Source organism: Bombina bombina, chromosome 2 (assembly GCF_027579735.1).
Source record: "Bombina bombina isolate aBomBom1 chromosome 2, aBomBom1.pri, whole genome shotgun sequence".
Classification (NCBI taxonomy): domain Eukaryota; kingdom Metazoa; phylum Chordata; class Amphibia; order Anura; family Bombinatoridae; genus Bombina; species Bombina bombina.
Window position 1 is genome coordinate 1,051,397,610 of NC_069500.1, and position 1,153,433 is coordinate 1,052,551,042.

Genomic DNA, 1,153,433 nt, shown 5'->3' on the forward strand with positions numbered 1-1,153,433 from the left:
TTTGAGGAGACAGCAAATTTACACTGTTAAACAGGTTGTATATTCACTACTTTACATTATAGCAAAGTGTAATTTCTTCAGTGTTGTCACATGAAAAGATTTAAAATATTTACAAAAATGTGAGAGGTGTACTCACTTTTGTGAGATACTGTATATTAATATATATATATATATATATATATATATATATATATATATTTAGACATGTATATGAATGTATCACTATATTAAAACCCTTTTGCATAGCCCTTTTTCTAAACAACTGAAACAGAGGCCAATTTATCATCGGTCTTTCCAACATGATCCGCTCAGCGTATCATGTCCGACAGACATCGATATCTGTTGGCATTTATCATTGCACAAGCAGTTCACCAGAACTACTTGTGCAATGCCGTCCCCTGCAGATTCACGGCCAGTCGGCCGCTAGCAGGGGGTGTCAATCAGCCCGTTCGTATAGGATCGGGTGGATTGATGTCCGCAGCCTCAGAGCAGGCCGACAAGTTATAGAGCAGCGCCCTTTAGACCGCTGATTCATAACTGCTGTTTCCAGCGAGCCTGAAGGCTCACACGGAAACAGGGGCATCAAGCTTCATTAGGAGCTTGATAATTCGCCCTCCAGATATCTTTGAGTACTTATAACTTTTGTATGCAATATTTGTATCAAAAGTTTTATCAGAGTGAGTTATTATGAGTATTGTTTTACTTTTAAATGTATTTTTCATGTGTTTTGTGTAACTTTTTCTTGTGTAACCAGAGCTCTGATGTTGTGCTATCCTGACACACCTTCAATTCAATTGCTTTCAAGTAATCTCTTAATATGTGCTCAAAGAGCCGTGATAAACCTTTTTTTTTGCTCATCCCATGCCACTCTTAATATAGCACTATAACTTTACATGCAGTCACAAGCATGGATGTATGCATACACAGACTATATTCAACAGGTTTAGCCCCCATCATGAAATGTAGAAAAGTTAAATACAAGTAATTTCAAACAATACAAACAATGAGTCATGGTTTAGGTTTATTATACAATTTAATAGAAACACAGTGCTATTTCCTAATCTTTATTTTCTTTCACTTGCTGATCATAAACACACACTCATATGTACATGCACACAGGAAAATGATATATAGATAGACAGACAGATAATGTTACTGAAACAAAAATGTCCAATATTAGTTCTAATATTGGATGAGAGATTATTTCCTTTTTATAGTTATTATCTCACCTGTTTTTTGGTTACCTTTCACCTTTTTTTTACCTTTGATTGTTTACAAATGGAGTGGTGCTCAGCACATTGATACTTTAATTCAAAACACATTGAGACTTCCTGAAGTGCCCTGTCAACGTATGCTAAAGGATATTTTTTTTTTAAATACTGCATTTGAGTGGGCTATAAAGTTGGTGTTTGCTTCCAGTACAAGAAACTGAATTGGACTATTACCCAAGGGATTTTTTTCATGAATATTTGAGTATGGGTTATTGTATAATTGTAATTTGTGCTACTACTGTCTATCATTTTTTTCCCAGACTATCATCTAGAGTAGTAATCAATTTTGTTCTTGTAGTCACTATGCACAGTTATTTATTCTTTGCTCTTTATTTTATAATATTTCTCATATCCATACATAGTAAATTAAATAATTTAACAGAATACAATAATTCATTTTGCAGCCCTTTGGAGTGATCTGTTTACAATCACTATGTTTATGGTTAAGAAATAGAAAACTAAGGGCCTGACTACAAGTGGAGCGCTAAAAAATTTTTTTAGCCCAGGCGGGTTAAGCGTGCATATTACAAGGTAAAAGTAAACAGTTAACATGAGAGAAAAAACTAGATGCGCACTAACTTAAAGACTTTGGATATTGTGACAGTGAACTTCTCCCCATAGACTTCAATATAGCATACTCTAAAAAACTTAACACTTATCCCTCGAGCACTAACTGGACACTGCGTTAGATCTACAGCACTAAACCCAAAGGAAATATTTTACATTCCAATGTTCTTCAAATGGAAGAAAATTTTCTTTTTTTAATAGATATTTCTATACATATCTAAGTATTTTTTTGTAAAAAATATATTTACACCCATATATCTATACGAATATATAGGTGTGTGTGTATATATATATATATATATATATATATATATATATAAACCAAAATGGATCATTAAAATTATGGGGGGAGAAATTAAAATCCTCCATTTCTCAAAATGAAATCAATGTAAATATTTCCATAGGAAGCGGGGATACTTCCCTAGATGTGCTAATTTCCTATGGAAATATTTACATTGATTTTTATATATATATATATATAATACAAAGAACATTTTCTTCTATTTAAAGAAGATTGGAATGTAAAATATTTACATTACATAAATAGTAAAAGACATTATTAAATATTAAAATTTATTATAAAGGATTTTACAGGTTTTAAAGGGACAGTCTGCTTGATTTTTCAATCAATCTGTTTCAGCTTGATAGCTGTATTGTAGTCTTACCCCAAAAACTTTTATTGGACATCAAATAACATGTCAGTCCAAAGCTTTTAGCGTTATACAAAGTGTTTCATAAGAAGATCTGACACGTTTTTCAAGAGAAGTTGTCAGCTTTGTCAAAGATATTCTTCATTTGATTAATCCGAGTATTTATTTGTGTCCTAGTCCAATAATTCATTTCCAGATATGGTTACTTCCAGTTTGCAGCATCCTTAAATGTCTGATACTTCATCTCTGGGTACTGGGTATGATTACTTCTGGTTTGTGGCATCTGTGAATGGACTTTGGTGTGTTTAGTTTCCAGTTTTACCATATGATTCTGTATTGGACAGCAAACCAGGACTGCCGGGCATCACAAGGAGGTAAGTAGAAAAGAGGATACAGGGGGGTTCCGTAAAAAAATATACCTTTATTAGTGAGACAGCGTAAAAAAAAAAATGAGCTTGCAGCTCACAATGTCAAGGATTGGTTTTGAGTGGAGACAAAAAAGAGCAGACATGTTTTGTGTGGGGCTTCCACACTTGCTCACTGCTTACTAAAGGCACCACTGAAATCTCTATTTAAAGAGACAAACATCAATTTATTAAAACAATATTTACACACAGTTGATTAAAAACAATTACTCAAAAGTTAACCACTACTTGTCCTTTAATTTGAATTCTCAAGTGGTATGTGCCCTGGTGTCTGGACCTTTTTTTTAAAAAATCCTATCACAACCTAAGTGAATTAGTAATTACTAAGCCATAATTAAATAGGAGAAAATACGTGAAAGCATATATGTATATATATATTTACATAGGAATGTATTCATTTTTTCTGTTTGTTACAAAGTCCCACTCTTACTCTGCTATTATCTCTGTTACATGTTTATAAAAACATTTATGTCTCCTGGAATTTTATAGGATTTTTTATTTTATATAGTTTCTCTTATTAAATAGCGAATAACATATTCAAGCGATCAAAATCTATTAAGGGGACACAAAACAGATTGTGGGACTAAATAAACAGATTAACGTCACTTTCCATGTTTTTCCCCTGGGGGTGTCTAGTGCTCAGGTAAAAGATCCATTTTGCTTTGTTGTAATTTAAACGATATTCTCTGTCGCCTCCTCTTTTGTGTGCTGGAACATGATCTATAGCTTGTATTGAGAGGAGTGAAGCGTCACCTGAATGTACATTTTTTAAATGTCTAGCCACGGGGGTGAATATATCTGGGTCTTCAATATCCCTGATATGTTCAAGTGCCCTGTCTTTTAAAAAACGTTTAGCCTTTCCGACATATTGAATTTGGCACCCCCTACAGGTTAAAAGATAAATTACATGTGTAGATTTACAATTAAGTTTAAATCTAATTTCAAATGATTTCTTTGTAACAGTAGAAGAGAAATGTGTCCCCTCTTTGACGTACGTACAAGCCTTACAGCGATTGGCCCTACATTTGTAAAAGCCCAATCTGTTGGGTAACCACGTTTTGGGTAACCACGATTTGAAATTAGATTTAAACTTAATTGTAAATCTACAATTGTAATACATTCCTATGTAAATATATATACATATATTCTTTCACATATTTTCTCCTATTTAATTATGGCTTAGTATTTACTAATTCACTTAGGTTGTGATAGGAGTTTTTTAAAAAAAGGTCCAGACACCAGGGCACATACCATTTGAGAATTCAAATTAAAGGACAAGTAGTGGTTAACTTTTGAGTAATTGTTTATAATCAACTGTGTGTAATTATTGTTTTAATTAATTGATGTTTGCCTCTTTAGAGATTTCAGTGGTGCCTTTAGTAAGCAGTGAGCAAGTGTGGAAGCCCCACACAAAACATGTCTGCTCTTTTTTGTCTCCACTGAAAACCACTTCTTGACATTGTGAGCTGCAAGCTCATTTTTGTTTTTACGCTGTCTCACTAATAAAGGTATATTTTTTACCGAACCCCCCCTGTATCCTCTTTTCTACTTACCTCCTTGTGATGCCCGGCAGTCCTGGTTTGCTGTACGTTACTTTGACGCCATGACGTAGGCATCTGCTGGCCTGAGGCTCCCAGGAAGTGAGGAGGAGCTTGAAGAGGAGAGAGACCGGTGCTTCGCCGAAGACACGCTGCCCTAATCACAGGTCCCCGGAGGCTGGTAAGCACCACTGTATAGTTGTGTATGCTGATTCTGTATTGGCCTTTTATTCCTGTTGTTTACTTAGGAGGTATAATATATTACGGATCCCCTTGATTTTTTATATGATAACCATATACAAACATAGCAATATTACATAGCTTGTTATTAGACAACAGTTCCTCTATATTGGTATCTGTGGTACAGTACATAGATACCAATAAACTAGTATAGTTTCCAAGTATTTACAGGAATTTTTTCTAACAGGAGTTTTTTTATATATATACTGTTATTTCACATCAAACGTAAAACCAAATTATACCAATAGTTATTATCCCAATAATCTCAATGCTCTAATATAATCTTAAAATTAAAAATATAAATAAAAATTAAAGTAAGAATGCATAATTTTATATATATATATATATATATATATAGTTGGAGAAGCACACTCCCACTCGCTCATAAAACAGGTACCAGGATGCATAAAATTCTCAATAAAAACAGTCCAGCAAAAGCAGTCTCTGGATTTAAATCACAGCAAACTTTATTGTGAACATTTTCGGAGCATTTACTCCTTCCTCAGACGATAGGAGTGAATGCTCCGAAAACGTTCATAATAAAGTTTGCTGTGATTTAAATCCAGAGAATGATATTGCTGGACTGTATATATATAAATAAATATATATATATATATATATATATATATATATATATATATATATATATATATCAATATAAGAAATCCCAGCAAATTGCTGGGATTTCTTATATTGATATTTATTTGAGTAAAGAGACCAGACTCTATCTCGTGCATGAGCACATTATATCTTAGATTCTGAGGGTAGTGCTGTCAGGTAATATTATTATTGATTTTATATATATATATATACATACATATATATATATATATATAATGTATATATATGAAGGCCTAAACGATCATCTGGGGTTGCTGTGTTCCTTGTTCAGAGAAGAATTGCCTAGTATTACAGAAAATTTCTACTCTGTGAAAAGCATTACTGGGCTAAAAAGCTGCACCCAGGTGGTAAATTGCCATAGAACAGGCTAACAATGGTATTGAGTCAGTTGTTTGTTCCTGTGAGTGCACTTCTCTCTGTATGTATTTAGTCTTTCTATGGGAAAAAGGGGCAACGAGATGCTGACTCCTTGCTCAGTGTGCTTAGAGGAATACTGCTACACCTCACTGATGAGGCCCAATGAAGGCCGAAATGATCATCTGGGGTTGACGTGTTCCTTGTTCAGAGAGGAATTGCCTGGTATTGCGGCGCTGGACTGACCGTTATAGGTGGGATCAGACTGATATACTACAGGAAAGTTCTACTTTGTGAAAAGTATTACTGGGCTAAAAAGCTGCACCCATGTGGTAAATTGCCATAGAACAGGCTTACAATGGTATTGAGGCAGTTTTTCGTTCCTGTGAGTGCACTTCTCTCTGTATGTATTTAGTCTCCCTATGGGAAAAAGGGGCTACCAGACAAGGACTCTTTGCTCAGTGTGCTTAGAGGAATATGGCTACACCTCACTGACTAGACCCAATTATGGCTGAAACGATCATCTGGGGTTGCTGTGTGCCTTTTTCAGAGAGGAATTGCCTGGTATTTCGGCGCTGGACTGACCATTATATGTGGGATCAGACTGATATACTACAGGAAAGTTCTACTCTGTGAATAGCATTACTTGGCTAAAAAGCTGCACACAGGTGATAAATTGCCATAGAACAGGCTAACAATGGTATTAAGCCAGTTGTTTGTTCCTGTGAGTACACTTCTCTCTGTATGTATTTAGTCTCCCTATGGGAAAAAGGGCAACCAGACATGGACTCCTTGCTCAGTGTGCTTAGAGGAAAATGGCTACACCTCACTGACAAGGCTCAATGAAGGCCGAAATTATAATCTGGGGTTGCTGTATTCTTTGTTCAGAGAGAAGTTGCTTGGTACTTTGGCGCTGGACTGACCATTATAGGCAATATCAGACTAATATACTAAAGGAAAGTCCTACTCTGTGAAAAGCATTACTGGGCTAAAAAGCTGCACCCAGGTGGTAAAATTTCCATAGAACAGGTCAACAATGGTATTGAGCCAGTTTTTTGTTCCTGTGAGTGCACTTCTCTCTGAATATTTTTATATATATATATATATATATATATATATATATAAAGGCCTAAATGATCATCTGGGGTTGCTGTGTTCCTTGTTCAGAGAAGAATTGCCTAGTATTACAGAAAATTTCTACTCTGTGAAAAGCATTACTGGGCTAAAAAGCTGCACCCAGGTGGTAAATTGCCATAGAACAGGCTAACAATGGTATTGAGTAAGTTGTTTGTTCCTGTGAGTGCACTTCTCTCTGTATGTATTTAGTCTTTCTATGGGAAAAAGGGGCAACGAGATGCTGACTCCTTGCTCAGTGTGCTTAGAGGAATACTGCTACACCTCACTGATGAGGCCCAATGAAGGCCGAAATGATCATCTGGGGTTGACGTGTTCCTTGTTCAGAGAGGAATTGCCTGGTATTGCGGCGCTGGACTGACCGTTATAGGTGGGATCAGACTGATATACTACAGGAAAGTTCTACTCTGTGAAAAGTTTTACTGGGCTAAAAAGCTGCACCCATGTGGTAAATTGCCATAGAACAGGCTTACAATGGTATTGAGGCAGTTTTTCGTTCCTGTGAGTGCACTTCTCTCTGTATGTATTTAGTCTCCCTATGGGAAAAAGGGGCAACCAGACAAGGACTCTTTGCTCAGTGTGCTTAGAGGAATATGGCTACACCTCACTGACTAGACCCAATTATGGCTGAAACGATCATCTGGGGTTGCTGTTTGCCTTTTTCAGAGAGGAATTGCCTGGTATTTCGGCGCTGGACTGACCATTATATGTGGGATCAGACTGATATACTACAGGAAAGTTCTACTCTGTGAATAGCATTACTTGGCTAAAAAGCTGCACCCAGGTGATAAATTGCCATAGAACAGGCTAACAATGGTATTGAGCCAGTTGTTTGTTCCTGTGAGTGCACTTCTCTCTGTATGTATTTAGTCTCCCTATGGGAAAAAGGGCAACCAGACATGGACTCCTTGCTCAGTGTGCTTAGAGGAAAATGGCTACACCTCACTGACAAGGCTCAATGAAGGCCGAAATTATAATCTGGGGTTGCTGTATTCTTTGTTCAGAGAGAAGTTGCTTGGTACTTCGGCGCTGGACTGACCATTATAGGCAATATCAGACTAAAAAGTGAGTACACCCCTAAGTGGAAATGTCCAAATTGGGCCCAAAGTGTCAATATTTTGTTTGGCCACCATTATTTTCCAGCACTGCCTTAACCCTCTTGAGCATGGAGTTCACCAGAGCTTCACAGGTTGCCATTAGAGTCCTCTTCCACTCCTCCATGACGACATCACGGAGCTGGTGGATGTTAGAGACCTTGCACTCCCCCACCTTCTGTTTGATGATGCCCCACAGATGCTCAATAGGGTTTAGGTCTGGAGACTTGCTTGGCCAGTCTATCACCTTCACCCTGAGCTTCTTTAGCAAGGCAATGGTCATCTTGGAGGTGTTTTTGGGGTCATTATCATGTTGGAATACTGCCCTGCGGCCCAGTCTCTGAAGGGAGGGGATCATGCTCTGCTTCAGTATGCTACAGTACATGTTGGCATTCATGGTTCCCTCAATGAACTGTAGCTCCCCTGTGCCAGCAGCACTTATGCAGGCCCAGACCATGACACTCACACCACCATGCTTTACTGTAGGCAAGAAAACCAGCAAAGAGATAGTAGGTAGATTCCACACAATTTTAATAAAGTCCCGGCTCTGACACTATGGATATGAATATATCCTATAGTATACACTGGAAAGGGGGGGTGTGACTCTCCTCTAAATTAAATATACAGATGATAGTTAATGAAACCGGTCAAATGACTGCGGTTACCCACAAGAAAAGTGCCTCACACACATAAGCAAGTAGACAATTGTGAGTTCTTAGCGTCTTCGGTCAACTCCCAAACCAGGTCAGGAGGCGTGTAGCCTACACACTGACGTCACTACGTCACGGACCAATCTCTTGCACCGCTTCAATCGATGGACCAATCCGGGTACAGGAGATATAGCACTCACATGCAATTAGGCTGTCAATCGGATTCGCTGCGGTTTTGTATCCTAAGGACTCCTTCCCAGGTAGATAGGTGGCTGCAGGCTTTATAGGTGATGAAGGTATATTCCAATATGCGATCCGCTCCGGTTACCGCAAAAGGAGCAAACTCAGAAAGTCTTGTGCAAAGTGGTGATGGGAGAGTGTCAGCATACCCCTCAGTCCAGGAGCTTATTCACCCAAGTGGAGAAAGGGCTTAGCAGGGAGCCGTTCCGCTTATGTCAGGCTAGAGAATACCTTACCATAGAGAAGAGCAAAAAAGCGGACGGCTGATTTTCATGAAAAATAAAAGTCCTTTATTCAAAAAAGTTTTAAAAAAACAGATGGTCAAAAAGTGAAACATTCGTGATCAGAGCACACACATAAGCACCAAGGGATAGGCTTGCTTACGCGTTTCGGCTGTGAGCCGTAATCATAGCATAGGTGAGCCTACTCCAGGTGCAATTTATACACACATTGATTATAGTGACGTAAATAAAACAAGGAAGAGTTTAAAATAAAGTCACTCCTCTTAAAGTGCAAGTTACATCTACTGTGCCTGATACTAACCACGGCCCTGATACAAAGGATGTAAAATAATAGAGATAATCATAGCATCAAGCATATATAGCACATACCAAAGTTAAAAATTAATGAGTAAATCAACTCTGGTACATATAGTTACATTACATAATACAGACAGTTGATGTAGGAAAATAGTGAGCAATTAAACAATAATACACTATGTACAATAAGCCTATGTATACACTCATAGATAATACTGGCAAAATGAAATGATATATAAATATTCAGTGTTGCTCGAATGTGGATACATCATTTGTCTGTAGCTAATATGCATGCATTAAGGTTATATGGTAAAATAGGATGGTGAAATAAAAATTTAAAGAATAATTGGATTAACTAAACAGACAGTTTTTTAGGGGGGGTCCCTGGGGCTACCTAAGTTATCTATACTATATAGAGTTACTAATATTAATATATATATAGAATTATATGCAAACCTAACCTACCTGGATTCCTCTTATTAAACTGATGCATCACATTAAGTACAGTTGCTAAGATAGTAAGAAAGTGTTTAAATTCATATGTGCACATGCACAATACAATGAAATATATATAGATTGTGAGAACAGGTGCCATTACGGATATTGGGAAGCGAGAGGTGCCGTGGATCCCCCCACCCAGGACAATCCAATCCTACTCCCAGTAGTTGATAAGATCAAATTCGGAGTTGAGTCCATGGGGGACCCTAGTCTCTAGTTTGAAGATCCACAGCATCTCTCTTTTTCCCAATATTAGATCTCTATCCCCTCCTCTCTTAGGATAGGGGATCATGTCTATGGGTTGCCAGGAGAAGCAAGTAAGATCTTTATTGTGTACTATTGCAAAGTGATTTACCAACGGGGTACTTGCCTTACCAACACGTATGGTAGAGAGGTGTTCTCTCATTCTCGATCTAACATCCCTGGTCGTGAGTCCCACATATTGCTTACTGCATCGAGTACACGTGATGCAGTACACAACATATGTGGAGGTACAGTTTAGACAGAAGTTAACGTCATATACCTTCCCTGTAACAGAGGACCTAAAGGTGTCAGATGTGATCAAATAGTCACATGCCCCACATCTGGAGCTTCCACATCTGTAAGAGCCTTTACTTGTAAGCCATGAGCTGGCCTGAGATGGCGATTTCTTAAGGACTGTGGGGGACAATATGTTGCCCAATGTGCGGTTCCTCCGATAGGAGCATCTCGCACCTTCCTGGACACATCCCAGTAATCTTTCATCCGCAACAAGCATTTTAAAATGATGTTTCACAATACTACATACATCCTCATATTGTGAACTGTAATCAGTTACGAAAGTGACACCTTTGTGTGTCTCTAGAGTTTTAGATCTATCCTGCAGTAGATCTGATCTATGTATTTTGGAAACATCATTAAAACCCCTATTTACAGTTTTCCGTTGATACCCTCTCTGTAGGAGGCGTTTACGAACCTCTTTCATCTGATCTTGGCCCTCAATCTCATCAGTGCAATTTCTTTTCGCCCTGATGAGCTGGCCTTTGGCGATGGCATAGGGAACATGTTTGGGATGGCAACTCCTTGCATGTAGCAAGGAATTGCCAGAGATGGGTTTCCTGTACAGGCTAGAAATAATTCCACCTTCATTACTACCACTGAGGGTTATGTCCAGAAAATGTATCTTGACCTTTTGGATCTCATGCGTGAATTTGAGGCCTAAAGTGTTAGAGTTAATGTTATGTATAAATTCTGTCACATCAACCCCACTTCCACTCCAAATAAGAATCAAATCGTCTATGAAACGACGGAAAAATACAAACTCTGGCCTGTGGGCATTCCCATCCCCATAGACGTGGGACAGCTCCCACCAACCCATGAACAGGTTGGCGTAGGGGGGGCAAACTTGGCCCCCATAGCTGTCCCATGCCTCTGGAGATGGAAAGTGCCCCCAAACTCAAAGAAGTTATGGGTCAGAAGGAAGCGGGTAACTCTGAACACAAAGGCCTGAAAATCTTCAGAGAAGTCAGACCACTCCTGCAGGAAATTGCGATAGCCTCTAATCCTCTATCATGAGGGATAGAGGAATATAAAGCAGTGACATCAATGGTCACCCAGCTATATAAGTCACTATCCCATTTTAGTTCATCAGTCAAATTGATCAAGTGCTTAGTGTCTCTCAAAAAGCTAGGCAAAGCTTCAATGAAGGGATTAAGCACCATATCTTGCCACTGGGAGAGGTGCTCAAAAAGAGACCCAATCCCACTGACTATGGGTCGGCCCTTAACATTTTCAAGGGACTTGTGGACCTTTGGGAGGTGGTGGAACACAGGAGTGACCGGGCATTCAACAAAGATATATGCCACTGTGTCATGATCCAAAAAACCCTGTTCCACCCCATCATCCAGAAGGTCCCTCAGCTCCCTCTGAAAACGTTTTGTAGGATTACCAGAGAGTACCATATAGGAATCAGCATCATTGAGCTGTCTTAGGGCTTCATTGATGTAGTCGATCTTGTTTAATACTACAACTGAACCCCCCTTGTCAGCATTGCGCACTACAATATCACTATTGTTAGACAATTGTTCAAGTGCTAGTCTCTCTGTTTTTTTCAAGTTCTGTTTGTTGCTTACATTGGATCTAGCTAGGGTTCTAAGATCCCTTCCAACCCTTCCAAAGAAGCCCTCTATAATGCTGCCCCTACTATGTATGGGGTAGAACTTAGAGGGCCTCTTTAGCCCTTTTATACTGGTGACACATTCCAGGTCACTCGACCTAGTGCTTTCCTTCATTAAGTTGTTAAGTGAGATAAGATCACAAGATTCCACAAACGGAAGGTCAGTGTTAAGGTTGGTGTTCACCCATTGTTTAGGGGTAGGTTGATCTAAAGTAATGGTGTCAGTGCTTGAAAGTGGCCTTTCAAGGTAATGTTCCGGATAAGCCGGTTCACATTGATCATGGTTTTAAACAGATTGAAGTTGGTTGTGGGAACAAATCCCAATCCAAGTCCAAGCACCCGCAATTGGACATCAGACAACTCGCAATCTGAAAGGTTAATAACACAACTCATTTGTATTTGGTTTGTCTGTTTTCCCTTAACTTGTAACCCTGCCTCTCCTGGCCTGTCTTCCCTCCTCTGTCCGGGTTGCTCTGGGGCAAGGAAAAAACCTGCTCTAGCTTTGATTGATCCCCTTCAGGTCTAGAAGGTAAGCTGCTATCCTGAGTAGCCCTCAATTCTAGTGAAGTAGTTGGCGCATCACTTGGACAATATTTACTTGCCATATTCATGTTAGATGTCTGCATGGGTGTAGTCTTGGATCTAACTACCTCCACTTGGCTGGTCACATTTTGAACTACAGGGTATGTTATAGGGGTATTTTTATTTTTATTTTTAAGTATGCCTTTAACCCCATTGGTAGATGTTGCCTCATCCCCACTGGTACCTGATCTATCGTCCCCTGATTCAGCCTCTGTGTCAGAGAATCTAACCTGGGATTGTCTACCTGGCCCCCTTCTATGTCTACGGCCTCTGTTTCCCCTGTTCCTATTCTGTAATCTCCTGTTAAGAGAGCACTTACTCTTATTCCATATGTATACTGAATTGGTATTATAATCAGTTTGGTCACGTATATACTTAGCATGTTTGATGTCAATTACCTGTTTCTTAATACTGATCATCACATCTCTTAATACAACATCAAATTTACCATAATCAACCTCATTTTGTCTAGAGTTCAATTCTAACTGTAACAGACCAATCTCTTCTCTAACCAAATTAAGGAGCTTCGTTTTAAAGTCACATAGTAATGCCATAAGTCTTAAAGAGCAGTCTGACAATATGTCATTCCAGGCCTCCATAAAATCCTTGTCTTCTGTATCAAAGGTAGGGAACTTGTTAACCCTCAGGCCTCGTGGTATGATCTGTATTTCAATATACTTGCTCAAAGACCAGATATCCAACTGTAATTTGATTTCCTTAATTTTAAGCTTCTCAATATCGTCAAATAGCTCACTCAGAGTAGAGAAGGACTTGTCTGTTGAAAAAATTCTTGAAAGTTCAGGGCCTGGATCAGTAACAGTCTCTGAAGGCAATAACGAGTAAAACTGTACTAGTTGACCACCTTGGTCACCCTGCATGATGGAATCTCCACACAGGTGTAACCTGATTACACCTAATAATAAGAAAACCAGCAAAGAGATAGTAGGTAGATTCCACACAATTTTAATAAAGTCCCGGCTCTGACACTATGGATATGAATATACCCTATAGTATACACTGGAAAGGGGGGGTGTGACTCTCCTCTAAATGAAATATACAGATGATAGTTAATGAAACCGGTCAAATGACTGCGGTTACCCACAAGAAAAGTGCCTCACACACATAAGCAAGTAGACAATTGTGAGTTCTTAGCAGCAGAGAAAGAGGTGTCTCACCACCTAAGTATGAGTCTGCACGAACTTACAGCAATTCCCGGATGTTCCTCGTCACAGAACCAGGCTGTGTAGCAGTAGCGTCTTCGGTCAACTCCCAAACCAGGTCAAGAGGCGTGTAGCCTACACGCTGACGTCACTACGTCACGGACCAATCTCTCGCACCGCTTCAATCGATGGACCAATCCGGGTACAGGAGATATAGCACTCACATGCGATTAGGCTGTCAATCGGATTCGCTGCGGTTTTGTATCCTAAGGACTCCTTCACAGGTAGATAGGTGGCTGCAGGCTTTATAGGTGATGAAGGTATATTCCAATATGCGATCTGCTCCGGTTACTGCAAAAGGAGCAAACTCAGAAAGTCTTGTGCAAAGTGGTGATGTTAGAGTGTCAGCATACCCCTCAGTCCAGGAGCTTATTCGTCCAAGTGGAGAAAGGGCTTAGCAGGGAGCCGTTCCGCTTATGTCAGGCTAGAGAATACCTTACCATAGAGAAGAGCAAAAAAGCGGACGGCTGATTTTCATGAAAAATAAAAGTCCTTTATTCAAAAAAGTTTTAAAAAAACAGATGGTCAAAAAGTGAAACATTCGTGATCAGAGCGCACACATAAGCACCAAGGGATAGGCTTGCTTACGCGTTTCGGCTGTGAGCCGTAATCATAGCATAGGTGAGCCTACTCCAGGTGCAATTTATACACACATTGATTATAGTGACATAAATAAAACAAGGAAGAGTTTAAAATAAAGTCACTCCTCTTAAAGTGCAAGTTACATCTACTGTGCCTGATACTAACCACGGCCCTGATACAAAGGATGTAAAATAATAGAGATAATCATAGCATCAAGCATATATAGCACATACCAAAGTTAAAAATTAATGAGTAAATCAACTCTGGTACATATAGTTACATTACGTAATGCAGACAGATGATGTAGGAAAATAGTGAGCAATTAAACAATAATACACTATGTACAATAAGCCTATGTATACACTCATAGATAATACTGGCAAAATGAAATGATATATAAATATTCAGTTTTGCTCGAATGTGGATACATCATTTGTCTGTAGCTTATATGCATGCATTAAGGTTATATGGTAAAATAGGATGGTGAAATAAAAATTTAAAGAATAATTGGATTAACTAAACAGACAGTTTTTTATAGTTATCTATACTACATAGAGTTACTAATATTAATATATATATAGAATTATATGCAAACCTAACCTACCTGGATTCCTCTTATTAAACTGATGCATCACATTAAGTACAGTTGCTAAAATAGTAAGAAAGTGTTTAAATTCATATGTGCACATGCACAATACAATGAAATATATATAGATTGTGAGAACAGGTGCCATTACGGATATTAGGAAGCGAAAAGTGCCGTGGATCCCCCCACCCAGGACAATCCAATCCTACTCCCAGTAGTTGATAAGATCAAATTCGGAGTTGAGTCCATGGGGGACCCTAGTCTCTAGTTTGAAGATCCACAGCATCTCTCTTTTTCCCAATATTAGATCTCTATCCCCTCCTCTCTTAGGATAGGGGATCATGTCTATGGGTTGCCAGGAGAAGCAAGTAAGATCTTTATTGTGTACAATTGCAAAGTGATTTACCAACGGAGTACTTGCCTTACCAACATGTATGGTAGAGAGGTGTTCTCTCATTCTCGATCTAACATCCCTGGTCGTGAGTCCCACATATTGCTTACTGCATCGAGTACACGTGATGCAGTACACAACATATGTGGAGGTACAGTTTAGACAGAAGTTAACGTCATATACCTTCCCTGTAACAGAGGACCTAAAGGTGTCAGATGTGATCAAATAGTCACATGCCCCACATCTGGAGCTTCCACATCTGTAAGAGCCTTTACTTGTAAGCCATGAGCTGGCCTGAGATGGCGGTTTCTTAAGGACTGTGGGGGACAATATGTTGCCCAATGTGCGGTTCCTCCGATAGGAGCATCTCACACCTTCCTGGACACATCCCAGTAATCTTTCATCCGCAACAAGCATTTTAAAATGATGTTTCACAATACTACATACATCCTCATATTGTGAACTGTAATCAGTTACGAAAGTGACACCTTTGTGTGTCTCTAGAGTTTTAGATCTATCCTGCAGTAGATCTGATCTATGTATTTTGGAAACATCATTAAAAGCCCTATTTACTGTAGGCAAGACACACTTGTCTTTGTACTCCTCACCTGGTTGCTGCCACACATGCTTGACACCATCTGAACCAAATAAGTTTATCTTGGTCTCATCGAACCACAGGACAAGGTTCCAGTAATCCATGTCCTTAGTCTTCTTGTCTTCAGCAAACTGTTTGGGGGCTTTCTTGTGCATCATCTTTAGAAGAGGCTTCCTTCTGGTACGACAGCCATGCAGACCAATTTGATGCAGTGTGCGACATATGGTCTGAGCACTGACAGGCTGACCCCTTACCCCTTCAACCTCTGCAGCAATGCTGGCAGCACTCATACATCTATTTCCCAAAGACAACCTCTGGATATGATGCTGAGTATGTGCACTTAACTTCTTTGGTCGACCATGGCAAGGCCTGTTCTGAGTGGAACCTGTCCTGTAAAACCGCTGTATGGTATTGCTCACTATGCTGCAGCTCAGGTTCAGGGTCTTGGCAATCTTCTTAAAGCCTAGGCCATCTTTATGTAGAGCAACAATTCTTTTTTTCAGATCCTCAGAGAGTTCTTTGCCATGAGGTGCCATGTTGAACTTCCAGTGACCAGTATGAGAGAGTGTGAGAGCGACAACACCAAATTTAACACCTGCTCCCCATTTAACTAGTGTTTGTGAGGTGGGAGTGCGGCGGTTTAGGAGTTAATACATTTATTAAAGTGGCGGTGATGTCCAGTCGGCAGATTAGGGGTTAATAATTGTAGGTAGGTGGCGGCGATGTTGGGGGCGGCATATTAGGGGTTAATAAATATAATGTAGGTGTTGGCGATGTTAGGGGCAGCAGATCATGGTTCCAGTAATCCATGTCCTTAGTCTGCTTGTCTTCAGCAAACTGTTTGCAGGCTTTCTTGTGCATCATCTTTAAAAGAGGCTTCCTTCTGGAACGACAGCCATGCAGACCAATTTGATGCAGTGTGCGACATATGGTCTGAGCACTGAACCTGTCCTGTAAAACTGCTGTATGGTCTTGCCCACTATGCTGCAGCTCAGTTTCAGGGTCTTGGCAATCTTCTTAAAACCTAGGTCATCTTTATGTAGAGCAACAATTCTTTTTTTCAGATCCTCAGAGAGTTCTTTGCCATGAGGTGCCATGTTGATCTTCCAGTGACCAGTATGAGAGAGTGTGAGAGCGACAACACCAAATTTAACAAACCTGCTCCCCATTCACACCTGAGACCTTGTAACACTAACAATTCACATGACACCGAGGAGGGAAATCGCTAAATGGGCTCAATTTGGACATTTCCACTTAGGGGTGTACTCACTTTTGTTGCCAATGATTTAGACATTAATGGCTGTGTGTTGAGTTATTTTGAGGGGTCAGCAAATTTCCACTGTTATACAGGCTGTACACTCATTACTTTACATTGTAGCAAAGTGTAATTTCTTCAGTGTTGTCACATGAAAAGATATAATAAAATATTTACAAAAATGTGAGGGATGTACTCACTTTTGTGAGATACTGTATATATTAATATATATATATATATATATATATATATATATATATATATATAAATATATATAGTGGAGAGATGACTATGAGAATTGAGAGGTTAATCTCAATTCTAATTCAAAATGCAACGGCATTCATGGTGCAGACCCTCAAAAATTAATTTCTAAAAAATAAAGAGTGAATGGACAGGATTTAGAAAAATCCTGAAAAAGGGCAAGGGATACAGCACTCTTTTAGTAAACAAATATCCGATTTATTAAGTTAATAAACACACACAGTTCGAAGGATTGTTGCATTGTAGGTGAAAAAATTCCTATACACAAGACTATATATTAAAAACATTTCATGCACAGATCTGGCTAGCCAAAATAAATTAATATGATAATTCATATAAATGCAAATTGGCATATGTATCAAGCTCCGAATGGAGCTTGATGCCCCGTGTTTCTGGCGAGCCTGCAGACTCGCCAGAAACATCAGTTATGAAGCAGCGGTCACAAAGACCGCTGCTCCATAACCTGTCCGCCTGCTCTGAGCAGGCGGACAGACATCGCAAGAAATCAACCCGATCGAGTACGATTGGGTTGATTGACACCCTCCTGCAGGCGGCCTATTACTCGTGTGAGCTGCTGGTGCAATGCTGAATACGGTGAGCGTATTGCTCGCCGTATTCAGCGAGGTCTGGCGGATCTGATCCGCAGTGTCGGATCAGGTCCGCCAGACCTTGATACATATGCCCCATAGTATGAAAATGCAGTGTTAACCAAAAGTGAGCAAGACTCACTAAAGTGTATAGAGGGGTATACACTGAAATATAGAGCAATGTCACAAATCCAAACATATGTATCTTATAGTGACATTATGCAGGTGTCCATCTCATCAAATTATAGCCTTGCAGGCCCGGTACCTAAATGGCATAGATAAGATCTGAGGATATAATACCTCAATGATGAATTACAAAATGTTTCCGATAACATTCAGCAAAATATCAAAATAAAAACCTGCAGGTGCAGGAGTTAATGGTAACCGTAGTTACCGCTGTTTTCAACAAATTGTGACAGAAACATCAAAGAATACCGAAGATTTTGTTACCGTCTCGTGCATGCAATGTTCTCTGATAAACAGCTTGCATGAAAAGGCCTCATCCGTATTACCTTCTAGGACCCATGTCTTTGGGTGCTTAGTCCTTTTCTTTTTGCTAAATTTGTGCCCATTCTTCTAATTTTTGCAGATCCATTTGTAAATCAAGTTCATTCTGCTCTGACCTAATGACCTTACACAACTTTGTATCATCTGCATAAATAGAGCTGTTGCTATTTAACAAAATAATATTAAAAAGAATAGGGCCCAGTCCTGGATGACTCCAATGATTACCTTTGTCTATTCTGAGTATGATCCATTTACTACTACTTGTTGCTCCCTGTCTTTTATCCAATTATTACCCATGAGCTAACAATTTCCGCTATTCCCAATCGATACATTTTGTACATTAATCTCTCATGTGGCACTGTATCAAAACACCTTTGTAAATCAAAGTATATCACATCAACTGATTCTCCTTTATCTATATTTTTACTTACTTTCTCATAGAATCTAATTAGATTAGTTTGACATGATCTATTTCTCATAAAACCATGTTGATATGAACTCATAATCTTGTTCACACAAACATATTCATTAACATAATCCCTTATAATCCCTTCAAGTATCCCCCCCCTATACATGTGAGACTAACTGGTCTATAGCTTCCTGGATCAGCCATGCTTTCCATTTAAAGAGTGGCACCACATTAGCTTTAAGCCATTCCATGCCTGAGGATAATGAGTCTTGAAAAATTAAGAGTAGAGGTTTGTCTATAACAGTGCTAAATTAATGTAAAACCCTTTGGGTGTATTCCATCTGGGCCTGGAGTTTTACTTACCTTAATTTTTTTCATGATATCCTCTAGAGATAACCCAGTTAATGGTATGGGCTTGTATGTTCTAGTTTGTTTCAAAGTATCCCTAATTGGTTCCTCTCTTGTGTATATTAAAGGAAACAATTGTTTTAGTACCTCAGCCTTCTCCCTGTCACTATAAATCATGCTACCCTTCACAGATTTTTATGTGCCTATAATTGTCCTTCTTAGATTTGTTGCCATTTATATACTTAAAACTCCTTTTAGGATTTGCAATTAATCTTTCATTTTCAATTTTTGCTAATTTGATTGCTTTTTTGCATGCTTTGCTACATTCCTTATATATAATGTATGTTGAGTCTGTACTATTTTCTTTGAATAATTTAAATGCCCTAAGTTTTTTCCTAATGTATCAACACATTTTTATTCAGCCACATTGGCTTGGATTAATTTATTTTACTTTTATAACAATGTGGTGTGTGTTGATGTGTATATTTATTTAGCAACGTTTTAAATGTTATCCATTTATCCTCTGTATTTTTATTAGAGAGTAATGTGTCCCAATTTGTGTTATTTAATTATTTCCTTAAATCATAGAATTTTGTTTTCTTAAAATTAAAAGACTTAGTTAAACCTTTAAGACACTGCTTATTTAAAAAGTGACCATGTTATGATCACTGTTACATAAAAGAACATATTAAAAAAGAACATATTATAAAAAAAATATATTAAGCAAAAGAAGAATAAAATAATAATAATAAAAAAATATGAATAAATCTGTGATAAAACATGTCCATTGGCCGTGACTACCCATTGCAGTGATTGGCCAGAGTTGCATACTTAAGCCCTGCTGTCAAAAGAATTGTTTGCCTCTGCTCTGAGGAAGCACATGTGCTCATGCGCAAAATGCGTCAGGTGTTGTCTGACTATCGACCTATCTTTGTTTGGAACATCCAAATAAATTGAGCTATTCCAAGCTTTTTGACTTTAAATTGTGTTTGCTGTTCCTTTGGATCTTAACAAAATCTATGAGGTTGGGAACTCCACTTTCTTTCACTCTTTAAAGCCTTAAGCCCTGCCTCATCATGATTGGTGCTGCCAGCCATCACTGTTTTGTCAATCCCTGAATCTGGAGCCTATCGTAGGCAAAAAGACGTACATACATCACATCCATGACAGAAGGATTACGACCCTGCCTGAGGACATTTCCTGCAGCTTTGACTGAAGGGCTTCATCGCCAGACCAGGATCATCTATGGAGTTTGTCAACTATAAGTAGGTTGTATCAGATGAGGAAGGGGAGCTATAATTGACTGGCTTGACCAAGTATACTATACTTTATTGTGCCATTACGGCATCTTGGGCACTAACACTGGGGAACTGAGGCAAGCACTGTGCCCCTATTAACTGGGACTAGACCTCTTTAGCTGAGACTTGCTGCTTGATACACTATAGGAATTGTCCTTGACCACTTGGACTTATTCATTATTCACAGCAATTGTTGTTACAGAGTGGTTACAACCTATATACCATTACTGCTCATCTTGTACCTTTTTATTGGGGTCTACTCAGATATTGTCTATTGCATGATATTTGTAAATATTATATTTGTTCCCTTTGCAATTGATAACGTTTTTGCATTTTAACAAAAGTACACTCTCTATTATTGCAACTATAAACATACCCAGAGGGGTTGTAGATGAAGTTAAATGAAAATGCATAATGGAGACTGCACTTCAAGGAGACGTTCAGATTGGTTATTCTATTAAAGAGGATGATACTATTATCTTTTCCAATTTGGAACAATTGAGATTTAAGGAAACAAACTTGTCGTGGGATATAGAGTTTTTGGAATTGTATATTTCAGAGAAAAAAGTCCAGAGAGGACTACGCATGAAAAAGTATCCCTCCTTTGCTTTGACTAATCCAGTGTTTATGGAAGAATGGAACACTAATCTTTCTAATTGTTCAATCATACTAATGAAACAACTACTACATGTAGGTAAACACTGTTGCTTGAGCACAATTGAATTTAACGCGTGTCCGTATAGAGCAACCTCAGAGTTTTGGTTGACTGTTACACTTGAATAAAAAACACATCAAAAATACATTAACAAGTACAGTTACACTCCAATATCTAATAAAAAGAAAGGTGAATGTCTCCTAAATGTGGGACAACTAAGTTTGGGTTCGAAATAATTAGAGGATAGTGATACCCATACTCTATACTATTTTTTATGTACACCAAGCAAAATACACCAGAAATTATGTTTTTTCCATTTCATATTGTGGAAGTTTCCTATATTATGATATTTCTAAATTAAAGCTATTTTATATATTTACTTGCAATGAGGGCCAAACAACTAAAAACAGCTTCAGCACAGGGGTGTGAAAATGTCTTAGCAGTGAAATGGTTAATAAAGCTTATACGCCCACATCATATAGTGGTACATGTAACTACTTTCTTTAAATTATGGATTCTGACCCTTCAAAGTGGTTGCATGAACCACTAAAATGTAAGTGATCACAGTAGAAATTTAAAATACCTGTAAAACTAAGTAAAGGAAATTTTGCACACTTTTTATCTAATGAATCTTTATTTGTCCCACCATGAATACAGGTTATTACCTTGAGAAAAAATGATCAATTATTCTATCAAACATCAGAGAGAATTTTCATGAAGGGAGAATAAGGCTATTAGAGAACACCTCATCTGCTTTACATAATGAAAAAAAAATCTAATTTAAAATAGAGGGATTCTATGATTTGTATAAGGTGTCATATTCTGCCTTAGTTAGCAGGTGATCACCATAATGATAATCAAGAAATGTCTAACTGCATATTTTTAACCTAGGCCTATTATTTACATTGTGATTGTTTTATAATGAAAAATAATCAGCAAGATTACAAGTTGTGCGGTATGGCTATACCGCTGAAAATTTGGCCATTGAGCGTGGAATATGCAGGTCTCCTGTATTACAAAATGCGGCGGTCCAGCTATACCAGTAGCATTTTAGCCTTTACGCCACTCTCCATTCCTCACTCAGAAAATGACTTTTGAGTGTGATATTTTCATTGCGCCCATATTACAGGTTATGCGGTCTGGCTATAATGCTAGCATTATAGTTTATACCGCCACGATCCATTCCGCGATCTGAGACCATTAGTTATTGATTTTGCGAAACATAAATGTTTCACAAAACTCATAACACAAATGTTACAAAGAACACTAATGCCCATAAACTACACTATAAATCCCTAAACATCCATCCACAGCATCACAAATACTATATAAAACCTATTAATCCCTAATCCACCACCCACCCACATTGCCAAAAATTACTAAAATAAAGTATTAACACCTAAACCGCCATCCCCCCACATCACAAAACTATAATAAACGTATTAACCCCTAATCTGCCGCACCCCCACATCGCTAATACTAAACTAAAACTATTAACCCCTAAACCGCCAGCCCCCCACATTGCAACAGACTAAATTAAACTATTAACCCCTAAACCGAACACCCCTGACCTTTAAATTAAATTTACAAAAACTACATTCAAATAAAGATTTAGCTGTGAAATAAAAAAAAACTAAGATTAAACTATAAATTAGCATAACAATACTATTAAAAAATAAATAAAATAAACTACAAATATTACAATAATATACAATATTACAATATACAATATATACAATATTAAAATTTCCCAACACTACGAAAAAAAAAAACTAACATTCCAAAAAAAAACAAAAAACACTAACACAAAAAATAATAAACTAAATTATCCAAAAGAATAAACATTACACCTAATATGATACCCCTATAAAAACCAAAAAGTCACCTCAAAATAAAAACACCCCCTAAGCTAACAATAAACTACCAATAGCCATTAAAAGGGTCTTTTGTAGGGCATTGCCCTGAAGCAATCAGCTCTTTTCCCTAACAGTAACTACCCAACCAACCCCCCAAAATAAAAAAACTAAGCGTAAAAATCCTAAAACACCCATTGCACCTGAAAGGGGGCAATCAGCTCTTTTGCACCCATAAAAAAAGTCCTAATCTAAAAAAAAACCCACCAAAAATAAGAAAAACAAAAACTAACCCCAGAAAATGTACTCACTGTTCAAATCTTTCATCCTATTGACTGATTTAAATATTTCAGCCAATAGGAATGCAATGGTACCCCAATATAATAGGGGTACCTTACATTCAAGCTTGAGTGTGTGTCAGACGATCACATGAAGAGGATCCACATCGCGGAAGACCGCCGTCGCTGAAGAGGACCAGCCCTCCAGATGAGGGCCAACGCTTCGGATCCGTGCCTCACTGAAGACCGCTCCGCACCTCCAGGAAGAGGATAGAAGATGGTACGGCCCTGTAAGAAGATCTTCGCCGCCTGGATGAAGACTTTGCTCTGCCTGGACTTCCGGACTTCAGGAACGGTGAGTACATTTTCTGGGATTATTGTTAATTTTTTTAATTTTTTTGGGAGGTGTTTTATTTTAAGATTAGGGCTTTTTTAGGGGCGCAAAAGAGCTGATTGCCCTTTTAAGAGCAATGCCCATAAAAATGCCCCTTAGGGGGGACTTTTATAATTTTTTAGGTAAAAGAGCTGATTGCTTCACGGCAATGCCCTACAAAAGGTCCTTTTAAGAGCTATTGGTGGTTTATTGTTAGCTTAGGCAGTGTTTTTATTTTGGGGTGGCTTTTTTGTTTTAATGGGGTATGAGATTAGGTTTATTTTTATTATTTTGTTTTCTTGTTTTTGTTTATTATTTTTTGTAATCTTAGTGTTTTTTTATTTTTTATAAATTTAGTGTCTTTTTTTTGGTAATGTTAGGTTTTTTAATTTTTTGGTAATTTTAGTGTTTTTTTTTTAATGTTAGGTTTTTTATATTTTTTTCTTAGTGTTAGGAATTTTTAATACAGGTGAAACTCGAAAAATTAGAATATCGTGCAAAAGTTTATTTATTTCACTAATGCAACTTAAAAGGTGAAACTAATACATGAGATAGACATTACATGCAAAGCAAGATAGTTCAAGCCGTGATTTGTCATAATTGTGATGATTATGGCTTACAGCTCATGAAAACCCCAAATCCACAATCTCAGAAAATTAGAATATTACATGCAATCAATAAAACAAGGATAGTACATAGAACAATATTGGACCTCTGAAAAGTATAAGCATGCATACTGTATGAACTCAATACTTGGTTTGGGCCCCTTTTGGAGCAATTACTGCCTCAATGCTGTGTGGCATGGAATATATCAGCCTGTGGCACTGCTGAGGTGTTATGGAAGACCAGGATGCTTAAATAGCGGCCTTCAGCTCTTCTGCATTGTTCGGTCTCATGTTTCTCATCTTTCTCTTGGCAATTCCCCATAGATTCTCTATGGGGTTCAGGTTTTCTGACCAATCAAGCACAGTAATCCCACCGAAATTGAACCAGGTTATGGTGCTTTTGGCAGTGTGGGCAGGTGCCAAGTCCTGCTGGAAAAAAAAAGTCAGCATCCCCATAGAGCTTATCTGCGGATGGAAGCATGAAGTGCTCCAAAATATCCTGGTAGACGGCTGCATTGACCCTGGACTTAATGAAGCACAGTAGACTAACACCAGCAGATGGCATGGCTCCCCAAATTAACACAGACTGTGGAAACTTCACACTGGACTTCAAGCATCTTGCAGTGTATGCCTCTCCATTCTTCCTCCATACTCTGGGTCCTTGGTTTCCAAAGGAGATTCAAAATTTGCTCTCATCAGAAAAGAGGACTTTGGACCACTGAGCAACAGACCAGGTCTGTTTTTCTTTAGCCCAGTGGCTTGACAAGAGGAATACGACATTTGAAGCCCATGTCCAGGATCCGTCTGTGTGTGGTGGCTCTTGATGCACTGACTCCAGCCTCAGTCCACTCCTTGTGAAAGTCCCCAACACTTTTGAATGGCCTTTTCCTGACAATCCTCTCCAGGCTGCATTTATCCCTGCTGCTTGTGCACATTTTTCTTCCACACTTTTCCCTTCCACATAACTTTCTATTAATGTGCTTTGATACAGCACTTTGGGAACATCCAACTTCTTTTGCAATTAACTTTTGAGGCTTACCCTCCTTATGGAGGGTGGTAATTATGGTTTTCTGCACAACTGTCAGATCAGCAGTGTTTCCCATGATTGTGATTCCTACTGAACGAGACTGAGAGACCATTTAAAGGCTCAGGAACCCTTTTCAGGTGTTATGGCTTAATTAGCTGATTAGCATGGGAAACTTTGAGCCTAGAATATTGCATCTTTTCACAATAGTCTAATTTTCTGAGATTGTGGATTTGGGGTTTTCATGAGCTGTAAGCCATAATCATCACAATTATGACAAATCACGGCTTGAACTATCTTGTTTTCCATTTAATAAGTCTATTCCATATAGTAGTTTCACCTTTTAAGTTGCATTAGTGAAATAAATGAACTTTTGCACTAATTTTTCGAGTTTCACCTGTATTGTGATTTAGGTTTTATTATGTTTAGTATAGTTTATTTTTTCAAAATAGTAATGTTAGGTTAATTTATAGTTTAATCTTAGCTTTTTTATTTCACATTTAGGTTTTTATTTATTTTAAGGTAGTTATATTGTTTATATAAGTTTAATTTAAAGTTAGGGGGTGATAGGTTTAGGGGATGATAGTTTAATTTAGTGTGTTGCTATGTGGGGGCAGTGGTTTAGGGGTTAATAGGTTTATTATAGTAGTTGTGATGTGGGGGCCAGCGGTTTAGGGGTTAATATGTTTATTATAATAGTTGCGATGTGGGGGGCAACGGTTTAGCGGTTAATAGATTTATTATAGTAGCAATGTGGGGGGGCAGCATTTTAGGGGTTAATAGGTATGTTTAGGTGTTAGCAATATGGGGGGTGGCAGTTTAGAGGTCAATATCTCTATTTAGTGTTGGCGATGTCGGGGGCAGTGGTTTAGGGGTTAATAGGTTTATTTAGGTGTTAGCAATATGGGGGGCGGTTGTTTAGGGGTTAATAGTTTTATTTAGTGTCAGCAATGTTGGGGGGCAGCGGATTAGGGGTTCATAATTTTATTTAGAGTCGGCGATGTTGGGGGGGCAGTTTAGTTGTTAATAACTTTATTTTGGTATTAACGATGCGGGCGGGGTGGCGGATTAGGGGTTAATATCTTTATTTAGTGTTGGCAATGTCGGGGTGGCAGATGATTGGTATTTAGACTAGGGGTTTATGTTAGGGTGTTAGGTTTTTACATAACTTTCTTTTCCCTATAAACATCAATGGGGAATGCGTTATAGGGATCGCCATTCTGCAATCGCAGATGTTAGTTTTTTTCTAACTCTTTCTCTCCATTGATGTCTATGGGGGAAACGTGCACAAGCACGTCAAAATTGGCCTTGGCTTTTGTGCGGTATGGAGTTTAATGCACCATATCGCACAACAAAAGAAGGTTTTTGTGAAACTTGAAATGACAGCTCTAAGGAGAGTGTGATACCGCTCATTTATTAGCGTTATTTACACACCAGGTTTAGCGCACAACTTGTAATCTTGGTGATTCCAATTTACTATTTTGAATTTTTTTTACTCTCGGTTTAATTTTTTTAAGAGAATATCTATCTATGTCCAAAAGCATGTGCATGTCTTGATAACTATATGGCAACAGTGTTCACAAAAAGAGTTTAATAGTGTTAAAAACATTGTTGCAAACACTGCTGCCAAGCACCGAATATTTTCTTCAACAAGGAGAATTATGTGAATTTGATAACAGAAGTTGATTTAAAAGGTTTTTATTTTCAGTTGCTTGATATATCTGAAATCAGGGATTTTTAGAAAAAGTTTTCCATTGTTTTTTTTTACGTTGATAAATAAGACTAAAACATACTGTATATAAAGTAAATGATGCTTATAGAGTCACTTGTTCTTATTGATTTTTAATTTATGGGCTTCATTTATGAGACTGCAGATTGAGATTTCAGAGTTCTTTTGGTTGAGAATCACTTATGTGAGCAAACAACTTCAAGATAAGAAACAGCAATTTTTATATAACCAGTGAAAAGAAAACCGATAAAACAATTGAGTAAATACAAATAAAACCTATTAAACTTAAACAACTAGTAAATGTATCATACTCAAATTGGACTGAGGTAATCTTTGGAGAACCCAGGCATCAGTACTTGACCCTGATATTTTTAATATTTTTATTAATGACTTGGAGCAAGGATTAAATAGCAACATCTATATTTTTGCAAATTAAAATTATGTAAAATCATTAGGTCAGTGGGGATTTACCAAAATTTGAAGAATGGGCTGGTAAATGGAAAATGAGATTTAATACTGGAAAATGTAAGGTTCTACAATTTGGAAGTAAAAATAAGCATCCAACCTTTTATTTAAATTGAACTAGGTTTAGCAAAAGAGAGGAGGAAATGGATTTGGGTGTCCTAATAACAAGCTAACATCGGATGCACAATGCCCGGCAGCAGCTTCAAGATAAGAAACAGCAATTTTTATATAACCAGTGAAAAGAAAACCAATCCAATCAGCCAATAGAATGCAAGCTCAATCCTATTGGCTGATTGGATCAGCCAATAGGATGAAAGCTCAATCCTATTGGCTGATTGCAACAGCCAATAGGATTTTTTCAACCTTAATTCCGATTGGCTGATAGAAATCTAAATATTTGATAATTTATTTTTTAATTTGTGTAACTTAGTGTTTATTTTTTTTTGTAACTTAGGCCTAGATTTAGAGTTGGGCGGTAGCCGTCAAAACCAGCATTAGAGGCTCCTAACGCTGGTTTTTACCGCCCTCTGGTATTTGGAGCCAGTCATTAAAGGGTCTAATGCTCACTTTACAGCCGCGACTTTTCCATACCGCAGATCCCCTTACGTCAATTGCGTATCCTATCTTTTCAATGGGATCTTTCTAACGCTGGTACTTAGAGTCGTGGCTGAAGTGAGCGTTAGAAATCTAACGACAAAACTCCAGCTGCAGAAAAAAGTCAGTAGTTAAGAGCTTTCTGGGCTAACGCCGGTTCATAAAGCTCTTAACTACTGTGCTCTAAAGTACACTAACACCCATAAACTACCTATGTACCCCTAAACCGAGGTCCCCCCACATCGCCGCCACTATATTTAAATTTTTGAACCCCTAATCTTCCGCTCTGTACACTGCCGCAAACTACGTTATCCCTATGTACCCCTAATCTGCTGCCCCTAACACCGCCGACCCCTATATTATATTTATTAACCCCTAATCTGCCCCCCACAACGTCGCCTCCACCTGCCTACACTTATTAACCCCTAATCTGCCGACCGGACCGCGACGCTATTATAATAAAGTTATTAACCCCTAATTCGCCTCACTCCCGCCTCAATAACCCTATAATAAATAATATTAACCCCTAATCTGCCCTTCTAACATCGCCAACACCTAACTTCAAGCATTAACCCCTAATCTGCCGACCGGAGCTCACCGCTATTCGAATAAATTTTTAACCCCTAAAGCTAATTCTAACCCTAACCCTAACACCCCCCTAACAAATATAATTTAAATCTAACGAAATAAATTAACTATTATTAAATAAATTATTCCTATTTAAAGCTAAATACTTACCTGTAAAATAAACCCTAATATAGCTACAATATAAATAATAATTATATTGTAGCTATTTTAGGATTTATATTTATTTAACAGGTAACTTTGTTATTATTTTAACCAGGTACTATAGCTATTAAATAGTTAATAACTATTTAATAGTTACCTATTTAAAATAATTACTAAATTACCTGTAAAATAAATCCTAACCTAAGTTACAATTAAACCTAACACTACACTATCAATAAATAAATTAAATAAAATACCTCCAATTACCTACAATTAAACCTAACACTACACTATCAATACATTAATTAAATACAATACCTACAAATAACTACAATTAAATAAACTAACTAAAGTACAAAAAATAACAAAGAACTAAGTTACAAAAAAATAAAAAAATATTTACAAACATTAGAAAAATATTACAACAATTTTAAACTAATTACACCTACTCTAAGCCCCCTAATAAAATAACAAAGCCCCCCAAAATAAAAAAATGCCCTACCCTACCAACATTACAACTCACCACCCACATACCCCTAATCTAACCCAAACCCCCCTTAAATAAACCTAACACTAAGCCCCTGAAGATCTTCCTACCTTATCTTCACCTCGCCGGGTATCAGCGATCGGTCCTGGTTCCGAAATCTTCATCCAACCCAAGCGGGGGCTGGCGATCCATAATCCTGCGGCTGAAGAGGTCCAGAAGAGGCTCCAAAGTCTTCATCCTATCCGGGAAGAAGAGGCGATCCAGACCGGCAACCATCTTGATCCATGCGGCATCTTCTATCTTCATCCGATGAGGAACGGCTCCATTGTAAAGACCTTCAGCACGGATCAATCTTCTTCCTCCGACGTCCAACTAAAGAATGACCGTTCCTTTAAGGGACGTCATCCAAGATGGCGTCCTTTGAATTCCGATTGGCTGATAGAATTCTATCAGCCAATCGGTATTAAGGTAGGAAAATTCTGATTGGCTGATGGGATCCAATCAGCCAATCAGATTGAGCTTGCATTCTATTGGCTGTTCCTCATCGGATGAAGATAGAAGATGCCGCTTGGATCAAGATGGTTGCCGGTCTGGATCGCCTCTTCTTCCCGGATAGGATGAAGACTTTGGAGCCTCTTCTGGACCTCTTCAGCCGCAGGATTATGGATCGCCAGCCCCCGCTTGGATTGGATGAAGATTTCGGAGCCAGGACCGATCGGTGATACCCGGCGAGGTGAAGATAAGGTAGGAAGATCTTCAGGGGCTTAGTGTTAGGTTTATTTAAGGGGGGTTTGGGTTAGATTAGGGGTATGTAGGTGGTGGGTTGTAATGTTGGGGGGGGGATTGTATGTTTTTTTTTACAGGCAAAAGAGCTGAATTCTTTGGGGCATGCCCCACAAAAGGCCCTTTTAAGGGCTGGTAAGGTAAAAGAGCTTTGAACTTTTTTAATTTAGAATAGGGTAGGGCATTTTTTTATTTGGGGGGGCTTTGTTATTTTATTAGGGGGCTTAGAGTAGGTTTAATTAGTTTAAAATTGTTGTAATATTTTTCTAATGTTTGTAAATATTTTTTTATTTTTTGTAACTTAGTTCTTTTTTATTTTTTGTACTTTAGTTAGTTTATTTAATTGTATTTATTTGTAGATATTGTATTTAATTAATTTATTGATAGTGTAGTGTTAGGTTTAATTGTAGATAATTGTAGGTATTTTATTTAATTAATTTATTGATAGTGTAGTGTTAGGTTTAATTGTAACTTAGGTTAGGATTTATTTTACAGGTAATTTTGTAATTATTTTAACTATTTTAGCTATTAAATAGTTCTTAACTATTTAATAGCTATTGTACCTGGTTAAAATAAATACAAAGTTACCTGTAAAATAAATATAAATCCTAAAATAGCTATAATACAATTATAATTTATATTGTAGCTATATTAGGGTTTATTTTACAGGTAAGTATTTAGCTTTAAATAGGAATAATTTATTTAATAAGAGTTAATTTATTTTCTTAGATTTAAATTATATTTAACTTAGGGGGGTGTTAGGGTTAGGGTTAGACTTAGCTTTAGGGGTTAATCCATTTATTACAGTAGCGGCGAGATTCGGTCGGCAGATTAGCGGTTAATAATTGAAGTTAGGTATCGGCGATGTTAGGGAGGGCAGATTAGGGGTTAATACTATTTATTATAGGGTTATTGAGGCGGGAGTGAGGCGGATTGGGGGTTAATAAGTGTAGGCCGGTGGAGGCAACGTTGAGGGGGGCAGATTAGGGGTTAATAAATATAATATAGGGGTCGGCGGTGTTAGGGGCAGCAGATTAGGGGTACATAGGGATAATGTAGGTAGCGGCGGTTTACGGAGCGGCAGATTAGGGGTTAAAAAAAATATGCAGGTGTCAGCGATAGCGGGGGCGGCAGATTAGGGGTTAATAAGTGTAAGGTTAGGGGTGTTTAGACTCGGGGTTCATGTTAGGTGTTAGGTGCAGACGTAGGAAGTGTTTCCCCATAGAAAACAATGGGGCTGCGTTAGGAGCTGAACGCTGCTTTTATGCAGGTGTTAGGTTTTTTTTCAGCTCAAATGGCCCCATTGTTTTCTATGGGGGAATCGTGCACAAGCATGTTTTTGAAGCTGGCCGCGTCCGTAAGCACCGCTGGTATCTAGAGTTGCAGTGGTGTTAAATTATGCTCTACGCTCCCTTTTTGGAGCCTAACGCACTGAAAACCCAGCCATTCTGTGAACTCTAAATACCAGCGGTATTTAAAAGGTGTGGGGGAAAAAAAAGCATGCGTAGCTAACGCACCCCTTTGGCCGCCAAACTCTAAATCTAGCCGTTAGTGTTTGTTATTTTGAGTAACTTTGTTGTTAGTTTTTTGTAACTTAGTAATTCTTTATTGTAGATTTACCGTAAATAGCTTGAGTAGGGTTAAATTTTAAATATGTAATTTAGTTAATTTAATTTGTAGTTTAATGCAATTTTAGTATAATAGTTATTATAGGTTAATTAACAGTTTAATATAGTTTAATGTAATTTTAGTATAATAGTTAGGGTAGGTTAATTAATAGTTTAATATAGTTTAATGTAATTTTAGTATAATAGTTAGGGTAGGTTAATTAATAGTTTAATATAGTTTAAAGGGACACTGAACCCAAATTTGTTCTTTCATGATTCAGATAGAGCATGCAATTTTAAGCAACTTTCTAATTTACTCCTATTATCATTTTTTCTTCATTCTCTTGCTATCTTTATTTGAAAAAGAAGGCATCTAAGCTTTTTTTTTTTGGTTTAGAACTTTTTTATTGGTGGATGAATTTATCCACCAATCAGCAAGGACAACCCAGGTTGTTTACCAAAAATGGGCCGACATCTAAACTTACATTCTTGCATTTCAAATAAAGATACCAAGAGAATAAAGAAAATTTAATAAGTTAAAAATAAGTTAAATTTTAATGCTCTATCCGAATCACGAAAGAAACAAATTGGGTTCAGTGTCCCTTTAATGTAATTTTAGTATAATAGTTAGGGTAGGTTAATTAATAGTTTAATATAGTTTAACGCAATTCTAAAGGTAAGTTTAAATTTATTATAAGCTGAGGATGAGGTATCTTTGATATAAAGTTAGCGGGTTGTTAGGTTTAGGGGTTAATAGGTCAATTTATTTTATGGCGATGTGGGGGGCTAGTGGTTTAGGGGTTAATAGGTTTAGTTAGTGTTGGCAATGTGGGAGGCCAGGGGTTTAGGGTTTAATACATTTATTTAGTTGTGGCGGGGTCCGGGAGCAGAGGGATAGGGGTTAATACCTTCGTTAAAGTTGCGGTGGGCTCCGGGAGCAGAGGGATAGGGATTAATACATTTAGTTAGTTGCAGCGGGGTCGGGGAGCGGCAGAATAGGGGTTAATAAATTTATTAGAGTTGCGGTGGGCTACGAGAGCAGCGGGATAGGGGTTAATAACTTTATTTAGTTGCGGCGGGGTCTGAGAGCAGCGGGATAGGGGTTAAACATTTTAGTATAGTGGCGGTGCTTAGTGACAGGGTATAAATAAAGCTGGGAAAAAGCCGAATAGCAGCGAGATCGATGACAGTTAACAACAGTCCGCTGCTCATCGCCCCGTACTTGGTGCATGGCTTTTTGACAGCTTTTTTGTTAAATATTGAGAGCGTATTCAGGTCCGCGGCCGCAATATTAGGCGATGTCAGACGAGCATATTGGTGCCGTAGAATGCAAGAAAGTTGACGGCTTGATAAGTAGGCTTCTATATCTTCAGCAACATATTTTTTTTTACTCTAAGAACAATCAAATTGTGGAACTCATTGCCTAAGGAGGTATTGAATGCCAATACCTTATATACATTTAAAAATGGCTTAGATACATTTCTGGATAGAAACAGAATTCATCAATATTATTGCTAGTGTTGAATAAGTCACCTTTTTAATGTTATTAAGTTAAACTCTATTGGAGACTTTATTGTAAATCAGGTTGAATTTGTGTAGGTTAAACTCAATGGACTTCTGTCTTCTTTCAACCTCATCTAGTATGTTTCTATGTTACTATGTAACTTTCCAACTGACTTCTATTAGATTTGCTTTGTTCTCTTGGTATAATTTGATAAAGAGCGGGCTTAGAAGCAGTAATGCACTACTGGGATCTAAATTAAAGGGACATAAAACCCCCAAAAATATTTCATTATTCAGAGAGAGCATACAATTTTAAACAGCTTTCCAATTTACTTCTATTGTCAATTTTTCTTCTTTATTTTCTTGTTATGTTTGGTTGAAAAGCTTGAATGTAAGTTAAGGAGTGTGCACGTGTCTGCAGCACTATGTGGCATCAGTTTAACAACAATGTTCAACATTAGCAAGAGCACTAGATGGCAGCATTATTTCCTGTTATTAAGTTCTTCAGGCATGTGCACACTACCTAACTAGGTATCTCTTTCACAAAGAATAACATGAGAACAAAGCAAATTTTATAATATAACTAACTTGGGAACTTTTTTAAGTTGCATTCTCTATCTGAATAACGAAAGATATTTTGGGGTTTTTATGTCCCTTTAACACATCTGGTGAGCCAATGAGGCATATAGGTGGATCCAAAAAGTTGTTTAAAATGACATGCTCTATCTATATAATAAAAGTTTAATTTGGACTTTGGTGTCCCTTAAATTTTTTTAAAATATTAATTAATATAAAATAAAATGAAATATTTATGTTATAGATACCTATAATACCCATGTTTTATAGCTTCACAAAACTAAAAGCCCCCCCAAACATCCCCCCCCCCCGATAAGGTAGTTTTGAAACTAAATGTGTGGGGAAAACACTCTTACTATAGGGCAAGATTACAATTCCTGTGGCAAATCAGTTGCGAAAAAAACAAGCGCATTATGGCTTTTTCGCATTTGGGGTTGCGCAGCTATTACAAGTTGAAAAACAACTTATTTTGCATGCGCGTTAAGTCGCATAATTCAAACAGTGCGGGTGCGCATTCACATATACCCCATATAAGTCATTGGAGAAGACAAAAAGAGCCCTTATAACTTTTGTGTGCAATATTTTTTTTAAATAATTTTTATTATACAGTGTTAATATGAGTGTAACTTTACTTTGTTATGTATTTTTTAAGTGTTTCGTGAAACTTTTATATTGCGCTAAAATGTTAACTACAGCTCTTCGAGAGTGGAAAGGATTGTTGCTTAAAAGGTGAATGCGCGCATGCAATCACAATTTTTAAAAACTTGTAATAGCTATGCAGTGGAAATTGATTGTGAAAAGACCATACATATTGTGCTCGGATAACGTAATAATGCGCGACTTGTAATCTTGCCCTTAAAGGGATATGAAACCCACATTTTTCTTTTATGATTCAGATAGAGCATGCAATTTAAAGCAACTTTCTAATTTACTCCTATAATCAAATTATCTACGTTCTCTTGGTTTCTTTATTTGAAGAAGCAGGAATGTAAGCTTGGGAGCAGGCAAATTTTTGGGAAGCGCTTGCTGAGTGGTGGTTACATTTAGCCACCAATGTATACTAATGTTTCTGCATTATTGGTGCACTCACAGATGTGCAAGATTCCTGATAACAGCTTGGATGCTTCGTTTCCTCTTTGGCCAGGAGGACACATTTGCTTTGAAATGTTGACTTGTTGGACCACAAAACACAATTCTTCAGATGAGACAGAGCCCAGAGAAGTTGATGGTGCTTCTGGACAGTGTTGATGTATGGCTTCTGCTTTGCATAGTAAAGCCTTAACTTGAATCTGTGGATGCAGCGGCGAATGGTTCTGACGGACAAAGATTTACCAAAGCATTTCTGAGCCCATGTCAGGATATCCATTACAGTGACAGTTTTTGAGACAGTGACGTCTGAGGTATAGGAGATTACATGTATTTATACCCACCGAGATTTGACTTGAGATTGTTTCTGTGAATCTATCAATTATACTGTGCACTGCAGAAGGTGACGTGTCCAAAATCCTACCGATTTTTCTTTGGGGAATGTTTTTCTTAAAGTGTTGAATTATTTTCTGAAGCATCTGTTGGCAGATTGGCGAGCCTCGGCCCATCCTTGCTCTTGAAGGACTAGGCCTTTTTTTGGTGGCTCCTGTCAAGAAAACAGAAGTAGTTATTTCTTAACTACTTGAATACAGTGGATTTATCAGTGTGTAACAAATAAAGAATAATGTTTACTAGCAAGGAAACAAAACTTATTTACTTGTAATAATATAGCCTTATGAGAGGAACCAATTTATATCAATAGTATTAATGGCATGAAATAAGGCAAAGGAAGTCATACTGAAGTACTGAATTAATACAATGTGAATGTATCAGGTCTGTTAAAGATATAGACTGCCAAGGTTTCAATCAGATATATGGTTGCGAAGGCCTAAGCAGTTTACAGGAAGATGACCTATAAATATAACAGCTTATATCACTTTAAGAATGTATGTCAGTCTGTAGCAGGGAATCGATACAAGAGAATGGTAGGTATGTATAAGCTATACAGAACCCTATTCCCTGCTGATGCTGGTATGAGCTGATGAGTCCTATATCAGGACTAGCTGCTGCGGTGACTTCAGAAAGCTGAGTCTTTAGTAACTGCCTTGAACGGTTGTCGGTTAGGTTAGCAGCTATCGTTCAGAGGCCCGTGTGAATCTACGTGAAGGTAGCTGCAGCATGACCCCAGCTGCCGGAGATGACATCAGCACAACCAACTTGCAACGGCTTCTATGTTAGCACACGAGATTCTTTGTAGATCGGACAAGCTTGCAGGATAGGAGGAAGACTTCGGAGCCTCTTCTGGACCTCTTCTTGCCAGATAGGATGAAGACTTCGGAGCCTCTTCTGGACGGATCGGTGATACCCGGCGGGGTGAAGATAAGGTAGGGAGATCTTCAGGGGCTTAGTGTTAGGTTTTTTAAGGGGGGTTTGGGTTAGATTAGGGGTATGTGGGTGGTGGGTTGAAATGTTGGGGGGGTATTGCATGTTTTTTTTACAGGCAAAAGAGCAGAATTCTTTGGGGCATGCCCCGCAAAAGGCCCTTTTAAGGGCTGGTAAGGTAAAAGAGCTGTTATTTTAGAATAGGGTAGGACATTTTTTTTTATTTTGGGGGGCTTTGTTATTTTTTTAGGGGGCTTAGAGTAGGTGTAATTAGTTTAAAATTCTTGTAATCTTTTTTTATTTTTTGTAATTTAGTGGTTTTTTTTGTAATTTAGTGTTTGTTTGTTTTTTGTAATTTAGTTTAGTTGATTTAATTGTAGATAATTGTAGGTAGTTTATTTAATTAATTTATTGATAGTGTAGTGTTAGGTTTAATTGTAACTTAGGTTAGGATTTATTTTACAGGTAATTTTGTACTTATTTTAACTAGGTAGCTATTAAAGAGTTATTAACTATTTAATAGCTAATGTACCTAGTTAAAATAAATACAAAGTTGCCTGTAAAATAAATATAAATCCTAAAATAGCTACAATATAATTATTCGTTATATTGTAGCTATATTAGGGTTTATTTTACAGGTAAGTATTTAGCTTTAAATAGGATTAATTTATTTAATTAGAGTTAATTTATTTCGTTAGATAAAAATTATATTTAACTTAGGGGGGTGTTAGGGTTAGACTTAGCTTTAGGGGTTAATACATTTATTATAGTAGCGGCGAGGTCCGGTCGGCAGATTAGGGGTTAATACTTGAAGTTAGGTGTCGGTGATGTTAGGGAGGGCAGATTAGGGGTTAATACTATTTATTATAGGGTATTTGAGGCGGGAGTGAGGCGGTTTAGGGGATAATACATTTATTATAGTGGCGGCGAGGTCCGGTCGGCAGATTAGGGGTTAATAAGTGTAGGTAAGGTAGTGGCGACGTGGGGGGGCAGATTAGGGGGTAATAAATATAATATAGGGGTCGGCGATGTTAGGGGCAGCAGATTAGGGGTACATAGGGATAATGTAGGATGCGGCGGTGTCCGGTCGGCAGATTAGGGGTTAAACATTTTTTTAGAGTGGCGGCAATGTGGGGGACCTCGGTTTAGGGGTAGATAGGTAGTTTATGGGTGTTAGTGTACTTTAGAGCACAGTAATTAAGAGCTTTATGAACCGGCGTTAGCCCAGATAGCTCTTAACTCCTGACTTTTTTTTGCAGCTGGAGTCTTGTTAATAGAGTTCTAACGCTCACTTCAGCCAAGACTCTAAATACCAGCGTTAGAAAGATCCCATTGAAAAGATAGGATACGCAATTGATATAAGGGGATCTGCGGTATGGAAATGTCGCGGCTGGAAAGTGGGCATTAGACCCTTTCCTGACTGACTCTAAATACCAGCGGGCAGCCAAAACCAGCGTTAGGACCCCCTAACGCTGGTTTGGATGGCTAACGCATAACTCTAAATCTAGGCGTATGTGTTTTCATCATAGTACAAGTTGAATTGAATTTTCAAATGTCTTTTTTGGAATTGGGGTTGTATGTATATATATATATATATAATTCATATAAACACTTAGGCAAACATATCAGTATAATGATATCAGAAAATAGTTTTAAATAATAATAATAATAATAATAATATAAAAATATATATAAAGTATATATTTTTTACAAATATTCATTTAATAAATGTTTTGTTATGTTTATATTTATATGTTCCTTTCTTATCTATACTATAATTGCGTTTGTAATGTCCGTCGCCGTTGGCAGTTGCGCACGCATCCTCAATGGAATGTTGGCAGCCCGAAGACAAAAGAATTCACCTGAATGCAACGAAGCTGCATCCAGGTCAATTCCGAAAATGGCAGGATGGTGAAAGAATCCACCGAAGGTGAATTCTTTCACCACCCTGCCATTTTCGAAATCCACCGGGATGCAGCAAAGGCAAACGGAGCATTACAAAAGCAACAACTAATCGCCCACATTAAAGTATTTAAAAAAAAAAATAACCACCCGCATAAAGTATTAAAAAAAAAAAACGCCTGCATCAAGTATTTAAAGCCCACACGAAATATAACAAAAAATAAAATAATCCTACACAAAGTATTAACTCCTAAACATCAAAACCCCCACATTGCTATATACATAATTTCCCTATTAACCCCTAAACCGAAAAACTACCACATCGCAATAAACCTAATTAACCCTTTAAACCGCCAAAAACCAAAACGCAAATAACTATCTAAATAACTAAAGGCTAGATTTAGAGTTTTGTCGGTAACGACCCGCGTAGCTAACGCTGGCTTTTTTCTGGCCGCACCTTTAAAATAACTCTGGTATTGAGAGTCCACAGAATGGCTGCGTTAGGCTCCAAAAAAGGAGAGTAGAGCATTTTTAACGCAACTGCAACTCTCGATACCAGAGTTGCTTACGGACGCAGCCAGCCTCAAAAACGTGCTCGTGCACGATTCCCCCATAGGAAACAATGGGGCTGTTTGAGCTGAAAAAAAACCTAACACCTGCAAAAAAGCCGCGTTCAGCTCCTAACGCAGCCCCATTGTTTGCTATGGGGAAACACTTCCTACGTCTGCACCTAACACTCTAACATTTACCCCGAGTCTAAACACCCCTAACCTTACACTTATTAACCCCTATTCTGCCGCCCCCGCTATCGCTGACCCCTGCATATTATTTTTAGCCCCTATTCTGCCGCTCCATAAACCGCCGCTACTTACATTATCCCTATGTACCCCTAATCTGCTGCCCCTAACACCGCCGACCCCTATATTATATTTATTAACCCCTAATCTGCCCCCCACAATGTCGCCTCCACCTGCCTACACTTATTAACCCCTAATCTGCCGAGCGGACCGCACCGCTATCATAATAAAGTTATTAACCCCTAATCCGCCTCACTAACCCTATAATAAATAGTATTAACCCCTAATCTGCCCTCCCTAACATCGCCGACACCTAACTTCAAACATTAACCCCTAATCTGCCGACTGGAGCTCACCGCTATTCTAATAAATGTATTAACCCCTAAAGCTAAGTCTAACCCTAACACTAACACCCCCCTAACTTAAATATAATTTAAATCTAACGAAATAAATTAACTCTTATTAAATAAATTATTCCTATTTAAAGCTAAATACTTACCTGTAAAATAAATCCTAATATAGCTGCAATATAAATTATAATTATATTATAGCTATTTTAGGATTAATATTTATTTTACAGGTAACTTTGTATTTATTTTAACCAGGTACAATAGCTATTAAATAGTTAAGAACTATTTAATAGCTAAAATAGTTAAAATAATTACAAAATTACCTGTAAAATAAATCCTAACCTAAGTTACAATTAAACCTAACACTATACTATCATTAAATTAATTAAATAAAATACCTACAATTACCTACAATTAAACCTAACACTACACTATCAATACATTAATTAAATACAATACCTACAAATAACTACAATGAAATAAACTAACTAAAGTACAAAAAATAAAAAAGAACTAAGTTACAAAAAATAAAAAAATATTTACAAACGTAAGAAAAATCTTACAACAATTTGAAACTAATTACACCTACTCTAAGCCCCCTAATAAAATAACAAAGCCCCCCAAAATAAAAAATGCCCTACCCTATTCTAAATTACTAAAGTTCAAAGCTCTTTTACCTTACCAGCCCTGAACAGGGCCCTTTGCGGGGCATGCCCCAAAGAATTCAGCTCTTTTGCCTGTAAAAAAAAACATACAATACCCCCCCCCAACATTACAACCCACCACCCACAAACCCCTAATCTAACCCAAACCCCCCAAAATAAACCTAACACTAAGCCCCTGAAGATCATCCTACCTTGTCTTCACCATACCAGGTTCACCGATCGGTCCTGGCTCCAAAATCTTCATCCAACCCAAGCGGGGGCTGGCGATCCATCATCCGGCGGCTGAAGAGGTCCAGAAGAGGCTCCAAAGTCTTCATCCTATCCAGGAAGAAGAGTAGATCCGGACCGGCAACCATCATCTTCCAAGCGGCATCTTCTATCTTCATCCGATGAGGACTGGCTCCATCCTGAAGACCTCCACCGCGGACCCATCTTCATCCGGCGACGTCCAACTGAAGAATGACGGTTCCTTTAAGGGACGTCATCCAAGATGGCGTCCCTCGAATTCCGATTGGCTGATAGGATTCTATCAGCCAATAGGAATTAAGGTAGGAATATTCTGATTGGCTGATGGAATCAGCCAATCAGAATCAAGATCAATCCGATTGGCTGATCCAATCAGCCAATCAGATTGAGCTCGCATTCTATTGGCTTGTCGGATGAAGATGGGTCCTCAGTGGAGGTCTTCAGGATGGAGCCGGTCCTCATCAGATGAAGATGGAAGATGCCGCTTGGAAGATGATGGTTGCCGGTCCGGATCTACTCTTCTTCCCGGATAGGATGAAGACTTTGGAGCCTCTTCTGGACATCTTCAGCCACCGGATGATGGATTGCCAGCCCCCGCTTGGGTTGGATGAAGATTTTGGAGCCAGGACCGATCGGTGAACCTGGTATGGTGAATACAAGGTAGGATGATCTTCAGGGGCTTAGTGTTAGGTTTATTTAAGGGGGGTTTGGGTTAGATTAGGGGTATGTGGGTGGTGGGTTGTAATGTTGGGGGGGTATTGTATGTTTTTTTTTACAGGCAAAAGAGCTGAATTCTTTGGGGCATGCCCTGCAAAGGGCCCTGTTCAGGGCTGGTAAGGTAAAAGAGCTTTGCACTTTAGTAATTTAGAATAGGGTAGGGCATTTTTTATTTTGGGGGGCTTTGTTATTTCATTAGGGGGCTTAGAGTAGGTGTAATTAGTTCAAAATTGTTGTAAGATTTTCCTTATGTATGTAAATATTTTTTTTATTTTTTGTAACTTAGTTCTTTTTTATTTTTTGTACTTTAGTTAGTTTATTTCATTGTAGTTATTTGTAGATATTGTATTTAATTAATGTATTGATAGTGTAGTTTTAGGTTTAATTGTAGGTAATTGTAGATATTTTATTTAATTAATTTAATGATAGTGTAGTGTTAGGTTTAATTGTAACTTAGGTTAGGATTTATTTTACAGGTAATTTTGTTATTATTTTAACTAGGTAACTATTAAATAGTTATTAACTATTTAATAGCTATTGTACCTGGTTAAAATAATTACAAAGTTGCCTGTAAAATAAATATTAATCATAAAATAGCTACAATGTAATTATAATTTATATTGTAGCTATATTAGGATTTATTTTACAGGTAAGTATTTAGCTTTAAATAGGAATAATTTATTTAATAAGAGTTAATTAATTTCGTTAGATTAAAATTATATTTAACTTAGGGGGGTGTTAGTGTTAGGGTTAGACTTAGCTTTAGGGGTTAATACATTTATTAGAATAGCGGTGAGCTCCGGTCGGCAGATTAGGGGTTAATGTTTGAAGTTAGGTGTCGGCGATGTTAGGGAGGGCAGATTAGGGGTTAATACTATTTATTATAGGGTTAGTGAGGCGGATTAGGGGTTAATAACTTTATTATAGTAGCGGTGCAGTCCGCTCGGCAGATTAAGGGTTAATAAGTGTAGGCAGGTGGAGGCGACGTTGTGGGGGGCAGATTCGGGGTTAATAAATATAATATAGGGGTCAGCGGTGTTAGAGGCAGCAGATTAGGGGTACATAAGGATAACGTAGGTGGCGGTCGGCAGATTAGGGGTTAAAAAAATTTAATCGAGTGACGGAGATGTGGGGGTACCTCGGTTTAGGGGTACATAGGTAGTTTATGGGTGTTAGTGTACTTTAGAGTACAGTAGTTAAGAGCTTTATGAACCGGTGTTAGCCCAAAAAGCTCTTAATTACTGATTGTTTTCTGCGGCTGGAGTTTTGTCGTTAGATTTCTAACGCTCACTTCAGACACGACTCTAAATACCGGAGTTAGAAAGATCCCATTGAAAAGATAGGAAACGCAATTAACGTAAGGGGATCTGCGGTATGGAAAAGTCGCGGCTGGAAAGTGAGCATTAGACCCTTTTTTGAATGACTCCAAATACCGGCGGTAGCCTAAAACCAGCGTTAGGAGCCTCTAACGCTGGTTTTCACGGCTACCGCCAAACTCTAAATCTAGGCCTAAGTACCCTAACCTAACAACGCCTAAATCTGCGGCCAAAGGGGTGCGTTAGCTTCGCGTGCTTTTTTCCCCCCGCATCTTTTAAATACCGCTGGTATTTAGAGTTCACAGAAGGGCTGCGTTAGGCTCCAAAAAAGGGAGCGTAGAGCATTTTTAGCGCCACTGCAACTCTAGATACCAGCTGTGCTTACGGACGCGGCCAGCTTCAAAAACATGCTTGTGCACGATTCCCCCATAGAAAACAATGGGGCCATTTGAGCTGAAAAAAAACCTAACACCTGCAAAAAAGCAGCGTTCAGCTCCTAACGCAGCCCCATTGTTTCCTATGCAGAAACACTTCCTATATCTGCACCTAACACCCTAACATGAACCCCGAGTCTTAACACCCCTAACCTTACAATTATTAACCCCTAATCTGCCGCCCCCGCTATCGCTGACCCCTGCATATTATTATTAACCCCTAATCTGCCGCTCCATACACCACCGCAAGCTACATTATAGCTATGTACCCCTAATCTGCTGCCCCTAACACCGCCGACCCCTATATTATATTTATTAACCACTAATCTGCCCCCCTCAACGTCGCCTCCACCTGCCTACACTTATTAACCCCTAATCTGCCGACCGGACCGCGCCGCTATTATAATAAAGTTATTAACCCCTAATCCGCCTCACTCCCGCCTCAATAACCCTATAATAAATAGTATTAACCCCTAATCTGCCCTCCCTAACATCGCCGACACCTAACATCAAGCATCTGCCGACCGGAGCTCACCGCTAATATAATACATTTTTTATCCCCTAAAGCTGATTCTAACCCTAACCCTAACACCCCCCTAACTTAAATATAATTTAAATCTAACTAAATAAATTAACTATTATTAAATAAATTATTCCTATTTAAAGCTAAATACTTACCTGTAAAATAAACCCTAATATAGCTACAATATAAATTATAATTATATTGTAGCTATTTTAGGATTTATATTTATTTTACAGGTAACTTTGTAATTATTTTAACCAGGTACAATAGCTATTAAATAGTTAATAACTATTTAATAGCTACCTAGTTAAAATAATTACAAAATTACCTGTAAAATAAATCCTAACCTAAGTTACAATTAAACCTAACACTACACTATCAATAAATAAATTAAATAAAATACCTACACTTAAACCTAACACTACACTATCAATAAATTAATTAAATACAATACCTACAAATAAATACATTTAAATAAACTAACTAAAGTACAAAAAATAAAAAAGAACTAAGTTACAAGAAATAAAAAAATATTTACAAACATTAGAAAAATGTTACAACAATTTTAAACTAATTACACCTACTCTAAGCCCCCTAATAAAATAACAAAGCCCCCCAAAATAAAAACATGCCCTACCCTATTCTAAATTAAAAATGAAAAAAGTTCAAAGCTCTTTTACCTTACCAGCCCTTAAAAGGACCTTTTGTGGGGCATGCCCCAAAGAATTCAGCTCTTTTGCCTGTAAAAGATAAATACAACCCCCCCAACATTACAACCCACCACTCACATATCCCTAATCTAACCCAAACCCTCCTTAAATAAACCCTCCTTAAACACTAAGCCCCTGAAGATCATCCTACCTTATCTTCACCACGCCGGGTTCACCGATAGATCCAGAAGAGCTCCTCCGATTTCTTGATACAAGCCCAAGCGGGGGGCTGAAGATGTCCTTGATCCGACTGAAGTCTTCATCCAAGCGGGAGCTGAAGAGGTCCATGATCCGACTGAAGTCTTCTATCAAGCGGCATCTTCAATCTTCTTTCTTCCGGATCCATGTTCATCCCGCCAACGCGGAACATCAATCTTCACCGACGACTTCCCGACGAATGACGGTTCCTTTAAGGGACGTCATCCAAGATGGCGTCCCTCGAATTCCGATTGGCTGATAGGATTCTATCAGCCAATCAGATTGAGCTCGCATTCTATTGGCTGATAGGAACAGCCAATAGAATGCAAGCTCAATCTGATTGGCTGATCGGATCAGCCAATCGGATTGAACTTGATTCTGATTGGCTGATTCCATCAGCCAATCAGAATTTTCCTACCTTAATTCCGATTGGCTGATAGAATCCTATCAGCCAAACGGAATTCGAGGGACGCCATCTTGGATGATGTCCCTTAAAGGAACCGTCATTCATCGGGAAGTCGTCGGTGAAGATGGATGGATCCGTGCTGGAGGTCTTGAAGATCAGCCGGTCATCATCGGATTGAAGAACATAGAAGATGCGGCTTGGATGAAGATGTTTGCGGGTCCGGATGTCCTCTTCTGCCCGCTTGGATCAAGACTTCAGCCGGAGGATGGTCGTCACTCTTTAGCCCCCGCCTAGAGTTGGATTAAGACGTTGGAGGCTCTTCTGGATCGATCGGTGATACCTGGCATGGTGAAGACAAGGTAGGAAGATCTTCAGGGGGGTAGTGTTAGGTTTATTTAAGGGGGGTTTGTTTTAGATTAGGGGTATGTGGGTGGTGGGTTTTAATGTTGGGGGGGTATTGTATGTGTTTTTTTTTACAGGCAAAAGAGCTGAATTCTTTGGGGCATGCCCCACAAAAGGTCCTCTTAAGGGCTAGTAAGGTAAAAGAGCTTTGAACTTTTTTAATTTAGAATAGGGTAGGGCATTTTTTTATTTTGGGGGGCTTTGTTATTTTATTAGGGGGCTTAGAGTAGGTGTAATTTGTTTAAAATTGTTGTAATATTTTTCTAATGTTTGTAAATATTTTTTCATTTTTTGTAACTTAGTTCTTTTTTATTTTTTGTACTTTAGTTAGTTTATTTAAATGTATTTATTTGTAGGTATTGTATTTAATTAATTTATTTATAGTGTAGTGTTAGGTTTAATTGTAGGTAATTGTAGGTATTTTATTTAATTTATTTATTGATAGTGTAGTGTTAGGTTTAATTGTAACTTAGGTTAGGATTTATTTTACAGGTAATTTTGTAATTATTTTAACTAGGTAACTATTAAATAGTTATTAACTATTTAATAGCTATTGTACCTGGTTAAAATAATTACAAAGTTGCCTGTAAAATAAATATTAATCCTAAAATAGCTACAATATAATTTTAATTTATATTGTAGCTATATTAGGATTTATTTTACAGGTAAGTATTTAGCTTTAAATAGGAATAATTTATTTAATAAGAGTTAATTTATTTTGTTAGATAAAAATTATATTTAACTTAGGGGGTGTTAGGGTTAGGGTTAGAATTAGCTTTAGTGGTTAAAAAATGTATTAGAGTAGCGGCGAGCTCCGGTCGGCAGATTAGGGGTTAATGCTTTAAGTTAGGTGTCGGCGATGTTAGGGAGGGCAGATTAGGGGTTAATACTATTTATTATAGGATTATTGAGGCGGGAGTGAGGCGGATTAGGGGTTAATAACTTTATTATAGTAGCGGTGCTGTCCGCTCGGCAGATTAGGGGTTAATAAGTGTAGGTAGGTGGCGGTGACGTTGGGGGGGCAGATTAGGGGTTAATAAATATAATATAGGTGTCGGCGGTATTAGGGGCAGCAGATTAGGGGTACATAGGGATAACATAGCTGGCGGCGGTGTACGGAGCGGCAGATTAGGGGTTAAAAAATTTAATAGAGTGGCGGCGATGTGGGGGGACCTCGGTTTAGGGGTACATAGGTAGTTTATGGGTGTTAGTGTACTTTAGAGCACAGTAGTTAAGAGCTTTATAAACCGGCGTTAGCCCAGAAAGCTCTTAACTCCTGTTTTTTTTCTGCGGCTGGAGTTTTGTCGTTAGATTTCTAACGCTCACTTCAGCCACGACTCTAAATACCGGCGTTAGAAAGATCCCATTGAAAAGATAGGATACGCAAATGGCGTAGGGGGATCTGCGGTATGGAAAAGTCGCGGCTGTAAAGTGAGCGTTAGACCCTTTCCTGACTGACTCCAAATACCAGAGGGCGGTAAAAAACAGCGTTAGGAGCCTCTAACGCTGGTTTTGACGGCTACCGCCCAACTCTAAATCTAGCCGTAAGTTTACAAAAAATAAAAAAGGCTATTACAGAAAATAAAAAGATCAAATTACCAAATTTAACAAAATTAAACCTAATCCCTATGAAAATAAAAAATACCCCCAAAATAAAAACATCCCCTACTCTAAGAATAAACTACCAATAGCCCTTAAAAGGGCTTTTTGCAGGGCATTGCCCCAAGACAATCAGCTCTTCTACAAAAAATACACAAAGTCTAACCTAACATTAAACCCCCTACCCCCAAAATAAAAGAACCTAACACTAAAAAAACCTAAACTACCCATTGCCCTGAAAAGGGCATTTGTTTGGGCATTGCCCTTAAAAGGGCATTTAACTCTTTTTACTGCCCATTCCTAATCTAAATAAAACAAACCCCCCCCCCCCCAAAAAAAATCTTAAAAAATCCTATGTCTAACCCCCAGGTTGGTACTCACGGTTCCTGAAGTCCGGCGGAGAAGGTCCTGTTCCAGGTGGTGAAGTCTTCTTCCAAGCGCAACCTCTTCTTCTTCCAGGAACATCCTGCACAGAGCGGAGCTGAATACTGAAGACCTCGGAGCTGAAGACTGGCGACCCTGGAACTGCAGACCAGTGACCGCGGAGCCATGGAGCATGGAGGATCCTCTTCGTATGATCTCCGCCATACGATCTCCGCCGTAGTTTATTTAATGGGGTGTTAGGTTAGGGGTTGTTAGGTTAGGGGGTGTTAGGTTAGTGTACTGTACTTACTTATTTAATAGTTATTTGCATTGTGGGTTTTGGCGGTTTAAAGGGTTAATAAGTTAAATAGGTTTATTGCGATGTAGGGGTTTTGCAGTTTAGGGGTTAATAGGGTAAATATGTTTATTGCGATGTAGGGGTTTTGTGGTTTAGGGGTTAATAGGGTAAATAGGATTATTGCAATGTATGGGGTTTGTGGTTTAGGGGGTTAATATGGTAATTAGGTGTATTGCGATATGGGTGGTTGATGGTTAAGTGGTTATTAATTTTAGTTTTAATTGCGATTTTTTAGGGGAAGGCGGAGATATAGGTTAAGAAATGTTAGGTTTATTTTTGGGAGGCTGCTCAGTCTAAACATTATTTATACAGTCACAATGCATATAGTGACTGTATGGGATAGTAGATTGTCCAGTTAGAGTGTGTCTATATCTGTAGTTTATTGTATAGAAAATATTTTTGATATATTTAAGATAATAGTCCATTAAAATTATAGTATTGCTACACCTGTAGCTTAAATTTTTATATAAAAGAAGAGTTACAAAATACCTTGTTTCTACACCTGTAGTTTAAAAAATAATTAGACTGCCCTCTGGGCAGGCTTATCGACTAGTACAGTATAAACAGATTTACTTATGAATTTATTTATAGTTTATTACAAAGAGAATCATATAGATACAATATTAAAATATGTTATGTTTATTTGCTTTATTAAAATATTAAGAAAGGATCCATTTTCTAGCATTGTAAGCTATGTATATTATTGAGTTTATATAACTATACAGATAAATTTTTGCTATATTTTACCCTCTCATACAAATAGTTTTTAGTCCAATTGGCTTACTACTGAGTCAGATTCAATTCATATTAAGAAGTCATAGTGCATTTTAGCTTCAAAGATATTGGATTTATATTTGGCATTCTTGTTTCTAAATACTATAAAATATGTGTTTTGGCACTTCGTAATTGTAGCATCATGTAGCATTTTTAACCATAACCAAGGGATACATTTAGAAATTATGATATTTATGTCATTTGATCTGTGCTATTGTAATGCTTTTTTTTTATTTTTTTGTCTCTCATTCAATGGTGTTTACAGGAACAAACTTGGGTTAAATCATCCACATTTATTTTCTGCCTGATTTAAGCATAGATACTGTGTGGATTCAAAACCATAGTAAATCTTATACTGAACATTGTTTGACACTGATCATCATCAGATTAATTTATATTTGACCATGCCGTGGAATATAAAAAAAGTTATTTTCTCACTTTTTTTTTTAATACACATTCTCATAATATCTTGGTTTTTTTTGTCACTGTTCAGCCATTTTATTCTATTTGCTAAATCAGTTTGAGAGTTTTTATGAGTTTTTTGCACAAATTATATTTTTCCAGAAGAATAAATACAGAAAAAATAGCAAAAAAAAAAAAAAAAACAACAACACAATAGTCAATGGAAAGGGATAACATCAAGGCAGTTATTATTTTCTAAATATTTTAATAAAACACTTTACGGTTTCATATTTATCAACAACTCACCCCCCTCCCAATAAACAAAAACATAGGATTTTATACGTACGTTTTTTAATAAAAAAAAATAGCAATTGACAACTGTTAGTCAAACATAATTTTTTTGATGCAGAAAAATATAAGAAATAAAATATTTTATTAAAGCATCTCTCTCTCTCTCTATTTATATATATATATATATATATATATATATATATATATATATATATATATATATATATATATATACATCCTAAGCCACGGTTAATTAACTCCACCACAGCCCTGAACACTGACAGATAGCTGCACAGTTCCCAGCAACCCAGGCAGTTAACCCCTGAACAGTCTGGGTGACAGGCCCGCAGGGAAGAATTACAAGCATTATAAACACAACACACAGAAAACCTGGCACTCGCCAGCAGATACTCAGTAATGTTTAAAAGCAAAACTGGGGGAAGTCAGTTACATTTGGGCCAAAGGCTCAAGCCCAGAACCACATCAAGGTCAACCCCTTCCTGGGACCCTAAACTAGCACCCACAAAATGCATACTTTCAAACAAACGAACTGGGAACCTCCCAGGGTGACACAGGCTTTTGTAATCTCCCCTATGTAAATACAAAACAAAGGAATGGACCGCACTCACAGACTGGACTGGGTAAACATCCTAAGCCACTGTTAACTCCACAGCCCTGAACACTGACAGACAACTACACAGTTCCCAGCAACCAAGGCAGTTAACCCCTGAGCAGTCTGGGTGACAGGGAAGCATTACAAACATTATATATACAATACACAGAAAACCTGGCACTCGCCAGCAGATACTCAGTAATGTTTTAAAACAAAAGCCTGGGAGGTTCCTAGTTGGTTTGTTTGAAAGTATGCATTTTGTGGGTGCTAGTTTAGGGTCCCAGGAAGAAGGAGACCTTGGCCTGGTCCTGGACTTGATCCTTTGGCGCCAAATGTAACTGACTTCCCCCAGTTTTGCTTTCATACATTACTAAGTATCTGCTAACGAGTACCAGGTTTTCTGTGTGTTGTGTTTATAATGTTTGTAATGCTTCCCTGCGGGCCTGTCACCCAGACTGTTCAGGGGTTAACTGCCTGAGTTGCTGGGGACTGTGCAGCTGTCTGTCAGTGTTCAGGGCTGTGGAGTTAACAGTGGCTTAGTATGTGTACCCAGTCCAGTCTGTGAGTGCGGTCCATTCCTTTGTTTTATATATATATATATATATATATATATATATATATACAGTATATACTGTATATATATATATGTATTCCTGACGATCAGCACTCAACAACTACTGACATCATCTGGGTGCTCTACCAAACATATTCAACAAAAGCAGAATGAAAAAACAGGATCCGGCTGTAATACCAAACACGGTCTTTCAAATAGCAGGCACTCATGGTAAGTAAACAAAGCCCTTATTGTCATCAAATAGTGTCACAGTGTTATGCCTTTACACCAAAACATTTTGACTCTGAACTTGAGCCTTTTTCACATGGAGGCATATAACATCTGATACATATGTTTATCAGATACATTTTTAAAATGTTTTTGTTTATTTCATAGATGGGTTATTTTTTTTAAAAAAGGCATTAAATGCATGTTTGCTTCTAGAGTGCATTATTACAGAAAGAAGTCACATTGTTGTACTTGGACGAATGTATAACAGCTTTGAAACAAAGTATTTATAGGCTTCCTATGTAACATTAAATCACACAGAATTCAGTGTTGAGCATGTATTTAGTAACTCCAGTCACATTACAGACTCTGCTCAGCTGAAAAGAAACCAACCACAGACAAACTGGAAGTCCCAAAAGGCTTTGTAGTGGTTTACTCTAACCAGCAAAATGATAACATGAATATAACAAAAAGCACTTCACTTAATGGAAAAGCAGCTATCACAATGGCAAGTGAAAAAATGTGAAACTTTTCAAACGATAACAAAAGAAGGTTAGACATCTGCCCCAGGTGACCGGAAGGGGAGGAGTTAGCAGCAGCTACCTGCACGCTAGCATCTTGCTCTACAGCGAAGGGCATTATCGACCACCCCCCACCTGTGCTTATCCTTGGCCAGAGAGAAGCTACCTGGTCTGGATACTTTTTTACAGAAGCCGGTCCCTAACAGCAGACAGACTCAGGGGCCGAGTCGTGACGCCAGGCGGCGTTCTTTCACAATTCTATTTTTCTATGGGACAGATAATAATCTAATAAACCCGTGGAACCATCTCAGGCTTACCACCAGGAAAGAGAGGGGAGATATTGCTGCTGCGGGCGAGGCGGAGATCTTGGAGGTGTCTGGGATCGGCGGCCCCCCCCACCAATTGCGGCTGTGTGTCTACCCTGGCAGAAAGGTCCTGGTCCGGTAGGACGGCAAGGTACCCCAGACGGTGACGTCCTTTGGAGGCGTGTCCTGGCCAGAGCGTGAGTCGGAAGCAGCTGAGGTTCACGGGCGGGCCTGGCAGAGAGAGGACGCTGGAGCTCAGTCGGTGAAACGGTACTCTGCTGAAGGAAGGCTCGCAATAAGGAGCCGTGCAGCACTCTAACCACCAGGAAGGCTGGGACTCACTGGCAGCAGTGGAAGAGAGGTAAATGCCTCAAGCAGAGCCGGTACCAGGGGGAAGATAGCTGCCGCTAAGGTCTGGTAAGATCCTCCAATACTTTCTATATCTATGTGAGCTTGGATACGCTGCGTGTTACCGTGCATCATACACCAGACTACCTATAACACCTCTCCCTAAAACTGTGTTTAAGCTGGACATAGCGAGGTAAAAAAGGCCCTACTCCAGGCTAAAAACTCCCCACACTTCAGCAACAAACTTTTTCTCTCTTAAATACAAAGGTCCAAGTGAGAGTGGAAATAACATCTCCCTATTTTTTGAACAATTGGGTCTGTTCCATAACTGGCCCTGGGGAACTATATACTACCTGGACATTCTGGAGAAAAGTTCCCTTGATTTAAAAAAAAACTTGGCTAGAACAAAAAGGTTTCCTCTTGAACAAGGGACTGCTTAACACAACAAGAGACTTTCTCCTATCCCCAATTGGGCCGACCTGACTATACAATTGACTTCGTGGGTCTAATGTGTTTGTAAGGTATTACATATCTGAGAGACAAGGGCCCTAGAAGCTGGCCTTAGGAGCTATATAATTGGGAAATATTAGACCTGGCCATTATAATAAAATCCAATTATGGAAAAGTCTTGAAGGGAGAGGGAAAAGGAAAAAAGAGAAGGAAAGAAAATAAAAAAGGGGAAAGAAAGAGGGCAAGAGAAAGGGAAAAAGTCTGGTTAAAAGGTTGATATATTCTGCTTTGAGTTAAGTGTTTTACTGTATTACATTGCATACTGTTTTTTTTTCTTTTTTTTACAGAGATTAGGAATTTTCAGGCAGAATAACTAAAACTGCTATTTTTGTGTGGAATTAGGAAACTGAGATCAATATTATCTTGTGAGGTGGTGTGCTTATTTTCACTTGCTTTTCTATATCCACACCCTCTAAGGGGCTCTTTTGTTGCGCTCCCAGAAGGTGTTGAAATTTGAGTCACTGTTTGTTTTTTTTTTGTTTTTTACACTATTTGCAATTATAGACCTGTGTTCATATCACTCTATTTGTTCTATTTGTTTGGTACACATAATCTCACTTTAGTTCACTTAGGAAAGGAAAGGAGAGAGGGGAGATAGAACAAGGGAAGGAATAGGACCCCTCGATCTATATATAGCTTTACACTGACTTTAACAGGATTAGCCTGATAATTCTGTTTCAGGTTGCATAGCACACACTCACTTGTTTTAGTGTCTATTCTATTGGAATTAGGTCTACATCTCACTTAAAGGGACCTAAAGTTTGAAAATACACTCAGTATCTTAATTCTAGTACTGGGGCTGAAGTTTGTTCACTTATTCACTTAATTCATGGAAAGATTTATTTCACATACTAAAACTACCTCACCCAGCATGCCACCTAAATCAAAAGATAAAAAAGCTAAACCAAATGAGAGTAGCTCTGAGATATTCAATCAAAATGATGCAGGGGCAAGTGGTCCTGATAACTCTCTACTAATACAACAGATCTCAGAACTAGTTATGCCACAGTTTGAAGCTTTAAAGTCAGAAATTGCCATGGCTACGAGTGAAATTAAACAGTTTGCAATTCGTATTAATGAAGTAGAATCCAGAGTATCTGACGCAGAAGACAGATTATTAACACAAGAACAGCTGGTTAAAATGCATGATACTAAACTTCCTGTTTTACAAGCTAAAATCGAGGAATTAGAGGATAGAGCAAGGCGCAATAATTTGAGGGTGGTGGGGCTCCCGGAAACTGCTGAGTACCATGATTTGATAAATTTTGCAGCCACACAGCTCCCAAAACTTGTAGGCAGCAACATAGATAATGTAAGGTTACCTATTGAGAGAGCTCATAGACTAGGCCAGCCCAGAAGGAACCTAGAGGGACAGCCAAGACCCAGAGTAGTCATTATTAAATTTTTAAATTATCAAGACAAATTCCACATCCTTAGATTGTACCGTAAGAACAATAATATTATGATAGGATCCAACAAAATTTTACTATTTCAGGATTTCTCGGTGGAGACTCAGAATAAGCGTAGAGAAATGGCCCCATTTTGCTCCCAATTGATCAAGGCCAATTTAAATGCAAGATTAGTGTACCCTGCTAAAGTGATTTTAGAGAAAGATGGAGAAGTTCACATTTTTACAAAACTGGAAGAGATTAAGTCATATTGTAAAAATATAGGCCTGTAATTCAGGTACTTTTTGACTAGAGGATGAACCCCAAAAAGGTATTCAATGGCGGTTCTCCAATTGACAGAGGTAATCATGTGTAACTTAGTTGGCTACCTGGGTGGGACGTTGTCTGCGGAGAATTCAGGGGGGGGGGGGGGGGGGGGCCGGGTGTGCTGGGGGAGATGAGTCCCCCCCTTTTTCTCTTTTTTATCCCTTTCCCCCTCCCCTTTTTTTTTTTTTTTTTTTTTTTTTTTTTTTTTTTTTTTTTTTTTTTTTTTTTTTTTTTTTTTTTTTCTCCTCTCTCTCTTCCCTCCTACCCTCCTACCCCCAGTAGTCTAAATGGTTAAGTTGAAACTATTATCCTGGAATATTGGAGGGATCTCTTCCCCACGTAAAAGGAAGTTAGCCATTAGACACCTCGGCTACCAAAAGCCTGATATAGTGTTTGTCCAGGAGACCCATCTCAGACCCAAGGAGGCTGTCAAATTAAAATGCAAGTGGGTGGGGGAGGTAGTGTTCACCCCATATGATAAATCTAAGAGAGGTCTAGCAATATTAATACGTAAACAACTTGATTACAAAATCATAACTGTAGAAAATGATATAAACGGGAGGTACCAAATTTTAGAGATGGAAGTTAATGGCTCCACTTTTGTTTTTTGCAATGTGTATGGTCCTAATAGGATGGACAAAAGTTTCTGGGAAAGTTTAAGGTTGAAATTGTTCCTGCACACAGGGAAAAACTTGATAGTTGTCGGTGATTTTAATTTGGTTTTCTCTCAGGTTCTAGATAGATCCAAGATATCCAATCTATTAAGAAAAACGAAGGATGTTGATGTCCTTCAAAGATTTACTAAGAGTCTTGTATTACAAGATATCTGGCGGCTCCAGAACCCGGATCGGCGGGAGTATACATGCGCTTCTAGGGCGCATGCTTCTTTCTCAAGGATTGATTTCTTCCTAACTATTAAACATATGGCTAAAATAAAAATGCGGGCTGATATCCAAGACATTTTGATCTCTGATCACGCTATTATCTCATTAGAGCTAGGACTAAGTGAGAAACCAACTTCAACAAATAAGTTCTTCTTTCCTCAATATCTTTACAACAATCCACACTTTAAAAAGTGGATTCAGAAAAGATGGTATCAATATATTGCTGAAAATCAAGACTATTCAGATAGGCCAGAGATTCTCTGGGAAACCGCGAAAGCCGTTTTTAGAGGGGAGATCAAGGCGTATGTAGTAAGAACAAGGGCAATATGGAGGAGAAGAGAGTTGCAATTAGCTAACACCTTAAGTAACAACTATAGGAGATATCTTACCGCCCCTTCACCCGAGCAATGGCTTAAGTATAAAGATAGTAAAGCTGTGTATGATCTGTTTCTGAAACAGCACTCTGTATCGGAAGACTTAAAGCTTAAAGCCCTATATGCCGGGGTGCATGGCATCTCAGCTAAATACCTAGCTAGGATTGTTAAAATAAGACAGCAAAAAAACTATATCTCAGCAATTAAGTTTAAAAATACCAGAGTAACTGATCCCTCAGCAATTAGAGCTGCCTTCTTCCAGGCATACCAAGAATTATATGCAGAGAAGCAGATTAACTCCTTCTTGAAACAACAGTTCTGGCAAGGTCTAACTCTCCCGCAAATCAATAAAGAGGCCCTTCAAGTGCTGAATAAGCCCTTTTCTGTAGAAGAAATTGTGAAAGCTATTCAGAAGCTGAAGCTAGGGAAAGCTCCTGGGCCAGACGCTCTACCATCAGAGTTCTACAAACTCCTCTCTGATCAGATTCCGTCAGTGTTAGTTAACTTATTCAATGACTATTTTATCAGGAACAAACCCCAATCCCCCTTATTTGCGGCTTCTAATATAGTCTTGATTCCCAAAAAAGGTAAAGACCCAGAGTTAACCTCGTCATATAGGCCTATTTCACTTTTGAACCAAGACTATAAGATCCTTACATATATCTTGGCGAATAGATTGAAAACTCCCTTAGGAGAACTCATACATCCTGACCAGACGGGTTTCATGATGGGCAGGAACCCTGTTAAAAATCTGAGGAAAATACAATTGGTTCTTGACTTTTTTTGGAATAAGGTAGAAAGACACGGCCCTAAACCGGACCTTGCGATACTCACAATCGACGCCGAAAAGGCGTTCGATTCTATCGTTTGGGACCACCTGCTCACTACGCTAGGGAAGTTTGGTATAACTGGCTCCTTTCAAGGTTTTATTTCACAACTATACAAGAAGCCAAATTCTTCAATCACTGTGAATGGAGAACTAACTGAGAATATTACCCTGGGGCGGGGTACCCGTCAAGGGTGTCCACTATCCCCATTCCTTTTTAACTTATCCCTTGAACCACTTGCAATTCTTTTGAGGAAGGAAATGCAAGGTATTCAGCTGGGAGGTCATAAGTTGGTTCTTTCGTTGTTTGCAGACGATCTCCTGCTTTTTCTGAGTAATGTAAGGACCTCTATCCCTCGGTTATTGGAACTATGCAACCTGTTTAGTTCGTTTTCAGGTTACAAAATTAATTACGGAAAATCAGAGATTATGTGGATACGCAAACCTATAGGCCCCTGTGCCCATCCATTTGTAGAATCTACTCAGATTACTTATTTAGGAATTACATTAAGCTCCAACCCCAATAGATGGTATGAACTCAACTTCAAACCCTGCATCAAGGGCCTGATTCTGAAAATGCAGAACTGGGGGCACCTCCCTCTGTCCCTCACTGCTCGAATCATGTTAGTCAAGGTAGTGCTCTTCCCCAAATTGCTTTATTTTCTACAGAATCTCCCGCTTTTGCTATATAAAAAAGATCTAGATACCTTTAATAAGGCGCTCAATCAGTTCATCTGGCAAGCCAAGAAACCACGGATCTCATTATTTAAGCTAACTCTCCCTAAAGCTTTTGGAGGTATGGCCTGTCCCAACCTGAAATTTTACAATTATGTCGCAGTAGCAAAATTTGCTCTGGATTGGATCACCGAGAAAAATCAAATCTCGTTTTATGAGATTGAGTCTACTCTGATAAAACCGCTTAGCTTGAAGGCAATCCTTCATCATACGGCAAGTAAATTACCAGATCAAGTATGCCAATTGCTTACTTTTAAGTGTGTTGTACAAGCTTGGCAGAAAATTTGCAAGGAACTTGGAGCAGATTTTAGGAAATCAGAATATTTACCCATAATGGGTAACCCGAATTTCCCAATAGCATGTAAGCCCTCGGTATTTGAGCTATGGGCCAAATGTGGGGTGAATTATGTAATTCAGTTATGCGATGGTAACCAGTTGAGACTCCGCTCATTCGAGAATATTGTTAACCAGTTCCATCTCCCGAAGTCTAGCTTCTTCGCCTATTTGCAAATCAGGCATTGGGTGGAGAATTTGAGATTAGAGACAGGGGTGGGCATAGATAACAAAGATCTGAAACATATAATTACTGTTTATCGTGAGGGGGTGAGCACTATCTCCCAGCCATATACTGCTATTATGAGAGCATGGGGCCAAAACAATATTTTAGACATATCCACAAAATGGGCAAAAGAAAATCTGAGACTAGAGAGTGAGACTATAATACAGAGTATGTCATTGGTAGCGAGGGCAACACATATGCATGCTTGGAAAGAATCTCATATGAAATTAGTTAATAGGGCATATCTCACTCCAGCCAGACTTGTTAAATGGAGTCCTGAAAAAGGGAAATGTCCTAAGTGTAGTAAGGAACGTACAGATTATGTTCATTGTTTTTGGTCCTGCCCCAAAATATCCCAATTATGGCAGAAGATCAACTTCTGGGTCTCTAAGATTATGGGGACAAGTGTCAAAGTTACGCTACAACAGATAGTGTTTTTATGTAAATATACGACAGCTCTCCCCAATAACAGATTTATCAATGTATGTATCTTGATAGCACGAAATTTAATTCTAAGAAACTGGAAGAACCATAAAGCACTTAAATTTACCGATTTTTTGAAAGAAGTTCAGTACCAAATGGTTCTGGAGCAATATAACTTAAGATCTATCAACCCTAAACAAATTTCTAGATTTTTTAGTAAATGGAAATTATACATTATCTCACTTCCCGAGGAGATGCAGGAACAGGCGGTGTTGCAGTATAAATCCTCACCCTGGCTACAAAGCCAAATAGAACGGGGTTTGTTCCCTAGATCATGGTTGGGCAAACATTAGAGGAAAGATGGGGATGTTGGGGAGGGATGTCCTGGTTTAATTCATTAAAGGGAGAGGAGGGAGGGCAAAAGATAGGAATCTCCCCCCCCTTTTCCTACCCCTTCCCTTTTTTCCCCCCTTTTTTTTTTTTTTTTTTTTTTTTTTTTTTTTTTTTTTTTTTTTTTTTTTTTTTTTTTTTTTTTTTTTTTTTTCTCTTTTCTCTCTTCCCCCTTCGCGCCGGGCCCTCCCCCCTTCTGCCTGGCCCTCCTATCAAGAGGGGAATATAGGTCTCCGCAGCGACTTAAACTCAGGAGGAAGTGGTAGACAAGGAGCCACGAGTAGAGTTAACCCCCTGTTATAGGTACCAGGAGCTTGTAGCGGGCTCCCGGAATGTTCCAAGTAAAATCCGTACTAGCATAATTAATGATTATTAACTGAATTATAACAGTATTCAGTGGTCTAGGGACTAGTTCGGTCAGTCTGAGTAGAATTATGCATGCATTTAGCCGAGTCTTAACTTAGATTCAGGAGAAGAGGACCTATCTTCAAGTAGTATGCAACCAAGGAAGGATGTTTTTTTTTCTGTTGTTTAGCTTTTTTGTAACCTTATGTCCTTCTTGTTTTTCTGTTTAAACCAGATGAAATGGAATTTAAATTCAATTACCAATTGTTTTCCGCTAAGTTAACTATTGTCATGCAACAAAAGAAACAGAGATGTATTTGATTTGTACTGTATTGGAGCTGCGTCTCCTATATTGTTGATTTAATTTATCCTTTTCAATAAACGATTTAAAAAAAAAAAAAAAAAAAAAAAAAAAAAAAAAAAAAAAAAAAAAAGACATCTGCCCCAAATCATTTTGTGAGTATAGTAAAATATAATACTGACAAAATTCTCTAGTGCCTAGTGTTGCAGGTAATCCCATTTTTTTGGTAATGTGGTTTGGAGGGATAAGCAACTCTAATTGGTGTAGTGATCAACATAGGTCTTTAGAAATCATTCATCTTTGCCTGTGTATAGTTTCTTATTGTCCTTGCCATCACCTACTACTATATAACGATGTGACCATATAGAAATAACCACAGATATATTATAATTTAGGAGGGAATGCTGCATCAGAGGATTACATTATGTCATTCTTCACACAGTAAAAGTACCATTTAATACAGCAGAATGTCATAAGCAAAAAATACATAAAAAAGACACTTTTCAAATGAAAGAAAGAAAGAGAGAAAGAAAGAGAGAAAGAAAGAAAGAAAGAAAGAAAGAAAGAAAGAAAGAAAGAAAGAAAGAAAGAAAGAAAGAAAAAGACAAAGAAAGAAAGATGAAAACTTCTTTTAAATATATGATATTTATTATAGAAATTAAAGAAACATAAAATCCAAAACTTTTCTTTTGCAACTTTAAACAACTTTTTATTTTACTTCTATAATAAAATGTCCTTTATTCTTTTGGTATCTTTTGTTGAAAATCAGTGACATAAGCTCAGAAATGTGTACCTGTCTTGAGCACTATATGGCAGCAGTTTTGCAAGAATGTTATTAATTTGAAAGAGCACTAGATTGCAGCACTATTTCCTGTCATGTAGTGCCCCAGACAACTATCTAGGTATCTCTTCAACAAAGAATACCATGGGAACATGCAAATTAAATCATAGAAGTAAATTGGAAGCTATTTTTTTTACAATGATTTGCTCTGGCAGAATCACAAAATAAATCTTTTGGGTTTCATATCCCTTTAAGAGTAGAAAACAATTACAAATGTGACACATTTTAAATAGATATTGCAAACAGAGTTAAAATGATGGTAAACTCTCCCTTTTTAAAATATACATATAGGACCCCATGTATTAAAAGGCGATCGGAAAGCTTCTCAACTTGTGAAGTTGTCTGCCTGCCTTTGCTGGTCTGTATTTATAATTACACACTCCAATGAGTGTATTATGCCCACCCCTTCATTTGCAAGACCAATCGCTTGAGTGAAAAGAATGTTAATCCCCGAGAGCGAGTTCTCTGTGATTTCTCTTCGCCACCTCTGAGGTGGCGAAGAGTGTTAGAAGCAGTAGTCTAATGACCGCTTCTTCTTACATTGCGGGAAGCAGGCTCTCGCTGCTTCGTACATGGAGCCCATAAAATTGAAATATCCTGCGTTACACCACCTACTTCAAAAGTAGCATTTTTTTGTGAGCTAACGGTTTAAATTGTTCCCCAATCAGCGCTCTCCCCATATGGCACTTTTGTTTTAACTAGAGTGCTGATTGGACAACAATTATATCTATTTATATCTATATTTAAAAGTAAGTTATAGCGCAAATTCATTACAACTGATGAATTAAACTCAATCTGAAATTTCACTAACATTCCAGATATGATTTTAGAAAGTGGAGAGTTTACCATCACTTTACTGAATTATGATTTGTTAAATATATATATAATATTTTTCAGAAACAAACCAAGAACTTTAGATTTACACATTTTGCACATTTATTTGTTTTCACAGTGGCCTTTTGGTAATATTTAATGTCTGTATTTTATAATATGATTTACATTTGTACAAAATAACTTCTCAGTAGTTTTCATATAACTGTGCTACTTTAAAGACATTAAAATTAATAGAAGTTGCATCTGCAGCTGCATAGAAGGTGGTTGAAGAAAATTATGTCAATCTCAGTAAATTAGGATACACTGTAGATGCAAAATTGTTTTGAAGAAATATTCATGCAATTAAAGCACTGTCATTTTACCTTTATGAATTGATTCCAAAAATAGCCTTTCAGTGCATGCATATGTATAGGGATAAAATACACAATTTATGCACTTAGTTAAATATGTTTGCCATAATACATATTAAATAAAATAATGTAATTAAACTCCTTAAAAAAATAAAAAAAATAGTTTAACAAATTGTACTCCAAAATTGTTTGTAATATAGTTTTACTGAGGCATTGAATAAATTACACAGTTTAAGGTATCCAACAACAATTAGTCAAATTATAGAAAAAATAGAAAACACCACAAAGTGCAAACATCTCTAGGATAACACTAATGAAGTAGAAGAAAATTAGCATTTACAAAAGTAGAGCAAATATTGGAGCTATATAAGACATGCTCTATATCAGATAAACCACAAGAAAAATCCAGCTAAAGAGCATGCATTTTTTTTAGTTAACTTCTATTAGATAATTTGCTTCATTCTCTTGGAATCCTTTGCTGAATTAGCAGTAGTGCACTATTTGGAGCTAGCTGAATACATCTTGTGAGCAAATGACAAGAAGCATATTTGTGTTACTTATTTTGAGCTGTTTTTATAGATTTTAAACTTTTATTAAAGCATACTCAATTTATCTTATATTTTAAGCTGTTATCAGAACAGTTGTCCTATTTAAATAACTTTAAGATGTCAGCTACTGAAGCTCTGCCTTTTAATACTTAGCACCGCCATCTTGGAGCTTAGGTATTCTCAATGTCTGTGACAGAAGCAGAGCAAACTCACAAATCATTGATGTTGTCAGGTTTGTTGCCAGCTGTATCATTTGTGTGATGATATTGTGCATTATAAAGTGTGTGAGCATTACACTTTTGCATTTTTTCAATACAGTCTAAAGTTATACAAAATATTTTTAAAACGGCACTATCAAACAATGCTGCCCCTGCAAAAATGTAAAGCTCCTGCTCTGTATTGTGCACCCTAACCTAAAGCATATTATACAGTTGTAAAAAAACTGCAACCTCACTGATTTGTGAATATGCATTGCTTATGGCATAGTGTGTGAGAATCCCTTTGTTCCAAGAAGACAGCCCCGAGTATGTAAAGGCAGAGCTTCACTTTCTGGAAAGTTTAAGGGGTGAAAATTAGAGAAAGCTTTTGAAGCGACCTGCAGGAGCAGAAGTAATAGCAATACCACAGTGAGTAGCAACCATGATATTGTAGTTGTGCCCAGCTGTTTAAAGGGACAGTGTACACAAACTGCATGTAATAAACATTAATTTAAAGAAGAATATGCACAGATACTGATCTAAAAATCCAGTATAAAACCTTTTAAAAACTTACTTAGAATCTCCCAGTTTAGCACTGTTGATGAAGTTAGGTTGGGAAAGCATACATATTTGTATCACACACTGTCTCATCAAATTGATACATAGTATTGCAAACATTGTATAAGCAAATAAAAATTTGATGAGACAGTATGTGATACAAATGCTTATTTTATGGTCTGTTGAATATATATTTGCAGCTTAATATCTGATACAAATTAGTTTTTCAAAAAATGAAAATAGAATATATCCAGGCTGCAAATGTGAAGTTTAAAACCAAAAAGTCTTTATTCAATTCCACATGGGATAAAAATGATGAGAAAGACAACAAGGGAGTCCAGCATATCAGTGTGGCCAAAAAGCTCCGCTAACAAGTTTCGGTAAAAACCGTAATCATAGCTAATTGGAGACTGGTGTGCTGGCAATTTAAAAGCCTAAAACCACACTTATTGGACAATACTAAAACCAATAATATGGTCACACAATTTATGCTAATAGCAGTAAGTGAATAACAAAACACCCTGTTATGCAAAATACCTTACTTACAAGCTACACTAAGGAAGCAAACAAATGTAAGAAATATGCTAATAAAATTCAAATAGAAAGAGGAAAAGACAAATAATGTGAATAGTAATAATGATAGTAAAAATATTAAAAACATTATACTACCAATGTGTCATGCAATTACTGAAAAGAAGAAAAAAACTTCACGTTTGCAGCCTGGATATATTCTATTTTCATTTTTTGCCTAACATTTCCAGCACTATCCGGGCTGCAGGAGGAGCTTGCCTCTATTCCACTCCCCCTTCACTCTGACACAGTGTATCCCCTCCTACGTTCCTCTGGAGCCTCCTGGTAGGCAAACTGATCCCATTGGCTGCTACGCTCAATGTGTATCACGTGACCGGAACCGGTTGAATTTCGGCATCAGGGCTGTATCTGGACGCCATGGAAAACGAAGCACCTGATATGAACTCTCCTTACGCATATGACATTGCGGTTCTCAGCTTCAAGCAAGAGCAGTGAGTTATGCAGCTATAAGCTGCCTGAGTGTTGTTGCTTATCCCACCACACTATTGAATATTGCGGTTCACAGCTTCAAGCAAGAGCGGTGAGTTTTGCAGCTACAAGCTGCCTGAGTGTTGTTGCTTATCCCACTATACTATTGCATATACACATCTGTTGTATGAGGGTGATACATCCTCCATTACCTGCTCGACTTTATCTGAAGTATGAGATTTCTGTGACGGCTGCTTGAGGGGTTTTTGCACTTTAAAGGACTGCATTTATACTCACTGTGTTCCGTTAGTAGAATTATACAGAGCATTGCTACTTGCTACTTCAGGGGTTTGAGTGGAATAGATATCAATATGGTGGCTTTATTTTTATACTTTTGAATGACCTATACCAGACTTTCATTGACATTGTTTCACATTTATGCTTGCTGGCAGAATTTTTTGGTATTAAGGGACAGTTATAGTTCCTAATGGAGGGATCCAGTATTATGAGTTACTACTCCCTGTTACCTACAACAGAAAGAGTTTATGATATTCATGAACTAGACACTGTTTTTTCAACGGATATTTCCACCCATTCCTTGAGTACATTGTTTGATGATATTGAAAAGCTTCTTATCAAGGAACATAAACTGCCAATTGAGATCTGGACTTTTGAGAAATATATTAAATTGAACATTGTTCCTAGGGGTCTCAGATTAAACAAATAACTCACTTTTGAAGTCTCTAAGAAGGAATTCATTGAGACTTGGAACACTGTACTAACTGAATGCTCAGTCAGATTAATGCACCTGCTAGTTATGTATAAAACCAAATTGCTTACTATTGTCAGAGGTGAAATTGAAATATTGCAGATTGAGTTGCATAACAGGAAATTAGAACTTGACTACCCTAAGTTTGATGGTATTTTGAGATTGGCTTTGTCTGAATCTAAGAAGAAGATTTTAAATATTAAGCACTCTAAATATCTTAGGGATCAGGCAGACTATGATAATCAGACGGTATACATTTGGCATCATTCTAGGAATAGCTCCAATAACAGGAGAGGTAGATCCAGGAGCAGAAGGTAGAGGTAGAGGCAGAGGTAGAGGCAGAGGACAGCAACAACAACAGCATATATCCTTTAATAATTCTGGTGCTTACAGGTCCTCTGGTAGTGAGGGTGACTCAGGTGATGATACTGGGGCCTCAGGTGGTGAGGATTCTGCAGGGATACCCAGAGGTATTCTTAAAAATACACAGAGTAAACATAAGCAAGTGAGCATTAATGGCTCTACCAACATTACTGATATAGTGGCTGTGATACCTAAAGAATTGCACACACAGGGTGCAAGAATCCCAAAAACCACACAAAACAAAACACACACTGCTAAAGGTTCTAAGTATATAAGTAGCACCAATCAGACCCCAGTTAATGTTATGAATACCACAGGGGAAGATCGCAGGGCTTTTGATCAGGTTTTTCACCAGGAACAGGACAAAACTGGGATAGGACAGGAGAAGAGGTATCCCCAGAGGATGAACAAAAACACCAAGTATCAGTAACACCCACCTGTTATAATACCTATAATGTGATTAACCTATCCACTTTTACCCTATCTAACATGCAATTAAAGGTTCCTAGTTATGGCTTGAATTTTGCTCCCACAACTTCATTTAACCTTTTTAACACTATGTTAGACGTTAATAGGTTAATTAGGAATCTCACTCTGAAAAAATAATTTCATAGTGCTGATACTGACATTGATACTAGCCAGAATTTAGCACACAGACATACATCTATTTCAGAGGCTGCTCCTTTATCCTTTTCGGAGTCTTCTGATGTCTTGTCTCTGAATGAACTTGGGAGACAAGTGACTCATGAAGCTGAGACAGGGACCATCAAAAGTCACAGTGGTTTTATGAAACCCTCTGATTTCTATCCTCTACAATATCGTGGGCCTGCCCTGGAGACCTTTTTCAAAAGCATTGAGAGAGACCTTACGTCCCTTGCCTCAACTCAGAATGAAACCAGCAATCATAGGTTAAATTTGTCCTTTAGAGAGAGACAGGCGCTACGAGAGTTACAACAAAATGACAATTTGGTCATTCGATCCGCTGATAAAGGCGGCTCTGTAGTTGTCTTGGACAAATCAGAGTATATTAGGGAGGCCCATAGACAAATACACAATGATATATACTATCAGAAATTGGACAGGGATCCCACATGGCTCTTTCAGAAAGAACTCAGAACCCTTCTGGAAGATGGGTTGGAGGATGGGTTTTTTGATCAAGATACACATGATTTTTTGTTGGTGGAACATCCGGTGGTACCCATCTTCCACCATCTTCCGAAAGTGCATAAGACCTTAACTGAGGTCCAGGGACGACCCATAGCTAGCGGGATAGGTTCCCTTTTGGAACAGCTGTCTCAGTGGCTCGACAGCATTTTGTATCCTTTGGTTACTTCCTTACAGAGTTATCTTAAGGACACCAAAGATTTATTAAATCTTATGGATACTTTTTGTTGGGATGCTCACAGTCACATGTGGCTAAATGTAGACGTGGTGGCGCTATACTCTACCATCATCCCACATGTGGAGGGACTGAAGGCTTTGTCCTTTATTTTGAACAATATCTCAGAACTAAATACAGATTTGGTGGATTTTGTGGTGAGAGCGACAGGTTTCGCCTTAACTCATAACTATTTTCGTTTTGGAGAGCAGTACTATCTCCAGTGATGTGGGACAGCCATGGGGGCCAAATTTGCGCCCTCATACGCCAACATCTTCATGGGTTGGTGGGAGCTGTCCCACATCTATCGAGATGGGAATATGTACAGAGACAACATTGCCTTTTATAGGCGTTATATTGACGATTTGCTCTTCATTTGGTAGGGCTCTGAATCTACTTTGATTGAATTTGTTGGTTTCTTGAACTCCAACAAGGTTGGTCTGAGTTTCACTTTTGAGAGAAATTCCAGAACCATCAATTAACTGAATCTAACTTTGACTGCAGGTGATGATGGAAAAATCATAAGCAATATGTACAGGAAGCCTATATCCAAGAAAACTTTGCTTTATGCAAAGAGATGCCACCCTGTACATGTCCCTATGGCGGTAGCCAAGGGATAGCTTATTAGAGTCAAACGAAATTGTAGTGATGATGACACTTGCAGAAAACAGAGTATTGAAATGCGAAGTAGACTTAGAGAGAGAGTTTATTCTGACCATGTAATCAATAGAGCACAGAGACAGGTTGATTTGTTGGATCGTCGCTCTCTTTTGAATAAGTCTAATCGCCAAAACAAAACCATGACCACTAATGCACTGAACAAAATCACTTTTGTGACTGATTACAGCACTGATTGTAGGAATATCTGTAGGATTGTAAAGAAACATTTCAGTTTATTGTCTGCGGATGATAGCCTTGCACATTGTGTGGAGGGGGTTTGCACTGCTCTTACAGGAAGAGCAGGACATTGGGGAACATTCTGGCCCCCTCGGAGGTACTGGTTAATAACCCCAATAGACAAAGCTCCTCGTTGCGACATAGGGGGATGTACCGGTGCGGCAGAACAAGATGTAGGCCATGTGAATTTATCATTGCGTCTGACGAGTTCAGATCAGAGGTAGTGATGTCGTGAACCTAAAATTTTCGGTTCGCAAACCGCGGACTCGAACTTCCGGTATTGTTCACGAACGCGCGAACCGCGCGAACCGCTCGAACCGCCATTGAATTCAATAGGCAGGCGAACTTTAAAACCTACAAGGACTCTTTCTGGCCACAATAGTGATGGAAAAGTTGTTTCAAGGGTACTAACACCTGAACTGTTGCATGCTGGAGGGGGATCCCTGGCAAATCTCCCATGGAAAATTACATAGTTGATGCAGAGTCTGCTTTTAAGCCATAATGGGTCTAAATCAACTAACATTCCCAAAGTGGCTGTCTCAAAACATCCCGGACAGAAGATAGATTGATAGTGATAGATAGGATAGATAGATATACATAGATTGATAGTTAGATAGAATCAATAGAAGAGAAATAGATATATTTGTTAGATATATAATTACCCTAATAAATTCTAATAATCAAACATGCGTTGTTGGACCCAACTAGCTTGTGTCAATTAGTACTTTTCTTAGCACTTTAATCCCTGTTCCCCCCCCCCTATCGGGGGAGTTCTATATGGCCTGCCAGATTACCCTGAAAAATTATAATAATAAGACATGTGGTCTGCTACCTATTTTAACGAGGTTGTGTTTTAAGTACTACCATTCTTAGCACTTTAATCTCTGTAACTCCCCCTATTTGGTGAGGTCTATACGGCCTGGATGATTACCCATACAAAATATAATAATAAGACATCTGCTCTTGGTCTGCTACCCATGGTAACTATGTTGTGTTAATTAGTAATGTCCTTCGCATTTTAATAGCTGTTACTCATACTCACCCTATCGGTGGAGGTCTATATGGCCTGCATGATTACCCTTACAAAATATAACAACCAAACATATGTTCTGGGACCCATGGTAAGTAGGTTGTGTTATGTAGTAGTGTTTTTTGCATTTTCATACCTGTTACAACACCAAATGGTGGCAGGTCTATCTGTCCTTCATGATTAGCTGCACCCAAACCCAAAAAAAAGCCGAGTGGTCTTAGACTAACACCCATGGCTAACTCTGTTGTTTCAATTAGTACTATTCTTAGCACTTTCATCCCTGTTACGGGCGGTCTACATGGCCATCATGATTAGCCGAACAAAATACTACAATCCAACCATTGCTCAATCTTCATAGGCCATTCATTGTCTGTATTTTGATAGTACAGCTATTATTTTTATAGCTGATACAACACCGAATGTTGTCAGCTCTATATGGCCTGCATGATTAGCTGCACCCAATACAAAAATAAATCCAAGCGGTTTTGGATTAACACCCATGGCTAACTCTGTTGTTTCAAGTAGTACTATTCTTAGCACTTTTATCTCATCATCCCTGTTACTTCCAGGACTCTCGGTGGTGGTGGTCTACATGGCCATCATGATTAGCCTAACCAAATACTACAATCCAACCTTGGCTCAGTCTTCCTAAGGCCCTTCATTGGCTGTATTTTGGTAGTACTGTTCTTATTACTACATGGTGGTCTACATGGCCATCATGATTAGCCTAACCAAATACTGCAATCCAACCTTGGCTCAGTCTTCCTAAGGCGCTTCATTGGCTGTATTTTGGTAGTACTGTTCTTATTAGTTTAATAGCTGATACGACACCGAATGTTGTCAGCTCTATATGGCCTGCATGAATAGCCGCACCCAAAGCCAAAAAAAAGCCAAGCGGTTTTGCACTAACACCCATGGCTAACTCTGTTGTTTCAAGTTCTACTATTCTTAGCTCTTTCATCTCATCATCCCTGTTACTTCCAGGACTCTCGGTGGTGGTGGTCTACATGGCCATCATGGTTAGCCTAACCAAATACTACAATCCAACCTTGGCCCAGTCTTCCTAAGGCCCTTCATTGGCTGTATTTTGGTAGTACTGTTCTTATTAGTTTAATAGCTGATACGACACCGAATGTTGTCAGCTCTATATGGCCTGCATGAATAGCCGCACCCAAAGCCAAAAAAAAACCCAAGCGGTTTTGCACTAACACCCATGGCTAACTCTGTTGTTTCAAGTTCTACTATTCTTAGCTCTTTCATCTCATCATCCCTGTTACTTCCAGGACTCTCGGTGGTGGTGGTCTACATGGCCATCATGATTAGCCTAACCAAATACTACAATCCAACCTTGGCCCAGTCTTCCTAAGGCCCTTCATTTGCTGTATTTTGGTAGTACTGTTCTTATTAGTTTAATAGCTGATACGACACCGAATGTTGTCAGCTCTATATGGCCTGCATGAATAGCCGCACCCAAAGCCAAAAAAAACCCAAGTGGTTTTGCACTAACACCCATGGCTAACTCTGTTGTTTCAAGTTCTACTATTCTTAGCTCTTTCATCTCATCATCCCTGTTACTTCCAGGACTCTCGGTGGTGGTGGTCTACATGGCCATCATGATTAGCCTAACCAAATATTACAATCCAACCTTGGCTCAGTCTTCCTAAGGCCCTTCATTGGCTGTATTTTGGTAGTACTGTCATCCTTTTGAATAAAAGATTACAGTAAAGGCATTGATTTTAGAAACCCACAGATCATTATTTGCAACCGTGAATTTAGAAAAAAAAATTGATTACACACCCGTCACACTTATTTATGCTCAGGCCTTTTTAATACGAGGGTCCCGGAGCCTCAACCGAAACAACAGCATGAAAGAGGAGATATGTCATCCTTTTGAATAAAAGATTACAGTAAAGGCATTGATTTTAGAAACCCACAGATCATTATTTGCAACCGTGAAATTAGAAAAAAACATTGATTAGACAGCCGTGACACTTATTTATGCTCAGGCCTTTTTAATATGAGGGTCCCGGAGCCTCAACCGAAACAACAGCATGAAAGAGGAGATATGTCATCCTTTTGAATAAAAGATTACAGTAAAGGCATTGATTTTAGAAACCCACAGATCATTATTTGCATCCGTGAATTTAGAAAAAAAATTGATTACACACCCGTGACACTTATTTATGCTCAGGCCTTTTTAATACGAGGGTCCCGGAGCCTCAACCGAAACAACAGCATGAAAGAGGAGATATGTCATCCTTTTGAATAAAAGATTACAGTAAAGGCATTGATTTTAGAAACCCACAGATCATTATTTGCAACCGTGAAATTAGAAAAAAACATTGATTACACAGCCGTGAAACTTATTTATGCTCAGGCCTTTTTAATACGAGGGTCCCTGAGCCTCAACCGAAACAACAGCATGAAAGAGGAGATATGTCATCCTTTTGAATAAAAGATTACAGGAAAGGCATTGATTTTAGAAACCCACAGATCATTATTTGCAACCGTGAATTTAGAAAAAAAAAATTGATTACACACCCGTGACACTTATTTATGCTCAGGCCTTTTTAATACGAGGGTCCCGGAGCCTCAACCGAAACAACAGCATGAAAGAGGAGATATGTCATCCTTTTGAATAAAAGATTACAGTAAAGGCATTGATTTTAGAAACCCACAGATCATTATTTGCAACCGTGAAATTAGAAAAAAACATTGATTACACAGCCGTGACACTTATTTATGCTCAGGCCTTTTTAATACGAGGGTCCCGGAGCCTCAACCGAAACAACAGCATGAAAGAGGAGATATGTCATCCTTTTGAATAAAAGATTACAGTAAAGGCATTGATTTTAGAAACCCACAGATCATTATTTGCAACCGTGAATTTAGAAAAAAAAATTGATTACACACCCGTGACACTTATTTATGCTCAGGCCTTTTTAATACGAGGGTCCCGGAGCCTCAACCGAAACAACAGCATGAAAGAGGAGATATGTCATGCTTTTGAATAAAAGATTACAGTAAAGGCATTGATTTTAGAAACCCACAGATCATTATTTGCAACCGTGAAATTAAAAAAAAACATTGATTACACACCCGTGACACTTATTTATGCTCAGGCCTTTTTAATACGAGGGTCCCGGAGCCTCAACCGAAACAACAGCATGAAAGAGGAGATATGTCATCCTTTTGAATAAAAGATTACAGGAAAGGCATTGATTTTAGAAACCCACAGATCATTATTTGCAACCGTGAATTTAGAAAAAAACATTGATTACACAGCCGTGACACTTATTTATGCTCAGGCCTTTTTAATACCAGGGTCCCGGAGCCTCAACCGAAACAACAGCATGAAAGAGGAGATATGTCATCCTTTTGAATAAAAGATTACAGTAAAGGCATTGATTTTAGAAACCCACAGATCATTATTTGCAACCGTGAATTTAGAAAAAAAAAATTGATTACACACCCGTGACACTTATTTATGCTCAGGCCTTTTTAATACGAGGGTCCCGGAGCCTCAATCGAAACAACAGCATGAAAGAGGAGATATGTCATCCTTTTGAATAAAAGATTACAGGAAAGGCATTGATTTTAGAAACCCACAGATCATTATTTGCAACCGTGAAATTAGAAAAAAACATTGATTACACAGCCGTGACACTTATTTATGTTCAGGCCTTTTTAATACGAGGGTCCCGGAGCATCAACCGAAACAACAGCATGAAAGAGGAGATATGTCATCCTTTTGAATAAAAGATTACAGGAAAGGCATTGATTTTAGAAACCCACAGATCATTATTTGCAACCGTGAAATTAGAAAAAAACCCACAGATCATTTATATGACCCGTGTAATATAAAAAAACATTCATTAGACACCGGTTACACTTATTTATCCTCAGGCCTTGTTAATACGAGGGTCCCGGAGCCGCAACTGAAACAACAGCATGAAAGAGGACATATGTCAATCTTTTTGAATTATAGATTACAGGAAAGGCATTGATTTTAGAAACACTGAGATAATTACTTGCAACCGGGAAATAAAAAAAAACATTGAACAGACACCCAGTACACTTTATTATCCATAGGCCTTTTCAGCAGAGGCTCCAGGACCCTCAACAAAAACAAGAGCAGGGAGCTGGGCATAGGAGTACAATGGAGTGTGACAATAATAATCTGAAGGTGAAGATTGCATAGTTGTGGCATTTTAATTTTGTTATCGTGGGAACTTAGTACTTGCAATGACCTTGCTCTGGTGAATCCATATCGCAAATGTGTTATTTAAGGCACTGTTTGTCTATTTTTTTGAATATCAGCATTTGGTAAATGAAGCTCAACTTAAGGCTGGTGAGAAACAACCTTTCTTCTGGCTGTTTGCAAATGTTGTGGCTCTGGACAAACATGTGAATAAGGGGCCATCAGCCATATTCTGCACGCAACCCCTTTGATGATTGACGATAAACATGTGTCACCTGCAAGCAGAGCTCGTTACTTCTGTCTAAATCATCTTCCTGGTATGGACAGGCCACTGTTTCCCACAGCAAGTACAAATTTTGAAATACAAGATTGTCTTGAGTATGGTAGGAAACCAAAGTTTATTTAATTCAGTACTATCTATCACCACAAAAAATGAACTTCTTGAAGCAACAAAAATGCCAGCAATTTCATGTGCTTATGGATGACAAGGACGTCATGTCCTTTGGTGCACAGAGATGGAGACGATTTTTGCCCTCCCTGTACACTACCCAGATGTCTCAAACATCACCAGAAACACAATACAGCCACTCTTGTGAAGTTCCTGGAGTGTTCCGGTAGCCATCTCTTTGCGCTCCTAAAGGAATACTTTATCAGTGTTTTTGTATACATCCGACAACAGCTTCGGAGACTGTGGTGACGCACATGTTATTTACTGTTGTTCCAGCTGTGGCAATATCAATTGGCATGAAAAAGTTAAGATTTGTGGGTTGGGGAGCCTATAGCTGTTAAGGTAGGACGTGTGTTTGAGGAGCTCCAGGTCTTACAAGTTACTTTGGAGTTAGTTTTCAACCTTAATTTAATTTTCTTTTTGGGATTCATAGTCACACTTTCTGGGGCTATCCAAGAGGAGCCTGGTAAAAGCAGTAGTAGTCACCCCTTATATCAACGGGTACCGAGACCTGTTTTTTGCCTTTCCAATATTGCGCCGTACCCCAAACTAATCCTGAATGAAAAAAAATAAAAAATTAAATTTGAACTAGTGACGCACATTTTATGCACGCTGTGGCAATTGCAATTTGCAATAAAAATAATCTGCTAACAACAACCACTACCTACGACCACACCTGACTCCTGAAGTCATGCTTCAGTTATTAAGTCAAGTTAAATTATTTTTTTTTTCTTTATTATGCGCAGCAGAGGCTCCAGGACCCTCGACAAAACCAGCAGCAGGAAAGAGGACATATGGCATCCTTTTGAAAAAAATGATTATAGGAAAGGCATTGATTTCAGAAACACAGAGATCATTAGTTGCAAACGGTAAATCGAAAAAAAAAATTGATTAGACACCCAGTACACTTCTTTATCCTTAGGCCTTTTTAGCAGAGGCTCCAGGGCCCTCCACAAAACCAGCAGCTTGAAAGAGGACATATGGCATCCTTTAGAAAATTAGATTACAGGAAAGGCATTGATTTTAGAAACACAGAGATCATTAGTTGCAACCGTGAAATCACAAAAAACTTCGATTATACACCAAGTACACTTATTTATCCTTAGGCCTTTTTAGCAGAGGCTCCAGGACCCTCCACAAAACCAGCAGCATGAAAGAGTACATATGGCATCCTTTAGAAAATTAGATTACAGGAAAGGCATTGATTTTAGAAACACAGAGATCATTAGTTGCAACCGTGAAATCACAAAAAAACTTTCATTATACACCAAGTACACTTATTTATCCTTAGGCCTTTTTAGCAGAGGCTCCAGGACCCTCCACAAAACCAGCAGCATGAAAGAGGACATATGGTATACTTTAGAAAATTAGATTACAGGAAAGGCATTGATTTTAGAAACACAGAGATCATTTGTTGCAACCGTGAAATCACAAAAAACTTCGATTATACACCAAGTACACTTATTTATCCTTAGGCCTTTTTAGCAGAGGCTCCAGGACCCTCCACAAAACCAGCAGCATGAAAGAGGACATATGGCATCCTTTAGAAAATTAGATTACAGGAAAGGCATTGATTTTAGAAACACAGAGATCATTAGTTGCAACCGTGAAATCACAAAAAACTTCGATTATACACCAAGTACACTTATTTATCCTTAGGCCTTTTTAGCAGAGGCTCCAGGACCCTCCACAAAACCAGCAGCATGAAAGAGGACATATGGCATCCTTTAGAAAATTAGATTACAGGAAAGGCATTGATTTTAGAAACACAGAGATCATTAGTTGCAACCGTGAAATCACAAAAAACTTTGATTATACACCAAGTACACTTATTTATCCTTAGGCCTTTTTAGCAGAGGCTCCAGGACCCTCCACAAAACCAGCAGCATGAAAGAGGACATATGGCATCCTTTAGAAAATTAGATTACAGGAAAGGCATTGATTTTAGAAACACAGAGATCATTAGTTGCAACCGTGAAATCACAAAAAACTTTGATTATACACCAAGTACACTTATTTATCCTTAGGCCTTTTTAGCAGAGGCTCCAGGACCCTCCACAAAACCAGCAGCATGAAAGAGGACATATGGCATCCTTTTTAAAATTAGATTACAGGAAAGGCATTGATTTTAGAAACACAGAGATCATTAGTTGCAACCGTGAAATAAAAAAAAAAATAGATTATACACCCAGTACACTTATTTATCCTTAGGCCTTTTTAGAAGAGTGTCCCGGAGCCTCAACAGAAAGAGCAGCATGAAAGAGGACATATGGCATCCTTTTGAAAAATAGATTACAGGAAAGGCATTGATTTTAGAAAGACAGAAACAAATTGTTACAAACGGGAAATCTAAAAAAACATTGAATAGACACCCAGTACACTTCTTTATCCTTCGGCCTTTTTAGCAGAGGCTCCAGGACACTCAACAAAACCAGCAGTAGGAAAGAGGACATATGGCATCCTTTGTGAAAAAAAGATTATAGGAAAGGCATTGATTTTAGAAACCCGGGGATAATTTGTTGCAACCGTGAATTTGAATAAAAAAAATGGTTGGATGGACACCCAGTACAATTCTTTCTCCCTAGGCCTTTTTATAAGAGGGTCCAGGACCCTCAAACAAAACACCAGCTGGAAAGGGGACATATGGCATACTTTTTAACAATAGAGTAAGAGTACAGGAAAGGCATTGATTTTAGAAACCCATAGATAATTTTTTGCAAATGTAAATTTGAATAAAAAAAATGATTCAATGGACACCCAGTACACCACTTTCTCCTTAGGCCTTTTTATAAGAGGGTCCTGGACCCTCAAAAAAAACACCAGCAGGAAAGAGGACATATGGCATACTTTTGAAAATTAGATTACAGGAAAGGCATTGATTTTAGAAACACAGAGATCAGTTATATGACCCGGGAAATAGAAAAAAAAACATTGATTGGACACCCAGTACACTTCTTTATCCTTAGTCCTTTTTATAAGAGTGTCCCGGAGCCTCAACAGAAAGAACAGCATGAAATAGGACATATGGCATCCTTTTGAAAAAATAGATTACAGTAAAGGCATTGATTTTTGAAAGACAGAAAAAATTTGTTACAACCGTGAAATCTAAAAAAAAATTGAATAGACACCCAGTACACTTCTTTATCCTTAGGCCTTTTTAGCAGAGGCTCCAGGACACTCAACAAAACCAGCAGTAGGAAAGAGGACATATGGCACCCTTTGTGAAAAAAAGATTATAGGAAAGGCATTGATTTTAGAAACCCGGGGATAATTTGTTGCAACCGTGAATTTTAATTAAAAAAAAATGATTGGATGGACACCCAGTACAATTCTTTCTCCCTAGGCCTTTTTATAAGAGGGTCCAGGACCCTCAAACAAAACACCAGCAGGAAAGGGGACATATGGCATACTTTTTAACAATAGAGTAAGAGTACAGGAAAGGCATTGATTTTAGAAACCCATAGATTATTTTTTGCAAATGTAAATTTGAATAAAAAAAATGATTCGATGGACACCCAGTACACCACTTTCTCCTTAGGCCTTTTTATAAGAGGGTCCTGGACCCTAAAAAAAAAACACCAGCAGGAAAGAGGACATATGGCATACTTTTGAAAATTAGATTACAGGAAAGGCATTGATTTTAGAAACACAGAGATCAGTTATATGACCCGGGAAATAGAAAAAAAACATTGATTGGACACCCAGTACACTTCTTTATCCTTAGTCCTTTTTATAAGAGTGTCCCGGAGCCTCAACAGAAAGAACAGCATGAAATAGGACATATGGCATCCTTTTGAAAAATAGATTACAGGAAAGGCATTGATTTTTGAAAGACAGAAAAAATTTGTTACAACCGTGAAATCTAAAAAAACATTGAATAGACACCCAGTACACTTCTTTATCCTTAGGCCTTTTTAGCAGAGGCTCCAGGACACTCAACAAAACCAGCAGTAGGAAAGCGGACATATGGCATCCTTTGTGAAAAAAAGATTATAGGAAAGGCATTGATTTTAGAAACCCAGGGATAATTTGTTGCAACCTTGAATTTTAATTAAAAAAAAATGATTGGATGGACACCCAGTACAATTCTTTATCCATAAGGCCTTTTTATAAGAGGGTCCAGGACCCTCAAACAAAAAAACCAGCAGGAAAGAGGACATATGGCATACTTTTGAACAATAGAGTACAGGAAAGGCATAGATTTTAGAAACCCATAGAAATTTTTTTTAAAATGTAAATTTGAATAAAAAGAATGATTTGATGGACAGCCAGTACACCTCTTTCTCCTTAGGCCTTTTTATAAGAGGGTCCTGGACCCTCAAAAAAAACACCAGCAGGAAAGAGGACGTATGGCATCCTTTTGAACAATAGAGTACAGGTACAGCATTGATTTTACAAACCCAGAGATCATTTTGTTCAATTGTTAAATAGAAAAATAAAAATGAGTGGCCAACCAGTACACCTCTTTCTCCTTAGGCCTTTTTATAAGAGGGTCCTGGACACTCAAAAAAAACACCAGCAGGAAAGAGGACGTATGGCATCCTTTTGAACAATAGAGTACAGGTACGGCATTGATTTTACAAAAACAGAGATAATTTTGGTCAAATGAGAAATAGAAAATAAAAAAGAGTGGACACCCAGTACACCTCTTTCACCTTAGGCCTTTTTATAAGAGTGTCCAGGACCCTCAAACAAAATACCAGCAGGAAAGAGAACATATGGCATACTTTGGCACAATAGAGTACTGGTACGGCATTGATTTGTGAAACCCACAGATAATTGTTTGTAAAAGTGAAATAGCACCAAAAACCATGCTTGGACTCCCACTCCAGGTCGTTCTCCTTCAGCTTTTTTATAAGAGGGTCCAGCACCCTCAACAGAAACAACTGCAGGAAACACCACCACATATGCCATCCTTTTGCACAAGCGAGTACAGGTATGGCATCCATTTTAGAAACCCAAAGATAATTGAGAGGAACCAGGAACATTTTTCTAAAAACTGGATGGGGCACCCATTACTACAGGTCGTTCTCCTTCAGCCTTTTTATATCATGGGCCACGACCCGCAACAGGCACAACAGCATGAAACACAACATATGCCACATTTTTGCACAATAGAGTACAGGTATGTCATAGATGGAACACGGAGATAATTTAGAGCAACCAAGAGACGGATAAAGATGCTTGGTCGGTCCTACTCTTTCAAATTTGTTGCATTTTGCGTTCAATTGAATGGCACACCGGATATGAGTGGTGTGTAAAGTTGTACAATTCATAACAGTTTAATCACTAGTGTTATGTGCATTATTTTTTTTATTTGAGTTTTGTACCCACAGAGATGCAGCAGAGGCCAGAAAAATTAGGTATGTACAAATGACTGAAAAATTGGGGTATTGTTGGAGCAACTGCTGTAGCAGCGGCCAGAAAAATCGATGTTTGTAAAACATTTATAAAGTGCCCTAAAAGCTTGTGGCTTGAACACTAGTTGTTGGCGGATAAGTCAAGCAAGTCCTCTGTCTTTATAAACAAAAAAAAAAGGCCAGCCTGTGTACCAGTTGTAGCCCAAGGCAGCTCATATCATCATCAGTAGTTTTTTTATTCAAATGTATCGCCCAATGTCAGTCCCTTCGGGATCCAGCCCTCATTCATTTTTATAAAAGTGAGATAGTCAAGGCTTTTTTGACCTAGGCGACTTCTCTTCTCAGTGACAAAACCTCCTGCTGCACTAAAAGTGCTTTCGGACAGGACACTTGAAGCGGGGCAGGCCAGAAGTTCCATTGCAAATTGGGATAGCTCAGGCCACAAGTCCAGCCTGCACACCCAGTAGTCAAGGGGTCCATCGCTCCTGAGAGTGTCGAGATCCGCAGTTAAAGCTAGGTAGTCTGCTACCTGTCGGTTGAGTCTTTCTCTAAGGCTGGATCCCGAAAGGCTCTGATGGTGCATGGGAGTTAAAAAGGTACGCATGTCCTCCATCAACAAGACGTCAGGAAAGCGCCCGGTCCTTGCCGCCGTGTTCGTGGGAGGAGGAGGATTAATTTCATCTCTTCCCCAGTTACATTCCCGTGGTGCTGTGACATCACCCTTATACGCTGTGTAAAGCATAGTTTTTAATTTATTATGAAAATGCTCCATCCTTTCCGACTTGCGGGAATTTGGTAACATTTCAGGCACTTTATGCTTATACCGGGGGTCGAGGAGTGTGGACACCCAGTACAGGTCGTTCTCCTTCAGCTTTTTTATACGAGGGTCCCTCAACAGGCACGACAGCATGAAAGAACCCATTTGAACAAGGTTGGATGCTGAGCTAATCATGTCGCGTTCCTCCTCCTTACTGATCTCACTGATGGTATCTTCTTCCCCCCAGCCACGTACAACACCACGGGTACCAGAGAGGTGACAACAACGAGCACCCTGGGATGACTGTTGTGCTCGGTCTTCCTCCTCCTCATCCTCCCCAAAGCCACATTCCTCCTCTGACTCCTCTTCCTCACAATCCTCTTCCTGCGTTGCCGCAGGTCCAGCAAGCAATGCTGATTCGGCTGTTTGCGGGGGTGATGGACACCACAACTCTCCCGCTTCCTCTTCACGCTCATCTACTGCCTGATCCAGCACTCTTCGCAGGGCACGCTCCAGGAAGAAAACAAATGGTATGATGTCGCTGATGGTGATTCGGTGCGACTGACAAGGTTTGTCACCTCCTCAAAAGGACGCATGAGCCTACAGGCATTGCGCATGAGCGTCCAGTAATTTGGCAAAAATATCCCCAGCTCCCCAGAGGCTGTCCTAGCACCCCGGTCATAGAAATACTCATTAACAGCTTTTTCTTGTTGGAGCAGGCGGTCAAACATTAGGAGTGTTGAATTCCACCGTGTCGGGCTGTCGCAAATCAAGCGCCTCACTGGCAGGTTGTTTCGACGCTGGATATCAGACAAGTGCGCCATGGCCGTGTAGGAACGCCTGAAATGGCCACACACCTTCCTGGCCTGCTTCAGGACGTCCTGTAAGCCTGGGTACTTATGGACAAATCGTTGTACAATCAGATTACACACATGTGCCATGCACGGCACATGTGTCAACTTGCCCAATTTCAATGCCGCCACCAAATTACTTCCATTGTCAGAAACAACCTTGCCAATCTCCAGTTGGTGCGGAGTCAGCCACTGATCCACCTGTGCGTTCAGGGCGGTCAGGAGTGCTGGTGCGGTGTGACTCTCCGCTTTCAGGCAAGTCAACCCCAAGACGGCGTGACACTGCCGTACCCGGGATGTAGCATAGTACCTGGGGAGCTGGGGGGGTGCCATAGATGTGGAGCAAGACGCAGAAGTTGAAGAGGACTCAGCCGAGGAAGAGGTTATGGAAGAGGATGTTGTAGGAGGAGTAGAGGAGGTAGCAGCAGGCCTGCCTGCAAGTCGTGGCGGTGTCACCAACTCTTCTGCAGAGCCACGCATTCCATGCTTGTCAGAAGTCAGCAGGTTTACCCAATGCGCAGTGTAGATGATATACCTGCCCTGACCATGCTTTGCAGACCAGCTATCCGTGGTCATATGGACCCTTGCCCCAACGCTGTGTGCCAGACATGCCATAACTTCCTTTCTCACAACAGAGTACAGGTTTGGGATTGCCTTTTGTGAAAAGAAATTTCTGCCAGGTACCTTCCACTGCGGTGTCCCAATAGATACAAATTTTTTGAAAGCATCAGACTCCACCAGCTTGTATGGTAAAAGCTGGAGGGCTAAGAGTTCAGACAAGCCAGCTGTCAGATGCCGGGCAAGGGGGTGACTTTGAGAAATTGGCTTCTTACGCTCAAATATGTCCTTGACAGACACCTGACTGTTGGCAGATGACCAGGAACTGCTACGTAAGAGAGACTGAGTGGAGGATGGTTGAGAGGGGGCAAGGAGGACAGCACTGGTTGACGTGGCTCAAGATGCTGGAGCAGGAGGAGGAGGGCGGCTTTCACTTTGTGTGCTGCTTCTACTCATGTGTTCTTCCCATCGGCCTTTGTGATGGGAGACCATGTGCCTTCGCAAAGCAGTTGTACCTAGGTGGCTGTTGGACTTCCCACGACTCAGTTTCTTTTGGCACAGGTTGCAAATGGCATCGCTGTTGTCAGAGGCAGACACACACAAAAAAAATGCCACACTGCTGAGCTCTGCGATGATGGCATTCTGGTGGTGGCAACAGCATGCGTTGATGGGCGTCGGCGGGCTGTCTGGCTGACCCCTGGTGACGATGCATGCTGTCTGGCTGACCCCTGGTGACGATGCACTAGCTCCTTGAGACGACCTCCCCGTGCTTCCGAATCGTCTCCTCCTCCTCCTCCTCCTCCTCTCTGTCTCCCCATCTGAACTTTCCCCCTCTTCTTCTTCTCTTCTAGCAGGCACCCACGTGACATCCACCGACACATCATCATCAACCGCTTCACTTGTATCTGAAACATCAAGAAAGGAAGCAGCAGTGGGTACAACATCATCATCATCATCACACCGTACCTCCATGTCGGCAATGCTGCCTGACTGAGACTGATCACTATTATCTACATCCTCTGTCAATGATGGTTGCACATCACTCATTTCTTCAAAATGATGTGTCAATAACTCCTGTGACAGATCAAGTGAAGCGGCTGTGGTGCTAGTGTTGGTGGTGGCGACAGGCGGCGGAGTGTCACTGGTCACTTGAGACCTGCCCAAAGCACAGCTGGACTTAGATGGTGCGTCAAGGTTAGGAGGACTAGCAGCGGAAGCTGAAGAAGATTGCGTTTCCTGTGTTAGCCATTCAACTAGGTCCTCCTCAGAAGTTTTTGCATCCCCCCTGGCACCCGGCGTCTGAACAATGTGCATATTTGTAGGGTCTAAAGGAATCACAGCACCACGACCACGACCACGGAACCTGCGGGGTTGCCTGCCTCTGCCTGTCATTTTTTTTTAAATGGACACTAACAATACTATTACACCAATTGAGTGGTGGCACTGTGAAAGTGGGCACAGTATACGCTGTGAGTCTGACAACAACAAAAAAGACAGATGTTTTAAAAATCACAAATTGTTAATTTTTTGAAATATTACTAGTACTGTGGCAACAAATATGATTGTTTGGCACTATTTGGCAAATGAGCCTGTCTGGCACACAAGCTGGGAGAAAGGAAACTGCAATTCAATGGCACTAGGAGACTGAAGAATCACAGTCAAAACAGTTATGATTAACAAAAATTCCAATCCTGTTACAATAAATATGAGTGGTGGCACTAATTGAATAGTTGGGACTGGCACACAGGCAGGCAGGCAGGCAGGAGGAAAATGCAATTCAAGGGCACTAGTAGACTGCAGATTGACAGTCAAAACTGTGTTGATTGACAAATTTTGCAATACTGTTAAAAGAAATATGATTGCTAGCACTAATTGGATAGTTGGGCCTGGCACACAGGCTGGCAGGCAGTAGAAAAGTGCAATTCAATGGCACAAGCAAAATTAGGATTAAGATCAACAATCAAGATTTTTTTATTTTAATTAGTAACTATACTGTGACAACAATTAGGATTGGTGTAAATAGTTGGCAAGACGGCCTGGCACAAAAGGATGGCAGGCAGGAGGGAGATGCAATTCAAGGACACTAGGAGACTGATTAATGACAGTCAAAACAGTGATGATTGACAATTTTTGCAATACTGTTAAAAGAAATATGATTGCTGACAACAATTGGCTAGGTGGGCCTGGCTCACAGCAGGCTGCAAGGCAGGAGGAAAGTGCTATTCAATGGCACCAGCAAACTGACAATTAAAATCACAGCAACTATTACCAAAAATTTTAATTTTTAATTATTAGAATACTGTCACAACAAATATGATTGGTGTAAATATTTTTTAAGTAGGCCTGGCACACAGGCTTGGAAGGCTGTAGAAAAGTGCAATTCAAAGGCACGAGCAAACTGAGGGTTAAGATCATCAACAATAAAGATTTTTTTAATTGTAATTAGTAACTATACTGTGACAAAAAATTTGGATTGGTGTAAATATTTGGCAAGATGGCCTGGCACAAAAGGATGGCAGGCAGGAGGGAGATGCAATTCAAGGACACTAGGAGACTGATTACTGACAGTCTAAACAGTGATGATTGACAATTTTTACAATACTGTTAACAGAAATATGATTGCTGACAACAATTGGCTAGGTGGGCCTGGCTCACAGCAGGCTGCAAGGCAGGAGGAAAGTGCTATTTAATGGCACCAGCAAACTGAGGATTCAAATCACAGCAACTATTACCAAAAATTTTAATTTTTAATTATTAGAATACTGTCACAACAAATATGATTGGTGTAAATATTTTTTAAGTAGGCCTGGCACACAGGCTTGGAAGGCTGTAGAAAAGTGAAATATAAAAGCACGAGCAAACTGAGGATTAAGATCATCAACAATCAAGATTTTTTTAATTTTAATTAGTAACTATACTGTGACAAAAAATTTGGATTGGTGTAAATAGTTGGCAAGACGGCCTGGCACAAAAGGATGGCAGGCAGGAGGGAGATGCAATTCAAGGAAACTAGGAGACTGATTACTGACAGTCTAAACAGTGATGATTGACAATTTTTGCAATACTGTTAACAGAAATATGATTGCTGACAACAATTGGCTAGGTGGGCCTGGCTCACAGCAGGCTGCAAGGCAGGAGGAAAGTGCTATTCAATGGCACCAGCAAACTGACGATTCAAATCACAGCAACTATTACCAAAAAATTTAATTTTTAATTATTAGAATACTGTCACAACAAATATGATTGGTGTAAATATTTTTTAAGTAGGCCTGGCACACAGGCTTGGAAGGCTGTAGAAAAGTGCAATTCAAAGGAACGAGGAAACTGAGGGTTAAGATCATCAACAATAAAGATTTTTTTAATTGTAATTAGTAACTATACTGTGACAACAAATTTGGATTGGTGTAAATAGTTGGCAAGACGGCCTGGCACAAAAGGATGGCAGGCAGGAGGGAGATGCAATTTAAGGACACTAGGAGACTGATTACTGACAGTCTAAACAGTGATGATTGACAATTTTTGCAATACTCTTAACAGAAATATGATTGCTGACAACAATTGGCTAGGTGGGCCTGGCTCACAGCAGGCTGCAAGGCAGGAGGAAAGTGCTATTTAATGGCACCAGCAAACTGAGGATTCAAATCACAGCAACTATTACCAAAAATTTTAATTTTTAATTATTAGAATACTGTCACAACAAATATGATTGGTGTAAATATTTTTTAAGTAGGCCTGGCACACAGGCTTGGAAGGCTGTAGAAAAGTGAAATTCAAAAGCACGAGCAAACTGAGGATTAAGATCATCAACAATCAAGATTTTTTTAATTTTAATTAGTAACTATACTGTGACAAAAAATTTGGATTGGTGTAAATAGTTGTCAAGACGGCCTGGCACAAAAGGATGGCAGACAAGAGGGAGATGCAATTCAAGGAAACTAGGAGACTGATTACTGACAGTCTAAACAGTGATGATTGACAATTTTCGCAATACTGTTAACAGAAATATGATTGCTGACAACAATTGGCTAGGTGGGCCTGGCTCACAGCAAGCTGCAAGGCAGGAGGAAAGTGCTATTTAATGGCACCAGCAAACTGAGGATTCAAATCAAAGCAACTATTACCAAAAATTTTAATTTTTAATTATTAGAATACTGTCACAACAAATATGATTGGTGTAAATATTTTTTAAGTAGGCCTGGCACACAGGCTTGGAAGGCTGTAGAAAAGTGCAATTCAAAGGCACGAGCAAACTGAGGGTTAAGATCATCAACAATAAAGATTTTTTTAATTGTAATTAGTAACTATACTGTGACAAAAAATTTGGATTGGTGTAAATAGTTGGCAAGACGGCCTGGCACAAAAGGATGGCAGGCAGGAGGGAGATGCAATTCAAGGAAACTAGGAGACTGATTACTGACAGTCTAAACAGTGATGATTGACAATTTTTGAAATACTGTTAACAGAAATATGATTGCTGACAACAATTGGCTAGGTGGGCCTGGCTCACAGCAGGCTGCAAGGCAGGAGGAAAGTGCTATTCAATGGCACCAGCAAACTGAGGATTCAAATCACAGCAACTATTACCAAAAAATTTAATTTTTAATTATTAGAATACTGTCACAACAAATATGATTGGTGTAAATATTTTTTAAGTAGGCCTGGCACACAGGCTTGGAAGGCTGTAGAAAAGTGCAATTCAAAGGCACGAGCAAACTGAGGGTTAAGATCAACACTAAAAAATGTTTTTATTTAAATTAATAACTATACTGTCTGACTGTGACAACAATTATGATTGGTGTAAATAGTTGGCTAGACGGCCTGGCACAAAAGGCTGGCAGTGGCAGGCAGGAGGTAAATGAAATTCAATGGCCCTAGGAGACTGAATATTTGCAGTCCAAAAAATTATGTGTTTTTTTTTATTACTGTTACAAGAATTGTGATTGGTGCCACTAATTGGCTACTTGAGCCTGGCAGACAGGCTGGCAGATATGAGTCGTGGATGGTAGGTAGGGCAGTAATTTAACACAGTATGTTGTGTAAGTGACAAAAACACAGGACTGATAGAAAATTAAGTTACATTACACTAGCAAAATATTTTAAAATTTTAGATTTTAATATTAAAATTATGTTAAGAAGTGCAATGCACATATGATTCTATGAGTGGTCGCACTGGCTGGCTGCTACGTAGGGCAGCAATTATAACAACAGTATGCTGTGTAAGTCAGATAGACAGTTAGACACAGGCCTGATAGAAAATACAATTAGATTACACTAGCATAATGATTTAAAGACTTTTTTTTGGAAATTTTAAGAAAAAGGTTAAGCACATACATATGAGTCATGGCTGATAGCCTTGGAAGGGCAGCTATTAAAAACAGTAGGCTATGTATGTCGGATACACACACGCCTGATAGAAAATACTATTAGATTACACTAGAAAAATTATTGAAATTATTTTTTGGGGGGGAAATTAAAAAAAGGTTAAACACATATGAGTCGTGGCTCATAGACTAGGGAGGGCAGCAAGTAAACACAGTAGTCTCTCTATGTCAGCAAAACACACAGGCCGGATAGAAAATTAGATGCAAACAAATTTAAACTTTTTTTTTTTATATATTAAAATTAAGGTGAAAGAAAAATAGATATGAGTGCTGGGTGGCTGCCTGGCACAGATCAATTAACCAAAAGACTGAAAAAAAAGAGGTATATTAATGCTGAGTGAGCCTGACAGACACAGGCATGATAGTAAATGTAATTAGATTACACTAGAAAAATATTTTTTTGTGTTTTTTTTTTTAAATTAAAAATAATGTTATAAACGGATATTAACACTGCTGGCTGCTGGCTGGCACAGAGCAATGAACCAGAGTATATGCTGTGTGACACTGGCCTGATAGAAAATGAAAAAAAATTACACTAGAAAAATAATTATATTTTTGGGTTAGTTAAATTTAAACTAATGTTGTTAGGGAGATATCAGTGGTGGCAGTAGTCACAGCATATGCTGTGAGCCTTAAACACACAGCTGAAAGCCAGGCAAATGCTAATAAAAAAAACAATAAATAAAAAAAAAAAACGGCACGAAATATAGCCCTAAAAGGGGCTTTTTGGGGTGCTGTGCTTGCAGCAGAGATGAGTGGAGTCCTTCTGGACTGTAAATACACTAGCCTAGCTATGTTTTTCCTATTAATGTCAGGAGCAAAAACATAACACGTCCTATCATTAAAAAAGCAAGGTCGTTATGAGTCTAAAATGGCGGATTCCGAGTAGCTGGGAGTGTCTGTGAGGGAGTGTCTGATGTTGATTTGCTCTAATGTGTCAGGCGGCTGTGACATAAAGGGTCAAAGTTTCCACAATGATGACACATAGGGGCGGATCGAACATCGCCATGTGTTCGCCCACAAACGCGAACGCGAACAAGCTATGTTCGCTGTCAACCGTTCGCGGGCGAACAGTTCGGGACATCACTAATCAGAGGTCACTGGGGACACTTTTAAGATCTCTTCCTGCCTCAACTGTACATCCTCCTATGTCATCTATCTTCTCTATTGTATAGAGTGTCATCTACAATATGTGGGGCTCACCACCACTGAGGTGAACACTAGGATTAGGAACAATCTCTCAACACTAAAATTGGGTGAAGCTAGTACGCCTCTGGTAAAACATTTCCGGAATTTTCACAACAAGAGTAATGCCATGCTTAGATGGCAAGCTATTGAACATGTCAAGGTGCCACCTAGAGGAGGAGACAGGGATCAGTTGCTCAGCAAGCGTGATATGTTTTGGATTTTTAAGTTACGTACTAGAGTACCAGGGGGGACTCAATTCTGAATATGATTTGATCAACTATTGGAAATAATTTGTATTGTGTTTCCTTTAGTATTCAGTAGCTTCATGAATATCATTAATATTAATGTTATTTATTGCTTTTTTCTTGACATTCTACCTTGGTGCCCCCTGTTTTACTCTACTACTTTTCTTTAATTATTCACATTTAATTTTACTTTATTTTATTGTATTTCATTTTACTTTATTTTGTCATTATTTGCACTGTAAGTCACGCTTGCCGAGCATCTTAATATATCTCTGTTTTCCTATATGTATATAGAATTGTGTGTCCTCATACATCAGTTGCTTTCAGATTTACAATGCAATTTTGCATTGTTATTAAACAATATTTATTTCCTACATGGTACCGTCATACTCCATATATATATACTTTTTACACCCTATTATTAGGTTCCTCTTTTTGGATTTCTACATATCTCCCAGCCTTTTTACATATATGGGTCACTCTTACCTTCATTTTTAGGCACACTCACATATATATTTATATAGTGTGTGGGGGGATTTGTTCCTTGATATCTGTGGACAATATGTCCCTTTAGGTTTTTTATAAGCCCTTATCTATTGTTACTACTGTTACTATTCATATTTTGGTACATATTGCCAATGTATATTATATATCTGGAGTATTATACGTAACCACCATTTATACATAGTGTAAGTAGCTGTTCATTCTATTCTGTCTAGATTTCCTCATGCACTTATATTTCATATAAGCTTGACATGTATGCAATTATTTGATTTTCCTATTCTGCATCCACGCCAAGTTTTTTTCTTCTTTTCAGTAATTGCATGACACATTGGTAGTATAATGTTTTTAATATTTTTACTATCATTATTACTATTCACATTATTTGTATTTTCCTCTTTCTATTTGAATTTTATTAGCATCTTTCTTACATTTGTTTGCTCCCTTAGTGTAGCTTGTAAGTAAGGTATTTTGCATAACAGGGTGTTTTGTTATTCACTTACTGCTATTAGCATAAATCGTGTGACCATATTATTGGTTTTAGTATTGTCCAATAAGTGTTGTTTTAGGCTTTTAAATTGCCAGCACACCAGTCCCCAATTAGCTATGATTATGGGTTTTTACCGAAACATGTTAGCTGAGCTTTTTGGCCACACTGATATGCTGGACTCCCTTGTTGTCTTTCTCATCATTTTTATCCCATGTGGAATTGAATAAAGACTTTTTGGTTTTAAACTTCATGTTTGCAGCCTGGATATATTCTATTTTCATTTTTTGCCTAACATTTCCAGCACTATCCTGGCTGCAGGAGGAGCTTGCCTCTATTCCACTCCCCCTTCACTCTGACACAGTGTATCCCCTCCTACGTTCCTCTGGAGCCTCCTGGTAGGCAAACTGATCCCATTGGCTGCTACGCTCGATGCGTATCACGTGACCGGAACCGGTTGAATTTCGGCATCAGGGCTGTATCTGGACGCCGTGGAAAACGAAGCACCTGATATGAACTCTCCTTATGCATATGACATTGCGGTTCTCAGCTTCAAGCAAGAGCGGTGAGTTATGCAGCTATAAGCTGCCTGAGTGTTGTTGCTTATCCCGCCACACTATCGCATACTGCGGTTCACAGCTTCAAGCGAGAGTGGTGAGTTCTGCAGCTACAAGCTGCCTGAGTGTTGTTGCTTATCCCACTATACTATTGCATATAACATCTGTTGTATGAGGGTGATACATCCTCCATTACTTACTCGACTTGATCTGAAGTATGAGATTTCTGTGACGGCTGCTTGAGGGGGTTTTGCACTTTAAAGGACTGCATTTATACTCACTGTGTTCCGTTAGTAGGATTATACAGAGCATTGCTACTTGCCACTTCAGTGGTTTGAGTGGAATAGCTATCCATATGGTGGCTTTATTTTTATACTTTTGAAACACCTTATACCAGACTTTCATTGACATTATATATATATATATATATATATATATATATATATATATATATATATTGACATTATATATTATCTCACAAAAGTAAATATTCACATTTTTGTAAATATTTTATTATATCTTTTCATGTGACAACATTGAAGAAATGACACTTTGCTACACTGTAAAGTAGTGAGTGTACAGCCTGTTTTTTGTTGTCCCCTCAAAATAACTCAACACACAGCCATTAATGTCTAAACCGTTGGCAACAAAAGTGAGTACACCCCTAAGTGAAATTGTCAAAATTGGGCCCAACTAGCCATTTTCCCTCCCCAATGTCATGTGACTTGTTAGTGTTACAAGGTCTCAGGTGAGAATGGGGAGCAGGTGTGTTAAATTTGGTGTTATCCCTCTCACACTCTCTCATACTGGTCACTGGAAGTTCAACATGGCACCTCATGGCAAAGAACTCTCTGAGGATCTGAAAAAAAGAATTGCTGCTTTATAAAGATGGCCTAGGCTAGGGAAGAATGCCAAGGCCTTGAAACTAAGCTGCAGCACAGTGGGCAAGACCATACAGCGGTTTCACAGGACAGATTCCATTTAGAACAGGCCTCGCCATGGTCGACCAAAGAAGTTGAGTGCACGTGCTCAGCGTTATATCCAGAGGTTGTCTTTGGGAAATAGATGTATGAGTGCTGCCAGCATTGCTGCAGAGGTTGAAGGGGGGGGGGGGTCAGCCTGTCAGTGCTCACACCATATGCCGCACACTTCATCAAATTGGTCTGCATGGCTGTCATCCCAGAAGAAAGCCTCTTCTAAAGATGATATACAAGAAAGCCTGCAAACAGTTTGCTGAAGACAAGCAGACTAAGGACATTACTGGAACCATGTCCTGTGGTTTGATGAGACCAAGATAAACTTATTTGGTTCAGATGTTGTCAAGTGTGTGTAGCAGCAACCAGGTGAGGAGTTCAAAGACACGTGTGTCTTGCCCACAGTCAAGCATGGTGGTGGGAGTGTCATGGTCTGGGCCTGCATGAGTGCTGCTGGCACTGGTGAGCTACAGTTCATTGAGGGAACCATGAATGCCAAAATGTACTGTGACATACTGAAGCAGAGCATGATCCCCTCCCTTCACAGACTGGGCCACAGGGCAGTATTCCAACATGATAACAACCCCAAACAAACCTCTAAGATGACCACTGCCTTGCTAAAGAAGCTGAGAGTAAAGGTGATGGACTGGCCAAGCATGTCTCCAGACTGTGGGGCATCCTCAAATGGAAGGTGGGGGAGCATAAGGTCTCTAACATCCACCAGCTCTGTGATGTCGTCATGGAGGAGTGGAAGAGGACTCCAGTGGCAACCTGTGAAGCTCTGGTGAACTCCATGCCCAAGAGAGTTAAGGCAGTGCTGGAAAATAATGGTGGCCACACAAAATATTGACACTTTGGGCCCAATTTGGACATTTCCACTTAGGGGTGTACTCACTTTTGTTGACAATGGTTTAGACATTAATGGCTGTATGTTGAATTATTTTGAGGGGACAGCAAATTTATACATTGTAGCAAAGTGTCATTTCATCAGTGTTGTCACATGAGAAGATATAGTAAAATATTTACAAAAATGTGAGGGGTGTACTCACTTTTGTGAGATACTGTGTATATATATATATATATATATATATATATATATATATATATATATATATATGAATATCTATTTAAAAATACAGATAAGACATTCTGCTATGCACATTGGAATGTGAAATAAATATTTACAGTGAATACACAGTATAACACTTTATTTAAGATTGAATATTGCATAAATTCTGCTTTTGCTGCAAATTGAGATCATATGTATATTGAAACACAATACCATCTCTGTACAATGGTACTTAAACAGTTAAATATATATAGTATCCGGCTGCAATTTACAATTTCATGATATACAATTTAATAAATAATTTAAAAAATGGAAATAAAAACAATAATCAATGTACACAAAACAATAACATACAATACAATGTTAAATTACAATAGATGTCGGAATAAACAGTTAAAGTTCATAAATGAAAAGCCCCAGGAGCGATTTGTATACACAACCAAACAGTTCATCATGAGAGATTAAAAAACAAATCCAGAGTCCTAATCAGAGATGGCCAGAAATGTATCCAGGAGTCCTGTAGTGAGACAGGAAATCCTTGTCACCAGTATGACAGAAACAACAAATATTGGTGCAAATAGGTATTTATACCATATATTTGAAATAAGTCCTTACTTGGCAAATTCCTCTAGCTTTTGTGGAGGCCACGCCCCTTCCCCTCCATGTTATGCTGTGTGTCTTCTGCTTGGATTAAAACCTCCGTTTTTAACCAGGATCCGTGTTTGCTGCCTTTCTTTGTTCGTTAGTGAGAATGTATTGGATTCCTTTTATTATAAATTCTGTTTATCTACTTTTTAAATCAGTATCTCTTTCTAAAAGCATATTTAACCACTTATATCCCATCTTTATGGTCCATGCATGTGTACAAAGAAATTACATCACACATTGCCAACATGTTACAGTCTTCCCATTCTATAGATTCCATAATCTTTAATATATCTGTTAAATCTTTTAGGTATGATGGTAGGTTTTTACATATTTTTGTAGATATATATTGATATATTCTGAAATGTTCGATGTTATAGACCCTATCCCAGAAATTATAGGTCTACCTAGTGGTGAAACAAGGGATTTGTGGATTTTTGGTAGACCATAAAATAGGAGAATCTGTATTTGTTGTTTCTGTCATAATAGTGACAAGGATTTCCTGTCTTACTACAGAACTCCTGGATACATTTCTGGCCGTCTCTGATTAGGATGTTTTTTTTAACCTCTCATGAACTGTTTAGTTTTTATCCAAATTGCTTCTGCTGCTTTTGATCTATGAACTTTCACTGTTGATTCTGACTTCTATAATAATTTCACATTGTATGGTATTTTACTGTATTTTATTGTTTTGTGTACATTGATTATTGTATTTATTTCCTTTTTTTTAAAAAATAATTTATTTATTGAGGTTATGCGTTAAAAGGAACAACATACAATGATAAGTTTGCAACAGCAAATACACTTACATCATTTGTCAAGAAACATTGTCTAACACAAAAAGGCAATAAAAGTCAAATACAGCAAAAACTACAACAATGCCTGACTGCAGATTAGGTTCTCAAACCTCTGGTTTTGTGGATATATTGGCAAAACTGGCTGACTAGTTAGGAAACCTCTTATGAACCCACTCATCATGTGGGGATGAAATAGCATATGGTAATCAGATCTGCGACCTCTGTTGGGTCTAAAAGTAGCATACAGTAGGAATATCATGTGGGGGGTGGAATATCAGCGGGCAAGCGCCGCTTATTAAGCGGGGGGGGGGGGGGGTGGAGGGGTGAAGCTAACGAAGAGCTTCTTTTGAGAAAAGAACAAATATTAAATCTTTTTGACACATATCACATGAGAGACTACTATGGGATAGCCACGCATAGGTGCTGCGAATACTGACAGGCAAATTAATTTGAATATAGTTATTATAGGGTTGTCCCAGTAGCGTAAGAGCCCCAATAGTTCAAACTATGTCATAGCAACCTATTAACATATAAGTAATCTTACACAGTTAGTCTCCATAGTAAGGTAAACATAATTAGAGGGTGGTAGTGTTAAAGGCGTGATGACAGATATAGTTTGACCAGGTTTTAAGCCTAATGACAAGACCACATTCAGCATTTAGGTATGTGAACATATACAACAATTAGAAGCATAAGTACGAAGAGCAATGTTCAAGTAGATCAATGTCACCTATGTTGGACAAATCATGTAGAGTAAGTAAAAGCATTATTGCTACATCTGTAAATTCCATTGCAATATATAAGCTTATGACACCTGTGGGTATCTACGGATAAAAAACAAATAATCTCACTTGGTACAACAACATATACTCGTATACTTGAGAAAAACATCTATGAGTCTGAAAATAACTAATGACAACCGGCTATGTGCAGTATGAGTGAGATTGTTGTGGCAGCGTACGGACATATATGTAACATGACCCAGCAAGTTTCTATAGCAGAGTATGTATAATTAGAGGGTGATTACGTTTATTGACAATGCCTTGTTCAGCATTTAGTTATATAAACGCATTCAACTTTTGGCTAGCTACCAAAACATATGCAAGAAGAGCAATGTTCAAATAGGACAATGTTCCCTTTTCATAATGCTCTATCAGGTAAACAACCCATTTGCACATAGGGTATTAAGAGTTGTTATATCTAAAGAGTTGTCGAATCTTAGCTTATTCCTACTCTGGAGTAAAGCCCGGCATTAGCGTTATACCGAACTTAAATCTAAAGTATACCCCTATACCTATTAGACAGTATAGTATTTGTTTATAATGGGAGAAATCTAAGTTAAACAGACAGCTAAATTTGAGACTAACCCTTCTCCTTCTAAGCAAAAACAGATATAGTGAGAATAAATACAAAATCATTTTAGGGAAATTTCTCTTCATATAGTAAGAAAGCATTGTCTTGAGGAAGCTATGAATCTCTTATTAATGAGCTGATAAGAAGCCATCACCTAAATATAAAATAGATCAGTCACAAGTATTTAAATATGTTCAGTCTATCCCCTTTGCAGGTCTAAAGTGTGTAGTGAGATTTAGTTAAACATTCAACATACTTAGTTAAAACATAGCACTAACACATTATCTAGACAACAGCAAGCTTTTTAGCTAGAAGGGGTTTATATTAGAATCCTGCTGTACTAGGGTGACCTGAGAAAGATATGTAAAAAAACTAAATTTAGTCTTCTATTGGGATGAGCTCTCATAAAACAGCTTAATCTACAATAACACATTCGAATGTAAAAGCCAAATAGCATCCTATCACTTTCCAGGCTAAACAGGTGAATGACAACATATACACTAATATGAAACACTTAAGGAAACAGTGAACAATAAAATCAGATGGCTGCAATACAAACAGTTTCCAGCCCAATACCTAAAACTTCCTATTTGCAGAGTAAGTTGGAAAATGGTATGCAAATGTCAAATATGTCCCTTAGTGAGATCTCAGCTAGATAATTTGAATAGTGAGAATGCCAGGAACTTTGTGGTTAACCCACTCCTCTCCTTAGTAGCTGCTCATGTCCAACAAGTGTTGAAGGAGGGTCCAATGCAGATTGACTTTACAAGGTCCTGTCCGGATCGGTTCTGTATCTGTAGATAGCAAGCTCCCCCATGTGGAGAGCCGAGATGTTAGGGCACTGCAAGTAGCCTTCTCAGTGGGATCGCAGTTGATTTCCAGCAACGGTGTGGTGACCTCATGCTGAGGAGGTAAGTAGGCATCTCCACAAAGATTTCCGAGCCTCAGTAGGTCTAAACCTGAGAGATAGGGGTTGTATTCTATATTGGTTGGAGCGGTGGCTAAAAGGCGCAGTCCAAAGTCAGCCTGAACTTGAAGTCTCCTGGACATCGGTCGTATCGCTAGGGAGTCTAAAGTCAGATCCTCAGAATTTGCCATGCGACCAGCATGCTCTCTCATCAGCCCAAGATTTTTGGAGCATGTTATCGCTATGTCTGGGGTCAACCCGCCACCCTCCTGACTGGTATTTGCAGTGTGCTTCTCAATAGTGGGAGCAGGGAGTTCGGATTGTACCTTCCAGTCATGTGGGCTAGAAAAACTTTGAGCTAAGGTAGCGGCTGCCTCCCCCTCAACGACAACTCTACGCTCAACCTTTAGCGTAGTAATAAGCGAGTGAAAGTGTGCATCCATTTTGTTTGCCAGTTGCAATAAAAGAGCTGTTATCTCCATTATGGGATTGATGTGAGTTACGCTGGCTAGTTAAAATAAACTACTATCACCATATGCACGTAAACAGTTAGATTGCAGGATATAGAGCTTACTGTTTTTCCATGCGTGCTGTGTAGCTTCAACTCTAGGAGTACCGTGTGGGTCCCAGCAAGTTATGTTGTTATGTGGTGATCTCCGGGGAGATTTGAGACATAAAAGGCAAGCTGCAGGCTTCACTGGTTCCACTAAACATCATGCACATTGTAGATGTCTTTTAGTAGGTATAAAATAACATTATAGTCGCTTTCCTTCTAAATTATTGATGGAGGTCTGGGTAGATGTGACTACTTGCTTCGGCAGCTGGCTCCGCCCACCCTTTATTTCCATTTTTAATGATTCATTAAATTGTATATTATGAAATTGTAAATTGCAACCGTATACTATATATATTTAGCTATTATAGGTCCACGGTTTCAGAGATTGTATTGAGTTTCAAAACACATATGATTTAAATTTGCATCATTGCTACTTTGTGGGATAATTAGGAGGAATACCTACACCAGTGGCTTTATATCTAGTATCCTCTACAGTGCATTGTTTTTATACTTTTTTTTGGGCAAACCTACTGTTTTCCTCCTTGCAAAATTCACTGCTGCTCTAGATATGGCTGACAAAAGTGTCTTGATTTTAGATTAAATCTTTTTTATTAAGCATTTCAAATTAAAATACAAATCACATCAATCATAATAGGCCGACAACTGGTCATCTCTGGCCCTTACATGTAAATAACTCACGTGAAACATGGGAGTGGTAAGAGTTCAAGATCTCTCTATAATGCTAGCAAGTAGTCTCTATTAGCCCTTGGGCTTAAGTCCATTTGTTGCACCAGGTTCCATCTTCTGTGTCCTTATAGGAGTAAGGAAAGTTTTAATGCCCCAGTGGTACCGAGCTCACTCCCAAGGGCAACCAACATTTTAATAAGGGGTAGGATAATGACCGATAATATCCGGGAAGGAAAAGAAAGAACTTCCCAATCTGATAATATTGGCCACTCGCATCATCAAAAAATAAGATTAAACTTAAAAACCTACAACATAAACAAGTCGTTCCATATAAGTTACATTTTACTATTTACTATTTGTAAACCTATAATTGCCATCACATCACGGTCTTGTCCATTCACCTGAATTTGTGTGCTTCCACTGCTCCCTCCCTTTGCCTCCAGGACTCTATTTCTATGGGTTAGTACCTGTCGATACTGCTCTCTCATTTTCTTGTCTCAGCATCCAATAGTACCATATTTTCTGAAAGGATTCTGTGGTGTTTTGTATCTGGGCAGCTGATTCATACATACAGAATGTTAATTTAATTCTGGACAAGATTTCCGCCCATGTGGGCACACCCGTCTTCCAGTGTTTTGCTATGCTTGTTCTGGTAATGGTGCAGAGTATTCTAATGAAAGCATTAATGTGGTTATTGAGAGTTGGTAACCTATCGTGTAGGAGAGCCTGCGATATTTCTAGGTTTATGGACTCATCCAGCAACCTACTTAGGAGTCCAGATAGGTTTTTCCATATATCACTGACCTTCGGGCATTCCCACCACATATGGAGGTAGGTACCCACCTCCCCACACCCCCTATAACAGAGTCTAGTACCGTTCCTAACTGAATGAGCTGTCTGAATGGGGGTTAGATACCACCTAAAAGAAGTCTTAATAATATTCTCCCTAAGGTCCGCACTTAGCAGGTTTTTACATGAGTCATAGAACAGTTTATCCCAATCACTTTGGTCTTTTTCTACTCCCAAATCGGCCTCCCATCTGAGTGTGAGAGCTGACTTAGCTTTAACCTTAGCTGTTTGTAAGTCAATATATATGTGTGAGATTGCATGTTTGGATCTGGTAGAAGTGCAGCTAAGTCTTTCTAAGTTCGTTGTGGGTTGTATAGCTCTCTTGACAATGTAGGCGCGAATCACGGATGCTAATTGCAGATATAAAAACCACTGTAGTGGCAATGGTTCTATTCTTAGGCTCAACTGGGCATAAGAAATAGGGGTTCCTCTATTTACAAAATCTGCCACCCTATAAAGTCCCTTATTTTCCCATTTGCTTATGGCTGATCTAAGGTCTGGGTTTATCAGGTATTTTAGGGGTTTTTTCAGCGAGTTCTCGGGAAAGATGTTTGCGGTCCCTAGTGTGGAAGTCCACTCCCTTATTGACAATCTAGTAATTGGGGCAATGTGCTTGGCCTCCCCTCTCCCCAGCCCCGGATCCCATATGATATCCTCAGGGGAGCTGAGCCCCCCTAATTCAGATTCCAGGGTCGGCCAAAGGATGTTTTCATCTCTCCTACCACAAATGGAGATCTGGGCTAGTCTAGACGCCCGATAATAGTCCTGCAAATTAGGTAAGCCCACACCCCCCAGCTGTCTGTGTCGTGTCAGAACCCTAGCCTGAATTCTAGCTTGTTTCTTATCCCTGAGATAACAGTGTAGGGCCGATTGAATAGATTCAAGCTCTTGTATGTTAATCTTTATTGGCAAGACCTTAAATAAGTATAGTAGTCTCGGCAATATATTCATTTTAATAGAGGTCAATCTTCCATACCAAGAGAATCTATATGTCCGCCATTTGTTACGGTCTGAACGAATTTTCTTATATAATGGGGTGTAGTTATTGTTGTAAAGAGTAGAAGAATGGGGAGTCAAATTTATACCAAGGTATTTAATGCTGTTTCTGGCCCATTTAAATGCGAAATTAGTTTCAATAAGTTTAAGAGTGTGTTTTGGGAGGTTAAAGGGGAGGGCTTCACACTTATCTAGATTGATTTTATACCCCGAGATCAAGGAAAACTCTTCTATAGTTTTATATAGATTTGGGAGTGACAGTAGTGGTTTAGTTATTGTCAATAGGATATCATCTGCGAACAGAGTTATCTTGTGATTAAATTTCCCGATCTGAACTCCCGATATGTCTGGGTTATTTTGGATTGAGGCTGCTAGCGGCTCTATACATAGCGCAAAGAGAAGCGGCGACAAGGGACATCCCTGTCTGGTTCCGTTCAGAATCTTAATGGGTGTGGAATGGTGTCTGATAGCTCTTATGCATGCAGAAGGATTAGAATACATATTTTTAAGTGCTACCAGAAAGGGCCCATGTATCCCCCTCCCCTCCAGCATCGTCCACATATATTGCCAGTCCACTCTGTCGAATGCCTTCTCCGCATCCAGTGATAGGAGCAGAGAAGGCACTCCTCTGTCAGTCAGATGGTCCGTTATTACCGTCATTCTCCTTACGTTGTCAGGGGCTTCCCTACCCAAAACAAAGCCCACTTGGTCTGGGTGAACCATTGTCGGAATTATACGTTTCAGTCTGTTGGCCATCACCTTAGTCACAATTTTAATGTCCTGGTTGATAAGGGAGATAGGTCTATAATTTGAACAAAATTTCGGATTCTTCCCTGGTTTAGGTAAGACAACTATTTTAGCTTGGAGAAGCTCTGTAGGAATTTCATGACCCTCCATGATATGATTTGCAAAGATAACTAGATGGGGGACCAGAACCGACCTAAACAGCTTGTAGTACTCCCCAGTAAACCCGTCTGGTCCTGGTGCCTTCCCTGGTTTAAGATCTTTAAGAACTGTCAAAATTTCTGCCTGGGTAATCTTAGCATTTAATGCTTCCCGGTCCCCCTCTGAAATTATGTCCAATCGCGTGGAGTCTAAAAAGTCCTTCTGTAAGCGTTGTGTATTGTCGTCATAAATTACTTTTTTGCCATCATATAGATTTCCATAGTAATCTGCAAATGTATCAACAATCTCCTGAGGGTGGGAGGTGAGGAGGCCAGCTCTATTGTGCAGAAGTGCTATTGAAGAGGCCTGTTGTGCATCTCTGATTTTTTTTGCCAAGTATTTATCAGGCTTGTTTGCATACAAAAAATAGTTTGTTTTTAATCTATGCGCCGCCCTAATGGAGTGTTCGTTCAAATATTTTGCTAGGGCCTGTCTTTTTAGTTGTAATGTGTGAAGGGTAGCTGCAGACAGCGACATTTTGTGGGAACGTTCTAATTCAGCTATCTCAGTATACAGCTGTGACAAGTGCGCCTGTGTTTTCTTATTATATAATGTTTATTCTTTAATAAGCAATCCACGGATTACTGATTTATGTGCTGCCCAGACTGTTATGGGGTTAGAGGTAGTGTCTAAATTTATATTCCAATATTCTCCCAACGCCCTAGTTATGCTGTTTTTAGTTTGGGGGTTTTGTAGGCAAGCAGGGTCATAAGTCCATGCTCGCACCCTATTTACATCCCTCAACTCTCCCAATTGCACCTGCGTTATAGAGTGGTCCGACCAAACACATGTATGAATGTTGGCGGCTTTAAGGACCGGTTGTAATATCTGACTGATGAAAATATAATCTAGCTTGGAATATGAATTATGGGCTGCGGAGTAATATGTAGTATCAGTGGTTATGCCATTATGAGTATTCCAAGTGTCAACCAGAGAATGTGGGACCAACAAGTCAAGAATATCTTTGGCCATGGACCTCAGTCTCTTCTGTTTCTTAGAGGGTACGTTGGGGGGCCTATAAATTAGATTTTGGAGGTCTAGATTAAAGTCACCTGCCAAAATAATACGCATCTTAGAGCAGGTAGTTAGTAAATGAGAGATTTGTTTAAAAAAGGCGTTTTGTTTTTCATTTGGGGCATATATATTACACAGGACCACGTTTACGCCTTGGAGCTGGCCCTGTACTAGAATGTATCGCCCCTCAGTATCCGCTATTGTCTCCCCATGTATGAACGGTACTGAATGGTGTATTAGTATTGAAACTCCACGTTACTTTGAGGTCGAGGTGGCATGGTAGTGCTGTGTGAATTCCCGTGACCAGTACTTGGGGATGGAAGTGGAAACAAAGTGTGTCTCCTGAAAAAATATAATATTTGCATGTAAATTTCTGTATTGGGTAAGTGCTGTACGCCTTTTAAGGTCCGAATGTAATCCCCTCACATTATGTGAAATTAAGTTAAGTATGGGAAGTATCATTATGCTGCCTGGTGAGGATTAACATGTTTATGAAAGAACAAAATAGTTAGCAGAAACCCCTGCCTTGGCAACAACCTGTGGGATTGAGCAGTGGAAGCCTTACCCGACTCGTGATCTGGAGGGTGGCTGTAGCAAGAGTCATCTGAATCCCCTAGTTGGGGAAAAAAATAGCTTAATAACTTTGCATGACTCAAAAGCATTTTTAACTTAAGGTATACACAATAACTAGGTAACGACATAATCAACCTGAACACAAACATTAACTTAAACACATAAACTTTTTTAACCATTAAACCTTAGTTTAAGTAGTTCCCAAGGGAACTCCCTAATATTAGTAGCAGCAGGAAAAGATAGTAGAGGAAATGTTAGAAAAAGAAGTTTAAAAAGAAAAGGGAAAAAGAAGGAAGGAAGGGAGGGGAGAGGTGAAAGATAAAACAATGAATACCAGGAAATTAAGTTATTTAGGGTTAGGAAGAGAAAGAAAGGGATGTAGGAGAGCGTGCAACTGGGAGTAACGGTTGCAAGCCGAATTTCGGCTTTAGATTACGGACATAGCAGTAGCACAATTAATCACATGAATGATACAGACCAGTTCTGTCCCATTAGTATATGAGAGCAATGGAGAGCAGTAAAAAAAAAGGGATGTAGGCTTTAACAACCATTTGTCTTCCCCATGTGTCTCCATCTCACATATATGGATGTGGCGCCTGCGTCTGTAAAGCCAAGAAGTCTTGATTTTCACTCTGTATGTTGAGCAAAACATTTTTGCAGCAGGGGAGGGTATCTTGCCTCAGTTCCAGTGGCAGAAAGCAGGATCATGTCTTGGGCCTCTTTCCCCCCTTGGTAATCTTTGTCCATCTGTTCTTGGATGACAAGCTTCTGGTTTCTGAAGACCCTGGTTCTTTTATGGGTGACATTGTGGTTGAGAAGTCTGGCAGATCTAATCCCAGGGATTGGCATGCCGTGGGTACCTCATCTATAGATCTTATGGTAATTGTTTTCCCATCCTTCACCACTATTAGGGCGAAAGGGAAGCCCCAGCGGTAAGGCACCTGATGTTTTCGTAAGAGCACCGTCAGTGGTCTCAATGAGCCTCGGCGTTGTAGAGTACGGATACATAAGTCTTGATAAAACTGTATCACGTTTCCCTGGAATTTAAATGTAGGATTCTGGCGGGCAGCTTGCAAGATTTTTTCTTTCTCAGGGAAACGTAAAAGCTTCACTATGATGTCCCTGGGTGGTAGGTCATCTCTAGGTCTAGCTCTAAGGGCTCTGTGGGCTCTCTCTATTTGATATGAGTCCTCTGTGTTATCTCCGGTGATTGCTCTGAATAGTTGAAGAAGGTAGGAGTTTAAATCTTTGGATGTGGTTGACTCTCGGACCCCTTTGAGGCGCAGATTGCACCTCCGTGACCTATTCTCCAGGTCCTCCATTTTGTCCTGGAGGTCTAGGATTTCTTGCTTTTGCGATGATACAGATTGGGAGAGTGTGGTTATTTCATCAGATATCTCATCCTGATTCGTTTCCAAGGTGTCCACCCTACCCCCTATCTCTGTGATGTCACTTTTAATTTCTTTAAGGTTGGCAGTCACTGTGGAGTGGAGATTGTCTATTTTGTTCCAAAGTTTTTCAAAATTAGTGTCAATATCTCTTTTAGAGACTAGCAATTGTAGATCAGCCTTTGTAACAGGAATTTGGTCTGCTTGGGTTAGTACAATATGATCCATGCCTATATCCTCTTCAGTTTCAGACTCCATGTTGTCAGGGAGTTTGTTAGCCTTTGAAGCTTTAAAGAAAGAGTCCATAGGGGCTATTTTAGTAACCTTTTCTGGCTTGTTAGCTTTCCTTGTGGACATGATGATGTGTAAGATTATAGTGCTCTAAATTATCAGGTGCTGTGTCATAAAGCAGTTTATGCCTGTGTCTCACAAAAACAGTCCCACAATTGCAATAATAAAGATTTTCCTTGCTGGTCTGGCCTCCTCTTATAACTTATTTGTATATTATATAGCCAGAGTCCCCTGCATTCTAAGTAGATATAGTGTTAGTGTCCTGCCCTTTGTAAAATTGGCACATGTTTAAGGGCCCATATTTATTTTATTAAAGGATGGTAGCTGACATGTTTCCCAGCATTACAGGCATTTTCCTTCCCCACTGCCTCCTTAAGGTATCCCAGTAGTCGGCACTCTCTCTGCCTTCTTACCGCTGTGTGCTCTCTGGTATAGCTGAGGGAACGGGTCTGCGTCTCCGCCGGGACTTTAATGCCTTTTATATCTTGGCCGCTGCTCACCCACATGGCAATGGCGGCTCCTCGTCGCAGCCGGACTTTCTACTTGTTGCGCCGTTGATCAGTGATCTCCCGGCCTCGTCTCACCCCCTCTTCATTCGGGCACTGGAGTAGCAGGTGCGATTGTGGGGAATCCCCCTCAGCTAGTTCTCCGTCGGGTCCCTTGTCAGGAATAGCGTTGCGGTAGGCCTGGGTCAGGCCCTCTCAAGCCCCCATCCAGCTGCACATTCTTTGGCGGATCAGAACTTAAAAAAGTGAACCGCAGGTGTCAGGGTCTCCTTACTGTCCGGTACCACTGCTTGTCCGCATTTCAGGCACTCACTATGTCCTTTCTTAGCTCCCAGCTGCACGGAGCTCTTCACCTACACCTCCATCTTAGTTCACAGCTAGGCGCCGCCCCCCGTGTCTTTGATTTTAGAAGTAATCTATATAAGGATATGAAAATTATATTCTCTAGAGATGTTAAAGTAACTAATGACAACATAGAATCTTTATATTATCTCATGAAAGATTTAGAAAATAAGCTACCTTTGGAAATTAAACATAGAACAGAATATATTTTTTTTAGATAAGTATTTAAGAGTGTAACAAGGGGGCTGCATCTTAAAAAAAGAATGTACATTTAATACTGATGAAGCTGATTTTAAAATTAAATTGAACAATATATTAGAAGAGCCCTCTTTCAATCTGATGAGATTGATAAAAGACTATAGAAATTAAATTCTAAAAAAGTTGGAATTAGAAATCAAAGAATTAGAAGAAAAATTATTAAGCTATAATGAGCTAGACAGATTTAAAAAGAAAGAAAGTAAGTAAAAAAAAAACTGATGGAATCAACAAAAGAGGAGTTGCTAAAAAAAACAAAAAAAAACAAACAAAAAGAGATAAGGAGGATTATTTAACTCATATAAACAACCCAGGTGATGACAAATATATCTCTCATAAATGGAGAAGGGAAAATAAAACATAGAAGACAATACAAAAAATAAAGATATTAAAAATAAGACTATACATAAGAACAGAACATCTGATTATCAGCATTTCATTTATAACAGGGAAGACTCCAAACACATATGCCATCACAAGTACAATACATAGAGAGATAGATACCACAATAATAGTTACAATAATAGAGAAATACATTATGGTAACTGGGAACCAAGACGATTTAAATACAATGAAAATAGCAATAGAAGTGAAAGGTATGTGCCGAATAGGGAAGAAAACAGAGATCGGTGGGTAACTAAAGGAAGAGATTATAGGTCACAAAGATAGTTTAATGAGAACTCTACATTAGAAACAAAAAAAAACAGATTTGATGTATTGAGAGAGAAGGTGTAGGGATCTATATTGTCCCCAAAGCCTAGTATATCATGATATATAGAAGAAAATAGGCCAGAGAAGAGAGAATATAGGGATAAAAATGAGTCTTTTTTAGGACTAAACCCAAGGTTAATAGAAAAAGGGCCATTACCTCAAAGAAATATAAGAAAAAAGGAGAGCCTCAGAAAAAGAAAATAATGAAATATTTAATCTAAGTAGTGTTACACTAAATAACTTACATAAAGAAATTCTCAGTAAAGGTCTATCATTCGCACCTACTAGGAAATTAGACAAATTTGGAACTTTTATAGATGCCCACAAATGTATAAGGAATCTAACAGTCAAAAGCTGGTTTGTACAAACAAGTCTAGAAAAAAGAGCACAAGAAAATCTAATAGATTTGAAAGCTTTACCCACTCCAATCTCAAGAGATAAATCAAATTGTTATCCTAAGTTTGAAAAAGTACTAAGTTTGAAAAAGTACCTGCCCTAGAGACTTTTGAGAATCTAATCCTAAAGGACATAGAGGTTATAAGAGAATTAGAAGAGAATGATAATATAGTCATCAAACCAACTGATAAAGGCGGAGGTATCGTCATCCTAGTCAGGGTTGACTATATGAAAATGTGTAACAACATTTCGGAAGACCCAAAAACGTATAAAAAGATAACAACTAATGCCACTAGTAAATTTATTGCGGTATTAAAAAATATGGTAGATACAGCATGTATGGAAGGGATATTAAATGAGAAAGATAAAAACTATCTCTTGCAAGAACATCCAAAAATTCTCTATTTTATGGTCTACCAAAATTCCACACATCCCTTGTTTCACCACCAGGTAGACCTATAATTTCTGGTATAGGGTCTATAACATGGAACATTTCAGAATATATTGATATTTACCTAAAAAAATACATAAACAAACCTTCCATCATACCTAAAAGATTCAACAGATATATTAAAGATTATGGAAACTATAGAATGGGAAGACTGTTACAAGTTGACAACATGTGATGTAACTTCTTTGTACACGTGTATAGACCATAAGGATTTCTCAGATGGTTGGAAACTCTATTCTCAACACCTCACCCCAGGTCTGCTGTCTTGGGGGTCACACGACTCAGAACTCACATTCAACCCATATATACAAGCGCTTACTAAATCCTGCCATTCACACCTACTTTATTATTATTGGTTATTTGTAGAGCGCCAACAGATTCTGCAGTGCTATAAACATATGCAGAATACAAGGAAACATTTATAGGGATCAAATGGGTAGAGGGCCCTGCCAAGAGTCACACTGTTGTAGTCAGCTTTAAAGAAGGTGGTCTACAAACATCATGGCTTTTAGGCTTACATGCTAAGTGGGTTCAAGGGGATAGCAATGAAGGAGAGGAACTGGTATAAAGAAAGGTTAGTGTAGGTTGTATGCATCCCTGAACACTATAGTCTTTAGGGAGCACTTGAAGCTTTCAAAACTAGCGAAGAGTCTTGTGGAGTGAGGCAGAGAGTTTCACAAGATGGGAGCCAGTCTGGAGAAGTCCTGTAAATGGGAGTATGAGCAGGTAACAAGAGAGGAGGATATTAGGAGGTAATGAGCAGAGCGAATGAGATGGGAGGGAGAGTATCTGGAGACAAGGTCTGAGATATAGGGGGGAGCAGTGCAGTAGAGGGCTTTGTATGTCAAAGTGAGAATTTTGTGTTTAATCCTGGAGGCAAGAGGAAGCCAGTGAAGGGATTGGCAGAGAGTTGCAGCAGATGAAGAGCGACGTGTAAGGAAGATGAGTCTGGCAGAGGCATTCATTATGGATTGTAAAGGAGCTAGGTGGCATCTGGGGAGACCAGAGAGGACAGAGTTGCAGTAATCAAGGCCGGAAAGGATGAGAGAGTGGATTAAAATCTTAGTTCTGCCTTGTGTAAGGAAATATCTGATCTTAGAGATGTTTTTTTAAGGTGGAAGTGGCAGGATTTAGCCAAGGACTGAATGTGAGGAGTGAATGAAAGATCTGAGTCAAGTGTGACCCCAAGATATCGGGCATGCGGGGTAGGGGTTATGATGGAGTTTTCGACAATTATAGAGAGATTAGGAGTGGAGATTTTTGAAGAAGGGGAGAAAATAAGGAGCTCACTTTTGGAGAGATTTAGCTTGAGGTAGTAAGAGGACATCCAGGAAGAGATCATGAAGGACAGTTAGTGACACAAGTTAGCAGGGAAGGAGATAGGTCTGGTGCAGAGAAGTAGATTTGGGTGTCATCTGCATACAAATGATATTGGAACATGTGGGACTTAGTGAACCTAATGATGATGTGTAGATTGAGAAGAGAAGGGGACCGAGGACAGAGCCAAGCGGTACCCCAACAGAAAGTGGTGATGGGGCAGAGGAGGCCCCAGAGAAGGCTACACTAAAAGTTCAGTTTGACAGGTAGGAAGAGAACCACAAGAGGGCTGTGTCACAAATGCCTAATGATTGGAGGGTTTGGAGTAAAAGAGGGTGGTCAACAGTATCAAAGGCTGCAGACAGATCAAGTAGGATAAGCAGAGAGAAGTAGCCTTTTGATTTTACTGTAAGTAGGTCTTTGGTAACCTTAAAAATTGCTGTCTCTGTGGAGTGATGGGGACAAAATCCAGATTGCAGTGGGTCAAAGAGGGAGTTTAATGTAAGGAAATGGTATAAGTGTGCATATACTAGCTTTTCCGGAAGCTTTGAGGCAAGAGGGAGTAGGGAAATAGAGCAGTAGTTGGATGGGGAGGTTGGATAAAGAGAAGGTTTTTTGAGGATAGGTGTGACCAGTGCATGTTTCAGAGATAAGGGAAATATACCAGTAATGAGGGAGAGGTTGAAAATGTGTGTGATTATAGGGGTAAGTGTAGAGAGGGAGGGGAGTAACTGTGAGGGGGTAGGGTCAAGGGGACAGGTAGTGAGGGGATAGTGCAGTATAAGTGCAGAAACTTCTTCAGTATCAGGGAAGAAATAGTTAAATTGATGGCTTTGTGGGTTGTGGTTGATTGCGAGCGCTTTAGGGGGTGAGAGAATGGAAGTATGTTGAGAGCTGATTTAGTTTCTGATGGAGTTGATTTTGTGGCTGGCAAAGTCTTGAGCTGACAGAGAAGTTGTATTAGCAGGTGGGGGTGGGCGGAGAAGAGTGTTGAAAGTGGAGAACAGAACAGGATTTGAAGAAAGAGTAGAGATAAGAGTAGAGAAGTAATTTTGCTTATAGAGATTAAGGGCAGAATAGTAGGAGTTCTAAATTAATTTGTAATGAAGGAAATGAGCTGAACTCCAAGATTTTCTCCAGTGCCGCTCAGCAGTACGGGAACATCTGCATAGGTACTGTGTCAGAGGAATATGCCAGAGCTGAGGATGAGTGTGTGATTTCCAAGCTATAGTAAGAGGGGCCAAATTGTCAAGGACCAATGTAAGGGTGTAATTATATTGGCAGATAGATTGGTTAGGGCAGGAAAAGCAGGAGATGGATGAGAGGAGAGGTTTGAGGGAATTAGCAAACTGTTGCTGATCTAATGACATAATGCTTCTGTGAAGTTTGGTGTGAGGAGTAGAAGGAGGAAGAGTTGTACGGAGGAATGAAATGTTGCAAGTGAGGAGATGGTGGCCAGAAAGAGGATAGGGACCAGATTTGCCCCAAGTTATGCAAATCTATTCCTGGGACTATGGGAACATTTATTTCTAAGTTCCAGCAATCTTGCGGCAAATCTGGTAATTTATAAGCGCTATATCGATGATGTCATAATTGTTTGGAAAGGGTTTGAATCAGATTTTGATAAATTAATTTTAGAAATGAATAACAATGACAAAAACATAAAATTTACTAATGAAAAAGTAAAACCAAAATCAATTTCCTAGATCTATAAATATTTGTAAAAGAAGGTAAGATCAACATAAGAACTCACTTTAAAACAGTGGATGCAAATAAGTTAGCTGCCACCACCAAATATGGAAAAAGAATATACCCAAAAATCAAATACTTAGAATTAGAAAAACTGTAGTAATGAGGAGGAATTTGTCGCAAGAGGATATGATGACAAAGAGATAGACAGAATCAAAGACTCTGTGAGCACTATAGATAGAAAAGATTTGTTGATCAAAAAGACTAACAAAAAGAAATAAGAAGAAAATTAAACATTCGTCCCATTCATTACAACCTATTATCAAAATAAAAACCTATTAGAAAACATTATAAAAAAGCATTGGTCAGTGCTAAAAAGTGATGACAAATTAGGTGATCTGCTACCAGAATACCCTAACATAGTTTATAAAAAGGTGATCTGCTACCAGAATACCCTAACATAGTTTATAAAAAGGCTCAAAATCTAAAATCAATATTAGCACCCAACCAAGTGGAAAAGAAAATCTTGAGAAATCGGGATCTACTAGATAATGATAACAAAAGGTTCCTGCCCCACTTGCAAATCCTGCAAACATGCTAAGAAAGAACTTTTCAGTCGAATGTGACTGGAAAGAAGTATAAAGTCCCTGATACAATAAGATATACAGACAAAAATGTAGTTTATTTATTAGAGTGCAAATGTGGGAAACAATATGTAGGGGAGTTAGAAAGACTTCTATGTGACAGAATCAGAGAGCATATCTGGTCAATAGAAAATCATGGCAAAGAAAGGAACAAAGATACCCAGACATTTTAGAGAATGCAATAATGCAGATGAGAAAAGTTTGTCTTATATGGGCATTGCAAAGGTTAAACTAAAGTGGAGGGGGACAGATATACATAGAAATTTATTAAAATTAAAAACCAAATGGATTTACGAGTTAAAAACTATGACCCCAAAAGGCCTGAATCAGGAAATGGAAATAGGATGTTTTCTATCAGAATAAAAATAAGACAACCAGATGTACTACTGTTTAGTCTAAACCATACAATTATCATTTCCTCATATTTGAAAGGATAGGGTTCTATTTTAAATTCAACATTTTAATTTATACATTTTTAATTCTAATTTTGTTTAGAATTTTGTATATGAATTATTATGCCTCTTAGTTTACATATTGGATTCATTCATTAATTTATCTGTCTATTTATTCATTAATTTGATCTTTTTTTTATGATTATTTTTATATTAATATAATATATTGTACCATTCTCTATGGTACCACTTTCTGTATATCCTATTTATACATCCTAACATAATATTTATAGCTTCTGATTGTTTCCTTGGTTATATAAATGTATTAAATATCTAAATTGTATATATTGTACTCCGATATATGTAACTAGGTGCATGCAGTGTACTAGTGCGCTCTATAGTTTACATTCTGCTATATCCACTGACAATACACACAGTTTGAACGTGGAATTTCCCCGTTAAAAATGCACTATAAAACTGCTGCCATTTAGTGATGTAGACACGTGCACACTCCTGAGCTTACCCACTTGCTTTTCAACAGGGAATGACAGGAGAACTAGGAAAAGTTGATAATAGAGGTATATTGGCGTTGTTTAAAATGGTGTGTTCTGTCTGAGTTATGGAATAACGTTTTTGGGTTTTATTTTCCTTTAAGACTTTGTTACCTGCTGCCTTTGCCTCCTCTTGGTGGCCAGGGGATGAATTACCATGGGTTGGGATTTTTGTGGATTATCATCACTTTAGAAAGAAAAATGGGTATAAAATTAATATATATATATAATCCTAAAGTTAATTGTGGAATTGAGGCTCATTGCATAAATACATTGATATTATTTGTAAAAAAACTGAAATAGTGATTTAATTACTTGGACTTCTTGCAGCTAAATATATAACTGCATTAAAAATTATTATTTAATTACTTTCACTGTATCGCTGGATAAACTGTCAATTATACCGAATCACACCCTAAGGTTACATATTTTCATCAAAATAAATATCCAAAACTGCTGTGATAATCTCTATCAAATAGCTTTCTATCTCAATCGTTACAAATGTCGCCACTCATAACGAACCCCATGTGACATTTTCTTATTTTAAGTGATGTTTTGGACACAATCACGCACAACAAACGTATGGGAACATTTGAGTGCTTTAAAAGATATCCTTTTTTCATTCATCTTGACTGAGCAAGTCCATCCTTTTCACAGCTTCAGAAAGCCTAAGGCAGATTCATGTGGGAGGAGTTCATAAAAATGTAATCAGTTCTAAGAAATTATTATTATTATTTATATGTAAACAGAAAACGTGACTGAGACAAGGGTGGTACACTTTGGCATGTTTGTCCTAGGTGACATGCAAAAAAAAATATTGTCAAAAACACAACACTGTGCAGACCCTGGGATAGTGCCTTACTTCTTGCAGGATCATTCTCTATTTAAGAAAATTATAATCAATTTGGAGACTCTCTCAAAAAGGTTTGCTATGCCTGGACTATAATGTGGTTGGGTGCATTATGAATTAGAAATTACATTTTAAAAAAAATATTCTTAAAAAAATAATTTAATATATGGAGGATAGTTAATAGTTAATGCCTTTCAATACCATATTTGGTGCTTTAATTTTAAATAAATCCAAATAACCACAAATAGCAGTATTTGATTGATGCATCTATGATGTTTTTCCAGACAGACACAACACAGTAAACCTTCAAGTAATAGGATATTAGTTTACTAAAAATACAATTTAATAAAATGAAATAAAAAAATAAATTTAATAGATTAAAAAATAATTTCCCAACAAATAATATAACAAAAACAAACATACACATATAAAAAATATACAGTTCTAAAGATAGTGTCATCTCTAAAACATGTTCAATGTTCACTGAAAAGAATAACTTCTGTAATGAACTAGGTTATTCAATGCAGGATATCACTAAGTTTTTCCTTTCTTATTGAAGAGGCAGTTGGTAATTCACAATAGATTATCATGTAGCGCGTCTGCGCAGCCCTCAGCGGAGGACCATGGCTGTTGGTGTTTCCTCTGGGGAAGTGGATTCTGGGTCAGGATATGCAAATGAGGCTTGAGCTCTACGATGCCTCTCACCTTTTTGCTCCCAATATTTGTTTTAAACACCACTTTAAAGCTGCCTAGAGTAGCAATGCACTGGCACAAAATTGAAAGCAAGGGGGTGGGGCATTGTAGATCTCATTGACAGATCTTTACTCACAGTCCCTTGCGCTAGTGGGAACACTGGTGGCTGGGGTTTTCTGTGGGGGGGATGTGCGGATGGGCTGTACAGTGATCTTTTTACTCACCATAACTTATTTTAAGGGGTAAATTTATTAGTTACATTTTCAGCTTTTGAGAACAAATTTAAGAAGCATTGAGGGGTTGTTCTTTCATGGTTCTGATGAAGAATGCAGTTTTGGACGGCTTTCCAATTTGCTTCTATTGTTTGATTTGCTTCCTTTTCTTGTCATTCTTTGCTGAAAGGTTTTTCTAGGCACGCTCAGTAGCAGCAGAGAACCTAGGTTCTAGCTGTTGATTGGTGGCTGAATATATATATATATATAAATATATATATATATATCTCGATTGTGATTGGCTCACCAATGAGTTCAGTTAGAAACCATTAGTGCATTGCTGCTTCTTCAACGAATGATACCAAGAGAATGAAACACATTGGATAGTGGAGTAGATTGGAAGGTTGTTTGAAGTTGTGTTTTCTGTCTGAATCATGGGGGAGAAAAATTTGGGTTTCATGTCCCTTTAACTGCTTATTTTGCCTCTCCGCAACCTCAGAAGTGGCAAAATCAATCACCCCGACACTTCCTCATTTGGGGTTATCTACATGCTCTTATGCAATCCGTTGCATGAGAGCAGGGGGCAGCATTGTACAAGAAAGCTATTGTGTCATTTTATATTTTGCCACAAGATGCAGCATCGCAAGTGGCGACTGCAGGCAACAGGTTCTCTACTTGCAAACCTGTCCACCTACAATCAAAATAAATTTTGCCCTAAAATGGGTTTGTACATAAACTGGTGAAAGCGACTGAAAAGACCAATTCCAATCTCAGAGAATCAGTGGCTTTGTCAACTTTATGTTTAAAGAATAAAAAACAACCTTGTGTTGTGTTTTTTTCTTTATAACATAACAAGAGGAGATGTACTTTAATTTCTAGTTTCATATGAAGGATTTTTTTTAAATTTGTATTGTATTTTCAATCCATCTTGTGTCTAGCCAACAGGTTAGTGAATATGACAAGACTGACATAGCTTGTTTTAATATATATATATATATAGTAATATAAATGTACCTTCCTCCAGACAGATGTTTTCATTTGGGAGGCCTCTGCCTTGCACTTTTAATGACATACTAAAAGAAAAAATATATACAGAACAATTCAGTAATATTGGCATTCTTGTTTTTTCTAACATCTGTATAATCCGTCTAATAAATGCTTTATTCAAAAGGATAAAAAATAAATAAAAAAAAGGACTATAAAGCGCATCAGACAAACTGTAGGAACAGAGCTTGAGAAAGCCAATCGCCAAAACGCGTTGCTCTATTCTTGCCCTCTTGGGGCTTCCGTAGTTTGCAATCCTTAGGCACAGTAGCAGTAACTTTGTACAGAGCAAGCCAACAAAAGTACGGGGCTTGCTAAAATGAGACAAAGGAAGGCCTGTACATGATATCCTGGGACCGCAAAAGCTAGAGGAATTTGCCAAGTGAGAACTTCTTTCATATGTATGGTGTAAGTACCTATTTGCACCTATATTTGTTGTTTCTGTCATACTGGTGACAATGATTTCCTGTCTCACTACAGGACTCCTGGAAACATTTCTGTCCATCTCTGATTAGGACTGTTTGATTTTGTATACAAATCGCTTCTGCTGCTTTTCATTTATGGACTTTCACTGTTTATTCTGACATCTATTATAATTTCACATTGTATTGTATTTTATTGTATTTTATTGTTTTGTGTACATTGATTATTGTTTTTATTTCCATTTTTTTAATTATTCATTCAATTGTATATCATGAAATTGTAAATCGCAGCCGGATACTATATATATTTAGCTGTTTAAGTGCCATGGTACAGAGATTGTATTGTGTTTCAATACACATATGATCTAAATTTGCTCCATTGCTATTTTGTGGTATAATTAGGAGGAATCCCTCCACTAGTGGCTTTATAACTAGTATCCTCTACAGAGGGGTGTTTTTATTCTTACTCTCTCTCTCTCTCTCTCTCTCTCTCTCTCTCTCTCTCTCTCTCTCTCTCTCTCTCTCTCTCTCTCTCTCTCGTCCTCGCGCGCCTCTGTGTTTCAGCTGAGCTGCCGGGTCCTCGCGCGCCTCTGTGTTTCAGCTGAGCTGCCGGGTCCTCGCGCGCCTCTGTGTTTCAGCTGAGCTGCCGGGTCCTCGCGCGCCTCTGTGTTTCAGCTGAGCTGCCGGGTCCTCGCGCTGCTGCCGGGTCCTCGCGGCAAGAGTTTGTCTGAACTGCGCATGACGGCTTCAGACAAACTCTTGTCTTTTATTATATAGGATATTTATTTATGTGTTTATATCTGCAGATATGTCTGTAAATACATATATACACATAAATATATATGTACAAACATATAAATATATATTTATACATATATATACATATTTAGCCATGTACAGTATATGTATTTATCTCTATATTAAAGCTCCTTGCAGTCCTTTTTTATTCAAACCTGAGACCTTATAACTTTTTGTGCACATGTTTTATATAATTTTTATTATGAAAGTATGTGTACTTTGTAATGTATTTTTGATGTGTTTTGTGACACTTTTTGTTTTGTGTAACAGTTAACCAGAGCTCTCAGGATGTGGTAATCATTCTAGCATAAATTGTGATTGTGCTCAATCAATCGTATTTACTTTTAGCTTTTAATACGAGTGCTAAACCTGACAAAATCCCACGATACACACCTTTGCTCTCGCATGTAACTGTTAATGCGTCACTCAAAATCTGGCCTAAATGAGACTGCCCTCAACCTTGTATAGCTTCAGACGCTTATTGAAAAACCACCTATTCATTGAGGCTTACCTTCTCTCCTATTCTATCCATGCTATGCAAAACACATTTTGAACTGCCTTGACTCACTGCTGCAACTACAATCCATGTGATAAGCTACCCCAAACATTATGTCTCTGCACCCTCAACCTATAGACTGTAAGCTCTTTGGAGCCGGGCCACAATCCTTCTTTACTAGTTTGTTTAGTCTGTTATGTTTTTGTATTTTATCACAAATCTATTTCATTGTATACCCCTATCTCAGTACCCAGCGCTAGGGAAGTTTGCAGTGCTTTACAAATAAATTATGATAATAATATTAATAATAACAATAATAACAATAATAATACAGTATGTGATGTCATCTCAGTTTATTTTTTAATTAAATAAAATGGAATAACAGTTTTAGTGAAAATAACTGCTCCTAATTTCACCAATGAAGCCACTGTATTTTTGGTATAGGGTAAATCAGAATAAGAAACATTTATTGCTGATAACATTCCTTAAAGGGACAGTCTACACCAGAATTTGTATTGTTTTAAAAGATAGATAATCCCTTTATTACCCATTTCCCAGTTTTGCATAACTAACACAGTTATAATAATATACTTTTAACCTCTGTGATTATCTTGTATCTAAGCCTCTGCAAACTGCCCCTTTTTTCAGTGCTTTTGACAGACTTGCAGTCTAGCCAATCAGTGCCTGCTCCCAGATAACTTCTCGTGCACGAGCACAGTGTTATCTATATGAAATACGTGAACTAACACCCTCTAGTGGTGACAAACTGTTAGAATGCAATCTGAAAGAGGTGGGCTTCAAGGTCTAAGAAATTAGCATATGAACCTCATAGGTTAAGCTTTCAACTAAGAATACCAAGAGAACAAAGCAAAATTGGTGATAAAAGTAAATTGAAAAATTGTTTAAAATTACATGCTCTATCTGAATCATGAAAGTTTATTTTGGCCTAGACTGTCCCTTTAAGAAAAATATAGACATTTAATACAAAAATCAACCAGACATTATTATATTACCTTTATACATTTCCTTTTGTAACACTTACCAAACGCCTAGCCTACAAGCTTGAATGTGTCTTTAAATTTTTTTACAAATGACTTCTTTTAATTAATCACTAAATAACCCAATAAATTATAATTTTGCTAGGAATTTCATTAATAAAAACATTTTATTACTTATTAGTTTATTATTTTATCATGAACCTTAGTAGATATGTATTAAATGCAATATAACATTTTGAAAATAGCTTTTACTAGACACATTTTGAAAATACTTTTACTAGACACATTTTTCTAATCAATGGGCCCCATGTATTAAAAGGTGGGCGGACAATTTCTCATCTTGCAAAGCTGTCTGCCTACCTACGCTGCATACAAGCAGCGGATCTGTTTGTCTGCTGGCCCGTATGTATCATTACACATTACAATGAGTGTGTAATGCCCGCCCCTTCATTCGCATGACCAATCAAGGGACTGTTAATAACAGAGAGCAAGCAAGTTCTCAGTGATTTATTTAAAAGTGTTAGCAGTGATCTAATGAAAGTTGCTTCTTACATTGCGGAAAGCAGGCTCACGTGTGCGAACTTGCCTGCAAGGGCTCCGGAAGAGCGCTCGCTGCTTCGTACATGGAGCCCAATGTGTATTGCACAAATTCTTCTGTTCTTATTTGAAATGATTGGCTTTCAGGGGCAGGGACCACCCTTTTTTCCCTTACGTTCCCTTTTACTCTTGTCTCCTCACTCTCCCCTTACTTCTAGTAAACACTTCTTTCTTCTGCCTTGACTTAATAACTGCTGCACATTTCTCTCTTTTTATGGATACACACACAGAGACCTACCTTACATGGATTGAAAATAGTGTTGGTGATATATCAATGAATGTCGGTCCTCTATTCCAGGATCTTCATTGATAAGAAAACTTCTCAAGGTTTTTAGTTATGCTTTCCTGAATTATAGTATGTATGGAGTTTTATATCTAGCTGCTGTCAGTGCTCAGGTAAATTGAATTAAGTTTGTTATATTTTCTATTGTAAAATGTAGATACCTGTATGTAATGTGTATCTCAATGTATTTCTTACTCAATAAATATTTACCTTACTGAAATGTGAACAAATAATTTTTAAATATGTTTTGTGATTTCTATTATTTTGGTATAAGTAAAATAAAATCTTCAAAACACTGTTACCATTTTTACACTCACACTGTGCATTTTAAATTGTTTAATGGGGACATTGAGGCACATGCTTCAAAACAGGATCTTTAGCTATGAACATCATAATTTAGTAGTCTGATAACTGGACTTAAACTCACAATATTAACCACAAATAAGAAGTGACTTGAACTCACAATGTTAACAATAGAAACAAAGCTCCCAATTGATGTGTTTGTGATTTTGGTAAGATTGAGCATATCAGTGTTACCCCTGTAACTCCTTCGGTGAAGATGAGGCAGACTGGGTGGACTGGACAGTCGCCTTTGACGCTGTGGCTTCACAGGAATAATCGGAGTCTCCACTGGAGCATGGAGTCTGGGGCATCTTGACTAACTTAGCGTGCAGTGTCTCTACTAAGTGATATCATTCTCGGGGAACCCACAGCACTGAGACAATGAATACCCAGCAACACACAGTAATAAGACAAGCATTTAAAAAAGTAATATGGAATGTATATAAATGCAAATAGAACACAATAAAATATAAATAATAACAGTGTTGCTGCCTATCAGTATAAATGCTGCGGCTTCTTATCCTTAATAAATCTCTAGTGCAGTATTTAAAAGAGTGCAAAATAATTATAACATAATAATAGCATAATAACACTTTGGCAAAAAGTCCCATACTTTGCAGGATACCCTCCTCAACGTTGATCTGCAAAAGTCTGTACAGTCTCATTTTGGGGATGCATAGTAAGTTGCAGATAGCACTATCCATTTAGTGTGAGGGTTTAAATGCAAATGTTCCGCTAACTAAACCCTCCTGATAAGGCCTGGAACTCTGGCTCCTTTCAGATTAACACACTAGATACAGGATACTTTTTTTACACAGGAACACTGGAAGCTAACTAAACTCACAACATATAGGCTGGGAAACATCAGCTTCTTGCTTCAGGTGATTGGCAGACATTAAGGGCAAGATTTATCAAAGTGAGAATAAGAAAATTCTCACAATTGTCATAAAAAAAAACTCACAAATGATATCACCATATTTATGAAAGGATATGCGCCAATAAAGTTGCAACTTTTCATATGTGCGAACAAATTGACTCATAACCATTCGCAAGTCTTAAGTATATGTGAATAAGTTGTCTGGAAATGCCTAATTCTTGTTTTAATCTCTATTGGCATTTTAAAATGCCTGTATATATTCGCAGTTCTCGTATATTTATGATATTCAATGCTTTTAATCTCGCCAATGTGTAGGATGCGAGGAGTGAAAAATAAAGAGCGATATTGTTGTTTGTCTGGAAGGAAAATGGAAATATGTCTTTTTCTTGCTGGGGTTAGAAATTGCCCACAACAAGGTGCAGAACCTGAATAATATATAATATATTTTAAAAAAGTAAAATAATTTAAGTGCAATTGAAATAAGTGTATTAAAAAGAATGAAGATGAGCTCCAAAAAACGGGCAACCTTCCTTAATGAAAGAGAGCCAAAAAAGGGGCAAAATAAAAATAACTTTAATATATAAGAAATAACATTCTTTAAAACAATCACTTGATTAAAACAATAAACCATTTACCGGTGTCTAAAATTAAGATTGATAAATAAAGTGAAAACTACATTTTTGCAAGAAATCTAGGATCAGCCATTCGCTTGACATCACACATTCGCTTTACTTCACACATTGCGAACTATTGCGAAAATAATCGCAACTTTTTAGGCGCATTTTTTCGGGGCTTGATAAATTTTGCCCTAAATATGTCTTCAGAAAGTCTTCTTTTAGCAATGCAACTGCCATACACTTGAGTGTTGACAGTCTGTAATAAAGTTAGCTGCTTCTTGCTGTGATACCAGGCTGAGATTCCACAGCATGCAAGGTCGCACCATTACTGGAACAGCACTGAGTAAATAAAAATAAACTTGCAGGAAGTTTTTAAAACTGAAAGTCAGATTGGCTCTCACAACCATGTGATGCAGGGAATCAGGAATGGAATGAATCGATTAACAGAATATTGTAACATTTGTAAGTTCAGATAATACATTTTCATTTCAATCTGTTGAAGGAATAAATAAACTTTACTGCAGAATAACTGAAATAATGCAGCTAGCCCTGTATTAAAGTTTGGAACTTTGTGATACATTTGACATCCAAAATAAAATCTGATCATATATGTTTATCAGTTTCATTTGGATTAATAAAGTTTTAAATTTAACTTGTAATAAGTTTATTATTCAAGTGACATAAAACAACTTTTCTTTCATGTAATTGGCAAGAGTCCATGAGCTAGTGACGTATGGGATATACATTCCTACCAGGAGGGGCAAAGTTTCCAAAACCTCAAAATGCCTATAAATACACCCCCCACCACACCCACAATTCAGTTTTACAAACTTTGCCTCCTATGGAGGCGGTGAAGTAAGTTTGTGCTAGATTTCTATGTTGATATGCGCTTCTCAGCATGCTGAAGCCCAGTTCCTCTCAGAGTGCAGTGAATGACAGAGGGATGTGAAGGGAGTATTACCTATTGAATACAATGGTCATCCTAACGGGGATCTATTTAATAGGTTCTCTGTTATCGGTCGTAGATATTCATCTCCTACCTCCCTTTTCAGATTAATGATATACTCTTATATACCATTACCTCTACTGATTCTCATTTCAGTACTGGTTTGGCTATCTACTTTATGTAGATGAGTGTCTTTGGTAAGTATGTTTTCTTTTATTTAGGACACTCTCAGCTATGGTTTGGCACTTTATATGTAAAGTTCTAAATATATGTTTTGTACTTATATTTGCCATGATTCAGGTTAATCAGTATATTTCCTTCTTACAGACTGTCAGTTTCATTTTGGGAAATGCAAAAAGAAAATAAACAATTTTTTCTTACCTGAAAATTTTTCAAATTGACTTTCTTTTCTAAATTGCGGGCTGTTAGGCTTGCGGGAGAGCAAAATGCTATAATTTATTGCGTCAACATTTGTTGACGTAATTTCGTCATTTCTGGCGTCTTAGTTGGCGCAGAGAATTTTTACATAGTTGCGTCATCTATGACGCTCGTGTTTGTTGCAGACGTTCTTGGCGCCAAAAAATATTTTTTCAGTTGTGGGCATCATACTTGGTGCCAGATTTTTGACATTATTTATGTCCTTATTTCATTTTGCTTCTGGTTTCCAGAGGCTTATTTTGTTTGCATTTTCTCCCATTCCTGAAACTGTCATATAAGGAAATTGATCATTTTGCTTCATATGTTGTTTTTTCTATTACATATTGCAAGATGTCTCAATCTGACCCTGTCTCAGAATCTACTTCTAGAAAGCTGCTGCCTGATGTCGGTTCTACCAAAGCTAAGTGCATTTGTTGTAAACTTGTGGTAACTGTTCCTCCGGCTGTTTTGTGTTAGTTGTCATGATAAACTTTCAAACGCAGACAATATTTCCATTAGTAGTAATCCATTACCTGTTGTTGTTCCTTCAACATCTAATGTTCTGGATATTCCTGTTAATGTGAGAGAATTTGTTTCTAATTCTATTTAGAAGGCTCTGTCTGTTATACCACCTTCTAATAAACGTGAAAGGTCTTTTAAAACTTCTCATAAATTTGATGAATTTTTAAATGACCGTCAGCATTCTGATTTATCTATCTCTGATGAGGATCTATCTGGTTCAGAAGATTCTGCCTCAGATATTGACACTGACAAATCTTCATACTTATTTAAAATTGAGTATATTCTTTCCTTATTAAAAGAGGTTTTGATTGCATTAGATATGGAGGAGACTAGTCCTCTTGATATTAAAACCAGTAAACTTTTAAATTTGGTTTTTAAACCTCATGTAGTTATTCCAGAGGTTTTTCCAGTTCCTGATGCCATTTCAGATGTAATTTCTAGGGGATGGAATAGTCTGGGTACTTCATTTACTCCTTCTTCAAGGTTTAAGAAACTGTATCCTTTGCCGACTGATAGATTGGAGTTTTGGGAAAAGATCCCCAAAGTTGATGGGGCCATCTCTACTCTTGCAAAGCGTACTACTATTCCTACGGCAGATAGTACTTCTTTTAAAGATCCTTTAGATAGGAAGCTTGAATCTTATCTAAGGAAGGCTTATTTATGTTCAGGTCATCTTCTTAGGCCTGCTATTTATTTGGCTGATGTTGCTGCAGCTTCACCTTTTTGGTTGGAAACTTTAGCGCAACAAGTACCAGATCATAATGTGTATAGCATTGTTAAGCTAATTCAACATGCTAATAATTTCATTTGTGATGCCATTTTTTGATATCATTAGAATTGATGTCAGGTATATGTCTTTAGCTATTTTAGCTGTAAGAGCTTTATGGCTTAAATCTTGGAATGCTGATATGACTTCTAAATCAACGTTGCTATCTCTTTCTTTCCAAGGTAATAAATTATTTGGTTCTCAGTTGGATTTTATTATTTCGACTGTCACTGGGGGGAAGGGATCCTTTTTGCCTCAGGATAAAAAATCTAAGGGTAAATTTATTGCTGCTAACCGTTTTTGTTCCTTTTGTCAGAATAAGGAACAGAAACCTGACCCTTCCCCTAAAGGAACGGTTTCCAATTGGAAGCCTTCTCCAGTCTGGAATAAATCCAAGCCATTTAAAAAATCAAAATCAGCCCCCAAGCCCGCATGAAGGTGTGGCCCTCATTCCAGCACAGCTGGTAGGGGGCATACTAAGATTTTACAAAGATGTTTGGATCAATTCAATCCAAAATCATTGGATTCAGAACATTGTTTCTCAAGGGTACAGAATAGGTTTCAAAGTAAGCCTGTGAGAAGTTTCTTTCTCTCACGCATTCCAGTGAACCCAGTAAAGGCTCAGGCTTTCCTGAAGTGTCTTTCAGAGCAGTTCTGGATCTTAAAATTTTGAATCGTTATGTAAGAATACCAACATTCAAGATGGTGACTACAAGGACTATTCTGCCATTTTTTCAGCAAGGGCATTATATGTCCACAATAGACTTACAGGATGCATATCTTCATATTCCGATTCATCCAGATTACCATCAGTTTCTGAGCTTCTTTTTTCTAGACAAGCATTACCAATTTGTTGCTCTTCCTTTTGGCCTAGCAACGGCTCCAATGATATTTTCAAAGGTTATCGGTGCCCTACTCTCTGTAATCAGAGAGCGGGGTAATGCGGTGTTTCCTTATTTGGACGATATCTTGGTACTTGCTCAGTCTTTACATTCTGCAGAATCTCACACAAATCAACTAGTGTTGTTTCTTCAAAGACATGGTTGGAGGATCAATTTACCAAAAAGTTCCTTGATTCCTTAGACAAGGGTAAACTTTTTAGGATTCCAAATAGATTCAGTATCCATGACTTTGTCTCTAACAGACAAAATATGTCTGAAATTGGTTTCAGCTTGTCGGAACCTTCAGTTTCAATCATTCCCTTCAGTAGCTATGTCAATTAATCACAATTAATATCCTTAAATTCCAATATTCAACTATCTCTGACTTGTTGGTTAGATCACCATCGTTTAGTTCAAGGGGCCTCTTTTGTTTGTCCAACCTGGACTGTGATTTCAATAGATGCGAGTCTTTCAGGTTGGGGAGCTGTCTGGGGATCTCTGACAGTGCAGGGGGTTTGGAAATCTCAAGAAGTGAGATTACCAATCAATATTTTGGAACTCTGTGCGATTCTCAGAGCTCTTCAGTTTTGGCCTCTTCTGAAGAGAGAACCATTTATTTGTTTTCAGAAAGACAATGTCACAACTGTGGCATATGTCAATCATCAAGGTGGGACTCACAGTCCTCAAGCTATGAAAGAAGTATCTCGGATACTTGCATGGGCGGAATCCAGCTCCTGTCTAATCTCTGTGGTCCATATCCCAGGTATAGACAATTGGGAAGCGGATTATCTCAGTCGCCAGTGTCTTCACCCAGATGTATTTTTTCAGATTGTTCAGATGTGGGGGCTTCCAGAAATAGATCTGATGGCTACTCATCTAAACAGGAAACTTCCCAGGTATCTGTCCAGGTCCAGGGATCCTCAGGCGGAAGTTGTCACTTCCTTGGAGTTATCAACCTGCTTATGTCTTTCCGCCTCTAGTTCTTCTTCCAAGAGTGATTTCCAAAATCATAATGGAGCGTTCATTTGTACTGCTGGTTGCTCCAGCATGGCCACACAGGTTTTGGTATGTGGATCTTGTTCGGATGTCCAGTTGACAACCTTGGCCACTTCCATTAAGGCCAGATCTTCTATCTCAAGGCCCATTTTTCCATCAGGATCTCAAATCATTAAATTTTAAGGTATGGAGATTGAACGCTTAGTGCTTAATCATAGAGGTTCTCTGACTCAGTGATTAATACTATGTTGCAGGCTCGCAAATCTGTGTCTAGAAAGATTTATTACCGAGTTTGGAAGACTTACATTTCATGGTGTTCTTCTCATAAATTCTCTTTGTATTCTTTTAGAATTCCTAGAATTTTACAGTTTCTTCAGGATGGTTTGGATAAGGGTTTGTCTGCAAGTTCCTTGAAAGGACAAATCTCTGCTCTTTCTGTTCTGTTCCACAGAATAATTGCTAATCTTCCTGATATTCATTGTTTTGTACAGGCTTTGGTTCGTATCAAGCCTGTCATTAAGTAAATCTCTCTTCCTTGGAGTCTTAATTTGGTTTTGAGGGCTTTACAGGCTTTCTTGGAAAGTAATGTTCCTTTTGGCCATCTCTTCTGCTAGAAGAGTTTCTGAATTATCTGCTCTCTCTTGTGAGACTCCTTTTCTGATTTTTCATCAGGATAAGGCGGTTTTGCGGACTTCATTTAAATTTTTACCTAAAGTTGTGAATTTCAACAACATTAGTAGAGAAATTGTTGTCCCTTCATTGTGTCCTAATCCTAAGAATTCTTTGGAGAGATCTTTACATTCTTTGGATGTGGTAAGAGATTTGAAATATTATGTTGAAGCTACTAAAGATTTCAGAAAGACTTCTAGTCTATTTGTTATCTTTTCTGGTTCTAGGAAAGGTCAGAAGGCTTCTGCCATTTCTTTGGCATCTTGGTTAAAGCTTTTGATTCATCATGCTTATTTGGAGTCGGGTAAATCCCCGCCTCAGAGGATTATGGCTCATTCTACTAGGTCAGTTTCTACTTCCTGGGCTTTTAAGAATGAAGCTTCTGTTGATCAGATTCGCAAAGCAGCAACTTGGTCTTCTTTGCATACTTTTACTAAATTCTACCATTTTGATGTTTTCTCTTCTTCAGAAGCAGTTTTTGGTAGAAAAGTACTTCAGGCAGCTGTTTCAGTTTGATTCTTCTGCTTATAATTTCAGTTTTTTTCATTATAAAGATTAAAACTTTTTATTTGGGTTGTGGATTCATTTTTCAGTGGAATTGGCTGTCTTTATTTTTATCCCTTGGCTGTCTTTATTTTTATACGTCACTAGCTCATGGACTCTTGCCAATTACCTTATAAATTCATTTATTTCATATTGGCAAGAGTCCATGAGGACCACCCTTTTTATGGTGGTTATGATTTTTTTGTATAAAGCACAATTATTCCAATTCCTTGTTGATGCTTTCGCTCCTTTCTTATCACCCCACTGCTTGGTTATTCGTTAAACTGAATTGTGGGTGTGGTGGGGGTGTATTTATAGGCATTTTGAGGTTTGGGAAACTTTGCCCCTTCTGGTAGGAATTTATATCCTATACGTCACTAGCTCATGGACTCTTGCCAATATGAAAGAAATGAATTTATCAGGTAAATTCTTACATAAATTATGTTATAATTGCAACACAATTTTGTAGTGTTGCAATAAATTAACACACAAGCAAAATAGAAAAAAACAAACACACATGCCACATGGGAAAGTTTCCTGAATAGATCAACACCTTGTTTGTTACTCTTGCTATTGCTTTGCAGTGGCTAAACTCCCCTTCCGCTTGGGTTATTTAGAGGTGCAAAGTGGCATAGAGTGGCATGAGTAAAACATTAGGACAATTCACAGTCCATTGTTGTCAAAGAGACATATACATTTGTGAGTGGGGTATTATGTTTGAACAGTGCAGCCACAGTCAAAGTTAAAGGGGCATGAAATCCAACATGTTACTTTCATTATTCAGATAAAACATACAATTTTTAACAACTTTCCAATTTTCTTGGTATCCTTTGTTGAAAAACATACCTAGGTAGGCTCAGGAGTTGGGGGCTAGCTGCTGATTGGTTGCTGCACAATTATGCCTCTTGCCATTGGTTTACCAATGTATTCACTTAATTCCCTATAGTGCACTGCTGCTCCTTCAATAAAGGATAAAAAAAGAATGGAGCAAAATTGAAAAAAAAAATGTAAATTGGAAAGTTGTTTAAAAATGTATGCTCTATCTGAAGCATGAAAAAAAAACACTTTTAGATTTCATATCCCTTTAAATTGGGCATTATATTATAAATTCATATTCAGTGCTATTGAATGACTGAATAAAATTAGCTGGAATTTGAAATGTTTGGAAATTACTACAATATTTGAAGGTTCTTGCTGGGACAGTGTTTTTTTGAGTTATTAATATATGGTGGGAAAAGTACCCCACATGAAAAAATAAGAATATTTAGAAATTGTGGGTTTTTACACCACAGAACTTCCAGTAGCGAATATTAAGTATATTTTCTTAATTACCATATGCACTAATTAATTAATATCAGATCATTCCAACAATGATCTGGGAATAGTACCAACTCAGATTTTATGTTAGCATTGATTTTAGATGGGAGTGATCTGAAAAAAATCTGACCTTCAACAAAAGCTCTATTTAACTTTATTAGGATTTTAAAAATAACTCAAATGAGAGAGAGAGAGAGAGAGAGAGAGAGAGAGAGATAGATAGATAGATAGATAGATAGATAGATAGATAGATAGATATATGATAGATAGATAGATAGATAGATTGATAGATAGATAGATAGTTTTTATTTTTCTCAAATAAAAAGATTGAACTTTTAATTAAGAATTAACAGATTAACTAGAGTTGGTGTATATTAAACATTAGAGCATTTAGGCAGTTTGATTCATCTCTATAGTGCTTGAATATAGATAACAAAAATTGGGCTCAACATTTTTTATGACACCATATGCCATTCAATTGAAAATGATGTTTAGATGTCATATGTAGTGTTATTGCAGTAATATATAAATATATATATATATACAGTATATATATATCTCAGTCTATATATTTCCAAGCCTAAACATTGTCTTCCAGTTTCACAATTTTAGTATGCATTGCTCCAGACCTTATGCAGAAAGGAATCATTAGTCAATTAAAAGCACACAATAATATCTTTGAATCATTTACTTTCTATAGTTTAAATAGCTACACTTGTTATAGTAGTACCATTCTTTAACTCAGTGTAGTAGCCATGTTTGTTCAGTAATTTGGGTTCATGTGTACATAAACAGTATGTATTGCATGTTTTATATGTATGTCTTGTTTGGATTATCACTCATAGCATGTAAAAATTTATTGGGGCCATTTTTTACCTTTTCTCTTTCAGGAATATATTTTTTTGTATAGGCCAACTAATCATCATGGGTGTCCAGAGGGGGGGGGGGGGGCACACAGTGATTGCTCTAGGCCACTGTAAATTATTTATTAGGGCCAGTGGTGGCGCAGGTACAGAGGTCTTTCTGTGAGGTCCATATTATTATTTTTTTACCTCACAGTTGCTTTACTGTAATTTTGAGTGCTGTTTCAGCACAGTCTGCTTGTTCCCTCATTTTTAAGTTCATGTGCAGTAACTCACAAAAATGGGAGTTTCTGCCTACGTGAGTCATCAGTTGCTAGGCAACATTCTCTCCTCCCAGCTAATGTTTCTATAAGCTGCTGAGGGAAGGGAGGTGCAGAATGGGTGTGGGAGCCAGCTGGTGCTCATGTGGAAAACGACATGTCAGCAACTGGCGTGTAAGTGTCAATGTTTCTATATTTATTTAAAAGTGGGTTTGGTATGTATGTGTGTCTCACTGTAAGCAAACATCTAAGTTTGTTCCTGGATGTGTATGTGTGTGCAAGAGTGTAAGTTTATTGCTGTGTGTTTGTGAGCAAGAGTGTTTGTTTTTGTTTGTGTGTGTTTGAGCAAGACTGTTAGTTTGTTCCTGTTTGTGTGTGTGTGAGAGCAAGATTGTTAGTTTGTTTCTGTTTGTGTGTGGGTGTGTTTGTGTGTGAGCAAGAGAGTTAGTTTTTTTCATGTGTGTGAGTAAGTGTGTGTGTGTGTGAGAGCAAGAGTGTGAGTTTGTTTGTGTCAGAAAGAGTGTTTGTTCCTGTATGTGTGTGTGAGCAAGAGTGTGTGTATGTGTGAGCAAGATTATGAGTTTGCTTGTGTGTGTCAAAAAGAGTGTGTTTGTGTGTGTTTGTGTGTTTATACCTGTGTGTGTGTGTGTGTGTGAGCAAGAGTGCTACTTTGTTCCTGTGTTTGAGCAAGAGTGTTAGTTTGTTCCTGTTTGTGTGTGTGTGAGCAAGAGTGTTAATTTACTCCTCTGTGTATATCTGTGTGTATATGTGTGTGTGTGAGAACAAGTGTTAGTTTATTCCTGTGTGTGTGAGCAAAATGTTAGTTTATTCCTGTTTGTATGTGTGTGTGTGAGCAAGAGTGTTAGTTTATTCCTGTGTGTGAGCAAGGGTGTTAGTTTGTTCCTGTTTGTTTATGTGTTTTTCAGAAAGAGTTTTAGTTTGTTCATGTGTGTGTGTAAGTGTGTGTGTTAGAGAGCAAAAGTATGAGTTTGTGTCAGAAAGAGTGTTTATTCCTGTATGTGCGTGTCTGTGTGTGTGTGCAAGAGTGTGAATTTGTTAATGTGTTAGTTTGTTCCTGTGTGTGTATTTGTGTGTGAGCAAGAGTGTGTGTATGTGTGAGCAAGATTATGAGATTGCTTTTGTGTGTCAAAAAGAGTGTGTGTTTGTGTGTGTTGGAGTTCTGCAGTGGCATGGGATGTGCACTCGGTTTGATTTGAGAATGTAGTCCATTTCCAAGTTTTGTATGTGTCAAGGGAAATTACAAAAGGACTTTGTCACCCTTGTTTGTATCTAAGTGTGTTTGATTAAAATCATTTAGTATGTGGTTGTAGGTTGGGTCCAGGGAGGAACCTAGACCATCACTATTTGACTAAGTATTTGTATGTATGTATGTATGTATGTATGTATGTATGTATGTATGTATATATGTATGTATGTATGTATATATGTATATATGTATATATATATATATAAATATATATATAAATATATATATATTTATATATATATATATATATATATATATATATACATATAAGTCATATTTCTCAAGTCCTGCCTTATATCCAAGTATAACACTCTTGACAACAATGAGCTACAATGTTTAAAATTACGTGCAGCTCGTGCATACAACTCTGTCTGCTTCACATGTTGCCACTGATATTCTAATGCTTAGGGCAGTTTATTTTATTATTTTGCATCCCCCCTGGAAAAAAAAATCTGCGGACTCCCATGCTAGGCATGTACTTAGGGCAACAGGATTTTGGGATGCAGCATATTTGTGGTAAGAGTCTGTTATTTGTCAACTCTTACATTCTCCATTTGTTTTATTTATTATTTTTATTACAAATCTATTATCCCTAGGGCATAATCTCTTCATGTGTCCCTGGCCTCAGGTGATGATAACTATATGAGGCAAATATAAATTAAAGTTTCTAGTGATTGGTAAGTGTAGGGTAGTAGATTTCCCATGCCTAGGACAGCGTAGAAGGCTATAGAAAATGTCTATAAATATAGCTAGCAGAAGAAATTACACTCCCACTAGGAGAGATAAGCAATAAAATGTTAATTTTTAATTGTTCTCTCTCTCTAAGGACCTGATGATCAAAGATTCTCCTGCTTGGAGAGAAATTATAGCGCAGATTTCGCAGGGGCTGAAATCGCTGAATGCTGAAAGAAAAAGGACATTCCAGCACTGTGAGATCACTCTCATTTCTATATCTGAAGAGACAAGCCCAGTGAAATAAAGCACTGCATGATATGATAATTTTTTACACTTACACTTGCATTGTATTTTATATTAATTTACACTTCAGATTGGATCTTTTCAGTATTATTACTTTTAAGTTTTGCACTTTGTATATTATATTTTAATACATTTAGATTTAGATTTGTGTTACTTTAACAAATCAGGATCATAATTTGTATATTTCTGTGTATCTTTTACAACTTACATTGCTTTGTACTTTCTGAAATGTAGTAAAGCAGAGCTTCCGAAAGTGGAAGGAACAGGGGAGTTACCTGGGCTGAACAGGGGAATATTCAAGGGTATGTCTGAGGCTCTCTCACAAGTATCATGAAATGCTGTAAGAATTTTAAACAAGCTGGTCTCACTGAATTCTCTTGCCAGCTGTGTGCAGGTGAAGTTTGTTCAAAATTCACAATACATTTATTTCACTAATAGAAAAGTAGTATACTTAACTAGATGCAAAATGAAGTTAAACTGAAGTGAAAACATTTCAGTATATTTTTGTATTTAATGCAAACCAATCCTTTATATTAGTCCCAGGTGTTCTACAGTTACCTTCTCTCTTAAACTGTGAAATTCTGAATTCCAGAGAGCTTCATTGCTTTCTATGGCCTAGATTTGGAGTTTGGCGGTAGATGGGCTGTTAACGCTCCGCGGGCTTTTTTCTGGCCGCACCATAAAATTAACTCTGGTATCGAGAGTTCAAAAAAACGCTGCGTTAGGCTCCAAAAAAGGAGCGTAGAGCATTTTTACCGCAAATGCAACTCTCGATACCAGAGTTGCTTACGGACGCGGCCAGCCTCAAAAACGTGCTCGTGCACGATTCTCCCATAGGAAACAATGGGGCTGTTTGAGCTGAAAAAAAACCTAACACCTGCAAAAAAGCAGCGTTCAGCTCCTAACGCAGCCCCATTGTTTCCTATGGGGAAACACTTCCTACGTCTGCACCTAACGCCCTAACATGTACCCCGAGTCTAAACACCCCTACCCTTACACTTATTAACCCCTAATCTGCCGCCCCCGCTATCGCTGACCCCTGCATTATATTATTAACCCCTAATCTTCCGCTTCGTAAACCGCGGCAACTTACATTATCCCTATGTACCCCTAATCTGCTGCCCCTAACACCGCCGACCCCTATATTATATTTATTAACCCCTAACCTGCCCCCCACAACGTCGCCGCCAGCTACTTACAATAATTAACCCCTAATCTGCCGAGCGGACCTGAGCGCTACTATAATAAAGTTATTAACCCCTAATCCGCCTCACTAACCCTATCATAAATAGTATTAACCCCTAATCTGCCCTCCCTAACATCGCCGACACCTAACTTCAATTATTAACCCCTAATCTGACGACCGGAGCTCATCGCTACTATAATAAATGGATTAACCCCTAAAGCTAAGTCTAACCCTAACACTAACACCCCCCTAACTTAAATATAATTTAAATCTAACAAAATTAATTAACTCTTATTAAATAAATTATTCCTATTTAAAGCTAAATACTTACCTGTAAAATACATCCTAATATAGCTACAATATAAATTATAATTATATTGTAGCTATTTTAGGATTAATATTTATTTTACAGGCAACTTGGTAATTATTTTAACCAGGTACAATAGCTATTAAATAGTTAAGAACTATTTAATAGTTACCTAGTTAAAATAATAACAAAATTACCTGTAAAATAAATCCTAACCTAAGTTATAATTAAACCTAACACTACCCTATCAATAAATTAATTAAATAAAATACCTACAATTACCTACAATTAACCTAACACTACACTATCAATAAATAAATTAAATACAATTGCTACAAATAACTACAATTACATAAACTAACTAAAGTACCAAAAATAAAAAAGAACTAAGTTACAAAAAATAAAAAAATATTTACAAACATAAGAAAAATATTACAACAATTTTAAACTAATTACACCTACTCTAAGCCCCCTAATAAAATAACAAAGACCCCCAAAATAAAAAAATGCCCTACCCTATTCTAAATTAATAGAGTTAAAAGCTCTTTTACCTTACCAGCCCTGAACAGGGCCCTTTGCGGGGCATGCCCCAAGAAAATCAGCTCTTTTGCCTGTAAAAAAAAACATACAATACCCCCCCCAACATTACAACCCACCACCCACATACCCCTAATCTAACCCAAACCCCCCTTAAATAAACCTAACACTAAGCCCCTGAAGATCTTCCTACCTTGTCTTCACCATCCAGGTATCACCGATCCGTCCTGGCATCCGGTGCTGAAGAGGTCCAGAAGAAGCTCCAAAGTCTTCCTCCTATCCGGCAAGAAGAGGACATCCGGACCGGCAAACATCTTCTCCAAGCGGCATCTTCGATCTTCTTCCATCCGGTGCGGAGCGGGTCCATCTTGAAGCAGCCGACGCGGATCCATCCTCTTCTTCCGGCGTCTCCCGACGAATGACGGTTCCTTTAAGGGACGTCATCCAAGATGGCGTCCCTCGAATTCCGATTGGCTGATAGTATTCTATCAGCCAATCGGAATTAAGGTAGGAATATTCTGATTGGCTGATGGAATCAGCCAATCAGAATCAAGTTCAATCCTATTGGCTGATCCAATCAGCCAATCAGATTGAGCTCGCATTCTATTGGCTGATCGGAACAGCCAATAGAATGCAAGCTCAATCTGATTGGCTGATTGGATCAGCCAATCGGATTGAACTTGATTCTGATTGGCTGATTCCATCAGCCAATCAGAATATTCCTACCTTAATTCCAATTGGCTGATAGAATACTATCAGAATTCGAGGGACGCCATCTTGGATGACGTCCCTTAAAGGAACCGTCATTCGTCGGGAGACGCCGGAAGAAGAGCATGGATCCGCGTTGGCTGCTTCAAGATGGACCCGCTCCGCACCGGATGGAAGAAGATCGAAGATGCCGCTTGGAGAAGATGTTTGCCGGTCCGGATGTCCTCTTCTTGCCGGATAGGAGGAAGACTTTGGAGCCTCTTCTGGACCTCTTCAGCACCGGATGCCAGGACGGATCGGTGATACCTGGATGGTGAAGACAAGGTAGGAAGATCTTCAGGGGCTTAGTGTTAGGTTTATTTAAGGGGGGTTTGGGTTAGATTAGGGGTATGTGGGTGGTGGGTTGTAATGTTGGGGGGGGGGTATTGTATGTTTTTTTTTACAGGCAAAAGAGCTGATTTTCTTGGGGCATGCCCCGCAAAGGGCCCTGTTCAGGGCTGGTAAGGTAAAAGAGCTTTTAAATTTATTAATTTAGAATAGGGTAGGGAATTTTTTTATTTTGGGGGTCTTTGTTATTTTATTAGGGGGCTTAGAGTAGGTGTAATTAGTTTAAAATTGTTGTAATATTTTTCTTATGTTTGTAATTTTTTTTTTTTTTTTTGTAACTTAGTTCTTTTTTATTTTTTGTACTTTAGTTAGTTTATGTAATTGTAGTTATTTGTAGAAATTGTATTTAATTTATTTATTGATAGTGTAGTGTTAGGTTTTATTGTAGGTAATTGTAGGTATTTTATTTAATTAATTTATTGATAGGGTAGTGTTAGGTTTAATTATAACTTAGGTTAGGACTTATTTTACAGGTAATTTTGTTATTATTTTAACTAGGTAACTATTAAATAGTTCTTAACTATTTAATAGCTATTGTACCTGGTTAAAATAATTACAAAGTTACCTGTAATATAAATATTAATCCTAAAATAGCTACAATGTAATTATAATTTATATTGTAGCTATATTAGGATTTTTTTTACAGGTAAGTATTTAGCTTTAAATAGGAATAATTTATTTAATAAGAGTTAATTAATTTCGTTAGATTTAAATTATATTTAATTTAGGGGGGTGTTAGTGTTAGGGTTAGACTTAGCTTTAGGGGTTAATCCATTTATTATAGTAGCGGTGAGCTCCGGTCATCAGATTAGGGGTTAATAATTGAAGTTAGGTGTCGGCGATGTTAGGGAGGGCAGATTAGGGGTTAATACTATTTGTGATAGGGTTAGTGAGGCGGATTAGGGGTTAATAACTTTATTATAGTAGTGCTCAGGTCCGCTCGGCAGATTAGGGGTTAATAAGTGTAGGCAGGTGTCGGCGACGTTGAGGGGGGCAGATTAGGGGTTAATAAATATAATATAGGGGTCGGCGGTGTTAGGGGCAGCAGATTAGGGGTACATAAGGATAACGTAGGTGGCGGCGCTTTGCGGTCGGCAGATTAGGGGTTAATTATTGTAAGTAGCTGGCGGCGACGTTGAGGGGGGCAGGTTAGGGGTTAATAAATATAATACAGGGGTCGGCGGTGTTAGGGGCAGCAGATTAGGGGTACATAGGGATAACGTAGGTTGCGGTCGGCAGATTAGGGGTTAAAAAATGTAATCGAGTTGCGGCGATGTGGGGGGACCTCGGTTTAGGGGTGCATAGGTAGTTTATGGGTGTTAGTGTACTTTAGGGTACAGTAGTTAAGAGCTTTATGAACCGGCGTTAGCCCAGAAAGCTCTTAACTCCTGCTTTTTTCCTGCGGCTGGAGTTTTGTCGTTAGAGCTCTAACGCTCACTTCAGAAACGACTCTAAATACCGGCGTTAGGAAGATCCCATTGAAAAGATAGGATACGCAATTGACGTAAGGGTATCTGCGGTATGGAAAAGTCGCGGCTGAAAAGTGAGCGTTAGACCCTTTAATCACTGACTCCAAATACCGGCGGTAGTCTAAAACCAGCGTTAGGAGCCTCTAACGCTGGTTTTCACGGCTAACGCCGAACTCTAAATCTAGGCCTATGTATGGGATCTATCATCTCTCTGCAACTTCCAGGTTCTACCTTTTTTCTTAGAGAATTCAGTGAGTTAAGCCCTGTGAAGTCTGCACTATTGTTTATCTACAAACTAGACAACATTTGCTTATCATTTGTAAAATATACACATAAATAAGGTACAAGGTATGGTCCTAATTTGTCAAAGGTACTCAGAATTTGTAATATCACAATCCTAAATACACTGTTCTATACAAAATAAAATACAAAGTAGAAAGTGAAAATTTAAGTGTAATGAAACTTAAAGGGACAGTCTACACCTTAGTCATCTTAAAGTCTTACCTTAGATTAAGCTGCAAATAACCTCTGGCACCTTTTCTTTATCATGCAGAAGGAATGGTAAAACAAGTTATTTTGAAATTAATATTGTTTAAATATTTAATTATAAATTTATATATATATATATATATATATATATTATATATATATTATATATATATATATATATATATATATATGCATGTTATGAATTTTTTACATTTCAATGTTCTTCACATAGAATAAAATGTACTTCATATTTTTTAAATATATATTTCTATATCTATCTGATAATGTTAATGTAAAAAATAATATATATTTATATATATATATATATATATATATATATATATAGTTATGTAGGTACAGTATATATATAAATATTTATTTTAAATAAAAATAATATTTTTTTGTATGTGAAGAACTTTGGAATGTTAAATAGTTACAGTATATACACACTAAAACACATTATTAAATATTATTAATAAATTATTTTTAGACTCTGATATACAGTATATATATAACCAACTTCATGTGAATCCGCCCTCCTATGGTCAACCACCCGGTTGTCTTGTGTAAATAATACAGCTTCACCAAAAGACAGAAGCAGACCAGGATTTTTTCAAGCGTCTGTTCTTTATGTTCTGAGGAAGGGGAGGTTTACTAGCCAAAACGTCAATAAAATTGAGTGCACATGTCCTCAATGAACAAAAAATAAGCCTGTTGAACAAAGGCCTTTCTTTTGTTCCCAACAAGAGAATTAGTGAACTTGATTTCATGATAGATATGAATAGATTTTCAAGACAGTTAAAGGTGAAAGAATACTTCCAACACCAAGAAGAGTGTGTTGGTAGGGGGTTTCACATTGCTGGACCTGAATTAAAGTTTGATCCTACTAAATATAGTTCAAGAATCAAGACTTTTGTCCGAATGGTGCAGGAACAGGAACTGGACAGATTTACCTCCATTAAATGGAGGGATAATCTTAATAGAAACCAGCGTAATGCTATCAGGAGTTTGCAGGATGACAGTACAATAGTGATCCGCCCCGCAGATAAAGGCGGAGGAATTGTTCTACTTAACTATGTTGACTATCGTGAAGATATATTGTCACAGCTTAAAGACCCTAATACTTACCTCAAACTGACGTTTGACCTGACTGACAAATTTAAGAGACAATTACAGGGGCTGGTGGATTTGGGGGTTTCACAGGGTTATTTGATGGAATCATTGGGCAAACAGGTGATTAATGTTTCTCCAGTGATCCCTATTCTTTACACAATACCCAAGATACATAAAACCCTGAATAATCCACCAGGCCGCCCAATTGTTTCTTCACGTGACTCACTGTTACAACCAATAGCTCAGTACGTTGACTTTTTGTTGCAACCTGTGGTACAAGGCACCCAAGCTTTTCTATTAGACCCCAGTGAGTTATTAAGACAACTGAGAGGGATCCAAGTGGAGAAGGATGATTTATTGGTAGTACTAGACATCAATAGTCTTTACACTATTATTCCACATCAGTTGGGTTTGGATACCATGAAAGAACTTCTAGTAGCCTCTGATAAATATGTCCGTCCACCTATTGAATTTCTTGTACAGTTGGCCGAGTTTTTTTTTCTCCAGGTGGGGGGCACGGCGATGGGGTCGAATATGGCCCCATTGTATGCCAATTTGTTTATGGCGGGTTTTGAAAACTGCCACTTATGGTGTCATGATGTGCCTCAAGTGATTTTTTACAGGAGGTACATCGATAACATCTTACTGATCTGGAGAGGGAGCCCTGAAAGTCTACAGGGGTGGTTCCAAGAATTCAACAATACTGACACCACTGTCAGGTTTAAGATGTCATTCAGCAATCATCATATTGAATTTTTGGATTTGATGATCACTAAAGAACAGATTGGGCTAGAGACCACTTTGTATTTCAAACCTACTGATCTCAACACCCTACTGATGGCCCAAATTTGTCATCCACTGTCTCTGGTTAAAGGGATTATAAAATCACAGTACATTAGGGCCATTAGAAACAATTCTAGCAGAGAGAAGGGGGAGTCACAGGTACAAGAGATGCAGGATAGATTTGCCCAAAGAGGCTATCCTTCCACCGCCCTGGAAGCCATTAAAGGACAGATCAAAGATATCACACAAGAGGACCCTGATCAAAAGGTCATCTTTACAACTACTTTTGCACCTAATACATCTATGGTTGGACAGACCATAAGAGAACATTGGCATATTTTACTTTCCAAGCCTAAATTGAAATTTGTGCAAAATACTCGCCCTTTAGTCGGATACAGACGCAGTACTAATTTCAAGGACCTTTTGGTTATTTCAGATCCAGTTAAGTGTTATACTAATGAAGAACGTAAAAACACATGGAAGGGATGCTTTCGGTGCCCTAATTGCACAACTTGTAATGCTATTATAACCACTAAAAAAGTTTAATCATCTGCATGGAAATCAAGTATATACCATCAATCATCCAATTACTTGTACTGCGACATTTGTAGTTTACTTGATTATTTGTCCATGTGGTCTACAATATATACACTATATATATAGTTATTATAGCCCTTTTCATTCAAATACATGGTCTTATACAATGTACCTTTGAACACTTTCATTTAATCAGATAGTTTTTATATGAGTGTGTATATAAGTGTAACTATTTATTTTAATGTATTTATGTTGTGTTTGGTGCAATTTTTATTTTAGTCCTTACCCTTTATCCAAGGTCTTTAGTCATGCTAACCTGCTGCGCAGTAAATTAAAACAAATTAACACGCCCACAATATTTCAACTTGTAATCTAGCCCAAAGTCTATTTCTTGTTTTTTTTTCCAAAAATGGGTTGAATATGGGCATTCCATGGGCATACATGACATTGTCTCTCAAATCCCAGCTAATTCTTAAAAAAAATTTACTCTTCATATCTCACTATTTTTTTCTTCCAATTTAAAAATTGGCAAGCATTTATCAAAATACTCAAAACACTAATTACTCTGAAAGGAAAACCTATGCATTTGAATATAACAGAACTTTTAAAGGGACAAGAAACCGAAATTTTTTCTTTCATGGGTTTGGTAGAATATACAATTTTAAACAACTTCCCAATTTACTTCTATGATCTAATTTGCATCATTCTCTTGGTATCATTTGTTGCAAAGAAAACCTTGCTAGGCTTGGGAGATGGGAACTAGCTACTGATTGGTGGCTGCACATATATGCCTCTTTTCATTTGCTTTCTTATGTGTTCAGCTAATAGTGCATGTGCATTGCTGCTCCTTTGATAAAAGATATGAAGAGAATGAAGTAAAATTGATAATAGAAGCACATTGGAAAGTTGTTTAGAATTATATGTTCTATCTGAATCATGAAAGAATAATTTTGGGCTTCATATCCCTTTAAGATACAGAACACCAAAAACAGCGTGATTTTATTTGTATTAGGCATAATATTAGCGTTTAAACATACTGTACATTGGGTTCGTACTCTGTACTTCATTCTCCATTTGGGAACGTTTACATAGTAGAGAGCTCTCATAATTTCTATGTGAGACAGCTCTCCACTCGCAGGGACAGCTCACTTTGTTATAGAATTCCATGAGGGCTGCCCCTACGTGTGTCAGACTGGAAAACCACTCTAGGTCAGTAAACTTTTTGGAAATCGGCCCCTTAGAGAGAGCAACTGAAAATGAGCAGTTAGGAATGTGATTTCTTCTGTTGCTATATACTTTTCTATAGCTAATACTGCAGAATTAAAACTGTCAATAAACCCAAAAGTATCTCAAATGGGAACAATAAAGGAAAATTAGGCATTTGTAAACATAGTAATAAACTCCAGCAGGTATATAACTGCTCAAAAATAATAAAAAAAAAAAACGTTTATCCTTTAAACCTGAGCCTTTTTCCATTTTATATAATAAATATAATATCTTAAATGTACATACACTTACATTATATTTCATATTACTGTAGAAAATAAACATATAATTTGATAAAACATCATGGTAAGTAGTTCAGTGCAGCTAACTCACAGCAGTTGGAGTCTCTTAGTACCACAAGCCCTGATTAGAATACACTAGGTGAATTAATAGTCCAGGGCCAATTTACCATGTTTCTTGCACAATTTGAAATATAATTAACTTCATCAGAGGATTCTCTGATGAGGAAGTTAATTATAGTAACAGCACACCATATTCTTATCAGAAGATCATATTCATCTTCTTATTTACATAATGAATGGGCATACTCCACAATGGTTTCTACTTAATTCAATAAAATACATTCATGAAATGAATATCTTGCAGAAAAAAAGAAAATTACAAAACATCATAACTTGAAAACTGTGGATTTCAAAAAGATGTGTACCCCTGTTACTATTTTGCATTTTTTTTTCAATGCATAGAACAAATTCCACTTTCAAGGATACCGGCATCAGAAATATCTTCAAAACCTTACAAAAACAATCCACTCTAACATTTGCAGGAAAATAAAGCTTTGGAGAAAAAAAAAGGAAAAGAAAAGAAAAAGAAAAATGGGACGTGAGATTTGTAATAGTGAAACAAACCCACAAAAGAGTTACTTCCCATGGGTAACAGAGTCTTTATAATTTCCACATGACTGGCTGAGGTTTAGGTGAAAAAACACAATCATACCCCCAGAATTGTAAGGATTTGCCATGCTCAGGCCATGGTATGTTCCTTTTTCTGTTTGGGAAGTATCTGAGACACCTCTTCTTCTATCTATTAACTCTACTTTTTATAAAAAAAAAAACATACCAGTGTTCTACAATTACAAACATTTACATTGTTTCAAGAGTGTTTCTGAAGTTGTAGTTTTAACATCTTGGCAATAAGTTCCTGTTTAATGTGTGAGATTTTATGTATTGGACACTTAAAGAGACATGAAACTCAATTATATTTTTCATGATGCAGAGAGAAAATCAAATTTTCAATAACTTTACAATTTACTTCTATTGTCAAATATGCTTCATTCTCTTGGTATCCTTTATTGAAGGAGTAGACATGCACTACTGGAAGCTAGCTGAACATATCTGGTGAGCCAATGACAAGAGGCATATATGTGCAACCAGCAATCATCATGTATGTATGCTTTTAAATTAAGAATACTAAGAAAATGAAAAAAACTGATTAAATAATAGATGTCAAAATTGCATGATCAATCTGATATATGGAAGTTTGCTGTCCCTTTTAATACCCTTTAAGGCAAATATAGATTTAAATGGCAGGATCACTCACTAATGATATGTTTATTGTTCAGGATTGGTGAGTCAATGCTCAATCAATTTCGAATATGATCTCATCTCTACAACAAAGTCCCTTTGTAATCTCACACGTGTTTAGGGATGTAGGCAGCTGTCTGAGAGTACACTTTGTTTATGACATATGGTTACTTTAGATTATTATATTACTACACTATAATTCACTTGCTTCTTTTCCTTTGTTTCCTCTTACACATAGGGGCTGATTTATCAAGGGCGGAATGGCCCCTGATGCTCCTGTTCCCGCGCAAGTCTTCAGGCTCGCTGGAATAATATGTTAAGAAGCAGCAGTCTTAAAGTGAATGTAAATTTTGATGCTAAAGTGCCCGGTTTTAAAAAATTTAATTAAAAACAGAGGCACTTTAATTCATCAAAATTTACATTTCACTCCTGTTGTGAAAAAAAAACTTACCTTTTACACTTGACAGCAGCTCCAGCTTCCTCCACCCATTGCAAAGCCACTTCCTGGGTCTAAAATGAGGAATCCAGCTTCCTCCAATCACGGCATTGAATCAGACACTGATTCCCCCGAGGGGGAAGCCGTGATTGGAGGATGACCTATCCATCATTTCTGACATCAGAAATGGCTTGCGACGACCGGAGGAAGCTGGAGCAGCTGTCAAGATTAAAAGGTAAGTTTTTTTTCACAATGAGTGAAATGTAAATTTTGATGAATTAAAGTGCCCCTGTTTTTAATCAAATTTTTAAAAACCGGACACTTTAGCATCAAAATTTACATTCACTTTAAGACTGCTGCTCCTTAACTGGTCTGCTGCCTCTGAGGCTGCGGACATCAATCCGCCCGATCCTATACGATCGGGCTGATTGAAACCCCCTGCTAGCGGCCGCAAATCTGCAGGGGGCTGCATTGCACAAGCAGTTCACTAGAACTGCTTGTGCAATGTTAAATGCCGACAGCGTATGCTGTCGGCATTCAGCGAAGTTTGGTGGACTTGATATGCTACAACGTATCATGTCCACCAGGCTTTCATAAATCGGCCCCTACTTACGATGCAATTGCTTTACCTCTTTTTGCCTGCAGCTCTCTTTATAACCATTCTGTGAACCCACTACAGAAGCCTCATGGTAAAGGCTGCATCGTTAGTCTGGTCACCGCCATCTTGCGGATTCTTGCATCATGTAATGTAAGCAGTGAGGCTTTTTTCCAGCTATACTTTGCACTTTGAGTTAGCTTACAAAACAGAAAACAGAAGTTTTATATATTTGCAGTTTTTTTACACCGTTTAAAAGTTACATAACAAATATAAAAAGGCCTTAGGAAAAATAGAGGAATGTACAACTGCAAAAATGTACAGCTTCAGCTCTGTATCGTGCACTCTAAAATGTTGACACAAATAAGGCTATACAATAAAGTTTGTATTAAACTTCACGACTTTGCTAAAAAAGTAAGCTTGTTATCAGGAACTTTGGAACATAGCTATAATTTATTTGGACACTGATCTAATTTAGGGCTAGATTACAAGTGTAGCGCTAATTTATTGTGTGCTGGTAAATGGGCAAATGTGCCCATTTATGGGCACATGTTAAATAACCAGACATTACAAGTGGCTGGTTAATGCTCACACGAGCTTGCGGTAGCACTTTGAGCTAAGCGAAATTAACCAGAGGTCAGACCTCTGGTTAATTAAAAAAATGGCCCACAATTGTCCCCCCAATTAGTGTACAGTTCCCTTCATAAAGTAAAAAATAGTAGCATATTTACTTTTAAATAAAAAACTGCACAAAGCGGTTTAAAGTGAGGAGATGTGGGGAGTTAGAAAAAAAACGGCACTGGAAAGTGCCTTAACATTGCAGTCTAGGGGGACTGTTTATACTATTATTATATATGCTTATATACATATATATTTATGTTCTGTGTATATACACATATAAACACATAAATATATACTTAAATTTGCTGCCCAACGCTGCAAGATTTACCCCCTGCACTGTGCTAGGTTATCTCCCGTGTCTCACTGTATGAGAAAGAGGCTCCCATAGGAGCCTATAGAAGCACGCTTAACTTGTAATACCATCGCACATTTGCGTGCACTGGTATTACTGAGTGGAGTGCAAATATGGCAATCATGAAAGTGCAATTTTGCTCTCAACTCATAATCTAGACCTAAGATGGGTATTATTTTCTGTTTAAGAGCAATTGATGTTTTTTAATTATATAATAAATAATTATAGATGTTTTCTATAATTAAAGGGACATTCCGGTCAAAGTTTAAATGCAAATAGATTAATTACATCTCTGGTTAGAAACATATTTGCAATATACATACTAGTAAAAGTTACCAATGTTTTAATGTTAACATTTTTCTCTGCACGTGCATGTGAAGCATAGCTTGATATTCTCAATACACCAGCATTTTAAATATTGCAGCTGCGCAAAGTTCCAGTGGGGCTTGTATAAAGTCAGCAATTAAAAATTGAGTCATTACCAGATGGAACAAGCACCGTAGGCTCTCTAAGCAATGCTGTGTTTGAAATGCTGGTGCACATTGCAGACTTAAATACACTTTTGAAACAGCTATGGCTTTTATTAGAAGGAGTAATTCTAATTCCATTTGCGGGCTAAGAACGTCTATAGCCCCTAAAAGTTCATACGACATATAGAAAGGCAAGTTATGTGTACATAAGACGTACAGATTTAAAGACAAATTGGGGCCCCACTTATTTACAGAGAACTGATAGAAGTGGCACACCGTTTCTCAAATCAGACAATTATTCATTTGTTTAGTTGAACTGATATGATCTCTTATTAGGAATTACAGCTGTCTGAGTCTTGGCCTTTTTCAGTAGCAACAAGTCATATTTGGAGGAGAATTGTATAATTTACTTGATGTATTCTGTGTATTTTTTAAGAATTTCTGCTAAATTTATTTGTCGCATTTGATTTTAATATATGAACATAATAGTCATTATTTTAAAATAATATTAGCATTATTACCACTGGTGGTTGAGCTTAAAAATTCTCTGTATGCGTTGTTTTTATATTGGTATAAATTCATTTTTTATAAATTTCCCTACTGGTCGATGTGTTGTTGCTTTTAGTGCATCTTTTTTGTTTTCTTAGTAGTTTGTTTTCCCCACCTTTTTTGCTCCATTGACTTCAATGGGGATTAGGTTATCGCTCGATATTCAAAATTCGGCTTATTATGCTTGCATGATTAGCACGGGGGCTAAAACTGTTTACTTTTAACTTGTACTACGAGCGCTACCCGATGCGTGCAAAAAGCTTACTATTAGCGCAGTTAACTCTTGAGTGGGCCCAAAGTCACTATTTCTCTATTACATGTTATCTATTTCTCTAGCAAATATGCTAATTCTCCAGTACTTTAGGCAAGTTTTTCTCTGAAATACCCTGTAGCAAAGGGATTAATAGTATAGAAAAGAACTGCATTAAGGACTCCACTAATTGCTCACTATCAGTTTAGCACACCATCAGGTTAACACTAGAACGTAATCCAACAGGAATTTTGACTTGTACAGGGAGTGCAGAATTATTAGGCAAGTTGTATTTTTGAGGATTAATTTTATTATTGAACAACAACCATGTTCTCAATGAACCCAAAAAACTCATTAATATCAAAGCTGAATAGTTTTGGAAGTAGTTTTTAGTTTGTTTTTAGTTATAGCTATTTTAGGGGGATATCTGTGTGTGCAGGTGACTATTACTGTGCATAATTATTAGGCAACTTAACAAAAAACAAATATATACCCATTTCAATTATTTATTTTTACCAGTGAAACCAATATAACATCTCAACATTCACAAATATACATTTCTGACATTCAAAAACAAAACAAAAACAAATCAGTGACCAATATAGCCACCTTTCTTTGCAAGGACACTCAAAAGCCTGCCATCCATGGATTCTGTCAGTGTTTTGATCTGTTCACCATCAACATTGCGTGCAGCAGCAACCACAGCCTCCCAGACACTGTTCAGAGAGGTGTACTGTTTTCCCTCCTTGTAAATCTCACATTTGATGATGGACCACAGGTTCTCAATGGGGTTCAGATCAGGTGAACAAGTAGGCCATGTCATTAGATTTTCTTCTTTTATATCCTTTCTTGCCAGCCACGCTGTGGAGTACTTGGACGCGTGTGATGGAGCATTGTCCTGCATGAAAATCATGTTTTTCTTGAAGGATGCAGACTTCTTCCTGTAGCACTGCTTGAAGAAGGTGTCTTCCAGAAACTGGCAGTAGGACTGGGAGTTGAGATTGACTCCATCCTCAACCCGAAAAGGCCCCACAAGCTCAACTTTGATGATACCAGCCCAAACCAGTACTCCACCTCCACCTTGCTGGCGTCTGAGTCGGACTGGAGCTCTCTGCCCTTTACCAATCCAGCCACGGGCCCATCCATCTGGCCCATCAAGACTCACTCTCATTTCATCAGTCCATAAAACCTTAGAAAAATTAGTCTTGAGATATTTCTTGGCCCAGTCTTGATGTTTCAGCTTGTGTGTCTTGTTCAGTGGTGGTCGTCTTTCAGCCTTTCTTACCTTGGCCATGTCTCTGAGTATTGCTCACCTTGTGCTTTTGGGCACTCCAGTGATGTTGCAGCTCTGAAATATGGCCAAACTGGTGGCAAGTGGCATCTTGGCAGCTGCACGATTGACTTTTCTCAGTTCATGGGCAGTTATTTTGTGCCTTTGTTTTTCCACACGCTTCTTGCGACCCTGTTGACTATTTTGAATGAAACGCTTGATTGTTCGATGATCACGCTTCAGAAGCTTTGCAATTTTAAGAGTGCTGCATCCCTCTGCAAGATATCTCACTATTTTACTTTTCTGAGCCTGTCAAGTCCTTCTTTTGACCCATTTTGCCAAAGGAAAGGAAGTTGCCTAATAATTATGCACACCTGATATAGGGTGTTGATGTCATTAGACCACACCCCTTCTCATTACAGAGATGCACATCACCTAATATGCTTAATTGGTAGTAGGCTTTCGAGCCTATACAGATTGGAGTAAGACAACATGCATAAAGAGGATGATGTGGTCAAAATACTCATTTGCCTAATAATTCTGCACTCCCTGTAATGTGTAAGCAAAATAGAAGCGCTATTGAATGTGTCGCAGCAATGTTAGCACTCAAAAATGCTAATATTTTTGTGCTCTAGACCATTGTAATTGCAAGATTTTTCTACAGACTAGCAAAAACTAACATGCTAGGCGAGTTTAAAAATGTTTGGAATGCATTATGACCTTGTCTGCTGCAATTGTTTTTGAATTGCCAAACTCCACTCCACCTGTCTTTTTTGGATAATCTATTCAAGACTTGTTATTGGATTAGAAAAGGCTAACCATGATCATTATATTTGCAAACTTCTATTGTTTTACAGTTCCTATCTAAACATGGCTGGTGAAGACTAATAAGTTACAGGGTTAGGCTTGTGAAGCCTGATATGTGCACTTGCAATTCTTATATCTGTAAAACTTATGAAACACTTCAGCTAGATTACAAGTTGAAAGTAAAAGCAATCACCAAATTGCAATTTCATTTTATGCTCATTGGGTTAACGGGACTAAAATCCTTGCTAAAAGGGTAGCGAATTATAAAAAAGTTGCACTAAACACAACATAAATACATTGAAAATTACAGTTACAAGTACAGTTTATAAACACTATCTGATGAAAATTATTCATATAAATCTAAAAAAAAGTATAAGGGTTAAAAGGTGTGTTTGATTTCAAATGGCTATATTGTATACATACATATACATGTCTAAATATATGTATATATATATATATATATATATATATATATATATATATATAATACACAGAAGGGGACTGCACTCTCAGACTGGACTGGGTACACATCTTATGACCCTGCAACTCATCCTGACCCTGGGTGCTTACAGGAAGCTGTGCTGTCCCCAGAGTCACAGGCAGTTAGCCCCAGACAGGCCAGGATGCAAGGCCCATAGGGAAAATGACAAAACAAATAATAATAATAATAATAATAATAAAAGCAAAAATGAAAGGGTTAGTTACCCTTGAGGTACCTAGGCTTGTCCCATTTGGACGGATGCAGTAACTAACCCTTACATTTTTGCTTTTAATCTTAGCAGAGAGCTTGTAAGTGAGTGCTGGACTTTCTCTGTGTGTTTTATATATATATATATATATATATATATATTCCAATTAGCATGTGTTGTGTGCGGCTGCTAGTCGCTGTTGTGAGTTGTTCATCTGTCTTGATGAAGGCTTCTATGTAAGCCGAAACGTCGACCTATCCTTATGACTTTCTAACGTTGTTGTTATAAACAATAAACTAACTTTGATGTATATAAATCCTGAGAGTGCCCTCCCTTTCCTAGCTCTTATATATATATATATATATATATATATATATATATATATATATATATATATATATATATATATATACATGTGTGTACATACATATTTATGTGTTTTACTGTAAATTTACTGTACATATTTAACATTTCAATGTTTTTCACATACAGGACAATGTTATTTTTATTGTAAATATATATTCCTATATATATATCTGTATATACCTATATAAATATTCCCATATATATATAGGTATAGATATCTATTTTACAGTAGCATTATCATATATTTAGAAATATATATTAAATAATAAACATTTAAAAAAAAATGATGTGAAGAACATTTAAATGTAAAATATTTGTAACATGCTTTAGGTTTCATGCTTTAGATCTAACATGGTGTCAGGTTTTAAAGTAAATTCTTGAAATACTAAATATAAAATATTTAATAAAATTAATAGTAATTATTAAAAATTATATATATGGCAACTTTTTATGATTAATCAAACACAGAATGCTAAAGTTGTAGAAGATTAAACATTACAATATCAGATATCAAACTGCAATTAACAAAAGTAGAAAAAGGAAGGTTAACTGAGGACTCAAAACATGACCTTTATTCTGCAAAACCTGCTAATATTTGTCTATTTACAATAGGGCTCCCTTTGTCATTTAAAAAGTGACAGCAATCTTTTTGAAGATTTGGGAGGAAGAGGAAACACAAACATGCAAACTGAATTAATGTGTAGGTGATTAAAAATGTATATATTTTTTCTTTTGCTTGGCAATATTTAGCTAATATAATCTATTATCATAACCCAACGTGTTAAATAAGGTTTACTGTACATGTGTCTAAAAAAGTCCTACACCAATCCCATTACAGATATTTTCAGTGAATTTAAGTAAAGACGTCTCTAAAGAGATATGAACTTGATGCAGTAAAGAAGCTTAAATGTTGTGTTAAAAATAATCTCTTTTCACATAAATCTAGGCATATAACATACATTTATCTTAAAGGGGCAGTAAAGTAAAATTTTAATTTTCATTATTCAGCTAAAGCAAGTCATTTTAAACAACTTTACCATTTACTTATATTATCAAATGTGCTTTGTTCTCTTGGTATCATTTGTTAAGGAGTAAACATAGGTAGGCTCATATTGGACAGGAGTGTGCATGTTCCTTTAGTACTCTATAGCAGCTGTATTTGCAACAATATATATAGCAGTGTTATAATTTGTTGCTATCAATGCTGCTATAGAGTACTAAAGACACATGCACGCTCCTGAGCCCATACAAGCCTGCCTAGACTTACTTTTCAACAAAGGATACCAACAGAACAAAGCTAATTTGACAATGGAAGTAAATTGGAAAGTTATTTAAAATTGCATGTTCTTTATAAACCATAACATTTTAATTTTGACGTTACTGTCCCTTTAACTATAAATGTATTGTTAATGATGTTGAGTAAACAGAAAATGTATAAATGATAATAATTTTGAATAAGCTTAAAGAGTAGAATGTACATATCTAGAAATCCTTCTAACCATAACAATTTGAGTCAGTGCAGAATTATGTAAATATTTTTTTATATTCTATGAAATCATTAGTCTAATTTCTTAATTGAGAAGGCTGAGACAGTCTTTGCCTTTGATGCAGAAAATTATTTCTCATTGCCTGAAAATAGAGAAGAAAAAAAAGCAGCTCCTCATTTTTAGTATCTGCATTGGGGTTTTAATTTAGGGTGAAATGTTATAAAAAAAGTTGCTGACCCTCTTTGTACAGACTAGCAGCAATTTGTCTTCTATACAAATGTATTAGACAATCAGATCACATCCCCAATAAATGCAGATCACATCAGTGTGGAGGGGGTATGTTTTCAAAACATGTTTACTGAACATTAAACGGCTGATTAAAGTTATTTAGAAAAATGTATTACATTAAAAATCTACATATAATTGAATGCTTTTTTTTTCTGTAGATAATAAATAGATACGTTTTTCTAAAAGTTTATGTATTAACCCTGTAATGTGCATTCAGTTAATAAATATTCTATATGCAACTGTAAATATAGTATATTTCTTACAGTTGATCTCACCACTGAATGGGTAACGAGACAGATATGTGTGAAAAGGATCACCTAAAATAGTGTGTATTGTTTAGAAAATTACAACTTCCTGGTGAACCTTCCCCATTCTTATAAAGGTTACTCCTATGGAACTCTAATATTGGCTGTGTATGCAATCAACATTGTTAATAAAGAACAGACAAACAATCTTAAAGGGGCAGGAAACCCCAATATTTTATTTCATGATTTTGATAGAACATACACTTTTAAACAACTTTCCAATTTACTTCTATTATCACATTTACTTCATTCTCTTGTTATCCTTTTCTGAAGGAACAGCATTGCACTTCTGGGAGCTATATGAACAGATCTAGTTAGCCAATCACAAGAGACAAATGTGTGCAGGCACCAATCAGCAGCTAGCTTCCACTAGTGTAGGATATGTGCGTATTCTTTTATAACAAGGCATACCAAGAGAACGAAGCACATTTGAAAATATAAGTTAATTTAAAAGTGTCTTAAAATGATATGCTCTATCTGATTCTTGCAAGTTTAATTTTGAATTTCCTATCCCTTTAACCCCTTAACGACCAAGGACGTACGCCACACGTCCTCAAAAAAAATACAGTTAATGACCGAGGACGTGTGGTGTACGTCCTTGGTCTGGAAAGCAGCTGGAAGCGATCCTGCTCGCTTCCAGCTGCTTTCCGGTTATTGCAGTGATGCCTCGATATGGAGGCATCCTGCAATAACCCCCCTTGGCCATCCGATGCAGAGAGAGCCACTCTGTGGCCCTCTCTGCACCGGACATTGTGGCCGGTATCGTTGGCGGGTGGGAGCTTACATGGGAGGCGGGTGGGCGGCCATCGATGCTCTGTGTGGAGTGGAGGGGGGCAGGATCGGGGGCGGGACCTACGGGGGCGCGCACGGGAGCGCGCACGTGCACGGGGGGGAGCGGGTGGGAACAGCTACACTACAGAAAAAAAAAAGTTCAAAGTAAAAAAAAACTAATAAAATTTCAGTATTATAAATGTAATCTAAGGGATCTGGAAGGGGTTGGGGGTTGGTCTTGGTGGGGGGGGGAAAGCTACACTACAGAAAAGGGCATTTTTTTTAAGAAAAGCCACATTTTTTACAAAACTGGGTACTGGCAGACATCTGCCAGTACCCAAGATGGCGCCCATTAAGGCAGAGGGGAAGGGATAGAGAGTTGTTTGGTGGGGGATCAGTGAGGTTGGGGTCTAAGGGGGGATCCTACACATCAGCATATGTAAATATGCTTCTTTTTTTTTTTTTAAAAAAAAAGGGCGAAATACCTTTTATTTTAGTACTGGCAGAGTTTCTGCCAGTACTTAAGATGGCGGGGACAATTGTGGGGTAAGGGAAGGAAGAGAGCTGTTTGGGAGGGATCAGGGGGTCTGATGTTTCAGGTGGGAGGCTGAGCTCTACACTAAAGATAAAATTAACCCTACAAGCTCCCTACAAGCTACATAATTAACCCCTTCACTGCTGGGCATAATACACGTGTGGTGCGCAGTGGCATTTAGCGGCCTTCTAATTACCAAAAATCAACGCCAAAGTCATATATGTCTGCTATTTCTGAACAAAGGGGATCCCAGAGAAGCATTGACAAACATTTGTGCCATAATTGCACAAGCTGTTTGTAAATAATTTCAGTGAGAAACCTAAAATTGAGAAAAATTTAACGTTTTTAGTAATTTGATCGCATTTGGCGGTGAAATGGTGGGATGAAATATACCAAAATTGGTCTAGATCAATACTTGGGGTTGTCTACTACACTACACTAAAGCTAAAACTATCCCAAAAAGCTCCCTAGATGCTCCCTAATTAACCCCTTCACTGCTGGGCATAATACACGTGTGGTGCGCAGTGGCATTTAGCGGCCTTCTAATTACCAAAAAGCAACGCCAAAGTCATATATGTCTGCTATTTCTGAACAAAGGGGATCACAGAGAAGAATTTACAACCATTTATGCCATAATTGCACAAGCTGTTTGTAAATAATTTCAGTAAGAAACCAAAAGTTTGTGAAAAAATTTGTGAAAAGTGAACGATTTTTTGTATTTGATTGCATTTGGCGGTGAAATGGTGGCATGAAATATAGCAAAATAGGCCTAGATCAATACTTTGGGTTGTCTACTAAAAAAAAAAATATATACATGTCAATGGATATTCAGAGATTCCTGAAAGATATTAGTGTTCTAATGTAACTATCGCTAATTTTGAAAAGAAATGGTTTGGAAATAGCAAAGTGCTACTTGTATTTATGGCCCTATAGTTTACAAAAAAGCAAAGAACATGTAAACATTGGGTATTTCTAAAATCAGGACAAAATTTAGAAACTATTTAGCATGGGTGTTTGTTGGTGGTTGTAGATGTGTAACAGATTTTGGGGGTCAAAGTTAGAAAAAGTGTGTTTTTTTCCATTTTTTCCTCATATTTTATAAATTATTTTATAGTAAATTATAAGATATGATGAAAATAAGGGTATCTTTAGAAAGTCCATTTAATGGCGAGAAAAACGGTATATAATATGTGTGGGTACAGTAAATGAGTAAGAGGAAAATTACAGCTAAACACAAACACCTCATAAATGTAAAAATAGCCTTGGTCCCAAACGGACAGAAAATGGAAAAGTGCTGTGGTTATTAAGGGGTTAATAAGAAGCATCAATGAGCTAGGGGATTGTGGGTACATTTCACATGTGTATATGGTGTGTTATATTTATGTATTATATTGTAAACAGTATAATGCATATTTTAAGTAAGGTCATTATTTAAATAAACATGTTTTTATTAACTCTCAGCTTCTGCAATGCTGCCCATTATCAAAATTCATAATTAGTTTTCTAACCCATAAATAGTTAGTTGTAAAATATATGTAATATTTTAATGTGTAAATATTCTTTTCTTTGCACATAAATTGTAAGATGGTGCAAACTTATAGAAATTATATTTTTTTTATTCTAGTTGGAGTTTTGAAAATTGAAATAATAAATTCTTATCAATTTCTGTTTTTAAATGTTTAGGGAATATAAGGGAAGAACGAAAATGTTGCATTCTCTCTATATATGAAGCACACCAATAAAGATTTTTAAAAACTATATTGCATGTATTAAATAAAATTGTTATAACATTTTGCTCATTCATTGGTATATGAAAGGATCAAGTAAAATGTGATCTGTTTATGAAACATAAATTGACATTAACCTAAAATAATATTATGTGAAAAGTTCTACAACATAAAATAAGACGGCTGTAAACACTCTACAGTTAAGTGAACTTTAGCTGCATCAGCTATGAGTGCAATTACTAGAAACATTTTACTTTACTGTTATGTAAATTGTTTGCTTAGAACTAGCACCATGCAGTTATTACACAAATGTCTTCAAACTGTTTTATTGTGAGCTGACTTGACATTCTGACATTCAATGATTATGCATAACATGTGTTTGCACAGTGGTACCCACTTTCTAAGGACTTACATGCTGTTTGAAAGAACAAGAAAGAAAAGGCGGCTAGCGTGACAACCTATGTTTTAAGATTGCTTAGCAAAACTCCAGATGGGATTTCAAATGATATCAAAGCATATCCACATTCACGTAGGAAGCTGAATGGAATGAATTATGGCATATTAGCTGAACTTTTTCCAGGTCCATGAAAGTACAATTAAAAATAGTTAATTAGTAAAATTTCCACAGAGGGTACAGCTGTGATAAATGTCAGTCTTTCTACAGCTATATTCTCTTGGTTTTTCTATTGTTTAGATTTATATTTAACTTTATAAGACCTTTTCAGGGGATAAACAGAGCAAATTTCACATTTCAATGCCTCTGCTAAAGTAGTCTTGATTTTTAAAAGCAAATATTTAATTCAAGTCTAGAACAAAACAACATTTAATAAATAGCTAAAAGAGAAAGACAAGTAAATCACAGGTGAAAATCAACATTGCTTAAAAATGATTTCAAAGAATTCCTTTCTAAAAATCCAAAATGTGAATTAACCTAGAAAAACCTAAACTATTTTTATTAATGTTACCTTAATCCACCTGTTTGAAAAAGAATAATTTGACCAATAAAATTACCTTTTTACAATTTGTTTCTCATAAATATACTTTACTAGTTTGTGCATTCCAAAATTGAAATCATTTTATCCAATCTTTCTTTGGTTTTGTAAAAAAATATGTTTATTTTACAATGAAGTTATTAATGCAAAGTATTGTGATATATATAGTAACAATATACACATTTTTATATGTTTATATTCCTAATGAAACTTTATTGTCACAGAGGGTTATATTCTTATTTATGAAGTATCATTCCAGTCCATAAGAATACTTTTTAGGCTTTTATTTAATGATTCCATTGTGTGTAAACCCACAGATATTTTACTTTGGCAACCCTCACTATATAATTTCTTTGGATAACTCTCTCTACAATAATTACCATTTACATTTTCAGCACCCCAGTTTTGTTTACAGAGCAGGCTGCATGACAAGTTAGCATGCATGTTTTCCAGAGGTTGTTTGCATCGTCCCATCACTTCAGATTGTTTTTGTATGTTTTTGTGTGTCTTTGTGTATGTGTGTGTTTGTGTATGTGTTTGTTTGTGTGTGTGTGTGTTTATGTATGTGTGTGTTTTTGTGCACGAATGTGTGCAATCCTTTAAGGGACACTAAATGCAATTTTTTTTCTTTATTGATTAAGATAGGGCATGCAATTTTAAGCAACTTTCTAATTTACTCCTGTTATCAATTTTTCTTCATTCTCTTGCTATATTTATTAAAAAAGCAGGAATGTGATGCATAGTAGCCGGCCCATTTTTGGTTGAGAACCTGGGTTATGTGCTTGCTTATTGGTGGGTAAAGTCAGCCTCCAATAGGCAAGCACTATCCATGGTGCTGAACCTAAAATGGGCTGGCTGCTAAGGTTTACATTAATGATTTTCAAATAAAGATAGCAAGAGATTGAAGAAAAAATTATAATAGGAGTAAATTAGAAAGTTGCTAAAAAATTGCATGCTCTATCTGAATCATGAAAGAAAAAATGTGGGTTCAGTGTCCCTTTAAGTAATAGCATATGTGAGTAATGGACGTAGACGTTGGAAACCTTGTTCAGCCCATCAATTACAAGTACACAGTGCCCTATTCAATTTGAAGGTTACCAATTAAATTGTGTTTCAAGTATTTAATTATGAAAAAAGGCACTATAAATTTTTTTGACCATGACCCTTTACACTTGCCTAAAACAGGTTAAATTACCCCTTCTTTCTTTTTTTTACACAAGTCACATATTGGGAAACAAAATTAAGAAATAAATCTGATAAAGCCTGCCAACAACTCAATATTAAACATGAACAAGAGATATTTGAATTATTTGAATGGGTTAATTGAGTGAATAATTGTGTTATTTTAAAATAAATAATTATATTATCATAAAGAACCCACGTACATTCTTATAAGAAGTTTCCCATATTGACTGAAAAAGTAGGCTCATGTGTGCCCATTATAAGAGATTTTAAATGCATCACATATTGAAATGTATTATAGTGGGACACAATGCAGTTTGCTTGATATTTAACATTAACATTTGGAACCAGAGTACAACCAACCAGTTAAATCACACAGACAATTACTATCCTCTTCTATTTTACAAAGGAAATGTAGGTTCTTTGAGATGCAGAGAATTATAAGAAATTGTACAAAAATAAAGATTCATAAAATGTTACCAGTGTTTATTACAGTAGGTATCTGTAGAAAACAAACTGAAGATATATTAAGAAACTTTCAAACATTTTAGAATAAAAGATACAAAACATTAAAATGCCAATTTAAAAAATTAAATATGCAATCACTATTGAGCGTTAAGGATTATTGTTAATTGCTTTAAAAATGACGATACTCAGCTGTGTACTTTTTTGCTGTCCTAGGCACTGGGAAATCGACTGCCATCTCCTCACAATACAATCCCCATCCTCAACAATTGCCTCACACATTTCTCACAACCAGATACATTGAAATAAATCATTTGGAGACCATGTGCATGGGAGTGGTCCTACTACATAATTACACCTTAAAATGTTGCTAAATACGCCTAACAATTTGCTGATCCCCAAAAATGAGTGCTACTCTAGGTACAGGCCTAGAGGATATTGACATACCATTACAAGATAACATCAGGAAAGACATCAATGAGCAGGTCAATTGAATAAAAACAGCAGCTTGAATTTTGCATAGAAACAAAACAAAAATATATATATATATGCCTGATGAAGCAGCTAGTCAGTTATGAAATGCATAGCATGTTTGCTACTTTATAATGGGAACACTTTGTTGAAATCTCTTTACTTATATATGTTTCTCTTGTAAGGTGTATCCAGTCCACAGGTTCATTCATTACTTGTGGGATATTCTCCTTCCCAACAGGAAGTTGCAAGAGGACACCCACAGCAGAGCTGTCTATATAGCTCCTCCCCTAACTGCCACCCCCAGTCATTCTCTTGCAACTCTCGACAAGAAAGGAAGTATCAAGAGATATGTGGTGACTTAGTGTAGTTTTACCTTCAATCAAGAGTTTGTTATTTTTAAACGGTACCGGCGTTGTACTGTTTTTCTCTCAGGCAGAAATTAGAAGAAGAATTCTGCCTGGAGATTTGATGATCTTAGCGGTTTGTAACTAAGGTCCATTGCTGTTCTCACACATAACTGATAAATATAGGAAAACTTCAGTTGGGGGAACGGCCTGCAGATTACCTGCTTTGAGGTATGTTCAGTATTTTTATTTCTAGAGAGAGGAATAAGTTCTAGAAAATGCTGACAGAGCCTTGTGTATTTGAGGTAAGCCTGATGCAGTGATTTAACAGCGACTGGGATCATGCTTACATAACAGGGTAATACTCATATTAATATTCATATTGCTTAGTGACAAAACGTTAACATGATTTCATAAATAGGACGCTTTTTCTCTGAGGGAGATAAGTCTTTATTTGGGGCCTAGTTTCCACATGGCTAGTCAGATACTCCCAGGAGTATTTTCTTAAGTCCCCTCTGACATCCAGTACATGGTGGGAGGGGCCTATTTTAGCACTCTAACTGTGAAATTTTAATACAGACTGAGACATCCAGCTTCCCTAGAAGAGTCCTCTGGCATCTGAGAACCATTTCAAAGGGGTTATTTCTGCACAAAATCGTATTTAAGGGCAGGTAGGAGCCTCAGCAGAGCTGTGGCATGGTGTTCAATTGATTTTTAACGTGTTTTAATGTTTTTCAATCCGGTTTGGGGCCTAAGGGGTTAATCATCCATTTGCAAGTGGGTGCAATTTTGCTTTAGTCCCTTACACATACTGTAAAAATTTCAAAGATTTTACTGTATTTTTTCACTGTTTTGCAGTTTAAGTGCTAGTTTTTTTCTTTTAAAGGCACAGTAACGTTTTTGTTTAATTGCTGTTTCACCTTTATTAAAGTGTTTTCCAAGCTTGCTTGTCTCATTACTAGTCTGTTAAACATGTCTGACATAGAGGAAACTCCTTGTTCAATATGTTTGGAAGCCATTGTGGAACCCCCTCTTAGAATGTGTACCGAATGTACTGAAATTTCTATAAACTTTAAAGACCATATTATGGCGCTTAAAGATTTATCTCCAGGGGATTCTCTGACTAAAAAGAGGGAGGTTATGCCATCTAACTCTCCCCATGTGTCAGAACCTATAACTCCCGCTCAAGTGACGCCAAGTACATCTAGCGCGTCTAATTCTTTTACCTTACAGGACATTGCGGCAGTTATGAATGCTACCCTCACAGAGGTATTCTCCAAACTGCCAGGGCTACAAGGAAAGCGAGACAGCTCTGGGGCTAGAATTAATACAGAGCTTTCTGACGCTTTATTGCCTGTGTCCGATATACCCTCACAATGCTCAGAAGCCGAGGCAGGTGAGCTTCTATCTGTGGGTGACATTTCAGACTCAGGGAAGGCGTTACTTCAGTCTGATTCTGAGATGACAGCGTTTAAATTTAAGCTTGATCACCTCCGCTTATTGCTTAGGGAGGTTTTAGCGACTCTAGATGACTGTGACCCCATTGTGGTTCCAGAGAAATTGTGTAAAATGGACAAATACTTTGCAGTACCTGTTTACACTGATATTTTTCCAGTCTCTAAGAGGTTTTCGGAAATTATTAATAAGGAATGGGATAGACCAGGTGTGCTGTTCTCTCTCCCTCCTGCTTTTAAAATATGTTTCCCATAGATGCCACAATACGGGATTCGTGGCAGATGGTTCCTAAGGTGGAGGGAGCAGTCTCCACCCTAGCTAAGCGTACAACTATCCCTGTCGAGGACAGTTGTGCTTTCCTAGATCCTATGGATAAAAAATTGGAGGGTCACCTTAAGACAATTTTTATACATCAAGGTTTTATTCTCCAGCCTCTTGCATGCATTGCCCCAGTTACTGCTGCAGCGGCTTTTTGGTTTGAGTTTCTTGAGGAGGATCTACAGGTGGAGACCCTGTTAGACGATATTCTAGACAGGATTAAAGCTCTAAAGTTAGCTAACTTCTTTGTTTCTGACGCCATTTTTCATTTAGCCAAGCTAACAGCTAAGAATTCAGGTTTTGCCATTTTGGCGCGAAGGGCGCTATGGCTTAAGTCCTGGTCAGCAGACGTTACTTCAAAGTCTAAGCTTCTTAACATCCCCTTCAAGGGACAGACCCTATTCGGGCCCGGTCTGAAGGAGATCATTTCTGATATTACTGGAGGAAAAGGTCACGACCTTCCTCAGGATAGGTCCAATAAGTTAAGGACCAAACAGAATAATTTTCGTTCCTTTCGAAACTTCAAGAGTGGTGCAGCTTCAGTTTCCTCTAATGCAAAACAAGAGGGAAATTTTGCCCAGTCCAAACCAGTCTGGAGACCTAACCAGGCTTTGAATAAGGGGAAGCTGGCCAAGAAACCTGCGGCTGCCTCTAAGACAGCATGAAGGAGTAGCCCCCGATCCGGGACCGGATCTAGTGGGGGGCAGACTCTCTCTCTTCGCCCAGGCTTGGGCAAGAGATGTCCAGGATCCCTGGGCATTACAGATTGTTTCCCAGGGATATCTCTCACAATTATCTGTAAACCAGATAAAGAGAGAGGCATTCTTACGTTGTGTTCAAGACCTGCTGGTTATGGGAGTGATCCACCCAGTTCCAAGGGAGGAACAGGGGCAGGGCTTCTATTCAAATCTGTTTATAGTTCCCAAAAAAGAGGGAACTTTCAGACCAATCTTGGATCTCAAGATCCTAAACAAATTTCTCAGGGTCCCATCCTTCAAGATGGAGACTATCCGAACCATCCTCCCTATGATCAAGGAGGGTCAATATATGACTACCGTGGACTTAAAGGATGCTTATCTCCACATTCCGATTCACAGAGATCATCATCATCAGTTCCTCAGGTTCGCCTTCTTAGACAGGCATTACCAGTTTGTGGCTCTTTCCTTCGGGTTAGCCACGGCACCAAGAATCTTTACAAAGGTTCTAGGGTCCCTAATGGCGGTTCTAAGGCCACGGGGCATAGCGATGGCTCCTTACCTAAACAACATTCTGATACAGGCGTTGCCTTTTCAAATCACCAAGTCCCATACGGACATTGTTCTGGCTTTTCTGAGGTCTCACGGGTGGAAGGTGAATGAAGAAAAGAGTTCTCTCTCCCCTCTCACAAGAGTTTCCTTCCTAGGAACACTGATAGATTCAGTGGAAATGAAATTTTTTCTGACAGAGGTCAGGTTATCAAAGCTTCTGACTTCCTGCCGTGCTCTTCATTCCACTTCTCGGCCATCAGTGGCTCAGTGTATGGAAGTAATCGGCCTAATGGTAGCGGCAATGGACATAGTTCCGTTTGCCCGCCTACATCTCAGACCACTGCAACTTTGCATGCTCAATCAGTGGAATGGGGATTACACAGATTTGTCCCCTCTGCTAAATCTGGATCAAGAGACCAGGGATTCTCTTCTCTGGTGGTTCTCTCGGGTCCATCTGTCCAGGGGAATGAGTTTCCGCAGGCCAGAGTGGACTATAGTCACAACAGATGCCAGCCTTCTGGGCTGGGGCACTGTCTGGAACTCCCTGAAGGCTCAGGGTTCGTGGACTCAGGAGGAAGCCCTCCTTCCAATAAACATTCTGGAACTGAGAGCAATATTCAATGCTCCTCAGGCTTGGCCTCAACTAGCTGCGGTCAGGTTCATCAGATTTCAGTCGGACAATATCACAACTGTAGCCTATATCAACCATCGGGGGGGACAAGAAGGCCCCTGGCAATGTTGGAGGTTTCAAAGATAATTCTATGGGCAGAGATTCACTCTTGCCATCTCTCAGCTATCCATATCCCAGGAGTAGAGAACTGGGAGGCGGATTTTCAAAGTCGGCAGACTTTTCATCCGGGGGAGTGGGAGCTCCATCCGGAGGTATTTGCCCAGCTGATTCAACTATGGGGCAAACCAGAAGTGGATCTGATGGCATCTCGTCAGAATGCCAAGCTTCCCTGTTACGGGTCCAGGTCAAGGGATCCCCAGGCAGTGCTGATAGATGCTCTAGCAGTGCCCTGGTCCTTCAGCCTGGCTTATGTGTTCCCACCATTTCCTCTCCTCCCTCGTCTGATTGCCAAGATCAAGCAGGAGAGAGCTTCGGTGATTTTGATAGCACCTGCGTGGCCACGCAGGACTTGGTATGCAGATCTGGTGGACATGTCATCCCTTCCACCATGGACTCTGCCGCTGAGGCAGGACCTTCTACTCCAAGGTCCATTCAAACATACAAATCTAATTTCTCTGCGGCTGACTGCTTGGAGATTGAACGCTTGATTTTATCAAAATGGGGTTTCTCCGAGTCGGTCATTGATACCTTAATTCAGGCTCGAAAGCCTGTCACCAGGAAAATCTATCATAAGATATGGTGTAAATATCTTCATTGGTGTGAATCCAAGGGTTACTCATGGAGTAAAGTCAGGATTCCTAGGATATTATCCTTTCTCCAAGAAGGATTGGAGAAGGGATTGTCAGCTAGTTCCTTAAAGGGACAGATTTCTGCTCTGTCTATTCTTCTGCACAAGCGTCTGGCAGATGTTCCAGATGTTCATGCGTTTTTTCAGGCTTTAGTTAGAATCAAGCCTGTGTTTAAACCTGTTGCTCCGCCATGGAGTTTAAATTTAGTTCTTCAAGTTCTTCAAGGGGTTCCGTTTGAACCTCTGCATTCCATAGATATCAAGCTTTTATCTTGGAAAGTTCTGTTTTTGGTAGCTATCTCTTTGGCTCAAAGAGTTTCAGAGTTATCCGCCTTACAGTGTGATTCCCCTTATCTGATATTCCATACAGATAAGGTAGTGTTGAGTACCAAACCTGGATTTCTTCCTAAGGTGGTATCTAATAAGAATATCAATCAGGAGATTGTAGTTCTGTCACTGTGTCCTAATCCTTCTTCAAAGAAGGAACGTCTATTACACAATCTTGACGTGGTTCGTGCTTTAAAGTTTTATTTACAAGCTACTAAGGATTTTCGTCAAACATCTGCATTGTTTGTTGTCTACTCTGGACAGAGGAGAGGCCAAAAGGCTTCGGCATCTTCTCTTTCTTTTTGGCTGAGAAGTATAATCCATTTAGCTTATGAGACTGCTGGCCAGCAACCTCCTGAAAGAATTACAGCTTATTCCAGTAGAGCAGTAGCTTCCACATGGGCTTTTAAAAATGAGGACTCTGTTGAACAGATTTGTAAGGCGGCAACTTGGTCTTCGCTTCATACTTTTTCTAAATTCTACAAATTTGATACTTTTGCTTCCTCGGAGGCTATTTTTGGGAGAAAGGTCTTGCAGGCAGTGGTGCCTTCCGTTTAAGTTCCTGCCTTGTCCCTCCCTTCATCCGTGTCCTAAAGCTTTGGTATTGGTATCCCACAAGTAATGGATGAACCCATGGACTGGATACACCTTACAAGAGAAAACAAAATTTATGCTTACCTGATAAATTTCTTTCTCTTGTGGTGTATCCAGTCCATGGCCCGCCCTGTCACTTTAAGGCAGGTGTTTTTTATTTTTAAACTACAGTCACCACTGCACCCTATAGTTTCCTTTTTTTCTTGCTTGTCTTCGGACGAATGACTGGGGGTGGCAGTTAGGGGAGGAGCTATATAGAATGCTCTGCTGTGGGTGTTCTCTTGCAACTTCCTGTTGGGAAGGAGAATATCCCACAAGTAATGGATGAACCCGTGGACTGGATACACCACAAAAGAAAGAAATTTATCAGGTAAGCATAAATTTTATTTTTTAACTTTGGAATGTTTTAATAGACAAACATTTTTATTTGTTTTTTTAACAAGAGCGGCTGGAAAGGCCTCATCATTTGGAGCAGCTGTGCATTTTATACCCTCACACATGGATCAGTGAGTTTGGACGGTGGAAACTCCAAGCCTGTGTCCATTATCACAACAGAGTGCCATTCCACTTGTAAATATGTTCATAATTAAATATATTTTGCAAAGTTTACAACTGATCTTCACTAGGAGGCACTTATGTTGTTTTTTGTTTTGTTTTGTTTATTTTTAGAGTCTGATTATGGATGATTTTCAGATGAGCTGACGGTGTGCTTATGGTCATCTGAGGACAAAATATGACCACAGCTATGGACTCTATTTTGTTTATATTGTAGTCCACTGCCTGTTGTAGGTACTAAAACTGAACAGTTGTCTTTATGAGGTGTCCCCTCTTGAAAAAACAGTTATTTTTATTTTTTAATTTTGACTATTGCTGATAATATAATCATTTATTTGGCGATACCAACATGTCATTACAAGATAGCATCAGGAAAGACATAAATGAGCAAGTCAAGTGAATAAAAACAGCAGCTTGAATTCTGCATAGAAATCAATAATAATATCTTAACCAAAAGTAGGGATGGGCGAATGTTTCTAAAAATTCGAAATTTAAAACGAATTTTGATACATTTGTTCGTTCGAATCGAATTTCAAATGTTTATATAACATTCTAACATTCTATTTTTGAACTTCGTTTTCGAATTTTTCAATAAAATTAGAAAATTTTCGTTTGAATAATAGAATGTTTAGCTATCTATTCATTCAATTTCGAAATGTAATATTCGAATTTGAATGTCACATTCAAATTCAAAATAGTATTTCTAGTCTAATACTGTGTTTTTTAAATGTAATATTCGAATTCGAATGTGATATTCGATTCGATTGTGTAATTCAAATTCAAAATAGTATTTCTAGTCTAATACTGTGTCTTATAAATGTAATATTAAAATTTGAATGTGATATTAGATTCAAATGTGACATTCAAACTCAAAATTGTGTTTCTAGTCTACAATTGGGTTTATGAATGTAATATTCAAATTCGAATGTGACATTTGAAAACTGTAAATAACATTCGAAAATCGAATTTTTAAGAATATTCGTTCTTATCAACATTCTATTATGTAAATCGAATTTCTACAATAACATTCGTTCTAACATTCAAATTTGAATATAAACACATTCGCCCATCCCTAACCAAAAGTCACTATTTTTCTTCCATGAGTAGCCTCACAGGAGGGCTCATATTGCCAATGTTCTTATGGCCTCTAAAATATTCAATTCTATATATGACTATTTGCTGTTAGTTAGCAATTTCTGCAGTAGACAATATAAAAAATTTGAGATTAAACTAAAATTTCACCTTCAGTTATCCATTAGCTGTGCACATTGTTTCATTACAAATTTTAAACATTTATATGAATTGTAGTCAGTGAAACTGGTTTAGATCATTTGAATAATAGTTATCATGAATGCTTGATTTCACATTGATAAAGTAAGAGGGGTACAAAACATCTTCGTTTTTTACTTAGTTCTAGTGAATTATGTAAATTATGTATATGCTCAGGAATTTTCAGGTTTTCCTTGGTGTTTTTAGGTGAGTTTACACACTTTATCCAAATATGTATTGAAAAAAAACAAATAATAAAGTGTACCTAATAACTTTATTTTGTTAATAAAATGTGTTTTCATTTTATCATTGCAGCTACATATCAGACTTCATTACTTGTTTATATGTATTAATAGAAATTTAGGTAGACCAGTGCAGTATGCTTAAGGTAAAATATGCATTTTTTTTAGAAATGTTGAACTGAGACCAAAATATACATAAATAAATTGATGTAACAAATGTAATTAATGTAAACTGAATATCACCTCAAGCAATGACCTAAATATTATATTACCTGAAGTCTTCATCTTATCCTTCTATCCTTTTTATCTAAAGATCTTTTGAATATATCCTTAAAAGTAGCACATATTTAAGATAATGTGAAAAAAACAATATCATAAATGATTTATGCAAGAACTATTCTAAAAATGTTCTATCATTTTTTTTAAATTTAGCTTCTAAAAAGTGTTTTTAAAGAGTTTAAAGGAACATGAAACCTAAAATGTTTCTTTCATGATTTAGATAGAGAATACTAATTTAAAAAAAGTTTCCAATTTACTTTTGATATCAAATTAGCTTTGTTCTTTGTTGAAGAGAAATCTAGATAGGTACCGTGCACATGTCTGGGCACTACATGGCAGAAAATAGTGCTGCTATCTAGTGCTAATATATAACATTATTGCAAAACTGCTGCCATATAGTGCTGTAGACATGTGCACACTCCTAAACTTACCTTTTTGCTTTTCAACAAAGGATAACAAGAAAATGAAGAAACAAAATGATAATAGAAGTATATTGGAAAGTTTTTTTTAATTGTATGTTCTATCTAAATCACGAAAGAAAGAAAAAATTGGTTTTATTTTCCTTCAAGTGTAACGCCGCTGGTGATCTATGCCATTTAGGCAATGATCTCATTATAAATGTAATCACCCAAGCAGTGAAGGCTGAATTTCTGAATGCATTCACTATAGTGTTTCATAATAGCATAGTACTGTAAATAATAGAAGTACAAATTATTTCAAATAATATCTTTAATTATATGCAACACAGAAGCTTAAACACATGTGTGTACACACCCATATATCTACAATATTTATATGGTATATTTTATTTAATTAACCATATTTTTAAATATTATTTGTGTATTACTTAACCTTACTATCATAATTTTTTTAATTGTGTTTTGATTAATCTTTCTATCATACTTCCATTGTGTTTCAGTTAATTTTACCATCATTCCATTATTTATATATATATATATATATATATATATATATATATATATATATATATATATATATATATATATATATATATATATATATATATATATAGGTAATGGCTCCCATCTATCAAGCCATCATCAAGTAGATTTTCTGGGAGGGGGTAGGACAAAATATTTGCCATGTATGATCAAGTCAAGACCAGTGACTAATATGCAAATAAGTATAAAGAATGGCGCAACAAATGCTGGTGAGGGTATCACTTATCCAATTTATAGTATATTCCAAATATACTTTCAATATATATATATAGGTCAGCTTCACTAAAATATCTGTGTTAACTGGTTTAAATATGTACTTTTAAATAGATGTCATACGAATAGCTCTTACAGGATTCCTCTAATAACAGTGAGATGATAAATTAACCTCTTTAGATTCTAAATAAACTCCAAGATCCAATACCTTAAAAATTCAAGATTAATTTAATATACATAAAATTCCAATATTTATACATACATGCAAATATTAATAATTCTGACTCTTTAAAATGGTATTTGATTCTAAACCTACTTTCAAATTAATACAACGGTGTATTAACTCATATGCATTCACTCAATTTCATCAAACATTATTGCATTTATACACAAATTAATAAGAGCAAAAAATAGCAACAATGGTTGCAATTGATTCGCAACAATGTGTTTTAAAAATATATTCAATAGTAACTAATTTGATAGGGCTTGTTTTCTGGCTGATATAATGCGCTTATCATTGGTGGTTTGCGTAAAAGGGATTTTTTCAAATTATTCAGTCTCAGCAAACTGTTCTTTTATATTAGTTCCATGTCTAAGAGGTATAAAGTGGTGAGTGCAAATACTGTCTTCGTTTGATTATAATAAAGTCAGATTACACAGAAAAGTTATCGGCTGTTTTTGAGCTCTATTTCAGCTCTAGAGAAAACAAAACCACTGTGTCTCCTTGTCAAGATTTCCTGCTTGTAGGATCACGTGACCTCAGGTAGCTCCGATTTCCTATGCTCACCTTGTGTCACGTCTGGATCCGTTCTTTGTGCAGTGTCTTAGTTTTCTTTGTAGGGAAGAAAAGTTTTTGTGAGTGCTCACTTCTTCCTCCACTGATATTCTGGAAACCAATTCACTCTTAGCTATTACGTGCAGTATATGGCTCTCATAAACATGTTTTGGCAAAGTGCCTTTATCAAGATCCTAATAACTAATAACTTTGAACGTACAACAGATGTAAACGTGACTTCAAAGCAAAAATAAATTATCTTTTGCAGCTAAACTATTTAAACTAGAGGATCCCACATATCCAAATAAAAAAATAGGTGTAATCAATCTATACCTAATGGGTCTCATTTGACCATATAGGAAGCTGATTGTAAGTTTATTTTTAACAGAGATTACACAATTATAACCTTAACTTTATGGATACTATTTATCAATGCATTAACCTGTTTGCTTCTGTGTTAGCAAATCTGTCTTCTTTGACTCACAAGATGCGGAAGTTGAATTGCCAACCATATTTATTTAAAAAAATAATCAAACCATATTGCGCCATGAAGATAAGCGAACAAATGATGACCTTGGTGCATAAACATTTGAATTTATGAACCTGAGAATGAATTTCCCTCCGTAAAATCCCTCTTTCTTTTTATATATGTATTGTTTTACCTGTTAGTGCCTGGGGACTTCTGGTCTCTGGCCGGTTGCTTTTCCTCTAAGCCACTGGAGAAGTCTGGCTAATCATTTGATCTGCCTATTATTCTACCTGCTCTGGCTCCACCTGCCTGCCAGCTGCAGGTAGTTATGCAGTCAACACCCTATTTAACCAAGCTTTCTACTTCTTGTAACTGCAGTGTAAAGGATATATTCCTGGGTGTGTTACTTTTGTGAACTGCTTGCTGTTTATCTCTTCTGCTGAGCTTGCTTGTTTACTTGACCAATCTGCTGGATCTCGATTCTGCCTGCCTTTGCCTGGAAGCCTTTTGACCTTTTGTCTGATCTGTGTTTTTCCTTGCCTGCCAATTTTGTACTGCTTTTGCCCACATGTTACTGACACCTGGCCTGGATATCTCTGCTTTTGCCTTATTCTCTTATCCTCTCAACTACTATTTTGGGTCCTACCCTCCATGCTGGCATTGTGTTACTAAAGTCACTGCCCATCCTTAGGATCCCTTCCTGGACAGACAATATGCTACCCGTGACATTACCCATGAGTTATTGTATTTGAAAAACACCTGTCTAAATTTAATATGCATTAATGTTGTTTTTTTAAGAATCACAAACGTAGCTAAAGAATATGGAATAATGTAAAGTAGCATGTAATTTTTCATTTAAAATGGCACATAACATTTTAAATGTATAGTTCAATACATGTCTGTATTGATATGTGTATGTCAGAGTACTGTCAGCTTATTATACATATATATATATATATATATATATATATATATATATATATATATATATATATACTTATTCATTCTCATTGTATTCGCCACCCAAAAGCAAGCAAAAATGAATTGTGAAAGTTGACAGGAATATAGTCACAGCATATTGATAGATTCATTAATAACTTGGGACAGTGGCGTAATAAAGGATGGACAATAGAAAATCTTCCTGAGAATAAGCTTAGAATGATTTGATGCAAACAATCCATTCATTTTAAAAGACTTGGTAAGTTGAAAAAACTCTATAACCTTAATGCGGAAAAAAAGAAATGTGGAACACAAGTTGACGCCTTGATAAATGTGGCCTTATGTGTGAACTCTGGCACAAGAATAAAGCCAAACAGACAGTTGACATATTAATATGGGGCCCATCAATTGAAATGATTTACCATTCATAAAAATATATTCATTTTATTTTTAAATATTAATATTGACTTATCTACATAACTGATAGTATAAAAACACAACTGCTTTCGCGATTTTAAACTTATCAAAGTTTCAGAATTTTTCTTTATAATTTTAATTTAAAATATTAGATTTACTGGGGTAAAACATTGTTATTGAAATATTACTCTTTGACTCTAAGGAAGGCAATAGGTCCATTAATTAAATTTTGTTATTGCATTTACTATGATTTACACTCACATATAATGACTCACAAACCATTTATATTTTTGGCAGTATGGACAAATTAGCTGTGTTTTCCTGGCACAATTAGTTGCAAGTCCTTAGTTTTATTTCACTTAGCATTGAAGGACAAATCAGTGATAAGCGATGCAAACGTTTGGATAGTCAGCTAAGATTTGTGTCTGGCAGCAATTTATCATGTAAATTGGGTCGTCTTTGTTTTATGGAAATTCGAAAACAGCTTTCTACATGATTGAATGTTTTGTCAGGCCATTCAATATTCAACAAAAAGTATTTTTATCTTTTGATAAAGAAATCTATTTATGTCATATGCAAAGATAAGGTATACAATAGGTTTTAACATTATCTATTTTTAAAGTGAATTATGTAACTCTTTGTTGTAATAAAGCATCATATTTTTATGATCACGTATGCTTAATATACTCATTATTTAAAATATAAAAATAAAAAACACACATATACAGTAATACATGAGAATATAATTTAATACACCAAATATACTCATATTATTTAAAATAAAAAAGAAATACTTAAAAAAAAAAAAGTATTATTGCTGTGTAGTCTGCATAAACATTGGCAACCTGTCATTCAATCCTCATGCCATTTTGTACTTGATGTTTTCGGAATGTTTCATTTGTTGGTAACATTTTAACCCTTTGAGTGCTAAGCTGTTTTAAGGGTTTTTAAAAGTTTTTTACTTTTTTTTTTCTTCTTCAGATCCCCAAGACTTACACTGTTGGAAAAGTTAGGCGATTTATTTTCCAACTGTGGATTTTGGGGGACTGTAGCTGCTTAGATGCCTGAGATACAGGCTTCTAAGCAGCATGCCCCCTTTTCCTATACTTAACATTGTCATTTTGTTAGTAAAATTGTGCGGTGGCGTCATCACGTCATTGCGTGTGACGTCATCATGCAAAGCGTGAAGCCCCGGCGATGCCTGTCACTATACAGGCACGATGGCCGGGGAAGGAGCGGGTAGGAGCCCCCAGATCTCCCTCAAGGTGGGAGAGTGCTAGCAACGGCTCTGAGCCGTTAAAGGGACAAAGGGACAGTCTAGTAAAAATTAAACTTTCATTATTCAGATAGGACTTGTAATTCTAATCAACTTTCTAATTTACTTTTATCATCAAATTTGCTTTTTTTCCTCTTGGTATTCTTAGTTGAAACTAAACCTAGATAGATTCATATGCAAATTTTAAGCCCTTGATGGCTACCTCTTATTACATGCTTTTTAAATTGCTTTTCAACACAAAGAGGCTTAAAGTACACGTGGGCTATATAGATAACACTGTGTTCAGGCACAGAAAGTTATTTAAGATTTAGCACAACACAATGCTAAATGCAAGTCAATAGATAATAAACAGTCACAGTCATGTGATCAGGGGACTGTTAGAAGGTTCTTAGATACAAGGTAATCACAGAGGTAAAAAGTGTATTAATATAACTGTGTTGGTTATGCAAAACTGGGGAATGGGTAATAAAGGGATTATCTATCTTTTAAACCAATAACAATTCTATTGTAGACTGTCCCTTTAAGTACAGGTCATGCTCAATTCTTCTGTTGCCCTGTTAAAAAAAATTGCACAAGAACAAGGGGATATGGGAACGCGCTGTACAAAACAGCATATGAGAGGTAAAGAACTATATAAGGAATGTGGATTACACAAGAGTATAATAAAAAAGTTTATATTTGTTTATAATTGTATTACAATAAGCGATGCCGGCATCTGTTGCAAAGTAAAATAGTACAATTAAAATAGGATAAGAATCAACATAAAATATAAAACATCAGTGTGTAGTGCTGTAAGTAACTATAAAAATAATAATATGTTGCAAAGTAACACAATGTTAAAATTTAAACAGAGTCAATGTTACCGTCCTTTCACAATCAGGCCAGTGATTAGAGTGTCTGATCCAGCTGTTTATATGAATGCAGGTATGACTTGGAAAATTCCCTCTGCGTTGTTTTTAAAACAGCGAAAAACTTGCAAGAATCTTCTGGCTTGTATCCAATGACTGTGAGTTAAATTTCAAAGACACATTCACAGCCGTATTTGCGGGATGTCCCGTGCTGTGGACCGGTTCCGGTCAGGAGACTTTGTTTCTTTGAAGTAAAAATGAATCAGACTGCTTTTAACAAATGTGGGTCATGGGTGGGAATTACGCATATAGAGTCAATTTATATATTAAAGAGGCTCAATGCACCACACCTACCGCATATGTAAGTCAAGCAGTTGTATTGCAAGTGAAGTTTGTAACAGTGTCCATATTATTCAGATTCCAGTGCTGGACAGAAGAAAGTAGATCATGGGTATGATGGTATTTCCAGGAAAAAAACAACTCTGTGAATTAGAGTTGGTCTCAACCACCTTACCTACTACTTAATTTCACAAGTTATGAGCAAATTTCTACGAGTTTCAGCCTAGTCAGGCCTTTATCAAGATGCTCATTATGGTCTTTCATGAATTTAAATACACTGTGGTTCTCTGTGATTGGATCAGAGAGGGTCATGTGATTAAATGAGAGAAAGTCATATGACTGGGTTTTACCATGATTTTTCACAGTTTAATCAACATTCGTTATATGTTTATAAATACCTCAACATTTTGTTCTATTTTGATGAATGTTAGAACTAATGAGGATTGGAGTAAAAGCATTTAGATTGTGCAGTAGATCTATATACCAGAGATAATACAAAAAATTGTACATGAAATATTTCCATGAAAGATTATGGAAAAATATGAAAATATATATATATATATATATATATAAAAAACCACTAGCAGTACGTATTTGCAACAAAAAACTTTTTTAGTGGTGATTAAGTCGTGAGTATGGTTAACTCTAAAAATTATGAAGTGAAATACTATAGAAATATGATAATATCAAAAACACATCCTTATTTGGAAGACATATCTTTTTTTTGAGAAACATATCCTTTTTTGAAAGACATATTTTTTGAAAGACATATCGTTTTTTGAAAGACATATCTTTTTTTGAAAGACATATCTTTTTTTGAAAGACATCTTTTTTGGAAAAACATGTCGTTTTTTGAAAAACATGTCGTTTTTCAAAAAAAGATATGTCTTTCAAAAAAAGATATGTCTTCCAAATAAGGATGTGTTTTTGATATTATCATATTTCTATAGTATTTCACTTCAATATTTTTTAGAGTTAACCATACTCACGACTTAATCACCACTAAAAAAGTTTTTTGTTGCAAATACGTACTGCTAGTGGTTTTTTATATATATATATATATTTTCATATTTTTCCATAATCTTTCATGGAAATATTTCATGTACAATTTTTTGTATTATCTCTGGTGTATCTAATCACATGACCCTCTCTGATCCAATCACAGAGAACCACAGTGTATTTAAATTCATGAAAGACCATAATGAGCATCTTGATAAAGGCCTGACTAGGCTGAAACACGTAGAAATTTGCTCATAACTTGTGAAATTAAGTAGTAGGTAAGGTGGTTGAGACCAACTCTAATTCACAGAGTTGTTTTTTCCTGGAAATACCATCATACCCATGATCTACTTTCTTCTGTCCAGCACTGGAATCTAAATAATATGGACACTGTTACAAACTTCACTTGCAATACAACTGCTTGACTTACATATGCGGTTGGTGCGGTGCATTGAGCCTCTTTAATATATGAATTGACGCTATATGCGTAATTCCCACCCATGACCCACATTTGTTAAAAGCAGTCTGATTCATTTTTACTTCAAAGAAACTAAGTCTGTCATTGCTTATCATTACTCCTGCACTTTGACCTCCTGACCGGAACCGGTCCACAGCACGGGACATCCCGCAAATACGGCTGTGAATGTGTCTTTGAAATTTAACTCACAGTCATTGGATACAAGCCAGAAGATTCTTGCAAGTTTTTCGCTGTTTTAAAAACAACGCAGAGGGAATTTTCCAAGTCATACCTGCATTCATATAAACAGCTGGATCAGACACTCTAATCACTGGCCTGATTGTGAAAGGACGGTAACATTGACTCTGTTTAAATTTTAACATTGTGTTACTTTGCAACATATTATTATTTTTATAGTTACTTACAGCACTACACACTGATGTTTTATATTTTATGTTGATTCTTATCCTATTTTAATTGTACTATTTTACTTTGGAACAGATGCCGGCATCGCTTATTGTAATACAATTATAAACAAATATAAACTTTTTTATTATACTCTTGTGTAATCCACATTCCTTATATAGTTCTTTACCTCTCATATGCTGTTTTGTACAGCGCGTCAGCCAATCAGCGCGTTACCTCTCATATGCTGTTTTGTACAGCCGTCAGCCAATCAGATTCAAGTTCAATCCGATTGGCTGATTGGTTCAGCCAATCGGATTGAACTTGAATCTGATTGGCTGATTCAATCAGCCAATCAGATTTTTCTACCTTAATTCCGATTGGCTGATAGAATCCTATCAGCCAATCGGAATTCGACGGACGCCATCTTGGATGACGTCATTTAAAGGAACCTCATTCGTCGGGAAGTCGTTGTGCCGGAAGGATGCTCTGCGGCGGAGGAGCGAAGTAGGAAGATTGAAGATGCAGACTTGCTTGAAGACGTCGCCGATGGAAGAAGACTCTCTGCCGCTTGCTTCAAGACATCGCCCGGATGGAAGAAGACTTCACTGCCGCTTGCTGGAACACATCGCCCGGATCGGATCAGGAGTTCTGCCCGGCGGGGTGAATACAAGGTAGGGAGATCTTCAGGGGGGGTAGTGTTAGGTTTATTTAAGGGGGGTTTGGGTTAGATTAGGGGTATGTGGGTGGTGGGTTGTAATGTTGGGGGGTGGTATTGTGTTTTTTTTTTGCAGGCAAAAGAGCAGTTTTCTTTGGGGCATGCCCCCACAAAAGGCCCTTTTAAGGGCTGGTAAGGTAAAAGAGCTTTGAACTTGTTTTAATTTAGAATAGGGTAGGGATTTTTTTTTATTTTGGGGGGCTTTATTATTTTATTAGGGGGCTTAGAATAGGTGTAATTAGCTTAAAAATCTTGTAATCTTTTTTTATTTTTTGTAATTTAGTGTTTGTTTTTTTTTGTAATTTAGTTTAGTTTATTTAATTGTATTTTTAGATAGATATTTGTAGTTTATTTAATTTATTGATAGTGTAGGTGTATTTGTAACTTAGGTTAGGATTTATTTTACAGGTAATTGGGTAATTATTTTAACTAGGTAGCTATTAAATAGTTAATAACTATTTAATAGCTATTATACCTAGTTAAAATAATTAACAATTTACCTGTAAAATAAATATAAACCCTAACATAGCTATAATGTAATTATTAATTACATTGTAGCTATCTTAGGGTTTATTTTATAGGTAAGTATTTAGATTTAAATAGGAATATTTAAATTAATAATATTAATATTAGATTTATTTTAATAAGAGTTTAGTTAGGATGTTAGAGTTAGATAGGGTTATTATACTTAATATATATATAATATAATAACGATATTAACTATATTAACCCTAATATAATTAGGGTTAATATAGTTAATATATCTAATATAATAACTATATTAACTATATTAACCCTAATATAATTAGGGTTAATATAGTTAATATAGCTGGCGGCGGTGTAGTGGGGATTAGATTAGGGGTTAATACATTTATTATAGGTGGCCGCGGTGTAGGGGGATGTAGATTGTAGGCAAAAGAGCAGTTTACTTTGTGACAAAGCCCCGCCAAAAGCCCTTTTAAGGGCTGGCAAAAGAGCTGTTACTTTAGGGCATGCCCCGCAAAAAGCCCTTTTAAGTCCTGGCAAAAGAGCTGTTACTTTGGGGCAATGCCACGCAAAAAGCCCTTTTCAGGGCTATTTGTAGGGTTAAACTTAGGTTTAGTGGTAGGGATAGTTTAGTATTTTAGGGGTTAAATAATTTAATATAGATGGCGGCGGGGTAGGGGGATTAGATTAGGGGTTAATAATTTTAAAATAGCGGCGGGGTAGGGGCTCACTTTAGGGGGTAGGTAAGGTAGATGGCGGCGGTGTTAGGGGCTCACTTTAGGGGGTTATAGATTTAATATAGCTGGCGGCGGTTTAGGGGTTAATAACTTTATTAGGTAGCGGCTGTTTAGGGGTTAATACATATTTTATTGTTAGGATAGTGAGGGGGGATAGCGGATAGAGGGTTAGACGTGTCGGGCTATGTTAGGGAGGCGTGTTAGACAGTGCGGGTGATTTAGACTTTAGTCAGGTTTTGTAGGCGCCGGCAGTTTCTAATGTGCCGTAAGTCACTGGCGACACCAGAAATTTGTACTTGCGCAGATTTCTGGACATCGCTGGTTTGTCAGACTTACGGCACGCTAGCATCTGACGGCGACATATATGGGATAGCTCGAGTTGCGACCTGAAACTGCGGGCGACGCGGGTTCCCTCGCTTGCGCCGCAAACTGCGATCTATATTGGCTTGCGCCCCATTTGAGTAACTGCAAGGTATAGGGTGTTTAATAACACGCTTTGTCCTCAGCACACTATATGGAAGTAGATTGAGTTTTTATCTTATGTAGTAAATATCCTTCATTCGGTAATAGATTCTTTGTATTACTATGAATATATTTTCTATGTTGTATGATAATGCTGGTTGGATGACATAACATTTCTTAATTGGAAAAAAAGACTGATCTGCCCATTCAACTGAGGAGCCAGATGTTGCTGTAATATTGAGGTAGGAAATGTAATTATGGTGCATACCAGCAATATAAATAATTAAAGGGACACTAAACCCAACTTTTTTCTTTCATGATTCAGATAGAGCATGCAATTTTAAGCAACTTTCTAATTTACTCCTATTATCAGTTTTTCTTTATTCTCTTGCTATCTTTACTCAAAAAGCAGGAATGTGATACATAGGAGCAGGCCCATTTTTGGTTGAGAACCTGGGTTATGATTGCTTATTGGTGGGTAAATGTAAGCATCCAATAAGCAAGCACTATCTATGGTTTTCAACCTAAAATGGGCTGGCTGCTAAGATTTACATTCCTGCTTTTAAAATAAAGATAGCAAGAGAATTAAGAAAAACTGATACTAGAAGTAAATTAGAAAGTGTCTTAAAATGTCATGCTCTATCTGAATCATGAAAGAAAAAAATTGAGATCAGTGTCCATTTAAAGGGATAAGAAAGTAAACAAAAACTTGCATGATTCTGATAGAGCATGCAATTTTAAGACACTTTTAAATTCATTCCTATTTTCAAATGTGCTTCATTCTCTTGGTATCCCTTGTTGAAAAAAGAATACCCACATGTTCTATACTAGTTGGAGCTAGGTGTTGATTGGTGCCTGCACACACTTATCTCTTGTGATTGGCTAACTAGATGTGTTCAGCTAGCTGCCAGTAGTGTAATACTGTTCTTTCAGCAAAGGATAACAAGATAATAAAGGAAATTCTTTAATAGAAGTAAATTGGAAAGTTGTTTAAAATAGCTTGTCCTAGCCAAAAACATTTTTTTTGGGTTTCCTGTCCCTTTAATGATTTTATTGCTGAAAGAGAGCGATTCTAATGGAGCGATTCTAATGCAGCCCCTCCCAACAACCATGTGTGGCCTGCCTCTAGGGCTCCTTTTTTGAATGAAGGGCAACTTGTTCCCTAAGAAGCCAATTATATTATTATTTCCTGTAACACAGGACACCAGGAAGGTTTTCTATGGAGGGACTATTGTAAATCTCTATTTACCCTTCTGAATTACATAATTGGGAATGGCACACATTGGATTAAGGGAAATTTGAAGACAGTTGTCACAGTGATGGTGATCATCTGTGCCATTAAACAACAGAGAGGTTTTCAGAACCCCTATCTATCCACATAGAGTAAAATAGGTTAGTTCCCATTTTCAATAGGGGAATGGCTCAAAGTGGCTAGAATTTCCCGAGTGGGCAATTCATGGCCAAAAGTTATCAAAACAATTGCTATGCATGATCAAGTCCCCTATGTGTTCCTATATAGTGACATTTTTGAGTTCCCAATTTTAATAGGGGAGTTTATGCCTTCTAAATAGTGGTTTGTTTCCCTCTTCTTATTATGGGCAGTTGCTCCACAGGATCTTTCTTTAAAAAAAAAAAGCAAATTTAGGGCCAGATTACACGTGGTATGCTATTTTACTCTAGTGTAACCCAAAGTAAAGATTTTGTCAGCACGGGTTAGCACATGCATTACAAGTTGAAAGTGAAACCATTGTGTGCAAATGAAACCTGGCACACGGTAACTTCAGAACTTTGGATATTGCGACAGTGCAAACAACTTATCCCCATAGACTTCAATGGAGATAGCGGAAGAAAAAAAAACTACCACTAATCGCTCGCACGCTAATCCAACAGGAGTTATTAATATTTCACATTCCAATGTTCTTCAAAAACAGGAAAATGTTTTTTTCTTTTATATAAAGATTTTCTCTTCCTCTCTCTCTCTCTCTCTCTCTCTCTCTTTCTCTCCAGATAGATAGTATTTATATATGTGTCACTAAGATGCTATAAATAAAATGAATATAGATTTAGCTAAAAAAAAGTGTGTCTCTGATATCACAAAACATGAAAGAGATTTAGTAGAAATTATTTTATAAAAACAATGGAACATTTTGTTCAGTAAATATCTCAAACAACAATGCTTGCCTGGCTAGACTTGCTCTGTGACGCGTTTCAGGGTCCCGTCCTTTATCGGGTTATGAACATCATATGCACATATACACTACATTGCACCATATACAAATGCTCATATAAGCTTATTATTCAGGTAATAGTTTCACTATTGTATTTTAACAAATTAGGCTGATTTTCAGTTCACATGTGTAAATTGTCTTGTCATTAAATAATGACTATAGGGATCATTTACATTACACCTTCGCTGCAGATAACAATGGTACTTTAACATACTACCAGTAGCAGAGAACCCTCTCCTCCCACAGTGATGTATAGTGAAATGCCTCATGACAAGATTGCCTTTTAGTAGTGATTTCATCTCTTCAATCTGTGGATACCTTTATAGAATAGCATTGTTTTGAGAATCTTTTGGCATCAGACCTAGAGGAGAAGCAAACAAGAGAAGTTATAATAAAAAAAAGTGTTAGTCAATATCTGTTAAAGGTAGCTGAAAAGAAGCTATAAGTTAGCCTATAAAATAATAAAATACTATAAGTATCCCAGAAACAGCAGATCGTAAACTGCTATATGTCTCTGCATTTCACAAGAAAAAGATAAAGACCATATCATGCTGGATAGTAAATTAAATACAAATCTGAGATTGATTGCAGTTATTGATCCCTATGTTACTAGTGTAAAACATGTCTTATTTGCCAAACTAATGACATTTATTATATTGTACTGTAGTATCCCTGATATATCAATAATTTGTGGATTTTTGCTTTTTAAGAAATTTTAGTTGGAGGATTTGACCAATTTCAAATGTCCAAGTTGACAACTAAAATGTTAGCTTACAAAATAGATGTGTTTTATAGCTAACAATACTATTTAGCATGTGGGACAACAATTACATATAATTATATACAACCTATTTCTTCCCATCTTCGGGAGCTGAATGGCTAACACATGGACTATAGCTTTACAGGTTCAGACGTGAGCCTCTGCAGGGAGACTTGATAATACTGAACTAACTTAAAGGGATATGAAACCCATTTTTTTTAAAATAATGTGATTCACACAGACCATCCAATGTTAAATAACTTTTCAATTTATTTCTATTATATAATTTATTTCATTCCCTTTGTATTCTTAGTTGAAAAGTATACCTAGGTAGGTTCAGAAGCTGTTGATTGGTTGCTGCAGATATATGCATCTTGTCATTGGCTTTCAGCTTACTCCAAGTAGCGCATTGCTGCTATTTCAGCAAAGGATACCAAGAGAATGAAGAAAATTAGATAATAGAAGTAAATTGTAAAGTTTTTTTTACAATTTTAAGATCTATGTAAACCATGAAAGAAAAGGTTTGGGTTTTATATCCTTTTATATTTAAAGTGTTCCCACTTAATGAAAATACTTCTCAGGAAAACAAGGAAAGCAAAGAATGCAAATGTGAATAAAACAAATAAAGAGTATAATTAAATGTGCCTAACTATCTAATTAATGATGATCTAAGTCCCTGCAGACTATCTCAAGCAAATGCAAAAAATGTACAAACAATTTCACACTCACTTGAGTACCCTCCTCACAAATATTACTGCAGAGCCTCATACAGTCGCTGTATTGAAGGTACACATTGGGGCCCTTAAAGGGACACTCAGGTCAAATTAAACTTTCATGATTCAGATACAGCATGTAATTTTTGCAATTTGCTTCTATAAAAAAAATACACAGTCTTTTATATTTACACTTTTTGAGTCACCAGCTCCTACTGAGCATGTGCAAGAATTCCCAGCATATACTTATATACAATTGTGATTGGCTGATGGCTGTCACATGGTACAGGTGGAGTGGAAATATACATAACTTTGAAATCTACTACTCATTTGAAGTTCAGAGTAAGTGTTATTGTATTGTCTTGTTATCATGTATTTGTTGATTATGCAAATCTACTGTATTTACTGGTCCTTTAATGAGTTCAGAGCAGTGCTACCTTTAAAAAAAAAAGTGTCTAACTACCTGAATCTATTTGCAAGTTAAGGGACCCGTAAATACAGTAGATTTGCATAATAAACAAATGCAAGATAACAAGACAATGCAATAGCACTTAGGGGCTGATTTATCATCGGTCTGTTCGACATGATCCGCTCAGCGAATCATGTCCATCAGACATCAATGAATACCGACAGCATACGCTGTTGGCATTTATCATTGTGAACTGCTTGTGCAATGCTGCCCCCGGCAGATTCGTGGCCAATCGGTTGCTAGCAGGGGGTGTCAATCAGCCCGATCATATAGGATCAGGCGGATTGATGTCCGCAGCCTCAGGGCAGGCAGACCAATTATGGAGCTTGATAATTCGGCCCCTTAGTCTGAACATTAAATGACAATTTTAAAAGTTATGTCTATTTCCCCTCCCCCTGTACCATGTGACAGCCATCAGCCAATCACAAGACCGCTGCTTCATAACTGCTGTTTCCAGCGAGCCTGAAGCCTCACGCAGAAACAGGGGCATCAAGCTCCATTCAGAGCTTGATAATTCGGCCCCTTAGTCTGAACTTTATATGACAATTTTAAAAGTTACGTCTATTTCCCCTCCCCCTGTACCATGTGACAGCCATCAGTCAATCACAAATGCATATACATCTATTCTGTGAATTCTTATACATGCTCAGTAGGAGTTAATGGAAGTAAATTGGAAAGTTATTTAAAATTGCATGTTTATCTGAATAATTCAAGTTTTATTTTGACTTGAGTGTCCCTTTGATGTGGATGGAAAATATTGCGGCTTCTTAATGCTCATCATGTGGTCTCTCATCTTGTTCAGTTTTCACATACCTGTTCTTACACACATCCACACATATATATATATATATATATATATATATATATATATATATATATATATATATATACAGTATCTCACAAAAGTGACATTAATTAGACATTAATAGCTGTGTGTTGAGTTATTTTGAGGGGAAAGAAAATTTACATTGTTATACAGGCTCTACACTCACTACTTTACATTGTAGCAAAGTGTCATTTCTTCAGTGTTGAAGATGTAATAAAATATTTACAAAAATGTGAGGGGTGTACTCACTTTTTTGAGATACTATATACTATATATATATATATATATATATATATATATATATATATATATATATATATATATATATATATATATATATATATATATATATATATATATATATATATATATATATTTATATATATATATATATATTTATATAAAATAAAAGTCCATAGAGTGCACTCGCTGTGAAACAAACAATGTTTATTTATGAGTTAACATTTTCGGGAAGTAACCCCTATCCTCCGACTCCTGTGAAAAACAAGTGTACATTACACTTACCAAACCATGAAAGATATAGCCAGCGGACAGTCCCAATGCCACCTGCCCCCATGCTGCCGCACAGAAAGGGAACCCGGAAGAGTAGCTGTAGGCATCACTACGTCATCGCGTCAGCACCGGCAGCGCTGGAACCGCCCTGTGTGGCAATGATTGAAAAAACAATGTATTAGGTGATGCTTCATAAGTGATACAATCTTAATGTTAGAATTCTATCAGCCAATAGGAATTAAGGTTGAAAAAATCCTATTGGCTGTTGCATTCAACTAATAGGATTGAACAGCAATCCTATTGGCTGATCCAATCAGCCAATAGGTTTGAGCTTGCATTCTATTGGCTGATTGAAATAGCCAATAGAATGCGAGCTTAATCCTATAGGCTGATTGCAACAGCCAATAGGATTTTTTCTACCTTAATTCCGATTGGCTGATAGAATTCTATCAGCCAATTGGAATCTAAGGGATGCCATCTTGGATGACATCATTTAAAGTAACCTTCATTCGTCGTTAGTCCATTGGAAGAAGAGGATGCTTTGCGTCGGATGTCTTGAAAATGGACCCGCTCCGCGCCGGATGGATAAAGATAGAAGATGCCATCTGGGTGAAGACTTCTGCGGGCTTGGATCAAGACTTCGGCCGACTTTTTGGAGGATTTCTTGCCACTTCGATGAAGGGTTCTCCTGGCTTCTTGGAGTATGGATGTTGGATCTTCAAAACTGTAAGTCGATCTTCAGGGGTTAGTGTAGGATTTTTTAAGGGTTTATTGGGTGGGTTTTATTTTTAGATTAGGGTTTTGGGCTGCAAAAGAGCTAAATGTCCTTTTAAGGGCAATGTCCATCCGAATGCCCTTTTCAGGGCAATGGAGAGCTTAGGTTTTTTTAGTTAGGGTTTTATTTGGGGCTTGGTTGTGTGGGTGGTGGGTTTTACTGTTGGGGGGTTGTTTGTATTTTTTTACAGATAAAAGAGCTGATTACTTTGGGGCAATGCGCTGCAAAAGGCCCTTTTAAGGGCTATTTGTAGATTATTGTAGGCTAGGGGGTTTTTATTTTGGGGGGGCTTTTTTATTTTCATAGGGCCCTTAGATTAACTGTAATTAGTTTAAAGCTTTGATAATTCTTTTTTCTTTTTTGTAACTTAGTGTTTATTTTTTTGTGTAACTTAGTGTTTGTTATTTTTTGTAACTTAGTTTTTTGTAACTTTGTAATTTTTTAGTGTAGAATTAAATTATTTGAGTAGGGTTATGTGTTTAAATATATAATATAATTAATTTAATTTGTAGTTTTATGTCATTTTAGTATACAAGTTAGGTTAGATTAATTTCTTATTTTAATATAGTTTAATGTATTTTTAATATAATAGAGTAGGTTAATTAATAGTTTAATGTAATTTTAGTATAAAAGTTCGGCTAGGTTAATAAATAGTTTAATATAGTATAATGTAATTTTAAAGGTAAGTTTAAATTTTTTATAAGATAGGGATGAGTTAATATTTAATATAAGGTTAGCGAGTTGTTAGGTTTAGGGGTTAATAGGTTAATTTAGTTTATGGCGATTTGGGGGGCTGGCGGGTTTAGGGGTTAATACATTTATTTAGTTGTGGGGGACTCCAGGGTTAATAACTTTATTTAGTTGCGGCTGGGTCCAGGATTGGCAGTATAAGGGTTAAACATTTTAGTATAGTGTGGGTGTTTAGTGACAGTATACAAATAAAGCTGTGAAAAGCCGAAGAGCAGCAAGATCGATGACTGTTAGTTAACAACAATCCGCTGCTCATCGCCCCGTACTTGGTGCGGGGCTTTTTGACAGCTTTTTTGTTAAATATGGAGATTGTATTCAGGTCCGCGGCAGCGATGTTAGGCGATGTCAGGCAAGCGTATTGGTGCCAACGAATGCTGCACAGTAGACGGCTTGATAAATAGGCCCCTGTGTGTAAGATCCTAAACTGAGATTATTGTAAAAATGAAAATTGTCTTTATTGCCTTTTTCATTCTATCTTTAACTATTTTCAAAGTAAATACAAATTTCTAGGGAAATATTCTATCCCTGAAGTATGTTTGAAAGTCTCCAGTAAGTCTCCACTATCAAATCTGATTAATATTTTATAGAACTCCAGTGAAATGTAATTTTTTTATTCAATTTGATAGTATGAGATGGGTATTTGTTGACATAATTCATGATCCCACTTGGCCAGATCATCTACATAGTGTATCTTGGGTAAGTAGACATACAAATGCCAGTGAATAGAATCAAACTCAATTTTTAGGGTTCTAGATTTTTTCATAGTATGTCTCTTTACATTTACTATTTAAAAAAGAATGACTTATTTATGTTGAAAATAGTTTTATTGTATTTTCCAGAAAATAAAAATTAAATACAATCACATTTTTTCAAATTTATACAATTAGGTCACGGTCCTTTATGCACAATGCCCATATTTAATATTAAACAAGCACAAATCATGTAAGAATATATATAATAATATCTTTGTCTATGCTTGTAATGAACATAGCCCAGTTGTAACAATCTACTCAACCAAGAATTGCTTATTTAAAAACAAAATTGCTTACAGTCTTACATATACATTTCTAAAATGTTGTATTCTCACTTTCAATTGCAATCTGGGCTGCAACTTGGCTTTTCTGCCAATGTTTTAAACTAAATTTCTTCAATTTTTAGCACCTAAATAAATTCACCCTTTCTTCTAAGACAAATGTATTTATTTAAAATGAGAAATTTACCTCACAAATATTCCAGTATATACAAATAGCAAACATAAAAAAACATAAATGAACTATAACTAGATGCCAGCAATAAAGCAAATTCATAAAAAATATACACATTTATAAAGATAGTTCCTCAATCAGTCTAAGTAGGCCTGCCAACAAAATAAAGGTGGTAAAGTTAATCTCAGTTAGACTAATGCATAGTAGTCATTAATAAAAAAAAACCACTCTTAATATGTCCACTAGAAAGATAACCAATTTAAGGGTACCTATAAGTTGCATACAGTACCTCCAACCAATCTTCACTTCACGGTATCTGGTAATCATCACTAGTTAAAATTTCCAGGTAATCAAACTGCAGGGTGGATTGCTTGCCTTCCTTGCAATCCAATCTCCACTGCTCTGATTATCGATCTTGCAGGGGACATACAACTCTACCACTAGGGATGGGCGAATGTGTAAATTTCCGAATTCGAATGTTAGAATGAATGTTATTACCGAAATTTGAATTACAAATCCGAATGTTGATACGAACGAATATTCTTAAAAATTCTATAATCGAATGCTATTTACAGTTTTCGAATGTCACTTTCGAATTTGAATGTTTATAATTAAAAATTTCAAATTTATCATTCTATTTAACAAATACTATTCAGAAGTTCAATAGTTCATGTGGTAGGGAATCTAGTAAATTGATACATAATAGATACAAATATATCAATTTGAATGTTTCTATTTCAATCGAATATTGCATAATTTGAATATTACATTTAAAGAAAGCATTCTAAATACTATTGCAAACATATAAATTCAAATTTTTCGATTTTGAATATTGCATAATTCGAATATTACATTTAAATAAAGAGCATTATAGAAATACTATTACAAATATATAAATTCAATTGTTTCGAATTCGATTATTGCATAATTTGAATATTACATTTAAAGAAAGCATTAGAAATACTATTACAAATATATAAAATCAAATTTTTCTAAACTAATATTTTCAAATGTCATCGTAAAATTTGAAACCGAACATTCAAAAATTGAATGTTAGAATTTTATGTAAACATTCGAAATTCGATTCGAACGAACGAATGTGTTAAAATTTGTTTTATTTTTCGAATATTGAAAAACATTCGCCCATCCCTATCCACCACTCAAAATATCTGCGGTAGTAGAAAATCCAGAAACTCACTTTTTAGTATCCGATAATAATCGCTACTTGAAAATTTCCAAATAATTAAACAGCAAAGTGGAGCACTTACCCTCATTGCAATCCAATCTTCACTGCTCTTGTTATCGATCGTGTAGGGGATATCATACAGAGCACAACAGTTATGGCTCCCACTGCTCAAAATTTCCCGTTATAGTGGCCACATAAACTGCAGCAGACGCTGCTCTCTAGCTCACGGTATCCAAAATTTAGGTCTAAAGAATCGTTATTTTAAATGCTGGTAGTGCAGTCACAGCAACTTGCAAAGTTAATAGAGGCTTCATATATTCCCTGGGCATATAGGCAAAAGTACGCTTCAAGTAGGATCATAAGGGATACCCTTTGAGCATGTAGAGAAATTGCATGCGTGAAATGTAAGTTGGCATTGCTCTGGAAAAGAGTATCTCTAATGAACCTTCTATCCTGTGACGTGTTGCTTAATAAAACTGTTGCTCTGGAGGATTCCTCAATGCTTTAACCTCATGGGCTGTTTCTTTCAGTAGTGGTGAGAAGAAATTTTGTATAAACCAAAGAGCAGGTACTCACAAGTGGAGTGGCACTTTTCGTTAAAAAAGTGCATACGAGCAGGCTGACATTCTCAGCAGTCAGCACGCTGACCAAAGCAATATGGTGTCGGTCTGTAAGTGTCTCACGGTCAAAAGACAACTTCCAATTTCCCTCTGTTAGATGCTGTACTTAGCAAGGTGTTTCTTTGTTCCAGTTGGGATCGAGACCTCTTAAGCAACAAACAGTGTAAACTGTTAAAAGGCTAAAATTCACGTCTCTTTGCACATAAAAACAAAACTCAGTCCAGGCTGAGTAACTGAGAGAAAGTTTTTTATTTTTGGAGCTGATAACGCGTTTCTCGGCCGTTAGCTCCTGGCCGTTTCATCAGATCAATTACATACATTGTTAACAGGTACATTTAAAAAGGTGTACATATCACCTGATTGGATAAAACAGAACCAATAGGCATATTGGTAACATTGTTGCAAAGAGACGATTTTGTTAGACATTCTTCTAAATGGCTGGGAGGCCAATAAGATACAATTTTTTAAAAGAATAAAAAACAATATGAACTAACTAACTAATTAAGAACACATATCTATATCAAGTATCAAGTGAAAAGTATTGCTAAAAAGCCACGCTTAAAATTATTTAAGTAAGTCTGTGACGGGAAAACATTTTTTCGTAATACAAGACAGATTAGTCAATTTGTAAGAGGGTTTTTCTCTTTTTTTCTTGATAAAAGCTAAAAAGTCTGCGAGTAACCCAGATTCTTTTTATTCTTGTTTGTTGAAAAAGATGTTGACGCTATAAAAATATATACATGCTAAACATGTTTGTCGATAGTCTGTAAATATTTGGGAAATGTTTGAAGTAAGAATTTTACTATTGCAGATCGATTCTTTTGTTCTAGTTTCATGAGTACTGGTTTTTGTGTTATCGTTTGTTGAAGAGTAGGATCGTATAAGACATCTATAGATGACACTTGGCCATTGGATAAACCTATCAATAAGATTGTGGATAATAGGGATTTTTTTTTTTTTTAAAGTAGTGGGCAAATCTGACCAAAAATGCATTTAACCTAAAAGAAATGGGGTATAATATGGATCGTTCATTGAACCTAGGGGTAGATTGGAACGTAGTGTTTTGTCTTTTAAAAAATATATGTTTTGTGAGTACTAGATACAGACAAGGCTTGAATACGCCTGAAAATAATCTATTCTCTGTGCATTTACATCATAGAAAAAAGTGTGGTCAGTGTGGGAACAGATGTTTGTAATGATGTGATGGAGAATGAAAGTCACTAAGACTTCCAATGTGTTTATGTGTATAATATTTATATTTTCAATGATAAAAATATATAATGGACGTCAAAATGCATATGAGACAAGTACACTATCAGTTAAAGGCAGCTAAATCTAAATTGGAGTTGAGGCCTGCTGGATACAAAGTTTTTAGTTTATGTATCCAGAAAGTCTCACGTTGTCTAAGTGAAATCATTCTGTTATAGTCTGTGGAGGGGGGAATGAAGTCTATCGGATAAAATTTAAAAATAGAAGGATTGCCACCATGTTTTCGGAGGCAATGTTCAGGTATACTATGTTTAATAGTGGTCTTTTTACAGTTCTTGCAGTTACGCCAATGCTCCCCCCAGCGTGTTCTGGCCTTTCTGGAGGTGCGACCCACGTATTGCACCCCACAAATGCATTCCAGAACATATATAACATAGCTGGATTTACAATTGAAAAATCTGGTTATTTCAAAAGTTTCTCCTGTTGAGAATGATTTAAAAGTTTTCTTGCCTGAAGTGATATGTTTACATGTTTGACATCTCTTCATGCCACATTTATATATTCCCACCTGTTTTAGGAAAGAGTTTGCTTTTTTAAGATTAGGATTGGAAACTTTATGTTTTACTTTTTTGCTGGGGGCCAGTTTGCTTCTTAATGTGGGGGCTCTAGTGTACACAATTCGGGGATGTTCTGATAGTAACGGTTTTAAAATTTGGATCTCTACAGACTATGTGCCAGTGTTTGTTCAGGATGTGGTAGATTTGTCGATAGTTGTTATTGTATTGGGTTATAAAAAGAGGGTCCAACTGTAAAGTATTATTAATATTGTTTTTACCGGATTTCTTCTCTAAGAGAGTGTTTCTGTCTAGTGATCTAGCTTTGTTTAAACAGTTATCTAAAAGTTTTTTAGGGTATCCTTTGTCAATGAATCTCTCATAAATGATGTTACTCTGTTGATCAAAGGTTTCTGGGTGTGAACAATTTCGTTTTATCCTTTCAAATTGGCTGTAAGGAATATTTGCTAGCCATTTTTTGTGATGATTGCTGGTAAAATTTAGATAGCTGTTACTGTCTACTTGTTTAAAAAATGTTTTTGAGCAAAAGAAACCCTCATTATCCCAACTCAAAGATAGATCTAAGAAATTTATCGATCTTTCTTGTATGACTGATGTGAAATTAAGACCCATTTGGTTCTCGTTGAGAGATGCAACAAAAGCTGTAGCTGATGTTTGATCTCCTCTCCATAGAAAGATAAGATCATCTATATAACGGCCATAGAACACCAGACTGAGCAATTTCTCAAAACCTACCAAAAACTAATACAAAAAGGAATAGATCAAAAAATTCTTAATAAAGACGAAAAACTCTTTCTCAAAATTACGAATCCAAGTATAGCACACTACTATCACCTTCCAAAAATACACAAAAATTTAGAAAATCCCCCAGGGCGCCCCATCATTGCAGGTATTGACAATCTCACTTATAATTTATCCTACTATATTGATCTTTTGTTACAGAAATATGTTCTTGGTCTACCGTCCTATATTAAAGAATGCACAGATCTTTTGAACAAATTGAAACATCATACCAACACAGGAGATCTTCTTTGGATCTCCTGTGATGTTGGAGCTCTATATTCCAACATCACACACCATTTAGGTCTCAAAGCCATTTCACTCTTTCTCAATAGAGATCAGTACATGCCTAATGCACAAAAAGAATACACTTTGGAATGTATTGAATACATTCTTCAACACAACTATTTCATGTATCAAGATTCCTTTTTCTTACAGATCAAGGGAACGGCCATGGGCACCAGATTCGCCCCCAGTTTTGCCAATCTGTTTATGGGCATGTTTGAGGAAAATTACATCTATAATTCCTCAATGGGGGTGAGTCTGGTGTTCTATGGCCGTTATATAGATGATCTTATCTTTCTATGGAGAGGAGATCAAACATCAGCTACAGCTTTTGTTGCATCTCTCAACGAGAACCAAATGGGTCTTAATTTCACATCAGTCATGCAAGAAAGATCGATAGATTTCTTAGATCTTTCTTTGAGTTGGGATAATGAGGGTTTCTTTTGCTCAAAAACATTTTTTAAACAAGTAGACAGTAACAGCTATCTAAATTTTACCAGCAATCATCACAAAAATGGCTAGCAAATATTCCTTACAGCCAATTTGAAAGGATAAAACGAAATTGTTCACACCCAGAAACCTTTGATCAACAGAGTAACATCATTTATGAGAGATTCATTGACAAAGGATACCCTAAAAAACTTTTAGATAACTGTTTAAACAAAGCTAGATCACTAGACAGAAACACTCTCTTAGAGAAGAAATCCGGTAAAAACAATATTAATAATACTTTACAGTTGGACCCTCTTTTTATAACCCAATACAATAACAACTATCGACAAATCTACCACATCCTGAACAAACACTGGCACATAGTCTGTAGAGATCCAATTTTAAAACCGTTACTATCAGAACATCCCCGAATTGTGTACACTAGAGCCCCCACATTAAGAAGCAAACTGGCCCCCAGCAAAAAAGTAAAACATAAAGTTTCCAATCCTAATCTTAAAAAAGCAAACTCTTTCCTAAAACAGGTGGGAATATATAAATGTGGCATGAAGAGATGTCAAACATGTAAACATATCACTTCAGGCAAGAAAACTTTTAAATCATTCTCAACAGGAGAAACTTTTGAAATAACCAGATTTTTCAATTGTAAATCCAGCTATGTTATATATGTTCTGGAATGCATTTGTGGGGTGCAATACGTGGGTCGCACCTCCAGAAAGGCCAGAACACGCTGGGGGGAGCATTGGCGTAACTGCAAGAACTGTAAAAAGACCACTATTAAACATAGTATACCTGAACATTGCCTCCGAAAACATGGTGGCAATCCTTCTATTTTTAAATTTTATCCGATAGACTTCATTCCCCCCTCCACAGACTATAACAGAATGATTTCACTTAGACAACGTGAGACTTTCTGGATACATAAACTAAAAACTTTGTATCCAGCAGGCCTCAACTCCAATTTAGATTTAGCTGCCTTTAACTGATAGTGTACTTGTCTCATATGCATTTTGACGTCCATTATATATTTTTATCATTGAAAATATAAATATTATACACATAAACACATTGGAAGTCTTAGTGACTTTCATTCTCCATCACATCATTACAAACATCTGTTCCCACACTGACCACACTTTTTTCTATGATGTAAATGCACAGAGAATAGATTATTTTCAGGCGTATTCAAGCCTTGTCTGTATCTAGTACTCACAAAACATATATTTTTTAAAAGACAAAACACTACGTTCCAATCTACCCCTAGGTTCAATGAAAGATCCATATTATACCCCATTTCTTTTAGGTTAAATGCATTTTTGGTCAGATTTGCCCACTACTTTTTTAAAAAAAAAATTTTCCCTATTATCCACAATCTTATTGATAGGTTTATCCAATGGCCAAGTGTCATCTATAGATGTCTTATACGATCCTACTCTTCAACAAACGATAACACAAAAACCAGTACTCATGAAACTAGAACAAAAGAATCGATCTGCAATAGTAAAATTCTTACTTCAAACATTTCCCAAATATTTACAGACTATCGACAAACATGCTTAGCATGTATATATTTTTATAGCGTCAACATCTTTTTCAACAAACAAGAATAAAAAGAATCTGGGTTACTCGCAGACTTTTTAGCTTTTATCAAGAAAAAAAGAGAAAAACCCTCTTACAAATTGACTAATCTGTCTTGTATTACGAAAAAATGTTTTCCCGTCACAGATTTACTTAAATAATTTTAAACGTGGCTTTTTAGCAGTACTTTTCACTTGATACTTGATATAGATATGTGTTCTTAATTAGTTAGTTAGTTAGTTCATATTGTTTTTATTCTTTTAAAAAATTGTATCTTATTGGCCTCCCAGCCATTTAGAAGAATGTCTAACAAAATCGTCTCTTTGCAACAATGTTACCAATATGCCTATTGGTTCTGTTTTATCCAATCAGGTGATATGTACACCTTTTTAAATGTACCTGTTAACAATGTATGTAATTGATCTGATGAAACGGCCAGGAGCTAACGGCCGAGAAACACGTTATCAGCTCCAAAAATAAAAAACTTTCTCTCAGTTACTCAGCCTGGACTGAGTTTTGTTTTTATGTGCAAAGAGACGTGAATTTTAGCCTTTTAACAGTTTACACTGTTTGTTGCTTAAGAGGTCTCGATCCCAACTGGAACAAAGAAACACCTTGCTAAGTACGGCATCTAACAGAGGGAAATTGGAAGTTGTCTTTTGACCATGAGACACTTACAGACCGACACCATATTGCTTTGGTCAGTGTGCTGACTGCTGAGAATGTCAGCCTGCTCGTATGCACTTTTTTAACGAAAAGTGCCACTCCACTTGTGAGTACCTGCTCTTTGGTTTATACAAAATTTCCTACCTGTTTAGAGATATCTGCACTATGAGGCGCTCTCTTTTTCTTCTCACCATTTAGATTTCTGATTCACCGACAGCACCAAGAGAAGCAGCCTCGCCACACGTATTTCGCTTGTTGATTGGACTTTCACAAGACTTTTTTTGTTTCACCAATGGACTCTTTGGGTTTGCATTAGTTTTCAACTTTCAAACATTGTATTTTATCACTCGATCATTTGCATTAGTTTTTAACGTCTAAACATTGTATCATATCACTAGATTATACAAGCACTATTATTACTAACTTCACTTGGTTTTTTCTTGCAATTATTCATTTATTCACATACATATTTTTTCAGTTTTAGATATATCACAAATATTACTTTAGCATTGAAACATTTCTTGTGATTCATAACAAATATTTTGTCACATGGACACACACTTTTTTCTAAGGTTTTTTTCCCAGCACTTAGCAACGCACCCATTCTTTAAAATTTTCTATATGGCGCCCCCTATTTATATTCAATAATATATACCCCCTGTTTCTTTCAGTAGTATTATGTGGCTAAGTGCTTGCACCATGATGTAGTAAACAATACCAATAAGCAAGGAAAATAAGATGATTTGTTATAGAGATGTTTGACATAGTATTTGTTCTTATGCCATTTTACAGATCACTAATTAGGACTCAACTTGTATATTGTCCATAGTTCTGAAGGCCATATACCCAAAATTATATTTATTAACTTGAATTTGTTTTAGTAGGACTACTAAAATGGTAAATGGTCTAAAAATATTAAACTTACAAAGAAAGGCTTAATTACCTAAATATACACAGCTTGTGGGAGATAAGGAGATGTAATGTGATAGAAACGTTTAGTTTTCCTGAAGTTGTAAGCAACTTGTTGTTAAAAAAACAGTGATATTTTGGATGGATAATAGGAACATGGTAAATTCTTTCAACGCTAATAAAAAAACAAAAACAAAAAGCAATAGGGTACAAATATAGATTGTAACATATAAACAATAACAATATATATGAATATTCCCCTTGCAAGGACACTGCTGCCTTCTTCAGTTTCTCCTAGAACTGTGTGTTAATATAAAATGCTTGTATGTTGAGGGGCGCAGGTCTTCAGGGGGTTCTCTATGCACTTTTCCTCATTAAGTTTCTGAAAAAGGATATCCACAATATTGGAATACGTAATTCCCAAATGGAGCACTCAATGGAAAATTCTCACAGAGAACATATGAAATCAAAAGGTTTTACTGTGGCTGAACAAAGACACAGGATCAAGCTAATTTCTTTGGAATTTTACTGCTCTTGAGAAAGAAGGATGTGCCATTGAAACGTGTTGAGCCATAAAAATACAAAGCTTTTAATCTTCGTAACAGCTTGAAACTGTATCTTTGTTTGACCACAATAAAGCCTTTCGACTTCATATGTTAAAGAAATAAATGGAGAGGACAGCGGCACATACAGAGCACTCATTAGTAACATGTAAGAGAGGGAGGTAACCTCTCACTGAAGTGACCTATGATTACTTTGCTATCTTATTGATTGCTGAGGCTATTGGGACTCATTGCCTTTAGTGGAATTTTAATTTAAGTCATTGCACGCACTACACTTTCTATACATTTTTATTTGCATATTATTAAAAGTTATGTCTTAAATCTTCTGAGAGGTGACCTCTCTCTCTTATATGTTACTAATGAGTGCTCTGTATGTGCTGCTGTCCTCTCCATTTCTTTCTTTCATATATAATACTGGCATTAAGCACCCCTCAAACTCCATGTAGGAACTTTGTTCCCAGGTTACTTACAATTGATTTAGTGAGGTTTTAGATATAATTTCTTTCCCTACCAACTCTTACTTAATTTGATTTCATATGTTCCCTGTATTTTCAATTAAGTGCTCCATTTGGAAATTACATACTGCACTACTGTGGATATCCTTTTTCAGAAACTTGAAGAGGAAAAGTTCATAGAGAACCCCCTGAAGACCTGCGCCCCTCAACATACAAACATTCTATATTCTATCAACAACCTGTTGTCAATGGCTTCAGCTGTCATTCAGATACTTAAGACATTTGGGGCCAGATTACGAGTGGAGCACTATTTAGCGCTTATGCTAGAGCACTAATTGCGCTAGAAGTAATCTTTTTGCACATGTCGGGTTGCCCTTGTATTATGAGTTGAAAGTTTAAAGTTTGCGCTCTTGTGCTAACCTGATATGCGTGCAAACAGCTTGCTTCTAGCGCAATTAGAATATTGTGCACATGATAAGGTATTCCCGAATAAAAGACAATGGAGAATAAAGAGTGGGTAAAAAAACTAACACCCTACTTGCGCGATAACCCGAACGCATATTCTCAAGTGCGCTATTCTGAACACATATTCTCATATGCGCTAACCTGTACTCATTTTCTCATATGCTCTATCACGATCACATGCTATCATATGCGCTAACCAGATCGCATGTTCACAATTGCAGACAATGTTCTCACATTCCAATTTTCTTCCCATACAAGAATATGTCCTATTTATTCATAAATAAATATTTTTACATATATCTGCTGTATATCTGCTACTTAAAACATATTGTGCAAAACATTGGAAAGTAAATTACAGTAAATACACAGTATAACACTTAAAGGGACAGTGAACACCAACATTTTTGCATTTTTGCTGTTTTAAAAGATAAATAATCCCTTTATTACCCATTTCCCAGTTTTGTATAACCAATACAGTTATAATAATATGTTTTACCTCTACAATTACCTTGTATCTAAGCCTCTGCAGGCTGCCCCCTTATTTCAGTTCTTTTGACAGACTTGCATTTTAACCAATCAGTGCTCACTCCTCTGTAAATTCACATGCATGAGCTCAAGGTTATCTCTATGAAACACATGAACTAACGCCCTCTAGTGGTAAAAAACTGTCAAAATGCATTTAGATTAGAGGCGGCCTTCAAGGTCTAAGAAATTAGCATATGAACCTCCTAGGTTTAGCTTTCAGCTAAGAATACCAACACAATACCAACAAAGCAAAATTAGTGATAAAAGTAAATTAGAAATTTGTTTAAAATTACATGCCCTTTTTTAATTATGAAAGTTTTTTTTTAACTTGACTGTCCATTTAATTATAAATAAATATTGCATAAATATGAATTTTCATGTTTTCATCTACTTTACTGCAAAGGGCTCTAATACACATAAATACATGTGTGTACATATGTATTTATGTGTTTATATGTATATATATATATGTCTTTAAATACATAGACACATATATAAATACAAAAATACATCTGTATACATATATACCTGTATGTATATGCACACAAAATGACAGGCTTGCACTCACTGGACTTTTTTTGGGTGTCTTTAATGTGATGTTTCAGAGATACAACTGTGTTTGTATTTATCTCTATGTTAAAGCCCTTTACCTCTTTTTTTTTCTAACACCTGAGACTTTTTTGTTCAATATTTTGCATTAATAATTTGTATTAGGTGGTGTTATTATGAGTGTAAATGTATATTGTAATGTGTTTTGTGCAACTTTTTATTTTTGTGAAACAGTTAACCACAGCTCTGAAGTTGTGGTAATCCTTCTAGCATAAATAGTGATTTCTCTAATGCGATTACGTTTACTTTCAATTGTAATACGAATGCAGTTTAACCTGCGTGCAAACGATTGCGAAAACCTGATATTGCTTTTGCACTAATGTTTGCGCTCCACTTGTAATCTGGCCCTTGATGATGTATTCTTGCCAATTTAATATTGTTTTCTTCTGCACAGCATGAGTTAAGAGCTTGAAATGAACAACCAGATGGCCTCTCATGGTTTTGCTGGACAGTTTGAAAAGATTACTGCCTAGTAATAATTGTCCTGCATTTCTTTAAAAGGTGAAGTTTTCCAGCAACGTGTAAGATATGCTGCATGGTTCATTGGCCTCAACGTCATGGAGAGCTTATTGAAACATTTAGTTGGAATGCATATGTAATGGTTGCAAGTAGGTGCTCTGTATTTTTAAGGCATTTAATGCTTCACACTCATTATGGATAGTTGCAAGGAGAAAAGTTGCAGGTGTACCTCCAGGAAGCAAGGAGATAATAGGGCATTGTGATGTCATCATCTTGCATCTAGGTGGAAATTAATTTGTGTGTCCACTAGTTGCAGACATTACAGCTGTAATGCTCTAGGGCTTGAATTGACAATTCACCAAGTGGTGGGGTGTGAAAATAGAGTGTACTTACATTATACCTAGGCTCCAAAGGTGTTTTTTAATTAGCTAATCTGTGGGTTCCTGAATTAGAAGACATGAATAGGGAAGTACCTGCCTCTGGTGACTTCATGTGATACCTCATGAGGACATCAAGGTGGGTGTCATGGGTTTGCACAGATCTGATGAAGTCCACCTGTCAAATTATTGTCCATGTTTTTGAATAATTTAGGATCTGTAGTTTAAAATAATAGTTTATGACTAAGTTCATGGGTTTTTGTAAGTTATGTGTTTACAGCACAACCACCTGGCCCTAGTGTTCTTTCTGGTTAACTGGAAAAATGATGTGTTTAAGGGCTAGGGTCTAAGAAGTGTACTGGTTAAGAGTCACAGATGGTTGGTTATCTCTTTTGAAAAGTTGCCTTTAGATAAGATTTTTCAATAATTCCATAAAAAAATGTATTCTATTGAATTTTCATGATACTTTACAATGAGAACCTTCAACAACCTTCCAATCCATAAAACAAACTCCAAAAAAACCCATATAAAAAATAGCTTATGTAAAATATTTTAAGATTTTCAAATCAAAGGCCAAGATTTCATTTTTATACTGGTATTACATGTCCATGGCTTTTTTTTAATGTGCACATGGTAATATACGGCGAAATTACAAGTCTGGCGTTAGCCTTAAAAAGCAGCGTTGAGAGGTCCCAACGCTGCTTTTTACCTAACGCTGGTATTACGACTCTGACAGGTAGAGGCACACCGCTCACTTTTCTTCCGCGACTCGAGGCTACCGCAAATCCCCTTACGTCAATTGTGTATCCTATCTTTTTAATGGGATTTGCCTAACGCTGGTATTACGAGTCCTGGAAGAAGTGAGCGGTAGACCCTCTCCTGTCAAGACTCCTACCGCATTTAAAAGTCAGTAGTTAAGAGTTTTATGGGCTAACGCCGGAACATAAAACTCTTAACTAAAGTGCTACAAAGTACACTAACACCCATAAACTACCTATTAACCCCTAAACCGAGGGCCCCCCCCACATAGCAAACACTATAATTCAAATTTTTAACCCCTAATCTGCCGACCGGACATCGCCGCCACCTACATTATACATATGAACCCCTAATCTGCTGCCCCTAACATCGCCGCTACCTACATTATATTTATTAGCCCCTAATCTGCCGCCCCCAACATCACCACCACCTACCTACAAAACACTAGTTAAATTTTATCAACCCCTTCTCTGCCATCCCTAACATCGCCGACACCTACTTAAATTTATTAACCCCTAATCTGCCACCCCCAACGTCACCGCTACTATAATAAATTTATTAACCCCTAAACCTAAGTCTAACCCTAAGTCTAACCCCCCAACTTAAAAATAATTTAAATTAAACAAAATTAATTTAACATAATTAAATAAATTAATTCTATTTAAAACAAAATACTTACCGATAAAATAAACCCTAAGCTAGCTACAATATAACTAATAGTTACATTGTAGCTAGTTTAGGATTTATATTTATTTTACAGGCAACTTTGTATTTATTTTAACTAGGTACAATAGTTATTAAATAGTTATTAACTATTTAATAACTACCTAGCTAAAACAAGTACAAAATTACCTGGAAAATAAACCCTAACCTACATTACAATTACACCTAACACTACACTATCATTAAATAAATTACCTAAACTACCTACAATTAATTACAATTAAATTCAATAAATTAAATTATGAAAAAAAAACACACTAAATTACTGAAAAAAAAAGAATTACAATAATTTTAAACTAATTACACCTAATCTAATCCCCCTAATAAAATAAAAAAGCCCCCCAAAATAATAAAATTTCCCTACCCTATACTAAATTACAAATAGTCCTTAAAAGGGCCTTTTGCGGGGCATTGCCCCAAAGTAATCAGCTCTTTTAACTGAAAAAGAAAAATACAAAAATACAATACCCCCCAACATTAAAACCCATCACCCACACCCATCACCCACACACCCCTACTCTAAAACCCACCCAATCCCTCCTTAAAAAACCGTAACTCTAACCCCCTGAAGATCTCCCTACCTTGAGCCGTCTTCACCCAGCTGGGCACAAGTGGTCCTCAATACGGCACAAGTCTTCATCCGATCAGGGCAGAAGAGGTCCTCCAGATGGCAGAAGGCTTCATCCAGTCTGCATCTTCTATCTTCATCCTTCCAGAGCAGAGCGGAGCCATCTTCTATCCAGCCATCGTGGAGCCATCCTCTTCAAATGACGTCCTAACGAAGAATGAAGTTTCCTTTAAATGATGTAATCCAAGATGGCGTCCCTTGAATTCCGATTGGCTGATAGGATTCTATCAGCCAATCAGAATTAAGGTAGGAAAAATCAGCCAATAGAATGCAACCTCAAACCTATTAGCTGATTGCATCAGCCAATAGAATTTTCCCTACCTTAATTCTGATTGGCTGATAGAATCCTAGGAACCTTCATTCTTCGTTAGGACGTCGTTTGAAGAGGATGGCTCCGCATCGGCTGGATAGAAGATGGCTCCTCTCTGCTCCGGAAGGATGAAGATAGAAGATGCAGGCTGGATAGAAGATGGCTCCGCTCCGGAAGGATGAAGATAGAAGATGCAGCCTGGATGAAGCCTTCTGCCGTCTAGAGGACCTCTTCTGCCCCGATCGGATGAAGACTTCTGCCGTATGGAGGACCACTTGTGCCCGGCTGGGGGAAGACGGCACAAGGTAGGGAGATCTTCAGGGGCTTAGAGTTAGGTTTTTTTAAGGGGGGATTGGGTGGGTTTTAGAGTAGGGGTGTGTGGGTGGTGGATTTTAATGTTGGGGGGGTATTGTATTTTTTTTTTTTCAGGTAAAAGAGCTGATTACTTTGGGGCAATGTCCTGCAAAAGGCCCTTTTAAGGGCTATTTGTAATTTAGTATAGGGTAGGGAAATTTTATTATTTTGGGGGGCTTTTTTATTTTATTAGGGGGATTAGATTAGGTGTAATTAGTTTAAAATTATTGTAATTCTTTTTTTTTTTCAGTAATTTAGTGTGGTTTTTTTCATAATTTAATTTATTGAATTTAATTGTAATTAATTGTAGGTAGTTTAGGTAATTTATTTAATGATAGTGTAGTGTTAGGTGTAATTGTAATGTAGGTTAGGGTTTATTTTCCAGGTAATTTTGTATTTTTTTTTAGCTAGGTAGTTATTAAATAGTTAATAACTATTTAATAACTATTGTACCTAGTTAAAATAAATACAAAGTTGCGTGTAAAATAGATATCAATCCTAAGCTAGCTACAATCTAACTATTAGTTTTTTTAAGGGGGGATTGGGTGGGTTTTAGAGTAGGGGTGTGTGGGTGGTGGATTTTAATGTTGGGGGGGTATTGTATTTTTCTTTTTCAGGTAAAAGAGCTGATTACTTTGGGGCAATGTCCTGCAAAAGGCCCTTTTAAGGGCTATTTGTAATTTAGTATAGGGTAGGGACATTTTATTATTTTGGGGGGCTTTTTTATTTTATTAGGGGGATTAGATTAGGTGTAATTAGTTTAAAATTATTGTAATTCTTTTTTTTTCAGTAATTTAGTGTGTTTTTTTCATAATTTAATTTATTGAATTTAATTGTAATTAATTGTAGGTAGTTTAGGTAATTTATTTAATGATAGTGTAGTGTTAGGTGTAATTGTAATGTAGGTTAGGGTTTATTTTCCAGGTAATTTTGTATTTTTTTTAGCTAGGTAGTTATTAAATAGTTAATAACTATTTAATAACTATTGTACCTAGTTAAAATAAATACAAACTTGCGTGTAAAATAGATATCAATCCTAAGCTAGCTACAATGTAACTATTAGTTATATTGTAGCTAGCTTAGGGTTTATTTTATCGGTAAGTATTTCGTTTTAAATATAATTAATTTATTTAATTATGTTAAATTAATTTTGTTTAATTTAAATTATATTTAAGTTTGAGGGTTAGACTTAGGGTTAGACTTAGGTTTAGGGGTTAATAAATTTATTATAGTAGCGGCGACATTGGGGGTGGCAGATTAGGGGTTTATAAATGTAAGTTGGTGTCTGCTATGTTAGGGACGGCAGATTAGGGGTTAATAAAATTTAATTAGTGTTTGCGTGGCGGGAGTGCGGCGGTTTAGGGGTTAATACATTTATTAAAGTGGCGGCGATGTCCGGTCGGCAGATTAAGGGTTAATAATTGTAGGTAGGTGGCGGTGACGTTGGGGGCGGCAGATTAGGGGTTTATAACTATACTATAAGTGTCGGCGATGTTGGGGGCAGTAGATTAGGGGTTCAAAGGTATAATGTAGGTGGCGACGGTGTCCGGAGCGGCAAATTAGGGGTTAATAATATAATGTAGGTGTCAGCGATAGCGGGGGCATCAGATTAGGGGTTAATAAGTGTAAGATTAAGGGTGTTTAGATCCGGGGTTCATGTTAGGGTGTTAGGTGTAGACATAACTTTTCTTTCCCCATAGGAAACAATGAGGCTGCGTTAGAAGCTGGACCCTGCTTTTTTGCAGGTGCTTGTTTTTTTTACAGCCAGCTCAGCCCCATTGTTTCCTATGGGGAAATCGTGCACGAGCACGTTTAGCCAGCTTACCGCTGACTTAAGCAACGCTGGTATTGAGGTGAGATGTGGAGCTAAATTCTGCTCTACACTCACCTTTTCGCGGCTAAAGCCAGGTTTAAAAAAACCTGTAATACCAGCGTTGTCTTAAGGTAGTGTTAGAAAAAAAAGCCTTGTTAGCCCCGCACCCCTGTTAACGCCAAACTTGTAATCTTGGCGATAGTGTTTATACAAAATGCAAGTATAATAGCATAAATATAATCACATTGTAGGTTGATAAACATCATTACACTTTTCAAACTTTTAAATAATGAAAAAATGTACACTAAAATTTAATGAAATAAATGTTCATATATGATTGTAATTATATTTTTACACATTATAATAATGTAAATTATATATTTACATAAAATGAAGGGGAAAATGTTAATTGCACACATGTTGAATTGTTATTAGTAGTGCAATCAAACACACGTCATCATTAAAAATGACTTAATTAGAGGCCATGTTTTTTTCATTTACATTAGCTGTTTTTTTCTCTGAAAGTCTACAAGAATGTTTTGAAGACCTAGTTTAAAGTCTTTTCATATAGGTTTTTGCGTGTTTTACTAAACCTAGTGTGTAAATTTAGAAATCTCCCCTGCTATTATTATCACCATAGCCTTCAAATTCCTACATTGTAGGCTCATTGGTAAACATCTTCCCTCTATTAATGCTACACATACTAGACTTCAATGCGAATGTGCAGTAAAATTAATGTTTGATATTGTTCAAACATTAAGCCTATGGCGCACATAGTGGACAAAAGGTAGTTCTTTACTATTTTAATGAAAGTTAAGAATAAAACTTCATACCCACACCCACACTCATATATATACACACACATATATATATATATATATATATATATATATATATATATATATATATTTGATATTTAATACCTTTTAAAAACTTACTTAAAAGCTCCCAGTTTAGTACTGTTGAAGAGATTAGGCTAGGATACCCACTGGAAGGGGCTGAGAAAGCAGGAAGAGCAGACCAATTACACAAACAGGAGCAAGCAGGAGTCTGTAGACTTGGGTCTACATCTGATACTTTGGGGCTTGGCTAGGAGTCTGAAAAGCAGCACTATATTATACCAAAATAAGCAAAACTATACATTTGTTACAAAAACACTCCCAGATGGACTACATAAATGGATCGTCTACAAAACATTTATGCAAAGAAAAATCTAGTGCAATGTCCCTTTAACATGCTTTGGTTAAAATATTTAACCATGCACTTGTAATACCAGATTGTGTGTTATTCTTTGTGAAAGGTTGCACATAGGATTAAAGGGACAGTATACACCATTTTTCATATAACTGCATTTAATAGACACTACTATAAAGAAGAATATGCACAGATATTGATCTGAAAATCCAGTATAAAAACTTACTTAAAAGCTCCCAGTTTAGCACTGCTAATGATGTTAGGCTGGTGCACCCCTTGAAATGGGTTGAGAAATCAGGAAGAGCAGACCCCCCGTCCCCTGCATATGCGAAGACCCATTACACAAACAGCAGAAAGCAGTAATCTGTATACTTTGGTCTACATCTGATAATTTGGTGCTTGGTTAGCAGGCTAAAAATCTGCAGAATGTTATTAAAAAAGAAGAAAAACTATACCTTGTTACAAAAACACTCCCAGTTGGGCTATATAAATGAATCATCTACAAAACATTTATGCAAAGACAAATGCAGTGCACAGTGTCCCTTTAAGCACCCTTTGCTATTGATTTTCTTCTTGTTTCTTTTTTTCTTTCTTACTCTTTTAGTTGATAATTTAGAAAAAAGTATAATCACTGTAAATGAGATGCAAATGTATCAAGGATATATTTTCAGAAATTGTTTTGGACAATATAAATATAGCTAAATCTTTTCTCATCTATCATTATTTTCCTTATGCCTTGCCAAGCTGCAACTTTATGTCAGTACCAGTCAGATTCCTCTCTTGACATGAGAATATTTATCAAACTGTTTCCATAAATTAAATGACAGTTCACATTGGCAAAACTCATATAAATTCAGCAATTCTTAAAAAAATATATTTCCATGATGGAACACATGTCAACAACATCCAGTCAAACTTAACACAATGTTGATGGCATTTATTTAGTTTTTACTTGAACATTTTGACTATATGAACTTAAGCTCCTTTTTTTTTCTTTTTAACTTGTTTAGTTTCTTAGCAATTCTCTAGCAAGTTTACCCACTATACATGAGATAATTGTAGCCATATTAAAACAATTTGCATTATAAAACAAGACTAATGCTAAACTACCATTAGCAAACTCTCAATTTTCAAAAAATATAATTTAAAATAAATCAATTTTCTTTAGACATCTAAGTATTTCCTAAAGCTTAACTTTGAAATAGATGTCATCAATGCTTATACAGTGGCTTTAATTATGGACACATTTAAATTACCTGATAATTTATTTCAGTTTAACACAACTTTATGATGTATATTTTAATCCATTAGAGGAGCTGTGCAAACTATGTAGTTCACTTGGATGTTATAATATTGTAAATCGGGGGGCGGAGCTAGCCGTTGAAGAAGCAAGTCGTGTTCCTATGAAGCTCCTGAAATTAACTACTTTACTTCAGCTAATATCCTCAAAATCTATCTTCAAATGTTATTAATTTGCATCTTAGAAGGAACAGTAGTGAACTCTGGGCTGAGGAAACCTCGGAAGAGTTGAGATCCGAAAGAAGTTTTATATTTTTATTAAACATCAACTCTGAGACGTTACACATCTTAAACCAGAGAACCGTTAATGTGACCGGACAGCTGTGAACTTTTCAAAGAACACTCTCACTCCTTATAACTGTTACAGTGCTTAATTTAAACACCCATACGGAGAACACTTCAAAAGGGCTGTTGAACTACCTCAGAACTGAATCCTAACAAAGATGGCGACGGTCTTATTTTTATTACAACTGTTGGGGGAAAAGATGGATGCCCACTTCCTTAAGCTACGTGAAGAGCTTTTGCTGGAGCGGAACACTGCAGGAGAGGATTCTAAACCCCCCACACAGCAACCTCTGCATTTAGATGAGATATCACTCACCTCCCCCTTCTTTCAATCACAAGAGCCCGGGTATGAGAACAACATCTCCCATATAAGTGTGGGCACACACCTACCTACCATCTTGGTGGGAGCCGTTCTGTCTTCTTGGAGCACATTCCCTAGAGCAGAGACACCGGATTCCGATCCCAGCAGCAGTGGGCACCTTGCAGAGCCGGAGGCCTCTGTCAACACCTCTGACCGCAACGACTCAGGAACCTCCTCCTCAATTCTACCACCCGTTGACAGCAGGACTCCAGAATATGAACAGAGTTCGCCAGCATGCTTTACTTCAGAGGTTTATGGAAACCCCCCACAGACAGCGCTCTCTCTATCTGGGTCATCAGCTCCTGATTCCCTCACCTCTGCATACCTACCGGACACTAAGCATGATGACTTAGCTACCACAGCGCCATTAATGAAGAATATGACCCTTAAGCAGTCTTTGATCACGGAGGGGGTCAACACGCTCCAGCATCACTTCAATAATTCTGTACCCCCTACAGAGTGCCAGTTGCTGACATTCCGATTCATACTTCAGCCCTTCAGCGACAAAGGGCTAAAAAGAGGAGTCGGCTGAGGCCTTTGGGACACAATATCGGATGAAGGTTTGACTGCCACTTATCCTAGCCCCTCTTTTTCCTAATGCTTTTTTTCGGACATACTCAAGAAACGGGTACTAACAGCACATACCTGTTACCACTATGTGCACCTAACATACCTGTGTACTCCTTTTTGACAATAGTTAGCTGTTATTGACTGTTACTGTTTATTAAACTGGGTAGATAGTTGAAAAGTATTGATACCTGGCTAATGTTATCTCTGGAAGATATTCTCACCACTTTATTCTGTCAAAACAGATGTTACTCACAGAAGGACACTTGATATTCTCTGAGGGAGTAATTACACCTCAGTTACTATATTGCTCAGGATATTGTGTGTCTCTGTAGGAGGATAAGATAGCTATAACAGTCCTGATACTTAGATCTATCTTTAACAAAATGCCATTTTAGAATACATATCATGTTATTTGATGCCTGTCTAGAAATATATTGTTACTGCAGGACACACATAGCATATACAGTTGGTTTCTTAACAGAAGTTGGATTAGCTATACAGGGAGTGCAGAATTATTAGGCAAATGAGTATTTTGACCACATCATCCTCTTTATGCATGTTGTCTTACTCCAAGCTGTATAGGCTCGAAAGCCTACTACCAATTAAGCATATTAGGTGATGTGCATCTCTGTAATGAGAAGGGGTATGGGCTAATGACATCAACACCCTATATCAGGTGTGCATAATTATTAGGCAACTTCCTTTCCTTTGGCAAAATGGGTCAAAAGAAGGACTTGACAGGCTCAGAAAAGTAAAAAATAGTGATATATCTTGCAGAGGGATGCAGCACTCTTAAAATTGCAAAGCTTCTGAAGCGTGATCATCAAACAATCAAGCGTTTCATTCAAAATAGTCAACAGGGTCGCAAGAAGCGTGTGGAAAAAACAAGGCGCAAAATAACTGCCCATGAACTGAGAAAAGTCAAGCGTGCAGCTGCCAAGATGCCACTTGCCACCAGTTTGGCCATATTTCAGAGCTGCAACATCACTGGAGTGCCCAAAAGCACAAAGTGTGCCATACTCAGAGACATGGCCAAGGTAAGAAAGGCTGAAAGACGACCACCACTGAACAAGACACACAAGGTGAAACGTCAAGACTGGGCCAAGAAATATCTCAAGACTGATTTTTCTAAGGTTTTATGGACTGATGAAATGAGAGTGAGTCTTGATGGGCCAGATGGATGGGCCCGTGGCTGGATTGGTAAAGGGCAGAGAGCTCCAATCCGACTCAGACGCCAGCAAGGTGGAGGTGGAGTACTGGTTTGGGCTTGTATCATCAAAGATGAGCTTGTGGGGCCTTTTCGGGTTGAGGATGGAGTCAAGCTCAACTCCCAGTCCTAATGCCAGTTTCTGGAAGACACCTTCTTCAAGCAGTGGTACAGGAAGAAGTCTGCATCCTTCAAGAAAAACATGATTTTCATGCAGGACAATGCTCCATCACACGCGTCCAAGTACTCCACAGCGTGGCTGGCAAGAAAGGGTATAAAAGAAGAAAATCTAATGACATGGCCTCCTTGTTCACCTGATCTGAACCCCATTGAGAACCTGTGGTCCATCATCAAATGTGAGATTTAAAAGGAGGGAAAACAGTACACCTCTCTGAACAGTGTCTGGGAGGCTGTGGTTGCTGCTGCACGCAATGTTGATGGTGAACAGATCAAAACACTGACAGAATCCATGGATGGCAGGCTTTTGAGTGTCCTTGCAAAGAAAGGTGGCTATATTGGTCACTGATTTGTTTTTGTTTTGTTTTTGAATGTCAGAAATGTATATTTGTGAATGTTGAGATGTTATATTGGTTTCACTGGTAAAAATAAATAATTGAAATGGGTATATATTTGTTTTTTGTTAAGTTGCCTAATAATTATGTACAGTAATAGTCACCTGCACACACATATATCCCCCTAAAATAGCTAAAACTAAAAACAAACTAAAAACTACTTCCAAAAATATTCAGCTTTAATATTAATGAGTTTTTTGGGTTCATTGAGAACATGGTTGTTGTTCAATAATAAAATTAATCCTCAAAAATACAACTTGCCTAATAATTCTGCACTCCCTGTATAGAATGTTGTCTTATACCTATTTCTTGAATACCTACACACTCTATTGCGTTTGGAGCTCTAATGTACATATAAAACACACCTACATTTAACTGCTTGACAGTAGGATCGCCTCAAACACACAGGTGAGATACAGATGGCATACAGTGCAGCCTAATAGGGGGATGCCCCATACCCACTTCAGATGATATAACCATCCTGGAAATGTTAGCCACCTTCAGTGTACTCTACCTAGCTCCCTCACATAGCGCTGATACACAGGCGAGGTAAAACACAATAGGGCAGTCCAGAAGCTACTAAGATCACACCACTAGGAGAATACTCATAAGATCCAGCTAGGAGAAACAACAGTCTACTCAGAAAAGGACATATGATAATTAGACCTTTGATTAAATACGCTCCCCATGCAGGAACTTTGCTGTACCAAAAATATTGGTCCCCGCCGTGCCCCTCTTCTTCCTTTCCCTCAGGTACCTGTGACCTGCGGGTCATACTCACTCCCCTTTTACCCACATCGCCTAAAGCTGCCACTTACCCCAGAAGAGGGGCTCATACAGCAAATCCTTGCATTATACATTTACTAATATTCCTCTCTATGCATAATTTCATTGGTAAATATGTAATTTGAAAACAAGCCTTTCAATAGCCCAGTCCCCACCACTAAATTGGCACTCTAGTTAGCTCCGCCTCTCATCCCTTTCATCCCATCCCCTTCTATCTCCCTTTTTTCTAATAGGAGCGGCTCTAGCCCGCTGAACTCTTTCCTCTCTTTTCTAGACCACCCTGGTCTGACAAGACCCAAATAAACACTACCCCACACCGGCTTCTATCCTCTTTGAACAGATAAACCTATAAATCCTCTACACAGTAAGGTGTGGGCCCCATATATCTGACATAAACTATAAAACTGAGGTTCCATTATTTTATACATAAACACATATTCTATTATTGACATTCCTGCTTTATTTGGCTAATTATAACGATTCCATATATCTCTGTAAGTTGTTATTATCTGTCTTTCCATAGGAGGGTTATGAATGTGAGACATGGATGTACTTTTCACAGCTATTGTTTACGTCTACCCCCAAAGGCATATGGCATGAAACTCAAGACTCGCTACTTCCTTGCTTTATGAACATGTTTATATTACAGGGATATATTTCCCAGAAGTAAGCTATTTTTGTTAATGGGTGAATATGTTTTGTAATTCTTGTTATAACCTCAATAAAAAAGTTTGAATAAAAAAAAAAAAAATATTGTAAATCAAAACTTTTTCTGCGGTTTTGCAATATGAAATGCATTATGACCTTGTTTGCAGCAATTAGCCAAACTCCAACCACGACTTGTCTCATTTGGAATAGCCATTTTTTTTGTGCTACTGGAATATATAATACTAGCCACAGTCTTTACTGGGTCTATTACAATTGTGGCAATATTTTAATCCAACAACATTTTTTGAACTTTGGTTTATATTGATATTTGAAGTTTGGCTGATATTTTCAGCAAGTTTTTCAAATGATCACAAAATGGCTTCTGCTGTTAAAACCTTTTAGCTACAAAAATAAATTAAGAAATCAAGAACTAAATAATAATAATATATATTTTAATTGCATTTGTAACATGTCTGTCGCCATTGTAGGTTGCGCACAAGACAGATTCAGGAAGCTCCAGCACTCTTAGCTGTTACGTTACAACAGAGAGCTGGAGCTCCTGAAGCTTCAGTCATCTGCTGCATATGGAGCCGGAGCGTGATCTGTGCTTTGCCTCCATATGAGGGCAGATACCTGATCGTTCCAGACGGTGACACTGCATGTGTCACCATCTGTAACAATCTTTTGCTGGTGCCGGCGGGAGGTGTGGATAGGAGGCGGGTGGTGGGTCAGTGACTCAGCAGTGCAGGGGGAGGGAGTTGGAGGCTACGCTACAGAAATTAAAGAAACAGGGAGGTATGGGGCAGCTACACTACAGGAAATGGAAATACCGGAGAGAGCCAGCTGGTTTGCTCTGATTACCAGCCCGTTTCCACAAGCACATTGGTGTGCTCGTATACTGTGTGAGTACCCTGTGTATATAATACCAGCAGTTCATTGTCCAGTTTATACAGATACACACATTTGTGTGCCTCTTTCTCACCCTTAACTACAGGAAATGGGTTTGGGTCAGCGGGGGACTAAATGGTGATCGTGGGAGGGGGGAGGTGGTAAGACCACTACACTACAGAAATTAAAAAAAAGAATAAAAATGGGGGTTATAGGTCCTGGCAGACAGCTGCCAGTACCTAAGATTGAGTCAATAGTTAGAGGGGGTTAGAGAGCTGTTTGAGGGGGGATCAGGGACAGAGGGATAGAGACAGGGATAGTTACAGAGGGATAGGGACATGGATAGAGGGATAGGTACAGAGGGACAGGGACAAAAGGGTAGGGCAAGGGACAGAGCGATTGGGGCAGAGGGAGAGGGACAGAGGGATAGGGACAAGGACAGAGGGACAGGAAAGAGGGATAGGGACAGTGGGATAGGGACAGGGGCAGAGGGAAAGGGACAGAGGGACAGGGGCAGAGGATTTATTGACAGAGGGATAAGGACAGAGGGATAGGGACAGAGGATAGGGAAGGGATAGGGACACAGGGGGGTTAGAGAGCTGTTTGAGGGGGGGATCATGGACAGAGGGATAGAGACATGGATAGTGACAGAGGGATAGGGACAGGGATAGAGGGATAGGTACAGAGGGTTAGGGACAGTGACAGAGGGATAGGGACAAGGACAGAGGGACAGGGACAAAGGGATAGGGCAGAGGGATAGGGACAGTGGGATAGGGACAGAGGGATAGGGACAGAGGGATAGGGACAGGGGCAGAGGGAGAGGGACAGATGGATAGAGATAGAAGGACAGGGACAGGGGGATAAGGACAGAGGGATAGGGACAGAGGGATAGGGAAGGGATAGGGACATAGGGATAAGGACAGAGAGATAGGGACAGATGGACACAGGGACAGGGGCAAAGGGATAGGGCAGAGGGATAGGGACAGGGACAGAGGGAGAGGGACAGAGGGATAGGGGTAGAGGGACAGGGACAGAGGGATAAGGACAGAGGGATAGGGAAGGGATAGGGACATATGGATAAGGACAGAGAGATAGGGACAGATGGACAGGGATAGAGGGATAGGGACAGAGGGATAGGGATAGAAGAATGGTTTTGTCCAGAAATGGTTTTGTTTTTGCTGTACCTACCCTATATGGGGATACTGTGGTAAAAACAGTCATGGAAGCAAAAAAAAAAAAAAAAAGATGTTTTATAGTTCATTTGCATAGATTAGCTATTAACATGTTATTTTTTGAGAACCTTGTCTGCACAAATCATGATAAATGGGTGACATAGTTTAAGAACAACAATATATATTGTATAGTTAACACCTTAAAGACAGTGAAATACCCTGAAATGAGCTTCCAGGCAGTAACAGACATCAAATGTAAATTAGCTGTTGTGAATAGGTGAATTAGCATATCTAAGAAAGTATTTCCACTTCCTTTCCTACAAAAGTTTTCTGTATGCATTGTTGCCAATAAACCATGGAACTCTGGTTAAGATATGCAAATGAATAAACATCTTACCTTTTCCTTGCATGACTGTGTTTAACCACAAAGTCCCCTTAAGGAGTAGGTGCAGCAAAAAGCAAAACCGTTTCTGGGTAGCTGTTTAAAACTTGTTAATTTTATTGTAAAGCTAATTAGCACATATATGAAAATGAAATATGCATCTGAAAAGTTTTGCTCCCAGTACTGTGTTTAACCACAGAATGAATCCCCTTATGGAGTAGGTACAGCAAAAAGAAAAAACACTTCTGAGTAACTGTTTCAAACTTGCCAGTTTTCATTTAAAGCTAATTAGCTAATCTATGCAAATGAAATATAAAATATCTTTTTTTTTTTTTTGCTTCCATGACTGTTTTTACCACAGTATCCCCATATGGGGTAGGTACAGCAAAAACAAAACCATTTCTGGACAAAAGTGCTAATTAGCTATACAAAAAATATATTGGATAATTAGCTATACAATAAGGGCCAAGTGGAGCACAAGCGTTTGCACACAAGCAATATTGTGTTTTCGCGATCATTTGTGCGCAGGTTAAATTGTGCTCGTATTACGAGTTAAAAATAAAGGCAATCACAATTTACGCTAGAATGATTACTGCGACTTCAGAGCTGTGGTTAACTGTTTATGAAACTAAAAAAATTCACAAAACACATCAAAAATACATTACACAGTACACTTACATTCAGAATAACACCGTCTAATAAAAATGATTAAAAAACATATTGCACACAAAAGTTATAAAGGCTCAAAGTCTCAGCTGTTACAATAAAAGGCAGGCAAAGGGTTTTAACATAGAGATACATACATACACAAGTCTAAATATGTATATCTATATGTATGTATATAGGTATATATATATATATATATATATATATATATATATATATATATATATATATATACACACAGATGTATTTATGTATTTATATGAGTATATATGTATTTACAGACATATATACACATATAAACACATAAATACATATGTACACATATATAGACATTTATATATGTGTGCATTAGAGCCCTTTGTAGTTAAAACATATACAATCATATTTGTCCAATTTTCATATTTAACAGTGTGTTATACTGTGTATTTACTGTAAATATTATAGATTCCAATGTTCTGCACGTAGCAGAAATTGTTCTTTGTAATTTTAAAGAGATACTCCTCAATATATTTTAATATATCTATACCTATATATAATCATGCATATATATACAAAAATAGGAAGCACTCGCCGGGGCTTGAATTCAAAATATTATTTAATTCACAAAGTTCAGTTGAATTAAATAATATTTTTAATTCAAGCCCCGGCGAGTGTTTCCTATTTTTGGAACCATGTTTGCACTTTGAATGCATCGATTGCAGTGTTAGAAAAGTGTGTGCAGAGCTCTCTGGACAGTGTATATATATATATACTCACCAGCCACTTTATTAGGTACACCTTGCTAGTACCGGGTTGGACCCCTTTTGCCCTTCAGAACTTCCTTATTCTTCGTGGCATAGATTCAACAAGGTGTTGGTAAAATTCCTCAGACATTTTGGTCCATATTTACATGATAGCAATACACTGTTGCTGCAGATTTGTCGACTGCCCATCCATGCTTTGAATCTCCAGTTCTACAACATCCCAAAGGTGCTCTATTGGATTACGATCTGTTGACTATGAAGGCCATTGGAGTAACTCATTGTCCTGTTCACGAAACTAGTTTGAGATGATTTGAGCTTTGTGACATGGTGCATTATCCTGCAGGCAGAAGCCATCAGAAGATGGATACACTGTAGTCATAAAGGGATGGACATGGTCAACAACAATATTCATGTAGGCCATGGTGTTTAAACAATGCTCAATTGGTACTAAGGGGCCCAAAATGTGCCAAGCAAATATCCCCCCATCATTACACCACCGCCACCAGCCTGAACCGTTGATGCAAGGCAGGATGGATACATGCTTTCATGTTGTTTACGCCAAATTCTAACCCTACCATCTGAATGTTGCTGATTAATTCGAGACTCATCAGACCAGGCAATGTTTTTCCAATCTTCTATTGTCCAATATTGGTGAGCCTGTGTGAATTGTAGCCTTAGTTTCCTGTTGTTAGCTGACAGGAGTGGCACCAGGTGAGGTCTTCTGCTGCTGTAGCCCATCTGCTTCAATGTTCGACGTGTTGTTCATTTAAAGATGGTATTCTGCATACCTTGGTTGAAACGAGTGGTTATTTGAGTTACTGTTGCCTTTCTATCATCTCAACCCAGTCTTTCCATTGTTATTTGACCTTTGACATCAACAAGGCATCTTTGTCCACACAACTGACACTCACTGGAATTATCTCTTTTTCAGACCATTGTCTGTAAACTCTAGAGATGGTTGTGCATGAAAATCCCAGTAGATCAGCAGTTTTTTAAATACTCAGACCAGGCCATCTGATACCAACAACCATGCCACATTCAAAGTCACTTAAATTCCCTTTCTTCCCTATTCTTATGCTCGGTTTGAACTTCAGCAAGTCCTCTTCACCATGTCTAGATACCTAAATGCATTGAGTTGCTGGCATGTGATTGGCTGATTAGCAATTTGTGTTACCAAGCAAATGAACAGGTGTACCTAAAAAAGTGGCCATTGAGTGTATATTGTATATATAAAATAATGTAAGAGCTAAATAGAGCTCCACTTGTAGTCTGCCCCTAAATGTTGGTCTTACATTTTTTGCATTGGAGAATTTAAACCCCACACTTTAATTTCCACCATAACTTAACTGCATACTTTTTATAGATACAGTATAAGTATGTTGCATTTCTAAGTCTTTGGCACTAGGGATTTTTTAGTGCCACCATCCCCCCCACCCGAATTTTGAAAGTGAATTTCTATGTGCTTCCCTCATATTTGTCATCTCGGGATTTCTCTGGATCTCCCACTGCCCCTGAGCCAAAGCACCAAGTTGCAAGATGCTTGAGATCCTTCTATCTTCTCACTGCACAGAATGGGCAACAACAAAAAAGCTAAACTAAAATACAACAAAAGACCCTTGAAAAACAGTCTACTCTAATGTGGATATATTCTTTTTTTTATTTAATGAAAAATAATTAATCTGATAACCTCAGCAGCTTTGTACAAACTATAAAATCTCTAGAAAATCTCTTAAAATATCCTGAAAAATCACAAATAACATCTTGTTCACTTCCCCAAAATTGCCAAGACAAAGAGAGTTTTCAAGAGACTACTAAAACTTAAAAAAATGAAATGTATTTTCTATATTACACTCATACAGTATATATATATATATATATATATATATATATATATATATATATATATATATATATATATATATATATATATATATATATATATATATATATATATATATATATATATATATATATATATATATATATATATATATATATATATATATATATACAATCCAAAGGCAAGGGCCTGCACTCTTATCCTCCAATGGAGGGCAACCAGGTATCAGAGTGCTGGGTCAAAAGGTAAACATAATCTTGTTATAAAGACAGCACTCGCTGGATTTGATAAAACTTAGCTTCCATACAATAAAAGCTAAGTTTTATCAAATCCAGCGAGTGTTGTCTTTATAACAAGACTATAAATATATATATATATATATATATATATATATATATGTGTGTGTGTGTGTGTGTGTACATTGGAACCCTTTTTTCCACTCAAATACCTTGAAATAAGAAAAGTAATTTTTATTAAATTGTAATATTTAGGGCTCCATGTACGAAGCATGTACAAAGCAGTCCCCTTCTTTTGTGTGAATGGATGCTCGAGTGATGGGTCGGGCATTACTCACTCATCGGAGTGTGTAATGATGCACACGGGCCAGCGGACAAACAGATCCGCTGACATTATGCAGTGAAGGTGGGCCAACAACTTCACAATGTTTTAGAAAGCACTTTTTATGTTTTTTAATGAGTTTTCAATTTATCTAATTAAACAGTATTGGGCATTTATAATTTTGAATTCTTCTTAGAAAAACAAGATTTCATTTGTTTGAATGCAGGCAAACATAAATTTAGCAATAATTAACAATGAAATGATTAACCTTTATGTTTTACTTTTGTCATGAAAATGTTTATTTTGCTTTCTAATCAAAACTAGAGACCACCACAAAAAATAAATAAATAAAAACTAAGGAAACCCATTTCTTATAGATTTTCATCTGTATATATAAAAATCTTTTTTTTTTATTGTATATATATATATATATATATATATATATATATATATATATATATATATATATATATATGTGTGTGTGTGTGTGTGTGTGTGTGTGTGTGTGATTTTGAGCACAGTTCACTCTTTCAATAAAAGGACATTAGGTTTTTAATATAAAAATATATTGCCTATGTTTTTTACTATAAATTCCCTATAGAAATTTTTTGATTCTTTAAGAGTCTAATATGTTCAATAAATCCAAGTTTAACCCCTTCGCTACCAGGAATTTCAGAGAAGAACATGCCCAAAATAAAGGACATTTTTTAGCATTTTTGCTATCACGCCATTTAAAAAGAAAATGTTTTTTGGGGGCAGTAAAAGAGCTGATGCCCACCCAAATGCCATTTTCAGGGCAATTGGTAATTTAGTTTTTTTTTATTATTATTATTTTGGAGGGTAAGGGGGTTTTAAGTCATGTTGGGTTTTTAGCAATGCTAGGGTTTGTTGTTTTTGTAATGTAAAGTTTTTTTTTAGTATTGAATTTTTTTTAAAAGTAATGTTAGGTTTATTTTTAAGGTAAGATTATGTTTTATTTATTTTTTCAGGTAAGTTTTTTTTAAGGTAGTTAGGATTTATTTTGTAAGATTTGTGTATTTAATTTGGTTTAAGTTAGGGGGTGTTAGGTTAGGGGGTTTAGATGTTTGTTTTTGACTTTGCGATGTGGGGGATGACGGTTTAGGGGTTAATAGTGTAGTTTAGTGTTTGCAATGTGGGGGATGGCAGATTAGGGGTTAATAGTATAGTTAGGCACTTTGTGATGTGGGCGGATGGCGGTTTATTGGTTAATAGATTAATGCAAAGTTTTCGGTGGGCTATGTGGTAGTTTAGGGGTTATTATAGTAGGGGCTTATAGTGATTGGGGTTAGCGTGTTAGTAGGGTCTTAGGTTTTTTTAACTTTCTTTGATTATTACACCAGCTGTAACCTTTTTTGCAAGTCAGGTTAGCGCTAGAGCAAAAACTATTAACTTTCAACTTGAAATATCAGTGCAACCCGACTCACACAAAAAGTTTAGAGCTAGCGCAATTATTACTCTAGCACAAGCGGTAGTTATCGCTCCAATTGTAATCTAGCCCAGAATATTTTATGCAGTTAAAATATATATTGGGTTAGATTACAAGTGAGGCACAAACAGTTTTGCGCAAGTGATATCATGTTTTCATGAGCCTTTTTAACTGTGCTGATATTAAAAGTGTAACGAAATTGGGATTGCACTAGCGCATTCTCCTTTTACGGTTTAATCCTTACTGCAATCTCAGATCTATGGTTAACTCTTTTCCAAAACTAAAAATTTGCACAAAACACTTAAAAAATACATTACAAAGTACACATAGGGGCCAATTTATGAATGCTTTCCTTCATTGCCCACATCCAATTGCTCTCTTCATCCTGCCAAAACCACCTACACAATATCTCTAAAATGTGTCTGTTTCTGAGTGCTGAAACTACTAAACAGCTAATCCACTCCCTGGTAATTTCCCGACTTGACTACTGTAATAACCTACTAACTGGCCTCCCTCTCTCCCACCTCTCTCCCCTTCAATCTATCCTATATGCATCTGCCAGGCTAATCCACCTCTCTTGATGCTCTGTTTCTGCTGCACCTCTCTGTGAGTCCCTTCACTGGCTCCCCATTCACAGCAGAGTTAAATTAAAAATTCTCACCCTTACCTACAAAGCCCTCACCAATGCTGCCCCACCCTACCTGTCCTCACTCATCAACAAATATACTCCAGCCCACCCCCTAAGATCCAACAATGACCTGCTCCCTGCGTCCTCTACCATCACCTCCTCTCATGCTAGACTACAGGAATTCTATTGTACGGCATCAACCCTCTGGAATGCTATTTCTCGTGCTGTCAGACTTTCCCCTAACCTCTCCTCTTTTAAACATTCCCTAAAGACCTTTTTTGTTCAAGGAAGCTTATCACCCGACTCATTAACAAATTAACTTCACTTACCTAACAGTTGCCTTCATCTATCTCCTCACTAATATCATTGTCACCTTTGCAGTCCCACCTCTTGTTTCCCATCCTCCTACCCATCTAGATTGTAAATTCCGATGGGAATAGGGCCCTCAATTCCCCCTGTATTTGTCTATAATATTTTGTCTTTTATTGTATTGTTTCTCAGTTGTACTTTTATCCTTGTACCCATGGGCAGTGCTGCAAAATCTGTAGGCGCTTTACAAATAAAGAAAAATAATAATATTATTATGATGGAATTCCGCATCAAATTCGACGTAAATTTGATCCGCTGTAATTAACACAGCATCAACATTGTCAAATGTTGAAATGTTCGACGTTATATACGCTCCCGCAAGATCAATATGATGCACATCAATGCTTGCATTATTCGAGCGTAATACTGCTAATATGCCGTCACATTTGACTGTATTTGACCCTCTTGCCAATTTATCAAACATTCAACAGGTATGCTCCCGTCAATTCCGATGCAGAGTACCTATTGTTTAAACCGCCACCTTTGAGGCCGCAAATTCCATAGAAATCAATGGGAGTCTGAAAACACAGAAAGGTTATGTTTGATGCTGCAAGAGAATAAAGCATATTAGATAATAAAAGTAAATAAGAAAGTTGATTAAAAATGTATACTATTTCTAAATCATAAGACAAAATATGGGTTTTATGTCGTTTTAAGTTGACAAACAAAAACACAGATCTGCCCTTATTACTAAATAAAATCAAGTAGGGAGATTTTACCCTATTTATGGGAATGTTACATCTTTTTCTCTCTGTCATTGAGTTATTTACAAAGCAAGGGGACAATATTATTGCTTCAAATTTGGTGCAAAATATTGCTTATAGGGATAAAAATGAATATAGGCTGCATATAGGCCGCACTTTTTTCCCTTGATTTTGACCTTTAAAGTTGCAGTGCGGCCTATATGCGGGGCGCGGCCTATATTCGGTATTTTTTGTGTTTTTTTTTTTTATTTTGCTTAAAACTGCCTATTATAGTAAATACCGGGTAAGGAATGTACCGATAACTTATACAGTGGTATGGGTATACAGTAATATGGTAGCCCTATGTGTTAGAGTGATCCCTGAGCGAGTAACTAAACGAACACTCCTTGGACCGAACTTGCAGGAGGAAGACCAAGCTCCTATGAAAGAAGCATTTCTATAATCACCCTATAATCATCCTCCTTGTACCGGTACTTGTATCAACTGCGGACTCTGTATGCCTTTCTGTTCAGACACAGCTCCTACTTTGATGTCATCATCATCTACAGCCGCTCCGTCCCTGCAGACTGCAACACCTGTGAAAGAAGCATTTAGCAACGTCTTCGGTTCACTCCTAGAAGACTGCTAATGCTTAGTCGCAGGTATTGGTAACATTAGCAGTCTTCTAGGAGTGAACCGAAGACGTTGCTAAATGCTTCTTTCACAGGCGTTGCAGTCTGCAGGGACGGAGCAGCAGATGTGGCTGTAGATGATGATGTCATCACAGTAGGAGCTGTATGCTGAACGGAATGGCATGCAGAGTCCGTAGTTGATACAAGTACCGGTACAAGAAGGATGATTATAGTGTGATTATAGGAATGTGCCTTATGGGTATTGCAGTGTGGGTAGGGAGAAAGTGGGCGGAGCACAGGATGTCCCATGTTAGTCAGTTTTGCCTCTGATATTGGTAAGAGACTGTTTTTTTTTCCCCTCACATCATACCTGATAAAAATACTGTACTATTAGGGTAAATAAAAATTTGTAGCTTTAATACTGGTCTGTTAAAATAAAACAAAGGAAAGATGCTGAACTCCTTAGTATGGTAATTTCAAATGTGAAAAAGCCTTTATTTAGCTATTATAGCTTTAATGCCTGAATAAAGTTTTTTTTCACATTTGAAATTACCATACTAAGGAGTGCAGCATCTTTCTTTTGTTTTATTCTATACTCTTGGGGAAGTGGAAAAGGATCACCCTGGGAGCTGGCACCCTACATTGAGACTGACTCTGCTTACACATGTGTGTATTTTCTTTAAAATTTAATTTCTTTAAAATGGCACCAAACTTTAAGGGTGCGGCCTATATTCCGGTGCGTCCTATATGCGGAACAATATAGCTAATGTCCTTTTTTGGATAAATCTATTTGCACCATGTTTAACGCATGTAATATAAGTCCCACTCTTTACTTCGCACCACATTTGATGCAACACTTTTCGCACCACTTTTGACGCCATATTCAAACTCCTAAAAAACCCACAAACTAGAAAAGTTTTCCACAACTTCTTATTGGTAAATGCATAATCACGTGATTAATTAAATCAGCCAATCTGATTGAAATATAAATTTTCTGCTATCACTAACTAATCATATAGTTCTATACTCGAATCATTGATCATTTATCATAACTTGTAAGTTCCATTTGTTACATTATGTATTATGCTTTGAAAGTATGTATATGTGAAATTAGTATTAAAGATAAACATTGATGATGACATTAGACCACACAGTGTAAACTTTTTGACAATGATTTTAATGATCAAATGATGTTTGATTCAATTTAATCTTAAATTGATAGCTCAAAGTGATAGTCTACCTAACATTAAACTGTCATGAATCAGATACAGCAGAAATTAAAATCACCTCATTACTGTCATGCTATTTACAGTGTTTTTCTTCCTTCTCTTGGATTACATTTTCATTAAGAAATGTCATCTTATATGCCAGCCCAATTTTTAACACCTGTGTAGAGGTGGTGTTTAAAACTAGACTGCAATCAGGAAGGGTTACACATGTGCAAAAAGCAAACTGGCCCAGCTCTTAAAATATCCATTGATTGCAAATAAATAAATATGATACCCTGATTACATTATATTTGCAATTATTCTTGCTAATAATAATATATTTACACTATTTACATATAGTGGTAAAAATAAACACAGAGATATGAAAGACAATATTGTTTAGAACAAAAAAGGAATTTAGGGACATGTAAATATGTTTGCAAAAGGTTTCTGACATAACACACCTATATATTCAAGTATGTGCAAAGATATATGTACAAATTCTAGCATTAACAATTATTAAAAACAAAAAACAAAACATGAGATAGGCATATCATGATTTCTAGAAATACAAATATACATTAATTTATGTGTAAATATCATATATCAAATTTTATGTATAGCAAATAAATAGAAAAATAACTTTCTAAGAGATATTATTGTTTGTTCAGGTATAAATCTAGCTATTTCTTGGATATTAACAGATTAAAAATAAAAGATTAGCTTTACAGAAATGTGCTTGTACATGGACAGTAATGAAATAGTATAAATAAAGTTGGAAAAAACAAACTATCCGTGACATTGATGACTTATTTATCAACAGTCCGATGCTCATCATGCCGTACTTAACACACGTATTTTTGACAGACTTTCTAATACATAAGGCCATCGTATGTAGACCCGCATCACTGATGTCTGGCAATGTCTGGCGAGCATATTAACTCCAGTGAATGTGCCGAGATTGACACTTTGATAAATCGGCCCCTTACTTTCATATTAACACTGTGTATCAAAAAATATTTTATTAAAATATTGCACACAAAAGTTATAAGGGATCAAAGATATGAGATCTCGGGCTACCAAAGTAATTTAAGGGGGGAGTAACGCTGGGCAGGTATACAAAGGGAATCTAAGTAGACTGATTAGCGGATCCTCCAGATATGTACATATCAGGACATGGTTTCTAGTTAGTGCACAAAGAGTCAATACTTGATAAGGTATATGATACAACTGTGTTAAATGCCAGCATGCAAGCTGCAGAACAGGATAGTTTTTGTCATGCAAGGTATCAGCGGCATGTGAATAAGGATGGTTAATAGCCAAAGCTGGTTCAATAGCGTATTTTTCATGCAGGCAAAAGCAGAAGCAGAAACAATATCGTCACTTATCCATTTTAGCCAAAGTTAATAGCCAGAAGCAAAGTAGTTAGCGTATACTCTTAGTAGGCAAGCACACAGACAGTAATAGTATCGTCACTTATCCAAGTAATTCATAATTAGACCAGATATACAAATCTGTACTTTAGAACATGGTCGTACAGCAGCTCATATCCAATCAAGAACCCTCAGCGGGGAACAGCATCCAGAGAAGTACTACCCAGTATGATAGCTGGCAGTGCTATTTTTTGCCATTAGAGAAGCAACATTCATACGACCTGTACATGCACTCTTCGTTTGAGGTGTCCTTCCTTGTCCTTGCTTGTTACAGCAACAGGTATACTTGCTCAAGTGGATTGAATTTGCAGGAGCGGAGCCTTCATTCATGAATCCAATCGGCAGCAAACGCATGTGTCACATGACCGGACGGCTTAGCCAATACTGACGAGCATTTCACCCGCTCGTCATTACTTCAGACCGGGCTTCGTCAGGGCGGACTTCAGCTTACATCATCATGTCTTAATTTATAGTGATCAGTACCGCGCCTCTGCTGGTAGGTGAAATAATAGCATGCCACAAACAAGCTTTAAGCAAAGAGATCTTTGATGCCTAAAGGATATTTAAATACATAATAAAGCTATATCAATTAGTACATTATTCAGTGCCAAGATTAACACTACAGAAGAAAGAAAAATTCATTTAGACAAATAAAAAAATACTATTTTGTAAAACTTATATACAAAATTGTATATAGTACTTTCATAAATTTTCTAATATAGAAAGGAAGACTTTATAGACTTAGTCTATAATTTGTTATCAAAACTAAAATACCAATGACTTATTAAAGGAAGCAGGCCATATCCAGCTTATCATTTAAACCATATGGGAGATGGGTTTCAAGAATTGAAATCCACCTGCATTCCTTGTGGAGGAGGGCCTTGTTGTTGTCCCCACCTCTGCCATTCATGATGCCCCTGTCAATGCCTACAGAGACCTCAGACTGAGGAAGGGTATAGATTGTCCCCGAAACGTTACAACACGGTCACAGTAAAAATTGGCTTTTGAAAAATCCAGTGAGTGCAAGTTTTTGTCTACCATGTTTATTACAACTCACTAGCACCCTGGTAGTTGGATTTAAGTGAGAGTGCACTTCCTTGCTACCTTATATATATAAAATGCCAGGGTTGTTGGATTTAGTTTTAATTTATGCATTTTTTAAGATTTTGCTCTATTATTAGAAAACTTGTACTGTTGGCCAGTGAGAGACTAAAAGATTTGGTTTGCTTTGATCATCATAAAGAAGATAGGTCTACAGCAACTGATAAGTGCTCCCACCCACATTTCTGGCCATACCCATGACCTCATCTTCAAACAGAACACCAACACCAACACTCTGGACAACATACCCCTGCCATGGACTGACCACCACGCTATCAAATCAAAATAACTACAGACATCTTTTGCCAAAAACCAGCACACTCAACAACAACACATTGGACAAGATCACAGATGAAACTACACTCACAACTCATCAAAACCACACTGTCCAAAAAATTGCGGCACTGACGCAAGTCCTCGCAACTAAAGACACACTCAACTCTCTTAACACAGTACTACTACAGACCGAAGACACAATCGCACCAATCCACAGAACACCCACCCGCAAAAATATTTCTGGCTGGTTCAACGACTCCCTTACATCACTGAAACAAGAATGAAGAGCAGAAGTAGCCTGGAGAAGAAACCCAATCACAGACAACCACACAAACTACAAATCACTTAATACTAAATACCACATAAAGAACACTTTTCAAACACAATCTCAAAAGCCATAAACCGCCCCTGCAAGCTCTTCAAACTAGTCTCCCAGAATATGAACCCCATCCGTCTTGAGCCACCAGCAAACGAAACACAAGAATTCTGCAATGAGCTATCTGACTTTTTCATTAACAAAATCACAAACATTCAAGAAGAAATTCAACAGAACATAGAAAGCAACTCTGCCCAGTCACTGCAACAAGACAAAAACCACACAAATTCTCCACAACCACCAAAATTCACACTGGTACCAATCACCATCGACACCACCAAAACCAAAAACAGAAGCCTCCAAGACAGCACATCACCAAACAACATTATTCCCACAAAACTTCTGAAAGAATGCACCGACATCCTGGCACCCACTATAACACACCTCATAAACCTGTCATTCAAAGAAGGAAATGTGCCGATCTCCCTCAAGCAAGGCATAATCAAACCCCTCCTAAAGAAGCCCAACCCTGACTCCAAAAACTCAAACAACCGCAGACCTGTCACAAGTCTCAATACCCTCTCAAAGATTATCGAGAAAGCAGTAGTACAACAGCTACAGCCTCATCTGGACACCCATGAACTCCTGGATCCATTACAATCTGGTTTCCACCCTGGCAAAGGGACTGAAATGGTGATCCTCAAGATCTGGGATGATGCCCTTGAAGCAGCAGATGTAGGAGAAAAGTGCCTCCTGGTGCTACTTGACCTCAGCACATCCTTCGACACAGTAGATCACAAGACCCTGCTCATATGTCTCACAGAAGGAGCCAGAGTCGCAGACTTGGACCTAGCCTGGTTTGCATCCTTCCTAGAGAACAGATCCCAGAAAGTGAAACTAGGCGTCTTCAACTCAGTGTCAGGGTTTTTTCCCTGTTGTTTGCCATGTTCTGCTGGTAGCCATTTTACTCACCTCTCTTCCTGACTATGGTGCATTGTGGGGGAAGCTGCTCATTTCCTACACTTCCTTTTATGGCCAGACTGGTGTGCATCATCCATGTGAGACAGGATGCAGTCTCAGAATTGTGATGTCATCACTTTGCTTTGCCTTTGCGTTGTCTCAGACCTGTTTGTGAGAGTTCCTGTGTATTACCTGGCTGCCTGACGTCCTTCCTGGTTCCTGATACCTGGCTTGTTCCTGACTCTGATATTTTCCTTGTTCCTGATTCCGGCTCGTCTGACTATTCGGTTTGGCTCCTGACTTGGCTCGTCTGATTACCAGCTCTGGTTTTGACTCCTGGCTTGTTATTTTACTTGTGGACTTTTTATTATTTTTTGCTATTAATAAAGGTGCGATTATTTTTGCACTTCTCGTCTCAGTCTGATTCCTGGCACCCTGACATTACGCAAAGGCCATGAATCCTGATGGTGCTAATAATCCACCATTACCTGCCATCATTTCCAGGATGGATGAACAGGATCACTGCTTGGATCAATTTGCACTAGCCCTGCAAACCCTGCTGACTCGCACTGCACATTTGGACCAAAGTGTCCAGCAAGTTATGGCTGCTCCTGTTTCTGCTGCTGCACCTATGCCTACCAGGAGCATGTCCAGTTCTGCAACTCTACCTCGGTGATATGGAGGCAATCCTATTCAGTGCAGAGGGTTTTTGAACCAGGTGGGCATTTACTTTGAGATGTTACCTCAGGCGTTTCCCTCTGACAGAGCTAAGGTGGGATTTCTCATCTCGTTACTCTCTGACAAAGCTCTTGCCTGGGCTAATCCTTTGTGGGAGACTAATAAACCTGTGATTTAAAATTACCCTGAAGTTCTGGCTCGCTCCTACTCTGCTGCTAAATGACTCATGTCCATTCAGCAAGGTACAAGATTTGTTGCTCAGTATACTATTGAGTTCTGTACGCTTGCCTCAGAGGTAGGTTGGAACAATGAAGCCCTTGTTGCCGCCTTCTTTCATGGGCTCTCTGATGCGATTAAAGACAAAGTTGCTGCCAGAGATTTACCAGAGGATCTCGAGGCATTGGTGTCTTTTTTTATCCTAATTGACATCAGACTCAGAGAGAGGCCCTCTTTCAAGGAGTGCTTGCAGAAGCCTCCTGTTCCATTGTCTCCTTCGTTTTCATTCCCACCCATGCTTCCCTCTCCTCCCATGCCTCCTGTCCCGAGTCACCAGGTACTGCTGAGCCAATACAGTTTGGATTCACGCGTCTCTCCGCGGCGGAGATGGCCTTTAGGAGGAGGGAGGGGCTCTGCCTCTATTGTGGGTTACAGGGCCACCTTTTGAAGTCTTATCCTACACGGCTAGGAAACGCTCACACCTAAGGTCCTGTCGGGGGCAGACCTTGGGTGGTTTATCCTAGTTTCATTGACAGTGCTTTTGTATCAAAGCACTCCATTCCTGTTTTGCCTCGGTCCATTCCGCTTGCTATTGAGGCCATTGATGGCAGGCCCCTTCAGCCCGCACTCGTTACTCACAAAACTGCTCCATTGTCCATGGCTGTTGGGGCTTTCCATTTTTAAACCCTCCAGTTCCAGGTGATAAACTCTCCGCATTTTCCAGGTTGTTCTGGGTTATCCCTGGCTCCAAAAACACAATCCCAGTATCGACTGGCGCAGGTCCGAAATTTTGTGGTGGTCCCCGCAATGTATTTCCACTTGTCTTCGGAAACCAGCTAAAATCTTGTGCACTTCTTCGGTATCTCAATTGCCAGAGGAGTACCGAGAGTTCCTAGACGTGTTTGACAAGGTGCGTGCCAGTATGTTGCCTCCTCATTGGTCTTACAATTGTGGCATAGACTTGAAAACCTGAGCCATTCCTCCTTGGGGCCGGGTGTACCCTCTGTCTGTTGCAGAGAATTGTGCTATGGAGGAGTATGTTGCCAATGCTCTGTCACAGGGAATCATCCGCAAATCCTGCTGCAGGGGCTGGCTTCTTCTTTGTGAAGAAAAAGGGTGGCGAGTTAAAACTGTGTATCGATTATAGGGGTGTTAATCATCTTACCATTAAGAATGCTTACCCTATTCCGCTCATTACGGAACTCTTTGACCGCCTCAAGGGAGCTACGGTCTTTACTAAACTTGTTTTGAGAGGAGCGTACAATCTCGTTAGGATTAAGGAGGGTCACGAATGGAAAACAGCATTTAACAAGAGGATCAGGCATTATGAGTATCTTGTAATGCCCTTTGGCCTATGTAATGCTCCTGCTGTTTTTCAGGAATTTATTAATGATGTCCTATGATATATGTTGCAACAGTGTGTTGTGGTGCACTTAGACGACATCCTCATACACTCACCCACACTTGAGGCTCATCGTTCTGATGTTACACAGGGGCCGTGTACAGTATTTGGTTCACTGGAGGGGCTACGGTCCGGAGGAGCGTTCTTGGGTTCCCTCCTCTGATGTTCATGCTCCTGCCCTCCTCCGTGCCTTCCATGCCCATTTCCCCAATAAGCCTTTTGTCCTCCCACGGGGGGGGGGGGTTGTTGAGGGGAGGATACTTTCAGGGTTTTTTCCTTGTTGTTTGCCATGTGTTGCTGGTATCCATTTTACTCACCTCTCTTCCTGACTATGGTGTATTGTGGGGGAAGCTGCCCTACACTTCCTTTTATGGCCAGACTGGTGTGCATCATCCATGTGAGACAGGCTGCAGTCTCAGAATTGTGATGTCATCACTTATTATTTAAAGGGCCTCTGTTCAGTATGCTTTGCATTTGAGTTGTCTCAGACCTGTTTGTGAGAGTTCCTGTTTATTACCTGGCTGCCTGACGTCCTTCCTGGTTCCTGATCCTTGGCTTGTGCCTGACTCTGCTGTTTTCCTTGTTCCTGATTCCGGCTCATTTGACTATTTGCTTTGACTCCTGACTCGGCTCGTCTTACTACCAGCTCTGGTTTTAACTCCTGGCTTGTTATTTTACTTGTGGACTTTGTATTAGTTTTTGCTAATAATAAAGGTGCAATTATTTTTGCACTTCTTGTCTCAGTCTGATTCCTGGCACCCTGACACTCAGAAGCACGTAAAATCACATGTGGACTCCCTCAAGGATTACCCTGCCATCTGTGCTCTTCAATATCTACCTCCACTACTCCTCAAAATCATCAGCAACCAGAACCTGCTCTATCACTCCTATGCCGATGACACTCAACTCTACCTGCGCATCACCAACAAGAAAGACAAATACCACACCCTGGAAAACTGCCACTCATTGATCGACGAGTGGATGACTGAGAGTTCCCTCAAACACAACGAATCCAAAACAGAACTCCTCTTCCTCCACGAAAGCCGAAACAAACATCACAGCATAACATCCATTCTACCTACCATCCTCGGACAAATCATCACCCCCAGCACCAAAGCCAAAAGCATTGAAGTCATCTTTGACTCAGACATGACAAATAGGATCAGTAGTCAGCAGATCTCACCACCTTCTTTGCCTACTACGTCGACTAATCCTCTTCATCCCTGAAGGAGACACTGCAGCTGTAGTTGGAACAATCATCAACTCCCGAGTTGACTACGCAAACTCCCTCTACTTAGGACTCCCCAAATACCAAATCTCACAACAGCAAGTCATCCAAAACATAGCTGCCAGACTGGTAACTGGGAAAAAATCCTGGGAATTGATCACCCCATCCCTGAAGACACTCCATTGTCTACCCTTGAAGGATCGTGTTACATTCAAGACCCTCTGCCTCATCCACAAATGTACACAAGTAAAAGCCCCAAAATATCTCTGCATGATATACTAAGTTCGGCTTTCTACATGTGTTGGCTTAGGGATTTGTAATATGAGCGTTTATCAATATCGTAGAGATAGGGCTGTTATAAATAGCTATGATGTAATTTACAGCGTGTCCTGAAAAAAAAAATCTGGGTAAAACTGTGAATAAATGGTCTCATTGAACTGCATAAAAAGCTTTTTCAGCCTCTACAATTATTAAATATATATTTCTATATATGTGTGATTATTTTTATATATATCCCTTTCCATTCAAACACCTTCTCATATACCATATAGCTTTTAACCCATATGCCTTATAACATTTTTTTATTAATGTATTTTTTTATTAATATTTATATAAATATATATTTGAATAATTGTATTCAATAGTTTTTAAATAAGTTTGATTGTATTTATGTTTTTTTTTGTTTTGTTTGGTGTACATTTATTTTTAGTTTTAACCCTTTATATAAGGTCTTCACTCTCGCTAACCAGACAAGCGCAAATTTAGATTGCGCTCTGCAGTGCACGTTTGCTTTCAACTATAAATAGATGCACAAGTTAGTGCAGTTGCGATACTGCAATATTATGCCATGATATTCACTGAGATTACGAGTTTTGCGCTAAACAGGGTACGAAACTAAAGCAAAAAAATTGCATTATTGCACTCTCCATAGCGCTGCCATTACAAGTTACTGAAAAACCTCCTTGTGCTGTGCGTTAAGCTCTATACCGCACAAAAGCTAAGGGCTGAGTTTACGTGCTCGTGCACACTTTCCCCCATAGACATCAATGGGGAGAAAGTTTTAATTAAAAAAAAATAACACCTAAAGTGCAGAATGGCAAATCACCATAACGCAACCCCATTGATGTCTTTGGGGAAAAAAAGTTACATTTAAACCTAACACCCTAACAAAAACACTAGTCTAAACAACCCTATTCCTCCACTCCCAGACATCACCGACACAAAATAAAGTTATTAACCTCTAATCCGCCACTCCATGACATTGACGACACTAATAAAAGTTATTAACCCCTATTCCGCCGCTCCCCGACATCACCAACACTAATAATAGTTATTAACCCCTATTCCGCCGCTCCCCGACATTTCCGACACTAATAATAGTTATTAACCCCTAATCCACCGCTTCCAGACATCGCAGACACAAATAAAAATTATTAACCCCTAATCCGCCGCTCCCCGACATTGCCGACACCTAAATAAACATATTAACCCCTAAACCACTGCCCCCCACATCGCAAAACACTAAATTTGACTATTAAACCCTAAACCTAACGCCCACTAACTTTAAATTAAAATTACAATATAACTATCTTAAATAAATAAAAACTTACCTGTGAAATAAAAAAAACTAAGTTTAAACTATAAATTAGCCTAACATAACTATTCTAATAATAAAAAAAAAACTACCAATTAAAAAATCTAAATTACAAATTTAAAAAAACCTAACACTAAGAAAAATTAAAAAAAAAATACAAAAAATAATAAACACTAAATTGTGAAAAATAAAAAAACTCTAATATTACAAAAAATAATAAAATAAATGATCAAAAATAAAAACAATTACACCTAATCTAATAGCCCTATAAAAATAAAAAGCCCCCCCCCAACCCCTAACCTTAAAATAGCCTTTTGCAGGGCATAGCCCTAAGTTACCCAGCAATGTTACCAGGCAAAAAATACAAAGTCCCCTCAACATTAAAACCCACCACCCAACCAACCCGCCAAAATAAAAAACCTAACTCTAAAAAGAATATAAGCTACAATTGCATTCAGCTCTTTTTCACTGTCCTTTAAAGGGCATTCAGCTATTTTACGATTTGCCCAAAGTCCTAAAATGAAAAAATAACACCCCCAAAAATTAAAAAAATACCTAACACTAACCCAAGAATATCTACTCATGGTTCCTGAAGTCCAGACATCCATCTCCATCCAGGTGGCGAGAAGTCTTCATCCAGGCAGAGACATCTTCATCCATCGCAGGGAAAACTTCTATCTTTATCCCAGTGACATGGTGCAGAGCTATCCTGGACTGGAGATCACATCCTGTGTGGAGCATCCTCTTCATATGGTCACTGCCGTACACTAAAGTTGAATGCAAGGTAGCCATTTCAAAATGGTGTACCTTGTATTCCTATTGGCTGATTTGTTCAAATACGCCAACAGGATTTCAGTAGCTCTCATCCTATTGGCTGTTTTGAACAGCCGATAGGATTTCAGAAGCTCTCATCCTATTGGCTGATTTGAATTTGAAGAATAAAATCAATCAATAGGAATGCAAGGAACGCCATTTTGAAACAGCTACCTTGCATTCAACTTCAGTGTATGGCAGTGACTGTATGAAGAGGTCACTCTCGACAGGATGTCATCGCCGGTCCAGGATAGCTCTGCACTGCCGGGATGAAGATCGAAGACAGCCCCGTGATGGATGAAGATGTCCCCGCCTGGATGAAAATTTCTCGCCATCTGGATGAAGACTTCTCGCTGTCTGGATGGAGATGGATGTACGGACTTCGGGAACTGTGTGTAGATATTCTGGGGTTAGTGTTAGGTATTTTTTTTACTTTTTTGGGGTGTTTTTTTCAGATTAGGACTTTGGGCAAAGTGTAAAAGAGCTGAATGCCCTTTTAAGTGTAGTGAAAATAGCTGAATGCCCTTTTAAAGGCAATGCCCATACAAATGCCCCTTTACGGTCAATGGGTAGCTTAGTTTTTTTTTAGAGTTAGGTGTTTTATTTTGGGTGGTGGGTTTAACTGTTGGGGGGACTTTGTTTTTTTTGCCTGGTCAAAAAGCTCTTTAACTTAGGACAATGCCCTACAAAGGACCCTTTAAGGGCTATTGGTAGTTTATTTGTAGGTTAGGGGGTGTTTTTATTTTGTGGGGACTTTTTTATTTTTATAGGGCTATTAGAAAAGGCATAAGTGTTTTTATTTTTGATAATTTCATTTATTATTTTTGTAATCTTAGTGTTTATTATTTTTCGTAATTTTAGTGTTCTTTATTTTTTGTAATCTTAGATTTTTTTAATTTTTTTCGCAGGATTCTTTTTTTAAATGTATTATTTAGGTTTTCAATTTTTTTCGTAGTGTTAGGTTTTATTAATTTGTAATTTAGGTTTTTTAATTGGTATTTTTTTTATTTTATTAGAATAGTAATGTTAGGTTAATTTATAGTTTAAGGTTATGTTTATTTTTATTTCAAAGGTAAGTTTTTATTTATTTTAAAATAGTTATATTGTAACTTTTAATTGAAAGTTACGGGGTGTTTAGGGGTTAATAGTTTAATTTAGTGTTTTGTGATGTGGCGACTGGCGGTTTAGGGGTTAATATTTTTAGTTTAGTAGTTACGATGTGGGAGGCTGGCAGTTTAGGGATTTAAAAGTATATTTAGTGTCGGCAATGTTGGGGAGCAGCAGTTTAGGGGTTAAAATATTTAAATAATTTTGGCAATGTGGGTGGGCAGCAGATTAGGGGGCAATAACTTTATTTAATAGTTGTGATGTGGGTGGGTGGCAGATTAGGGGTTAATAAGTTTAATATAGTGTCTGCAATGAGGGAGGGTGGTGGTTTAGGGGTTAATAGGTAGTTTATGTGTGTTAGTGTACTTTGCAACATATTTTAGTTATGAGTTTTGTGAAACTTTTTTGTTACACAAAATCCATAGCTACTGGTCTCAGATGGAGGTATGCTTGTGTCAGTATAGGCTGTAGCGCAGGCTTTTTAGCCTGAACGCACAACTTGTAATACGGGCGCTATGAAAATCCCGCACTCAAACTTAATATTTTTGAGTGCGGAATGGACATTGCGTTACAGTCTAAAATGCTTGCGGTATAGCTATACCGCCATGACTCGTAATATGCGTTCCTGGCCATTCCAGCGTAATGGACAATTTTTCAGCTTTAAAAGCTGTACTGCAAAACTCGTAATCTAGCTTATTGTTAGTACGCTACTTGTAGTCTAGCCCTATGTAGGCATTTTTATGGACAATGTAATTAATCATGTTTCTTTATGATCTTACCCATAATATTTGACATTTAAATGGAAATGACACCTCACCCAATGTCATTTTTATTTAAAAAAAACCATCCTAAATAAATTAAAAGTTTCAAGAATAAAAGAATATGGGCTAGATTATAAGTGAATCTGTATTTTTGTTTACAATCGCAAAAACGCTGCTAGAGTTATACTTTTTGTGCTAGTCGGGATGCGTTTGTTTTACAATTTCCAAAAAAACATATTTTGCGCTAGCATTAACCCTAATAGCACGTATTCCCCTATAGAAATTAATGGAGAAAAAAAGTAGGGAAAAAAAAAATAACACCTGAGATCGCGCAAACAACATAGCATATTCACATTAGCAAAGAAAAATATTTACAGTGAATAAATAGTTCAAATCTTTATTAAATATGAATATTGCATTAATATGTTTTATCATGTTTTTATCTACTTAATGGCAAAGGGCTCTAATGCACATATATATTAATGTTTTTATATGTGTATATATAACTGCAAATACATATGTACACATTTGAATGCAATAATACATATCTACACTTATATAAACATATATATATATATATATATATATATATATATATATATATATACAGTACATATACATATAAATACATATTTAGCTATGTATATGTATGTGTCTCAATGTCATTTGCCTGCCTTCTCATATCTGAACCCTTATAACTTTTTTGTGCAATATTTTTTTTTTAAAATAATTTGTATTAGACATTGTTAATATGAGAGTAAATGTAGTACTTTGTAATGTATTTTTGAAGTGTTTTGTGCAACATTTTTGTTTCTGAAAACAGTTAACCATAGTGCTTCTCTCAACTTGTAATATCAGTGCAATGAAAAAGGCTCACAAAAACACAATATTGCTTGCGCAAAACCGTTTGCGCCTCACTTGTAATCTAGCCCTATATGTATAAGGAATTTAAGATGTATTATTTTAAAGTGCCAATTGATAAGTCTTTCAAAGTAATCCAGTAGGCACAAAACTAAAACCAGTTTTAAAATAATTCTTCTTATTTAAATGCATTTTATTATAATTATTTTTTTATTTTTTTCAAGAATTATGAATTTTTTGAAGTAATCAAAGCAAGATTCATTTTTCTTAAGCTCTGAAAAAAAGAAAGATAATAGCAGTTAGCTTTGTAAAAGGTATATCTGACTTTATTAATACCTGTAGTAGCCAGAAATAAAACATCAACACATCAGGGAAGACAAATTACTATGGTAATTACAGTGTTCAGGAATAGTAACTGCGTTGTCACATCAATCACACAAAATAGGTCAATGGTTAAACAATACTGAAAGAATGAAAATGTTAAATACTAGCTAAGAAAACGCAATGCTAATACTAAGTAATATTGTTGAGCCTTTAAAATGAATAAGCAGCAAAAGTAAAGACCCTGATGCAGTATAGCCATATCTGGAAAAATAAAAGGAATTTCAATAAAATGTATTTTCCTTGGAGGGCATAATGTACAACATATTCTAATACACCAGGGATTTATACCATAAATTCATAAATTCACCAAAAATGCTTTAATAATTATTGGTAAAATGTATAACATTTTCCTTGTCTAATCCAAGTAAGGAATCAGTTGTGAAATGAGTCACTTAACCCCTTAATGACCAGACCATTTTTCAGTTTTCTTACTCTTAATGACAAGGGCTATTTTTACATTTCTGCAGTGTTAGTGTTTAGCTGTAATTTTACTCTTACTCATTTACTGTACCCACACATATTATATACCGTTTTTCTCGCCATTAAATGGACTTTCTAAAGATACCATTTTTTTCATCATATCTTATAATTTAATTTAAAAAAAATATAAAATATGAGGAAAAATTTGAAAAAAACAAACTTTTTCTAACTTTGACCTCCTAAATCTGTTACACATCTACGATCACCAAAAAACACCCATGCTAAATAATTTTCTAAATTTTGTCCTGAGTTTAGAAATACCCAATGGTTAAATTTTGTTTGCTTTTTTTGCAAGTTATAGGGCAATAAGTACAAGTAGCACTTTGCTATTTCCAAACCACTTTTTTTCAAAATTAGCGCTAGTTACATTGGAACACTGATATCTGTCCGGAATCTCTGAATATCCCTTGACATGTATATTTTTTTTTTTAGAAGACAACCCAAAGTATTGATTTATGCCCATTTTGGTATATTTCATGCCACCATTTCACTGCCAAATGCGAGCAAATAAAAAAAATCGTTCACTTTTTCACAAATTTTGTCACAAACTTTAGGTTTCTCGCTGAAATTATTTACAAACAGTTTGTGCAATTATGGCACAAATGGTTGTAAATGCTTCTCTGGGATCCCCTTTGTTCAGAAATAGTAGACATATATGGCTTTGGCATTGTTTTTTGGTAATTAGAAGGCCACTAAATGCCGCTGTGCACCACACATGCATTATGCCCAGCAGTGAAGGGGTTAATTAGGGATCTTGTAGGGACCTTGAAGGGTTAATTTTAGCTTTAGTGTAGTGTAGTAGACAACCCAAAGTATTGATCTAGGCCCATTTTGGTATATTTCATGCCACCATTTCACCGCCAAATGCGATCAAATAAAAAAAAAGTGACATTTTTCACAATTTTAGGTTTCTCACTGAAATTATTTACAAACAGCTTGTGCAATTATGGCACAAATAGTTGTAAATGCTTCTCTGGGATCTCCTTTGTTCAGAAATAGCAGACATATATGGCTTTGGCGTTGCTTTTTGGCAATTAGGAGGCCGCTAAATGCTGCTGCGCACCACACTTGTATTATGCCCAGCAGTGAAGGGGTTAATTAGGTAGCTTGTAGAGAGCTTGCAGGGTTAATTTTAGCTTTAGTGTAGAGATTAGCCTCCCACCTGACACATCCCACCCCCTGATCCCTCCCAAACAGCTCTCTTCCCTCCCCCACCCCACAATTGTCCCCGCCATCTTAAGTACTGGCAGAAAGTCTGCCAGTACTAAAATAAAAGGTGTTTTTTTTTGTTTTTTGTTTTTTTAAATTATTCAGCTGTGATGGACCCCTGCCTTAACCCCAAACATCCCTGATCCCCCCCCCCAAACAGCTCTCTAACCCTCCCCACCTACCTATTTGCCACCATCTTGGGTACTGGCAGCTGTCTGCCAGTACCCAGTTTTCCCCAAAAAATAAAGTGTGTTTTTTTTTATTTTTGGCCTTTTTTTCCGTTTTTTCTGTAGTGTAGCTGCCCCCCCCAGTACCCCCACCCCCCTAACCCTACCAGATCCTATTATTTTTTTAAAAAACAAAAGTTTGCTGCCCCCCCTCCCTCTTAATAGAAATCAGTGGTGGCAGTGTTTGCTGCGCGCGTGCGCACACACACGCGCGCGCGCGCACACGCAGGCCCCCCCCTCTGCACGTTCCCGGCATCCGGCGTGCACAATGCACTTGTAGGAACCGGATGCCGGGTAGCGATGGGCCGCCCACCCTCCTCCCTTCTAAGCTCCCACCCACCAACGAACGGCCCCATCGCTACCGTTGCAGAGAGGGCCACAGAGTGGCTCTCTCTGCATCGGATGCTTATTAAAGGGTATTGCAGGATGCCTCAATATCGAGTCATCACTGCAATACCCTGAGAGCTGCTGGAAGCGATTGCGATCGCTTCCAGCATTCTCTTAAACAACTGACGTACCAGGTACGTCCATTGTCACTAACTGCTAGTTTTTGCAGGACGTACCTGGTACGTCAGCTGTCATTAAGGGGTTAATGACATTAATATGTCACCACCATATTTCATTTCTGCTATATGGAAACACATAGGCCTAGATTTGGAGTTTGGCGTTAGCTGTGAAAACCAGCGTTAGAGGCTCCTAACGCTGGTTTTAGGCTACCGCCAGTATTTGGAGTCAGTGATTAAAGGGTCTAACGCTCACTTTTCAGCCGCGACTTTTCCATACCGCAGATCCCCTTACGTCAATTGCGTATCCTATCTTTTCAATGGGATCTTCCTAACTCCGGTATTTAGAGTCGTTTCTGAAGTGAGCGTTAGAGCTCTAACGACAAAACTCCAGCCGCCGAAAAAAAGCAGGAGTTAAGAGCTTTCTGGGCTAACGCCGGTTCATAAAGCTCTTAACTACTGTACCCTAAAGTACACTAACACCCATAAACTACCTATGTACCCCTAAACTGAGGTCCCCCCACATCGCCGCAACTCGATTAATTTTTTTTAACCCCTAATCTGCCGACCGCCACCTACGTTATACTTATGTACCCCTAATCTGCTGCCCCTAACACCGCCGACCCCTGTATTATATTTATTAACCCCTAACCTGCCCCCCACAACGTCGCCGCCAGCTACCTACAATAATTAACCCCTAATCTGCCGACCGCAAAGCGCCGCCACCTACGTTATACTTATGTACCCCTAATCTGCTACCCCTAACACCGCCGACCCCTATATTATATTTATTAACCCCTAATCTGCCCCCCTCAATGTCGCTGACACCTGCCTACACTTATTAACAAAAAAAGGGGGTTAAATAAACTAGCGCTTAAGAGTTAATATCCCTTGCCCTATTCTCCTACTATCTACTTCCCAGATAGAAAGGTGTATAAAGTGAAAAAGTTATGGAGATTAGGCGCTTAATCTGCAAAAGGGATAAAGGTGTGTATGGAGGTCGTTAGCTAAATATGTAGAAAAAACTGGACCTTGGACAGAATAAGTGAAAAATTCTTCTACAATTTATTTTCAAAATAAAAACATGATAATACCAAGATAAAATAAATCACAATCCCTAAGTGTTGCAACACTATATCGATCAATTCATAAAATTTCTAAAATTCAGATATACATTTGTTTCATACACAAATAAAAGGATTTATCTGCTCTTTTGTATCCTTTGTTCAAAGATTTTAGATAGAATATATTCTTTTATTTCAACACAATTAATAATATTTGTCTATTTGATATTTTATATCTATATTTCATCAGCTTTAAAATTACAAATATGTAGCAAAAACTAACAATTAGTTAAAACAATTTAAATGCAAGATTATAAATGGTGTCCCCACAATGGCTGTTTACTTATATTGGTTATAATTTTGTGTATCTAAAAAGTTCATCAAAGCATTTGTAAGTAATTGGAGATAAATTACTGAGGGCTGTGTTCTTTATCCTTATATTTATGTTGTGATATATTAAGGTTTCACAGTTACCTCTTTGTATCCTCAGTGCGCTTAATTTGTAGAAAAGGAATGTTCCAAACAGTGTTTAGGGGTGATTTTCTTACCCTCTCTTGTGAGCTGTTACTACTCACGGCTTCCCAGCGGTTCCTATGTGTCCTCAGTTTGACTCTCAGACAAGGGGTTCCGGTAGGTAATTTTCTTTGTGTTACCTTGTCACTGGTCTTTGTAGAAGTGCTCTGATTACAGCACCAAACTGTAGACAATCCTTTTGTTTCTGTAACTTGCGCAAGTTAGCTTTTGTGTTTGTAGTTCCTCAATCTCCTGCACTTAAGTACTTCTGTACGCAGGAAAAAAACAGGCTTTTTCTTTCTTGGTGTTCACACAGATATCAACATGTTTCGCCAGCAACCCTGGCTTTATCAAGATAAAGTGTGATCACACCTTACACCTTTATATAGCACTGACTTGATTTCCATTGGTCCATTCACTGTTTCTGTTTCTCTTTTCCACTGGGTCCTAGAGTCCTTTTGTTCAAATATCCTATTTTGTTTTCTAACTTTTTATTTAGGTCATATCAGAGTGGTTAACCGATTTCTTTTTTCATTATTCCTAACAGCCTTTCTCCATTACTTCACATATGCCAAGGGGTTCAACCATTTATATTTTAACAGTTTATTTAATTTTCACATTCATTTTCTATTACACCAATTAACATTTTAAACTTTTGACAAATCTTTAGAATAAATTAGTTTAGAAATCCATTTATTTTAAAATAATAATCCCAATTAATTTTTTATATAAATATATTATTTTTCCAAGTGTCTTAGGTGAAGAATTTTCAAGTGGCTCCATGATATAGGTACTATTACAAAAGTGAAAGGGGAGAAAAACAAATAATGTGGTGATATGTTTGTGCAAGAGAAAAAATTATCCCTTTATTTTAGTGGCTCCATTATATAGATACTATTACAAAGGGGAGAGGGGGGGGAAACAAATAAGGTGGTGATATGTTTGTGTAAAGGAATTAATTATCCCTTTTTTTTTTTTTTTTTTTTTTGAAAAAATCTCTAGGATAATACATTTTTTAGTGACTAAAACTAGTTATACAAATTTATTAAAGATAGTGATTACTGTGTGCCTAGAAAAGGAGATATATCCATTTCTGAATTCAAACCGTGGGGGTGAATCGTGTTGAAGTTGTATATGAATTCTGCTTCTTTTTTTAGAATAGATGCTTCTAAATCTCCCCCTCTCCAATTGGGTTTCACTTTATATAATCCCCAATACTTCATATCTGAGACTCTATTTTTGTGTATTTCCCTAAAATGTTTATAAAGATAAGTGTCCAGGTTCCCTTTTTTGATGTTACAGATATGCTCCCTTATCCTGTCCCTTAGCATTCGCGTCGTTTCTCCTATGTAAAAAAGTTCACAAGAGCATTGCAGCATATAGATTACTCCTTTATTAGTGCACCTTATTGTGTTTTCTATTTTAAACTCCTTAGTGTTATTAGGAGTCCTAACAGTTTTCTTTTTAATGCCATACTGGCATGCTCTGCATACATGGCAGGGAAAAAAACCTTTCACATCCCCTCCTTTTAGATCTTTCTCAAAAGATTTCTTATTTTTATTCTGTTTTTTGTACTCACTATAGATATAAAATATCAAATAGAGACAAATATTATTAATTGTGTTGAAATAAAAGAATATATTCTATCTAAAATCTTTGAACAAAGGATACAAAAGAGCAGATAAATCCTTTTATTTGTGTATGAAACAAATGTATATCTGAATTTTAGAAATTTTATGAATTGATCGATATAGTGTTGCAACACTTAGGGATTGTGATTTATTTTATCTTGGTATTATCATGTTTTTATTTTGAAAATAAATTGTAGAAGAATTTTTCACTTATTCTGTCCAAGGTCCAGTTTTTTCTACACTTATTAACCCCTAATCTGCCGAGCGGACCTGAGCGCTACTATAATAAAGTTATTAACCCCTAATCCGCCTCACTAACCCTATCATAAATAGTATTAACCCCTAATCTGCCCTCCCTAACATCGCCGACACCTAACTTCAAACATTAACCCCTAATCTGACGACCGGAGCTCACCGCTATTCTAATAAATGTATTAACCCCTAAAGCTAAGTCTAACCCTAACACTAACACCCCCCTAAGTTAAATATAATTTACATCTAACGAAATTAATTAACTCTTATTAAATAAATTATTCCTATTTAAAGATAAATACTTACCTGTAAAATAAATCCTAATATAGCTACAATATAAATTATAATTATATTATAGCTATTTTAGGATTATTATTTATTTTACAGGCAACTTTGTAATTATTTTAACCAGGTTCAATAGCTATTAAATAGTTAAGAACTATTTAATAGCTACCTAGTTAAAATAATTACAAAATTACCTGTAAAATAAGTCCTAACCTAAGTTATAATTAAACCTAACACTACACTATCAATAAATTAATTAAATAAAATACCTACAATTACCTACAATAAAACCTAACACTACACTATCAATAAATAAATTAAATACAATTTCTACAAATAACTACAATTAACCCCTTAATGACAACTGACGTACCAGGTACGTCATGCATTAACAACCAGTTAATGACAATAGACGTACCTGGTACTTCAGTTGTCTAAGAGAGTGCTGGAAGCGATTGCAATCGCTTCCAGCAGCTCTCAGGGTATTGCAGTGATGCCTCCATATGGAGGCATCCTGCAATACCTTTTTAGAAGACTCCGATGCAGAGAGAGCCACTCTGTGGCCCTCTCTGCACCGGTAGCGATGGTGCCGGTTCATTGGTGGGTGGGAGCATAACAGGGAGGCGGGTGGGCGGCCCATCGCTACCCGGCATCCGGTTCCTGTAAGTGCAATGTGCACGCCGGGTGCCGGGAGCGTGCGGGGGGGGGCGCGGGGGCGCGCATGCGCCCGTGCGCGCGCACGATTAGCTGGCCACTGACACCAATGAGGAGGGAAGAGGGGGGAAAAAACATTTAAAAAAAATATATATATAAGGATCTGGGAGGGGGAGGGGGTTGGGGTATTGTGGGGGGCTGCTACACTACAGAAAACATTAATAATTGCAAAAAGATAAAAAAAACACTTTTGTTTTTGGGGCAAATTGGGTACTGGCAGACAGCTGCCAGTACCCAAGATGGCAGCAATTAGGTAGGGGAGAGGGTTAGAGAGCTGGGGGGGGGATCATGGAGGTTGGGGCTAAGGCAGGGGTCCATCACAGCTAAAACATTTTATTTTTTTTTATTAAAAAAAAGAAAAACTCCTTTTATTTAGTACTGGCAGACTTTCTGCCAGTACTTAAGATGGCGGGGACAATTGTGGGGTGGGGGAGGGAAGAGAACTGTTTGGGAGGGATCAGGGGGTGGGATGTGTCAGGTGGGAGGCTGATCTCTACCCTAAAGCTAAAATTAACCCTGCAAGCTCCCTACAACCTACCTAATTAACCCCTTCACTGCTGGGCATAATTTACGTGTGGTGCGCAGCAGCATTTAGCGGCCTTCTAATTACCAAAAAGCAATGCCAAAGCCATATATGTCTGCTATTTCTGAACAAAGGGGATCCCAAAGAAGCTTTTACAACAATTTGTGCCATAATAGCACAAGCTGTTTGTAATTACTTTCAGTGAGAAACCTAAAATTGTGAAAAATGAATTTTTTTTTAATTGTTTGCTCGCATTTGGCGGTGAAATAGTGGCATAAAATATATCAAAATGGGCCTAGATCAATACTTTGGGTTGTCTTCTAAAAAAAAATATATACATGTCAAGGGATATTCAGGTATTCCTGACAGATATCAGGGTTCCAATGTAACTAGCGCTAATTTTGAAAAAAAGTTGTTTGGAAATAGCAAAGTGCTACTTGTATTTATGGCCCTATAACTCGCAAAAAAAGTAAAGAACATGTAAACATTGGGTATTTCTAAACTCAGGACAAAATTTAGAAACTATTTAGCATAGTTGTTTTTTGGTGATTGTAGATGTGTAACAGATTTTGGGGGTCAAAGTTAGAAAAAGTGTGTTTTTTTCAATTTTTTCCTCATATTTTATATTTTTTTTATAGGAAATTATAAGATATGATGAAAATAATGGTATCCTTAGAAAGTCCATTTAATGGCGAGAAAAACGGTATATAATATGTGTGGGTACAGTAAATGAGTAAGAGGTAAATTACAGCTAAACACAAACACTGCAGAAATGTAAAAATAGCCATTGTCATTAAGGGTAAGAAAATTGAAAAATGGTCCGGTCATTAAGGGGTTAAATAAACTAACTAAAGTACAAAAAATAAAAAAGAACTAAGTTACAAAAAATAAAAAAATATTTACAAACATAAGAAAAATATTACAACAATTTTAAACTAATTACACCTACTCTAAGCCCCCTAATAAAATAACAAAGACCCCCAAAATAAAAAAATGCCCTACCCTATTCTAAATTAATAAATTTAAAAGCTCTTTTACCTTACCAGCCCTGAACAGGGCCCTTTGCGGGGCATGCCCCAAGAAAATCAGCTCTTTTGCCTGTAAAAAAAAACATACAATACCCCCCCCAACATTACAACCCACCACCCACATACCCCTAATCTAACCCAAACCCCCCTTAAATAAACCTAACACTAAGCCCCTGAAGATCTTCCTACCTTGTCTTCACCTCACCGGGTATCACCAATCGGTCCTGGCTCCGATATCTTCATCCAACCCAAGCGGGGGCTAGACATCCACTGAAGAAGTCCAGAAGAGGGTCCAAAGTCTTCCTCCTATCCGGCAAGAAGAGGACATCCGGACCGGCAAACATCTTCATCCAAGCGGCATCTTCGATCTTCTTCCATCTGGTGCGGAGCGGGTCCATGTTGAAGCAGCCGACGCGGATCCATCCTCTTCTTCCGGCGTCTCCCGACGAATGACGGTTCCTTTAAGGGACGTCATCCAAGATGGCGTCCCTCGAATTCCGATTGGCTGATAGGATTCTATCAGAACAGCCAATAGAATGCGAGCTCAATCTGATTGGCTGATTGGATCAGCCAATCGGATTGAACTTGATTCTGTTTGGCTGATTCCATCAGCCAATCAGAATATTCCTACCTTAATTCCGATTGGCTGATAGAATCCTATCAGCCAATCGGAATTCGAGGGACGCCATCTTGGATGACGTCCCTTAAAGGAACCGTCATTCGTCGGGAGACGCCGGAAGAAGAGGATGGATCCGCGTCGGCTGCTTCAACATGGACCCGCTCCGCACCAGATGGAAGAAGATCGAAGATGCCGCTTGGATGAAGATGTTTGCCAGTCCGGATGTCCTCTTCTTGCCGGATAGGAGGAAGACTTTGGACCCTCTTCTGGACTTCTTCAGTGGATGTCTAGCCCCCGCTTGGGTTGGATGAAGATATCGGAGCCAGGACCGATCGGTGATACCCGGTGAGGTGAAGACAAGGTAGGAAGATCTTCAGGGGCTTAGTGTTAGGTTTATTTAAGGGGGGTTAGGGTTAGATTAGGGGTATGTGGGTGGTGGGTTGTAATGTTGGGGGGGGGGTATTGTATGTTTTTTTTTACAGGCAAAAGAGCTGATTTTCTTGGGGCATGCCCCGCAAAGGGCCCTGTTCAGGGCTGGTAAGGTAAAAGAGCTTTTAAATTTATTAATTTAGAATAGGGTAGGGCATTTTTTTATTTTGGGGGTCTTTGTTATTTTATTAGGGGGCTTAGAGTAGGTGTAATTAGTTTAAAATTGTTGTAATATTTTTCTTATGTTTGTAAATATTTTTTTATTTTTTGTAACTTAGTTCTTTTTTATTTTTTGTACTTTAGTTAGTTTATTTAATTGTAGTTATTTGTAGAAATTGTATTTAATTTATTTATTGATAGTGTAGTGTTAGGTTTTATTGTAGGTAATTGTAGGTATTTTATTTAATTAATTTATTGATAGTGTAGTGTTAGGTTTAATTATAACTTAGATTAGGACTTATTTTACAGGTAATTTTGTAATTATTTTAACTATGTAGCTATTAAATAGTTCTTAACTTTTTAATAGCTATTGTACCTGGTTAAAATAAATACAAAGTTGCCTGTAAAATAAATATTAATCCTAAAATAGCTACAATGTAATTATAATTTATATTGTAGCTATATTAGGATTTATTTTACAGGTAAGTATTTAGCTTTAAATAGGAATAATTTATTTAAGAAGAGTTAATTAATTTCGTTAGATGTAAATTATATTTAAGTTAGGGGGGTGTTAGTGTTAGGGTTAGATGTAGCTTTAGGGGTTAATCCATTAATTATAGTAGCGATGAGCTCCGGTCATCAGATTAGGGGTTAATAATTGAAGTTAGGTGTCGGCGATGTTAGGAAGGGCAGATTAGGGGTTAATACTATTTATGATAGGGTTAGTGAGGCGGATTAGGGGTTAATAACTTTATTATAGTAGCGCTCAGGTCCGCTCGGCAGATTAGGGGTTAATAAGTGTAGGCAGGTGTCGGCGACGTTGAGGGGGGCAGATTAGGGGTTAATAAATATAATATAGGGGTCGGCGGTGTTAGGGGCAGCAGATTAGGGGTTCATAAGGATAACGTAGGTGGCGGCGCTTTGCGGTCGGCAGATTAGGGTTAATTATTGTAGGTAGCTGGCGGCGACATTGTGGGGGGCAGGTTAGGGGTTAATAAATATAATATAGGGGTCGGCGGTGTTAGGGGCAGCAAATTAGGGGTTCATAAGGATAACGTAGGTGGCGGCGCTTTGCGGTCGGCAGATTAGGGGTTAATTATTGTAGGTAGCTGGCGGCGACGTTGTGGGGGGCAGGTTAGGGGTTAATAAATATAATTTAGGGGTCGGCGGTGTTAGGGGCAGCAGATTAGGGGTACATAGGAATAATGTAAGTTGCGGCGGTTTACGGAGCGGAAGATTAGGGGTTAATAATATAATGCAGGGGTCAGCGATAGCGGGGGCGGCAGATTAGGGGTTAATAAGTGTAAGGGTAGGGGTGTTTAGACTCGGGGTACATGTTAGGGTGTTAGTTGCAGACGTAGGAAATGTTTCCCCATAGGAAACAATGGGGCTGCGTTAGGAGCTGAACGCTGCTTTTTTGCAGGTGTTAGGTTTTTTTTCAGCTCAAACAGCCCCATTGTTTCCTATGGGAGAATCGTGCACGAGCACGTTTTTGAGGCTGGCCGCGTCCGTAAGCAACTCTGGTATCGAGAGTTGCATTTGCAGTAAAAATGCTCTACGCTCCTTTTTTGGAGCCTAACGCAGCATTTTTTTGAACTCTCGATACCAGAGTTAATTTTATGGTGCGGCCAGAAAAAAGCCCGCGTAGCGTTAACAGCCCATCTACCGCCAAACTCCAAATCTAGGCCTAAGTGCTTAGTGTGATCAGATTAGCGTGCATGTTACATGTAGTGATGTCGCAAACCTAAAATTTTCGGTTCGCGAACGGTGGACTCGAACTTCCGGTATTTTTCGCGAACCCGCGAACCGTGCAAACCGCCATTGACTTCAATAGGCAGACGAACTTTAAAACCTACAAGGACTCTTTCTGGCCACAATAGTGATGGAAAAGTTGTTTCAAGGGTACTAACACCTGGACTGTGGCATGCTGGAGGGGGATCCATGGCAAAACTCCCATGGAAAATTACATATTTTATGCAGAGTCTGCTTTTAACCCATAATGGGCCTAAATCAACTAACATTCCCAAATTGTTTGCAATAACGTGCTTTAAAACATCAGTTATGATGTCGTATCTATCAGGTAGTGTAAGGGTTACGGCCGCATCACAGTGACAGAGCAAACTCCAAGTGTTACGCACCGCAATCAACCGCAAACAGTCCACTTGCACAACCACGAGATAGATAGATTTGATAGATAGATACATAGATTACATAGCTCAATCGATGCAATATACATATGATCGATACACTGTACATAGCTCAATAGATGCAATATACATTCGATCTATACGAATTACATCGATCAAGCAAACTGAGGATTCAGAACAACTATTACCAAAAATTTTAATTTTTAATTATTAAGAATACTGTGACAACAAATATGATTGGTGTAAATATTTTGAAAGTAGGCCTGGCACACAGGCTTGGAAGGCAGTAGAAAAGTGCAATTCAATGGCAGGAGCAAACTGAGGATTAAGATCAACAATCAAATTTTTTTTAATTTTAATTAGTAACTATACTGTGACAACAATTATGATTGGTGTAAATAGTTGGCAAGACGGCCTGGCACAAAAGGCTGGCAGGCAGGAGGTAAATGCAATTCAAGGACACTAGGAGACTGAATACTGACAGTCAAAACAGTGATGATTGACAATTTTTGCAATACTGTTAAAAGAAATATGATCGCTGGCAATAATTGGCTAGGTGGGCCGGGCACACAGAAGGCTGCAAGGCAGGAGGAAAGTGAAATTCAATGGCACGAGCAAACTGAGGATTCAGAACAACTATTACCAAAAATGTTAATTTTTAATTATTAAGGAATACTGTGACAACAAATATGATTGGTGTAAATATTTTGAAAGTAGGCCTGGCACACAGGCTTGGAAGGCAGTAGAAAAGTGCAATTCAATGGCACGAGCAAACTGAGGATTAAGATCAACAATCAAAACATTTTTAATTTTAATTAGCAACTATACTGTGACAACAATTATGATTGCTGTAAATAGTTGGCAAGACGGCCTGGCACAAAAGGCTGGCAGGCAGGAGGTAAATGCAATTCAATGGCACTAGGAGACTGAATATTTGCAGTCCAAAAAATTATGATTTTTATTTTTTTATATACTGTTACAAGAATTATGATTGGTTCCACTAATTGGCTAGTTGGGCCTGGAAATCACGCTGGCAGGCAGTAGGAAAGTGCAATTCAATGGCACGAGCAAACTGAGGAATCACAAGCGATCAATTTGGAATTTTAAAGATTAACAATACTTTTACAAAAACTAGGATTGGTGGCACTAATTGGCTAGTTTGTGCCTGGCACACAGGCTGCCAGGCAGGAGGAAACTGCAATTCAATGGCACTAGTAGACTGAATGTTTGAAGTACAAAAAATTATGATTTTTAATTTTTTTGATACTGTTACAAGAATTATGATTGGTGCCACTAATTGGCTAGTTGGGCCTGGCACACAGGCTGGCAGATATGAGTCGTGGATGGTAGGTAGGGCAGCAATTTAACACAGTATGCTGTGTAAGTGACAAAAATGCAGGCCTGATAGAAAATTAAGTTAGATTACACTAGCAAAATATTTTAAAATTTTAGATTTTAATATTAAAATTATGTTAAGAAGTGCAATGCACATATGAGTGGTCGCACTGGCTGGCTGCTATGTAGGGCAGCAATTAACAACAGTATGCTGTGTAAGTCAGATAGACAGTTAGACACAGGCCTGATAGAAAATAAAATTAGATTACACTAGCATAATGATTTAAAGTCTTTTTTTGGGGAATTTAAAGAAAAAGGTTAAGCACATACATATGAGTCGTGGCTGATAGCCTTGGAAGGGCAGCTATTAAAAACAGTAGGCTCTGTAAGTCAGATACACACATGCCTGATAGAAAATACTATAAGATTTCACTTGAAAAATGATTTAAATTATTTTTTTGGGGGGGGGAATTAAAAAAAGGTTAAACACATATGAGTCGTGGCTCATAGACTAGGGAGGGCAGCAAGTAAACACAGTAGGCTCTGTATGTCAGCAAAACACACAGGCCTGATAGAAAATTATATTAGATTACACTATCAAACAAATTTAAACTTTTTTTTTTATATATTTAAATTAAGGTGAAGAAGATAGTGCTGGGTGGCTGCCTGGCACAGACCAATTAACCAAAAGAATGAAAAAAAAATGAGGTATATTAATGCTGAGTGAGCCTGACAGACACAGGCCTGATAGTAAATGTAATTAGATTACACTAGAAAAATGATTTAAATAAAAAAATTAAATTTAAAATAATGTTATAAACGGATATTAACACTGGTGGCTGGCACAGAGCAATGAACCAGAGTATATGCTGTGTGACACAGGCCTGATAGAAAATGAAAAAAAATTACACTAGCAAAATAATTAAAATTTTTGGTTAGTTAAATTTAAACTAATGTTGTTAGGGAGATATCAGTGGTGGCAGTAATCACAGCATATGCTGTGAGCCTTAAACACACAGTCTGAAAGCCAGGCAAATGCTAATAAAAAAAATACGAGAAAAAAAAAATGGCACGAAATATAGCCCTAAAAAGGGCTTTTTGGGGTGCTGTGCTTGCAGCAGAAATGAGTGGAGTCCTTCTGGACTGTAGTGGACACTAAATACACTAGCCGAGCTATGTTTTTCCTATTAATGTCAGGAGCAAAAACACAACACGTCCTCTCATTAAGAAAGCAATGTCGTTATGAGTCTAAAATGGAGGATTCCGAGTAGCTGGGAGGGTCTGTGAGGGAGTGTCTGATGTTGATTGGCTCTAATGTGTCAGACGACTGTGACATACAGGGTCAAAGTTTCCTCAATGATGACACATAGGGGCGGATCGCCATGTGTTCGCCCACAAACGCGAACGCGAACAAGCTATGTTCGTTGTGAACCGTTCGCGGGCGAACAGTTTGGGACATCACTAGTTACACGTTGAAAGTAAAAAGTTAGCGTGAAAGTTAAAGACTGAGGCATGCTAAATTCAGGGCTTTGGATCTTGCGATGGCTCTAACCCCTTCTTCCATAGACTTCTATGGGGTGCGCTATAAAAATACTTTTTAGTTATCAAATGCACGCTAACCTGACACTGTTCTAGATCAACTGCACTAAAGCCTAATGTGCATTAGGAAGATAGATGAGAGATAGATAGATAGATATTTTGTATATTCAGATATACCTTTGTATAGCAATATATTTTTAAAAATAAAAATAATTTTTTTTCTTATTGAATAACTTAGGAATTTCAATTATTTATATTCAAAACACATTAAAACATGTTAAAAATTAATACAAATGATATTGCATGTATCAAAGTATTTAACCCCTTAACGACCAAGGACGTGCAGGGTGCGTCCTCTAAAAAAAGTCAGTTAATGACCAAGGACGTACCCTGCACGTCCTCGGTGTGGAAAGCCGCTGGAAGCTATCCTGCTCGCTTCCAGCTGCTTTCCGGTTATTGCAGTGATGCCTCGATATCAAGGCATCCTGCAATAACCTTTTTTAGCCATCCGGTGCAGAGAGAGCCACTCTGTGGCCCTCTCTGCACCGGACATCGGTGGCTTTCTCCGTTGGTGGGTGGGAGCCGGTGTGGGAGGCGCGTGGCAGCCATCGATGGCCTTGGTGATGTGGAGGTGTGCGGGGATGACAGGGGTGTGCATGGGCGCGTACATGGAGAGGGAGCGGGTGGGAACCGCTACACTACAGAAAATTTTATGGTAATAGTGGGGAATATAAATGTTTAAAAAAACATCAGTTAGTGGGTGTTGTGTGGTCTGTGGGGGGGAAGCTACACTACAGAATAAACAGGAAAAAAAATTAAAAAAACATATTTGTTTTGCAAACTGGGTACTGGCTGACAGCTGCCAGTACCCAAGATGGCCCCCAATAAGGCAGAGGGGGAGGGTTAGAGAACTGTTTTGGGGGGGGATCAGGGAGGTTGGGGGATAAAGGGAGATCCTACACAGCAGCATATGTAAATATGCTAAAACAAAAATCAAAGATACCTTTTTATTTTAGTACTGGCAGAGTTTCTGCCAGTACTTAAGATAGCGGGACAATTGTGGGGTGGGGGAGGAAAGGGTGCTGTTTGTGAGGGATCAGGGGGTGTGATGTGTCAAGTGGGAGGCTGAGCTCTACACTAAAGCTAAAATTAACCCTGCAAGTAGGGTTGCCACCTCAGCCATGTTTTCCTGGACACTTATGAGTTACACATGCTGCAGGGAGGAACATGTATTGTGTTTCTGGACAACACTATTCATATTCCTCCCTGCACACCCTGCAGCATGTGTAACTTATACGTGTTCTGTATTTTAAGGGACGGGTGGCAACCCTACCTGCAAGCTCCTTACAAACTACCTAATTAACCCCTTTACTGCTAGCCATAATACACGTGTGATGCGCAGCAGCATTTAGCGGCCTCCTAATTACCAAAAAACAACACCAAAGCCCAGAGAAGCATTTACAACCATTTGTGCCATAATTGCACAAGCTGTTTGTAAATAATTTCAGTGAGAAACCTAAAATTGTGAAAAATGTCACTTTTTTTTTTATTTGATCGCATTTGGCGGTGAAATGGTGGCATGAAATATACCAAAATGGGCCTAGATCAATACTTTGGGTTGTCTACTACACTACACTAAAGCTAAAATTAACCCTTCAAGGTCCCTACAAGATCCCTAATTAACCCCTTCACTGCTGGGCATAATGCATGTGTGGTGCACAGCGGCATTTAGTGGCCTTCTAATTACCAAAAAACAATGCCAAAGCCATAAATGAAAATGTAAAATGTAATGTTTTTTTTTTCATTTGATCGCATTTGGCTGTGAAATGGTGGCATGAAATATACCAAAATTGGCCTAGATCAATACTTGGGGTTCTCTACTACAATACACTAAAGCTAAAATTAACCCTAGAAGCTCCCTACATGCTCCCTAATTAACCCCTTCACTGCTGGGCAATATACACGTGTGGTGCGCAGTGGCATTTAGCAGCCTTCTAATTACCAAAAAGCAAAGCCAAAGCCATATATGTCTGCTATTTATGAACAAAGGGGATCCCAGACAAGCATTTACAACCATTTATGCCATAATTGCATAAGTTTTTTGTAAATAATTTCAGTGAGAAACCAAAAGTTTTTGAAAAAATTTGTGAAAAAGTGAACATTTTTTTTTATTTGATCGCATTTGGCGGTGAAATGGTGGCATGGAATATACCAAAATGGGCCTAGATCAATACTTTGGGATGTCTTCTAAAATATATATATATATATATATATATATATATATATATATATATATATATATATATATATACATGTCAATGGATATTCAGGGATTCCTGAAAGATATTAGTGTTCCAATGTAAATAGCGCTAATTTTGAAAAAAAGTGGTTTGGAAATAGCAAAGTGCTACTTGTATTTATGGCCCTATAACTTGCAAAAAAGCAAAGAACATGTAAACATTGGGTATTTCTAAACTCAGGACAAAATTTAGAAAGTATTTAGCATAGGTGTTTTTTTGGTGGTATAATAGATGTGTAATAGATTTTGGGGGTCAAAAATAGAAAAAGTGTGTTTTTTTCAAATTTTTCCTCATATTTTATATTTTCTTTATAGTAGTATAGTAGCATAGTAACATAGTAACATAGTAGATGAGGTTGAAAAAAGACTGAAGTCCGTTAAGTTCAACCTATACAAATCTAAAATATATACAAAAAGCTCCAGTTAAGCTTAAATAGTCACACTAAAAGGTGACCCATTTAATACTAGCAATCATATCCATGAATTTTGTTTATAGACAGAAATGTATCCAAATATTTTTTTTAAATGTATCTAGGGTATTGGCATTCACTACCTCCTTTGGTAATGAGTTCCACACTTTTTATTGCTCTTACAGTGAAAAAATGTTTCTGTTGCAGGAGATTAAATCTCCTTTCCTCTAACCTTAAATTGTGACCTCTGGTCACAAACAATTTTCTTGGAATAAACAGAGCTCCTGCCATTTCTGTATATGGGCCTTGATTATATTTATATAAAGTAATCATGTCACCTCTTAAGTGCCTTTTTTCTAAAGAAAACAGACCCAGTTTGGCTAGCCTCTCCTCATAGGTTAAATTCTCCAATCCCATTATTAGCTTTGTGGCCCTTCTCTGAACTTTTTCTAGTTCTGCAATATCTTTTTTTGTGATTGGTCCCCAGAACTGCACTCCATACTCAAGGTGAGGTCTTACCAGGGCTTTATATAGTGACAGAATTATGCTTTCCTCCCTTGAGTCAATGCCTCTTTTTATACATGCTAGTATCGTATTAGTCTTTGATGCTGCTGCCCTGCATTATGCACCCATCTTTAGCTTGTTATCTATTACTACCCCCAAATCCCTTTCCTTCTGTGTTTGGCTAAGTCTTGTCCCATTAAAATAATACGTTGCCTGCTTATTTTTACTTCCAAAATGTAGAACCTTGCATTTTCCCGTATTAAATCTCATTTTCCATTTACCTGCCCATACTTCTAATTTTTGCAGGTCCCTTTTTAACAAAAGTTCATCCAGCTCTGACCTAATGACCTTACTTAACTTTGTATCATCTGCAAAAATAGAGATGTCGCTATTTAATCCTAGCTCCAAATCATTTATAAAAATATTAAAAAGAATAGGACCCAGCATTGATCCCTGGGGTACTCCACTGATTACCTTTGTCCAATCTGAGTATGCTCCATTTACTACTACTCGTTGCTCCCTATCGTTTATCCATGTATTTATCCACAAAATAACATTTTCAGCTATTCCCAGTCCCTTAATTTTGTACATTAATCTCTCATGATTCCCCTTTATCTATAGTTTTACTTACTTCCTCATAGAATCTAATTAGATTAGTTTGACATGATGTATTTCTCATAAAACCATGCTGATTAGAACTCATAATCTTGTTTACACGAATATGCTCATCAATATAATCCCTTATAATCCCTTCAAACATCTTCCCCACTATTGATGTTTGACTAACTAGTCTATAGCTTCCTGCATCATCCCGACTTCCCTTTTTGAAGAGTGGCACCACATCAGCTTTACGCCAATCCTTGGGTACCATGCCTGAGGATAATGAGTCTTGAAAAATTAAGAGTAGAGGTTTGTCTAAATAATGGTATCTTTTGAAATTCCATTTAATGGCAAGAAAAACGGTATATAATATGTGTGGGTACAGTAAATGAGTAAGAAGAAAATTACAGCTAAACATAAACACCGCAAAAATGTAAAAATAACCTTGGTCCCAAACAGACAAATGAAAAAGTGCTGTGGTCATTAAGGGGTTAAAGGGACATGAAACCCACATTTTTTCTTTAATTTTACTGATAGAGAAAACAGTTTTAAAAAAAGTTTCTGGTTTACTTCTATTATCAAATTTGCTTTGTTCTCATGTTATTCTTTATTTATGCTATTTATTGATGGCAAAGAACATGCTAAATATGCATCAGAGGCTTTAAATTGCTTGTAATGCCCAAATGGAGTGTTATTGATTGTGAGAGACAGAGGCAGAGTACAATATAATGCATGATAACGATTAAACTCCACTTGTTAGCAATGCAACAGTAATGAAAGTTATTTAAGACAAGATAGTTTATAATGTAGAGATATTGTGAATAGAAAAATAGAGTAAGGATATAAAGCAATTGTTAGGAACAAGCTACAAGCCCTCAAACTTTAGTAATATAATGGAAATGCAAATATTATTGCAATCTATGTCAAAGTGACATAAAGATCACTTGATTTATTGTTGGAAAATAATTAATATACAATATCCAATATAAGTCAGTGATCATTTAGGTACTTATATTATTAACTTGGATACATTTTAATATCTATAGTCAGTGGTATCAGGGTCCAATCAATATCTTTAATTTTAAAAAGCATACAGTATATAATGTCAAAAATCTATGTGTATGTAATCAGGTTCGTATGATCACCAATGGCAAAGGGAAGAAAGTGTTAAATTATTGCATTCCTTCAGTATACATAAAATGAAACCAATCACTGAAAGATTTCAGCAAAATAGAACTTTATTGTAAGATTATGTCCAGATACCAACTAACATCAAATAAGATCTGTCAGTGTTTTGGTTGTGAGCCATATTAAAAATGGTGAGCTATTTAGCACTTTCATTCAAGCAACACCACCAGAAGTAAAGATTTTGAGCAACGTGGGTTAGTGCACATATTACAAGTTGAAAGTAAAACTTTTGCGCAAGAGCAAAACCCGACAAACACTAATTTTAGTTGTTCTGTCTATTATATGGTTATTATATTTATGACATCTGGTGGTCGTATATTGTAATTACAGTTTAGTTCCTCTCCAGAATGAATCAGGAAGTCTTGCCTCTTGTTAATAAAGTTCTAAATTGTCAATGAAAAGTTTTTACTTTCAGTTTCACAGCAGCCATCTTAGCTTCAAGAAGCATGCAGATCAGCTCTTCATATTTGCCTATAAATATACATATTCCTGTAAGTTATTTATTGTTTGCTAAGAGTTAATTGTACATTTGAATTGCATTGTTATTTGCTGTAAGGTTTAAATGTAAGCTCTCTGTGTTAGAAACATGTATTATTGTATGTATTGCAAGCACCACATGTAAGTACATATTGTAATTTCAACTTTTCTTATTATATTGCAGTTTTACAAAATAACTATTCAGAAGTAAGTTTGGAATAAACACAAAGCTATTTCTGTCTGGTTTGTTAACTAGCTGTCTAGCTATCGGTTAGTGAGGACAGTATAGTAAAAAGGCATGCTATATCAAGGGAAGATACAGAGCTGCATTGTATAGTAAAAAGGCATGCTATATCAAGGGAAGATACAGAGCTGCATTGTACAGTAAAAAGGCATGCTATATCAAGGGAAGATACAGAGCTGCATTGTAAAGTGAGAAGCAATAACAAACAAGATACAAAGGCTGCATTTTTAAGTAAAAAGCAGTAAATAACAAGCAAATATACAAGAACTGCAATTTAAGTAAAGGGCAGTAAAAATAATTTGCACAAGAACTGCATTTAAAATATTGCGCTACTTTAACCTGATCACTATGAAACAAGATAAGAGTGTTGATATGAAGCAGCAAACTTTAGAGACCAGATCCTATGCCACTGGTTCTAAATATTCAATGCACTCCTGCAGATCATCAGCCAGTTCTGCAGGACTCAGAGCCCGTGCTAAAGTGCAAGGTGCCCAGACACAAATTTCTTATGCTGAAAAAGAAGCAGACATGATAAAGCAGAGAGCAGCACTAGAAGCTAATATGCATGTTCTAAAGATTCAAAGGGCAGCAGTTGCAGCATCTGCAGAAGCAGCAGTCTATGAAGCAGCAGCTGGACTAAAAGAGGAACCACTTCAAGATTTTGCAGAAATAACTACCCATGATTGAGTAAAAAGGACTCATGAGTATGTACAGAACCATGCTCTGAACCAAGATACAACAGAGCGTGCTCCTATCCAACCTATGTCCAGCATAATACCACAGTTTCCTGACTCAACATATTTACAGTCCACTCCAAGTATTCCTGACTTGCACCCTCCTTCCCAGACTGACACTGCAAATGTCTCAACACCAAGGGTGCGCTTTCAAGAAAGCAGAGGCTACACTGATCCACAATATCCATCACATTACATGGACTCTCACATATCCCGTCTCAGAAATAATACATTAGGAACTTCAGAGACTACTGATCTAGCAAAGTACCTGATTCGTTGAGAGTTAGTGAGTACAGGGCTACTAACATTTGATGATCGACCAGAGAACTACTGGGCATGGAAGACTTCATTCCAAGGTGTCACCAGAGATCTTAATCTTACAGCCAGAGAAGAGCTAAGAGAATCAGGTCAGTGCATGTTTATAACCCAATTGATGGAGTTAAAATGTTATGGCAGCTCTGAAGCTATTGAGAATGCACTGTTAAAGAAGCTAGAAAACTTCCCCAAAATCTCAAAAAAAGACAACATAAAGTTAAGAGAACTTGGTGACATGTTGTTGGAGGTGAATGCAGCTAAGACAGGAGGATTTTTGCCAGGACTGGCATACCTAGCCACAGCTCGTGGCATCAAACCAATTATTGAAAAACTGCCATATAGCCTGCAAGAAAAGTGTATTTTTCAAGGTTCCAAGTACAAAGAAGACCATAATGTCTCCTTTCCACCATTCAGTTTTTTTCACTAGATTTATTGTCAACCAAGCAAAGACCAGAAATGATCCAAGCTTCATATTCTCAACATGCAGCAACCATGTTCCAGTAAATACAGAGAAGACAGGAACAAGGTACAGCAACAGACTAACAGTGTCAGTAAGAAAGACAGAAGTGTCAGCTACAAATGCAACTCCATAAGTGAACAGCCCTGCAAAGAAATCCATGGAATCAGATAGTCCATGTCCAATTCATAATAAACCACACCCACTGTCAAAGTGTCATGGGTTCAGAAGCAAGCACATTGATGAACGTAAAGCTTACCTGAAGGAAAATTCTATCTACTTTAGATGCTGTGCATCCACCAGGCACATTGCCAAAGACTACAAAAATAACATAAGATGCAGAGAATGTAACAGCAACCAACATACTTCAGCTTTGCATCTAGGTCCAGCTCCCTGGGTAGTAGAGACTCCTTTACCTAAGAGAAAGCAAGGCGGGGAGCAAGAGGAAGCTACCCCACCCACTTTCGTATCCAAGTGTACAGAGGTATGCGGGAAAGGGAAAAGGCCCAGATCATGTTCCATGATTTGTTTAGTGACTGTATATCCCTCTAATAAACCTGACTGTTCTGTAAAGACGTATGCAGTGTTAGATGATCAAAGTAATCATTCTTTAGCCAAATCAGAGTTTTTTGATGTGTTTAACATTAGTGGTGAAACATTTTCCTACACTCTAAGAACATGCTCAGGCATTACAGAGAAAACATGGCGTAGGGTATCCAACTTCACTGTTCAGTCTACTGATGGGAAAACACATATAAAACTCCCCACGCTCATTGAATGTGACATGATACCTGATTACAGGTCAGAAATTCCAACACCTGAGATTACACAGCATTTCTCTCATCTGAAATCCTTAACAGACAAGATCCCAGCACTTGACTCTAACGCACAAATACTTCTCTTGTTAGGAAGAGACATTCTGAAGGTGCACAAAGTACGTGAGCAGATTAATGGGCCTCACAATAGCCCTTATGCACAACATTTAGATTTAGGTTGGGTCATAGTTGGGGAAGTATGCTTAGGAGGAGCTCACAGACCAGCAGATGTGAACTCTTTCAAGACAAATGTGCTGCATAGTTGATGTACTTCTCTGTTCAGCCCTTGCACTAGCTATATAGAGGTAAAAGAGACATTTAATGCCTGTAAACAACAGTCATACACCCCCTCATTGTGTTATTTAGGAACTGAAACTCACAATGTGGGCAGTTTAGATGATAATGTGTTTGTTACTACTTCAAACGATGACAAACCTGCTATGTCTATTCAAGATGGTATGTTCCTTGATGTAGTTGAAAAAGAGATGTTAATTGATGAAGCAATTTACTGGGTAGCACCCCTACCATTTTGATCACCTTGTCTTAGACTACCAAACAACATAGAGCAAGCCCAGAAAAGACTCCTTGCTCTACAGCATTCCTTTGTGAAAAAACCTGAAATGAAGGAACACTTTGTTAACTTTATGCAAAAGATCTTTGACCATGACCAAGCAGAACCTGCCCCACCATTGGAACCAGGTGAGCAGTGTTGGTACCTACCAATCTTTCGTGTCTATCACCCTCAGAAGCCAGGACAAATCAGAGTAGTTTTTTACTCAAGTGCTCAGTTTGAAGGCATCTCACTGAATGACACACTCCTCAGTGGGCCTGATTTAAATAAAACACTACTAGGTGTCCTTTTACGTTTCTGCAAAGAGCATGTTGCAATTACCACTGATGTACAACAAATGTTTTACTGTTTCATGGTTAGAGAAGATCACCATAACTATTTGAGATTTCTTTGGTTTCGTAACAATGACCTTAACAAAGAAATTACAGAGTTCAGGATGAAGGTACATGTCTTTGGGAACAGCCCTTCCCCAGCCATTATGGTTTAAGAATCGAATCTCAAGCTACACAAAGTGGCATCCAACAGAAGTACAGTAATGGAAGCATTTCCTGCAGATGACAGAGCTAAATATCTAAAGGACCTTGTTTTAGGTGTCGATACTCTACACCTCCAAAGGAGCTTAGGAGTAAGTTGGAACTTACATACCAACAGTTTCACTTTTCAAGTGTCTAAAGAGGTAAAAACATTCACAAGGAGAGGTATCCTGGCTACTGTAAACAGTCTTTATGATCCACTTGGGTTTGCATCTCCAATCACTATGCATGGTAAATCTTTAGTCAGAGAACTCTCAACAGACCAATGTGACTGGGATTCCCCACTCTTACCAGATAGAGAAGCTCAATGGAGAGCATGGACAGAAGACCTGATCCATCTTGAAGATCTCAGTATTCCCAGACCCTATGTGCCAGTGTCACTATCGTCCACAGTGAGAAAGGAGGTATGTGTTTTTTCTGATGCTTCTACTGTAGAGATAGCAGCTGTGGTATATCTCAGAGTCATAGACAGCAGTGGTCAATGTCATGTAGGCTTTATTATTGGCAAATCTAAACTAGCTCCAAGACCAGCCCATACAGTGCCACATCTAGAACTATGTGCAGCTGTTTTGTCAGTTGAGCTAGCTGAACTTATTACTGAAGAAATGGACATTGAACTTTATGCAGTCAAATATTACACTGACAGCAAAATTGTGATAGGTTACATTCACAATACTTGAAGGAGATTTCATGTATATGTCTCAAACAGAATAATTTGTATTAGAAAATCTACTAATCCAGATCAGTGGCATTATATTAATACCAGTCAGAATCCAGCAGATCATGGTACTAGACCAATTCAGGCAGCTCACCTAAAATATACCAACTGGTTCTCAGGCCCAGATTTCTTACATCAGACAGATACTAGTGATCAATCTGAAGCTAAAGTATTTGACCTCATTGAACCAGATTCTGACAGTGAGATCAGACCGGAAGTGACAGTTTTAATAACTGAAGTGTATGAATGCCAGTTATAACTCACATAGATTTCTCAGATTCTCAAAGTGGAAGACCTTTGTGAGAGTCATAGCAACACTTATTCACATTGCCAAGTCATTTTCTAGCAGCACACAAAAGGAGTCATGTACAGGCTGGCATTGCTGCAAAGGGTTATGCCATTCATTAGATTTCTTGCAAGCTGAAACAGTGACTATCAAATGTATCCAAACATGGAAATATAGAAAATGGAAAGAGAAACAAATAATTCAAGAAGGAGATCTTGTATTGTTGAAAGACTCTCAAGTAAAGCGCAATGGATGGACAATGAGTCTTATTGTAAAAGCCATTCCCAGTGGTGATGGTAGAGGTCAAAATCATTAAACAAGGGACTGCTAAAGTATATCTCAGACCTGTGTCAGATTTGATTGTTCTTTTTCAAAGTAAAAAGTCATCTGGTTGAATTTAATGATCATTTATAAATCATGTAATAGTGGTATATGTTTATACCAGGCGGGAAGTGTTCTGTCAATTATATGGTTATTATATTTATGACATCTGGTGGTTGTATATTGTAATTACAGTTTAGTTCCTCTTCAGAATGAATCAGGAAGTCCTGCCTCTTGTTAATAAAGTTCTCAATTGTCAATGAAAAGTTTTTACTTTCAGTTTCACAGCAGCCATCTTAGCTTCAAAAAGCATGAAGATCAGCTGTTCATATTTGCCTATAAATATACATATGCCTGTAAGTTATTTATTGTTTGCTAAGAGTTAATTGTACATTTGAATTGCATTGCTATTTGCTGTAAGGTTTAAATGTAAGCTCTCTGTGTTAGAAACATGTACAGTATTATTGTATGTATTGCAAGCACCACGTGTAAGTACATATTGTAATTTCAACTTTTCTTATTGTATTGCAGTTTTACAAAATAATTATTCAGAAGTAAGTTTGAATAAACACAAAGCTATTTCTTTCTGGTTTGTTACCAAGCTATCTAGCTATCAGTTAGTGAGGACAGTATATTAGTACTTTGGATACCACGACCGAGCTTCTCCACATAGACTTTATTGGAGAGCGCAGAAGAAAAAAAACTAAAACTTATGGCTCATGTGCTAACCCAACAGTAATTAATAATATATTACATTCCAATTTTCTTCCCACATGGAAAATGTTGGTTTCTATTTTAAATAAATCTCTCTCTCTCTCTCTCTCTCTCTCTCTCTCTCTCTCTCTCTCTCTCTCTCTCTCTCTCTCTCTCTCTCTCTGTATATATATACAGGAGTACACTTATTCTTTATTGTTCTATTTATTTTTAAATATATATTTCAATATCTATCTATCTGATAATGTTATTTTAAAATATATATATATATATATGTATACTTATATATCTACAATATATGAATATATACAGGTAAAGATATATACAGATATATAGAAATATAGATTTAAAAATATGTTATTTAAAGAACATTGGATATTAAATATTTACAGTAAACAAACAGTAAAACACATTATTAAATATTATAATTATTAAATATTATTACAGAATTATTATTTAAGCGCATATATATTTTATAGCCCTTTGCAGTCAAATACATGGCCATATAACATATACATTTGAACTTTTATAAATATGTTATTAATAATATTTGCATGAATAATTTGTATCAGATAGTGTTTATATAACTGCAACAGTTTATTTTAATGTATTTATGTTGTGTTTGATGCAGCTTTTATTTTAATCCTAACCCTTTACGCATGGTCTTCAGTCCTGCTGACCTGATGCTCGTTAAATTTCATAGAGCTTGAGTGGACGCATTTACTTTCAACTTGTAATACGCACACAAATGAATGCGCATGTGATATTGTAAAACGTTAATGAGACATTTGTAATCTACCCCTGTATCAGTTATTTATCAGTTATTTATTTAATTTGAGCACATCTAAATTACAAATTATTATGTCAGTTATTCTTCCATTTGACCCTTAATGGTTACCCGACCACTATAAGCAATGTAAAATAGTGTGTGGTGCTCTATAGGTCTATTTAATTAACTTACACCTAGATTACGAGTTCAATTTCCATAACGCAGCCATTACAAGTTTGAAAAAAACCTCCATAGCACAACAAAAATCCACATCTATGCACAAATTGCTATCCAAGACCAGTAGTTATTGATATATCACATCTAAATGTTATATTGCTTTATATAAATGAACATATGTGGATGAGAATCACAATACATACATATATATAAATAACACACATCACACAACAACAAAACATTTGTCTTTTTAATCATCACAAAATAAGAATGTTGCAAAGTAGAAACAAGAGAATGAAGATTTGGAAAGGAGACAGGCATGCAGCTAATATGTTGACATCATTCTAAGATTCAACCATACAGAGTATAGCATTAGGACTTTACTGCCTCTTTAATCAGTTTCTCACTCAATATTACATATATGTAGATGAGAGGTTTGGAAGATCTTCATTATTATTGCGATTTCAATGGTACACATAAAATATTGAAATCTCACCAATAACTTATATATATTATATATGTCAGCCGTTACTTTATCGTTTCGCAACAGTATTGCAGCAACATGGATCAATCTGATTCTATGCCATGTCTATGCACACATTATACACAAGTATGCACTTTAAATCATGTTAGCGTAGACATGTGGTTTTTAATATAACATCATGTTTAATAAGTATTTGTTACGCATATGAACAAACATTACGAAAATACCCTGTATATGTTAGATTTTACACTTGAACACTTTCAAATTATGATTTATTGGGGAAAACCAAAATTTCAACAAATACAAAAAAAATGCCCACTTTGAAAGCATTTGCGCCGCCCAGATACAATCAAGTGTATACAATCAGCAATCATTATAAACATGCTACCATTGGACATTTTGCACTATAAATCACCCAAGCACCATGGCCAATACATCCCTTATGAACAACATTTTATCAAATCGCTTTTGTGTGTTTGAATACCTTGTTACTCATTTTTTGTTTGCTCTGCTATTTGGCTTGTGCTGCTTGTCTCTGCAAATACGGACAACCCCCATTTAGATTGTGTTGGTGCTGTTGGACAAGTTATGTTCAACAGACTCAGGCGGGCCCGGTGCCTCAAAGAGGAGCATATGGAACACCTGAGGATTAGGACTCCTCCTGTTCACAGGGAGAGGTTCACCTTGGATAAAATGAGCGATGCCAAGGTTTTTGACAAATATAGGTTCAATAGACAGCAGCTATTGAGCCTTTATGATGTACTAAAGCCTTATCTGGAGCCACACAAGCGTATGCACACTGCAGTTCCTGACATGTCCAAGATGCTTTGCTGCATACATGTCCTGACGTCCGGAAGCTTTCAATCTGTAGAGGGGTACATATCTGGCTTGTCGCAAGGTACCTTCTCTGTGGTTTTTTAAAGGTTTCTGAATGCCATGAAAAGAATTTGGAGACTTTTTGTAGGATTCCCTCAAAATGAGGACAATTGGAGATGCCTCAAGAGGGAATTCTATGGAATAGCTGAAATGCCTAATGTTTTGGTAGCAATAGATTAGTGAGGACAGTATAGTAAAAAGGCATGCTATATCAAGGGAAGATACAGAGCTGCATTGTATAGTAAAAAGGCATGCTATATCAAGGGAAGATACAGAGCTGCATTGTACAGTAAAAAGGCATGCTATATCAAGGGAAGATACAGAGCTGCATTGTAAAGTGAGAAGCAATAACAAACAAGATACAAAGGCTGCATTTTTAAGTAAAAAGCAGTAAATAACAAGCAAATATACAAGAACTGCAATTTAAGTAAAGGGCAGTAAAAATAATTTGCACAAGAACTGCATTTAAAATATTGCGCTACTTTAACCTGATCACTATGAAACAAGATAAGAGTGTTGATATGAAGCAGCAAACTTTAGAGACCAGATCCTATGCCACTGGTTCTAAATATTCAATGCACTCCTGCAGATCATCAGCCAGTTCTGCAGGACTCAGAGCCCGTGCTAAAGTGCAAGGTGCCCAGACACAAATTTCTTATGCTGAAAAAGAAGCAGACATGATAAAGCAGAGAGCAGCACTAGAAGCTAATATGCATGTTCTAAAGATTCAAAGGGCAGCAGTTGCAGCATCTGCAGAAGCAGCAGTCTATGAAGCAGCAGCTGGACTAAAAGAGGAACCACTTCAAGATTTTGCAGAAATAACTACCCATGATTGAGTAAAAAGGACTCATGAGTATGTACAGAACCATGCTCTGAACCAAGATACAACAGAGCGTGCTCCTATCCAACCTATGTCCAGCATAATACCACAGTTTCCTGACTCAACATATTTACAGTCCACTCCAAGTATTCCTGACTTGCACCCTCCTTCCCAGACTGACACTGCAAATGTCTCAACACCAAGGGTGCGCTTTCAAGAAAGCAGAGGCTACACTGATCCACAATATCCATCACATTACATGGACTCTCACATATCCCGTCTCAGAAATAATACATTAGGAACTTCAGAGACTACTGATCTAGCAAAGTACCTGATTCGTTGAGAGTTAGTGAGTACAGGGCTACTAACATTTGATGATCGACCAGAGAACTACTGGGCATGGAAGACTTCATTCCAAGGTGTCACCAGAGATCTTAATCTTACAGCCAGAGAAGAGCTAAGAGAATCAGGTCAGTGCATGTTTATAACCCAATTGATGGAGTTAAAATGTTATGGCAGCTCTGAAGCTATTGAGAATGCACTGTTAAAGAAGCTAGAAAACTTCCCCAAAATCTCAAAAAAAGACAACATAAAGTTAAGAGAACTTGGTGACATGTTGTTGGAGGTGAATGCAGCTAAGACAGGAGGATTTTTGCCAGGACTGGCATACCTAGCCACAGCTCGTGGCATCAAACCAATTATTGAAAAACTGCCATATAGCCTGCAAGAAAAGTGTATTTTTCAAGGTTCCAAGTACAAAGAAGACCATAATGTCTCCTTTCCACCATTCAGTTTTTTTCACTAGATTTATTGTCAACCAAGCAAAGACCAGAAATGATCCAAGCTTCATATTCTCAACATGCAGCAACCATGTTCCAGTAAATACAGAGAAGACAGGAACAAGGTACAGCAACAGACTAACAGTGTCAGTAAGAAAGACAGAAGTGTCAGCTACAAATGCAACTCCATAAGTGAACAGCCCTGCAAAGAAATCCATGGAATCAGATAGTCCATGTCCAATTCATAATAAACCACACCCACTGTCAAAGTGTCATGGGTTCAGAAGCAAGCACATTGATGAACGTAAAGCTTACCTGAAGGAAAATTCTATCTACTTTAGATGCTGTGCATCCACCAGGCACATTGCCAAAGACTACAAAAATAACATAAGATGCAGAGAATGTAACAGCAACCAACATACTTCAGCTTTGCATCTAGGTCCAGCTCCCTGGGTAGTAGAGACTCCTTTACCTAAGAGAAAGCAAGGCGGGGAGCAAGAGGAAGCTACCCCACCCACTTTCGTATCCAAGTGTACAGAGGTATGCGGGAAAGGGAAAAGGCCCAGATCATGTTCCATGATTTGTTTAGTGACTGTATATCCCTCTAATAAACCTGACTGTTCTGTAAAGACGTATGCAGTGTTAGATGATCAAAGTAATCATTCTTTAGCCAAATCAGAGTTTTTTGATGTGTTTAACATTAGTGGTGAAACATTTTCCTACACTCTAAGAACATGCTCAGGCATTACAGAGAAAACATGGCGTAGGGTATCCAACTTCACTGTTCAGTCTACTGATGGGAAAACACATATAAAACTCCCCACGCTCATTGAATGTGACATGATACCTGATTACAGGTCAGAAATTCCAACACCTGAGATTACACAGCATTTCTCTCATCTGAAATCCTTAACAGACAAGATCCCAGCACTTGACTCTAACGCACAAATACTTCTCTTGTTAGGAAGAGACATTCTGAAGGTGCACAAAGTACGTGAGCAGATTAATGGGCCTCACAATAGCCCTTATGCACAACATTTAGATTTAGGTTGGGTCATAGTTGGGGAAGTATGCTTAGGAGGAGCTCACAGACCAGCAGATGTGAACTCTTTCAAGACAAATGTGCTGCATAGTTGATGTACTTCTCTGTTCAGCCCTTGCACTAGCTATATAGAGGTAAAAGAGACATTTAATGCCTGTAAACAACAGTCATACACCCCCTCATTGTGTTATTTAGGAACTGAAACTCACAATGTGGGCAGTTTAGATGATAATGTGTTTGTTACTACTTCAAACGATGACAAACCTGCTATGTCTATTCAAGATGGTATGTTCCTTGATGTAGTTGAAAAAGAGATGTTAATTGATGAAGCAATTTACTGGGTAGCACCCCTACCATTTTGATCACCTTGTCTTAGACTACCAAACAACATAGAGCAAGCCCAGAAAAGACTCCTTGCTCTACAGCATTCCTTTGTGAAAAAACCTGAAATGAAGGAACACTTTGTTAACTTTATGCAAAAGATCTTTGACCATGACCAAGCAGAACCTGCCCCACCATTGGAACCAGGTGAGCAGTGTTGGTACCTACCAATCTTTCGTGTCTATCACCCTCAGAAGCCAGGACAAATCAGAGTAGTTTTTTACTCAAGTGCTCAGTTTGAAGGCATCTCACTGAATGACACACTCCTCAGTGGGCCTGATTTAAATAAAACACTACTAGGTGTCCTTTTACGTTTCTGCAAAGAGCATGTTGCAATTACCACTGATGTACAACAAATGTTTTACTGTTTCATGGTTAGAGAAGATCACCATAACTATTTGAGATTTCTTTGGTTTCGTAACAATGACCTTAACAAAGAAATTACAGAGTTCAGGATGAAGGTACATGTCTTTGGGAACAGCCCTTCCCCAGCCATTATGGTTTAAGAATCGAATCTCAAGCTACACAAAGTGGCATCCAACAGAAGTACAGTAATGGAAGCATTTCCTGCAGATGACAGAGCTAAATATCTAAAGGACCTTGTTTTAGGTGTCGATACTCTACACCTCCAAAGGAGCTTAGGAGTAAGTTGGAACTTACATACCAACAGTTTCACTTTTCAAGTGTCTAAAGAGGTAAAAACATTCACAAGGAGAGGTATCCTGGCTACTGTAAACAGTCTTTATGATCCACTTGGGTTTGCATCTCCAATCACTATGCATGGTAAATCTTTAGTCAGAGAACTCTCAACAGACCAATGTGACTGGGATTCCCCACTCTTACCAGATAGAGAAGCTCAATGGAGAGCATGGACAGAAGACCTGATCCATCTTGAAGATCTCAGTATTCCCAGACCCTATGTGCCAGTGTCACTATCGTCCACAGTGAGAAAGGAGGTATGTGTTTTTTCTGATGCTTCTACTGTAGAGATAGCAGCTGTGGTATATCTCAGAGTCATAGACAGCAGTGGTCAATGTCATGTAGGCTTTATTATTGGCAAATCTAAACTAGCTCCAAGACCAGCCCATACAGTGCCACATCTAGAACTATGTGCAGCTGTTTTGTCAGTTGAGCTAGCTGAACTTATTACTGAAGAAATGGACATTGAACTTTATGCAGTCAAATATTACACTGACAGCAAAATTGTGATAGGTTACATTCACAATACTTGAAGGAGATTTCATGTATATGTCTCAAACAGAATAATTTGTATTAGAAAATCTACTAATCCAGATCAGTGGCATTATATTAATACCAGTCAGAATCCAGCAGATCATGGTACTAGACCAATTCAGGCAGCTCACCTAAAATATACCAACTGGTTCTCAGGCCCAGATTTCTTACATCAGACAGATACTAGTGATCAATCTGAAGCTAAAGTATTTGACCTCATTGAACCAGATTCTGACAGTGAGATCAGACCGGAAGTGACAGTTTTAATAACTGAAGTGTATGAATGCCAGTTATAACTCACATAGATTTCTCAGATTCTCAAAGTGGAAGACCTTTGTGAGAGTCATAGCAACACTTATTCACATTGCCAAGTCATTTTCTAGCAGCACACAAAAGGAGTCATGTACAGGCTGGCATTGCTGCAAAGGGTTATGCCATTCATTAGATTTCTTGCAAGCTGAAACAGTGACTATCAAATGTATCCAAACATGGAAATATAGAAAATGGAAAGAGAAACAAATAATTCAAGAAGGAGATCTTGTATTGTTGAAAGACTCTCAAGTAAAGCGCAATGGATGGACAATGAGTCTTATTGTAAAAGCCATTCCCAGTGGTGATGGTAGAGGTCAAAATCATTAAACAAGGGACTGCTAAAGTATATCTCAGACCTGTGTCAGATTTGATTGTTCTTTTTCAAAGTAAAAAGTCATCTGGTTGAATTTAATGATCATTTATAAATCATGTAATAGTGGTATATGTTTATACCAGGCGGGAAGTGTTCTGTCAATTATATGGTTATTATATTTATGACATCTGGTGGTTGTATATTGTAATTACAGTTTAGTTCCTCTTCAGAATGAATCAGGAAGTCCTGCCTCTTGTTAATAAAGTTCTCAATTGTCAATGAAAAGTTTTTACTTTCAGTTTCACAGCAGCCATCTTAGCTTCAAAAAGCATGAAGATCAGCTGTTCATATTTGCCTATAAATATACATATGCCTGTAAGTTATTTATTGTTTGCTAAGAGTTAATTGTACATTTGAATTGCATTGCTATTTGCTGTAAGGTTTAAATGTAAGCTCTCTGTGTTAGAAACATGTACAGTATTATTGTATGTATTGCAAGCACCACGTGTAAGTACATATTGTAATTTCAACTTTTCTTATTGTATTGCAGTTTTACAAAATAATTATTCAGAAGTAAGTTTGAATAAACACAAAGCTATTTCTTTCTGGTTTGTTACCAAGCTATCTAGCTATCAGTTAGTGAGGACAGTATATTAGTACTTTGGATACCACGACCGAGCTTCTCCACATAGACTTTATTGGAGAGCGCAGAAGAAAAAAAACTAAAACTTATGGCTCATGTGCTAACCCAACAGTAATTAATAATATATTACATTCCAATTTTCTTCCCACATGGAAAATGTTGGTTTCTATTTTAAATAAATCTCTCTCTCTCTCTCTCTCTCTCTCTCTCTCTCTCTCTCTCTCTCTCTCTCTCTCTCTCTCTCTCTCTCTCTGTATATATATACAGGAGTACACTTATTCTTTATTGTTCTATTTATTTTTAAATATATATTTCAATATCTATCTATCTGATAATGTTATTTTAAAATATATATATATATATATGTATACTTATATATCTACAATATATGAATATATACAGGTAAAGATATATACAGATATATAGAAATATAGATTTAAAAATATGTTATTTAAAGAACATTGGATATTAAATATTTACAGTAAACAAACAGTAAAACACATTATTAAATATTATAATTATTAAATATTATTACAGAATTATTATTTAAGCGCATATATATTTTATAGCCCTTTGCAGTCAAATACATGGCCATATAACATATACATTTGAACTTTTATAAATATGTTATTAATAATATTTGCATGAATAATTTGTATCAGATAGTGTTTATATAACTGCAACAGTTTATTTTAATGTATTTATGTTGTGTTTGATGCAGCTTTTATTTTAATCCTAACCCTTTACGCATGGTCTTCAGTCCTGCTGACCTGATGCTCGTTAAATTTCATAGAGCTTGAGTGGACGCATTTACTTTCAACTTGTAATACGCACACAAATGAATGCGCATGTGATATTGTAAAACGTTAATGAGACATTTGTAATCTACCCCTGTATCAGTTATTTATCAGTTATTTATTTAATTTGAGCACATCTAAATTACAAATTATTATGTCAGTTATTCTTCCATTTGACCCTTAATGGTTACCCGACCACTATAAGCAATGTAAAATAGTGTGTGGTGCTCTATAGGTCTATTTAATTAACTTACACCTAGATTACGAGTTCAATTTCCATAACGCAGCCATTACAAGTTTGAAAAAAACCTCCATAGCACAACAAAAATCCACATCTATGCACAAATTGCTATCCAAGACCAGTAGTTATTGATATATCACATCTAAATGTTATATTGCTTTATATAAATGAACATATGTGGATGAGAATCACAATACATACATATATATAAATAACACACATCACACAACAACAAAACATTTGTCTTTTTAATCATCACAAAATAAGAATGTTGCAAAGTAGAAACAAGAGAATGAAGATTTGGAAAGGAGACAGGCATGCAGCTAATATGTTGACATCATTCTAAGATTCAACCATACAGAGTATAGCATTAGGACTTTACTGCCTCTTTAATCAGTTTCTCACTCAATATTACATATATGTAGATGAGAGGTTTGGAAGATCTTCATTATTATTGCGATTTCAATGGTACACATAAAATATTGAAATCTCACCAATAACTTATATATATTATATATGTCAGCCGTTACTTTATCGTTTCGCAACAGTATTGCAGCAACATGGATCAATCTGATTCTATGCCATGTCTATGCACACATTATACACAAGTATGCACTTTAAATCATGTTAGCGTAGACATGTGGTTTTTAATATAACATCATGTTTAATAAGTATTTGTTACGCATATGAACAAACATTACGAAAATACCCTGTATATGTTAGATTTTACACTTGAACACTTTCAAATTATGATTTATTGGGGAAAACCAAAATTTCAACAAATACAAAAAAAATGCCCACTTTGAAAGCATTTGCGCCGCCCAGATACAATCAAGTGTATACAATCAGCAATCATTATAAACATGCTACCATTGGACATTTTGCACTATAAATCACCCAAGCACCATGGCCAATACATCCCTTATGAACAACATTTTATCAAATCGCTTTTGTGTGTTTGAATACCTTGTTACTCATTTTTTGTTTGCTCTGCTATTTGGCTTGTGCTGCTTGTCTCTGCAAATACGGACAACCCCCATTTAGATTGTGTTGGTGCTGTTGGACAAGTTATGTTCAACAGACTCAGGCGGGCCCGGTGCCTCAAAGAGGAGCATATGGAACACCTGAGGATTAGGACTCCTCCTGTTCACAGGGAGAGGTTCACCTTGGATAAAATGAGCGATGCCAAGGTTTTTGACAAATATAGGTTCAATAGACAGCAGCTATTGAGCCTTTATGATGTACTAAAGCCTTATCTGGAGCCACACAAGCGTATGCACACTGCAGTTCCTGACATGTCCAAGATGCTTTGCTGCATACATGTCCTGACGTCCGGAAGCTTTCAATCTGTAGAGGGGTACATATCTGGCTTGTCGCAAGGTACCTTCTCTGTGGTTTTTTAAAGGTTTCTGAATGCCATGAAAAGAATTTGGAGACTTTTTGTAGGATTCCCTCAAAATGAGGACAATTGGAGATGCCTCAAGAGGGAATTCTATGGAATAGCTGAAATGCCTAATGTTTTGGTAGCAATAGATTGCACCCATATTACTCTGCGGGCTCCAGCAGCAGAGAGTCCCTTCCAAAATTGCAAACCCTTTCATAGTTTGAACGTGCAGTTCATTTGCGAAGAATGTATGCAAATTATGAACTTGTTTGCACATTTTGGGGGCGCCAGTCATGATGCCCATATTCTCAGGCAGTCCTCACTCTAGCAACAGTTTGAGGACAGACAGTTTCCCCATGGGTGGCTCATTGGTGAACACTTGTGCACAGCATGGTTAAGAAGTTAGACAATTGCCACTGTAACGTTTGCAGAATTAGACAGAATTAGATATTAGATAGTCTGAAAGGGATGACTGTGGCATAAAACAGATATGGGATACTTTGAAGCACATTAAATTGGCAAAGTCATATATCAGAGGTTTAGTATGCACAATGTATGTGACTCATCTTCACACTTGATTGTTATAACAACACAAAAGAGGCTACATACGCTTAGTAAGCTATTGCTAAGAAACAATTAGGAAATATTTAGTGTTAGGGGCAGGGATGCAGAACTATGTATGACTTTTAGATATTTGATTTACACTTTATTTTCAATTAAGGAGATTTACTTCATCTACAGACTGAAAGTGAAGAATACATATGTGTGTGGCATTGTCTTTCCTCTAATTTCTTTTAGATGGTATTTCACAATCCTCTATTTTGAAAGTAATGAATGTGACACATAATGCAGATAAAATTTTTAATTTGGAATCGATTCAACTTTTAAAGATCATAGATCAGGTCACTTTGCACAATGCATGCTATTGGTAAGAACCATAGGAGGAATAATGGGGCAATTATTGATTAATATATTGAATGTGTCTAACAATTAGTTTTCACAATGTCCTATTTTATTACAATTTATTTCATTTACATTCACCCTACTTTGTGCTAGAGAGGATTACGATTGTGACCGATCGGTTGTGACATTTAATCTGAAATAATTTCATAGGTGACATTTACGCATTTTAGTTTTTGAAGGGACATGAAATATTAAATTCAATTATGTCCCTTATACAATTGAATAATTAGGCAAATTATGAACTTGTTTGAAAATTTTGGGGGCGCCAGTCATGACGCCCATATTCTCAGGCAGTCCTCACTCTAGCAACAGTTTGAGGACAGACAGTTTCCCCATGGGTGGCTCGTTGGTGAACACTTGTGCACAGCATGGTTAAGAAGTTAGACAATTGCCACTGTAATGTTTGCTAACAGTTGTGTTTGTGTAATGTGCAATGATGTTTAACCATTTAATTGTCTTTCAGCTAATTTCTAGGTTTATATAAGCAGATATGTAGCAGGTCATAGCTCATATGTGCAGATAAATGATGTGATTTAACCATTTATTTGTCTCTTTCAGCAAATGTCTTGTTTTAGCTCAAAACAGATATGTAGAAGGTCATAGCTAAAATGTGCAGATATAGGATGTGTTTTAACCATTTACTTGTCTCTTTCAGCAAATGTCTAGTTTTAGCTCAAAACAGATATGTAGCAGATCATAGCTAAAATGTGCAGATATAGAATGTGGTTTAACCATTTACTTGTCTCTTTCAGCAAATGTCTAGGTTTATATAAACAGATATGTAGCAGGTCATAGTCGTGACAATATTTTTAAAGAGACAGTGGAACTCTTTAAACATAACTGACGTAGACGACAGTTTAACAGTTTGCTGATTTTACAGTCTTTCAAAGTCACTAGCAGAGCAATTAAAGTTTATTACATAGACATTTTAGCTAGTTTATGTAAACGTTTAAACTTTTTTTTTTAATTTCATGGAGTTTATGCAATTTTATTTTTCTTTAAATGTATTTTTGCATTTTAATATTTATAAGATATTTGTAATATTCAAATTTTATAATGTTAATTATTTATAGGTATTTGGGTTACATGAGCCAAAATTGGCTCATTACACCTCTACGTAACCCCACCGACAAGGCACAGGAGCGCTATAATCAGGCGCACAGGTGAACTAGGGCTGTAGTGGAATGGATGTTTGGGCTCCTCAAAATGTGCATTTGTTGTCTGGATAGGTCTGTATAGGTCTCTAATACAGCCATAGGAAGGTGGCGAAGATCAATATAGCCTGCACATCCTTCATAACATAGCTCAGCAGGCTGGGATGCTGCAGGACATCCAGGTGCCCCTAGCTCTACAACGAGATGAGGAGGATGACAAAGTCATAGAGGGGCCATTCTGGGATGAGGGGGTCATTGTCAGAAACAACATAATTAACCGCCACTTCAGAAGGCAAGTACTATGTCATATAGAAGAATTACAAAAATGTGACACTTAGTACAATAAAAGTAGAATCATGCAAACATGTCAGGATTGTTCAAGAAATTACTATTTCAAAATCTAATATATATTTTATAATCATAGGTAAATTATACATCATATGTCTCTGGCATTGCCTTCTGAGATGACTTCGCCACCTGATTTTTAAAGACAGCATCATATGGTAAGTATACACAATGTATGGACCAAGAATGTGGGCGGGGGGGGGGATTTGGGCCACAGATCCATCATATGGCACACATAATTAGATATGAGATAGTCTGAAAGGGATGAATGTGACAGATAGCAGATAAAGAGATACTCTGAAGCTTATCAAATTGACAAAGTCATATATCAGAGGTTGAGTATGCACAATGTATGTGACTCAGATTCACACTTGATTGTTATAACATAACAAAAAAGAGGCTACATATGCTTAGTAAGCTATTGCAAAGAAACAATTAGGGAATAGTTAGTGTTAGGGGGAGGGATGCAGAACTATGTACCACTTTTAGATATTTGATTTACACTTTAATTTCTATTAGGGAGATTTACTTCATTTACAGACTGAAAGTGAAAAATACCAATGTGATCATGTATGTGGCATTGATTTTCAACTGTGCTGACTTCTACAACATCGAAGAAAACCTTCACATTGTAAGTATACACAATGTATGGCCTAAGACTGAGGGGTGGGGGATTTTGGCCACTGATCCATCATATGGCACACAATTAGTTTACATATATTATTCAGTTTAGACAGAATTAGATATTAGATAGTCTGAAAAGGATGACTGTGACATAAAGCAGATAAGGGGATACTTTGAAGCACATTAAATTGACAAAGTCATATATCAGATGTTGAGTATGCACAATGTATGTGACTCATCTTCACACTTGATTGTTATAACATAACACAAAAGAGGTTACATACGCTTAGTAAGCTATTGCAAAGAAACAATTAGGAAATATTTAGTGTTAGGGGCAGGGATGCAGAACTATGTATGACTTTTAGTTATTTGATTTACACTTTATTTTAAATTAAGGAGATTTACTTCATATACAGACTGAAAGTGAAGAATACATATGTGTGTGGCATTGTCTTTCCTCTAATTTCTTTTAGATGGTATTTCACAATCCTCTATTTTGAAAGTGATGAATGTGACACATAATGCAGATAAACTTTTTCATTTGGAATCGATTCAACTTTTAAAGATCATAGATAGGGTTACTTTGCACAATGCATGCTATTGGTGAGAACCATAGGAGGAATAATGGGGCAATTATTGATTAATATATTGAATGTGTCTAACAATTAGTTTTCACTATTTTATTACAATTTATTTCATTTACATTCACCCTACTTTGTGCTAGAGAGGATTATGATTGTGACCGATTGGTTGTGACATTTCATCTGAAATAATTTCATAGGTGACATTTACGCATTTTAGTTTTTGAAGGAAAAGGAAATATTACATTCAATTATGTCCCTTATTTAATTGAATAATTAGGAATATTTGCCCAAAAAAGGATATTAGACATTAATTTGTCTAATTTTAAATCTTAATATGAAAGTCAACTTTTGATTAGCCAATTTAATGTAATTAATTTCAAATTATATATATAGATATCCAGTCTGAACCTTGCTTTAATATGAGAACATACACTAAATTTTAGAGCATAGACAGAAGATGAATTTAGAATTATTATACTTACAGATACAAAATGTATTAATGTTTTATGAAATAACATACTTGCTTTTTATATTCTAATTATTTTTATTCTTTTTTTCTTACAAATTTTAAAGTTTGCTGAATTCACAAAATAATTTGTAGTTATTGTTAGAATGTTTTTTAATAAATATATTTATATACTATATATTTTTTATTTATTCATTTAAATACATCTTTTAAAATTATATATATATATATATATATATATATATATATATATATATATATATATATATATTTATATATATATATATATATATATATATATATATATATATATATATATATATATATATATATATATATACATATATATATATATATATATATATATATATATATATAAAACACGGCAGGGAACTGCATTCTCTTACCGGACCGGGTACACATACCATGACCCTGCAACATGCTCAGCCCTGGGTGCCACTGGCACTCACAGGAAGTTGTGCTGTCCCCAGAGCCACAAGCAGTTAACCCCAGACAGGTCTGGGTGCAAGAACCATAGGGAAAATTACAAAACAAATTAATACAACACACAGAGAAAACCCAGCACTCACTTACAAGCTCTCAGCTAAGATTTAAAAGCAAAAATGGAAAGGTTAGTCACCGCATCTGGCCAAATGGGACAAGCTCAGGTACCACGTCAAGGTCCTTTCCAATACCTGAGACCCTAAAACAGCCACACAATGCAAGCTTTCAAATCCAAACAAACTGAAAACAAGGGAAGGGTACACAGGAATATGTAACCACCCTAGACATATACAAAACACGGAAGGGAACTGCACTCTCATACCGGACCGGGTACACATCCCATGACCCTGCAACATGCTCAGCCCTGGGTGCCACTGGCACTCACAGGAAGCTGTGCTGTCCCCACAGCCACAAGCAGTTAACCCCAGACAGGTCTGAGTGCAAGAACCATAGGGAAAGTTACAAAACAAATTAATACAACACACAGAGAAAACCAAGCACTCACTTACAAGCTCTCAGCTAAGATTTAAAAGCAAAAATGGAAAGGTTAGTCACCGCATCTGGCCAAATGGGACAAGCTCAGGTACTACGTCAAGGTCCTTTCCAATACCTGAGACCCTAAAACAGCCACACAATGCAAGCTTTCAAATCCAAACAAACTGAAAACAAGGGAAGGGTGCACAGGAATATGTAACCACCCTAGACATATACAAAACACGGAAGGGAACTGCACTCTCATACCGGAACGGGTACACATACCATGACCCTGCAACATGCTCAGCCCTGGGTGCCACTGGCACTCACAGGAAGCTGTGCTGTCCCCAGAGCCACAAGCAGTTAACCCCAGACAGGTCTGGGTGCAAGAACCATAGGGAAAATTACAAAACAAATTAATACAACACACAGAGAAAACCCAGCACTCACTTACAAGCTCTCAGCAAAGATTTAAAAGCAAAAATGGAAATTGTCATCAATATGGCATACAATAACGTTGCAGGGTCATGGGATGTGTACCCGGTCCGGTATGAGAGTGCAGTTCCCTTCCGTGTTTTGTATATGTCTAGGGTGGTTACATATTCCTGTGCACCCTTCCCTTGTTTTCAGTTTGTTTGGATTTGAAAGCTTTCATTGTGTGGCTGTTTTAGGGTCTCAGGTATTGGAAAGGACCTTGATGTGGTACCTGAGCTTGTCCCATTTGGCCAGATGCGGTGACTAACCTTTCCATTTTTTGTTTTAAATCTTAGCAGAGAGCTTGTAAGTGAGTGCTGGGTTTTCTCTGTGTGTTGTATTAATTTGTTTTGTAATTTTCCCTATGGTTCTTGCACCCAGACCTGTCTGGGGTTAACTGCTTGTGGCTCTGGGGACAGCACAGCTTCCTGTGAGTGCCAGTGGCACCCAGGGCTGAGCATGTTGCAGGGTCATGGGATGTGTACCCGGTCCGGTATGAGAGTGCAGTTCCCTTCCGTGTTTTGTATATGTCTAGGGTGGTTACATATTCCTGTGCACCCTTCCCTTGTTTTCAGTTTGTTTGGATTTGAAAGCTTGCATTGTGTGGCTGTTTTAGGGTCTCAGGTATTGGAAAGGACCTTGACGTGGTACCTGAGCTTGTCCCATTTGGCCAGATGCGGTGACTAACCTTTCCATTTTTGCTTTTAAATCTTAGCTGAGAGCTTGTAAGTGAGTGCTGGGTTTTCTCTGTGTGTTGTATTAATTTGTTCTGTAAATTTCCCTATGGTTCTTGCACCCAGACCTGTCTGGGGTTAACTGCTTGTGGCTCTGGGGACAGCACAGCTTCCTGTGAGTGCCAGTGACACCCAGGGCTGAGCATGTTGCAGGGTCATGGGATGTGTACCCGGTCCGGTATGAGAGTGCAGTTCCCTTCCGTGTTTTGTATATGTCTAGGGTGGTTACATATTCCTGTGCACCCTTCCCTTGTTTTCAGTTTGTTTGGATTTGAAAGCTTGCATTGTGTGGCTGTTTTAGGGTCTCAGGTATTGGAAAGGACCTTGACGTGGTACCTGAGCTTGTCCCATTTGGCCAGATGCGGTGACTAACCTTTCCATTTTTGCTTTTAAATCTTAGCTGAGAGCTTGTAAGTGAGTGCAGGGTTTTCTCTGTGTGTTGTATTAATTTGCTTTGTAATTTTCCCTATGGTTCTTGCACCCAGACCTGTCTGGGGTTAACTGCTTGTGGCTCTGGGGACAGCACAGCTTCCTGTGAGTGCCAGTGGCACCCAGGGCTGAGCATGTTGCAGGGTCATGGGATGTGTACCCGGTCCGGTATGAGAGTGCAGTTCCCTTCCGTGTTTTGTATATGTCTAGGGTGGTTACATATTCCTGTGCACCCTTCCCTTGTTTTCAGTTTGTTTGGATTTGAAAGCTTGCATTGTGTGGCTGTTTTAGGGTCTCAGGTATTGGAAAGGACCTTGACGTGGTACCTGAGCTTGTCCCATTTGGCCAGATGCGGTGACTAACCTTTCCATTTTTGCTTTTAAATCAAGCTGAGAGCTTGCAAGTGATTGCTGGGTTTTCTCTGTGTGTTGTATTAATTTGTTTTGTAATTTTCCCTATGGTTCTTGCACCCAGACCTGTCTGGGGTTAACTGCTTGTGGCTCTGGGGAAAGCACAGCTTCCTGTGAGTGCCAGTGGCACCCAGGGCTGAGCATGTTGCAGGGTCATGGGATGTGTACCCGGTCCGGTATGAGAGTGCAGTTCCCTTCCGTGTTTTGTATATGTCTAGGGTGGTTACATATTCCTGTGCACCCTTCCCTTGTTTTCAGTTTGTTTGGATTTGAAAGCTTGCATTGTGTGGCTGTTTTAGGGTCTCAGGTATTGGAAAGGACCTTGACGTGGTACCTGAGCTTGTCCCATTTGGCCAGATGCGGTGACTAACCTTTCCATTTTTGCTTTTAAATCTTAGCTGAGAGCTTGTAAGTGAGTGCTGGGTTTTCTCTGTGTGTTGTATTAATTTGTTTTGTAATTTTCCCTATGGTTCTTGCACCCAGACCTGTCTGGAGTTAACTGCTTGTGGCTCTGGGGACAGCACAGCTTCCTGTGAGTGCCAGTGGCACCCAGGGCTGAGCATGTTGCAGGGTCATGGGATGTGTACCCGGTCCGGTATGAGAGTTCAGTTCCCTTCCGTGTTTTGTATATGACTAGGGTGATTACATATTCCTGTGCACCCTTCCCTTGTTTTCAGTTTGTTTGGATTTGAAAGCTTGCATTGTGTGGCTGTTTTAGGGTCTCAGGTATTGGAAAGGACCTTGACGTGGTACCTGAGCTTGTCCCATTTGGCCAGATGCAGTGACTAACCTTTCCATTTTTGCTTTTAAATCTTAGCTGAGAGCTTGTAAGTAAGTGCTGGGTTTTCTCTGTGTGTTGTGTATATATATATATAATGTACATAAATACATCAAAGTAAGACACTAACAAACACATCCTTCTAATATTAGGACATGGAAATAAAATAATATTCCCATGACCGGCTGTTAAATTATCTATTTTAGAAGCACATGCCTGCTATTATATATAATACAGATACATTTTTTAAATTAACTTTAAAATAACAACACAGCTCCAGCAGAATAGTCTTAAAGTCTTGAATTTTAACAAAGTGAGGGTGGAGTTAGATACAGCCATATAATGATTTTTGGTTGTGTGATTTAGAGATGTACAAATAAGAAAATTTTAATTAAGGGTTAATGGGGATACTATGCAGTATAATTTAGAAGTTAAAATAATTCCTGTACATATTATTATATGTTGTCTACATAACAGCTGTTTTATGTTACTTTTAAGTATTGTGTAGGGATAACTTGCTAGATTAAAGTGACAGTCTATCTTCATTTTCTTTTCCCATTCTAATATCTATCATTCACGTTTTTAAAAACTTTTAATATATTCTTAAACTAAATATAGCTTAGTTATTATGTTATTGTTAGTTGCAGGATAACATAGGTAGATGAAATGATCTTTAAATAAAATATGATAGCTAAGTTTAATTTCACATTTAGACAGAGCTAGTTATTGTATGCCATATTGATGAGTGTTCACTCTAGTGGAGTCATTTGAAGGGACAATTAATTTTTTAACTTCAATTTGTTAACAATTATCTACTTTACCTGCTGGAGTGTATAACACTGTTTACAAGTATTTTCATTACCCTTATTTTTTTTTAAAATAGTTTATTTATCCTGTGGTACCTCCACCTATTTATAAGGTTTCTGGACTTAAGGCCAAGCTTTGTAAACATAGCCATCATAAGAAATTACACTCCCAGTGGGGTATACAAGAGATAAGGTAATAAAATGTTAATTGTCAAGTATTGGTGATTGTTTTACAGACAGATATAAGATAAAGAAGCATGTAGTTGTACACAATTTGATAAAGTAATGAGATCAGATTATATCTACAAGCTCCAACCATTTTATTTGGTTGTGGCTTCAAAAGACAAAATTAGAATTCATATATACAAATAAATCGTAAAAATAGAATGTCATACATTTTATACTCTGCTGCTGATAAAAAAAGGAATTGGAAACACATTAAGAGACCAAAATATTATAGTATATTGTCCCTTTAAGAGCCTTTGATAAAGCAATATAGGTGAAATGCACATCAGGCATTTTTTCTCCTGACTTCCTTCAGGCTTTGCTAATATTAATCTTATTTGACTTTATTTACTTAATTCTGGCATATTGCCATAGTGACCACCCTGATAATACTGGCTCTAATAAAGTATACACCTTAGTTAGCCTTACTTGTGCGACGTTAATCCTATAGCCTTAGTTAATTTTGTGGTGTTACTTGTCACCTAGCTATCAGGGCTACTTGCTTTTGTGGTCACTATAATTGATCTGATAGGTGATATTTCACTGTTTCTTATTGTCTTTACAGGCTGTTGGGACTCATATCCTTGTGGTATTTTTAATCTAAGTCTTATAACACACACATCCACAGTGTTTTTATTTTTAATTAATAATATTAAATTTTATGTTTTATATCAACCTGAGAGGGTTCACCATTCCACTGCATATATTTTTTGATAGGTTTGTTGTTGAGTGCTATCTAAGTCCTGCTATTTCTCTCAACATTTTTCATATTATATTTGGCATACAAGCACCCCTCACTCTCTTATTCGACTACTAATTGGGACATACTACCCCAGTTATTATTGGCTTTTTTTGTGAGGTATATAGTAACCCTCTTTGTTCCCTAATATTCTCATTTTCATCCTTTAAGAGTCTGTACTGATTCATTATAACGCTCCCTCAAAGGACAGAGATAAGTGGCCAGTTTACATCGACTTACATACAAGGTCCTCACACAGGTCAAATGTATATTCATTTAACAGGGTTGAGTATGCCAAAATGTGGAAAGTAAATATCTATTTCTTGTAGACTGTCCCTTTAAATGTATATAACATTTGACGGTGTCTAGACTCATCTATTTAAATGTATTATTATATTTAGACATGACTGCATTGAAAATGTATTTTTGCAAAACATTACCATTACCAAAAATGGTTAGCCAGATTTCTTCAGATACTTCACAGTATTGTATAGCTGCTCCTTAAAATAAAATACACCATGAGAATGAAAATGAAAAACTAAGTATATGTGAAAATGTAATAGAAATACATGCCCTATATGAGATTTGGTCAATCACATTTATTTTAAAAAATGTCACTTTAATTTATCAAAGTAACGTCTATTTTTAATTCAAATAACGCATTTCACATTAGTGAAATATAGCGTAGTAAATGTATCTTTCAACACGAGATTTGCATTTCTGAAAAGTCAAATATAATTTCACACACTGTCACTTAGCATACAATCAATGTGCATTGTTGGTATTGTAAATTAATTAAATAAATAAGCACTATCAATACTTGACAATGAGTCACAATATTTATTTAAGAAACAAGGAATACATACAATATTAACATTCTGGATTCAACAATATTATCAAAATATTTATTTCCAAATTGAAGAATGTTACACATCTATTGATCAATATTAAACTTTGAAATGTTTAATAAACATGTATTAATGTGACTGGATTATATTTACTATTGTGGTATTAAATCAAATATATTTCAAATGTCAAATGTCAACAAAATAGCTTTATATTTAACAGATTCTGTATATTATATATGTGTAACATACAAATTACATTCCCATATATTCTAAATAAAAGTCCACATGCCAAATGTAGTCTTAACACCCCTAGGAGTTATGTGTATGTAAGTTAAAAAGATATGAATACATCAACCATTAAGTAACGGCCAATCATAGTTAATCACAGACATGCTAACAAAATTACAGTGTTTTATCCAATCAGATGTACATATACCATGTCCCATGGTATATCTCATGTTTATTTCCCCATATAAAAGTGCATTACACGTAGCCGTTTTATTCAGTTTTCTAATGCCTGCAGTTTGTCAGTATGTCTACTCCCAGGTTCACCAGAGAGGAAAGTGCTGCACTGGTGTATGCGTTCGAGGAGTTTTATCTTCAACTTTTTTGGGACTCGGAAGAGTTCGACTTGGCCGGTTAAAAAGCCATCTTGGTGTCTGTCGCCCTCTCTGTTAATAGGGTGACAGATGTCCAGATGACATCCCTGCAAATGACTCGGAGATTCGGAGACTCCCGCCTCATGAGGGAGTGGACTCGTGCCTGTCGGAGAGGTGAGAATTCAGGCCCACCCCCACGGAAACTTGTCCTCAAACCTCATGAGGAGACTTTATGCGCGCTCCTCAATCTACGTTTCCCCTGCACATTTGCAACCCCCAAGTCCTTGTCCCCCTCCCAGTCCCCAGCTGATGGCTCCTAAAACTCCTGACCTGGAGGCCAGTGCACCTTCAATCGGTGACCTGGGAGAAATATTTTAATATTTGAGTATATATTAAAGCAATGTTTATACAGTCATATATTCAACATATATAGATTTCACAACAGACATTACCTAGGATGGTATATATCTGAATTTAGATTTGTCAGACCTCAAATATGAATAATGATATTTTGTGCGCAATCAAGATTATGTATCACAGAGATAAAACGGAAGTGCACATCCGTGAACTCCCTATCCTCTGCCATTTAATCCATTGAATATCGATTCCTATATAACTGTAAATATTTACAATGATTATATTTGAATATCATAATACACACAATTGTTATTATATTTTAAATATTTATAAAATATACTTATCAAACTACTAGATCAAAATAAAATCATAATAATGGATGAGCAATTACGCTTTTAATTATTGCGCAATGCTCAGCGAAAATATAATTGCACAGAGACGTGAACATGGTTTTGCTGTTACAGTGGCATTACTTTAGACATGTTGGTCAAATGTATACATTACTTGGTATAAATGTTAAGAATGCAATATAATGATTTTCAAGATTAAAAATAAAATGATCTATACTAGGAATCTAGATTTAATAAATGACAGATCAATGTATAACAATTGATGACAATGCAGGAATAGATAAAATGACTCAAAAGGACAGTCAACAACATACAAGCTTTTTAAAAAAAACATACATGATCTCTTTATTTCTAAATACAGTTTGAATTCTAAAATAAGCTTTAGAATCAAACATATTTAACTCTTTTATTAGCTTGTATGTAAGCCATTGCAGACTGACACCTTAATTATTTATTTTGTACATGCTTACATTTTGCTAATCAGTGGCCTCTCCCTTGTGAATCCATGAGCGTGGTCACAATGTTATGTGAATGGCACATATGAACTCACACCCTGTTGCAAATGGAAAAATGTATTGAAATAATCCTTCCATTTCAAGGATATTGATAATAGCATATGATCATAATATTTTAAAGCTTTTAACAGAGAATAACAAGAGATCAAACACAATTTTAAGGTACAAGTGAACTTCAAATTATGTCACAATTGAATTCCCTATGTAATTAATGAAGGTTGGATACAAAATAAACTGTCCATTTAACATAAGAGGCACACATCAAATTTAAATTAAATAATACGTGAGACTACAGAGGATTATGTAAGTAATGCATGATAGCAACATGAATACCTACTAATTCTAATAAAATAAAATGTGAGGGAAAATATAGAATTAAAAATAAGGATTTTACTTTAAAAATAGTATTATTTGATTCACTGACAATTTAACACATGAGGTCATTGATTCAACCTTCTAGTTTGCTAGTGCCTTGATAAATGGATCAAACAGAGATTTAAAACATTGAATGAAATTGTAAATATCAATCATTCATAAACATATATACCATTTTCATAATGATTGTAATTAAGTTATCACTTAATGGAAAATACAAACTAGGAGATCAGCTCTGTTCATTTATACATAATTATTACAACACAATGAACTCATGTGCATAATTAAGAATATATTTTACTCTGTCAAATTTGAAAACAATGTATGATTGTTTGCATCAAATTTATGATTTATAATAATGACATCCAATCCTGATTTAATATTTTACAGATATGGATGTTGGTGCTGGACCCTCAACCTCAGGTTTGTCCCAGTCTGATATGTCTCATTATACTTCATTCTTGGCTTTCAAATTCAGACATAACAGTGCCTAATACATTTACATTGATCTATATTACCATGGATCCTCTAATTAAATGTAAAGTGTATTTCAAAAGAAAAAATATGATTCAGAGTTCGAAATCCATTGTAAGCATAATCAGAATGTATTAGTATTCTAAGATATTCCTCAGAATCTTGCTAACTTTAGTTGAATGTAAGCTTAGGGTCTGGCCCATTTTGGATTCATCACCTGGGTAGTGTTTGAGAGTTGGTGGCTACATTGAGACAACAATACATTTTTACACAGGTGCTGAATATAAAAAGACACATCTCATATACTTAGATCTTTTATTCTTATAATTAAGATAAAAGGAGAATTAAATATTCATGATGATAGGAGGAAATTATATATCCAAATAAAATTGCATGCTCTATCCGATTTATTACATTAACATATGGAAAAGACTATTCCTTTAGAGGGACAGTCTCAAATATTGATATTGTATTTATCTAAAGATACAAAATATCTATATATATAAGCATATTCTAACAGCACCATCATGATATAGTTTAAAATATATCTTATGTCTTGCATTGTGATCAATATGTGTTGTGTCAGAAACCACATTACTGTACATTGCACAAAGTTATCTATATGTGCCACATGCATTATGCTCTAGTTGTCACCAGTTGTTATTCAAAGTGTTAAATGTCTGGATTTATTTTGAAACAGGGACCAATAGATATTTTTAGAAATTCAATAGATGAATATGATAAGAATCGGATGTCTAATATTTTGAGAAAATTACATCTCTGAAAGGCATCATTTTCTTTCCACTCACCTTGATGAACTAATAAATTTAATTTTCATATTAGTGGTCTAGTATTTACATTTCGATAGATATTATTTTAAATTGTTTAGAATATTTTTATTCATGCAAAATATGTATTTTTAAATCAGATGTAAAAATTGTGTTACATGATTTGTATTTATATCATTAATAGTTGAAGATAATTTGACAAGCCTAAGGGATTCAGCACCAATACAGACCTGCCTTTGTAAGATGATGGCAAGTCCATTTACTCATTCATCAAAATCAAATCATACTTTTGAATAAAAATAAAGTCTACAGCTTGGTCCTGTTCAAAAATAATACCCCATTAAGTTTCAAATACACTACTGCCCCCCTTTCTATATCATGCAGCATAAACATAGAAATTTAGAATTTATTGGCTTATTTATGTATTAATTGTCATGAATGACATCATGACATCATGCATATTACATCAAATCACCCAATTATCATCTTATAACTGTATAGACAGTCATTGGTATTCATCTGAGTTCCTAGATGCAGAACATCTCATTATGTCATCATTGTTCTGAGCGTATCAGCCATTTCTAAGTATACATAAAACATAATCATGTGGAAAATCCTTGATTTAATTTCATGATGTATGATATGTAAAGGGATTAACATGATGTATGTGTAGACTGTTCATTTCACTAAGACAAACATTAATATTCCTCTAACCGAAAAAGTTCAAGTCTGAATGTGTCTATTAATATTGGGATGACATACATTTAATCCTAATGTAAAAATATATATTCAAAAACCATACTCTGAAAAAGTAATATCAGATACCATTCTATTCTTAATAGTTAATATGAAAGGTAGTTTCTACCGATTAGATTTATGGAATAGTAATTGATTGAACATCAAGCTTAAAATAATTATATTTAAGATTACCAAGGCAACCATCTTAATCTATTTTGTCATCAGTGATTACCTTGTTTCAAAGCCTATGTGGAGTGGCCATTTATATTTACTCATATTATACACTCCCATAGTATCCAATTGGTGGACTCTCCGAAGTCAATCCATGGGCATGTGTCTAAAAGAATTCTATGTTGTTCACATTTAATAATGCAAATGAGATGTGATCCAATGACAAGTACATCACATAAGAGACGAATCTCTATACTGATATATATTATCAAAAAGAGAAATACATATTGTAAAATCATAAAGATTAGCACATAATGTTGACTTTGAAACATATGCTCTTTAATGTTTTGATCAAACGCTCCATAAAAAATACCAGTGAGCAAACAGAGTTTCAAGGAACAATTAAAAAAGAATCAAAATAAGACTTGCTTAAAATCAATTAATACCTTTAAACATAGTCATTATTGTGACTTTGTCTAAATATGATGCTGAATAATAATTTTATAGGAAAATACCATATTTTCATGTAATATATGTATTTAAACAATTGTATTATATATTTCAGGTGGACCTTCCTGATCCTGCCCCAACTGCACAGGCACCAACTGCCCAGGCCCCACCCTCCCCACCTAAGCAAGCCCTACATGCCCCACCTGAGCAGGAACCACCTTCCCCACCTGAGCAGGCGCCACATTCCCCACCTTGCCACATCCCTCCTCCCCACCAACCCCTTTTCCCTGATCCCCACCTTTCTTTGCCTGGGTTTCCAGTTCTCCTTCCCAGCCACAGATGTAAGTATCATTACAAATTAACATTATAAGATACATTCTTAAAGGGACATCATACTGATCTAATTATACCTAAATTGATTTTGAATAGAAAAGTTTTATTTTAAAGCGGATAGGAAAGGATAGGAAAAGGGATAGGAAAGTCAAAATTAAACTTGCATGATTCACATAGAGCATGTAATTTTAAAAAAACTTTTCAAATGTGATTCGTTCTCTTTGTATCCCTTGATAAAAAACAAAGAGTTCGGAGATGACCCAAGGAAGCAGGAATAACTCCTCCGTCCATATAATCTGTTATATTTGTTGCCCGTTGGCTTATTTTATATTATTTTATTGTTGTGCCTGTTGCACTTTGTTTGCCCTTGTCAGATAGCTCCAAAGAGGACATGTTGGCCTTTGCTTACCCTTGTCAACTCCCTGAAAGGACTGTGATGCACTATATCACCTTGTCAGATGGCTCTAAAGGGGATATGCTGGCCTTTATTTTCCCTTGCCAACTCCCTCCAAGGACTGTGATGCACTATATCACCTTGTCAGATGGCTCCAAAGGGGCTATGCTGGCCTTTGTTTTCCCTTGTCAACTCCCTCCAAGGACTGTGATGCACTATATCACCTTGTCAGGTGGCTCCAAAGTGGCTATGCTGGCCTTTGTTTTTTCTTGTCAACTCCCTCCAAGGACTGTGATGCACTATGTCACCTTGTCAGATGACTCCAAAGGGGCTATGCTGACCTTTGTTTGCCCTTTTCAACTCCCTCCAAGGACTTTGATGCACTATGTCACCTTGTCAGATGGCTCCAAAGGGTCTGTGTTATCATTCTGTATTATTAGTCCTAATATGTTATTTAATTATGTTTTATGACCTTCAGAAATCATATTTATCATAATAAAAAGAATCATATTTATTTATTTATTTATTTATTTATTTATAAAATATTTTACCAGGAAGGATACATTGAGATTTCTCTCGTTTTCAAGTATGTCCTGGGTCCACAAGACATTGCATTGATAACATAGGGTACAATAAAATACAAAAAACAATAATAATACACAATATATGAAAAAAAATAAAAAATTAACATAGAACAGGTATTTAATCAACCATGACAGATGCATTCTGTTTTGAGATATGTAGAGAGGGATCTCTTAAAGGATATTAGGCTTGGGGAAGGTTTGAAAGTGTGCGGGAGGTTGTTCCATAATTGTGGTGCTCTGTAGGAAAAGGAGGATCGAGCTGCTTTCTTTTTGTATTGAGGCAAGCTAAATAATGAGCTGGTATTGGATCGGAGGTTATAGGAGGTGGGAATAGCCGGGGAGAGCATTCTGCTCAGGTAGGGTGGGAGCTTCCCAGAAATGCTCTTAAACACAAGGCAAGAAAGATGGAGGGAGCGTCTGGATTCCAGCGACAGCCAGTTTAGTTCTTTTAGCATGTCACAATGGTGGGTCCTGTAGTTACATTGTAGCACAAAGCGGCAGAACGAGTAATACAATGTATTTAGTTTATTAAGGTGAGTTTGCGGTGCAGGTGCATATACTACGTCCCCGTAATCCATGATAGGCATCAGCATTTGCTGTACAATCTTTTCCTTTACTGTAGGGCTGAGGCAAGATTTGTTTCTGTACAGGGCACCTAGTTTTGGCAAGTTTTTCTATGTGGAGGCCAAAAGATAATAATTAAAATCTTATATTTCTTTTGTATTTATTAATGTTATTTCTAATAAAAGTGATTTTATGTTTATAATTCTTAAGTGATGCTGAGAACAGTTTTTTTAATCTAATTTTGTTTTAATCAACATACACATATCATATATTTAAAACACACTATAATCTGAATGTTGGCAGCACATATATTAAAATTCTCATGAAATCTTATTAGATTGCTTAATCTCTTTCTATGATGTTTTATCATATTTAATTATCAATCAATATATTGCTATAGGTAACCTATAATGAATAAACAATATACATTTTTGTGATGTATATAGTAGCATTGTTTATATGTTAAACCTTGCTGCTTCCTAAATATTTCCTAATCTTACTTTTCTAATGAAATATATATTTTTTACCAACAATGGATTATATTTCACATATCACATTATTTTTTTTATTTTTTTAAAATTCGTTTTTATTAAAGGAATCAAGTGCTTACAACATCTTTACAATAGTCATTACATGTATAAACAGTGAGTTCCTCGAATGAACAATTATGCAGTGATACAACAGTCTGGATTCCATTTCATAAGTGTGAACAGTTCAGTATGAGCAATTAAAAGTCATTGCCGAGGTGGCATGTCGCAGAAGTAATGTTCATAGTTCAGGTTTCAGCTCAAAGTTGCGCACTTCATTCCTTAAAACATTTTAATTTTAAACATTTAAAAAAAAACATTGAATACATGTAAAATAACTATCTATATAAATTTGACCAAGTTTCTTAGGCAATTTGACTGTGAATCTTTCCATTTTCAATAAGGAATAAGGAATAGCTGAAGAGGGTGAGAGGGTGGGAGGAGGAGGAGGAGGGGAGGGAGAAAAAAAAAAAAAAAAAAAAAAAAAGTAAGTGTGTGTGGTAATCTGGGTTGAATATTCGGCTTGAGTCCCTTTCCTTCCCTTTAAAATAACATCACTTCCAAGGGTTCTCGGCTTTGTGTGTTTTGCCCTGTGTGTTCTGCCCCTTCACCAAGTGTCATGAGTTGCATTGTTTCCAAGTGAGCAAAAGGTTTCAGCACCTGATTTCGAATGTCTGGGTCAAGTGAGTCTAGGAATGCCCCCCATTTTTTCAAGAAGGGGCGCAGTCTATGTTTTGTATCAAGTCGAACATCATATTGTTCCACAAAGAGTTGTTTAAGCAATAGGTGTTTCAGTTGTGCTATTGTTGGAGCTTGTCTAATTAGCCATCTTGCAAGAATACATTGTCTAGCCAGGATAGTATATAATGTGAGGAATTTGTGCAACCTTTTGCGTGGGTTTTCCCATTTCAGCATGAAAATTTCTGCCTCTGTGAATTCTACGTCTACCTGCAGTGTAATTTTAAGCCAATATTGACATTGGCTCCAGAACCTCCTTATCTTCGGGCAAGTGTAAAAATAGTGATGGAATGATGGGGTCGCAGCGCCACATTTAACACATCTATCCTGGATTGAGCTATTCCACTTCGATAGTCTATGGGGCGTGATGTAGTCCATGTGTAGGATCCTGACCTGTGCTTCTCTGTGTGATACTGCCATTGTTGCTTGCTGTGTGTGTTCTAGGCTCACCCTGACGTCTTGTGTCGTCACTACTGTTAAACAGATATTATTATACCTAATTGATATGTCCTCTAGGATCTGTGACTCTTTCTGTTGTATCAGGTGGGTGTATATATGAGAAAGAGAGAAGGACCCTGCTCTAAATAGTGTTTGGGAAACTGCAAAGGGTGACGCATCCCAAAATCCCACATTCGAGGATTGCAGTGAAGTAATATAGTGGCGTAGCTGTAAGTAGGCGTAGAAGTGTTTATTTGGGATTGAATATTTAGTTCTTAAATCTTGGAATGACCGTACCGCGTGGTGTAGGGGATCCAGGACATCTCCGACCAGCGTTAGGCCAGATTTATTCCAGATTCGGAATGGTTCCTGATCATTCCCCGCAGGGAAGTCTGGATTTCCAATTATTGGGATGAATTTTGGTGAGGGTATGTCGGCTTTTAGGTGTTTATGGATTCCTTGCCAGGCCCTAAGAGGGTCTGTGTAGAGTATGTTATTATATATCCCCGGCGGGATCGTTTTTTGGTCTCCATAGGGTAGGTAGGACAGTGCCATAGGAGCCACCACTGCCCTTTCAAGGCTGGCATCACAGAAATGTTCTGTGTTCAGCTGCCAGTCCATGACAAGGCGGGCCAATGTCGCCCAGTTATACAGTCTAAGATTCGGAAGGCCTAGCCCTCCCGCTGAGTATGGAAGCTGAAGCTTCTCCATTGCTATTCTTGGTTTGCCTTTTTTCCAAATGAACTGAGATATTGCTCGGTTAAGCGATTGTGTATCTGCTTTGGTCATGAGGAATGGCAGCATAAGCAAGGGATAGAGTATCTTGGGCAACATTGTCATCTTGATCAGGTTGACCCTGCCTGACAGTCCCAGAGGGAGATTGAGCCAATTGGATAGTTGGGATATGATTTGGGCACTTTTTTCCGAAATGTTCAATTTGTAGATGCTTGAGGGGTCCCTATGTAGGTGTATACCTAGATAGGTCAGTTTCTCCGTCACCTCTACAAATGGGAAGTCATGTGTGGATTGAGGGTGTTTATTGAGCCACATTACCTCAGATTTGGAGGCGTTTATTCTGTACCCGGAGAAGGTGCCGAAATCAGCTATCGTACGGAGGATATTGGGTATATGGGTTCGCGGGGAATCAACGAATAGTAGCATGTCATCCGCATATAGCGCAAGGTGTAGGGGGACGCCTTTAATTTTGATTCCTGGGAAAGTGTGTCTGAGCTTTATTGCCAATGGTTCTAGCGCCAAATTGAACAGCAGCGGGGACAGGGGACATCCCTGCCTAGTGCCTCGCTGAAGAGGAAAGTCCCCCGAGAAAAGCCCATTGGAAAGGACCCGTGCCACCGGCTTATCATAGATTTTACTTAATATATTTAGAAATGGGCCATCAAAGCCGAACTTACGCAAAGAGTCTATCAGATGCGGCCATTCTACTCGGTCGAAGGCCTTCTCCGCGTCCAAGGACAGCAGGAAGGCCTCCGATGAGGCCTGTGTGGCACTGTCTTTCCCTTTTGACCAGTAATGTTCTATAACATGTAAGACCCTTCGGAGATTTACCACCGAGGTACGCCTAAACACAAAGCCAGTTTGATCTGGGTGTATCAGATCTGGCAGAATCGTCCGCAGCCTATTCGCCATAATTTTAGTGAACAGCTTATAGTCCACGTTTAGGAGCGAAATCGGTCTATAGGACTCTGGGAGTGAGTGGTCTTTACCAGGTTTGGGGATCAATGTGATATGAGCCGCCGTGAACTCTTTAGAGGGCTGTGTTTCAGTCAGCATCAAAGCATTGAATACTTTAATGAGTGTCGTAGTTAGTTGCGGTTGCAAAGCCTTATAGAACTCCGATGGGAGTCCATCTGGGCCTGGTGTCTTACCTATGGGGAGGCCTTTGATGGTGTTGATTAGTTCATCTCGTGTGATTGTGGCGTTTAGTGCGTCTCTTTGGTCTGAGCTAATTTGAGGTAGTTCTACTGAGCTCCAGAATTGAGCCATTGTTTCTGTTGGTGCTGGTGCTTGTTTAGTATAAAGAAGTGTATAGTATGATTTAAAACATTCCACTATGTTTTCAGGGTTGTTATATGTTTTATTTTTCCAGCGCAGAGCGCTTACTCCAGTTTTTACAGCGTGTGGTTTGGTTAGGGCCGCCAATAGTTTGCCTGCCCTACTTCCAAATCTATACATTTTACCCGCTGTCTTTAGCAGTCCTGCCGCTGCTTGTTGGTTTGTGAATGCTTCTAGGTCTGCTTTGGCAACTATGTATCTGTCATATGCTGTTCTTGACTCATTCTGTAGGTATAGTAGATAGGCCTGTCCCAGCTGTTCTTGCAAGGTTCTATATCTATATTGGGTTTTGTGTTTTACTTTTGCAACATAAGAGATTATATTGCCTGCCAGCACAGTTTTAGCTGTCTCCCAAAAGAGCTTAGGGTTGTCTACATGTGTTGCATTGTCTGTTGCAAAATCCGTCCAAGAGTGCTGTAAGAACTTAACAAAGGCTTCTGACTTGACTAAGTATGTGGGGAAACGAAGTATGTTCCTATTAGTTTGGTGTTTGGTGGTTCTCAGTGTTAGTTCTACCGGAGCATGGTCTGAGATTAGTATGTCGTGTATTTTACAACCCTGCACCTCATCTGATAATTTATTGGCTATAAGAAAGAGATCTATCCGAGATAGTGTATGTTTGGCCTTTGATAAGCATGTGTATTCTTTGCTTTCTGGATTATACAATCTCCATATGTCGCATGTATTAGTGTCCCTATGGAACATGTTAAATATTTTAGATTCGTATCTGGCTTTATAAATTTTTTTGGGGTCTTTAAGTCTGAGTGGTTCTAGCCATTGTCTGTCTAGTGTATGTGTAGGGGAGATATTGAAGTCCCCTCCAATTATCAATTTAGATCCTATATGGGGAACCAAGGCCTTTATCAAGTCTTGCCAGAACTTCGTGTCTCTGTGGTTTGGTGCATACAAATTGCAGAATGTGTAATCTATGGAGTCTACTGTTGCTTCAGCTATGATGTATCTACAGTTAGGATCTAGGTGAACGTTTTTAACACTGACAGCCACTCTCTTCCCAAATAGTATGGCTAGGCCTCTGCTGGCGCTGGTGTGAGAGCGGAAAACTACATGATTTACCCATTCTCTCTGTAGTTTCTGGTGTTCTGTGTCTGTAAGGTGTGTCTCTTGTAACATTACGATATCGGCTCCTAATTTTCTAAGGTGGTTGAGGGCTGCCTTGCGTTTGATGGGAGTATTGAGACCCCCCACGTTCCACGTTATCACTTTAAGAGGCATTTGTACATGTTTGAGTTATGTCGTGTAGCAGAAGAAAAAAAAAAAAAAAAAAAAAAAAAAAAAAAAGGGGGGGGGGGGGAGGAGAGAGGAAGGGAGAGCGAAGTAAGACAACAGGCATTCTTCATATTTATGAGTTGAACAGAACACAACTAGAATACTTTCCAATTTGTTGTAAGCGGTTCCTTGTGTCATGCTGAGAGTCTAGTCTGAAGAATAGTCTGGGTTGGGGAATTATTTTCTGTCCAGCGTAAGTGCAGTGGGTCATTTGTGAGAGTGGCAATCTCCCTACTGTTGTGTGTATCTTTCTGTTTTGCGAATGCCCTTCATTTTTATCATTGTACACCTCTCTTGTAATGGTGTGAGTTATCAGGTGAGCAGAATTATCCAACGTGCAGGTTTTGTGTGTCATGTAAGAAGGCGGGGGGCCTGTGTTAGGGGTGCTGCAAGTGAGTGTAGATGTGAGAGTGCTTTGTCCACACTATGTGGAGTGTGTCCGTAATGGTGGGTAAGTAGTGTCTTCCTGTCTTCCCTTCAGCTAGTTCTAGGCAGTTGAGTTTACCTATTTTGGTCATCCTATTCAAAACAAACATGGAACATCTAACAAAATAAAAGTACATGCGTTTCTTGGTTTTACCAGAGATTTCCTTTCTAGCCATCCTTAGGTTTACGTAGTTGGTATGTTAATATAGACAAATTAGAGCAAATGAAAACATTCAATGTAGTGCAGTAGAGTCTGTTACCGTTCTTGGTCATCTTATTCAAAACAATCATAAAACATTTAACTAAACAATAATATATGTAATTATCTCTTTTCTTTCCATCATTAGGTTTAATTAGCTGTCCTATTAATATAAAAACATTCAATGTAGTGCAGTAGAGTCTGTTACCGTTCTTGGTCATCTTATTCAAAACAATCATAAAACATTTAACTAAACAATAATATATGTAATTATCTCTTTTCTTTCCATCATTGGGTTTAATTAGCTGTCCTATTAATATAAACAAACAAATCAAAACCTTCAAACTTAATATAACAATAGCATTTTTAACTGTAGCTGATGTTTTGCAGGTGTATAACATTACCCTGGAGGTCAGAGGTGACCTCTCCTTATAGTAGTCCATCCTTATGGTCCACGGACCTCTGTCAATCTGTAAGTAGTGTCCCTTAATAATGAATTAGTTAGTTTGGATGTTAAACGGATATCTGCCCATTCCATAATGGGTGAAATCAGGCCGAATATGAGTAGGGGTGGATGTCCTCACTCTGGCTGTGAATTCTGTTCCGTGGCAAGGTAGCTCCTCAGAGCCTGGGGAGTATGGAAAAACTTGGGTCCATGCTGTGTCTGTAGCCTTAATTTTGCTGGGAACAACAAAGCCACCTGTCTCCCCTGTTCATGTAACCGAGAGCATAGGGGTGCGAATTCTTTTCTTTGTCTTGTAACATCCAAGGAAAAGTCTTGAAAAAGTAGGAGTTTTGATCCTTCATACAATATCTCTTTACGAGCCCGGTAAGCTCTTAGAAGTTTGAGTTTCTCTTGGAAGTTCAGGCATCTGAAGATGACCTGCCGTGGTCTGGAATTGCTTTGCTCTAGGCCTCTTTCCGGACCTATACGATGGGCCCTCTCTACATCTATAGGCAATATATCTGGGTGTATGCCCAGAAGTTTGGGAAAGGTGAGCGCCGTGAACTCCAGCAGGCCTTTACCTTTGATAGATTCTGGAATGCCTACTATACGCAGGTTGTTGCGGCGGCTCCTGTTTTCCAGGTCATCAATACGATCTTGAAGTAGTTGTGATTTTTTTACCAGCTGTTTAATGGTGGTGTCTGCTGTCGCTTGCCTGTCCTCCACATCCGAAATACGTGTTTCTGCTGCAGTGATTCTGGATGCAAACTGACGTACTTCACAAGTTAATGTGTCTACTCCCGTCTGTAGGGAGTCCATTTTTGGGAGGAAAAATGACTTCAGTTCATGTAATAAGGACTTATGGTCTAATCCTGGAGGGGCCGTCTGATCAGCCGTGTCAGGGGAGTCAAAATGGGTCTCCATGGGGTTCTTTTGTTGCTTTTTATTGTCTGTGTTTTTTGTTCTGTGCGACATATTTGTCGATTTAGGTGAAAGTTTGTAAAAGAATTTGTCTACTTTCATCAATCCCCTCTATCCTCTTAGAGTTGGTTTTGCACAATTGTGCCTTCCTTCTATTTATCAATGAGCTCCAGCAGTCTCAGAAAGATTGGCATAGGGTAGATGTATAAGTGCGTGAGGGCTTAATGGAGCAGTTATCACAGTGTAATGCAGTGACAACTTTACTTTCACTGGTAGTTGGAATTGTGAATGTTCTCTGTGGCCCTGTTACTGTTTTAAAATTGTTTGCCAATATCAGATTGGGGAGACACTGTTAGCAGTAGCATAGGAAGGGTCTAAAGTCTCTCTGATGTCCTGTGCTGTGTGCTTATTGTTCGCACGTGTTATAAGGTGCTTAAGCTGGGTTCTGGCCTCGTGGCACGCTTTGGCACTTTGTGAGTGAGTTAGGTAATTTTTATTAAAGCTGTGTTGTCTGCTATGCCGGGTTTTAATCCCCTGTCCGGTTTTGGTTGTCCGTTAGTCAGAAGATGCCTGTATTACTATGGGACAGACTTAATATTATCTCAATAATGCCTTAATAGTGTCTTAGTGCGGCACGGGTGTCCGCTATTTTCACCGGTATCCTTGACTTCGCTCTCATCAGACAATGTTCAGACCGGTATCTCAGTGTTAATAATATGTGGATTTTCAGTGGGTTACCTGAATCCGTTTGGCGGGATTCCGATCAGGGCCACCTCCCGACAATTCTTTTGGAGTGTGGGGCAAGGCAGTAACTTAGGGTGGAATTGTGGCAAAATTATTTCTGCTGCTCGGAGCTCCGTTCAGATGCAGCCGCCTCGTTAGCCCGCCTACCGGAAGTCCACATATCACATTATTATGTTATCTAGGGTTACATTACGAGAAGATGTGCATTACATAAAACAAACACGCTTGCTATTTAACAATATAGCACATGCTAGTTTTTGAAATAGAAATACAATTGCTATTGACATGCAAAGCTATAAATTCCGTAATTTGATTGGATCACGTTGTTCGGCGATATTGGATGACAGTCGGTATATATATATATATATATATATGCAGCCACCAATCAGCAGATCGAAGCTAGGTTCTTTACTGCTCCTGAGCTTTCCTAGATAAACCTTAAAGGATAACAAGATAATGAAGCAAATTAAATAATAAAAGTAAACGTAAATGTTGTAAAATGTTATGCTCTGTCAAAATCATGAAAGAGAACACCTTTTAAATGAAATAGATATCCAAAATAAGTAAAACACTTTAAGCTAGCTTTCCAAAAATACACTTTATTTAACGTATTCAATGTTGTCAACACACCGAGAGAAATATGGCATACTGGCTTTTAAAAAAAATAAAAATATTTGCTTTGTTTAACAAGCACATTTAGATATACCAATAAGCCATAAGAATTAGTATATGTTAGCATATGTTCTTGTTTAAGCTATGTTGTTTGCATCAACACAGTGATATGCCATCATGTATAATTGCAATGGTCGTTGCTTTGTATTAGGAGAACACGTTTGGACATCACATCACAAAAACCAATCAATCTAATTAACAAGGACAGCATGTGATGATGTTGTCTCAACACACTTGTAAAACACACTCTGCAAACAATCTGCCTTGTTGGACCCAGTCCCATAGCAGCCTATTAAATACAGAGTGTGCTCCACAATTGTAAGAAGACAACATCATCACATAATTATCATTTACACATTAACTTTAAATTAAAAACAATAATATATAAACATAATTACTACTTCCTCCTTCCCTTCTTCCCACAACAGTGAGACTCTGGGGTGGTCAAATGCCTCCTCAGATTTGTCCTCATTAGAGATGGTTGGGGAAGAGGGGGAGGAGGATTATTGTGAGTGATTAGGGATTGACCAGGCAGAGTAGGAGATGGAGGAGGCACAGGAGTTGATGGTCCAGAAGCTAATGTTCCAGGCTCATGTGGTCTTCCTATTTCTGGATATGGTCTGCTTGCCACCTCCCGGAGGACCTGAAATATGTTATTTAGAACATTTACCATATGTGTTTGTCCTTCTATCAGGGTGTTCACTGTCTTGGCCATAAACTGTGTGTGTGCCTGTTGTGCCCTCCAGGAGTCCTGCATTTCCTGTAGGAAGAGCCTCATCAGCTCCACCTCAGGGATTTTAGGGGGGTGTTCTCATCAGGTGGCTGCTGCACGGTGGGCCGCTGTTTCAGGGGTATCGTCTGCAGGGGTATCCTCCTTTTCTCTCCAAGGGGGTGTGTCACCTTCTGCACCACTCTCATGCCTGGGTGAAGGAGGAGCATGTTCCTGCCGTGTTTCCTCCTCACCGGCCTTGGACTGTGTATATTTTAAAATGAAAGAAATAAGAGATATTAGCACAGTTCCAAATAAAGATGTAAATGTTATATTTTAAAGTTTATTAATGAGGGTTCCTTCGTAATTCAATTTTATCCAAAAGCAATCAATACGATTTACGTATTTGAAAACCCGTCTTTCGGATATCTAGATGGTCAATATGAATGTATTTTTGTGTGCGTCTTAAATATTTTGAATGCATACATAATCTGGAGACTTGATACTAATGTGATAGCTTTTCTTCAAATCTAACTTTGTCAAGGTAATTCTGAATGCTTTTTCGGAATAATGTTTAAAAAAGCGTAACTGAGTTAATCATATCCTTAATTTATTTTGCATGTAAATGAGTTATGAGGTGGATGGAAAGAGATTATTTAATGTGCTTACCAGCAGATGAGAAGTGCAGGTTCCCGGTATGGATCCGACTAGGGCCACCTCAGAGATGTTGGAAAGCAGCATTTCCTCCCAGCGGCTGTAGACGAATGTCTGCTCCGGCCCGCCACCGGTCCTGGTACTGGCTTGCCTCTCCCTCAACATTTTTTTCTTGAGCTCACTTTTGCAGTCCCGGTAGCTGTATACATGTTACATCCCTCTTGAACTCCCCCACTGTGTTGACAGCATCCCTAATCCCCAGCCACAACTTTTTCTTCTCTCAAGTAGTGGCCTTTGGTGCCTGAAGCCTTGAAGCCCTCTCCATATAGGCCATTATGTGTAGTAGTTGTTTGCATTTGCGCATGCTCATATCGAGTTTCTAAATCCACATATGTTTTAAGGGAATATGTATAATGCAATGATGTCATAGTGATCATTTTGCATAACATTATCATAAAAAAGAGGGGAGTACAGCTGCACAGTAAAGAGGCACCAAAGGGCTGTAAAATAAAAAGAAAAACTTTATTTAAACAAAATTAAAAAAGTACATAGTCACAACCATCCTGACTAGTTTTGAGCCACAACAGGCACTAAATCATAGGATACTACACACTGTGCAGACTCCCTATTGAAAGGGAAAACAACAGCCTGCAATCAAGCAATAATTAAAAACATTCTAGGTAATATATACACAAACAGTATAAATGTCAAAATACTATGGAAAATGGAAAAAACAACGAGTACAGAAAATTGGACAAAATATGATATAACATTACATGATCAATTAATTCAAGAAATAATAATGATAAGATAATTTTCCTGCTTATTTCATATTATACTGCTGTTTATGCATGTATGCTCTCAGACAGGGCATATGGAGGAGTCACTTTTTGGGTTCCTGGTGAGGATATCTGTTTGGTGCTACGGTTACCTTTGTGAGTGTCAGCTGTGAATTTCACGGATTATCTTACTCATTTTTCAAAAACGGTTTGGACATACAGGTTGTCACGAAGGGTAAGAGGCACCATTATATGTTTAATAATATTCTCTAAATGTCTCTCATATTTGGTTAAAGATAACTTTTTTGCCTATCAATTGTGAGGGCTTTATTTGGTGTTTATATAATGCCATTGGGCTGTATCCTATTATTCTAAATAGTACACATTAGTCCTTTTTTTTACTATGGGCCAGAAAAACACAAGCTTTTACAGATCGATTTTTAATATGGAACACAGAAAGAACTTTTTTGAAAAAATATTTACTATGGTGATAACCCTAGTGGGACTAATAATAATAACATGAAAGGTCTTTTTTCACAAATGGAAAAGCTATTGTTGAATGACTTAAGATTAATGTGGGACGTTGTTTCATTTGATCATTACATCCTTGCAAGGAGAATCCCGCGAGGTCTTAGGATCAGGAAATATCCTTCTTTTGATCTAGAAGTGGCAGCCTTAACAGAGGAGTGGAATGAAGCACATATCATCTGTTCACTTAAATTAATGGACATAGCAAATAGAAGTAAAAATATAAAAAGAGAAACATTGAAGGAACGCATTTCAGGTATAAAAATTAAGCTGGAAACCTTTAAATCTGACCCTAAGTACAAAGATTATAAAGCTTATTTTAAAGCTAAAGTGAAAAAAGAGGATGATGATTTAGCTACTCGCAAGGGTAACATATTCAGCAGAGACCTTGATGACTATTCTAATAACAAAGTTTACAATTGGTCTAGATTTCAAGGAAAACCTAGAAGACGTTATTTCAAGTCTGGCAATAATTATAAGATTCAGAACAAAGCCTGGATGGTGGGTGATAAGAAAGAAAAACCCGTGGATGGTGTTCCCAAATCTATACACAAGAAGAATCTGATCGAAAAGTAGCATTTTCTTCAACGGAGAATTCTGATCAAGATTCCAATGTGTCAGATGGTAGCAGTGTTTCTGTGCTACGTTCAGTGTCTCTTTCTTCTTATTCCTCCTCTTCTACTTTTTTGTATTCTTCTCTTTAATCTCACTCATCTATGTCATTTCAGGTCGTGGATTATGGAGATTCAGAAAGTGCTGAGAGGGTGGTGCGACCCAAGGAAAAGAACCAGTGTGCTGTATCTTTAGAAAAGGGACCAGGAGAGCAGGGAGAAGAAACAACAAAATCCACAAGGAGGCACCACGATCAAAAGAGACTTTAACTGTCCTTAACTTGTCAGACTTTAATTTGACTGATGATCATATCTCATAACTGACCAAAGGTTTAGGTTTTGCACCTACGAATACATTTCCAGCATTTAAAACACTTCTAGATGTTAATAAATTTGTCAGAAAGTTGACCCTGAAGAGTTTTTTTGCAGCTCAGGATAAGGCTGATATTCATTATGTTGATCAGCAGCCAGTCTTAAAAGGCCCTAATGTTGAAGTATCACACTTGCAGCCTGAAGTACATTTAATCTTTGGAGACAATATATCTTTGGAACAGTTACAAAGCCTAGAGAATGAATGTGGGCCTAATGACTGCAATATTCCCTTACCAATTAAACGCTCATCTGATTTTTTACCCTATTTAATTTAGGGGTTCTGCTTTTAATTTGTATCAGAAGCGTTTTGAAAAGGAAATATTGATGTTGGAGGAAAAAACTAAACTTCAAAAATATACTTACAACCTAACGTGTAGGGAAAGAGCAGCATTAAAAACGCTGGAGAACAACAAAGAGATTGTGATTAGATCTTCAGACAAGGGTGGGAATGTGGTTGTCCTCAATAAAGTTGATTAAGTCAATGAAAGCTTGATACAACTTTTTGATACGAGTACGTATAGAAAGTTAAATTCTAATACCACCCTTGCATTCAGATCTAAACTATTTAGGATTTTGTAGCAGGCAATTTCTTTGGGTTTATTGGACAAGGTACAAGTTGAGTCATTGGTTCCTGACAACCCTCGTATACCTATTTTTCATTATTTACCCAAAACCCAAAAAAGTTTAATAAAGCCTCCTGGTCGTCCTATAATTTCTGGGATTGGGTCTTTATTTGAGCCCACCTCTGGGTGGATAGACTCAATCTTTCAACCCCTTGTACAAAACCTTTAAAGTTATTTAAGAGACTCCCGTCATGTACTAAAGGTGGTTTCTAATATCAAATGGGAAGGTAACTTTAAATGGATAGTTGTGGATCAGTTTCTCTTTATTCATGCATACCACACTTTCTTGGTATCAAGGCTGTCAAGTATTTCTTAGATACCCATACTAGGTTTACAAGTGAGAGTAAGATTTTTCTATGTGAAATAGTTGACTTTTTGTTGAAGCATAACTTTTTTATGTTTGATAGGGAATTCTACATACAGATTTGCAGAACTGCTATGGGGGCAAAATTTGCTCCCTCTTTCGCAAATCTGTATGTAGGATTGTGGGAAAATCTTCATCTATATACTGATGATAATCCATTCAGAGACAGCATAGTAATGTATATGCGTTTTATAGATGACCTGATTTTTATTGTTAAAGAACCCTTTGATTTTGTGAGCTTTCAACATTATTTGAACAGTAATGATCTCAACCTGAGATTTGACGGTGATCCAAGTACCTCTGTTAACTTCTTGGATTTGAACCTTTCTGGTGATGTCAAGAGTGGTACTGTTAAAAGTGACACATTTTGTAAACCCACTGCTTGGAATAGGATCTTGCACACCAAGTCGTGTCATCCACCATATTTGGTGTGGTCTATTCCCAGAGGCCAGTTTATGAGATTACGAAGAAATACAAACTCTGACGCACTGTATGATAACAAGCCAGGGCTCTCATTGAATGGCTTAGAGCAAGAGAGTATTACAAAAGGCAGTTAGAAAATACCTTTGATGAGGTTAAAAGACAAAGACAAATTGATTTGATTTCAACCTCTAAAAGAGTGAACTCAATCACACAGGACAAGGTTGTTTTCTCAACAGAGTATTCTAGTCAGTTTCATGAGGTCTGTTCTATATTGAGGAAGAACTTAAAGGGACACTGAACCCAAATTTTTGCTTTTGGGATTCAGATAGAGCATTAAATTTTAAGCAACTTTCTAATTTACTCCTATATCACATTTTCTTCATTTTCTTGGTATCTTTATTTGAAATGCAAGAATGTAAGTTTAAATGCCGGCCTATTTTTGATGAACAACCTGGGTTCTCCTTGATGATTGGTGGATAAATTAATCCACCAATGAAAAAGTGCTGTCCAGAGTTCTGAATAAAAAAAAGCTTAGATGCCTTATTTTCAAGAGAACAAAGAAAAATTGCTAATAGGAGTAAATTTGAAAGTTGCTTAATAGTGCATGCTCTATCTGAATCACGAAAAAAAAATTGGGTTCAGTGTCCCTTTAAACATGTTGAAAGATGATAGTACTTTGGCCAATGTTATTGATAAGTGCATGTTTGTTCCCAGGAAAATTAGCCCCTAGTTTGGTATGCACAGGGGTTACTGGCAATAGTGAGTGGATTAAAAGGAAAGGCACATACAGATGTGGGAATGGTACGTGCATTACTTGTGGGGTTTTACAAGTTGGTAATGGTTTTAAAAGCACAGTTACCAATGAGGAGTTTGCTAGCAAGTCTTATGCAAATTGTAGAAGTTAATTTGTAGTTTATCTTTTAGAATGCAAATGTTGTTCCCTTCAATACTTAGGTCAGACCTCCAGAGAGTTGAAGTCTCGAGGAAGAGAACACATTAGGGATACCAAGGAATTTGTAAAAGAGTCAGCAGTGGCCAGGCACCATAATTTATTTCACATGATTTTTAACATGAAGGTAAAGGTAATTGACAGAGTGATGCCTCCATCAAGAGGTGGTGATAGATATACATTTTTAAAGAAGCAAGAACTATATTGGATCTATAGGAGTTGTGAACCATAACTCATTTGGGACTTGACAGAGAGTGGCATATGAGCTATTTTATAGAACAGCTTTTCTTATACTTGCATTTAAATGTATATGTGTGTATATGTGTAGATAATGTACATGCATTACTTCTCTCTGTTTCTTTAACATCAAGTTAACTCATAGATTTTTTTTATCTCCATGCATGTGCACACTCAAATGTCGAAGCTGGCATATTGTTTTGCTTTAACTTGCTCTTTACTTGGAGCGGTACTATTGTATGTGCGCTTATACCATAAATTTTGTTTCATATATTCTCCATTATCAGTACTTTCATCATTATCATCATTATTATTTCTTGAATGAAGTGATCATGTAATGTTATATCATATTTTGTCCAATCTTGTTTTTTCCATTTTCCATAGTATTTTAACATTTATACTGTTTGTATATATATTACCTACAATGTTTTTAATTATTTCTTGATTGCAGGCTGTTGTTTTCCCTTTATATAGGGAGTCTGCTCAGTGTGTAGTATCCTATGATTAAAGGGACATGAAACCCACATTTTTTCTTTCATGATTTAGAAAGAGAATGCAATTTTAAACATATTTCTAATTTACTTCTATTATCTAATTTGTTTTATTCTCTTGATATTCTTTTCTGAAAAGCATATCTAGATATGCTCAGTAGCTGCTGATTGGTTGCTGCATATAGAAGCCTCATGTGATTGGCTCACCCATGTGCATTGTTTTTTCTTCAAGTAAGGATATCTAAAAAATGAAGCAAAATAAATAATAGAAGTAAATTGTAATGTTGTTTACATTTATATGTTCTATCTGAATCATGAAAGAAAGATTTTGGGTTTAGTGGCCCTTTAAGTACCTGTTGGGGCACGAAACTAATCAGTATGGTTATGACTATGTACTTTTTAAATTTTGTTTAAATAAAGTTGTTGTTTTTTATTTTACAGCCCTTTTGTGCCTCTTTATTGTGTGGCTGTACTCCCCTCTTTTTTGTGCTTGTTCGGCTGTTTGTCCGTTTCATCGTGCACCCCTTCCAGTCTTTGCACAGTGGTTTATTCCACATCCGCTTCCCGCATACACAGTGCATTCAGGGGACTGCAGCGGCAAGGATCAAATGTGTGTTTGGATAACATTATCATAATTTAATATAGTAAAACCCACATGATGATTTTTGATCGTAATGTATTTGTTAACTGTTCTAAATTTTTAATTATAAAAATCTTTCCTAATCGCCAACGCGAATGTTTGGTTTGTGTAAAAGTGTGTAATTATTCGTTCTTGTTCTTTTGTTCTGTGATGCAGATCCAAATGTATTTTTTGAATCCTAGTTTAGTGTAAATATTATATAGTATTTGTTGTAAATGATTGTGAATGTTGAATGCGAATGTGCTATGTTGTGTGAGCGATTGTTGTTTGTACATTTTACATGTTATTCTTTGGCCTCTATGTATGAAGCTGTCTACTTTCCTACATTCGCCGGCCCAATACGCTCGCCTAAGCTCGCCTACCATCGCTGCCGCGGACCTGAATACATTCACCAAAGTTATCAAGAAAGCTGTCAAGAAGCCGTGCAGCAAGTACGGTGCAATGAACAGCGGACTGTTGTTAACTAACAGTCATCAATCTTGCTGCTCTTCAGCTTCTTTGCAGCTTTCTTGCTAGCCTATCACTAAGCACCCACACTAAACTATACTGTTTTACCCCCTAAACCACCGCTCCCGGAGCCCCCGCACCGAAATAAAGTTATTACCCCTAAACCGCTGCTCCTGGACCCCGCCGCAAATATAATAAATATATTAAGCCCTAAACCGCCGCTCCCAGACCCCGCCACCACCTACATTATACCTATTAACCCCTAATCTGCCGCCCCCTATACCACCTCCACCTATATTAAAGTTATTAACCTATCCTGCGGATCCCGGACCCCGCCGCAACTAAATAAATTGTTTAACCCCTAAACCGCTGCTCCCGGAGCACCCCACAACTGAATAAAGTTATTAACCCCTAAACCACTGCTCCTGGACCCCGCCGCAACTGAATTAAATGTTTAACCCCTAAATTGCTGCTCCTGGACCCCGCCGCCACTTATATTTAACTTATTAACCCTTAAACCTAAGTCTAACCCTAACACCCCCCTAACTTAAATATTATTTTAATAAATCTAAATACATATTACTATTATTAACTAAATTATTCCTATTTAAAACTAAATACTTACCTGTAAAATAAATCCTACGATAGCTACAATATAACTAATAATTACTCTGTAGCTATTTTAGGATTTATTTTTATTTTACAGGCAACTTTGTATTTATTTTAACCAGGTACAATAGTTATTAAATAGTTATTAACTATTTAATAGCTACCTAGTTAAAATAACTACAAAATTACCTGTAAAATAAATCCTAACCTAAGTTACAAATACACTACACTATCAATAAATTAATTAAATAAATTAACTACAATTACCTAAAATTAAATTCAATTAAATAAACTAAACTATAGTACAAAATCAAACAAACACTAAATTACAGAAAATAAAAAAATATTACAAGAAGTTTAAACTAATTACACCTAATCTAAGCCCCCTAATAAAATAATAAAGCCCCCCAAAATAAAAAAATGCCCTACCTTATTCTAAATTACAAAGTAATCAGCTCTTTTACCAGCCCTTAAAAGGGCTTTTTGCGGGGCATTGCCCCAAAGTTATCAGCTCTTTTACCTGTAAAAATATACAACCCCCCAACATTAAAACCCACCACCCACATACCCCTACTCTAACCCACACAAACCCCCCTTAAAAAAAACTAACACTAAACCCCTGAAGATCACCCTACCTTGAGTTGTCTTTACTCAGCCGAGCCTAAATTCTTCATCCAAGTGGGGCAAGAAGAGGTCCTCCATCCGGCCGTAGTCTTTATCCAAGCGGGGCAGAAGAGTTCCTCCATCCGGTAGAAGTCTTCATCCAAGCAGTGTCTTCTATCTTCATCCAACCGCGGCTCCATCTTGCAGACCTCTGACGCGGAACATGATATAGCTGGCCCGACGACTACCAGACAAATGAAGGTTCCTTTAAGGGATGTCATCCAAGATGGCGTCCCTCGAATTCCGATTGGCTGATTGGCTGATAGAATCCTATCTTAATTAAGGTAGGAAAAATCCGATTGGCTTATTCAATCAGCCAATCAGATTGAAGCTCAATCCGATTGGCTGATCCAATCAGCCAATCGGATTGACCTCGCATTCTATTGGCTGATTGGAACAGCCAATAGAATGTGAGGTCAATCCGATTGGCTGATTGGATCAGCCAATCAGATTTTTCCTACCTTAATTCCGATTGGCTGATAGAATCCAATCAGCCAATCGGAATTCGAGGGACGCCATCTTGGATGACGTTCCTTAAAGTAACCTTCATTCATCGGGTAGTCGTCGGGCCAGCTGGATGTTCCGTGTCAGAGGTCTGCAAGATGGAGCCATGGTTGGATGAAGATAGAAGACACCACTTTGATGAAGACTTCTATCGGATGGAGGACCTCTTCTGCCCCGCTTGGATGAAGACTTCGGCCGGATGGAGGACCTCTTCTTGCCCCGCTTAGATGAAGAATTTGGCTCGGCTGAGTGAAGACGACTCAAGGTAGGGTGATCTTCAGGGGGTTAGTGTTAGTTTTTTTTAAGGGGGGTTTGGGTGGGTTAGAGTAGGGGTATGTGGGTGGTGGGTTTTAATGTTGGGGGAGTTGTATTTTTTTTACAGGTAAAAGAGCTGATTACTTTGGGGCAATGCCCCTCAAAAAGCCCTTTTAAGGGCTGGTAAAAGAGCTGATTACTTTGTAATTTAGAATAGGGTAGGGCATTTTTTATTTTGGGGGGATTTATTATTTTATTAGGGGGCTTAGATTAGGTGTAATTAGTTTAAACTTCTTGTAATTCTTTTTTTATTTTCTGTAATTTAGTGTGTTTTTTTTGTACTATAGTTTAGATTATTTAATTGAATTTATTTTTAGGTAATTTTAGTTAATTTATTTAATTAATTTAATGATAGTGTAGTGTTAGGTTTAATTGTAACTTAGGTTAGGATTTAATTTACAGGTAATTTTGTAAGTATTTTAGCTAGGTAGTTATTAAATAGTTAATACATATTTAATAACTATTGTACCTGGTTAAAATAAATACAGGTAAGTAAAATAAATATAGGTAAGTATTTATTTTTAAATACAGGTAAGTAAAATAAATATAGGTAAGTATTTATTTTTAAATAGGAATAATTTAGTTAATAATAGTAATTTTTATTTAGATTTATTTAAATAATATTTAAGTTAGGGGGGTGTTAGGGTTAGGGTTAGACTTTAGGGGTTAATAAGTTTAGGGGTTAATAAGTTTAATATAGTGGCGGAGGTGTAGAGGGGGATAGGGGTTAATAAGTTTAATATAGGTGGCGGCGATATGGGGGGCAGGATAGGGGTTAATAAATATAATGTAGGTGGCAGTGGTATAGGGAGGGCAGGATAGGCGTTAATAAATTTAATATAGGTGGCAGTGGTATAGGGGGGGCAGGATAGGGGTTAATAAATTTAATATAGGTGGCGGCGGTATAGGGGGTGGCAGATTAGGGGTTAATAGGTATTATGTAGGTGGCGGTGGGGTCCGGGAGCGGCGGTTTAGGGGTTAATATATTTATTATAGTTGCGGCGGTGTCCGGGAGCGGCGGTTTAGGGGTTAGTAAGTTTATTTCGTTGTGGCGGGGTCCGGGAGCGGCGGTTTAGGGGTTAATAAGTATAATGTAGGTGGCGGCGGTGTAGGGGGGACAGATTAGGGGTGTTTAGACTCGGTGTACATGTTAGGGTGTTAGGTGCAGACGTTCCCATAGGAATCAATGGGATATCGGGCAGCAGCGAATATGAGCTCTCGCTGCTGTCAGACTCCCATTTATTAATATGGGATCCGCCGCCTCCAGGGCGGCGGATTGAAAACCAGGTACGCTTGGCCGGAAAAGATCCGAGCGTACCTGCTAGTTCTTTGATAACTAGCAAAAGTAGTCAGATTGTGCCGAACTTGTGTTCGGCACATCTGGAGTGACGTAAGAATCGATCTGTGTCAGACTGAGACCGGCGGATTGTAGCTTACGTCACTATATTCTACTTTTGCCGGTCTCTAGCATTTGATAACTAAGGCGAATCAGCCTCGCCACAAATACGCTGCGGAATTCCAGCGTATTTGCGGTTGACGGCTTGATAACTAGAGGCCTTTGTGTCCATTAAGTTGTATGTGTAATGTGACAGACCAATGATTAGTTCTCGCGGTATTGAGTGTAAGATGAAAAATAAGTTTATTTTTCAGTTTGCATTGATCTCTATGGGGGAATCTATTACGCGTCCGTGATTACACAAGTGGAATAAACGCAATATTTGTGTTATTGCGATGCGTAACAAGGTTCTTTTTAGACGTGTAATACCTACATATAATGCTGCTTGGCAAATAGTATGGATCTCAACTGCAAATTTACTCACAATGTTAAATTTAGTGTTTGTATCACTAATATAATGGTTATCACTATAAATGAGTGAAAACCGGAAGTCTTAGTGAATGAGATTTAATTAGTGCTTTGTAAGAATACAAAGATCTTTAGGTCTTGGCAGTTTTAATTATACAGTATTATCACTGCAAATAGCAAGTAGTAGCTATGAGGATTGAGCGAATTCCTCCTTATTGTTAATTTGTTATATGAGTAACTTTCCTAAATGATATAAGGTTAAGTTATATTGAGAAAGAGATGCAATCACAGAAATGTGGTACAGCTGCAAAGGAAAAGTTACTGTTTGATCTTTTGTCTGAGAGTTCATAAACAATGTAACGATCCATTGTAAGCATAAGGTTCAAAGTATACTGTTTGATCTATTATTGAGAGTTCATAAACAGTACCTTACTCTGAGAAGTAAATCCTCTCAGCTCTCCTGTGGTTAAGGGTGTTACGGTGTGTGGCGAGGAGTGAGTTCCTTGGTTCATGCGGTTCTGTAGGTCAGTGACGTCACAAAGGAAGGCGGAACATAGAAGTTTGAATTACAATATTCACCTTGTTGAGTTGTTACGAATAATCTCTATTTTGTAGCGGTAAGTATATATTCCACCTTGCAATTTCCTTAGGATCTAGTTGAAACTCCTCCTTGGTTTCTCTGATTAACAAGGTTCAGAGCAGGTTAGGTTTTACAGAGTCAGAATGACAGTAATGGCTGCAGAACCTTAGTGACAGTTTCACTATTGCAACGGAAGTTTGCTAGCTAGTTCTGTGTTAATTCTATGACAGGGAAATAAATAATTACTTTCCAAGACAAGTCAGTTTGTATTCCACAGACAGGCTCAGCATCAGAGCAAATGCTATCAGGTACTACTATACAATACTAAGCACCAGATTGAGGGTGCGGAAGTGATTTGAAGGGTGAGTGGGAAGGACTTCTGAGTTAAAGGTGCAGTAACAAAGTAGTGAAATGATATCAACCTGCACAATCCTGACACTACGTGAAAAGTGCGCAATGGACATTACGCATGCGCTATTTGCACACAGCCATAATGCAAAACTCGTAATCTGCCTGATAGTCTTCTAATTCTAATATAGAGAAGACAAAGCACAGAGGTGCCAACATGGCCTAGTACCATCAAACAAGGGAATAAGCAGTGTGATGATTAGAGGTACTCACAAGGGGAAAGCACCCAGTGGTGCTAGTGGGGTAGACTGGAACTTATGAAGTGGTGCAGCTCACTGTATCCAGACAGGCTAGGTACCAGGCAGGAGATTGGCACAGTTGTGTCACTAGTGCTTAAAATAGAAAAGCAGTGCTATCATAGCCTAGTACAGTATGAACAGGCAGATCAATAATAAATAGTAACACTTACAAGACGTATCGCACCTCCAGGTGCAGTATAGAAAAACTGGGACTTCTCAGCTGCCCGGTAAATTGCGCTCCCTTGCAGACTGTCTCCGCTTCCAGCTCCACAAGACAGAGGATAAAAATTCCAAAGTGCAGCAAGTGTATCATAAAAACAATTATTTATTTAAAAACAGAGCAACGCATTTCTCAGCCTCTCAAGGGCTGTTTCCTGAGGCTATTCAATAAAATAATGAATGATACACTTGCTATTTAAAACAAATCCTATCTTCTGATTGGTTAATTAAACAATCACAATTATCCGTGTGTATAGAACCCATTACATAAGTAGTTATGGTAACCAAACATAAACAGCCAATTGTGCGCAAACAATCAAGTGATTATATCTATGAGCATAACCAAATAGCATGGGCTACTATAGCAACCTACTATCAACAATAAAAGATAAACACATAATACGCTACTATATTGAATATAGGCATATAATATAACCTATAATGGAGGTCAGTGATAACAATTCACAAAAGACACACATGTCCAGATATTAAAATTAGTATGTTCAAAGAAAGTAAATATATACATATATACACACCCACATACCCGCACCCTAAAATAACACAGGATCCTGTTCTCCATTATTAGGGTGTCCTTTAAGCTGGCCACTGAATCCAACCTTAAGGGGAGATAAAAAAATCTATGCACCTATTTGAGACTATATAAGCGAAGTCAACCGAATCCTTAATGATAAAGAATATTACAAAATCTTTTTTTTTGGACCCCACATTGAAATTCGAAAAGAGGCTACAAAATATTTTATTATCAGGATTGGAGAAGGGCATTTTAACAAAAAATGAAATGGAGTTCTGTTTCCCCAAGTACCCTAGTACTTCCTTCTATTACCACCTCTCCAAGATCCATAAAGATCCACTCAAACCACAAGATCGACCCATTATTGCAGGGATTGGGATCCTAACTGACTCCCTCTTTGCATATATAGACTTTTTCCTTCAGAAATGTGTTACAGTATATCCTGCCCCTCTTACATCAAATATTCCACAGATTTATTAATAAAATTACAAGAATTATCTCTACATGAAGAATTTTGGTGGGTGTTTTGCGAAGTTGGGGTGCTTTATTCCCACATTAAGCATGAAAAAGAGATTGGGGCTGTCCGCTCTTATTTAGATCAGGACATTTATATGCCCAATGTACAGGTTGATTTCATCATTGAGCTTATCACTTTTATTTTACAGCACAATTATTTTTTGTACCAAAGTAGATATTATTTGCAGATCAAAGGAATGGCCATGGGCACCAGGTTCGCTCCTAGTTTTGTGAATTTCTTCATGGGGCAATTCGAAAAAGCTTACATATATGAATCCCCCCTTCGCTGAGAACCTGTTATATAGACAAACTTATTTATCTTTAGAGGTTCCCATTCACTTATTTTAGATTTTATTGATCACCTTAATAATAATATGTTTGGAATATCTTTTACCCACAACATCCAAAAAGATAAGATTGAATTTCTGGACTTGATCTTGGGGAGGGGATGTGATGGAGCAGTGTCTTCCAAAACCATCTTCAAAACAGTAGACTGTAACAGCTTTCTCCATTTTGAGAGTAATCACTATCAGAGTTGGAAAAATAATGTGCCATATGGCCAATTTAGAAGGATAAGGAGAAACTGCTCCACATTAGCTGACTTTGATAAGCAGGCTAGGGTGATTGGGGACAGATTTTTGGAGAAGGGTTATCTGGAAGAACTTGTGAATAGAGAATTGGAGAGGGTTAGAAAGGAAGATAGAGAGCAATTTTTTTCGATGAAAAATAAGAAACAGGATAACTTCAAGGATGTGAACCCTCCACTTTTCATCACTAGATACAGCTCCAATTACCATGATATTAATAAAATTGTATTGAAACATTGGCCTATACTGACCAATGATCCAATACTAAAGATAATTAGTGGTCCCAAACCAAAAGTGGTCTTTAGATGAGCCCCTACTCTTAAGACCACTTTGGCTCTGAGCAAAGTAGTGAGGGAAAAATACCAAGGAGGTACAGCATCACACTCCAGACAATCAGAGAGGGTTTCCCTCAGGCATAAGATCTCAAAGTGTTGCAGGAAACGTTGTGTTATGTGTAGTCATATTTCACACAGAGTATCTTCCTTCACATCCCACACCACAAGTAAAATTTTTAATATAAAAAGCTTCATGACCTGTGAATCTTCATTTGTTATATATCTGTTAAGTTGCAAATGTGGGGTCCAGTACATTGGCAGTACATTCCGCAAGGTAAAAAAAAGATGGGGAGAGCATGCATCTAACATCAAGACTAAGTCCAAAGCCCACAGCATCTCCAGACATTGTGTTCTTTTTCATGGAGGACAAAAGAATCCCATTAGCATTTTGCCCATTGAGTCTATCCCTAGATCACATAGTAATGCTTGAGGAGACCCTGAGGAGACCCTGAGGAGACCCTGAGGAGAAGAGAATCCTATTGGATTACCAAACTACAAACACTGCAACCCAATAGTCTTAATGAGAACCTTGATATGGCAGCATTTATCTGACTTTATCAAGAGCGTATTATTAGTTGCTTGTTGATATATATTCACTATCTTACACACAAATACACATTTAGTTTAATGCTCATATTATTTGGTTGCATTGATATGATCACATTTTAGCATTAGTTTACACGCCTATCTTTTTTGCATTCACTTTTACACACACATCGGTTTAATATTAATATATTTTTTAGAATTCATCTATAGATATTTCATACCCCTCACGTATCACTAGGAGTATTGGGTGGTCAGAACAGAGGTGGTAGTGTATCTCCTAAATACTCCTATCATTAGATGATATGTACACACTGTTTGCTACACAGCTACTTATTAGCATGTTATAATCCCACATGCCACACAAGCTTAGATGATATGTTTACATAATCCACTACACTCTCACTTACAAGCAAAGGTTACATGCTTACACGTCACACTAGTTTTTTTTGACATTTTATATTTCCTATCAATTATTAGGGATGTTGGGAGGACCACTTCTCACCTTCTGTTGTGATTGCCTGAATATGGCTCATCACCTTATTTATATTTTATTATACAGGCAAACTTCATCCATTATGAACTTTATTACTATATCATTCCTGACACTTAGCACTTATTGTTTGAACTTTCAGAACAAGGGGTAGCTGAAAATTCCCCCCTTGAGCCTTATGTCGTAAGAGAATGGGTCCAAAGACTTTTATGTTTTGTAGGAAATACTAATTCGGCTATGACCCTGGAAAGAAGGCACAATATCCTGCGCAAAATTGACCCAAAAATTTCCAATTTTGCCTCCAATAATACATCTCCAGACGATAATGGTCTGTTATTTGGAGATTCTTATCTAAAAGAATTAAAACAGTATGTGAATACTTTTTCTAATCTTAACAAAGTTAAAACTTCTGTTAAGAAAATTTTCTATCCCAATCAAAATTTCTCCGACAAGGCCGGGAGAGGCAGAGGCCGCTTTCCCGGCCATCAGCCATACATTTTCAGGTCTCATTATTACCAGTCCCATCAGTCCCATTTTTCTTCCCAGTATCAATATCAACTCAACAGAAACTTCCAAGAGCCATCAACTTCCTCTTTCTTCCCAGCAAGGGGACGCCCTTGGAACCAAAGGAATTTCAGGGGTAGAGCAAGAGCAAGACAAGTTCCAGGTAAGATCATTATTTCCTTCTCAAATTGTTTTTTCCCAAGACAAAATTGGTGGCAGAATTGCTTTGTTTGCCAAAATTGGAGTGCTATTACTTTAGATCCTTGGGTTCTCCAAGCTGTGTCAGGGATTTTCATAGAATTCATTTCCCAACCTATTCAAATAAAACTTCCTCAACCCATTCATTGTTCCCAAAAAGACAAAATTCTGGTAATACTAAATTTCTTCCCTTTTTTCAAAAGAAGCAATTCTTCCTGTCCCTTTTTCTTAAAACTTTTATTTAAGCAACCTTTTTCTGGTCAAAAAGAAAAACAATCAGTTCAGACCAGTCATAAATTTAAAATCTCTAAATGCTTTTGTTGCTTACCATCATTTCAAAATGGAAGGCATTCATTTATTATGAGAATGTTTAAGAGAAAACGATTGGCTTTTTCGTTTAGATCTCACAGATGCTTAACCGTGCCAATCGCCAAGGAGCATTGGAAATTTCTAACTTTTCGTTGGGAAGATCAATTTTGGAATTTCACTTGTCTCCCTTTCGGGCTTTCCTCGGCTCCTTGGATTTTCACCAAATTACTCAAACCAGTGATAGCTTGGCTAAGACTTTGGGGTGTTCGTCTAATAATTTATCTAGGCGACATCCTTATTATGGACCAGAATTTTCTCTCGCTTCAAAATAATCTATCTTCCACAATCTCCCTATTGGAATCTCTAGGTTTCATTGTGTACAAACAAAAATCAATTTTTATCCCCTACCAAATCCTTAATTTTCTTGGATTTCTGGATAGACACAATCCTTTCCACTTTGAGTCTTCCATCAGACAAAGTGAAAACATAAAGAAAGAAATTTCAAAAACTTTATCCAAAGATTCGGTTCCTATCAGAACTATAGCCAGAATAGTAGGGTTACTATCATCCTCTATTCAGGCTATATTTCCTGCTCCTCTACATTATCGCGAACTCCAGAGATTGAAGATCCTTCATTTGAGAAAAGGTTTTTCCTACTCTCAATTGATTCCTATATCTTCAGAAGCCAAAGAAGAACTTTCCTGGTGGCTTTCTCATTTAGAAGCCTGGAATGGGAGAGCCATTTTTGGGAAAACTCCAGATTTCATCATCGAATCCGACGCCAGTCTTTCAGGCTGGGGAGATCGTTGTGGCCTTTCCATCACAGGTGGCAAATGGACTCTGGAAGAAAAACGCTTGCATATAAATTGTTTAGAATTATTGGCTGGCTCGTTTGCAGTCAAGAGTTTTGCAAAGTCTTCTTCTCCAGTCTCTATTCTCCTGCGTATGGACAATATTTATGCGGTGCAGTATCTCAATCGTTTGGGAGGCACCAAGTCCAGGGGCTTGTCCAATATTTCCAAAGATTTTATTCATCTTTGTTTGGACAGGAATATTTCAGTCAGAGCAGAATACATCCCAGGTCAATCGAATTCGGCTGCGGACTGGGGATCTCGTCATTTGACGGATTTCAGCGAATGGAAGTTGGACAGGAGTCTTTTCCTCTCTATCCAATCTCTCAGGGGTCCATTTTGTCTGGACCTGTTTGCATCCAGGACCAATTTTCAGATTCTTCCTTACTTCAGCTAGCGCCCAGATCTGGAGGCAGCAGCCATAGATGCTTTTCTTCATCCATGGCCGGCTCAGGGAGTTTATGCGTTCCCTCCTTTTTCAATGATTCCGAGGACAATTTCAATTGTCCGCAGGGATCACCTTTGTTTAATGATTGTGACTCCTCTTTGGCCGACACAATCTTGGTATCCCTCCCTTTTGGAGATGACAATAAATCTTCCAATTCTTCTTCCTTATCTTCCCCACCTTCTCACAGATCCGGAAGGCAATTATCACAATCTAGTTCTGCAAGGATCTCTTCCTCTAGTAGCATGGACGATCTCAGGGGACCCTGGTCTCTCCGAGGCCTTTCGGCTGGAGCAAGATCTCTCATTCAAGAGTCTTGGGCCCCAGGTACTCATAGATGCTACTTTGCCGCTTGGTCTAAATGGTCTAGCTGATGCTTGCAGAGGAACCTGGATCCCTTTTCTTCAGATTTAACTGATATTATAAATTACTTATCTCAACTCTTCGAATCAGGTTTAGCTTATAGAACTATCAATGTTCATCGCTCAGCAATTTCAGCAAGACATAATTTAATTAATAATATTTTGGTAGGTAAACACCCTTTAATATGTAGGGTTCTTAAAGCCATTAGATTGAAACGCCCTCTTGTCCCAAAACATGAATTTTTCTGGGACGTGGATTTAATTTTTTCCCTTTTCAAATCTTGGCCGGATAATATTTTTTTATCTCTAAAACAGCTTTCAGCTAAACTCGCTACTCTTCTATGTCTTGTTTCTTTCAGAAGAGTTTCTGATATTAAGGCTTTAGATTGGAATTCTAAAGTTTTTCTCCTGAGGGTGTTACCGTTTATTTCTCGCAGAACTAAGACTCTTTCCACTTCTATTTTCTATCCTTACTTTCCATCTGAGTCTTCCCTTTGTGTGGTTGAATGTTTAAAATCTTATGAATCTAAAACTTCACCTTTTAGAAATGCCTCTAATAATCAACTTCTGATTTCTTTTATTCCTCCTCTTGCTCCTGTCACTTCTACTTCCATAGCGAGATGGGTTAAATGGGTCATGAAAGAAGCTGGAATTGACATTTCTTTTTCAGCCCATTCTGTTAGAGGCTCTGCTGCCTCGAAAGCCTTTTTAAAATCTGCTCCTCTTCAACAAATTTTAAATGCGGCAGATTGGTCTTCTGACTCTACGTTTAAACAATTTTATTTCAGACCCATTCAACATGCCTCGCTTAACTTATTTTCTTAATTGTTTTATTTTTTATTATTAATGTGCTTTAAACTTGCAAAATAGGAGTATCTGGTCTTGTAATAAAATTCCGATTATCCTAATATTATGAAGGTATAATCTAGATTTTATTAAAGACACAGAGACGAGTGTTTTCCCTCCTCAATTATGTATGATACCCTCCCGTTTAAGATGATATATTATTATTATATATATTTTGTCTTGACAGCTTCCATCTGAGAGGAATCCCTTCCTTATGTCAGGATTTTTACCTTCTTTTCAAGAGGATTTTCATCTGGCAGATTTCCCTAGACCAAGGTCATCTTCTGCAATCAATTTCTTATCGACCAAGTTTCTCTTCAATCAAACTTTCATCTGTTATTTTTATGTTTTGATTTGTTGTTTAGGACTTTTTGGTTTCTTCATGGTTCTAAAAAATTTCCCTTTGTGAGCATCAATCAAGAAAGAGGAGGTTTAGCTGCTTATTGGACAGTTTATGGACACTATTCCTTCTCTGATTGGTCTATTTTTTCTTGTAGTTATAAGTTAGCTCTCTCATTAGCTATTTATTGTGGTTCTTTGATTTCTATGCTGTTTTAATATTTTATGTTGATGTTATCCTTATACTTTTAAATGCTGCATTGGAGTAGTAAAGAAAGAGAATGCAAAATATTCGTCTCTGTGTCTTTAATAAAATCTAAATTATACCTTCATAATATTAGGATAATCAGAATTCTTTCACACCCCTTAAGGTTATGCTACAGTTTTATTAGAAAGAATTGCTTTGTACAGTTTTTAAGGTGAGATTTACCTATTGCAATCCAAATCCATCCTGATAACTGGTAAACAATAATAATTTAATTTGTATAAAGGATCAATAGGTATTCTGGGCATCGTTACTCAACTTACACTTATTGATTAAGAAAGCGCAATTTTCAAGTTTGGCAAGATATACAATTTAGATCAAGAACACTATCACGTAGATTACGAGTTTTGCGCTAAACAGGGTGCAAAAATAACGCCCAAAAATTTGTGTTTTTGCACTCTCCATAGCGCTGCCATTAAAGTTATTGAAAAACCCCTTGTACTGTGCATTATGGTGCGTTAAGCCGATACCACACAAAAGCCAAGGATTGAGTGTACGTGCTCGTGCACGCTTTCCCCCATAGACATCAATGGGGAGAAAGTGTTAGAAAAAAAAACTAACACGTGATCGCGGAATGGAGATTACCGTAACACAACCCTATTTATGTCTATGGGGAAAAGAAAGTTATGTTTAAACCTAACACCCTAACATAACCGGTTTAGGGGTTAATAGGTTTAGTTTAGAAGTTACGATGTGGGAGGCTAGAGGTTTAGGGGTTAATACTTTATTATAGTGTTGGCGATGTGGGGGGTCAGTGGTTTAGGGGTTAATAGGTTTATTTAGGTGTCGGCTATGTCGGGGGGTGGCGGAGTAGGCGTTAATAACTTTTATTAGTGTTAGCGATGTTGGGGAGCAGTGGATTAGGGGTTAATAGGTTTATTTAATAGTCATGATGTGGGTGGGCAGCAGCTTAGGGGCTAATAGGTTTAATATAGTGTTTGCGATGCAGGAAGGTGGCGGGTTAGGGGTTAATAGGTTTATTTAGTGTCAGCGATGTCAGGGGTGGCGGATTAGGGGTTAACAAGTTTAATATAGCATTTGCGATGCAGGAGGGTGGCGGTTTAGGGGTTAATAGGTAGTTTATGGGTGTTAGTGTACTTTTTAATATTTTATGAATTTTGTGAATCATTCTTGTTAATCAAAATTCATAACTACTGCTTTGAGGTGGCGGTATGGATCGTGTCGGTATAGGCTGTAACGCAAGCATTTTAGCTGGACCGCACAACCTGTAATACGGCACTATTATTATTATCATTTATTTGTATAGTGCTGCCAAATTCCGTAGCGCTGGCACTATGGAAAATCCCGCACTCAAACGTCATTTTTTTGAGTGTGGAAAGGACGTTGCTTGCGGTATAGCTATACCGCTGCGACTCGTAATATGAGTTCCCAGCCATTCCACGCGCAATGACCAGTTTTTTAGCGGTATAGCATTACTGCAAAACTCGTAATCTAGCTGTATGTGTTTCTATTAGAAAAAAGTAGCCACAACTTATCTCATCTTGTAAAATAGGATTATAGGTTTTAACAGTTCTCTCACTCTACATTGTGAAAAGGCGTCATTGCAATAATGTAGCAATAAAAATGTTAGGATTTCAAAAAGAGTTACACCTTTGTGTGCCAGAGCAGAATTGTGACTTTATGATTGGGATTTCAATAATGTAGCTGGGAAAACTGGAAAACTGCACACTGCCATGAGTGAGCTTTGTCTTTGTTGTCACAAAGGCACAATCTTGTTTGAGATCCCAGTCACAAAGGTGCATTTTCTGTTGAAATACCTGTCATGAAAGGGTGATCCCCTTTGAAATCCTGGTTGCAAAGGCATGATACTCTTTATAAACCTGATTACAAAAGCATGATTCTATTTGAAATCCTAGTCACAAAGGTGCAATCCCATTTGAAATCCTGTTTTTGAAGACAATTTTACTAAAACTGACAAACACAACAATGCAGGTACACATTACATAAATACATTTGCAGAACTTGATTGCTACATGCAATTTCTAAATGTTGGACCCTGGTTTACATTTTTCTGCTAGTACCATTATTTTTCAAGATATCATCTATTAAATACATATACATATGTAAATAAGATGGACTGTGCAATAGTGATGAAGAGAGCTTCATTGAATATAGACCATGGCCTCTATTTAACAAAGTCTGGCGGACGTGATCCGACAGTGTGGATCAGGTCCGCCAGACCTCGCTGAATTCGGAGAGCAATACGCTCTCTGTATTCAGCATTGCACCAGCAGCTCATAAGAGCTGCTGGTGCAACGCAGCCCCCTGCAAACTCGTGGCCAATGGGCCACCAGCAGGGAGGTGTCAATCAACCCGATTGTACTTGATCGAGTTGATTTCCAGTGATGTATGTCCGCCTGCTCAGAGCAGGCGGACAGATTATGGAGCAGTGATCTTTCTGAAGACTCGCCAGAAACATGGGCCATCAAGCTCCTTTCGGAGCTTGATAGATAGGCCTCCATATGTGCAAATACACCTCTAAAATGTCATATGTGGCCATTTCATGTTCAACATAATATAATATACAACATAAAAAGCAGTGAGCACAATCAAAATATTCAGGTTTAAAAAAGTTTTTTTTTTTTTGAAGCTGTCAAGGTTATTGAATTTAAAATGTAAAAATCCCTGCTTAAAAAATGCTTTCTAATGTATACGATTATTACTGTCAAAATGGTCGCATGCAAGGTACATGGGTGGTTATTGTGTCACAGATGCTTTTCAAAATAAGTGGGTTATCATAGAGTTTTCTTATGTTTCCGAATGCATTTAAATATGAAAAACAAAAAGTCATGCAATGCACTTGCACATACATTTTAAATGATTAGAATGATGGCCTTGAAATGCCATATTATCATGTGATAAAATACAATTTGTCCCTCAAAAGCAGCAACAGTCATGTCTAGGTCCAAATTAGCAAATGTCTTACATGATTCAGAAATCTTAAAAAAGCTAAAAAATATTATATAAATAAATTGCACATTTTAGGAAACATCTAAGTAAAGGTGGTCTTATTCATAATGTCACATGAGATTATGAGATGCTGTAACTTGAGAAGAGCATCACTCTAACTGTACTGTAAATATTATAGTTTGAGAGTAAATTATTAAATAATTTTTGGAAAGAAATATTCTGTGAATATGTTTAACAATTGAACCATAGAAATTACATTTTTTTTCTGTTCAAAGTAGCAATTTCTTTAGTAGTTAATGACCCATGAATTCAGTCAATCCAATGAATTTATTCAAGGAAGCACAATACAGAAGAACCTTTTCAGCTGACTGGAAAACTGTAACTGATAGATGCTACAAGCAGGTTTACATGATTAATCATTCAATAGAAGTTTTTTTTTAAAAAAATGAAAAAGACTAAAGTGCACTGTTCAACCTTCAACAATCTAAATAGATAAACCTTTTATTTTTATTTATTTATTTTTTATTTTATTTAATCTTTCTCAAATTTCAAATATCTTTAACAAATGTATTTAACACTCTACAAAATATGTTAAGTAAGATTAATATCAACATGAATTATGGAACTAATATCTTTAGGATACTAAAACAATTTATTTATTTATTTAATTTTTACTGTACACATTTTTTTTTTCTCGAAGCATGCAATTTGTTTAGACATATTTGGTGAGAGTTATTAATATTAACACCAAAGTTGGCTGGTGTTACTCTTAAATCTTTAACTTCTGATAATATCATCCTAACTAATCAATCATGAAATTACACTTTGGGACAGATAATGGGGCCTATTTATTAATGTGCAAGTGGACATGATATTGCGGATTATGTCCGCCGCACATTGATAAATGTTGACAGTGTACACTGTCAGCATTTATCATTGCAGCAGCATTTCTGGTGAACTACTGGTGCAATGCCGCCCCCTGCAGATTTGTGGCTAATCGGCCACCAGCAGGGGGTGTCAATCAACCCAATCGTATTGGATCGGGTTGATTTTCAGCAATATCTGTCCGCCGCCTCAGAGCAGGCGGACAGGTTATGGAGCAGCGGTCTTTAGACCACTGCTTCATAACTTGTGTTTCTGGCGAGCCTGAAGACTTGCCAGAAACATGGGGCTTTAAGCTCCTTATGGAGCTTGATAAATATGCCCCTTTGAGTGGAGCGCAAAATGTTTGCGTGCAAGCAATAAAGGATTTATCACCGGTGCTTGCATGTGTCAGGTTTACAAGTTGTTTTACAAGTTGAAATTAAATTATTACAGACCGGAATATTATAGAGGCAGTATGGGATCACCTGGACAGAGAAATAAATAAGACAACCTAAATCTAAAGAAGAACTCTTGGAAGTGCTGAAAGAAGCATTGTATAATATACCAGAAGAGAACTTCAGAAAACGTCAGGATAGTCTCCCTAAAAGAGTTCAAGATGTGCTTAGTGCCAATGGAGGTCACATTAAATACTGACATCCATTCTTTTCTGAAAATATTGTTTTTTATATATCGTATGTATATATTTTCTGTATTTTCTGTTTGTATCTTAATAAAGAGACTAAAAAATAAATATGGATGGTCATTAAAACTTTGCTAAAAAATAACAAAAGTGGAGAGAAAAAAGCCAAATCTGACACATTCCATGCAAAACTCCAAATATTGACTGGACAAAATTTTTGGCACCTTCAATTAAATATTTGGTAGCACACCCCTTGGAAAAAGAAACTGAAATTAATCGCTTCCTGTAACCATCAATTAGTTTCTTACACCTCTCTACTGGAATTCTGGATCACTCTTCTTTCGCCAACTGCTCCAGGTCTCTCAGATTGGAAGGGTTCCTTTTCCCAACTGCTGTTTTGTGATCTCTCCTCAGGTGCTCTATGGGATTGAGATCTGGAATCATTGCTGGTCAGTCCAGTACTCTCCAGCGCTTTGTCTTAAAAGCATTTATGGGTGCTTTTTGACGTGTGCTTTGGGTCATTGTCCTGCTGTAAGAAACATGACCTCTGACGTAGAACAAATTTTCTGACACTAGGTTCTACATTGCACTGCAGAATTCTTAGGTAGTCTTCAGATTTCATAATGCTATGTACACAGTCAAGACATCCAGTGGCTAAAGCAACAAAGCAACCTCAAAACACCAGTGAACCTCCACCATGTTTGACTGTAGGGACTGTATTCTTTTCTTTAAAAGTCTAATTTATTTTTCTGAAAACAGTAGAATGATGGGCTTTACTAAAAAGCTGTCATTTTGTTTTGTCTGTCCACAGCTCATTCCCCCTAAACTGGATCAGCCAATAGGATCAAAGTTCAATCCTATTGGCTGATTGCATCAGCCAATAGGATTTTTTCAACCTTAATTCCGATTGATTGATAGAATTCTATTAGCCAATCAGAATCTAAGGGACGCCATCTTGGATGATGTCACTTAAAGGAACCTTCATTCGTCAGGAGTCGTCGTAAGAAGAGGATGCTCCGTGTCGAATGGCTTGAAGATGGACGCGCTCCGCGCCGGATGGATGAAGATAGAAGATGCCGTCTGGATGAAGACTTCTGCCTGTCTGGAGAACCACTTCTACTGGCTTGGATAAAGACTTCTCCCAGCTTTGTTGAGGACTTATCGCTGCTTCATTGAGGACTTCGTTGACAATGGATGTCCGGTCTTCAAAACTGTAAGTGGATCTTCGGGAGTTAGTGTTAGTTTTTTTTAAGGGTTTATTTGGTTTTAGTTTTAGATAAGGGTATGGGCAGCAATAGAGCTAAATGCCCTTTTAAGGGCAATGCCCATCCAAATGCCCTTTTCAGGGCAATGGGGAGCTTAGGGTTTTTTAGTTAGGGTTTTATTTGGGGGGATGGTTGTGTGGGTGGTGGGTTTTACTGTTGAGGGGGTGTTTGTATTTTTTTTTACAGGTAAAAGAGCTGATTTCTAGGGGCAATGCCCCGCAAAAGGCCCTTTTAAGGTCTATTGGTAGTTTAGTTTAAGCTAGGGTTTTTTATTTTGGGGGGACTTTTTTATTTTGAAAGGGCTATTAGATTAGGTGTAATTAGTTTAAATATCTTGTAATTTGATTTTTATTTTGTATAATTTAGTTTTTTTTTGTAATTTAGGTATTTTTATTTAATTTAGTTAATTGTATTTAATTTAGGTAATTTATTTAATTGTAGTTTTAGGTAAGGTGTTAGTGTAAGACAGGTTAGGTTTTATTTTACAGGTAAATTTGTATTTATTTTTGCTAGGTATTTATTAAATAGTTAATAACTATTTAGTAACTATTCTACCTAGTTAAAATAAATACAAACTTGCCTGTAAAATAAAAATAAACCCTAAGCTAGATACAATGTAACTATTAGTTATATTGTAGCTAGCTTAGGGTTTATTTTACAGGTAAGTATTTAGTTTTAACTAGGAATTATTTAGTTATTAATAGTAGGTTTTCTTTAGATTTATTTTAATTATATTTAAGATAGTGGGTGTTAGGGTTAGACTTAGGTTTTAGGGGTTAATAACTTTAGTATAGTGGCGGCAACATTGGGGGCGGCATATTAGGGGTTAATAAATATAGATAGGTGGTGGCGATGTTAGGGGCGGCAGATTAGGGGTTAATAAATGTAAATCGGTGGCGGGGATGTTAGGGGCAGCAGATTAGGGGTTAATAATATTTAACTAGTGTTTGCGATGCGGGAGTACGGCGGTTTAGGGGTTAATATGTTTATTATCCCCTTAATGACCACAGCACTTTTCCATTTTCTGTCCGTTTGGGACCAAGGCTATTTTTACATTTTTGTGGTGTTTGTGTTTAGCTGTAATTTTCCTCTTACTCATTTACTGTACCCACACATATTATATACCGTTTTTCTCGCCACTAAATGGACTATCTAAAGATACCATTATTTTCATCATATCTTATAATTTACTATAAAAAAAAATATAAAATATGAGGAAAAATTGAAAAAAACACACTTTTTCTAACTTTGACCCCCAAAATCTGTTACATATCTACAACCACCAAAAAACACCCATGCTAAATAGTTTCAAAATTTTGTCCTGAGTTTAGAAATACCCAATGTTTACATGTTCTTTGCTTTTTTTGCAAGTTATAGGGCCATAAATACAAGTAGCACTTTGCTATTTCCAAACCACTTTTTTCCAAAATTAGCGCTAGTTACATTAGAACACTAATATCTTTCAGGAATCCCTGAATATCCCTTGACATGTATATATATTTTTTTTAGTAGACATCCCAAAGTATTGATCTAGGACAATTTTGGTATATTTCATACCACCATTTCACCGCCAAATGCGATCAAATACAAAAAATCGTTCACTTTTTCACAAATTTTTTCACAAACTTTTGGTTTCTCACTGAAATTATTTACAAACAACTTGTGCAATTATGGCATAAATGGTTGTAAATTCTTCTCTGGGATCCCCTTTGTTCAGAAATAGCAGACATATATGGCTTTGGCGTTGCTTTTTGGTAATTAGAAGGCCGCTAAATGCCACTGCGCACCACAAGTGTATTATGCCCAGCAGTTAAGGGGTTAATTAGGGAGCTTTTAGGGAGCTTGTAGGGTTAATTTTAGCTTTAGTGTAGTATAGTAGACAACCCCAAGTATTGATCTAGGCACATTTTGGTATATTTCATGCCACCATTTCACCGCCAAATGCGATCAAATTGAAAAAAAAGTTAAATTTTTCACAATTTTAGGTTTCTCACTGAAATAATTTACAAACAGCTTGTGCAATTATGGCACAAATGGTTGTAAATACTTGTCTGGGATCCCCTTTGTTCAGAAATAGCAGACATATTTGACTTTGGCGTTGCTTTCTGGTAATTAGAAGGCCGCTAAATCCTGCTGCGCCTCACACGTGTATTCTGGCTAGCAGTGAAGGGGTTAATTAGGGAGTTTGTAGGGAGCTTGCAGGTTTAATTTTAGCTTTAGTGTAGAGATCAGCCTCCCACCTGACACATCCCACCCCCTGATCCCTCCCAAACAGCTCCCTTCCCTCCCCCACCCCACAATTGTCCCCGCCATCTTAAGTACTGGCAGAAAGTCTGCCAGTACTAAAATAAAAGGGTTTTTTAAAAAATAAATAATTTTTTTTTAGCATATTTACATATGCTAGGGTGTAGGATCCCCCCCTTAGCCCCCAACCTCCCTGATCCCCCCCAAAACCGCTCTCTGACCATCCCCTCTGCCTCATTGGGGGCCATCTTGGGTACTGGCAGCTGTCTGCCAGTACCCAGTTTGCAAAAAAAAAGGGCTTTTTTTATATTTATTTGGCTTTTTTCTGTAGTGTAGCTTCCCCCCCCACACAGACAAACCCCCACCACCTTGCTGATCTTTTTTTTTTTAAAAAAATATTAGGGCATTTAAACATTTTTATTAACACATTTTCTGTAGTGTAGCGGTTCCCACCCGCTCCCTCCCCGTGCACGCGCCCGCCCCCGCCCTCCCGTGCACGCGCGCGCGTCCGTGCGCGCCCCCGCTCGTCCCCGCCCACGATCCCGCCCCCCCTGCACATAACCAGGGCCATCGATGGCCGCCACCCGCCTCCCGGTCCGGCTCCCACCCACCAACGCAGGGAACCACCGATCTCCGGTGCAGAGAGGGCCACAGAGTGGCTCTCTCTGCACCGGATGGCTTAAAAAAGTTATTGCAGGATGCCTCCATATCGAGGCATCACTGCAATAACCGGAAAGCAGCTGGAAGCGAGCAGGATCGCTTCCAGCTGCTTTCCAAACCGAGGACGTGCAGGGTACGTTCTCAGGCATTAACTGCCTTTTTTTTGAGGACGTACCCTGCACGTCCTCGGTCGTTAAGGGGTTATAGTGGCGGTGATGTCGGGAGTGGAAGATTAGGGGTTAATAATTTTATTTTAGTGTTTGCGATGCGGGGGGCCTCGGTTTAGGGGTTAATAGGTAGTTTATGGGTGTTAGTGTACTTTTTAGCACTTTAGTTATGAGTTTTATGTTACAGGTTTGTAGTGTAAAACTCATAACTACTGATTTTAGAATGCGTTACGAATCTTGACGTTATAGGGTGTACTGCTCACTTTTTGGCCTCCCAGGAAAAGCTTTTAATATCGGCACTATGAAAATCCCATTGAAAAAAGACTTTACGCAATTTGCGTAAGTTTATTTTCGTTATGGCCAAAAAATTGTGCTGTGCTAAACCTGCAAGACTCGTAATAGCAGCGGTAGTGAAAAAGCAGCGTTATATCCTGATAACACTGCTTTTTCACTATAACGCAAAACTCGTAATCTAGCCGTATGTTAGTACAAAATGAAATATAAAATCTAGTTGATTAGAATGGAGATTCAAATCTCTTTTTATTGAATAGGTAGTGCTGCTATAGGGGTCAATTTATTATAGTGCGAGCGGACATGATATGATGTAGCGTATCATGTCTGCTGCACATCGATAAATGCCGACAGCATACGCTCTCTGCATTTATCATTGCACCAGCAGTTCTTGTGAACTGCTGGTGCAATACCGCCCCTGCAGATTCACGGCCAATCGGCCGCTAGCAGGGGGTGTCAATTTTTGGTGAAGTCTGTCCGCCGCCTCAGAGCAGGCGGACAGGTTATGGAGCTGCAGTCTTTAGAAACACGGGGCATCAAGCTACATACGGTGCTTGATAAATATGCCCCATAGTCTCAAATTACAATCAAATAGCTTTAATAGACAAAATAAATAAATACAATATATAAACATGTTTAGATGCCACAATTTCATGTGAATGAATAAAAACTTTAAATACAATGTCCATGGTATTAAAAATACTGCAGTATTGATACATAAAACATCAAATTATTTTTATCTAGGGACTTCTAAATGATGCTCTGGATGTGCTGTCAGATTGGGCTCTCCAGCTATTCTGATTGATTAATGAAATTTCCTAGGATGTGCTGTAATGATTGAAGAACTTTCAGCACTGAAAACTATGGGCTAAGAGGGAGGTCTGGCTCATTGTGCAGGATTGCTCTAAGATCTGTAGCGCAAATAACTAAATTAGTTTCAACTGCACTATCCATGGCTCGCTATCCCCAGACATGCTGTCCGAGCCAAAGTGTTGGCCACACTAATCTCTTCTCTCATCTCTTCACCTACACTTGAAAGCATGCTAAACCATACTCACATGCATGAGACTCTGCTAATATTTAAAGAAGTTACTGGCAGGTTAGCGTGCACTCCAAAGGATAACACCTAATCAGGTTTCATCCCTGCACTTCATGATGATGTCACACAAGGCCCTATAAAAGCCTCTCAAGCCCTTCACTTTTTGATTGGTTATTCTATTAAAAAGACTTTAGTTTCCCCAACTCCCAGTTATCCATCTAGATGTTCCTGGTTCCTTTGCTTCAGCTACTTGTTGCCTACCCTATGCTCCCTATTGTCTTCTGGCTCCTTAACCTTTAGCTACCCACTAAATCTCAGATAGTGCTTGATCCTTCTGGCATGGCATATTCCAGGATAATCCTAATCTGACTTTAGCCTGGATTTTGAGCATTCATTTGCCTTCTGTTTTAAATTGTTTTCTGGATGACTGTCTTTCTGTTACTATCCTTGGCTTTCCACACCCTACTTGCTGCCTTGCCCTCTTGTGGACTGACCTCAGCTTCAGATTTCCCACTGCACCTTTACAAGCCTACCTCCTATACAGCTGACCTGTCCCACTAAAGGTTTTCTAGCAGAGGTGTATGTTAGAGAGTGATAAATATCTGAAAGTGGACTCCTCCAAAGCAACTCTCAGGTAATGCTAGTGGCAACAAAACTTATGAGTAGCTAAAGTATAATAGATTGTACCACACTATTTATTAATAACAGTTATGCAACATTGATGTGCCAATACACCATGGTATCTAGTACTATGATAGCAGCAAAACCCTGATCTTAACAGTGCCACTACGTGTATATAGTACAACATGATTAGATCTCTAAAGTTGCACATTTATGATGTTGGAAAATTGGGTAACTAATTTTTACATACCTTAAAAAAGCAGTTATTGCATAGAAAATTATAGCTTTATTCACCCATCAGCAAAAAAGGAGCATTTCAACAAAAATAGATTTAAATCTTTGTTATGAGTTATGGGTATAGTCTACTCATTTAGACAATCATTTCTGTCAAATGTCTAATATATCTCTAAAGTGCATTTTTAGAGAATAAAGCTTTAATAAACTTCATAAAAATTATAATAATAATAATAATTGTAAACACCTGGTCCTCTAATGGTTAGATGGAGAGCTGTAGAGGCCTACAAGCCAAAGTTTCTTGCACCCATTGCGTAATTTGGTGGAGGATCAGTGATGATTTGGGGGTGCTTCAGCAATGCTTAAATCGGCCAGAATTATCTTTATGGATGCATGAATCAAGCAAAGTACAAAGTTATCTTAAAAGAAAAATTGCTTTCTTCTGCTCTGACAATGTTCCCCAACACTGGTTATTCTAACAGAAATATATACATCACACAGGCAATATAACAGGTGTGCTATAGATCAAGACCTATAAAGAGAAAACATGAGTTATAAAATGACAAAATACATGGGAATAAAATAGATTGATATATAAAACAGTCCCAAACAATGAAAATGGAAATAATGGTCTGGTGTAAGGTCGACTGCACTAGCAAACTATGAATCAGTAGTAAAGTCCTATAAAACAAAAGAGAGGCACCTCATAGTGCAGACCAGCGCATATGCATAAAAACGATGAAGGAGATAAGAAATGTGGACTCACAATTTGGATGGGTACACAAAGTACCAAACAGTCAGGTTGAGGCTTCAGAGCCACTCAACTGACTCACAAATGTCTCAAAACATCCCAAAGCGACTCAGAGTAACCCCCACTGTTACTTCACCAACTCAAGGTGAGATTCGACAGGAGGTCCCAACTGTCACAGGAGTTAGCCAAGCAAGGGGCCAGAGGTCTGTGTGAGAAAGGGATAAGAGCGTGACTGCACAAAGTGTCACAAGAGTGAGGATAATTAAAAAGTTTTATTGAAAGGTTAAAAGCGTACAGCAGCGCCTTTCTCAGTCTAAAAACCATTCCATCAGGCTGAAATGGTTTTATGCTGAGAAACGCGTTGCTGTACGCTTTTAACCATTTAATACAACTTTTGATTGGTTAACTCCTGTATATATATATATATATATATATATATATATATATATGTGTGTATAGCTAGCAGGTGTCCCAGCACTCCATTCTAGGTACCGTTTCGACCACCTGGGTGCAATCCTCAAAGAGTCATATATAGCATTATTTGGAAGTGAAGGGCACACTCAGGTATTTTTTGAGAAACACAAGCTCATTTCCTATGTTTGGAGCATGGCTCCGCGCCGATTGAAGATTCATTTTACCTGAGAGTGCCCTTCACTTCCAAATAATGCTATATGTATATATATATATATATATATATATATATATATATTTATTTATATATATATATATATATATATATATATATATATATATGGGGTGTAGTGGGTTTTGAGAAAAGCGCCTCAATAGAGATCTATTCCCACATTCCCTATGTATATTAGTATACAAATATGTGTATCCTTTGTTGAAGAATTATCAATAGGATATATTGAGTGAATAGTAGGATAAGGTATAATGCTCGTTGTCAGTTGTGATAGGTACACTCAATTCTATGTTTTCACATATATTCCATGCATGTATTACTGCGTACAGGTAAAAACACAATAAAAGTAACAAGTCCAGCCACAACTAAAAAATATATATAAAAAGGAGATGTTGCAAGTGGAAAATGCTTATCACACTTTATCCAGTAGGTATTGCACTTACTAGAACCAACCTCAATCGTATGAGGTAAGTTGCCGCCTCTTGTAAGTGGGAAACTTCCGGAAAAGGTGTAGGTAGATGCCAGGCCGTCTGTCTTTCGTCTTTTCCTCTCAGAGTATGGATTCTGTGTTCTGTACCTTTTTCTTCTCCTCTCAGAGTATGGAATCTGTGTTCTTTATCTTGCCTTCTCCTCTTAGAGTATGGATTCCGTGTGCTGTGGATGGAGAGTCTCCAAGTTCCCCGCAGTATTATGCAGAAATAAAGGCAGAAGAGAGATACATAGCGTAAAATCATTTTATTTAAAGTAAAAACAATTGTATAAAAAAGACAAATGGCCACTCACATGTTCAATCCTCAAACATATGAGGTATGTAACAGACACTCAATAATAACTTGTAGTATTCAACTTTGTGGATATAAGCTGTGGATGTTATTTTCTTTAAAAAGCAGGATCTTGCAAAGTAACAGATCCGGTAGTGTCCGTTTGTTTCAAAGCCAGATAGCAAATAGTTCTCATACAAGCAAACAATAGTATGTAAAAGAATGTATGAGTAGCAAATAGTACCAGTATAGTCAAAGTAGCGATCCTTGACTAGTGCAATAATGTAAAATAAATCCCTTACGCATTTCAAAGCTTAATTTGTTGCTCCTTCCTCAGAGGGTGATCGTTCTAAAAGGGTCTCCTATCTCTGTCTCTAAGAATCGGGCGGCGGCACTGTATAGACCATGCCTGGTGATTGACGTGCTCTGTTATTGGTTTCCTAAGAGAGCGTACGTCACTAGCGTTATCTTGTGTAACGCTGCATTGACTAGAAAGCATACGTGCCCGTGTTTATGCAGGCATGGTCTATACAGGAAGTGCATGGTGACGGATAGACATTACAACCAATCAAGCACCTTACTATTTTCTAAGGGGCGTGCCGCCGCCCGATTCTTAGAGACAGAGATAGGAGACCCTTTTAGAACGATCACCCTCTGAGGAAGGAGCAATAAATTAAGCTTTGAAACGCGTAAGGGATTTATTTTACATTATTGCACTAGTCAAGGATCGCTACTTTGACTATACTGGTACTATTTGCTACTCATACATTCTTTTACATACTATTGTTTGATTGTATGAGAACTATTTGCTATCTGGCTTTGAAACAAACGGACACTACCGGATCTGTTACTTTGCAAGATCCTGCTTTTTAAAGAAAATAACATCCACAGCTTATATCCACAAAGTGGAATACTACAAGTTATTATTGAGTGTCTGTTACATACCTCATATGTTTGAGGATTGAACATGTGAGTGGCCATTTGTCTTTTTTATACAATTGTTTTTACTTTAAATAAAACGATTTTACGCTATGTATCTCTCTTCTGCCTTTATTTCTGCATAATACTGCGGGGAACTTGGAGACTCTACATCCACAGCACACGGAATCCATACTCTAAGAGGAGAAGGCAAGATAAAGAACACAGATTTCATACTCTGAGAGGAGAAGAAAAAGATACAGAACACAGAATCCATACTCTGAGAGGAGAAGACAAAAGACAGACGGCCTGGCATCTACCTACACCTATTCCGGAAGTTTCCCACTTACAAGAGGCGGCAACTTACCTCATACGATTGAGGTTGGTTCTAGAAAGTGCAATACCTACTGGATAAAGTGTGATAAGCAATTTCCACTTGCAACAATACAGGAGGGCACTCTTCCCACATTAAGTTTTTGTGGTAACTGAGAGTTAATGTGCGCTTGTATTACAAGTTAAGTGCAATGTGAATGCAAGCCTTGTTCTGATGCCATCAGAGATGGCATGAGAATTTAAGCACAGCAAAGGGGTAAGTAGCACAGCAATGTTAGTAAATATAAATATATATTTATGTGTTTATATATATATATATATATATATTGGCAAGAGTCCATGAGCTAGTGACGTATGGGATATACAATTCTACCAGGAGGGGCAAAGTTTCCCAAACATTAAAATGCCTATAAATACACCCCTCACCACACCCACGATTCATTTAAACAAATAGCCAAGTAGTGGGGTGAAAAAATAAGGAGTAAAAAACATACAAAATGAGGAACTGGATATAAAATTGTGCTTTTTATACAAAAATTATAACCACCATAAAAAAGGATGGGCCTCATGGATTGATTGACACCCCCCTGCTGGTGGCTGATTGGCCGCGAGTCTGCAGGGGGCAGTGTTTGCACCAGCAGCTCTTGTGAGCTGCTGGTGCAATGCTGAATACGGCGAGCATATTGCTCGTCGCATTCAGCGAGGTCTGGCAGACCTGATCCGCACTGTCAGATCAGGTCCGCGAGACCTTGATAAATATGGGCCATAGATTTAACATTTATCTTGATAATATCAAAAATAGCATCACAGATAAACTGATCAGCATGTTGAAGCAAACGAACAATGCTATGCAAATCAGAGTCTTTTTCCCGTTGTGCTAAGCTATCCAACAAAACAGCTGATGCAGCCATAACACCAGCCATATATATAAAAAGATTCAATCTTTATATCAAAATGATCCTTAAAAAAGGTACTATCTTCCATAGGTAGTAGTACATTTGGCAAGAGTAGAAATAGCCCCATCAACCTTAGGGACTTTTTCCCAAAACTCTAATTTAGCAACTGGCAAAGGATAATACTTTTTAAACCTTGAAGAAGGAATAAAAGAAATACAAGGCTCAGACCATTCCTTAGCAATCACATCAGAAATGGCATTAGGAACAGGAAAAACCTCAGGAGTAGTCACAGGAGGTTTATAAACAGAATTTAAATGTTTGCTGGATTTATTATCAAGAGGACCAGACTCCTCAATATCCAGTTATTAACACTTCTGTTAAACAAAGAACGAATATACTCAATCTTAAAAAGATAAGATGATTTATCAGTGTCAATGTCTGAAGTAGGATCTTCTGAATCAGAGAGATCCTCATCAGAGGAGGATATATCAGTATGTTGCTAGTCATTACAAATTTCATCAATAATATGAGAAGTTTTAAAAGACCTTTTACGTTTATTTGAAGGCGGTATAGCAGCCATAGCCTTCTTTATTGCATCAGCAATATAATTTTTCATATCAACAGGGATACCATGTACATTAGATGTTGAAGAAACAACAGATAATGTACTAGTACTAATAGAAACATTTTCTGCATGCAAAATCTTATCATGACAACTGTTACATACGACAGCCGGAGATACAATCTCCACAAGCTTACAACAGATACACTTAGCTTTGGTAGAACTGTGTTCATGCAGCATGGTACCTACAGCAGCTTCTGAGACAGGATCAGATTGAGATTTTCTAAAATGTAGAAAAAGAAAAATAACATTAAACAGAATTATCTTATTTCCACTTATAGCAGTTTCAGGAATGGGAAAAAATGCAAATGCTAAAATTGCCAAAAAAAAGCAAATACCATAGCCCTCTGAGCATAAAGAAGGCAAGGTGCATATAGTAAGTGAGGTAAAATAAAACTAAATTTTTTGTCGCCAAGTATGACGCACAACGCAAAAGGAAGTTGAGAGTTTTTTTGGCACCAGTAAATATCCGGAAATGAAACAACTCACGTCATAACACAATTTCGTGCCAAAAAAAATAGCGTCAACTAAGATGCAGGAAATGACGAACTTGCGTCATGACTAGGCTGACCATATTGCCACTTTAAAAAGGGACACAAATTAAAAAAACATATGTCAGGGCTGTTTTCAGGGCTGTTTAAATAAATGTTTTGTATAAGAACCCTGACATATGTATTTTTCATATGTTTCCCTTTTTAAAGTGGCAATATGGTCAGCCTAGTCATGACAGACACACATTCGCACCCAAAAAAATTTCTCGCACCAAGAATGAAGCAAAAAATAACAGCATTTTGGGCCCTCGCGAGCCTAACTTGCCTGCAAATTTTCCTAGACAAAACAAGTAAAATTGAAAAAAAGACTATACCCCAGGTAAGATAAACTTCCTAATCATGGTTCCCATAACAAAACTGCTGGACTGCAAAGGAAAATATACATCGACCAGACTTAATGGCAAATATAAGGCAAATACATATATTTAAAACTTTATATTAAAACATAAAGTGCCAAACCATAGCTGAGAGTGTCTTAAGAAATGATACATACTAACTGAAAGACACCCATCCACATATAGCAGATAGCCAAACCAGTACTGAAAGCTATCAGCAGTGGTAATGGTATATAAGAGTATATCGTCGATCTGAAAAGGTAGGTAGGAGATGAATCCCTAGGACCGATAACAGAGAACCCTTGAAAAGATTTCCCGCGAGGAAAACCATAAAATTAAACAGGCGATACTCTCTTCACATCCCTCTGACAAACACTGTACTTTGAGAGGAACTGGGCTTCAGAATGCTTAGAAGCACCTATCACAGAAGAAATCATAAAAATCAAGCACAACTTACTTCACCACCACCATAGGATGCAAAGTTTTGTAAAACTGAATTGTGGGTGTGGTGAGGGGTGTATTTATAGGCATTTTGAGGTTTGGGAAACTTTGCCCCTCCTGGTAGGATTGTATATCCCATACGTCACTAGCTCATGGACTCTTGCCAATTATATGGAAGAAATATATATACTGTATATATGTACATAAGCAGTGAACAAACAGTTCTCATAGACCGCAATGTAAAGGCACCCAAACACCTAACTCCCGCCAACTTTACCCCCAAAATACTGTCTAGTGCAGTTATTTATTAAAAAATAAAGATTCTGCTGTCTTTATTTTTTTTAATCAAATACACTACAAAGTATTTTGGGGGAATTTGGGATACATTTATAAAATAATCTCTGGTTAATTTTATAACCGCTAATTGTTACTACGAGTTTGCGGTAGCAATCACCAGCCACTTGTAATGGCTTGTTAATTATCGCTTGCACGCAAACAGGCAAATTTGTTCATTTAAGGGTGCATAATAATTTAGCGCTCCACTTGTAATCTAGCCCATAGTTTACAAAAGGATAGGCTTCAGATATAATTCTAAAGAATTTAAAAAATGATTTTTAATTATTTTCTGGGTTTAAACATGATTTACATCTATAATTAAAAAAATGTACATGCTTTAAACTTTGACTTACAAAATCAGGAAAAAAATTTTTTTTGCTTGAGATGTACATAAAGTAATGTTATTTTTGTAGCATGTATATTTTAAATTAATTAGTGCAAACATATACCCATTATTTTTTATTTTTTTATTTATGGTTGGAAATATAATTCTGATTTGATTTCTTGATAGAAAGATGGATAGAAAGATTCAAAATCACAGAAAGACAGTCAGAAAGGCAGATACTATATATATTAAAATTGCAACCTGAAATGAATAGGTTGTCTTTATTATTATTTTGAAACAAATATAAGTTTGTCATGCCATTTCTGTGATGAACCTTGTAGTTTATGGATGCAGAGGAATTATGGAAATGCTTCATAAAAAGTGCACTCACCTAAATTATACTGTGACCTTGTGCTTAAACTGAGTTTTAAATAATTCAGATATGTATTGAATGAATAAATTTGTGCTGTTTGCTACTCTAAACAGCCATGAACTCACTTTTTCTCTGCCATTTTTAATAAACTATTGCTTTCTAATATATATGAAAAAATAGAATTACAATTAAATTACACAGATACAGAGAAAACAGTTTTGCTTAAGCTCTTTAGAGTTGATACATACTATCATGTTTCCTTGTTTGTTTTGTATTGTTGTTAACAATGTATTTTAGGGTAAATTTATCTAAAATGTGTTAGTTTTACCATTATTTGAAATAGACAATATAGAAAAGAAACGGTTTAGCAGTGCACATACAGTACATGGTAACAGTGCATGAAACCAGAGTACCTTTCGGTTAAAGTATTTTGCTTAGTAGAAATTATTATTTTAAATGAAACTCATTTAAAAAAATACAATATGAATTCTCAAAAATCAAAGAAAATCCATAACTTTTTATTATTGGTTAGAAGAGTAAATAAAGTGAAAATTAAAATGCTGACAAAGATTGGTGTAACAAAATCAGATATAAATTTTTGAATTAAGTCCTAGGTTACAAGTCAATCACTAAAAAGTGGCATTAAAGGGACAGTCAACCGCCGAAAGAACTTCATCCCATACCTTCGATCAGCCAAAGACAATGTGCCTGCACCGCATCCCATTTTCAACACCTCTAACGTTATACTAGTAATCGTCCAAATCACATACGTTTTTCTAATAGAGATATGGCAGTCAAGCTCCTCCCCCTCCTCCTTCGTCCCCTTCTTTACTAAATGCCATGCTCGTTCATGTATGAACCATTGACGCATGCACATTTTAAGTTCTGTCCATTTTCAAGCCAAAATCAGAAGTGCAAGCATGAACGCGTGTTAAGAATCCTGCCGAGGATTTGATTCTGATTGGCTGATTCAATTAAACTGAAACCTACTACGTCACGGTGGGGGGATTTTGGCTGCCATATCTCTATTAGAAAAATGTATGTGCTTTGGCCGATTACTCGTATAACGTTAGAGGTGTTGAAAATGGGATGCGGTGCAGGCGCATCGTCTTTGGCGGATTGAAGGTATGGGATAAAGTTCTTTTGGGTGTTGACTGTCCCTTTAAGCACTGTTTAATGTATGATGCACGTATGAAAAATAACTATATTGTCCTTTTAAAACAGTATTGTGGTGACATAAGATTTGATATTGGGAGGGACAATTAAATATGCCAATATAATAAAGTATTTTAGTTTTTTGTAGACAAGCAAACTGGAGTAAAATGTATTACCTATTTCTGTCAAATGCATACAATGTTGCATTGTTATATTTAACACAAATTTAATAATTGAGGCTATAGATATTCCATATACTCAAGCTAGCATTAAAAATGTAGGCATATATTTGCGATTTTTAATTAGATCCTTATTATTATTATTAGCTAAAGGTTGGAGATGTGTTGAAGATATACTATTTGAAGAGATTAGAAAAAGAATCTGTAGAAATTATGAGCTAGATAAGGTTGCTTTTAAAAGGTCAGGTTGCTGTTAAGACCTTGACCCTGTGATAATAGTTTTTTGATAATGCATGTTTAATAAAATTGAAGATTGAATTCTAATCTTTATTTGTTTTTTTTCTGTTTCTTATTGTCTAATTTACTATTTCTGTTGTAAAATAGGTCCGAACAGGAGTTCTCAACATTTATGTGAAACTAGAATTGAATGCAAGGTAAAGTATGTTCTAAGCAGCATAATTAGATTGCACTTGCTTAATAAAAAGCAGGATGTTTCATGTCACATTTGCACTCCCCTGTGGGCTTCATTATTTTTTATGAGAGACAGCTTTCCACTTCCAGGAACATTTTTTTAGAGGTTTGAGTGAAGGCTTTCTATGCAAGGGTCAATGGGATATACTGTATGTCTTCATGATGGTAATTAGAGATGTGCTCTCCATGCTTTTCTTTTTTTGGTGTAACTGGGAAAAAGGAAATATTATATTGCTTTTTTTATATTCTAGAAGTAAAATAATAAAACATAAGACTGACGTGGATGTGATACAAAGGATAGTATGTAAAGTAATCTACACAAAAATACACCCCATCTAAACACTGTCTTGCTTAAAGGGACACGGAACCCACATTTTTTTTCGGGATTCAGATAGAGCATGCAGCTTTCTAATTTGCTCCTATTATCAAATTTTCTTCATTCTCTTGGTATATTTATTTGAAAAGCAAAAATGTGAGTTTAGAAGCCGGCCCATGTTTGGTGAACAACCTGGGTTGTTCTTGCTGGTTGGTAGATAAATCCACCCACCAATAAACAAGTGTTGTCCAGAGTACTGAGCCAAAAATTGATTGGCTCCTTAGCTTTGATGCCTTCTTTTTCAAATAAAGATAGGAAAAGAACAAAGAAAAATTGATAATAGGAGTAAATTAGAAAGTTGCTTAAAATTGCATGCTCTATCTGAATCACAAAAGAAAACATTTTGGTTCAGTGTCCCTTTAAAGAAGGGTTATCACTTTCTCTTTTATCTTTACTTGTTTGTAATAGCAAGCTAAATAACAGTTTGCTTACAGCAATACATGTAGCAGATACCCACATACACAAGTCTCAGATCTTCTGATTTCATTCAGAAACATACCACTAAGATACAGCAATCTTCATAGAGATGCAACTAGTTTATTCCATAGTATATAAGCAATAAATACAGTTGATATTCAATAAATATACCCTAAAATCAATAAAGCCTTATAAATGTGCATTCTTAATTTCCAGAACACACATGTAAAAACGTTGCCTAGATTACAAGTCAAGCAAAAAAAATCAATCCATATAGAGCACTAATATTGCTTTATTGAAGTTCATACCCACTGTACTCAGATTGCAGGTAATTAGTTAAAGTGACAATGTGCTGTAGCATTTTCCCCAAATTAATGTATACACAAGGATAAATTGTGGAATTAATTAAAATGTTAACAAATATCTGTTTTACATTCAATAAATATCTGTTTTACATTCAATTTGTCCTTTGAATAACTGCTTTTGCATGTTGAAGCCACCACATTTACTGGAAATTTAAATACTGCAGTATTGGCTATAGAAAAGCTATAAAAACAAGAGTATTAATTTTTGTATTGCTCTCTCTGAGTATTTCCAAATTCAATACAATTCAGTGCTCATCTCTCCTCAATAAGTGTTGCACGCTATAGTTCTGAGCACATAAACCTTACCATCAAACTGTCCAATATAATAAAGCAGCACCCCTCCAGTTTCTTTCTTTTTTTTTTTAATATTCTTTTATTGAGGATTATTAGAGAAATAACAAATACAAGGAGCAAATTAAGTCTTTTTACATAGGTTACAATAAGACTGAAATTGAATGAGTGATCAAAAACAGAAACAACAGTAATAAATTGACACATTTCACCCTTCAACATCATTTGTAAAAGCAATATTTGAATGAGAAACTTCAATAAGTATTTAATTAAATCCTTGTTTTATAATATTTATATAGCATAATTAAAGTAGCTATTATCAAGGACCAACTAGTCCACTTAAACTCTAATAGAGCCAAGTAGCTACAAGTAGGACCCATATTATTAATTATACCATGAACATCTTGGTCTTCTGGCCTCCAATAAGGAGGGGGAAAAGGAGGGGGAGACGGATGAGAGAAAAAAAAAAAGGCCAAAGGAAGGGGAAGAAGAAGATTGCATGAGAGTGAGCCTTGGTTCAGTATCAGGGATGTAAGTTGCCTATGAGAATCTAAACCTAGTAAAGTACATTCCAGTTATACCAAATCTCATGGTATAAATTTGTTTTATTTAGAGATCGGAAGGCATATTCTTACATATTTTTTTATGTAGTCCACAATAGCTCTTACTTTATTTAATGTCGGGGGGGGGGGGGGGGGGAGACTGTTTCCAGTGTCTAGCTATAGCTAGTTTTGTAGCCATAAGTATGAATGAAGTTAGGATTTTATCCGCCTCAGTTAAATTTGAATATCTATGATGCAGGAGACCCAAAGCTGGACCAAAGAGTACAGAAAGCCTCAGAGCTCCCAACATTTGAAAAACATTTCTCCACAAGCCCCTAATTTTAGGACACTCCCACCAGATATGTAAGTGTGTCCCTAGGTTGCCACAGTTTCTCCAACACAGAGGAGAGGTAGTTTGGTAATATTTGTGCAAGGTGACTGGTACTAGGTGCCATCTAGTAGTTACTTTATAGTATAATTCCCACAGAGTTGCACAGTGTAGGTATTTTTTGGTCCTGAGTAGCTCCATAAGCCATACATCTATCTCTATATCCATATCTAGGTCTCTTTCCCATGCTTTGTATTGGCTATGCTTGGTAGGCTCCAGCGGGGATATCAGTAGGCTATAGTGAAACGAAAGAGCACCTTTGAGTGATCTACCTGTATTCCACCTCTGTTCCCATTTAGTAGGCGTCCGGCCAAATTGTCCTGACAACCCCCACGACTTAAGAATGCTGGCTAATCTGAGAAATTCAAATTGGAGTGAGTTAGGTAGAGAAAACTTCCATCTCGCCTCATCAAAAGTTATTAATGTGCAATTGCCATATAACGCCGAGATCGGAAAGGCTAGCAGTATCCAACCAAGCGCCTATATGAGTCTGAGATAATGAGACTAAAATACTGTGAATTCTGTATACAGGTGAGGGATGCAGAGAGATTGTTAGCGTGTGCTTTTTAAGATCCCAGTGCTTCAAGGAGTCTAGAATAAGAGGGTGAACTATTTTCAAAGTCTGTCGCATGTGAATAGGAATCCAAGGTAAGTCTTACAACAAGATACATTTAGGTAAGAATGATTGTTCTATTTCCTGCCACCTATACAAAATTTCTTTAAAACTCCACCCCATAAGATTTGTTAACGTGCGGCGTTGTGATATAATAAGATACTGGGAAATGCTAACCCCCCCCCTATGAATAGGCTGTTGGATGACAGAGGTGGCTTTTCTCAATCTCCTCCCAGACCAAATGTAAGTGGTAATAAGACTTTGAAACTTAGTTAGTATTAGTCTAGGGATAGACAAGGGCACTATCGAAAAAGGTACGTGAGCTTCGGGAGGAGAGACATTTTGATTGCCGCTATTCTGCCGGTCCATGAGAATTCAACTCCCAACTTTCCAAGAGTCTTCTAAATTCAGGTAAATGATTGGAAAAGTTTTTGGTAATGATTATGTCGAGGTTTGGGCTTAAATGAATGCCCAAATGTTTGATAGAAGTGGATGTCCACTGAAAAGGGTATAATTTTTGCAGGTACGCTAATTCTGAAACTGGGATATTAATGTGCAAAACTTCTGTTTTTGTGTAATTTAGTTTGTAGGAACTATGCTGTGCGAACTGCTTAATATTCTTAAAGACTGCTGACATCAAGCTTATGGGTGATGTGAGCAATAGCGTGATGTCATCTGCAAATAGAGCTATTTTGTGTTCGGAACCATTGAACTCCATACCTGAAATATCAACATTTATTCTGATAGACTGAGCAAGGGGTTCTATGGATAAAGCGAATAGTTGCGGAGAGAGGGGGCAGCCCTGTCTAGTGTCATTTAGTATATCAAAAGAAGCTGACTTGAAACCAGGTCCACTTACTGTGGCAGAGGGATTTGAGTATAGGGCCTGAGTAGCTCTGATAAATTGATTAGGAATACCGAACACCCTCAAGACCTCCCACAAATAATCCCACCTGACCCTGTCAAGGGCACTTTCCTTTTCTCGGCTTCAAACAAAATTGAGGTGAGTCTACGTGTATTGTCGGGACCCTCTCTACTCGGAATGAATCCGACTTGGTCGGCATGTATAATCTTACTTAGGACTATCGAAAGTCGATTGGCTAGTATTTTAGAATATAATTTAATGTCCCTGTTAATTAACAAAATAGGCCTGTAATTTTGGCACAATTGAGGGTCCTTACCAGTGGACATAAATGTATTAAAGGTTTTAAGGAGTATGGGGTATAGGAGCTCACCAAAAGTTTTGTAGAACTGTCCCGTGTACCCATCCGGACCTGGAGCTTTATCTCTTTTTTATTGCAGAATCACATTTTTCAATTCTTCCAAAGTGATAGGGGAACCACGTGAATTAATTGACTCCTCCTCCAGGACAGGAAGTTTCAGACCTCCCAAAAACCTTTGTATCTCTTCAACCGAAAGAGTATTGGCAAGGGACTCTTTATGTAAACTATAAAGACTGGTGTAGTATGATCTAAACAAATCACCTATATCTTCAGGGGAAATGGCTATTTTACCATTATAATGAATTGAGGGGATGGCACGTTGGGCCTGTCGGAGCCTGAGCTTAGATGCTAAGAGAGTATTAGCTTTATTACTATGATAGTAGAATTTTTGTTTGAATTTACTAAGGGTCTTTTGAACCTTCAATAGTTCCAGTTTATTAAGTTCTGCTTTTATTGCCTCCAGGTTTTTCGCGCCCAAGAGTGTTGGGTTCTGTTTTAGTATGTTGGACTGGGATCTATAAGAGCAGGTTAATTCAGCTAATGATCTACCTGTATCTTCCTCAGAGAGAGCTGACTTTTTAATTAATGAGCCTCTAATATAAACTTTCAGCGAAGCCCATACATATTGGACTTCTGTCTGACCATTATCATTGAGCTGTAAAAACTCAAGTAATTCTTTTTTAATTTCTTGGAGGGTTTTAGGATTTGATACTAACCAGCCAGCATATTTGCATTTACTATATGGATAAGGCCGGGGAGATGAAAAGGTAACCACTACGGGGTCATGATCAGACCAAGGGATTACCTCTATCCTCGAGTTGTGAGTCTCGTTCAATGTCCCAGCTCCAACGAATATATAGTCGATTCTAGAGAACATTTTGTGCGGGTTTGAATAGAATGTATAATCTTTCTCTGCAGTATGCATAGCCCGCCAAATGTCATATAGACCATACTGAATCATTAGTGGATCCCATAATAGGTTAAAATCTCACCCTAAGATTAAGGTACCCTGTTTAACCCTGGAAATGAGACTGAGTGTACTTTTTAAAAAGGGAATCTGCCTAGTGTTTGGGGCATATATGTGAGCTAGTGTGTAAATGCGATCATTTAATTTACAAATAACTTTAACGTATCTGGCACCTGGGTCAGATTCTGTATGAAAAACTTCTACCTTTAAGTCATCCTTGATTAGAATGGCAACCCCTTTGCACTTGGAAGAGTGAGAGGCTTCAAATTTGGTGGAGAAACGCTTAAATAATTATGGGATGCCTGAGGTCCCGGACTAGTGGGTCTCCTGCAGAAAAACAACATTAGCTTTGGAACGTCTGAGACTATTACTAAGGAGGCTTCTTTTGGTAGGAGAGTTAAGGCCCTGCACATTATGAGTGATTACTTGTAAATACATCTTCAAAAGGAGAGGGGGAGAGAAGAGAGCTAAAAAAAAAAAAAAAGGGAAGGAGGGGGAAGGAAGTAGGGAGTAAATATATGGTCGCCAAAGAACAAAGGTATCTAAGTGCGGGATCAACACAGATATTAAATTCTTAGGTTAGGTAACCTAGAATCATAAGCAATTAGAGGGTCTTGGTACTAAGAATGAGTAGGGTAAAAGAGGGGGTTAAGGGGTAATTTTCAGCGGATAAGCACCACTAAATACAAATTTTTATCATATGTATGTTAATTGATAGAGTGTTTTAGGTAGTAGTAATGGTCATCAGCAATGGGGGGGGGGAGGACCAAAGAAAAAAAGATAATATATATAATATATAGTGTATAAGAGGGACGGTTGGGAAGAATGTTAGTAGGGCAGAAGGAAAACAAAAGAAGGTAGAAAAAATCGAATGGACTGGAAACAATCAAACACAATCCAAATAATTAAGTATAACTTGTGTGAAAAACCAATAGGAGACAGGGTAGTCCCCAATTCAGAAATGGTTAAAGTTTGGAGAACCATGAAGAAGCTGCATTAAAACCCTGCAGCAACATAACTCTTGATTGAACCACAGAATACATTATCTTATCAAGTATGGGTGTTTAGGCTTCCCTAGGCAATCAGGCCAACTAGTTTGGTTAATTTAGTAAGGGGCTTTACTAAAGATGTCACAAATACCTAAGATACATCAAGGATGTTTGACTTAGGACTATCTACATATATATCCTTTCTACCATTCAAGTAGCTAGGAGGTTATGTAATTTAAGTGGATGTGTCACTAAAGAAAAAATAACGAATACATAACTATCTAAGAAATTACCAGTGGCGTATGGCAATAGGTATTAACAAAACTAGTGGAGGTGCGGTAGCACTGTAATAGCAGTATTATATATAAACTAATAATAAGCAGAATAAGGAAACAGGTGTGGGTACTAAAGTGCCCTTTTAGTAAAGTTATGTAGGTGGTGAAGAATATGAGTATATCTAGAATACCTCTACTATATTAGCAAAATGAAATGTCTAGAAACCCACCTAGTGGGCTATAGATGGGTAGAGAGAATCTTAACATTATAAGTAAACATACATTCACGTTAGTAAATGGCTATAATTAAAAAGGAACAATGCGCAAGCAACACAAACTTTTTAGTGGACATATTCAAAGAAGATAATCAGATTATTAGTTATTTCAGACCTGACCTGAGGTCTAATAGTTCAGTTTATAGCATATAATGAGTATACATATACCAAGAGAGTCTCACCTACATTGGCGGAATGTAATGGCTATAAAAATACCAAGTAGACTATGGGCCAATAGTTTTAACCTTAGTACTATAAGTAAACACGCATTTGCAATAGATTTTGGCTTTAGCTCAGCCAAGGGGCAATGAGTATATAGCACAACCTTTAGTAAACATTGTCAAAGAAGTTGAACGGGTTAATATTTTGAGGAATCATGAAGGATCTGCTTTAAAACACTGTAGCAACATAACTCTTGATTGACCCATTTCATAAATTACCTTATCAAGTATTGGTGTTTGGGCTTTCCTAGGTAAAGTCACCCATCAGGCCCACAATTTAGGTTAACTTAGTGAGGGGCAATACTAAGCAAAATGAAATGTCTAGAAACACCCCTAGCAGGCTATAGATGGGAAGAGAAAATCTTAGCATTATAAGTAAAAATACATGTACGTTAGATATTGGCTATAGCTCAATAGGAGCAATATATAAGCAACACGAACGGTAGTAAATATATTAATAGAAGATAATAAGACTATTAGACATTTCAGATCTGACCTGCGGTTCAGTAGCTCAGTGTAAGACATATAATTCTGCTATGTGTCAGGGTTAGGATACATCACTAAGTGTGGGGGGGGGGAAACGTGAAGGTGGTAATCAGTATACATATATCAAGATTACCACAACTACATTGGCAGAATGGAATGACTAGAAAAATACCTAGCGGTCTATGAATAAAATTAACCTTAGTATTATAAGTAAACAACCATTAACAATATGTTTCAGCTGTAGCCCAACAAGGGGGTAAAGACCCTGCAACACAACTTTTAGTAAACATTGTTAGAGAAGTTGAACAAATTTATAGACATTTTAGACAAGAACTGAGTTCCAATAGTTCAGCATACAACCTGTAAAAAGAAAAGTCAAACAAATACTTAACAAAAGGATATAATGGCATATCTTCTACATGTGCAGTGAGCAAGTCTTCAGCTCAGTTTGTGGTCAATTAGACCCTAAAAGATTCCTAGTTATAGGGCAGTATTCAAGGTTCCTGCAAAGATAGATTTTGTCTCTTCAATGGTGGAAGAGAGAGCATCTAGGTTTAGGGTCCCATTCCAGAGCTGCCACTCAGAGGAGTGGAGACTGTACTTGAAGAGAAGAGCCTTGGATGGCGTCTTCTTGAAGAGCAGAAAGGGGGTCTGGCTGGCGGGAGGAGGGAGGTTGAGTGTCCCGCAAAAGGTTTAACTTGCTCAAAACCTCCATTCCTTGTTTAATGTTAATTAAAGTGTAAGAGGATCCATTGTGTTGAAAAAAGAGCTTGACAGGAACACCCCATATGTACCTTATGGAGTGCTTGTATAGGCATTGTGTGGCAGAGAAGAAAGACCTCCTTTTGGATAAGGTATGTGAAGATAGGTCTGGGAAGAACTGTACCTCCTTATATACTTCTAGTAGATTTTTATTGAGTTATGCTGCTTTTAGAATTTTTTCCTTAAAAGTAAAGTAATTGAGTCACACTATGACATCTCTCGGTTGTGATTGGTTGGAGTTTCTGACTCTGAGTGCTCTATGAGCTCTGTCAATCCTCGAGTCCGGATCTTGTGGGGTGTCAAGCAATGCTATGAACAGCTCAATGATATACGGAAGATCATTTGCTGTGACGCTCTCAGGGAAGCCCCTAATACGAATGTTATTGTGCCTTGACCTATCCTCCAGGTCTGACAATTTCCCCTCTAGGTCTGAGATCATCTCAGCTAGTGATTGGGTATAAGAGAGAAGGTTAGAGTGGCTGGTAGCAAGATCCTCATGCTTTTGTTCAAGGATGTCTGATCTCTCCCCCAAGGATGCAATGTCTCTCTTAAGCTCTGCAACGGAGGATTTGAGTTCCTGCTTCAGGGAGGTATGATGAGAGTCCATTTTGTCCGACAGAGAATTAATGAGCTCTTTGAGGCATTCTCAGTGTTATCTGAGGAAGGTTTACATATAGTATGTGCTACAATATCCTCTTCATGCCTAGACGGGGAGTCTCTTGAGTCCTCATCAGACAGATCCCTCTCAGAGAAGAATTGTCTGTGGAAATGATCTACTACAGTCCTTTTTGGGGCATCTGCCTGCCTGTTTTTTTTCCTATTGGAATGGGACATATCTGCAGGTATCTTATCAAAGCACTTGCAAAAAGAAAGTGAGGACATAAAAGAGCTTCTATATTATGTTTGAATTGGGGTGTTTCCCCACCTCCATGTAAGCACTTTAGCACCACATCATGGAATTAAGATTAAGGTTGTGAAGCATATACTGTTTTACCTGCATGATATAGATAGACACCTTTGGCATATAGTTAGAGAACATACCATCCCGGGTAAATATACAAGTATACAGGCCTAAGAGTGTTTCAGTTTCCATGAAATTAAGTGTCTCTGAGGGAGGGAATCAGGAAAGGCTCTTGATTCATGTCAGATCTGGATGCATAAAGTCATATGAAAGTGAATTTCCTCAATATCTCATGAAAATTAACAGCCTAGCTACATGGATTGATATCCTTTCCAGTAAAATGAGCTGTCTGGTCAGAGGATTCCTGTGTGAATCATAGATGAGTGGAGCCAATAAAATATTATTAGTGAGCCTGTAACAACTGCTCCAGATATATGGGGGGGAATAATAAAAATGTCAAAAGTCAAAAGACAAGGTCTGTCAATAACTTAGGGATCCCACTATCACTTATTTCAGTGACCTGACCATCCCCATTTTGTCTTTATTTGTTTCTGTTTTTTTTTATTTTCCCTTTTGTGCCCTTTGTTTTTTGTTTTTAATGTTTGGGGGAATGAAGGGCCTCTAGTGCAAGCCGGGTGGGGATGAAGGCTATCTAGTGCAGCCCACTATCTACCCTGGTCTTACCCTACCACTGACTGGATGCGGCGGCCTCTGTGTAAGGTACTTCCATGCGGTTCCAATCACACCAACTTCTGACTGTCGTCTGCTGGGGCTTGTGGATAGTGAGATCGCTCCTGGAAATTGGACCAGTCCCACCTCAGGCAGAAGTGACAGGCGAGTCGGCAAGTAGGCCTCACACCCTCCTCTAATTACCTCTGCAGCGCTCCGGGATAGAAAGACACCCGGTAAGATGGCGGGTCTTCACACCAAAAATTTGTAAGTATGTAGAGCCGCAATGTGTAGGGCTGACTTGTAGAAGCCTACCAAAAGTTTGGTATTTTAGAACTAGTGGTCGTTTAAGGTGGCTTTTTATGCAGGCTTTCGGGTCTCTTCTGAGGGGGATGATTCTGGGCCAGTATGGGGTAGAGTTTTGCTATAGAGTCCCCAGCAGCAAGTGTTGGAGGCCGATTAACCCCTTAGGTTATGGATCAGCCATAGACTGTTGCTCCAGAGTGGATCCCCGACCCTCCGCAGCTAATGTGGAGCACTTCTATGATAATGGGTAACAGTCTGGTCCAGCATGAGCTTGAAGACTAAAAAAAAAAAAAAAATGCGGCTGCAAAGCTCCCTTTTCTTTGCTTAGTGATGTGGGGTCGCTTATTCTATACAAAGCTAAATGGGTTTGTACACCAGTGCTGGTTTTTATAAAGCTTAAATAATACTTTTATTCCCTAAAAGCCAGGAGCTCTGCCACTTAACGTCCTCTCTTGTTGACGGTTAACTCCGCCCCCACCCCTCCAGTTTCTTATTAAAAATATTTATTAGAAAATCATCCACTTAAACAAACAAACAAGGTTTCAATCAAAAGAAGTGTTAATTTTCATGTAAAAATGGTTTAATTGCTAAAAGAGCAGAACATTTTTTTGATTAAGGGGGTTGTGAAGACCACTGTATTCTACACACTTCCCAAAATCTGTAAGAATTGTAACCAGCAATGACTTGATTTTGGAAAATGTGTCAGTACACTAAGATAGGCTTTTGAGAACATATGTTCAGAATTTGGATGGTAAGTGAATTCTCTTTAATTTAGTTATAGTAAGCCTATACACCTCAATAACCCATACAAAGTCATGGGGGCAGTAGAATATGTATTAAATTCCAGCAGCATACTAAATAGGATGATTTTGCCATGCAAATTCTTTCTAATATTGAATTGCAATTTTTTCTTCTTCAGATGTGCAGCTGAGAAGTCCCAGCTGGCACTTTCAGCACCTGTGTGTGCTCAACCACATGTGAGTGGATTACTTAATTACTCTTTACTGAGTGAATGTACAGACTGTACATGACCATGTGGCACCCCTGTTTTTATTTTCTTTGTTTTTAGTGTAGAAGCAGGAGTCTGTGATGGAACAAATGTCAACCCCTCCTATACCAATATCTTTATGAATATTTTTGAATAAAAGTTTGTAAATATAAATTAATTGTTTTTGCAATATGGAGCCGAATGGTGGCGCTATATCAATGATATTTTTGGCATATGGGGGACTATGCTTTGATATTATTATGATTTGTTCATGATTTGAATGAAGAATCGTCATACGTCAAGTTTATCTCACATATAACTGATGTGAGAGAGATTTCTGCATAGAGGCCATCCATATTCTGTTATTAGTAAACAGATAAAAAAAAAGTTAGTGAGATTCCCAGAAAGGATTTGATTTATAGGGCATTAAAAATCAGAAATGAAGAAAAGGGAGAGATTAGTTTGTACCCTAGCATATAATGGAACCACTAAAAAATACTTTCAAATTATCTACAAAAATTGGGGAATTTTGAAAAAGTGTAATCAAAATATTCCAGAATTCCAGTCCCACCCAATGCCAGCTTTTAAAAGAGTACAACATTTGAGAGACTCTTTAATTCATGCAGAAATTGTTCCCTTTAAAGTATGTAAACAGACATTTTTATCCACACCCAAGAAAGGTTGTTTCCCATTTATTTAATAAAGTTTCCTTGTGGAAAATTTTATGTAGGAGAATCCACTAAAAGAACTTGGAATCTCATATGGGAACATAAATCTTATATTAGAACTAGAAGTACATTAGCTAATCATTTTTTGAAGCAGTTGTGCATGAACACAACCATGCTTCCAAATCATTGATGTAGAAAATTACAGAGAAAAGGGGGTGATAGTGAGCAATTACTACATTGCAAACAAATATATTAGATCTACACCCTAGAAACTTTACATCCAACTGGAATGAATAGGTAAATTAATTTGTCATCTTATATGTGAATTTTTTTTATAAGATTGTTTGATAAGATTTCCTAAAAAATCAGTTTGGCAAAAGATCCTTTGGGTTTTGTTGACTATTTTGAACTTTCAATGTATATATATAAACATATTTTTTAGATGATTTTTGAGGTTTTGTTCATGAAGTAAGGTAAAGGACTTATAGGCAGCATATAGATTAGGTTTTTTTATGTATAAAATAATGAGTTTGACCAGTAGGGAGCCCCTGAATACTTATAAAGCATTTTTTAGTTTATAAATGGTTAATTAGAGTTGAAGGTGGTGTCCTATAGGATATTTGAATGTGGGTTGTAAATTATATGTTTTATGGAAACATGATTAAGATTGTTTGATCGAAACGTCATCTGTTTTCTTATAAATAATTTTAAGAAGAAACTGGAGGAGTGCTGCTGTATCATATTGGGCTATCTGAGTTTTTTTTCATACTGGTTAAGATTTCATATTGCATGGATTTGGATTTGAAAGAAACTCTTGAAAGGGGGCACTAAAATGTTTAAATGAAACACAATCACCTATCAATCCCAATTAAACTTGCTCTATTCTGGGGAATACAGATGCTGCAAGAAAGTTGTGAATTGTGGCTCCTCCAATTCTTTCTTGGGAAGACTATTAGGAAAGAAGGCTATTCCAACTAGTATCTGTTGAGTATTTTCAAGGATACATTATATGTATTTGGGATCCATATGGTTTAAGTACAGGAAAGCAGTCCCCCATGGAAAAGTCTTTTAATATTCAGGGCTAGATTATAAGTGGAGCGCAAAATTGTGCTTTCGCAAGCACAATATTAATTTTGCTTATTGCAAAGTGCAACCTCGAGCTTGTGGGAACATTAACCAGCCACTTGTAATGGCTGGTTATTTAACATGTTTGCCCCTTTATAGGTGCACGTTAAATTAGCTCTTCACTTGTAATCTAGCCCTCAATTGGGGTTGAATACAATAATTGCCTAACAACAACTGCTCTGAAAAAGGTGTTGAATACAATAATTGCCTAACAACAACTGCTCTGGCAAACTCACTTCATCAGCACCACAATTAGATTGTTTAGGGCAAATTAAAAAAATGTATTTGTTGCTTTACAAATAGAGCAACACTGGAATTTCCAAAGAGGCAAATAGCTCACTGAACCCACTCCCTATATATCTTCTGTATCCAGCATCAAATCTGATGTTACACTAATATCTGATAAAAGAACATGTGAGCTAAAGGCTTGATAATGTCAATAAAAATATTGTGCAAAAATTAAAAAGTTTTTTCCTGTACCTTATGAGGATCTTTGCCCCTTTTGTTTGAAACATCTTCAGAAGCAAGTCATATTCTGGTGTAAGACAATGAGATGCACAGTCATTCTGTCCAACATTTAAAATCTAAAGCTAGTATCATCAATGTCTGGAAAAAACAACAACCTGGAAATATGCCTAGTGGAAGTCAACTCTAAAGGTGGCCAGCAGCTGTACATGTGCGGAAATGGTAAAAATTCAAACAAGACCTAAAATAAGATTTCCCACAGATTCCAGAACTTCATGGCACCAAAAGTGAATAGAAGAGAATAGAAGAGAAGAGGAAATAAAATAAAAAAATAAAAATAAAAGAGCAGCCTAGTGTCAGTTTTACAAAAACACACAGGGGCCATTTTTTAAATATAATTTGCTAGAAATCTTGTAATAGCAATACTCTTATTTTGTCTAATATGTTTTTTACTTTATTTATTTTTTTGAATATTTATGCTTATAAATCATTGAAGGATTTTTTATATGGTTATTTGGGGTAATGCCCTCTCATCAAATTTTCAACAACAAAACCCCTCTTAAAGCCTCATATTTTGCACAACAAACTGTAAAGTCTTTATAATATGTTTAATGTATACAATTTTGGACCCCACTCCTGTTCTGTAGTAGTATTAAAAAGTTTTCTCCTGTACCTTATGAGGATCTTTGCCCTTTTTGTTTGAAACATCTTCAGAAGCAAGTCATATTCTGGTGTAAGACAATGAGATGCACAGGCATTCTGTCCAACATTTAAAATCTAAAGCTAGTATCACCAATGTCTGGAAAAAACAACAACCTGGAAATATGCCTAGTGGAAGTCAACTCTAAAGGTGGCCAGCTGCTGTACATGTGTGGAAATGGTCAAAATTCAAACAAGACCTAAAATAAGATTTCCCACAGATTCCAGAACTTCATGGCACCAAAAGTATCACCTGAGAAATAATAAGAAATATACATACAGTATATAAATGCTATGACTGGAAAATCTGAAAGGGGCCACAAAAAAAAAAAAAAAAAAAAGAATGGAGCAGACATCTAATATACACTAATATACAACATGGTAGTATCACAAAACTAAAAAAAGAGAGAAAGAAAAAGTTAGAAGGGCACCAAATGTAGCCCTTAGCAAATGGAATATGAATTAGAGAATAGAAGAGAAGAGGAAATAAAATTAAAAAATTAAAATAAAAGAGCAGCCTAGTGTCAGTTTTACAAAAATACACAGGGGCCATTTTTTAAATATAATTTGCTAGCAATCTTGTAATAGCAATACTCTTATTTTGTCTAAAATGTTTTTTACTTTATTTATTTTTTTGAATATTTATGCTTATAAATCATTGAAGGATTTTTTATATGGTTATTTGGGGTAATGCCCTCTCATCAAATTTTTAACAACAAAACCCCTCTTAAAGCCTCATATTTTGCACAACAAACTGTAAAGTCTTTATAATATGTTTAATGTATACAATTTTGGACCCCACTCCTGTTCTGTAGTAGTATTACCAGAATCTGATTTCCATTAGTAGTGTTCCTTGCAAGATCCAGGCAAAACAAACTAAAAGTTAGCCCTAGTTAAGCAATTAGTTTCTAATCCACATTTGGTGGTTGTTCATAATTTATAGGCCATAAGGCCACTTTATTTTCAACAGGTTTTCAGACCAAAAAGAGCTCTTTTTGTTTAACATGATCACAATAACATGTTTTCAGCTATTTCCTGGAACTGCAATCACATTTTCTACTCGCCAATAAAATAAATATTTTTAACATGGAGCCGAAAAGTTTTTGGCAATCACAATCCATTTTCCTGATACTTTTTAACAGGTTTTTAAGGCCATTTTACACTTATCTAATAAGACACTTAAAGGCACTTGATAGAGCCTTAAATAACCTTTTTTTAACATCTTTGCCAGTACTACCAAATAATTTGCAATTGTTCTATTATGTTGCCTATGTACAAGATACTCTGACATGGCCACATACATACATGGCAGAATCACTAATGCTCTATTCATTGCTATTATCTAGTCTGTCTGCAGAGTGCCGGGCACCAATTACGTATGTATAGGTTTATTTACAAATGTATTTGTACTGAGTATGTTAGATCCTGTACCGCTAAGGGAATATTCAGAAAACAATTTGATCTGGACCATAACGGAGAGTTCAAAAGGAATTTATTGTAATCTGAATTCTTCCTGATTATTGTTAAACAAACTAAATGTTATTTGTATATAGACATGCTGGACATGTTAGCTCAATGACTATATATACACTTTAAATATTTAAAAAGCATTGTATATATATATATATATATATATATATATATATATATATATATATATATACATACATTTATTGATTTTAAAAGTATAATTTTTATGGTTTGGTAAAGTATACATCTGAAATCAACAAAAAGACTGCAGGTTTCTATTAGAATAACTTTTATTACCTTCTAAAAAAGGGATTTTAAACGTTCTCACACTGTAAACTGTGAAACAGCTCCCGATTTAGTAGCCAAGTTCTGAATTTATATGCTGCTCAATAACTGATTTTATGAGATAGAATGCTGCAACAAAAAAAAAAATACTGATTATTACTAAAAATTAAAATTCTTGTTGCAATATTCCACCATTTTATGCAATTTAAAATATCCTTAAAGTGACAATTTCATTGGTGGGGAATAAAGAATTTTCTAATTTCTGACTAATTGTCATAATTACTAGTATACTAATATTCATTCTTCATATTAAAGAGCTCTTATTTTTCTATTACTGCAACAGAATGTTTTATATATATATTAGGGGGTTAATATTGGATAGAGATAACTGGTCAGTCAAAAAGTGAAGACTGGGGAGAAGTTTACTATCTCAGCTAAACATTCACCAGCCGCAACTCATACATATGTACATGGGATAGATTTTTAAATTAAATGAAAAGGGGCTATATAACCATCCAATATTTACTTCTATGTCCCTAATAAAATGTCTTCTTTATGTATGTTTTATTAATAATCTTATAAATCCTGAATATTTCTGGTATAATGATATAAATTAGAGTTCTGCTTCACAATATGAAATGGAAAACATTATTCCAGCAGAAAACAGTAACTTCTTTTGTTACTATGACTGGGTGAAATATTTAGGTTGTATTTGAGCAAAATTGTATTTGCTAAGAAACATTGTTACTATTTTATTTCTAACAAAAAATATTGTGGGTACTTAAAAAGTTTCTTTTTTATATGTTAATATTCTACATTTCTGCCAATTATATTATTCTCACTTAATTTATCTTATATTGTGCCCACATCTGTTTAGCATACAGGACAAGGGTCACCTTAATCATTCTTTATTTATCTTGACACTGCTTGAACTGAATGTCATTTCCAATCAGGTAATTGTCAAATTATTCTTAATATGTCAATGTCAATTAATATCAGTCTTGAATAGAAAATAGTACACAGGTATAATTATACCATGAAACAATCTTGTTTCTAATATAATGCATTCCTATAATTAATAAAAGTTTCTTCTAACATTTAATATCCAATACTAAGCTTTAAATGTCCACAGATAGGTTTGATAAGAAACTAATATATTAAGTAATACAATAATTTCACAATTTTGAAAGTTTAACCCTTTCTGTGCTGAGCCATTTCACATTCCTCTGATTGAGTTGCTTGTTACTCTTTGCACTTACACATCATTTTTAGGTACTCACGCAAATCATGCTAGACTGGTCAATGTCAAAGAACTGTTTTTTAGGTGCTTGTAACTTTGGATTGTGTGAACAAAGTCCTTTTCAAGTCTTGAAAATTGTAAATGCTGACATTTTCAAGTAAAATGATTGGCTATTTTGGATTTAAAGGGACATGAAGCCCAACATTTTTCTTTCATGATTTAGACAGAGCATACAATTTCAACCCCTTAACGACCAAGGACCGAGGTCCTACAAAAAACGGTCATTAACGACCAAGGACATGAATGCCTGGCACGTCCTCTGGGGTTTAAAGCGCTTGAAACGATTGTGATTGCTTCCAGATTCTTTCAGGGTATTGGAGTGATGCCTCGATGTTGAGGCATCATGAAATACCCTTTGCTAAGCAACCGATGCAGAGGGCCACTCTGTGGCCCTGTCTGCATCGGTCTGCGATTGTGACAATCATTGGTGGCATGGGAGGGATAGCAGTGAGGGGGTGGGCAGCCCATCACTGGAGGAGGCGGGAGGTGAGAGGAGGGTGTAAGAGGGGCGGGAGCGGGTTGGGACCACTTACACTATGAAAAAGATGTAGTAAGTTTGAAGGAGGGAGAGGGGGATATTAGTTAATAAAATTATCTGGGAGGGGTAGGGTGCTAGGAGAATGAGAGGGGCAGCTACACTACGGAAAAACATTTTTTATATAAAATTTTTTTTAAAGGAAAACATTTTAGCAAAATGGGTACTGGCAGACAGCAACATGGCTGCTAATAGTTAGAGGGGGGGGATAGAGAGCTGTTTGTGGGAGATTGGAAGGTAAGGGGGGATACTACCCTGCAGAAAATACAGTGGGGAAAAAAAGTATTTAGTCAGCCACCAATTGTGCAAGTTCTCCCACTTAAGAAGATGAGAGAGGCCTGTAATTTTCATCATAGGTATAATTCAACTATGAGAGACAAAATGTGGAAACAAATCCAGACAATCACATTGTCAATCACATTGTCTGATTTGGAAAGAATTTATTTGCAAATTATGGTGGAAAATAAGTATTTGGTCACCTACAAACAAGCAAGATTTCTGGCTCTCACAGACCTGTATCTTCTTCTTTAAGAGGCTCCTCTGTCCTCCACTCATTACCTGTATTAATGGCACCTGTTTGAACTTGTTATCAGTATAAAAGACACCTGTTAACAACCTCAAACAGTCACACTCCAAACTCCACTATGGTGAAGACCAAAGAGCTATCGAAGGACACCAGAAACAACATTGTAGACCTGCAATTAGCATATGAGCCTACCTAGGTTTAGTTTCAACTAAGAATAACAAGAAAACAAAGCAAATTTGATAATAAAAGTAAAATGGAAAGTTGATTAAAATTACATCTCCTATCTGAATAATGAAAGTTTAATTTTGACTAGACTGTCCCTTTAACATGGGAGTGACCTTTTGGGGGTGGGGGAGGGAAGAGAGCTGTTTGAGAGGGGGGTTAGGGAGGGATCAGGGGGTGAAATGTGTCAGGTGGTCTGATCTCTTCAGTTAAGCAAAAATGAACCCTGCAAGCTACCAAATTAACCCCTTCACTGCTGGGCATAATACAAGAGTGGTGCGCAGCAGCATTTAGTGGCCTTCTAATCACCAAAAAGCAATGCCAAAGCCATATATGTCAGCTATTTCTGAACAAAGGGGATACTAGAGAAGCATTTACAACCATTTGTGCCATAATTTTACAAGCTGTTTGTAAATAATTTCAGTAAGAAACCTAAAGTTAGTGAAAAAGTTATGATTTTTTTTATTTTATCACATTTGGTGATGAAATGGGGGCATGAAATATACCAAAATGGGCCTAGATCAATACTTTGGGGTGTTTACTAAAAAATATATATATATTTACACGCGAAGGGTTATTCAGGGATTCCTGACAGATATCAGTGTTACAATATAACTATCGCTAATTTTGAAAAAAAAAATGATTTGGAAATAGAAGAATTTTTTCTTCATATTTTATAATTTTTTAAAGTAAATTATAAGATATGATGAATAATGATATTGTTAGAAAGTCCATTTAATGGCGAGAAAAACAGTATATAATATGTGTTGGTATAGTAAATGAGTAAGAGAAAAATTACAGCTAAACACAAACATAGCAGAAATGTAAAAACAGCCCTGGTCCTTAACGGTACAAAACGGTCACTAAGGGGTTAAAAAACTTTCCAATTTACTTCTATCATTTACTTTGCTTCCTTCTCTTGTTATCCTTTGCTAAAAGGTTTATCTAGGTAAGCTCAGGAGCAGAAGAGAACCTTGGTTCTAGCTGTTGATTGGTGGCTGTATATATATATATATATATATATCGATTGAGATTGGCTCACCAATGTGTTCAGTTAGAAACCTTTAGTGCATTGCTGCTCCTTCAATAAATAATACCAAGAGAATGAAACAAATTAGATAATAGAAGTAAATTAGAAAGTTGTTTAAAATTGTATTCTCTATCTGAATCCTAAAAGAAAATTTTGGGGTTTCATGTCCCTTTATGTGTTAAAAAGTGGTATATTTGCCATCTCTAAAACACTGAAAATAATTAGCAAAAGCTATAACATAAATACTGTATCAATGTTGATGTCTTTATGATGTTTGTGGAACTATTTGGTCTTGTTGGCTGCACTCCGAAAGATGTATTTAAAATCTTTTTGCAAGGTTTGCTAAACAAAACTTTGGGATTTATATTTAAAAAAGGGAGACTCACCTATTTCTATTGCTCACTATCCAAGCACAGGTGTACTCATAACAGTGTATTAAAAGTTGTATATAAGGCTAGGGAGTATCATTCTATTATAAAGAAAAAAACAAATAATTCCTCCTTTCGATCTTCTGATCTTCCGATCTTTCAACATTGTAACACCTTGTAAGTTGCTGATAGGCTAAACAGATTACTGCCATATATTAATATAAAAGCATCAGTTTTTTTCAGGAAATATTTGCAGCATTTCGATTTTTTTTGTTTATTTGCACGTGAATGTCTGCAAAATACCCCTAATAGCCCCTGTTTTGTGTATAAATATATTTAGCACTGGAAAAATAGAGACCACTGCTTTATTGTCAGTTTCTTTGGTTTTAATATTTACAGATATGTGTTGGAGTAAAATGAACATTTTTCTTTTATTCTACAAATTACAAATAAAACTATTGCCATTTAGAGCATTTATTTGTAGAAAATTACAACTGGTTAAAATAACAAAAAAGATCAGTGTTTTCAGACCTCGAATAATGCAAAAAAAAAGTTAATTTTTAAACACAATACTAATGTTTTAACTTACCAAGAGTTCAGAAATCAATATTTGATGGAACAACCCAGATTTTCAATCACAGCTTTCATGCATCTTAGCATGTTCTCCACCAGTCTTTCACATTGCTGTTGGGTGACTTTATTCTACTCCTGGTGCAAAATTTCAAGCAGGACTGCTTAGTTTGATGTCTTGTAGCCATTCATCTTCCTATCGATCACATTCAGCAGGTTTTCAATGGGGTTCAGGTCTGGAGATTGGGCTGACCATGGCAGGGTCTTGATCTGGTTGTCCTCCATCCACACCTTGATTGACCATGATGAATCCGGCTTCATCCATTCGGTGTGTGACCCATGAGCTGGACTCCATGTGGGGCACGCAATGATTGGATGAAGGCTGATTTGTCATCGCTCAGCTAAATGAAAGATGAGATGTGGGTGGAGGAACAACAGGATGTTTACCTTCACAAAATGGTAAATATTTTTCAAATTTAGCACATTAGAAAGATTTGATCAATGCAAATCCCCTTGTTTTGCAGACTAATTATATATACTGTGCCTTAAATTAAGAGACTTTAATTCAATCACTTTAAATCAATTTTGTTATTTGGTTAATTTTAGTGTGAAATAGGGGATATTTCGGAAAAAAAAAATGATACTTGCAAATAATGTATCATTGATATTGTTTATGTTATAATTAGACTTTCATGATAAAGACGGAGCATATCATTTTAAATAACTTTAAAATTTACTTCTATTATTTAATTTGCTTCATTCACTTGTTATCCTTGGCTAAAAGGTTTATCTAGCTAAGTTTAGGAGCAGCAAAGAACAGAAGTTCTAGCTGCTGATTGGTATCTGCATATATATACCGATTATCATTGAATCACCCATGTGTTCCATGAGATACCAGTAGTGCATTGCTGTAAACTGGAACATTGTTTAAAATTGTATGTTCTACCTAAATCATGAATTAAAAGTTTTGGGTTTCATGTCCCTTTAAGACATGTACAGAAAATGTTTTTAAGCTTCCCATATTTAAGTACTAACTATTAAATGTGTTCAATTATTGTATGAAACTTATAATTACATTTTTAGGAAATTATTTTGGAAAAATATAGGCCTAGATTTAGAGTTGGGCGGTAGCCGTCAAAACCAGCGTTAGAGGCTCCTAACGCTGGTATTTGGAGTCAGTCAGGAAAGGGTCTAACGCTCACTTTCCAGCCGCGACTTTTCCATACCGCAGATCCCCTTACATCAATTGCGTATCCTATCTTTTCAATGGGATCTTTCTAACGCCGGTATTTAGAGTCGTGGCTGAAGTGAGCGTTAGAAATCTAACGACAAAACTCCAGCCGCAGAAAAAAGTCAGTAGTTAAGAGCTTTCTGGGCTAACGTCGGTTTATAAAGCTCTTAACTACTGTGCTCTAAAGTACACTAACACCCATAAAAACTATCTATGTACCCCTAAACCGAGGTCCCCCCACATCACTGCCACTATATTAAAATTTTTAACCCCTAATCTGCCGCTACGTACACCGTGGCCACCTACGTTATCCCTATGTACCCCTAATCTGCTGCCCCTAACACTGCCGACCCCTATATTATATTTATTAACCCCTAATATGCCGCCCCCAACGTCGCCTCCACCTACCTACAATAATTAACCTCTAATCTGCCGACCGGAGCTCACCACTACTATAATAAAAGTATTAACCCCTAATCCGCCTCACTCCCGCCTCAATAACCCTATAATAAATAGTATTAACCCCTAATCTGCTCTCCCTAACATCGCCGACACCTAACTTCAAGTATTAACCCCTAATCTGCCGACCGGAGCTCACCGCTACTCTACTAAATTTTTTAACCCCTAAAGCTAAGTCTAACCCTAACACTAACACCCCCCTAAGTTAAATATAATTTTTATCTAACGAAATAAATTAACTCTTATTAAATAAATTATTCCTATTTAAATATAAATAATTACTTGTAAAATAAACCATAATATAGCTACAATATAAATTATAATTATATTGTAGCTATTTTAGGATTACTATTTATTTTACAGGCAACTTTGTAATTATTTTAACCAGGTACAATAGCTATTAAATAGTTAATAACTATTTAATAGTTACCTAGTTAAAATAATTACAAAATTACCTGTAAAATAAATCCTAACCTAAGTTACAATTAAACCTAACACTACACTATCAATAAATAAATTAAATAAAATACCTACAATTATCTACAATTAAACCTAACACTACACTATCAATAAATTAATTAAATACAATACCTACAAATAAATACAATTAAATAAACTAACTAAAGTACAAAAAATAAAAAAGAACTAAGTTACAAAAAATAAAAAAATATTTACAAACATTAGAAAAATATTACAACAATTTTAAACTAATTACACCTACTCTAAGCCCCCTAACAAAATAACAAAGCCCCCCAAAATAAAAAAATGCCCTACCCTTTCTAAAATTAAAATAGAAAAGCTCTTTTACCTTACCAGCCCTGAAAAGGGCCCTTTGTGGGGCATGCCCTAAATAATTCAGCTCTTTTGCCTGTAAAAAAAAACCATACAATACCCCCCCCAACATTACAACCCACTCCCAACTTACCCCTAATCTAACCCAAACCCCCTTTAAATAAACCTAACACTAAGCCCCTGAAGATCTCCCTACCTTGTCTTCACCTCACCGGGTTCAGTGATCGGTCCAGAAGAGGGTCCGAAGTCTTGATCCAAGTGGTGGCTGAAGAACTCCATCATCGTGCTGAAGTCTTGATCCAAGCGGGCGCTGAAGAAGTCCATCATTGGGATGAAGTCTTCTATCAAGCGGCATCTTCAATCTTCTTTCTTCTGGAGCGGAGCGGAGCCATCTTCTTCCCAGCCGACGCGGATCCATCCTCTTCAACCGACGCCTACTCGCCGAATGACGGTTCCTTTAAATGATATCATCCAAGATGGCGTCCCTCGAATTCCGATTGGCTGATAGGATTCTATTAGCCAATCGGAATTAAGGTAGGAATATTCTGATTGGCTGATGGTATCAGCCAATCAGATTCAAGTTCAATCCGATTGGCTGATCCAATCAGCCAATCAGATTGAGCTCGCATTCTATTGGCTGATCGGAACAGCCAATAGAATGCAAGCTCAATCTGATTGGCTGATTGGATCAGCCAATCGGATTGAACTTGAATCTGATTGGCTGATTCCATCAGCCAATCAGAATATTCCTACCTTAATTCCGATTGGCTGATAGAATCCTATCAGCCAATTGGAATTCGAGGGACGCCATCTTGGATGACGTCATTTAAAGGAACCGTCATTCGGTGAGTAGGCGTCGGTTGAAGAGGATGGATCCGCGTCGGCTGGGAAGAAGATGGCTCCGCTCCGCTCCGGAAGAAGATTGAAGATGCCGCTTGATAGAAGACTTCATCCCGATGATGGACTTCTTCAGCGCCCGCTTGGATCAAGACTTCAGCCCGATGATGGAGTTCTTCAGCCGCCGCTTGGATCAAGACTTCAGACCCTCTTCTGGACCGATCGCTGAACCCGGTGAGGTGAAGACAAGGTAGGCAGATCTTCAGGGGCTTAGTGTTAAGTTTATTTAAGGGGGGTTTGGGTTAGATTAGGGGTATGTGGTTGGTGGGTTGTAATGTTGGGGTGGGGTATTGTATGTTTTTTTTTTACAGGCAAAAGAGCTGAATTATTTGGGGCATGCCCCGCAAAGGGCCCTTTTCAGGGCTGGTAAGGTAAAAGAGCTTTTCTATTTTAATTTTAGAATATGGTAGGGCATGTTTTTATTTTGGGGGGCTTTGTTATTTTATTAGGGGGCTTAGAGTAGGTGTAATTAGTTTAAAATTGTTGTAATATTTTTCTAATGTTTGTAAATATTTTTTTATTTTTTATAACTTAGTTCTTTTTTATTTTTTGTACTTTAGTTAGTTTATTTAATTGATTTTTTTTGTAGGTATTGTATTTAATTAATTTATTGATAGTGTAGTGTTAGGTTTAATTGTAGATAATTGTAGGTATTTAATTTAATTTATTTATTGATAGTGTAGTGTTAGGTTTAATTGTAACTTAGGTTAGGATTTATTTTACAGGTAATTTTGTAATTATTTTAACTAGGTAACTATTAAATAGTTATTAACTATTTAATAGCTATTGTACCTGGTTAAAATAAATACAAAGTTGCCTGTAAAATAAATATTAATCCTAAAATAGCTACAATGTAATTATAATTTATATTGTAGCTATATTAGGGTTTATTTTACAAGTAAGTATTTAGATTTAAATAGGAATAATTTATTTAATAAGAGTTAAATTATTTCATTAGATAAAAATGATATTTAATTTAGGGGGGTGTTAGGGTTAGGGTTAGACTTAGCTTTAGGGGTTAAAAAATTTAGTAGAGTAGCGGTGAGCTCCCGTTGGCAGATTAGGGGTTAATACTTGAAGTTAGGTGTCGGCGATGTTAGGGAGAGCAGATTAGGGGTTAATACTATTTATTATAGGGTTATTGAGGCGGGAGTGAGGCGGATTAGGGGTTAATACATTTATTATAGTAGCGGTGAGCTCCGGTCGGCAGATTAGGGATTAATTATTGTAGGTAGGTGGAGGCGATGTTGGGGGCAGCAGATTAGGGGTTAATAAATATAATATAGGGGTTGGCGGTGTTAGGGGCAGCAGATTAGGGGTACATAGGTATAATGTAGGTTGCGGTGGTGTACGGAGTGGCAGATTAGGGGTTAATAATAATATGCAGGGGTCAGCGATAGCGGGGGCGGCAGATTAGGGGTTAATAAATATAATATAGGGGTCGGCGGTGTTAGGGGCAGCAGATTAGGGGTACATAGGGATAACGTAGGTTGCGGCGGTGTACGGAGCGGCAGATTAGGGGTTAATAATAATATGCAGGGGTCAGCGATAGCGGGGGCGGCAGATTAGGGGTTAATAAATATAATATAGGGGTCGGCGGTGTTAGGGGCAGCAGATTAGGGGTACATAATGATAACGTAGGTTGCGGCAGTGTACAGAGCGGCAGATTAGGGGTTAATAATAATATGCAGGGGTCAGCGATAGCGGGGGCGGCAGATTAGAGGTTAATAAGTGTAAGGTTAGTGGTGTTTAGACTCAGGGTACATGTTAGGGTGTTAGGTGCAGACTTAGGAAGTGTTTCCCCATAGAAAACAATGGGGCTGCGTTAGGAGCTGAACGCTGCTTTTTTGCAGGTGTTAGGTTTTTTTTCAGTTCAAACAACCCCATTGTTTTCTATGGGGGAATCGTGCACGAGCACGTTTTTGAAGCTGGCCGCGTTCGTAAGCACCGCTGGTATTTAGAGTTGCAGTGACGGTAAATATGCTATACGCTCCCTTTTTGGAGCCTAACGCAGCCCTTCTGTGAACTCTAAATACCAGCGGTATTTAAAAGGTGCGGGAGAAAAAAAGCATTCATAGCTAACGCACCCCTTTGGCTGCCAAACTATAAATCTAGCCAATAATAAATCAAAGCCTGCACAGTCATTCATTTGTTCTGGCCTAGATGTCTGTGTTTTCAAAAGCCAGAACTTTAAAAAGTCTGTTTTTTATATATAAAAATTGACTTTGAGTAAATTAATATACATATAAATGGTATTAAAAATACACATGCAAATTTAAATAATTGTCTCATAACTTGTTTTTAATTTATGTCCACATTTATTTATGTGTTTGTTGGTTTATTTATTTAGTCAAAACGCATGTTGTGGTTGTGATATAGGCATGGCAACAGTTTCTTATAATAGCATTGATGGCTGGAGAACTGTCTATCAGTGCTAAACAATATTATAAACCTGACCTGTGACTTGTACATAACATACCCTAACATAACAAAGAAAGAATCTGCAATGATTAAAAGGACATTAAACACCTAAAGATTATTCTCTAAAAATGACTAATTCTAGGTTTTAAAAAAAAAATGTTTACTATGCATTTTCATTATTTATTTTGTCCCCCTTTCCAGTAATTTGACTCTGAAAATGATGGGCTTCACACCTACTGTTAAAAGTTAATGGGACAGTCTAGTCAAAATTAAACTTTCATGATTCAGATAGGGCATGCAATTATAGACAACTCTCCAATTTACTTTTATCATCAAAGTATTCCTGTTCTCTTGGTATTCTTTGTTTAAAGCTAAACCTAGGTAGGCTTATATGCTAATTTCTAAACCCTTGAAGGTCGCTTCTCATTTCAGGGCATTTTAACAGTTTTTCACAGCTAGAGGGCGTTAGTTCATGTGTACCATATAGAAAACATTGTGCTCAGGTTAAGTAGGAGTCAGCACTTATTGGCTAAATTGCATGTCTCTCTAAAGATCTAAAATAAGGAGGCAGTCTGCAGAGGCTTAAATACAAGGTAATCACAGAGGTAAAAAGTATATTAATATAACTGTGTTGGTTATGCAAAACTGGGGAATAGGTAAAAAAGAGATTGTGAATCTTTTTAAACAATAACAATTCTGTAGTAGACTGTCTCTTTAAAGTGCAGATTCCAGGCTTAACACTGTTATATTGCACACACTCTTTGGCTGCACAATCTTGTGATTCTTTTATACCTATTTTAATTATTCTGGATGTAATTTGTTCACTTGCTCTGCTCTGCTTTTCTCCTTTAGTTTATATGATATACAGAACAGTTTTTTTTTATTATTTTTGTAAAAAATAAACTACATTTGTGTTGTGTGTTTAAGCAATTTGATAAATTATTAAAAACTTAAGTAGCTTTTTGCTCATATTTCGTCTACAAAACTTAGCTAAATAAAGACTGTGATAATGTAAATATGGAAAAAGAATATTAAAGTTGTACATGACTTAGGAGTCTAATTCGATTTTCTGCTTAAAATGCCTATAAAGAGGATTTTGATAAATTGTCTAAAACACTAATAACATAAAAGGACTTTGATCTTCTGGGATAATGTATCATCAAACACTTTAAGATTACACCCAAATATTTTAAAGTTACCGCAAGCTTTACATTTTATAATTTCTTTAGAATCAGCCCTCTGTGTTATATATATATATATATATATATGTATATATAAATAAAATATACAAAGGTGAAAAACACTAGTGGCTATACCAATTAGTATGTGAGTGATAATATTACTATCAACAGTTCCTTGAAAAGGCTTGTGCATATCGGATGGCCGCCCGATTCGATATGCAGCGTCACCCGCAAAAGCCGGCGACGCCAAATTTTGCGCGGGTTTGGTATCCTATATACGGCGTAACCTAGAAGTTACACTCGTATATTTCTGCCTTCGGCCGTAGTTATTTGGCCCATAGACAGGTATACCAAACCCGCGCAGTTTGGTATCCAATATACAGCGTAAGGACTTACGTGGCGAAAATGGAGAAATCTTACTCCATTTTCCCCTCGCCACAAATTGCAGGAGTAGTAAGCCTTACGCTGAGTATTGGAGCCCTGTAACTCCCTAAACTGGCTGCAAAATAAAACCTAACACCTAACGCATGCGCAATGTCTATCTGCCTGTCAACCGCAATCCCCTGCCGCAATCCCTAATAAAGTGTTTAACCCCTAAACCGCCGCTCCCGGACCCCGCCGCCAGCTACATTAAATGTCTAACCCCCTAATGTGATCCCCCTACACCGCCGCCACCTATATTAAAATTATTACCCCTAATGTGAGCCCCTACCCCCCGCCGCCACCTATTTTAACTACATTACCCCCTAATGTGAGCCCCCTACCCCGCCGCCACCTATATTAAAATTATTAACCCCTAATCTAATCCCCCTACCCCGCCTCCACCTACATTAACATGATAACCCCCCTAATGTGAGCCCCTACACCGCCGCCACCTACATTAAAATGATTAACCCCTAATCTAATCCCCCTACACCGCCGCCACCTATATTAAAATGATTAACCCCTAATCTAATCCCCCTACACCGCCGCCACCTATATTAAAATGATTAACCACTAAACCTAAGTCTAACCCTAACACCCCCTAACGTAATTATTATTATTAAAATAAATCTAAATAATATTAATAATATTAACTAAATTATTCCTATTTAAATCTAAATACTTACCTATAAAATAAAACCTAAAATAGCTACAATATAATTAATAATTACATTGTAGCTATTTTAGGGTTTATATTTATTTTACAGGTAACTTGGTATTTATTTTAACTAGGTACAATAGCTATTAAATAGTTAATAACTATTTAATAGCTACCTAGTTAAAATAATTACCAAATTACCTGTAAAATAAATCCTAACCCAAGTTACAAATACAACTACACTATGAATAAATTAATTAAATAAGCTACAATTATCTAAACTAAAATATAATTAAATACACTAAACTAAATTACAAAAAAAGACAAACACTAAATTACAAAAAATAAAAAAGATTACAAGAATTTTAAGCTAATTACACCTATTCTAAGCCCCCTAATAAAATGTCCCTACCCTAAACTAAATTACAAAAAGTAATCAGCTCTATTACCAGCCCTTAAAAGGGCCTTTTGTAGGACATTGCCCAAAAGTAATCAGCTCTTTTACCTGTAAAAAAAAAAGAAAAACCCCCCCATTACAACCCACCACCCACACACTCCTACTCTAAAACCCACCCTATCCCCCCTTAAAAAAACCTAAGTCTAACCCCCAAGTGGTCCTTACCTGTCCTGAAGACTGGCGGAGTAGGTCCTTTTCCAGGCGGAGAAGTCTTCCTCCAGGTGGCGACTTCTTCTTTTTCCAGGAACCAGCCTTTGCGGAGCGGAGGAGTTGAAGACTGATGACCGCGGAGCTGAAGACCGTCCTCTCTGGTACTGAAGACCGGCGATGCAGGAACTGAAGATCGGCGATGCTGGAACTGAAGACCTAAGCCATGGAGCGTGGAGGATCCTCTTCATACGATCGCCGCTGTAAACTAAATAGGTATTCAAGGTACGCAATTAAAAATGGCGTCCCTTGAATTCCTATTGGCTGATTTGAGCCTTCAAATTCAAATCAGCCAATAGGATGAAAGCTACTTTAATTCTATTTGCTGATTTGAATAGCCAATAGAATAAGAGCTACTGTAATTAGATTGGCTGATTAGAATAGCCAAAAGAATTACAGTAGCTCTTATTCTATTGGCTATTCAAATCAGCCAATAGAATTAAGTAGCTCTCATCCGATTGGCTGATAATTTGTGTGGACACACATATCAAATAGAACAATTCAAGAACATTTAATATTTTAACACTTGATGATGTCTCTATAGAGCGATCAATTATTATTCAATAAAATAGCTCAAATCCCATTCACGGTTGAGACCTAAAGGAGATAAGGTTTTTAATTTGTATATCCAATACAATTTTTGCTTCAGCAATAATTTAAGCCTATCTCCCCCTCTTATTGGATGAAAGACTCTGTCGATAACATGAACCTCCATATTAAACACATTACTCATATGTACAAAATTAAAATTACGTGATATGGCAGATTCTTTGACATATTCTTTGGTGTCCCTGATATGCTCTCTTATCCTTTTTCTCAATTCCCTAGTAGTCTGACCTGTATATTGTAGGGAACAAAGTTTGCATTCCAGAAGGTAAACTACATAAGTGGTCCGGCAATTAGCATAGAATTTACTCATAAATTCCTCTCCGGTAACTGTACTTTTAAATCCACTACCAATGGGCATACATTACAAGTGATGCAAGGACCTAATCCACATCTATAGGTACCTTTTCTCTTTATCCAGTCACTGCTTTTATTCCTTTCAGCACATACCAAGCTTGGAGATAATCTAGTTGATAATGTAGAAGCTCTTTTTGAGACAAATCTACATTTATCTGTTAACAAACTCAAAACTGGATCATCTCCAAGTATGTTCATGTTCTTTTTTAAAATATGACAAATCTGAAAGAATTGGTTGGAATGCTCTCCTGGGTTATAGTCTCCTTCCTTACACAACCCTGAATAAGGTCTGTTTGCGTCATATTTTTCACTTCCTCATACGTATTAATAAGATCCTTCCTATTGTACCCTCTATTAGTAAGACGTTCTATAAGAGCCCCTGCTTGTTTATCAAACAACTCAGTGGAATTCATGTTCCTGCGCAAACGCATAAATTGACCCCTAGGAATAGAACGTACTAAATGGGGGGGATGACAAGACTGCGCATGCAGTATAGTATTCCCTGCTGTCGGTTTATGAAAGGTGTCACTGACAATGACACCTCTGTCAATATCACCTCGAAGGGCCAAATCCAAATAATTCACTGATGTTGTTTGTACTTCACCAGTGAAATTCAAATTTAAATCATTACAATTTAGATACTCAAGAAAACTTTGGAAATTAAAAGATTCTTTAACAATGAATAAGAGATCATCTATGAATCTCATATAAAACAAAATTTGCTCACTAAAAGGATTCTGCGCTATATACAAATATGTGTTTTCCCACCATACTACGTACAAATTTGCGAACGAGGGGGCAAATGTTGGCCCCTTCGCCGTTCCGCAAATCTGCAAGTAGAAATCCTTATTGAATATACAAAAATTATGTTTCAACAGAAACTCAATCATCTCGCACAAAAACATTTTGTTTTCTTCTGAATATCTGGTGTGAGTATCAAAACAGAGCAAAACATTTCTCTTGCTAACACGTTATATGAAAATAATCCAGTGTATTTGAATAGCAGACAAATAAATGTGTAAAAACCCCAAATTATGTTTACTACATACCAAAAACTGAACATAAAATGCCAAAAAAAGGTTTTTCAAGTTTGCTTTCAGGAGTTTTCCCAAACCTTTGCAGAAGCATAACATAAATGTCCAAGCAAGAGTAAAACATGATAGCTAACTGATTCAGTGCTGGTGATGATTACTTGTTTTTAATGAAGTTTTTTCCTCTTGAACAATACTATGGCCTCCATTAATGAAGCTGCAAAGGTAGCTTCAGTGCCACCTCAGAGCAAGCTTGCTCATGCATGCCTGCAACAATTTAATAAGTATTGGTAGCAGGGCCGGACTGGGACCAAAAAGAGGCCCGGGCATTTTAGGGCCAAAGAGCCCCCCCCCCAAAAAAAAATAAGCATAATAGTACTAGTAACCTAAACTATGATTGACTGTAGACAGTTTACAAAGCTTGCTTCTTAGCCTAGCTAGTATTAACTTACTAGGCTAAGAAGCAAGCTGTGTAAACTGTCTACAGTCAAATAGTTTAGGTTACTAGTACTAGTAGTCATCAATCAAGTTAGTCAACTGTTTACATACTGTTATTATATGACATGTTATATAAAAAACCGCCGGTCAGTGCAGTCACCTTACCTGCTGCCCTGCTGCTGCTGCCGGCCACCTGCTGAGTCACAGGCAGCCTCCTCAGCCCTGACGACGACGTCCTCCTCCTGACCTCCTCCTCCTCCACCTCCATCATGAGAGTCAGGACCCGGCCCGGGCCCAGCCAGCCAGGGCAACATATTTCCGGCCTCGCCGCCTGCTCCAGCCAGGCGTGAAGTGAGGCCTCCAGCAGCTAGTCTTCTCCGCCCTTGGCGCCCTACACGAGACAAGTCACGTGGTGGTGGTGTGTGGACCCGTCACCCGGCCGGCACGAGGCATTGGGAATGCGGCATGTGTGCAGCCGCGTGCAGGGCGTGTGTCTATCACACTTTGCGCGCCAAATATTCCAGTCTCCAGGCAGATTCCAATGGGCCTCGGCCCTCGCCCTCCTCCCCATTCTAATTGGCCCGGCCGCACATGCGCACTGCTTCCGGCCCCTGTTCCAGACACTGTCTCCAGGCAGATTCCATGGGCCTCACCCTCCTCCCCATTCTAATTTGCTCGGCCGCACATGAGCACTGCTTCCGGCCCGGCCCCTGTGAGTGACGCACTGACGTCGGACTCGGAGTCTGACGTCACTCAAAGGGGCCGGCGCCGGAAGCAGTGCGCATGACTGTCGTGCGGCCGGCCAATCAGAAAAGGGAATCGGAAATGTAGATTGTGCGGCGGCCCTGAAAATCAGGATGGGCTGGCTGCCTGGGCCTGGCTGATGATGTTCATCAATTATGATAACAATTTCAATTTGCAATTTCACAGCCAGGCCCAGCAGAGCAGAGAGAGACTAGTTGGTTGTGGGCCGGGGCCAGGCCTACTGTACGACGGCCGCATGCGCACCGCCACCTCCAGGCTCCATGGGCCATGGCAGTAGTCAGTAGTACTAGTGACTGAGTCTAACAAACTGAAGAGATTCAAGAGAAACAAAACAACAAACAAACATAATTACAATTTCAAAGATTAGATTTATTAAATAAATATAAAAAAAAAAAGTTGTCAAATTTTTTTTTGTGGCGTGACTGACTGAGGTTGCAGTGGGCGGAGCTGTGGGTGGGGCTAAAATACATTGCGGCCTACCGGGCAAATGCCCGGTATGCCCGATGGCCAGTCCGGGCCTGATTGGTAGTACAACCACTTCTTCTTACCATGTCCACAGAAAATCCAGACTTGTTTGTCCAGAGTGATTGACAAGCCCTGCTCTTGAGCAATTGGGTACACGAGAGCAGGGGGCCCTGGCAACTGCCTGAAGGCATGCCAACAGGCTCTATCCTTCTATACTAAACCCCGGCCTATAAATTAATCACATTTGTTCACTTAGCAATTTATATATTATTTTAATGCAATTTAAAATTAACATTTATTTTTAAAATGTTCTGATACTTAATGGCAATAACAAATGAATAGGATATTCATATATGTAATATTGAGCACAACTTTCATTCTTTAAAAGTAGTATTTTAGTTGTATTTTTAATTGTATTTTTAGTTCCGTATTCAGCATTGCGGGGGGGGGGTGTCGATCAACCTGATTGTACTCGATCAGGTTGAATTCTGGCGATGTCTGTTCGCCTGCTCAGAGCAGGCGGACAGGTTTATGGAGCAGCGGTCTTTAGACCGCTGCTTCATAACTGCTGTTTCTGGTGAGCCTGCAGGCCTGCCAGAAACATGGGACGTCAAGCTCCATTCAGAGTTTGATACAGTAGATAGGCCCCATAGACTTATCTCAATAAACTTTAATAATGTAAACATAGGGGGACTTCCGGTTTGGAGGCGGAGCGAGGTGGTTGGTTGCTGCTTCGCGCGCCGAAAACACAGGGCCTGCTACATCGCCCCAACGCTATCCCTCCTTGTGCTGCAATCCTTCCCTGCAGACCGGAGATTTGGCCTAAGGCTACTAGCGTGACCGAAGTCACAAGACAGAAGCGGCTTCGTTGTGGAAGCACTGCCGCCCTGGCGCGGCGTCTACCTTCCTTTCTTACACAATTCAACCTGTGAGGGGTCCGCAGTGAGTGGAACTGCATGAGAAAGCTCTCGGGACGTGCAGCAGAGTCCGGTATTCATCTCTCTCAGGGCTATCTTGCAAGAAAAGGCACTCAGTGAGAAGATTTAACAATCGTTATATCGGAAGCTTGGTCGTGAGTACTAAAAGACTTATACTGCCTGGGCCCCCCTGTCTGTTTATGCTCATTATTGGGGCTATATTCGTTTGGCTATATCCCACTAAAGAATAGCGGTGTACGTGCTACATAAAGTTATAACAGAACAGTGTGAATAGTGGCCTGCTTTGGAGAGACTTAAAGCTGGGAAAAGTGCTCTTAAGAACCGCTACCAGATTATTTCCATTAGTTACATCGCATAATAAGTTACTCATGGGCTGACAGTAGTGTCACTCTTTTGGGACTCTCAGACTACATTTAAAGGCTGTAAAAAGAAATTTGGTATTAGAAAGTGAACAGCAGTTCCCAGGACCCTGATACAGGGTAGGAACACTGGCCCTGATACCCCCATTATTAAAGGGTCCGGCTTTTACCCGGGGCTATGTAGTTTTGCAATAAGCCCGGCCACTGAGGATAATGAACATAGGGCCCTTATTAATAAATTCGCTATGGGAAAAGGATCTAATACTCTGATAGCCTAGTAACAGCTCCCAGGACCCTGATTCAGGGCAAGAACATAACCTTGGCATCAACCTCTATTTAAGGGATATTACCATACAGTTTGACCGAAGTTCTGTATCATCTTTTAATGGTACCCTTTAGGCTATCCTTTACCCTAAATAGAAGCTCAAGAAGAAAACTCAGCACGTGTGCCCCACAACACTGTTACAGAGCAGGACTATAACACTGTAACTAATATTGTTCCCTACTGCGGATACACATTCAGATATTAAGCCTTGTATTCGCCCTAAGAGGGCTAAAGAGAAGGAAGTTTAACACAGGAAGATTGGATCTCTAAAGAAGTATTTATTGCTGTATGACTTTGTGTCTGGTTATTAAGTGGACTTTGTGTCTGGTTATTAAGTGGACTACACCTAAGACTGTTTTTTCTGGTTTTTTTTGTGTTTTTTCTTTTTTTTTTTCTATCTACATGAACATTGAACAGTGTGCTTGGTAGTCCGCTAAAGTTACATCATCCTGTTTTTTTTTTTTTTTTTCTCTCCTCTTTTTGGGATGAAATGGTCAATTGTTAATGGACTATAAGAGTGTCCTGGAGACAGGGCAAGCAAGACCATCGGATATTTAAGAGAGTCCTCAGATCTATTTTTAACAGTTTTCTTAGGTTGATAGTAATCTGAGTTAAGATAGATAATGCTGTGATAAAAGGAAATTAGGCAAGCTGGTTAGTGGTTAGTGGTAGTAAGCACTGATAATATTGCAACATGAGTTACAAATATAAGAACATTTAAGCAGTTCATTTTTGGGTTAGAGAACTTGGATACGACTTTTTAAAGGAAGTTCTTCCTTTTTTTTTTTTTTTTTTTTTTTTTTTTTCTCTCCCCTTTCACATTTCACATTTTCATTTAATTATCACACTTCATCACATGCCCTCATTTATGACAATATCCTTTGCCACACTTAGGGAAACCAAGTGACAGTTGGAATCATACTTTTACTCTTTTTTCACATCTTCCCTCTTTTTTTTTTATTATCTTCTTAGTCACTGATTTATTTACCTATTTTTGCACACACCACATTTTCATTTTAAGTCTTGCACATTAACAAGTCTTCACCCACGATATTTGTATTCTGTCACATTGACGGATAGTAAGTGACAGTCGGAGTCTCCCCACATCTTCAAACCCCCCCCCTTCCCCCCTTTTTTTTTTTTTTTTTTTTTTCTTGAGCAAAAAGCACACCATACATGGATAGATTTGTTACACAACATAAACAAACATCTCCGGCTATGCCTCCCAAACATAAAGACAAGAAAGCTACAAAATTATCTGAGAGCTCCTTATTAGTTCCACAAGAACAATATAATGGTATAGCCCCAAATTCTGATTTTTCTGAATTAGTTGAGCAGATTTCAAGGATGATCTCCCCGCAATTAGAGGTTGTTAAACAAGAAATCAAACAAGATATAAATAATATTGTGCTGGAAGTGAGGCAGTTTACAGCTCGATTGGAGGAAATTGAGACTCGAATTTCAGACTCTGAAGATAGACTATATAAATGTGAGCAGTCCAATAAAGAATCTGGGTCTCAAATAGCTCTATTACAAGCCAAATTAGAGGACCTAGAGGACCGCTCGCGGCGGAACAATTTAAGAATTATTGGTCTTCCCGAATCTACAGAATACTCAGATCTAGTTGATTTCATTTCAATTAAACTCCCTCAATTATTAAAAATGCCAGCCCCCCCGATACCAATGATTATTGAAAGAGCCCACAGAGTGGGTCCAATACGGCAAAATTCTGAAGGTATTACTAGACCCAGACCCATATTGGTTAAAATGCTAAACTTCCAGGACAAGATCAATATTCTTAAATACTACAGAAAAGCTAATCCATTAATATTAGAGCAACAAAAAGTATTAATCTTTCAAGATTTTTCCTCCGAAACTACGAATAAGAGGAAAGAAATGTCTCCCTTCTGTTCTCGACTTATGAAAGCAAACTATAATGTTAGGCTTGTCTATCCGGCAAGATTAATCATGATTATTGAGGGTCAAACAAGTATACTAAATAATACTGTAGAAGCGCAGAAGTTTTGTTTAGATAATGGTATTCCTTGAACGTTAAAGATTGGTTTGATTGACTGAAGTCATTTTTATGTTGGAACATGAGCAATTTTTTTATTGTAAAATCATTGTTGAAAAGAAGGTCTTTTCAAGAGTATGCATGTAAAGATGTATTTTTACTTTTGGTATGTAAACGGGGGGGGGGCCTGCTTTTCTTTATCCCTTTTTAATTTTTTTTTTTTTTTTTTCCCTCTCTCCCTCTCTCTTTCTTTTTTTTTTTCTTCTTTTCTTCTACACCCTTCCTACCCCTCTGCTCTCTTGCTTTAATATATTTTATGGCTTATGATCGCTTGTTACTTTATAAATTGATGGCTGGTTATAAAATGTTTTGCAATAGCTTAGTAAAATTGGATCGGATATAGGGTCGATTAAAATTCTTTCCTGGAACGTAGGTGGAATTACTTCACCTATCAAACGGAAAGCTGTAATAAAATTATTGGGATCACATAAGCCTGGTATAGCTTTGCTTCAAGAGATTCATCTAAAAAGCCATGAAATTGACAAACTCAAATCTAGATGGGTGGGGGAGGTGGTCGCTGCTCCGTCACAGGCTAGGAAGAAAGGAGTGGCAATACTGATTAACAAAAATTTAAAATATAAAATAAATAAGAGCCAAATTGATCCAGAGGCCCGTTATCAAATTCTTGACATTGAAATAGAGAAGAGCTCTTTTATTCTCTGTAACATTTATGGCCCCAACCAACCTGATGTTAGGTTTTGGGAGGACTTAGCATCAGAATTAGTAGTATATAGCGGACGCAATCTGGTGATTGGAGGGGATTTCAATTTAACAGCGTACCCCAATTTAGACAGACTAAGTAGATCTAAAAGTACTATGCGAGTTAAGAAAACACGAACACTACAAAAATTCTGTCATAAAGTAGGTGTATATGACATCTGGAGAAGCCTGAACCCAGATGTTAAAGCTTTTACATGTCTATCCAAAGGACATCAAGCATTGTCGCGCATAGACATGTTTTTAATTTCTGAAAACTTAAGTGGCAAGGAGGTAAAGGCCGATATTAAAGATATAGTTCTTTCTGACCACGCAGTGATAGCTTTAGAACTTAATTCTAAATCTCTCACACCCAGACCGAATAACAATTTTTTCTTTCCCAACCATTTACATAGTAACCTTCATTTCCAAAACTGGTTAGCTAACAAATGGAGGGAATTTGAGAGTTATAACCATGACTATAAGGACAAGCCAGAAATACTCTGGGAGACTGGAAAAGCTGTGTTACGTGGGGAGATCAAGGCTTACATGTGTGCCCTTAAAAAGAAAATTTTACAGAAAGAAATCCAACTCTCTAATAGTGTGAGGAACGCATACAACGCGTTCATAGCTGTTCCCTCCAAAAAGCTTGGAGAAAAATATACAAATTTAAAAACACAAAGGGATATCTTTCTTAAACAACAAATGATATCTGAAGACATTAGAAAGAAATCACTTTATGGTGGCTACTCAGGGAAAGCAGCAAAATATCTCGTTAAAATCACTAAAAAGAGATCTTCTAACTATATCACCGCAATTAGATCTGGGAAAAACAGATTTACCTCCAACCACGACATTCAACATACGTTTACAGACTTCTTTAAAAATCTTTATAAAGCTGAACCTCCCAATATAGAATCAAAAGAGAGGTTCTGGGATAATGTTAAGATACCTAAATTGCCACAGGAGATAATTAATCAACTTAATGCTCCGATCTCTACACAAGAAATTCTTTCTGGTATTACAACTGCCAAACTTAATAAAGCCCCCGGCCCCGACTCGCTCCCTGCTGAATTCTATAAGATCCTTACAGATCAAACAGCTCCTATCTTACATAAGCTATTTAATTCTTATTATTCCGCAGATATCCCATGTTCCCAGTATTTTGCGACATCTAATATAGCTTTAGTTCTTAAAAAAGAAAAAGATCCTGAAACTCCTTCTTCATATCGACCTATTTCCCTATTAAATTTTGATTATAAACTTCTTACGTCCATAATTGCAAAAAGATTGGCCCCCCATTTAAATAATATTATACATGATAATCAGGCTGGTTTCATGATGGGGAGAAGCCCGACAAAAAATATTCGTAAGGTTATGCTGGTTCTGGACTATCTGCGGAATAATAAGAAAGTATTAAAAAAAGAAGATGCTGCTATCCTAACAGTCGACGCCGAAAAGGCTTTCGACTATATCTGTTGGGACCATCTCTTTGCGGCCCTGGAAAAGTTTGGCTTTTTCGGAAACTTCATAAATTTGATCAAGGCTATTTATAACAGTCCATCCTCAGCAATCTTTATCAATGGTACTATTACGGATCGTTTTATGTTACAGAGAGGTACTAGGCAGGGATGCCCCCTTTCGCCTATCCTCTTCAATATATCATTAGAACCACTGGCGATTTTCCTTAGGCAACAGCTAGAAGGTATCCAGATTGGTAATCAAAAATATGTTCTTGCCCTGTATGCGGACGATTTACTCCTTTTCCTATCTGGGCTAAAAGAAAGCCTTCCTAAGCTATTAGAGTCAGTGCAAATATTTGCGTCATTCTCTGGCTACAAAATTAATCTCCAAAAATCCGAACTACTATGGATACACAGAACTGCCTGCCATGCACTAGATCACCCATTTAGAGAAGTCACTCAAATAAAATATTTAGGAATAACATTGTCAAAATCTTCTCACGAATGGTATGAGTTGAATTATGTTAAATTTTTCAATTATTGTAAGCTGAAATTGAATGACTGGGCCTTGCTTCCTATTTCTCTTTCAGCACGGATAATGCTTATTAAAATCATACTTTTACCTAAGTTAATATACCTTCTCCAAAATATACCCTTACTTTTACATAAGGCAGACATAAAATTATTTAACCGAACATCCAACGAATTCCTCTGGAAAGGGAAAAGACCTCGAATTGCTTTAAGTGCACTATCACTTTCTAAAGAATCGGCGGGCCTTGCTTTCCCGAATATTACCCACTATAATATTGCTTCAATTGCAAAACTGGCGGCTGATTGGATCTCAGAGAAGGAATTTTTTACTGTTTTTGCTGGGGAGGCAAACCTTGTCCACCCATTTAACTTAAAAGCTCTTCTACATTGCCCAATTCCACAACTGCCTCTGCGAATTGCTAAAATGCCGACGTTTAAAAATGTGATCCTGGCATGGCAGAAGTTCTGTGTAGAAATTGGCACAACCCCATTTGTTTCGGAATATCTCCCAATTCAGGGATGCCCAGGATTTGCTCCAGGTTTCACATATAAGGTTTTTGAGAGGTGGAAATTGAAAGGGCTGACCTCTTTAAAACAGCTAGTTACTCCCAGTATAATAATTAGATCATTCCTCGACATTAGAGCAGAGTATGAGCTTCCTCAAACCGATCACTTTGCGTATTTGCAAATAAAGCATTACATTACAGATCTTAAACTTAAATTTGGCTCGAACTGGACATATCCCCCGTTAAGGAGTTTAATGAATCAATATACTAGCGGGGCTTCGTCAATTTCCTTATTCTATCGGTTGATGTCGCTTTCTAAACACGAGGCCCAACTGGAGAAAATAGTATCTATTTGGAATAATACCTTTCCAGAGCTTAGGCCCTGACAAATCCAAGTAAGCCTGAACTTGTTGAATAAAACAGGAAATGCCTTAGCATGGCGCGAAAGGCATTTAAAAATGATTTATGCTACATATATTACCCCTGACAAATTATCTAAATGGTATAGAAAAGTTACTGGATGTTGGAAATGTCAGGCTCAACAAGCAAATCTCTTACATTGTATCTGGTTATGCCCCAAAGTTCAGCAGTTCTGGCTGAAAATACAGTTCTGGTTGAATAAAATTTTAGATGCAGAAATTAGGCTAGAGGCCCAAATGGTCATTTTCTTAGTTGAATTTTCACAACAGCAAAAGAACTATAAGCTAATTAATACCGTAATTCTATTGGCTAGGAATGCGATTCTGACATCTTGGAAGCTCTCCCACCTCCCTTCTTTCATAAAATTCAAAAAAGAAGTATTGAAACAATGTATGGTGGAACAATATGCAATATCTAAGTATAATGAGGTTCATATAAAGAGATTCCTAGAAAAATGGGGCCTAGTAATATTGTCACTCCCTGTTCAGGCACAGCAGCAGTTAATTAAGCCACTTAGCCAATCGGCCTACATGCTTGAATTGATTAATGCGGGCAGATACCCAGCATCCTGGGTCGAATAGTGAAAGAGCAGAGAGGGTTGGGGGGCAATGCATTTTTTTTTTTTTTTTTTTTTCCTCTCTCTCCTTCTTCTTTTTTTCTGTGTCTTCCTTCTCTACGCTTTTCCCCTTCCCTCCCCCCCCGTAGTGACATCACTTAAAACTATGTTTAACCCTAGGATAGATTCCTAGGTATTTACGTCCTTATAGAGATTAGCTTTATATATTCCTAGGATAAACTCAAATTATGTGACACACAAGCTATAACTTTCCTTGGCCACACCCCCTTGAGAGACATCATTGTATTTTCTATTTTTAAGTTGTGCTTCTTTTCTCTTTTTTTTTCCTATTTACAAATCATTGTCATTGGCTTAAATGCTCTTTAATTTGTTAAGATTTGTCTCTCCGCTGTAAACAATATTGTTTGTATTTTTGTTTCAAGGCTTGTAACAAGATGACTGTGTGTACGTTATCATTAAATAAATACTTTAAAAAAAAAAAAAAAAAAATAATGTAAACATAGGGACTTCCGGTGGGCGGCCGATGTGGGAAGACGTAGGATTGTGGAGCTCCGTAAAATCTAGCTCACAGTCCAAGTCTTTTAGCACTAATATGGCCAGAAAAGCTGCAAAACCTTGGCAGGGAGAATCCTTATACCTGCCCGGACCAGATGCATTAGGAGCGAATCGGACCTGCTCCCCCACCGGAAAGGAAAAAAAGAAATAGTTCACCTAGAAGCCGGACAATAGCGGAGAAGGACGGAGGGGCTAACATACCGCACAGTGGAAAGAGGAAAGGAGAGAGGTCATCCCTGGTGTGACCGGTCTGAGGGGTTAAGTGCTTGAAGGTGAGAGTCGGAGGCACACGGAGAGGGCTGCTGCTTGTGAGTCGTATGGTGGAGCTGCTCTTGATTTTTTCTGGTCCTGTGTGGGGACTCAAGCAGTAGTGACAGAGGGGCCCTACAGCAGGGAGCACTGACTTAAAGCCCTGACCCCCAGTAACAACTGATGAGAGGCACATGAGGAAGACCCTTAGACTTATCTGATCGAAAAGAAATCACGTAAGTTAACTGTCCCTGGCCGCAGCTACACGTGGCCTTTGATATACAGACTGCCATAACGGTCACAAAGAAAAACATCTGCAGGCATAAAATAGACTTTTACTTGAAGGGGCAAGCAATAAGACATTGAGGGGAGTGGATTGTGTGTGGATACCTTCTCCTAAATATATCCCCAGACACACAGCTTCACTAAAAGCTGGTTAAGAAATGCATATACTGTCTGAGACCTCTGTGGTGAGGGGAGATGCTGATCAAGAGCCAATTATGAAAAAGTAACTACACAGTACACTGAGCCCCCTACAATCTGCAGACATATAATCACTGGATTTTGTTGTTATGATTAACCCCTGAAGGCCCGACCATCTGCACATACCATCAGGGCTATAGGACTTCACTCTCTCTTTTGTGTTTGTTTATTGGAAGTGAGAACACATTCTCTGAAAAGTGTATGCAGAAATACTACTCTAGTTTTGTTAAAACCACCTGCACCATGTCAAATAAACAAAAACACCAAGAAAGGAAAACCAAGGTTGCAGTTGAGGTACGTGCTGCAGAAAACATTGCCGCAGAGATTGCAGAGGAGACCTTGCCAGATACCCACCCCATTGTTGCCTAGATCTCTGCTCTGTTTCTCCCCAAAATAGAGCAGCTGCAGACGGGTATGGACTCATTGTCATCAGATTTTAAGACCTTCTCTTCTAGACTCCAACATGTTGAGCAGAGGGTGGGTGATGGAGAAATCCTACAAAGGGAAAGCTCTACAAAGATAGCAGCACTGGAGGCCCAGAATAAAATATTGCTTGATAAGGTCGATGACCTGGAAAATCGTTCACGGCGCAACAATCTGCGTATTGTTGGTTTGCCAGAATCTGTGCCCAGTACGAACTTAATAGAATTTGCTGAACGCACCTTGCCTACTCTGCTACATTTGAAACCTGAGGACATACCGTGTGTTGTGGAGAGAGCCCATAGGGTGGGTAACATTAATCAGGATAAAAAAAACACGAGAGGGCCCCGCCAAGTTATGATCCGATACCTCAACTTTAAAGATAAGATCCTACTTCTAAGAGCATATCGCCAGAACTCTCCCTTGTGCTTTGAGGGGAAAAAAATCCTGATCTTCCAGGATTATTCTACGGAAATCTCCAGGAGAAGAAGGGAGTTTTCACCCTATTGCAAATCACTTATGGAGGCTGGCAAGATTTTTTTCGAATTAGAACATGAAAAGATATCACCTAGTAGGGCCCATCCTTTAGCCGGGGGTACCCGAGGGGAGGAAAAAGAAGTAACCTACTGCAGCCTAGCTTTTTAGCTTTTTAGCTTATTTAGCTTTTTGGCCACGGAATCTGGTTTTTGGGGAAGGGTGTACTGTAAACAAAAAGTAACCATAAGATGAACACCAGTCGGGTGTTGAGGAGAAACTGGTTTAGTTTGTTTAAATTTATAATGTTTGTTCAAATTTGTTGTTCTCATTGTTTACTAAATGTTTTTTTGTCCAGCCAACAGGATGCTCACCTCTCTCCCGGAGGCCCAGCGAGGGGGGGAGTTAGTTTTAGCCTACAACGCATGATCATAAAACCCACAAAACTTCCAAGGTATTTCAATGCTGCCATAAACCAACACTCTACAACACCACACATATCAGCACTTCAAACATATAAGAAACAATATTATGTTGAGTAGTCATTTATCTGTAGTAAGTTGGAATGTAGGAGGCATCACCTCCCCGCAAAAGCGTAAAGCAATATTACGTTATCTGCACTCCAGAAAAACTGACATTGCCATTCTAGAAGAGACACACCTATCGCAGCTAGAGCACCAAAAACTGAAGCAGAGTTGGGTGGGGGAAGTTATTTACACACCATACGAGCAGAGGAGAGCTAGGGGAGTGGCAGTCTTATTTAGGAAAAATTTGCAATGCACCATTGGCAAAACACGAATAGATCAGGAAGGAAGGTTTGTCATGATCCAACTGGAGGTTGGGGGGCTGTCCTTTGCACTGATCAGAGTTTATGGACCACAGACCCAAAAACAAATATTCTTGAGGACGCTGCACACAGAAATCATAAAATTCACCACTTCACCTCTCCTTATTGGAGGGGACTTTAAAATTGCCACACAGGTCCCCGCTGATAGATTTGCTAACCCTGACAGAAACACCCCCTCATCTCAGAGAGTATTGAACTCCAAAAAGGAGTCACTGATGATATGCACATTGGCGAGGTCATTGAACTTGCAGGATGTGTGGAGAGCCAAGTATCCGGAAAACAGGGAATACACATGTATATCTGTAGCAAAGGACACTCTTTCAAGATTAGATTATTTCCTAGTTTCCTCAAACTTGTGTCCGAGAGTAGTGGGGGCAGCCTTAGACCCTATAACAATCTCGGATCACGCCCCTATAGCAGTATCGATCCATATGGGGAACTCGGCCCGCAAATCTAACAAATGGGTCTTCCCATCTTACCTATATAAGGACCCAAACTTTTATAGGCATATTCTGGGAGAATGGCACACTTATACAGATCTCAATAGGGCACATATTGCTGACCCACTCCTCTTTTGGGAGGCGGCCAAAGCTGTTTTGAGGGGGACTATATCAGCTTACGCCACATCCATTAAAAGACAAAGCAAACAAAAAAAGGAGCAGCTTCTGACATGCTTATTGAATGCGAGAAACAAATACCTCAGAAATCCCAATACCATAAACATGCACAAATACAAAGAGGCCAAAACACTTAGAGACAATTACATATTCCAACAATCCAATAAGGCCCATGCCAAAACGCAAGCCAAATACTATAGGTTTGGGAGTAAAACCGGGAAGCTACTGGCCAGAGTGACCAAACTGACTAAGAAACGGAGCTTGGTTCTAGCAATAAAACAGGTAGAAGTGATACTTAATAAGGAGACTGACATCCAGGACACCTTCACTAGTTTCTATAAAGATCTTTACTCCGTGCAGCACATACACAACATGGACAGAGAGAGTTTTTGGACTCATATCCGGCTACCAAAATTAGAACAGGACAAACTTAAAGAAATTAACTCCCCCATTACCCCAGAGGAAATAGTAGCCACAAGCAAAGATTTAAAACTAGAGAAATCCCCGGGCCCTGATGGACTACCGGCGGTGTTCTACAAAATTATGGGATCAGACATAGCAGAAGCTCTGGCAAAGTTATTTAATGGATTGTTGGAAGACACAGTGGTGCCCTCTGTTAGATTGGCAGAAGCACACATTAGTATCATACCAAAGGAGGGATGGGACCCCCTTCTCACACAGTCTTATCACCCCATCTCCCTGTTAAACCAGGACTATAAAATCTTGACAAAAATCATGGCCAATAGGTTAGCAAGAGTCCTGCCGTCGCTCATCCACAGTGACCAGATAGGTTTTGTTAAGGGAAGATCCTCAGTCCTTAACATTAGGAGGGTCCAAACAGTCATACAGTACTATTGGCAGATCTCACGGGATAATGGGAAGAGGGAAAGCCACAAAGAAGCAGCCTTATTACTGATCGATGCTGAAAAAGCCTTCGATAAGGTTCTGTGGGAACATCTCTTTTATACTCTGGGGAAGATGCGAATAGAGGGCTCATTCGTAAAAGCAGTGTCCAATCTATATAAGATCCCCCAGGCCTCCATTCTTGTAAATGGGATAGCCACACCGCCCTTCATGTTGCACAGAGGTACGAGACAGGGCTGCCCCCTGTCTCCCCTCCTTTTTGACATTGCGATTGAGCCCCTAGTGTGGAGAATTAGGGAACAATTAGAGGGAATGCAGATAGGTGAGACACGCTCACACATCTCGCTATTTGCGGATGATATGGTTTTATTTCTACAAGACCCACGTAGAAACATCCCCCGATTAATGGAGTTAGTGAAAGACTTTGGTAAGATTTCAGGATATACGATCAACACAGACAAAACTGAACTAGTTTGGTTATTGTCCAAAGGGGATAGGCAAATTCCACAGTTTGATTTTAAGGTAGTAGAAGGGAACTTTAAATATCTAGGTATAACTCTCAATACAGACCCACAAAAATGGTATTCAATAAATTATGGCCCCCTGCTAGGACAATTGAAGAACCTGCTTAAAACATGGTCCCCGCTCCCTCTGTCTACCTCGGGCTGAGTGGGTCTCATAAAAATGGTTTACTTTCCAAAGATACTTTATTTTTTTCAGACGTTGCCCTTTTTACTTAAAAAGACAGATTTACGAGAGGTAGTGCGGATGGTTCTTCAGTTTGTCTGGACTAATAAAAAACATAGGGTCAGCTACTCGAAACTCACGGCAACGCGTGAGATGGGGGGACTGGCGTTGCCCAATTTTGAATTTTATAACTGGGCAGCCCAGTGCAAGTTCGCCATTGATTGGATGACAGGGCAAGGTAAATTCACAAACACTAAACTAGAAAACACATTGATAAAACCTTGGACATTAAACATGATACCACATATGACACATTCGCAAGCGACTAAATACCTGATGGACATTGACTTACTGAACCAACCAGCGAGAGCCTGGAGACTGACTTGCAAACACCTGGGGGGGGGGAATAGGGTACTACCTTACCTGCCATGGGGGGGGGGGGACCCCAAATTCCCGACGGGTCTAACATCAGAAGCCTTCAGCCATTGGAAACGGCTGGGATTACGCACGGTGGGCCAAACCCTTCAGCAAGGGGGGAACCACATGCAATCATTTGAGGATCTGAGGCGGATATTTCAGATTCCTAGAACACATCACTATGCTTATTTACAGGCCAGGCATTACCACGCAGCATTGCTTAGGGAGAGAAAGGAAACAGAACAATCGCAGATTGTGCACACAATACAGTTAGCAGAACAGGGCAACACCTCTATATCTCCACTCTATAAAATCTTGAACAAAGCTACAAACACAACATGCTTAAATAGAATTGCTGAGATCTGGAGTTCTTTGTTAGATGAGGAGGTTTCCGGTAAGGAGATAGGAGAAAGTATACTTAGGGTCAAGCGAGCCACTCTCTCTTCGGAGGTGAGGGAGTCACACTTTAAACTCTTACATGATAGCTACATAACGCGCAAGAAATACCAGAAATGGAAAACAGACAGGGAAAATAAATGCCCAAAGTGTGGGAGGGAAGAGGCAGACATCAAACATATGACATGGAGCTGCCCCAAGTTAGTTAAATTTTAGAAAATGACAACTTACTGGGCGAACCTGAGCATGAACATGCATACTAGGGAAATGTAGTTTAGAAATATCATACTACTAGATCTCAGAGACATACCGAGAACTTCCAGACTAGTCATGTCCAATATAGTGTTGGTAGCAAGGCGCCTGATATTCCAAAACTGGCATAACCCACCTACTGTGACACAACTGAAGCAGACAATGCTAAACCAAATGATCATTGAACAAGCGGATGGGTTAGGCGATATTGCTAAGAGAGTGAAGTCATTTATCACAAAATGGGAACCCTTCCTTCACACACTCCCAATTCCATTGCGTAAGATGGTTATAGCTCCGTTCAGGAACACAGAATATATATTGGAGGCCAATCTCAGAGGAGAGTGGGAATTAGACTAAAAAGAGAGTTATGAGTGCAGGGAGCAGAGGTGGAGCATCCAAACTGGTGTAGGTTGGCTAAGTTATAGGAATTGTATTGTATGTTCGTTAAAAAGTGCCTTATGGGGGGATTGATCTATGTCTCACAGGCCCAGTTATTACTCTTCAGTGAAATTATATTTCTCATGGACACTTTCTGGCCTTTTTATGAGTGACGGTAAGAGCTGGACCAATCTATGTTTATTAATTATCACTCTTTTTGTAACTCTGTAGTGTCTATCGTTTACTGAATACATGATGTTTCATTCTCCTGTATGTGGCACACAAAAATAAAGATATTTAAAAAAAATAATGTAAACATAAAGAACTGGACCACAAACAAGTACTTAGCTTGATCTGTAACAGTACGTATCTCTTACCTGATTTTAAAACTTTTCACGTTTAGCATTGCTTTAATACCAAGTCCCTTTAAGGGCTACAGTATGTAGCTTTATGAGTCTTTCAAACACTGAAAATCATTTTTAGTTCCCCCATCATCTTACAGGACATAGTGGCAAATAAAAAGAGACAGGAAAACCAGACTGGACACTGCTGTGAAGTTGTACAGTGAGTCAGTCAACCCATTCTATGTTGTTATCACTGAAACGGGTCAGGGTTTGAAACTCACATTTTTTCTTTCATGATTCAAGCAGAACATGCATATTTAATAACTTTCCATTGTACGACTATTATCAATGTTGCATCATTTTCTTGGTATTCTTTGTTGAAGGAGAAGCAATGCACTACTGGGAGCTACCTGAACATATCTGGTGAACCAATGACAAGAGGTATATTTGTGCAGCCACCAATAAGCAGCTAGCTCCCAATAGTGCATGGTTGCTCCTGAGCCTACCTATGTATGCTTTTCAACAAAGGACAGCAAAGCACAAAGCAAAAGAGATAATAGACATAAACTGAACGTTGTTGTTACTGTCTCTTTTATGAATATATGAGTGAAGAGGATTTAGTAAGTAGTGGCTGACTCCTATTTTACATCACTATCAGTGTAGAACTACTAATTATTGTAACATTTTATCCTATTGTTTATTTATATGAATAGCTGCAGACTATTTTGCACTTCTGAAAACATGATCATTTAAGTATAAGGTACAATTACATTTGGCTATGAAATTGCTAAAAGACAAGGGGGCATATGTATCAAGCTCCGAATGGAGCTTCATGGCTCGTGTTTCTGGCAAGTCTGCAGGCTCGCCAGAAACAGCAGTTATGAAGCAGCGGTCACAAAGACCGCTGCTCCATAACCTGTCCGCCTGCTCTGAGCAGGCGGACAGACATCGCCGGAAATCACCTCCCTGCTGGCGGCCTATTGGCCGCGGGTCTGCAGGGGGCGGCGTTGCACCAGCAGCTCTTGTGAGCTGCTGGTGCAATGCTGAATATGGCGAGCGTATTGCTCGCCGTATTCAGCGAGGTCTGGCTGACCTGATCCACAGTGTCGGATCAGGTTCGCCAGACCTTGATAAATATGCCCCAAAGAGTGCTCTATATGGGGCTGACAAGCTAGGGGTTAGGGGGTGTGAGGCAAAAGGTTTAGGGCTTGATTGACTGAGTTTGTAGAATGGTTTATTGGTAAGTAACAATGATGAGGACCTATTTCACCACCTGGCTGATTTTACCTACACCCAGCTAAAATGTAAACCAATTTTAAGCTAATATTTTTTTTATTATTTTCAAAAGAACTTTATTAAGATAAAATGAGGTTACATGTCATAAAGTGAATATACATGGCATATATCAAGAATGCTACAAAATGGTATATCACAGAAATAAGCCCATTCAATAGCTATAAGAAGCCATGATTCATGACATGGTATAGAATTCTATATGTTTGGACCCTGTGTCAAAATCTAATGGCAAGAGGGTTAGTTTGTTACTTTCTAACTACTTAATTCCCCTTCAGATAGAGCATGCAATTTTAAGCAACTTCATTTACTCCTATTATCAATTTTTCTTCGTTCTCTTGCTATCTTTATTTGAAAATCATGAATGTAAATCTTAGCAGCTAGCCCATTTTAGGTTCCGCACAATGGATAGCGCTTCCTTATTGGTGGCTTACATTTATCCACCAATAAGCAAGCATAATCCAGGTTCTCAACCAAAAATGATCAGGCTCCTATGCATCACATTCCTGCTTTTTAAATAAAGATAGCAATAGAACAAAGAAAATTTGATAATAGGAGTAAATTAGAAAGTTGCTTCAAATTGCATTCTCTATCTGAATCATTAAAGAAAAAAAATTGCATTTAGTGTCCCTTTAAGGCGGGGATTGCAAAGAATAAAACAAATAGGAACAGCAGGATAAAACAAAGACACTTTAAGGCAATTGTTATGTTCTTATGTTGGAGTTGTAAACATGGTCCAGCAAACAAAATCATATGCACTTATTCAACGAACCTCCTTCTTGACCCCATCATTAACTAATTAGACCTCTCGGGTCTTTAACAGAATCATGTGTGAGCGGTATCGGGGTTGTATATAGGCAAAGATTTAATAAAGAAAAAGGAAGGAAAATAAAGGGTTATATTTTCTAAATCATATGAGTTTATGACCGAAATGTAACTATCTGTTAACATTTCAGTTTACGTATATGATTGGCACTTTGTACTTGTTGCAAACTGATGAAGTGTAGTCTATGGGAAAAGTATAAACCATTAAACATGGGATTGGGGTGCTTTATCTATTCTTGTTTTGTTATAATCATTGCTCTAGGATGAGGTATAAGCTAATATTTTTTTTACATGTTTGATGCACAAATTATTAAATCAGTTTAAATTAAATGATGCACTTTATATGGGAATTAGATAGCTTAAGTGTTATTTATAAATTACTAAAAATGTTTCAATATTGCAAAGTATTAATCTGCCTCCACCAGACTACTTTATAATACCACCCGGCTGGTAAAATATTCTTTCGAAAATGAGGTAGAAAGTTGATAAGCATCTCTATAACTGATGGGTTTTTAAGGAGCACTTGAAGCTTTTAAAAGGTGGGAGGGTAAGGGAAGTGAAGGGGGGGGGGGGACAGAAAACAAGTTATACCACATGAAAGTCTGGCATTGTTGCAAACTGAATAACAATACTGGCTATCAACTTTAGTGGTCACTCACCTCTGTGGCACACATTGTGCAGGCAGCAAGGAGAAATAACTGGTGAACTCCCCTCATGTAGCTGTTAAGGAAATAAATGTAAAATAATTATAGTCCTATAGTCACGGTAGCACCTCTAGATAATCTCACACACCAGCTACATATAAACTCCAAGAGACCCCCAAACCATCCCGTCCCACTCACACCACCTGCAGATAAATCCCAACTAGATAATTGACCTGCAGACCATCTCATCCTCGGCCCACGTGAGACATATTAATGTCCCGTGCAACTGTATGAGGTCATGCTACTCGGCGCAGAGGAGGAGCAAAGTACTATGTGATGCCAATCGCACAGCAGCAAGAAAAGGTTAAGCCAGGAAAACTATTTGTGGGTAGCGTGGGCTCAAGGGGTAGCTGCTTTGGGCCACACAACAAAGACTGGGCTCGGGGCAGCTACCCCTTTTGCCCTGCGTTAAAGACGGCCCTGGGGAAACCAGACGTGGACTCTAGCACAGTGTGATTAGAGGAATGTGGTAGAACCTCACTGACGAGGCTCATAGTAGGTTGAAACAATCATCTGGGTTGTCATGTTCCTTGGGAGTGGACTGATCTTACTTGGTGGCATCAGGCTGATATACTTCAGGAAAGCCTTCCTTTGTGAAAAGCACACCGGTCTAAGAGAGGCTGCTCCTGGGTTGGTAAATCGCCATAGATCTAGCTGATAAGATGTTGTTCGTTCCTGGTGGCTCTCGCTGTATAAACTCTTTCCAAACTAGAGAATGTTTCATTATCTGGCCCATAGAAACTATTGATGCTCTCTGGGAAACCGAAGCTTACAATTTTTCAGTTTTAATTGAAATAAAAGCCATGCAAAGTGTAATCCAATTTATAAAAGAAACACAGACACATATACATATACATAAATACATACATATACCTATGTATGTAAAAGTTGCATAAACAGAAACTGTGAAGGCATAATCAGAATTTTAAAAATCACAATCCTAAATACACTGCTGTATACAAAATAAAATACAAAATACAAATTGCAAAGTTTAAATGTAATTAAATGTAATCTGAAGTGTTCATTTATATAAATTGAAAGCACAAAGTGTAAATGCAGAAGAACTCTCATACCAGGCAGCATTATATTACACTTGGCTTGTCTCTCCTTTACATACAGAAATGCAGTAAACACCCCTTGCAGAAGTAAAGCAAAATCGACCTTTTTATTATTTCACTAGGGATCTCGCAGTGCTAGAGGATCATTTTAGAATGTCTCACCTGAGTGGAGAGGTCTTGAATATTAGGTCCTATGTGTATGTTATTTATATGTGTAATATTAAGCACAACTTTCATTCTTTAAAACTAGTATTTGAGTTGTATTTTTAATTCTAAACCAGAAAATTACAGTTTATTAACATATTAACTGAACATGTGATAAGCCTTTAACATTCAGTAAAACTTGCATACAACCAAGGTATTGGATTAGAGATAAAACAAATTATTTAAAAAGCAGCTTGAAAAATATTTTTCTTTTGTGCGTAATATTTCAGTGTAAAAAATTAAATGCAGCTATAACCCATTGGAAAACACACAAAAAACACCTTGAATGTGTTTGCTAATGGATTGAATCCCACAAAGAAAAATACTTTAAAAACTATGCAAGACATTTCACAGGCTTTTCTAATGGATTGGAATATGGGTCATATAATGCAAATATCTAATTATCCAAAATGATGGAATTATGCAGTTTCTTTACTGAAGAATGATTCTAGATATTAACTGTATTTTTATGAAACTATTCAAGCAAATATACCTCTTTACACATTCGTGCATTGGAAGCACTCCTATCAGTTTTGTGTTAAAATACAAAATGGATTTTTAACGGTGCATTGACACTTGCATTGTTAATGTGCCTTCGGGCATGTAATTAGCTAAGGAATTTAATCTTTTATATTCCATAGTCTGATCAAAATGCTTAGGCTCAGAAGAGCTATAAAGTGTTGACCAGAATGTTTGATAAAAGTAAGCTCTAATAACTACTTGAATGTATTTTACATAAACTTGAATGCACATCATTAGTTCTGCATAACTATATTAGATTCCCACAACTCAGAGTCCCTTTACTAGAGCAAATGGCAATATAAAATGTGAAAAAGTAAGTGACATGCAAAAATGTAAAACAGTCTTATAAGTTCAACTTACTGACTATTGAAATTCTAGAAGTACGAGTCATAAATTTAAAATTTAAAAATAATTATGAGCCAGTTTCCGAATGGAGCGGTATTTATCACTCCTGCTTGCGCGTTAACTCAGCTAGAAGTAAGCTTTTTGCTCGTGTCCCGTAGCGTTTGTATTACAAGTAAAAAGTTTTCAATTGCTCGCTAACTTAATGCATGCAAAAAGCTGAAGTTAGAATGTCCCGACCACAATAACATATTCCCCTATAGAAGTCAATGGAGCAAGAAAAGTGGGAAAAAAACAACCTACGCACGAGCAAACCCAATCGCATATTTTCAAGTCTTCTAACTTTACATGAAAATATAAATATTTCACATTCCAATGTTCTATTTATTTATAAATACATATTTCTATATATATGATGATATTTTACTAAAATATATGTATATAGCTATAAATATAGATGATTACATATAGGTATATATATATGATGATATTTTACTAAAATATATGTATATAGCTATAAATATAGATGATTACATATACATAAATACATATGTACACATGTATAAACACACACACACACACACACATATATATATATATATATATATATATATATATATATCAATTGGTATTTTAAATTGTAACGCTTCCAGCTCTAACCAAAGCAACGTGTACACTGATTTGGATATCAGGATTATCTTTTCAGACTTCACAGAATTGGAGAACAGCAAGGTATCCTGAGGTATTTTACCACAGTATTGTTTATATGAAGCAAGCAATTCAATGGATCCAGTGACTTAAACATCTGCTTCTGGAGACACTACTGTTAAATATCACTGGGGCTGGGCAAGTATAGAAACAATCTCTTATCATTACCCAGATTTTTTGTTATATAACAGCCTCAAAACAACATATACTTTATTAATTATTATTAACTGTTTCAATGACATATAGTTGATTCACCAAGCACTTGGGAATTTTGAGACTGAACTACAGCAAACCAATGCTTAGTCCATGTTGGACATTATCATACAAGTGTTGTTTCCTAGTTTTGAATCAAGTTTTTTTACAGAGTGTCCAATAAATTAGTTTGCTTTTCCACTATAACAGTTTGGAAGCGCACCTTTTCACATACCATTATCCCTACTCCAATAAGGGATTGTCTACCTTCATCATACTCCACAGATGAGAAGGATTAAATTCTTTAATCTTAGAGGCTCGCTGAGAGGAATACTATGCTCTGAGAGGCTCACTGAGAGGATAACCATACTTCAAAAGGTGGAAGAAATACATCTTTAACACAGATAGGGATTTATCTTCCCTCCGTGCAATCAACATACCTCACAAGTTTGACGTCTCAAAAGGTGAGCACCTTTCTTTTCTTTACCAGTAACTTAATATCCAGTACTGACAAACTGCACCATACGTTGTTTTTCTTTGTGTTTTCTTCATTCTATGAGCGCTGACATCTGGAAGCTACAACCACACACATATATATATATATATATATATATATATATAAACATACATATTTAGACATGTGTATGTGTGTATCTCTTATGTATGGATCGCTATGTTAAAGCCCTTTGCAGCCTTTTTGTTCTCTAACACCTGAGACCTCATATCTTTGAGCCCTTATAACTTTTTTTGCGCAACATTTTGTTTTAATAATTTTTATTAGATCGTGTTATTTTGAGTTTAATTTTTCAATTTGTTTTGTAAAACTTTTTTGTTTTTCAAAACAGTTAACCAGAGCTCTGACGTCACGCTATCCCAATGCACGTTAAATTTAATTGTGCTCAAGAGATCTCGTTTACTTTCACCTTGTAATAGGAGCGCTACATGCAGCGGACGAAAAGAGCCAAAATAATCTGGCCCAATATTTTATTTACCAGAAATAGCCAAAATGTATTGGTGTGTGATACATTTTTGCACATACAATTTGTAAATTGCACACATGTAGTAAGATCATTTTTCTGTGAAAACAATTAAAAAATGCATTGTTGTATTTTAGTAAATGCTTTTTTAATTAAACAATTAAAAAGTCAAGAAATAGATCAAATGAAAGCTTTTAAGTTTGATTTATGGTTTGTGTAGTGAATTACACTCTATGATATAGAAAACACATTTGAAAAACCTGACAAACATTTCACATAAAAACTTTAATATCCTGTATATCTAAAAAGTACCAGTCACCTTTTCTATTGACTTTTCAGAATGCAGAAAATACTATTTTTATTGCCTTCACACTGTTGAAAAGTGAATTTTTGCTTCATTAGTTCTAGGCAATCTGTTTATCCGGCCAGAGGGCAAACGCACAATATATTGCTTTTTTTCTGCTTAAAATTACACATTCGGATATTTAAAGCTTGACATTTAACTTGGTAAACATAAACCACCTAGTATAGTTCTTCAGTGATAATTCAATTGAAAAAAAATGTTCCAGTGTACATTTACATTCCTATTTAAACACACAAACGGCAGGGAAATGCATGTCTTTATGTTGTTACTCAAACATATAAAATACATAGAATTCTGAACTTGTTAGGCAACCTGTTTGTTTATTTATTTATTATTTATTTATTATTAGTACACCATAAACTGAATATTCAAATATATCACTGAAAACATTTTGGGCCAGATTACAAGTGACTTTTGTGAAATAAAGTTCTGAGTAATGCCAGCACACACTAATATGTGGTAAGCATTGAGCTCACGACAGCGCACTTCCATAGGCTCCAATGGGAGCCTTGACCTCATGCCATGAGAAATGGCATGAAAATTAGTGCAACGAAGAGGGTAAGTCGTGCAGTGATGGCAGAAAATTGTAAATATATATGCTTATATACATATATACTTATGTGTTAATATGTGTATATAAATATATATATGTATATAAGCATATACATATATATTTACAGGGAACACACAGTTCCCATAGACGGCTATGTAAATGCACTTTTCAGTGCTGTTTCTTTTCTAGCAACCCACAGCCGCCGACTTTAATCCTTCATAACTGCTTTTTTGCAGTTATTTTATTAAAAAATAAAGATGCTACTATCTGTATTTTGTAACAAAGTTTATTACACTTGATTTTGGGGGCATTTGGTGGACATTTATAAAATTAACCAGAGATCTCTGATCACTGGTTAATTTTATAAGAGCTATTTGCTACCGCGAGCTTGCGTTAGCAATAACAAGCCACTTGTTATGGCTGGTTTTTTCTTGCACACCCGCAAATGGGCAAATTTGCCCATTGTGGGTGCGCAATAAATTAGTGATCCACTTGTAAATTAGCCCTAAATGCGATAAATAGTAGAGATGTGCATTAATTTTCGGACAATTGCACATTTGTCACAAAAATCGGATTTTAGTTTCATTTTAACCAATCGAAAATCAAAATGAATGTACTAATAAAAATAAAGAAAACTAAAAAATACTGACGAAAATCATCAATATTTAATCGTTTACTTTATTATTTTTTCTTTAAGAGGTTAATACTTACCTTACGGCTAGATTACAATTGTTGCGGTACACTGAAAAAATGACAAGTCCAGTGTAATGGCCAGGAATGTATATTACGAGTTGTGTCGGTATAGCTATACCGCAAGCATTTTAGCCTGTAACGCAACGTCCATTCCGCACTCAAAAAAATGACGTTTTTGTGAGGGATTTTTATAGCACTGGTATTACAGGTTGTGCAGTCCGGTTAAAATTCTTGTGTTACAACCTATACCGACACCATCCATACCCCCATCTGAGAGCAGTAATTATGGATTTTGCGAAACAAAAATGTTTCACAAAACTCATAACTAAACTGTTACAAAGTATACTAACACCCACAAACTACCTATTAACCCCTAAACCTCCACCCTCCCGCATCATAAACACTATAATAAAGCTATTAGCCCCTAATCCGCCGCTCCCCGACATCGCCAAAACTATAATAAAGCTATAAACCCCTAATCCGCCTCTCCCGACATTGCCGACACATAAACCTCCGGCCTCCCACATCGCCGCTACTAAATAAACCCATTAAACCCTAAACCGCCAGCCCCCCCCACATCGCAAAACACTAAATTAAACTATTAACCCCTAAACCTAAAACCCCCCTAACTTTAAATTTAAAGTAAATTATAACTCTCTTAAAATAATAAAAACTTACCTGTGAAATAAAAATAAACCTAACATTTTAACTATAAATTAACCTAACATTACTATTCTAATAAAATTAAAAAAAACTACCAATAAAAAATCTAAATTACAAATTTAAGAAAACCTAATGCTACAAAATAAATAAAAAAATCTAAAATTACAAAAAATAATAAACACTAAATTATGAAAAATATAAAACACTAAACTTAAAAAAAATAATAAATGAAATTATCAAAAATAAAAACAATTACAGCTAATAGAATAGCCCTATAAAAATAATAATAAAAAATAAATAAAAACACCCCCTAGCCTACAGTAAACTACCAATAGCCTTTAAAAGGGCCAGTTGTAGGGCATTGCCCTAAGTTAAACAGCTATTTTACCTGTAAAAAAAAAAGAAAAAAAAAATACAAAGTCCCCTTAACAACTGATTTGAACAGTCAATAGGATTTCAGTAGCTCTCATCCTATTGGCTGTTTTGAACAGCCAATAGGATTTCAGAAGCTTTCATCCTTCAAATCAGCCAATAAGAATGCAAGGTATGCCATTTTAAACTGGCTACCTTGCATTCAACTTCAGTGTACGGCGATGACCATATGAAGAGGATGCTCCGCGCAGGATGTCTTCAGCTTCCAGGATAGCCCCGCTCCGCACCACCGTAATGAATATAGAAGACGTTCCTGAGATGGATGATGGTGTCGCTGCCTGGATGAAGACTTCTCGCCGCCTCAATAAAAATGGATGTCCGGACTTCAGGAACCGTGAGTAGATATTCTGGGGTTGGTGTTAGTTTTTTTTTTTTTTTTGGGGTGTTTTTTTTTTTTTTAAGATTAGGAATGGGCACTTGGAAAAGAGCTGACTGCTCTTTTAAGGGCAGTGAAATGAGCTGAATGCCCTTTTAAGGGCAATGCCCATACAAATGCCCCTTTATGGACAATGGGTAGTTTAGGATTTTTTAGAATTAGGTTTATTATTTTGGGTTGTTGGTTAGGCGGTGGGTTTTACTGTTGGGGGACTTTGTATTTTTTTACAGGTAAAAGAGCTGTTTAACTTAGGGCAATGCCCTACAAAAGACCCTTTTAAGGGTTATTGGTAGTTTATTGTAGGTTAGGGGTGTTTTTATTTTGGGGGGCTTTTTATTTTTATAGGGCTATTAGATTAGGTATAATTGTTTATTTTTTTGATAATTTTGTTTATTATTATTTGTAAGCTTAGTGTTTTTTATTTTTCATAATTTAATGTTTATTATTTTTTGTAATATTATTTTTTAATTTTTTTCGTAGTGTTAGGTTTGTAATTTAGGTTTTCAATTGATAGTATTTTTTATTTTATTAGAATAGTTATTTTAGGTTAATTTATAGGTTAATTTTAGGCTTATTTTTATTTCACAGGTAAGTTTTTATTTTATTAAAGATAGTTATATTGTAATTTTATATTAAAGTTAGGGCGGTGTTAGGTTTAGGGGTTAATAATTTAATTTAGTGTTTTGGGATGGGGGGGGGGTGGCGGTCTAGGGGTTAATAGGTTTAGTTTAGTAGTTACTATGTGGGGGGCTGGAGGTTTGGGGGTTAATACTTTATTATAGCGTTGGCGATGTGGGGGCTGGCGGTTTAGGGGTTAATAGGTTTATTTAGTGGTGGCGATGTGGGGGGCCAGTGGTTTAGGGGTTAATAGGTTTATTTAGTGGCGACGATGTGGGAGGCCAGATGTTTAGGGGTTAATAACTTAATTATAGTGTTGGCGATGTCGGGGAGCGGCGGTTTAGGGGTTAATATATTTAAATAGTGTTGGCGATGTGGGTGGATGGCAGATTAGGGGTTAATAGGTTTATTTAATAGTTACAATGTGGGTGGGCAGCAGATTAAGGGTTAATAGGTTTAAGTTAGTGTTTGTGATGCGGGAGGATGGCGGTTTATGGGTGTTAGTGTACTTTGTTACATTTTAGTTATGAGTTTTGTGAAACATTTTTGCAAAATCCATAACTACTGGTCTCAGATGGCAGTATGGATCATGTCAGTATAGGCTTTAACACAAGCATTTTAGCCTGAACACACAACCTGTAATACCGGCGCTATAAAAATCTCACACAAAAACGTCATTTTTTGAGTGCGTTATGGAAGTTGTGTTACAGGCTAAAATGTTTGCGGTATAGCTATACCGACATGACTCGTAATATGCGTTCCTGACCATTACGCTGGAATGGCCATTTTTTTGTGTTAAAAGCCATTTCGCAACACTTGTAATCTAGCAGTAAGTTAAGTATTGTAGCTACAAGTGAAATTTTCCCCTGTAGCTTTGAAGCATTTACATTCGTTTTAACAAAAACAAATTTGAATGTTTAATGAAAATTCAGTATTTGTTTTGTTTTAAACTAAATGAATACCAAATAGTGCAGCCACTGAATATTTAGGGAAATGCACATTATTATTATCCAAAACAACATTTTCTTGGCTGCACATGTATAATAGATAATATCAGTTTGTTAGTATATTTTTGCAGTCAGATTTGATTGAATTTTACAGGGTTTGCAGGGAAACCTTGAAAGCTGTGAAAGTTAGATCTCTGGAATATCTTAATACAGTAAAGCATAAAGATAGAGATTATAGTGTGCCAGTGACATCGTAAACATTTTACTAAACAGCAATAACAGTGGAGCTCATGCTGTATATGGAGGGATGTGCAGTTGCAAGATTGATGTAGCTCCAACATGGCTGTGATGAGGGTAAGGTAAAAATCTAATTGAATTGTACTATTTTTGAAGTGAAAAGTTGTTGCTAATTTGTTTCCCCACAAGATATAAGTTTCACAGATTGGTTTTATTTAATCTAGGCCATAGTCACAAATACAATATTCACTTTCAGTTTCCAAGGACTCAAACTATAATTGTATATAATAAAGTGGAATTTTTTTTTATTATTCTTTTTAATACAATAATACATTGTTAATACTAAGCAACTCACTTAATTACAGTTTGGTTCTTTTTTTAAATTGTCTCTACACAGTGGACCCAGTTTATCATTGGGTGGGCGGACAAGATTTCAGATAGGGAACTTCTGGGTTTACAGCAAGCACCCAGAGGACCCTGATGGTCTGCTGACCCAATTTATTATTGCACAAGCAAATTTTTGTGCAGTGTTGCCAACTACTCTCACTCAATTGGTCCTGTCAGTCAAGATTTTTGTTTAGGGTATTTTAATTATGTCACCTTTAAGATGGTGGAGCCATGATTTTATGCAGGGTTGCATGAGAGAGCTTTCACTTTTTTTATTTTTATTTTTTACAAATTTTTAAACCTAATTTGACACTTTCAGGCCCATTTATCAAGCTCCGTACGGAGCTTGAAGGGCCGTGTTTCTGGCGAGTCTTTAGACTCACCAGAAACACAACTTATGGAGCAGCGGTCTAAAGACCGCTGCTCCATAACCCTGTCCGCCTGCTCTGAACAGGCGGATAGGAATCGCCGGACATCAACCCGATCGAATACGATCGGGTTGATTGACAGCTCCCTGCTGGCGGCCGATTGGCCGCGAGTCAGCAGGGGGCGGCGTTGCACCAGCAGCTCTTGTGAGCTGCTGGTGCAATGTTAAATGCGGAGAGCGTATTGCTCTCCGCATTTAGCGAGGTCTTGCGGACCTGATCCGCAGTGTCGGATCAGGTCCGCAAGCCCTTTGATAAATGGGCCTGCATATATTTCATTCAAAGGATACCATCCTAACACACAGCAGAGTTTTATTTATATTTTAACAATTAAAACCTGAAATTAATTCTATTAGTGTGATCCTTCTGCAAGTCTGACAGGCTGAGGTGATTGCCATTCTTGAAAAAGTTCCCACGAATGACACATATGTAGAGAAAAAAGGACTCAATCTTTTCACAACTACCTTAACAGCCTGATCCGGTCTTCATTTTACACAGTGAACCATCTGTCAAAGCCGGCTTTTTGGCGGACTGTCAATCAGTTAATGCATTGAATTCAAGTTTCACCCGATACTTTGAGAAGCGTTTGATGTAATATCCTGCATCTATTCCTGTCTATGGATTTACTTTGATGTGCATTTTTTTAATTTATATCTTGTGAGCAGCCTTATATGCATTTGAGGCTAATATTAAATATTTGTTTTAATCTCTTCTTTGATCCGTGTTGCGCTTGTCTTATTCTTTTTGTTGTGGTGTTAGCTGATGGTCTCACTGTGCAGAAGTCAGAGTAAAGTAGAAGCAATCCAGAGCAGCATAAGGAAAAAATGTCCAGTAACAGTAAAGTAGTCCAAACAAGGCTTCAAGACATAAGGCACAAGCAGGAGGTGAAGTACAAAGAGAAAAGTTAGAGGTCAGGAATCTAGATAGTATTATTATTATTTATTATTATCGGTTATTTGTAGAGCGCCAACAGATTCCACAGCGCTATAGTAACACAAGTACTGGGAAATCAGCAAGTAACAGGAGCTGGGATACTAGAGAAACTGAAAGCAATGTCCAAGCAATTTGTTAGAGTGAGCTGCAGTTTTATATTGGAGTGGCCCAGCAGGATCAGAGCCAATGCAAAGTATAGATCCTTTGTATATGAATGCACTTGTAGTTTTACTGGGAGTTTTTGCTGTCTTGCAGTACATCACTTTCACTACATAGATTGGTGGTGCCCATGTCCCTATCTGTATACTGTTGTGCTATAGGCCTCAAGCCTGGGGACTAGATTAATGGCAGAATGGGCAGAGATGCAGCATATGTAGGGTGGCCATATTGCCGCTTTAAAACAGTATACATTTAAAAAATACATATGCCAGGGTTCTTATAATGGAACATTATTAAAAATGTTTCTTTAAGGTGGCAGGAGAGGAACCACAAGGTGAGTGGCTGGCACACTGGACAAACAGACCAAGAATGGACAAGATGCAGATCTATCACAAGGCAAGGCAGATTGAACCAATCACTAATCAGTCCTGGCAGCAACAGATACAATAGTTCTCTTTCAGCAAGTATTTGGAGTTTTACCATGACATAGCCTCCCTTAACACACAACCTCAGGGTGTGCAAGGATGTTTTTTTTTAGGGTGTCTATTGTGGAATTGTTGTACCAGAGATGGATCATGAACATTAAATGCTGTTTTCCATTATCTTTCATCAGGACCAAAACCCTTCCACTAAACTAGGTATTCCAGTCACCTCCAATGTATGCAGGAATCTACAATAGCTTCCATTTCATATTCATGGATTCCATCTACCTGAATTGGAGCAGGAGTGACAGTGGTGTTGGAATAATTCTATTGTTTAACCAGAGAAATATGGAAGGTCGGATAAGGGTGATATGAAGATGTAAAATTTAAACATACGGTTACTGGGTTAATTACTTTTATGAACTTAAATGGACCAATAAAGCAATTGCCAAAATTCATGGAAAGACAGGATAGTCGCAGATTGTGAGCTGATGGTAAGACTTTTTCCCCATATTAGTAGTCAGGAGCTGCAGTTCTTCGCATGTCAGCATGACATTTTTGATATATTTTTAGAAAAAAAAGGTTCTTTGAAGAAGATTACATTGTTGTTGTAAGTTCTGGATTCTCACATTCAGATCTGGAACTGGTGTATAACATTAAAATCCAGGTAGAGTGGTTCGGTGGAAACCATAATTCACAAGGAAAGGGGACATTTGGCTGAATTGTTGAGTTTGGTTTCATATACGCAAATTCTGTTAATGGCAGTAGTTGTAGTCTTGGAGAGAGTACATATAACAGTAGATATATTGCTCCATTGTCTGTCTGTCCATTGCCTTGGGGATGGTAAGCTGTAATTAGAGAATGTGTGATTTTCAACATTTTGCAAAAATGTTCCCAGAATCTAGAAGTAAATTGGGAACCTCTATCTGTTGAGATGGACTTCATTAGTCTGTGTAGCTGGAATATCTTTTTGATAAATAGGGATGCAATTGTGTTGGCATTTGGAAGGCCAATATTTGGAACAAAGTTAGCTATCTTGAATCAACCATTTGTCCTCAGATGAGGGAAGATCTATAATAAAGTCAAGAAATGTGCCATGGTCTAGCTGGAATAGGTAGAGGCATTAGAGGAACCACGGGGTGTTAGTTGGAATGCTTGTTTCTAGTACAAAGTATGCACTCAAAGACACAAGCTTTGCCATCTTTAAGAGAGTTGGGCCACCAGAAAAATGATGGTGGATAGCTTCTGTGGTCCTTGTTGTTCCCCCATGTCCAGCTGTGGGGTGATCATGACAGTGTTACAAAACTTTTAAATGAACCACATGGGGAACATAAATCTTATCATTGTACAGAAGAAGTCCTTGATTTTTTGTAAGCTATGTCTGAATTGGGACAGGAATTGCTGAAAAGGTTGTCTTATCATCTCTATTTGAGAATGCTGAGTAGCTAGGAAATATTTAGGGTGGAGCACTGTATAAGGAAGGAAAGGATCTTCATTATTAGCATTGTACATACGGCAAAGGACATCAGCCTTCTGGTTCTTTGAAACAAGACTATACGTGATTTTGAGAGGGAAGAATATAAATAATACGGTCCACCTGACCTGACGAGGGCACAGATATCTGGCATTTCTATGTTATTCCAGATTTTTTAGATCAGTGAATAATGCAGTGGGATAGGGTATTCCCTCAAGCAAGTGTCTCCACTCCTCCAGATCACTTTTAATAGAAAGGAGCTCCCTATCACCAACATCATTATGACTCTTGGTAGGAGATAGTTTTCATCAGTAGAAGGCTACTGAATGTTGTAAATTCCTTTCTTCATTACGTTGAGACAATAATGCCCCTAAGGCAGATTCTGAGGCATCTATAACTGAAATAAAGGGCTGAATAAGAATAGGTACTTTGGAAATCTAATTTAGCATACAATTAATGCTGTCTTAAAATAACCTGTCTGACATATCATCCTGAGTTTTATAGAGGAAGACCCCTCTTATGGGAGTGGCCCAACAGGTTGAGAGCCAATGCAAAGTATAGATCCTTTGTAAGTGAATGCCCCTTTAGTTTTACTGAGAGTTTTGCTATCTTGCAGTGCCTCACTTTCACCACATAGATTGGTGGTGCTGGTGCTTATGTCCCTTTCTGTATACTGTTTTTCTGTAGGCTTCAAGCCTGGGGAATGGATTAATGGCAGAATGGGCAGAGATGCAGCAGATGAAAAAGAAGTAGGCATGGGTGACAGGAGAGAGACCACAAGGTAAATGGCTGGCATGCTAGACAAACAGACCAAAGAAGGACAAGAGGCAGATCTAGTAAAAGCAGTAGAAATTGCTGCTCAGTGATGGCAGCAACAGATACAATGGTTCTGTTTCTGTGAGTATTTGGAGTTATACTATGACAAATAGCTCAGGTTAGGGCTTTTGATAAAATACATTAGTTATACTATATTTTACAACAATTTCAAAGGAGCTTAGTGAAGCAATTTGAGAATATTCTAAACCACTTTTCCAGCACCAAATTGCAGCTGAGTTAAATATTTCTAAAGGGAAACTACAACACAAGACCAAGCAGACCACACCATCAGAAGTCCAGTATATCAAACTAACATCATTATGAAATAGAACAGCATCCACAATTCAAACCTATCTGACCATCAGGATAGGACCACCCTATTCTGGTAAACTAAATCCAACTGGAAAAGTGTGATCTTAATGTGAGTGTAACAGTCTCTAAATCCCTTTTTTCATAAAACACTGTGGCATCTACTTATCAAGCCGTCAACTTACTTGCATTCTATGGCACCAACACGCTCGCCTAAGATCGACTAACATCGCTGCCGTGGACCTGAATATGTTCTCCAAAATTATCAAAAAAGCTGTCAAAAAGCCGCTCACTGGGGCGGAGTTCAGCCATTCTGGAAGATGGCTGTGTTCTAAAAAGGCTCCCATCTCCAGATCTGGCTGAAAGCTCCTAGGATGGCATATAACCCCTTACCTATCCCCTAAACCCACCTAACACATCACTGATTGTACCCAGCACAGAAGGAGATCCTTTTTATTTAATTTTCCTGTGACTCAAGAGGCACTCGGCATGTGATGAACTCCGAGCAGGCCCTCTCATCCACGCACCAGCTGAATCCTCTTTACAGAGGGAACACCGGAACATAAGGGATGCCAGAAACTCACCATCAAATTCTAAGGGGCTACCCACGGAGACCACAGCGATCTTCAAAGAGCGAGCACATAAACCAAACCGGATCGGCAGCTTACCCCTGTCTCTCAGCTGTGACGTACTACAAAACTCCCGGTCACCATCTTGGGCCTTCTGAGACACATCCCCAGACTGCAGTAAAATGGCTAGAAGCCAGGTACAGTAAAAGCACCATCTGATAACTTTAGCTAACTGGCCGAAGTGCACACAGAACATGTCTTAACATATGGACTTTAATGAATCTGCAACAAAAAAAGAGGGTATATAACATAATCATTACTGCTGCTTGCAAGGGGTAGTTTATCATTCACAGAGCTCTATCAACATTAAGCAACAAACTCCCAAAAGTTGCTCTGGTTGCTGCAAATAAGACCCTCAAACCACAGTTTAAGTCTGGAAAATAGCAGGAGAACTCAGACAGTCAGTAAATTAAGCAATAGAGACATCTTTTCATAATAAACAGTTCTCGTTATTTTTTTTTATTTTTTTTGTGCATACGCATAGTGCTATCAGATGTGTAATGCCTTGCAAAAGGCAAAATAAGGGAGACAAGCCTAGTATTACTCGGACACTTAATCAATACCTCAAACCTGCTGAAGCCCAAGATACCACTTGCCTTGGTGAAATGGCTGTTAAACAAACATCTAAGACAGACCAAATACAATATACTGAGTCAGAGACCATCATGTATGTCACCAAAAAAGACATTTTACATCTATCATCAAAAGATGATATAAGAAAGGTCATGCAGGAAATGAGAAACCTATTTGGAGACCTCCGGAAGGACATTGGTGCACTGGATCAAAGAGTGATCTCTCTGAAAGAAGGACAGAGCATTATCAAAAATGATTTACAGGAGAATACAGCACACATTCAGGACCATGAACAAAAGATTAATATCCTAGCAGAAAAGCTAGAAGACTTAAAGAACAGGTGCAGGCGCAATAACTTGAGAATAAGAGGTGTTTTTGAGACAGTATATTCACCTGCAATAGAAGGCTACCTTCAGGCCTTGTTTAGAGTGATTAAGGGAAATCCCTCTGCAGAAGATATTCAAATAGAGAGGGCCCACAGAGCCATCAGACCTAAACCTCCTCCAAAGGGCCCACCCAGAGACATTATAGTAAAGTTTCTGAGATACAAAGACAAAGAGGAGCTTCTCCCATGCGCAAGGCTGAAGCATCCAATATCTCATGCTGGAGAGGATATTCTCCTCTTCTCAGACCTTTCCCCTGCTACCCTTCAGAAGCGCAGAGAATTGACACACATCACTACCATGCTCAAGTCAAATAAAGTGCAATACAGATGGGGATTCCCAGTATCCCTGATATTATCTAATAACAACAAATCAGCTATATACAGACCAGGGAATGACCCTAACTTATTTTATAAAGAACTCTCCATTTCTGCAACTCAAGAAAACAGCAACAATTTGGAACATTGTCCAGTTGGAAATAACACCCCCGAACGGAACGCAACAGAACAAGGAGTACCACAATAAGGGCACCATCTAAGATCCTCTGATCTGGACACCTTTTAGATTCAATGGACAGACAAGTGTTTTGACAGAAGATCTAGAACAATGATTGGTATCCTTATTCCTTATTCTGTTTGTCTCTGAATTCACCAAGAGACGGTGACTGTTATTCATAATGTTGATTGATACAGAAGTTTTTGGTTAATATCTGACAAAATGTTTTTTTTTTTTTTTACAGTACCATCTTAGTATAAATATTAACAAAGCCTCTCCTTCAGAGTTCTACAAAAGTTATATTTTTTTTAAGAGGTTCTCCTTACCTATGTTTTGGGTGAGTGAAAATTGCCCTAATGGTACGGGGGCCAAGTTTGTTTTATTGATTATGTATTATAAATCAATGTTAGAGTATAGAAAAATTATACTAATCTCTCTTTTACTTTAAGGTTTTACAAATGTTTACAGGTTCAACTAAACTATACATAGAGAGGGAACCTTCCTCTGAACCTTATTTGAGCTATGTCTAATATTTTTTTTTTTATCATAAGAATGTTCACAGTGTCATAAGACTTATTTAATATATGAACAAAATTAAACACAATACTAGGGTAATTGTTTGCACTATTTACACAATGACATACCCCAATACCACAATAATCTGGTAACTATATTCTCTATAAATGAACAGAACACCCACCCTATGTTTTTCCCAAGATTAGAACTATAGACTATTGAATAGCAGGTTTCACATTACCTAGTTTCTATATAATCCTATACTTCAAAACATACATTTAGTTCCCCCTCCCAAGCTAATCTTTTAACCATCCTCCCCTCACGAAAACCCTACCCTATATACCACCTAATGTAACAAACAACCTAAACTATCACCTTTATAGCCAGAGATGGAGATATTTCCCCTTAGTAATTTTCCTTTCTTGAAATATTCGAGTTTGCGACAGGGACGCGTTCTTTGTGCAAATTACTGATGAATAATATACTTCTTCGCTGTACTTTACTAAATTTCAGAAGTTATAAATATATTGCGCTAAAAGTACACGATACTAATCTCTTCTTTCTACATTTCACACTCGACTTTACCTCCTTTTAACCTCCTTCCTCCCCATCTTCCCCCCTTTCTTTTTTTTTTTTTTTTTTCTTTCTCCCAACTAAAAATGACTACCAGACCCAGTAAATTCCAAGAACACTCTTTGCAAATAACATCTATTAACGTTAAGGGTCTAAATAGCCTGGGCAAAAGATCAATAACACTTAGGGAATTAAACAGAATTAAAAGTCAATGTCTCATGTTACAGGAGACGCATTTTCAAAAGGGCAAAGAACCTCATTGAAATACACCACACTTCCCCATAGCCTGTTTTGCTTCTGGACCAAAAAAAAAAGAAGGGGTGGCACTTTTGATCCACAAATCCCTCCCATTCCAGATAACACAAACTGACAAAGATCCAGAAGGACGGTATATCTTAATATCGGGCCTATTGTACGGACAACAGATAACACTTCTGAATGTATAAGCACCTAACATTTCTCAAAACACCTTCTTTGATAAGATAGCAAATTTGATACTACACAAAGCAAAAGGAACATTATCTGTAACAGGCGACTTTAATCTTGTACTCGATCCCACACTAGATTCCTCCAAAGGAACCTTGTGTGTCCCAAAAACCGTACTGAAAGCAGTTAGGACCACGTTAACAAACCTTGCCTTACATGACGTTTGGAGAACACTGCATCCGAATGTTAAAGACTATACTTTCTATTCATCTCCACACAATAGCTACTCAAGACTAGACCATATATTCACTGACGCTAACGGTCTGACACTGACAAACCAATGTGAAATAGGGCAAATAACCTGGTCAGACCATGCCCCTATTACTTGCTTTATAATCTGGCCTGATCTTCATATCACAAAAAAAATCTGGAAATTAGATGAATCCCTTCTAAACAACCCCCTGATCCTAAGTGACATAAAAAAGACCTGGCAGAATATTTCTCAATTAATAGAAATTCCACTGCGTCGGCACAATGCGAATGGGAAGCACATAAAACTGTGATGCGCTGTATTTTCATAAAACATAAAGCTAAAATTAACAGACAATCCAAAATAAAACACAGCCAACTCCTGGACCGAATTCAAAATTTAGAGAAGGCCCATAAACAAGATCTGACTAATGACAGCATTAAAACTGACTTATTCCAGACTAGGACTGACCTAAGGAGAAACTTGACAGAAACTTAAAAACGTAACGCCTTATTATTAAACCAATACTACTACGAAGGAGGCAATAAACCAGGAAAGCTATTAGCTAGAAGCCTCCGCAGAAAACACAGCCTCACATGTGCACTCACTACAAACCTCAGAAGGACAAATAATAAAAGGCAACAAACACATAGCATCATCCTTCAGAGATTACTATAATTCGTTATACAATATTACAGGAGATAAGGACTCATCTCAATCGACAGATCCTGACCCTGACATCAAAGACATGTTAGATGAATACTTTCGAGACCTAGGACTACCCTCATTATCCCAGGAAGCAAGGGAACAGTTAGAAGCCCCTATTAGACCAGAAGAATTACAAAATGCCATTAAAGACTCTCCATCAGGTAAAAGCCCTGGCTCGGACGGCTTCACAATTGGATATTATAAGAAATTAATTGATATACTGTCCCCTCATCTGCTCACCTTATTTAACAACTTAAGGCCTAGATTTGGAGTTTGGCGGTAGCCGTGAAAACCAGCGTTAGAGGCTCCTAATGCTGGTTTTAGGCTACCTCCGGTATTTGGAGTCACTCAAAATAAGGTCTAACGCTCACTTTTCAGCCACGACTTTTCATACCGCAGATCCCCTTACGTAAATTGCGTATCCTATCTTTTCAATGGGATTTTTCTAACTCCGGTATTTAGAGTCGTGTCTGAAGTGAGCGTTAGACATCTAACGACAAAATTCCAGCCGCAGGAAAAAAGTCAGTAGTTAAGAGCTTTCGGAACAGCCAATAGAATGCGAGCTCAATCTGATTGGCTGATTGGATCAGCCAATCGGATTGAACTTGATTCTGATTGGCTGATTCCATCAGCCAATCAGAATATTCCTACCTTAATTCAGATTGGCTGATAGAATCCTATCAGCCAATCGGAATTCGAGGGACACCATCTTGGATGACGTCCCTTAAAGGAACTGTCATTCTTCAGTTGGACGTCGCCGGAAGAAGATGTGTCCGCGGTGGAGGTCTTCAGGATGGAGCCGGTCGTCATTGGATGAAGATAGAAGATGCCGCTTGGATCAAGATGGTTGCCGGTCCGGATCGCCTCTTCTTCTCGGATAGGATGAAGACTTTGGAGCCTCTTCTGGACCTCTTCAGCCACCGGATGATGGATCGCCAGCCCCCGCTTGGGTTGGATGAAGATTTTGCAGCCAGGACGGATCGGTGATACCTGGTGAGGTGAAGACAAGGTAGGATGATCGTCAGGGGCTTAGTGTTAGGTTTATTTAAGGGGGGTTTGGGTTAGATTAGGGGTATGTGGGTGGTGGGTTGTAATGTTGGGGGGGGTTATTGTATGTTTTTTTTACAGGCAAAAGAGCTGAACTTCTTGGGGCATGCCACGCAAAGGGACCTGTTCAGGGCTGGTAAGGTAAAAGAGCTTTGAACTTTAGTAATTTAGAATAGGGTAGGGCATTTTTTATTTTGGGGGTCTTTGTTATTTTATTAGGGGGCTTAGAGTAGGTGTAATTAGTTTAAAATTGTTGTAATATTTTTCTTATGTTTGTAAATATTTTTTTATTTTTTGTAACTTAGTTCTTTTTTATTTTTTGTACTTTAGTTAGTTTCTTTTATTGTATTTATTTGTAGGAATTGTATTTAATTTATTTATTGATAGTGTAGTGTTAGGTTTAATTGTAGGTAATTGTAGGTATTTTATGTAATTAATTTAATGATAGTATAGTGTTAGGTTTAATTGTAACTTAGGTTAGGATTTATTTTACAGGTAATTTTGTAATTATTTTAACTAGGTAACTATTAAATAGTTCTTAACTATTTAATAGCTATTGTACATGGTTAAAATAATTACAAAGTTGCCTGTAAAATAAATATTAATCCTAAAATAGCTATAATATAATTATAATTTATATTGTAGCTATATTAGGATTTATTTTACAGGTAAGTATTGAGCTTTAAATAGGAATAATTTATTTAATAAGAGATAATTAATTTCGTTAGATGTAAATTATATTTAACTTAGGGGGGTGTTAGTGTTAGGGTTAGACTTAGCTTTAGGGGTTAATACATTTATTAGAATAGCGGTGAGCTCCAGTCGGCAGATTAGGGGTTAATAATTGAAGTTAGGTGTCGGCGATGTTTGGGAGGGCAGATTAGGGGTTAATACTATTTATTATAGGGTTAGTGAGGCGGATTAGGGGTTAATAACTTTATTATAGTAGCGCTCAGGTCCGCTCGGCAGATTAGGGGTTAATAAGTGTAGGCAGGTGGAGGCGACATTGTGGGGGGCAGATTAGGGGTTAATAAATATAATATAGGGGTCGGCGGTGTTAGGGGCAGCAGATTAGGGGTACATAGGGATAATGTAAGTAGCGGCGGTTTACAGAGCGGCAGATTAGGGGTTAATAATAATATGCAGGTGTCAGCGATAGCGGGGGCGGCAGATTAGGGGTTAATAAGTGTAAGGCTAGGGGTGTTTAGACTCGGGGTACATGTTAGAGTGTTTGGTGCAGACGTAGGAAGTGTTTCCGCATAGCAAACAATGGGGCTGCGTTAGGAGCTGAACGCTGCTTTTTTGCAGGTGTTAGGTTTTTTTTCAGCTCAAACAGCCCCATTGTTTTCTATGGGGGAATCGTGCACGAGCACGTTTTTGAGGCTGGCCGCTTGCGTAAGCAACTCTGGTATCGTGAGTTGAAGCTGCGTTAAATATGCTCTACGCTCCTTTTTTGGAGCCTAACGCAGCCTTTATGTGGACTCTCAATTCCAGAGTTATTTTTATGGTGTGGCCAGAAAAAAGCTGGCGTTAGTTTTTCGGGTAGTTACCGACAAAACTCCAAATCTAGCCGTATGAGATGCCCCTTTCCTGTCTAAAAATCTGCTCGAAGCACACATAACGGTCATCACTAAACTGATCAATAACGATATGAAGATACTTGCTAAAATCTTAGCAAAGAGCCTGAATACATACCTGCCGAGTTTGATTTCATGTGACCAGGTTGGTTTTGTACACCTATGGTACTTTTCTCGACTGATGCAGAGAAGGCCTTTGATAGGATCCGATGGTCTTTTCTGCGCAGTACGATGCTGGAGATGGGGTTCCCGGAACCCTACCTCAAAATAGCCCTATCACTATACTCCAACTCAAATGCCAAAATCAGGGTAAACAACACACTTTCTGACACTTTCAATATCAGAAATGGCACGAGACAGGGGTGCCCTTTGTCCCCTCTGCTTTTTGCCATCTCAATAGAAACCCTGGCTTAAAAAAACAGAAATAATAACAATATTAAAGGACTCAAAGTAGGGGAATCAGAACATAAGCAGGCACTGAATGCCGATGACATCCTCTTCACACTAACAGAAGCAGAGAATTCTGTCCCAGAACTGCTCAAAGAGTTAGAATAGTATGGTAAACTCACTAATTTTAAACTAAATATCAATAAATCAGAAATTCTAAACATCAATACAACCACCCAAATAACACAATATTTGAAAGATAAATATAACATTCCCTTAGCCAAACACAAACTGAAATACTTAGGAATAAACCTAACATCCTCACCACAAGATTTATATAAGCATAATTACATCTCTATAAAAAATGAAATAATACGTGATCTTTTACACATGGAAGAATAAACCCCTGTCCTGGTTGGGCAGAATTGGGGTTGTTAAAATGAACGTTCTACCGCAGATTTTGTACCTGATGCAGACTCTTCCCATACCACTACACAACAATTACATCCCCCAAATACAGAAAATCTTGGAACAATACATAGGGTCAGGTATAAAACCAAGGATCTCCAAAAAGACATCATACTTACCTAGAGATATAGGCGGCCTTGGGGTACCGGATATCAAGGCATACAGACAAGCAATCATGCTTAGACACATAGTGGAGTGGGTACATAACATGGACAACAAAACATGGATAAAAATTGACAGGAACATTTCCAAGCGAAACAATGTAGCCACACTCGCATGGACGAACCCACAGCAGAGACCCAAAAACATCCGCAATTATCTCATAATGACAGACATACTCTCCGAATGGGATAAACTTTTGAATAGTAACACACATATCTCTTAAAGACAAGCACCACTCACACCGTTAGTAGAGAATGTAAAACTGCCTTACCACCAGTTGGGCAAGCACATCACAACTCCATATAACTTAAGAATTGGATCCCTTCAATTCATTTCAGAAGGTGGAAAACTGAAAACGCAGGCAAGTCTTGCGGAAATCCATGGAGAGATTTTCTCTTCATGGCTACATTACAATCAACTAAAACACTTCATCTCACATCATAGACATAAAAAAGACTGGGGCAGGGAAACTACAAGTTTCAAAAAATTCTGCATTCAAGCTACTCCTCTGGTTCAACTAATATCTAAGCTATAAAAAATAACAGTTAATAGCGATACCACATACCTCCCCTCTTATACATTGGCGTTACACAAGGAATTAAACCAAGACTTAGACACAGACACCTGGCTGAGAACATTTAGAATAACTAAACACTCCTCTGTATCCGCCAGAGTACAAGAAATACAATTGAAATGATTATGTCACTGGTACTTAACCCCAGTGTGCTTACATAAATTATTCCCCAAGCTAAAAAGCACATGTTGGAGAGGCTGTGGAGAAGAGGGATCTCTTCTTCATCTTTGGTGGTCCTGCCCGACCTTGAACAAATATTGGACAAGCATATTCAAAACAATGTCTGGAATCCTAGGTGCTCAGATACCTAGAGATCCAAATGCCTTACTCTTCATTTTATTGCCCAAGCTCGAGGGAATGGGCAGAAAAGCCCTCCTCCTGATAATGATAACAGCAGCTAAAAAACTAATTCCAAAATATTGGAAATCCCAGACAATTCCCTCAGTACAAGAGTGGAAAACCCAGGTAGATGAATTCCTGATGTTGGAAAGATACCACTACCTAAAAACACGACAATTAGAACAACATGAGATGATACTAGCAATCTGGAATCAAAAGATCTAAGGCTCATTCTTTCTTGCCTCTGGTTCAGCTGTGGTGAAAACCCATCCCCCCCTTCTTCTTTTTTTTTCTCTCTCTCTCTTCCTCCCCCCCTTTAAGCTCTTTACTTTTCTTTCTCTTTTCTTGATGTCTCTCTCGACCTCTTTACTAGACAGTAAACTGAAAAGTCTTCATCTATACATTTATACAGTTTACAAAATAAGAAACTTACAAAGCTATGAGATTTACATTTGACAATGATTTTCTTTTATTATATAACTGATTAGGCAAACATACGTTATTTGATTTATGTGTTATATATGGACAAGTAAACCTTTGCCTTTTTTCTTTGTATGAAACTAAGTATATAAGTCATTGTCACTGTCGAATAACATAATAAAGACTGTTGAAAAAAAAAAACGCGCACCAAGTACGGGGCGATGAGCAGCGGACTGTTGTTAACTAAAAGTCATCGATCTCGCTGCTCTTCGGATTTTTCCCAGCTTTATTAATATACTGTCACTAAACACCCACACTATACTAAAATGTTTACCCCCTATACTGCCGCTCCCGGAGCCCACCGCAACTCTAATAAATGTATTAACCCCTAAACCGCCGCTCACGGACCCGGCCGCAACAAAATAAAGTGTTTAACCCCTAAACCGCTGCTCACGGAGCCCACCGCCACCTACATTATACTTATTAACCCCTAATCTGCCGCCCCCTACACCGCCGCCACCTACATTATAGTTATTAACCCATAATCTGCTGCTCGCTACACCACTGCCACCTACATTATATTTATTAACCCCTAATCTGCCCCACTTCACCACCGCCACTATATTAAATTTATTAACCCCTAAACCTAAGTCTAACCCTAACCCTAACACCCCCTAACTTAAATATAATTTAAATAAATCTAAATAAATATTCCTATCATTAAATAAATTATTCCTATTTAAAACTAAATACTTACCTATAAAATAAACCCTAAGGCCTAGATTTGGAGTTTTGTGGTAGAAGGGCTGTTAACGCTCCGCGGGCTTTTTTCTGGCCGCACCATAAATTTAACTCTGGTATCGAGAGTTCAAACAAATGCTGTGTTAGGCTCCAAAAAAGGAGCGTAGAGCATTTTTACCGCAAATGCAACTCTCGATACCAGAGTTGCTTACGGACGCGGCCAGCCTCAAAAACGTGCTCGTGCACGATTCCCCCATAGAAAACAATGGGGCTGTTTGAGCTGAAAAAAAACCTAACACCTGCAAAAAAGCAGCGTTCAGCTCCTAACGCAGCCCCATTGTTTCCTATGGGGAAACACTTCCTACGTCTGCACCTAACACTCTAACATGTACCCCGAGTCTAAACACCCCTAACCTTACACTTATTAACCCCTAATCTGCCGCTCCCGCTATCGCTGACCCCTGCATATTTTTTTAACCCCTAATCTACCGCTCCGTAAACCGCCGCAACCTACGTTATCCCTATGTACCCCTAATCTGCTGCCCCTAACACCGCCGACCCCTATATTATATTTATTAACCCCTAATCTGCCCCCCACAACGTCGCCGACACCTGCCTACACTTATTAACCCCTAATCTGCCGAGCGGACCTGAGCGCTACTATAATAAAGTTATTAACCCCTAATCCGCCTCACTAACCCTATAATAAATAGTATTAACCCCTAATCTGGCCTCCCTAATATCGCCGACACCTAACTTCAATTATTAACCCCTAATCTGCCGACCGGAGCTCACCGCTATTCTAATAAATGTATTAACCCCTAAAGCTAAGTCTAACCCTAACACTAACAACCCCCTAAATTAAATATAATTTAAATCTAACAAAATAAATTAACTCTTATTAAATAAATTATTCCTATTTAAAGCTAAATACTTACCTGTAAAATTCATCCTAATATAGCTACAATATAAATTATAATTATATTATAGCTATTTTAGGATTTATATTTATTTTACAGGCAACTTGGTAATTATTTTAACCAGGTACATTAGCTATTTAATAGTTACCTAGTTAAAATAATAGCAAATTTACCTGTAAAATAAATCCTAACCTAAGATATAATTAAACCTAACACTACCCTATCAATAAATTAATTAAATAAACTACCTACAATTACCTACAATTAACCTAACACTACACTATCAATAAATTAATTAAACACAATTCCTACAAATAAATACAATTAAATAAACTAGCTAAAGTACAAAAAATAAAAAAGAACTAAGTTACAAAAAATAAAAAAATATTTACAAACATAAGAAAAATATTACAACAATTTTAAACTAATTACACCTACTCTAAGCCCCCTAATAAAATAACAAAGCCCCCCAAAATAAAAAATTCCCTACCCTATTCTAAATTAAAAAAGGTAAAAGCTCTTTTACCTTACCAGCCCTGAACAGGGCCCTTTGCGGGGCATGCCCCAAGAATTTCAGCTCTTTTGCCTGTAAAAAAAAACATACAATACCCAAGCCCCCCAACATTACAACCCACCACCCACATACCCCTAATCTAACCCAAACCCCCCTTAAATAAACCTAACACTAAGCCCCTGAAGATCTTCCTACCTTGTCTTCACCATCCAGGTTCACCGATCCGTCCTGAAGAGCTCCTCCGATGTCCTGATCCAAGCCCAAGCGGGGGGCTGAAGAGGTCCATGATCCGGTCAAAGTCTTCATCCAAGCGGGGCAGAAGAGGATCTTCCATCCGATTGAAGTCTTCATCCAAGCAGCATCCATCCGGAGCGAAGCGGCAGGATCCTGAAGACCTCCAGCGCGGAACATCCATCGGGCCCGACGACTGAACGACGAATGACTGTTCCTTTAAGGGACGTCATCCAAGATGGCGTCCCTCGAATTCCGATTGGCTGATAGGATTCTATCAGCCAATCGGAATTAAGGTAGGAATTTTCTGATTGGCTGATGGAATCAGCCAATCAGAATCAAGTTCAATCCGATTGGCTGATCCAATCAGCCAATCAGATTGAGCTCGCATTCTATTGGCTGTTCCGATCAGCCAATAGAATGCGAGCTCAATCTGATAGGCTGATTGGATCAGCCAATCGGATTGAACTTGATTCTGATTGGCTGATTCCATCAGCCAATCAGAAAATTCCTACCTTAATTCCGATTGGCTGATAGAATCCTATCAGCCAATCGGAATTCGAGGGACGCCATCTTGGATGACGTCCCTTAAAGGAACAGTCATTCGTTGTTCAGTCGTCGGGCCGGATGGATGTTCCGCGCTGGAGGTCTTCAGGATCCTGCCGCTTCGCTCCGGATGGATGCTGCTTGGATGAAGACTTCAATCGGATGGAAGATCCTCTTCTGCCCCGCTTGGATGAAGACTTTGACTGGATCATGGACCTCTTCAGCCCCCCGCTTGGGCTTGGATCAGGACATCGGAGGAGCTCTTCAGGACGGATCGGTGAACCTGGATGGTGAAGACAAGGTAGGAAGATCTTCAGGGGCTTAGTGTTAGGTTTATTTAAGGGGGGTTTGGGTTAGATTAGGGGTATGTGGGTGGTGGGTTGTAATGTTGGGGGGCTTGGGTATTGTATGTTTTTTTTTACAGGCAAAAGAGCTGAAATTCTTGGGGCATGCCCCGCAAAGGGCCCTGTTCAGGGCTGGTAAGGTAAAAAAGCTTTTACCATTTTTAATTTAGAATAGGGTAGGGAATTTTTTATTTTGGGGGGCTTTGTTATTTTATTAGGGGGCTTAGAGTAGGTGTAATTAGTTTAAAATTGTTGTAATATTTTTCTTATGTTTGTAAATATTTTTTTATTTTTTGTAACTTAGTTCTTTTTTATTTTTTGTACTTTAGCTAGTTTATTTAATTGTATTTATTTGTAGGAATTGTGTTTAATTAATTTATTGATAGTGTAGTGTTAGGTTAATTGTAGGTAATTGTAGGTAGTTTATTTAATTAATTTATTGATAGGGTAGTGTTAGGTTTAATTATATCTTAGGTTAGGATTTATTTTACAGGTAAATTTGTTATTATTTTAACTAGGTAAATATTAAATAGCTATTTACCTGGTTAAAATAATTACCAAGTTGCCTGTAAAATAAAAATAAATCCTAAAATAGCTATAATATAATTATAATTTATATTGTAGCTATATTAGGATCTATTTTACAGGTAAGTATTTAGCTTTAAATAGGAATAATTTATTTAATAAGAGTTAATTTATTTCGTTAGATTTAAATTATATTTAACTTAGGGGGGTGTTAGAGTTAGGGTTAGACTTAGCTTTAGGGGTTAATCCATTTATTAGAATAGCGGTTAGCTCCGGTCGGCAGATTAGGGGTTAATAATTGAAGTTAGGTGTCGGCGATGTTAGGGAGGCCAGATTAGGGGTTAATACTATTTATTATAGGGTTAGTGAGGCGGATTAGGGGTTAATACATTTATTATAGTAGCGCTCAGGTCCGCTCGGCAGATTAGGGGTTAATAAGTGTAGGCAGGTGTCGGCGACGTTGAGGGGGGCAGATTAGGGGTTAATAAATATAATATAGGGGTCGGCGGTGTTAGGGGCAGCAGATTAGGGGTACATAAGTATAACGTAGGTGGCGGCGCTTTGCGGTCGGCAGATTAGGGGTTAATTATTGTAAGTAGCTGGCGGCGACGTTGTGGGGGCAGGTTAGGGGTTAATAAATGTAATACAGGGCTCGGTGGGGTTAGGGGCAGCAGATTAGGGGTACATAAGTATAACATAGGTGGCGGTCGGCAGATTAGGGGTTAAAAAATTTTAATCGAGTGGCGGCGATGTGGGGGGAGCTCAGTTTAGGGGTACATAGGTAGTTTATGGGTGTTAGTGTACTTTAGGGTACAGTAGTTAAGAGCTTTATGAACCGGCGTTAGCCCAGAAAGCTCTTAACTACTGCTATTTTCCTGCGGCTGGAGTTTTGTCGTTAGAGCTCTAACGCTCACTTCAGAAACGACTCTAAATACCGGCGTTAGGAAGATCCCATTGAAAAGATAGGATACGCAATTGACGTAAGGGGATCTGCGGTATGGAAAAGTCGCGGCTGAAAAGTGAGCGTTAGACCCTTTAATCACTGACTCCAAATACCAGCGGGCGGCCAAAACCAGCGTTAGGAGCCTCTAACGCTGGTTTTCACGGCTAACGCCAAACTCCAAATCTAGGCCTAAAATAGTTACAATATAACGAATAGTTACATTGTATCTAGCTTGGGGTTTATTTTTATTTTACAGGCAAGTTTGTATTTATTTTAACTAGGTACACTAGTTATTAAATAGTTATTAACTATTTCATAACTTCCTAGTTAAAATAAATACAAATATACCTGTAAAATAAAACCTAACCTAAGTTACACTAACACCTAACACTACACTATAATTAAATAAATTCCCTAAACTACATACAATTAAATACAATTAAATAAAATTATCTAATGTACAAAACCCCCCACTAAATTACAGAAAATAATAAACAAATTTCAAGATCTTTAAACTAATTACACCTAATCTAATCCCCCTAACAAAATAAAAAAGCCCATCAAAATAAAAAAAATGCCCTACCCTACACTAAATTACAAATACCCTTAAAAGGGCCTTTTGTGGGGCATTGCCCCAAAGTAATCAGCTCTTTTACCTGTAAAAACAAATTACAACCTCCCAACATTAAAACCCACCACCCACACAACCAACCCTACTCTAAAACCCACCCAAAAACCCCTTAAAAAAACTAACACTAACCCCTTGAAGATCACCTTACCGGGAGAAGTCTTCATCCAACCGGGCCGAAGTCCTCAACGAATCCAGCAGAAGTGGTCCTCCAGATGGGCAGAAGTGTTCCTCCAGATGGGCAGAAGTCTTCATCCAGACAGCATCTTCTATCTTCATCCATCCGGCGCGGAGTGGGTCCATCTTCAAGACATCCGACGCGGAGCATCCTCTTCTGATGACGTCTTCTTGTTGAATGAAGGTACCTTTAAGTGACGTCATCCAAGATGGCGTCCCTTCAATTCCAATTGGCTGATAGTATTCTATCAGCCAATTGGAATTAAGGTAGAAAAAATCCTATTGGCTGATGCAATCAGCCAATAGGATTTAAGTTCAATCCTATTGGCTGATCCAATCAGCCAATAGGATTGAGCTTGCATTCTATCGATCTCGATGCTCTTTGGCTTTTTCCCAGCTTTATTGGTATACTGTCACTAAACACCCACACTAAACTAAAATGTTTACCCCCTATACCGCCTCTCCCAGAGCCCACCGCAGCTCTAATAAATGTATTAACCCCTAAACCGCCGCTCACTGACCCGGCCGCAACTAAATAAAGTGTTCAACCCTTAAACGGCTGCTCCCGGAGCCCACCGCCACCTACTTTATACTTATTAACCCCTAATCTGCTGCCCCTACGATGCCGCCACATACATTATACTTATTAACCCCTAATCTGCTGCCCCCTACACCGCCGCCACCTACATTATATTTATTAACCACTAATCTGCATCCCCTTCACCGCCCCCACTATATTAAATTTATTAACCCCTAAACCTAAGTCTAACCCTAACCCTAACACCCCCTAACTTAAATATAATTTAAATAAATCTAAATAAATATTCCTTTCATTAAATCAATTATTCCTATTTAAAACTAAATACTTACCTATAAAATAAACCCTAAGATAGCTACAATATAACTAATAGTTACATTGTATCTAGCTTAGGGTTTATTTTTATTTTACAGGCAAGTTTGTATTTATTTTAACTAGGTACAATAGGTATTAAATAGTTATTAACTATTTACTAACTTCCTAGTTAAAATAAATACAAATATACCCGTAAAATAAAACCTAACCTAAGTTACACTAACACCTAACACTACACTATAATTAAATAAATTCCCTAAACTAAATACAATTAAATAAAATTAAATAAAATATCTAAAGTACAAAAAAAACCCCAGTAAATTACATAAAATAATAAACAAATTACAAGATTTTTAAACTAATTACAATTAATCTAATCCCCTAACAAAATAAAAAAGCCCCTCAAAATAAAAAAATAAATAAAAAAGCCCTACACTAAATTACAAATAGCCCTTAAAATGGCCTTTTGCAGGGCATTGCCCCAAAGTAATCAGCTCTTTTACCTTTTAAAAAAATTACAAATCCCCCCCCAACAATAAAACCCACCACCCACACAACAAACCCTACTCTAAAACCCACCCAATACCCCCTTAAAAAAACCTAACACTAACCCCTTGAAGATCACCTTACCGGGAGAAGTCTTCATCCAAACGGGCCGAAGTCCTCAACGAATCCGGCAGAAGTGGTCCTCAAGACGGCATCTTCTATCTTCATCCATCCAGCGCGGAGCGGTTCCATCTTCAAGACATCCGACGCAGAGCATCCTCTTCTGACGACGTCTTCTTGTTGAATGAAGGTACCTTTAAGTGACGTCATCCAAGATGGCGTCCCTTCAATTCCGATTGGCTGATAGAATTCTATCAGCCAATCAGAATTAAGGTAGAAAAAATTCTATTGGCTGATGCAATCAGCCAATAGGATTTAAGTTCAATCCTATTGGATGATCCAATCAGTCAATAGGATTGAGCTTGCATTCTATTGGCTGTTCCAACCTGACGTAAGCATCGATCTGTGTCAGACTGAGTCCGGCGGATCGTATGTTACGTCACAAAATTCTACTTTAGCCAGTCTGTAGGGTTTGATAACTAAGGGGAATCAGGCTCGCCACAAATACGCTGCAGAATTCCAGCCTATTTGCGGTTGACGGCTTGATAAATAAATGCCAATGTATTAGACCTACAATAAAATATGATGCATTAGTTTTTTGTTTTTTGTTTTTGTATGCTTTGTCTATTCTGGAGTTGGTGACTTGCACATTATCAACAATACTTAGACCAATAAGGAGGCTCCAGCTGAAACACGTTGATGTTAAGCAGTCTTGTGTAGCTGGCCAGCTCTCTATGGACACATTGTGAATAAACTACTTTGAACTTTTACCCAATGGAATATTTGTGATTTAAACTCCGAGCCTTACACTATCCTGGGCATTAGTGTGGAGGAGAAAAGCGAGTAGACCGAGTGATAAGTGTATATACAACACTGGAAAATTTCATCATTACAAGAATCGTAACTACGGACTGGGTTTGAAAGAACACCGGTAATCCGACTGCTGGATTGGCTATTTGGGCAGACACGTGACGAGAACACGTCAGAGGATTACCAACGGCTGCCTGAACGCCAACTGCACACTGCAGGAATAGCAGGTCGGAGAAAGCGGTTAGAAGGATATACGCTTTCGGATTCTGGTGAGTAAACCCCTCCGGTCCCTCCGGTCATTACGGTTCCAGTGAAAACACTTAGATCACATGCACAAATTGAACCGGTCCAACCGAAAACTCTAAAGGGAAGCTGAACTGTATTATTTGCAATAAAGGAACAGTGGTGCTGACTACGGTCACTATCAATTTGGACACCTACATAATTTTATGTCCATTTGAACCAACAATTTTTAGCAGTATCTCCATTAGATTATACAATATTGTAAGATAATACGATTTTGCAAATGCAATTTTAACTATATGTACCATCCGATTGTTTTTTAATTTGTAATTATATAAGGTGCACCTTATCGTTCATATGTACTGTATGTTTTTTAATGTACTATATTAGACTCTTAATAAATTTGTTATATATATATATATATATATATATATATATATATATATGCTAATCAGAGGCGATAATTTTAGTTTTTAGTTTATAGTTTGATATTAATTAGACTATTTTATAAGTAATTATATAGAAAAGTGGCTGTACCATCATTATATGATCTTTACCACAATAGGGTACTTAGGTGTTTGAGTGTTCCTTTGTAAATTTATGGTTCAGGATTTTATTTGTAAATATGCAACTGGAGTTTATTGATCATCTGCAGTGATTGCATCATTAGTATGATCTCATAGTATTATGCATGGTAGAATTTGCAGAACCAGGGTATAGATGGTTGTTATAGGATTTTAATTATTTATAGTGTTTTGCGAGTGCTGTGTTTCAGTGAATGTATAAGTATATCTGTTGAATTTCTGGTTAATTGTGGTTGTTTAAAGTTTGTGTTGGCTGGTTTGTTTTGTGGAATGGACAATTGGTTTTAAGTGTTTTCTAAGAGATTGTTATGTTTTTCTCTTTCGTGATTGCACGTGGAAGCATGCTGTATGAATGGAATTTTGAGGTGTAGTTGATTTTGCCTGCTATTAAGAATAGTATACTACATGCATGAGTGGAGTGCATGAATGGTCTTTTAGTTTTGTGGTATATTGTGTTTGCGTGCCACATGTGATGTTTCACGCACACAAGGGGAAGTATTGATGAGTATTGCTGAGTATCTTTATGTGATTTGGGTGATTATTATTTTAAGTAAGAAAGTGAACCTGAAATGTTTTTATTTTTCTATTTTGTTCTTAACACAATATTTGTATTTGCAGGATGAGATCATGAAGCGGTATCCAGAGATTAAAGACACTAACTGAATTATTTTCGAGTTTTTCATATTTAGGTCAAATCTGTACAGATAAAATTCCATAGTGCACTCTCCAAAAGATTGAAGATTTGATGCAAGTAAACCTTTTAAAGAGAGAATAAAATGAATATAAAAGACCTTTTGTCAAGCTTGTTTTAACCACCTTACTGCAGTAAAAGTTGCTGAACTATCTTTGTATCCATTCTTTGCTTTGCATGCTGGTAACAGCCCCAGAACTGGACTCTGGGTAATCTATGACTGTTTCCTATGATGTGTGTCTTCAGAACATATAGACTATCCTTCTCTGGACTGTGCCTTGCCTGTTGATATTGAGGACCTGTTACGCTGTTACAGGGTCAACCAATTAAATTAGGGGAGTATTGTTTTAACTTGTTTACTTATATTTCTTGTTTTGTATGCTCTTCTATTTGTGTTATTTTTGGATGATCATATTAGTTATAAGAAGTCATATAGTTTTGTCTGCAGAAAAGTATGCCTTATTTGTATTAGTGCACATGGTAGTCTATGTACTTAAACAAAGTAACCCTCTAGATAAGTGAAACTCTAAACCTTGCAGTATTGTAACCTATTGAATGGCCCAGTATAGAAAATATGTTTGCACCTTTAGAGTTTAAAGAAAATGCTAAAATATATCAGAATATTTTAGACCCTCCACCCTATGGAACGCAGTGAGGACACGTCTCCGATAGAAATTTATATTAATTATACAGAGAAATATTTGTTTAGGGAGTAACATAACTATAGTTATATTGATGGTATATTTTCTACCTACCATGGCTCTTATTGGAGTTGTGTTATGAAAGCAAATGTATTTTTTTCCTTTTTATTAATTGGTATGGTATCTGCAATTTGAATTTTGTAATTCCAGATGTTTGTCAATGAAAAGAAGTATCTTACCATAAAGATGTGCTTACCTTTAAAAGATTTTGTAGTTTTAAATGATGTTATGATTGTATTCTTTCATCATACAGGAGTGTGAGAGAATTTATGTTGCATAAAATAATTAGTAAACTAGCAGTGTTTATATTAGATGAGATTTCTGACTATTAGGATCATATTTGGAGAATTATATACATTACAGATAGTAGCTTTACAGAATAAAGCAACACTAGGTTCTTTTATTTTTAATAGTTCCAAGTGACAGTATGAAGAAATTCATTTTAAAGAAAATATTTTTATTGACTGTTTTATTTTTTTCATTTTTGTTACAGGGCAGGCATACATTTTAGCATAGCCATTCAGCTTCTTGATGAAGTCTAGCAGTTTTCACTTGCTTAGTATTCATGAAGTATCATTTAAATTATTATAGAGAAGCTGTGAGTTATTCTCTGTAAAAGTATCAATGTATTTAGTTTGTATTATATATCTACAATGTTTTTCTTGGTTTTAAATGACATAGAATGAGTTAAGCTACAGGAATTATGATGCTTACAAATCAATGAAATAAGTTTTATTTGGATATAATTGTGATTGTATCGGGCTGTGTACTCATCTTGTGCTGTTTTGTTCCCTTCTTAGACTCCTTCTGACTCGAGTGTCTGCTTGCTATGGGGATCCACTGGCTAACTTGTCTACCCCATGAACAAACCATCAGACTTCCAGTATCTACCTGCAGAAGAACACTGGATAAGCACCCCTATTGCAAATGGACTATGGTATTGAAGCAAAGTGTCTGAGGAAGGTGGAGCGCTCTAAGAGGACAAAGACTGTTCTTAAAGTGATCAGAGGCCACCTAGAGACATTTGTGCTGTTCCCATGTCATGCTTTACTGTGGAGAATGTACTGAGCAAGGAACTGTTGGACATATTGGGGGGTGCTAGCAATGCAGGTGGAAAAATAAAAGATGCAGCGTTGTTTGGGGGTAGATAGGTGGCTGGTTGGGTCTTTGTGCAGGTAGACCAGTAGTTTGAGGATGCTGGGAGGTAGACGGAGAGTATTGGAGAGGCCGCACCTATGTGCAGTGACAAATTGTGCCCTATTGGCCTATAAAATTATACCACTACATGTGAATACATTTCTCTATAGAACTCTCACATAGAGTCATGTTACCGTAGTATCAGGCTTATACTGTTGTTAAAGGCTTTACTAATTTTCTGCGCCTTTCTATTTTTACGTTATTCTGTTAGAATAAAAGGGTGGTATGTTAGGAATTATTGTTAGCATGATTAGCGCCATCTTGTTCTTAACTGCCATTTTGTCTTTGGCATCCATCTTGTCTGAATAATATTTATTATAGCAATAATTCTGAAGAAATACATATTTTTTATTAGTTTGTTAGAGCTAGGTTGGCCTTGCAGATGTTCCTGGCACAACGCCTGGAAAGTACTATCTCTATAAGATGCTCAAATAACCTTGCTTTGCTACTAGATGTCCTCCTTAATATGACTATAGAAATATTGTTTCTAGCTAGTATTTTTCCTGACAAACACTGTATAAAATGACGCGGTCATAACGTGTCATCATGTTAACCCTGTATGCTGTAATTGTTGCCTATAAGACATGTTGTGTGTCTTTCAATAAAGGAGAATGGTTTTAGACTTCTGCGTGGTCTGAAGTGCTGTTCTCAGGATATCCTTATCAAATAATATACTAATTTCCAGCTGGTATGGTGTGCTCGAGGCCCAGTCCTGACTGACACTCCCCCCCTGAAAACAACACCTAACAGGGAGAGAGCACAAAAGAGAGGGGGAGAGAGCACAAAAGAGAGGGGAGAGAGCGTTCAAAAGAGAGAGGAGGGAGTGTGCAAAAGAGAGGGGGAGAGAGAGCAAAAGAGAGGGGGAGAGAGAGCAAAAGAGAGGGAGAGAGAGCAAAAGAGAGGAGAAAGAGAGCAAATGAGAGGAGAGAGCAAACAAGAGGGGGGAAGAGAGAGAGCAAAAGAGAGGGAGAGAGAGAGCAAAAGAGAGGGGGGAGAGAGAGAGCAAAAGATAGGGGGAAGAGAGAGCAAAAGAGAGGGGGGGAGAGAGAGCAAAAAAGAGGGGGGAGAGAGCAAAAGTGAGGGGGGAGAGAGAGAGCAGAAGAGAGGGGGAGAGAGAGAGCAAATGAGAGGGGAGAGAGAGAGCAAAAGAGAGGGGGAGAGAGAGAGCAAAAGAGAGGGGGAGAGAGAGCAAAAGAGAGGAGGGAGAGAGATAGCAAAAGAGAGGGGGAGAGTGAGTGTAAAAGAGAGGGGAGAGAGAGAGTAAAAGAGAAGGGAAAGAGAGAGAGCAAAAGAGAGGAGAGAAAGAGAGAGAGCAAAAGAGAGGGGAGAAAGAGAGAGCAAAAGAGAGGGGGATAGAGAGAGATCAAGGGGTGGGACCGCTGTACTGCAAAAAATGGCCCATGTACACAGCCTTTAGGACTAGTACTTATATAAAGTGATCATATCACCTATCAAGAGTAAATAGACCCAATTTGGCTAAACTTTCTTCATAATTTTAATTCTCCATTCCCTTTATTAGTTTTGTGGCCCTTCTCTGAACTTTTTCTAATTCTGCAATATCCCTTTTTAAAATTAGTCCCCAGAACGGCACTTCATACTCAATTTAAGATCTTTCCAGGGATTTATACAGTAACATAATTATTACACTGGGAAAGTTCACATTTTTACATTGTATTGGAGTAGTCCCTGTCAACTTTAGGGTGCCCACTTGCTCTCTCTCTCTTTCTCTCTATCTCTCTTTCTCTCTTTTCCCATGGAAAGTAATATATATGCTTGAAAAAGAGTGGGTTAGTGGGTTGTTTTTATTCACCTACTTTGAGGATGGATAATTAATGTATTGCTTATTTTGCAAGCTGATGTTTGTAACATAGCAGGTTTAAGAACATGATGCAACAGTGCAAATCTATGTGCTTTTTATTCCTCATATGACTAATATCTTACTCAAGAAAGAAAATCTGATGTGCAAAGGAAAAAATCTCTGAAAAATCCTTTTATAAAGAGCAGTCTTGTGAGTGGTCATGAAACACTACAGTTTTAATATATAATTACAAATATATTTAAATATTGTTGGGTCTTATTTAAGATCCCCTAAATTATTTGGCCACATGGTTCCCCATGGTTTTCATTTTACAGACAGTTTATATTACATACTGACAATATTGAAAAAATCAGCAAGTGATAAGCACAAAACAGGCCTTTTTGACATATTGTAATCTAACTACAGGGAGTGCAGAATTATTAGGCAAGTTGTATTTTTGAGGATTAATTTTATTATTGAACAACAACCATGTTCTCAATGAACCCAAAAAACTCATTAATATCAAAGCTGAATAGTTTTGGAAGTAGTTTTTAGTTTGTTTTTAGTTATAGCTATTTTAGGGGGATATCTGTGTGTGCAGGTGACTATTACTGTGCATAATTATTAGGCAACTTAACAAAAAACAAATATATACCCATTTCAATTATTTATTTTTACCAGTGAAACCAATATAACATCTCAACATTCACAAATATACATTTCTGACATTCAAAAACAAAACAAAAACAAATCAGTGACCAATATAGCCACCTTTCTTTGCAAGGACACTCAAAAGCCTGCCATCCATGGATTCTGTCAGTGTTTTGATCTGTTCACCATCAACATTGCGTGCAGCAGCAACTACAGCCTCCCAGACACTGTTCAGAGAGGTGTACTGTTTTCCCTCCTTGTAAATCTCACATTTGATGATGGACCACAGGTTCTCAATGGGGTTCAGATCAGGTGAACAAGGAGGCCATGTCATTAGATTTTCTTCTTTTATGCCCTTTCTTGCCAGCCAAGCTGTGGAGTACTTGGACGCGTGTGATGGAGCATTGTCCTGCATGAAAATCATGTTTTTCTTGAAGGATGCAGACTTCTTCCTGTACCACTGCTTGAAGAAGGTGTCTTCCAGAAACTGGCAGTAGGACTGGGAGTTGAGCTTGACTCCATCCTCAACCCGAAAAAGCCCCACAAGCTCATCTTTGATGATACCAGCCCAAACCAGTACTCCACCTCCACCTTGCTGGCGTCTGAGTCGGACTGGAGCTCTCTGCCCTTTACCAATCCAGCCACGGGCCCATCCATCTGGCCCATCAAGACTCACTCTCATTTCATCAGTCCATAAAACCTTAGAAAAATCCGTCTTGAGATATTTCTTGGCCCAGTCTTGACGTTTCAGCTTGTGTGTCTTGTTCAGTGGTGGTCGTCTTTCAGCCTTTCTTACCTTGGCCATGTCTCTGCGTATTGCACACCTTGTGCTTTTGGGCACTCCAGTGATGTTGCAGCTCTGAAATATGGCCAAACTGGTGGCAAGTGGCATCTTGGCAGCTGCACGCTTGACTTTTCTCAGTTCATGGGCAGTTATTTTGCGCCTTGGTTTTTAAACACGCTTCTTGCGACCCTGTTGACTATTTTGAATGAAACGCTTGATTGTTCGATGATCACGCTTCAGAAGCTTTGCAATTTTAAGAGTGCTGCATCCCTCTGCAAGATATCTCACTATTTTTGACTTTTCTGAGCCTGTCAAGTCCTTCTTTTGACCCATTTTGCCAAAGGAAAGGAAGTTGCCTAATAAGTATGCACACCTGATATAGGGTGTTGATGTCATTAGACCACACCCCTTCTCATTACAGAGATGCACATCACCTAATATGCTTAATTGGTAGTAGGCTTTCGAGCCTATACAGCTTGGAGTAAGAGAACATGCATAAAGAGGATGATGTGGTCAAAATACTCATTTGCCTAATAATTCTGCACTCCCTGTATTGATATCACCATTATTGGTATTGGGAAGTACAGAAATGTGCATATGAATATGCATTTAATAACCATATACACAATTTCATATACTGCTAAAGAGATCTGTAGGAAATGCTAAATAACGGAAATTACATCCACAACATTTAGAAATGGAATTTAGCAAATGTGTTCTTGAATTTTTTCTATTTATTTCATAGTCACATTTTTGTAATGGTAATTGACAGTACTTTCATCTATTTGCAAAAACAAACATCCAAAAAAATTTATTTTGAATAATCTTGATTTTCAAAATCTAAATCATTGTGTCACCATCTTTTTGCAGTAATAGGAATAATATTCTGTAAAGGCAAACCTTGTTCTACGCAATGAGGTTTGGAACTTTTGGTGATATTTGAAACTTAACGTAGTGGTTTCTTTATTTATATTATGAGAACTGTTAAAATGCTCTTGCAAAAGATGATATCAGTTGTGACCACTCTATTCTTATAGAAAATAATTTCCAAGCTGTACTTGTTGATTTAAGATAAAAATGTAAACATATTAATGAGAAAAAAAACACTTTTAAAATATTAAAAGTTAAGGGGGAAAAAACATTGAACACTATTTTGACTCATATTTGTGTCTTACCATCTCTTTTTGGGCCAGCTGTTCAAAGAATTATCATAATAGCACTTTGTAGTAAAGCTATCTACATTTTAACCAAATGTGCAGGTGAAATGTTCTAAAAGAGTAAAATCATTATTTGAAGATAGTCTTACAAAGAACCATTTTAGTACACTTCACTTTGTGAAATAAGGGTTCTCTGCCAGTAACAGAATGTCCAATGCAGCATTGACATGTGCAGCAAGGATTAAATGTAAATAATCCCTTTAGACAGTGTGGAATGACAATACAATACCTATATGAGCTAGGTGATTATAGGTATAGTATGCATTTGTATATAGTGTGTTTTCATATGCATTATACTGTAAAATAGTATATTTAGGTGCTAGATTCCAAGTGGCGTACTATCCTTTGCCCAGGTGCCATATTGCAATACCATTCCTGTATTAACTTTCATGCATATTATAAAAGTAAACACGTCCCGTTGAGTGCAGTCTAAATTTGTGGTATAAATAAGATGATATTGTCACTTTATATTTGCCTGAGAAAGGGAAAGTTGTATTTTCCTAAACGTCACAATACAACTCCCTTAAAGTTTTGGGAGAGTGCTGAGTCCTTATATTTAGTTTTCTTGTAGTTTCTCTAGCACCCCCACACTGATAATTTTTGAAGTTAGAGTGCACTAGATTGTATAGTATAAATATATACACATGTGTATTTATGTATTTATTAATGTAATGTAAATTTGCCACTACCCCACACAAGACACAACTAAGAGCTCACTTCCATTGAACCGTTAAAAATTGACCCATAAGCTACCGAAGCGTCCGACAGTTAAAAGTAAATTATGGCTCCATTTTAGTACCAGGTTTCCATTAAATTTTCCGCTTTGCGTGCAGTCACTCTTTTCTTGTAGGTGTAAATTAGCATTGTGTTAATGCTTCAACCTGATGCCAGATTTCGAAAACATTAATAAGTTACTATGGTAACCCGACCTTACACTACACTCGATTGCATATACCCGCCGCATACACGTATATGTTCCCCGTTGATCGCTGTTAAAATCAAACACCTAACGCATGCGCAATATCTACCTCTCAACCGCAAACCCCCACCGCAATAACTAATAAATGTGTTAACCCCTAATCCGCCAACCCCATATCGCAAAGTATCTATTTAAACTATTAACCCCTAAACTGCCATGCCCCCATATCGCAAAGTATCTATTTATACTATTTACCCCTAATTTGCCAACCCCCATATCGCAAAATATCTATTTAAACTAGTAACCCCAATCCGCCATGCCCCACAATGCAATCTAGCTATTTAAACTATTAACCCCTAATCTACCATGCCCCCACAATGCAAATAACTAATCACTAAGCCCCATAACCTAACACCCCCTAAATTAACCCCATTACATAAATTAAAATAATCCTAAATTACAATTAAAATAAAAAAACCTAACATTACTTTAAAAATAAAAAACTAAATTTAAATTAATCTAAAATTACAAAAAATAAAAAAGTCTAACATTACATAAAATAATAAATCAAATTATCAAAAACAAAGAAATTATACCTAATCCCTATCCGCTAGATTTAGACTTTTGTCGGTAAAGTGCTAATGAGGCTTTTTTTCCAGCGCACCCTTAAGACAATGCTGGTATTATGCGTTTTTTGAATGGCTGCGTTAGCCTCAGAAAAGTAAGCGTTGAGCAAATTTAGCTCCACTTCAACCCTCAATACCAGCGTTGCTTACGGTAGCAGTAAACTGGAAAAAACGTGCTTGGGCACAATTTCCCCATAGGAAACAATGGAGCTGAGTTGGCTGAAAAAAACCTAACACCTGCAAAAAAGCAGCGTTCAGCTCCTAACGCAGCCCCATTGTTTCCTATGGGGAAACACTCTCTAAGTCTACACCTAACACCCTAGCATGAACCCTGAGTCTAAACACCACTAACCTTACACTTATTAACCCCTAATCTGCTGCCCCCGCTATCACTGACACCTGCATTATATTATTCACCCCTAATCTGCCGCTCCGGACACCGCCGCAACCTACATTATAGCTATGAACCCCTAATCTGCTGTCCCTAACATCGCCGACACCTATATTATATTTATTACCCCCTAATCTGCCCTCCCAACTTCGCCGCCACCTACTTACACTTATTAACCCCTAATCTGCCGACCGGACATCGCCACCACTATAATAAATGTATTAACCCCTAAACCGCCGCATTCCCTCCTTGCAAACACTATAATAAATTTTATTAACCCCTAATCTGCCCTCCCTAACATCGCCGCCACCTACCTAAAATTATTAACCCCTAATCTCCCGCCCCCAATGTCGCCGCTACTATAATAAAGTTATTAACCCCTAAACCTAAGTCTAACCCTAACCCTAACACCCCCCTAAGTTAAATATAATTTAAATAAAATGAACTAAATTTACTATAATTAAATAAATTATTCCTATTTAAAAATAAATACTTACCTATAAAATAAACCCTAATATAGCTACAATATAACTAATAGTTACATTGTAGCTATTTTAGTATTTATATTTATTTTACAGGCAACTTTGTATTTATTTTAACTAGGTACAATAGCTAGATAAAATAATTTCAAAATTACCTGTAAAATAAATCCTAACCTAAGTTACAAATACACCTAACACTACACTATCAATAAATTAATTAAATAAATTACCTACAATTAGCTAAAATTAAATACAATTAAATAAACTAAACTATAATACAAAAAAAACAAACACTAAATTACGGAAAATATTTTTTTTTTTCAAGAAGTTTAAACTAATTACACATAATCTAAGCCCTCTAATAAAATAAAAAAGCCCCCCAAAATAATAAAATGCCCTACCCTATCTTAAATTACAAATTAATCAGCTCTTTACAAGCCCTTAAAAGAACTTTTTGCGGGGCATTGCCCCAAAGTAATCAGCTCTTTTACCTGTAAATAAAAATACAATACCCCCCCAACATTACAACCCACCACCCACATACCCCGACTCTAAAACCCACCCAAACCCCCCTTAAAAAAACCTTACACTAACTCCCTGAAGATCTCCCTACCTTGAGTTGTCTTCACCCAGCCGAGCTGAATTCTTCATCCAAGCGGGGCAGAAGAGGTCTTCCATCCGATTGAAGTCTTCATCCAAGCGGCATCTTTTATCTTCATCAATCCGGAGCAGAGCGGCAGCATCCTGAAGACCTCCAACGCGGAACTTCCATCCTGGCCGACGACTTCCCTACGAATGACGGTTCCTTTAAATTATGTCATCCAAGATGGCGTCCCTCGAATTCCGATTGGCTGATAGGATTCTATCAGCCAATCAGAATTAAGGTAGGAAAAATCGGATTAGCTGATTGAATCAGCCAATCAGATTGAAGTTCAATCCGATTGGCTGATTCAATCAGCTAATCGTATTGACCTCACATTCTATTGGCTGATTTTAAGGGGGGTTTGGGTGGGTTTTAGAGTAGGGGTATGTGGATGGTGGGTTGTAATGTTGGGGGGTATTGTATTTTTATTTACAAGTAAAAGAGCTGATTACTTTGGGGCAATGCCCTGCAAAAAGCCCTTTTAAGGGCTGGTAAAAGAGCTGATTACTTTGTAATTTAGGGTAGGGTAGGGCATTTTATTATTTTTCTTTTATTATTATTTTATTAGGGGGCTTAGATTAGGTGTAATTAGTTTAAACTTCTTGTAATTTTTTTTTATTTTCTGTAATTTAGTGGGGTTTTTTGTATTATAGTTTAGTTTATTTAATTGTATTTAATTTTAGCTAATTGTAGGTAATTTATTTAATTAATTTATTGATAGTGTAGTGTTAGGTGTATTTGTAACTTAGGTTAGGATTTATATTACAGGTAATTTTGTAATTATTTTATCTAGGTAGCTATTAAATAGTTATTAACTATTTAATAGCTATTGTACCTAGTTAAAATAAATACAAAGTTGCCTGTAAAATAAATATAAATACTAAAATAGCTACAATGTAACTATTAGTTATATTGTAGCTATATTAGGGTTTATTTTATAGGTAAGTATTTATTTTTAAATAGGAATAATTTATTTAATTATAGTAAATTTAGTTTGTTTTATTTAAATTATATTTAATTTAGGGGGGTGTTAGGGTTCAGGTTGGACTTAGGTTTAGGGGTTAATAACTTTATTATAGTAGCGGGGACGTTAGGGGTTAATAATTGTAGGGGCTGTACCACTCACTTCTTCCAAGACTCATAATACCAGCGTTAGGCAAATCCCATAGAAAAGATAGGATACGCAATTGACGTAAGGGGATTTGCGGTAGCCTCGAGTCGTGGAAAGAAAGTGAGCGGTAGACCCTTTCCTGCCTGACCCTGAATACCAGCGTTAGATAAAAAGCAGTGTTAGGACCCCTTAACGCTGCTTTTTAAGGCTAACACAGAACTCTAAATCTAGGCGTATGAAAATTAAAAAGCCCCTCAAAATAAAAACATCCCCTAATCTAATATTAATCTACCAATAGCTCATAAAAGCGACTTTTGTAGGGCATTGCCCAAAGTTAAACAGCTCTTTTACCTTTTAAAAAAAAAAAACTAAGTTCCCCTAAGAGTAAAAACCCCCACCCATCAAACCCCCCAAAATAAAAAAAAACCACTAAAAAATCCTAAACAGCCAATATAATTTCAGTAGCTCTCATCCTATTGGCTGATTTGAATTTGAAGAATCAAATTAGCCAATAGGAATGCAATTTACGCCATATTTAAACGTGTAACTTGCATTTAATATTCAGTGTATGGCGGTGATCATACAAAGAAGATCCTCTATGATCTTTGGATCCGCGGTCACCGGTTTTCAGTTCCGCGGTCCTGGATGAAGATAGAAGATGTCACTGCTCGGAAGAAGACTTCACCGCTGGACTTCAGGAACCTAACAGGACTGCCTATATTTAACTGTGCATATCCTAACAGGACTGCCTATATTTAACAGTGCTTAATTAAGGAACTGCCTATGGGGCATATTTAACAATGTGCGAGCGGACATGATACAAAGTAGCGTATTATGTCTGCTGCACATCGCTGCACATCAATAAATGCCATTTATTCAAAAAAATGAGGCCTGCCAGTTTCTTTAAATATCTTTTTTTAGAGGTATAATTTCCCTTCCATTTTATCAAATCACATCAAGTACTAAATTATAGCTTTCTACTCATTATTTAAATATATATTAGCTACATTCCAAATCTTTCTTAGTTAAATATATTGCACTAGTTGAGCTGGTGTAATTTTTTTAAATGTATTGGCAGCCTCCGACAGTATATTAATGGTTTGCACAGGCATTGGAAATCTGGTATTATTTAAAGATTAGCAGCTTCTGTTACTATATATTGGACACGAAAATGTTTTCGGCCGCCAAAGTCCGGTTTCCGAAATTGAGTTATAACGGGCCGTTGGAAGCAGTCGGTGAACGATATTGCTTCTGACAGCTTATTTAAGGGTTTGCAAGCACACGCAAACCTAATTATGGCTCAATGGAAACAAGCCCTAAGACTTTAATACACTCTCTCATCATTTCCCGACTTGACTATTGCAACTCCATCCTCTCCGGCCTCCCTAGCTGCAGTCTATCTCCCTTACAATCCATAATAAATGCCTCTGCCAGGCTAATCTTCCTTACACGTTGCCCCTCAACTGCTGCACCTCTCTGCCAGTCTCTTCACTGACTTCCTCTAACCTCCAGAATAAAAAATAAAATCCTGACTCTAACTTTCAAAGCTCTCAATAACACTGCTCCACCCTATATCTCCAACCTAGTATCCAGATACTCTTCCTCCCATCCCCTTTGCTCTGCTCATGACTTCCATCTCTCCTCTTCTCTTGTTACCTCCTCACATTCCCATCTACGAGACTTCAGCAGACTAGCCCCTATTTTGTGGAACTCTCTGTCTCACTCCACAAGACTCTTGCCTAATTTTCAAACTTTCAAGCACTCCTTAAAGACTCTATGATATAATAGGTATTGTATCAAATCAGTGTTAGCACACTTCCCTTTCTGGTGTTCGCTGCCAGCCCGATTCTCCAAAATCTTATGTAGTAGAAAAATTGCAGTAGAAATGGTGGTGCTGTATCACTTTAAGGGGTCAAAACTGTCCACGTCATTTATAGATGCAATTCTTTCAGCCCTTTTCACCTCCAAAACAAAAGCTCACAATAGTGCAGCAACTTTAAAACAACTCTGGTGGTGCAAGTTAGAGCATACTCACAGAATTTCAGTGAAAATAAAGCCTTTATTTAAAATCATCCACAGGACATCATCAGGTACAGCTTCAAAGGTTTATTAAGAACAAAGCTCAACGCATTTTGGCTATAAAAAGCCCTTTTCAAGAGCAAAATATAAAAACAGTATAACACAAGCTGTTATAGGCTATAACAGCTTGTTTTATACTGTTTTTACAAATAATCAATCTGATCAGCATATACAGCAGGTAAGAGCAAGGCAAAAAAAGCAGTTCAAATAGCCAAGCCAGGGGTCAGGAATTCAAAAACAAATAGGGTATAAGGGGGTGGTTTAGCAGGGTGAGATTCAATGCAAAGTAAAGCACCTGTATCTTTACTGATTTGCAAAACCTGCTTTTTGCCACATAGGTTAGTGGAGCTCACATTCCCTTTTCCTTCAGCATAGTGCTGTGTTTTAGGCCTAAAGCCCGGGGACTGAATTAGTACTGAATTTGTACAGACTGAGAAACAGCATATGCCAGAAAGGTTGAGAGAAGAGGACCTTCAGAGTGGGATACTGGCACACTGGGTAGACTACACAAAGATAGACAAGACAAAGACCTCACACAGGACACGTCAGGTTGAACCAATCTCTGTGCAGTACTGATTTTAAGTACAGTGATTCTCTTTCTTTGAGTGTTTTGGATTATACCATGACATATACATATATTCTACTCAAATACCTTTAAACATTAAAAATCATTTGTATTCAATATTAATATTTAATAATGTGCATTTACTGTAAAAAAAAAATATTCCAATGTCCTTCACATAGTGAAAAATGTTCTTTGTATTTTTAAATATATATCTATATCTATATCTATCTATCTATCTATCTATCTATATATAATATAAAGTATATATATATATATATATATATATATATATATATAATATACAGTATATATATATAATATATATATATATATATATATATATATATATATATATATATATATACAGTATATATATATATATATATATATATATATATATATATATATTTATAGGGCATTCCATGGGTGTAACATGTATAAAAGTGGGAAAACTTTGCAGTTATATTCTAAACAATATACTGAATATTTTCACACATATATTTTTTCAGTTCTAAGAAATATACTGCATTGACTGTGAAACTTAGATTGACTATAAATTATTTGAACTATTGCAAAACTTAATCCATTTTAAGATTGTTGAAATGCATGTTATATGTTGTGTAAACAGTTTTTTGAAAAAAATAACCCCTCCACACTGTTGATAGTTACATCAATTTGCATGTGCTCAAATTGTTCAGGAAGCGTGTCCTATACTTAGACACATCGCCAATCATCTGTACACTTTTTTAGAATATTTCACTTGGCAAGAGATTTTCAAGACTGGTTAGAAAGAAATTAACATTTCTTGGTGGACAAGGAAATCTTTTGAACATCAGGCGCTTTGTGAAAAGAGGTTACATTTTGTAGTGATAAAACAATAATCTGTGCAGTGAAGACACAGTAATAGTAAATTGTGGCTGATATTTTGGAAGTGCTAAGTGAGGAAAAAAGGTACTATGTAAACTACTGTAGATGTTAAACATTAAAAAGAAAAAAACGGCCAGATTACGAGTTTTGCGTTATGAGCTATGCGGTGCTAACAAGCAGTTTTCTCTCACAGCTCACTTACACGCAGCGCTGGTATTACAGGTTTTTATAAATCCGGCATTAAAAGACAAAAAGTGAGCGTAGAGCAAAATTTTGCTCCATACCGCACTCCAATACCAGCGCTGCTTAAGTCAGCGGTGAGCTGGTTGTACATGCTCGTGCACGATTTCCCCATAGGAATAAACGGGGAGAGCCGGCTGAGAAAAAGTCTAACACCTGCAAAAAAGCAGCGTAAATCTCAGTAACGCAGCTCCATTGATTCCTATGGGGAAACACATTTTATGTTTATACCTAACACCTTAACATGAACCCCGAGTCTAAACACCCCTAATCTTACACTAATTAACCCCTAATCTGCCGTCCACGACATTGTCGACATCTACATTATATTTATTAACCTCTAATTTACCACTCCGGACATCGCCGCCACCTACATTATACTTATTAACCTCTAATCTGCTGCCCCCAACATCGTCAACACCTACATTATATTTATTAATCCCTAATCTCCCTCCCCCAATGTCGCCGCAACCTACCTACATTTATTAACCCCTAATCTGCCGTCTCCAACGTCGTTGCCATTATAATAAACATATTAACCCCTTAACTGTCTCGCAAACATTAGTTAAAGGGACAGTCAACACCAGAATTATTGTTGTTTTAAAAGAGAGATAATCCCTTAATTACCAATTCCACAGTTTTGCATAACCAATACAGTTATAATAATACACATTTTACCTCTGTGATTATCTTGTATCTAAGCCTCTGCAGACTGCCCCTTTATTTCAGTTCTTTTGACAGACTTGCATTTTAGCCAATCAGAGCTGGCTCCATGGTAAATTCATTTGCATGAGCTCAATGTTATCTATATGAAACACATGAACTAATGCCTTCTAGTGGTGAAAAATTATCAAAATGCATTTAGATTAGAGCCGGCCTTCAAGGTCTAAGAAATTAGCATATGAACCTCCTAGGTTTAGCTTTCAACTAAGAATACCAAGAGAACAAAGAAAAATTGGTGATAAAAGTAAAATGGAAAGTTATTTAAAATGACATGCCGTATTTGAATCAAGAAAGTTTTTTGGGGGCTTGACTGTCCCTTTAAATATTATTAACCTGTAATCTGCCGTTCCTAACATCGCCGCCACCTACCTACATTTATTAACCCCTAATTTGTCGCCCCCAATATTGCCGTCACTATACTAAATGTATTAACCCCTAAACCTAAGTCTAACCCTAACACCCCCTAACAAATATAATTTCAATAAATCTAAATAAAATTACTACCTAAATTAATTAAATAATTACCTAAATAATTCCTATTTAAAAATAAATACTTATCTGTAAAATAAACCCTAAGATAGCTACAAAATAACTAATAGTTACATTGTAGCTAGCTTAGGTTTTATTTTTATTTTACAGGCAAGTTTGTATTTATTTTAACTAGGTAGAATAGTTACTAAATAGTTATTAACTATTTACTAACTACCTAGCTAAAATAAATACAAAAGTACCTTTAAAATAAAATCTAACTTAAGATACACTAATACCTAACACCACACTACAATTAAATAAATGATCTAAATTAAATTCAACTAAATAAATTAAATATAAGTAGCTAAAGTACAAAAACAAACAAACACTAAATTACATAAAATAATAAACAAATTACAAGATATTTAAACTATTTACACCTAATCTAATAGCCCTATCAAAATAAAAAGCCCCCCAAAATACAAAAAAAAAAAAACCTAGCCTAAACTAAACTACCAATAGCCCTTAAAAGGGCCTTTTGTGGGGCATTGCCCCAAAGAAATCAGCTCTTTTACCTGTAAAAAAAAAATACAAACACCCCCCAACAGTAAAACCCACCACCCACACAACAAACCCCCCAAATAAAAACCTAACTAAAAAAAAACTAAAAATATATAGATATACAAGCACACAATTCAATTGCAGCACTCAGTAAAATATCCAATCACTGTAGATGTATCACTGTGTGAAAGCAATATGGTGACGTATGTGTATCAATGCTAAGCAGATTATAACATATATACAGTGAACATTGTATGTCCTTATCTCCAGAAGGTGACACCCTTAGTGGAGAAATCTCTACTTAGATGATTACCAATGGTTTTGGCTTTTTTACTGACTAGTCTGATGCCCTGGTTCTTTAGAGAATCATGTAAAAAGGCATCTCTATCTAGAACTGGCAAATATTTTCTTATGATGTTACTAATACGATTAAATTGTCTACTGTAACTAGTTGAAAAAGTTATGGGTGATTCAGAACTAAGTTTCTTTTTTGGAACATCCTTTAATAGTTCCTCTCTATTCATTCTTTCCACCTCACTGCTAACTCTTTCAAGGGAACTAGCGTCATATCCACTCACTAAGAGGCCCTATCATAATAAAAAGATAAGTAAAAAAAAAAATTAAAAAAAACCCCCTACCCTAAACTAAACTATCAATGGCCCTTAAAAAGGCATTTTGCGGGGCATTGCCCTAAAGTACTCAGCTCTTTTACCTGTAAAAAAAATAATAATACAAACAACCCCCCAACAGTAAAACCCACCACCCACACAACCAACCCCCCAAATAAAAGCCTAACTAAAAAAACCTAAGCTCCCCTTTGCCCTGAAAAGGGCATTTGGATGGGCATTGCCCTTAAAAGGGCAGTTAGCTCTTTTGCGGCCCAAAGCCCTAACCTAAAAATAAAACCCACCGAATACACCCTTAAAAAAACCTAACACTAACCCCCTGAAGATCGATTTACTGTTCTGAAGACCGGAAATCCATCCTCAAGGAAGAGGCAGAAGTCTTCATCCAACTATTTTTAGGTTAGGGCTTTAGATCGCGAAAAGGGCAATGCCCATCCAAATGCCCTTTTCAAGGCAATGGGGAGCTTAGTTTTTTTTAGTTAGGCTTTTATTTGGGGGGTTGTTGTGTGGGTGGTGGGTTTTACTGTTGGGGGGTTGTTTGTATTTTTTTTTTTTTTTACAGGTAAAAGAGCTGAGTACTTTAGGGCAATGCCCCGCAAAATGCCCTTTTAAGGGCTATTGATAGTTTAGTTTAGGGTAGGGTTTTTTTTATTTTATTTTTTATTTATCTTTTTATTATGATAGGGCTATTAGATTAGGTGTAATTAGTTTAAAGATCTGTAATTTGTTTTTTATTTTCTGTAATTTAGTGTTTGTTTTTGTGATTTAGCTAATTTCATTTAATTTAATTTATTTAATTGTATTTAATTTACTTAACTTATTTAACTGTAGTGTAGTGTTAGGTGTTATTGTAACTTAGGTTAGGTTTTATTTTACTGGTCAATTTGTATTTATTTTAGCTAGGTAGTTATTAAATAGTTAATAACTATTTAATAACTATTCTACCTAGTTAAAATAAATACAAACTTGCCTGTAAAATAACAATAAACCCTAACGCCTAGATTTAGAGTTCTGCGGCCAAAGGGGTGCATTAGCTACGCTGGCTTTTTCTGGCCGCACCTTTTAAATACCGCTGGTATTTAGAGTTCACAAAATGGCTGCGTTAGGCTCCAAAAAAGGAGCGTATAGCATATTTACCGCAACTTCAACTCTCGATACCAGCGGTGCTTACGGACGCGGCCAGCTTCAAAAACGTACTCATGCATGATTCCCCCATAGAAAACAATGGGGCTGTTTGAGCTGAAAAAAAACCTAACACCTGCAAAAAAGCCGTGTTCAGCTCCTAACGCAGCCCCATTGTTTTCTATGAGGAAACACTTCCTACGTCTGCACCTAACACTCTAACATGAACCCTGAGTCTAAACACCCCTAACCTTACACTTATTAACCCCTAATCTGCCGCCCCCGCTATCGCTGACCCCTGCATATTATTATTAACCACTAATCTGGCGCTCCGTAAACCACCGCTACTTACATTATCCCTATGTACCCCTAATCTGCTGCCCCTAACACCGCTGACCCCTATATTATATTTATTAACCCCTAATCTGCCCCCAACGTTGCCTCCACCTGCCTACACTTATTAACCCCTAATCTGCCGAGCGGACCGCACCACTACTATAATAAAGTTATTAACCCCTAATCCGCCTCACTAACCCTATAATAAATAGTATTAACCCCTAATCTGCCCTCCCTAACATCGCCGACACCTAACTTCAATTATTAACCCCTAATCTGCCGACCGGAGCTCACCGCTATTCTAATAAATGTATTAACCCCTAAAGCTAAGTCTAACCCTAACACTAACACCCCCCCTAAATTAAATATAATTTAAATCTAACAAAATAAATTAACTCTTATTAAATAAATTATTCCTATTTAAAGTTAAATACTTACCTGTAAAATAAACCCTAATATAGCTACAATATAAATTATAATTATATTATAGCTATTTTAGGATTTATATTTATTTTACAGGTAACTTTGTATTTATTTTAACCAGGTACAATAGCTATTAAATAGTTAAGAACTATTTAATAGCTAAAATAGTTAAAATAATTACAAAATTACCTGTAAAATAAATCCTAACCTAAGTTACAATTAAACCTAACACTACACTATCAATAAATAAATTAAATAAAATACCTACAATTACCTACAATTAAACCTAACACTACACTATCAATACATTAATTAAACACAATACCTACAAATAACTACAATGAAATAAACTAACTAAAGTACAAAAAATAAAAAAGAACTAAGTTACAAAAAATAAAAAAATAATTACAAACATTAGAAAAATATTACAACAATTTTAAACTAATTACACCTACTCTAAGCCCCCTAATGAAATTGCAAAGCCCCCCAAAATAAAAAAATGCCCTACCCTATTCTAAATTACAAAAGTTCAAAGCTCTTTTACCTTACCAGCCCTGAACAGGGCCCTTTGCGGGGCATGCCCCAAGAAATTCAGCTCTTTTGCCTGTAAAAAAACACATACAATACCCCCCCCCAACATTACAACCCACCACCCACATACCCCTAATCTAACCCAAACCCCCCTTAATAAACATAACACTAAGCCCCTGAAGATCTTCCTACCTTATCTTCACCTCACCGGGTATCACCGATCGGTCCTGGCTCCAAAATCTTCATCCAACCCGAGCGGGTGCTGGCGATCCATAACCCTGTGGTTGAAGAGGTCCAGAAGAGGCTCCAAAGTCTTCATCCTATCCGGGAAGAAGAGGCGATCCAGACCGGCAACCATCTTGATCCAAGCGGCATCTTCTATCTTCATCCGATGAGGAACGGCTCCATTGTGAAGACCTCCAGCACAGATCAATCTTCTTCCGACGACGTCCAACTGAAGAATGACGGTTCCTTTAAGGGACGTCATCCAAGATGGCGTCCCTCGAATTCCGATTGGCTGATAGGATTCTATCAGCCAATCGGAATTAAGGTAGGAAAATTCCGATTGGCCAATCAGATTGAGCTCGCATTCTATTGGCTGATCAGAACAGCCAATAGAATGCGAGCTCAATCTGATTGGCTGATCGGATCAGCCAATCAGATTGAACTTGATTCTGATTGGCTGATTCCATCTGATCGGAACAGCCAATAGAATGCAAGCTCAATCTGATTGGCTGATCGGATAAATTCATCCACCAATAAAAAAGTGCTGTCCAGAGTACTGAAACCAAAAAAAAGCTTAGATGCCTTCTTAGAGAACAAAGAAAAATTGATAATAGGAGTAAATTAGAAAGTTGCTTAAAATTGCATGCTCTTTCTGAATTACAAAAGAAAATTTTTGGGTACAGTGTCCCTTTAATTGTAACTTAGGTTAGGATTTATTTTACAGGTAATTTTGTAATTATTTTAACTATTTTAGCTATTAAATAGTTCTTAACTATTTAATAGCTATTGTACCTGGTTAAAATAAATACAAAGTTACCTGTAAAATAAATATAAATCCTAAAATAGCTATAATATAATTATAATTTATATTGTAGCTATATTAGGGTTTATTTTACAGGTAAGTATTTAGCTTTAAAAAGGAATAATTTATTTAATAAGAGTTAATTTATTTAGTTAGATTTAAATTATATTTAACTTAGGGGGGTGTTAGTGTTAGTGTTAGACTTAGCTTTAGGGGTTAATCCATTTATTACAGTAGTGGCGAGATTCGGTCGGCAGATTAGGGGTTAATAATTGAAGTTAGGTGTCGGCGATGTTAGGGAGGGCAGATTAGGGGTTAATACTATTTATTATAGGGTTATTGAGGCGGGAGTGAGGCGGATTAGGGGTTAATAACTTTATTATAGTAGCGGTGCGGTCTGCTCAGCAGATTAGGGGTTAATAAGTGTAGGCAGGTGGAGGCGACGTTGAGGGGGCAGATTAGGGGTTAATAAATATAATATAGGGGTCGGCGGTGTTAGGGGCAGCAGATTAGGGGTACATAAGGATAACGTAGGTAGCGGCGCTTTGCAGTCGGCAGATTAGGGGTTAATTATTGTAGGTAGCTTGCGGCGACGTTGTGGGGGGCAGGTTAGGGGTTAATAAATATAATATAGGGGTTGGCGGTGTTAGGGGCAGCAGATTAGGGGTACATAAGTATAATGTAAGTGGCGGTCGGCAGATTAGGGGTTAAAAAAATTAATAGAGTGGCGGCGATGTGGGGGGACCTCGGTTTAGGGGTACATAGGTAGTTTATGGGTGTTAGTGTACTTTAGAGCACAGTAGTTAAGAGCTTTATAAACCGGCGTTAGCCCATAAAGCTCTTAACTACTGACTTTTTTCTGCGGCTGGAGTTTTGTCGTTAGATTTCTAACGCTCACTTCAGCCAAGACTCTAAATACCGGCGTTAGAAAGATCCCATTGAAAAGATAGGATACGGAATTGATGTAAGGGGATCTGCGGTATGGAAAAGTCGCGGCTGAAAAGTGAGCGTTAGACCCTTTAATGACTGACTCCAAATACCAGAGGGCAGTAAAAACCAGCGTTAGGAGCCTCTAACGCTGGTTTTGACGGCTACCGCCCAAGTCTAAATCTAGGTCTAGGATAGCTACAATGTAACTATTAGTTATATTGTAGCTAGCTTAGGGTTTATTTTATAGGTAAGTATTTAGTTTTAAATAGGAATAATTTAGTTAATTGTAGTAATTGTCTTTAGATTTATTTAAATTATATTTGTTAGGGGGTGTTAGGGTTAGACTTAGATTTAGGGGTTAATACATTTAATATAGTGGCAGTGACATTGGGGACGGCAGATTAGGGGTTAATAAGTATAATGTAGGTGGCGGCGATGTTAGGGGCGGCAGATTAGGGGTTAATAATATTTAACTATTGTTTGTGAGATGGGAGTGTGGCGGTTTAGGGGTTAATATGTTTATTATAATGGCAGTGATGTCCAGAGCAGCAGATTAGGGGTTAAAAATTATATTATAGTGTTTGCGATGCGGGAGGGCCTCAGTTTAGGGGTTAATATGTAGTTTATGGGTGTTAGTGTACTTTTTAGCACTTTAGTTATGAATTTTATGCTACAGCGTTGTACCATAAAACTCTTAACTACTGTCTTTAGAATGCTTTACGGATCTTGAAGGTAGAGGGCTCACTTTTTTGGCCTCCCAGGACAGACTCGTAATACCGGTGCTATGGAAGTCCGATATAAAAAAGGGTTTATGAAGTTTACATAAGTAGTTTTGTGGTAAGGCCAAAGAAGTGTGTGGTGCCCTTAAACCTGCAAGACTCGTAATAGCAGAGGTAGTGAAAAAGCAGTGTTAGGACCTGTTAACGCTGCTTTTTCAGCTTAACGCACAACTCATAATCTAGCCAAAAGAATGCTTAGCAGCCATTGACAAATCACTATTGGCAACTATATAAACCCTGACTGTATATTTTAAGTAAATAAATCAAATAAAGGGCAGTAGCTAGGGAAAGTAGTGAGGTATTTCAAAGCTCTGGCACTGAGGAAGTTAGATCAATTGCTGCAAGCAATAGCAATTTTTGATTTAACTTGATTTTATCTAAATATATCAAAATTGTGGGAAATTTGAGTCATAGAAGGGCATAAAAGTGAAACTTAAACTTGCATAAATCAAAAACAACTTGTAATTTTAATCACCTTTCTAAATTTCTTATATTATACATTGTATTTAGCTTTCCTACATAGTAGCATAGTAACATAGTAGATGAGGTTGAAATAAGACAGAAGTCCATTGAGTTCAACCTATACAAATCTTAATATACTTACAATAAAAGCTCCAGTTGAGCTTAAATTAATTCCATTGAAAAGGGTGACCCATTTAACACAATCAATCATATCCTTGAATTATGTTTCAATCCAGAAATTTATCTAAACCATTTTAAATGTATTTAAGGTATTGACATTTAATACATCCTTAATTAATGAGTTCCACAATTTGATTGCTCTTACAGTGAAAAAACGTTAATTTTGCTAGAAATTAAATCTCATTTACTCCAGCCTTAAAATGTGAACTCTTGTCACATACAATTTCCTTAGACTAAACAGAGCCAGCGCCATCTCTGTATATGGGCCTTGATTTTATTTATATAAAGTAATCATGTCAGCTCTCAAGCATCTTTTTTTTTTAGAGAAAACAGACTCAGTTTGGCTAACCTCTTCTCATAAGTTAAATTATCCATTCCCTGAAGTCTGCAATGTCTTTTACTTTTAGTTTGGTCTCCAGAACTGCACTCCATACTCAAAATGAAGTCTTATCAGGGATTTATATAGTGACAAATTTTTCCATTTACCTCCCCATTCTTCTAATTTTTGTAAATCCCATTATAAAGCAATTTCATCCTGCACTAACCTAATGACCTTAAACAACTGTAAGATAAAATTTTCAGCTATTCCCAGTCCCTTAATTTTGTACATTAATCTCTCATGTGGCACTGTATCAAACACCTTTCCAAAATCTAAGTATATCACATCAACCGATTCCCCTTTAAATTGTATGCAACTTCATTACTCAAAAATATTGGAATTTAGAATTTTTTTAATCTAGAGCAGCAAGGTACGAGTTTTGCTCCTTTGAAATTAAATAAGTTGCTTCTAATTCACAACCTTAAATTTCCCACTGCAAAGATCGACTTCAACTGTCAAAGACACCATTATCAGACTAGCAAAACCAAAGTGAGCCCTGGATAAGTTTTCCTTGAAGTCAAGAGCACCATACGCCACATGGAAAAGATTAGTTAAAGGAAGAGCAACCCTTTATTAAGCCAGTAAGCAACTGTAGCGGCGATACTGAGGACTGGGTTTTCCCATCCTAATTCCAGTTGCTTTTACCCTATATAGCAACCATTTGCAATAACTGAGGAATAGCAAAGGTGAACTATTTTTACACCTTTTAACTCTCTACACACTACCTCTAGGCTTATGCACTCTTAGCAGTCTATTTATGTAGGTGCGGACAGACATGATCCGCTATAGCGAATCATGTCCGTCGCACATCGATAAATACCGACAGCATACGCTGTCTGCATTTATCATTGCAGCAGCAGTTCTGGTGACCTGCTGGTGCAATACCGCCCTTGCAGATTCAAAGCCAATCGGCCGCTAGCAGGGGGTGTCAATCAACCCGATCATATTCGATCGGACTGATTGCTGTCCACCACCTCAGAGGTGGCAAACAAGTTAAGGAGCAGCGGTCTTATGTCCTCTGCTTCTTAACTTCTGCTTCAGTCGGAACTGAAGCGGAGAGGGTCAGAAGTAGTATCCGCTGCTTCATAAATAGACTGCTTAGTCCTAGGTACATCCCTACCGCTATGTTAAATTATTCCCTCATTGTCTGCGGCCGAGGCAGTGGGGAATGCCAATTTTAGGAATTACTCAGGATTGTGGAATATACTGGTGACAACAGATTGGATCTTAAGCAGGACATAGATAGAACTCCTGATAGGCATAAGTATGTTTAATAATTTACCTCTAGCAAACAGATAAATTGGAGATATGTAATAAATGTATTTAAGGAAACTATTACTAGCTCATGGTCCCTTAAACCCTGAGCTGAATCACTCTACTTGAGAGAAGTTTTGGGACTACTCTTCAGGATTTTCCCTTTGCACTGTGTTTCTCTGGACTGATTCTCTGGCATCAGACCTTGGCGGGTTCACTACTAATTCCTAAAGACTAACCCATGTACTTTTGCTTGCTTGTTACCTGTTACTGCAGAGTTACCTGTCTACAGCTCTTATCTACACCTCCTGCCTGCTATTACAGAGTTACCTGTCTACAGCATATCTGCATTCCTTCTGTTATTACGGAGTTACTTGTCTACAGCATATCTACGTATCCTGCCTGTCATTATAGATTTACCTGTCTACGGCATATCTACTATCCTACCTGTCTACAGCATATCTGCGTATCTTGCCTCTCATTACAGAGTTACCTGTTTACAGCATATCTACGTATACTGCCTGCCAATATAGAGTTACCTGTCTACAGCTTATTTACATATCTTACCTGCTTTGAGACTGTCTGAACTGAGTTACCATCCTTGTATACTTGTCTGCACAGAGACTTTGCCTTTCATTTAGTCTGCATGTATCTGCACTGCTAATTAATCTGTTAAATACACCCTTTACCTTTATTCCTAAATGCCTTGTAGCAGTTTCATTATGCCTAAAAGGAAAGACTAACGCAGAAAACATAAAACTTTTTCCTTGAAACCTGAAACCTCTGCACAACATCTCCCATCAGCTGAACCTGATTCTACAAGGAGTATGACACTCAGTGATGTTTTGGGGTCACTTTGTTTCTGTTCTTTTACATTTAAAATAAAGAATGGTAGATACTAAATACTTTTGTTAATTTTTACTTAGTTCAGAGAAAATTGTGCATTTTCTTAAAAAGGTGGAAGGGTACCTATCATGTTAGGCTGCCTAACGCCGGGATTACGAGTTTGGCGTTAACAGGGGTGCGGGGCTAATAAGGCTTATTTTTCTAATGCTACCTTAAGCCAACGCTGGTATTACAGTTTTTTTTAAACCTGGCGTTAGCCGCAAAAAGGTAATCGTAGAGCAGAATTTAGCTCCACATCTCACCTCAATACCATCGTTGCTTACGGTAGCGGTAATCTGGCTAAATATGCATGTGCACGATTTCCCCATAGGAAACAAAGGGACTGAGCTGGCTGAAAAAAACCTAACACCTGCAAAAAAAGTCTAACGCAGCCCCATTGTTTCCTATGGGGAAAGAACAAATATGTCTGCACCTAACACCCTAACATGAACCCCGAGTCTAAATACCCCTAATCTTACACTTATTAACCCCTAATCTGCCGCCCCTGACATCATTGCCACCTGCATTATACTATTAACCCCTAATCTGCCGATCCAGACACCGCCGCCACCTACATTATAGTTATAAACCCCTAATCTGCTGCCCCCAACACTGCCGCCACCTACATTATAGTTATTAACCCCTAAATTGCCCCCCCAATGTCGCCGCAACTATATTAAATTAATTAACCCCTAATCTGCCACCGCCAACATCGCCACCACTATAATAAAGTTATTGACCCCTAAACCTAAGTCTAACCCTAACCCTAACACCACCCTAATTTAAATATAATTTAAATACATCTAAATAAAATAAATACAATTAAATAAATTATTCCTATTTAAAACTAAATACTTAGCTATAAAATAAACCCTAAGATAGCTACAATATAACAAATAGTTACATTGTAGCGAGCTTATGATTTTTTTTTTTTATTTTACAGGCAAGTTTGTATTTATTTTAACTAGGTGCAATAGTTATTAAATAGTTATTAACTATTTAATAACTACCTAGCTAAATTAAGTACAAAATTACCTGTAAAATAAATCCTAACTTAAATTACAATTACACCTAACACTACACTATAATTAAACTAATTACCTAAACTACCTACAATTAATTACAATTAAATACAATAAACTAAATTACGAAAAAAAAACACTAAATTACAGAAAAAAAAGTACAAGAAGTTTAAACTAATTACACCTAATCTAAGCCCCCTAATAAAATAAAAAAGCCCCCCAAAATAATAAAATGCCCTACCCTATACTAAATTACAAATAGCCCTTTAAAGGGCCTTTTGCGGGGCATTGCCCCAAAGTAATCAGCTCTTACCTGTAAAAAAAAAATACAATACCCCCAACCACCCTCACACCCCTACTCTAAAACCTACCCAATACCCCCTTAAAAAAACCTAACACTACCCCATTGAAGATCACCCTACCTTGAGCCATCTTCACCCAGCCAGGCACAAGTGGTCATCCGATCCGGCCAGAAGTCTTCATCCGATAGGGCAGAAGAGAACATCCAGACCGGCAGAAGCTTCATCCTATCCGGACAGAAGAGGACATCCGGACCGGCAGAAAGCTTTATCCAAGCGGCATCTTCTATCTTCATCCATCCGATGAGGAATGGCTCCATCTTGAACACCTCCTGCGCGGAGCATCCTTCTAGACCAACGACTAACGACAAATGAATATTCCTTTAAATGACGTCATCCAAGATGGCGTCCCTCAAATTCTGATTGGTTGATAGGATTCTATCAGCCAATCGGAATTAAGTTAGGAAAAATCCGATTGGTTGATTTAATCAGCCAATAGAATGCGAGGTTATCAGATTTTTCCTACCTTAATTCCGATTGGCTGATAGAATCCTATCAGCCAATCGGAATTCGAGGGACGCCATCTTAGATGACGTCATTTAAAGGACCAGCCAAGCCAATCGTCGGGTAGTCATCGTGCAGGAAGGTTGCTCCACGTCGGATGTCTTCAAGATGGAGCCGCTCCTCGCTGGAAGGATGAAGATAAAAGATGTCGCTAGGATGAAGAATTCTGCCAGATGGAGGACCTCTTCTGCCCCAATCGGATAAAGACTTCTGCCCGGCTGGAGGACCACTTGTGCCCGGATCGGATGAAGACTTCGGCCCGGCTGGGTGAAGACGGCTCAAGGTAGGGTGATCTTCAATGGGGTAGTGTTAGGTTTTTTTAAGGGGGGATCGGGTGGGTTTTAGAGTAGGGGTGTGTGGGTGGTGGGTTGTAATGTTGGGGGGGATTGTTCTTTTTTTACAGGTAAAAGAGCTGATTACTTTGGGGCAATGCCCCGCAAAAGGCCCTTTTAAGGGCTATTTTAATTTATTATAGGGTAGGGCATTTTATTATTTTGGGGGGCTTTTTATTTTATTAGGGGGCTTAGATTATGTGTAATTAGTTTAAACTTCTTGTAATATTTTTTTATTTTTTGTAATTTAGTGTTTTGTTTTTTTTGTGCTATAGTTTAGTTTATTTAATTGTATTTTATTTTAGATAATTGTAGTTATTTGTTTAATTAATTTATTGATAGTGTAGTGTTAGGTGTATTTGTAACTTAGGTTAGGATTTATTTTACAGGTAATTTTGTAATTATTTTAACTAGGTAGCTATTAAATAGTTATTAACTATTTAATAGCTATTGTACCTAGTTAAAATAAATACAAAGTTGCCTGTAAAATAAAAATAAATCCTAAAATAGCTACAATGTAATTATTAATTATATTGTAGCTATCTTAGGGTTTATTTTATAGGTAAGTATTTAGTTTTAAATAGGAATAATTTAGTTAACAATAGTTATATTATTTAGATTTATTTAAATAATAATTAAGTTAGGGGGTGTTAGGGTTAGACTTAGGTTTAAGGGGTAATACATTTAATGTAGGTGGCGGCAGTGTAGGGGGGTCAGATTAGGGGGTAATACATTTAATGTAGGTGGCGGCGGTGTAGGGGGGTCAGATTAGGGGTTAATACATTTAATGTAGGTGGCGGCAATGTAGGGGTCAGATTAGGCGTTAATACATTTAATGTAGGTGGCGGCAGTGTAGGGGGGTCAGATTAGGGGGTAATATATTTAATGTAAATTGCGGCGGTGTAGGGGGGTCAGATTAAGAGGTAATACATTTAATGTAGGTGGCGGCGTAGTAGGGGGGTCAGATTAGGGGTTAATACATTTAATGTAGGTGGCGGCGGTGTAGGGGGGGTCATATTAGGGGTAAATACATTTAATGTAGGTGGCGGCAGTGTAGGGGGTCAGATTAGGGGGTAATACATTTAATGTAGGTGGCGGCGGTGTATGTGGGTCAGATTAGGGGATAATACATTTATTGTAGGTAGAGGCAGTGTAGGGGGGTCAGATAAGGGGTTAATACATTTAATGTAGGTGGCGGTGGTGTAGGGGTCAGATTAGGGGTTAATACATTTAATGTAAGTGGCGGCGGTGTAGGGGGGTCAGATTAGGGGGTAATGCATTTAATGTAGGTGGCGGCGGGGTACGAGAGTGGCGGTTTAGGGTTTAATACACTTTATTAGGTTTTGCAGTGGGGGATTGCGGTTGACAGGTAGATAGACATTGCACATGCGTTAGGTTTTTTTTGCAGGCATTTTAGGGAGTTATGGTGCTCCCATACTCAGCACAAGGCCTGCTACAGCTGCATTTTATGGCGAGGTGAAAATGGAGTAATATTTCTCCATTTTCGCCACATAAGTCCTTGCGCTGGATATTGGATACCAAATTGCGCGTCTTTTATATGTTAGTCTATGGGTAAAAAAACTACGTCCGATGGGTGAAATATACGTGCCGCATTTATATGCTGTGCTGTATATAGGATACTAAACCCACGCAAAAACCGGCGTCGCCGGCTTTTGCGGGAGACGCTGCATGCCGGATGGGGCCCTAAGATTGCACTAGGTATCCTTTACCAGGATCCAAGTAGTTAACTCCATATAAAAAATAAACAAAAATGACATGAAGTCACAACATACCATTCCTGACATTCTGGATAAAGCCTTTTTTACCAGGCAACACTGGAACCTCAATTTAACTGCTGCAAAATTGTGAGACTATACAAATAAATCATGCACTGCATAGACTTCTAAATACATTATTATAAGACATTCCCATTACTTTTGTTGTGATGAAGAGTTTTTTTTCTGCAACACCACTTCTGCCTACTTCCAGTATTCCAGTACTGCCCTGTTTACAATTATATTTTGTTTGTCTACATTTAGAATCCAGCAATGTCACTCGAGAACTTACATTTCTGTAGTGCTGCTTTACTGCTTTAAAAGATTGTACAGCTGTCAAGATATCAGCTAAATATGGAAATAATTGTATCCCCTTCTCAGCTATGCTACTATAGTGACCCAGTTAAAGGATATATATTCCTTAACCATATATAAACTGGAAGAATACCACTACAAATCTGAAATTTCCTTTGTGCTGTTACAATTTATACATTTTCCCTTGTGTCCCTCTGCTTCTTGTACCATGGATAGAAACTGTCTTACATTTCTATATCAAATCTGAATGGTTATCTTTTCTTTGAATAGCTTGAATGAATTTTCCTAAGTCACATATCACTTTGATTAAAACTTTTTTTACTGCCTGCGGAAGGGACTTTTGTGTTCTGAAAGCTTGCAACTGTTTTCCCCTAGTTTGCTATTAAAATGTACCACCTCTACATTGCTTTTTTTTTTCCACACAAAAATATGTCTAATCTACAGTCTATTTCTTTTAATCAATACAATTAATTAAAAGAGGAAATAGATTTCTTAGATGGTCCGATTACACATAAAAAGTACCAAATCTTGAGAAATTCTTCTCTTGCCAAAGGTTTAAAACAAAGTCTTTTGATGAATTTTACCTTATAATGGGCTAGATTACTAGTGGCGCGCTAAAGTTAGCGCTGGTTGCAAATAAGCAATACAAGCAATATTACAAGTTTAAAGTAAATGGCTATGAACATAGGGTTAGCAAGACTGAAGTCCTAGAGTAAAGTATATGGGGTAAAAAAAGTTGCACCAAGAACAATTTAAGTACATTTAAATAAAGTGTTACACTCATATTGACACTATCTGATTAAATTATTCATATGAATATTAAAAACATTATGTTTGACTGGATAGGGCAATTATGTATATATATATATATATATATATATATATATATATATATATATATATATATATATATACTGTATATATATATATATATATATATATATATATATATATATATATATATACTGTATATATATATATATATATATATATATATATATATATATATATATGTACTGTATGTATGTATGTATAAATATGTGTATATGTGTATGTATACACAAGTATTTGTATGTGTGTGTATATCAAAATATTTGTCAAACCAGCTCAAAGATCCACCTGGATTAATGATGTAATAGAGAAATCCTAAGACAACTAATGTGGAGTGTCAAAGGGCGCAAGGGAGGAATCAAATACTGATAATAAATCAAATACAGAAAAGTGAAAATCATAGAAAATAAGATATAGATAAAGAAAAGGAAAAGGATTCCTTAGCCAGCACTTCTCATATCAATTACAATACAGTCATATCAGAGATTAGGCATCCAGTAGTCCAAGAAAACCGCACCAAAGAGCAAAGAATCAGAATACACCAAAATGATATAGTAATGAAAATAATGTATTGACTATCTGAATATATACAGGGAGTGCAGAATTATTAGGCAAGTTGTATTTTTGAGGATTAATTTTATTATTGAACAACAACCATGTTCTCAATGAACCCAAAAAACTCATTAATATCAAAGCTGAATAGTTTTGGAAGTAGTTTTTAGTTTGTTTTTAGTTTTAGCTATTTTAGGGGGATATCTGTGTGTGCAGGTGACTATTACTGTGCATAATTATTAGGCAACTCAAGACTCAAGACTCACTCTCATTTCATCAGTCCATAAAACCTTAGAAAAATCAGTCTTGAGATATTTTTTGGCCCAGTCTTGACGTTTCAGCTTGTGTGTCTTGTTCAGTGGTGGTCGTCTTTCAGCCTTTCTTACCTTGGCCATGTCTCTGAGTATTGCACACCTTGTGCTTTAGGGCACTCCAGTGATGTTGCAGCTCTGAAATATGGCCAAACTGGTGGCAAGTGGCATCTTGGCAGCTGCACGCTTGACTTTTCTCAGTTCATGGGCAGTTATTTTGCGCCTTGGTATTTCCACACGCTTCTTGTGACCCTGTTGACTATTTTGAATGAAATGCTTGATTGTTCGATGATCACGCTTCAGAAGCTTTGCAATTTTAAGAGTGCTGCATCCCTCTGCAAGATATCTCACTATTTTTGATGTTTCTGAGCCTGTCAAGTCCTTCTTTTGACCCATTTTGCCAAAGGAAAGGAAGTTGCCTAATAATTATGCACACCTGATATAGGGTGTTGATGTCATTAGACCACACCCCTTCTCATTACAGAGATGCACATCACCTAATATGCTTAATTGGTAGTAGGCTTTCGAGCCTATACAGCTTGGAGTAAGACAACATGCATAAAGAGGATGATGTGGTCAAAATACTCATTTGCCTAATAATTCTGCACTCCCTGTAGTAGAAATGTATCAACACCCCCTAAATATTAAAATTACACAAACCATGGCCATGGTAGAGAGAAAAAACAGCAATCTAAATACATCTAAGCTTAATCTGTCATAGTAAAAATGCGTACAATTAAAGCACTCAAGGGTATACATCAATTAATAATCAGATAATAAATCCCTATCATACATAATACAAAATATCTCATGTATATGAGAGCGCTGCATACAAAAATGACAAGATAATATAGCAAAGACAGATGTTAGAATAAGAACAGTCCAGCAATATTCCACAATGATAAATTATGCTGTGCAAATTGAAGCAATGCAAATGATATTCGTAATGCAGTTAGTAAGAGGTTAATAACTTGTAACTGTAGACAATTCATGCAGAAGCATTGTGAGCATGAGCTAAAGCAGATATTAGAGTAGAAGCAGTCCAGCAATTATCCACAATAATAATTTATGCTTAGCAGAGTAGAGCAATGCAGATGATGATCATAATGCAGTTAATGACAGGTTAATAACTTGCAGCTATAAGCAGTTCATGCATAGAATTTGTTGGCATAAGCAATAACCAACATGTGGCCAACGATTATCCTCTTTAGTGAAAACATACAGCTGGGGAGACAGTACATATGGCACACAATTATGCCGGTGGACAAATAACTTTAGGGAACTCCTACTGAGAGCTATACTCTCATCTAAGGAGCCCTTTGTTAATCTCACCACCCCCGGTAGATGAAGATCTTCTCCAATATATGTGGCCAAGATTGTTGATGGACAGTCACAATCCTCCAGTGCCTGTGCTGCAGGCTTAGTTAGTCTTCCCGCTAGGCCATGTGTGTGACAACAAACTCCTTTTTCACTCAGGTGGCCCTTCCCGAGACATCTGAAAACACGCGTGATAGATAAATTCCAAACCGAGACATGTGAAAACACGCATGATGGATAAATTCCAAACCTTCATAAGCATAAAAGAGTTTGTCAGGAAACATTTTTTGAGGTCTCCCACTGAAATCTATTCAACACAGTCAAGACAATCTTCAGAAGATCAATTTACACACACAGATCTTAAACCAAGATCGACCTTCTATCCTACCAGTAGAAAGGGTAGCGCCATCGAAACATTCAAAGTCAACGTCTGCCAAGAAATCAGGAATCTAAGGCCTAGATTTAGAGTTTTGTCGGTAAGGACCCGCGTAGCTAACGCCGGCTTTTTTCTGGCCGCACCATAAAAATAACTCTGGTATTGAGAGTCCACATAAAGGCTGCGTTAGGCTCCAAAAAAGGAGCGTAGAGCATTTTTAACGCAGCTTCAACTCTCGATACCAGAGTTGCTTACGCAAGCAGCCAGCCTCAAAAACGTGCTCATGCACGATTCCCCCATAAGAAACAATGGGGCTGTTTGAGCTGAAAAAAACCCTGCAAAAAAGCCACGTTCAGCTCCTAACGCAGCCCCATTGTTTTCTATGCGTAAACACTTCCTACGTCTGCACCTAACACTCTAACATGTACCCCGAGTCTAAACACCCCTAACCTTACACTTACTAACCCCTATTCTGCCGCCCCCGCTATCGCTGACCCCTGCATATTATTATTAACCCCTAATCTGCCGCTCCGTAAACCGCCGCTACTTACATTATCCTTATGTACCCCTAATCTGCTGCCCTAACATCGCCGACCCCTATATTATATTTATTAACCCCTAATCTGCCCCCCACAACGTCGCCTCCACCTGCCTACACTTATTAACCCCTAATCTGCCGAGCGGACCTGACCGCTACTATAATAAAGTTATTAACCCCTAATCCGCCTCACTAACCCTATAATAAATAGTATTAACCCCTAATCTGCCCTCCCTAACATCGCCGACACCTAACTTCAATTATTAACCCCTAATCTGCCGACCGGAGCTCACCGCTATTCTAATAAATGTATTAACCCCTAAAGCTAAGGCTAACCCTAACACTAACACCCCCCTAAATTAAATATAATTTTAATCTAACAAAATTAATTAACTCTTATTAAATAAATTATTCCTATTTAAAGCTAAATACTTACCTGTAAAATAAATCCTAATATAGCTACAATATAAATTATAATTATATTATAGCTATTTTAGGATTAATATTTATTTTACAGGCAACTTTGTAATTATTTTAACCAGGTACAATAGCTATTAAATAGTTAAGAACTATTTAATAGTTACCTAGTTAAAATAATTACAAAATTACCTGTAAAATAAATCCTAACCTAAGTTACAATTAAACCTAACACTATACTATCATTAAATTAATTAAATAAAATACCTACAATTACCTACAATTAAACCTAACACTACTCTATCAATACATTAATTAAATACAATACCTACAAATAACTACAATGAAATAAACTAACTAAAGTACAAAAAAGAAAAAAGAACTAAGGTCCGCTCGAAAGATTAGGGGTTAATAAGTGTAGGCAGGTGGAGGCGACGTTGTGGGGGGCAGATTAGGGGTTTATAAATATAATATAGGGGTCAGCGGTGTTAGGGGCAGCAGATTAGGGGTACATAAGGATAACATAAGGATAACATAGGTGGCGGCGCTTTGCGGTCGGCAGATTAGGGGTTAATAAGTGTAGGTAGGTGGCGGCGACGTTGTGGGGGGCAGGTTAGGGGTTACTAAATATAATATAGGGGTTGGCGGTGTTAGGGGCAGCAGATTAGGGGTACATAAGGATAATGTATTTGGCGGTCGGCAGATTAGGGGTTAAAAAAAATGAATCGAGTGGCGGCGATGTGGGGGGACCTCGGTTTAGGGGTATATAGGTAGTTTATGGGTGTTAGTGTACTTTAGAGTACAGTAGTTAAGAGCTTTATGAACCGGCGTTAGCCCAGAAAGCTCTTAACTACTGACTTTTTTCCTGCGGCTGGAGTTTTGTTGTTAGAGTTCTAACGCTCACTTCAGCCACGACTCTAAATAACGGAGTTAGAAAAATCCCATTGAAAAGATAGGATACGCAATTTACGTAAGGGGATCTGCGGTATGGAAAAGTCGCGCCTGAAAAGTGAGCGTTAGACCCTTTTTTGAGTGACTCCAAATACCGGAGTTAGCCTAAAACCAGCGTTAGGAGCCTCTAACGCTGGTTTTCACGGCTAATGCCAAACTCGAAATCTAGGCCTAAGTTTGACAAAGTCCAAACAGACTAAACACAATCTATCAAGGTCCCAAATAGAGACCATTAGAAAACTTGAAAAGAATCATGACTTGATAATAAAGCCGGCAGACAAAGGTGGCAGTATAGTCATCATGGACAGAGATAAATACGATGAAGAATGCAGAAGAATCCTAAACGATGGAAAGACATATCAAAGGCTTTGCAATAACCCAGTGGTAAAATTTAAGAAAGAATTTGAACATCTGCTCTTAAAGGCCAAAACACAGGGAATACTTAATGAAAGAGAGTTTAATTACATCAAAGTATTACATCCGATCACTCCAGTTTTCTATCAATTGCCTAAAATCCACAAATCCTTGGAAAACCCGCCAGGAAGGCCTATTATATCAGGAATAGAGTCTCTATCAAGTAATCTGGCTGAGTACATTGATAAGAACTTACAGAAATACGTTACTGGACTTCCATCATACCTAAGAGACTCCACCCAGGTCCTAGCTAAACTGGATTCATTGATCCGGGACAAGAAATATATACTGGCAACGTGCGATGTCACATCGCTTTATACAATCATTCCACACTAAGTGGGTATGGAGGCTGTAAACTTCTTTCTAAGAAAAGATCCAGAAGTACCTAATGAACAACGTTCATTTATACTAGAGAGTATAAATTACATCTTAAACCACAATTACTTTTGCAATGACAAGAAGTTTTACTATGTGGAACAGCAATGGGGACCAGGTTCGCGCCGAGCTATGCAAACCTTTATATGGGCCAATGGGAACAAATATTCTAGGACTCATGCCCAGCCAGCACGGACCTGGCCCTGTACTCAAGGTACATAGATGATATCCTGATAATTTGGAGAGGAACATTAGAGGACTTGATATATACTATTAATGTAATGAATCGTAACTCAATAAACCTGAAGTTCACATACAAATATAGTTATGACAAAATTGATTTTCTAGATCTAAGAATTGAGATCATAGATGGGAAGATTGAAAAATCGACCTTCTTTAAGGAGGTCGACTAATAATTACATTCACAGTACAAGTTGCCACCACCTGACCTGGAAAGCTAACATACCGAAAGGACAACTCCTAAGGGTAAGAAAAAACTGCTCTAATTCCAAGCAATGTGAGAAACATGCAGGAATACTGAAGCAAAGATTTCTGGAAAGAGGGTATAACAAAGAGACTTTGGAGGAAAAAATAGAGGAAATTGGAAAAATCAACAGGAATTGCCTTATCAAATACAAAAACAAGCCGGCGAAAAAATGGGAAGAAGACATAATTAATGTACCCATGATAACAGAGTATTGTGTCAATAGACATATCATAGAAAGAAGTATTAGGAAACATTGGACAATACTGAAAGAGGATGATGTAATTGGGGAAAAACTAATATCCCAGCCAAAGTTTATCTATAGGAGAACTAACAATTTGAAAAACATGCTGGCCCCAAGCATCCCAAGAAACAAGATCAGAAACACTACAGATTATCAAGGTAAAACAATTAAAGTTTTTTTTTTCCATGTCCGAATTGCAAGGCATGCAAGAGCGGACTGAAGACCAATTGCTTTTCCTCACATAACAAAAGGGATGAGTAAAAAACCCAAGACTTTATAAGATGCCATGATAAGGACGTAATATATGTGATATCCTGCCCCTGCGGCCTCCAATATGTAGGACAGACATCTAGAGCCCTCAAAGATAGAATCAGAGAGCACATCTTGTGTATCGAGAAGTAAAACACTGATACCCCGCTGTACAGACACTTTTCAACCACACATGGGGTAATATCAATGACTTTAAATATTTCGGAATACAGAAGGCCAATAAAAACTGGAGGGGAGGAGACTATGAGAAAAAATTATTATATAGTGAATCAAAGTGGATCTTCACATTGGATTGTCTTTACCCTAAAGGACTGAACCAGAAAGAGGATATCTCACACCTCTTGTCCCTGAGAAAAGATTAGAGAGACTTAGTCTTCCTTTTGAGATAGGCTCACAAATAAATCATGTAACACTGGGTAAATAAGAAAACGGGCCATTTATCAGACCAGTAAATGCATCAGACCAGGTGCATTAGAATAACTGCATGTGTCTTCATACTAGCCCTCAACAATGACCCTAGCTGACTAAAATATCTGATAAATGAATTAGTCCTTCTTTGATATAAACTCATACCCAGATTGGGGACTAACTTTCATCAACATAATTAGTGTTAAGGACCTATCTCCATCATTATAATTAGTGGTATGTAATCTTATCACCATACACAACTAAATATTTTAATATTTAAATATTAAAATGTATCTTACTATAAGATAAGATCATTTATTAACCTGTGTAATCTCTGTGAGAGTATAATACAGATCACATATTAGTCTTGCAGTATTTTAAGACACACATTATGAGATTCTGAACAAACCGCCATTGACTTCAATAGGCAGGCGAACTTTAAAACCCATAAGGACTCTTTCCGGCCACAATAGTGATGGAAAAGTTGTTTCAAGGGGACTAACACCTGGACTGTGGCATGCCGGAGGGGGATCCATGGCAAAACTCCCACGGAAAATTACATAGTTGATGCAGAGTCTGGTTTTAACCCATAAAGGGCCTTAATCACCTAACATTCCTAAACATTTTTTGAATAACGTGCTTTAAAACATCAGGTATGATGTTGTATCGATCAGGTAGTGTAAGGGTTATGCCCGCTTCACAGTGACAGACCAAACTCCCCGTGTAACGCACCGCAAACAACCGCAAACAGTCCATTTGCACAACCACGAGAAAGATAGATTTGATAGATAGATACATAGATTACATAGATCAATAGATGCAATATACATATGATAGATACAAATTACATAGATCAATAGATGCAATATACATTTGATAGATACGAATTACATAAACTACATAGATCAATAGATGCAATATACATTTGATAGATACGAATTACATAGATCAAAAGATGCAATATACATTTGATAGATACGAATTACATAGATCAATAATTGCAATATATATTTGATAGATACGATTGATAGTTAGATAGATTGGATAGATAAATAGATAGATTTGATAGATAGATAATTTCCCTGACAGAGTATAACAATAAGACATGCAGTCTTGGACACGTGGTGTGTTAAGTAGTACTATACTTAGCAGTTTACTACCGGTTACTCCCCCTATTGGGGGAGGTCTATATGACCTGCATTTTTGGAACAGGGAGATGGAAGAAGATGATTGGTCTGTCCTCCTACTTCAAATTTGGCCTAAACACAAGTGGCTGTCTCAAATCAGTCCGGCCACGAGATAGATAGATTTGATAGATAGATATACATAGATTGATAGTTAGATAGAATCGATAGAAGATAAATAGATAGATTTGATAGATATATAATTACCCTGACAAAGTATAACAATAAAACATGCGGTCTGGGACCCATGGTAACTAGGTTGTGTTAAGTAGTACTATTCTTAGCACTTTAATCCCTGTTACTCCTCCCTATCGGGGGAGGTCTATATGGCCTGCATGATTACCCTGACAAAGTATATCAACAAGACATGCGGTCTGGGACCCATGGTAACTAGGTTGTGTTAAGTAGTACTGTTCTTAGCAGTTTAATCCCTGTTACTCCCCCTATCAGGGGAAGTCTATATGGCCTGCATGATTACCCTGACAAAGTATATCAACAAGACATGCGGTCTGGGACCCATGGTAACTAGGTTGTGTTAAGTAGTACTGTTCTTAGCAGTTTAATCCCTGTTACTCCCCCTATCAGGGGAAGTCTATATGGCCTGCATGATTACCCTGACAAAGTATATCAACAAGACATGCGGTCTGGGACCCATGGTAACTAGGTTGTGTTAAGTAGTACTGTTCTTAGCAGTTTAATCCCTGTAACTCCCCCTATCGGGGTAAGTCTATATCGCCTGCATGATTACCCTGACAAAGTATAACAACAAAACATGCGGTCTGGGACCCATGGTAACTAGGTTGTGTTTATATTAGTTTTTATTTTAAATATTTACACTACTGTTATAACAAATATGATTCGTGGCACTAGTTGGAAAGTGGGCCTGGCACACACGCTGGCAGACAGGCAACTGCAATTAAATAACACTAGTGCATTAAATTACACTAATGTTACAACAGATAGGAGTGGTGGCACTGAGGATGGAAGTATGCACAGTATATGCTGGCAGCCTGACACACAGGCTAGCACTAGTGGCAGGCTGGCCTGGCAACTAAAATTAAATAACACTAGAAGACTGATGTAAAAGTTTTTTTTTCAAAATTTAAACTAATGTTACACCAGATAGGAGTGGTAGCACTGAGGATGGAAGTAGGCACAGTATATGCTGGCAGCCTGACACACAGGCTGGCACTAGTGGCAGCCAGGCTGGCCTGGCAACTAATATTAAATAACACTAGAAGAGGACTGATGTAAAAGTTGTTTTTTTTTTTTAAATTTACACTGTTACACCAGATATAAGTGGTGGAAAACAGAGCTATTAATCACAGTATATGATGTGGGCCTGACACACAGGCCTGATGGAAAATGAAATTAGATTACACTAGCAAAATTATGTAAAAGTTTTTTGTTTTTTTTTAAATTTACACTAATGTTAACCAGATATCAGTGGTGGCACAGAAGAATTAATCACAGTATATGATGTGGGCCTGACACACAGGCCTGATAGAAATAGATTACACTAGCAAAATGATGTAAACGTTTTTTTTTTTTAAATTGACACTAATGTTAAGCAGATATCAGTGGTGGCACTAATCACAGTATATGCTGTGAGCCTCACACACCAGATAGGAGTGGTGGCACTGAGGATGGAAGTAGGCACAGTATATGCTGGCAGCCTGACACACAGGCTGGCACTAGTGGCAGCCAGGCTAGCCTGGCAACTAAAATTAAATAACACTAGAAGAGGACTGATGTAAAAGTTTTTTTTTTTTTTTTGTTTTTTTTTAACTTTACACTGTTACACCAGATATAAGTGGTGGAAAACAGAGCTATTAATCACAGTATATGATGTGGGCCTGACACACAGGCCTGATGGAAAATGAAATTAGATTACACTAGCAAAATTATGAAAAAGTTTTTTTTTTTTAAATTTACACTAATGTTAACCAGATATCAGTGGTGGCACTGAAGAATTAATCACAGTATATGATGTGGGCCTGACACACAGGCCTGATAGAAAACGAAATTAGATTACACTAGCAAAATGATGAAAAAGTTTTTTTTTTTTAAATTTACACTAATGTTACACCAGATATCAGTGGTGGCACAGAGCAATTAATCACAGTATATGATGTGGGCCTGACACACAGGCCTGATAGAAAATGAAATTAGATTACACTAGCAAAATGATGTAAAAGTTTTTTTTTTTTTAAATTTACACTAATGTTAAGCAGATATCAGTGGTGGCACTAATCACAGTATATGCTGTGAGCCTCACACACAGGCTGACAGCCAGGCAAATGCAAATAAAATTACAAATAATAATAATAAAAAAAAAACAACTGAAGTTCTAGCCCTAAAAAGTGCTTTTTGGGCTGAAGTTCTAGCCCTAAAAAGGGCTTTTTGGGGTGCTGTCCTTACAGCAGAGATTAGATGAGTCCTTCAGGACTGTAGTGGACACTAAATACACTAGCCTAGCTATCTATTTCCCTATACAATCAGCAGCAGCAGCACTAAACCTCCTCTCACTAAGAATGCAGGATCGTAATGAATCTAAAATGGCTGCTGCCCAGGAGCTGGGAGGGTCTGTGAGGGAGTGTCTGCTGCTGATTGGCTCAAATGTGTCTGCAGGCTGTGAGATACAGGGTCAAAGTTTCCTCAATGATGACGAATAGGGGGCGGATCGAACATCGCATATGTTCGCCCGCCGCGGTGAACACGAACAAGCTAAGATCGCCGGGAACTGTTCTCCGGCGAACAATTCGTGACATCACTAATCACAACCATTTGTAGAATGTTCATAGCAATGAGCACCATCCATATGTTCAACTCTTTAGCTATCCAATCTCCTAATTTGACATACTTATAATTTGATGTAATCAGACATCCAGAATCTTTTATTGAAGTTACGGCAGATGTAAACATCCGGCTATACCGAAACCGGAAGTGACGTCATATCCGGTCACTATGAAACCGGAAGTGACACAATGTACATCTAATCACCACCGGAAGTAATATAACCCGGAAGCACAGTACACTATCGAAAAATAAGTTTTGGCCAAACTGATAACGAACTTAGGGGATTTCTTCTTCTAACACACAATGGTACTATTATATTACCTATATGATTTATTTAACATACACTAAAAAAGAAATACATATATAAATAACAAGTTTTACATTATTATATGCAATTTCCCAAGAACCACCGGGATTAACAGGAAGGGGCGGGCCAAATATTTGGCGCCAAAACAGTTCTAATTGCCTCATTATGTTACCCTATATAAGCTCCCAGTTAACACATTACAGTATAGTCTTGAGAAAGGCCTGGAAAAGGCCGAAACGCATTGACATACTGGTGAGCTTATTTCCAATTATTATTTACAGTGTACAAACGGTATTGCACTATTTTTTTTTCTGTGTTATATTACAGGTTCAGTTTATTTCTTGTTTTGGATTTTATATCTGCTATTTTTACCTTGGTGCATTTTTTTATTTTTATTCTATTGGTTTTGATCACCACATCCCTGAATTTTGATTTTATTTTTATTTTTATTATGCACCTTTATTTTTGACCTTTGACCTTTGGATTACGTTTTTGGAGTATTTTTCACACTCACTCAGTACTTCTTCACGTCATTTTGAAGGCGGACAGATCACTTAGTAGCATCATTGGACTTTGATTTGGTCTTTATTTTGGACATGGTACTGTTCGCATTGTAACACCACTAGTATTTTTTGATTGTCACATTTACTTGATTGTCACATATTTTTATATTTTTATTTTCTTATTTGATTGTCACACACAACACTGGAATTACACACTTGGATATCTGTTTTACATTTACCAATCTGTTTATTCTTGGCTAAGCACGTATTTAACACATTATCTTTAGACTCTAACATGGATGCATGCAGTTTTTAGCCATTGTGAATTTATCATGTTTTAATTTTGAAATGTTTTAATATTCTGAATTGTCTCAATAAAGTGTCAAACTTTTAGCCTTTTTAGCTACATAGCGCTTACTCTCCCACCCCCACTTTTATCTGATATTCTCAAGTCCGCTAGAGGACTTTTTTGAGAGTGAGCTTAAGGCTTTCCTAATTGCGCTCGGTTCACTACCTTCATTTCTCTAAGGAATCCTTTTCTTTATCTATATCTTATTTTCTATAATTTTCAGTATTTGATTTTTTATATATATATATATATATATATATATATATACACACACAAATAAATATCTATCTATCTATTTATCTATCTATTTATCTATTTATTTATCTATCTATATATACACACACATATATATACACACACACACACACACACGTGCACAAGACATGGTGCAGATAGTACAAATGTTGCAAACACCCCTTTACAGCTCGGTCGTAAAAGTTAGTATTTAACTGAAAAACTTCTAAACGTATTGCCTAATACTATACGTATGCAACAAGACATAGTACCTTAGTTACTTGAAAAAGTGGAATCAGTGCAATACTGGTTACTGTGTTCTCTGCTGATTGTAGCGTTGTGCTTGCCAGAATGCCAGGTCCGGATTCCTCCTTAAAGTAATATCAATAGGCACAAAAGGTGGATGAATGGCGAGATTGGGGGGTGTGGAGAAAACACACTGCGGGAAGCAGAGCTGGGTGCTCGTCGATAGGTTCCGATCTTCAGGGCAGCTCAGCCATAGACAGATTAGAAAAAAGAACAAGGATACTCTAGAACTTTTGGCAATGTGGTTTATTCAAACTAGCGAGTGGAGCACTAAACAGTGTACAAGGCAGACAGGATCTGACGTGTTTTGCGCATGCTCACATGCGCTTCATCAGAGATCATATATTAAAAAATACAAACCACATATTCTTCATAAAATATTTATAATTACCTTTGGTTTTTGCGCAGTTGGTCTAACGAGGTGTCAGGTTAGCGCACAAACAATAATTGTTAAAAGGATGCTCCATTGAAGTCTATGTGGAGAAGAAGTTAACATGGTTGCAATATCCTAAGTCCTGAAATTAGTGCACATTGGGTTTCCCTTGCGCACTAAGGGAACGTTTCCATTGATCCGCTAAAAATGGAGCTATAAGCTGCTGACTGCTAAAAGTAGTTTATGGCTCCATTTTAGTAACAAGGATTCCAGAGAGAGGGAGGGGAGTTGGTAGGGAGAGAGCAGTTGTGGGAGGAGATACCACAGGCAGTACTTGCAATAGTTCCATAGCCAGTATAAAACACAGATACCATGAATGCCAGAGGGAAACAAAGGCAAAAATGGCTAAGCAAGAACTATATGCCCATGGAAAAGGTCAACCAAATTAATTCAAACCATGGGAGAAGATGCTGTGTAATGTCATTTTGGGAGCAACTCTGCTAGGTTGTGAATGAACCATGGATACAGCAGAGCCTGCAGAGGTTTATGAAGGTTAAAGATCAATATCATATATAATAAAAATTTGAAATTATTCAAATCTTTTGCTAAGATACAAAATATCAATAGCCATTGATCACGATCAATTTATTATAACATTATTGCAAGTACTTATTAATATAATATGTATACAGTGTGCATCATTTATTGTTATACTGAGCTTTTATAAAATATAAAAAAAGGACGTTACATGGACATAAAACCCAAAACTTTTATTTTATGATTCAGATAGAGAATAACATTTTAAACAACTTTCCAATTTAATTATTTTATATTTGAAATTTTCTTAGTTTCTTACGCCTAGATTACGAGTTTTGTTGGTAAGACTGTGAGGAAAATGAAGGAAAAATCCTATGGAGGTGCGCACAGCTGATAGCCGAGACGCGGCTCAAACACAGTTTCAAAGAAAGCAGAGTTCCTGGATCATCCAGCAACCAATGTAGACGGCAGCACTCTTGGAGGGAAGTGGTTGTATAAATCTGTAGAAGCAGAGAAAAGAGAGGCGCCTTATGGGACAGTATCGTTGTGCAGCATCAAAGATACAGAGGATAGCACACACTGAATGTCAGGGTACTCACAAGGATTATGGCATAAACGTATGCCTCACTGAGCAAAATGGAACCTTAGTCGCCCGCCAGACAGACCAATGGGGATAAGTGTACTCACAAGGATTATGCCATAATCCTTGTGAGTACCCTGACATTCAGTATGTGCTATCCTCTGTATCTTTGATGCTGCACAACGATACTGTCCCATAAGGCGCCTCTCTTTTCTCTGCTGGTAAGACTGTGCAGTGTTAATGAGCAGTTTATGCTCACCGCTCACCTACAGACAGCGCTGGTATTATGGGTTTTTAGAAACCTGGCATTAGCCGCAAAAAAGTGAGCGTAGAGCAAAATTTAGCTCCACATCTCACCTCAATACCAGCGCTGCTTACGTTAGCGGTGAGCAGGTAAAACGTGCTTGTGCACGATTTCCCCATAGGAATCAATGGGGGAGAGCCTGCAAAAAAGCAGCATAAAGCTCCTAACGCAGCCCCATTGATTCCTACGGGGAAATACTTTAAATGTCTACACCTATCACCCTAAAATGAACCCAGAGTCTAAACACGTCTAATCTTACACTTTTAACCCCTAATATACCGCCCCGACATCGCCGACACCTACATTATATTATTAACCCCTAATCTGCCGCTTCGGACACCGCTGCACCTACATTATACTTATGAACCCCTAATCTGCTGCCCTCAACATCGCCGAACCCTACATTATATTTATTAACCCCTAATCTGCCACCCCAATGTCGCCACAACCTACCTACACTTATTAACCACTAATCTGCCACCCCCAAAGTCTCCGCCACTATAATAGACATATTAACCCCTAAACCTAAGACTAACCATAACCCTAACACCCCCTAACTTAAATATAATTTAAATAAATCTAAATAAAATTACTACAATTAACTAAATTATTCCTATTTAAAACTAAATACTTACCTATAAAATAAACCCTAAGCTAGCTACAATATAACTAATAGTTATATAGTAATTTAATAGCTAAATAGTTAAAATAAATTCAAATTTACCTGTAAAATAAAACCTAACCTAAGTTACAATTACACCTAACACTACACTATAATTAAATTAATTATCTAAACTAAATACAATTAAATACAATTTAAAAAAAATGTATCTAAAGTACGAAACCCCCCCAACTAAATTACAGAAAATAATAAAATAATTACAAGTTTTTTTAACTAATTATACCTAATCTAATCCCCCTAAAAAAATAAAAAGCCCCCCAAAATAGCCCTTAAAATTGGTTTTCGCGGGGCATTGCCCCAAAGTAATCAGCTCTATTACCTGTAATAAAAAGGACAATACCGCCCAACATTAAAACCCACTACCCACACACCCAACCCTACTAGAATAGGGTTGGGTGTGTGGGTGGTGGGTTTTAATGTTGGGGGGGTATTGTACTTTTTTTCCTCCATCCGGCACGGAGTGGGTCCATCTTCAAGACATCCGAAGCGGAGCATCCTCTTCCAACGAAATCCAACTGAAGAATGAAGGTTCCTTTAAATGACGTCATCCAAGATGGCGTCCCTTGAATTCCAATTGGCTGATAGAATTCTATCAGCCAATCGGAATTAAGGTAGAAAAAAATCCTATTGGCTGATGCAATCAGCCAATAGGATTGAGCTTGCATTCTATTGGCTGATCCAATCAGACAATAGAATGCCAGCTCAATCCTATTGGCTGATTGGATCAGCCAATAGGATTGAACTTCAATCCTATTGGCTGATTGCATCAGCCAATAGGATTTTTTCTACCTTAATTCCGATTGGCTGATAGAATTCTATCAGCCAATCGGAATTCAAGGGACGCCATCTTGGATGACGTCATCTAAAGGAACCTTAATTCTTCAGTTGGACTTCGTTGGAAGAGGATGCTCTGCGTCAGATGTCTTGAAGATGGACCCGCTCCGCGCCGGATGGATGAAGATAGAAGATGCCGCCTGGATGAAGACTTCTGCCCATCTGGAGGACCTCTTCTGGCCGGCTTTGATGTAGACGTCTGCCCGTCTGGAGGACCACTTCGCCCGGCTTCGTTGAGGACTTTGGCCTGGCTGGGTGAAGACTTCTCAAGGTAGGGTGATCTTCAAGGGGTTAGTGTTAGGTTTTATTAATGGGGGATTGGGTGGGTTTTAGAGTAGGGTTGGATGTGTGGGTGGTGGGTTTTAATGTTGGTGGGGTGGTATTGTACTTTTTTTACAGGTAATAGAGCTGATTACTTAGGGGCAATGCCCCGCAAAAGGCCCTTTTAAGGGCTATTTGTAATTTAGTATAGTGTAGGGCTTTTTATTATTTTGGGGGGGGCTTTTTTATTTTATTAGGGGGATTAGATTAGGGTTAATTAGGTTAAAAAGCTTGTAATTATTTTATTATTTTCTATAATTTAGTGGGCTTTTTTTTTGGTACTTTAGATAATTTTTTTAAATTGTATTTAGTTTAGGTAATTAATTTTATTATAGTGTAGTGTTAGGTGTAATTGTAACTTAGGTTAGGATTTATTTTACAGGTAAATTTGAATTTATTTTAACTAGGTAGCTATTAAATAGTTAATAACTATTTAATAACTATTGTACCTAGTTAAAATAAATACAAAGTTGCTTGTAAAATAAAAATAAATCCTAAGCTAGCTACAATGTAACTATTAGTTATATTGTAGCTATTTTAGGGATTATTTTATAGGTAAGTATTTAGTTTTAAATATGAATTATTTAGTGAATTGTAGTAATTTTATTTATATTTATTTAAATTTTATTTAAGTTAGGGGGTGTTAGGGTTAGGGTTAGACTTAGGTTTAGTGATTAATACATTTAATATAGTTGCTGCAGAATAGGGGTTAATAAATGTAGGTAGGTGTCGGCGATGTTAGGGACGGCAGATTAGGGGTTAATAAAATTGAACTAGTGTTTGCGATGCGGGAGGGCGGCGGTTTAGGGGTTAATATATTTTTATAGTGGCGGTGATGTCCGGTTTGGCAGATTAGGGGTTAAAATTTATTTTTTAATGTTTGCAATTTGGGGGGGGAGCCTTGGTTTAGGGGTTAATAGGTAGTTTATGGGTGTTAGTGTACTTTTTAGCACTTTAGTTAAGAGATTTATGCTACGGCGTTAGCCCATAACACTCTTAACTACTGACTTTTAAATGCGGTACCAGGCTTGACAGGAGAGGCTGAACCGCTCACTTTTTGGAAGACTCGTAATACCGGCATTAGGCAAATCCCATTGAAAAAATAGGATACGCAATTTACGTAAGTGGATTTGCGGTATTTCGAGTCTGGCCAAAAAAGTGAGCGGTACACCTGTACCTTCAAGACTCGTAATACCAGCGTTAGGAAAAAAGCAGTGTTGGGACCTCTCAATGCTGCTTTTTAAGGCTAACGCAAGACTCGTAATATTCCGGTTAGTTTTCTTGCTAGCGTTTATTGAAACTTATGTATAGAAAAATAGTATATACTGTGTAAAGCACTTCCCTTGATAGAGATCACTGCCAGCCCACATTCTCCTCAACTGTATAAAGACTGATAGATGTAGGTATGGCGGCGCTGTGTCTCTAGGAATCAGGCTGAATATCCATCCTTGCTTCTCCAGTCAAATTAGACTTCTTAAATCTTCAAAAGAGAGTGGTCCAGAATAGTGCAGTATCTTCACACAAAGTAATACACTGAATGGAAGAAACTCACCAGATTTCATGTAAAGACCAGCTTTATTACTGGAATCACCAGCAAGACATTGATGGGATACAGCTTAAAAAAAGTTTTATTTAAAAACTGAAGTTAAAAGCATATATTTTGATTATCAGAATCAAAATATATTCGTAAAAGCATAAGTTTTCCAAAAGCATCCGTTTCTGATTGCTTGCAGAAAATACGTAGCATACAATGAACCAATGAAAAACCTTTTTGTCAACTTTGTAGTCATGTGGCCATATTGGCCAATTTTTCTTAATTGTCAACAAGTCCTCTATTGAGTAGTCTGAGGTGCAAAGTTCTCAAACAGCTACATCACAGTTGCTGATGACTCCATGTCATCGATAAGAGGTTAGAAAAACAGCACACCTTCTTATCTTGTAGTGGGGCACGGAATAAAGGACTTGCCAGGTCCCAATTAATCCAAGTATAAAGAATATTCCAGCCTCCAATTTCTTAAAAGACCTTTATTTCACATAGGGTCCTGAGTAGAAAATTACAACGTTTCAAGCCTCAACAGGCTCTTAATCATGTATAATTGAACACACACAGGTAAATGTCTTTATATACCCTCACCTGTTATTCAACATTCTGTGTTAAACTGATTAGACAACAGTGCCATCTTGTGGATACAAAAATTCAATGTAGCACAAAGTTATCACAGGAAGTGAATAAACATTCAAACAGAACATTTATTATTTTAAAAAACATATAAATCTATGTACAAATATAAAAGAGGTACAATACAAAACCCTTTATAAAGATTTTTCAATCAACTCTTGTTTTTACATAGTATTTAAAATATATGCAAAATTCTTCTTTCCAATAAACTTTTCAGAAAAAGAGACTCCAATCAAAATCTTTATTCATACCTTTTGGCCTCATTGATTCCAATTTATATACCCAAAACATTTCCCTCATCTTTAGTAATTGTTCTCTATCTCCACCCCTTCTGGGCCTATCTACCTGCTCCAAGATTTGGAACCTAATTTGACTGATATTGTGACCCATAGAGAGGAAGTGAGATGATACTGGAGCCTCTTTATTTTTACATCTGATGTTGGATTTGTGCTCAGTTATCCTATCCCTTACCTCTCTACAGGTCTCAATGTAAATGTGGCCACATGGGCATTTAATAAGATAGACACAGTATGTGGCTCTACATGTTAAATATTTATTTATTTTAAATTTCTTCCCAGTGGTGGGATGGTAGAAACTATCTCCTTTGATCATAGAACTACAGTTGCTGCAATTCAGGCATGGGTAGCAACCTAGTTTCTTAGGCTTTCCTGTTTATGGCTGCCAATGTCTGAATGCACCAATATATCTCTAATACTCCTATTCTTCTTGTAGGCCACCATTGGGTTCTCTCTAAATTCAATAATTTCTGGATCTCTTATTATATGCCAATTTTTCTTTAGAATACCAGTGATTTTATTGCTCAGCCTATTAAATTGTGTGACAAAAATCATACGATTAGGTTTTTGTTGCTTACTTATCTGAATCACTTTCTTTCAGAATCGTATCTAATTGTTTAGAAATGAGCAATGGAGGATAATTCCTATGTATGAACTTATTAGCCATCTGTTGCAGCCTATATTTACATTGGTCCTGATCGGATACTATTCTTTTAACTCAAGTAAATTTACTTTTGGGGATTGCTTGGAAAATATTTTCTGGATGACAGCTCCCATATTTCAACAAATTATTCCTGTCTGTACTCTTAACATAAAGATCTGTATACAGGAACCCTCCTTTATTATACACAAATGTATATAAATATTCAATGCCTACTTCATTCATATTTAATGTGAATTTAAGTCCCATAACTGAATTGTTAAGATCTTGTACAAATGACAAGAAGCTACCAACGTCGCCCCCCCGCACACCAAACACATCATCAATATATCTCCACCAGGAGGCGCCATATCGTTGGAATAATGGATGGGAATATACAAAATATTCCTCAAAATAATTCATGAAAATGTTGTTGTAAATGCCCATGTGGCCAAATATACATTGGCTAGACCCGTAGAGAGGTAAGGGAGAGGATAACTGAGCACAAATCCAACATCATATGTAAAAATAAAGAGGCTCCAGTATCATCTCACTTCCTCTCTATGGGTCACAATATCAGTCAACTTAGGTTCCAAATCTTGGAGCAGGTAGATAGGCCCAGAAGGGGTGGAGATAGAGAACAATTACTAAAGATGAGGGAAATGTTCATTAGGGAAATGTTTTGGGTATATAAATTGGAATCAATGAGGCCAAAATGTATGAATAAAGATTTTGATTGGAGTCTCTTTTTCTGAAAAGTTTATTGGAAAGAAGAATTTTGCATATATTTTAAATAATATGTAAAAACAAGAGTTGATTGAAACATCTTTATAAAAGGTTGTGTATTGTACCTCTTTTATATTTGTACATAGATGTATATGTTTTTTAAAATAATAAATGTTCTGTTTGAATGTTTATTCACTTCCTGTGATAACTTTGCTACATTGAATTTTTGTATCCACAAGATGGCACTGTTGTGTAATCAGTTTAACACAGGATGTTGAATAACAGGTGAGGGTATATAAAGACATTTACCTGTGTATGTTCAATTATACATGATTAAGAGCCTGTTGAGGCTTGAAACGTTGTAATTTTCTATTCAGGACCCTATGTGAAATAAAGGTCTTTTAAGAAATTGGAGGCTGGAATATTCTTTATACTTCCATGTGATCGATACCAGCCAATCAAAGGTGGCGATGAAAACATCGTATTGATAGACTGAACAACGACCAGATTTCCATAAAAGTTCACACAGACACATTTACAACAGCCATGCAGTCAATTATATACTGTGAATATATAAGGGGAAACGTATTAGTGACAAGTACACATTGAAGAGGCCAATTTTCCATGCCAATTGCCAATTGCCATTATAATACTTTCCTAACAGTTCAATAAAATAATAAAATATCCATAAATTTTAAATCGCCATTATAATACTTTCATATCAGTGCAATAAAATAATATTATTAAATAATTAGAATAAGTTTTAATCATTGTGTAAACTTGAATGATAACAATAGATATACTAAATTCAATATAAAATAAATGTGACAAAATAATGAATTTATTAAATGTGATAAATATAATAACTGTGAATGTATTTATATCAATATCTGCTAAGTGTCATAATAAAACATTTTCTGTGAAAAAGGATAATAAACTATATAAAGGCTGCTACTTGGGTGTCTTTGTTCAAACTCCATTCTTACATTCTCCAAATGTTTTGATTTTGAAAATCCACCACATTTCTCTTTTCAATAGTAAAGACTCTAAGTTGCCCCCTGTCCAGGGTTGGTTGACTGTTTCTATTTCAACCCATTTGAAAATATGTGTATTTTGAATATAGTGTTTACATTGATTGCAATGAATTGGTACTCCATGGACCGTTTCATTCTTTTCTATTTTCTAAAATTTTCTAAAATCCTTGTTTTTAGGAATCTTGAGGTCTGGCCCAGATGTTGGATCCCACAGCTACAGATGAGTAGGTATATAACATTCTCTGGGCCTTGTCAGTGAGGTGCAGCCATAACCCCTTAAAGAACATTGGGCAAGGAGTCCACGTCTGGTTTCCCCTTCACCCTTAGGGAGACTATCCCCATGGTCATATTACAAATGCAAAACAGAAAAAGAAGCAGTCTGCCAGGATAAACAGCAGCTAAATAGCTTGTTCTATGGCACATTTGCCACCTGGGAGTAGCTTCTTTCTGCCCAATTGTGCTTTTCACAGAGGAAAACTTCCCTGTAGTATATCAGTCTGATCCCGCCGACATGGTCAGTCCAGCCCCGAAATACCAGGCAATCCTCCTCTGAACAAGGAAAACACCAACCCCAGACAAGAGTTCTATTAAGCTGGAATAAATTGTGGACTTTTGGCTTTTTACTTTTATTAGTCGATTTGGAGAGTATCTAGATAATATGTTTTAAATATTTTATACCACCGGTGATTCAGCTCGATATTTGTATGTTTTTTAAACTTGTGTGTTATAAGTAAACTTATATTATACATTTTCTATTTGCCTATGTTCCCTTTTTTATATGAGATAATTCCTTTTATATATGAGATAATTTGTTTACAGATCCTTACTGTTTAGAGTGGTTGCTATCTTTAGGCGCACTTAACTTTTTTATATTTTATTTCTACCAACAGGGATTGACTGTAGAAAACAATCCCACTGTTAAGTGCTATACCCTCTATTTTGGAGTACCTGAAGATATATCCTTGGTTAGAGTTTTAACCCCAGACAATTGTTTTGGCCTTCTCTTGGCCTCGTCAGTGAGGTGAAAGACTTAATAGCATATTCCTTCCCTGTCTTTGATGACATAAAATACATAATTGTGTATTTTTATAGTGAAAAGCTTTGCACTTACCACATGAATAAATCGGATCAAATTGTTTAAAGTTAGAGGTGATTGGTGTTTTATACCTCGCATTAGTGAAGGTGCTAGAATGTTTTCAAAAGAGTTTGCTCTAGGTTTCGGAGCGATGGCTTTCTTTAGAATCTCATCATTCTCTAAAATGTGCCAGTGTTTCCTGATGATGTGATTAATTTTCCTGAAGTCTTTTTTAAAAGTCGTTAAAAAAACAGGAAAAGATATGGCATTGTGTCCTTCCGTAATGGATCTAGTCACTAATATTTCATTTCTATTCTTATTCTGGATAACTTTCCTATCTTTCTCTATATATATATATTTTATCAAAGCCTTTTTCAATAAACCTATGTTGAATGAACTAAGATTGTTGTATGTAATCCTCAACGTTACAATGTTTAATTTTGTGGAATTGGCTTTTAGATATTGATCTTAACCAATTTGGATGATGACAACTATTCTTATTAATATAAGTGTTGGTGTCACATGGTTTGAAAAAAGTTTTAATCACAATTTTCAACACTCTGTATAATAAGATCCAGAAATACTATTTCAGATGTGTTGATAATGGGAGTGAAATCTAATGGTTAATTATTGTTATTAACAAAGGTTACAAAATCCTGAATTTTGCTAATTTTGCCATCCTACACGCAAATTATATTGTCTATGTAGTGATGAGTTTGCACCAAATGGATTATTGTCCCATATAAAATGTGTTTCAAAATAGTCCATGAAGATATTAGCATAACTAGGTGCAAACTTGATGTCCATTGCAGTGCCACAGACCTGTAGATAATAGTTATTATCAAACCAGAATAAAATGTGTGTTAAAGGGACAGTCTAGGCCAAAATAAACTTTCATGATTCAGATAGAGCATGTAATTGTAAACAATTTTCCAATTTACTTTTATCACCAATTTTGCTTTGTTCTCTTGGTATTCTTAGTTGAAAGCTTAACCTAGGAGGTTCATATGCTAATTTCTTAGACCATGAAGCCCACCTCTTTCAGATTGCATTTTAACAGTTTTTCACCACTAGAGGGTGTTAGTTCACATATTTCATATAGATAACACTGTGCTCGTGCACGTGAAGTAATCTGGGAGCTGGCACTGATTGGCTAGACTGCAAGTCTGTCAAAAGAACTGAAAAAAGGGGCAGTTTGCAGAGGCTTAGATACAAGATAATCACAGAGGTTAAAAATATATTATTATAACTGTGTTGGTTATGCAAAACTGGGAAATGGGTAATAAAGGGATTATCTATCTTTTAAAACAATAAAAATTCTGGTGTAGACTGTCCCTTTAAGATATATTCTACAGTCTCAGTAATGAACTTTAACATACAAGGATCTAATTCAGGATCCTGTTGTAACTTCCATTTGATGGCTTCTAATCCATTGTCATGAGCAATTACTGAGTAGAGTGCAGTAACATCCAGTTTAATCCAAGCATAGCCTTGTTGCCATTTTAAATCACTCAATATCTGTAACACGTTTGGTGTCTTTAAGATATGATGTGGCTTTTGTGCCTATTTTTGTAGATAGAATCTATGAAAGAAGTTAATGAATCTATACCACTTATAATCGGTCATTCGGGGGGGGGATTTTTGGGGTTCTTATGTAGTTTAGGTAAAAAATAAACAATTGGGGTGATTGAATCATCCTTCAGTAAAAAATCAAAAGTGGAGTTATTAATTTATCTATTTGTAAGAGCTCTTGTTATTATACTCTGTAGTTCCTTGTAAAATTTGTTTTAGATATGGATCACCTAAAATTCTTTTGGACTCTGGTAGGTAGTACAAACTGCTTAAAATCACTACCCTTTAATGACTATATCCTCTCTCCTGTGTAAAGATTTTAAGACCAAATACTTCTAAGTTAGAGCCTTTGTTGTTAAAAGGATAGAAAGTGGATGACTTTTTAAAAGTGTTTTATTGGGTTCAGTAACTTGATCTTTTTTCAAATGACAATTAGAAAAATAGTTACTTGAAGCAAGATCTTTGTGAAGAAAAAAACGCTTTACTGTGAGGGTCTGCAAATATCTCTGAGTGTCAAGAAGCAATTGAAAAGAATTTACTGTAGAGGTGGGTGTAAATTTCAAACCTTTATGTGAAACTTTATATTCATAATTGGTTTATTCAATACCTGACCTGAGATATTAAAAACTCCCTCACTATCTATCTCTTTCTCATTTGTTGAGTTTCTTCCTCCTCTTCCTCCTCGGAAATTATGAATGATCTTTCTCTTTTTCTGGGCGTATTTATTTGGAGTGGGGCAAACCTGTTGCGGTGTATCCACTGATGTAAACCACCTCACCACCACCTATTCATGGACTGGACCACTCTCTTTTGGAGGTTTAAGAAGTCTGATTCGAGAGAAAAGAGGAGGGATATTCAGCCTGATTCCCAGAGATGCCATACCTACATCTATTAGCCTTTATTAAAAAGCTGGAAGGTAGCTGTTAAGTAGTGCTCCAGGCATGTGTACTCTACCTACCTATGTATCTCTTCAACTAAAAATAACATGAGAATGAAGCAAATTTGATAAAATAATTAAATTGCAAACATTATAAAAATGTAATTCTCTTTCTGAATCATGAAAAAAAAAATTTGGTTCATGTCCCTTTAAAGGAATAAAAGGTAAATATTTAGATGTGCGTGGTTCAATTACAATGTGAAAAAAATCACCTTTTAACATATTTAGATTATAAAATATGCTCATAGTAAAAAGTTAAATCTTGTTTTCAGTCGCATACCTATATATCCTATGTACCTAAATTCAAACACATCTTCTCAGAAAGTCAATAGTGTCTTGTATGTCTCAAATTACATCTTCGTGAGCAATACACACCACCAGTTATCTGAACAAGAAAGGTGTTTGAATACTGGTGCATGGAACGTAAAATTAAATGTATGTATGCTGCTGAAAAACATTTAAGTTTTATATTAGCATTTTTAATTAAGGAAAATATTTTTAACAAGATTTAATATCAAGGTACCCACACACATTGTAATTGTGTCATTTCAAACCAGTTAATACATTTTTTAAATAAAATGGTGTTCTTAATTTTAAATGTTGTAGTGGTAACATAAATACCAGCTTTTGCCTCCCTGTATCCCTAACTCTTAAAATGTATTCTATCACAATATATAATTAAAAAAAAATAAATAAAATATGGTTAATTAAAGAGAAATTTACTGTATATGCATGAAAAATGTCTCTGTAATACAGAACATTTGAAATAAAAAAAAAAATATATAGCTAAAGGGCCAGATTACGAGTGGAGCTCAAACGTTTGCATGCAAATGTTAAGGGGTTTATTGCGGGTGTTTGCATATGTATTTATGTACTTGCATGTGTAATATATATATAGTACCAGGATGAGCACTCTCACTTCAAACTTCAACTGCCAGGGTGCTAGTGGGTTGTAGATAATAGTAGCAAAAACTTGCACTCGCTGGACTTTTTCAAATTCAAAAAACTTTTAATGAACCTGAGGTCTGAGGAAGGGGATACTTTGTCTCTGAAACGTTATATTAAAAGTTTTTTGTGTTTGAAAAAGTCCAGCGAGTGCAAGTTTTTGCTACTATATATATATATATATATATATATATATAAAGTATATACATACATAAACATATTTTGGCATGTGTATGTATGTATGTATCTCAATGTTAAAGCCCTTTGCCTGACTTTTTATTTCTAACACCTGAGACATTGGGGCCTATCTATCAAGCTCCGAATGGAGCTTGATGCCCCATGTAGGCTCGCCAGAAACAGCGGTTATGAAGCAGCGGTCACAAAGACCGCTGCTCCATAACCTGTCCGCCTGCTCTGAGCAGGCGGACAGACATCGCCGGAAATCAACCCGATCGAGTATGATCGGGTTGATTGACACCCCCTGCTGGCGGCCCATTGGCCGCGAGTCTGCAGGGGGCGGCGTTGCACCAGCAGCTCTTGTGGGCTGCTGGTGCAATGCTGAATACGGAGAGCGTATTGCTCGCAGTATTCAGCGAGGTCTGGCGGACCTGATCCGCACTGTCGGATCAGGTCCACCAGACTTTCTTAAATAGGGGCCCTAATATTTTTGAGCCCTTATAACTTTTGTGTGATTTGTTAAAATATTATTCATTAGCTGGTGTTATTATGAGTGTAAGCATACTTTTAAATGTAATTCTGATGTATTTTCTGACACTCTTTTGACTCACATAACAGTTAACTAGAGCTCTGAGGTCACGGAAATTATGACTTTGATAACGCGTTCGCATTTACTTTCAACTTGTAATATGAGCGGAATTTAACTTGCATGCAAACTGTCGCTAAAACCCAATATCGTTTGTACGCAAATAATAGTGCTTCTTCATACTCTAGCTTGTAATATTTAATATTTTAAAATTTGACAATACAATTTTTGTATATTGTAAATGATTTTAAGATAAAGACTCACTCAATTTATATCTTCTTGCCTAATGTTAAATTTGGTAATTTTGGTAATCTTCTTTGTTAAGGATGTCTTAGTCCTAGAATTTTAAACCCCTTCACTAGTGAAAGATCCAATTTCCACATTGCTTGATTATTTTGGTTTCCACTTGTATGTGCTTCAGCACCACTTACATTGACCATTTCATGTGGCTCAAAATATATTTTTGTAATACAAGGGCAGCAACAACATTCTTATTACATGAAATAAGTTTTGCAGTAACGCAGCTATTGCGAGTCATGTTGGTATATTTTGGGGGTACTTTTTATTTTTTATAGGGCTATTACATTAGGTGTAATATTTTATTTTTGATAATTTTGTTTATTATTTTTTGTAAGCCTAGTGTTTTTTATTTTTCATAATTTAGTGGTTATTATTTTTGTAATTTTAGATTTTTTAATTTTTTCGTAGTGTTAGGTTTTTTTAAATTTGTAATTTAGTATTTTTAATTGGTAGTATTTTTTATTTTATTAGAATAGTAAGGTTAGGTTAATTTATAGTTTAATGTTAGGTTTATTTTTATTTCAAATGTAAGTTTTTATTTATTTAAATATAGCTATATTGTAATTTTAATTTAAAGTTAGGGGTGTGTTAGGTTTACGGGTCAATAGTTCAATTTAGTGGTTTGCGTTGTGGGGGAAAGCGGTTTAGGGGTTAATAGGTTTATTTAGTGGCGAAAATGTTGGGGGCTGGAGGTTTAGGGGTTAATAACTTTATTATAGTGTCAGTGATGTCACGGAGCAGCGGAATAGGGGTTAATAACTTTATTATAGTGATGGTGATGTCGAAGAGCGGCAGATTAGGGGTTATTAACTTTATTTAGGTGTTGGTGATGTCAGGGGCAGCAGATTAGGGGTTAATAACTTTATTTAGGTGTCGGCGATGTCGGGGGCGGAGGAGGATTAGGGGTGTTTAGACTTGGGGTTTATGTTAGGGTGTTAGGTTTAAAAGCAACTTTTTTTCCCCATAGACATCAATGGGGTTGCGTTACAGAGATTTTTATTCTGCACTTTAGGTGTTAGATTTTTCTAACAACTTCTCCCCATTGATATCTATTGGCGAAAGCGTGCACAAGCACGTCAAAGCAGCACTTGACTTTTGTGCGGTATGGAGCTTAATGCTTAATCACATGCACAAGGAGGCTTTTCAGTAACTCGTAATGGCAGCGATATGGAGGGTGAAATAACGTAACTTTTTTGGCATTAATTTTGCACCCTGTTTAGTACAAAACTCGTAATCTAGATGTTTGTTAGGTGTAAAAATCCACTTTTAAAGTGGCTATGCAAAATCACCTTAAAGATAATTGTGGAGATTTTACCACATAGTTTTCAATAAATACAAATATCACCTTAACTCATGAGATTTTCAACATCTGGCTTACTAAAGTCTCATTACTATTGATTTTTGAATGTGTGTTAACTGGTGGTTACATAACAAATACATACACTTAATTTAAATACATTTTTATGATTGAAAGCAGTTTCAAAAGTTAAACATATCAAAGGACACGTGGCCTAAAAGAGAACATTGTACATATAATAACATCAAAATAGTATTACACTTACCTAGGATTACCTAGGAGATATGCATCAGGCAATTGATTTGACACAATGAATCTCCACTCAGCAGAACTCCTCAGGATACAAGCATCATGACAAATTCCTAGGAATACTATTAGATGCCTTTTTTATAATTGTATTAATTATTTATTACTGCCAGTGAAATTTCTCTTAATATGAACATCTGGCTCATGATATAGTTATCTGAGGTATATTCTACCTTAAAAACAATTTAAGGGCCTTTATATATCATGCACACACTAAGCTATTTTCAATTGCTACATTTTAATATGTATGTAAAAAAACAAGCATATATTGAATTGCAATTACAAGCAGGGTGTTAAGCCATGAAAGAAATGGTCTGACCGATTTCAGTCATGGTGACCGTAATCATAGACCTAACTACATACCGATTGGTGATGTTTAAAAAAAGTTAAAAACAATCTCATTGGCTAGAAGTAAATTGCATCATCATTAACCCCTTGTTTTGTTTCCTCCTCAAGAAAAAGATAGAGTAAACATTTGAAAATGCTCTTAACATATATAAATAAATATATCAGTACATATACATTATTATATATACATTATTGATGGCATATTGGTCAGAAATGGATAGGTGATATATAAATCCATATATATATATATATATTATTATATACACATTATTATTAACATATTGGTCAGAGATGGATAAGTATTAAATGACTCAGATAAAATCCCTAAGATATAAACAGTCAATGTTACATCTAGGTTAATGATGATAAATGCATACTGCTACAAAGTATATTATTATTATTATTATTATTATTATTATTATTATTATAATTGGGACTATTAAGCTGACCTGAAGCAATCCATATAAACCATATACTATATAAATGTACAAATCTCATCCTGTACAGGACACTCATTAGGATATGTTGTTTAGGCTTACATCAGCAAACACATACACATGAGCTATAGATACACAGACAAATAAATAGATAGATAAATAAGTGAAAAGGTAAAATTCCTAACAGGAGAAAAGTAAAATATCCTAATGATATCCGCACTTATATTCTAGATAACTGGACTCAAGTGCAGATAGTCCAATCCATAACCAAGTCCCAGGGTACTATAGATATACTTATGACTCCCCTTACCTCATCCGCTACAGGAAATAGGACAGTAACTCATGCCAGCTAACCTATTAGATATCTGTCTCAGGTAGTCATCCAGGTGGGTTATTTTATATATATCTGTGTCCTCAACCCACATACATAATTGAACATCCTAACTATATATATATATATATATATATATATATATATATACATATATATCAGTATACTGTATGTACATCAATGAGAGCATATTGGATAAGGGTCAATAGCTAGGCTATTAGGTGACTTTCATAGGTTAAAGGTCCTGCACCAATTATACATTCATTGAGGTGTATACAGAAAGTGTGTATCATATATATTAGTCAGCTACAGTGCTTGAGGTCATACAGGGTTCTTTTGGTTAGCACTACTAAACCCAGAGAACAGAGAGGTCAGAGCCAGAAATTGGCCAGGCATATACCAAACACAGAATATTATATAAAATGTGCAAAACAGGTACCGCACAGCTCAAACGTATGACTCTAAAGTACCTAAAGTTATTTTTGCCAGTAGTTGATAATATTGAATTCAAAATTAAAGCCCTTTGGTAACAGGCTGTCTAGTTTATAGATCCAAAAGATCTCCTGTCGACCGAGGATCTGTAATTTGTCACCACCTCTCACTATCTGTTCAATGGCCTGCCACCTAAAGAACTCAACATTACCATGGTAATGACAGGGCCAAGCATGCTTTCTCACTAGAGATATATGAGAGATGTTCTTTGATTCTTTTACCCACCTCACGGGTAGTTCTCCCTACGTATTGTCTGGAGCAGGTAGTGCAATGGATCAAATAGACCACAAATTTACTGGTGCAGTTAACACATCCCTTTGTCTCATATTCCTCTGGGTGATCAGCAGAATAAACATTTTCTGTGACATTGACATGGACACAGGATCTGCAGGATCTTTTCCCGCACCTGACAGTGCCATTATGTTGTAGCCATGAACTGGCTGAGTTGTCATCCCTCAAGCGGCTCGGAGACAAGAGGTTGCCCAAGGTCAAATTTTTTTGTATACAAATCTACATCCTTTTTTAACATAGGGCCTCAGTTGGGTATCACCCATAAGAATGGGTAGACTATTTTTGATTATGGAACAAACTTCTTTATACTGGTTTGAAAAGGCTGTAATAAAAATTGTGTATTTTTTGCTTTGCTCAGATGTTTTTGAGTGTTTTAAAGGCTTGCTTTTAAACAGAGCATCCCTGTCCATTTTACGAACCTGGGCAAAAGCACTTGCCACTACTTTCTTAAGGTAGCCTCTTTTATATAGACATCTAGAAAGTTCTCCACCCTCTCTCAGGAAGTCATTCTCTAGTGTGCAATTCCATTTAATTTACATAAATTAGCCCTCGCAATCCCCCCAAAAACATGTTTGGGGTGATTGCTCCTGGCATGCAGAAGGGACTATGTTATGGATTGGACTGTCTGCACTTGAGTCCAGTTACCTAGAATATAAGTGTGGATATCATTATAGTTACCAGATGTTAGGAATTTTACCTATTCACTTATTTATCTATCTATTTATTTGTCTGTGTATATAGCACATGTGTATGTGTATGCTGATGTTAGCCTAAACAACATGTCCTAATGAGTGTTCTGTACAGGATGAGATTGGTACATTTGTAAATTTTTATAGTATATGCTTAATATGGATTGCTTCAGGTCAGTTTAATAGTCCCTCTAAAAATAATAATATCTTTATATACTTTGTAGCAGTATGCATTTATCATCATTAACCTAGATGTAACGTTGACTGTTTATAATAATGTATATATGCAAAAACAGGGGAGGAACTAGGTAAATATGTATGAAACAATATACCTCCGAAAGGACCTTGTCAAAATAAACAGTCAGTATCTCGGTCACTTAAAGGAGTAGTGCTTAAGCATAAGTACTAAGTTATAGTTATAAGGACATAACCTACAAGAGGTGGAAATGTCCAAAAAAGAATGCTTCTGTGCACTAATTACATTATGGGTATCATAGTAAAGAAAATAATAATAAAAAAATAACTTTTATTCTCTATTAATTTAAAAGACAGCAGGTGTGAATAAGTATCTTGCTGCCGACTCACAAAAATTAAAAACACTTCTCCTATGTGCAGAATAACACTGCATGCGTAAAAAGTGACACTTGGAGGATATTCAGATATCAGTGGTGATTGTGATAACTGATTTATCCCTCTATGATATGAGCATATATACTTCCAGGATTGACTGATTTATTTGGATTGGCCTAAAGGGTTTGGTATGACAGTCACCCTGGATCTATTATGACGATAAATGAGTCAGTATATTTTTATTCAAATGTATAAAACTGATACTAAAGTCCTGTAAAGACAGAGAGTACTGTGGTATGACCCGAGATTCCACAATAAGGATTTTAATTTATCAGGTTGAAAATCGCCAGGACGTAAATGTGGGTATGTATACGGATCAATAGTAGGTTCTATAATGGGAAATAACAGCTGTGCTGCTGGTAGTAATACAAATAATATAGTGACACAGGAGTCAGTGAACCATGAAATAATATGTACTGAAACTGTAATATATATATCAGTCTAATATATCACTTAAAAGGTTGTCTCAAATAGCAGGCATTATTAAGTAAGTGTGTGAATATAGCCTCTGGTGCTATCATTACTAGTATACAAATAGTATCCCTCTACTCAATATATATTAAATTATTAATTGTGCATATAGCACTACTAAATTGAGACGTTGGAATAAGAGTAAGAGGAGATGTCTTGCTAGAGAGGGTTTGGCTATATTACCGTAGCTTATGTAAAAATCAAAGTTGTTACTTTCCTGCTAAGAGTTAACTAGATTAAGTGTGTCAGGTATAGGGCAAATCTCAAGTTTAGACTTAGCTGTCATGATAGTACCACCGATGATATTATTCATCTGCTGTCAGCCCAGTACTCAATATTTATAGTGCCTGTTTGTAGCAAAGATTACAGCAGTTCTATGTTGCTTAACAAAACCAACAGTGAGCTCACAGCTTCACCGTGTTGACCTACAGTGCTGCGTCGTTGTATACAGAAGAGTCTCCGATTTAGAACAAATTTAAATGGTACATAGAAATATGTTATACTATTTGTTGCATATCACAACCAACATTAATTACATAGAGAAGTACCATATGACAAAGTAACAGAGACACATTATATATACAGTGCCTTAGCAACAAGACAAACATACAGATATACTACTACTGCTGGATCCCCATAAAGAGGCTTAAATGCCCGTGACCCGGCGAAAATCTGGTATAGGATATTCCCACAGGTACTCAGATAATATTATACTGTGACGGTTCTAGATTAGATAAATTATACAAGGAGAGCAAATTAAAATAAGAGGACCCCTCATAATAATGTATATGTATGGATTTATACATCACCTATCCATTTCTGACCAATACGCCATCAATAATGTGTATATAATAATGTACAGTATATGTATTGATATATTTATTTATATATGTTAAGAGCATTTTCAGATGTTTATCTATTTCTTGGAAACAAAACAAGGGGTTAATGATGATGCAATTTACTTCTAGCCAATGAGATCATTTTTAACAATTTTTAAACATCAACAATCTGTATGTAATTAGGTCTATGATTACGGTCACCATGACCGAAATTGGTCAGACCATTTCTCTCATGTCTTAACACCCTGCTTGGAGACTGCCGCTGACACAGTTTATGCCTGCTTTTAAAGTTTGGAAATAAAGTTGTTTTTTTTTATCTGCATATGTGGCTGGATTGCTTTGGATTTTTCTGCTTCCTAATTTATTCATTACAGAGCACTGGGGCTCCGTTATTTTCCCAGCATCCACGCCCCTTGAGCCTAGAGTCTATGATAAGTCCTGCCATTGACTGACCTGAGATTTCACCACGTCGGAATACATACAGATCGTGACCGCTGGAGTGAGAGAGCCAACCAAGGGGAATAGTTTGCAGCTGCAGTTGCGGAGGTAGTGAGCGGTTCCCCACCACAACTCTTTAAAGTGCTGAATTTCCTGTTTGCTTTGGCTGGTACTACAGCGGATGAGTCTAAGTGTCACTGCTCATGGAGAGGACATTACCTGTAAACTGTACACCTTGCACCGTTTGTACATTGAGCACATATACAGGGTAGGAGGGATAAATATCCTGGTCCCCTGAGTTCTTTCTAAATTGATCACAGCAACAGGTCTGCTATAGGGGTGGGAGGAGCTAAGGCCCCAGTTCTCTTTGCATAATATTTGGAACAGTTTATGACAGGTTCTTGACTCTATGTTTTGTGATAAGTGACGGAATTATCAAATAATTCTTAGGCATACCCAATTGGATATCTCCTTTTCTTTAGTTAGTAAATGCCTAAAGATAATATCTAAAGGAATATCATATATCCTCTAGGGACCTCATTAGTGTTTAGACTATTACTTATGAGAGGGTAAACAGGGGCAGAGAGAGATTGGGGAGGATAAGTGAAAGTAGAGAAAAGGATAGTGTTAAGAAAGAGTGGAGAAAAAAAAAGAAAATAGAGCAATAGTGTTAAGAGAAGATATGGCCTGAGAGAGAAGGGAGGGGGTAAATAGAGAAATTGAAAAGAGGAGGGAGTGGAGAAAGATAGCTGAGAGATGATAGTTATACATTTTTTTTCCTGGTTTTCTATGATCTCACATCAATGTCAACACGCTTTCTCTCAGTTCAACAACTTCCTTTTTCTGTCCATCTTCCTTTTTCTCTTATCTTCCCCAGAACCCTAGTTGGTGTTGCTAACTGCTATGCACTTATTTTTTTAATTAATTACTGTATGTAGCATTATTTAATAATAATTATTTTATGGTATAAAAAAATTAATGCACAATAAGGTGTTTTACATTGGCCAAACATATGCAAGAGTGGGATTACTAGGTGTGGCATGGGCGGGGTAGCGGTGGGATTATAAATGGCAAGTAACATTTTGGGCTGGCTAGTAGATTAGGGCTTGAAAATGTGATCACTGTGTATCTGTGTATATATATGGACGACCCATAGTATCAGGGATTGATTCTCTAACAGCAAGACTGTCCCAATATGTAGATGATTTCTTGAAACCTTTGGTTAGAAATTTACCATCCTATATCAGAGACTCTACTGACCTTATAGTCCAACTCAGCCATATACAATGGAAAAATACATACAATTGGGTAACACTAGATGTGTCTTCCTTATATACCTGTATACCACACAATCTAGGTATAAAGATGATGGAACAAGTACTAAAAAAGAATACAAAATTGACAGAGGAACATCAACGTTTCCTCTTAGAAAGCATCAAGTTCGTCCTAGAGAAAAACTTCTTTGAATTCGATAGCAAATATTTTTTACAAATCAGTGGAACCGCCATGGGGACTACTATGGCCCCAAGTTACGCCAACTTATACATGGGCGAATGGGAAAACCAGTATATCTATAACAACAACCCCTTCAACAACAACATCATATGGTGGGGTAGGTACATTGATGACATTGTAGCAATATGGGACGGGGAGGAGAATAGATGTCAAGACTTTATTGAAACGCTTAACACTAACACTTTTAATCTGAAATTTACTTCAAAAATCTCGGAAATCCAAATAGAGTTTTTGGACTTGATTTTGTTCCACGAGGACAATAAAATTATGACAAGTTTATATACAAAGGAAACAGACTGTAATGGCTATCTACAAGCCAATAGTGGCCATTACAAACCATGGATCAACAACATTCTGTATGGTCAATTTCAGAGAGAACGACGAAATTGTACCAAAATGACCGACTATAATGAAGAATCAGAAGTACTCAAAAAGAAATTTATTCAGAAAAACTACCCAAAAAAATTGGTAGAAAACGCCCAGAAAAAGGTCAGATCCCTGGAAAGACAAGATCTTCTTACTGTCAAAAATAATAATAATAAAAAAACTACATCCAGTATACAGAAAATTTCCATGATAACTACCTTCAACGAAGCAGCCCCAGAAATTAAGAAAATCTTGAAAAAATACTGGCCAATTCTGTTACAAGATGATCTCCTAAAGAACACGATAGGTCTGGCTCCCAATATAACGTTTAGAAGAAACACGAATCTTAAACAGATGCTAGCACCAAGCCAATTGAAGCAAAATCAAGGAGGCAATTGGTTGAGAGAAAAAAGCAAAGGTTTTTTTAAATGTAACAGACTTAATTGTAAGGGATGTGAACATGCCTATATTACACACAAACCAACGAAAATAATCCATTCCACATCTCTTCCTAATAAAACATGCTCCATCAACAAACTCACTAACTGCAAAACTACATTTGTAGTATATTTGTTAGAATGTACGTGCAATCTGCAGTATATAGGACGCACCAAAAGACCGTACAAGACCCGCCTACTAGAGCATATAAAAAACATTGAAGAAGGCTACAAAGACCATAGCGTCTCAAGACATTTTAAATTCAAACACCAACTGGATCCACAAGCCCTAAGAGGAACAATTCTAGAACATGTGGTCCCCCCCAAAAGAGGAGGAGATAGATTCCAACTTTTGAGACAAAGAGAGTCATATTGGATCCACCATATGGGCACTATGGCACCCAAGGGTCTAAATGAAGAGTTGGACCTAGCAGCATTCCTGTAACAACGAATTGTAGTTGCAGCATTTTGAACACCATGAGTCTATGACAGCCCAAGACCGTTTAGGGTCATGTACACATAGAATATGAACATAATATAGAGCCTTTATGGTCTTTTAATGAATAACAGAATACAAATCCTCTCCATACACAAATATAAGAAAGATTAACACTTAAGATTTTATTGTATGTTCACCCACTCCTGGGTATAGTATAGCTTTTATACAACCAATATACTTCAGATTTTAATATCTGACCGTTTTCATTCATTTTTAACTTAAATCTTTTTATTTTTTATAAAAAAATTCCAAGTATATATAGATACTAAAATCTAAGGATATTTAACTCTGGGTCTTCCTTATATAAAAATTCCTCAAAAGAAAGTTCCCTATAATGGTGTAAATTTAATTTTAATTTTTATATATAAAAATCAGAGCCCAAAATTAGATTACTCTATATAAGAAGTAAATATTGATAGGACTAATTATAAATATGAGAGTTGTTATCTACGGTCCTTACAATCTTATAAGGCTGAACGCATAACATTTAGATATAGACAGCTCCATTCCCAGTGTTTGATCTCTACTATACATGGATAACTTTTTACATGCAGAAACGGACTTCATCAAACATATACACTTATATTTATTATCCTTTTTCTTTCATTATAACAAGCAACTGTTCTGTCTTATTTTTTGATGCAGTCACGCCAGTAAGAGTAACCATAGTAACATCATAAACAATGACGTTACACAGCGTAGGAAACGCACACGCAATATATCTGCCTCTTTCAGTTTCTATAGCAACTGTATATACAGAGAATAAGATTGGCCAGGCGACCTATCAGTAAAGAAACTCAGGAAATAGTCCACACACTAGTTTCCATTGGCAGATAAGCTTATTGACGTAATAACGCACACCCGAGTACGGAGAAGACCACTCCCACTAAACACCTTTAAAAGCTAAGCCGGTTTACTGCACTTTCCACTACCTCTGATGAAGAAGTAAGTACAAACTTCGAAACGCGTAAGGTGATACCCCAAAGTGTGACAGTGCAGTCTTCTCACGTACTCAGTTGTGACCGGCTATTTTTGGGAATTTATATACCGCTATTTTCATTCACTGCTGACACATATACCGCAATTTCTTGCGTCCATTAGAAAAGGACGGTTTGTCAGTATTCACATCAAACCAACTCAGGGCAATTACTGCTCAAGTTACTACCTTTGAATTTTCCCAGCTCAATCACTACCCCCATGTGATCTCACTATTCAGATTGGAATAACGTTTTTAACTAATTATTGTCTTATTCCACTCTCCTCGCTCATTTCGCTTCATTTTGCTTTGTTTGTGAGTCCCTGGGGCAAAATTAGGTGACTACTCGTAAACCTTACCTGAATAAGTATTTGGGATAGCCCATTTTTTACGCCAATACATAGGGCCACCCACACATATCAAGCACAAAAAGGGCTCAAACAAACAATTAACAGGAGTTTCCAAGTAACTAAAATATACCAATTATTGGAACTTTGTATCAGCAAGATAAGGAAATTTATCCTCAAGATTTTATGTGTATATAATACCACTATACATATTTTATCATCTATCTACTACTCCCACCGGGGGACCCTTTGAACAACGTATATACACATTCCTGATATGCTTTATCCTTACCTCATCAATGATTGAGGTTTTAACATGTGAGTGTATTTCCTACCTTATTGCATAATAAATCAACCTGGTTTTACAATATTACGCTATGTTCTTTTGCTTTTCTTTTTATATCCGACTATGAATATGAGAGTCTGAAAGATCCTAATCGAAGTACCATACTCCCATGAGTCACTAAGACTCCAACCATCGGAAAAAGGTTCTACTGGGCAAAGATCGTATATACCAAAGCAACGGAATCCTGAGAAGGAAATCAGACCCTCTTGTTTGAACCGGTATACCCGTGACACTTGGACTAGTGGGCACTACAGACAAGACAAAGATACTCCCTATATGAACAAACCTTACCTCATACGATTGGGGTAACATCTGGTAAGGAGACATCCTTTCAACTATCTATATATCCGAATAGACAAGTTACAGAACTCTAATAAGACTATTGCATTTGCAAAATAAGACAACCATTAATATACTAGAACTTTCTCAATTCTGAAGGTGTACTTAATTACCAACTACAGTGTTTACCATATCATTTATTATTGTGTAAATAATTTGTGTAAATAATTTTTTATTTCGTTGCGCTGTACTACCCAGACATATCCGTTCTCTTTATCTATTATTTCCACCCATTGTGCTAGGGGTACACATTTCGTCTGGTTCAGCTGCACAATACCACACCTAAAAACATCAGATATCTACTGACATACATATATATTTTTTAATCCACACTAAGTCACAGATATCCAATTCAATACTGAACACTAGACCTTTTGGAGCGCTGGTCACCCATACCCTTGCTTTCCATATATATATATATATATATATATATATATATATATATATATATGTGTGTGTGTGTGTGTGTGCATATGTATTTATATGTGTATATGTGTATTTACAGACATATATACACTTTTTAATGCATAAATGCATATATATATGTATACAGGTATAGATATATATAGAAGTGCATTGAAACCCCTGCAGTCCTCCATTTGAAGTGGCACTATCTCTTTTGGAATTCTGACTGACAACCAACTACTTTAAGTTTGAATACCACTTTTTCTTACAATTAACTAGCATGGTGATGGGGTCCAATATGTCCCCATCGTATGCAAATCTTTATATGGCAGAGTTTAATTTCAATGGTACATAGTTGTTTCATGATGTACAAAGAAGATTTTTCAGATGATACATCAATAATTTGATTATTATATGGTCATGGACCCAACAGGATTTAGAACAATTGCTATTGGAGCTAAATGAGGCTAACTCAGCATTTATTTATTTTTTAAGATGCATTGCGACAAGACGAAAATTGAATTCCTGGACATTTGTCTATATAAGGAGAATGGAAAACTACAATCCACAGTGTTTAGGAAGGAAACTCACCGCAACTAGCTGCTACATTTTATAAGTTGTCATCCACCTGCATTAAAGAGAGCACTTCCCAAATCCCAACTTCAAAAAGTGGTACGTGATAATACAGACTAACAATCGAGATACACAATTGGATTATATGCAAGTGCGATTCCAACAACGAAATTATCCATGTACCTTATTGAAGGCACAAAAACAGGCTGTGCTTTATCTGTGTACAGGGAAATTAAAGGGACACTGATAGCATGCAATTTTAAGCAACTTTCTAATTTACTCCTATTATCAAATTTTCTTCATTCTTTTGCTATCTTTATTTGAAATGCAAGAATGTAAGTTTAGATGCCGGCCCATTTTTGGTGAACAACTTGAGTTGTTCTTGCTGATTGGTGGATAAATTCACCCACCACTAAACAAGGGCTGTCCAGAGTTCTAAACCAAAAAATAGCATAGATGTCTTCTTTTTCAAATAAAGATAGCAAGAGAATGAAGACAATTTGATAATAGGAGTAAATTAAAAAAGTTGCTTAAAATTTGGGTTCAGTGTCCCTTTATTGCAGTTCGACAGACTCTAGAATGATTTTTTCACCACTTATACAGGTGACAAGAAGGAGATTAGATTAAATATACAAAATAATTGGTAGATTATTTAACCCCTTAACGACCGAGGACGTGCAGGGTACGTCCTCAATAAAAAGGCAGTTAACGCCTGAGGACGTACCCTGCACGTCCTCGGTGTGGAAAGCAGCTGGAAGCGATCCTGCTCGCTTCCAGCTGCTTTCCGGTTATTGCAGTGTTGCCTCGATATGGAGGCATCCTGCAATAACTGTAGATGGCAATCCGATGCAGAGAGAGCCACTCTGTGGCCCTCTCTGCACCGGACATCGATGGCCGGTATCGTTGGTGGGTGGGAGCCGACTTGGGAGGCGGGTGGGCGGCCATCGATGGGCCGGGTAATTTAGAGGGGGGCGGGATCGGGGGCGGGGCCGATGGGGGCGCGCACGGGCGCGCGCGCGTGCACGGCGGGCGGCGGGCGGGTGCGTGCACGGGGCGGGAGTGGGTGGGAACCGCTACACTACAGAAAAGACAGAACTAAAAGTGTCAGAAAAAAAGTTTATATTTTAAAAAAAATAACAATCAAAGGTATCTAGGAGGGGGTGGGGGTTTGTTCATTGGTGGGGGGGGGTGAGCTACACTACAGAAAATGGGGAAAAAATAAAAAAGCAACTATTTTATTCTAAACTGGGTACTGGCAGACAGCTGCCAGTACCCAAAATGGCGGCCATTAAGGCAGAGGGGGAGGGTTAGAGAGCTGTTTGGTGGGGGATCAGTCAGGTTGGGGGCTAAGGGGGGCTCCTACACAGCAGCATATGTAAATATGCTTAAACCCCCCCCCCAAAAAGCCTAAATATATCTTTTATTTTAGTACTGGCAGAGTTGCTGCCAGTACTTAAGATGGCGGGGACAATTGTGGGGTGGGGGAGGGAAGAGAGCTGTTTGGGAGGGATCAGGGGGTCTGATATTTCAGGTGGGAGGCTGAGCTCTACACTAAAGCTAAAATTAACCCTGCAAGCTCCCTACAAGCTACCTAATTAACCCCTTCACTGCTAGCCATAATACACGTGTGATGCGCAGCGGCATTTAGCAGCCTTCTAAGTACCAAAAAGCAATGCCAAAGCCATATATGTCTGCTATTTCTGAACAAAGGGGATCCCAGAGAAGCATTTACAACAATTTGTGCCATGATTGCACAAGCTGTTTGTAAATGATTTCAGTGAGAAACCTAAAATTGTGAAAAATTTTACTTTTTTTTTAATTTGAACGCAATTGGTGGTGAAATGGTGGCATGAAATATACCAAAATGGGCATAGATCATTACTTGGGGTTGTCTACTACACTACACTAAAGCTAAAATTACCCCAAAAAGCTCCCTACATGCTCCCTAATTAACCCCTTTACTGCTGGGCATAATACACGTGTGGTGCACAGTGGCATTTAGCAGCCTTCTAATTACCAAAAAGCAACGCCAAAGCCATATATGTCTGCTATTTCTGAACAAAGGGGATCCCAAATAAAAATTTACAATCATTTATGCCATAATTGCACAAGCTGTTTGTAAATAATTTCAGTTAGAAACCAAAAGTTTGTGAAAAAATTTGTGAAAAAGTGAACGATTTTTTGTATTTGATCGCATTTGGCGGTGAAATGGTGGCATGAAATATACCAAAATTGGCCTAGATCAATACTTTGGGATGTCTTCTAAAAATAAATATATACATGTCATGGGATATTCAGAGATTCCTGAAAGATATCAGTGTCCCAATGTAACTAGCGCTAATTTTGAAAAAAAAAATGGTTTGTAAATAGCAAAGTGCTACTTGTATTTATTGCCCTATAACTTGCAAAAAAAGGAAAGAACATGTAAACATTGGGTATTTCTAAACTCAGAACAAAATTTAGAAACTATTTAGCATTGGTGTTTTTTGGTGGTTGTAGATGTGTAACAGATTTTGGGGGTCAAAGTTAGAAAAAGTGTGTTTTTTTCCATTTTTTTCTCATATTTTATAATTTTTTTATAGTAAATTATAAGATATGATGAAAATAATGGTATCTTTGGAAATTCCATTTAATAGCGAGAAAAACGATATATAATATGTGTGGGTACAGTAAATGAGTAAGAGGAAAATTACAGCTAAACACAAAGACCACAAAAATGTAAAAATAGCTTTGGTCCCAAATGGACAGAAAATGGAAAAGTGCTGTGGTCATTAAAGGGTTAAACACATAAGTCCTTGCCCTTTTATAATATGCCCCCTCCATGGGTGGGATTTAAAAGATCAAGACCGTTACATGATATTTTAGTTAAAACAGATCCACAACATTGCAACTCGAAGAAAGCATGGTTGAATAGAGCTAAACCTGGCTGTTACAGGTGCATGGGATGCATAACCTGTAATGGACTAATTTGTCACACATCCACATAAAATATTTTTTTTTTTAGCAGAAATACCAGGTAACTTGTGCCACCACCTACATTTATTTGTGGACTCTTTTATGTGGGGAAGACCAATTATTATTTACGGACGTGCATATCTGCTATACGTTTGGTGTTTAAAAAGGGTTAACACAACACTTTCTACAGGTAGGCCATGCTGTAACTGATCTGAAGTATGCCATAATTGATCACTTCCCCCCGCAGAGCCATTGGGGTGATAGGGGTAAATTACTCCTAAAAAAAGAAGCAAGATGGACTTTTATTCTAGATACTCTAGTCCCTAAGGGTGTAAATACCCATTTGGACTGGCATTGTTAGCTATAAGGCATAGAAAGAGATTTATAACAACATTATAAGACTATGGGTATATCTTCATCTTCTTCCTATAGGTGCCTTGTATAGATTGATTCCCAGATTAGATATGATCACTAAATGTCTCTTGCAGCAAACTAGTTATTTTTTCTCCTAAATCTATAGTGTTTTGTATAGATTAGTAACCAGTATATAGTTGCAGTGGTACCTGATCTGTCCGCTGTATCCTTGGTTATCCGGTTGTTATTTGGACAATATCAGTTTTTTTATTTATGCATAATTTTTATTTATACTATAAGCATTTTGGATACTTAATTATATATATATATATATATATATATATATACTATATTATCTAAACTATACGCTTTCTTTTACCTAATAAGGACTTATGTCTGTGCAACTCCTTCTCAAGTAGTTAAGATTATGATAATGTGCTACACAGATTTCTATTGGATAGCAGCGGACTTCTTTATGGTTACCATAGCTTTGTTTTATGTTATGTGTGAAACTGTGAATGTTCTTATTTAATGGTTTGTCTTAAAGTTTGAATCATATCTGATGTGCCCTCTGCTGATATGTACTCTCATCCACACTAATTTGTATCTTACATTGTTTCAATGTTGATGTTTTTGTTTCAGAGCTGAGTCTCTCCGTCGCCCGGGATGATGACGTCATGCGAGGAGGAGATGCATCTATCCTGGAGAGTATGGCAACTGGCATCATGTCTGTGTTTAATTTCCTCAGGTGGTGAGGTGAGTTTAATTGCCTTTTTTATGTCTGAAAAAGGGTGTAATATTTTCCCCTTGTGGGATGTTATTTTGTTTTTGTAACACTTGTCTTAGTGCTGGTAAAGACTTTTTCTTCTTTTTTTCTTTTCTTTACTTTTCTTCTTGAATTCCAACTTTATATATATATATATATATATATATATATATATACATATATATATATATATATATATATATATATATATATATATATATATATATATATAGATAGATAGATAGATAGATAGACAGATAGATAATTGGTAGATGACAGATACACACACACACACACACATATATATATATATATATATATATATATATATATATATACAGTATATACAGTATATATTATAATATTTATATGTATATAAATTTATTTATTTTTTATTATTATTTTTTTTGCTTCATACATTGAGATACAACAGGATTGTGATAAATATATTTCTTGCTTTTAATACATATCATGATCTAAAACTTTACAAATAAATCAACTACTGATTAGATTTTTTTTTTAATTTATGGCTAAATAAGTGTACTGTGTTATTACAGAACATGCTAAACTTTTTTTGATTCTCAGTGGACTTGTTCAAGTTATGGAAGATCTACTTCTAAACTCATTAAGAAAAGCATGTGCATCAAGTGTAGCTAATTTGAATATTTCAATTACATAATTCATTTGACATTTATAGGTTGTGGTTCAACAGTCTGTTGAGATGAAAATACAACAATGTAGTCTAATATAAAAATCAACAGCTCAGTTTGTTCCTTATGTATTACAAATTAAAAAACAAACAAGAAAAAAAAGTTATTTTTCTATTTTTCTGTGCTCAAGGTACAATAGAAATACTTTCTTATTTTTGTAGTTACTGCTAACAAATATATATCCTCAATCAAATGTTATGTCTCTGGCAGCTAAAGGAACAGTTTTTTTAGTGTCTCATGCTTTTTGATCCTACTTTTATAAATGTCTTACCTACTAGATTGTTTGTTCACTGCAGCAGAGAGGGTTAATTAAGCCTATAGCTGCAACAAGGTTGTCACAACCAACCCTCTCCATATTCTATAGGTGGCATTGAGCGGCAGTGTCTGCTTGTATTAAAAGTTAAAAGTTAATGCGATTGCTCAAACACAATCACATTTAACACTCAAACCTTTGGCAAGAGGAAACAGTTGCACTAAACTACACTATTAAACCCTAAACAGCCACACCCCACATCGCAAACTACCCCTCTATACCGAATAATATTCAAAAGTAGACTTGTGTGCGGTAGAAAAAATAATTTCAGTTCATTTCGGATCAGTTTGGATGTTTTAAAATTTTGTTATCAGATCGATTCGAATTTGGATATATTCGAATGCATTTGTTTCGGATTCATTCGGATTCAAATAAATTCAGATGTATTCGGATGTATTTGGTTTGGATTCAATTTGGATATTCGGAAGTTCGGTATGTGTTAGGTGGGATGTGCTGTGTATTAGACTAGTATTATGTAATGTAATATTAGGTGTAAGCCATAGCAGAGTGATATAACCTAATATACTGTACAATGAATGTAACAAATAAATCCAAACTAATTTGGATTTATTCGTTAGTTTCGGTGCTACGGTAATTCGGAAATTTGAATCGATCCGAAGCTCCAAATTTGACAAATTCGTCCGAATTTCGATTCGGAATGAAACAAAACGCACATGTCTATTCAAAAAGTGATCTTCGTACCTCAAAGTAAATGTAGAGAAACTGTCATAGTGTTAAACCATATGAGAATATCCCTTTAAGCACAATAGAAAAACTACTAACATGACTGTTGTTAAAGGAAACTGAAAACGAGTGGTTTCAGAGATATGAGGCAAACCAGGAGAGGGCTGGCATCCGAGACACAGCCCTCTCCTGGTTTGCCTCATATCTCTCAAACCGCTCGTTTTCAGTTTCCTTTAACAACACATCTTGCAATCCTATGCCTTTCTCAGTTGGAGTACCGCAAGGCTCTGTCTTCGGTCTCTTGCTTTTATCTCTCTGTACATCCTCCCTTGGAAAACTTATAGCCTCCTTTGGATTCCGGTACCACTTATATGCTGATGATACCCAAATCTATCTTTCCTCTCCTGATATCTCTCCCTCTTTACTCAACCACATTTCAAACTGCCTCTCTGCAATTTACTCTTGGCTGTCTTCACACTACCTCCAACTCAATCTGTCCAAAACTGAGCTGCTTCTTATTCCCCCCTCTTCGAGACATCCAACACCTGACATTTCTCTGACAGTTGGAGACTCTATTCTCAACACCTCACCCCAGGTTTGCTGTCTTGGAGTCACACTAGACTCAAAGCTCACATTCAACCCACATATACAAGTGCTTACCAAATCCTGCTGTCCACACCTACACAACATTTCCATAATTCGTCCCTTCCTTACTCAAAAAACAACAAAAATACTTATTCATTCGCTCATTTTGTCACGCATTGATTACTGCAACCTACTCCTAAATGGCCTTCCAAAACACCGCCTCTCCTCCCTCCAATCTATTATGAATGCTTCAGCTAGACTCATCCACCTAAGTCGCCGATCTACATCAGCGACTCCGCTCTGCCAGTCTCTACACTGGCTCCCCATACATTCCAGAATACAGTTTAAAGTATTAACCCTAACTTACAAAGCACTAAACAGTCTAACCACCAACTATATTTCCTCTCTTATCATGAAATATTCCCCATCCCATCCTCTTCGATCAACCTCTGACCTATGTCTCTCCACTCCTGTTATCTTGACGTCCCACTCCCACCTTCAAGACTTTGCACGTGCTGCTCCTGTCCTCTGGAACTCTCTACCCCGCTCCATAAGACTGTCTCCAACCATGTATAGCTTCAGACGTTCCTTTAAAACCCACCTATTCAGCGAGGCATACCATATCTCCTCCATCCCTCATCCGAACCAAACTAATACATGAACTGCCTAACTCACTACTGCAACTACAACTGATGTAACAAGCTACCCCAACCTTATGTCTCTGCACCCTAAACCTGTAGACTGTGAGCTCTCTGGAGCAGGGCCCTCTTCCTCCTGTACCAGATTTGTTTAGTTTTATGTTTTGTATTTTTATCAAAAATGTTGTCATTGTATACCCCTATCATTGTACCCAGCGCTACGGAATTTGGCGGCGCTATACAAATAAATGATAATAATAATAATAATACTCTAGCTTTAAGTGATGCACTCAGTACAAATGGATCCTAGACTGTATTGGTTGTAGGTGGTTCCAATATTTAATAACAAAATAAAAATGTATTGAAAACAAAGATTCTTCAAAAAGCAAAGTCCTTGCCAAATAAAAACACAATAAATGTCTGTCACTCTGAGGTCCCAGCGGCTATCAACAGGCAACACTTTCAGTCCTCCTTCCTAAATAGATATCAGAAGGGTCCGGTGCGACTTGGTTTCAATGTGCCTGCCCCTCCTTTGCCTTTGTGACTGCTTACGTTTCACCTATCTGGCTTTTCCTTCAAAATCATGTGAGTAGTTTTCCTAATGCGCTTAAAGGAATATTCTCATATGGTTTAACACTGAAAGTTTCTCGCCATTTTCTTTGAGATACGAAGATCACCTTTTGCAATCGGCCGCTAGCAGGGGGTGTCAATCAACCCGATTGTATTGGATCGGGTTGATTTCCAGAGATGTCTGTCCGTCACCTCAGAGCAGACGGACAGGTTATGGAGCAACAGTCTTTATCATAACTTGTGTTTCTGCCAAGCCTGAAGGCTTGCAAGAAACACGGGGCATCAAGCTCCATTTGGATTTAATATTCAGAGGACAATAACAGAATGGGGGCAATTCATGCCACAAAAGTGAATTGAAAATTGAACTAACTGTTAGCAAGCATTGTACACTGGTTGTGTCTGAAATGAGACAGGTATACAGATGGAAGTTTTTGATTGTTGGATTTCTGCTCTTTGTTATAAAATTCACACAGACATTGTATTATTTACTGTAAATTCCATACAGTTCTCAAGTGTAATAAAACATTACGACCCTATACTTTATAATGTTTTGTAGCATATAGAGAACATAATCATAATAAATGCATTTTGATCAAATCAAATGATAAATTAAGCTGTCAAGTGTGATGCAGTATTAAAGGGGAGCATGGAGCACTGTAAATGTATGTTCCATTGATCAGTGTTACAGTGTATGGGGCCCACGCATGATACACATCCCTCTGACATGTTGGTGTGAAGTGAGGCTACTCAAGCCCATGTGCTGTTGTATGAACTACCAGGGGAACCCTCATCAAGGATCAGCCTTAGATAAAGATGCTGATCTTGCAGTAGTCAATGCTGCTTACCTTCTCCGCCACTTACTGCTTCATAGGCCAGTCCTCCTCCCGCTAGTAGCGCTGACACACTATCTCACACCACAGAACTCTGGCAACTTACCAGTAGTTAGTTGGACTTGGAACGGAAGTCATCTGGGAGATGCAGATGAATGATAGCTGCCGGTTAGCTTGCCTAGTGCCGCCCTTTGCCTCCTTCCTTCACCTTGCAGTGTCGCCGCACCATAATGCCCCCGCCACACATGTCCACACTGCTGTACCCTCTTGCCTGCTGCTGAATTCTTGGGTGGGCAGAGCTGGAGCCAGTTGGTGATCATCGTTAATATGTGGACCGGAGTCATCCACACACACTCGGTCCACATATTGCAGGGGCTCCCGGCTGCCCTCTTGTGGTCCTCTTCCTACATGTCTAACCATACCTTTTGTGTAGCCTTTTTTGAGGCTTCCTCTGCCCCATTACCACTTTCTGTTGGGGTACCGCAAAGTTCTGTCCTCGGTCCCCTTCTCTTCTCAATTTACACATCATCATTAGGTTCCCTAATACAGTCCCACGGGTTTCAATATCATTTGTATGCCGACGACTCCAGACCTATCTCCTTCCTTGCTAACCCGTGTCACTAACTGTCTTTCTCACATCTCTTCATGGATGTCATCTCACTACCTTAAAGGAACAGTCTACAGTAGAATTTTTATTGTTTTAAAAGATCGATAATCCCTTTATTACCCATTCCCCAGTTTTGTATAATGAACACAGTTATATTAATATACTTTTAACCTCTGTTATTATCTTGTATCTAAGCCTCTGCAAACTGCCCCTTTATTTCAGTTCTTTTGAAAGACTTGCAGTTTAGCCAATCAGTGCCTGCTCCCAGATAACGTCTTGTGCACAAGCACAGTGTTATCTATATGAAACACATGAACTAACACCCTCTACTGGTGAAAAACTGTTAAAATGCATTCTGAAAAGAGGTGGCCTTCAAGGTCTAAGAAATTAGCATATGGACCTCCTAGGTTAAGCTTTCAACTAAGAATACCAAGAGAACAAAGCAAAATTGGTGATAAAAGTAAATTGGAAAATTGTTTAAAATTACATGCCCTATCTGACTCATGAAAGTTTATTTTGGCCTAGACTGTCCCTTTAAGCTAAATCTCTCCAAAACTGAGCTCCTTATTTTCCCCCCTTCTTCTAAAATATCCACCCCCCATCTCCCTATAACTGTCGACAACTCCATCATTACCCCTACCCCGCATGTCTGATGTCTTGGGGTCACACTTGACTCAGATCTTCCTTTCATTCCTCACATGCAGGTCTTGGCTAAATCCTGCCATTTCAACTTAAAAAAACATCTTTACAATTAGATTATTTTCTTACACAAGACCGAACTAAGATTTTAATCCACTCTTTTATCCTTTCCAGACTCGACTACTGCAACTCAATTCTCTTTGGTCTCCCTAGCTGCCGCCTAGCACCTTTAAAATCCATAATGAATGCCTCAGCCAGGCTCATCTTCCTTACACGTCTCTTCATCTGCTACACCTTTCTGCCAATCCCTTCACTGGCTTCCTCTTTTCTCCAGGATTAAACACAAAATTCTGACTATGACATACAAAGCCCTCAACTGCACTGCTCCCCTCTATATCTCAGACCTTGTCTCCAGATAGTCTCCTTCCCGTCCCCTTCGCTCTGCTCACAACATCTTACTCTCCTCCTCTCTTGTTACCTCCTCACGTTCCCGTTTAAAAGACTTCCCAGCCTGGCTCCCCTCTTGTGGAACTCTCTGCCTCGCTCCACAAGACTCTCCCCTAGTTTTGAAAGCTTCAGTGCTCCCTAAAGACTATACTGTTCAGGGATAAATACAACCTACACTAACCTTTCCTAACACCAGTTCCTCTCCTCCATTGCTATCTGCCATGAACCCCCTTAGCATGTAATTTCATTAGAAAATTGAGAAAATTGTTATTTCTCTTTCTACCCTTTATGCTAATTAGCATAAAGAGGTGCAAGGTAAGTATGCATGGTGCCTGGAGCAAGGTGAACATACACAGGTACAAGATAAGTATGCTTAGTCTCAGGAGCAAGGTGCGCATATGCAGGTTCAAGGTAAGTATGCTTGGTCTCAGGAGCAAGGAGAGCATACCCGGGTACAAGGTAAGTATGCCTGGTCTCAGGAGCAAGGAGAGCATACACACAGGTATAAGGTAAGTATGCCAGGAACAAGGTAGGTAAGGCAATAACTCAGCCCAGAGGAAAGTTAGTAAGCTTTTATAGAAATCTCCCACACCTGAGTCCTCCAGGTGGGAGTTCCTATAATTAGGATGCAGCCCCTTTAAATATAGGCAGCAAGTGGCTGCGTACCCGCAGTTGAAAAAATACTTCAGTCTCTGTGTCCCTCCACGTGAGATGCCGAGATGGATGTTGGCACTCTCAGCCACTGTGACCAAACTGGAGGGACCCAGTAAGTACCTTCACACACATACACCCACACACATATATATTGTGATACAGCTGTTATTTACTTTTTTTCATCTGCTCCTACAAAATGATTTATAAATTAGTTATTATTATTCAAGCAATCAATTTCTACATTGAGTTCTGAATTTCTACATTGAGTTCTGTTTTGATCCATTCAGTATATGCTTCACATTTGGGCTACATTATTGACATTGAAAACAATAGATTTTTATTTTTTTTGTTTGTTAATTGATCTTGTGATATTTTTAACTAGAGAGGATGTAAAATGTTACTTTGACATACATCTCCCCACAGGGAACAATATTCCACATCTTCATTTCAGCAAAACTGGCCTCCAGCCTTTTAAATGCAACTTTAAAGTGTGGAAATATTTAATTGTACTGCAGACAGCATTTTGCTTCAGGCACAAGTCATGAGTTTATCTCATTGTGTGAAGATCAGACGTACATTTCAAATGCTGTATAAATAATATACTTTAGATGTGGAGACAAAAAGATTCCAGCAATATGGTATGTGTATTCATTTACAAGTAGCACTGTATAATATATGCTTTTACTTAGTTTAGAAAGTAGAAATTAATACTTTCATTGATTGCTGTTTGTGCCTAGCCAAAGGTTATTGAAATATTTTAACTATTATTTTAATTTTGATGTTTTTCTGACATTAGTGTACAAAAGCAGTAAAACATCTTTAATTTAAAAAAGTTATGTATTACTAATGTGCAAACCAGTTTTATGGAACTCTAAATAATATATTAAAATGTTCAAATATGAAAATGGGAGGTTCTGCTATCAGCCCCTTTCAGTGGGTGTCCCAGGCTTATCTAATTAACAATGTTAAATTGGGAGCTTCTAAACAAGTTTTTAAAAGGTTTTACACTGGATTTTTTATATCAGTATCTGTGCATATTATTCTTTATAGTAGTATCTATTACATGCAATTAAATAAAAATTGGTGTATACTGCCCCTTTAAGTACTTGTTATGTTCGAGACAGGGAATCCAGTGAAAACTGACATATACAATGGCCCTTTCACACCTAAGCTTTCAATACCGTTGTTTTGATTGAATCACTTTCTACAGGAGTTTATCACGGGTGTTTGCACGCATGGGGGCATATTTATCAATCTGTGAGTGGACATGATACAAAGTAGCGTATCATGTTCCACCGCATATCGATAAATGCCAACAGCATACACTGTTGGCATCCATCATTGCACCAGCAGTTCTTGTGAACTGCTGGTGCAATGCCGCCCCCTGCAAATTAGCGGACAATCGGCCGCTAGCAGGGGGTGTCAATAAACCCGATCATATTCAATAGGGTTGATTTCTGTCCGTGGCCTCAGTTTGGAATAATGCTGTAGATATACAATATATTGCTATTAACATTGTGCACACTATACATGCAAGCTGCAATTGTTGCTAAATATGACTTGTTACTAAACCTAGGCTTGTATCATATTGCGATATATTCTTGTAATGTTAATGTAATTGTGTTCTTTTGAAGGGTTTGTTTTATTTTAATATGAGTATGTTCACATTAGTAGATGTATCTGCCGGTGACTGGCCCCCTTTTTGTATTGGCTGACTAGGCAGACTGCTGTAACCAATAGAAAGACAAGATGGTATATTTAAATTGATTAGTGATCAAGGGTTAACATGGTCTATGATTAAGATGGAATACCCGTCTGCAGTCTTACTTCTTTATTAAGTGCATAAGTGCCATTTTTGTGAATTGCTTATAAGCTGTCATTTTTTACACATTAAATCTTCATGGAATTTGAGCCTGTCTACTTTGTTTTTGGAATCTTATATATATGATATAGATGTAGATACATACACATACCCACACATACATCAGATTGGACAGGGTAATTGTAGCCCTTTCTGTGATCCACATTGTAGGACTGAGGGATAGGGAAGTGGGCTATTTCAGCTGTCATATTCTCTGTACCTGAGTATTCCATCATTCATTATTTTCCTTCAGACCTCACAGCACACTTCAACACTCCGTTGTTAAATCTTAAGGCCTAGCAAGCATTTTCTTTCTCCATGCTAAAGCATAATCAATACACAATTTGACAGTTTATAGACCTGGTTATAGGTACGATATCTAACAGTATGGAAAGACTTAATTTGCATAAACTCCAAGCAATATTATTAGCACTCGGAGCCAACTTAGTATTTACTTACTGGTGCTGTGGTACTCCTAGTGCTCTGTGGTGTAGCCTGCTGCTGCTGCTCCCTGTGTTCCCACGTAGCCTCCAGCTCTGCTCCCTCCTTGTTGCGTGTGACTCTCTGTGTGTGTTCACATGATGTCCCCACCGGCACCGCTCCCATTTTCCCTCCCCACAGTGCTAAGTGCCTAATGCCTATTGGAGCAGCCACATCTTATCGAACTGCAGCTGAGTCTGTGAGGTGAAGCTGTAGCTGAGTTCCGTTCTCCCCAGCAATGTAAAGACACCTCCCTGCAGCTGATCCCAAAGGCAATAGCCTCCGCTGACTGCTCCCTCATCTGCTCTCATACTACCTTGCCTAATGTCATTGCCTAATGGAGTGAAGGTAGAGCTGGTGTGGCCCACATCTGCAGCTGAGCTGCTTGAGCCTCTGTTTTGTTTATGTGCTAAAAATGCAGGCCGGCCACTCCACTCCCTCACCAGATGTTCATATGTGCTGAGCTCTCTTTAAGTAGCTGCCAGCAGCCGGGCCACCAGGATTTTTCCTGGTATTCCGGTGGCCCAATCTGGCCCTTCGCATCATATGGCAAATTGTAGGGCGAATGTGTTTCCTATATTTATCATTGCACAAGGGAACATTTGTGCAATACTGCCCCCTACCCTCACACAACCAATTGCATGAGAGGAGGGCTTGTCAATCACTCAGATCAAATTAATCCAGGGTGATTTTCATAAGCCAACACCAGTTTGTTGGAGAGGATTTATGAAGCAGAGTTTTAAACCGCTGCTTCCTAAATATCATTTGCAGGCTGCAACTGATCTAGGCATTTGCATCATAATACATCTTGCTCTAAGAATAATATAATATGTTAATAGAACACATAGATTATAGTGTATTTTGCATAATATTATTTTTTTATCATCATGACTCCCTGATTCTCACCATTTGGTGTTTATATTTTTTATTTTTTTGTTCCTCATTTAAATAAATTACACTCTGTTATGGGGTTGTATTAGGATGACTAGATTTGCATAGCTCTACAAGAATAATGAACACAAAAAGCAATAACTTGTTTTAAAAATGCCTATATGAGCAAGAGCTTACCTTCATTGGAAGATCATATGATCTAATGTGATATCTCAGTGTTTATTTTTACTTTTAGGACATAAAGGCATAATTATCTAGACTTTGGGATAATCCATAAAATTGATCAACCTCCCTACACATTCTAGTAACTTAAAATAATCCACTTATAACAACTATAATAACAAGTTATCAATGTCTGTCTGACATGATACACTGTAGCATATCATGCCTGACAGACATCGCTGAATGCCGACAGGCTACGCTGTCTGTATTTATCATTGCACAATCAGTTCACCAGAACTGCTTGTGCAATGCTGCCCCCTGCAGATTTGCGGCCAATTGGCTGCTAGCAGGGAGTTTCAATCAGCCGATCAAATAGGATCGGGCGGATTGAAGACCGCAGCTTCAGAGCAGGCTGACAAGTTATGGAGTCTTTAGACCACTGCTTCATAACTGCTGTTTCCGGCGAGCCTGTAGGCTTGTGGGGAAGCAGGGGCATCAAGCTCCATTTGGAGCTTGATAATTCGGCCCCATTACCTCAACTTTACTATTATATAAGGCCACATTTTATATGTGATATAATGTATCCACAGTCTGGCTTTTATTTCTCTTGAACCTTTAGGCTGTGCTATGTTTTATGAGACCCAATAGTTGTAAAACTAACTCGCTCAATAACTCAGTCACTAGCTAGCTAACTAACACCTAGATTTAGAGTTCTGCGTCAGCCGTCAAAACCAGCGTTAGGGGGTCCTAACGCTGGTTTTGGCCTACCGCTGGTATTTAGAGCCTTGTAGGTAAGGGTCTAACGCTCACTTTCCAGCCGCAACTTTTCCATACCGCAGATCCCCTTATGTCAATTGCGTATTCTATCTTTTCAATGGCATCTTTCTAATGCCGGTATTTAGAGTCTTGGCTGAAATGAGCGTTAGAACTCTAACGACAAGACTCCAGCCGCAGAAAAAAGTCAGGAGTTAAGAGCTTTATGGGCTAACGCCGGTTCATAAAGCTCTTAACTACTGTGCTCTTAAGTACACTAACACCCATAAACTACCTATGCACCCCTAAACTGAGGCCCCCCCACATCGCCGCCACTCTATTAAATTTTTTTAACCTCTAATCTGCCGACCGCACACTGCCACAACCAACATTATCCCTATGTACCCCTAATCTGCTGCCCCTAACATTGCCGACCCCTACATAATATTTATTAACCCCTAATCTGCCCCCCCAACGTCGCCGCTACCTACCTACACTTATTAACCCCTAATCTGCCGACCGGACCTCGCCGCTACTATAATACTATAATAAATGTATTAACCCCTAAACCGCCTCTCTCCCGCCTCAAAAACCCTATAATAAATTTTATTAACCCCTAATCTGCCCTCCCTAACATCGCCGACACCTAACTTCAAGTATTAACCCCTAATCTGCCGACCGGACCTCACCGCTACTATAATAAATGTATTAACCCCTAAAGCTAAGTCTAACCCTAATACTAACACCCCCCTAAGTTAAATATAATTTAAATCTAACAAAATAAAATAAATCTTATTAAATAAATTAATCCTATTTAAAGCTAAATACTTACCTGTAAAATAAACCCTAATATAGCTACAATATAACTAATTTTAGCTATTATAGCTATTTTAGGATTTATATTTATTTTACAGGCAACTTTTTATTTTAACTAGGTACAATAGCTATTAAATAGTTAATAACTATTTTATAGTTAATAACTATTTTATAACTACCTAGTTAAAAGAAGTACAAAATTACCTGTAAAATAAATCCTAACCTAAGTTACCATTAAACCTAACACTACACTATCAATAAATTAATTAACTAAACTACCTACAATTATCTACAATTAAATCAACTAAACTAAATTACAAAAAAAACCCACTAAATTACAAAAAACAAACAAACACTAAATTACAAAAAATAAAAAACATTACAAGAATTTTAAACTAATTATACCTACTCTAAGCCCCCCAAAAAAATAACAAAGCCCCCAAAATAAAAAAATGCCCTACCCTATTCTAAAATAAAAAGTTAACAGCTCTTTTACCTTACCATCCCTTAAAAGGGCCTTTTGCGGGGCATGCCCCAAAGAAAACAGATCTTTTGCATTTAAATAAACATACAATACCCCCCAACATTACAACCCAAGACCCACATACCCCTAATCTAACCCAAACCCCCTTAAAAAACCTAACACTAAGCCCCTGAATATCTCCCTACCTTATCTTCACCACGCCTGGTATCACCGATCCGTCCAGAAGAGGGTCCGAAGTCTTCATCCTATCCGGCAAGAGGAGGTCCAGAAGAGGGTCCGAAGTCTTCATCCTATCCGGCAAGAAGAGGGCATCCAGACTGGTAGACATCTTCATCCAGGCGGCATCTTCTATCTTCTTCCATCCGGCACAGAGCGGGACCATCTTGAAGCAGCCGACGCGGATCCATCCTCTTCTTCCGGCGACTCCCGACGAATAAAGGTTCCTTTAAGTGACGTCATCCAAGATGGAGTCCCTCAAATTCCGATTGGCTGATAGGATTCTATCAGCCAATCGGAATTAAGGTAGGAAAAATCCGATTGAATCAGCCAATCAGATTCAAGTTCAATCCGATTGGCTGATCCAATCAGCCAATCAGATTGAGCTTGCATTCTATTGGCTGATCGGAACAGCCAATAGAATGCGAGCTCAATCTGATTGGCTTAGATTAGGGGTATGTGGGTGGTGGGTTGTAATGTTGGGGGGGTATTGTATGTTTATTTAAATGCAAAAGAGCTGTTTTCTTTGGGGCATGCCCCGCAAAAGGCCCTTTTAAGGGCTGGTAAGGTAAAAGAGCTGTTAAATTTTTATTTTAGAATAGGGTAGGGCATTTTTTTATTTTGGGGGGCTTTGTTATTTGTTTAGCGGGCTTAGAGTAGCTGTAATTAGTTTAAAATTCATGTAATCTTTTTTTTATTTTTTGTAATTTAGTGTTTGTTTTTTTTTTGTAATTTAGTGTTTGTTTTTTTTTTTGTAATTTAGTGTTTGTTTGTTTTTTGTAATTTAGTTTAGTTCATTTATTTGTAGATAATTGTAGGTAGTTTATTTAATTAATTTATTGATAGTGTAGTGTTAGGTTTAATTGTAACTTAGGTTAGGATTTATTTTACAGGTAATTTTTTAATTATTTTAACTAGGTAGCTATTAAATAGTTAATAACTATTTAATAGCAGATAAGGGGGTAATACATATAATATAGGGGTCGGTGGTGTTAGGGGCAGCAGATTAGGGGTACATAGGGATAATAGCTATTGTACCTGGTTAAAATAAATACAAAGTTGCCTGTAAAATAAGTGTAAGGTTAGGGGTGTTTAGACTCAGGGTTCATGTTAGGGTGTTAGGTGCAGACTTAGGAAGTGTTTCCCCATAGGAAACAATGGGGCTGCGTTAGGAGCTGAACGCTGTTTTTTTGCAGGTGTTAGGTTTTTTCCAGCTCAAACTGAACCATTGTGTCCTATGGGGAAATCGTGTACGAGGACGTTTTTGAAGTTGGCCGCGTCTGTAAGCAACGCTGGTATTGAGAGTTGCAGTGGCGGTAAATATGCCTGTACGCTCCCTTTTTGGAGCCTAACGCAGCCCTTCTGAGAACCCTAAATACCAGCGTTGTTTAAAAGGTGTGGGGGGAAAAAAATACACGTAGCTAACGCACCCCTTCTAACGCAAAACTCTAAATCTAGGCGTAACTAAATTAAACTTAACAGATTTAAGGTGGTCCCAGATTCCTGTATCATGCACTTTTTAGGTTCTGTACTTAATCAATACTAGCATTAAACATTAAGCTACATATGGGTTGGGCCTACATTTCAAAAAGTTTCCATACATGTTTCCCCAAGTGAGCAGTGACCCAATAAGCTCTGTGTACAAAATAATTATGATAATAGTTGTACTTCAATCAATTCTAAAGTATAACATTCCCTCTAGAATTTGTAATGGTAGATGAAACCCTCTTTTTTCTTTCATTATTCAGGTAGAACATACATTTTTAAACAATCTCCCAATTTACTAATTTTATCAAACTTGCTTAATTCTTTTGGTATCCTTTGTTGAAGGGGCAGTAATGCACTGCTGGAAGCTAGCTGCTGATTGGTGTCTTTACACATATGCATCTTGTTATTGTTTCACCTAATGTGTTCAGCTATCTCCCAGTAGTGCATTGCTGCTCCTGAGGACACCAAATAAGCAAAGCAAATAGCACAATAGAATAAATTGGGAAGTTATTGTTAATGCACGTTCTATCTGAATCATGAAAGTTACATTTTATTTTTACTGTTCCTTTAAGCCTTGAGGTAGTAAATCTGAAAATACCATTTCTTAATAAGATCTGTGTATTAAGGTGGCAACAGAGGACAGGAAAACATGACTGGACTACAGATGTGGTCAATAAACGCCTATACACCTGTGTTTATGTTGTGAAATTACTAGTCAAGGATACAACAAGGACTCCCCATAGCCTGTTGAAGCAAAGTTCTTTACTACTAACCACAATATGCATTTTTTTCTCCAGTATTATCCACATCAATGGGATGGTTATGTTTAGGCAAGTCTGGAGTCTGTGAATGTTCCTATGCATATTTGAGTTTGCAGATTTATGCTAACTTGCAGTCCACATGATCTTACCCAATTAGAAAAGTTTGAAACATATTCATACAAATCTGTAATCATTTTGGTTTTACCACCTTCTGAAGAAACCCAGCATTCATGAGAGCTTGCACCACATTTATATCTAGTAGGTCAAGAAAAGTATTATTGTAACTCACTTTCTCCCCCTTAGCATTTATGTATTTCTTCTTAATACTTAATACTTATGGTTGGGCAATAGAAAGCTTCAACATATAAGACTTATAAATGAAGTAATTTAAATCTTTTGTTTTAACCTTTATATTTGCTATAAAGCTAAAAAGCAAGATATATTGTAAAGACTATTATGATAAACAGAAAATGTAATAGCTTCCATAAGAATATTCTGTACAACTGTCAAATCCTAGAGAAATAATTCATGTGTGCTTTGTTTTAGTCATTATCAGCTATTTATGAATTCCCCTTCACTTTTTCTTCTCAGTAATAGGTATGAAGGTTAACTTAAGGTCAAATACTGTCAAATATTCTACTATAAAGAGTCTTAGAATTGCTTCTTTTTTTAACCATTGCTTTATATTTGACTATCCCAAACATTCTGTAATGTTTAACTTACAGTAGGTAGAGTACTATTATAAATTCCATTTACAAAACAGTAGAAAAAAATGCAAATAAAGGAATTTCCTGGGGGAAAAAAAATGGTCTTACATTTACAATACACTAAAAATCATGCTACATAAATCATGTATCATTAGTATTATTTATATATTATATTATAATGAATAAAACAAAACATTTGTCGTTTAAATGCATAAAATATAGTATTTTGTGTTTTTGTTCTTTACAAAAGGATATCTATTATTTATATGATTAGTGCTATAAAATTGTGGCCTTGATAACAGTCTATCAGCTGAAGTATTTTTGGCTCACTTTATGGTTGAAAAGGCAGCTTTTTGATTTGATGTGATCACAATCACAACAGTGTGTTTCAATGTGCTTGTGCCTACATTATTAAACTCCTAAACAGGAATGCACCTTTGTAAACGAAAACTCAATAATGTAAGCTTAATCACTTTGAAATGCATTGTCGTGACTTTGTTTGGATTCAGTGTGCATGAAAGCGTGTCCCCTATAAACACAGTCATAAAGGCAGGATCTTTTTTCAATATCTCCTAGGCAGACATCTTGTGCGGTAGTAATAACCAGCCACTGGGTATTTATCGCACACCTGCAAATGGGTGAATTTACTGTTTGCAGGCGCACAATAAATTAGTGCTCAACTTGTAATCTAGCCCATTATAAGTCATTTCAATAGAAAACCATAGTCACCAACTTGTCATACAATTGGCATTCAGATAGTTTAGCAATGGTGCATATGGAAAGGGATTGCAAAAGCTTCTTATGGAGTTCACAATTGTGCTATCCCATTTTAAAACCCAGTTATGAAGACACCTGTATTGTTAGTGACAAACATGACATTGTGAGTGGGTCTTAAAATGAAACATTCACTTTAAGATATTGCTTAATATGATATGACTATTCAAGCTATGTAAGTGGATATGTATATATCAGCTTCTCAACATATCACATTCCTCATGTATTGCTGCACAAGTACTTGTATAATTTTGCATAAAGTGGATTTCTATCTGATTTAAAGTTGTCTCAACTCTCTACGTACTGCTGTGTTATATTTTGCTAACTTCTTCAGTTTGAACTTTATTACAACAGTCTCAGTATCTAGCCTGCATTAAATAAATCATCTATCCTTGAACTTTACTTTATAGCTCCTACACTATATTGCATTGTCAAAACCAATACTGTTTTCTAAAGCCTTGAACTTTCTGTTTAAAACTCCTCTGCAGAGAATATTTGTCAACACCCATGATGTTATATGCAACCTTGTTCTGATTCTAACCTGTTTCAGTTATTTATTTCAGCAAGATATATACTTCTTGTATTGTTTCGAGTCTACTGATCTAGCAACTTTACCATTTACCATCCTGTAACCTGAGCTACAGTCCTGAGGCCAGGTTACTGTAACCTTAAGAGGTATGAACAGATTATTGTATCTTTATTAGAAAGATGAGAAAAAAGGAAAGCATAAATGGGCACACTTATAGGGAGAAGGTCTACCAATTAAGTGCTGTGTTGGAGAGTGTAGAATTTTTAAAACATAACCTTTAATTAATAAGACATATAAGAGAAATGTGGCCTATGCCACCACTTAAAATAAATTAAAAAGAGAGTCAAAAAGAATAGACACACCGGCTCCACTCAAAAATATTGGTACAATGATCAATCTGTACCGATTAGTGCTAACTTTAGTGTTTAAAACTATTAACAGGTGCTATATATATTTTAAGAATCCCATAGATTTCAATCTATAATAAGGAGTATAAGCTGATAAACTTGGTTAAAGCAGAGATACCGTATTAAAAAGTAGCCACACAGCGGTCTAAAATAAGACTCACCTGTGACTCAAGTATGCAAATAAGCAGATAATAGCCGCTTCCACCAGAGGTTAATATTAACCAATTACCCCATACTGATTCTATGGGAAAAGGTGCCTTAAAGGCCAATAATTTAAAATAAATTACACTAAAATTAGACCAAGGATGAGAGGAGCAGTGTGAACCCCTGACGCGCTTTTCGTAACTGCTTTTTCAGAGGCGGCTCTTTTTAATTTATTTTAAGTGGTGGCATAGTCCACATTTATATGTTATCATCTTATATGTATTATTAATTAACGGCTATGTTTTAAACACTCTACACTCTCCAACACAACACTTAATTGGTAGACCTTCTCCCTATAAGTGTGCCCATTTATGCTTTCCTTTTTTCTCTTCTTTCTAATACATTTTTAATATATTAGCATAAGGCACTGCCCACCTTGAACAAATAGGCTTGCTCTAGGGGGAACTGTGGATATAGTCTAACCCCCCTCCCCCCTTTTATTCCCTAAGGGTCTCAGGGAATATTTCTACAAGACTATTGCATCTGTCAGTTTAAGGTGACCTCACAGTTTCTATTTCCAGAACAGGTCTTTTTGGGAACTTTTCTTTTGAAAAGGTGTTTGCGGCTGCAGGTTTTTTACAAACAAAACCATTTTGAATTGTGATCACCCAAGAAATTCAACAACCAATTTGGCAGAAAAGCAAAAATCCCTTTTGGGAACAAATCGCTTTTATATTATAACCAACCCCTGTGTCTGATTGTGAAAATATTTGACTGAACAACATAATAGCTTTTCTTACTCTAATATGTATTAAAATCTGCTCACCAATCTTTATAAATGCTTAATTTTTTATGAAACTGTTCAACAGTATGAATAGCAAAGAATATATTAATGAATACATTAATTAAAGTAAAACATCTACTACTGTGAAAAATTACATTGTGAAAGAGTAAATGAGAGTCTCATTGTAATTATTAAAGATAAATTATGTGATGATGAAATATACAAAATATAATGTGCTACATAAAATTGTTGATGAAAATGTAACATATATATTTTCCACATTGTGGGCCAGATTACAAGGGGCACGCTACTTTTTTTTTTTTTTTTGCATGTATTACAAGTTTGGAAGTAAATTGTTTCTACGGGAGCAAAACATTGCTTGAGCACTATTCCAATATTCATTAAACCTACAGCATTAAACCCAAAAGTAGTTACAAATATTTTACATTCCTGTAAAAATGTCCTTTTTATTTTTAAATATATATATGTAAAATATATATCCATACCTTTATGTACAGATGTATATAGAAATTCAAACAATAAATTATTTGAAATAATAAATAGTTTGAAATGGGTAATTCTATTTTACAATCATAAAATTAAGGAGAGTAGCTGAAGTACAATACAGTTGTATTTAGTTTTTACTCAAGAAGAAAATCCTGTTTGTCAGACTTTGAACTTTGTAATTAAATAATAAAAGATAAATGCAAATGTACAGTGAGCAGTGGAGAACTTATCTATGGGGACATGAATTCAAACTGCATACTGATCATAAAAACAAACCAAATGTATAAATACTTAATACTGTAGTTATACAAGAAATATTATTTAAAAAATAATAATAAAGCATATAGTCCTAAAATTTGAGGAGGATGGTTACATTTACAAAACACCTTCTTAATGTAATCATCTGTGTAATTATCCATGAATAATTGCTACAAGGACAATTACATCACAGTAGGTGAAATCTTCTTTGAGGTCACACTAACACTGATTAGATTGGTAAAGAATGAACACTGAGTGGTAGTCTGTGTCTCCTTATCTGTAGAGCCAGTATATAATGGACTTGTCATTTATGCCTTTGTGTGGAAGTCCTGTGATATTGTTTTCAAATAATACATTTTTACTGGAACGATCCAGTTGCTGCCCTGGTCCTTGCATAAGACGAATTGCTACACATCACACTGAGCGCTCAGATATAGCTCTCTAATGCATACGGTCCATTTTAATCTCTGCTTGCCTACTTATATGAAACTTCACAATGTGATCTTTCTTTTCTCATTGAGGTCATCTGCATTTGGGAAATTTAAGTACTATATCCTATATTATTTTTTATATATAATATGGTTTGTATAAGCAAAGTGTTTAGTATTTACTAATTTGATTTATTATTAGTATTTACTCATTTGGTTTGTAATTAGTATTATTTTTTATCATTTGGTTTGTAATTAGTGTTATTTTTTATTTGTGGGCTATTAGGGACACTTGTTGATAAGCGTACTGATCATAGGCCCTGAATAAGTTTACTAACTAACTACAAACGGAAAGGGTCAAGCAGAAACAATATTGCCAGATGGTCAGCTAGATTACTCTCTTTTACATATGAGTACAAACCAGGAAATTAAAATGTGACTGATGATTGCACTTGCCATAAGCAGATATTTACCTGGGGATAATGTAGAAGTCGTTTTACTTCTTACAAGCACTCTCACTGCAGTAACACAAGAGCAAAAATGTAAGCTTCCTGTTGTATATGCCCAAGTCAGCAAGCATTATGTGAATTTCTGATGAATAATTTGCCCAGCACTTAAGTTCCAAAGGATTTGATTCAACATTGCGGCCTTATTTTAGAGTGGGCGATGAACTTCTCATTCAAAATGATTGTACGTACCAAAATAATTAGAGCCTATATTTAAAAGTCTTGCTCATGATACCCTACTAGTAGAGATGGCAACTGACAACATGGGTAATGGTTGACACTGATGCACTGGCTGATTTACAACTTGGAATGATGGTGGCAATGTAAATAATCAATGCAGATGTAGACTACTGGTCTAAAGACCACAATGCTCTGTAGTTGAATCTCCTACTTTATCCTCGTCTAGGGTAAATGGCAGCTGTAGAAGATATGCTGGGAGTCAGAATAATATATCATCAGAGACCAGAGACTGGGGAAATCTGCTCAATAATTTCCTCTTCTCTTTGACTGCTTTGCACGATGGGATCATCTACTAATCCTGCAATGCCTGTCCTGCTGCTTATGCTGCTGAAAGACAACCTTCTGATCCTGATAAACTCACCATGCTGCTGCTATAAAATGTGGAGCAAATGGGGAGAGTGATGGAACAGGCAGTAGTAGAATTGATGGTGGCACTGGAGCAAACACTGGTAAAGGTGGTTTTGGGAGTAGACTAAGCAGTTGAAGTGTCCATGTAAGCTGCTTGCTAAATTTCGACCCACTAATTATACAACTAGGCTTACAGCCAAACTATGTCAATTCAGCACCTACACTTTCAGTTTCTTTAGTTTATGGGGTAGATTTATCAAATGTCAGGCGCACATGATCAGGCAAAAATGACAGCATACGCTGTCGGCATTTATCATTGCACAAGCATTTCTGGACATTTGCGGCCAATCGGCCACTAGCAGGAGGTGTCAATCATCCTGATCGTATCTGATTTGAATAGCCAATAGGATGTAAGCAGCTCTAATCCTATTGGCTGACTTGAATATTTCAACCAATAAGAATGCAAGGTACTCCAATATAAAAGGGATACCTTGCATTCAATCTTCAGTGTGCAGCAGAGATCGCATGAAGAGGAGCCTTCATGTCGCCGATGACCACTAATATAAAAGGGATACCTTGCATTCAATCTTCAGTGTGCGACAGAAATCGCATGAAGAGGAGCCTTTATGTCGCCGATGACCACAACCGCCGACAGCTCCGCCTCCACGCAGCCAGGATAAAGACTGAAGATGGATCCGCACTGGATGAAGATGGATCCACCGGGAGAAGACCTTTGACAAAAGGCACTTTTAAGGGCTATTGGTAGTTTAGTTTAGTTTAGTTTAGTTTAGTTATAGGTTAAGTTTTTTTTATTTTGGGTGTTTTAGAATAGGAATAGCTTTTATCTTGGATAATTAGGGGTTAATAGCTTTATTTATGTGTTAATAGCTTTATTTAGGTGTTAGCGATGTGGTGGCGGTGAATTAGGGGTTAATAGCTTTATTTAGGAGTTAGCGATGCGGGGGGCGTATTAAGGGTTAATAGCTTTATTTAGGTGTTAGCGATGCAGGGGTAGCGGATTAGGGGTTAATAGCTTTTTTTAGTGTTGGCGATGTCGGGGACGGCGTATTAGGGGTTATTAGACAAGAGTCTTATGTTTATACATAACTTTCTTGTCTCCAAAGATATCAATGGGGATTGCGTTATAGCGATTGCCATTCCGTAATCGCTGGTGTTAGTTTTTTTACCAACACTTTTTCTCCATTGATGTCTATGGGGGGATACGTGAATGAGCACGTCAATACATGACTTGGCTTTTGTGCGGTATGGGGCTTACTGCACCATACCGCACAACACAAGAAAGTTTTTTTGTAACTTGTAATGGCGGCACAATGGAAATTGCGCTACCGCCATATTTTTAGCATTATTAACACACCGGGTTTAGCACACAACTTGTAATCTGGCTCAATATTAGCTCATTTATCCTTTCCTATGCCCTCTGGCCATTTTTTTGGCGCCTAAAGTGCTGAACAAAAAATTAAATTAATGCAACTAACATGACAATTTTTATTTTTCACCCATTTTTGGTGCCTGGTCTATTTGACTACTCTTTAGTCAATAGATGGATTTGTGAAAATTCAGATGAATACATATTTGTCTTAAAATAAATGCATGTCTATTTTTTAACCTCATGTCTGCAGTTCATTTCTCCATAAGGGTATTTAAACTATTAAAGGGATATTCCGGTCAAAATTTTAAAGCACATTTTAATTTGTTCTCTAATGTTTTGAAGATGTTTTTGTGATAACACAACCCTTTCATGATGCAATTTTATGAAAACATATATTGTTAATTTCAATTATTTAACTATTTTTATATCTTTTATATTAATTTATCTGAACTCTTCTGAAATTTCCTAAAGCTCACAGCAAAAATCTAAAATAACAAATAAAGGGCTAAATTATGATTGGAGTGCTATTTATCGCTCCGGCTTGTGCGTTAACTGCACTAGAAATAAGCTTTTTGCACACGTCGGGTAGCACTCATATTACAATTTAAAAACAAAAAATATTTGCATTACTATGTTAACGTATTAGAGGCGCTCAGAAATGTCCTCTATAAGCTCCTATCTAAACCTACTCTTCCCTAGGTAAGGTATAGACAAGAGGACTGGAGAGTGATAACACAAATTTTTTAAATCTTTCAACAATTTATTAATCTATTGATTCGCAAACAAGATATTAATAAACAAGTTATTTAAAAATTTTATGCTAAGATATAAAAAGGGGATGTATCCCCTAAAAAATAACATAAAAATTGCTCTCATATAACCATATTAAAAAATGAAATACAAATCTTCTAAAAAACTCTCTCATGAGCGAAAGTATAGTATATCTGGTCTCAAATAAGCAGAGGCAATGAAATGCTTGAATAGCAATCCTAAAATAAGTGTCTAAAATTCAGTGCAATTAAAGTGCATAGAAGTGCTAGAAGTAAGTTCTCAGTGGCATCAGTACTTTAGTGAACGGCTAAAAAGTGTAAGAATAAATAAAACCAGTTGTTCTCATTAGTATCTAATGAATGGAAACATGTCTCTGTTATGTAGCAACTCAAATTTGTCTGGGGGAAATCAGAGATTACTTACGGACCCTCAGCCACAAGCACAGCGTTACTTGGCATCCTATAGGAGGCACATTGATGATATCATCTTTATCTAGAAGGGGTCTATTTTAGATCTTGAAATTGTTTTAGCAGAAATGAATGAGAATAATATAGGTGTCAGCTTTACCCACTTAGTTCAAGCAAAATTACATTCTTGGATCTAGATATAGAAAAATGGAGAATAGTATAATCACCGAGACACATTTTTAAAAAGTTGACGCTAATAATTTTATACACTCAAGAAATTGTCATCTTGGCCAATGGAAGGATAACATTCCTAAAGGTCAATGTTTGAGGATTAAGCGCAACTGCTCCAGACTATCAGATTATGAAAACCAGGTACAAATACCTTGAAAGGGGTTATGATCCAAAATTAATAGAAAACGCTAAAGAACAAGTGGATATGAAAGTTAGGAATAGTTTACTTTCCTACACAAAACAGACCACACCAGAAAGACATATGGACAACACCAGTGACATTAATGTACATCTAGTGACAGATTTTAACTGTGATAATTTTTTTTACAGAAAATTATGAAGAAGCATCGGTATCTGATACAGACAGATCCAATTATAGGTGATAAGATATCTAATTCCCCCAAAATTGTGTATAGAAAAGCAAGAAACATGAAAAGCATACTGACTCAGAGTGAATTTAAAAATACAAAACAAATAAAAGAGATGGACCTACAAGGGAATTTACTGCATGTTTGTTCCCCTTATTTTGGTTACAGGTCTTGCAAATATAGTACGAAATGTAAAGAAATCAAATCAAAACAAAATGAATAAGATGTCAAGATAAAGGTATAGTCTATATGATTGAGTGCTCCTGTCATAAACAATATATTGGGGAGACCACTAGGATCCTCAGAGAGCGTATACATGAACATTTACATTGTATTGAGAAAGCAAATTAGATACACATCTGTACACCTACTTCCGTGAGGTTCACAAAAATAATTTGAAAGATTTTAGGTTTTAGGGAATATCAAAAATAAGTGCAGACTGGAGAGGGGGTAATTTTGGGTAAAAACTACTAAGAAAGGAAGCTGAGTTCATCTATAATATGAAAATGCTATACCCTTTTGGCTAAAACTCTGAACTAGATATATTCCCTTTTCTTGTTTCCTGAGGTTAGCTGTTGTACATTAAATATATGAATTGTTTCTATTAATAAGTAATTTTTAAGTGTAATGTTTTTTAGTGTCTTTTTTAAGATATTTAAGATTTTTTTAAATTTGGGGTCTTAATTATCAACCTGCAGTGAATATACACTAATTGATATGTATATTATACAATCACTTAGCACCTTCGACTATATCCTTTTTTAAAGAATTCAAGTTTAGTGTATGTGAAATATAGATATGTGTCTTGTATTTCAGTTGTAAATCAATATCGACATATATTCTCTGAATAGGTAAAAAATCATGAGAGTAAAACTTATCAGATGTTTAGTACCATATTGGTCTAGATTATAACCAATCTGCAAATACTTGTATTATATTTTATAATCATTTCTGTATCTCGTTATAGTATATTTTGTAGCCGATGTAACCTGTATATGAAGTGCCTCTTAGCATGGATTTAAGCAAATTGTGTTTAAAATATTGTAGTCCAAGAAATCCAACTTACAAAAGAAAACTTAACTGCAATAAGGAATTCCTCCTTAAAATGTAATAAACCAATGGCCAATGAACTCACAGAGAAGGGTATTTAAAAGGCAGTTACGAATACCTACAATATGTTTTGATAAAGGCCTGTACTAAAGGCAGAATGCGTTAACATTTTTTTTGAGCATCTGCACATTATTCCCCAACCTGAGGAGTCTATATGCAAGGACACAGACAAGATGGGTACAAGAGAGTAAATTTTGAACGGCCGTTCAATTACTTGCTCACACGCTGACACCAATAGCGTGCTTACAGGACTATCCATCTGACGGAAAGGAAATCCAGACGTCATAGTCGTCACAGTTAGTGATGTCGCGAACCTAAAATTTTCGGTTCGCGAACAGCGGACTCGAACTTCCGGTATTGTTCGCGAACCGCCATTGAATTCAATAGGCAGGCGAACTTTAAAACCTACAAGGACTCTTTCTGGCCACAATAGTGATGGAAAAGTTGTTTCAAGGGTACTAACACCTGGACTGTCGCATGCTGGAGGGGGATCCCTGGCAAAACTCCCTTGGAAAATTACATAGTGTATGCAGAGTCTGCTTTTAAGCCATAATGGGCCTAAATCAACTAACATTCCCAAAGTGGCTGTCTCAAAACATCCCAGACAGAAGATAGATTGATAGATAGGATAGATAGATATACATAGATTGATAGTTAGATAGAATCGATTGAAGAGAAATAGATAGATTTGTTAGATATATAATTACCCTAATAAAATCTAATAATTAAACATGTGTTCTTGGACCCAACTAGCTTGTGTTAATTAGTACTTTTCTTAGCACTTTAATCCCCCCCCCCCCCTATCGGGGGTGTTCTATATGGCCTGCCTGATTACCCTGAAAAAATATAATAATAAGACATGCGGTCTGGTACCTATTTTAACTAGGTTGTGTTTTAAGTACTACCATTCTTTTTTTTTTAATTTAAAATAATGTTATAAACGGATATTAACACTGGTGGCTGCTGGCTGGCACAGAGCAATGAACCAGAGTATATTCTGTGTGACACTGGCCTGATAGAAAATGAAAAAAAAATTACACTAGAAAAATAATACAATTTTAAGTTAAATTTAAACTAATGTTGTTAGGGATATAACAGTGGTGGCAGTAGTCACAGCATATGCTGTGAGCCTTAAACACACAGCCTGAAAGTCAAGCAAATGCTAATAAAAAAACAAAAAAAAACAAAAAAAAAACCAGCACGAAATATAGCCCTAAAAAGGGCTTTTTGGGGTGCTGTGCTTGCAGCAGAGATGAGTGGAGTCCTTCTGGACTGTAAATACACTAGCCTAGCTATGTTTTTACTATTAATGTCAGGAGCAAAAACACATCACGTCCTCTCATTAAGAAAGCAAGGTTGTTATGAGTCTAAAATGCCGGATTCCGAGTAGCTGGGAGGGTCTGTGAGGGAGTGTCTGATGTTGATTGGCTCTAATGTGTCAGGCGGCTGTGACATAAAGGGTCAACGTTTCCACAATGATGACACATAGGGGCGGATCAAAAACGCGAACACGAACAAGCTATGTTCGCTGTGAACCGTTCGCGGGCGAACAGTTCGGGACATCACTAGTCACAGTACCACCTGTGCTGGTATCAATGGTCAGAGAAAGGATGCCAAGTAATGCCGCACTTGTGGCTGAGGTTCCGTAAGTAATCTCTGATTTCCCCCGGACATATTAAGACTTGTTTACTATCTAAAGGGTATATCCCACTAAGAAAGAACACCCGGGTAAAGTTGCAAAGGTAGCGAGGGGTTTCCTACACCTGTCTTTTGTGGCAAGAGCTGCACCACAAAGTATTTGCCCAAAGATTATATCCTTGCTGCTTTAAAAACTGCATTCAGAGGTCTTATATATGGTCAATGATAAGGTACTTTGAGAAAACAAAATAATCAAAGGCACCAGAACAGTTACATTGGGCAATTTTATTTGTATTTTCCTAACTGTATTTAAATTAAGCTGTTAAATTGGTACCATATGTTGCAACAGATTTGATACAAATTTGAGACAAATTTGATTTGCTACATAACAGAGACATGTTTCCATTCATTAGATACTAATGAAAACTGATTTTCTTTATTCTTACACTTTTTAGCCACTCACTAAAGTACTGACACCACTGAGCACTTAATTCTATGCACTTTATGGGGCCCATTTAACAAGCTCCGTAAGGAGCTTGTGGGCCCGTGTTTATGGAGAGTCTTCAGACTCACCAGAAACACCAGTTATGAAGCAGCGGTCTAAAGAAAACTGCTCCATAACCTGTCCGCCTGCTCTGAGCAGGAGGACAGACATCGCTGCAATTCTACCCGATCGAGAACGGGTTGATTGACACCCCCCTGCTTTTTATTCCGCGAGTCTGCAGGGGGCGGCGTTGCACCAGCAGCTCTTGTGAGCTGCTGGTGCAATGCTGAATACGGAGAGCGCATTGCTCTCCGTATTCAACGAGGTCTGGCAGACCTGATCCACACTGTCAGATCAGGTCTGCCAGACTTTGATAAATAGAGGCCTATATGCTCTTATCATATTTCTTTATGAGGTCATACTATACCTCACCTATTAGATGTTTGCACTGAATTTTAGACACTTATTTTAGGATTGCTATTTAAGCATTTCATTGCCTCTGCTTATTTGAGACCAGGTTTACCATACTTTCGCTCATGAGAGAGTTTTTTTAGAACATTTGTATTTTGTTTTTTAATATGGTTAATTGAGAGCAATTTTTATGTTATTTTTTAGGGGAGATGACCCCTTTTTAAATCTTAGCATAGAATTTTTAAATAACTTGTTTATTAATATCTTGTTTGCGAATCAATTAATTAATAAATTGTTGAAAGATTTAAAAAAAATTGTATTATCCCTCTCCAGTCCTCTATTGCTTTAAGGTTGAGTGCTCCTTGTCTATTTACAGGGGCCTAGATTACAAATTTTGCGTTAGCCTTAAAAAGCAGCGTTGGCTGGTCCTAACGTTGCTTTTTAATGCCCGCTGGTATTACGAGTCTTGCAGGTACAGGTGTACCGCTCACTTTTTTGGCCAGACTCGGAAATACCGCAAATCCACTTACATCAATTGCGTATCCTATATTTTCAATGGGACTTGCATAGCGCCGGTATTACGAGTCTGACAAAAAGTGAGCGGTAGACCCTCTCCTGTCAAGCCTGTTACCGCATTTTAAAGTCAGTAGTTATGAGTTTAACACTACAACGCCGTAGCATAAAACTCTTAACTAAAGTGCTAAAAAGTACACTAACACCAATAAACTACCTATTAACCCCTAAACCGAGCCCCCCCCCCCACATCGCAAACACTAAAATACATTTTTTAACCCCTAATCTGCCGAACCGGACATCGCCATCACTATAATAAATATATTAACCCATAAACCCCTGCACTCCTGCCTCGTAAACATTAGTTAAATATTATTAACCCCTAATCTGCCGTCCCTAACATCGCCGACACCTACCTACATTTATTAAAGGGACACTGAACCCAATTTTTTTCTTTTGTGATTCAGATAGAGCAGGCAATTTTTAGCAACTTTCTAATTTACTCCTATTATAAATTTTTCTTTGTTCTCTTGTTATCTGTATTTGAAAAAGACGGCATCTAAGCTTTTATATTAGTTCAGTACTCTGGACAGCACTTTTTTATTGGTGGATAAATTTATCCACCAATCAGCAAGAACAACCCAGGTTGTTCACCAAAAATGTAATTTCAACTTACATTCTTGCATTTCAAATAAAGATACCAAGAGAATGAAGAATATTTGATAAAAGGAGTAAATTAGAAAGTTGCTTAAAATGTCATGCTCTATCTGAATCGCAAAAGAAAAAAATTATGTTCAGTGTCCCTTTAAGCCCTAATCTGACGCTCCCAATTTCGCCGCCACTATATTAACCCCTTAACGAATGAGGACGTGCAGGGTACATCCTCAAAAAAATGGCAGTTAACGCCTGAGGACGTACCCTGCACGTCCTCGGTGTGGAAAGCAGTTGGAAGCGATGCTGCTCGCTTCCAGCTGCTTTCCGGTTATTGCAGTGATGCCTCGATATGGAGGCATCCTGCAATAACCTTTTGTAGCCATCCGATGCAGAGAGAGCAACTCTGTGGCCCTCTCTGCACCGCCCTCTCTGCACGGAAGATCGGTGGCTTTCCTCGTTGGTGGGTGGGAGCCTGTGTGGGAGGCGGGTGGCGACCATCGATGGCCCTGGTGATGTGGAGGGGGCGGGATCGTTGGCCGGGGATTGCTGGGGGCATGCACGGACGCGTGCACGTGCACGGGGGTGATGGCGGGCGTATGCATGGGGAGGGAGCAGGTGGGAACCGCTGCACTACAGAAAAAATGTGTACTAAAATTAATTAAAAATGGGGATAAAAATGATTTAAAAAAACATCAGTTAGGTCGTGGGGGTTGGTCTGTAGGGGGGTAGCTACACTACAGAAAAAAAAAAAAAAAAAAAAAAAAAAAAACATTTTTTTTGCAAACTGGGTATTGGCAGACAGCGGTGAAATGGTGGCATGAAATATACCAAAATGGGCCTAGATCAATACTTGGGGTTGTCTACTACACTACACTAAAGCTAAAATTAACCCTAGAAGCTCCCTACATGCTCCCTAATTAACCCCTTCACTGCATTTAGCAGCCTTCTAATTACCAAAAAGCAAAGCCAAAGCCAAAGCCATATATGTCTGCTATTTCTGAACAAAGGGGATCCCAGAGAAGCATTTACAGCCATTTATGCTATAATTGCATAAGTTGTTTGTAAATAATTTCAGTGAGAAAAATTTGTGAAAAAGTGAACAATTTTTTTTATTTGATCGCATTTGGCGGTGAAATGGTGGCATGAAATATACCAAAATGAGCCTAGATCAATACTTTGGGATGTCTTCTAAAAAAGATATATATACATGTCAAGGGATATTCAGGGATTCCTGAAAGATATTAATTATGGCTAGATTTAGAGTTTTGTCGGTAACGACCCGAAAAACTAACGCCGGCTTTTTTCTGGCCGCACCATAAAAATAACTCTGGTATTGAGAGACCACATAAAGGCTGCGTTAGGCTCCAAAAAAGGAGCGTAGAGCATTTTTAACGCAGCTTCAACTCTCGATACCAGAGTTGCTTACGGACGCGGCCAGCCTCAAAAACGTGCTCGTGCACGATTCCCCCATAGAAAACAATGGGGCTGTTTGAGCTGAAAAAAAACCTAACACCTGCAAAAAAGCCGCGTTCAGCTCCTAACGCAGCCCCATTGTTTGCTATGCGGTAACCCTTCCTATGTCTGCACTTAACACTCTAACATGTACCCCGAGTCTAAACACCCCTAACCTTACACTTATTAACCCCTAATCTGCCGCCCCCGCTATCGCTGACCCCTGCATATTATTATTAACCCCTAATCTTCCGCTCCGTAAACCGCCGCTACTTACATTATCCTTATGTACCCCTAATCTGCTGCCCTAACATCGCCGACCCCTATATTATATTTATTAACCCCTAATCTGCCCCCCACAACGTCGCCTCCACCTGCCTACACTTATTAACCCCTAATCTGCCGACCGGACCTGAGCGCTACTATAATAAAGTTATTAACCCCTAATCCGCCTCACTAACCCTATCATAAATAGTATTAACCCCTAATCTGCCCTCCCTAACATCGCCGACACCTAACTTCAAACATTAACCCCTAATCTGCCGACTGGAGCTCACCGCTATTCTAATAAATGTATTAACCCCTAAAGCTAAGTCTAACCCTAACACTAACACCCCCCTAAGTTAAATATAATTTAAATCTAACGAAATTAATTAACTCTTATTAAATAAATTATTCCTATTTAAAGCTAAATACTTACCTGTAAAATAAATCATAATATAGCTACAATATAAATTATAATTATATTATAGCTATTTTAGGATTTATATTTATTTTACAGGTAACTTTGTATTTATTTTAACCAGGTACAATAGCTATTAAATAGTTAAGAACTATTTAATAGCTAAAATAGTTAAAATAATTACAAATTTACCTGTAAAAGAAATCCTAACCTAAGTTACAATTAAACCTAACACTAGACTATCAATAAATTAATTAAATAAACTACCTACAATTACCTACAATTAACCTAACACTACACTATCAATAAATTAATTAAATACAATTGCTACAAATAAATACAATTAAATAAACTAGCTAAAGTACAGAAAAAAAAAGAACTAAGTTACAAAAAATAAAAAAATATTTACAAACATAAGAAAAATATTACAACAATTTTAAACTAATTACACCTACTCTAAGCCCCCTAATAAAATAACAAAGCCCCCCAAAATAAAAAAATGCCCTACCCTATTCTAAATAACTAAAGTTCAAAGCTCTTTTACCTTACCAGCCCTGAACAGGGCCCTTTGCGGGGCATGCCCCAAGAAATACAGCTCTTTTGCCTGTAAAAAAAAAAATACAATACCCAAGCCCCCCAACATTACAACCCACCACCCACATACCCCTAATCTAACCCAAACCCCCCTTAAATAAACCTAACACTAAGCCCCTGAAGATCATCCTACCTTGTCTTCACCTCACCGGGTATCACACCGATCCGTCCTGAAGAGCTCCTCCGATGTCCTGATCCAAGCCCAAGCGGGGGGCTGAAGAGGTCCATGATCCGGCTGAAGTCTTCATCCAAGCGGGGCAGAAGAGGTCTTCCATCCGATTGAAGTCTTCATCCAAGCGGCATCCATCCGGAGCGAAGCGGCAGCACCCTGAAGACCTCCACCGCGGAACATCCATCCTGGCCGACGACTGAACGACGAATGATGGTCTTCAGGATGCTGCCGCTTCGCTCCGGATGGATGCCGCTTGGATGAAGACTTCAATCGGATGGAAGACCTCTTCTGCCCCGCTTGGATGAAGACTTCAGCCGGATCATGGACCTCTTCAGCCCCCCGCTTGGGCTTGGATCAGGACATCGGAGGAGCTCTTCTGGACGGATCGGTGTGATACCCGGTGAGGTGAAGACAAGGTAGGATGATCTTCAGGGGCTTAGTGTTAGGTTTATTTAAGGGGGGTTTGGGTTAGATTAGGGGTATGTGGGTGGTGGCTTGTAATGTTGGGGGGCTTGGGTATTGTATGTTTTTTTTTACAGGCAAAAGAGCTGTATTTCTTGGGGCATGCCCCGCAAAGGGCCCTGTTCAGGGCTGGTAAGGTAAAAGAGCTTTGAACTTTAGTAATTTAGAATAGGGTAGGGCATTTTTTTATTTTGGGGGGCTTTGTTATTTTATTAGGGGGCTTAGAGTAGGGGTAATTAGTTTAAAATTGTTGTAATATTTTTCTTATGTTAGTAAATATTTTTTTATTTTTTGTAACTTAGTTCTTTTTTATTTTTTGTACTTTAGCTAGTTTATTTAATTGTATTTATTTGTAGCAATTGTATTGTATTAATGTATTGATAGTGTAGTGTTAGGTTAATTGTAGATAATTGTAGGTAGTTTATTTAATTAATTTATTGATAGTCTAGTGTTAGGTTTAATTGTAACTTAGGTTAGGATTTCTTTTACAGGTAAATTTGTAATTATTTTAACTATTTTAGCTATTAAATAGTTCTTAACTATTTAATAGCTATTGTACCTGGTTAAAATAAATACAAAGTTACCTGTAAAATAAATATAAATCCTAAAATAGCTATAATATAATTATAATTTATATTGTAGCTATATTATGATTTATTTTACAGGTAAGTATTTAGCTTTAAATAGGAATAATTTATTTAATAAGAGTTAATTAATTTCGTTAGATTTAAATTATATTTAACTTAGGGGGGTGTTAGTGTTAGGGTTAGACTTAGCTTTAGGGGTTAATACATTTATTAGAATAGTGGTGAGCTCCGGTCGGCAGATTAGGGGTTAATAATTTAAGTTAGGTGTCGGTGATGTTAGGGAGGGCAGATTAGGGGTTAATACTATTTATTATAGGGTTAGTGAGGCGGATTAGGGGTTAATAACTTTATTATAGTAGCGCTCAGGTCCGGTCGGCAGATTAGTGGTTAATAAGTGTAGGCAGGTCGAGGCGACGTTGAGGGGGGCAGATTAGGGGTTAATAAATATAATATAAGGGTCGGCGGTGTTAGGGGCAGCAGATTAGGGGTACATAAGGATAACGTAGGTGGCGGCGCTTTGCGGTCGGCAGATTAGGGGTTAATAAGTGTAGGTAGGTGCAGGCGACGTTGTGTGGGGCAGGTTAGGGGTTAATAATATAATACAGGGGTCGGCGGTGTTAGGGGCAGCAGATTAGGGGTACATAAGGATAACGTAGGTGGCGGTCGGCAGATTAGGGGTTAAAAAAATTATTCGAGTGTCGGCGATGTGGGGGGACCTCGGTTTAGGGGTACATAGGTAGTTTATGGGTGTTAGTGTACTTTAGAGTACAGTAGTTAAGAGCTTTATAAACCGGCGTTAGCCCAGAAAGCTCTTAACTACTGACTTTTTTCCTGCGGCTGGAGTTTTGTCGTTAGATGTCTAACGCTCACTTCAAACATGAATCTAAATACCGGAGTTAGAAAGATCCCATTGAAAAGATAGGATACGCAATTGACGTAAGGGGATCTGCGGTATGGAAAAGTCGCGGATGAAAAGTGAGCGTTAGACCCTATTTTGAGTGACTCCAAATACCGGCGGTAGCCTAAAACCAGCGTTAGGAGCCTCTAACGCTGGTTTTCACGGCTAACGCCAAACTCCAAATCTAGGTCTTAGTGTTCAAATGCTAATTTTGAAAAAAAGTGATTTGGAAATAGCAAAGTGCTACTTGTATTTATGGCCCTATAACTTGCAAAAAAAGCAATAACATGTAAACATTGGGTATTTCTAAACTCAGGACAAAATTTAGAAACTATTTAGCATGGTTTTTATTTGGTGGTTGTAGATGTGTAACAGATTTTGGGGGTCAAAGTTAAAAAAGTGTGTTTTTTCCATTTTTTTCTCATATTTTATAACTTTTTTTATAGTAAATTATAAGATATGATGAAAATAATGGTATCTTTTGAAAGTCCATTTAATGGCGAGAAAAACAGTATATAATATGTGTGGGTACAGTAAATGAGTAAGAGGAAAATTACAGCTAAACACAAACACTGCAAAAATGTAAAAATAGCCTTGGTCCCAAACGGACAGAAAATGGAAAAGTGCTGTGGTCATCATTAAGGGGTTAAAGTTATTAACCCCTAAATCTAAGTCTAACCCTAACCCTAACACCCCTAACTTAAATATAATTTAAATAAATATAAATAAAATTACTTTAATTAACTAAATTATTCCTATTTAAAACTAAATACCTATAAAATAAACCCTAAGGGGGGGCGGAGCAAGCCATCAAGCTGAGCAGAAGCTAAGCACCAGAGCTCCGTGTAATTTACACTATTTTCTGGCAATCCTGCAAATAATTTGGGGTTAATTCTCCCCCACTAGCAGTGGGATAGTGCCCAACTGTGGTCTGCTTCTCTGGACGTGTTTTGGAGCATTCCGGTACGAACCTTTAATTCACCGGAAGAAGAGAACCGGCACATATTCAGGAAAGGCCGGGGCTTCGGCCTACAGCGGATCCCGCGATCACAACAAACTGACCGGAAAGATCTCTAAAAGTGGCGATCCAGCTGTACAGACCCTGGCAAATCGCAGAGAAGGTCCTAAAGTGAGGAGATTGAGTTCGAACAGGGGTTATCCTTAAGGACAGCTGAATTACAAGGAGCGGGCTGGCGCCATCTTGTCCCACATGTAAGTGCGCAATCTTCATCACACAAGCACACTTGGCCCATCTACAGCCCTGCACAGTGCCAATTCCCCATAGACTCATATGATATCTGCTCTCTAGATATATTGAGGACCCCTGCCTCAATCCTACAATATATGGGGTACTGATTCTGCAGCCTAAGTCTGTGAGGCACTACCAGGCTATACATTAAGTGCTGGCTCCAGACCCCTTCAGTGACCACCAGACTGAGAGGAATAAGGGTCTAAAAACACCTCATAATCACTTCTGCCCTCTCGCGCTGCAATAAAACCCCAGGGACTGAGACATTTATTCCCTAGTAATTATCAGAGCACTTCCAATATACTGAGTTTTATCTTATTAATTTTTCTTTATTTTTGTGCCACTATTCCTGATTTATCCTCATAAAGCAGTCAGGAGTACAGTCACTTAGGGAAGCTCCACTTCCATTCTTCCCTACATATTTTAATTAGTACTCAACAAATGACCTCCAGGCCTGCCATAGACCACTGTCTTCTCATTCCAGACTGAAGCCTCAGCACTCTAAAGCTTGAGTGCGCTGTGTTAACACCCCAGGAGGATAGTAGAGGTGCAGATTTCATTTTTTCACTACAGCTCTCTCACAGGTCTCTCCCCTCCCTTTCCCGCCGGCCCTGATTGCCTGCGGGTCATACCCCTATACCTTCTCCCACATCGTCCTAAGGGGACAATTCCCCAGGGGAGAGACTAGACCAGAATACACACCCTAGTGAAAACCAACTCAGCTCCCAGGCCTCACGGCACAACTATCAACTAGCTTAGCTTCAATTAGTATGTGATGCCAGGAACTGTGCAAATAATGTGCTAGCTTTATGCATTGATGCCATAGCCCCAGTCAGCCCTGAAGCTGATTTCTTTATAGTGCAAACCAGTCTTTCACTTTTCCCACTATTTACCTTTTATATCTCATGCCACTACAATTGCAAAAGCACAAGATGCCACAATCCTTTAAAAGGAAAAAAAATCCCACAAAACTCCGAAAAGAACAGTGGCGGACCACTTTAGCCAACACACATCCAGGCAACAATATGGCTCGGAAGAGGATGCCTCAGACACAAGCAGCCTTAACGATGCTCGCATCAGAACAACACTTTCCCAGGCCACAGGCCGCCTACAACACCAAGATGCTGACACTGATAACAACCTAATGGACTCTATCAGGTCGCTCCTGGCCTCGCATCACGACTCCCTCTCCAAGAAGTTTGATAAGGGACATGCTGATCTGAAAAGGGACATAGCCCTTATAGGAGAAAGAACAGATGCGCTGGAACGCAAGCAGGAAGATCTCAGAGTAGACCACGGCAATCTCTTAGATTACTCGCAGAGTCTGGCAGAGCAGATCACTGACCTCGAGCTCAAACTTGCAGACCTTGAGGATAGGACTCGCCGCAACAATATTAGGGTGAAAGGTATCCCTGAATCTGTGCCCCCGCAGGAGCTCGAAAAATTCCTCCAAGACTTTTTTGTTGCAGTCCTGGGTCCGGAGATTGAGAAAGAGATGCTACTCGATAGAGCCCATAGAGCCCTGAGGCCGAGGACGGCCGAGGGCGATAAACCAAGAGATGTTGTCGCCCGGCTACATTATTACACTTTTCGAGAGAAACTTCTGAGAGCCCTGGCAGGGAACAAGACACTCCCGGAGCAGTATGCTGGCATTCAGGTCTTCCAAGATCTCTCTCCCCACACTCTCCAGATAAGAAGACATTACCAACCCTACACTAAAATCTTGAGAGACAAGGGCATTAAATACAGGTGGGGCTTCCCTGTCAAGCTATACATCAATAAAGATGGTCAACAATATGCGGCATCCTCACCTCAACAGGCAAGGGAATTACTTCAAAGATGGAGCCTACTGCCACAAGACCCACTGATACCATCCCAAGCAATTGTACCTGGTAGAGGCCTGAGAGCATCAGCCCCTGAGTGGGGCTCCCTTCCACAGAGACCCAGCAGTGACCAGAGGAATACCTCAATATCTAAGACTAGAGACACTCCCTCGTGAGATACTCCATCCTGGTCATTGCTCTGATGTGCATATAGTTATCTCCCCAATTGGGGGCTTGCAATTGAGGGACTCTTTATTACTACAGAGACTGACTCGTGTGTACCGAGGGTACACGAAGATTGGTGAGACTGCTAAGACATAATGGATGTTTTCTCTTTTTACATTAATGTTCTCTGGCTATCTCCTCTCCTCGCCTCCCCTCCACTTCCTTCTTGTTTTCTTTTCTTTTTTCTTTTTCCAACTACTCTTCTTCTCTTCCTTCTTTTCCCCTTCCTTTCTTACTCTACCTCCTTGTGCCTGTAATTATTCGTAAATTGTACTTATCTAACTCATTAAGGCCAGTCAAGCGATGTTGTAACCGGTGGCTTACTATGTTCCAGCACTTTTCTTAGATGACCACTGCTTAGTGAGGTACCTTCCCTAACTATACTAAAGGGATATCCCACGGTAGTAGAGTACATTAACAACAGCTCTACACTCCCACTCTAGACTGCCTACTCCCTCTAGATTAATGAGTGCTACGTAAGAGAAGCGATTCCCCGCCCCCTTTTTACCACATTGCTTAGGTGTGCTTTATCCAGAGTTGCGCTTGCCTTAATCTTCAGTTAAGAGGAATAACTAAGAGGTAACGTGTACAGTACATAGCTTTACACCCCCGCCTTGGGTGACATAGCACCTAGAATAAAAAAGACTACACATGTCTGAATACCCTTGCCCCTCTAAACTACAACTACTGAAGTAGCTGTCTCTCTCCTTACTGGGATAGGCAGGAGTTGGGGTCCCTTGAACACCTATTTGGCATTCATCTCCCATTAAATAACAGCCTGAGTTCCCTGAACTACATAATCCCTAAATTGGTTCTTTTGGGCTGATGGTCATCATTATGTGATGTTATTTGTATCCATGTTGTTACTGTTTACTCTGTTGATGTTTTTTATGTATAGCTTAGAGGAGAGAAGGGAAAGAGGTGATATGATAGCAACTTTCAAGTACATTAAAGGGTTTAGTAAAACTGAGGCTGTGGGTATTTTACATAAAATGGAAAATTCAAGAACAAGGGGTCATGAGCTCAAGCTAAAGGGTAGTAGATTCAGAAGTAATTTGAGGAAGCACTTCTTTACAGAAAGAGTGATTGATTTATGGAATAAACTTCCTCAAGAGGTAGTAGCAACAAACACTGTGGGGGACTTTAAAAATGCATGGGACAAGCATAGGGCTATCCTACGAACTAGATAAGTTTATACTGTTAGGTAAGGTCGGGCAGACTTGCTGGGCCTATGGCTCTTATCTGCCGTCAATATCTATGTTTCTATGTTTCTATGTACTGTTATTTATGTATGTACCTCAAGTTATATAAGATGTCTAAAAACCAATATTTGCTCAGAGTCCTCAACCTGGCGACCACCAGGTCCTCACGTTGTTGCTGTTTGACTGATATTTATGTATATACCTCACAAAGGTCGGATGGCTATCGTCAGGAGTTGCACACTTTTTAATCCCCACTAGCGACCAATATCCCTAATGTTAAGTACATCATTTATAGCTATCCATACACACCCTTAAAATATGCCCCATCGACTGTGTTGATCTCATACCATTTATACTAACAGTCCCCCCCACCTGTACCTAATCAACCAGGAATTAGATTAGTTCTCAACTTGGTGGCCGTCAGACTCACATGAGATATTAGCTCCAAGGTACAAGATCGACACCCCTCCCAAACTTAGCCCTTGCGAACTGACGATGGCCATCATATATTGTCTGTTTATAAGGATGTTGATGTTGTTTATTGTTGTTTTTCTTTTTATTGCTTTGGACTGTTCATCCTAATACCTTTGTTTATAATAGCAGAAATTTGGGGCCTGGAATACCTTCCCCCACAAGAGCACTGTGTATGCACATAACCACCCTTGAGGAGACATTATGGACAGAGACCCATAAATACAGACTAACACACGGGTCTTCCATTCTCCCCCCCAATCTTCATTCTTACAGACCTGAGATTAGACTTCCTGTACCCCAATTTTTCTCTTAGCCTTATACCAGAGATAACGATGTGCACCCATTACAGTAATATAGTGTCAGACCCTCGCTTACAGCGAGAAAATTACAATAGTGACTGGGGGCGGGAGAGAGGGGGGGGGAAGGGTTTTCTCTTTCTCTCTCTTTCCCTCTCTCTCTCTCTCCCTATTCTTGAACGTTTCAAACTGACTGACTGGGGCTTGGCTATCTCTGCTGACCTCTCCCCCCCCACATATCTATAGTTGTGCTCTCCAACTGTTAGTTGTGAGATCACTCATTGTGATAGTGTTTATATACACATCGACATACGCTAGTAGCGCTTGAACCTCAAGACATCCTGTTCGTGGCCTGAAGTGCTCCTACACCCGCCTCCCTCCTTTTCCCACCCATATCCCCCCGTCCCCACTTACCTGCGCCACCCCCCCTAGAACCTTTCCCCTTACCCGCAACTGAGGTCCTCATTTGTTACCCAGGAGGAGCCCGCTCATAACATGGCTCCCGTTTTGGCTGCCACCCTGAACGTCCAGGGACTTAACTCGCCTACTAAAAGGAGTCTCCTGCATCACTACCTATTCGCCCACAAAATACATTTAATGTTTTTGCAGGAGACCCACTGGGAAAGGGGCTCTAAACAGCCCAGGAGTTCCCCGTTATATCCGATCTGTGAAACTGCCTCCTATACGAAAAAAAAAAGAGGGGTTGCCATAATGATCCATCGTGATGTCAGTTGTAAGATAGACCATATTGAACGAGACCCTGAGGGTAGGTTCCTTATTCTAGTTTGTGTCCTGAATGGAGCCCCCTACACGTTGGCATCCATCTATGCCCCGAATTCGGGACAGATCCCCTTTCTCCGAAAATTCTTGAACAAGCTAGACCCAATCAAGAGAGGACATCTCTTGGTGGGGGGCGATCTGAATCTGGTCTGGAACCCAGTGCTAGACAAGAAAAAAACCACAAACCACCCAACCGACCGTAACCTAATCTCACTCTCAATGGCCTTTCGTAGGCTAATGTATCAATTTGGACTGTTTGATGTCTGGAGATGTTTAGCTCCGACCGAACTAGACTACACACACCACTCGGTGCCCCATAATTCTTACTCTCGGCTGGATTATCTGCTCTGCAACTCATGGACACTTGACAAATTTGCTGGATCAAGGATCAGGCCCTGCCCGTGGTCAGACCACGATATGGTTAGTGCCCAACTCTTAGACTTACAGTCTCCTGACGGTAGGCCGTCCTGGAAGCTTCCAGACCAGTGTCTCGCGGAAACAGAGATTCCACTCCTAAATGAAATCATCCTAGATTTCTTAGCACACAATGACACTGGAGATACAAGTCTTGAAATAGTCTGGGCCACCCTCAAAGCGTACTTGAGAGGTCACTTCATAAAGAAAAAGGCCCAATGGAAAGCGGCTCATAAGATTCCCTTATCAAAGCTGTATGCCGAACTAAGACTCCTAGAGAAGGCCAACAAAAAAGCCCCGGACCCCACTCTTGCCACCCAGGTGGGGGCAATAAGGTCTGAGATCAACAAACAAGAGCTTTTAAAAGTGCAAACCAACCTATTCAAATTAAAACAAATATACTATAGTAAAGGGAACAAGGCCGATAGGCTTTTGGCCCGCAAACTTCGTAATAGGGCGGTTGCCAGTAGGATCCCGGCCATCAACTCTGGCCGTGGCATGGTCTGCTCTCCTAAGGAGATTGGTCAAGCCTTCTCAGACTATTATGCTACCCTTTATGATCTAGACAGCGGTTCTAATGACCCACCGGTGAGTGGTGGGGAGTTGGGACAATTCTTAACCAAGTTGCGTCTACCACAGCTGAGTGAGGAGGCTGCAGCAGACCTTGATAGACCATTCACCTTAGAGGAAGTGAAGGCGGCCGTCCTGTCCCTTAAACCCCACAAGGCCCCTGGTCCGGATGGCTTCTCTACCCTCTTCTACAGAACCTTTGTGTCTCTTCTTTCTCCTCTTCTACTCCGACTATTTAACGATGTGGCTAAAGGAGGCAAGATGTTAGGGGAATTCTTGGAGGCTACTATTATGACCATCCCTAAAGAAGGGAAGGACCCCAAGGAATGCGGGAGCTACAGGCCTATTTCCCTTATCAATGTGGACATCAAGATATATTCTAAAGTTCTTGCGACAAGACTAGGGAAACACCTCCCTTCCATAATCCATCTAGACCAGGTCGGATTTGTCCAAGGCAGACAGGGCTCTGACAATACCCGTAGACTGCTGAACATCTTCGCTGAATCACACGACATGGGCCTGCCCCTCCTCACCCTGTCATTAGATGCCGAAAAGGCCTTCGACAGGGTGAGATGGGAATATATGTTTGAGACTCTGAGAACATTTGGGATCCCGCTCTCATTCTGTAGGGCAGTTGAGGCCCTATATACCCTTCCCACAGCGGTGGTAAAGGGGCTCGGTTTTTGCTCCCCTAAGATACACATACGTAATGGAACGAGGCAGGGATGCCCCCTGTCGCCGCTCCTTTTTGCGATGGTTATGGAACCATTAGCGGAAGCCATTAGGCAGGACACCCAAATCCAGGGTCTGTTACTGCATGATTCAGTACAAAAAGTGGCATTATTCGCTGATGATCTTACACTTTTCATTGCCGAGCCGACCTTATCACTCCCACCGCTGATGGCTCTTATTGAAAGATTTGGTGTACTCTCTAACTACAAAATAAATGTAGCCAAGACGGAGGCGTTCTCGATTCATCTAGACTTTCAAGAACAGAGAACTTTGCGACAGCAATACTCCTTCAAGTGGTCTACTAGAGGTATCCGGCACCTTGGGGTCTTCTTGTCTCATGACAAGGAGACGGTCCTCCATGAGAACTACCACACCTTGTTGAAGGCAGTTGACAAACACCTGAGAGCAAAGAAATATGACGAACTCTCCTGGATGGGAAGAATTGCAGCCCTGAAAATGATGCTACTACCCAAGCTAACGTACATTATGCGATGTATTCCCCTCCCGGTCCCAGATAAACTTCTGAAAAATTTTCAGACCCTTTTTAATAGATATATCTGGAACAACAAGAAACCCAGAGTCGCGGCCTCAATCTTACAGTCCCCCCTAGATCTGGGAGGGCTGGGATTGCCAAGCGTGAAGATGTACTATGAGGCGGCAATGATCTCTCATGTCTCAGCTTGGGGACGAGACCTCCCCCCCACGAGATGGAGGGACCTGGAACAGGCATCATTGCCTGCCTATATAGATCTATCAGATTTGCTGTGGTTCCCCCCGCATCTTGCTACCGTACACACCATCTCTAACTCAATCGTTAGAGGATGCCAAATGCTATGGTATAAATTACGACACCACACTCAGATCGCCCCCCATCCTTCTCCTATTCAACCTGTACTCCCCATACTTCAGACCCTCCCCAATATGAGACTGAACTGGTGGCGGCAGATCGGAATTTTGACAGTAGGTGACTTCTATGTAGAAGATCGGCTTCTAACGCAAGACGAGATGGTGGCGAACTTTGAGGTCCCGAGGCAATTGGAATTTGAACTTCTAAGATTAAGATCCCTACTAAAAGCCTGGGGGTTCCTGAGAGATGCCCCACGGCCTCTTACGGCTTGGGAAGCTCGATGGAAAACGGGTCTCCAGACCTATAAACCCCTCACGGCACACTATCGATGCCTACTGGTTCCCCCCACAATTCCTAAGATGAGACACATGCTCTCCTGGGAGGCAGAACTACAAACGGTATACTCCCCTAAGAAATGGACATTGGCCATCGCCAAGACCAAGGCGGCGTTACATTGCACCACGATGTACGAGCTCTACTTTAAAATGCTCACCAGGTGGCATCTGGTCCCAACCAGACTGCAGACCCTCTATCCTAATCACTCCCCTTCCTGTTGGAGAAACTGTGATGGCATTGGCACCCCACTACACACCTGGTGGACTTGTCCCAACCTAAAGGCGCTCTGGGGTAAGACCAGTAAGATTTGTTGCTTGAGGCGTCTTCCAGAGATAAAGGACCCCGGAATAGCTCTTCTACACTTGGCCTTAGAGAAAGTGCCTCCGCACCAGAGAACCCTTCTTATATATATACTCACCTCAGTTAAAATGGCAATTGCCAGGAACTGGAAGAAAGTGCACCCTCCAAAATGGCAGAGTGTAATGGAATACCTGAATTATGTCAAGTCCATGGAAGACTTTGTCTACAGAATCCGGCGCAAGTCGGAAACTTTTTGTCTTGTCTGGGAACCCTGGGAAGCTTACCTGCAGAACCTCAGAGCTAAATCTTAGGACTACCTGCCCCCTAGTGTTACTGGCCCCCGATACGGGTCCAGGACGGTCTGTCCACCCTTCCCCCCCCCCCACCCCCCCTCCACTCAATGAGCTCCCCCCCCTCCCCCCCCCTTATCTAATACCCTCTCCCCCCTCAAGGGGGTACTTCAGCCCGCAACTGCACAAGGATGATTGAATATTGATTTCACCCTCTTGGAGCGGTGGCCCTTGTTGGCCCCTTGTATCCGCTCAACTGCTTATACAGGCAATACCCACATAGCAACCGACTACTAGCGTAATTCCGCTTTTATAAAGCAGATCAAAAGGCGGAATAAAAAAATAAAGACGCCAAAACCTTAAACCTACCAACTGACAACGACTCTCTTAACCTGTAAACGCTCCTACTCACTCCTTATTTCACCTCCCACTCAGGTAGAGTTTGATCTCTAGATCTACTAGGAATGGAGGTAAAAACCTGGTTATATTATGCAATATCTATGTCATTTCAATGTAATGCGAGATACCATTCTTGTGATTTATGTGTTTACTCGATACTTGTAACGTTTGAAAGAGTTGTGACAACCTATTTATATAATAAAAAAATATTTAAAAAAAAATAAAAAAATAAATAAATAAATAATCCCTAAGCTAGCTACAATATAACTAATAGTTACATTGTAGCTATCTTAGGTTTTATTTTCATTTTACAGGCAACTTTGTATTTATTTTAACTAGGTACAATAGTTATTAAATAGTTATTAACTATTTTATAACTACCTAGTTAAAATAAAGACAAATTTACCTGTAAAATAAAACCTAACCTAAGTTACAATTACACCTAACACTACACTACAATTAAATTAATTACCTAAATTAAATACAATTAATTACAATTAAATAAAATTACAAGAATTTTGAATGAATTACACCTAATCTAATCCCCCTAACAAAATAAAAAAGCCCCCCAAAATAAAAAAGCCCTACCCTACACTAAATTACAAATAGCCCTTAAAAGGGCCTTTTGCAGGGCATTGCCCCAAAGTAATCAGCTCTTTTACCTGAAAAAAAATAATTACAATTCCCCCCAACATTAAAACCCACCACCCACACAACCAACCCTACTCTAAAACCCACCCAATCGCCCCTTAAAAAAAACTAAACACTAACCCCCTGAAGATCCCCTTACCTGGAGACACCTACACCCAACCGGGCCGAAGTCCTCAATGAAGCCGAGAGAAGTCTTCAAATAAGCCGGGCGAAGTGGTCCTCCAGACGGGCAGAAGTCTTCATCCAGACGGCATTTTCTATCTTCATCCATCTGGCGCAGAGCGGGTCCATCTTCAAGACATCCGACGTGGAGCATCCTCTTCAAATGACGGCTAAACACAGAATGAAGGTCCCTTTAAATGACATCATCCAAGATGGCGTCCCTTCAATTCCGATTGGCTGATAGAATTCTATCAGCCAATCAGAATTAAGGTAGAAAAAATTATATTGGCTGATGCAATCAGCAAATAGGATTGAAGTTCAATCCTATTGGCTGATCTAATCAGCCAATAGGATTGAGCTGGCATTCTATTGGCTGTTCCAATCAGCCAATAGAATGCCAGTTCAATCCTTCCGATTGGCTGATTCTATCTCTATTCTATCTAATTCTATCAGCCAATCGGAATTTAAGGGACTCCATCTTGGATGACATCATTTAAAGGAACATTCATTCTGTGTTTAGCTGTCGTTTGAAGAGGATGCTCCACGTCGGATGTCTTAAAGATGGACCCGCTCCGCGCCGGATGGATGAAGATAGAAGATGTCGTCTGGGTGAAGACTTCTGCCTGTCTGGAGGACCACTTCACCCGGCTTGGATGAAGACTTCTCCAGGCTTCATTGAGGACTTCGGCTGGGTGAAGATGTCTCCCAGTAAGGTAATCTTCAGGGGGTTAGTGTTTTTTTAAGGGGGGATTGAGTAGGGTTGGTTGTGTGGGTGGTAGGTTTTAATGTTGGGGGGGGGGAATTGTAATCTTTTTTTCAGGTAAAAGAACTGATTACTTTGTGGCAATGCCTTGCAAAAGGCCATTTTAAGGGCTATTTGTAATTTAGTGTAGGGTAGGGCTTTTTTTATTTTTGGGGGGGGGGCTTTTTTATTTTGTTAGGGGGATTAGATTAGGTGTAATTAGTTTAAAATTCTTTTAAACTAATACCCTCTCCCCCCTCAAGGGGGTACTTCAGCCCGCAACTGCGCAAGGATGATTGAATATTGATTTCACCCTCTTGGAGCGGTGGCCCTTGTTGGCCCCTTGTATCCGCTCAACTGCTTATACAGGCAATACCCACATAGCAACCGACTACTAGCGTAATTCCGCTTTTATAAAGCAGATCAAAAGGCGGAATAAAAAAATAAAGACGCCAAAACCTTAAACCTACCAACTGACAACGACTCTCTTAACCTGTAAACGCTCCTACTCACTCCTTATTTCACCTCCCACTCAGGTATAGTTTGATCTCTAGATCTACTAGGAATGGAGGTAAAAACCTGGTTATATTATGCAATATCTATGTCATTTCAATGTAATGCGAGATACCATTCTTGTGATTTCTGTGTTTACTCGATACTTGTAACGTTTGAAAGAGTTGTGACAACCTATTTATATAATAAAAAAATATTTAAAAAAAAAAATAAATAAAAAAAAAAAATAAACCCTAAGCTAGCTACAATATAACTAATAGTTACATTGTAGCTATCTTAGGTTTTATTTTCATTTTACAGGCAACTTTGTATTTATTTTAACTAGGTACAATAGTTATTAAATAGTTATTAACTATTTTATAACTACCTAGTTAAAATAAAGACAAATTTACCTGTAAAATAAAACCTAACCTAAGTTACAATTACACCTAACACTACACTACAATTAAATTAATTACCTAAATTAAATACAATTAATTACAATTAAATAAAATTACAAGAATTTTGAATGAATTACACCTAATCTAATCCCCCTAACAAAATAAAAAAGCCCCCCAAAATAAAAAAGCCCTACCCTACACTAAATTACAAATAGCCCTTAAAAGGGCCTTTTGCAGGGCATTGCCCCAAAGTAATCAGCTCTTTTACCTGAAAAAAAATAATTACAATTCCCCCCAACATTAAAACCCACCACCCACACAACCAACCCTACTCTAAAACCCACCCAATCGCCCCTTAAAAAAAACTAAACACTAACCCCCTGAAGATCCCCTTACCTGGAGACACCTACACCCAACCGGGCCGAAGTCCAGTGCCAGTTCAATCCTTCCGATTGGCTGATTCTATCTCTATTCTATCTAATTCTATCAGCCAATCGGAATTTAAGGGACTCCATCTTGGATGACATCATTTAAAGGAACATTCATTCTGTGTTTAGCTGTCGTTTGAAGAGGATGCTCCACGTCGGATGTCTTAAAGATGGACCCGCTCCGCGCCGGATGGATGAAGATAGAAGATGTCGTCTGGGTGAAGACTTCTGCCTGTCTGGAGGACCACTTCACCCGGCTTGGATGAAGACTTCTCCAGGCTTCATTGAGGACTTCGGCTGGGTGAAGATGTCTCCCAGTAAGGTAATCTTCAGGGGGTTAGTGTTTTTTTAAGGGGGGATTGAGTAGGGTTGCTTGTGTGGGTGGTAGGTTTTAATGTTGGGGGGGGGAATTGTAATCTTTTTTTCAGGTAAAAGAGCTGATTACTTTGTGGCAATGCCTTGCAAAAGGCCATTTTAAGGGCTATTTGTAATTTAGTGTAGGGTAGGGCTTTTTTTATTTTTGGGGGGGGCTTTTTTATTTTGTTAGGGGGATTAGATTAGGTGTAATTAGTTTAAAATTCTTAGAATTTCTTTATTATTTTCTGTAATTTAGTGTTTGTTTTTTTCTACTTTAGATAATTTTATTTAATTGTAATTAATTGTATTTAATTTAGGTAATTAATTTAATTGTAGTGTAGTGTTAGGTATAATTGTAACTTAAGTTAGGTTTTATTTTACAGGCAAATTTGTATTTATTTTAGCTAGGTAGTTATTAAATAGTTAATAACTATTTAATAACTATTGTACCTAGTTAAAATAAATACAAAGTTGCCTGTAAAATAAAAATAAACAGTAAGCTAGTTACAATGTAACTATTAGTTATATTGTAGCTAGCTTAGGGTTTATTTTACAGGAGAGTGTTTAGTTTTAATACAAATATGAACACAATGTGAGTCCAAGCACCAAAAGACTTACGGCTAGATTTAGAGTTCGGCGGTAGCCGTGAAAACCAGCGTTAGAGGCTCCTAACGCTGGTTTTAGGCTACCGCCGGTATTTGGAGTCAGTGATTAAAGGGTCTAACGCTCACTTTTCAGCCGCGACTTTTCCATACCGCAGATCCCCTTACGTCAATTGCGTATCCTATCTTTTCAATGGGATCTTTCTAACGCTGGTATTTAGAGTCGTTTCTGAAGTGAGCGTTAGAGCTCTAACGACAAAACTCCAGCCGCAGGAAAATAGCAGGAGTTAAGTGCTTTCTGGGCTAACGCCGGTTCATAAAGCTCTTAACTACTGTACCCTAAAGTACACTAACACCCATAAACTACCTATGTACCCCTAAACCGAGGTCCCCCCACATCGCCGCCACTCGATTAAAATTTTTTAACCCCTAATCTGCTGACCGCCAACTACGTTATACTTATGTACCCCTAATCTGCTGCCCCTAACACCGCCGACCCCTGTATTATATTTATTAACCCCTAACCTGCCCCCCACAACGTCGCCGCCAGCTACTTACAATAATTAACCCCTAATCTGCCGACCGCAAAGCGCCGCCACCTACGTTATCCTTATGTACCCCTAATCTGCTGCCCCTAACACCGCCGACCCCTATATTATATTTATTAACCCCTAATTTGCCCCCCTCAACGTCGCCGACACCTGCCTACACTTATTAACCCCTAATCTGCCGACCGGACCTGAGCGCTACTATAATAAATGTATTAACCCCTAACCCGCCTCACTAACCCTATCATAAATAGTATTAACCCCTAATCTGCCCTCCCTAACATCGCCGACACCTACCTTCAATTATTAACCCCTAATCTGACGACCGGAGCTCATCGCTACTATAATAAATGGATTAACCCCTAAAGCTAAGTCTAACCCTAACACTAACACCCCCCTAACTTAAATATAATTTAAATCTAACAAAATTAATTAACTCTTATTAAATAAATTATTCCTATTTAAAGCTAAATACTTACCTGTAAAATAAATCCTAATATAGCTACAATATAAATTATAATTATATTGTAGCTATTTTAGGATTAATATTTATTTTACAGGTAACTTTGTAATTATTTTAACCAGGTACAATAGCTATTAAATAGTTAAGAACTATTTAATAGTTACCTAGTTAAAATAATAACAAATTTACCTGTAAAATAAATCCTAACCTAAGTTATAATTAAACCTAACACTACCCTATCAATAAATTAATTAAATAAACTACCTACAATTACCTACAATTAACCTAACACTACACTATCAATAAATAAATTAAATACAATTGCTACAAATAACTACAATTACATAAACTAACTAAAGTACAAAAAATAAAAAAGAACTAAGTTACAAAAAATAAAAAAATATTTACCAACATTAGAAAAATATTACAACAATTTTAAACTAATTACACCTACTCTAAGCCCCCTAATAAAATAACAAAGACCCCCAAAATAAAAAATTCCCTACCCTATTCTAAATTAATAAATGTAAAAGCTCTTTTACCTTACCAGCCCTGAACAGGGCCCTTTGCGGGGCATGCCCCAAGAAAATCAGCTCTTTTGCCTGTAAAAAAAACCATACAATACCCCCCAACATTACAACCCACCACCCACATACCCCTAATCTAACCCAAACCCCCCTTAAATAAACCTAACACTAAGCCCCTGAAGATCTTCCTACCTTGTCTTCACCATCCAGGTATCACCGATCCATCCTGGCATCCGGTGCTGAAGAGGTCCAGAAGAGGCTCCAAAGTCTTCCTCCTATCCGGCAAGAAGAGGACATCCGGACCGGCAAACATCTTCTCCAAGCGGCATCTTCGATCTTCTTCCATCCGGTGCGGAGCGGGTCCATCTTGAAGCAGCCGACGCGGATCCATCCTCTTCTTCCGTTGTCTCCCGACGAATGACGGTTCCTTTAAGGGACGTCATCCAAGATGGCGTCCCTCGAATTCCGATTGGCTGATAGGATTCTATCAGCCAATCGGAATTAAGGTAGGAATATTCTGATTGGCTGATGGAATCAGTCAATCAGAATCAAGTTCAATCCGATTGGCTGATCCAATCAGCCAATCAGATTGAGCTTGCATTCTATTGGCTGTTCCGATCATTTCGGCTGACACATCCCAAATAAAAATCAGATCATCTATGAAGCATCTATAGTATATTATCCTCTTTTGAAGAGGGTCTCTACATTCATAGATGTGGGACAGCTCCCGCCAACCCATAAACAGGTTGGCATAGGAGGGGGCAAACTTGGCCCCCATAGCTGTCCCACATCTCTGAAGGTAGAAGACCCCCTCAAACTTAAAATAGTTGTGTGTTAAGAGATATTTTGTTACTTCCTGTATGTAGTTACAGAACTGTTGGTCATGTCCTGCTAACCTGTTTATGAAAAAATCTATAGCTTTTAGGCCCATTTCATGTGGAATGGATGAATATAATGCTTGTGCATCAATTGTTAGCCAGCTGTAATTTGAGTGCCATTCACACATCTCTATTTCATTTAACAATTGTTTCATGTCCCGTAGATAGCTATTCAATCTAGTTACCATTGGTTGTAAAATGCCATCTAACCATTGTGATAGGTGTTCATTCACTGACCCAATCCCACTAATGATTGGTCTTCCTGTCATGTTTTCTATCCCTTTATGGATTTTGGGTAGTAGATTAAAATGTGGTGTTACTGGATGTTCAACTAAGAGGAAGTCTCTTGTTTTTTCATCAAAATAACCAAATTCAAAGCCATCATCAATTAGTTGGGTCAACTTTCTTTTGTATCTGTTTGTTGGGTCATTACTTAGTTTAAAATATTGTTTTGTGTCTTCCAATTGCCTTAGGGCTTCCTGTATAAAGTGTTTTCTATCTAGAACTACTATTGTGCCCCCCTTGTCCGCATTTCTTAAAACAATATCATGATTGTCACCCAAATTTTTAATTGCAAGTTTCATATCTTTATTAAGATTCATATTTTTGTTTTTGTTCATTGTATATGCAAGTTTGTTCAGATCCTGTTCTACCCTTTGTTGGAACTTCTCCAGCAATGTTCCTCTACTTTGTATAGGATAAAATTGTGAAGGCTTTTGTAATTTTGGACCTAAAACTTTGGGCATTGTTTCATCTGTGTACTGAGCACTTTCTGAATGTAAGTTTTCAAGCGCCACTAAGTCACATGCCTCTCCAAAGGATAAGGCTTCTGTCACTGAATCTTTACAGAAATCTTTCACTGTTCTGCTATTTGAATTAGCTGTGCCTGTACTTACTTCAGAAAAGTGATTTTTAAGAGTAAAATTTCGAATGAGTCTATTTACATCCAACAGGGTGTCAAAGAGGTTAAAATTTTCTGATGGAACATAATTTAAACCTAGCTCTAATGTCTTTTTTTCACTTTCCGTTAGATTATGTGTGGAAAGATTAACAACCAAATTGAATTGTATTTGGCTAGTCCCCTGCCTCTCCTGGTTGGATATCTCTCTTGTCTGTGATTTCCTTTGCCTCTTCCCCCCCTTCTGGTCTTATGGGGGGGTTTGGAAAAACCTGAGCAATTTCATTATAATCAGTGTCTTTTAAAATCCCTTGAACTTTTGGGTTTGTAACTGGTCTGGTGTGAGCATTTATCTGATTTGTGCTTGTTATGCTTTGCTCTGTGTAATTAGATGTTCCAGTTTCCTTGGGTCTTACTACTAATGTTGTTTCCCTGCTTTGTGTTGGTATAACACTGCTCTGTTCCTCTTCACCTGAAGAGGGACCTTCTGCTGAGAAGTCAGATTCAAAATCGCATTCACTACAGGGAGTGCAGAATTATTAGGCAAATGAGTATTTTGACCACATCATCCTCTTATGCATGTTGTCTTACTCCAAGCTGTATAGGCTCGAAAGCCTACTACCAATTAAGCATATTAGGTGATGTGCATCTCTGTAATGAGAAGGGGTGTGGTCTAATGACATCAACACCCTATATCAGGTGTGCGTAATTATTAGGCAACTTCCTTTCCTTTGGCAAAATGGGTCAAAAGAAGGACTTGACAGGCTCAGAAAAGTCAAAAATAGTGAGATATCTTGCAGAGGGATGCAGCACTCTTAAAATTGCAAAGCTTCTGAAGCGTGATCATCGAACAATCAAGCGTTTCATTCAAAATAGTCAACAGGGTCGCAAGAAGCATGTGGAAAAACTAAGGCGCAAAATAACTGCCCATGAACTGAGAAAAGTCAAGCGTGCAGCTGCCAAGATGCCACTTGCCACCAGTTTGGCCATATTTCAGAGCTGCAACATCACTGGAGTGCCCAAAAGCACAAGGTGTGCAATACTCAGAGACATGGCCAAGGTAAGAAAGGCTGAAAGACGACCACCACTGAACAAGACACACAAGCTGAAACGTCAAGACTGGGCCAAGAAATATCTCAAGACTGATTTTTCTAAGGTTTTATGGACTGATGAAATGAGAGTGAGTCTTGATGGGCCAGATGGATGGGCCCGTGGCTGGATTGGTAAAGGGCATAGAGCTCCAGTCCGACTCAGACGCCAGCAAGGTTGAGGTGGAGTACTGGTTTGGGCTGGTATCATCAAAGATGAGCTTGTGGGGCCTTTTCGGGTTGAGGATGGAGTCAAGCTCAACTCCCAGTCCTACTGCCAGTTTCTGGAAGACACCTTCTTCAAGCAGTGGTACAGGAAGAAGTCTGCATCCTTCAAGAAAAACATGATTTTCATGCAGGACAATGCTCCATCACATGCGTCCAAGTACTCCACAGCATGGCTGGCAAGAAAGGGTATAAAAGAAGAAAATCTAATGACATGGCCTCCTTGTTCACCTGATCTGAACCCCATTGAGAACCTGTGGTCCATCATCAAATGTGAGATTTACAAGGAGGGAAAACAGTACACCTCTCTGAACAGTGTCTGGGAGGCTGTGGTTGCTGCTGCACGCAATGTTGATGGTGAACAGATCAAAACACTGACAGAATCCATGGATGGCAGGCTTTTGAGTGTCCTTGCAAAGAAAGGTGGCTATATTGGTCACTGATTTGTTTTTGTTTTGTTTTTGAATGTCAGAAATGTATATTTGTGAATGTTGAGATGTTATATTGGTTTCAATGGTAAAAATAAATAATTGAAATGGGTATATATTTGTTTTTTGTTAAGTTGCCTAATAATTATGCACAGTAATAGTCACCTGCACACACAGATATCCCCCTAAAATAGCTAAAACTAAAAACAAACTAAAAACTACTTCCAAAACTATTCAGCTTTGATATTAATGAGTTTTTTGGGTTCATTGAGAACATGGTTGTTGTTCAATAATAAAATTAATCCTCAAAAATACAACTTGCCTAATAATTCTGCACTCCCTGTAAAGGTTACTGTCTTTTTTGTTGAATTGGTGCCTGCTGTCTCTCTTTTTGGACCTCTGTTACTGTTATTTCTGCCTCTGCTTCTGCCTCTACCTGTGCCCCTTCTATAGTTAGCTCTAGATCTTTTTTGCCAAATGTACACCTTATTTGAATCATAGTCTGACTGATCTCTAAGATACTTTTCGTGTTTTATATCTTTCAACAATTTTTTGGCTTCTGGCACAGTATTTTTTAAGATTACGTCAAATTTTTCAAATTGTATCTCATTACTACGATTACTTAGTACATCCTGTATAGCATCTATTTGTTTAGAAACGTCTTTCAGCAATTTAGTTTTATAATCAATTAACAGAAGCATTAACTTTAAAGAGCAATCATTTAGTGTCCTATTCCACACTTTAACAAATTCGGCATCATCTGTGTTAAATGTGGGAAATTTGTTCAATCTTAGTCCTCTGGTAACAATGCCTAGTTTATAGTATTTGTCCAAAGTCCACACATCCCATTTCAATTTATTTTCTTTAGTGAGGGCAAACTCCAAATCTTGAAACAATCTAGGTAAGGTAAATTTGGAGTAATCAGTTGTAAACACAAAATCAAGTTCCTCTAAACACCCAACTCTCTGTTCAGTTGGCTGCAATGAATAGAAAGTCTTTCCTTGTGTATTCGTGCTAATCATTTCCATGTTTAAATTTTAATCAATACGTTGACAATCTGAGCAATGAAATAGTCCAATGTGCTTAAATGACTGATAGTGTAGGGTCACGCTCAAATCAAATACAAATATGAACACAATGTGAGTCCAAGCACCAAAAGACTATGTAAATCACTTTTTGCATCATATATCAGCCTGTGATCCAGGATATTTCCTATGGCTTAGTATAGCTCTAATGTGACAATATTGTGTTGCTGTGTTCAAAAACAACACTTGGTGATAATGTCAATCTGCTGTGGTAAAACAAAAACCATTCGTGTGTTTAGTCGTGCAGATTCTTACCCGCTCCTTGCGGATGGGTCAGCCGAAAATGCTAAAAAATTTGTTACACTGTTAAGCACAAATGAAGTAGGCTTGACTTTCACATTTGAATGGGCAAAAAATGAGATACACTATTTAGATGTACTACTAAGGGGCACAGAGAAAGAACGGATAGAAACAGAGGTGTATGTGAAACCAATAAGTGGGAACACCCTATTACATGCGAAAAGCAACCACCCCAAGAGGGTTTTTAGCTCTGTAGCCAAAGGACAGTACACTAGATTAAAAAGAAACTGTAGCACAGAACCCCTTTTTGAAAAACATGCACAAATTCTAACAGACAAATTGAAACACAGAGGCTATCCTCACAGATTATTAATTGAGACAAAAGATCTAGTTTCAAAAACTGAGAGAAGTGATTTATTAAAGACAAAAAGTGACGACAAACACAAAGGAAAAGATGAAAGAGTTACTTTTGTAACGAAGTACAGCAATCAGTTTCACCAAATCTGCAACATTATACAAAAACATTCACCTATGTTACAGGCAGATATCAAATTGCTAGACATTGTTAAACAGGGATGCAGGTTTTCCTATAAAAAGGGAAAATCTATAGGCAATAAAATAGCAACATCAAGACTAAAAAAGAAAGAGGTGAACACAAGCTCATGGTTGACATGTAAGGGCACATTTCATTGTAGTAACCGCACCTGTAAAGCGTGTGAATACTGCAACCAGGCAACATCTTCAAATGCACAGTAAGGGCAGATATATAACCATGTGAAAGTGAGGTAGTTTATTTACAAACATGTACACTTTGCAACCTACAATATGTAGGACTCACGACAAGAGAGGTACGGGAGAGAATAAGGGAACATGTCAATAATATTAAAAATGGCACATTAACAACACCACTAGTGCAACATTTTAAAACAGAACATAACAGTGACCCAGCCACACTTAAATGGACAATTATAGAAAAACCAAAGAAAGAGAACAGGGAAAAGAATCTATCAATAAGAGAGGTATTCTGGATACATAAGCTCAGAACCAGAATACCCCTGGGTCTAAACTCAGAATTTGATTTAATCAACTGTTGGCAAAATTAACCGAAATAATAAAAGAACGGCTGGAGTTATGTATTTAGGATAAAATTCGCTCCTTGCTAAGACTATTTATATATCCACCATAGGAAATAATAAGATTTATAACCTCAATTGATAACCCTTTCAAAAAAGTACCAACATCTTAAACCTAGCAAGACTCAAAGTATTTAAAACATCCAATTACAGAATGTCACTTTAAGATAACAATAGAGGGTGAAGTGACACTTAAAGAGCATGACCAATGTCCTTCACAAATATATTAAAAATCTCTATTTTTAAAAAGACAAATAATATCATGCCAAGAGAGGAAAATATTAAGAACGTACGAACAAGAAAAAATAAAAATAAAAATTATGTCTAATAAAAATTATGTCTAATGAAGGGCCGAATGTGAGATATATTTAAAATATTTAAAACATTCAAAATGTTTTTACATACAAAATTTTCGATTAATTCAAAATTTAATAACTAAAACAAAAAATTGGGAATAGAATTCTTTTAAGAAAATTTAAAACCTGAAATATAATCAAGTTTAATCCTGTAAAACTAGTCCCGATAATTTCTCAGACCCCATAGATAGTAACCACCTCTTTTTGAAGTAACTGAGGAGAGAGTTTTTCATATATATATTTTTTCATATATATTCATACATTATAAGGTAAATGCCTACGGATCACCCTAACTATAGGGCATAAGCTATTTATCAAGCCCAAGGTTGTGTGGGAACACTATATACAGATTTCCGGAACAGTGTGTTCAAACGGTGACAACCTGCTGCAGAGCTATTTAAGAAATACATATCAGATAAGATACAACAAAAGCACTTGCTGAGAAATATTATAAATTTATACCTGCAATTGTCACTTTAAACACATATATTTAAAATTCGCAAATTGTATTAGGGCGAGGAATATAATAAAGTGTAAGCTAATGAATTAAAAGCAGAAAGTTAGGAGTTATTTTGTCAATTACATTTCAATTCATTTAAAATAAAATAATAAATAAAAAAAGAAATCCTATAGTTAACATAGGTGTTCAGAGAATACACAAAAGTTTAGAGTTAAATTCCTATATGCAGACATGCATGGCTTTGCCATTGAGTTTTGTTAATTAGAAGGCTGCTAATTGCAGCTGTACACCACATTTCTATTATACCTGGCAGTGAAGGGGTTAATAAGGTAGCTTATAAAGTTAATTTTAGCTTTAGTGTAGGGATTACCCTCCCATCTGACACTTCCCACCCCCTGATCTCTCTACTTTCCAAACAGCTCTCTTCACTCTCTCATCCCCCACTGGTCACCACCTGTCAGGGTTTTTCCCTGCTTTGTTTACCATGTGCTGCTGGCAGCCATTTTACTCACCTCTCTTGCTGAATTTGGTTTATAGTGTGTGATGCTGCTCTTTTCCTGCCCGTCCTCTTATGGCCAGACTGTTGTACATCATCCGTGTGAGACAGGTTGCAGTCTCAGAAATGTGATGTCATCACTTATTATTTAAAGGGCCTCTGTTCAATATGCTTTCCCCTTGCGTTGTTTCAGACCTGTTTTTGAGTTCCTGTGTATTACCTGGCTAGTCTGATGTCTCTTCTGGTTCCTGATCCCTGGCTTGTTCCTGACTTTGCTGTTATCCTTGTTCCTGATTCTGGCTCATCTGACTACTTGCTTTGGCTCCTGACTCGGCTCGTCTGACTACCAGCTCTGGTTTTGACTCCTGGCTTGTTATTTGACTTGTGGACTTTTTATTATTTTTGTTATTAATAAAGGTGTGATTATTTTTGCACTTCTTGACTCAGTCTGATTCCTGGCACCCTGACATTACACAAGGGTCATGAATAAGGACTTATGAACAGGATCACCGCTTGGATCAATTTGCACTAGCCCTGCAAACCCTGCTGACTCGCACTGCACATTTGGACCAGAGTGTCCCACAAGTTATAGCTGCTCCTGTTTCCACTGCTGCACCTAGTCCTACCAGGAGCATTTTCGGTTCTGTACCTCTACCTCAGCAATATGGAGATGATCCTAATTAGTGCAGAGGGTTTTTGAACCAGGTGAGCATTTTCTTTGAGATGTTACCTCAGGCGTTTCCCTCTGACAGAGCTAAGGTGGGATTTCTCATCTCTTTACTCTCTGACATGGACCTTGCCTGGGCTAATACCTTGTGGGATACTAATAAACCTGTTATTTCTAATTACCCTGAATTTGGGGCCTCCTTTTGAAGGGTATTTGATGTTCTGGCTAGCTCCTCCTCTGCTGCCAAACGACTCATGTCCATTTAGCAAGGTACGAGATCTGTTGCTCAGTATGCCATTGAGTTCCATATGCTTGCTGCAGAGGTTGGTTGGAACAATGAAGCCCTTGTTGCCGCCTTCTTTCATGGGCTTTCGGATGTGATTAAAGATGAAGCTGCTGCCAGAGATTTACCAGAGGATCTTGAGGCTTTGGTGTCTTTTTTAATCCTAATTGACATCAGACTCAGAGAGAGGCCCTCTTTCAAGGAGCACTTGCGGAAGCCTCCAGTACCGTTGTCTCCTATGTTGTCATTCCCAACCATACCTCCCTCTCCTCCCATGTCTCCTGGTCCCAAGTCACCAGCTACTGTTGTGCCGATGCAGTTGAGATTTATGCATCTCTCCACGGCGTAGAGGGCCTTTAGGAGGAGGGAGGGGCTCTGTCTGTATTGCGGGTTACAGGACCACTTTTTAAAGTTTTGTCCTACACAGCCATTTAAATGCTTGAGCCTAGGGTCCTGTCAGGGGCAGACCTTGGGTGGTTTATACTCGTCCCCAGAAACCGCTAAAAGAAAAACCTTTGGTCATGGTTGTCCTTTCCTGGGTGGACTCCTCCATAGTCACCCAGGCTCTTGTTGACTCCGGTGCTGCGGGCTATTTCATTGACAGTGCTTTTGTATCACAGCACTCTATTCCTGTATTGCCTCGGTCCGTTCCGCTTGCTAATGAGGCCATTGATGGCAGGCCTCTTCAGCTTGCACTCATTACTCACAAAACCACTCCGTTATCCATGGCTGTTGGGGCTCTCCATTTTGAAACCCTCCAGTTCCAGGTGATTAACTCTCCGCTCTTGACTGGTGTAGGTCCGAAATTTTGTTGTGGTCTCCGCAATGTATTTGCACTTGTCTTCAGAAACCAGTCAATGTCCTGTGCACTTCTTCGGTATCTCAATTGCCTGAGGAGTACCGAGAGTTTTTGACAAGAAGAGTGCCGGTACATAGCCTCCTCTACGGTCTTACAATTGTGCCATAGACCTGTAACCCAGAGCCATTCATCCTCGGGGCCAGGTTTACCCTCTCTCGTTGCAGAGAATTGTACTATGGAAGAGTATGTTGCTGATGCTCTGTCAGGGGGGGGCATCTGCAAATCCTGCTCTCCTGCAGGGGCTGGTTTCTTTGTGAAGAAAAAGGGTGGCGAGTTAAGACCATGCATCGATTATAGTGGTCTTAATCGTCTTACCATTAAGAATGCTTACACTATTCCACTCATTATGGAACTCTTTGACCGCCTCAAGGGAGCTATAGTCTTTTCTAAACTTGATTTGAGAGGAGCATACAATCTCATTAGGATTAAGGAGGGCCACAAATGGAAAACAGCATTTAACACCAGGAGCAGGCATTATGAGTATCTTGTAATGCCCTTTGGCCTATGTAATGCTCCAGCTGTTTTCCAGGAATTTATTAATGATTTTCTATGAGATATGTTGCAACAGTGTGTTGTGGTGTACTTAAATGATATCCTCATACACTCACCCACTCTTGAGGCTCATCGTTCTGATGTTACACGGGTACTTCAGAGACTACGTGAGAACAGCCTGTTTTGTAAACTCGAGAAATGTGAGTTCCATCAGACTCAAGTAACCTTTCTAGGTTATGTAATCTCCATTGCATGGTTCTCCATGGATCCTGACAAGTTGTCTGCAGTCCTGCAGTGGCCCAGTTGGTCTTCGCTCTATTCAATGTTTTTGGGCTCTGCCAGTTACTATAGGAAGTTTATTAACAACTTTTCTTCCTTGGTCAAACCTATCACTGACATGACCCATAAGGATAATAATCCACTCCATTGGTCACCTACTGCCAATAAGGCTTTTGAGAGTCTTAAATCTGCCTTTACTGCCACTCCAGTTCTGGCTTATCCTAACCCTGTCCTGCCTTTTGTTCTTGAGGTCGATGCGTCTGAGACTGGAGTAGGTGCCCTCTTGTCTCAATGTCTTACTCCTGACAGTTCCTTGCATCTGTGTGGTTTCTTCTCTAAGAAATTGTCTCCAGCAGAGTGCAATAATGAAATTGGTGACAGGGAATTAATGGCTATAATTTTGGCACTCAAGGAATGGCGGCATCTTCTCAAGGGTACTAGTGTACCAGTGCTCATTCTTACTGACCACAAGAATTTGACTTATCTATCCGAAGCAAAATGTTTGTTGCCTCAACATCTTGGTTTAATTATGTGGTCTCCTACCTGCCTGGTAGTAAGAATGTTAGGGCTGATGCTCTCTCTCTCGTCAATTTTCTCCTCTGTCGAAGGAGGAGTCTGTACCTATTCCAGTTATACCTCCTGACCATATTTTGGCCACCAAACGTACTAATTTGACTTCTCCCTTAGGGGAGGAGATCCTGGCTGCACAAACCAATGCACCTCCTGAGAAACCTAGTGGTAAGTGCTTTGTACCTGAGAATCTTCAAACAAAACTATTGCACACTTACCACTATCCTAAAGCTGCAGGTCATCCGGGCAAGAACCAAATGATTTGGTTTGTCACTCGACAATTCTGGTGGCCATGTCTTTGTTCTGATGTTGCTATGTATGTTGCCTCCTGCTCAGTCTGTGCACAGAATAAGACTCCTCGACATCTACCTGTGGGTCTTTTTCAACCTATTGCTAATGGTGAGCATCCTTAGACACATCTTTCTATCGACTAAAATGTCACATTGCATTCCCTTGAAGAAGTTGCCTACTGCTCAGGAGCTTGCTTCAATTTTTGCCCGGGAGGTCTTCCGTTTACCTGGGTTACCCAAGGAGATAGTCTTGGACCGGGGTAGCCAGTTTGTTTCCAGATTTTGGTGTTCCTTTTGTGCTCAAATGGGGATCCAGCTTTCCTTCTACTATGCATATCACCACAATCCAATGGGGCTGTGGAATGGTCTAATTAAGCTCTGGAACAGTTCCTCCATTGCTATGTCTCAGATCAACACAATAATTGGTCTGAACTGTTACTTTAGTCAGAGTTTGCTCATAATAGTGTTATTAATGCTTCCTCCCAGTTATCCCTGTTCAGGGCGAAGTATGGGTTTCAACCATCCTTGTTGCACAATTCATTCATGGCTATGGGAATTCCGGCTTTGGAGGAGCATCTCCAGCAACTCCGTTCCACGTGGGTGCAGATTCAGGATTGCCTTCATCGTTCTATACAGCACCAAAAGTTCCAGGGTGATCGTAGGTGTCTGCCCGCGCCTTCCTTCCAGGTTGGTGAGAGGGTTTGGCTGTCCTCCCGCAACTTGAACCTTCATGTGCCTTCAAATAAACTGGCTCCCCATTATGTTGGTCATTTTTGGATACTCCGATGGTCAATCCTGTGGCCTACACTCTTGATCTTCCTCCTGCAATGTGCATCTCCAATGTTTTTAACGTCTCCCTCTAGAAACCATTGGTTTGTAATCAGTTTACCACTGTGTTGCCTTGTCCCCATCCTATCTTTGTTGATAACCATGAAGAATATGAGGTAAGCAGCATTATTGACACTCGTATGTCCAGGGGTCATGTACAGTATTTTGTTCACTGGAGTGGTTATGGTCCGAAGGAGCTTTCATTGGTTCCCTCCTCTAATGTTCATGCTCCCGCCCTCCTCTATGCCTTCCATGCCTGTTCCCCAAAAGCCTTTTGTCCTCCCGCGGGGAGGGGTCGTTGAAGGGAGAGTACTGGGTTTTTTTCCCTCCTTTGTTTGCCATGTGCTGATGGCAGCCATTTACTCACCTTTCTTGCTGAATCTGGTTCAGAGTGTGTGATGCTGCTCATTTCCTGCACGCCCTCTTATGGCCAGACTGTCAAAAATCATCCATGTGAGAAAGGTTGCAGTCTCAGAATTGTGATGTCATTACTTATTATTTAAAGGGCCTCTGTTCAGTATGCTTTGCCCTTGCATTGTCTCAGACCTGTTTGTGAGTTCCTGTGTATTACCTGGCTAGTCTGACGTCTCTTCTGGTTCCTGATCCCTGGATTGTTCCTGACTTTGCTGTTCTCCTTGTTCCTGATTCCAGCTTGTCTGACTACTCGCTTTGGCTCCTGACTCGGCTTGTCTAACTACCAGCTCTGGTTTTGACTCCTGGCTTGTTATTTGACTTGTGGACTTTTTATTATTTTTGTTATTAATAAAGGTGTGATTATTTTTGCACTTCTTGTCTCAGTCTGATTCCTGACACACTGACATTGCCATCTGAGGTACTTGCAGACAGTCTGCCCATTTGAAGATTTAAGGCAATTTTTTTTACAATTTCTATTTTCTGCACTGTATGCTCCACCCTCCAGTCTCACTCATACCTCCTAAACAGCTCTCTAACCCTCTCCCCTCTAATTTGTGTTCACCGTCTTAGATGCTGGCAGTACCTTAAAAATGTTTTTTTTTTTTTTAAATATATATATATATTTTAAAGTTTCAAAAGTGTAGACATCCCCTACCTCCCCACTTCCTGCGATCGTTTTATTTCAATGTATTTATTTTTCAATATTTAAGAAAAAGTAGAAGATATACAGAATAGCATTTCATTACAATAGATTAAAATGCTGTTATATAAGAGGAATGCTTGATTTAACTGTATTTACTTCTGTAGTACTGTTTAATTGTATGGGTTTAATAGAAAAAAAGTTGGTTAAATAAAAATGAGTCTGTAGTGAATTGTAAAGTATCTTCCAGGTGAAATATACTGCACGGAAAATAAAAGCTTAAATTACAAAAGGAGCATGTTAGTGTCATATTTGCTCAGGAATACAGGTATGTTTTGGAACCTAAGTTACACTGCAGGTATCTGAAGGAGGTTGGCAAACACATCAGTGTTGAAATGATCTGAAAGATAGATTTTAACATGGTGGTATAAATTGTATTTACTATTTAATGTCTCTTTAAAATCTTTCCTCTTTTCTTAACTTATTAACACACAACACATCTTGGAGATCTCCATAGTGTTCACATGGCTCATGTAACATGCTGACACAAACATTTATTTAATATCCTCTCTCCTTTTATTTAGCACATATATACCTGCCAATTACAAGGGCTGGTCTTACTGCTTAAAAGTTAGTTAACTCTATTGCCAATGCTCAGGGCTCAGTTGTTTACTGCCCTTGCTAAGCTGATTCTGATAATCCAGTGTACTTATCCTGCTTTAAGAAACTGTTTATGCTGTTATCTCCGGTGATTGACCTGACTCTGTTTAACCTTTTATGCTGATATCTTCAGTGAGTGACCAGACTTTGTTTAACCATTTATGCTGATGTCTCCACCAAATTGACCTGGCTCCACTTAACTACTTATGCTGATATATCCTGTGACTGTCCTGGCTTTGTTTAACTGTTTATGCTAACTTCATCTGTGAGTTAAATTTTAACTTTGTTTTCTAGATTGAATTCAATTACATTTCTGAACCTTTTACCACATTGTCGCCTAGATTTAGAGTTCTGCGTTAGGGTTAAAAAGCAGCGTTAAGGGGTCCTAACGCTGCTTTTAACGCCCGCTGGTATTACGAGTATGGCAGGAAAGGGTCTACTGCTCACTTTCTTTCCGCGACTCGAGGCTACCGCAGTTCCCCTTACGTCAATTGCGTATCCTATCTTTTCTATGGGATTTGCCTAACGCTGGTATTACGAGTCTTGGAAGAAGTGAGCGGTAGAGCCTCTACCGACAAGACTCCAACCACAAAAAAAAGTCAGTAGTTAAGAGTTTTATGGGCTAACGCGGGAACATAAAGCTCTTAACTACTGTGCTATAAAGTACACTAACACCCATAAACTACCTATGAACCCCTAAACCGAGGCCCCCCCACATTGCAAACCCTATAATAAATTTTTTAACCCCTAATCTACCGCTCCGGACACCGCCGCAAATTACATTATACCTATCACCCCTTGCTGCCCCTAACATCGCCGACAACTACATTATATTTATTACCTCCTAATCTGCAACCTACCTACATTTATTAACCCCTAATCTGCCGACCGGACATCGCCGCCACTATAATAAATGTATTAACCCCTAAACCGCCGCACTCCCACCTGGCAAACACTATAATACATTTTATTAACCCCTAATCTGCCCTCCCTAACATCACCGACACCTAGCTAAAATTATTAATCCCTAATCTGCCGTCCCCAACGTCGCCGCTACTATAATAAAGTTATTAACCCCTAAACCTAAGTCTAACCCTAACCCTAACACCCCCCTAACTTAAATATAATTGAAATTAAATGAACTAAATTTACTATCATTAAAAAAATATTCCTATTTAAAACTAAATACTTACCTATAAAATAAACCCTAATATAGCTACAATATAACTAATAGTTACATTGTAGCTATTTTAGGATTTATATTTATTTTACAGGCAACTTTGTATTTATTTTAACTAGGTACAATAGCTATTAAATAGTTAATAACTGGGGGGCGGAGCCAACAGCCGTGCAGTTCAGACGTACAGTTATAGAGCTCCTGCTATTCTGGATATTTAACTTGCTAAATCTTCACCAAAAAGCTTACTTTTGGACTATCTAAGTTCATTGGGGGATACTTTGATTCCCTGTATTGTCAGCCTGGTTGGTTTTGGAGCGATCCTGCTAATCTGCAAAGCGTGCTGTGTACCGGACAGGTCTGAGCTACTGTGAGACACACTGTCAGCTATAAACACGCAAGACACACAGCATCTTCACCTAACTCCTAAACGCTCATTTGTGCTGATCTTAGCTCCGGAGGGTCGGGGATCCGCTCCGGAGCACTACTTCATTACACAGTGACAGCCGTCATTTATCCTCTGGGCGGCAGGAAGGAAAATTCTCTGGTCCGGAGGGACCGCCGCATTAAGTGTGAGTACTACTTAAGGGGACATCGCTAACAGTGTTAACTTTCTAACCCTTACGATTAACAAAGTTGTTTGTGGGATATTGAGGCCAGAGACAATCATTTGTGAGATACCTGCTTTACTAACTCATAGGAGCCCGGGACTTTGGCGGGAAAATCGCCATCTTTAATCATAATTTATGAACTGTGTCACAACTTGCTCAGGGCCTCCTAAAGGGGAATTTTTTCAAATTGCATGTCAGTATATTGAGACAAAATCAGCATATATGTGAATTTACTGCCTATCCACACTTTCTATCTGTGTTCTCTCTTCAAAAGCAGCACTAACCCCATGAGACATTACAATACTGCAGCCACGTGGGTTTTTGCTTTCAGCACTGACATTACTGTCACACTATAGATATCTGCTGGACAACTGTGCATTACCTATACAACAACTTTGTCCCTTCCTAACGTTCCTTGATATCATAATTAATAATTAACGAATCCTGGTTGATAACAAGATAAGAGAGACTCCTGATTATCAATGAAAAGTTTTGTGCATTAACTGTATCACTGTAACAGGGTAGTCAGGAGACACCTGCCTGGTCCTACATTATATTTTAGACATACACCTGAAGTGAACACACTCTCCTTCCTTTCCTGCTGTACCTGGTTTCAGCAGGTCATATCCATATTCCCTCCCCGACTTGGTCCGGTGGTGACAAATTCCCTGGAGAGTGTGTTTATTGCTCTTTGAAAATAATTTTGATATGGCTGGCTAGGCGATCTCACCAGATGAGGGGGGATTAGGGGGCGCCTATGCAGATGCACCCTCAATTGTGTTACAATTAAAAGAGACATTGCTTCAAAGTGAAGGAGGGGAAGGGAAAATAAAGAGAAAAAGGAGAGAAGAGAAGAGAAGGAAAAGAAAAATTTCGCTTTTACTCTATTGTGTGAAATACACGTGAACATTTCAACTTGTACTAGGTATATGACACCTCTTTACTTTAATACCGGAGATGTCTCACTCACAGAGGAAGAAGACTGGAAACAAGTCTAACTCTGGAATTAAGCGGACGGTGGTGGACCACTTTGGGGCCCCAGGTGACGCTAACCAAGCTTCTTTGGCGTCATTGGGGGAACCTGGCTCTTCCCCCCCTTCTAGCCCAGAATCAACATCTTTATCTATGGCGGCCATCCACAATCTACAAACTGGCGATCAATCTCAAGCATCTCCAACTTTTATACTTCAGTCTCTGAAAACTTTGCTTGATGACCATCATGCCTCATTCTCAGAACAGCTGACATCTACTATTGCTGATCTCAAAAAAGATCTACACTCCACTACTGAAAGACTGGACACAGTTGAGAGAAAACAGGAAGATCTAGTTGTGGAACAGTCTAATCTACTCGGCTATACACAAATCTTGGCAGGCAACATTGCTGAACTAGAAGATAAAATAGCTGAATTGGAAAATAGATCCCGCAGGAACAATTTGCGCATCAGAGGCATATCAGAAGAAATTACCAACGCTGAACTCCTGCCATTCTTACTGGAATATTTTACCTTGCTAGCCAAACCTCAATCCCCTACAGAAAATATGGTTGACAGGGCGCATAGATCTTTGAGACCTAGGGGCCTCCCCTCTGAGCAGTCAAGGGATGTAATTGTGAGATTGCATTTCTACACATACAAAGAACGCTTGCAAAGAGCTGCTTTTCGAAATCCAGAAATGCCTGAAAAGTTTGCTAATGTCAAGGTGTTTGCAGATCTCTCCCCAAGAACTCTTCAACAAAGGAAAACTTTCGTTGAAATAACAAAATATCTTCGCCAAAACAACATCAGATACAGGTGGGGGTTCCCCACGAAGCTACATGTTACAAGAAATGACCGCACCTACACTATCACCTCTGTCCCACAGGGTCTGGCTTTACTTAGGTCTTGGGACCGGGACATTACCTCTGGGGAAATGGAGGGAGATGCAATGCAGAACAATAATGGACATCTGCCTCCGCCTCAACCCCGTGAATTACCAGTCTTATCCTCTGCTCTAAAGTCCTATACTCCACTGAGGCCTTCTGCAACATCCTGGAACCCTATGCCTCAACGCAAGAAACGTGATCTTGACCCCTCTCTCCTAGAGGGTTCTACCTGAAAGACTGTCTGCTGTGATGATCGTGCTTGGTAATGTAAAGTAACAGAGACATTGGTTTGGAAAGGCTAAATGTCTTTTAAAAATTTCATCCTATAAGTTGAACTGTTTATCAAAGTGTTTCTGATTTGTTTTGTATTGTTTATATATGCAATGGGTTCTCTTTTTTTTTCTGTTTTCCTTTCTTTAGAAGGGTAAGAGATATTTTCTGTTACCCACCACAAGCTACATTGATATACATCTTAAGATTTATGTTCTGTGTTAAGCCTTGTTCCTAGGAGTATTGGCTTGAGTTTTTCTTATTTAATTCAAAGATAACTTGCTACAACTAATAATTTATAGTTTTGCATTTAGTATACATTAGAGCACTTGAATTTGCTTACCCTAACTTACTGAAGTCTGGCCATAACTCTATCTTTGAATGTAAGTTAGAGGTCTGCTATATGGTTTAGTGCGATGGTCTCAGGTGGGGAGGTTGGGAGTGTGATTGTGAGTGTGATTGAGGGAGAGGGAGGGGGGGTCAAGGGGGGGGGGTATTTTCCCCCTTTTTTTTTTTTTTTTTTTTTTTTCTCTCTCCTTGCCTGAGACCACTCACATAGTACCTAAGATAATTTATGATCTATGCCTATATATATATTGTATGCAATTGTCATGGTCTATGCTAACGCTTTTAACAAGATAAGGCCTAACCTTACTCTAATATTGTTATTAAATTATCCATTATGTGTTGTAACTGTATATAATATGCTTATGTCTGCTTGTGGGGCATCTGCTTCGGAGTCCCCTCCCTGGTTTCCCCCTTCTTCTTCCTTTTTCCTAACTACTTTTTTTTTACATTGACATTCCTATTTGTTATCATTTTCTGCCCAAGTGCTCTGTGTTTTGAGAGAAGAGAGAGTATTCGGAGCTAAGGGTATAGTTTATTATATTGTATTTGTTGCATTATTATACATGAGAAAAGATAACTGTTCCTATACGTTGTAAATCTCTTTACTCATATCTTTAGTCACCTCTTTGCTCCCCTCTGTGTGATTTTTCCTTTATTGGAGCATAACAGGCCCCCCCCATCTTCTTCATCTTCTTCATCTTCTTCTTTTCTCTCTACTCCCTCTTTCTTTTCTTCTTCTTCTTCCTCCCTTTTTCTTCTTCTCCCTCTTCTTCTCTCATCTCTTTTTCTTCCTCGCAAATCACTTCTTTGCATCTACCTGTTTTCTCTTTCCCTCTACCCCTCTCACCCTCCTTCCCCCCCCCCTTTTTTTTTTTTTCCTTCTCCATAATGTCTATTGTGTGTGTCTCACAAAATGTAAGGGGCCTCAACTCCCCTACCAAAAGAAGTCTATTGTTTCGCTCCCTAAAATACCTTAAGGCAAAAATTGTTTTCTTGCAGGAGACCCACTGGCGGATCGGAGAACCGATTCCTATTCGTTCTCCATCTTTCCCGGTGGTGGAGACGGCCTCCTTTACTAAAAAATCTAGAGGCACTGCTATATTAGTTCACAGGGATGTCACATATGAAAAATTACATGTAGAAACTGACCCTCAGGGGAGATTCCTTATACTGGTATGTAAGTTGGAGGGTAACACCTATACGTTAGCCTCTTATTATGGCCCAAACTCCTCTCAAATTCGACATCTTAAGAAATTCCTATCTCGCTTAGACAGAGTAAAGAAGGGTCTTCTATTGCTTGCTGGCGATTTTAATATGGTCATAGATCCAGTGATGGATAAGAGAGTCCATTGCAACAGACCTATAGACAAGGCCACTATAGACACTTCTAAAAAGTTCTTCACTCTTCTGACCCAAGCTAATCTCTTTGATGTGTGGGGCTCTTTCAACTCTACTAATAGAGATTACACTTATTACTCCTCAGTTCATGACTCCTATTCCAGAATAGATTTTTTCTTCAGTAATCCTTGGCTCCTAGATAAGATAGGAAGATCTTCTATTGGTAATGTAACTTGGTCTGATCACAACCCGGTGACTGTATGTTTGAATAGAGTGGCTGAACCATCCCCTAGACCCCCCTGGCGTTTGCTTGACTCGTTACTGTCGATCCCGGGACAGATTGAGAGGCTTGAGTCTGAGATCACATCTTTCCTTGAACTAAACGACACAGGTGATGTTAACAATTTCAATTTATGGGGGGCTCTTAAAGCATACTTGAGGGGCCTATTTATTAAACTTCAGGCCCAGACCCGCCTGGAATCATCGATATCCTTGGCTAACTTACACATGGAATTAAGGTCATTGACAGATTCGCATAAGCTAACCTTAGACCCCACCCTTCTATCACGAATCGCCTCAGTTCAGCACCGTCTTAGAGTGTTGGAAAATCAGAGAGTCCAAGATAGATTACGTGAATGTAAAAAACTATTTTATCGCAAGGGAAATAAACCTGATTACCTGTTAGCAAGGAAGCTGCGTGATAGGACTGCCCAGGCCAGAATCCCCTATCTAATTACTGATAATCGCAAACTGACTAATCCTGTTGATATTGGGTCAGAATTTGCTAAGTACTATGCTAAATTGTATAATTTGCAAACTCTCGGAGGACATATTCCTCCTAGGAATGCCGATATTAGACTATTTTTATCTAACTTATCTCTACCTAAACTTTCCGAGGAACAAGTTGCTTCCTTAGAAGCTCCAGTGTCCATTGAAGAAGTTAAGGACGCCATTTTTTCGCTCAAGCCTCGGAAGTCCCCCGGTCCGGATGGATATTCCGATTTTTTCTACAAAACATTTAGTGCCTACCTATCTCCTCTTCTTACGCGGGTATTTAACTCAGCGGAACAACTAGGTTACTTCCCGAATGAATTCCTTCAGGCATCCATCGTAACTTTACCTAAGCCCGGGAAACCCCCAGACGTTTGTCCTAATTTCAGGCCGATCTCCCTTCTAAATCTTGATGCAAAACTATATGCCAAGATCTTGGCTAAGCGCCTAAACAAACTGATCCCTTGTCTAGTGACTCCAGATCAGGTGGGCTTCACCTTGGGGCGACAAAGTCCCGATAACACTAGAAGATTGTTAAATATATTTTTTGAAGTAGGTCGGCTCGGTCTTCCATGCGCTGCGGTGTCACTTGACGCCGAGAAAGCGTTTGACCGAGTCGACTGGCTATATATGAGAGAGGTCCTGATGCACTCTGGGTTCACGTCGTCTATCTGCACTAAAATCTTTGCACTTTATTCCAACCCCTCAGCTCGAGTGAGAGGATTAGGGTTCCTGTCTCCTGAATTCAAAATCACAAACGGTACCCGGCAAGGGTGTCCGTTATCCCCCTTGCTTTTTGCCCTTATGATGGAGCCACTTGCGGAGGCTATTAGGATGTCTAGTGAAATAAAGGGAATTACATTACATGGTACTACCCAAAAGGTAGTTTTATTCGCAGATGACCTGACTGTGTTAGTTACCGATCCATTAGAATCACTACCAAAATTATTCGATCTACTAGAAACTTTCTCCAGCATTAGCATGTACAAGCTTAACTACTCTAAAACTGAGGCATTCACTTTAAACATCTCCAATTTAGACTTCCAGATTCCAATACTAGCTGGCGGAGCAGCAGCTCCCAATATAACGGTTTATCATGAAGCTTCTAGGTTGGCTCATATCACGGCCTGGGGGCTGGAGTCTTCTGAAAGTAGGTGGGCAGAGCTTGAACAGGCATCTCTACCAAAGGGACTTAACCTACGGGATCTTATCTGGATCCCAAAACATTCCAGGAAACCAGAGCTTAGTCTAAACTACATCATAGCCACTAACCTAAAGTTTTGGGATAAAATTCACCATAGGAATGCTATAGCCCCACATCCCTCCCCGACTCACTCTATCGCCGGCCTTTTGGGAGCCTTAACAGATTCACATCCCCAGGAGTGGAAGGCACTACAGATTCGAAGTGTAGAGGACTTGATCTCGGATACAGGTCTACTCTCAGTCACGCTTTTTCAAAGCAGATTTTCCCCTTCACCCCTGATGAGTTTCGAGTTCTTTCGATTACGAAACTTTCTGCGTGTGTGGGGTTTTACCTCGGGACCTCTAAGACCCCGAACTTTGTGGGAGAAACTTTGGGACGCAAAATATCTCGCCCCAAGGGTATTCTCTCTGGCCTACTCCGCCCTCATACAAGCACCTATATATAACAAATCTTTCTATATCGTGCATTGGGAAGGTGCTCTGCACTTCAACTCTTCTGAAGAAGAGTGGAGATTTGCAACCCTGTTAACAAAAAATGCGGTTCATAGTACTACCTATTTTGAACTTTATTTTAAGATCCTGACACAATGGCATTACACTCCCTTACGCCTATTTCAGATCTCCAAAACAAACTCCTCTATGTGCTGGAGGGGATGCGGCAAAGTGGGATCTCCTGCCCATATGTGGTGGGAGTGTCCTAAGATTCAGAGAATTTGGACCAGGGCATTCTATTACTGCACCAAACTAGGTCTGGTGGAATCTAATCGGCCAGCTGCGGCACTATTCCATCTATTCTCTGACAAGATACCTCGACACTTAAAATACCTGTGCATCTATATTTTCATGTCTGTTAAACTAAATATCGCCAGGACATGGCTCCAACCTAAGGGCCCTAGGTGGAACCAGATTAAGTCTACAATGGTGCATATTGAAACTATGGAATGCGCGGTCTTTGCAGCTAACAACAAAATCCCGATTCACTGTCTATGCTGGGAAGCTTGGCGACAATGCTTGGAAGGTGAGATTGTCACATGCTAACTCTGCCTTATGTTTTAAGTAACAGGACTTTAGATGACACCAGACATTGGGTGTGGAAACTGATCGCCGGTGGGTTCTCCTGTAGAGATTTAGTGTCTTTGGGACACTTAGAACCAGAGACGGGGAGTCACTCTCCTACCTGCCCTCCTCATTCTTTACCTCCCTTCCCCCCCCCCTCTTTTTTTTTTTTTTTTTTTTTCTCTCTCTCTTTCTTCCCTTCTTCTCTCTTCTTCTCTCTCTCTTCCTCCTCTTTCCCTCCCCCTCTTTCCTAAAACTATGTGGTATACTTTTGGTGAGCTACTTTTTCTCTTGTTTGATATCAATAATCAATAACCAACTAGTTAATTCATGTTTATATTATAAAGTGTTGTTTATTGACTGTTAATGAACCATTATGTTTAGTGCTACAAAAGTAAAAAATTATTTTGTTTTATGTTGGAACTCTATTTATGTTTTCATATTGTCTAACATTATTCTGCCATTGGAAACTACTGTACAATATGCTACTGGTGACCTGTACCAGATAACTACTAGGCTTTTACTGTATAATGATGTCTCTCGTTGTTATAGGAGTTTCGTCTCTTATTATATTTGTATGTTATTTTACCATAAACCTCAATAAAAACCATTTAAACAAAAAAAAAAAAAATAGTTAATAACTATTTAATAGCTACCTAGTTAAAATAATTACAGAATTACCTGTAAAATAAATCCTAACCTAAGTTACAAATACACCTAAAACTACACTATCAATAAATTAATTAAATAAATTACCTACAATGATGTAAACTAAAATACAATTAAATAAAATAAACTATAATACTAAAACCCGCCACTAAATTACAGAAAATTAAATAATACAATAATTACACCTAATCTAAGCCCCCTAATAAAATAAAAAATCCCCCAAAATAATAAAATGCCCTACCCTATCCTAAATTACAAAGTAATCAGCTCTTTTACCAGCCCTTAAAAGGGATTTTTGCAGGGCATTTCACCAAAGTAATCAGCTCTTTTACCAGTAAATAAAAATACAATAACCCCCCCCAACATTACAACCGACCACCCACATACCCCTACTCTAAAACCCACCCAATCCCCCCTTAAAAAACCTAACACTGCCCCTGCTGAAGATCACCCTACCTGGAGCCGTGTTCACCCAGCCGGGCACCGATGGGTCTTCATCCGATCGGGGCAGAAGAGGTCCTCCAAGTGGCAAATGTCTTCATCCAAGCGGCATCTGATGCAGGGCCTGACCAGACTCCAAATAAGCCTGATGAATCAAAAGCTTTAACCAAGATGCCAAGGAAATGGCAAAAGCTTTCTGACCTTTCCTAAAACAAAAAAAAGACAACAAATAGACTAGAAGTCTTCCTGAAATCTTTAGTAGCTTCCACATAATATTTTAGAGCTCTTACAACATCCAGAGAATGTAAGGATCTCTCCAAAGACTTTTTAGGATTAGGACACAAAGAGGGGACAACAATGTTTCTATTAATATTGTTAGAATTCACAACCTTGGGTAGAAATTTAAATGAAGTCTGCAAAACTGCCTTATCCTGATGGAAAATCAGAAAAGGAATCTGACAAGAAAGAGCAGATCATTTGGAAACTCTTCTATAGATAGCCAAATGGAACAAAACTTTCCAAGAAAGTAGTTTAATATCCAAGGGTTGCATAGGCTAAAAAGGAGGAGTCTGTAAAGCCTTCAAAACAAAATTAAGACTCCAAGGAGGAGAAATTGATTTAATGACAGGCTTGATACGGACCAAAGCCTGTAGAAAACAGTGAATATCTGGAAGCTTAGCAATCTTTCTTTGAAACAAAACAGAAAGAGATTTTTCCTTTCAAGGAACTTGCAGACAAACCTTTATCCAAACCATTACGAAGAAACTGTAAAATTCTAGGAATTCTAAAAGAATGCCAGGAAAATTTATAAGAAGAATACCATGAAATATGTCTTCAAACTCGAGAATAGATCTTCCTAGAGACAGATTTATGAGCCTGCAACATAGTATCAATCACTGAGTCAGAGAAACCTCTATGACTAAGCACTAAGCGTTCAATTCCCATACCTTCAAATTTAATTATTTGAGATCTTGATGGAAAAACGACCCTTGAGACAGAAGGTCTGGTCTTAAAGGAAGTGACCAAAGTTGGCAACTGGAAATCCGGACAAGATCTGCATACCAGAACCTGTGAGGCCATGCTGGTGCTACCAGAAACACAAACAATCATTCCATGATGATCTTGGAGATCACTCTTGGAAGAAGAACTAGAGGTGGGAAGATATAAGCAAGTTGGTAAAACCTAGGAACTGCTAAAGCATCCACCAACTCCACCTGAAGATCCCTAGACCTGGACAGGTACCTTGGAAGTTTCTTGTTTATATGTGAAGCCATCAGAACTATTTCTGAAAGCCCCCACATCTGAACAATCAGAAAAAACACATCTGGATGAAGCGACCACTCCCCCGGATGTAAAGTCTGACGACTGAGATAATCAGCTTCCCAATTGTCTACACGTGGGATATGTACCTCAGAAATTAGACAAGAGCTGGATTCCACCCAAGAAATTATCCAAGATACTGCTTTCATAGCTAGGGGACTGTGAGTCCAACCTTGATGATTGACATATGCCACAGTTGTGATATTGTCTGTCTGAAAACAAATGAACGGTTCTCTCTTCAACAGAGGCCAAACCTGAAGAACCCTGAAAATAGCACAAAGTTCTAAAATATTGATTGGTAACCTTGCCTTTTGAGATTTCCAAACCCCTTGTGCTGTCAGAGAGCCCCCAGACAGCTCCCCAACCTGAAATACTTGCATCTGTTGTGATAACAGTCCAGGTTGGACGAACAAAAGAAGCCCCTTGAAGTATACGATGGTGATCTAACCACCAAGTCAGAAAGACTCGAACATTGGGATTTAAGGTTATTAATTGTGATATCTTTGTATAATCCCTGCACAATTGATTCAGCATACAAAGCTGGATAGGTCTCATATGAAAACGAGCAAAGAGGATCGCGTCCGATGCTGCAGTTATGAGACCTAAAACTTCCATGGACAAAGCTACTGAAGGGAATGATTGAGACTGAAGGTTCCGACAAGCTGAAACCAATTTTATTTTTCTCTTGTCTGTTAGAGACAGAGTCATGGACACTGAATCTATCTGGAAACCTAAAAAAATGACCCTTGTCTGAGGAATCAAGGAACTCTTTGGTAAATTGATCCTCCAACCATGTCTTTGAAGAAACAACACTAGTCGATTTGTGTGAGATTCGGCAGAATGTAAAGACTGAGCTAGTACCAAGATATTGCCCAAATAAGGAAACACCGCTATACCCTGTTCTCTGATTACAGAGAGTAGGGCACCGAGAACCTTTGAAAAAATCCTTGGAGCTGTCGCTAGGCCAAATAGAAGAGCGACAAATTTATAATGCTTATCTAGAAAAGAGAATCTCAGAAACTGATAGTGGTCTGGATGAATCGGAATATGAAGATATTCATCCTATAAGTCTATTGTGGACATATAATGACCTTGCTGAACAAAAGGCAGAATAGTCCTAATAGTCACCATTTTGAAAGTTGGCACTCTTAAAAATCGATTCAACATTTTCAGATCCATAATGGGCCTGAAAGAATTTTCTTTCTTTGGGACAATGAACAGATTTGAATAAAACCCCAGACCCTGTTCCTGGAATGGAACTGGTATGATTACCCCTGAAAACTCTAAATCTGAAACACACTTTAGAAAAGCCTGAGCCTTCACTGGATTTATTGGGATGTGTGAGAGAGAAAAATCTTCTCACAGGAGGTCTTACTCTGAATCCTATTCGATACCCTTGAGAGGCAATACTCTCAATCCAATGATTTTGGACAGAATCTGCCCAAATGTTTTTGAAAAATTTTAATCTGCCCCCACCAGCTGAGCTGGAATGAGGGCTGCACCTTCATGCAGACTTGGGGGCTGACTTTGGTTTCTTAAACGGCTTGGATTTTTTCCAACTTGAAGAAGGTTTCCAATTGGAACCAGATTCTTTGGGGGAAGGATTGGCTTTCTGTTCCTTATTCTGTCGAAAAGAACAAAAATGATTAGAAGTTTTAGTTTTACCCTTTACCCTTAAATCTCTTATCCTGAGGTAAAAAACTCCCTTCCCCTCTTTGACAGTTGAAATAATCGAATCTAACTGAGAACCAAACAAATTGTTACCTTGGAAAGAAAGAGATAGTAATCTAAACTTAGATACCATATCAGCATTCCAATATTTGAGCCACAAAGCTTTTCTAGCTAAAATAGCTAAAGCCATAGATCTAGCATCAATTTTGATTATATAAAAAATGGCATCACAGATAAAATGATTAGCATGTTGAAGCAAGCGAACAATGCTAGACAAATCAGGGTCTGTTTCCTGTTGTGATAAGCTTTCCAACCAAAATGTTGATGCAGCTGCAACATCAGCCATAGAAATGGCAGGCCTGAGAAGATAGCTAGAATATAAATAAGCTTTCCTTAGATAAGATTCAAGTTTCCTATCTAAAGGGTCCCTAAAGGAAGTACTATCTTCCATATTATCAGTACTATCATCAGTACTATTACCAGTACTATCATCCAGTAGTACGTTTAGCAAGAGTAGAGATAGCCCCATCAACTTTGGGGATTTTTTCCCAAAACTCCAATTGAACTGCTGGCAAAGGATACAACTTTTTGAACCTAGAAGAAGGAATAAATGAAGTATGAGGCATATTCCATTCCTTTGAAATCATATCAGAAATATCATCAGGAACTAGAAAAACCTCTGGACTAACCACAGGAGGTTTATAAACAGAATTTAAATATTTACTAGTTTTATTATCAAGAGGACTAGTTTCCTCAATATCCAAAGTAATCAACACCTCTTTTAACAAGGAACGAATATACTTCATCTTAAAGAGATAAGAAGATTTGTCAGTGTCAATATCTGAGGTAGGATTTTCTGAATCAGAGGAGGATAATTCAGTATGTTGTCAGTCATTTGAAATTTCATCAACTCTATGAGAGGTTTTAAAAGACCTTTTATGTTTATTAGAAGGCAGAATAGCAGACAAGGCCTTCTGAATCGCATCATTAATAAATTATTTTATATTCACAGGGATATCATGTACATTAGATGTTGAAGGAACAACAGGCATTGTACTAGTACTGATGGATGTTAAAAAATTCCCAGAAGGGGAACTTAAAGCGGTGCGCTGATGTTTAAAAGGATTAAAATTGATAGTTGATATGTGTGTATATCAATTGTCCAGAAGAAAAACTGCAATGGTTATGCCAAAAGTAAAACTGCAATGGTTATACCAAAAGGAAGAAAGTTCACCCAAAGGACGACTAGCTGGTGAGTGCAAAGTTGCCTTGAAAGGATCTGAACTGGAGGCCACTCTTCTTGTTCCTGGTGTGTGGGATGATCTGAATATTTAAAGAAAAGAAAGAGGGCACCTCATAGTGTGAGTAGGTCTTGAAAATGCAGTTTGTAGTATAAGATAAAAGGCTTACCGGATGGTGTTGCACTGTACTCTTGACCGGTGCTAGCAGGCGGACCAACACTTAACAGTGGTTAGTGCACTGGTCCGACTCGTTAGTCAGCTGGGTCTTGATTTTCTCTGGATCGGTCTCAGCCGTCTCCAAAAGTAGCCATTCCGTAGGTATAGACTCAGTGTAGTGATGTCCCTTGTTGAACATCCATTAGGAAATAGATAATGTGACAACTTTCGACAGGTTTGAAGGTAAAAAATGCTTTTATTCTTATCACTGCAACGTGTTTCTCGAGCATGTAAACTGGTCGTTTCCTCAGGCAATGCATTGAATAATGCACAATCTGTTATTACAAAGTGGATGGTAAATAAAAATATTAACCAAAGCATCTTAAGGCTGATGAAACAATTTTTTTATTGAAAATTTAAATTATACAAACATATAGATATAATAATTTCAAAACATAAAATACAGGCAAAGTATATGATCTATCAATACCAGCAACATTGTTTTTTAATTCTGTAAGGCACAGAACAGTAACATGCCATTATGGTATTGATAGGAAGTCTCTAAGATATAATAACATTGATAGATGCCACATAAACAGAGTTATAAGTCTCACAAGAGTGGTACTATAAATGTAAGTATAATACAAACAATATCATTACCCAGATTCAAAGTTATAGTAAAAGACTCTCAGTCTGTAGGAATCTAAATATAATTTGTGTAAGATAAGAGCATCCTTCATATATAAAGATTCTATGAAATACAGAATGTTTATCTTTAATGAAGGAAATATCCAGTGGGATTATGTGTAAAATATCATAAAAACAATTCTGCATATTAGCCATCCTTACATATAAATATGATATGTGGCATGCTAGAGGGACAAAAGTTTCGGGCATGCCCACCATATGTGGAGCTTAGATCCTAATTGTCCACATAATCTCCAGCATTGGGTTGAGCACATTGGCTATATTTTGGTAAACCTCTTGGGTGTTCTATGCCACTTCAACAATATTTTAATATAGACTTCCAACACTGTGACACAGTGCAAGGTCTTCTTTGTAGGAGTTAAAGCTTTGTCTAGATCCCGTTGATAAATAATCTAATTCTCTGCCCCATGCTCTTATCTGCCAAGGGACTCTGATAGCATGCTAGCATAGTAAATTGTAAGATGTTTAAACATTTTATCAACACCATCTCTTTTCCCAATTAGTCAAATTTTACAAAGAATATGTGAAAACATTCAAATTGGAACCAATTTGGAATCAAGTCATATCTAGAGATCATAGAAGCAACATTAGTTAGATAATCTGTCTCGGTCATACATATCCTTTATCTTAGTTAGCTCCATATTTACCCAGGTGTCTAAATGTTTATTAGGAAGCTTTTGAAAAAGACCTTTTAAATGAGAATAGGGTAAAGATGTTGAGAAATTTCTGAATTATCTTGGAGACTTTTTCAAAAAATAAGGTTATTAAGAATTATCGTATTACTAATATCTTTAAAGAGTGTTCCACAATGCTAAAGCCAAATAACATCCACAAGAGAAACTCTAATAGGGAGATAGGTTTCCTCTAAACTATACCAACTCAGCTTTCCTTTCAAACTCCATCCATTTCTCCCATACTCCTACTTTTTTGAATTGTCTATTATTTTATGGTGTCAACTTTGTCGTCTTGCATTTGCATACCAGAGCGTGAAATTTTATAACCGAGAAAAGAAATTTCCTTTGTGTGAATAACACATTTCTCTGGTTTTGCATATAAACTATGGGTACATAGCCTGGATAGCACCCAACGAATGTGTTTGATGTGATCTTGTTTGTTGTTAGAATATATAAGAATGTCATCAAGATATATGACCATACAGGTATCAAGTAAATCATGAAAGACATCATTAATAAAGTATTGGAAAGTGGCGGGTGCGTTGCTCAATCCAAAGGGAATAACCAAATATTCATAGAGACCATATCTGGTCCTGAAAGCGGTTAACCACTCATCTCCTTCTCTGATTAGTATTAAATTATATGCTCCCTTTAAATCAAGTTTAGTGAAGATGGTGGCATGTTGTAAGCATTCTATTAGCTCTGGAATCAAAGACAAGGGATATCTGTTTTTGATAGTTCTCTTGTTGAGCTCTCGGTAGTCAATGATTGGTCTGAGACTGGAGTCTTTATTCTTCACAAAGAACATTCCAGCACCTGCTGGTGATGAGGAAGGTCTGATGAAACCTTTTAGAATATTTTCTTCTAAATAATTTTTAAGTTTTCCAATTCAGACTGGCTGAGAGGATATAAGTGCCCATAAGGAACTGTTGTAAATCAATTGGACAGTCGTATATGCAATGGGGTGGAAGGCATTCTGCCTATTTTTTGCTGAAGACATCGCAAAATTTTGCATATTCTTCTGGGAGTGAGAAGTCTTCTTTAGCTGTTTGAAAAAGTAAATGCTGTGGGAAGCAAGTAGTGACACAATAAGGAGATTCTAAAGAAACTTCAAGTGTAGACCAGTTTATAACTGGTTGGTTTAAATGAAGCCATTTCATACCTAATACTATAGAGAATAATGTAGATAGTAAAACATCAAAAGTTAAATATTCTGTATGTCCAGATGTAGTTTTTAACAGTATAGGTATTGTATGATGGGTAATAGGACCTGTGCGAATGATAGTCCGGTCAATAACTCTGACTGACACAGGTTTTTCTTTCTCTATCAATGGTAATTTATTATTTTTGACAATGGTATGATCAATAAAATTCCCATAAGCTCCGGAATCAATTATTGCTTCAGACTTCAGGTGACTTTTGTCCCACTGTAAATGAAGAGAGAGGGAACAATAAGATATGTTGTTATCTTTAAAATGTGATGAATGAATAGTAATGGACTTACATTTATTTTTTGCCTTTAGTAGTATAGGACAGTCTTTGACTGTATGAGTAGAACAAGCACAATACATGCAAAGAGAATTTTTCTTCTTTCAAATTCTTTCTTCTTGTGAGAGAAGACCCCTGATAACACCTATCTCCAAAGGTACAGGTGATGTTTGTGGGTTGGTTGAGGTGTTACTAGAAGAATTCCTGAATGAAGTGTCAGTACCATTATGTTTAGATCTACTCTCACGTAACCTTCGGTCAATTTGTGTGACTAACTTCATTAGAGATTCTAATGTTTTAGGTATTCAGTTCTAGCTAATTCATCTTTAATATTTTCTGCTAGTCCCAGTCTAAATTGGTTTCTCAAGACAATTGGGTTCCACTGGGAGTCAGTGGCATATAGTTTGAATTCTGTGATGTACTCTTCCACAATTATTTTCCCCTGTTTTAAGTTTCTCATGCTGGTTCCTGCAGTCATTTGACTATTTGTATCTAGATATAAATCATCCATTGCAGAAAAGAAATCCTCTCCTCTAGTGAACCTAATAAGTAATCTTGAGTTTCATATAAACAGCCAGCCCTTACCCTGGGTTCTCCTCTTAAGAAGGATATGGTTGTTAGCACCTTTACCCTTTCTTTTCAATACGTTTTTGTCCTCAAGGTATATAAAAGCTGACATGCATTTTTGAATTGTCTGTAAAGTTTTCTGTTTCCAGAGAAAGCCTCTGGTAGAGATATTTGTGGTTCAGGAGTAAACTCAGGTTGAGTGGATTTTAGGGCTATAGATTTCTTAATTATATTCCTGAGTGTTTGGTTTTCAACCTGTAACTCTCTTAAACCTAGTCCTAATTGATCCACCTTTTGTGAAAAACTGTAAACAACCTGTTGTAAATCTGCTGTTTCCATTTTATAGGCTTAGTATTATGTAAGGATTGCAGTTGTGGAACACAACTGCAGATTTACCTGAGAATAATGTCTCTTTAAATAACAGGTTGTATCACAATTTGAGTAGATAAATACTATATGAAGTATATATCTTATAAAAGTGATTTGGTTTAATATGTTGTCTCTTAGAATAAAGAATAAGAAATGAGCAAATACAAATGTTATATCTGCAGTATAAGTATGATTCCTGCAGTTAAAGTTAATATAATTTTCCATAAGCAAGTTATTTCTCCAGTAACAGGGGATACATCATACCACAATATAATCAATACACTTGTACACCATGTAATAACGTAACAGTATTAGCAATAGTTGTAGAGTGCTGTAAGTTATGTGATTGACATAAGCGTAATGCACGGTTATTGTATTGTGGCACAATTATGTCGTAAGTTCAGGAACAGCATGACATATTCAGAAGTAATAACAGTCTTTAGCCTGCAATGTCCTGGCAAATGGTACGTGTGTACAGACCGGTGCGGCCCAGTGAGGGAGGAGCCGAGATCTGTATTACCGATACAGTTATAAACAACAGAACAGTATGAGCACAACAGATGATAACGGAATAAGTAAGTATTCTGTATAAACACAAATACCTCGGTCTTCATGCAGGATAGTTGTTCTATGAAGCAGTGAGTCCTAGTAGTTTTCAGCAGAGCTCTGCACTGAAGAGTTGAAGTAAAGCAATCCGTAATTAGAATGAGTAAGCAGGATAATAATTACTGATACAGTTGATAACTGTAGGTAACTGGAGATGGAATACTTGTAAGAAAATGCACTTTAGAGAGGTTAGCAAACAATTAAGTATTTGTAATCCGAGTGGAAAGGAACTCAGGAACAGATAAGTGCTTCACAGAAAACACTAATCAATACTAAGCACCTGGTAGTAGGTGCGTGCAGCATTTAAAGGAAAAGTAGGTGGGATTAGAGTCCAAACTCAGAGAAGCAGATTTTAAAGGGGAAGTAGGAGAAATCAATAATGAGTCCTGACAGCTTGGGTAAATGGTTCCAAAATAAGGGTTAAAATCAAGTGAGACAGAGGAATGCCCTGTTGGGTTCCATTTGTGAACTGGAAAGTTGACTACTTTAACTCTTGCAAATGGAGTAGAGTACAATACTTGGATTGCCAAAATACAGAGTTCTCAAAATCAAAAAGAGTACAGCACCAGCTATCTCAAGAAGTAAAAATGGATTCAACAAGGACTCATCTTTCAAAGTAGGTAGATTAAGTTGTATTAGAAAGGAGGTGATCTCCTTAATTGAAGCCTTTTTAGAGTTCTCGTGTTCTGCTATGTTATATAATTTTATTTATAATATGATGCGAATGCCCTACCAATATTGGCAAGGTTATAGACAGCCTTACCATTATGGATTATAAACAGGATTCTAGCTGCAGTTGTTATATTTCTTATTTTTTTAGCTAGGAACGTATAAGCCATATTGCTTTTTAAATACTACAGATGTTTAAATCTCAGGGCTGTTTCCTAGACTCTAAACGTTTCTCACTCTTGAACAACTTTCCCAAATGGGCAATATCAGCTAAAAACACCAGTGTAGGATAACATGCATTTGAGGTTTCTTAAGCTCACAAAATAACTTCCCAAATTGCCCCCTCTGTCTTTCTTAAGCCTAATAGCTTTCTCTATACAGAATACTTTGACATACATTTTAAGGGCAGCCCATTGCGTCTGATGGGATGTCTGACCATTAGGATTAGTGTGTATGAACTCACCCACAATTTCACTAATGGCGTGCAGGAAATCACGTAAGTCACAAAGTAATTGTAGAACTTTCCAAGCAGGTTTGGCATTGAAGTGGATCCCTTAATAGAAACAGACACTGCATTATGGACTGACCATAAGAAGTAGTCCAAATGAGAATAGGTGTGATGTAATGCATTGGGGGGAAAAATAATTACCTATATCATAAGGATGGCAAGATCTCCAGACATCATATAATCTCTGAATTTAGAAGCCGAGGTACAGGAAAAGGAATAAACCCCTTTACCACCAAATAAAAATATAACCTGTTTATGCCGATTAGCAAGATTTAGCACCTTCCTCAGAAAATTAAATGGACAGTATAGTCAAAATTAAACTTGTATTATTCAGATAGGGTAGGGCATGCAATTTGTTTTGTTCTCTTGGCATTCTTATTTGAAGCTAAACCTAGTTAGGCTAATTTCTAAGCCCTTAAAGGCCACCTCTTACCTCAATGCATTTGACAGTTTCTCAAAGCATTAGTTCACATGTGCCATATAGATAGCATTGTGCTCACCCCTGTGGAGTTACTTTTCATAGGGCACTGATTGGCTAAAATGCAAGTCTGTCAAAAGAACTGAAATAAGGGGCAGTCTACAGAGGCTTAGATACAAGGTAATCACAGAGGTAAAAAGTATCTTAATATACTTTAACCGTGTTGGTTATGCTAAATTGGGGAATGGGTAATAAAGGGATTATCTATCTTTTTAAACAATAACAATTCTGGAGTAGACTGTGCCTTTAAATTGATACTGTTTCAGGCATAAATGTCAAATAACGTAAAGCGACAATTATTTAGTTTACACACTACAATCAAGTATCAGACTTAATCAAGTATAGAATAAAATGCTCTATTCACTAAGATGACTATTCTTCTACTTTTCTCTCTAAAACAAGAGGTATAAATCATAGGGTAATATGTGGAGCGTAGCATAATTTGTTTACCAGCTACCAGATAAGTTTCCTAGACAAAGACTACATCGGCCTTCAGAAATGTAAGATAATTCTGAAGTAGGCTATGTTTAGTAGGCAAATTAATCCCCTTGGCATTTAAGGAAACTATAAGCATATCTGGTATATAAGGCATCATGAAGTAGCAGAAAAAAAACATTAAATTGTACGGACACTAATGTATGGGAATGAAGACGGTGTGTTACCACTGGTAGATCAACCGCCAGACTAGAGCGCCAAATCAGCAAAAGTTAAAGTATAGCAGAGTCTTACAGATATAGCAAAAAGTATTGGCCTGGCCAAACAGTCAGGAGTTTAAATGTTGTAAACAACTTAAGATAATGTAGGGCACTCAACACATTAGAGGAAAAGAATATAAAGGATCAGATGTTGGAGGAGACAGGGATTAAAAAAAAAGAGGGGATGGTGGGGGAGAACAAAAGGTGGAAGAGGGGCCCATCTTCTCCCCCTACGGGGGACAATCAATTTTACCATCCAAAGATACTCAAAAGAGATTGTATTACGGCTGTTTCCATTCTTGGACATCTAGGCCTGTGATGGACATATCTTAATTACTGTCAGGAAAATAAAAAAAACAAAAACAAATCTGCAATATATACAGTACCATAAATAAGACATTAAGTACAAAAAGGGAACTCACAGTTACTGAGACTTGGAATCTTGCCCAGACAAGGCAAACCACCTAGTGCAGCACTGTTGGCAAATCCTGCAGCAATATATAAATATATATATATATATATATATATATATATATATATATATATATATATATATATATATGTTTAAATGTGTATATACACATATTAACACATACATATATATATATATATATATATATATATATATATATATATGTGTATATATAAACATATACATACGTATATATTTATAGTTAAAACACAGTCCGCCATTGACCTCCATGTAAAGGCACTTTAGGTGACATTTTATTTTAAAAACCCCAGATCCCCTCACTTAAACTACTTATAACTGATTTGTGCATTTTTTTTTAATACAAATGCTCATCTTTATTTTTAATGTTAATTTACTGTACTCTTTATTGTGGGGGCAATTGGGGCATTTTTTTATTTTTAACCAGAGGTCTTAAGTGAAAACTGCAAGCTTGTGGTCACATTAACTAGCTACTTATAATGGCTGGTTATTTAACGTGCACCTGTTAATGTCCCTTCATGTACGCATGTTAAGATAGTACTACTTGTAATCTGGCCCTTAATAAAAATGTGTAATATAAATATTAAAAAAGTTATGAAAACTGCTCAATGTACATTCAAATACACTTAAAAGATCTAAAATGCTGTGCTCAAATACACAAAAAAAACAATAAATTAAACACAAACTCTGTCCCTGGCTTTTTTGATGAAATAATTTATCATTTATATGATTTTGTTAAAATATTAACATATTCTTAAACTGCCATGAGTATTTGCTAGATAATGAAGTATTTGTGCATGAATGATAACTTTTGGTTTCAGTGTCAATGCTTGATGGTGCAATTCAACAATATTTCAGTGCATTTTCTATTCTCTGAAGTTTAAATGCATCATTCATACATTCAGCTGCAATAAATGCAGAATACATTTATAAAGCTTAATCTGCTTAATCAATAGCACATTTGTTTTTAGTGTGATCATAGCTCTGACAATATGCAGTGCCAGTAATCAGGTCAATTAATTATTAGTAACCTTTCAGTGAATGAGGATGAAGTATAGCCTATTAGTTAAGTGTTTAATGCAGTAGCTATTGTAGATAATAACCACACAGTGCCAAAATGATCCTGATACCATATTTTAAACAAGAACATCAAATGACACTGCTAGTCGGTTATCCTCTATTTAAATTGTTAGTCTAATATTGCTGGTATTTTTTCCTGCTCTACATGACTTCCTATTTATTAGAGGATTATATTGTATTTGCTCAAAGTCAGAATAGATCCTGATGCTAGTGGTAAACTATCTAGCATTCTAAGACAATGAAACCTCTATAATTAAACATTACCTTTATTACAAAGTGCTAATAGGTTAAAATTAAAATTGCAACTGAATTTCCTAACATTCTATATCATCTCTACAGGGAGTGCAGAATTATTAGGCAAATGAGTATTTTGACCACATCATCCTCTTTGTGCATGTTGTCTTACTCCAAGCTGTATAGGCTCGAAAGCCTACTACCAATTAAGCATATTAGGTGATGTGCATCTCTGTAATGAGAAGGGGTGTGGTCTAATGACATCAACACCCTATATCAGGTGTGCATAATTATTAGGCAACTTCCTTTCCTTTGGCAAAATGGGTCAAAAGAAGGACTTGACAGGCTCAGAAAAGTAAAAAATAGTGAGATATCTTGCAGAGGGATGCAGCACTCTTAAAATTGCAAAGCTTCTGAAGCGTGATCATCGAACAATCAAGCGTTTCATTCAAAATAGTCAACAGGGTCGCAAGAAGCGTGTGGAAAAACCAAGGCGCAAAATAACTGCCCATGAACTGAGAAAAGTCAAGCGTGCAGCTGCCAAGATGCCACTTGCCACCAGTTTGGCCATATTTCAGAGCTGCAACATCACTGGAGTGCCCAAAAGCACAAGGAGTGCAATACTCAGAGACATGGCCAAGGTAATAAAGGCTGAAAGACAACCACCACTGAACAAGATACACAAGCTGAAACGTCAAGACTGGGCCAAGAAATATCTCAAGACTGATTTTTCTAAGGTTTTATGGACTGATGAAATGAGAGTGAGTCTTGATGGGCCAGATGGATGGGCCCGTGGCTGGATTGGTAAAGGGCAGAGAGCTCCAGTCCGACTCAGACGCCAGCAAGGTGGAGGTGGAGTACTGGTTTGGGCTGGTATCATCAAAGATGAGCTTGTGGGGCCTTTTCGGGTTGAGGATGGAGTCAAGCTCAACTCCCAGTCCTACTGCCAGTTTCTGGAAGACACCTTCTTCAAGCAGTGGTACAGGAAGAAGTCTGCATCCTTCAAGAAAAACATGATTTTCATGCAGGACAATGCTCCATCACACGTGTCCAAGTACTCCACAGCGTTGCTGGCAAGAAAGGGTATAAAAGAAGAAAATCTAATGACATGGCCTCCTTGTTCACCTGATCTGAACCCCATTGAGAACCTGTGGTCCATCATCAAATGTGAGATTTACAAGGAGGGAAAACAGTACACCTCTCTGAACAGTGTCTGGGAGGCTGTGGTTGCTGCTGCACGCAATGTTGATGGTGAACAGATCAAAACACTGACAGAATCCATGGATGGCAGGCTTTTGAGTGTCCTTGAAAAGAAAGGTGGCTATATTGGTCACTGATTTTGTTTTATTTTTGAATGTCAGAAATGTATATTTGTGAATGTTGAGATGTTATATTGGTTTCACTGGTAAAAAATAAATAATTGAAATGGGTATATATTTGTTTTTTGTTAAGTTGCCTAATAATTATGCACAGTAATAGTCACCTGCACACACAGATATCCCCCTAAAATAGCTATAACTAAAAACAAACTAAAAACTACTTCCAAAACTATTCAGCTTTGATATTAATGAGTTTTTTGGGTTCATTGAGAACATGGTTGTTGTTCAATAATAAAATGAATCCTCAAAAATACAACTTGCCTAATAATTCTGCACTCCCTGTATATGTCACCTCAAAAAAATATGTGAAATATCTAGTATGTTTGCAAAAAATGTCAGATCTATCCTTTTTAGATATATATTACAACAAAGAACAGTCTTTGACAAAGCAGTTAGGTGAAATGTGTCATTGAATGGGAGGGGATTATGTGTGGATTATAGTGCCGCTTTGATACACTATTCTACTTTCCTAAGAACGAATGTTTGTAGAATGACTATAACAATTCAATGGGTTCCCACACAATTTGCTTTTGGAGATAATTTTAATGTTGTGTATACTGATACAAAAACAATCTGGGATGATGCTGTTTTAAAATGTAATAAATATATATAGCATCTATTAAATAAGTATACAATTTAGGGCCTTTAAAAAACAAAAACAAAAAAACAAAAATAGTAAACATTCAAAGAGACAACATAACCACAAATTACATACATAAATTTAGAGGCCATTAGAGCTACAATATATTTTATGTTGTGGTTATATAATACCAACAGAGATAGCGTGAACTATTTGCATATAGAGCATAATTGGTGTTATAAATTACAGAAGAATAGAATTATATACTATATGCACATTTATGATTTTTTCAAATAAATATATTTTTCTCTAGTAGTGAATCAATGTGAATTCAATGATAATAAACTAATGCTGAGCTAAATTAACGCCTAGATTACGAGTCTTGCGTTAGCCTTAAAAAGCAGCATTGAGAGGTCCCAATGCTGCTTTTTAACGCCCACTGGTATGACGAGTCTTGAAATGACAGGTGTACCACTCACTTTTTTGGCCAGACTCGAAAATACCGCAAATCCACTTACGTCAATTGCGTATCCAATTTTTTTCAATGGGATTTGCCTAATGCTGGTATTACGAGTCTTCTAAAAAGTGAGCGGTACACCCTCTTCTGTCAAGCCTGGTACAGCATTTTAAAGTCAGTAGTTAAGAGTTTTATGGTCTAACGCCGTAGTATAAAACTCTTAACTAAAGTGCTAAAAAGTACACTAACACCCATAAACTACCTATTAACCCCTAAACTGAGCCCCCCCCACATCGCAAAAACTAAAATAAAATATTTAACCTTTAATCTGCTGAACCAGACATCGCTGCCACTATAAAAATATATTAACCCCTAAACCGCCGCACTCCCGCCTCGCAAACACTAGTTCCATTGTATTAACCCCTAATCTGCCGTCCCTAACATCGCCGACACCTACCTATATTTATTAACCCCTAATCTGCCATCCCCAATGTCGCTGCAACTATATTAAATGTATTAACCCCTAAATTTAAGTCTAACCCTAACCCTAACACCCCCTAACTTAAATATAATTTAAATAAATATAAATAAAATAACTACAATTAACTAAATTATTCATATTTAAAACTATATACTTACCTGTAAAATAAACCCTAAGATAGCTACAATATAACTAATAGTTACATTGTAGCTAGCTTAGGGTTTATTTTTATTTTACAGGCAACTTTGTATTTATTTTAACTAGGTAGAATAGTTACTAAATAGTTATTAACTATTTACTAACTACCTAGTTAAAATAAAGACAAATTTACCTGTAAAATAAAACCTAACCTAAGTTATAATTACACCTAACACTACACTATAATTAAATAAATTCCCTAAATTAACCTAAATTATTCCTATTTAAAACTAAATACTTACCTATAAAATAAACCCTAAGATAGCTACAATATAACTAATAGTTACATTGTATCTATCTTAGTTATAATTACACCTATCACTACACTACAATTAAATTAATTCCCTAAATTAACTACAATTAAATATGATTAAATAAAATTATTTAAAGTACGAAAAAAATTAAATTAAATTACAGAAAATAATACAATAATTACAAGTCTTTTAAACTAATTACACCTAATCTAATCCCCCTAATAAAATAAAAAAGGTCCCAAAAATAATAAAAAGCCCTACCCTACACTAAATTACAAAAAGCCTTAAAAGGGCCTTTTTGCGGGTCATTGCCCCAAAGTAATCAGCTCTTTTACCTGTAAACAAAGTACAATACCCCCCCAACATTAAAACCTACCACCCACACAACCAATCCTACTCTAAAACCCACCTAATCCCCCCTTAGTAAAAACTAACACTAACCCCTTGAAGATCACCCTACACAAGATTTTAGTAACTTACTCCGTATTTAGAAATGGGCTTTTTTTTACAGTTTTTACAAAGTGTTAAAAAAATAGGTAAATAAGTTAAAATTAAAATGCCCAAGTTTAACTTTCAAATATTCTATATCATTTCTATATGTCACCTCAGATATATTCTCTTAGAAATACACTAATCTGAAATTCAGACCTTGTATTACTCCAGTATTCGCCAAAGAAATTTAATGTGTGATATTGAATTAGTAAAATAATAAAACCCTTACGGCTAGATTATGAGTTTTGTTGGTAAGGCTGTGCGGTGCTAACGAGCAGTTTATGCTCACTGCTCACTAACAGACAGAGCTGGTATTATGGGTTTTTAGAAACCCGGTGTTAGCTGCAGAAAAGTAAGCGGAGAGCAAAATTTAGCTCCACATCTCACCTCAATACCAGCGCTGCTTACGTTAGCGGTGAGCTGGTAAAACGTGCTTGTGCAGCCAATCGGAATTGAAGGCACGCCATCTTGGATGATGTCACTTAAAGGTACCGTCATTTAGTAAGAAGACTCCAGATGAAGAGGATGCTCCGTGTCGGATGTCTTGAAGATGGACCCGCTCCGCGCCGGATGGATGAAGATAGAAGATGCCATCTGGATGAAGACTTTTGACCATCTGGAGGACCTCTTCTGCCCGGCTTGGATGAAGACTTTTGCCCGTCTGGAGGATCACTTTGCCCGGCTTCGTTGAGGTCTTCGGCCCGATTGGGTGAAGACTTCTCAAGTTAAGGTGATCTTCAGGGGTTAGTGTTAGGTTTTATTAAGGGGGGATTGGGTGGGTTTTAGAGTAGGGTTGGGTGTGTGGGTAGTGGGTTTTAATGTTGGGGGATATTGTACTTTTTTTACAGGTAAAAGAGCTGATTACTTTGGGGCAATGCCCCGCAAAAGGCCATTTTAAGGGCTATTTGTAATTTAGCATAGGGTAGGGCTTTTTATTATTTTGAGGGGCATTTTTATTTTATTAGGGGGATTAGATTAGGTGTAATTAGTTTAAAAAAACTTGTAATTATTTTATTATTTTCTGTAATGTAGTGTGGTTTTTTTGGACTTTAGATAATTGTATTTAATTGTATTTAATTGTGGTTAATTTAGGGAATTTATTTAATTATAGTGTAGTGTTAGGTGTAATTATAACTTAGGTTAGGTTTTATTTTACAGGTAAATTTGTCTTTATTTTAACTAGGTAGTTAGTAAATAGTTAATAACTATTTAGTAACTATTCTACCTAGTTAAAATAAATACAAAGTTGCCTGTAAAATAAAAATAAACCCTAAGCTAGCTACAATGTAACTATTAGTTATATTGTAGCTATCTTAGGCCTAGATTTAGAGTTCGGCGGTAGCCGTCAAAACCAGCGTTAGAGGCTCCTAACGCTGGTTTTGGGCGCCCGCTGGTATTTGGAGTCAGTGATTAAAGGGTCTAACGCTCACTTTTCAGCCGCGACTTTTCCATACCGCAGATCCCCCTACGCCATTTGCGTAGCCTATCTTTTCAATGGGATCTTTCTAACGCTGGTATTTAGAGTCGTTTCTGCAGTGAGCGTTAGAGCTCTAACGACAAGATTCCAGCCGCCTGAAAATAGCAGGAGTTAAGAGCTTTCTGGCTAACGCCGGTTTATAAAGCTCTTAACTACTGTACCCTAAAGTACACTAACACCCATAAACTACCTATGTACCCCTAAACCGAGCTCCCCCCACATCGCCGCCACTCGATTAAAATTTTTAACCCCTAATCTGCCGACCGCCACCTACGTTATACTTATGTACCCCTAATCTGCTGCCCCTAACCCCGCCGACCCCTGTATTATATTTATTAACCCCTAACCTGCCCCCCACAACGTCGCCGCAAGCTACTTAAAATAATTAACCCCTAATCCACCGACCGCAAATCGCCGCCACCTACGTTATCCCTATGTACCCCTAATCTGCTGCCCTAACACCGCCGACCCCTATATTATATTTATTAACCCCTAATCTGCCCCCCTCAACGTCGCCGACACCTGCCTACACTTATTAACCCCTAATCTGCCGAGCGGACCTGAGCGCTACTATAATAAAGTTATTAACCCCTAACCCGCCTCACTAACCCTATCATAAATAGTATTAACCCCTAATCTGCCCTCCCTAACATCGCCGACACCTAACTTCAATTATTAACCCCTAAACTTCCGATCGGAGCTCACCGCTATTCTAATAAATGGATTAACCCCTAAAGCTAAGTCTAACCCTAACACTAACACCCCCCTAAGTTAAATATAATTTTTATCTAACGAAATAAATTAACTCTTATTAAATAACTTATTCCTATTTAAAGCTAAATACTTACCTGTAAAATACATCCTAATATAGCTACAATATAAATTATAATTATATTATAGCTATTTTAGGATTAATATTTATTTTACAGGCAACTTTGTAATTATTTTAACCAGGTACAATAGCTATTAAATAGTTAAGAACTATTTAATAGTTACCTAGTTAAAATAATAACAAATTTACCTGTAAAATAAATCCTACCCTAAGATATAATTAAACCTAACACTACCCTATCAATAAAATAATTAAATAAACTACCTACAATTACCTACAATTAACCTAACACTACACTATCAATAAATTAATTAAACACAATTGCTACAAATAAATACAATTAAATAAACTAGCTAAAGTACAAAAAATAAAAAAGAACTAAGTTACAGAAAATAAAAAAATATTTACAAACATAATAAAAATATTACAACAATTTTAAACTAATTACACCTACTCTAAGCCCCCTAATAAAATAACAAAGCCCCCCAAAATAAAAAATTCCCTACCCTATTCTAAATTAAAAAAGTTACAAGCTCTTTTACCTTACCAGCCCTGAACAGGGCCCTTTGCGGGGCATGCCCCAAGAATTTCAGCTCTTTTGCCTGTAAAAAAAACATACAATACCCCCCCCCAACATTACAACCCACCACCCACATACCCCTAATCTAACCCAAACCCCCCTTAAATAAACCTAACACTAATCCCCTGAAGATCTTCCTACCTTGTCTTCACCATCCAGGTATCACCGATCCGTCCTGGCTCCAAGATCTTCATCCAACCCAAGCGGGGGTTGGCGATCCATAATCCGGTGCTCCAAAGTCTTCCTCCTATCCGGCAAGAAGAGGACATCCGGACCGGCAAACATCTTCTCCAAGCGGCATCTTCGATCTTCTTCCATCCGGTGCGGAGCGGGTCCATCTTGAAGCAGGCGACGCGGATCCATCCTCTTCTTCCGATGTCTCCCGACTAATGACTGTTCCTTTAAGGGACGTCATCCAAGATGGCGTCCCTCGAATTCCGATTGGCTGATAGGATTCTATCAGCCAATCGGAATTAAGGTAGGAATTTTCTGATTGGCTGATGGAATCAGCCAATCAGAATCAAGTTCAATCCGATTGGCTGATCCAATCAGCCAATCAGATTGAGCTCGCATTCTATTGGCTGTTCCGATAGTTTATTTAATTGTATTTATTTGTAGCAATTGTGTTTAATTAATTTATTGATAGTGTAGTGTTAGGTTAATTGTAGGTAATTGTAGGTAGTTTATTTAATTATTTTATTGATAGGGTAGTGTTAGGTTTAATTATATCTTAGGGTAGGATTTATTTTACAGGTAAATTTGTTATTATTTTAACTAGGTAACTATTAAATAGTTCTTAACTATTTAATAGCTATTGTACCTGGTTAAAATAATTACAAAGTTGCCTGTAAAATAAATATTAATCCTAAAATAGCTATAATATAATTATAATTTATATTGTAGCTATATTAGGATTTATTTTACAGGTAAGTATTTAGCTTTAAATAGGAATAAGTTATTTAATAAGAGTTAATTTATTTCGTTAGATTAAAATTATATTTAAGTTAGGGGGTGTTAGTGTTAGGGTTAGACTTAGCTTTAGGGGTTAATCCATTTATTAGAATAGCGGTGAGCTCCGATCGGAAGTTTAGGGGTTAATAATTGAAGTTAGGTGTCGGCGATGTTAGGGAGGGCAGATTAGGGGTTAATACTATTTATGATAGGGTTAGTGAGGCGGATTAGGGGTTAATAACTTTATTATAGTAGCGCTCAGGTCCGCTCGGCAGATTAGGGGTTAATAAGTGTAGGTAGGTGTCGGCGACGTTGTGGGGGGCAGATTAGGGGTTAATAAATATAACATAGGGGTCTGCGATGTTAGGGCAGCAGATTAGGGGTACATAGGGATAACGTAGGTTGCGGCGGTTTACGGAGCGGCAGATTAGGGGTTAAAAAAAATATGCAGGGGTCAGCGATAGCGGGGGCGGCAGATTAGGGGTTAATAAGTGTAAGGTTAGGGGTGTTTAGACTCGGGGTACATGTTAGGGTGTTAGGTGCAGACGTAGGAAGTGTTTCCCCATAGGAATCAATGGGGCTGCGTTAGGAGCTGAACGCTGCTTTTTTGCAGGTGTTAGGTTTTTTTTCAGCTCAAACAGTCCCATTGTTTCCTATGGGAGAATCGTGCACGAGCACGTTTTTGAGGCCGGCCGCGTCCGTAAGCAACTCTGGTATCGAGAGTTGCATTTGCGGTAAAAATGCTCTACGCTCCTTTTTTGGAGCCTAACGCAGCATTTGTTTTAACTCTCGATACCAGAGTTAAATTTATGGTGCGGCCAGAAAAAAGCCCGCAGAGCTTTAACAGCCCTTCTACCGCCGAACTCCAAATCTAGGCCTTAGGGTTTATTTTACAGGTAAGTATATAGTTTTAAATATTAATAATTTAGTTAATTGTAGCTATTTTATTTATATTTATTTAAATTATATTTAAGTTAGGGGGTGTTAGGGTTAGGGTTAGACTTAGATTAAGGGGTTAATAACTTTATTATAGTGGTGGCGAAGTTGGGGGCAGCAGATTAGGGTTTAATAAGTGTAGGTAGGTTGCAGCGACATTGGGGGTGGCAAAGTAGGGGTTAATAAATATAATGTAGGTGTCGGCGGTGTTGGGGGCAGCAGATTCGGGGTTCATAAGTATAATGTAGGTGGCGGCGGTGTCCGGAGCGGCAGATTAGGGGTTAATAATATAATACAGGTGTCGGCGATGACGGGGCGGCAGATTAGGGGTTAATAAGTGTAAGATTAGGGGTGTTTAGACTCGGGGTTCATGTTAGGGTGTTAGGTGTAGACATAAATTTATTTTCTCCATAGGAATCAATGGGGCTGCGTTAGGAGCTTTACGCTGCTTTTTTGCAGGTGTTTTTTTCAGCCAGCTCTGCCCCATTGATTCCTATGGGGAAATCGTGCATGAACACATTTTACCAGCTCACCGCTAACGTAAGGAGCGCTGGTATTGAGGTGAGATGTGGAGCTAAATTTTGCTCTCCGCTCACTTTTCTGCAGCTAACGCCGGGTTTCTAAAAACCCGTAATACCAGCGCTGTCTGCTAGTGAGCGGTGAGCATAAACTGCTTGTTAGCACCGCACAGCCTTACCAACAAAACTCATAATCTAGCCGTAAGGGTTTTATTATTTTGCTAATTCAATATCACACATTAAATTTCTTTGGGGATTACTGGAGTAATACAAGGTCTGAATTTCAGATTAGTGTATTTCTAAGAGGATATATCTGAGGTGACATATAGAAATGATATAGAATATTAGAAAGTTCAACTTTGCCATTTTAATTTTAACTTATTTACCTATTTTTTTAACACTTTGTAAAAACTGTAAAAAAGTCCATTTCTAAATATGGAGTAAGTTACTAAAATCTTGTCTAGTTTTTTCTTGTATACCAATTACCTTCATTAAAGGAACACTCAAGTCTAAATTGATTTAGATAGAGCATGCAATTTTAAAAAAACTTTCCAATTTACTTCCATTAACAAAGGTGCAGTCTTTTTATATTTAGACTTTTTGAGTTACCAGCTCCTATATTAACAGTATAAACATATATGCATTTATGATTGGCTGATGTCTGTCACATGATGCAGTGGGAGTAGAAATAGACATAATTTTGAAATTTGTCTGAAAAAAATTAGAAGTAGGGCCCCTGATGATCAAAAGTGCTATGAGTTGGTGAAATATTCTAAAGGATCCACTGCTACATTAAACGAGCCTGTCAAAATATTCAAGCTCCAGACATAGTGTCATTGCTATACATGCCATTGGTCATCCATATTGGATATATAAAGTACATGCCATTGGTCATCCATATTGGATATATAAAGTAAACAATCCCTTGGAATATAACTGCCATGCCTAACCGCTAATCCTAATACCCCTAAACAGAAGTACCCAATGATCGCAAACTAAATCTACATTAATAAATATCTAAACCGCCACATACCCACCACAAGTATCTATACTATTATCTCTTATACCCCCACTAGCCCACTGCAAGTACCTATCCTATTAACCCCTATACCCCCACTAGCCCACTGCAAATACTATACTATAAACCCCTATACTGCCACAAGCTCACCGCAAATACTATATTATTAACCACTATATAACACTGGTAACAGACAAGGAGGTAGCGTAGGTATTTTACTTTCCTGTCATTGCACCATTCAACAAATACAACCCATCTCTTCCCTCACATTTTCCTCATTCAAAATCCACATGATTCACTTATTTTCTCCCCTCTTTATACGTGTTGCAGTAATATACCGCCCCCCCTGGCTCCTCAACTCAATTTCTAGATCCCTTTGCTGCCTGACTACCTTATTTCCTTTCCTTAGACACTCCTGCCCTCATTCTTGATGACTTCAACATCCCTCTTGACAATCCCACTGCCTCCTCTGCAAAACAACTTCTGCAACTCACTTCCTCTTCTTATCTGTCACAATAGACTGACTCTCCTACTCACAAAGATGGCCACTCACTTGATCTGATCTTTAGCTATAGATGCACTATTTCAAACTTCACAGATTTCCCTTTTCCTCTTTCTGACCATCATCTCCCCACTTGCAACATCTCATCCCTCCCTACAACTCTCCCTCCTTCTACCCCTCGCACCAAACTTCACAGAAGCATTAAGTCATTAGATCAGCAACAGCTTGCTAGTTCTATAAAACCTCTCCTCTCATCCATCTCCTCCTTTCCCTGCCCTGACCAATCTATCTGCCACTATAATTCCACCCTTAGATCGGTCCTTGACAATCTGGCCCCTCCTACTGTCAAGATTCCATTTCATGTTTTACTTCTCTCACTTCTCATCACATGGTTCTCTCACTTTCATGTTACTTAAGGCTCCACCTGTCAGCAAACAGGTGCTTAGTTATTTTCATTAGCAGGAGTGACAGCTTACACACAGTCTCTGAGCTGCATTGTTTTTCTCAAACCAACTGCTTTCACAAAGGACTGTTTGCTTGGATTACTCTGTACTATTTTCTACAAGGATTACATCCCCTGAAATATCCTGTTTGCATCCTTGGACTTACAGCTAAGTTACCTCTTAATTTTATTCCTTGCATACTATTTGAGAACTTAACTGCTGAATTGCTATTGTACACTTACAGCATCACTCTTAATTTAACTGGAGCTGACAGGCACTGCAGTTTTCTAAATAACTCTGCACACTATTTCATACTGGGGAATCAATGTCTCCTTTCTCACTTCATAATATATATGCTGCTTTAAGAACAAGACTTTGAGCTTTAAGTTTCAAGCTTGAACTGAAGAGGATTTAACTATTTCAAAATAAAAACTGTTACTTGGTTTTGCAACTGCAAGTCTGGGCATCTTGCCAAATTCCTCTCTTACTCTGCAGCAGTTGCTCTCAATAAACACAGTTACAAAGTTGCAGCTACAAGACAACTGAAGCATTCTCTGTGACTTGTTAAAAGTATATCTCTTGCAAACCAAGCTTACTTCTTACAAGGATTAACCAACTCTCTCCTGCATTACATGTTTATTTAATGTAAGCTTAAAAAATAATTTTTGTTCTCTCAAGTTCTTTAAATTAGAAGCATATTTTTCTTCTATCATTTTTTCATTATTTTTTCCATACTGTGCCAGTCTAACAGTATTGGAAATATTGTGCTTAGAAGGATTCATGTTGTGATAGTACTAACAGCATTGAACCTCTAACTTAATATTAATTCACCACAGGTTTACTGGTCTATGCTCACCTAAATAACCCAAAAACCCTGGTGATACAAAACAATAATTGATCTGCAGTTGCGTTCCACTTACATAGTTGAAATAGACTTTACACCTACCATAGCTCGGAAATCACACACTAACCCTCAGCCCTGGCATACTCCTCTGACATGGTACCTGCAAAGATGTTCCTGTACTGCTGAGCGGCACTGGAGAAAATCTCGGATATCAGCTGACTTTCTTCACTAAAAGTTCATCATGAACTCCTACTACTCTACCTGTAATCTTTATAAGCAACACTACTTCTCTACTGTTATCTCCACTCTTTCTTCAAATGAAAAATGTCTGTTCTCCACTTTTAACACTCTTCTCTCTCCACCTCCTAATACAACATCTTTGTCAGTTCAAGATTTTGCCAGCCACTTCAATAACAAAATCGATTTAATCAGAAATTAAATCAACTCTCAGCAGGCTTCCAGCCTCTCACCCACTCAAAATCTTGCAATTAACCAATACCCACATAGCCATATGTTTAGCACTTTCACCCCTGTTGCTGAGGAAGAAGTTTCCACACTTATACTGTGCTCTCATCTCACTACCTGTCTCCTCTATCCTATTCCCTCACAGCTACTCCCCTCCCTCTCGTCTACCCTTACCCCTAAATTCACACATATTTTCAACCTCTCCCTCAGCACTGGTATATTTCTCTTATCTCTAAAACATGCACTGGTCACACCTATCTTAAAAAAATGCCTTCTCTCAATCCAACCTCCCGATCCAACTATCACCCTATTTCCCTACTCCCTCTTGCCTCAAAGCTTCTTGAAAAGCTAGTACATGCACGCCTATCCCATTTCCTTACATTACACTCCCTCCTTGACCCACTGCAATCTGGATTTCACCCCCATCACTCCACAGAGACAGCAATCGTTAAGGTTGCCACCGACCTACTCACAGCAAAATCCCAAGGCCACTTCTCTCTGCTTATCCTCCTTGATCTGTCTTCAGCCTTTGTTCCTGTTGACCACCCTCTTGTGATATACCTTTAAGGCATATCCCCTCCTATCTACTTCCTGTGCCTATTTAACTTCACTTTCAACAAGGATTGTTGCCTGATAATTGATGAACTTTTCTCAGCTGATATGTGCTTAAGCTCTCTTTGTATTTTTCCTTGCAGGTCAGGCACTTCTTGCTGTGCCAATTATTTACCAGCTCTTATGAATTCCTTTTGTTGTTCCAGCAGCTCTCTTTTGAGCCTATAGTTGTTAGAGTTTTACCTCTTCCTAATTCTGGCTGAGTTTACACAGAATCTCTGTTACCTATCTCTGGATACCTGCAGCTAATCTACAGACTCACTAAACACAGACCGTAAGCTGGCTCCACCTCTCAACTCCGCTCTCTACACAGAACTAAGTCAGTGTACTTCCACAACATGAAAGGAAAGTAATTTCATCTCTGCATCATATCTTCTGGATTAAGGTACTCTGTAAATAAGTTATATAATCAGCCTTGCCCTATATATGTGATCTGGAACTTTCCTCCACGCTGATCTATGGTACTTATTTTGCATTAGCTGCAGATTCCTATTTGGACACTCTCATTCAAGCTGTTTTTGTTAACAAATTATTGTACATCTCACATTGTTGCCAAACTATTAGGAAACAATCATGCTCATTGTACTTCTGGACTGAATTTTACTTTCATTTATTAAGTGATACATATGAACTGCCTTCCTCTCTCATAATATACTTAATTGCATATGTATCTACACAGCTACCCTGATGCAGCAAGGGTTTATTAACGTTTCATGCTCATTGTACTTCTGGACTGAATTTTACTTTCATTTATTAAGTGATACATATGAACTGCCTTCCTCTCTCATAATATACTTAATTGCATATGTATCTACACAGCTACCTTTCTGGGTTCACATATAATAGAGCAACAATCCTTCATATAAAAGATATTAGCAATTCAGGATTTTCTGTATATTTCAAAGATTAGATTATAACAGTTTATAACACCTCTTTTACTCCAAACCCTCCAATCCTTTGGCATTTGTGACACAGCCCTCTCGTGGTTCTCTTCCTACCTTTCTAACCATACCTTTAGTGTAGGCTTCACTGGGGCTTCCTCTGCCCCATTACCACTTTCTGTTGGGGCACCGCAAGGCATTATCCTTGGTCCCCTTCTCTTCTCAATCTACATGTCATCATTAGTTATCCTAATAAAGTCCCACGGGTTTCAATATCATTTGTATGCCAACGACACTCAAATCTACATCTCTGCTCCAGACCTATCTCCTTCCTTGCTAACCTGTGTCACTAACTGTCTTTCTCACATCTCTTCCTGGATGTCCTCTCACTACCTTAAGCTAAATCTCTCCAAAATTTAGCTCTTTATTTCCCCCCTTCTTCTGAAATCTCCACCCCCCATCTCTATATAACTGTTGACAACTCCATCATTACCCCTATCCAGCATGCCCAATGTCATGGGGTCACACTTGACTCAGATCTCTCTTTCACTCCTCACATTCAGGCCATGGCTAAATCCTGCCGCTTCCACCTTAGAAACATCTCTAAAATTAGACATTTCCTTACACAAGACACAACTAAGATGTTTATCCACTCTCTCTTCTTTTCCCACCTTGACTATTGCAACTCCGTCCTCTCTGGTCTCCCTAACTGACATCTAGCTTCTTTTTAATCCATAATGAATGCCTCTGCCAGGCTCATCTTCCTTACACATCGCTCTTCATCTGCTGCACCTCTCTGCCAATCCCTTCACTGGCTTCCTCTTGCCTCCAGGAATAAACAGAAAATTCTGATTCTGACATACAATGCCCTCAACTGCACTACTCCCGTCTATATCTCCGACTTTGTCTCCAGATACTCTCCCTCCCATCTCCTTCACTTTGCTCACAACCTCCTATTATCCTCCTCTCCTGTTACCTCCTCACATTCCCATTAACAGGGCTTCTCCTTGTTTTGAAAGTTTCAAGCACTCTCTAAAGACTCTTCTGTTAAGGGAGGCATTCAACCTACATTAACCTTTCCTAATACCAGTTCTTCTCCTACATTGCTATCCACCATGAACCTCTTTAGAAAGTAAGCCTAAGAGCCCAACTGCTTGCAGATCACCTTTACAAGAGCTGACTACAACAGTGCAACTCTAGGCAGGGCCCTCTATCCATTTGAGCCCAATAATTGCTACCTTGTATACAGCCTATGTTTATAGCGCTTCTGAATCTGTCTGTGCCCAACAAATAACCAATAATAATAATAATAATAATAATAATAATAATAATAATAAAATAATAAATAATAATATCACCACTAGCCTAAGTACCTATCCTATTAACCCTATACTGCCACTAGCCCACAGCAAGTACTATCCTATTAACCCCTACAGTATGCCGCCACTAGCCCAGTGCAAGTACTATCCTATTAACCCTTATACTGCCACTAGCCCACCAGAAGACCTATCCAATTAACAACAACAGCAAAAAAGGCAGCATTCCAGGCGCCCAAAAATATTTATAAAAAGGCAATATTTATTCAAGAAAGTTAAAAACTGCACATCATTCAAAAGGAGAGAGGAATAATTATGTGTTTCGTACTTTGCAGCACTTAATCATAGGATACTTCATACATTCAGTTCAGTGCCTTTAAATGAACCAGAGATAATCAGCAAATGGCATGCTGCTCTAGAAACATGAACTTACAAAGTATGATTAAAACAGAATTTAAAAAGCTATACAAGCTACAGTTGTGATATGCACCCATATACTGAAACAAAAAGATCATTCAGACTCACCTAACCAGGAAAGTAAAACTATACATATGACATTCATTCTAAGGGGCCAATTTATCATGTATCTGGCGGATGTAGTGATCATGTCCGCTAGACATCGATAAATGCCGACTGCATATGCTCTCAGCATTTATCAATGCACAAGCATTTCTAGTGAAATGCTTGTGCAATGCCGCCCTCTGCAGATTCATGGCCAATCGACCACTAGCAGGGGGTGTCAATGCGATCGGGCTGTTCGCCACCTCAGAAGTAGAGGACAAGTTAAGGAGCAACAGTCTTAAGACTGCTGCTTCTTAACTTCTGTTTCCAGTGAGTCTGAAGGCTTGCATGGAAACAGGTGTGTACGGCCCCATTCGGGCCATGATAAACCGGCCCCTAATAGTTAAATATACACATGAACCAATGTATAACTTCTCTATCACACTGAGAACAATATTTCACAACTAAACCCCCTAATTAATTAAAAAAAAATCTAAGTTACTTTGAAATAAAAAATATTAAACCTAAACCACCACAACCCCAAACACAATCTAACCCTTCTTTACCTAACACCTAACCCCCCCTCTAAACTAAATCCCCTAAGTTATATAAAACAAACAAAAGTTACAATAAAATAAAAAAATAAGTTACAAAAATTAATTTTTAAAATAATTACAAAACTCCCCTCTACAATACAAGTTACCCCCACTTCCAAAAATATTAAAATCTACCTAAAAAACTATCTTAAGTGCCAGGGGACCATCTGTGCGGTGATGGAGGCAGACTTGCAGTTATATTTTAATTATATCTTATCCACTTACGTTAATTGCGTATCCTATTTTTTCAATGGGACTTGCATAGCGCCGGTATTACGAGTCTTCCAAAAAGTGGGCAGTAGACCCTCTCCTGTCAAGCCTGGTACTGCATTTTAAAGTCAGTAGTTAAGAGTTTTAAGGTCTTACGCCGTAGCATAAAACTCTTAACTAAAGTGCTAAAAAGTTCACTAACACCCATAAACTACCTATTAACCCCTAAACTGAGGCCCCCCACATCACAAACACTAAAATAAAAATGTTAACCCCTAATCTGCCAAACCCGACATCGCCACCACTATAATAAATATATTAACCCCTAAACCGTCACACTCCCGAAACCGTCACACTCCCGCCTCACAAACACTAGTTACATTTTATTAACCCTTAATCTGCCGTCCCTAACATCGCCGACACCTACCTACATTTATTAACCCCTAATCTGCCGCCACCAACGTCGCTGCCACTATATTAAAGTTATTAACCCCTAAATCTAAGTCTAACCCTAACCCTTACACCCCCCCTAACTTAAATATAATTTAAATAAATCGAAATAAAATTATTACTATTAACATACGCCTAGATTTAGAGTTTGGCGGTAGCCGTCAAAACCAGCGTTAGAGGCTCCTAACGCTGGTTTTTACTGCCCGCTGGTATTTGGAGTCAGTCAGGAAAGGGTCTAACGCTCACTTTGCAGCTGTGACTTTTCCATACCGCAGATCCCCTCAATTGTGTATCCTATCTTTTCAAGGGGATCTTTCTAACTCCGGTATTTAGAGTCGTGGCTGAAGTGAGCGTTAGAAATCTAACGACAAAACTCCAGCCGCAGAAAAAAGTCAGGAGTTAAGAGCTTTCTGTGCTAACGCCGGTTCATAAAGCTCTTAACTATTGTGCTCTAAAGTACACTAACACCCATAAACTACCTATGTACCCCTAAACCGAGGCCCCCCCACATCGCTGCCACTCTATTAATTTTTTTAACCCCTAATCTGCCGACCGCACACCACCGCCACCTACGTTATCCCTATGTACCCCTAATCTGCTGCCCTAATACCGCCGACACCTACATAATATTTATTAACCCCTAATCTGCTGCCCCCAACGTCGCCTCCACCTACCTACACTTATTAACCCCTAATCTGCCGACCGGACCTCACCGCTACTATAATAAATGTATTAACCCCTAATCCGCCTCACTCCCGCCTCAATAACCCTATAATAAATAGTATTAACCACTAATCTTTCATCCCTAACATTGCCACCACCTAACTTCAAGCATTAACCCCTAATCTGCCGACCGGACCACACCGCTACTAAAATAAATGTATTAACCCCTAAAGCTAAGTCTAACCCTAACACCCCCAAACTTAAATATAATTTAAATCTAACAAAATAAATTAACTATTATTAAATAAATTATTCCTATTTAAAGATAAATACTTACCTGTAAAATAAATCCTAATATAGCTACAATATAAATTATAATTATATTGTAGCTATTTTAGCATTTATATTTATTTTACAGGCAACTTTGTAATTATTTTAACCAGGTACAATAGCAATTAAATAGTTAATAACTATTTAATAGCTACCTAGTTAAAATAATTACAAAATTACCTGTAAAATAAATCCTAACCTAAGTTACAATTAAACCTAACACTACGCTATCAATAAATAAATTAAATAAACTACCTACAATTATCTACAATTAAACCTAACACTACACTATCAATAAATTAATTAAATACAATACCTACAAATAACTACAATGAAATAAACTAACTAAAGTACAAAAAATAAAAAGAACAAAGTTACAAAAAATAAAAACATATTTACAAACATTACAACAATTTTAAACTAATTACACCTACTCTAAGCCCCCTAATAAAATAACAAAGACCCCCAAAATAAAAAAATGCCCTACCCTATTCTAAAATTAAAATAGAAAAACTCTTTTACCTTACCAGCCCTGAACAGGGCCCTTTGCGGGGCATGCCCCAAAGAATTCAGCTCTTTTGCCTGTAAAAAAAAACATACAATACCCCCCTAACATTACAACCCACCACCCACATACCCCTAATATAACCCAAACCCCCCTTAAATAAACCTAACACTAAGCCCCTGAAGATCTCCCTACCTTGTCTTCACCACGCCGGGTTCACCGATCGATCCAGAAGAGCCTCCGATGTCTTGATCCAAGCCCAAGCAGGGGGCTGAAGATGTCCATGATCTGGCTGAAGTCTTCATCCAAGCTGAAGAGGTCCATGATCCGACTGAAGTCTTCTATCAAGCGGCATCTTCAATCTTCTTTCTTCCGTATCCATGTAGTTTATCCCGCCGACGCGGAACATCCATCTTCACCGACGACTTCCCGACGAATGACAGTTCCTTTAACGGACGTCATCCAAGATGGCGTCCCTCGAATTCCTATTGGCTGATAGGATTCTATCAGCCAATCGGAATTAAGGTAGGAAAATTCTGATTGGCTGATTGAATCAGCCAATCAGATTCAAGTTCAATCCGATTGGCTGATCCAATCAGCCAATCAGATTGAGCTTGCATTCTATTGGCTGTTCCGATCAGCCAATAGAATGCGAGCTCAATCTGATTGGCTGATCAGAATCAAGTTCAATCCGATTGGCTGATCCGATCAGCCAATCAGATTGAGCTCGCATTCTATTGGCTGATCGGAACAGCCAATGGAATGCGAGCTCAATCTGATTGGCTGATTGGATCGGCCAATCGGATTGAACTTGAATCTGATTGGCTGATTTTATCAGCCAATCAGAATTTTCCTACCTGAATTCCGATTGGCTGATAGAATCCTATCAGCCAATCGGAATTCGAGGGACGCCATCTTGGATGACGTCCCTTAAAGGAACCGTCATTCGTCGGGAAGTCGTCGGTGAAGATGGATGTTCCGCGTCGGCGGGATGAACTACATGGATCCGGAAGAAAGAAGATTGAAGATGCCGCTTGAAAGAAGACTTCAGTCGGATCATGGACCTCTTCAGCTCCCGCTTGGATGAAGGCTTCAGCTGGATCATGGACATCTTCAGCCCCCCGCTTGGGCTTGGATCAAGACATCAGAGGCTCTTCTGGATCGATCAGTGAACTGGGCGTGGTGAAGACAAGGTAGGGAGATCTTCAGGGGCTTTGTGTTAGGTTTATTTAAGGGGGGTTTGGGTTAGATTAGGGGTATGTGGGTGGTGGGTTGTAATGTTGGGAGGGGTATTGTATGTTTTTTTTTACAGGCAAAAGAGCTGAATTCTTTGGGGCATGCCCCGCAAAGGGCCCTTTTCAGGGCTGGTAAGGTAAAAGAGCTTTTCTATTTTAATTTTAGAATAGGGTAGGGCATTTTTTTATTTTGGGGGTCTTTGTTATTTTATTATGGGGCTTAGAGTAGGTGTAATTAGTTTAAAATTGTTGTAATATTTTTCTAATGTTTGTAAATATGTTTTTATTTTTTGTAACTTAGTTCTTTTTTATTTTTTGTACTTTAGTTAGTTTATTTCATTGTATTTATTTGTAGGTATTGTATTTAATTAATTTATTGATAGTATAGTGTTAGGTTTAATTGTAGATAATTGTAGGTAGTTTATTTAATTTATTTATTGATAGTGTACTGTTAGGTTTAATTGTAACTTAGGTTAGGATTTATTTTACAAGTAATTTTGTAATTATTTTAACTAGGTAGCTATTAAATAGTTATTAACTATTTAATAGCTATTGTACCTGGTTAAAATAAATACAAAGTTGCCTGTAAAATAAATATTAATCCTAAAATAGCTACAATATAATTATAATTTATATTGTAGCTATATTAGGATTTATTTTACAGGTAAGTATTTAGCTTTAAATAGGAATAATTTATTTAATAAGAGTTAATTTATTTTGTTAGATTTAAATTATATTTAATTAGGGGGGTGTTAGTGTTAGGGTTAGACTTAGCTTTAGGGGTTAATACATTTATTAGTAGCGGTGAGGTCCGGTCGGCAGATTAGAGGTTAATTATTGTAGGTAGGTGGAGGCAACGTTGGGGTCGGCAGATTAGGGGTTAATAAATATAATATAGGGGTCGGCGGTGTTAGGGGCAGCAGATTAGGGGTACATAGTGATAACGTTGGGTGCGGCGGTGTACGGAGCAGCAGATTATGGGTTAATAATAATATGCAGGGGTCAGCGATAGCGGGGGCGGCAGATTAGGGGTTAATAAGTCTAAGGTTAGGGGTGTTTAGACTCGGGGTACATGTTAGAGTGTTAGGTGCAGACTTAGGAAGTGTTTCCCCATAGGAAACAATGGGGCTGCGTTAGGAGCTTAAAGCTGCTTTTTTGCAGGTGTTAGGTTTTTTTTCAGCTCAAACAGCCCCATTGTTTCCTATGGGGGAATCGTGCACGAGCACGTTTTTGAAGCTGGCCGCGTCCGTAAGCACCGCTGGTATCGAGAGTTGCAGTGGCGGTAAATTATGCTCCACGCTCCCTTTTTGGAGCCTAACGCAGTGAAAACGCAGCCATTCTGTGAACTCTAAATACCAGCGGTATTTAAAAGGTGCGGGGAAAAAAAGCATGCATTAGCTACGCGGGTCGTTACCGACAAAACTCTAAATCTAGCCGTAAATTATTCCTATTTAAAACTAAATACTTACCCTTAAAATAAACCCTAAGCTAGCTACAATATAACTAATAGTTACATTGTAGCTAGCTTAGGATTTATGCAACTTTGTATTTATTTTTTTTTATTTTATTTTTTTTCAAATTTTTATTGAGACAAACAAAACAGAATAATGTGATACAGCTCCACAAGAGTATGTGCATAGGAATTACAAACATATAAAGGTAGACAATGAATCTTAGATATTGATATGTTGAGAATTAGCTTGCTCTTTCCACATACGTAGTTTTTCATTTGTTGGAGAGCATAAGGGTGGAGTTGTACAAAACGGGGTATAGGGTCTCTTTTTAATTTTATATGAGATATTATGCATGTAAGTAAATAAAGTTATATCCCTGTTTTGTAGAAGGCTAGGGCTAGAAAAACACATCCTGTAGACTAAAGTGGGTTTCGAGTAATAATATAACGAGGAATTTGTGTGTCTACTTGTGGTATAGGATACGTTTAACTAATAACTGACGGGGTCTTTTGGGTAAACATGAAATCGGTATCGGTGAAGGGATATAACTTAACAATAATATTGTAAGAAAAGAAAAGAGTACAGCAGCGGACAAGAGCCGCTTGAATTAATGAAAAATGGGTATAGGACCCAATATGGGGGGCGGGGCTATTATAAAATTAATTAATTAGTATTAGTATCTCCCTCCAGGGATTGTTGTCTCCACCGGACACCGACGGGAAAGGGAGATTGGACATGACCCACCCTGACAAACAGGGCGGGAAAGGGAGGAGGGAGATACTGCTCCTAACTTTCTGTTTTAGCTGGATGTTTAACTCTATATGGTATAAAAATAGTGAATTATGGTAAGGTTATTAAATCACTCTCCCCGCAAGGAAAGTTGCTTATTATAAAACAGAGTGTATAGCATGCAGTGAACAATTCTTATCCAAATGGCATAAGGAGAGAAGTGCAATAAAAGAATGGTATAGCCAGGCGTAACTTCTACAGGTCAGACCAGTTCACATAATCTAGCCTCCTAGGGAGAGCGAGACAATCCCCTCAGGAGAGTGTGAAAGCAAACTAGTTATATGAAATGTTTAACTGTTCTTATATATTCTAGAATATACATAAAACAAGTGTGAACTGGTTCAGGCCCTAAATTGGAATTAGAGAGCTCTATATGTGACATTTTGTGCATGCGCATATTACACTGTTCTCATAGGCACTGTATATATGTATTAGTTGTGCCATTCAGTGTGAAGCTGCTTAGTTAGATATATGCAGCAGCAGACAGTGACATCTTAACCATATAGGAGGAGAGGTGATAAACTGGTTCTCCAAGTATAGAGCAACATTGAATACAAGCAATAACCTTATCTTTATGTATATTGAGTCTAAATGTGGGTAATTATCCATAGATATCTCTACTTATTGTTGAAGACAAGAGAAAAAGGGTATCCCAGACTAAATATAGAGGAGCAGGAACTCTAGGTAAAAATTATGAAATAACATTAAATGCCCGCATTGCAGTGATGTATTAAAGGGCTGGGTAAAACATATTAAAGGTAATGGATAGAACTAAATGGTTGCACCATATATGTCATATAGCTTCAGAAGCTAACAATCTTAGTTTCTGTGTAATAGCATATAAACCACATAGGAGCAATGGGGGGAATATTAAATGCAGGTTTAGTCTTTCTATTATAGAGAGTCTCAAGTAGGCTGGGGAAGACAGGATATCCGGCATTGAAGCCATCATAAGTATCCTCCAGAACAACTATTCTTCTGCAGTAGCTTCAGATAGAGATAACGATATAGAAATGAGATGCAATACCGTTCAATTGGTGGGCGTAAGCTGATGCTGTGTATAATGATCATAATGTCTAAAGGCAGGATATGGTATGATCATTTTGAGCCTCTGCAAAAGCCTTCCTGTAATTGGTGTCCACAACTGCACTGACTATATAATGGTGTAACATATTAATGTCCATGCGGTCTGAGTGGCAATAAATAATCAGAGACCAGTTGTGAACATTCTTATGTAGGATGAGCTTTAAAATGGCCCATCACCAGTAGTGTCATCTGTTGTCTTACCCGACTCCAGATCTGACTGCAAGCGGCAGAGTGAGCATCAGGGGCAAGGCGATTACTGCATTGTAAGTCTGAAGACATCTCGTGAGGAAGCAGCAGCCGGTGTCTGGGTATGTGCCTACTAACGGAGTTATAGTGGTCAAGCTCTGCTGTTCTGGAGGAGACAGAGTCATCATAGCCCCGTATAAGTGGTTTCCCAGGTCAGAGGGAGCGTCCCGAGTGTGGGCAGGAGGAGGATGGTAAGCGTGTAAGGCCCAAGATGGCTGCTCAGCTAGCGTGCTTACAGCAGTTGGGCTCTTAGTCTCCCCGGAATCCAGTTTCACCTGAGTGGTCAGCAGAAAGGGAAGAGCCGGTGGTCTACTCGTCTTGCAGAGCTCAGAGCGCGGTATTCCATTGTAAGAGGTATTTTCCAGATCATATTCAGCTGCTGTCTTGTTTCCCCCAGCACGCTGCATCTGATCTGCGGTCTCCTCTGTATGGGTTACCTGCGGTGCAAGGTCTAGTAGTAATGACATTAGGTCATCTTTCATGCTTCTAAAGTGTTGCTCTAAGCTTTGTTGGGTACGTTGTTCCCATACTGCAAGGGCCTCTATATGTTCTGTGCTGTTGCAATACAGGGTCTATCCGGTGCACCCTCGTGGGGTAGTTTGGAAGCAGGATTTGGAGCTGTACTTCTTGGTTGAATTACCTTTGGCTTCTAGTGGAGTATTATATGTTGCATTAGTCTTCTAGAGTAACTTAGGGAAAGTGTGGGCTCTGTAAATGTTAATTAAATCACTTAATAATATCTATGAGCCAGGAGCTACACACACACACGTCTATTTGCCTCGGCAGTTGGCTCCGCCCCCCACTTTGTATTTATTTTAACTAGGTAAAATAGTTATTAAATTGTTATGAACTATTTAATAGCTACCTAGTTAAAATAAAAACAAACTTACCTGTAAATTAAAACCTAACCTAAGTTACAATTACGCCTAACACTACACTATAATTAAATGAATTCCCTAAATTAACTACAATTAGATATAATTAAATACAATTATCTAAAGTACGAAAAAAAAACTAACACTAAATTACAGAAAATAATAAAATAATTACAAGTTTTTTAAACTAATTACACCTAATCTAATCCCCCTAATAAAATAAAAAAGCCCCCAAAATAAAAAAGCCCTACCCTATACTAAATTACAAAAATTGCCCTTAAAAGGGCCTTTTGCGGGGCATTGCCCCAAAGTAATCAGCTCTTTTACCTGTAAAAAAGAAGTACAATACCCCCCCAACATTAAAACCCACCTCCCACACAACCAACCCTACTCTAAAACCCACCAATCCCCCCTTAATAAAACCTAACACTAACCCCTTGAAGATCACCCTACCTTGAGAAGTCTTCACCCAACCGGGCCGAAGTCCTCAACAAAGCCGGGCGAAGTGGTCCTCCACACAGGCAGAAGTCTTCATCCAAGCCGGGAAGAAGAGGTCCACCAGACGGGCAGAAGTCTTCATCCAGACGACATCTTCTATCTTCATCCATCTGGCGCAGAGAGGGTACATTTTCAAGGCATCCGACGCAGAGCATCCTCTTCTTTCTTCATCCGAAAACTGAATGAAGATTCCTTTAAATGACGTCATTCAAGATGGCGTCCCTTCAATTCCGATTGGCTGACAGAATTCTATCAGCCAATCGGAATTAAGGTAGAACAAATCCTATTGGCTGATGCAATCAGTCAATAGAATTGAACTTCAATCCTATTGGCTGATTTGAACAGCCAATAGAATGCGACCTCAATCCTATTGGCTGTTCTAATCAGCCAATAGTATTGAAGTTCAATCCTACTGGCTGATTGTATCAGCCAATAGGATTTTTTCTACCTTAATTCCGATTGGCTGATAGAATTATATCAGCCAATCAGAATTGAAGGGATGCCATCTTGGTAGACATCATTTAAAGGAACCTTCATTCAGTCTTCGGATGAAGAAAGAAGAGGATGCTCCGCGTCGGATGTCTTGTAGATGGACCCGCTCCACGCCGGATGGATGAAGATAGAAGATGACGTCTGGATGAAGACTTCTGCCCATTTGGACCTCTTCTTCTTCCCGGCTTGGATGAAGACTTCTGGCCTCTTGGGGACCACTTCGCCCGGCTTCGTTGAGGACTTCAGCCCGGTTGGGTGAAGACATCTCAAGGTAGGGTGATCTTCAAGGGGTTAGTGTTAGTTTTTTTTAAGGAGGATTGGGTGGGTTTTAGAGTAGGGTTGGTTTTGTGGGTGGTGGGTTTTAATGTTGGGGGGATATTGTACTTTTTTTTACAGGTAAAAGAGCTGATAACTTTGGGGCAATGCCCCACAAAAGGCCCTTTTAAGGGCTATTTGTAATTTAGTATAGGGTAGGGCTTTTTATTATTTTGGGGGGCTTTTTATTTTATTAGGGGGATTAGATTAGGTGTAATTAGTTTAAAAAACTAGATTATGAGTTTTGTCGGGACTAACGCTCCTTTTTTTTTCCAGCGCTCACTTTAAATAACGCTGGTATTAAAAGTTTTCTGAATGGCGGCGTTAGCCTCAGAAAAGTGAGCGTTGAGCGTAATTTAGCTCCACTTCTACATGTAATACTATCGTTGCTTACGGTAGCAGTAAGCTGGCAAAACGTGCTCGTGCACGATTTCCCTATAGGATAAAATGGGGCTGAGATGGCTGAAAAAAAACCTAACACCTGCAAAAAAGCAGCATTCAGCTCTTAACGAAGCCCCATTGTTTCCTATGGGGAAACACTTTCTAAGTCTACACCTAAAACCCTAACATGAACCCCGAGTCTAAACACCCCTAAACTTACACTTATTAACCTCTAATCTGCCGCCTCAAAGTCGCCGCTACTATAATAAAGTTATTAACCCCTAAACCTAAGTCTAACCCTAACCCTAACACCCCCCTAAGTTAAATATAACTTAAAGAAATCTAAATAAAATTACTAAAATTAAATAAATTATTCCTATTTAAAACTAAATACTTACCTATAAAATAAACCATAAGGTAGCTACAATATAACTAATAGTTACATTGCAGCTATTTTAGGATTTATATTTATTTTACAGGCAACTTTGTATTTATTTTAACTAGGTACAATCAACTTTGTATTTATTTTAACTAGGTACAATAGCTATTAAATAGTTAATAACTATTTAATAGCTACCTAGTTAAAATAATTACAAAATTGCCTGTAAAATAAATGCTAACCTAAGTTACAAATACAGCTAACACTACACTATCAATAAATTAATTAAATAAATTAACTACAATTATCTAAACTAAAATACAATTAAAGAAGCTAAACTATAGTACAAAAACCCCCCACTAAATTACAAAAAATAAAAAAAATTACAAGAATTTTAATCTAATTACACCTAATCTAAGCCCCCTAATAAAATAAAAAAGCCCCCCAAAATAATAAAATGCCCTACCCTCTACTAAATTACATTAATTACTTAATCAGCTCTTTTACCAGCCCTTAAAAGGGCTTTTTGCGGGGCATTGCCCCAAAGTAATCAGCTCTTTTACCTGTAAAAAAAATACAAGACCTCCGATGCGGAACATCCTCCTCGGCCGACGGACTAACGATGAATGAAGGTTCCTTTAAATGACGTCATCCAAGATGGCGTCCCTCGAATTCCGGTTGGCTGATAGGATTCTATCAGCCAATCGGAATTAAGGTAGGAAAAATCCGATTGGTTGATTTAAGTTCATTCGTCGTTAGTCCATCGGCCGAGGAGGATGTTCCACGTTGGAGGTCTTGAAGATGGAGCTGCGAATGGATGAAGACTTCTGCCGGATGGAGGACCTCTTCTGCCCTTCTTGGATGAAGATTTCTGCCGGATGGAGGACCACATCGCCCGGATTGGATGAAGAATTCGGCCCGGCTGGGTGAACACGGCTCAAGGTAGGGTGATCTTCATGGGGTTAGTGTTAGGTTTTTTAAGGGGGGATTGGGTGGGTTTTAGAGTAGGGTGTGTGGGTGGTGGGTTTTAATGTTGGGGGGGTATTTTTTTTTACAGGTAAAAGAGCTGATTACTTTGGGGCAATGCCCCGCAAAAAGCCCTTTTAAGGGCTGGTAAAAGAGCTGATTACTTTTGTAATTTAGTATAGGGTAGGAAATTTTATTGTTTTGGGGGGCTTTTTTATTTTATTAGGGGGCTTAGATTAGGTGTAATTAGATTCAAATTCTTGTAATATTTTTTTATTTTTTGTAATTTAGTGTTTGGTTTTTTTGTACTATAGTTTAGTTTATTTAATTGTATTTTAGTTTAGATAATTGTAGTTAATTTATTTAATTAATTTATTGATAGTGTAGTGTCAGGTGTATTTGTAACTTAGGTTAGGATTTATTTTACAGGTAATTTTGTAATTATTTTAACTAGGTAGCTATTAAATAGTTATTAACTATTTAATAGCTATTGTACCTAGTTAAAATAAATACAAAGTTTCCTGTAAAATAAATATAAATCCTAAAATAGCTACAATGGAACTATTAGTTATATTGTAGCTACCTTATGGTTTATTTTATAGGTAAGTATTTAGATTTAAATAGGAATAATTTATTTATTTATAGTAATTTTATTTAGATTTATTTAAATTATATTTAACTTAGGGGGGTGTTAGGGTTAGGGCTAGACTTAGGGGTTAATAACTTTATTATAGTAGCTGCGACATTGGGGGCGGCATATTAGGGGTTAATTATTGTAGGTAAGTGGCGGCGATGTTAGGGATGGCATATTAGGGGTTAATAACATTTATTATAGTGTTTGCGAGGTGGGATTGCGGTGGTTTAGAGGTTAATACAATTATTATAGTGGCGGCAATGTCCGGTCGGCAGATTAGGGGTTAATAAGTGTAGGTAGGTGGCGGCTACATTGGGGGGGGGGCAGATTAGAGGTTAATAAATATAATGTAGGTGTCGGCGATGTTAGGGACAGCAGATTAGGGGTTCATAGGTATAATGTATGTGGCAGCGATGTCCGGTCGGCAGATTAGGGGTTAAATAATTTTATTATAGTGTTTGCGATGTGGGGGGGCCTCGGTTTAGGGGTTCATAGGTAGTTTATGGGTGTTAGTGTACTTTATAGCACTGTAGTTAAGAGCTTTATGTTCCGGCGTTAGCCCATAAAACTCTTAACTACTGACCTTTTAAAGCGGTAGGTGTCTTGGAGGTAGAGGCTGTACTGCTCACTTTCTCCAAGACTTGTAATACCAGCGTTAGCCAAATCCCATTAAAAAGATAGGATACGTAACTGAAGTAAGGGGATTTGTGGTAGCCAAAAGTCGCTGAAGAAAAGTGAGCGGTACACCTGTATCTGCCATACTCATAATACCAGCGGGCGTTAAAAAGTAGTGTTAGGACCCCTTAACGCTGCTTTTTAAAGCTAACGCAGAACTCGTAATCTAAGGCGTATTTTAATTATAGTGTAGTGTTAGTTGTAATTGTAACTTAGGTTACGTTTTATTTTACAGGTAAATTTGTCTTTATTGTAACTAGGTAGTTATTAAATAGTTAATAACTATTTAATACATTTTCTACCTAGTTAAAATAAATACAAAGTTGCCTGTAAAATAAAAATAATTCCTAAGATAGCTACAATGTAACTAATAGTTATATTGTAGCTAGCTTAGGGTTTATTTTATAGGTAAGTATTTAGTTTTAAATAGGAATAATTTAGTTAATGATAGTAATATTTATTTAAATTTTATTTAAATTATATTTAAGTTAGGGGGGTTAGGGTTAGACTTAGATTTAGGGGTTAAGCACTTTAATATAGTGGCGGCGACGTTGGGTGCGGCAACTTAGGAGTTAATAAGTGTAGGTAGGTTGCGGCAATATTGGGGGTGGCAGATTAGGGGTTAATAAATATAATGTAGGGTTCGGCGATGTTGGGGGCATCAGATTAGGGGTTCATAAGTATAATGTAGGTGGCAGCGGTGTCCGAAGCGGAAGATTAGGGGTTAATAATATAATGCAGGTGTCGGAGATGTCGGGGGTGGCAGATTAGGGGTTAATAAGTGTAAGATTAGGGGTGTTTAGACTAGGGGTTCACGATAGGGCGTTAGATGTATACATAACTTTTATTTCCCCATAGGAATCAATGGGGCTGCGTTAGGAGCGGAACACTGCTTTTTTGCAGGTCTTAGGTTTTTTTTCAGCTGGCTCTGCCCCATTGATTCCTACGGGGAAATCGTGCACTAGCAGGTTTAGCCAGCTCACCGCTAACGTAAGCAGCGCTGGTATTAAGGTGAGATGTGGAGCTAAATTTTGCTCTCCGCTCACTTTTCTGCGGCCGTAATACCAGCGCTGTCTGTAGGTGAGCGGTGAGCATAAACTGCTCATTAGCACCGCACATCATTACCGACAAAACTTGTAATCTAGGCGAATATTAATTACATTTTAAATTATATGCAAATATTTAAGCAATATGCATTCTACATAACAATGCATCATTTTAAAGGGGTCAATGTTTAAATGATATTCATAGTTATGTTCAATGCATATTGTTTAAAGTATTGTATATATCTATAGACTAAAAGGTATTTAATGATGCATTCTATTATTCTAAACATATATTTTCAAATATATATCTATGTTTGACATTAAAGTGAGCAACCATTAAGATTTCTACAATACTTTAAATCATTTACATTATATATGACAATGCACCCCACCAGAACCTCATATAGCTGAGCACAAAGATTAAGGCAAAGGAATAATAATAATAAAAAACAAAAACAAAATAGGAGCAGGTAAAAAAAAATGTGTGCAATAAAGAGACCCCCCCCCAGAAAAAAACAGGGTGGGATCTCATGGACTCTTACCACCATTGAAGAAATGAGGTAAGCATAAATTATGTTTTGTTTCATATAGCTAATAAGAGCCCACAACCCATTGCTCCTGGGAACTAACACACAAGATGTGGAGTCCATAGTCCATGAGTAATGAAACATAAAGGGTGGTATTTAAGAAACATCTTTTTTCACTGAAAAACCAAATCCACAACCCCAAGCCTAAAAAAGACTAAAAATAAACACTAGGCAAAAACAAATCAACTGCCATAAGGACATCCTACCAAAGGCTGCTTCAGAAAAAAACAAAAACATCAAAATGATAGAAAAATATGCAAAGAAGACCAAGTAGCTGCCTTGCAAAAATGTAACCACTGATACATTTTAAATTTTAAAAAAGCACAAGAAGTGGCAACTGATCTGGAAGAATGAGCAGAAATCCATCACCTGCCCCCAAGAAAACTATATCAACCAGAAGTTTCAACCAAGAAGCCAAAGAATGAGCAGAAATTGTATGCCCTTTCATAGAACCAGTAAAAGGAACAAACTAAAAGTTTGACTGAAATCCATAGTAGAGTCTACGTAACACTTACAAGCTCTAACAGAAACCATAACATGAAGAGAGCTTTCTGAATAATTCTTAGGGATAAGACATATAGGCCTCTAGTTATCAAGCCGTCTACTTACCTGCCTTCGCCGGCCCCAATACGCCCGCCTAAGCTCGCCTCACATTGCCGCCGCGGACCTGAATACGCTCGCCAAAGTTATAAAAAAAACGGTCAAAAAGCCGCGCACCAAGCACGGGGCAATGAGCAGTGGACTGTGATAGTTATCACTCATCCGATCTCGCTGCTCTTCGGCTTTTTCCCAGCTTTATTAATAAGCTGTCACTAAGCACCCACACTATACTATACTGTTCTACCCCCTATACCGGCGCCCCCGGAGCCCCCTGCAACTAAATAAAGTTATTAACCCATAAACCGCCACTTGTAGACCCGGCCACAACTATATTAAATGTATTAACCCCTAAACCACTGCTCCCGGGGCCCACCGCCACTCTAATAAACTGATTAACCCCTAAACCGCCGCTCCCGGACCCCGCCGCCACCTAAATAATACCTATTAACCCCTATCCTGCCCCCCCTATACCGCCGCCACCTATAATAAATTTATTAACCCCTATCCTACCAATCCCGGACCCCGCCGACACCTATATTAAATTTATTAACCCCTAATCTGCCCCCCCCCTACACCGTTGCCACCTATAATAAATTTATTAACCCCTATCCTGCCCCCCATACCGCCGCAACCTATAATAAAATTATTAACCCCTAAATAAAAAAATGCCCTACCCTATTCTAAATTACGAAAGTTAACAGCTCTATTACCTTACCAGCCCTTAAAAGGGCCTTTTGCGGGGCATGCCCCAAAGTAATCAGCTCTTTTGCATGTACAAAAAAATACAACCCCCCCAACATTAAAACCCACATACACCTACTCTAACCCACCCAAACCCCCTTTAAAAAACTAAACTCTAACCCCCTAAAGATCATCCTACCTTTAGCCATCTTCAGCCAGCCGACCATCGATGGAACAGAAGAGGACATCCGCAGCGGCCGAAGTCATCATCCAAGGGGCGCTGAAGAGGTCTTCCATCCGATAGAAGTCTTTATCCATGTGGCGTCTTCAATCTTCATCCATCTGGAGCGGAGCCTTCTTCAAACGAGCCGATGCGGAGCCATCCTCTTCCAACGACGCCTACCCGACGAATGGATATTCCTTTAAGTGATGTCATCCAAGATGGCGTCCCTCAAATTCTGATTGGCTGATAGGATTCTATCAGCCAATCGGAGTAAAGGTAGGAAAAATCTGATTGGCTGATCCAATCAGCCAATCAGATTCAAGTTCAATCCGATTGGCTGATCCAATCAGCCAATCAGATTGAGCTTGCATTCTATTAGCTGTTCCGATCAGCGAATAGAATGCGAGCTCAATCTGATTGGCTGATTGGATCAGCCAATCAGATTTTTCCTACCTTAATTCCGATTGGCTGATAGAATCCTATCAGCCAATCGGAATTCAATGGACGCCATCTTGGATGACCTCACTTAAAGGAATATCCATTCGTCGGGTAGGCGTCGTTTGAAGAGGATGGCTCCGCGTCAGCTCGTTTGAAGAAGGCTCCGCTCTGCTCTGGATGGATGAAGATTGAAGACGCCACATGGATGAAGACTTCTATCGGATGGAAGACCTCTTCAGCGCCCCTTGGATGTTGACTTTGGCCGCTGTGGATGTCCTCTTCTGTTCCATCGGTGGTCGGCTGCCTGAAGACGGCTAAAGGTAGGATGATCTTCAGGGGGTTAGTGTTAGATTTTTTTAAGGGGGGTTTGGGTGGGTTAGAGTAGGGGTATGTGGGTGGTGGGTTTTAATGTTGGGGGGGTTGTATTTTTTTTTTACATGCAAAAGAGCTGATTACTTTGGGGCATGCCAAGCAAAAGGTCCTTTTAAGGGCTGGTAAGGTAATAGAGCTGTTAACTTTCGTAATTTAGAATAGGGTAGGGCATTTTTTTATTTTGGGGGCTTTGTTATTTTATTAGGGGGCTTAGATTAGGTGTAATTAGCTTAAAAATCTTGTAATATTTTATTATTTTTTGTAACTTAGTTTTTTTATTTTTTGTACTTTAGTTAGTTTATTTAATTGTATTTAATTGTAGGTATTTGTAGTTAATTAATTTAATTTATTTAATGATAGTGTAGTGTTAGGTTTAATTGTAACTTAGGTTAGGATTTATTTTACAGGTAATTTTGTATTTCTTTTAGCTAGGTAGTTATTAAATAGTTAATAACTATTTAATAACTATTCTACCTAGTTAAAATAAATAAAAAGTTACCTGTAAAATAAATATAAATCCTAAAATAGCTACAATGTAATTATTAATTACATTGTAGCTATCTTAGGCCTAGATTTAGAGTTTGGCGGTAGCCGTCAAAACCAGCGTTAGAGGCTCCTAACGCTGGTTTTTACCGCCCGCTGGTATTTGGAGTCAGTCAGGAAAGGGTCTAACGCTCACTTTGCAGCCGCGACTTTTCCATACCGCAGATCCCCCTATGCCATTTGCGTATCCTATCTTTTCAATGGGATCTTTCTAACGCCGGTATTTAGAGTCTTGGCTGAAGTGAGCGTTAGAAATCTAACGACAAAACTCCAGCCGCAGAAAAAAGTCAGTAGTTAAGAGCTTTCTGGGCTAACGCCGGTTTATAAAGCTCTTAACTACTGTGCTCTAAAGTACACTAACACCCATAAACTACCTATGTACCCCTAAACCGAGGCCCCCCACATCGCCGCCACTCGATTAAAATTTTTTAACCCCTAATCTGCCGACCGCACACCGCCGCCAGCTACGTTATACTTATGTACCCCTAATCTGCTGCCCCTAATACCGCTGACATCTACATAATAGTTATTAACCCCTAATCTGCTGCCCCCAACGTTGCCGCCACCTACCTACAATTATTAACCCCTAATCTGCCGACCGTACACCGCCGCAAACTATGTTATCCCTATGTACCCCTAATCTGCTGCCCCTAACACCGCCGACCCCTATATTATATTTATTAACCCCTTATCTGCCACCCCCAATGTCGCCTCCACCTACCTACAATAATTAACCCCTAATCTGCCAACGGGATCTCACCGCTACTCTAATAAATGTATTAACCCCTAAAGCTAAGTCTAACCCTAACACTAACACCCCCCTAAGTTAAATATAATTTAAATCTAACGAAATAAATTAACTATTATTAAATAAATTATTCCTATTTAAAGCTAAATACTTACCTGTAAAGTAAACCCTAATATAGCTACAATATAAATTATAATTATATTGTAGCTATTTTAGCATTTATATTTATTTTACAGGTAACTTTGTATTTATTTTAACCAGGTACAATAGCTATTAAATAGTTAACAACTATTTAATAGTTACCTAGTTAAAATAATTACAAAATTACCTGTAAAATAAATCCTAACCTAAGTTACAATTAAACCTAACCCTACACTATCAATAAATAAATTAAATAAAATACCTACAAATAAATACAATTAAATAAACTAACTAAAGTACAAAAAATAAAAAAAAGCTAAGTTACAAAAAATAAAAAAATTAATTACAAAAATAATAAAAATATTACAACAATTTTAAGCTAATTACACCTACTCTAAGCCCCCTAATAAAATAACAAAGCCCCCCAAAATAAAAAAAAATGCCCTACCCTATTCTAAAATTAAAATAGAAAAGCTCTTTTACCTTACCAGCCCTTAAAAGGGCCCTTTGCGGGGCATGCCCCAAAGAATTCAGCTCTTTTGCCTGTAAAAAGAAACATACAATACCCCCCCAACATTATAACCCACCACCCACATACCCCTAATCTAACCCAAACCCCCCTTAAATAAACCTAACACTAAGCCCCTGAAGATCTTCCTACCTTGTCTTCACCATGCCAGGTATCACCGATCGCTCCAGGATCTGAAATCTTCATCCAAGCCCAAACGGGGGCTGGCGATCCATCATCCGGCTGAAGTCTTCTATCAAGCGACGGCTGAAGAGGTCCAGAAGAGGCTCCAAAGTCTTCATGCTATCCGGGCAGAAGAGTAGATCCGGACCGGCAACCATCTTCTTCAAAGCGGTAACAAGCGGCTCCATGTTGAAGACCTCCGGCGCGGATCCATCCTCTTCTTGCAACGTCCTAAGTCCGAATGAAGGTTCCTTTAAATGACGTCATCCAAGATGGCGTCCCTCGAATTCCGATTGGCTGATAGGATTCTATCAGCCAATCGGAATTAAGGTAGGGAAAATCTGATTGGCTGATTGAATCAGCCAATCAGATTGAGCTCGCATTCTATTGGCTGTTCCGATCAGCCAATAGAATGCAAGCTCAATCTGATTGGCTGATTGGATCAGCCAATCGGATTGTACTTGAATCTGATTGTACTTTAATTCTTTTTTATTTTTTGTACTTTAGTTAGTTTATTTCATTGTATTTATTTGTAGGTATTGTATTTAATTAATTTATTGCTAGTGTAGTGTTAGGTTTAATTGTAGGTAATTGTAGGTAGTTTATTTAATTTATTTATTGATAGTGTAGTGTTAGATTTAATTGTAACTTAGGTTAGGATTTATTTTACAGGTAATTTTGTAATTATTTTAACTAGGTAGCTATTAAATAGTTATTAACTATTTAATAGCTATTGTACCTGGTTAAAATAATTACAAAGTTGCCTGTAAAATAAATATTAATCCTAAAATAGCTACAAAATAATTATAATTTATATTGTAGCTATATTAGGATATATTTTACAGGTAAGTATTTATCTTTAAATAGGAATAATTTATTTAATAATAGTTAATTTATTTTGTTAGATTTAAATTATATTTAAGTTTGGGGGGTGTTAGGGCTAGACTTAGCTTTAGGGGTTAATACATTTATTATAGTAGCGGTGTGGTCCGGTCGGCAGATTAGGGGTTAATAATTGTAGGTTGGTGGAGGCGACGTTGGGGGCGGCAGATTAGGGTTTAATAAATATAATATAGGGGTCGGCGGTGTTAGGGGCAGCAGATTAGGGGTACATAGGGATAATGTAGGTTGCGGCGGTGTACGGAGCGGAAGATTAGGGGTTAATAATAATATGCAGGGGTCAGCGATAGCAGGGGCGGCAGATTAGGGGTTAATAAATATAATATAGGGGTCGGCGGTGTTAGGGGCAGCAGATTAGGGGTACATAGGTATAATGTAGGTTGCGGCGGTGTACGGAGCAGCAGATTATGGGTTAATAATAATATGCAGGGGTCAGCGATAGCGGGGGCGGAAGTTTAGAGGTTAATAAGTGTAAGGTTAGGGGTGTTTAGACTCAGGTTACATGTTAGGGTGTTAGGTGCAGACTTAGGAACTGTTTCCCCATAGGAAACAATGGGGCTGCGTTAGGAGCTGAACGCTGCTTTTTTGCAGGTGTTTGTTTTTTTTTCAGCTCAAACTGTCCCATTGTTTTCTATGGGGGAATCGTGCACGAGCATGTTTTTGAAGCTGGCCGCGTCCGTAAGCACCGCTGGTATTGAGAGTTGAAGTGGCGGTAAATATGCTCTACGCTCCCTTTTTGGAGCCTAACGTAGCCCTTCTGTGAACTCTAAATACCAGCGGTATTTAAAAGGTGCGGGAGAAAAAAAGCATGCGTAGCTAACGCACCCCTTTGGCCGCAGAACTCTAAATCTAGCCATTTATTTTACAGGTAAGTATTTAGTTTTATATAGGAATAATTTATTTAATGATAGTGTAGTGTTAGGTGTAATTGTAACTTAGGTTAGTTTTTATTTTACAGGTAAATTTGTCTTTTTTTAACTAGGTAGCTATTAAATAGTTAATAACTATTTAATAGCTATTGTGCCTAGTTGAAATAAATTGAAATTTGCCTGTAAAATAAAAATAAATCCAAAAATAGCTACAATATAATTATTAGTTATATTGTAGCTATATTAGGGTTTATTTTATAGGTAAGTATTTAGTTTTAAATAGGTTAATTTAGTTAAAAATAGTAATTTTATTTAGATTTATTAAAATAATATTTAAGTTAGGGGGGTGTTAGGGTTAGTGTTAGACTTATGTTTAGGGGTTAATTAGTTTAATATAGATGGCGGCAGTATAGGGGGGGCAGGATAGGGGTTAATAAATTTATTATAGGTGGCGACGGTGTAGGGGGCAGATTAGGGGTTAATAAGTTTAATATAGGTGGTGGCTCAGTCCGGGAGTGGCAGTTTAGGGGTTAAACAATTTATTTAGTTGCGGCGGGGTACGGGATCGGCAGGATAGGGTTAATAAATTTATTATAGGTGGTGGCGTATAGGGGGCAGAATAGGGGTTAATAGGTATTATGTAGGTGGCAGCGGGGTCCGGGAGCAGTGGTTTAGGGGTTACCATGTTTAAGATAGGTGGCGGCGGTGTAGGGGGCAGATTAAGGGTGTTTAGACTCGGGGTACATGTTAGGGTGTTAGGTGTAGACAGCTCCCATAGGAATCAATGGAATGTCGGGCAGCAGCGAACATGAACTTTCGCTATGGTCAGACTCCCATTGATTCCTATGGGATCCGCCGCCTCCAGGGCGGCGGATTAAAAACCAGGTACGCAGGGCCGGAAAAGTGCCGAGCATACCTGGTAGTCATTTGATAACTCCTAAAAGTAGTCAGATTGTGCCAAACTTGCATTCGGAACATCTGAAGTGATGTAAGAATCGATCTGTGTTGGACTGAGTCCGGCGGATTAAAGTTTACGTCACTATATTCTACTTTTGCCAGGAAGCAGGGCTTGATAACTTAGGCGAATCAGCCTCGCCACAAATACGCTGCGGAATTCCAGCATATTTGAGGTTGACGGCTTGATAACTAGAGGCCAAGAAAGAACCACAATGTCCCAACTAAAATTGTCAGAAAACACAACCTTATCCTAAAAAAATAAGATAAGAAGGAACACAAGAAAGAGTATAACACTGAGAAATTATTCCAGAAAGAAACTAAATATCCACCTAATGCATAGGCTCAAAAAGAGAAAACTGCAAAAACCTCTAAACCAAATGAATGTTCCAAGGAGGGAAAATCTAATAATAACAAGCTTAATTCTAGACAAGGCTTGAACTTAACCTTGAATGTCAGGAAGATTAGCAATCTTCTTATGGAACATAACTAAAAAGGGAAGAAAAAGAGGCCTTTCAAAGAACTCGCGGATAAAGCCTTATACAAACCATCCTGTAAAAACAGCAAGAATTCATAGAATTCTAAAAGAATGCCAAGAAAAAATGAAAACCAAGGAATGAAGGCCTTCCAGACTATTAAATTAAAATTCCCCTAGTGACAGACCTACAAGCCTGTAAATAAACCCAGTAACTTAATGGATAGTTAAAAAACAGAGAGGGTTTCTAATTCTATCCCCATGCCATCAAACTGAGAGATCTAGAATCTAGAAGAAAAATACAGACCTTGTAATAGAAGGTATCGATGCAAATGAAGCATCCAAGGAGAGACACTGGAAATTAAGAACCAGATCTGCATACTAAATTCTGCAGGAACAAGCTGGAGCAATTAGAATACCAAAAGTCTTCTTGCCAAATCTTGGCAATCACCCTGTGAAAAAAGACCAGAGGTGGAAAAGAATATACACAAAACACAAAATATAGGAGTGTGCTAATGAAAGCTCTACCAATTATTACAACTAGTTAAATGCTAAAATATAAAAAGTTGAATACACTTAAGTTGATATTATTATAACACAACACAATGTCTCAATTGTAGCAATAAAAATATCAATTTTAATAACACAATAAACATAAATAAAACATATAAATAGATAAAATAAGGTGCCTGTTAAATGATTGAATATATATGCTGCTCTTAGAAAATGAGAGTCTGATCTCAAAACCCCAAAGGATGTATTGTTTAAGATTATTCAGCAAAGCTTAATTAGGCTCTGTGGCATGATAGACATACCGGTAGTTGTTTACACTTCCAACAAGTTACAAACAATTCACTTTAAGGTATTGTTTCTTGATATATGAAAGCGTGTTCAATGTGCAGATGTATCGATGTATCACAACCGAGCCCAGGGGATCTTACTCACCAGAATGCGAAAGCTGTATTTTAATAACTACTTTCTCTGACCTTACTCCTTGTTCCAGCGTGGAATTGGCGTTCTAGTGGCCATTACCAGCCTGCTGACATGTTGTTATCACGTGTCTGTTAGCTCCGCCAATCAGGAGGGCAGATTACAGGAAAATAAATGTCAATAATAATCTGTCTGTTAGCCCTGGTTGAAATAATGCTTTACAGGAAAGTGACAGTTGTTCAAACGTAATCCATAGAGAGCTGGCCAGCTACAGAGGACTGCTTATCTACGTGTTTCAACACAAAGCTTTTTTCAAGATAAGCCTGTGTACTTCCTTTTGTCCTTATATACCTCCTTTCTTAAAGGTGCAGAGTTCTTGCATTCAGGTTTATTTGTTCCAAACCTTTAATTAAAATAAATATGAAATCCTTCTTAAGGGCTAATTCATTAATTGATTTCTATATAAAGAGAGCAGTCTTGTTTCTTTTTTGGGGTTTTGCTCATTTATATCATCTTTCAAAGAGCAGGTTACAATAATTCATAATTCATAAACATTATTATTTACACACAATATAGTATATATACAGCATAAATTAAAGCCAAGGAAAAAAACCAAAATGAGCTTTTCAAAGGAAAAACACTAAAAGAATGCCCTGAAGGATTGCTAGACATTCCATTTATTACTGATTTTAATATTAATCATATTACAAAGAGATCCGTATATTGGAGAATCTCTGACTGAGAAAACTAGAATAGTTTTTAAGAAAGCTAGGAATCTTAAAAATATGCTGGCACCAAGCACTTTTAAACCCATATACTGTAAAGCCTGTAAATACAGCTGTAAGACAAAAAGTGTTAAATCAACAGTAACACAGAAATAGTATAAAATCTGGGATCAAATAAAATGTTCAGACAGAAATGTAGTTTACTTAATTGAATGTCCATGTAAGAAACAATATTTAGGCGAGACCTCTCGTATGTTGAGAGATAGAATTATAGAACATCTTCTCAACATAGAACATGGATTTGAAGGACATTTGCTCTCAAAGCACTTTAAAGAGATGCACAATCAAAACCCAAAAGGATTGAAGTATTGGGGCATAAGAAAGATCACACGGGATTGGAGAGGTGGGGATCAAAATAAAAATTTGCTCAAGACAGAAGCTGAATTAATTTTCACCTTTAAGACACTGGACCCATTAGGACTTAATGCGGAATTAGATTTAAATCCTTTTATTTAAATACTTGACCTCAGTACTATATATATTTTTAACACCTTTTTAACACCTTTTTTAAAATTATGTTTTATGCTTAATTGATTTTTAATATATTGTTCTCAAATTTTCATATATATATGATGTTAGGAATGCCTAGCTAGTGAGTATAGGAGAATAAGTGTTCACTTTATCGTCTATAATATACTGAGACCTAGGTTTATCCTATATGAAATTAAGAATATAATGTGAATTATATAACAAATATGGAAATATATAATAAAGTTTACATTTTAATTATAATGTAATATACTATATTGTGTGTAAATAATACTGTTTATGAATTATTGTAACCTGCTCTTTGAAAGATGATATAAATGAACAATCCCCCAAAAAAGAAACAAGGCTGCTCTCTTTATATAGAAATCAATTGATTTAGCCCCTAAGAAGGATTTCATATTTATTTTAATTAAGGGTTTGGAACAAATAAACCTGAATGCAAGAACTCTGCCCCTTTAAAGCAGGTATATAAGGATGAAAGGAAGTACACAGGCTTATCTTGAAAAAAGCTTTGTGCTGAAACGCGTAGATAAGCAGTCCTGTGTAGCTGGTCAGCTCTCTATGGATTTCGTTTGAACAACTGTCACTTTCCTGTAAAGCATTATTTCAACCAGCGCTAACAGACAGATTATTATTGACATTTATTGTCCTGGATACTTATGAAATATATCGACAGCAGTGAAGAATCTATAACAGAAAAGAACCAATTTAATTGGAGTCCTGCATTGAGGATCTATACTACTATTACCGTTAATCTGCCATCCTGATTGGCGGAGCTAACAGACACATGATAACAACACGTCAGCAGGCTGGTAATGGCCACTAGAATGCCAATTCCATGCTGGAACAAGGATTAAGGTCAGAAAAAGAAGTAGTTATTAAAATACAGCTTTCGTATTCTGGTGAGTAAGATCCCCTGGGCTCGGTTGTGATACATCGATACATCTGCACATTGAACACGCTTTCAATACCTTAAAGGGAATCATTTGTAACTTGTTGGAAGAATAAAGAACTACCGGTATGTCTATCATGCCACAGAGAAAAATTAAGCTTTGCTGAATAATCTTAAGCAATACATCCTTTGGGGTTTTGAGATCAGACTTTCATTTTCTAAGAGCAGCATATATATTCAATCATTTAACAGGCACCTTATTTTATCTATTTATATGTTTTATTTATGTTTATTGTGTTATTAAAATTTATATTTTTATTGCTACAATTGAGACATTGTGTTGTGTTATAATAATATCAACTTAAGTGTATTCAACTTTTTATATTTTAGCATTTAACTAGTTGTAATAATTGGTAGAGCTTTCATTAGTGCACTCCTATATTTTGTGTTTTGTGTGTACTTTTTAGCATGATACAAGAGATTATTACTCTTGGATGCTGCATATTCTACCCTTGGGTAAACTCCTGTGGAAAAGAATATAGGCTAGCCAGAATGATCACTGAACTATCAGAGCATCCAGAAACCAAGTTTGAAATTCAACCAGAAAGCCATCAGAACTATCTCTGAGTGATCCCAAAGATCTCTTATCTGATAAAACATAACCAGATGAAATGACAACTCTTCCAGACTTCCCAGTTGTCCAGTCCTTGAAAAAGAACAGCACAAATTAGACAGCAAAAAGCTTCTGCCCGGAAAATAATTTGAGATACTGTCTTCATAACTAAGGATATGCAAGTCCCCTCCTAATGATTGACATAAGCTACAGATGTAACATTGTGTATCTGAAAACACCCTGTGCATATTGAACATAATTTGAAAACATTAATAGGTAACCTTGCCTCCCTAGTAGACCATTATGCCTTCTTAGACCCCCCAGAAAGCCCCCTTTCCTGAAAAAACTTGCATCTGTAGAGATTACATACCAAGAAGTATAGACAAAAGAAGCATATAAGAGCTAATAGTCCAGCCACCAAGACAGAAACAGACTTGTTCTGGAATGTAAACAAATCCTCAGAGACAACTGAGTATGGTCCCTGCATCATCGGAAAAAGATAAAAAGCTGAGGAGGGCTCATATGGTAGTGGACAAATGGAATAAAAACCAAAGCCACAAACATGAGAACTGACACCTCTATACAAAAAGTGACTGAATGAAAACAAATAGGGACTGAAGGTTATAAAATGCAAAACCCCAGCTTCAACCATTTTTGCTCTGTCAAAGAAAGTCTCATAGAAACTGAACCTATTTGAATCCCAGAAAAGCAACCGTATCTGAGGAATCAGTAAACTGTTTGGAAAAATAACTTTCCAACCATGTTACTGAAGAAACAACAACAGTCTGCAGGAGAGAAATACTGATAAATGTAAAGATCGAGCTTGAACCACAATATCATCCAGGTCAATATACACTGCAATAACAAAATATCTGATTACAGAAAAGAGGACATCGAGAAAATTGATGCATATTTTAAGAGCTGTAGCAAACTGAGAAAGCTTGCCTAAAAAACAAACCTCGGTTTACATTTTGAAAGTAGGAACTTGAGAAACGTGTTCAAAGTTTCTAGATCAGAACTGATTTGAAACCTCTCTCCTTCTTTGGAACAATTAATAGGTTCCCATCTACCTGAGCTCATACAGGAATCCTAGGAACATTGGACAGACAATCTTCCCTTGGGAGGCCTTGATCTGAAACCTATTCAACATCCTTGAGATGAATATAAGGACCCAAGGCACCTGAAGCTTCCTGAAAAAGAAGCAACCTAACTCCTATCAGAGCCTTTGGATCGAGGGCTGCACCTACATGCAGACTTGGATGGGGAAGAAGATTTCTTGAACTGCTTAGACCTGCTTCAGATAAACTAATGGGTACTGACCCTGTCAACCCTGTACATATATATATATGTATCAGTAAAAAGATCAGAAGAAGATTCTGATTAACAGCGAAAACCACCCCCTCTGAGAAAACTGCAGCCTAATAACTAGAAACATTAACCTTTTGCAGGCTAAAGGCTAGTAAAAGGTATTTTCTGAACTGACCTTTTACGTTTAGTTGAAAGAGGCATGGCCACCAAAATTTCTGCACTATTGTTAAAAAGAAATTCTTAATTCCTGAAAAAAATATAAATATGAAATATATTCCTTCTGTAAAGAACAAACAGAAGGCACAATAATACGCTTTGAAGCAAGAATAGTACAAGTAGTGGTCAGAATTCAAACATTAATACATTTATTATATAAGATTGCAGAAGGAAATACCTTAGCCTATAACAATATAAACATAAACACTGGTAGTAACATGTTCAAATGACCTAGTTCAAATTCAGGTTAAGGGAAAGAATAACATGACTCCATAACAGCAGAAAAACTAATAATACAGTCAAATGCAGAAAAAACATAAAGTTAAATGATAATATCCCCATTAAAAGAGCTCTTGAAGAAAGGGAGACACTTACCCTCTATGGAAGAAACTCTAAAAAACATACAATTTGAAAAATCAGTAATACCATCTTGCATCCAGACAGCACAATTATGAAGTGAGGCGCATGTCAAATTTACATCATATATAATAGAAAAGGGTGTCAAAAAGTACACACACTATCATGCTAACACACACCAAGGCCGATGTGCGTCAAACAAAGTAGGAGCATTAAAACTAGTGTGCATCAAAATACACCTGTGAAAATGCCAAAGGTTAAAAAACAATGTACACGCATGAAAAAAAAATTATGCAAATAAAAATAAACATATTAACAGTTTCAAAGGAAAAACATCAAATAACATCATATATAACTGTCCCAAGGCTATGCACATACATAACAATATATATAGTATTAACCTAGAGTGTCAAATAAATAAAAATATAGTTATTTGAAAAAAATTTATAACACCATTGTGTTCTTATCAAACTATATATATATATATATATAGAAAGAAAGAAAGAAAGAAAGAAATGAAAGAAAAATTAACAAGTATACACTGTGCACAGTATAAATAAACCTGTATATATAAAACTGCCGTGTATGAAAAGAGGAAGTCCTCTTATGTTTGAATGTTCACAAATGAGTAGGTCTTCTTATTCTTTCAACCTCAAAAGAAAAAGAGAGAGATCTCCATAGTGCAGCTGTAGTTTGACTCTGTTACATAACAAATTGAACCAGTATTCACATGGAGTAGAGTTAAGTTATCTCTAAGTATTTGCCCATTTATAAATGAATTCTCAGGTAAAAGTGATTCTGACTTTTTTGACACAATGGGCGCCATGTACTAAGGCGTCAATTTTTTTGCACAGACCGTATCAAAATAACCCGCCGGCATTCACACCATGCGGATGGCACTTCGTTACATGAATGTACTAAAAACCAAGCCGTAAAATTTTGCGTCTATTGTGTGTCGAAGACAATCAGATTATTGATAACTTTGAAGCTTCATTCGGTGCGAAAGAGCAAAGTTAAGAAGCTGTCTGCGACCTGATTGGTTTAGTTCTTTACCCACGTGACGAAATAGGTGTCATAATCGTCAGACAAGCGGCAACGTCTGGCTGCTGACATGTATAAGAATGTGCATTTTCCCAGAAATCTTAGAATATTGTTTATTTACTTTTCGGTGTTCACTTTGACAAGATGGCTTGCTCTGGAGATTCTGCTACTTCTAAGAAGACTTGCAACCCTAACTTTTGAATTAATTGAATTAATAGTAATTGAATTAATCGGGAAAGAAACATGTGTAAAAGTGTCTCCATCTTCATTCAGTGATCCAAAAAACAATAATGATACAATAGTAGTCTAGTCCTTTCACTTAAGTACTTCTACCTGGCGTCAGGTTGATACGCCCTATAGTTTTCTATTGTATTCGCTACCTAAATGGTCGCGAAGCAAATCACGCAAAGTTACAGTGAAAGTTGGAGCGGATGGATTAGTAGTAACATTCATAATTTCCAATTATAGCGAATTTACGTGCGATCGAACATGTAGTAAGTGGAAAAAGGCTTCGGAACGATCAGTTGCGTAAAATTACGATCGCTGATGAAAATAGTGGGTTTTTGACCCGATCGCAGATTGGTACATATGAGAAGCAGATCGTGAGCGAATTTTGACGTGGAAATACAGACGGACGGTCACTTCGAAGCTTAGTACATGGCGCCCAATGTATAAAAACACTATATAATCACTCTGGGGTTTAGTTAATCTTTAAAGAAACATACTGTGCACCATTTACAGCTTAAAGCATACAAATCATCCTTAAAATTATACAATGTAGCAGCTTGTTTTTTCAGAACTGTCCATTACAAAAAAGCCTGTACCTCCTTGTGACGTAATGGCGTGTGACATCTAATGTACGTTTCGCCTATCAGCTTTGTCAAGGATATTTAAAAGAGTAACCATACCCAAAAGTCATTGTATATTGTTTTTATACATTGTGGCAATAAAGTGGAAATCACTTTTACCTGAGAGAGAGAGAGAGAGAGAGAGAGAGAGAGAGAGAGAGAGAGAGAGAGAGAGAAAATGCACAGTAAATCTTATCCTGCATCCCCTTATTAAGCAAGCCAAATACAAAACAGGACACCTCCCCTCTTGAAACATATGACAGTGAACACATAATTATCATCGTGTATATTAATACATCTTTATTAGGGCTAAACAAAATAAATCAACAGAGTCTAAATAGGGATCCATGAGTTCTAATTCAAAATATAAATTAACTGAAATGGGCTAAAATGTCTCAATGTATTAGATTGATTGTGCAAAGTAGCACAAGATAACAAAAAATTGCTGAATGTGTCCAAAAAGTATCAATCTAAGCTCCCACAGTCCAAAGGAGATCCTAATAGCAATACAGGGGAATATAACATCCACCCTCCTCTCAGTGAATGCAAACTCCCAGTGTAGTAACTGTGTTTCAAGCTAGCGTTGGCCCTCCTAGAGATCAGGCTCAAAGGACCACCAACCAGGAATACTAGGGGACTCACCAGCTCCTTCTTGGTAACAATTGTACAGGCAGACGATCATCCGATTATCACACTCTCTCACCAGTTACCGGCTTCTGTAATCACCAGGTCCCAGCTGCACTGTGTATCTGCTTCCTCTGGTGACATCACTGGCTGGGTAACGCTGCTAAAACCAAGACTGGTGTCCCCTAGTAAACTTATGGATACTTGCCATCCATATTCACTGTATCAGTATTAATGAAGAGACACAGATCTTGTTGCACACTGAGGGAGAGCTGGATGGACACGCTATGAGCCAGCATTTGCATGTCAGTTAATTGCAGAGCCATTTCTTCCTCAGTGTGCAACAAGATCTGTGTCTCTTTATTAATATACATCTAGACAGGTTACAATAAACAGACTCCAGGGCTAGGAGAGGGTAACTCAGGTGTGGAGTATGCTGCATGGGATACGAGGGTTATGAAGGGAAGTTCAAATAAGGAAGGAAATTAAAAGGCAATTCTCTTAATAGCTACTAATGTAGAGGTGTGATTTAATTACAGTTCACCTAGCTCAATACTATACACCTATGACATAGTGAACAATGGAACCTTATCATTTATTTGTAATAAGGCAAATGTGACGGTGTTGGGGGGACCCTTAATACTACTGAAGGTATATTAGTCCCAGGTAAGCTGTATATATAAATTATTCTGATGTGAGAGCTAGGCTAAGCATAACTGGAGTTGATAAATGGCAAGTTGGCAGTGCATGCAGAAACATATGAGAAGTCACATAGTAAATAAAGGAGGTAAGCATACTTGTGCGACAATACTGGAGTGTAAGTAAGCTTTTATATTAGTGGTGATTAAATTAGGTATTCTCCGCTTGGAGCAGTGTTTAGATGGGCTTTCACAAAATAAATCTCGCCATAGTTTCTCAATATGTGTACTGCGTAGGCAAATGCTATGACATATAAGCTCCACTTATAATTAGGACCAAGTGTATTATATAAATAGGGAATAAATTGGTGGTTGATAAGAACATAGTAATGGGGCTAGTACCTAATATATATAATTTCGGGAACAAGAATCATTTTTTCCCCAAGCCCATGCACATGCTCATTAGTCTGCTCTGATATACCCTGTCCTAGATTATTGAAGTACTACAATAAACAAAAAGAAACTCTGCAAGACCCATACAACAGAAGTCAAGTGGGAATACTTTAATAGGATGTGCCTGGGATTATGTGTAGTATACTAAAAGCGAAAGTTTAGAGGAATATTTTTTACCGACAAGATGTCTTTTAAACAAAGATAGTATGTAAAAAAAAAACAGTGGAAATTTAACCCTTATGTGGCTTGGTATATATAAATAGGGTATTACTCATGTGAGCTTTCTCCAAATGTTTTAAGCAAAGCAGTACCAAAATGATGGGGATCAATTAGGAAACAAGATTGATCAGACTACGTAGCACATAGATGTGATGTATCTGGATATTACAAGTAATTTCTTAGAGCATTTATATTAGAAATCCCCATATTGTAACCCCATATTGGACTCCCTTAGATATTACCATGGTAATCTAGCCACAGGGTTATTAGGTAGGGTTGCAGTTACAGAAGGCATCATCTTTTTTCGGACATTCCTTAGGGTTGGTGTACACTAATACACATGTGTGTTGTTATAAACTGGGAATTGGTAGCATTCAAAGAAAAGGATGATCAGGTTGTAAGCTACCCCTATTATCATAAAGTTAAAGCATACAATGCAATACTAAAAAATAACACTTGCACTCTGAAAATATATACATTAATGCCTCTTGTATAATTGTCCAGTTTGGAAATAACTTTAAGTACCTAAAATTCAACTATGTATAGTACTTAGGTAACTTGAGATCTTAGTGTCAAAATATATATAGCAACACAATAACCTGGTTACTAGTAATGTTACAATACTAAAAATGCCTAGGTGTCAATGTATAATAATTGAGCCTCATCCATCTATTATGTCTATGGGAGAAGAGCCTGTGAAGTAGTAATGGGGTTGAGCTTGGAGGGTAATTTTACTGAGAGTGTTATATCTAAGAGTAATGTGGCATGAAGTTGTTGACCCCATAAAATGGAATTATTATAAACCCTTCCATGGATAGACCAGACAGGACGTAGTGAGGAGACACCCATCAGCTACTGCAATTAGGGGAAACCAGCAGTTCCATAACACTTAATTATTTAGGAGCCTAAATGCCTTAAGTGGATAAGACCTTTAGTTTAAATTGCTGTATAAGTTCTATTCTGTCAGATTGCTCTCTAAAGTCACCTATAAGTTACTGAAAAGCTATGAACATTATATACTTTCACTATCGTTACAAAACATATACATTGAGCACATGTAAAAATCTATAGACCTTAGGCAAAAGTATTAAGCGTAGGTGGTGACTTTACTTAAGATAACACATCTAGGAGCTTGGAGCTGTCAAAAAGTTAGGACTTTTAGGTAAAAGTGCTGCATGAGTTCTGCCATATCAGATTGCTTACTAAAGTCCCCTGCATGTTATAACAAAGCTATGAACAGTATACAGTGTCACAAACATTCAATAATACATATATTGATCAAATCACATGTAAAGTCAGGAGATCTTAAACAAGAGTATAAAGAAACAAAAAAACCTGATGTCTTTGATTTCAATTAGACTCGCAAACATCAAGCCAAAAATATAGCAAAGTCTAATGAAGAAACATAACATTACAATTGGTAGAAAAAATACTCCAATATATTGAAGTCTCTCACTCACTGTAATGTGTCCCACTGCCTCATCCAATGCCAACCTTCTTGTGAGAGCATAAGTGCACATATCCAGCCTGCCGTTGGTAAAGCCGTAATAGCTGCCTGTCCGCAAGGGAGAAACCACCCGTGGCCTTCCCGGACACTGCAACCAAAGATGCTTCAAAATCTACAAGTAGAGCATCAGTGAGCTGTTTTGGATCATCATAAGAGCTGTCAACAGTGAAGTCAAGTTCCGGTGTTGATATTCTTATTGGATCCGACCAAGGCCTTGCTGGTAAGTTCTCTAGTTTATTGACAGTGGGGGTTAACATCAGGACTAGTAGAGACTCAGCTTCCCGCGTCTGAGTACCGACCTCATCTGCTTTAGTGGTAGTGGGCTGTAGGGGACTATGCTGCTTACAGTGATCCATGAATAAAAATAGAGAAGTGCTCAACCTTTGAATGAACAATAGCATAATAACTTGTTCTATGGCTAGTTACCACCCAAGAAGCAGCCTCTTTTTGCTCAACATGTGCCTTTCACAGAGAAGAACTTTCCTAAAGCATATCAGTCTGATCCTGACTTCACAGTACAGTCCAGCCCCGAAATACCAGGCAGTCCCTCTCTGAAAGAGAGAAACAGCAAAACCCCAGACGTACGTTTCGACCTATTGTGGGCCTCCATAAAGTAATGGGGCCAGCCATGTTGTAACCTAGATATCTTGTCTTATCTCCTCTACTAATGCCAATTACAGTTAGATATAAATGAATTACCATAGTGATCAAATAATGCTCTGTGGGAGTCCTCTCTTCCAAATAGCCCTCAGTCACATGGCAAAACAAAAAGGTTACTAGAGCAAACTAAATTCAAGCTGAATATGTTTTTTTTTTTAATATGACAATGATAATAATTGCACTTGCAAACCTGTATTAAAGGACACTTCACAAAAATGTTTTTCACTACCATTTGTAACCCATAGTATCCTTCCTTGCTTTCTACAGAAAGCCAAAGTGGCCATATCTCCTAATTCCCCTGGTTTTCTTGCAAAGACGCTTGTGTAGTTACTACTCCATGAACAATAAAAAAGTCGCATAAAACAGTCTATATGCTTTTCAATTGCTAACGTGCAAGCTTTCTTAAAAGAAAAAAAAAATGTACAGTGAATAATTTATACTCATCTTAAATGGATCATATCCTTGTTTCTTCTCCTGTATGATTGGTAGTCTATTGCTTATGTAAAGGATATGGAACAGAAATAAAACAAAGCAGTTGTTTGGTACTCACAGGAAATCAAAGTAAACTTGTAAATATGATAAATGTTCTATGGCATTGCAGGTTATTAGTGTTTCAATGAGGTTGGATTAATGAGTTATCTCTCATTTTATGGGCATCTAAGAAAGGCTTCACAAAATATTTAAATCTAGATATTTCACTGGAGGGGGCATTCCTCAGACAGCAGTTTACTGAATCTTCATAATCAAGGTAATATGTTGGTGTCTTTACCTCTAACATCATACTACTACACAAGCTATGGGCTACTTGAGAACATTATTGTAGAATGCATTTTAATTTGTTGTTTTTGATAATTAGTATTCTGCTAGGGAAATATTTTCCTTATTTCAAATGACACAAAATGTAGCATCATAACTGTCCCAGTGTTTCATTTCTGTTAGATACTAAAACATGCCTTAATTGACCACTGAAATGCTTATTTCATATTTTTAAAAAACCAAAACAAACCAAAATAAAACATTGAAAGAAAAGGACACATTTTTATTTATTTATTTTTATTTCAGTTTACCAAACAAGACTTTTTGTTTGCACCTAGGGCAAGATTACATATGCGGCATCGCCCGCAAAAGCCATAGATGCCGTTTTTTACGCATTTTTGGTATCACATATATGGCGCCGCATATAAATGCTGCGCATATATTACACTCGTTGCCCGCAATTTTTATTACCATAAGCTAACATAGAACCACGTTGCAAATCGGTATCACATATTCAGCACAAGGACTTACGCAGCGAAAATGGAGAAATTTTACTCTAATTTCCCCTTGCCACACATAGGCAGGTGCAGCAAGCTTTACGCTGAAAATATAAGCCCCATAACTTCCATAACTGCCTGAAAATATTAACTAACACCTAACGCATGCGCAATATCTTTCTACCTGTCAACCGCCAACCCCCACCGCAATAACTAATAAATTATATATTAACCCTAAACCACCTTTAACCCATATCACAATAAACCTAATAAATGAATTAACCCCTAATCTGCCATTAACCCACATCGCAATAAACCTAATAAAACTATTATCCCCTAATCCGCCATTAACCCACAATGCAATAAACAATTCAGTGGTCAATTAAGGCATGTTTTAGTATCTAACAGAAATGAAACACTGGGACAGTTATGATGCCACATTTTGTGTCATTTATTTTTCTATGTACTGTTAGGATTTTTTATTTTAATTATAATTTAGTATTTTATTATTTTATGTAATTTGGGGTTAATTTAGTAGGTGTTAGGTTAGGCAGCTTAGTAATTAAATTAGTTATTTGCATTGTGTGGTTTGGCGGATTAGGGTTAATAGGTTAATTAGGGTACTTGCGTTGTGGGGGTTTGGCGGATTAGGGGTTAATAGATTTATTAGGATTATTGCATTGTGTTGCGTTGTCTGGGTTTGGCAGATTAGGGGTTAATAGATTTATAAGGTTTGTTGTGATGTGGGTTAATGGCGGATTATGGGTTACTAGTTTTAATAGGTACTTTGCGATGTGGGTTAATGGCAGATTAGGGGTTAATACATTTATTAGGTATTAACTGCAAAAAAAAAAAAATCCTATTTCCCCTTGTGACCAAAACAATAGAATCAAAATTCAACACAGGCAATTTACTTACACAGAAGCATTTCATTTTCTAAATACTAATCTACCTTGAAAACTATTCTAGTATGCTGATTTAAACTAACATGAAATTGTGCTTTCAATTCATCTTAATGCTACATAAAGTAATATCAAAATAAAATGTTTAATATGAGTTTGAATCATATATTTTAAGTATTATAAATTGAAGAAGACATTTGTATTTTCAAAACTTTATTTTAAAATTACTTTATGTAGCTTTTAGATAAATTGAAATAATTCAATCTTTGTTGTTTACATCATCATGTTAGAAGGGCTTCTACTTAGCAAGAAAAGTTTTATGTTACATTAGTACTGAAAGAATACATAAATGAATGAATGAATGAATGAATTATTTTCTTATTCGTATAATGGCTTTCCTATATTTTGCACGTTTTTTGTTTCTTATTCTTGGTACAAGCTAACATTTTAAATCTATGTATCATTTTTAAGCACTGCTGAGTTTAAAAGGTGTACTTTTTGGAAGTTTTAGGCAGCTATTTTTTACTAGAATCAACATTTTTTTATTTTTTATATGTATGCACAATAATATTTAAAAGTTCTTGATCCATAACATTGTAGAAAACATTTTTAGCCAGGTATGTATAGTTTATATCAAACATACCATTAAAATAACACACTTTTTTTTGGGGGGGGGGGGGGGAATAAAATTGCAACTGTCATTTTCATAGGTTATTTTATAGTGCCAGCTTTATAACCTAATGATTTTAAACAATTTAGACTACACATCTAAGACTACTGAGACTTCCTCAGCTGATCAAAGGGAATTGCATGATCAAAGGTGCTGGATGATTTAGGCACGTCAAAGAACAGAGATAATGTAACTTTTCTGAAACTGCACTCATTTAATATTCAATTCATGATTGTTGGAAGCATACTACTACTGATTATATACCCTAAAATAAAAGGGCATTTAAACTTGTATCACACTATCAGTATAGAGGAATTAAAAGTGATTGTAGTCTTTAACAAGTCATATAATATATTTCTTTTTGGAAATATGATTATTTTTCTTTGATTTATGTTTTGAGCTGAAGTTTACATTACTGAATAAAATAAAATGATGTGGCACTATTAAAAAAAGGGGGAATTAAATGGCAAATAAATTTTGTTTATTCCAGAGTTTAAGTTCTCAAACAAACATTAGACTTGTGTGCAGCGGAAAAATTTGGTTCGTTTCAGGCGATTCAGATTTTTTTTTTTATTTTGTTTTCGGATTGATTCGAATTCAGATACATTTGAATGTATTAATTTCGGATTAATTTGTAAATTCAGAAGTTTGGTATGTGTTAGGTAGGATGTGCTATGTATTAGACTAGTATTATGTACTGTATATTAGGTGTAACCCATCTGAATCAACATAAGTACCAAACTCACAGATACCAGCTACACAATATGCACAGAGATAGCAGAGGTATATAACCTAATATACAGTACATAATACTAGTCTAATACACAGCACATCCCACCTATGTACCAACCTCACAGGTACCAGCTACATAATGTGCCCTGCACAGAACTAGCAGGATAATATAACCTAATATACTGTACAATACTCGTGATTAGTCCATGGCCATTTGAATGTAACAAATAAATCCAAACTAATTCAGATGTATTTGTTACAAATGCATTCAGATTAGTTTAGTTTCGTTTCGTTGCTAGGGTAATTCAGAATTTCGGATCAATCCGAAACTCTGAATTTGACAAATTCGTCCAAATTTCGATTTGGAACGAAACAAAACACAGATGTCTAATTAAAAGTGATGGGGATTCCAAAACCACACTCCAACATAAAAGTATATATTATATACTTATATTATAATACTATATAATGTAGTTGTGAAGGAGTTTAATTTCAGAATTCCCATGATTTTTATAATTTTCTTGGGAAACTTTAGCATTATTGTAGAATTGTTGCCATTGAAACAAGCAGGCTTGCAACACTAACCTATAACACTGATTATGTTTAAAGAAACATCTTTTAAATATAATTTAAATATAACAGAAGTTAAGGAGTCAGGAATAGTTATGTTTATTTTGAAACTGTCAGCTATCCCATACTATTTACACTCACCATACTATTGGCTTACACAATACTGCTCTATCATGAATGGAGTCTTTTCTATATATCTATTCCTTCAGCATTTTCTCTGGTATCAACTCATCTCCTCTTCCACTTTTTGTTGGTGTACCCTAATTTTCAGTCCTGAGTCCTGCTTCTGTAAATATTTCCTAACTATGTAAATGCATATGCTGATCTATATATTTTTTCCCACCCTATCCCCTTATTCTAAATCTTGCTGCATATTGTCTCACTTTCATCTATTCCTAGTTAACCTTCTACCACCAAAAAAATATACCCAGCACTATGCTTTTACTGCTTTTCCCTCTTTTATTGGAGTTTACAAATCTTAAAACTCTTAATGTTCTATAAACCTTTATCCTTTGTACCCATTATTGGACTGCTACATTACCCTACGTGCAGTCTCTCACCAAATGTTGCCACCTCACTGGATAGTCCATACAATATTCAGCAATTCTTCACTCAAGACACAATACAAATTCTGGTCTATTCCCGTCTCACATCATGTACTTTAAGCTATGAAGTATCTTTAGCTGCAGGCATGCATAAGTTGTCTTACCTTGTATAATTAAAACATTTTAATTATAACCTCAAAGTTTCCCATATCCCTTTGTGTTGCTGTATATTAGAATGCTTATAGAGCACAATAGTATTCCCAATTTGTAAGTCAGAATTTATGCATGCGATACCAGTAACAAGGCAGAAAATAAATATTCAAATCAGGTGGTACTCATCTATAGATTGTATTTGTCAACCACAATTTCCAATATTTAAGCCTGGAATGAGGCACATGGCATGGCACATCCTGATACAATTCTATAGCATGATGAACCCCAAACACTTATTTTCTTTCTTCCATTTTAACTTGTTTGGTTCTCTTTTTCAGGCCACAATTTTCCTGAATTATGTGTAGAGAGAGAGTACTGTGTAAGAGAAATTAGAAAATGTGGGTGTCTGCAAGATTACAGTTTACAGGTGTCAGGAAGATTCTTCCATCACTGTACATTAATATTGTTATTGCTGATGGTTTCCTAATGTGTTTAATTGCAGTTTTATAAAGACTCCCATAAAGAACATTAGATGCTATACTTTTATATAATTTTGCATCAAAATATAAATGAAATGTTTTGAACATCTGTCAGGAGCCTTACCTTCACCAGGTCGGGAAGACCAGGTCTCGACAAACGCTGAGATTGCTGCACTCCTTCTCAGTGTCCCATGTGGAGGGATACCAAGATACATCTGTGAATCATTTGCAACTGCAGCTCTCTAGGCATGTGAGTCTGCATGCTACCTAGATTTAAAGTGCCATCCTCTGATTATAGGAACTCCCACCTGGAGGATTCAGGTGTGGGAGTTCCTATAAAAGTTCACCCAGCCCATCACTCTGGGCTGAGTTTTTGCTCAATTTCCCTGCTCCTTATCTTGATCCTGTGTATGTTCACCTTGCTCCTGAGACCAAGCATACTTACCTTGATACCTGTGTATGCTCACCTTGCTCCTGAGACCAAGCATACTTACCATGATACCTTTGTGTGCTCACCTTGCTCCTGAGACCAAGCATACTTACCATGATACCTTTGTGTGCTCACCTTGCTCCTGAGACCAAGCATACTTACCATTTTACCTGTGTGTGCTCACCTTGCTCCTGAGACCAAGCATACTTACCATTTTACCTGTGTGTGCTCACCTTGCTCCTGAGACCAAGCATACTTACCATGATACCTATGTATGCTTACCTTGCTCCTGAAACCAAGCATACTTAACTTGACACCTGTGTATGCTCACTTTACTCCTGAGACCAAGCATACTTACCTTGAAACCTGTGTATGCTCACTTTACTCCTGAGACCAAGCATACTTACCCTGAAACCTTTGTATGCTCACCTTGCTCCTGAGACCAAGCATATTTACCTTGATACATGTGTGTATGCTCTCCTTGCTTCTGACACATAGCATACTTACCTTGCTCCCACGTATGCTCACCTGGATCCTGAAAGTCAAGCAGAATAACCTAATACTATTGTATGCTCTCCCTGTTCTTGAATCTGTATCTGCTGTACCTATCTATTATCCCATGACAGTCTCACCAACATTACCCGCTGGGTATCCTGGGTATCGCTGGGTATCCTGTGCCTGCTGAGAAATCTTCAGATCAGCTGTGCCTGCTGTACCTAATAAGTATTATGTGTTAGTGTCACTTTTTACTGCTCTAACCAAACACCAGTGTTCATTTTCAATCTGCACTAGCTACTGTTCCTTTTTATTTATCAAACAGTAAAGCTTTCAAGAAAGACTTTCATTTTTTCTGTGTATCTGTTCCTGCATTCTGAGTTCCACACACACCTTTAGCCCTCGCAACATCTAAACAGAGTGGTTGATCACTTTATTGTTTTTGTCAGATAATGATTGCTGAACTTTTGCTGGTATTATCAGCGTGCTATTTAAGGGATCACAATCCCAAAATGCTCCTGCTATTAATACCCCTGAAGTATAAAATTGTTACCTTTTAAAACCAACAGAAAGGGCCAGATTACAAGTGGTGCACTAACATTTACGTGTGAGTGAAAAGGGGTTTATTTCGGGTGTGGGCACGCATTGGGTTTTGCACTCATATTATAAATTGAAAGTAAACATGAATGTTTGAGCGCAATCTCGATTTACGCTAGAATGAATACCGCATCCTTAGAGCTCTGGTGGTTAATTGTTTCATAAAACAAAAAAGTTACACAAAACACATCAGAAATATATTAAAACGTACAGTTACAATCATAATAACACTATCTAATAAAAATGATTACAAAGTTATGATGTCTCAAGTGTAAGGGAAAAAAAAGCAGACAGAGGGCTTTAACATAGAGATACATACATATATATGTCTATATGTCTAAATATCTGTGTGGACAGATGTAATTATATGTGTATATACTGTATGTATATATATATATATATATATATATACATATAAATACATATGTACACACATATAGATATATATATATGTGCATTGGAGCTCTTTGCCGTTTAGATAAAAAACATGTAAACGCATATTTTTGCAATATTAATATTTATTAAAGTGTTTAAATTTGTATTTAAATGTGTATTTACTGTAAATATTTCACATTCCATTGTTCTGCACATAGAGGAATATGTTAAAAAAAAAAATTAAATAGATTTTCCTATATATATCAAATTGTAATAAGAGCACTACCCAACGTGTGCAAAAAAGCTTACTTCTATCATTAAATACCACTCCAATTGTAAACTGGCCCAAAATAGGTATCTGTATCATACTTCTCACAATTTTGTTCAAATTTTTTTTCAAAAAGTGCTGCCGTTAATCATTGAAAATGGCTCAATGTGATCATGTCGACATGAAAAATAATGGAGTGTGACCAAATCCAAAATTGAAATCAAATTGCAAATATTATCTAAAATGAAGATATTAATATTAATTTGCTTTTATATTTCAAAGTGTGATTTGCTCAATGATTTCGCATTTTTATGAACTTTGAAAATTTTGGGTTAAAAAAAAAGTGAAATAGTAATTTGTCAGATTGACAAAAATAAAACCAAAATAACCCAATGTAAATAGCCTGAATTTTTAATTGAGAACATGTTACCTATATGCTAAATTACTAGAAAGTGATGCAGGATATTTGTAAAAAAAACAACAACAAAAAACTGATAAGAAATTATCACCTGAAAATCTCTGTGCAAAAAGAAAGAAACAAATATTGTACTTCAAAATTTCTTCCATCCACCAAAACACACCGAATAATAAGCATCATCAGTTCACACTTTGCTTTATTGTGATCTAGAGAGAGTTCACGATCATCTCAAAGGAGTTTCTTAAAATGAAAACGGAAATGAATGCCTAGATTTAGAGTTCTGCGTTAGCCGTCAAAAGCAGCGTTATGTGCTCCTAACGCTGCTTTTTACCGCCCTCTGGTATTTAGAGTCAGCCAGGAAAGGGTCTAACACTCACTTTCCAGCCACAACTTATCCATACCGCAGATCCCCTTATGTCAATTGCGTATCCTATTTTTTCAATGGGATCTTCCTAATGCTGGTATTTAGAGTCTTGGCTGAAGTGAGCGGTAGACCCTCTACCGACAAGACTCCAGTCGCAGAAAAAAAGTCAGTAGTTAAGAGCTTTCTGGGCTAACGCCGGTTCATAAACCTCTTAACTACTGTGCTCTAAAGTACACTAACACCTATAAACGACCTATGTACCCCTAAACCGAGGCCCCCCACGTCGCCGCCACTATAATACATTTTTTTAACCCCTAATCTGCCGACCGCACATCGACGCCACCTACATTATCCCTATGAACCGCTAATCTGCTGCCGCTAACATCGCCGAAACATACATAATATTTATTAACCCCTAATCTGCCCCCCAACGTCGCCGCTACCTTACCTACACTTATTAACCCTTAATCTGCCGACCGGACCTCGGCGCTACTATAATAAGTGTATTAACCGCTGCACTCCTGCCTTGCAACCCCTGCCTTGCAACCCCTATAATAAATAGTATTAACCCCTAATCTGGTAAAATTGGGTAAAAGAACCAAAGCGCCTAATAGGCTGGGTCTAGAGCTAATAAGAGAAGGATATTAAAAGGTATTTATAATATAAAAATAACACTTTAATTTTTACAAGCATGGATCCATTTTACAATCAAACAAACATACTAAAATAAAATATAAAAATACAATAAAAACAGTTGAGAAAGACTCAAATGATAAAAAAACTTCTTCGTTTCTAGTTGCGCTTAATTGGACTGATCCCCCTTCTAAGTGGGACCGTTAATCCTCTGGCACCTTGCTACAGGTGAAGGTAACCTCGTTAGAGGTTATAACAAGAATCTCAGTGTGTTCTTTAGTGAAACTGTATCGATTAACCCAGAATCTTTTTGTAAAATGTAGTGTGTAGTGGTGATGCAAAAAAGAAAAAATACTAAACCTTGCTAGAGGTGGTATAAAAGTAAATCCTTGTGTGTGCCCCACACACAGAAATTATGTGACCTAATATAATCTTAAAGTAAAAAATAATACTGGGTGTAACTTGTGTGACATAAAATAAATCATGTGACATAAAATATAAAATAAATCAATTGCAAATATTCGAACAATCAGTGAAAATCAGACGGTCAAAAAGTCCCAAAAGAATGAGTGTAGCTAAAAGATAATAAGTCCTTGAAAAAGCATTGTTCAATCCATCAAATCACAACGTGAAAAAAGGTGCATAATATAAGAATGAAAAAACAGTGGCCACTGTAATAAAAAGATGGTTGTGTCCCTGATAAATCCTGTGAAATAATGGCAGCCTGTAATAATACCGGAAAGTGTTGATGTAAGAAATTTTCGTCAGGGGCCCGACCGACCCAAATTTTACCTAAAAAGTAGAAAACAAACACACAATAGTGCAGAGCGTAAAGTCCCAAAATAATAAGAAGGAGCAAGACTCGCCAGTCGACGCGTTTCGGTCTGTACTAGACCCTTTTCAAGACTGGATTATGTTGTCCTGGGTACTCTTTTATACCCATTTGTCAAATACGAACCGGAAGTGATCGTACAGTGTTTCCTGTTTCGTTACATGTAAATAATGTTAACTAAACTTCTTATTTTTGAATGACCATTGTCAAAAAGTATCGTTTTTCGATTTTGATTTTTTCTTTTAGATTCACTTAGGTTTATTTGCAAACAGATTGGGATTAGTTCCCAGGAAAGAAATGCTATGTAGCACTCTCTGCCCAGACTGGGGTAGAGCCACTGATGCCTTTTAAAATTTAACTTTTATTTCTCACTTTAAAAAATGGGTGAACACAAACAAACAAATTAAAATCTCTCTATCTCTGAATAGCAAATGCCAATTATTTCTGGTTTTTGTCGAATTGCTCAAGTGACTGGCTATTTTAATACTTATGTATGTGGTTTAGTTAGACTAGTCGGTACTTTATTTTATTAATGAAACCAGATTGATCACAAACTTGTAATGGGTATTGGTTGTATTTGGTAGTCTCTTATATTCTTCGAGACTTAAATTAGTGTAAAGTAGGTTGTGATTAAACCTGAGTGACAGCAGGGATTGTCAGATTTTATTTATATTAATACATAGAACTTGGTAATAGTTGGGTATCTTGAGATCAGTTTTACTTAATTATGTAAAGGTACGTGTGCTCTTGTTTGGGTATCTCTTATATTCGAGGTTATTACATAAATTCTTCCCCCATATGATTGGAAACCTGTGATTTTTCTTCACTCCTTATAAATAAAGTGATCTTATATTTGTGTTGCGTGTGTTTTTACTGTATAGTTCAGAATACTTGATTCAATAAAGACACCAATTTGCCTGAATTTTAACGAGTAGTTTTGCTCTAGGACCCACTATTCCAAATCTTTCTTTTTGTCTTGTTTATTTTTTATGCAAACCCTTTTTCATATGGATGGCGGGGTGATTATGTATATATATATATCTCTCTGTCTCTTTCTTTACTGGGTGCTCAGAGACTGTTTTTGTTTATAGTTCCAACATCCACCTTTAGATTTTATTCCACTTATTAGTACTTGGCTTCTATGTATTGGGTATATTCCCAAGGTAACCATATAGAATGTAATTCTACAGTGTTATTTTAAGCGTACAATGTTGCAACACTTTAATTTCGGTTTCTTGCTAGGAATTGAAACACTGGTTATCTTTATAATGAAAGCTTGTTTTTAATTTTACTCTTATATCACACGTAATGTGTAATTCTGAAGTGTTTTTATAAGTTTACGATATTACAGCACTCTCGTTTTGTTTCCTTGCTGTGGGCTCTGATATCTGTGATTGTAAATATGTTCTGCCTCTGAGTTTCGGTTTCACTCAATACTCATAGCCATAGCTGATAGATGTGCTTCTATGTGAGTTATTAAATATATTCAGCCTCTGAGTTTGGTTTCACTTGATACCCATTAACCTTAACTGATAATTATACTTCTATGTAAGTCATTACCAACACCCGGTATTGTGTCGTTATGTTTACTTGTAATAATTCTAACAACGGTTCCCTGACTGCCGCTCTACGCTGTTGTTCACTACAGCTGAGTGTGGCAGTGTACTATATCTTTATGGTTTACTTGTAATACTATTTACCATAATTCCCTGGCTACCGCTCCACGCTGTTATTCACTACAGCTTAGTAATGCAGTGTGTCACTAATGCTAAGTCAGGTTCGGTTATAAGTCTATTAGCAGCCGATGCCTTTGCTGGGTTAAGTTCCCTTGTAACACTAGTGCGGTTACTCTCGGGTTGTTTGTTTAAATAAAGTTACCCATAAGTTCTGTTTCGGTGCTTATCAAGTTTAACCCTTACACACTGGCATGCATTCACACACTGTCTATTACGCTTCCCATTACTTGTTCGTTTTTACACTATTGGAGATAGATTACATTAAAATACATATATATCGCACTTTAGTGGGACCCCATTGTCCCACACAACCCCCCTGACGCGTTTCGCCAGTTACGGCTTTATCAAATGTTAACTAAACTTCTTATTTTTGAATGACCATTGTCAAAAAGTATCGTTTTTCGATTTTGATTTTTTCTTTTAGATTCACTTAGGTTTATGCCTAAAATATGTGTTTCTAAATAAGGCTTTCTCTTTACTTCGGAAGTTACTTCCGGTCTATTCTGTTCAATAACTTCCGGTCTGTACTTACAAGGATCGCATACATACTTTCATTAAAGATCTGCTTACTGATCCTAAACTCATACCAACTATTCAGAATCTTTGTGACATGATGTAAACAAATGTGTGTTTAATAATATGAGGATCGATCTTTATGCGATTTCATCTGTATGAAATGGGTGTGTGCGTGCACACTGATCCTATTGGGTGATTTTCCCGTATGATAATTGGGTAATGGGGGGAAAGGATATGTCCCTATTGGTGTATTTCAGAGGGTGTGATTTTAAAGCTTTGTTTGTTTCCTAGGTAACAAAGAGTGTATCGTAAAGCGGATCAGGCATATAATAAAAAACTAAGGCCTAGATTTAGAGTTCGGCGGTAGCCGTCAAAACCAGCGTTAGAGGCTCCTAACGCTGGTTTTGGGCGCCCGCTGGTATTTGGAGTCAGTGATTAAAGGGTCTAACGCTCACTTTACAGCCGCGACTTTTCCATACCGCAGATCCCCCTACGCCATTTGCGTAGCCTATCTTTTCAATGGGATCTTCCTAACGCCGGTATTTAGAGTCGTTTCTGCAGTGAGCGTTAGAGCTCTAACGACAAGATTCCAGCCGCCTGAAAATAGCAGGAGTTAAGAGCTTTCTGGCTAACGCCGGTTTATAAAGCTCTTAACTACTGTACCCTAAAGTACACTAACACCCATAAACTACCTATGTACCCCTAAACCGAGGTCCCCCCACATCGCCGCCACTCGATTAAAATTTTTAACCCCTAATCTGCCGACCGCCACCTACGTTATACTTATGTACCCCTAATCTGCTGCCCCTAACACCGCCGACCCCTGTATTATATCTATTAACCCCTAACTTGCCCCCCACAACGTCGCCGCAAGCTACTTAAAATAATTAACCCCTAATCTTCCGACCGCAAATCGCCGCCACCTACGTTATCCCTATGTACCCCTAATCTGCTACCCCTAACATCGCCGACCCCTATGTTATATTTATTAACCCCTAATCTGCCCCCCACAACGTCGCCGACACCTACCTACACTTATTAACCCCTAATCTGCCGAGCGGACCTGAGCGCTACTATAATAAAGTTATTAACCCCTAATCCGCCTCACTAACCCTATCATAAATAGTATTAACCCCTAATCTGCCCTCCCTAACATCGCCGACACCTACCTTCAATTATTAACCCCTAATCTGCCGACCGGAGCTCACCGCTATTCTAATAAATGTATTAACCCCTAAAGCTAAGTCTAACCCTAACACTAACACCCCCCTAAGTTAAATATAATTTTTATCTAACGAAATAAATTAACTCTTATTAAATAAATAATTCCTATTTAAAGCTAAATACTTACCTGTAAAATACATCCTAATATAGCTACAATATAAATTATAATTATATTATAGCTATTTTAGGATTAATATTTATTTTATAGGCAACTTTGTAATTATTTTAACCAGGTACAATAGCTATTAAATAGTTAAGAACTATTTAATAGTTACCTAGTTAAAATAATTACAAATTTACCTGTAAAATAAATCCTAACCTAAGATATAATTAAACCTAACACTACCCTATCAATAAAATAATTAAATAAACTACCTACAATTACCTACAATTAACCTAACACTACACTATCAATAAATTAATTAAACACAATTGCTACAAATAAATAAAATTAAATAAACTATCTAAAGTACAAAAAATAAAAAAGAACTAAGTTACAGAAAATAATAAAATATTTACAAACATAAGAAAAATATTACAACAATTTTAAACTAATTACACCTACTCTAAGCCCCCTAATAAAATAACAAAGCCCCCCAAAATAAAAAATTCCCTACCCTATTCTAAAATACAAATATTACAAGCTCTTTTACCTTACCAGCCCTGAACAGGGCCCTTTGCGGGGCATGCCCCAAGAATTTCAGCTCTTTTGCCTGTAAAAAAAAACATACAATACCCCCCCCCCAACATTACAACCCACCACCCACATACCCCTAATCTAACCCAAACCCCCCTTAAATAAACCTAACACTACCCCCCTGATGATCTTCCTACCTTGTCTTCACCATGCCAGGTTCACCGATCCGTCCTGGCTCCAAGATCTTCATCCAACCCAAGCGGGGGCTAGACATCCACTGAAGAAGTCCAGAAGAGGGTCCAAAGTCTTCCTCCTATCCGGCAAGAAGAGGACATCCGGACCGGCAAACATCTTCTCCAAGCGGCATCTTCTATCTTCTTCCATCCGATGACGACCGGCTCCATCTTGAAGACCTCCAGCGCGGATCCATCCTCTTCTTCCGACGACTAGACGACGAATGACGGTTCCTTTAAGGGACGTCATCCAAGATGGCGTCCCTCGAATTCCGATTGGCTGATAGGATTCTATCAGCCAATCGGAATTAAGGTAGGAATTTTCTGATTGGCTGATGGAATCAGCCAATCAGAATATAGTTCAATCCGATTGGCTGATCCAATCAGCCAATCAGATTGAGCTCGATTTCTATTGGCTGTTCCGATCAGCCAATAGAATGCGAGCTCAATCTGATTGGCTGATTGGATCAGCCAATCGGATTGAACTTGATTCTGATTGGCTGATTCCATCAGCCAATCAGAAAATTCCTACCTTAATTCCGATTGGCTGATAGAATCCTATCAGCCAATCGGAATTCGAGGGACGCCATCTTGGATGACGTCCCTTAAAGGAACCGTCATTCGTCGTCTAGTCGTCGGAAGAAGAGGATGGATCCGCGCTGGAGGTCTTCAAGATGGAGCCGGTCGTCATCGGATGGAAGAAGATAGAAGATGCCGCTTGGAGAAGATGTTTGCCGGTCCGGATGTCCTCTTCTTGCCGGATAGGAGGAAGACTTTGGACCCTCTTCTGGACTTCTTCAGTGGATGTCTAGCCCCCGCTTGGGTTGGATGAAGATCTTGGAGCCAGGACGGATCGGTGAACCTGGCATGGTGAAGACAAGGTAGGAAGATCATCAGGGGGGTAGTGTTAGGTTTATTTAAGGGGGGTTTGGGTTAGATTAGGGGTATGTGGGTGGTGGGTTGTAATGTTGGGGGGGGGGTATTGTATGTTTTTTTTTACAGGCAAAAGAGCTGAAATTCTTGGGGCATGCCCCGCAAAGGGCCCTGTTCAGGGCTGGTAAGGTAAAAGAGCTTGTAATATTTGTATTTTAGAATAGGGTAGGGAATTTTTTATTTTGGGGGGGCTTTGTTATTTTATTAGGGGGCTTAGAGTAGGTGTAATTAGTTTAAAATTGTTGTAATATTTTTCTTATGTTTGTAAATATTTTATTATTTTCTGTAACTTAGTTCTTTTTTATTTTTTGTACTTTAGATAGTTTATTTAATTTTATTTATTTGTAGCAATTGTGTTTAATTAATTTATTGATAGTGTAGTGTTAGGTTAATTGTAGGTAATTGTAGGTAGTTTATTTAATTATTTTATTGATAGGGTAGTGTTAGGTTTAATTATATCTTAGGTTAGGATTTATTTTACAGGTAAATTTGTTATTATTTTAACTAGGTAACTATTAAATAGTTCTTAACTATTTAATAGCTATTGTACCTGGTTAAAATAATTACAAAGTTGCCTGTAAAATAAATATTAATCCTAAAATAGCTATAATATAATTATAATTTATATTGTAGCTATATTAGGATTTATTTTACAGGTAAGTATTTAGCTTTAAATAGGAATCATTTATTTAATAAGAGTTAATTTATTTCGTTAGATAAAAATTATATTTAACTTAGGGGGGTGTTAGTGTTAGGGTTAGACTTAGCTTTAGGGGTTAATACATTTATTAGAATAGCGGTGAGCTCCGGTCGGCAGATTAGGGGTTAATAATTGAAGGTAGGTGTCGGCGATGTTAGGGAGGGCAGATTAGGGGTTAATACTATTTATGATAGGGTTAGTGAGGCGGATTAGGGGTTAATAACTTTATTATAGTAGCGCTCAGGTCCGCTCGGCAGATTAGGGGTTAATAAGTGTAGGCAGGTGTCGGCGACGTTGTGGGGGGCAGATTAGGGGTTAATAAATATAACATAGGGGTCGGCGATGTTAGGGCAGCAGATTAGGGGTACATAGGGATAACGTAGGTGGCGGCGGTTTACGGAGCGGCAGATTAGGGGTTAAAAGTGTAATGCAGGGGTCAGCGATAGCGGGGGCGGCAGATTAGGAGTTAATAAGTGTAAGGTTAGGGGTGTTTAGACTCGGGGTACATGTTAGGGTGTTAGGTGCAGACTTAGGAGGTGTTTCCCCATAGGAAACAATGGGGCTGCGTTAGGAGCTGAACGCTGCTTTTTTGCAGGTGTTAGGTTTTTTTTCAGCTCAAACAGCCCCATTGTTTCCTATGGGAGAATCGTGCACGAGCACGTTTTTGATGCCGGCCGCGTCCGTAAGCAACTCTGGTATCGAGAGTTGCATTTGCGGTAAAAATGCTCTACGCTCCTTTTTTGGAGCCTAACGCAGCATTTGTTTGAACTCTCGATACCAGAGTTAAATTTATGGTGCGGCCAGAAAAAAACCCGCGGAGCGTTAACAGCCCTTTTACCGCCGAACTCTAAATCTAGGCCTAAGAGTTTTGTGCCCATAATAACAGCTTTCTGAATTAGTCTAATACTTATATCTATCGTATTCCTATAGAAGGATTGATTAATATCTGTATTGTTAGTATAGGAAATATATTTATAAGAGGATTTCTATGGCTACTCGCCACTGTTTAATCCATATTTCTCTTAAAGGTAAAGTACATTCCGAGAGGAGGAGTTATATTTAACACATCTAAGTGTCTGTATTTGTCCTATCAAATACTGCTGATATATTTGAATTAGCTTATCTTAAAAGGGGTGACTTCACCAGATTTGAGTGTCTGTATTGGTTGTCAGATGCTCCATATATGTCATGTTCTCTTCAAAGAATAACTAAGTTATTTGCGGGGAATCTTTTATATTAAAACTTTTTGGTCTGTTTAATTCCTTACAGGATTAACCCCATGTTCTCATACAGCTGTATGTGCACATGTATGGCTAAATATACGTATATCAGATGTTCCTGTCACACGCTGTTTATATAGTAAATTAGCTCGTCTTTAAAGGCTTGCTATATCAAATTTGGGTTCTGTAATTTCGTTATCATTTGCTCTATGTGTATTATATTTTTCTCTTCAGAGGATGACTGTGTATTGTGCGGGATACATATTATATTAAAACTTTTTGGACCGGGGTTAGTTTGATCTCTTACAAGATTAACCCGTAAATTCATGTAGCTGCATGTACACGTGTGTAAATATGTACATATTTGCTGACTTCATAAGAGGGAGATTTTGTCTAGTGGGGACTAATGTTTCTACATCTTTATAAAGATGCTAATCTTACTCCGCTGAGATGATGTATTTGTTAGATGAGATTTCTAGATCTTATCACTTCTTAATATAACAAATATTTAATATCTTGAAATAAGGGAAACAACTTCCTAGATGTTAAGTAAATAATCACAAAAGAATTTATAGATATCCTCGGACTTTTTTAAAAATGGTTTCAGATATGGTAATAATCATTAATTGATACTCGGAGGGCTAAGGGAGAGGATGTCAATTGTCTATTTCAATAAACTGGACCAGGAGATCGATATTACATATGATCAAATCTATATTACATATGATCATACCAAGAGATAGAGAGAAGAGTGTGAACAATTATTCATAATATCAGGAGATAGAGAGAGAAGAGTATGAACAATTCTTCATAATAGATTTTTCTTTCTTCCCACGTGAGGCTGTATTATTTTGCGCGGAAGTGCGCCAGACTGATAATTTTTTATAGCATATAATGGTTTTATTACAGACCTATGCTTATAATTCCCATTGATTCTTTAAAAGGTCAACAGATGGGAAAGGTCCTCTTTATTATTAAGACCCTTTGGGTGCAGACAATCCATTAGGAATATCCATTTAGATTCATTAGTTAATAGTTGTTTTTCGAAGTTGCCACCTCTCCAATTTTTGGCTACTTTTTGGATTCCTATGTATCTTAATGTATTGATGTTTCCATGATGCTGGGTCGCAAAATGTTGGTATAGTGGAGTGTCCGTGTTTCTTTTTTCAATCATCAACAGGTGTTCCCGGATCCTATCTCTAAGGGTCCTGGACGTCTGGCCTATATATTGCAGTCCACATGGGCATTGCAGTAGGTAGATCACTCCTCTATCCTTACACCTTATCATATCTTGAATTTTAAATTCCTCCTTGGTATTATAGGAGTTGAATTTAGTTGTTTTCGTCCCACACTTACAGGCTTTGCAAGTGTGGCAAGGGAAGAATCCTTTCACCTTCTTTCCAAACACATCCACTATTCCTCCAGGTATTTTCTTTTGGAGGCTGGGTGCCAGTCTTGTCTTTAGATTTTTCGTTTTTCTATATACGAATCTTGGGTTCTCTGGCAATTTATTTCCTAGGACTTCATCGTCTTTAAGCAGCGCCCAGTGTTTCCGGAATATATTCTCTATAATATGTTTATTCTCACTATATTCCGTTATCATTGCTACATTGAAGTCATCTTTATAGGGTTTGTCCTTCACCTTGTCTCTGTATTTAGTAAGTTCTTTTCTTTCTATTTTCCTTACTTCATCGATTTTCTCATCCAGCATTTTCTCGTCATAGCCTCTCTCTATAAATTTCTCCTTTATTGTTGAAGCTTGTTCTTCCCACTTGGAGGGGTCGGAGCAGTTCTTTCTCATCCGTAACATCTGTCCCTTTGGGATATTGTACTTCCATCTACCGAGGTGGCAGCTCTCTTTGTGGACATAATTATTACTGTCCACTTCCTTAAAGTGGGTTGATGTTTCCAATTTTCCACATTTCACCTCTATTCTCAAATCCAGGAATGTCAAAGCTGTTTGGCTGCATTCATATGTGAACTTTAAATTCATATTGTTCTTGTTCATGATTTCGATGGTATACACCAGATCTTCCATGGTGCCCTTCCAGATTAGAATGATGTCATCTATATACCGCCTGTAAAGGACCAGGTCCGCGCCCGCTGGACAGGAGTCCCAGAATATTTGCTCCCATTTTCCCATATAGAGATTCGCATAGCTTGGCGCGAACCTGGTCCCCATGGCTGTTCCACAAGTTTGTCGGTAGAACTTTCCATTATTACTGAAGAAATTATGTGTTAGAATATATCGTATGCTCTCCAGTATGAACTCGTTTTGTTTAGTTGGTATATCGGGCTCTTTATCCAGAAAGAACTTCACTGCTTCGATTCCCTCCTCATGCGGGATGCTCGTATACAGTGACGTCACGTCACATGATGCCAGTATATAGCCATCCTTCCAGGGTATATCTTCTATCAGGTTCAAGACCTGTGTTGAATCCCTTAGATAGGAGGGTAGCTTCTTGACGATTTTGTGTAGATGTTGATCTATATATTCCGACAAGTTACAACTCAAGGATCCTATTCCCGAAATTATTGGTCTTCCGGGAGGTCTAATTAGGGATTTGTGGATCTTGGGTAGGTGGTATAGTATCGGTATGATCGGGTACTTTATATTCAGGTAATTGAACTCCTTATCATTCAGTATCCCCTCTTCATTAGCCTCCTTTAGTAGATCTATAAGTTCTCTCCTATATTGGTCCGTAGGGTTTCTTTTCAATTCCTCATACGTGTTCCTATCATTCAGAATTCGGCTGTTCTCGGCCTCATAGTCCTTTCTATCCATCAGGACAATTCCTCCCCCTTTATCCGCAGGTTTTATCGTCAAATCCTGATTGTTCTCCAACTTTATGATGGTCTCTCGTTGTTTCTTTGTCAGATTTTGTTTCTTATGTTTTGATTTCTTTGCTTGTATTCCTCTTATTTCTTTGCAGACAATAGTCTCAAAGGCTTCTATTGCCGATCCTTTGCTGTTTAAAGGGTAGAAGCTTGACCTCGGTTTTAATTCGGTATGTATATACTCGTCCCTTGATTCAGCCTCTGCATTTTCCTTCGGCTGTGCCCCATTCTCTAACTCGGCGTTAAGGAAAAACCTTTTCAAAGTTAATTTTCTGATGAATTCCTTCGTATTCACGAAAGTACAGAATTTATCAAGATCTCTTGAAGGGGCAAATGACAGTCCATAATTCAAAACTGCCTTTTCGTCATCATTTAAAACATAGGAACTTAAGTTGAAGATTCCTTTATCTGTCCCTTTTTTCTCCACATTATTGTCTTTCCGTTTAGCCTTATTGATCTTTATACCTCCTCTGCATCCCCTGTGTGTCTTGCCCTTACTTTCGATGTCTGCTGTTTTTCTCTTCCTTTTTGGTGATGATGTCCCAATTCTAAAAAAGGCTCAGACAAGGTGTCAGAGGTGCCTGGTTGTGGTGTAGTGGTTTTCATTGGAGTTTTCAGTTTCAGGTCCACATTTTTTCTTTTTTTGTGGATCTCCTTCCATTCCTCCATTTTATTGGCTCCTCGCTCTATTTCTCCTTCCTTTTCAACCTTCCGATGTCCCTTTTGGTTGTCGCCCTCTCGTTTGTTCTCATGATCCCTATAGTGGTTATTCCATTGGTCCTGGGGCTTCTTATCTCTATTATATTGATATTCAGATTGGTGTCTGATCCTTCCTTGCTTGTATCCACTTTCTGTCCCATATTGATGGCTTATATGATTAAACTCCTCCGGCCTTCTTCTTGTATCATATTCTGGAATGTAGTGGTCGAATCCTCTTCTTGAATCATCATATCTCCTCTCTCTATTCCAATGGTTAAAGGTATCCCTTCTGTTCCTATTCTCCTGGTTCCAGTAATTGGGGTGGTGTTCCCTATTTCTGTTGTCATATCGTTGCCCCCTCTCCCACCTTTGGTCGTGGTATTGTCTTCTATGGTATCTACCTCTGTATCCATAGGTGTAGGGCCCATTCCTTTGCTGATAGTCGTTATATCGATGGTGAAAGTTATTACTATTCCTATGCCTCCTCTCTATGTACTTTTCCTCTCTGTGGTTATCTAAAAACATCTCTCTTCGTTCTGAATTTTGGTATGTTGTATTAGGTTTCGGGGTATTGAATTCAGTTTTATGTTCCATATCAGTCCCTCCTTCAACTAAGCCCTCTATTGCTGCATCTGTATCACCTGATACCGTGTTGTTTGTTTTCTCTTTATTATTCAACTCTCTCATCAGTTTTTTGGTTTTTTTCTGTATTACATCCTCTTTAGCTTTACTTACTTTCTTCACTAGATTTTCTTTCCTTTCCGCTATCTCCTTGGTTTCTGGCCCTGAGTTTTCCAAATTCAAAATAATCTCCTCATCCTCCTTTATTTTGTGGTCTATATTTGATGTGAGCATTAACCTATATTCTATAATAAGTTCTATTAGTTTTCTAGAAGTCTCAATTAATACCTTCTTCCATTTTTCAGCAATATTGTCTGACAATGGGAATGCACATTCTTTGTGAACTAATAACCCTTTGGGTATGATATCCAGTTCTAAGCATTTTTGCAGAAAATATATTTCTGCCTTATATTTAACCTCTGTGATTAATAGTTTTTCTAGTTCCCTAAAAATCAATTGGATGTCTATAACATCCTCTTCATCATCACTTATGTTCAGGACATTTCGGTCCTTAACTATTTTTAGATCAAAAGTTTCCCGTAGATCACGTAGACCCTCCATTCGGAATCTGTGTGTCTAATGGAGATAAGTGTATGGGCTGGCTGCTCAGTGAAACTAGGAATATGTAAACAATTAGTAACAGTGGGTGGTACACTCAGCGCCTGCCACAAGGTGACCCTAGCTTTGGATATTGACTCCTAGTAGTCAACAAATGAATAAAAAAAAATTGGGTAAAAGAACCAAAGCGCCTAATAGGCTGGGTCTAGAGCTAATAAGAGAAGGATATTAAAAGGTATTTATAATATAAAAATAACACTTTAATTTTTACAAGCATGGATCCATGTTACAATCAAACAAACATACTAAAATAAAATATAAAAATACAATAAAAACAGTTGAGAAAGAATCAAATGATAAAAAACTTCTTCGTTTCTAGTTGCGCTTAATTGGACTGATCCCCCTTCTAAGTGGGACCGTTAATCCTCTGGCACCTTGCTACAGGTGAAGGTAACCTCGTTAGAGGTTATAACAAGAATCTCAGTGTGTTCTTTAGTGAAACTGTATCGATTAACCCAGAATCTTTTTGTAAAATGTAGTGTGTAGTGGTGATGCAAAAAAGAAAAAATACTAAACCTTGCTAGAGGTGGTATAAAAGTAAATCCTCGTGTGTGCCCCACACACAGAAATGATGTGACCTAATATAATCTTAAAGTAAAAAATAATACTGGGTGTAACTTGTGTGACATAAAATAAATCATGTGACATAAAATATAAAATAAATCAATTGCAAATATTCGAACAATCAGTGAAAATCAGACGGTCAAAAAGTCCCAAAAGAATGAGTGTAGCTAAAAGATAATAAGTCCTTGAAAAAGCATTGTTCAATCCATCAAATCACAACGTGAAAAAGGTGCATAATATAAGAATGAAAAAACAGTGGCCACTGTAATAAAAAGATGGTTGTGTCCCTGATAAATCCTGTGAAATAATGGCAGCCTGTAATAATACCGGAAAGTGTTGATGTAAGAAATTTTCGTCAGGGGCCCGACCGACCCAAATTTTACCTAAAAAGTAGAAAACAAACACACAATAGTGCAGAGCGTAAAGTCCCAAAATAATAAGAAGGAGCAAGACTCACCAGTCGACGCGTTTCGGTCTGTACTAGACCTTTTTCAAGACTGGATTATGTTGTCCTGGGTACTCTTTTATACCCATTTGTCAAATACGAACCGGAAGTGATCGTACAGTGTTTCCTGTTTCGTTACATGTAAATAATGTTAACTAAACTTCTTATTTTTGAATGACCATTGTCAAAAAGTATCGTTTTTCGATTTTGATTTTTTCTTTTAGATTCACTTAGGTTTATGCCTAAAATATGTGTTTCTAAATAAGGCTTTCTCTTTACTTCGGAAGTTACTTCCGGTCTATTCTGTTCAATAACTTCCGGTCTGTACTTACAAGGATCGCATACATACTTTCATTAAAGATCTGCTTACTGATCCTAAACTCATACCAACTATTCAGAATCTTTGTGACATGATGTAAACAAATGTGTGTTTAATAATATGAGGATCGATCTTTATGCGATTTCATCTGTATGAAATGGGTGTGTGCGTGCACACTGATCCTATTGGGTGATTTTCCCGTATGATAATTGGGTAATGGGGGGAAAGGATATGTCCCTATTGGTGTATTTCAGAGGGTGTGATTTTAAAGCTTTGTTTGTTTCCTAGGTAACAAAGAGTGTATCGTAAAGCGGATCAGGCATATAATAAAAAACTAAGAGTTTTGTGCCCATAATAACAGCTTTCTGAATTAGTCTAATACTTATATCTATCGTATTCCTATAGAAGGATTGATTAATATCTGTATTGTTAGTATAGGAAATATATTTATAAGAGGATTTCTATGGCTACTCGCCACTGTTTAATCCATATTTCTCTTAAAGGTAAAGTACATTCCGAGAGGAGGAGTTATATTTAACACATCTAAGTGTCTGTATTTGTCCTATTTAGAAACACATATTTTAGGCATAAACCTAAGTGAATCTAAAAGAAAAAATCAAAATCGAAAAACGATACTTTTTGACAATGGTCATTCAAAAATAAGAAGTTTAGTTAACATTATTTACATGTAACGAAACAGGAAACACTGTACGATCACTTCCGGTTCGTATTTGACAAATGGGTATAAAAGAGTACCCAGGACAACATAATCCAGTCTTGAAAAAGGTCTAGTACAGACCGAAACGCGTCGACTGGTGAGTCTTGCTCCTTCTTATTATTTTGGGACTTTACGCTCTGCACTATTGTGTGTTTGTTTTCTACTTTTTAGGTAAAATTTGGGTCGGTCGGGCCCCTGACGAAAATTTCTTACATCAACACTTTCCGGTATTATTACAGGCTGCCATTATTTCACAGGATTTATCAGGGACACAACCATCTTTTTATTACAGTGGCCACTGTTTTTTCATTCTTATATTATGCACCTTTTTTCACGTTGTGATTTGATGGATTGAACAATGCTTTTTCAAGGACTTATTATCTTTTAGCTACACTCATTCTTTTGGGACTTTTTGACCGTCTGATTTTCACTGATTGTTCGAATATTTGCAATTGATTTATTTTATATTTTGTCACATGATTTATTTTATGTCACACAAGTTACACCCAGTATTATTTTTTACTTTAAGATTATATTAGGTCACATCATTTCTGTATGTGGGGCACACACGAGGATTTACTTTTATACCACCTCTAGCAAGGTTTAGTATTTTTTCTTTTTTGCATCACCACTACACACTACATTTTACAAAAAGATTCTGGGTTAATCGATACAGTTTCACTAAAGAACACACTGAGATTCTTGTTATAACCTCTAACGAGGTTACCTTCACCTGTAGCAAGGTGCCAGAGGATTAACGGTCCCACTTAGAAGGGGGATCAGTCCAATTAAGCGCAACTAGAAACGAAGAAGTTTTTTATCATTTGATTCTTTCTCAACTGTTTTTATTGTATTTTTATATTTTATTTTAGTATGTTTGTTTGATTGTAACATGGATCCATGCTTGTAAAAATTAAAGTGTTATTTTTATATTATAAATACCTTTTAATATCCTTCTCTTATTAGCTCTAGACCCAGCCTATTAGGCGCTTTGGTTCTTTTTCCCAATTTTTTTTATTCATTTGTTGACTACTAGGAGTCAATATCCAAAGCTAGGGTCACCTTGTGGCAGGCGCTGAGTGTACCACCCACTGTTACTATTTGTTTACATATTCCTAGTTTCACTGAGCAGCCAGCCCATACACTTATCTCCATTAGACACACAGATTCCGAATGGAGGGTCTACGTGATCTACGGGAAGCAATTGATCTAAAAATAGTTAAGGACCGAAATGTCCTGAACATAAGTGATGATGAAGAGGATGTTATAGACATCCAATTGATTTTTAGGGAACTAGAAAAACTATTAATCACAGAGGTTAAATATAAGGCAGAAATATCTTTTCTGCAAAAATGCTTAGAACTGGATATCATACCCAAAGGGTTATTAGTTCACAAAGAATGTGCATTCCCATTGTCAGACAATATTGCTGAAAAATGGAAGAAGGTATTAATTGAGACTTCTAGAAAACTAATAGAACTTATTATAGAATATAGGTTAATGCTCACATCAAATATAGACCACAAAATAAAGGAGGATGAGGAGATTATTTTGAATTTGGAAAACTCAGGGCCAGAAACCAAGGAGATAGTGGAAAGGAAAGAAAATCTAGTGAAGAAAGTAAGTAAAGCTAAAGAGGATGTAATACAGAAAAAAAACCAAAAAACTGATGAGAGAGTTGAATAATAAAGAGAAAACAAACAACACAGTATAAGGTGATACGGATGCAGCAATAGAGGGCTTAGTTGAAGGAGGGACTGATATGGAACATAAAACTGAATTCAATACCCCGAAACCTAATACAACATACCAAAATTCAGAACGAAGAGAGATGTTTTTAGATAACCACAGAGAGGAAAAGTACATAGAGAGGAGGCATAGGAATAGTAATAACTTTCACCATCGATATAACGACTATCAGCAAAGGAATGGGCCCTACACCTATGGATACAGAGGTAGATACCATAGAAGACAATACCACAACCAAAGGTGGGAGAGGGGGCAACGATATGACAACAGAAATAGGGAACACCACCCCAATTACTGGAACCAGGAGAATAGGAACAGAAGGGATACCTTTAACCATTGGAATAGAGAGAGGAGATATGATGATTCAAGAAGAGGATTCGACCACTACATTCCAGAATATGATACAAGAAGAAGGCCGGAGGAGTTTAATCATATAAGCCATCAATATGGGACAGAAAGTGGATACAAGCAAGGAAGGATCAGACACCAATCTGAATATCAATATAATAGAGATAAGAAGCCCCAGGACCAATGGAATAACCACTATAGGGATCATGAGAACAAACGAGAGGGCGACAACCAAAAGGGACATCGGAAGGTTGAAAAGGAAGGAGAAATAGAGCGAGGAGCCAATAAAATGGAGGAATGGAAGGAGATCCACAAAAAAAGAAAAAATGTGGACCTGAAACTGAAAACTCCAATGAAAACAACTACACCACAACCAGGCACCTCTGACACCTTGTCTGAGCCTTTTTTAGAATTGGGACATCATCACCAAAAAGGAAGAGAAAAACAGCAGACATCGAAAGTAAGGGCAAGACACACAGGGGATGCAGTGGAGGTATAAAGATCAATAAGGCTAAATGGAAAGACAATAATGTGGAGAAAAAAGGGACAGATAAAGGAATCTTCAACTTAAGTTCCTATGTTTTAAATGATGACGAAAAGGCAGTTTTGAATTATGGACTGTCATTTGCCCCTTCAAGTGATCTTGATAAATTCTGTACTTTCGTGAATACGAAGGAATTCATCAGAAAATTAACTTTGAAAAGGTTTTTCCTTAAGGCCGAGTTAGAGAATGGGGCACAGCCGAAGGAAAATGCAGAGGCTGAATCAAGGGACGAGTATATACATACCGAATTAAAACCGAGGTCAAGCTTCTACCCTGTAAACAGCAAAGGATCGGCAATAGAAGCCTTTGAGACTATTGTCTGCAAAGAAATAAGAGGAATACAAGCAAAGAAATCAAAACATAAGAAACAAAATCTGACAAAGAAACAACGAGAGACCATCATAAAGTTGGAGAACAATCAGGATTTGACGATAAAACCTGCGGATAAAGGGGGAGGAATTGTCCTGATGGATAGAAAGGACTATGAGGCAGAGAACAGCCGAATACTGAATGATAGGAACACATATGAGGAATTGAAAAGAAACCCTACGGACCAATATAGGAGAGAACTTATAGATCTACTAAAGGAGGCTAATGAAGAGGGGATACTGAATGATAAGGAGTTCAATTACCTGAATATAAAGTACCCGATCATACCGATACTATACCACCTACCCAAGATCCACAAATCCCTAATTAGACCTCCCGGAAGACCAATAATTTCGGGAATAGGATCCTTGAGTTGTAACTTGTCGGAATATATAGATCAACATCTACACAAAATCGTCAAGAAGCTACCCTCCTATCTAAGGGATTCAACACAGGTCTTGAACCTGATAGAAGATATACCCTGGAAGGATGGCTATATACTGGCATCATGTGACGTGACGTCACTGTATACGAGCATCCCGCATGAGGAGGGAATCGAAGCAGTGAAGTTCTTTCTGGATAAAGAGCCCGATATACCAACTAAACAAAACGAGTTCATACTGGAGAGCATACGATATATTCTAACACATAATTTCTTCAGTAATAATGGAAAGTTCTACCGACAAACTTGTGGAACAGCCATGGGGACCAGGTTCGCGCCAAGCTATGCGAATCTCTATATGGGAAAATGGGAGCAAATATTCTGGGACTCCTGTCCAGCGGGCGCGGACCTGGTCCTTTACAGGCGGTATATAGATGACATCATTCTAATCTGGAAGGGCACCATGGAAGATCTGGTGTATACCATCGAAATCATGAACAAGAACAATATGAATTTAAAGTTCACATATGAATGCAGCCAAACAGCTTTGACATTCCTGGATTTGAGAATAGAGGTGAAATGTGGAAAATTGGAAACATCAACCCACTTTAAGGAAGTGGACAGTAATAATTATGTCCACAAAGAGAGCTGCCACCTCGGTAGATGGAAGTACAATATCCCAAAGGGACAGATGTTACGGATGAGAAAGAACTGCTCCGACCCCTCCAAGTGGGAAGAACAAGCTTCAACAATAAATGAGAAATTTATAGAGAGAGGCTATGACGAGAAAATGCTGGATGAGAAAATCGACGAAGTAAGGAAAATAGAAAGAAAAGAACTTACTAAATACAGAGACAAGGTGAAGGACAAACCCTATAAAGATGACTTCAATGTAGCAATGATAACGGAATATAGTGAGAATAAACATATTATAGAGAATATATTCTGGAAACACTGGGCGCTGCTTAAAGACGATGAAGTCCTAGGAAATAAATTGCCAGAGAACCCAAGATTCGTATATAGAAAAACGAAAAATCTAAAGACAAGACTGGCACCCAGCCTCCAAAAGAAAATACCTGGAGGAATAGTGGATGTGTTTGGAAAGAAGGTGAAAGGATTCTTCCCTTGCCACACATGCAAAGCCTGTAAGTGTGGGACGAAAACAACTAAATTCAACTCCTATAATACCAAGGAGGAATTTAAAATTCAAGATCTGATAAGGTGTAAGGATAGAGGAGTGATCTACCTACTGCAATGCCCATGTGGACTGCAATATATAGGCCAGACATCCAGGACCCTTAGAGATAGGATCCGGGAACACCTGTTGATGATTGAAAAAAGAAACACGGACACTCCACTATACCAACATTTTGCGACCCAGCATCATGGAAACATCAATACATTAAGATACATAGGAATCCAAAAAGTAGCCAAAAATTGGAGAGGTGGCAACTTCGAAAAACAACTATTAACTAATGAATCTAAATGGATATTCCTAATGGATTGTCTGCACCCAAAGGGTCTTAATAATAAAGAGGACCTTTCCCATCTGTTGACCTTTTAAAGAATCAATGGGAATTATAAGCATAGGTCTGTAATAAAACCATTATATGCTATAAAAAATTATCAGTCTGGCGCACTTCCGTGCAAAATAATACAGCCTCACGTGGGAAGAAAGAAAAATCTATTATGAAGAATTGTTCATACTCTTCTCTCTCTATCTCCTGATATTATGAATAATTGTTCACACTCTTCTCTCTATCTCTTGGTATGATCATATGTAATATAGATTTGATCATATGTAATATCGATCTCCTGGTCCAGTTTATTGAAATAGACAATTGACATCCTCTCCCTTAGCCCTCCGAGTATCAATTAATGATTATTACCATATCTGAAACCATTTTTAAAAAAGTCCAAGGATATCTATAAATTCTTTTGTGATTATTTACTTAACATCTAGGAAGTTGTTTCCCTTATTTCAAGATAATAAATATTTGTTATATTAAGAAGTGATAAGATCTAGAAATCTCATCTAACAAATACATCATCTCAGCGGAGTAAGATTAGCATCTTTATATAGATGTAGAAACATTAGTCCCCACTAGACAAAATCTCCCTCTTATGAAGTCAGCAAATATGTACATATTTACACACGTGTACATGCAGCTACATGAAATTACGGGTTAATCTTGTAATGGATCAAACTAACCCCAGTCCAAAAAGTTTTAATATAATATGTATCCCGCACAATACACAGTCATCCTCTGAAGAGAAAAATATAATACACATAGAGCAAATGATAACGAAATTACAGAACCCAAATTTGATATAGCAAGCCTTTAAAGACGAGCTAATTTACTATATAAACAGCGTGTGACAGGAACATCTGATATACGTATATTTAGCCATACATGTGCACATACAGCTGTATGAGAACATGGGGTTAATCCTGTAAGGAATTAAACAGACCAAAAAGTTTTAATATAAAAGATTCCCCGCAAATAACTTAGTTATTCTTTGAAGAGAACATGACATATATGGAGCATCTGACAACCAATACAGACACTCAAATCTGGTGAAGCCACCCCTTTTAAGATAAGCTAATTCAAATACATCAGCAGTATTTGATAGGACAAATACAGACACTTAGATGTGTTAAATATAACTCCTCCTCTCGGAATGTACTTTACCTTTAAGAGAAATATGGATTAAACAGTGGCGAGTAGCCATAGAAATCCTCTTATAAATATATTTCCTATACTAACAATACAGATATTAATCAATCCTTCTATAGGAATACGATAGATATAAGTATTAGACTAATTCAGAAAGCTGTTATTATGGGCACAAAACTCTTAGTTTTTTATTATATGCCTGATCCGCTTTACGATACACTCTTTGTTACCTAGGAAACAAACAAAACTTTAAAATCACACCCACTGAAATACACCAATAGGGACATATCCTTTCCCCCCATTACCCAATTATCATACGGGAAAATCACCCAATAGGATCAGTGTTCACGCACACACCCATTTCATACAGATGAAATCGCATAAAGATCGATCCTCATATTATTAAACACACATTTGTTTACATCATGTCACAAAGATTCTGAATAGTTGGTATGAGTTTAGGATCAGTAAGCAGATCTTTAATGAAAGTATGTATGCGATCCTTGTAAGTACAGACCGGAAGTTATTGAACAGAATAGACCGGAAGTAACTTCCGAAGTAAAGAGAAAGCCTTATTTAGAAACACATATTTTAGGCATAAACCTAAGTGAATCTAAAAGAAAAAATCAAAATCGAAAAACGATACTTTTTGACAATGGTCATTCAAAAATAAGAAGTTTAGTTAACATTATTTACATGTAACGAAACAGGAAACACTGTACGATCACTTCCGGTTCGTATTTGACAAATGGGTATAAAAGAGTACCCAGGACAACATAATCCAGTCTTGAAAAAGGTCTAGTACAGACCGAAATGCGTCGACTGGTGAGTCTTGCTCCTTCTTATTATTTTGGGACTTTACGCTCTGCACTATTGTGTGTTTGTTTTCTACTTTTTAGGTAAAATTTGGGTTGGTCGGGCCCCTGACAAAAATTTCTTACATCAACACTTTCCGGTATTATTACAGGCTGCCATTATTTCACAGGATTTATCAGGGACACAACCATCTTTTTATTACAGTGGCCACTGTTTTTTCATTCTTATATTATGCACCTTTTTTCACGTTGTGATTTGATGGATTGAACAATGCTTTTTCAAGGACTTATTATCTTTTAGCTACACTCATTCTTTTGGGACTTTTTGACCGTCTGATTTTCACTGATTGTTCGAATATTTGCAATTGATTTATTTTATATTTTATGTCACATGATTTATTTTATGTCACACAAGTTACACCCAGTATTATTTTTTACTTTAAGATTATATTAGGTCACATCATTTCTGTGTGTGGGGCACACACGAGGATTTACTTTTATACCACCTCTAGCAAGGTTTAGTATTTTTTCTTTTTTGCATCACCACTACACACTACATTTTACAAAAAGATTCTGGGTTAATCGATACAGTTTCACTAAAGAACACACTGAGATTCTTGTTATAACCTCTAACGAGGTTACCTTCACCTGTAGCAGGGTGCCAGAGGATTAACGGTCCCACTTAGAAGGGGGATCAGTCCAATTAAGCGCAACTAGAAACAAAGAAGTTTTTTATCATTTGAGTCTTTCTCAACTGTTTTTATTGTATTTTTATATTTTATTTTAGTATGTTTGTTTGATTGTAACATGGATCCATGCTTGTAAAAATTAAAGTGTTATTTTTATATTATAAATACCTTTTAATATCCTTCTCTTATTAGCTCTAGACCCAGCCTATTAGGCGCTTTGGTTCTTTTACCCAATTTTTTTTTATTCATTTGTTGACTACTAGGAGTCAATATCCAAAGCTAGGGTCACCTTGTGGCAGGCGCTGAGTGTACCACCCACTGTTACTATTTGTTTACATTAACCCCTAATCTGCCCACCCTAACATCGCCGCCACCTAACTTCAAGTATTAACCACTAATCTGCCGACCGGACCTCAACGCTACTCTAATAAAGTTATTAACCCCTAAAGCTAAGTCTAACCCTAACCCTAACACCCCCCTAACTTAAATATAATTTTAAATCTTATTAACTAAAGTCTTCCTATTTAAAGCTAAATACTTACCTGTAAACTAAACCCTAATATAGCTACAATATAACGAATAATTATATTGTAGCTATTTTAGGATTTATATTTATTTTACAGGCAACTTTGTATTTATTTTAACTAGGTACAATAGCTATTAAATAGTTATTAACTATTTAATAGCTAACTAGTTAAAATAATTACACTATCAATAAATAAATTAAATCAATTAACTACAATTACATACAATTAAATAAACTAAACTAAATTACAAAAAATAAAAAAAGATTACAAGAATTTTAAGCTAATTACACCTACTCTAAGCCCCCCTAATAAAATAACAAAGCCCCCAAAAATAAAAAAAAATCCCTACCCTAATCTAAATTAAAAGAGTTAACAGCTCTATTACCTTACCAGCCCTTAAAAGGGCTTTTTGCGGGGCATGCCCCAAAGAAATCATCTCTTTTGCCTGTAAAAAAAACACAATACCAACCTCCAACATTACAACCCACCACCCACATACCCCTACTCTAACCCAAACCCCCCTTAAATAAACCTAACACTACCCCCCTGAAGATCTCCCTACCTTGAGTCGTCTTCACTCAGCCAAGCAGCGATGGACCAAAAGAAGACATCCGGAGTGGCAGAAGTCTTCATCCTATCCGGGCAGAAGAGGACATCCAGACCGGTAAACATCTTCATCCAAGCGGCATCTTCTATCTTCATCCATCCGACGAGGAGCGGCTCCATCTTCAAGACCTCCGGCGCGGAACATCCTCTTCTACCGACGACTACCGACGAATGAAGGTTCCTTTAAGTGACGTCATCCAAGATGGCGTCCCTCGAATTCCGATTGGCTGATAGGATTCTATCAGCCAATCGGAATTAAGGTAGGAAAAATATGATTGGCTGATTAAATCAGCCAATCAGATTCAAATTCAATCCGATTGGCTGATCCAATCAGCCAATCCGATTGAGCTTGCATTCTATTGGCTGTTCCGATCAGCCAATAGAATGCAACCTCAATCTGATTGGCTGATTGGATCAGCCAATCCGATTGAACTTGAATCTGATTGGCTGATTTAATCAGCCAATCAGATTTTTCCTACCTTAATTCCGATTGGCTGATAGAATCCTATCAGCCAGTCGGAATTCGAGGGACACGATCTTGGATGACGTCACTTAAAGGAACCTTCATTCATCGGTAGAAGAGGATTTTCCGCGCCGGAGGTCTTGAAGATGGAGCCGCTCCTCATCGGATGGATGAAGATAGAAGATGCAGCTGAACCCGGTGAGTTGTAATCCTTCACTAACGCCCCTCTGGGTCTCCCGGTTTACCTCTAAGGGGTCTATTGGCCTGGGATCTTGCTTGGAATGCTGCCTGGGTTGCCGGGGTCTGTGGATGGGCTCTCACTTTGCCACCTGAGCCCCCCTATAATGGCCCACTCACCACTTGTCTGTATAGACTGATCTGACCTGCAGCGCATCCCAGCGCTAAAGAGCGCCATATTCTCAAGGGGCCTTAAGCAATCCTTCTGCTCGCTTACTACCTCCCCAGCCCCTCAAGACGAACATTACTGACACTTGGCATACATTCTTCAGTTCATCTGGCTTTGTCCTCTTTGGCCCCCATTGTGTTTCTCAGGGTCACTCCACACTACATAGGAGTTTAAACAGCCACGTGGGCCTCCCAATAAAGCTACAAGGCCTGCACATGACTCCATACCTTTTTAATAACACTCTGGCTGGGTAGTTATGCCATGCAAACGTCAGGCTAAAACAGACAAAGCCACCCCAGCGCGCACCCTCACCATCTACCTGAAACAAGCTGATACCCATTGCTCTGACTCATCTAGTGGCATGGAACAAAACCCAGGTAATCTCTCACCTAATTTGCAGGCCTCTGACCCACCAACCATGCAACCTATAACCAAGGAAGATCTGTGTCACCTCTCATCTAAAGAGGATATTAAAAATGCTGTTAAAGAAATGAGAAGCCTCTTTAATGAATAGAAAAGAGACATTAACTCCCTAGACACTAGGGTAACACACTCAGAAGCAAAGCACGCCGAGGCAGCCACCTCTAATCTACAATTGCAGCACACTGTACAGTAGAAGAGGACATCCAGACCGGTAAACATCTTCATCCAAGTGGCATCTTCTGTCTTCATCCATCCGACGAGGAGCGGCTCCATCTTCAAGACCTCCGGCGCGGAACATCCTCTTCTACCGACGACTACCGATGAATGAAGGTTCCTTTAAGTGATGTCATCCAAGAAGTCGTCCCTCGAATTCCGATTGGCTGATAGGATTCTATCAGCCAATCGGAATTAAGGTAGGAAAAATCTGATTGGCTGATTAAATAAGCCAATCAGATTCAAATTCAATCCGATTGGCTGATCCAATCAGCCAATCAGATTGAACTTGCATTCTATTGGCTGTTCCGATCAGCCAATAGAATGCGAGCTCAATCTGATTGGCTGATTGGATCAGCCAATCCGATAGAACTTGAATCTGATTGGCTGATTTAATCAGCCAATCAGATTTTTCCTACCTTAATTCCGATTGGCTGATAGAATCCAATCAGCCAGTCGGAATTCGAGGGACGCGATCTTGGATGGCGTCACTTAAAGGAACCTTCATTCGTCGGTAGAAGAGGATTTTCCGCGCTGGAGGTCTTGAAGATGGAGACGCTCCTCATCGGATGGATGAAGATAGAAGATGCCGCTTGGATGAAGATGTTTGCCGGTCTGGATGTCGTCTTCTGCACGGATAGGATGAAGACTTCTGCCGCTCCGGATGTCTTCTTTTGGTCCATCGCTGCTCGGCTGAGTGAAGACGACTCAAGGTAGGGAGATCTTCAGGGGTAGTGTTAGGTTTATTTAAGGGGGGTTTGGGTTAGAGTAGGGGTATGTGGGTGGTGGGTTGTAATATTGGGTGGTGGTATTGTGTGTTTTTTTTTTTTCCAAAGAAACTTTATTGAAAGTTAACATGATACATTACATAGGCACGAAAGTCAGCAAGGATACATCAAACAATATACAAAACTAAAATCTTTCAATAAGTTGTTTGTTACATTTCTGGAACCAAATGTTCATAAAATCTATATGCGTCCAGGATTCTTTGTAACATATCCATACGTCTTACATCTGAAACATATAAATATAATACTTTACTGAAAGCAAACAACAACTATCCCCGCTGCCATTAAATTATGACGGGCAATGGAAATTACGAAGCCCGTCGTAAGAGGAAAAGAAAAAATAGTGTAAGAATAAAGAAATGAGAAGATGGAGAAAGGAAAAGGGGTGTAAGGAGGAGAGAGGGGGGAAGGTAGGGATTCTCATCAATGGGATGGGGGGGGCGATGGAGGAGGGAGAGAGAGAGGGAAGAGAAAAAAAAAGGGGGGATGGGAAGGGGAGCGGGGGGGAAGGTTGGGCGTGTGTTTACACTGAAAAGGGGCGATGTACCCAGGGCTCACCTAATCAGAGGCCTCCAAATCTCTTTCATGTATTCATGAATTTCGATTCTATCGTCTCTCATATACTGAAATCTTTCTAGTGCCAAATGTCTATCTACTTGAGCTTCCCAGTCCGCAGTCTGAGGGGTTTTATCTGATTTCCAGTTTTGGGGATGAGGGCTTTTGCGCTATTTAACATTATATATAGTAGATATTTTTGGGTTTCTCTGTCAGTTTGGGCAGCCCATGGAACAGTAAAAGGTCCGGATTTCTGCATAGTGTAATATTTAATTTGGAGTCAATGATGTCCAGTACAGAGCTCCAGAATGGAGATATCATATCACAGGACCACCAGATATCAAGAAAGGTCCCGATCTCCCCACAGCTCCTCCAACACCTGCCATCTGATCTCTTATAAATTTTTTTAATCTTGTCTGTTGTAAGGTACCACCGGGACAGATATTTGTAGTTAGATTATAAGGTTCTGGCCGATATTGAGGCTTTAGAGTGGTTGTGGTATATATTTTTTGCCAGTCTGTGTCTGTAAGGGGGCGGTCCAGCTCACCGTTCCACTGTCTAACAAAGGTAGGTGTATGGCAGTCCTTATGCGATGACAGCAGCTTATACATGATTGATATTAAGTGTGAAGGGGCGTGAGTTAACAGGCAAAATGATTCTGACTGGCTCAGTGGTCTAGAGATACTGCCCACTCTTTTATGTGTGAGCACGAAATGCTGGAGCTGCCTGTGGAAAAGCCATGGTATGTTCAGGCCCATCTCCTCCAATTCACCTAGACTCCTGAATTTGTTATTTAGTAGTAACCTGTGGAACATAGTCTGGTCCAGTCGTGTCTTGTCAAGAGTCGGCGGGGCGATACCTGGGAAAGGGATGTCTGGATTGTGTATGAAGGGCGTAAGGGGTGAAGGATTCGAGGAGATATGCGGGTGTTCTATTAGTGTTCTATCCCATTGCGAGAAAAATTCCCTCAGCAATAGGTACTGGCTAATGATTTTAGGTCTATTTTTTTTTTAGATCCATCCCAATGTGCCTACATTTTGAGTGCCCAATATAGCCCGTCCCACCTGGACCCAACTTTTATCCCTGGAATTGAAACACCATTCAACCTGATGTTGGAGATTAATAGCTTTTTTTGTAAAGTAGCAGGTTCGGGATGCCTAGCCCGCCTCTCTCTTTGGGTAAGTATAGTGTGTTCCTGGAGACCCTTGGTCTGATGCCCCCCATACATATTCCTCCAGTTGACTTTGAAGTTTTGATAGGTACTGGTTGGGAAACGGGGTCGGGAGAGTCTGAAGGTAGTATAGGATCCTCAGGAAGATATTCATTTTTACAACCCCTATCCTACCCAACCATGAAATTTTCTTGTTTTCCAAGATGAGAGGTCGCCCATAATTGATTGGGATAATTGAATGTAATTAGCCTCAAAGAGGCTCTCTGTTTTGGGAGTGAGGTTGACCCCCAAATATTTGAGTGTTTGCGTTTTTACCCTCAATTTGCAAATATCTGCTAAGCGGCATATGTCCGTTTGGGGTAAATTGATGTTTAAGATTTATGATTTGGCTTGGTTCAGGTGAAAATTGGAGACTTTACCATATTCCTCAAATTCTCGAAGAATTTCCGGAAATTGAGGTTATCGGGTCAGTGACCGAAAGGAGAATATCGTCCGCATATAGCGAAACCTTATGTTCCTGGTCTCCTATCATAATGCCAGGGATTTTCTGGTTGTCTTGAATCTTCTGCGCTAATATTTCTATTGAGAGGGCGAAAAGTAAGGGGGATAAGGGGCAGCCCTGGCGTGTTCCGTTTGAAATTTTAAAAGGGTCAGATAGAATTTTGTTGACTTTTACTTGTGCGGTTGGGCCCGAATATAGAGAGAAGACTTTTTTGATGAAGGTTTGGCCAAAATTCATTTTTAGTAGGACCGCCCTGAGAAAGTTCCAATTGAGCCTATCAAAGGCTTTCTCGGTGTCCGTTGATATAAGCACTGATGGGATGTTATTAACTTGCGCATAATTCACCAGCAGAGCTGCCTTTATAGTATTGTCCCTGGCTTCTCTGCCAGGGACAAAGCCCACCTGATCTGAAAAGATTAATTGTGGAAGGAATTTGTTTAACCTTGAAGATAAAATTTTTGCAAACATTTTCAAGTCAACATTAAGGAGGGAAATCGGCCTGAAATTTTCAGGCTGGTCTGTCGACTTCCCTGGCTTTGGAATGGTTGTGACATGTGCAAGGAGCATGGTTGATGGGAAATCATGGGTATTCCCGATGTTGTTAAACAGGGAGGCTAGGCGGGGGGACAGAACGTCTTTAACATTTTTATAGTATTTTACGCTAAAACCGTCTGGACCTAGGCATTTACCTACTGGTAGTCTATCTATAGTCTTAGCCACTTCCTCTACAGAGATGTCTGCGTTTAAACTCGCTCTTTCCTCATCGGAGAGGGTCACGAGAGACAAGGGTTCTAGGTAGGAGTCAATAGGGGACCTCTGAGGCATCTCTACAGTGACTTGGGGGGAGACCTCCTCATTCTGGAGATTGTACAAATTTTGGCAATAGGATCTAAGTACTTCTGCTATAGAAGGGCTGTCTGAGCAAGATTGGTTATTACGATTTAGTATGGAGTGAATGTGGGACTTAGATTGACTCCTTTTTAAAGCTCTCGCCAAGAGTTTACCGGGCTTGTCTCCGAATTCATAGTACTTTTGTTGCAACTTTAGTGCAGAGATTTGGTGTTCCCTAGAGTATATGTCTTGTATTTCTCTCCTGGCTTGAAGAAGATCTTGTTTGATTAGTGCGTCTGTCAGTGTTATCATATGTTTGGTTTCTAAGTCATGTATCTGTTTAAGGAGGGTCGTGTATCGAAGTCTGAGCTGCTTAGATTGAAAAGCTTTCTGTTGTATTAGTTCGCCTCTGATTACACACTTATGAGCCTCCCACACAACATGGTCCGGCACTTCCCCATTCTCATTGTTCTGAAAATATTCCAGCATTTTAGTAGTGATTAGGGTTTTAATTACTTGGTTATTCATCAAAAAGTCATCAAACCTCCAGATAAACGTTCTATCTGGTGCTGAAGGCCACTTTATCTGACATACAACTGGGGCGTGATCAGACCAGGTCATGGGGAGTATCCTTGTGTTTAAGACTCCCGCTAGGGTGAGTTGGTTCGTGAAAAAATAATCAATCCTAGAGTATACCTCATGTGGGTGGGAATAAAAGGTGTAATCTCGTCTGGTGGGATAAAGTATGCACCATGTGTCATGGACCACTAGTTCTTCTAGTCTGGCATTACACTGTCTGAGGGTCTTGTTGGAGACTGAGGTTGTCATTTTGGATGTGTCTAGGATGGGATCAAGTGGGACATTGAAGTCGCCACCAAGTATCAACGCTCCTTTACGGAGTTCAAAAATTTTGTTAGTTAGGGAATTCATAAATTTACTCTAGTTTTGGTTCGGGAAATAGGCATTAACAAGAGTGACAAGTCTATTGTGAAGTGTACCTATTATTATCAGATAGCGACCCTCAGGATCCTTCTCTATGTGAGAAAGAGAGAAAGGGGAGGAGTGCTTTATCAATATACCCACCCCGTTTTTTTTAGAGGTACCTGATGCAAAAAAGGAAGTGGGGAATTTAGGGTTGAACCAAACCGGTTCCTTCCCCCTACAAAAGTGCGTCTCCTGCAAAAATATGACATCGCAGTGTGCGCGAATAACATCCAGAGTTAGATGGGAGCGTTTTTCTGGGATATTAAGACCTTTAGTGTTTAACGTCATAAAGGACAAGGTTTGTGTCCCGTGTGCAGGCATAATTGGGGGATAGTAAGGAGAGGGGGGAGAGAAAGAGAAAAAAAAAGGGAGGGGAGGGGAAGTAATAGAGGGGGGTTCTAGTTCAGAAAGGTATTGAAGGGTAGTTAGTAATCAGAGAGTAAAGAGGTTTGAGGAAAAAGGTTTCTTGGATATATATCCAAAAAGTAGAGAGGGTAAGGAGTGCGATAATCGGACAACCCACTGTTGACAGTGAACGACCGAGGACCGCAAGCAAGGTGGAGAAGGTAAAGAAGTAAGAAAGGTGTGGGATCTGTATCCCTGCGCCCGATGCAAATAAAAAAGAGAAGAAAGAGGTGAAAGGTAAAAGGAAGGGGCATAGCATGTCCAAGTTAGCAAATTTTTATGTGATATCGAGGGTAATAGGGAGTGAGAGGGTGCATTTACAGGTAATTACCATGCCTTGCATAACTGAGACCCCACCCCGGGATCTGCAACTAAGGGTAAGGGGTGATATGAAAGCAATAATAACAAATAAAAGGCTAGTTATGGTACAGGTTGTAATATTTATTCTAAAACATTTTCCTTAAAAAGCCCATTTGGATTTTCTCATGAAATTGCTCATCAACATCCGGCAACAATTCAGCTATGGAATGGGAAGACCCATTCCGTCTACTAGGTTCTATTCCCCTGTGGTAGTTTGCTAGTGCCAGTTAGAGGCACAACGTATCTACAATGTATAACTGTATACAGCTCTGTAATCGAAGGGACAGTAGGGAGCTAACTAGTTTGCCAGATGTCGAGGCGCATGCAATAACACAACCCTTTGGGGTGCACCCTATACTATAAAACAGATTAAATAAAGGTGAAACATTGTGAACATAACATATCTAACAATTTAAGTAGTTTTGAGTTAGTAGAGCCATGCACCTTTGGGTATAGGTATACGCATGACAACTACTCAAGCCCCTTCTTGTGACTATCAGTAAAAAATTAAATTAGTAACAGAAAATGTAAATAATCACATGCTTGAGCACTTATCTGAGTCCTGAATAAAGTCCTCTGTGGGTCATGATCTCCCAAAAAGCCAGGGAGATGCTATCTACATGTTCTGGTCTCTGAGAGAGGCTGCTTCTTCTTCTTGACGGGGTATTTTAATATCTAAAATGTTGCAAAAGTCCTGTAGATCTGCCTGAGTTCTGTATATTGCTTGTTTCCCCTTATGGGTAGCAATAAGGCAGACCGGGAAACCCCATTTATATTGGATTTTGTGTGATTGGAGTGCGCTGGTTAAGAACCGAAGGTCTCTCCTTTTCTGTAATGTTATCTGACTCAGGTCGGAGAATATTTGAATAGGAATGCCAGCATGTGTAAGATCTTTGATGGTCCGTGCTTTCTGGGAAATTACATCCTTGTCCCTGTAGCTCAGAAACTTCACAATTATGTCCCTTGGGGGGGCTTTGGGTGATGGTCTGGGTCGAAGAGCTTGGTGAGCCCTCTCTATCTGAACAGCAGGTGAGCTTGGTGTGCCTTTTATAGTCCGGAATAGGTCTTGCAAGTAGCCCTCTATTGCTGAGTTATTTACTGTTTCCGGCACCCCTCTGATCCGGAGGTTATTTCGCCTGCCTCTGTTGTCCAGATCTTCAACCCTAGGCAACAGGAATTGAATGTCCCCCTCCTGTTCTAGGGCCCTTTGGGTATTAGCTGTTACCTGAGCTTGTATAGTATCTTGCTTCCTCTCCAGGGTATGAACCTGCTGGTTAATTTGATGAAAGTCTTTTTTTAAGTCCCCAAATAGAGACCTCATTTCAGATAGTACCATGTTGATATCAGCTTTGGTAGAGTGGACTCTAAGGTCCTCCTCAGGTGGTTGGTCTTGCAAGTGTGTACCCGGTGTTGTATGCTCAGCTATTGCCAGGAAGGGGGCAGCACCTATGCTTTCATTACTTTTTGGGTCCTGTGTTACAGCCGCCATTTTAAGGTAGTTGGTGAGGTTTGTGCTTTTAGGGCCTTTCTCCCCTTTGGTGTTTTTCCTGTGAGACATTGCCAGTCGGGGGTCCAGCTAGATGCTTCTAGCTGGGCGAGATGCAGTGAGAAAGCAATAGAGGCTCTTGAGGCAGTTGGGTGGGGGGATGAGACAAATAACAGAGTGTTGTCCTATACCAGCAGGAGAACAAATCAAGAACAAATCTAGAGTTATAATCCAATAAAATTCTTGGCTCTCTATGTGCAGAGTTATATGTTAGAAGTGGGAGCGTTTCCTTTTGATCAGCTGTCTCCCCTTGTTTAAAGAAAAGGGTTGTGTATAATGTCACTGGGAGACTGAGTACTCTGTGAGGGGGTATTACCTTACACCGTCAGGTTTGCAGTATATGCCAGCTGCGGCTTGGTTTCCAGATCAGCGCATAGATCTATTGCTTAAAATATAGTATGATAATGCTTGAGACCGGTTTACTTTAATCCCAGAGCATGTTCATAAGTGCAAACCACCGTAGCTCCACTGCACCATGCACTGCCCCCTATTCCAAGGTTGCTTTGAGATGTTGCTTAACAGCCCCCCACTAACTTCCAGATGTGACCGCTTATGTTGGGGGCACTAAACAGGCAGTCCCCGCTTCATTAGTGTCTGTTTAAAATTACCCGGTCACACAGAGATGGCGAGTTCAGCAGCTCCACGTGGCCAGGGCCTTTAAGCGAGCTAGGTTCCCAGGGGGGGGCCCCCGACACACTGACAGGTTAGTTATTGTGTGTTTTTTACAGGCAAAAGAGCTGATTTCTTTGGGGCATGCCCCGCAAAAAAGCCCTTTTAAAGGCTGGTAAGGTAATAGAGCTGTTAACTATTTTAATTTAGATTAGGGTACGGATTTTTTTTATTTTGGGGGGCTTTGTTATTTTATTAGGGGGCTTAGAGTAGGTGTAATTAGCTTAAATTATTTGTAATATTTTTTTATTTTTTGTAATTTAGTGGGTTTTTTTTGTAATTTAGTTTAGTTTATTTAATTTTATGTAATTGTAGTTAATTGATTTAATTTATTTATTGATAGTGTAGTGTTAGGTTTAATTGTAACTTAGGTTAGGATTTATTTTACAGGTAATTTTGTAATTATTTTAACTAGGTAGCTATTAAATAGTTAATAACTATTTAATAGCTATTGTACCTAGTTAAAATAAATATAAAGTTGCCTGTAAAATAAATATAAATCCTAAAATAGCTACAATATAATTATTCGTTATATTGTAGCTATATTAGGGTTTATTTTACAGGTAAGTATTTAGCTTTAAATAGGAAGACTTTAGTTAATAAGATTTAATTTATTTTGTTAGATTAAAATTATATTTAATTTAGGGGGTTGTTAGGATTAGATTTAGCTTTAGGGTTTACTACATTTATTAGAGTAGCGGTGAGGTCCGGTCGGCAGATTAGGGGTTAATACTGAAGTTAGGTGGCAGCGATGTTAGGGAGGGCAGATTAGGGGTTAATACTATTTATTATAGGGTTTTTATAGACGGGAGTGCGGCGGTTTAGGGGTTAATACATTTATTATAGTGGCGGCGAGGTCCGGTCGGCAGATTAGGGGTTAATAAGTGTATGTAAGGTAGCGGTGACATGGGGGGGGCAGATTAGGGGTTAATAAATATACTATAGGGGTTGGCGGTGTTGTGTGCAGCAGATTAGGGGTACATAGGTATAATGTAGGTTGCAGCGGTGTCCGGAGCGGCAGATTAGGGGTTAATAATAAAATGCAGGGGTCAGCGATAGTGGGGGGCAGATTAGGGGTTAATAAGTGTAAGGTTAGGGATGTTTAGACTCGGAATACATGTTAGGGTGTTAGGTGCAGACTTAGAGAGTCTTACCCCATAGGAAACAATGGGGCTGCGTTAGGAGCCCCATAGGTTTTTTTTCAGCCCAAACTGCCCCATTGTTTCCTATGGGGATATCGTGCACAAGCACGTTTTTCCAGCTAGCTACTACCGTAAGAAACGCTGGTATTGAGAGTTGAAGTGGCCGTAAATATACCTGTACGCTACCTTTTTGGAGCCTAACGCAGCCCTTCAGAGAACTCTCAATACCAGCGTTATTTAAAAGGTGCGGGGGAAAAAACACGCGTAGCTAACGCACCCCTTTGGCCGCAAAACTCTAAATCTAGCCGGAAGAGAATATGGGATAGATTTATTATCAGTTGACCGAAGATGATTTGCTAAAGCGAATCATGGTTGCTCGATATCGCTAAATGCCGACAGCATACGCTGTTGGCATTTAACGTTGCACAAGCATTTCTGGAAATGCTTGGCAATGCCACCCCCTGCTCACTAGTGACCAATCTGCAGGGGCTGTCAATCATCACGATCATATCATAACAGGATGATTTCAATACTCCAGCTAAAAGATGGTGGACAGGTTAAGGAGCAACGGTCTACCTAACACCCCCTAACTTAACCCCAATTAAAATACACTGAAATAAAATTAAAAAGATACTTACTACATTAAACATAATAAAAAGTTACAAAAAATAAAAAACCTAATTTACAAAAACAAAATGCCATTACAGAAAATAACAAATGAAATTATCTAAAATAAATATTTTTTTTCCTATTCTAATACCCCCGTCTTAAAAAAAACACCCCAAAATAAAAAAAACCTAATCTATAAATAAGCTACCACTAGCCCTAAAGTTAACAGCTCCTTTGCCAAAACAAATAAACAAATGACCCCCTAACATTACATAACCCCACCCCCCAAATCCCAAAAATAAAAAAACCTAACTATAAGTAACCCTAATCTACCCATTGCCCCCCAAAAAGGGCATTTGGATAGGCATTGCACTTAAAAGGGCATTCAGCACTTTGTCAGCCCATGAAAATTAAAAAAAGCCCTAATCTAAAAATAAAAACACCCCCAAAGAAACAAAAAAACCTAACACTAACCCCAAAGTAGGTACTCACCATTGCTGAAGTCCGGCGAAACATCTTCATCCCAGTGACAAAAGATCTTCATCCAGGCAGCTCCATCTTCATCCATTGCAGGACCATCTTCTATCTTCATCCCGGTGGTGGCGGATTCTATTCAAATCAGCCTATATGAGAGCTTTCTTACATCCTATTGACATGTAAAATATACGCACGTAACTTCTCTGCTGCGTCGGGTATGTGATCGCTCGATTAGACTAAAAATTGGCGACGCTATGTTTTGCACTTGTCTTCAAATATGTAATCGTGCCCATATTGTTCAATTAAAATTTATGATTAAAAATCAGAAAAGAGAACAATTACTATTTTGTCACCATGAACCATTTTGCAATTTATGCAGCAGAATGAAATAGAAACAAAGCAGTACAAATGAGCAAATATAAAATATCTAACCTATCTAATCCTACTTGGAATTCACAAAATATACCAATTTTTACATTCTCCCAATTCTCCGCTTTTATATTCATTTTTAAAAATGTTTTAAATTAGTTCAGACAAGCAACATCCTATGAGCCCTAACATCAACAGTACAACAAAATGAGGCTAGCAGTCAATGCCAGGTTATCAGTCTTACTATGGTGATAACATCACAGCTATAAGGACAGGAAACCCCTTATTTGAATTGTGAAACCTCACTCTTTCAAATGTGGGTTATTTTGATACATTATTATAGTGAGGGAAAAAGAGCAGTTGGGGTCTCAGGTTTATGTATATATTGTTGGGGGTAACATAGTTGATACCCCACCCCTTGATATTGTCCCATATGCTAATGGTTCTGACAGGGGATCACTGTTAACACAGTGGTCAGGGGATAAACACTTGGCACATGAGCATGTAACCCCTCCATTCAAAGAGTGGCCTCATCTCTTTAAAAAGAGGGGTCCCTTTACCCATATGTATTTTGAGGTGCAAGCAATGGTCTCTATTATAGCCCAGAGAACTATACAGGTGATTGCTATTATTTTTTATTTTTTTTTTATTTTTATTGAGGATTTTACAAGAACAAGCATCATGCAATAACAGATATACGAAAATCTGGACATGAAAGGGCATGATATAAAGATTGTACCGCAACCAACAATATTTGATTTTATATAATAAAAAAGTTTAGGGGGGGGGGGCAGAGCTTAGCCACGCAGGCAGATGGCTGGGTTTTGAATCGGCTCCTAATTCCCTAAACAGCATACGCTCTATTTTAGGCACTTTTTCCCTCTAATTTTTTCCTGCTTCTAGGGGAGCACTTCCCCCATCACCCGGTCAGCAAGTTGAGGGACAGCAAGATCGGATCAGATCGCTCCGGAGCTCTCTACTCAGACGGAGCGTGCATGACTGCGGCATTACTTGCGGCCCGAAGCCTGTGTCGCATGGGAACTAAACTTTGAGATCTGCCCCAACATCCTCACCGGAGACGTTGGCGGGCGGTGTCTAACGCCTCTGGCCCGACTTTACTGATAAGGCTTTTACCGGACGGGCCCCCTGCTGACCCCAGTGAGTTGTAATCCTTCACTGATGCCGCTCTGGGTCTCCCGGTTTACCTCTAAGGGGTCTATTGGCCTGGGATCTTGCTTGGAATGCTGCCTGGGTTGCCGTGGTCTGTGGATGGGCTCTCGCTTTGCCACCTGAGCCCCCTATAACAGCCCGCACACAACGTGTCTGTATAGACTGATCTGACCTGCAGCACATCCCAGCGCTAAAGAGCGCCATATTCTCAAGGGGCCTTAAGCAATCCTTCTGCTCGCTTACTACCTCCCCAGCCCCTCAAGATGAACATTACTGACACTTGGCATACATTCTTCAGTTCATCTGGCTTTGTCCTCTTTGGCCCCCATTGTGTTTCTCAGGGTCACTCCACACCACATAGGAGTTTAAACAGCCACGTGGGCCTCCCAATAAAGCTACAAGGCCTGCACATGACTCCATACCTTTTTAATAACACTCTGGCTGGGTATTTATGCCATGCAAACAGACAAAGCCACCCCAGCGCGTACCCTCACCAGCTACCTGAAACAAGCTGATACCCATTGCTCTGACTCATCTAGTGGCATGGAACAAAACCCAGGCAATCTCTCACCTAATTTGCAGGCCTCTCACCCACCAACCATGCTACCTATAACCAAGGAAGATCTGTGTCACCTCTCATCTAAAGAGGATATTAAAAATGCAGTTAAAGAAATTAGAATCCTCTTTAATGAATTTAAAAGAGACATTAACTCCCTAGACACTAGGGTAACACACTCAGAGGCGAAGCACGCCGAGGCAGCCACCTCTATTCTACAATTGCAGCACACTGTACAGCAGCAATCAGATACCATTCTAACGTTGTCTGATAAAGTTGAAGATTTGGATAATAGAGGCCGCCGCAACAACTTGAGGATTAGAGGGGTCTCCGAAACCATCCACCCTCCGGCAATTGAAGGTTACCTGCAGAGCCTGTTCCGCATATTAAAAGATACTCCATCATCTCCTGACATCCCTTTGGAGCGAGCGCACAGGGCACTACGGTCCACGCCGCCCCCTAAGTCACCCCCCAGAGACATTATCATCCGTTTCTTGAACTTTAAAGACAAGGAGGAAATCCTAAAATGGGCTCGCACCAAACAACCGGGGCAATGTGCTGGAGATGCGTTACAAATCTTTTCAGACCTGTCCCCGGCCACCTTACTAAAAAGGAGAGACCTATCACACATTACAGAGAGACTGAGAGCACATAATGTCCCTTACAGATGGGGCTTTCCTGTAACCCTGACGGCTACCTGGCGCAATAAAACAGCAACTTTTTGCCATGGCTCAGACCCGCAGGCTTTCTTTGCAAGTCTCTCCATTGAAGATGGTGCCCCACAGCACCTCCCAAACAACGGTGCCACACACTTATCTACTTGAGGAGACATCTCCTTCCCAAAAGACACCTTTTTTCATCAGAGAACGGAACTTACATCCTAACACTTAGAACTCTGTATTCTTTTGAAAGTCTTTGAAAAGTGTATACTGCACTATGGCTCTATTATGGGCCGTAGTGAACTGATAGCAATATAGCCTACAGGCCTGGACTAACTGCACCTTCTCTGAGCAATCTTTTAGATTACCCATAACCCTACCCGATTCTATAACCCTTATTAGCGCAGTACCTCTTTTCTAGACTACTACTTGCTCTAATAAATAGGCTGTATATTAATGTCCAAACTCAGGTTCCCATTCTCGCTTACATGCTGTTATTGTAATTACTGTATACTCTCTACTGTTATGTTCAGCATTCTCATAAGTGCCTTTATATGATTTTTTCATTTAGTATAACGTGTTCTATACTGTTTGAATTTTTGACGTTCTCATTTGTGCCTTAGAGGGTAAATAATTCCCTCCTTCATGCTCCCCTTCTCTCTCTCTCCCTTCTTCTCTCCCTCTTCCCCCCTCCCCTTCTCTCCCTTCCCCCTCCCCTTCTCTCCCTTCCCCCTCCCCTTCTCTCCCTTCCCCCTCCCTCCCCCCCTTTCCCCTTCCTCCCTCCTCCCACTCCCCCTTTTTCTCCTTCCCCCTCAACCCTTTTCCCTATTTCCTCCCCCCCCTCCCTCGTGCCGCAATGCTAGGCTTTCCAGAGGTGGTCTTGCTTACTGGATGCTTATTGATGTTATTTAATGTATGCTGTTTTTGGGATTATTTCCCATTGTTTACTTTATTTCTTACTCACACCCGTGAGGTTGCTCTCCTATCCTTAATCTTTTTTCTCTGGTACTTCCCAGGGAAACCTTTATTTCACTCTCTCTCCCTCCCTCTCCTTCTTCTCTCTCCTAGTGTTTACTGTTCTTTGCTTCTCCTCTCTTATCCCTTTCTGCACTTTAGCTCCTCAGATTTCCCTCTTATCTCTCCTCTCTTCCTTCCCTTTTTTTTTTTCCCCTCCCCCTGCAGGATGGCCCACAAAGTAAGCAAATTTGGCTCCCATGGTTTGAATTTTACCACCATCAACGCCAAGGGCCTTAACGATCCAGGTAAGAGATCTATAGCTTTTCAAGAACTTGGCAAGCTCCATAGCCATGTCCTTTTTATCCAGGAGACTCACTTCCACAGAGGCCGTGAGCCCCGGTGGTTTAACAAACAATACCCGACAGTGATATTTGCCTCGGGGACGTCTAAAAGTGTGGCGTTGGTATACTGATTCACCACTCTATCCCTCTAAAAATCACGCACTCGGTCAAAGATCTGGATGGCAGATTTCTGTTAATAACTGGACTGCTCTATCAGCATCCTATTACGTTGATCACAGTTTACAGCCCAAATACTGAACAACATCGTTTCATGACCAAAGTTTGTAAACTGGTCTTGGATCAAGCGAGGGGCCCGGTGTTTCTCTCCGGAGACCTTAACATACCTCTAGACGCCCGGGTGGACACATCCGGAGGCGCATCTAGTGTCTCCAATAAAATAACTAAATCTGTCAAAACGACCATTGCAAGTCTCAAACTCCACGATGTCTGGAGATTTCACCATCCCTCTGGCCGCGATTATACATATTACTCCCCTCCCCATAATAAATACTCACGTATTGATTATTTCCTTTTTGACTCTGCTGCATTAGACATGCTTGACATCTGTGAGATTGGCTCTATCACTTGGTCCGATCATGCTCCTCTAACTTGCAGTATTTTGTGGCCCGACTTGCCCCCCTCGACTTACATATGGAGACTTGATGACCACTTGTTGTAAAGGCAGGACGTGAAAGATGACATTCAAAAATCCTTAACCGACTATCTATCACATAATACACCCTCACACACCTCTATCTCTTGCCTCTGGGAAGCCCACAAATGTGTTATTCATGGGGAATTCCTTAAACACAAGGCCTGCATAGTCAAGCAACACAGATTGAAACAGACAGAGAGTGGCAGAGTTAGAGTCCATACACAAAAAATACCCCCTAGATAAGGCCACAGGCACTCTGCTAAGCGAAACCAGACTAGCCCTCACACAACACCAACTTGAGAATTATCAGCACAAGATTCTTTCTACGAAACAGCAATATTATGAGGGGGGTAACAAACCTGGCAAATTGCTGGCCAGGAACATTCGCAGACAACAGCTTAAATCCCACATACATTTGTTAGAGAAAGAAGACGGCACAACGTTACAAGGCTCTAAGCAAATAGCTGCCTCCTTCCACTCCTACTACTCAAGGCTGTATAACATTTCACACACAGACGTTGACAGCACACAGAGACCTCCCACACCAGTTCGGCTTAATAAGATAGATGACTACCTATCTTCTATAAACCTCCCACAGCTTGACTAAGCCAGCAGGGACTCTCTCGATGTGCCTATCACTCTGGAGGAGCTGTCTCAAGCACTGACAGATCTTCCGGCAGGAAAGTGCCCAGGCCCAGATGGCCTCACGCCGAAATACTTTTGGGTTTTCCTTAAAACACTTGGCCATTACATGCTACAATTATTTAACAGCTTAATAAATAACCCCCAACTGGCCAGCTCCTCCATCGAGGTGCACATTACTGTTATCCCTAAGCAGGGCAAGCCCCCCACCTCTCCAGCCAACTTCAGCCCAATTTCTCTTTTAAACTCGGATATCAAAGTTTTCGCTAAGATTTTGGCTAAGAGGCTCAACAAATATCTCCCCTTCTTAATTTCATCTGATCAAGTGGGTTTTGTCCCTGGGAGGGAGGCACGCGATAACACCAGCAAGGTGATTCAGCTGATATCTCATGCCCGGGTTTCGGGGGAATGTTTGGCACTTTTCTCGACCGACGCTGAGAAGGCCTTCGACCGGGTCGATTGGCTTTTTCTGCGTCGGGTCTTGAAGGCTATGAACTTTGGCAACCCTTTTATCAATATGGCATTTGCGCTGAACTCTTCGTCGAATGCCAGAGTCCGGGTTAACAATACCCTATCTGACACCTTCACTATCTCGAATGGCACCAGACAAGGTTGCCCCCTGTCTCCCCTTCTCTTCGCCATCTCAATAGAGGCGTTAGCTCAAAAAATTCGAGACAACCCTAAAATTAGCGGGATCCGGCTGGGCGACACAGACTGCAAACAGGCTCTTTACGCAGACGACATCCTTTATACACTCACCAACATAGACTCCTCAGTCCCTGAATTATTTGCTGAACTATCACAATACGGGGAACTTTCCAACTTTCACCTCAACCTAACCAAATCAGAAATCCTGAACATTAATGCCCCCTTGGAACAGATTCAGAGCCTTGCCCAAAAATACCATATACATATATCCACCTCCAAATTGAAATATCTGGGTATTTATCTGTCCGCCCACCCCTCAGACCTTTTTAAAAATAATTTCCTTTCCCTACGTAGGGAAATCGCGAATGACTTGTCCTCCTGGTCAAACAAAATTTTATCCTGGCTTGGTAAAGTAAGCCTAATTAAAATGAACGTCCTACCCCGTATCCTGTATTTGCTTCAAACTGTTCCTATAGCTTTACCCAAAGACTTCCTTCCCCAACTTCAATGCTTATTAGAACAGTTCATCTGGGCTGGGGTGAAACCAAGTATACCCAGGAAAAAATTATATCTCCCTCGAGATAGGAGCGGTCTGGGATTCCCACATCTTGCCACATACCGGCGGGCAATTATTTTACAAAGGCTGGTCGAACTGTCGCACAACACTACCCAAAAGCAGTGGGTCAGACTTGATGGACAAATTTTTAATTTACACAATGTTGGCATCCTAGTCTGGATCCCTCCTTCTAGGCGCCCTGACCTTGTACAGAAATATCATCTTACTTTCACTGCTCTACAGGAATGGGACAGACTTTTAGGCACCTCTACCCACATTTCCTTGACATACTCCCCATTGCTAGAGAACCCGGATATCCCATATCATGTTTTGGGGACCCGCATGAGTACACATTACAGCCTCCGAGAGGGAACTCTACACTATGCATTGCACGCAGGTAAACTTCGCTCCCAATCTGACATGCTTGTACAATTTGGCGCTCTATTCTCATCCTGGCTTCGGTATCACCAACTTTCACACTTTCTCACTCACCACAGGCATAGGGACAGGTTTATGAGAGACCTTACACCGTTTGAGACCCTCTGCACCTACACAGTAACCCCCAAACGCTGATCTCGAAAATATATAAGCTATTACTCTTGCCACCTGATACTCAACTCCCTTCCTACGCTCTGACTTGGGCCAAAGACCTTAATAACACTTATGATACAGAGGACTGGACATGCTCATTATCTCTTGCCAGGCACTCTTCTGTCTCTGCAACTGTCCAGGAGTTTCACTTGAAACTCCTAACCAGATGGTATCATACCCCAGAAAGACTACACAGGTTCTTTCCATCAGCCAGCCCTCTATGCTGGAGGGGATGCGGCGAGCAGGGCTCCCTCCTCCACATTTGGTGGTCATGCCCCATGCTGAGGGAGTTCTGGACGGCTGTCACTGAGATTATGTCCCACAGGGCACAGATTTTGGTTCTGGACTCCCCTGAGACCATGCTGTTACTTCGCCTTCCCAAGACCAAAGATAAGTTCACCAGGGCCCTTCTCCTGATCATGATCACGGGGGCTTAGAGACTGATCCCTAAGAAATGGAAGTCTTCCCAGACCCCCTCCCTTGACGAATGGTTCTCCTCAGTAAATGACTTATTAAACTTGGAAAGACTGCATTATTTTAAAATTAACCAGCTTGCTTCCCATGACATGATTTTGGCAGCCTGGAGAGTGACCCCCCTATAGAATACCATCATGCAGTGCCCTCCCCCCCTTCCCCTTTTTTTTTTCTCTCCTCTGTCCTTTTCTTTCTCCGCTTCTTCCTTCCTTTTACCTCTCCCTAGGATGCGACCCCCCCTCCTCCCTTCTCCCTCCCCCGCTACTCTTTTCTTTTTCTCTTTGACTCTCTATTTCCTTTTCTTTGCTAAGTAATCTCTTGGTAATATACTGTATGTATAAGTTTGAAATGCTGTAATCGTTTCAAATACCACCAAGCTTTCTATACCTGGAGGATCTGGGATTTCTCCCCCACCGGGGGACCCTGTGACTCTTCAGGAGAGTAAATTTTACAGACTTTGCTTAATATTTTGAACTTTAGTCACAAAGAGTTGAAAAACAATCTTCTTATGCACATTCCATTTGCTAATGGTATACAGCGATATATTGTGTGACTTTATTGTATTCTTTCTTTGCATTTGTTTCAATAAAGCTTTAAAAAAAAAAAAAAAAGTTTAGGTGTACAATGCAATACCTCTTTTCTTACTTTTTGATAACAATAACCTTATGAACTTGATAATCAGCAAACAATCAATTTCCACTTGGTGATGTATATCGGCCACTTTTGGACCGTTGATAACTAGTTAAGATTAGAGAGGGGAATGCGAGGGAAAAGAAATGCAGGGGCCACTTTTGGGCCCAGATTATGAGATTGGCACATAAAGTGATATAGGAACCATCACATCAATATTTCTTAACAAGAAGCCTATGGAAAGTTTAAACTAACATGTTACTACAGGATAGAAAGGGGTGATGCCTAATTATATATAAGCCTCCCTATGTGCGGGTGGCTAATCATTTGTTAGGGTAGAATAATGGGCTAACATTTTGGTGGCCACCTACTATGCTTAACCACAGGTATTGTGGAGCTGTTTGGTATTAGCATCTTAATGAGCCTATAGTGTGGATCCTGCTAGCTTCAACTTTTATTTATGTAAATAATGTGAGAAACAGAAGCATTTGTATGGCTTAACTAACTTAAATAACAAGCAGGGAATGCAATGTACATGATACCTCAAAATCTAAAAGGCGTAAATGAGGCATATAATCTTAAATGTGGAGCCTAAGAAATAGGTCCCAGTCTCCCATTATAACCACTCAAGCATATAAAATTCTAACACATCAAAGAACAAAAGTTGCTATTGCAAGTGAGCATATTGCAATGAACCCTGTGGTATATAGTAACATTAGACCAGTGTGAGGCTAACACTGGTCAGGAAAGAAGGAACCAAAAGTTAGGTATCCTAAGACCTCTTTAAAAAAAAAAAAAAAAAAAAAAAAAAACTTTAAACCAGGCAACTGACATAGAGTAAAATGTAACATAAGGCCTACTAGAGGCAAAGAGTGCCAGGGCCTCCAACAAAATGTCCTCATGATGGGGTGCAAGACAGCCTCACATCCATTCAAATCTTAGTAGGGATAACATTGAGCCGCAGTCTTTTATTACAATTGGTCTTATGGCCTGGTCACTCACAGTCCTGCAGCCCAGATCAGAGTCTCCTTTATATTACCCCACACCATGTCGGAACCTAAGGCAAGGTGAGTGATGCTTCTGATGCCTGCAGTTATGGAGATGGAATGTGTGTCTGACATGTATACCCACCAGAGGGGAACATTTATTCCAGGCATTGGGGTCTCCGGTCTTGGGTGCGGCTGAAAAGAGATAAGTTGAAGCAATCTCAGCTTGCCGCGGCACGGGGTCAGATACTGTGATGCTGGCAGATGAGTTGGACTGTGTCGTCTGTTGATCCCGATTAGTCAGCTTTGTGCCGCCAAAGCAAACAATCTCCTCTGTCATACCAATGGCGGTTTCCACCTCCGCCTCAGGAGCGGTCTTGGTTTGAGGAGTAATCGCTTGCTCAATGCAGGTTAGGGCCCCCGGTAGTATGAAGTCCTCCAGTCCAGGTTCCAGTGTGGGGAGTGGATCTTTTACGGAGGTATCGGAGCAGTCTATATGGTTAGATGGGCCGTTTAGTAAAAGTTTGCAGAGCTCTCTCTCCAGGCTCTGATAATGATCCCGTATCGCCTGGGTTATTGCGCACTCCCATCTATCCAGTGCTTCTATCATCTCTATGCAATTATGAGATGCTATCGTAGAGGCAAATTTTCTGTATACAGCTGAGTAGTTGGTTCCTACAGTAGTATGGGTGTTCTGAAAGGATCACAGTGTCCTGCGGGTTATCACTGTGTCGTAATGACAAGGCCACACTGGGTCCCTGCCGGTTGGTTAGGTTATAGGCCGCAGCCCGTGTTATATTCCAGTAGACTAGTTGAAGCTCCCAATCTGTACAATAATGGTAAACCTCGATAGGGCTCACTCTGCTGTGCAATTTGTAGATTTAAATAATACTTGATGAAGCATTAGTACTGAGTTTGTGAGCAGATTGCTGTGATGAGATGGAGCAGCAAACAATCTAGTGACCTGTCATGGCCGCCGACCGGAAGTTCCCCCAGGTGATTGCTATTTCTATGACAATCACCTGCTATTTTAAGGAACATGAGACCACTCATTATGGGTATTGTTTGTATGTGTGTTGTATGTTGTATGTTGTATGCAACTTGTAATCTGGCCCCTATTTTTCAAAGTTAAATTACATGGAAAGGGGAGCAAAATAAATAATGAAAGAGTTCTGCAAAGTTGTTTAACATTAATATTACAGTTGGAATGTGTTTACTGTCCATTTAATTGTCTTACTACTTTAGTGAGTATAACATTTGTACTGCTCTGTTTCTATTTCATGCTGCTAAGATTTCAAATTGATATCTCATTACTTTATTATGTAAATTACAATATGCTGATAGAAGTTAGTCGTTTCTTCAGACCTTTTTTTTTTTAAGAACTTATAAATTATAAGGGTCTAGATTACAAGTGGCTGGCTATAGCTACCGCGAGCTAGCAGTAGCAAATAGGGCTTATAAAATTAACCAGAGATCAGATCTCTGGTTAATTTTATAAATGTGCCCCAAATGTCCATAAAATACAGTGTAGTGTGGGGTGTTAGAAAAAAAACGCACTGAAAAGTGCCTTTACATTGCGGTCTAAGGGAACTGTGCATTCCCAGTATATATATATGCATATGCTTATAAACGTATATATTTATGTGTAAAAATTTGTACATACACATATTAACACAGAAATATATATGTATATAATCATAATTTGCTGCCATCGCTACGCTACTTACCCCCTTCACTGCGCTTAGGTTCTGATGCCATCTCTGACGGCATCAGAACGAGGCTCCCATTGGAGCCTATGGAAGTATTTGCTGACAACTTGTAATACCAGCTCACATTAGCGTGCACTGGTATTACACAGTGGAGCACACATATCGATTTCATGAAAGTGATATTTAGTGTGTAACATATGTCTCTTTAGTTCTGTGCTTTAGAGTATTTTACCCTTTTAGGGTATACTACATATCTTTATGTCAGCCCAGAGAAGCAGATGGAGATATTTTAAGAAAAGCAAAGAATATTTTTCAATCTTCACACTTGGGGTTTTAATAATGTTTGGGAATTTGTTCCAAGCTTCTGTTATTATTATCTGTTTGTTTGTTTTAACTTATTAGGAGCATTGTTTATGACCTATTATTTCTCTTCAATTTATTATTTGGTCTTTAGTTTATACTTTTAATTGATTAATCTCATCTAATTGTTTGGGTTTTTTTCCATGGCAAAAAGGAAGTGATCTGAACTCCTAAATGAGGACTTTTAGTTTTTCTTTTTATGTACTTTTAATCATGTTTTTTTTTTTCAATTGGATTATTTTGATTTAACATATTTTCATACCTTTCTTTTTAATTGTATGCAATGGTTGTGTTGTTCTAAATTTGTTGATATATTGGTATTGAATTAACCTGATCTGTAATGTTACTTTATTTTATGTTATCTATCTATCTATCTATCTATCTATCTATCTATCTATCTGTCTGTCTATTCAAATCTATATTTGGAGTTGATCACAATCCTTTAGAAAAAACTTATCTAATGTTTTTCAACAGAAAATTGTGGGGATTTTTGTAGACAAGTTATTCTAAAGGATTTTGATCAGCCAATAAGTATTTATTTTGATCTAATGAAATTTACTGACATTGCATTCTATTGTAATCCATTTGATGGGGCTGTTGAATCGTTTTTTAATGTTTTTTTTTCATGGATTTTCAAATCTGAGTCCATTCAAATCCATTAGAAAACCCTGGTTTTTGTTGTTTATTGAAAGTTTCTTATGCTTTTTCCCCAGTGTTTACACACTTTTAATGTAAGAAAAGTAAATGTTCCAGTTACAGCACATATGTAGTTGAGGCACCTTAACAAGTTTAGGGGTTGTTCACAGCCCTTTAGAATTAGTGTATCTAATTTTCTACAGAAAACCACCATAAAGGGGTCACTCACAATTGTTAAGAAAAACTTTTCAAATTATTTATCTACTGAAATCCCTATATACTTTAATGGGGATTTTCAGTTGAAAATAATTGCACAAGCTTTCCTAAAGGATTATGATCAATCAAGTCTATGGAAATTTTTGTAGATAAACCATTTGTGATGTTTTTCTATAGGATTATGATTGCCCCCTAAATAGTGGCAAAGTTAATTAATTTGAATATCACAGAAAATACAAAGCAATGCCTAAGTTGAATACAAGTGTTTATGCACTGAAAAGTCTAATGCATCTTAACAAGGGACATTTCTTTTTTGTTTGTTTGTTAAAGAACACATTTATAATAGAACCCATAATTAAAAATTCAATTTGGCACACAAACAACTGGACAATTAAATAGAAAATAAATAAATAAATAAATAAAGTAAATACTGTTGAGAAATGTATTCAAAAACTATTCTACATTTGCAGAACAAATCCTAAACTTGTACTGGTTTCTAGGCAAGCATAGTCTTAAAACTAAAACTAAGTTTATTCAGCAAATCTGATGTGATCTGGATGATGAAAATTAGAAATGAATCCACAAATTCTACTGTTGCAACATTCACCTTGTTGACATATGTGTGGGACTCTGCCCCAATGGTTTTATTTTCAAAATTTGTATCAATAGATCAAGTTAAATAAGGATAAATTAAAAAGTATTTGGAAGCAATTCATGCATTTCTTACCTAAGTTTGGAGCAGTGGGAAGTTTGGAAATACAATGTACATTTGTAATCTATTGCACCGTGAAAAATCAGGGCTAATGGAAATGAATTTCAAGGAAACTAGGATAAATGGCTCTTATTAGGAAAATGGGAAGTAATTTATTTCTGTGTTGCAGCAATAAATAAATATATTAATGAGAAACTGACCTAATCTTCAGATTATCAGGGCTCTAGTAAAATTGCAAATGACATTTAGGTTCATGTATTTAATCCCCTGAAAACATTATATTGCATGCACAATGAATTTTCTAGATGATAGGATGCCTCACATTTGAGAGTTTCATTTTGCTTTAATTTCACAACACAATTACAAGCTGTCCTGTCTATTTAACAAAATCTAATGTTTAGCATTAGCAGTTGAAGCTTTGTTCCCATTTGTAATTTATTTTCTATTGTTTAGCCAATTAATGAACTGCCTGAGGTTCTGTGATGACTTCTCTGCAAATATTGCATATTTTAATTGTGCTATTATATCTAACATCAGTTTTATACTTGTTTCATTACACAACTATTTTTAATGGTATTTCTAGTTAGTAGATAATGTTAACTTCTTATTCCAATAATAAAGCAGATTACTGTCTGGGCTAGTTACACAACCACAATTAATGCATTTTTGACCTTGACAAAGTTGTTTTGTATATATTTGCATTATAAGATTTTATTTAGGCTTACTGGTGGTAAGTAACAGCAATCACATCCAGATAATTTTTATTGTTGATGTCCAATAGTTAGAAAGATATCAGACTGCAAGTAGTGTGATATCATTATATAATAACTACATTTTTATTTATTTATTTAAATAATGATAATGTTTGAGTTTCATATTTTGCATTTTATCATGAAAACCGTGCAGAATGCAGTATTACAAGTGAATGATAAAAATGATTTACTAGAGAATCTTAGCACAGCTGACAATTTTAGTAATCCCTATACTTTCAAACAGATGTGGGCATTTGGATGCTTTTCATCCAAATGTGGAAGAAGGTGGCCGCTCGTACCCTTTGTCTCTTTTCGGAGACATATTTATTCTTGTAAAAGTGCAAAATACTACTCTCTGTGTATATACACTAGAAGTCATTTATTTTAAACAAGGCATTTTTTTCATTGCCTAAATTCCATTTCTAACCATATTTGAGCTGCACTCTAATTTCTGTTAATTTAACATGGTACCCAATTAAAACTAAAAATAACAATAATTTTTGGGGGATTTGCTGAATTCATGTTATAGCAGGGGTGTCCAAACTTTGCTCTCCAGAGGTTTTGGAACTACATTTCCCATGATGCTCAGCTAGATAAAATGCTGGCTGAGCATCATCGGAAATGTAGTTCCAAAACCTCTGGAGAGCAAAGTTTGGACACCCCTGTGTTATAGGGTTCATGCAACCTAGTTGTGCAATGAATAGTGAGTTTCTTTTAAAATAACATTAGAAAAAAAGAAGAAGCTCCAAGCAACCAGGAAGGTTGAGTGAAATGCGCACAGGGACACGTTGGTTTGTCGCTATATGCAATTGCCTGGGGATCCCTTCAACTCTTCTGACCCTCTGTGGCTCCAACACATCACCCAGATGATTATATTTTGCATGTGGACAGCACTTTCTTGCATCAGGTATCGTTGAGATCGGTGGTGCTGGGGACTCTCTGGCATCAGTCTGCATGTATACCAATATGTGCATTATACTGCAGTTTCGTGAGTGTGGTTTAAACCTTTGCCTTTAGTGAGGGTAGAAATCTGTGTCATATCTTTAAGGATACTACAGGTTGGCTGTGGGCTTACTGAAGATTTCTCTCTTGCTTCACTTTCTAACGCTTTGCACTCTGCTAACTGCATTGCACTGCATTGCATCACATTACCCTGCTGCTTGGGAGACTTTTACTCAAACTGTCAGTTTGTTTAGCTTTGTGGTGCATCATAGCCAGTTTTTTACTCAACCAGTTGTAGTCCTTAGCCTATATTTATTGTTGGGGGACCCTGCAATGTGCGGATTTTAAATGTTTATATATCATATTAAATAGATTGTATAGATCTTTCACATGTTTCTACACTATTTTATTCTTTGGATATGTGTGCTAGATACCTAGACTTTTATACCCCACTTATTCTGTGAGATCTATTTTTTCTTCTAATTTGTATAAACATTAGAAAAAATGTGTCGGTCTAAAATATAAATCATCCAGAAATTCTGGGATCCATTAACTAGCTATTAAGCATGCTATAATAAAAGCAGGAATACAGGGAACAAGGAATAATTTAGGATTTTTTTATTCTTTTTAATCGTTAGTCTGGAGATTTTTATTGAACCAAATTTAGGTATAAATCCAACTCTATCCTGGAATAAACTCAAAATGACAAAAGTGTATGTAATCATAAAGTATGTCTTTAATAATCCAACCACATTCTACAGGCAGTGATACCCACACATGCATGAGCTGTGACTCAGCGCTAAGAGTTAATAACTTTGAAATGAACCCCCAGACTGTTCTCCAATCTCTTTACTCATAAGCACAATCAGTAAGACTTTATATCATGCAGAAAAATATCTGCTCAGAAAAGTATTTGCACGTTTGGAAGCTTTTAACCAAACTCTGGGAGTAAAAAGCTCAAACAATAGGAAACTTTGGGCTAGAGTACAAGTAAGGTCCAAACGTTTTTGTGCAAGTAATATCGTGTTTATATGAGAATTTTTAATTGCGCTAATATTAACCGCGACAATCCATTCCGCTATCAAAGACCAGTAATTATGCATTTTGTAAAACAAAAATGTTGCAAAGTACAATAATTTACCAAATACAATAGTGTGCACTCTACTCAGGAACCGGATCAATAGAGGTGCTTTCAGTCACAAAATACCTATTATCATATATTGAGTAAGAAAGAAATAACTAATGAATATATAGTTATTTAAAGAATGACAAGGCAGCACTCAGATCCATAAAAACAAAGTGGTTTTATTAAGCTCTCTCTACCTGTGTCCATGACACCAAATGTTCCCAAAGAAAAAATTGTTAATAAAATAGAGTAACAAACATTACCAGGCCTGTATCACAGTAATCTGATTGCACGATAACAAAGAGCACATAAGTGTAAAAACACGCTATCAAAACCTTAATCATGAACCAATCAAATAATTGTGAAAAAAGTATACAATTGTAGCAAGATTTTTAAACAGATGAGCATTCAGTTTCACTCAGTTGACATTGTGTCCATATAGAAGCACTTAGTGTGAATCAAACGCTCCATATAGAAAAGTCACAGTTGCTACAAACAGACCTCCAGTGTTGCTGAAGTCAGCCAGCTGTATTAGAAAAAGCCTCACCACAGTTAGTTCACGGTACAGTTCCTGTTTCCTTGTAAGCGTGTTACCAAAATGAAAGCAAGGTAGTCCCTTCTACTACACTGCAGCTCCACAGTATTCACGGCAGCCGGACCCTTACTGCTTCAGAGGGAAATCCAGTGTGATAGATCCTCCCTTGTAACCACGGAACAGGAACCCAAACAAGGCTGTATAAGCTGAAAACTTGCGCTGGCAAACTTGAATCAAACACGGTAAGTCAAACCGCCTCCAGGTGATACATGTACTCAGCTTCAAAAGTTGCCGGTCTCCAAAACGTCAGGCATGACGCGTTCCGCCCCTCCCCTCCCCTCAATGGGCTGACCTTAGGGCTTCATCGGATGCATGTGGATAGCTAGTCCACTCTTTTATGACACCGGTTAGTTGGATATTTACGTAATGTTCCTTAACCATTGCGATACCAGATGGCAACATACAATTGTGAAGATACTTTATATTTATAAAGTTACATACAAAATAACCGTACAATTTATATGTAATATTCTAAGGGTATAACCTTTGAAAATGGCAATATAGAGATCCTTACACAGAATTACAGAAACTGCACAATGTTGCAATATTTAAAATACATAAATGAATGAACACCAAGCATATAAATGCCAGAGAGGCAGAATCTAATCAAACAGATGGGAAAAGTAATACGTAAAAAACTCTCAGTCATAGGAAACATGAAAAATCATTTTTTTCATTCAGGCCATGGGGTGCCAGTGTATTAAAACGATGTATCCATCGTGATTCATTCTGAAGTAGTAATTTGTCTACAGCATCCATAAACTACCTATTAACTCTGAAACCGCCGACCCCCCCACATCATGAACACTACAATAAACCTATTTACCCCTAATCTGCCACCCCCCACATAGCAAATACTAAACCTATTACCCCTAAACAGCCGACCCCCACATCGCAACAACCTAAATTAAACTATGAACCCCTAAACCTAACACCCTCTAACTTTAAATTAGTTACAATATAACTACCTTAAAATAAATAAAAACTTACCTGAGAAAAAAAACTAAGCTTAAAATATAAATAAACCTAACATTACTATTTAAAAAAAAAAAAACGCCAAAAATAAAAAAACAGAAAGACCGCTGCTCCATAACCCTGTCCGCCTGCTCTGATGAGGCAGACAGGAATCACCACAATTCAACCCGATCAAGTATGATCGGGTTGATTGACATCTCCCTGCTAGCGGCCCATTGGCCGCGAGTCTGCAGGGGGTGGCGTTGCACCAGCAGCTCTTGTGAGCTGCTGGTGCAATGCTGAATACGGAGAATGTATTCATATAGAAAATAATGTACATACATATGCTTTTTATTATTAAAAATATAATTCAATATATTTCTGATAATGCACATTAGAGCCATTTGCACCCAAATACCCAAAAACATGAAAAATATTTTTTATTCAATATTAATATTTAATAATGTGTTTAACTGTGTATATCCTGTAAATATTTCACATTTCAATGCTCTTCACATAGGGGAATATGTTCTAATTAATTTTAAATAGATATTACTATATATCTATACTATAATTGCGTTTGTAATGTCCGTCGCCGTCGGCAGTTGCACATGCATCCTCAATGGAATGTTGGCAGCGCAAGGACAAAATAATTCACCTGGATGCAGCAATTTATTTATGAACCCCTAATCTGCTGCCCCCAACATCACCGACACCTACATTATATTTATTAACCCCTAATCTGCCGCCCCAAATGTCGCCGCCACCTACCTACACTTATTAACCCCTAATCTGCCACCCCCAATGTCGCTGCCACTAGAATAAACATATTAACCCCTTAACCCGCTGCACCCCCACCTCGCAAACATTAGTTAAATATTATTAACCCCTAATCTGTCGTCCCTAACATCTCTGCCACCTACCTACATTTATTAATCCCTAATCTGCCACCCCAACGTCGCCGCCACTATACTAAATGTATTAACCCCTAAATCTAAGTCTAACCCTAACACCCCCTAACATAAATATAATTAAAATAATTCTAAATAAAATTATTATAACTAAATTATTCCTATTTAAAACTAAATACTTGCCTATAAAATAAACCCTAAGCTAGCTACAATATAACTAATAGTTATATTGTAGCTATCTAAGGGTTTATTTTATTTAAAGGCAAGTTTGTATTTATTTTAACTAAGTAGAATAGTTACTAAATACTTATTAACTATTTAATAACTACCTAGCTAAAATAAATACAAAAGTACTTGTAAAATAAAACCTAACCTAAGTTACACTAACACCTAACACTACACTATAATTAAATAAATTAGCTAAATTAAATACAATTAAATTAGCTAAAGTACAAAAAAAACTAGATTACAGAAAATAATAAACAAATTACAGATATTGAAACTAATTACACCTAATCTAATAGCCCTATCAAAATAAAAAAGCCCCCCAAAATAAAAAATCCTAGCCTAAACTAAACTACCACTAGCCCTTAAAAGGGCATTTTGCGGGGCATTGCCCCAAAGTAATCAGCTCTTTTAACTGAAAAAAAAAAAATACAAACAACCCCCCAACAGTAAAACCCACCACCCACTCAACCAACCCCCCAAATAAAATACTATCTAAAAAAACCTAAGCTCCTCATGGCCCTTAAAAGGGCAGTTAGCGCTTTTGCAAGCTCAAACCCTAACCTAAAAATAAAACCCACCCAATACACCATTAAAAAAACCTAACACTAACCCCCTGAAGATCGACTTACAAGGAGAAGTCTTCATCCAAGCTGGGCCGAAGTCCTCAACGAAGCTCGGTGAAGTGGTCCTCCAGACGGACAGAAGTCTTCATCCAGACTGAATTCTATCAGCCAATCGGAATCTAAGGGACACTATCTTGGATGACGTCACTTAAAGGTACCTTCATTCATCTTTAGTCATCGGATGAAGAGGATGCTCCTCGTCAGATGTCTTGAAGATGGACCCGCTCCGCACGGGTTTTACTGTTGGGGGGTTGTTTGTATTTTTTTTTTTCAGGTAAAAGAGCTGATTACTTTGTGGCATTCCCCACAAAAGGCCCTTTTTATGGGCTATTGGTAGATTAGTTTAGGCTATGTTTTTTTTTATTTTGAGGGGCTTTTTTTATTTTGATAGGGCTATTAGATTAGGTGTAATTAGTTTAAATATCTTGTAATTTGTTTATTATTTTCTGCAATTTAGTGGGGGGGGTTGTACTTTAGCTAATTTAAGTGATTTTATTGTTGTTAATTTAGTTAATTTATTTAATTGTAGTGTAGGATTAGGTGTTATTGTAACTTAGGTTAGGTTTTATTTTACAGGTACTTTTGTATTTATTTTAGCTAGGCAGTTATTAAATAGTTAATAAATATTTAATAATTTTTCTACCTAGTTAAAATAAATACAAACTTGCCTGTAAAATAAAAATAAATCCTAAGCTAGCTACAATGTAACTATTAGTTATAGTGTAGCTATCTTAGGGTTTATTTTATAGGTAAGTATTTAGTTTTAAATAGGAATAATTTAGTTAATGATAGTAATTTTCTTTAGATTTATTTAAATTATATTTAAGTTAGGGGGTTTAAGGTTAGGGTTAGACTTAGGTTTAGGGGTTAATACATTTAGTATAGTGGCGGCGACGTTGGGGGCGGCAGATTAGGGGTTAATAAATGTAGGTAGGTGGCGGCGATGTTAGGGACGGCAGATTAGGGGTTAATAGTATTTAACTAATATTTGCGAGGCAGGAGTGCGGCAGTTTAGGAGTTAATATGTTTATTATAGTGGCAGAGATGTTGGGGCGGCAGATTAGGGGTTAATAAGTGTAGGTAGGTGGCGGCGACATTGGGGGCGGCAGATTAGGGGTTAATAAATATAATGTAGGTGTCGGCGATATTGGGAGCAGCAGATTAGGGGTTCATAAGTATAATGTAGGTGGCGGCGGTGTCCAGAGCGGCAGATTAGGGGTTAAAGGGACACTAAACCCCAATTTTTTCTTTCGTTTTTCAGATAGAGCATGCAATTTTAAACAACTTTCTAATTTACTCCTATTATAAATTTTTCTTCGTTCTCTTGCTTTCTTTATTTGAAAAAGAAGGCTTCTAAGCTATTTCTTTGGTTCAGGACCATAGAAAGCACTTGTTTATTGGTAGGTCAATTTACCCACCAATCAGCAAGAACAACACAGTGTGTTCACCAAAAATGGGCCGGCATCTAAACTTACATTCTTGCATTTCAAATAAAGATAGCAAGAGAATGAAAATAATTTGATAATAGGAGCAAATTAGAAAGTTGTTTAAAATTGCATGCTCTATCTGAATCAGATGAAAAAATGTGAATGCAGTGTCCCTTCAATAAGAATAATGTCGTCGATGTCGGGAGCGGCAGATTATGGGTTAATAAGTGTAAGATTAGGGGTGTTTAGACTCTGGGTTCATGTTAGGGTGTTAGGTGTAGAAATAACTTTTTTTTTTTTGCAGGTGTTAGACTTTTTCTCAGCCGGCTCCCATGATTTCTATGGGGAAATCGTGCACAAGCACATACGACCAGCTCACCACTGACTTAAGCAGCGCTGGTATTGGAGTGCGATAATGAGCAAAATTTTGCTCAACGCTCACTTCTTGTCTTTTAATGCCGGGTTTCTGAAAACTCGTAATACCAGCGCTGCATGTAAGTGAGCAGTGAGACAAAACTGCTCGTTAGCACCGCATAGCCTCTAACGCAAAACTCAAAATCTAGGCCTATGTTTACAAAAAATAAAAAAAAGGCTAACATTCCAGAAAATAAAAAATCAAACATTAAACCCCCCAACCCCAAATAAATGAAACTAACACTAATAAAACCTAAACTACCCATTGTCCTGAAAAGGGCATTTGTTTTGGCATTGCCCTTAAAAGGGCATTTAGCTCTTTTACTGCCCATCCCTAATCTAAATAAAACAACCCCCCCCCCCAAAAAAAAAAACCTTAAAAAATCCTAAGTCTAACCCCCAGGTTGGTACTCACGGTTTCTGAAGTCTGGTGGAAAAGGTCCTGTTCCAGGCGGTGAAGTCTTCTTCCAAGCGCAACCTCTTCTTCTTCCAGGAACATCCTGCATGGAGCGGAGCTGAAGACTGAAGACCGGGGACCCTGGAACTACAGGTCGTCGACCGCAGAGCCATTAAGCGTGGAGGATCCTCTTTGTACGATCTCCGCCGTACACTGAATAGTGAATTCAAGGTGCACGATTAAGGATGACGTCCCTTGAATTCCTATTGGCTGATTTGATTCTTCCAATTTAAATCAGACAAAAGGATGAAAGCTACTCAAATCCTATTGGCTGTTTAAATCAGCCAATAGGATGAGAGCAAGTGAAATTCTATTGGCTGATTTGAATAGCCAAGTTGGGATGTGTTAGGGGTTGTTAGGTTAGGGGGTTTTAGGTTAGTGTGCTTAGTTATTTGTGTTGTGGGTTTTGGCAGTTTAAAGGGTTATAAGTTAAATAGGTTTATTGAGATGTAAGGGCTTTTTTGGTTAAGGGGTTAATAGGGTAAATAGATTTATTGCGATGTAGGGGTTTTGTGGTTTAGGGGTTAATAGGGTAATTAGGTTTATTGTGATGTGGGGTTTTTGCAGTTTAGGGGTTAATAGGGTAATTAGATTTATTGGGATGTGGAGGCTTTGCGGTTTATGGGTTAATAGGGTAATTAGGTGTATTGCTATGTGAGGGTTTTGCGGTTTATGGGTTAATAGGGTAATTAGGTTTATCGCGATGTGGGGGTTTTGCGGTTTAGGGGTTAATAGGGTAATTAGGTGTATTGCAATGTGGGGTTTTTGCGGTTTAGGGGTTAATAGGGTAATAAGGTTTATTGTGATGTGGGGGTTTTGCGGTTTGGGGTTAATAGGGTAATTAGGTTTATTGCAAAGTGGGGACTTTGCGGTTTAGGGGTTAATAATATATTTTAAAGATAGTAGTCCATTAAAATTATAGGATTGCTACACCTGTAGCTTAAATATTTATATAAAAGAAGAGTTACAAAATAGGTTGTTTCTACATCTGTAGTTTAAAAAATAATTAGACTGCCCTCTGGGCAGGCTTGTCAACTAGTGTGTGTATATATATATATATATATATATACACTGACCCCATAGTTAGGCACTCTATTCCCTTAAAACCCAAGCCCCATTAAATAAAGGCTATGACACAAATTGGGGTTGAAAAGGCCGCAGCCAATTTATTATAACATGTAAACAAATAAATAACGTTTAACACTTGAAAAGCTATTGGTTACCAAGTAACAAACATTAGTGCCTGCCCGTAGGGGCTCAATAGCTCTTCTAACTTTAACCAGTAAGCATATTGCTAACCTCTCCTGAAACCACAGGAGGTACCCAAATAACTTCTGAAAGTTCTAAACATCCAGAACACCGCCAAAATTCTCCTCTGCCATATACAAAACAGGGAAGGGAGGGCGGGAGTTGATGTTGTAACTAACAGGCCCGGAAATGAAGAGAACCCTAACTTCCTGCCTCACCTTCCTTACCCTACTCTGGCTCCACCCCCAACCTACCAACCACCTATCCCTGCTCTGGCCTGTCCTGGGGTCAAAAGCCCCTCCTTCATAATTATTACATCCGGGGCTGCCTTGACCCCATAGTTAGGCACTCTATTCCCTTAAAACCCAAGCCCCATTAAATAAAGGCTATGACACAAATTGGGGTTGAAAAGGCCGCAGCCAATTTATTATAACATGTAAACAAATAATTAACGTTTAACACTTGAAAAGCTATTGGTTACCAAGTAACAAACATTAGTGCCTGCCCGTAGGGGCTCAATAGCTCTTCTAACTTTAACCAGTAAGCATATTGCTAACCTCTCCAGAAACCACAGGAGGTACCCACATAACTTCTGAAAGTTCTAAACATCCAGAACACCGCCACTGGCCCAGACACTGTCCGAGCCCCGCCAAAGACCCAAGGCCTTTTCAACCCCTTCCTTCAAGTTAAAATTGAAAAGCTGAAGACCTATCTCATTAAGGTGAACCCCGTCTCTTAAGAAAAAACATCTACCCGCTTCACCTTCAAACTCCACATGCCATATGAACACACCCCCCTCTGCCTAACAAAACTACTCAAAACCCTGTTAATCTTCCTCCTAGATGTATCCAACCGCTTACTATCACATGCTGCCTTCCAAACCACCCTAGGCTCCAACTCCTACCAAACCACCAACAGCTGAGGAAATAAGTCCCACAAACGAAACAAGTCCCTTTTCATCATTGACACCAGATCTCTCTGTGCCGTGTAACCTAAATCGTTACCTCCAGCATGGATTACCAAAATACCTGGAGGGCGAAATAACCTAGAATAATCAACTACTTGCAACAATACCTGGTCCCATTTCCAACCCCTAACCCCAAACCACCGAATCACCACCTCCTCTAAAGAAAAACCCAGCTGGTAACCATCTTTCTTCGCTGCAGCTGCACGTCGTGCCCAGTAGATGTAAGAATGCTCGACAAACCAACACTCCACTGGACCTAAAACAACAAGAAAACTTATAGAGCTAAGTACTGGCGCACATATGACTTAAACCTCCCAATTCCCTGTATCATCTCATCACTCAAACTTAACATTCTTGCTTCCGGTAGCTGCGCCAATCCGGAATGAATGGGAACTAAATTCGCCAGCAGGAAAGCCCACTAATGTCAACGCCTTCCGAAACACTGCCACGAACTGAAATTTTGACAACGACGAACCCCCCGCGTGAACCAACAACGGACCATCACCAGCCGGCCTAATCTGCAAAAATTCCCTCTGCAAAAATTCCCTCACAGCCTCGACTGGGCAGCACAGACCCCCAATAAACCGTAACCGTATTAAACGGCCCCTTCCCAACTGATCAGTCTTTGAGCCATATTACAATTTGTCGCCCTTCTGCAACAACATCACCTACATGGATCCCCCTCCTGTCAGATCTGTTAGGAGCGACGATTTCTGAAACCCGAAAGGCTGCGGAAAAGGCCAACACAAAGGCCGCACGGAACAATGAAACTTCGAACGAATCCGCGCAGACCGAGGGAAGAACCCCAACTACCTTCTGTAGGAGGGAAAAAATGACTGGCCGCCTCCCGTCAACCCCGATAGGACCCCTACACAAACTACGTCCGACCATTCTAACCACAAAAGACTTTGTAATATCCTGGAAGCCCAACAACTGACATAAAAAGGCAAGAGCCGCTAAACGCCTCTGAACTACTGCTTTAGAGACCCGGTACTCAGTCCATGTACCCATCCACTCCATCAAAGCCCGGGACCAGTCGGCTTCTGAAAAAGAATACCCACCTGCTTCTAAGAAAGAATGCCAATCACCCCATACCTTTCCGTATGCTCTCCAAGTACTCTTGGCCAATGCCGACCTCACCATACTCATCAACCTGGGAATACCGCCTTCCACAATCCCGCTGGACAGCGATCCCCTTCTTTCTGGGGCAAGGGCCCGGAAACGGTCCCATTGTAGATGTGAGAGAGCATCGGCAATGTCATTAGATGAACCGGGGACATGTACAGCCCTAAAACACACGTTCAATCTCAAACACTCCAAAACAAACAGGCGTAATAAAGAAACCACCGGAGGGGAAGAGGCCGACAAATTGTTAACAGACATGACCACTCCGATATTATCCGAGTGGAAAATAACCTTCCTATCCCTCAAAACTGGAGCCCACAATTTTAGAGACACTAACAACGGAAACAGCTCCAGAAAAACCAAATTTTTATTCAAACCTGCCTCAATCCAAGCCTCAGGCCACACATCAGCACACCATCTGCCACCCAAATATGCTCCAAAACCATGGGAACCAGAAGCATAAGTGAAAAGGTTCAACTCTGAACCAAACACTACCTTCTGAATGATGGACTTGCCATTGTATCCCTGGAGGAAATCGAACCAAACCCTCAAGTCCTCCCTGATCAAATTGGTCACTCAAATGTGATGGTAAGGCTCTGTTGCCCCGGCCGTCGCAAGGGACGACCGCCTGCAAAAACCCTACCGACAGGAATGATCCTGCACGCAAAATTTAGTTTACCTATAATGGACTGCATCTCGCGCAATGTCAGCTTATTACGACCCCTAGCCATTTGTAAAACTTGGACTAAATCAACAACTTTTTCTTCTGGTAGACTACACTCCATTAAGTTTGAATCAATCTGTATCCCTAAAAAGCACAAGACCAACGTCGGACCCTCTGACTTTTCAGTGGCTATCGGGATTCCAAAATCCCTCGCAATCTGCATAAAGGTTGACAAAAGCCTGCCGCAAATCTCGGACTGAGGAGGACCAACAAATAAGAAATCGTCCAAGTAATGGACTATTGATTTCAAACCCGATAAACACTTAACAACCCACTCAGCAAAACAACTAAAAGACTCGAAGTAAGAGCAGGAAATAGAGCATCCCATTGGTAAACAAAGGTCAACAAAAAAGGAATCATCAAAGGTACAACCCAACAAATGATGGCATTTAGGATGTACCGGTAACAAACGAAATGCTGACTCAACGTCAACCTTCGCTAAAAGTGCCCCTCTGCCAGCTTCCTGAACCAAACACACCGCTGAGTCAAAAGAAGAATAAGAGACCGCTGACAATTCAGGATCGATGCCATCGTTTACGGATGATCCTTTAGGGTAGGACAAGTGGTGGATGATCCGGAACTGGCCTTGGCCTTTTTTAGGCACGACCCCTAGTGGAGAAATAGGCAAATCGGGCATGGGCAAATCTGTAAATGGACCCGCCATGCGGCCCAAAGAAACCTCCTTAGCCAATTTTTCCCGAATGATTTCCGGGTAGGCCCTGGCTGATTTCAAGTTACCCAAAAAAACGGGGGCCCTCCCCCGGCAGGAACGGTATCCAAAAACCCGAGCTGAAACCAGTAAGCAACAGCTCAGCAGCACTTGCTTTACCCCGAACCTTAGCGTATTGCCTTAGCCAAGGCACCATCTTTCCTATGTTCACTGGCGTCTTGGCCCTGTATAACCATTTCACCTAGGTGTGCACCTGCCCGACCTCTCTTGAAACATTTGACATAGGAGTGTACTCCCCCGCACCCTGAACACTCATGTTTGTATTTACATGAGAGACCAAAACGGCATTGACTCTCGTTATATTGGAAGCATAACCCCTTCCTAACGGAGACAGCGGTACCGGCACCAGCGCCGCCGGCAACAGCGGCCCCCCCAATTCGAAAGGACTGCCCCGAACGTAGAGGGGTCATGCCCGAACGTAGAGGGGTCATGATCTCAAGCCAGATACCCATATCTCTATCGTCCCAACGCATGGCGGGCCGCACGGCAATCCGCTGACGAAATTGTTCATCATACCGCCACCATGCTAACCTGCCATACGTACGGTAAGCCGAGGAAATTTCATCGTAATAACAAAAAAGAGCTGAACCCTGCTCCGGGAACCTCTCTGTAATAACACTAGCCAGGATACAAAAGGACCTGGACCAATTACTCAGAGTTTTTGGCAACCTCCGATATCTCTTTTTTCTCTCGTCCTCCTCTTTCTTGCCCGCATCCCCCTTAGGGTCATCCTTAAAGTCAAAAAACTGATCAACCGGAAGCAAAGAAAAGATCTCCAAAAACTTGCGCTTCCAGATCTTTTCCTTAACCTCCGATTGCAAGTGTAGTCCCAGAGGGCCAATAGAACAAAGGCAAGGACGCTGAAAAGCTTCCTCAGATACCCTGACTCCCTCCGTTACGCTAACCGTCCCTAAGGCCGGGGTACCGCCCATCTGGCCCGGCGTCAAAACCTTTGGCTGCGACTCCACCTCCCCTGAGGCCGGAAGGGCCCACGCTCCCCCCGCCCCTTGACTTCCTGAAGGAGTATCCTTCCTCTCAAAACTCACAATCAAGTCTTTCAAACCTTGTAATAAAACTTGCTGCTTATATAGATATGCCCAATGGGCATCCCCGCACCCAGCACCTCACCTGCTCCACAAGGCGCCGTCCCAGGTCCTGTAGCGGAAGCCGTGGATACTACTGTTGGCAACGCCATTGGCCTAGCCATCTGGCGGCGATCGTCTCTGCCAACTGAACGCCTCCTCCGTAAAGGCAACCTCCTTCTGGTATCGGCACACCGCCTCCATTCTCTACTCCTCCCGCAAGGGGATCTGTCCAATCTGGCCCTTGTAGGCAATGAACGTGTCTCAACCTCCCTCCTTCTAGGCAGCGGCGAATGTGACCGACCCCGCCTGTAACCGGCATCAGCATCCCATGATGAAACCGCTGCTCGGCTGTTCCTGTCCTCCTGCAACGAAAGATTAGATGCTAGAACCACCTGTCTTCTGCCACCTAGCCCACCTGCCGGTGTATCCCGGCCGGTGGCGGCCGTCACACCTGGCTGCCTAAAGTTCTGCTGCCCCCCATGCCTGGGCAATTGCGGGGATAAACAACGTAAAAGCTGCGCCAAAGTATCCAACCCTCCTACCTGGCCAGCTGCCGTAGCTCCTGATGATGGGCCCTTGCCCGGGTCCTCCTCAAAATCACTTAAAACGTCCTCCAAGTTGATGGAGTCACCGTCATGCTCCCTGACACTGCCACGACAGTTCAGCCCATCTTTGGTCAAAACCGGACCACTACTAGCAATAACCGGCTCCACTACTTAAGAAAAGAAAAAATGTTAGTGCATAAGACACTACACCAACTCCCCAGGACAAGGAAGGGGAGAGGGGAGAGGGGGGGGGAGAAGGGAGGGGGGAGAGGGGTAACACATGAACAACATAGGACAACATTTCATTTCACAAATAAATATAATTTTTTTTTTTATTATTATTATTGTAAAACCTTTTGTTAATTGATTTTTTTTTTTTAATATATTTTAAAAAAGAGGGAGGGGGAAGGGGGGGGGATGAAGTGAGTCAAATGTATGGAGACCCCTTAAATAATACCTAAAATACGCAAACAACATGGAAGGAAAACATTTAACAATGCAACTCATGGACTAAACAACCCCCACTAAAACCCTGGACCTATGCTACTAAGCAAAATAGCAAATATGGAGGCATTAACAACTCCTGGACCAGGGACCCAAACATGCACGCACATACAAGGAGAAAAAAACAGGGGAAAAGGATGAAACAAAATAAGACCAGGAAAAGGAAAAAATTAACCTGGAGAGACACCTGCTGGACAAATGAGGAACAGCTTTTCTTTTCTTTTTTTTTAATTATTTTAATTTAATATATCAGACAGAAAAATGGGAATTGGAAAGAAAAAGGATAGAACCAATAGAAGGAGGTTGAAAATGGGGAGAAAGGGGGGAGGGGGGGGGACCGGGAACCAACACACAATGCCAAATAATGAAACAAAAAACAGGAAATATATTTAAAAAGATGGGGAGCATAAAGACTAATAGAATAACAAGGGCCACCCAACCTTACACAAGGGGCAAACATCCATACCCACCCCCTCCTCCAAGAAAAAACGTGCGCAAACTCCACAGGATTTTTTATACTTAAACAATGGATACCGCCACACACCTGAACACAACAGCCCAAGTTCCCCTCAGGAGCGACCACCCCCACCAAAATGAGCCTTACCCTGACCCTGCACCGCTGCTACCTCCAAAGAACGGCCTCCGGACAACCCCAACTGCTGGTCATTCACCTGGCCGCCCTCCGCCATAAGCGATGCCGCAACGGGACCAGACAGTGACATTCCGCCTCTCTCCTGTAACTCACGGCTAACCATACAGCCTGCGTCCATGCCCGACTTCGCTGCTGCCTTCCTTGGCTGGCCAGACGCCCTGCGAGGACCTCCACCCTCCACCGCCGCCGCCAACAGCTCACCCAAATTCTCCATAGGTAACTCAGCTAGCTGATGTTGTACCTAACAGGTCCGGAAATGAAGAGAACCCTAACTTCCTGCCTCGCCTTCCTTACCCAACTCTGGCTCCACCCCCAACCTACCAACCACCTATCCCTGCTCTGGTCTGTCCTGGGGTCAAAAGCCCCTCCTTCATAATTATTACATCGGGGGCTGCCTTTCTCAATGATACCTAAATGGGCGTGGTCATTTACATTTGTGCACTGTTTAGACCGCTGAAGTGACAGTAAAGATTATAATCCATAATAATGCCAACATTGGGCTAAATTATGAGTGGAGCATTATTTAATGCTCCCACTCATGTGCTGCACTAGAGGTAAGCATTTTGCGCACATCAGGTAGCGTTTGTATTACAAGTTTAAAGTAAAAAGTTTTTGCACAAGCCCTACCCTGACGTGCAAAAAGCTGAAGTTAGAATATCACAACCATGTTAACTTATTTCCCCATAGTCGATGGAGCAAGAAAAGTGGAAAAAAAACACCCTACTCGCACGCAAACCCGATCATATTTTCTAAATGCACTAATTTATAAATACTTATAACACATTATACTATGTGCAGAAAATTGGAATGTGAAATATTTCCAGTAAAAAAACAGTTTAACACTTAAATATGAATATTACATAAATATACTTTTTAAATGCGTTATTTACTTGACTGCAAAAGGCTCCAATGCTCATATATATATATATATATATATATATATATATATATATATATATATATATATATATACATATGTATTTTGTGTTTATAATTGTATATATGTCGGCAGATACATACATGCATACATACACACATTTAGGCATGTAGAATATCTCACCAAAGTGAGTACACCCCTCACATTTTTGTAAATATTTTATTATATCTTTTCATGTAACAACACTGAAGAAATTACACTTTGCTACAATGTAAAGTAGTGAGTGTACAGACTTTATAACAGTGTAAATTTGCTGTCCCCTCAAAATAACTCAACACACAGCCATTAATGTCTAAACCATTGGCAACAAAAGTGAGTACAACCCTAAGTAGAAATGTCCAAATTGGGCCCAATTAACCATTTTCCCTCCCAGGTGTCATGTGACTCGTTAGTGTTACAAGGTCTCAGGTGTGAATGGGGAGCAGGTGTGTTACATTTTGTGTTATTGCTCTAATACTGGTCACTGGAAGTTCAACATGGCAAGTCATGGCAAAGAACTCTCTGAGGATATGAAAAAAAGAATTGTTGCTCTACATAAAAATAGCTTAGGTTATAAGAAGATTGCCAAAACCCTGAAACTGAGCTGCAGCTTGGTGGGCAAGACCATACAGCGGTTTCACAGGACAGGTTCCACTGAGAACAGGCCTTGCCATGGTTGACCAAAGAAGTTGAGTGCACATGCTCAGTGTCATATCCAGAGGTTGTCTTTAGGAAATAGACGTATGAGTGCTGCCAGCATTGCTGCAAAGGTTGAAGGGGTGAGGGGTCAGCCTGTCAGTGCTCAGACCATACGCCGCACACTGCATCAAATTGGTCTGCATGGCTGTCGTTCTAGAAGGAAGCCTCTTCTAAAGATGATGCACAAGAAAGTCTGCAAACAGTTTGCTGAAGACAAGCAGACTAAGGATATGGATTACTGGAACTATGTCCTGTGGTCTGATGAGACCAAGATAAACTTATTTGGTTCAGATGGTGTCAAGCGTGTGTGGCGGCAACCAGGTAAGGAGTACAAAAAAAAGTGTGTCTTGCCTACAGTCAAGCATGGTGGTGGGAGTGTCATGTTCTGTGCCTGCATGAGTGCTGCCAGCACTGGGGAGCTACAGTTTATTGAGGGAACCATGAATGCCAACATGTACTGTGACATACTGAAGCAGAGCCTGATCCCCTTCCTTTGGAGACTGGGCCGCAGGGCAGTATTTCAACATGATAACGAGCCCAAACAAACCACTGCATTGATAAAGAAGCTGAGGGTAAAGGTAATGGACTGGCCAAGCATGTCTCCAGACCTAAACACTATTGAGCATCCTCAAATGGAAGGTGGGGGAGCGCAAGGTTTATAACATCCACCAGCTCTGTGATGTCATCATGGAGGAGTGGAAGAGACCTCCAGTGGCAACCTGTGAAGCTCTGGTGAATTCCATGCCCAAGAGGGTTAAGGCAGTGCTGGAAAATAATGGTGGCCACACAAAATATTAACACTTTGGGCCCAATTTGGACATTTCAACTTAGGGGTGCACTCACTTTTGTTGCCAACGTTTTAGACATTAATGGCTGTGTGTTGAGATATTTTGAGGGGACAGCAAATTTACACTGTTATACAGGCTGTACACTCACTACTTTACATTGTAGCAAAGTGTAATTTCTTCAGTATTGTCACATGAAAAGATATAATAAAATATTTATAAAAATGTGAGGGGTGTACTCACTTTTGTGAGATATTTTATATATATATATATATATATATATATATATATATATATATATATATATATAGAGAGAGAGAGAGAGAGAGAGAGAGAGAGAGAGAGAGAGAGAGAGAGAGAGAAAGAGAGAGAGAGAGAGAGAGAGTATGGTGTATTTCTGAATGTAACACTTTATTTTATTGTATTTAAGTAGTGTTTAATGCAACTTTAATTTTAGCCCTAACTCTTTACGTGAGTACTTTAGTTGTGCTAACTCAAGAAGTGCAAATTTAGATTGTGTATGGTTTTACTAATACGTGCACTAGTTAACGCAGGCACAATATTTAATATCATAAACACTAATATTAGCATGTCACTTGTAATCTATCCCATACTTGGTACAATGAGATGACTTTATATATTGGATTTATAGAAACACGTTTTCCTATGTTTCATATTTGAGAAATAGTTTCTTAGTAAATGAATACACGTTACTTTTTTTAAATTCTTACTCCTTGGGCTTAAAACCACTGCACTAAAAACCATGAAACATTTTTACAATGTCTTTCACAATCTATCCATAAGATAATGAGAATCATGTTCGGTAATAAAAATTTCAGGATTTGATGTATTACATCTTGTGAATACTAGAAAATGTCAGAATATTATAGCTGTTCTTTGTATGAAATGGAAACCCAGGCTGTAAACTGAAAATGAACATGCAAACAAGAAATGCTTATGAAGAGCAGCATGATAAGTTAACAGTAACACATCTGGTATAAAAACTATTAAAAGCAGGGAGCCCGTTTTTTTTTTTTTTTGTTTGTTTGTTTTCCAACTCAGACAGAGCATCTCAGACAGAGCATGAAGATGCACATTCTTTATCATTCTCATTTTACTACCAGAGAACAAGTGGGATCCCTGTTGCTTATTTGCATTGCTCTCTTTGGGTTTCAAAACCAGATGGATTCCTCCTAGGCATTCCTATTACAATATATTTACAAAAAACTGCTATGTAATGTCATAAAACAGCAAACTTAACATTTCTTGATTTAGACCCATGGTGCCCATAAGAGATATGGCAGTTGCTTTGATCTGCCCTTTGAAACCTAGAGCATATCATTTTCATTTTTCCATGAGTATCACCATGGGATCTGATTATTTAGCTTCAAACATTAGCATTGTGTTTATAATTTAGTTGAATAGTAAATGAAACATCAACAATCCAAGCATATGCTATACTAGGGGTCAAAATTATTTGAAAAAATACTGGAAACAAATTAACCAAATGCCATCATTTGAATCATAGCATGAAATGTTTAGTTTATGAGTATAGTTAATTCATTGTATATTTTGTTTTTTTTTGTTCATATAAATTTATCTTTGTTGATAACTATTTGCTTTTAATGTTGTTTTTTTTTAGATTTATTTGTACTAGTTTCATTTTATCTTTATTAAAGGGGCATTAAAATGTGAAATTGTTACTTTAGTAGTTGACTTTTAAATGTCCCTTACTGGCCCCAGCAGAGGAGATTTGATAAACAAAACAAGCTTTTAAACCAAGTGAAACTTACATTACAACATGATGGTGCACTTATTTCTTAAATGTTTAAACTCTAATTGAAGGGACATAATACTCATATGCTAAATCACTTGAAACTGATGCAGTATAACTGTAAAAACCTGACAGGAAAATATCACCTGAGCATCTCTATGTAAAAAAGTAAGATATTTTACCTCACCATTTCCTCAGCTCAGCAGAGTAAGTTCTGTGTAAAAAGTTATAATTCAGCTGCTGCCCAGCTGCAGGTAAAAAAAATAAAAATGAAGAAATGAACAGCAGCCAATCAGCATCAGCAATGCTGAGGTCATGAACTCTTTTACTGTGATCTCATGAGATTTAAACTAACTCTCATGAGATTTCATTGTAAACTTCCTTACACTGAATAGGGAAATAACATGAGAGTGCACGAGGCTCATCCCTTCGGCTGTCCCGGGACAGACATACTGATATACTGCTTAGAAATCCTTTACAATGGGATGTAGCTACTGAGGAACTTTTGAGGTAAAATATCTTTCTTTTTTACATAGAGATGTTCAGGTGATATTTTCTAGTCAACTTTTTACAGCTATACTGCATCACTTTCAAATGTTTAAACATTTGGGTATTATGGCCCTTTAAGTTTAAAAAATACATTTGCACATTCAGGCACTCTTCATTTTGAGCACATCACTATACCTAGCATTTATTTAGTATTTAATATTACTTTAAGAAATTCTGCAGTAATTGTGCATGCTTAAAGGGACAAAATACTCATATGCTAAATCACTTGAAACTGATGCAGTATAACTGTAAAAAGATATCACCTGAGCATCTCTATGTAAAAAAGGAAGATATTTTACCTCACAATCGCCTCAGCTCAGCAGAGCAAATTCTGTGTAAAAAGTTATACTCAGCTGCTGCTCAGCTGCAGGTAAAAAAAAAAAAAAAAGTGAAGAAATGAACAGCAGCCAATCACCATCAGCAGTGCTGAGTCATGAACTCTTTTACTGTGATCTCATGAGATTTGACTTAACTCTCATGAGATTTCATGGTAAACTTCCTTACACTGAATAGGGAAATAAGATGAGTGTGCACGTAAGCACATTTGGGTATTATGGCCCTTTAAATGTAGAAAATCAAGACAATTTCAAATGTGACCTTTGGGCATTGGGAATGACATAATACACAGAACACTAATAATAAGATTCGTTGAATGACATATGACAATAATGATCATTTTAAAATCACATCTACTTTTATCAAAATTATAAAACAAACATAAAAATAATATCCTATAATTGCTGCCTATTATGACTCTTCACTGAACACTGAAGATATTTCTTATGGGAGTGGGGCCTGCAGCAGTCAGGGGAATGCATAACCGTTGAGCTCCGTCTGAGAGTCCCTGCTCTAGTGATGTGCACCGGCATCCAGAAGTTTCCTCTACTCTAAATGTAGAGGAAAGGGAAGGAAGAATGTGGAGACCTTCTTAGGGTCCACTATATCACCACTTGCCTCAGACATATCTTCCACAGCAGTATCGCGCCCGCACTGTTTGAAGGGAGTGCTGTGTTACACAGGCATTTTGAGATGCAGCATCTTAGAATAGCTGCCCCTCTTATATGCATTATGGGGAGCTAGATTTCTTTTGGATTCCCCCTGTAAACCTTCACAAGTTAGGGACAGCAGGGCTACAATCTCTGCTGATGGAGCCTTACATATTTACTGGCATACCAAAGTGAGAGTAACTAGTCTCCTACTTCCTTTATATTGCAGTGAGTAGATGTTATATTATGAGACTCTTCAGCTAAACATTCCTCTGCAAGCACTATTAATATCTTTCTCAGTTATTCATTTACTAGTTTGTGAGATACCTTGTGAGCTCTGTTTACTAGAAATATCCTTATATATATAAATACAGGGTGGAAAAATATCACTATTGTTTATTAGTCAGGGGTTAAAAGCTACTAGCCCATAGGAAAAAGTTACTAGTCCCCCCAATGTTAAAGGGACAGTCTAGTAAAAAATAAACTTTTATGATTGAAATAGGGCATGTCATTTAAAATAATTTTCCAAAAAGCTAAACCTAGGATGTTCATATGCTAATTCCTTAGACCTTGAAGGCCACCTCTAATGTGAATGCGTTTTGACAGTTTTTCACCACTAGATGGTCAGATATATTACGAGTTTTGCGTCATGAGCGGCTCGGTGCTAACTTGCAAGTTATTTCCACTGCTCACCTCCCTATAGCGCTGCTATTACAGGTTTTACTAAACCCGGCATTAGCAGGCAATATTGCTGCGTTGAGCAAAATTGAGCTCCATACTGCACTCAAATACCAGCGCAGCTTTGAGCTGGTTTTACGTGCCCGTGCATGATTTTCCCATAGACATCAATGGGGAAAGCTGGCTAAAAAAAAAACCTAACACCTGCAATAAAGGAGCGTAAAGCTCCATAATGCAGCCCCATTGATTCCTATGGGGAAAGAAAATTTATGTTTACACCTAACACCCTAACATAAACCCGAGTCTTAACACCCCTAATTTGCTTCCCCCGACATTGCCGATACCTACATTATACTTATTAACCCCTAATCTGCCGCCCCTGACATCGCCGACACCTACCTACACTTATTAACCCCTAATCTTCCGCCCCTAATGTCGCCGCCACTATACTAAAGTTATTAACCCCATAACCCTAACCCTAAGTCTAACCCTAACACCCACTAACTTTAATATAATTAAAATAAATCTATATAAAAATTATAATTAATACCTAAATAATTTCTATTTAAAACTAACTACTTACCTATAAAATAAACCCTAAGCTAGCTACAATATAACTAATATTTACATTGTATCTAACTTAGGTTTCATTTTTATTTCACAGGTAAGTTTGTATTTATTTTAACTAGGTAGACTAGTTTCTGAATAGTTATTAACTATTTACTAGCTACCTAGCTAAAATAAATGCAAATTTACCTGTAAAATAAAATCTAACCTGAGTTACACCAACACCTAACCTTACACTACAATTAAATAAATTAAATTAATTAAATACAATTAACTAAATTACAAAAAAAACCCCACTAAATTACACAAAATAAAAAAGAAATGATCAAATATTTAAACTAATTACACCTAATCTAAAAGCACTATCAAAATAAAAAAGCCCCCCCCCCAAATAAAAAAAAACCTAGCCTAAACTAAACTGACAATGTCCCTTAAAAGGGCCTTTTGTGGGGCATTGCCCCAAAGAAATCAGCTCTTTTACCTGTAAAAAAGAATACAAACAACCCCCCAACAGTTAAACCCCCCACCCACACAACCAAACCCCCCAAATAAAATCCTATCTAAAAAACCTAAGCTCCCCATTGCCCTGAAAAGGGCATTTGGATGGGCATTGCCCTTAAAAGGACATTTAGTAGTAGAAACTTTCCAACATAATACGGCACACGAACGGAGCAGGCTACCTGAACTGACACCCTCGCGCCAGATCCCTATAGCCTCCTCTCCCTGGATCCAGCATGCACAACGTAAGGCCGCTTACCTATGGGAAGGAGTAGGCTATCAGATGTTTGATCCGCCGCTACCTAAGAATCTTTTCGGCCTCCCTACTGTGGGCTTGGATGTGCCGAGATATGAACTGACCTCAGATTGTTGTGGGACTCCCCGCGATTTCTGCTTAGTCACCAGCGCTCCCCGGCCTAATAGGTATCTGACTGTTAGTCTAATGGATGTCATGAGGCAGGAAGGACAACAGCGCAGGGTCGGCTCACTAACCGGGTCCATATTACCGACTTGGTCTCTCCATTTTCAAAGTAACAGCCTGGTTTCTGGACAGAACATTCTTGCAGCTCCTGGCTTCAATGAACTGAGAACTGGTGTAGGGTAGGTACATCACGGCTCCTGGGATGTGCTAGTGTATATTTAATATTTCCCTGTACCTAGCCACATAGCCATTACCTTCTGGACTTATAGTAGATGGCAGAAGATTGTGACAGGAACGGACTTAATGACGGTTCTATGGGGAACCTAAGAAAATGGTCTGTAGTGCATTAAACCTCCCCCTAGCAATGCTGACCTCTCTGAACAGCTAAACAGCTCTATGCCTATGTGTCCAGCCTCACCTTACATGACACTCACTCAGGGCAAGAACTACCCTCTATTACAGCTTGTTATCTGGGTCTTTTTACTTTGGTCACCAGACCACAAAACCGGAGTGGGGTGATTATTTATCAAGGTTTTTTTTTCATGTACCCTGTTCAAGTTTTTTAAAGCCTACAGTTGAGGGGCATACATATAAAACAGCTAGATTACGCTTAATGAGATATATAAATTTATTTTGATACTATGGTTTATGTGATTTTTGTTGTTAGGTAACAGTATGCATGACAATACTCTTCCATAGTTTTACTGTATGCAATGTGTCCCAGCTTCAGCTTTGGGTATTAGATATGTAGATATGCCCTCTATCTCTTATAGAACGCCTTACCCACTGTTAAGTTTCCTTCTACACTGTGACTAGGTTACTAGCCTGCTCACATATACAAATTTTCCCAGGAATACTGCTATTGTCTGTATGTTTATCTGAATTTTAAGCTTCCAATATCTACAGAGAGACCATAGAAGCAGAGGGGCAAAATGTATCTCTCTTAATAGTACCTTTCCACTTGTGTAACTTATACTAGTATGTAGGGCTGACATAGGTTGTTATAAATTTTAGAATTGCTTGAACATTCATAGTCCAACTTAACATATGGAAAGGAAGAGTCATATTCAGCTGCTGGAAACATAGATTTGACGACTATGAGTTTGCCCAACTCTCTCTGACTTATTTATCACCTAAGTGCCTATATATCCTGGGCCACCATACAGTCTACTATGCTCCCTATGGGATTATGTAAAAGTCTCTAACAACATATCTTCCCCATGTACCTACTTAACCTGAGATATATTAGGGCACTACTCAGCTTGTACATGCTATTGAAAACACTGTACGCACATGTTCATATATGTATAGTATTAACATCCTAAGCCTGACATGATTAGCCCTAAAAACCTCAAGCATAGTGTAATCTCTTGTTACTGGTAAGTTTATGCCCCTCTGTTATCTTTTTTGTGCTATATACCTCTGTATCATATTCCAGTTTGCTATTAGTTTTCAACTGAGGTACGGTTACACACCTATTTTTTTCTTATTACCTGTTATGCAAAGGTTTGTATACTTACATATGTATATATAGATAGTAATTTCATGCTAAAATTCGATGACTATATTAGCAATCTAACCTACTATACTACACGCTTGGGATATTACGTAAGGCTTATATATATGCATTACCACTATAGGATATGTACAGTATATTCAGTTAATCTCATTTTAGAAGCTAGCTTAGCTATTTAACTCCTAGTTTTACATATATATGCTTAGTAAGGTTTGTTTATCACACAGTGTGTTCTCTTTGCTTAGCATTTAAATAACATACCCTCCTGCTAAGGTCCAAGTCTATATGGTCATGTCAGTTTGAATATCATATTTGCCGTGTATAGCCTAGCCCATATTAATATTGGTAGTAGTTAATGTATATGATTTACATTTTCACATTGTACTTCAGACGTTCTGGTTCAGATAGATGGCCCTGAGGCTATATGTACATAATACCTATGCAGAAATTGTTAAGCATAGCAAGTGCTTGATCCAGATAGGATTATTTGACTCATAGATATTCTGCCCCTGCAAACCTGTCTATTTTAACTCCCTTGCTGGCAGAATGACACTGGGCATTTGGCTATGTCATCTTATAGCTGAACCTATGAAAATAAATTTTAAACACGACTAATCCTCACAGGAAGTTCTTCCCTATGGCTCCACCCTCCCCACATCCCCCCTATTTCATAAGCGATGCTTACCCGATGAATCTCCCCCCCCCCCTTTTATCATATTTTCATTCTATGCTACTCTTTGGCCCAGTAGAGGCCACAGAACTGACTACCAAGTGCTATCCCATTTCCATGAAACTAATGGACTTATTAGAGAACTGTTAACTAGTCAGCCAGCTATGCCATTTTTCTCACCTATAACCTGAAAACCTATGACCAGAAACTAGTATATTAATGGTCTTGCCTGTAACATGCCACTGTCCAGGTATCCCACATGGCTCCGCCCCCCCCATCAGGGTTCACCCTTATTGCAAGTGAACAAATCAGCGGTATTTATCCGCAATTGATGATATATTGTTATAAGTTTTTCTTACATTTGTATGTTATATTTAGTTTACCATACTATAGGATGTACATGTTACAAGAATGTCCAATATATTTTTATTCACAGCTATGGTCATTACTATCATTCCTCTTTCCTATATCATTAGCCTTGACAGGTTCAAGAGCATTACTTCAAGCAGATGAGGAACATAGCTAAAGAAAAAGAGGTTTCATTATTATGTATATATTCTCTCTTTTGTTTTTATTTTTTATGTAGACTTAACTATCTCTAGAAATGGCATGATATTCTTTATACATTGTGTGTTGCAGAGATCATCCATGGTGTCATATGTCTGCAGAATATATATGTTGTCATGTAATGAATGATGTATTGCTAATAACCTCAATAAAAAACTTTGATTTAAAAAAAAAAAAAAAAAAAAAAAAAAGGACATTTAGTTCTTTTTCAGCCCAAACCCTAAGCTAAAAATAAAACCTACCCAATAAACTCTTAAAAAGCCTAACACTAACCCCCGAAGATCCACTTACAGTTTTTGAAGACTGGACATCCATCCTCAACGAAGCCAGGAGAAGTCTTTATCCAAGCGCCAAGAAGTCCTAAATGAAGCCGGGAGAAGTCTTCATCCAGATGGCAAGAAGTGGTCCTCCAGGTGGGCAAAAGTCTTCATCCAGACGGCATCTTCTCTCTACATCCTTTCGCTGCATCAGCCAATAGGATTTTTTCACCTTTAATTATGATTGGCTGATAGAATTCTATCAGCCAATCGGAATTAAAGGGACCCCATCTTGGATGACATCCCTTAAAGGAACCTTCATTCTGGAAGAGCCCTCGATTGAAGAGGATGCTCCGTGCCAGATGTCTTGAAGATGGAGCCGCTCCGCATCGGAAAGATGAAGATAGAAGATGCCGTCTGGATGAAGACTTTTTCCCGCCTGGAGGACCACTTCTTGCCGTCTGGATGAAGACTTCTCCCGGCTTCGTTGAGGATGGATGTCCGGTCTTCAAAAACTGTAAGTGGATCTTCGGGGGTTAGTGTATTTTTAAGGGTTTATTGGGTGGGTTTTATTTTTAGCTTTGGGTTTGGGCTGAAAAAGAGCTAAATGCCCTTTTAAGGGCAATGCCCATCCAAATGCCCTTTTCAGGGCAATGGGGAGCTTAGGTTTTTTAGATAGGATTTTATTTGGGGGGTTTGGTTGTGTGGGTGGTGGGTTTTATTGTTGGGGGGTTGTTTGTATTTTTTTTTTTACATTTTAGCAGAGCTGATTTTTTGGGGGCAATGTCCCACAAAAGGCCCTTTTAAGGGCCATTGGCAGTTTTGTTTAGGCTAGGGTTTTTTTATTTTATTTTGCTAGGGCTATTAGATTAGGTGTTATTAGTTTAAATATTTTATATTTTTTTTTATTTTGTGTAATTTAGTGGGGTTTTTTTAATTTAGTTAATTGTAATTAATTAATGTAATTTATTTAATTGTAGTGTAAGTTTAGGTGTTAGTGACAGGTTAGGTTTTATTTTACAGGCACATTTGTATTTATTTTAACTAGGTAGCTAGTAAATAGTTAATAACTATTTACTAACTAGTCTACCTAGTTAAAATAAATAAAAACTTAGCTGTGAAAAAAAAAAAAAACCTAAGAAAGCTACAATATAACTATTAGTTATATTGTAGCTAGCTTAGGTTTTATTTTATAGGTACGTATTTAGTTTTAAATAGGAATTATTTAGGTATTAATTGTAATTTTTAGTAACTTTAGTATAGTGGCGGCGATTTTGGGGGCGGCAGATTAGGGGTTAATAACAGTAATGTAGGTTGCGGCAATGTTAGGTACTGCAGATTAGGGGTTAATAATATTTAACTAGTGTTTGCGATGTGGGAGTACGGCGGTTTAGGGGTTAATAATTTTTTTATAGTGGCGGCGATGTACGGAGCAGCAGATTAAGGGTTAATAATTTTATTTTGGTGTTTGCGATGCAGGACGGCCTCGGTTTAGGGGTTAATAGGTAGTTTATGGGTATTAGTGTACTTTTTAGCACTTTAGTTATGAGTTTTATGCTACAGCTTTGTAACATAAAAGCCATAACTACTGACTTTCAGTTTAAGGTACGGATCTTGATGGTAACAGGCAAACTCGTAATACTGGCGCTATGGAAGTCCCATTGAAAAAGGACTTTTTGAAAGCTGCTGTAGTTAAGTTGCGTTACAGCCAAAAAAGTGTGCGGTACACCTATACCTGCAAAACTCATAATATCAGCGGTAGGGAAAAAGAGCCATAACACTGCTTTTTAACTCAGAAAGCAAAACTCCTAATCTAGCCATGTGTTAGTTAATGTGTGTCATATAGAGAGCACTGTGCTCATGCAAGTGGAGTTACCTAAGAGTCAGACTGATTGGCTAAAGTATGTGTATCAAAAGAACTGAAATAAGGGGGCAGTTTGCAGAGGCTTGGATACAAGATAATCACAGAGGTAAAAAGTGTAATAATATAACTGTGTTGGTTATGCAAAACTGGAGAATGGGTAAAGGGAAATGCTTGTGCAATGCCGCCCCCCACTCACCGACGGCTAATCGACAACTAGCAGGAAGTGTCAATCATCCCGATCGTATCGGGATCATATCGGGATTATAATTACGACCGCTGCTTCTTAACTTCGGTTTCTGGTGGACCAGAAATGATTGGGGTCGGAAGCAGCATCTGCAGCTTGTTAAATCGACCCCATATACACTATATATATATATATATATATATATACAGTTAATAAAGAGGCATGATCTATTTGATACTACCTCTTAAAAAGTAACCACTTTTTTTTCTATTGATATCTGAGTCATCAACAGTGTTGAAACATTGTAACAATGAAAAAAAAAAATCTTGATAGGCACATGAAATGTAATATAATAAATATATATACTTATTTTGATTTTTGTACATTGTTACTTAAGTGCCACACACTCACGAGTCAGCACTAGATGCACATAGAAATGTTATTTTTAGCTCAGTAAATATTTGTATAGATAGCTTTAGTTAGAGAGGCTTGGCCATCTGAACCAATGCTAAGAGATGCTTACCGCAATTACGGCGAGATTCCGAGTTTTGCTGTAACAGGGGTGCATTGCTAACGCTTATTTTCTGCTCACCGCTCACCTAAAGTAACGCTGGTATTACAGGTTTTTTTAAACCTGGCGTTAGCCGCAAAAAGGTGAGCGTAGAGCAGAATTTAGCTCCACATCTCACCTCAATACCAGTGTTGCTTACGGTAGCGGTAAGCTGGCAAAATGTGCTTGTGCACGATTTCCCCATAGGAAACAATGGGGCTGAGCTGGCTGAAAAAACCTGCAAAAAAGCAGCGTTCAGCTCCTAACGCAGCCCCATTGTTTCCTATGGGGAAAGGAATTTTATGTCTACACCTAACACCCTAAAATGAACCCAGAGTCTAAACACCCCTAATCTTATACTTATTAACACCTAATTTGCTGCCCCCGCTATCGCTGACACCTACATTATATTATTAACCCCTATTATGCCCCCCCCACGTCGCCGCAACTATATTAAATTTATTAACCCCTAAACCTAAGTCTAACCCTAACACCCCTCTAACTTAAATATAATTTAAATACATCTAAATAAATTTACTAAAATTAAATAAATTATTCCTATTTAAAACTAAATATTTACCTATAAAATAAACCCTAAGCTAGCTACAATATAACTAATAGTTACATTGTATCTAGTTTAGGATTTATATTTATTTTACAGGCAACTTTGTATTTATTTTAACTAGGTACAATAGTTATTAAATAGTTATGAACTATTTAATAAGTTCCTAGTTAAAATAAAGACACATTTACCTCTAAAATAAACCCTAACCTAAGTTACAATTTTACCTAACACTACACTATAATTAAACTAATTACCTAAACTACCTACAATTAATTACAATTAAATTAAATAAACTAAATTACAGGAAAAAAAACAATAAATTACAGAAAATAAAAAAAGAATTACAAGAATTTTAAACTAATTACACCTAATCTAATCCCCCTAATAAAATAAAAAGCCCCCCAAAATAATAAAATTCCCTACCTTATACTAAATTACAAATTGCATGAGCCAATAGGATTTTTCCTACCTTAATTCCGATTGGCTGATAGAATCCTATCAGCCAATGGCAATTCAAGGGATGCCATCTTGGATGACATCACTTAAAGGTCAGTCATTCAGTCGTCGGCCGTCGGATGAAGAGGATGCTCTGCGTCGGATGTCTTGAAGATAGACCTGTTCCGCTCCGGAAGGATGAAGATAGAAGATGCCGCCTGGATGAATACTTCTGCCAGTCTAGATGTCCTCTTCTGGCCGGATAAGATGAAGACTTCAGACCCTCTGGAGGACCACTTGTGCCCGGCTTGGTGAACATGTCTCAAAGTAGGGTGATATTCAAGGGGGTAGTGTTAGGTTTTTTTAAGGGGGGATTGGTGGGTTTTAGAGTAGGGTTGGGTGTGTGGGTGGGGGGTTTTAATGTTGGGGGGTATTGTATTTTTTTTACAGGTGAAAGAGCTGATTAATTTGGGGCAATGTCCCGCAAAAGGCCCTTTTTAGGGCTATTTGTAATTTAGTATAGGGTAGGGAATTTTTGTATTTTGGGGGGCTTTTTTATTTTATTAGGGGATTAGATTAGGTGTAATTAGTTTAAAATTCTTGTAATTCTTTTTTTATTTTCTGTAATTTAGTGGGGGGGTTTCCGTAATTTAGTTTATTTAATTTAATTCTAATTAATTGTAAGTAGTTTAGGTAATTAGTTTAATTATAGTGTAGTGTTAGGTGTAATTGTAACTTAGGTTAGGGTTTATTTTACAGGTAACTTTGTCTTTATTTTAACTAGGAAGTTATTAAATAGTTAATAACTATTTAATAACTATTGAACCTAGTTAAAATCAATACAAAGTTGCCTTTAAAATAAATATAAATCCTAAACTAGCTACAATGTAACTATTAGTTATATTAGTTATATTGTAGCTATCTTAGGGATTATTTTATAGGTAAGTATTTAGGATTAATTTATTTAATTGTAGTAATTTAATTTCATTTTATTTAAATTATATTTAAGTTAGGGGGGTTAGGGTTAGATTTAGGGGTTAATACATTTAATATAGTAGACGTTGGGGGCAGCAGATTAGGGGTTAATAAATGTAGGTAGGTGTCGGCGATGTTAGGGATGGCAGATTAGGGGTTAATAACATTTAACTAGTGTTTGCGAGGCGGGAGTGCGGCAGTTTAGGGGTTAATACATTTATTAAAGTGGTGGCGATGTCCGGTCGGCAGATTAGGGGTTAAATAATTTTATTATAGTGTTTGGATGGGGGGGGCCTTGGTTTAAGGGTTAATAGGTAGTTCATGTGAGCGTCAGGCAAATCCCATTAAAAAGATAGGATACGCAATTGACGTAAGGGGACTTGCGGTAAGCTAAAATCGCGGAAAAAAAGTGAGCGATAGACCCTCTCCTGCCTGACTTGTAATACCAGCGGGCGTTAAAAGGCAGCGTAAGGACCCCTTAACGCTGCTTTTTAAGGCTAACGCAAGACTCGGAATCTAGCCATTAGTGATTCACACCTATCTACCTGCTTTAGAAAATATAAGTGCTGAATTAATTCCAGTCCTGACAAGGCCCTGACTTTTGCTCACCATCATGGGGCGAAATGCGCATAGACTGAATTACTCCTGTCTTGACCATTCTCTGCCTTCATCTTATTGCCATGAAGTACTACCCTGTCTACCGTGACTACTGCTTACCTCATTTCATAAATTCCACTTGACGCAAGGATAAGAAGACTACCGGCCAAGTTTGGTCTGATAGAGAAATATCCCATAAGAATTACATTATACTTGGGCCATGGACCCAAATGAGGTAGCAAGAGCAGTCACTTCTCAGGGACAGATGCTGGGAACCCATACCATACATTTGCAGAATGGGGATTCTAAACTAGAGGCTATATCTGCTATGCTCTTCTCACTGGTTGAAGAGAAGAATGCTACTCCTGTTGTTACACATCCAGTCCCAGCTGCTAGTGCTGAAACTTCTTTCTCTGCTTCTGGAAGTATACAGAAGTATACCCAACATGTTCGTCTATGTCAACCCTGTTATAAATTAGGGCCTAGATATATAGGCCCTTACAGAGTCCTTAAAAGACTGCCTCCTGTTGCCTTCAAAGTGGCCTTGCCCAGAACCCTGCGCATTCACCAAGTCTTCCACATCTCACTACTCACGCCCTACATCAAGAACAGATATACTCGACTCAGAATTCCTCCTCCTCCACTCTTAATTCATGGTGAACATGAACATGAGGTTGCTAAGATCCTGGACTCCAGATACAGGTGCAGGCAATTCGTGCATTGGAAGAGTTACTCTGTGGCAGATCATTCCTGGATTCCTGCCCGTGATGTGCATGCTCCTTCTTTGATCTCCAGGTTTCATGCTGCTCATCACACCAAGCTGACTTTGGCTCCTGGAGGTAACCTTTAGGAAGGGGGTTATGTCACACCACCGCCTCGCCGCTGCTCAATGTAGCTGTTTCCATAGATGCGGTGGTGGTGACTCATTGCTATGGCCTTTGCCATAGACCCGGCGGTGGTTGTGAGCATGTGGCTATAATGTCATCGCCACATACTGTCTCTCTTTCCTGATGCTGCTTCCCCATACACCTGGGAGGTCTCCTTGGCATGAACAGGCACCTATGTAAGTAACTCCCTCACTTCATCTCACTGCCCAAGTATAGGTGTTACTGTGTATGCTCCTGGGTGCTGTATTACTTATATTGCTGGATCGCCATATCGTTACTGAACTCTGCCTGTCTGACCACTCTGCTTGCTTAACCCTTATACTGCTGGATTGCTATATCATTGCTGGTCTGTCTTTATGACCACTCTCCTTGTTTAACCCTTGTACTGCTGGATTGCCAAATCATTACTGAACTCTGCCTGTCTGACCACTCTGCTTGCTTAACCCTTTTACTGCTGGATTGCCATACTATTACTGAACTCTGCCTGTCTGACCACTCTACTTGCTTAATCCTTGTATTGCTGGATTGCCTTATCATTGCTGAACTCTGCATGTCTGACCACTCTGCTTGCTTAACCCTTGTACTGCTGGATTACCATATCGTTATTGAACTCTGCCTGTCTGACCACTCTGCTTGCTTAACCCTTGTACTACTGGATCACCATATCATTACTGAACTCTGCCTGTCTGACCACTCTGCTTGCTTAATACTTGTATTGCTGGATTGTCTTATCATTGCTGAACTCTGCCTTTCTGACCATTCTATTGGTTTACCCCTGAACTGTTATACTGCTGGATTCCCTTTGTTGCTGACACCTGCCTGTTCCTGACCTTTCTATTGGTTTACCCCTGAACTGTTATACTGCTGGATTTCCTTTGTTGCCAAAACCTTCCTGTTCCTGACCATTCTATTGGTTTACCCCTGAACTGTTATTCTGCTGGATTAACTTCCTGTTGCCGGATTCTGCCTGTCTTGACCATTCTCTGCCTTCATCTTATTGCCGTAAAGGACTAACCTGTCTACCGTGAGTACTGCTTACCTCATTTCATAAATTCACTCTGTTCTGGGATATTTCCTATCCTTCCACTTGAGAAGAAGACTACTGGCCAAGTTTGGTCTGATAGAAAAATATCCCACAAGCATTAAACATAGTGGGAATCTATGAGCGAGAGAAGCAATCAAGCTGCCACTGGTTTACAAGTTGCTGCACCTGAGAGATGTGTCTGCATACCACCTGTCCGGGCTGCACTGGATTTAATAAGGAGCATACACAGACATGTATGATTGCTAAGGAAAAGAGGACATTCTTACCTCAACCTTTTTGCTGACAAAGCCGAAGCAAACCAGATTCCAACCTGAGTCATTTGCTCTCTGCATTGGAGTCACGGAACACTGTACATGATAAGAGCGTGCCGTACACAGGTCATATTATTGGCTGATCATCTTCCAGCTTGGTGGAATATATACCTAGCGCCTGTGTAATCCTATATTCTCTGGCTGTCTTGAGCTCTAGCTGTCAATAAGGAACTCTAAGAATGTATGGATGTAGCCTGAGCGCCTCAACTAGAAATAGGCTAGGATGTGAATAGGTAGTACATGTGTATTTATTAATGACAATAAATGTTGACAATTAAAAGAATTAAAACAATAATTAAAACAAAAGTTTAAAACAATAAATAATATGCAAAGGTACCTACAATATGTGGAATATTCAAATAGTACATTAACATGGATCCATGTTTATCAACATAGAAAAAGACTCGTAAAGTGTGACAGTAGACAATCTTGATAATAATATGCGAATAAAAGCTATATATAAGTACCACTAAAGCAGCACTACACCACCTTGGTACACGAATAGGGCACTAAACGCCCAGCGGGGTCTTGGCCGTGGTGTAGTGAGAAGTCACAAATTGTTCCTATCAGTTGAGTGTAATTTGTAATCCCAGGTTGAGTGAAAATATGATGTAGAATTTTCAAGCATATACTTACGTAGAGTCCAATATAGTTATGTTATAGATGATCCCTCATTAGTGATGTGTAGGAGAAAAAGGGGATGTGACTGAAAGCTCAAATAATAGTGCAAAATAGTGAAGCAAAAAAAAAAATAATAATCCGTCAACAAAAATAAAAATACAAAAATGTAAACTCTCACAGTTGCTAGAAACATGTAACCATTTTTTTTTAAAAAAAAATTGTGAATCTTTATTAACATATTAGTGTACACAGAGTAATAATGTTATATCAAAACGTATATACTCAAATTGTTTTTATATCTTTATGATCTTTTGGTCTGTTTATTCATGATCACTATTTAAGTGCTGATGTCACATCCAGTATTTGTCTTCAAATCTTCTTTCTCAAATTGTTTTTATACATGCACACACATATTCATTTTTATTTGTTCTATTTTTTATGTGTTATAGACTTTTATGTCTATCCAAATTCAGTGTAAAAGTTTACTTTGTTTACTGCTGCTGAAATTCGTCTCTTTTCATTGGCTCTGACATCATCACCATGTTATTCTAGTGGTGGGTAGTCCTAGCCAGTTTTCTATTGGGTATTGTGTTTCCATATTTGTGATTGGAGATGGATAGCTTTTCCTCTCCTACCCTCCTGTACCTATTGATAATATTTTAAAAATATAAAAATACACTTTTAAAGGCACTAGATATACCATATAATGCAGGACAGCAGTGTTTTTTGCAGCAATAGATTTCGCCATTGCGATAATCCTATTTGGTCTTATTTAGTGATGCCGATATTTGGCTATTCCTATTGGGTAAGACGTCAACACCACATCGTGTTGATGATAGGTGTGTACATGCTGCCTAGTTCCAATTGGATATTAGGTTTTAACTCGCATATTCCTTAGAAGATAGAACAATTAGTAATACGAAAAGTGATAGAGAAAAATACCCTCTATCTCTTTATGCATATCGACATGTTAGGGGGCTGTGAGGACTTGTGATGTGGGGTTGTTCTATCTTTTTAGTGATGTTATTATGAGAGACTATTAGTATATTCACTAATTCCTGACGATTTTGGGCTGTTGTGATTGGCTATGTCGTCACCGCTCTGTTTCTATTAGCGGTGAACCTATATTAGTAGCCTACATCATATGTTAGTGCTGTGTATAATTATATACAGGAATCCTCTTTCAGGGTAGTAACAATGCTTATACTAGTAGTATTCCTATTCAGCAATATTGCTTGTGATGTTCGTGGCAAGTCCTGTTTACATTATTGCTTTATACAGTAATATCTGGTTTGGATACTTATGGTGGTGTATAGTATGGAGAGATAATTGTGTGCTTTTTATAAAAACTTCTGAGGATTTCTGATCCTAAGATATTTAGACTAGAAAGTTTTTCTGATAATCCTATAAATAGAGGATATAGGATATTCTAGCCTGAGTCGGCTCTTAAGTCTTGAGAAGTTTGTAGTGTGACTTGCTAGTCTATGAGAAGCAGTATTTGCTCTATTATGCTCTTTATCGCTATTTGTCTGACTAGATGCTATATGGGTTAAGCTGGATTTAAGACTTTACAGTATGAATTACATGAATTGTAGCATGGCATATAATATATACCTTATCGGGCAAACAGATAGTTATAATAATACATGTGGTCACTTGACAAACTGGGTAGACCATAGCTTACCTAACATTATGGGTAAAGCCCAGTATTGCTTAGTCATATAGTTGCTCTGAACCTATAGTGGAGGAGGACCATTAAACTGTGTTAAGCTAAGTGTCCTTAACCGTATAGTGTCTGAGTTTTTAGGTAACCTCTGATCAGTCGGTTAAGTTATATTAGGAGAGCGCATATTTACCTATACAGGAAAATGGATCACTACGTTAAATGTCCTTGTGCCTTACTGTAAGTATGATGGGAGACAGCATATGCTATCTATGATGGTTACGGTGAATTATGTGGATATGGGGAGGTGGGCAGGTAGTCATCTCTGCCAGGGAAACTAAGTGTCCTTGTGTCTTTCGGGGTATTTGGAGAGATTGGTGTCCTTCATTCGATTGACACGAGAAACCTTACTACGTTGAGGTTCTTGTCTATTATACTTATCATTAAGTCTAAAGTGTCTTTCTGGATACATTTAGGAGGTGTCATAGTCCTATCTTTAAAGTGATAACGGGTTATAACGAGTTGTTTTTCTTGGAGCCGGATCAATGCCAATAATATAATATATCTAATGAAATATAGCGATATAGGAAAAATTATGAATGAAAGTAGTATTATTTTGCCGTGAGATATTTATTTATTTAATACACAAGGTTTAACTTTACCTTCACTTTAAGGATAGGACTATGACACCTCTCACATTCCAGCCATTCAGCAGCAGACCCTCCCTCCCAGACCCTTACAACTCATGGACAGCAGCCATTTTAGATTCATTCGGAAGCTGCATTGCTAGTGAGAGGAGGGACAGTGTAGCTGCTGCTAATTTAATAGGGAAATTGATAGCTAGGCTAGTGTATTCAGTGTCCACTACAGTCCTGAAGGACTCATCTGATCTCTGCTGTAAGGACAGCACCCCAAAAAGCCCTTTTTAGGGCTACATCAGTCTTTTTTTTTATTTATTTTTCTTTGTAATCTAATAGCAGTTGCCTGCCTGCCTGCCACTGCCAGCCTGTGTGTCAGGCTCACAGCATATACTGTGCCTACTTGCTCAGTGCCACCACCAGTCATATCTGGTGTAACAGTAGTGTACATTTTTTAAAAAAAACTTTTACATCAGTCTGCTAGTGTAATCTAATTTCAGTTGCCAGGCCAGCCTGCCACTGCCAGCCTGTGTATCAGGCTCACAGCATATACTGTGCCTACTTGCTCAGTGCCACCACTTATATCTGGTGTAACATTAGTGTAAATTAAAAAAAAAAAAACTTTTACATCAGTCTGCTAGTGTAATCTAATTTCAGTTGCCAGGCCAGCCTGCCACTGCCAGCCTGTGTGTCAGACTCACAGCATATACTGTGCCTACTTGCTCAGTGCCACCACCAGTCATATCTGGTGTAACAGTAGTGTAAATTTAAAATAAAAAAACTTTTACATCAGTTTGCTAGTGTAATCTAATAGCAGTTGCCTGCCTGCCACTGCCAGCCTGTGTGTCAGGCTCACAGCATATACTGTGCCTACTTGCTCAGTGCCACCACCAGTCATATCTGGTGTAACAGTAGTGTAATTTTAAAAAAAAAAAAAACTTTTACATCAGTCTGCTAGTGTAATCTAATTTCAGTTGCCAGGCCAGCCTGCCACTGCAAGCCTGTGTGTCAGGCTCACAGCATATACTGTGATATAGAAAAGAAAGAAGGCGCCACAATAGTGTGGGGTCAAAATTATCAGGAATTCCCCACTCAGATAGCCCATACTTACAAGCTCCAAAGCACTGAACAAGTGCTATATGTGCATTCTGGGCTCTTACAGTCGCCCAGTAAACTGCTCAACGATCAGCTGCACCTCCACGAAGCCTCAAAGCTCTAGCAGTCAGTGTAATGCCGCTCACACAGGTGTACTCACTCCTCCGTACAGATTACAGGGGCAGGTTAAGTCCCACTGTAAAGTAATGGGAGAAATTAGGGTATAACTTAAAAGTAAAAATCAAACCGTGGCAAAGTCTATAGTTAAAAGACTTTATTAAAAACCACGGTTTGTTAAACAATTGTATTACACTTGATAAAACGGTCTGGGACCGTGAAACGTTGTGTGTTAAACATTTTTTTTCATAAAGTCTTTTAACTATAGACTTTGCCACGGTTTGATTTTTACTTTTAAGTTATACCCTAATTTCTCCCATTACTTTACTGTGGGACTTAACCTGCCCCTGTAATCTGTACGGAGGAGTGAGTACACCTGTGTGAGTGGCATTACACTGACTGCTAAAGCTTTGAGGCTTTGTGGAGGAGCAGCTGATCATTGAGCAGTTTACTGGGCGACTGTAAGAGCCCAGAATGCACATATAGCACTTGTTCAGTGCTTTGGAGCTTGTAAGTATGGGCTATCTGAGTGAGGAATTTCTGATAATTTTGACCCCGCACTATTGTGGCACCTTCTTTCTTTTCTATATCATTGACTCACAGGATTGGACTCCAACTACTTCCAGAAGAAGCAGCCTGCCACAGTTCACCGTTACCATCTATTGGGATACCAAAGCTATCTACTTTGAACACGGGAACATCTCTCTCTTTTTTTAGTTTAATAGTAGTGTAAGTGTACATTTTAAAAATTAAAAAACTATTTTGACTGTGAAACATAAGTCTGCTTTTTTGTGTCAGGCTCACAGCGTATACTGTGCCAACTTGTCCAGTGCCACCACTCATATTATCTTGTTTAATAGTAGTGTAAGTGTGCATTTTAAAAATAAAAAAAAACTATTTTGACTGTGAAACATCAGTCTGCTTTTTTGTGTCAGGCTCACAGCGTATACTGTGCCCACTTGACCAGTGCCACCACTCATATTATCTTGTTTAATAGCAGTGTCAGTGTACATTTAAAAAAAAGGCTCACAGCGTATACTGTGCCCACTCACAGTAGCTTGCACGCATAGTAGCACTAATCAAAAAAAAAAATGACAGACAGAGGCAGGCCAACCCACAGGGGGCATCGTGGTTGTGGTGCTGTGATTCCCTTTGGCCATAGAATAATGCCCAGTGTTAGGCCACATACCATGAACACGAAAAGTTCCTCCAGCTTAGCTTCGGGCACCTCTCAACTTACAACTTGCCCGCCTGTCTCCACCACCGACACTAGCATCACAGCCGCCTCACTTGATCTGTCAGAGGAGTTATATACACCTCAGTGTGAAGAAATGAGTGATGCGCAACCATCATTGACAGAGGATGTAGCTAACTGTGATATGTCTCGGTCAGGCAGCATTACAGACATGGACGACACACGGTGTGATGATGATGATGATGATGATGTTGTACCCGCCGTTGCTTCCATTGTTCAGTTGTCAGATACAAGTGACAAATACAAAAGACTGTTGTATCGGATATAAAGAAAATATTTTGACATATGTAAAACATTGAAGACCTCCAAACGGTATTTAAAAAAAGGACGGTCAGAATACGAACAGCTGATTGGTTCAAAGATCTCACAGCTGATTGAGAACACATAACGGCTAAGGAGACGCCGATCTATTTAAATACAAGAGGATACAATTGAGCAGTGCAGGAAAATAGGCACAAATATAATGACAACTAAGTTTCCCTACTAACTCAGCACAAGTGCACTTTATTACTGAGATATCTTATGGACAATTTGTGAAAGTTTCACATTTTTTTGATATAGGAACCGTGTAAGAATCTGAAATATATAGACATTATAAACATAAACATGTTATTGTCTATTGTAATAACATTCCATTGAAGTTGTGGCCACAACTGTTCGTTTTAAGCAATTTGTTTTATATGGTTTATTTGTTTTATATGGTTTATATGTTTTGTTTTTGTATGTCCTATTAAATATTTATTGTATTAAATATCTTAAAAAAACTTTTTGAAAAACATCTATTAATAGTCAGTTAATGAACTTAATACTAGGTTACACTGTGAATTTTCATTTATAAATTTTACATATATACTTTTCATATAAACTTTGAATAGTTGTTTTTTTCCCATATACCTCAAGTGAGGTCTCTTATATGATTTTTAAATTGACCTTCAGCCTTTAGATTACTTTTAGGGCGCCACTTTACACTTCCATTTTTACTCTAGATATTTTGAACGTTTTTAGAGGGGATAACGTTTTAATTGAGTGTGCATATTAGTGAGATCTAGAGGAACCCAGTGTATAATTTTGTTACACTAGATATGAGTTGCACTGGGGTGACACTGTGCCCTGGCAGGCACTGAAACGCACATGTGTGAAGGAAACTGACTGCTATTATTTCACAGTCAAAAAAGTGTGTTTTTTTTTTTTTTTAAATGTACACTTCTGTTACACCAGATATGAGTTGCACTGGGGTGACACTGTGCCCTGGCAGGCAGGCACTGAAACGCACACTTGTGAAGGAAACTTACTGCTTTTTTTTAACACAGTCAAAAAAGTGTTGTTTTGTTTTAAATCTACACTACTGTTACACCAGATATGAGTTGCACTGGGGTGACACTGTGCCCTGGCAGGCAGGCACTGAAAAGCACACGTGTGAAGGAAACTGACTGCTATTATTTAACACAGTCAAAAAAGTGTTGTTTTGTTTTAAATCTACACTACTGTTACACCAGATATGAGTTGCACTGGGGTGACACTGTGCCCTGGCAGGCAGACACTGAAAAGCACACGTGTGAAGGAAACTGACTGCTATTATTTAACACAGTCAAAAAAGTGTTGTTTTTTTATATTTAAGCTACTGTTACACCAGATATGAGTTGCACTGGGGTGACACTGTGCCCTGGCAGGCAGGCACTGAAACGCACACGTGTGAAGGAAACTGACTGCTATTATTTAACACAGTCAAAAAAGTGTTGTTTTTTTTTAAATCTACACTACTGTTACACCAGATATGAGTTGCACTGGGGTGACACTGTGCCCTGGCAGGCAGGCACTGAAACACACACGTGTGAAGGAAGCTGACTGCTATTATTTAACACAGTCAAAAAAGTGTTGTTTTTTTTAAATCTACACTACTGTTACACCAGATATGAGTTGCACTGGGGTGACACTGTGCCCTGGCAGGCAGGCACTGAAACGCACATGTGTGAAGGAAACTGACTGCTATTATTTAACACAGTCAAAAAAGTGTTGTTTTTTTATATTTAAGCTACTGTTACACCAGATATGAGTTGCACTGGGGTGACACTGTGCCCTGGCAGGCAGGCACTGAAATGCACACGTGTGAAGGAAACTGACTGGTATTATTTAACACAGTCAAAAAAGTGTTGTTTTTTTAAATCTACACTACTGTTACACCAGATATGAGTTGCACTGGGGTGACACTGTGTCCTGGCAGGCAGCCACTGAAATGCACACGTGTGAAGGAAACTGACTGCTATTATTTAACACAGTCAAAAAAGTGTTTTTTTTTTTTTTTTTTAAATCTACACTACTGTTACACCAGATATGAGTTGCACTGGGGTGACACTGTGCCCTGGCAGGCAGGCACTGAAACGCACACGTGTGAAGGAAACTGACTGCTATTATTTAAGAAAATAAAGGGTTTATAGTGTATAAAGCGCTGGACTTAAAACGCTTTTTTGCCTCCCGAAATACTGTCCTCCTCCTGGACAGAGAAAATGTAAATAAATATTATTTAACACAGTCAAAAAAGTATTGGTTTTTTTATATTTAAACTACTGTTACACCAGATATGAGTTGCACTGGGGGGACACTGTGCCCTGGTAGGCAGGCACTGAAATGCACACGTGTGAAGGAAACTGACTGCTATTATTTAACACAGTCGAAAAAGTGTTGTTTTTTTTAAATCCACACTACTGTTACACCAGATATGAGTTGCACTGGGGTGACACTGTGCCCTGGCAGGCAGGCACTGAAACCTAATAAAATAATCACACAACACAGAATATTTAATTAAACTGAAGTTAAATGAACAAAAACATTTGCTAAACAGCATTATAAACCTAATAAAATAAGCACACAACACAGACTTCACTTGCATTTTTCTACAAACAGTTCTTTCTATGCATTCCAATCTGGACTGATTTATAGACAGGAAGATGTTGTTCCTTTGAAATCTGCTCGATAGCTCAGGTCTGGTTAAACTGATTAATTTCAGCTTGCTTGGCTTTGCTGCAACACAAGTGGACAGCTCCACCTACTGGCTATTTTAATAAATGCACTGCTTCTCAATGCTTTTCAATAGCAGTCACATGACTGGATAAAAAGGTTGTTATTCTGAAAGGGTGTAAATTGGACCGTTGTAAAACGAGGGCCACCTGTATATATATATATATTTATAACCCCCTTTAAAGTCATCTTAAGTAAGTCGAAATTCTGTTTTTCATATTTATTTAGCAGCATCATTTGTGAGTGAAAGTAGAACAAGTTAAACAACAGTGCACTTAGCCTACCTTCGAGGACTAATATATTAAATTGCTCTCTGCAGAAGACATAATTATAATGATTATAATTATGCTGCAATAAAACAAATATATTTTATTTTGCATGTATTGTTTTGCCAGCTAAAGTGATATACTGTATACTCACTGTGTAGCTAACAGAACAGAGCAAAATAAAGTACAATATAATAGAATCTAGTACTAGCCTTAAAAGATGTGAAAGCAGAAAATGGAAATTAGAAGCTTTAATGATCTCCCAGATCTCTTTCATTTACATTAAGTGCATGCTTTTAACTTCACATACTTTAATGCTCTGTCTGCTTGCTTTTTAATTTGTTTTTTTTTTCCAGATGATTATAATCATTAGCCTCTTAATGCCTATGAACACGTATACTGAGTTACAGAACTAGTTTTAGTGGTATATTATTAGATGTTGCATTGACTGGGTGCATAAATGTTTTAAGGATTTCCAATGGATTGTAATATCAAAATGTTAATGTTAATACCAAAAATATTGGAATGTTATTTAAATAAAATGCTGCTTTAATACTTAATGTAAAATGTGCTTGTGTAAAACAGTACTATTGTAATCTGTTTTATTACACTAAAGTTTAAATAAATTTTTTAAACAAATATACGGCTAGATTTAGAGTTTGGCGTTAGCCGTCAAAACCAGCGTTAGAGGCTCCTAACGCTGGTTTTGGGCTACCGCTGGTATATAGAGTCGTGTAGGTAGGGGTCTAACACGCACTTTCCAGCCGTGACTTTTCCATACCGCAGATCCCCCTACGCCAATTGCGTATCCTATCTTTTCAATGGGATCTTGGCTGAAGTGAGCGTTAGAAATCTAACGACAAAACTCCAGCTGCAGAAAAAAGTCAGGAGTTAAGAGCTTTCTGGGCTAACGCCGGTTTATAAAGCTCTTAACTACTGTGCTCTAAAGTACACTAACACCCATAAACTACCTATGTACCCCTAAACCGAGGTCCCCCCACATCGCAGCCACTCTATTAAATTTTTTTATCCCCGAATCTGCCGACCGCACACCGCCGCAACCTACATTATCCCTATGAACCCCTAATCTGCTGCCCCTAACACCACCGACCCCTATATTATATTTATTAACCCCTAATCTGCCGCCCCCAACGTTGCCTCCACCTACCTACAATTATTAACCCCTAATCTGCTGACCGGACCTCACCGCTACTATAATAAATGTATTAACCCCTAATCCGCCTGACTCCCGCCTCAATAACCCTATAATAAATAGTATTAACCCCTAATCTGCCCTCCCTAACATCGCCGACACATAACTTCAAGTATTAACTCCTAATCTGCCGACCGGACCTCACCGCTACTCTAATACATTTATTAACCCCTAAAGCTAAGTCTAACCCTAACACTAACACCCCCCTAAGTTAAATATAATTTAGATCTAACTAAATAAATTAACTCTTATTAAATAAATTATTCCTAAAGCTAAATACTTACCTGTAAAATAAACCCTAATATAGCTACAATATAAATTATAATTATATTGTAGCTATTTTAGGATTAATATTTATTTTACAGGCAACTTTGTATTTATTTTAACCAGGTACAATAGCTATTAAATAGTTAATAACTATTTAATAGCTACCTAGTTAAAATAATTACAAAATTACCTGTAAAATAAATCCTAACCTAAGTTACAATTAAACCTAACACTACACTATCAATAAATAAATTAAATAAAATACCTACAATTACCTACAATTAAACCTAACACTACGCTATCAATAAATTAATGAAATACAATACCTACAAAAAAATACAATTAAATAAACTAACTCAAGTACAAAAAATAAAAAAGAACTAAGTTACAAAAAATAAAAAAATATTTACAAACATTAGAAAAATATTACAACAATTTTAAACTAATTATACCTACTCTAAGCCCCTTAATAAAATAACAAAGCCCCCCAAATTAAAAAAATGCCCTACCCTATTCTAAATTACAAAAGTTCAAAGCTCTTTTACCTTACCAGCCCTTAAAAGGGCCTTTTATGGGGCATGCCCCAAAGAAAACTGCTCTTTTGCCTGTAAAAGAAAAATACAACCGCCTCCACTACATTAAAACCCACCACCCACATACCCCTAATCTAACCCAAACCCCCCTTAAAAAAACCTTACACTACCCCCCTGAAGATCATCCTACCTTGAGTCGTCTTCACTCAGCCGAGCCACCGATGGGACTGAAGAGGAGATCCGGAGCGGCAGAAGTGATCCTCCAAGCGGCACTGAAGAAGTCTTCCATCCGATGAAGTGATCCTCCAAGCGGCGCTGAAGAAGTCTTCCATCCGGGCGATGTCATCTTCCAAGCAGGGTCTTCAATCTTCTGTCTTCCGGATCCATGTTCATCCCGCCGACGCGGAACATCCATCTTCACCGACGACTTCCCGACGAATGACGGTTCCTTTAAGGGATTTCATCCAAGATGGCGTCCCTCGAATTCCGATTGGCTGATAGGATTCTATCAGCCAATCGGAATTAAGGTAGGAAAATTCTGATTGACTGATGGAATCAGCCAATCAGATTCAAATTCAATCCAATTGGCTGATCCAATCAGCCAATCAGATTGAGCTTGCATTCTATTGGCTGATCAGCCAATCGGATTGAACTTGAATCTGATTGGCTGATTCCATCAGCCAATCAGAATTTTCCTACCTTAATTCCGATTGGCTGATAGAATCCTATCAGCCAATCGGAATTCGAGGGACGCCATCTTGGATGACGTCCCTTAAAGGAACCGTTATTTGTCGGGAAGGCGTCGGTGAAGATGGATGTTCCGCGTCGGCGGGATGAACATGGATCCGGAAGAAAGAAGATTGAAGATGCCGCTTGATAGAAGGCTTCAGCCGGATCATGGACCTCTTCAGCTCCCGCTTGGATGAAGACTTCAGCCGGATCATGGACCTCTTCAGCTCCTGCTTGGATGAAGACTTCAGCCAGATCATGGACCTCTTCAGCTCCCGCTTGGATGAAGACTTCAGACGGATCATGGACCTTTTCAGCCCCCTGCTTGGGCTTGGATGAAGACGTCGGAGCAAGGACGAATCGGTGAACCCGGTGAGGTGAAGACAAGGTAGGGAGATCTTCAGGGGCTTAGTGTTAGGTTTATTTAAGGGGGGTTTGGGTTAGATTAGGGGTATGTGGGTGGTGGGTTGTAATGTTGGGGGGGTATTGTATGGTTTTTTTTTTACAGGCAAAAAAGCTGAATTCTTTGGGGCATGCCCCGTAAAGGGCCCTTTTAAGTGCTGGTAAGGTAAAAGAGCTTTTCTATTTTATTTTTAGAATAGGGTAGGGCATTGTTTTGTTATTTTGGGGGGCTTTTTTATTTTATTAGGGGGCTTAGAGTAGGTGTAATTAGTTTAAAATTGTTGTAATATTTTTCTAATGTTTGTAAATATTTTTTTATTTTTTGTAACTTAGTTCTTTTTTATTTTTTGTACTTTAGTTAGTTTATTTAATTGTATTTATTTGTAGGTATTGTATTTAATTAATTTATTGATAGAGTAGTGTTAGGTTTAATTGTAGGTAATTGTAGGTATTTTATTTAATTAATTTATTGATAGTGTAGTCTTAGGTTTAATTGTAACTTAGGTTAGGATTTATTTTACAGGTAATTTTGTAATTATTTTAACTAGGTAACTATTAAATAGTTATTAACTATTTAATAGCTATTGTACCTGGTTAAAATAAATACAAAGTTGCCTGTAAAATAAATATTAATCCTAAAATAGCTACAATATAATTATAATTTATATTGTAGCTATATTAGGATTTATTTTACAGGTAAGTATTTAGCTTTAAATAGGAATAATTTATTTAATAAGAGTTAATTTATTTCATTAGATTTAAATTATATTTAATTTAGGGGGGTGTTAGTGTTAGGGTTAGACTTAGCTTTAGGGGTTAATAAATGTATTAGAGTAGCGGTGAGGTCCGGTCAGCAGATTAGGGGTTAATACTTGAAGTTAGGTGTCGGCGATGTTAGGGAGGGCAGATTAGGGGTTAATACTATTTATTATAGGGTTATTGAGGTGGGAATGAGGCGGATTAGGGGTTAATACATTTATTATAGTAGCGGTGAGGTCCGGTCGGCAGATTAGGGGTTAATAAGTGTAGGTAGGTGGAGGCGATGTTGGGGGCGGCAGATTAGGGGTTAATAAATATAATATAGGGGTTGGCGGTGTTAGCGGCAACAGATTAGGGGTTCATAGGGATAACGTAGGTTGCGGCGGTGTACGGAGCGGCAGATTAGGGGTTAAAAAATATGCAGGTGTCAGCGATAGCGGGGGCGGCAGATTAGGGGTTAATAAGTGTAAGGTTTGGGTTGTTTTGACTCGGGGTACATGTTAGGGTGTTAGGTGCAGACATAGGAAGTGTTTCCCCATAGGAAACAATGGGGCTGCGTTAGGAGCTGAACGCTGCTTTTTTGCAGGTGTTTGTTTTTTTTTCAGCTCAAACTGCCCCATTGTTTCCTATGGGGGAATCGTGCACGAGCACGTTTTTGAAGCTGGCCGCGTCCGTAAGCACCTCTGGTATTTAGAGTTGCAGTGGCGGTAAATATGCCTGTACGCTCTCTTTTTGGAGCCTAACGCAGCCCTTCTGTGAACTCTAAATACCAGTGGTATTTAAAAGGTGCGGGCGAAATCTACTTATAGATTTGGAGACTTTTGTTTTAAGTCTCAATTTTACAATTAATTGTTCTGTCATCTTAATTGCCTAAGTATAAAAGGGACATGAAAATGCTGCAACATTTTCATTCTCTAACATCCAAACAGCCTGGATTATACTGCTTCTATATTTATGTATGGCTAATACATGCAATTATACCACTTTCAAGCTGTAGACTTTAATAGTCTATATGGGTGATGGCTAAACATGGCATACCAGTTGTTTTTTTTTTTTTTTTTTTTTTTTTTTTATAAGAGGTTTTTTTATTGAGGGAATAACCATTACAAAGACAACAAATGGTTTGCTCAAGCAAACTCATGATGTACAGTAAATGTGAAAACAAATATCATGGACATGAAAAATACATATCCCTTATCATAACAGTGACATAGTATACCCAAGTTGAAACCTAGCTCAAATGAATAGAGATTAGGGGGCAAACATAAAAGCGCCCTCTTTTTTCCCTCAAGACATCTGAGGCCACTTTTGGACCCCAATAGATTCAATTTGCTAATCAGAGGATTTTTGAGTAATACAGGCCTAGTCAAGGCCTACACATACGGGCTCCTTCATATGTCTGCTAGGACCATGAGTAGGTCCGGAAAACTAGTAGTAAAATTGAAGGAGATAGTAAACTTAAACATAGCAACATTAAATATGCACATACTAAACATTATATCAGAGAAATAGAGCTGCAAAAACTGCTTCACCAATAAATCTGAATGCTAATAGGTAGAGGAATACAACCAATCACAGACAAGTTAAGTTACGTTAACTCCTTTAACTCTGAAGCATCCTACCAGTAAATCTATTGCATACATTAAATATATACATGGGCTAATATCTATACAGAGATTGTAGGGATAGACAGTTTGCAGTCTTTGGAACACAGAAAATATGCTAAGAGCATCTGCTTCAGGTTTACAAAGAGGGAAATGTAATGAATGGCAGGGTCCATTAGCTACAAGGTAAAGAAGATATAATGCTTAAGTTAGAGCTGCTTAAGTTAGAGCAGAGACTAACTCTGCTTTGAGTTGCAGAGGATTTTAGTTAACTTATCCAATTGATGAGAGAATAATAAAAAGGTTGCAGATATAACCAGCTCCCCAGGGCTCACATGATGAATGATATTCTATACGCGCTGCATACTGATAGGTGTAGATTTTGGACATAACTTTATAAAAAGAAAAACTAAATGACAATATTAACTTATTATCTGGGATAGGGCACCATAGTGAGGGTAATGTCTTGTGTTTTTACTACTAGGGACACAAGAATAAAACAATAACAATGCTTGGCATGAGTACATCTGCAATCCTGAGGAGCAACCCACTATTTGAATCAAAGTAAACAATATCAGCACCCATACTTAAATTCCCGCCCAACCACCCTTAAGCACCAGCAGTTGTATTTACAGTTTTAATAAGGAATAACACAGTCTGATACACTCATACCTGGAGAGAGCTGGCCACACCCTCCACAGGCTATATGACAAGAGAGCTGAGCTGAGTTGCCAAGTGTTGCTGTGCACTCACACGGTTCCTCTGTAAGATTGCGGTAGTTGGCGGTGACAGGGAGAAGCATTCCTGGAAGTGTGCAGATATCATATCACAGTGCGGTACTTGCCTCTCCATATAATCCGCCCCGCAATACTCATTTGCACATGAATGCTCAGCTGGTAGTAGCAAATAGATCTCACCCGAGAGGAACTCTGCCCTACGGCTTGTGTCTAATGGTGACACTGTGACTGGAGAAGGGTACGCTTGGAGTACTACGGGTGCTACAACACTCTGCGGCTCCTGCACATCTTTATGCTCCCCCACACTCCCATCGCCACATGTACGTGCTGTTCTGATCATGCAGATAAAAGCGTTGAGCCTCCCACATATCTTCTTCCCATGGTCTTCAAGCAGTTGTTTAATCGCATTAAAGTTTGCTTGCGTATCCATAGTATTAAACGCTGTAACATGCAGTAGGTGGTGTAGTACAACAGAGGCCCAAGATTTAATAGATGTTTTCAATTGCAGCGGTTGTTATCCCTGCAGGGTGTGCTAATAATCCAAGATGGCGCCTCAGTGTGTGGCAATCAGCTCTGCTGTGACAGCTCAGTTCGGCACAGATCATTTAATTAATTTCCTAGACCTTTTCAGCATGTCCAGGATTCCTCCATTCAATATTACCCTTCAATGTAGGCATCTGTCATGTATACTGTCGTTAATAGGGCTTTCTTAGGCACTGTATACACGGAGCTCCCAGATCATGCGACCATCTCTGTTGCTGGGCATACCAGTTGTTTTGAAACTACATTTCCCATGATGCTTTGGCACTCTGCATTCTAGTTGAGCATAAGGAAAATGAAGTTCTGAAATATCAGGGGTGCCAAGGTTAGTCATCACTAATCTAAACTAAGGAGTAAATTTTCAAAACTTTTCAGGTTGGAGTGATAAAATCATCTCACAGACTTCATAGGGGCTGACATCACTGAATTCTCAAAGAAGAGTGGTGGGACCTGGAAGTTACAGAGAAGTGTGAGTTGCCTCTTAATGAAACTGTCTGGAATGCAGTATCTCACATGAGAGTGTTTTCACTAAATGGTTACATTTATTTTTTACTTTCACTAAATGGTTATTTTTATTTTTTACTTCTAGTATATTTAACATTACAAGATGAGGAAAAAAGGAAAACACGCTGGGTCTTTAGTGTATATCCACCAATTTATTTGGGTACAGGTATTGAGCCAGGTAAACTCTTTATCTGATGCGTTTCACGCATGCGTACATGCGCTTCATCAGAGATTAGTTAACATTACAGTTTAATATTTTAATTGGGAATTTAAAGGTCAACACCAAAAGTGTTATTGTTTAAAAAGATAGATAACACCTTTACTACCCATACACCGGCTTTGTACTACCCACATTGTTATATTAATAAACTTTATAATATTTAAACCTCTACATTTCTGCCTGTTTCTAAGCCACTACAGGCAGCCTTTATTAACTTTTCACATCAGGAGACTGCTAGTTCATGTGGGACATATAGATATCATTGTGCTCACACCTGTAGGTTGTGAACGACACTGCACTAATTGGCTAAAAATGCATGTCAATACATAATAAATAGCAATGTGATCAAGGGGCTGTCAGATGAGACTTAGACTCAAAGTAATCACTGAGGTTAAATGTATATTAATAAAACCATGTTGGCTGTGCAAAACTGGGGAATGGGTATCAAAGGGATTATCTATCTTTTTAAAACAAACACAATTGGAGTTGACTGTCCCTTCAAGATTTACTAGGTTAAAACTAGAAAGAAAGATCAGTGATACCTACAGGCTTAAAATGCTTATTAAATATAATGAGAGTTGTGGGAGAAATTCAAATACATCCAAGTAAGCCCCTGTCCAACCCAAGCATTTAATATAGAGAAAAATACAAATGCCCCTAGGGACATATAGTGCATTTTGAATTCTAGAATCCTGTGAGGGATAACATAGTGCTGATGTATTTTATTATTCAATATCACCTGTGTGATGAGCTTTTGAAAATCAGACCCTATGTCTCTTTATGAATTTACTATTTAGTCTGGATTTACTTTCAATCACCTGTTTTCACTTGGCCATAATAATCAACAAAGATATCTTACTACATATTGCTGTTCTTGCACTTATTGTTTTGTCTTTAAAGGGATATTAAACCCTGTGAGATGGTAATATAAAATGATAAATTGTATTTCTAAAAAAAAAATCCTCTGCAATATACTTTCATTATTTATTCTGTCCCCATTTCCTGTAATTCCCCTTTGAAATTGTGAGCTTTTCAGTTCCTGCTAGAAATGGAAGTGCAGAACACTGTTATATTCTACACAGCCATTGGCTGCACACTCTAGTGAAATATTTATAGCTGTCCAATCAATAAAGAAACAAAGGGGAGCACTCCAATTGGTAAAACGTAGCTTTTATTGCCAACAATTTAAAAGTTCCATCAAGTAAGCCAAGTCCTCAGCCCATGCAATAGTTGACAGCTTACGTGTTTTGGCTACATGCCGCATTCATAGCTGATTCCATACCAATTAAAACATGCCCTATTTAGAAAACTAGGAATCATTCTATTGGGCGTGAACATTAGCCAATGGGCTTCAGACAATACTTAAAGTGACAGTAAAGTCATAATTAGACATTCGTGATTTAGAAAGAGCATACAATGTTAAGCAACATTCCTATTTACTTATATTATTTAATTCTCTTGTTATACTTTGCTGAAAGGTTTATCTAGGTAAGCTCAGGAGCATCAAAGAGCCTAGGTTCTAGCTGCTGATTAATGGCAAAGGAGAGGGGGGAGAACGCATGAGAATGGATAGGCATTGGGACACTGTATAATGTTATGAGGTTTTGAGATGACCTTACACTCGATACCTATATGAATGTGTGCATTCCTACACTGATGGGCTAAGACAGTGCTGGGACCTTTTGCGTGATTTTCCTCAAGGGTTTTCCTCATACATTGAGTGCCTATAGGACTCAAGAGTTATACATGAACGGTACACTATCAACCATATTTCATTTACTACGTTGGTGGTAATATTAACCCATATAGGGAGACCTATTTATATTGGTTGCATCGAGTTATTTTATGACACAGAGAGGGGCATTAAATATTGTTGTTATGAATAGGCCAGACCTATTTACATTACTCTCCTCATTATCACCATATATACAATTTGAAACACTGTCTGGGACGTTTTTAAATGTTAGTGTTGTTTATATTTTTTAATTTTTTCTAATAAAGGTTATATTTTATTGTATCCCACGTGTGACTCACACTGCCCTTTAGTCAAGACCTAGAGTGCTATATGTGCATACTTTATGAGGGCCAACACGTTCTTTTAGTGTTTCCCCTCTTGTTCAGTTTGTAAATATTTATCTGTTGGTGCATAGAATGAGCTTTACTGAGAAGTATACCATCTTTTTACAAAATGCTTGTAAAATGTTTTCGATCAAACAAATGAAAAATCAGTTGATAAACGTTTCCACACTAGCATCAGATAGATAGATAGATAGATAGATAGATAGATAGATAGATAGATAGATAGATAGATAGACTGACAGCTAGACAGATAGACAGGCAGATATTTAGAAAGATTGATAAATTATAGATAGACAGATAGATGATAGATAAAAAAGAAACAAATCAAGGTAACTTTATCAGCTTTGTAATAGTTAGATGCCACAGCGTTATATGATACTTCATACGGGCACTAGAGTATTTATGAATTATGCATGGTTTGCATTAGTGTAGGTTAAAACAAAATCCTGGAACACCACAGAATGCTCAGAGCTAGACCTAATTTATGTCTTTAAATTTTCCGAGTCATGTTATGTTCTATCCAGCAAAACTACTTTCCCATAACAAAAAATACATGAAAATATTTTTTCTTTTACAAACATTTACCCTATACTTGTTTCAAGTATGTGTCAGAAGTTGTAATAATTTTCTCTAAGAAGTTCTACTTTCTGATTTCATATACAGTATGTGGCACCTTATGCAACTATAGATGTTAAAAAAGGAAGGCTCATTAACAAATCTGTGTAGAAATCAGGTGACAATATTCAATGAATTTTGAATATGGTCTATGCATCTATGCATATAGGCCTTTGTCACAATAAAGTAATTGTGTACTTAGCATATAAATCATATTTGTACAGTATATCTTTTTATAGTTACCAGAAACAAGTGAGTGAAATATTATTATTTTTGTTATATATATTTTGTATTATTATGATCTTTTACTCTCTGCTATTTGGAGTTATCTTTTAATTTATCTTGTTTATTTTTTAGTGTTTTGGATGCCAGCACCTTTATTTATTATTATTTAACTAATTATAGGGTCAATCACAATCCTTTTAAAAAACTTATGTAATGATTTTATGTAGCAAAACACAATTAAACTATAGGGGGATTCTTGTAGAAAAATAATTTGAAAAACATTTTTGTAAAGGATTGTGATCAATGTATATTGATAAATTAATATTTCTTCTAGTAGACATAGCTCCTTCCTCATTCTAACTTTTTTTCCTACAGACTGGGATGACACAGCTAATCAAAAAAATACTGTATAGCCAAAGTCAAAGAGCTGCACATAATAAGTGCTCACATAACCACTAAAGGCTGCACATTGATAGTGAAGCTACTCTAATTGTGATCAGGCATATCATTTTGTACTCACAGATTAAAGTGTGAGTGCCTATGGGTAGTACTGCTGAAATACCACATTTAACAACAAGCAGCCAGAACCATTAAGAGAATGTGGTCAATCACAATCATTTAGAAAAATGTATCAAAGTAGTTATCTACAAAACTCATACTAGACTTTAATAGTGATTTTCTGTTAAAAAAAAAACATTAGATACATTTTTCTAAATGATTTAGATCGACCCCTATTTTAGCTAAATTTAAAGTGGCCTTAAAATAATGGCTGATTAACCATACTCTATGCAGGTGTGCAAAAAAAAAATATTTCAGTATGCTGTGTTTGTTTCCAAAACACAGTATGCTATAAAGGCTTGCATCAGCCTTTTTGCTGCTTGTGATGAGATGCTGGTAGATAGGCTTAACTTTTAAGAAAGTACAAAAATACAGTGAGGAGCTGATACAAACAGATATTCTGCTTGCAAAAGAAGTATTGGCAATCTGACACCAACAATGTGTATGTCATCCAAAAATAAAAAGAAGTTAAGAATGGGAAAACTCCTAAAAATAATTTATTTTTTAAACAAATAAATAAAAAAAACGCTTTTATTAGCACAGTTAAAACATATAGGATATCAAGCTAGCTTCTTTATAATATGTACCCTAAACTAAAAAAAAAAAGTGCCTATATGGGCAGTGGTATATGCTTTTAGAGTGTTATATATGGATGATAAAATTAAAACTCATTTATTTTAACAAAATATAAAATATATTACATGGATTCATGTGTCTAACAGCAAATACTATAGAAGAATAAAATGTATATAAAATAATAAAGAATGAACGTCCAATATATCTATTTCCTACTGGAAACAGAAAGTATGAGTATGGAAAAAACCTCCAGAGTTATTAAAGTGAATAGTTAGTTGAAAAATGTCCATCCAGTGGTTACTTAAAGTGTCAATGAGTTACTTTGTGTTGTCCCAATCTGTGTACACATGGATAACATTCAGGATTTAAGATTGGATTATTTGAATTTTCACTGGATATTATTTTTTCTTCTTTTCTATAACCTCACTATTTTATTTTTTATTTTATTTTTTGTCATTTTTTAATGTTATATTTTTAATTTTTATATTTTTAATTTTTATCAATATACACTTTTGGTTACATTCAACATCAGATTGGGACAACACATCATTGACACTTTAAATAACCACTGGATGGACATTTTTTTACTGATATTGTTTAACTGACTATTCACTTTTTTTTGAGGTTTTTACCATACTGATATTTTCTGTTTCCACCAGGAAATAGATATATTGGATGTTTATTCTGAATTAATTTATGTAATATATTTTATACTTTGTTAAAATAAATTAGTTTTAACTTTATCATCCATATATAACTCCTTAACTGCTTATACCATTGCCCACTTCCTTAAAGCATATAGACCCAGATTACAAGTGGAGCACTAATTAACGATCCCGCTTGAACGCCAATTGCTCTAGAAATAAGCTTTTTGCGCTCTTCGGGCTGCGCTCATATTACGAGTTAAAAGTAAACTGTTTTTGCTCTTGCTCTAACACGACAAGCATAAAAAGTTGAAGTTAGAATATTGTGTATGCTTTCACTTATTTCACCATAGAAGTCAATGGAGAAAAAAAAGTAAAAAAAACACCCTACTCTCGCGTAAACCTGATCGCATATTCTCATGTGCGCTAACCTGACATGAACATGTAAATATTTCACATTCCAATGTTCTTCACATAACAGAATATGTTCTATTTATTCATAAATACATATTTCTACATATGATGTTATTTGGTACGATATATTTATATATATATATATATATATATATATATATATATATATATAAACAGACAACTTACAAATCTAGTTTTTTTCTTGTTGAGAAATTGCAAAAAAAGCCATGGTGCCAATAAGTACAGTTTACTACACCATCAAGAGACACTTGGTAAATGAAGAAAACTCTTACGGGGAGAGGGACTGGCAGAACCATAGCCACAGCAAAATACAAAGAAAAGCTTAGAGTCAATAGCTTGCATGACAGCTTCAAGCACAAATTAACACTGGTCAAAGTACACAAGTCTCACTTTCAAATGTAAAGAGAAGACATTGGGGCCTATCTATCAAGCTCCATAACCCTGTCCACCTGCCCTGATGAGGCGGACAGGAATCGCTGGAATTCAAACAGATCGAGTATGATCGGGTTGATTGACACCCCCCTGCTGGCGGCCGACTGGAAGCGAGTCTGCAGGGGGCGGCGTTGCACCATCAGCTCACAAGAGCTGCTGATGCAATGCTGAATAAGGAGAGCGTATTGCTCTCCGCATTCAGTGATGTCTGTCGGACCCGATCAGCCCTGTCGGATCAGGTCCGACAGACATTTCATAAATAGGCCTCATTGAGTTGCTGGTTTGATAGGTCAAGTGATAGTAAGAAAGCCATTGCTAAAATGGCCAAATGATGAAATATATAATGGACTGATGAATCAAACATTGAAATCTTAAGTTCATTGCACAGTGTTTTGCAGGGCATTAAGTAGGTGAAATGAGAGGGGGCCCTTCAGTCTTATTGCTTGTAGTGGGAAGGTGGTGGGGGTAGGGGGATCACTACACAATGGAAATACAATTATATATTTGTTTTATATAAACTAGGTACTAGCAGATGGTGAAGACTATTGGGAGGGGAAGGTTTAGACAGCTGTTTGTGAGGGATCCGGGATGTGGGAAGGTAACGGGAAATCCTACACTGAAAAGAAATAATTAAAAAAAGCTCTACAACCTCAGACTGGCAGACTGGCTGCCATTACCTAAGATGGTAGTGAGGAGGGTTGTTAGGGGGGAAGTTTGGGAGGGGATCAGGGAAGTGGGAGGTGTCAGGTGGGAGGATAATACCTACATTGTAATACTATAATTCTTACCAGTGTGGTGTGGAGCTGCAATTAGCCTGCCTTCTAATTGCCAAAAACTATTTCAGTGAAAAATCCAAAGGTTGTGACAAAGTTAACGTTTTTTATATGATTGGATTTAGCGGCAAAATGGTGGCATGAAATATACCAAAATGGGCCTAGGTCAATACCTTGGGTTGTCTACAAAAAATATATATGTATAGTTTTGATAGGTAACTCTAAAAAACTAAGGTTCAGGTTATGTTTAAATGGAGTGATACAAAAAATGATAAAACATGTCTTGTATTTTTAAATTACCAGTACTGAATGGGTTAAATAATAGGTAACCTGCATTTTTTTAACACCAAAATGTAAAAATGAATATGTATCAATAATAAATCTCATTTTCCATTTACCAATCCATTGCAGTGCAATTAAATCCTGCACTGGCATAATAACCTTTCACAACTTTGTATCACCTGCAAAAACAGACATGCTGATATCTAATCCTTCCTTCATTTAATTCTTCCTTCAAATAATTTATAAAAATATTAAGAAGGACAGGACCCAGTACTGACCTTTGGGGGACCCCACTAATTACTTTTTTCCCTATCTTAATATGGTTGATTTACTACAACTCGTTGCTCTCTGTGTTTTATCCAGTTACTTATCCATGAGCTAACATTTTTAGATATCTCCAGTCCCTTAATTTTGTATATTAATCTCTCATGTGGCACTCTATCAAAAGCCTTTGCTAAATTTAAATATATCACATCAACTGATTCACCGTTATTTATATTCTTATTACTTCCTCATAGAATCTAATTAGAATTGTTTGACATAATCTATTTCTCATAAACTTGATTTGAACTCTTGTTTTTATTAATATAATCTTGAACAAAATCCCTTATAATCCCTTACAATAGAGGTTTGGATATAACAGTGGTAACTTCCCTTAAAGGGACAGTCTAGTCCAAAAAAAACTTTCATGATTCAGATAGGGCATGTAATTTTAAACAATTTTCAAATTTACTTTTATCACCAATTTTTCTTTGTTCTCTTGGTATTCTTAGTTGAAAGCTTAACCTAGGAGGTTCATATGCTAATTTATTAGACCTTGAAGGCCGCCTCTTAAGAATGCATTTTAACAGGTTTTTCACCACTAGAGGGTGTTAGTTCATGTTTTTCATATAGATAACACTGTGCTCGTGCACGTGAAGTTACCTGGGAGCCATCACTGATTGGCTAAACTGCAAGTCTGTCAAAATAACTGAAATAAAGGGGCAGTCTGCAGAGGCTTAGATACAAGATAATCACAGAGGTAAAAAATATATAAATATAACTGTGTTGGTTATGCAAAACTAGGGAATGGGTAAAAAAGGGATTTTATTACAAGATCAGAGACTCATATTTTGCTTTCTTTCCTTTACTACTTAAATGCAGTATTTAAAAGCATATAGATATACATAACAAAAACTGTCAACATTTGAAAAAAGACAGTAAAACAGTATACAGACCAGTGACCAATAACATAGGAGAACTGGTTAAACAAAAACAAAGTGACCAATCAGCTCAAACATATAGCTAATAAACTGTCCAAAATCAAACCCCAACTCCTCTTTCTTTTACTGCTTGCAGAAGAGATAAGTATTTCAGTTTTCTCTTGGAATAAATTTGTATTATTATTCGTTTCATTTTAAGTGTATTTTAGTTCAATATTTATTGTACCTGTTCTTTATTACTCCGTTTCCGTTTTTTCCTTTTTTAGCATATATTTTTTCTGTTTAGCCTTTATTTTTCGTTATATCGCCATATATTTTAATTGCTATTGTTCCAGTTTAACATTTTGTTATTTTTATCTTGTCTTACCCCCTCTTTTTTCCCTTCTTGTTGTCCGTTTTTTCTCTCTCTAAATCGAGTCCTCCATTTTGTCCCTCGGACTGACGCGCATGCGCACTGGTCTCCTCTGTCTTGCTGCGTCACACGCCCGCCCTCTAGTTCAGTCTGAATTTCTCCCCGGTCAGTCGCAACTTTGTTGCAAGTGTTAGAGAAAAAATTTCTTCAAATCCTTTAACTGTTTTGACAATCTCTGTTTCCATCTAGTGACTATTTGTCACTTTTATTTTTTAATACACTTTATTTAATACACTCAATTTATTTATAATATTTTGTCATTTGGTTTTTAATCTCAGTTTTGGGTCAATTCTTACTTTATATATTTCTTATAATTAGCTCTATTTGATAATTTATTTTATTCATTATTTCATTATTTATTTATTTTATTTCTTATTTTGAAAATGTCTCAAATTTCTGAAAATATTTCTCTCAATGCAGAGAATGTACAAAACATGATAGATTCTTCAATGAATTCTATGCTGGAAAAATTTTCACTTTTAATTAATAAATCTAATTCAAAAAAGGCTGTTAAAAGAAAAAGAACAGTTTCCAGCGCTATTACAGCGAGTAAAAAGTTGGTGAAAAAATCTCGCCAACTTGCTTCCAGCTCTGTTATTCCTTGCAGGAAAGGAAGCAAAACCCCTGCTATCTCCTCTACTCCCAAGAGGTCACTTATGGGAGAGGCTTTGGCCACTAAAAATAATACTGACTGTGTCTCATCTACAGACATTAATTCTGATTCCTCTTTGGACTCAGATAATTCTAATGAATTTTTAAATTATATTTCTTCTGAGGATTCTTCGGCTTCTCCGAAGGTCAAAAAATTTAAAAAGTATTTAAAGAAATCTAAACACAGTAAGAAAGATTCTGATGAGAAAATATTTTATGATTGTCTAGGTAATCCTAGGTTTAATGCGGATGAACTACATCATCCTAGATCTGCTGAGTGGTGCCCAACTAATGACATAGCAGATTTCATTGACTTTCAGTTACGCCAACCTTTAAAAAGGGACTCAAGGAATAAAATGAGAGCCGAATGTCCAAGACCTATTCTCCCTAATAATGCCTGTTGTACCCCTGAGGTGGATCCTAAGATTCTGAAATTTATTGGTTCCCCTGGGTTTAAATTAAAGAAAGGAATGGATAGGGCCTGGAAGATATGCCAGGATAAAATGTTGGACTCTGTAGGTCCTTTATCAAAACTTTTTGACATGGCAGAACAGGCTGTTTACGATAATACATTAATGGACCCTGTAGTGGTTAGGGAGTGGTTACAAAGGATGCTCAGTTTCATCGGAAATGCTAATTCCGCTATGTATACTGAGCGTAGAAGAAATATCTTGAGGAGAATTGACCCTAGAGTCTGCGATTTCGCAGTTAACAAAATTCACCCTGATACCAATGGTTTACTATTTGGAGACACCTTTATTAAGGAGTTAAATAATTATGTTAACACCTTTTCGAATCTTATAAAAATGAGAACATCCATGAAGAAATTTTTTTATCAAGACCGTTTTTCTGATCAGGCCGGGAAAGGAAGAGGCCGTTTTCCCGGCCGTCCATCATATTCCAATAGGTCTCAATATTCACACCAACAGTTTCAATATCAACAGAGACAATTTCAGAACCCAACCTCTTCAGGTTTCTTCCCATCCAGAGGAAGATTCTGGAATCCACGCCTACAAAGATCAAGACAAAGATCCCGTACCCCTCAAGGTAAATCTTTTTCTTCCCTTTCATGTTTCTTCCCTAAACATTATAGGAGGCAGAATCTCTCTTTTTGCTCAAAATTGGAATCTCATAACTACAGATCTATGGGTTCTTCAAACAATTTCAGGTCTTTTTATAGATTTTATTTCTACTCCTATTCAAAATTTTCTTCCTCTTCCAATAAAATTTTCTATTTCAGACAGAACTCTAGTTCAAAACGAAATTTCATCCCTTCTTTCAAAACAGGCTATAGAACCAGCTTTGGATCCTCAGGACTGTTTCTTAAGCAATCTTTTTCTCGTAAAAAAGAAAAATGGTTAATATCGTCCGGTCATAAATTTAAGATCCTTAAATTCTTTCGTTGTTTATCAACATTTCAAAATGGAAGGAATTCATCTTCTCAGAGAATGCCTTTTAGACAACGATTATTTAGTCAGATTAGATCTGACAGATGCATATCTTACAGTTCCGGTGGCTCAGGAACACAGGAAATATCTCCCTTTTGTTTGGGAAGGAGAATTTTGGAATTTCACTTGTATGCCTTTTGGTCTATCTTCGGCCCCCTGGATTTTCACCAAATTAATGAAGCCAATTATTACTTGGCTTCGTCTGAGAGGTGTTCATCTTATAATCTATTTAGACGATATTTTAATCATGAATCAGTGTCCTGTCATTTTAAAATCTCAAATTCAACTTACTATTTATATTTTAGAAAGTTTGGGCTTTTTAATCAACAAAGAGAAATCAGTTATATCTCCAACAAAATCTTTAACCATTTTAGACTTTCAAATAGACACTGTGAATTCTACTCTCAGTCTTCCCAAAGAAAAAATAGTAAATATCAAGAAAGAAATTTCAAAAACTCTTTCTTTATCTTTAGTTCCCATCAGGACTATAGCCAGGATAGTGGGGTTACTCTCATCCTCTATTCAGGCTATTTTCCCTGCTCCACTCCATTACAGGGAACTTCAACGTTTAAAAAATTTTCATCTTCAGAAAGGTCTTTCTTATTCTCATTTAATTCATTTATCTTCAGAAGCCAAGGAAGAACTTTCATGGTGGCTCTCTCACATAGAAGCTTGGAACGGGAGAGCCATTTTCGGGAAAGCTCCAGATTTGATTATAGAATCCGATGCCAGTTGCTCGGGCTGGGGAGCTCGTTGCGGTCCTTCAATCACGGGTGGAAAATGGTCTTCAGAAGAAAAGCGTTTTCATATAAATTGCTTAGAACTTTTGGAAGGCTCTTTTGCAGTCAAAAGTTTTGTCAGATTCTTTTCCTGTGTCCATTTTACTCAGAATGGACAATATTTCAGCTGTTCGTTACTTGAATCGTCTCGGTGGTACAAAATCGAGAGATTTATCGATTATTACGAAAGATTTCATTCATCTTTGCTTGGACAGAAATATTTCGGTCAAAGCGGAATACATTCCAGGTTTATCCAACATCGCGGCGGATTGGGGTTCCCGATATCTGACAGATTCCAGCGATTGGAAACTTCATCATCAAGTGTTTCAGTCGCTTCAGTCTCTCAGAGGACCCTTCTTGATAGATCTGTTTGCTTCGAGACTGAATTTTCAGATTCATCCTTATTTCAGTTGGCGTCCAGATCCAGATGCTCTAGCGATAGATGCTTTTCTCCACCCGTGGCCTCGTCAGTCAGCTTACGCGTTCCCTCCATTCTCCATGATTCAGAGAATAATTTCGGTAGTCCGACGGGATCTTCTTTCAATTCTTCTGATCACTCCCCTGTGGCCATCTCAACCTTGGTACCCATCTCTGCTAGAACTATCTGTCAACCATCCGGTTCTTCTTCCTATTTTTCCTATTCTATTGTCAGATCCAGAAGGTCTTCCTCACGACCTTATTCTTCAAGGATCTCTTCGTCTCATAGCCTGGTCAATTTCGGGCAACCTTCATCTCTCCAGGGCTTATCACAACAAGCTCAAGATCTTCTCCAAGACTCATTGGCTCCAGGGACCAAAAAATGTTATTTTTCCGCATGGACCAGATGGTCTGGCTGGTGCTTGGAGAGAAGTTTGGATCCCCTTTCAGTTGATGTAACTTTTATTATTAATTTTCTTACGTCTCTTTTTGATTCAGGCTTAGCTTATAGAACTATTAATGTTTCTAGATCTGCTATTTTTGCCAAACATTCTTTTATTAATAATTTTCCTGCAGGTCAACACCCTTTAGTTTGTAAATTAATGAAAGCTATAAAACTTAAAAGGCCTCCTACTCCTAAATATTCTTCCTTCTGGGATGTAGACCTCGTTTTTTCTCTTTTTAAATCTTGGCCTTCTAATGAATTTTTATCTCTTAAGCAACTTTCTACTAAATTAGCTACTCTTTTATGTCTAATTTCTTTTCGCAGGGTTTGGGATGTTAGAGCTTTAGATTATAATTCTAAACGTTTCACTCCTGAAGGTGTTACCTTCTTTATTTCTAAAAGAACTAAATCTTTTTCAACTTCTATATTTTATCCTTATTTATCTAATGAACCTTTGCTTTGTGTGGTGTTGTGTTTAAAAGAGTATGAATGTAGAACTTCTGTTTTTCGTACTTCTTCTTCTATTCAACTTTTGTTGTCTTTTGTTCCTCCTCATTTACCTGTTTCTTCTATCTCTATTGCCAGGTGGGTTAAATGGGTTATGAGTGAAGCAGGTATTGATTTATCTTTTTCTGCTCACTCTGTTAGAGGATCAGCCGCTTCTAAAGCATTTTTGAAAGCTGCCACCCTTCAACAAATTTTGGATGCAGCTGACTGGTCTTCAGATTCGATTTTTAAACAATTTTATTTTAAACCCATTGAACATGCCTCGCTTTATTTATTTTGTTAGTTGCTTTAAACTAGCAAAATATGAGTCTCTGGTCTTGTAATAAAATCCGGATTATCCTAAATTATGAAGGTATAATCTAGATTTTATTAAAGACACAGAGACGAGTATTTTCCCACCTCTTCTTCTTCTTCTTCTTCTTTAATTTCCCTCCCTTTTTATATATGTTATAATATTGTAATTCTCTTCATTATATATTTATTTTAGTTACCAATCCATAAGCAGGATACCATCTTGGATGGATTTATCCCTTCTCATCTATCTGATTGGTCACCTCATCTATCAAGTTCATCTCATCCTTTACAAAGTTCAAGTTGGTGGTGTTCTTCCTCCTTTCATTGGAAACCTTCTCTTCGGATGGTCAACATATCCTGGATTTCTATCTTCAGTCTTCTTTGTTTCCTGTTTGGTTGGTGTTGTTTGATCATCATGGACTGTTTTCTTCCTTCATCTGATATCAAGAAAGAGGAGTTGGGGTTTGATTTTGGACAGTTTATTAGCTATATGTTTGAGCTGATTGGTCACTTTGTTTTTGTTTAACCAGTTCTCCTATGTTATTGGTCACTGGTCTGTATACTGTTTTACTGTCTTTTTTCAAATGTTGACAGTTTTTGTTATGTATATCTATATGCTTTTAAATACTGCATTTAAGTAGTAAAGGAAAGAAAGCAAAATACTCGTCTCTGTGTCTTTAATAAAATCTAGATTATACCTTCATAACTTTGGATAATCCGAATTATCTATCTTTTAAAACAATAACAATTCTGGTGTAGACTGTCCCTTTAACCCCTTAATGACCGGACCATTTTTCAATTTTCTTACCCTTAATGACAATGGCTATTTTTACATTTCTGCAATGTTTGTGTTTAGCTGTAATTTTCCTCTTACTCATTTACTGTACCCACACATATTATATACCGTTTTTCTCGCCATTAAATGGACTTTCTAAAGATACCTTTATTTTCATCATGTCTTATAATTTACTAAAAAAAAAAAAAAAAATATGAGGAAAAAATGGAAAAAAACACACTTTTTCTAACTTTGACCCCCAAAATATGTTACACATCTACAATCACCAAAAAACACCCATGCTAAATAGTTTCTAAATTTTGTCCTGAGTTTAGAAATACCCAATGTTTACACGTTCTTTGCTTTTTTTGCAATTTATGGGGCAATAAATACAAGTAGCACTTCGCTATTTCTAAACCACTTTTTTTCAAAATTAGCGCTAGTTACATTGGAACCCTGATATCTGTCAGGAATCTCTGAATATCCCTTGACATGTATATATTTTTTGTTAGAAGACAACCCAAAGTATTGATCTAGGCCCATTTTGGTATATTTCATGCCACCATTTCACCGCCAAATGCGATAAAAAAAAAAAAGTTCACTTTTTCACAAAATTTGTCACAAACTTTAGGTTTCCCACTGAAATTATTTACAAACAGCTTCTGCAATTTACACCGTTTCAGAATAACAACCTTTTTTTCCAGTCATGTGACTGCTATTGAAAAGCATTGAGAAGCAGTGCATTTATTAAAATAGCTAGTAGGTGGAGCTGTCCGCTTGTGTTGCAGCAAAGCCAAGCAAGCTGAAATTAATCAGTTTAACCAGACCAGAGCTATTGAGCAGATTTCAAAGGAACAAGATCTTCCTGTCTATAAATCAGTCCAGATTGGAATGCATAGAAAGAACTGTTTGCAGAAAAATGCAAGTGAAGTCTGTGTTGTGTGATTGTTGTATTAGGTTTATAATGCTGTTTAGCAAATGTTTTTGTTCATTTAACTTAGTTTAATTATATATTCTGTGTTGTGTGATGATTTTATAAGGTTTATAATTCTGTTTAGCATTTAAAGTCTTCATTTCAAAGCTTTCAAAATAATGTATTATAGGTTACTTATGTCAATTTTGAGAGGGGTCTGGAACCTATCTCCCTCACTTCCCATTGACTTGCATTATAAACTAGGTTTCAATTTACAACAGTTTCAATTTACAACCATTCCTTCTGGAACCTTACCCCGGCTTAAACTGAGGGCTACCTGTATTCATTTCACAAACAAGTTTGGATGAATCTTGGCCATTGTGAGACATGTTGTTTCACCATTATGCAACTTATAGGGGTAGAAAAGATCAAATTAAACTCATGATTCGCATAGGGCATATCATTTTAAACAACTTGCTAATGTACATTTATCATCAAATTTGCTTTGTTCTCTTGTTATTCTTAGTTAAAGGTTAATACTAGGTAGGCTCATATGCTTATTTCTAAGCCCTTGAAGGTCACCTCTAGTTTGAATACATTTGACAGTTTTTCACAGCTAGAGGGTGTAAGTGCATGTATTTCATGTAGATAACATTGTGCACATGCACATTAAGTTATTTAAGAGTCAGCACTAATTGCCTGAAATGCAAGTCTGCAACATGTGGAGCATGGTTACTACAGCGTCTAAAAAAGGGGTAAGAAACCCACCTCCTAAAGTGAAATACATAAAATAGTGCTAAGCTCAAAGCTAGCTGAAAATTAATACATAAAAAGCAAGGTGACCGGTCACTGACAGTAAAGGACAGCAATAAACAATGAGTGTAAACAAGTTGCAAAATACTAGTTTAGATTATAAGACACAGGTAAGACCATCTATACCCCATCTGAAAGCTGAACACCCAAGAAATCACCAAGAAGGTATAGCCAAGACAGATATATATAGGGATCTAAAATACAGAAAAGAGAAAAAGGTGCTCCAATGGTGCAGATAATCCAACAATTATCAGGTAACAACAGTCCCAGTGAACCCCACCACAGAGGTATACTCACAAGGGGAATGCACTATCATACAGTGCAAGTCAGATAGGCTGGATGGATCAGAGCCCCCCAACTGGCTCACTCCGGTATTCTGGTTCCAATGATACAGAAGAGTTTTCCAAAGTATAGTACTAATGGCTAGAAGAGCCCCTAACCTTAGGGATAAATTGGTACAAAGTAGATATGTGGCTAAACCTCCAGAGACTGATTGGGTCTCAAATGGAAAATTAGTAGGACATTTTCCCTGTGGTAGATGTGTGGCATGTAATATATGGAGAAAACTAAAAAAATTCTTGCCAAGGATAAGAAAGTGTACAGAATTAGGGATTTCTTTAACTGCAACACAAAATGAGTAGTATGTCTCCTACACTGCTCATGCCCCAGCTATTATGTTGGCAAAACAAAGCAGGTTTTTAAAGACAGAATAACTGAGCACAGGGATGACATTAAAGGGTCATTCTATCCAAAAACTTTCTTTCATTCTTTAGAAAGAGCATGCTATTTTAAACAGTTTTCTAATTTACTTCTGTTATCTCATTTGCTTCATTCTTGCGATATACTTGGTTGAAAAGCATATCTAGATATGCTCAGTATCTGCTGATTGGTGGCAGCACATAGATGCTTCGTGTGATTGGCTCACCCATGTGCATTGCTATTTCTTCAACAAGGGATATCTAAAGAATGAAGCAAATTAGATAATAGAAGTAAATTGAAATGTTGTTTAAAAATGTATTCTCTACCTGAATCATGAAAGAAATATTTTGGGTTTCATGACCCTTTAAGCAGAAAATACAAACTAGCAATGTAGCAAGAATTTTGAATTATATCACAACAGTAATCCAGACAGCTTGAAATTCGTTGGCATTGATAAAGGAATCCTCCATGGAAGGGGTGGAAATAATGACAAGGTTCTCCTGCAGAAAGAGTGCAGATGGATTTACAGATTATCCACCCAGTCCACAAAGGGGCTTTATGAGAAACTAGACTTTGCCTGTTTCTTGGGCTAATAGAGTAGTAAGGCAAATATGAAACTCTTATGAAGGAAAACCCTGTATAGGTTTTAGAAAATACAAAATAAAATGAAAGGTTGTGGGAAAGACAACCCACCATTAACTTTATGCAGGTGTAAGATAGATGGAGATCTATTTAAATATATTTTGTTTCACATAAAGAATGTTAGCAGATCTTTTTATTCAAAGTGGATTATGAGTATGTCAAATCATAGTGTATCAGATATTTGCAGCTGGTTGAAATGTAACACTGACATAATAAAATATAGATTTAAACCAATGATTCAGTGATAAGGCAAAAACAAATCCACCTCAAAGTATTACCATGTATATTTGAGTCACATACTGACACATATATTTAAAAAATGGCATTAGTATATGAAAATTAACATTAAAGGGAACGTCTAGGCCAAAATAAACTTTCAGGATTCAGATAGAGCATGTAATTTTAAACAATTTTCCAATTTACTTTTATCACCAATTTTGCTTTGATCTCTTGGTATTCTTAGTTGAAAGCTTATCCTAGGAGGTTCATATGCTAATTTCTTAGACCTTGAAGGATACCTCTTTTCAGAATGCATTTTAACAGTTTTTCACCACTAGAGGGTGTAATTTCATGTATTTCATATAGATAACATTGTGCTTGTGCACGTAAAGTTATCTGGGAGCAGGCACTGATTGGCTAAACTGCAAGTCTTTCAAAAAAACTAAAATAAAGGGGCTGTTTGCAGAGGCTTAGAAACAAGATAATCACAGAGGTTAAAAGTATATTAATATAACTGTGTTGGTTATGCAAAACTGGGGAATGGGTAATAAAGGGATTATCTATCTTTTAAAACAATAAAAATGCTGGTGTAGACTGTCCCTTTAAGTTGTTAGTATCAAGGTTATTGTATCAAATGTATATACCTTTAAGGAGGAATAACTTCACTATCCTAAGGGTGCAGCATGTATCGTGCACTTAAACAGCATATGTGCAGTAATCACACAGTCCTGAGGAAGCGCCGTCCCACTTTCTGACGAGGGGGTGAAACGCGCGTCGGTATTGGCTGACCGTGTCATGTGACTACGGGCATCATGAATGTGTGCTTGTACTATGGAGACACTGATTTGCATTGCGGGATGTTTTAAATTAAAGGGACACTGTACTCATTTTTTTTCTTTCGTGATTCAGATAGAGCATGACATTTTAAGCAACTTTATAATTTACCGCTATTATCAAATTGTCTTCATTCTCTTGGTATCTTTATTTGAAATGCAAGAAAGTAAGTTTAGATGCCGGCCCATTTTTGGTGATCAACCTGGGTTGTTCTTGCTGATTGGTGGATAAACTCATCCTCCAATAAAAAAGTGCTGTCCAGAGTTCTGAATAAAAAATAAAGCTTAGATGTCTTCTTTGTAAAATAAAGATAGCAAGAGAACGAAGAAAAATTGATAATAGGAGTAAATTAGAAAGAAGCTTAAAATCGTATGCTCTATCTGAATCATGAAAGAAAAAATTTGGGTTCAGTGTCCCTTTAATGCTAGGCTGGGACCAGATGGAGCCTAAGTACACCAGATCAGTGTGAAATTTCCGGAAGAGGCTTTCTGTATGTTAGTGCATGAACATATGGTTGAGCGGCTCTCATGGAATAATTCCACACATCTGCAACAGTATATTACAGTTTTAACCCACGATTGAGGCATTTGTTTCATACATCTATATAATAAAGAGGCGGCCGGATATCTTTGCTTGAGTCGGACAGACTATCTGCAGGTATCCGATACACATTTATTGCTTGATTTATATGTATGGACAAAAGATTGCTCAACTATATGCTTTATATGTTATGTGCTTGTTTATAACAGTGAGATATTACTTGGACACTTAGATCCCCATATGTTATACTACCCAGGTATAGCCCCCTTGATTACAATACAGGGCGGTCTGAGGGTTAGTAGTGGTATAGTGGACCTTGTTCTCTTACTCACTTTGATTGATATTCTCATTGCATCTGTGTCTACACCTGCACATACATTTGCCAGATGTTTTAGACCAGGGAGTGATTGCTTAGATCCCTATATATATAAATATCAGTCCTGTCTATACCTCCTTGGTGATTTCTTGGAAGTTCAGGTTTCAGATGGGGTGTAGCTGGTCTTACTTGTGTCTTATGATTTAAACTAGTATTTTGCAACTTCTTCACATTCAATGTTTATTGCTGTCCTTTATTGTCAGTGACCGGTCACCTTGTTTTTTATGTATTAATTTTCAGCTAGCTTTGAGCTTAGCACTATTTTATGTATTTCACTTTAGGAGGTGGGTTTCTTACCACTTTTTTAGACGCTGTAGTAACCATACGCCACATGTTGTGGTGGTATAATTTACATTGCCTACAATAAACATCACACATATAAATTATTTTAAAAGAGGGCTGTAGTCCCTGTCTTTGCTTAGGTACTCGTATGGGAGTACCTGTTCTCTCTGAATGTTGTGCTATAGACTGAATAAGGGTGTGCACCATATATTGCATATAGATTTTCCCAAACTATGCTATTTTAGTAACTTCTGTGAAATATTATTATAGGCTTGTTGTTGTTATTCATTAGCATAATTGGCCTGCTTAATACCTTTTCCACCCTGTGTTTTGTGTATGTGTGTATATATATATATATATATATATATATATATATGTATATATATATATATATAATATATATGAAAATGTAGATATATTGCTATAGATATGTGTTTTACAAAAATATATATTTATATGCAAATAGAAATATATATTTAAAAAGAAAATTTTCTATGATGTGAAGGCTTTAAAGTATTCTTAGTTCAACCTCTGTTTTAGCGCAGTTGTCCTAGCGCACTTTCAGCTTAGCACTCTAGTGAAAACTAGAAGAGAGTTTTCAATCATGCCCCATTTTACTTTCAACTTGTAATTTGAATGCAAACATAGATGAGCTATTGATTTTACTCGAATGGTGTTAGCACTCATAAGCGTTGATATTTTTACTCTCCACTTGTAATCTAGTTTAAAATTTATCGTTACTTTCTTCTTAACGTATCTAAACATAACTTTCCTCTGACCGCTTCCCACAATGCATAGAATGTGAAAGCTCCCATTAATATTCCATTTTAAGGGCAAGATTACAAGTGGCGCGCAAATGTTTGTGCAAGAGTTTTCGCTATCGTTTGCATGCAGATTAAATGTTAACTGTTTTGTAAAATTAAAAAGTTGCTCACATCAAAAATACATTACAAAGTACAGTTACACTTATAATAACACTGTATAATAAAAATTATTCACAAAAACATTTTGCACACAAATGTTATAAGGTCTCAAAGATATGAATCTCAGTTGTTAGAATAAAAGGCAGGCAAAGGACTTTAAAGGATTACTTTCTGTTATAATTTTTAAGCTAAACAACTAATATACTAAAGTTAATAAACATTAATTAAAACCTACTGACCTATATTTTCTCCAAAACGAAGTTTCATAACGTTCTAAAAGTTATATCTTTTATTCGCTGATGATGTCCCGTTATCCTGCCCACTATTTTCAGCACTGCATGTTCAAAATACTTAAACCAATAACTTTGTGTTTACAGCGCCATTTTGAAACCTAGGTATTGTAAACGGATTGGTTCAGAGCAAAGCATACCCACGGAGTGGGTTTGGAAAACAATTAAATTTGCAGACAAGATTTCTGATATACGGTAGAGATATGATAAAGCGTATTTGGGGTAGTTAGTTAGTAACAGGCATAGAAAATATTTACTTACAGTTGCCCTTTAACATTTAGATATATAAATCTACATGTCTAAATATATATATATGTGTGTGTGTATATATATATATATATATATATATATATATATATATATATATATATATATATATATATAGGAAATAAGTAGAATGTCACAGAACAAAGTAAAGCAGAGGTCTGTGGCAAGCAGCACTTATGGGAGATAGATATAAGAAAACACAGAGGGGCCTATCTATCAAGCTCTATACCTGCAGGCTAGCCAGAAACACCAGTTATGAAGCAGCGGTCTAAAGACCACTGCTCCATAACCCTGTCCACCTCATTCAACCCGATCGAGTACGATCAGGTTGATTGACACCTCCCTGCTGGCGGCCTGCAAGGGGCAGCGCTGCACCAGCAGCTCTTGTTAACTGCTGGTGCAATGCTGAATTTCTAACACCTGAGATTCATATATTTGAGCCCTTATAACATTTGTATGCAAATGCTGAATTGCTCTCCGCATTCAGCGAGGTCTTGCGAACCTGATCCGCACTGCCGGATCAGGTCCGCAAGACCTATGATAAATAGGCCTCAGAATCTCTAAAGCAGCTTCCACAAAAACAAAAAGGTGTAAGGAGAAAGAAAGCAGTACCTTATGATCACCTCTAAGAAATCTGAGCAACAAAGGGTATAGTAGCTCTACAGAGACTAAGATATATACATTAAATCACTAATTACAGATGATACATATAGTCAAAAAACAGAAATCAATGTGGACATTTAAATGAGGTAAGTTGCTGCATCTGTGAGGAAGAGACCTCCGGTGAAACAATCTCAAATGGTGATGTGGATGATCGTATCCCTTCTTGAAGCATGGTACTTTAAATCCATAGTATTACTCAGGGAAAGTTATTTGTAGATCCTGCACAAATCAGCAATCCAGCTATAGGGGTTCTGGCCTTTAAGATTTATCATTGCTGGATTACATCAAGTCTTGCTCACTCCTTAGTCTAGTGAATACGCAGGAACCTTCTGGCATCAGCAGTCAATCATCAGTATAAGCAGCTGCCTCCATCAGCAAAAGAGAACCTGCTGCTAGATAACCAAAGGTTCTCCTTTGCTGATGGAGGCAGCTGCTTATACTGATGACTGACAGTTGCTGATGCCAGAAGGTTCCTGCTTATTCACTGGACTAAGGAGCAAGCAAGACTTGATGTAATCCAGCAATGATAAACAACCTTAAAGGCCAGAACCCCTCATTAGATAGAGGTTCTTTCTAGTAAGTGGAAAACCTACCGGATTTCTTTGATACAGATTGTCCATATTGATTTCTGTTTTTTGACTATTTGTACTATCTGTAATTAGTGATGTAATGTATATACCTTAGTCTCTGTAGAACTACTATACCCATTGTTGCTTATATATATATATATATACACATATATATATATATATTTATATATGTGTGTGTGTACATATGTATTTATGTATTTATATTTATATGTATTTACAGACATATATACACATATAAACACATAAATACATATGTATACATAGATATATATATATATAACAAAACAACAGAGAGGGTTGGCGCACATCCACATACTTGAATCCACATGTTTATAACATTTACACGCAAAATTATATTTATGCTGAAAGACTTTAAGCCTATATATCTTTAAATAAAGTTGGGATCTTAGTCACACAATATGGCCATATTCTTTTTTTTTTTTTTTTTTTTTTTTTTTATTGAGGTTATGCGAAACATTACAGATTATTTTGAGTAACATGTCATAAGTCAAACTGAAGATGGTACAATACAATTCAATGATTACATTATAGATATACAAGATTCGCATTATAATACATGCTATACAGAATGCTGAAACCTCTTTTTCTTTTTAACATGGACTAAACAAAGTCTGTTCCCTCACCTGATATTATAGGCAACTATTGTGCTTTGAAAAACGTGTAATACATTCTAGAGAGGGGAATTTAAGTTACTGTAACGGTCCCTGCAGGACCTGTAATCTTAGATTAGGTTATTATATAGATATACATATATAGTAGTCAGGGTTACAGTATATTTCCCAATGGGAACAACAGGTAATGTATAGTTATAACTTATGAAATAAAAAATTTTAGGATGCGGTATATGCAAGATTAACCGCTTAATTCGACCTCCAGATCAAGGAGGTATATTAGTCATAAGTGGGGGGGGGAGGTTGTTATTTAGATACAGTATGAGAAACAGCTTATGTTCAAGGATAATAATAATAATAGGTTCTATGCTTGTAGTGAGGGGCAGGATAATTATGGTATGATGCCTCAAAATACTAATGTTGAAATGTTGCTAGACTATTAGTCTATATAGGGAGACTCACGGGGGACCATTTTTGCTGTTGGTGGTACAGGACCAGCCTGCATTGAGAAACCTGACTAGTATTTTAATGTGCTTATATAAGGCTGTAAAGTTGTCTTCTGCTCAAACTAGTTATCCCTTAGGGTATATTAAGAAGGCAGGCACAGTAAATAATAGCCACAGTCTCATAAACTTTTAGAAAAACCTGAAAATAGGTATGTATCCTGTCGCCTGGGCACGGGCCCTATGCCCATCGGCAGGAGAACATCTAGAGATGTATATACTAGGTAACCATGTCAAAGGGAATAACACAGTAATCTCTATTTATTATAGCAAAGTCAGAGACAATATCAGTGGGAAATACAGTAGGGTCTTATGACTATCTGGCAATAGATGATAAGGGTGCTCTGCATGCAAGTCAGATAGGGTGCATCAGGGCAATACAAGGGCGGTTATAATACAGCTTTACATTTGCCAACTAAATAGTTGGTTAAGCGCCTAGGGAGCCAGTACAGTGAGGGAATTCAATTAACCATATGCAGAATATAATATCAAAAACAGGTTTGCACAGAATTAGGGCACACAACATATACAAATGAAACATATGCATGCTAACTAAGAGCTTGAATATATATTAAGTACAGGAACAATGTGAGTAACATTGGGAGCACAAGGCATCTGGCGGGAAAACAAACTATCTGAACCATGAACCTGTATCGATAAAGGTCTATCTTCACTGTGCGAAATGTTACAAACAAGACAGATAGTGCTATATGCTAGCAATTTTGTTCCTGAGGTCCCAAAGATTCATACAACATAGGACAGGAGGGATGTTAACTGGGAATAATAATGAATCCACAGGACTACTCATAAATTATGTAGATTACTAAAGTAGATAAGGGAAATGATATGAACTGAAATTAGCAAGTTGGATGGTCACTGTTGAATCTGTACGTTTAGAGTAGTTAGTAATTGGTATTGTAAACAATAATAAAAGTAAATATATAGTTTTGCAATGTAGATAATGTGGTAAAGTATGCAGGTATAAATAGGTAGAGTATGGCATAGGCAAGATAAGCCATATAGGTAACCCTCCAACATTGGGAGGTATATTATAATTATAGGGGGGGGGGGAGGTGGTAAGTTGGATTCTTATAATTTGAGGGAGGAGGTGGTCAGTGAGATATGATAGGTGTTGTATAATAACTAAGCAGGCTTTAACCCTGCAGAGCAGTATGGCCTTATGTAATGGCTCATGAGCATGTGAGTCTTTATGGGAGCATTGGGAAGGGCTGAGTACATATAAGGGAAAAAGTTTAAATAGTTAACAATAACAAATTAAGTAGAGAACAATGTAATATGATTAGCCCTTCAGTTCTTACATAAACGCAAGGTATTCAGATGCATGTCAGTAGCTTATATTGTTGAGCATATGCAGCATATATATGTCAAGCTATATCCACCAGCAGTACATTTTTAGCTAAAAGGAATACACCTGGGAAATGATATATGTATAAGAATGAGACCAGCTAGCTATGCTATTAGAAATAAGTGGGAGCCTCAACAGTAAAATGTACATATTGTTCATGGCTAAAGACAATGTCACTCCCATCAAGCAGGGGAATTGCTGCAATGGGGGGAAAAAAACAGAAAACAAATATTTTGTGTGTACTATAAACCTTAATAAGATTGAGTTGTGGGTTGAGCCTCAAAGGCAGCATTTGCGAGCCAGGCCATACATACACTGTTCAGGCCTTTGTCTATTAAAACACTAACCTCTAGTTCTATATGTCATAACTAGCGATACAACACATAGCTAAGGACAGATTGCATAATCAAGAGCATTTTGTCAGTGAAAGATATGCCTAAGATAAACATGTTTGAACTGTAAGTGGATATATCAACCAAACTAATACAAAATAAAAAGTCACAGCATTAATTAAGACATCCACACAGTCTGCTGTCAGGCAAACACTGTGAAGAAGTAAAGTCCGATGGAAAGTTTAACCAATCCCCATTTTACAGCTGCCTTGTGTCATGGTTGGTAAGCATCTATAGAGCTGATTATCTCCACGTAAGTCAGTTTGTCTAGTTGACAACGTGAAAAAAAGGCCGAGGCAGCAGAAGGCAAGCCCCAAGGGTACATCTACCCAAGCAATCGGGAGAACCATGGGGGGTTGGGTCCGCTCCTCCGGGTCACCAAGACTGGCCATCGGGTGTACGCTATTACAAAGATCCAAGTAAGTCTCACATATTTCCTGGGCCCTTTCCTCCTCAACCTGCCTCTGTAAAGCCAGATACCTTTCTGGTGGTAAATATGCGCTGTCAGAGTCCAAACCCGGTGTGGCATCTTGAGATAGACCAGAAAAGGCTGCCGGGTTGTTACACTCTGTCGACAGTAAGGTGATGCGCCTCAGGGTCTGAAGCACTGTTTCTTCACGGAATGGTGATTGCTGGCGTCCCAGAGCAACACCATCACAGTGATCATTGGTAGCGTCGTCTCCAAAAATCTTGGCGGTAGTATAGGCAATAGGGTGATGAAATGCAGCCTCGATTTGAGCAATAAAGTCCGCTTGATATTGTTGTAGAGCGTGACCAACCGCCTGTAGTAAGGCATGGGGCTCCATTTTAAATACCGGGAGCTGGCTTCAAGGGGTACCGGACCTAGGTCCCACTGGATCTCCGCTGTCCGTGATCAGCACCTCACTCACACAGTAATAGCCCAGTTTACAGGTTCCTTAGATTTCACTGACAGTTCACAATGTGTGCGCAGGTTTCTAAGCCAGACCTCCTCGTGGTCTCATATACAAGAAAAAGTGGAAAAGAGTCAGTGCACATTTAGCTAGTACCATGCAGATCAATATGAAGCAACACAGGGTAGTTTCCTCCACTATAGTAGATAAAAATCCAAAAATAAGATATTTGTTTTGCAAGATAGAGCCATATAATGAAAGTATATTTGGAGGAGCTCTGCTCCGTGCGACTTGTTGCTCTGGCGTCTGGCTCCGCCCCAATATGGCCATATTCTGCTAAGCCAGTCACCACTTTCAAGGTGTCCCAAAATAAGACTGGTCCTAACACTAGTCTGTTTAGCTTTGCTGGGCTGAGTCATTCGATTCTAATATTAAATACAATTATATATTTTATATATATAAGTACATTAAGTACATTAGAGCCCTTTACAATTAAAGGGACATAAACCTATTTTTTTCTTTCATGATTTAGATAGAACATAACATTTTAAATAACTTTCTAATTTACTTCTATTATCAAATTTTCTTAGTTTTCTTGTTATCCTTTGTGGAAAAGCAGAGATGTAAGCTCAAGAGTGTGCACGTGTCTGCAGCACTATATAGTAGCAGTTTTGCAACAATGTTTTACATTAGCAGGGGCACTAGATGGCAGCACTATTTCCTGTTGTGTAGTGCTTCAGTCATGTGCACGCTACCTACCTAGGTATCTCTTCAACAAAGTATAACTTGAGAATGAAAAAAAAAATGATAATAGAAGTAAATTGAATTAAAATTGTATCCTCTGTCTGAATCATAAAAGAACATTTTTGGGTTTAATGTTTAATGAAAAAAAAGGTTACTTCTAGTGCAGTTTTCGCTCTAGCGGAAGCGCTAAATAGTGCTCCACTTGTAATCTGGCCTTTAATCTCTATTCTCATACATTAAATATTTCCTTCTTGCTTTTATGCAATCTCCCTCATTAAATGCATTATCAATATATATATTTCTCAGATGATTATTTATTTCACTAAAATGTATTGGCCCATTCCTGCTTGTCTCTTCCCATATAATGAATTGCTCCTGTATTTGCATAATCATGAGTCAACACCAAGTTTATTGGGGAAGTAGCAAAACAGCCAAAAATAAAAAATAGTGCTGGAAATTAAATGGGAGGCTGAAATATTTTCTATATTTACTATGTAACAATATTACTGCTATTGCTGCAGAATTCTTAAAGTATTTCATGTAATATCCACAGTTCATTTTAGAAACACTCTTCATTGAGTTTCTAACTGATATTTCTTTTTATATAAAACCTTTAATAATCTAAGAAAACCAACTTAATTAAAAAGGGAAAACAGATATATATATGAAAAAATGTGCCAATATTCCTAAGTGGAAAAAAAATAATGTACATATTCTGTTTTGACAATTGTTGGCAGCATATCAATAGAAAAAAATCTGATTCCTGTGACCTGTTTTGTGAACCATTTGCCCTTAGACATCAAGAAAACCACAGATAATTATTATGAATCTGCACATAGCAGTAACATGATATTCTTAGTGAAATATTTATACAGTTATATTTTAAAAAAATATGCAAATACTTTGAAAAACGGAATACTTAAAAAAGATATTAGGAGGTAGTGAACATGCTTTCAAATGCTGTCATCATTTGTAATTCTAAACTGTATTAAAATGCATACTATGGGGCTGATTTATTAAGCTCTGTTTGAGCCTTCAGGCTCGCAGGAAACAGCAGTTATGATAGCAGCGGTCTAAAGACCGCTGCTCCATAACTTTTCCGCATGCTGTGAGGTCGCGGACAGAAATTAACCCGATCGAATACGATCAGGTTGATTGACACCCCCTACTAGCAGCCAATTGGCCGCGAATCTGCCGGGGGCGGCATTGCACCAGCAGTTCACAAGAACTGCTGGTGCAATGATAAATGCCGTCAGTGTATGCTGTCGGCATTTATCGATGTGCAGCGGATATGATACGCTACATCGTATCATGTCCGCTTGCACTATGATAAATCTACCCTTATATGTGAATCCTGAAAGAAAAAAAATGGGTTTCATATCACTTTAAAAGAATAAAAAAAGGTAACAATGAAAATTATTTATTTACCTGCAATATCGAAACCATTTAAAACATTCTGTTCCTATTATCAATATAAATGCAAAATAGATTAAAAACATTTTTTTTACTAGTAATATCCTACTGTTTTTTTAAAACATCATTGATTTAAGAATACTATTACATAATGTGAATTTTTCCACAATATATTTATTTTCCTTACGGTGAATGAAAAAAAAACTAGTAATATGGTATAGTAATATTGTATTTACAATAAACACTGTGCAGCAAAGTTATTTGTGATCTCTGAGAAAAAATATAAATGTAAAATGGTGCTTTTATAAGAAGCAATGGAGGGAGAAGAACAGGTAAAAAAAGGAGTAAAAAAATAAAAAAAATCCATAGTTATGGTGTGTGAAATGGATAAAATGAGAAGAAGTGAGTTAAGTAAATGAGTGATGAACAAATGAACAGCTGGACAAAACAGATTGTTAGAAATAAAGATAAAAGGACTAAGGCAAATACAAAAGGCAAAGTCAAAACGTAATTCCCTATTTTTACAGTTTCCAGACATTACCACAGGAACTAAATACTCCTTTGCTATTTAAAACTCCACATTGTTACGCCCCAATAAAAACAAAACCACTTTACATACTGTAATTGTCTCACTTATTATGTTCCATCTTGACTAATTATAATATTGTTAACCTTCCTACCACCTATTTGTCTTAGCTTTAATCCATAATATATTGTGTTTTCCAGAATTGTCTAACTTGCTTTTTAATTTTCAGCTACTTTTTCTAAACCCCTCTAATAGCTCCCATTATCTCTCAAAATAAACCATAATGAGATATATATTCAGAATTCTAGTATAGGCCTAGATTACAAGTAGATCTATAAATGTTTAACCCCGTTGAGCACTAACTGAGCTTAAAGGGACATGAAACCCATTTTTTTTCTTTCATGATATAGAAAGAGCATGCAATTTTAAACAACTTTCTAATTTACTTCTATTATCTAATTTGTTTTATTCTCTTGATATTATTTGCTGAAAATCATATCTAGATAGGCACAGTAGCTGCTGATTGGTTGTTACACTTAGAAGCCTCATGTGATTGGCTCACCCATGTGCATTGCTTTTTCTTCAACTAAGGATATCTAAACAATGAAGCAAAATAAATAATAGAAGTAAATTGGATTGTAGTTTAAATTTGTATTCTCTTTCTGAATCATGAAAGAAAAATTTTGGGTTTAGTGTCCCTTTAATGTAAATCAATACTGCTCCCAGGTTTGTGCTGGTATTACAAGTTGGCAGTAAAAATTTAGGGTTAGAGCATAAAACTCAGACTCACTAACATCTGGAGGTCGGATAACACGACTGAGCTAACTTCCTTAAAATCCTTTCTTTATCTCACTCCAGCATGAAATCAAAGGTACACTAAGCCAACTGTGCTAAAGTGGAAGGTGCCTCAGAAATGCTTGAAAATCTCAGTGTTCTTCACTTAGAAAAAAAAGGTTCTTTTTTTAAATATATATGCAGTATGTAGAGGGACAATTGTCTACAATTACAGTACTGTGCAGGATATGTGTACTAGGTTCTGTAATAGTCTAAATAACAGACGGCTAGATTATGAGTTGTGCGTTATGGTGAAAAAGCAGCGTTATGGCTCTTTTTCACTACTGCTGGTATTACGAGTCTTGTAGGTACAGCTGTACCGCACATTTTTTTGGCCGTCATGCAACATAACTACCGCACCTTTCAAACAGTCATTTTTCAATGGGACTTCCATAGCGCAGGTATTACGAATTTGCCTGGCCGACCAAAAAGTGAGCGGTACAGCCTATAACTACAAGATCTGTATCGCCATCTGAAAGTCAGTAGTAATGAGTTTTACGTTACAAAGCTGTACCATAAAACTCATAACTAAAGTGTTACAAAGTACACTAACACCCATAAACTACCTATTAACCCCTAAACCGAGGCCCTCCCACATCGCAAAAACACTAAAATAAAATTATTAACCGCAAATCTAACGCTTCGGACATCGCCGCCACTAATAAACATATTAACCCCCAAACCGCCGCACTCCTGCATCGTAAACACTAGTTAAATATTATTAACCACTAATCTGCTGCCCCCAATGTCATCGCCACCTACATATACTTATTAACCCCTAATCTGCTGTCCCTAACATCGTGCAACCTACTTTACTGTTATTAACCCCTAATCTGCTGCCCCCAAAATTGCTGCCAGCTAATTACACTTATTAACCCCTAATTTGCTGCCCCTAATGTCGCCGCCAATATACCAAAGTTATTAACCCCTAAACCTAACCCTCAGTCTAACCCAAACCCTAACGTAACCCTAACTCTAACACCCACTAACTTTAACATAATTAAAATAATTCCAGATAAAAATTTCAATTAATACCTAAATTATTCCTATTTAAAACTAAATAAATACTTACCTGTAAAATAAAACCTAAGCTAGCTACAATATAACTAATATAATATATTTAAGGGCCATTGGCAATTTTGTGTAGGCTAGGTTTTTTTTATTTTTATTTTTTTTTGGGGGGGGGGGTTTATTTTGATAGTGCTATTAGATTAGGTGTAATTAGTTTAAATATTTGATCATTTCTTTTTTATTTTGTGCAATTTAGTGTTTATTATTTTTTTTTAATTTAGATAAATGTTTTTTTTTTAAATTTAATTTATTTAATTTTAGTGTATTTTAGGTTTTAGTGTAAGACAGGTTAGGTTTTATTTTACAGGTAACTTTGTATTTATTTTAACTAGGTAGCTATTAAATAGTTAATAACTATTTACTAATTAGTCTACCTAGTTAAAATAAATACAAACTTGACTGTAAAATAAAAATAAATTCTAAGATAGCTACAATGTAACTATTAGTTATATTGTAGCTAGCTTAGGTTTTATTTTATAGGTAAGTATTTAGTCTTAAATAGGTATTATTTAGGTAATAATAGTAATTTGTATTTAGATTTATTTTAATTATATTAAAGTTAGGGGTGTTAGGGTTAGACTTAGGGTTAGGTTTAGGTATAATATATTTATTTAGTGTTAGTGATGTGGGAGGCCAGAGGTTTAGGGGTTAATAACTTAAGTATAGTTGCGGCAGCGGTGTTGGGGGCAGCAGATTAGGGGTTAATAAATGTAATGTAGGTGTTGATGATGTCTGGGATGGCAGATTAGGGATGTTTAGACTCAGGGTTTATGTTACAGTGTTAGGTTTAAACATAATTTTTCTTTCCCTATAGGAATCAATGGGGCTGTGTTACAGAGCTTTACGCTTCGTCATTGCAGGTGTTAGGCTTTTTTTTAGCCAGATCTCCCCATTGATGTCTAAGGGCAAATTGTGCACGAGCACGTCAAAGAAGCTCAAAGCAGCCCTAGTATTTGTGTGTGGTATGGAGCTCAGCGCTGCCATATTGCCCACAAACACCGGTTTTTGGAAAACCTGTAATAGCAGCGCTATTAAAGGTGAGCGGTAGAAATAACTTGCAAGTTATTACCAAGCCACTCATAACGCAAAACTCGTAATCTAGCTGAGAGTTTTGCATGATTTCAATATTTGTATTTTTAATGTATTTTGCATACCTGTTGTTAAGTCTATAAAATGGATGTCCCTCTTTAAAAAAAAAAAAAAAAAAAAAAAAAAAAGGACTCTACTGACAAAAATATTATTAATGGTTTTAACTCAGGGATAGATCCCAAATAATGTGCCATAATTGCACACCAATAAAGTACAACTTCCTTTTTGTGTAGTGCATTAATGTAATTACCATATCGTAAACAGGCACTCATGTTTACTGACTGTTCTGTGCTTGCACTCACTAAATAGTAGCAACACCAAGAAGCTCCCATTAGTGAGGAGCCTATTAGGTCCCAATTTACTATTTTTAAGACATAAATAGATATCAACTGTTCAAAAAAGTAGATAATGTCATAATTTTCATGAAACCTAGCTGCTCTCCCCAAGATCTACCATCAGTAATACATTTTTAGCCATACTTAATTTTCAACTAAATTTTTTTAATTCATAAAACTGCTAAATCTCACCACAAAAAGTCATTATTCAATTTTTTTCCACAACCACCACTACAATTAACCATACAATGAATAGGACCCCCATATTGCACACCTAACATCCCCCATCCAATTCTCCATTTTCCAAGGACCACTCAAAAATGGCAAATTACTAATTAATTTTAACAAACCAGACTTAAATGTATATTGATATTTGAGATTACCCCATCCATGGCCCAGCTAATGTTAAATGGATACTAAACCCAATTTTTTTTCTTCCATGATTCAGAACGAGAATGTAATTTTAAGCAACTTTCTAATTTACTACTACTTTTGATTTATCTTTGTTCTCTTGCTATCTGTATTTAAAAAACAGGAATTTAAAGATTAAGAGCCAGCCCATTTTGGTTCAGCACCCAGGATAGTCTTGCTCATTGGTGGCCACATATAGCAAACCAATAATCAAGCATAACCCAGGTTCTGAACAAAAAATGGTCCGGCTCTTAAAGGGACAGTCTACACCCCACCATAAATTTTACTAACCTATTCAAAGACATCAAAGAAGCATCCTGCACCGGGTCCATCCTACAGCTGCCTGAAGGTAGTAGCAAAAAAGTTTAATAACGCTTCCTTTGTAAGCAGTTGAAAATGGCTGTCAGGCTCCACCCACCTCTTACATTAAGTTTGGTATGTTCATCTGTAACCAATCTTGGTCGACTCGTAAATCATTTTTCATGCTCGCACACGCAGACTTGCACATGCGTAGTTAATACATTGCAGTGTTGCTGACTAATCCTTCCTCAGTTTTGTAACCTATCATTTTCGTTCCGGAACAGTTAATTATTTAGCACAACTCGGCATAGAGCTATATTTGCATAATGGTTTGTGTTAAAAATGTCTCAGAAAAATATATCTAGTATGTTTTTATTAATATTAACATATTGTTTTTAATAAATGTATGTTTGTTATCAATAACTTATCATCAGCCTTCGTGTCAGGCTTTCCCATACATTTTCCATGAATACTTATATGTTCTCCTGTGAGTGAGCACTTCCAGTTATCATATCTTTCCGCTAAACCCTTTACCTCTCTCTTTCCACCAGTGTCTGTCTGTGTGCCGAAGTCTCTTATCCCCTCCTCTGTTTGTCCACCAGTGGCTGCCTGCTAGTATCTCCTGCTTCCTCATATTATCGGGGCTGCGCATTCATATTGTCAGAGACTTAGAGATATATACACATTTTTTGTGTTATTTGTCCCTGAAGAGCGCTGCTATCTAATATGTGATGATAAAACACACTCAGTATGCGCTTCACATCTGTAGCTGATTGTTTTTTCTACACTCCCTTCTATGTGATTTACTCTGCAGTGCTGCACCCTCTTCCCTCCTGGCAGTGTGATCCTCCCCTAGCTTCTCCCTCTTCAGGAGAGGGAGCTGCCACGTGTAGTAACAGGAGCTATAACATTTACTAATACAGGACAAGTAAGTTAAAATCATTTGGCTTTTTGTGCACTTTATAAATGCAGTGACTAAACTGTAAAATGAGGGGGTGGGAACTGAGCTTTCCTTGGAAATCTAAAACTTATCAGGGCTCTAAATAGCACTGATAAAAAGTCAAGCAAAAGATTGTTGACTGAAACTTCTAAAAGTAAAAACAGACTTCAGAAAGTCCCTAGCAGCATGAGTCAGCATAAACAGCCAGAGATCGGCACCCTGTGCTGCTGAAAGTTCCTGCAGAAAGGCATCTTCACCTCTAAGCTCCCAGAGTGTGCTGTCTGGCACAGTGTATTTGCAGCCCTCTCCAGCAGGCAAAGGGTTAAAATAGCTGTATTAGGAAGCAGATGAACTGAGTGGAGCTTCACCAAAAACAGTAAGTTTTAACTTCAGTTATTGCTCCTGGTCATTTTGTCTCCTGTGTACAAATTGCAGAGCTCCTGGCATATAAATGATTAAATTATGCAAAACCTGAATTTCGCTGCTCTGACATATTTAAAAGGGAGTGAGTAGTAGTAATTCATATCTTTATTAGACCTTGTAATTTTTGTTGTCTTGTGAATTTAATTGCAATATTTTCTATCTGGTATTGAAGTAAAAACATATTCTAGATGCCTAGGAACCTATTATAGACATTGTCAGCTATCAAAATACAACTATGTCCCAATTTTCCTATTCATATTTAACCCTTTCGTGACAGGGTTAAAGTGCCTACATCGGAACAACTGTTCCGATGTAGACAAATTGAAACTACGCGATCGTGCATACGATCGCGAGATTTCAATTATTGGATCGCATCTGGGGGGCGTCCCTACAATCCTAGGAACGCCCTCCAGACCGCGATTAAATCCCTGAAGCACAGAAGGCTTCAGGACAGCCGTTAGTTATGACGTTCCATTCCGTCATAACGGCTTTAAAGCCCAGTCTAATTATGACGGAATGGAACGGCATAACGGCTTTAAAAGGTTAATATTATGAATAATAACAGCCATTTGAAATGTACTTGTTAACCTTATTTGTGACTAATGGCTAACCAATATGAAGGTTCAGATTGGTTTTGTTTCAGTAAGATTTATTTTAAAGGCTATTTCTACCACATATTAGTTACCCATTAGGAACAAATAAAGTTAACAAGTAAATTTCAAAAGGCTTTTATAATTCATAATATTTATAGGAAAATTAGGACATTGTTGTATTTTGATAGCTGACAATATCTATAATAGGTTCCTAGGCATCTTTTTTTATTATTAAATTGAACAATCTTAAACTTTATAACTGAACTCTCATTTATGATGCTAGGAATAATTTTCACATATCTCAAGCCTCAAATACCTTTACATTGACCCACTGAACAAGAAGCAGTTTGATTCAGATACTTTTGGTTGTCAACCTCTTCTCTCATTAATTGTATACACTACCTATCCACTTGAAAATAAAATGAGAAATGTACATACTGTATGTGACATATGTTAAAGATGTTTTATGTACTTTTTTTTCTTTTTTTTTTAACACATTTGCAGTTTTGAAACCCATTATCAAAACTGGTGCACTCTTAATTTTACTTTAGTGTAAAACTGGTGCCAGCTAAAAGCAAGGTAAAATTCTAATTACTGTACAAATTTAGTATATCTTCCAAAGCTATCAGTCTGCTATCTTTGGTAGTATTACTCTGGGCTTGTGTTACCCTGTAGGTGCTTATTACATCAGTATTGAACAAATTGCAGTTGCAAAGCCCTTGTTTTAATTAACACATAAACCATAGCACACAGCATGCACCACATACTAACCAGCACTAACTGTCACACCTGTGTAATAAGTGTTTTTCAGATTGGTGTTTGAATGCAGAGTTGGTATGTTGTGTATGCTAGCAAGAATGGTGTGAGTGCCTGTAGCATGCGTGTCAGTTAGCAGGGTGTGTGTGCCTGTAGCATGCATGTGTCAATGAGCAGGGTGTGTGTGCCTGTAGCGTGCGTGTGTCAGTGAGCAGGGTGTGTGTGCCTGTAGCGTGCGTGTGTCAGTGAGCAGGGTGTGTGTGCCTGTAGTTTGTGTGTGTCAGTGCCTGTAGTATGCATGCCAGTGAGCAGAGTGTGTGCCTGTAGTATGGAGCAGGGTGTGTGTGCCTGTAGTATGTGTGTCAGTGAGCAGGGTGTGTGCCTGTAGTATGTGTGTCAGTGAGCTGGCTGTGTGTGTCAGCTAGCAGGGTGCCTGTAGTGTGTGCGTTTATCAGCATGTAGGGTGTGCATGTGTACATGCAGTGAGCAGGGTGCATGTGCATACAGTGTATGATTCTGTTTGTCTATGGCTCACTAACTCTAGAGCCACCTCTGTATGTCTTGTCAAGTTGAGACTCTCAAGGGGAAGAACATACATCAGGCATTTAAAAAATACACACACACACAAAGCAGGAGTAATAAAAACCTGCTCACAGTATGTTTGGAGAGAAAAAAAAAAGTATCTATTTCCATAAACTGAGTGCTGAGCTCCTAACCTCGTTATATATTCCAGTGCTTACATCTCTTTCTTACAACTTTTTCATGAGTGATATTAAACTTTCAAGAGATATATAAAAATTACATATTTTAAATTATTATATAACGCTTTTGAAAGTTGATTATTGCTCTTGAAAAATACTGCTGCACATATATATATATATATATATATATATATATATATAGTCAAAGAGAAGAAAACAAATAAGTCAACTTTACCCAGCAACCCCATTTTAAGTAGTCTCTCTTCCCCTAGTATTACAACGCAACAAATATTCACTCTGTAATTAGGGCAAATAAACCACCAGAACTTACAATAGTGATCCCTGTGCAAAAGACAAGTTACAAAAATATATGTGTTTAACAGCATATGATTAATAACCATCAGGCAAGAATTCCTAAATTAAAACTCAATTGTTGAAGTCACTGGTTTCTAATTTGTATCAATCTGAATCATGCAAAACAGTTTTGTATGAAAAAGAGATACTCAGTTGCCATATGCTGCTTTTATCGCAATCATTGCTTTTATCACAATATCTTTAGTGAGATCCTATTTTTGATATAGATGTTCCTTTGCACTTGATAATGAGGGGAAGTTAGACTCCATGTATTTTAATTTTTATTTGCTTAAAGGGACACTAAACACAATTTTTTTTATTTTGTGATTCAGATAGAGCATGCAATTTTAAGCAACTTTCTAATTTACTCCTATTATCAAATTTTCTTCGTTCTTTTGCTATCTTTATTTGAAAAAGAAGGCATCTAAGCTAAGGAGCCAGCAAATTTTTGGTTCAGACCATGGACAGTACTTGTTTATTTGTGCAGTCCAATCAGCAAGGACAACCCAGGTTGTTCACCAAAAATGGGTCGGCATCTAAACTTACATTCTTGCTTTTTGCATAAAGATACCAAGAGATTGAAGAAAAATTGATAATAGGAGTAAATTAGAAAGTTGCTTAAAATTGCATGCTCTATCTGAATCACAAAAGAACATTTTTGGGTTCAGTGTCCCGAATAAACTGCCACCCATGATAAATGCAAACTGGACAAGAAAGAACTGGTGGGAGGAGCTTGGCTGCCATTTAAGGCTTCTATCAAACTAAACTTTTTAAAAAAATTACAGCTAATGCTTTCAATCAGATGTACAATGCACCCAGTGCAGGACAGTTTTATTATGATTTAACAGGTAAGTAAAACTTATCCTAAGGTGTAGACTGTCACTTTAAATAATAAATCACCAACCTACAGATAAGCTTCTGAATCAGTTTCTCTATGCAGACATGTTATGGTGGGAAACAGGAGCTTTTAGAACTGAGGAGGACAGCCTGGAAAGGGAGGTGGAGGAGGGGGGAATTAAAATGAAAGGGCTGACAGTATATTAGATGGTAGATGTATACTGGTTTTACATATCCATATGCTGTTAATATTTTATGTTGTGTCTTGCACTTCAAACTGCATGTATTGTCTTTACAGTTGTGACTTCCTTTCTATATTTACCTTATCAGTGTAGATATTATTTATCCCAGTGATGCAACACTAAAGTCTGCCTTTAAAAAAATGTCATAGTTTTTGTAGCCATAGCTTGTGGAACCTTGCAATTTTCCCAGAGTAAAGCAACTTTTTCTTATACGTTACATTCTCCTATCCTGAATTTATCCTACTGATACTGAGTGCCTCCAATGTGTGCATGAAAGTGTATCTATCTGTGTGTGTGTGTAAGTGTATATGCTACAGGATTTATTACTGCAGTTGTTTCAACCACTTACACATTGTTTTCTTTTTTCTAATCTATTAATTGTTCTTGCATATGCTTCCAAATAATGCATTTTTATGTTTATTTTATAATTATTATATACTAATGTATGTGTGTGTGTGTGTGTGTATATATATATATATATATATATATATATATATATATATATATATATATATATATATATATATATATCTTCAAAAAAATAAGAGACAATTGCAAAATGATCAGTTTCTCTGGTTTTATTATTTATAGGTATGCGTTTGACTCAAATTAACATTTTTGTTTTATTATATAAACTACTGACAACATTTTTCCCAAATATCCAAACAAAATTATTGTCATAGAGGATTTATTTGCAGCAAATGACAACTGGTCAAAATAACAAAATTATGTAGTGTTTTAAGACCTTCATATTCATATTGCAATGAAAACAAGTTAAATTTTTAAACAACACAATACAAATGTTTTAAAGTGAAGGCAAACTTTGATGAATGAAAGCCCGTTTTTTTTAAATACTATTAAAAACAGGGGCACTTTCATTCATCAAAGTTTACAAAGCAGCCGTTTTGATTAAAATCTTACCTCTCTTCTTTGCACAGCCAGAGCAGCTTTCCCCACCCTGAAATACTCTCTTCACACGTCATCAATGACTAATCCAGCTTCCTCCAATCACGGCATGGCCTCAGGCAATGACTACCCTGGGGGGAAAGCCGTGATTGGAGGAAGCTGGATTAGTCATTGATGACGTGTGAACAGAGGATCTCCGGGTGGAGGAAGCTGCTCTGGCTGTGCAAAGAAGAGAGGTAAGTTTTTAATCAAAACGGCTGCTTTGTAAACTTTGATGAATGAAAGTGCCCCTGTTTTTAATAGTATTTTTAAAAAACGGGCTCTCATTCATCAAAGTTTACCTTCACTTTAAAAAGTTCAGAAATCAGTATTTGGTGGAATAACCCTGATTATCAGTCACAGCTTTCATGTGTCTTGGCTTGCTCTCCACCTGTCTTTTACATTGCTGTGGTTGCTTTATGTTACTCCTGGCGCAAAACTACAAGCAGCTCAGCTTTGTTTGATGGCTTGTGACCATCCATTTTCCTTTTGATGTGGTTCAGGTCTGGAGATTGGGCTGGCCGTGACAGGGTCTTATTCTGGTGGTCCTCTATCCACACTTTGATTGACCTAGCTGTATGGCCATTCTGTGAAGAATATCCAAGTGTTATGTGTGTGCTCTGGGCTCTAATTTGGGTATATAGCTTGCATGATGGGACCTCAAAGAGACTATGTATATGGTATCAGGTCTTATTACAGAGCCGGCATAAAGTGGTCTGCAAGCATCAGACATTGAATATGAGTTTTTATTAAGGCATTTAACAGCATCAAAGGGGGCTGCTAAGTCCATTTGTCTGTTCAGAAGTATTATTTTGTACATATCACTGGCATGAAATAGCTGTGTATCTGACCTGATCTTTGATTTGGGCATTTAGGTAAACTGACATCTCATTTGGATGTATATTTTATATAAATAGTTCTACAGGTGTATGAATACAGATGCAACAGGATGTATGTGATCTAAGCTATTACTTGCACTTATAGCTAGAAAAATATTCCTACTACTACTAGTTCTACTAGTTTAAAAGTGCTGTACCTGGGGGGCTAGGCCACTGGATTATAATTGCACCCTGAGCCAAAAATTGCAAGTTCTCCACTGGGCAGAAGGATTGCATAACAGCCAGAAAGATAGAGATGAGGAGGGGGACTGGAGTTTCATATTTTTGTAAAGTAAGGATCTAAGGAAGCTTCTGACTGTTTTGTGTGTATATGTATATGTATATATATATATATATATATATATATATATATATATATATATATATATATATATATATATATATATATATATATATATATATACACACACACTAATTAATAAGCAAGATAAATTGCAAATGACATTTACAAATCTACAGTATTTAGTCGTAAGGATAGTTTGTGGTCCTGAAACTAAGGTTTGCAAATGACATACAAAGGGATAAATTACCTGCACACAAAAACAACACAGACTAGCTGATAAGTGAGCTTAGTACACCTCCTAGTCTAAATGACAAGCTCTGGCTTATTCTCCTCTCACAAAACTAAAAGGAGTGATCATGAGTTGTAACTACAGAAAAACAAGCAACATATTACCAATGGACAGTAGCCACAGGCTCACAGCACTGCAGCACCCTTCATGTAATAGATAGCCATGAGCACTGAGCACAATCAAATTGCTACTGCTGGCACAACTATACATGAAATGAGGGGGAGGTGCATAGCTGTGTCTGCGTGCAGAGATAGGGAAATCAGGAAAAACATTTTTTTTAAATAAAATCCATAAGTAATGAGGATTTAAGCGTCCTTAGATTTTATAATTGAAGAAAATAAAAAAAAATTACCACAAGAATATAAAGATTATTTATATGATAATCACTTACAGTAGAAAAAATTCACAAGTAAAAAGCAAACAGAGCTGCCACTAGACAGCCACAATAACTATCAACTATAATAGAACTGATGCCGGTCCGCCTACAATAAATGTCCCCTGCATTTCTAGCTGAGGCAAAAAAAACTGAACATGTACAATTTGAAATAGCTAACTGAAAAATGGTAAACGTGCACTGCTAAACTGTCACACAAGACAAGGGCTAGTTAGAGAAGAAGAAAGCAGTGGGTGGAGCTTGGTGGCCATTTTCAGTTGCTAACAAACGATGATTATTTAAAAGTTTCATGTACTACTTAGAAGCTTATAAATGTTGAAACCATTGCAAGATACTTGTTTGGTATGTAACAATAAGTAGTAGAGAATAAATATTGGGTCTAGACTGTCCCTTTAAGTTTTAAATTCCTGCTTTTTAAATAAAGACAGCAAGAGAGCTCTGCAGAATCTGTTGACGCTCTTCAAATAACCAAAAAGTTGCTTAAAATTGCATGCTCTATCTGAATTATTAAAGAAAAAAATGTGGGTTTAGCGTCCCTTTAATATCAAAGGTCCAAAAACATTGTACTAATTTTCATACTTTATTATTTGTATAGTAGTAAATACTAGACACTGTTCATTAAATGTTTTGTGCCAGATTAAAAGGGGCATGCTAAAGATAACACGTGCAATAACTAATGTTATTGGACCGTGCTACCATTAGCGCGCAACTTTGATATTAAATGTCTGTGGTAAAGCGTGTTAACCAGAAAAGGGTTAGCATGACTAACTTCCTTCAAGCGCAATCTATACTCTCAATAGATATCATGATCACGCTAATTTGTGCTGGTATTACAAGTTGAAAGTTATGGGTTGTGCTCGAGCACAAGCCAAAATTGCACTAGAATAACTAGCGTGACTTTAGACTTGAACCCTAAAAAAGGTTGCACAAAAGACATCACAAACACAGTAAAATAAAGTGTTACACACACACATATATATATATATATATATATATATATATATATATATACATATAAGACTCTTAATAAAGGCCTATGATAGGGCCGAAACATGTTGACAGTATATGGTAAGCCTATTTCTTTTATTCAAAAATAGTCCTTAGCATTATTGCACTATTGTATGTTTTTGATTTTAGGTCTTAAAGCACTACACATAGGAGGATCTTCTTGGACAATCATCATTCTCCCAAATAGGATTTTCCTTCACTTATATCTTCTAATGGAATCTTCAACGGAATTATAACATAACACTATTTTTATTTTTATCTTTTATTTAATATTTTTATTGTTTTCCATCCCACTTTTTATCAATTTTTACCCCATTTTTCCATTTTTTCACTTTTTATTCACCAGTTTTTTAATGTGTTTTTATTTTCCTTTTTTTTTTTAAAAAATTTTGAGGGTATTTGCCCTTTACTATTTGTGTGCACCATTGCACAGATCGCCTTTTTTGCACATTAACTTATTTTTGGCACACCATCACTTTTACGACTGGACTTGGATTTATCATACACTTTGGACTAATAGACTAATACCATTATCATGGTCCACGCCACAATTTCAGGAACCATTTGCATTGTTTGTATTGTTTTTTGTTTTTACTATAAATTGTTTTTACCTTTGAGCTCATTGAGTTACATGGATCCATGTTAAACACTGTAACATTTTTATATTATTATGTTTTGTTAAATACATTTTTGGTTTTGGAATAAACTCATTGTGTATTTTGGATACACACTTGACATACGTTATAGAGTATATACATTTCACATATTTTCCCTGCCTTAGCCTTTCTTTAGTGCGCTCCTAAATCTTACACCACTTTTAATATTCTGCACCAACAATCATTTGAATAAGGTGAATCATTTTATAAATAACCATTTGTTGTAGAGATTAAAAAATAGGACTATACCTTCTCCCTGCCCCGTTAATTAATATTATATATATATATATATATATATATATATATATATATATATATATATATATATATATATATATATATATACTGTATATATACTGTATATATACTGTATATATACTGTATATACACACACACACGCTTTTTTATAAAAATATATCATTAATATTAATAAAACACTTTTAAAAAGGTTAAATGGAATATACAGTTGTATGTGTGTGTGTATGTCTATAGAAGTATATACATGTGTATTTATAAACACAAACATACAAGATGTATACATACTGTATATACACACTTTTAAGTCCTTCCCATTCAAATGCCTTTAAACATGCAATATCATTTTTATTCAGTTTTAATGTGTTTTAATGCCTTTTGAATGCAATACTTGACTTTCCAATGTTATTCAAATATGTTACTTTTAAATAGATATGTCTATATCTGTATATACAATATATATCTCTATATATTGTATATATATTTCTGTATATATTCATATAGATATATAGGTATAGATAAATATTTTGCAAAAAAAAAATATATAAAAAGAAAAAGAAAAATTGCTTCTATGTAAAGAAAATTGTAATGTAAAGTATTCATAACTCACTTCAGGTTTAGTGCATTTGATCTAACACGGTGTTGTGGCATTTTGAAGTATCCAAAATCCTGAAATTAGTATACATCCGACTCTTTTTAATTTCAACTTGTAGTACACACACTGAGCCGGCCGCAATTAATTTTTACTTTGAGGCTAGAAAAAGCTATTTAACTCACATTGTAATCTGGCCCTTTATGTTTGCAGTTGTATGTGTGTTATTAAGCTCTAACATTTCAAACTCTATTTTACATATTTCTCTCCTTTGCTGAACCAAGGTTCTATCATTAAATAATCAGATGGCTTAAGGACAATATGTGCATGTATGTGACAGCCTGCTTATGCACTGTATCTTTGAACTCAAAGAGTATGTCTAAAAAAAATCACGTGCACAATTTATTTGAGACTATTGTTTAAAAGTTAAAGCTTTTTATCACACAAATGACTTATTTAAATAGCATTTACATGCTGTCTGTAAATACTTGCCTTTTATATGGGCTGAACTTAACATTTTGAACTTAACATTTTGAGGTTCATAGTATGAAAAAAAAAGTTAAACTTTTTTCTATGCTTTTGTATTGCTGCATGCTGTAGACTGTGGCATGAAATCCTGTGTAGGGAAATAAACAAACATTGATTAACAATGTTCTAACAATCAAGAAATGTAGGAAAAATATAATTTACACAGACAAAGCACTCAGTAATGCTAATTACATATGCTGGGTCTTTAAAAGTCCCCCTAGCTGAACTTCTGAATCTGGTTGTTTTTGTGTTTGGCCTTAGTTCCAGTAATAAAGAGTCATCTTAATTCTACAGTATAGAAAAACATTATAGCCAATTGGGTACTTTCATCTTTGTGGCAACAGTTTGGGGTACACTCTTCCCTATTACAGCATAACTGAGCCCCTATGCATACATGTAGATCTATGAAAACATGGGTTGATGAGTTTGGTGTGGATGAACTTGAGTGGTCTGCACAGAGCTATGACCTCCATCCCATTCATGAACCACATTGGAAGGAATTAAAAACACTGATCGCATTCAACATTAGTGCCTAATGTCCCAAATACTCTTTTGGCTGAATGGGCACAAATTCCAATAGAAACATTCCATAATCTTGTGGAAAGCCTTCCCGGAAGAAGTACCAACTCCATATTAATATCCAAGTTTTGGAGTGGGATGTCCAACAAACTCATATAGATGTGATGGTCAGGTGTCAACATATATTGGCCAAATAGTGTACAGTATGTGCTTTTAACCCTCACAGTGCAGGCTGGTAAACACAAATTAAAGGGACAGTTAAGCCAAAATAAAACTTATATGGACTGCACAGAGCAGGACATTTTAAAGACATTCCCAATTTACTACTGTTATACATTTTTCTTAGGTCTCTTGTTATCGTCTGTTAAAGAATAATCTTAGGTGAGCTCAGGGATGTGCATGGGTCTTTAGCCATTCAACAGCATTGTTTTCAACAGTTTTATACCAATGGTATACATAGTTGCAAACACTGCTGCCATAGAGTGCTAAAGACACATGCACACCCACAAGCTCCTATCAGCCTACCAAGGTTTAATTATTCAACAAAGGATTCCAAAAGAATAAAGCAAATTTGATGATAGAAGTAAATTGAAAAGTTGTTTGGAATTGCATGTTCTGAACATTTAATTTTCACTTAACTGTCCCTTTAGAAGCAGCCGTTATAAGACTGTGGCTTCCTGGACAAGTTTCCTAGCTGGGAAAATTTTCCTCCTCATCAATGCAAGCAGAGGCTTCCCATAGAGAATTCCCTAAAAAGGGAATGGGGATAAGGAATTGCAATTGTGGAAGGTTTTTGCTAGACTTTATGAGACATTGGCATATATATTTCATAAGTATGCTGCTTTTTGTCTTGGGGTAATTTATCTGATCTGTGCTATATCATTGCTAATAAATGGCTAGATTACGAGTTTTGTGTTATAAAGGGTGCGTTGCTATCTTGCACGTTATTGTCACCGCTCACTTACCTACAGCGCTGGTATTACAGGTTTTCCTAAACCCGGCGTTAAAAGACAAGGAGTGAGCGTAGAGCAAAATTGAGCTCCATACCGCACTCCAATACCAGCGCTGCTTAAGTCAACGGTGAGCTGGTTGTACGTGCACGATTTCCCCATAGACATCAATGGGGAGAGCAGGCTGAAAAAAAGCCTAACACCTGCAATAAAGCAGCGTGAAGCCCAGTAACGAAGCCCCATTGATCCCTATGGGGAAACACATTTTATGTTTACACCTAACACCCTAACATGAACCCGAGTCTAAACACCCCTAATCTTACACTTATTAACCCCTAATCTGCTGCACCCGACATCGCGGACACCTACATTATATTTATTAACCCCTAATCTGCCGCTCTGGACATTGCCAACACCTACATTATATGTATTAACCCCTAATCTGCTGCCCCAACATCGCCGACACCTACATTATATTTATTAACCCCTAATCTGCCGCTCTGGACATTGCCAACACCTACATTATATGTATTAACCCCTAATCTGCTGCCCCAACGTCGCCGACACCTACATTATATTTTTTAACCCCTAATCTCCCGCCCCCAATGTCGCCGCAACCTACCTAGACTTATTAACCCCTAATCTACTGCCCCCAACATCGCCACCACTATAATAAACATATTAACCCCTAAGCCGCCATACTCCTGCATCGCAAACACTAGTTAATTATCATTAACCCTTAATCTGCCGCCCCTAACATTGCCGCCACCTACCTACATTTATTAACCCCTAATCTGCCGCCCCAATATTGCCGCCACTATACTAAATTTATTAACCCCTAAACCTAAGTCTAATCCTAACCCTAACACCCCCTAACTTAAATATAATTAAAATAAATCTAAATAAAAATTACTATCATTAACTAAATTATTCCTATTTAAAACTAAATACTTACCTATAAAATAAACCCTAAGCTAGTTACAATATAACTAATAGTTACATTGTAGCTAGCTTAGGGTTTATTTTTATTTTACAGGCAAGTTTGTATTTATTTTCACTAGGCAGAATAGTTACTAACTCCCTAGCTAAAATAAATACAAATGTACCTGTAAAATAAAACCTAACCTGTCTTACACTAACACCTAACCTTACACTACAATTAAATCAATTAACTAAATTAAATACAATTAACTAAATTAAATACAAATACCAAAATTACAAAAAAACCCCACTAAATTACAGAAAATAAAAAACAAATTACAAGATATTTAAACTAATTACACCTAATCTAATAGCCATATAAAAATAAAAAGCCCCCCCAAAATAAAACAAAACCCTAGCCTAAAGTAAACTACCAATAGCCCTTAAAATGGCCTTTTGCAGGGCATTGCCCTAAAGAAATCAGCTCTTTTACCTGAAAAAAAATACAAACAACCCCCCAACAGTAAAACCCACCACCCAACCAACCCCCCAAATAAAACCCTAACTAAAAAAACCTAAGCTCCCCATTGCCCTGAAAAGGGCATTTGTATGGGAATTGCCCTTAAAAGGGCAATTAGCTCTATTGTGGCCCAAACCCTAACCTAAAAATAAAAGCCACCCAATAAACCCTTAAAAAAACCCTGAAGATCCACTTACAGTTTTGAAGAGACGACATCCATCCTCAACGAAGTCGGGAGAAGTCCTCAAAGAAGCGATAAGAAGTCCTCAACGAAGTTGGGAGAAGTCTTCATCCAAGCCGGGAGAAGTCGTCCCCCGGACTGGCAGAAGTCTTCATCCAGACGGCATATTTTATCTTCATCTATCAGGCGTGGAGCATCCTCTTCCAACAAATTCTTTCTTCTAATGAATGTTCCTTTAAGTGATGTCATCCATGATGGCGCCCCTTGAAATCTGATTGGCTGATAGAATTCTAAGGCTGATAGAATTAAGGTTGAAAAAATCCTATTGGCTGATGCAATCAGCCAATAGGATTAAACTTCAATCCTATTGGCTGATCCAATCAGCCAATAGGATTGAGCTCACATTCTATTGGCTGATTGGAACAGCCAATATAATGCAAGCTCAATACTATTGGCTGATTGGATCAGGTCCTTTTAAGGGCTATTGGTAGTTTAGTTTAGGCTAGGTTTCTTTTTTATTTGGGGGGGGGCTTTTTTATTTTGATAGGGCGATTAGATTAGGTGTAATTAGTTTAAATATCTTTTAATTTGTTTTTTATTTTGTGTAATTTAGTGTTTTGTTTTTTTTGTTATTTAGGTATTTTTTATTTAATTTAGGTAATTGTATTTAATTTAGGTAATTGATTTAATTGTAGTGTAAGGTTAGGTGTTACTGTAATACAGGCTAGGTTTTATTTTATAGGTAAATTTGTATTTATTTTAGCTATGTAGTTAGTAAATAGTTAATAGATAAAGAAGTAGCAGTGATGTGAGGATCACAGTGCTTCTATAGGAGGCGCTAGCTAGGTGACATGGGAGGGGCTTGTTGCTGCCTGCAACAAGCCCCTCCCATGTCACCTACTGCCTGATAGCTAGAAGTTCGAGAGCAATTAACCTCATAGTTGCCAGAAAGGGCTGCTGCAATTGTATCTCGTAACCAAAGGTTAAAAGTATCTGGTGTTGTTGTGGTAGTCTCCATATCAGTAACCATAGGGCAGCTGAGCCTCCCTCTCTCCCCCCCCTTCCGCTCCAGTGCAACTCCAGCTGAGGAGCAACAACACTCTGGGACACCGGATAGAGGCAATACTACCAGCAAACTCCAGCGCTGACCACATTCGGTACAGATCTGCCACACAGCCAGCTGGTTTGCTGCAAATACCAGCCTGCCTCTGTCGGCACAAGTGAGTGCCGCCCTGCTTGTGAGTACCCTTATTCTGTCGCTAATTGGATCTTTTTGGTTTTATTGACCTACACATGTGGCGCCTCTGTGTTTGTTTTTATCTCATCTTTACAGAAGTAAATAGTTAATAACTATTTAGTAACTATTCTACCTAGTTAAAATAAATACAAACTTGCCTGTAAAATAAAAATAAACCCTTTGCTAACTACAATGTAACTATTAGTTATATTGTAACTAGCTTAGGGTTTATTTTACAGGTAAGTATTTAGTTTTAAATAGGAATTATTTAGTTAATGATAGGAATTTTTAGTTAGATTTTTATTTTTTTATTATTTATTTTTTTATTTTTTTTATTTTATTTCCTTTATTGTTAAAAGAATAATACAGAACAGTCAGCGAGAAAACAATACCGCCCAAAGGAAAAACATTACATGAAGCAATAAGTACAAACTGGACTTTGCAATTATAATACAATTCGTATCTATCATTGAGAATATAGAACATTTGTTTGTTATGACGCCAAATAGTCCTCCCATATGAATCTCATATTGCCATAGAAGTCTAGTTGTTGGGATTGAGCATAGTGATATCTCTTTAGAATCAATAATTGTGTAATGTGATCTTTCCATTCAGTTATGCTGTTTTTTCCATAATCGTATCAGCTGTTTAGCTGTTTAGCTCCATTTATCATTACGCTCACTAATTTTAATCTCAGTTTACATTTCAGTTTAGGGGGATAATTAAAAAGAAAAATCAACGGATCTATCTCCATCTTAAAGGATATAAATTTTTCTATTTCTCTGCTAATTTCCACCCAGAACTGCCTAATATATGGGCAGTTCCACCAAATGTGGGCCATTGATCCTACCTCACCATAACCCCTCCAGCGTATATTGTCAACATTAGTGTATATTTTTGAAAGCCTAGGCGGAGTTAGGTACCATCTACACAGCAATTTCACATTCATTTCAGTATTGTTTTTCAAAGGGGAGGTCTTTCCCATATTTATAAAAAAAAATTCCCATTCTTTTGGTGAAATCTCTCTCTGTAGCTCAGATTCCCATATCTTGCAATAGGCTCGCAGTGATCTAGAGTGATGGTCGATTAACAAGTGATACAACAATGATAGACCTCTTCTGGTAGGGGATTGAGAGTGACAGATATTTTCAAACACAGTAAGGGATCTATGTAGTTTAAGTTTCTGTGGGTTGCAAGATATAAAATGTGACAATTGTTGCCGAATATACCAGTCATTTGCTAATAGCAGAGTCAGTTGCAGTATTTAGTTAGATTTATTTTAATTATATTTAAGTTGGGGGGTGTTAGGGTTAGGGTTAGACTTAGGTTTAGCGGTTAATAAATTTAATATAGTGGTGGCAATGTTGGAGGCGCCAGATTAGGGGTTAATAAATGTAGATAGGTGGCGGCAATGTTAGGGGTGGCAGATTAGGGGTTAATAATTTTTAACTAGTGTTTGCGAGGCGGGAGTGCAGCGGTTTAGGGGTTAATATGTTTATTCTAGTGGTGGCGATGTCGGGAGTGGCAGATTAAGGGTTAATAATTTTATTTTAGTGTTTGTGATGCAGGAGGGCCTTGGTTTAGGGGTTAATAGGTAGTTTATGGGTGTTAGTGTACAGCACTTTAGTTATGAGTTTTACGCTACGGCTTTGTAGTGTAAAACTCATAACTACTGACTTTAGAATGCGTTACAAATCTTGCAGGATAGGCTGTACCGCTCACTTTTTAGCCTAAAAAAAAAGCTTGTAATACCGGCGCAATGGAAGTCCCATTGAAAAAAGACTTTATAAAAATTGCGTAAGTTAATTTGCGGTATGGCCAAAAAAGTGTGCAGGACAGCTGTACCTACAAGAATCGTAATAGCAGCGGTAGTGAAATAGCAGCTTTATGAGCCTTAACGCTGCTTTTTTACTCTTAACGCAAAACTCATAATCTAGCCAAAAGACTTTTATCGGCATTTAGTGCAAGTGATTTTAATAATTATCTCTAGCATCTTGCATTCGTTCTAAATAAATCAATAAACTATGTTAGCGTTATTAGCATACTAGTTAAACTTACTGAAAATGATGAGAAATAGTTACTGAAATCAGAAAGATTAAACATGCATATGTGACCTAAATGGTTACAAATAAAATAATGTCGAAGTAAATAATATTTGTAGTATGCAAGATTATCTAAAAAAAAAAAAAAATTCCCCAAAATATTTTTGTGTAATTGAAAAGAAAAGATAATTTTATTGACATCATTACAAAAAAGCTAAAGCAGGAACGTGATAAAATAAACTCACACATATAAAATCTTAATTTTTTTTAAACTGTATGTATGTGTATATATATATATATATATATATATATATATATATATATATATATATATATATATATATATATATATATATCTATATATATATATATATATATTTATTCATGTAATGTCTCAAACTGCACATTCAAAATGTCACAACTTGTATTCTATAAATTATGTATGCCTCATCACACTTGTGCATCCACACTTTCAGTCATCTTTTCTTGTGACTATTTCAAGGTGAGTTGTGAAGTACTTTATTAGTAATAGACAGGGAAAAAAGAACATCTATAATAGAGTACCGATTGATAAAATTAAAGTCGAAGATAGAAGTTCAATCAGTATTTGTATTCATTAAGCGCATTTAGAAGATATGTTAACGTTTTTAAATAATATTATATTTATTTTAATATTTGATATATCAAGCCAGGACATTTTCTTATACTCTTGTTAGTGTTTTAGGGTAATTATATTTATATGCAGTGATCAAATGATATAAAGGATGGTCCATGGTCATTAGAAACTCAAATGTACCAACTCCTCTTTAGTTATATATTAAAATATGATATATGTCATAACATCAAAGATTTAATGTTTTTTTCTAAATATCACTCTAATTAAAGTACAAGGCATATGAACATTTCAAAAAGTTAATTTCGATTAAATAGAAGCGAAATTATGTCCATGAATCCATCTATTTATATAATTTTATTAATAAAATACTGACATCAGCAGACAGAACAAGATTAATTTGCATGTTTTTTTAATATTTATCAGATTTAACATTAATCTTTCTTACTGTCTAAAATTCTTACAAGCAGCAAACATATTATACAATGTAAAAAATACAATATTTTAGGTATGCAATTTTATAATTGGCTTTTAAATTTAACAGAATTGTAAATATAAAAAAATATATTATTAATTACACTAGTGATGAAAAAAAGATACATATAATTTACAAAGAAACCTGTTAAATTTTAATGTAACAGATTATGCAGATATTTTAATGCTGTATTAATTCTGTTTCTCTCCAGGAGCCTACATTTTCTCTGATATTAAGATGAAGATAAGATCAAAAAAAAATTAAATACATACTTTTAGTTTTAATTAGTTGTCTTAAACGTGTTTATTGCCACTGAGATAAATATATGTTTTTGCTGTAAACATGAAAGTAAAATCAATTCTGTAGAGTAGGTGCACTATAATTGCAGGAATAATGTAATAGATATGTTAGACAAAGGATAACGTCTATAAGTCAGGCCTGAGAACATATAGGAAAGACATGACATATTGTTCAACAAATGTCACTTAATTTAAACCTGATTAATTTTAATCACAGTGATTTCAAGTAATTTGTCAATGTGATATTAATCATCTGTTTATACCAATTGTCATGCTCGCTATTGATTCCTCTTCAAACTTTGCACTATTTTTCTAACCTTTTTTATTTCTCTAACAAAGCAAACACCTCTGGATCACAGTATTAAAGATCCTTATAGGCATCACTTTGTGGAAAGATGCGAAATTAGACATATTACAGAAATGCTCAAATACAAATACAAGTTGTTGGTATATGTAAGAGGCCATGCTCTAAATAGAAAGTGAAGGATATAGATATCAAAATAATTAAATACTTCTCAAGAGTTTTGTGTATACAATCTTTAAGACATGGGGCGCCATGTACTAAGAGGCGGGCGGACAGCTTCTTAAATCGCGAAGCTGTCCGCCCGCCTCCGCTATACACGTATGTACCATTACACACTCATCGGAGTGTGTAATGCCCGCCCCTTCAATCGCGTGACCAATCATGCGACTGAAGGGGCTGTCAATCACCGAGAGTGAGCGTGCTCTCTGTGATTTTGCTTCGCCACCTAAGAGGTGGCGTAGGCTGTAGGAAGCAGCGGTCTTATGACCGCTGCTTCTTACATTGTGGGAAGCAGGCTCGCATATGCGAACCTGCCCCGCAAAGGCTCCGGAGTAGCTTTCGCTGCTTCGTACATGGAGCTCATGGTGGCTGTTAATTAAGATTACCCTGAATAAACTTTGAAAGTTCTAAGTTAGGCCCAGTGGCGTCACTAGGGGGGGGCGGGGGGGGCGGGCCGCACCCGGGTGACACCCTCCAGGGGGTGACACCAAAAAAAAAAAAAAAAAAAAAAAAATTTTTTTTTTTTTTTTTTTTTAAATTTTATTGAAATTCAAAAAAATACAATGTTGAGATGCATAGATTATTTTATTAGAGGCTGGCATTTGTGAACATTAGTGGGACTGGGGAAGTTGTAGACACACAATTTTTTTGCCCCTTGAGCCAGTGCTGCAATTTCAACAAATAGTTTTCCCGGCTGCTTTTGCTTGTTTGTACTTTGCTCCTCCCCTGCCCAATTTCACTATGAATGTTGTGGGTGTGCCGTGGGGCTTGCAAAGTTGCCCTGCTAGCCTAAACCTGCCTGCCTATCTGTGCTCACTGCTCAGTGACATGCGGCCCAGGGCTGTGCACTGACAGACTTGGAACAGAGTCAGAGAGCAGAATTTTCATAGTTTGCGTGCCTAAACCTTTTCTTCAGTGATTTATTTTAGAGTGCTCTGTTTATCTTTCATTTGATGTTCTGCTGAGCCAGGGAGCAGCTCTAGGCATGAGCTTCCTAATTAATGCAGTGCAGTTTACATATTTTGTATGTGTGTGTCTGAGTTTTTGTGTGTCTCAGTGTTTTTGTGTGTGTGTTTTTGTGTGTGTGTCTGAGTGTGTTTCCGAGTGTTTGTGTGTGCATCTGAGTATGTTTTTAAGTGTGTCTGAGTGTTTGTATGTGTGTTTGCCTGTGTTTTTGTGTGTGTCTGCTTTCTGGGGGGGGGGTGACACCATGACTTACCGCACCGGGTGACACCAACCCTAGTGACGCCACTGGTTAGGCCTAGGCATTAAGCAATAATTTATCTATTATATATTAGTATTACAGCTAATATATGATGCTTGTAACAAGATTTATAACTTTTTCCCCAATAATTTGATGAAACATGCTTAAAGGGACAGTCAACACCAACATTGTTATTGTTTAAACAGAGAGTTAATGCCTTTACTACCCATTCTCAGCTTTGCACAACCAACATTGTTATATGAATATACTTTATAACATTTAAACCTCTACATTTTTGCCTCTTTCTAAGCCACTACTGACAGCCTCTTATCCAATGCTTTTTGATTTGCTTTTCACAGCAGGAGACTGCGAGTTTTTGTGGGCCATATAGATAACATTGTGCTCACGCCTCTGAAGTTGTGTACAGCACAGCACTAATTGGCAAAAATGCAAGTCAATAAATAATAAATAAAAAGTAATGTGATCAGGGGGCTGTCAGAAGAGGCTTAGATGCAAGTTAATCACAGAGGTTAAAGGTTTATTAATATAACCATGTTGGTTGGGAAAAGGGCAATGAAGGAATTATCTATCTTTTTAAACAATAAAAATTTTGGAGTTGACTATTGCTTAAAAGTCTAATAAAGCTTTAAAAATTCTTGTTTTTGAAGTTTGAACATTAAAGGGATATAAAACAGTCTGTTTCATTGTTGTAATAAAAAAACACTAAGCAGTTGGTTATGCTTAACTTCTTGAAGTCATTATGATGTTCCATGCATTCTAACACCACTGGGCTTTAATGCCATGGAATATCCTAACATTTGCAGCGTCCTGCTCCCTCCTGCTTTGAGGAAATGAAAAATCTGACTGGGGGCGTGCCTAGCATCAAAGGCATTCCCCGAGGATCCAATCACAATGTTATAGTCACATGATTGCAGCGACATGATTTCCTGTTTTCTTCAAAATATTACTTTTGAACTTTGTTCCGATCTTGCACAATTGCCCTGTCCTGAAGGAGTTAATATAAAGCATTGCAATATGTGCTATTTATCATTTAAAATAATGCTACCTTGTATTTCTTTTTTATAACTTAATTGGTGCAGTACCCATTACTTGCTGTCACAGCACTGCAAGGGGGTTGGGATCTCTACAGTAAGGCACATCTAGATTGGTGTCATACATCTTCTAGAGTATTATGAGCTAGTTTACTATCATTTGTGTCTATGCTCAGAAAAGAACACAATGCAACATAATTTACAAACATGTCAGCTCCCTCATCTCCTTGAGGGCAGTGGCTACACTGTGAATTTCTTCAAAACAAGTAATTTGTTGTTTGTAATCTGTTTCTTTTTATGTTTACTTTAGCATATTTGTTTTTTACTAAAAGGGTACTGTTTTATATTCCTTGAAATATCTTTGACATATTTTTATTTAATTGCCTCCTTGGGACAGTAAACACCAAAAATGTTATTGTTTGGGGGGCGTGTACAAGAAGCGGCCATGATCGGTCGCAGATTTAGAGGCTCCTAACAATAAACGGGCTAAAGATCATCTATTGTAATATCATACAGTCGGCAACATTGCAGAATATATGTTTTTATCGAGCGACCTCGCAGCATACTGGAGGCATTCCTAAAATATTTACTATCAACCCCCCCCCCCGGTCTCCCGGGTAAAACAGGTGCACTTATCGCTGATTCATTATGGAGGAGTTCTATGTAACTATACATAACCTATTGGCAGAACTCGAAACCAAGGCAGAGCAGAGATTTCAGGACCTCATGGCTGTTGTTAAAGATGGCCGCGCAGAGGAAGGAGTTGATAATTCCAAGCATCAGGAAGCAGATACATCCACATCAAGCCCTGAGACCTTGCATCTGGTCTTGACCTGCGCAAGTCTGAAAGCCATCATAGAAGATTCAGCCCAGTGTAGCCCACTTACCTCAGCTTTAGCGGTGACCTCCAACGTGACCTCCAATGTGAGGCCCGTGTCTATTATCTTGCATGGGGATCCTGGTTATGGGGGTATGGCCGGCTCCCGTGACTGGATATGGGATAATACACGTGATCCTCATCCACATGGAAAGATCTGTTTTGACGGTGCTAAGACGGGGGAGCTCACCGGACTTCTGCAAAGGTACTTTTCTCTTGCTGGGTGAGGCAGCCTTACCACAGGCTTGGAAGGTCTTAGTTACACGCCAGGATTCAACAGCTATGAATCGCTCTGGAGTTGGCTAGTGGAGGATGAACGATCGCTGTAGCACTCAGAACTGAACTATAACAAGCATATATTTTCTAAGTGTTTGAGTAACACAAATTGGTCACTTAAAGAGACAAAAGCAAGTTATATACATCAATGGTACCTGATAAACTTATCTTGGTATTACGTTAGCATGTATTCCCCACCTGGGGCGAGTTAACAGTTTATTTCTAATGTGTAGTCTGCTCTATGTAATATTATCTATTGTTTTTATAATTCATATCAGTTAGAGTTCTGACATAGGTTGCGCACACTAAGGTTTTTTCTTCATAGTTACGATGTTTAAAGGGATAAATTACTTTGAAATACAGGGAAGGCATAACCTCCTACTGAAACTAGTATGTATATATTTTTTATCTAATACGCTGGGTCAAATAGCCATGACTCTCCAGAAGATTTATTGGGTAACAATGTATAATATATATTTACATTTATCTAGATGTGTCCCTCACCTATTATGCCTTTTTCTATGCTAAGGTGCAGCTAGCTCATAAATGCACAAACTAGGCTTCCTTGTATTACAAATGCGCCTTGTATAATCCCTGATCCACTCAAACAAGGAGAGGTATGTAGGCAGTTATGTGTAATTTTCTATAACATTGGGACCTCTAAGCCTATGTTTAATTGGACATTTTGCAAGTGAGACACGACGTGTTAATATGTGGGAGTTGTAACTAGTTCAAATATTTCAAGAGAGAGCCTAATACTATTTAAGCCTGGTTATATTTACTTTTGTTTCCCATACCCACCTTCTTTGACTTTATTACCAAGTCACCTATAACTGAAAATAGGTTGCCTAAACATTTATGTATATACTCCTCCTATCCTACAGTCTCAATCCTCATTTTCCTTTGTATGTCACTCCTGTATTTTATGAGAATAATTTTATCATATTATGCTAATATTAGCATTATTAGTAGTCAAGACTTTCTCTTCTACACTCGCACCTATCAGCAACATCTAGAAGGTCATATTTTGTATGAATCTTTATTTTTATATTCACTTAGTATGGTGAATTATTGGGCGGTATTAATCCGCCTCCTGCTATCATAGATATGTTCCCCCCTTGCTAGTTGTTATTATGCTAAGCAGGATAGATTAAAATATCATTATATCAGACAGTATCTTATGACAAAGAGGCAATAAAGCTATCATAACAAATATAATAAAAAACTAAGGTATCAAACCAGATTACCATATTTGCATAAAGGATGACTGTTATAATTCATTATGATTGTTATATATTAGTGTGACTAACCAATTTTTGGGTAATTTGCTGGTGTGACATTTTTGTATATAGATAGATGATCCCAAAAGCTACTTCAGTGTTTTGTATTAGTCATCCTCCATATAAGATTGTTTTTGTAATGAGGAAATGGTATTTCTGTGTATATGTCATACATGTTGTATTACTAATTACCTTTAATAAAAAACTTTGATTTAAATAAAAAAAAATTTTTATTGTTTAAAAAGATAGATAATACCTTAATTTCCCATTCCCCAGTTATGCATAACCAACACTGTTATATTAATATAATTTTACCTCTGTGATTACCTTGTATCTAAGCTTCTCCTTATCTCAGATCTTTTGACAGACTTGCATTTCAGGCAATTTATGTTAAATAAATCCACGGGTGTGAGCACAATGTTATCAATATGGTACACGTGAACTAACACCCTCTAGCTGTGAAAAACTGTCAAATGCATTTAGATAAGAGGTGGCCTTCAAGGGCTTTTAAATTAGCACATGGGCCTACCTAGGTTTAGCTTTCAACTAAGAATATCAAAGCAAAGTTGATGATAAAAGTAAATCAGAAAGTTGTTTAAAATGACATGTCATATCTGAATCATGCAACTTTAATTTGGACTGACCCTTTAAGTTTACTATTTTTATTTTACTGTATAGTTGATGAGTTCAAATGTTTGCTTATTTGCCCATTTCCCTTATACCATTTTGTCCTATATATTTTTTGCAGTTTTAACCATTTTTCTATTTATTTAATTAACCAGCCATGACCTTTCCAAACAATTAGAGTTTGGTGATTTTTTACTTCAATTTCGATGCCCTTACAATTTATTAGAATAATTTGAATTAGTTAAAGCACTTGAGTTACATATACAATATTTCCATTCCATTAACATATTTTGTCTTATAATTTGGTTAAACACATGAATATGCTGGCTTCATTATAATTTTACAAAGCATTATGTTTACTTTTATAGTATTGATACAAACTTTCACAGACCTTCATGGCATTAAGTTTTATTCAGGTTTTTGTGTTCAATATTTACATGTACTACACATAAATATATATATACAACAGACCACCCGCCCCGCCATGCACATGCACATGCACACACAAACATAAACAAACCCTTTTGCCTCTTACCCCTACATTATCATTTCTGCCTCCATTACACCTGCTTCATCACACTAGATGGTATCTGTTTGCTCCCTGTTTCCACCAACTCATATTTGTTTTGTTTTTGTTGTAGATGGGTGAGATAGAGTGGGGGAGAGGTTAAGTAGGACAGTAGCGTAGTAAGCATGGTAGTAGTGGATAGGATATGAGAGGGATGGGAGAGCTCACCTTGATGGGAGTCAGGCAAGTAGGGAAGGGGGAGTAATGGGTGGAGGTGTTGCATGGCATGGCATGTTGCACAAAGAGAGCATGGCTAAAGAAGAATAGCCATAGAGTCTCATCATCCTCAAGAATCTTAAAAGGCCCCTCTGTTAATGTTTTATATGCTAGGTCAAAGGAGTTAAAAATGTAGCCACATAAGTTGGAATTGTTAACTGATTAAATTAAGTATACATTTTAATAATTAAAATGATATATTATTATATTTTATATAACAATTGCAATTGATAATTAATGCCTGCCAGTCAACCAATAATATTTATATTTGTAATGTTACTAAAAAAAATATTAGCTAAAATTGTGCTAAATGTGCAAATTCTTCTGTTTGATTTTTGTGTTTGTAAAATATAATTTATATATATTTAAGGATAAATTACAAATGGAGTGCAAAAATATTAGCAATATTTGGTGCTAACGTTACTTGAGTTAAATCAATAGCGCTTTTATTTTTACACTCATATTTAGGCCATGGGCGTGGCCAGGCATGACGGGGCATGGTCAGATGTGACGGGGGTGGGACAAGGCATGGCAGGGGCGGGGTGGAGGCAGTCGCACACGCGAGGTAGAGGGGAAAGAGATAGAGGGGGGGAAAGATAGAAAAAGGGGGAGAGGACAAAAGAGATGGGAAAGAGCTAAAGATAGGATACGAGAGAGCAAAAGAGAGGGGAAATAGCAAGAGAGGTGGGAGAGAGAGCAAAATAGAGGGGGAGAGAGAAAATAAGAAGGGGAAAGAGAGAGAGCAAAAGAGAGGGGAAGAGAGAGAGCAAAATAAAAGGGGGAGAGAGAGCAAAATAAGAGAGGGGGAGAGAGAGATGGGGGGAGAGAGAGAGAGAGGAGAGAGAAAGGGGGGAGAGAGAGAGGGGGGAGATAGAGAGAGGGTGAGAAAGAGAGAGGGGGAGATAGAGAGAAGGAGGGGAGAGAGAGAGGGAGGGGAGAGAGGGGGAGAAAGAGGGGGAGAGAGAGGGGGGGGGGAGAGAGGGGAGAGAGAGGGGGGGAGAGAGCAAAAATGGGGGTGAGAGAGCAAATGAGAGGTGGTAGAGATAGCAATAGAGAGGGTTGGAGAGAAAGAGCAATAGAGAGGGGGAGGAAGCAAAAGAGAGGGATGGAGAGAGAGAGCAAAAGAGGGGGATGCAGAGAGAGAGAGCAAAAGAGAGGGGGGAGAGAGAGAGAGCAAAAGAGATGGGGAAGAGAGAAAAAGAGAGGGGGGGAGGGAGCGCAAAAGAAAGGGCGGAGAGAGAGCGCAAAAGAAAGGGCGGAGAGAGAGCGCAAAAGAGAGAGGGGGAGAGAGCGCAATAGAGAGGGGGAGAGAGCACAAAAGAGGGGGGAGAGAGAGCGCAAAAGAGAGGGGGAGAGACAGAGCACAAAAGAGAGGGGGAGAGAGAGATTGCAAAAGAGAGGGGAGAGAGAGAGTGTAAAATAGAGGGGGAGTGAGAGAGAGCAAAAGAGAGGGGAGAGAGAGAGCGCAAAAGAGAGCGGGAAAGAAAGAGCAAAAGAGAGGGGGAGAGAGAGAGAAAGCAAGAGAGTGGGGGAGGGAGATAGAGCAAGCAAAAGAGAGGGGGAGGGAGAGAGCGCAAGGGGTGGGACCACTGTACTGCAAAAAATGGCCCGTGTGAACAGGCTTTAGGACTAGTTAGATATAAACTATGGTTTTGTAAGTTAAAAACACTGCCCACATACACACACACATATTTAATGCAATTCGTGGAAATACAAGAGAGATTTCCACTAAAGAATGAGAAAATAGCACTCACAGGCCTGACTATAAGGTGAAATTTAAATTGCCTGAATTAAAACATAACTTTTAATAAATTTATTATAAAAAGGGTTTACAGAAAATTTAAAAAACCTAGGATGGAGTAGTTATGAATCAATTACCTTAATATATTTAAATCATAAGAATAGGCCTCTGAGGTATGATAGCCATGGTAAATATTAAGGTGATGTAATCAACATAAGTAAATTATGATAAGATATCAATAATGCAATAGGTGTGTGTTATATATGTTGCACAATAATTGTCAATACCTATTGGGGTAAAGAAAGATAAAGTTCCCCCAATTAGGCATTTAATTAGTATGATCTAAAAAGAATATAGCTGGAGGGCCACCTAAACGGTAATACGGGTGGGTCACTGTATATAGGTGGGATTTATAAAACATGTGAATAAGTGGGATTTAGGAACTTGTACACACAGTGTATTGATGGTAATGAATGTGATACCACTTGATCCAAACCTAAATATACTGCTTCTAGTGTTACTGGATATCACAGTACTATATCCAATAGTAGTGATTGAGTGGATTGGAGAGAGATATGTAGTGCTGATGTTCCATCAGCTGTAACAGTTCACCCAAATGTCCTTGGATACCAGATGGATTATTATAGATTCATTATAACTATGTTTTTATATGGGTATCACTTATATAGGACTTGTTAATACTTTAGCACTTTTGGCTTCTTTGTACGTTAACACTTACAGTATATCAGGTGCATTATGTTAATTCACTCTGAATGTCTAGCCACACACTTCAACTTGTGATTGAATGTATTATAGAGGAGTTATAATAATATTACACCTTTGCGAGCTGCAGTATCTACAAGCAAAGTAATAGTATAAAAATATCCTGTAATGTATACTTTTGTGGATATTGCAATGTTTCACTGTATAGTATCAAAATATCCTGTAATGTATACTTTTGTGAATATTACAATGTTTCACTGGTATTAACGTTATATGTTTATATTGTGATCTCGTATTCATTCACATAAATGTCACTAAGGCTCCCAATGTTTTAACATCTTAAGTTCATCAGGTCTGATATCATTATACTAAAAGTCATATGATTATTGTATAATCCACTACTAGTATGCTTGTTAAGAATACCACTAAAAGTGCAGAGCCGTAAATGATGTTATTATTGTTATACCGTTGGTTACCAACTAGATATATTTAGCTATCAACTGACTGGTGGTATGTAAACACCTGTGTCTAGATTTAGAGTTTGGCGTTAGCCATCAAAAGCAGCGTTAAGGGGTCCTAACGCTGCTTTTTAACGCCCGCTGGTATTTAGAGTCAGTCAGGAAAGGGTCTACCGCTCACTTTCTTTCCGTGACTCGAGGCTACCGCAGATCCCCTTATGTCAATTGCATATCCTATCTTTTCTATGGTATTTGTCTAACGCTGGTATTACGAGTCTTGGAAGAAGTGAGCGGTAGAGCCTCTACCGACAAGACTCCTACCGTCAAAAAAAGTCAGTAGTTAAGAGCTTTATGGGCTAACACGGGAATATAAAGCTCTTAACTACTGTGCTATAAAGTACACTAACACCCATAAACTACTTATGAACCCCTAAACCGAGGCCCCCCCACATGTCAAACCCTATAATAAATCTTTTTTAACCCCTAATCTGCCACTCCGGACACCGCCGCAACCTACATTATAGCTATGAACCCCTAATCTGCTGTCCCTAACATCGCCGACACCTATATTATTTTTATTACCCCCTAATCTGCCCCCCCAACGTTGCCGCCACCTAACCCTAACACCCCCTAACCCTAACACCCCCCTAACTTAAATATAATTTAAATTAATCTAAATAAATTTACTATAATTAAATTTATTATTCCTATTTAAAACTAAATACTTACCTATAAAATAAACCCTAATATAGCTACAATATAACTAATGGTTACATTGTAGCTATTTTAGGATTTATATTTATTTTACAGGCAACTTTGTATTTATTTTAACTAGGTACAATAGCTATTAAATAGTTAATAACTATTTAATAGCTACCTAGTTAAAATAATTACAAAATTACCTGTAAAATAAATCCTAACCTAAGTTACAAATACACCTAACAATACACTATCAATAAATTAATTAAATAAATTACCTACAATTAGCTAAACTAAAATACTAATAAATAAACTAATCTATAATACAGAAAAAAAATACTAAATTACAGAAAATAAAAACAATTTACAAGAATTTTAAACTAATTACACCTATTCTAAGCCCCCTAATAAAATAAAAAAGCCCCCCAAAATAATAAAATGCCCTACCCTATACTAAATTACAAAGTAATCAGCTCTTTTACCAGCCCTTAAAAGGGCTTTTTGCGGGGCATTGCCCCAAAGTAATCAGCTCTTTTACCTGTAAATAAAAATACAACCCCCCCAACATTAAAACCCACCACCCACATACCCCTACTCTAACCCACCCAAACCCCCCTTAAATAAACCTAACACTAACCCCCTGAAGATCTCCCTACCTTGAGTAGTCTTCACCCAGCCGAGCCAAATTCTTCATCCAAGCGGAGCAAGAAGAGGTCCTCCATCCGGTAGAAGTCTTCATCCAAGCGGGGCAAGAAGAGGTCCTCCATCCGGTAGAAGTCTTCATACAAGCGGGGCAAGAAGAGGTCCTCCATCCGGTAGAAGTCTTCATCCAAGCGGGGTCTTCTATCTTCATTCATCTTGAGTGGAGCAGAGCGGAGCCATCTTCCATAGAGCCGACGCAGAGCCATCCTCTTCAACCGACGGACTAACGACGAATGACGGTTCCTTTAAGGGATGTCATCCAAGATGACATCCCTCGAATTCCGATTGGCTGATAGGATTCTATCAGCCAATCGGAATTAAGGTAAGAAAAATCTGATTGGCATATTCAATCAGCCAATCAGATTAAAGTTCAATCCGATTGGCTGATCCAATCAGCCAATCGGATTGACCTCGCTTTCTATTGGCTGTTCCGATTGGCTGTTATATTGTAGCTATAAGAAACAAAGCAAGCGGTGCTTACCCCCTGGCAGTATGATGGGCTACTTTCTTCAGCGATCCTGTTCAGTGTGTCTTCAGCGTGTGCACCATTCGCATTCCTACGGATGCCGATAGGAGCCAGATCCAGACGTCTCGGTCCAATGACGTCAGAAAAATTGAAACATACAATGAGGAGACCGGCTAACCATCCGCCACAAATCCAAAGGAACAGTGAGTAAGATGCAACAAAAGCAGGTTTATTATCATAGGTACAGAAAGTGCTTTTTAAAAACAAAAGGGCATGCAGAAAAAAGCACCATATGGAATGCTCCGTGGGTTACAGTGCAGTAACAACAAACATACGCGTTTCATGAGGGGCTGCCTCACTTGTTCACTGCTTGAAAATGTGTACTGGTCTGTAAGCCTAAATAGAGAGGTATCATGTTAATTAGACAGGTGTATTACATTGAATACTCTAAGTGTAATGTGTAAACTAATTTTTAACCCCTCATATACATAGGCTGCAATAGACAGTGTCAGTACAGGACAGCAATGTTGTACAATTGTTTTCAGTAAGAAATATATATAAATGCAATTTATAATAAAACGGTTATACTTGTAAGCTTATTTTGTGCATCAAAAATATAAAATTCTTACCACAAAAACAATATGTTAAACAACAAATAAGAAAAATAAAAAAAGACAATAAAAGAATAATCAAAGAAATGAATGAAAGAAGTCTCATTATATACAATGTCAGGATGTAGTATACTATACAAACAAATTAACGTCTGACTCAATATTTAAACCAGAGGGTGTCCTGGTGTTCATATTAAAGATCCACCTGACCTCCTTCTTGCTTAACTGGTATTCCCTGTCCCCCCCTCTCTTGGAGAAGGGGACATGGTCTATTGCCTGAAAAAATGCTAGGGAAGAATCCCCCTGATGGTCAAATTTAAAATGTGAGGCCACTGAGGTGAAAATATCTGGGTCATTTATATCTCTGATATGCTCCAATACTCTGTCCCTTAACCTTCTTTTAGTTTTTCCTAAGTATTGGACCTGGCAGCCTTTACATGTCATGAGATACACTATGTGTGTTGAATTACAATTAAGATTGTACCTAATTGTATATTGTTTCCCTGTGGTATATGATTGAAAAGAATTCCCTTCCGTAATATGGTCACAGGTGATACATCTAGTGCCTCTACATTTAAAACAGCCTGATCTAGAGGGTAACCAAGTACTTCTTTTAGTTTCAGGTAAAAAAGAAGGGGATACATAATTTTGAATGCTCTTTGCCTTTCTGGACACAAATTTCACACCACTGGAGATCACTTTCTCCAGAACAGGATCAGTTTGCAAAATAGGAAGACTTTCTTCTACAATGTCACAGATCTTTCTGTATTCCAAACTGTATGGAGTACTGAAGACCACCTTATTGGGTAAATTAGGAATGCTAGAAGATAATTTGCTTTCCTTCCTATATTGCAAAAGGGACTCACGTGGCATGTTGTCTACAACTTGTCTAGTTTTTAACAATAATTGGTTATTGTATCCCCTGTGTTAGAGTCTACTGCATAGATCCTCCACTTCTGAGTTGATAGATTCCTTTCTACAACCCCTAGTGGCCCAACTAACAAGTTATATTAGGGACTCCACACAAGTGCTTAATGCCCTACAAATTATTAATTGGAAACCTACTTATAGATTTATTACAGTGGATGTGGCTTCACTTTACACCTCCATCCCACACCAGGCAGGTCTTACATCAATTTCAAATATTTTGGACAGAATGTCTGGTTTTTCAGAGGATCTTAAACAGTTCATAATTTGGACTTTGGAGTTTTTATTAACTCATAATTATTTTTTGTTTGAGGGGTCTTACTATCTGCAGAGACGTGGAACAGCTATGGGGGCGAAATTCGCCCCCTCCTATGCCAATCTCTATATGGGATGGTGGGAGCTGCTCCACGTTTATGCGGATAGTAACCCCTTCAGGGAACACATAATTTATTTTGGACGTTATATTGATGACCTGCTTTTGGTGTGGGATGGAGATGAGGAGTCTGCATCTAAATTCATGGAGTATTTAAATTGCAATGATCTTAACCTGAGTTTTGTTGGATGTCAGAGTACAACAAAGATTGAGTTCTTGGATATCGAAGTATCAGTCGATAATGGGTCAATTGTGACAGATTTACATAGAAAACCGACTAGTGGTAATACCATTCTTAACTATAGATCTTGTCATCCTCAACATGTACTCAAAGCTATCCCTAAGGGCCAATTTATTAGGGCAAAGAGAATTTGCTCTAGTGAGACCCTATATAAAAAGCAGAGCGAGGATCTATGCAGTAGACTCTAACACAGGGGATACAATAACCAATTATTGTTAAAAACTAGACAAGTTGTAGACAACATGCCACATGAGTCCCTTTTGCAATATAGGAAGGAAAGCAAATTATCTTCTAGCATTCCTAATTTACCCAATAAGGTGGTCTTCAGTACTCCATACAGTTTGGAATACAGAAAGATCTGTGACATTGTAGAAGAAAGTCTTCCTATTTTGCAAACTGATCCTGTTCTGGAGAAAGTGATCTCCAGTGGTGTGAAATTTGTGTCCAGAAAGGCAAAGAGCATTCAAAATTATGTATCCCCTTCTTTTTTACCTGAAACTAAAAGAAGTACTTGGTTACCCTCTAGATCAGGCTGTTTTAAATGTAGAGGCACTAGATGTATCACCTGTGACCATATTACGGAAGGGAATTCTTTTCAATCATATACCACAGGGAAACAATATACAATTAGGTACAATCTTAATTGTAATTCAACACACATAGTGTATCTCATGACATGTAAAGGCTGCCAGGTCCAATACTTAGGAAAAACTAAAAGAAGGTTAAGGGACAGAGTATTGGAGCATATCAGAGATATAAATGACCCAGATATTTTCACCTCAGTGGCCTCACATTTTAAATTTGACCATCAGGGGGATTCTTCCCTAGCATTTTTTCAGGCAATAGACCATGTCCCCTTCTCCAAGAGAGGGGGGGACAGGGAATACCAGTTAAGCAAGAAGGAGGTCAGGTGGATCTTTAATATGAACACCAGGACACCCTCTGGTTTAAATATTGAGTCAGACGTTAATTTGTTTGTATAGTATACTACATCCTGACATTGTATATAATGAGACTTCTTTCATTCATTTCTTTGATTATTCTTTTATTGTCTTTTTTTATTTTTCTTATTTGTTGTTTAACATATTGTTTTTGTGGTAAAAAATTTATATTTTTGATGCACAAAATAAGCTTACAAGTATAACCGTTTTATTATAAATTGCATTTATATATATTTCTTACTGAAAACAATTGTACAACATTGCTGTCCTGTACTGACACTGTCTATTGCAGCCTATGTATATGAGGGGTTAAAAATTAGTTTACACATTACACTTAGAGTATTCAATGTAATACACCTGTCTAATTAACATGATACCTCTCTATTTAGGCTTACAGACCAGTACACATTTTCAAGCAGTGAACAAGTGAGGCAGCCCCTCACGAAACGCGTATGTTTGTTGTTACTGCACTGTAACCCACGGAGCATTCCGTATGGTGCTTTTTTCTGCATGCCCTTTTGTTTTTAAAAAGCACTTTCTGTACCTATGATAATAAACCTGCTTTTGTTGCATCTTACTCACTGTTCCTTTGGATTTGTGGCGGATGGTTAGCCGGTCTCCTCATTGTATGTTTATATTGTAGCTATATTAGGGTTTATTTTATAGGTAAGTATTTAGTTTTAAATAGGAATAATACATTTAATTATAGTAAATTATAGTAAATTTATTTAGATTAATTTAAATTATATTTACGTTAGGGGGGTGTTAGGGTTAGATTTAGGATTAGGGGTTAATAACTTTACTATAGTAGCGGCGATGTTGGGGGCGGCAGATTAGGGGTTACTAATTGTAGGTAGGTGGCGGCGATGTTAGGGAGGGCAGATTAGGGGTTAATAAAATTTATTATAGTGTTTGCGAGGCGGGAGTTTGGCGGTTTAGGGGTTAATACATTTATTATAGTGGCGGCGAGGTCCTGTCAGCAGATTAGGGGGTAATAAGTGTAGGTAGGTGGCGGCGACGTTCGGGGGGGGCAGATTAGGGGGTAATAAATATAGGAAAAAAAAACAAAAAAAAAAACATTTAGTATAGCTCACCTCAAATAGCTAATATTTATATTTTTATAGTGCAACCTAGAAATAAACATATATCAAAGTAGGTAAAATAGAGAGTAGACAACACAAATAAGTGCAGTCTAAAAGTCTAGGCAAATAGCACCTATAAAAAGTAATCAAAAATAACAAGCAAAACAGATTAGAATGGGTGCAAAATATTTACTTTATAATATCAAGATATATCAATGGACATAATAATAAAAAATATATCCCATTCATACAGCCATATACACATACGCACACATACTAAGGGGGTCCCCCAAAAAGTCAAAGCGCTTGTGAACAAATATAGTGGTGCACCACAAAACAGAGCATGCAGTCCTTTAAATGGAGTCTATGGAAAAGCAGCGATGGATGCAATCAAGCAGAAAGTTGTTAAAGCTTTAGCATGATGGTCATGAGTATAGCAGGTTTAGTATTAACAGCAGATGCAATATCACAGCATATAGTTCATAGAGTGCTGGTGTCATCCCATTCAAGGCTGTAGCTCACAATCACATTCATCAAGCGAAATAACAAGCCATTCAGGCTCAACCAGGTATCCTCATAGCAAATTAGAAAGGCACTGCACCACAATTATCATATGAATGTTCCATGAACAAGGTGCTAATATTGCTTATGAACAAATACAGTTCAACCGCATCGAGCGGTGTGTCAGATGTTGCTGAAATCAAGGCAATACTTATCCATAAAGGAACATGAAGTAGACAGCCAATGTCAGTTCAGCTAAGAGGATCGTCCGCTGGGAGAGAAAAGGGGGATTTCCCTAGAGAGGTGCGGTTGCGACAGACCAGTAATAAATATAATATAGGTGTCAGCGATGTTAGGGACAGTAGATTAGGGGTACATAGCTATAATGTAGGTTGCGGCGGTGTCCAGAGCGGCAGATTAGGAGTTAATAATATAATGTAGGTGTCAGCGATAGCGGGGGCGGCAGATTAGGGGTTAATAAGTGTAAGGTTAGGGGTGTTTAGACTCGGGGTTCATGTCAGGGTGTTAGGTGTAGACTTAGAGAGTGTTTCCCCATAGGAAACAATGGGGCTGCGTTAGGAGCTGAACGCTGCTTTTTTGCAGGTGTTAGTTTTTTTTCCAGCCAACTGAGCCCCATTGTATCCTATGGGGATATCGTGCACGAGCACGTGTTTCCAGCTTACCGCTACCGTAGGCAACGCTGGTATTGAGGGTTGAAGGGGAGCTAAATTATTCTCAATGCTCCCTTTTCTGAGGCTAACGCAGCCATTCAGACAACTCTAAATACCAGCGTTGTCTTAAGGGTGCGCTGGAAAAAAAAGGAGCATTTGCACCGCGGGTCTTTACCGACAAAAACTCTAAATCTAGTCGCTGGTTTCTATTACAATGAGTAATTATATAATCCACTACCAGTGTGCTTGTTTAGTATATCACTAAAAGTATAGAGCCGTAAATACTGTTATTGTTATTGTACCACTACTTGCAAATAAGTCTATTAACTATTAAATGGCTAATAGTATATAAACACCTGGTTGTATTACGATAGGGGAGCAGATACATATATCATTGAATCCTGAAGCCCACCAGTAAGTGCATAAAGTAAATCTCAAGAGCTCCTATGATACATATATTATGACCTCCATAATTGCTGCCCAAACAACCACCCCATTGCAACTAGAAATAGCGATTGATAATTAAGTAACTACTCCTTCCTAATATTAAAAAAGAGCTCCCATAAGCTCTGTGTCCTACACCTAACGCGTTTCGCCCGAACTGGGCTTTATCAAATGTGGCGGGCCACCCCTCAATGGGAAATTTAAACCCAGTATAGACCGGAAGTTCCGCCTTCATGTGGATCTAATAGGTTGTCAGACATGTCAATCATCCTCCATTGTTAAAGGGACATAAAACCCAATTTTTTTTCTTTCATAAATCAGATAGAGCATACAATTTTAAACAACTTTCCAATTTACTTCTGTTATCAAATGTTCTTTGTTTTCTTTTTATCCTTTGTTAAAAAGCTGGTAAGTAAGCTCATGAGTGTGCACGTGTCCACAACACTATATGGCAGCAGCTTTGCAACAATGTTATACATTAGCAGGAGCACTAGATGGCAGCACTATTTCCTGTCATGTAGTGCTTCAGGCATGTGCACGCTACCTACCTAGGTATCCCTTCAACAAAGAATAACATGAGAACGAAACAAATTTGATAATAGAAGTAAATTGGAAACTTTTTAAAAATTGTATTCTCTATCTAAATAATGAAAGAAAATGTTTGGGTTTACTGTCCCTTTAAAGAAGGTTGTATAGACATTATCTTAAGGAGGACTTCATTAAGTTATATTGTATCTCAATTTAAGGTGGATTATTGCTTTTGTATTGGTTCCAAATAGAACACTGCTGTCTATTCAGTTGGTTGTTATATAAATTGTGAGGCCCTTATTTAACGCTTATAATAATAATTGCAGAACTATATATGTGCACAATGTATGTTATTCTAGGCGTCCTCAGAGATTTTTTACAGTTATACATATGAAATTATTCTTCAAGTTTGTTATGCAGTATTTAAGTAATTTCACTGTGCTAATATATATATATATATATATATATATATATATATATATATATATATATATATATATATATATATATATATATATATATATAAATCATCTATGTAGACATTAGATCTAATTTTTTTTTTTTCTGATGAAATTCAGTATAGAAATAGTAATGGATAGAGTAAAAAATGGATATGGACTCTGTCTGATTTTTTAATTTTAATACTAGTATGGCTGTTTGATGATTAAAAAAAAAAGGGGGGTACATGTGTTAGCTATCCATGTTTAATTTTTTTTATATTAATGATGTATACAAGTAGGGGGATTATTTCATCCTTTCTCTCATTACATCATATTTGCCTTATGTTTATGTGTGCAATACATATTATCATAAGGTCCCCAGGATCTTCATATCTGGGTGATTAACTATTGTAATATTTTCTAGTTATTTTTATATAGATCTTTTACAGGATCATACTAAAGTGTTCTATTTGGAACAATTCCTCATTTCTATCATTAATACCTTACCTCTGTTTGTGTACAGACATTTTCTAAAATATGTGTCAATCAGGACAATGCCTAATTAAAAAAGAGAATAACTTAAGTTAGATATAATTTCTTTTTCTGGTGCATGAATTCCTATTTAGATATTATATGATTATGATATGTTTAGAATATGTTGTGTTGGGATGTGTTTCATAAAAACTTATTTTTTTTAAAAAAGGAGGGGGGCACCTTACAATTGTGATTGTTTATCTGAGATATCATAATAATTGGTTAGGTGATAAAAAACAATGTGAGAATGATAAGTGAGAAAATAAATAAAATTTATGTGCAAACGTGAAAAGTGTGATAACCTTAAGAAAATATATAGTTGTAGATTGTTAACAAATTAAAGTTAGTAGCCTAATTGAATAATGTGTGACCAGTGAAAATAAATACTCTCTGAAATTTTGAATATTGACATTGAGTGTTTATAATTAAGTGTTTGGATACAGTTACGTGAAGCTTTCTATGAAATTACAGTGACTATGAAATTAAAGTGCTTCAAATTGTTGCTATCCCTATTGAAGAGATATACTTTGTGTTATACTGTAATAGTGATTATAAAATATGCTATTCAATTAAACATAGTATCATAATATTAGGAATTATTTAAGCCCAAATGGTCACCTAGTTTTTGTCTTATTTTAGACTCACTTTTATATTTTTAGCAGATGTGATTAATTCCACATATCTGCACTGGATGCTGATTTTCAAATTATGGTTATTCTCCAATAACTTGGATTAGTTATCACGACTCAAATTGTCATTTTAATCTTTAACATAATAAAGATCCTAACTTATAAGTTTAATTGATGTGATCAATTTCTCATTCCAACGTTGAGTAATGATTATTATTTCTTATAAAAAATACATAATAGTTATTTTGCTCATTTAGGCCTGATGGATATGTTGAGTTAAGTAGATAAATCCATCTACTTTCTGCCTTTAATAGAGCGGCTTCCAGATCCGCTCCTCTAATTCCTACGCTTACTGTTTCTATTCCCCAACAGAGGATGTCTTCTTGTTTGGAATTATGGAATTCCAGTAGGTGTGCAGCTACATTTGTAAGGGACTTCCCTTCTAGTTTATCTTTCGCTGCATTTTTAATATTTCTTAGCTGTTCCATAAGTCTAGTTCTCAGTTTTCTCGTTGTCATACCAACATAGTACTTGTCACATTTGCAGAGAAGTACATAAATAACACCTTCTGTTTGGCAGCTGATATATCGACAAATTTTGTGGATTTTACCGAACCTGTCTACTATATTCAGTGTCTTCTTCATGTATTTGCAAATACTGGATTGAATGAGGTTTTTGTTTTCTTTCGTTGAAAGTGACTGCTGGACAGAAGCTCTTTCAGATTCTTAGTGTGTCTGTAACTTATTGATGGTCTTTCCCCTAAACATTTCTTTAAAGTGGGGTCCGTCATCAGGATCTTCCAGTGTTTAGATATTATTTGCACTATTTTAGGGGTATGTGAGTTATAGGTGAGAATTAGTCTCGGTTTATTGTCACCTGTTTTTGTTTTTTTTGTACAGAAGATCTTGTCTATTGGTTCTCTGAGCTCTGGTTTTTATCTTTTTTTATATTTCTTTTGCTATAGCCTCTTTCTGTCAGACATGAGGTTAGCTGTTGAGCTCGCTTTTGATATGTACTTTCCTCAAAGCAGTTCCTCCGTACTCTGAGAAACTCACCTGTCGGTAGACCTCGGATGGTGCCCGGTGCATGTGCACTGGTACTGTATAGAAGGCTGTTTGTCGCCATTTGTTTTCTGTATAGGTCTGTTTGTATGTTACCCTCCAGATCTTTCTTAATTGTTAAGTCCAGAAAGTTAATGTCACTTTGACTTGCCTTATAAGTTAGTTTAATATTCATTATTTTATTTAGTATTTCCAGGAATGTCAGGAGTTCTTCATATGTACCTTCCCAAATGAAGAAGATGTCGTCAATGTATCTTATCCACATAGGTATAAGGTCTGTATAAAAGTTGTTTGTATCAGTAAAAACTTCTTCTGCCTCCCAAGAGCCTAGAAAGAGATTTGCATAAGTAGGGGCACATGCAGTGCCCATCACCGTACCTCGAATCTGCAAGTAATGTTGGTTATCAAATATGAATGTATTGTTCATTAGTACAAATTCCAATAATTTGAGGATGAAGTCGTCATGTTCTTTACCCTCTTCAGACTTCTGTTCCAAGAAGTAACGAACTGCATGTAATCCATCCTTATGTTGAATTGATGTATACAGTGACTCTACATCAGTCGTCACTAACCAAGTTGATGCATTTAAGGTGATGTTATTCAGTCTTTGAAGCACCTGCATGGTGTCCTGTACATATGAGGGGAGCTCTGTAACATATTCCCTTAGCCAAAAATCTACATATTCACTAGCTTTTTCGGTTAAGCATCCAATACCCGAGACAATCGGTCTCCCTGGTGATTTTCTTGGTTCTTATGTATTTTTGGTATTAGATAAAATGTTGCAATTTTTGGCTTAGGTACATTTAAGTATTTTTTCTCCTTTTCATTAATTATTTACAGCACTGTGTAAATGTTTAGGCAAAAAAAAAAATGCTGTTTCACCATCAAGCATTATACACCAGTAAAGATTTTTATTATGAATTTGAAAATAAATAAAAAAAAAATACTTTTATTATAGTTAAATATTACTCTAGCCATTTTTATTTTACAATTAATGCCCCTTCAATAGATATTTTAGCAACCAGGAATACAAGAAACAAATTCGTCATGAGTTGAGTAGTGAGAAAGCTAAGTTGCAATCATTTATGCGTCCGTTATGTAATGATCCTGTATTTAACAAATATGATCAGAAGCTGCAGAAGGTTATAACAGAATTTAGAAACAACTTATGGCATGTTAAGAAACAGAAGATCTTGCGTGATAAACAAGATTATGAAAAGAATAAGGTATACAAGTGGACCACATCAGATACTAGGAGGAGGTATAAGAGATCTAAACAAGATAAAAGAGTGAGATTTGCAGAGACTGACACGGAGTATGATTATGACTCCTCAGATGTGGAAGTAAATAATGAAAGTAATTTAATATCTGGTGGTACACCCGCATTTGTGTTAAGTACACATGATGACGCTATTGCCACAACATCCTCCTCACAGTCAAAAAACGAGAGAGGCCCACAGAAGTCAGGGGTCAGAAGAAAAAAGTATGCAGAGGGGGACGTGGAGGATCAGGAAGGGCTTGTTCAACAACAAGAGACTTTAACACCAAAGCCCAAGCGTTACCCACAGAGAAGGAGGGCCATTCCGTTCCAGAAATATGCTTAAAATCTATTGATGTGACTAATGTTATAAATTTATCATCTTATGATTTAACACAAACACAGTTAGAGGTACTTTCTCTAGGTCTTGGTTTCTCTCCTACTTCACACTTCAATTTATTTGAAACAGTCATTGATCTCAATCGATTTGTGAGATCAATAGTCCTTAAGAAACATTTCTTGGGAGCCCCCATAGAGAGTTTAGAAGTGTCAGGAGGAGAGAGCACAAGACCTATAAAACTTGGTTTCGATTTTGCTGATGATTGCACTTTTTTAGATCTTGTTTCATTGGATAATGAGAATATAGATACATGTTCAGGTGTTGGTAAGGAGACATTAAATATTACCAGATTAAAGAAAAAGTCTAAGTTCTGGGGACTTCCGGGGCGGAGCTTAGAGAGTTAGGCAGGCTGGAGCCCGACTCGCCAGCTAAGCGTTTCTATCAAGCCGCAGTGCCGCTATCCTTGCCGGGAAGGAGGACCAATTTCCGAGCGGATACCGAGCCGGGACCCGGCTCACTGGCACAGAAGTCCCTGAGTGGCGTTAGGCCGACTCGCCACGGCCGCAGCTTGTGTGTTGGAGCCCTTCAGGTCCACCGGAGATACACCGACGAAGGTCCCATTGCGTCTAGAGTCATCAGATAGACGCCACACTAAAGCGAGCCTAATCGCTATAGCACTCAAGAAAAAGTGCTCTCTACAGAAAAAAAAAGGCCACAGCTCCAATACTGACCGGCAAAGCAACAATAGCCGCAGGTCCACTAAAGAGATACAGGTGCCGTACACAGTGCCGACGTAGCCGGCCTCAGCGAAAATCTACGACTTGCTAATTTAGAGCGGGAGATCACTCTGCTGCCCGGCTCCCCTGAGGGAGTGAAGAAAGGCTGAGAGATGGCGCTAGACAGTGCGCATATCATGTAAAAGACGCAGACGACCTATAAAGAAACCCCTGCTACCTGCTGCCCACATCAAGCCGGTTAAATCTTTCTCCGGTCAGAGGTGTTGATGGACTAAAGAGAGGCATCGGGCAGGGACACATTCTGATAAGGAAGAGCTACAACCTACTGACCTGACCGGCTCTCCTTACTTTACCGCTAGGAAGTGGTAACTCTATTGCTTTTCATCTGGCTAACTGTACATAAGAAGAACTTCTCGTTTCCAGCTTTCTACCTTAAGCCCCTCAAGCTTTCCCCCTGACAGAACTGGGGCCGGATCAAAGAGAGGCGCCGGGCAGGGAGACATCCCGTCAAGGAAAGCTACAATTTGCCGGCCTGGTCCGGCTCTCCTTACCTTACCACGAGGTAGTGGCTACATTATTGCTCTCCAATCGGCTAGCTGTGCATAAGTATCATTCTCCTCTTCTCACACGACGTTATCAGTTGGACCTTACATACCCTTACTACAAAAGAAGAAGTTCCTGTTCTATCCTGGGCTACGCAAGTATCTGAGCCATTCTGGCCCTTATTATGATTTTGCCTTTTTGAAATTTTCAGCATAAACTGAATTGACTCTAGTTCATTTTTTTCCCTGTGCATTGGGTTGTTATCATCTATGACTTTCTCCGCATTTTTTTATTTATTTGTCTTTTTTTTTTTATTTATTTATTTTTTTTTTTTTGTTCTTGTTAGATATCTGAAGTTAAAAAGTCATATAAAAATTATGTCTATAATCATATTGCTTTGATAGAAAATGCTTATATTACAATAGAAGTTCTGTACAGGTGTTAAACCAATTGCACTGTTCTTATTTGAGGTATCTAGTAATCTTGGCGCAGAAACTAATAACATATATAAATTTGTAACTGGGAGTGTCAGATCTTAGCAGCTGCTGTCCGGGTCCTGTATCCTGGGGTATTTGTTCAGTTGTTTTCCCTGGTTCTTATCTACCCATGATCCATCCTTTGGTTTATAAGGATAATTAATATATTGCTGATACACTGGCTGTAGAATCTGTTATCAATTGACATATAAAGTTTTCCCGAAGGTATTAGACATATTGTGACTTCGAATCTGAAAACACACATATCTGTTATTGCACAAGCAGTACTACTACTCTGTCACCCATATTACTTACATATTCTCCCACTGCCACTTTGTAGCCCAGAGCTGTCAGTCTAGTAGACACTGAAGAGACCTAGCAAAATCTGTTGCTCCCCCATTGTATTTCGTCATCTAACTCTTGCAGGCTTTAAAAACACTTCACTATTGGAAAAAAAAAAAAAAAACACACATGCACTTAAACTCATTTTTTGGTCTAGATACACAACACTATTTCTTTTTGTTTTAAACATTTTTTGATATCACTCCCCCTATTCAGGGTATTACACGTTTCCTTATTTTTTTTTTTTTTTTTTAGGCACAATAACACTAAGAATCACTTATAAGATTGGATATCTGCTATTTTCACTTAATGGAAAAATTTGTCACCCAGGTGAAACACAATTCACCCATAATGCCTGCCAAAACTAAGGAGAAAAAAAATAATAAACTAATGGAGGTTAGTACAGACTCCTCCCCAGAAACCCAGATAAACCCTCTTGATACACAATCATTGATAACCCAGCTAAGTCAATTGTTTATACCCCAATTTGATGTCATCAAAAAAGATCTATCAAATATTACATCTAGGTTGGAGGTAATCTCCTCAGAAGTGAAACAGTTCGCTTCTAGAATCACTGAGGCTGAAACCAGAATTTCAGACTTAGAAGATCTGGTAAACACACAAGAAAATATATTACAAAAACAAGGTGACAAAATTTGTAATCTACAAAATCGCCTGGAGGATCTGGAAGATCGCTCCAGGCGTAATAACATTAGAATTGTCGGCTTACCCGATACCCCAGAATTTGAGGACCTGCTGCACTTCTCCTCTATGGTCCTCCCACAAGCTCTAGGGTTCCCCCCCCACCTTCTCCCCCTGTCAATAGAAAGAGCCCATCGAATAGGCCCCAGAAGGGTCAATCAAGATGGATCACCTAGAAATAGAATCTGTATCTTTAAAACCCTTAGATTTCAGGATAAACTTCAAATCCTTAAACTATTTAAGAAAATAGAAACATTCACCATAGCAAGCAAGAAGATTCTGTTATTTCAGGATTTCTCTAATGAAACTGCTCTCAAGAGAAAAAGTATGGCCCCCTTCTGTACCCAATTGATTAATAAAGGAGAAAATGCACGGATGGTTTATCCTGCAAAGATTATAATATTGAAGGAAGGTAACAGGATATCTCTTGGCTCTGTAGAAGAAGCGCAGAAATATCTATCAGATGGCTCCTAATGTAAATTTTAAGTTTTGTATATTACCTGTCCTGTTTCCTCTTTTTTTTTTTTTTTTTTTTTTTTCCCTCTCTCTCTCTTCTCTCTCCTTCTTCTCCTCTCTCTCTCCCTCCCCCTGCCCCCCCCCCCATTCTATAATCATCAGGTGTTGGTATATATATGTTTGAAATCAAATATCCCTATTTTAGTTAATGGCCACAATAGGATTTAATCCAGTCGAGGAATTTAAGCTCCTCTCCTGGAATGTAGGAGGAATAACCTCAGTAATAAAACGTAAAATAGTTATTCAAAGATTGGGGAAACTAAACCCCTCAATTGTTTTCCTACAAGAAACCCACCTTAAAGATGTTGAAATATCTAAACTTCAGTCTAAATGGGTTGGGGAAGTCATAGCGACCCCCTGCGTCTCCAGAAAAAATGGAGTTGCAATTTTAATTAATAAAAACCTGACATATAAGATCTTGAACATAGAAAGAGATCCAGAAGCTAGATTTCTCTTAGTACAAATTCAAATCCATGAGGCCAGAATATTCTTATGCAATATATATGCTCCTAACAAATTTTCATCCAAATTCTGGAAACTAATCCAGTCTAAACTATATCCTCATATTAACCAAAATGTTATAGTCGGGGGTGATTTTAACATGTCTCTATCTGCTGATCTTGATAGATTTGACAATAGAAACAAACAAGAATATGATCGACAAGCCAAATATTTTAGATCCTTTTGTAACAAGATGAAACTTGTTGATATTTGGAGAATTAAAAATCCTGACTCTCGGAAATTTACCTGTGAATCCAAAACGTACAGGACATTTTCGAGAATCGATTATATTTTAATATCAGAATCTCTATCTATATTTAGGTTAACCCCCCAGATACACGATATTGCCATCTCGGACCATGCTAGTATATCGATCCTGTTTCCCTCTCTGAGCCAACATAAGAGTAATAATTCTACATTTTATTTCCCTAAATATTTGTATAATAATCCCAGATTTAAGATTTGGCTGAGACAAACCTGGAGAGAATATTGTGAAAACAACATAACCTATATTAATAAAATAGAGATTTTCTGGGAAACTGCTAAAGCAGTCATAAGAGGGGAGATAAAGGCCTATTTGAGTACTATAAAAAAGAAATCGGCCGCACAAGAGATACTATTAGCTAATCGAATCAAAATTGCTTATGAAAGGTATAATAATCTGCGTAATGATCAAAATTGGAAAAAATATATAGAAGCTAGGCAGGAAAGGGATATTGCAATAAAGCAAAAAATTCAAGAGGTTGAAACAAGAAATAATCTTCTTTTTAAAGGCTTTCATGGCTGTTCCGCTAAATTCCTAGCTAAACTAACCAGAAATAGGAAAAAGAAAAATTATATTTTGGCTATAAAGGCAGGGATCCAAAGATACTCGGACCCGAATGAAATTGTTAACTTTTTTCACACTTACTATCAACAATTATACACAGGAATAGAACCAGATACAATCCAAGAAGATAGGTTTTGGTCCAGGATTAATCTCCCGAAAATGTTAGACACAGACTTAGCAATATTAAATGCCCCTATAACTCAAGAGGAAATTAGAAAAGCTATAACCAAGACTAAATTAAACAAGGCAGCGGGTCCCGATGGTATTCCAGCTGAATTCTTCAAAATTTTATCGGAGGAAATAGTCCCTGGAAAAACTTTTTAATAATTATTTCACTAATGATCAACCAATTTCAAAAAATTTTACTGCTGCAAATATTTCCCTAATCCTTAAAAAAGATAAAGACCCGGAAGACCCTGCGTCTTACAGACCTATATTTGTTCTCAATACAGATTACAAAATATTAACATCAATTATAGCTTCCAGGCTCTCGATTTCTTTCGATAAAATAATACACCCCAACCAAACAGGCTTTATGAGCTCTAGGAATTCCTCAAAAAGTATCCGCAAAGTTTTAACATGTATAGATCACATATATAATGCTGATCCAACACAACCCACACAAGAGAAACAAGATAAAGCCCTAATTAGCCTCGACGCCGAAAAGGCGTTTGACGCAATCGCTTGGAATCATCTTTTTAGAGCACTCAAACAATTTGGCTTTAGAAATCAATTTATTCGATTCATACACAATATCTATAGAAACCCGATCTCATATCTTTTAGTTAACTCTAATACCTCTCCCGCGTTGACATTAGGTAGAGGTACTAGGCAAGGCTGCCCCCTCTCGCCTTTTCTTTTTAATATAGCTCTAGAACCATTAGCAATTTGGCTCAGAGACACTATTAGCGGTATTAGAATTGGCCCACAAGTTTTAAAACTCCTAATCTATGCAGATGATTTATTGATATTTATAGGAGATCCTGCCCAAGAAATCCCTGCCGTCTTAAATAGCCTAAGTACTTTCAGCTCATTTTCTGGTTATAAAATCAAGTAAAAAAAAAGTGAACTAATGTGGATCAAAAAAGATAGCCGTGCTAAGTTCAACTTCCCGTTCCAAATATCGGAAACACTTAAATATCTAGGCATTTATATTCATCCCAACCCCAATTGCTGGTATAAGTTAAATTTTCCTCCTCTGATAAAGAAAATTCAAATTGACCTAGAAAATTGGACCTCTCTACCTATATCGGTATCAGCCCGTGTCAGCCTTATTAAGACAATTATATTTCCTCGTTTATTATATCCACTTCAGAACCTACCTTTATTGATCCCTGCGATAGACCAACATAAATTATATTCTTTTTTCTCCAGATTTATCTGGAAAAATAAGAAACCACGTATTGCATTTAAAAAATTAATGAACTCACTTGATTTTGCGGGACTAGCGTTGCCAAATATACAATATTATAATATTGCCTGCTTAGCCAAAATTGCCATAGACTGGTTAGCTGACACAAATATCTTTTCATGTTCGATAATGGAAAATTATATGATTACTCCCTTTTCCGTTAAAGCCAGTTTGCACTATCCAGCAAAGGAGTTACCCTATAACATCAAGGGTTTGATAACTATAAATAACATTATTAGAGCCTGGCAGAAATTCTGCTCAATTATTGGAGTTGATTACTCTTTCTCCGAATTACTCCCAATAATTGGAACGGTTGATTTTTCCCCTGGTTACTCTCAGGTAACCTTTAAGAAATGGGCGGATAAAGGACTCATTAATCTATATCAAATTTTTCATGAGGATGGTTACATACGTTCATTTGAGTCTCTTGTTACGCAATTTGACTTCTCCAGACAGGATATGTTTGCTTATTTCCAGATAAGACACTATCTCAATAAACATAATTGGGAGCTGGATCGAGGCCTAGCATGGTCTGATATCAAAAAATGTATCCTGAAATATAAAACGGGATCAACTTCAATTTCTCTCATGTATGACATTATGCTCAATAAGCAGAATCTACTCAGTCTTAATGATATCTCTGCTTCATGGACTCAAGATTGTCCAAACTTGGAAGTTGGAGAATTAAAGGCTAGTTGTACTCTAGTAAACAAATGTCGAATTCCATCCAGCTGGAAAGAGTCTCACTTTAAGATCATAAATAGGTCATATATAACACCTGTTAGGCTGGCAAAAATGTATAGCTCACAATCTGCTAAATGCCCCCGATGTACATATCCCAAGGCAGACCTTCTACACATGTTTTATTATTGTCCAAAATTAAAACAATTGTGGAATAAACTCTCCTTCTGGTTAAAAATACACTATGCCGCCGTAGTCTCATTTAACTCAGAAAATATCATCTTTTTAAATATCCATGTCACTGATTCTCCCCTGAGATCAAAAACCTTAGTATCCATTATCATGTCTATTAGACACCTTATCACAAAAAACTGGAAATCAAAGTATGTACCCCCCTTTGCCATGGTTACGCAAGAGATACAGAATCAAATTATCTTTGAATCTTTTCACCTTAAATCTTCTAATGAAAAAAAAATAAAAAAGTTCATTTTGGACTGGTTACCTATAATTAAGTCCTATACCCTACCCATCCAAAAATGTATTTTGTCCCCATTTTTAAGCTCAGATAGTTTTGCAGATCTTGTACTGCATGGTGAATTTCCGGCTTCATGGATTTCCTGTTATAGGGAATAGGAGTGCTATGAACTAAGGTAATGATCATTCATAATGATAGCTTCGGCGTTGGCTGAGGGGGGGGGGGGTGGGGGGGTCTTGGGGGGAGAGGAGGAACTTAATTTACTATTTCTTTTTTTTTTTCTTTTTTTTTTTTCTTCTTCTCTCAAGTTAAAATGATGAACTCTAGACTGTTAAGTTATCTATTTTTTTTTTTGGATACTTACGGCTTAAGTTTATTAAGCTAAGATGATATTTATGTATTACAAACCTCAATTGTGCCCCAATGGTTATTTTGTTCGAGTTAGTCTACGCTATTTGAGTTATGATTCTATGTTCAGTCATATTTCATCTTTGCAAATATTAAGCGTAGTTTTTATTTAAAGACGACCGAAAGACATAGGCTACTAAGTTTAGCTCATTATTATAATAATATAAATGGTCAATGTCTGTCAATATTATGTCAATGTCACTAACTCTTTTTTTTTCCTCTTTTTGTATTTAATGTATATATATTTGTATCTTGATCAAACCTGACATCTTGCCCTGCGTGGCATATTTCATTTGAGACTTGTTTTTGTCTTTTCTTTTTTTTTCTTTCTGTCTTATTTTGTGAAATATTTTCAATAAAAGAAAAATTACTATAAAAAAAAAAAAGAAAAAGTCTAAGTTCTATCCAGTCAAAGCGAGATCTAGTGCCATAGAGGTATTTCAGAAGACAGTTGAGAATTCTCTAAAAAAACTCAGTGTAGATAAATCTTTAAAAGATCATAAGAGAGACAATCTGTCTAAAGAACAATATTTGTCAATTAAAGAATTAGCTCATAACAAAGAGTTGATAATTCGTAATTCTGACAAAGGCGGAAAAGTGGTTGTTTTAAATCGTGAAGATTATGTTAAAGAATCATTTAAACAACTTACAGATGAATCAGTGTATGAAAGGTTAAAGTTTTACCCGGTACATTTTTACAAATCGGAGTTAAACAATATTTTGCAATGTGCATTACATGAAGATTTGATAACTGAGTCTAACTTTGACTTTCTATTCACTGAACATCCAATAACAGCCATTTTTCACTATTTACCTAAAGTCCACAAGGACAGGTATAACCCACCGGGTAGACCTATTGTGGCTGGAATAGGCTCTTTAAATGAGCCACTATCTGAAATGATTGATGGTTACTTACAACCATTAGTCTTAAGTCTGATGAGCCATATAAAAGATACCACTGATGTTGTCACACGTATGGAGCAAATTGCATGGAAAGAGAATTATGTTTTTGTGACCATAGATGTGGTTTCGTTATATACTTGTATCCCACATGATCAGGGTATCATGGCCATTGAATTTTTTCTCAATACATTTTCCAAATATGATGAGTCTTTAAAAAAGTTCATAATCAAGTCTGTGGACTATTTGTTGAAGCATAATTTTTTTCTTTTTGAGGGAGGTTTCTATCTCCAGAGGCGTGGGACAGCTATGGGGGCCAAGTTTGCCCCCTCCTATGCCAACCTGTATATGGGTTGGTGGGAGCTGTCCCACGTCTATGGAGATGGAAACCCCTTCAGAGAACATATTTTATTTTTTGGTCGCTTCATTGATGACATGTTACTAATTTGGAAGGGTCCTGAAAACTTGGTTGAACTATTTTTGGAATATCTTCACGATAACTCCATGAATTTGAAATTTACTATGGAAATTAGTAAAAAATCAATGTCCTTTTTGGACATTAGACTTTGTTCTAATTTGGCTGACTCTAGCATTGATGTGGAATTATTCCGCAAAGAGATAGCGGGAAATACTATATTAAATGCTCAATCATGTCATCCAAAACATATCATAAAATCAATACCAAAAAGCCAGTACATTAGAGTCAAAAGGAACTGTACCCAAAGTCTGGTTTACAATAAACATTCAGATGATTTAACCAACAGACTAGTTGAAAGAGGCTATTGCAGAGAAACATTAGTGACAATTAAAGAAGAAGTTGACATGATTGAGAGACCTACCTTGTTTCATACAAGGAGACCAAAAGATACAAAAAGGCTTAATCAACCGAAATTCATCAACACCTACAGTGAGGAATATGGTACAATTTGTAACATTGTTCGCAAAGCTCTTCCAATTCTAGAGACTGATGAAGCTCTGCAACCTATCTTAAAAGAAGGTATTCATTTTGTTTCACGCAAAGCAAAGACCCTAGGCAACATTTTGTCACCTTCAATGTTGCCAAGAGTTAGATGCACCAATTGGTTATCTATAAAACCTGGTTTTTTCAAATGTGGCAGTAGGAGATGTAAATCGTGCTCCTATGCCTCATTTGGAACAAATTTTGTATCTTCTTTTAATAACAAAGAATTTAAAATACAGGAACACATAACGTGCAATTCGTGTTATGTCATATACCTTTTGACCTGCAGGGGGTGCTACAGGCAATATGTTGGTCAAACGACAAGGGCCTTAAAAGATAGGTTTTTAGAACATCTTCGTTCAATTGAGGACCCTGAATCAACTACGCCCGTCTCCTTGCATTTTAAAAAGGAACACAACTCTGACAGTTCTCTGCTGACTTTCCAGGGTATCCAGCTGATATCCAGACACCCTAGAGGTGGAAATAAAGGTTTGACACTCAGTAAAAGAGAGATATTCTGGATATTTCAGCTGGGTACCCGTATGCCAGCAGGTTTAAATTCTGAATGGGATGTCAAACTGTTTGTTGACACCCATTGAAGATTTATTTAATTTAATTTTCATTATATTGCTTTTTGTTGGGTATTATTATACTCAACATAGAATATTTGTACATTTTATTTCAGTATAGATGAATAACAATTTTGAGCAAATCGATATTTGGCAAAGTATTAGAAGAATATTAATTAAAATTATAAAATTATTAAATAGTTTGTGTTTTTGTTTGGTTTAGAAGGAGTTAAATTGTGAAAGTTTTTTCTACTTAAGTAGAATATGTCCCCCTAATACATACCCATGATATGACATCAAAGCAATTAATTGGTGGAAAAGAAGGGGTGTGTACCTATGACTCCTTAAATAGTTTGGCATTATGGGAGATTATGCATGGTCACTGAGGAAGTTAATAGAATATATATGAAACGCGTGTGACCAGACCTGTAATCTATGCCTGTCTGTTGCCTGTATTTTGCCTAGATTTAACAGCAATACACGGAAATTTACGCAAGTAAGCCAGAGTCCTGTCTTTTATTCTATCTACTTTACCTATGAGAAAAACAGTTGCCGGGTGCATGGAATGTTGCTAATTTTACCCTTCAATAGATAACCTGATTTTTCTTAAATAGTGATTTGATTTGGATATTATCCATTTAGTTAAGTACTCTTATGAACACTATAATAGCCTAGTGGAAAGGATAGTTTAAATATCTACTTTATATGAAACCAAGTAATGTCTAGATTTCAAGTGGCACACTATTATTAGCGTGGGTCACAATAACCAATATCGCACCCGCTCAAACTTGCACTTGTATAACAAGTTGAAAGTAAACCCGTTTGCCCAAGTGCAAACTAAATTTGCGCACCTTGGGTTAGTGCAAGTGGAGACCTAGTGTAAAAAGTAAAAGTTTAAAAAAAGTGCACCAAACACAATATTTTAAAATGTGTTTTACTGTATATTTACTGTAAATATTTTACATTCCAAAGTTCTTCAGATAATAGAAAATGTTCTTAGAATTATTAAAGATATTTATATATATATATATATTTATACAGTATATAGATATCTGTATGTGTCCATCTTCCTATATATATATATATTATTTTTTTTAAAAACATATATATATATATATATATATATATATATATATATATATATATAGCATTTCCTTCTATGTGAAGAACACTGAAATGCAAAATATTTATAACTCCTTTGGGTTTAGCACTGTAGGTCTAACTCGGTGTCGCTTTAGCTTTCAATTGATGTGTTAGTTTTTTTTTTTTTTTTTTTTTAAAGCATGCTGCATTAAAGTATATGGGGTGAATTGTTAAGGTGGCCACAATATTCAAAGTCTTGAAGTTAGCATGTGTCGGGTTTCGCTCTTGAGCAAACAATTTACTTTCAACTGGTAATATGCACACATGCATGTTAAAAGTTTACTTTAAGCAGTGTTTATGCACAAGTAAAATAGCTAAATAGCACACCACATGTAATCTGGCCCCCAAGAGTTTAAAGGATTACTTTCTGTTATAATTTTTAAGCTAAACAACTAACATATTAAAGTTAATAAACATTAATTAAAACCTACTGACCTATATTTTCTCCAAAACAAAGTTTCATAACGTTCTAAAAGTTATATATTTTATTCCCCGATGATGTCACGTTATCCTGCCCACTATTTTCAGCACTGTGTGTTCAAAATACTTAAACCAATAACTTTGTGTTTAAAGCGCCATTTTGAAACCTAGGTATTGTAAACGGATTGGTACAGAGCAAAGGATACCCATGGAGTGGGTTTGGAAAACAATTAAATTTGCAGACAAGATTTCTGATATACGGTAGAGATATGTTAATGAAATGCTATTGATAAAAAGCGTATTTGGGGTAGTTAGTTAGTAACAGGCATAGAAAATATTTACTTACAGTGGCCCTTTAAGGTCATATAGTGGCGAAGCCTTGAGTTAACATATTAAAGATCTACAAGTATATAACAATACTTTTTTTTAAATTGTCTGTTCAGATTTTCTTTGAAATATTACATTTAATATGCTAGTTTTTCTTATTTTAATACATAAATACATAGATTCTGATGACAGATAAGAATAAGAAGGCTCAAGTTTGCCCTGAAGTAAAGTTTTAATAAATAATCAGGATAACCATAGCCAAGGTATTCTTCTTATAATATTTTTCCTAACCACCTTCTTGAAGCCTTTTTCATTACTCAATCACCCTTTCTTTATACGTCTTACACTAATTACTTCTGGACCTGTTACTATCTATCTTTAGACAATGAACCATTGTTCTGTTGTTGCTCTTTGTAAAAAAATATTCTTGGCTTTTTTAAAGGGTCAATCACATTTTTTTAGGAAAACTATTCAAATGTTTTTTTACAAATTACACTATAGACTTCAATGGAGAATTTTGTAGAAAAAGTGATTAGCTAAAGACATTCGGCTAGATTTAGAGTTTGGCGTTAGCCATCAAAACCAGCGTTAGAGGCTCCTAACGCTGGTTTTGGGCTACTGCTGGTATTTAGAGTCAGTCAGGAAAGGGTCTAACGCTCACTTTCCAGCCGCGACTTTTCCATACCGCAGATCCCCCTACGCCAATTGCGTATCCTATCTTTTCAATGGGATCTTTCTAACGCTGGTATTTAGAGTCGTGGCTGAAGTGAGCGTTAGAAATCTAACAACAAAACTCCAGCCGCAGAAAAAAGTCAGGAGTTAAGAGCTTTATGGGCTAACGCCGGTTCATAAAGCTCTTAACTACTGTGCTCTAAAGTACACTAACACCCATAAACTACCTATGTACCCCTAAACCGAGGCCCCCCCACATTGCCGCCACTCTATTAAAAATTTTTAACCCCTAATCTGAGGACCGCACACCGCGCCACCTACGTTATCCCTATGAATCTTTATCTGCTGCCCCTAACACCGCCGACCCCTATATTATATTTATTAACCCCTAATCTGCTGCCCCCAATGTCGCCTCCACCTACCTACAATTATTAACCCCTAATCTGCCGACCGGACCTCACCGCTACTATAATAAATGTATTAACCCCTAATCCGCCTCACTCCCGCCTCAATAACCCTATCATAAATAGTATTAACCCCTAATCTGCCCTGCCTAACATCGCCGACACCTAACTTCAAGTATTAACCCCTAATATGCCGACTGGACCTCTCCGCTACTCTAATACATTTATTAACCCCTAAAGCTAAGTCTAACCCTAACACTAACACCCCCCAAAGTTAAATATAATTTAAATCTAACAAAATAAATTAACTCTTATTAAATAAATTATTCCTATTTAATGCTAAATACTTACCTGTAAAATAAACACTAATATAGCTACAATAAAAATTATAATTATATTGTAGCTATTTTAGGATTAATATTTATTTTACAGGCAACTTTGTATTTATTTTAACCAGGTACAATAGCTATTAAATAGTTAATAACTATTTAATAGCTACCTAGTTAAAATAATTACAAAATTACCTGTAAAATAAATCCTAACCTAAGTTACAATTAAACCTAACACTACACTATCAATAAATTAATTAAATACAATACATACAAACAAATACAATTAAATAAACTAACTAAAGCACAAAAATTAAAAAAGAACTAAGTTACAAAAAATAAAAATATTTACAAACATTAGAAAAATATTACAACAATTTTAAACTAATTACACCTACTCTAAGCCCCCTAATAAAATAACAAAGCCCCCCAAAATAAAAAAAATGTCCTACCCTATTCTAAATTACAAAAGTTCAAAGCTCTTTTACCTTACCAGCCCTTAAAAGGGCCTTTTGTGGGGCATGCCCCAAAGAAAACTGCTCTTTTGCCTGTAAAAGAAAAATACAACCCCCCCAACATTAAAACCCACCACCCACATACCCCTAATCTAACCCAAACCCACCTTAAAAACACTACCCCTCTGAAGATCATCCTACCTTGAGTCGTCTTCACTCAGCCGAGCCACCGATGGAACTGAAGAGGAGATCCGGAGCAGCAGAAGTGATCCTCCAAGCGGCGCTGAAGAAGTCTTCCATCCGATGAAGTGATCCTCCAAGCGGCGCTGAAGAAGTCTTCCATCCGGGCGATGTCATCTTCCAAGCGGGGTCTTCAATCTTCTTTCTTCCGGATCCATGTTCATCCCGCCGACGCGGAACATCCATCTTCACCGACGACTTCCCGACGAATGACGGTTCCTTTAAGGGACGTCATCCAAGATGGCGTCCCTCGAATTCCGATTGGCTTATAGGATTCTATCAGCCAATCGGAATTAAGGTAGGAAAATTCTGATTGGCTGATGGAATCAGCCAATCAGATTCAAGTTCAATCCGATTGGCTGATCCAATCAGCCAATCAGATTGAGCTTGCATTCTATTGGCTGATTGGAACAGCCAATAGAATGCGAGCTCAATCTGATTGGCTGATTGGATCAGCCAATCGGATTGAACTTGAATCTGATTGGCTGATTCCATCAGCCAATCAGAATTTTCCTACCTTAATTCCGATTGGCTGATAGAATCCTATCAGCCAATTGGAATTCAAGGGACGCCATCTTGGATGATGTCCCTTAAAGGAACCGTCATTCGTCGGGAAGTCGTCGGTGAAGATGGATGTTCCGCGTCGGCGGGATGAACATGGATCCGGAAGAAAGAAGATTGAAGATGCCGGATCATGGACCTCTTCAGCTCCCGCTTGGATGAAGACTTCAGCCGGATCATGGACCTCTTCAGCTCCCGCTTGGATGAAGACTTCAGCCGGATCATGGACCTCTTCAGCCCCCTGCTTGGGCTTGGATGAAGACGTCGGAGCCAGGACGAATCGGTGAACCCGGTGTGGTGAAGACAAGGTAGGGAGATCTTCAGGGGCTTAGTGTTAGGTTTATTTAAGGGGGGTTTGGGTTAGATTAGGGGTATGTGGGTGGTGGGTTGTAATGTTGGGGGGGTATTGTATGTTTTTTTTTTACAGGCAAAAGAGCTGAATTCTTTGGGGCATGCCTCGTAAAGGGCCCTTTTAAGGGCTGGTAAGGTAAAAGAGCTTTTCTATTTTAATTTTAGAATAGGGTAGGGCATTTTTTTATTTTGGGGGGCTTTGTTATTTTATTAGGGGGCTTAGAGTAGGTGTAATTAGTTTAAAATTGTTGTAATATTTTTCTAATGTTTGTAAATATTTTTTTCTTTTTTGTAACTTAGTTCTTTTTTATTTTTTGTACTTTAGTTCGTTTATTTAATTGTATTTATTTGAAGGTATTGTATGTAATTAATTTATTGATAGTGTAGTGTTAGGTTTAATTGTAGGTAATTGTAGGTATTTTATTTAATTAATTTATTGATAGTGTAGTGTTAGGTTTAATTGTAACTTAGGTTAGGATTTATTTTACAGGTAATTTTGTAATTATTTTAACTAGGTAACTATTAAATAGTTATGAACTATTTAATAGCTATTGTACCTGGTTAAAATAATTACAAAGTTGCCTGTAAAATAAATATAAATGCTAAAATAGCTACAATATGATTATAATTTATATTGTAGCTATATTAGGATTTATTTTACAAGTAAGTATTTAGTTTTAAATAGGAATAATTTATTTAATAAGAGTTAATTTATTTCGTTAGATTTAAATTATATTTAACTTAGGGGGGGGTGTTAGTGTTAGGGTTAGACAGCTTTAGGGGTTAATAAATGTATTAGAGTAGCGGTGAGGTCCGGTCGGCAGATTAGGGGTTAATACTTGAAGTTAGGTGTCGGCGATGTTAGGGAGGGCAGATTAGGGGTTAATACTATTTATTATAGGGTTATTGAGGCGGGAGTGAGACGGATTAGTGGTTAATACATTTATTATAGTAGCGGTGAGGTCTGGTCGGCAGATTAGGGGTTAATAAGTGTAGGTAGGTGGAGGCGATGTTGGGGGCAGCAGATTAGGGGTTAATAAATATAATATAGGGGTCGGCGGTGTTAGGGGCAGCAGATTAGGGGTTCATAGGGATAACGTAGGTTGCGGCGGTGTACGGAGCGGCAGATTAGGGGTTAAAAAAAAAATATGCAGGTGTCAGCGATAGCGGGGGCGGCAGATTAGGGGTTAATAAGTGTAAGGTTAGGGGTGTTTAGACTCGGGGTACATGTTAGGGTGTTAGGTGCAGACATAGGAAGTGTTTCCCCATAGGAAACAATGGGGCTGCGTTAGGAGCTGAACGCTGCTTTTTTGCAGGTGTTTGGTATTTTTCAGCTCAAACTGCCCCATTGTTTTCTATGGGGGAATCGTGCACGTGCACGTTTTTGAAGCTGGCCGCGTCCGTAAGCACCGCTGGTATTGAGAGTTGCAGTGGCGGTAAATATGCTATACGCTCCCTTTTTGGAGCCTAACGCAGCCCTTATGTGAACTCTAAATACCAGCGGTATTTAAAAGGTGCGGGCAAAAAAAAGCCAGCGTTAGATACGCGGGTCGTTACCGACAAAACTCTAAATCTAGCCGATTGTGATTGCCCCCTACATCTCAACATATTTTAAAGATTTTTAGCATAATATCACGCTTCATTCTATATTCTAAATCATATATTTTATGTTCACAGAGTGTACAATTTTAGTAGTCCTCATTTTAGCAGTTTCTACTGTCTACTACCCAAAATATACTGTATTAAAAATGAGGCCTAACTAGAGCATACCTCCTAACATTTCCAGTAGGATCTCTTAGACAAGTAGGTGAGGAGCCTTGTGGACAATAGCCTACCTGTGATTAGGTGAATTTTAGTTGGTTGGGAGGGGCTACGGGACATCAGGCAGACAGCTCAACCTGTGACAATTATGCAAGATCTGGAATGGTTCTGGATAGTAAGTAGCATTACTAAATATTATTTTTTTCTGCTGCTCTTATCTTTTTATGTAATAATCCTAGTGGCTATACATACTGATATAATAACTCTCATTCTTATGACACTTTTGTCGCTGTCCAATCGAATATCAAACTTTTGCCATCTTAAATGTATATTTTTTGCATTTTGTAGAGTTTAGGTCTTCTCAAGCATATTTTTAAGGACTCTCAGCCTTTTCTAATACAACAACAGACTTTACTACTATTTATTATTACTATTATTTTGGCCTTTCAATTTTTTATCAACTGCAATCTAAAAAAATAGCTGTAGCTCAAATCACACTTTTAAAATATGAAACTTGCACATGCCTTAAAGGGACATGAAACCCAAAAAAATTATTTCATGATTCAGATAGAGAATACAATTTTAAACAACTTTCCAATTTACTTCTATTATTTAATTTGCTTCCTTCTCTTGTTATCATTTGCTGAAAGGTTTATCTAGGCAAGCTCAAGAGCAGCAGAGAACCTAGATTCTAGCTGTTGATTGGTGACTGCTTATATATATTGTTTGTGATTGGCTCACCCATGTGTTCAGTTAGAAACCAGTAGTGCATTGCTGCTCCTTCAACAAATGATACCAAAATAATGAAACAAATTAGATAATAGAAGCAAATTAGAAAGTTGTTTAAAATTGTATTTTCTATCTGAATCATGAAAGAAAAAAAAATGGGTTTCAGATGCAGATACCAAGATGATGGACTTAACTGCAAATAAGAGCAATGTCTAAATGTATTAGTCATAACATGCTCTTTCTGTGTTCTACCCCTATCAAATGCTGTCTGGGTTTATTAGTCCCACCAGGTCCAATTAAAGAGTCAGCCCTGCTGACTTTCTTGAATCTAAGAGTTAATCCATATTATTTACTACCAGTCAGAAATAATAGGTGAAAAGTATAAAATATTAACCGTAATTATTAAATAAGAATAACTGTCAGAGCATGCAAACAACTATGGGGTCGACCACAATCTATTTTTTGTACCAGCTGAATTGGAAGCTGAGTTTCTCAAGTGATCACAATGTGATATTGTATTGTTTCTTAAAGTCCTCCACTGCAAATCATTTTCATCAGAATAGCTCCTGAAAATCACTTATTGAGTGTTAACTGTCTGTTTTCGAAACCAGAACTGGGAGGTCTCCCATAACTGACACATACAATAGCCCATTCACATCTCTTAAAGGAATAGTCTAGTCAAAAATAAACTTTCATGATTCTGACAGATCATGTAATTTTATGCAATTTTTTCCTTTACTTCTATTAACAATTTGTCTACATTCTCTTGGTATCTTTATTTAAAAAAGCTGGAAAGTAAGTTTAGGAGCCAGCCCATTTTTTAGTTCAGGACCTGGGTAGCGCTTGCTGATTGGATGGCTACAATTAGACACCAATCAGCAAGCTCTACCCTGGTGATGAACCAAAAATGGGCCGGCTACTAAGCTTACATTCCAGCTTTTTTAAATAAAGATACCAAGAGAACAAAAAAATTGATAATATGAGCAAATGAGAATGTTGCTTAAAATTGAATGCTCTATCTGAATCGTGAAAGTTATTTTTTCTTTATACTATCCCTTTAAGTTTACAGGCAAGCTCTATTAATGTTGAAATAATTGACATTCCCCTATTATCATCAGAATACATCCTCAACTCTCAGTATCCATATGAATGCCATATGTATGTTGCCAGGATGGACATGCTTCTATAGGCACTGTAGGACAATAACCTGGGATCTGATGACCTTAAGTTCGATTCCAAGGTGAATTAATTTATTTTCCACTTTTTATAAAGATTTTAAATCTTTATTATAAATTTAGTTTATTTAAAGTTATAAAGTAAACATTATTAAAACTTTTATCAAATCTTTCATATTTTGGCGGGTATCACTGAGTGGAGCGCAAATATCACTCTCACAGAATCTCAATATTGTGCTCCACTCATAATCTAGCAAAACACATGGAGACCGGCAATGGGCAATTCCCTTTACTGGGTCCTGGTGCAGAGTGGACAAGCTGGCGACCTCCAGCCCACAAAATACAATTCCAAATCCAATACTCCACAGCACCAAGTAGTTTAATAATCTTCTTTTATAGTCTTACAGCATATAAAAACACAGACAGAGTGGATATGTGACGTTTCGGGACCTGAGTCCCTTAATCATGCATGATTAAGGGACTAAGGTCCCGAAACATCGCATATCCACTCTGTCTGTGTTTTTATATGCTGTAAGACTATAAAAGAAGATTATTAAACTACTTGGTGCTGTGGAGTATTGGATTTGGAATTCCACTAATAATCTAGGCCTATATGTTTTAAATTTGTACAAGTTTGTATTTGAATTCATTGGAATCCCCTGGAGTACCCAAGTGACTATTGTAGCTCTCATCTTAGTACCATTTTAATTCCGTCTGCATATTTATTATCTACAGTATTACACTATGGAAATTGCTTTTTTGAGGGTCAATAAAGAACAAAGGACACTCTTCTTATATTACATTGCTACAGTGAATAACACATTGTTGCATATTTTTTTTTTATTTTTTTTGGCATGTTCATATTTGTGGAAAAATGTTTTATTTTCATCAATATTTTGAAATTATAAATTACATGGTTTCCTATTTAGGGCCAGATTACAAGTAATGCTCAAACATTTTTGCACAAGTGATATTGTGTTTTCATGATTGAGCGCATTTTAAATTGCTCTCGTATTACGAGTTGAGCGTTAACGTGATCACATAAGCGCAATCATGATTTACACTAGAATGATTACCGGCGCAGTAATCAGAGCTGTGTTTAACTGTTTCACGTAACGAAAAAGTGTCAAAAATACATCAAAAATGCATTACAAAGTAAAGTTTCAATCATAATAACACCATCTATTAAAAATTATTTTAACAATATATTGCACAGAAAATGTTATAAGGGCTCAAAGGTATAGAGAGCTCAGCTGTAAGAAAAAAAAACAGGCATAGGGATACATACATACACAGTACATTTCTGAAGATGGATATGTGTAAATATATATATATATATATAAATATATATATATATATATATATATATATATATATATATATATATATATATACTAATCAGCCATTCATCAGCTATTGTAAGCTGTGGCTAAGATATATAGATAATATTTTTGGCATATGGGGGGCTCGTTGGAGTCCCTGATACAGTTTGTTGAGGATAGCAATGCCTCTATGACAGGCCTAAGATTTACCCTTACTTACTCTATCCAAAAGATTATTTTTTTGGATACAACAGTATATCGACATGGAAATACACTAAGTACAGATCTATATGTAAAACCCACAGATAGAAATACTCTGTTGCGATATGAAAGTTTTCATCCTGACACTGTTTTTAAACCCATACCTAGGAGTCAACTTTTGCATACCAAAAGAATAGTCAGAGATCAGAAAGTATTGCCAGAAAGATTAGCGTCTATGGGCAATAAATTTATCCAAAGAGGATATCCAAAAGAAAATATTGCTAAAAACATTCAGGATTTGGATAGAATACATGATAAAAAACAAACAGAGAAAGGAACAGATATATTAGTGCTCTCAATGGAATACAGTGACAAGAGTAATGACATCTTCAGAATAGTAAGAAAATACTGGCACCTTTTGTCAAAATATAATCCAGAGATAGAATCATTTAAACTTCCCCCTATGCCATCATATAGAAGGGTAAAAAATCTTAGGGATCACATAGTAAAAGCTGATATAGGTACAACTAAAATGTCTGATCTAAACTATTTAACTACCCCCAATAAAGGCTGTTACCCCTGCTTACACTGTGCTCAATGCAATTCAGTTATAAAAGGGAAATATTTAGCACAAAATGACAAAAGAAAGCAATATACAATCAATGGGTTATATACATGCCAAACTAATTATGCAATCTTGAAGGAAAAGATTTTGAACCTTTATTTTTTATACATGAATTGTCTGCCTAAGTGTTTTGTTTCGTATCTTTAATTTTTGCTTAAAATAATGCAATTGTAAGAGTTATGCCTAAACACTTAAGGAGCAGTGCATAAGCATATGAAATACTCAATTAACAGGAATAGACTATACAGGCTAAGTAAACCTGATAGTCTTAAAGAAATGCTTATGTTGCACTGTGAACAATGGATTGTAGTAAATAATTCGGTAGATTACTGGAACTTGTGGTTGAAAAAGAATTTGTGTCATCAAATTAAAATATAACCTTTATTAGTTTTATCTATAAAAAAGACAGCATAAATAGTGTGTGTATGCTACCCTGGAGAGAGTTAAAAACACACTCTCTGTTGATTATATGATACTTAGCTTGTTTGATATCACTGATATAGAATACTTGGTAAACCAGTTTTAAGACCGAGTTTATATTATAGGTGTATCTGTATATTTATCTATCTAAGGACTGTGTGGCCTAATATCTGGCCAGTCCTAGAGATTTTCCCAAATGGGTATTTATATATGGTATACCTATTATACTTAAACTTGATGGTTTTTATAAATAAATAGGCTTTAAGGCATTGTGAACATCAATGTCCAGTTATATAGCCAGTATACAGTGAGCTAATACCAATGTGTGCACTTGCAATAGAATATCTGTGGAGACTGGGAGGTCTGGAGGATTACCTCTGTGGCAGTCTCTATATTGTATCACCACCACTTGATTATTGCGTTAACTTAGCAAATCTGATTGATATTAATTAGGTTCAGTATGATTGTGCACATAATATTGCATCAAGAGATAAGTTCGGTTACACAGGTGCAGCTGTTAACCTTTCTTTTAAAAGCTATGGTAAATAGTGATAGCTGCTGCTTGAGCCTGTGAAAAACAGACTTGTTTTTTCTGTCACTCAGTTTTGACTGCAGTAGTATTACAACGTTACTAAATTACAGCTTTTAATAGTATGACACTATGTGTCTAAATTTTTATTAACTTAGTAATGACACCTGTCAGTTGTATTCTTTCTATGGTAGTGTACGATAGAAAGAATACAACTGACAGGTGTCATTACTAAGTTAATAAAAATTTAGACACATAGTGTCATACTATTAAAAGCTGTAATTTAGTAACGTTGTAATACTACTGCAGTCAAAACTGAGTGACAGAAAAAACAAGTCTGTTTTTCACAGGCTCAAGCAGCAGCTATCACTATTTACCATAGCTTTTAAAAGAAAGGTTAACAGCTGCACCTGTGTAACCGAACTTATCTCTTGATGCAATATTATGTGCACAATCATACTGAACCTAATTAATATCAATCAGATTTGCTAAGTTAACGCAATAATCAAGTGGTGGTGATACAATATAGAGACTGCCACAGAGGTAATCCTCCAGACCTCCCAGTCTCCACAGATATTCTATTGCAAGTGCACACATTGGTATTAGCTCACTGTATACTGGCTATATAACTGGACATTGATGTTCACAATGCCTTAAAGCCTATTTATTTATAAAAACCATCAAGTTTAAGTATAATAGGTATACCATATATAAATACCCATTTGGGAAAATCTCTAGGACTGGCCAGATATTAGGCCACACAGTCCTTAGATAGATAAATATACAGATACACCTATAATATAAACTCGGTCTTAAAACTGGTTTACCAAGTATTCTATATCAGTGATATCAAACAAGCTAAGTATCATATAATCAACAGAGAGTGTGTTTTTAACTCTCTCCAGGGTAGCATACACACACTATTTATGCTGTCTTTTTTATAGATAAAACTAATAAAGGTTATATTTTAATTTGATGACACAAATTCTTTTTCAACCACAAGTTCCAGTAATCTACCGAATTATTTACTACAATCCATTGTTCACAGTGCAACATAAGCATTTCTTTAAGACTATCAGGTTTACTTAGCCTGTATAGTCTATTCCTGTTAATTAATTATGCAATCTACCTACTTAAACGCCCATGTGGCCTTTGTTACATTGGCGAGACCACCCAATAGGATAGGTTTAGTCAACATAAAACATCCATTAAATCAAAAGATATGTCACTTCCAGTATCTGCACATTTTACAAATATGGGTCATACAGTAAGTCAGCTTCACTTTCAAGTAATTGACCATATCCCCCATCATAGAAGAGGGGGTAATAGGGAACTAAAATTAAAACAGAAAGAAGTATGGTGGATTAAACGTCTGAACACACTACATCCATATGGTCTGAATAGAGATTATGATTTGTATTTGTTTTTGTAATGGTTTTAAAAGATGGAATATATTCTGGTACCACTAGAGGTCACTGTGTTGTTGAAATTTACAAACCTGGATAGGTATGGGTTAAACCAATTAATATTGAGAATTGAAGCCTGATTGGTCCAGATACCCTTTTTAAAGTCTGTTTGTTTAATTTTAACTTATGCATGATTAAGGACTATGTAGGTCCGAAACGTCGCTTTTTACTGGTTGCTAAACCTCAAATAAAGATTTTTCATCTTTAAAAGAAGATTTTTTACTGTGGTGCTGTTACCTTGTTTTCTACATGAACTACATATGTATATATATATATATATATATATATATATATATATATATATATATATATATATATATATATATATATATATATATATATATACTCATACATATATACAGGGAGTGCAGAATTATTAGGCAAATGAGTATTTTGACCACATCATCCTCTTTATGCATGTTGTCTTACTCCAAGCTGTATAGGCTTGAAAGCCTACTACCAATTAAGCATAATAGGTGATGTGCATCTCTGTAATGAGAAGGGGTGTGGTCTAATGACATCAACACCCTATATCAGGTGTGCATAATTATTAGGCAACTTCCTTTCCTTTGGCAAAATGGGTCAAAAGAAGGACTTGACAGGCTCAGAAAAGTAAAAAATAGTGAGATATCTTGCAGAGGGATGCAGCACTCTTAAAATGGCAAAGCTTCTGAAGCGTGATCATTGAACAATCAAGCGTTTCATTCAAAATAGTCAACAGGGTCGCAAGAAGCGTGTGGAAAAAAACAAGGCACAAAATAACTGCCCATGAACTGAGAAAAGTCAAGCGTGCAGCTGCCAAGATGCCCCTTGCCACCAGTTTGGCCATATTTCAGAGCTGCAACATCACTGGAGTGCTCAAAAGCACAAGGTGTGCAATACTCAGAGACATGGCCAAGGTAAGAAAGGCTGAAAGACGACCACCACTGAACAAGACACACAAGCTGAAACGTCAAGACTGGGCCAAGAAATATCTCAAGACTGATTTTTCTAAGGTTTTATGGACTGATGAAATGAGAGTGAGTCTTGATGGGCCAGATGGATGGGCCCGTGGCTGTATTGGTAAAGGGCAGAGAGCTCCAGTCCGACTCAGACGCCAGCAAGGTGGAGGTGGAGTACTGGTTTGGGCTGGTATCATCAAAGATGAGCTTGTGGGGCCTTTTCGGGTTGAGGATGGAGTCAAGCTCAACTCCCAGTCCTACTGCCAGTTTCTGGAAGACACCTTCTTCAAGCAGTGGTACAGGAAGAAGTCTGCATCCTTCAAGAAAAACATGATTTTCATGCAGGACAATGCTCCATCACACGCGTCCAAGTACTCCACAGCGTGGCTGGCAAGAAAGGGTATAAAAGAAGAAAATCTAATGACATGGCCTCCTTGTTCACCTGATCTGAACCCCATTGAGAACCTGTGGTCCATCATCAAATGTGAGATTTACAAGGAGGGAAAACAGTACACCTCTCTGAACAGTGTCTGGGAGGCTATGGTTGCTGCTGCACGCAATGTTGATGGTGAACAGATCAAAACACTGACAGAATCCATGGATGGCAGGCTTTTGAGTGTCTATATTGGTCACTGATTTGTTTTTGTTTTGTTTTTGAATGTCAGAAATGTATATTTGTGAATGTTGAGATGTTATATTGGTTTCACTGGTAAAAATAAATAATTGAAATGGGTATATATTTGTTTTTTGTTAAGTTGCCTAATAATTATGCACAGTAATAGTCACCTGCACACACAGATATCCCCCTAAAATAGCTAAAACTAAAAGCAAACTAAAAACTACTTCCAAAAATATTCAGCTTTGATATAGAGTTTTTTGTGTTCATTGAGAACATGGTTGTTGTTCAATAATAAAATTAATCCTCAAAAATACAACTTGCCTAATAATTCTGCACTCCCTGTATAAATACATACATACAGGGAGTGCAGAATTATTAGGCAAATGCGTATTTTGACCACATAATCCTCTTTATGCATGTTGTCTTACTCCAAGCTGTATAGGCTCGAAAGCCTACTACCAATTAAGCATATTAGGTGATGTGCATCTCTGTAATGAGAAGGGGTGTGGTCTAATGACATCAACACCCTATATCAGGTGTGCATAATTATTAGGCAACTTCCTTTCCTTTGGCAAAATGGGTCAAAAGAAGGACTTGACAGGCTCAGAAAAGTAAAAAATAGTGAGATATATTGCAGAGGGATGCAGCACTCTTAAAATTGCAAAGCTTCTGAAGCGTGATCATCGAACAATCAAGCGTTTCATTCAAAATAGTCAACAGGGTCGCAAGAAGCGTGTGGAAAAACCAAGGTGCAAAATAACTGCCCATGAACTGAGAAAAGTCAAGTGTGCAGCTGCCAAGATGCCACTTGCCACCAGTTTGGCCATATTTCAGATACAATACTCAGAGACATGGCCAAGGTAAGAAAGGCTGAAAGACGACCACCACTGAACAAGACACACAAGCTGAAACGTCAAGACTGGGCCAAGAAATATCTCAAGACTGATTTTTCTAAGGTTTTATGGACTGATGAAATGAGAGTGAGTCTTGATGGGCCAGATGGATGGGCCCGTGGCTGGATTGGTAAAGGGCAGAGAGCTCCAGTCCGACTCAGACGCCAGCAAGGTGGAGGTGGAGTACTGGTTTGGGCTGGTATCATCAAAGATGAGCTTGTGGGGCCTTTTCGGGTTGAGGATGGAGTCAAGCTCAACTCCCAGTCCTACTGCCAGTTTCTGGAAGACACCTTCTTCAAGCAGTGGTACAGGAAGAAGTCTGCATCCTTCAAGAAAAACATGATTTTCATGCAGGACAATGCTCCATCACACGCGTCCAAGTACTCCACAGCGTGGCTGGCAAGAAAGGGTATAAAAGAAGAAAATCTAATGACATGGCCTCCTTGTTCACCTGATCTGAACCCCATTGAGAACCTGTGGTCCATCATCAAATGTGAGATTTACAAGGAGGGAAAACAGTACACCTCTCTGAACAGTGTCTGGGAGGCTATGGTTGCTGCTGCACGCAATGTTGATGGTGAACAGATCAAAACACTGACAGAATCCATGGATGGCAGGCTTTTGAGTGTCTATATTGGTCACTGATTTGTTTTTGTTTTGTTTTTGAATGTCAGAAATGTATATTTGTGAATGTTGAGATGTTATATTGGTTTCACTGGTAAAAATAAATAATTGAAATGGCTATATATTTGTTTTTTGTTAAGTTGCCTAATAATTATGCACAGTAATAGTCACCTGCACACACAGATATCTCCCTAAAATAGCTAAAACTAAAAGCAAACTAAAAACTACTTCCAAAAATATTCAGCTTTGATATAGAGTTTTTTGTGTTCATTGAGAACATGGTTGTTGTTCAATAATAAAATTAATCCTCAAAAATACAACTTGCCTAATAATTCTGCACTCCCTGTATAAATACATACATACAGGGAGTGCAGAATTATTAGGCAAATGAGTATTTTGACCACATAATCCTCTTTATGCATGTTGTCTTACTCCAAGCTGTATAGGCTCAAAAGCCTACTACCAATTAAGCATATTAGGTGATGTGCATCTCTGTAATGAGAAGGGGTGTGGTCTAATGACATCAACACCCTATATCAGGTGTGCATAATTATTAGGCAACTTCCTTTCCTTTGGCAAAATGGGTCAAAAGAAGGACTTGACAGGCTCAGAAAAGTCAAAAATAGTGAGATATCTTGCAGAGGGATGCAGCACTCTTAAAATTGCAAAGCTTCTGAAGTGTGATCATCGAACAATCAAGCGTTTCATTCAAAATAGTCAACAGGGTCGCAAGAAGCGTGTGGAAAAACCAAGGTGCAAAATAACTGCCCATGAACTGAGAAAAGTCAAGTGTGCAGCTGCCAAGATGCCACTTGCCACCAGTTTGGCCATATTTCAGATACAATACTCAGAGACATGGCCAAGGTAAGAAAGGCTGAAAGACGACCACCACTGAACAAGACACACAAGCTGAAACGTCAAGACTGGGCCAAGAAATATCTCAAGACTGATTTTTCTAAGGTTTTATGGACTGATGAAATGAGAGTGAGTCTTGATGGGCCAGATGGATGGGCCCGTGGCTGGATTGGTAAAGGGCAGAGAGCTCCAGTCCGACTCAGACGCCAGCAAGGTGGAGGTGGAGTACTGGTTTGGGCTGGTATCATCAAAGATGAGCTTGTGGGGCCTTTTCGGGTTGAGGATGGAGTCAAGCTCAACTCCCAGTCCTACTGCCAGTTTCTGGAAGACACCTTCTTCAAGCAGTGGTACAGGAAGAAGTCTGCATCCTTCAAGAAAAACATGATTTTCATGCAGGACAATGCTCCATCACACGCGTCCAAGTACTCCACAGCGTGGCTGGCAAGAAAGGGTATAAAAGAAGAAAATCTAATGACATGGCCTCCTTGTTCACCTGATCTGAACCCCATTGAGAACCTGTGGTCCATCATCAAATGTGAGATTTACAAGGAGGGAAAACAGTACACCTCTCTGAACAGTGTCTGGGAGGCTGTGGTTGCTGCTGCACGCAATGTTGATGGTGAACAGATCAAAACACTGACAGAATCCATGGATGGCAGGCTTTTGAGTGTCCTTGCAAACAAAGGTGGCTATATTGGTCACTGATTTGTTTTTGTTTTGTTTTTGAATGTCAGAAATGTATATTTGTGAATGTTGAGATGTTATATTGGTTTCACTGGTAAAAATAAATAATTGAATTGGGTATATATTTGTTTTTTGTTAAGTTGCCTAATAATTATGCACAGTAATAGTCACCTGCACACACAGATATCCCCCTAAAATAGCTATAACTAAAAACAAACTAAAAACTACTTCCAAAAATATTCAGCTTTGATATTAATGAGTTTTTTGGGTTCATTGAGAACATGGTTGTTGTTCAATAATAAAATTAATCCTCAAAAATACAACTTGCCTAATAATTCTGCACTCCCTGTATTTATGTATGTAGTTATATGTGTGTATTTGTATTTACAGACATATATACTGTACATATAGAAATACATACACACAGTTAGACAGGTATATAGATGCATTGGAGCCTTTTGCAGTTAATTAGATGAAAATATGTAAAAGCATTTTTATGGAATATTTATATCTTTATGTTCGGTTTGTGCATATTAGAATATGCAATCAGGCTTGCGCATAAGAGAATATGCAAACAGGTTAGCACAAATAAGAATATGCAATCGTGTTTGCGTGAGAGTGGGATATTAGTTTTTTTTTCTTTTTTTTTTCTCCATTGACTTTTCGGGGAGAATAGTTTAACACGCACGCTAGATCTTAGTTCTAGCGCAATTAATGCTCAAGCGGTAGTGTTAATTAGCACTCCACTTGTAATCTGGCCCTTCATTTTTCAAATTTAAATATATTTCTCACTTGAACTGTTGTGATTGTCGCAAACAGTACAGGTGTTATGAAAATAGATGTTGTACCTATTCCTCTGTGTCTGTTTTTAATCATGCCATTAAAAAGTTTACACATTTAAGGAGTATTTGGAGTGTGATTACTATTTGTTATGAAAATTATGTTTTTAAATCAGATTGTTTAATCTCTGCTTTTATAGTTAACTATTGCAATATGTTTCTATCCACACCACTGCTACCACATCTAAATGCATCTTTTAGGTTATTGGGATGGACAGACTGTGCACTGTTTTCTATAGCTATACAGTCGTTTGACAACTTGCACATGGATTGTTCTTAAACCACATATTTTTCTAATGTTTGTTAAAAGCCTGGTTGCTTTTTCGGCATGAACTGTACACAATAGCAGGATTTTCACTTCTTTTGAACTTTAATTTTTGACCCGCTGCCTTCTGCTTAGTATCTTTCAATAAGACCCATAAACAATATTGCACATTCAGTAATGGCTTTTAGAGGGAACAAGCCTCTATGCATGTTAAGTCCAAACTTGTTCACTACAGTGCATACATTATTGAACTCACAGTCACAAATGCTCATTCCAAAATACAAGTATATTATATGCACTGTCATGAATGAGTTTGGACTTAGCATGGGTGAAGCCAATAAAATAAAGCATTAATAGCTGACTTTTATATTACTTATACAATATACAGTCAAGTGTATAGTTTATACAATCAATTCGGAATGATAGAATACAAACCTAATGAGTGCAAACGTGTCTGTGTATAGATGTGATTTAAAAATGAAACCTTGGTTAGCAGAAATGTGTTATTCTATGTGATTATAATTTGTGTGATTCACTTAGGGTTTTACTAATAATTAATTTGTTATTTTATAATAATAAAAAAAAGTACAAGGTTCACTTAGTGCGATATTAATGGTACAAAAAAAAGTGAAAAGAAAAAAGTTTACCGTACGTTTTGCCGTAGACGTCACCTCTTTGAAAAAGCCGCACGTTTACGGCAAAACATACATCGGAACATCATAGCCACTACCCTACTATCGGTCACCAGGACAGGTATCGTGTGTTTCACTAACACAGCGGCTTTTAGCGTAGCAAACCCTGCACACTATCCGCATCCATCCGAGATGGGTGTTGTGATTTTGCACCCACTTAGAAGCTTATGTGGACAGATACCCGAGTGACTAAGCAGTGGTCTGAGAATTGTGTTATACTGGGTACCTGGCAGTATAAAACCAGGTGCATGTCTACTCCAGAGCATGGGTGGCTCTGAAAAGTGTGAGTAACCCCTTGGCGGGACCATCGTGGGAATTATCACTTGTTTAAACTTACTTCGCTATGTTTTCTTGTTTTTGTTTTATTTGAGGCAAGAAACCACTTGCAACACTGAATTGGAAAATATCCTGTGGATTTCACATATCCTTATACTTTTATTTATTTTTTTTCTTTTCACTTTTTATTTCACCATTATTTTATAATATGTTTGAGATAATAAGTGTAGAATTTGATGCTACAATTAAAGCTTTGCTCTTGTAAGCTAAAGAAACATGTATTTCTTAGTACACCAATATATTATTACAGGTAAGAAAAGACACACACACACGCACAAAGAGAGAGGGCAGAATTAGTAAAGTATGCAGTTTGTGGATGCATGGTCAATCTTTAATAATAACATGCTTTTGGGACAAAAGGAAAACACCTCTATTGTGTTAAAGTCTTGTATTGTTCCTCTGTATAGCTGCTTGCATTGCTAGGACCTAGCTACACACATCTGAGGTCTGATGATAAAAGATTCTCCTCCTTAGAGAAAAAATATAGTACAAAACTGAGCTAGTGACGTATGGGATATACAATCCTACCAGGAGGGGCAAAGTTTCCCAAACCTCAAAATGCCTATAAATACACCCCTCACCACACCCACAAATCAGTTTTACAAACTTTGCCTCTTATGGAGGTGATGAAGTAAGTTTGTGCTAAGATTTCTACGTTGATATGCGCTTCTCAGCATTCTGAAGCCTGATTTCTCTCAGAGTACAGTGAATGTAAGAGGGATGTGAAGGGAGTATCACCTATTGAATGCAATGATTTTTCCTCACAGGAGATCTATTTCATAGGTTCTCTGTTATCGGTCATAGAGATTCATCGCCTACCTCCCTTTTCAGATCGACTATATACTCTCATATTCCATTACCTCTACTGATAACCGTTTAAGTACTGGTTTGGCTATCTGTGGATGGGTGTCTTTTGGTAAGTATGTTTTCATTACTTAAGACACTCTCAGCTATGGTTTGGCACATTATGTATTTTAATAAAGTTCTAAATATATGTATTGTACTTATATTTGCCATGATTCAGGTTTTCAGTATATTTCCTTTTGCAGACTGTCAGTTTCATATCTGGGAAATGCTTTTTTAGGAAAAATGTATTTCTTACCTTGGTTATAGTCTCTTTTTTCATTTGACTATCTTTTAAATTTGTGGGCAGAATTAGGCTCTCGAGGGAGCAAAATGCTAGAGTTTATTGCATCATTCTTGGCGCAAGATTCTTTTGGTGCAAAGTTACGTTTGTTAACGCAATTTCGTAATTTTCGGCATCTTAGTCGACCCCGAGTCCTTCACAAGGTTGCGTCTTCGGTGACGCGAGTGTGTCATTTCCGGACGTTTTTGGCGCAAAAAAATATTATTCTGTTTGTTTCGTGTGTCATACTTGGCGCCAAATATGTTCATTATTTAAGACCCCATTCTTATTTGCCTCTTGCCTTTTTTCTATGTCAGAGGGCTATGCTGTTTGCATTTTTTTCCCATTCTTGAAACTGCCATATAAGGAAATTGATAATTTGGCTTTATATGTTGTTTTTTTCTCTTACATTTGCAAAATGTCTCAATCTGATCCTGTCTCAGAAATCACTGTTGGAATCACTGTTTGTTATAAACTTGTGGAGGTTATACCTCCAGCTATGGTTTGTAATAGTTGTCATGATTAACTTTTACATGCAGAGAATGTATCCATCAGTAGTAGTTAATTACCTGTTGCTGTTCCCTCAACATCTAATGCACAAGATATACCTGTAAATTTAAAATAATTTATTTCTGATTCTTTTCAGAAGGATTTGTCTGCCATTCCGCCTTCTAATAAACGTAAAAGGTCTTTTAAAACTTCTCATAAAGTTGATGAAATTTCAATTGACTGGCAACATACTGAATTATCCTTCTCTGATGAGGATCTATCTGATTCAGAAAATCCTGCCTCAGATATTGACACTGACAAATCTTCTTATTTATATAAAATGGAGTATATTTGTTCTTTGTTAAAAGAAGTGTTGATTACATTGGGTATGGAGGAAACTAGTCCTCTTGATATTAAAACTAGTAAACATTTAAATTCTGTTTATAAACCTCCCGTGGTTATTCCAAAAGGGTTTTGCAGTTCCTGATGCTATTTCTGACATGATTTCTAAGGAATGGAATAGGCCTGGTACTTCTTTTATTCCTTCTTCAAGGTTTAAAAAATTGTATTCTTTGCCAGCAGTTAGATTGGAGTTTTGGGAAAATATCCCAAAAGTTGATGGGGCTATCTCTACTCTTGCTAAACGTACTACTATTCCTTAGGAAAATAGTATTTCTTTTAAATATCCTTTAGATAGGAAACTTGAATCTTATCTAAGGAAAGCTTATTTATATTCAGGTCATCTTCTTAGGCCTGCAATTTATTTGGCTAATGCTGCAGCTGCTTCAACTTTTTAGTGGAAACTTTAGCACAACAATTATCAGATCATGATTTTTCTAGCATTGTTAACTTGATTCAACATGCTAATAATTTCATTTGTGATGCCATTTTTTATATCATCAAAATTGATGTTAAATCTATGTCTTTAGCTATTTTAGCTAGAAGAGCTTTGTGGCTTAAATCTTGGAATGCTGATATGACTTCTAAGTCCAGACTGCTATCTCTTTATTTCCAAGGTAAACAATTATTTGGTCCTCAGTTGGATTCAATAATTTCAACTGTCACTGGGGGGAAGGGAGTTTTTTTTGCCTCAGGATAAAAGACCTAAGGGTAAATCTAAAGCTTCTAACCATTTTCATTCCTTTCGACAAAACAAGGAACAGAAACCTAATCCTTCTCCCAAGGAATCTGTTTCCAATTGGAAGCCTTCTTCAAATTTGAATAAATCCAAGCCATTTAAGAGATCAAAGCCAGCCCCCAAGTCCGCATGAAGGTGCGGCCCTCATTCCAGGTCAGCTGGTAGGGGGCAGATTAAGATTTTTCAAAGATCTTTGGATCAATTTGGTCCAAAATCGTTGGATTCAGAGTATTGTCTCTCAGGGGTACAGAATAGGATTCAGAGTAAGACCGCCTGTGAGAAGATTTTTTCTCTCATGCAATCCAGCAAACCCAGTAAAGGCTCAGGCTTTCCTGAAGTGTGTTTCAGACCTGGAGTTATCAGGGGTAATCATGCCAGTTCCATTTCAGGAACAGGATCTGGGGTTTTATTCAAATCTATTCATTTTCCCAAAGAAAGAAAATTAATTCAGACCAGTTTTGGATCTAAAAATTTTGAATCGATATGTAAGAGTAACATCTTTCAAAATGGTAACTATAAGGACTATTCTGCCTTTTGTTCAGCAAGGGCATTATATGTCCACAATAGACTTAGAGGATGCATATCTTTATATTCCGATTCATCCAGATCCCTATCAGTTCCTGAGATTCTCTTTTCTAGACAAGCATTACCAATTTGTTGCTCTTCCTATTGGCCTAGCGACAGCTCCAATAATCTTTTCAAAGGTTCTCGTGCCCTACTTTCTGTAATCAGAGAGCGGGGTATTGCAGTGTTTCCTTATTTGGACGATATCTTGGTACTTGTTCAGTCTTTACGTTCTGCAGAATCTCAAACGAATCAACTAGAGTTGTTTCTTCAAAGACATGGTTGGAGGATCAATTTACCAAAAAGTTATTTGATTCCTCAGACAAAGGTCACCTTTTTAGGTTTCCGGATACATTCAGTGTCCATGACTTTGTCTCTAACAGACAAGAGACGTTTGAAATTGGTTAGAGCTTGTCAGAACCTTCAGTCTCAGTCATTCCCTTCAGTAGCTTTGTGCATGGAAGTTTTAGGTCTCATAACTGCAGCATTGGACGCAATCCCCTTTGCTCGTTTTCATATGAGACCTCTCCAGCTTTGTATGCTGAACCAATGGTTCAGGGATTATACAAGGATATCACAATTAATATCCTTAAATCCCAATGTTCGCCTTTCTCTGACATGGTGGTTAGATCACCATCGTATAATTCTAGGGGCCTCTTTCGTTCGTCCAACCTGGACTGTAATCACAACAGATGCGAGTCTTTCAGGTTGGGGAGCTGTTTGGGGATCTCTGACAGCACAAGGGGTTTGGAAATCTCAAGAGGCGAGATTACCAATAAATATTTGGGAACTCCATGCAATTCTCAGGGCTCTTCAGTTTTGGTCTCTGTTGAAGAGAGAACCGTTCATTTGTTTTCAGACAGACAATATCACAACTGTGGCATCTCATCTAAACAAGAAACTTCCCAGGTACCTGTCCAGGTCCAGCGATCTTCAGGAGGAAGCAGTGGATGCGTTGACACCTTTGTGTTATCAACCTGCTTATATTTTCCCGCCTCTAGTTCTTCTTCCAAGAGTGATCTTCAAAATCATCATGGAGCAATTGTTTTTGTTGCTGGTGGCTCCAGCATGGCCTCACAGGTTTGGGTAAGCGGATTTTGTTCGGATGTCCAGTTGCCAACCTTGGCCACTTCCATTAAGGCCAGACCTTCTTTCTCAAGGTCCGTTTTTGCATCAGGATCTCAAGTCTTTAAATTTGAAGGTATGGAAATTGAACGCTTAGTGCTTAGTCATAGAGGTTTTTCTGACTCCGTGATTAATACTATGTTGCAGGCTCGTAAATCTGTTTCTAGAAAGATTTATTATCTAGTTTGGAAGACTTACATTTCATGGTGTTCTTCTCATAAATTCTCTTGCATTCTTCTAGAATTCCTAGAATTTTACAGTTTCTTCAGGATGGTTTGGATAAAGGGTTGTCTGCAAGTTCCTTGAAAGTACACATCTCTGCTCTTTCTGTTTTATTTCACAGAAAGATTGCTAAACTTCCTGATATTCATTGTTTTGTACAGGCTTTGGTTCATATCAAGCCTGTTATTAAATCAATCTCTCCTCCTTGGAGTCTTAATTTGGTTTTGAAGGCTTTACAGGCTCCTACATTTGAGCCTATGCATTCTTTGGGCATTAAACTACTTTCTTGGAAAGTGTTGTTTCTTTTAGCCATCTCTTCTGCTAGAAGAGTTTATGAATTATCCGCTCTCTCTTGTGAATCTCCTTTTCTGATTTTTCACCAGGATAAGGCAGTTTTTTGGACTTCATTTAAATTCTTACCTAAGGTTGTGAATTCTAACAACATTAATAGAGAAATTGTTGTTCCTTCCTTGTGTCCTAATCCTAAGAATTCTTTGGAGGAGAGATCTTTACATTTTTTGGATGTTGTGAGAGCTCTGAAATATTATGTTAAAGCTACTAAAGATTTCAGTAAGACTTCCAGTCTATTTGTTATCATTCTTTTCTGGTTCCAGGAAAGGTCAGAAGGCTTCTGCCATTTCCTTGGCTTCGTGGTTAAAGCTTTTGATTCATCAAGCCTATTTGGAGTTGGGTCAAGCCCCGCCTCAGAGAATTACAGCTCATTCTACTAGATCAGTTTCCACTTCCTGGGCTTTTAAGAATGAAGCTTCAGTTGATCAGATTAGCAAAGCTGCTACTTGGTCTTCTTTGCATACATTTACTAAATTCTACCATTTTGAGGTATTTGCTTCTTCGGAAGCAGTTTTTTGGTAGAAAAGTTCTTCAGGCAGCTGTTTCAGTTTGATTCTTCTGCTTTTAATTTAAGTTTTTTTTTTCATTTATGAGAATTAACTTATATTTTGGGTTGTGGATTAATTTTTTTCAGTGGAAAATGGCTGTTTTTATTTTTATCCCTCCCTCTCTAGTGACTCTTCTGTGGAGTTCCACATCTTGGGTATTGCTATCCCATACGTCACTAGCTCATGGACTCTTGCCAATTACATGAAAGAAAACATAATTTATGTAAGAACTTACCTGATAAATTAATTTCTTTCATATTGGCAAGAGTCCATGAGGCCCACCCCTTTTTATGGTGGTTATGATTTTTTTGTATAAAGCACTATTATTTCCAAATTCCTTTGTTGATGCTTTTTACTCCTTTCTTTATCACCCCACTTCTTGGCTATTCGTTAAACTGAATTGTGGATGTGGTGAAGGGTGTATTTATAAGCATTTTGAGGTTTGGGAAACTTTTCCCCTCCTGGTAGGATTGTATATCCCATAAGTCACTAGCTCATGGACTCTTGCCAATATGAAAGAAATTAATTTATTAGGTAAGTTCTTACATAAATTATGTTTTATATATATATATATATATATATATATATATATATATATATATATATATATTTAAGTAGACAACTCAAGGTATTTATCTAGGCCCTTTTTGGTATATTTCATGCCACAATTTTACCATCAAAGTGATCACATAATTTGTTTTTAACTTGTTCACACTGAAATTATTTACATACCGTTTGTGCAATCATGATACAAATGTCTTTCTGGCATCCCCTTTGTTTAGAAATAGCAGGCATGCATGACTTTGTCATTTCTTTTTGGTAATTAGAAGGCCGCTAATTGCAGCAGCGCACCACACTTCCGAACTGCCAGTGAAGGGGTTCATTAGTTATTCTAGCATAGAGATTACCCTCCCACCTGACATCTCCTACCTCTCTGATCCCTCCCAAAAAGCTCTAGATGAGTTCCCAGTGTATGTCTTAAGCTCTCTTTTACAATTCTCATGAAATGGTGTAAGGATTTTACACAAGCTGGTATCACTCAATTATGTCGCCAGCTGTATGCAGGTGAAGTTTGCACACAATTCACAATACACTTATTTAACTGATAGAAAATTAATATATACTTAACTACAGGCAAAAGCAAATTAAATTGTAGTGAATTTTAAGTTCACTATGCCCTGTGAAAATCTATATCCCAAAGAGCCATATTACTTTCTATAGAAAAAAATCTCTAATCTCTCTGGGACTTCCAGGTTCTGCCCTTTGTCTTATAGAATTCAATGAGTTCAGCCTAGACATGTGCAATTTGTTTCGTCCAAATTTAATTTTTGTCCAAATTTTGGCTGATTCGGAGATTCGGTTCAATCCGAATTTCCAAATCGGCAACATAACAAAAATAACGAAAACTAATAAATTAGTTAATGAATTTTCAGATCCATTCCTTATTTTGGATCCATTCATTATTCAGATTCATTCATTATTAGTTACAGAAACTGGGCTTTAAATCCTTGCGATCGCCGATATTACCGCATTATCAGCCTGTGTTCCAAATTATTCCTGGACACATAAGAATGCAGCTGTTCGATGTGTGCAGCAGTCACTGTGCATGTGGGCGCAGCCTGACATCGCATAATCAGCTGTACCAGTTGCATCAGAGGGTCAAGGATTTCTATAAGCAATTTGCCTTTAGTGCGCATGCGCACACAACAGCCACCACGCATGCTCACGCGGCCTGACTTTGCATGATCAGCTGATGAACTTTTTACCTCATTAAATAGTGGAATTTATGATGAGGCGTGCTTGCCTGAGTACACTTTATTAGTTGGTTCACCACTATTTTGTTCTATTGAACTTTTTACCTGTAGCTTTTTAACATTTACATTTGTTTTAACGAAAATTAAGTATTTGTTTAAAAAGACAGAATATAGGAGCGCTTCATATGTTAGTGCTAAATAAAGTATATGTGGTTCTTTAAATCAGTCTGTAAGCTTGTCAGTTGGAGGGTCATGGATGCAGCAACTTCAGTAAAACAAAGGTCTGGACACTGGAGATAACTATGCACAAAGAAAAACAAGAGAAGGGCGCAAATCCCTCTAAGTGCAGTATGTTAAAAGCAACAGGAATTTATTAGTACAAATGCACACTCACACTTAAAACCCTCAAACAATATGAGGTATGAAAAGCACATAAAACATCAGATTCCTCACAACAGAACCATTAAGAGTCACAGAGCATCCAGGAAGTCTCCTATAATCCAGGCAAAGTGTCCGATATGAATGTGGAGTCAATGTCAGCAAAGTGACTCATACAACAATAAAACCACACAGCAATCAATGTTAAAATAACCACCACTATAACGCTTCAGCTGTACGATGTGTAGCCGGCTCTGATACAGCTGATCGTAGTGATGGTGGGCATGGCCTAACACATTTTGTAGGGTACCTCTTTACTTTGTCAGAGGCTACCCACATCAGCTATCAACCGTCTTTTAAAGGATATGAAGCACTTGTCACATGATCTCTGTTCTTCCTATGATCTGTGATAATCACAGCATATCGATTATACCAGCCCTTATTACATGTTAAAAAACTTGAAACACACATTGAGGGGTATTTAGTAATAGCTTAAAAACTAAACATAGATTGTATAAGATAGTTTAAAAGAGAATGAAATAGGTCTAAAACTAAACTAGCTACCATAAATATATGCAAATTCATAATGTGATACAGATAGTAATGCACATACAGTTTATTTCGGAAGGGACCTCTTTTTCCACCACATATAAACTTTACCCAACACAATATAAGGCATATAGTAGACCTCTAATAAATAAAGCTAATACTAATATATACAGTATATATATACTGTATGTATGTATATATATACAAAACACACAAAAAACCAGCACTCACTAGCAGATTCACAGCAATGTTTAAAAGCAAAACTGGGGGAAGTCAGTTACATTTGGCGCCAAAGGATCAAGCCCAGGACCACAAGGTCTCCCCCTTCCTGGGACCCTAAACCAGCACCCACACAATGCATACTTCCAAGCAAACCAACTGGGAACCTCCCAGGGTGACACAGGCTTTTGTAACCTCCCCTATGTAAATACAAAACACAGGAATGGACCGCACTCACAGACTGGACTGGGTACACATCCTAAGCTACTGTTAACTCCACAGCCCTGAACACTGACAGACAGCTGCAAAGTTCCATTGCTGTGAATCTGCTTGGGTTGCTGGGAACTTTGCAGCTGTCTGTCAGTGTTCAGGGCTGTGGAGTTAACAGTGGCTTAGGATGTGTACCCAGTCCAGTCTGTGAGTGCGGTCCATTCCTGTGTTTTGTATTTATATAGGGGAGGTTACAAAAGCCTGTGTCACCCTGGGAGGTTCCCAGTTGGTTTGTTTGGAAGTATGCATTGTGTGGGTGCTGGTTTAGGGTCCCAGGAAGGGGGAGACCGTGTCGTGGTCCTGGGCTTGATCCTTTGGCGCCAAATGTAACTGACTTCCCCCAGTTTTGCTTTTAAACATTGCTGTGAATCTGCTAGTGAGTGCTGTTTTTTTTTGTGTTTTGTGTTAATGTTTGTAATGCTCCCCTGCGGACCTGACACCCAGGTTGCTCTGGGGTTAACTGCCTGGGTTGCTGGGAACTTTGCAGCTGTCTGTCAGTGTTCAGGGCTGTGGAGTTAACAGTGGCTTAGGATGTGTACCCAGTCCAGTCTGTGAGTGCGGTCCATTCCTGTGTTTTGTATTTACATAGGGGAGGTTACAAAAGCCTGTGTCACCCTGGGAGGTTCCCAATTGGTTTGTTTGGAAGTATGCATTGTGTGGGTGCTAGTTTAGGGTCCCAGGAAGGGGGAGACCTTGTCGTGGTCCTGGGCTTGATCCTTTGGCGCCAAATGTAACTGACTTCCCCCAGTTTTGCTTTTAAACATTGCTGTGAATCTGCTAGTGAGTGCTGTTTTTTTTTGTGTTTTGTCTTAATGTTTGTAATGCTCCCCTGCGGACCTGACACCCAGGTTGCTCTGGGGTTAACTGCCTGGGTTGCTGGGAACTTTGCAGCTGTCTGTCAGTGTTCAGGGCTGTGGAGTTAACAGTGGCTTAGGATGTGTACCCAGTCCAGTCTGTGAGTGCGGTCCATTCCTGTGTTTTTTATATATATATATATATATATATATATATATATATATATATATATATATATATATATATATATATATAGCTTTATTTATTAGAGGTCGACTATATAATAATTTAATAATTTGATATTATCAAATGATAATTTGGGGAAATTAATTTCCTGGAATATTTGGAACGAAAATTTAATCTGAGATGAAATGTTATTGGTTGCACATTTCTAGTTAGCTATGCAACAAATGGCTGCAAAAAAAATGAAGCAAATTTGATAATATAAGTACATTTTGTTTAAAAAGTAACTTAAAATTGCAAAATGTTGAAAAAAAAATTGCAAAATGTATACTTTATTTTTCTTGTAAATATGTTTGTAATATAAATTCAGACTAACCTAATAAATATATTGCCTGATTTTATCCTATACTATAAAAAGCCAAGTGTGTTTGTCCGAAGCTGTCATGCGCAGTAGAGACAGCACGAGGACAAACACACCTGGCCTTAGATTCCCTACCTGATCTGCCGACTACCACGAGAAGAAGTGGGCATGGCTGAGCGTGTGCGGGGGCGTGCCCGAGCATGAAGGGGGAGGGGCCTAGCGTGGAGGTCCATGAAGGGGGCGGGGCATAGCGTGAAAATTCGTGAAGGGGCGTGGCCGGGGGCGGAGCCGTGAAAGGTCGTGAAGAGAGCTCAAACAGCTCAAAAGAGGGGAGAGAGAGATCAAGAGGGGAGAAAGAGACAGGGGGAGAGAGAGAGGGGGAGAGAGAGAGAGGGGAGATTGAAAGGGAGAGAGAGAGGGGAGAGAGAAAGAAGGGAGATGTGGAGAGGGAGAGATAGAGGGGAGAGAGAAAGAGGGGGGAGAGAGAGAGGGGAGAGAGAAAGAGAGAGGAGAGAGAGGGGAGAGAGAGAGAGAGAGAGAGAGGGGGGGGGAGAGAGAGAGACAGATGGGGGAGATAGAGAGAGAGGAGAGAAAGAGGGGAGAGAGAGGGGAGAGAGAAAGAAATAGGGGGGAGAGAGAGAGAGAGAGGGGGGAGAGGGAGAGGTGGGGAGAGAGAGAGAGAGGGGGAGAGAGAGAGACAGAGGGGGAGATATAGAAAGAGGGGAGAGAGAGAGAGGAGAGAGGGGAGAGAGAGAGAGAGAGAGAGAGAGAGAGAGAGAGAGAGAGAGAGAGAGAGAGAGAGAGAGAGAGAGAGAGAGAGAGAGAGGAGAGGAGAGAGAGGGGAGAGAGAGAGAGAGAGAGAGAGAGGAGACAGAGAGAGAGAGAGAGAGAGAGGGGAGAGATAGAGAGAGAAGAGAGAGAGAGAGGGGAGAGAGAGGGGAGAGAGAGGGGAGAGAGAGAGAGAGAGGGGGGGGGAGAGAGGGGAGAGAGAGAGGAGAGGCTACCCACATCAGGTATCAACCGTCTTTTAAAGGATTGAAGCACTTGTCACATGATCTCTGTTCTTCCTATGATCTGTGATAATCACAGCATATCGATTATACCAGCCCTTATTACATGTTAAAAAACTTGAAACACACATTGAGGGGTATTTAGTAATAGCTTAAAAACTAAACATAGATTGTATAAGATAGTGTAAAAGAGAATGAAATAGGTCTAAAACTAAACTAGCTACCATAAATATATTCAAATTCATAATGTGATACATACAGGGAGTGCAGAATTATTAGGCAAATGAGTATTTTGACCACATCATCCTATTTATGCATGTTGTCTTACTCCAAGCTGTATAGGCTCGAAAGCCTACTACCAATTAAGCATATTAGGTGATGTGCATCTCTGTAATGAGAAGGGGTGTGGTCTAATGACATCAACACCCTATATCAGGTGTGCATAATTATTAGGCAACTTCCTTTCCTTTGGCAAAATGGGTCAAAAGAAGGACTTGACAGGCTCAGAAAAGTCAAAAATAGTGAGATATCTTGCAGAGGGATGCAGCACTCTTAAAACTGCAAAGCTTCTGAAGCATGATCATCGAACAATCAAGCGTTTCATTCAAAATAGTCAACAGGGTCGCAAGAAGCGTGTGGAAAAACCAAGGCGCAAAATAACTGCCCATGAACTGAGAAAAGTCAAGCGTGCAGCTGCCAAGATGCCACTTGCCACCAGTTTGGCCATATTTCAGAGCTGCAACATCACTGGAGTGCCCAAAAGCACAAGGTGTGCAATACTCAGAGACATGGCCAAGGTAAGAAAGGCTGAAAGACGACCACCACTGAACAAGACACACAAGCTGAAACGTCAAGACTGGGCCAAGAAATATCTCAAGACTGATTTTTCTAAGGTTTTATGGACTGATGAAATGAGAGTGAGTCTTGATGGGCCAGATGGATGGGCCCGTGGCTGGATTGGTAAAGGGCAGAGAGCTCCAGTCCGACTCAGACGCCAGCAAGATGGAGGTGGAGTACTGGTTTGGGCTGGTATCATCAAAGATGAGCTTGTGGGGCCTTTTCGGGTTGAGGATGGAGTCAAGCTCAACTCCCAGTCCTACTGCCAGTTTCTGGAAGACACCTTCTTCAAGCAGTGGTACAGGAAGAAGTCTGCATCCTTCAAGAAAAACATGATTTTCATGAAGGACAATGCTCCATCACACGCGTCCAAGTACTCCACAGCGTGGCTGGCAAGAAAGGGTATAAAAGAAGAAAATCTAATGACATGGCCTCCTTGTTCACCTGATCTGAACCCCATTGAGAACCTGTGGTCCATCATCAAATGTGAGATTTACAGTACACCTCTCTGAACAGTGTCTGGGAGGCTGTGGTTGCTGCTGCACGCAATGTTGATGGTGAACAGATCAAAACACTGACAGAATCCATGGATGGCAGGCTTTTGAGTGTCCTTGCAAAGAAAGGTGGCTATATTGGTCACTGATTTGTTTTTGTTTTGTCAGAAATGTATATTTGTGAATTTTGAGATGTTATATTGGTTTCACTGGTAAAAATAAATAATTGAAATGGGTATATATTTGTTTTTTGTTAAGTTGCCTAATAATTATGCACAGTAATAGTCACCTGCACACACAGATATCCCCCTAAAATAGCTATAACTAAAAACAAACTAAAAACTACTTCCAAAACTATTCAGCTTTGATATTAATGAGTTTTTTGGGTTCATTGAGAACATGGTTGTTGTTCAATAATAAAATTAATCTTTAAAAATACAACTTGCCTAATAATTCTGCACTCCCTGTATAGTATTGCACATACAGTTTATTTCGGAAGGGACCTCTTTTTCCACCACATATAAACTTTACCCAACACAATATAAGGCATATAGTAGACCTCTAATAAATAAAGGTAATATTAATATATACAGTATATATATACTGTATATATATATATATATATATATATATATATATATATATATATATATATATATATATATATATATATATATATATATATATATATATAGCTTTATTTATTAGAGGTCGACTATAAAATAATTTAATAATTTGATATTATCAAATGATAATTTTGGGAAATTCATTTCCTGGAATATTTGGAACGAAAATTTAATCTGAGATGAAATTTTATTGGTTGCACATTTCTAGTTAGCTATGCAACAAATGGCTGCAAAAAAAAAATGAAGCAAATTTGATAATATAAGTACATTTTGTTTAAAAAGTAACTTAAAATTGCAAAATGTTGAAAAAAAAAAAATTGCAAAATGTATACTTTATTTTTCTTGTAAATCTGTTTGTAATATAAATTCAGACTAACCTAATAAATATATTGCCTGATTTTATCCTATACTATTAAAGGCCAAGTGTGTTTGTCCGAAGCTGTCATGCGCAGTAGAGACAGCACAAGGACAAACACACCTGGCCTTAGATTCCCTACCTGATCTGCCGACTGCCACAAGAAGAAGTGGGCGTGGCTGAGTGTGTGCGGGGGCGTGCCCGAGCGTGAAGGGGGAGTGGCTTCGCATGGAGGTCCATGAAGGGGCGGGGCATAGCGTGAAGGTCTGTGCAGGGGCGTGACTGGGGGCGGAGTCGTGAAAGGCCGTGAAGAGAGCTCAAACAGCTCAAAAGAGGGGAGAGAGAGATCAAGAGGGGAGAAAGAGACAGGGGGAGAGAGAGAGGGGGAGAGAGAGAGAGGGGAGATGGAAAGGGAGAGAGAGAGAGAGAGAGAGAGAGAGAGAGAGAGAGGGGAGAGAGAAAGAAGGGAGATGTGGAGAGAGAGAGGGGAGAGAGAAAGAGGGGGGAGAGAGAAAGAGAGAGGGGAGAGAGAGAGAGAGAGAGAGAGAGAGAGAGAGGGGAGAGAGAGAGAGAGGGGAGAGAGAGCGGGGAGAGAGAGAAACAGAGGGGGGAGATAGAGAGAGAGGGGAGTGAGAGAGGGGAGATGTGGGGGAGAGAGAGAGGAGAGAAAGAGGGGAGAGAGAGAGGGGAGAGAGAAAGAGATAGGGGGAGAGAGAGAGAGAGAGAGAGAGAGAGAGAGAGAGGGGGAGAGGGAGAGGTGGGGAGAGATAGAGAGAGAGAGAGAGAGAGAGAGAGGGGGAGAGAGAGAGACAGAGGGGGGAGATATAGAGAGAGGGGAGAGAGAGGAGAGAGGGGAGAGAGAGAGAGAGAGAGAGAGAGAGAGAGAGAGAGAGAGAGCGAGAGAGAGAGCGAGAGAGAGAGAGAGAGAGAGAGAGAGAAAGAGAGGAGAGGAGAGAGAGAGGGGAGAGAGAGAGAGAAAGAGAGACAGAGAGAGAGAGAGAGAGAAAGAGAGAGAGAAAGAGAGAGCGGGGGGAGAGAGGGGAGATGTGGAGAGAGAGAGAGGGGAGAGAAGAAAGAGGGGAAAGAGAGAAGGGAGAGAGAAAGAGAGAGGGGGAGATAGAGAGAGAGGGGAGAGAGAGAATGAGAGAGAGAGAGAGAGAGAGGGGGGGGGGGGAGAGGGGGGGAGGGTAGATAGAGAGAGAGAGAGGGGGAGAGAGAGAGAGAGAGAGAGGTTGAGAGAGAGAGAGAGAGAGAGAGAGAGGGGAGAGAGAGAGGGGGAGAGAGAGAGGGGGGAGAGAGAGAGGGGGGAGATGGAGAGAGAGAGAAAGAGAGAGAGAGAGAGAGAGAGAGAGAGAGGGGAGATGGAGAGAGGGGAGAGAGAGAAAGAGAGAAGGGGAGATAGAGAGAGAGGGGAGATAGAGAGGGAGAGAGAGAGAGCGCAAAAGAGGGGGGAGAGAGAGAGTGCAAAAGAGAGGGGGAAAGAGAGAGTGCAAAAGAGAGAGGGGAGAGAGAGAGCTCAAAAGAGAGGGGAAGAGAGAGCGCAAAAGAGAGGGGGGAGAGAGAGAAAGCAAAAGAGAGTGGGAGGGAGAGAACGCAAGGGGTGGGACCACTGTACTGCAAAAAATGGCCCGTGTGAACGGGCTTTAGGATTAGTATGTTTAATAAAATGCAACCGTTTTAACTGTATTCACTTTAAAATGTAAGACACGTTTAAATAACAGTAATAAATGTTGCTGCAAACACATAACATTGCATATATTCTATTTTCTATTGAAACTTGTGTGTATATGTGAACAACATTGTAATTGCTTATCTAGGCTAAAGCCTACAACAGTCACATCAACCCAAGTATAGTAAAATGTGGACAAAATGTTACACCTCTGTGGGATGCTTAAGGTTGCCTCAGTATTCATGCTCCAATCTTGTAATAAGGGCCTGAGGTTTAAAAAAAAAAAAAAAAAAAAAAGATTCTATCTGCCTTAAATTGACAGGAAACCCCTTGTAATTGCAAGACTTTTCTGTTGTATTCCTGTAGAATAACATGTCAGTCAAGTGTAAACATTTTTAAAACAGACTAATTGCTTGTTGTGTTTGTTTTTCACTAGCCAAACTCCACCTACCATTTGCATTACTTGGAAAAGCAAATCCCTGCTAGAGTCTGCAGACAGCAAGGCTAGCCACAGCCATTATGTTAGAATAATGTATATTAGTTTGTGGCTGTTATATGTTAAAACTAATATATATATATATATATATATATATATATATATATATATATATATATATATATATATATATATATATATATAGATATAGATGGATTAACCCATAAAAGTTAGCATCGTGCATTTCAAGTTCTGAGAATTTGAAAATCCACATTTTTTTATAGCTAAATTAAATGAAAAGGAGGCAAAGTAAATAGAGTATATTGCCGTGTTGTTTCATTATGCATAACTAAACAATTTATATATAAATATCAAAGTGCTTACAGTACAAGGACCATGGGGTAGGCAAGGCTTCACATGCAATATATAAAAAGTGGAGACTTAAAAAGTACTCTGCAATGGAAATTAGGAGCCAATCAGAAAACCACATTAAATGGACACTAAAATCAAAATTAAACTTTCATGATTCAGATACAGCATGAGATTTAAATACAAAAAAAGCATTCAAATTTACTGTTCCATTATCAAAATATGCAGAATCATTGTATATGTACATTTCTGAGGCACCCGCTTTTGATGAGCATGTGCAAAAATTTATAGTGTATACACATATACATTTTGTGATTGGCTGATGGCTGTCACATGGTAGAGGGGAAGGAAAATGGAAGTTACTTTGAAATTTCTCAGAAAAAAAAATACTACTCATTTAAAATTCAGGCTAAGGGCGCCATGTACTAAGCATCGAAGTGACCCTTCCTCTGTATTTCCATGTCAAAATTCGCTCACGATCTGCATCTCGTATTTACCAATCTGTGATCGAATTGAAAAACCACTATTTTTCACCAGCTATCGTAATTTTACGCAACTAATCGTTCCTAACCCTTTTTCCACTTACTACATGTTCGATCGCACATAAATTCGCTTTAATCAGAAATTATGAATGTTACAAGTAATCCGCCCGCTCCAACTTTCACTCTAACTTTGCGTGATTTGCTTTGCGACCATTTAGGTAGTGAATACAATAGAAAACTATAGGGGGTATCAACCTGACGCCAGGTTGAAGTACTTAAGTGAAAGGACTAGACTAAAATAGTTTCATTATTGGTTTTTGGATCACTGAATGAAGATGAAGACACTTTTACATATGTTTCTTTTCAGATTGATTCAATTACGAGGAAGAAGGGCTATACATGCACCGGTTGAAAACAATGGATTGCAAAGAAGGAGAGGTAGAAGAATCAGAGTCCCTAGAGTTTTCCTTCTACGTATGGGTTTGGAAGCCATTTCTGATTGGGAGATTATCCAGAGATTCCGTTTGGACAGAGAAGCTATTTTGGAACTTTATAATGAAATAGCAGAATACCTGGCACCTATGACAGCGCTTTCACAAGCCATACCCGGACTACTAAAGCTGTTGGCAGCCTTACACTTTTTTGCCACCGGTTCATTCCAGGCTGTGTCTAGTGTTATAATTGGCATGAACCAGTCTGCTTTTTTGAGGCACCTAACCAAAGTCATTGATGCATTGATGGTGGTCTTTCCAAGGTACGTGTGCCTTCCATCGACTCCTGAAGATTGGCAATCTGTGAAGTCTAACTTTTATAGAATGTCCGGAATGCCCAATGGAGCCATTGATTACACACATGTTGCAGTCAAACCATCACGAGAACGTGAGGAAGTTTTCAGGAACCGGAAACAGTACCATTCTCTCAACGTTCAGATGGTGTGTGATCATAACATGAAAATAATCAGTGTCCGTTCTAACTTCCCTGGATCCTGTCATGATTCCTATATCTTGCGTCAGTCTGGGTTATATCGGAAGTTTGAGGATGGAGAGATGCCTGAAGGATGGCTGTTAGGTAAAAAAAAAAATTCTATGTAAAATATAGTTGTATTTTAATTGTCACTTTCATTATGTTAATGAGTTTGATGACATATGTAACTCAATAACATACTTAATTGTCTTTAAATTTATCATCTTTATCATATTATAAATGTTAATCTTTAATTTTTTAATTTTTCATAGGGGATGCTGGTTATTTCAGTAGAGAATGGTTATTCACACCATATAATAATCCTCGAAGAAGATGTGAGGTTAAATTCAATGAGGCACACAGATCCACCCGAGGAATCATCGAGAGAGCTTTTGGATTGTTAAAAATGCGCTTTCGTTGTCTTTGACCTTTCAGGTGGTGTGATGCAGTATGCTCCAGAAAAGGTTGCAAAAATAATTCTGGTATGCTGCATTCTTCATAACATTGCAATAAGAAGAGGATTTAAAATTGAGGATGCTAACGAAATTTCCTTTGAGTACTTCCCGGAGGTCATCTGTAATGATGCACCAACAAGACAGGTCATTAACGCCAAAAATGATGTTGCAGAAAACTATTTTAAAGGATTACTTTCTGTTATAATTTTTAAGCTAAACAACTAGCATATTAAAGTTAATAAACATTAATTAAAACCTACTGACCTATATTTTCTCCAAAATTAAGTTTTATAACGTTCTAAAAGTTATATCTTTTATTCGCCGATGATGTCACGTTATCCTGCCCACTATTTTCAGCACTGAGTGTTCAAAATACTTAAACCAATAACTTTGTGTTTAAAGCACCATTTTGAAACCTAGGTATTGTAAACGGATTGGTACAGAGCAAAGGATACCCAAGGAGTGGGTTTGGAAAACAATTAAATTTGCAGACAAGATTTCTGATATACGGTAGAGATATGTTAATGAAATGCTATTGATAAAAAGCGTATTTGGGGTAGTTAGTTAGTAACAGGCATAGAAAATATTTACTTACAGTGGCCCTTTAATGATTGATTTCATAAATAAAGTTTATTCAGATGATTTAAATTTTTATGTCATTTAAATAAAAATATAACATTTAAATTGTGAATTTGTGAATACCTTTTTTTATTTTCATCAGACAATTTGTGAGAGTGTGCATTTTTTTTTTTAACGTTTATAATTGTATGAATTGTATCAATTTCACGCATGTTTCCAAAAGTTATCCATAAAGAAACTGACTGATTTTATTCAAAACTATTATTTGAATAGATATCCTTTTATGATCAAAATATAAATATACACATATGTATTTTTTTTTGAAGGATAACATATAAGACCAGTCTTATTTTTTCTAACATCGAAATAGATGTGAATGTAGTCTAAAGTCTATAAATTCAAATTAGTATCTATTACATATAACTTTAAAAAATTAAATCTAAAATCTAATTCTTTATTAGCTCATGCTGATAATGTGTGTATATAACCCTTAAAAATCTATATCAATACAATTTTTTAAAGATGTCACATTAGCGATTGATTAATAATAAAACTTAATTTTTTTTTTAAAACAAACATATTACATAATAACTATATAAACAAAATAATAATAATGATCTATAATTACATGACTCTCCTACATTACAAACTAACATAAATTATACTATTGATAACTATATTGAACTTACACTAACAAATATACTGAAAACTTAAATTACATTTAACGTTAATTATTATTCACATATTTTTTCAACTGAAAATTAAAAAAAAAAACTAGACTGACAATAAATAGTACAACTTTAAAATTATTTTATGTAACTATTTTGAACACTTTACAAAAATATAATAATGTTGCATAGAAACACTGAATAACGTGAGATTTAGAAGCTTTAGAGATTAGCCACACCCATTTAGAAATTGCTATGCGACCAGGAAGGATGAAGAGAATTACACCATTCACATCTGGGGAAATGATAATTCTAGTGTATGTTATGGACCGGTATTTTCCTAAACGCTTAGGGGGTGTCAGAGGAGTCATGCAAGATGAAAGGGACAAAACTATATACAAAATGAAATGCAGAATATATCGTGTATCAAAAATTAAAAGGACCAGACGTCAATGTTTGAGACGCTACAGTGATATTAGACATCGAGAACCACAATATTACCAATCCATTAGGAGCCTTTTAAGGACATGTAAGTTTATCAAATTGTTTTTATATTAATATTTGTTTGTGAGCTACTGCTAATCTAATACTCCAAAAAGAAATTGCAATGCATGACGCTGAAACTAAAATGTGCTTGTTTTCAAAGTTACATCCCTGCAGTTAAAAAATTAAATAAAATTAAAAATAATAAAACAATTATTATTGTTTTAAATTATAAATTATTTGACAATTTCAGCATCAATATGAACCATGAAAGAATAATTAGGTTTAAGTGTACCATATTGATAACTTTGATGTCCATACTGGCTCTTACTTGGTATCTATTAACATTATGATTTATGGTTTTCTAATTTCTAATTTTAACGAAATTCTAAAAACTATAAACATATGTAAGATATACAATTGGAACAAACTAATAAACAATGATGTCTGGATGAAACTTTTACTGACAAAATGTTAACTTATATTAAAACTAATTTTATTTCTAAAACTATTTACAATACATTTTTAAAAATACAAATTTACGAATCATCCTGCATACATCATCAACTATCATACTGTAGTTGATGATTGTTTTACACTTGTGTAATAGAAAAATAGAATTTGGAATCTTGTTTTGTATATCTGTATTCACTATTTCAGATAAGAAGAAAGAAAATATTTGTGGTGCTCCTCCTCCATGTTATGTAAGGCCTATTCTAAATTTGACACCTAGAAGTGAGGCTAGATCCCCACCCTTGCCACTGTCTTTGCTTGACAGAGAATTGTCTCCACAGAAAGGAGGTGTCAGGGTACAAAAGGAACCATGAATTAAATATCTATATTTACAGAACTGATTAACATAATAATGATTAGGTTTTTTTGGTATTAACAGAAACCAATAAAAGAGTGTTGAAAATGAAGAAAAAAAGGTTCAGAAGAATATTACAATTTTCTTCTACAGAAGGTATTTTTCTAAAATTTGGTACCATTACAAATATTACATTGAATTTTTTGTAATTGTGTTCTTCTGTAATCTTTCATAGATAGTGACAATGAGGAAAATAATGCTCCTCAAAGGATGTCATTAACTTCACCCTCAATGCAACTAGGTAAATGTTTGTTATTTGTAAATTTACTCTATTTTTAAATATTATAATACAATCTAAAAAACTATATATCCATCGAATTATAAATATATATTACAGATGCAAGTAGTGAGAGAAACTCAACAAATATTTCTGATACTGATAATGACTTGCAAATATCTAAGGTTTCTAAATCGACACAGACAAGTCTAGCTATGGAAAATACCTCCTCTAATCTAAATGGTAATAAATTATTGATAACTGCTTTTTAACACCCTTTTTTTAGAAAAAATTGTGTGACAATCCTTAATTTTTTATAAATTTTGTTTTGTTATCTAGATTCCAAGTAACAAGTTGTATCACAAGTGCAATCCTCTGTTTGTGAAGAAATTAAACAAATAATGGATTCTATAAAGAATTTAAATACCCAGGTTAAAAATATCTAAGATATTCTAAGATTTTTTTGTGCAATAAAAATATATATTTCATTTGCACTTTGATGACATTACAATTGTCATTTTTTATGTTAAAAAGGTCAATTTCAAACAAAAAATTACTGTAGTGGCCGGGAGGACCCTCATATTTTTTTTATAATGCCTTTTTGTTTCATATTTTTTCAAATTAGTGTTTTAATAAATTTTAATTTTGTTAAATTGGATTTGTCTTTGTGTCACATTATTTTAAACCTTTAAATGATTTCAAGTTAATATTGAAAAAAAAAAGAAACTTTAATAAACATATGTACAAATAACAATAATAATATATTTTGGATCAACAAAAAAAAATAATAATAACTTAAACAATTCAAATAACTGCACTAATGGAACCTTTGTCATTTAGGATCTTGCGACTCTTGGTTCTGATGTCCATCTGCATGTTATTTTCAGCTATTGCCAAGGCCCTGGTTATTTGTTGCTTCCTTTCCCTGTCCATTTCTCTTTGCCACTGAAAGATTTCATGGTCCAGTTCCAATCATTGCTGGTTGTAGTTGTCAAATCTTTCTAAATGTCCAGACAAAATATCCTGAACCTGTCTACTATCTGGACTATATCCTCTGGCAAGATTTAGCATTTCATTTAGAGCAGCATCTTCCAAAGGTGCCTGCTCTTGTAGTATAGGTTCAGCAGGTTCCAAAGCTTCAATTGCCGGCTCTTGAACAACATCATGTGGTGCATTTGGATTCTCATCATCATTAGAGGGGTTTCTTACAGGCTCATGAATATCAAAATCCTGATCTTGTGCCATCTGTGAGAGGTCAGGAGTTAAGCTTCTACAGTCTGGAGATATAACCTCTGGACTATGTGCTCTAACTGGAACAAGATTCAGAATGACCTCTCTAGAAGAATCATCCTCCTCAACGATATCTTAAATTAAATTAAAAAAAATATATAATTAGAAATTTTGAAATAAAGCAATTAAAAGAAGAATAGCCAACATTATGTTACATCAGATTATGATTTGTTGCTACAGTAATGGTTAGAGGGGTTACTATACAAGAGAAATGTATACAGTCATGTTGGATTTAAACAATAAGATTAAAGGCCTTCTTAATAAATAATTGTGATTTTGCATGTTTAAACTGTTTAAATATAAAATCACAATACATACAATAATATTGGATGGATGTAACATGAAACAGAATAAAGTGTAAACTATATTAAGTACAGGGGTGTTTAATGTTAGTCTATCCATCTCACAGTCTCACAGTGTGACTGACTATCAAACTATAGACATTACAACAAGTTTAAAATTGTACAGTTACTTTATACCACAATCATTTTTCTTATCATCCTATATTTACTTTCCAAAAGTAACTTACCATCAAAAAGTGGTGCAGAATCTGTCACCATAGCTCGGAATAGACGTCGAACATCCGCTGTAAAAATAAAAAATATAAATTAAAGATTAATATTTAATTTATATTTAAATATTTAAAGGTGTATATATAAGTGGTTTAAAAATACATACCAGTGCTTCTTCCAACCGCTGTATCCGGTGTACTGCTCCTTACATCTGGAATAGTATCAGCAGACGATAGGCTGTGGCTTGTATTTGTTGTGGAGCGTATATATTGCCCATGTTGTAGTTGTTGTCTAATATTCACATTTTCTATTTGATGTGATGTCGACGGACGTGGTAGCTGTCCTAAAGAGGTAGATGGGGTATTGACAGATGCAGAAGTTGATGCTCGAACAGAACAACCTATGAAATAGTAAATAAAGATTTAAATTAACACATTAACTAACATATTACATATCTGTCCAGAATGTATCTCAGAATGCATTGAGTCATGTCATGATAGGAGTATATTAGAAAGTTGATTAAATTTTCATGCTCTCTATATGAATCATGAAAGCAGAATTTTTGGTTCAGTGTCCCTTTAAAGAAATAGATAAACAGAGAAGTAATCAAATTACATAATCCAATTTAATGTTACTATTTTTTATAATACTATTGCATATATGAGTGAGGAATCATATTTTTTTTTCATATAGCTGTAACTCTAATTGAAATGATAAATTTATTTAGCTTTGGTGTGATTAAAGGGACACTAATCAACATTTTTTTCTTTCATCATTCAGATAGGGCATGCAATTTTAATCAAATTTTGAATTTACTAGTATTATATATTTTTATTCATTCTCTTGCTATGTTTCTTTAAAAAGCATAAATAGTGTGCATATGAGCATGCCCAATTTTTGTTCATAACCTGGGTTATGCTTGCTTATTGGTGGTTAAATGTCGACCTCCAATAAGCAAACGCTAACCATGGTGATGAACCTAAAATTTGCTGACTGCTAAGATTGCATTACTGCTTTTTAAATAAAGATAGAAAAAGAAAGAAGAAAAATGGATAATACGAGTAAATAGCACATTAAAAAATGGTTAATAATGTTTTTAAAAAAACATTAACGTAAGAGACACATTTTTGGTGCAGACAATTAAACAATATAAATATTAATTTGGACATTAATTTTTAATTACCTCGAATATCGCTATCACAGTCATCAGTTATGCCCTCAATGATCTCTGTGCCAAGCCTCTGTAGAACTTTACTTTCAAAGTCAAATCTGCGACATAAGGTTGTCCACCTCCAGTATTGCTTTTCTTTGGCAATTTTGGCTTTAGTTTGACGCTTGATATCATTGAACCTTTTTTTGCAGGATTCAATATCTTTTTTCGTTGGTCCTTGAGCACTCACAGCGTCACTAATTTTTTCCCAAATAATCTTCTTACGGGCACCGGGGGTTTGCTTGATTCAACTACCATAAATATTATCATAGTATTCAAGTACTAGATCAATAAGTACAACATTCTGTTGATGCGAAGTTAGGGTTGCGAGTCTTCTTGGAAGTAGCTGAATCTCCGGAGCAAGCCATCTTCACTAAGTAAATACCGAAAAGTAAATAAACAATATTCGCAGGCCTAGATTTGGAGTTCGGCGGTAAAAGGGCTGTTAACGCTCCGCGGGCTTTTTTCTGGCCGCACCATAAAATTAACTCTGGTATCGAGAGTTCAAACAAATGCTGCGTTAGGCTCCAAAAAAGGAGCGTAGAGCATTTTTACCGCAAAAGCAACTCTCGATACCAGAGTTGCTTACGGACGCGGCCGGCCTCAAAAACGTGCTCGTGCACGATTCCCCCATAGGAAACAATGGGGCTGTTTGAGCTGAAAAAAAACCTAACACCTGCAAAAAAGCAGCGTTCAGCTCCTAACGCAGCCCCATTGTTTGCTATGGGGAAACACTTCCTACGTCTGCACCTAACACTCTAACATGTACCCCGAGTCTAAACACCCCTAACCTTACTGTTATTAACCCCTAATCTGCCGCCCCCGCTATCGCTGACCCCTGCATATTTTTTTAAAACCCTAATCTGCCGCTCCGTAAACCGCCGCCACCTACGTTATCCCTATGTACCCCTAATCTGCTACCCCTAACACCGCTGACCCCTATATTATATTTATTAACCCCTAACCTGCCCCCCACAACGTCGCCGACACCTGCCTACACTTATTAACCCCTAATCTGCCGAGCGGACCTGAGCGCTACTATAATAAAGTTATTAACCCCTAATCCGCCTCACTAACCCTATCATAAATAGTATTAACCCCTAATCTGCCCTCCCTAACATCGCCGACACCTAACTTCAATTATTAACCCCTAATCTGCCGACCGGAGCTCACCGCTATTCTAATAAATGGATTAACCCCTAAAGCTAAGTCTAACCCTAACACTAACACCCCCCTAAGTTAAATATAATTTTTATCTAACGAAATAAATTAACTCTTATTAAATAACTTATTCCTATTTAAAGCTAAATACTTACCTGTAAAATAAACCCTAATATAGCTACAAAATAAATTATAATTATATTATAGCTATTTTAGGATTAATATTTATTTTACAGGCAACTTTGTAATTATTTTAACCAGGTACAATAGCTATTAAATAGTTAAGAACTATTTAATAGTTACCTAGTTAAAATAATAACAAATTTACCTGTAAAATAAATCCTAACCTAAGATATAATTAAACCTAACACTACCCTATCAATAAATTAATTAAATAAACTACCTACAATTACCTACAATTAACCTAACACTACACTATCAATAAATTAATTAAATACAATTCCTACAAATAAATACAATTAAATAAACTAGCTAAAGTACAAAAAATAAAAAAGAACTAAGTTACAGAAAATAAAAAAATATTTACAAACATAAGAAAAATATTACAACAATTTTAAACTAATTACACCTACTCTAAGCCCCCTAATAAAATAACAAAGCCCCCCAAAATAAAAAATTCCCTACCCTATTCTAAATTAAAAAAGTTACAAGCTCTTTTACTTTACCAGCCCTGAACAGGGCCCTTTGCGGGGCATGCCCCAAGAATTTCAGCTCTTTTGCCTGTAAAAAAAAACATACAATACCCCCCCCCCAACATTACAACCCACCACCCACATACCCCTAATCTAACCCAAACCCCCCTTAAATAAACCTAACACTAAGCCCCTGAAGATCTTCCTACCTTGTCTTCACCATCCAGGTATCACCGATCCGTCCTGGCTCCAAGATCTTCATCCAACCCAAGCGGGGGTTGGCGATCCATAATCCGGTCCAGAAGAGGCTCCAAAGTCTTCCTCCTATCCAGCAAGAAGAGGACATCCGGACCGGCAAACATCTTCTCCAAGCGGCATCTTTGATCTTCTTCCATCCGGAGCGAAGCGGCAGGATCCTGAAGACCTCCAGCGCGGAACATCCATCCGGACCGACGACTGAACGACGAATGACTGTTCCTTTAAGGGACGTCATCCAAGATGGCGTCCCTCGAATTCCGATTGGCTGATAGGATTCTATCAGCCAATCGGAATTAAGGTAGGAATTTTCTGATTGGCTGATGGAATCAGCCAATCAGAATCAAGTTCAATCCGATTGGCTGATCCAATCAGCCAATCAGATTGAGCTCGCATTCTATTGGCTGTTCCGATCAGCCAATAGAATGCGAGCTCAATCTGATTGGCTGATTGGATCGGCCAATCGGATTGAACTAGATTCTGATTGGCTGATTCCATCAGCCAATCAGAAAATTCCTACCTTAATTCCGATTGGCTGATAGAATCCTATCAGCCAATCGGAATTTGAGGGACGCCATCTTGGATGACGTCCCTTAAAGGAACAGTCATTCGTCGTTCAGTCGTCGGTCCGGATGGATGTTCCGCGCTGGAGGTCTTCAGGATCCTGCCGCTTCGCTCCGGATGGAAGAAGATCGAAGATGCCGCTTGGAGAAGATGTTTGCCGGTCCGGATGTCCTCTTCTTGCCGGATAGGAGGAAGACTTTGGAGCACCGGATTATGGATCGCCAACCCCCGCTTGGGTTGGATGAAGATGTTGGAGCCAGGACGGATCGGTGATACCTGGATGGTGAAGACAAGGTAGGAAGATCTTCAGGGGCTTAGTGTTAGGTTTATTTAAGGGGGGTTTGGGTTAGATTAGGGGTATGTGGGTGGTGGGTTGTAATGTTGGGGGGGGGGTATTGTATGTTTTTTTTTACAGGCAAAAGAGCTGAAATTCTTGGGGCATGCCCCGCAAAGGGCCCTGTTCAGGGCTGGTAAGGTAAAAGAGCTTGTAACTTTTTTAATTTAGAATAGGGTAGGGAATTTTTTATTTTGGGGGGCTTTGTTATTTTATTAGGGGGCTTAGAGTAGGTGTAATTAGTTTAAAATTGTTGTAATATTTTTCTTATGTTTGTAAATATTTTTTTATTTTCTGTAACTTAGTTCTTTTTTATTTTTTGTACTTTAGCTAGTTTATTTAATTGTATTTATTTGTAGGAATTGTGTTTAATTAATGTATTGATAGTGTAGTGTTAGGTTTTATTATAGGTAATTGTAGGTATTTTATTTAATTAATTTATTGATAGGGTAGTGTTAGGTTTTATTGTAGGTAATTGTAGGTAGTTTATTTAATTATTTTATTGATAGGGTAGTGTTAGGTTTAATTATAACTTAGGTTAGGATTTATTTTACAGGTAAATTTGTTATTATTTTAACTAGGTAGCTATTAAATAGTAAATAACTATTTAATAGCTATTGTACCTGGTTAAAATAATAACAAAGTTGCCTGTAAAATAAATATTAATCCTAAAATAGCTATAATATAATTATAATTTATATTGTAGCTATATTATGATTTATTTTACAGGTAAGTATTTAGCTTTAAATAGGAATAAGTTATTTAATAAGAGTTAATTTATTTCGTTAGATAAAAATTATATTTAACTTAGGGGGGTGTTAGTGTTAGGGTTAGACTTAGCTTTAGGGGTTAATCCATTTATTAGAATAGCGGTGAGCTCCGGTCGGCAGATTAGGGGTTAATAATTGAAGTTAGGTGTCGGCGATGTTAGGGAGGGCAGATTAGGGGTTAATACTATTTATGATAGGGTTAGTGAGGCGGATTAGGGGTTAATAACTTTATTATAGTAGCGCTCAGGTCCGCTCGGCAGATTAGGGGTTAATAAGTGTAGGCAGGTGTCGGCGACGTTGAGGGGGGCAGATTAGGGGTTAATAAATATAATATAGGGGTCGGCGATGTTAGGGCAGCAGATTAGGGGTACATAGGGATAACGTAGGTGGCGGCGATTTGCGGTCGGAAGATTAGGGGTTAATTATTTTAAGTAGCTGGCGGCGACGTTGTGGGGGGCAAGTTAGGGGTTAATAAATGTAATACAGGGGTCGGCGGGGTTAGGGGCAGCAGATTAGGGGTACATAAGTATAACGTAGGTGGCGGTCGGCAGATTAGGGGTTAAAAATTTTAATCGAGTGGCGGCGGTGTGGGGGGACCTCGGTTTAGGGGTACATAGGTAGTTTATGGGTGTTAGTGTACTTTAGGGTACAGTAGTTAAGAGCTTTATAAACCGGCGTTAGCCCAGAAAGCTCTTAACTCCTGCTATTTTCAGGCGGCTGGAATTTTGTCGTTAGAGCTCTAACGCTCACTTCAGAAACTACTCTAAATACCAGCGTTAGAAAGATCCCATTGAAAAGATAGGATACGCAAATGGCGTAGGGGGATCTGCGGTATGGAAAAGTCGCGGCTGAAAAGTGAGCGTTAGACCCTTTAATCACTGACTCCAAATACCAGCGGGCGGCCAAAACCAGCGTTAGGAGCCTCTAACGCTGGTTTTGACGGCTACCGCCGAACTCCAAATCTAGGCCTAAGATTTCTGGGAAATGCACATTCTTATACATGTCAGCAGCTAGACGTTGCCACTTGTATGATGATTATGACACCTAGATGGTCACGTGGGTGAAGAACTAAACCAATTAGGCCGTAGACTGCTTAGTAAATTTGTTCTTTCGCGCCGAGCGAAGCTTCAAAGTTATCAATAATCCGATTGTCTTCGAGACAGATTAGATGCAAAATTTTACGGCTTGGTTTTTAGTACATTCATGTAAATGAAGTTCTATCCGCATGGTGCGAATGCCGGCGGGTTAATTCAATACGATCTGTGCGAAAATTTTGACGCCTTAGTAAATGGCACCCTAATTGTTATTGTAATGTCTTTTTAATCATGCTTTTGTTAGTTATGCAATTCTACTATATTTATGGTCTTTTAAGTTTTATGGACCCTTAAAAAGAAATGTGGATGTCATAGGGACTAAGCAGACTGTGTTGTCTCTTTGGAGCTGACAGTGTATTTATATATACTGCCATGTGTCTGACATTATGAAAATACTTTAGTCATCACCCCATTACATTTTTTAGAAATAAAAGTTGATTTTATTCTGTTTTTTTCTGAAGCAATTTTTTTTCTGCAAAGAAATGAAAATGAATGCAAACAAGAGGTGTAAAGTGTTTTTCTGTGTCTGTTCGTCTATAAGCTGATTAGACAATGTGAAAAGGCACTTTAGCTCAGTAAGCTTGCAAAGCCATTCCAATGGGATTTTGTAATTTCTTTGGAGAGCCAGAGAAAATACAGCATACAAAATTACTAATGTCTTTTATATTCCACTGCAGTATTTCATATATTTTCTTTTTTCTCAATGTTCTATTCTACCTGTCTCATTTGTCCTATTTCATATCAATATAAAATCAGTCATTGTCAAAAATGTTGCATTCTAACAGTAAATACATTCTGCAGAGTTTTTTCTTTTTCTTTTTTTTTACACAGAATCATTATTGTCTTGCAAATCTTTGTATAACATCTTAAAGCATATACCCACAAATCAAAAGCGCAAAAGGTAATGTGCTTTCCGTGAGACACACCAAAGGTATTTTACTCAATTTCAATCCAGTATCATTTTCTTTTTTTTTTTTAGTTGATATGCCTGTGCTAAGCTAACCCCTTTGTCTTTATATTTGCATTAGACAGATTAAAACTCTTTTTAAACTATCTATCTATCTATCTATCTATCTATCTGTCTGTCTGTCTGTCTGTCTGTCTGTCGGTCTGCCTGTATGTCTACTATTGGATCCAAAGGAACAGCAAACACAATTTCAGTCAAAAGCTAGATAGCTCAGTTTATTTGGAGGTTCCAAACAATGGTCAGACAACACCTGATGTGTTTTGCGCATGCACATATGCGCTACATCAGAGGCCTCTACCAATGTTGGTAACATCCAGCAGGCAAAAAGTGAGCGTAGAGCAAAATTGAGCTCCATACCGCACTTCAATACCAGCGCTGCTGAAAGCTGAGGTGAGCTGGTTTTACGTGCTCATGCACGATTTCCCCATCAACATCAATGGGGAGAGCCAGCTGAATAAAAGCCTAACACCTGCAAAAAAAGCAGCGTAAAGCTCCGTAACGCAGCCCCATTGATTCCTATGGGGAAACAAAATTTATGTTTACACCTAACACTCTAACATGAACCCCGAGTCTAAACACCCCTAATCTTACACTTATTAACCCCTAATCTGCCACCTCTGACATCGCCAACACCTACATTATACTTATTAAACCCTAATCATCTGCTCCCAATATCACCGACACCAACATTATATTTATTAACCTCTAATCACCCGCCACCAATGTTGCCGCAACCTACCTACACTTTTTAACCACTAATCTGCCGCCCCCAACGTCGCTGCCACTATAATAAACATATTAACCCATAAACTGTCGTACTCCCCATACAAACACTAGCTAAATATTATTAACCCCTAATCTGCTGCCCCTAACATCGCCGCCACCTACCTACATTTATTAACCCCTAATCTGCCACCCCCAATGTTGCCGCCACTATACTAAATTTATTAACCCCTAAACTTAAGTCTAACCCTAACACCTCCTAACTTAAATATAATTAAAATACATCTAAATAAAACCTACTATCATTACCTAAATAATTCCTATTTAAAACTAAATGCTTACCTGTAAAATAAACCCTATGCTAGCTACAATATAACTAATAGTTACATTGTATCTAGCTTAGGTTTTATTTTTATTTCACAGGCAAGTTTGTATTTATTTTAACTAGGTAGAATAGTTAGAAAATAGTTATTAACTATTTACTAGCTACCTAGCTAAAATAAATACAAATTAACCTGTAAAATAAAACCTAACCTGAGTTACACTAACATCTAACCTTACACTACAATTAAATAAATTACATTAATTAAATACAATGACCTAAATTAAAAAAAAAACCCACTAAATTACACAAAATAAAAAAATAAATTATCAGATATTTAAACTAATTACACCTAATCTAATTCAAAATAAAAAAGCCCCCCCAAATTAAAAAAAAAAAAAACCTGGCCTAAACTACCAATAGCCCTTAAAGGGCCTTTTGCGGGGCATTGCCCCAAAGAAATCAGCTCTTTTACCTGTAAAATAAAATACAAACAACCCCCTACAGTAAAACCCACCACCCATACAACCAACCCCCCAAATAAAAACCTAACTAAAAAAACCTAAGCTCTCCATTGCCCTTTTAAGGCCAATAGGATTTTTTTATTTTTAATTTCGATTGGCTGATAGAATTCTATCAGCCAATCGGAATTCAAGGGACACCATCTTGGATGATGTCACTTAAAGGAACCTTCATTCTGGAAGAAGACTTCTATTGAAGAGGATGCTCCGCAACGGATGACTTGGAGATGGACCCGCTCCGTGCCAGATGGATGAAGATAGAAGATGCCGTCTGGATGAAGACTTCTGCCCGTCTGGAGGACCACTTCTGCCGGCTTGGATGAAGACTTCTCCCGGCTTTGTTGAGGACTTCTTGCCGCTTGGATGAAGACTTCTCCCGGCTTCGTTGAGGATGGATGTCCGGTCTTCAAAACTGTAAGTGGATCTTCGGGGGTTAGTGTTAGGTTTTTTTCAAGGGTTTGTTGGGTGGGTTTTATTTTTAGGTTAGGGTTTGGGCAGAAAAAAAACTAAATGCCCATTTAAAGGCAATGCCTGTCCAAATGCCCTTTTCAGGACAATGGGGAGCTTAGGTTTTTTAGTTAGGTTTTTATTTTGGGGGTTGGTTGTGTGGGTGGTGGGTTTTACTGTTGGGGGGGTTGTTTGTATTTTATTTTACAGGTAAAATAGCTGATTTCTTTGGGGCAATGTCCTGCAAAAGGCCCTTTTAAGGGCTATTGGTAGTTTAGTTTAGGCTAGGGGTTTTTTATTTTGGGGGGGCTTTTTTATTTTGATAGGGCTATTAGATTAGGTGTAATTAGTTTAACTATTTGATCATTTCTTTTTTATTTTGTGTAATTAAGTTTTTTTTGTAATTTAGGTAATTGTATTTAATAAATGTAATTTATTTAATTGTAGTGTAAGGTTAGATGTTAGTGTAACTCGGCTAGGTTTTATGTTACAGGTAAATTTGTATTTATTTTAGCTAGGTAGTTAGTAAATAGTTATTTACTAACTAGTCTACCTAGTAAAAATAAATACAAACTTGCCTGTGAAATAAAAATAAAACATAAGCTAGATACAATGTTACTATTAGTTATATTGTAGCTAGCTTAGGGTTTATTTTACAGGTAAGTATTTAGTTTTAAATAGCAATTATTTAGTTATTAATAGTAGGTTTTATTTAGATTTATTTTAATTATATTAAAGTTAAGGGGTGTTAGGGATAGAATTTAGGGTTAGGTTTAGGGGTTAATATGTTTATTATAGTGGCAGCGATGTCCAGAGCGGCTGATTAGGGGTTAATAAATGTAGGTAGGTGGCGGGGATGTTAGGGGCGGCAGATTAGGGGTTAATAATATTTAACTAGTGTTTGCGATGCGGGAGTGCGGCAGTTTAGGGGTTAATATGTTTATTATAGTGGCGGCAATGTAGGGAGCGGCAGACTAGGGGTTAATAATTTTATTTTAGTGTTTGCGATGCGGGAGGGCCTTGGTTTAGGGGTTAATAGGTAGTTTGTGGGTGTTAGTGTACTTTTTAGCACTTTAGTTATGAGTTTTAAGCTACAGCTACTGACTTTAGATTGCGTTACTAATCTTGCGGGATAGACTGTACCGCTCACTTTTTGGCCTCCCAGAAAAAGCTTGTAATATTGGTGCTATGGAAGTTCCACTGAAAAAAAGACTTTACGCAAATTGCATAAGTTAATTTGTGTTACGGCCAAAAAAGTTTGCAGTACAGTTTTTTTGACAAGACTCGTAATAGCAGCGGTAGTGAATAAGCAGCGTTATAACCCATAACGCTGCTTTTTTACTCATAACGCAAAACTCATAATCTAGCCGTTTGTGTGAAAAGTATTTTACAATATATAGCATATATTTACCTAACTGCATACACATATAAAATATAGTCAAAAAAAGAGAGAAAGGCCAATGGCACTACTACATATGTATTTGGACTACTGCCAGTTGAATTCATTCCACAATATAATTACCATAGATTAGTAGGATGTTGCTGTGTATATTAACAACAAAGACCAAGAAAGAAGAGGAATAAATTCCTCCACAGTATACACTAGTAGTACTCTGAAGTTTGAAAGAAACAATTTATTACAGATATAACCCAAAAGGAAACATATATTCCAACTCTGGGATCAGGTACTACAGTGTAAATAAAATATAACTTGTATTAAGATCAAATCTAAAAACAGGGTTTGACTTTAAAATTATGACTTGAGGAAGAGATAGCGTGATAAGTATATATATTTCTCAGTTGTGCTACTCATTCAGCAATATTCTAATTGTGGGTCAGAACGCTAGAGTACCCTTTATTGTATTCTAGGGGTATCAGTTATAAATGTTATAGCTAATTATTCAAAGATAACTGAGTAAAGTAGAATTTGAGAGTGCTGGTAATATATGGCACTAGCACTGTGGCAACGTAGTGGTACAAATATTGGTCAGCTATAAAATAAAAATCTGCTTGGTAGTATGGTAAGCGTTATAGTTGTGTCATATGACATACAGTATATAGCGTATATAGCTCATCCTATTATGTTATTATTATACCAGTGACCGGTTATAAATAACTCCACTAGTGACTAGTACTAAATTGTGCAATATAGCCCCTGGATTACAGTGGTATTTTAATGATCAGCCTAGGGTATAGGTAACTGGGCATATAGTAGTTGCCTGTTAATATGTATCTTGACAAACAATATTGCACCGCTATCAGTTTGGTGTTAAAAGTGTTTGTGTGCTTCAATTAGAAGCGGTTGACAAATACCATTGCTATACCAATGTTGTAACAGTAATCTAAATTAGCTTACAGGACTAATTTTGGCACATATACATTGTGTGCTGATATCAACAATGGTAATACTGTGTGTATTATATAATTATATGGAGGGTATTACCATTCAATGCCGCCTATAGGGATAATTTACATTACACCTTCAATGCAGGTGGCAATGCTGGATTTAAATCTTTGCCAATGTCAGAGAAGCATTGCTTCCCACAGAGAAGTATAGTAAAATGCCTCTTGGTGAGACTGACTTATAAAAGCACTATTGCCACTGCTTTTATCAGAAGTCCCTACAACACAATGGGCTAGATTACAAGTGGAGCATTAATTTATTGCACACCTGTAAACAGGCAAATTCACCCATTTATGGGTGCACGTTAAGTAAACAGCCATTACCAGTCTGACCTCTGATTCATTATTAAAATATCCCCAATTGTCAACCAAAATTATGTGGGAGGTAACTTTTTGTTTAAATAAAATGGTAGCATCTTAATTTATAAAGTGAGCGGGTCTGGGGTGTAAGAAAAAAACTAAACCTGGGTGGCGGAGGAGAGGAGCTAGCAGGTGAAGGTGCGCTGTTGCTCCGTGTTGATTTCAGCTAGAAGGGAGCTACACCCTTCCCCCTCAACGCTATTGTCCTTAACCCAGGAAAGTGGCATGAGTCTCGGGTGATAGACTCAGCGGAAGGACGGTGGAAATAAAGCTTAAGCAAGTCGGGAGACTGAACAACCTGGTGCCCCATATCTGATATCAAAGATACACACGGCTAGTGAGGTTGGCAGCCTGACAATACAATACAACAAAAGGATTATTAGCAGTGGATGTCTATCTAAAACAAAGTGCCTACGAGTGCTTTCCTAAGGAAGGAAGACTACAGCCTAGGAGCTCTACATTGTTAGCTCACCCGCTGTGCCTACTATGCTGACGGCTACGCTGAAAATCACCGGCTTGAAGAAGAGAAGGTCTTACCTGTAAAGCGGCTCACCTGGTTTTGAGCAGATGCGGAAGTGGGTTACGGGTGATTTGGATGCCAGTGCTGGTGCATTGCGAGGGCTCCGTGTATCATCCTGCAGCTTGGAGCGCAAGGCTTGTGGAGCGGCTGTCAGAGGGAGAGGGAGTCTTCACCGATCTACGTCATCAGCTACTGCCGATTTCCTGTTTGCAGTCCGGTGAAGACTCCAGTGTGTGGCGTGCCTCGCTCAAAGCAGAGGAGAAACAGGTAAACAGCTCCCTGCTGATGGTGTAGAGAACGTTGGCGATAACTACCAGAGATACGGTAAGCCCTCGCTGGGAGTAATTGTGGAGTAAAGAGACATTGTTGCCTGGAAATTGGCGAGGTGAATGCATGGTTAGGAACAAGGTGGAAATCTCCTATGAGTATTGCCTTTCTCTGTTTTCTCTCTCCCCCTCAATATTTAAATTGGAGACAATAGAAAAGTTGCAAAGGGGAGACTGGGAAAAGAATGGTATAAAGCACGGGAGGAAGAACAAATAAAGAAAATTGCAGAAGGAGGGGAAAGGAAAAAAAAACAGAGACTGAGTTGATCTCAAAGTAAAAATCTATAAGACTGTGATTTGATAAAGTAAAGACTCTGGCTATTGATATTCGCAGTTGGTCCCAGGGCAGATAATATTAGTAATCAAAGTCCTATAAAGGGTGTGCTTGTTACACTGGCTAGAATTGATCTGTAAAATAGAGGTCTAGTAAATAGTTAAGAAATTATCATGTAACTCACTGTATAGTTATAAGACCGTGTAAATAAGAATTTTTATTTTGCTATATCTGTTTGGTTTGAGATTAATATTTGGCAAAGGAGGCTGTTGTCCCTGAAAAGGGGTATAATTGATAAAGTTAGTGGGTGGGAGGAACCTACCTAAGCAAGCTTATTTTTGTTTAAGTGTAACTATCTACTTTAATTTAGTAAGCTGCCCTATACAGCTGACAGAGGCTGGTCTTATTTTCACTTATTTATTTATAAGTATTAAGCACTAAATCACATTTTTTTTTTCTTTTAATTTGTGTGTGTTCTAAGGGAAAAAAAAAAGGGGGGGGGGGGCAACGGGAAAAGGGGGGGATTTGGTATAGTGATACATATTATTCTCACTGATTGGAAGTTTCTTTTTTTTCACATAAATAATCCTCTTAGGAGGGGAATAAGGGGGACACTCACTTATATGGATAAGTTTTTGACACAGAAAAAAAAACAATCTCCAGTGATGTCAGCTAGAAATAGGGGAAAAAAAACAAAGGGAATAGTGAAACAATGGTTGAAGCAAAAAACGAGAGTTTTAATCAGATAGACACTGTGACATTGATTAAAAACATTTCAGAGATTTTCATTCCTCAATTTGACCAGGTTAAGGCAGAAATTACAGGGCTAGCAATTTTCTAAAAGACTATCTGAAGTGGAGCAAAGGGCCTCAGATATAGAAGATAACAGTAATATAAACGAAACTAAAATAATAAGAATGGAGAAAAGAATAAGGGAACTACAGATTAAAGCAGATGACTTAGAAAATAGAGCCAGACGGAATAATCTGAAAGTAATAGGTCTTTTAGAGCAAACCCAATTTAAGGATTTAAACAAATTTATATCCACTACTCTCCCAGAGATGCTAGAGATCCCTGCTAATGAACTACCCTTTGTGATTGAGAGGAGTCATAGGATAGGCCCACTCAGAGAAGATAGAAGTAATGAAAGACCAAGACCCATTATCGCCAAATTTCTTAACTTTCAAGATAAGTTAAAGATGCTCCACTATTACAGAAAAAAGAAGGAAGTAATCATTGAGGATAGGAAAATTTTAATCTTCCAAGATTACTCTGCAGAAGTCTCAAACAAACGTAGAGAGATGGCTCCATTTTATACCCAATTAATAGATAAAGGGGTGAATGCTACTTTAATATATCCTGCTAGGATTCGAATCCAGGAGGCAAAGGGAATTAAAATGTTAGAAAATATAAATGAAGCTGAATTATTTCTGAAAGGTACTAAATGAAATGAAGGAGTACAGGTTACAAGTTAGAATTTAGATGTTAAGTTTGTTTAAAGAGAAATTTGATTTATTTGAGATATTTCCACATGTCCGAGCACCAAGTAGAATTTTTAATTATTATTTATTTAAAAAAAAAAAAATTCTGTGTGTCTCTCTATTCTCCCTCTCATATAAGATATATCAGGGTTTATTAATTTAACCTCGTGGAATGTAGGTGGAATCACCTCCCCCCTAAAAAGGAAAGCAATTCTTAGACAGCTCAAAATAATTGGGACAGATATAGCATTAATACAGGAGACCCACTTAAAAAAGAAAGAGTTGGAAAAGCTGAAAACTAATTGGGTTGGAACGGTACTTGGTACTCCTTGTAAGAATAGAAAGAGAGGTGTGGCTATCCTACTAAAGAAAAATTTAGATTTTAAGATAAAGTCCTGTTTTTTAGACTCAAACGAGAGATACATACTTTTGAAAATAGAATTACAGAGGAAAATCATTATAATTTGTAATGTATATGGGCCAAATGAACACTCTCCTAAGTTTTGGATAGATCTTCAGACACATATAATGGGTGAAGTAGAGGGTATACTCATATGGGGGGGAGATTTTAAGATGGTCTCTCAAGTACCAGTAGATAGGTTTAGAGAAGGAGGAAATATCCAAAAGAGCAAAAGGGATAATCTTGAATCCAAACTTCTTAAAAAACTCATGAATAATCTAAATGTTAAGGATATCTGGAGGGAAAATAATCCAGTAAATAAAGATTATACATGTGTGTCAAAAACCCACAAGACCTTCTCCAGAATAGATATGTTTCTGATCTCGGAAAAACTATTTGATATTGAAGTAAACACTACAATAAGAGACATAATCCTGTCAGACCACGCTCCTATAACATTAAAATTAAAGATAAATACGTGTAACTCAATCATTAAAAGATTTCATTTTCCAACTTATCTTCTGGAGAATGTGAAGTTCAAAACATTTCTAGCTGCAAAGTGGCAGGATTATGTCCGTAATAATTATGAATATTCTGATAGGCCGGAACTTTTTTGGGAAGCATCCAAAACTGTATTAAGAGGAGAAATCATAGCATACTTGTGTATGATTAAAAAAAAAAAAAAAAAAAAGGGAGAAGGAAATTACTAGAAGGCTCACTGCAACATATAATAAAGTCATAGCTGAGCCTTCCAAGCTTAATTGGAAGAAGTTTGGAGAGGCCAAAGATGCTAGAGATATATGGCTGTTGAATAGTACCGCACAACAAGAGATTAAGGTTAGTGCAAAATATGTTAGATATGGGAATAAAACTGGAAAATTACTTGCAAAATTAGTCAATAAATCTAAGGGACATAATTTTATTTCTGTTCTGAATAAAGAGGGAGTAAAATTGACTAAAACAGAGGAGATTATGAAAGCACTGGTAGAATATTATCAAAAGGTATATAGTGCCAAAAGTCTAGATTTGAATAATAAAGAGAAATTTTGGTCTAATCTAAACCTCCCAATGGTAGATACAGAGGAGATGAACAAAATTACAGAACCAATTACAGAGAGAGAAATTGAAAAGGCGATTAAAAATCTGAAGAATAATAAATCTTCTGGTCCAGATTTATTGCCTAGTGAGTACTATAAAATCCTATCAGAACATATGATACCCTATCTTAAATCTCTTTTTAATTCTTATTTTTGTGATGGAGAAGACATGTCAAGTAATTTCACGTCTTCTTGGACCTCTCTAATATTAAAACCAAACAAAAAAGTGATCAAATGGATTCATATAGACCTATATCTCTACTAAATGTTGATTATAAGTTACTCACTGGTATAATGGCAGAGAGATTCCAAATGATACTAAATCAGGTAATACACAAAGATCAAACAGGGTTTTTGAAAGGTAGAAACTCAGCCTCTAATATTAGAAAAGTGTTCCTTATACTAGACTATTTCAAAAAGCAAAGTTATGTGAAGACACAAGATAAGGATTATGATGCAGCTATTATTTCATTAGATGCGCATAAAGCGTTTGATTCAATAGAATGGAATCATTTATATATCTCCCTAATACGATTTGGATTTCATGAGAGAATAATTAAGTTGATTAAGAATTTGTATAACTTTCCCCGTACAGCATTATTAATCAATGGTCAAATCTCGGGTGACATAATTTTAAAGACGATTTGCTTCTTTTCGTAAGTAACCTGGGGAAAAAACATTCCAAAATTATTGGAAGTAATAAATAATTTTAGCACGTTCTCAGGGTATAAAATAAATTCTAATAAATCAGAGTTAATGATGATTAAGGGGCAAATTAACGCAAAAATTAAGGATTGTTTCAAAAATTTTCCAGAAGGTATAAGATACTTAGGAATATATATCTCTCCATTTGAAGATAAGTGATACAGTATGAATTTTACTCCATTATTCACAAAAATAAGTGAGGAACTTAAATTTTGGTCAAAGCTGCCCCTATCTATTTTGGGTAGAATAAATTTATATAAAATGATAACTTTTCCCAAAATACTTTATATTATGCAGAATATTCCAATACCAATATTTAGAAAAGATTTAAAGAAGCTGCAATCAGATATCCAAAAGTTTATTTGGAGTGGAAAGAAACCGAGAATCTCAATGAAAAAAATAATGTTACCAAGGGAAAACGGGGGTTTTGCGCTCCCGAATCTAGAATATTATAATTGGATCATTCTGAGTAGGATAGCTACAGAATGGATTACTGAAAAGGCATATTATACAATTCCTGAAATAGAATCAAGCCTATTTCCCAGGTTTAAAATGATAAATCTCCTGCATATACCAAAATTAGAACTCCCGAGAGAAGTAAAGGGACTAAAAACAATATGGGCGTGGCAAAAAGTCAGTGAAAAATTTAAGGCCTCATTTAAAATATCTAAATACTTGGAAATTCAGAATAATCCGGCCTTTCCTGAAGGCATAAATTCTGTATTTTTTAAGAATTGGGAAAGGAAAGGACTTAAACATATACATCAAATCATAAACCTAGATAGAAAATATGTTAAGTCATTTGATATGTTAAAAGAAGAATTTGGCCTGCTTAATAAAGAGTTTTTTTCCTACTTGCAAATTAAACATTATACAGATAATTTAGTTAGAAATAATGGATATGAGTGGAATTGGGAGAGAATTCATTCTTGGTTAGGTATAGTTAAACATGGAATCTATGCTATATCTCCGTGGTATAAAATGCTATTATTACAAGAAGGGTTAACTAACTTAGAGCATATAGTTGGTAAGTGGAGTTCCCTCTTCCAGATAGACCCAGATTATCTCAAAAAATCTATACAAAATGTGGCTAAAATAACGATGTCAGAGACATGGAGGGAGGCGCACATAAAATTAATATATAAAACCTATTATACTCCTAAAAAAGGGTCAAAGTGGGGACACAAAGAGTTTGATAAATGCCCCAAATGTAAAATGGTAGCGGCTGATCTTGTGCATATGGTCTGGGAGTGCCCAATAATTGTGCAATATTGGCGAAAGATTGAATTTTGGCTATCTAAGATTATTAATAGACAGATATATTTTAATTTAGAGCAAATAATTTTTCTGGTTAGTGCAGAAGACCGGAGTCAGGATAATAAATTGAGAAACATAGTGGTGCTATCTGCTAGGAATATCATTTTCAAAAATTGGAAAAATAAAAAAAACTTAGTTTTGTAGAATGGAAGAATTTTCTAATGAAACAGATGATCTTAGAACAATATGCAACACAAGCATTTAAAGAAAATGAGGTAAAACTGTTTCTTAAAAAGTGGGGCCCTTTAATAAGATCATTGGGGGAGGCACAACAGGAGCAAATATTGTACCCTTTTAGGAATTTAATATAGTTTAAAGTGGTTAGAGACATGATGATTATTTTGTTTGTTTTTTTTGTTTTTGTTTTAGTTTTTTTGGGGTAATTTAGGAATGAGAAAATCACCAGTTCCAGCATGAGATTATAGGAGTCTTTATGGATTTATCGTTTTTTCTTTTTATGGACAAACTGAATGTTTTGAAGAGTTATATCACCATGTTTTGTTTTGATAAATGATTACTGGGTTTGTGTAGACTATTGGTTGGCATGATGTAATGTTCAAACAAATTGTATATTGACTCTTTAATCAATTTGTTATTATTTGTTTATTAAGGAAGCTTTGTATGTTGAAGCTGGTATTAAATAAAGATTGTAAAAAAAAAAAAAAAAAAAAAAACTAAACCTGAAAAGAGCCTTTATATTGTGGTCTATGGGAAATGTGTGCTAACTTTAAATATATACTGTATGTATATTGTTATATACATATAAATTTATGTGTTAATTTTTGTATCTACACATATAAACACATACAGGGAGTGCAGAATTATTAGGCAAATGAGTATTTTGACCACATCATCCTCTTTATGCATGTTGTCTTACTCCAAGCTGTATAGGCTCGAAAGCCTACTACCAATTAAGCATATTAGATGATGTGCATCTCTGTAATGAGAAGGGGTGTGGTCTAATGACATCAACACCCTATATCAGGTGTGCATAATTATTAGGCAACTTCCTTTCCTTTGGCAAAATGGGTCAAAAGAAGGACTTGACAGGCTCAGAAAAGTCAAAAATAGTGAGATATCTTGCAGAGGGATGCAGCACTCTTAAAATTGCAAAGCTTCTGAAGCGTGATCATCGAACAATCAAGCGTTTCATTCAAAATAGTCAACAGGGTCGCAAGAAGCGTGTGGAAAAACCAAGGCGCAAAATAACTGCCCATGAACTGAGAAAAGTCAAGCATGCAGCTGCCAAGATGCCACTTGCCACCAGTTTGGCCATATTTCAGAGCTGCAACATCACTGGAGTGCCCAAAAGCACAAGGTGTGCAATACTCAGAGACATGGCCAAGGTAAGAAAGGCTGAAAGACGACCACCACTGAACAAGACACACAAGCTGAAACGTCAAGACTGGGCCAAGAAATATCTCAAGACTGATTTTTCTAAGGTTTTATGGACTGATGAAATGAGAGTGAGTCTTGATGGGCCAGATGGATGGGCCTGTGGCTGGATTGGTAAAGGGCAGAGAGCTCCAGTCCGACTCAGACGCCAGCAAGGTGGAGGTGGAGTACTGGTTTGGGCTGGTATCATCAAAGATGAGCTTGTGGGGCCTTTTCGGGTTGAGGATGGAGTCAAGCTCAACTCCCAGTCCTATTGCCAGTTTCTGGAAGACACCTTCTTCAAGCAGTGGTACAGGAAGAAGTCTGCATCCTTCAAGAAAAACATGATTTTCATGCAGGACAATGCTCCATCACACGCGTCCAAGTACTCCACAGCGTGGCTGGCAAGAAAGGGTATAAAAGAAGAAAATCTAATGACATGGCCTCCTTGTTCACCTGATCTGAACCCCATTGAGAACCTGTGGTCCATCATCAAATGTGAGATTTACAAGGAGGGAAAACAGTACACCTCTCTGAACAGTGTCTGGGAGGCTGTGGTTGCTGCTGCACGCAATGTTGATGGTGAACAGATCAAAACACTGACAGAATCCATGGATGGCAGGCTTTTGAGTGTCCTTGCAAACAAAGGTGGCTATATTGGTCACTGATTTGTTTTTGTTTTGTTTTTGAATGTCAGAAATATATATTTGTGAATGTTGAGATGTTATATTGGTTTCACTGGTAAAAATAAATAATTGAAATGGGTATATATTTGTTTTTTGTTAAGTTGCCTAATAATTATGCACAGTAATAGTCACCTGCACACACAGATATCCCCCTAAAATAGCTATAACTAAAAACAAACTAAAAACTACTTCCAAAAATATTCAGCTTTGATATTAATGAGTTTTTTGGGTTCATTGAGAACATGGTAGTTGTTCAATAATAAAATTAATCCTCAAAAATACAAATTGCCTAATAATTCTGCACTCCCTGTAAATATATATATGTATATATTCATATATATTAACACTTTGCTGCCCATCGCTGTGTGACTTCACTGTGCTAGGTTGTCTGCAATGTCTGATGGCATGAGAACGAGGCTCCCATTGGAGCCTATGAAAGCATGCTCTCATGAGCACAAAGCTTCCCTGCAATACGAACGCAACCTAGCTCAGCTTGTAATACCAGCGCACATTTGCATAAGCGATATTTTGAGCTCCACGCGTCTGGCCCAATATCTTTATCTTAGAGGGACAGTCAACATCAGAATTTGTGTTGTTTTAAAAAAAGATAATCCCTTAATTACCAGTTTTGCATAACCAACACAGTTATAATAATACACGTTTTACCTCTATGATTACCTTGTATCTAAGTCTCTACAGACTGCTACTTATTTCAATTCTTTTCACAGACTTGCATTTTAGCCAATCAGTGCTCACTCTTTGGTAAATTCACATGCATGAGCTCAATGTTATTTATATGAAACACATGAACTAACACCCTCTAGTGGTGAAAAGCTGTCAAATGCTGAGGCGGCCTTCAAGGTCTAAGAAATTAGCATATGAACCAAGAATACTAAGAGAACAAAGCAAAAATGGTGATAAAAGTAAATTGGAAAGTTGTTTAAAATTACAAGCCCTATTTGAATCATGAAAGTTTTTTTGGACTTGTCTGTCCCTTTAACCCTTTAACGACCAATGAGGTGCCAGGCACATCCTACAAAAAGTGTCAGTTAATGACCAAGGATGTGCCTGGCACGTCCTCTGGGGTTTCAAGCGCTGAAAGCGATCAGACAGCTGCCAGTACCCAAGATGGAGGCAATTAGGTAGAGGGGGGAGAGTTGGATGGGATATGTCAGGTGGGAGACTGATCTTTACACTAATGCTTAAATTAACCCTTCAAGCTACCTAATTAACCCCTTAACTGCTGGGCATAATACAAGTGTGGTGTGCAGAGCCATTTACCGGCCTTCTAATTACCAAAAAGCAATACCAAAGCCTCATATGTCTGCTATTTCTGAACAAAGAGGACCCCTTTGGCTGCTCCTTCAACAAATGATACCAAGTGAATAAAAAAGATTAGAAAATAGAAGTAAATTAGAAAGTTGTTTAAAATTGTATTTGCTATCTGAATCATGAAAGGCATTTTTGGGGTTTCATGTCCCTTTAGTTGAAATGATTTTTATTGCAAAGTATATAAAAAAAATCACATATTATTCATTCAGGTAAAATTTCTTGCTCCTCCCACCACTTCAATAAGAGATCCTCAGTTCCTTGCCTGGTCGGCTTGAGTTCATGTGATGGCAAAATAGAAAAAGTAGGGTTTTAACATAGATTCAACCATAATAGTCTGTGATTCTGCATGTCCGCATATATCATTGTAGCTTCCAACAGAGAGAGGAGTGGATGTCTTTCAAGAGGAAGATAGACTTTGCAATATTACAGCTATCTCCTTCCCTCTATAGCTCTCAGTTCTGTAAATTGAATCCCTTTTCCCCCCCAACTGTATATGGTAACAATAAATATTAAACAACAAAACAAAATATAAACTCTAACTGTAACTTGCCTGTCTCATCCGAATTCCCGTCGCAGATCCAGGGAGGGAGCCCCCCCCATGTTGTATTTGGGGTTCTCTGCATACACTGACTCACAGTGCTCTCAGAATCTCCGCCTCAATGCGTTTCTTGCCCCCTGCTGGGTGCTTTTTCAAGAGGGGCGAGAAACGCGTTGAGGCCGAGATTCTGAGAGCACTGTGAGTCAGTGTATGCAGACGGAGTGTCAAACAGAATCAGCTGTTGTCGGGTGGTGATGTCACACGCTGACCGGGTACATTGCTGTTCACTTCCCAAGCGTGTACAGACCACAGGATAGCTCAAGTTCAACTGTTATTTTAAAGATACCCTTATGTGATTTTAACCACGCCAGATATTGTGAGTATTTGGCTTGCTTGATGTAAATAAAGAGTGCTTATTTCATACAATATTGCACTATTGGAGTCCTTCTTTCTTTCACAGACTGCGCTGTTTTTCTGGGAGAGAAGTGTTTGGTGATTAAACTGCAAGACAAGCAGTGTGTTTGAAATAGCTGCAGCTTGGTCAGAAAGGAACATCTTTGGAACAACTACAATCAACAGTAAGACTGTGTTCACATTTGGATAGCGATATATACAAAATTATCGGTTCCTACTAAAAAGACTTTTTTTTAGTTTATTTTTTATTATTATTTTTCTCATTATTATTATTTTTCAACCAATATACATATTTTTATATTTTTTTATTTTCTATACAAATATAGTTGTTAGGTTTGTAATTGTTTATTTGGAATATATTACTCATTCAATATTGCATATATTTTTTTAAATTGTTTTTAACTCTTGCTGAGATAGTATTGCGCTGAATCATTTGGTGGTAGTTAGTGCTTGGGACATTGTCAATTTTAAATTTTCTGACAGGACCTCACTTAGCGTGTAGATAGCTTATGCCATATCTGTTGTATCTGGGGGCACTCCCACCACATATGTATATATGTCCCCGTCTCTGTACACCCTCTATAACAATTTTTGTTGCCCCTCTGATTATAGTGTGATATGATAATTGGGGTGAGATACCACCTGAAGGTGGTCTTAACACAGTTTTCTTTGAAATCTGCACTGATCAGACCCTTCCCTGCTGTGTAGAAAATTTCTTCCCATTCCTCTTTGGATTGGGTCTTATTCGTGTCTAATTCCCATTTTTCCATTAACGGAGTCTTAGAAATGTTTTTAGCCACCTGTATTGAGATGTATATGTGAGAAATAAGTTTTTTGTGTCTAATATTCGAGCTGGAGTATCGTTCTAATGTTGTCAGATTTTGATTGGGAATATGTGACATAGCTTTTGTTATGACTGATGCTATTTGTAAATATAAAAACCAATGTAGCTTTTCTGGTAATATTTTCTCTTGTATTTGTTGGAATGTAGCCATTTTGCCTTTATGTAGGAAATCTGCCACCCTGTAAAGCCCTTTGTTTTCCCACTTTCCTATCTGTCCATGGAAGTCTTGAGGTAGAAGAGTCCTAATTGGTCTCTTCAATGAGTCTGATGGTAGTAAATGTAGAGAGGTAGATAGCGAATTCCACAACGCCATCATCTCTCCCATTAGTTTAGAAGCTTGTGGTTTTCTAGATATATGCCCCGTTTGTTCCCAGAGAATGTCCTCTGGGTGTTTATATCCTGCCATCAGTGTCTCTAGTCGCACCCATCTGAGGTCGTTTGGTTTCTTACCTAGTAGAGTAGTCTGTGCTAGTCTCGCTGCTTGGTAGTAGTTTATTAAATTTGGGACCCCTACTCCTCCCAGTTGCCTATGTCGTAGTAATGTTTGGGAAGGTATTCTAGCTTTTTTATTGCCCCTGATAAAGCCGATCAAGTCAGTCTGTAGTCTATTTAGATCCACTAAAGGAATTTTGATTGGTAAGGCCCTAAACATATATAGAAGTCTTGGGAGAGTATTCATTTTAATGGCCGATAATCGGCCATACCACGAGAAACCACCAGCCTTCCAAGATTTTATTTCCTGTCTAATTGTTTTGTATAGTGGAGCATAGTTCAATTTATAGAGTTCTGTAATATCACTTGAAATTTTAATTCCTAGGTATTTTAGGGCCTCTTTCACCCATTTGAATGCGAAGTTAGTGTCAATTAACTTTTTGGTGTGGTTTGGTAGTGCGATAGAGAGTGCTTCGCTTTTATATAGGTTAACTTTGTATCCTGAAATGTCAGAGTAGTCTTGGAGTATTTGATATAAGTACGGGAGAGACGTCAGCGGTCGAGTCAGGGTAAGAAGGACATCGTCAGCAAACAAGGATATTTTAAATTCTTCACTCCCCATCTTGACACCATGTACCTCTGGGGCTAAACGGATTGTCGCTGCCAGCGGTTCTATGCAGAGCGCAAACAGAAGTGGCGATAGGGGGCAACCCTGTCTTGTACCGTTTAGTATGTTAATGAGTTTGGATTGATAGCCTGCTGCTCTGATATGTGCTGTGGGGTGAGAGTATATGCTCCTAATAGCCTGTATAAATGGGCCTCGGAATCCCAGCCTGTCCAAAACCTCAAACATGAAATCCCAGTCTATTCTGTCGAACGCCTTCTCCGCGTCCAAGGACAGGACCAGAGAAGGCGTCCGCATTTTGCGTAGGTAGTCCACCAGGGAGATCATACGTCTAGTATTGTCTGGGGCCTCTCTATCCAGAATAAATCCCACTTGGTCTGGGTGGACCAGACCAGGTAGGTGAACCTTAAGCCGGTTTGCTAAAATTTTCGTAAATATCTTTATGTCCTGGTTAATTAATTATATGGGCCTATAGCTTTGGCATAGCTTTGGATTTCGTCCTGGCTTAGGGATCACCACTATCTTAGCTTGCAGAATTTCCTTTGGGATCTCCCTGCCTTGTAAGATGTCCTTACAAAGTGTCACTACATGTGGGATTAAGGTAGATTTAAAAAGTTGGTAGTATTCTCCTGGAAACCCATCAGGACCTTCTGCCTTTCCAGGTTTCAGTTCCTTGATAGCGTTAAGTACCTCCCTGGTGGACACCGCTGCATTCAGTTCATCTCTGACATTATTGTCTATGGGTTTGAGTTTTGCGTCGTCTAAAAATGTGCGTGTCATTTGTTTTGTATGATCATTATGTATCGTTTTTTCTCCGTCATATAATTGTGCGTAATATTGAGCAAAACTGTCTGCTATCTCCTGAGGGTTCGAGGTATATGTGCCGTCTGATTTCTGTAGTTGTGGTATTGTAAAGGATTTAGTCTTCTCTCTAAGCTTATGCGCTAAGTATCTGTCAGGTTTGTTAGAATAGAGGAAGTATTGTGCCTTCAGTCTGTGTGCTGCTCTAACAGCCGCTTTGTTCATAATAGTTGCTAACTCTGATCTCTTAGTCTGTAGTTTCTGAAAGACTTCTGTCGCTAAGTTCTGTTGCTGTAGTTTAGTAAGCGTGTCAATCTGGGTCTGAAGAGAGTCAATTTGTTGCCTATTTGTCTTAGTAATGATCGCTTTTTCTTTAATGAGTAATCCCCGGATAAAGGGTTTGTGTGCTGCCCACGGATTAATTGGGTTGGAAGTGAATCCCCCATTCAGCTCCCACAATTCAGAAAGAGCCTGGGTTATGGATTTGCATACATTTCCTTAACTGAACATCTCGTGCAAGCAGGTAAAACGGTATGAGAGAACAGGCATGAAAAACAATAACAAATTTGTCAGTAAACAATAACATTTTCATCAAATGATGTTGAATAACAAAAAATAGAATCCCCTCCCCCCCTCACATATGAACAACATGTGAGTATCTTATGTCCCCACTGCTAGGTAGAATGTGTAGAGCAAAGAAGATTTTTTTTAACTTATCATACTACGCAGGATAACAGTTATCTAGACTTAACTTAATTTTCCATAACGTTCAGCTATTGATGTCCAAATATTTTCATCAAGAGCATCAGTCTTATGCCCTTCGACCCTTCTTAGGCAGTCTTTTGTCTAAGTCCCTTATAATTAGAGTTGGGAGCAACATCGATTCATACCGTTGCATCCCGGCCTCCCAGTCAAAGATAGGAAAGAGCGAGAAAAAAGTGGTAACTCACCCTGTTATTTTTATCAAGTTCGAAACAGAATTAGCGCACCTTGTGGTAAGCTATGTGGTGTTGATCATTATGTCTTGGCTTTCCTTTTCGTCACCTTCATCCACTTTTGTCTTTGTGGCTGTCCTGATCCCGAAGCATGTTGTGGCGTCTCTGTCATATTTCTCAACTGTGGTAATTCCGGCGTTTCCAGTTGCAGACTGTTGCAGATTGCTGGGATTTCTGTTGGGTCTTTAAGACTTAACGTTTTGCCCTTATGTAGGATATATAGATTGAAAGGGAATCCCCATCGATATATTATTTGGTGTTTCCTCAGAAGTGTGGTGAGTGGTTTCAGGTAGCTTCTTCTCTGAAGCGTTTTGACCCAAAGGTCTTGAAAAATTTGAATTACTGTCCCCTGAAATTTGAATGTAGGATTTTTCCTGGCAGCTGCAAGGATTGCTTCTTTTTCTGGGAATCTGAAAAATGTGATAACCACATCTCTCGGCGGAGCATCTTCTTTTGGCTTGGCCCTTAAGGCTCTGTGGGCTCTTTCTAGTTGAAATTTTCCATAATCTACATCGCCTGTGATTGCTTGAAAAAGCTGGTGTAAATAGTTGGGCAACTCGTCTACAGATACCGCTTCTGGGATTCCCTTCAGCCTCAGATTGCACCTTCGGCTTCTGTTTTCCAGATCTTCCAATTTATCTTGGATGTCATCCATCTCTTGTTGTTGTGTAGATAGACTGTGATTGAGAGTAGTTAAATCTTCAGTTATGGAGGTTTCTGATTCCTCTAATGTAGCCACTCTAGAGCCGAGTTCAGTGATGTCTTGCTTTATTTCTGCTAGGCTGTTGGTAACCATATTCTGAAATGAATCAAATTTGTCTCAGAGCTTGTCGAAATTCTTGCTAATATCTTGTTTAGATACAAGGGTCTTAAGGTCAGCTCTCGTGACGGGTGCAGTTTCATCCTCATCAATCTGAGAATCCGTTTCAGAGTCTGCGTCTTCTTCTGTGATGCTGCCGGTGTTTTCTAGTATTTTTTCTCCCCTCATTGGTTTGAAAAATAAGGCGTCTGCCGGTGTTTTGGGCCCCTGAGAGGATTTGCTTTGTTTTCTGGCCGACATATTGGTTGTGAGTTGTGAAGCAGTCGAATGTAACACTTTCTGTTTAGGTTTGAGGAATGTGCTAGTACGTATCTTGCAATTTTAACCACTTTTGTGGCGGAGGGTGTGTGTTAAGTATACCAAATTGATATTTAAATGTTACTTTGCCACTGTGATGTAATTAGGCTGCTGGGCACTTGCTTCTTTGATTATATAGACACTATCAAGCCAGTCTGACTACTGGTAGCTCTGTCCGGAAGTGCACAGGTAGTTTAGGTTTCAGATAATAGCCTAATGTATATGATAGTGATGGCATAGAAATGAGGCATACAGAGTTAAATTCTTTGTTACCTTCTTGTTGCCCCCTGATAAAGTAGGTTATTTGGTCATTTATTTTTCAGCTCTGTATAGCTTTTTGCGATCAGCCATGCTGTACCTTCATAGAAGCTTCCTCCTCCCCTCCCCTCCTCTTGCATATATATACTCTATTGCAACCCCACTCTCCTTCAGTTGTTTATTACAGTGCTGTAATTTGTGCTTTATGAGATCTACTGTCCATGTATTTCAACATGTGCTTATTTGAATCAGGAGAGAGAGGAATAAAAAAAACAACAGTTCCGTTTTCCTTTTCTTTAAGAAAAAAAAAGGGAGGGGGGGGGAGTCAACCTGTTTACTTGTTGAATGAATTCTCTAATATTAGCCACATAGAGATATCCCTGTATGTACCATCCTTCCATTTGTAATATCTCATACGGTTCCTTGCTAGCCTGAAGTAATAGCAATTTTAAGCAATTTTAAGTAAAGTAGCAATTTTAAGCAACTTTCTAATTTACTCCTATTAACAATATTTCTTCGTTCTCTTGCTATCTTTATTTGAAAAAGAATGCATCTAAGCTTTTTTTTGGTTCAGTACTCTGGACAGCATGTTTTTATTGGTGGATTAATTTATCCACCAATCAGCAAGGACAACCCAGGTTGTTCACCAAAAATGGGCCAGCATCTAAACTTACATTCTTGCATTTCAAATAAAGATACCAAGAGAATAAAGACAATTTGATAATAGGAGTAAATTAGAAAGTTGCTTAAAATGTCATGCTCTATCTGAATCACGAAAGAAAACATTTGGGTTCAGTGTCCCTTTAAGTTAAAATTAACCCTTCAAGCTCCCTACGATCTACCTAAATTATCCCTTCACTGCTGGGCATAATACAAGTGTGGTGCACAGCGGAATTTAGCGGCCTTCTAATTACCAAAAAGTAATGCCAAAGTCGTAAATGTCTGCTATTTCCGAACAAAGGGGATCCCAGAGAAGCATTTACAACCATATGTGCCATAATTGCACAAGCTGTTTGTAAATAATTTCAGTGAGAAACCTAAAGTTTGTGAAAAAGTTTGTGAAAAAGTTAACAATTTTTTTTTTATTTGATCGCATTTGGCAGTGAAATGTTGGCATGAAATATACCAAAATGGGCCTAGATCAATACTTTGGGTTGTCTACTAAAAGAAATATATAGATGTGAAGGGTTATTCAGGAATTCAGGAATTCCATATATCAGTGTTACAATGTAACTATCGCTAATTTTGAAGAAAAAAAAAAAAGGTTTGGAAATAGCAAAGTGCTACTTGTATTTATTGCCCTATAACTTGCAAAAAAAAGCAAAGAAAATGTAAACATATTCACCTAGATTACGAGTTCTGCGTTAGGGTTAAAAAGGTATTATGAGTCTTGAAATGACAGGCTCACCGCTCATTTTTCTGGTCAGACGCGAAAATACCGCAAGTCCACTTACGTCAAATGCGTATCCTATATTTTCAATGGGACTTGCATAACGCCGGTATTACGAGTCTGACAAAAAGTGAGCGGTACACCCTCTCCTGTCAAGACTGATACCGCATTTAAAAGTCAGTAGTTAAGAGTTTTATGGGCTAACGCTGTAACATAAAACTCTTAACTAAAGTGCTAAAAAGTACACTAACACCCATAAACTACCTATTCACCCCTAAACCGAGCCCCCCCCTACATCGCAAACACTAAATAAAAATGTTTAACCCCTAATCTGCTGAACCGGACATCACCGCCACTCTAAAAAATATATTAACCCCTAAACCGCCGCCCTCCCACATTGCAAACACTAGTTTAATTTTATTAACCCCTAATCTGCCGTCCAAAACATCGCCGACACCTACCTACATTTATTAACCCCTAATCAGCCGCCTCCAACGTCGCCGCGACAATATTAAAGTTATTAACCCCTAAATCTAAGTCTAACCCTAACCCTAACCCCCCCTAACTTAAATATAATTTAATTAAATCTAAATAAAATTACTACAATTCACTAAATTATTCCTATTTAAAAAAAAATACTTACAGATTAAATAAACCCTAAACTAGCTACAATATAACTAATAGTTTTATTGTAGCTAGCTTAGGATCTATTTTTATTTTACAGGCAACTTTGTATTTATTTTAACTAGGTACAATAGTTATTAAATAGTTATTAACTATTTAATAGCTACCTAGTTAAAATAAAGACAAATTTACCTGTAAAATAAATCCTAACCTAAGTTACAATTACACCTAACACTACACTATAATTAAATTAATTACCTAAACTAAATACAATTAAAAAAAATAATCTAAAGTACAAAAACAAGCAAACACTAAATTGCAGAAAATAATAAAATTGTAATAATACAATTTTTTAAAACTAATTACACCTAATCTAATCCCCCTAATAAAATAAAAAAGCCCCCCAAAATAATAAAAAGCCCTACCCTATACTAAATTACAAATAGCCCTTAAAAGGGCCTTTTGCGGGGCATTGCCCCAAAGTAATCAGCTCTTTTACCTGTAAAAATAGTACAATACCCCCCAACATTAAAACCCACCACCCACACACCCAACCCTACTCTAAAACCCACCCAATACCCCCTTTATAAAACATAACACTAACCCCTTGAAGATCACCCTACCTTGAGAAGTCTTCACCCAGCCGGGCCAAAGTCCTCAACGAAGCCGGGCGAAGTGGTCCTCCAGATGGGCAGAAGTCTTCATTGAAGCCGGGAAGAAGAGGTCCTCCAGACGGGCATAAGTCTTCATCCAAGCGGCATCTTCTATCTTCATTGGATCAGCCAATAGGATTGAACTTCAATCCTATTGGCTGATTGGATCAGCCAATAGGATTTTTTCTACCTTTATTCCGATTGCCTGATAGAATTCTATCAGCCAATCGGAATTCAAGGGATGCCATCTTGGATGACGTCATTTAAAGGAACCTTCATTCTGTGTTTAGCCATGGAAAGAAGAGGATGCTCCGCGTCGGATGTCTTGAAGATGGACCCGCTCCGCGCCAGATGGATGAAGATAGAAGATGCTGCCTGGATGAAGACTTCTGCCGTCTGGAGGATCTCTTCTTCCCGGCTTCGATGAAGACTTCTGCCCGTCTGGAGGACCACTTCGCCTGGCTTTGTTGAGGACTTCGGCCCGGCTGGGTGAAGACTTCTCAAGGTAGGGTGATCTTCAAGGGGTTAGTGTTAGGTTTTATTAAGGGGGTATTGGGTGGGTTTTAGAGTAGGGTTGGGTGTGTGGGTGGTGGGTTTTAATGTTGGGGGGGTATTGTAGTTTTTTTAAAGGTAAAAGAGCTGATTACTTTGCTGCAATGCCCCGCAAAAGGTCCTTTTAAGGGCTATTTGTAATTTAGTTTAGGGTAGGGCTTTTTATTATTTTGGGGGGCTTTTTTATTTTATTAGGGGGATTAGATTAGGTGTAATTAGTTTAAAAAACTTGTAATTATTTTATTATTTTCTGTAATGTAGTGTGTTTTTTTCTTCGTACTTTAGATAATTTTTCATTTAATTATAGTGTAGTGTTAGGTAAAATTGTAACTTAGGTTAGGATTTATTTTACAGGTAAATTTGTCTTTAATTTAACTAGGTAGCTATTAAATAGTTAATAATTATTTAATAACTATTGTACCTAGTTAAAATAAATACAAAGTTGCCTGTAAAATAAAAATGTAAAATAGTGGCAGCGACGTTGGGGGCAGCAGATTAGGGGTTAATAAGTGTAGTTAGGTTGCGGCAACATTGCGGGAGGCAGATTAGGGGTTAATAAATATAATGCAGGGTGCGGCGATGTTGGGGGCACCAGATTAGGGGTTCATAACTATAATGTAGGTGGCGGCGGAGTCCGGAGCAGTAGATTAGGGGTTAATAATATAATGCAGGTGTCGGCGATGTCGGGGGCGGCAGATTAAGGGTTAATAAGTGTAAGATTAGGGGTGTTTAGACTCAGGGTTCATGTTAGCGTGTTAGGTGTAGACATAACTTTTAGTTCCCCATAGGAATCAATGGGACTGCGTTAGGAGCTTTACGCTACTTTTTTTTTCATCCGGCTCTGCCCCATTGATTCCTATGGGGAAATCGTGCACAAGTAAGTTTTGCCAGCTCATCGCTACCGTAAGCAGCACTTGTATTGAGGTGAGATGTGGAGCTAAATTTTGCTCTACGCTCACTTTTTTGCGGCTAACGTCGGGTTTCTAACAACCCGTAATACCAGCGTTACTGTAGGTGAGCGGTGAGGGAAAACTGCTCATTAGCAACTTTATATAATAGGTGTGCGTACAGTAAACGAGTAAGAGAAAAATTACAGCTAGACACAAACACCGCAGAAATGTAAAAATAGCCCTGGTCCCAAACGGCAAGAAAATTGAAAAATGTCTGGTCACTAAGGGGTTATGCAACCTAATAGCAAATAACTTGCAAGTTATATAAGACACATGAATAATTTAAAAAGGTTATCTTTTGATGTCATTAGCTATGTCAAATGACAAATGTAATGAGATTAAGGGAGTTCAAGTCAATGTAGAATGGGGGAATAAAAGGTTAATATTTTATGGGTGTTAAAAGTCATGAGAAAAAAAGTTACTTGTTCATTCAATTTTAAATTTAAGAAGAAGACACATACTTTTTACCTAGTGCACTAGAATTTCTGAGTGCGGCAGGATTAGAAAGCACATAAGTTGTGATCTGACCCCTTGTCCTTAATAGGACAGTTTCCTGTAAAATGTTCTCCCAATTAATATGTTACTAATAAATTTTACCTGCGGAAGTGTATTAAATTGTTTAGAAATAACTCTCTTATTATTATTTTTTAATTTGAAATAGTTGCTTAGCCTATTGAAACCAATACCCATACTAAAGGTTCAACACAATAGTGATGACAAAAGAAAAGATATGTAAACAAGAGACATCAGAAGTAAAAACCTTTCAGTGATGGATGAGAGCAATAGAAAGTCATGCCCCTTTTAAATACAAACAGACAAATAAACAAACAAACAGAAGATCACCACAAACAGTGCAGTTAAAACAAAAACAATCGGGGGGGGGGGGCGGAGCTAACAGCCAAAGCAGCAAGACGTGCCATTTTCCCAATACTGTTTCTTAAAGGGACACTGTACCCAAAAATTTAATTTTGTGATTCAGATTGAGCATGAAATTTTAAGCAAATTTTGAATTTACTCCTATTATCAAATTTTCTTCATTCTCTTGGTATCTTTATTTGAAATGCAAGAATGTAAGTTTAGATGCCGGCCCATTTTTGGTGAACAACTTGGGTTGTCCTTGCTGATTGGTGGATAAATTCATCAACCAATAAAAAAGTGCTGTCCATAGTTCTGAAACCAAAAAAAAGCTTAGATGCCTTCTTTTTATAATAATAATTGCAAGAGAACGAAGAAAAATTGATAATAGGAGCAAATTTGAAAGTTGCTTAAAATTGCATGCTCTTTCTGAATTACAAATGAACAAATTTGGGTTCAGTGTCCCTTTAATATTGTTTGGGTTTTTAACAAAAGTATTTATTGGAAAATGAATCAATTTTTTGTGGGAAAGAATTGTGTTGCGTTGAGTTTATATATTTTTTTCTGGCCAGACAAAACATTACAAATCATGTATGTATATATTTTTACATTTAGATATAAAAACATTTATTTATTTACTAAGAAATCTGTTTACGTGTTGTATAAAGAAAATATGCTCAATAATAAGAAATATTGCTATTTTTGTTTAATTTTTATTTTTCACTAATTTTATTAAAGACATAACATGACTTTAAAGATGAAAGTTTAAATAGATGTTCTTCAGTTGGAGAGAGGTGTCAAAGAATATCCATATTAATGGTAACATTTGCATAATGCTTAAGTTTTCACTTTCAGGTTTAGTTCAGAAACTATTCATTCATGCATTTGATGACTATATTTTGCTGACTGCCAAGTTAGACAGCTTAGAATACCATATGTTGTTTACTTTTTTGTATGCCATTCATGAATTGAAAGTATGGTGAATTAATACTTATAATTTTTTTTTATTTGTTTATTTATTTAAACATTTAAAGAGACAGTCAAGTCAAAAATAAACTTTCATGAGTCAAATAGGGCATGTCATTTTAAACAACTTTCCAATTTACTTTGATCACCAATTTTGTTTGTTCTCTTGGTATTCTTACTTGAATGCTTAACCTAGGAGGTTCATATGCTAATTTCTTAGACCTTGAAGGCCGCCTCTGCATTTGACAGTTTTTCACCACTAGAGTGCGCTAGTTCATGTGTTTCATACAGATAAGTTTGAGCTCATGAACATTAATTTACCGAGGAGTGAGCACTTATTGGCTACAATGCAAGTCCGTCAAAATAACTGCACTAAGGGGGAAGTCTGCAGAGTCTGTACAACGCGTATTATTTTAACTGTGTTGGTTATGTAAAACTGGGAAAGGGTAATTAAGGGATTATCTATCTTTTAAAACAACAAAAAATCTGGTGTTGACTGTCCCTTTAAATTATTTTCTTATTTTGAACTTCACAGCTATAAAACAACCAAAAAATATATTTTAAGACAGATGAATACATACATTTTATTAATATATTAGTCATTGAGAGAATATATGTAAATGTTTTGTTTAACATTAATAGAATGTACCCCATATTATAGAATTTACCCCACATTGATGTATCAGTTATTTCTTGTAGTAATGGTTCTGTTATATTGCCAAATAAAAAAAAATAAGAAAATATGATGATACTAAAAACTATTGTAAGCTAATCATGAAAATAAAAATTGTATTTAGCAATGATTATATAGAGTTTAATATTTACTGAAAGGGACACAAACCAGAGGTGGGGAGAGAGAGAAAAATATAGAGAGGGGGAGAGTGAGAGAGCAGAAGAGAGAGGGAGAGAAACAGCAAAAGAGAGGGGGAGAGAACAAAAGAGAGGGGGAGAGAGCAAAAGAAAGGGGAGAGAGAGAGAGAGCAAAAGAGGGGGGATAGACAGAGCAAAAGAGAGGGATATGAGACAGCAAAAGAGAGGGAGAGAGAGAGCAAAAGAGAGGTATATGAGACAGCAAAAGAGAGGGAGAGAGAGAGCAAAAGAGAGGGGGAGAGAGAGCGCAAAAGAGAGGGGGACAGCACAAAAGAGAGGGGGAGAGAGAGTACAAAAGAGAGGGGGGAGAGTGCAAAAGAGTGGGGGAGAGAGAGAGTGCAAAAGAGAGGGCGGAAAAGAGAGGGGGCGAGAGAGCAAAAGAAAGAGGGGAGAGAGAGAGCAAAATATAGAGAGGGGGAGAGAGAGCAGAAGTGAGGGGAAGAGAGAGCGCAAAAGAGAGGGGGGGAAGAGCAAAAGAGAGGGGAAATAGAGAGAGAGCAAGGGGTGGAACCGCTGTACTGCAAAAAATGGCCCATGCACACAGGCTTTAGGACTAATATATATACATATATATATATATATATATATATATATATATATATATATATATATATATATATATATATATATATATAAAACAATAACCTAAGAGGCTTAGCTAGTGCCAAATAATAATAAAAAATATAAGAAGCCAAAATGAGTCTTGAAACATAAGAGCAGAGGAACTGGAATATCAGTATATCGACAAACTAACAGGCAGAGGCAAATGAGTCTCTGGGATCCCCGTGGCAAGGCTGGTTGTGACTAAATCTCAATAGGTAAAATATATACCATTACCAATACTCCAAATACATACCTCCAACAAGCTACTGTACTCTGAGGGGAAATGGGCCTCAACGCAATCTGAGAACTCCTCTCACTAAAGAATCTAATGCACATCAAATCTCCTTTACTCTTGTTTACTTTGTTTGTGCTCTTTCCCATTTTTCCACTACTGTTTCTTCATTACAGAAGCAGATCAGTAGAGCCAATCAGAAGCTGTTATGCTAGCTGCTATAGAGAAAAAAGGCATGCAGTCTTACAGAACCAACACTTGAGCAGAGAAAAGGCAGCATTAGAAAAGTTTAAATGTAAAATCTTACTGCAAACACCCATAAGTCTTTTAGAAGATTTCTATCTTAAAGGGACATGCAACTCACATTTTTCTACCATGATTCAGATAGAGCACACAATGTTAACCAACTTTCCAATTAACTTCTATTATCTAATTTGTTTTGTTCTCTACATATTCTTCGTTGAAAATGATACTGTAGGTATAAATATGCATATAACTGATATAGAATGCATATAAAATATGTGTGTCTGTATATATGTGTAACAAAGGTCTACATTCAATGGAAGGGTGTGATTATTGACACTGGTAGATAAAGATAACATCAAAGAAACAAGGTCTTTACATATGCAAAGTAGTTCACCCTTTCCAAGAAAGTCAGTTTGTCCAAAGTAAAGAAAGATCTCAGAATACAAGCAGGACAGCTGAGAGGGATAAGGGCAGTTGGGATGGAAGGTTGGTAGGTATACACACACTGACACTCTACACACACATGCATTCACATACACAAACACACACATGCAACCGCACAGTCATTCTAGATAGGAAGAAAGGGTTTTGGCAAGTGCACACACACAGACATCCACCATGTAATAACTGTTAGATAGGATACATTGTGTGTTAGGGGGTATGACTGAAAACCTCTTTATGTAACTGTCTCTGTAATAGGGTGACCACATATCCAAACTGCCATTCAGGGACGCCCCCCCCCCCCCCGGAAAGCACCCCCCCCCCGGGCCGCCCCCCTGCCCCCCCCAAAAAAAAGGTGATTTTGATACCATTTTATTTTTTTATTTGTGTCATGTTAAAGGGTTAGTCATATTTAAAAAAATATATATTTTTTCAAGAACAGTTGTTTTTGTACACATGGAAATATCTGCAGGTGATACTTGAGACTCAGTTGCTACCTGGCTGGTAAGGACACCTCCTGCAACGCTATTGAGTGGACAGGGCAAGCATTTACAAAAATAAACACACATAAATATTTTCATGTGTACAAAAACAACTGTTCTTGAACAAAAATATATTTTTTTTAAATACGACTAACCCTTTAACATGAAACAAATAAAAAATAAATGTAATTTTTTTTTTTAGTATGCAGTTCATAACGGTGCAGACACATTATGTAATTTTACCTCAATAGATCAGTGTCATTTTTTGTCAAAGTTATCTGGAACTGCTCCAGATAACTTTGACAAAAAATGACACTGATCTATTGAGGTAAAATTACATAATGTATCTGCACCATTAGCAACACTGACTGACATCAAATCAATAGGTATCGACTCAAATCCAAATATTTATGGTGTGCACTATGTAGAGACATGAGGCTATTTAGATAGACCCAGTATTGTAAATATTATACTGAGGTACCACCGTTACCTAATACTTGGCTCCAGTCCAACTCTGTCAGGCACAGCAGTCACTCTCTCCAGTCTCCACCGGTCTCGATTCCACTAACGTAAGTCCTCTACGCAGGTCCACTGTCCAGTAATCAATGTAGCAGCCAGCGACATTGTATCGCATTATATAGGCTGAAGCTAGACTAGAGTAGACTAGACGTCGGCAACCAGAGGGGGTGGCGGGTGGTCTGGGGGAATCAATCGTGCAGTGCATAATATTAAAATAAATTAATATCCGGATTCCGGAAGTGGCGCCTCTGGTCTGCCCCCTGCGATGATGTTGTCTCTGGATACAGTCTAGGAGGAGTCTCAACACCTCTATCTGCGCTGCGGGAAGTCAAGCTTGGAGTCGTAGTCAGTCAGTGAGTCAATTTGCGTGGCTGTCAGTGCTGTCAGTGTGCTGCTGTCAGTTTCAGTCAGTCAGTCCGGGACAATGAAGGCCTCCAACCGGGACCCGGGACAGACCTTTAAAATGCGGGACTGTCCCGGGCAATACGGGACACGTGGTCACATTACTCTGTAACCTTTCTGTAATTTGGGCAGATTCTAATTAAAGCTCTCTCTCTGGTAAAGAACTGAGTGTCTGAAAATCATTTAGCCTAGAATTACTATGAGTACAGTATAGTGGCTATATTTCTGTAGAACTACACATACAATATTTACCTAGGATTGTTGGTAACGTGAATAGTGTACAAGTGTGTAGTGAGGTGACACTAGGGGTTATTACAAGTATTATACAGTGCAGAGGACATTATCCAGAGCATATCCAAAGTGGATTTATTGAATGTAATCCTGGTGGATTTGAGGGATAATTGTGCAACAGATACATAGGTAGGCTCAGAAACTGCTGATTCCACATATACGTCTCAGGTTATTGGCTCATCCATTGGCCTTCTGCTTGCTCACAGTAGTTCATTACTGCTTCTTCAACAAAGGAAACCAAGATAATAAAGCAAATTAGATGATAGAAGTAAAATGGAAAGTTGTTTAAAACTATATTCTCCATCTGAATCATGAAAGAAAGGAAATTGTGTTTCATGCCCCCTTAATGTTAAAACCCCTAAAGAAATCAGAATAAACCACAATTAGCTGAGAAGAATTTGAAGAACTTCTTGAATTACTAATTTGTTGTATATTATTTCTAGGTTTGTGCATTTGATTTGTTACAAATAGAAATTCGTAATGAAAACACAGAGATTTTTTTTAATTTCCACAAAAAGAATAACCGAAAAAATGCACTAATTTAAAAAAAAAAAAAAAAAAGAAATACTGAAAAGGTCTTTTTGCCCAGGCCCTAGGACCCACCACACTAGATGTAAGTATCAGGCTACAGGTGAACTTTTTCACCTGTAGCAAAGGAACATTTACATTTGTTTAATGAAAGCGAAAGCTATTGTTACCCCGACTATTCAGTATTTGTTTCATTTTAAACAAAGCGAATACCGAACAGGGCAGCAGACTATAATAATCAGAAAAACTATTTTTCCAAAACATTCAACCAAATGTTTTTTTCTTGCTGCTGCACAAGTCTAATTATTTCTAGTTTTCTCAAGAGGTGAGTGAAAAGAGGCAGATGAAGATTACAATAGTGTTTAGACAACCAGACAGTCTTATAAGAACTAAAGATATCAGATTCCTGTAAAGACAGTAAAGTATTCTGGGAAATCATTTTTGATTGACGTCCATTGAGACACAAAATGTGAAATATCAGACATGTATTTAGGTTTTAAAGAAATTCTGTTATTCAGACATTGATGAAAAAAAATAATTGTCTATAGCTCATTTGACCTTGTAAATTACTTTATTTATCAAACCATTGAGACATTGTGAATGTAAAGGATACAAGAAAAAAAAATGTTTATGGAGAGCACTTGATGACAAGAAGTTCTGAGCAGTTTATGTGAAAGTTTTTTTCCAGAGTCCACTCATTTTCTTCCTATTTTGACTGATTTCTTTCTTTTCCGCAGCAATGACACTATCAGAAGTTTTCATATTTGGCTACCAATGATAAGTAAATGACATGACCTTTAAAGTCGTCAATCCCCGGCCTTAATCTTATAACCATTATAAGTTAATATAATAACATAAATAAAAGAGTTACACACAGCTTTGGTATAAAATTTGGCCGCAGCCATTTTATTAACAACACAATTTAAATATTGAGTAATAAATATTTTCAAACATTTTCAAACATTTTTCCACAGAACATACCTGATGTTCATAAATAACATTACTGACAAATAAAACATAAACCACAGCGGTGCTAGTTCCCAAACCCACAAAAACAAGATGGCCGTTATTCAACAACTGGACTCAGCTATATCCCTGTTGAGTCCGTCCAAGTACACCTAAACTTTAATAGGGAACCCCTTGCCCCTATAAAACCAGTTGTCCACTCACCCCATGGAGAGGCAACTACTTAAAATCCTCCAAATCACTTGGCCATATTGCGTACCATATTTGTCTGGGAACTAGCACCCCCGCCTTGCTGCGACAAACACGAACAAGGAAGGAAAACAAAGATTAGGGAGGGAGGGAGGGAGCACTTTCTAGAAAGGTTTGATAATTATTCTGATGACAGATTCTCCCGCTCTTTCTTTAAATGCGTAACAGCGCGTGCTAAGCCCGCCCCCTACAGTAAATAACCAATCACACCCAAGGCCTAATTCCTCCAACGGTCAAGTCCCCTTCCCGTTACTTCGAACTCCCAGGGGTTCCCTGACCTTTAAAGTCGTCAATCCCCGGCCTTAATCTTATAACCATTATAAGTTAATATAATAACATAAATAAAAGAGTTACACACAGCTTTGGTATAAAATTTGGCCGCAGCCATTTTATTAACAACACAATTTAAATATTGAGTAATAAATATTTTCAAACATTTTCAAACATTTTTCCACAGAACATACCTGATGTTCATAAATAACATTACTGACAAATAAAACATAAACCACAGCGGTGCTAGTTCCCAAACCCACAAAAACAAGATGGCCGTTATTCAACAACTGGACTCAGCTATATCCCTGTTGAGTCCGTCCAAGTACACCTAAACTTTAATAGGGAACCCCTTGCCCCTATAAAACCAGTTGTCCACTCACCCCATGGAGAGGCAACTACTTAAAATCCTCCAAATCACTTGGCCATATTGCGTACCATATTTGTCTGGGAACTAGCACCCCCGCCACCGACTGGACTGACCGAACAGCCCAGTCCCGCCAAACCCAATATTTTTCCCAAAGCTTCTTTTATATCGAAAATAAATAGCTGCAGCCCAAATTGGTTAAAATGAACACCATCTTTTAAATAAAATTCCTCAGCCCCATCGACTTCAAAATCTGGGTGGAAAACTACGCCTCCCCCCAACCTCTTAACAAAAGAGCTAATTATTTTGTTAATTTTTTTACGACTCTTTTCTAGCCTATCATAATCCCTCGCTGATCTCCAAACCAACCTAGGAGTAATCTGTGACCAAATTATTTTGATTTCAGGATGAAGTTCCTTTATGTTGCCCAGATCTCTTTTGATTCTTCTAACTAGTTCCTTTTGAGGAATCATACCTAAATCATTTCCCCCCAAATGCACTATCAAAACCTGAGGACGAGGAAACATTCTGCCAAAATCTAGAAACAACGGAAAAAAGAGTTCCCAGCACATCCCCCTAATCCCAAACCATTTGACCTCCCATTGATCCACAGGACACCCAAGCTGAAGGCCGCCCATTTTCTTACTGGCCTCAGCATTGGCCCAGTATATAAACGAATGCCCCATCACCCATACGATCTTTACACCTAAAATAAGAGAAAAAGGAGTGTTCAGGATGATTACAACTCAAACATTCCAAAACATACATTCTATTCAAGGTTTTTTTTTTTTTTTTTTTTTTTTTTTTTATCCTTAAATCAGGCCTAACATAAGATTTATAACGACTTGAACCCCATCTACCAATCTTTTTAACTATATCCTCTCTGAGACCTAACATAGCGGCTTCAGTAGCAGCTCCAATCCGAAAAGAATGAGATCCAAACTCTAAAGGATTAAGACCCAATAAAACAATTGAACCTCTTAAAATGGCTCTAAATTGATATTGTGATAAAAAAGAACCGTCTGAATGAACCAACAAAGGGCCATCCTGCAAAGGCCGTATGGACCCATAAAGCATCATTACCTGACATGGACATATTTCACCACCGCTAGGGAATAGCACTATGTTCTTGCCTTTCCCATATATGTCCGTTTTACTATTTCTCAGTAATATTTCTACTCTGTTATCATTCCATAATACATCTTCTTTTTGTAAACCACCTGACACTTTTTTGCTAGGGCTTACCAATTCCGAAACTCTAAATGCCCCAAAAAAGGCCAATACAAAGGCCGTTCTAAATAATATTAATTCAAATCTTGATGCACAAATCTCTGCTAATACCACCCAAACTTTTTGAAGTAAAGAAAATGTAATAGGTCTTCTCTTATCTCTAACCTTTGTCTTTTTCTTCAAGCCTTTAAGAACCTGACGGACCCAAAAAACCTTTGTAACATCAGACAAACCTAATAAGCGAAATCTAAAAGCAAGGGCCGCCAATCTTCTTTCCATATTAGATGGTGACAAACCCACATTTCCCCAATGCCACATCCATTCGAATAAGCAACCCGTGACATCATCATACCCTTCTTTAATTTCAGATTGACATAACCACATTTCCCATTCCTTCCAAACTGATACATAGGACGTCCAAGTACCTGGAGCCAAAGATTTTTTAATTAATTCAGCCAATCCTCCGTCCCAAGCTTCCAAAGTTGGACGGGAAACGTCGCTCCAACTACGTCCGCCTGAGGCGCCAACTCTCGAAAGCGAGACCACTGTGAACGAGATAAAGAATCTGCTATCAAATTAAGCTTACCAGGGATATGTTTTGCCCTGACGAAAACATTCATACTTAAACATTTCAGGACTAGCACTCTTAATAAACGCAAAACTGGTAATGATGATGCAGATAAAGAATTAGTAGCAGGAACAACACCCATATTATCTGTATGAAACAATATGGATTTATTCATCAAATCCACTTCCCACACAAACAGAGCCACCAGAATAGGAAATAGCTCAAGGAAAACTAGGTTCTTGGTTAAACCTAAATTGACCCACTCTTGAGGCCACACTTCAGCGCACCAATGCCCTTGAAAATAAGCCCCGAAACCAACACCCCCAGCTGCATCAGTTATCAAATCCAAATCAACATTAGAGACCCTAGCTTCCATGAATATTGCAACACCATTAAAATTTTTAAGGAATTCCAACCAAACTTTCAAATCATCCTTGTGACCTTTTTTAATCCTTACAAAATGATGAGGCTTACTAACACCAGACGTAGCCAATGACATTCTTCTAGAAAAAACTCTACCAATAGGAATGATTCTGCAAGCAAAATTCAACTTTCCAAGTAAAGATTGCATTTTTCTCAAAGTCACCTTACGGACCGCCAAAAATTGCTGAATCATTTCTGACAAATCCACAATCTTTTCCAGAGGTAGCCTACATTCCATACTTTCAGAATCTATTGTAATACCCAGAAATTTAAGGGCCGTAACTGGACCCTCAGATTTTTCCATTGCAATAGGAACCCCAAAATCAGATGCCATTGAATAAAAACAATCCCTTAATTTCAAACAAACGTCCGAATCATGGGGACCAACAAAAAGAAAATCATCCAGATAATGAACTACTGAAGAAAATCCAGACCTGAATTTAACAACCCATTCCAAAAATGAACTAAAGCATTCAAACAGAGAACAAGAAATAGAACAACCCATCGGGAGACATAAGTCAATGTAGAAAAAACCCTCAAAACAACAACCCAGCAAATAATGTGAAGAAGGATGAACTGGAAGTAACCGAAAAGCCGCCTCAATATCTATTTTAGCCATTAAAGCGAATTGCCCAGCCTCTCTAACCAACTTAACCGCCATGTCAAATGATGTATAAGACACAGACGATAATTCATCCGGAATATCATCATTAACAGATCCACCTTTTGGAAATGATAAGTGGTGAATTAAACGAAATTTACCAGGCTCTTTCTTAGGAACCACTCCTAAAGGAGAAATACGCAAATGGGGGATAGGAGATATTTTAAAAGGACCTGCCATTCGACCCAAAGAAACCTCCTTCTCAAGCTTACTCCTAACAACCTCAGGCCATTCCCTAGCAGACTTAAGGTTACCCCTGTAATGAACAACGCCTCCAGAAGATGGAATTCTGAAACCAAACTCAAAACCATGTAGCAACAACAAGGCCTTATCACCACAACCTTTCTGTTTAGCGTAAAGTACGAGCCACAGCTCCATCCCGCTTAGCCTCACCGGAGTTAGTCCCTTTTTCAGGGAGCTCCTGTGTTCCTCCCAATTTGTTCTTTTTGAAACACTTACTGGAAGGGTGGGATCCACCACACCCAGAACATTCGTGTCTGAATTTACATGATGCTCCCCATTTACAGAACTTTTCATTGAAAGCAAAACAGAAACCTTTTTTGGCTGTTGCCGACGAACCGTTTTGAAGAGATCCGCCGGCACTCCCTCGAAAGGGCTGCGAAGACCTTAACGGAGTCATCACTTTTAGCCATAGACCCATATCACGATCATCCCATTTCATCTCAGGCTTAACCGACAAACGTTGTCTAAATTGTTCATCATAATACCACCAAGCCATACCACCATATGTTCTCTGAGCAGCTGCAATTTAATCTAAATAACAAAAGAGGGCCGCTCCTTGATCCGGGAACTTAACAGCAAATACACTAGCATAAATAACAAAAGCCTGGAACCAGTTAGTAAATGTTTTTGGTAATTTTCTGTAACGTCTTTTCCTTTCCTCCTCTTCCTTCTTGGCCGAATCCTTTTTTGAATCTTCAGGTATCTCAAAAGACTGATCAAGAGGAAGGAGGGAAAATAATTCAATAAAATCTCTCTTGTAAATCTTTTCTCTTAACTCTACCGTCAAATGCATGCCCAAAGGCCCAATAGAACACAAACAAGACCTGGCCAAAGCCGTGTCAGCAATCTTCAGCTCAGGACCCCCATCCGTTTTGTTATCAACATTAGTCCCCTTTTGCTGAGATAAACCGACCATTTGAGATTGAGGTACTGACCCTACATCCTTTATTCCCTCACCACCAATCCCTAATACCCTATTTTGGTTAACCAATTCTGTGGGAACCCATGAATTGGCGACTCCCCCCGTGACTTTTGTTCCTTCTAATTTGGCTAACAAGTCCCTTAAACCTGCTACAACAGTTATAGATAAGGGATCAACATGCACACCAACTGTATCAACCCCCACATTCAGATTCACAACACCGGATCCCTCATTACCTGTACTCGGGTCCTGAGGCACTGCAGACTGAATCCTTTGAGATGCAGCCGTAACCTTCTCTGTATTCTGGAAACCAGTAGCCCTGGGATCCGTGTTAGTCATTAATTGCTGCCCTTTTTCCGTCTGTAAAAAAGAAACATGTGACAAACCCCCAGAAGGTGCCCAAATTCCAATGCCCCTACTAGCTGTAGACATACCCAACCTATTATCCACTGAAACACCCTTACCCTTCTTAGCTGATGGGACCTCAAACCCTTCTCCCCTTAAATCCCCATACCTCTTGCGTTGTCTACCTCTACCTTGTATTCTCCCAATCCCAGACCTGTTTGGACGTTGAACAGAGTTAACCGAGCTATGACATGTATTATTAATACTCTGACCCATCATGCCCTGAAGACCAAAATTAAAATTGTTGGCCGTACTCACCCTTGTTTCTTCTCCCTTTGCATTAAAACGTTCCACCCCTGGAACGCCGTCCTCAATATCCAGCCTGATATTTTCCGTCCAAGATTCCTGAAGGCCATAAGCCTCCCCACTTAGGCCGTCATTTCCCACCATTAAAAGACCCTGGGAATTCTCAGGCCGTGACCCAGTTTCATTCCCATCTAAAAGAAAAACATCATTAGTGACAGGAAAATTTTTAATTACTTCAACATTCCTATCCCTCAAATTTCTTAACTCGCCCTTTAAAACTGGATCACCCGTGACCCTGACTGACGTATTAAACTGGCTAATAGTGTTAACTACATTGGGAGAAGGAGGAATAAAATCCTCCTCAGAAGAATCTAAATATAAATCTAATTCTACCACACCGTTATCAACCTCTGTATCATGATGACTATCGCTGGCTTCAGGCCTTTCAACCCTCTCGTCTAACACCCGATAAGCCTGATTTTCCGTATTATTGCAAGGTCTTAAAAAATGAGCCGACTTAGAAACATTATGTAACTGTTCTGAAACTGCCTGAGGTATTTCAATCGGCCCTGATACAATCAAACCCTCACCTTTCTTTTTCATTAAGGCGCTACCTAAACTACATATACTCGCTTGTTCATTACCCTCACACAGAGAAATAGGCCTCGGCAGGCCGTCACTTTTACTAGCTTGCTTTTTCCCTCTAATTACTACTTTCTGGCCTAAATTGGCCGTCTTACCCTTAGGCAAAGAATCACCCTTCATTACAGGCTCAGTGAATTGTTCCGTAATGGAACAAGTGCTCCCGGACTGCGTCACGTTATCAGCAAACTCCGCTCCGGTCTGCCGACTTCCGGTGCTCGAACTTGACTTCTTCCTCACAGACGCCTTTAACCCCGGACTGGGGCTGGATTTTCTCCGACCGCTATTACCCCCTTCAGCATCAGAACGAACTGGAGGCCTCGAACGCCTCGATGTTTTCGGAGCCACCTCAACGATATCCACTCTGGGTTCGACGACCGGGCTAAGCAATGGACGTAATTTTTCTTCGAACCAGGTAGGGCCCATTTTTGCAGCTTCCAACTTAAGTTGGTCAAAAATCGCATCAAAATGCGACATCGCAGAATTACTAACTGAGCACAGCACTTTCTAGAAAGGTTTGATAATTATTCTGATGACAGATTCTCCCGCTCTTTCTTTAAATGCGTAACAGCGCGTGCTAAGCCCGCCCCCTACAGTAAATAACCAATCACACCCAAGGCCTAATTCCTCCAACGGTCAAGTCCCCTTCCCGTTACTTCGAACTCCCAGGGGTTCCCTGAAACACATCCGTAAATGTGAGCCTTTAATAAAAGAAGAAAAAGGCAATGGCTCAAAGTAAAGTAAAACTAAAATTAAAATAAACCATTTTCCTCAGAAGAATAAATACTTTTTTTTCACATGCTTGCAATCTTTGTTTTTATCCCTTTGATTTGTTTCTTCAGAAAGGCTGAGTGTGGTGGAAATTAAATTTATTTTGAAACCTAAAATATGATTTTCTTACTAAGAAAAAAGAATACATTTCTGGAACTGATGAAAAAACACAAGTCACACGTTCCCTGGTTACTTTATGGAAATATGTAGTTGATAAAGAAATACATTAGGTTATTATATCATGGTGAGAATATTATATAAATATATAATAGAGACAAATTCCTTGGACCCAAATTCAAAATTGTGACATGTGTTGCTTCTAAAGAAAATGAAGAAAACAATGAATAAGCTACAATAGCAAGATAATCTTCCTTTAAAACCAGATTAATCCAGTTGAAAAAAATATATATAAATATTTTGAAGAAATTTTTTGGCAACCAATATAGTTTTTGAGCTCTTTTAGGCGGATGGTTGCCTGGAATAGACAGACCATTTTTCTTCTTGAGAAAATGTTGCTTAAATAACTTGATCTCTCCAAATCTACGTGGACATACCAGCATTAGCCCTTATGAATTTAGCACAGTAAGAAATATAAGGGTTTATTATTACAAAGAGAATGTACTGTTAATTTAGATATCTTTGTTAAGGGAGCCACTGTGTGTATTTTTTTTTTTATTGTCAAAACTTTCGCCTAGATTTAGAGTTCTGCGTTAGCCGTCAAAAGCAGCGTTAAGGGGTCCTAATGCTGCTTTTGGGCGCCCCCTGGTATTTAGAGTCAGGCAGGAAAAGGTCTACCGCTCACTTTCAAGCTGTGACTTTTCCATACCGCAGATCCCCTTACGCCAATTGCGTATCCTATCTTTTCAATGGGATCTTCCTAACACCGGTATTTTGAGTCTTGGCTGAAGTGAGCGGTAGAGCCTCTACCGACAAGACTCCAGCCACAAAAAAAAGTAAGTAGTTAAGAGCTTTATGGGCTAACGCCGGTTTATAAAGTTCTTAACTACAGTGCTCTAAAGTACACTAACACCCATAAACTACCTATGTACCCCTAAACCGAGGCCCCCCCACATCGCCGCCACTATAATAAAAAAATTTAACCCCTAATCTGCCGACCGCACACCGCAGCCACATACATTATCCCTATGAACCCCTAATCTGCTGCCCCTAACATCGCCGACACCTACATAATAATTATTAACCCCTAATCTGCCGACCAGACCTCGCTGCCACTATAATAAATGTATTAACCCCTAAACCGCCACACTCTCGCCTCGCAAATACTATAATAAATAGTATTAACCCCTAATCTGCCCTCCCTAACATCGCCGCCACCTAACTTTAAGTATTAACCCCTAATCTGCCGACCGGACCTCGCCGCTACTCTAATAAATATATTAACCCCTAAATCTAAGTCTAACCCTAACCCTAACACCCCCTAAATTAAATATAATTTTAATCTAACAAAATAAATTAAATCTTATTAACTAAAGTATTCCTATTTAAAAATAATTACTTACCTGTAAAATAAACCCTAATATAGCTACAATATAACAAATAATTATATTGTAGCTATTTTAGGATTTATATTTATTTTACAGGCAACTTTGTATTTATTTTAACTAGGTACAATAGCTATTAAATAGTTATTAACTATTTAATAGCTACCTAGTTAAAATAATTACAAAATTACCTGTAAAATAAATTCTAACCTAAGTTACAATTAAACCTAACACTACACTATCAATAAATTAATTAAATAAATTACCTACAATTACATACAATTAAATAAACTAAACTAAATTACAAAAAAAAAACCCACTAAATTACAAAAAATAAAAAAAGATTACAAGAATATTTGGCTAATTACACCTACTCTAAGTCCCCTAATAAAATAAAAAAGTCCCCCAAAATAATAAAGGTCCCTACCCTATTCTAAATTAAAAAGTAACCAGCTCTTTTACCAGTCCTTAAAAGGGCTTTTTGCGGAGCATGCCCCTAAGTAATCAGCTCTTTTGCCTGTAAAAAAAATACAACCCCCAACATTAAAACCCACCACCCACATACCCCTACTCTAACCCAAACCCCCCTTAAATAAACCTAACACTACCCCCTGAAGATCTCCCTACCTTGAGTCGTGTTCACCCAGCCGGGTACCGATGGACCAAAAGAGGACATCCGGAGCGGCAGAAGTCTTCATCCTATGCGGGCAGAAGAGGACATCCAGACCTGCAGACATCTTCATCCAAGCGGCATCTTCTATCTTCATCCATCCGGAGCGGAGCCATCTTTGTCCAGCCGACACGGATCCATCCTCTTTAACCGACGCCTACTCGCCGAATGAAGGAACCTTTAAATGACGTCATCCAAGATGGCGTCCCTCGAATTCCGATTGGCTGATAGGATTCTATCAGCCAATCGGAATTAAGATAGGAAAAATCTGATTGGCTGATCCAATCAACCAATCAGATTCAGCTTGCATTCTATTGGCTGATCGGAACAGCCAATAGAATGCGAGCTCAATCTAATTGGCTGATTGGATCAGTCAATCGGATTGAACTTGAATCTGATTGGCTGATTTATACTAGAATGGTCATCATCAGATCATTAATAAATATTCAGGTACTTAAAACATTTTTGACAGCAATAAATATTTTCATGAGAGGAAACATTTTCTTCGCTTATTATGTTATTGGATAAACAAACCCATGTGTCCCTTATAATTAAGTTGGGATAGAAAAGTGAGCACTTATTGGATAAAAGAGAAACAATGATTTTGGTTATGTAACCTCATTGACTGATGACACTGTTACCTTCTCCTTACTCTACTACTAGACAACACAAAGCCATCCAACCATTTACTTTAGCTATCTATCTTTATATCCCACCAAATAAAAGTAACTCAGCCCTGTCTCTACACAATTTTTCTTCCCATTTTTTCTACTAACTAGATTAGGACCCCCTCTAACTCTCAACAATCTTCCTCTCTCTGTTGCTAAGAATATTTATAAATACGTATAATATAAGTAACAGTCTAGAAAAATAACAAAAACAAATACATGAGATGGAAATAAACTACCACTGGACAAACTCACACAAAGCAAACACAATTCTAACTAAATATAAAACAAAATTACAGTAAACAACTTAAATAGGAAAAAAAAGTGTTGGATTTAGAGAAGGAATAAGGTGTAGTGTAAGGCATAAACACAGTGTGAATGGCAGTGTTAGGGTATTTATAGTTAGATAGTTTTGTATATAGAATTGGAACACAATTGCAGATTAAGTTGCTTAAATAATGGTTTGTATCACTAGAGCATTGGAATCTCACTATGAATGGAGTGAAATTCAAGATGTATAGTGAATTGATAAGCTGGTAAGTACCCCTCAATATAGGCTTTAGAATCAATGTATTCGTAAATGGAATAACTGATTTGACAGGAGAGGTTATGCTAGGAACTGAGTCTCTTAAGAATAGCTCTTGTTTTGTAGGAGCTTATATATACTTGCACTACCTCTTAGTTAGGATAATATCTGACAAGCAGACACAGCATGGAGAAGTACCCAGGAGTTTAGTCAGTTAGGTTGCAGCTCCTCTTAGTTAGGTAAATAACTGACAAGCACACACAGCATGAGAGTAATTTCAGGAAACAGTCTCTGTGAGATAAGTGCTGCTGAACAGCGTGACACAAACAGTGAGAAGTGAAAATGAAACTACTTGCAGCTTGATGGGATTTCCAATCCTGTGGTCAGCTGAATTGAGGAGTGTCCTTACTGCAGGTGAGGAGTCTCTGAATTCCAATCTCTATTCAGTTTCAGTGTATAACATCCAAGTTGTCAGTGGAAATGCAGGGAAATATTTACAGGCACTTTATTGAAACACACTGAGAGCTCCGTTGCAAGGAAATTGCAACATTTGTATCAATCCTAGGTTATGCTTGAAGTGAGTCCGTAACTGGATACTTTGTATGAGAGTGTTGGCAAGCTTCCCAGAATGTAAAAGTTAGTTCAGTTTGCCACAAATGCTTATGAGTCAGGCTGGAAAAATGTAAAGATATCCTTAAGTTTAACTCAGGTTTAAATGTAGTCTTACTACCAAAATACTAAGCAAAGTGCAGCAGGAAATGATGAAATATATAGAGGAGGTAACCAATGAGATGAGAATTCACATGCACAACAGCCTTAAAGAGACAGTAACCCTTACATCACCCCCTCCTCAAGACAACTGTGCCACAGTTGTGGGTCTAGACCGATCAGGGTGTCTTCTATGAAACAATGTAATTAATCTTGGGGCATTGAGATTCGAGGCAGGCTCCCAAGTGTCGTCATCAGAGGAGTAATCCTTCCAGTGTACCAAATATTGCAATTCCCCCTTGTGGTACCTGGAATCCAGTAAAGAATGAACTTCGTATACATCCTGTTCCATCGTTGGTGGAAGTGCAGGTAAACCAAGCTGGGTTTGTCTAGTTGGAATATACGGTTTCAAAAGTGATATGTGAAATGTAGGATGGATTTTCATGCTGTCAGATAATTTTAGGGTCACTGCATTCTCATTAATAATACGGATGATCGGAAAAGGTCCGATAAAAAGACCAGCCAGTTTTTTGCATGGGATTTGTAGTCTCAGATTCTTGGTAGAAAGCCAGACTTGATCACCCACAGTGTATGGTGGAGGAGGTCTTCTACGAAGATCGTAATAATGTTTTTGTGTGTTTTGAGCATTCAGTATATTCTGGTGTATAATTTGGAAATTTTGTTGTAATGAATCATGGAAATCTTCTATCGAGGGTGAATTCAGATTGTCAGGAGAGGAAAAAGCAAAATCAGGATGGAATGCATAGTTTGCAAAGAATGGAGAGAATTTAGTTGATATATTTACTGCATTATTGTAGGCGAATTCGGCCATAGCTAGGAATTTTATCCAGTCTTCTTGGTGATATGAGCAGTAACAACGGAGGTATTGCTCAAGCCATTGATTTAACCTCTCTGACTGTCCGTTGGTCTGTGGGTGGAAAGATGTGGTAAAGCGATGTTGTATTTTAGTGAGATCACATAACTTGGTCCAGAATCGTGACGTAAACTGTGTCCCTCTGTCTGTTGTTATAATGGCTGGGAACCCGTGCAGTTTCACAATGTTATCTAAAAATAGATGAGCAGTCTCAGAGGAGGTAGGTAACTTATGGTAAGGTAAGAAATGCCCCATTTTGGTAAACAGATCTACTACTACCAGTATAGTGGTTTGATTATTTGAAGACAGAAGATCAACTATATAATCCATTGATATATGTCGCCAAGGTCTTTTTGGTGCTGGTAATGGAATCAACAATCCATAAGGCGGTTTTCTTTCTGATTTGGACACTGCACAAATCTCACATGTTTGTATAAATTCCTGAACGGATTCTTTCAGTTTAGGCCACCAGAACGTTCGTGATATCAATTCCATCGTACGACGAACCCCAGGGTGACCAGATAAGGGGGTATCATGATGGGTTTGAAGGATTAAAGTTCTCAACTGTTTAGGTACATAGATCCTTTGTGCATGATAATATAATGCATCCTTCATCACTAGGGAGTAGTTAGATGGTGGAGTTTCGTTGGCGGTATATCTCTTAAGCTCAGTCAACATATCAGATGTGAGTCCAACAAATCGTTCGGTGGGAATGATGCTAGTCTGTATCTTCATAGAATCGGTTTTCTCGGGTAACCGAGAGAGAGCATCAGCTTTGCCGTTCCTTGCAGCTGGTCTGTAAACGATGTTGAAATTGAATCGTGAAAAGAACAAACTCCAACGGACCTGTCTTGCCGATAGAGTTTTACTGGTTTGCAAATAAACAAGATTCTTGTGATCTGTGAGTATAATGATGGGAAGAGTGGTTCCCTCAAGAAGATGTCTCCAGTTCTCCAGTGAGCGTTTTATTGCAAGGAGTTCTTTGTCTCCAATCGAATAGTTCCTTTCAGAGGCAGTCATCATTGAGGAATAGTAGGATACAGGATGAATAGGATCATTGAGAGATTTTTGTTGGGATAACACTGCACCAAGTGCAAAGTCTGATGAATCTACTTCAAGCAGATATTGGAGGCTTGGATCAGGAAAGTTTAGAATCGGTGTGGTGGTAAATCTAGACTTTAATAACGAAAAAGCTTCATTGGCTTCGTTGTTCCATATGTATGGTACAGAAGTACTGGTTAAAGTAGTAAGTGGTTTAGCTAACTTGGAAAAGTCCTTGATAAATTTCCTATAGTAGTTCGCAAACCCTAGAAATCTTTGCAGGTCTTTTCTTGTTTTGGGGATGATCCAATTCTTTACAGCATCAATTTTTTGGGTTTGCATGGTAATACCAGTTGGGGATATTTCATATCCAAGAAAGGAAACATGATTAGTATGAAAAATGCACTTCTCGAGTTTGGCATATAATTTATGCTCTCTAAGCCTAGAGAGGACCCTTCGGACATGCTTGATGTGTTCAGTGTCATTTTTAGAATATATCAAGATATCGTCTAGATATACGACTAAACATACATCCAATAAATCCCTGAACACATCATTGATGAAGTGCTGGAAGGTGGCTGGAGCATTGCACAGGCCGAAAGGCATTACAAGGTACTCATATAGACCGTACCGGGTTCTGAAAGCGGTCAACCATTCGTGGCCCTCTTTTATCCTCACAAGATTGTATGCTCCTCTTAGGTCGAGTTTTGTATAGATCTTTGCTTCAGATAATCGCTCAATCAACTCTGGTATCAGAGGAAGAGGATAGCGGTTCTTTATGGTGCGTTTATTCAGCTCCCAGTAGTCTATTATAGGTCTTAGGGATGAGTCCTTGTTCCGGACAAAAAACATTCCTGCGCCGGCTGGAGAGGTAGAGGCCCTGATAAAGCCCTTTCTGAGATTTTCCTCAAGATACTCCTTTAAATGATTTAATTCGGGTTGGCTCAATGGATAGAGGTGTCCATAAGGAATAGTTGAGCCAGGAAGTAAATCTATCGGGCAGTCGTAAGGTCGATGTGGGGGTAGATTTTCTGCTTCGGTTTTGCTGAATACGTCTGTAAAATCAGAGTAATGGGAAGGAATCTGAGAGTTAGTAATCTCTGTCTGGAGAACAGTATGTGTGTGCATACATGTCTGTGAACAATAATCTGAATTGAAATGAATAGTAAAAGGCGACCAAGTAATTTGCGGGTTATGTTGCTGTAACCACTTTATACCCAAAACCACTGGAAAATGAGGTGAGCTTAAAACATCAAATGATATTAATTCAGTGTGGCCATTAATGGATACAGTAATCGGTACTGTTTGGTGTGTAATAGGCCCTTTTTTGGGAGTAGAACCATCAATCATACGAATTGAGACAGGAGTATGCTTTTGAATAGTGGGTATTTTATTAGATTTTACAACATGGTGGTCGATGAAACATCCATAGGCTCCGGAGTCAATAATCCCATCAGTCATCACTTGATCTAGATCCCACTGTAGAGAAAGGGATAATATAGCATAAGTATACATTTTGTCTCCTTGGACTGATGAGTTAATTTGTGAGTACTTACTTTTCTTTAGTTTTAAGAGTATGGGACAGTCCTGTACAGAGTGAGCCGGATTGGCACAATACATACACAGATTTTTGGTTTTTCTGCGGTAACGTTCTTCTGAAGTTAAGGGTCCTCTTACTGCACCTATCTCCATAGGTATTGCAGGTGCTCTTGGTTGTGGTGAAGAATGAGAGATGGGACTGGTTAAACTTTTTGGACGGACATCAGAGGAGAATCTTTCCGCCTTCCTTTCGCGTAGTCTCCTGTCCAGTTGTTGTGCGGTTCTCATGATTCCTTCCAAAGATTTAGGAAGCTCTATTCTGGCGAGTTCGTCTTTCAGTGCTTCGGAAAGACCCAAACGAAATTGATTTCGCAAAGCAATCTGACTCCATTGAGAGTCTACAGCATACAATTTGAAGTCCGTAATGTATTCTTCGACAGGTCTTTTACCCTGTTTCAAACTTCTCATGGAAGCTTCAGCAGACATCTGTATGTCAGTATCATGAAAAAGGTCATCCATGGCAGTGAAAAACTCACCTAAGCTTGCCAGAACTGGATCGTTGTGTTCGCACAAATTATCTGCCCAGGTCCTGGGTTCTCCTCTTAGGAAGGATATAGTACTGAGTACCTTAATCCTCTCTGTGGGATAACTTCGGGGTCTTAGGTTATATAGCAGATGGCAGGAGTTCTTAAACTGCCTATAATTCTTCCTGTTACCTGAAAAAGGCTCTGGTAGGGATACAGAGGGTTCGGGTAACTGCTGCGCCTGAGAGGTTTGTGGAGAGATGGAATCTCTGATAATGCCCCTTAGTGATTGATTTTCCACTTGCAAATCATGTACAGCCTGGGCTAACTGATCAACCTTTTGGGAAAGGTTATATACGATCTGTGGAAGATCTGCTGGTTCCATTGTAAAAATTTTGGCTTAGTATTATGTTAGGGTATTTATAGTTAGATAGTTTTGTATATAGAATTGGAACACAATTGCAGATTAAGTTGCTTAAATAATGGTTTGTATCACTAGAGCATTGGAATCTCACTATGAATGGAGTGAAATTCAAGATGTATAGTGAATTGATAAGCTGGTAAGTACCCCTCAATATAGGCTTTAGAATCAATGTATTCGTAAATGGAATAACTGATTTGACAGGAGAGGTTATGCTAGGAACTGAGTCTCTTAAGAATAGCTCTTGTTTTGTAGGAGCTTATATATACTTGCACTACCTCTTAGTTAGGATAATATCTGACAAGCAGACACAGCATGGAGAAGTACCCAGGAGTTTAGTCAGTTAGGTTGCAGCTCCTCTTAGTTAGGTAAATAACTGACAAGCACACACAGCATGAGAGTAATATCCAGGAGTATAGTTAGATAGGTTGCAGCTCCTCTTAGTTAGGTAAATAACTGACAAGCACACACAGCATGAGAGTAATTTCAGGAAACAGTCTCTGTGAGATAAGTGCTGCTGAACAGCGTGACACAAACAGTGAGAAGTGAAAATGAAACTACTTGCAGCTTGATGGGATTTCCAATCCTGTGGTCAGCTGAATTGAGGAGTGTCCTTACTGCAGGTGAGGAGTCTCTGAATTCCAATCTCTATTCAGTTTCAGTGTATAACATCCAAGTTGTCAGTGGAAATGCAGGGAAATATTTACAGGCACTTTGTTGAAACACACTGAGAGCTCCGTTGCAAGGAAATTGCAACATTTGTATCAATCCTAGGTTATGCTTGAAGTGAGTCCGTAACTGGATACTTTGTATGAGAGTGTTGGCAAGCTTCCCAGAATGTAAAAGTTAGTTCAGTTTGCCACAAATGCTTATGAGTCAGGCTGGAAAAATGTAAAGATATCCTTAAGTTTAACTCAGGTTTAAATGTAGTCTTACTACCAAAATACTAAGCAAAGTGCAGCAGGAAATGATGAAATATATAGAGGAGGTAACCAATGAGATGAGAATTCACATGCACAACAGCCTTAAAGAGACAGTAACCCTTACAGGCAGTGTTCTTTCAAAAAGGATCGATCAGTGGTGTAGTGGGATAGGGAATCAGTAAGTGATGGGAAAAAATTAAATGTAAGGGCAAAGGAATATAAATATGTCATTTCAGAGGTATCAAACAGTGGTGGGTCAGTGGGAAAATAAATGATAGCTCAGGAGTATTAAAGGTAAATGGAAAGTTAGGTAGTTATGCAATATTTATCATTTATGCAATTTTACCTTGAATTATTTTTCAGACTCAAAATATCAGTAATTCATTGTGTAATTATAAATATATATGACCATTATTTGCACATAATTGTTATTTAGTAGCATGTCATAATGTGTTACTATGTTCAGCGAATAGACACATAGGCCACAATTTATCAAAGGTCTTGCGGACCTGATCCGATACTGCGGATCAGGTCCGCAAGACCTCGCTAAATGCGGAGAGCAATACACTCTCCGCATTTAACATTGCACCAGAAGCTCACAAGAGCTGCTGGTGCAACGCAGCCCCCTGCTGACTCACGGCCAATCGGCCGCCAGCAGGGAGGTGTCAATCAACCCGATTGTACTCGATCGGGTTGATTTCCGGTGATGTCTGTCTGCCTGCTCAGAGGGTTATGTAGACCGCTGCTTCATAACTTGTGTTTCTGGCGAGTCTGAAGACTCGCCAGAAACACGGCCCTTCAAGCTCCGTATGGAGCTTGATAAATATGGGCCCAAAAGGCTAATATTTTTTTCATAATTTAATTTTTTTGTCATTCTTTAATGACTCACTAAGCCTTTGTCCATTTTTTCTTATGAATAAATGAGTTGTTTGTTTTTACTTTTCTTTTGATAAAAAAAAAAATTACACAAAATAAAAAAGAAATTATCAAATATTTAAACTAATTAAACCTAATCTAATATCCCTATCGAAATAAAACAGCCCCCCCCCCAAAAAAAAAAACCCTAACCTAAACTAAACTGCCAATAGCCCATAAAAGGGCCTTTTGCGGGGCATTGCCCAAAATAAATCAGCTCTTTTACCTGTAAAAAAAATACTAACAACCCCCAACAGTAAAACCCACTACCCACACAACCAAACCCCCCAAATAAAATCCTATCTAAAAAATCTAAGCTCCCCATTGCCCTGGAAAGGGCATTTGGATGGGCATAGCCCTTTAAAGGACATTTAGCTCTTTTCCATTGCCCAAACCCTAAGGTAAAAAAAACCCCACCTAATAAACCCTTAAAAAAAACTAAAACTAAGCCTCGATGATCCACTTACAGTTTTTGAAGACCGGACATCCATCCTCAACGAAGCCGGGAGAAGTCTTCATCCAAGCGGCAAGAAGTGGTCCTACAGATGGGCAGAAGTTTTCATCCAGACGGCATCTTCTATCTTCATCCTTCCGATGTAGAGCGGCTCCATCTTCAAGACATCCAGCGCAGAGCATCCTCTTCTGTCAACGGCTACTGAAGAATGAAGGTTCCTTTAAGGGATATCATCCAAGATGGTGTCCCTTGAATTCTGATTGGCTGATAGAATTCTATCAGTTAATCAGAATTAAAGTTGAAAAAAATCCTATTGGCTGATGCAATCAGCCAATAGGATTGAGCTTCAATCCTATTGGCTGATCCAATCAGCCAATAGGATTGAGCTTGCATTCTATTGGCTGTTCAAATCAGCCAATAGAATGCGTGCTCAATCCTATTGGCTGATTGCATCAGCCAATAGGATTTTTTCATCTTTAATTCCGATTGGCTGATTTCAAGGGACGCCATCTTGGATGATGTCCCTTAAAGGAACATTCATTCTCAGGTAAAAGAGCTGATTTCTTTGGGGCAATGCCTCACAAAAGGCCCTTTTAAGGGCTATTAGCAGTTAAGTTTAGGCTAGGGTTTTTTTTTTGTTTTATTTTGGGGGGGCTTTTTTATTTTGTTAGGGTTATTAGATTAGGTGTAATTAGTTTAAATATTTGATCATTATTTTTTTTTGTGTAATTTAGTGGATTTTTTTTGTAATTTAGTTAATTGTATTTAATTAATATAATTGATTTAATTGTAGTGTAATACTAGGTGTTAGTGTAAGACAGGTTAGGTTTAATTTTATAGGTAAATTTGTATTTATTTTAACTAGGTAGATAGTAAATAGTTAATACATATTTACTAACTAGCCTACCTAGTTAAAATAAATACAAAGTTGCCTGTGAAATAAAAATAAAACCTAAGCTAGCTACAACTATTAGTTATATTGTAGCTAGCTTAGGGTTTATTTTACAGGTTAGTATTTAGTTTTAAATAGGAATTATTTAGTTAATGATAGTAATTTTTATTTATATTTATTTTAATTATATTAAAGTTAGTGGGTGTTATGGTTAGAGTTAGGATTAGGTTTAGGGGTTAATAACTTTAGTATAGTGGCGGCGGTGACGTTGGGGGCGACAGATTAGGGGTTAATAATATTTAACTAGTGTATGCGATGCGGGGCTGCAGCGGTTTAGGGGTTAATATGTTTATTATAGTGGCGGCGATGTCCAGAGTGGCAGATTAGGGGTTAATAATTGTATTTTAGTATTTGCGATGCGGGAGGGCCTCAGTTTAGGGGTTAATAGGTGGTTTATGGGTGTTAGTGTATTTGTAACACTTTAGTTATGAGTTTTATGCTACAGATTTGTAACGTAAAACCCATAACTACTGCCTTTAGATGGCGATACAAATCTTGACAGTATAGGGTGTACCGCTCACTTTTTGGCCTCCCAGGCAAAACTCGTAATAACGGTGCTATGGAAGTCCCATTTAAAAAGGACTTTTTGAAAGATGTGGTAGTTACGTTGCATTACGGCCAAAAAGGTATGCGGTGCACCTCTACCTGCAAGACTCATAATACCAGCGGTAGTGAAAAAGCAGCGCTATGAGGCTTTTTCCCTCATAATGCAAAACTTGTAATCTAGCCGATAGTATCCTTTATGAACATATAAAATGATTTATCATACAGTATGTCATTCCATAATGAACATACAGAATCACATATATTTTGGCTATTTTTAAATAACATATATATAACATATATAGTAAATGTATGTCCCCTTCTTAGTGTAATTTTTAAAAATATTATGTTTAAATTCACTTTATATTAATTCCTATAAATAAATGTTAATTATTAATTTCCTGAAATTGCTACTTTAGCTACTTTTCATAGAGTTTTTAAATGTAAGCTAACAATAAGCTGCTGAATAGCTACATTATGATGTACGCATCAAAATGTTACATTGATCTGCTGACTTTTCTTGGGTGCCTTTTACTGCTCCTTCTGTTCTATCCTGGCATCTATAACAACTTTTACAAATGCCAAGTGTTCTCTCAGAGTTGGATCTAGCTTTACTGAGAGACTTGTTGTACTGAATTTGTGATGCTGTTGATGGGTTTAAAGAAGTATAAGTAATCAACAATATTAATTATTGTTCATTATTATTGCATACTCTATTACAAATGTATATTTAAAAAATGATGCTACAAACATACGGCTAGATTACAAGTTTTGTCGGTAAAAACTTGCGGGGCTAACAAGCCTTTTTTTTCCAGCGCTTACTTTAAACAATGCTGGTATAACAAGTTTTCTGAAGGGCTGCGTTAGCCTCAGAAAAGTGAGCGTTGAGCAAAATTTAGCTCCACTTCTACCTGTAATAACAGCGTTGCTTACGGTAGCGGTAAGCTGGAAAAATGTGCTCGTTCACGATTTCCCCATAGGATACAATGGGGCTGAGCTGGCTGCAAAAAAGCAGCGTTCAGCTCCTAACGCAGCCCCATTGTTTCCTATGGGGAAATACATTGTATGTCTGCACCTAACAACCTAACATGAACCCTGAGTCTAAACACCCCTAACCTTACACTTATTAACCTCTAATCTGCCGCCCCCAACATCGTCGCCACCTGCAATATATTATTAACCCCTAATCTTCTGCTCCGGACACCGCCCCCAACTAGATTATCCCTATGAACCCCTAATCTGCTGCACCTAACATCGCCGACACCTACATTATAGTTTTTTAAATGTCTGAATAAAGATTGGAAATTTTATCCTACTGTTTTGGATTGCTGCTTCCTTCTGATTCATGTTCTATGAAGTTTGCTCAACTTCTTTTCAAGCTGGCACCCCGCCAACAGTGTATTTGCATTAGCCGACTCCACAAGACTGTAATTGGCCAGCCCCTCACACACCTCCTGGGCTGTAGCGATGTCACCTTTTGTGTACCGATTATATTATTAACCCCTAATCTTCTGCTCCGGACACCGCCCCCAACTAGATTATCCCTATGAACCCCTAATCTGCTGCACCTAACATCGCCGACACCTACATTGTAGTTATTAATCCCTAATCTGCTGCCCCCAACATCGCCGCCACCTACTTACACTTATTAACCCCTAATCTGTTGACCGGACATTGCCGCCACTATAATAAATGTATTAACCCCTAAACTGAAGCACTCCCGCCTCGCAAACACTATAATAAATTTTATTAACCCCTAACCTGCCCCCCCCCAACGTCGCCGTCACCTGCCTACAATTATTAACCCCTAATCTCCCGCCCCAATGTCGCCGCTACTATAATAAAGTTGTTAACCCCTAAACCTAAGTCTAACCCTAACCCTAACACCCTAATCCTAAATTAAATCTATTTTTAATAAATCTAAATAAAATTACTATAATTAAATAAATTATTCCTATTTAAAAATAAATACTTACCTATAAAATAAACCCTAATATAGCTACAATATAACTAATAGTTACATGGTAGCTATTTTAGGATTTATATTTATTTTACAGGCAACTTTGTATTTATTTTAACTAGGTACAATAGCTATTAAATAGTTAATAACTATTTAATAGCTACCTAGTTAAAATAATTACAAAATTACCTGTAAAATAAATCCTAACCTAAGTTACAAATACATCTAACACTACACTATCAAGTGTAATCTAATTACACCTAATCTAATCCCCCTAATAAAATAAAAAAAAAACAATATAATAAAATTCCCATACCCTAAACTAAATTACAAAGTAATCAGCTCTTTTACCAGCCCTTAAAAGGGCTTTTTGTGGGGCATTGCCCCAAAGTAATCAGCTCTTTTACCTGTAAAAAAACCCAAATACAATACCCCCCACCAACATTACAACCCACCACCCACACACCCCTACTCTAAAACCCACCCGATCCCCCCTTAAAAAAACTAACACTAACCCCTGAAGATCACCCTACCTTGAGCCGTGTTCACACAGCCGGGCACCACTGGTTATCCGATGGGGCAGAAGTGGACATCCGGACCGGCAGAAGTCTTCATCCTATCCGGGCAGAAAAGGACATCCGGACCGGCAGACATCTTCATCCAGGCGGCATCTTCTATCTTCATCCTTCCGGAGTGGAGCAGAGCCATCTTCTATCCAGCCGATGCGGATTCATCCTCTTCTTCCGATGTCCTAACGACGAATGAAGGTTCCTTTAAATGACGTCATCCAAGATGGCGTCCTGAATTCTGATTGGCTGATAGGATTCTATCAGCCAATCGGAATTAAGGTAGGAAAAATCCGATTGGTTGATTTAATCAGCCAATCGGATTGAAGTTCAATCCGATTGGCTGATTGGATCAGCCAATAGAATGCGAGGTCAATTCTATTGCCTTATCCAATCAGCCAATCGGATTGAACTTCAATCCGATTGGTTGATTAAATAGATAGAATCCTATCAGCCAATCGGAATTTGAGGGACGCCATCTTGGATGACGTCATTTAAAGGAACCTTCATTCATCGTTAGGACATCGTAAGAAGAGGATGGCTCCGTGTCGGCTGGATAGAAGATGGCTCCGCTCCGCTCCGGGAGGATGAAGATAGAAGATGCCGCCTGGATGAAGTTTTACAGGCAACTTTGTATTTATTTAAACTAGGTACAATAGCTATTAAATAGTTACTATTTAATAGCTACCTAGTTAAAATAATTACAAAATTACCTGTAAAATAAATCCTAACCTAAGTTACAAATACATCTAACACTACACTATCAAGTGTAATCTAATTACACCTAATCTAATCCCCCTAATAAAATAAAAAAAACCCCAATATAATAAAATTCCCATACCCTAAACTAAATTACAAAGTAATCAGCTCTTTTACCAGCCCTTAAAAGGGCTTTTTGTGGGGCATTGCCCCAAAGTAATCAGCTCTTTTACCTGTAAAAAAACCCAAATACAATACCCCCCACCAACAGCTACCTAGTTAAATTAATTACAAAATTACCTGTAAAATAAATCCTAACCTAAGTTACAATTAAACCTAACACTACACTATCAATAAATAAATTAAATCAATTAACTACAATTACCTACAATTAAATAAACTAAACTAAATTACAAAAAAAACCCCACTAAATTACAAAAAATAAAAAAGATTACAAGAATTTTAAGCTAATTACACATACTCTAAGCCCCCTAATAAAATAACAAAGCCCCCCAAAATAAAACAATTTCCCTACCCTAATCTAAATTTAAAAAGTTAACAGCTCTATTACCTTACCAGCCCTTAAAAGGGCTTTTTGCGGGGCATGCCCCAAAGAAATCAGCTATTTTGCCTGTAAAAAAAAACACAATACCACCCCCCAACATTACAACCCACACACATACCCCTACTCTAATCCAAACCCCCCTTAAATAAACCTAACACTACCCCCCTGAAGATCTCCCTACCTTGAGCCGTGTTCACCCACTCGGGCACCGATGGACCAAAAGAGGGCATCCAGAGCATCAGAAGTCTTCATCCTATCCGGGCAGAAGAGGACATTCGGACCGGTAGACATCTTCATCCAAGCGGCATCTTCTATCTTCATCCATCTGGAGTGGAGTGGAGCAATCTTCTTCCAGCCGACACGGATCCATCCTTCTTCCATGACGCCTACTCGCCGAATGAAGGTTCCTTTAAATGACGTCATCCAAGATGGCATCCCTTGAATTCCGATTGGCTGATAGGATTCTATCAGCCAATCGGAATTAAGGTATGAAAAATCTGATTGGCTGATTGAATCAGCCAATCAGATTCAAGTTCAATTGGATTGGCTGATCCAATCAGCTAATCAGATTGAGCTTGCATTCTATTGGCTGTTCCAGTCAGCCAATAGAATGCAAGCTCAATCTGACTGGCTGATTGGATCAGCCAATCCGATTGAACTTGAATCTGATTGGCTGATTCAATCAGCCAATCAGATTTTTCATCTGATTGAAGGATGTCCTCTTCTGCCCGGATAGGATGAAGACTTCTGCCGCTCCAGATGCCCTCTTTTGGTCCATCGGTGCTCGGCTGGGTGAACACGGCTCAAGGTAGGGAGATCTTCAGGGGTTAGTGTTAGGTTTATTTAAGGGGGGTTTGGGTTAGAGTAGCGGTATGTGGGTGGTGGGTTGTAATGTTGGGGGGTGGTATTGTGTGTTTTTTTACAGGCAAAAGAGCTGATTTCTTTGTGGCATGCCCCGCAAAAAGCCCTTTTAAGGGCTGGTAAGGTAATAGAGCTGTTAACTTTTTAAATTTAGATTAGGGTAGGGATTTTTTTTATTTTGGGGGGCTTTGTTATTTTATTAGGGGGCTTAGAGTACGTGTAATTAGCTTAAAATTCTTGTAATCTTTTTTTTATTTTTTGTAATTTAGTGTTTGTTTTTTTTGTAATTTAGTTTAGTTTTTTTAATTGTAGGTAATTGTAGTTAATTGATTTATTTTATTTATTGATAGTGTAGTGTTAGGTTTAATTGTAACTTAGGTTAGGATTTATTTTACAGGTAATTTTGTAATTAATTTAACTAGGTAGCTATTAAATAGTAAATAACTATTTAATAGCTATTGTACCTAGTTTAAATAAATACAAAGTTGCCTGTAAAATAAATATTAATCATAAAATAGCTACAATTTAATTATTTGTTATATTGTAGCTATATTAGGGTTTATTTTACAGGTAAGTATTTAGCTTTAAATAGGAAGACTTTAGTTAATAATATTTAATTTATTTCGTTAGATTAAAATGATATTTAACTTAGGGGGGTTTTAGGGTTACGGTTAGACTTAGCTTTAGGGGTTAATATATTTATTAGAGTAGTGGCGAGGTCCGGCCGGCAGATTAGGGGTTAATAAGTGTAGGTAAGGTAGCGGCGACGTTGGGGGGGCAGATTAGGGGTTAATAAATATTATGTAGGTGTCGGCGATGTTAGGGACAGCAGATTAAGGGTACATAGGTATAATGTAGGTTGTGGTGGTGTACGGAGCAGCAGATTAGGGGTTAATAATATAATGCAGGTGTCAGCGATAGCGGGGTGGCAGATTAGGGGTTAATAAGTGTAAGGTTCGGGGGTGTTTAGACTCGGGTTTATGTTAGGGTGTTAGGTGTAGACTTAGAAACTGTTTTCCCATAGGAAACAATGGGGCTGCGTTAGGAGCTGAACGCTGTTTTTTTGCAAGTCAAACTGCCCCATTGTTTGCTATGGGGGAATCGTGCACAAGCACGTTTTTCAGCTAGCCGCTACCGTAAGCAACGCTGGTATTGAGAGTTGAAGTGGTGGTAAATATGCCTGTACGATCCCTTTTTGGAGCCTAACGCAGCCCTTCAGAGAACTCTAAATACCAGCGTTGTTTAGAAGCAGCGCTAGAAAAAAAACACGCGTAGCTAACGCACCCCTTTGGCCGCAAAACTCTAAATCTAGGTGTTAGTGTTTGTTTTTTTGTACTATAGTTTAGTTTATTTAATTGTATTTTATGTTAGATAATTGTAGTTAATTTATTTAATTAATTTAGTGATAGTGTAGTGTTAGGTGTATTTGTAACTTAGGTTAGGATTTATTTTACAGGTAATTTTGTAATTATTTTAACTAGGTATCTATTAAATAGTTATTAACTATTTATTAGCTATTGTACCTAGTTAAAATAAATACAAAGTTACCTGTAAAATAAATATAAATCCGAAAATAGCTACCATGTAACTATTAGTTATATTGTAGCTATATAAGGGTTTATTTTATAGGTAAGTATTTAGTTTTAAATAGGATTAATTTATTTAATTTTAGAAATTTTAGAAATTTTATTTAGATTTATTAAAAATAGATTTAACTTAGGGGGGTGTTAGGGTTAGGGTTAGACTTAGGTTTAGGGGTTAATAACTTTATTATAGTAGCGGCGACGTTGGGGGTGGCAGATTAGGGGTTAATAAAATTTATTATAGTGTTTGTGAGGCGGGAGTGCAGCGGTTTGGGGGTAAATACATTTATTATAGTGGCGGCGATGTCCGGTCGGCAGATTAGGGGTTAATAAGTGTAGGTAGGTGGCGGAGATGTTGGGGGGGCAGATTAGGGGTTAATAACTATAATGTAGGTGTCGGCGATGTTAGGGGCAGCAGATTAGGGGTTCATAGGTATAATGTAGGTTGCGGCGATGTCCGGTCGGCAGATTAGGGGTTAAATAATTTTATTATAGTGTTTGCGATGTGAGGGGGCCTCGGTTTAACCCCTTAACGACCAAGGACGTGCAGGGTATGTCCTCAAAAAAAAAGGCAGTTAACGCCTGAGGACGTACCCTGCACGTCCTCGGTGTGGAAAGCAGCTGGAAGTGATCCTGCTCGCTTCCAGCTGCTTTCCAGTTATTGCAGTGATGCCTCGATATGGAGGCATCCTGCAATAACCCTGCATGGCCATCCGATGCAGAGAGAGCCACTCTGTGGCCCTCTCTGCACCGGACATCGATGGCCGGTATCGTTGGTGGGTGGGAGCTGACTTGGGAGGCGGGTGGGCGGCCATCGATGGGCCGTGTAAGATGGAGGGGGCGGGATCGGGGGCGGAGCTGACGGGGCGCGCACGGGCGCGCGCGCGTGCAAAGAGAGTGGCGGGCGGGCGCGTGCATGGGGCGGGAGCGGGTGGGAACCGCTATACTACAGAAAATGAGAATGTAACTATGTGGGGGAAAAGGGCAAAGATAAAAAAGAATAAACAGCAGTCAAAGGGATCTTGGAGGGGTGGGGGGTTGTTCTTGGGTGTGGGGGGAGCTACACTACAGAAAAAGGGATTTTTTCTTAAAAAAAAGCACATTTTTTTCTAAACTGGGTACTGGCAGATAGCTGCCAGTACCCAAGATGGCACCCATTAAGGCAGAGGGGGAGGGTTAGAGAGCTGTTTGGTGGGGGATCTGTGAGGTTGGGGGCTAAGGGGGGATCCTACACAGCAGCATATGTAAATATGCTAAAAAAAAAACTCAAAAAAGCCCAAATATACCTTTAATTTTAGTACTGGCAGAGTTTCTGCCAGTACTTAAGATGGCGGGGACAATTGTGGGGTGGGGGAGGGAAGAGAGCTATTTGGGAGGCATCAGGGGGTCTGATGTTTCAGGTGGGCGGCTGAGCTCTACACTAAAGCTAAAATTAACCCTGCAAGTTCCCTACAAGCTACATAATTAACCCCTTCACTGCTAGCCATAATACACACGTAATGCGCAGCAGAATTTAGCGGCCTTCTAATTACCAAAAAGCATCACCAAAGCCATATATGTCTGCTATTTCTGAACAAAGGGGATCGCAGAGAAGCATTTACAACCATTTGTGCCATAATTGCATAAGCTGTTTGTAAATGATTTCAGTGAGAAACCTAAAGTTTGTGAAAAAATTAACGTTTTTTTTTAATTTGATTGCATTTGGTGGTGAAATGGTGGCATGAAATATACAAAAATGGGCCTAGATCAATTTTGGGGTTGTCTACTACACTACACTAAAGCTAAAATTACCCCAAAATGCTCCCTACATGCTCCCTAATTAACCCCTTCACTTCTGGGCATAATACACGTGTGGTGCGCAGTGGCATTTATCGGCCTTCTAATTACAAAAAAGCAACACCAAAGCCATATATGTCTGCTATTTCTGAACAAAGGGGATCCCAGAGAAGAATTTACAACCATTTATGCCATAATTGCACAAGCTATTTGTAAATAATTTCAGTGAGAAACCTAAAGTTTGTGAAAAAATTTGTGAAAAAGTGAACGATTTTTTGTATTTGATCGCATTTGGCGGTAAAATGGTGGCATGAAATATACCAAAATGGGACTAGATAAATACTTTGGGTTGTCTACTAAAAAAAAAAATATATATATATGTCAATGGATATTCAGAGATTCCTGAAAGGTATTAGTGTTCTAATGAAACTAGCACTAATTTTGAAAAAAAAAAAATGGTTTGGAAATAGCAAAGTGCTACTTGTATTTATGGCCCTATAAGTTACAAAAAAAGCAAAGAACATGTAAACATTTGGTATTTCTAAACTCAGGATAAAATTTTGAAACTATTTAGCATGGGTGTTTTTTTGGTGGTTGTAGATATGTAACAGATTTTGGGGGTCAAAGTTAGAAAAAATGTGTTTTTTTCGATTTTTTCCTCATATTTTATAATTTTTTTTATAGTAAATGATAAGATATGATGAAAATAATGGTATCTTTAGAAAGTCCATTTAATGGCGAGAAAAACAGTATATAATATGTGTGGGTACAGTAAATGAGTAAGAGGAAAATTACAGCTAAACACAAACACTGCAGAAATGTAAAAATAGCCTTGGTCCCAAACGGACAGAAAATGGAAAAGTGCTGTGGTCATTAAGGGGTTAAGGGTTCATTGGTAGTTTATGGGTGTTAGTGTACTTTGTAGCACTGTAGTTAAGAGCTTTAAGTTCCGGCGTTAGCCCATAAAACTCTTAACTACTGACTTTTAAATGCGGTAGGAGTCTTGGAGGTAGAGGCTGTACCGCTCACTTTCTCCAAGACTTGTAATACCGGCGTTAGGCAAAACCCATTAAAAAGATATGATACGCAATTGACGTAAGGGGATTTGCGGTAGCCAAAAGTTGCGGAAGAAAAGTGAGCGGTACACCTGTACCTGCCATACTCTTAATACCAGTGGGCGTTAAAAAGCAGCGTTAGGACCCCTTAACGCTGCTTTTTAAGGCTAACACAGAACTCGTAATCTAGGCGATAGAGTCTATATAGTTCTGATGTTTATCACTGTATTTAAGGATGATTGCCTTAGTAGATATGAGTCGTTTTTGATTTATGATTGACTTGCATAACTGATGAGTGGCATTATTTTCTGTTCACATACATTTCAGGCTTGTCATAGGATGAAGAAATTACAATGTGAGTATTATATGGGGCCGATTTACTAAAGTGCGGTTGGACATGATCCGCTGTAGCTGATCATGTCCGCTGCACATTGATAAATGCCGACAGCCCTGAAAAGGGCATTTGGTTGTGCATTGTCCTTAGAAGAATATTTTTAAAATAAAATGAAAAAACAAAAGCCTTAATAAAAAAAAATAATAATACACTCCGAATATGGTACTCACCAACTAACCAAAGTTAAATTCAGGTGGCGGCACTCCACATCTTCATCCTGGCAGCGGACTTCTATCTTCATCCTTGCGGCAGTTTTCATATCTTCATTGTGGCGTTAGTATCCTTATCTTAATCCATCTTCTTATCTTCCATCCCCGATTTCTTCTCCATGCTGCCACCAGTCGCACACTGAATTTTGAATGTGATGTAACCCCTTTATATAGGGGCACCATTGCATTCCAATTGGCTGATTTTAAATTTCAAATTCAAATCAGCCAACAGAATTAAAACTTTTTTCTTTTTTTATCTTTTTTATTAGAGGATCATATATACATAACATAATATCAGGTACGTCAGCGTAAAGAAACAGAATGTCTAATTAGGTTATACAAATAAATTATTAGTATAACTAATAATCAACATAACATAAAAACAAAATATTGGACATACAGTCAGTTACCAATATCTGTCAAGGCAAGTATTTCACATAGATTATACCTGAGCATTCTTAATACTTTGAATCATACAAGACAACAGAAAAAAAAAGAGAAGAAGAAGAAAAAAAGAGGGGAACCCTTTCTAATTGCCTCTTCCCGCTACCTGCCACTCCTCCAATTTGTCTTCTGGACTCTATATTTAAATTTTTGTCCCATGTAGGTTATATGTTCCCAATGTTATAAAAATTTGGATGACTTAAGTAGTAACAGTATTTTTTTTTAATTGAGGCAGGGATTTTATATAACACTTCCATGTTGTCAATGGCTTTACTATAGGTTTTTCTCCAAGCCCATGTGTACTGTACTTTTCTAATACTAATTACTCCTTCATTGATTTGATAAACTGAGTCAGACTTGGGGCTTTCCATGCCTTAAATATTAAATTGCTTCCCAGTATTAATAATTAAATTAAGTAGTTTTAGAACCCTATTGCTGCCCATTAGATAGGAATATTATATAATTATTAGAAATAGTTATTTCTACTATACAAATCTTTCCCAACCAAAATTGTAATTTGGACCAGAATTGCCTAATTTTTGGGCACTCCAAAATATAATGATTTAGATTTGTCACGAGAATGCCTCATTCTACATAACTTGTATCTTTATCTTTATACCACTTATTTAAGACATAGGGTGTTAGATATGTTCAATAAATTAATTTTAAGTGTGATTATCTTCTGTCCATGGATGATGTTGCTTTCTCAACTCTAGTTTTTCTAACCAACGTGGCTGAAGATTCTGTTAAACCAGGGTTATATCACGTTTGTTCAATTAAAGCTGGGTTATTCAAATTATCTTCTCTGAATAAACTTGCATATAAATAAGAAATTTTATAGATACCAGAAGAATAAATATTGATAATATCATCAATATAATTTCAGTTCCATCCATCTATTTGCTCTAATTAATTTTGTACACAAGTGTTTAACCTGGAAAAAGGCAAAGTAATTAATATTAGAAATTTGAAATTCAACCTTAAATTGTTAAAAAAAAAAAATAATTTGCTGTTTTTCCATATCTATTCTTTTATTTAAAAATTCTAGTCTTTTGTCTTTGCACATTCCAAAAGGGTAAGCTTGAAGCCTGGATACAAATTCCGGATTGCCCAATATAGGCAAATATAATTAACGGATCCTTGTTTACATCGTTTTTGCCAGGTTATGACCAGTTCTTTGTACATTTGTATATTTTTGATCGGATTTGGGAGTTTATGGGCTTCAATATGTAGCAGTGATTGTAGTGTATATGGTTTAACGATTTCTGATTCTATATTAAATAAAGCATAGTATTTATTTTTGGTCAGCCAATCTACATCTGGTTTAGCCAGACAAGCAATTGAATAATGCTCAATATTGGGAAGAGACCAACCACCATATTTTCTATCCGGGCATAACTTTTTAAGAGCAATTTTAGAGGTGTTATTTCTGCAAAGGTACTTTGTTATAGAGGTGTTGAATAGCTTGAAGTAATTTTTATGTAACCCAAGTGGCAGATTTTGCATAATAAATAATAATTGTGGGAAAGCTATCATTTTAAATAAATTGACTTTACCAAATAAATTTAAAGGCAAGGTTGACCATCTGGTTAAAACTAGTAAAACAAATAATTAACTATTGATTTATAGTTTAGCTCATAACATTGTTTTAGTGATTTTAATATCTTAATGCCTAGATATGTTATATGGCTGTTAGCTTCTCTAAATGCGTGATTTGAGCAAGAAAACTTGTTATTGATCCATAATGCTTCTGATTTATTTAAGCTTAGCTTGTTAACAGAAAATTTACTAAAGTCTTAGATAATATTTATTATTTTGGGGAAATTAATTACTGAGTTATTAGATTGCCTTGACAATCTGGCCCCTCCTACCATAGGTTGGAAATCATACACTCATTCTTATCCCTGGCATATTACTCTGACACGGTACACACAGATGTTCCCGTACTGCTGAGCGGCACTGGACAAAATCTCGGAGTTCAGCTGACTTTCTTCACTACAAGTTCATCTTGAATCCTACTACTCTGTCCTTACTCTTTATAAGCAACACTAGTTCTCTACTCTTATCTCTACTCTTTCTTGAAACCCATAACATCTGTTCTTCACTTTCAACACTCTTCTCTGCCCACCTCCTAATACAACTTCTCTGTCAGCTTAAGATTTTGCCAGCCACTTCAATAACAAAATCGCTCTCACCTCACTACCTGTCTCCTCGACCCCATGCCCTCACAGCTACTTCCCTCCCTCTCTTCTACCCTTACCCCTACACTCACACACATTTTCAACCTCTCCCTCAGCACTGGTATATTTCCCTCATCTCTAAAATATGCACTGCTCAAACCTATTCTCAAAAAATCTTCTCGCCATCCAACCTCCCCATCCAACTACCGCCCTATTTCCCTACTCCCTCTTGCCTCAAAGCTTCTTGAAAAGCTAGTGCATGCACACCTATCCCATTTCCATACATTACACTCCCTCCTTGATCCACTGCAATCTGGATTTCACCCCATCACTCCACAGAGACAGCAATCATTAAGGTTACCAACGTCCTACTCACAGCAAAATTCAAAGGCCACTTCTCTCTGCTTATCCTCCTTGATCTGTCTGCAGCCTTTGATACTGTTGACCACTCTCTTTTTCTCCAAACACTCCAATCCTTCGGTATTTGTGACAGAGTCCTCTCATGGTTTTCTTCCTACCTGTCTAACCATATTTTAGTGTAGCCTTCTCTGGGCTTCCTCTGTCTCGTTACCACTTTCTGTTGGAGTACCGCAAGGCTCTGTCCTCGGTCCTCTTCTCTTCTCAATCTACACGTCATCATTAGGTTCCTTAATAAAGTCCCACGGGTTTCAATATCATTTGTATGCAGACAACACTAAAATCTACATATCTGCTCCAGACATATCTCCTTCCTTGCTAACCACTGTCTTTCTCACATCTCTTACTGGATGTCCTCTCACTACCTTAAGCTAAATCTCTCCAAAACTGATCTCCTTATTTTCCCCTTATTCTAAAATCTCCACCCCATATCTCTATAACTGTAGACAAATCCATCATTACCCCTACCCCATATGCCTGATGTCTTGGGGTCACACTTGACTCAGATCTTTCTTACACTACTCACATTCAGGCCAATGCTAAATCCTGCTGCTTCCACCTTAAAAACATCTCTAAAATTAGACATTTCCTTACACAAGACACAACGAAGATTTGAATCCACTCTCTCATCCTTACCCACCTTGACTATTGCAACTCCATCCTCTCTGGTCTCCTTAGCTGCCATCTAGCTCCTTTACAATCCATAATGAATGCCTCTGCCAGGCTCATCTTCCTTACACTTCGCACTTCATCTGCTGCGCCTCTCTGTCAATCCCTTATCTGGCTTCCTCTTGCCTCCAGGATTAAACACAAAAATTCTGACTGACATACAAAGCCCTCATTTGCACTGCTCCCCTCTATATCTCCAACCTTGTCTCCAGATACTCTTCCTCCTGTCCCCTTCGCTCAGCTCACAACCTCCTACTCTCCTCCTCCCTTGTTACCTCCTCACATTCCTGTTTACAGAACTTCACCAGACTGGCTCCCATTTTGTGGAAACCTCTGCCTCGCTCCACAAGACTCTCCCCTAGTTTTGAAAGCTTCAAGCACTCCCTAAAGACTATTCTGTTTAGGGATGCATACAACCTAAACTAACCTTTCCTAATACCAGTTCCTCTCCTCCATTGCTATCCGCCATGGACCTCCTTAGAATGTAAGGCTAAGATCCCAACTGCTTACAGATCACCTTCACAAGAGATGACTACAACAGTGCATCTCTAGGCAGGGCCCTCTACCCATTTGATTCCAATAATTGCTACCTTGTATACCACCTATGTTTATAGTGCTGCGGAATCTGTTGGCGCTCTAAAATAACCAATAATAATAATGTCATCAGCATATAAGGAAACTTTAATTGACTTGGCTCCAATTTGTATTCCATCTATTTTGTCTCTGAGGTAGATAGCAAGTGGTTCAATAGCCATGTCAAAAATGAGGGGTAAAAGGGGGCATCCTTGTCTAATTCCTATTTTCAGTGAGAAAAAAAATCAAAATTTCTCTATTAATTATAAGAGCTGCCTTAGGTGAATCACATAGAATTTGGATTATTTCAGAAATATGTCCTTTAAAGCCAAATTTCTGTAGTGTTGTGAAGATGTGGTCCCAAGAAACATAGTTAAAGGCTTTTTTAGCGTCTAAGGTTAGAATTGCTTTATCAATTTTTTGTAACAAAGAGTCTGCATATTCTTTTAGATTCAGTATATTGTAGATAGTCAGAAAAACTTTTCTAAGCCAGTTGATTCTTGATGTATAATTGTAGGTATTTTTTGTTTAAACCTGTTTTCTAAAATAGCAGTTAGGATTTTGTAATCAGTATTCAAAAGGGCTATTGGTCAATAAGATTCCATTTTTTCAGCCTCTTTATTTGGTTTTAAACTTAAGGATATATTAGATTATGTGAATGATTTAGAATTTTTTTGCCATTAATTTAATATTCATTGAAAAGTGTTGTTAACGTGGGTGTAATGAATTCTAACAATAACTTGTAATATTCATTATGTATTTGATCTGGGCCCGCTGCTTTGTTTAATTACATTTTACTTATGACATCACACACTTCTTCTGCAGACATTTTTCTATTAATAAGTTCTAGTTGTTCCAAATTAATTAGTGGGACACTAAGATCTTTCCAGAAAGTCTCTTATTTTAAATTTTGAATGGCATTTTTGAAGAAGAAATGTGTCTCTTTCCTTTTTAAGGTCTAGATATTTATTCCATAGTTCTAATGTTGGATTATTAATGTGTCTAGTAACCACGTTCCTAACTTGATTGAATAGCTGTTTTTTCCCTTTCCTTCTGTTTTTTATTTACTTTAATAATGTATGCTAGAATTTCTCCTCTCATTACAACTTTAGAAGCTTCCCAAAAGACGTCATTTTTCTTTTCAATATGCTCTTTGCTATTTTCCATGTAGTCAGTCCATTTTTATTTAAAAAAAATAAATAAAACTGTTGTTTTGTATATAAAAGTAGGAAATCTAATTAGGTAATTGGGCCCTTTTTAAATTTATTTAAACTGTAGTGTTACTGTAGCATGATCTGAAATTGTTATTTGTGTGATTTCTACTTCTTCAATAAAAGTAGTTAAATTATCTGATATAAAAAAAATAATCTATTCTGTGAGTTTTTAATATGCAAATATAATTTTTTATATCCGGATTCACGGTTCACCAAATATCAACTATGTTAAGATTATTAGTCATAGATTTTATGTTTTTTGTTTCCCAGCTTGAGTTTTTATTTGTCAATATCCTAAATTTATCATGAAATCTATCTAAAAGCACCTTTGGGGCTAAATTAACCCCCATTGTTATTAGGTTATTGCCTGTAGAGACCAGCAGCCTTTGTTTAATTTTATCCCAACATTTTACATCTCTGATGTTTGGGCCTTAGACATTGCAGATTACATAAACTTTATGATTATGTTCCAAACTAAGAATTATAAATCTTGCCTACTTATCTGTTTCTACCTTTACAATGTTATAATCAAAGGCCTTATAGATAAAAATGGCTTCACCTCTTTTCCTACCCATGTAGGGGGTAGACACTACTCCTCCAACCCAATAAGTTTGTTTTTTTAACCTCATGGAATGTCAAATGTGTTTCCTGGAGCAGTGCTTTGTTAGTTTTCCATGTTTTTAAATGTCTGAACATAGTTTTTCTTTTAATAGGGGACGTTATCCCACCTACATTCCTGTAGTAAATTTTAAGATTAACATTTACCTAATTTTGTTCTCAAAGCACATTATAGGGCCATATTACATGCAGATATATTAATAAACAAGGAGGAGGGGCAGGAGAAGGGAAGAGAGTTAAAAAACAAACAAAAAACAGAACAATACAGCCCATTTTAATAACTCTTATGTCAGCATTGTGCAGGGGTCAGGTTAATAGTCGATATTACCCCTTCTTAGCCTTTTCTAGAAATTGTTTAGCTTTTTCTTTTTTTTTTTTAAACAATAGTTTTTTTATTGAGGCATTAAATATAAATTACAATGTATACTTCAATAACTATGTACGCATCATTATATAAAAGTAAGAGAACAGAACAGAAAGTAAAGCTCATCAGTAATAATGTCACACTGCACAACAGTTTCCAATACCTCGTTTTTACAGAGGTCACCACGAAAGGTATGCGTGGGCTAGTCTAGCCTCTTGAATTTCACATAAGTAAAAGAGATAGCAAGTGTGGAGTAACCTTCGGGGTAACTAAATTATCAGCCAGGGTCCCTGGTCTATCCATCACAGTGGTTCTTGGGAGGGGGGGGGGTAATGAATTTATAACATCATCTCACCGGGGGCTCCAATCCAATGGGCTGCCATCGCCGCCCATCCGCATCTGTAGGAAGTTAATGACATCATGTGGGTCGGCGAGGCAGCCCATGGAGAAATCACTGGTCATTAAGACATGGGTAGTGCAGAGTTATAGGGGGCAGCTGTCAAGGTTATATCTGTGTTGTATATTGTGGATGTCTAGCCTGGAGGGCAAAGCCTGCGTGTCCAGAAGGTCTCCCATGGCTCCCATATTAAACAGTAGTCTGTCATTTGTCTGCGCTCCCTATAAATATAATTTTCCATGGTCTTTAGGTAATTGACACTATCCATGACGCCCTGCCATTTTGGGGGTTGACTTTTCTTCCAGTATCGTGCGATATGCAATTTTGTGGAAGTGAGAATGCACAGGAGCAGATTTTTCTTTGAGCCAGGGATTTTCCCTATCCCTAGGTGTAGTACTGCAAGGGCCGGGGTTAGTTTTTCTATTAATTTCAGTTCTTTACAGGTTTTTTCAACAGCGTTCCACACACTGCCCAGCTTTGGGCAAGTCCACCAGACAGGAAGTGGAGTGCCAATTTCCCCACATTCTCTCCAGCATCTAGGGGAGTGATCTGGGTAGAGTTTCTGTAATTTTGTAGGCACTAAGTGCCATCTAGTAAGCAGTTTGAAAAACAGCTCATAAAGGGTGACACAATGGGTAGCCTGCTTGGTTGAAGTTATCGCTCCGTGCCACTCCTCTGGTGAGTATGTGGATTGTAGGTCCCTCTCCCAGGCCTCCATATGTACCGTTTTGGGTAAAAGAGACTCTTCCAACAAGCACTTATAGTGCACTGATAGGGGTTTGTATAATTGAATATTAGCTTCCCATCTTTGTTCCCAGGGGGTGAGATCTTGTGATTCACTGTCTAGGAACTCCCAGGATCCCATTAGGGTCCGTAATCTCAGGAGGCCAAACTGAAACTTGGGGGTCAAGGTGGGTAGTGATGACATGGATGCATGTGTTTTAGACGTTTATTTTCATAGAAGTCTTTTAGGGAGACTAAACCTGTGTCAGGCCAAGAATTAAGGCTGATGCCTGGTAGTCCAAAGAGCAGGCCTCGTATAGAGTGTATGGGCGAGGGGTGTGGGGCTATGCATTTGTTATGCCGCAGCTTCATCCAGCACCTTTGGCAGTCTTTGACAATATCGTTTGCTATGTGGATGTTCGATTGCCAATGTGGAGGTAACCAAAGGAGATCCTCCAGGTTTACGTGGGCTGGTAGTGAAGCCTGCTCTAACTCCCTCCACCTAGTCATAGGGAGTTTCCCTCCCCACGCTGAGGTGTGAGTGATCATCGCTGCCTCATGGTATTTTCGTATGTTTGGCAAGCCAAGGCCTCCTTTTTCAATAGGGGCCTGGAGAATATGGGCTGCTACACAAGGTCTTTTGTCATGCCAGGTGTAGGAATTAAACATTGTTTGGAATTTCCGTGTTAGGGACACAGGGAGCGACAAGGGGATACATCGGAATAGGTAAGTGAGCTTGGGAAGCATCATCATCTTGAGGGCTGCCACTCTGCCCATCCAGGATATTTCACTGTATCTCTGGGAAGCAAGCTCTAGAGTGATTTTCTTTAGCAAGGCCTCATAATTCTCTTTGAGTATAAGTGATTTTGTGTGTGAGAGGAATACTCCCAAGTGTTGTATGCCCTTCATAGAGCACCGGAAAGAGTAGTGAGCCTGAATCCTACTTCTCTCCTGCGAAGGGATGTTAAGGAAGTATGCTTCTGTTTTGTAAACATTGACCTTATAATAGGAGAGCTCCCCGAATCTCTTCAGTAATCACAGTAGGAATGGGAGGGAGTCTAACGGTTCCTTGAGGAAGACCGTGAGATCATCCGCGAATAGGGCCAGCTTCTGGACGGTGTCATGTAGCTGGAGTCCCTGTATATTAGGGCATTTTCTAATAGCTACCCCTAGGGGTTCTATTGCTAGGACAAACAGCAGTGGAGACAAGGGACACCCCTGTCTAGTACCATTGCATATCTGGATCCTGGGGGAACAGAATCCCAGGCCTCTGACCATTGCTGTGGGAGATGAGTATAGCGCCTTAACTGCCTTCCCATAGCTTTCCGGTTCCCCCGAATGCAGCCAAGGTTTGAAATAGATATACCCATCTCACCCTGTCAAACGCCTTCTCGGCGTCTAATTACAGGGTGAGCATTGGGAGGCCCAAGTCTGCGGCCTCAGTGTATATGTTTAACAGACGCCGGGTGTTATCTGAGCCTTGTCTGTTTAGAAAGAATCCTACTTGGTCAAGGTGTAAGATAGACTCTAGATGGTTAGTTAGTCTATTGGCTAGCATTTTAGCGTAGATTTTTGCATCAACATTAATAAGTGAGATTGGCCTATAGCTAGAGCACTGGGCCGGATCCTTTCCTTCTTTATGTATAGTGGTAATGCTAGCCTCCAAGTACTCAGGAACAAAGCTACCCTTTTCTGCTACACTTGTGAATAGTCGGAGAAGTATCAGGGCTAGTATAGGGCTGAGGGTCTGGTAGAAGATAACTGAGAATCCATCGTGGCCCGGGGCCTTATGGGGGCGAGACTAGCATTAGCTACCTTTTCTTCTGCTATCGTAAAATGTGCAACTAAGGCCTCTCTAGCATCTTCTGATAGAGTAGGGAGGACTAGCTCCCTCAAAAATGTATTGATATCATCGGTATTCACCCTTTCTGATGGCTCTGAGGCGGCTATATTATATAAGGACGAATAGTAATGGGCAAAAGCTGCTCCTATTTCCTTCTGTGAATGGGCTATTCCGTTATGGGTTTTAAATGCAGCTATCCTACTCTGTTGTGTTCTTTTACGGAGTTTGGTGGCTAATAATCTATCTGCTCTTTTACCTTTATAGTAGTATAACTGTTTTAGTCTGTGTAGATTGTCTTGCACTCTTAATGTTTCACGTCTAGCTATCTCTTCTCTAATAAGGCCTATCTGCAGGGCTATCTGAGGTCTATGGTTCTCCTTATTAGAGGTCTCTAGATTGCGTAGGTCTCCATACATTTTAGCTAGGGAGCGGGATGCTGATTTGCGATGTTGAGCTGTTTTTTTTATAAAGTGTCCACGGAGATAATCTTTAAGGGCCGCCCATATCATGTCTATGCCTGTGGTAGGTATGTCGTTGTAGTTTAGTAAGTCTGTGATTGTCGTTGTAAGTGAGGGAAGTTCTATGTCTGATAGCCACTGTTCGGGAAGCCTCCACGAGGGTCCATTTGTTGGTGGCTGTATGGTAGTAAGGTCTAAGTAGACCATGTCGTGATCTGACCATGTGCATGGTTTGATGGAAGGGTTGGTGAATTGGTCTAGGGTCCAGGGGTCACAAAGTATATAGTCAAGTCTTGAGTAAGATGTGTGGGCCCTAGAGAAATGTGTGTAATCTCTTTCGGTGGGTGCTAGACATCTCCACGCGTCGTACATGTCATACTGGAACATGAGTTTGCGGAATGCATTAGAGATCGAGGAGACATTATGATCTGCGTGTGTCGTCAGTTTTGATTGTTTGTCTTTTTGTGGATCCCACACCATATTAAAATCCCCCCCGATTATCAAGTGCCCCCTTTTGAGTTGAGATATTCAGGCCAAGAGTTTTCGTAGGAAGGGGATTTGCCTAGAAGTAGGTGCATAGACAGTGACTAAAGTATACAGAATCCCTTCTAGTGTACATACTAATATGAGAAATCTGCCCTCATCATCTCTTTCAACGTGCTCAAGTTGAAAAGCTAGGTCTTTTGTGATCAGAATGGCCACCCCTTTGAACTTCCCTTCAGCATTAGTTGCTGCCTCACATATGGGGTAATTCCTGAATGTCCTGGCGGTCTGGGGGCCTCCAGTCCAGTGTGTCTCCTGGAGAAATAGGACATGTATTTTGTGGATCTGTAGATATTTCTGTAGGAGCTGTTTTTTCGTGGGTGAATTTAGGCCCTTCACGTTTAATGTGGCTATTCTCATAGGTGCCATGGTGTGAGTAGGGGAGGGGAGAGGAGGAGAGGAGGAAGGGAGGGGAAGGGAACAAGAAGGGAAAGCTTAGGTCAAAGGCTTACAAGTAGTATCAGGAGGTCTGGGGTGTCGAAGGAATTTAGTATAGGAACCCTTCTTGATTAAATAGACTCGCTATGGACAGGAACTCAGGGACCCCGGAGACTATATCTAAAAGTGATGGGTACACACTTTCGCAATGAGTGTTCCCGTTGGCAAACAACCAATGGAACACAACTAAAATTTGGTGGGGCGGAGTGCAGCAGAGAGGAGTCATGCTCCCCGCCAGTCCTAATGGCTAATGATAAATACATAAATGTAAACAGAAATATAGCATATAAAACAACAATGTTAGCATGAACAATAACATTTCAAATAACATTTTAAATCATGGGTCTTGAGGGAGATCTTATAGCTCTCATGCAGGAGAACAAAAAATTACGCAGTACACCTGCATGACAGCATCGGGTAGGAGATTCACCAGAAGTGGGTAATAATCCTATTCTTAAGTAATGGTTAGTGACATTCTCTAATGCATTTATTAAGGCCATGTATTGTAATCTAAACTATCTATACTATCTGACTGATCTCTTTGGATCTATTCGTCTGAATCTCCTGTACCTACACTTGAAGCCCACATAGTCAATAAACCTCACATTATAACATAACATTTCCAACAAAACAACATTAACTATGATAGCATTCCTGTACGGGCAAAGTCTGATTTCAGTCCTTACTCTATGTATATAGTACAGTCAGTTATTTTACATCAGACACATTTGAATGATCTCACCCATCTTCTTCTGTCATCTCAGTTCTCTGCTAAGCAGGCAAGGAAGGGTAGGCTCTCTCCTACCCAAATCTCTCGACCCATGAGTAAATAGCTGATGCAGCTGTGAGCAGGTCCATTATGGTTTCTCAGGCGTGGGTGAATCTCTAGGGGCCTGAGCCTTTTTTGAGGTTGGTGCAGATCTTTGCGGGAGTGGATTCCATACCAGTGCTGAGGCTCTAAGTCCATTTTCTTTAATGCGATCAGAAGGGCTGTCCTCTGGATCTTCTGGGAGTAGTCTCCATCTCTGCAGTAACTCCTGTGCTTGTGGAGTGGAGGCGATGAATTGGAGGCTGTCTTTAGTTATAAACAGTCTTACCGGGAATCCCCATCTATATTTCAATCCCTGTTCTCTCAATATTTTTGTGAATGGTTGGTAATGCCTCCGTAGCTGAAGGGTATGTGGTGAAAGATCTTGGTAAATCTGTAGCTCTGAGTATTTATCTGGCAAAGCCTTGTCTTTAGCTAGGGTTCGGAGGAGTTTTTCTCTGAAGGTGTAATAATGGAGTTTAGCTATAACATCTTGTGGTTTTCCTTCGTCTGCTGATCGGGGTCTGAGCACTCTATGTGCTCTATCTATGAGCGCTTCATCCCCTACAGTTTGTCCTAGCGCTGCCTTGAACAGATCCTGTAGGTATGGTTCTAGGTCTTGTTGCAGGACTGTCTCTGGGATCCCCTTTATGCAAACATTGTTGCGGCGTGACCTGTCCTCCAGGTCCGCCAATTTTAATTCCAGATCTGAGATCTGACACGCCAGTCCCTGTGAATAGCTGAGGAGGTTAGTGTGATCTATCGCTAGATCTTCTTGTTTTCGCTCTAGCGCCTCTGTGCGCTCATTGATAATACCAATATCCCTCTTCAGGTCAGCGTGTGATCTGTCAAATTTTTTCGACAGGGAGTCATGGTGTGATGCCAAGAGTGATCTAATTGTGTCCATGGCATTATTTGAGAGGTTTTCTGTCGCTTGCAAGCGGGGTAGTCGTTGGGACATGATTTTACTAGGCTGTGTGTATGAAATGCTTCCTGTGTCTGAGCCTTCATCTCCTGAACCCATGTGAGTCGAGTTGGCTGTGTACTGAAAATGATCGGCCACCGTTCTCTTTGGTGTACTATGAGCTTTTTGCTTTCGCTTATGTAGCTGTGACATTGTGATGCAGGAGTAGATGTTTTTGCTGGTTGTGGATCTGCTTAGTAGTAATGTGGACCTGCTCTTTTGCTAGTATGCTATAACTGTTTCATGGACTGGCGGGGGAGGTGACTGTCATCTAATGGTTTACATATTACTTCAGTCCAGTAGCAACAGAGAGGAAAAAGTGGCTTAACTTGTGTTAGGGATCAGGTCTTCATGTTTGTAGTAAGGGCCCAATTGCTTGCGCCTCTAGAGAATACGTTGCTGTGGAAGCAGCTGGTCTCTCTCCAGGGGGAGTGTCTCCTATAGACGATGTGGGATAGGGTATTTGGGTTATGACCCGCAGGCAAGAAGGGCCGGCGGGAAATGGGGAAGAGAGACCAGATTGTTAGGTTTCTGAGGGTGTAGGTGCCCTTCTGTTAGGTCTCAATGCGTTGTCAGGCCCAATTGTTCTATAGTAACTGAGTTGTACTTTAAGTATCTAGGCCTTTCTGTCCTGTTGCTGACAAAAATCAAGGTCCCAGCTCCTTACTCAGTTGCTTCTGTTGTCCTCCCCTAAGCCTGTGGAGGCTCCTTCCTATATCCCACAGTTCTTGTAAAGGCTTCTATTACAGTACCCCAGTTCACATCCCAAACAGTTACTTCTTTATAAGAGGGAACAATAGTTGGTGCAGGGGTACCTGTCAGTATGTGTTGTAGGTAAATTGGGTGCAGCTGCACTTGGTGATCTGTGTAGTATAGAGAAGAGAAAAATAAAAACAAAAACAGAGCAGCCCCAGCAAGCAAAGGTGGAAGTCTTTGAAGTAAATAAGAACTGTTTATATTAAATCCCCTAAATTTTCACAGCACAGCTCTGGAGATTGGGGCTTTGTATCCTAAAAACAAAAATAAGGTTCTGTGTTGTTTGAATGCTGCAGTTTTTGTGCTTCATCTGCTGTGTGGTTAGCTAGTTGAACCCCCAGTATTGAAAAGTCTGTGGGCTTTCTTCAGTGGGGATGTATAGTATGTAATAGGCTTTTGCAATATCCCTTGGGGTCTTGGACTTTCAGAATTGCCCCCCATGTGCACTATTGTAGAGGAGTGTGATGCTGGGAGATGCTGCGAGGCAGTTTTAAGCCGGTCTTGTCTGATGCGGCACTGATAACTGTAGGACCTAGGGGAGGTAAAATGGCGTCTTTTCGCGCCACAGGCTCTATGTCTTGCTAGTGTGAATTGTGGTCAGTTGCACTTACCAACTCGGCCCCTCACCACCTCTCAACCGGGTTACTTCTCTTGGGTGTAGCGGCAGTCTGAGATCTCTCCGGCAGCTTCTGATAACTTTTGTGGGGGCCAGAGCTGTGTCGCATGCAGGGGCGGCCTGTGGATCTTCTCACTCCCGGCACCAGCCTCAGGGAGTCACTGTGTGTGTTGCCTCTTCAGCTCCGGAGCGGACCCCTGACCCTCCGGTGCTGGATTCTAGCTGAAGCTGGCGTCGGGTGCGATGTAGGGCTGCGTTGTGTCAGTGTGCTGTACGCACTGAAAATAGGCCTCTCAAGTTCCGTAATGCAGCTCCGGTACAAAGTGCAGTTTATGCAAGCCCAAGTCTCACAAGTGGTCCCACAAGTCAGGCAGACCTAAGATAGGCAATAAAGGCCAGTTTTATAGGTTTTAGCGAGGTAGGATGAGGTTTTATAAACTTTTCCTCACAGAGCTGCACTCTGCTGCGTCTACTCCGTTAGGCAGTTAGCTCCTCCCCCTTGTTTAGCTTTTTCTATGGTGCTGAATAGCATAACAACTGAGTTTTGGTTTATTTTTAATTTGGCTTGGTACAGCATTGCTGCCTGTAAATCCTTGTTAATTGGCATTTTTCCTTTTCTTTATACCCCTTTGCTTTTTCTCCAGTTTCTTTTCTCTACCCTTTTCTTTCCCTGCTTTTCCCTTTAGTTTCCCACAACTTAATTTTTAGCCTTTGGTACCAGATTATGGTGGACAAGCATTTACTGACTCAAAGTAAACTTAAGGGATAAACTCATGGTATCAGATGTTTTTTATGAAGGGAGTTGGTTAACCTATTAATTGCGAGGGTAGCTGTTGTTTAATAATGTGTGTACAATATTGGAAGCCATTTCCTTGGTTATTTCTGTTATCTTATAGTATCTAAATAGAAAGAGTACTTAGCTTGAAGTAGAATCCTTGTTATTCCAAGTGACTCCTTTATATCACCAGACACACTGGCTGAACAGATCCATGTAGCATCAGATGAGGCTTTAGACAGTTGGTACATTTATCACCTCTTCTAGGTGGCTACCAACCCATCTCCTTGCTCAAGTATTTGCTCCTATCCCAGAAAAGAGAAGGATAGAGCAAGGGTACAATAGATATTAGCCCATCCATGCACCTGCTCACTTTGATTCCGGGGATCCTAGGAGACCTGCCTTATTTTCAGCGGAGGCAATAGGTGTGGCATTGGTAATGGTACATATGCAGAAGAAGGTATCACCTTCACTACTCTGTTGATTCTGCTTAAGGGCTGTTGCCTGTGCCACTCTGTAAGTTAGGGTGAGTCTCGGACTTCCTCCAGTCATCTGGTATAAGTAAAGATTCTTTGCTCCAGGGGGATGTTACTTGTATGCCTGCCTAGGAACCATATGGGGTCGTTGGCGTGGTGCAAAGGTTTAGTGCTCAATATGTATAGCACATAGAGCTCCTGCGATCATGTTACTCTCTTGACCCCACCCACAACTGTGCTCGAAAATGTTTAAATTTTAAATCAGCCAATAGGAATGCAAGGATACCCCTATATAAAGGGGGCACCTCACATTCAAAAATCAGTGTGTGGCAAATCAGTGTGTGGCTGGTGACTGCATGAAGATGAATTTAGGGATGAAAGATAAGAAGATGGATGAAGACAAGAAGACCAATGTCAGGATGAAGATAAGAAGACCACCCCCGTGATGAAGATGTACCACCGCCGGGATGAAGATGGAGTGCCACCGCCCGGATTCAACTATTTTTGGGGTGTAGTGTTGTAGTGTTAGGATTTTTTGGGGTGTTTTTTATTTTATTTTGGACAGCAGAAAATCAAAATACCCTTCTTAGGGCAATGCCCAGCCATATGCTCTTTTTAGGGCAATTTTTAAAATAGTTTTAATTTTAGATAGCCTTTTTTGAGGGGTGGGGAATTACTTGTAGATTGCTGTTTGGGATTTTTTTTTAATTTTAAAAAGCACTAAATCACTTTATGGCAATGCCCTTCAAAAGGCCCCTTTAATGACTATTGCTGTAGTTTAGTGTTACTTTAGGTTTTTTTTGTTTTTTTTTAAGTCGGGTTTTAGAATAGGAATAACTGGGGTTTTTTTGTTCATTTGTTTTTTTCTGTAATATTAATTTGTTTTTTTCTGTAATGGTAGTTTTTTACTTTCTGTAATGGTAGACTTTTTGCTGTAATGTTAGATTATTTTTGTTATTCAGGTTTATTTTTTTAAGGTAAGGTTTGTTTTGTATTCAGGTAAGTTTTGTTTTAAGGTAATGTTAGTTTTTTTTTTCTTAGGTTCTGTTTTTGTTTTCAGGTAAGGTTATTTGTTAACTTAGGGGTGTAAGGTTAGGGAGGTTAGCTTGTTAGGGGGTTTAGTTGTTAGTGAGTATTTTGCAGTGTTTTTTGACTGTTTAGGGGTTAATAGAGTAGAGGGGTATTTTGCAATGTGGGGGTATGGTATTTTAGGGGTTAAGAGTGTAGAGGGGTAGTTTGCGATGGGGTTTTGTGGATTAGGAGTTAAAAGTGGAGGAGTAGTTTGCGATGGGGGTTGTGGTGGTTTAGGGGTTAATAGAATAGATTAGTGCAGCTTTTTCCTCCAGTCAAACTCTTTATGCGACCTTTCAGATCGTGTAAAAAGTTTGTGTTAAATGTGATTTTGTTAGAGCGTTCACATTTACTTTCACCTTGTAATACGAGCGGACATTGATGCTCAACGCTGCCCCTAGAAAATGTGGGAATTCTAAATTGCTGCAAGTTTGCGCAAACTTATTTGCGATCATTTAACAGTATACCACTTGTAATATGTATTTGTACTAAATAACACCTCTCCTTGCATTAACGATAGAGCTCCACTAATCTGACTCATTGTTAGTAATGTGAAAGTTGTTATAGAAATGCATTTTAATCATGCTTATTTCTTCAATCGAATCAGAGAACTAAATTAAGGTATTGATATACATTTTTAGAGACACCTATTACAGGATGTATAAATTTGGAAATGTACTTTGTTAATCTCCTCCAGAACTGCTTGAAGTGTGTTAGAATGACTCATTAGCAAACATTTTAAGACAGCTCAATAATATGACTACGCCCTGTCTTTGAGTCAATTCCTTCCCTTATAAAATCATATACATTAAAAATAACATATTTTAATATTGTATACTTTTGGAAAATAATGTGATCTGAAAGGTGTGAAAGAATAGGGCACTGCAAATTATGCACTATCTACAATGGCATATCTATCTTTAAAATCATTAAGTACATTGCTAATATTATTTAAAAAATACATGGATCCCTATTTCTCACAGTTGTTTGTTGTTGCCCACCTATTTTTGTACAAATATCCTTAGCTTTTACACTGCATATTAAAAAAGCAATTCATCATCTGTTGGAAAGGAAAAAAAATACCTTTATCAAAATATTTGAATTGTTTTCTGAGTGTGACTCATCTTCATCAAGCTATAATTTCCAATTTGATATTATCATTTGCATTTTAACATAAACATTTTTTATGGTGTTTTATAATATTACCCTTGAAAGTTACTGTGTAACACTCAAATGTCATTTTGTAATGCTTATAGAAATCACAGATATAAAATTATTTATCTACAAAACTCTGCATAAGATTTAAAGAGATATGAAACCCACATTGTTCCTTTCATGATTCAGATATAGCATGTAACGTAATATGTTTGAGACAACTTGTCTCAAACATATTACGCTATGTGGCGCCCTCTTTCTCAACTTTAATTCTACAGAATCCCCACACCGAGGATTAGAGGAGCTGCCTTCAATGAAACAATAATCACCACGTAACTGCATTTACTTCACCCGTCTTGCCTCATAGGAGCCATTTGGCAATATCGATCCAATCATCAAACTGACGGTTTGTGAAGTGACTGATTCACATTTTTTCTTTAGCGCACCCCTATTGTTTGGATCCCTCGCTGGATTCCAAATTTGTTGAGATATAGCATGTAATTTGCTCCTATTATCAATTTATTTTCAATCTCTTGGTATCTTTATTTGAAAGCAGAAATTTTTGGTTCAGCACCTGGATAGTGCTTGCTGATTGGTGGCTAAATTGAATGGTGATTTTCTATTGAAAGGATTGTGATCAAACCTATTGTTTGAAAACAGGAGTTAATCTAAAATTGTGTGCAACATTATGATTCTGAGTGTGAATTCAAAAGAAACTTTTGAATATACTCATTTCAAAAAAGAAATTCATCTTATAGTGAGTGTAAACTACATGTTTTGTTGAAAGAATAAAACTTATTCTGGTTACAGCAGACATCCCAACTCTCCCTGAAGTTCAGGGAGTCTCCCTCATTGTAATAGTGGCTCCCTGACTCCCGCAAATAAAATGCAATTTCCCTGAAACTACAAGTACCATGATCCAACGTGGCCCTAATCTGGAAACAGTGTTTCTTTAAGGAATGCCTTTAGTTGCAGTGACGTCATCTAGCAGGGAGGCGTTGTCACAGCAAGTCTGTCTTTACTTTCAGCATATAGCGTGTCTGCCACCCTCCCTCCTGCTGTTTAGAGGCAGCGATAAGGCTCTTTGGGGAGGAGGAGAATCTGCATCAGGCAACATTGGCTGCAGCATAGGCTGAGTGAGAAGAGGGCAAAGAGAGTGCACCCCTGTGAGGGAGGAGATAGACACCACTGCTCTTAGGTCCTTATCAAATGGACTCTACTGTGAGTACAAAACATAATAACAAATAGCCTTTCAAAATCACACATGCTCCCAGACACAAAATCCGAAAGTCGTACAGGGTCAACTATACTGAGTACTTCACAAACTGGGATGCTATGGAACCATCAAACAATGCATCAGTAACCAAAAAGCCCCCACTGTTTTAATAAAAGAAAACACAAATACTACATTATTTACTACACGTAATATTCTAAAATATTTGAGCATTCAACAAGCATACAGTGACTAGAACATAGGTTTATTGTATGTGGTTGTGCAATAAAGCTACCTTTTTTTAATGTGTGTTTAGTGGGAAACTACTTTAATGGTAAGTCATTGGCCCATATATATCAAGCTCCGTATGGAGCTTGAAGGGCCATGTTTCTGGCGAGTCTTCAGACTTGCCAGAAACACAAGTTATGAAGCAGCGGTCTAAAGACCGCTGCTCCATAAGCCTGTCCGCCTGCTCTGAGCAGGTGGACAGGAATCACCGGAAATCAACCCGATCGAGTATGATCAGGTTGATTGACACCTCCCTGCTGGCGGCCAATTGGCCTCGAGTCAGCAGGGGGCGGCGTTGCACCAGCAGCTCTTGTGAGCTGCTGGTGCAATGTTAAATGCGGAGAGCGTATTGTTCTCCACATTTAGCGAGGTCTTGCGGACCTGATCCGCACTGTCGGATCAGGACCGCAAGACCTTTGAAAAATAGAGGCCTCTGTCTTATTTAGGGTTTCCAGGTGTCCACTATAAAACCAGGGGGGGTGACGTGCAGCACGTAGCGCAAGTAGCCGGTGAAGCCACCTCCCTGAAATTAGTTTTTGCAGGTTGGGATGTCTGTTACAGTGTGCAAACATATCTGTCTAATGGTATTAAAAATATGCCAATTAATTGTGTGATTTAATTTTCTTTTCTTCTCTTATCTTTCTTTTTTTTTCTTAAAGGATGCTGATGAAGAAACTTCATGGACATCTGGATTAAATCTGGATTAAATCACTCTAAACCTGTGTCCACAGAGGAGAAAAATAAAATTCTTGCTCAAAAAATTAAAAAACTATGACAATTTTTTTGGCAAACAAGTAGCAAGAACATTGGGCTATGAAAAGAATGATGTTTGGAAAAAACATTCCAGAATCAGTTTGCTATATAATCTCAAAATTGAGGCAGGAATCAAGGAAAATAGGAGGTGGGCCAGCAACATTCATTATTTTCATAGAAAAAGTCATATGCAGCCCATCCCATCAACCCTGGTGTGGGGAATTAAAGGAATTTAAGGATAACAAGATTTAAATATAAGTAATGATGATGAGTGTAATATAATTAAAAAAGGTGTCTGTGTCACAGTAATTAAAGATTCATCTGGTACACATACATCAAACATCAATAATGTGAAAACAAAATCCAGTTTACATTCATTGCAGACATGCAATACCTTGAAACCCAACTCAATTAATCTCAAAGTACATAACCTACAGATAATAGAATTATTTGCAAAGTAATGGATTTCCCCAATTCTGTCAATAATAATGATAATAATATTAATAACACAAATTATTCTTTGGGAAGTGAAATTGATAATGAACAAAGTAAGGAACCAACAGTAATCATAAATCAGCAATTAAGCATTAATATTGAGCATAATGTAGAATACAAACTATTTCCGAGGAAGAACAGCAATTTTATGTTTCAAGGAAATACAGCAATGAATTATGCAAAGAAAAAGTTTAAAATGCTTAATTTAAAACTAGTTGAACTGAACCTAAATGTAACTAAACAGAGTGTGGAACTTATAAAATAACTTCCACTGTGTGTGTGGTCTCATGTCCCTGACATTAAAGGAACATAAAATAAGTTGGGATAGAGACAAAATATAATAATATGTACTTTAATTACTTAACCTGCAAATTTATACTGCAGTGCCTCTTCATCATTAACCCTTTCTTTTTAGTTTCTGAATTTTTAAGCTCTAACTCCCCCCACACATTTCCTTCTATGGCTGTAGCTATAGTCACCTTTGTTTTGGTAAAATGCAGAAGTGAATAGGGATTATCTGCTGGAGCATGCCTAGAAGCTGTGAACTCAGTTGAAATAAAATGTCTGTGTCTAAACACTGATAAGGAGGGTGGAGTTAGCTGCTCCAGACAGCACAGCTTTGTAACTAATTTTCCTTATTTTTGAAAAGTATTTTAAAATACTTGCTAACAATTTTTTTATGCAAACTATTTTTACTTAATTAGCCCTTTTAGGATATGCACAGATCTCAACCTGTTTTATGGCACTTTAATAAGTGATTGGCAAAAAAAGTATGTTACAATATATACACAGTATAACACTTAAATATGAATATTGCATAAATTTGATTTTTCATGTTTTCATCTCAAAAAATTGAATGATTGCAGCTCAAACCATGGCCCAAAATATTCAGCTGTATAGACATGGATATCAGGTAAACCATGTTACAAAGACAGGAAAGTTGCATGCACTTGATCCATATATGAATGCAACTGTTTGCAGTATTCTAGGCAATGTATAGGAGGGCGGCACAAAATAAAAGAGACAGTGTCCTTACCAGGCTCTGGGACTCAGGATCTATGCAATGCATCCCACTTGACGAGGAATGTGCTGGATGATTCACCCGGCCATATTGACACCTCTTAGCCTCCACACAGCCGAGATCGTACCGAATTCTGTTGTCTTTATAGACTCCTCCCACTGCAGCTCAGTGTTGCGTACAGGCTATGACCAGCTACTGATGGTGATGGTTCTTCTGTGAAACAGCAATTTGGACCAAGGGGCTGCACGTGGCTCAATGCAAAGAAATCCCAGGGTATATATTAATTAATGCCGGAAAAATGAAAGGGCGCTTAAAAACCGGCAGAAACAAATATGAAAAAAGGAAAGTTCAGCACTCCTTCAAAAATTCCAAATGCTTTATTTTGACATCATTTAAGTCAAAGTGCCTTTCCTGCCTGTTGCCGCTGAAGAACATCCTGCCTGTGGTGAGTGCTGCTTACCTCATATTGCAAACTTTCTCTGCTCTGGGATATTCTCTATCATTCCGGCTTGACGCCGGGATAAGAAGACTACTGGCCGAGTTCGGTCTGATAGTGGAATATCCCACAAGCATTACATTATACTTGGGCCATGGAGCCAAATGAGGTAGCAAGAGCAGTTTATCTTCAAGGAAAGATATTATGAACCCATAGCACTTAGTTGCAGAGTGCAGATTCCAATCTAGAGGCTATAACCGCCAAATTCTCTTCACTAGTTGCAGCAAGAATCACTGCTCCTGTTGGTGTACTGCTAGTTTCTGCTCCTACTACTGCAGCTTCTTCTCCTGCTTCTGGAAGTATACCCCAGATACCATTGCCTGACAAGTATGAAGGTACTACTGATTGTAGGGGTTTTCTTAACCCATGCGGGCTGCACTTCTTTCCGTCTCACCAGTCAAGGGTCACCTTTATCATTTCCTTACTATAAGACAAGGCCTTAGTCTGGGTCTCTCCCCTTTAGGAACAGAATGCTCCACTCCTGAATGATGCTGATATGTTAATTTCTGCACATACTTCTGTGTTTGGGATTTCTGGCCATACTTCTGCTGCAGAATTTTCTCTCCTAGACCTCCACCAGGGCAATATAACTGTTTCACAATTTGCCATTGAATTTAGCACCTTGGCATTAGAGACCAGTTGGGATGGCAGTGCCCTCAAGGCAGCCTTTAGGAGGGGTCTGCATTAATGCATCAAAGATGAACCCACTTATTGTGATATTCCCTCTTCTTTGGATGACTTTATAACACTTTGTATCAGTCTAGACTCTCACTTCCAGGAGAGACAAGTCGAGAGAGACAGAACTCGGAGAGTCCTTCCCTCCCTGGCTTGCTCCAACCATTTTCCATATCCAAACAACCATGGACACACATAACAATGGGAAAAAAAGAGAAGAAAGGAGCACCTCCATTGGTAATACAACCTGATACTTTATTCAATATGTCAATACTCATAAAACAAATAATTGAAAAATGATCATCAATGTGCAGAAAGGGGTTTGGGAAAGATCACAGGTGAATCCCTGTTAACCCACTGATGCGTTTCATCAGTCTAGCCATAATCGTAGTGTGGTTATTTAGCTAACTCACCCCTTATTTAAACGTGATAATCAAATCTGATTGGGTAAAACCAAATTGGGATTTCACCTGCTAGTTTCCCAAATTTAAAGTTATACAATATACTAGCAATCAATTTTTAGAAAACACATAACAATGGACTTCATTGTGAGCCTTCCACCTTCAGACCATCATACAGTTATTTGGGTTGTGGTGGATTGGTTTTCCAGACTGGCTCATTTTGTACCCCTTAAGAAATTGCCTTCTGCCCAAGACTTATTGTCTCTTTTTCTCTTGCATGTGGTATGTCTTCATGGCATTCCCGTGAATATTGTTTCCAACAGAGGTCCATAATTAATTTCTACCTTTTTTGTAAATTGATTGGAACCACTGTTTCCTTGTCTTCTGCCTACCACCCTCGGACCAATATATAAACCGAGAGAGTAAACCAAGATCTTGAGGCCTACCTTAGAGCTTTTGTCAATTCTCTCCATACCAACTGGTCTGAGTTGTTACCCCTAGCTGAGCTGGCGAGAAACACTCAATGGCACTCTTCTCAATGTTGTTCTCAATTTCAAGATGCAGCAGGGTATCAACCTCGTGTCTTCCCTCTTTCTGCTCAGTCCACTGGGGTTCCTGCTGCAGACCAACACGTTACTGAACTCAACACCCATTGGCAACGTATTTGCTCTGTTACGTTCAGCTGTCTCTAGAAAAAGTTTGATGATCATCATAGAGCCTCTGTACGTGCCTACTTGGTAGGTGAACATGTTTGGGTCTCTACTTGACACATTTGTCTACGTCAACTCTTCCACAAATTAGGGCCTAGGTTTATCGGTCCTTACAAAGTTCTAAAAATACTGTCTCCTGATGCCTACAGAGTGGCCTTGCCCAGAACCTTGGGCATACACCCAGTCTTCCATATCTCACTACTCAAGCCTTACATCAAGAATAGGTTTACCCAACTCAGAGCTACTCCTCCTCCACTCCTAGTCCATGGCGACCCTGAATATGAGGCTACTAAGATTCTGGACTCCAGATACAGGTGTAGACAAATGCAATACCTTTACATTGGAAGGGATACTCTGTGGTAGATTGTTTCTGTGTTCCTGCCCATAATGTGCATGCTCCATCTTTGCTCTCAAAGTTCCATGCTGCTCATCCTTCAAAGCCGGTTCTGGTTCCCAGAGGGAACCCTTGAGGGGAGGCTATGTCATGCCGTTGCGCCACATTGCTCTGGCCATCATCGTTGCACGTCTCCTCTTTCTTGGTGCCGGTCTTGGAGCTGTGGTGTGAATCCTGCACCTATGTAAGTCTCTCATTTTACTGTTACCCCTGCCCAAGTATTGGTGTTACTTTGCGTTCTCCTGGGTGTTATTATTACTGTCTGCTGGAATGAAACTTTGCTGCTGAACTCTGCTTGTCTGACCACTCTGCCTGTTTACCCCTAAACTGCTGGATTGATACATTGCTGCTGAACTCTGCTTGTCTGACCACTCTGCCTGTTTACCCCTAAACTGCTGGATTGATTTACTGCTGCTGAACTCTGCTTGTCAGACCACTCTGCCTGTTTACCCCTAATCTGCTGGATTGATTTACTATTGATGAACCCTGCCTGCCTGACTACTCTGCTTATTTAACCCCTAGTGCTCTGGATCGCCTATCTGTTGCCACACACTGCCTGCCTGACCATCCTAGTGGTTCACCTCTGGACTGCTTTACCGTTGCCAAACCCTGCCTGCTTGACCATCCTAGTGGTTTACCTCTGGACTGCTTTACCATTGCCAAACCCTGCCTGCCTGACCTTTCTAGTGGTTTAACCCTGAACTGCCTTTCCTGCCTGTTGCCTTTGAAGACCATCCTGCCTGTGGTAAGTGCCGCTTACCTCATCTTGTGAGCTTTCTCTGCTCTAGGATATTCCCAATCATTCCGCATCGACGCCGGGATAAGAAGACTACTGGCCGAGTTCGGTATTTGATAGTGGGATATCCCACGAGCATTATATACATGATATTTTGTGATATTTTATTTAGGATGACTTTTGGTATAATTATTTTATGATTTTTTGTTAATATGTTTTGCTATGAGTGAGTTTGCACAGGGATAGAAACATGCATACAATATCAAAAAAGGTTAAACCACCCCTATGGGGAATCAGAATTTTGTATAATTATAAATGTATTTAATGTATCTGTGGTTACATATAGTATTTTATACCTGCTCATATTGACAAACTGATAAACATTCTCTTCTGATGTTTTAATTATTAATGTATTTTAATTTATAATAATCGACTGCTGTGACACCGAAATGTCCAACCTTAGGGGACGCTATATATAAAAAATAATGTATTAGTTGATCTAATTTAGATCAAACTATGAATGCGATATGTTTGAGAAAAGAGTTAACACAATAGTTCCTATAATAGTCTAATCTATAGGTATAAATCACATGGAAACAACCAAACTGTTATATGTACAATTATAATCACCAGGCATGGGACAAATCTTGGCTGTGTCTTTGAGAGAACTTTATAACCCAAGTTCAGCTGAGCAAGATTGTCCTGGTTTATTCATCAATGGTAGTAAAACGTCTAGCCACTGAGTCTAAAGTGGCTCTTTGATTAAAAGTGGTGGATTTACTCACTGGAGTTTATCTACATCCACACTGCTTCTGATGCTATTTTATCTCATATCTCTACAGGTAATGTCTTCTGCCTCTGTCTACCTGGCTGCTGTTAAATGTCCCTTTAATTCCTGTTTGAATCTCTGGTAATGTCTTCTGCCTCTGTCTACCTGGCTGATGTTAAATGTCTCTTTAATTCCTGTTTGAATCTCTGGTAATGTCTTCTGCCTCTGTCTACCTGGCTGATGTTAAATGTCCCTTTAATTCCTGTTTGAATCTCTGGTAATTTCTTCTGCCTCTGTCTACCTGGCTGCTGTTAAATGTCCCTTTAATTCCTGTTTGAATCTCTGGTAATGTCTTCTGCCTCTGTCTACCTGGCTGCTGTTAAATGTCCCTTTAATTCCTGTTTAAATTTCTGGTAATGTCTTCTGCCTCTGTCTACCTGGCTGTAGTCAAATGTCCCTTTAATTCCTGTTTGAATCTCTGGTAACCATTTGCTCTGTCTCTATCTTGTCTACCTGTAATCATTTTATCATATACTTTGTATAATTGTAATGCATCCTGCCACCCTCCCCCCCCCCTCTAATTTGCAAGTGTGTAATTCCTGGCTAACCCAACTACTTTTAATCAGCTGCACAGAATTATTCCATCACACTCATTTCTTTATATTGCAAGTCACAAGCTCATTTGAGCCTTGGCTCTCCGAGTCTAAAGTGGCTCTTTGATTAAAAGTGTTGGAGTTACTCACTGGAGTTAGAAACTGGAGATTGAAACTGCAGACCAACTAACAGGTAAACTTAATAACTATACACATACACAATGCTCTCCATGTCTTTTCTGCTCTCTCTGACTGCCCTTCTCCTAAAAATCACTGCATGTCCCTATAACAACAACCCCCACACTATCCATATCTCACCCTCCCTTCTCTCATCCCCTATGCTGTCCTCTCATGAACTACTTTGTTTCTTTAGAAACACTTCCCCCTCTAACTCTCCTGTGTCTAATCATTCGTGCTCCTACAAATCTCACTCTCACCTTCTGTCACTCTCACTGCTACTACTGCTTGCTGCTGGTGATGTCTCTCTTAACCCTGGCCCTGCAGCAATCACCACACTTTTACACTCTCACTCCATCTCCCACAGCAAAAATTCAAGGTCACGCAATACAAGCAATCGCATCTCCATTAACCCACAGCACCTATCCCCTCTCTTTTCTTGTGCCCTCTGGAATGCTTGCTCTGTCTGCAACAAACGTATAACTGTTCACGACCTGTTTGTTTCCAACACATTCAACCTTTTAGCAATTACTGAAACCTGGCTATCTTCCTCTGACACTGCTTCCATTGCTGCTCTAACTCATGGTGGTCTTCACTTTAGCCATACACCTAGGCCAGGTGAGAGACATGGTGGCGGTGTTGGCATCTTACTCTCCCCCTCCTGCTCCTATCAGTACCTATCTCCATTTCCATCTCTCTCCTTTTCTTCCTTTGAAGTCCAGTGCATCCGCCTGTTCCCCCCACCCTCTCTCAGAGTGGCAGTTATCTATCGCCTCCCTGGACCAACCTCCCAATTCCTTGACAACTTTGCTACCTGGCTTCCTCACTTTTTCTCTACAAATACACCTACCCTACCTTCTGGGGACTTCAACATCCCTATTGACAACCCATCTGCCCCTGATGCCTCTAAACTTCTCTCACTCACTAACTCCTTCAGCCTCTCACAATCCACCCTATTCCCTACCCACCGTGTTGGACACTCTATTGATCTGGTATTCCCCTATCTCTGCTCTCTCTCTGATGTTGCCTGTCAACCATTTCCCATCTCTGACCACCATCTGCTCACCTTTAATCCCAATATAGATGCTAAACCTACTTCCCCCTCTCACCCCTGCACCAGTAGAAATCTGCACACTGTAGACCCTCTCCAACTCTTCAATCTTATTCATATACCCCTGTCCCACACTTCCACGGTATCCTACCCTGACCTTGCTATAACCCACTATAACAATACTCTCTCCGCTGCACTTGACACTCTCGCCCCGCCCCAACTTTGCAAAGCCCCACATCGTCAACTCCAGCCCTGGCACTCCCAACAAACACGCCACCTATAAAAATGCTCACAAACAGCTGAACGTGCCTGGAGGAAATCCCGCTCTGAACCTGATTTCCTGCACTATAAGTTCACTCTTACACCTCTGCCCTTCGCTTAGCTAAGCAAACCTACTTCTCTTCTCTTATATCCACTCACTCTTCAAACCCTAAAAGACTCTTCTCCATCTTCAACTCTCTCCTCTACCCACCTGCACCTCATCTGCATTCAGTGCTCAAGACCTTGCTGACTATTTTTTCAATAAAACAATTGCCATCCGAAGAAACATCCCAACACAAACCTGCAATCTCTCAACTTCACTCCCAATCACCCCCTCTGCCACTCTCTGCACGCTCCTCCCAACCACTGAGAGCGAAGTGGCTTCCCTTTTGTCTTCCTCTCACCTCACTACCTACCCACTTGACCCTATTCCTTCACATCTAAGTCTTCCTCTGTCTCCCACCCTCACTCCAGCTCTTACTCACATATTCAACCTATCCCTTTCTACCGGCTCATTTCCTGCCTCCTTCAAACATGCAAAGGTCACCCCCATCCTCAAAAAACCCTCCCTTGACCCTAACTCCCCTGCAAACTACCGCCCCATATCACTGCTCCCGCTAGCTTCAAAATTACTTGAGAAACTAGTTTTTAATCGCCTAACCCAATTCCTGTCCTCCAACTCATTGCTTGACCCCATGCAATCTGGCTTCCGTCCACAACACTCAACTGAGACTGCCCTCACCAAGGTTACTAACGGTCTCCTTTCTGCTAAAAACAAAGGCTACTACTCTATACTCATCTTACTGGACCTCTCTGCTGCTTTCGACACTGTTGACCATCCCCTTCTCCTACAGACTCTCAGCTCTCATGGGGTCTGTGACACTGCCCTCTCCTGGATTCACTCTTATCTCTCTAACAGATCCTTCTCCATCTCTTCTGCTGGTGACTCCTCCTCTCTTTTGCCTCTGTCTGTTGGAATACCTCAAGGTGCTGTCCTGGGTCCTCTGCTCTTCTCTATTTACACTTCTTCACTGGGTAAACTTATCAACAGCTATGGCTTCAGCTATCATCTCTATGCTGACCCAGATCTACCTTTCCACCCCTGCACTCTCTCCTTCTGTCAATTCTAACATTAACGACTACTTATCTGGCATTTCCTCTTGGATGGCCTCTCACCACCTAAATATAAACATGTCCAAGACTGAACTACTTCTAATTCCCCCCTCTAACTCTACTCCAGTTTCTAATTTTTCAATCACTGTTGGCGGCACTATTATCTCCCCATCACCCCAAGTCCGCTGCCTTGGAGTCACACTTGACTCAAATCTGTCCTTCATATCCCTCATCCAATTACTCTCTTCATCCTGCCACAACCTACTGAGCAACATCTCCAAAATTCGTCCGTTTCTAAGTGCTGAAACTACTAAACAGCTAATCCACTCCCTGGTAATTTTCCGACTTGACTACTGTAACAACTTACTAACTGGCCTCCTTCTCTCCTGCCTCTCTACCCTCCAATCCATCCTTAATGCATCTGCCAAACGAATCCACCTCTCTCGATGCTCTGTTTCTGCTGCACCTCTCTGTGAGTCCCTTCACTGGCTCCCCATTCACAACAGAGTAAAATTCAAAATCCTCACCCTGACCTACAAAGCCCTCACCAATGCTGCCCCACCCTACCTGTCCTCACTTATCAACAAATACACTCCTTCCCACCCCCTAAGATCCAACAATGATCTGCTTCTTGCTTTCTCTACCATCACCTCCTCTCATGCTAGACTACAGGACTTCTCTCGGGCTGCACCAACCCTCTGGAACGCACTTCCTTGTGCTGTCAGATTTGCCCCTAACCTCTCCTCCTTTAAACGTTCCCTAAAGACCTTTCTGTTTAGGGAAGCTTATCACTCCACTTATTAACAAACTACACTTAACTAACAGCTGCCCTCTATCTCCTCACTAATATCATTCTCACCTTTGCAGTCCCCACCTCATGTTTCCCATCCTACCCATCTAGATTGTAGGTTCCCATGGGAATAGGGCCCTCAATTCCCCCTGTTTTTGTCTGTAAAATTTTGTCTTATCGTATTGCGTCTCCATTGTACTGTTATCCTTGTACCCATGGGCAGCGCTGCGGAATCTGTCAGCGCTTTATAAATAAAGAATAATAATAATAATAATAAATAAAACACATGAACTCCTGTGGATATGAGCAGCTCCTCTTATAGATAATAAACAAAGGACAGAGATCTGTGAATAAAATCACAAAGAAAGAGGGCGCCTCCTAGTGCAACACTGATATAATGATGAATGAAGCAAATCTTAATCTGAAATGATACTCACAAAGGGAGCAGCACCCAATGTGCTAAATGGCGCAGGCTGGGGATTCGCAGTGACCCAGTTACACTGATCCTGCAATAGGATGTAGAGATCCAAGATATCCAGGTGGTATGGTAGATAATCGACAAAGGACAGAGATCTGTGGATAAAATCACAAAGAAGAAGGGTGCCTCCTAGTGCAACACTGATATAATGATGAATGAAGCAAATCTTGAACTGAAATGATACTCACAAAGGGAGCCTCACCCAATGTGCTAAATGACACAGGCTGGGGATTCACAGTGACACAGCAGCACTGATCCTGCAATAGGATGTAGGGATCCTGGATATCGAGGTGGTGTGGTAGGAAAAACAGGTTCAGGCTTCCATATGTTACAACATATATTTATTGAAAAAAAAGGATGTTTAAAAACAAATGGTGTTAGACATCACCCATAAGATATAAAACAAATGTTGTGACAGATTGCAACACATTTCTCAGCTCCAACTAGCTGTTTCATCAGGCATCTGTTCAAATAATGGAAGCACTGACTTTTAAACCTATAGGTGAACCTGATAACTCCTCCCTACCCATGTGTCTGAGATTATACTTAATTGGCAATTATATATCCATGTCCTGCATATATTGTATGTGACACTATACATAAAAAATATTTTATAAAGTACTTCAGCAATCAAATATTAGTAACCCATAACATTATAACCTCATAATAAGCCATTGGACATTTAGCGAAGCATAAAGAAATATATGCAATAAAGGAATCCACCATTTAAATCAAATATAATATAAACATACAATTGGCCCCATATGGGTTAATTATGTTGTACATTCATAATTAAAAAAATACCTTTATAAATATATACACATTTATCCCATTCCACTCTCTTTGCCTGAATCAATGCCTTGACAGTTATGTTTGTACATTGCTATAACTATATATGTGCGTACCTGTAGATTTATACTGAACAAGGACTCAGTAGTTTTTAACCTGCAACATTTGCTTGTCAGTTTTACACGGTTTTAATTTAGAACATCAATACCCAAATCATTCAGATGATGCTTCACCTCAAGGAGGCCAATATAATATCGCCACCTTAAACTTTTATCATAATTTTTGGGAAACCTTAGTTACTAACTAGCATAAGTTTGTGGGCTGTTTGCTACTCCATTTTTGATGTTGCAAATAACATGCACGAATCCAGCGCCTGTCAGTAAGGTGTGTATCTGTAAAAAGTAGGAATAGCGTGATTGGGTATGTGTTAGAGGAGTGTGAGCTTGTTAATGATAGAAAGAGCTAGAATGGATGTTGCTTGTGGGGGTGTGTGTGTCTTGTGTAGGTGTGTAGAAGCGTCATCATGACGTGGTGACCAGTGTAGATTGATGTGTAAAAAAATAAGATTGTGTGAAATAATCACTATCGCCCCCAGTTTTGCGAATTTAGTTATGGGTCAATTTGAACAAACATATATTTATCATTAGAACTGGGGACAGAACCTGGTCTATCTTTCACAAGTAATATACAAAAAGAATCTATAGAATATTTAGATATCATACTATCATGGGACAATAACAAATATATAGCTTCAAATACCTACTTCAAATCAGTAGATAGCAATAATTTTCTACATTATAACAGTAATCACTTAATTAGTTGGAAGAAGAATATTCCATATAGTCAGCTCTGCAGAATTAGAAGGAATTGCTCATCAATAGATTTATATGACCAACAAGCAAAAATCCTAAAAGAAAGGTTTGGAGATAAGGGGTACCCAGAACAACTCATTCATGAAGGGTATTTGAAAGCAAGGGCATTAGAAAGGAATAATATCCTTGATCCTATAGCCATCACTGAATCTAATCAACAGAATAGCACAGATAAATTAAAAATGTAATTTATTACCAACTACAATTCCAACTATAAAATAATCAAAAAGATTATAAATAAACATTGGTACCTCTTACAGAAGGATCCGATACTTAAAGGATTAATAGATTTAAACCCAAAATCTCTTTCAGAAGGGCTCCGACGCTAAAACAAAAATTGTCACCCAGTAAAATTGTAATGAATAAAAAATCTAATGTGAGGGGTAGCTCCCTAGGAAATAAACAAACCATCAAGGGAGCGTACAGCTGTAATGTGAAAAGGTACAATATGTGCCAATATATCTCCCATGGAGCTAAAAGTGTAACCTCACAATCAACTAAACGTACCTTTTCCATTCAAGGAAGACTAGATTGCAGTTCCACCTTTGTAATATATGTGTTAACATGCAAATGTGGAGTCCAATATTTAGGACGTACCATCAGAAATCTGAGAAAGAGGTGGGGTGAGCATTTTAGGAACATCATTAAGAATAGTACTAAACGTAGTGTGTCCAGACACCATAACATTTGCCAGCATAGAGGTATGTGCAGTTTTCACATAACCCCTCTGGAGAGTATCCCACTTTTGAAAGGGTCCAATAAATACACCAGACTCCGTCAAAGGGAAACATATTGGATTTTCAAATTTGGGAGCCTTTTCCCAGATGGTTTAAATGAAAATATTGATATGGCCGCATTCTAAACATCATGATGAGGGAAAAATATGTAATCCCTCGACTTTATATGGACCAATATTTTGATAATAATTCATGCACATTAATCACATTTGGAACATGACATATAGAACAATTGAGCTAATACACTTAGACTATTATTATATTATCAGACATTATTGTATTTTAAAACCATCCATAAATAATATGGCACCATAGTCAATATTCTATATTCAATATTAGTTAGTAATATTATTTCCTTATCAGTCAATATTATCTAATTCACCATGAGAGTATACTCTCCTAGATCATAGATCTCCTTTTTTATGTCCTTATCTACCCATTATTAGATTATAGGAGCACTTTGAGTACACATAAACATTTCACATATACACACAACTTTATTTTCATTTAAATTGAAATTTATTTTTATATCAATATCATTTACATTACACATTTAGTCCTAACATGCCTGCAACACAAAATTAATATATAGGAGCAATTCATACACAGTGTTGAATATGCATACAGTCACTGGAGCCACAGATACATCTATAATGTAATAGATATTGAGGTATATGATTAGTATATTCAGATATATCAATATAATTGTATACATATCATATCAGACATTTGATCACACCTAAAAATTTATCATATTTAGGTCACCACACGCTTTAAGATGGTTCACTATGATCATAACACTTATAAAGGTCTTCATGGATCTGATTGTTTTTATCACTGTATACCCCTAAGTAGTACTACACTATAGTCTTATAGAGTTATTTTAGGTCGCACCATATATCACTTTATTAGATAGCTATACCAACACTATATATATTTTTTATACAATATATATTCATTTATATAAACATTTATTGTTATTATAGGTCTCATAATCTTTTTTGAATCTAGGTTTATGAATGAAACATTGTCATATTTGTAAGGTAGCACATTGATCCTGTAGTAATAATACACTAGTGGTTATTATTTTTTATATGGTATTGCCAATATACATTGACATGTACAAGACACACACCTTTTTGATTTTTATTCCAAAATACTTATAATCACATTCTAAGGTCAATCGCCACTAGCACGTTATGTCACAACAGATTGTCACTTAGATATCTTCAAGGACTATCTACATTGTATTTTCACATCAATAGTGATTACTTCACGCAATCTTATTTTTTTACACATCATTCTAAACTGGTCACCACATCATGATGACGCTTCTACACACCTACACAAGATGCACACACCCCCACAAGCAACATCCAATCACGCTCTTTCTATCATTCATGAGCTCACACTCCTCTAACACATACCCAATCACGCTATTCCTACTTTTTACAGATACACTCCTTACTGACAGGCTCTGGATTTGTGCATGTTATTTGCAACATCGAAAATGGAGTAGCAAACAGCCCACAAACGTATGCTAGTTAGTAACTAAGGTTTCCCAAAAATTATGATAAAAGTTTAAGGTGGCGATATTATATTGGCCTCCTTAAGGTGAAGCATCATCTGAATGATTTGGGTATTGATGGTCTAAATTAAAACCGTGTAAAACTGACACGCAAATTTTGCAGGTTAAAAACTACTGAGTACTTGTTCAGTATAAATCTACAGGTACGCACATATATAGTTATAGCAATGTACAAACATAACTGTCAAGGCATTGATTCAGGTAAAGAGAGTGGAATGGGATAAATTTGTATATATTTATAAAGGTATTTTTTATGTATGAATGTACAACATAATTAACCCCTATGGGGCCAATTGTATATTTATATTATATTTATTTCAAATGGTGGATTCCTTTATTGCATATATTTCTTTATGCTTCACTAAATGTCCAATGGCTTATTATGAGGTTATAATGTTATGGGTTACTAATATTTGATTGCTGAAGTACTTTATAAAATATTTTTTTGTGTATAGTGCCACATACAATATATGCAGGATATGGATAGATAATTGCCAATTAAGTATAATCTTAGACACATGGGTAGGGAGGAGTTATCAGGTTCACCTATAGGTTTAAAAGTCAGTGCTTCCATTAGTTGAACAGATGCCTGAGGAAACAGCAAGTTGGAGCTGAGAAACGTGTTGAAATCTGTCACAACATTTGTTTTATATCTTATGGGTGATGTCTATCACCCTTTTTGTTTTTAAACATCTTTTTTTTAAACATAAATATATGTTGTAACGTATGGAAGCCTGAACCTGTTTTTCCTACCACACCACCTCGATATCCTGGATCCCTATATCCTATTGCAAGATCAGTGCAGCTGTGTCACTGTGAATCCCCAGCCTGTGTCATTTAGCACATTGGGTGATGCTCCCTTTGTGAGTATCATTTCAGTTCAAGATTTGCTTCATTCATCATTATATCAGTGTTGCACTAGGAGGCGCCCTTCTTCTTAGTGATTTTATTCACAGCTCTCTGTCCTTTGTCAATTATCTACCATACCACCTGGATATCTTGGATCTCTACATCCTATTGCAGGATCAGTGTAGCTGGGTCACTGCGAATCCCCAGCCTGCGCCATTTAGCACATTGGGTGCTGCTCCCTTTGTGAGTATCATTTCAGATTAAAATTTGCATTATTCATCATTATATCAGTGTTGCACTAAGAGGCGCCCTCTTTCTTTGTGATTTTATTCACAGAGTTGTCTGTGTTGGGAAATACAAGAGCATGTACTGTACCACATGTATGAACAACATTAAGACTGTAGATGGTGCTGTTCAGTTTAGATTACTAATTGTTTATATCTGTGAACTTGTTCATTCACTAACAGAAAGGAAGTTGTGTTCTTTTTCTCTATTTTTTTCTCCTCTCTGTGTGCTGACTACTGTTTTGTAAGTGATTGGTATGTTCTAAATGCTGCTGTTGCATCTGTATAAGTAAAGCCTAATGTAGTATTCCTAAAAGCTTCCAGTGTCTTTTTGATACATAAGCAACAGGTTATGTGCCCAGACACTAAAGGAAAACTACAAGTCAGTAAGTGTTGCATCTATGATCTATGTAAATACTGTGTGAGGAAACAAGCGCTGCATCCTATTTACTGAAAAATAGCAAGTGGTTCAGATGTAAAATATGCAATAGCAAGGTTCAACAATACCAACTACCAGCTGTGGAAGTTTAAGCTTCAAATGCTGTTATCAAAAGATGACTTATGGGAGGTGCTGGATACAAACAGAGCCACTGAAAACCCAGAAGTATGGGACAAGAAAAACAGGCAAGCAAAAGCAGTTATAAGCCTATTAGTGGAGGATGATCAACTAATTAATATAAGAAAAGAAATCACAACTAAAGGTATGTGGACTGCACTACAAAAACTGCATGAACGTTCAAACTTAAACAGTAAACTATATATGCTGCGCAGACTGTAGATAAGGCTGGAAAAAAGCCAGGAAATGTGTGAACATGTGAATGCTATGCTAGAGATTGTGGAACAGGTATGTGCAATTGGAGAAGAAATTAAAGACAATCACGTGGTAGCATTGCTACTATGCAGCCTTCCAGAGTCATATGGTGCCCTTATCAATGCTCTAGAAACTAGACCTGAGCCAGAACTAACACTAGAATATGCTAAGGGAAAAATAATTGATAAACACAATAGAAGAAAGGAAAACATGCATAGTGAAGAAAATGAGAAATCAGAGGTAGCTCTGAAGGTTCAAGAAGGCACAAAGCCAAAACAGAGAATCCAGACTGTGTTTTCACTGCAAAAAGGCCAGTCATCTGAAAAATAACTGCTCAATTTGGAAAGCTGAACAGTGAAGGTAAGAGCCACCCACAAGAGAAAGAGCTAAGGCAGCCAGAAAGGAAACTGCAGCTGCATCATGGAGCGGTAGCTTTAAAATGACTCAGAATAGTACACCACATGGATGGTGCATTGACTCAGGGGCAACTAGTCACATGACAGTAATGAGACATTCTTCACAGAAATTGATTTCAATGCAAAAGACAAAGTCTTCCTAGCAAATGGGAAAAGTATTACAGCGGAAGGTAACAATCAAGGGTTCCTGAATTGCATCACACCATCAGTAGATAAGCAAAGCATCCAAGTAAAGAATGTTCTGTGTGTCCCAAGTTTAGAAGGAAGCCTCCAATCAGTGAAAACCCTTGCTAACAATGGACTTACAGTCCAGTTCCAAGGCAATGAATGCACAATTCGAAACAGGAGACAAATCCTAGCAAAAGGAAGGTTGAATGAACACCTGTACAAACCCATCACTGAAAGGGAGCAAGCCAAAACAACCATTCATAATCCACACAACAAATGTATCCATCTGTGACACAGACGATTAGGGCATCGAAACCCAGAAGCCATAAAGGAACTTGCAAAGGGAGGTTTATCAGAAGACATGATAATATTGCCTTGCCACATGCTCATGAAGTGCACATGTTGTATCAAAGCAAAGGCCACATGTACCCCACTTCCACAAGCCAGTCAAAGAAAAACCATTCACCCCATAAAACTCATACACAGTGACGTGTGTGGACCAATGAAAAGCCCCACACCTGGTGGGAACAGATATTTACTGACCTTCATAGACGATTATTCCAGGTACACAACAACATATCTGATGAAGCACAAAAGCAAGACATCAGAGAAACTTCAAGAATTTATAGCTACATTTAGCAACACATTTCAATGGAAACCAGGAATAATACATACCGACAATAGAGGGGAATATATGAGTAAGGAAGTGGAGTTATACCTAAAGGAACAAAGTATTGTACACCAAACAATTGTACCATACACTCCTGAGCAAAATGGTGTTGCAGAAAGTAAAAATCGCACCCTCATAGAAATGGCCAGATGCATGCTTTCAGATGCCAATTTACCTAACCAATGCTGGGTGAAGCAATAATGACTGCAACATACTTACAGAACAGGCAACCATCGAAAACTATGGAAAGTACCCCATATAAAATGTGGAACGGATCAAAACCTAGTATGGGGCATATAAGAGTGTTCAGATGTAAAACCAAGTGAGAAACTCTCCAAATTAGAGAACACAGCCATAGAAGGCATTATGGTGGGCTACAGTGAACAAAGTGAGGGATATAGAATCATTCACCCAAAGACGAACAAGATCACAATAAGCTGCAGTGTTTTTTTTTATTAAAGCCAAACATCAGAAAAAATGTCCCTCGAAAGCCATGAAAATACATTTTCCACTGAACCAGCAAGAGATGTTGACCAAAGTGAAGCTATGCAGGAATCAGAACAAGAAGTGGAGCTTTCAATAGAAAAATTAGCTACTCACAAACTAGTAGAACAACCAAAAATCAGAAAATCGACTCGGTTGGTGAACCAACATCCTGGGAAAAAATTGCCAAAAAGGGATGCCAATCAATGGAGAAAGGCAGCCCGAAGAAGAAATAAAATCACTTCAGGAAAATAAAACCTGGACACTCACTTTTGCTTCAGTTGTAAAGCACTTCACCATCAGAGCACTCCTTAGCATTGCAGCCAGAAAGGGAATGCAAGTGAGGCACCTGGACATAAAAACTGCTTTCATATATGGAGACATCAAGGAGGATCTCTACATGGAACAGCCACCTGGATTTGAGAAGGGACAGAACCTTTTATGTAAACTTCAAAAGAGCATCAATGGACTAAAGCAACTGTGAGGAGAATGTGGAATGAAAAAGTGAACAAAGTACTCATGAAAGAAGGTTTCTCAAGAAGCAAAGCAGATCCAAGTTTATATACAAAGGCATCAAGAAAACAAATGGATATACATCCTAATTTATTTTGATGACATCATAACTTGTTTTGAACAAGAAGGGGATTACGACCGAATAGTTCACATATTGAAACATAACTTTGAGATGAAAGAACTAGGGAACATCACTCATTATTTAGGAATTCAAATAGAGAGGGAAGAGAATGGAAGCTATCTTCTTAACCAAAGTCAGAAGATTACAGAAATATCAGAGCAGTTTCACATGCAATATGCAAAAGAAGTGAAAACACCTATGGAACCAGATTACCTGAAATACAATGGAATAGAAAACTTCTTACCCAATAATGACAATTACCGCAGGGCAATTGGAAAAATGCTATACATTGCCACTGTGAAAAGACCAGACATTGCCACAGCAGAGGGTATTCTCCGTATAAAGTTTTGACACCATGTCAAAGTGACTGGAATGCAGTAAAGAGGGTGATACAGTACCTAAAAGGAACAATTCAGATGAAGCTGTGACTGCCAGCAACATTAAACCCAACTAATTGGAAATGCTGATGCTGATTGGGCCGGAGATACCACTGACCGCAAGCCTACAAGTGGTTATATCTTCCAGTATGGAGAAGGCAATATAAGTTGGTCTAGTTGAAAAGAAGTGACTGTTACACTCTTATCAACTGAAGCAGAATATATAGCAGCACATGCATGTCAAGAAGCAATTTGGATTAGTCAACTTCTACTAGATATGGGACTGGATGTGTCTACACCCATACCAATTCTTGAAGAAAACCAAGGGTGTATAAAGTTGACACAATCAGAAAGAGTTAATCCTTGAACCAAGCACATTGATGTAAAATATAATTTGCTCAGGGACATGCAAGAACAAGGCATTATTGACATTCAATATTGCCCATCGGAAGAGATGACTGCAGATGCACTCACTAAACTGTTGCAAAGGAACGTCACTGTTTTTTTCAAAAGAAACGGAATGTAGTAAAATTACGTACATTCGGTTTAGAAGAGGTGTTGGGATATACAACAGTATGTACTGTACCACATGTATGAACATCATTAAGGCTGTAGGTGGTGCTGTTCAGTTTAGAAGACTAATTGTTTATATCTGTGAACTTGTTCATTCACTAACAGGAAGGACAGTGGGGCCTAGTTATCAAGCCGTCAACCTCAAATACGCTGGAATTCCGCAGCGTATTTGTGGCGAGGCTGATTCGCCTTAGTTATCAAAGGCTTGAGACCGGCAAAAGTAGAATTTTGTGACGTAAACTTGGATCCGCCGGACTCAGTCCGACACAGATCGATTCTTACGTCACTCCAGATGTTCCGCACACAAGTGCGGCACAATCTCACTACTTTTGCTAGTTATCAAAAAACTAGCAGGTACGCTCGGCACTTTTACGGCCCAGCGTACCTGGTTTTCAAAGCGCCAGCCTGGAGGCGGCGGATCCCATAGGAATCAATGGGAGTCTGACCATAGCGAAAGTACAAGTTCGCTGCTGCCCGACATCCCATTGATTTCTATGGGAGCTGTCTGCACCTAACACCCTAACATGTACCCCGAGTCTAAACACTGCTAATCTGTCCCCCCTACACCGCCGCAACTAAATAAAGTTATTACCCCCTAAACCGCCGCTCCCGGAGCCCACCGCAACTATAATAAACGTATTAACCCCTAAACTGCCGCTCCCGGAGCCCACCGCAACTATAATAAATGTATTAACCCCTAAACAGCCGCTCCCGGAGCCCACCGCAACTATAATAAATGTATTAACCCCTAAACCGCCGCTCCCGGAGCCCACCGCCACCTACATTATACCTATTAACCCCTATCCTGCCCCCCTATACCGCCGCCCTCTATAATAACGTTATTAACCCCTAAACCTAAGTCTAACACTAACCCTAATGCCCCCTTTACTTAAATATTAATTAAATAAATCTAAATAATATTTCTATTATTAACTAAATTAATCCTATTTAAAACTAAATGCTTACCTGTAAAATAAACCCTAATATAGCTACAATATAAATAATAATTATATTATAGCTATCTTAGGATTTATTTTTATTTTACAGGCAACTTTCAATTTATTTTAACTAGGTCCAATAGCTATTAAATAGTTATTAACTATTTAATAGCTTACCTAGCTAAAATAAAGAGAAATTTACCTGTAAAATAAAAACTAACCTAAGTTACAATTACACCTAACACTACACTATACTTTAATATATTATTCCTACTTAAAACTAAATACTTACCTATAAAATAAACCCTAAGATAGCTGCAATATAATTAATAATTACATTGTAGCTATCTTAAGATTTATATTTATTTTACAGGTAACTTTGTATTTATTTTAGCTAGATAGAATAGTTATTAAATAGTTATTAACTATTTAATAACTACCTAGCTAAAAGAAATACAAAATTACCTGTAAAATAAATCCTAACCTAAGTTACAATTAAACCTAATACTACACTATCATTAAATTAATTAAATAAACTACCTACAAATAACTACAATTAAATACAATTACATAAACTAACTAAAGTACAAAAAATAAAAAAGCTAAGTTACAGAAAATAAAAAAATAAGTTACAAACATTTTACAAATATTACAACAATTTTAAGCTACTTACACCTAATCTAAGCCCCCTAATAAAATAAAAAACCTACCCTATTCTAAATTAAATAAAGTTCAAAGCTCTTTTACCTTAACAGCCCTTAAAAGGGCCATTTGTGGGGGCATGCCCCCAAAAGTTCAGCTCTTTTGCCTGTAAATGAAAAATACAACCCCCCAACATTAAAACCCACCACCCACATACCCCTAATCTAACCCAAACCCCCCTTACAAAAACCTAACACTAATCCCCTGAAGATCATCCTACCTTGAGTCGTCTTCACTCAGCCGAGCAGTGATGGAACCCAAGTGGACATCCGGACCGGCAGAAGTGATCATCCAAGGGGCGCTGAAGAAATCTTCCATCCGATGAAGTCATCATCCAGGCGGCGCTGAAGAAGTCTTCGATCCGGGCGATGTCATCTTCCAAGCCGGGTCTTGAATCTTCCTTCCGCCGACGCGGAACCTCCTTCTTCACCGACGGACTACGACGAATGAAGGCTCCTTTAAGGGACGTCATCCAAGATGGCGTCCCCTCAATTCCGATTGGCTGATAGGATTCTATCAGCCAATCGGAATTAAGGTAGGAAAAATCTGATTGGCTGATGGAATCAGCCAATCAGATTGAGCTCGCATTCTATTGGCTGTTCCGATCAGCCAATAGAATGCAAGCTCAATCTGATTGGCTGATTGGATCAGCCAATCGGATTGAACTTGAATCTGATTGGCTGATTCCATCAGCCAATCAGATTTTTCCTTCCTTAATTCCGATTGGCTGATAGTGTAGTGTTATGTTTAATTGTAACTTAGGTTAGGATTTATTTTACAGGTAATTTTGTATTTCTTTTAGCTAGGTAGTTATGAAATAGTTAATAACTATTTAATAACTATTCTAACTAGCTAAAATAAATACAAAGTTACCTGTAAAATAAATATAAATCCTAAGATAGCTACAATATAATTATTATTTATATTGTAGCTATCTTAGGGTTTATTTTACAGGTAAGTATTTAGTTTTAAATAGGAATAATTTATTTAATGATAGTGTAGTGTTAGGTGTAATTGCAACTTAGGTTAGTTGTTATATTACAGGTTAATTTCTCTTTATTTTAGATAGGTAGGTATTAAATAGTTAATAACTATTTAATAACTATTGTACCTAGTTAAAATAAATTGAAAGTTGCCTGTAAAATAAAAAAAAATCCTAAGATAGCTATAATATAATTATTATTTATATTGTAGCTATATTAGGGTTTATTTTAAAGGTAAGTATTTAGTTTTAAATAGGATTAATTTAGTTCATAATATAAATATTATTTAGATTTATTTAATTAATATTTAAGTTAGGGGGGCGTTAGGGTTAGTGTTAGACATCAGTTTAGGGGTTAATAAATTTATTACAGTGGCGGCGTCGTAGTGGGGGGCAGGATAGGGGTTAATAAATTTATTATAGGTGGCGACGGTGTAGGGGGGGCAGGATAGGGGTTAATAGGTTTAATATAGGTTGCGGCAGGTTCAGGGAGTGGCGCTTTAGGGGTTAAACTATTTATTTAGTTGCGGCGAGGTGCGGGATCAGCAGGATAGGGGTTAATAATTTTATTATAGAGGGCGACGGTATAGGGGGGGCAGGATAGGGGTTACTAGGTATATTGTAGGTGGCGGTGGGCTCCGGGAGCGGCGGTTTAGGGGTTAATACATTTATAAGAGTTGCGGCAGGGTCTAGGAGCGGCGGTTTAGGGGTTAGTAACTTTATTGAGTTGCGGGAGGCTCCGGGGGCGCCGGTATAGGGGGTAGAACAGTACAGTTTAGTGTGGGTGCTTAGTGACAGGCTAGCAATAAAGCTAGCCAATCAGAATATTCCTACCTTAATTCCGATTGGCTGATAGAATCCTATCAGCCAATCGGAATTCGAGGGACGCCATCTTGGATGACGTCATTTAAAGGAACCGTCATTCGTCGTTCAGTCGTCGGCCAGGATGGATGTTCCGCGTCGGAGGTCTTCAGGATCCTGCCGCTCCGCTCCAGATGGATGACGATAGAAGATCCCGCTTGGATGAAGACTTCAATTGGATGGAAGACCTCTTCTGCCCCGCTTGGATGAAGACTTCTACCGGATGGAGGACCTCTTCTTGCTCCGCTTGGATGAAGAATTTGGCTCGGCTGGGTGAAGACGACTCAAGGTAGGGAGATCTTCAGGGGCTTAGTGTTAGGTTTATTGAAGGGGGGTTTGGGTTAGATTAGGGGTATGTGGGTGGTGGGTTGTAATGTTGGGAGGGTTATTGTATGTTTTTTTTTACAGGCAAAAGAGCTGAACTTCTTGGGGCATGCCCCGCAAAGGGCCCTGTTCAGGGCTGGTAAGGTAAAAGAGCTTTTAACTTTAGTAATCTAGAATAGGGTAGGGCATTTTTTTATTTTGGGGGGCTTTGTTATTTTATTAGGGGGCTTAGAGTAGGTGTAATTAGTTTAAAATTGTTGTAATATTTTTCTTATGTTTGTAAATATTTTTTTATTTTTTGTAACTTAGTTCTTTTTTATTTTTTGTACTTTAGTTAGTTTATTTCATTGTAGTTATTTGTAGGTATTGTATTTAATTAATTTATTGATAGTGTAGTGTTAGGTTTAATTGTAGGCAATTGTAGGTATTTTATTTAATTAATTTATTGATAGTGTAGAGTTAGGTTTAATTGTAACTTAGGTTAGGATTTATTTTACAGGTAAATTTGTAATTATTTTAACTATTTTAGCTATTAAATAGTTCTTAACTATTTAATAGCTATTGTACCTGGTTAAAATAAATACAAAGTTACCTGTAAAACAAATATTAATCCTAAAATAGCTATAATATAATTATAATTTATATTGTAACTATTAGGATTTATTTTACAGGTAAGTATTTATCTTTAAATAGGAATAATTTATTTAATAAGAGTTAATTAATTTTGTTAGATTAAAATTATATTTAACTTAGGGGGTGTTAGTGTTAGGGTTAGACTTAGCTTTAGGGGTTAATACATTTATTAGAATAGCGGTGAGCTCCAGTCGGCAGATTAGGGGTTAATGTTTGAAGTTAGGTGTCGGCGATGTTAGGGAGGGCAGATTAGGGGTTAATACTATTTATTATAGGGTTAGTGAGGCGGATTAGGGGTTAATAACTTTATAATAATAGCGGTGCGGTCTGCTCAGCAGATTAGGGGTTAATAAGTGTAGGCAGGTGGAGGCGACGTTGAGGGGGGCAGATTAGGGGTTAATAAATATAATATAGGGGTCGGCGGTGTTAGGGGCAGCAGATTAGGGGTACATAAGTATAACGTAGGTGGCGGCGCTTTGCGGTCGGCAGATTAGGGGTTAATTATTGTAGGTAGCTGGCTGCGACGTTGTGGGGGGCAGGTTAGGGGTTAATAAATATAATATAGGGGTCGGCGGTGTTAGGGGCAGCAGATTAGGGGTACATAGGTAGTTTATGGGTGTTAGTGTTCTTTAGAGTACAGTAGTTAAGAGCTTTATAAACCGGCGTTAGCCCAGAAAGCTCTTAACTACTGACTTTTTTCTGCGGCTGGAGTTTTGTCGTTAGAATTCTAACGCTCACTTCAGACACGACTCTAAATACCGGAGTTAGAAAAATCCCATTGAAAAGTTAGGATACGCAATTTACGTAAGGGGATCTGCGGTATGGAAAAGTCGCGGCTGAAAAGTGAGCGTTAGACCCTTTTTTTAATGACTCCAAATACCGGAGGTAGCCTAAAACCAGCGTTAGGAGCCTCTAACGCTGGTTTTCACGGCTACCACCAAACTCCAAATCTAGGCCTAAGTGAGTTGCACTGTACATAACATCTTGTGAGTGGTATTCCAAACTGTGCCAAGTGTTTTATGTTCTGTGTTCTACTCTGTGTTCTTTTCTCTACTTCTGTTTCATACTTACTGTGAGGAAGAAAAGAAGTCTCCCTGAAGAGTTAATGAACAGGATTTGAGAAAAGGCTTTCTACAGTGGAGTTTGGTGAGTACATAAAAATAAAATGATTATTTTTAAAGTAATCTATATTGAGTTGTACTATTATTGTTCCTCTCTTTCATGTTTTTGCATCTCTTTGGAGTTGAATTTCTTAAATAATAATAATAATCCTAAATGTATTCCAGATCTGAACAAAAACATGAAATATAAATTATAATAAAATAAATAGTTGTCCGACTGACTTAAAAACAAATGCCAATATATTTGAAGGAACATTGTATGCATGACTAAAAATAAATGAAAAGTACAAATACATAATGTTGAATGTTAAATGTTTTATAGGGATACCAGTGTCAGGATTTAGGATGCTATGTTCCATTCATTACTATAGCAGCCCCAACATCAAAGGTGCCATATGCCATAAATTACAAGGCAGTGTATTTTTTTAATGCACAGTGCTCTTTGCAGATCAAGGAAAGGGGTAAAAAAGAAGTGTTTTGAATAAGTACAAATACGTAGTAGAAATTGAACATAGAAATATATTGTAGAAGATAAGGTCCACCACCAGTATCACCTTTACCTTGATGAGTAGTCAACTTTTGGTATTTCTAAACCTTATGATCCAGAACAGCCCCTAAATGATGAATTAATTATTAATATGTTAAAGGTATAAGAAAACCAAAACATGTATTTTGTTATTCATACAGAGCATACAGTTTACTTCCATTATCAAATTTGCTTAGCTCCCATAATATTCTTTGTTAAAGATATACCTAGGTGGGTGTCTGGATAATTACATAGCAGGAAATAGTGCTGCCATCTAGTGCGCTTGCAAATGAATAACATTCTTGTTCTATAGTGTTCCTAAAATGGGCCTGTTTTTAAGTTTACATCCCTGATTTTGAACAAAGGATATCAGAAGAACAAAGAAAAATTGATAATAGAAGTAAAATATAAAGATGTTTAAAATCACATGCTCTATCTGAACCATGAAGGAACATTTTAGAGTTTCATATCCCTTTAATAAATAAGGAAAACATTTAACACCACGGTCATGAGCACAATGTTATTTATAGGGCCCACATGAACAGCAGTCTCCTGTTGTGAAAAGCAAATAAAAAAGCATTTTATAAGAGGCTGTCTGTAATGGCTTAGAAACAGGCAGAAATGTAGAGGTTTAAATGTTATAAAGTATATTAATATAACAATGTTGGCTGTGCAAAGCTGGGGAATGGGTAGTAAAGGCATTATCTATCTTTTTTAATGGATTCATTATTGTTAGTGGGATCCCATTTTCTCTTCATTTTTTCTTCTTCCCATGTTTTGCTATATGGATCCAAAGCCTTTTTAGATGTGTTTCTTTTTCAAATCACATTTTAGCTCTCTGAGCACATTTGGATATTTTTAACATCCCTCAATAAGCACTGGTGCCTGTGTGTTTGTGTACATGAGCGTGCATGTGTTCTATTTCTCTCTCTCGCTCTATATATATATATATATATATATATATATATATATATATATATATATATATATATATATATATATATATACACACACACATATGCACCAGTTTTTTCTATGATCTACTATTCTACTATACCTGTGTTTCTCAATTCCAGTCCTCAGAACTAACTGGAAGACCATGGTTATTAAACTGATCTTAACCAATTAAGCTTCTCTGACCGTAACCACTATAACCATCTTTCTGCACCTACAATAGTAAAAGGATATTGAATTAATAATTACATTTCCCATGAAATATGTAATTCTTCACAATTAAAAAGTTTGAATTACTCTTTTATTATTTGTTTTGCTTGCTTTTAAATCTGAAAATTGTAATCAATATTGCCCATCTTCATTGTCCTCAGAGAGGCTGAATTCCATTCAATGAAAATCAGAGCCCTCCCCTTCCCACATCATACAAGGTACAACTCTTGATGTCCCCACCTAAAAAACTGACATCCCTCTAAAAACAAAAAACCCTTCTAAGAAACCTAAAACACTGCCTAAAAATTCTAGCGTTCTTAACTAAAAAAACTTTACAGCTCATGAAACTACAGGTTCAATTAGTTTGTAGCAAGATGAAGGTTTAAGGGACATGAAACACAATTTTTTTCTTTCATGATTCAGACAGAGCATGCAATTCCAATTTACTTTTATTATCACATTTGGTTAATTCTCATAGTATTCTTTGTTGAAGAGATACCGAGGTAGAAAGCATGCACATGCCTAAAGCACTACATGGCAGGAAAAAGTGCTGCTATCTAGTGCTCCTGCAAATGTATAATGTTCTTTTTAACAAGAAATAGGATGCTTAAAAGCTATTTCAATTAGAACCAATGCTTGTAATAAAAAAGGTTCCGGCAGGGACTAAAGTTCAGTGGTCTCCGTCCACAATCCAACCAAGATAGTCCTCTAAAATGTATTGAGTGTATGGTATTTGCCCCTGTGTGAACCAGGCACTAGACAGGCTAAATAAGTATGGAACAAACTGTAATAATGTCCCTCTAACGCAGTATTTAAACTTTACATATATTAGCTAATGGAGTACATTCCCACACTGTAAGTAGCATAGCTTTATAAGCCATAAATAGAAAGTTCACACTGTATTCACTCACCAAAACAGCATCTTCAAGCTTCGGTGTTATGCTGTAGAATTTCTTACTTGCAGTTGGCGTGATGGTCTCCTCTAGCACTGTGTATGTGTTACCTTGTTCCACTGACCTCTCATTGCCGATATGATTGCATTTATACCTGGGGGAGACACGCTAGCTGGTGACCAGAAACTGACAGGAGCTGCCTCTGCTCCAAAAAGGAATCAACGAAGGAAAGTCCAGGAACAAGGAGGAAGGGGCTCTGACTAAGTGCCAATTGCGGCATGAAACGCGTAGGCTGATGGTTTGATTTAGGACTTGCTGACACCAGTGGCTCCTTTGGTGAATACCTTGTTTTAAATAAATATACAATAAAAGTGAAGTTTTACCTTTCCTCCTTGTTCCTGGACTTTCCTTCATAACATTCTTTTAAAACTGCTGCCATATAGTGGTGCAGACACATGCATGCACTTGAGCTTACATTCCTGCTTTAAAACAAGGGACACCAAGAAAACAAAGAAAATTTGATAATAGAAGTAAAGTAGACAGTTGTTTAAAATTACATACTATGTTATCTGAATCATGACATAAACATTTTGAGATTAATGTCCCTTTAATACTTCACTGTTCCAAGTTCTCCCTGACTATCCAAGACTTACTGACTTATGTGCACAGCTCACTATTATAGATACATTTATGTTGTTTAGCAATATCAATATACTATGGCCCCAAGTTATCAAAGTCTGGCGGACCTGATCCGACAGTGCGGATCAGGTCCGACAGACCTCGCTGCCCCCTGCAGACTTGCGGCCAATCTGCCGCCAGCAGGGGGGGTGTCAAACAACCCCATTGTACTCGATCGTGTTGATTTCCGGCGATGTCTGTCCGCCTGCTCAGAGCAGGCGGACAGGTTATGGAGCAGCGGTCTTTGTGACCACTGCTTCATAACTGCTGTTTCTGGCGAGTCTGAAGACTCGCCAGAAACACGGGGCATCAAGCTCCATTCAGAGCTTGATAGATAGGCCCCTATGTTTCATTCTCAAATTCCATGTTTTCACTACAATGCATGTGATTTAATGTATCTAAGTTCTATAAGTTTGTAATTTAAAGGGACAGTCTTCTTGATTTGTTTTATTGTTTAAAACGATAGATATCACATATGGTACCCATTCCCCAGCTTTGCACAACCAATATTGTTATATTAATATATTTTATAACCTTTAAATCTCTATATTTCTGACTGTTTCTAAGCCTCTGCAGGTTGCCTCTTTTCTTGATGCTTTTCACAGTTAAACAGTGCTAGTTCATGTTTGTCATATCGATAACGGTCTCACTCCCGTGGAATTATTTATGAAATAGCACTAATTGGCTATGCAAGTTTGTAAAAAGCATGGAGATAAGGGGGCTGTCTGCAGAGGCTTAGATACAAGGTAATTACAGAGTCTAAAGTATATTAATATAACAGTGTTGGTTATGCAAAACTAGGGATATGGGTAATAAAGAGATTTTCTATTTTTTTAAACAATAAAATGTTTTGGGTAGACTGTCCCTTTAAGTGGACAGGCAGACATCATGTTAAGGTTTGTGTCACACCTAGGTGCTGGTGTTTTAGGCTAGGTTACCTTTCTTGATTTACTGTTTTATAAACTTCTAACTATTCACAGCGGTTAATTATCTGTTAATTGGCTTATAAATATATAATTCTTCAATTGTCTCTTAATCTAATTATCTAGTTTATTTAATTACCTTTTGATGAGCTCATTATTATACAGTGAAAGTGTTATTTTGGTCACTTATCCTAAATCACTCACAATTCAAGAGAATACTTGAACTTATACCTCCTACGTGGAATCAAAAGGAAATAATTGCAAGGTATAGATGTGCAGTTATAATTATTTAGGTAATTGGGTGATAAATATGGTAGAAGTTGTAATCGTATAGAGATAGTATCTGCACTATAATTAGAGCAGTCACCAGTTATAAATTCCAGAAGCAATGATATTTGTGCTGCCTCTGGAATCCACATGGGTGATCAGAATGTGGGCTGTGATCAAAATTCAAACAATTCCTCCTCCTATCACAACCTTATAAAAAGCAGCAAAATCTGCCTACAAAGCTCTATCCTATTTAATCCACTATTGATAGAGATAGCTTGATAGTAATGTAGTGTATGATCCAGTCACTAAAATTAAATCACTATGAGACATCTGACAGCTCTGTTTTACCAAATTTCTTGGATTTAGCCCATCTTTTTTTAAAAACACTTTAAGTAATCTTAGTACATTAATTAGCTAAAAGCCTTAATTTACTTTTTTTTTAATGTCCATATATTCAAAATCATTAATAAAATAAAATTAACTAAACCAAATAATTGAAGATATTTTGCACAAGTATTAAAATATACATTTCAACATTGTGTACTTGTTTTCTATGTTATTAATATAGCATATTATTCTCATACAAGTGTATAAACACCTAACAAGCTATATGCCACATATAATACAAAAGAAGTATAAGACAATATATTGTAGTTTGTTTTATATTTCACCAAATAACAAGTAGTGAGTAGTCACTGCCACACCTAGCTCATTATATTTTCTTTAGCTTAGCTGTTTGGCAGTAACATGACATGACATTTTAACATGCAAGGAGTCTGCTTCTAGCATTTTAATTGGATTAAACTTGTTGATCGCATCTTTACTGAATTCATTCATTGCTCCAGTTGTAGTCAACTGAAACCTTTGGCAGATGGTATTACAAGCGCTGAATACTGAGCAGCAGTCATAAAAAAATGTACAAAATAAAGCAAGTTCTCAGTCATCAAGTATTTATGAACAGTTTGGGACTTTCTGTAAAAGTAAAAAGCTGAAAAATTCAAGTACTATATACTAAGTATTTTTGAACATTTTAACATTGTTACTTGCATTAGTTTTAGAGCTTGGGTTGGTGTTCAGAAGCCCGCTGTTTGTTAACATGCTATATAATATTGTTTATTTATAAATAATTGTTAAAGAAATTATTTTGGGATTTTTACTTGCCACCATAAAGCTATTAACATTTTTAAGAGCTGTACCTAAATCAACATTTTTTATTTCATTTTAGAGTTGTTAGTGAATACACTTGTAGTTCAAATACTTTGGGTGTTCACTTTTTGTACAGGTATTGTTATTTTTTTTTTATATAATTATTTAACCCTTTCCCTGCTGACACTTTCACCCCCTTGTGCTAAAGGTATATTGTATTTACACATACACTTTTTTTCTATGAGTTACCACTCAAATTATTTAAGTTTTCCCTTAACCCGAGTGATTTTATGAGCGAATAAACCACGTTTATCAAGTTTGATGTTCCCTGATCCATCTGTGTCTTTATACATGAGCCGTTTTACTGAGAACTGAGTAGACCTATTCCATTTTATTTTAAGTTTGTTTATACAGGACTTCACTATCTGGGCCTCCATTACATATGCAGCCTCGCCCGCAAAAGCCGGCGACGCCAAATTTTACGCAATTTTAGTATTACATATACGGCGTAGCATACAAGTTACGCGCGTATATTTCACTCTTCGGACATATTTTTTTTAGCCATAGACTAACATAGAACAGCCACGCAATTTGGTATCCAATATACAGCGTAAGGACTTACGCGTGCAGAATTCCAAAAATCTACTCCATTCTCATCTCGCCACTTATTGCAGGCGCAGCAACCCTTGCACTGACTAAAAAAGCAACTTAACTCCCTGGAAGCCTTAACAAACACATACATTTAAGCAGGATCTCAAGGTTAAAGGGACAGTATACTATGATATTGTTTTTTTAAGGTTTATTTGTGTATTTGAAATAGTTTGAAGCCACAACATAATCAAATGGATTGAGCTTGTAGGTACTTTATCACATTGTGGACATATACTTGCTTATTTACTTTAAATTTCTTCTCAAAACAATCAACTACTTGGAGGAGATAACAATAGGAAATCATAATTGTATTACCTTCATCTCTTTATATATGGGTTTATATATGAATTTTGAATAGCGTAATTATGTGTTGCATTTTTTATATGAAATCATGGTTCATTTTTACGAGTGTTAGCCTAATTTGCATAAAACTACTCTTTATTGACACTTTCTGTGGACATAATACTGGCGTAAGTTACTTGCGACGACTAAAATGTGTATTTGCGCACATTTCAGAAGATCGCCAGTTTGTCCTACTTACGCCACTTTAGCATCTAACGGCGCAGTATATGTAATACTCCAATGTGCAAGGTGAAATTACGGGCAGCGTGGGTTTCCACGTTTGTGCCGAAACCTGCGCCGTATATTTGATCGCACCCCTGATGTTTATTTCACCTTTTTTCCAGGACTTTATCATTAGGATTACAGAAGATTATATATCCTTAATTAAGTGCTTTATCACAATTGTTGTTGCTACCACTCAAATTATACCTCGTTTTTTTCAGCAGTCCAAGTATTTTTTAGAAAATAACTTTACTATGTAGAAATAGCATAATATGAGAAAACACCACCATAGGGAATACAAATTGATTACATTGTTGTATCATTTTCTATGGTGTACATAGTTAATAGCAGCATGGGAGATATTATTTACATTATCATTATTTTATTGTCCAACATTTAGCATCAGTTCACCTCCCCAAAACAGCAAAATATATTATTTTATGCTTATATGATTCAATGCAAATTAACACTTAAAAATCAGGAAATAGAACAATTATTATTTTGTTACTATTCATAATCTTGCAATTAATGAAGAAAAGTAATAGGTATAAACAATCTAACCCTACAAATATTATAACGATTTAAAATTACGCAGAATTCTGATTTCCCAGAGGGATAGCATAACCCATTTCAAAATCATATGCATGTTTATTCCCCTGTCTAAAATCATTCAGCATAGCAAAACATTAAAAAAAAGAAAACAAAAAAACACCATAAAAAAACTGTACCAAAAATCATCCTATACTGAATTCCACAAAATATCACCCATTTTTACATTCTCCAATTGTTTTCCATTTTTTTTTAACAATACAAAACAATTAGGCTAGTGGTTACTTCTAGGTTATCAGTCTTATTAAAGTGATCACTTTTTAGCTATGACATGAAACCCCTTATTTAAATCATTAAACTTAATTCTTTCATATGTTATTAAATAGTATTATAATGAGGAAGGCTTCTTAAAAAGTGTCAGAGCCCTAAAAATAGAAAAGTTGAGATGTATTTGTCATTGTTATAATAATTAGCTGGCAATGGGATGGACACAGGATCCTTTATTTGAAAGAGCAGCACTTCTGCTTTCAAATAAGGTATCTCAAGTTTATTTATTATGTTTGGGGGGGGGCAGTTTAGAAGATGCCCCAACCCTCTGATGTTTCTCCATTTGCATATGTCTCTGACATTAACACAGTGGTCAGCGAATAACCACGTGGGCATGTGACCCCTCCTTTGAAAGATCAGCCTTGCCTCTTTAAAACATTATTACTTACCCATTGTCCTACTAATAACAGGGCTATAAGATCCCAAACTTGAAACAGTATGTTGCCCACTTTTATACTTGGGTCTCATACCCCTTTATGTTTATGTTTCTCAAAAGCAGTAACTCTGTATACCTGGGGCAGGTGACCATCATTACCATGAAAATTAGAGAGGGGTCTCTCTTTCATGTGGGTGGTCTCATAATCCTCTAAATAAACCAGGCAGGGAGACAGGGACTCTGAAGTAACTCCCTAGGGGTGGCATATGGCCCATAATTTGAAAGAGGGGTGTAATAACTTTGAAATAAGGGGGCACTTGCCCCTGTAACTCAACTCATGCACATTTTATTGTGTCCTATCCCATGTATATTTATCTCACAGTAGTAAATAGAAATTTAGCTTAGCCCCTTAGTGAGATACATTGTTAATAGTGAAAAACTTGCTTGACCATAGAGCTTTAGATAATTAAGTTCTATATTTGATACATATATAACTATATATATATATATATATATATATATATATAACACTAATCATATAACATAAAACAGCAACTATCACATAAAAAAAAACATTATATATAAACTTTGGAATCCCTATAGTTTTTAATATGATTTATGGTTGATAAAATACAATAAAAGGCAATGGCCTCCATGTATCAAAAGGCATGCTGACAGATTCTAAACTTGAGAAGCTGTCCGTGCACCTTTACCACCTATGGGCAGCGGTTCTTTTCGTCAGCTCTCCCATATGCAGCAGTACACATTCCGCTGATATAATGCCTGCCCCTTCACTTGCGCGACCAATCGTGCAAGAAAAGGGACTGTCAATCACCAAGAGTGAGCTCTCTGTGATTTCTTTTCGCCACCTTAGAGATGGTCGAAAAGTGTAAGAAGCAGCTGTCTAATGACCATTGCTTCTTACATTGCAGGAAGCAGGCTCGCATGTGTGAACCTGCCCCTCAAGGGCTATGGAGCAGCTTCCATTGTTTTGTACATGGATCCCAATGTTCTCAGTTCATCAGTGATGCTATTGTTGATAGCATATAATATTATAACGACATATTACAAATATGCTAGTTAAATGGGACAAGGATAGGATCCATGTAAATAGGGATAAAATTATACATATTACGGCATTATTAATTAAGGCAGCGGCCTCCATTAGCTGGAGAGAATCACATATGAAGATATTAAATATGGCTTATTTTATGCCAGCTAGAATGGCTAAAAGGACGCAGGATAAAGGAAAGTGTTACAAGTGTGGTTTGGAAAATGCAGATTTAGTTCACTGCTTTTGGGCATTCCCAAAAATTTTCCAATTCTGGAAAAAAGTACATTTTTGGTGCATGAGATAATGGGTACTTGTTTTAAATTGGACCCTATAAAGATATTCTTTCTTTGTAACTATACAGTTCACATAACTAATGTCAGATTTATTAATACACTTATTCCGATAGGAAGGAACTTGATCTTAAAGAACTGGAAAGGACATAAATGACCTAAAATATCAGAGTTTATTAATAATGTCCAGTACCAGATGACTTATGAACAGTTTAACTTAAATAATCCTAATAACAAGCAAATTGTCCGCCATTTTAGTAAATGGAAGCCTTATATCGACTCATTCCCATTATGACTACAACGACAGGTAGTGTCACATTTTAAAACTTCTGGGTGGGGGAGACAGCAGATAGAAGTAGGGGCACTACCTAGAATATGGTTCGTAGAAGAACAGTTGACAGCAGAGAGCCAAGGGGTGGGGGGAATTAAACCTTTGGGACATACATATGATTTTTTTGGTTTTGTTGTGTTGTTCTCTCCCCCTCCCTTTGCTATGAATAAATAAAGCAATGTATTGCTCCTTATAACATATTAAGACTATTATAGAAATTGAGAGGCAATATACCTTGCATCAGGTATTATGTAGTTTGGAATATATGATATGAATATGCTATTGAGGAAGTTTTATTTGGGTTGGATTCGACAATATGAATATGCTGTTGTTATTTTGTTTAAATTTAAACCTGGCACAAGCGTATATGTCTATAAATTGAAAGGAGCTGTGTCTCCAAACAGTTTATGTATAGGGTTTTCCAATTTTCTTTTTCTTATGAATAGAGACTTAACATATTTTTTCTTTTTTTGGATGATCAGATGTAAAGCAAATATCTGATACATTGATTATATCTATTCTTTTTGTTTGTCATTTAAAATCAATAAAAAAATAAAAAAAAATAATATTATCAGGGATGTTATCATGTTATTTTTTCACTGATTAAATTGCAGATATATGTCTTTATCAATTACACTTATTACAGTTAAAATAAATTATTAGTAATAATAATTTTCTGCTAGATTAGTTGAATGGTCTTGGCTTTTAGAACATTTAGAAAGAAGGGCTTTTTTTCCAATCTCTGCAAAAAGGTCTATTTAAAATATATGACATTGTAATACATAGCCCTGTTTGACATGTATATGATCATGGGCATATGTTGTAGCAAAGGAATCTCTTAAACTGCATTGGAAATTAATACAAATCTATTTTTTTCAGTGACTAAATCATTAAAATAAATTTTGGATTTGGAAAACATTACATTTTATGCTTTAAAAAACTTGAAACTTTCAAAAAAATCATTAATTAATCTATATTGTTTATTTGTCTCATTGTCTCTAATTCAACTCTGAGAATTGTAGGCTTTCCAGTAATGTTTAGAATTGCAAACTCAGAATCCAGGCTTAAAGGGACATGAAACCCACATTTATTTATTTCATGATTCAGATAGAACATGTGTTTTAAAAAAAACTTTCTAATTTACTTTATTATTTAATTTACTTAATTCCCATGATATCTTTTGCTGAAAAACATATCTAGATAAGCTCAGTAGTTGCTGATTGGTGACTGCACATAGATGCCTTGTGTGATTGGTTCACCCATGTGCATTGTTTCATCTTCAACAAAGGATATCTAAAGAATGAAGCAAATTAGATAATATAAGTAAATTGGAAAGTTGTTTAAAATTATATTCTCTACCTGAATCATGAAAGAAAAATGTTGGGTTTCATGTCCCTTTAACCCTTTTATTTTGCGCACAGCAACTGTCTGCACATTCTAGAGACTTATTTAAAGCTGTCAATAGGTCTCAGTAGAGATGATTAGACAAAGGAAACCTAGATTACAACATAGAAATGCTGTTGCTTAATGGAAGCTAACAATTTATGCTTATTTCATTAATATTGAAACAACTAATACATTAAAAAAAAAAAAACGAAAGTCTTTTCTTTGAATACATCATTCTATCTAGCATTTATTCAATGTTTAATGCCCCTTTAAATCTTGCCATTGAGCATATTACATAAGTTAATGTGGATGAGCCATTCTATATACATTCATTAAGCACTATTTTCAAAAGTTAATATATGGCTTGATGTATGGCTTTAGACTGGTCAGCTATTCAAAGTTGGATTTGGAAAACTACAGTTTGTCCGATTCTTCTGCAAAAACCCAATTTCAGCATTTTAGTACCCCACATCCCTCCAGACACTACATGTACAACATATCCTTACCAAGAATTTTTTAAATTTGATTATAGTTGCAACATGTGATTACAATTTTTACTTTGGCAGTAGGTACGGAGTTTACATTTCATAAAGCCCTTAAAAAAATAGTTGTATGCAAGAATCTGTGTTCATTTTTAGAGCTTAAACAGTAGCAAAAAATACATTTCTTATTAATTAAAATTATTAAACTAATTAAAATAATTAGATTTTGTGTAATGGTGACTTCCATGAAGTGTCCATGATATGTTCCAGTATTGTCGTATCTGTCACAAGGCATTTAATACTTGATTGATCAGTGGATCTACATGCAATCAAAGCATATATTTGCAATATTCTGGATCTATAGTGTTTTCTGTAACAATTGAAATATATATTGTGGTAGACAGCCTCAATATACTGCAACTATTGATTTACTAACTGGACTTGGTCTCTAACACTGTATAGCCTCATCCTTGATATTAGGTCAGGCACGTTTAGCTGGGAAGCAGTGCATATAATGCTAAACCTTTTGTAATTTCATATATTTTTTTTCTTCTTGTTAACTACTTTTAGTATAAAGGAGTTGTATGCAACACTCAGTAATATTGTTGAGAATTTCAAGAGGAGGTTTTGTGACAATTTGGAGGTGATAAGTCTAGCTAGTATAATATGAAACACTGTAAATAAGGCTCCAAAATATACAATTCAATTTGTGGATTCATTACTTATAAAGGAAGCCCCATTGCTGAGTTAACTGGTTCATTGTAAGGAGGCTTTGACTTTCTTGATTTTCTTATAGTGCTTAACTTGAAGAATACCTGGCATTTAAGCTACAATCAATACAACAGAGATACACTTCCTGATGCTTGGACAGAGGGGCTACAGCTCCCTGGAGAGAGTGGTGTAAGGGATTCCAGCCTTTATGCTTCTTGGAAACAGGGAGCCTCAGATGTTTAGTAAATGATGTGGATTAGTAGACAAGCTTACCAACCTTGCCATTTATTGTTTAGAGAAGTGGGAGCATTTGATCACTTACATAGGAAGATTTGACCTTTGCCACTACACTTGAGCTTTTGATCATTAAAGAAAGTTTTCAAGATGACAAGAAGTGTGTAGAGCAGTATTGCAGGCTAGAAAGGGAGTGGGATGAAAGAATATTTTCACCTCTAGCAATGTGTGTTTGGAACAATCTAATACTACTAGACAGCTGATACTCATAAACAGCTCCCAGCAACATAGGCAGTTAACCCCTGACCAGTCTAGTTGCAAAGTCCATAGGGAAAATAACAAAACAAAATTATCCACACAACACACAGAAAGTCTGTCACTCAATTGCAAGCACACAGCAAGAATAATAGCAAAAATGGAAAGCTTAGTTATAGCCAAACAGTTTAAGCCCAGGACCATGTCAATGTATCTTCCTTCCTGGGTCCCTAAAGTACAACCACACAATGCAATTGCTTTAAATAAAAAAAACTGAGATCCAAAGTAGGGTGACACAGGCCATTGTAACTTCTCTAGACACATTCATAACATGAAAATGGACTGCACTCTCATACTGGACTAGGTACACATCTTATGTCACTGAAAAAAATCACAGGCATGGATAGTCACAGACAGCTGTACAGCTCCCAGCAATTCAGGCAGTTAACCTCTGATCAGCCTCCTGGGTGAAAAGCCCATACGGTAAATTACAAAACAAAATTATCAATGCAACACATAGAAAATCTGGCATTCTATTGCAAGAACACAGCAAGATTAAAAGCAAAAATGGAATGTTTAGTTTTAGCATTTGGTTAAAATGTTTTAAGCCCAGCACCACTTCAAGCTCTTTCTTCCTAGATCCTTAACCTACATCCACACAAAGGGGGGTAGTTATCAAGCCGTCAACCTCAAATACGCTGGAATTCCGCAGCGTATTTGTGGCGAGGCTGATTCGCCTTAGTTATCAAAGGCTAGAGACCGGCAAAAGTAGAATTTAGTGACGTAAGCTTCGATCCGCCGGACTCAGTGTGACACAGATCGATTCTTACGTCACTTCAGATGTGGCACAATCTGACTACTTTTGCTAGTTATCAAAAAACTAGCAGGTATGCTCGGCACTTTTCCGGCCCAGCGTACCTGGTTTTCAATCAGCCGCCCTGGAGGCGGCGGATCCCATAGGAATCAATGGGAGTCTGACCATAGCGAAAGTTCATGTTCGCTGCTGCCCGACATCCCATTGATTCCTATGGGAGCTGCCTACACCTAACACCCTAACATGTACCCCGAGTCTAAACACCCCTAATCTGTCCCCCCTACACCGCCGCAACTAAATAAAGTTATTACCCCCTAAACCGCCACTCCCGGAGCCCACCTCCACTCTAATAAAATGATTAACCCCTAAACCGCCGCTCCCGGAGCCCACCGCAAGCTATAATAAATATGTTAACCCCTAAACTGCCGCTCCCTGACCCCGCCGCAACTATAATATACAGGGAGTGCAGAATTATTAGGCAAATGAGTATTTTGACCACATCATCCTCTTTATGCATGTTGTCTTACTCCAAGCTGTATAGGCTTGAAAGCCTACTACCAATTAAGCATATTAGGTGATGTGCATCTCTGTAATGAGAAGGGGTGTGGTCTAATGACATCAACACCCTATATCAGGTGTGCATAATTATTAGGCAACTTCCTTTCCTTTGGCAAAATGGGTCAAAAGAAGGACTTGACAGGCTCAGAAAAGTAAAAAATAGTGAGATATCTTGCAGAGGGATGCAACACTCTTAAAATTGCAAAGCTTCTGAAGCGTGATCATCGAACAATCAAGCGTTTCATTCAAAATAGTCAACAGGGTCGCAAGAAGCGTGTGGAAAAACCAAGGCGCAAAATAACTGCCCATGAACTTAGAAAAGTCAAGCGTGCAGCTGCCAAGATGCCACTTGCCACCAGTTTGGCCATATTTCAGAGCTGCAACATCACTGGAGTGCCCAAAAGCACAAGGTGTGCAATACTCACAGACATGGCCAAGGTAAGAAAGGCTGAAAGACGACCACCACTGAACAAGACACACAAGCTGAAACGTCAAGACTGGGCCAAGAAATATCTCATTTTTCTAAAGTTTTATGGACTGATGAAATGAGAGTGAGTCTTGATGGGCCAGATGGATGGGCCCGTGGCTGGATTGGTAAAGGGCAGAGAGCTCCAGTCCGACTCAGACGCCAGCAAGGTGGAGGTGGAGTACTGGTTTGGGCTGGTATCATCAAAGATGAGCTTGTGGGGCCTTTTCAGGTTGAGGATGGAGTCAAGCTCAACTCCCAGTCCTACTGCCAGTTTCTGGAAGACACCTTCTTCAAGCAGTGGTACAGGAAGAAGTCTGCATCCTTCAAGAAAAACATGATTTTCATGCAGGACAATGCTCCATCACACGCGTCCAAGTACTCCACAGCGTGGCTGGCAAGAAAGGGTATAAAAGAAGAAAATCTAATGACATGGCCTCCTTGTTCACCTGATCTGAACCCCATTGAGAACCTGTGGTCCATCATCAAATGTGAGATTTACAAGGAGGGAAAACAGTACACCTCTCTGAACAGTGTCTGGGAGGCTGTGGTTGCTGCTGCACGCAATGTTGATGGTGAACAGATCAAAACACTGACAGAATCCATGGATGGCAGGCTTTTGAGTGTCCTTGCAAACAAAGGTGGCTATATTGGTCACTGATTTGTTTTTGTTTTGTTTTTGAATGTCAGAAATGTATATTTGTGAATCTTGAGATGTTATATTGGTTTCACTGGTAAAAATAAATAATTGAAATGGGTATATATTTGTTTTTTGTTAAGTTGCCTAATAATTATGCACAGTAATAGTCACCTGCACACACAGATATCCCCCTAAAATAGCTATAACTAAAAACAAACTAAAAACTACTTCCAAAACTATTCAGCTTTGATATTAATGAGTTTTTTGAGTTCATTGAGAACATGGTTGTTGTTCAATAATAAAATTAATCCTCAAAAATACAACTTGCCTAATAATTCTGCACTCCCTGTATGTATTAACCCCTAAACCTAAGTCTAACCCTAACCCTAACACCCCCAACTTAAATATTAATTAAATAAATCTAAATAATATTTATATTATTAACTAAATTAATCCTATTTAAAACTAAATACTTACCTTTAATATAAACCCTAATATAGCTGCAATATAAATAATAATTATATTGTAGCTATCTTAGGATTTATATTTATTTTACAGGTATCTTTCAATTTAACTAGGTACAATCGCTATTACATAGTTATTAACTATTTAATAGCTTACCTAGTTAAAATAAAGAGAAATTTACCTGTAAAATAAATCCTAACCTAAGTTACAATTACACCTAAAACTACACTATACTTTAATAAATTATTTCTATTTAAAACTAAATACTTACCTGTAAAATAAACCCTAAGATAGCTACAATATAATTAATAATTACATTAAAATAAGAAAAAACAGTTCACAGAGTGAAACAGAAAGACTAGGGGGAGCTGTTACCATGCGCAACTGGCAGGGAGTGTATGAAAAATAAACACTATTCATTCAGAATTTCAACTACCAAGCCAAAATAAAATAAAACCGTTATGTCCCACACAATAATAATGGCACACTGGTCCTAATACGGTAAAACTCTGAAGTAAGGATGATATTGCAAGTCACAATGAAGACACAACATGCATGAAAGTGATAATAGCCACACTTCAGTGACTTATATGATTGCATGTATACAGCTTTAAATATCCAGACTGTATCAGCTAAAATTGCTGCATGACGTATCCAAATTCAGCTGTCAGCAAAAAGCACAGTCTGCAGGTAATTCACAGCCTTAAACACAATGTTGTCAATAATTCAAAAGAATGCATGAGAAATTGCTGTGTTAAATGTTACCTTATGATTTCAGTGCCTCTTCTCTTGTGTGGGTGTAGTCCGGTGTAAGCAGTTCATAATTGGCTGGAGTCACAATAATTATTCATATACTCACTCTGCGCGGCTCCTCACTAACAGTCCAATGCCTCCCAAGCAAGTAGTGACGTGTCAGGCATCCTGAGCTCCCAAACAATCCTGTAGTGCTAGGAAAGGAAGGAATCCCTGATTTCCTTATGTAATGAAACAAGAAAAAAAGAACCCAGCACATAGAAGGTGGGATCCAAATGATGAATAAAAGTTCCAGTGAAAAAAAGGATAATAAAACGTAGCCTTTATTCAAGTCAGTAAGACTTATACATAAAACCTGCAAAAACACATCTGACCGGTTTCGGCGTGGATAGCCGTAATCCTAGATGTACAATTAGTCACACCTGAGCACCTTTTTATGCACAGGAGTACCTCCCTTTGGGAGTGGTTAAAAACAGCAGAAACAGAAGCAGGTGTAAAAATTTACATATGCATACATATAGCCAGAATAATAGTGTAGCCAATGAGTACGGTTACAAAAACAGTTAAACCTTAATACTATTTGGCTGACTAAACTATGTATGTATAAACTTTGAAACAGATCTAGATAAACCATGAATGAAAAAATATGTATTAAACAACTATGAACAGCTATATTCTTATTAATTAAAGCTGAGCAATGGATTCAATAAATATATAAATATGAATATAAAGTGAGCAAATTAATGGCAGGCTAGGAGTAATGCATAGCAGACTGAGTGTATATATACATATTCTCAAAATTTGGCTGCTAAAAAGATGTCTAGATAGTAGTGAATAAAAAAATGCAATTTAAGTTAAACACATAGTAGGATCATATCAAAGGAGCCACAAAAATGAAACTACCATGGAGGCAATAACTATATATGATTACATGTTAACAATATAGCGATCTTATTCAATGCATACACACAATAGAAAAATATGTTTGTGTTAAACACATGGTAGGATCATAACAAAGGAGCCACATGTTAAATGAAACTACCATGGAGGCAATAACTATATATGATTACATGTTAACAATATAGCGATCTTATTCAATGCATACACACAATAGAAAAAGATATTTGTGTTAAACACATGGTAGGATCATAACAAAGGAGCCACATGTTAAATGAAACTACCATGAAGGCAATGACTATATATGATTACATGTTAACAGTATAACAGTCTTATTCAAAACTTATTAAAAAATTCAATTTTTGTTAAACACATGGTAGGATCATAACACAGGAGCCACATGTTAAATGAAACTACCATGAAGGCAATAACTATATATGATTACATGTTAACAATATAACAATCTTGTTCAGTGCATACAATTAAAGAGATTATAATCACGTTAAAAAAATAATAAAAATAAATTATTTTTGTTAAACACATAGTAGGATCATAACAAAGGAGCCACATGTTAAATGAAACTACCATGAAAGCAATGACTATATATATTTACATGTTAACAGTATATCGATCATTTTCATTGTATACCTAAAAAGAGATTATAAGCGCATAGTAAAAAAAGATATATGGGAGCCAAAATGTGTTAAGGTCCCAATACATCTATTACATAATAAATAAAATCAGACTATATGAGGGGACATAGGTGTGAAATGTATATTGGTATGAAATATATATATTGAACGATCATAAGTTCATCTATGCCAGTAATTGATTATATCGAACTCTGAGTTGAAACCCCCAGGTAGCAGGCTACCGAGCTTGTGTATCCAATATATTTCTTGTCTTTGGAGTATTTGTGACTTATCACCACCACGACGTGGTGTGATAATTTGCTCGATAGCCTGCCACCTGAAGGTGTCAACTCTTCCCTCATGAACTTCAAGAAAATGTCTGGCTAATACCGATACTGCTCTGTCTTGAGATACATAGGACAGATGTTCTCTAATACGTTTTCCAACTTTACGTGAGGTCTGACCAACATACTGTCTAAGGCATTGTGTGCACTCAATTAGATAAACGACATATTTACTGCCGCATTTGATACAGCCTCTTGTTTCAAATTTTTCCTGTGTGGTAGCTGAAATAAATGTTTTTGACACTTGAATATGATCACATGATGCACAACATCTTTTGCCACATCTGTAGGTACCCTTGACAGTAAGCCAAGAACTGCCACTTTCTGATTTGGGCAACAAGCTTGGTGAAAGCATGTTGCCTAATGAAAGATTGCGTTTGTATACAAAGTTACAACCATCCTCTAAAGTCTTACGTAAGACTGTGTCTACACGTAGGATCGGAAGGTTTCTTTTAACTATTTGACAAACTTAATGATATTGGTTTGAATAGGCCGTGATAATAGTGGGCCTGGACCTGTCCAATGTTTGTAACTTGGCATTCAGTGTTTTAGGTTCAAGTAGTTTCTTTCTGTCAGTTTGGTTTACTTCCCAATAGGCCCTATTAATGATAGTTTTTGAATAGCCTCTGACATGGAGTCTTTTCTTTAAGTCATTACTCTCTGATTGGAAGTCCCTATCTGAGGAACAATTTTGCTTTATTCGCAAGAACTGGCTTTTGGCTATACTCCTAAAGACATGTCCGGGGTGACTACTCCGGGCATGCAATAGTGTATTGCCAGAAATTGGCTTCCTGTATAGGGATGAAGAAACACTACCAGAGAGATTGTCTGCAGACAGAGTGATGTCCAAATAGTTTACACTATCCTGGTTCCACTCAAAAGTGAACTTTAAACCTACATTGTTATCATTGAGATACTTCACCAATTCATTGGCTTCCTGATAACCAGCTGACCATACAACCAGCAGATCATCTATGTATCTCATATATTTAACAAAATGCTTGGCAAAACAATTTCTACCTCCAAAGACGTGGAAGCGCTCCCACCAACCCATGAATAAATTTGCGTATGATGGGGCAAATTTTGCTCCCATGGTGGTTCCACGTCTCTGGAGGTAGAAAGTGTCAGAAAACATGAAAAAGTTATGATTGAGAAGAAAATCAACAACTCTGATGACAAACTTTCTGTGTTCCTCTGACAAATCCGTATATGTTTCGAGAAAGAAGGACACTGCCTGCAGGCCAAATTTGTGGGGTATACAAGAGTATAAACCTACCACATCAATGGTAATCCAGCTGTAACTAGGCTCCCAGACTGTGCCCTCCAATTTGGACAATACGTGTGAGGTATCTCTCACATAACTGGGTAGGGATTGTACCAGTGGTTGTAGGAACTGGTCCACCCACTTGGACAAAGGTTCCAAGAGTGAACCAATGCCTGCCACTATCGGTCTACCCTGTACTTCTACCATACTTTTGTGGGTCTTAGGAAATGGTGAAAAATCCATTGCTCAACTTTAATTAATAAGAATATAGCTGTTCATAGTTGTTTAATACATATTTTTTCATTCATGGTTTATCTAGATCTGTTTCAAAGTTTATACATACATAGTTTAGTCAGCCAAATAGTATTAAGGTTTAACTGTTTTTGTAACCGTACTCATTGGCTACACTATTATTCTGGCTATATGTATGCATATGTAAATTTTTACACCTGCTTCTGTTTCTGCTGTTTTTAACCACTCCCAAAGGGAGGTACTCCTGTGCATAAAAAGGTGCTCAGGTGTGACTAATTGTACATCTAGGATTACGGCTATCCACGCCGAAACCGGTCAGATGTGTTTTTGCAGGTTTTATGTATAAGTCTTACTGACTTGAATAAAGGCTACGTTTTATTATCCTTTTTTTCACTGGAACTTTTATTCATCATTTGGATCCCACCTTCTATGTGCTGGGTTCTTTTTTTTCTTTTTTTCTTGTTTATTAATTACATTGTAGCTATATTAGGATTTATATTTATTTTACAGGTAACTTTGTACTTATTTTAGCTAGTTAGAATAGTTATTAAATAGTTATTAACTATTAAATAACTACCTAGCTAAAAGAAATACAAAATTAACTGTAAAATAAATCCTAACCTAAGTTACAATTAAACCTAACACTACACTATCATTACATTAATTAAATAAATTAAATACAAATAACTAAAATTAAATACAATTACATAAAATAACTAAAGTACAAAAAATAAAAAAGCTAAGTTACAAAAAATAAAAAAAATAAGTTACAAACATTTAAAAAATATTACAACAATTTTAAGCTAATTACACCTAATCTAAGCCCCCTAATAAAATAACAAAGCCCCCCAAAATAAAAAATTCCCTACCCTATTCTAAATTTAAAAAGTTCAAAGCTCTTTTACCTTACCAGCCCTTAAAAGGTCCTTTTGTGGGGCATGCCCCAAAGAATTCAGCTCTTTTGCCTGTAAAAGAAAAAGACCCCCAACATTAAAACCTACCACCCACATACCCCTAATCTAACCCAAACCCCCCTTAAATAAACCTAACACTACCCCCCTGAAGATCATCCTACCTTGAGTTGTCTTCAGCCAGCCGACCCACTGATGGAACCAAAGAGGAGATCCAGAGCGGCAGAAGTGATCCTCCAAGGGGCGCTGAAGAAGTCTTCCATCCGATGAAGTCATCATCCAGGCAGCACTGAAGAAGTTTTCCATCCGGGCGATGTCATCTTCCAAGCGGCGCTGAAGAAGTCTTCCATCCGGGCGATGTCATCTTCCAAGCGGGGTCTTCAATCTTCTTTCTTCAGGATCCATCTTCATCTCGCAGACGCGGAACATCCTTCTTTCCCAACGGACTAACGATGAATGAAGGCTCCTTTAAGGTACGTCATCCAAGATGGAGTCCCTTCAATTCCGATTGGCTGATAGGATTCTATCAGCCAATCAGAATTAAGGTAGGAAAAATCTGATTGGCTGATTGAATCAGCCAATCAGATTGAAGTTCAATCCGATTGGCTGATCCAATCAGCCAATCAGATTGAGCTCGCATTCTATTGGCTGTTCCGATCTGATTCAATCAGCCAAAATCAGATTTTTCCTACATTAATTCTGATTGGCTGATAGAATCCTATCAGCCAATTGGAATTGAAGGGACGCCATCTTGGATGACGTCCCTTAAAGGAGCCTTCATTCGTCGTTAGTCCGTCGGGGAAGAAGGATGTTCCGCGTCGGCGGGATGAAGATGGATCCTGAAGAAAGAAGATTGAAGACCCTGCTTGGAAGATGACATCGCCCGGATGGAAGACTTCTTCAGCGCCGCTTGGAAGATGACATCGCCCGGATGGAAGACTTCTTCCGTGCTGCCTGGATGATGACTTCATCGGATGGAAGACTTCTTCAGCGCCCCTTGGAGGATCACTTCTGCCGCTCCGGATCTCCTCTTCGGTTCCATCGGTGGGTCGGCTGGCTGAAGACAACTCAAGGTAGGATGATCTTCAGGGGGGTAGTGTTAGGTTTATTTAAGGGGGGTTTGGGTTAGATTAGGGGTATGTGGGTGGTGGGTTTTAGTGTTGGGGGGTTGTATTTTTCTTTTACAGGCAAAAGAGCAGTTTTCTTTGGGGCATGCCCCGCAAAAGGCCCTTTTAAGGGCTGGTAAGGTAAAAGAGCTTTGAACTTTTTTAATGTAGAATAGGGTAGGGCATTTTTTTTATTTTGGGGGGCTTTGTTATTTTATTCAGGGGCTTAGATTAGGCATAATTAGCTTAAAATTGTTGTAATATTTTTTAAATGTTTGTAACTTATTTTTTTTATTTTTTGTAACTTAGCTTTTTTTGTACTTTAGTTAGTTTATGTAATTGTATTTAATTGTAGTTATTTGTATTTAATTTATTTAATTAATGTAATGATAGTGTAGTGTTAGGTTTAATTGTAACTAAGGTTAGGATTTATTTTACAGGTAATTTTGTATTTCTTTTAGCTAGGTTGTTATTAAATAGTTAATAACTATTTAATAACTATTCTAACTAGCTAAAATAAATACAAAGTTACTTGTAAAATAAATATAAATTCTAAAATAGCTACAATGTAATTATTAATTACATTGTAGCTATCTTAGGGTTTATTTTACAGGTAAGTATTTAGTTTTAAATAGAAATAATGTATTAAAGTATAGTGTAGTGTTAGGTGTAATTGTAACTTAGGTTAGGATTTATTTTACAGGTAAATTTCTCTTTATTTTAGCTAGGTAAGCTATTAAATAGTTAATAACTATTTAATAGCAATTGTACCTAGTTAAAATAAATTGAAAGTTACCTGTAAAATAAAAATAAATCCTAAGATAGCTACAATATAATTATTATTTATATTGTAGCTATATTAGGGTTTATTTTATAGGTAAGTATTTAGTTTTACATAGGATTAATTTAGTTAATAATAGAAATATTATTTAGATTTATTTAATTAATATTTAAGTTAGGGGGGTGTTAGGGTTAGTGTTAGACTTAGGTTTAGGGGTTAATAATTTTATTACAGTGGCAGCGGTTTAGGGGGGGGGCAGGATAGGGGTTAATAAATGTATTATAGGTGGCGACGGTGTAGGGGGGGCAGATTAGGGGTTAATAAGTTTAATATAGGTTGCGGCGGGGTCCGGGAGCGGCGTTTTAGGGGTTAAACTATTTATTTAGTTGCGGCGAGGTCCGGGATCGTCAGGATAGGGGTTAATAACTTTATTATAGGTGGCGACGGTATAGGGGGGGCAGGATAGGAGTTATTAGGTATAATGTTGGTGGCGGCGGTGTCCGGGAGCCGCGGTTTAGGGGTTAATACATTTATAAGAGTTGCGGCGGGGTCTAGGAGCGGCGGTTTAGGGGTTAATAACTTTATTTAGTTGCGGGGGGCTCCGGGGGCGCCGGTATAGGGGGTAGAACAGTGTAGTTAGTGTGGGTGCTTAGTGACAGGCTAGCAATAAAGCTTTCAAAAAGCCGAAGAGCAGCGAGATCGGATGAGTGATAACTCTCACAATCCGCTGTTCATCGCACCGTACTTGGTGCGCGGCTTTTTGACAGATTTATTGATAACTTAGGCGAAATTTTGCAGGTCCACGGCAGCGATGGTAGGCGAGCTTAGGCGGGCGTATTGGGCCGGCGAAGGCAGGTAAGTTGACACGTTGATAACTAGGCCTCAATGCATGCTTTCAATCATACAAACTGAGATCCAAACAAGGGTGACACAGGCCTTTGTAATTTCCCTTGGCACATTCAAGACACAGAAATGGACTGCACTCTGAAACTGGACTGGGTACACATGTAACTGAAATATTCACAAGCTTGGGTAATCTCACACATCTGCACAGCTCCAACTCAGGCAGTTAACCTCTGACCAGCCTGGGTGCAAAGTCCATAGGGAAAATTACAAAACAAAATTATTAAAACAACACACTGAAAGTCTGGCACTCTCTTAAAAGCACATAGCAAGACTGCAAAATGGAAGATTTAGTTATAGCATTTGACCAAATTATTTAAGCCCAGGTTTTTTCTTGTATGTATTTATAACAGTTTAAAGTTGTTGTCCTCTCAAAATAACTCAACACACAGCCATTAATGTCTAAACTGTTGGCAACAAAAGTGACTACACCCGTAAGTGGAAATGTCCACTATATATTAGACATGTGCAATTCGTTTCAGCCGAATTTAGTTTTCGGCCAAATTTTGGCTGATTCGGAGATTCAGAGGAATCTGAATTTCTGACTCTGCACCATAACTAAAATCCACAAAAATTCAGAAAACAAATAAATCAGTTCCAAATTTTCATATTCATTCTTCATTCTAACTAATCTATTCTAAACCACCCCCCCCACATCGCCAATACTAAATAAACACTAACTAAACCTATTAACCCCTAAACCACTGTCCCCCCACATCACCAACACTAACTAAACTTATTAACCTCTAAACCACCGTTCCCCCACATCGCCAACACTAACTAAACCTATTAACCTCTAAACTGCCATCCCCCGCCCACATTGTCAACACTAAATAAAGCTATTAACTCCTAAACCACTGTCCCCCCACATCACCAACACAAAATAAACCTATTAACCCCTAAACCACCATCACCCCATCCCGCTAACACTAAATAAACCTATTAACCCCTTAACTGCCATCCCCCAAATTGCCAACACGAAATAATCCTATCAACCTCTAAACTGCCATCCCCCCACATCACCAACACTAAATAGAGCTACTAACTCCTAAACCACTGTCCCACCACATCACCAACACAAAATAAACCTATTAACCCCTAAACCACCATCCCCCCATACCGCTAACATTAAATAAACCTATTAACCCCTTAACTGCCATCCCCCAAATTGCCAACACTAAATAAACCTATTAACCCCTAAACTGCTGTCCCCCACTTTGCCAACACTAAATAAACCTATTAACCCCTAAACTGCCATCCCCCATATCGCATCTCCCTAAATAAAACTATTAACCCCTAAACCGCTGCCCCCCCACATCGCAAACACTAAATAAAATTATTAACCTCTAAATCACCGCCCCCCCCACATCACAACTACCTAAATTAAAGTATTAACCCCTAAACCTTACACCCCCTATGTTAACATAATTAAAAAAGACCTAAATTAAAGTTACAATATTAGTGACTCTACCAAGTTAAAATAAATACAAACTTACCTGTTAAATAAAAATAATACCTAAGCTAGTTACAGTATTACTATTTACTACCTAGTTAAAATAAGTACAAAATTACCTGTGAAATAAAAATAAAACCCAAGCTTAAACTAAAAAAAACAGACATTACTTGTTTAAACAAATATACATAAAATAAAAAAACTAACATTATTAAATATAATAAAACCTAACATTAAAAAAAATTAAAAACTACAATTACAAAAAATAATATACACTAAAATTACAAAAAATAAAAAAAACTACCATTACAAAAAATAACAAATTAAATATTCAAAATAATAAAAAAATATTCCTAGTCTTATACGCCCATTTAAAAAAAAAACAAAAAAACAAAAAAAACAAATCTATAATAAACTACCAACAACCCTTATAATGGCCTTTTGTAGGGCATTGCCCTAACAGCTCTTTTAACAATAAATTCAACCAAATACCTTACTTAAGAAAACCTAATCTACATTCAGCTCTTTTTCAGCCCATTAAAAAATAAAAAAAATCCCAAATCTTAAAAAAAAAGCTCCATCTTCATCCATCGTGGGTCCAGCATCTTCTATCTTCATGGTGGAGGTGGAGCAGTTGGTGGATGCGCAGAGGCGAAGGTCCATCGGTCCGACGTGTAGGTCCTCTTCATGCGATTGTCCAACGCACACTGAAGATTAAATGCAAGGTATCCCTTTTATATTGTGGTACCCTTAAGCAGCACTCATCCTATTGGCTGATTTAATTTTTTCAGTCAATAGGATGAGTGCTGCTTAAATCCTATTGGCTGTTCAAATCAGCCAATAGGATTTTAACTGGATGTCCTTTTAAGGCCAATGCCCATACAAATGCCCTTTTTGAGGCAATGGGTAGATTAGTTTTTTTAGTTAGGTTTTTTTTTATTTTAGGGGGTTTGGGGGCTGGGGGGTTGTAATGTAAGGGGGTATTTGGTTTAATTTATTGGCAAAAGAGCTGTTAACTTTAGGGCAATGCCAGACAAAAGGCCCTTTTAAGGGATATTGATAGTTTATTATAGATTAGTCTTTTTTCTTTTGTTTTTTTGTTTTTGTTTTCTTAAACAGGGGTATTAGAATAGAAATCATTTTTATTATTTTGGATAATTTTGTTTGTTATTTTTTGTAATGGTAGTTTTTTATTTTTGTAATTTAACCCTTTGGCTGCTAAGCCATTTCCCACCTGGGTGCTAATATTTTATTTTAATTTTCTTATTTTTGAAATTTTAGAAAAACATTATTTTTAACTTGTTTATTTATTTTTTTTACAGACCCCCAAGACTTACACTGTTGGAAAAGGTTAGGTGATTACCTTTCCAACAGTGGGTCTTGGGGGTCTGTAGCTGCTTATATGCCTGAGATACAGGCTTCTAAGCAGCATGCCCCCTCCTCCTATACTTAACATTGTTAAGTATAAATAAATTTGCGCGGTGATGTCATCACGTAATTGACCGTGATATCACCGTGCATCACGTGAAGCCCCGGCAATGCCTGTCACTCTACGGGCACGATCGACGGGGTAGGAGCAGTAAGGAGCCCCCAGATCTCCCTCAATATGGGAGAGTGCTCATGACGGCTCTGAGCCGTCATTAGCACCAGAGTGGGAAACTCTGTGACGGCTCAGAGCCATCATTAGCACTCAAAGGGTTAAGTGTTTATTATTTTTTGTAATTGTAGTTTTTATTTTTTTGTAATGTTAGGTTTTATTAATTTTAGTAATGTTAGGTTTTTTATTTTTTGTATTTTATTTTTTTTTAAACAAGTAATATTAGGTTTTTTCTTAGTTTAGCTTAGGTTTTATTTTTATTTCACAGGTAAGTTTGTATTTATTTTAAATAGGTAGTTAGTAATTGTAACTAGTTAGTAATTGTAACTGCTTAGGTGTTAAAGGGACACTCAAGTCAAAATTAAACTTCATGATTCAGATACAGCATGCAATTTTAAACAACTTTTCAATTTACTTCCATTAACAAAATGTGCACAGTCTTTTTATATTTATACTTTTTGAGTCACCAACTCTTACTGAGAATGTGCAAGAATTCAAAGCATATACGTATATGCATTTGTGAGAGTCAACAATTGCAGAGTCAATTGAAAAGAATGTACTTGAATAGCACTCTACAACACTAAACGGATGAGCCACTATCTACTAGTTAAGGAGGTCCAAAAATTATGTCAGGTTTAAAACTTAACTTTTAATATTGAGTTAAAAAAATAAAGTGTGTTAAAACCACAGTAGGAGACAGCGAGAATGACTGGGGACCCACAATCAAAATATCAGGGATAAAAATGATTATACTACATCCCCCCACTAATTAAATATTACTAAGGAGTAAGGCAAAAGGTAAAATAAAAATGTCAATACAATACTGGTGGACAATGTCCAAAGTGTTAATCAATTGTAGTGCTTACCACTCCCTCTTGTTAGAGGTTATTAGTGGTGTACTTGGAATGATACCGGAAGTGGGAATATAAAGTGATCTGGGATGTTTTCAGATCAGGTTACATACCACTTTGTTTAGTATGTTTAAACCATCTAATGGTGTTGGAAAACAGGCAAACAAGTAGTACTTGTGCTATTTATAATACTGTTAATTGTAAAAATCAACATTGGGTCTAACAAATATATATGTGTACAACGTCGATAGGATCCTAAATTGTGAGAGTTAATGGTTATTAGTGACCCTATTCAAGCGGATTAAGCTCTCCACAAAGTGCAAGTACAATTATACTAGCATTACTTGTATAATTATTAGTGAGCTAAGAAAATAAATGTATTGGTCAAGAACCATATTTCCCAGGTAGTTACCAGGAGCTAGTTCTAGTTAACATAAGTAACCAGCATAATAAATTAATATGGTTCTATATATTTGAGGAAATCAGTAATGCCGAAATTAGTTCTATAACCAGCAGGTACACTGTATTTTTAAAAACGGCAGTATTGTTGCAATGCAACTGCAACTCAAATATTTAAGCAAGCCTCTAATAATTATCATTCAATTATTATAGAGTTAGAGTATATATTATTATGTATTGTGTTATCCGGATTTTTTATAAAGTAATACCATTGTTCTAATAGACCTGCTATTGCAGCCCACAACGGAGAGATATCAACTATATATTGAATTGGTGGTTCAGAGTAAAGATCAAATAACCCAGAACCTATATTGCAGCACTAACAACGTTCACACCTTCTCACACAACCTTAGTTTAAATCTATAAATAATAACAATCACTCTCACATCTACACTGCTGCAAAGGAGTTTAAAAAGAGAGACACGGAGTCTCAGCGCGCCCTGACATGTTTCGCCAGTTCAGCTTTGTCAAAGGTGGGGCGCCCGCCATTGTGCTGAGCTTTAGTAGGCTTGCTGTGGGGGGTATGTCAGATTTTAACCTCACGATTGGTTCTGATCATGCAAGTGTGGGATTGGTTGGCTGAGAGGTGTGGCGAGAGTGTCATACGGTCCTAGCTGTCGGCATACACTAAATGGGTACCGGATAGCTGATTGTGTAGATTGACAGACTGAAAACGTTTATATATATATATATATAATATAGGCGTATCAGCGATAGAATGGGTGAATCGCCCTACAAAACAAATATATGTAGGTGAATAAATCCCCTAAAAAAAAAAATAAACTATAAAGTGAGTATTCACACACATTGAAAAATGGAATAAAAATGTAAGGTGATGAAAAAATACAAAGCAAATAAAAAAATTTATCCTGCTAACGCAGAAACGTACTACTGCTGGAGGGGAAATACTAACAAAGAGTATAAATGTGAAGGGATTAGGGAAAAGTTCCTGATGTTGGGATAAATATTGATCAGGATTATAAGTTAGCGTGAAAAAGGTTTTAAAGGTATAAGCATTTGTGGTTGGCTGATGGCTGTCACATGATACAGGGGGAGTGGAAATAGACATAACTTTGCAATTTATTTAACAAAAATCTACTACTCATTTGAAGTTCAAACTAAGTGCTATTGCATTGTCTTCTTATCATGCATTTTTTGATTATGCAAATGTACAGTGTTGACTGGTCCTTTAATTGTTTAATTTAGGTTGTTGTGATGTGGGTGGACAATGATTTAGGGGTTAATAGCTTTATTTAGTGTTGCCGATGTTGGGGGGCAGTGGTTTAGGGGTTAATAGCTTTATTTTGTGTTTGTGATGTGGAGGAATGGCAGTTTAGTGGTTAATAAGTTTATTTAGTGTTGGCGATGTGGGGGGACAGTGGTTTAGGGGTTAATAGGTTTAATTAGTGTTGGTGATGTAGGGGGACGGCAGTTCATGGGTTAATAGGTTTATTTAGTGTTGGAGATGTGGGGGATGGTGGTTTAGAGGTTAATAGCTTTATTTGGTGTTGGAAATGTGGGAGGGCGGTTGTTTAGGAGTTAATAGCTTTATTTAGTGTTGGTGATGTGGGGGGACGGCGGTTTAGAGGTTAATTGCTTTATTTAGTGTTGACGATGTAGGGGGATGGCAGTTTAGAGGTTAATAGCTTTATTTAGTTTTGGGGATGTGGGGGACAGTGATTTAGAAGTTAATAGGTTTAGTTAGTGTTGGTGATGTGGGGGGATGGCGGTTCATGGGTTAATAGGTTTATTTAGTGTTGGTGAAGTGGTGGGATGGCGGTTTAGAGGTTAATAGAAATTTATTTAGTTTTGGCGATGGGGATGGTGGTTTAGATCATTTGGTTTCGGCATATTCCTTATGTTAAGTTAAATCGTTTTTTGGATTCATTCATTATTTCGGTTCCATTCTTTATTAATATTCATAATTCTATTCTAAATAGAATAGCGAATTTGAATAAAGAATGGATCCGAAATAACGAATGGATCCAAAATAACGATTTAACTTAACATAAATAATTTGGCGAAACAAAAATATTTATTTAACTTAACTAATTATTTTTTTCGCTGTGCACATGTCTAATATATATATATATATATATATATATATATATATATATATATATATATATATATATATATATATATATATATATATATATATATATATATAGTATTGGAAAGGAGAAAAACAAGGTACTGCAAGCTCTGGTTCCAAAGTGGTTTTATTTAATGAACGGTTAGGTGAGATACACAGTCACATATATACATATAAAGCAATAGGTGCCAAAAGCTGTTAAAAAAGAGAATTTTATTTGTGTAGTCACACAATTAAAACATGGGGGTAGTACAAAAAAGCAAACAAATTAGGCAACAAAACTGAGCACATGGTTGGTTGCTGACATGTTTCGGCACACAGCCGTAATCATAGCTAAAGAGTACACCTGTTACCAAGTTTAAGTACCCTACCTCTGATTCTAATAGGTTAAAAACAAACATGCTCAAATTAACTCATTAAAGTAACAAGTTAGTGAATCCAGCCTTGGGACTACAAAATTAACCTTATTTAGTAGTATAAATGCATATTGTTCAAACTTGAACTAGTATAACACTATGCCAAATACCTATACCAACATTTTATTATATTATGACCAATATATAGAGAAGAATAATTAACCTCAAATTTTAAACTATATTTACCTGACTTGGTTTTTATTTAAATTAAAATTTTACAAAAATATCTATATGTGGTATAAGGCAATTGCTGATAGTAGGGATATGGAAGTACTTTGAATGAACCTTTAAAAAGAATACTTTATATGGAAACATAATAATAATTATTATTAGTTGTAAAACATTACGAAAGGTCTGACTCTCCTTATATCCAACTATAGATAAAATGTGATTTTACTGGTCTATAGATAGGTGTTCTTTTATTGGTTTAAGAAGAACATAATTTAATCTTAAATTTATTGAGAGAAGACATTACTTTATTTTAATTATTATTTTTTGAAAATTTATTTCCAATAATTAATTAAATCATATTCAGAGTTCATTCCTTGGGGAACTCTTGTCCCAAGTTTAAATATCCAAAACATCTCCCTCTTGCCCAGCATTTTGTCCCTATCACCTCCCCTTGGAGGTGTATTCACCTTTTCTATTGCTTGCCAGCGAAAGGTAGATAGGGATTTATTATGCTTATTAGCAAAATGCTGGACAAGAGGGGTAGTAGCTGTGCCTGAGCTAATTGTAGATAGATGGTTTCTCATCCTTGTGTTTACATCATTTGAGGTGAGATCTACATATTGTATGGAACATTCAATGCATGTGATAACATAAATCACATAGGGAGTAGTGCAGTTCAGGCAGGATTCTATCTGGAATCTCTCACCTGTACTCATGGATTGAAAACTGTCAGTAAAGAGAGCAAATTTGCACGGTCTGCAGGATCTCTTTCCACACCTGAACATGCCTTTGTGTTGTAACCATGTACTCTTTGGTGTGTTTTTAGAAATACAGGAGGGTGACAGAATATTGCCCAAAGTCTTACACTTTCTGTAAGAAGATTTCAGGCCTAATTCCACACTCTCTGTAAGATGATCATCAGCAGCCAGTAATTTGAAGTGTTTCTTTACAATTCTACATATGTCACCATATTGGGCGCTGTATTCAGGGACAAAATATGACCCATTTGTTTTAGATGTTTTGATATGGTCCTGTTGTGTCTTGTTGCTCAAAAGCTTTTTCCTGTCTAGTCTCGCTACTTGATATTCTGCTCTATCAAGAACTTTGTCTGAGTAACCTCTCTCTTTTAAACGTTGTCTCAATTCAGTACTTTGCCTGACAAAAGCTGCCTCCTCCGTACAGTTTCTCTTAAGTCTAACGAACTGTCCCTTTGCAACAGAAGGTCATCTATGTATCTCCTGTAAAACACAATATTAGCCTTAAATGTGCTTTGATCTCCAAAGATGTGGGACAGCTCCCACCATCCCATATAGAGATTGGCGAATGATGGCGCAAATTTCACGCCCATTGCTGTCCCACACCTCTGGAGATAGAACCTATCTTCAAATTTGAAGTAGTTGTGTGTCAGGAGATACATAGTGACCCTCTTAATAAATTCAATAAGTTCTTTAGAGAAATCTGTGAAATTGTTCAAAAAGTACATGATGGCCTCCACGCCCTTATCATGTGGGATTGAAGAGTAAAGAGATGCTACATCTATTGTAACCCATCTATAATTCTCTTTCTCCCATTTTTCACTTTCAAGTAAGTTGATAGTATGTTTAGTATCTTTCAAATAGCTATGCAATTGAACAACCAAAGGGTTCAAAATCGCATCTAGCCACTCTGAAAGGTGCTCAGATATAGAGCCAATCCCACTTATGATAGGACGACCTTTGACATCCTCCAGACTCTTATGTACTTTTGGTAGATGGTGGAAGATGGGCACAATTGGGTAGTTAACAAATAGAAAATCTCCCGTAGATTCATCTATGTGCCCATCCTCCAACCCATCATCCAAAATTTCTTTGAGAACTCTCTGATACATATGACTTGGATCTCCTTGTAGAGGAACATAGTTGTTTAAGTCTTGTAGTTGGCCTAAGGCCTCTCTAATGTAATCAGTCCTCTCCATTATTACTATGGAACCACCCTTATCTGCTTTACGAATAGTAATGTCATCCATTTGTTTTAACTCATTCAGAGCCCTTCTTTCCTTTTTAGACAAATTATTGGATGAAGTGGTATTTTCACTTAAAGCTATAAGATCTTTCTCAACTCTTTTAAAGAATGTTTCCAATATAGTACCTCTATATTGTATGGGGTAAAACTCAGAAGAGGGTTTAAAACCACTAAATTCATTTCTATGTTTAGGGCTGGAATTTATGTGACTCTCAGAGGCTAGGATATTAAGGGTATTAACATCACAGGCTTCTTTAAAACCAATGTCCTGGGTCTCCAGAACACTAAGACATTCAGATTGTCCACTGTCTCTCTCATCTACCTAATTTTTAGTAAAGAATTTCCTTAGGGTTAGATTTCTAATCAATTTATTTAAGTCTAACATGGTTTCAAAGACATTAAATGTGTTTGTTGGAGAAAAATTCAAACCCAGACTCAAAACTTTGATATGCTCTTTAGTGACTACCCTTGAAGACAAATTTATTACATTATTCATATGTATTTCGCATTTGTTTTGTTTTTCCTCTGAGGATATCTGGCTTGCTCGTGACCTATACCTGTTTTTTCTGGAGCCACGTAAAAAACCTTCTCAAACTCTGTTTTATCTTGATTGGCTTGACTAGTTTGCGGGGTCATAATATATTTAGATCCTTTATTAATTGGTTTAACCTAGGGGTTAGTTTCTTGAAATCTTGCTCCCTGCTCATCATTACAGGCTACAACCTGTTTGTTAGATTCCTGAAAATTCACATTACGATTGCTTTTCAGTATGCCAGTAGGAATAGTCTGGTCTTGATTATAATCATTTAACTGTCTCCCTTCTGTTGTATTAGTACTGTTTGGTTTTGATGTAGATGCTGATTGATTGCTACTTGGTGACCTCTTATTCCTGCTATTTCTATTTCTACTTCTAGACCTGCCCCTGTTTTGTAGTCTCCTAGGCCTAGATTTAGAGTTCGGCGTTAGCCGTGAAAACCAGCGTTAGAGGCTCCTAACGCTGGTTTTAGGCTACCGCCGGTATTTGGAGTCACTCCAAATAGGGTCTAACGCTCACTTTTCAGCCGCGACTTTTCCATACCGCAGATCCCATTACGTCAATTGCGTATCCTATCTTTTCAATGGGATCTTCCTAACGCCGGTATTTAGAGTCGTTTCTGAAGTGAGCGTTAGAGCTCTAACGACAAAACTCCAGCCGCAGGAAAAAAGCAGGAGTTAAGAGCTTTCTGGGCTAACGCCGGTTCATAAAGCTCTTAACTACTGTACCCTAAAGTACACTAACACCCATAAACTACCTATGCACCCCTAAACCGAGGTCCCCCCACATCGCCGTAACTCGATTACATTTTTTTAACCCCAAATCTGCCGACCGCCACCTACGTTATACTTATGTACCCCTAATCTGCTGCCCCTAACCCCGCCGACCCCTGTATTATATTTATTAACCCCTAACCTGCCCCCCACAACGTCGCCACAAGCTACTTACAATAATTAACCCCTAATCTGCCGACCGCAAAGCGCCGCCACCTACGTTATCCTTATGTACCCCTACTCTGCTGCCCCTGACACCGCCGACCCCTATATTATATTTATTAACCCCTAATCTGCCCCCCTCAACGTCGCCGACACCTGCCTACACTTATTAACCCCTAATCTGCCGAGCGGACCTGAGCGCTACTATAATAAAGTTATTAACCCCTAATCCGCCTCACTAACCCTATCATAAATAGTATTAACCCCTAATCTGCCCTCCCTAACATCGCCGACACCTAACTTCAATTATTAACCCCTAATCTGACGACCGGAGCTCATCGCTACTATAATAAATGGATTAACCCCTAAAGCTAAGTCTAACCCGGAATTAAGGTAGGAATATTCTGATTGGCTGATGGAATCAGCCAATCAGAATCAAGTTCAATCCGATTGGCTGATCCAATCAGCCAATCAGATTGAGCTCGCATTATATTGGCTGTTCCGATCAGCCAATAGAATGCGAGCTCTATCTGATTGGCTGATTGGATCAGCCAATCGGATTGAACTTGATTCTGATTGGCTGATTCCATCAGCCAATCAGAATATTCCTACCTTAATTCCGATTGGCTGATAGAATCCTATCAGCCAATCGGAATTCGAGGGACGCCATCTTGGGTGATGTCATTTAAAGGAACCGTCATTCGTCGTTCAGTCGTCGGCCAGGATGGATGTTCCGCGGTGGAGGTCTTCAGGATGCTGCCGCTTCGCTCTGGATGGATGCCGCTTGGATGAAGACTTCAATCGGATGGAAGACCTCTTCTGGCCCGCTTGGATGAAGACTTCAGCCGGATCATGGACCTCTTCAGCCCCCCGCTTGGGCTTGGATCAGGACATCGGAGGAGCTCTTCTGGACCGATCGGTGAACCTGGTATGGTGAATACAAGGTAGGAAGATCTTCAGGGGCTTAGTGTTAGGTTTATTTAAGGGGGGTTTGGGTTAGATTAGGGGTATGTGGGTGGTGGGTTGTAATGTTGGGGGGGGGTATTGTATGTTTTTTTTTACAAGCAAAAGAGCTGAATTTCTTGGGGCATGCCCCGCAAAGGGCCCTGTTCAGGGCTGGTAAGGTAAAAGAGCTTTTAAATTTATTAATTTAGAATAGGGTAGGGCATTTTTTTTATTTTGGGGGTCTTTGTTATTTTATTAGGGGGCTTAGAGTAGGTGTAATTAGTTTAAAATTGTTGTAATATTTTTCTTATGTTTGTAAATATTTTTTTATTTTTTGTAACTTAGTTCTTTTTTATTTTTTGTACTTTAGTTAGTTTATGTAATTGTAGTTATTTGTAGAAATTGTATTTAATTTATTTATTGATACTGTAGTGTTAGGTTTTATTGTAGGTAATTGTAGGTATTTTATTTAATTAATTTATTGATAGGGTAGTGTTAGGTTTAATTATAACTTAGGTTAGGACTTATTTTACAGGTAATTTTGTTATTATTTTAACTAGGTAACTATTAAATAGTTCTTAACTATTTAATAGCTATTGTACCTGGTTAAAATAATTACAAAGTTGCCTGTAAAATAAATATTAATCCTAAAATAGCTACAATATAATTATAATTTATAGTGTAGCTATATTAGGATTAATTTTACAGGTAAGTATTTAGCTTTAAATAGGAATAATTTATTTAATAAGAGTTAATTAATTTCGTTAGATTTAAATTATATTTAATTTAGGGGGGTGTTAGTGTTAGGGTTAGACTTAGCTTTAGGGGTTAATCCATTTATTATAGTAGCGATGAGCTCCGGTCGTCAGATTAGGGGTTAATAATTGAAGTCAGGTGTCGGCGATGTTAGGGAGGGCAGATTAGGAGTTAATACTATTTATGATAGGGTTAGTGAGGCGGATTAGGGGTTAATAACTTTATTATAGTAGCGCTCAGGTCCGCTCGGCAGATTAGGGGTTAATAAGTGTAGGCAGGTGTCGGCGACGTTGAGGGGGGCAGATTAGGGGTTAATAAATATAATATAGGGGTCGGCGGTGTCAGGGGCAGCAGATTAGGGGTACATAAGGATAACGTAGGTGGCGGCGCTTTGCGGTCGGCAGATTAGGGGTTAATTATTGTAAGTAGCTGGCGGCGACGTTGTGGGGGGCAGGTTAGGGGTTAATAAATATAATATAGGGGTCGGCGGTGTTAGGGGCAGCAGATTAGGGGTACATAGGGATAATGTAAATTGCGGCGGTTTACGGAGCGGAAGATTAGGGGTTAATAATATAATGCAGGGGTCAGCGATAGCGGGGGCGGCAGATTAGGGGTTAATTATTGTAAGTAGCTGGCGGCGACATTGTGGGGTGCAGGTTAGGGATTAATAAATATAATATAGGGGTCGGCGGTGTTAGGGGCAGCAGATTAGGGGTACATAGGGATAATGTAAGTTGCGGCGGTTTACGGAGCGGAAGATTAGGGGTTAATAATATAATGCAGGGGTCAGCGATAGCGGTGGCGGCAGATTAGGGGTTAATAAGTGTAAGGTTAGGGGTGTTTAGACTCGGGGTACATGTTAGAGTGTTAGGAGCAGACGTAGGAAGTGTTTCCCCATAGGAAACAATGGGGCTGCGTTAGGAGCTGAACGCTGCTTTTTTGCAGGTGTTAGGTTTTTTTTCAGCTCAAACAGCCCCATTGTTTCCTATGGGAGAATCGTGCACGAGCACGTTTTTGAGGCTGGCCGCGTCCGTAAGCAACTCTGGTATCGAGAGTTGCATTTGCAGTAAAAATGCTCTACGCTCCTTTTTTGGAGCCTAACGCAGCATTTTTTTGAACTCTCGATACCAGAGTTAATTTTATGGTGCGGCCAGAAAAAAGCCCGCGTAGCGTTAACAGCCCATCTACCGCCAAACTCCAAATCTAGGCCCTAGTGTTTGTTCTTTCTGCTCTATTCCACACATAAACATTTTTATCATCATAATCAGTTTTATCTCTAACAAATTTGGTATGCTTTAAATTCAAAACAGAAGTTTTGATTTCAGTAAGTGTAGATTTCAATATATTATCAAATTTTAAGAATTCAAGTTCATCTTTCCTTAAATTCATTTCTGTTTGCAATACTCCAATTTCTTCTCTCACAGTTGATAACAATTTCATTTTATATGAGACCAAAAGTAACATCAGTCTAGTGGAACACTCTGATAAGATTTCATTCCATGATTCAATGAATTCCTCATCCTGCACCTCAAATGTTGGAAATTTGCTGAGTCTTAACCCTCTATCTTAACCCTCTAGGTATCAAATTTAATTTTATATATCTCTCAAATGTCCATACATCATATTGTAATTTCATTTCTTTAATCAGTAGTTTCTCCATTTCTTCAAACAAACAGCTCAAGTTGTAATCCGTAATGTTAGTGGAAATTTTTTTATCCAAATCCATAAATTCTCTATCTGCCAGTGGCATGAGTGAATAAAAGTTCATAGTACCCTCCATGTTAGTATGCTCCATATGTAGAGTGTTAGATTGAGACAACAGAACTGTGTATATCAGGACTTGCACAGTAAATAAACAAGCAAAAAGGAAAATTGTGTGTCTCAAAAATAACTGTATAAGCATTCAAGTAATAGTCTTAGTATATATATAAAACCCCTGGTAGCGATCGCCCAAGCACTTCCAAAAAATCCACAAACACAAATGTATAAATGAATGAACAGTCCCAAAAAGGTATAACAGGTGTTCACAGGTTGTCTCCTATTAATCAGGTAAGCTCTAAATAGCAGTTATGGGTCTTATGGATTTTACAAACTTTATGCTTCCAAATGCATCTGTGTAATATTTACCGCTATGCGGTTAAGCCCACTTACCACTGCTACAGAGGAACGCCAGACACCACGAATCCATTCAAATCCTTACTAATTGAAGGCCCACTCTCGGTCCGGTCTCTGCCCGGCAAACTTGCCTCTGCAATCTCCGTCTACAGATAGTGCTGTGAAGGACGCTGTTGTTGCGTCTGTGCGTGTGTGGCGTACCACGTGTCGAGGGTCATCCAATGAGGTGAAACGGATTCCTTAGCTGGGATATGATGGTCTGTAGTAATCCAATAGGAAGTCTAGCTGTCCACGCTAGCTTAGGGGTATCGTATGGAGCATACAAAAACCACTGGGCACCAATGCTTAATCCTGATAGAATATTAAAAGTCAAAACAAAATTTAAAGCAATAGGTGCCAAAAGCGGTTAAAAAAGTGAATTTTATTTGTGTAGTCACACAATTAAAACATGGGGGTAGTACAAAAAAGCAAACAAATTAGGCAACAAAACTGAGCACATGGTTGGTTGCTGACATGTTTCGGCACACAGCCGTAATCATAGCTAAAGAGTACACCTGTTACCAAGTTTAAGTACCCTACCTCTGATTCTAATAGGTTAAAAATAAACATGCTCAAATTAACTCATTAAAGTAACAAGTTAGTGAATCCATCCTTGGGACTACAAAATTAACCATATTTAGTAGTATAAATGCCTATTGTTCAAACTTGAACTAGTATAACACTATGCCAAATACCTATACCAACATTTTATTATATTATGACCAATATATAGAGAAGAATAATTAACCTCAAATTTTAAACTATATTTACCTGACTTGGTTTTTATTTAAATGAAAATTTTACAAAAATATCTATATGTGGTATAAGGCAATTGCTGATAGTAGGGATATGGAAGTACTTTGAATGAACCTTTAAAAAGAATACTTTATATGGAAACATAATAATAATTATTATTAGTTGTAAAACATTACGAAAGGTCTGACTCTCCTTATATCCAACTATAGATAAAATGTGATTTTACTGGTCTATAGATAGGTGTTCTTTTATTGGTTTAAAAAGAACATAATTTAATCTTAAATTTATTGAGAGAAGACATTACTTTATTTTAATTATTATTTTTTGAAAATTTATTTCCAATAATTAATTAAATCATATTCAGAGTTCATTCCTTGGGGAACTCTTGTCCCAAGTTTAAATATCCAAAACATCTCCCTCTTTTGTCCCTATCACCTCTCCTTGGAGGTGTATTCACCTTTTCTATTGCTTGCCAGCGAAAGGTAGATAGGGATTTATTATGCTTATTAGCAAAATGCTGGACAAGAGGGGTAGTAGCTGTGCCTGAGCTAATTGTAGATAGATGGTTTCTCATCCTTGTGGTGAAGTAGAAATAGAAATAGCAGAAATAACAGGTCACCAAGTAGAAATCAATCAGCATCTACATCAAAACCAAACAGTACTAATACAACAGAAGGGAGACAGTTAAATGATTATAATCAAGACCAGACTATTACTACTGGCATACTGAAAAGCAATCGTAATGTGAATTTTCAGGAATCTAACAAACAGGTTGTAGCCTGTAATGATGAGCAGGGAGCAAGATTTCAAGAAACTAACCCCCAGGTTAAACCAATTAATAAAGGATCTAAATATGTTATGACCCCACAAACTAGTCAAGCCAATCAAGATAAAACAGAGTTTGAGAAGGTTTTTTACGTGGCTCCAGAAAAAACAGGTATAGGTCACGAGCAAGCCAGATATCCTCAGAGGAAAAACAAAACAAATGCGAAATACATATGAATAATGTAATAAATTTGTCTTCAAGGGTAGTCACTAAAGAGCATATCAAAGTTTTGAGTCTGGGTTTGAATTTTTCTCCAACAAACACATTTAATGTCTTTGAAACCATGTTAGAATTAAATAAATTGATTAGAAATCTAACCCTAAGGAAATTCTTTACTAAAAATCAGGTAGATGAGAGAGACAGTGGACAATCTGAATGTCTTAGTGTTCTGGAGACCCAGGACATTGGTTTTAAAGAAGCTTGTGATGTTAATACCCTTAATATACTAGCCTCTGAGAGTCACATAAATTCCAGCCCTAAACATAGAAATGAATTTAGTGGTTTTAAACCCTCTTCTGAGTTTTACCCCATACAATATAGAGGTACTATATTGGAAACATTCTTTAAAAGAGTTGAGAAAGATCTTATAGCTTTAAGTAAAAATACCACTTCATCCAATAATTTGTCTAAAAAGGAAAGAAGGGCTCTGAATGAGTTAAAACAAATGGATGACATTACTATTCGTAAAGCAGATAAGGGGGGTTCCATAGTAATAATAGAGAGGACTGATTACATTAGAGAGGCCTTAGGCCAACTACAAGACTTAAACAACTATGTTCCTCTACAAGGAGATCCAACTCATATGTATCAGAGAGTTCTCAAAGAAATTTTGGATGATAGGTTGGAGGATGGGCACATAGATGAATCTACGGGAGATTTTCTATTTGTTAACTACCCAATTGTGCCCATCTTCCACCATCTACCAAAAGTACATAAGAGTCTGGAGGATGTCAAAGGTCGTCCTATCATAAGTGGGATTGGCTCTATATCTGAGCACCTTTCAGAGTGGCTAGATGCGATTTTGAACCCTTTGGTTGTTCAATTGCATAGCTATTTGAAAGATACTAAACATACTATCAACTTACTTGAAAGTGAAAAATGGGAGAAAGAGAATTATAGATGGGTTACAATAGATGTAGCATCTCTTTACTCTTCAATCCCACATGATAAGGGCGTGGAGGCCATCATGTACTTTTTGAACAATTTCACAGATTTCTCTAAAGACATTATTGAATTTATTAAGAGGGTCACTATGTATCTCCTGACACACAACTACTTCAAATTTGAAGATAGGTTCTATCTCCAGAGGTGTGGGACAGCAATGGGCGCAAAATTTGCACCATCATTCGCCAATCTCTATATGGGATGGTGGGAGCTGTCCCACATCTTTGGAGATCAAAACACATTTAAGGCTAATATTGTGTTTTACAGGAGATACATAGATGACCTTCTTCTAATATGGAAAGGCACTATAAGAGAACTTGAGAGCTTTGTCACTAAGATTAATGACAATAAATTGGGTTTAAAGTTCACCTTTGAACACAACAGTGAGAACATTTCCTTTTTGGATCTCAATATAAAAGGAAATAATGATGGTTCAATAACATGTGACACATATTGTAAACCAATTACATGGAACACATTGTTGCATGCCAAAAGCTGCCATCCACCGCATGTTCCTTTTGCAGTTGCAAAGGGACAGTTCGTTAGACTTAAGAGAAACTGTACGGAGGAGGCAGCTTTTGTCAGGCAAAGTACTGAATTGAGACAACGTTTAAAAGAGAGAGGTTACTCAGACAAAGTTCTTGATAGAGCAGAATATCAAGTAGCGAGACTAGACAGGAAAAAGCTTTTGAGCAACAAGACACAACAGGACCATATCAAAACATCTAAAACAAATGGGTCATATTTTGTCACTGAATACAGCGCCCAATATGGTGACATATGTAGAATTGTAAAGAAACACTTCAAATTACTGGCTGCTGATGATCATCTTACAGAGAGTGTGTAATTAGGCCTGAAATGTTCTTACAGAAAGTGTAAGACTTTGGGCAATATTCTGTCACCCTCCTGTATTTCTAAAAACACACCAAAGAGTACATGGTTACAACACAAAGGCATGTTCAGGTGTGGAAAGAGATCCTGCAGACCGTGCGAATTTGCTCTCTTTACTGACAGTTTTCAATCCATGAGTACAGGTGAGAGATTCCAGATAGAATCCTGCCTGAACTGCACTACTCCCTATGTGATTTATGTTATCACATGCATTGAATGTTCCATACAATATGTAGGTCTCACCTCAAATGATGTAAACACAAGGATAAGAAACCATCTATCTACAATTAGCTCAGGCACAGCTACTACCCCTCTTGTCCAGCATTTTGCTAATAAGCATAATAAATCCCTATCTACCTTTCGCTGGCAAGCAATAGAAAAGGTGAATACACCTCCAAGGGGAGGTGATAGGGACAAAATGCTGGGCAAGAGGGAGATGTTTTGGATATTTAAACTTGGGACAAGAGTTCCCCAAGGAATGAACTCTGAATATGATTTAATTAATTATTGGAAATAAATTTTCAAAAAATAATAATTAAAATAAAGTAATGTCTTCTCTCAATAAATTTAAGATTAAATTATGTTCTTTTTAAACCAATAAAAGAACACCTATCTATTGACCAGTAAAATCACATTTTATCTATAGTTGGATATAAGGAGAGTCAGACCTTTCGTAATGTTTTACAACTAATAATAATTATTATTATGTTTCCATATAAAGTATTCTTTTTAAAGGTTCATTCAAAGTACTTCCATATCCCTACTATCAGCAATTGCCTTATACCACATATAGATATTTTTGTAAAATTCTCATTTAAATAAAAACCAAGTCAGGTAAATATAGTTTAAAATTTGAGGTTAATTATTCTTCTCTATATATTGGTCATAATATAATAAAATGTTGGTATAGGTATTTGGCATAGTGTTATACTAGTTCAAGTTTGAACAATAGGCATTTATACTACTAAATAAGGTTAATTTTGTAGTCCCAAGGCTGGATTCACTAACTTGTTACTTTAATGAGTTAATTTGAGCATGTTTGTTTTTAACCTATTAGAATCAGAGGTAGGGTACTTAAACTTGGTAACAGGTGTACTCTTTAGCTATGATTACGGCTGTGTGCCAAAACATGTCAGCAACCAACCATGTGCTCAGTTTTGTTGCCTAATTTGTTTGCTTTTTTGTACTACCCCCATGTTTTAATTGTGTGACTACACAAATAAAATTCACTTTTTTAACCGCTTTTGGCACCTATTGCTTTAAATTTTGTTTTGACTTTTAATATTCTATCAGGATTAAGCATTGGTGCCCAGTGGTTTTTGTATGCTCCATACGATACCCCTAAGCTAGCGTGGACAGCTAGACTTCCTATTGGATTACTACAGACCATCATATCCCAGCTAAGGAATCCGTTTCACCTCATTGGATGACCCTCGACACGTGGTACGCCACACACGCACAGACGCAACAACAGCGTCCTTCACAGCACTGTCTGTAGACGGAGATTGCAGAGGCAAGTTTGCCGGGCAGAGACCCGACCGAGAGTGGGCCTTCAATTAGTAAGGATTTGAACGGATTCGTGGTGTCTGGCGTTCCTCTGTAGCAGTGGTAAGCGGCTTAACCGCATAGCGGTAAATATTACACAGATGCATTTGGAAGCATAAAGTTTGTAAAATCCATAAGACCCATAACTGCTATTTAGAGCTTACCTGATTAATAGGAGACAACCTGTGAACACCTGTTATACCTTTTTGGGACTGTTCATCCATTTATACATTTGTGTTTGTGGATTTTTTGGAAGTGCTTGGGCGATCGCTACCAGGGGTTTTATATATATAATAAGACTATTACTTGAATGCTTATACAGTTATTTTTGACCAATGGAAGATTTTCATTGCCTTTTAATAGACTAGCACTGGTGTACTCCATCAGCTATGATTACGATATTACACTGAAACATGTCAGCTTGAGTACACAGTGCTCAGTGTTGAAAGTGTTGGACCCCCCACACAGGGGGTGGGGTCCAACACTTTCAACACTGAGCACTGTGTACTCAAGCTGACATGTTTCAGTGTAATATCGTAATCATAGCTGATGGAGTACACCAGTGCTAGTCTATTAAAAGGCAATGCAAATCTTCCATTGGTTAACAATTAAAAATATACAGGTGATCAATGGAATTAACATTAACCTATTCCTTTCTAGGCAGAAATGTGTATACACATAAATCCCCAACATGTCACAGTATATAACTGTGAATGCAAGCCAATGCTCATCTTATTGTGCAATACTATGCAACTTAATATAATAACATGCTAGGATAAATACAGAAATTATTTTACAAAACCTTACTAATAAAGAAACCTCTTAATGGAGGAAGAGGCATTATGAGAATAAATGTGTAGAGGAGAGAGGACAATGGATATACGGACAATTTGTATGTCATATGAAAGGAAGAACATGGATACTAACTAGTATATACACTTATATCAATACCAAAAGCAAATGAAAAAACTGAAGAAATCATCTTGAACGTTTAAAATTATATTACCACATTGGGCACATTAGAAAAATTAAGTATTGGGAAAATATACGAAATTGTATGAGATATAAAATACCAAGGATGATATCAAATTACGTCACCTACCATTAAAGGATACAACCTGATATATTTCCCAAATTAATGTTGCATGTGCGTCAATACCTGACGTGTCAAGTAAGATGTTATTCATATGCACTTATTTATTAGGGCATTAATTGAATCATATTCTAAAATGTAAACTAAGACATCTACTAAATGAAACAAATATCCTATTAAGGGACATAGTGAAGATGTATTTATATTTATAATGAGACCCACTAAAGAAAGGTGCATACATGCATTACTTAGATGCATCCTCAAATCTATATAAATGTATGCATTAATGCCTAATATATCAAGGCTATAAATGTATAAGTGTATATTCATTTGTAAGAATACTTTAAATAGAGGGTATAAAATAAGATAGAACACCTGCAAAGCAAAACTATTCTAGTATCCCATTTTCTACTTACAGACATAGCTAAATTATACACAAACCCCTAAGTACTACATAGATGCATAAATTGGATTCACACACATAATTACTGACTAGCATCATAGTAACAATGTAAAAAATAGTGCGTAAGTGCTTAACCAAAAATATTTAGAAGAAGAAGAAATTAAGAGTGTCTGTAGACCTGGACTCATTTCTGGAACCTCATTTCCAGTAATTAATGAGATCATATTCTGAATTGAGACCTCTGGGTACTCTGGTCTGAAGTCTAAAAATCCAGAACATCTTACGTTTGCCTAAGATTTGGTCTCTATCACCTCCACATAAGGGAGTTTTGACCCATTCAATTGTTTGCCACCTCAGCGTTGCACTGCTCTTGTTATGTGCATTCTTAAAATGCTTCACTAATGGAGTGGTCGCTTCACCAATTTTAATGGTGGACAGATGATTTCGTATTCTAATATTCACCTCAGTAGTGGTGAGACCCACATATTGGAGGTGGCATTCTGTGCACGTGAGCAGATAGATAACATAGGAGGATGTACAGTTGGGGCAAGAAGTGATCTTAAACACTTCCCCTGTGACCTCAGAGTTAAATTCTTCTGAGATGATACTGAAGTTGCATGGTTTGTATCTAGATTTGCCACATCTGTACATCCCCCTATGTCTTAGCCAGGATCCTTGTTCTCCCGCTGATCCACTAGATAACTCAGAAGGAGACAGGACATTACCTAAAGTTTTACTTTTTCTATACGAACAACGTAGGACCTTGTCTACACAAACTGCTAGTCTGTCGCCTGCCGATAAAAGGCAAAAATGTTTGTTTACAATGTTGCAAATATCTTTGTACTCTGTACTGTAATCTGTAACAAAGGTAACCCTGTCTTGTTTAGTAGTTTCCAACTGTTTGGATCCTCTAAGTAAAGTGCTTCTATCTAGTCTGTCTGCCTGCGATTGTGCTTGGTCTATCATATACTTAGGATAACCAATTTGCTGTAACCTCATTCTCATATCCTTGCTCTATTCCCAATAGGTAGATTCTTCAGTACAGTTCCTCTTAATCCTTATAAGTTCACCCTTAGCCACTGCCAAGGGTACTTGTTTTGGGTGGCAGCTTTTTGCATGAAGCAAATTGTTCTTAGTAATTGGCTTCCTGTAGATACTGCTAAGGACATGACCACTATCATTTGCAGTCAAAGTGAGATCTAAAAAAATTATGACACTAGCATGTGTCTCATGAGTGAAATGTAGACCAACAGTATTCTCATTCAGCCTGTTCAAGAAATCAGCCAAGTGATTGTCTGAACCCTGCCAAACAAAAAGAAGGTAATCTATGCAACGCCTATAAAAGGCAATACATTCTTTGTGATAATTCTCATCTCCATAGATGTGGGACAGCTCCCACCAACCCATAAGAGGTTGGCATATGAGGGCGCAAACTTCACCCCCATAGCTGTCCAACATCTCTGGAGATAAAAATAGCAAGGATTTTATCAGGGTCTGGCTTGATGCCATCCCCATTAATTTAATTTCAGCCCAGACTCTCTAATGGTCTGCAGCACACAGCTCAATCGCAAATCATGTTCTTCCAATGTAGACCCATACACCAAAATGTCATCCATGACGACTGCTGTGCCCTTGTGGTCCCTTAGGAGAGAACTCATCTCTCTTTGAAAGATTTCAAGAGCAGAGGATATCCCGAAGGGGAGTCTGCAGAAGCAAAACCAACCTACCGGTGTAATGAAGGTAGTCAGTTTGCGGCACTGGATCTAGAGTTATCTGCCAGAAGCCGCTGCATCCAGGGTAGAGAAGATCTTTGCGGCAGCCAATTTTGGAGCTATGTCTTCAAGTGTTGGCAGCACATATCTCTCTCTCTTTACCGCCTCATTCAGCCTTTTCAAGTCTACGCAGATGCTTACCTTCCCGTTTTTCTTTGTGACAGGCACAATGGGGCACACCAGTCAGTTTATTTAACAACCTCTTCAATAACTCCCATATTCTTCATAGGCAGAAGTTCCTTCTCCACTTGAGGCATGAGCGGGAACAGAATTCTACAAGGAGTGGTAATGCTGTATAGGACTGCGTCACCTTTAAGTGATTTTCAGACTGGGTTGCAATTCACTAGGCCCAATTCACCAAACATGTCTTCTGAAATCTCATTCACTCTGGCGACCAGGCCCAAACCACAGGCTGCTTTTCTGTTCAATAGGTTGTTAACACACTGACCTCTAATCACATGTACCCACATGGTGAATTTCCTCTGCTTGTACTCACAGCTGGCAAGAAATTTCCCCACACAATCGATGCGGCCACCAGGACTATGAACTTTTGTTGTAACTTTCGCCAGCTGAGGCTGTCGAGGCAGTTTTATGAATGCTGCAAGGGACATAACAGTGATATCTGCTCCTGTGTCGATCTTAAAAGCAACTTTGGCTCCCATTACAGTAAAAGTAACCCGCCAATCTTCATCTGAACCAGACCATTCAACAACAGAACCAACAAAAGACACTTCTTGACCCTCCTGGTCACTATCCACCTGCATCTCTTTAATATATTCAGTTTTACACGCCACTTCAAAATGGCCCATTCCGTTACATTTTCTACATCTTTTGTATTTAGCAGGGCATACGACACTCTGATCATGGGTACTGTTACACCGCATGCAGCGAGCATGCTGCACCCATCCACTTCTGGGCCTATCTGTTGCGCTTGGTCTACCGCTCACACTGTGTCTTTCACTATCAGCTCTCCTGAACTGCTGCACTTCATCCATACTACTCTCAGACCTCAGATCAGCAATTTGCTTTTTCACCAGTTCACTATGGTGGGCCATCCTAATAGCCCCATCCAATGTTAAATCAGCCTCCAACTGTAGCTTCAGTCAGACTTCAGCATCTGCAATTCCTATGACTATTCTGTCTCTGATTTGTTCCTCTTTAGCAACACCAAACTCACAGAATTTAGCTAGTTCATACAGGCTGCGCACAAATGACTCCCCAGATTCTCCCACATGCTGAGAGCATTTGTGAAAACAGGCCTTCTCATGAATCATATTTCTTTTGGGCACAAAGTGAGCACTAAGTTAGTTTGTTCATAACTATTTCAAAGTCAAATTTCTCCCCTTCTTGGAAAGTAAAGGCATTGAACATTGGCTCCACATCTTTCCCTATAGAGTATAAAAGAGAATTAACTTGTACTTCACCACTCTCCTTGTCCAGCTTGGAAGCAATCCTGAAGCGTTGAAACCGCTGACACCATGTGGGCCAAGCTGCAGTCTGATAGAAATCAAAAGGCTCAGGTGGGGTAAACTTCGACAATGTCATTAATCAGGAAACAGAAGCGCAGACAAGTACTTCTGACACCATGTCATGAGATGCAGGACACAGCATAGAAGGTGCACAGCTATTTTATTACAGAACATAGAAGTATACAGCTTGTACAACACATCTAACTTGGTAACTGCGACATAGACAATAACGGCCCTACACCACGCCCCCATACAGTGACGTCACTTCCCACTCTCGTCACAGGTTGGAAAGCAAAAAGAGCAGACACCCCCTCCCATCTCCCTGCATATGAAAAGACCCTTTACACAAACAAGTTAAGCTGGAGTAGGTAGAAAACAGTCTTCTTCTAAAAGTTAGGAGATTGAAAATAAGCACAATTTTATTTAAAAATAAGCAAAACTATACATTAAAAAAAAAAAAAAAACAACATGCATAGGCTGTATAAATGGATTATTTACAAAGCATTTATGGAAAGAAAAATCTAATGTACAATGTGCCTTTAAACTTAATGAGAGCTTCATTCTCTTGTTCTTTCTTCTGTATTTTTCATATGTTATGTGAGGTCCAAGACTGACCACTTGATTTGATTTAGTAACATTTGTACTAGCAGGTATGTACTGTAATTTATCTTTCTGTTGAATTTTGGTCTAAGGTTTGCTTTCTGTGCCTGTATTTTGTCTCCAAAGAGATTAATATTATTTTGTTCAATGTTCATTCATTTGTATTTGATATACTCAATGTAATGTACAAGAGGGGGCTCTTGATCTGTCTAAGAAACATTTTTAATCTGAGTCATATAATGTAATTTATATTTCTGTCAATTCTTGTTGTAAGGTTTGCTCCTGTACTTGTATCATATATTATATTTTGAAAATCCAATAAAAATAAGTTTAAAATAATTTGTTTAACTCGTTTTATGCAACATACATGATGTTAGAGGGTTTTGAACCAAGAAAATATTTAATAGAAGTCTAAATATTATGCAACTCGACGTGTTCTTTCATTGATTTCCAGTTCACAACACTTACATTAAAGGTTACTGGCTATACAACATACAATCAAGTAATTCTTCCACTTAATATATGTATTTTTATTCTATTAGTTTATTATTTACTAAGGAGTAAAAAATAATGAATCATTAGTTGTATAATGCACAGGTGAAAATAATTAACAATTAGCTCTAAGTGCTTATGAGTTTCAATAGAAATTTAAAAAAAAATTCAAATAGAAGAATATACAGTACTGTGCAAAAGTTTTAAGTAAGTGTGGACAAATCCTGTAAAGTATGAATGCTTAAAAAAATAATAATAATAATATATATATATATATATATATATATATATATATATATATATATATTATCAATTAACAAAATGCAAAGTGAGTGAACAGAAGAAAAATCTAAATCAAATTAATATTTGGTGTGCAAATTTCAGGATTTTGTAAGCATATTTTCAGGTGCATGATTAAACAATTATACCAAACAGGTGCTAATGATCATCAATTTAACAAGTAGGTTGAAGAACAATCAATAACTGAAACAGAAAAAGCTGTGTATAAGGAATAAAACCGGCTGAGGAAAAGGCACTTTCTGATATCAAGGTAAAGTAGTTGAAGACAATTTAATGTAAAAAGTCATACATTGGGGCAAGACTGAGCACAACAAGACCCAAGATAGTTATACTGCATCAGCAAAGATCTCTATCAGTGAGATATTTCAAGGCAGACAGGGATTTCTACATGTGTTGCCCAAGCTCTTCTGAAGAAGTGCAAATAATCTGGAAACATTTTGGACTGTAGAGGCAGTGGTTGGCCAAGGAAACTTACTGCAGCAGATTAAAGACACATCATGCTTACATACTTTGGCAATTAGAAAATGTCCGGCAGTGTCATTAGCTTAAATTGGCTTAAATCCGTGGGACCTTGGTACACCCATCTACAGTCTAGAGAAGTCTGGCCAAAAAGTCATAACTGGGGTGCAGAAAAATAGCAGCAGGTGATCTAGACTGTTAAGTCACAATTGGAAATATTTGGCTGAAGCAGAAGGCAGTTTGTTTGCCAAAGGGTTGGAGAGTGGCACAAAAATGTGTATCTGCAGACAACAGTGAAGAATGATTGAGGTTACTTGCAAGTTTGGAGCTGCATTTCTGCAAATGGAGTTAGGGATATAGTCATAACTAATTCTCTCTTCAATTTTGAGAAGTACAGGTAGATACGTATACATTGTGCAATACCATCAAAGAGGAATATGATTTGCCGCAAATTTATTTTGTAGTATAAAAACCTCAAACATTCAGCCCAAGTCATTAAGAACTAACTTCACCATAAAGAAGAAAAAGTAGTCCTGAAATCGATGTATGGCCGCCACAGAGCCCTGATCTCTACATCATTGAGTCTTTCTAGGATTACATGAGGATACCAACATAATTAAGTATGTCTGGGATTACATGAAGAGACAGAAACAACTAAGCCTGCCTAAATCCACAGAACAGTTGTGTTTTGTTTTACAAGATGTTTTGAACAACCCATCTCCTGAGTTTCTTAAAAAAAATGTGTACAAGTGTACCATGAAGAATTGATGTTATTTTGAAGGCAAAGGGTGGTCACACCAAATATTGACTTGATTTATATTTTTTCTTCTGCTGACTCACTTTATATACGTAATAAACTAAATTATACTTTACATACTTTATATATACACGTAAAGTCTTTGCCATATATCCTACCTCATTAATGTTGTGTCATCAAAGTCCCTTCTCTAATATAAGTGAATCTCACAGCCATTAAATCTTTTTGTTAAAATCATAGCTGTTGAAATTCTTTACCATTAATATCAAAACTCCAAAATCATGTAAACATTAATTCCATAACTGTAACTGATTTCAAACTCTCAGAGATAAGGAGAATTGAGAAAAGTATACCTCATGGTTTAGTGTTAGAATTTATGATTAGGGAAATTGTTACATTTAGGATTTAGAAATTGGAGTTAGATAAATCAGATGTAATTATGACAGGGAAAAGTTTATTCCAGATATTTGGGCAAGGTGTTATAGATAGGGAAATTATAAGGGTTAAATATTAGAAATAGTTTTAGGTGTAACCATTTGGATTAACCTAAATGCTTCCAAGAAGATGGATTTTGATGGTGTTAACAACCTGCAAGACATTGTAACTGCAGCATTTTTGACCAAGAGAAAGTGTAAATGAAAACCATAAATAAGATATATAAACTGAGCTCAAACTGAACAGACTGCTTTAGAATAAAATGTAAAGTCTGGCACAATTGTACCAACAAAAAAGAATATCCTAAAGTAGCCTCTAGGTGTCTTTTTAATATCTTTTCATTTTCATTTTATAAAGTTTTAACAGTTGCAAAAAATTACAGTATCTACTACAGTTATGTCTAAACATTTTTATATTTTATTTAACATTTGCAAAAATCGTTTTGCCTGCTACAAGCATGTCTAAACATTTTTATAGTTTAACAGTTTCACAAATTATCTTCACTGCTACAAATATGTCTAAACACTTTTGTAGTTTATGGCATATGCAGCTTTTATCACTATATGACAAATAACAAAGAATCTCTGTTTCCAAGCAAAATATGCTTATCCTATTTTAATCAGGTTTTTCTTTAACAAAAAATTTCAATAACTGATGGAAGAGAATGGAAAAAATATTCTTATAACATAATACAGAGAGTTTAAATTTTCTTTTTCATGACTTTTGACCTGACGACAGTATTTTCTCTGACATACACCTTTAATTGAAATATCTAAGCCCCATTTAAATTGGCACTAAGTTCTCTTTGATGTTTTGCAGCATAAAATATAATCATTTTTACTTACATATAGGCATATAAGCACATTTTGCCACAGCTGAATGAAGATATAAGACAGCAGGGATTTGCATGTGTAATGTCCTGTTAGGAAAGGAAGCTGTAAGTATCGAGAAACTGACATTTTGTTCTAATTGCCCATCAAATGTGTAAATCTATTGCTCCCGTCACCTATTTATCTAGAAGCTAATGAATGCCTGAAAAAGATATTTGACTTTTCACATGATTTCTAATCCTCAGAAATATATGTCAAATTCCCTGAATAGAGCTGAAAACCCTTTTTTTGACATACGCATCTAGACTGACTGCTTATGCTATATACGAATATGACCACCTACTGACTTTTTCACGAAAGATATCAGGTGCAAAGAAAAATAAAATGAAAACATTCCAGTGGGACAATTCTCATCCGCAAAAAGAAAAAATAGTATTTATATAATAATTGGCAGCCAAGATAGAAGGATTTAAACAATGCAATAAAATGCCAGAAATATAAAAGAAACAAATCTTCGGATATGAGTGCAATGGGATTGCGACACAAACTTTACAATATTTATTTCACTGCTAGGTAATAATGCACACAGGAAAGGGCTTATTTATTCTTTAAGAGCCATTTCTTACACATGAGACTCTGTGCCTCTTATTTCCAATTGTCTGTTATTATTCTGTCAAAGACAATAATCTCAAGAAGCTCTGATTCATTTTAAAACAATTTACAACTGCATTATATAAAAACTTTTTACTTGAAACAAAAAAAAAAAGGAAAGATAGGCCTAAGGTAAAATGTCAATTATAATCTCAGCATTTTCTTAGGTAGTTTAGTCCTGGATATTCTGTATAATAAATGTAGAATATAATAAATGCATATAGTATTATTATTAGTAGTATTTATAAAATATATGATATGCTACTTATTACTTAACATGTGTGTATGTGGGTATTTATATATATATATATATATATATATATATATATATATATATATATATATATATATATATACATATATATTCTGTGTATATACTGCATATATATATATTGTAAGAGATCTTTACAAATAATAGTGGATCTGCTTCACAAGTAAATATTTGTTTTTGTAGAAAATGTATTTGAATTTATAATGCATGCATATCAAAGCCATTTAATGAATCATACAGTAGACATGACTATTCTTTTACCTGTTGTTATTATGTTGATTTTCTTAGTTTAAAAACATTGCAACATGTACACTTTAGGTGTATTATGAATAAAAAATTTAAAGAATAATGTTATACCCTTATTAAAAGCAGAAAGCTTTTCTATAGAGCTTAATTCAAAGCAATGCAGAAAGGGACAATAAAACCCAAATTAGACTGTTATGATTCAGACACAGCATGCAATTTTAATCAGCTTTCGTATTTACTTGTTTTATCTACATGGCTTGGTGCTCTTGGTATACTTTTTTTTAAAGCATACCTAGATAGTCTTAGGAGCAGCAATGCACTACTTGGAGCTAACTGCTGATTGGTGGTTGCACTTCCTGTTTTCATTAGGTCAACTGACGTGTTTCTAGATTAAGGTGAACGGGTCTGAGGAAAAAAATAGATTCCCGTTATCAACAACACACAATATTGTCCAAACGCAAAGGATGGATTATTAGACTAGGTTTTGGTTGTAGCATTTAAAGCCATTTACTTTAAATTAAATAAAGAATGAAAATTATAGCTGCCACTATTATCATTGTAATTAAATTAATAGCTTCATATGCAACATTGCTGAAAACATACATATAACAATATATACCAGGCATATTCAACTTAAGCCTAGTTTTAATTGTTGCTGTAAACTGTTGGTAACCAAGAACATGGACATTAATGGAGATGCCTGTTGTTACCACCAGTTTACACAGTTTACAACAGCAATGGAGACTAGGACTCAGATTGTGATATAAAATGTTTAATTATGCATAGTAAAATAACTTTGCAACATTTAACACTATTACACACATGAAAGCACCATCTAAAATACCTCAATGTGTCTAGATATAACTGGGTGCCTGGGATAGGATGTAGTCCAACCACCCTAAACACCTACACAAAATTCAAAATTATCCCAGCACTGCAATAAAGTCAATATTTATTGCATCCTAATATTTATTTAATTTATTATATTAAATATATTGACAATACATAGAAGGCAAGTGCCCCAATCATTTACTCACTTAACAAGCAACATACAGAAAAGAAGACTCATGAACTTCCTATGAAACAATTTGTGTGCGTTAAGCCAGTTTAAGATTGCCAATGTTGTAACACACTGTCGTTCATGCACAATAGCTCACTGTAACTTTGAATGTTCCAAATGTGCAAATGTGGTATTTAAATGGTTAATCCCTTTCAAAGTGTCCTATGACTCTTGTCTCCAAAGTATTTATGAAGCATGCATAAATCCACTCTGCAGTGTAATGTCATTCTCTTCTATGGAGCCTAGCATCCATCTAAACTGGCATGAAACATTTACATTAAGCAACAAATACTTGTGATTGATTGTCAACTAATGCCCTTGCCATCCATCGGCTGTTCATGATGCTCTGAGTACACTGCTGAATTCATCTGTAGAGACCCTTAGGGATTGATGGGAGACCGTGCTGCCATACACGTGAGTAGCATCTCTTACCACCTGCTAAGGCTGATGATGTCACAAAACCTTGACGTGTGTTTCAAAACTCCGCCCTTTCTCAAAGAGTCTGATAGTTAGAGTATGGCTTAGATGTTTATACAGATAGAAATAGATTGCAATTGGCTCACACATACTCCAACCACAACCACACCATCTTTAAGGTGGAATTGTAACACCCATATCATACAACGATGTGTACATATTTTCAATGCCATCTTAAAGAATTTGAATTCATAATATTACATAGTTACTAAACTATCAATACTTTTCATCATCATAACCGCTTTATGTATTTCAAATTGCGAATAGAGATTATATTTTCAAAGAACAACCAACCCTCCACAACCCTTCAATCTCATATACAATTGTCCCAAGAGATACCTTAGTTTAAACCTTTGGGTGACAATGTGTCAAGTCTCCTAATCCACTGAGCAAGATTTGTACATTATTTACTGAATCTTGAAAAGAGAAAGAGCACATGACAGGCTTTACAAGTTTTTTTAAGGATTTTTTGGGTGTTTTTTTTTTTAGTTTAGGGTTTGGGCTTTTCGTAAAAGAGCTAAATGTCCTTTACAGGGCAAAGTAAAATAGCTAAATATACTTTTAATGGCAATGCCCATACAAATACCCTTTTCAGGGCAATGGGTAGCTTAGGTTTTTGTTAAAGTTAGGTTTTTTATTTTGGGGGGTTGGTTGGGTGGTGTGTTTTACTGTTGGGGGGTCTTCATATTTTTTTTACAGGTAAAAGAGCTGTTTAACTTAGGGCATTGCCCTACAAAAGGCCCCTTTAAGGGCTATTGGTAGTTTATTGTAGGCTAGGGGTTTTTTTTATTTTGGGTGGGCTTTTTTATTATGATAGGGCTATTAGATTAGGTGTAATTCTTTTTTATTTTGAATAATTTTGTTTGTTATTTTTTGTAATTTAGTGTTTGTTATTTTTTGTAATTTAGTATTTTTTATTTTTTGTAATTAGATATGGCTAGATCACGAGTTTGGCGTTAGCCTTAAAAAGCAGCGTTGGCCGGTCCTAACGCTGCTTTTTAACTCCCGCTGGTATTACAAGCCTTGCAGGTATAGGTGTACCGCTCACTTTTTTGGCCAAACACGGAAATACCGCAAATCCACTTACATCAATTGCGTATCTGATATTTTCAATAAGACTTGCATAGCGCCGGTATTACGAGTCTGACAAAAAGTGAGCGGTAGACCCTCTCCTGTCAAGTCTGGTACCGCATTTAAAAGTCAGTAGTTAAGAGTTTTACACTATAATGCCGTAGCATAAAATTCTTAACTAAAGTGCTAAAAAGTACACTAACACCCATAAACTACCTATTAACCCCTAAACTGAGGCCCTCCCTCATCGAAAACACTAAAATAAAAATGTTAACCCCTAATCTGCCAAACTGGACATCGCCGCCACTATAATATATATATTAACCCCTAAACGGCCACACTCCCGCATCGCAAACACTATTTAAATATTATTAACCCCTAATCTGCCGGCCCTAACATCGCCGCCACCTACCTACATTTATTAACCCCTAATCTGCCGTCCCCAACGCCGCCACTATAATAAAGTTATTAACCCCTAAACCTAAGTCTAACCCTAACCCTAACCCCACCTAACTTAAATATAATTTAAAAAAATCTAAATTATTCCTATTTAAAACTAAATACTTACCTATAAAATAAACCTAATAGTTACATTGCAGCTAGCTTAGGGTTTATTTTTATTTTACAGGCAACTTTGTATTTATTTTAACTAGGTATAATAGTTATTAAATAGTTATTAACTATTTAATAACTACCTAGTTAAAATAAAGACAAATTTACCTGTAAAATAAAACCTAACCTAAGTTACAATTACACCTAACACTACACTATAATTAAATTAATTACCTAAATTAAATACAATTAATTACAATTAAATAAAATGATCTAAAGTACAAAAAACAAACACTAAATTACAGAAAATAATAAAGAAATTACAAGATTTTTAAACTAATTACACCCAATCTAATCCCCCTAACAAAATAAAAAAAGTAATGTTGGGGGGGAATAGGATTGAGTTGGCATTCTATTGGCTGTTCCAATCAGCCAATAGAATGCCATTTCAATCCTATTGGCTAATTGCATCAGCCAATAGGATTTTTTCTACCTTAATTCTGATTGGCTGATAGAATTCTGTCAGCCAATCGGAATTGAAGGAACGCTATCTTGGATGATGTCATTTAAAGGAACCTTCATTCTGTGTTTAGCCATCGGAAGAAGAGGATGCTCCACGTCGGATGTCTTGAAGATGGACCGCTCCACGCCGGATGGATAAAGATAGAAGATGCCGTCTGGATGAAGACTTCTGCCCATCTGGAGGACCACTTAGCCCGGCTTGGATGAAGACTTCTCCCGGCTTTGTTGAGGACTTCGGCCCGGTTGGGTTAAGACGTCTCCCGGCAAGGTGATCTTCAAGGGGTTAGTGTTAGGTTTTTTAAGGGGGGATTGGGTGGGTTTTAGAGTAGGGTTGGTTGTGTGGGTGGTGGGTTTTAATGTTGGGGGGGAATTGTAATTTTTTTTACAGGTAAAAGAGCTGATTACTTTGGGGCAATGCCCCGCAAAAGGCCCTTTAAGGGCTATTTGTAATTTAGTGTAGGGTCGGGCTTTTTTATTTTGGGGGGCTTTTTTATTTTGTTAGGGGGATTAGATTAGGTTTAATTAGTTTAAAAATATTGTAATTTCTTTATTATTTTCTGTAATTTAGTGTTTGTTTTTTTGTACTTTAGATAATTTTATTTAATTGTAATTAACTGTATTTAATTTAGGTAATTAATTTAATTGTAGTATAGTGTTAGGTGTAATTGTAACTTAGGTTAGGTTTTATTTTACAGGTAAATTTGTCTTTATTTTAGCTAGGTAGTTATTAAATAGTTAATAACTATTTAATAACTATTGTACCTAGTTAAAATAAATACAAAGTTGCCTGTAAAATAAAAATTAGCCCTAAGCTAGATATAATGTAACTATTAGTTATATTGTAGCTAGCTTAGGGTTTATTTTATAGGTAAGTAGTTTTAAATAGGAATTATTTAGTTAATTGAAGTAATTTTATTTAGATTTATGTAAATTATATTTAAGTTAGGGGGGTTAGGGTTATGGTTAGACTTAGGTTTAGGGGTTAATAACTTTATTAAAGTGGTGGCGACGTTGATGGCGGCAGATTAGGGGTTAATGAATGTAGTTAGGTTGCGGCGACATTGGGGGCGGCAGTTTAGGAGTTAATAAATATAATGTAGGTGTCGGCGATGTTGGGGGCAGCAGATTAGGGGTTCATAAGTATAATGTAGGTGGCGGCGGTGTCCGGAGCGGCAGATTAGGGGTTATTAATATAATGTAGGTGTCGGCGATGTCGAGGTGGCAGATTAGGGTTTAATAAGTGTAAGATTAGGGGTATTTAGACTCGGGGTTCATGTTAGGGTTTTAGGTGTAAACATAACTTTTATTTTCCCATAGGAATCAATGGGGCTGCGTTAGGAGCTTTACGCTGCTTTTTTGCAGGTGTTAGGTTTTTTTTCAGAAGGCTCTCCCCCATTGATTCTTATGGGGAAATTGTGCACGAGCACGTTTTACCAGCTCACCGCTAACATAAGCAGCGCTGGTATTGAGGTGAGCTGTGGAGCTTAATTTTGCTCTATGCTCACTTTTTTTGCGGTTAACGCCGGGTTTGTAAAAACCCGTAATACCAGTGCTGTCTCTAAGTGAGCGGTGAGCATAAACTGCTCGTTAGCACCGCACCCCTGTTACCGCAAAACTAGTAATCTAGGCGATTGTTTGTAATTTTTAGAGTAGTGTTAGGAACCCTAACCCTAAACCTAACCCTAACACTCCCTAATTTTAACATAATTAAAATAGAGCTAAATTAAACTTACATTTTTTAACTAAATAATTCCTATTTAAAACTAAATACTTACCTGTGAAATAAAACCTAAGCTAGCTGCAATAAAACTAATAGTTATATTTTAACTAGCTTAGGATTTATTTTTATTTCACAGGTAAGTTTGTATTTATTTTAACTAGGTAGTCTAGTTAATAAATAGTTATTAACTATTTACTAACTACCTAGTTAAAATAAATACAAACTTACCTGTAAAATAAAACCTAACCTGCCTTAGATTAAAGCCTAACATTAAAAAAAATAAAAACCTACCATTACAAAAAATAACAAACGAAATTATACAAAACAATAAAAAATATTCCTATTCAGAAACTCTAATCCTATTGGCTGTTTTGAATTTCCAAATTCAAATGAGCCAATAGGAAAGCATGGGATGCCTTTTTGAATTGCGTACCTTGCATTGAAGATTCAGTATATGGCGGCGACCGTATGAAGAGGATGCTCCATGCTGGATGTCTTGAGGAAGCTAGAAGATGCCGCCTGGATGAAGATAGAAGAGACCGTCTGGATGAAGACTTCTCGTGGCCTGGAGGAGGACTTTGCTGCCCGGATGAAGAGAGAATAGGCCACTTGGATGAATACTTCTCACCGCCTGAATGAGGTCTTTGCCACCTGGATGAAAATCGTTCAAGTGGTACTTCAAAAACTGTAAGTGGATTTTTATTTAAGGATTTTTTGGGGTGTATTTTAGTTTACTTAATTGGTAGTTAATGTAATATTAGATTAATTTTAGTTTAATAATTATATTATTTAAATTGTTAGTTTAAACTTAGTTTTTTTTAATTTGACAGGTAAATTTTAATTTAATTTAAAATAGGGAAATTGAAATTATAATCTAAAGTTAGGGGGCGTTAGGTTTAGGGGTCACTAGTTTAAATTAGTTTATTGCGATGAGGGGGGCTTTCGGTTTATGGGTTAATAGTTTAATTTAGTATATTTTGTTGTGGGGGGCTTGCGGTTTAGGGGTTAATAGGTTTATTATAGTGGTGGAGGTGTAGGGCTTAATAACTTTAGTATAGTGGGGGTGATGTGAACGGACGGCAGATTAGGGGTTAATAATATTTAAATAGTGTTTCCGATGCGGGAGGGTGGCGGTTTAGGAGTTAATAACTTTATTATAGAGGTGACGATGTTAATAATAAATTTTATTAGTGGCGGCAAAGTCGGAAGCGGCAGATTAGGGGTTAATTACTTTAATATAGTCTTTGCGATGTGGGAAGGCCTCGGTTTAGGGGTTAATGGGTAGTTTATGGGTGTTAGTGTACTTTGTGACAGTTTAGTTATGAGTTTTATTTAACAGTTTTTTATCGTAAAACTCATATCTACTGCTTTTAGATTGCGAAACGGAACTTGTCGGTATAGGCTGCAACGCAAGCTTTTTAGCCTCACCGCAAAACTCGTAATGGCAGAGCTATGGAAGTCCCATAAAAAAAACAAAATTTTTATGAGTGCGGGACTGACGTTGCGTTACAGGCTAAAAGGCTTGCGGTACAGCTATACCAAAAAGACTTGTAATGGCTGCAGTGCTGTTTTAACGCTGGAATGGCCATTTTTTCAGCGTTAAAACACAAACACAAAACTTGTAATCTAGGTGAAAGTGTTTGCTGTCTCTTTAAAGGGACATAAAACTCATTTTTTTCTTTCTTTTTAACACTAGATTGCACCAGTGCTAGTAAAATGAATAACACTGGTAAAAGCATTTTTGCAAAGCTGCTGCCATACACTGCTCCAGATATGTGCATTTTCCTGAGCATACCTAGGAATGCAAATCAACAGAGGGGGTGCCAAGAGAGTGAAGAATATTAGATAATAGAAGTTAATTGGAAAGGTTTTTTTTAGTTTTTTTTTATGTATGATTATTATTATACTTTATTTATGAAGCACCATCATATTCCGCAGCGCTGTCCATGGATACAGTTCATTTAAATAAAACAATAATATAAAACTTCTAAGACCAAGGTGAAGTCATGTCCTGTCATCAATGGTCTACCTGGAATCTATGGAAAGTGCAGTGTTTGCTGCCAACAGCAATATCAGTACACATTATATGTGCTGGGAAGCCTGGAGACAATGTCCAGGAGGAGGATCTGGGGTGGCTAGTGGGTCTCCTGCAGCTGTAGTAGTGTGCCTTTTTGGCTATTAGATACTTCTCCAACTGATGCCCCTGTGGCCTAACATTCCCCTCCCCTTTCTTTTTCTTTTTTTTTTTTTTTGCACCTTCCCCCTCCCTTCTCTTTATATACCCCTTCCCTCCATGTTACCTACCATTTAATAGGTGTGAGGATTCTCCAAGATTTATATATCGGAGTTCTCCCACTATCTCCTGTACACTCCCAATTTGTCCCTTACACTATTTTTAACAATGTGGGTTGCTATATATATATACTGTCCCTCGTCCCATCCTAACTTTAAGTTTAGCTTGTGGCCTTTTATAGCTAAGGGATGTCGGGTAGAATTGTTTATGTCACTAATTCTCCCCTACAAAGTATTATATGTTATTGTTTGTGGTTATTTCATGTTTTATTACAAGGAAAAAGTATATGCTTGAACCACTTCATTGTCAAGGATAGTGATACTGTCACCTTCTCATAGAATTATCCGTTCTTTACTTCCTACATGCCGACTGAACATTATTCCCAAATATTCATGTTGCATGCATGTTCGTCAAGGTTATGGACATGTCTTTGGATGCTGGGCCAGTTTGTGTCATATGCTGGTCATAAACTTCTATGGACAGGCTCAGATGATCTATAATTTCGGAAGAGAGTGGACGTGTTATGTCTGTTGCCTACCTTGCTATACCTTGTCTACCTTATCCATAGTGTTCAAAGAAACCATAGAAATTAAAGGAATTACTTGGATATTTTCTCTACTTTATTTTACTATATAATGGTATGGTGCATGTTTATAGGTAACACACAGAAAAAATAATAACGGAAAACGTGAGTTTTTTTTTCAACATATTATTATTTTCGCTATGTAACAAATTGAATCTTATTTGAAGATGTAACGATTGTTATCGCTTTCTTATTTCCTTGTCATTAAGTTGTTATTATGCAATTTATGCCTCAATAAAAATTATTTAAAAAAAAAAAAAAACTTCTAAGAGACAGGACAAAATTTACAAACACATACAGAAGGAATTGAGGGCCCTATTCCCGTGGGAACTTACAATCTAGACGGGTAGGAGGTTGAGAAACAGGAGGTGGGGACTGCAAGATTGAGAAGTTAATGCAGAGTTAGCTGAGGGAAATGTTGTTAGGTAAGGGAAATATTATTGAGTTGGGTGGTAGGCTTCTCTGAACAGAAAATTCTTCAGAGAGCTTTTAAAGGAAGAAAGAATAGGGCAAAGCCTGAGAGCACGAGGTAGAGTGTTCCAGAGGGTAGGTGCTGCACGACAGAAGTCCTGCAGTCTAGCATGAGAGGAGGTGATAGTTGCAGATGCAAGGAGCAGGTCATTGTTGGATCTTAGTTGGCAGGCTTATCTGAAACATGCAAAACCTATTGAAAAACCCGTTCTTACAGTTTTCATCTTGTTCATATTGCTCTTTTTATATCAGACATCAGTTTTACTTATTAAAATGATTTTTTTTCTAATGGAATAGAATGGAATGAGTTAATAAATGAAGAAAACATCACCCGTTTGTAGTAAGCTAGCAGTTAAAACTGTTTCTTTCACATTTTAAGCCTAAATGAAATGCAGAAAGCTATAATAAAACAATATAACAACAAATCAATACATTGACTCACTTAATAGATTTTATTTACTGAAAATACAATATCATTAATCATTTCTGTATAATTGCACGGTATAATTAGACAATATAATGAAAATGGCATGTTATCCTTGGCTTTCCTTACATCTGCATATTTATATAGTCATTCATTAGGTTAATAAATATTATGTTTTATTTTATAAATTGATTTAAAAGGATTATAACTTCAAGGTTGCAGAGATAATTAATGAGACCATGCAAGCAGTGCCTGACATCATAGTTGCCAAACCCCTGGCTAATTAAATTCATTCAAAACTTGTTAAAGAACTGATTATGTCATCATATTTTGTAAGCTATTTTTGTTATTTTTGTTATGCCAGGATGCATTTCTGTGCAATATTATTTTGCTGTACTGGCAGATGGGATCAAATTAGAAATCATTATTTAAGGAAACAAAACATATTTTACAGATGTAATCTTTATGAAAAATTGGTCTAGTTTGTTTCTACCTTATGAAAAGAAAGAATAATTTCTGTATGAATATATATACTTTGGTTACATATTAAAGAATATTTTTTTATCTGATTCTGATATATACAGTCATGGCCAAAAATATTGGCACCCCTGCATTTCTGTCAGATAATGCACCACTTCGCCCAGAATATTTTTGCAATTATATATGTTTAGGCCTTCTCATGTTTATTTATTTTGTTTGTATTGGTAAGACACAAAAAAGTGGAGAAAAAAAGCCAAATCTGACACATTTCACGCCAAATTCCAAAAATGTATTGGACAAAATTATTGGCACCCTCAATTTAATATTTGGTAGCACACCCCTTGGAAAAAAATAAATCAAATCAGTAGCTTCCTGTAACCATCAATGAGTTTTATACACCTCTCTACTGAAATTTTGTACCACTCTTCTTTCGCCAACTGTTCCAGGTCTCTCAGATTGGAAAGGATCCTTTTCCCAACTGCTGTTTTGAGATCTCTCCACATGCTCTCTATTCGATTGAGATCTGGACTAATTTCTGTCCAGTTCAGTACTCTCCAGCACTTTGTATTAAACCATTTCTGGGTGTTTTTTTAAGTATGCTTTGGGTCATTGTCCTGCTGTAAGACCCATGACCTCTGACGGAGACCCAACTTTCTACATTGCACGACAGAATTCTTTGGTAGTCTTCAGATTTCAGAATGCCATGCACACATTCAAGACATCCAGTGCCTGAAGCAGTAAATAAACCCCAAAACATCAGTGAACCTCCACCCTTTTTGACTGTAGGGACTGCATTATTTTCTTTAAAAGGCTCATTTCTCTTTCTGAAAACAGTAGAATGATGGGCTTTTACCAAAAAGCTGTAATTTTGTTTCATCTGTTTACAGCACATCATCACAAAAGCATTTTGGCTTCCTTCCTTTTTTATGCCTCTGTGTCAGCAGTGGGGACCTCCTGGGTCTCCTACCATAGCGTCCATTTTCATTCAGATGGTGACGTATAGTGCAAGGTGACACATTTGTACCCTGTGCCTGAAGTTCAGTTTGAATTTGTATGGAAGTTGATCAAGGTTCTATATCCACCATTCGAATAATCCTTCATTGCAATCTTTGATAAAAAAAATTATTTCGTCCACATACAGGTAGATTAGCTACAGTGCCATGGGCTGTAAACTTCTTGACAATGTTGCGCACAGTGAACACAGGAACACTAAAATCTCTGGTGATGGACTTGTAACCATGTGATTGTCCATGCCTTTCGACAATTTTTGTTCTCAAATCCTCAGACATTTATTTGCTATTTCTCTTCTCCATGCTCAGTGTGCCACACAGAGACACACAGCAGAAAGGATGAGTATATTTTTCACCATTTTAACTGGTTACCAGTGTGAATTCTATATTTCCAGCACCTGTTAATTGATACAGGTGAGTTTAATTACAAATTACAGGAGCATCACAAACTTGGAATGCAATTATGTCTCACAATTTTAAAAAAGGTGCCAAAAATGTTGTACAGTCCATTTTTGGAGTTTTGCGTAGAATGTGTCAGATTTGGCTTTTTCTCTCCACTTTTTTGTGTCATACCAATACAAACAAAATAAATAAACATGAGAATGCCTAAACATTTGTAATTGCAACCAGGGGCGTAACTATCACTGGTGCAGAAGTCGCAACTGCAACCGGGCCCGGCAGGTCCAACCCTCAGGGGGGCCCCAGCTTTAGCATAACATTTATTTTTTTAACAACTTTTTTTTCAAACTAACTTTTTTTTCTAGCAAACTTTGTTTGTTTTCAGTGGTGCAGGGGTTGCATAACGTTGCACAGTGCACACTAACAGTTTTACATTAAAGCATTGCCGTGGGTTACCATGGCAACACGTTGCTGAGCGGGAAAGGAGGCAGGAGCTGTCCTGCGTGAATGCAACCAGTAACGCAGCTTTCTCAGCTCAGGGACTGTGAAGTGGAAGGAAAAGGTAAGTCAGTCAGTGCATTGCATCCTGGCTAGCCTAGAACCCTAGCCACTATCAGCCGTTGGTTGTTCATTGTCCCCAGGTGGTTGCACAGGGCTGATCTGGGGACAGCTGTGGAAGACAGTGAACCAACTGGGTCCCAGGCGGCACTTGACAGGGGCGGCAGTTCAATTAGTGACTATCAGTATATCACAGTCATAGTCAGACCGCCGCTCCTGTGATTGTCTTCTGTTGGGGATTGTGATTGACAGTGGGGCAGCAGCAAGTCAGACCGTTGCAAATTGCATATATTAAGGTAGAATCAGTACTCAAGGTATTTGAATTCAGTGTCCTTGTGATATAAATTCCTAGTTCTCATTCACACGCTAACAAAATTACTTTTTACATTGGGCGTTGCTCCTAAACACTTGGCTCTGATTGACAGCTGGGCAGGAGCGGCATTGGGGGGGGCCCACACAGAGATGTTCATGCTGTAATACATGTGCACAGTGTGACTGTCAATTGTATGCACACACTGTCCAGAGCAGCACAGTTTCTCTATCAACTTATTGCTTTAGCCTGCCTGAAGTTGTGCCCAGCCCCCTGATTCACACAGCACACTAAGGGCGCCATGTACTAAGCTTCGAAGTGACCGTCCGTCTGTATTTCCGCGTCAAAATTCGCTCACGATCTGCTTCTCGTATGTATCAATCTGCGATCTGCTCAAAAAACCACTATTTTTCATCAGCGATCGTAATTTTACTCAACTCATCGTTCCGAAGCCTTTTTCCACTTACTACATGTTCGATCGCACGTAAATTCGCTGTAATCGGAAATTATGAATGTTACAACTAATCCGCCCGCTCCAACTTTCACTGTAACTTCGCGTGATTTGCTTCACGACCATTTAGGTAGCGAATACAATAGAAAACTATAGGGGGTATCAACCTGACGCCAGGTAGAAGTACTTAAGTGAAAGGACTAGACTACTATTGTAGCATTATTGGTTTTTGGATCAGTGAATGAAGATGGAGACAGTTTTACACATGTTTCTTTTCCGATTAATTCAATTTCCGAGGAAGAAGGGCTATACAGGCACCGGTTAACAACTTGCAAAGAAGGAGAGGTAGAAGAATTAGAGTCCCTAGAGTTTTCCTTCCACATATGGGTTTGGAAAGCATTTCTGATCGAGAGATTATCCAGAGATTCCGTTTGGACAGAGAAGCTATTATGCAACTTTACAATGAAATAGCAGAATCAGCAGCCAGACGTTGCCGCTTGTCTGGCGATTATGACACCTAGATCGTCACGTGGGTAAAGAACTAAACCAATCAGGTCGCAGACTGCTTCTTAACTTTGCTCTTTCGCGCCGAACGAAGCTTCAAAGTTATCAATAATCCGATTGTCTTCGACACACAATAGACGCGAAATTTTACGGCTTGGTTTTTAGTACATTCATGTAACGAAGTGCCATCCGCATGGTGCGAATGCCGGCGGGTTATTTCGATACGGTCTGTGCGAAAAAATTGACGCCTTAGTACATGGCGCCCTAAGCGTGACTTACTATCCTCTCTCTTGTCTGCAGCAGGCTCACAATTCTATTCTCTTTACAAGTAGCTCTGTGCTACTAACTGGGGCTGTGCGTGGTCTGGGAAGCACTAGGCAGATTTTCAATCACGGAGCTCAGCTAGAGGGAAAAGCAGTGGTGAGAGAACAGCAGAGAGATTCAGCAGAGGAAAAAAACGGAGTGAGAAATCCTTTCAGTCAGTTTTCTTTTCCTCTGCTGAATCTTTGCTTTTCCCTCTCTGTAGCTGAGCTCCTGATTGAAAATCTGCCTAGTGCTTCCCAGATCACACACAGCCAGTAAGAAGCTGATGCTTATACTTCTTCAAGACAGTGGCACAAGGATAAAACACATTCTAATCAACATCTCATATAGCTGGAGCCTGGAACATAAGAGTACACTTTACACTTTTTCAAGATTGTATGCTCTATTACCTTTCTACTAAAAGATTGATCTAAATCTTCAACTAATATTGTGTCAGATGTCTTACTGCACTAGATTTCTCAAATGGGTATGAGTTTGCAACTACTCACATGTAAGTTGGTTTCTGTAATGCATTAATTTTCATTGAATTTTGGAATATGGGGAGCATTCTGTAATATTTGGCTCTGATAATGATTCTGAAACTTACTTATTCCTCTGAAACCTCCCTACATTGGTGCAAGGTGAGATATTGCCTTGACTGTGAATTCTTTATCTTGCTATTTTTCTTGACTCAATATGGGATCCTAATTATATCAGACATACCTCTGCGGTAAGCTCTGTGAATTTTGAGTTGATGACTGTGTGCAGAAGATTGTTTTTTTTATTTTTTTTATAGAAACATATCGGTTATGTAAGTATTAAAGGGACAGTAAAGTCAAAATAAAACTGATAGAGCTCACTTTGTTCTCCTAGTATAATTTGTTAAAGGATATGCCTAGATAGGCTCAGAAGCAACAATAAAGGTAGCTAGCTGGAAGGGCAACCCTTAGGATTCACAGAGCCAAAACAAAGTTGTGGACAATATACACAGCCACGAATCAGAACATAGATTCCAGCAGTGCACTGCTGCTGCTTCTGAGCCTTTTCAATAAAGAATACCAAGAGAACAAATCAAAATAGATAATAGATGTAAACTAGAAATTTGTTTAAAATTGCATGCTGTATCTAAAACATGAAAGTTTAATTTTGACATTATTATTATATTGAAAAAAAAATGTATCAAATTCACATTTTTTTGGTGGGGGGGGGCAGTGTTGGGGGGCCCTTCTTAGATTCTTGCACCTGGGACCTGTGGTTTCTAGTTACGCCCCTGATTGCAACAATTTTCTGAGTGAAGTAATGCATTATCTGACAGAAATGCATTATATATATAGGTATGTGAAAATGAAGAAAGTCCGGAGGCGGTCTCTAAATAAAAAGATAAACTTTATTCCAAAAAGTTTTAAAAGCAAATGGTTACAGGTTAGTGCATAGTTAGGCGGTGTAGCCCAAGTCTATGTATATATATATATATATATATATATATATATATATATATATATATATATATATATATATATATATATATATATATATATGTACAGTGGGGCAAAAAGTATTTAGTCAGCCACCAATTGTGCAAGTTCTCCCACTTAAGAAGATGAGAGAGGCCTGTAATTTTCATCATAGGTATACTTCAACTATGAGAGACAAAATGTGGAAACAAATCCAGACAATCACATTGTCTGATTTGGAAATAATTTATTTGCAAATTATGGTGAAAAATAAGTATTTGGTCAATATCAAAAGTTCATCTCAATACTTTGTTATATATCCTTTGTTGGCAATGACAGAGGTCAAACGTTTTCTGTAAGTCTTAACAAGGTTGTCACACACTGTTGCTGGTGCTGGTATGTTGGCCCATTCCTGCATGCAGATCTCCTCTAGAGCAGTGATGTTTTGGGGCTGTTGCTGGGCAACACAGACTTTCAACTCCCTCCAAAGGTTTTCTATGGGGTTAAGATCTGGAGACAGGCTAGGCCACTCCAGCACCTTGAAATTATTCTTACGAAGCCACTCCTTTGTTGCCTGGGTGGTGTGTTTGGGATCATTGTCATGCTGAAAGACCTAGCAACGTTTCATCTTCAATGCCCTTGCTGATGGAATGAGGTTTGCACTCAAAATCTCACGATACATGGCCCCATTCATTCTTTCATGTACACGGATCAGTCATCCTGTTCCCTTTGCAGAGAAACAGCCCCAAAACATGATGATGCCACCCCCATGCATCACAGTAGGTATGGTGTTCTTTGGTTGCAACGCAGCATGCTCTCTCCTCCAAACACGACGAGTTGTGTTTCTAACAAACAGTTCTACTTTGCTTTCATCTGACCATATGACATTCTCCCAATCTGCTTCTGTATCATCCAAATGCTCTCTAGCATACTTCAGACGGGCCTGGACATGTACTGGCTTAAGCAGGGGGACACGTCTGGCAATGCAGGATCTGAGTCCCTGGCGGCATAGTGTGTTACTGATTGTAGCCTTTGTTACGTTGGTCCCAGCTCTCTGCAGGTCATTCACTAGTTCCCCCCGTGTGGTTCTGGGATGTTTGCTCACTGTTCTTGTGATCATTTTGACCCCACGGGGTGAGATCTTGCATGGAGCCCCAGATCGAGGGAGATTATCAGTGGTCTTGTATGTCTTACATTTTCTAATTATTGCTCCCACAGTTGATTTCTTCATACCAAGCTGTTTGCCTTTTGCAGATTCAGTCTTCCCAGCCTGGTTCAGATCTACAATTTTTTTTCTGGTGTCCTTTGACAGCCCTTTGTTCTTCACCATAGTGGAGTTTGGAGTGTGACTGTTTGAGGTTGTGGACGGGTGTCTTTTATACTGATAACAAGTTCAAACAGGTGTCATTAATACAGGTAATGAGTGGAGGACAGAGGAGCCTCTTAAAGAAGAAGATACAAGTCTGTGAGAGCCAGAAATCTTGCTTGTTTGTAGGTGACCAAATACTTATTTTCCACCATAATATGCAAATAAATTCTTTCCAAATCAGACAATGTGATTGTCTGGATTTGTTTCCACATTTTGTCTCTCATAGTTGAGGTATACCTATGATGAAAATTACAGGCCTCTCTCATCTTCTTAAGTGGGAGAACTTGCACAATTGATGGCTGACTAAATACTTTTTTGCCCCACTGTATATATTATAATGAATTTGATAGGCTCCTCTGGTATCCTAAGTTAAGGCACCTAAAAAGCTATCAAAGCAAAATTTACATAAGTAAATTTTGATTTTGCATATTTGGAGGCTATTGATATCAAGTTAGCTCTGTTTGCTACATGAAGGCTTAACCCAAAACAATGAGAAGGCTCAGGAGAGGTATTATAGAATAGCAGCTGTAAATTCCACACCAAAGCCATTGCAGCCATACCTCATGGTGACATCATCCTGGTTGGGTGAGCCAATCACATGAAACATCTTTGTGTAGTTATCAATCAGCAGCTACGGAGACTATTTAGAAATGCTTTTTGACATAGGCTATCAAAAGAATGAAGCAAATTAGATAATAGATGTAAACTGGAAAGTTGTTTAAAACTGAATGCTCTTTCTAAATCGGTTCTAAATGTGTTTTTCTTGTCCCTTTAACCTTTGTTATTTATCTAAATTCCTCTCCCACCCTTCACATGATATTAATCATTGCTTTCATATGTCAAAGTGGATCCCCAAAAGGGAAACCCAGAAAGGGGCGCGCTAGATAAAATATAACAAAGTCTGTGCACAAACCGTCAGCATTCAGGTACAGACGGGTGTGAGATTGTTGGCTCAAATGGCGATAAACAGAACAGATATCAATGGCGGCAGCTCCTCTGGTCCACGGTGTGAAGAATCTGTAAAATTAGGAATAAAAAAGAGGGCGCCACATAGTGTGATATCGTCTGGTCAGGAACAAGCTGAACAAATTTCAAAGGCTTACCGAATGTAAATGCACCGTTCTGTGACCGGTGCTCTCTGGCAGACTAACACTTGCAGTGGTTAGCACACTGATGGAACCATGGTACTGCTGAACCTTGGCAAGGGCAGGTGAACTCCTGTAGAACCTTGGCAAAGGTAGGTAAACTTCTGTGGTGAATAGTCTTTTGGGCTGTACTGTGGATCAGATTCTCTGGCCCTTCCAATATGCCGCAAGGCAAGTAAAGAAAAAGACAACTTCCGTAGGATAAAAAACAATCAAATCTTTAATCCATAAAAACACTGCTATGCGTTTCTCGACCATAAACTGGTCGTTTCATCAGGCATTAAAAAATTAACAAATGCCTGATGAAACGACCAGTTTACGGTCGAGAAACGCGTAGCAGTGTTTTTATGGATTAAAGATTTGATTGTTTTTTATCCTACGGAAGTTGTCTTTTTCTTTACTTGCCTTGCGGCATATTGGAAGGGCCAGAGATCCACAGTACAGCCCAAAAGTCTATTCACCACAGAAGTTTACCTACCTTTGCCAAGGTTCTACAGGAGTTCACCTGCCCTTGCCAAGGTTCAGCGGTACCACAGTTCCATCAGTGTGCTAACCACTGCAAGTGTTAGTCTGCTAGAGAGCACCAGTCACAGAACGGTGCATTTACATTCGGTAAGCCTTTGAAATTTGTTCAGCTTGTTCCTGACCAGACGATATCACACTATGTGGCGCCCTCTTTTTTATTCCTAATTGCTTTCATATGTCTCATCAGTTTGCAAACAGAAGAAATCCACTAGTTACAATTATTCTTTAATGGGTCATAACACGGTATTTGAAATGTAAATCAGTATTGTTCAAACACATTTAGAAGTCTTGCAATGCATTTATTTATACTTATAAGTTCTACAAAAAGATCATTTTTAAAAGAAAAGTGACCTGGTTTCACTATAGCAGAAGGCCACAGGAATTTGCATTTGTCCAGAGAATCATTCAGTATGTTAACAGTGCAGCAATAACTGACAGCACTTAAAGGGCCATGATACCCACATTTTTTCTTTCATGATTTAGAAAGAGAATGCATTTTTAAACATCTTTCTAATTTACTTCTATTATCTAATTTGTTTTATTCTCTTGATATTCATTGCTGAAAAGCATATCTAGATATGCTCAGTAGCTGCTGATTTTTTGCTGCACATAGACGCCTCATGTGATTGGCTCACCCATGTGCATTGCTTTTTCTTCAAATAAGGATATCTAAAAAATGAAGCAAAATAAATAATAGAAGTAAATTGTAATGTTGTTTACATTTGTATGTTCTATCTGAATCATGAAAGAAAGATTTTGGGTTTAGTGGCCCTTTAAGGGGTTATCATTTTTACATTTGTCCTAAATTTAAATTTTTTATTGTCTAGTTAAGAGTCTACTATTCTATCTGCTTATGATCACGATTTTCTATGAAGCTTAAGCGTAGCTGAAGTCACAATCAATCATTCTACTATAAAGCACCTCTGAATAAAATGATATCTAGAATGTACTGATACCAAGATTCCAAGTAATTTCACCCTGAAACAACCATGACATCAAAATTATTTTAGTGTATGAACAATTATTGTCTAGCAAAGTTAAGTATTCAAAGAAAGGTAAAGAAATATATTACTATTTAAAGGGATATGAAACCCAACATTTTTCATTCTTTATCAGATAGAGCATTCACATTTAAACAACTTTCTAATATACTTCTAATAACACATTTATTTGTTCTCTGTCTTAATATCTTTTTGTTGAAAAGCATGGATGTATGCTTAGGAGCTATCCTATTTCTGGAGCACTATATAGAAAAAGTTTTACAAGAATGTTTTCCATTTGCAAGAGCACTAAATGGCAGCACTATTTCCTAGTGATCATACATCCAAGCACTTCAGCCACCAGAAGAAATCTTTGTTTAAAAGACCTTTATTCTCATTTAGTTGGGTCCAAAAGTTTACAGGAACAATGTTTCAAACCTACAATAGGCTCTTAGTCATGTACACTGATTGCATACAGATGTGTGCCTTGTATACCCTCACCTGGATAATACATAGTTCTAGGTAAAATTATAGTGACATCTACTGGTAACATATCGGTATTACATCTTTCAACTCCAATATTAACCCTTAATGTACCAAACGCCAAAAGTTAAAAACATAGGTAAAGTAAAACCATTATATTCAATTAAAAAAAAAAAAACAGAATATAACACAACAAATATATGTCATTTTATAAAAATAAATTCCAATCAAAGTATTTATTAAGACTGTTAGGTATCATAGTGGCCAATTTATTTATCCAATACATCTCCCTTATTTTTAGAAGGTGTTCCCTGTCACCTCCTCTCCTGGGGACAGCCACTTGTTCAATAACCTGAAACTGAAGTTGGCTGATGTTATGTCTCCTGGAGTGAGAGGAAACAGATGCTTCTTTATTTTTGCGTTTAATATTTGACTTATGTTCTGTAAGTCTATCTCTGGCCTCTACAGGTCTCGCCAATGTGAATAAAACCACATGGACATTTGATTAGATAGGTAACAAATCTATCTAATCAAATGTCTATGTGGTTTTATTTACATTGGCGAGACACTAGTTTTGCACAGAAACATGGTTATATTAATATATTGTTACCTCTTTTATTACCTTGTATCTAAGCTTCTTCTGACAGCCCCCTGATCACATGACTTTTTATTTATTATCTATTGACTTGCATTTAAGCCATTTAGTGCTGTGTCATACACAACTCACGGCCGTGAACACAATGTTATCTATATTGCTCACGTGAACTAGCACTCCCCTGTTGTGAAAAGCTCATAAAAAAGCATGTGATAAGAGGCTGTCTTTAGCGGTTTAAAGATTATAAAGCATATTAATATAGCAATACTGGTTGTGCAAAAATGGGGAATGGGTAGTAATGGCATTATCTATTTTTTAAACTATTTTTGTGTTGGCTGTCCCTTTAAGTACTTGCATTTTTCAAACATTTAAGAGAAACCCATTAATCTGGGTAAAATATCTCCTTGAACAAATTTTTATTAAAATTCCAATATTTTTTTTTATATTAGACATAGCACATACATGCAAAGTACAAAGGGCTTTTCATTTAATCTAAGATCATTCAGTAACCCCTACTATAAAAGATGGCCATTTTTATTGTTTGTATAATTACATTTTAGAATTACAATTTATTTCTAAAGATAAATCATAATATATTTAATGCAGAGGCATTTCATTCTGCTGTCATTTAGAAATACTGATTCACACGGGTATTAGTGATATCAATTTACACAGGAACATTATTCAACTCTCCTATAGGCTCAGAGATGCTAATATAAATAGATAAAATTATTTGTTATTATATTACTATCACAAATAATAATAAATAACATAAGATTTGAAAGCTTATTCAGACAATAAAGCTGACGCCTCATTGCATATTTCTGGGGCAATCACCAAAATATTTATTTTATAAGAATCATAAACTATATTATGGATGTTTAAGCTACAGACAAGGCATCCACAGGGTCATAACTCAAAATACGATATTATTAACTTCTGGGAATAAATTTGGATTAATTTTCCTCAACATACATTTGTTTACTCAGGTGATAATATTATACCCATACCCAGATATTTAAGTACAAGGACTTAAAAAGTACAAGGACTTTAAAGGGCCACTAAACCCAAAATCTTTCTTTCATGATTCAGATAGAGAATATAAATTTAAACAACATTACAATTTACTTCTATTATTACTTCTATTACTTCTATTATTTATTTTGCTTATGTTTTTAGATATCCTTAGTTGAAGTAAAAGCAATGCACATGGTGAGCCAATCACACAAGACTTCTATATGCAGCATCCAATCAGCAGCTACTGAGCATATCTAGATATGCTTTTCAGCAAAGAATATCAAGATAATAAAACAAATTAGATAATATAAGTAAATTAGAAAGATGTTTAAAATTGCATTCTCTTTCTAAATCATGAAAGAAAAAATGTGGGTTTCATGTCCCTTTAATCACTACCATTAACAATATACTTTGTATATATTAAGTTAGGCAATACTTTTGAGGCTATATTTAATGTTTCTAATACAAATAATGTCTTGTAATAACACTATGTATTCTCTAGAACTAGGGTCAGGGTCTCTTTCTTAAACACTATAATCTTAGAGTGTTAGTATATATATCTAGTCATACTTATTAATAGGATTATTAATTCTTAGTGTTTAGATAGACTTTCCCACTCAATATTAATTCTCTTTATTATTTCACAGGTAAATATACAAAAAAATAATATCTCTGAAAAAATATATTAAGAAATAGTAGTTACGTAAAAATTAAGCACTTCCTGAGGGTAAGTTAGAAGATCCAACACAAACTATTTTTATTCATAATATATATTGCAATGTTTATATTCTATTGTGTATTTAGTTGCAACAGAAATACATCTTTTATCCTTTTGTATTTTCAGAGGGCACACATCTTTTGTCATATTGTGCATTTTTCATATGCATTTTAGATGCTGGTAATCCCATGAAATTATTGCACTTCTTATAAAGAGAGGGATATTTCTATAGAACAGCATATATGTGTTAAATAATGCCAAATATACAAGTGGTAGACAAATGTTGTCCCTATTTCCATAGGCTTATTTAAAGGTAAACATTTATACTATTGAAATAAATAAACTGTACATAGACTCCACACTGTAGAATGTAGATAATAATTAATTATAGTATAAACATTCATGTTTGACAGAATAAGGTCCTTATACCAGTTTTTCCAAAGTTATCATCAATGCTCAGTTCATTTTGTTGTTATGTGTTAATGAGTGCATATGCTTTCTTAGTAATGACTAGTAAGTGTTAATTTGTTTTTATCCAATTACCATCTAGCGAGGGTTTTTTAAATGCAACAGGCATCTCACATCATTAGGCTATGATTACGGGCAACGCCCGAAACACGTAAGCCAGTGTGCCACGCTAACTAGCAATCCGAATTTGACCGCTGTACATACTATTTTTAATGATGCAAAATAAATGCTATGTTTTATTCTAATACAAGGAGCGTGTTACCTTTTTTCTGATCTTCTCTCATAAACTATATGTACATATAATTTAAATGCATTAAGTCCCACACTAGAATAGATATGTATAATCAACAATTAAAAATGTTCCAAAATATAAACTACACTATACACTACTACTGTAGTATCTGTGGCTGTAAAAAAATACTGTAGATTCTTCTAAAAACATAAGAAGCGCAGAACACTTCAGTGTATTATAAAAGTTATTTTGTTTAATAAATCAATAAAGCTCTGCACTCACAAATAAAACCTAATGGATATGAAGTATTTACATAGCATAGGATCACAATATCCCCTCAGGTAAAGGTAAAATAATCTCTCCCTCTGAACTGTACCCTCTAATCATATGTGCATCTGGGAAGAGTCCAAGCTGGTCATTTAACCAGAAGCATACACACAATTCACGGAAGGGGGAGCACTGCAGAGGAGTTCTGTACTGCTCTATTACCTCAGGCTCCTGCTAGTATATCATAGCGTCTTTGTTTTTGTTTTCTGATGCATTTAGCAGGGCTCCTCACCGTTTTTTCAGAGGCTCACCCACTTCTCCATTTAGCTCAAATTTATAGTCCATATATAACAAAGTGTCCATTGATAATACACTTTAATGCATAATACAAATAATAGTGTTAATTGTCTCATATGAAATATAGAAAGTACATTATCACCTAAAACAATTCAAACCAATTTTCAGTTAAAGTATATGACTTAATAAACTATCTAAAATACAATATAAAGGAAATTAAAATTCAATTTTTTCTATAGTGTTGAGCATACCACATACTGCCAATATTGATTGTACCTCACTCATTCCACATATAAAATCTAATACCTACCTAATATCACAAAATAAAATGAAAAAGAAAAGGGTATTTTGAAATATTACTAACACTGATGTATTTCTTAAAGTGATCGGTACCATTTTAAAATAAATAAGTATAAATAAATGAATGAATGAGTGAGTAAAACAAATAAAATAAAATAAATGGAACAAATTAAAATGAGAATCTATATGTCCCAATCATACCCTAATCCACTAGAAATACAGCCAAGTCAATATCCCTATTCATGCCTGCTGGCTCCATAGTTTTCAATTTACGGATCCAGTAGGTCATTCAAAGCCTTAATCTTATGAGTCTATCACCTCCTCATTCAAGTTCTTTCAACCAGCTTTTACTTTCAGTCCCTTACTATCATGTCCACGGACTGAAGTAAAATGTGCACAAACACCATTTTTCATATACCTAATTTCTATATTCCTATAGTGTTCCCTAAATTTTGTTTTTAGGGATCTTTTGGTGTGCCCAACGTACAATTCCTGACACGGGCACTCCATAACATAAGCAACATATTGGAATTCATTATCTAATTTATCTTGCAATTCATATTGTTTCCTTTCAATCCAACTGAATGTTTGTCAGAGTTAATATATTTGCAACATTCACAAGTTAAATATGACACATTAAAAAAATACATGTGCGTGCATAAATAACCTTTTCTTTCCTTGTTTCTTTTCTCAATTGGCTTGAACCAATTTCTTAAACTTGTATTTGCTTAAAACCTATACTTATTCCCTCTTAATATATCATTTTCCATACCAGTTTTATTTCTCTCTTTCTTTTTATTCAATAAACGTGTCCTATCTATACCTTTCACTTGTTCATATGCTTCATCCAATATCCTTGTTGTATATCCTTTTCTTAATAATGTTTCACTCTCTCGCAAAATCACTACTCCTCAAGCAAATTTCTCCTTGTTCTCTTAAATTTCCCAAAGGAAACAATGCAAATCTACTTATAATGGTGGCCACTCCTGGCATGTAAAAACCCATTTGTGTTAGTTGTTTTCCTATACAAATTTTTATATATCAAATTTCCCTCATGGGCAATTTTTGAGATCAAGAAACAGAACTTTCTCCTTATCATGCTCCTCAGTAAGATACAAGTTCAAAGTATTACTGTTAGCATACTTTAAAAATGTTAATTTGGTTAATATCACCTTGCCATATAACCAGAATATCATCTATATAAAGATACATTTGACTATTTTATTTTTAAAAGGGTTACTATTACTAAAATTAAAGAGTTCTTCCCACCACCCTATGTATAAATTCACAAACTTCAGAGCAAATTTCGTACCCACTGCAGTAGCGTTATCTTTTTAAAATATGAACTTTCAAACAAAAAGTAATTTCTTGTAAGTATAAATCATAGAGATTCACTTACAAATTCTTGTTTTTCTTCATTGACATAAAAAAATAAATATCTGCCATTTAATCCTACATCATGGGGTATGTACTCATATAATGAACTCACATCAATGGTGACCCATACAAAGTAATCCTCTGATGTCACATTATCCAAAAGTTTCAGAATATGATGCGTATGTCATATATAGCACCTCAAACAGGGTACCATGGATTTCATAATGAGATCAACATATTCTGATAATCTGGATGTTAGACCCCCTCATTTGGACACTATTGGCCTGCCAGGAGGATCTATTAACCCTTTGTGAATTTTAGAGAGGGGGTAACAAATAATAACATAGCTCCCATTACAGTTAGCGTTTTTAACTATTTGTTGTTTTCCGCTAATTTTAGCACAGTGTAATAAACGTTAAGTTTTAATTTAGTTAGGTTCTTGTATATTAAGAGAACAATGCAATTTCAATTATTGATTAGCCATATTGATTTTCTTTGTTAATTTTAGTCCATTCATTAAGCTCTTGAGTGCTACAAGTGTACTCTTTCCAGTGGTTATTTATTTAACCACGTCCAGTTTTTCTAGGAAAACAATGGGTCTCCTACTTCAAGAAACTCAAACTCTTTTTATTCAATATTTTATACCTAATCTCTTGCACCTAATCTCTTGCCTTTGCTATTAAATCACTATACTCCTTAAAAAAAATCTTCAGTAGGATTTCTTTCAGAACTATGTATGTATTTTTATCAATTAATAGTCTAAATGCTTCTCACAAATTGTGCTTTCTGTCTTGCACTACAACTCCTCAAACATCAACCTTTATCTGCACTTTGGACCACTATATCCTAATTTTCTTTTAATCCTTTTAGTGCTTACTGTTCATTTCCAGGGAGGTTTAGGTGGATTTTACATCAAGACATTGAATAAACGTCTCTCAGTTATCATTCTAACAAAGTGGCAAAAACAGGAATATAATTTCCCTGTTAATTAACTGGGTAATTCACATATTTTATCTTGAAAAGTGTATGATCAATATGAATATTATTTGCCTCATTCTCTAAAATCTGTAAAGTTTCCAACAACTCCTATTTACTTATTATAAGATCCCCACTACCTACTGCTCCTTCTAATTTAAAACTTTCTAGTACATTAACAGATTCCATATTAGTCTGCTCCACTACTTGTTCATCATTCTCCCCTTTCCTCAAATGAAAATGTCTAGCAAGTATCAATATTTTAACAAATTTTTTAACATCAATATAGAGTTCAGATTCATTTGGACCATTATCTGGAGCAAAGGATAAACCCTTTTTTAACAAGGATACTTCTCTTTTGGTAAGTGGTTTATAGGAGATATTGAATATTCTTTTTTCATACTGTCCTAGTTCAGCTTTTCACTCCCTTTAATATTTTTTGGTTCTAAGAACCAATCCTCCTCTGCATCCCTTTTTCTTTACATTCATACCCATTTTTTTGGATTCTTTTGTGTTCTCTGGGTCATTCCATTTATCTTTTGTTTTTATAAATCTATCCTCACCTCCTAAGTTATTCTTTTTTTCACCCTTCATTTTTTTCATATTGTTATTCCTAACCTTTGGACTGGCACCCAGTTCTCGACTATGACTCATTCCTTCCCACTTCTATCTAGTTGAAGGGGTGTTTATAATCTTGGGATGAGTTGGCCTTTCTTTATTTGTATGCTGTATCCCTTCTCAGTCTTTCTCTCTATTTATCTCTTTTCTGTGTTCATAATTGCTGTTACCACTATTTGCATAGTAATAATTAGCATCTAGTTTCTTCTGTTATTTAAACTGCCTATTCTATTTTTTAAACTTGGGTTGGCCATTAACTTGTTTAGCATCTTAATTCAACATTTTGCTTGCTATTTTATTTACCAATTTGAAATTTGTCTCCTGTGTGCTCCCTTTTTCATTACAATTTATTAAAATGTTTATTTTTTTACTTTTTCATATTCATAACATCTAATTCATATTGTTTTAATTTTATTCTATTTCTATCATCTTTATATTTCTTTATAAATGTTTTAATTAGTGTTATTTCACCTGTTACTTTCTCCACTATATTTCTATTGTATTAAGATGGACATAATTTTCTTTAAGCACTCATTGAATGCCTCCTCCCATTCTATATGCAGTTCTTCATCTAACACAAAAGTAAATGTCTTATACATTTTGATACCCCTTGGAATAACATCATGTTTTTAAAAGTTCTCTAATATAATACAATCATAACTGTTAATCTGTGATTTAGTTAGTTTCTCTATTTTCTGAAAGAAATATTTAGGATCTTCTTAATTTACACAATGAATATCCAGTGTAACAGATAAAACGCTACTCCTTGTAGAGGGATAAAAATATTTCCCAAATTGTGTGTCTAATATAACAAAGGTTATTGCATATTAACAGAGGTGAGGCTGCTCCTTGAATACACCAAACACACATACAAGACTACATGAAACAAATTAAAATTACCATCTATATGTCCTAAGAAAACCCTAATCCACTAGAAATGCAGCTAGGTCAATACCCCTATTCATATCTACTGGCTCCATAGTATTCAGCTTAGAGATCCAGTAGGTCTCTCGCTGCCTTAATTTAATGTCTATCACATATGCCTCCAGGTCTTTTTACATGCTCAATAGCTTTTACTTTCAGTCCCTTACTATCATTTCGACGGACTTCTGTAAAATGTGCCGAAACATCGTGTTTCATATGCCCAGTTTCTATATTCCAAATCTCATTGTACTCTTGGGACATATAGAATGTAATTTTATTTTGTTCCATTTATTCTATTTTTTTCCCACTCATTTATTCATTTATTTATGCTTATTTATTTTAAAATGGTACCTGTCAATTTAAGAAATGCATCACTGTTAGTATTATTTCTAAATACTCTTTTCATTTTATGAGTATTTCAAGTTATTTTGTGATAATAGGTTAGCAGGTATTAGATTTTATATATGTAGAATGAGTGAGGTACAATCAATATTTGTAGCATGTGGTATTCTCAACATGAAATTTTTATGGAATAAAAATAAGGATTTAAGTATCCCTGATGTTCTATTTTAGATTGCTTATTAAGTCATATGTGTTGTTAACTGAAGATTAGTTTTAATTGTTTCAGGTCATAATGTACTTTATTTAATATGAGACAATTTACATATTTATTTTTATTATGCATTAAAGTGTTTTATTAATGGGCTATAAATATGTGCTTAACAGAGAAGTAGGTGAGCCAAGAAGCAGGGAGGAATCTTGCAAAACATGTCAGGTTACAGCCACATTGTTACCAAAGACCGCTCAGTAACTTTGGCATTCTCCATGGTGTGCAAATGATATACTAGTGGGATCCCAAGGTGATAGAGCCGTCCATTACCCCTCTGCAGTGATCCCCCTTTCATTAATTGTGTGTATGCTACTGGTTAAATGACCAGCTTGAACTCCACCCAGATGCACATACGATTAGACAGTAGAGGTCAGAGGAAGAGATGCTTTTACTTAGGGGGTATTGTGATCTTATGCTGTTAAAATCCCTCATATCCATGAGGTTTTATTTGTGTGTGGACCTTTATGTGCTTTTTATTGATTTATTAAGCAGAATAACTTTTATACTACACTTAGAGTGGAGTGTTTTGCACGTCTTATGTTTTTTAAAATAATCTACAGTATGTGTATACATCAAGGGAAAAAAACTAAAGATGTTTGCAAAAGTTTAACAATGAATTTACAAGCTAAACCTCCCCATCAAATAATATATTGTATTTTTTTATTTTTTTTATTTGCTTGGGTGGGGGAGTTCAATTTCCATGTTTCTTGAGTTTAGAAAATTAATTGAGGCAGGCTTACCCAACAGCAGGTAAAGAGATTGTTTTGTTGAATACCACTCCTCACATAGGGCCCTGATGTTTGAAGGATTGCTATATCCACAGAGAAATGTTATTTTCTGTCTTGCCACTATTGCAATGCTCTCACAGGGTGAAATGTTCTAAAAAAAAGTGGTCTGACCCTCACTATACAGAAGATTGGTTGTATTTCTTCCATAGGAAAGGAACATTATGAGTACATTGTTAATGAAGGCAAATCATTGTACAGTTCACTATTCCTTTAAACCTAACTCTTAATATTTAATATATATTAATATTTAATATATATTAATATTTAATGTGTGACTTTAGTAATAGGGTGGCATTATTTCAGTTTTGTACATGTTGGATTTGAAATTGCCACAGAATACTATACCACACTTATTAATGATTTTTCAGACCCTCAGCTCTCACTTACAGACAAATCTGATACTATATTACCGTTTCTCTCACATCTGTATAAGCATACAGACTCCAAAAGAAGTAAGAACAACAACAAAAAATCCTATCATGGAGAAACAGATTAGATAGCATAATTAATTCATTCTGACTGAGATTGATATTTGTGTCAGTTTATTTGCTTGCTTTTTATAAACTATTATAATACATAAAAACTGACTTCTCGCTTAAACTGATTAAACCAATTACAAAATAACAAGACTATGTGTGCTTTTTAAACCCTTTAACTTCATGTTCTATTTGGTGTATTTAGGATTTAAGGATTAGTAATCTATGGAAAAGACAACAGCAAGAAGGACCTTCGATAGTAAAATTGATTACAAATATTTTTTCAAGTTTCAAGGTATTTTAGTGTAAAGGGCTCCAAAGTGTATGCATTCCTATATATGTATATACATATATAAACACATACATCACATTACATACATATATATATATAAACTTTTTTGTTTAGAAGGGCACTCACAGGAATTTTTACATCAATCCAAATTTTTTTATTTTCAACACATCAAGTTCTCAATTTAATAGTCAATTTGAGAACTTGATGTATTGAAAATAAAACATTTTGGATTGATGTAAAAATCCCCGCGAGTGCCCTTCTAAACAAAAAAGTTTATATATATATATATATATATATATATATATATATATATATATATATATATATATATATATATTTGTGTGTGTGTGTGTATTTATATATGTTTATATATGTATATACATATATAGAGTTTTCACAAGTTGAAGAAAAGCGCTGGGTAAAAACGGATGCCTGAACATGCATGTTCAGGCATCCGTTTTCACCCAATAAAGTTTCGAGGACTTTTTACCTAACTTGCCTGGAGTCCATTATCCTTTTCTACCCCTTCAGAGGGTGACCTGTGTTTTCTGCGAATAGAGCGATTTTCTTCAACTTGTGAAAACTCTACATTTGTTTGTGGGCGTGCCTGGCAGTTCCACCCGAAGATGCAGCCTATCGCATTACAGCAGCAAAGGGGTGTGTCCCCACCCACGCTCCATTGTGTCAGTCTCCTCATCCTGTACCAGACTGACGGTGAGCGCTTCTCACAGGACTTCTTGTGTGATATTATATTTATATATAGGAATGCATACACTTTTGAGCCCTTTACACTCAGATACCTTAAAACTTGAAAAATTATTTCTATATTTCTATAGATAGATAGATAGATAGATAGATAGATATTTGTGTATATCTATAGCTGTATATAGCCATATATAACTACCTTTGGTTTAAGCTCTGTAGGTCTAATGTGGTGTCGGTTAGCAAGCGATCGGTAAGTGTTAGGGTTTTAAAAAGCATGCTCCATTGAAGTCTATAGAGTGAAGTTAATGCAGTCGCAATATCTGAAGTTACCACACATCCGGTTTCACTTGCGCGCTAACTTATTATTTTCAATTTGTATACACTCGCTAGCCTGCCAGCGTTAAAAGTTTATTTTTATTAGTGATAGCGTGCAAGTGAAAAAATCTTTAGGGCACCACTTGGAATCTGGCCCTATATCTATTAGATATATTCTTTTATTGATTTAAAATTCTATCTTAGAATTTTAGAAAAATTAATATTTAGAAGAAATATCCCCGGACTTCTATCATGTGTGTACCTTGGGAAAATGCACAAGGTTATCTCTGCAATGGTATTCTAATCCATTGGAAAGCACTTTTCAGTTACAAAAACATTGAATTCTTGCTAGCCTATTTCAGCCTGTTTCAAAGCAATGTATTTTGAATACATTTCCGTAGATGATAATTCACACAGTTATAAACTATACTTTTTTTTAATAGGAAGTTATAAAACTTATAATTTAATTAAATGCAAGATGCAACCATACTAATTCTTATTTTAATTACAATTAAGTGCTTGAATACTAAAATGTTTAAATACATACATTACTCAAAAAAATGTCAAATTGTTATTTGCACATCCCATAAATTGACATTTGTTATTCTATCTTAGGAAAAGACTAGAATTCTGATGGTATTTACTGGGTCAAAAGTGGGTTACATTTTTAATATGTGTATACACTACTACATGACCTTGAATGATAAATCTAATTCAGGAAAGTGAATTTGAAAATTGCTGCACTAGAAAAACTTAAACTAGAAATTAAACAGGGAATTTCTTAAATTTTGTATAGTCTAATGACAAGTAAAAAGGCATATATGTATAATATATATTTTTGTCAGCAACATTTCTATTATTTTGCAGTCGTTGGGCATTGATGTTATAAAGCCTTTATCTAATGTCTATCACTACATGAAACAAATTAAAATTACCATCTATATGTCCTAAGAAAACCCTAATCCACTAGAAATGCAGCTAGGTCAATACCCCTATTCATATCTACTGGCTCCATAGTATTCAGCTTAGAGATCCAGTAGGTCTCTCGCTGCCTTAATTTAATGTCTATCACATATGCCTCCAGGTCTTTTTACATGCTCAATAGCTTTTACTTTCAGTCCCTTACTATCATTTCGACGGACTTCTGTAAAATGTGCCGAAACATCGTGTTTCATATGCCCAGTTTCTATATTCCAAATCTCATTGTACTCTTGGGACATATAGAATGTAATTTTATTTTGTTCCATTTATTCTATTTTTTTCCCACTCATTTATTCATTTATTTATGCTTATTTATTTTAAAATGGTACCTGTCAATTTAAGAAATGCATCACTGTTAGTATTATTTCTAAATACTCTTTTCATTTTATGAGTATTTCAAGTTATTTTGTGATAATAGGTTAGCAGGTATTAGATTTTATATATGTAGAATGAGTGAGGTACAATCAATATTTGTAGCATGTGGTATTCTCAACATGAAATTTTTATGGAATAAAAATAAGGATTTAAGTATCCCTGATGTTCTATTTTAGATTGCTTATTAAGTCATATGTGTTGTTAACTGAAGATTAGTTTTAATTGTTTCAGGTCATAATGTACTTTATTTAATATGAGACAATTGACATATTTATTTTTATTATGCATTAAAGTGTTTTATTAATGGGCTATAAATATGTGCTTAACAGAGAAGTAGGTGAGCCAAGAAGCAGGGAGGAATCTTGCAAAACATGTCAGGTTACAGCCACATTGTTACCAAAGACCGCTCAGTAACTTTGGCATTCTCCATGGTGTGCAAATGATATACTAGTGGGATCCCAAGGTGATAGAGCCGTCCATTACCCCTCTGCAGTGATCCCCCTTTCATTAATTGTGTGTATGCTACTGGTTAAATGACCAGCTTGAACTCCACCCAGATGCACATACGATTAGACAGTAGAGGTCAGAGGAAGAGATGCTTTTACTTAGGGGGTATTGTGATCTTATGCTGTTAAAATCCCTCATATCCATGAGGTTTTATTTGTGTGTGGACCTTTATGTGCTTTTTATTGATTTATTAAGCAGAATAACTTTTATACTACACTTAGAGTGGAGTGTTTTGCACGTCTTATGTTTTTTAAAATAATCTACAGTATGTGTATACATCAAGGGAAAAAAACTAAAGATGTTTGCAAAAGTTTAACAATGAATTTACAAGCTAAACCTCCCCATCAAATAATATATTGTATTTTTTTATTTTTTTTATTTGCTTGGGTGGGGGAGTTCAATTTCCATGTTTCTTGAGTTTAGAAAATTAATTGAGGCAGGCTTACCCAACAGCAGGTAAAGAGATTGTTTTGTTGAATACCACTCCTCACATAGGGCCCTGATGTTTGAAGGATTGCTATATCCACAGAGAAATGTTATTTTCTGTCTTGCCACTATTGCAATGCTCTCACAGGGTGAAATGTTCTAAAAAAAAGTGGTCTGACCCTCACTATACAGAAGATTGGTTGTATTTCTTCCATAGGAAAGGAACATTATGAGTACATTGTTAATGAAGGCAAATCATTGTACAGTTCACTATTCCTTTAAACCTAACTCTTAATATTTAATATATATTAATATTTAATATATATTAATATTTAATGTGTGACTTTAGTAATAGGGTGGCATTATTTCAGTTTTGTACATTTTGGATTTGAAATTGCCACAGAATACTATACCACACTTATTAATGATTTTTCAGACCCTCAGCTCTCACTTACAGACAAATCTGATACTATATTACCGTTTCTCTCACATCTGTATAAGCATACAGACTCCAAAAGAAGTAAGAACAACAACAAAAAATCCTATCATGGAGAAACAGATTAGATAGCATAATTAATTCATTCTGACTGAGATTGATATTTGTGTCAGTTTATTTGCTTGCTTTTTATAAACTATTATAATACATAAAAACTGACTTCTCGCTTAAACTGATTAAACCAATTACAAAATAACAAGACTATGTGTGCTTTTTAAACCCTTTAACTTCATGTTCTATTTGGTGTATTTAGGATTTAAGGATTAGTAATCTATGGAAAAGACAACAGCAAGAAGGACCTTCGATAGTAAAATTGATTACAAATATTTTTTCAAGTTTCAAGGTATTTTAGTGTAAAGGGCTCCAAAGTGTATGCATTCCTATATATGTATATACATATATAAACACATACATCACATTACATACATATATATATAAACTTTTTTGTTTAGAAGGGCACTCACAGGAATTTTTACATCAATCCAAATTTTTTTATTTTCAACACATCAAGTTCTCAATTTAATAGTCAATTTGAGAACTTGATGTATTGAAAATAAAACATTTTGGATTGATGTAAAAATCCCCGCGAGTGCCCTTTTAAACAAAAAAGTTTATATATATATATATATATATATATATATATTTGTGTGTGTGTGTGTATTTATATATGTTTATATATGTATATACATATATAGAGTTTTCACAAGTTGAAGAAAAGCGCTGGGTAAAAACGGATGCCTGAACATGCATGTTCAGGCATCCGTTTTCACCCAATAAAGTTTCGAGGACTTTTTACCTAACTTGCCTGGAGTCCATTATCCTTTTCTACCCCTTCAGAGGGTGACCTGTGTTTTCTGCGAAAAGAGCGATTTTCTTCAACTTGTGAAAACTCTACATTTGTTTGTGGGCGTGCCTGGCAGTTCCACCCGAAGATGCAGCCTATCGCATTACAGCAGCAAAGGGGTGTGTCCCCACCCACGCTCCATTGTGTCAGTCTCCTCATCCTGTACCAGACTGACGGTGAGCGCTTCTCACAGGACTTCTTGTGTGATATTATATTTATATATAGGAATGCATACACTTTTGAGCCCTTTACACTCAGATACCTTAAAACTTGAAAAATTATTTCTATATTTCTATAGATAGATAGATAGATAGATAGATAGATAGATAGATATTTGTGTATATCTATAGCTGTATATAGCCATATATAACTACCTTTGGTTTAAGCTCTGTAGGTCTAATGTGGTGTCGGTTAGCAAGCGATCGGTAAGTGTTAGGGTTTTAAAAAGCATGCTCCATTGAAGTCTATAGAGTGAAGTTAATGCAGTCGCAATATCTGAAGTTACCACACATCCGGTTTCACTTGCGCGCTAACTTATTATTTTCAATTTGTATACACTCGCTAGCCTGCCAGCGTTAAAAGTTTATTTTTATTAGTGATAGCGTGCAAGTGAAAAAATCTTTAGGGCACCACTTGGAATCTGGCCCTATATCTATTAGATATATTCTTTTATTGATTTAAAATTCTATCTTAGAATTTTAGAAAAATTAATATTTAGAAGAAATATCCCCGGACTTCTATCATGTGTGTACCTTGGGAAAATGCACAAGGTTATCTCTGCAATGGTATTCTAATCCATTGGAAAGCACTTTTCAGTTACAAAAACATTGAATTCTTGCTAGCCTATTTCAGCCTGTTTCAAAGCAATGTATTTTGAATACATTTCCGTAGATGATAATTCACACAGTTATAAACTATACTTTTTTTTAATAGGAAGTTATAAAACTTATAATTTAATTAAATGCAAGATTCAACCATACTAATTCTTATTTTAATTACAATTAAGTGCTTGAATACTAAAATGTTTAAATACATACATTACTCAAAAAAATGTCAAATTGTTATTTGCACATCCCATAAATTGACATTTGTTATTCTATCTTAGGAAAAGACTAGAATTCTGATGGTATTTACTGGGTCAAAAGTGGGTTACATTTTTAATATGTGTATACACTACTACATGACCTTGAATGATAAATCTAATTCAGGAAAGTGAATTTGAAAATTGCTGCACTAGAAAAACTTAAACTAGAAATTAAACAGGGAATTTCTTAAATTTTGTATAGTCTAATGACAAGTAAAAAGGCATATATGTATAATATATACTTTTGTCAGCAACATTTCTATTATTTTGCAGTCGTTGGGCATTGATGTTATAAAGCCTTTATCTAATGTCTATCACTACATGAAACAAATTAAAATTACCATCTATATGTCCTAAGAAAACCCTAATCCACTAGAAATGCAGCTAGGTAAATACCCCTATTCATATCTACTGGCTCCATAGTATTCAGCTTAGAGATCCAGTAGGTCTCTCGCTGCCTTAATTTAATGTCTATCACATATGCCTCCAGGTCTTTTTACATGCTCAATAGCTTTTACTTTCAGTCCCTTACTATCATTTCGACGGACTTCTGTAAAATGTGCCGAAACATCGTGTTTCATATGCCCAGTTTCTATATTCCAAATCTCATTGTACTCTTGGGACATATAGAATGTAATTTTATTTTGTTCCATTTATTCTATTTTTTTCCCACTCATTTATTCATTTATTTATGCTTATTTATTTTAAAATGGTACCTGTCAATTTAAGAAATGCATCACTGTTAGTATTATTTCAAAATACTCTTTTCATTTTATGAGTATTTCAAGTTATTTTGTGATAATAGGTTAGCAGGTATTAGATTTTATATATGTAGAATGAGTGAGGTACAATCAATATTTGTAGCATGTGGTATTCTCAACATGAAATTTTTATGGAATAAAAATAAGGATTTAAGTATCCCTGATGTTCTATTTTAGATTGCTTATTAAGTCATATGTGTTGTTAACTGAAGATTAGTTTTAATTGTTTCAGGTCATAATGTACTTTATTTAATATGAGACAATTGACATATTTATTTTTATTATGCATTAAAGTGTTTTATTAATGGGCTATAAATATGTGCTTAACAGAGAAGTAGGTGAGCCAAGAAGCAGGGAGGAATCTTGCAAAACATGTCAGGTTACAGCCACATTGTTACCAAAGACCGCTCAGTAACTTTGGCATTCTCCATGGTGTGCAAATGATATACTAGTGGGATCCCAAGGTGATAGAGCCGTCCATTACCCCTCTGCAGTGATCCCCCTTTCATTAATTGTGTGTATGCTACTGGTTAAATGACCAGCTTGAACTCCACCCAGATGCACATACGATTAGACAGTAGAGGTCAGAGGAAGAGATGCTTTTACTTAGGGGGTATTGTGATCTTATGCTGTTAAAATCCCTCATATCCATGAGGTTTTATTTGTGTGTGGACCTTTATGTGCTTTTTATTGATTTATTAAGCAGAATAACTTTTATACTACACTTAGAGTGGAGTGTTTTGCACGTCTTATGTTTTTTAAAATAATCTACAGTATGTGTATACATCAAGGGAAAAAAACTAAAGATGTTTGCAAAAGTTTAACAATGAATTTACAAGCTAAACCTCCCCATCAAATAATATATTGTATTTTTTTATTTTTTTTATTTGCTTGGGTGGGGGAGTTCAATTTCCATGTTTCTTGAGTTTAGAAAATTAATTGAGGCAGGCTTACCCAACAGCAGGTAAAGAGATTGTTTTGTTGAATACCACTCCTCACATAGGGCCCTGATGTTTGAAGGATTGCTATATCCACAGAGAAATGTTATTTTCTGTCTTGCCACTATTGCAATGCTCTCACAGGGTGAAATGTTCTAAAAAAAAGTGGTCTGACCCTCACTATACAGAAGATTGGTTGTATTTCTTCCATAGGAAAGGAACATTATGAGTACATTGTTAATGAAGGCAAATCATTGTACAGTTCACTATTCCTTTAAACCTAACTCTTAATATTTAATATATATTAATATTTAATATATATTAATATTTAATGTGTGACTTTAGTAATAGGGTGGCATTATTTCAGTTTTGTACATGTTGGATTTGAAATTGCCACAGAATACTATACCACACTTATTAATGATTTTTCAGACCCTCAGCTCTCACTTACAGACAAATCTGGTACTATATTACCGTTTCTCTCACATCTGTATAAGCATACAGACTCCAAAAGAAGTAAGAACAACAACAAAAAATCCTATCATGGAGAAACAGATTAGATAGCATAATTAATTCATTCTGACTGAGATTGATATTTGTGTCAGTTTATTTGCTTGCTTTTTATAAACTATTATAATACATAAAAACTGACTTCTCGCTTAAACTGATTAAACCAATTACAAAATAACAAGACTATGTGTGCTTTTTAAACCCTTTAACTTCATGTTCTATTTGGTGTATTTAGGATTTAAGGATTAGTAATCTATGGAAAAGACAACAGCAAGAAGGACCTTCGATAGTAAAATTGATTACAAATATTTTTTCAAGTTTCAAGGTATTTTAGTGTAAAGGGCTCCAAAGTGTATGCATTCCTATATATGTATATACATATATAAACACATACATCACATTACATACATATATATATAAACTTTTTTGTTTAGAAGGGCACTCACAGGAATTTTTACATCAATCCAAATTTTTTTATTTTCAACACATCAAGTTCTCAATTTAATAGTCAATTTGAGAACTTGATGTATTGAAAATAAAACATTTTGGATTGATGTAAAAATCCCCGCGAGTGCCCTTCTAAACAAAAAAGTTTATATATATATATATATATATATATATATATTTGTGTGTGTGTGTGTATTTATATATGTTTATATATGTATATACATATATAGAGTTTTCACAAGTTGAAGAAAAGCGCTGGGTAAAAACGGATGCCTGAACATGCATGTTCAGGCATCCGTTTTCACCCAATAAAGTTTCGAGGACTTTTTACCTAACTTGCCTGGAGTCCATTATCCTTTTCTACCCCTTCAGAGGGTGACCTGTGTTTTCTGCGAATAGAGCGATTTTCTTCAACTTGTGAAAACTCTACATTTGTTTGTGGGCGTGCCTGGCAGTTCCACCCGAAGATGCAGCCTATCGCATTACAGCAGCAAAGGGGTGTGTCCCCACCCACGCTCCATTGTGTCAGTCTCCTCATCCTGTACCAGACTGACGGTGAGCGCTTCTCACAGGACTTCTTGTGTGATATTATATTTATATATAGGAATGCATACACTTTTGAGCCCTTTACACTCAGATACCTTAAAACTTGAAAAATTATTTCTATATTTCTATAGATAGATAGATAGATAGATAGATAGATAGATAGATATTTGTGTATATCTATAGCTGTATATAGCCATATATAACTACCTTTGTTTTAAGCTCTGTAGGTCTAATGTGGTGTCGGTTAGCAAGCGATCGGTAAGTGTTAGGGTTTTAAAAAGCATGCTCCATTGAAGTCTATAGAGTGAAGTTAATGCAGTCGCAATATCTGAAGTTACCACACATCCGGTTTCACTTGCGCGCTAACTTATTATTTTCAATTTGTATACACTCGCTAGCCTGCCAGCGTTAAAAGTTTATTTTTATTAGTGATAGCGTGCAAGTGAAAAAATCTTTAGGGCACCACTTGGAATCTGGCCCTATATCTATTAGATATATTCTTTTATTGATTTAAAATTCTATCTTAGAATTTTAGAAAAATTAATATTTAGAAGAAATATCCCCGGACTTCTATCATGTGTGTACCTTGGGAAAATGCACAAGGTTATCTCTGCAATGGTATTCTAATCCATTGGAAAGCACTTTTCAGTTACAAAAACATTGAATTCTTGCTAGCCTATTTCAGCCTGTTTCAAAGCAATGTATTTTGAATACATTTCCGTAGATGATAATTCACACAGTTATAAACTATACTTTTTTTTAATAGGAAGTTATAAAACTTATAATTTAATTAAATGCAAGATGCAACCATACTAATTCTTATTTTAATTACAATTAAGTGCTTGAATACTAAAATGTTTAAATACATACATTACTCAAAAAAATGTCAAATTGTTATTTGCACATCCCATAAATTGACATTTGTTATTCTATCTTAGGAAAAGACTAGAATTCTGATGGTATTTACTGGGTCAAAAGTGGGTTACATTTTTAATATGTGTATACACTACTACATGACCTTGAATGATAAATCTAATTCAGGAAAGTGAATTTGAAAATTGCTGCACTAGAAAAACTTAAACTAGAAATTAAACAGGGAATTTCTTAAATTTTGTATAGTCTAATGACAAGTAAAAAGGCATATATGTATAATATATACTTTTGTCAGCAACATTTCTATTATTTTGCAGTCGTTGGGCATTGATGTTATAAAGCCTTTATCTAATGTCTATCACTAATCTATCATTGTGTAGAGCAGCGGTCGCCAACCAGTGGTCAGTGCACCACTGGTGGTCCATGAGAAGATGTTGGTGGTCCTTGACACATCAAGTAGGGATTAATCTCCTATGATGGTGTCATCCCCGTTGTGCCGCAACTCCTTACAGTGCCTGACTAAACATCAGTGAAAACCGACGGAGGAGTTAAATTACAATATCCCTACGCACGTTGCGTAGTTCTTGCATAGCTAGATTGTATTTTTAACTCCTCCCACCTGGCGCACTGCTCAGAGGAAGATGCTTCCATTTTAAAGCCAGCAGAGGTTAGTATAGTCTTGGCTTGAAATAATGGAACTAAAGTGTATATAAAAAGAAAATCTTAAAAAAAATTCTCATATTTTCTTTGTAGTAGTTTTCCTAATTCCTTCAGATGGACTTACATAATGTTTGTCTTCCTCCCCTCCATCTTCTTTTTTTTTTTTTAAATGAAATATTAATTATTTTTCATTCTAATAATTTTACCACGCACAAAGCCATTTCACCTGAATTCAAGTAATTTCCATCCAGCAGATCAGCCATATCCCACCAGTATTATAGTAATTGCCAGTAACATCAGCCATGGTTAGCTCACATCCATATTGAGAGCTTTCTGATATAAACATAATTTATGACTCCAATGTCTTTCCATGATCATAAGTAGTTCTGAATAATTCCTAACTGGGGAGGTAACTTGGAAGTCTTGTGGTCCTTTTAAACATAATTCTTTCCCCCCCCCACTTTCTGCCTCTTTGTTTCCAACTCAAAAGTTGGCACTCGCCCTTCATCTGTCATAGCTCTGCGTAATCTGTTGGCGCTCTACAAATAACTGATAAAAAATTGAAAGTATTCTCTCAGTTCTGTCATTCAGTTAGTTAATTCCAAAAAATAATTCTTAAAAATGTGTAAATATATACATAATGTAAACTTGGCTATGGTTATACTACTACTAGTTATCTACAGTATGTGTGTATATGTGTGTGTGTGTGTATGTATACACACACACACACATTATATAGGTTTGTATCTTTTAAAAAAAATCATGTTAGTGGTCCACGGGATTCAAAATTGTGAGTTTAGTGGTCCCTGAGGTCCGAAAGGTTGGCGACCCCTGGTGTAGAGCATAGCTGACTTAGGCATCTGGAGTCTGCGCTTCCAGTTCTCACTAAAACTGGAAAATAAACCCTTTTAGAGTTTAATTGCAAACAATAGGGCAGCATACTTGGAGGTTTGTGGAGAACAGGATTCCAGGAAGAGTAAATCACCCTTAGGTGATACTAAAAATCATAGATATGTCAAAATAATGATTGTATTGGGTAAGATATATAGAGAAAACTGAATTAAAAATTAACTTTTATTAATCTATATTAAAAGTATTTTCATACACACACAACACACAATTAAAACTATGTATAAGATTCGGTTAAGAAACCACTTACTTATGTTACATAACTGTTAGGTGACATACGACTCTTATATTAAGAAATATCACAGCAAACTAACCAGTAGGAGTGAACTAATAAAACCTAAAAACTATAACTGAAGTGTGGCTGCACTAGCTATCATGGTTATATACAACACCATTAATCTTGCCAACCATTAGTATATGCTATATATCAGAAGGTTTATTAAATTAACCCCTACTCACACTAGCATATGATAGCTTTTGCTTAATAATTCTGCAACTCTAATGTGTCACCAAAGACCTCTTAAGAGTTCGTTACCTCCTTTATGAATAGTGGTTTATTATACAAACACAAATTTATTAGCCATCGTTCAAACAGAATTGCTCAAATATAAGCAGCATATCACTGGTGTATTCAACCAAGGGTAATATTGTTTCATGTAGTTACGAAATCTATGAACTGTTCTCATAATAACATTTAATGAAGAGCAAGTGTATAACAGTGACATCACGAATACTAATAAATGAATGTATAATGTGGAGATATTGTAGCTATATTTAGCTTATCCACTGTTATAAATACACTGTAACAAATTTTATTGGAGACGATTCTGCTCGTGACACATTTGTACACCTATTAACTGGCTTCAAACATTTAAGTAACTGCTCACTTATGTTACATAACTGTTAGTTGATATACAGCTTTTTTACTAAGCAATATCACAGCAAACTAACCAGTGGGAGTTAACCAATAAAACCTAATAACTATAACTGCTATATATCAGATGGTTTATTAAATTAACCCCTACTCACACAAGCATACGATAGCTTTTGCTTAAACATTCTGCAATTCTATTGTGTCACCAAAAACCTCTTAAGAGTTTGTTACCCCCTTTATGAATAGGGGTTTATTACACTAACTTAAACTTATCAGTTATCGTTCAAATAGTGTGGCTCAAATATAAGCAGCATATCACTGGTGTATTCAACTAAGAGCAATATTGTTTCATTCCAGTTACGAAATCTGTGAACTGTTCTCATAATAACATTTAATGAAGAGCAAGTGTATAACAGTGACACCACAAATACTAATAAATGAATGTATAATTTGGATATATTGTAGCTATATTTAGCTTATCCACTGTTATCAATACTCTGTAACAAACTTCATTTGAGACGATTCCGTTTGTGACATATTTGTACACTTAATAACTGGTTTCAAACGCTGTAGTATTTACCCAATAAACAGACACTTTTAGTCTGATATTAACGCTTTCATTTAATATATATTACCATCAGCCAGCTGTCTACACTCAGAATCTTTGAACACACAGCCCTCCATGTACAATTTCTAACACATCAAGTATTGAGGCGCTTCTGCTTGTGTCCTGATTCGCTAGTATCTTATCCAATGTGGGCAAGTCCTTTACTAACTAACGGCTAGATTTGGAGTTTGGCGGTAGATGGGGTGCTAACGCTACGCGTGGTTTATGTGTAACGCACGGCATTGTTTGACTCCGGTATTTAGAGTTCAAACAAAACCTTCTAACGATACTCCTAACGCGTGTTTTTCACACGCGTAATCCTGCCCGCGTTAGACAGTCTCCCATAGAGATCAATGGAAAAGCAAACAAACATGATTTTTTTCACCTAACACTCGATCTCACGAGAAATACGCACAGCTCGGTCATATGACGCATACCACATCATGCACAACAATAACACGCCACAAATGTCACAACAACAATCACTAAACAAAGTACATAAGCATTACACATTCACAAGCGGGGGGAATTTTATTTAAATAAAATACAGGGAATACGCATATACTTTAACATGCGGAAATACGCAAAATAACAACAAGGAAAATTAAAAAAAACATACACTAGCAAAATAATTGCATTCAATATCACTATATATTAGGACAAACATACATATACAACACTTCACTAATACCACACCATCGCAAATTAACATTTAAACATAATACTATTGGTCAATGTTATAGAAAACGAGCACTATGACATCATCGCATTCTACACATTCCACAAATACTAACTCCAAATGAGTATGCGCAAATTCACACACCTAATACACATTGCACAAATAATCAGTAAGAATAAAGCACACCTGAACACAATTTACAAAGCAAACCGGTACATCATTAAACATTTACACAGGGTATATAAGCACCACACAAGCATGGCTTCTTTCACTGTGTTGCTGGTGGGTTTTTGGAGATTGGAGCTTAGTGATTTTGTGCATTATTGTGAGTCAGTTAGTGTTATCGTGAGTGAGTTAATGGTAGTGTGAGTTATTGAGAGTTAGTGGTAGTGTGAGTTAGAGAGGTAGTGGTAGTGTGAGTTAGAGAGGTAGTGCTAGTGTGAGTTAGAGAGTTAGTGCTAGTGTGAGTTAGAGAGTTAGTGCTAGTGTGAGTTAGTGAACGACAGTTTGGTTTGGGTGAGTGTGCAAGTGCTTTTTCTGTACACTTAACACATTTACATGCAAACACATTCAATACATACATACACTTATCAATAACACTACATACACTCCATACCCCATACCCTCTCATACTACACTCCATACCCCATTCCCTGTAGTCCCATTCCCTTTCATCCCATTTACTCTTATCCCATACCCCATCCCATACCCATCCCCTAGTTACATTTAGTTTACATATCCTCCTTTTAGTCTTCTTCTTCATTTTGTTCAATTAAATACTCCTTACCGTCTTTTATTTATATCCCTTTCACACTTTCAGCACTTTTTTGGTCTTTTTAGTTCTTTATTTTGACCCCCTTTCATTTGATCACACTCACTTTTTGTTTGCTTAGTTGGGGTTTAGTTTAGGGAAGAGATGGAGGGCAGGCAGGGGAGAGGTAGAGGGGGGAGGAGAGGGAGGGGGAGAGTAACAGGGCAGGAAGGGGGGCAGGAAGCAGGGGTGGAAGCGGTGGGTGGACCCAGCCACTTGGTTCAAGATGAACAAGTGGCTGGGCCCAGTGGCGGACAGAGTAGGGCTTCACAGTCTGGGAAACAGAGGGCATCGTCACAGGGGAAGGCCAAGGCGACTAGGGAGGCAAGGTTTTCGATGGAGGAGAAGGAGGCCCTCGTAGAAGCCTATATGGCCAGGTATAGGAGGCTGCAGCATCAGAAAACCACCCCGACTGAGAAGAGGAAGCTCTGGCATGAGATAAGGAATGCAGTCAATGCAGTGGGTGGCCGGAACAGAGATATGGACTCTATTAAACATCGATACCGGGAAGTTAAGCCTGGAGGCCCGACATGCCGCAGGAACCGGTGGCGGCCCTGCACTGGAAATCGATTACTGCCGATGGGAGGAAATGTTGCGTCCCAGCATCTCCGAGGTGGATGTAGTTGGTATCGGAGGAATTGATACCGGGAACTTGCCATTCTCATCTGACGGTAAGCTCATTTAAGAATAAATTCACATGCGAATGTATTTCATGGGACACTATACGCAAACCTTTACTTTCATGATTGAGGTAGAGAATACAATTTGACAAAACATTCAAATTTACTTATATTACCTAATTTGATTCATTCTTTAGATATACTTTAATGAAGAAATAGCCATGCACACGGTGAACCAATCACAGGAGGCAGCTATATTCAGCTACCAATCAGCATCTTCTAAGCATATTTAGATATGCTTTTCAGCAAAGAATATCCAGAGAATGAAGCTAATTAGATAAGAAAAGTACATTAGAAAGTTGATTATAATTGTATGCTTCTAAATCATGAAAGATAAAACATTGGGTTTCATGTCCCTTTAAGGATCAGATTAATGCTATAACCTTGTTTACACGCATTCACAATTACTTTGCAGTTACATCAGTATCTAGGCTATAGGTTAGGTGTGCATTTAAACAGACTGAAAACAAACGCTAAAACATTCAGATTGACCAGAGATATCACAAACACGGTTTAGAAAATGCGGAAATCGTATTGATTGTTAGATTTCAAAGTGGATTAATGAGGCTGCATTTGTAATTGTATCGTAAGCTAAGTAATTTAAAGCTTTATTTGGAAATATGCTAATATATACATTTCTTTCTTTTTAAAATATACAGAGTCTGGGGGGGAGGCAGCACAGCAAATACAGGCTCCTCCTTTTCCCCGGGATGAGAGTGGTGGGGATGAATCTACACCTCGGAGGGAAAAGGCCCCCCTTGACGAAGAGGCCCCCTTAGACGAAGAGGCCCCCCTTGACGAAGAGGCCCCGGAAGCAGAGGAAGAGGCCGCGGAACCAGAGGCCCCTCAAGGACCAGCAGGCCGCCGTGCATGGGCACCCCGCCGTGCACGGGCACCCTCCGTGCACAACAAGAGATAATAGCGGAGGTGCGGGTTCTACTAGACTACATTGACCAGATGCGTAACTCCCGGATACAAAATATAGAAGGCAGAACTAGAATTCTTGAAGGACAAAACAAAATCATTGAAGGCCAAAACCAAATAATAAACATCCTTACTCGAATAGAAGAAGGCCAAAACAGAACCTTTAATCTCCAACAAGAGATGTTTAATTTCTTCCGGGAGGCGCATGCTGGTCTGCCTCCTGCTGGTCTGCCTCCTGGTCCGCCATCTGCTGGTCTGCCTCCTGCTGCTTGGCCTCCTGCTGCTGTGCCTCCTGCTGCTGGGCCTCCTGCTGCCGGGTTATCTTCTCCTGCCGGGCCATCTTCTCCTGCCGGGCCATCTTCTCCTGCCGGGCCATCTTCTCCTGCCGGCCCATCTCCTCCTGCCGGCCCATCTCCTCCTCCTCACCTTGGTCGTCCCAGTACTCTTCCTTCCACTCTTCCCACAACATCTCCAATGAGAACTCGTCGGAGTCGGCAGTTGACCCTCCCAGAGCCTCAGCCCCGTGGGAAGAGGGGAAGGAAGAGGAAGTAAGTATTTGTTTTCATGTTTAATTTTTTTTTATTTAATGTGTAATGGATAGGTATGTGATGTGGTTTTCATACACTTGTGGACCACACTCTGTATATAATCTACTTCTATGGGACCGGGTCCATGGAGGCAGAGTGTGGGTTATAAGTGTGTGAAAACCACATCACATACCTATCCTTGTTCATGATATTGATTGGTTTCTGTGATGTGATGTCCAAACTGTTTCCCGAATCGCAAAAAAAATTAACATTACAATTATCCATGATGGCATATTACTGTTTGAATGACAATAACACAGCTTAAAGGGACAGTCAGAATTATTGATTACAAAGAAAACACTGTATTACGCATTATAAAGTTGGAAACAACAAAACATGGAGAAATACATGAGACTTATGTGCTTACCCTTGTATCTATGCCTATGAAAAATGACCACTTATTTGTTGTTCTGACATAACAACATTTTAGACATCAATGATCAATACATGGTAAATATGCTGTATGAGCTCAAGGATTTACATATACAAATGCTATCCAAATGCCCTCTAGTGGTCAAATTGCATAATGATTACATGCACTCTTCAAGCTCTAAGAAATGAGCACACGAACCTCATAGGTTTAGCTAGCAATTTAAAATAAACACAAATGATTAATTGGTGAGAAACCTTTGATATAATTGATATTACAAAATTGACTTTTTTAATAATGCAAAACATTATTTGTTTTCTAAACTGTCCCTTTAACAAAATTACATATGCTAACATAATATTTGCAGATTGTTCGTATATCTACATGTACTTGTTCAAACAATAAATTTTGAAAAAATATTTATATTGACGTGTTAAATAAAGTCTATTTTCTTAAAGAGACATTATTGTTTTTTTTATTTTTTTTAAGAAAGACATTTGTTTTAACAATGAATATGGTTTAAAGTCCTTTTAGGAGTGGGGGGGGGGGGGAAATATGCTAACAATAATATATTTGGAGATTAACCAATGTGGAACTCATACATGATACAAAAATCAACATTTGCATTAAAGGGACAGTATACTATATTTTTAACAGAACTGCATGTAATAGACACTACTAGAAACAAAAAGATTAACATATACTGATATCAATATTACAAAGCTTTAAACACTTTCTAAGAAAATCGGGTTATCTCTATTGAAAATATAGATGAACCCCCATTACAACCGTAAAACAAGACAATACCCCATCATTAACATATGAAAAGACCCTTTACACAAACTGGAGAAAGCTGGAGATGGTACTCACATGAAACTTTGAGGCTTGGCGAGGAGTCTGAAAAGTACTTAAATTTTATTTGAACAGAAGCAAAATGAGACGACGTGTATTTGGTAAACAATGGACTATATAACTAGAGACCAAATAAAATATTTTGGTTTTTAATGTGAGTGTCTAATGAACCTTTAATAAAATATACAACAAAATTACATTTACAGGGAGTGCAGAATTATAAGGCAAGTTGTATTTTTGAGGATTAATTTTATTATTGAACAACAACCATGTTCTCAATGAACCCAAAAAACTCATTAATATCAAAGCTGAATAGTTTTGGAAGTAGTTTTTAGTTTGTTTTTAGTTATAGCTATTTTAGGGGGATATCTGTGTGTGCAGGTGACTATTACTGTGCATAATTATTAGGCAACTTAACAAAAAACAAATATATACCCATTTCAATTATTTATTTTTACCAGTGAAACCAATATAACATCTCAACATTCACAAATATACATTTCTGACATTCAAAATAAAAACAAAAACAAATCAGTGACCAATATAGCCACCTTTCTTTGCAAGGACACTCAAAAACCTGCCATCCATGGATTCTGTCAGTGTTTTGATCTGTTCACCATCAACATTGCGTGCAGCAGCAACCACAGCCTCCCAGACACTGTTCAGAGAGGTGTACTGTTTTCCCTCCTTGTAAATCTCACATTTGATGATAGACCACAGGTTCTCAATGGGGTTCAGATCAGGTGAACAAGGAGGCCATGTCATTAGATTTTCTTCTTTTATACCCTTTCTTGCCAGCCACGCTGTGGAGTACTTGGACGCGTGTGATAGAGCATTGTCCTGCATGAAAATCATGTTTTTCTTGAAGGATGCAGACTTCTTCCTGTACCACTGCTTGAAGAAGGTGTCTTCCAGAAACTGGCAGTAGGACTGGGAGTTGAGCTTGACTCCATCCTCAACCCGAAAAGGCCCCACAAGCTCATCTTTGATGATACCAGCCCAAACCAGTACTCCACCTCCACCTTGCTGGCGTCTGAGTCGGACTGGAGCTCTCTGCCCTTTACCAATCCAGCCACGGGCCCATCCATCTGGCCCATCAAGACTCACTCTCATTTCATCAGTCCATAAAACCTTAGAAAAATCAGTCTTGAGATATTTCTTGGCCCAGTCTTGACGTTTCAGCTTGTGTGTCTTGTTCAGTGGTGGTCGTCTTTCAGCCTTTCTTACCTTGGCCATGTCTCTGAGTATTGTACATTTTGTGCTTTTGGGCACTCCGGTGATGTTGCAGCTCTGAAATATGGCCAAACTGGTGGCAAGTGGCATCTTGGCAGCTGCACGCTTGACTTTTCTCAGTTCATGGGCAGTTATTTTGCGCCTTGGTTTTTCCACACGCTTCTTGCGACCCTGTTGTCTATTTTGAATGAAACGCTTGATTGTTCGATGATCACGCTTCAGAAGCTTTGCAATTTTAAGAGTGCTGCATCCCTCTGCAAGATATCTCACTATTTTTTAATTTTCTGAGCCTGTCAAGTCCTTCTTTTGACCCATTTTGCCAAAGGAAAGGAAGTTGCCTAATAATTATGCACACCTGATATAGGGTGTTGATGTCATTAGACCACACCCCTTCTCATTACAGAGATGCACATCACCTAATATGCTTAATTGGTAGTAGGCTTTCGAGCCTATACAGCTTGGATTAAGACAACATGCATAAAGAGGATGATGTGGTCAAAATACTAATTTGCCTAATAATTCTGCACTCCCTGTAGAAGAAGTCGGCATCATATATTTAGCATATGATAAAGATAAATGCATATTGATTACTTTATTCTAACACAATAGCGCATATTTATGAATTAGATATCTTTAACATTAAACACAACAGTCATTTTTCATAACAAGGAACATATTGTTGACAAACATATTAAACAACATGGACTATAGAGATTTGCACTTGCCTCGAAATATCTTATGCATGAAAACATTTTGCTTTTGTTCGTTTATTCAACCAGACATCCAGCAAAAGAGTATGTGGTGGTCTTTATCAGCTATGGGTCAACAATGTAACATGATGCAAACAATCCATATTCGACATGTTTTTAAACTTGTCTTCTCATTCACAAACGTGTTTAACGTGCACAAAAAAATATTGCGGGACTACGTAATACAATCAGACGTTTTTTTACCTTTGCATGTGACGTCTTAATTAACATGGCGCTTCCTTGATCACGTAAGAACGCAATCCAATAAAAGGCGCATTATTGATTACGTAAGAACGCAAAGCAAAAAAAGGCGCATCCTTGATCGCGTAAAAACGCCATCCAATAAAAGGTGCATCCTTGATCGCGTAAAAACATCAGTCAATACAAGGAATCATTGGACAGCCTGGCAGGTGACGTCTTAAGCAACATGGCGCATCCGAGATCAAGGAAAAACCACAGCCAATACAAGGACTCAGTTGACAGCTTGGCATATCAATAAGAAACATATTTATATTTTAGTAACTAGTATGTGGCTAGATTGCTATCTAGGAATGTCACAAAATCATGAATCATCTTTTCGGACTTGACTGTCCCTTTAACTATAGCTATGGTGTATATCTTTAACATTTAAAAGATACACATGAGAAATACATATGCCATTGATGTTTTAAGATATGTTTAGATTGTTTTGGAATAACAATAATGACACATGTATTGATCAAACGTGTCATTTATTCAAGTTGAAATATGGTCAGCCTACAATATTTGTCAAAACATATTCTTCATCTAAAATATGCACATTACACACAGAGATTGATTTGGTTACACTTTTACAATAAGATAGAATTGAAAATGAAATACATGTGCTGTCAACATTACAATAAGATTGTTTATTAATAAGATTATATGTCCTTGTTCATGTAAAAAGGACAAAAACGCTTTAGAAATGGAAATCCATTCATTAACAATTGTGCTCACCATCACTTAAAGGGACATGATTTTTATTTTTAAAAAGAGGATACACATATACAATACTAATTCAATAAAATGAACACTTTACAGGGATTATATCATTGTATCAATCCTCAGATCATTTGTTAAAGGTGCATCAATTCATGCAGAGTTTATAAATACACACATGGATGTGAAATTTGAAATATACATATATATACACAAATAACAATCTATATATACATATATAAAATAATTACTATGCTAATCATAATCATGCAATGATAAATCTTTTAGAAAAATATATAAAGACAAATAATAAAATTACATTGGAGATGTTAATCTTAAAGTCATTTACAATTGTTTTACATATATGATTCAGGAAACACCATTATTTTTGGTAGGTCCCTTTAAGGATCAACCAAATAAACTAGAGATTTCAATCAATTACATGAATAAGGAGGACAAAGATTCGTGCAATGACATGTCTTTTATTAGTATGTCAGAAAACAGCAACAACGTTTATAAATAATCTGGTAAAGATCAGAAAAATTAAAGCCATATGACAAGGTAACAGAGTGCATTACAGTCCATGAAGAGAGTTGCCAAGGGCCAGCATAGCCCTATTTGAGCCATATGACAAGGTAACAGAGTGCATCACAGTCCATGAAGAGAGTTGCCAAGGACCAGCATAGCCCCATTTGAGCCATATGACAAGGTAACAGAGTGCATCACAGTCCATGAAGAGAATTGCCAAGGGCCAGCATAGCCCCATTTGAGCCATATGACAAGGTAACAGAGTGCATCACAGTCCATGAAGAGAGTTGCCAAGGGCCAGCATAGCCCCATTGGAGCCATATGACAAGGTAACAGAGTGCATCACAGTCCATGAAGAGAGTTGCCAAGGGCCAGCATAGCCCCATTTGAGCCATATTACAAGGTAACAGAGTGCATCACAGTCCATGAAGAGAGTTGCCAAGGGCCAGCATAGCCCCATTGGAGCCATATGACAAGGTAACAGAGTGCATCACAGTCCATGAAGAGAGTTGCCAAGGGCCAGCATAGCCCCATTGGAGCATATGACAAGGTAACAGAGTGCATCACAGTCCATGAAGAGAGTTGCCAAGGGCCAGCATAGCCCCATTGGAGCCATATGACAAGGTAACAGAGTGCATCACAGTCCATGAAGAAAGTTGCCAAGGGCCAGCATAGCCCCATTTGAGCCATATGACAAGGTAACAGAGTGCATCACAGTCCATGAAGAGAGTTGCCAAGGGCCAGCATTGCCCCATTGGAGCCATATGACAAGGTAACAGAGTGCATCACAGTCCATGAAGAGAGTTGCCAAGGGCCAGCATAGCCCCATTGGAGCCATATGACAAGGTAGCAGAGTGCATCACAGTCCATGAAGAGAGTTGCCAAGGGCCAGCATAGCCCCATTTGAGCCATATGATAAGGTAACAGAGTGCATCACAGTCCATGAAGAGAGTTGCCAAGGGCCAGCATAGCCCCATTGGAGCCATATGACAAGGTAACAGAGTGCATCACAATCCATGAAGAGAGTTGCCAAGGGCCAGCATAGCCCCATTGGAGACATATGACAAGGTAAAAGAGTGCAATAGGCACAACAATAATCAGAAAAAAAGGCCAAATGGCAACCATTACAAAAACATCAACATGTGGACGGAGGATTCTTATCAGCGCCCTTGGAGCATCTCCAGATCCTCCACTTACTGGTCATCCCCTTCATCGTCCTGTGCATGTCCAGCTACAGATTCAAGCATTGAGTTCCACCGCCTCATCTGACGTAGAATCATATGCTGAACCTGTAGCTGAGCCTGCATGGTGTCGGCCATCCCTCTCAGGACAGCTGCGTTCCTCAACACGGCCTGCTCTATGCGTGCTAGACCTTCGAGCATGAGCCATGTTGAGTCACAGCCTAAAATAAAGAATAAATAAAATATTAATTATAATTACACAACAGACAAAATAAAAAGCAAAGATACATTGTCATCATAAAGACAAATAATTCTTTAAATTAATTTGTTGACATTGATTATTTACACATGAAATATGTTATTCAAACAGACCTAAACCATTAAATGGACATTTTAATCCAACATGTTGTCCCCTTTAATTGGTTTTTGATGATCCACTTTTACAGCTTGAGTGTCTAAAATCTTGTTAAAGGATTTACATTGTACTTACATTAGCAATTTTAAGATTTTAGTTATACTGTGGTAGGCACACCTATCCTTAAACATTTTGGCGTTGAGGACAAGCTGTGTAAACATAGCAACCAGAAGAAATTACATTCCCACTGGGTTATATAAGGGATAATGTATGAACATTTGGACATAAATATTTGGATCCAAATAGTGGTGATTGGTATATGTAGTGATATCAAATTAAAGGGACAGTAAACCTAAATATTTTAGTTACTGATTCAGATAGAGCATGACATTAAAAAGAATTATTAATTTACTCGTATTCTTTAAATGTTTGAATTCTCAAGCTATATTTTAAATGCAAGAATGTAAGTTTATAGGGCAGGCCATTTTTGGTTATCAACTTTGGTTGTCCCTGCTGATTGATGGATACATTCATCCAACAATAAAGAAATGATGTCCATATTTTTTTTTAAATAAAAAAAAAAATAGGCATTTCTTTGTTTCAATAAAGATAGCAAGAGAATGAAGAATAATTGATAAGAGTAGTAAAATAAAAATTTGATTAACATTGCATGCTCTATTTGAATCACAATTGAAAAATATTCATTCAGTGTACCTTTAAGTTTCTTATAATGTTGATTTTGAATGATACTTACAGCTGTGCCTGGGAAGGACAATCCGACACCCAGGACTATGAAGGTTGAGACAGGGGGGAGGGATGGGATTGGGTTGGGGAGGGATGGGATTGGGTTGGGGAGGGATGGGCTGCTGCTCTGGGGTAGCCCGTACATCTGGGAAGTGGTGAGTTGGGGGCTGGGCAGCTGGGGTAGCTGTACAGGCCAAAAGACGGGGAGAGCGGCGAAGGGGGACGAAGGGGCATTTTTTGGGAGGGATACGACAGGACAAATGGGAAGGGCCGGGAGGGGCAGAGGACTGGGCAGGGGGCTGGGCAGTGGACTGGGCAGGGGGCTGGGCAGGGGACTGGGCAGGGGGATGGGCAGGGGACTGGGCAGGGGGCTGGGCAGGGGACTGGGCAGGGGAGGAACAATGATGACCAGAAGCAGAGGATCCATCTGAAATAAATATAATAAATATATTAACATCTCATACATCATGAAATCAAATCAACACATTTCAACTTGATTATGTTTGCAATATACTTAGAAGTGTGTTTGAATTTCTAAACAATGATGACATGAGGATTTGGTATCCAAATAGGCACTCAGATGAATATCAATGACTGTCTGTACAATTCTAAAATTATTATTGTGGTTTGGCCTAGAATATGCATGTGACATCATGATGGCATGAATTTCAAATCCAAATATTTAAGCAAATCCAAGCATATCTTCATGCTGCCTGATATATAAAGGGGGCAGTAGTGTATTTGAACAGACAAATAATATTCCTTTTTAAAGTGCAAAAGCTGTAGACTTTGAATGTCTTCAATAAAATGATTTCCAATAAAGCAACATGTTGGAAACATGTTAGATATATTCCACATACCATCAGACTTCAAGGGAGCCTCTTCCTCCTCCGTCCCACAAGTTAAATCAATCTCTGTAAAACATAACATGTTGTGTACACGTTAAGATCAGATATTATAACATATGTTACTGTTGCTCAAAGACACACATCAATGTTGCATTAAAGATATACACCCAAAGTTATGATTTACATCATTTTGATGGAGCATACAAATGACATTAGATTTGTTATTCTCAATCATTCAGATTTTCGATGTATTGTTTGTATTAATTTTAAAATCATAAAAGCATAGTACATTGAACATTTAAGATTTCTCATGTGTGTATCACTTGATGATTGTTGTCAAAAATGAACCTGGAAACAAACATATGCTATACATCTTCTGAATAACAAAGGTGTAGACTAAGAAAGTTTTAATTCTTAATCTTTCAATATTCAAATCAAATTAATATATAATCAGAGGAATTATATGTTTGTTTCAAATGTTATGCTTCATCAGAATCATGCTCATAATATTGATTACCAATACATCTTCAATGACATATAAATGAGTCAATGGACTTACCAGAAGACCGCAAAGGCGGCTCTGTGTCGGTGCTGGATTCCTCTGGGCTCACAACACCAACTCTCTCTATGAATGATATAGATATATATTAGTGAACACATTTGGGATAGCACTAAATCACATCTGTATCGATTTATAAGAATAATCAACTTGAAAATGTGAAGAATAGAGCAGTCATTATAATATAAAATGCTTGATTGAATCAAGGGGATTCTGTAAAAAATTATGTATTGAACATATGTTTGATTTCTGACTATATTAGACATCAAACTCATCTCATACGATGCTATTGCATATCTAAATATACCCATTGATCAATGTTCTTAAAAGAATACACACAAACCACATTTTGAATAACAGCTGTTGACAAATATAAACAAAGACATGTGGCACATCGAGCCATTTGTGCAATGTACAGTAATCTTGTTTAGGACACAACACATATTGATCACAATACCAAACAAAATTGATTAGTACAAATATGTAATCATGGTGCTGTTAGAGTATGCTTATATCTATAAAGTAACTCCAACAGTGAATATGTGAATTATATATCAATATTGTCTAATCCAAAGAATGTAAGTATTAATGAATCAATTGTTTATTAAAGGGACACTGACATGATTTATTTCAATCATTGATTTCACTGTTCAAACTGTTCCAAATGATTTAACATTGACTCCTATTATAATTTTAATGTTGCTACATTTTAATCTTAAAGGCAGATAAGCAATATTGGATTCAATAAATATTGTTTGTTGAAGGTATCCACCAATCATCAATAAAAACTCAGGTTGGTCAACCAAAATTGAGCTGCAGATAAACGTACATTCTTGTTTTTAAAATACATTTAGCAATAGAATATTTCACATATGATTATAGTATTATATTTAAATGTTGCTTAATATTGCATGCTCTATCTGAATGACAACATTAATAATTTTAGCTCAGTGTCCCTTTAATATAAAAATATATTGATTTGACAAGGTTGGTGTTAATGAATTCTCTACTCCATATGTTGATGTAATGAATGGGATTGAGCATGCAATTCGAATCTAATATGTTATTTAAGGATATCCTAAGAATTATTTAATTTTCATCTATTAAAGGGACATGAAGCTCTAAATGTGTAATTGTATACTTTTTGAAACTATGTACTACTGTTATCTGAACACATGATTTTAACTTTTGACCCAATGCCAATTTATGCATAAAAAAAACTGCCGGATAATACCAGTAATGCATTGTTTAACCTAAACCAAAATCAATATGTTTTTAGAAGAACTAAACAATAGACTGAACCAATGTAGCTCATAAAATGTTTAAACAAAACAATAAAATCACGTTTACAAATCATTCAATGTAAAATTTAGTTGGCATGTCCCTTAAATGACGTGATCAATTTCAAAAATGGAAATCTATATTTTTAAAAACAAATCATATGCAAAAGTGTGTGAATTTTTTCAAAATGTATACAAATAAGATTAAGCAATACACAAGGGAAGAATATAAATTGGACATTCAAAGAATCTTACATTAAAATTAAGATATCCAGAATAGATGGGATATTTTAAATTTAATAAAAATTCAGAGTAGTCTTACAATGTAATCCTATGTTGTTGTTTTTTTTATTCTTATTTGTAAATATTTTACTAATCCATTTTGCAGATACATATAAATATTGAACAATGTGGATTTAGTATGTAATGTTCTGTCCATGTTTCTAAGACAAATGTCAATTAAAATGAGACATACCATACTGTGACAAGCCCTGGCTTGAAGATCCAGCACCAACATCCAGATCTGTAATATATTAAATGAGGATTGGATATCATTAATACAAATCATGCCATGTTTAAAATCTTGACATTATTAGCAAATCAATTAAAAACTATTAATATTTTGGTAGTCCCATGAGTTAATTGTTTCCTCAATTAAATTCATGATAAATATATCCTGTACTCTTATTTTCAATCAGTTGTGTTGTTTACTGTAGCTTTAATTATTTTTTTGTGTTATTTCATTCTCATCAATTGATGGGCATATGTTATTTTTTTTGGATTCTGCTATTTTTTTTATTATGTATAATATTGAAAATAAGAATACTGTATTCTTTACATATATAATAATTCACATTTCATTTTGACCAACATGTATAAAGCAATGCCACTTACAGCAAACCCATGTTAACGTGTATGCGCAATTCTAATTTTCGCGATCATTGCGCAATGATTCCAAGCGGAATTACGCATCCGTCATTTTACCAACATGTATAAAGCAATGCCACTTACAGTAAACCCATGTTAACGTGTATGCACAATTCTAATTTTCGCGATCATTGCACAATGATTCCAAGCGGAATTACGCATCCGTCATTTGACCAACATGTATAAAGCAATGCCACTTACAGCAAACCGATGTTAACGTGTATGCGCAATTCTAATTTTCGCGATCATTGCGCAATGATTCCAAGTGGAATTACGCATCCGTCATTTTGACCAACATGTATTAAAGCAATGCCACTTACAGCAAACCCATGTTAACGTGTATGCGCAATTCTAATTTTCGCGATCATTGCGCAATGATTCCAAGCGGAATTACGCATCCATCATTTGACCAACATGTATAAAGCAATGCCACTTACAGCAAACCCATGTTAACGTGTATGCGCAATTCTAATTTTCACGATCATTGCGCAATGATTCCAAGCGGAATTACGCATCCGTCATTTGACTAACATGTATAAAGCAATGCCACTTACAGCAAACCCATGTTAACGTGTATGCGCAATTCAATTTTCGCTCTGCGACGCATATTCTGTAGAGCGCAAGAAACATCATTCCTATTTCATGTGTCACTAATCTAAAATCAGATATCTAAACATCATATGTAGTGTATGTTGTGAGATCTGTATAGGTTTTGTATCTGACTATATACACATTTTCTAAAATTCTAATCAAATATTAAGATATTATATGAAGTTGGATAGTTACCTGGTTCAGATTCTCTTTCATCTCCTCCCAGGCCACCGGACGGAGAAGCAGCTGGCCTGGCCCCGCGTCAGGACTTTCAGATCCCGCAGCTGGGAGGGAAGAAGAGGAGGCCGAGGATGGCAAGGATCTAAATCTTTTGGGGACCCGGAGATTGAGGAGCTCGCATAAAGTCACCTCATAAGGGAGTAGGTATAGTTTCCGCGGGGCCTTTCTTTGACCCCACTCTTTTACGGCTTGTACCCAGTCCCTTATGATGTTGACTTTTTTGTCAAGCCGCAACCTCATATCTCCGAATCTCCTCATGATTTGATCCTGGCTCCTCTGGACGCCACACACCAATTTAACCGCATTGGTGATAGACTCCCAGAGGGGCCTTCTTAACAGCGCATCTTTCGACCCTCCTCTTGTTCCCAAACAGCTGGGGATAAAAGTCCTTGACGGCGTGGACCAGTGCAGCGCTCTCCTGCTTGGTGAACCTGGGAGATGACATGCCCTGCTGGGTTGTCCAATAAATATATTATAATAATATAAACTGCCTGCAGCATTAGAGAACTGACAAAGATGGCAACGTGTAATGGACTTTTATATGGTGAAGTAAACATGAGATGCACCATGGACAAGTTATCTGTACATCTGATTGGATAAAAAGTTTGAAATATTGTTAGAATGTCTGTGATACCATCCTGACCTCAAGTTGTGTTTGTGTGATGAACTCTGATTGGTCGTTCCTTAATGTTTCATATCTTAGTAACTTCCTTACACATACCTCCTGGTGGTGCTGTTACTTCATTTTCATGAAGACTTATTTGTAACTCATGGGCCTGTCATGCGGATATGTGTGACGCAGATTTAATATCCATGATCCTTTAAATATTAATGTTTACATTATCTTTAAAATCTTATACTGTCACATTATTAAATGTTGTATACATTTTTCGGTTTAATAACGGTCTGTTTCTTAAATACAAATACACATTTAATATTGTATGTCTTTAATGTTCATAAAATCAATTTGTTGACTTATTGTGAAGTATTGACATTGCTCTATTAAATGTATTTCATAATGCACATTGATTGTGTGCTATTGCCGTGACATTAGACTCTAATGTTTAAAGATGCAAATCTGGTGTTTCAAGATCCGTTTCCCACGCAACATTTCTGAATGTTCAAATTCAGGTTATAATGTCAGTAACTTGGATAATCTGTTTATAGATGTTAAACTACAGGTTTGTTTGTTATTAGTAAATAAACCTCGAGCTTGTATTTGTCTGAACTGCTCATATATGTTATTGTGCAATGGCGTCTTTATTTTTAAATAGACATTACAAACAAACAATTGTGTCAAATGATCTGTAGAGATAGAAAATTGTTTAGACTTTAAAATGTAACTCAATTATCTTAGTATTTAGATATCCTCAACAGAAGAAATTTAAATGCACATGGTTGAGCCAATCACATAAGGCATCTCTGTGCATCCACCAATCTTCATCTACTGAGCCTATCTCGATATGCTTTTCATAGCAAAGTATGTCAAGATAAGAAGAGAAGTAAATACACTCTTTAAATCTCTTAAGGGACACTGTCCAAACAAATTTAGCGTTCGTGATTCAGATTGAGCATGAAATGTTAAGCAACTTTATAATTTAAATCCGATTCTCAAATGTTAAGAATTATCTTGTTATCTTTCTTTGCAAATCAATAATGATATTTAAGATTACGGACAATATTTGCAAAAAACCTGGGTTGTCCTTGATGATTGTTGGATAAATTAATCCAACAAAAAAAAAAAAAAAGTTCTGTCCAGAGTACTGAAGCAAATAAATTATCAATTTAATGCTTATTTTTAAAGTAATGATAGCAACATCACGAGGAACATTGATAATATGAGACAATTTATAAAGTTGCTTAAATAGAATACTCATTCAGAATGTATAAAATCATTAATTTTTTAACTGTCTCCCTTTATGTATTTTTTGAGTTCCTGTCCCTTTAAAGAGACATTTCACAATAATGCTTGAAAAATCATAAACCTAGGCAACCTTCCTTTTGCTAAATTAGTATAACATATGAGTAAAGCATATTTAGATTAACTTCTGGATTGTTTTACACACTGACTGAAATATATATTGTTAATGGATGTATTTCGCCGTCTTCAGCTTAGAGGGACATTAAGCTATATGTTATTTATGCATTTTGGATAAGATTATAATATTTGAACAACTAATATGTTTTTGGTATTCAATCATTAGATTTGTAATTATATATTCTTGGATTAAATACATATCTACATAGGCTATTTTGATGCTGATTGTTGGTTTGTACATAGATGCCTTATGTAATTGACTAAGATAATGTGCATTGATGTATATTTTTCGAAGTATATTTAAAGACTGAATGTAATTCTATAGTACTTTCTAATATGTTTAAATTATTTTATGATTTTTTAAAAATCAATACACAATATAACTTTGTGAATGTCCCTTTAAGGACCAAAACATTCGGAATGTTGATTTTAACATTGTCGAAAGAACTAAAGGGGAATGAAAATTATATATAGATATGTGATGTCTAACCCAAGAGGTAAGATTTTAAAAACTACATAATATTAATAACTATAGTTAAATGTCCCTTTAAATGACTCCACTAGAAAATAAAATCTATTAACATGGCATCCAATAACTAGCTTGTGAAAAATATGAAGTTAAATGAACTACCATTTAAAAAATGTAAATATTTATAAATTTAATAAAATAATGTTTTGACATACCTAAGGAAGATACAAGATCTTATAAAATTAATTTTACATTCAACAACACTGTCACTTTAATGTAAGTGAACCACTTCCCCTTCTTAAAAGTGAAATGAAAAAATGTAGGTCAAATTCTGACTACATATCCGAAATTATTTTAACATCTAAGAATTTCAAAAGAAAAGCATTGATGGATCTCACTCCCCAATTAATTTAAAAAAGATAGTTTAATTTAATATTCTCTGAATCAGTGGATTTTCAAAAATTAATGCATAATTTGATTGTATGCATGTGCTTGTCAAATAGACAACTACCAGTCATGGGAGTCAAATTGTTTTTTATTGACAGATTATATGGATATTTATTATAATCTGTTCAAAAGAGTGTATTTAATAATAAAATGTTGATTATTACCATTTAAAAATAAAAAGTTTTTTAAACAAAAACAAAAACAAAAAAATATTCCTGGAAGTCATCAGATGACAATCTGAAATTAAAAAACAAAATTTTAAAAAGTTAATACACACGTTGTCAAATATTCATAAAATACATTTACAATCATCTTGTGTCTATGCTCTAACTTTGTGCAACATTTATCAAGATATTTATGATTAAATTTAAAAATAAATAAAATAAACATACACCATTATATTGTGTAATAAAAATTAAATTTAAATATCAGAATTTCTAATTATACATAATAATGTATATCACATTTCAATAATAAATATATATGTATGCTGAACATAAATGTAATATTTCATGTCCATTCAAATACCTCTATATCAACTATAATATGTATTCCTTTTTCTGATTGTGATACCTAAATATCTATTTATGAACTAAGTCTGACTAATGTATGTAAGCTACTAATATTCGACATGCTTCCTGTGATTCTTAACTAGCATGCATTGTTAAACCAACCTGGATAATGCATGGTCTTTGAAAGTCAATTCAGGGGTAAACAGTTGATCTTCAATAGGTGTCTTATTCATCATTTCATAAAATAGAGGAGTTGAAATACCATCTAAAAAAAGTAAAATCATCTAAGTGTCCTGATTGTGATACCTAAATATCTAATTATGAACTAAATATGACTAATGTATGTAAGCTACTAATATTCGACATTCTTCTGTGATTCTTAACTAGCATGCATTGGTAAACCAACCTGGATAATGCATGGTCTTTGAAAGTCAATTCAGGGGTAAACAGTTGATCTTCAATAGATGTCTTATTCATCATTTCATAAAATAGAGGACTGAAATACCATCTAAAAAAGTAAAATCATCTAAGTGTCTGATTGTGATAACTAAATATCTAATTATGAACTAAATATGACTAATGTATGTAAGCTACTAATATTCGACATTCTTCCTGTGATTCTTAACTAGCATGCATTGGTAAACCAACCTGGATAATGCATGGTCTTTTGAAAGTCAATTCAGGGTAAACAGTTGATCTTCAATAGGTGTCTTATTCATCATTTCAAAAATAGAGGACTGTGAAATACCATCTAAAAATTAGAAAATAATCTAAGTGTCTCCAATAATATGCCTCCACAGCCTTATTCTATCAAATAGTTGGCACTTACAATGTGAACATGTCTTTGTATGGTTTTCAAGGTCAGCAGATTTGAAAGATAATGCCAGACATGATCCCATTGGTATTCTTCAATTTCAATCTTTTATGTTTCCACTGTAAGTCTGGGAATTCTTCACTGTCATTCTTTGAATTCTTCCCTTTTCAGTCCTTTACATGAAGTCGTCTCCCTAATGGCATAAAATTGTTTTTTTAAAATTACTAATACAATGTGTGTGAATCAGTTCTGTGCCCCTCTCCCACCCCCCTATTTCTGAATATATTTCTGTCCACTAGCTTACTAAGCATCTGTAGCATCTTGTGTTTTGTTCTATCAAGTGTGAAGATGAGTCATATTGAGCAGAACGAACCTCTAATGTGTGACACACTGAACCATAGTCATGCTAGAGGATATTATGCTAGAGGATCCCTTTCCTGAGTATTTACATTTTAAGTAATGTGTAAAACTAAATACTAGTTTAGAAAATGTATGCCATATGATGTATTTGTGTACAATTCATGCCAGCAACAGTCCATACATTTATACTTACCAGCTGATGTCCCTCTTTAAAAAACCAGGTGGCAAAGACTCGCTACAGGACTCAATGACCAGAGCATCACCTTATATTAAGAAATCAAACACATTTTTAGCATTTGATGAACAATCCTAACATGTTTGCACATATCTCTACTTGTCATTTCCCTAGCGTTCACATCTATTGACAATACTCCAGTCTAACTTCTATTATTTACCGTCTAAAGTGGCGGTTGATGATGTTACTATGGACATTGAGCCCCTCGTCCCGGAATGGCCCCTCTAGAACAGGATCATCCATCCTCATCCTGAGGAGGTTTCGGTGTGTGCCTGGATGCCCTGCAGCATCCCAGCCCGCTGTGCAATATTATGCAGGACACTACAGGCTATAACGATCTTAGCCACATTCTTTGGGTTGTACTGGAGGGCTCCTCCTGACCTGTCCAGGCACCTCAACCTCATCTTCAGGAGCCCGAACATTCGTTTCAACCTCCGCCCTGTTCTCTTATGAGCCCTATTTGTAGCGCTCCTCAGACACATCAGTCGGGCTACGCAAGGGGGTAATAGCCAAGCCGGCTCATGTACCCAGAATCACCTATAATGATGAACAGAACATAATTCCAAACTGAATCATCAAAATAGTATTTTGAGTCCAATAAAAGTTTTTGTACATGATAATCCACTAACAAATGTTTATTTTTTAAAAGAATAATCTAGTTCAATCTTATTCTCTATCTTCCCATTTCAGCTAAGACATGCTACATATGCATATTTCTCCTAAAACCAAACCTTGTGTAAAATGCAAACTAAATGGTTACATTTGCATTCTCTATCTGAGCATTTAAGGTAAGACATGCTACATATCTGCATTGAACTAAAAGTAGACATTAGCGGAAAGAGACAATGACATGGTTAAATTGCATTAGCTAATATCTTCCCATTTCAGCTAAGACATGCTACATATGCGTATTTCTCCTAAACCAGACCTTGTGTAAAATGGCAACTAAATGGTTACATTTGCATTCTCTATCTGAGGCATTTAAGGTAAGACATGCTACATATCTGCATTGAACTAAAAGTAGACATTAGCGGAAAGAGACAATGATATGGTTAAATTGCATTAGCTAATATCTTCCCATTTCAGCTAAGACATGCTACATATGCGTATTTCTCCTAAACCAGACCTTGTGTAAAATGGCAACTAAATGGTTACATTGCATTCTCTATCTGAGCATTTAAGGTAAGGACATGCTACATATCTGCATTGAACTAAAAGTAGACATTAGCGGAAAGAGACAATGATATGGTTAAATTGCATTAGCTAATATCTTCCCATTTCAGCTAAGACATGCTACATATGCATATTTCTCCTAAACCAGACCTTGTCTAAAATGGCAACTAAATGGTTACATTGCATTCTCTATCTGAGCATTTAAGGTAAGACATGCTACATATCTGCATTGAACTAAAAGTAGACATTAGCGGAAAGAGACAATGATATGGTTAAATTGCATTAGCTAATATCTTCCCATTTCAGCTAAGACATGCTACATATGCGTATTATCTCATAAACCAGGACCTTGTGTAAAATGGCAAACTAAATGGTTACATTGCATTCTCTATCTGAGCATTTACGGTAAGACATGCTACATAGTCTGCATTGAACTAAAAGTAGACATTTGCTTGAAAAAAAAAAATGGGGTTAAATTGCATCCTATAGCTGAACATACGCTAACATTTTAAAACTACAGTGGCAATTGTCAAACTAATTAACCATGTTGTGCACAAGATACTCACCAACGAGGATACCCAGGGGCATTTGTCTTCCTCAAACAGTCTCCACAGGGACGACTGAGCAAGGGATGCGGGCATCATGACAAGCTCCTCCAAAATTCGCTACACACATGCATAATCCTCATCTGTGCGTCACAAACATACTGCACGTTGAGGCTATGAAAATGTTTGCGAATTTCTGAAGGGCAAGTCATCAATTGGAGCACGCAGCGCAATGTGGGTACAATCTATGGCTCCTAAGACATTGGGGCAATTGAGCAATATCAAAGAATTCCCCGCTTCAGGCGCCTCCAAACACCATCATTTTGTGGGGAATCCTATGTATTGCTTACTGATACGTACCAGGTGGCGGTCCAGGAAAGTTATCAAACACCACAGAGAATGTACCCTTGCAGCCAGGCCATGCATGTACATTTCTCCGGATTGAAAACTCCCGGAGGCCAGGACGTATAGACAACTTAGCATCTTACTCATGGTGGGAACAGCAGTCCTTATTCTTATATGTGGCTCCAAATGAGGTTTAAGAAGATCGTAAAGGCCAATGAGCTGTTCGCGATTGAGCCGATACTTATCATAAACCTCAAAGTTGCTCATGTTTTCCAAGGTGGGGTCTTCACCCTGTAGGACACGAGGACCTCGAACCAGACGACCCCTTCAATCTCAGTCTGAGCAGCCGAGGCTGCCTGATACGATCAACAGCTAGTTCGCCAATAGCAGCACCAGCAGTGTCTACCATGTCATCGTCATCCCATCTTTCAAAACAGCGTAACAAGGTATGCCACTTGATCTGATGTGGATCACAAGTGATGCATAGGGCCATGTTGTTTGGGGGATTTATAGTACAATTAGTCCAATGATAGTGAATTTGTAATTCCACTGATTGCTGATTGTATTCACCTGTTTGTATGTGAGAAGGCGCAAATGCTTTCACAGTGGGCGTTTTTTTGTTGTTTGCTGAAATGTTGTTTTCCCGCACAATGAATCTCAATGTGAAAGTGTCAAATATCACACATACAGTGCATGTTTGTAATCGTTTGATCATATGCGTAATCAATATTTTCTTAAACGCGATCTTATAAGTAACAAGCACACGTCCAGGCTAACATGAATGAAGTGCATAGTTGTGTATAATGTGCATCGAATGTGATCGCTCAATGTTGCTTGCAACATTGTTTGAAAACGATAAAGTAACATCTGCCATCTGTTAGTATTGTATATATAAGTGATTGGTGAGCTGTCAATATTGTACGCGTCCCTTTAAAATCGCAATAATAATTCGAACTTTCCGTCTGCCATCTGTAGTATTGTGTATATAAGTGATTGCCGAGCTGTCAATATTGTTATGCGTCCCTTTAAAATCGCAATAATAATTCAGAACTTCCCGTCTGCCATCTGTAGTATTGTATATATAAGTGATTGCCGAGCTGTCAATATTGTATGCGTCCCTTTAAAATCGCAATAATAATTCAGAACTTCCAGTCTGCCATCTGTAGTATTGTATATATAAGTGATTGCCGAGCTGTCAATATTGTATGCGTCCCTTTAAAATCGCAATAATAATTCAGAACTTCCCGTCTGCCATCTGTAGGTATTGTATATATAAGTGATTGCCGAGCTGTCAATATTGTATGCGTCCCATTCAAATCTCAATAATACTGAATAACCTCCGGCTGTCATCTGTAGTATTGTATATATAAGTGATTGCCGAGCTGTCAATATTGTATGCGTCCCTTTAAAATCGCACTAATGCTGAATAACTTCCGGTTGTCATCTGTAGTATTGTATATATAAGTGATTGCGGAGCTGTCAATATTGTATGCGTCCCTTTAAAATCGCAATAATAATTCCGAACTTCCCGTCTGCCATCTGTAGTATTGTATATATAAGTGATTGCTGAGCTGTCAATATTGTATGCGTCCAATTCAAATGGCACTAATACTGAATAACTTCCGGCTGTCATCTGTAGTATTATATATATAAGTGATTTGCGATCTGACAATATTTCTTAATTGTCCCATTCAAATCTCCCTAATAATGCTGTTCCAAACTGTTATTTACGTATACAGGGAGTGCAGGAATTATTAGGCAAATGAGTATTTTGACCACATCATCCTCTTTATGCATGTTGTCTTACTCCAAGCTGTATAGGCTCGAAAGCCTACTACCAATTAAGCATATTAGGTGATGTGCATCTCTGTAATGAGAAGGGGTTGTGGTCTAATGACATCAAAACCCTATATCAGGTGTGCATAATTATTAGGCAACTTCCTTTCCTTTGGCAAAATGGGTCAAAAGAAGGACTTGACAGGCTCAGAAAAGTCAAAAATAGTGAGATATCTTGCAGAGGGATGCAGCACTCTTAAAATTGCAAAGCTTCTGAAGCGTGATCATCGAACAATCAAGCGTTTCATTCAAAATAGTCAACAGGGGTCGCAAGAAACGTGTGGAAAAACCAAGGCGCAAAATAACTGCCCATGAACTGAGAAAAGTCAAGCGTGCAGCTGCCAAGATGCCACTTGCCACCAGTTTTGGCCATATTTCAGAGCTGCAACATCACTGGAGTGCCCAAAAGCACAAGGTGTTGCAATACTCAGAGACATGGCCAAGGTAAGAAAGGCTGAAAGACGACCACCACTGAACAAGACACACAAGCTGAAACGTCAAGACTGGGCCAAGAAATATCTCAAGACTGATTTTTCTAAGGTTTTATGGACTGATGAAATGAGAGTGAGTCTTGATTGGGCCAGATGGATGGGCCCGTGGCTGGATTGTAAAGGGCAGAGAGCTCCAGTCCGACTCAGACGCCAGCAAGGTGGAGGGTGAAGTACTGGTTTGGGCTGGTATCATCAAAAATGAGCTTGTGGGGCCTTTTCGGGTTGAGATGGAGTCAAGCTCAACTCCCAGTCCTACTGCCAGTTTCTGGAAGACACCTTCTTCAAGCAGTGGTACAGGAAGAAGTCTGCATCCTTCAAGAAAAACATGATTTTCATGCAGGACAATGCTCCATCACACGCGTCCAAGTACTCCACAGCGTGGCTGGCAAGAAAGGGTATAAAAGAAGAAAATCTAATGACATGGGCCTCCTTGTTCACCTGATCTGAACCCCATTGAGAACCTGTGGTCCATCATCAAATGTGAGATTTACAAGGAGGGAAAACAGTACACCTCTCTGAACAGTGTCTGGGAGGCTGTGGTTGCTGCTGCACGCAATGTTGATGGTGAACAGATCAAAACACTGACAGAATCCATGGATGGCAGGCTTTTGAGTGTCCTTGCAAAGAAAGGTGGCTATATTGGTCACTGATTTGTTTTTGTTTTGTTTTTGAATGTCAGAAATGTATATTTGTGAATGTTGAGATGTTATATTGGTTTTCACTGGTAAAAATAAATAATTGAAATGGGTATATATTTGTTTTTTTGTTAAGTTGCCTAATAATTATGCACAGTAATAGTCACCTGCACACACAGATATCCCCCTAAAATAGCTAAAACTAAAAACAAACTAAAAACTACTTCCAAAAAATATTCAGCTTTGATATTAATGAGTTTTTTGGGTTCATTGAGAACATGGTTGTTGTTCAATAATAAAATTTGTCCTCAAAAATACAACTTACCAAATAATTCTGCACTCCCTGTATGTTGTATTGTAGTATTGAGTGTTAAAGTTCAGAAAGGGGGCGGTACAGTCCGTGAATCTGTAATGTGTATGGTTGAATCTTCTAATGACGTCATCATATTATTAACCTGCCTATGTAGTTCTGAAATCCTCATTGTGTTGTTGTATTGTGCTACATTGTTATTGTGTGCTGAATAAAATCTATATGTGTGCTTTGTGGTTTCGTGATGGGTGATGCGTGTTATGTACATATACGTATATATTGTGATTGTGTCCCACATATGCTGACTTCTATATAGCGGTCTGTCATTGTTGTTCCTTCCCATAAAGTGACATCTGTAATCTTGTGTAATGATGTTCTTCTTGTACGTAATTCCTAATGGTTTATTGTGATGGAATCATGATGTTAAAAGTACAGTAAAATCCATATGTTCTGTTTTGTGATTCCTAGAGAGAATGTAATGTGTTTTTCCCCCATAATTTGAATGCACATGTATGAGTGAATGCTAAAAGTAATGTATGTGCATCCATGACTGATCATGTGTTAAGCCTATGTAGATATGCAGTTGCTGCAAGCATATGAGTTGAATAAATGAAATGCAATAATAAAGGTAAATGAGAGGTGTTTCCCATTGTGTACTGTTTGTGAATCCTGAAACGTTTAAATCATTTTGTTGTCCGTTTAAATGTGATTTTTTTTTATAAAAAAGTTTGTTACTAGTGATATTGATTTGTAGTTGATGTAATATAAAAGTATGAAACAATTTAATGCTGTTGTGAATATTCAATAAGTACAATCCATAAGTCCAACATAGGGAAATAGTCATTTCTTGATCTATTTATCATAGCTGGGTCTAACGCAGAAAAGCATGTATTTTTTTTCACATTTCTAGCGCTGGTATTTGGAGTTTTTTTGTCTACGCTATTTGCGTGCTTTAGGGAAATCTGTCTGTCACGTGCACGAGCACGTCTTCCCCATAGAAGTCAATGGAGGCTCAAAATTTTGGACAAATTTTTTTCAAAGACTGAATTTCCTTGTAAAGTGAGTGACGTCATGAGCTTGTGTGAAAAAGTAACTAAATCGTGTTCATTTTGTAATAAATAACTTTTTTGTGAATGTAATGTGGTGTATATTGTTTGTATGCATCGATGAGTGTATGTTTGTGATAATCTTATTAGTTAGATGTAGCTATATGAGGGTCTTTTCCCGTGTGTCAATGTAAGTCAATGGGAAAATGGATTTGTGTTGTTTTTTTCTAACACCCGAGATCTCGCAACTTTGATCCTTTGTATTTTGATGAAAAATTATTAAATCTGAAAAATAAATATAGTGTAGTGTTTGTATGTGTGTAAGTGTACTTTGTGTAATATTTGTTTTGTGATTCGTGGATGTTTATTTTGTCGGTATATGTTAACTACTGGGTTTGAGCTGTCGGTAGAGATTTGTGCGTTGGGTGATTTTGAGTGTCGGTAACTGAACTCTAAATACCGGAGTCCGTAAAAAACAAGTGTTAGGAGCCTCTAACGCTGGTTTTGACGGCTAACGCCAAACTCTAAATCTAGGCCTAAGAGTCTACACTAGTTCAGTCATATATTTCCTGAACTTCAATTATTATTTCTGGCTATTATTTATAAGCCAGTCAATATATCGAACCTATTTCCATTAATATATGACTATGGAAAGAATTACGCTAAATTTATAGCATTTTATGATTATAAGGACACTCTTGGTCCATTCCCTCTATTCATAGTTTTAATTGTGTGTTGTGTGTGTATGAAAATACTTTTAATATTGATTAGTAAAAATTAATTTTTAATTCAGTTTTCTCTATCTATCTTACCCAATACAATCATTATTTTGACATATCTATGATTTTTAGTATCACCTAAGGGTGATTTACTCTTCCAGACTTTAGAGTGCTATAAGTGTATACTTGTTGTGCAGAAATCCTGTTCTGCACAAACCTCCAAGTTTGTAATTTCTAATATACACAGCACCTAATCCGTAACTTTGGTTAAATAATACCCAAGTATTCTATTATTGGATAAAAGTCTACATTTACTTAATAAGTAGTGCCATTGGAATTTCTTTTTTTTAATAGGGCAGCATAAATAAATAAAGTGTATAGTACAATTTATTTTTTTTACCAAAATAAATAAGCTAAATTATTAATTATCAATTAATTAAAATTAATTTAAATTAAACATAATTAATTCATTCTCTTTGTATCCTTTATTAAAGAGTTTACATGTGCCCGGACCTTTGTAAGGAAGCAACATTTATAACAATATATAACAATAACAATAACAGTATGGTGGTGAGGCAGCTTTTTTCTTGTTGTGCTGGCTGGCTCAAAATCAGTTACGCTGGAACTTTAATCATGCAACTTTCCCATGTAATACAGAGCGTGTGATTCACACTTAGTGCTCTAATGGTTCTGGACATTTGCTACTTAATGTCTAATGGTGTTTATTGTTGCTTATTGTATCCTTGACCATAATGTTTATATATAGAAGAGCGCTTTTGTAACACAATTGCGCTTCTCCGTATTAAGTACTTATTTAACTTGGTGTAAGGAATTGTTCTGATAACCAGGCCTGGTATGTGTATATTACTCCTTTTTAATCACAGTTTTGGTTTAGGGGTCTATATATGTCTTTGACATATTTGGAACAGCATAATAAACCACTTGTTATCAAAGATATCTGAGTGCTGCCTTGTCATTCTTTTTCATAACTTTTAATTTAGTTATGACCTCTCTTTATAATGTTTTATAATAATTTTGTGTTATGACTGCAAGCACCTGTTTCTTTAAGATTTTATAACAATAGTAGAGTGCACAGCAATCTCTTTATATACAGGGAGTGCAGAATTATTAGGCAAATGAGTATTTTGACCACATCATCCTCTTTATGCATGTTGTCTTACTCCAAGCTGTATAGGCTCGAAAGCCTACTACCAATTAAGCATATTAGGTGATGTGCATCTCTGTAATGAGAAGGGGTGTGGGTCTAATGACATCAACACCCTATATCAGGTGTGCATAATTATTAGGCAACTTCCTTTCCTTTGGCAAAATGGGTCAAAAGAAGGACTTGACAGGCTCAGAAAAGTCAAAAATAGTGAGATATCTTGCAGAGGGATGCAGCACTCTTAAAATTGCAAAGCTTCTGAAGCGTGATCATCGAACAATCAAGCGTTTCATTCAAAATAGTCAACAGGGTCGCAAGAAGTGTGTGGAAAAACCAAGGCGCAAAATAACTGCCCATGAACTGAGAAAAGTCAAGCGAGCAGCTGCCCAAGATGCCACTTGCCACCAGTTTGGCCATCTTTCAGAGCTGCAACATCACTGGAGTGCCCAAAAGCACAAGGTGTGCAATTACTCAGAGACATGGCCAAGGTAAGAAAGGCTGAAAGACGACCACCACTAAACAAGACACACAAGCTGAAACGTCAAGACTGGGGCCATGAATTCTCTCAAGACTGATTTTTCTAAGGTTTTATGGACTGATGAAATGAGGAGTGAGTCTTGATGGGCCAGATGGATGGGCCCGTGGCTGGATTGGTAAAGGGCAGAGAGCTCCAGTCCGACTCAGACGCCAGCAAGGTGGAGGTGGAGTACTGGTTTGGGCTGGTATCATCAAAGATGAGCTTGTGGGGCCTTTTCGGGTTGAGGATGGAGTCAAGCTCAACTCCCAGTCCTACTGCCAGTTTCTGGAAGACACCTTCTTCAAGCAGTGGTACAGGAAGAAGTCTGCATCCTCAAGAAAAAACATGATTTTCATGGCAGGACAATGCTCCATCACACGCGTCCAAGTACTCCACAGCGTGGCTGGCAAGAAAGGGTATAAAAAGAAGAAAATTTAATGACATGGCCTCCTTGTTCACCTGATCTGAACCCCATTGAGAACCTGTGGTCATCATCAAATGTGAGATTTACAAGGAGGGGAAAACAGTACACCTCTCTGAACAGTGTCTGGGAGGCTGTGGTTGCTGCTGCACGCAATGTTGATGGTGAACAGATCAAAACACCTGACAGAATCCATGGATGCAGGGCTTTTGAGTGTCCTTGCAAAGAAAGGTGGCTATATTGGTCACTGAATTGTTTTTGTTTTGTTTTTGAATGTCAGAAATGTATATTTGTGAATGTTGAGAGGTTATATTGGTTTCACTGGGTAAAAATAAATAATTGAAATGGGTATATATTTGTTTTTTTTAAGTTTGCCTAATAATTATGCACAGTAATAGTCACCTGCACACACAGATATCCCCCTAAAATAGCTAAAAACTAAAAACAAACTAAAAACTTATTTCCAAAATATTCAGCTTTGATATTAATGAGTTTTTTGGGTTCATTGAGAACATGGTTGTTTGTTCAATAATAAAATTAATCCTCAAAAATACAACTTGCCTAATAATTCTGCACTCCCTGTATAATTTATAACAATGTTTAACATTGCTGAGCATTATAAGGCACTGAATTACCTTGATATTATTTTCAACAAATACCAAGAGGAGAAAGTAATTAAATAAAGATTTTTAAAAGTAAATTTACCCCCCTAATTGTATCTAAATCAGAATCATGTCTGTCATGTTCCTATAAACATTTTTTGAGAGAATTCAATTTTGTGTTTTATGATTTAGCACACCAGTAAAAAAATAACTTTATTTACAAAAATCTCCCTGTAAAATATGGGTTTACATTTGTTGTGTTATTTTTATTATTATTACAAACCATTAACAGATTAGATATTTTTGTAAGCTTAATAAGGTTATATAATTGACATTTTAGACAGATATATGAATAATGATATTGAACAGAGGCGAGATATTTGATTATGGCACTGTTTTCTACAAATACTGTTTTATTGACCATCCTTGTACTTCATTTATTTTGCATAATCCAAATGCATTAACATTTATAATATCTATCACCTATTGACAAATCCTTGCATTCATTTACAATTTTAATTTCAGTATATACATTTACTCCCTTAGTGGGATGCCAGCACATTCAAGGATAATTCTAACATTAAATTACATTTATATTGACTATAAATATCAGATGTCTTAGCAATGAAAATGTTAAAATTTATTTTTAATTACATTTGGCATTGGGAACATAAATGCATGATAGATCAGGTAGATGATTTTATTGAAGTGACAGATCTTTCCCTAGAGAAAGATGTGCATATTCAGTTTCTGTTTGATCGACAGATGTACAGGTAGCAAACTGTTATAGCAATTCATGCTAACATTAATGCACAGCATATCTCTCCTTGTATTTGTCTATTTATTGTATCCAAACTTAAAAATATTGAGTAAAAATGAGAAGAAAAAAAAAAACATGTCCCGAGATCAACATAAACTTTATACATACATGAAAAGATTGGAATCTGTAATTCTGTATTAATTGCTATTTTGTTGAGCTTATCGAAACATGTATAACCTTTACTTTAAATGCCCTATACTTGTAGAATATTACTATTTTTTAATGCTTACATTTTTTTAAGTAGCTTCATTATAAAATGATAAAAATCAAAATTAAATCTGAAAGGAAAATAGAGTGAATTTGTTGATGTGGACTTGGTCGTAAAAAGTAAGGAAATCATTTATATCTAGTCAATGAAAAATGTCTTCTTAATTGGATTTTTATTTAAGAAAAAAAAGCTAAACAGAACATTTACAAACTATGGTAACAATAAGTATGTTACAGACATATTTAAAGTTAACATATTGGACCCCATGTACTATGAAGCAGGTGGAAAAGGTTCGCCCATATTCACAAAAAATGGGCAGAAGACATTGTACGTCTGCTGCCCACATGTTCTATTGCTTGAGAAGTATTGCTTGAGAAGTGCCGCACCCCTGCTCTTGCTCGATATATTGTGTTAGGCATGGAGCTACAATGTAATGTAAGGTATATCATTATTATTATTATTATCTTCATTTATTTGTGTCTGTCAATCACCTCAAACAAATGTGTTTTGGGGTGATTTATCTTTACCACCTCCAAGGTTGGTAAAGATAAGCAAATCTGCACCGCAAGGGGCTACAAACAGCATTCGCTGCTTAGTGCAATGAAGCCCATGCTTCCTGTAATTTGACACTTAATTGCAAATTTTATTGCAAAATTATAAAACAGTTAAATAGCACTTGAAATGTGTTTGTCAGCAAAAGATTAACAGTGTTAGTTTGCGGAATCTCACCAGACCTTCTCCACCACTTTACTATATGGATAAGGATACAGTGGCTTGGCTAGGGATCAATCACCAAAGCACATATCAAAGATAAAGAGAAACTGCTCTTTTAAGGTTTTTTATATGAAATAGCTGTTTTACTGATTGAAGCCTCTATCAATTGTTCTTAAGACCATGCCCTTATAAAAGTGCTGGGGCTGCAGAAATAGCAGACCTCCTAATTGTATCGCTCCATACATTATGGCCTATCTCTGTCTATAAAAAATGACCAAGACTTTATGAGAGCAATTGAAAATGAATATTTTATTTCCTCTCTCTTTCACCTCCAATTTGGGAACCATTTGCTTCTTGCTGCCTTTTGTTTAATATGTTTTTAAACAGAGCATACTGTACATATTTTCATTATAAGTGGTGATTTTCACAATCAAAATCAGTGATTTTAAATAACAAAATAAAGTGAAAAGAATCTAATTTATAATCATTTTTTTACACTCTAGAGTGTGAAACCAATTATTAGAAATGCTTTTAAAGGGACACTCAAGTCAAAAATTAATCTTTGCTGATTCAGATAGAGCATGCAGTTTTAAACAACTTTCCAATTTACTTCTGTTAACAAAATGTGCACAGTCGTTTTATATTTACAATTTTTGAGTCACCCAGCTCCTACTGAGCATGTGCAATAATTCACAGGATATACGTATATGCATTTGGTGATTGGGCTGATGACTGTCACATGATACAGGAGGAGTGGAATAGATCCATTTTTTGAAATTTGTCAAAAAAATCTACTACTAATTTGAAGTTTCAGACTAACTGGCTATTGCACTGTCTTTTAATAATGCATTTGTTGATCATGCAAATTTACTGTATTTACTAGTCTTTTAAGGGGAGAAACATTATGTACAATGTCCCTTCAATTATGTTAAACCATGTTTGATAAAAAATAAACCCCAATCATTTGTGGTACTGTTATATATTCTAAAGGTTTACCACTCCCAAGAATTATATCAGTAATATCAGGATGGCTTTAAGATTTCTCTATTAAAGGAAAATAAAATTATTTTTAAATCAGGGTTGTCTTTTATTATTCAAAAGCTGATGCAGAACACACTCTTTTAAATAGTCTTCACTCTCTCTCCCATCCCTCACTGGAAGGTTGATTTCTTCTGCTACCACTTGTTTTACACACCCTTTCTATACCAGCACTGAAATATTGAATTTTTTGGTATAGCTGTCAAATGACAACTAAAGGTAAAAAAGCTTTTTGGAAATGCATTAATGGAGAGAACATTTTAAAGTAAAATATTGTGAAACAGCTTTTCAGAGTCAAGATCCAGGACTAAAGGAGTGTAAGGAGTTATAATCTGTCATGTGATAAGATGTCAGAGACATTTTACGCAGAGACAAAATCCGTCTAGTGATCCTTTAACAGTAGTGGGATAAGGGAGGAACATGTAAAAGCCAACCATCTGAGAATGTCTTTTTAGCTATCTTTTTATCAAATGTATTTACTCAAACTTGTTCAAACTTGTTGCTCAATTCCAGTAATATCTATACCTGGATATATATTATGAACAATAAAGAAGTGGATACAAGTTATATAAATAACAACAAACATATATTAAACAGATTTAACTAAACTAAACTAGTGTTGCCCATCGTGTTAACCTATAGTAGTTAGAGGACTACAGTTCTTATTTTTAAAAATATTCCATACTCCTCCAATACTAGAATGTTTTCCATGTTTTGTATCCAACATAGGTAGATGTGGGAATTCTATGTGATTTTTATAATGAGGCAATAAGGGAACTAGCAGAATTTAATGTTATTTAGATTAGCTTAGTACTAAGTTTACATCATCATATTGGGTAATAGGGTTTATTAAAGCTAAAGGGGGTGTTCAAGTTGTGTAATTGTATGTGCGGGCCTAACAAAATGTTAATATAATGTTCAATCAGGGCCAAAAAATGCTGCAATTTGGTACATTCCCACCAAATGTGGTACAATGTTACTTTTTCACCGCACACCCTCGATCATAAATTAGATGATATATGAAAGAGGCTTTTTATTCTTGTGGGATTGAGATACCACCTAATCAACAGTTAATAGTTGATTGCTAAGGATTTGGTTGAAGAAGAAGATTTTTTTTTAAAAAAGAGATATGTGGTAAGTTCCTGGAGGACACAGGTGCAGAGTAATTTCCCTCTTACCTTGCTCACCTTGCTCCTGAGACCAAAGCATACTTACCTGATACCTGTGTATGCTCACCTTGCTCCTGAAAACTAAAGCATGCTTCCCTGAGACCTACATATGCTCACCTGGTTCCTGAAAGTCAAGCAGAATAACCTGATACTGGTGTATGCTCACTTTGTTCCTGAAGCTGTGCCTGCTGTACCTATCTGGTATCCATTGACAGTCTCACCAACAGTACCCGCTGGGTATCCTGTGCCTGCTAAGAAACATGTGTCTGCTATACCAGTGACAGCCTGCATTAAACCAGCTGTGCATACTGTACCCATTTGGTATCTCGTGACAGTCTCACCAACAGTGCCACTGGATATTCTGTGCCTGTTGTGAAACTTGTGTCTACCATGCCAGTGACCGTCTTCTTCAGGCCAGTTGTGCCTGCTGTTCCTATCAGGCATTCTGTGTCACTTTACCTTTTTCTGCTCAATTTAAACACATTGTCTGTTGGACTTTGTTACTGCTAAAAAGACTTTAGTGAGTTGGATAACCTTTTCTTTGATCTTCAATCTGAACTACCCACTGTTCTTTTACTTATAAATCAGTAAAGTTTTTAAAAAGACTTTAATTTGTTCTGTGTATCAGTTCCTCCATTCTGAGTTCCATACACCCTAACTTCCTTACATGTTCCCTACGCCATCTTTCTGTATAATTTGGTAGATTTGTGCCTTCTGCATCCAAAAGAAGTTTTCTTGCCCAGGTAATAGTATTGCATATAGGAGATTCCACTAAGCACATATGTTGAAAGGGGGTTATTGTTCTCGTCAATGAGTACTGGGTGAGTAAGGTTGCCACAAAGTTTTGTAATTGGTTTAATTTAAGCCATGTTGTGAACACTCCATTAAAGAAAGTTTCTAGATCTCGTCTATTTTTTACTTTACCCTCACTAAGTACTTTTACTATAGGTACAGTATACCCCAATTGTCATTCATCTGTTGGCAATGTTGCCATGTCTAGACCTCCCACTAATTCTGTGTTGGGTGATATAGATGAGAGTGGGGACCTCAAGGTAGAAATATTGGGTAGACGATGGATAATATTGTCTAAGAGATAGAAGATGTTCTGAAGTAGGAGATAGCATTGTATCCAGGGAGGTCTATTTTTTTTTTTTAGAAATCAAACACAATGCCCCTCATGAAGGAGACCTCAAAATTTGGGATTCAATGGAAATCCAGGATTTTGCCAATCCATTCCTGTGCCTGGAGGCATATAGAATGGTAAAAGGTTTTTATTTTATGTAATCCTAGCCCACAATTTAGTCACGGACGTACATGACCATTTTGTTAACAAAAGGCTTAACTTTACCCCAAACATATTGATATATAATAAATTGCAATTTATGGAGAAAATACAGTGTCAGTTTAATAAAGGACTGCTTGGAGGATATAAAGTATTCTATGTAACATATTCATCTTAAATAATTTGAATTCTTCCCCACCAAGAAAATGGGTTATCTATCCAGGACTGGATATCTCTTTGAATTGTGGTCAATAATTGCATATTTCAATTGGAATAGGGGTTTCAGCTTTGGTGTAAGGGTGACACCCAAATATTTTAATGCTGTATGTTGGGGTTGGAACGGCCAAATATCCAATACAGATTTTAAAGCTTGATTTTAAAGTGTAATTTTTTTTTTTTTTCATTGATGGAGAAGTTTGAGAGTTTTCTTATTTCATTAAGTTCTCTCAGTACTTCAGGTACAGAGGTTGTAGATGGGGAGATAAATAATACATTGTCCTCATATAATGATAGTTTATATTCATTTGGCCCAGCGGTCATACCAAAAATACATGGGATCTGCCAAATTTTAGCCACCAAAATCTCCATGCCATTGTCTATTTCAATGTTATCTGATCAAATGTTTGATTTAACACGGGCAGTAGATTTGCACTAAAGACTCTTGATGCGTTGGAGCATGACCTCTCTAATCTCAATCTTTTGTAGCATTGCATATAGGAAAGACCAATTTAAACGGTCAAAGGCCTATTCAGCATCTGTTGATATAAGTACTAGATCAGATTTAATATATTTTGCGTGGATAATTAGTTGCAGAATTATAATGGTATTGTCCCTGGTCTCTCTGTCAGGCACAAAAATCTGCTTAATCAACATGGATCACCTGGGTAAATACCTAATTTACACCTAGATTACGAGTTATGCGCGCTATAGGGAAATTAACGAATGCAACAAAAGTTGTGTTATTTAACCCCCTATAGCGCAGCCATTACAGGTTTTCAAACAGCCGGCTTGTGCATGAGATATGGCTGCGTTGAGCTCCATACCGCACACAATACAAGCGCTATTTTGACGTGCACGCTTTCCCCATAGACATCAATGGGGAGAGCGGGTTAGAAAAAAGCCTAACACCTGCGATCGCGGAATGAAAAGCTCCATAACGCAGCCCCATTGATGTCTAGGAGGAAAAATGAAGTTATGTTTAAACCTAACACCCTAACATAAACCCTGAGTCTAAACACCCCTAATCTGCCGCCCCCAACATCGCCGCCACCTACATAATGTTATAAGCCCCTAATCTTCCGCTCCCGATATTGCCCACACCTGAATAATGCTATTATCCCCCAATCTGCCGCCCCAACATCACCACCACTATACTAAAGTTATTAACCACTATCACGCCACTCCCCAACATCGACACCACTAAAGTTATTAACCCCTAAACCTATGGCCTCCCACATCACTGACACTAAATAAATCTATTAACCCATAAACAACCAGCCCCCCATATTGCAACAACCTAAATTGAACTATATATTAAGCCCTAAACCTAACCCTAACCCTAACATAACCCTAACCGTAACCCTAACCCTAACACCCCCTAACTTTAACATAATTAAAATAGAGCTAAATTAAAGTTACAATTATTAACTAAATAAGTCCTATTTAAAACTAAATACCTGTGAAATAAAACCTAAGCTACCTATAATATATCTAATAGTTATATTGTAGCTAGCTTAGGTTTTATTTTTATTTCACAGGTAAGTTTATATTTATTTTAACTAGGTAGACTAGTTAGTAAATAGTTGTTAACTATTTACTAACTACCTAGTTGAAATAAATACAAACTTCCCTGTGAAATAAAGCCTAAACTGCCTTACACTAAAACCTAACATTACAAAAAATAAAAAAAAAACTACCATTACAAAACATAACAAACACTAAAATTACTAAAAATAAAAAAACCTACCATTACAATAAAATAACAAACAAAATTATACAAAATAATAAAAATTATTCCTATTCTAATACCTATTAAAAAAAACACCCCAAAATGAAAAAGCCTAATCTAGAATAAACTACCAAGGGCCCTTTAAAGGGCCTTTTGTGGGCTGTTAAAAGTGTCTTTTGTAGGGCATTGCCCTAAAGTTAACAGCTCTTTTGCTACAAAACAAAACAAATACCCCCTAACATTATACAAACCCCCTAAACCCACAAAAATAAAATTAAAGTAAAACCTAATCTACCCATTTTTTGTATAGGCATTGCCCTTAAAAAGGCATTTAGCTATTTTTCCTGCCCTTTAAAGGGCATTTAGCTCTTTTATGAAATACCCAAGCCCTAATCTAAAAATAAAAAACCCGCCCCAAAACGAAAAAAATACATTACACAAAATAACAAATAAATTATCAAAAATAATAAAAGTGATTCCTATTCTAATACCCATTTAAAAAAAAAAACACACAAAAAAAAAAAACTAATCTAGAATAAACTACTAAAAGCCCTTAAAAGGGCATTTTGTAGGGCATTGCCCAAAGTTAAACAGCTCTTTTACCTAAAAAAAAAATACAAAGACCCACTAACATTACAAATCCCTACCCCCCAAACCCACAGCCAATAGAATTTCAGAAGCTCTCATTCTATTGGCTGCTTTGAACAGCCAATAGGATTTCAGTAGCTCTCATCCTATTGGCTGATTTGAATTTCCAAAATGAAATCAGCCAATAATAATGCAATGGACGCCATCTTGAATCACGTACCTTGCATTGAATATTCAGTGTACGCCGGTGACCGTATATAGAGGATGCTCCGCGCCGGATGACTTCAGGATGGACCCGCTCCGTGCCGCCGGGATGAAGATAGAAGATGCCGTCTGGATGAAGATAAAAAGGGGCCGTCTGGATGAAGACTTCTCGCCACCTGGATAAGGACTTCGCCGCCTGGATGAAGATAGGAGAGGCTGCTTGGATGAAGACTTCTTGCCGCCTGGATGAGGACTTTGCCGCCTGGATGAAGATCATTCAAACAGGACCTAAAAAAAAACTGTAAGTGGATCTTTGGGGGGTTAGTTTATGGCTTTTTTGGGCTTTTCGTAAAAGAGCTAAATGCCCTTTTCAGGGCAAAGCAAAAGAGCTAAATGCCCTTTTAAGGGCAATGCCCATACAAAAGCCCTTTTCAGGGCAATGGGTATGTTAGGTTTTTGTTAGAGTTAGGTTTTTTATTTTGGGAGGGTTGGTTGGGTGGTGGGTTTTACTATTGGGGGGTCTTTGTATTTTTTTTACAGGTAAAAGAGAGCTGTTTAACTTAGGGCAATGCCCTACAAAAGGCCCTTTTAAGCACCTTTGGTAGTTTATTGTAGGCTAGGGTTTTTTTTTATTTTGGGTGGGCTATTAGATTATCTGTAATTCTTTTTTATTTTGAATAATTTGTTTGTTATTTTTCGTAATTTAGTGTTTATTATTTTTTGTAATTTAGTATTTTTTATTTAGTTTAATAGTTATATTATTTTAATTGTTAGTTTAAACTTAGTTTTTTTAATTTGACAGGTAAGTTTTAATTTAAGAATGGATAGGGAAATTGTAATTGTACTCTAAAGTTAGGGGGTGTTAAGTTTAGGGGTTACTAGTCTAAATTAGTTTTTTGAAATGTGCGGGACTTTCGGTTTAGGGGTTAAAAGTTTAATTTAGTATAATTCATTGTGGGGGGCTTGCGGTTTAGGGGTTAATAGGTTTATTATAGTGGTGGTGGTTTAGGGCTTAATAACTTTAGTATAGTGGGGGCGATGTGGGCAGACGGCAGATTAGGGGTTAATAATATTTAAATAGTTGGAAGGGGCGAGAGAAAGCGCAAACAGAGATCTAAGTGTAGATTAAACACCTGGTAAGCCCCATGTATTTTTACAAACTACTCACAAGATAGTAGGTGAAAATAAGCACATAGGTAAAGTTGTATCCTTGAGCAGCGTCCAATGAAGAGAACAGTTTCTGTGGTTATATGATATGCCTGATGAAACAGTTTGCTAACTGAGAAACGCGTGAGAAACTGGGTGACCCTATAATCCACTTTTTATAATGACCTTTGTGTTGTTTTTAACTTTTTGTTTTTAATAAATATTTGCAACTTTTATTTTTGGAGTGGATATCATTTCCTACCTTCTGCCTACAATCCCTGAAAAGGGATATCATGTACTTTGGACACAGCTACTGAGAAGCATTAAGCCTGCCTTTGTTCCTACTGCACCAATACCAAAAGATCATTTGCTTGGGTGAGCTGCCACACCTGCCTAAATCTGCAGCCTGTTTCTACCAGCACATTGGTGTGCTCTTGGAGTATGTGAGTACCCACTTTATACTATCAAGCACACACCTATGTTTCATCTTTAATGGTCTGTACATATAGTGCTCTTTGTTTGTTTTATCACACCTGTTGCAGCACCACAGCATTGGAAGCATCCCTGAACGGGTGAGCTGTTACACCCACCTAAATTTACAGCCTGCCCCTACCAGCACATAAGTTTGCTCCTGGAGTATGTGAGTACTCATTTGGCTATTCTGTTACACTTTCTATATCTTTAACCAGACAATACTACACATGAGGCGCCCCTCTGTTGTTTTCTATTTTTCCTAGTTTTTACCTGGACCATCCGGTGAAGAGGAGGCAGCCACCACCAGCTATCAGCCTAATTCAAAAAGACATTTTCTTTCCTATTGATTCCAAAAGGGATTTGCATAAGGATAACCATATATTGATATATTTTTTAATCTAATAAGATAACATTAGCTTGTTTAAATTGTAGATTGTTTTTGTTGGCTATTAATGACCACCATTTAATTGTGTACTATTTTGCTCCCCCTCCATTGTGATTTAATCACACACTATACAATAACACAATAAATCTAAATAAAACCAATTAATTAATAAATAATTCCTATTTAAAACTAAATACTTACCTGTAAAATAAACCCTAAGCTAGCTACGATATAACTAATAGTTACATTGTATCTATCTTAGGTTTTATTTTTATTTCACAGCTAAGTTTGTATTTATTTTAACTAGGTAGAATAGTTAGTAAATAGTTATTAACTATTTAATAACTACCTAGCTAAAATAAATACAAATTTACCTGTAAAATAAAACCTAACCTAAGTTACACTAAAACCTAACCTTACACTACAATTAAATCAATTACATTTATTAAATACAATTAACTAAATTACAAAAAAACAACACTAAATTACACAAAATAAAAAAGAAAGTATCAAATATTTAAACTAATTACACCTAATCTAATAGCCCTTTCAAAATAAAAAAGCCCCCCCCAAAATAAAAAACCCTAGCCTAAACTAAACTGCCAATAGCCCTTAAAAGGGTCTTTTTCGGGCCATTGCCCCAAAGAGATCAGCTCTTTTACCTGTAAATAAAAAAAACCTCCAACAGTGAAACCCACCACCCACACAACCAAACCCCCCAAATAAAAACCTACCTAGAAAACCTAAGCTCCCCATTGCCCTGAAAAGGGCATTTGGGTGGGCATTGCCCTTAAAAGGGCATTTAGCTCTTTTTCAGCCCAAACCCTAAGCTAAAAATAAAACCCACCCAATAAAACCTTAAAAAAATCCTAACACTAACCCCCGAAGATCCACTTACAGTTTTTGAAGACCCGACATCCAACCTCAACGAAGCAGCAGAAGTCCTCAGTGAAGCAGGCAGTATTCCTTATCCAAGCGGGCCAAAGTCTGCATCCAAGCCGGCAGAAGTCTTCATCCAGACGGCATCTTCTATCTTCATCCATCCGGCGTGGAGCGGCTCCATCTTCAAGATATCTGGCGCGGAGCATCTTCTTCTTCCGATGGCTCTTCTCGAATGAAGGTTCCTTTAAGTGACGTCATCTAAGATGGCGTCCCTTGAATTCCGATTGGCTGATAGAATTCTATCAGCCAATCGGAATTAAAGGGGAAAAAATCCTATTGGATGATGCAATCAGTCAATAGGATTGAGCTCGCATTCTATTGGCTGTTCCAATAGACTTCAGCCCGCTTTGATGAAGACTTCTGCTGGCTTTGCTGAGGACTTCTGCCGCTTCGTTGAGGATGGATGTCGGGTCTTCAAAAACTGTAAGTGGATCTTCGGGGGCTAGTGTTAGTTTTTTTTAAGGGTTTATTGGGTGGAGTTTTTTTAGCTTAGGGTTTGGGCGGAAAAAGAGCTAAATGCCCTTTTAATGACAATGCCCATACAAATGCCCTTTTCAGGGCAGTGGGGAGCTTAGGTTTTATTTAGATAGGATTTTATTTGGGGTCTTGGTTGTGTGGGTGGTGGGTTTTACTGTTGGGGGTTTGTTTGGGTAAAAGAGCTGATTTCTTTGGGGCAATGCTCCGCAAAAGGCCCTTTTAAGGGCCATTGGTAGTTTATTGTAGGCTAGGGTTTTTTTTTATTTTGGGGGGCTTTTTTATTTTGATAGGGCTATTAGATTTGGTGTAATTAGTTTAAATATTTGATCATTTCTTTTTTATTTTGTGTAATTTAGTGTTTGTTTTTTTGTAATTTAGTTAATTGTATTTCATTAATGTAATTGATTTAATTGTAGTGTAAGGTTAGGTTTTAGTGTAACTCAGGTTAGGTTTTATTTTACAGGTAACTTTGTATTTATTTTAACTAGGAGGTAATAGTAAATAGTTAAAAACTATTTACTAACTAGTCTATCTAGTTAAAATAAATACAAACTTACCTGTGAAATAAAAATAAAACCTAAGATAGATACAATGTAACTATTAGTTATATTGAAGCTAGCTTAGGGTTTATTTTACAGGTAAGTATTTAGTTTTAAATAGGAATTATATAGTTATTAATAGTAGGTTTTATTTAGATTTATTTTAATTACTTTAAAGCTAGGGGGTGTTAGGGTTAGACTTAGGGTTAGGTTTAGGGGTTAATAACTTTAGTATGGTGGCGGCCATTTTTGGGGCAGCAGATTAGGGGGTTAATAACAGTAATGTAGGTTGCGGGGATGTTAGGGACAGCAGATTAAAGGTTAATAATATTTAACTAGTGTTTGCGATGCGGGAGTATGGTGGTTTAGGGGTTAATATGTTTATTATAGTGGCGGCAATGTCCGGAGCGGCAGATTAGGGGTTAATAATTTTATTTTATTATTTGCGAACCGGAAGGGCCTCCGTTTAGGGGTTAATAGGTATTTTATGGGTGTTAGTGTACTTTTAAGCACTTTAGTTATGAGTTTTATGTTACGGCGTTGTAGCATAAAACCCATAACTACTGACTTTAGATGGCGTTATGAATCTTCATGGTATAGGGTGTACCACTCACTTTTTGGCTTCCCAGGCAAACTTGTAATACCGGTGCATAGGAAGTCCCATTGAAAAAGGACTTTTGGAAAGCTGCAGTAGTTACGTTGCGTTACGGCCCAAAAAGCGAACGGTGCAGCTAAACCTGCAAGACTCGTAATACCAGCGGTAGTGAACAAGAGCCTTAACACTGCTTTTTCACTCATACCGCAAAACTCGTAATCTAGCCGAAAATTAGGTACCTTCCCTTCTTATCTTGAAACCTACCTAAGAGCTGAAATTGTGTCTGCCTATGAAACAAAATCCCTACTCCATTGTTTTTTTATCTAATGGGAGTTAAAGTATCCCTGTGGGAAGTCTTGTGTTTTCATACCTACTTCTCTATTTTTCCTATTATTTTTGGAACCAATTTAAAGGGACAACAAACACTTTGAGATGGTAATATAAAATTATACATTGTATATATAACAATAACTCTACAATATACTTATATTATGTATTTTGTCCCCTTTTCCTGTAATTCAATTCTGAAATTGTGAGCTTTTCAGTTCCTGTTAGAGATGGAAGTTCAGAACACTGTTATATTCCACACAGCCATTGGCTACAAACTCTAGTGACCTATTTATTACTGTCCCTAATTGGCCACAGCAGAGAAAGTAACCTAAGTTAACACATGGCAGCTCTCATTGTTTTATAGACACTCAAACTTTACACTTATTTTGTCAATATTTTAACAACTAATAAAACTTTAAAACATATATCTACTTGTTATTCTCTAATTAATCTTTTCTTTAAATGCATCATTCTATCTAGCATTGATTTAGTGTTTAATGTCCCTTTAAGGTAATTGAGCATTTAGTGTTAGATTACAAGTGGAGCGCTAATTTATCGTGTGCCTGCTAATGAGCAAATGTTTCCATTTGCGGGCACGCAATAAATAACCATCCATTACAAGTGGCTGGTTATTGCTTCCATGAGCAACAACTAGCAAATGCCATACTTGTGACAATGGAGGTGGAATGCATACAGAAAGAGAAGCAATGAGGAGGTAGAATCCCTCCAAAGCAGCATTCAACACAAAGATGGAATTAATGCCCACAGCTCAAGCAGACATACAGTGCAGCATAAATCGGTAAACATAAGGAATTTACACTGGCTCACAATGAGTTAGCTGCTAATTGGTATCTGCATATTTATGCCTTTTGTCATTGACTTACCAATGTGCTCAGTTAGTTCCCAGTAGTGCATTGCTAAGTCTTCAATAAAAGGATACCAAGAGAAAGAAGCACACTTTATAATAGAAGTAAATAAAGATATTTCAAGTTGTATGGTCTATCTGAATCATGAAAGAAATTGGGTTTCATGTCCCTATAATAATTATATCTATCTACAAATCATGGGGACAGCTATGGGTACTAAAATGGCACCAAAGTATGCAAACTTCTTTATGGCTGCCTTAGAATAGAGTTTCCTAGGGACCCTTACAAACTTTTCAAATAAGCAAGAGCTTCAATAAATCTCTTTGCCCGCACATATATGAAAACAGCAAAGCACCAGAAGAATATAACATATATCTTAACATGATACACCACACTGCATGTGATGTAAGATGCACTTATAAATTAACTTGCACATACGCTGATTAGCAAATAACAGTAAAACAGAAAAATACTACCCTACTGTTGGACCACAGTACACCTATTCTGACTACCAAAACCTCAAAGTAAAAATTATCAGGGGTGTCTTCAAAAACACCCTGAAAAGAAAAGCATTTCAAATTAAAATAACACACATCAGCACTTTAAATACTGGACTGATTTTTTTTTTGTAACATAATGTCATCTGCTAAATTGTATTTTATATTTTACACTTTTTGTACATAGGTACGTGTAAACTTGTGCATTCTCCTATGCTATATTTGTCATCTTATTTTTATTTGTATCTTCAGATGTATGTACATATATATGCACACCTGCATGTATATTTTCACTTTGAGGTTTTGTAGTCAGACTAGGTGTACTGGGGTCCAACAGTAGGGTAGTATTTTTTTGTTTCAATGTTATTTTTTAATCAGCGTCTGTGCAAGTTAATTTGTATATGTGCTTCTTGGGCCTATCATAGCCAGTGCCATCATGCAGCTATTTGTACAGCACTTTTATATTCCTTCCCTGTATCCTTACACACATGCATTTAGCTATATATCTTTATGTCAGCATAAGCTGTAAGTATAAATATGTCTCTCCACTGTTTGCTTTCTTACAGTAGCTATCGAAAGCCTCTATACAACTTTAACATCAGACCCTCTTGTTATTTTCATAACAACCCCCTACTCAGACTTCTGTAACCATTTATGCCAGTTTAACCATCCTGTGTTTCAAGATATAATCTGTAAATTCCATCATATTTATCAGTTTTCTGCTTCAAACCTGAGCAAAAGAGAAATTCCTTGAATCACTGCTTAATGCAGTACACTTGTTATTTTGACATCTCTAATTTTACCAACAGTGATTTAAGCTTATAGTTTTAGCATAGCTTTAGTTATTCTTTTTACTAGTTTTGATTATCTTAATACTGTAGCTCTAAGCATCCCATCTGATATTAATATAGTGCTCAATTTATTAACAGTTGGACAGATTTATGTTCGCTATCACACAAAACTGGAATGCTGGGGCTGCAAAGCTACTATTGCAGCTTGGTAAATGGAGCCCATAGTCTCAAGTATTAAATAACATAAGAACCAGTTGAAGAAATAAAGCATGTACCCACAAACCTACCCAGGCTGCAAGAATTAAAGGGACATTGTATTTATGATTCTCTATTCAGCAAAAATAGCAGCATTTACAGTTGAAAAATGTTTTTTTTGCCTTAAACCCTTAACGACCAAGGATATGCCAGGCACGTCCTACAAAAACCGGTCGTTAACGACCAAGGATGTGCCTTGCACGTCCTCAGGGGTTTCAAGCGCTGGAACCAATCGTGATCACTTCCAGCCACTTTCAGGTTATTGCAGTGATGCCTCGATATTGAGACATCCTGCTATATCTATTTTTAAGCAACCAATGCAGATAGAGCCACTATGTGGCCCTCTCTGCATCGGCTAGCAATGGTGCTGATCATTGGTTGGCGTGGGAAGCATAGCAGGGAGGCGGGTTGGCGGCCCATCGCTGGTAGTCGAGTTCCTGAATTTCCTGTTAGCGGGGATGATGGTCTTAAGGTTGTTTGTTGTTGGTTGCTAAGATACAGGCACTGTCTGATGATGCGTGCTAAGTGTTGTGCAACACCTGCACTAGGTGATTAAGGTGAAGGGGTATTTAAGGCTGTGTATAGCATTGATTCTTGTTGTCAATTTGAAAACAGAGGTAAAACTCCAAAACGTTACTTCATAAGGAATAAAACTTTATCTTTATTAAACCCAGCGAGTGCCTTCCTTTTTGCGATATGTTGGATCTGTGAATTATGCAGGATCTCTTTGATGTGCACCCCGGTGGTTCAAAGGTTACCGTGAGTACTAGGCTATGCTATATATATATATATATATATATATATATATATATATATATATATTCATGTGAAGGGTTATTCAGGGATTCCTGACAGATATCAGTGTTACTATGTAACTATCGCTAAATTTGAAAAAAAAAAGATGGTTTGGAAATAGAAAAATGCTACTTGTACTTATTGCCCTATAACTTGCAAAAAAAACAAAGAACATGTAAACATTGGGTATTTCTAAACTCAGGAAAAAATTTAGAAACTATTTAGCATGAGTGTTTTTTGGTGGTTGTAGATGTGTAAGATTTTGGGGGCAAAATTAGAAAAAGTGTGGTTTTCAATTTTTTCATCATATTTTATAAAAGAAAATACAGTAAATGATAAGATACGCTGAAAATAATGGTATCTTTAGAAATTCCATTTAATGGCGAGAAAAACAATATATAATATGTGTGGATACAGTAAATGAGTAAGAGGAAAACACAAACACAGCAGAAATGAAAAAATAGCCCTGGTCCTTAACGGTAAAAAAATTGAAAAATAGTCTGGTTACTAAATACTTGAAAGGGATAATAAACTTGCAATTTAAATGCCCGTTTTTTATTTTTTAACTATACATAATTTTAAGAAATCGAAAATGGCATTAAAGAAGTGAATTTGTGCCTAACCATCAGTACTTATTATGTAGTATTCAAAATGCCAACAAGTTTACTTTTCCCTCTTTATATTCATTCCCTAATCCTATAGGACATATTTATCAGGCTACGTATGGAGCTTGATGCCCCTTGTTTCCGGTGAGCATTCAGGCTCACCGGAAACAGAAGTTATGAAGCAGCGGTCTAAAGACCGCTGCTCCATAACTTGTCTGCCTGCTCTGAGGCAGGGGACAGAAATCAACCTGATCAAATATGGTCGCAAATCTGCTGGGGCAGGCATTGCACCAGCAGTTCACAAGAACTGAGAGAAGAAAGAAGGGATGGGTATACGCAGGGAGGGGTATAGTTTAACAAACACCCCAATTAGCTGTTTTTAATGGCATAGGAACTGGTTAATATTATTTACTTTGTTGGTAATCTAGAATTTAGTTTATCTAATTGAAGCTGTTTAAATTGGGCAACAGCATAGTGACCAGAGTGTCCAGAGCTATCCCGGTAACTCTGTTACACGCCAGGGGTGGCAGTTTGGGGACAGCTAACATTTGAATCTTTGTTGTATAAACTACAGAGGCTTAACTTATAATAACCGATGCCAAAATAAGGCATCTTCTAAGATTTACTTATAAGTCAGCACATAAGTAAAACAGCTATTGGTTTATGAGTACGGCAGCAGCCGAAACGCGTAAAACCTGATACTCTTTGTGTGTGTATCATGTTGGAATTTTAATCTAATGAATAAAGGCTGATTTTATATATGAATTCTGGATATTGGGATCACCTTCTTTTCTTTTTTGACATTTTATCGAGGATTACAAGGAATCCTTTCAAGATACCCTTTATCCCCAAGTATTACATAGGCATCTGAGGGCGGACTAAGTGCTCATATTTTACGGAGCAAACACAGCTATTTGGCGATCAATTTTGAGACTTTTTTCGGCACTTACTATGCATTTGATTGGCTGACCACCTATCATGTGACCTGACATATGGACTCTCATTGGCCGACTGCATCTGGAGTTAACCGGAACCGGCTAAACCAAGAGCCGCTCAGCTGTGGTATCTGCAGGCGCAGTATCTGACGAGCAGCGGCTGAAAGGATTGACTGGTCTCTGAGAGGTGTCGACGAGTAGACGGAGCTCCTGGATAGCTCTATTTTTCCGCGCATTGTGGATACTCGCCAGACGGAGGTTGCATGGTCAGTGTGGGTGAGTCTTTCCTCTACATCCCCTAAAGGAACATACAACATTGAGGGGCTGTTTATAATTGCATATGCTTGATAGTGCCTTTTTGCTATATCGCCATCCACACACATTCGGCTAACAAGGGTCTAACACCGAACACCCCTTTTTTCTACAGCTATTGGTTTAAACCTGCTACAAGACGCACAACACGCTATCCCAGTACCTAGCATTCAAAGCAGTCTGTGTGGAACTCATAATTTAGATAACTCTACAAAGGGTGTTGCATTTGGGTAATAATATATTGACCTCTGTGGTCTGGGGTATCCCGGTAACTCAGCTACATGCCAGGGGTGGCTGCCGGTGTAGATGGTACACAGGTTTAATTTCCATAACGCTTGCCAAAATAAGGCATTAATAAGACCGGCTGTATAAGGCAATAAATAAAAACAATATATATTTGAAACAGCCAGTTACAAGACGCATAATTCGCAATTCTAATACTAAGTATTCAAAGATGTGAAACAAAACCTACATATAGCAAGTTTCACAAACTCTGCCAGTTAAATTTAATTTTCCTCAGAGGTTCATAAGCTCTGTATGTCAAAAGAAGGCATTACTAAGATCTGCTCACCCAATAGTATATTTAAAATAAGCATGTTACAAGACGCTAAAATCTGAAATCCTTGCACAAAATATCTAAAGAAGGACAAAAAGATTGTACATAGTAACTCATGTCAAGCAAAGAAAATTAAATTATTTATCTAAAGGTTCACAAGCCTTGTAATCCTAAATAAGGTGTAATCCAGACTTTGTTTGCAAATTGGAAGCTGTGATATTCACAATCACTTTTAATGGTGAATACAAATGTATATGACAAAAATAAAGGTTTTGTTGCTCTTTTCTTTTAATAAGCAAGAAGAAATCACTTATTCAACTTGTTATATAAGGTGAGGCTTTAGTTTAGTAATTGATTTAATATATATGAAATTATATCTTGCAATAACACATAAGAAAATGTGGAAAAGGCACTGGTATAAGAATGATATAACCTCAGAGAATATGTGAGTAATAAATGGGTTAAATTACTCATATGGCAGTTCAGTAATATCCAAGGCAAAGTTGTTGCTTTATGTATAAGCAAGGTTTTCACGTACTCACACAAGCAATCAATAAAATATATACAGTCCAGACACACTCTCATTTATCCCAAATACGATTCATAAGTACTTTTCCAGATGACAGGTTTATATACACAGAAGCAAACGTATGCAGGATAGTTGCAAAAATATTGAGGTAAGTATTTGTGCGTGGAGAGCGGTACTTAGCTTGTGAGCAGGGAGGTTGAAGCAGCGTGGGTATGGGAGAGCTTTGAGGAGCTGACAGGCAGGTAGTTTGAGCTCCAGTGACCGCTCAGTGTGAGCGCGACTTCGGCGTCTGAAGTAAGTAGTTCCGGTAAGCGTAGTAATCCGGGAAGCTGGTTCCGGTAGAGAGTAAAGGCAGCAACAGAATATGCAGCGCATATAGTAAGAAATTAGCTTAAGGACCTGAAAGACCTAGTAAAGTCTAAGAGCAAAGTTATTTCACAGGAGTCAAAGTGAACTGTAAAGAAACAACTTCAATTTTCAGGCCCAGAATGAGGCTAGAGTGCTTCCTTAACCCCTTAACGACCAAGGACGTACGCCACACGTCCCCAAAAAAAATACAGTTAATGACCGAGGACGTGTGGCGTACGTCTTTGGTCTGGAAAGCAGCTGGAAGCGATCCTGCTCGCTTCCAGCTGCTTTCCGGTTATTGCAGTGATGCCTCGATATCGAGGCATCCTGCAATAACCCCCCTTGGCCATCCGATGCAGAGAGAGCCACTCTGTGGCCCTCTCTGCACCGGACATCGGTGGCCGGTATCGTTGGTGGGTGGGAGCAAGTCTGGGAGGCGGGTGGGCGGCCATCGGTGTGCCGGATGAAGGGGAGGGGGGCGGGATCGGGGGCGCGCATGGGAGCGCGCGCGTGCGCGTGCACGGGGTGGGAGCGGGAGGGAACCGCTACACTGCAGAAAAAAAAAAGTTAAGAAAAGTAAAAAAAAAAAAAAAAATAACAAAATAAATGATGATCTAAGGGTTCTGGAAGGGGGGGGGGGTTGGTCTGGGGGGGGAGCTACACTACAGAAAAGGGCTATGAAAAAAACAATAAACATACTTTTGTTACTAAACTGGGTACTGGCAGACAGCTGCCAGTACCCAAGATGGCGCCCATTAAGGCAGAGGGGGTGGGTTAGAAAGCTGTTTGGTGGGGGATCAGTGAGGTTGGGGCTAAGGGGGGATCCTACACAGCAGCATATGTAAATATGCCAAAAAAAAAAGCCCAAATATAGCTTTTATTTTAGTACTGGCAGAGTTTCTGCCAGTACTTAAGATGGCGGGGACAATTGTGGGGTGGGGGAGGGAAGAGAGCTGTTTGGGAGGGATCAGGGGGTCTGATGTTTTAGGTGGGAGGCTGAGCTCTAAACTAAAGCTAAAATTAACCCTGCAAGCTCCCTACAAGCTACATAATTAACCCCATCACTGCTAGCCATAATACACGTGTGATGCGCAGCGGCATTTGGCGGCCTTCTGATTACCACAAAGCAACGCCAAAGCCATATATGTCTGCTATTTCTGAATAAAGGGGATCCCAGAGAAGCATTTACAACCATTTCTGCCATAATTGAACAAGCTGTTTGTAAATGATTTCAGTGAGAAACCTAAAATTGTGAAAAATGTAACGTTTTTTTTTCATTTGATTGCATTTGGCGGTGAAATGGTGGCATGAAATATACCAAAATGGGCCTAGATCAATACTTGGGGTTGTCTACTACACTATACTAAAGCTAAAATTGCCCCTAAAAGCTCCCTACATGCTCCCTAATTAGCCCCTTCACTGCTGGGCATAATACACGTGTAGTGCGCAGTGGCATTTAGCAGCCTTCTAATTACCAAAAAGCAACGCCAAAGCCATATATTTCTGCTATTTCTGAACAAAGGGGATCCCAGAGATTAATTTAAAATAATTTAAGCCATAATTTCACAAGCTGTTTGTAAATAATTTCAGTGAGAAACCAAAAGTTTGTGAAAAAATTAGTGAAAAAGTGAACTTTTTTTGTATTTAATCGCATTTGGCTGTGAAATGGTGGCATGAAATATACCAAAATGGGCCTAGATCAATACTTTGGGATGTCTACTAAAAAAAAATATATACATGTCAATGGATATTCAGAGATTCCTGAAAGATATCAGTGTCCCAATGTAACTAGCGCTAATTTTGAAAAATAATGGTTTGGAAATAGCAAAGTGCTACTTGTATTTATTGCCTTATAACTTATAAAAAAAGCAAAGAAGATGTAAACATTGGGTATTTCTAAACTCAGGACAAAATTTAGAAACTATTTAGCATGGGTGTTTTTTGGTGGTTGTAGATGTGTAACAGATTTTGGGGGTCAAAGTTAGAAAAAGTGTGTTTTTTCAATTTTTTCCTCATATTTTATAATTTTTTTATAGTAAATAATAAGATATGTTGAAAATAATGGTATTTTTTGAAAGTCCATTTAATGGCGAGAAAAACGGTATATAATATGTGTGGGTACAGTAAATGAGTAAGGGGAAAATTACAGCTAAACACAAACACTGCAGAAATGTAAAAATAGCCTTGGTCCCAAACGGACAGAAAATGGAAAAGTGCTGTGGTCATTAAGGGGTTAAATAGGAAGGAAGTGCTTGTGATGTGCAGATTTAAAGGTATATCACAGAAGCAATTACAGTGTTTACTCTAACAAATTCTGTTATTAAATACACTGGCGTTATTCTTATCTCCTTTTATTTAAAGTGAAATTGAGTGCAATTTAGGGCACCATCAGCATTATATGCCCTAATAAGATGTAATACAGACTCAAGTGCAATCAATGGCAACGATATCTTTATCTTTTTGATATAAAACTCACAGTTATCTAGTGTGACATCAGTGTACAGATAGAAGATAAATAATATACATCTTGTTACATTCTCTGACAGCCTGAAGTCCAACATACAAAACCTAAACCAGTCCAGATTCTAGGGTCTGGAATGAGTTAATCTGTCAATAATCACGTGAGCTTTCACATATACAGAACTATTAATCAGATATTGGATTATTCCAACTGTAAACTTATAAAGCGCTCAATACACAATCAGTATATGAATCTATTTTGATACATCTCAATCTACCCCAAGTATAGGACACCATAATTGGTGATAGATAACAAGATATAATTTACTAAATATTGTGGGACAGTGTATAGTACTACAACTTCATATCCGTCTGATTGTACTGAATACAGATAAGAATATTATTGTGTAAAAACAACCTTGACATCCACTTATTAAAAAAAAAACCCTTGTACCAGTACTTTTGCCCCCAATAAAATATAAACAACTTCTTATATTAGAGCGGGACCCCCCAGAGGTGCCCTCTATATCTGTATAACCAGGTTACCAAACCGACTATTAGCCAATATTCACAACCTAGTTCCTATGTGTTTTTAAAGTACACACACACATTGATTTTATATAACTATTGCTGAAATAAAAGTTATGTTTTAAGTGAATTCATTTGAATAGAAACTTTTTTGATCCTGAATGTGAGTTTATTATTCACTCAAATCAGGGACGGGAGTGCTTTCCAAGTGCACTCTTTTCAGTCTTGATCCCTTTCCTTGGGCTCCAGACTTAATCCAAAAGTTCACAAGAACTGCTGGTGCAATAATAAATGCCGACAGTGTATCCTGTTGGCATTTATCGATGTGCGGCGGACATGATACGCTACTTCGCCACATGTCCGCTCGCACATTGATAAATATGCCCCATGTGTATTCTAATTTTGTATCTTGTTAACAAATCTGGTTTAGTTTATGTAAGTTTTCTTTACACTATATTACACTATATTACATTTATTCTGCAGGAAGACATGGTTTACAGGCAGGACAGCAAGACAGCATCCACTGATAGAATTTATGATTGCTCAAGCAATGTCAGTCACCTCAAACTAATGAATCCAAGACATTTTAAAAATGGAGCTGGTGTCTTCCAATGTAACTCTAAGACATATGTCACATCTATCACTTTAAATAAGAGAGTATAAGCTAGCTTTTACTTAGCCAGTAGTTTCAAACTGCTAAAGTTTTGGGATAAAAAAATATATAAAACATCAACATAAGAAATCCTAGTACTCTGTTTTAGATTCAATTAAACATTTTTGGTTAGGCTGTCTACAGTCCTTCATAAGAGTAATTGCAGACCCTGTTGCATAGTTAAAATGACAATCTAACTATACAACAGGTCCTGCATTTTCAGGGACGGACTGGGAATAAAAAACAGCCCTGGAATATTTGTAGATGAGCCATATTTTTTGTTGAGTCAGTACAATACGCACGCCCCATTTTTACGAAAGTGGATTACTGGAATACTAATACCCATATTATTTTTTTAGAATCATATTATATTATTGAAAAGAAAGAAGGGGGTTTGTGAATTGGCGCAAAAGAAAATAAAAGATATATAGATACCAAAATAAACAATAATAAAATAAGTACAATAAATACATTTTCACAAATACAGTAATAACAAGTTAAAATTATGAATTGATTACTGTTAAAAATTCAATTATAGTCTAATAGACATTAGGTTAACTAATGCAAGCATAATACCTCTTGTATATAATACATTTTTAATTCTTTTCTATACAGTATTACGCTATGTGTGTATCTTTCTTTCTTGCATAAATCTGGGGAACACTGTCAACCACTCTCCATACTCCTGAGGCCGTTAAGATTCTCACCATTACATGAAAGATCTACAGATAGTCCAGGGATACCATTGAGTATAAAGATCTCTTCCCCACACCTGAACAAGACGTGGACAAAGTATTTAGAAAATAGTACACTGGAGGACAAAGATAAAACCACCTTTACCCACACAGAGCAGGCAGCTTACCTCATAAGGATTGAGGTCATATCTGGTAAGCAGGAAGTCTTACTTTTACATCCTTATTGAATACGCTATCCACAACAAGAAATCATCACAAAATGTGTCCTTTTACCATCAAATAACTGTTCTCTTTCTAATAGAAAAAAGTTTTATATATACCAGAAAAAGATACTATAGCAGAGCGCCATCTTACTATTATATATATATATATATATATATATATATACTATACTATTTTATATATATATATATATATATATATATTTATATTTATATATATATATATAGATAGATAGATAGATAGATAGATAGATAGATAGATAGATAGATAGATAGATATGTTATGTTATTTATCAAACAAGGGTAAAACTGTTACATTAAATAATTCACAGTCATGATCCAAAAGCTGGTGAAGAGGCAGCAGAGCTCATACATTGAAGTAATCAGAAATGCAGAGATAGGCTGACACAATACATGAACTGAGAGCATTCTTGGAGAGCAGCTTTTAACCTTTTTGATACAAAGAATTTCAGAGACAAACTTGCCCAAAGTAATGGAGAGTTTTTAGCATTTTTGCGATCATATAAAAAAGAAATGTTAACTTTTTTGCAAACGTGTTTCTCACTGAAATGATTTACACACAACTACTGCAGTCATGAGACACATGGTTGTAAAAGCTTCTCTGGAAACCCATTTGATCTGAAATAGCAGACATGTATGGCTTTGCCATTGGCATTTGGCAATTAGAAGGTCGCTAATTGCAGTTGCACCCCACACTTCTAAATTACCAGTAGTGAAGGTATTAAATTACCGGTAGTGAAGGTGCTAATCAGTTAGCTTGTAAGGTAAATATTTGCTCTAGTCTATGGATTACCCTCCAACCTGACACCTCTCAACCCCTGATCCCACCCAAACACCTCTCTTTCATGCTCGCCCCCAAATGGTCATCACCATCTTAGGTAATGGCACACAGTCTGCCACTATGCAGGTAAGTGCTTTAATTTATTAATTTATTTTTAATATTCATTTTTTTAATATTTCTGTAGTATAGATCCCTCCACACCATCCCACCTCCCTTATTTCCCCCAAACAGCTTTCTGAACCTCCCACTGCTCCCCACCATATTTATTAGTGGTAGACTGTCTGCCAGTAACAAATTATTCATTTTTTGCTTATTTTTTTATTTTAGATTTTTTTCTGTAGTGTAGGGGCTCCCCCCCAAGATCACCCTTTTCTGTATGGTAGGGTCCCTCTCCAGCTTATATTTTTCCATAGTGTAGGGCCCCATCCTACCATCTTCCTTCATGCCTTTTCTGTAGTGTTGGTAATCCTGCCCTTGCCTCTTCTCCAATTGGCCACCCAGCCACCTCCCTCATTCCCTACCACCATTCTTACTAGGCACCAAAGGAGGATCGCTACAGAGAGTGACACAGGCAATTTGGCTTCATATGGTAAGGGAACACAATTAAATGCTTTCTGTCCAGAACTGCTGTCTCTGCTGTCTAAGCTGACAGCAGGGACTGCTACATGCGCCTCTGTGCAGGATGTAGGTACTGTGTCAACACAGTACTCTGAGCAAAGTACTGTGTGATGTAATACCTACATCCAATTGGTACAAAGGGTTAAAGACCACACCAACCAACAACTTTGGTAAATTGTGTTATTAATGCACATGGGAAAAAAACAGCTGCAAACTTCAGTTTCAAAGACTGTGCTAGTAATCTAGGAAACACAGTGATGCTTTGTAGGTCTCTGATCTCTTTCACTTAGTCCTCCTGCCAGTCATTCAGTAGGGAACCAAATGTCAGCATGATATCTTCTGTACTTGAATATGGAGTGATTGCGAATTCTACATCCGGCACCTTATTTAGCAAATTATAGAATTTGGGATAATCTATGAATTCATCAGACACATTGGCTTAGATTCATAGATGTATTTTAGGTTTCCAAGGTAAATCATTGTAAAGTTGAGATAATGCTTAAAATTCACTGAGCATATCATAACCATTGTTTTCTAGTATTTCTTTAGAGGGTGTTCTCAATACATAAAATCTCACACATCAAAGGGGACCTGACTGCAAGACAGAAATACACTTATTATAACAACACATTGGAAACAGACCTACAACAATTTTTACATAAATATTTGTAAATGTAAAATATTCACATATGTTTTGTTATAGTAAAGTAGTGTGGCTGGATAGAACAAACTTCTCAAGGTTCTTGCTGTAGGCATTCTGAGGGAATGGACGTGATTTAGCTCTAAATTGGCCCAGCATGTTGGATTCATAAAGATGCATCTAGTCATGACTATATATTTCAAAGTTAAAGTTTGTCTTGTTTTTGTTTTTCTTTTGTTTCTCTTAAACTATTTTTTTTTTGCATATGTTAGAGTTGGCTGTTTTATAAAGGTTTTATTCCCCATTTTAATTCACTTCTTCTGTAAAAATTGTAAGGCAATTTGGGGATGCTGGCAAACTTACTAGTGGCACTTGTTCCATGTAACTTATTCCCTGCTTTTCTGTCATTTTACAACAAATCCCTCTTTTTGGTACGTGAACTAAGGCCCTGCACTGAATTCCTGCTATTCCCTGCTTTTCTGTCATTTTACAACAAATCCCTCTTTTTGGTACGTGAACTAAGGCCCTGCACTGAATTCCTGCTATTCCCTGCTTTTCTGTCATTTTACAACAAATCCCTCTTTTTGGTACGTGAACTAAGGCCCTGCACTGAATTCCTGCTACTCCCTGCTTTTCTGTCATTTTACAACAAATCCCTCTTTTTGGTACGTGAACTAAGGCCCTGCACTGAATTCCTGCTATTCCCTGCTTTTCTGTCATTTTACAACAAATCCCTCTGTGTGGGATATATTGAGCAATTGAATTTAGTCTGTTAAAATTAAGTCCTGCATTTTTTGTGATGATTTTTCCCAATGTCTCAATTCTAATGTCTAGTTAATTGCCATGTGATGCTCACTCCTTATCAATACTTGCTATAACTCTAAAATGTATAGTTCTTTTATGTCACAGTTTTAACCCCCTCCAAATTTTATTGTCTGTTTACTTAACTCATCTCACCCTGACCAGATTCTAACATTCCAAATGGCCTTACCAACTGTCTTTGATTAGCAATTAAGTAAATTTAGTGGACTCAGCTGACTGCCCTACCTGTATATATTGCAGACTAGCTTGGGGAAGTGCATTGCACAGGGGTGAGGGCATTGGTTACAGGGCTGTGTACTTTTTAACAATAGCATATGTTCACATTTTCAAAGTGAACATTTTATAAGTGAGGCATTAATTTTTAAGAATTATACAAGAATTCAACAAGGATTGGGCAAGGGGCAAGACACAAGGCAAGTACTATTGTAATACTATGTTTTTGTATCTCATTGTATCCTTTTGCAAGTGCTGCTGTAACACTGTGTCTTATGTGTTTACTTGGTTCCAACTTTCAGAATAATGCTCAATATCTTCATACTCCTTTTTGCTACCTCTTGTCTCTACAACAAACTACATTACTCAGTTACTCCTTCTCCCTCTCCACCTGCACTGTTCATTAGCCCATCTCTCTTATACTCACCTTACTTTTGTACTCATGAACTCTACTTATTCCTAAATACTCTCTCTCCCCCCTGCACTTCAGTTAAACAACAGCCTCATTACTGCAAATATGCTTCTCATCTCATATCACTCTCCCTCTTGCTCATACTAGCTGCTGGCGACATTTCCCCTAATCCTGGTCCCTCACAACCTCCTAACCTTTCACATCCTTGTGTGCCTTTCAATAGACTTCATAAAATAAACTCTGGTAACCTTAATCACACTCCTCTTACATCTAAAAACCCCTCCCCCTTCACTTGTGCACTCTGGAACTCTCGCTCTGTTTGCAACAAGCTAACTTCTATCCATGATCTCTTTATCTCCCACTCTCTTAACCTTCTGGCTCTTACAGAAACCTGGCTCTCTACTTCAGACACAGCATCCACTGCTGCACTGTCACATGGGGGTCTCCATTTCAGCCACACTCCTAGGTCTGGCAATAGACAAGGAGGTGGTGTCGGTATTTTACTTTCCTCTCATTGCACCTTCCAACAAATACAGCCCTTCTCTTCACTCACATTTTCTTCATTTGAAGCACACACACATGATTCGGCTATTCTCTCCCCTTTCTATACATGTTGCAGTCATATACCGCCCCCCTGGCTCCCCAACTCCTTTTTTAGATCACTTTGCTGCCTGGCTTCCTTATTTCCTTTCCTCAGACACCCCTGCCCTCATTCTTGGTGACTTCAACATCCCCCTTAACAATCCCACTGCCTCATCTGCTAAACAACTTCTGCAACTCACTTCCTCTTTTGGTCTGTCACAATGGACTGATTCTCCCACTCACAAAGACGGTCACTCCCTTGACCTGATCTTTAGCTATCGATGCACTCTCTCAAACTTCTCAAACTCCCCTTTTCCTCTTTCTGACCACCATCTCCTTACCTGCAACATATCATCCCTTCCTACAACTCTCCCACCTTCTACTCCTCACACCAATCTTCACAGAAGCATTAGGTCTTTAAATCAGCAACAACTTGCTAATTCCCTTCAACCGCTCCTCTCATCCTTCTCCTCCTTTTCCTGCCCTGAACAATCTATCTGCCACTATAATTCCACCCTTATATCCGTCCTTGACAATCTCGCACCTCTTACCACTGCTAGGAAATCACACACTCATCCCCAGCCCTGGCATACTCCTCTGACATGGTACCTACGCAGATGTTCCCGTACTGCTGAACGGCATTGGAGAAAATCATGGAGTTCAGCTGATTTTCTTCATTACAAATTCATCTTAAACTCCTACTACTCTGCCCTTAATCTCCACAAGCAACACTACTTCTCTACTCTTATCTCTAATCTTTCTTCAAACCCAAAACGTCTGTTCTCCACTTTCAATACTCTCCTCCGCCCGCCTCCACTTCCTAATACAACTTCTCTGTCAGCTCAAGACTTTGCCAGTCACTTCATTAACAAAATTGATTCCATCAGACATGAAATCAGTTCTCAACACAATTCCATTCTCTCCCCCCCTCAAATACTCTCACTCAACCACAACCCTCATAACATGAAACTTAGTTCATTCTCCCCTGTTACTGAGGACGAAGTTTCAGCACTTATACTGCGCTCTCACCTCACTACCTGTCCCCTTGACCCTATCCCCTCACAGCTGCTCCCCTCTCTCTCTGCTACACTTACCCCTATACTAACACACATTTTCAACCTCTCCCTCAGCACTGGTACATTTCCCTCATCAATGAAACATGCACTGGTCACACCTATCCTCAAAAAACCTTCCCTTTATCCTACCTCCCCATCCAACTACCGCCCAATTTCCCTCCTCCCTCTTGCTTCAAAGCTTCTCGAAAAACTAGTATATGCACGCCTATCCCATTTCCTTACATTAAACTCCCTTCTTGACCCGCTGCAATCTGGATTTTGTCCCTATCACTCCACAGAGACAGCTATTGTTAAGGTCACCAATGACCTACTTACAGCTAAATCAAAAGGCCACTTCTCTCTGCTTATCCTCCTTGATCTGTCCGCAGCCTTTGACACTGTCGACCACCCTCTTTTGCTCCAAACCCTCCAATCCTTCGGCATCTGTGACACAGCCCTTTCGTGGCTCTCTTCCTACCTGTCAAACCGTACCTTCAGTTTAGCCTTCTCTGGGGCCTCCTCTGCCCCGTCACCACTTTCTGTCAGAGTACCGCAAGGCTCTGTCCTCGGTCCCCTTCTCTTCTCAATCTATACGTCATCACTAGGTTCCCTAATTAAGTCCCACGGTTTCCAATATCATTTGTATGCCGATGACACCCAAATCTACTTCTCTGCACCAGAACTATCTCCTTCCTTGCTAACCCGTGCCACTAACTGTCTTTCTCACATCTCTTCCTGGATGTCCTCTCACTACCTCAAGCTAAATCTCTCCAAAACTGAGCTCCTCATTTTAACCCCTTCTTCCAAAATCTCCACCCCCAATATCTCTATAACTGTCGACAACTCCATCATTACCCCTACCCCGCATGTCCGATGTCTCGGGGTCACATTTGACTCAGATCTTTCCTTCATTTCTCACATTCAGTCCTTGGCTACAGCCTGCCGCTTCCACCTTAAAAACATCTCTAAAATTAGACACTTCCTTACGCAAGACACAACTAAGATTTTAATCCACTCTCTCATTCTTTCCCGCCTTGATTACTGCAACTCTGTCCTCTCTGGTCTCCCCACCTGCCGCCTAGCTCCTTTACAATCCCTAATGAGTGCCTCTGCCAGACTCATCTTCCTTACACGTCGCTCTTCATCTGCTGCGCCTCTCTGCCAATCCCTTCACTGGCTTCCTCTTGCCTCTAGGATCAAACACAAAACTCTCACTCTTACATACAAAGCCCTCAACTGCACTGCTCCCCCCTACATCTCAGACCTTGTCTCCAGATACTCTCCCTCCCGTCCCCTTCGCTCTGCTCATGACCTCCTACTCTCCTCCTCTCTTGTCACCTCATCACACTCCCGTTTACAGGACTTCTGCAGACTGGCTCCCATCTTGTGGAACTCTCTGCCTCGCTCCACAAGACTCTCTTCTAGTTTTAAAAGCTTCAAGTGCTCCCTAAAGACTCTACTGTTCAGGGACGCATACAACCTATGCTAACCTTTCCTAATACCAGTTCCTCTCCTCCACTGCAATCCCCTGAACCCTCTTAGCATGTAAGCCTAAAAGTCCAGCTGTTTGTAGATCACCTTCTTAAGAGCTGACTACAACAGTGCAACTCTTGGCAGGGCCCTCTACCCTATAATTGTTTTGTTGTACTCCCCCTTTGTTTATAGCGCTGCGGAATCTGTTGGCGCTCTACAAATAACCGATAATAATAAATAATGTACCGGGAAGTGAACTGTTATGAGATAGATGTAGCTCAATTGATTATAATGGAGAGGGAATCAGAACAAATTGTTATGAATTAAGCAACAAATTAGTTTCATAAATGGCTTTTATAGTATTTAGGCCTTTGGTGCCTGTGAAGAAGTTGTAGAGAATAGAAGCATAGCCTTTAATTAATGCTGATGCTGGAATTTCTCCTTTGTATTTGTAAGCCATATAATTTACTATTTGGTGTATGTGAGCCATATTAGTTAGGTTTCTATTAAAACGGTGAAATTAATCATAAAGTCATACAACCTTTTCAGATGAGGAGAATCTGTTCCAATGTGTCCTTAAGCAGACTCCCTAAGATAAACATTAAAATAGAAGAAATGCTTAATTAATTTGCAAAAGTCAGCATTTAAAGGGACAGTCAACACTAAAATTGTTATTATTTAAAACGTTTAATAACTCTTTTACTATCAATGCCCCAGTTTTGCACATCCAACATTGTTATATTAATATACTTTATAACATTTAAACCTCTAAATTTCTAATGTATAAAAATATCTCTAAGGATATTTGAAAAAGGAGTGTGTGTGATAGACAATGGCTCTAATGATGCACACTCCTTTTCAAAAGTATACAATATGATCAAAATGAACTAAAAGAATATATACATATGGATACACGCATTAATATGTCCATTAATATATGTATACATATGTCCCAGGTTATGGTACAAAGGCAAGCTCCTCTTGTGTCCAATGGTGTGGTGGAACAGACTGTACAAAGATAAAAAGAAGACAAGAGGCACCTCATAGTGTAACTTGTAAACATCAGGATATTCAAATGTAGGAGAAGTATGAATACTACTCACAAGAAAGGTGGCACCCCAGTTATGGAAAATGCAAACGAGCAGGCTGACATTCAAACAGCAGTCAGTACGCTGAAGACATGGATTAATCCGGCAGATGCGGAACAGCTCCAGGCAAACATACTCAGTGTTTCCTAGGCAGAGATGATTCTCCACACGCAGTGCTGGCATAACAGGCAAAAGAGGGCTAGAATGACGTACCAAATAAGCAGGAAACAACCGCCATGCGGTTGCAAATAAAAAATATCAGTATTGAGTAAAAACCACAGGACCGGGTCATGGTAAAAGTTTCTTTATTGCGACGCGTTTCTCGGCCAGTACAAAGGGCCGTTTCAGCAGGCATAAAAACAAGTAATGGGATCAATGTATTTAAATCTAAAATGACCCGGAAGTGGTTAATGCAAAAGGTTACCATCATGATACTTAGTAATGTTCTGATAAAAACAAAAGGTAACAATAATGGTTATATCAACAAATCATAATGAACAAGTAATATTAGAAAAACATTGTATACATTTACAAATATATAAAAATATTAAAAACAACGAAATAAAATACATATATTTCTAAAAAGATATGTAAGATGCGCACATAAATATGCCAATCTATCATAAAACTGATCTCTAATTAGTAGATTCTATAATAAAAGGCAATTTCTTTAAAACACATAAAAATATGTTGAAGTGATATGTTTGTAGAATTTTATATACACTTGTTGTCCAAAAAGTGGATTTTTTTATGTACAATTGGACTGTGTGTAATGCGCAAACAACTATAAAATGGGAAGAAATAGTAAAAGTGATTCACTTTTCTTGTTCCATGTGGACAATCGACTATGGGGCATGTTTATCAAGCTCTGAATGGAGCTTGATGCCCACAAAGACCGCTGCTCCATAACCTGCGTCCCTGCTCTGAGCAGGCGGACAGACATCACCGGAAATCAACCCGATCGAGTACGATCGGATTGATTGACACCTCCCTGCTGGCGGCCTATTGGCCGAGAGTCTGCAGGGGGCGGCGTTGCACCAGCAGCTCTTGTGAGCTGCTGGTGCAATGCTGAATACGGCGAGAGTATTGCTCGCCGTATTCAGCAAGGTCTGTCGGACCTGATCCACACTGTCGGATCAGGTCTGACAGACCTTATTAAATAGAGGCCTATATGTTCAATAAATGTGTGTGTATTTGGAATAAACTTGTGATAATAAAGGTTATGTGTTTTGATAAAAAGAGGTGTATGTTAACGTGAATGTAGAAGTGAAGTATACATATGAATGTGTAACAAGGAGTGTGAAATAAATTTAATTGCAGTAAAATGTGAAAACATATTATGTTAGAAATGATGTGTAAAAGGGTGATAATGAATTTGAAAGATGAAATCTAGGGTATAGAAAGAATGAGATAAGGTATCTTATGTGTGTCTTCTTAAAGTGACAGTCAAGTCCAAAAAAAAGTTCATGATTCAAATAGGACATGTAATTTTAAACAACTTTCCAATTTAATTTTATCACCAATTTTGCTTTGTTCTCTTGGTATTCTTAGTTGAAAGCTAAATCTAGGAGGTTCATATACTAATTTCTTAGACCTTGAAGGATACCTCTAATCTAAATGCATTTTGACAGTTTTTCACCACTAGAGGGCATTGGTTCATGTGTTTCATATAGATAACATTGAGCTCATGCACATGAATTTGCCGAGGAGTGAGCACTGATTGGCTAAAATTCAAATCTGTCAAAAGAGCTGAAATAAGGGTGCAGTCTGCAGAGGCTTAGATACAAGGTAATTACAGAGGTAAAACATGTATTATTGTAAGTGTGTTGGTTATGCAAAACTGGGGAATGGGTAATCTATATTTTAAAACAACGAAAATTCTGGTGTTGATTGTCCCTTTAAACAAAGGCAGCGAGATCCACATTGGCATTTTGGCCCATAGGGTACAAAGTTTTGAATTTATGTATCCAATAGGTTTCTCGCTGCCTGAGTTTAACTAGTGGACTCACAATTGATACTTCTAGGAATACTAAATACTTCACCAGTAGTATTTGATCTAAAAGATTTCTTTGTCAGTATCATGTCCGCTGCACATCACTGCCCATCGAAAAATGTCGACAGCATAGGCTGTCGGCATTTATCATTGCACCGGCAGTTCTTGTAAACTGCTGGTGCAATGCCGCCCCCTGCAGATTCACGGCCAATCGGCCACTTGCAGGGGGTGTCAATCAACCCGATCGAATTTGATCGGGTTGATTTCTGTCCGCTGTCTCAGAGCAGGCGGACAAGTTATAGAGCAGCGCTCTTTAGACCGCTTCATAACTTCTTGATAACTTCTGTTTCTGGCGAGTCTTCAAGGGGCCTCAAACTCTATACGAAGCTTGAGAAATATGCCCCATAGTGTCTTGTCCACATGGAACAACAAAAGTGAATCACTATTACTGTTTCTTCCCCTTTTATAGTTGTTTGTGCATTCCATTCAGTGATTTTGTACACCAAAATGTAAACACATTTGTCCAATTGTACATAAAAAATCCACTTTTTGAAATACAAGTGTATATAAAATTCTATAAACATATCACTTCAAGATATTTTTATTTGTTTCAAAGAAACTGCCTTTTATTATAGAATCTACTAATTAGAGATCAGTTTTATGATATGATTCACATATTTATGTGCACATCTTACATATATTTGTAAATGTATACAATGTTTTTTTGTTATTACTTGTTCATTATTATTTGTTGATATAACCATTATTGTTACCTTTTGTTCTGTCAGAACATTACTAAGTATCATGATGATGACCTTTTGCATTAACCACTTCCAGGTCATTTTAGATTTAAATACATTGATCATATTACTTGTTTTTATGCTTGATGAAGCGGCCCTTTGTGCTGGCTCAGTAACGCGTTGCAATACAGAAACTTTTACCACAACCCGGTCCTGTGGTTTTTACTCAATAGTGAAACTTTTTATTCGCAACCGCACGGTGGTTGTTTCCTGCTTATTTGGTACTTCATTCCAGCCCACTTTTGCCTGTTACACTAGCACTACATGTGGAGAATCACCTCTGCCTGGGAAACACTGAGTTTGTTTGCCTGGAGCTGTTCTGTGTGCCGGATTGATCCACGTCTTCAGCGTACTGACTGCTGTTTGAATGTCAGCCTGCTTGTTTGCACTTTCCATACCTGGGGTGCCACATTTCTTGTGAGTAGTATTCATACTTCTCCTACATTTGAATATCCTTCTGTTTACAAGTTAAACTATGAGGCACCCCTTGTCTTCTATTTATCTCTAAATTTCTGCCTGTTTCCAAGCCACTATAGACAGCCTTTTAATCACATGATTTTTTATATGCTTTTCACCACAGGAGCCTGCTTGTTCATGTAGGCCATATAGATAACATTGTGCTCTAGCCAATGGGTTGTGCACAACACAGCTAAAATGCAAGTCAATAAATAATAAATAAAAAGTCATGTGATCAGGGGGATGTCAAAAGAGGCTTAGATACAAGCCTGGTATTTCAGGACTGGACTGACCATGTTGGCAGGATCAGACTGATATACGTCAGGAAAGTTTACCTTTGTGAAAACCACAATTGGGTAGAACGAAGCTACTCCCAGGTGGCAACCAGGCCATAGAACAAGCTATTGAGCTGCTGTTCGTTCCTGGCAGACCGCTTCTCTTTCTGTTTTGCTTAGATAAAAGGTAATTACAGTGGTTAAAAGTATATTAATATAACCATGTTGGCTGTGCAAAATTGGGGAATGGGTAATAAAGGAATTATCTATATTTTTAAAGAATACATTTTTTTTAGTTGACTGTCCCTTTAAGCTCTCAGTATAACATACCAAAACCAAAAATGGTTACACTAACATTAACAAAAATGTAAGCTTGACAAAGCAAGCTTACATTTTGACTTAATATGCAAAATAATATCTGATGTAATCACTTATGAAACCATAAATGACATCATTTGTTTTTATCAATAATGAACTTACAGCTGCATAATAACTGATATCACATACAGATGTACACAAAATAAAGTTTATAGTAAATGTATATCAGCTTTTGGGCTATTTCAGTGAAAGCTCACTCATGCAAGTCTGGAATCAAAAGTTTATATGAAACAGTCATACAAGCCCTGTCTAGCATGCAAGAGCAGGGAGCAGAATTGCAGAAGTGTTTGCTTGTGCAGTCGTTGCAGCTCCAGAGGCCCTGGAAATGTTCGGATAGGTTCCTTTACCACACGCAGTATGATAAATGGAGGCCATACAATTTATTCTACATGCGCTGTATGGTATCAACCAGAACTAAGATTACATTTGTCGGTACAATTATTACTGTTATTTTTTTATATAATCCTATATACTAGTGTTATAGTATGTAGTTATACACTCATACACATACATAAACACATACAAATCCACACATATGTATAAAAAACAGTGTTTATCTTACAGCGCTAAGTATGGATGACCTATAGCTCCTAACTATATGGGTCCCCAAAATACCCACAGAAATGAATAGTTAGAAAGAGGATGGTTAGGTAGGAGCGCCAAAAGTAGGCAAGGTCTCAGGGATATATAATAAATGTATGATACTATATTATATGTGAGAGTAGCACACAGTATATCAGTGAGTGATACTGGAGCAGAAATATATATATTAGTGTCACAATTTGAGTGAATAGGCCTCTGAATAAGTGTGTAGCACTGAGAGACTTTAAATTGGTTTATACAGAATTTCACAGATTTTATTTATACATATATGCATGGATCCATGTTGGCGTTATTAAAAATTATCTAAAACACTCCATTAAAATCAGAAGTTTAATATGGCACGTTAAGGGTTGTGCTAGAGGTTCTATCACACTTACAAGTTAAGCGTGATCCCACTAGTAACAGATTTTTCCAATAACAGATTGGAATAGATTGGATACAATAGATTTGAGTAAAGATAGTTGTTGAACAATAATTGTGAAAAATAGTTATACAAAGATTATACAAAGATTAGTTAAAATGATACATAAGATAATACATTTGACAATAGTTCATGTAATTATCAATCTAAACTCTAATATACAAAGTAGTCATGGATACTATTGTTGGTGAAAACACAAAAAATAAACAATAATATTAATTAAGTTCCAAAAAGAAAGTCAACTTTCAAAAAATGTGAAATTCAAATGAATGTGATCCACATAAAGTGATTTGTGTCACAGAAAAAAATCACTCCAAAAGTGTGAGTGGTTGTAAAATGAAAATGAAAAATTCAAACTAGTGTATATACAAGCTAGTGAACGTTAAAAAATGTAATAATAATAAAAAATGATGAAAAAATGAAAAAAGAGGGGGTGGTGGTGCACTTATTAAGTGAAACTAATATTGAAAAATATATAAAATGTTTTTTTAAAATATGTTAGACATAAACATAAAAGGTCTCAACTCACCCATACCATAATAGTCTTGAAAAAGGCCTCTACTGTGGGCCGAAACGCGTTTACAGATTTATGGTGAGTTTTATACCTTTAGTTATAGAAGATTTTATGCAGTATTACCCTATCTACTATCTTTTATTTACAGGTCTGAGGATTTCCCAGCATCATTTTTTTAACATATTTTAAAAAAACATTTTATATATTTTTCAACAAATAAGGATTACAAACATAAGGACACTCTAATAAAAGGAGTGACTCTCTGGAACTTATTTTTTGTATTTTTATCTATAAATTTTCTCACAACTCATCTTTTCCTTCACATACCCTCAACTACTGGGATTACAACTATAACATCCAAATAGACACTCCAACAAAGGGAACAAAGCCCAGGAGATACACCAGTTTCACTTAATAAGTGCACCACCACCCCCTCTTTTTTCATTTTTTCATCATTTTTTATTATTATTACATTTTTTAACGTTCACTAGCTTGTATATACACTAGTTTGAATTTTTCATTTTCATTTTACAACCACTCTTTTGGAGTGATTTTTTTCTGTGACACAAATCACTTTATGTGGATCACAATCATTTGAATTTCACATTTTTTGAAAGTTCACTTTCTTTTTGGAACTTACTTAATTAATATTATTGTTTATTTTTTGTGTTTTCACCAACAATAGTATCCATGACTACTTTGTATATTAGAGTTTAGATTGATAATTACATGAACTATTGTCAAATGTATTATCTTATGTATCATTTTAACTAATCTTTGTATAATCTTTGTATAACTATTTTTTACGATTATTGTTCAACAACTATCTTTACTCAAATCTATTTTATCCAATCTATTCCAATCTGTTATTGGAAAAATATGTTACTAGTGGGATCACGCTTAACTTGTAAGTGTGATAGAACCTCTAGCACAACCCTTAACGTGCCATATTATACTTCTGATTTTAATGGAGTGTTTTAGATAATTTTTAATAACGCCAACATGGATCCATGCATATATGTATAAATAAAATCTGTGAAATTCTGTATAAACCAATTTTAAGTCTCTCAGTGCTACACACTTATTCAGAGGCCTATTCACTCAAATTGTGACACTAATATATATTTCTGCTCCAGTATCACTCACTGATATACTGTGTGCTACTCTCACATATAATATAGTATCATACATTTATTATATATCCCTGAGACCTTGCCTACTTTTGGCGCTCCTACCTAACCATCCTCTTTCTAACCACACATATGTATGCCTTTGATCTCTTCTCAGTCAAACATCTTGAAATATGCCATATCCCTTCACATCCCTTTAAAACACTAAACACATTTGTATTATTAACCTGTTAAAGGGACAGTCAACTCAAAAAATGTTGATGCTTAAAAAGATAGATAATCCCTTTATTACCCAGTTTTGCGCAGCCAACATGGTTATATTAATATAATTTTAACCTCTGTGGTTACCTTGTATCTAAGCCTATTTTGACAGCCCCTTAATCGCATGACTTTTTATTTATTGTCTATTATCTATTTATTATCTTTAGCTGCGTTTTGCAGAACCCTTGGGAGTGAGCACAATGTTATCTGTATGGCCCACATGAACTAGCAGTCTCCTTTTGTGAAAAGCTAATTAAAAGCATGTGATTAAGAGGCTACATGGGGCTTGGAAACAGACAGAAATTTAGAGGTTTAAATGTTATAAAGTATATTAATATAACAATGTTAGCTATGCAAATCTGGGCAATGGGTAGTAAAGGCGTTATCTAACTTTTTAAACAATAACGTTTTTAGTGATGACTGTCCCTTTAACTGTTGAGCCATTTCCACCCCTGTGCTGTGCGGTTTTGGAGGTTTTTTTATGCTATCACCTTATAATCCCCACTATATACCATTTTTCAGGGTGAAACCAAAGTATATAATATATTGGGGCTTTTTAGCAGACCAAGCAGATTCGAGTTGTACTGTTTTATGTATATATCACAACATCTGAGAACTTAACAAAAACATTTTTTTCTTAAAAAAGGTATATTTTTATTAAAAGGATTTTCTAAACAAGATTGTTAACAATTGAGTGTTTATTGAGTGTTTTTTTTTTTTTCAAAATTCTAAATTAAAAAAAAACCAAAGGGCCCTCTTCATATAAATTAGTATATTTGGGTATAGTTATATACAGTAACATACCAATGTTCATATAACTGCATTTAATAGACACTACTATAAAGAATATGCACAGATACTGATCTAAAAATTAAACATAAAACCATTTAACAACTTACTTTGAAGCTCCCACTTTATGACCACTTCTTTTACTATATGTAGTTAAGAGTTTGTTTTAAAACACACACTCAACAACTGTAGGTAGAGAAATATAGAGATCGTGAGTAACATGAGAGAAAACTACTAATAATGAAGAGATTGGGCGCAGGGGTTAATTGAAAAGGTTTATTCACATTGAACTCCAAAGATCGAGATCACTGATAACTAAACCTATCCTCAACAGTATTATAGATATAAATTATACTATTGAATTTATAGTTGAGTATGTTTATTTTGTTTCAGGAGAACTAATTAATTCTGGTAGCACTTTTATAGACACAAATACTTTTTATAGATAATTCCTGTAAACCAGTTTTTATCTGTCAACAATAGCACTGGGTCAATCATGAATATGGTAATAAAATGTTCTGCTTTCATACAGACTGCCATGATTTATTAGCTCACCCAATATCTGCCAAAAACAAATGGTTTCTGTTCCTTTCTTAAACATACAAGCTACTGCAACAAAAAATAGTTAAAGTATTTTTTTTTAATTAATTCTAACCTAAAGATTAATTAAATCATTGAAGTATTTTATGCATATTGATTTATGTTTTTATATTTCACATTGTTAATTATTTGGTTAGAGGTCTTTTCAGGGGCGTATTAAGGCAGAGGCCAACAAGGCCCGTGCCTAGGGCGACAGCTTTTGGGGGGCGGCACTTGCCGTGGCTGCACTGACTGAATATGCGGCTAGTTAGTCATTTAAAAAAAAAAAAAATATTTAATTTGATAAAGTGCGTGCTACGACTGCTTCATAGACACAGAAGCTCAGCCAATTGGATTTATTAGCACATGGCTTGAGGCGGCAATAGAGGTTAGGAGAAGGCGGAGTCCAGTCAGTGGTGCTGCGGAGGCTGATGTGGAGGAGTCAGGATGGAGCGGAGCTGCAGAGTCAGTAGATGGAGCGAAGTCACACAACTCAGGTAGGGGCGGGCTGACAGTAGGTAGAGTAGACTGACTCATTAGTGTGCACTGTGCCAGCTTCCTTTGCTAGCGACATTAAGATTTTATTGCCTAATCATTAGGTAATAAAATATTAATGTCACTAGCAGAGGAGGCATTAAGTGTTAGCTGCCGCACAGTGCACACTAATGAGAGCGGGCTGGTAGGCTAAGGCTGACAAGGAGCGAGGACTGGAGAGTTACTGTCTATAAGTGTAAGACAGTGTGTAACTGTAATGCATTACTGAGCCAGCAGTCCCGCTCCCGCTTCCTTCTGCCCAATTAGCATATCCCAGCATAGCCTGCCGTTTCCTTCTCTCCCCCTTCTTGGCCCCCAAGTGCCGTGCTGACCTAATCTGAATGCAGCCACGCCACGCAGCTCAAGACACTCAGTAGCAGTGTGAACAGCATGCTGAAAACAGGGCATAGGACAGGACAGGAGACTATCGCAGCATAGTAACGCAATGCAATCCCTGCCTTGACCCTTGTAAATCATGTGTGCTGCTGCAGGACAGGTCATAAATACCCCCACCTTCCTGCTCACAGCAAAAAAAAAAACAGGCTTTTTTTAACCTCTTTGCTCCCAGAGTTGATGGGCTACTGCTGGAAATATTAGTTATGCTGTGTCTGTGACTGTGTGCATTGTTTGTGTGTGTGTATATGTATGTTGTGTGTTTATATATATATACACACAACATACATATACACACACACACACACACAAACAATGCACACAGACACAGCACAACTAATATTTCCAGCAGTAGCCCATCACCTCTGGGAGCAAAGAGGTTAAAAAAAAAAGTATTAATTAATATATATATATTTATATTTATATATTAATATATATATTTATATTTATTTATATATATATATATATATATATATATATATATATATATATACATACATGCAAATCCTGGGGTGATCATTTTCTAAAAAAAAAATCAAATTATACCCAGACCAAAAAATATTATGGTGGAAAAAAAGCCTAAAACCTAGGGGAGTGGGGGGCAGCAGAATTTTGTGTGCCTAGGGCAGCACAAAACCTTAATACGCCACTGGGTCTTTTTAATAAAATTATTTTTAATTATTAATCCAAATTTGGTTTAATTGATTGGCATAACAGAACTAAACATATTCATGTTTTATATGTATTTACTTAGGAAATAATATATATATACTGTATATATATATATATACAGGGAGTGCAGAATTATTAGGCAAATGAGTATTTTGACCACATCATCCTCTTTATGCATGTTGTCTTACTCCAAGCTGTATAGGCTCGAAAGCCTACTACCAATTAAGCATATTAGGTGATGTGCATCTCTGTAATGAGAAGGGGTGTGGTCTAATGACATCAACACCCTATATCAGGTGTGCATAATTATTAGGCAACTTCCTTTCCTTTGGCAAAATGGGTCAAAAGAAGGACTTGACAGGCTCAGAAAAGTCAAAAATAGTGAGATATCTTGCAGAGGGATGCAGCACTCTTAAAATTGCAAAGATTCTGAAGCGTGATCATCGAACAATCAAGCGTTTCATTCAAAATAGTCAACAGGGTTGCAAGAAGCGTGTGGACAAACCAAGGCGCAAAATAACTGCCCATGAACTGAGAAAAGTCAAGCGTGCAGCTGCCAAGATGCCACTTGCCACCAGTTTGGCCATATTTCAGAGCTGCAACATCACTGGAGTGCCCAAAAGCACAAGGTGTGCAATACTCAGAGACATGGCCAAGGTAAGAAAGGCTGAAAGACGACCACTACTGAACAAGACACACAAGCTGAAACGTCAAGACTGGGCCAAGAAATATCTCAAGACTGATTTTTCTAAGGTTTTATGGACTGATGAAATGAGAGTGAGACTTGATGGGCCAGATGGATGGGCCCGTGGCTGGATTGGTAAAGGGCAAAGAGCTCAGATGAGCTTGTGGGGCCTTTTCGGGTTGAGGATGGAGTCAAGCTCAAATCCCAGTCCTACTGCCAGTTTCTGGAAGACCCCTTCTTCAAGCAGTGGTACAGGAAGAAGTCTGCATCCTTCAAGAAAAACATGATTTTCATGCAGGACAATGCTCCATCACACACGTCCAAGTACTCCACAGCGTGGCTGGCAAGAAAGGGTATAAAAGAAGAAAATCTAATGACATGGCCTCCTTGTTCACCTGATCTGAACCCCATTGAGAACCTGTGGTCCATCATCAAATGTGAGATTTACAAGGAGGGAAAACAGTACACCTCTCTGAACAGTGTCTGGGAGGCTGTGGTTGCTGCTGCACGCAATGTTGATGGTGAACAGATCAAAACACTGACATAATCCATGGATGGCAGGCTTTTGAGTGTCCTTGCAAAGAAAGGTGGCTATATTGGTCACTGATTTGTTTTTGTTTTGTTTTTGAATGTGAGAAATGTATATTTATGAATGTTGAGATGTTATATTGGTTTCACTGGTAAAAATAAATAATTGAAATGGGTATATATTTGTTTTTTGTTAAGTTGCCTAATAATTATGCACAGTAATAGTCACCTGCACACACAGATATCCCCCTAAAATAGCTATAACTAAAAACAAACTAAAAACTTTTTCCAAAACTATTCAGCTTTGATATTAATGAGTTTTTTGGGTTTATTGAGAACATGGTTGTTGTTCAATAATAAAATTAATCCTCAAAAATACAACTTGCCTAATAATTCTGCACTCCCTGTATATATATATATATATATATATATATATATATATATATATATGTAATATATATGTGTGTGTTTATATATATATATATATATATTATATATATGTGTGTGTTTATATATATATATATATATATATATATATATATTATTATTATTAATTTGTATTGAGTTTTCAATTAAGATATACATTAGAACAGTGTAAATTTCTCACACAGTGAAAAGACATAATTATAGAAGAAAAAAAGGAAAAAAACAAACGGCTAGATTACGAGTTTTGGGGTAAGAGCGGTGCGGTACTAACTTGCAAGTTATTGTCACCGCTCACTTTCCTACAGCGCTGGTATTACAGGTTTTCATAAATCCGGCATTAGCAGGCAAGAAGTCAGCATAGAGCAAAATTGAGCTCCATACCGCACTCCAATACCAGCTATGCTGAAAGCCGCGGTGAGCTGGTTTTACGTGCTCGTGCACAATTTCCCCATAGACATCAATGGGGAGAGCCGCTGAAAAAAGTCTAACACCTGCAAAAAAGCCGTGTAAAGCTCCGTAACGCAGCCCCATTGATTCATATGGGGTTACAAATTTTATGTTTACACCTAACACCCTAACATAAACCCTGAGTCTAAACACCCCTAATCCTACACTTATTAACCCCTAATCTGCTGCCCCGACATCACCAACACCAACATTATACTTATTAACCCCTAATCTGCCATTCCGAACATTACCGCCACTATAATAAACATATTAACCCCTAAACCGCCGCACTCCCGCCTCGCAAACACCAGTTAAATATTACTAACCTCTGCAGCCCCTAACATCGCCGCCACCTACCTACATTTATTAACCCCTAATCTGCTGCCCTATTGTCGCCGCCACTATACTAAATTTATTAACCCCTAAACCTAAGTCTAACCCTAACACCCCCTAACTTTAATATAATTAAAATAAATCTAAATAAAACCTGCTATCGTTACCTAAATAATTCCTATTTAAAACTAAATACTTACCTTTAAAATAAACCCTAAGCTAGCTACAATTTAACTAATAGTTATATTGTAGCTAGTTTAGGGTTTATTTTTATTTTACAGGCAAGTTTGTATTTATTTTAACTAGGTAGAATAGTTAGTAAATAGTTATTAACTATTTACTAACTACCTAGCTAAAATAAACACAAATCGAACTGTAAAATAAAACCTACCCTGTCTTACACTAACACCTAACATTACACTACAATTAAATACATTACATTAATTAAATACAATTACCTAAGTTACACAAAATAAACATTTTTTTATCAGATATTTAAACTAATTACACCTAATCTAATAGCCCTATCAAAATAAAAAAGCCCCCCCAAAATAAAAAACCCTAACCTAAACGAAACTACCAATAGCCCTTAAAAGGGCATTTTGCGGGGCATTGCCCCAAAGAAATCAGCTCTTTTACCTGTAAAAAAAAAAAAAATACAAACAACCCCCCAACAGTAAAACCCACCACCTACACAACCAACCCTACCAAATAAAATCTTAACTAATAAAACCTAAGCTCCCATTGCCCTGAAAAGGGCATTTGTATGTGCATTGCCCTTAAAAGGGCATTTAGCTATTTTTCAGCCCAAAAGACCTAATCTAAAGATAAAATCCACCCAAAAAACCCTTAAAAAACCTAACACTAACCCCCGAAGATCCACTTACAGTTTTGAAGACCGGACATCCATCCTCAACGAAGCCGGGAGAAGTTTTCATCCAAGCGGCAAGAAGTTCTCAACAAAACCAGGAGAAATCTTCATCCAAGCCGGCAGAAGTGGTCCTCCAGACAGGCAGAAGTCTTCATCCAGATGGCATCTTCTATCTTCATCCATCCGGCATGGAGCTACTCCATCTTCAAGACATCCGGCGCGGAGCATCCTCTTCTTCCGATGACTAACGACGAATGAAGGTTCCTTTAAATGACGTCATCCAAGATGGCGTCCCTTTAACTCTGATGGGCTGATAGAATTCTATCAGACAATCAGAATTAAAGGTGAAAAAATTATTTTGCCAATAGGATTGAGCTTGTATTCTATTGGCATTCTATTGGCTGTTCATCTATTGAGACTGTTCATCTGTGAGAGTGTAAATGGGGGCATATTGTGCATGGTATTAACTATTGCTCATTACACTATGGATGTCTGAATACCTTTAATATCAGCCCGCTCTCTCATTTCCTCATGTGGATACCCCACACTAGGCATTTAAGAATTGGATGTTTGCAGGATTGCTGAATGTGGTTATGTGCTCCAGACTGGCCTAACTAATTCATGTTTCATCTCGATTGGTGACTGCTTTGCATTTATTACTGTTGTGCCACCTCATTAACCTAAAATTGCTACTAATCATCATTCATATTCATCATAATTGATGGTTTCATCTTTCATTTCATCTAATTTCACATGTGGATTTACAATTGCTGTTATTTCATATTTGTGATTCATACTGCTTTGTACCTGGACTTTATTGCCGGCTTAGTTCTTGTTTTGGAGCTGAATGAGGGGCCCATGTGTTTGTTTGTCTGTCTGTTCCATGTATGTCTTTCTGTTATGTGTTATTTATGATGGTTTTCTTTTGTTCTGCTTTATAACTTTGATTAAATTTGCAAATATATGAAATTTAATATTGGTATGTTTGTTGGTTATTTAGGTGATTGCTTTTTCTCTTGGTCTTTTTGGTTATACCTTACCTTACACCGGTATAACCTCTCCTCTTTTTATTGTTTTTTAATATGTTTGTTATAGTGGTGGCGATGTCCGGAGCTGCAGATTAGGGTTAATAATTTTAGTATAGTGTTTGCGATGCGGGAGGGCCTCAGTTTAGGGGTTAATATGTAGTTTATGGGTGTTAGTGTACTTTTTAACACTTTAGTTATGAGTTTTATGTTACGGCTTTGTAGCGTAAAACTCTTAACTATTGACTTTAGATTGTGTTATAAATCTTGCTGGATAGGCTGTACCGCTCACTTTTTGGCCTCCCAGAAAAAGCTTGTAATATTGGCGCTATTGAAGTCCCATTGAAAAAAGACTATACGCAAATTGCATAAGTTAATTTGCGTTAAGGCCAAAAAAGTGTGCGGTGCCCCTAAATCTGCAAGACTCGTAATACCAGCGGCCTTAACGCTGCTTTTCACTCATACTGCAAAACTCTTAATCTAGCCGAATATAAAGTAAAACAAAAACTGCAAAGATACAGTGCAATTGTGGAAACGTGTTCAGTATGTTTCTTTTATTTTTCTGTCCATTTCCAGATTGTGCCATAAACAGTAACACATTATATAATATGACATAAAGATAATTATACATATTCTCTGTGAGATAGATTACTGATTGGTCTTATTGGACAATAATACATCAATAAATAGTGGGGGGCTTACATACCTGAATATAGGTCTTCTGTAATGTATAGATTTTAGGAAGATTATTAGGTTTGTTATAAGAGTGAGTAATTGCTTTAAATATTCCAAAATATTGTCCCAAAAAAATATTACCCATTCAGTCAATGTTGGAGAGTTGTTTTTCCCCCCAGTATCTGGGTAATAATCATTTGGCAGAGTTAATTAATATTGTGTGGCCCGTAGTTTGCATGGTAATCATATTTTTTAAGAGGAATATAAAATGTTTTTGGGTAATCTCATAATTAAATAGCTTCTCTATTATGTTATGAATTGTACTCCAGAACGGTTATTGTATAATTTGGCATTCCCACCATAAGTGTAGTAAAGTGCCTTTCATGCTGCATCCTCGCCAACATCTGTCCTACACCGAAGGGTTTATATAATGTAATCTTGTGGGTTTAAGGTACCAGCAGGAGAGTAATTTAATGTTTGTTTCTAAGGTAAATACTGAGATTGAACTTTTATTTGTTGAGGTGAGTATTTGTATTTTTTCCTTCAGTGTCAGAGTGAGTTTGAGGTCATGTTCCCATTTTGTGATTTAGGGATGGTCTGTGTTTGATTCCAAATCTAATAGGAGCTTGTAAAATAATGATAAGAAAAGTTTGGCTGGTGTTCCTGAATTACAGATTTGTTCAAATATGGTTAAAGGGCAAAATAAATTGTCCTTGTGTTTGTGTGTGCTTATATAATTCCTCACTTGGAAGTAGGATAACCAATGTATGAGAGGGTGGTCAATTTCTTCTTTGAAGGTTGTGAAGTGTTTTAGTGTACAATTGGTAAAATTTGGATGTTGCTGGTAGAGTTTAAAGATGTGTTGGGAGTAGATAATCTGTCAAAGAGAATGTTTGGATTTTCTAGTAAAGGCGTTATTGGTGAAGGTATGGTTGAGATTTTTGGGCATTTGTCTCATATTTGCAACATTGCCGAAATGAGGGGGTTGTCTTTTTATGTGTCCATATATATTTATGTATTTATATGTGTATATATGGTGTTCATATATATTTTTATGTGAATATGTGTATACACATTTAAAACATATTTATGCAATATTCCTTTTTAATAAAGGTTTTAACTATATATTTACTGCAAATATTTCATATTCCAATTTTCTTCATATAGCTGAATATGTTCTATGTATATATATATACCTATATCTATAACTATATATAATCATCTATATATATACACATATAAGTATAGATATATATTGTACCAAAATACCATCAGATATAAGTAAAAACATTTATTTATGAATAAATAGAACATATTATGTTATGTAAAGAACATTAGAATATAATAATATTTTCATGTCGGGTTAGCACAACTGAAAATATGCGATTGTGTTTGCGCGATAGTGGGGTGTTAGTTTTTTTCACTTTTTTTCTTCACTGACTTCTATGGGGGAATACATGAATGCGCACACAATATTCTAACTTCTGATTTTTGCGCTATCTGAATTAGAGCTGGAGCAAAAACAGTTTACTGTTCAGTATGTTTCAGCACTAAGAATTATACAAGAATTGAACAAGATTTGAAAAAGGCTTGAGGCAAGCTAAATATTTTAATTTCAAAAACAATCTTTTGCACTTTGTGCTGCCTCAATGGGCATAGAATATTACATAGCCTCTGTTAATATTCTTGTTGTTATAGTTAAGAAATTATATATTTTTATGCCATTTTTTCTCAAGGCTTCTCTATGTTTATTCTGTACTGCCATCTAGTGACGCTTTTTGGTAATGCTCCTGTTTTCTAGAATATCTTACCTCTTACCTTTTATGCATTTCCTTTTTGTGTATTGCTCCGCCCTTGTAGTTTGATGATGTTTTCCTGTGTCATGGCTGCAAATAACAGGCCTCATATAACAAGCACTCATGTTAATACATTGCAAGCTACGATCAGTATCAACTTTTGACCGCTTAAATACTGTAACCATTCATTCATCTGCTGTATTTTATTATCTGCTGTAACCTGATATTCAGAATAAAGCAACTTTGTGGATGGAGAAGGTGTTGGTGAGTTCAGCTATCTGACAAGGATGGTCTGCAGTGATTGTATCTTCTTATACAGGCCAGGCATAGAGGTCTCAGCAAGGGATAGATTATTATTACAACTATCTGAGTCTGAATACACTTAATATTATGCTATGTTTTCAGGACTGCTTTTCCTTTTAACAGTCTCATGCCTATTCCACAGACATGCTCACATGCTCATACCTTATCTTTCTCCACATGCAGTTTTTATAGGCCCCTCTCTCCTTTCCTCTCCTTTCTTTAGCTCTCACAAACTACTTTCTATTATAAAATATATGTCATTAAACTACACCACCTCACAGAAATAGCCCCACTGCTATAAATCAAATTCTCACCTAGAGGGCGGAGCGAGCGGCTAACTGCAATGGCCGCAGTCTGTTAAAGCTCAGAGTACAAGCCGGGCATTTCCACAGCCTATAGAGAGCACAGTCTCGAAAATTTAGCATCCAACTCCAGGAACTGAGCACAGTATTACACCGATCTCATCCTGAGGTCAGAGAGGTGCCTAACGAGAAGAACCGACTGCGCTGCAGGGGAGCTGAGCTGCCGGAGCTGCGGCCTATAACGGACCTCGCCGCACTTTACCGCAAAAACAAGGCACAGAGGTAAATGGTTCTTAGCGCATTTGAAGGCGCTCTGTGGCAACTACCAACCATCCACTGCTGTTACTATAAGTGCAAAGCAAACAGCGTGGCAGCATTAGCAATAGGCTCTCCCCCCTTACAGCAACGAGCAGCAGTTAACCGGTCAGGGCCACAAGCACAGATATAACTTACAGCCCTTTAACCAGATGATTTGCAGATTGTAATATAGCAGTGTACCCACAAGAATTAAGTCTACTTAGGCTCTACCTAAGGATATCATACTTGGCCTCCCTGATCACCAAAATAGAGGCAGAATACAGTTCCAAACTACTACAATTAAATATGTGATGCACTCTCTTTTACTTAAGCAACATGGCGCCCCCACACTAGTGACATTGACTTTTTAAAGACTACTGCTCCCAGCACAAAAAAAAAAGGGGGAAAAAAAGAAAAGAAAAAAAAAAAGGGAAATTAGCAGGTCCTTTCTATTCAGCAGACTAAAGATCTTTCACTGACTTTTGCAGGTTTAAGAGCAGTGCTCAGAAAACACAGCTGCAGCCCCTAGCAAGCACACTGAGGAACATTATAAAGCTATCTGCGGCTATTTTTGTGCAAAATCTTTGCTGTATACATACTTGTGCCCCCTCTCCTTTTCCCATCACTTTGAAAGGTGACGGGTCATACCCCACTTGCCCTTGCCCGTGATCGCCCTGTGAGGGCAACTTCCCCTGGGGGCACAGTATTAGTATTAATGTGCAGAGCTCTACAGGCCTGCTCAGGGTCACTGCACTAGTTACAATTCCCGGCAACATACACGATAACCAGCACCTACTTACTACAATGTCACAGAGCAAAAACCCCCGTCTGGATAAATCACAAAAAGCGCCACAGCCCAGACAGGGAGCGGTTCATGCATTTTTCAAGCAAGCAGACCAGAATCTCCACACATTCATCTTGAAGAGGAGCAAGAGGATTTATCAAATGAAGCCAGCTGTCCATCTCCTCCGGCCCAGGCACACAGAGACGATACTCCAATTACATATAAAGCTATAGAAGCGCTGATTGAATAGGTCAAGTCCTGTATAAAGGATGAATGCGCAGACCTAAAGAGAGAGATAAATGACCTGGGCCGTAGAGTAGACTCTTTAGAGGAACATGAGTTTGTGGCATCACAAAAAATAGCAAATCTTTCAACTAACCACACTTGACAACAACAACGTATAACTGAGCTGGAAGATAAAATCGACGACTTAGAAAATCGCTCCAGGCGAGGAAATCTTCGCTTTAGAGGAGTACCGGAAACAGTCTTGAATAGTGAAATACAAGAATACCTGCAAGCCTTGTTCACTGAGATTCTAGAAGACAACACAGAAGACAACAATGTAATTCCATTAGACAGAGCACATAGGGCTCTCTGACCGAAGCCTGCGGACGATGCCCCACCTAGGGACATCATAGTTCATTTTCAGAACTATAGACAAAAAGAGGAGATCTACAATATAACTAGGAAAAGACAAGCAATAAACTTCCAGGGACATAAAATCCAGGTCTACCAAGATCTATCTTTAAGAACTCTACAGCAAAGAAGAGATTTCCAGGTTCTCACCTCGCATTTGCGCTCACTACATATTCCCTACAGATGGGGCTTCCCTACGTCAGTGATAACCATGAAAAATGGCAAGAAGATGGAGTGCACTTCTTTATCGGATATGGATAAATTCTGCAATATGATGAACATTCCACAACCTGACAAGGGAGCAAAACGACCAGACTAGCCCTAAACTGCAGAGAAGGCCAGGGCCAGACATCTCATCCAAGCAAAACAAACGCAAGCAAGTCCCCCAACCAAGTATGTATAGAACAGACGCTAACTCTCCTGGATGAGTAACTATGACTACTCAATTTACTTTATACTATGTTTCTTTTGCTTACAGGTTGTTTTCTGTAATTATTGTATGTTACCCTCTGCTAGATGTCTACCTACCGGTTGACATGTGGATAAACGTGATACAAAGAAGAACTTTTCACAGTGTTATAAGACCCAAAAATATCTTCAGTCTGCTAAGTAGCTGATGTTTTAGCTTAAAGTTCAAATATGTTCTCATAGATACCTCCCTTTTATATATATTGTTGATGCTTTATGTGCTGTCTAGATACCTCATAACTCTGCTTAAGATAGTGTATTAATCGGACAAAACAGGACGCTAGTCATAATACACGGTACAGTCATTAACTTAGACAGCTTACGCTACACATTCATTTATAACCTTGTCCTACCAAAACATACTAACCTAGATCCGAACCCTACCGCACTAACACATAGTACAGTAACTACCATAAATAGTTAGTATTACCAAATCGCCCACAGCTTCAATCGAACACTACCAACTACTCTGAGGTCTAACCCTCCAACACTACTATTACCAAAATACTTACCTTAGACGCTGCCTATTCAGTGACGGAGGTACTACAACAGATTGTTTATTTAGCCAATGACTACGTAAATACCTGTGAACACAACTAACCTCACCTGTCCGAGACTAGGTCTTAGTTCCCCCTCACATAATGAAGGTGACTTGTGCGGACACTCCAGGGTTTACATAATATAAGTTAATATATGTCATTTGATTGTACTTGTTTATCCTAGATCTAAAAAGCCATATATGACAGCATTATAGGGCATTGAAACTGTTTAATGTTAATGTTAACAAAATGTTAAAGTTATGTTGCTATTGATGAATGTATGTAACAGCTACTCTATTACATGACTCTTCCTTCTCTCCTCCTATTTCCTTCTCCTTTCCCTGCTAATTTTGATCTAGCAAGATGATATAGTACTAGTTAATTAAAGAGATGATGATAAACTCTCTAGCACTTTAGTGCTGCCCTTTCACCCCAGAAGACGAGATTGTATTTCTATATACATATTTGCCATGTAGAATATATTCACCTAAATGCCCGGCTTGTATGAAAGCTCTTCAGTCTTTCATCGACACTCAGTCCAGGTTATTGCGGTTCTCGAACTGACGAGGTTACTGTACTGGGAAAGATTTGAGCAGATATCCCTCCCCTTTCTACTATTTACATCTGACTGATACTGATTTTTTATTTTTTACTTTTTATTTTTTTCTCTCAATATTCCTATTCTCTCTTACCTTCCCTTTCTCTTCCTATTGTTCCCCTACGTCTATTTAAACTAGTATCCCACTCACCTCTCTCTGGCTCTTCCGCATAACCTATATAAACTCTCTAATAAGCAATGACTCCCACATCTCCTCCAGCGACAGGTACACTCCACATAGCGACCCAAAATGTCAAGGGCTTTCTTTCGGCAGAGAAACGCTCTATAGCTTACCACGATTTCTATAAAAAGAAAATAGATATTATCATGATACAGGAAACTCATTTTAGAAAGCACAATGAGCTGGTACTGTCTACGAGATACTATGATACACACTTCTGCAGCTCAGGCCCCCATCGGAAAAATGGTGTAAGCATATCCTTTAGGCGTAATACCCCCTTCAAACTACTACACAAGCACAAGAATTCTAATTTTGGTTGGTTTATATTATGGCAGCCCGGTCACTTTGGCCAATATCTATGCCCCAAACAGACCCCCTCCCCATTTTTTCAAATCTCTAATTAACACAATATTAGACATTGCTAAGGGCCCTATTATTCTAGGAGGGGATCTTAACTTCCCTATGACTCCAACATTAGACACCTCTACCGGGAAGTCATACCTGCGCAATGGTACCCTAAGAAACAATTGTGCAGCTCTTCATTCTGCAAATCTCTTTGACACCTGGCGAATAGTGAACGTCAACAAAAAAGACTTCACCTTCTTTTCTCACCCGCAACACTCCTATTCCAGACTGGACTACATCTTATGTAGTCAGACACTTCTATCACAACTTTTACAATCCAAAATATCTCATACCTCTTGGTCTGACCATAGCATGGTGTCCACTACGTTTAATTGGTCTAGCAAGCCCAGTAACACATTTCACTGGAGACTTAATGACACTATTCTCACTAATCAAACCACAGTAGAGGAAATTAAAAAACACACAATTGAATTATTTTCCCTAAATAAACCAGAGGACACGACACTTGCAAACAACTGGGATGCTTATAAGTGCTATATCCGGGGGGTATTGATAAAATATAATGCCATACAACGAAGACTACTAACAAACCACTTCAATTTATTGACAAGTGACCTGGCTACACAAGAGGCCCTTCACAAAGCAGATCCTACTTCCACAGCCAAGCTCTCTAATCTTACTGAAGCAAGAGAAAATCTAAATAAATTCCTCATCCAAAAAGCTCATATGAGAGCCTTAACTACTAAAGCAAAGTTTTTTACAGAAAGCAATAAGGCGGGCCGCCTCCTAGCCAGGTCGCTTAAAAAACAAAGATACTCTACATTTATTAGGTCTCTCACCCAAACCTCAGGTAACACTACATCCAAAAATGAAGAGATTAGCAATTCATTCACATCATACTACACCAAGTTATATAACCTAGATAGTGCCACCTCTCCCGAACAAATAGACAACATAGCAACATATCTAGCAACTGTAGAAACTCCCGCTATTACAGAAGAAGACAAACAGTTTTTAGACTCTCCTATAACTCTACGAGACATTAATCTTGTAATTAAGGCATTACCTAACGGCAAGTCACCTGGTCCGGATGGGCTTACAGCAAAATTTTTCCAATTATTTCACGAACAGATCAGCCCACATTTACATTCTCTTTTCACCAACATTGACCAAGGCAATACTCTCCCAGCATCTCTACTAGACCCATTAATTACTGTTGTTCCAAAACCTGGGAAAGCCAAAGACCTTGTAGGCAATTATAGACTGATATCGCTTATAAATGTAGATATGAAAATATATGCAAAAATTCTAGCAAATCGTATTAATACAATCTTACCTACGGTTATCCATACGGACCAGATGGGCTTCATTAGAGGCCGAGAGGCTAAGGACAACACTACAAGACTATTACACTCCCTTCATCATGCTCACGATAATCACACCCCAATGGCCCTGCTATCCACCGATGCTGAGAAGGCCTTTGACAGGGTGAACTGGCAATTTATGTGGAGCGCCCTGTCAAAATTTGGCTTCTCTGACAAATTCATTGCTAGAATTCAGGCCCTTTATAATAAACCCAGTGTAAAGGTCAAAGTAAATGGTATGATATCTCAACCCTTCCCCATCTCTAATGGTACACGCCAAGGGTGCCCACTCTCACCATTACTGTTCGCTCTTACAGTGGAAATCCTGGCGATACAAATTAGGCAGAATCCGAATATTCAAGGCTTAGAGTTTGGAGCGATCACCCAGAAATGTCTCCTATTTGCAGATGACATAATTCTCACCATAAGCTCCCCAAAGACCACACTCCGGCCTAGATTTGGAGTTTGGCGGTAAAAGGGCTGTTAACGCTCCGCGGGCTTTTTTCTGGCCGCACCATAAATTTAACTCTGGCATCGAGAGTTCAAACAAATGCTGCGTTAGGCTCCAAAAAAGGAGCGTAGAGCATTTTTACCGCAAATGCAACTCTCGATACCAGAGTTGCTTACGGACGCGGCCGGCCTCAAAAACGTGCTCGTGCACGATTCTCCCATAGGAAACAATGGGGCTGTTTGAGCTGAAAAAAAAACTAACACCTGCAAAAAAGCCGCGTTCAGCTCCTAACGCAGCCCCATTGTTTCCTATGGGGAAACACTTCCTACGTCTGCACCTAACACTCTAACATGTACCCCGAGTCTAAACACCCCTAACCTTACACTTATTAACCCCTAATCTGCCGCCCCCGCTATCGCTGACACCTGCATATTTTTTTTAACCCCTAATCTGCCGCTCCGTAAACCGCCGCAACCTACGTTATCCCTATGTACCCCTAATCTGCTGCCCTAACATCGCCGACCCCTATATTATATTTATTAACCCCTAATCTGCCCCCCACAACGTCGCCGACACCTGCCTACACTTATTGACCATTAATCTGCCGAGCGGACCTGAGCGCTACTATAATAAAGTTATTAACCCCTAATCCGCCTCACTAACCCTATCATAAATAGTATTAACCCCTAATCTGCCCTCCCTAACATCGCCGACACCTACCTTCAATTATTAACCCCTAATCTGCCGAGCGGACCTCACCGCTACTATAATAAATGTATTAACCCCTAAAGCTAAGTCTAACCCTAATACTAACACCCCCCTAAGTTAAATATAATTTACATCTAACTAAATAAATTAACTCTTATTAAATAAATGATTCCTATTTAAAGCTAAATACTTACCTGTAAAATAAATCCTAATATAGCTACAATATAAATTATAATTATATTATAGCTATTTTAGGATTAATATTTATTTTACAGGTAACTTTGTATTTATTTTAACCAGGTACAATAGCTATTAAATAGTTAAGAACTATTTAATAGTTACCTAGTTAAAATAATAACAAATTTACCTGTAAAATAAATCCTAACCTAAGATATAATTAAACCTAACACTACCCTATCAATAAATTAATTAAATAAACTACCTACAATTACCTACAATTAACCTAACACTACACTATCAATAAATTAATTAAATACAATTGCTACAAATAAATACAATTAAATAAACTAGCTAAAGTACAAAAAATAAAAAAGAACTAAGTTACAAAAAATAATAAAATATTTACAAACATAAGAAAAATATTACAACAATTTTAAACTAATTACACCTACTCTAAGCCCCCTAATAAAATAACAAAGCCCCCCAAAATAAAAAATTCCCTACCCTATTCTAAATTAAAAAAGTTACAAGCTCTTTTACCTTACCAGCCCTGAACAGGGCCCTTTGCGGGGCATGCCCCAAGAATTTCAGCTCTTTTGCCTGTAAAAAAAAACATACCATACCCCCCCCAACATTACAACCCACCACCCACATACCCCTAATCTAACCCAAACCCCCCTTAAATAAACCTAACACTAAGCTCCTGAAGATCTTCCTACCTTGTCTTCACCATACCAGGTTCACCGATCCGTCCTGGCTCCAACATCTTCATCCAACCCAAGCGGGGGTTGGCGATCCATCATCCGGTGCTGAAGAGGTCCAGAAGAGGCTCCAAGAAGAGGACATCCGGACCGGCAAACATCTTCTCCAAGCGGCATCTTCAATCTTCTTCCATCCGGTGCGGAGCAGGTCCATCTTGAAGCAGGCGACGCGGATCCATCCTCTTCTTCCGTTGTCTCCCGACGAATGACGGTTCCTTTAAGGGACGTCATCCAAGATGGTGTCCCTCGAATTCCGATTGGCTGATAGGATCAGCCAATCGGAATTAAGGTAGGAATTTTCTGATTGGCTGATGGAATCAGCCAATCAGAATCAAGTTCAATCCGATTGGCTGATCCAATCAGCCAATCAGATTGAGCTCGCATTCTATTGGCTGTTCCGATCAGCCAATAGAATGCGAGCTCAATCTGATTGGCTGATTGGATCAGCCAATCGGATTGAACTTGATTCTGATTGGCTGATTCCATCAGCCAATCAGAAAATTCCTACCTTAATTCCGATTGGCTGATAGAATCCTATCAGCCAATCGGAATTCGAGGGACGCCATCTTGGATGACGTCCCTTAAAGGAACCGTCATTCGTCGGGAGACAACGGAAGAAGAGGATGGATCCGCGTCGCCTGCTTCAAGATGGACCCGCTCCGCACCGGATGGAAGAAGATTGAAGATGCCGCTTGGAGAAGATGTTTGCCGGTCCGGATGTCCTCTTCTTGCCGGATAGGAGGAAGACTTTGGAGCCTCTTCTGGACCTCTTCAGCACCGGATGATGGATCGCCAACCCCCGCTTGGGTTGGATGAAGATGTTGGAGCCAGGACGGATCGGTGAACCTGGTATGGTGAAGACAAGGTAGGAAGATCTTCAGGGGCTTAGTGTTAGGTTTATTTAAGGGGGGTTTGGGTTAGATTAGGGGTATGTGGGTGGTGGGTTGTAATGTTGGGGGGGGTATGGTATGTTTTTTTTTACAGGCAAAAGAGCTGAAATTCTTGGGGCATGCCCCGCAAAGGGCCCTGTTCAGGGCTGGTAAGGTAAAAGAGCTTGTAACTTTTTAATTTAGAATAGGGTAGGGAATTTTTTATTTTGGGGGGCTTTGTTATTTTATTAGGGGGCTTAGAGTTGGTGTAATTAGTTTAAAATTGTTGTAATATTTTTCTTATGTTTGTAAATATTTTATTATTTTTTGTAACTTAGTTATTTTTTATTTTTTGTACTTTAGCTAGTTTATTTAATTTTATTTATTTGTAGCAATTGTATTTAATTAATTTATTGATAGTGTAGTGTTAGGTTAATTGTAGGTAATTGTAGGTAGTTTATTTAATTAATTTATTGATAGGGTAGTGTTAGGTTTAATTATATCTTAGGTTAGGATTTATTTTACAGGTAAATTTGTTATTATTTTAACTAGGTAGCTATTAAATAGTTCTTAACTATTTAATAGCTATTGTACCTGGTTAAAATAAATACAAAGTTACCTGTAAAATAAATATTAAACCTAAAATAGCTACAATATAATTATAATTTATATTGTAGCTATATTAGGGTTTATTTTACAGGTAAGTATTTAGCTTTAAATAGGAATAAGTTATTTAATAAGAGTTAATTTATTTCGTTAGATGTAAATTATATTTAACTTAGGGGGGTGTTAGTGTTAGGGTTAGACTTAGCTTTAGGGGTTAATCAATTTATTAGAATAGCGGTGAGCTCCGGTCGTCAGATTAGGGGTTAATAATTGAAGTTAGGTGTCGGCGATGTTAGGGAGGGCAGATTAGGGGTTAATACTATTTATGATAGGGTTAGTGAGGCGGGTTAGGGGTTAATAACTTTATTATAGTAGCGCTCAGGTCCGCTCGGCAGATTAGGGGTTAATAAGTGTAGGCAGGTGTCGGCGACGTAGAGGGGGGCAGATTAGGGGTTAATAAATATAATATAGGGGTCGGCGGTGTAAGGGGTAGCAGATTAGGGGTACATAGGGATAACGTAGGTGGCGGCGCTTTGCGGTCGGAAGATTAGGGGTTAATTATTTTAAGTAGCTGGCGGCGACGTTGTGGGGGGCAGGTTAGGGGTTAATAAATGTAATACAGGGGTCGGCGGGGTTAGGGGCAGCAGATTAGGGGTACATAAGTATAACGTAGGTGGGCGGTCGGCAGATTAGGGGTTAAAATTTTAAATCGAGTGGCGGCGATGTGGGGGGAGCTCGGTTTAGGGGTACATAGGTAGTTTATGGGTGTTAGTGTACTTTAGGGTACAGTAGTTAAGAGCTTTATGAACCGGCGTTAGCCCAGAAAGCTCTTAACTCCTGCTATTTTCAGGCGGCTGGAATTTTGTCGTTAGAGCTCTAACGCTCACTTCAGAAACGACTCTAAATACCGGCGTTAGAAAGATCCCATTGAAAAGATAGGATACGCAAATGGCGTAGGGGGATCTGCGGTATGGAAAAGTCGCGGCTGAAAAGTGAGCGTTAGACCCTTTAATCACTGACTCCAAATACCAGCGGGCGGCCCAAAACCAGCGTTAGGAGCCTCTAACGCTGGTTTTGACGGCTACCGCCGAACTCCAAATCTAGGCCTCCCTGCGCTAGTTGAGACATTGGAAAACTATAAGCAGGTTTCCAACTTCTCAGTTAATAAGGAGAAATCTGGGCTGATGTTGATTAACTTGACATCCCAAGACACCGAAAACTTAACACAGCACTCAAAATTTACCATCACAAATAAGCTTAAATACCTAGGTTTGGCGATTCCTAAAGATATTTCCAAACTATTCTCAGATAATTATATATCTCTCCAGTCGACTATTTCAAGCCTATTAGAACACTGGCACAAGCAGGGACATCTCACATGGTCTGGAAGGATTAATACAGTAAAAATGATGGTCATTCCCAAGTATCTATACCTTTTTCAGACCCTACCGATGGCACTGCCTAAATCCTACCTTAAAACACAGCAAAAACTACTTAACTCTTTCGTGTGGTCCTATAAACGTCCCAGGATTGCCCAGCAAACCCTATATCTTAGTAAGGAGGATGGAGGTCTCAATCTTCCCAATATAGCTAACTATTACAGAGCAGTACACTTGACCAGGATAGTTCTGTGGAATCACTCACCCCCTTCGAAACTATGGATACAGATGGAAAGCCATCTGACTCAAGTTAAAAATCTGAGGGATATCCCCTGGCTTCCTAAGAATTCCAGACCTCACATGCTTCAACGCAATATATATGTTAAAACTACACTCAAGGTATGGGACAATGCCGTCGCTCTTATAAAGGGAGTGTCCACTACCATGTCTCCTATGACTCCATTGCTTCACAATCATTTGATCTTGAAGCATAGTACCTTTACCCATACTACTGCAAATAAGCCCCTGCAAAATCTCCCGGTATATCTGATTACAGATGCCCACGGAGTTAAAGACAGGACTATGCTTGAGGAAGAACTGCGTTCCCCCTTTCATAGTTGGTATACATACCTACAAATCCGACATTCCATACATAGCAGTCCCCACAAGAGCACGTTACTCCGCCCATTATCTCCATTCGAACAGATATGTGCTAGTCCACATATTCAAAAAGCAGACTTATCCATGATTTATAAAATTCTCAGGGGCTCCTTTCCAGAGCACCGGCCCTCATACTTGAGGAGATGGACAGAGGAATTGGGTTGCTACTTAACTGACGAGGATTTGAAAAGATGTTTCCACCTCACCCACTCCTCCTCCACCTTGTTAATGTTATTCGAGGCTAACTACAAAATCATCGCAAGATGGTATCTAACACCGCAGCGACTCCGAACTATATACCCCACAGCCTCCCCCGGCTGCTGGAGGAGATGTGGAGAGGAAGGCACAATGACCCATATATAGTGGTCTTGCCCTTTGCTGAATGAGTTTTGGAAACGGATCGAGAGCACCATGAACAAAATCTTAGGCACAGACATTTCCCTAGACCCACAAATTATCCTCCTCAATCACATTCCACATCTTACTTGTATCTACCGTAATAAATTACTGCTCCTGATGCTGACCTGTGCTAGGAGATTGATCCCCAGGTTGTGGAAGACACAAGATATACCTACAATAGACCAATGGATCTCAGAGGTCAACCACACCTTATCAATTGAAAAAATGTACTATTGCTTTATAGGTAAGCGAGATGCTATAGCCGAGCATCTCTCTGTGTTTCTTTAGGAACAAGGATCCCAGAACAATGAACATGATATATAAATCCTCAGATTACTGAGATCTGGAGTGTAGCTATCAGTGGCTAGTACCCACGCATACCAAGGAGCTGATCAGTTCCAGAGAGCCAGAGAGAGGCTATATGGTAGATGTTACATGGAATTACATTAAGAAGCTGTTCAGCATTTTATGCTATGTAAGATATACTACATGTACTGTGCCTCATCAGCCCCTATCCTCCCATTCCCCCCTCTATTCCCTTTTTTTTCTTTCTTTCCCTTTTTTTATTCTTTTTTTTCTTTTTTTTTTCTCCCTTCTTGTCTTTTCCTTATCTCCCCTCTTTTCACCTACGATCTTATGCCTCTTTACATATTATGTCTTAGCAATACTAAGATTCCTACCTCTCTTTACATGCATATTTGTAAAAATCTAGGTTGTATATTATGTTCTCCCCGTTAAAGCTGCATTTTGATTGAAATTTTGTATTCATGCTAACTAAAGCAGCAATGATGTATTCTTTAACAATTGTTCAACCTAATAAAAATTATTCAAACAAAAATCAAATTCTCACCTACTCTTACTTTCCATCTTGCTGCTATTAGCATCAGTCGACATCTCTTCAAATCCTGGGCCCACCCACATGCCCACCATTACCCAATCACGCACTCCTTATAAAAACTTTAACACAAGCAACACACATAACCTCACTTCCATCCAATGCATCCCATATGCACACACTCCTTTCACTTGTGCACTATGGAACTCTCATTCTGTCTGCAACACACTTAGAACCATTCATGACCTGTTTATATCAAATGCTTTCACCCTTTTAACAATTACCAAAACCTGGCTATCTTCTTCCGACACCATTTCCACTGCTGCTCTCATACATGGTGGTCTTCACTTTAGCCATACCCCTAGGTCAGGTGAGAAACATGGCATCTTTGTTGCAGCCCTCCTGCACTTATCAATACCTACCTCCAATCCCATCTCTCTCCTTCTCCTCCTTTGAAGTCCACAGTGTTCACCTGTTCTACCCCCTCTCCCTCAAAGTGGCAGTCATCTATTGCCCTCCTGGACTGACCTCCCAATTCCTTGACAATATGCCACCTGGCTTCCTCACTTTCTCTCTACAAATATACCAACCCTAATTCTTGGGGAAATCAACATTCCCATTGACAACTCATCTGCCCCTGCTGCCTATAAACTTCTTTCACTCACATACTCCTTCAGTCTCTCACAATCCACCCTATTCCCTACTTATTGTGATGGACACTCCATCGACCTGGTATTTTCCTACCTCTGTTCTATATCTGACATCACCTGTCACCCTTTTCCCATTTCAGATCATCACCTGGTCACCTATAATATTAATACAACAGCTAAACACACTTCTCCATCCCACACCTGTAGAAATCTACATGCTGTGGATCTGCTCCAATTTTCAAAAATCATTCAAGATCTCCTCCCTTACACTTCCACTATATCCTGCCCTGATCTCACTACATCCCACTATAACTAAACTCTCTCCTCTGCACTAGACATACTTGCCCCTCCCTGACTACTCAAAATATCACGCCGTCAGTTGCAGCCCTGGCACTCTCAGCAAACACACAATTTGCAAAAATGGTCCCGTGCTGCTGAGCGTGTCTGAAGGAAGACTCACTCTGAACCTTATTTCATACACTATAAGTTTATTCTTCATTCATACACTTCTGCCCTTCACTTAGCCAAGCGAACCTACTTCCCTTCTCTCATATCTACTCTTTTCTCAAACCCTAAATGACTCTTCTCCACTTTTAGCTCTCTCCTCTACCCACCTTCTCCACCCCCACCCGTTTGTCTATAGTGCTGGAGACCTGGCAGACTACTTTTTAAACAAAACACATACTATTCGAAGCAACATCCCAACACCAACCTGCAATATTCCAACAGGTCCAGTTACTCCCTCTACCACCCTCTGCATCTTTCATCCAGCCACTGAGAACTAAGTTTCTTCCTTACTATCTTTCTCAGGCCTCACTACCTGCCTGCTCGACCCTATCCCTTCCCATCTAATACCCTCCCTGTCTTCCACCCTCACTCCTGCTCTCACTCACATCTTCAACCTATATCTCTCTACCGGCTCATTCCCATCTTCTTTCAAACACAGAAAAGTCACTCCCATACTCAAAAAACCCTCCTCAACATTAATTCTCCTGAAACTACCGCCCCATATCCACTGCTTTCCACTAACATCAAAACTCATTAAAAAACTAGTTTACAAACGCCTAACCCACATCATGTCCACCAACTTCTTACTTGACCGCCCCAAACACTCAACTGAGACTGCCCTTACCAAGGTTACTAACCATATTTCTCTCTGTTTAAAATATTGGCCGACTACTCTATACTCATCTTACTTGACCTCTCAACTGCCTTCAACACAGTTGACCACCCCCTCCTCCTACAGACCCTTAGCTCTTTTTGGCCTCTGTGACACTGCTCTTTCCTGGATTCACTCCTATCCTTTCTCACAGTTCTTTTTCTGTGTCATTTGCCGGCGACTCCTCATCTGCAATGCCTCTATCTTTTGGAGTACCTCAGAATTTTTTCTGGGTCCTCTACTCTTCTCCATTTATAATTCTTTCACTGGGTAAACTTATCAACAGTTATAGTTTCAAATATCACCTCTATGCTGTTGACACCCAGATCTACCTCTCCACCCCTGCACTCTCTCCCTCTGTCCTTTCAAATGTCAGTGACTGCTTATTCTGGTATTTTTTTTCTGGATGGCCTCTCACACCTAAATATAAGCATGTCCAAGACTGAGCTCCTTCTTATCCCCCAATCTAGCTCTACACCGTCTTCTGATTTCTCTTTCCTGTTGAACGGCATCACCATTTCCCCATCAGCCAAAATCCACTGCATAGGAGTTACACTTGACTCAAATCTATCTTTCATCCCCCACATCCAATCGCTTTCTACATCCTGCCACAACCATCTATGCAATATTTCAAAGATCCGCCCTTTTCTCAGAGCTAACAATACATAGCAAATAATCCACTCCCTTGTTATTTCCCGACTTGACTACTGCAATAACCTACGTACTGCCTTCCTCTTTCCCACCTCTCCCCCTTCAATCCTCAACTGAGAATGCCCTTACCAAAGTAACTAACAATCTTCTCTCTGCTTAAAATATTGGCCACTACTCTATACTCATCTAATTGACCTCTCAGCTGCCTTCAACGCAGTTGGACCACCCCCTCCTCCTACAGACACTTAGCTCTTTTGGCCTCTGTAAACACTGCTCTTTCCTGGATTCACTCCTATCTTTCTAACAGTTTCTTTTTCTGTGTCATTTGCCGGCAACTCCTCATCTCCAATGCCTCTATCTTTTGGAGTACCTCAGAATCTTTCTGGGTCCTCTAGTCTTCTCCATTTATACTTCTTTCACTGGGTAAACTTATCAACAGTTATAGTTTATAATATAACCTCTATGTTGTTGACACCCAGATCTACCTCTCATCCCTGCATCTCTCTCCCTCTGTCCTTTCAAATGTCAGTGACTGCTTATCTGGTATTTTTTTCTTGATGGCCTCTCACCACCTAAATATTAACATGTCCAAGACTGAGCTCCTTCTTATCCCCCACTCAAGCTCTACACCGACTTCTGATTTCTCTATCCCTGTTGATGGCATCACCATTTCCCCATCACCCAAAATCCGCTGCATAGGAGTTACTCTTGACTCAAATCTATCTTTCATCCCCCACATCCAATCACTTTCTACATCCTGCCACAACCATCTACACAATATTTCAAAGATCCGCCCTTTTCTCAGATCTAACAATACAAAGCAAATAATCCACTCCCTTGTTATTTCCCGACTTGACTACTACAATAACCTACTTACTGGCCTTCCTCTTTCTTGCCTCTCCCCCCTTCAATCCATCCTAAATGCCTCTGCCAGGCAAATCCACCTTTCCGGTCGCTCTGTATCTGCTGCACCTCTCAGCGAGTCCCTTCATTGGCTCCCCATTCACAGCAGAATTAAATTCAAAATTCTCACCCTTACATACAAAGCTCTCACCAACGCCGCTCCCCTCTACCTATCCTCTCTAATAAACAAGTATACTCCAGCCCACTCACTAAGATCCAACAATGACCTGCTCCTTCCATCCTCGACTATCACCTCTTCCCATGCTAGACTGCAGGACTTCTGTCATGAAGCACCTACCCTCTGGAACACTCTCCTCATGCTATCGGCTTTGCCCTAATCTTTCTTCCTTTAAATGGTCCCAGAAGAATTTTCTGTTCAGAGAGCCTACCACCCAACTCAATAATACATTTATTTTACTTACCTAACAACAGTTCCCTCACCTAACTTTTCATTAACATCTTCTCAATCTTTCAGTCCTCACCTCCTGTTTCTCAACCTCCTACCCTTCTAGATTCTATTACCTCCTGTATGCGTTTGAAAATTTTGTCTTGTCTCTTACAAGTTTTATATCATTGTTTTATGTTAAATGAATTGTATCCATGGACAGTGACGCAGAATATGTATATGTATGTCATAAATAAAGTATGATAATAAAAAAAGAAAATAACTCATAATACTCAAAAAATCTTAATTCTGGCGCTATAAAACACTCTAGCAGAAGCACAAAATACTGCTCACTTGTAATCTGCACTTTATTGGTAGCAGTGCTTAAAAATGAATAACGCATTGAAAATCACCAACTGTAAATGCAACACTCCCACTTTCAAATTAAACCCCACTATGCTCACCCAGCACAAAAATGTACACACTCACTGAAAACACTCAAAGACTAAACACTGCAGACACCTAAAACAAGCATATTCACATTTTGAGACCCTGCCTACAAATCCCCATAATGCTACCCCTTTAAATTATACTACAAAACACAATGAAAAGGAGATATCCTTACAAGAGGCCCCTAACTTCTCAAAGCTCCCTATGAATATCCTAATGACTTGTATAATTAACACTCACCTTTCAAAATCCCCCTAACATTATGGTCTGTCTAAACAAACAGTCCTAGTGAATGGCCCACTAGCCATACACTTTGCACCCAAGGGATACCCTAACCAAGTCTTCAAATCCTCCAACTGATGGGAAGGAAGGTAATAGTGTTGTCAATATTACACTGTCAGAATGCCATGTATATAGAACTCCCACATCACTAGATCCAAGAGTTGAGGGTTTTATTTCTCGTGTAAAATAGGCTTTCAATCATTTTTTCATACTCTAAAATCACCTGATAAAAAAGATGTTCCATGAAATTTCCCTGATATATATCAAAGGAGTGTAAATATTTTAAAATTTAAATTTGTTATAAGCATTAGCAAATATTTGTGGAGTGAGAAAAATATACTTATCAGACATTAAAGCCAGGAACATTGGAATCTAGCCAATAGAAAGTGACAAGAAGTATTACTTTCACTTCTAAAATCAAAACAGCATGATATACACTAAGATATTTATGCACTGAAATCTGGGGATTTTTAGTCTATTAATCAACCTTTTCATCCCGAAACACATTCATATCTTCTTTTCACAGAGTTTCTCACACTTTGCTGAATCTTTCTTCAATTTTCACTACATCTTGAAATTAAAGTTCAGTAAAGTTTGTTTTATTGGAACTTGAATGAAATTGTTTTACATTTACATATTCATTTGACAAAATGGTCTCTGATTCTAAATAAATGTAAGGATCTTTGGTTTCTAATATATAAATAACTTTAAAGTGACAGAGTATGTGATTTTAAACATCTTTCTGATTTACTTCTATTATCAATTTACTTTGTTCTTTTGTATCTATTGTTTAAAAGCAGGGATATGAGCTCAGGTGCCTGCCCATGTCCGGAGAACTATATGCAGCAGTTTTGCAATAATGTTTTCCTTTGCAAGAGCATTAGATGGGAACACTATTTCCTGCATGTAGTGCTCCAAACACCC

General features: G+C 37.5%; 1 protein-coding gene across 1 annotated transcript; it reads right to left on the reverse strand.

Annotated features, from left to right (window-relative positions):
- Positions 1-889,774: 889,774 nt before the first annotated feature.
- LOC128648162 (uncharacterized) lies at positions 889,775-894,817 on the reverse strand. The gene is made up of 3 exons (XM_053700822.1): positions 894,436-894,817; positions 894,009-894,132; positions 889,775-890,431 (listed from the first exon to the last, which is right to left on the reverse strand). Exons 1-3 carry the CDS (start codon positions 894,565-894,567, stop codon positions 889,776-889,778), a joined length of 912 nt encoding a protein of 303 aa, XP_053556797.1. The 5' UTR covers positions 894,568-894,817; the 3' UTR covers position 889,775.
- Positions 894,818-1,153,433: the final 258,616 nt, after the last annotated feature.

Coding starts and splice junctions, on each gene's coding strand:
- LOC128648162 (XM_053700822.1), bottom strand. CDS start 894,567: ATGGTGGGAAATGACGGCCTAAGTGGGGAGGCTTATGGCCTTCAGGAA. Junction 894,133..894,435: donor CAAAGGGAGAAGAAACAAGG/GTGAGTACGGCC, acceptor TCTTTTTTACAG/ACGGAAAAAGGGCAGCAATT. Junction 890,432..894,008: donor GCCTCAGGACCCGAGTACAG/GTAATGAGGGAT, acceptor CTCTTATTTTAG/GTGTAAAGATCGTATGGGTG.